We start from the raw sequence: 1,153,433 nt of genomic DNA, 5'->3' as shown, positions 1-1,153,433 counted from the left end.
CTACTATATATAACATAGATAACTAATCAGGACCTTCTGTATAGCACAGGGAGCTCTACTCAATACTGTGTAATGACCTATATGGGAAAAAAATCTAAAAAAGAGTGGATATGTATATATGTATAACTGATTCACTTTACTGTACAGCAGAAACTAACACAACATTGTAAATCAACTATACTCCAATAAAAATTTTTTAAAATCCATGCAATCATTTACATAGAAGTTGATGGCTTATGACCAAACAAGTTATTTCATCAAACTAGAGTCTGCTGTCATCTTTTAGAATCACATAAATGAAATTCTTTCCTACTTACTATTATATAGTTATGTGCGATATGATTGAAATGGTAAAACTATCCTTTTTGGAAATGAAATGTTCCACTGATTATAGTCACAGCCCTGTTAAGAGTATGCAATGTGGTTGTTAGTGGAAAACTGCAGGCTTATACATTATGTGTGAGCGTAAGACCCCTGTCATCCCTGCATAGGATAGAGGGGTCTCCCTTTACCATGTAACTCTTCACATCAGCTTTCTGATCATGTAGTGCCCAATGTGCCAGAGAAAGTGATAAAAGCATCTCTCTAGTACTCCTTCAGAAGGCCTAGACTACTTTGTGCTGAAAATCAGGATCAATGGCTGCATTGATATGATTTAGCAATATGTAATTTGTGTTTTGAGGGCCTTATATGGAATAAGTGACTCATCAAAATTGCTTTGAACTAATTTCACATAATTCAAGAAACTTTAGTTTTCCTACCAAAGGAGACTTCAAATATGTGAAAGTAATCTGTTTTCCTTAAACCTGGGGAAAATTTAACTCTTAACAGTGGGTCTGTCTTTTCTAAAATCTTGCTATGAGGTTTATGCAAACATTACTTTTTATTCATTGTTAATGTTTTCTTAACTAGGGTGACGAAATGAGTTTTTTCTTCCCACTGTCCTAGTTATCAGGATTCTGACAACAACCAAGGGTAAGGCAATGGAAAGTGACATTTCGTACTGCTACTCAAAATAGGAAAGGAGAGAAACAAAAGGCAGTGAAGTGTATTGATTAGAAGGAATGCTTCTCAAACTTCGGGGGTGCATACAAATCTCCCAAAGACTTTGTCAAACAGCAGAATCAGATTTAGTAGACCTGATATGGGCCTAAGGTTCTCACAGGGTTCTAAGTGTTGTTGATGCTGTTGGTCCAAACACCACACTTTGAATACCAAGGTGCTAGAATATATTCCAGCTTGAAACTGTGCAAGCTATAGATTGACTTTTTTTTTTACAAAAGGTCTGATTATCTATAATTTACCCTGACATCAGAACATTTAGAGAACCTTTACTCTCTTCCATCACCCACCTTCATGATCCAAAGTTCCACATCTCTCTCTTTACAGAAGCAGAAAGAGATGGAGCAAATAAATTCCAATAACCCACTCAAGAGGTTGGCTAAAACTGGGGGAGAACCATAAGATGGAGGGAAAAGAAAAGATTAAAAGTATCAAAAAGTAAGGTAGAGGAAGAATAGGAAAGTAAAAAGGGTATACACATTGGGTAGAGGCCCCTGAGGAACACCATGACTTTTGCTGTCTGCTGAGTGTCTGACCAAAAGGTACACCTTGAGATGACTGAATTAATGTATCATATTTTTGAGTGGATCTAGGGTCAAGGATACAACCCTGAACCTCTGCTATGCTGCATACACTATACTATCTGACTTCTAAGTAAAGAACTGACTGAACAATCTCACCAGCAAGGAGAAAGACCTTTCTCTTGAACAATGTATTTCATCTCCCTTCCTCGAGTTCCATATTCCTGAGGTTATTTACGCCAGTTTTTAAACGTACTTGAAAAAACACATTCAAATGTGTAAATGCCAAATATTAATAAAGCAGAGACTTCCAATGCATTAATCTGTGATGCTAAGTAGTTTTGTGTAGAATTCAAAATGATGCAATTTCTGGGGACATAGTAGCACTTTATATAAATCTATCATAATTGAGTTATCTATGAAGCCCTGTACTACTTTTTATTTTTGCTGTTGATATTTTCTAGAAATCCTAACCCAATCATTTCTGCCCATGTGAAATTATAAAAGTGAATAAACCCCTAGAGCACATGTAAAGGACAGTCAATGCCAAACAAGAGTTGGGCATATACTGGTATAATCATCGTGAAATAATAAGTTAATATATAACATAAGGTATCGTGTTTTTCCCTCTAGATAGATAGATAGGTAGGTAGGCAGGTAGATAGATAGATAGACAGATAGATAGATATAATATCAGTAATACTGGGGAATGACAAATGCATCTCCTGACCTGTGTCACCAATGTCACTGTTTTCTCTCTTTCTCCTAGAGAGAGAGTCAGGAGGTGTGGTAGTCATTCACCAAACATAACAGACTTTGCCTTCTAAACACATGTTACAATTGCCTCTTTTGATTGGGTTAGGCCACATAAGTAGTTCTGTTTACTGTACTGTTAGTAAAAGTGACATGCATCACTTTTGGGCAGTACTTATTGACATATAGAATTCTCCTCACTCTCCTTATGGTGGTCAACTGGCAATGTTCAGGCTAGTTACTGCTCTGACAAACCATGTCTTTTAATAACTACAATGAGCAGAACCTCCGAGGTGACCAAGGGTGGATATACAGCATGAGCATGAACAAAAGACAAGCTTTCTGATTGCAAGCACTGTTTTTGCTGTGGCATAATTAAATCTACTCTGAATGATTTGGGTGGACAAGCTGCAGATCATAGAGGGCTACTAGAAAGGAGAGGCATACTGAGTGCAGTCATGATGTCTGCCTGAGACAAACTTAATTCAAAATATCGTCCAACACCCCTGAAATATGTATGAAGACTAAATATATATACAAACACGGCTAAGCTAGAGGTGACAAAAGATTCACGCAGTCCAATTGGATTATGAAGGTGGACATATGAAAAGAAAGCTGATAATTCTAGGGCCACAGGGAGGCAGGCACTTAAGAGAAAAAATGGTAAAAGGAGATCAGGACCAAACTTATTCTCAACTGACTTGTTAATGCATTTTAGTATGTAAGTAAGTTTTATCCTTTATTAAAAGTCATTTAAAACCTACTCGTGGTGATCAAATTAAAAATGTTTTAGGGTGATAGTATCAATATCAGATATCCATATTTGAGTTTATAGCACTGACATTTCTTTCCAAAAGTAGTGTAGCTTAGGTGGCCTTAACATTATGTCAAACAGAATTTCAACTCTTTAACTTTTACTGTTTATAACATTCTTCAACATTACTTTATGAGAAGTACAATTCACCTATACATTAACAGAATGACAATGTGATCAGTAATGCAATTAAATAGTTGAAAACGTTAACAATAAAATTTTAAATGATATTGATCTAAAATAGCTGCTGTAGTAAAAATTCAAGTACCAATTAATTTTTATCCATATGTTTAGAGTCAGCATATCTGTAGAATCAAAGTACAATGTCTAATATGTCTAATACATTGTCTAACTTTACCCCAACCTACTGAAGCCCTCAGAACATAAACATGTCAGTCATTTTTATTCCTCTCCTTCAGTTCCCACCTTCGCTTCATCTGCAAGTCCTGTCACATCTACTTTAAAAACAGATCCTGACTCAGCCACTCCTCCCTATGCAGACCATCTCTTCACCTGGACAGCTGTAACTGCCCCTCATCACTGTTGCTTCCATTTTCCTCAGAGGAAGCAGAATCATCACAAATTCCCCTTGCTTAAAAGTTCTCAAGGACTTTCCATTGATTTAAAGATAAAGTAAAGTACAAAATCCTACATGACATAGGATTGACTTCTTTCTGGTTCCATGTGTACTCTTCTGGTGCTCTGTTTCAACCAACCTGGCCTTTGTTCCATTAGGTTCCTAAATCCATCCTACATCTGCCTTAGGGCCTTTGCCATAACTTATCCTCTACCTGGAATTCTCTTAACCAAGATCTTTGCACTGATGACTCATATATCTTCAAGGCATCTGCTCCAATATCTCTTCCTTAGACATGCCATCTCTGACCATCCACTGTAAACATTTTCTCCTCCTCCATATCTTTATTCTTCATTAACACTTTTTTTATTGCCCTCATTAACATGAAATGCTTGTTGTCTATCTAAAATTATCTTAGTTATTTACTTGTTTTAGTCTACTCTTCCCTGAACATATAACTCTACAGGAATGATAGAATTGTCATCTGTGCATTCCCAGCAGCTTGAGTGAATGAATGAATGAATGAATAAATGAGAGGATGAAGGAAAAAAGACTGCCAAATGAAATGTAAATAACCAAATAGATATTCAGTGCTAGTTTGGAGCTATGTTGCTTATGAATTACTTAAGAAATTTTATTGATTTCTTTTTACGTTTTTAGTTTTGAGTGGTTGGCATTGTAGTATTAGGATATTAAGATGTGAGAAAGAAAATTGGCACAAACTGGTTCTGAAACAGGAATTCTGGGGTTGTTCTAATTTATAACTTTTTCTAGAAAGTGACAAATATTTCTGATAAAATGAATTTTTAATGTAATTTAATGAGATTAAGAACCCCATTTAGCAAGTCAGAGTCACCTCCATTAAATTACTGACCTTGGATCATCCCTATGACAAATTAATAAACTTTAACAATACATTCCTTTATTGTATCACCTTTTTTTCTTTATCTCGGCTAAGAAAATTCTTTGAATTGCTTTTTTGTAGACTTTTTTTTTTAGATTTTGGGGCATGTCCGAAATACATTTTGAACATGTGATTGTAATCAATTGCTTTAAGAATTTCATGTTATAGATGTATACAGCAGTGTTTCTGTCTCCCCAGATAATTTAGATTTAGCATTAACAAACCAGTCCTAATGAGGTAAATTTGCCCTGAATGAATCCTATAGCAATACAATGTTACTCCCCCATAAGCTTTTGTATGGATCACTCACTATTTCATACATACAGTTTCTGTGGTTTTGCTTAGACCTACATGGATTTTTCATCCCACTTTTCCATGCCTAGAACATCTTCAGTTTAAGATCTATCTCTCTAAGAAATCTCCTTTGAATCCTCTAGAAATATTTTATTTTCAACAAAGGCCAATTCAGATGGCTTTTGGAAATGAGTGGATATTTTTATTTTTAAAGTTGTTATAAGACTGGTAGGTGACAGGAAGCCGGGGATTCTTAACACAGTATTATTCTGCTCAAGATTCTGATAGCATCTCACTGAGAAACTGAAAAAAATATCTCTTCCTCCTTAACTTCCATGGCCCTCCATTGTCCATTTTCAGCCTCCAGGCACCATTCAGGGGCATTTTACAATCCTTCTACTAAACTAAAGATTCCTTGACTCGTGGACTTATGCCTGATCCATCCTTATCTTCCCTACTAGACAAGTGTTCAACAAATTTTTTTGAAAAAGATGATTATATGTATTTTAATGTGTTCCGTTAGCCATGGCACATTTACATTTGCTAACTAATCCAGAAATAGCACAGTTAATGGTAGAAGTTTCAGGTATGTTGGATTAGAGTTCTGCTCCACGGAGAAAAATAGAGAAGATATTTTTAGGGAGATGGGAAATGAAGATGACCATCCGGTGTATCTATAAACATAGTTATTTGTAGGTAGATACAGTGCCCCTTTTCCAGGCCCTTACTTCTTAAACTTGGAGAGTAAAATTCTCATATCTATTCCTGACAAAATAAAAAAAAAAAGAGAAACATATTTGATCAAGGTTATTGTTATATTCCCTTGTTGCGTGTAGCACATTTTATTTCATTTCCTTGTTTTCTAAATAGAATACAAAATAAGTAAACAGAAATATTAGCTGTTTAGAGGATAATTGAGCTGTCAGATTTGAGGTTATTCCTATTTGTTTTACTTTTCTTTTTTTTAAGTAACTGATAATGCAAACTCAAAGTGATTAAGACAATTTAAAGCAACCCCATGGCCCTAAAATTTACTGGACAGCAATTCTGAGGTCTCCAAGAAACATTCTGAGGCTTTCATTTGATGCTGTTCTGATGAATTTAGATGAAACATGTTTAAATGCTCTCTGGCATACCTCGTGTTGATGCTGGGCAGGTCCAAGGGAAGAAACAAGCTCTAAATGACAATTAATTCAAAATGACTCAATCATCATTGTTAATGTCTCTGATCCTCTCACCCAGAAGTGAGGGTTAACTCTGCTCTATGCAAAATATTCTCCTAACTGCAAGTTTGCCAGCAAATCCAAGGAATACCACACAGAGCCCCAGAGAGGGGGGCTGTGCAGTGACACTTCACATTAAAACACTCTTCAAATTCATGTCATGCTAATTAAGCAAGTACAGCCATCTAATGCAATGATGGTACTTAAACTGAGCTTTCTAATAGCAATAATGTGTCTCAAAGGGCACAAGTCAGTGTCCTCTCAATGAGCTTAATCCATGCTTGAAGAAGTTAAAGGTCGAGGATGGTTACGGTATGCCAGTAAGTGCTTCAAAGTAGGAGGCTTGGGATAAAGCCAATTCTAGTCTCTCTAATAGAGTTCTTATAAAAGCTACTGACTTGACTTTCACTATCAAGTATTTTGCAAATATTAATTATGCTTATGTCATCTTCCATTGAGATAAGTGATATTGATCCCAATCCTCTGACTTATAGGTGTGCATAAACTACCTTAGTCTCAAAGGAAGCTAGGATTCCATACTAAGCTTACCCCAATAATACATGCTGCTTTTAATCTGAGAGTCATAAGTCTGAGACGTTTGAAGCGAATCTTCAACACTCATAAATTGGTCCTCTCAAGAGACTCACAGACTCAAAATGAAGGGAGCTCATTCCTTTCCAAGATTCTTTGCATTTGTCAAAACATCCAGTAATATGATTATCAGATCAGGGGTTTGCAAAAGTGGGTCCAATCTGATCTTGGTGGGAGACCCAGGATCCTATTTTTGAAACATTCACATGACCTTTTCACAAGTACAACTGTTCGAGCTAAAATGACACATTCACATATTTGACCTTTTCTCCATTCCCTCCCTTCTTTTTCCCCTGTTCTGCTACTTGCTCTGTGGGCTCTAGATAGGAAGGATTTTGTTGTTGGCATTTTCTTTTCCACTCATTTTTCATTTCTTTTCTCTCATCATTCAACTAATATATCCCCTTTCCACCAACTGCTGACTCCTGCAAGGTTGTGATTTCCTTAGTTAAAAAAGGACCCCACTTTTAGCTCAGTGTTCTCACAATGAATAGAAGTTCTGCAGAATAAAATGGATTTTCTTGTTAATAACCTCATTTTTTAAACAGTAAGACTAGCTACACTGAAACATTCTCAAATAACAGACCGTGCAACATGAAACTGGCAGGGTAAAAATAAATGAAGCGCTATTATAATTGTGATTTAAAATTATTTCTAATTTACTCAGTTACGCTTTCCTACTTTCCTAAACCTCAGCTACAATTCATCTCCATTTCCTTAAAGCAGTTGTGTTTATCAGTTCCACTAGGTCAGCTTTGTGTTTAATAGACCTTGTTTGGAATCACAAAGACAGTCGCTGGGATTGTATCCTCTGAAATAGGAGATGTTCAACCTCGGAGCCTCATTCTCTTCCGTGCAATAATTTGTGCGCCAACTATCAAAAGCACAATAAGAGGGTCAAAATCCAATCCCAAGGAATAAGCACAGGGAAATGAGCCCTCCTACAGTGAAATTTCAGAGCAGTCAGGAGGATTTTTATATCCAAAAGCATATCTAATCATCATAAATAGAGTCTTTAAAAAACCCCACCATCATTTCTCCATAACTGGTTGCCTCTGCAGTTTTCCTTGCTTTTTGGTTTTCCATCCTGACTGAAGGTTCATCACTTTCCCTTTCCCCTGCATTTCTAAAACCAGACACATACTATAAGTACACAGCTTCTGAGAAGCAATTAGAGTTAATGGGATTAAAAATCTAATCACACTGTTGCTCTTGGCTTGTACCGGCAGAACTGCGTAGCAAAGCCTAGCACTGCAAATGCACAAAAATGAGTTATTACATTGGTCCATGGAAGGTCTCTGTAGCCCCTGTTTTATCTGGTCCTCTCCAGGGGCAACTTTTCATGGTTTGATCAGAGAAAATGGCTTAGGTTTATTTTTTACACCAGGGACACTTGCACTCTCTTGCTTTTAAATTGATTTTGATATATATTAAAGATGACAGCCAGAGAAGAAACAGCGGTACAACCAGGAACAAAATACATTAAAAATAGTTTCTCCTGAGTCCAGAGAGCTGACAATCACCACAGAGACTCTCCACTTTCTTTCAGGAATATTTCTACTTTGAGAAGTTGGAAGAAATGGAGATGCTCCTGTCAAAGCGTTAAGGGGTGTGGAGCAGTCATTATAAAAGGAGAGGGGCCTGTGCTGGGGTCCTCCTGACCCTCTGTGACAAAGAGGGGATTGGAAGATAGGTTCTCTAAAATCCCCCTTGCCATTGAAATTCCATGAGCATGTGATGTGAATGAAAGGCTGGGAATACATTTATGTTGCAGAAAATTTAACTTTAAGATAACCAGGACAAGAAGATATGCATCAAAAGAGAAAGACATAGCAGAAGCAATTTCACTGTAGAAAGATGGATGGCTTACTCTTGATGCTTTTTTATCCAATAAAATAAAAATTAATAATAATAATGATAATAGTAATAATAATTCTAACATTTGTTGAGCACATCCAACTCCATGGCACTATTCTAAGTATTTTCTATGTACTATCATTCAATCCTCATAATCCTATGAGGCAGCTACTATTATTAATCTTTTCATTTTTTGTACACAGAGAAACTAAGGCATAGATGGTTTAATAATTCACCAAGGTCACATACTACAGTACCAGAGCTGACACTGGAATGCAGACAATATGGCTCCAGACCCCAGCTGTTAACAAATATGTATAAATGAGGATATTTGCTTGAAAATAACCAGTCTGATTCTGTTCACCTGGGGAGAACCCTCAAAAGCCCTTCATAAACAGTTAAAAATCATTTAGCAAAGAAAAATAAAACCTGCCCTAGTTTCTCTCTATTAAATCTAATAACTCGTTTCCTTTTGCGATTGAGTCAGCTTAATTATTGCTGCATATTTATCTAATTTATATAATTACTCAGCATTTTTGATGGCTACCCCTCACAGCTGTCTGTTATGTATCTAGCTACCTGAACCACAGTCAGTGGGTCTTGTCTGTCAGTGCATTCTTAGGGGATGCCCAGGCAGCAAACTGAAATTTGTCATTATTTTAATCTAAGAAACTACAATTTGCAAAGGGTCTCGTATTTTAAGGGCAAATATAAATGACTCTTAGATTCCAAGATCGCCAATCATATTGGATTCTTAAGATATTTCCCTCTTCATTATTTTGCAATGATATTCAACTATCATCAACACTCAGCAAGTAGCCATCAATCACACTGAGAGAAGGATCTAAGCTAACACAGAAAGTTCCTAACACAGTTTTAAAAAGAAATTAGCTATATGTAATGCAAAATACTTTTCAGGGCAGTTGTATCTTACATGGGGTTAGGCTATAAAGTCAATGATGAATGCGAAAATGAACCAAACAAAAAATTATCTTGGAAGACGTCCTAAATCACTCATAAGTGTTTGTCTACATGGTTTGTTTTAAACAGAGCTGTCTCTTGAGAGGGTCTACATGCTCAGTGTTTCTTCCATGCAGGAACAGACCACAATTTCATATCCATAAGGGGCCATAAAATGCAACACTTGGCTTACATTTAGGGGCCATAGTGTATAAAAAATTTCTACCTACCCCCCCATCCTTGGAAACTGTGTATAGTAAAATTTGTATGAAAAAAGGTTCATTTTATATGGCATCCATAAAATCCATGAAAACAAAGATAATTATTAGTGTTAAGCCCTGGGTTAGTCCATTTATTGTATCATAAATGTAAATTAATGTATATTTGCCTAGGAAAATAGTATAAAAGGAATCTTTCCAAGTTCTAGCAAATAGACAACAAAATAAAAAAGGATTAAAATGATTTTTTTAATCTTAAATGATTATTGATATTTGAAGAAAACTATTTTAATCAAAGGAGTAAGAAAAGGTAGATATGAATTTTGGGAGGGACATTTTCCTACACTTTCTCCCTTGTATTGATATAATTTAATAAATAATGATTTTTCAAAATTGACAATTTTAAGAAGATCATAAAATATTAATACCCTTTGAGCTGTAATTAAGGAAAATCTCCAAATAAAGGGAAAAATCAACCATAACTAAGGGAGGTACTCAACAAAATAAAAATAGATGTTATTAATGATTAATGGAATATTATATAATATTCCAGCACATTGCTTTTAAAAACAGCTAAATTGTGTAAAATCCTTAATGATATAACAAAGTGAAATTGTAAAATACTTATGTATTGTTAGTTACCTATTCAATATCCATTCTACCTTCCTCTTCTTAATAGAATTCCAGTTTCTAAAGAGTAACCATATACCTAGATTGAAAATAAATAAACATTTGCTAGACTGCTGTGCAGCCAGAGCTGGTCATGTGACACATTTCTGGCTGTTGAGATATAAGTGGAAGTCAGTGGGAGGATCTTCCAGGGAAGCTCATTTAAAAAGGGACAGAATCTGCTTGTATATACTTGGCCCTTGACCTTTCCCTTTCTTCCTACCTAATTCATGCTACACACAGACCAGCCATCTTGAAGGCATGAGACAGTGTCTGAGAATAAAACGTTACCTAGGAAGAATGGCGGACTGGAAAGAAAAGGAGCCTGGATACATGATCACTATCTATCCTGGACTTCATTTTTATGTGAAAAAAAAAAAGACTAATATGTTTAAATCACTCTTTCTCAGACTTTGGTTACTTGGGTCTGAATGCATTCTACAACTGACAACAAATTATATGAAACTGATCACACATGCACATGTGCACACACACACACACAGTCTCAATATAAATATATTTCAGTTACCATAATTTAGTTAAATGACACCGGTTCCCCAAAACCACAGGTCAAATTTCAGTTACTACAGAATATTAGCAGTGAATTACTGCATTAAGTAAAAACTCCACTGCTATCTGTTCAGTTTATAAATCACTACACTCAAAAAACCAGACGCTCATTGTGATCAATAACCAACCATATCACTTCTTCAAAAGTCTGTTGGTGATTGGTCAATGCACATCTGTTGTTCATTCAACACAGGTAGCAAACTATATGGTTGTGTTGTCTTCCAGTGATAAATCCATGTGCATTTTTCAAAAATCAGTATGAAAGGTGAAGTTGGTCAATAAAGATGAAAATGCAGCACAGAAACAAAGAGAGATAATGCTGGAAGTAAAATTCCAGTCAAATATAATGAAGTTATAGAAAAAAGAGCTGAGTGTGGGAATGTTGACACTGTGGCCATTTGAGACACCCCAGATACACAGCAAAAGGAACTTAATAAAAAGAAAGTTAGTGACATAAATGAGGAAAGTGGTTGTGATAAAAAGGATCAAGACGGCCTAGAGAATATGATGCTTGCAACCACCGCCCTCCCCCTCCCCCCCAAAAAACCCCTTCATATTAAGTGAATGATCAGAAATATTTCACAATACTGACAGTGCAATGGATAAAATCCTGGAAGCTGATTCAGACTTAGAATGGAGAATGACAATTTACCAAGGGATAGAAAAGATGATTACTTCATATATGAGTTATATGGATAAGAAGAAAGCAATCGTTATTCAAACTGTGCTTAATATCACTTTTATATATACCACTTTATTGAGGCATATTTTACATATCATATAATTTGCTCATTCCAAGTGTACAATTCAATGATTTTTTTTTAGTAAATTTCCCAATTTGTGGAACTACAATTTAGAATTTTAAGAACATTCCCCCTCATCCCAATAAAGTCCTTCATGTTCATTTACTGTTAATCCTGTTCCCCTCAACCTCCACCCTAGGCAACCAATAATCTTCTTTCTGTCTCTATAGATTTTTCTTTGCTGGACATTTTGTATAAATAAAACCATACAATATGTGATCTCTTGTGTTTGCCTTCTTCACTTAGCATAATGGTTTTGAGGTTTATCCATGTATTACAGCATGTATCTGTAATTCATTCTTTTTTATTCCAAAATAATGTTCCATTGTGTGGATATACCACATTTGTATATCCATTCACCAGTTGCTGGACATTTAGGTTGTTTCCAATTTTTGGCTCTTTTGAATAATACCACCAAGACCATTTGTGTGTTTTGGTAAGTTTTACAAAGAAATAAACACTTTAATTCTCAATATTTCTAATGCTTTAAATTACAGTTTACTGAACACATATATGTTTCATTAATTTCTGCATGCATTTATAATTAATAGTAGGAGATTTTAGAATATTTTGATAAAAATGTTATAGATCGTGGAACATTTGTAAATTTTGCCATTGATCATTAAGATTGCTATGTATGATTTAGCTTGAATGGCCATGTTTATGGTCCCACACTACCATGCAAAGTGAGATCTGTCCGTACACACTCACAAAAGATTAATAGGGTCACTCAAAAATATACTAGTTGCCTAGGATGATGAGTTTATAGATCACTTTTCTAATCTTCTCAATATTTTATTCTTTTTACAATTAAAAATTAAAATGTAAAAATTATGTGGGGAAAATTCCTATGATTTCATTATATCTGAATACAGGGATATAACTCATAGTACTTTTATTCATAGCAGCATAATTGAAATCATGTTTTGTCTTTAAAAAAATGAAGGCAGGATAAAAGAGTGAGAGAGGGAGAGGCTGACTGACTGACTTCTGATCAGTGCACAAGAATTAGGACAGAAGAAGGAAGGAAAGTGGATGTTAGAGAAACAATAAGAATGCCATGAGAATGTCCCATAGTAGAACGAAGCTGTGTGTGAAGTAAAGGGTCTGAGGAGGTGGTGCACCTGAAGCAGTGATACTAAGTCCTCACCCTTAGAACCTATACTGGTTTCTGAACTGATGGAACATTCTATTTCCTTTCCAAAGGCAAGGTCAGACTAAAGAAACCTGAGTGACAATTGTACCCTGTTGCTGTTACTATAATTTGATCAAATCCAAAAATGCAAATACGTTTATATGCCTGATAACATTCAAGGCATCCTCAATATGACTATGTCTCCAAAGAACCTTCTAGATTCATGCTGAGATGGTATTGAATAATTTTCTTTGAAGAGGCAATAGTATTAGCCTAGGCTCTGCAAGTGACAATACGATGTACACTGTGTGTTTGTCATTAAGAGCATGCAGCGTGTGTTACATCTGCATGACAGGACAGGAACATTACAATATGGGCTAGGGGTACCCTGGCTGGTCCCAAAGCAGTAGTATGTTTTAAGGAACAAAAAAATTAGTTTCTTTAAAATTATGTATGTGTTACTTGACATAACTCTATCAACATCTGTAATAATAATAGTGCTTATGAAAATACTTAAACAATTTTTAAATTTAATTTAACATTATTCATATCTATATAATATAATTGAGGTGCTATGATAAAATTGGAGACTTTCTTAATCATTTGTTTTACTACAACCTACACTGGCTGTGGAGGTAGTTAAGGGTACAAAATTATTGTCCCTTATAATATTTGTTGAAATATGGCTATGGTCTAAAATTCAAGTTTTACTTGAAATGAGACTTGATAGTCCAAATAAAAAACACAGGGTACAGTTGAGTATAAATTGTTCTTTTATATTTTAAAATATGGTTAAATGATCAAAGTTGCTATAGCAACTTTCAACTTTCTAAACCTTTGGAAGACTAATAACAATTTATTATTTTAGGATTCATATGGGAATTTTAGTATTAGTCACCAAAGAGAATTGGTGTTCATGGTGATGAAAACCTACTCACTGGATGTGGAGAGGTGTGAAATTTGTATAATTCTAGACATGTTTGTCCTAATTGCAAAAATCCCAGAAGAATGTATTTTCTCACGTCTCTGCAGGGTGTTTCTTAAACCTATTACTTTATAAAGTTAAATATTGGCATATGAAAACCTCAGCAGTTCAGTTATTACCTAAATTGTGTTATAATTTGAATTTTGTTCATTTTAAATTGAGTGAACATTAACAGCATAAAAGAGGTTTGGTATGGAAGGTAAGAGTGTAAAAAGATAAGGGACTGGCAGGAAATGGAGACCTTGTAAATGGTTTAGTGGTTTAGCCTTTTTGTATAACAGTGAATTGTAAACTGCAAATGATACTTAACTATTTTTTCAAATTAGTTCTCCATAAAATTAGGTGTGAAAGCCCACCTCCTTAACTCTTGTAGGTACCATTTCAGAAACAGCTTAGTTTTAAAACTTCATTTTTCCAAGGCCAAAAAAAAAAAAACCTAGAAAGTTTAACTTCTGAAAGCAGCCCATAAATGCCAGAAAACATGTTTCAAGTTCTAGAGAACATAATTAACATTTTTGTTTCTATGGGAGACATTATTTCATAAAACCACTTTTCTAGAAACAAGTACCCCACCTACACCTCTCTCTCTACCAACTGGCAGAAAGAGATTCAGGACAACCTGAGGCTTGGAACGTTCTGAGGGGCCAGGCAGGAAAGGAGTAGAAGTGGTCTCTTGTTGCTGCAGTGCCCAAGGCCTGGAAATCATGTGCTGGAATAATTCAGCTACAGCAGAATCTCAGCTGCCAGAACTTCCAAAAATACAGTCGGGGTGAGAATCTTGTACAAGTGACAATTGTTAGTAATGATGTCAATGACAACAGAGGTGGTGCCTTGTATCTTTAAAATTTTTCATTTTTCATTTTATCTTCATAACAATTTGAGAGCATTAACTCCATTTAATAAAATAATCATAACTAAACTTTATTGCATGCTATTTTGTCTGCATATATGGCTGCCCACATTTTCTCCCATCCTTGTATGAGCATGACATTCCTCTTATCAAGAGGCCAAGTCTATTTCCCTTTTCCTCAGTGACTTGCACTGACTGATCAAAGGCAGCAGAAGTAAAGCTGTGCCAGGTCAGGCTTAGTCCTTATAATGTTTGGATCTTTCTGCTTTTACTCTCTTGGAACCCAGCTGCCATGCTGTTTAGAAGTCCCAGATATCTTGCTAGAGAGAGAGAGATCATGTGAAAAAGCAATGGAGGATAAGACATCACATGAGGGATAGGCAATATGGAAGAGAGGTCATATGGAAAAGAGTCAGGCAAGCCACCTGACTGTCAGTACCAACACCTGACACATGAGAGAGGGCTTCTGGGACCTTCCAGCTCAGCTCATCCACCAGCTGAGTGCAACTGCATGAGCGAACCCAGATCAGATGACACATGCAGTATAGAAAAACCGCCCAGCCAACCTCAGCATCTTGAAAAGTGTTAAATCGTTGTTGTTTTAAACTATTAAATTTGGGGGTGGTTTGTTACACAGCAATAGAAAACTGATAAGTGTGCTTACACATTTGAAGCTTCCTGTGTTAATGCATTTAATCTACATAGTTCAGTGGGGAGGTAATGCTATTGTTCTCATGGTATAGATGATTAAATGAAGTATACTGAGGCTAAATGATTTTCCCAAAATCACACTGTTAACTAGTGGAGGCTGAGAACAAAGTATGATCTTATGATCATGTCCTGCCTCTTATTTGAGAACACTGAGGCTCAGAGAAGTGAAGTAGCTCACTGCGGGATCACATCTCAAGTTCATGCATTCCAAAGCAAGTACTATTTTGGGGTGTAATAATGTGGTTCAGCACAGCTGAAGCTTAGAATTCACGGGTAAAATTTTCAGAAGATAAGAGTAAAAGGTAAGTTGAGGCTACATTGTGAAAGGCCCATACATAATATTTTAACCTCTGGTCCAGTCATTCCCAAACCTTAGTCAGTAATGAAATTTTGACCAATCCATGACAAATGACCAAAAAAAAAAAAAAAATGTCAAGAAGTATAATATATTCAGTGCATGACTTATTCAGATTGCCAACTCATTTTTTCCCCCTTGCAAGTGTAAGCAGCTCTTTGCAGGAAACTGCCCTTAGCAGGAAACCCCGTTTTTTGTCAATTTAGCAAAGCTATATTGTAACTTACTTTAAATCAGGTGTTGCCATGCTCTACTCATCTCTAGTCCTAGCACACCTATCAAATCTTTTGATCACACAATACTTTGCCTAACCTGTTGCTTCTTTCTGTAGATCAAAGAGGTAGAAATGAAGAATAAGTAATTAACAGATGACCAGATCTCTTCCATAGCTTCCCATTCAGTAACCTTGGGAACAAACTGTGTGAATAAGATAGCATCTAAAGAGAGATCAGGGCTTCCCTGGTGGCGCAGTGGTTGAGAGTCTGCCTGCCAATGCAGGGGACGCGGGTTCGAGCCCTCGTCTGGGAGGATCCCACATGCCGCGGAGCAACTGGGCCCGTGAGCCACAACTACTGAGCCTGCGCGTCTGGAGCCTGTGCTCCGCAACAAGAGAGGCCGCAATAGTGAGAGGCCTGCGCACCGCGACGAAGAGTGGCCCCTGCTTGCCACAACTAGAGAAAGCCATCGCACAGAAACGAAGACCCAACAGAGCCATAAATAAATAAATAAATTAATTAATTAAAAAAAGAAAAAAGAAAGATCACAAGGAGTGGACAAGCCTCCACGCAGTAGTGGATGGCAATGACTCTGACCCCCTTTCTCAATGATTAACTGAGAATACTTCCCTTTTGCCTTTTAAAAACTTTCATGGCCAGCAGAATCTTCTTTGGATTTAGTTTTTTGCAGACACTGAGTTCACCATCTCCCCAGATTGCTGGCATTCTGATTAAAAGCAACTTTCCTTTCTACCAACAACTGCCTCTCGGGTATTTATTTCTAAGCGGCAAGCAGCTGGACTTGAGTTCAGTAACACAAGGACTCTCCCTTCATTCGCAATGATGTCCTTCCTAAATTTTAAAAATACATTTATTTTGTAAAATAATGGAGAGAAGAGAGAGTTGTAGGTTTTTCTTTTAATTACTACCTGGCAAAATAATATATAATATATATACATATACATGTATGCATGTGTGTGTGTGTAAGTAGATATAAATACATATTTTTTCACTGTCTTAAGAAATCTAAAAATCTAGGAGGTTCAACTGCAGACAAGGAACTCTGGAAGCTAACATGATAAAATTTTTTAAGAATCAAGCTTAATTAATTATTATATTAAGAATAATTAAATATATGGCTATTTGTGTTTAAAATTGTACAGTAATAATAACTCACAATTTAGCTTTCTTTCATTCACTACTCATTCTTTTATGGTCATATCCCTGCTTATTCATGACTATTTGCAGACTGGGAACAAAGAAAGAGAGATTAAAAATATATATATATATAAGCATTATTTTTAGATCTTCTAAGCATCCTTGATTATACCAAGAGTGGTGTTGAGTGCCTATTCTGTGAAAGTATATAATAATTGCTCAGTTATTGATCAAATGATTGAATGACTTCTTAAGGAGAGAGTTTTGTAGTGTCTATACTTTTTAATAATCATTGTTATCCCTGGCCTTGAAAATGATTGGACAGCTTTACCACACACAACAGGAAGAAATAATATTACTGCTCTAAAAATGCCTTAGGAAATCATTCCAAACTGAACTAAACAAAAAGAATGGTAGCAACAAGCTTTTATTTTAGCACTCAGTTTTAATCTATGAAATTCAATGATGGGCAGTAATTTAGAGAAATTGCTTATAGTGTAAAAGCATGCTTTTTCCATCTTCAAGTCAGTTGAAAAAAATATTTTAATACAATTTAGATTTTATTCTACAATAGCTCCCTGTAATTATGCTTCCACTAATTAAGGCTTTCATAGTTTGAGTTTAATTCCACCTTCAACTTATTTTCCATTTTTTTTTATCTGTAAGCTGTCAAAAGTAACAACTCCACTCTCATTTTTCCTTGTATAAAAGTCAGAAACTACTCCCAAGACCTCACCACAATTAAATACATGACTGGAAAGGCAGATATTATAATGGGAAGCAAATTAGTTTTTGCCTCAGTGACAACAAGTACTTGAGATTCTATGAAGATTCTTCAAATAGCAAAACAACCAGGGAGGGCACTTCAGTTTGCTGCATAAACAAATACTACATGCAGATATTCTAATCAAGAACATTGCCAAATGCTACCTTTAGCATTTGGTTTGCATTTCTAATTTAAATTATTCAGTGTGGAGTAATATCTTGGAATTTTAAGGGAGTGCTAGCCATCACATTTGTAAAACTATTTGTATGTTAATAACTATCATTGGTACTGATGACCTATCCTTTTATATCCAAATGTGAAGTCTGCTGTTTAGTTTCTACTCCTTAAAAGACAGCAAGTTGGAAAAGGCGAGTAAAATGAAAAAGAAAAAAAAGCATGGGTTTGAGGCTGAGTCATCCAGATTTTTAAAGTACACACTTCAGATGAAGTAATTTTATAGTTTTAAGGTCAATAAAGAAACTACAGAAATGTCTCAGTTATAAACACAATGTATGGCACATTTTTTTAATATGAAATTCAAGGAACTTTACATTATGTTAATGCATTGGTTCCGAAACCAATCTTAAATAATCCTTGATTGATGACCTGGTCCTGGAATCATGAATATGCTTATAGCATTTGTAGATATCACATTAATCACACTTGCTGATAGACTATCTGACATGAACATAACTACATACAAATTTAACCAACTGGAAACACAGTTCATAAAATTTAATAGCGTTAAGTGCAAGGTGGTGTTGACATAGAGAAATAAAAACAAGGTAATGAAAGAATGTCTAGAAACAAGTGAAGATGATAAACAAAACAAAGTAACTACCCACCCCCAAAGTTATGATTGCTGCAACTTCACCTCATGGCTACAATGAAAAAGACCAAAATGAACTCAACCTTGAATTATCAACCATGACTGGTTAAGGTATTTGCCATGCCCAAGCCTCCCTTAATTCCCATAATACTCTATAATGTAAACTCCATTATTATTTTCCTCATTTTAAAGATTAGGAAATAAAGGCACAGAGAATTTAAGTAAGTTGCTTAATGACACAGAGCCAGTGGAAGGACATAGCATTTGAACCAAAGCAGTCTGCTTCAGAGCCCACACTCTCAAATCACTATATTCTGTAAAATAATATTTCAAAATGAGAAATTAAGATAAATGATGTCTTTGATTTTTTAATATCATGCTAGATTACTTGTTAATAAACCTGTTTAACTCTCACCTAACTATCTTGTAGGTTGTAGTTCTGTTTTACTAACAAAACCCCAGGTATTTTATATGCCTATACAGTTAGAGCTTAATCTGCAGAGGAAAAGAAAAAAACTTATGAGGTATGATTTTTGGGTTGGAGGACTGGTAGGAAAGATAACTTCAAAAGCTATCATTTTATTCCCTAGTAGGAAAATAACCAGTTTTGTATCTAATTTAACAATCTTAGATTGGTATTTCTTTCCTTATTGACCACACAAAACTGTGCTTTTTAAATACTCTTGTAACCAGCTCTCTTATTTATTTATTTATTTTTGGTTTCCTAATTAATTAATGAAATCAGTCTTTGACATGTGGCCCCTATCTATTTTTATATTTAAAAGATTTTTTTTTACAACTTTCTCTTTGCAGATTAGAGAATGGAAAGTTTGAAATAAAGAGACATCAAAGTGTACTAGTAAAAGTGTACAGCTCATTAGAGTTATATGAACCTGCGAACAAGTACAGATACAGGCAAATGTGTAACCCTTCTGAGCCTCAATATCATTGTCTATAAAATGAGGATAATAATTCTTAGCACATAAGAATTATGGAAAAAATTTTAAAAATAACATTCCTGGGGTAACTAAACTGGGCTTGACACATCATCCTCTCTCAAATTCTTGGCTCCTTTCCTCTCATATTTTTCAAGCTGAGACAGATGAATATTGTAAATGTTCTGCCACCTCACAACAGACTTTTGAACACCACACTCAAACAAGTGGGTGCTATGAGGGGGCAAATGTGAAGCAACTAAAAATAACAGAAAGATAACCAAAATGAACATGAAGGTCAAAATTAAATAATATGAGGAAATATTAAAAGAAATTTTCCTTTTCTCTCTTTTTGAAAACAAGATTTTTTCTTAAACATCTTTATTGGAGTATAATTGCTTTACAATGGTGTGTTAGTTTCTGCTGTATAACAAAGTGAATCAGCTATACATATACATATATCCCCATATCCCCTCCCTCTGGCATCTCCCTCCCTCCCACCCTTCCTATCACACCCCTCTGGGTGGTCACAAAGCACCGAGCTGATCTCCCTGAGCTGCTTCCCACTACCTATCTATTTTACATTTGGTAGTATACATAAGTCCATGCCACTCTCTCACTTTGTCCCAGCTTACCCATCCCCCTCCCCATGTCCTCAAGTCCATTCTCTACATCTGCATCTTTATTCCTGTCCTGCCCCTAGGTTCACCAGAATCATTTTTTCTTAGATACCATATATATTTGTTAGCATACGGAATTTGTTTTTCTCTTTCTGACTTACTTCACTCTGTATGACAGATGCTAGGTCCATACACCTCACTACAAATAACTCAATTTCATTTCTTTTTATGGCTGAGTAATATGCCATTGTATATAAGTGCCACATTTTCTTGATCCATTCATCTGTCGATGGACACTTAGGTTGCTTCCATGTCCTGGTTATTGTAAATAGAGCTGCAATGAACATTGCAGTACATGACTCTTTTTGAATTATGGTTTTCTCAGGGTATATGCCCAGTAGTGGGATTGCTGGGTCGTATGGTAGTTCTATTTTTAGCTTTTTAAGAAACCTCCATACTGTTCTCCATAGTGGCTGTATCAATTTACATTTCCACCAACAATGCAAGAGGGTTCCCTTTTCTCTACACTCTCTCCAGCATTTATTGTTTGTAGATTTTTTGATGATGGCCATTCTGACTAGTGTGAGGTGATACTTCATTGTAGTTTTGATTTGCATTTCTCTAATGCTTAGTGATGTTGTGCATACTTCCATGTGTTTGTTGCCAATCTGTATATTTTCTTTGGAGAAATGTCTATTTAGGTCTTCTGCCCATTTCTTAATTGGATTGTTTGTTTTTTTGGTATTGAGCTGCATGAGCTGCTTGTAAATTTTGGAGATTAATCCTTTGTCAGTTCCTTTGCTTGCAAATATTTTCTCCCATTCTGAAGGTTGTCTTTTCATCTCATTTATGGTTTCCTTTGCTGTATAAAAGCTTTTAAGTTTCATTAGGTCCCGTTTGTTTATTTTTGTTTTTATTTCCATTTCTCTAGGAGGTGGGTGAAAAAGGATCTTGCTGTGATTTATGTCAAAGAGTGTTCGGCCTATGTTTCCTCTAAGAGTTTTATAGTGTCTGGCCTTACATTTAGGTCTTTAATCCATTTTGAGTTTATTTTTTGTGTATGGTGTTAGGGAGTGTTTTAATTTCATTCTTTTAAATGTAGCTGTCCAGTTTTCCCGGCACCACTTATTGAAGAGGTTGTCTTTTCTCCATTGTATATTCTGGCCTCCTTTATCAAAGATAAGGTGACCATATGTGCATGGGTTTATCTCTGGGCTTTCTATCCTGTTCCATTGATCTATATTTCTGTTTTTGTGCCAGTACCATAGTGTCTATTTTTTTTTTTTAGTTGGTAATTTATATTTTTACTTATTTATTTATTTTTTTAATTTTTTAATTTAATTTTTTTATACAGCAGGTTCTTATTAGTCATCAATTTTATACACATCAGTGTATACATGTCAATCCCAATCACCCAATTCATCACATCATCACCCCCACCTCCCTGCTGCTTTTCTCCCTGGTGTCCATACGTTTGTTCTCTACATCTTTGTCTCAACTTCTGCCCTGCAAACATGATCATCTGTACCATTTTTCTAGGTTCCACATATATGCGTTAACATACGATTTTTCTTTTTCTCTTTCTGACTTACTTCACTCTGTATGACAGTCTCTAGATCCATCCACGTCTCAACAAATGACCCAATTTCGTTCCTTTTTATGGCTGAGTAATATTCCATTGTATATATGTACCACATCTTCTTTATCCATTCGTCTGTTGATGGGCATTTAGGTTGCTTCCATGACCTGGCTATTGTAAATAGTGCTGCAATGAACAGTCGGGTGCATGTGTCTTTTTGAATTACAGTTTTCTCTGGGTATATGCCCAGTAGTGGGATTGCTGGGTCATATGGTAATTCTATTTTTAGTTTTTTAAGGAACCTCCATACTGTTCTCCACAGTGGCTGTATCAAGTTACATTCCCACCAACATTGCAAGAGGGTCCCCTTTTCTCCACACTCTCTCCAGCATTTGTTGTTTGTAGATTTTCTGATGACGCCCATTCTAACTGGTGTGAGGTGGTACCTCATTGTAGTTTTGATTTGCATTTCTCTAATAATTAGTGATGTTGAGCAGCTTTTCATGTGCTTCTTGGCCATCTGTATGTCTTCTTTGGAGAAATGTCTATTTAGGTCTTCTGCCCATTTTTGGATTGGGTTGTTTTTTTTTTTAATATTGAGCTGCATGTGATGTTTAGATATTCTGGAGATTAATCCTTTGTCCAATGATTAATTTACGAATATTTTCTCCCATTCTGAGGGTTGTATTTTCGTCTTGTTTATGGTTTCCTTTGCTGTGCAAAAGCTTTTAAGTTTCATTAGGTCCCATTTGTTTATTTTTGTTTTTATTTCCATTACTCTAGGAGGTGGATCAAAAACGATCTTGCTCTGATTTATGTCAAAGAGTGTTCTTTCTATGTTTTCCTCTAAGAGTTTTATAGTGTCTGGTCTTACATTTAGGTCTCTAGTCTATTTTGAGTTTATTTTTGTGTATGGTGTTAAGGAGTGTTCTAATTACATTCTTTTACATGTAGCTGTCCAGATGTCCCAGCACCGCTTATTGAAGAGATGGTCTTTTATCCATTGTATATCCTTGCCTCTTTTGTCATAGATTAGTTGACCATAGGTGTGTGGGTTTATCTCTGGGCTTCTATCTTGTTCCATTGATCTATATTTCTGTTTTTGTGCCAGTACCATATTGTCTTGATTACTGTAGCTTTGTAGTATAGCCTGAAGTCAGGGAGTCTGATTCCTCCAGCTCCGTTTTTTTCCCTCAAGACTGTTTAGGCTATTCGGGGTCTTTTGTGTCTCCATACAAATTTTAAGAGTTTTTGTTCTAGTTCTGTAAAAAATGCCATTGGTAATTTGATAGGGATTGCATTGAATCTGTAGATTGCTTTGGGTAGTATAGTCATTTTGACAATATTGATTCTTCCAATCCAAGAACATGGTATATCTCTCCATCTGTTGGTATCATCTTTAACGTCTTTCATGTGTCTTATAGTTTTCTGCACACAGGTCTTTTGTCTCCTTAGGTAGGTTTATTCCTAGGTATTTTATTCTTTTTGTTGCAATGGTAAATGGGAGTATTTCCTTAATTTCTCTTTCAGATTTTTCATCATTAGTGTATAGGAATGCAAGAGATTTCTGTGTATTAATTTTGTATCCTGCAACCTTAACAAATTCATTGATTAGCTCTAGTAGTTTTCTGGTGGCATCTTTAGGATTCTCTATGTATAGTATCATGTCATCTGCAAACAGTGACAGTTTTACTTCTTCTTTTCCAATTTGTATTCCTTTTATTTCTTTTTCTTCTCTGATTGCCATGGCTAGGATTTCGAAAACTATGTTGAATAATAGTGGTGAGAGTGGACATCCTTGTCTCATTCCTGATCTTAGAGGAAATGCTTTCAGTTTTTCACCATTGAAAATGATGTTTGCTGTGGTTTGTCGTATATGGCCTTTATTATGTTGAGGTAGGTTCCCTCTATGCCCACTTTCTGGAGAGTTTTTATCATAAATAGGTGTTGAATTTTGTCAAAAGCTTTTTCTGCATCTACTGAGATGATCATATGGTTTTTCTTCTTCAATTTGTTAATATGGTGTATCACATTGATTGATTTGCGTATATTGAAGAATCCTTGCATCCCTGGAATAAATCCCACTTGATCGTGGTGTATGATCCTTTTAATGTGTTGCTGGATTCTGTTTGCTAGTATTTTGTTGAGGATTTTTGCATCTATATTCATCAGTGATATTGGTCTGTAATTTTTTTTGTAGTATCTTTGTCTGGTTTTGGTATCAGGGTGATGGTGGCCTCATAGAATGAGTTTGGGAGTGTTCCTTCCTCCTCAATTTTTTTGGAAGAGTTTGAGAAGGATGGACGTTAGCTCTTCTCTAAATGTTTGATAGAATTCACCTGTGAACCCATCTGTTCCTGGACTTTTGTTTGTTGGAAGATTTTTAATCACAGTTTCAATTTCATTACTTCTGATTGGTCTGTTCATATTTTCTATTTCTTCCTGTATCAGTCTTGGAAGGTTATACCTTTCTAAGAATTTGTCCATTTCTTCCAGGATGTCCATTTTATTGGCATACAGTTGCTTGTAGTAGTCTCTCAGGATGCTTTGTATTTCTGCGGTGTCTGTTATACCTTCTCCTTTTTCATTTCTAATTTTATTGATTTGAGTCCTCTCCCTCTTTTTCTTATGAGTCTGGCTAATGGTTTATCAATTTTGTTTATCTTCTGAAAGAACCAGCTTTTGGTTTTATTAATCTTTACTATTGTTTTCTTTGTTTCTATTTAATTTATTTCTGCTCTGATCTTTATGATTTCTTTCCTTCTGCTAACTTTGGGTTTTGTTTGTTCTTCTTTCTCTAGGATTCTTGGTGGCAGCGACCACAATGTTAGAAGTTCATGCCCATCTCTGGGGTCCGAGCTGATAGCCGCGGCTTGCGCTCATCTCTGGAGCTTGCTTAGGCAGTGCTCTGCCTTTTGCAGACACACTGGGAAAGAATCCCCTTGCCTTGTACACCCCAAAACAAAGGTCTCTTGCCTCTCCGGCAGGTTCAGTCTTTTTCCTGGACTCCCTCCCGGCTAGCTGTGGCACACTAGCCTCCTTCAGGCTGTGTTCACGCAGCCAACCACAGTCCTCTCCCTGGGATCTGAACACTGAAACCTTGGCCTCAGCTCCCAGCCCCCACCCACACCTGGCAGGTGAGCAGACAAGCCTCGCAGGCTGGTGAGTGCTGGTTAGCACCAATCCTCTGTGCAGGAATCCCTCTGCTTTGCCCTCTGCACCCCTGTTGCTGTGCTCTCCTCCATGGCTCCAGAGCTTCCCCCCCTCCAACCCGTCTCCACCAGTGAAGGGGTTTCCTAGTGTGTGGAAACTTTTCCTCCTTCACAGCTCCCTCCCCGAGGTGCAGGTCCCATCCCTATTCTTTTGTCTCTGGTTTTTCTTTTTTCTTTTGTCTCTGGTTTTTCTTTTTTCTTTTGCCCTAACCAGGTATGTGGGGAGTTTCTTGCCTTTTGGGAAGTCTGAGGTCTTCTGCCAGCATTCAGTAGGTGTTCTGTAGGAATTGTTCCACATGTAGATGTATTTTTGATGTATTTGTGGGGAGGAAGGTGATCTCCTCATCTTACTCCTCTGCCATCTTGGAGGCCCCTCCCCCAGGATTCTGTTTTTAAGCATATGAATACACCTTATACCAAGGAAGTGTAACTATTGTGTATTCTACATTTTAGGAAGTGCTTGAATGAATGAGTTCATGTTACAGAATTGTCTTCCAAAGTGCTCCCTAAAGGATTGGCTTCAAACCACTGTGTATCAAATACTGTTTTAGATTTTGATGAAAGCAACTGTTTTCTTCCTACTGAAAACATAAATGGTGCCCACGAACCCTGGTTTAAGAACCCCTATTTTAAAGGAACTGTGAAAAATGAGACAATAATCATGGCTAAAAGTCAGAAATGCTTTAGATGTCACCTATTTTATAGTTAAAATTAATATGATATTGGCATTTGACATTTTACTTTAAAGTATATCCATTTCCTTATTATATATCTACTTATTGTAGATTTTTTCAATAAAAATTATGAAAGATTTGCAATGGATCAATGAACACTTGGTCCAGCAAACCCTTCAGTGTTATCAGATTCTATGGGGACGCTGTGCATTTCATTGTTTTTGAGCTATTTCACAACTCTGTAAGTTTTAGATAAGTGATAGCAATGAAGACAGTATTTTTCCATAGAGATCCAAATTGTATTCAGTGGAATCTGCTTATTGTCTCTTGAATATTGACAACTTTTACATCTATTTGTAAATTAATTTAAGCACTTTTTAATCCATCATTAGATGGTATTTTGAATTCTTCTTTGATCAGTAACATCTTACTGATTCCCCCTTTAATTAATGAGTTGCACAAAATATGTGTCACATATTCCTTTTATATGTATGAGAATCACGGTTTTACTCTGTTTAGAAAATCAGCCTTTACCAGTCAATCGATCTATCTCCATAAATATTTATGAGTTTGTGTATTTATAAAAATCTTCCCAAATCTTTGGGCAAAATTCTGTTCTATGAAGATGGGCCACATATACCATGTCACTTCACACATCACTGCTGCATATCTGGTTGTATTCATAACTCCACTGAGAAGTAGAAATCTATGTTAAACAGGAACTATCCAGGCTACATGTAAGAACTCTGCAACAATCAGAGTAATACAATAAAGCATCACAATAAAAGAAAAAGGAGATTCTCCTTGTGTAGGTGAAGTATGAAAAGGGACAAGCAAAGAGATGGTTTGCTTGGTTAGTGGCCCAAGAACAGAGCACTTTTATAACATAACTTACATCTAACAACTAAAGAACAATTCATCATTTTCAATATTAGGTTTTACTTAAACAGTACAGACTATCATTCTAAGTTTAACCACAATAATCAGGATACTTTGTATTTAGATCAAGATCTTTTATTTAAAAACCCTAAATATATTTAACAGCTCTAGAAATCATAATCGTCATTTTTTTTTTTTTTTTTTTTTTTTTAAATTTTTTTTATTTATTTATTTATTTATGGCTGTGTTGGGTCTTCGTTTCTGTGCGAGGGCCTTCCCCAGTTGCGGCAAGCGGGGGCCACTCTTCATCGCGGTGCGCGGGCCTCTCACCATCGCGGGCCTCTCTCGTTGCGGAGCACAGGCCCCAGACTCGCAGGCTCAGTAGTTGTGGCTCACGGGCTTAGGTGCTCCGCGGCATGTGGGATCCTCCCAGACCAGGGCCCGAACCCATGTCCCCCGCATTGGCAGGCAGACTCCCAACCACTGCGCCACCAGGGAAGCCCCATAATCGTCATTTTTATACTCTGTGAGCAGACACTGGATGAGAGTAGAATTCTCACTTGTGAGAGTTTTGGCAAAAACTTAGAAAAGATAACCAAAGCTTAAATAGTTCCATTTGTTTTGAGGTGACATGGACCAAGGATGGCAAATGAAATTCACTGGATGGTGACAATGTTCAATTTTTGACTGATCCCTCTGGGTACTCTGGTCCTCCAAGAGTTATATTAGTGGAACAGGGCCTTCTTAAGTCCTCCAGAGGCTCAACATTCTCATGCTTCTGGGGAACTTCGTCCTTTTTATACCAAACCTATTAAAATTTATCTGTATATGAGTGGAGCTGGGTCACAGTTGTCTTTCCAATATGTTACTTTCGTAAACATTTAATTAGATATGTACACATTTTGTTTTTTTGGTTTTTTTTTAAGCTAATTTATTTTTTTTTAATCTCAGGATTTTTCATGGGCCTTAAAGAGCTAATAGATCTTAAACCACATTCCTAGAATAACTAATTCTTAAAACACCCTATTATGGATTTTGAAATCCATGTAAGACTTAGAGTCCTATTTTTATGCTCTCTTAGGAATGGCAACCTTCACTGAGTAAAAACAGAGTAAAACCTCATACCTTTGGCAGGTAGGAACTGCAGGGGAACGTGGAGCTGATTGTTTTTGTCTCTCCAGCAGGCTTTCCAGTACTCCTGCCTCAAGCAACTTATTCCAAGTCATAGAAGTGGGCGGGGGACCCAGGACCAGACAACCTTTTACCCCTTGGGGTCAGTAACTGCACCTGTTAGAGGATGGGGTCCTTGCTAGATTGAAAGGCCAGTGCAAGCAGAAGAGAATATGGTCAACATACTGAGAGAAGCAAAGAGGGGCAGAGTTGACAGGGATGAACCAAGAGAGTCTTGCTGTCAAGTCTGTGGTTGCAGTTCCCACAGCATTTCCATTTCCGGGAGCTACCTTAGACACCAGGAGCATTTGAGTCACTCTAGATTGGGGAGTCAGTACATGATCTCTGCAGCCAAACTGCATGTGATCAAATCCCAGCTCTGCTGCTTTTTGTCTCTTGTGTCCCATTCACATTACCTAATGTCTCTATGGCTTGAATGCTTCAAAACTAAAAGGGGGATGATGATGATAATACTAATAACACCTAGGTCATAGGGATATTTGTAAAGATAAAATGAGCTAAAGCATATAAAGCACTTAGAACTATACCTAGCATATATTGAATGATATGTTAATTATTGTTTTTGATCAGAGTTACATGAACGAATATACTGTTTTTCTCAAGGTAGTTTGAATTAGGCTCCTGTAACAGGCAATTAATATAGCTATGACTATTAAAGGCAACTCTTGGATCCTCTTCTCATATGTCATGGATATTAACTCCCACTATCTTTCCTGGAAGCTATCTGTTTCTGAGAAGGAATGCAATGTAGCGATTATCCCAGATTTCAGAATGGCTATGGTGCTGGCAGCTCTTATCAGTGGCCCAGGCATGAAATAGTCTTTTTTAACATTCCCAGATGACCTCATATTGACTTCTCCCATGTAACTTATAAATAGGAGGTAAAATTATTTGTTTTGGAGATCTGACCAAATATACAAAAAATCATCATTGGTCTTTATTTTTTAAAGGAAATATGAGTGAACTAATGACAGTTTTAAAACACACATATACTTTAAATAAAATAATCATTAGTAGTATTAATTAATTTGAACTAAAAGAGAAAATAAAAACACATCAAAACCAATAAACTGGAAGATACCAGTAAAGAAAAATTAAGGATTAAAATGTGGTTTAAAAAAATCAGTACGTTTCATGCCAACTTTAATTGTACCAATTATTCATTTTTTGGTTGGAAAAAAATTCAGAGGGTCAAAGAGGAAAGGCTGCCATCATACATATTTCACTTCTCATTATTTGCCATTTTACCCAATTATATGCATCAGGACATTTTGGGTGTGTGGATTCCTGCTGAGGAGTATTTCTGAACTAGAAATAATTGAACTGGACATGAAATCAAACCCCCTATGGAACAAGAGTCTGTACTCTAGAGGAAAATCATCTTGATAGAAAAGTCCAGGCTAAAGATCACATCAATGACCCAGCTTATCTCTTGGAGTAGCAGCTGGAGAATAGGTGAAAAAGAAGAGACTCAAATTAAAGACCTTACAAATTCTAATTTAGGTTGCAAACACACAAATACAGGACATTCACCATTCTGATTGGCCTAATGAGGCCCAGTCATATGCCTACCACTAGCCGGTCACTGTGATATGGGACAACCATGCTCATTTTGGGCCATACTGAATCACATGCCGCACTTCAGAAGGTATCCACCCTCATGTGAACTGAAATAGAAGGGTGTTGTTTGCTATAAGAAGTCAAGTGAGCTGTCTGTAACACCTGGAGCCCGCGGGCCTCCTAGGCCCCCAGAGACCCCTGCATGGTGCGCATGGGCGCCGCGGGGTCGCATCTCCCCGTGTCCGGCTTGGACATCTTAAGGGACCCGAGGAAGATGAACAAGTGCCAGCTCTATTACCAGGTCTTAAACTTTGCCATGACTGTGTCATGATTACTCATGATCTGGAAAGGCCTGATCGTCCTCATTGGCAGAGACAGTCCCATCATGGTGGTGCTGAGCTGCATGGAGCCAGCCTTCCACAGGGGCGACCTTCTGTTCCTGACAAATTTCCGGGAAGACCCGGTTAGAGCTGGTGAAATCATTGTTTTTAAAGTAGAAGGACAAGGCATTCCAACAGTTCACAGAGTAATCAAAGTTCATAAAAAAGATAATGGAGACATCAAATTTCTGACTAAAGGAGGTAATAATGAAGTTGACAATAGAGGCTTGTACAAAGAAGGCCAGAACTGGCTGGAAAAGAAGGATGTGGTGGGGAGAGCCAGAGGGTTTTTACCATATGTTGGTATGTTCACCGTTACAATGAACAACTCCCAAAATTCAAGTATGCTCTTTTGGCTGTATTGGGTGCATATGTGTTACTAAAACGTGAATCCTAAAATGTAAGGCAGTTCCTGGGACCAGACTGAAGTAAATTCTGTTGAAAAGGAGAAAAGCTAATATATTTGAAGTGTTCCACTTTCTGTGTAAAAGGAAACAATGTGGAGACGTTTTTGTCTTGTTCGAATAAATGATTCATCAGTGAAAAAAAAAAAGGTCAAGTGTACATCACGACAAATAGTTACATAATGACCAAAACCTCCACAGGTCGGCTATTACAAAGAATCAGTACTTTGTCTGATCCTATGAAGGCAGTAGTATTTCCAAATAGCTTTAAAGTGGAGACCAAAAGAATCCTCCGATCAGGCAAGGACAGAGTAAAGGGAGAGCAGAGTTACTTCACGACAGTCTCCAAAAATTGTTTTACCTTTGAATGGTTCGGCTAGCTTTTAAATTTTTACGTATTGAGTTACTATATTTAAAATTAAAAATGGGGGCTTCCCTGGTGGCGCAGTGGTTGAGAATCTGCCTGCCAATGCAGGGGACACAGGTTCGTGCCCTGGTCTGGGAAGATCCCACATGCCGCGGAGCAACTAGGCTCGTGAGCCACAACTACTGAGCCTGTGCGTCTGGAGCCTGTGCTCCGCAACAAGAGAGGCCGCGATAGTGAGAGGCCCGCGCACCGCGATGAAGAGTGGCCCCCGCTTGCCACAACTAGAGAAAGCCCTCGCACAGAAACGAAGACCCAACACAGCCATAAATAAATAAATAAAATAAATAAATAAATAAAATTTTTTTAAAAAGTAAAATTAAAAATGAATTATGTATCATATGAATACTCTTTCTTTTACTTTTTAAAAAATAAATTAGGAGAAAAGTAATACAAACATATCTCAATTATGTTATCAGTCTTATGGTGAAGATCTGCAGTTGGTATGTTTTTGATATTTTTCTCCTGTGAACCTGAAGAGAAAATGTTTTTATTCTAAATAACAAAGGAAACAATGTTTCCTGTAGAAATATCTCAATTAAAAACATTTAATTATTCCATCTGATAGCCATTTGTATATAATGGTATTGAATTCAAATTTAATAAAACCATGTTTTAATTTTATTCATCTTTCTTAGATATTATTCCTGATGATTCATGTATATTTTGATGTTTTCATTACTAGCACAAGAGATGCCATTTGAGCATTTCAATTTAATTGGTAATATTTTGATGTTGTTAACTATTTTTAACACTTACGTCAGCAATTTGGTTGATGCTGTGGAGCTTAATATTCACAACAGTCCCTCTTCGAGACATTTATTTTGCATTTTAAAAATACCTGACACTGAATATCTTTTCTAATACAAGTGAAATACAGAATTTTTCAATGAAAAGATCATATTTTGAAAGTAATGATTTTAACATTTCCTGTCTCCTCTTAGGAACTATTTATCAGTACCAGTTTATAAAATATGCATAATCACAATGCTCTTTAAATAATACATAGAATTTGATGCTTGTGGCGAGATTGTACAATATTTTAATGGAAAGAGCATAATGAACAATCTGGAACTTGGCAGCTTATTTGAGTTCTGGCTCTATCACTTACTAGCTGTGTGTCCTTGGACTGACTATAGTTGCAAAGGATCTTTTGCTTATATATGAGATGGAAAGAATGATATTATTAGGCAATGCATTTATGTGACTTTTGAAGTTTTTCATAAATATAAAGTGAGACAGTATCTGTAAAAGCATGCTATATATTTTTAAGGGCTACACAAATTAAAGACAATATTGTTTCAGGGGTCTTTGCATGACCTCTAAAGCTATGTTTGTCCTAGGACTGAAAAATGCCCAAGAGGATTAGGGGTTTTTTAAAGCCTGAACTGAGTCAGGGGAGTTTCTTGTCGAAGAGTGGTAATATGAAGAGGGATTTGACTCTGCATGGCTATGGAGCCTTCTGGCAGCTTTGGAAGCTTTGCTAGGGCATGGGTGCTTGTGACAGTTTTATAGCAGCACAGATACAGCAAGCTGAGGACCTACTGACTATTAAAGAGAACATATTTTTCTGGAGAATTTCTGTATTAACTGGGAGGAACTTGAAGGGTTAGAATTTTCACAGAGAAGACAGAAAGCAGAGTCAGAGGAAGATGTTTTATTGCTGCTCCTTTATTATATCTTTATCACCAGACTAGTGCCATGTAATTAGTAGTATCTTCTAGTAAAGATTGGTATCAAAGGTGAAAATATTTGGCAAGATTCTCTACTCAAAGTAAGATATATAATTGTCCTGGAATAACTTAAACTAGTATGTTTTTATGATTTCTTCTTTTTATAGAATACGTGTTCTATTGATCATTTCTTTTTCAAATAATTATACAAGAAAAACATGTAGAAAATTTTAAAAAGATAGATAAGCATAAAGAGTAATATAAAAATCACTAAAAATTCTAACATTCAAAGACTCATACATGAATATGGTTAGCATGTTCATACTATTCTTTCCAGTCCCTCACTCTTTCTAGCTATCTGTAATTCTATCTGCTATTTATCTGATGACCTATTTTGCATAGTTGAAAATATATTTTACATGTGGTTTTAGATATTGCATTTTATAACATTATGTAATCACCATTTTCCCAAATAACAGACTCATTTACTAACTAGAGTAGTTGCTATTACCACCTATTAGACATTTCTTAACATTTTGTAATGAATTCAAAAGACTTCATTAACACAATCATAGTTTCGGGGTCATTCATGCCCTCAATTATAATGGAACTCCTCTGCAAGTGTCTTAAGATAACATTTCATAATTTAGGGAAAATGTCTGTAAAGACACATTGTCACTCAAGGAGATGCTTATTTATTATCTCATATTTGACAAACGCTGACTTCTGAAGTATTCATACACAATTCATGCATTTTTAAGAGGAAAGTGGAAGAAGCTGTAGCCATAGGTAACAAAGCTATGTTATAAGGGACCAATGTTTATACTTTATTTGTATGTTCTTTGTGTTCATTTTTTATTGCTAGGTAACAAATTATCATAAAATTTTCAGCTTAAAGCAGCTCACATTTATTATCTCTCAGTTTCTGTAGGTCAGAAGTCTGGGCAGGGATTAACTGGGTTCCTGCTTCAAGGTCTCAGCTGGCTGCAATTAGGGTGTCAGCCAGGACTGCATTCTCATCAGAGGTTCAACTGGGGAAAAGATCTACTTCCAAGATCCTTTAGTTTGTTGGCAAAATTCATTCTTTTGGAGCTGAAGAACTGAGGGTTTTAGTTTTTTGCTGGAGGCCACCATCCTCTTTGAGACTGCCTGCAATTCCATGCTACATGGGCTTCTCCACTTACTTCATGGTGGCTTTCTTCTTCAAAGCAAGCAACAGAGACAGACTCTAGCAGAACAAAGTCTTACACAATGTAAAATAATCACGGGAGTGACATCTTTGACTTTTGCCACATTCTATTGATTAGAAGCAAATCACAGGTCCTACCCTCACTCAAGGGCTTGAGCACCAGAAGACAGAGATTATTGGGGACACCTTAAGATCTGTCTCTATACTTCTGTGATTTTCAAAGTTCTATAATAAACATGTATTATGTTTGCTACATGAAAAATAGTAAAAACAAAAACAAAGCAAAAAAAAACCCACAAAAAAATAAAGGGACTTGTATCTTTAAAACAACAATGGAATAATTAATAACATGATAATGAAATTAAAAAGTACCATTCACAAATAGCTTGAGAAATATCAAACACATAGGAATAAATCTAACTAATGATACGTTAGATACCTACACTGAAAAATACAAAATATTACTGAGAGAAATTTTAAAAGATCTAAATAGCTAGAGATGTTTTATGTTACAGAATTGGAAGATTCAACATTTATAGGTGTAAATTCCCCCTAAATTGACATATAGTTTTAATGTATATCAATTAAAATTCCAGAAGTGGGGTGTGTGTATTTGTGCACATGTCTGTAAGTTAACAGACTGATTCTATAAACTTAAATGCAAACATAAAGGGATTAGTATAGCCAAGACAATCTTGAAGAGGAAGAACTAAATTGAGGAAGTTCACTAGATTCTAATATTTACTGTAAAGATACAATAATGAAGACAGTGTGGTATTAGTGTGTGGATAGACAAATAGGCCAAAGGAATGAAATAGTGAGTCCAGAAATAGATCCATATAGGGAGGATAACTTGATTTTTATCAAATGTGCCACAACACTTCAGTATATGTCAAGGGGTGGGAGTGGTCATTTCAACAATGGTGCTGGAGCAAATAGATGCCCACATGGAAAAAAAAGAGTCTTGACCTCCACCTTATACCATACACAAAAATTAATTCAAATTGAACCATGTATCTGAAAGTAATAAAGCCTCTAGAAGAAAACATTGGAACATTATAATATTGGGGTAAGTAAATATTTCTGGAACAGAACATTAAAGTAAGAATTTATAGATTAGACTTCATTAAAATAAAGCAATTCTGATTAGCAAAAGACATTATTAGGAATGCAAATATGCAAGGCAAAAACAGGGAGATGGGAGATGGAAATCTGACAAATGACTTATATCTAGTATATATATATATATATATAAATGCTACAAATAAAAAAATACAAAAACCAACTTAAAATGATGGGCAGCAGGCTTGAACAGACATTACACAAAATTAGATCTCCTTATGGCTAATCAACATTGACAAGGTGGTCAACATCATTAGGCATCAGGGGACTGCAAATAAAAGCATAATTAGAGCAGTACACATCCACTTGAATGACTAACATTAAAAATTCTGAAAGACATAAATAATGGCAAGGATATTAAGTAATTAGAGTTCTCATACATTGATAGTGGAAATGTAAATTAGTTCAATCACTTTGAAGAACTCTTTGGCTGAACCCATTAAAGCTAAACATAAGCAAGCAAATGTGCCAACATTTCTACTCCTATCCAAGATCAATGTGCATATGTCTATGAAAATTCTTGTATAAAAATATTCCTAGCAGTTTCATTCAAAAACTTAATAAAATAGTCACAGAATGAAAACAGCTCAAAGGTACACCAATAGGAGAATGGATAAACAACTTGCAGAATACTTATAAAACAGAATACAACTTGGCAAGAAAAACATACACACCACTTTTACACACAATGACATGGACAAAGCTCAGAAAAATTATGTTGAGGGAAAAAGGCCAAACACAAAAGAATACAAACTGCGTTATTCCATTCATATGAAGTTTAAGAACACAGACAACTAATCTATTGTGATAGAAGTCATAATAGTTGTTAACTCTGGGGAGGGTGTCATTGACTACTAAGGAGAATGAGGGAAGCTTTTGAGGTGAAATCTTGGTCTGAGTAATGCTTAAATGGGTGAATGGAAATACACCCATGTAAAAATCAACCAAGATGTACACTTGAAATCTGTACACTCTACTGTATGTGAATAAACCACTTCAAAGCAAGAGGCACACCAAGGGCAAAACTTTGTCCATTCATGTCAGTCTCCAGATATCACTGCATTACAGTTACAAGTACCAGGTCCTTTGCTTAGTCTTCACATTAGTATTTAATCTTATTTGACCTTCACCAGTCCTATTTCTTTTTTCAAAAATTTTCTTTTTCAATATTTTGCTAGTTTCTTAACTTTTAGTAATCCTCACTGAGTTTATAACATGATACTATGATTTGTTTTTCCCTTCCTGGTGAAGAAACATTGCATTATATTTTCATCCTGGCTGTGCCTTACTGCCCAAATCCTTCCTGCCTCCTGAAATTAGTGGTCATCTTGTCCACTTTTTCTACTCAACAGCTAAGAAATTTGAGGTCTAAAAGCTTACATAACCAATACAAACTAACACAACTAACTATCCTCAAAATGTGTACATAACACTGACAACTCATTTTGACATATCTTTTTCCAACAGGAAGGTCCTGAGATAATACAACTCTGCCTATAAAATCTGGAGTAGAAGAAAAAAGAGCAGCAGTAGCACAAGAAAAGTAGAAGGGCTTCTACTGCAATTTTAAGAGATCATCATTTTAGAGATATGAAGCCTGGAATTTAGAAATTAAAATGAATTACTAATATCATCGGTAAACTATATTAATGTCAGTGAAAAGTGTATTCAGATACTATTTTCCATGTTTCTAATTCAAATGGATCTATCCAAACAACAAAACAATACACATAAATTACCTTCATGCAATTTAATTTCTTTATCTCAAAACAATTTCCATATTGACATATATCAATCGTTAAACTACTCATTCAACAATTTATTGTGCACCTATTGTGTCTTCCATGAACTTATTGAAATATGTTGCTATAAATAGAAATCCAAGCTGTCTACAACTGACTTCCATTCTCGGTAGCAGATATAACAATATCAGCAATGACAATTAAAAAAAGACTTCTTTCGTGATCAATACCTCATTTCAGGAAGGGAATCTGGCCAGTTAATCAGCAGAGTCAAGACTGGTGGGAAGTGGTGTGTTCCATGTTGTGGTCAGATTGCCCTTACTTCTGAAATATGCTCTATGGGAAACTAACAGGTGCCATTATGCATCAAGTTAAAAATAAATGGAGGTGCCTTATGTTAAACATAATCTATCTATAACCCATGTTGCTGATGTCCTATTCAAATCTGAAAAGTTTCCATCAGCAACACAAAAAAACCTAGAATCTAGTATAATACCTCTGAAACTATGTTCTGAGGAACTTGGATCTGAGGGAAAATCCATTATCAGTGGGTCTCAACCTTAGCTATATGCAGTCATTATTTGGACATTGTTAAATTATAATAATTCTATGTATCTCAAACATTAATTATTCTAATTTAATTTGGTCTTGGGTGAGGACCACACATTTCTCTCATTTTTATAATATTCCCATGCCAGGCCTGAGAATCATTTTTCCATGTGAAACGAATGAATTCAAAAGATGTTTTAAATGACTTGACTCAGGAAGTCATCTGATGTAAGAAACCCAAAGTAAAAAGGTCAGAAGAAACAAAGAAGTACATCTCCAAATATGTTCAAATCACCATTTCTTTCCAGGAATCAGCAAAAACAACATAAGAAATTAAGGAAGAGATATGCTGGTGAATTTTTATTTTAAAAATATCAAATATAGAGTAAAACAAGAAAAGAAAAACCAAAAAGAGCACTGGTTTCAAGAAATAAGTAGTCAGAAACACTTTTTAATAATATTTTCACAATTCTATAATCACCATAATCTAATAATACTATAATACTATAAAGACTCACTCACAATAATACTCCAGTAATTCCACAATCTCCAATAATGGATATCTGTCAATCTAAAAAGAGAAGCAAGTACAGGCTAATTAAGGCTTTTGACTAGAGCCTTTCAGAGGTACCTTGGAAAGTCAGATTTAAACCCCTGAGATGATCTTTGCTTTTCAGAATTCTTATCAGTATAACTGGAAGCAGGGTTTTTGAGGACAGCAGATAAATAGGGAAGGATCCCCAAAATGCTATATTTCTAAGGACCATAGCCCTCACTTAATAAGGAGATATGTTCAAGTGAAAACATGCCTTATCTGGCCTAACTATAGCTTATTATAGAGCAGTGGTTCTTAAATTTTAGCAGTGGTTCTTAAATTTTAGCATGTATCAGAATCACCTAGAGGGTTTTTTAAAATGCAGATTGCTAACCCTAGCCCGAGTTTCTGACTTAGTAAGTACTGGTTAGGGTCCCCTAATTTGTATTTCTAACAAGTTCACGTGTGATGCTGTAGCTGCTGGTTGGGGGATCACTCTGATATAGAGTATTTACAAAGGCTTTATGCTGATCTCTAGTATTTGAGAACTAGAGCAAATTTCTCCACTATTTGTTTATATTGAATCGTGGAAATTCTAGGGAACTTCCACTACTTTAATTCCACAATTGTAAGGAACTTGTGTCAAGATAATAAAGTCTCCCAAGGGTGATTCCCCCTACGGACCCTCGGCTTTATGCTGATCATCCAGAATTGTTCTCATTCATGAATAGGCCTGCTGACCTGTTCTCATATTTGGCTGGAAGATGAGAGGTGAGGAACGTTCACTAGCATTCTATTCCACCAGTTGTTTCTATGTCTTGTGTAAACAGAATATGTAAGTTAAACATTTGGGAGAGCAAAAATTTCAGAAGGTCATTTTAATTCTATGAAGGAAATGGAACCAAGGACACCCAGATTCTTAAATGATGGCAATGATCTTGGGTTAACTTTTCTCACAGTGATTTCCTCTTCTCTGGGAATGGCCTCTTCTCTGGGAATGTCCTCTGGGAAACAGGAATTGGTAGTCACGCTCTTATCTGACCCTCCCCCTAGCCACATCTGATTAGTGCTGCACTGAACGTTTAATCAACGTCAAACCAGTAGATATTTTCTAGATTTTTTAAGTGGAACTGTGAATCAGTCTTTCTATGATGGAAAATATTGTAAAATGTAAAACTGAGGTGCTGAGTGAAGGAGGTTGTGTTTCCTAGCATGATGATCATGATGAACAGGATAGATGCCATATTCCCCAGCATGTGGTGGAAGATGGTTCACACTGATAAAAAACTGAACTGACATTATTGGGAAGGAAAAATATCTGGATAGGGAGGGAGAGGAAATAAGAGAGAAGGAGATCTGGCAGAATTCAATGACCTATTTACAGTAGTTCATGATGTTCAATTGCATAATTTCCTGGACTATTAGCTAATGGTTTAACCCTTCTCTGAGCACCCAATTTTCTTAGGTTTTTTGAGTTGGTTGCTATTACTTGCAATTTAATTCAAGAGGCTCTTCTTGTTATTAAGCTTAAGTCAAGAGGATGCTGCTTGAAAAAAGACAGCTACTTAATTTACAGCTCTTGGAGTCAGTGGGGAAAAGAAGAAAGGAAACAGAGGAAAATGGAGTAGTAGATGCACGTTTCCTCCACCTAGGAAAAAGCTTATGGATGAGTGTGAGGTAAATGAGGGGAAAATCCAAGAGCACAGGGTCCTTTCCTGTTCCATAACTGAGACGTTACGGAAGATGTTTGTGTAGTGCACTGTGCATCAACTTGGTATGTGTGAAACAAGCTAAGGAGCAGAGCAGGATGGCCAGGGATAGAAGGGCTTTAGTTAGCCCTCCTGAACTTCTCTTAGAGAATTATGACTATTGCTTCCCTTGAGCATTATTTTAGACAAAAGTATGGACTGCAAAATAACCAAGCAAAGACTATGGCATCAGAGACCAGTGGAGCACCTGAGGGCAATCAGGGAAGATGGGGTTGTTTTCTGGAGAAAAGAGGCCTCCAGTAAGGAATGCAGCCCTGCCAATACTTTGATTTTATCCCAATGAGACTCATGTAGGATTTCTGACCTCTAGAGTTGTAAGATGATAAATTTGTATTGTTTAAGCCATTTAATTTGAGGTAATTTGTTATAGCAGCAGTAGGAAACCAATATTGTTATTTAAATTGGAAATTGGACTGATAAACCTAAAGTAGTTCTTATCTTACCCCTCAGCTGCCTTTTTTCCCCTCTTGTTTCTACTCTGATCATTTCTTTAATAATTAATTGTAATCCCTAGATTTAAAGTCTATACTAGTGAAGAGCAACACAAAGACTAAAATATTAATTTTCCTATTTGAAAACAACTCCAGAAAATAACATGAGGAAGAAAACATTTCAAACTAATAGTACACAAGAGTCTTTTAAAATTATATTCTCAACTTAATGAGCCATGTCCATCTTTTTCTCCCATTACCAGGAACAACTGAGAGTAGACTATTTAAAATAAACCATGTTCTCAGGGTTTCGAGCTATTGCTGACTATATTATGACTGGTGCACTGAACCTGCTGGGTCAATGGACAGCTGCTATTTTATTTATTTGTAGACTTCTGGGCTACATTTTAAGCATGAAAAACATTGTGCAGGGCTGATGTTTCCTCTGCTCTATGGTCTGCTCACTGAGTAAATTCTTAGACAATGAGACTGTATTTCTTTGGCAGAAAGTAAACGCTTATAATAACTCATGTCAGGGAATAATTCTGCACAAAGCTTGAATAGTAAAATTATGCCAACTGAAAATGTGACTCGGTCCTGCCAAATACAACACTAGGTTAAGGTGGATTTAGAAGACAGAGTTGCCACTGAATAAGAGGACTTTATTACGTAAGGCAGATTGATCTGGGTATCTGTAATAACAGCAGAGATTACTGCGGTTGGCCTCTTGCGCCCTTTGAATGCTTCAATAAATTAGACACTACTGCTCAAAATTCTCTTTAATGGCAATGATGAAAATGACAGGTGGTAGCAGATTGGAACGGTAGCTATTTTATTTTATTTATTTATTTATTTTAAAACATCTTTATTGGAGTATAATTGCTTTACAATGGTGTGTTAGTTTCTGCTTTATAACAAAGTGAACCAGTTATACATATACATATATCCCCATATCTCTTCCCTCTTGCATCTCCCTCCCTCCCTATCCCACCCCTCTAGGTGGTCACAAAGCACCGAGCTGATCTCCCTGTGCTATGTGGCTGCTTCCCACTAGCTACCTATTTTACATTTGGTAGTGTATATATGTCCATGCCACTCTCTCACTTTGTCCCACCTTACTCTTCGCCCTCCCCGTGTCCTCAAGTCCATTCTCTACTACGTCTCTGTCTTTTTCCCGTCTTGCCCCTAGGTGCTTCATGACCTCTTTTTTTTTTTTTTTCTTAAGATTCCATATATATGTGTTAGCATACAGTATTTGTTTTTCTCTTTCTGACTTACTTCACTCTGTATGACAGTCTCTAGGTCCATCCACCTCACTACACATAACTCAATTTCGTTTCTTTTTAGGGCTGAGCAATATTCCATTGTATATATGTGCCACATCTTCTTTATCCATTCATCTGTTGATGGACACTTAGGTTGCTTCCATGTCCTGGTTATTGTAAATAGAGCTGCAATGAACATTTTGGTACATGACTCTTTTTGAATGATGGTTTTCTCAGGGTATATGCCCAGTAGTGGGATTGCTGGGTCATATGGTAGTTCTATTTTTAGTTTTTTAAGGAACCTCCATACTGTCCTCTATAGTGGCTGTATCAATTTACATTCCCACCAACAGTGCAAGAGGGTTCCCTTATCTCCACACCCTCTCCAGCATTTATTGTTTGTAGATTTTTTGATCATGGCCATTCGGACCGGTGTGAGATGATATCTCATTGTACTTTTGATTTGCATTTCTCTAATGATTAATGATGTTGAGAATTCTTTCATGTGTTTGTTGGCAATCTGTATATCTTCTTTTCAGAAAGGTCTATTTAGGTCTTCTGCCCATTTTTGGGTTGGGTTGTTTGTTTTTTTTGATATTGAGCTGCATGAGCTGCTTGTAAATTTTGGAGATTAATCCTTTGTCAGTTGCTTCATTTGCAAATATTTTCTCCCATTCTGAGGGTTGTCTTTTCGTCTTGTTTATGGTGTCCTTTGCTGTGCAAAAGCTTTTAAGTTTCATTAGGTCCCATTTGTTTATTTTTGTTTTTGTTTCCATTTCTCTAGGAGGAGGGTCAAAAAGGATCTTGCTGTGAGGTATGTCATAGAGTGTTCTGCCTATGTTTTCCTCTAAGAGTTCAACAGTGTCTGGCCTTACATCTAGGACTTTAATCCATATTGAGTTTCTTTTTGTGTATGGTGTTAGGGAGTGTTCTAATTTCATTCTTTTACATGTAGCTGTCCAGTTGTCCCAGCACCACTTATTGAAGAGACTGTCTTTTCTCCATTGTATAGTCTTGCCTCCTTTACCAAAGATAAGGTGACGATGTGTGTGTGGGTTTATCTCTGGGCTTTCTATCCTGTTCCATTGATATATATTTCTGTTTTTGTGCCAGTACCATACTGTCTTGATTACTGTAGCTTTGTAGTATAGTCTGAAGTCAGGGAGCCTCATTCCTCCAGCTCCGTTTTTCTTTCTCAAGATTGCTTTGGCTATTCGGGGTCTTTTGTGTTTCCATACAGATTGTGAAATTTTTTGTTCTAGTTCTGTGAAAAATGCCAGTGGTAGTTTGATAGGGATTTCATTGAATCTGTGGATTGCTTTGGGCAGTAGATCCTTTTCACAACATTCATTCTTCCAATCCAAGAACATAGCATATCTCTCCATCTATTTGTATCATCTTTAATTTCTTTCATCAGTGTCTTATAGTTTTCTGCATACAGGTCTTTTGTCTCCTTGGGTAGGTTTACTCCTAGATATTTTATTCTTTTTGTTGCAATGGTAAATGGGAGTGTTTTCTTAATTTCACTTTCAGATTTTTCATCATTAGTGTGTAGGAATGCAAAAGATTTCTGTGCATTAATTTTGTATCCTGCTACATTACTAAATTCATTGATTAGCTCTAGCAGTTTTCTGGCAGCATCTTTAGGATTCTGTATGTGTAGTATCATGTCATCTGCAAACAGTGACAGCTTTACTTCTTCTTTTCCAATTTGGATTCCTTTCATTTCTTTTTCTTCTCTGATTGCTGTGGCTAAAACTTCCAAAACTATGTTGAATAACAGTGGTGAGAGTGGGCAACCTTGTCTTCTTCCTGATCTTAGTGGAAATGGTTTCAGTTTTTCACCATTGAGGACGATGTTGGCTGTGGGTCTGTCATATATGGCCTTTATTATGTTGAGGAAAGTTCCCTCTATGCCTACTTTCTGGAGGGTTTTTATCATAAATGGGTGTTGAATTTTGTCGAAAGCTTTCTCTGCATCTATTGAGATGATCATATGGTTTTTCTCCTTCAATTTGTTAATATGGTGTGTCACGTTGATTGATTTGTGTATATTGAAGAATCTTTGCATTCCTGGGATAAACCCCACTTAATCATGGGGTATGATCCTTTTAATGTGCTGTGGGATTCGGTTTGCTGGTATTTTGTTGAGGATTTTTACATCTATGTTCATCAGTGATATTGGCCTGTAATTTTCTTTTTGTGACATCTTTGTCTGGTTTTGGTATCAGGGTGATGGTGGGCTTGTAGAATGAGTTTGGGAGTGTTCCTTCCTCTGCTATATTTTGGAAGAGTTTGAGAAGGATAGATGTTAGCTCTTCTCTAAATGTTTGATAGAATTTGCCTGTGAAGCCATCTGGTCCTGGGCTTTTGTTTGTTGCACGATTTTTAACCACAGTTTCAATATCAGTGTTTGTGATTGGTCTGTTCATATTTTCTATTTCTTCCTGGTTCAGTCTCGGAAGGTTGTGCATTTCTAAGATTTGTCCATTTCTTTCGGGTTGTCCATTTTATTGGCATACAGTTGCTTGTCGTAATCTCTCATTATCCTTTGTATTTCTGCAGTGTCAGTTGTTACTTCTCCTTCTTCAATTCTAATTCTATTGATTTGAGTCTTCTGCTTTTTTTTCTTGATGAGTTTGGCCAGTGGTTTATCAATTTTGTTTATCTTCTCAAAGAACCAGCTTTTAGTTTTATTGATCTTTGCTATCATTTCCTTCATTTCTTTTTCATTTATTTTTGATCTGATCTTTATAATTTCTTTCCTTCTGCTAACTTTGGGGTTTTTTTGTTCTTCTTTCTCTAATTGCTTTAGGTGTAAGGTTAGGCTGTTTATTCGGGATGTTTCTTGTTTCTTAAGATAGGATTGTATTGATATAAACTTCCCTCTTAGAACTGCTTTTGCTGCATCCCATAGGTTTTGGGTCATCGTGTTTTCATTGTCATTTGTTTCTAGGTATTTTTTGATTTCCTCTTTGATTTCTTCAGTGACCTCTTGGTTATTAAGTAGTGTATTGTTTAGCCTCCATGTGTTTGTATTTTTTTACAGATTTTTTTCCTGTAATTGATATCTAGTCTCATAGTGTTGTGGTCAGAAAAGACACTTGATATGATTTCAATTTTCTGAAGTTTACCAAGGCTTGATTTGTGACCCAAGATATGATCTATCCTGGAGAATGTTCCATGAGCACTTGAGAAGAAAGTGTATTCTGTTGTTTTGGGATGGAATGTCCTATCAATATCAATTAAGTCCATCTTGTTAAATGTATCACTTAAAGCTTGTGTTTCCTTATTTATTTTTATTTTGGATGATCTGTCCATTGGTGAAAGTGGGGTGTTGAAGTCCCCTACTATGATTGTGTTACTGTCAATTTCCCCTTTTACGGCTGTTAGTATGTGCGTTATGTATTGAGGTGCTCCTATGTTGGGTGCATAAATATTTACAATTGTTATATCTTCTTCTTGGATTGATCCCTTGATCATTATGTAGTGTCCCTTTTTTTCTCTTGTAATAGTCTTTGTTTTAAAGTCTATTTTGTCTGATATGAGAATTGCTACTCCAGCTTTCTTTTGATTTCCATTTGTATGGAATATCTTTTTCCATCCCCTCACTTTCAGTCTGTAGGTGTCCCTAGATCTGAAGTGGGTCTCTGTAGATAGCATATATACGGGTCTTGTTTTTGTATCCATTCAGCCTGTCTATATCTTTTTGTTGGAGCATTTAATCCATTTACATTTAAGGTAATTATAGATATGTATGTTCTTGTTACCATTTTCTTAATTGGTTTGGCTTTGTTATTGTAGGCCTTTTCTTTCTCTTGTGTTTCCTTTATCATTTGTTGTAAAGCTGGTTTGGTGGTGCTAAATTCTCTTAGTTTTTGCTTGTCTGTAAAGGTTTTAATTTCTCCATCAAATCTGAATGAGATCCTTGCTGGGTAGAGTAGTCTTGGTTGTAGGTTTTCCTCCTTCATCACTTTAAATATGTCCCACCACTCCCTTCTGGCTTGCAGAGTTTCTGCTGAAAGATCAGCTGTTAACCATATGGGGATTCCCTTGTATGTTATTTGTTGTTTTTCCCTTGCTGCTTTTAATATTTTATCTTTGTATTTAATTTTTGATAGTTTGATTAATATGTCACGGTGTGTTTCTCTATGGATTTATCCTGTATGGGACTCTCTGTGCTTCCTGGACTTGATTAACTATTTCTTTTCCCATATTAGGGAAGTTTTCAACTATAATCTCTTCAAATATTTTCCTAGTACCTTTCTTTTTCTCTTATTCTTCTGGGACCCCTATAACTCGAAAGTTGGTGCATTTAATGTTGTCCCAGAGGTCTCTAAGACTGTCCTCAATTCTTTTCATTCTTTTTTCTTTATTCTGCTCTGCAGCAGTTCTTTCCACTATTTTATCTTCCAGGTCACTTATCCGTTCTTCTGCCTCAGTTATTCTCCTATTGATCCCTTCTAGAGTATTTTTAATTTCATTTATTGTGTTGTTCATCATTGCTTGTTTACTCTTTAGTTCCTCTAGGTCCTTGTTAAATGTTTCTTGCATTTTGTCTATTCTATTTCCAAGATTTTGGATCATCTTTACTATTATTATTCTGAATTCTTTTTCAGGTAGACTGCCTATTTCCTCTTCATTTGTTAGGTCTGGTGGGTTTTTACCTTGCTCCTTCATCTGCTGTGTGTTTCTCTGTCTTCTCATTTTGCTTAACTTACTGTGTTCTGGGTCTCCTTTTTGCAGGCTGCAGGTTTGTAGTTCCCATTGTTTTTGGTGTCTGCCCCCAGTGGCTAAGGTTGGTTCAGTGGGTTGTGTAGGCTTCCTGGTGGAGGGGACTAGTGCCTGTGTTCTGGTGGATGAGGCTGGATCTTGTCTTTCTGGTGGGCAGGTCCACGTCTGGTGGTGTGTTTTTGGGTGTCTGTGACCTTATTATGATTTTAGGCAGCCTCTCTGCTAATGGGTGGGGTTGTGTTCCTGTCTTGCTAGTTGTTTGGTATAGGGTGTCCAGCGCTGTAGCTTGCTGGTCGTTTAGTGGAGCTGGGTCTTGGCATTGAGATGGAGATCTCTGAGAGATTTTCGCCATTTGGTATTACGTGGAGCTGGGAGGTCTCTGGTGGACCAATGTCCTGAACTTGGCTCTCCCACCTCAGAGTCACAGCCCTGATGCCTGGGTGGAGCACCAAGAGCCTGTCATCCACACGGCTCAGAATAAAAGGGAGAAAAAACGGAAGAAAGAATGAAAAAGATAAAATAAAATAACATGAAAGAAAATGAAATAAAGTTAATAAAATAAAAAATAGAAACATAATTATAAAAAAATTTTAAAGTAATAAAAAAGAAAGAAAGAAAGAAAGAAGAGAGCAATGAAACCAAAAAACAAATCCACCAATGATAACAAGTGCTAAAAACTTTACTAAAAAAAAAAGAAAAAAAAAACCAAACAAACAGACAGACAGAACCCGAGGACAAATGGTAAAAGCAAAGCTATACAGACAAAATCACACACAGAAGCATACACATACACGCTCACAAAAAGAGAAAAAGGGAAAAATATATATATATCATTGCTGCCAAAGTCCACCTCCTCAATTTGGGATGATTCGTTGTCTATTCAGGTGTTCCACAGATGCAGGGTACATCAAGTTGATTGTGGAGATTTAATCCTCTGCTCCTGAGGCTGCTGGGAGAAATTTCCCTTTCTCTTCTTTTTTTGCACAGCTCCTGGGGTTCAGCTTTGGATTTGGCCCTGCCTCTGTGTGTAGGTCGCCTGAGGGCATCTCTTTGTAGCTCAGACAGGATGGGGTTAAAGAAGCAGCTGATTCGGGTGCTCTGGCTCACTCAGGCCTGGGGGAGGGAGGGGTACAGATGCGGGGCGAGCCTGTGGCGGCAGAGGCCAGTGTGAAGTTGCACCAGCCTGAGTGCGCCATGTGTTCTCCCGGGGAAGTTGTCCCCGAATCATGGGACCCTGGCAGTGGCGGGCTGCACAGCTTCCCATTAGGGGAGGTGTGGATAGTGACCTGTGCTTGCACACAGGCTTCTTGGTGGCTGCAGCTGACTTAGCATCTCATGCCTGTCTCTGGGGTCCACGTTGATAGCTGCGGCTCGCGCCCGTCTCTGGAGATCCTTTAAGTGGCACTCTTAATCCCCTTTCCTTGCGCACCAAGAAACAAAGAGGCAAGAAAAAGTCTCTTGTCTCTTCAGCAGCTCCAGACCTTTTCCCAGACTCCATCCCAGCTAGCTGTGGTGCACTCGCCCCCTTCAGGCTGTGTTCACGCAGCCAACCCCAGTCCTCTCCCTGCGATCCGACCTCCGAAGCCCGAGCCTCAGCTCCCAGCCCCCGCCTGCCCCGGTGGGTGAGCAGACAAGCCACTCACGCTGGGGAGTGCTGGTCAGCACCGATCCTCCGTGCGGAAGTCTCTCTGCTTTGCCCTCCGCACCCCTGTTGCTGCACTCTCCTCCGTGGCTCCGAAGGTTCCCCCCTCCGCCACCCACAGTCTCCGCCTGCAAAGGGGCTTCCTAGTGTGTGGAAACCTTTCTTCCTTCACAGCTCCCTCCCACTGGTGCAGGTCCCATCCCTATTCTTTTGTCTCTGTTTTTTCTTTTTTCTTTTGCCCTACCCAGGTACGTGGGGAGTTTCTTGCCTTTTGGGAGGTCTGAGGTCTTCTGCCAGCGTTCAGTAGGAGTTCTGTAGGAATTGTTGCACATGTAGATGTATTTCTGATGTATTTGTTGGGAGGAAGGTGATCTCCACGTCTTACTCTTCCGCCATCTTGAAGCTCCTCTCCACCGTAGCTATTTTAAATCAAGACAGATACCTTTCTACACTTTAGGTGGGAATGGATGTATAGATTATTGGTTTGGCCAGGTTTCAACAATGACAGATTATTTTATAGTTGTCGTAATAACGAAAGAAGGTAGGTAGGCAGGAAAACATTTTACAAACTTGAGAACTGTGTTTCAGTGTGAAATGAACAAATATATAACTCAGCAAATAAACTGAATAATAGAAAAGTCTTCGGAAAACCAAATAAGCTCAGGTGACCGTCCTTCAAATCTTATATATGTAACTGTCAAAGGCACAGAATTGCTTCAAGACGGATTTATTTATTCAACAAACATGGATTGCACACTTGTCCTGTACCTATCACCCTGCTAACCACTAGGGACACTAAGATGAATTCTGACAGAGTCCTTCCCCATGAGAACAGTGGGGAGGGATCAGACATATACATAAATATTTTTTGGTATGGACATTGGGATATGTGTTTATGCAAAGACAGTCAGTTGCATCAAGTGAGTTGAGGTGATTATGGTGTGTAGAGCATCTATTAAATCACAATAGATGAGAAATTAAAACTATGCTATAAACTAAAAAGCAGTATAAAGTTGGTGTTCTTTTTGATCGAAATTCCCAGAACATACCTAACAATGGGAAAGATAATATTCCTGAATGCATGTCCAGTCATTCAGTAATTACAGGAGCTTGGTGAATTTGTGATGCAAAAAGGTGAAAATCTGACTTAGAAACTGAATTAAAAGGCTCAATGAAAACTGTATAAACCTTTTATACAAAGTATTAAATGTTTAATACTGAGCCTCCCTCAGATGTTCCAGAGAACAATACTGAATGTAAGCTGACAGCTGTCTAAATGCAGAGTTGATAATATTTTTGATAAATACAGCTATTACCTATTATATGTGAAAGTATAGCCTGTAATCCTTTTAGTATAGAGAAAAACACATTCAGTGAGGCAGTGCTGGCACAAAGTATTGGGGAGTGAGAAAGGGGAGAGAAAAACCTACATGCTATTAAAGTTTTAGTGATTCTTAATATTAAAAATCAGACTGCAAGATTTATTTTCTGATCAAAACAAGATAAACCATCTTCTTGCCTTTGCAATAAGGATAAAAGATATCAACATTTAATGTCAGCTCTATGGAATCCTCAATAATTTTTAAATTTAAATGATTCATTAAATCTTTCAGTGATATTATTCTCCCATCACTCTTAAATTTGGCACCATAAACCACAATTAATATCAAAAGTTATCTACAGATTCAATGCAATCCCTATCAGAATTCCAATGGCATTTTTCACAGAAATAGAAAAAAAAAATCCTAAAATTTGCACAGAACCACAAAAGACCCCAAATAGTTAAAGAAATCTTGAGAAAGGAGAACAAAACTGGAGGCAGCAAACTTTCTGATTTCAAACTATATTATAAAGCTATAGGACTCAAAACAGTAATAGTATGGGCATAAAAGCAGACACATACATCAGTGGAACAGAATAGAGAGCTCAGAAATAATCCCATGTATATCAAGTCAATTAATTTTTGACAAAGGGGCTAAGAATATACAATGGGGAAAGGAGAGTCTCTTCAATAAATGGTCTTGGGAAAATTAGACAGGCATATGCAAAAGAATGCAACTGGAGCACTATCTTACACCATACACAAAAATCAACTCAAAATAGATTAAAGTCTTGAACTTAAGACCTGAAACCATAAAACTCGTTGAAGAAAACCTAGGGAGTAAGCTCCTTATCATTAGTCTTGGCAATTACTTTTTGGATTTGACAACGAAAGCAAAGGCAACAAAAGCAAAAATAAATAACAGAGACCACATCAAACTAAAAAGCCTCTGCTCAACAAAATGAAAAGGCAGCCTACGGAATGGGAGAAAATATTTGTAAATCATATATCTGATAAGGGGTTAATATCTCAAATATACAATGAACTCATACAATTCAATAGCAAAAACCCAAATGACCGAATTTAAAAATGGGCAAAGGACCTGAATAGATATTTTTCCAGAGAAAACATACAAGTGGCCAACAGGTTCATGAAAAGGTGCTCAATATCACTAATCATCAGGGAAATGAAAATCTAAACCACAATGAGGTATCACTCACAGCTGTTAGGATGGCTACTGTCAAAAAAGACAAGAGAGAACAAATGGTGGCAAGAATGTAGAGAAAGGGGAACACTTGTGCGCTGTTAGTGGGAATGTAAACTGGTACAGCCATTACAAAAAACAATATGGAGGTTTCTCAAGAAATTAAAAATAGAACTACCATATGATCTAGAAATCCCACTTCTAGCTATATATCCAAAGGAAATAAAACCATTATGTCGAAGAGGTATCTGTACTCCCATGTTCATTGCAGGATTACTCACAGTAGTCAAAGTATAGAAGTAATCTAAGTGTCCACCAACAGATGAACAGATCAAGAAAATGTGTGTGTTTGTGTGTGCATGTACATTGGGCTTTAATAAAGAAGGAAATCCTGTCATTTTTGACAACATGAATGAACCTGGAGGGTATTACGCTAAGTGAAATAAGCCAGACAGAAAAAGACAAATACTCCATGGTACCGCTTATATGTGGAATTAAAAGAAACAGAGAGGAGAAAAGTGGTTGTCAGGAGCTCTGGGACAGAGAAAATAGGGAAAGATTAGTAAAATGATACAAACTTTCAGTTATAAAATGAATAAGGTCTGAGGATATAATATATGACATGGTGACCATAGTTGATAACACTGTAGTGTATAATTGAAACTTGCTAAGCATTTAAGCATTCTTACCCAAAACAAACAAAAGAGGTAAATATATGAGGTGATGGATGCTTTAATTAACTCAGTGAGGGGAATTCGTTCACAATATATCATATATCAAATCATCACATTGTGTATTTTAAATATATTACAATTTTACTTGTCAATTATACCTCAGTAAGACTGGAAAAAAAGTGTCATACAGCTGGATGCTGAGAGACAGAGTTGGGAGTGTAGGGGCTGGTTGCGGTGGTTGGAGGAGAGGGTATATTCTCTTATTTGGCATCCTACGAAAGAGGGTTCTAGTGCCAGAAGCACTTAGGAAGGCTCTTCTTCAACTCTGGCCCTTAACCTGCTTGTCATGACAGAGGAGACAACTGTCAGAGGAGGAAGAGGATGTGTGCAAGCATAATCAGTCAAAAAAAAAAAAAAAGAATTAGTATATGTATTTGTGACTGAAATTATAATTGAAGAAAATGTTTTCAATATAAAAATTAGAAGATGAAAATAACACATTTGGTATCTATCTATACAAATAAAACTGTTTTAAGTCCTTGATTTGAAGCCTAGCCAGAAAAAGCAAAGCCTCAAAAGGGACATATTATGTCAGTACCACAGGGTGCTAACAGCTCTGAGGAGTATGAACTGCACTCAAGAAAGATAATAAAAATGCTGGATGGATCCCACAGTTGTCAAATTCTCTACCTTCCTAACCCAAGTGCTTGTTGCAACACTTGGACAAACAAAAAAAAGACAATGACATTTGTCTCTGTCAAAGTTGCTGGCACTCCCAAGTGGGTCTACAAATATATTCCTGATTTGTCCGCTGAAAAAATAAGCATAAAACTCCCAAACAAAGATTTTAAAATATCTTTGAAGCAAGATACTCAAATATATTGGCTGACCTCTGCAGTACAGATTCCTTAATTAATATCCAAACTTTCTGTGGTTTTGGTTTCACGGCATCTGTCTTTCCTTAGTCTGAACCTGCTGAGTCTTATCATGCCCTTGTCATGTACACGTTTGGCCATGACTCTTCAGTCAGGAGTATCTCAACCTCACCTCCTACTGCTAAGCTGTGTCCTAAGCCCCCAAGGTTAGACATAGCCTGTCATTTCCCGCAGTGGCAAATGCAGAATATTGTGTTGCTTCAAAGGGCAAAACTTTATTCAGAATATGGATATTCCCAGTAGACATTCACCTCAACATGAGGATTAACCTTCTATGAAAGACAGCCATCTGACAATCGAAAGAACTGCTTTGCAAAAGCATGAACTCCTTGAAACTGAAAGTATTTAAAGGAAAGCTGGGTTGCCATCTGTCCAGGATATAATATGAATTCCAACCTTGGGAGGGAGTTTGACTCAAAGACATCCGAGTGCAGTTTTCTCCCTTACGATTCTTATCATTCTACTTCAGTCACTTTAATTACCATATCTTTATGAAAACTGGATTGTCTCTTGTTTTTAATGATTATCTACTTTGGAACTGCACTTGCTAGTTAAAAGTCAGTATAATCTCTTCACGCTGGGAGAGAACTTAATAGTAATGTTCATACTGAAATTGGAATAATTTCTTTGGAAGAATTTATAGTTTTTTAATTTCTACATTTGGAAAAGCATCTCTCAGTAGAAAATGATGAATGGGAAAGACCTCATCAGATATACTCTGCTGAGACATCTCTGAGCAATATGCCGAAAAACTCCAGGGAGAACTCTAGCAAAATACATTGCTACAGGGAAGGTGTTTGTAGTAAACCGATTTTAACTTTGCAGTTACTTTTTCCCTTCAAACATTAAAAGCCATTTAGTATAGGTTTATTTTTACTTATACAGCATCTATACTCTAGCTACCACTCTGAAGTTATTATTAGTGGCATTGCAAGAAAATATGATCTGTGCTTCTTAGCAGTGCATTCTTCCTTCATTTTCACCCCCTTATTTTCTTTGAAATGATAGGAATGTCACCTACATTTTTTTTCTTTTAGCAGCAAAGAAACTCAGCTGCTGATCACCCCTGGGGACCAAAACCTTGCTTTTATTCACTGATAAAGAACAAGAAAACATGATGATTCAGCACAACTATGTCTATGAACACTTCACTTTGAGTATTAGAAACCATTTCACTTAGGTATATGTGCTATAGACCCCTGGTTTCCTTTCTTTAAAATAAAAAAAATTGGGAGAAATGAGTGACTGCTAATGTATATAGGGTGCTTATGGTAGGTGTTGAAAAATGTCTTAAAATTAAATTGGGGTGATGGTTGCACAACTCTGTGAATATACTAAAACACACTTAACTGTACACATTAAATAGGTGACTTTTATGGTATGTTAAAGATCTCAAGAAAGCTATAACAATGTGTTTATTCATGCATGCAAACTGAAATACATGTAGATTATGAAGCCTTATTTGGAGAAAAAAATAAACAAATAAAATTAAAAAAAAGAGAGTAACTGGTTTTCTAGTTGGCTTATTTTAATGTTGTGTATGTATACGTATGTGTGTGGAGCAGTATATTTTTATTATTTATTCTGAGTTCTGCGTCTGCTGAGTTTACTTTCTCCTGTTTTATGTAGAAATCTTCATATATTATGGGAAAAGGGAATTTGGACATTAGCATAAGATAAAGCTTTTTGGTAGACATAAATGTCTTTCAACACCATGTGGTATATACATACAGGACCCCAGTATCTGAGAGCCTCTATATGCTCAGCACTGCATTTCTGATGTACAACTGCAAGAAGATGCAGAATATATTTTTATTCTTTTCTCTATGCCTGAAATATTTTATAATTTAGAAGAGTGGGTAATAATTGATTATTACTTAACATTTTCTAGAGTAGAAAAAAACATGTCATACAACAAGTCACAGTACATTATGAGGACTTTCCTGAACTGGTGATGGCAGTAGGGTTGGGTGTAAGTCAGTAGTCATGAGGTAGACTCTACCAAGAGAATCTATGCAACAGTGAAATGGAAGCTCTCTCTGATATTAGCGGCATGCTCCAGGTCACTGTATAATAACAAATGGGGCAAAATGGAATAAATATGAATCAGGAAGGCAGTTTATCCTTTGATAGGCTGGTAGATATAAATTGATGTGAAAGTAACATCAGACTTCAGACATAGAAAAGGTTATAAAAGTAGCATTAATTCCTTCATGTCCATTTCTTGCACAATTTCACCAGTGTCATCTATAAGGCATATAGAGTAATAACACAGGGTGTCCAACCCAGAGAAGCTGGCACACAGCCACTGAAAAGATTGCTTTGGCTGGGTTGACCATATGTAAGGGACAAATGACATCAGGTTATTAAACAGCTGCTGTCAAATAAGCAGAAGGAGTGCAACTATAGGCGGTGCAGGCTGAAGAATTCCTATAAGGTTACCTTGAAGCTGAGTCCTAAGGATGAAATGCTAAAGCACATGACCTGGAGAGTAGACCCTGAAAGAGCCAGCTCATTTTAACAAGGGCCTTCCATGCACCCATTCCTAAGGTACTTAATGAGCACACCCAACATGCTTGGCACTCTGTTAAAAACAACGGAGGGAAGGAAAAGGAAGAGAAGATGTGTTCTTGCCTTATAACCCAGTGGATATTCAAGCAAGGTAGTAAAATAATTTATCACTCAAACTGGGACACTTTTGAGAATGGAAAGGATTCTATTAAAAATTATGTTGGGGCAACATATGTAAACCAGGACTGTTCCTACAGAGCAGGACATATGGTTGCCGAATAGATCAGATATGTGTAATTCATTCTTAAATAACAAAATGTCTGGGGAATTGAATTTGAAATGATACAGAGTAAGATAATAAATAAAATAGGACTAAAAGAGCATCTTGTCATAAATAAACAAAACAAACTTATACCCCAAAGTTAGATACACCCAAGAATAGTGAAAAATTAAAGTCAATATAGCACTAGTGGGCACAAGCAAGACATAATAAGCAGGAAAAAAATCAAACCACTCACTATACACTTATTAGAAAGGTTAAAATTCAAAATACTGAGAATTCCAAATGATGGCAAGCTATGGACTTCTGTTAGTAATAATGTATGAATAATGGCTCATCAATTTTAATAAATGTACCACACTAATGCAAGATGTTCGTAATAGGGGAAACTGGGGGTTGGAGGGAGAAGGGATATGGGAACTCTGTATTTTACTCATTTTTTTTCTCTAAACTTCCTTTTCTCTAAAAAGAAAGTTTACTATTAAAAATGTGAATATCAACATCTGGAATATTATCTTGACATGGTAGTTGGAGGAAACCAAAGAACCATTCTATAGGCATAAAGCGTCCCAAGGTAGCACCAATGGACAGGTGTCTGCATGGAATAAAGAGCTGGAAGAAAGGAAATAGATTACTTTTTAAAGCTTTGTTAAATAAGAAAATCCATCCCAGCATGCTTAAGAAGATTATTTGTACCCAATATAGGCTTAAAATCAGTCCCAATATCATGCTCAGCATTCATGATAAATAAATTACTGTAAGTAGATTCATTGGCTTGGCTTCTCCTTCCCTCGGTATTGCTCCTTGGACAGGTCCCAACAGTACAGTATGTTGAGCATCCAGGGGCAAAATCAAAAAGAGAAAGTTAGGCAAAGTCCACCTGAGTCATTAGTATGAAGTGGAAAGGCAGAGATATAGATTGGAATACACCAGAAGAATTCTAGAACACATACAACACTAGGAGCATTTTACTGGGGAAGTTGGAGCCCTGTATAGGAGCTACTAGAGTACAATGCCCAATAGAACTTTCAGAGATGATGAAAATGCTTTATACCAATGTGTCCAAACAGTAAACATTAGCTACATGTAGCTATTGAGAACATGAAATATGGCTAATGTGACTAAGGACATGAATTTTGATTTTAATTTAGTTTTAATTAATTGCCGTTAAAGTAACCACACATGGCTAGTGACTCTGTAATTGAAAATGCAGCACTATAAAAAGAATGCACTTCCGAGACTGAACCAGGGAGAAATAGAAAATATAAACAGACCAATCACAAGCACTGAAATTGAGACTGTGATTAAAGATCTTCCAACAAACAAAAGCCCAGGACCAGATGGCTTCACAGGCGAATTCTATCAAACGTTTAGAGAAGAGCTAACACCTATCCTTCTCAAACTCTTCCAAAATATAGCAGAGGGAGGAACACTCCCAAACTCATTCTACAAGGCCACCATCACCCTGATACCAAAACCAGACAAAGATGTCACAAAGAAAGAAAACTACAGGCCAATATCACTGATGAACATAGACGCAAAAATCCTCAACAAAATACTAGCAAACAGAATCCAACAGCACATTAAAAGGATCATACATCATGATCAAGTGGGGCTTATCCCAGGAATGCAAGGATTCTTCAATATACACAAATCAATCAATGTGATAAAACATATTAACAAATTGAAGGAGAAAAGGAGAAAAACCATATGATCATCTCACTGATGCAGAAAAAGCTTTTGACAAAATTCAACACCCATTTATGATAAAAACCCTCCAGAAAGTAGGCATAGAGGTAACTTACCTCAACATAATAAAGGCCATATATGACAAGCCCACAGCCAACATTGTCCTCAATGGTGAAAAACTGAAACCATTTCCTCTAAGATAGGAAAAAGAAAAGGCTGTCCACTCTCACCACTATTATTCAACATAGTTTTGGAAGTTTTAGCCACAGCAATCAGAGAAGAAAAAGAAATAAAAGGAATCCAAATTGGAAAAGAAGCAGTAAAGCTGTCACTGTTTGCAGATGACATGATATGATACATAGAGAATCCTAAAGATGCTACCAGAAAACTACTAGAGCTAATCAATGAATTTGGTAAAGTAGTGGGATACCAAATTAATGCACAGAAATCTCTTGCATTCCTATACACTAATGATGAAAAATCTGAAAGAGAAATTCAGGAAACACTACCATTTACCACTGCAACAAAAAGAATAAAGGACCTAGGAATAAACCTGCCTAAGGAGGCAAAAGACCTGTATGCAGAAAACTATGACACTGATGAAAGAAATTAAAGGTGATACCAACAGATGGAGAGATATACCATGTTCTTGGATTGGAAGAATCAACATTGTGAAAATGACTATACTACCCAAAGCAATCTACAGATTCAATGTAATCCCTCTCAAGTTACTAATGGCATTTTTTACAGAACTAGAACAAAAAAATCTTAAAATTTGTATGGAGACACAAAAGAACCTGAAGAGCCAAAGCAATCTTGAGAAAGAAACATGGAGCTGAAGGAATCAGGCTCCCTGACTTCAGGCTATACTACAAAGCTACAGTAATCAACACAGTAGGGTACTGGAACAAAAACAGAAGTATAGATCAATGGAACAGGATAGAAAACCCAGAGACAAACCCATGCACATATGGTCACCTTATTTTTGATAAAGGAGGCAAGAATATACAGTGGAGAAAAGACAACCTCTTCAATACATGGTGCTGGTAAAACTGGACAGCTACATGTAAAAGAATGAATTTAGAACACTCCCTAACACCATACACAAAAATAAACTCAAAATGGATTAAAGACCTAAATGTAAGGCCAGACACTATACAACTCTTAGAGGAAAACATAGGCAGAACACTCTGACATAAATCACAGCAAGATCCTTTTTGACCCACCTCCTAGAGAAATGGAAATAAAAACACAAATAAACAAATGGGACCTAATGAAACTTAAAAGCTTTTGCACAGCAAAGGAAACCATAAACGAGACAAAAAGACAACACTTAGAATGGGAGAGAATATTTGCAAATGAAGCAACTGACAAAGGATTAATCTCCAAAATTTACAAGCAGCTCATACAGCTCAATATCAAAAAAAGAAACAACCCAATCCATAAATGGGCAGAAAACCTAAATAGACATTTCCCTGAAGAAGATATACAGATTGCCAACAAACACATGAAAGGATGCTCAACATCACTAATAATTAGAGAAATGCAAATCAAAACTACAATGAGTTAGCAGACGGTATTTGTTTTTCTTTCTGACTTACTTCACTCTGTAGGACAGACTCTAGGTCCATCCACCTCACTACAAATAACTCAATTTCGTTTCTTTTTATGGATGAGTAATATTCCATTGTATATATGTGCCACATCTTCTATATCCATTCATCTGTTGATAGACACTTAGGTTGCTTCCATGTCCTGACTACTGTAAATAGAGATGCAATGAACATTTTGGTACATGACTCTTTTTGAATTATGGTTTTCTCAGGGTATATGCCCAGTAGTGGGATTGCTGGGTCATATGGTAGTCTAACACATATATATGGAATCTAAAAAAAAAAAAAGTTTATGATGAACCTAGGGTCAGGACAGGAATAAAGATGCAGAAGAAGAAAATGGACTTGAGGACATGGGGAGGGGGAAAGGTAAGATGGGACGAAGTGAGAGAGTGGCATGGACTTATATATACTACCAAATCTAAAATAGATAGCTAGTTGGAAGCAGCCACATAGCACAGGGAGATCAGCTTGGTGCTTTGTGTCCACCTAGAGGGTTGGGATAGGGAGGGAGGGAGGGAGATGCAAGAGGGAGGAGATATGTAGAGATATATATATATATATGTATAGCTGATTCACTATGTTATAAAGCAGAAACTAACATACCATTGTAAAGCAATTATACTCTAATAAAGATGTTTAAAAAAAAAAAGAAGCAGGTTGAAAATAAAAAGGATAGAAACAATAAAAATAATAAAACAAAAACAACAACAAAAAAACTACAATGAGGTATCACCTCACACCAGTCAGAATGGCCATCATCAAAAAATCTACAAACAGTAAATGCTGGAGAGGGTCTGGAGAAAAGGGAACCCTCTTGCACTGTTGGTGGGAATGTAAATTGATACAGCCACTATGGAGAACAGTATGGAGGTTCCTTAAAAAACTAAAAATAGAACTACCATACGACCCAGCAATCCCACTACTGGGCATATACCCTGAGAAAACTATAATTCAAAAAGAGTCATGTACTACAATGTTCATTGCAGCTCTATTTACAATAGCCAGGACATAGAAGCAACCTAAGTGTCCATCAACAGATGAATGGATATAGAAGATGTGGCACATATACACAATGGAATATTACTGAGGCATAAAAAGAAACGAAATGGAGTTATTTGTAATGAGGTGGATGGACCTAGAGTCTGTCATACAGAGTGAAGTAAGTCAGAAAGAGAAAAACAAATACCGTATGCTAACACATATATAGGGAATCTTAAAAAAAGAAAAAAGGTTCTGAAGAACCTAGGGGCAGGGCAGGAATAAAGATGCAGATGTAGAGAAAGGACTTGAGGACACGGGGAGGGGGAAGGGTAAGCTGGGACAAAGTGAGAGAGAGGCATGGACATATATACACTACCAAATGTAAAATAGATAGCTAGTGGGAAGCAGCCGCATAGCACAGGCAGATCAGCTCGGTGCTTTGTGACCACCTAGAGGGGTAGGATAGGGAGGATGTGAGGGAGATACAAGAGGGAGGAGATATGGGGATATAGGTATACATATAGCTGATTCACTTTGTTATACAGCAGAAACTAACACAACATTGTAAAGCAATTATACTCCAATAAAGATGTTAAAAAAAAAAAAGAAAAAAAATATACTATGCCCACTCTTAACTGCTTCTAGCACCATCCATACCAGGACTACTGCTCCAAATAGAGAGAAATTTGAACCAGCTGACTGTAAACCAGAGGGGGCATGTCTTGTACACCTTCATTATTTAGCAAAGAGTTAGAAAATGACTATAGTGTATAAGACAGTATTTCTAAACATGAGATCAATAGATTCACATAGGGGAAACACTCGGGGTGCTTACTGACAATGTGAAGTTTGGTTATCCGTATCATATCTACTGGATCAGAATCACCTGGGTTGAGGAAGAACCAGTATTCTGTACTGTTAGCAAATTTATGTACAAGGTTCAAGAAAGACAGTATAAAAAATGTACTTTTTAAGACAAAAAAAAAAAAAACAGAATGTATGTAGATGACATACATAAGTATATGATATTGTATACAAGCCCATGACTATGGGACTCAGAGTTGAGATTATATAACTGAGATGAAGCCTGGACAATAAAAGGTTTACCATAAAGGACTAAGATACCAGACAGGAAGGTAATGTAATAACGCAGGTAAGAAGTGACAAGGGCTAGGTGATAAATGAAAAGTGGAAAGAGAAATTGGGAAATGTGGAGTTGAAGGCGAATGAGCAGGATAAATTAAACTATCAGAGAGAACTCTTGGTCACTGCACACAAGGTGTTGTCATTGAAAATATACGGGCTTTGGGTAAGAAATTGATTTAGGTGGAGAATAATGAGCTCAGAATTGGGCACTTTGAGGTGGTTGAAGAATATCCAGGTGGAAGTTCTCATAATGAGTTAAAAACTGGGGGGACACAGCTGAGGTAATAGGGTAAGATTGAGATCAACATGTCAGCATCATCTACATAGGGTCAAAAATTGAAATCACAGAAAGAGAAGAATGAATCTGAGCGACTGTCCACAGTAAGTAATTCAGAGAATTAAAAAGAAGCACAAAAAGCAGAAAAAAGCAGATGATATTCCTGTTCATTAAATTTTAAAAATTTTATTTGGTCTTGACCTACTATCTTCCTCCTCTCTGGTTGCCTTCTTCAGCAGCTTTTAGGCTTCTAAATTTCTCATAGTTAGACGTTTCCTCTACATTTAGATTTTATCAATTAGAGAATTTGCCTTCTAATGAGTATTAAAATAAACCGCAAAGTCTTTTTTTTTTCTTTTAAAAAATGTCTCAAAAGGGAATCCTCGCACACTGTTGGTGGGAATGTAAATTGGTGCAGCCACTATGGATAACAGAATGGAGGTTTCGAAAAAACCTAAAACTCGAACTACCGTTATGACTCAGCAATTCCACTCCTGGGTATTTATCCAAAAAATGAAAACACTAATTCAAAAAGGTACATGCATGTCAATGTTCATAGCAGTATTATTTACAGTTGCCAAGATATGAAAGCAATCCAAGTGTCCATCAACAGATGAATGGATAAAGATGTGGCATATATATATATATATATATATATATATATATATATATATGCATACACATGTAATACTACTCAGCCATAAAGAAGAATGATGTTTTGCCGTTTGCAATAACATGAATGTACTTGGAGGGTATTATGCTGAGTGAAATAAGTCAGAGAAAAACAAATGCTGCATTATAGCACTTATATGCGGAATCTCAAAAATAAAACTAGTGAATATAAAAAAAAAAATCTCACTTTTTCTCTCTTTTCCTTCAAATATCTCTAAATATATTTCTTTGGGTCAAGTTACACTAAATTCATCTCTGCTTCTATTCCTAGCCCCTGAAGGAGAAATAAGTAAGTTAAATATAACGCTTATTCTTCCCGCAAATAAGCCATCGTTGATTGCTTTCACTTCTTTATTAAGCTCCTTGTCAGTGTGGAAGTTATTTTGCACAAAGTTTCTTGTTCATTACAGTAGAAAATTTCAGCTTACTCTAAACTCTATTAGCCAAATAGGCATAACACAAAAACTAGCCTTTAGTAATAAAGCCTCTGGGACTTCCCTGGTGGTCCAGTGGGTAAGACTCCACGTTCCCAGTGCAGGGGGCCAGGATTCAATCCCCGGTCGGGGAACTAGATCCCCCATGCATGCCGCAACTAAGAAGTCTGAATGCCGCAAATAAAAGATCCTGCATGCCGCAACTAAGACCCGGCGCAGCCAAAATAAATAATTAATTAAAAAAAAAAAAAAGAATAAAGCCTCTGGACTCAGCCTGTTTGGACAATTCCTTTTTCAACCTCTTCACAGAGGGACCTTAGACAAAGAGGGTTTATTTTTACTAAGCCTCTATTTTCTCATCTGCATAATGATGATGCTGTCCTAGCTTACCTTACAGGGTAGTTATGAAAATTAAAAGAGAAAATATATTTCAAGTGCTTAGTACATAGCTGGCACACAATGGTCATTGACTTTTTAACTGTATTTATTCAAAATACAAAGTTTATTTATGCCATATTTTATCAAAGTAAAATGACATCATTATTTTATGTATCTCTAAGAAAAGGGGAAAATCCCCGGCAAACTATGAAGTGCCATTGACTACAATAAGCATGTCAATTTCAAAGATGTTAACATGCGAAAAAATATGTGTTAGAATTGAGTATATCAAGTAGTGTTTGTGGCATTCAAAGTTTGAGTTGTGTGATTTCTATGACTGGCTAGGATCCATTTATACCAGAAACACAGCTGTGAGATCTTGTACGAAAATGGACAATATGAATACAGAGAACACTCAGTAGTAATTAATATTGTGGGTTCTGGATTGAGATAGACTTGGGTTCAGATCCCTGTTCTATTACTTACCAATGGTGTACCCTTGGACTAGTTATTTAACTTGTCCACCCTGAAGCTGTAAAATGGGAATAATGATAGTTCTGAACTTAAGATGACTGTGAGTATTAAATGGGCAGCAATACTCAAGAAGCCTTCAACAAAGTACCTGGCAAATACTGTGTTTAAAAATTAGTACTTGCTAGCCATTCACAGCAGCACAGTGCCTTATCCTCCAGAGGTCTAGGGGCAGACCAATGTTAGGATGAGGTGAGGCATTCAGGGATAACATCAAAAATATGTGGGACCTGGAAAAAAAAGCTATTACCTATAAACCAAAGAGCAAACTTGAAACATATCTCAGGGAAAACACAATTGCTGGTCCTGGATAAATAAGTCTTTTTAGAGACATTGACACATGCCCTACATCCTCTCAAATTTACTTTTAAACATAAGATTTATTTTTAAAAGCCTACGTATTAGTGTGTGTGTGTATGAGGCTATGGAAGAGAAAGAAAATTTGTCTGTGGGACTCCTGGTTTTTGTTTGTTTTTATTGTTGTTTTTTATACTTTGAATTTCCCTTCCTATGAGAATTTCAAACATATTTCAAAACACAAGTAAAAAAATTGCCCCAGGGGTTTCCCTGGTGGCACAGTGGTTAAGAATCCGCCTGCCAATGCAGGAGACACGGGTTCGAGTCCTGGTCTGGGAAGATCCCACATGCAGCAGAGCAACTAAGCCTGTGTGCTACAACTACTGACCCTGAGCTCTAGAGCCCACAAGCCACAACTACTGGGCCCACGTGCCACAACTACTGAAGCCCGTGCACCTAGAGCCCGTGCTCTTCAACAAGAGAAGCCATGACAATGAGAAGCCCCCTGCACCGCAACGAAGAGTGGCCTCCACTCACCGCAACTAGAGAAAGCCCGCGCACAGCAACGAAGACCCAACACAGCCATAAATAAATAAATAAATTTATTAAAAAAAAAAAATTGCCCCAGCACTCAAAAGTAAAGGTAAATGGGAAAGAGATTAAATTATAACATCATTATGACCAGAAATGGATATATTTTATATCATCTTTATCATTAATAAAAGATTCTGACATCTAATCAAGGTTGAAATCAGAACATTCTAATTAATTTAAATGTTTGCTCCTGACATGGCTCCACAAATGGCGGTGGGGGGAGAACTGCATACATTATGATGTATTACCATGCTTTAGAGCAATCTGTCTGATGGCATCCAATAAATGACTTTACATTGACATATAACAAGTTAGTACACTTTTAAGTACCATAAATCATCATATTTGGTAGTAGGTGTAGATGAGAAACATTAACGGAGCTTGAATTTGTTTCAGGTGTTTGAAACTCATTGCGTTCACTTACCACTACACATTAAACAAAGAAATAGCTTTCCAAGTAGGAAAATGTATTAACCATTTGATTTCCACACACAGTATAGTGAATGCAAAACAGGTGCTAAAATAAAGGTACACTGTGGTGTCTAAAGGCTGGTTGATATCCAGGAAGAGGGTACCGGGGTGACTGTACCTGTTGTAATAGCCACATCCATTCTGAATTATCAGTGCCTCCAGGGCACTTCATGCTAAATATCTTGAATTTCAACCCTTTCAAAAGATTCCAGACTTCTAAGTTCAGTTAAAGAACTTCATTTGAGGAATAAACCAGGCACCTACATTAAGGAAGGCTTTACTCTATCAACCCTGGGGCTTGGTACTCAGTAAGAAAGACCAGATAGGGGAGCCTACGAAATTAAGAAAGTTGGCATCAGAGGGGCTAGCTCCAAAGAGAAGGAAGATATTTTAGGAGCATTGGGAAATCTATGAAAAAACAATTTATTTTATACACCAAAAAGAGGGTGAGCATTTTGGAGGGGCTGGCAATGTATTCTACAGATTGAAGTTTGCTGTCAAATTAGCATCAGAATGGCAATAGTAGTTATAGTTCCTGGAGTTTGAGTCTGAGACGAGAGATAATTTGAGTTTCTTGAATTTGAGGCAATGACTTAGAAGGACTATAATCAAGACAGAACCAACAGTTTAAATAACAGCAACACCTACTACAACTACAATAAAAACAAGGCAAGCACTCAACTTCTGAAAATGTAGTGAAACTCAGTGAGTGGAATTGGGGTATAAATTTGAAGCTGATCTAACTACAGAGCTGTCCCTAATACTCAGCTTCTGAACCATTGATTAGGCTCCTTAAATTCTCCTTGCTAGAAAAAAAATTAATTGCAGAGAACCTGAGATTATAGGCGGATATTAATGGCTAAAACTTCCAAAGTTTTAGAAGTACAGGAGTAGTGAGCTAGGAATCATGGTCTACAAAGGGATATAAAAATAATATATCTGTGAGGTTTGGAAAAATCAGGACAAAAGAGGCCATAATCCTCCACTCCACAGTGCTAACGCCTCAAGAATGATCATAATATTTATTTAACTTTTTATTTTGAAATAACATTATACTTATGGAAAAGGTGCAAGAATACAGAGATTCCCATATATCATTTGTTCAGCTTTCCCTAATCTTAACATTTTATTTAGTCACAGTACGACTGGGAAGCCAAGCAATATGTAGACCTTATTAGAATTTCACCAACTTTCCCACTAAGGCCCTCTTTTCTGGCCCAAGACTCAGAGATCCCGTCCTCAATTTAGTTATCACATCTCTTTAGTCTCCTCCAATCTGTGGCGGTTTCTCAGTATTTGTCCAGCATGGCCTTACCACTTTTGAAGAGTAATGGCCAGCTGCTCTATATCATCCCCGTATACATGGGTTTAAATGATATTTCTCATGATTAAATTGAGATTACATGGTTTTGGCAAGAATACCATAGGAGTGGTATTTTGCCCTTTATAGTACATTCAGGGGGTACATGATATCAATATATCTTATTACTGGCGATATTAATTTTGATCACTTGGGGTTTGTTTTGCGTGTGTGTGTGTGTGTGTGTGTGTGTGTTTCCTGAGCCTGTCCACACTACATGGAAGTTTAGCTGTCAGAGTGTTGTGGAAGGGATCCCCGTGTTATTAGAAAGAGAGGCAAAGCCCTGAGGCTGTTCTTCGGGGCAAATTTCCAGGAATAAGCATCACTGGTCTCCTGTGACAAATTCTAAACACCTTGCAGGTGCCTGCAGGAGCAATTGGCCCCAAAGATATGCAATGGAATGGTGCATTCGGCTGGCTGTAGACTTGGACCTTAGTAGACATCAGGTTGTGGCCCCAGGGTTCCGTGCTTGAAGCCTAGGTGCTGCCCTGGGGCCTTCCTTCTCCTAGAAGGCTATAGATTTCTGGCCCACATGTATGCAGTTCACTGCCCTATTTTGGCTTAGGGCAGTCTCCCCTCTGCACAGCCTTTGGGCCAGAGCCAGTCGCTCAGTACCTGGTCAGGAACCCCTGGGCAAGGTGCCATTGCGATGTGACTCTGTGAGGTTGGGCTTAGTGATGATGAGGATTGGGGTTTACTTGATAAATGGCTTGAGCCAGACTTTCCATTTGGTCTGGAAAGAGGCGCCCAAATGCCTGTTGGACCAGTTGTCTGTCAGGCGCTGTCTAGCACTCAGCTTCATGCTTTGAGATGCCAGATCAAGTGTTCATCTCATTAACTCAGTTCTGACAAAATTGCTTTGACATAGTCTCTAGAGGTGACCAGATGTGGGCTAGGGAGAGGGAGAAGGCGAGGATGAGATGGCATTTGGACTGCTGGTTCAGTGATTAGAATGTCATTTCCATGGCCCTTGGTGGAGACAAAGGCCCTGAATAAAAACCAAAATTCTCCCTATGTAAGCATCCTTCCCAAGGTAATGTTTTCTTTATTTCTCCTTTTAGCTTATCCTGATGGTAAGGTTAAAAAAAACCTGGTAGCATATGTAAATCAGCCATGGGAGGACAGGAAAGGGGAAAAAGAGTCATGTGTGGGACTCACAGAATTAATTCAGTCAGTAAGAAGAAATGTCGGCTAAGCATCTGGGGAAGACAGGGTGGGTAAAAGAAAGTGGGTTTGCAGCAGAGGCAGCAGAGCTGGTATCAATTTTCTTATAACACAAGGGTGCAAACCCTCACTAGTTTTTCAAGTAAAATATCAAAGAATGCCAATCCATGACCTGACAGCAGTTCTCCCAGTTGAAACTGAGTCAATATTGCTTAACATCTTTCTGTGGTTACTGGCACTACATTCTCTACGGTCATATTGTGACTGCATATATCACTGCAAGACACAAATGAGACGAGATGGCAGTTCCTCGGAAAGTCTTTAAGGGCACACAGATATGTTCAGTTGGGAATGTTACCATCAGATCACAGAGCTATCTTTTCTCCAACTAACATAAAACACTGCACAGGAGGCAGTAAAATAATAAACATGTAAATGGAGGAAAAGAACAACCAAAGAACACTAAAAATATTTGAAAAAACAAATTATATTGCGAAGAAAAAGCAGCACAAAATGAAACAAAATATGGCCCATCCTTGTGGTGTCTTTGAAGTCTAAGTTTAATTTGTTCTGTGTGTGTGTGTGAATACAATAAACACTTTTATACCACGTAAGTCTCATCTCTTTCGGATTTGGATTTTTGACTAAGCACCAGTGACTTCTCTTAATCAGAAAGAACAATGAAGATGGCAAACATATCTCTGCCTAGGGTCTTAATAAAGCTTTGAAAACTGTAATTTAACAAATTGTCTTTTCATCTCAAAATGGGATTGTAAGCCATGTTGGAAAGTTTCATTAACATTTGCTCCACTCAGTGAGAGCCCTTCTAGTGGCGCCTTTGCAAAAGACTAAGGTGTTGTCAGACTGAAATAAAAGCTGCTTCGCCCAAAGCACTGTTCCAATTTTAGAAACCATAGAGTGTAAGCATCTGCCTTTAGGTGAGAAAACAAAAGCCCATTGAGATTAAATATTTTCTCCGAGGACATTTACTGAGTTACACAAATGATATTGGAGAAGAGAAAATAGAAGAAATATTAATTTGGTGCTACTTTGGTGTTATTTCTTAAATTTCCTTTGGTGCTACCTCTTAAATACCTCTTCTCTTTCAGGTGTTATATAACTTTATCTTCACAAAAATTCTGTGCTGTATTAATTTCCTTATTTTATAGGTGTGAAATTAAGGATTAATGAGGTGAAATAACTCATTCACGTTCACACAGTGAGGAAGTAGCCGAGCCAAGGTTTCCAGCTGATCCTTTGTCACCAAATATGCTTTTATATGCTATGCTGAAATGAAAATTACAATTCTGTATAATATATCCTCTAACAGAAAAAAAAATGAGTGATCTTTCTCATTAAACTATTTATTCAGTTCTACAAAATCTACTTGCTCATTTTTCAGACAAAGGAAAAAATATTTTCTTTCTTCAAAGATCTTTAAAACTCTTCCCATAGGAAAATATATATTTCTCTCTATATTTTTGAGAGTTTGATGGACAGATATTTCAGCAATAATTTTCAAGATTGTACTAACATCCATCTTGTTAGATGTTTTTACAAAATATATCATGCTTGACAGAAATTATTTCAGAAACACTGAAGAGACAGGAGGGTGGGAGATGGAGAATCAGAGGCTGTGACAGAGGTAACTGCCTGCAAAGAGTAGTGCTTCCTGCTCTCTGAGATTAGAGATAAATTAATCCCTCAGTCCCCACATGCCCAAGTGTAAGGAGCAAATGTAAGTTCAAGCATCTAATGAAGTGATTTTGTAGTGGAAGCAAACTGCAAGCCATGACTCACCTGTGCTTTTAAAGGCTTGATTTTATGCAGAACTAAAAAGTAGGAGATGAAAAATTGGTCATTAAATGAAAAACCAGAGGCTTTGATTATTGGAGGGAATGAAAGTAACATTCTGGAAACTATGCCATATTTAATTGTTTATATCCTATTCAATCACTGATGCACATGTAGGTCCATAGTCCCTTAGCCTGTGTCTTCATGTTCTCCTTCAAGCCTCCAATCATACAATAGATCAAATTAATGCATTCTGAGGCAGCACAACTAGCTAGAATAGGGTGATTGTGCTTCCTGGATTTGATCAAGTTCAGCTCATGTTTGAATGCTCTATGTCAACTTAAGGCCTAAGTAAATTAGAGCAACAGTCTCTGCTGGAACATTCAACCTGATTGCACAAGTGAGTGAGGTTTTTGAGAAAAATCATAACCGTGCATTAAAAACACAAGTAAGTCACTAAGTAATCTACTGTGAAAATCAGATCATTTACTATTTGGAGTCTAAAAACATGAATGGAATAAAGGCAAAAATTAACTATTAATTGAAGCAAGAAACCACTTATTTACACTGGGATCACAGTGAAGGCTGAAGTGATCCTTTAGGGGGGCTTGCTCAGTGGTCTCACTGTCCCAGCATTATGGACAGCAACTAGGAACTTAGAAAAAGAAGGAAGAACTTGTACAACCTTGTTCTGCTCCAAATTAGTCTAAACACTGCTGCTATTCAGAACTTACTACCCAGAGTTAAGAGTTGATTTTGTTTAAAAATTGTGTGTATATTCCACATAAATTCTATCATCCATAGAAGAAACATGAACTAAAGCAAGTGTGTCTCACAAGTGCTTTGTGTTTATTTGGTCCCTTAAAGTATTCTTTCTTTTCTTCTTCTTTTATTATAGTAGTGTAGTAGTAGTAGTAGTAATTTGGCCAAACTTTCCTGATAAATTCACCCTTTTTGGTGACTGTGTTGCGTATCAAATACAGATCATCCAAAACTAATATTTATTAATGTTGCCTGGTTACTTAAAGTTACAAGCGTTCATATCATCGACTACATGTAGAAGAAAGTCAAGATCTGATTTTGAAACATAGGAATATGTTCATCAGGGAAGAACAAAGGAAAACTCAAAATCATATACTACCCAACCATTTTTAACAATGTTTGAAAAGCCTACAATATAACTGTATTAGTTTCCTATAGCTGCTGTAACAAATTACCACTATACAAATTTGTGTTGCTTAAAACAACACAAACTTATGATCTTATAGTACTGGATATCAAAGTCTGAAGTTAGTTTCACTGGGCTAAAGTCAAAATGTCTTTAGGGCAGCATTCCTTCGGGGTGCTCTAGGGGGGAACTGGTTTCCTTGCCTTTTCCAGTTTCTAGAGGCTGCCCACATTGCTTGGGTCATGGCCCTATACTACTCCCATCTCTGCTCTGTCATCATATCTCCTCTGATTATCTCTCACTCTGACATTCCTGCCTCCCTCTTATAAAGACCCTGTTTTCACCTGGTATACTTCAGGAGAATCTTTGCATCTCAAGATCCTTAACTTAATCACATTTCAAAGTCCCTTTTGCCGTATCAGTAACATATTCACAGGTTCTGGGGATCAGGATGTGGACATCTTTGGGAAGCCACTACTCTGCCTTCCACAATAATTATCATCAGTGTAGTCAATTAACTGAATCTAAGAGAAGAATAAGACATGAATTTTATCCACAAATAGTTGTCAACATGGATCCTTTTGTGTAAGGTCCTCCTCCTAATGTTTGCATTAATTCATGATATATTAAACCACTCTGATTCTTCAATGTATTTAAGTAAACTTGCCTGTGGTAGATTGTTTACAAAGTAGCTCCAATTGTTGCTCTCCTTGTATCTGTTTACCTTTGCAAATGTAAGTTTACAACTCCTCCTATCAAGAGGTGAAGTATATTTCAGCACATTAAAATCTGGTTTGTTTTGTGACTATTTTGGCCAATAGAATATGGAGAAATGATGTGTAAGTTCTGAGACCTCCAGAGGCCTCGGGAAGTTCCACTATTTTTCTTTAAACTTCTATGACCTGGGCATAAATCTGGGCAACCTGCTGGAGGAGGAAAGACCACATGGGGCAGAGCTGAGTTGTCCCAGCTCTGTAGCCATCCTAGACTAACCAGACCCCTGCTGACTTGGCCACTGACCACAGATGTGTGAGGGAGACCAGAAAACACTAGATAAACTTCCCAGCTCACCAGAGACTTGTAAGCAATCACGAATGCTTATTGTTTACAGCTGCTAATTTTGGGGTGGCTTGTTACACAGCAAATGCTAATGGATACATTGCCTTATATAATAACAGTTTAATATTTCTTAGTGTTGCAAGTGGATATGACATTCTCTCCAATATTTATAATCTTAGATTCTTGTAAATTCTTAAAAACTCTTTTAAAATCATGTTCCATACCATTTATTTGGGATAACGTCTGTGTGAATTTATGTCTTTGAATTACAGTCTACCTCATGAGCATAAAAATCTTCAGTTTGAAAGTTCATTCAAAGTTGCTTTTATAAGGTGTTTTAGAAATGATAACAATAGGTTGTGTCTCACTTTGGAAATTATAAAATGTCAGCTGGCAAATTATTTTAAGATTTTCTCATTAATTGTCTATTGCAATTATATTAGGATAAATTGTTTTAACAAAAGCTCTGGAATACAGTGAATACTCTTAGGGGTTGAGATCAGCTCTCTTTTATGAGCTTACTTACTTATAGAAAATAATATTGGCTCTTATAGTTCCTTTTTCCAATTAACAAAATACTTTTCAAAACTATCTGTTAATGGGCAATTTTTAATAAATAAAGACATGTTTCTCCTATGTTCACTGAAAATGCTTTAAACAAATATCTTTGTGTGCATATCTGTAAATATATATACATATATATATATATGCCTTCCATGCCTTTAAAAATTCTATAAACTTAGACCGAACCTCAATAATTTTATGAACTTTGTCTTAACAAGTGCCTTTTGCTGAAGTTTTCTTCTACAGCAACATTAAAATGCAGTTCTTGTTTATTATTGATGAGATGATCTGCTAATTGCAAGAACTTTTCTTATCTGTAATTATTTTCTGTCCTTGCTTTAAATATCATAAATATTGAATATCTTTCCCCACATCACCAGTATCTCAATAGAGAGTTTCCATAAATATAAGCATCAGTGTTATAAAGTAGCTAGAATATTTTTAGATAATTTATGCAAATAAATATGTTATTAATTTATAATAATAACAGAAATTACTGCTATGAGAAAGAAGAAAGATATCTATAGAAACAAAGGGTTAAGGGTTAAGTTGTATATAATTACTAAGCTTTTGCATGAAATATATAATTTTAAATTAAGGTGAGCTAGGACTCTTCACATGCTTAGTAACATCACAAAATGATTCACTGGAGGAAAGTAAGTTAATTCCTCATTGGATTCTCATTTTTCTTTTCCTTTTTTCCTTCTTGTTCTAGAAGTCATATGGCATTTATATAGAGAGTTCTGCAAACATTAACATTCATTTATATAAAATTATTCTAAAATTCATGTGTGTCTCTGCAGATGAGAAATTTCTAAATGTACAATCCATGCTTCATACATTTAGGGAAATACCATATTATGGCATAGTACCTTAGAATACCCAGAACACAGCATATTAAATATGTTAACCGGCTTCCCTGGTGGCGCAGTGGTTGAGAATCTGCCTGCCAATGCAGGGGACACGGGTTCGAGCCCTGGTCTGGGAAGATCCCACATGCCACGGAGCAACTAGGCCCGTGAGCCACGATTACTGAGCCTGCGCGTCTGGAGCCTATGCTCCGCAGCAAGAGAGGCCGCGACAGTGAGAGGCCCGCGCACCGCGAAGAAGAGTGGCCCCCGCTCACCACAACTAGAGAAAGCCCTCGCACAGAAACGAAGACCCAACACAGCCACAAATAAATTAAATAAATAAATAAATAAATAAAAAAAAATATATATGTTAACCAAATTTCATTTTTGTAAACCAGTTTTCACATATCTGACTTCTTTCCATAATCATTTTTATAGGCACCAGATCCAAAAATCACATAGCATACCAATAGTAGGAATCTCACCTTTCAACCAGAAACCCTTATTGATGTTTCATTTTTTTTTTACTATTTTGTACTGCTCCGGATGAGGATGGGTTATATTACATAATTTATAAGGATGACTTCTTCTACCTTTGGCCATTTCTTTTGTCAGTTATCTTGAGTAAATGTCCAAAATTGTTACACTAAAGTCAACAGAGAGTGAATGGAAACTCTTTTCTGTGGCTTTACTTTTCTTAATTCATTAAGGTAAAAATAAGTGACATTGTAAATATCTACATTAAGTGTACCCCAATCCCTAGACATCCAACTAAAAAATATCATAAAGCCATAAACAAAGAGGATTGCACCTGTAGAGTAAAAAGGAGGGAAACAAAATCCTCAAACTGGAGATTGGTAAGCGGTTGTATTTTTTGGAAAATCATATAGTTTCAACATAACCTCATAAATATAACTTCATATTCCTTATTCTCATTAAACCAAGTTGAATTACTTGATATACAAGAATGGTCTCATCATAACTACTGCATATGTCCCAGTACAAAACATGGGAGCAAGTATTAGTAAAATAATTTATTTTGAAAATTTTTCTATTTCTGTGAAGACTTCAATGAAGGCTAATTATCCATTAACAAGAATAGGACTGTGCCTCCCTGTTAGCTGTCACTAGGTTAAAAAAAAAAAAAGAACAGAGCATGGAGTTTGCTTCCCAATGGAAAACCTGAGATCATTTATTAATTTTTTATGAAATTCAACTATACTCTCTTACGTAGGGGCCCTAATGAGTGTAATAAATTCAAGCAATTTAGTTTAAACAGTAGTTGCTTTTAATTGACAACAGAAGTATAAATGTGGTCTTCGTTAATAATGTTGCTAATCCTATTTCCTGCATTTGATTAAATGTCCCATTTAGCTAACAGACATATTTTATGTGTTATATATGTGACATTATAATATACCATAATCACTGAGGCATAATCATCATCTACCACAAAATATTCCAGATTGTATGCCCAGTGGGTATACACATATTATCGATAATTCTCACATGATCCCTGGGAAGTAGCAGATTAAGACATTTATATTCACGAGGTTAAGTGTCATGCATGCAGCTAGAGAAGTAAAGAGCAGGTTTCAGGATTAAAATCTAGGTCACTGTTGGTTCCAGAGCCTTCACTTGTTCCATTTCACCATCATTACTAATAAATCCTTGTGGAGTTCTAGCTAAATGCAGCACCATTTGTTAGATGTTTGAAGTACAAAGACAGGTAAGAAATTGTCCTTGCCTCTAAGGAACTTACAACTTAGTTGTGGAAACAAGGCACGTACGTAAAGAAACATCAGTATAAAAGGGCCTATCAGAGCTGTTTTCGTGGGAGTGAAAGGAGGTCGGGTCCCCATTGGAACAGACCATAGAGGAAGTTAATAACAGAGGATGCCACATTTCACACTGTATTACATGGTTGCTTCAGGACATCTGTCTAGAATAGTAGTGAGGGGGGAAAAAATTACACGCTTAGAAATAAATGCCAGACTAGGCAAGCTGCCTTGCTTGTCTACTGTAAACTTGGACTCTCAATCAATGTCTCCTTACCTTCTGGCCATACTCAGCTGGTCCGGCTTGTCTGTTTCCACCCCTAGGAGCTTCAAACACACTCCTCAGCTCATCAAGGGCGATGGAGAAGCGTTCGATCCTGCGCCGACCACTCACAGAATCCTCCTTCAGCACTTCTGGCCGGCCATAGTCCCTGGAGTTGTCACTCCTGTCCTCAGGAAACTTCTCTTCAGGCTCTGAGCTCAACATCTCTTCTCCGACACTGCGGGGCAGACTTGGGGGATCTGGAGGTCCAGGCATTGAAGCTACCTCTCCTTCAGGTTCAAGCAATTTGTTTTCTTGAGGCTGGAAGAGCCTGCAACGACTGCCCCCGCGACTACACTCGTTTTTCTGGTAATCGCTGGATTCCCATTTCTGCCGCAGGAGGTTCAGGGAGCCCTTCTGCATCGGGAACATCGATGATGCCAGGTTGTCCTGCAATATCAAAAGTCCTTTCATCAAAGATATGCATGTGAGTAATCTTCCAAACACTGTGTTTAGGAGTGCCAGCTCTTGGGATTTGTATTTCAGTGTAGAAATCCAGCTTTGCTATATAATTTCTGGCTCTTGACCCTACGAAGCTATGTCAGTTAACCTAGAATTAGATTATGGAGAGGACTGATTTGTACAGCCGTGGACATTTGACTCTAAAGAGACAAAACTAGGAAAACATGATTTTCTTCCCTTTTCTTTCTATGTAAAATCAGTCAATAATTACTTACAAAGTAAAATTTGAGCAATATTCACTCATCATTTAGTATGTTCTGAGAAAAGAGCAATTTAACAAGGCCAACAGGAATGAAAGGGGTTTGTTTCCTGCCTGTAACCATTCAGGATTTTCTTGGTTTCTGCAAATGTATTACTTTAAAAGTAATGGACTAATAGCTAAAAGTTACTAAGTTTTTGCTATAAGAAAAACACTTTGACAATAATTTATATGTATATCTCATTTTAATCCCAACATTCTCACAAGGAGTTAGTTGCTACTATGAACACTATTTTCCAGGTAAGGAAGTTGAGAAGTAATTTGCCCAGGGTTCTGTGTGACAGAGCCTGGATTTGAAATACATCTGTGTGACTCCAGAATCTTCCCTTTTAACCACTGGAGTGTAATGTCTCTTTTTTACTTTAATTCATATCTAATTATGAAAGTGATTAAAATTTAACTTTGTTATAGAGTTTTGTGGTGAGTAGAAAAAAAAAAAATCAAATGGTAGATTGTACTTTTACCAGAAACAAAAACATACACACACATACCAAAATCATAGGCATCAAGAGCTATACACTAGCATGAATTTTTATCATGGAAATAGCTACTTTCTGTTGTAACCCAGAGATTCTACACTGCAAATTTGGGGCTTCAAAAAATAAATTCTGCTCTTGAGGGATGATGCATTTTCCTGGAAAAGTATTAGCATAGTGGGTATGGTAAACAATCTCACTTAGGTTAAGTGAGAGTATCTTAAAAGGTCACCTAATACAATGGCTCCAGACTTCTTTGACTGCTAACCACATTATAAAAAACATTTTATGCATTGGGACTCAGCACACATACAACATTAATAAATTTATATACATATATATATGAAACAAACTTTTGTTTTCATTAAATAATACTTTCCCTTACTGTGTGAAATGTCTGGTGATATTCTCTACTCTAATATCCTTCACTTTAAAAAAACCATTTTCTATCCACTAATGGTTCATGGATTGCTGGCTAGCTCTATACTTAGAGCAGGAGTTCAGTCCCAGGTTGGGTTTTACTAACCGTGTGACCTTGCCAAAGCTTCATTGGTAAAATGGATTTATATACATTATGGCTTTATTTCGAGGAATACATTAGATAATGCATTAAATGTCTAGTGTGAATTAGACCCCCCAATAGCTGTTAATTCCACTCCCAGCCCCATCTCTGGCTAAATCATTTTAATCACTCAAATATTTATGCTAAACAGGAGCCTCCTAGATAGGAAAGCTTTCAGGAAGAAAGAGGATGTTTTAAGCCACAAATCCACGGACTGAACAGACCAGAAAATTTGGCTTTAATAAATTGCTAATTAATAAATTTGTATTAGTCTCTTATTATAGAAAGTCTCAATAAAACAGTAGCACCCAATAAGACCTGAATATCTGTTTGGGAAAATGATCAGCATATGTTGAGAATCTAATCAACATATGCTAGAAATGTCTGTGTCTCATGTGTAAATGGACTTCAGAAAAGATCTTATTAGCAAGGGAATGGTGGGAACATTGTCACAGCTGGTAATAGTGACCTCATGAGGTTATTTAATGAAAGAATTGTTTCTGAGCCAACCTTGCATAGTTAGGAATGGAAAGTTGGGAGGAAAAAAATTGGCAAATGGAGGAGGAAAACCATTTTTCTCATATAGAAAAGGCGAGCCAAACATTCAAAACTGATTTGGAACTTCTGGCTCTAGATAAAGATGGAATAGACATATTTCTCTCAATTCCTCTTTCTAAATATAGCTAAAAACACTGGAACTAATATGTAAAAAGAAACAAGGACTTTGAAAGGTAGAGAGAAGGCAGACAGCCTAGGAACTTTTGCACTTGAGGAACAAGATGGTGGTGAATTCCCTGGGTTTTCTTTTAGTCTTATATATCCAGAACATGTTGCTCGAAGAGCCAGTAACCCAAAGACTCCAATGGGAACAAAGAAAATTCCCTAAGAATAGCCTGTTCTCTCTAGCTAAGAAGTAGGAAAGGGGAAAGTTAGCAAAGCTGTTAGACAGTAATTGCTATATGTCAGGCAAATAATGAAATATACCCAAAATATGTGTGGGTTTTTTTCCCCACATCAACCAATTCTCCAACTCTCTGGACTCCAACTGGGTGTCCTAAAGTTCAGTTTAATTTTGACACTAACTATCTGGCATTAGCACAAATTCCAAAGGTTAAGGTCTCAGTTCCACAAGACTGCCCCCACTTCAGAGGCCAGTTACAAGTCCCAGGTTGCCACCTGTACCTCTGACCAACTGGCTACAAATCGGGGGTTCCCATGATCCCCCTTCTCAGGTATGGTAATTCTCTAGAATGGCTCACAGAACTCAGGAAGGTACATTACTTATATGTACCTGTTTATTTTAAAGGATACAACTCATGAACAGCCAAATGCAAAAGATGCACAGGGCAAGTATGAGGAAGGGGTGTGCCACCCTCCCAGCACTTTGATGTATTCACCAACCCAGAAGCTCTCCAAACCCATCATTTAAAGAGTTTTCACAAAGGTTTCATTACATAGGCATGACTGATTAAATCATTAGCCCCTGGTGATTAACTCAATCTCCAGCCCCTCTCTCCTCCTTGGAGGTCAGGGAGGGTGGTTAAAAGTTTCCACCTTCTAATCCTGCTTTGGTGTTTCTGGCTAGCAACCCTCATTGCGAAGCTATCAAGGGCCCCCAGGCACCAGTCATCTCATCAGCATACAAAACACATTCATCACTCCAGAGATTCCAAGAGTTTTAGGAGCTGTGTGCCAGGAACTAGGGACAAAGATCAAATATATATTTATCACAAACACCAGTGACTTTGCCCCTCACTGACTCCCCTCCCCTTCCCACCACAACCATGGTATCAGAGAAAACTGGGTGGGGAGCCAGGATTTTCATACCCACTTGATGGTAATAAGACGTTTCTCTAAGATATCAGTGGAGGCCATGTAAGGATCATGTATTTCTGCACCACCTAGTGGTAGTGAGACATTTCTCCCCTTCCCTGCCTGCATCAGAGGACACAGAGTTGGCAGCTAGAACTTTCACCAATATTCATTGTTGGTGAGGCCTCTCTTTTAGCAGTGGTATCAGTGAGGGCTACATGGAGAGCAATAAGGGGGAGCTCTCCCCTTCCCAGCCAGCCAGGGTGATATCAGTGAAATCCCACCTCCACCTAACAGTAGTGGATCACCCCTCTCCAGGGAGTCAAAGGATGCTAACTGGGAAAACTGAACTTCAACCCCACTTGACAATAATGAGGCAACTCCTCCCTTCATCTTGTGAAACAGATTTAGGTAAGATCCAAAGTTCATAACATAAATGCCCAAGTGTCCAGATACAATTGAAAATCACTGGTCATACCAAGAGCCAGGAAAACCTAACGTGAAGGAGAAAAACAATCAACTGACACCAACATTGAGATGACTCCGATATCTGGAATTATCTGACTTTTAAAACAGTCATCATAAAATTGCTAAATGAACAATTACAACCTGCTTTAAAAAATGTTTAAATGGAAAAGGCTTAGCAAATAGAAGATTAAAAAGAAACAGAGAACCAAATTGAAATTTTAGAATTGAGATATAAATAACCAAAAAAAAAAAAAAAAAAAGAAAACCCCACTGGACAGTCTCAGCAGAATGGAAAGGACAAAAGAAAAGGATCAATGAACTTGAATATAGAATGATTAGAAATTGCCCAATGTAAACAACACAAAGAAAATACAGTGAAAAAAATAGAACATCAGAGACGAGTGAGACCGTAAAAAAACATCTAGCATTCATGTCATTGGGGTCCCAAATGAAGAGGACAAAGATGGTGGTGCTGAAGAACATTCAAAGAAATCGTGGATGGAAATTTCCTGAATTTAGCAAAAGATATGAAACTATAATAAAAAGCTGAGCTAATCCCTATGATACATCAAAACCAAATTTCAGAAAAACAAAATTTTGAAAAAAAAGAAATGTTGAAATCAGTGAGAAAAATATGACACCTTACCTATAGAGGAAAAACAATTTGAATGACAGTGGCTATCTCATCAGAGACCATGGAGTCTAGGAGGAAGTGGCACAATATTTTTCAAATGCTAATAGAAAATAACTGCCAACCCCCAATTCTAGTTCTACCAGAATTAACCTTCAGAAATGCAGGCAAAATGACATTCTCAGACAAAGAAAAACTACGAGAATTCATTACCACCAAATTTACCCTAAGAATGACTAAGGGAGTTCTTGAAATACAAAGGAAATTATGAAAGAAGAAATTTGGGAACACCAGGAATGAAGAAAGAACAACATCAAGAGCAAAATCATGGATAAATACATTAGACTTTCTCCTCTTGAGTTCTCTAAATTATGTTGATGGTAGATGCAATAAGTATAACACCATCTGATATGGTACTCAGTATATGTAGATATTTGAGATAATTATATTATAAACTAGGGATGGTGAAGGGATAAAGGAGGTAAAGTTTCTACCTTCACTCAAGCTGGGAGAATGTGGATGCCAATAGACTGTGATAAGTTACATATGTATAACATGACACCTAGAGAAAGCACTTAAAAAAAATCCATCACATATGAGATAAGTTAAAATGCACTACAGATAAGTCAAAATGGATTCTGAGGTATTCCAATAACTCACAGAAGGCATGAAGAAGTAAAGGGAGAAACAAAAAGCAGAGGGAACAAAGATAAAACAAAATAAAAACAGCAGGCCCGATAACATCAATTATTACATAAATGTAAATGGTCTAAAAAGACTAATTAAAAGACAGTGATTACAGAGTAGATAAAAATCATTAACTGAATATACATATATATATGAAAGGGCATTATGCTGAGTGAAAAACTCCAATCTCAGAAAGTTCACATACTGTATGATTGTATTTATATAACATTCTTGAAATGACAAAATTATAGATATGCAGAACAGATTAGTGGTTGCCGGGGGTTATGAATGTGGGGGTCAGGTGGGTTTGACTATGAAGCGAGATCTGTGTGGAGGTGAAAAAGTTCTGTGTCTTGATGGCTTTGGTTATAAAGTATGAACAAGTACAATGAAAGTACAACAATCTACACGTGTGATAAAATGGCGTGAAATATATATACACATTGTGCCAATGCCAACTTCCTGTTTTTGAGAATATTCCATAGTAATGTAAGATGGAACTACTGGAAGAAACTGGGTACAGGGTGCACGAGTTCACTATGTACTATGTTTGCAACTTCCTATGAACCTAGAATTATTTCAAAATAAAATGTTTAAAACCAAACAAATAAACCAGGGATTTGGTAGTCACGCCTCCAGATTTTATTCCACTTGGAGGGTGAGAAACATAGATGTACCAGTATTCCTCTTGTGCAGTGACAGATGGTAAGGTACTCTGCTACACAGGCCACCATTATGAATGGTAAGCAACATGCTGTGTCAGTTGTCAATTTATTGCCACTCACCTGCAAGTGTACCCTTAAATATATGCTCTATCATAAATGACTAAATCTCTTTAAGCATTTCTCCTTTATTATGTTTAGCCTTCTCGGTAGAGGGCGCCGGAGGGACATTGTAGGAGGAAGGGCTTACAGCAAGGTGCTGCATGGGTGGAGTGTCAGGGGTTAGGAGAATGTGAGAAAACCCAGTGGAGCCTGTCCAGTCACAGAAATGGAATGCCACCCCTCATGATCTTATAGCCTTGGCCTGGGAAAAATCTTTCCACAGCCCTCTCAACATGGAAACAAATCCCATAGCTGCCTGTGGCTTGGAGGGTCACAGAGGGAGCAGTTGTTGATTCTAGGAGAACTTGAGGAGCCTGCATGCAGATTGACTGTGGCCTAGGAGATAAACAGTAATCTGCAGTTCCCTCTGCCAGCCCCTGCACAATCCTTGTCCTCTGAAGTCCTCTTACCCACACAGACACTCTGATTCCCACTGCATTTCCTTGTTACCAGCTATTAATCACCCATTGAGGCTACACCCTGGAGGGTGGCCTATTGCTTGTCTAGAAACTCCAGAGCAGCCCTAGCCTGGCTAAACCAGAAGCTTCTCTGTTCTCCAGGGGCTGAACCACACCTTCTCCAAGGGTGTCTGAACCCTTTGTGAATTTGTCCTTCCTTGGTTCCTCTACCTCAGCCCTAGGGTATCGTATAATGTTTCCTTATATATTATGGTTACACTTTCAGTGTGGTTGTTAATTCTTTATATTAAACTTCTCCTGTTTAACCTGCTGTGTGGTTTCTGTTTCTTGATTCCACACTGCCATAATACTCTTGTTCAGTAAGAGATGTCTACTACCTAATTCCAACAGTAGGTCATGAGGCCACATGTTTTCAGTATTGTCATGATGATACATGCCACTGTTCCCCTTGTGACCAAGTGTGCTGGGGTGTCCCACTGAACTCTAGTCTTCCGTGACATTTTTCAGAAACCATTACAGGAAGGATTATCTAGACAAATGAGTTTAAGAAGCTTAATATTCATCCGGTTCTAAGAGAACTATAATGTGCACTTCCAGATTAAAGGCTGTTGAAAAATCTTTGAGACAAAAAGAAGCCTAAGTAATTTAGGATTTTTTTAAACTTATTTAACGAGAGGATCTTTTATCATAAATTGCCCATAGTTGCCTCAAGTGTTGTCTTTCATCAAAGCTCTTTTGAAAAATGTTGACATAAGGCAAAAGTCACTAACTATGGAAGGTAAGCCTCAGATTCCTTCTCAGTATATATGTGGTAGTAGAAATTAATCATTCATCTCAGTCATGATTTTTGACAAGTTTTTAAAGAGTATTTGTATTAATAATTATTATATTTAACAAGTATTTTTTTGTATTTTTATCTTATTAAAAAACAGTGGGCATCTGTTAAAGACCACATGATAAGCTGCAACATTTATGTCTAAAATGAGAGACTTTCCCAGCATTGAGGAAACTGTAAAATAAACCAGAATCTGGGTATGTATAAACTGAGGAAGATAACTGTATGTTTCATAACAACAAAAATCGCTGAATTAAAATGTAGCTAAAATTAAATAAAAATTTAATTTAAAAAACTGAGTTGAAATGAAGATCCCCAGGAGCTATGTAGGTGATCTCCCTGTGACTATGCTGCAAAGGTTGCCAACTGGTTACAGAGACCTCTTCTTTCACATTAGGTGAGACAAACTTTGATTCACACAGGATTTACTTGTGTTCACATATCCAGAGGCCTGTTTGTGGGTATGGTAGAATCTAGTCACCCAGGTGAGCAATGCTCAAGAACAACCTGAGTTTAGGAATTTTGGACTTTGGTTTTATGTGTCAAGTGAACGTCATCCCTAAGTTAGGCATCACTAAGTCGAGTCATTAAGACCAAGGTTTTAGCTAGGCAGATTGAGGTAGGGTAAAACTGAAAAACGTCCACAGCAGCAGGATTAACTGACGAGTTGGGAAAAAAAACATTAGGGCATAATACATCCAATGTTGTCATTTCCATAGAAATGCACGCTGTCTTGCACTGTCACATATGACACATAAAATGTTTTGGTCTAACCTCAGTAAATGGACTCTGCATTTTTCCTTGTTTAGGGGATGGTTTTAGTGATTTAACGGATTTTAAACCAAGATTCTCCCCTATCATCCTCTCTCTCTGGGATTTCATCACCCTATGCTTTCAGTCTCATGCATTCCTTATTTTCTCTCCTTCCACGAGACATTTGCAAATGCTGTTCCTTCTGCCTACGTACTCTTCCCTCTTATGTTCTGGTACCTCCTAATTATGCTTCTGGTCTCAACTTAAGGCATGACCCTCTTGGAGAGCCATTCCTGACTTGTCAAAGATGTTGTGGCTCACTATTTTATAAGCATCTGAGGTGATTTTAAGGAAGGTGATCTGAAATCCATACTTGTGAAACACTAATAGAGAGTCCATCGCTTGCATGGACTGGCAGAGATAAAATCTGCCAAGATTTAGTATACTGTATAAATGAACTACCATTCACATGAGGATTCCAAAGTCTTCAGTTCTTGTTGCTGCTAGGTGATCTGCTATCTCATGTAAAAGAGTATCAGGTGTGTAGAGGGAGAAATTTTTAAGCAAGGAAAGGAAAGCCGTATCCAAAATTAAGTTGTCAATGCATTAAAAACTGGACTCTTGGGCTTCCCTGGTGGCGCAGTGGTTGAGAATCTGCCTGCCAATGCAGGGGACACGGGTTCGAGCCCTGGTCTGGGAAGATCCCATATGCCGCGGAGCAACTAGGCCCGTGAGCCACAATTACTGAGCCTGCGCGTCTGGGAGCCTGTGCTCCACAACGAGAGGCCGCGATAATGAGAGGCCCGCGCATCGCGATGAAGAGCGGCCCCCATCTGCCGCAACTAGAGAAAGCCCTCGCACAGAAACGAAGACCCAACACAGCCATAAATAAGTAAATAAATAAAATAAAATTTAAAAATAAATAATAATAATTTGAACAGCCCAATTAAAAAAAACAACTGGACTCTTACAAAAGTGTTCTTAAACCTTGTGATCTCTGTAATTGTAAGAATTATCTCCTGTCTCTGTTATTGTAACATTGAGCTTATTTCTAATTATAATGTAATTATAATAATAATATAATATATAATTATATTAATATATAATATATAAGGTCTGTGGCATATTTCATGAACAACAACAACAATGATTTTTGCCTGTCAAGCACACCAATCTGCTCAAAGAAAAATTAAGTCTCTGAGTAACTCTTGATGAGAAGAAAAATTACCAAATGCTTTTCTGCTCCACTGAAATTCCCTGAAGTCAAATTTTAAACAAGCTTTGTAAATAGTTTCAGATGGTTGATTTACTAAGATTTCTTGAAAATCATAACTCTCATTTCTTGTATTTAAAAACATGCTTTGGTATAATTTTCTTCTAAGAGTGTTTCAAGTTAAAAGCAGAGTTATTTATCAATTTGAAATACATTTCCAGATCTAAGAGATATATGATTATCACATAATGATAGCAAATGAAAAATTTTAAACAGCCTGATATATGGCACAGGTGACAACAGTGCTGATAACTTTGAACTATATGCACAAAAAGGAAAATTTATCCTAAAGTAAAAATTTAATAGAAGAAACTTATTTATATGTAAATGTCCTTTGCAGCATTTTTATAGTCATTATAAAAGAAAACCCTAAAGTTCAAAGCATGAGGAATGTTTTAATAAATTATAGTCAAGTTACACAATGAAATTATGTAGCCATCTGAACTAGTAAGTAGGAAGACAGCATCAAAATATTGAAATAAATTTACAGTATAACATTAAGCAAATAAATACATGAAAGTGAATATATTTCATTAATTCAAAATACATGCATATGTTCAAGAACTGAAAGCATTTTCAAAAGTAAAAATAATTGTGTTAGTGTATTGGGATTTGAGGAAATTGACTTTCCCACACTTAAGGAAAAAAATATTGTCTTTAGCAGCTTTAAACTGTCTACCTCCATCCATAGGGAAAAAAAAAAGCCTTTTGAAACAATTATAGATTTTTCTGAAATATTTTAAAATTTCCCACACATTACTCTAATATTTATAGCATCAAATTCCAATATTCTCAGTTTTCACTAAGCAGAGAATAGCCATTGAAGGTAATTTAAACCCAAGAGTCAGTTTACTGCAGTCATCTCTGTTTTAAATTACAGTACTACCAAAGCCTCCCCAGAATCAGCATGGGATCCCTCCTTTTTCCCTCTCGTGGTTATGTATATATATTTATATTGCTTCTATGAAATGATGCCTGAGCCTGACTGCAGGTGATGTCATTTCCACTGCTCAAAAATTATGGCACTCTACATCAAGTAACCAGCCAAAGGTTACTATGGAAAAGAATACAAACTCAGCTTTAGGAACTTGGGAAGCCTCTTCAACATATTTCCTGTGGGGACCTGGATGGAAAGCCTTTTGCCAGATGCAAGAAGATGCAATTCTTCAGGGGGTTATTTAACCCTATTTCACTCTGTCTAATTATTTAATGTTTATTTTGAAGTTCTGAACACAGAGCACGCTGCAGAGGGTCTGAATTGCAGGACAAAGCTGTTTCATACAATAATTTCAGTCATAAACCAATTTGCTTTTTTTCCAACACCTACAATCCTCTTAAACATTGCATTTCAGAAATCAGAGTAGAATCTAGGGCTTCTCTTGAAGCCCTAAAATATGACTATAATATAAAAATATTTTTCACATATATTTTAGCAATTTTCATACCAGACAAAGTTAGGAAACTTTCTGTTAATCAAAATGAAGGCTCTACCAATTTAAGAATAAAAAAGATACCAGAGTAGAATAAAAACGTATTGTGCGATAGAACTTTTCTTTGTGGGCGTCTTGTCTTTGGTTAACTACAGCTATCTGCCTGGAAGGGGAAAATATTTTGCAATATAATGCTAGCCTCCTTTAAAACAGTAGCTAATGATCCCAACAAGGGGACAGAGCATAAGAAGATTGTGAGGCATATCAGCATCAGCAAACTGCAGTTTCAAACTACAAAACAAAAGGTTTCCGAGAACCTGCCAAATTTCTGTCGTCACTGAGCCAGATTCTCTGCCAAGGAAATCCTCAGTCTTGCAACTATAGAAAGCAAGTTAAGGTTAGGGAAATATGTTAAACTAGCACCTTCCCAAAAGGGTTAGAATCCCTAGTATTAGGTTTATAACACTAATATTGTGTAATTTATTTTTCTCTTTTGGTTATATTTCTGTTACCAATCATTCAGTATTTTTGTTGTGACTGAGAAATAGTCTCAGACAATACTCATTTTTTTTTCAGAGAAAAAAGTCCTAAAGGCAATGACTAAAAATGTTTGTCAAAAAAATTAATTGAGCTATTTTGGGGAGGGAACTTTTAATTAGTTTTGGCAAATAGTTGCTGAACATCTACCTGATAAGAATTTGAAAGAAATGAATTAAGAGTTTCAAAGAATATTAAAAAAAATCTAACTAAAGCCTTAATATTAGATGTTGCCAATTCCATTAATTTTTTTTTTGGCTCTTCTAACTTCATCAAAACAGATTTTCAATTAGTTTTCCTTCTGAAAATGTACCTAAAATTAGTACATTACTTAATTTGCCACTAATAAGATGCATGCATAATTCGTATACGTGAAGAGAAAGATAGGAATAATGCATTTGTTTATTTTTCTTTCATCTCCTCATTCACATTTATTAAGCGAACTGGCAAAGCACCTAGCTAAGACAAGTTATTAAAAGAATTTATGAAGTTGTATATTTGCAATAAGCTTATCTTACCGCCATGTCCTTTTCTGTCAAGTTCCTGTCCTGTGACTCGGCTACCACAGTTACATATCCATTAAAGGAAAACACAAATTTAACAGTTCTTTAACTCACTGACCTCATCTAACTAATGAACATCAAGCATGATGGACATACGTCGCTAGATAGCGGTTACAAGACACCAAATCTCTCATTGCTAGCTCTGGGAGCTACATTATTTAGTAAGTCATGGAAGAGAGAAGTGCACTTTCGACCATAACCCCTGCTTGTGCTGGGTACTCAGCTTACAAGGTTTGCCAGGTAAAGGCTGATTGAAGCAGCTTTTGTTTCCAAATTCTATAGAACAAAAACCCATCCTCAAAGGACCGATCTCACAGCATCCCAGGAAACTGTCTGCAGGATGTGGATAATTAGTATTTAATAAAAGAAGATATTCATTAAATGTTTCATGGATTATCCCAAGCAGGCTGGGCACCAGACAATACCTGTTATTTAGCACAAAGCTCATGATCTGTCACATAGGCGGGCTTCTACCACTCTCACATACAGAATACATCTGTAGAAAAACAACTATCCAAAACTTGCTCTTGTGAGGTTTAAAATACATATCTCAATGTTGATAATAGAAAAATAGAGTTTTAGAGTTTACTGTGGGAAGCTGCCAAAGGGTTAGAAAGGATCAGTCCCACGTTCTAGGGTTTACAGTGTGGTCAAATGCACTGCTTCTTACCTTTATTGTGCACCAGCATCATCTGAGATGCTGTTGACACTGCAGATTCCTAAAGCCCCAATTAGGGAGTTCCAGATTCAATACGCCTGGAATGTGGTCTTGGGAATCTGCCTTCTTACAAAGCACCACAAGTGATTCTGATGCCCATAGGCGCCGGATTTAAGAAATACTTTGCTACATGGACAGAAATATCAATGAACTGAAGAAGATACAACATCATTCATTAATGCAATAAATGCTTGTGGAAGCCTACTATAGGAAAGGTACTATGCTAAATGGTTATAAAGCATTTATAAAACAACATATAAAAACAGAAAATATTAAGTGTTAGTGAAAGTATGGAAGAATTGGAACCCTTGTACATTGCTGGAGGGCATGTAAAATGGTGCAGCTGCTCTGGAAGACAGTATGGTGGTTCCCCCCCCAAAATTAAATGCACATTTACCACGTGATCCAACAATTCCACATCAGAGTACATACCGAAAGAATTAAAAGCAGGAACTCACGCAGATTTTTGTTCACCTATGTTCATAGCAGCATATTCACAATAGCCAAAAGGTAGAAATAAACCAGGTATCCATCAACAGATGAATGGATAAGCAAAATGTAGCATAAACATACAATGGAATAGTATTCAGCCTTTAAAAGGAAGGAAATTCTGGTATCAATATACGCTGTTATATGGATGAAACTTGAAGACATTATACTAAGTGAAAGAAATCAGTCACAAAAGAACAAATATTGTACAATTCTATTTATATGAGGTACCTAGAATAGTCAAATTCATAGAGAAAGAATATTGAATAGCAGTTATGAGGGCTGAGAGGAGAAGAGAATGAATAAAGAGTTATTGTTTAATGGGTACAGAGTTTCAGTTTGGGATGATGAAAAATTTCTGGAGATGGATGCTGGTGATGGTTGCACAATGGTGTGAATGCACTTAATATCACTGAACTGTACATTTAAGAATGGTTAAAATGGTAAATTTTACATATATATTTATAGCTACAATAAAAAAATCCAGAAAAACTTGTCATTAAAAATCATGCAAATAGTAATCAGAAAGTGTAGAAAGTACACTGGTAAATAAATGACCAGATTTGATAAAATAAATAGCCTTCTTGGTGAAGAGAATTTTCGTATGTGGTGTTAAATGCAAGGGCACTCAATCCCTGTTGCTTCTACCCTCTGTACACCCCGACCCCCCAAACACATGCAAATTAAGGGAAAATGGAAACTTGGTAATTCATCATATAATGCAAACATCAGCCCATCTGAGACATGAAGGTAGATATTGCTTAAATTCTGTCATTAAAGAGGCAAATGTATGTATAAGGTTTTTTTTTTCCCCCTTAAGCAATGACAGACAACAACAACAACAAAAAGAAAATCAAAATCACCTTCTTATTCAGTAAGTGAATGTGATGGAGACTGAACCGTGTAATAAGAATGGATGTGATAATGTGGGCATGCTTGCAGTGTAGTAGCAAGGAATACAGATCTGGGACTCAGTGCATGGAGACTGTTGCCCTACGTTTTCCATTCAGCCACCACATGGTCCTGAGCTTTAGTCTCTTGGAAATAAAATGGGACTCGTAATGCTCTCCCTGACCTGAGAGAGTTGTATAGATCACATCTTAAAGGAAATACGTGGAACTCTGAAAGTATTTCAGTGTCAGAAAAACCTCTTCATGTGGTATGAGAAATGGCATTCAGTAGAGACATTTCTTTTGAGTACTACACTAAAACAAATCAAAACACATTTAAAACTTTCCTCAAAGATTGTCAATTAATTTTGAATTTATAAAACTTAATTAATTTTGAATTTTTAGTGGAGACAAATTATCTGTTCAGGATGGATTTTATTTTCAGCAATAAAGTCAGTCTACGTCAAAGGATTAAAATGGGATTAGATGGTTGATTATGCTCTTAGAAAACTTCCAGAAATGCTGAGGTGAGGGCCAGCTGTCCAGAGAGGCAAATGTGCACCTAAAGATATTTAGTCAAGCCTCTTGGCATCTCAGGGCCTTGGTTTCTTTACACTTATATAAACTGGGGTTTGGGGTTCAAAGAATACGTCCAGTTCATTCCCTGAATGCCATGGTGATAGTAGAAAGTTTCTAAATTCTCCACCTTTACACTTTCAGGAAACCCTCAGTCTGAGACGTGAGTCTGAACACTCTAGATCCCACTTTGGGGAGTTGACTCAGATAATGAGGGGCCACAATCAAGTATCCCTGATGGAAGTCGTGAAGAGGCTCAGGATGAGGCTGCAGTTAGTCCTTGGGGGAAAAGATGCACTTGTCTCAGAAAAGTGCATCTCCTTTGTCCCTGTGGACAAAGCTGCCCACAGTGGTTTGGTAAAGACTCCATGACAGGTACAGAGCCTCTGTTCTGGTCCAAATGCAGTCCAGGCTCATGCCCATTCACAGTGATGCTTTGGAGGAAGTTCATTCCCAAGAATAACTCTCATTTGAACAGGGCCCTCAGAACAACTTTGTTCACACACAGAGCCACTTCCCACAGTGAAACCCAGCCTGTAGGTGTTGGGTAAAGACTGGTTTCAGCAAAATTATCCCAGGAATTTAGAAACACCGTTTTCCTTTCCCCTTGAGACTTGCTATATCTAAAGGAGTACCAGTTTTTCTTTTTTAAAAAATATCTTCAAAACATAAATATGACCATGCACCTTGAATTCCAGTTTCTATACACACAGCCCTTAGACATTCCCAAGGTTCTTACTTGCTAAGGGAGGTTGCTCTTAATAAGCCCTTCCCTGGTGGCGCAGTGGTTGAGAATCTGCCTGCCATGCAGGCGACACGGGTTCGAGCCCTGGTCTGGGAAGATCCCACATGCCACGGAGCAACTAGGCCCGTGAGCCACAACTACTGAGCCTGCGCGTCTGGAGCCTGTGCTCCGCAAGAAGAGAGGCCATGACAGTGAGAGGCCCACGCACCGCGATGAAGAGTGGCCCCACTCGCCACAACTAGAGAAAGCCCTCACACAGAAAGGAAGACCCAACACAGCCAAAAATAAATAAATAAATAAATAAATAAATAAATAAAAATTAAAAAAAAAAAAAAAAAAGCCCTTCACCTACACTGTGATGAACCTGGCTACTTCTCTAGCCAACAAGAAAAACAGGTTTAATCTGTGGCAGGACACCCCCTCTAGAAAGATTTGACGTGACTTAGTAACGCAGAGACAATATCAATAATTTACAATCATGTTCTGTAGGGACCTGAGTGTCCTGTGGAGGTGCCTGTGAGACCTGTATAAAGGACAATGCTGAAGAGATTAGCCTCTCCATAATAAGACAGCGCTGCATGTCAGTAGTTAAAGAAAAAAGGAGTCTTCGCAAATGAATGAACCCTTAATGTTTTGCTGGACAAACGCAAAGACCTCTTTCAAATATATCTTATTAGAACCCCTTTCAGCCCTTTGGAAGTTTGCAAACTTAGAACTGTAAGGTAATCTTTCTCCTTTGTACCCAGTATCCTGAGTGCTCATCTGTCCTACATGGGTTTCCGTAGGCCTTTCCTCCCAAGAGGATCACAAGGCTGTCTTCACCCATAAGAGAAAGGCTGAAATCTTGATATGTTAAGAGTGTGGTGGTCTTTAGCCTCTGGCCGAGGAGCATTCCACTCTTTCTGATGGCAATTCAACCCTTAGTACACAACAAACACTTATTTTAATTTGCATCTCTTATTTTATTTTTTTTCCAAAACAGGACAGTTAGGGGTGCTTAAAATGGAAGCCCACATTTAACACCCCTCCCTCAACTTAGAAATAATGCTTTTAACTGTTTTGCGCTTAAGGAGTATATATATAGGAAGTAATTTAAAGAAATTGTACTATGACTAAAATAATGTTTGGGAATCACTGCACTTCTTAACTTTTAGGAATCCATTAATATTTCCTATGACTACAAATTATAGAAATTCCTGACACAGTGGCTTAAACAGAAAACCATATCATGTTAGTTTCATACACAAATCACAGCGGTCCCCAAACTTTTTGGCACTAGGGACTGGTTTCATGGAGGACAATGTTTCCTCCACCGGGGGGCGTTGGGGGTGTGTGTTCAGGTGGTAATGTGAGTGATGGGGGGCGATGGGGAGTGGCAGATGAAGCTTTGCTCGCTTGCGCACCGCTCACCTCCTGCTGTGCGGCCCGGTTCCTAATCGGTACTGGTCCGTGGCCCGGAGGTTGGGGACTCCTGCACAAATGGATTGCACAAATGGATTCAGAAGTAGTCCAGGATAGGTTATGCCATCAATCTTTCTTCATCATTCTTAGCAGGTGGCTTTTATCTTCAAGTTTATAAGAAAGCTGCCATATCCTAAAAATTGCATCCATGTTCTAAGAAGAAAGAACGCAGAAGGGTCAAATGCTCTTCTCTTGGTGAGTGAGGCTGCTTTTTGTTGGTTTCCTCCCCAGAATCCCCTGGCTATCAGTAGCCAGAATTGTGCCCCTTAGCCAGCCCCATCTGCAAGGGATCCTGGGAGACCAAGTATTTTTCTTGGATACATTGCCACCCCAAATAAAATTGTGGTTCTCTTAATAAGAAAAATGAATAATTGGGTAGTCTAGAAGCAGTGTCTGTCACCACGTTCTAGCCCAAATACATCCATGATGCTATGATATTATGCTAATTTTATGTGTTATTGAAAAGAAATATATAGAGAGAAAATAGTGTCTTGTCATAAGTACTTAAAGAGAAGCAAATTTGTGTAGAAAATTTATGAACGATCTTAGAAATATCTTACTTTTCTCTAGATGTTCCAATCCCTATGGGATGTTCCCTCTTGGCTGCCTAGGGACCTGCTGGATCACTCCAAATAGTCCTGACTTCCTAGGTACACCCACATGTAGACACATTGACTTCTAGAAGAATCTGCTTTGTGCCCCATCAGAACCAGATTCTGTTCATTATTTTGGAACTAATAGGTTAATCTGTTGCAGATCAATTAATGGGTACTATCAGGTTACCTATTATTATTTTTTTCCTGCAGATCTCTAGAGATACTGAGTGTGAATTTGAACCCAGGTGGCATTTTTGAGCTATATGACTAAACTGTGTATTAACCATCACTGAGTCTTGAGCTCCATGTGTATAAAAATGAACATAATATCTAACTCAAAGTCACTTGTGAGCGTTTGGGACATTTGACAATGTAATGAAGTGGTCAGGCACATGAAGTCCACATTCAGAACAACTGGCTTCAAATTCCTGCTCAACCACCGGTACTTAAATGATGTTAAATGCATTATTTACATTTCTCAGCATTAGTTTCCTCACCTAAAAACTGGGATGATAATAATATTTCCCAACAGAACTCTTGTGAGATGAATGCAGTAAGTGAAATAATTTTTTTTAAGAACTTAATATAGTTCCTATTCTGGAATAAGTGTTCAGTGGATGTTGGCTTTTATTAGCAGTATTTAAGTGTAGTGGTTGGCACCCAAAAAGTGCTTAAAATATCAGTTATCTTCTATGAACTATGGACTACCACAATTTTGAGATAATTTGATTTTATTTTATATATTTTAAACTATATATTATTTCAATTGAGTTTATTAAAAGTCTTTCTCCTCAGAGACTGTAATCACAAAGTCTAATTAACCATCTGATTTTTATTTGGTCTTTCTAATAGATGTTAGTCCAGTCTGGAGGTTTTCATATTTAATTGTTAGAGTGATATATTATTCAGGACAATATTACCTATTTTTTTTTGATAAATGAATCCAGTGGCAGAAATACATTTTAGTGTAATATCTTAAATTTTACATGTTTAACGAATTTTCTTACATAAAAAGGACCATAAATCATATCAATAGTTGCAGAGTTTAGCCAATCCTCAAAGTATAAGTTTCATAAGTCTTATTTGAAAGCTTGAAAATATAGAACAGCTATAATATGATATTTGGGTGTGACATAAAGTTCTACGTAATACTAATTTTGGACACTGGTTACATTCTGAACTGCAAGTTCTGGTGACTTATGACCTTTTTTTCAGGAGTTTGCCAAAGTCAATAAAGAACAATTAACCTAAAATCTTTTAATTTAAAAAGTACTTGGGGATTCAACTATACTGGGAGAATAACTGCAGTACTTATCTTAGTGTGTTCCTTTTTCCCACCCTGCAAAGATTAAAAAAAATAAAGACAGCCCTAAAAATTATAGGTCTGTCATCATCACTACTTAGTTGGAAACTTACTGAAAGGTATCATCAAAAAATCAATTTTCAAGCACACAGAAATCATAGGTTGCTGGGTAAAATCTGCTTGGCATTGTGAAAAATAAATCCTGTCAAATCAACTTAATTTCCATCTATGACAGAAGTGACAAGAACAGTAGACACAGAGAACTTGATAGATAAAATATATCCTGACTTTGGTCAGAATGCAGCAGCAGTTCCACGTAATATCGAGAAAAAATACAGTTTGGGTACCACTTTATTAAGAGCTCCTATTAATGACTGTGCTAAATATATCTGGAAATAATACTCACTTGGAATATTGGACAAGTAAGGTAACTGGTTAGATATAAAGATGATCAAGTCCAAGACCAAATTGTAACAGGGATGATTCTGATAATTTTCTCATAAAAAATTTGAAAGGTATTAGTAAGAGTAAAACCAAGAAGGAATCATCATTTCGCTGCTTCTTTTTAAAAAGTCATCATGCCTTTTGCAACCGTCATGCCTCTCCTCTTGACTTTATTCATGCCTTTGTTAAATTATGAATGCCAAGTTAAAGATTTGCATCTAGAAAGGGTATAGAGAATCACAAAGTCCATGTTGCAGTGGGATCATTCTCTGAGCTTTTGGGGTTTGGAGGCCCAGGAGAGCAGAGTAGATTAATGGCATGAAACCAGATGTGCCCAGTGAGGGATCCACTGCTATGTATGACCACAAGGAATTCTTTCCACAAGAAGAGTTTAATGCATCCCTCTCATCTCTGAAGACTCAGGACATTTAACAAAATGAAAAGAGTGTGCTCAAACCAGAGAAAGAGTCTTATTTTTGTGAAACGTTAGTAGTTCCTAAGCAGGAAGTCAGATGTCTGAATATGTATTAAAATATCAAACCATTTGGTAAAAGAAAATTATTCATTTTAAAGTGAATTTTGATAAATATTAATTTTAAAGTAAATTTTGAGGAATCATATTGGCAGATATTATTTGGAAATAGTGTTAAAAGACCTGATTTCAGTACATTGTATCCCAGCCTAGACAATTTAAGTTTATAAAAGTAGGAGACAGATAAACATTGTAAGACTTAGCATGCAGTAGACCAATAAAAGAGTGTTTCCTTAGACTAGGGCTTGAAAATAATTTTCATCTTGTATACCAACTCTAACAAATTTGTAGCAGCTAGACTTACTCTAAAGAGTGATATGATCAGTAAGTGAACCATTAGTGCACTGACCACTGTAGTATTTATATTTGATTGTACAATAAATCCTGAGGGAGTAATTATTCTTGAATATCCATTTACTCATCCTCAACTAGGCACTGGTGTCTTTATTAGGACTTGAATTAAAGACTTCCAGGTGTCATTATACACACCCAATCTGTGTAAACCTACCTGGTTGCTAAAGTCCAGAATCTAATCCGCAGAATATTGAACCGAGGACCTTTTAGGGAATTTTATTTTAACAAGACATTTCTGCTGGGCTGTGCTAATTCATCCAATCGAAATAATTATTTGATGGCTGGATTTCTCTTACAATCCATCTGTGAATGGGCACTCCACACTGGGCTGGAACATTATTTTTAAAAAGTCTCACTTTTAAAAAAAGTATTAATTCACTTGACACACACTAACTGATATCCAGTATGTGCTGGAAAAAGTCACCAGGTATTGGATTAAATCCCATGCTATCTTTGCCCAGGATTTCATAGTCTGATGAGGGATTCCAATAAATTAATCTCTGACTTAATTAATTGTTGAAAGGGCTCTGGTTGTGGCGCTGTGAAAGTTCAGAACAGGGCACTTGCATTAACTTTGATTTTAAAAATTATTTCTTGCATTAACCCCAAATATCCTTGTAACTTTCCCCACATTGAGCATATTCTCAGCCTTGGGGCCATACAGAACAAGTCTAATCCTTCCTCCACATGAAAAAAGCCTTTAAAATTTTGAAAAAAAATTCTAATAGGTTCCATAAATCATCTTCTATCCAAGCAAACATTCTCCAGATGGACCTTACTAGAAATGGTCTTAATTCTCCCAAACATCTCACCTCTAACCCGTCCATCACCTACAATCAGAATTAACCATGTGTTCTCCTAGCACTTTGTAGAATCTCTCTCTCCCTTTAGTAAATGGAAAAATCTTAAAGTTAATGTTTTGATTCATTTGTGATCTCCCACACATTTTGCACAGAGCCAAAATCAATAGATTTTAACTGAATATAAAGGAAAAAACATTTTAACGTCTGGAAAACAAATATTATAGAATATCAAAGACTTGTTGAGAATATAGAGCAATTACAGTGGCTGGCATAGATTCTTAGAGAAATATAACATATTGAAATCTTAGGAATTCCTTTTTTACTAATGCCATGTTTTTATTAGAGTCATTTCTGACTAAGTGTAAAGTAGACCATAACATAAAGAAGTGATATTCAAAATATTTAACAAATAATATCTGAAGGACATGACCCTAGAATTGAAGCAGGGTCCTAGAAGCACTGACTTTAGATTGGGAAGGTCTGGGAGTCTCGGGGAGGGCCAGAGGCTATTTGAAAACAATTTCAAAATCGTTTCAATATTTTAAAAATCAGTAAGGCAACAATAGTGCATAGTGGCTAAATAACAGGCTTTGAAACACAGACTTTTAGCATCAGAAGTTTTAATAGAAGCCCTGCAATCAAATGTCCTCATTGTCCTGGTCATAAGAGAAAAAACTGCCTGTTCAAATTCACAGTGACAGAGACAGTGGTAAAACTGACAGACAACACCCTTAACATTTCCCTCAGCTTGACTAAACATTAGATTTCTTATTGACTCTAGGTCCCTAACCTCCCATTTCTTAGAGCATTTGCTTTGGAAAACTTGCCATTGTAACTTATTTCTTTGCCCCTTTGTCATGTAAATCTTCTCCCAGTATCTTGTCAATTTTACAACCCAGGAATGTTGGTTTTTCAAGGACCTGGGAGTCATCCCTTTGAAATGTAATCATTAAGAAAGATAGTGCCCCTGTGTCTTGGGAGATTAGGAGTCTAAAATTCAATAATCGCCAATTAGTAAACACAGACTACCAAATGTAAAATAGATAGCTAGTGGGAAGCAACCGCATAGCACAGGGAGATCAGGTCTGTGCTTTGTGACCACCTAGAGGGGTGGGATAGGAAGGGTGGGAGGGAGGGAGATGCAAGAGATAGGGGAACATATGTATATGTATAACTGATTCACTTTGTTATAAAGCAGAAACTAACACACCATTGTAAAGCAATTATACTCCAATAAAGATGTTAAAAAAACAAAAACAAAACACAGACGGCTGAATCACCTCGACCAACCTCCCCACCAAAGTCCTAAGTACTTTTCAACTAGCTCATGCCAGCACCTAAAACTCTCCCACCTCCACCCCCTCCCCTGCAGTGGAGTTGAATCCAGTCTCTCTCTCATATTGCAATTGTCTTGTATTCAATTTTCCTTGATTGTTTAACTTGCCCAGTACAATACTTCTTTTGTAGAACCCATATCTTCGGACTTGAGCTATTTCTATGATGTCATACTCTTTCCAGCTGGTAACTGGAGTTACCACATAAACAACAGAAGAAAGAAAGACAGCTACCACTTTCTTGGTCCACTATAATACAAATCACACTCAAAGGAAACTCCTTTATAAACTGTAGAGTATTGATGTCAAACTTTAGTGTGCTTAAGAATTTCTCACAATGCTTTTTGAAAATGTAGAATCCCAAGTTCCATTATCATTGATTCTGATTAAGTATATCTGTGGTAGGTCCAGAAATACATATTTTAATATGCATCAAATGACCTCTGCTACAGGTTCTGCTTTAAATCATAAGCTTGTAAGGGAAAGGATCATATCTATCTTGTTCACAATTTTTATCCCCAGCAAAATTTCCATAAATATTTGTTGTATAGAAGATTGTTTTTGCTTGCCACCTTTCCAATATATATGTTTTTCCTTTATGGAAATCTGATACTTAGGACCAGAATTTTAAATATAATCTACTTCATAAATTCGTAAATGCTTCAAGAAATTTTCTTTTTTTTATTTTGGGAGAAAATAATAAATGCTCTAATAACAATAGTACCTTATGTTTTGATTGTGATTTGTAAATGTGTTTCTCTCACATTTTCTCATTAGATCCTCACAGCAGTCCTTCTAAGAAAACATATTATCTTCCCATTTTGTAGATGAGAACACTGAGTTTCAGAGAGAATTAGTGACTTCCAATTGTAACACAATAACAGATGACAGACAAGAGTAGAACACAGTTCTTCTGTCTCTAAGCATAGGGCCATGGAGAAAGTTTGGCAAAGAACTCTTTTAAATTATGTGTGTATTACTTAAAACAGATCTATGAATGTTTAAAAATCAAAAACGTATTTTAGATGGCTTATAATTAGGGTCATATTTTACATCGTAATCTTTAGATAAATGTGTAAATTTAAAATCTTTTTTAAAATAAGCTTTGCCTAAATAAAATAAATGTATTTAGTATGTTTTTCTAAGTTTTCCAATAGCCTTAAAGGTTTGAGCAACTCCTTCTTTTTAAAATTGTATTTTTATTGGTGTCTCCTTGACATCAAAGAGAAAAATATGAAAAAAAATCATTTTCCATTGCCCTGTGTACTATAAGAAAGTTATAAAGCTTAAAAATATACATAGTTAAATCCAACTGATGGTGAAGGTTGAGTAAAATAAAAGAATTAAGAGGCTCTTTTCTTCCGATTAAGAGGTTAAAAGGTTTTTAGAAACCCTCAACTTATACTTTATTGCACCTTTGGTTTTTGTAGGTCCATTAGGGATTTTTTCCAGTGAATATACTTAATAACAATTCCATTTTCTAATAACTATCCCACTGTGTTGTACAAAATTTTAGTTTGGACACTTAAAGTTCATCTATAAAGTGGTTCCATATTTCACTGGGGGAAAGGAGATTGGAGGTATGTATGACATTTTGACTTTTGTTAACTCTAATTCCATAGAATAGTCAAATATATTTCTAAGATTCCAACATGAATATTTTATGGAGGGCTTGGATACCTTCTGTATCCAGACCCGAACGTATCACACTTTTTATCAAATATTTTTCATAATTACCAAAGCTCAAGGATATTGCACGTAACATTGTTGAAATATGTGTAAAATTAGGCCTCAAGGAAAACATGAAATCTGTATATGAAAGGGGAAGAGAATCCCTCTCCAAATTGCAACCAAGGATGGTCTTCTCAGCATCTTTGTCATATCCAATATAGAGTGAGATCTTAACTTACTAATAATCTGTCCCGTTTAAAACACTCATTCTATCAAAAAATATGCAAAAGTCTGATTCCAAAAATGTCTTTTCTTTGCTTTCTTCTCCTGCCATTTCTTGCTAAGCTCACTGAAAAAGCAATGTGTCTCACTGTCTACAATTATTTATTGGCATTTTCTCATTAGCCCTCCATAATTTGGATTCCAGCCCTGTCATATCGCTGAACTGACTCTCACAAATTCAAACTAACATCTATATTACAGTATTCTATGGACACTTTGCAGTCTTTATCATATTGAAGATTACAGTCCTTAAATATTTTACTTCTTTGCTTCTTGTAGAACCATGAAAACAGTTTTGTGAAAAGATCTAATTGCTTTTATTTTGAAAATAATTTTAATTATTAATAATTAAAACTAAACAATTAAATTTATTAAATATTTATCAAATATTATTAAATATTATTTTAATTTAATAAAAATTAAAATAATTAAATAATAATTAATTGATTAATGCCCATTACCCACAAATCACCCAATCCTCAAAGAACGCTCTCTCACTTTCTTTCTGTCCTTGGTATTTCCATATAAAATTATTATGTTTTATAATTATTCTAGGATATACAGCAAACTTCAATAAGGAATTTATATGACTCAGTCCTATCCTGGGGAATGCATATTCTGTCCCAGAGGCTCTCCCCATCAGTGTTGTTTACTATAGAACCCTGAACTTTCCAGGGTGCCTGGAAATCACATGGCACTGTGCCTCTTGAGAGTGAAACTAGAAAGTCAGGGGGTAATCTGCAGTTCAGGTGTAACTGAACATCAACAATTTTGGCCAAAAAGCACCATGTTTAAAAAAAAAAAAATTAAAGGAGTTATACTTATCTGAATCTGATTTTCTTAAGTTAACCACATCAAGGAAATAATAATTAAAAGAAAACAGAAATCATAAATAATAATGTGTTCCATTGTCCAAAATAATATGTTTGAGGATTTTTCTTCCTTTGTTAATACATATTTAAGTTACTCCCTTCCAAGTTACTTATGTCATAATTTGCCAATTCATTAAGCTTCCCTAAATTTATGGCCATCTGTTGTTCTATTTTTGCTTGAGCAGAAGAACGCAAAAATGCATTAAACTACATGGTGATTCATTTTGCACCGTACTCAAGACTGGCAGTTTCACAATTAAAATGAAACTGTTATTTTGGTAGATGGAATGATGGTCAATGGAGCATCACTCCATCCTCTGTTGACTCCAGAAGATCTGAAATTAACCTTACTAGAGCTGCCTGATTTGGCCAGCCATGGAGTGTTGCTTGAGGAAGTTGGGGGTGTCACTTTTTCTCCCACTAAGTAGAAAAAGAGAGGAACAGACAACAAATAAAAGAAGACAAAAGAAAAAGGAAATGAAGGAAATTGAATCTTTCATTACAGCCTATATAGCAATGCCTGAATTCCAAAATTAAGTTCAACAGGTGCCTTGTTCCAAACAAACTGCAAAGATATTGGGAGAAGAAACACATTTAGCCTTAATAGTAATCTCTGCCTAAATGTTTGCATAAAGGGAACCAGGCAAAATGCATAAGTCCTTTGGGCTCCCAAGACACAGACAATACGACTTGGGACCATGAAACACCAACACTACAGTTCACAATAGTGAACTGAGTGACTGAGCCAAGCCCTTAAAGTTCATTAACAACAAAAGAAATGACCAGCTATCAGAGGCTACATCTGGAGAAGGAAATGCATCAGACCATCAGGTGTGGAGTTCCTAAAATTTGGAAGTCTGAAAGCTATTTGTGAACTAAAGGAATCATAAAGAGGAAATATACAGATCTAACCCGTTTGTTTCTTCTCACTTGCCTGTTCCTTACTATATGAATTCTGATACATGTCTTAGCTGTCAGACTGAAATAGAAATCATACAGCTGGAAACTTATGAGAGATATTCCCCAACCTATTCTTTATTTTGAGTTCCTTCTCTCACCTTTTGATCAACTTTTTAACCTTTGTTTGTCTTTTTATTTTAAGACAGCTCATCTGTAGTCAGACATATCCATCTGTGGCCTTAACTTATTCATCAAAATAGCAATTTCAGATTTCTAAGTTTCTACTAGACCTTTCAATATGCAATGCAGAAATGAACTCATGGCTCATTTGGTTTTCCCCACCATAATGTTTTTTGGTAATTATCAGTTCTGCAAGAGTCTTATCTTTCCAGTCTTCCATTTTCAGTGTTGCTGAGTTATTTTAAACTTTTTAGCTTTATGCCCAGTTACTCAACCCAGGAGGTGCCATCATGATAACTCCTATTTTAGAGAATTCCTTTTAACCATTACTTTTTCTCTTTCATGTTTTCTCTATGCCTATCTAAATCCTTATCATGTCACACATGGATTCACCCAGATACCCACCAAAATTTCCATGCCCATTCTCTTTTTCCTTCTGCTATCAGAAAAATATGTCCTATGTCCTAGATCACTCTTTAGCTAGTTAATTTTCCATGTAAAAACTATTATTGCTCCTATATGACTCACAGAATAAGACCCAGATTCCTTAGGCTATGAAAATTCTAGATGAGTATTTCTCAAACAACCCCCAACATTCCACATAATCAATAAAATATTGTTTTAAGTCTTCCACAGTATGAACCCCTATACCAGGAAGATGGGTGTATTAGAAGTGCTGCTGGAACAAATTACCATAAATTTAGTGGCTTAAAATGACAGAAATTTATTATTTTACAATCTGGAGACCAGAAGTACAAGATGAATTTTAGGGAGCTAAAAGCAAGGTGTCAGCAGCACCCCTCTCCCTTTGAAGTTTCTCCGAGAGAAACTGTTCCCTTGAGTTTCCCAGCTTCTAGAGCTGCATTTTTTTCATTCCTTCATCTTCAAGGCCACAGCATATCTTCAAGCCTCTCTCTTCACCATCTTCACTTTGTCTTATCCTCTCTGATAAAATCTCCTTGTGCTTCCCTCTTACAAGACACTTGTGACTGCCTTTTGGACCCATTTAGTAATCTAGGAAAATCTTACCATCTCAGGATTCTTAATTACATTGAGGTAACATTGACAAATTCCAGAAATTTGGAGGTGGTTATCTTTAGAGGCCATTATTCAGCCTAGGACAGCAGGTAATACTCTCTAAACTGTTTTCAAAGCAAATTTTACGTGTCTTGTACAGGTTCCCCTACCCCACCCTTATCCAAACCTTAGAATGCCTTTCTCTCCACCAGTTTCATTTTTCTAGGCAAAAATCACATAACGTTTTATTTAACAAATATTAGATAGTACTTACACTGTTCAAATGAATTCATTAGGCACTGTGTGGAGTATAAATATGTGATTCTGCCCCCACCAAGCAAAAATTTACTGAAGAAAAGAAACATGCATTGAATAAATATGAGTGGAAAGAAGTTATTTATAGTCACCATTCCCATTTACTCACCTTCATTTTTTCCTTCAACCCTCTCTAATCAAGTTTTGTCCCTAACACTCCACCAATACTGCTCCTACCAAGGACCACAATGACATCCATGTCAGCCTAAGTGCATTAGGTCACTTCTGTGTCTTTATTGTACTTGATTTAATATATTAACAGGTTATGGGGATTAAAATTTGAACACCTTTGGGGGGGCATTATTCTGTCTACCACTATACATAGCTGATATTTAAAAAATCAATTTGACAATCTTCATCTTTAATTGGTGAGTTTTCTCCATTTACATTTAGTGAAACTATTGATAATTTGGGTCTTATATCTATCATTTTACATTTGATTTGTGATAGTCCTATGGCTCTAATTTTGGGAAAACTTTTCTTTAGGTAGTAGATGTTTCTACGTCTGCTGTTCTTCAGAAAAAGGGGCATTGTTGAATCACTTCAGACTCCCTGGAGATTTTTAACTCAGAATGGAAGATAAAATACAATAAATGACTCAATAATATCAAAGTAATTGAATGATAAAACGACAGAAATACATTTTATTTAAATATATTTGTCTTTTCTTTATGGACTCATTGATTTTCATTCCTTCAATAAGCTTCAACCAGCCACAGTTTTCATCTTTTGGATATTTATATTTTTAAAACATTGGCCAGTAGGAACCTCTTTTTAGGACTCCTGTGTCCTCTTGAAATTATGCTATTAATCAGTGAAATCTTACTTTCTTTTGGGTGCACTAATATATCCTCGACCTGTCTTGTATCTTCACTGACCCAGGCATGAAATTTTCAAAAGCACCTTGGATTTTTTAATTTGAGAATGGTATTAGAAATTGTGATCAAGGAGCTAGAGTGGTTCATGTTGCAGGGTAACAGTGCTCCTAGATCATTTCAGTGTTCAGAGGTACAAAACAAACATTTGCATTTTTTTAAATGAGTACTTCCTATTGATATTTCTACTTACTTCTATCTAACACTATGGTGCTTCTATTTAATTTTCTATAAGTGAATCAGTAATTGTATGGTTTTTACTTATAGTAAAAATATTAATTTCTAACAACATAAACATACTTAAAGATTCTTTGTATGTCAATCCAAAAATAATAATATTAAAAAATAAAACTACTAAATCAAGTTCAAGGTTTTCTATATAGACATTTCTGCTTCTAGTATGCATTCTAACAGACATATGTATACAATTTACTTTGTTTTAGAGTCATTCATAACTCATTCTACATGGCTACAGCAGTATTTACTTGTGTGATTTGTGGCGGTTTATTTAAATTTGAAGGTGTTATCTTTCCAAACAGATGACAGTTCCATATTCTTTGAAAGTTTCATTTTTAGGTGTTAATAATTAGATTCTGATAGTGGTGGAAATAAGTTCTATCGGTCTACTTTATGAGATGTGGAAAGAAAAAAAAAATCAGCAATTTAATCTCTATATAAATTTAATCTCTATAAAGTGTTTCATTTAGCCACCATCTGGTCTATCTGCTATGGTTAAATGCATGGTTATATGCATAAGATTCATATGTATGACTTCAGGCTGGGCAAAACAGTTCTGTCTTCTATGTCAAGTTTCAAACAATATTAAAATCTACATGTTTTCACATATTCACAATTTTAACTTTGTAAATTCCTGTTCTAACATATTTTATTTATCTTACTCATTTTAAAAAGCTTGAAGTCATTTTCTTTTTATAAAACATAATATTCCCTTACAACCTTAATATATTTTTCTGTGCACTGTTATGCCAAGGCTTGTAAATGTATACATTCAATTCCAAATTAATATTATCACTTAGTATCATTTATTTATTTTGTTCCAAAGGGATTGTGAGAAAGATATCTAGTATCTTGATGCCATATTATTGCTAAGTTAGTATACATAAAATATGTGTTCTGAAACTTTGTCTGAGATCCTCTCCCATCTCAAAATTCTGAATGTATAAAACTGGAATCTTTTTGAATTATAGAAAGTCTAATGAAGCATTCCAATGAATCTATTACTAAAATACTATATGAATTTAAATTTCTTAAAGTCAATTAAAATACTGGAAAAATGGAATTCATCAAGAATGAAGTAATTAGATTACTAAAGTATTTTCACAAAAAAAAAGTGTGAGACTTGTACCTTGAAACCTTCCTAAATATTTCAAATACAAATTTTTCTACAGAATAATAAACATTTAGATTATCTGGTTCATTAAAACATTAATAGAAAACACTAAATTTTATAACTGTTATATACTTTAGTAACCATACTTTCTCTTTCAAATACTATGTTCTACTTCATATTTCTATAAAAGTTCAACTATTAATTTCAGCAAATTAAAACTACTCAGAAAGGAAGAATGCCATGCCACCAATTGACAATTTCATGTTCAGTAGTAACTGCATTTATCAGTAAGGAATAAAACTGTAGAACTATTATTTTTAAATTAATGTTAAACTACACATTTCTCAGTTTCATTATATAATGCTTTACTTCTTTTTAAGACTTAACACATTTTCCTCTTTAAATCTTTAAATAAAACTCTACATTTTTAAGAAAAAATTGACATTGAAATAACTAAATAATTTTTAAAGGCATCTAGCCTTAGGCAACTAAGACTCTTATTTCCTACTTATGTTCTATCATGAATACAAATTTTGAATTTCTTTATGAACTGGACACTATCTAAAAAGAAATAATCACTGGTCTACAAATAGGTAATGCTAAGGATTTTTAGTTGCATATAATACGTTCACAGAGTCATTCTGTCCTTTTAGCTAGGACCATACACTGCAGCAAATTATTGACTTAAATTTTTTACCTTTTACAATAAAATCAGTGTTTACAATCACATATTTTATGTTTTTGTTTTATTCGCAGATCCCATCTCAAATAATCATTTTTGAAACCCCAAGATATCTGAATACATTTTAAGGTTGAGTAAGTTTATATAATGTGGTTTTATAAATCATAGTAGCCAGATTTCTTCAAGGTAAGAAATCTTTTTTGTCTACAAAACAAAGATTGTCTAACCTGTAAAAATAGAGCTGCTTACATGTACACATACTGAAATCTCAGGATCCACTCAATGTTTCTTGCTAGACTGGGGTTCCTAATTTAAAGCATGTGTCCTCCACCTTCTTGTCTTGTGCTGTCTAGGCTTACTCTGAGTAGAGAATTATTCTGTTTTGATGAATTTCCATTACTTGAATGTGTTATCCTTAACAGCTAAATGCTCTCCTGCTTGTTCTGAGTCCTTTAGTTTGAGGGACAGCATACCACAAAGCTCAAGGCTTTTGGTGATGGTGCCTCAAAGGCTCAGTCATTTTCTAGGCAATCTGAAGGGTTCCTAGCACTCCCAGAAGCAGGAATTCTAGAAGCATGTAGAAACTTGATACAAATGTGGACTTAGGTAACTCCAGAACAGAGGAAGAGGAAGAACCTGTCCATCTAGAAGATTAGTGTCTCCTGATAGGAGAAAAAATTAACACATAGCTTCAGAAGTTCATACTCAGGTACAACAGTGATAAATGCATAATCATGTAGGCTATATACATAAAAATGTCATTCCTCTAGTTTTATTCAATATTCTTTATGTAGTTTTATAATTTCTTCTGAGTATTTGAGTGGTAAAATTCATTTCCCATACATACCATTAACCTAATTGGTTAAAATGGGTTTCTTTTAGGTCTCAGGATATCTTAGATGTCTCAGGATATCATGGTCTCTGGAACCATCAAGAGGAAATGATAATTTGAATCATCTCTGTTATATCAATATAACACAGTATAGATCAAGAACCATAACCGTCTACTCCTTTCTGAATAGGAGTAGAATGTTCCTCTGTTTCTGAAATAGAGACACACTTATGGTAGATTGATCTGAACTTGAGACAAAAACAGGGTACCTGATAATTTCATGGAGTCTTATAGGAAAAATTAAGAGGTATAGAGGTATGACACAGAAGCTAAAAAAAGATTCAGTTGTGATTCCTAACTAAAACAACAAAGTCTTGTGAACTGAAACACTTTGGGGCCATGGTCTACAATGTTGGTCCCAGAAAGTACAGAGGAGGCAGGGAGGAGGAACCAAAGGAAAAATATCAATGATTTCCCCACATCTGGTCCTCATCTTGCTGACTCATTCCACTGTGTTGGGTTCTATGCCAAGTTAATACAAAATCATTACTAAATGCTAAATATTATATTGTGGTAGAAAGTAAAATCATAGATTCAGAAGTTAAAATGAGACTTTGCGGACTTCCCTGGTAGCGCAGTGGTTAGGATTCCGCCTGCCAACGCAGGGGACACGGGTTTGAGCCCTGGTCTGGGAAGATCCCACATGCTGCAGAGCAACTAAGCCTGTGTGCCACAATTACTGAGCCTGCGCTCTGGAGCCCGCGAGCCACAACTAGTGAGCCCACGTGCCACAACCACTGAAGCCCACGTGCCTAGAGCCCGTGCTCCCCAACAAGAGAAGCCACCACAATGAAGAGGAGCCCCCGCTCGCCACAACTAGAGAAAGCCCGCGCGCAGCAACGAAGACCCAACACAGCCAAAAATAAATAAATTCATTAAAAACTTAAAAAAATAAAATGAGACTGTCATTAATTTTTTTTAATTTAATGCATAAAAAATGGCTATATTATCTGTCTGTTGTTGCATAACACTATTACCACAAACTTAGCAACTTAAACAAGACATGTTTATAATCTCAGTTTCTGTGGGCACTGTATAGCTGACTCCTCTGCTGTAGGGGTCCACAAAGCTACAATCAATGTATCAGCCAGGGCTGCTTGTGCCAAGCATTGTGTTAGGTGCTAGAGATACAAATATGAAAAATCTGAACACAATCCACTCCTCCATGGATTCTACCATATAATGGGAGAGTTTCACCCACGGATAGATGATTTCAGTAGAATATGTTATTTAGTATATAGATAAGCTAGGATTTAGTGATTGGATGTGCATGGTAAGTCAAGGGGGCCAGTCAATATGGACACTTGGGTTTTAACTTAAGCAGTTGTGTAGCTTGTGAGCCATGCATTGATGTTGAATACACAGGAGTAAGAACTGTCAACAGCTCGCCATTAAACATACCTCCTTAGAATAAGATGATACTTTATTAATACCCATAAAGTCTGTTTTCTATTACACATTTACATATAAGTAAATATGTACAGGCATTGTAAAAATGTCTACTACAGAAAGATCTTGTTTCGTTTTCCTTATCCATAATTAGCAATGTCATTCCCCTGACATGGCTGATTGAGCCAAGAGTAGCTACCCAACCCCAGAGGAACTAATCCATCAATCCAAATTAATCAGGTTCCCTTTTGAGAATCTGAACTAAGATATATGGAAACCTAATAAGCTGCGAGCTGAGGTAATGGCAGATCATTAGAGTAAAGGACTATGAACTCCTACAGACGCGCTCCCTGGAGCTTCATGTTTTCCAGCCTTGCCGAAATCTGGCTGTTCTGTTTTTCTTTAAATTTTTTAAATATGCATTTTTGCAATAAATATCTTTAACTGGGGCTAAGTTAAGGAGGCTTTTATTGTCTTCAAACAATTTTTCCTGCCCCAAATATTTTGAAGACTGTTGATGTCTACTAGAAAAATCAAGGAACAAATCTTAGACTCCATCCCAGTATCATGAGATGAGTTGTTTCTACCTGAATTTAAAAACAGAAAAGCCATCTAGATTAAGGAGCCATATTTGCCAAATCTGATTTCTTCCTTTATGGGTCTTTTGTATAACCCAGTATTTTTATTAGCAATGTAAATTTATATGTCTTAGTTTACCAATCATATGGTAGAATCCTAAAGGAAGAGGATCAAGGTTCTTTGGTAGCCCTAGAGCACCTAGAGTAAGAGTTTAATTAATACTTGCTGGCTTTTTTATTAGTTTTTGGTACTACTTGCATTGAGAAAAAAAATGTGTCCCATTAAATGCAGAAGAAACCAAGTCTTCACTCAGAACATAAAGCAAGTGTCATCATTATAATCAGGTATCACTCAAGGAGGAATGTGATGGAATTCTGAACATGTTATTTCAAATTATTATGGGGGGCCAAGAATATCCATTTTTTATCTTTATCCTTTCCTCAGGGGTTTTACAAAATTAAGGCAATTTTTCTCCACCAAGTATGATGTATCTGTCACTTGAACTACATTGAAATTTTAGGGAATGCTCTAGAAAACCTAGTTAATTACTGTATGTACCATGTCTATACAACTTCATATCGAATTAATATAATAGAATTTGAAAACTAGTTATTTATAAAATTATATGTGTATTGATCCAAAATTCTTTTTTTTCTACAAAATATTACTGTGAATTTATTTAGGACATATTTATGGTCACATTCTAACTATGAGGCATTGTGCTAGGGACAGGTCTACTGTGGGAGAGAAGACACAAAACCTGACCTCGAGGATCTTACAACCCACTGTAATTTTATATATACATTTATAAAAAATTTAAAATATATACAAAAGACAAAACAATCTATGTGGAGTGTTTTATACAATTTGTGCCAAGTCACTGACCCCACTTCTGACATTTTCATGATGAACTACGGTGCCCAGAACAAGCAAATCTTCCCCCTCTGGCCTTAAAAATGTATTTTCTTATTTTCTGCACTTATGTTAACTGTCATTCGACTTAAATATAACATTCGAAGGTATAAATATCTGTAGAAAGTTTAAATCCATTGATAACTAATTTCATAATTTAGAATCTGATTACTTTCTCAGTAGTGAAAATATTACTTTCATGACGGCAAATGTACAGGGAAATGATGTATGGAAAGGTGCTTTGGGAGCGTGTGAGACTGAGTGAGACATTTTTCAGGGCACTGTCTCATCAGATAATTTTATTCAGCTGACGAACAAGAGAGAACTTGGATTGGCAGATTAAGGAATCAATCATCCAGATTAACAGAAAAGAGTTGCCCTTGAAAATCATCTTTGTCATGCAAATATTACCAGAAATCAAAACCACTAGTAAGCCTAAATTCAAATGGAGACTCTGATATCAGAATTTCTCTAAATGTCACAATTTTCTCCCAGTTTTGCTTTGCTTGAAGTCACTTTCATCACTTGTTTAAAACAGTTTGTTTTCAGTTTATATTCAGATATTAAAATGTAGATATTGAACACATTAAAGCTGTTTTTCTCCCCATTTTTCATAATATCAAGTCCCTGGAGAAGCTCTTAAAATCTCTGAATTTTAGTTCAGCTCCCTGGATATTTACTTCTGAGATAGATCAATTTGTTTCTTTCCTCTTTCTGAACCACCTTCCAAAGGAGACATTGACTATATGACTTATGATTTCAGCTCCATTTAATTCCTTCTGTCTGAACTGTTTCTTTTATCTGAAACATTCTCTGCATCTGAAACATTTCTGCCTTCATTAGTTGAATCATTTAAACTACACCTACGATCCTGTCCCCCTTCACCCAGCTTTATAACAGAACATTCTTCATTCATTTTCTTCAATTTTACACTAAAAAACAAGGGTTTCCAATTTTAAATGTCTCTTCATTCATACATAACGAATCTACCCCCAGAAAGCTTCTTTTTACAGTAACAGATATGAAAGAATCTTTCCTTTAGCTTTTTTATTCAAAGAAATGATTTTTATAGGACAACTAGAAACACATTGTTCAGGACACCTCCTCAAGTTAAAAATCACAAATTTTAAAACTCCAGCCAAATGTCACCTTTCCAAATGTTTTACACATTTTTAGTTGCTGAAGCACTACACTGGCCAAAAGAGTGAGTTATTTCTAAAGCAGCAAAAGGAATAGTGAATCTACATTAAAAAAAAAAAAGTTAGTTTCCTAAGAGGTTTCTTAGCTCTTAGTGAAACACAGAACTTGAAAACAACACTTATATGAAACAACTTATTTTATTAGTATTTTTTCCTTTTTACCAAATACCAGGAATTGATATAACTTCAGACCAGAAGAGCTAACATATAAAATCATCCTGTGAGTGCAAACATATGTTGAATTCCCAGGATCACTGCTCTTTTTTCAAATCTTGCTCATGTGAGCTAGCATTTTGGGTCTGTCACCTCTCCTTATTAGGAAACAGAAACTTGATATAAATGATGTGTTTTCCCCTGTGTCTCCAAATGTTTCACTGTTTATAATTATTTACACAAGCATCTTGTGATTCTTTTCTAAATCTAAATTCATAAAGAAACATTACACTCCAATTAATTACAGAAGCCCCAAGCAGTATATATTGATAGATATATACTGTCTGACAGTTTTGTTTGTAGTTTGGTTGCTTAAAAATGCCTGTTAAGCTGAAGACTTTAGGCTTAAAACCAAAAACCATATTTGTCCATCTAATATTCCAACTAGCTTGTGTGGTCTTTTTATAGAGTTGACACTTCTACCTTAATTAGTCCAATCATCTAACCCATATCTGCTGTCTTGACCACCCTTACATTTTGCTTTATTTGCTTTCTCTTAGGTACTCATTTTGCTTATTAATGTACCTTGCACTCTGATTCCTGCTGTTTGGTTTCTTACCTTAATCCAATGCCAGGCTTTCTCTTCCTCTAAAATGCATATTTCCTTCCTCTTTCAGGTCATAATTATGAATATTTCCAATTCCTCTCAAGTGTAGAAAGTGTTGGTATAGTTTTTCAGGCACTACACTAGAGATCTTGAATGATTTTGGTAAACTAAGTTGTTTTGTTTACTGGTTATTTTCTAACTTACAAAATGGAAGAGGTAGGTAAGATCAGGTTTAAAAACTGGTGAAGTCCATTCTCTACGTCTACACGGGGAGGGGGAAGGGTAAGCTGGGACGAAGTGAGAGAGTGGCATGGACTTCTATATACTACCAAATGTAAAATAGATAGCTAGTGGGAAGCAGCAGCCTAGCACAGAGAGATCAGCTCAGTGCTTTGTGACCACCTAGAGGGGTGGGATAGGGAGGGTGGGAGGGAGACACAAGAGGGAGGAGATATGGGGATATCTGTATATGTATAGCTGATTCACTTTGTTATAAAGCAGAAACTAACACACCATTGTAAAGCAATTATACTACAATAAAGATGTTAAAAAAACAAACAAACAAACAAAAAAATTGGTGAAGCTTTGGGCAAATTCCAACCACAGACACCTGATATGTCTGTGTGCCTTATTTATTTTTTCTTAATGCTAATTTTCAGTCCTTAAAATAAGGAATCTTTTTCTTTAGGTTATCATAGGACCCAACTTACTCTACTCTCTTACATCAAGTTCAGTTCACACATTTATAGCCTGCCTGGTCTTGGCAGGCATCTAAGTTTGCAGCTCTGAGCTAGAAGATGTCTAATGTTCCACAGAGCCATAGGAAGGTAATAAATAATAAACTGAAGAATATTTTTCTTACAGTACATTCAGTTCCATTACTGGTTCATTATTAAACATTAGACCATGAAACTGAGGTATTAGGACATTAAATGTGGACAAACAATGTAAGTCCAATTAGCCTACAGGGGAAGCAATGAATGATCTCATTTAATTTGTGGAAAGTTGAATAGCAGAAACTCTGCAAATGAAATTAAGTGCTATGCCTCATTGAATAAGCTCAGAGCTCTCAAAGGGGAGATTTGAGCTCCAGGATACAGCAAATAACAGGCAGCGTCTTTAGCTGTAATTTTGAAATGGTTAGTTGGCAAAAGATATTAAGAAGGATGTAAATGATCTAGCCCTACAGGAGCTGAGAAGTGTCCATGTCAATGAAGCTCTCAAGGTTCTAAAGTGAAATAAAAATGTTAGATTTTTATTTTTACTGTCCATTGATTGCATAATTTCCAATTTTCCCACTCATTCCCATATGTCCTCCAAAAAAGCTAGATTTAAATTTTGGTGAGATTCTTAATCAGACCTTTCAACAGGTTCAATGATCCTTTTTTTATAACTGCTTTAATCATTTTTGACACTTTCTGCTCTACCATCACTTTGCACATTTGCTGATTTCCATGAGTTGTAAATTCTGGGACACACTGAAGTTATCTGCCACTTTCACTCAACTTACTTCGAAAATTTATCTTAAAAATGTACACAGGTGAAAGCAAGGTTGTGATGTAGAGGTTGTAAATAGGGCAAAGTGAAGGCAGCTCATGGCTCTGTGGTGAAAACTGTACAATATTGCACACAACCTTCAGCATAATTACTCTGTGTCTAGTAAACCATTGTAGATAGTAGACATTTAAACAATTTTATTTTGTATAGACTTTTTATTAAAGTCATGTAAAAGTTTCTTCAAATAGTTTGTTAGTCTATAATTTAAAACATGGCAACTATTTCAACCTTACAGCAGTAGAGATTTTCTCATTTCTCTTCTTGCTTTTACAAATTTGTCAAGAAATAACTTTGTTTTCACCCAATAGTCAGATCTGGTATATTGGATGGAGCATTAAGCATGGAAATAGATCTGATTTTGAATCTTGACTCTGATACTTCAGGGCTTAACATTTTCTTAGAAGAGTTCCTTAACTTCAGTGATTGCCCATTTTCACATCAGGTCAATGGGGATAAAAGTACCTACCCCATCAAGTTGTTAAGAGCGCTAAATAAAGTGACAGGTGTCAAAGAATTTTGTAAATAGTTGATCACTATGTTAGGTATTGATACTAGTAATTTCTGTTAGAAATTACATTTAGATTTAGCATGTGTTTAAATGGCAATTAACTCCGTGAATTGGGCTCATTCATATCGGCTTGAATGTCCTAATTAATTATAAGGCAATAAATAAAGTTATTCTGCTACATTCAAATGACTACTAGATAACTTGTCTAGACAGGCTGATGGTGGGACCATTTAAAGCTCTTCTAGTAACCTCATTGTGTCCAACTTCCAAAGCAATGACTAATGGTCCTAAAATTCACTTTTAAAACAAACTGAAGATCAACAATATTCTGATAGAGATTTTCTGTATATAATTTTAAGGTAAACTTCTTTTAAAAGTTTATAAATAACATGACAACAAAGTAAAATGATGTGAATCATTCAGCCCTCCTAGAAAATCCCTAACAGCATCATGTTTTTAATTAAAATATAATTCACAATGCACTGAATTGCACAGATCTGAAGAGTAAAATTTGATGAGATTTACAAATGCATATGACCATGTAACCCACATCTTAGAAAAATACAGAATATTTCCATTTCCATTACTTCAGAAACGTTCCCCATGCCTTCTTCCAGTCAATATTCCCGTATGTAACCACTGTGAGTGTTCTTATTATAATAGATAATTTCACTTATTTAAATTTCATAAAAATGGAATCATACCATATGTACTGTTTTTTGTGTCTGGCTTCAAAATGTTTTGATGATTCATCAATGTAGACTTGTTTATTCATTTTTGTTTATTGCTGAGTAGTATTCTATTGACTGAATATATCACAATGTTATTTCACCTTCATGTTAATTGGACATCTGTGTGTATCTAGTTTGGGGACAGTAAAAACAAAACTGTCTTTTAATAGACATATATTTCCTTTCTTTCTAGAAGTGGTATTGCTGGGTCATAGGATAAGCATGTATCGTATCTAATTTTAAAAGAAATTGCCAAAATATTATTCAAAATAGTTGCACTATTTTACACTTCCACCTGTAATAAATGTTTCAGATGCTCTGCATCTTCATCAAAATTTGATATACTATTAGTCATTTTAATTTTAGCCATTTTATTTAGTACATGTGATATAGTAACTCATATTGATTTTAATTTGATGTTTACTGATGACTAATGATTTTGAACACATTTTTATATAATTATTTAGCTACTCGTATATCTTCTTCTGTGAAGTTTGTTAATTTGCCCATTTTTAAAGTTGATCTGTTTGTCTTCTTATTATTGCTTTGTCCAGGTTCTTGGGAATGCCCACATTCCTTGTTATGTGGGCCCATCCATTTTCAAAATAAAGAATCTCCCCCATGTCAAATCACTCTTGTGCTTTGAATCTCTCTCACGGCAGAAGTCCTGTCCCATTTAAAGGCTCACCAGACCCACTAAGGATAATCTCTCTACTTAAACTAATTTGGGATGTTAATTACACCTGCAAAACTCCTTCAGGCTAGCAGAGAGTAGGGTTTCATTTAATGACTTGGAGAAAGTATGTATACATCAAATGGATGGGAATCTTGGGATCACCTTAGAATTTGGCCTACTATAAAAATTGACCTTGTATTCAGCAATGTCACTATATCTACTCGTTGGTTCTAACATTTGCTTTGTAGAGTTCTTAGAATTCTTTATGTAAATAATCAAATAGTGACAATTTTATTTCTTTCTTACCAATCTTTGTATACTTTATTTCTCTTATTTTATTGAATTGGTCAGGCCTTCAGTTCATTTTTGATAAAAGCGGTGAAAACAGATATTCTTCTCTATTCCTAATTTGCTGAGTGTCTTTATCATGAATGCATGTAACATATGGTCAAATTCCTTTTAAATGACAGTTTATAATTACATAATCAATTTCTTTAACAGCTATTGGGTAGTCAGATTTTCTATCTCGTATTTTATTAGTTCTGGCTGTGATCAGATAAATACTTGGTAATATTTTATTTTAAAAAATGTGTTGGACACACTAATATGTATAAAATAGATAACTAATAAGAACCTGCTGTATAAAAAATAAATAAATTAAATTAAATTAAAAACAATGTGTTGGGACTTATTTTATGGCCTACTATATGGTCTATTTGGTGACTAGTCCATGTGCCTTTGAAAAGAATGTCTATTCTTTTCTGCAGGATGTCTGTTGTTGGTCATAATGTTATACAAATATCAAATAGGTCAAAGTAGTTGATAATGTCATTGAAATCTTCTATACACTTATTGATGTTGTGTCTAGTCACTCTTTCAATTGTTAGTGATAAAGGGGCATAAATATCTCCAAGTATCATTGTGAATTTTTCTATTTCTACCTTTAAATCCTGATAATATTTTGCTTCATGTATTTTGAATATTTTTTATTTATGATTATATTATCTTTCTGATTAATTTAATCTTTTATCATCATCAAATAACATTCTTTGTCATTGGGAACACAACTTGTGTCTTAAAGCCTACTTTATTTGATATTAACATAGCCACACTGTCTTCCTCATGCTGTTTTCATGGTATACCTCCTTTCATACTTTTGTTTCAACTTCTCTAAATCTTTAAATTTAAAGTTCATTTCATGCAGGTGGCATAAATTCAGTCTTGTTTTTAATATTTTCCCTCTGTATATTTCTATAACCCTCCCACCTGCCCATTTTTGTACTATTAGTTTAATATATTTTATATCTACATGTTATGAACCCTACAGTCCAATGTTATAAGTTTTGCATTAAGCAACAATATCCTGTTTTAGCATTCTCTTTTGGTGGAAATCGCTACTTCTACTCTGCTTATTATTTTAAACATTAGACATTAGAATAATTTTAAAATAAATTTGCTCTTTTTCATTTAAAAAAATCTAAATGGACTTTATTCATTTAAACATTTGCCTTTTACCTTAGCCACCAGGATATTCTTAACTTTTGATGATTTTTAAACTATAGATTAAAAAAGAGAATCTGGAAAATACCTGATTACATTTAAGTAGAGGGAAAGTTAAAAAATTAATATTAACTGGGGACCCTTATGTGTGGCAAAAGAATTCAAGAAAATTTGAAAGTGTTCAGTAAGACTAAAAAAAAAGTGGGTAGGCATATCTTAGAATCCATGGAAAATACATCATAATTAATAATGGTAGATATCTTTGAAAAATCATAGGGACTATGTAATATCTGCTTTTCTAGTTGGTAGTTATAACCCATACACAACTTCGCCTAACCTCATAATATATTATGTTCAAAGATGTGAGTATGATTCTATCCACCTAGAAAGAAATATATTTTCCTAATCCTCACAACACTACCAATTTTATTTTATGCAAATATTATTTATTCTAGTTGACTGCTCTGACCAGAGTTTACCTATTATTAGAAATAACTATAATAAGTCTTTCTAATCCAAAAGATAGTCTTGGGTGTACTTTTAGACATAAAGGCTGATCCTGGGGAAAATATTTTTCCCCATTTTCCTATAAATTGAGAATCCTACTGGGGTGTGATTATTAAAACAACATCAACAACAACAACAAAACTCTTGAGGCTCTCTCTTATCCACAGAGAGAGAGAACTGTTGAAAAAGGTATAAATATAAACCTATAATGTAATGTAATGGTGTTCCATAAGTGAAGAAAGGATCTTATTGCTCTTCTCAAATGCACTCAAAATTGCTTTGGAATCATGTATCACTTGTGCACATTAAGATGCCATTGGTTCCATATTTGTATGGGGGTGACACGTGACTAATGTCTCAGGGAATATATATACATCAGGATTAAACAGGTCTTCATTTTCAACAGTTCAACCAAGTTTCTCCTTATTGTTATTTAATAATTCACTAACTACTGCCAAAGTTGTAGAAGATTCCATTTTAGAATCCTTTTCTACACTAAAGGAAGCAGAAGTCACCTCCACAGGTGCATGCACACACATACATGCACACAAACACGTATGTTGCACCTCTGTTCTTATCATCCTGAAAGGTATATATTATGACCAACTACTTATCTTTATAAAATTTAGATAAGTTACAATAACATCCAATATTTTAAAATCCAAATGTCTTCTGATTCCAAGAGCAGACAACAGTTATGTCTTTGACACAGAAGTAGACACAATAATTAGTGTTGGCCAGTGATTTACATACTTTTTTCCTAATCATCACATTATTCCTTTAAAATAAGTGTTATTATCCCTGTTTATAAACAAAGAAATTAAAGCCCAGAGAATTTAAGTAACTTAGCCAAAATCACAAGCTAGGAAGTGCCAAATTTGAGAAGTATTATCTTAAACATGATTTAATGAGGAAATGGTTTTGAAAGCACATTTTGTGGGGCAAATGCTTTTCTAAGCACATCACCCTCACAGAGCAAGTGAGGATCCTTTATTACTTACCCTCTTATAACTCTGTTCTTCTTCAGGGGTTCACCAAAATTGTAATTAAATAATTACTTGTTATTGCCTCCCTCCCTTACTGGATTATAAACATCATGAGAGCAAAACTGTGTACATTTTGCTGCTGCTGCTGCTGCATTTTAGCTTTTAGAATGGTGCTTGGCATACCTCAATCTATTTGTGAAACAAATAGCTGAATGATTATGCAGCAAGTCTCTAATAAGTGAGCAGATTTCTTAGGATGTATCACAATTTCCACAGTTCAGATAATTCCAGTTTACTACTGTGTAAATTGGACTTTGCATAAAAGACTGTGTGTGATCACAATAAATCCTCAGTTTATGATTGCACTGTTTACTTTTCACTATAATTTCATCTTAAGTTCTTGGGAAATGATGACAGTTGTTATTTACTGCTTAGCACTGGTATAACAGAGATGAATGCCTTTAAATCAGCACATTATCATAGGAAGTAGTTTCATTATGTCTTCCAAGCATGAGTAGCCAAATGTTATGTGTCATTACGATTATATAATAATTAAAATAGCTAAAGATTGTCTGTGCCTGTGGTGTACGTGAAACTGTGCTCAACGTATCTCATCTAACCCTTACAACACATGCAGTACTATTATGCTATGTTCTATTAATTCCTCCATTTTGCAGATAAACACTAAACTTAGGATATTAACATGGTGACTGACAGCTATTCTTTAAATCTAGGCAGCCTGTCTCAAGAGAGGCCTCCAAGCTACTACACTGTATCATTATTAACATGAAATTATGTTAGCATGAAATTCCACAGTGTGTTAGATTCTGCAAATTATTTCTCACTGGTAATGCCCAAAGAAATTGATTGCATTAGAGGGAGAAAATTAATTTAAAAAATAAAGTAAGAAGATTAAAATTTCCCCCTTAGTTTGTAGGAAGAGACTGGACTTATGCTGATGTATTCTGGCTGTCTCTTTCCAAAAAGGTAATGCAAATTGTTGCAATGGATAACATAGACATTTTTGTTGTTTGACTTCTAAAGGATAAGACAGTAGTGCTAGCATCTTAGTAATAAACAATAAGGAATCACGCTGAGAAATGGTGCTATGGGAAAAAAAAAAATCCTTATTTTATTGTTTATCTTCCTTTTGAACTTTCCCTTGAGGGGTGGATTCCTTCTCTCCACAAAACTCTAAACTTAGTGGCAATGTGGTGGGTTGAAGATTTCAGTAGGGCACGAGACTATAGGTGTTCCTTTCTCTCACCTCAGAGTAATCATAGGGTGGAACAAGGTACACCAATAACATTCAAAAGGTAGTAAGAGAAAATTCTTCACCTAATTCCCAAATGCTGAGAAATAATGATTTTTTTTTCTCTGTACTATGCAACCCCTAATTGATAAAGCCAGAACATTGATAGATGACATTTTTTTGCACCATAAGTATTTCAGCCAGGAGTGTACAGTCTGGGAAGGGTAGGAAATATAGGGAAGAACAGGGTAGGGAGGGAAAGTGGAGGGAGACATAATGTTTTTTGAATTTTAAAATATCTTTACTGAATACAACTGACATACAGTGAGCTGCACATGTTTAAAGTAGACAATTTGATAAATTCTGACACATACACATGACCAAAAAAACCTCACAATCTAGATAGTGAACATCACCACCAAAAGATTCCTCATCTCCTTCATTGCCTCTCTATTTCATCTAGTATCTTTTACTCCACATAATTATTCTGCAATTCACCTGATAGTTCATTCCTTTTTATTACTGAGTGGTATTCCATTGTATTTTTCACAGTTTGTTTATCCACTCATCTGTTGATGCGTATTTGGGTTATTTCCAGTGTGAGCTATTAGAAATGAAACTGCTATGAACATTTGTGTATAAGTCTTTGTATGAACATATGCTTTCATTTCTCTTGGGTGACTACCTAGAAGTGGTGTGGTTGGGTCACTGAGGTGTATATTTAACTTTTTTTAATTCATAGATTCTTGGGAGCAGTTTATACATACAAAAAAGAATGAAATGTACAGAATTCCCATTCGTCCCCTTAGTCCCTCCAATTTCCCCTATTTTTAACATCTTGTACTAGTGTAGTACATTTGTTACAATTGGTAAGCCAATATTGATGATCCTTATTAATTAAAGTCCATGGTTTACATTAGGATCCACTCCTTGAATTATACATTCTATGGTTTTTGACAAATGTATTATGACATGTATCCACCATTACATAATAACAGTTTCACTGCCCTCAAAATTCTCCTGTGCTCTATTCATCTCTTTGAATGTATTCTCAAGAGAAAAATTGACAGGTAGAGAAATATTCCAGATTAAAAAGATATGACATTCCCTCTGTGGAGGAGAAAAAAAGAAGTGAGAGGGAGATGGCAGAGGTGGGGGACACGGAATCAAAGTAGTTCTAGTTGCCATCCCTCACTGAGAGAACTACAAATTGCAAAGTGAGTAGTGTCCCTTTTTCCCTTTTCATAAGAGAATAGAAAACTGAGGGTTAAGTTACTGAACATCATGTTCACTACGCTGACTAAGCAAGATTCAAGTGCAGAATTTGTTACTCCTCGTAGGAACTACACTATCAGGCAAACTGGGACACAGGGATCATTTTTCAATGAATAATTAACATTTTAAAAGCCTAGTTTCACCAGGGTGTACTGCTGGAATAGAAAAATATTTTACAAAGAAATAAATCACCTGAAGTGGTCTTTAACAGGTTGTTCTAAAATGGAGAGCACCAGAGCCTGTATTTTACTCCCTGAAAGTCTAATCTAGGACATTTTCAAAGATCAGGATATGGGACTAGATAGAATCAGATTTGAGCATATGAATTATGGTTTCATGGGATGTTTTGAGAGGTGCTGAAACAACTTCTGTTCCCCAGCTCTCTCCTCCCTTGGCTTATCACCCTGCTCTCATACAATCTCAGAGGAGAACTGCTTAGAGTTAATTTGCAGATATTTAGAGTCAATGTAGGTGCCTCTTTGCACTTTAATATCACTCAGGTTTTTTTGTTTGTTTGTTTCTTAGCTGAGGACAATGATACAATAGGGGATTACAAAGGAAGGAAGAAGGCATGAAATAACATAATTTTAGAACACTGGGAATGATCAGGTCGGCAGAAAAAACTTTATGGCAACCAGAGAGCAGTATGAGGGCATTAGGTACCCAGGAGTCAGGTAAATAGGGTCTCCAGCAGTGGAAGAAGAAAGCCAAAAGGGAAAATGAGAAAGCAGTAAGCCACACACTGTATCTACCAGGGGACTGCAGAGGTCCTGTACAAGGCATATGACTTATACGAGGTTCAGTTTTAATCTTCCAAGAAGAAAGACAATAGAAGGCAAGATGGGTACATTTGTCAACAAGCTTCCAATGCATCTGTTCATTATCATTCATCTCTGCTCCCACCCCAATACTTTCTCCTTCTGAATGTATCACATATTTCCAGAAAAGTGGGGGAAAGCACAAAGAGCAGATAGAACAGGGTATAATTAAAAGGTATTTGTAGCAGATACTGACCATGCCTTTGCCCACACCCCTCAGATCTTTCAAGTTGATTGATAACTGTCCATATCTTCATTAGTGACTAAGGGTTTTTTCTTCCTTAAACTGCAAATATCAAGGAATTTGCAGTCTTCTCCCTCCTTCCTAGTGCTCCTCAACAATGACTCTCTGGCTTCTTGGATAATTTCGAAGTGAGTGTTTTGCATATTTCCCAGGATTTTCTCATGGGTTGAAGCTCTGGTAGCCCACTATGGTAAGTGGCTTGATTGAGTACACTTTATCAACTATATTTCCTTCCCAGAGCCACTTCTACACTTCCCTACCAGTTACTTATATTTCTCAAATAGGTTATTGTTCACTGGAATCCATGTCTCCAATCTTGTCCCTGGGACAGAATTCAGATAGTATCAAGGAGTAGTTATTATATGGCAGACATTTTACTAGGTTCATTAGCATGTTATTTTCTTCTTATACTCTAATTACAGTGTAATTTCATTAACAGCTAACTATGACTATCATCCATTCAATTAATAACCAATCCTATATGAAACAGATCCCTGATGATCCCATAGTCTCCACAGAAATATCTGAATTCTAGTGTGAGTACAACATGCACTTCACATGAGACTCTCATATACATATACCTACCTAGATTTTACTCTTCAGTTCTTCTTATAGGTCTATCTTTTCTCATTTAGGATTTTGAATCTACTCAGATAACTTTATTTCTTATCAGAGTTGTGGAGATAAGAGCAAGCTGAAAACAGTAACTTTCTTTTCAGTTTCTGCTTTCCCGGCATCAATTATCTTCAATTTTTTCTGATATCCAAATTAATTTTTTAAGTGAAAGGTAGAAAAAAATAAGATGAAAAAACAACTTACAGGCTAAGTTTCCCAAGTAACCAACTTCAGCCTTTAAACTCAGGGAGGCATAGTTCAACCTGCACCAATGATATGGTATTCAAGTGCAAGGTCTTCTTATAGTTTATGTTTATTTTTGTCTGGTAGCCCACTATAGTAGGTAGCTTGATTGAATACCCTTTATCAACTATATTTTCTTCCCAGAGCCACTGCCACACTTCCCTACCAGTTACCTATATTTCTCAAATAGGTTATTGTTCACTGAAATCCATGTCTCCAATCTTGTCCCTGGGACAGAATTCAGATAGTGAATAAGGAATAAATTATTCTGTTACTAACATCTGGGAGATAATTATGGGTAATCCTTTTTATTTCTTGGTAAGACCTATTTATTAGCAGTACCTTGCTTAAGAAACATGGAATCCCAGGCTTTGATTAGATTCAGACATTTAAGGAGTAGTTATTATATAGCAGACATTTTACTAGGTTCATTAGCATGTTATTTTCTTCTTATACCCTAATTACAGTATAATTTCATTAACAGCTAACTATGATTATCATCCATTCAATTAATAACCTTTGTTTCTCTAGGTTTCAACAGTCATGAGATAAATCACTGTATAACAATAACAGCCAAGAGAAAATTATTTTTAGTTATGCCCAGATTATTGGGCAGACTTCCAAATCTCACTTTTGAAAATCCCTACGCCAAAGCAAAAATGGGGGGCGGGGCAGGGGACAGGATGTCTTGATTTCACAGACTCCTCTCCTTTATTACATAGCATCTGCCATTTTACATCCCCCTCTACCCTAGCTTTGCTTTCGGAAACATTTGCTTGAAACACCTGTTATCCAGGTTATTGACCCTGTGAAGCTACTTGAAGGTGCCTTATTTCTGCTACCATGTAACAGTCAGTAATGCTTTAACTGAAAGTAACAGACTTCTTGGCTCATAGTAGTTGCAACAATAATAAACAATAAACATTGGATTATCTAATATAACAAAAAGTTTCAAAGTCAATGATTTCAAGTTGGTATAGTAGCTCAATGTTGTCTTCAAGAGCCCATTTTTGTTTGTATATTTCTGCTCTGCCCAAGTCAGTGCATTGAAAATATTGCCCTTTATGGTCACAGAATGGCTGCTAGAGCACCTCATATTACAATATTCTCACTGGTAAGAAAAGGAAGGAGGCACTCAAGACAAAAAGGGTCTTCTTGTTTTGTTAAAGAGAAACATCTTTCACATAAATCCATGCTGAGTTCTCTTTATCTTCTCAGCTTGAGCTTAGCTCCAATAAAAACAATATAGGCATTCTGCTGACAAGAATAATGGAGGGATGGCTGCTAGATGTAATGAAGAGCGTCTGCTTTGCTCCAGTACCTACTGAGATCCACCAAAGTGTTTTCTGATGAAATCCTGCACCATGGTCTGATTAATGAGAATTCATCTTCCTTTACTTTTTTTTTTTTAAACCCAGTTATTAAGGTATGATTGACATACAAAACACTGTATATATTTTGGTAACCAGCTTGATGGGTTGGGAGATAAGTATACATCTGTGAAATCATAAACATAGTTTATGCCATAACATATCCATTACCTCTAAAAGTTTCCTTCTGCTCTCTTTATTATTAGTATTATTACTTTGTGATAAGAACATACAGCATGAAATTTACCCTCTTAGCAAACTTCTAAGTATACAATATAGTATTATTGAATATGGTCTCTATCCTGTATAGATCTCTAGGACTTATTCACTGTACATAACCGAAACTTGTACCCTTTGATTAATACCTTTCAGTTTATCCTCCCTCCAGCCCCTGGCAGCCACCATTCTACTCTCTACTTCCAGGAGCTTGATTATTTTAGGTTCTTCATATAAGTGGTATCATGTAGTATCCTGAATATATAATTCATGATGGCCTAAGTCAATCGTTATTCTTTGTTAGCATTTGCTAGTCTAATGTGGCTATATGATCCAGTCCTAGTCCATGCGATACAAAGAGAACTTTTATTTGAAGAAGAAAAGAACGATAGGAATAAAAGAGGAAAAGAAAACGTAAAGAAAAGAAAATTTCACTGGACCTCTCATATCTTGTTCTTTACATGGCTGTAGAGGAAGTGAGCTCATGGAAAGAGCAGTGACATGATGATTTCTCTCCCTCAGATTCATTGTCCTGCTTTGTGTCTCTTCTTCTAGAGTCATATTTACTTCATGTCTATGTGGCCTCTTGAGCTTATCCTTTCACCTTACCTCACTTTTCCGAATACTTCATCACTGTCCCTAAACTATTTTATACTTTTACAAATCCCTAGGTATGGAGGTTGACATTTTTCTGACTCTGCAGTTTTTGCAGATGTTGCTTTATGTTAAAATAGATACACTTTCCAGGAAATGGAAGTTATAAATTTGGGTTCATAAACTTCATTCCAAAATGATTATATTCTCTGTGGAAATGACATCAGTAAGTATTTTAACTCCCTGTATTGTATGTACTACTTGAATGTACAATAAACTGAAAAAAACAGAAGTTCCAAAGGTATTCAATAAATACTTCTGGTTTATAAATATTCAGATGTTCTAGGCATGATTATGAGCCTCTTGAATTTACCGGGGATGACTGGTGCTGAAGCCAAGAGGACAAAGACAGTAGCTTCTGAGGAAAGCTCAGATGAGTCAAATCCCTTCTCATAGATGGTATTAATCCAACCAGTTTTGTTACTCAGAATTACAGCTGGGAAGTGGAATTTATTATATGAGTTTTGGAGACTCAAAATCAGAAGTATATGCAGAGGAGAGCTGAATGATAAGTACTTTTTATTAACTAAAAAGAGAATTCAAACTTACTGCCAAATTTAAGGCTTCAAAAGCAGTTATAGAGAATCAGGATACAAAGTGGAGAAATTAGTATCAAGAAGAACAAGAGCAAGAACAATTGGTGTCAGGTTAGTCTCAATTTAGGATAACTGCCTATAAATAGTTTGGTGTCTACAGTTGCCTCGAGCATGTCAGTTATAATATTATATATGGATAAAACATTCACACTTAAAGGCAAGAGACAAGATAAACAGGGATTTGCATTTCCTCATTCTTTATTACTCCTCAGGCCTGGCTCATTTGTTAGCAAATGGTATGAAAACATGGCCAGGCCTGAAAGGAAAAGTCTGTGATTGACAATAATAAAATATAGATGCCTTACTTCCCAGGCTCTTTAGAGTAAATCGTTTAACATTCTGAGAAACAAAATGCCAAGATCTTACCTGATAGAACAATAGTTTACCAAGCTCATTCTTGTAGTCACTATTTCAAAATGACCCCAGTCTGATAATATCACCCAGTTGGAGCGGAAAGCTTTGATAAATTTAAGTCCTCTCAGGATATTTTGGGATCTCTCATGAGATCTTGGGAAGTTTCCTCTTTTGTGCCCTCTGCATAGACAGACTCTAAGCATTACTAGATTAGCACTGAATACTGTTTATATAAAGAAAGCCACCTCATCTGGTATCTGGAGCCAGAAACACATGGAGACCTTAAGAAAACTGATATCAAGTAGGATTACATTTCCTATAAAAACATAGTTTTGGGGCTTGGCAAGTATTAGATAATAGAGGTTTTTGAAGCAAGTTAAATCCTTTGAATTTGTGAAGAAATGAATTTTATATAATCTGTGGCCTATGTTCATGTACCATTTTGACAATGGGACAAAGGGGAGTTGTTGGAATAATAAAACTAGAAGACAAGTGTAGGATTAGAATGAGCCAATATCGTATGCCAACAAGGGAATGAGCACAGAAGAAACGCAATTTCATAGGATTTGTAGAAAAGCTTCACCATCAGCAATCAAAGGTCTACTGTGGGAGGCCACGACAACTGCCGTAGAAGCAGAGTAAATTTATGGAATTCTCCTTTAAGAAGAGAAAAGATAAAAAGTGGATTTTAAAAGCAATATGGGCAAACTATAGCCCAGAAACTATCAATCTGAAAGCTATCAATTCATCTCAGACAATAATGTGTATTTGGATATAACCTCAACTAAGTGTTCTGATCTCAGACCTGCCATTAATGAGCTGTCTAACCTTGGACAAGTCTCTTGACTGTTCTATGTCTCAGCATTCATATTTGTAAAAGGAAGAGGTTTCATTATATGATTGCTACAGTTCCTTCTTGTTCTGTGATTCAGTGAAATGCTAAAGGATCTAATAAGAGATATTTCAAACTGCCTCTCGCTTTGTACATATAAACCAAATAAGCCATGGTTTAGATAATACAATAGACAACATTCTATCACCATACTTTTTCAGCCTCACCCTCGAGATTGCATATAATCTAAGCTAGAATGCAGTTTAAAAGTAGTAGGGTCTATTCTGTGTTCAGATGCCAAAACGGGCCACACGTTGGTTGAAAGATTCATCTCATTTCTACTTTGAATGTAAAAATTTGGCAGGGTCATAAAAGAAATCTTTTAGAAGGTCAAGGAAAGACTGAGTACACTATTACTCTAAATATGGCTTAAAATATGACCACAATGATATTATTTCTAATAAAATGCTTATGTATGCTCTAAAATATTTCTGAAAGGATATATTCCAAACAGTTTCCTTTGGAAACAGAGAGCAAAAAAGAAAATATGGGTGATTTTCATTCTTTTCACATATACTGTGTGAATTTTTAAAATTAGTAGGCAACATTTGTATAGTCCCACACAAACAACATAAAGAAACATATTTAAGAGATCAGTTGTAGCCCATGAGTGCGGCTATAACTTGTCATTATTTGTGGTGAATATCCTCCACTGGACCAAGAAAGGCAAACAAACAAACAAACAAAAAAAAAGATGGGACCCCTATCTCACTCCCAGTCCATGTTCTTGGTTACTTTTTAGAACAATCCCTAACTATACAGTGCTAGTTTAAGCTGGCCTTTTCTGATATGTTCCCTACCTCTTCAAGATGAAGAGACAAAGATTTGGGAAAGCTGTGAGTGCCCATAAAGCAACTAACTTTCAAGGTCAAGACCATATTAACTATACTCCCTGATGTTATATATTCAACCTCATTTGCCCTCTACAGATTGATTTACTAATAGGACCTCGTGAAATGTTTCTGTCACAAACTGGTAAAGTGTACGATTTCAAGAACTAATATCCCCCATGACCAAACTGCACTGGTAGATTATGTTAATTTATGATTTTTTTCTTATCCCCCTCTTTTTTTTTTCCAGTAAGCCAGTAGAGGTGATCTGACCCCAAAACGTGGACTCTACTATTAAAAGGAACTCGTTCACATTTGCTAGTTGTGGCAGTTGGGGACAGGACAAAGCCCCCTGCTTCACTGAACTATCTGCAACAATAAAACTGAGGATAAGAGGCACTATGGGAAGAAAGAGAATTTGGGGCAGATTCATCTTTGATTATTCATTTTCTAAATATATTGTGCTAAAAACAATGCTGTGAGAAAATTGGCTGTCTAACAAACTGTTTAAAAGCATGTAGGTGCCTTAACATAAAATAATGGAAAACAATAATGTAATGAAATGAAGAATTACACACCTGTAAAAGTCCCCAAGCTTCATTAGCATCATTTATCAAAATAAAACATGGTAGCTTCAGTTTGCTAAGAAAAATTGAGTACTGCTTAAGTGCTTTGTTCTATTTCTTCCTCCTGCCCCACAGAAAATTATTAGGCTATTTGCAAACAGTGCTTCTTTTTGTTAATGCAAAACTACAGAAATATGCATCCCTAGGAAGATGAAATATTTCACTACAGTCAGTGACAAACATTTCCTGAGGTAGTATGACGCTAACAAAAAGTAACAGCCTGCCCCACAGAGAGCTGTGAAAATGACAAGTCAACTATGAGGAGCAGCCAAGGCTGTCTATTTCCTGCTTTTACTCCATTCCCTTACATGGTCCCATGTAAAGGGCCAATTACCCAAGTGCTTTATGCAGGCTATATAAGTGCCCTAATTGGATGGTCCAGTTATCTCAGGGATCCTGAGTTCAGAGTTGGATAGGTTTAGATTAAGAAAGGAAACGTGGAGTCATCAGATCTTAAAACAAAACCCAAACAAACAAAAAAACAGTTCTATACAAACACAAATGATACCTCTCACTGACTAACTTCAGGTACCTCTGTTTGGTAGACTACTGAGTCACAAAACAAACACAGAATTTGCAGAAAAGAATGTAACCATAAAATAAATGGTGTGATGATAGAAGAGTGATCCCTTACAGAGAGTATTCCAGTAGATTTCTCTCTCTAATTCAACACGTTTCAAATGACAGGACTTGCATTGTATTGCTTAGGGCATGAATCCACTAACAGAGATCTCATTACACATCACAAAATGTTTTCTGATATCCAATCCTTTCTTTTTTTAAGCTCCCTGGACTACCTTAAATACACCTTCTCTCCCACTGGAGTTCAGGTTTCCCTGGAGCCAGGTAATTCTAAGAGTTACCTGATGCTCTCTTCTATGCCTTCTGCTCCCCCCTGACCTTACCCCTCCCTCTACAATGATCAGGCTGCAAGTGCCCATGTCAGACAGACCTTTGTTTTCCTGGGTTCCTTTCTTGTTTTACTGTTGTTACTTGCCCCCTCCCCACGCTTCTTCTCTCATTCTTTTTGCTGGCCTCAAATTCAGGGTCTCCTTCACCTCCTCCCCACCATGTTTTTCAAGGGAGATGTGCTGTTCATGATGCTACTGACTGAATACTTTCTTTACCATTTCTCAGGAGTGATGAATTAAATTTACCCCACAGTTCTTACCAAACTAAACTGTAGTTTTCAATTTTAATCTTTCCATTAAGAAAAGCTCAAAGAGATTGTGGGAGGCAGAGTCAAGATGGCAGCGTGGGAAGACATGGAGTTAGCATCTCCCCACAACTAGGGTGCCTGCTGGCCGCTGGTGGGGGACTCTAATGCCCAAGGAGATGGAGGAACCCCAAAGTGAACCGGTAGGATGTAAGGGGACATAGGGGGAAGGAGAAGTGGAGGCCAGACAGGATCGGCGCCCCTGAGGCCGGGGAGATCAGCAGAGGCAGGTGGGAGGGGCCATCTGGGAGGACTGGGAGAGCAGCGGAGGGTGACTGCCCTGCCCATTCAGGCCCAGGGAGCCTGCTGAGCTCCCAGACCAATCCCTGGCCCTCCAAAGCCCCCTGCAGGCTGCGTGGGTCCTTGGGGGTATAGGAGGGAGGCTGGGGAGATCAGGAGAAGCAGGCAGGAGGGGCCCTCCCAGACTGGAGAAGAAGAGGAGAGGAGGGCATTTGCCCTGCCCATTTGAGCCCAGGAAGCCTGCTGGGCTCCCAGGTGAAGTCCCCTGCCCTCTGAGACCAGGGGTGGGGGGCACACCTTGGCCCCTTCTGTTCCTTGAGCCTAAGCCCCACCCCCCCACAGCTCCCAGGGCCTTTTCCAGCCCTGTGGGTCCTCAGCATTGGCCCCACCCACTGCCCAAACCTCACCCTTGCTTAGGCCCCACACTCCAAAGCCAAGGCCTTTCCCTTCCCCTTTTTTTTTCTTTTCCCTTCTCCTCTTTTTTACTATTGAGGTACTGATGTACCTTCCAGTTGTTGATTCATCTACATTTTTATTTTTATATTCTTCCTAACATATCTGTTAGTTTCCTAGTCTAATTTTTTACTTTGTTATTGTTCTTCTTTTTTTTTCTTTTTGGTGCCCCCCAGGCGGCTTGCGGTATCTTGGTTCAGGAGCCCAGGGGTGGACTGAAGCTCCCGCAGTAGGAGCTCTGAGTTCGAACCACTGGTCTAACAGAGAACCTCAGACCCCAGGGAATATTCATTGCAGTGAGGTCTCACGGAGTTCCTCATCTCAGCACCAAGACCCAGCTCTACCCAACAGCCTACAAACCCCAGTGCTGGAAGCCTCAGGCCAAACAAGCAGAAAGACAGGAACACAATCCCACTCATTAAAAAAAAAAAAAAAAAAAAAAAATGAGATGGTAAAAAATTATGTCACAGATGAACAAGCAAGGTAAAAACCTAAAAGACCAAATAAATGAAGAGGAAATAGGCACTCTACCTGAAAAAGAATTCAGAGTAACAATAGTAAAGATGATCCAGAATCTCAGAAATAGAATGGAGGCACAGATTGAGAAAATAGAAGAAATCTTTAACAAAGATCTAGAAGAACTAAAGAACAAACAAACAGAGATGAACAACACAATAACTGAAATGAAAAATACAGTAGAAGGAATCAATAACAGAATAACTGAGGCAGAAGAACGAATAAGTGAGCTGGAAGACAAAATGGTGGAAATAACTGCCGAGGAGCAGAATAAAGAAAAAAGAATGAAAAGAATTGAGGACAATCTTAGAGACCTCTGGGACAACACTAAACGCACCAACATTCAAATTATAGGGGTCCCAGAAGAAGAAGAGAAAAAGAAAGGGACTGAGAAAATATTTGAAGAGATTATAGCTGGAAACTTCCCTAACATGGGAAAGGAAATAGTCACCCAAGTCCAGGAAGTACAGAGAGTCCCATACAGGATAAACCCTAGGGAAAACACACCAAGACACATATTAATCAAACTAACAAAGATTAAATTCAAAGAAAAAATATTAAAAGCAGCAAGGGAAAAACAAAAAATAACATACAAAGGAATCCCCATAAGGTTATCAGCTGATTTTTAAGCAGAAACACTGCAGGCCAGAAGGGAGTGGCAGGATATACTTAAAGTGATGAAAGAGAAAAATCTACAACCAAGATTACTCTACCAAGCAAGGATCTCATTCAGATTTGATGGAGAAGTCAAAAGCTTTTCAGACAAGCAAAAGCTAAGAGAATTCAGCACCACAAAATCAGCTTTACAACAAAGGCTACAGAAACTTCTCTAAGTGGGAAACACAACAGAAGAAAAAGACCCACAAAAACAAACCCAAAACAATTAAGAAAATGGTAATAGGAACATACAAATGGATAATAACCTTGAATGTAAATAGATTAAATGCCCCAACCAACAGAAACAGACTGGCTGAATGGATACAAAAACAAGACCCATATATATGCTGTCTACGAGAGACCCACTTCAGACCTAGGGACACATACAGACTGAAAGTGAAGGGATGGAAAAAGATATTCCATGCAAATGGAAATCAAAAGAAAGCTGGAGTAGCAATACTCGTATCAGATAAAACAGACTTTAAAATAAAGACTGTTACAAGAGATAAGGAGGGACACTACATAATGATCAAAGGATCAATCAAAGAAGAAGATATAACAATTATAAATGTTTGTGCACCCAACATAGGAGCAACTCAATACGTAAGACAAATGCCAACAACCATGAAAGGAGAAATTGACAGTAACAGAAAAATAGTAGGGGACTTTAACACCCCACTTACACTAATGGACACATCATGCAAACAGAAAATAAATAAGGAAACACAAGCTTTAAATGACACAATAGACCAGATAGATCTAACTGATATTTATAGAACATTCCACTCAAAAGTGGCAGAATACACTTTCTTCTCAAGTGCACACGGAACATTCTCCAGGACAGATCACATCTTGGGTCACAAATCAAGCCTCGGAAAATTTAAGAAAATTGATATCATATCAAGCATCTTTTCTGACCACAATGCTATGAGATTGGAAATCAATTTCAGGAAAAATACTAAAAAACACAAATACATGAGGCTAAACAGTGTGCTACTAAATAACCAAGAGATCACTGAAGAAATCAAAGAAGAATTTAAAAAATACATAGACACAAATGACAATGAAAACACAATGACCCAAAACCTATGGGACACAGCAAAAGCTGTTCTAAGAGGGAAGTTTATAGCAATTCATTCTCACCTCAAGAAACAAGAAAAATCTCAAATAAACAATCTAACCCTACACTTAAAAAACTAGAGAAAGAAGAACAAAGAAAACCCAAAGTCAGTGAAGGAAAGAGATCATAAAGATTAGAGCAGAAATAAATGATATAGAAACAAAGAAAACAATAGCAAACATCAATAAAACTAAAAGCTGGTTCTTTGAGAAGATAAACAAAATTGATAAACTCTTAGTCAGACTCATCAAGAAAAAAAGGGAGAGGATGCAAATCAATAAAACTAGAAATGAAAAAGCAGAAATCACAACTGACACTGCAGAAATACAAAGGATTATAAGAGACTACTACAAACAACTCTATGCCAATAAAATAGACAACCATGAAGAGATGGACAAATTCTTGGAAAGGTACAATTTTCCAAGAGTGAACCAGGAATAATTAGAAAATATAAACAGACCTATCACAAGTAATGAAATTGAAACTGTAATTAAAAATCTTCCAACAAGCAAAAGTCCAGCACCAGATGGCTTCACAGGGGCATTCTATCAAACATTTAGAGAAGAGCTAACACCGAACCTTCTCAAACTCTTCCAAAAAACTGCAGAGGGAGAAACACTCCCAGATTCATTCTATGAAGCCACCATCACCCTGATACCAAAACCAGAAATATATATGACAAAAAAATTATAGACCAATATCACTAATGAACACAGATGCAAATATGTTGAACAAAATACTAGCAAACGGAATCCAACAGCACATTAAAAGGATCATACACCATGATCAAGTGGGATTTATCTCAGGGATGCAAGGATTCATCAATATACGCAAATCAATCACTGTGATACACCACATTAACAAATTAAGGAATAAAAACCATATGATCATCTCAATAGATGGAGAAAAAGCTTTTGACAAAATTCAACACCCATTTATGATAAAAACTCTCCAGAAAGTGGGCATAGAGGGAACCTACCTCAACATAATAAAGGCCATATATGACAAACCCACAGGAAGCACCATACTCAATGGTGAAAAACTGAAAGCATTTCCACTAAGATCAGGAACAAAACAAGGATGTCCAGTCTCGCCACTCTTATTCAACATAGTTTTGGAAGTCCTAGCCACAGCAATCAGAGAAGAAAAAGAAATAAAAGTAATACAAATTGGAAAAGAAGAAGTAAAACTGTCACTGTTTGCAGATAACACGATACTATACATAGAAGATCCTAAAGATGCTACCAGAAAACTACTAGAACTAATCAATGAATTTGGTAAAGTTGCAGGATATAAAATTAATGCACAGAAATCTGGCATTCCTATGCACCAACAACAAAAAATCAGAAAGAGAAATTAAGGAAACACTCCCATTTACCATTGCAACAAAAAGAATAAAATGCCTAAGAATAAACCTGCCTAAAGAGGCAAAACACTTGTACTCAGAACACTATAAAACACTGATGAAAGAAATCAAAGATAATACCAACAGATGGGGAAATATACCATGTTCTTGGATTGGAAGAATAAAAGTTGTGAAAATGACTATACTACACAAAGCAATCTACAGATTCAGTGCAATCCCTATCAAACTACCAATGGCATTCTTCACAGAATTAGAACAAAAAATTTTACAATTCATATGGAAACACAAAAGACCCCGAATAGCCAAAGCAATCTTGAGAAAGAAAAATGGAGTTGGAGGGGTTGGAGTTCAAACTATACCACTGAGATACAGTAATCAAGACAGTATGGTACTGGCACAAAAACAGAAATATAGATCAGTGGTACAAGATAGAATGCCCAGAGATAAACCCACACACATATGGGCACCTAATTTATGACAAAGGAGGCAAGAACATACAATGGAGAAAAGACAGCCTCTTCAATAAGTGGTGCTGGGAAAACTGGACAGCTACATCTAAAAGAATTAGAACACTACCTAACACCATACACAAAAATAAACTCCAAATGGATTAAAGACTTAAATGTATGACCAGACTCTATAAAACTCTTAGAGGAAAACATAGGCAGAGCATTCTTTGACATAAACCACAGCAAGATCTTTTTTAACCCGCCTCCTAGAGTAATGGAAATAAAAACAAAAATAAACAAATGGGGCTTAATGAAACTTAAAAGTTTTTGCACAGCAAAGAAAACTATAAACAAGACAAAAAGACAACCTCAGAATGGGAGAAAATATTTGCAAATGAACAACAGACAAAGGATTAATCTCCAAAATATACAAACAGCTCATGGAGCTCAATATCAAAAAAACAAACAATCCAGTTAAAAAATGGGTGGAAGACCTAAATAGACATTTCACCAAGGAAGACATACAGATGGCCAAGAGGCACCTGAAAAGATGCTCAACATCACTAATTATTAGAGAAATGCAAATCAAAACTACAATGAGGTATCACCTCATGCCGGTCAGAATGGCCATTATCAACAAATCTAGAAACAATAAATGCTGGAAAGGGTGTGGTGAAAAGGGAACCCTCCTGTACTGTTGGTGAGAATATAAATTCATACAACCACTATGGAAAACAGTATGCAGTTTCCTTAAAAAACTAAAAATAGAGCTACCATATGACCCAGCAATCCCACTACTGGGCATATACCCTGGGAAAACTATAATTCAAAAAGAGACATGTACCACAATGTTCATTGCAGCACTATTTACAATAGCCAGGACATGGAACCAACCTAAATGTCCATCGACAGATGAATGGATAAAGAAGATGTGGCACATATATACAATGGAATATTAGTCAGCTATGAAAAGAAACGAAATTGAGTTATTTGTAATGAGGTGGATGGACCTAGAGTCTGTCATACAGAGTGAAGTAAGCCAGAAAGGGAAAAACAAATATCATATATTAATGCATATATGTGGGATCTAAAAAAAAAAAAATGGCACTGATGAACCTATTTGCAGGGCAGGAATAAAGAGGTAGACATAGAAACAGGACTTGAGGACATGGGGTGGGAGGGTGAAGCTTGGGCAAAGTGAGAGTAGTATCAATATATATATACACTACCGAATGTGACATAGTTGCCTGGTGGGAATCAGCAGCATAACACAGGGAGATCAGCTCAGTACTTTGTGATGACCTAGAGGGGTGGGATAGGGAGGATGGGAGGGAGGCTCAAGAGGGAGGGGATATGGGGACATGTGTATGCATATGGCTGATTCGCTTTGTTGTGCAACAGAAACTAACACAGTATTGTGAAGCAATTATACTCCAATAAATATCTATTAAAAAAAAGCTCAAAGAATTTGAAGTTTGATAATGATAATTCAGCTTCAAAATATACAAGGTTAGGCATAAAAGACAAAGAAAATAGAAGACACTGACTTTTTTCCAACAATGTCTTTTTGTTTTTAGGTGTGATTATTAAGGCAAAATGATATTTGACTTAAGTGAACTTGGAGGTTAAAAGCCTTATTCTCCTTTGTTTTGTTAACTAATTTTGAAATCTCCGACTTAGCTCCCAATCATTCCAATAACTGCCTGCTCTTAGAAACACTGTGTAGGGGATTTTTAGAAAAGGTATTTGACCTGAACATGAAATCCTAATCCATTCCCTAAACTCCCAGAAATACACATACTCACATCTTTTTTCCATAGGGTATACATTTTCTTTAGAGAATGCAAAATTGTGTTAATGCCTAGATCACACAACATCCCTATAAGTGAGTGAGGAAACTGCCATTTATTACTCCTCCTGCCCCCACATCTTCTGTCTGCCCAGTGCTTGGTTAAAGTGTTTCATGTGTTTGATCCTGTTTAATCATCACATGTCCTACAACAGAAATGCCATTATCCCTATTTTCACAAATGAGGAAACAAAAGTTAAGAAAGGCAAATTTATTTGCCCACGGTCACACCAAATAGTGTGTGACAGAAGGGTCATGTTATATGGTGACTAATAAATATTAACCTGAATAGAAGTATTTGTTTTTTAAGGACCAAGATGAATATTAACAATATACAGTGGTCCCTCGGTATGTACATGGAATTAGTTCCAGGATCCCCATGGACACTGAAATCCAAGGATGCTCAAGTCTCTTGTATAAAATGGTGTAGTACCCTCCCACCCTCTGTCCATTTCCTCAGGTTCCACTTCCTCAGATATGGAGGGCCAACTGTATCTTGCTAGATTTGAGGAGTATGACTATTATTCAAAAACTTTGTTCAATTCTGCTTTTTAATTCTGTATTAACCAAGTAAGTGGTGCCTATTTTTATTCTTCTCTGTTACCAACCACGTAAGTTATCTGGATTCAATAATGTGTGAGATTTCCATCCTTTGCATAAGGTAAGGTAGTTAGGGGGTCTTCTCTTGTTTAAGAATCAGTATTACGAAAGAGCCTTTTCATCTACCTATTAAAAAGACAAATTGGATTAAATTTTTATCCACTAACAGTGGTTCAACAGTCTATGACATGTTCTCTTGGTCTGAAAGAACTATTTCATTCCAAAGAATAGTTTTCATTTCTTCACTACTGAAGGTTCTGTTCCAACAATTTTACTGAGTTTAGTTCACTATCCGAATAGGGAAGAAAAGAGTTTCTTTTTTCTGGCTGCCAAGTTGCCATCTGACTATTTTTCTCTTCATTTATGTGCATATTTTTGCATATGACACCTGTCCTTTGCAAATTAGTTTTGCATATGACAAGGTATGAAAGAAATATGCATTCTCAAATAATTTGCAAATTTTATAGAAGGAAAATTTCACTCTTCAAAGATTTCTGACACAATGTGCTTATTAAATAATTGTAAAATAATTGCTTCAAATAATTTTAAAATAACATCGTTTGGCAGAATAAATTGACTATTAAATATCCTTGAAAACCACTTCTAAGTTTGTTATTAGTTTTGTTTTGCTTTGCTTTACAAAAGAAATCCCTTGGAAGAAATTTAAAACAGATCTTTAAAATTACACAAGAAGATGCACACAAACACACATACATATTCAATTTCTAAAATTTCAAATGCAATATTGAATAGAATTGATAAGAAAATTTTCATTACGAATATAAGGCTTTCTTAGAAATAATGCACCCAATGTCTATTAAAATCTACAAATGCTATTTCCAGTAGTTATATTGAAAGTCTAGGGGAATTTTTAGAAGTTTTGATTTATTTAAGTAATATTGAGCTCAAAATTGAAATTTATACCTTCATATCATAGAAACATGTTGCTTTTATTCTTTAGCTGTTTCTGAAGCTAGAACTAAGAGTGTAATAAAATTTAGCATTGAAATAAAAGGCAAGCTGAGAAAAACATGGAAATTACCATCATTACATTATGTTCACTTCAGAGAGGTAATTTAGTTGGGCGTATATATCTCTATTAATCAAAATACTTTTGAGACCATGACCTTGCAGCATTTTGATAGTTCTAAAGTTTGCAGATATTTTAATATAGATCATTATAACATACACCCATTTATTCGAAGCAATTCCACTCTTATTCACAAACAAAGAAATTTTCATTTAACTTATTTTTTCTTGGGCAGTTGGTATCATTTTAAGTCTGTTATGGGAATGGGAGACCTATAGAGACAGACGACTATTCTTCTCTCTCGTTTTTATATTATTTTATATTTTACCCTGGAATAGCTGAACATTTCCCATAAATGTGTTTTAAATGTCTAAACAGTGATTTGGAAAAGACTATAAAGATGACACCAGTAATTGTAGCAAAAATATCAACTTTTTTTGTAGTCTGGGAAAATGTGTATTGGAAAATGTGTATGTGGCGCTGAATTTTTTTTTTCTAATTAAATTTTTATTTTGAGCTAATTACACATTTACATGCATGTTGTAAGTAATAATACAGGGAGATCCCAAGCATCCTTTACCCAGTTTCCCCCAAAGGTAACATCTTGCAAAACCGATAGTACGATATCACAACCAGAATATTGACATTGATACAGTCAAGATACAGGGCATTTTCATCACCACAAGGATTCTTTTATAGTCACATCCACTCCTCCCTCCCCTATCCCTGGCTATTGGAAACTACTAATTTTTAAAGTGGACGTAGCAGACAATTTAAGAAGCAACCCTCATGTTTTTCTTTTTTTACACAGGCAAAACGGTACTTATTTGCATTGTGTTACAAAATGTTAACTTGATTAAAATGTAATTAAAATTTGTAATTCTTTTATCAAAAATATAATGCCCTGAGAAAAGTAAAGTAAATAGTAAGTTGATTTTTAAAGCATTTTTCTTATAAAAGAAACAATGGTCATAAAAACAACAGATAATTCTGTGACATAAGATATAACTCCTCACACCACTCTCATTACATTATTTAGAGAGAACAACTATTAAAAAATTTAATATGAGTTCTGCCAAACATTTTCAGGACACACAATACTTATTTGTATAATGCTGGCATTTTTTTCAAAAATAAAATCACAATATATAATACTTGCATTTCTAGGTAACAATATAACATGGACATTCTATATATGTGTACATAAAAAATAAATCTTTTTTAAAGGTATACTGACATTTTAGATGTATGGCTCATATGAGTAAATAATATATTTTAAATATTTCTTTGCTATATTTGAAAATGTCATATTATTTTTAACCAGTCACTTTACTGTATTCTCTTACTATTTTCTTAGTGCTTCAGGTGATTCTTTTGGATTTTTAGGTGTACAATTATACAACATGTAAAAATAATAATTTTCCCACCTTTGCATATTTATACTATTTTACTTTTATTTATTGCATTGGCTAATATTTATAGAGCAAGGTTAAATTAATTTTCATGAGAAATCCTTGTCTGGTCCTGATTTTAATAAGTATCATCTACATTTTCACTAATAACAATGTACTGGTATTAGTTTGAGGTAATTTCTTGCCCTAACGCTAAAACTCACCCTAACCCTGATCCTAATTCTTACCTTAAGCCTTAATTACCTTCAGAATTTTTCTATCTAGTTCTAGTTTTGCAAGAGTTTTGTTTCTTTGTTTTAAAACCAGGAGTACATCTTATATATACTTATAAATTTTTTTAATTAAAATTGTTTTTGTAGAATTTCTAAGTCATTTATTTGCAGTTCATGCTTATCTTTTCTAGAACAGCTCTGTTTGGATCTTCTATTTATCCAACTGTAGAGTTCATCCTCCTTGACACCTTTCTACTTTACATGGGCCCTGTTTCTTCCAAGGTACAATGATTTTTTTCCCCCAAAGAAACAACTTTATAAGGATGGATAGGTTCCCAGACTGACTGATAGAATTTGAATTTACCGGTAATTTGATGATTTAACTAAACTAGAATAATAATAGTAGATTTCAACTCTTTACTGTAGTAGTTAGAACTCACAAATTTAAGGCCTAGACAGAGCCCAGCTGTTCTTTTGGCACATGTAGGTGTTAGCAATGTGGAAGGTCAATACATTTTCATTATTTCCTAGATCGCAGCAGGATTTAAAATTAATTATACATGTCTTCTAACCAGTCACCAAAATTGTAGCTGTCCAGCCTGCCAAGCAGGCCCATGTCATTCCTCGTCCCATGGGTCTGAGGGCTTCCTTAACGCTTTTAGCATACTGACACAACACAGGATCTATTTGCCAACATTTCTCATTGACATTGCCCTCATCCTTGCCATTATCAAATCTAGTTTAGACAAATCCTATTGCATTTCCACCCTTGACCTTTTAATATCCCTTCTATCCATTTCCTTGCAGCAACCAGAAGGATAACAATAAAACATACATCAGATCACATCACTTTCCTTCTCAAAACTTCAAATGGTTTTTACTTGTGCAGAGGGTAAAATATTACATTTACCATGATCTACAAACCCTTCTGGACTGACCTACTGCACTATCCTCTCCTCTTATAACTTTCTCTACTCACAAAACTGAAGCTTTGCTGCACTTCCCTTGTTTCTGACAACCAGGCAAGTCCTTCCTGACTCAGACAGGAGCTTTTGAACCTGTTATTTTCTTTATCCAGGAGATTCTTCTTTCCACTCACTGCTTGGATAATTCCATTTCCAGATCTCAGTTTCAATGACACTTTCTCAAAGAAACCCTCCCTAATACCTTAATCTAAATTCCTACCCCTTATGATAGTATCTCAGATCACACAATTATTTACTTTTCTATTACGTACAATAATTGGTAACTACTTACTTATTTATTTCTAATGATTTCCTTCTGTAAACTCACATGTGCTCTTTTCCCTCTCTGTATTTTAAGGATCCATGCACAGAAAGGTATAGTATTCAATATATATTATCATCAAAATCAGTGAATGATGTTTAAACTAATACATAGATGAAATAGACAAATATGCTTCACTAGCCCCTAAAGAGATCATTATACTGAATTCCAAGAATAGATTTCAATTATTTGAGTGCTAACTTTATTTGAATATTCTCTCTAGTCATCATCCAGAAAGAGTACTCTCCATCCTGAAACACATTGTGCCTATTCACTTCCCCATTCCCCTCCCTGCTCTTTGTCTCGAACCCAGTCCCAAGGGACATTCACTCTTAGCTTAAAACTTTGGACTCACAACCATATTTGAGAAAAGGCTGACACATATCTGCCAGCTTTTCATGTTTGGCCTTCTGAATTTCTCACATCTGCCTTTACCTCTGTCCAACCAAGATCCAGATCCAGAGATATCTACTGAACACTGACTTCTGTTACCAGTCTATATTTTGAGTGTATGGCATCATATTAATGATCTAGGTCTTTCTTTCCACAATAATTATTCATATCCTTTTGTGTATGCCTTATTATCCATAGAAGTTAAAGAAAGCATTTTAGAAATTCTTGTGTATGTGATATCAGGGAGTTTTAAAGGTAAATAAGTATCCTACCCAGGTTTTCCACCTCTGAAAATTATAGCAGCTATGCCATTCTGGAGAGATGATTATTCCTTCATATTTAAAATGTTCTCCTTCAGTGTGTAATTAGAAGCTCCTAATAGCATACTGGGGTCTCTACACAGGAGACTGACATTAATAAGAGGAACAAAGTGTGAAAAAATACATTTTATGTGGTCTTCATAATAAGAATTGACAAGAATTAAATCTAGTAAATAGGTAGGGTTTGGAAGGTAGGTTACACATTCTTAAGACAATCTGAATTGATTTTTTCCTCCTGAACAGAGCTTTTGTCTTTGAAATTGATGATACAGATAATGCCTGGGATAGGCCACATAATCCAGATTTGAGTTAGTCAGCCACAAAGCCAGATGAAAGCATTCATCTTGCTTAAAAATCACTGAGTCCTTTCTTTCTTTTGAATTGACTTCAAGGAAGGTAATGTTATATTTTAATTTAAATGAATACTGAGAACCATCTGCTATAAAGGATAAAGGTGACTGACTTGTCCAGACACGTGGCACATCAAGAGGAAGTGGGAGAACAGATTTAATGACAATAATCCCACCTGCATTAAATATTTCCTTAACTATATATGTTGTTGTATTCTAAATCTATTTCAGTAAATTATTTTTCTTTAGAGGCTTACACAGATGAACATTTATAGCTTTCTTTGGTGTCTGTGTATTTTCTCAAGAAGCTATTATATCATGCAAAGTTCATTCTTCCTGTTTCCTCATATGCTTGCATCAGTTGATATATGCATACATAATACATGATCATAATATATATGCATACATATGCATATATGTTATATATACACATAGTATTAAAATAAAATATACAGAGAAAATTCCAAAAGAATTTCCATTCTTTCACTCTTCTTTTTAAAATGTTCTGTTATGTTTGAAAACTACATTAATATCTTTATGGACATGTATTCCTTTCAGAAAAATAAAAAATATGAGACCTAGCTTAAAAATCTAGAATTACAGTAGACTCTTAAAATAAATGAATATCTGTATTTATGACAACCAACTCCTGGTTCTGAAGGTGACACATATGAATAGGTTATTTCCTTGAAGCTTGCATTTGAATTGTATACACTCTGAAGCCTGAGAGTGGGAACAGGTCTTTCAGCTGGTAACTGAGACCAGCAGAACTCACAGCATATCCATTTCAACAGGACTTTGTTGTTCTCTATTTGATGTTGCATATCCAGTGAACCCTTTTGAAGTGAAAAGTCTTTGTCTGTCAGTGAGAAACAGTCCCAAAGAAAAACTGACTAGTAGTGCTACTCATAGAAATGAAGAGAAGCAAAGAGGCCTGAAGTGATTGTTCTTAGCTAGAAAATGGAAATTTGGAATAAAGCTCAGACTATAATATTAAATTTGTGGCTTAAATGTATTCAATCTGTTTAATTAATTTTTTCTTGAACATCAACTCCACACAGGTACTGTTCAAGATCAAAGGGATTTAATGATGACCATAATGGACATGTAGGCTGACCACGGGGAGCACAGAGTCTAATGTCAGGGACAAAAAAAACCTTTTCCCTATCCTTATGGGTTCTTCTAGCTGGTCTGAGAATTATATTGATATGAGACAAATTAACAGGAGAAAATCATACTTAATTTTATACATATGGGAACTCCATATATATGGGAGAGTTAGAGACCCCACATACATGAAGGTTTATCGATAGAAAGGTAAAATTAGGTATATATGCCATCCAGAGCTAAGAAAGGGGGTAGGGACCTGGGGTTTTCAAGGATAGGAGGGTCATTTGCAAGACAATAAGAGAAAGAGCAGATATTTGGTAATTAGATGTTTGTCCTGCCATATGGATGGAGTCACTTAGATAAAATTTATTTCTGGTAATAACTCTTTTTCTGGGAAAATCTTAATTTAAATTCTTGTAGGTCATAGAAGGAGGGGCAGTAGTTTCTCTTGAGTCTATAGGGGTCTCGAATGCCTTTAGCTCAAAATAATCCACATGCCAAAGTAGTACATCTTGGGGAGGTCTGTTCCAACACCCTACACTAGCAATAAATTAGGTGCCTTAAACTGTTGTGTACTTATATATATATATATAGGTAGGTAGGTAGGCATCTCTTTACTTTTTTCAAAAAGCTAACATTTATAGAACTCTTGCTATGTGGAATACACTTTCTAACACTTGACAAATCTGATTTAATCCTCTTTTGACCTCATGAGGTAGGTCCTATTATCATATTCATTTTACAGAGGAGAAAAATGAGCAGTGTAGAAGAGATTTTCAACAATAATATACCTCTCATTTATTGATTTTTATTTGCGTATCAGTCAGGGATCAGCCAGAAGCGTTCTGTCTATGAACATTTTGAGTAGAAATTATGACTAAAACTGTTAATTGAAGTATAACGTGCATTCATAAAACATACATATTGTAAAGGTACAGCTCAATAAATTTTCTTAGTGTAAACATTCTCATGACATAGGACTCAGATTTAGAAACAAAACATTATCAGTACCTCAGAAGCCCATACCACGCTCTATTTATGTCGCCTTTTTACCCAAGTATATCTGTATATAGGACTTAAGAATAATTGGAAGGCTTGAGGAATAAAGGTCATTGAGGCCACTCCTAGCCTTTAGGAAATCTTAAGTATATTTGAAAACAGAGGGATGTCACCATAAATGACGTCAGCTTCATGCAGCACTGAATTGAGTCTCTCAGAAAGCTGGTTTGCAACTTGCCTTTGCCCAAGCCTCTGCCCACAACTGCCACCAGAGAATTATGGCTTCTTCTTTAATGCCTTCCAAATATTCTACCACTGACTTTCACTGATTGAACATTTCTTTGTCAGAATCTTAGAAATATAATATCCATAGCAATCCCCTGTGGCTGATGGGAAATCTGAGAAAGGTGGAGATGGTACTGAGCATCAACAGTAAATATCTGGTCTAGTCTGTTCTACTACTTTAGCTTCTTAGCTTCCATACACACTTATGTATATATCTAAATTACTGAGACAAAACAAGGCACAACAGTTCATCATACAAATGGAGATTTTTAAAATGGAGAAAAGAATTCATAAGTAATTGCATCCATTTTTGGCTGATACTTATTTCTTGATTTGATCAGTCACAAACATCCATTGATATTATGTAACTTAAATACCAATATAACACCTTGTATAAACTATTGAAGGGAGAGGGAAAACTCCGTGTGTGTGTGTGTGTGTGTAGATAGATGCTCAATGTTAGATACGTCTATCTACTGCAGTTCTTGTTTTTGCAAATACCTAATGCCACCATAAACACCTTACAAATGCCTTCCTTCTGCCACTACTCATTCTATGTTCCTTTCCCCCAGTAAGAATACAATGTTTAATGGTTCTCCACTTGGACGAAGAACATCTTCATTCATGAAGGCCTGAGATGGCTGTGCCTCTGCCTGTCTGAGACTGCTGTAGTTCTCCATTAACTTTACCACTAGAAATAGGAGAAATAAGAAGTGCTTGAAAGAATCCCTTGGGGCCTAGATATACTTTTTCTTGTCCTTATTGTCTAGTAGAAACTATAATTCCCCTTGTTGGCTGGCAGTACAGTAGTCCCTCTTTGTCTATTGCTTCTGGATCAGAAGGTGCTTAATGTGGCCAGACAGAAGCCTCAATTTTGAATTCAATCTGGTAATAGTTGTGTTCCCCAGAAAAGCATACCTCCCTTAAAAACTAAGATTCACAACCAACCAAGTCCAAAGATGTATATACAAGAATCAGAAATTATATAAGCCACTTTTACTGCCACACTTGTTTCCAGGACACATGCTTTCTTCTGGCCATGGAATAAACATCTTCATATGTTTACACAGGGCATATACTAAAATCTGTGTAACACCACACAAGTCTTAAGGTTTTGTCATCACCCAGCTTTGCATAACTGAATATGCAGTAACCATTTCACCTTTCACTCAGTCTTGTTGCCTCTGTGTGATGGGTACATGGTAAGATCAATGAATTCCATAGGTGTGAGCACTTTATCTCTTATATTTTGCTTTCAAATTGGTTATAACAAAGTCTCAATCAAAATCACAGCAGAATATTTTGAAGAAATTGACAAGTTGATTCTAAAATATATATGGACAGGCAAAGAATATATTAGAACAGCCAGGCCATTTTTTTAAGGAAAAGAACAAATTTGTATTTCAAAAATTACTATAAAGCTATAGTAATCAAGATAGTGTGGCTTTGACAAAAAGACATATAGATAAGTGAAAAAAATAGAAAATTCATAAATAGCCCCATGTCTATATAGTAAATTAATTTTTGACAAAGGTAACAAGGTAATTCGATAGGGGAAAGAGAGTATTTTCAGCAAAAAATGCTAGAACAACTGGATATTCATGTGAAAAAGAAATTCTACTCCTTACCTCTCATTATAAACAAAAACTATTTCAAAATAGATAATAGGTCTAAACATGAAGGCTACAATTTAAAACTATATTTTATGTAAGAAATGAGGTTTTTGCAAACTTGTAGGCAACAATTTCTTAGATACAAAGTAAAACCCATAAAAATAGACAAAAATAACATCATAAAAATTAAAAACTTTTGTTCTCTACATCTGTGACTCTACTTCTGTTTTGTGAATAAGTTCATCTGTACCCATTTTTTTTAGATTCCATATATAAGCAATATCATATGATATTTGTCTTTCTGTGTCTGACTTACTTCACTCAGTATGACAATCTCTAGGTCCATTCATGTTGCTGCAAATGGCATTATTTTGTTCTTTTTTATGGCTGAGTAATATTCCATTGTTATATATGTAGCACATCTTCTTTATCCATTACTCTGTTGATGGACATTTAGGTTGCTTCCATGTCCTGACTATTGTAAATAGTGCATGCAGTGAACACTGGGGTGCATGTGTCTTTTTGAATTATGGTTTTCTCCAGCTATATGCCCAGAAGTGGGATTGCTGGGTCATATGGTAGTTCTATTTTTAGTTTTTTAAGGAACCTCCATACTACTCTCCATAGTGGTTGTACCAGTTTAGTGTCACAAATGTAGAAAACAAACTTATGGTTACCAGGTGATAACTGGGTGGGGGGGGGCGGGGAGATAAATTGGAAGATTGGGACTGACATATACACACTACTAGATATAAAATAGATAAGTAGTAAGAACCTGCTGTATAGCACAGGGAAGTCTACGTGATACTCTGTAATGGTCTATATGGGAAAAGAATCTAAAAAAAAAAAAAGTGGAGGGACTTTCCTGGTGAACCAGCAGTTAAGACTCTGTGCTCCCAATACAGGGGGCCTGGGTTCAATCCCTGGTCAGGGAACTAGATCCCACATGTCGCAACTAAGAGCCTGCATGCCACAACTAAAAGATCCGAGTGCCACAACTAAGACCCAGCACAGCAAAATACATAAATATTTTATAAAAAGAGTGGATATATGTATATGTATAACTGATTCACTTTGCTGTACACCTGAAACTAACACAACATTGTAAATCAACTATACTCCAATAAAAACTTAAAAAATAGAGACCTGAAAGCCAAAAAAAAAAAAAATTAAAAACTTTTGTTCTCTGAAAGACACCATTAGTGAAATAAGAATGGAAGCCATAGACTGGGAGAAAATATTTTCAATACACGTATCTATCAATGAAACTCTCATAAAGAACTCTTACAACTGAAGACTAACAACCCAGTTTTTAAAATGGGCAAAAGATAGGAATAGACAGTCACAAGGAAGATATAATTATGGCCAATAAGCACATGAAAAGATGTTCAGTATCATCAGTCACTAGGGAAACATTAGTTAGCAACATGATGAAATATTATATCTACTAGAATGGTTAATATTAAACATATTGACAAACTAAATTGTTGATGAGAATTTAGAACAGCTGGACCTCTCATACCTTATATGTAGAAGTGTAAAAATGGTACCACCACTTTGGAAAGTTTTGGCAATTCCTTGTAAATTTAACATGCTCTTATCTTTGACATAGTAATGCCAAGTCCATGTATTACACAAGAGAAATAAAAACATGTATCTACAACATGCACAAAAATGCAAAAAATGTTCATTGCAGTTTTATTCATAAGAGCCAAACACTGGAAAAAAACCTAAGTATCTGTCATTTGGGAAATGGATAAACAAATTGCAGAATATTCACACAGTGGAATCCTACTAACAATGTAGAATAATGAACTACTGGCATATTTCACAATGTGTATGAATCTCAAAAAACAAAACCATTATGCTAAGTGTAAAAAGCAAGAAGCAAAAGACTACGTACTGTACAATTCCACTTATATGAAACTCTAGAAAAGGCAAATCTAGTATGCAGTCATAGAAAGCAGAGCAGTGTTTGCCTAGAGCCAGGATGGAGGGTGGGATTGGGAGGGGCATGATGGGAGCTTTGAGGGGTGATGGAAGTGGTCCATATGTTAATTGTGGTAGTGGTTAAAAAGGCATAGGTGTTTGTCTAAACTCATTAAATTCTACATTTAAAATGTGTGTTTTATAGTATACAGAGTAAGACAATATGGTTGATTTTTAAAAGTTGGTTCTTGATCAGAAGCAATATTTGAGCTGTGATGTATACATGTATACATGGAACCCCTGTTCACTATTGGTGGGAATATAAATTTGTGCAGCCACTACAGAAAATAGTATGAAGTTTCCTCAAAAAAACTTAAAATAGAACTACCATATGAGCCAGCAATTCCACTTATGGGTATTTATCCAAAGAAAATGAAAACACTAATTTGAAAAGATATATGCACCCCCATGTTCACTGCAGCATTATTTACACCAAGATATGGAAACAACCTAAGCATCCATCAATGGATGGATGGATAAAGAAGATGTGGTGTATATACAATGGAATACTATTCATCCATCAAAAAAGAATGAACTCTCGCCATTTGTGACAACATAGATGAGCCTTGAGGGCATTACGTAGGTGAATTAGACAGATAAAGACAAATGCAGTATGATCTTACTTGTATGTGGAATTAAACAAAATGAAACAAAGTAAAACCGAGTTTGTCAATAGAACAAATTAGAGGCTAGGGCATGTGCAAAAAAGGGTGAAGGGGGTAAAGGGGTGCAAACTTCCAGTTATAAAATGGATAAGTCATAGGGATGTAGGCAAATCCATATCGAGTAGAATAAAATATCCAGTAAGTTGAGGTAAAAGGAGTGAGCAGAAAGATTCAGAACTACACATGATCCTGTAAGAACTGAATTCATGACGTTGCTTAAGAATTCATGATGTTTCTATCATTTACAAATGCACATTATATTCCTCATTTTATTCAACATCTGAATTTTGGTGAAGTTCTTAGTGAGCTCCCACAAAAATATTAAGAGGAACTTTCTCTTTATTTGTTTTGATCACCACTTTAATTTGGCAGATTCAGTAAAATTCTAAGTTAATGTTAATAAGGAAAAAATGACTGTCATATAGTGTGGAATTTTAGTAAACAATTATTTTAGTAGTTTTATAAATGCACTTATTACTATGCATAGAAGTTATTGAAGAAAATGTCATGTAAAATTGTCAATTATATTTTATTGAATGTTATGAAGAAAGTATGCTAAAATTGCATCATCAATTTGAAAATTCACAAATATCTTGGTATGTACCTCACATGAATACAATGGGTGATCTGTCATATTCTGGCACTGAATCTCACTTAAGAGAAAAAATTTAGCCAAATAACATTACTTTTTGCACCCACAGCTTGAGATGAATATATGGAAACTGATTCTGTATTCAGCCACTTTTAATTCTCACTGACACATCTATAAGATGTATTTTGTTTTCTTTATTTCTTTATTAAGAGAAACATTATTTTCTACTAAAGCATCACATAAAATTTTGCTACTTTGTTTGTGAACCATACTTTACACTAATGGCTATTTTAATGTTGGAATATTGTATCCTATAAAGAAATATAGTAACAAGGGGGCTTGAAAAGGAGTTAAAAGTCATGTCTGTATATGACATACCCAAATTACATTACCAGATTCAGATGAGAAGGTAATTTTTTCAAACTATGAATAATATCTATCAAGCAATTTGAAATATGAAATATTAGAGTTTTGGATGATTTCATAAGTAAACTATTTCATGCTCTCAGAAAATTGAGGCCCAGATGAATTAAATAATCTATAAAAACTTGTGCTGTCCTCAGGACTAAAACCTTGATTTAATACAACCCCAGCTTTCTACTCACAATTTGCTTCTAAACATATTGAAAATAGAAAGTAAATACAAATACATAAAATCCTGTCAACATATAATTCTGAATATAAACATTTTTCTTCCATGTATCTTCCGCTATGACTAAGTAGAATTTCCTGGCCTTTTGTCTTTAGGCTCACATTTATCCATCTTTTTATCATACACTACGCTAGGAAACCTTTTTTTTTAAAATAAAAGACTTTAGTTTTTAGAACAGTTTTAGATTTACAGAAAAAATTGAGAAGATAGTACAGACAGCCTCCATATACCCTCACACTTAGTTTCTCCTATTATGAACATCTTACACTAGTATGGTACATTTCTTATAGTTAAGGAACCAATATTGATACATTATTATTAACTAAAATGCATAGTTTATTCAAATTTCCTTAGTTTTTACCAATGTTCTTTTTCTATTTCAGGATTCTACCCAAGATACCACATTACATTTAGCTGTTATGACTCCTTGGGCTCCTCTTGGTTGTGACAGTTTCTCAAACCTTCCTTGTTTCTGATGACTTTTACAGTTTTGAGGTGTACTGGTCAGGTATTATAGAATGTCCCTTAACTGGGGCTTGTCTGATGTTTTTCTCATGATTAGACTGGGGTTATGAGTTTGGGGGGGAAAGATCAGAGAGGTAAAATGACATTTTCATCATATCTTATCGAGAGTACTTGCTATCAATATGATTTCTGATGGTTGGTACTGACCTTAATCACTTAGCTGAGGTAGTGCTTGTCAGAATTCTCTACTTTAAAGTTACTCTTTTTTCCCCTTTCTATTCTATCCTTTTTGGAAGGAAGTCACTATGCACAGCCCACACTTAAGAAGTAGAGAGTTAAGCTCCCCTTCCTTTAGGATGAAGTATTTATGGAAATAATTTGGAATTCTCCTGCATGAGATATTTTTCTCTTCTCCCCCACTTACTAATTTAATAATTTATTTATTACGTATGGACTCATGGATATTCATTCTATAGTCTGGGTGATTTTGTTGCTCAAATTGCTTCAGATCTTACTATTGGGAACACTTTGAGTTGGCTCTTGTGCACCTTTGACATTCTCCCATCAGTGAGCGTTTTTTGTCTGTTTTTCCTTTGATACTTCCTCACTTCTTGGCACTATAAAACGCTCCAGGCTCATCTTGTCATTTTCCTACCACAGTCTTAGAGTCAGCCAGTTCTCCAAGGATCTCTGGTTCCTTTTCTTGGAGAATGGTATTAGAAACCAAGATCTGGGTGTTAGTTGAACCCAGAGGCCTACTTGAAATCAGGGATTCAGAGTATTTTGTCCTGCCATAATGATATTTGTGAAGAGTGCAAATATATTATCGAAGATAATCATTAGTGACTTTTTGATAATATGTTGCTCTATCCAAATTGATTATTTTCCCTTATATTCTCTGAGCTGAGAGAAGATACTTGCTATCATATTTTATATGGAAGCTGTTTACTGTATGTATCAGAAGCAGTATTGTGATTTCCAGTGATTTACTCCACTTTTGTCTTGTTAATAAACCTTTGCTGACTTGGGTTACTCAAATTTCCCTTCACTTCCAGGCCCCAGAGACTTGACAAAAAGAATATACAGAAAGGTCAAATAGCCTCTTACCAGAGTTCAGGCCCTTAACTCTACTCAACTGAAGCTAATCACCAATTTTTTAGCTCTTATTTCTTCTTCTAGATATTCCAGAATATTTTCATCTGCAAAAATATGCATTTTCAGATATTTGTGAAATTGATTGCCATCATAAAGATTTTAAGAAAGAACAAATGAATTTTCTAGGAGAAGAAAGAGAGGCTGGGAAAATGGCACACTACGCTTTGAGTCTAAGTGGAGCTTGTCATCTCTGCCAATATTAGAAACATAGAGCTTTCTGCTCCCAGGTGTAAGGTACAGAAATTCTCTCTATAGTGTTAGATATGGATTTTCTCCAAAGAGATTTCCTATTTGGAGAATGAAAATAACAAAACTAACCTCTGAAGAGGGCACACTACTGATTTTCATAATACTGGAGCTACAGATATTTTCATCTTTACTATAAAAAGGTGAATAGTATTCAATGTTAAAATATTTATTCATCCTTCATGTTTATGTGAAATTATTTATGTTTATAATCTACTCAGTGTATTATCCTGGCCTTTCATGCCTTTTTTACATACTAAATTTGTTCATCAGGTCTTAAATCAAAAGAGAAGATAGCTACAAAAAAAAGTTTCAACACAGATATGTCAGTTTTGTTCTTTTTAGTCAAGGACTTGTAGGGAGGAGACTAAAATTAAATTTTACTTTAAGTAATTTATAATTGATACTATTATTTTCAGATGGTATTTTCTATATGCCAATTTAAATGCTACAGGTTATTTAAATATAGCAGAAGACTAACTTCATTTTCAAGGATATTGGTCCCTAAAAAGAGATAATATCCATAGTGTTAGCACTGACTTCTTTGTATGTATATACGTATGTATGTATGTATGTATATCTACCTGTTTATCCACTTATCATCAATGAACGACTACATATACTATTAGAAAAAATAGAGGCACATGCATTCCAAATTGAACTTTGTTTAATATTCCCCAAAATACAACGACCAGGATATTTTCACTAATCCTGATGGTGTCACAGGCCACAGTTACTTAATAGGATAAATTAATATTTTCAGAATATTTCTACAAAATGAATTTTGAGATAGTGTAGCCCAGTTCTGACATTCTCAATATTTACTAGGTTATCCTTAGCCAGTAATGAACTATAATTTTATCTTAGTATCCTCAATTCTGATATCAGAGAATCAATCTAGGTGATGTTTGCGTCCCTTATGGCACCAGTATTCTATGATCAGTTTTGACTCTTTGATTCTATTATTTTTGTGAATATAATCAACAAACTAGAAAAATGATCCTTTAGTAAATAATTCTGCCATGTCCTTTCCCACAGATGCATTGTTTCAAATACAGTTTTTTTCACAAATGGGCACAAGCAAGCATGCCCAAGAATAAGGACCAACTGAAAAATCATGCCTTTCAAGTGAAAGGTTTAGGTTTTTCCCTCAGTGCATGCAACAACTTAGGACACAGTTATCAGCTTTGCCAGGAAAAATGATTCTCTCATTTGCCTAACTTTATTCCATTTATGTATTCTGGGAATAGGGTTCCTTAATATTTTAGAAGCAATCAATAGCAAATGATATCTCTCAGCTACTCTACTCATGAGAGCTAACTTTATCTTCATTTTATGCAGAGTCAGTGTTCTATTTAACTCTAAATTATTTATTATGTACCATTCGGGATATAGAGGAAGCCATGTTTTGGAAAATGAGGGTTATGTAAAATAAATTAATTCTGAATTATTATTCATGTATGTCTCATACAGGCGTTGGATTTACTTTGAAGTATGACTGAACAGCAAGCAAGAACAAAGTTTTTCTTCTGGAATAAATTTCTAAGCAGATGTTTGAACCTAAGAGACAGAACATGACTACACTAGCCTCTGTTGCTTGTCGCTGCACCTGCAATCCAAGGACTATTTTTGTGTTTGATCAGGGTAGAACAGACATTGAGTATATTCTGATCGTGATCATGAAAACCTAACATGGTGCTCAGAGCACAGTAGACACTTAAAACATTCTTGTTGAGTGAATAAATGCACACAAAATGAATAAATGATCTGATCACGCCATTCACCACCACCCCAATTAGGAATTTCTTAGTAATGTTACCACTCTCGATAGACAGAAAAGACGTATTAATTATCTATATGAAAGCCAAAGTTTCATTACTGCGATTGCTATTTTATTTGGTAGTATCCATGTTGTTAACTAACTGGCAAATTGCTCTGAACTTCCTCAAGGCAAGGTGCTATGTAGTTATACGCTTTAATTATAAAACTATCTCTATGTAGTCATACGCTTTAATTATAAAACTATCTCTTTAGCAAAATAGACTATTAATTTTCTTAGAATTTCTCTGAAACTCTCTATAAAACTCCCCCCTAGAATTTTCCTTCTACATTCTATAAATGTTATAGAAATAATAAAGTTATAGAAATAATGTACACCAGAGGAAGTCATAATTAGGATCCTGCTTTTTCTAAATCACTCATGGATTGAATAGCCCACGAGCTATTTGTTGCAAGCAAAAAGTCCTCTTTTTCAAAAAATGGGAGAATTTGGTTTTCAGCTACAAAATAACCATGGGTTAAAAAAAAGCAATCCTCTTCAAGCTTCCCCAAATATTAATGTACATAATTGAGAAATCAGCATTAATACAATACTATCATCTAAACTAGAGACTTACTTGATTTCACTAGTTTTCCCTCGAATGTCCTTTCATAGGTGCCCATCATAGTCAGAATTGAGCACAAAAGTTCGGAACAAAAGTTTTTAATCACTTAGCCCTGCTTACTTTTCCTGTTCCACTCTTCACTCGCTCTTCTTTGTCCTTTATATTCTGGTAGTATACATGCTTTTTCCTTAAATGTATTATCTGCTTTATGCTTACATAAGTTGGTTAATGCAGAAATACTCTTCCTATCTTTCCTCACCTGGTATATGCTCACTCAGACTTGGGCTTAATTTCAGCATCATTTCCTCCCAGTAACTTCAAGTCCTAGATAGGGCAAGTATCTTAACTGCTGTGCTCCAGTAACCCTCAGGCCATGTGTCAATCGTAGCAATTACCATATTTTATTAAAATAATCTGTTCATGTGTCTACTTTCCTGACCAGACTGGGACCTCCCTTAGGGCAAAGGACACGTTCCTATTCTTCATCTTTATAACCTTGGTGCCCATTGAAGGCATTCTATAAGTATTGATACAATTAGGGAAAGAGAAAATAGAATTTCAAATCTACTTTCTGATCTTTAAACCATACTATTCCCATTATGCTATTTTTATCTCCTGTCAGTAAGATTATATTAGATGATTTGTTAAATAATAGAAAATTATCACTGAAATAATTACAGAAGTTGTACAATGTTTTTCTGCTTGTTATACTAGCTTTCCATCTGTTTATAAGCAGCAGTCACCCATTCTGTTCAGTAGGAATAACTACATTTGAGGTACTTGTGAATATAAGCAGAGATTAGGGTCTGAGTCATTCATTTTCAATCCATGTAACTTTGACCATATCTCTTATTCATCTTTATAGTTGCTGGAATTGAAGATCCATCCTGAGTATCAAATGAAGTAAATAATGGGAAAATCCAATAGAAACTATAGTTTTTCATTTGTAGAAGAGGTTATCGCCATTTCTATTATTCATACTCATATCACTCATATAGTGATATTGAATAATGGTTTACTTCAGCTAAAGTGTAGATACTTGTTATAATACACTATTTTCTCCAGAAAATAAATACTATGCAAATGTCTCTTTATAGAGAAAAATCAGTCTCTTTTAGGGAAGTGTTGTGAGAATCCTAAAAGACTTTATTTTTGTCCTGTTTTGCTTTATTTTTTTGGCAGGGTCAGACACATTCTCTGTGGAGATTCACTGACAGAAAAGATCCTGCAGATGAAATTACCATAGCATGACAGGGTTCCTTTTAGACAGTCAACCACTTCTTATAAGTTATATAATACAGTCCTTTAGGGACCCCGAATGCTTAGAACATTATGATTTTAACTGTACTAACATAAATCAAACGAATTGAAATGACCAGAAGAATAATGATACAATGTCACCGATCATATGGAATAAATTAGTCTAAATAAATGAGATAATAGTTAAAATGACTTGAACATGCATTACGGTAAACACTTCGTGTCATTTCATTTTAAGCACACATTAACCTTTGAGAAATTTCTATTACCCTCCTTTTATATATGTGAAAACTAAGGCTTAGAGAGATCAGGTAACTTGACTAAAGTCATACATATCGTAAATAGTGGTGGTGCCAGGATGTGATTCTGTCTCCTGAGTCCATGTTCTCAAAGTCTGTGTTTTTGAGTTCTGTTGGATCACAAGTTCAAATTCTCCCAATGATCTGTACATTTCTTTACTGGATGTGAGGGTTGGGGAGGGTGCTTTATTCTTGAATATCTATTAAAGTGAGTAAATTACTTTCTTTTGGGCAGCTTCCTGACGTTTTGTTGACACTAAACTAAAACACATTTATTTTGCATGTGATTACCATGTTAACGTGAAACTACCTGAAGACATGTTTCCTTTGTTCCCTCACAATTTTAATGTACATCTGCACCTCTAGCCTAAAAGATCATAAATATTGAACCCTCTTAAGTTGTACCCAGCTGAAAAATATATACTTTACGAGGATGATAACATTATTTAACAACACTGTATTCCCAGTGATGTGTCCCATGTGACTATAAATTTAATCCCTATACCGTAATAGATGCATAATATTATAAAAGTTGTCTTCCTTAGACGTTTCTAAACAGTGCCCTTGATTTATTGACAACTTCATGAAAAGAAAATTCATGTCCTGAATAATTCAATGACTTAAACATTAACCTATAACTGAAACATGAACAAAGTCTATGTTAAAAAGCTATGATTATATAATTAAGTATCAATCAATAAGGAGTCTAATTCAACTAAAGACAGAAATGGAACATTAGTAGGCTCTGAAAATCCTCCAGTGAACCATTTAGCAACTGGAACACAAAGATATTGTAGATTCATAGTGGAAATTCACAGGGAGAGGACAATAGAAAAATAAAATTAAAAAGTGAACTTATAGAATATTTTTCATAGCTACCATTGCACAGAACATATGTATTTTTCATATTGCATAGTTATCACAATTAATCTAAATAATGGATATGTAAATGCCATCTTTTATCATTATTCATCTGTTCCTTTTTCCAAATGATTAATCCTCTTCTCTTAAAGCAACAATTGTATGCATCTGATATCAATGTTCTCTTACAAAGGAAGAAAAATAATAAAAATATATATACCTCCTATGAGGTTTGGTGACAGTTGAAAGTAGGAGAATAAGAGTCTATTCTACGTCTTTTTAAAAAATAAATTTTGGGACTTCCCTGGTGGTCCAGTGGTAAAGAATCCGCCTTCCAATGCAGGGGACGTGGGTTCGATCCCTGGTCAGGGAACTAAGATCCCACATTCCACGGGGCAACTAAGCCCGCGTGCCGCAACTACTGAGCCCGGACACCTCAACTAGAGAGCCGGCATGCCGCAAACTACAGAGCCCACCCACTCTGGAGCCCACATGCCACAACTAGAGAAGAGAAAACCTACATGCCACAACTAGAGAGGAGCCCACGTGCCGCAACGAAGAGCCCACACACCACAACAAAAGATCCCGCATGCCTCAACAAAGATCTCGCGTGCTGCAACTAAGACCCAACGCAGCCAAAAAAATAAATATAAATAAATTAACTTTAAAAAATCAATTTCAAATTTGTGAAATTAATTTTATTTACATAAAGGGGAGTGGTGCTATGTCTACTGAGATGAATGTGACCCCACAGACTATTACTAATACTCCCCCTCCGAGTTAGACTTTTAATTGTTTCTGGATAGTGGGTGACTTATAATAACACTTCAAATAGGGGAGAACCCAGAACAAACCAAAGCTGAACTTGGGTCCAGACCAGCAAGGGGAAAGGAAAGGGTTTTATGGTAGGTCAGGGAGGCCAAACAACATCATTCTGTGTATTTAGCTCAAAGCACTCTGACCATTATGTAGACAGCCCATCAAGATAGTTTTGCTAATTAGATATTAATTAGAGTTTAATCTTACTATAGGGCTAATTATCTAGCTAATTTTCAGAAATAGAATAAGATATTGACAAAAGGCATAACTCATTCAACAGATTAGCTCCATACTTCATCTATTAAGAAGCTTCCTCCCTTTTTTTAAGAACTTTTCTTTTTTTTCTGAAGTATAAATGCCTGAGACAGCACAGTGTCCTAGAAAGTGTTTGTCATAGGAGTCAAGAGGCCAGGATTCTACTTCTTCCTAATTAGCTTCATGGCCTTGGGCAAGCCACTTCACCCTTTGAGCCTCAGTTTATTCATTATGATCAAATGATGGACAGAGGAGTGTTACTTCTAACACTAACATTTTATAGGCCTCTATCACTCTCTTCTGCGTTTGATAGTTATTTTCAAATATCATGTCCTTATAGCAAATATTATAGCAATGTCTTTGTAATATTAAATCAGATGCCATATATATATATATATATATATATATATATACACTTAAGATTAAATAAATCAGTATAAATGTTAAATGACAGAGAAAAGTTTTACAATTCATTCAAATTCCTAAGGGCATATGGTTTGAAGAGCATGGTAAACAACTCTTCTCTATTTCTATGGTTGACAGAGAACAAATATGCCCAGTTCCTAGGAAGACATAAATAGGTCTCCTACCAAAAAAAAAGTGCACTGAATTCAAGGTCATACAAGTAAGGAAAATTATTCATTTTATCAGTGGAAGCTAAGGATTACCTTTTACTGAGAGTCAGCAATTTAGAACCTATGAGTTTTCAGCAGTATCAGAAGACACAGCTGAAGGATAGGATAGAAAACTATCAATCTAGAATGTCTAAGACTCTCCAGAAGCCACTGGGACAGACTAGATAATGTCTTGACAAAATGGATGAATTGGCTCTACTTGTCCTATAACCGTGTGTGGGTTTGCTGAAACTGGCAGATATATAGCTTCAATCTTCTTCATCCTTTCAGTTGTTGATATGATTCCAGTTGTGTGAAACTCATCCATAAATATTTCTGTATCGTCTTGTATTTGCATATCTAGAATGCAACTGTTGGGATACCAAATACTGTAAATGACTGCCCCATGAATTTCTGTGTGCACTTGAAGTCTACTGAGATGAAATACTTCACAGTAAATTTCAAACAGAAATTAAGTCTAGTGCTCAAAACCATTACATATTACTAGTAAGAAAGAAGTCATAATCCAAGACAGCACAAAGGACACTACTTCTAAAGGAAATCTCTTTGTTTTATGAAAAAAAAAGCAAACAAAAAACTCAGTGTTTTGGCTGACTTGTAAAATGGTTTTCAGTGCTAATTATATACTAGGATCTAGTTTACCCTAGCCTATAAGTTTCCTTTTATTGTTGATTTCCTAATTATTCTCATCACTATATTTGAGAAACTTGAGAGTAAACCAGAATCAACTGAGATAAGTTAGAGTTAGAAAGAAAGGACAAGGGATAGACACAGTGGCAGGTGAGACCTAGAACACAGCTAGAGGCAGGCAGTAAGAGTGGTGTATGTAATCAAGAAAGAGGTTAAGATTAATTAATTAAAGCACAGTAATTGCAAGAGAGTTCACTGTAACAAAACAGTAACCACTAGCACACATTGGCAAGCAGTCATTTTCAGGATCCCCATATTTGTAACTCACTTGATCCAAGCCAGTCCCAGAACATGGCCAGTCTAGAAGTGAATGTCAATAGAACATAGGTTAATGTGGATAGTTGTGAGAAAGCCAGATACTAGATCATAAGGGAAAACAATCTGAACTTATTATAGGGTTCTAAACTTATGGAGAATTTCCTTTGGGTAGAACTTCTAGATATTTAGAGTACAATGTGAGAAAACTTAATGATCATTAATTATCCTATAGTGTGCCAATAGTAGAGTGGTACGTACTGTACATTTTTAATTTAATTTTTGAAAATCAGTACTCTTTTAGTGGCATAGACAAAAGCTTTGTAAAAATCAGGTACGTTGGTTAATTTTATATGTTGACTGGGCCACTGGATGCCAAGATATTTGGTCAAACATTATTCTGGGTGTTTCTGTGAGGGTGTTTTCGGATGAGCTTAACATTTGAATAGATAGGCTAAATAAAGGCAGATTTCCCTCCCTAGCATGGGTGTGCTCCATCTAATTCATTGAAAGGCTGAACAGAACAAAAGTCTGACCTTCCCCCAAGTAAGAGACCTTCCCTCCTGTCTGATTGCCTTTGAGTTAGGACATCATTTCTTTCTGCCTTCAGACTCACACTGAAATGGGTGTCCAGCTGGCTGACCTTTGGGCTAGAACTACACTATTGGCTCTCCTGGTGTCCAGGCTTTGGGGATCAGACTGGAGCTACACCATCAGCTCTCCCAGGTCTCCAACTTGCTTACTGCAGATCTTGGAACTTGTCAGCCTCCATAATCATGTAAGCCAATTCCTTATAATAAATTTCTTTCTCTTTATATATAATTCTATTGGTTTTGTTTCTCTGGAGAACCTTAATACACAGGGTGCTGTGTTAACCAGAATACATGGCCTTGTTAGTTAATTGTGTGATAATTTTAAGAAAAGATAAAAGTTATAAGCAATTATTGGAAATATAATGGTCCCTTGGCTGTGACAGTTCCTCATATTTTTCCATAATTTTGATGACCTTGACAGTTTTGAGGAGTTCTGCTCAGGTATATAATAAAACGCTCCCACGTCGTAATTTGTCTGACATATTTCTCTTGATAAGACTGGCGTTATGAGTTTGGAGGAGGAAAACGACAGAAGCAAAGCACCATTCTCATCACATCATATCAAGGGTACCTACTATCAACAAAATTTGACTGTTGATATTGGCCTTGATCATTTGGCTGAGGTAGTTTTTGTCAAAATTCTCCAATGTAAAGTTACTCTTTTCCCTCCTTTCCATCTTTCTCCAATGTAAAGTTACTCTTTTCCCTCCTTTCCACTTTGCCCTCTTTGAAAAGGAGTCACTACGTGCAGCTCATACTTAATGAGTGGGAAGTTAATGCTCCCCTCCTTCAGGGTGGAGTATTCACATAATTTGGAGTTTTCTGCATGAAATATTTGTCTCTTCTCCCTCATTTAGTTATTTAGTCAGTCATTTATTTATATCAGTTTGGGCTCATAGATATTTATTTTATACTTTGGGTAATAATCCAATACTGCTTTATCTATTTTGCTATTTCATGAAGTTTTTGTTTTGTTTTTATTTTTTTATTTTTATTTTATTTTATTGTTTTTGGCCATGCTGCGTGGCTTGCAGGATCTTAGTTCCCTGACCAGGGACTGAACACAGGTCCCGGCAGTGAAAGCACCGAGTCCTAACCACTGGACCACCAGGGAACTCTGCTTGTTTTTAACATTTCCTTAATTTTTGGTACTACTACCAGATGTTCCAGGCTCATCTTGTATGCTTCCTGCCCCAGTCCTAGAATCAGTCACATCACCAAGGAGCTTTTAAATACTATTTTATCTGATATTAATAGTGCTAGTCCCAAGGGATTTTTTGCAGGAGGCGGGGGGATATGGCAGAGGCATGGGATTTTATTGGTAACACTTTAATTTTCTATCTTTTAAGTTTCACCTTTTCTGGGCCATTCAGTTTAGGTGTATCTAATGAAAATAACTCATGTAGATTTGTTTTTAATCTAATTGTATAATGCCTCTAGTTTACTGAGTGAAAATAATCAACTTATATTAATTTATTTATATGCCCGTGCTTATTTCTATACTTCTAATTTGCTTTTTTATCTATATTTTCTTCTATATTTCATGTCTTTTATTGAATTAAAAGAATTTTCTTTATTTCTTTTTCCCCACTCCTTGTTTATAGACTAAACTATACTTGAATTTTTTAGTGATTACTCCCAATTTTTAACATGAATGCTTGTCTTAATGCAATCTAAAATTAGTATCTCTCCCATCTTTCTACATAACTAAAGAACATTAACACACTTGATCATTTAAGTTTGATCACCTTTCCACTTTCTATATTATATTGTCTTATATTTAAATTGTACTTAATTTAGAAATTTGGGTTAGATTGGCAATAATTTTTTTCTTTTAATTATGGTTACTCTAGTAGTGACCACCTTGACAATAACAACCACAGCTCTATTCCAACCATTATTTGAGAAGCCAGTGTAAGTTGGGGAGGGAGGAAAATCTTTAAAGCACACACACACACACAAATATTATCATGAATATGAAAATTTCATTCAAAAGATGCAAGCAGTTTGAAAAATTATTCGTCATATTACTAAAAAATGAAATAAGAATTTGTTTCCTTAAATGTAATAATCAAAACTTATCCATTCTACCTTTCTTTATCCTAGTATCTATCATTCTGCTAAAGAAATGAATAGGTGTGATTCTTTTTTTTTTGAAGGGATAGTGTAGCTAAACTGGGTTTCAAGAGGACTTACACTATTTCTACAGATCTGGAAAATGTTTAGTTCCACAACATGTGGAAAATGTGCACCTTTGGCGAGGCAAATTTAAAATTCTTCCCTTTCAACAGACACAGGCACCTGATAGCTTATTATCAACTCTTTAGAAACAATGAGAGGAATGTGAGAAAAATGAAACTTCTAAAGTGAAAAAAAAATGTATGAGAATTACATAGAGCTACCAACCAGCTATAAGTTTTTGGCCTAGCAAACAACTTGATTATTGACTAAGGTTAGCAGAAATGAAAAACATATTTGAAGACTCAAGTCAGGAAGATAAATGTTATACCCATCTGATAGGTAAGCAGTGCTATCTAGTGGAATAGGGGAGCCATCTCTAGAGAGAAAATTGGGTTTATTAAGAGGTGTATAATTCAAATGAGACTTAAAAAGAAGGAATAGAATTGAGAAAATATCCCAACAATTGTTTTACAGGCCACTAATTTGCCTCTCATACTGGAAAAGTTTAACTTTTTAAATAAATTAGAAAATTAATAACAGCAAAAACCAATAAAAATTTTAACAATACCTTTTGTGGTGAACAGATTTTAAGGGGGACAGACTTTTAGGTGGATAGATTTTAAGACCTATGATCCCTACCTTCTCATAAACACATCTCTGCTAATCCCCTCCCCCTGTGTCTCAGCAATATCTGTGACTTGCTTCTAACTAAATGGATGCAGAAAGTTAATGGGATATATGTGATTAAGTGTATGAGATTTCACGAGTGTTACATTCATCTTGCCAGTGTCTCTCTCCCTCCATTACTGGCTTCGGAGAAGTAAGCTGCCCTAAATCATACAGCTGAAGGAAATGAAATCTGTCAACAACTTGAGAGAGCTTGGGTGCAGATCTGTCCCCACTTGAGCCTCCAGATGAAAATCCAGCCCTAGCCAACACCTTACAGAGGATTCCACTAAGCCATGCCTGTACTCCAGAACCATGAAAACCATAAGATAGTAAGTGTGTGTTGTTTAAAGCTGCTGTGTTTGTGGTAATTCTGCTATTTAGCAATGGAAAACTAATACTCCTATTTATATTAAATTATTCATTTGTTTATTCAATAAATACATGCTCAGGCACTGTGCTGGGTATGGGGTCCAGTGCTAAACCAAGTTTTATGGCCTAATGGATCAGATATTCACTATATTGTGTAAGAATTTGGAGGAAATACAAATCCTGTTGGAGCTACAGAAGGCTTTCTGGAAGAAATGGTATCTAATATGAAATTTAAAATATGAATATAAATTTTCTAGGTGAAAAGAAGAATGTTTCAGAAAGAGACAACTCATGCAATGCTCAGGATGAAACTGAAAATAGATCAGTTTAGCAGTTGAGAACTGTGTGTGTGTGTGTATTTAGTAGAGGTGGGAGGTAGCAAAAGATAAGGTTGAAAAGGGATGTAGGTTTATGCAGGTTTGTTTTTATAAATCATCTTATAGAGTTTGTACTGTGTCCTAATAAGTTGCTCTTTTCCTTTAGGTGTACATATCATATGCTATTCTGTCTTCACTTATTAAAGATTTTGGATCATGGAAGACAGCAGTTTTTTATCATTCTGGTTTCAGTTCATTCCTTCTCCAACTTTCTAACATGAAGTAAATACTATGATAGTTGGTTGGAGTGAATGACAACAATAGCATTGCAGAACTTGCCTCTAATATCAGGGTTGTTGTGTATAGCCATGCAAACTGCAATATTAAAAACTCCAGAGAATTCTTGTTGTATACAGCAATGTTTCTCAAACACCAATATGCATAAGAATTACCCGGGGAATCTTTTTAAAGTGCAGGTTCCAATTCAGTAACTCTGGAAAAGGCTTTCGGAATTTCTAGCAGGCTCTCAGGTGATGCTGATGTTGCTGTCTGAAGACCACACTTGCAATAGCACAGGAGTAAGTCATAATGTGACTGGAGTCCTCTGGACTTGGTTAGTAGGATGGCTCACCATTAGAGCAGCTGGGGAATCATTAAGTTTAGAAATCTCAGGTGTAGTCACAGAAATGTGATAAGACAATAAATTGTGGTTAGAGATTTTTAAAATATAAAGAAATGCTTTTGAGCCCTTTTAAATAAAAATAGTTTTAGTGCACCCGATTCCAGTTCCTTAGATTATATACCGTGATTAAAATGGAGTTTAGTGCTTTGTGAGCATCAGTATTCAGTTCGGTACTGAGCCACTACCAGCTCTGAAATCCCAGGCAGAACTCTATGATGAGAAAAATGAGTTAAAGTTGAATTTGTGAATATATAGAAAGGTTATCCCTGGAAATGAAGAAGAAAAGCGTATATCCCTAGTACCCCTCCCTATAAAAACGAAAGGCCTGAGTCTTCTGCTACTGCCCCCTCCCCATCCCTGCCCCAGGTGACCTGGGCTCTCAGTTCCAGCCACCCCGCCCCTTACAACTAGCAGACAGCCACCCCACACTCCCAAAATCATTCTCCAGACTCAGTTTTCCATTACTCCATGGCCTTATTCTCTATCAAGGCTATCCTGATAAATAAAATCCAAATGAAAATCTCTCTCAACAAATCATTGTGATACCTCTTGGTTTCACTAGGGAGCAGAATCTGAGGTGGAAATTTGCATACAGGCAGTTTATTTGGAACTGCTATTGAAATCAACAGCTGTGGGGATGTGAGGGCAATAAGACTGAGCCCAGGAAAAGGGTAGGCTGTGATACAGTCACAACAAAAACCTCAGATGATGCCATGGAAGGCTCTGGAGCTGGGATGGTCCTGAAGAATTGTTTCAAATTGAAGCAATGAGTCGGCTTGCTATATTCCCTCATAAAATACTGATTGTATTCAGACTGAAAGGGGGACATATTATTAGATAAGGCAGGTCTTTTCAGCCAAGAGCAAACTTCAGGAAAGAATACTCAGCTGCCAGCCATCAACATATCCAGCAGCTGGGGAAATAAGTCCTTTAATTGTGGAGGGTTAGATAAACTTCACAATGGAGCATCTACTATGACCCATTCCATAAATAATTTGTATTTTAAGAGCCTTAAATGCCTTAACACAAGAATGCCAAAAATATTTTGTAATAACCTATAAGGGAAAAGAATCTGAAAAAAGAAAAAGATATATATATATACATATATATACGCGTATACTTTGCTGTACACCTGCAACTAACACAACGTTGTAAATCAATTATATTTCAGCAAAAAAAAGAATGCAAAAAAATAAACAAATAATGTTGCCATTTCATACCCTATTGTAGAACTAGTCTGGGATATGAGAGTCTCTCATACCCTCCAGGACAGTACTTCTAAACTCACCTTGGTGATGGACCATAGGTTTTGTTTTTCCCTATTATTTCAAATCTGTCATGAACAGACAGATGGTTTTACACATGACCAGTACATAGCCTGCACCAGGAGAGCTGAACATCTCCAATATACTCTATTCAACAAGATATGTCAACTGATCACAAGCTTAAGTGTTGTAGCAACATCGAACGACTATAAATATTTGTAAAAGTTTATTCTCGACTTCTGTACTTATTGAGGATGGCTCACTGAGGGGCACTGGATTTCTCTGCTATTCAGATGCACACTGTGGTTTATGAAACCTTGTTTCAAGTGGTCACATGGTTCCTATCTTTCAAGAAATTAGAAAACAATCAAAAGAACAATTAAAACACAAACAATGAAATATACAGCAATAATACCATCAACCACTGCTCTGAGGAGGAAAATAGATACATAGGATTTTTCTCATTTCTTACTTCAGTTTTAAGGCTCAAGTGAACTGAAATTCTCCTGTTTTATGTTTAAGCCTTTTCTAGGTTATTTTAACCTCAGTCTCTATCAGGAAAGGACATTTGTAGTTAATGCCCCTGTTTCATTCAGGTAATAATCCTTTAACTGCTTTTTAAACTTTGTATCACCCTTCATGGGACATTTTTAGACCTACACTGCACTGTTTCTGAATCAAACACCACGAGAAAAGGTCTCTTTTCAAAGACTACTGCTGCTAAATTTCAGTCAGCCTCCTGTCACGGAGTGTCATTCTAAAGTTTAAGCTGTTGCAAGTTCAAAAAGATGTGAAAAAAAAAAATAGCTAGACAGGACCCTTACATGTGTAGCACAGTTCCTGTTGGTCTTCTTAATAACAGAACTGCTTTGACAATCCACTTGGACTTGAGCTGAGTGGCAATATTGTTCTTAATTTCAGGGAAGCAGCTGCCCATAGGAGGCAGAATTTCTTGTAAGGTGCAGCTTTTACTTTTGCAGTTAGGTTCCAAAAATAACATGTTTTTTTATAGGCATTCTTCATTTGGCTCCTATCCACAAACACAAAGAAAACATAATTCCATTTCTGCTTTGAACTCTGATCATCATGACACCAAAACAGAGCCTCTGAGGTAACTAATTGACTTTGGAAACATAGAGCCTTCTGGATTAGGGAACATGATTCCTAGAAATTCCCAATGTGTCAAAACTCCACTTTAGACCATGGGGAATGGCTTCTGATGGAAAATAATACGTTCATCCTAATACCAAATAGGGATTCCCTAAACTGGGGAGGAGTAGCAGTAGGGCTGCACTACATATGAAAGGTGGTTGAATATATTCTTACCCCATGAACTACTGATCGTTATTGTGGCTTTTTAGATATTTTAATAGAGTAGAATTTGATCTTGAAAAAAAACAAAGGATGTTACAAATCAGCTAAAAGCATCATCATCATCAACACCATCACTGTACAAGCTTTTACCATGTGCCAGTTACTATTCAAAGTGCTTTAAATTTAACTCATCTAATCGTCCTAATAAGCCTATGACAGGTATATGTAGGCAAATTTTCACATACATATATCATAAACACACATATATTATTACATTAGAAAGAATGACTTACTGAGAATTGTTCTGACTTCCCATTAAAAAACCAACTTCTTAGATGATTAAGTTACTCAGCATTAAAACAAGAATCACCTTATATTGAGGGAACTTGAAAGAAAGAGGATTGTCTTTTAAGCCCATGCTGCAGTGTAAAATGCACTGATGGTGTTTGCTTTGAGCTTCAGCACCAGCCAGACAGTAATGTATGATGAATTTTGTTTAAATCCTGCACATACAGTCATGGGCTTTCTAAGGAAAAACATCATTAAGCTGCATGCTGTGAGCTTCTCACTACAACTTCCAGGTGTGGTTGGAAATATTTAGCAAACCATTGTAATGAATATGTTTTCTGAAGCTGATTAAAGAAATATTCACTTACACTTCTAGAAAATATAATCATCCTAAAAGATTACTAATGTAGGTTTGCTCATTCTAAATATAGACCAAGGTAAAAGATAACAGTTTTTTTAGGTTCTGAATATAATATAATGACCCTTTTTTGCCCTTTTCCTTCATTCTTCTCTCTTTGGTCTCCTTTTCTTCTGTCCTATATCTAAGTATTTCTCAATAAATCCAGGCCTAGGAACTCAACTTCAGGTTTAAGAAGATGTGTACAATTTCATTGCATAGTGATCAAAAACAGGCAAGGTAGACCTTCCTTTTCAGTCCACTTGACCTAATTTTTTTTTTCAGGTTTCTAGGGTCAAAGTGTTCCTAGAATCAAATTCCAATGCTGAAATTCTGGGACGGATATAATTTTTTTCTTATGCATGTCCAGCACCACCTGAAGAAGGAAGAATCCTAATGGGCTTCCCTAAAGCTACTAAAACTAACTTAATGGAGCTGCTTCAGATTTAACAGTGAATCAAACTGGAGCACCATCCACTGGAGGGTGATTGAGGCTGTATTAGTGCACTGAATTCTCTAACAGGGAAATATGATAATAAGACAAGGACTAAAAATCAAATTGCTTCTATATTTACTGCAAAGATTCCACCTAACACTCCAACTTATCTTCAGAAATGTGCAATAGAAATGCAGAAAAAGACAGCAGTGATTTTCAGACTGAAAACCATCTTAAGAAATGGATTTATCTGGTTATGTTGTTAAATGCGCCAACAGGGGCACTAGTGGCTGTATGGATTCACTGACTTAATTTTAATTTGCTTCCTTGATCATTCAATCAATGGATGTATATTAGTCTCTGGGCTAGCCAACAATATTCAAGGTACTCTGATAAATATGGAAGCTAAGAAAATGGATCTATAGTATCATTATTTATTGTTAGGCACTAAATTACGTGGTATATCTGTAAAGTGCAAGAGGAGAAGAGATAAAGAAGAGGGGTTATGGAACTAATGATAAATTCATTGAGGAATTAGTATTGGAGTTACTCCTTAGAGACATGATTTTATTAAACAAGGGTAAAGGGAAGAGAAAGGTAGACAATATTGAACAAGTTATACGAGAAGTCAAACAACTAGTTTTGAAGTTAGCATTTAAATAAACCTTTCTTCTGCTTCTAAAATCTATGATCCATCCAATATTCCATGAATTTGAGAGTTATGCTCCCTCTAGTTGAAAAATATGACAGACTGAGTTAACTGAAGTCTTGATATGTCATGAAGTCCATTTGAGACCTTTTGGAAACTTTCACTAAAAACTTTCACTAATTTACATGATTATACAAATATATTTATATGTATGCATGTACATATGTGTTTGTATATCTATATATATACATATATATATATATACACATACACACACATGCATGTGTGTGTATATATACACATATACACAGAGAGAGGGAGAGATTCATTTGAATATATGCCTGAACATACCCAGATACAAACTGTTCTTAGAGCACAACCAATAAAATCAAACTACGTAAGAATCTATAGAGCATGACTGTATTAATCTAAAATTATTTATACAAACACAAAAATACATGTTTGTGTATATATAACATATTTCAGTAAAGATACAAAAAAAAGAAACCCAAAACCCTGATAACAGGCATTATCTTTGGGGAGAGAACTAGTAAGCATAGGGATGGAAAGATAGATTTTCAACTTTATACTCTTCTGCAGTATTGGATTTTGTTGACATCCTCACATATTGCTTTTATACTTAAAAATCTAGTTTAATCTAGATACTAACATTTGCACAATCACAAAAATATTCAAAAATATGTAGACTATAAATGTCACATGATATATATTTCCTGTGCAGTTTGAAAACGATCCAGTCATAAGAGCTCTAAAAGGATCTAGTTGAGAGTCTTCCTCATTTTGTTTAATTCCTACTTCTCTGGGAACATTTGCCACATGGCTGTGACTGATGGTAGTGTGACTTCTAGACTTCAGCAGGAAGGAATGATTTCCATTTGCTTTCTCTTATGATTATGAGTTCATGGAGAGTTACCAAGTGCAAAATGAAGGGGAAATATTCTGTTTGACAGGAGTTAGTAGTAATAAGCTGTGATTCTTTAAAAGGAATACAGTAAATATTTCTTTAAAGCAGATTTTCTAATAACTTACACAGTAGTGGAAAGCAACATGATGACTCCACTTAATGCTACCCTTTAACCGGGTGACAATGGGTCTGAGAGTTAAAGATAGCCCTTCCCGACTAGCCCAGAAAATTAAAGAAATTGTTCATTGATTTCTTCTATTCCATTCTACAGAAGGCTTTAACTCTCTGACTATTCTGCTTATGTATATATCATCTGTAGACCATTCAATGAGCAAAAGCATTTGGATGAGTTTTCAGTTTATAAATATTACTGTGCTTTCAAGTATCCTTTTCATCTTCTTCTCCTGCCATAATATTTTCTTTAAGATGATAAATATCTGGGACAGATTAGTGCCCAGAAGTTGGGACCTATTTCATTAAAGGCAAACTCAAGGAGAGAGAATAACAAATTAAAAATGTGAAATTTGACCTGATGATGCAAATTATTTATAATAAATTTCAGTTGGATTTACATAAGAGAACAGCAAAAACTATTTGGAAAGATGACTCATTTTCCCAGTTTTCATTAAAATAAAATAAAAAAATTAAAGGCCTATAGATATTTAACTTCCTTTTCTTAATTAGAAGGGATTAGAGTAAAAAAATACTTTATATACATACCCTGTCATGCTGATCTGAGCAAGTATAAGGAATTAATTCCCCTGCCTCTAATTATTGGTTGCAATAATTAACACTATATAGAGGACCAGAGTAATTTATTTCATTACATACATTCAGTATCATTCTACTCTTCATATTTTACTTGTTTGGCAGGCTTTGTATTTGTCAGGTATGAGATTAGGGAAGATGGTAAAAAGCATTTCTAAATGCCATAAGATTGAACGACCTCTATGCCAAAAAAATGACCAACTGTCCTTAATGAGAAGTCCAAAGTTCCACTTGAAGAGAAAAATGTACTAATTCTAAAAAAGGAAAGCAATGGAAAAATGTAAGGGGTGAAGTTCATTTACCAGTAATGCTACCTTATTGAGCATCAACCCTGTATGCTTTGAATAAGAGTCATCAGTTCCACTATTTGTAATCCTGTTGTCTTTTTAATCAAGGACACATCACAATTTATAAAACCCATGTGAGTCATCTTTTCCTTCTTTTATCAAGGACTATTTTGAAGAACATAATTGAACATTAAAATAGTTAAGGTGTTCTAAATAATGCTGATGACTTAAAATTATCCATTAGGTTAATGTTTCCAAAGTAGAAGGGATTACAGTATAAAAAACTGTGTCAAGTTCATAAGTGTCAAAAGTAACATGAACGAATGCTTTTCAAAATCCTCTCAAAGCAAGGAATGAGCCTAAAGCTGAGCCAATTCAGTTCTATTCAGTTCTATTAGATATACATCTATTATTCACACCCATTTCAGTTACAGTACATACAGAAAACCCTCACTTCAAAGAGTAACATTATGTCTTTCTGGGTTTTTTCATGACATAAGCTGAAAAAAATTTGAGCAATGTTTTTTTTTTTTTCCCTTAAATGAAGAACTTATTTGGGGGACCCTCAAATAACTCAAAAATAGTCAAATCAACTTTACTCAAACTTTTAAAAGAAAGAAAATGCCCTTTTCACAGAGGCCAGGTGCAGAAAGATTTTTCTCAAAAGTACATTTTAGTTCAATGTTATAAACAGTGTAGAAGAGAAACAATAGTTTAACATAGTAACAACTTTCTGATGCTATCTTTTGGATAAGTAAGTACTACTTTCCTATTGATTTAAGAGCAAATTTATAGACAGATACACTAACGACCTTAATGACAGATAGACTAAAGACCTTAGTCTTTTAGAAAAAGTGTCAGTTCAAAGGAGTGAACTTGCATCTCAGGTAGTTCAGTTTGGAATTTTAACCGATAGCAGTGAACAGGCATCCCTAGAAAGTTATTGGAAATTTGCTTTAAAAATAAAAATGGGAACGTAGCTATATACCAATGGCAAATAGTATAGTGTCCTTGCATTAAAATACAAAGACGCATTGTTGACACAATTTAATAAAATGTTCCATTCTATAATGTCGGAACAGGAAAGAATAACCTAGATCAACTAATCTATTTCATTCATGCATAATGAGGAAATTCCAGTCCTAAGAGGTAATGTAACCTGTCCATGGCCACCCAGAAGCAGTCAGTGCTAAATCTAGGCTGAGTACAGAATTTCTAATCATTACACCATCATACTTTCCACTTAAATTAGTTAGGGCAATCCTAATAGCTGGATTTAAAAGATCCAAAAATGTAAAGGCACAAATAAAATAGAAGTACACTTGTGGCTCATACAACAGACCTAGGTGGATGCACCTTCTTAGTGGGAAATCTCTGGTTAACAAAATTATTCTGGTACCTAGGCTGCCTGCAGCTCTGGGGCTTTCAATACATGGCTCCCAAAGTTGCCTTGGTGTGTCATCTCCTTCCTAATTGTCTAGAAGAGGGAAGTAGCATGGAGGAAAACCTGTAGGAAGCAGGTTTTGTAGGACATGGCCAGAAACGACAGTCATTGCTTTTGATAGTATTCAAGTGGCTAGCACCTAGTCCCTAACAACAAGAGAGGTTCAGGAATGCAGTCTATTTTGCCCAGGAGAAAAAGATAAATTCTGGTGAATATGCAGTAGTTGTTACTTCACGGTATATGACACTAACCTGCACAGATAATTTAGAAGAGGCATCATTCATTCCAGCCCTGAGTTCTATAAATAAAAGAGATAATTTATAAATAAATAAACATTTAGTAAGTAAATATAGATAAACAGATGTCTAGTAATCTCTAACACACAACTTTAGTACTTTATGGTATACAGGGCCCTAATCTGGGAGGTGCCCTAGTTAAAAGCGTCCAGCATCCCAGCCCTGAAATCTCTGTCAAAGAGATGCATGGATGGCTGCTCTAGGGTTATCTTCCCCAACCATCAAATCCTTGGTGCTGTAAGAGTGGCTTCTGCATGCCTAGTTTGGATGCAGGAGCTCACTCTCCCATTCTGTGCTGACCTTCACATGCACCTCTGCTTTCAGCTTAACACATAGGTACTGGGGAAATAAGGTCATATGCCTGCTTCAAAAATGAATTTACTATTTTATTCAGAGAATACAACTATTTATATGCTGTGCATATGTTTTACAGACATGAAAATATACATTGGAGAATCATTTGACCTAGGTTCACAGGGGCATTTAATTTGAAATTCAAAGATAAAAGCTTCCTTGTGAATGGATTTTTTTTTAAACGGTCAATTTATGCAGATAAAATAAACTCTTTAATGCTTATATATTAGGATACATATTTTTAAAACATATATATTTTCTTCCATCTCATACATTTTCTTTCATCCCATTCAGAAAACTAGGCTATTGCTTGTGTTTACTGAAGGGATGTGAGAGAAAACAAAGAAATAAAAACTCTGCCTTTAAATTTTTAAATACTAGAAATTTAAAAGAATTAAAAGCACTCAAAGCATAGGCAGTAGATCTGGAAGAGTAACATACAAGTAAGAAAAGGATTATCACTTGGAGAGTACAAACTGAATCCACTGTCTGAAGCAAGGAGAAGAGGAGGAGGAGGAGACGCCATGAGTATCCCTGAATGAGGGATTCCCTCTGAACTCTGCTTCCTGGGTCAAGCACAAGGGAAAGGCTAAAAGGAACAATGTAGACAATAGCAAGTAACTTGTCTATGTTGTTCATTTTAGCCTTTCTGTTTGGGATGTAATTGTATCTCATTGTCATTTTAACTTGCATCTCACTGGTGAATAATGATGTTAATCCTACTTTCAAATACTTAGTGTTGACTGAGATATCCTATCTTAGGAAATTCCTCTTAGAGTCTTTCCCTATTTTTTAAAATTTGGCTTTTCTTATTAATTAGTAGCAGTTTATTTTTCTTTCAGTTTTATTGAGATATAATTGACACATAGCACTGTATAAGTTTGTGTACAACACAATGATTTATGTATACTGTGAAATGACTACCACAATAAGTTAACCTCCATCATCTCATATTGATACAAAAACATTTTTTTCCCTTGTTATGAGAACTTTTAAGATCTACCTTCTTAGCAACTTTCAAATACCATACAGCAGTATTAACTATAGTCGTCATGCTGTACATTATATCCCCAGTACTTACTTATCTTATAACTGGAAGTCTGCACCCTTTGAACACCTTTAGTCAATGTGGGAGAAGTTTATATATTATATAAAATTTATTTTTATTATAATATATATATTTAAATGTATATATTTTATATTTTTTGGATAATAGTTATTTGTCAGAAATGTGTATTGTGACTACTTTTCCACATCTGTAGCTTGACTTTTTATTCAAAATGTTGTCTTTTGATAAGCAGAAGCTCATAATTTTAAAGAGGTCCAAATTTATCAGTACTTTATGATCAGTGCTTGTTCTGTCCTATTTAAGAAATAGCTTATTTGCTCGTTAATATTCTCTTATGTTTTTATAGAATATTTATTGTTTCACCTTTCAAATAAAAGTATTTGATCTACTCATAAATTTTTACATAGTATGAGGAAAGGGTGATTTTTTTTTTCTATATAGATATTCACTTGACCCTCCATAAATTATTAAAAAGAACATGCCTTCCACATTGAATTGAAGTGTTGAACCTACATGTGGCTGTCTATTTGGGAGTCTCGTTTTAGACTTTTGTTTTACTCTGCTTGCACCAATAACCACACTTTTAAATTACTGTAATTTTACAGTAAGTCTTGCCACCTAGCAGGTTAAGTTCTCCAGCTACCTTCTCCTTTTCCTCTACCCCCTCCTCCTTCTTAAGATTGCCTTAGCTATTCCATATAAATTTCCATGTAAAATATTCCATAATATTATGGGATAATATTCCATAAATTTCCATTTATATTCCATCTAAAATTTCATTTAAATTTTAGAATAAACTTGCTAATATCAACAAGAACCCTGTGATTTTGATTGCAATTATATCATCCCCTGCCTGAAACCTCAAAGTCTGGTAAGTCTTCTTCTTTAGTCTTGAAGGGCAGATTGACCATGTATCTGAGGTAGGAACCTCCCTCCAATGGGACTTTGAAATAATGAGATTCGGCTCTGCCTTTTAGGAGCTCTCAGCATAGCCCCCTCACTGCTGCTCAGAACTTAGTAAGTACCCCAAGGTGGAAGTTGGCTCTGATTTTGAGACTCCTCAAGTTTCTAGCTATCATGCCCACTACACTTAACTCCAAAATCTTACAGGTCTCTCTTTTCTTCTAGGAGAGTCTCTCTGAGTAAATTAAGCACAAACTTTAGTCTACACCCAGAACTGGCAAATATCCACAGTTTGGGGAAAATGGTCAGCAATCATCAGCTCACCTCAGAAAGGCCCTCTTTCAGGATTAAAGTTCATCATTGTTTCCTCAGCTTTCATATCTTGAAAATGATTATTTTTGTAATATATCTGGACTTTTCTTACTTTTACAGTTGGAACATTTGCTTCATGAAATCTACTTCATGCAAGTCAAAAATGGAAGGACATTTCTATGTGGATTCTTGCAGAAAAGATGCTATCTTGGAAAAGATCCCCATTCTATCTTCATTTCCCACCCTTGTAGACTTAACATTTATATAAGCAATAAACTGTAAGACGATACCTCAAATTGATTTATAACAGTTTCTGCTACCTAAGTGGGAGAGGTAGTTGAGATAGAAATTAAGGTGAGTTATAGAAAAGAATAAAGTTATATTTTTTGGCAACCTGAAATTTTTAGACTAATATAGGTACCCATTACTTTAAATTTGGGGACCAATTTGAGAAAATTTTAAAACAAACACTTTAAAAATCCTTCACAACCACATTTCTTCCTTCCAAGAGAAATTTCCCTTGGATAGCTCCTTCAGAGATTGAAATGGATCAGTGATATTGTGGCATCAGCTACCAGATTTATATATATTTATATACTTTGTGGATTGGATGAAGACTTTATTACTTGAGAATCACACATAGCAAAAGTCAGTGAGCTAATAAGTATGCCCTAGGTACAGCAGAAACAAATAATAAAAGGAAGTAAACATAAGTGAGGCCAATCTCTCGATGAGAAACAGATGATCATGTTTTGAACCCATACCCTTGACTCTCAAGTATAGCTTCTGTAATTCTCATATAAATTTACCTATATTTCAGAATTCTGATTTATGAAGAAACCAGCTTGGAATATGAGAAATAAAGGGGTATTTTATAGGACTAACTCACAGAATAAGGTTTAATAAATATTTGTGGACCCACTAAACTTAAGGTATTTTTGTATAAACTTTAAAAAATGAGAAAAGCATATGATGCTCAGTCCCTGATATTGTTGGTTTGTAGTTTAGATAAGAGGAACATGCATGAGAAGCAAAATTACAATTTAACAGTACCTTAAGGCAGTATGACAATAACTGTAGTTTTTATTGTTGTTGGTTTGTACTATCAGATTATTATTAGAGCACTCTTACTACACTGGCTTTCATCTCAAAAGCCAGAGCTATAATGAGTGCTATCAAGAAATCATAGCTATCATGAGGGCTCTTTTTTCCTGGTAATTCTTTGCAGATTATCAAGATAAATATCCACACGGGCTCAGAAAATTAGCCCTTCCTTATTTATTAGCTCTTTTAAGCATCAAAGGCAAAAACAAAAACAAACAATAAGCAAACAAAGAACAAAGGACCTTAGATGAAACAGTAAGGTCTCATAACCTCTGGATATGACTTCTAGAGGCCTGCTTATCAATTTCCCATCTATTCCTCTTATGACATAGAAGTGGAGTGGTAAGCCTGTGGTGGACAGACTGTAAGATGGCCCCAATGGTCCTCGCCTCCAGGTATTCAGGGTCACATGCAATCCCCTCCCCTTGAGTGTGGGCTGGCCCGGTGACATGCTTCTAACTAGTAGACTATGGCAAAGTTGATGGGATGTCACTTCTATGATTGTGTTAAGATTTTAATATCCATCTTCGTAGCAGACTACCTCACTTGCAGACTTTAACGAAGCAATCTAACATATGGAGAGACCCCTATGGCAGGGAAGTGAAGGTTGGGTCCAGCCAACAGCCAGTGAGGAAATGAGGCCCCCAGTCCAACTACTCACAAGTAACTGAGTCTTGCCAACAGTCATGTGAGCTCAGTAGTGGTTCTTTCCCAGCCAAATATTCAGATAAGACTCCAGTCATGGATGACAAATTTACTATATTTGATTGCAAATATTTGATTACAGCTTTGTTAGCAACCCTGAAACAAAAGACCCAACTAAGCCATGCTCAGATTTCTGACCTACAGAAACGGTAAGATAATAAATGTGTGTTGTTTTAAATTTTACCTTTAAATTTGTGAGACTCTATCACACAGCAATAAATGAACAATACCTCTTCTATTTTTTTCGAACAGCTTTATTGACATAGAATTCACATACCATACAATTCACCCATTTGACATGTACAATCTAATGACTTTTTAGTATACCACAGATGTGTGCAACCATCACCTCAGTCAATTTTACATTTTTATCACCTCAGAAAGAAACCCTGTACATTTTAGCTATAAGTCTCCTAGTGCCCCTCCCCCAAGCCCTAAACAACCATTATTCTACTTTCCGTTTCTATAGATTTGCCTAGCCTGGACTTTTACATGGAATTATATAATACGTGGTCTTACGTGGCTGGCTTCTTTCACTTAGCATAATGTTTTCAAGGTTCACCCATGTTGTAGCATTTATCTGTACTTCATTCCTTCTTATGGTTCAATAATGTTCTATTGCATGGATATATCACAATTCATTTATCCATTCATTAGTTGATGGGCGTTTGGTTGTTTCCTCCATTTGGCTATTATGAGTAATATTGTTATAAACATTTGTGCACAAGTTTTTTTTTGTGGGCATATGTTTTCATTTCTCTTGGATATATAGAAGTGGAATTGCTGGGTCATATGAGAACTCTTTTAATAATGTAAGGAATTGCCAGTCTGTTTTCCAAAGTGGCAGCACCATTTTAAGTTCTCACAGGTAGTATATGAGTGTTCCAATTTTTCCATATCTTTACTAACACTTATTATTATCCAACTTTTAAATCAGCCATCCTGTGTGCTATTGCATTGTGGTTTTGACTTGTATTCCCCTGTTGACTAATGATGCTGAGCATCTTTACACCTACTCATTGACAATTTGTATATCTTCTTTGGTGAAATATCTTCTCAGGTCTTTTGTCCATTTATAGCTGAGTTGCCTTGTTATTATTGAGTGGTAAGAGTTCTTTATATAGTCTAGATACAAGATCATTATCAGATATATGACTTAAAAATATTTTCCCACTTTGTGAGTTGTCTTTTCATGTTCTTGATAGTGTCCTTTGAGACAGAGTTTGATTTGATTTCAATGAAGTCCAATTTATTTTTTCTTTTATAGCTTGTGCTTTAGCATCATAACAAAGAACAGATTGTCAAATTTGAATTCATATAGATTTACCCTTAAATTTTTCTCTAGGATTTTTATAGTTTCATCATTTACGTTTAGATCTTTGGCCCATTTCTAGTTATTTTTTGTATATGTTATAAGGTATGGTTCTAATTTCAGTTTTCCATTTCGATATCCAGTTGTCCCAGCAGTTTGTTGAGAAGTCTATTTTTTTCCCCAAAGAATGATCTTGACGCACTTGTCAGAAAATCAGTTGACCATAGACATGTTATTTTTTTTCTGAGCTCTCAATTATATTTCATTGGTCTATGTGCATCCTTATGCTAGTACCACACTGTCCTTTTTAATTTTTTAATTGAAGTATAGCTAATTTACAATATTATATTAGTTTTGGGTGTACAATATAGTGATTCAATTTTTTATAGACTATACTCCATTTAAAGTTATTAAAAATACTGGTGATATTCCCTGTGCTGTACATTACATCCTTGTATCTTATTTATTATATACCTAGTAGTTTGTACCTCTTAATCCCCTTCCCCTATCATGCCCTCCCACTTCCCCTCTTCCCACTGGTAACCACTAGGCTGTTTCTGTTTTGATATATTCATTCATTTTATTTGTTAGGTTCTACATATAAGTGAAAACACACAGTATTTGTCTTTCTCTATCTGACTTACTCCACTTAGCATAATACTCTCCAGATCCATCCATTTTGTTGCAAATGGCAAAATTTCATTCTTTTATGGCTAAGTAATATTCCACCGAGTGTGCATATAAGTGTGTGTGTGTTTGTGTGTGTATACAGGGTTGTTTCCATATGCTGCCTCTTATAAAGAAATACTGCTTCACCTTCCTTTTTGAAAGATAGTGTTGTTGGATACAGGATACTTCATTGTCAGTTTTGTTTTCTTTAAGAACTTCAAATGTGCTAGCCCACTGCGTTCTGTCTTCCATTGTTTCTGATTAGAATTCAGCTGCTATTTTATCAGAGTTCTTTTGTAAGTGATGAGTCATTTTTCTCTTGCTGTTTTCAAGATTTTCTTCTTGACTTTGACTTTGACTTTCAGCATTTTGACTATGATGTGTCTATTTTTGGGACTCTGAATTTATTCTACTTTGAGTCATTGAGCTTCCTGGTTATGTACATTAATGTTTTTCAATAAATTTGGGAAGTATTTAGCCATTATTTCTTCAAATCTATATTTTTTTGTTCTTTCTCTCTCTCCTCCTAGAACTCCCATTATATACATGCATGTTGTACATTTAATGGTGTCTCACATTTCTCTATGGCTGTTTTCATTTATCTTCATTCTTTTTCTTCCTCTCTTCTTCATCTTGCATGAGCTCTATCAGTCAATCATCAAGTTCTTAAAGTTTGCGAATTCTTCTGTTGGTTCAAATTGGCTGTTGAGTCCCTTTAATGAATTTTTCATTTCGGTTATTGCACTTTCAACTCCAGTATTTCCATTTGGTTATTTTTAATATAATTTCTCCCTCGTTATTTATATTCTCTTTTTTGATGTGGCATTGTCATCTTACTTTCCTTTACTTCCTAATCATGGTTTCCTTTAGTTCTTTGAAGTCTTTCAAGTCTTTTTCTGTTAATCTAACATCTGTTTCCTTTCACAGGCAGTTTTTGTTACCTGCTTTTTCTTCAGTGTATGGATCATACTCTCCTGTTTCTTTGCATGTCTTCTAAAGTTTTTGTTGGAAACTGGAATGGTAGATATATTTTAGCAAGTCTGGGTCCTGGTTCTCCCCACTTATAATTGTTATTTACTTGTGTACTTATTCAGTGACTGGCTGGGTTATTTTAGTGAAGTCTATTTCCCCCATCATGAGGGAGCTAGTGTGAAACCTCTAATGTTACTTCACAGGGAATGCAGTCTTGAGTATGCTCACAGTCACTGAAAATAGTTATGGCAGGGCTCTCTTTGGCTGTCTCAGTTCCCTGACCATACTCAACAGTTAAGCTCCACTAAATACTGATTGTTTTATTGTTTCCAAAAATTCCCTGAGGGATAAATTGCTTCACAGATTTATCCAATCAAATTCAGACTTTTTTGAAGGGATAGTTCCCCAAGTTAGGGTTTGAGATTTGTCCTGACCCCTGAAAGGTTCTTCCCAATTGTCTCTTTTCCTGTTCGTGCCAGGGAAACTATCTGTCCTATAGAGTGTATATCTCCAATAACAGTGTCCTCCCAATGACCTTTCACCACAATTTTCAATGTTTTTGAGAATGCCATTAAGCTTGAACTTTACACTCTATTGCAAAAGAAGTCAGTTAGTTCCGCTGGGGAGGGATTTTGAACTAACACTAACCCTAACTTCTCCCAGGCAAAATCTCTGAGCCAAGGCTCTTGTGCTGGGGGAATGAATGATGGCATGCTTCTGAATGACACCCTCACTTCAGACGATGAACACTTGGTGGATGGGGGGACCCCCAGGCCTCCTCAGTTTGCTTTTTTCAGCAGTGAACCTCCCACCCATGAATTGGAGCCAGGGTGACTGGGGCCCAGTGTTTTCAGTGGTGCAATCCCTAATGGTAGAGCCTCTGTCCTATTTAGTGGGAAATGGGTAGAAGACAGGAGTCTCTACCTCTCAGCTGCATTCATTTGGAACTTAGCCTCAGCAACAGGTAGCTTGGGCAGGATGAGAAATGTAAACAGCTTGCACCTCCTGGGAAAATTGCCCTTTGAAAGCTGGTGGAAGAGTAAGCCCTATGTTTTCTACTGTACCAGTCTGGAGTGATGGGCTGAGCTGGGAGAGAGAAGGCTTGGTTCAAACATTACATATTCTCCCAGTTCTTACTAGTTTTAGTAGCGTCTCTCAAACGTGCTGTTTTTCTCAGTGGCCTTACACTCTTAAAATCAGTGGCCTTATGCTCTTAAAATCATTTCCAGAGATTTTAAATAGTTGGGCTTTTTATCTTCTTTTTTCTTTCTTTTTTTTTTTTTCAGACCAGAGATCACTTTCACTGGGGAGCAGGTCTGTGGAGCTCAGTCTGTCATGCTGAAAGTGGAACTCTGCACAGTCTATTTTTAACACTTTAGAACTTTGGGTTCTGCTTAATTCAGGCAAAAAAAAAAATCCATTACAAAGGTCATTTCTTTGACTACTACAAGTGAAGGATTCAATATTTACAATAGACAGAGGATTTTTTTTTGGTCCTTGTCTGGTAGTAGCAGTCCTTTCTCTAAATAAATATACTTTGCACTTCCCTTCTTGGCTCTTGCTCAGGACACAGCTGATAAAGCAATGATGTGCTGAGGGAGCTAGTGAGAGCAAACACTCTATGCTTCCCCTGATTCATAATTTTTTAAGTAACAAAATAAAATTTCCCTGGAATATTTATACTTTTTACATCAAGCACACTGAGACATGTTGTCAGTTCCCACTTTTAATTACTCTTCTAATTGCTTTTCATTTTAAATCCTATCATAAACCTACTTTATACCACCTGCTCATTCACAGTAAAATGGGGAGAGAGTGGAGAGAAAGAGAGGGAAAACAGAAATTATGACTTAAATAAATTCATTTTAATCTTAGGCATTCAAAAATATGTTACATACAAGAACACTGCCTCCACTACTTGAGGGCATGAAGTAATGTAATCAAGAAACAGCATGCACTGTTATCTAAATCAGTTTGCATTTTACATATGAAATCTAGACACACAGGCATAAAACTTACCCAACATACGTGTCGCTGTTATGTTCAAATAACGTAGGTTCTGATCTAAATTATTTTATAAACCACTAAAGATTGGGGGTATACCTTTTTAAATCAGAATTTCACATAGTGTGATTTTTCTGTCCACTTGCCACCTAGAAGTGTTTATTTAAAATGTCAATTCTAGTTCCTATTCAAGTCATTATCTGTAGGGGCTGAGAACATAATAATGCATTTTTAACAAGCCCTCCAGGTGATTTCAGTGTACACTGAAGTTCGAGAGCTAGTCACTCTGTACTTGTTTTATGTGACGGGTTCATTGATGTGCTTTCCTGAAGGAGCTGATGCTTATGACGGAAAGAATTGTGGGATGGACATCAGGAAGAGGCTGCTCTGCCACTCAGGAGCAACTTGTTCATTCTGAGCACTGGTATTTTCACTTATAAAACTACAGTAATATTTCAGTTTGCTTCTTAGGGTTAATGTGAATATCAAATGAGATCCATCAATCCAGCAAAACCACTTCGCAAAATGGGACACTCTTTACAAACGGGGAACCTTAGATAAACGTTTTGTTTTACCTTCACAATGACTAAGATATATTTTACAACTTTACTGGTGTAGAAAGTAAAAAAATTAGACAATTATAATTACAGAATAAAACAAAATAGGTATGAAAACCTGCTTTCAGTTTATTTCAACAGTTGACAGAAGCTAGAAAATGTGGTATATACATCAAAATATGTCCAAAGCTTACATACTGATGGTCACCTTAAATAAATTTAGTGAGTCAGAATAAGTTATGGGTGACTTGCAATGATCGATAATAAGGATATTAATTATATTCTTGAATTGTAGCACCTACGTTTAGTTCCCAAAGAATAGAATGATTGTTATAGCCAGCCATATTTATCAAAGTGACACCAAAGTCACAATATATGAATTTACTCCTCACCTACTGAAATTTAAGACTTGATTAAATCATGTGATGATACACGCAGGACATCCTAGAACTACTCTATATCAAAAGGACAACTCTGCTGACAGCTTCCCCTTGAAACATCTGCAAGTCGCCAAATTCCAGAGAGCATATGTCTGGAAATAGTATCAATGGCATACTGTTAAAGGGTGAATCACTGATCTACCAGAAGTCCTCCACCTCTCTAAAAACATTCTGTTGCTATTAGAGGTCACTGATTATTTTTATTCAAGGAGAAAGGAACATTTACATTAGCTAGAGTTTTTCCTGTACAACGCCTAAAGCCTATGTAAAGGACGATCAATCAGAAATTTACAGGGAAACTACCATCATGACCATAATCATGTGGGGAGGGAGAAGGCTGATGCACATCCTTTATAATACAGATAAGACAACTGTCAAATTTCAGGCAATCAGAATCTTGTTTTTTCCATGTATGTTTCTTGATGTGTCTAACTTAACGTGGATGCGTGCATGACATTTAAAATCATAAAATTCTAGCTTAGAAAGAGACTATTGAAATAATCTACCTAAAAGAGGTAAACTCAAATACTTTCAGGATAATCAGCTGAGCTAAGTAAATAGAGACTGATGGTTGCAGCATAGAGACATTTGGATTCACATACTAGAAAGACAGAGACCACTGTTCTGTGAGCTCTGATTCACCCAGTCCTCTTGTTTATAAATGACAAAAGAAACTGAGAACGATAAAAATCATGCAGCTTTTTAGTAGCAAGGCCCAGATTACAACCCAATTCCACTAATGTATTCAATTTGGGTTTGATTTGTAATCTAAGCTAGGGACATTTTAACATGCCTGAAATAATTTATACATTTCCTAAACCCAAATTTGCAAGACATATTTATACATTTTATTTTAAAGCATCCAATTTATGACTTTCATTCATTTAGAGACCTTGGCAGAATAATTACTAAATACCCTAAAGTCTTTTGAATGCTTGATTTACACTACTAATTTATACAATATTTTTTCTTATTTTCTCAACTGTGCTTATCATGACATGCTATATTCTATGTCTATATGTACACTCCCTTTCAATAAGAAGTATATATCTACATACTGTACAGACACTTAAATTGTTTTCTGATATATCTACAGCCTAGGTGACCAACAGATAAATTTTATATATGGCCTACTTCTCTAAAAAGTTAGTCAGTGAAATTATTTCTTCAGTAACATGGTGCTTAATGGATTATTAACCAACTAAATTGTGGGATTTTATTTAAATGAATTCTTGAACTGCAACCAGGATTCCAGATGGCTGGTATATTTAATAGGCAATATGGGAAAATGTAGAAGGTTAGGATAGCTGCCTCAAAAAATATTAAACAACGTTTAAAGCTTTTTGACATACTGGCAATACTACTCAAACACTGCAAAATGCTTTTATATTTTAAATACCACTAACAAATGGGTGAAACTCCTAAGCATATGTTCTCACCTTTAAACAGGGGACACAACACACATAAATGCAAGGTCCTAAATAAATTATAAATTTATAACCAGATGTTGTAAGGGTAGATAAAAAATATGTTCTCAAAAAGCTAATAGCCAGCTCATTAAGGTCACAGTCACCTTCTGCTCTTCTAATACATTGAAATGAACATCATAGAAAACAGATATTGTGGAGAAAGCAGCCACAAGTTAATAGAGGGAAAATAAAGGAACGTAGACAATTTGAGAACTTACCCTCAGTGACTTTAGTCTATGTATTAGGCACTACAAGGTAAAAATGCATTTTATTAAACCATGACCAACACCAACATTTTATTTTATAAAATATACAAGTTAAAGTAGCTTCTTTCAGAAATACTTAATTGCAATTAATATTTATCCCTTAATAGAAAAAAAGGATTTATATTTAGAGTAAACATGGCTTTTAAAAGATTATATTTCTAGGGAAGAACGAATAGATCTTAATGCGTAATGAAATAATGGGAAGAAAGGGAAAGGAAATGTTGAATGTGCTGAGTGTCAAGTGCCAGTGGAAATGCTGGGCCATTGATTGGAAGTCAAGAATAAATAATTTGGAGGGAAGCTATGGCTGGAGATTGATTTTATAAAACTCCTGCTGAGAATGATAGCTAAAACTATGAATTTTAATAGTCTATTAGTTATGAGGTAAACTAATAGATAACTAAGGAGGAAAATTTACAAAGAAGGAAGGACTAAAGCCCTAACTTTGTCCAAGCTTTGGACCCAGAATAGGGGACCCTGAGGAAAGGAAAGAAGCATGGTACTAAGAAGCAAGAAAATTGCAAGTTTAATGCTATTTTATTAAAGCCACTAAATAGTTTGACTTTAAGAAGAGCTAAAGATGCAAACAGGATAACTATACACACTTCTGAGCCACAGTTTCCTCATCTATTGAAGGACGTGTCATAAAAATGCCCAAAGATTGCTTCCAGCTCAAGCAAATTCTGTCAGTTGGCAATTAGAAGTTTGGGTGCTTTAGTGGACTGAGAGAAAATTCAGATTTCAAGGGACTATTTAAAGAGCAGGTGGGTAGTCAATGGTTTCTCCCTGATGGCATCATCTTTGTCAATGATTTTCAAAATATTCTCATCATATAAAGTCACAAACATTTGCACACATCTATTTAATCTGTAGAATTGACTGTTCTAGATATAATTACAGCTATCTTTTTATTTTCACGAAATTCTTATAGCAAACTTTAAGAATAAAATGTTACTATTAATCACTAAGACATTCCTGAAACCAGCTTTGATCTTAATATTAACTTGGAAAGTCCAGTGAAGACATAAAGAATGAGTTACAACCATAGCAAAAAAGTCAAACACGGTAACAAGAAAAAGGCAGAGGTACATCTTTCTAGGCAAGAGGGCCCTGACTCTGCTCTCTATACATGGTGACTCCCATGATTTATGGTTTAAAAGAAATACTTAAATACTACTATAAGCAAGTAGTTGGAATAATATTACTAAGAGGATAGTATTATTTTGGACAAAATATTAGGAAAGATAGAGGACCAACCCACTAGATGAAATATTATTTATGAACTTGTGTGCACTAATAAATTTCTGAGAAAGAGATAGACTATATACAGATAGAATAACAAAGAGAAAAACAAGACTATATTCATAGTGGATGAATGTCACATACTTTTATTAGAAACTGATAGTACTAAACTTAATCCAAATAGAAATGTAAACAACATAATGAATTGATTGTATGTGATATATACTGATATATCTATATTTATAGAATCCTATACCCTAAAAAGAGAAAATATACATATTTTTAAACATATGGAATAGAATATATGGAACATTTACAAAATTTTATCAGATACTAGGTCTTAAAAAAGTTTCAAATATTTGTCATGTCCTAGAGGGGTGGGATAGGGAGGATGGGAGGGAGACGCAAGAGGGAGGGGATATAGGTATATATGTATACGTATAGCTGATTCACTTTGTTATACATAATAACACACCATTGTAAAGCAATTATACTCCAATAAAGATGTTAAAAAAATTTGTCATGTTGGACCCCAATTTGTATATATTACATTTTGTGTATAATGAATTGTATTTATATTATGAAATATAATTTCCTTGCAGCTATAGGTATTTACGTGGCTGAGGTCTTACTAATAAAATGGAGTGGAAATGATGACTGTAACCTCTGTTCCCCTTGTTACAAGTAAGTTATTTGCCTCAGATTTTCTTTCTTTCTTCTTTTCTATAAGCTGGACTTCAGATAGGCACCAACGAGCTTTCACTCTGCAGACAAGGAAGGCACCTTGGGGAGAGCAGAACAACTAAGATGGAAGGAACCAGAACACTTGAACTACACTGTGGAGCAGAGCTGTCCCTCTGGCCTGGACCAGGCAGACTGTTATATAAGAGAGAAATACATTTCCATCCTATTTAAGCCACTCTAGTATCTTTGTTACAGCAACTTAGAATTGATGCTAAAAATATTTTTCAAAGGATTTAAAACCACTGGAACGATATAGATCCTTTCCAGTTAATGCAGACATGTCTGTATAGGATTTCAATAACTTTGGTATTATAAAACATCCCATGCTCACTCACTAACACATATACTCTATCGCTAGCAAGTTAATGTCAGAACTAAGTCCTTTTATCTATAGTACATTGTTATCAATTTTCAACTCTCCCATGATTCAAGATTGCACTCAAATGTTTAATGAGAAAACTGCTGTTTCAAACAAAGGCTAACGTTTTGCATATCATAAAAATTATATGTATATACAATAAAACTGCCAAAAAGATCAAAGATTCTACAAAGCATTTAGATTAGTAGGCAGTTTCATGCATTTCTACCTTAAATAGGTTAAGTTTAAGAGTTTTCTTCTAAGTAGAGAGATCATAGACCACAACTTAGGCTTATAAAATGTATTTGCTAGATTGAACACAGACTTAAGCAAAAATTGTTGATTTTTGAGTGTCAACAATGTGCTTGGCATTGTGCACTTTGCATCATATGCCTGCATATACCTAATAATCTCCATGTGTTGGCTGAATTGAATTTGTAGTATTTCATCTTATCTTTTAAAAAATCCCAATAAAGAAATTATTGTTAAATCTATTAGTCAGATGAGGGAAGTTTGATATAGACAGATTAGCTCATTGGCTGGAGATCAGAGTTGTGAAATGCCTGCTGTGGAATATGAACAAGGGTCTCTCTAACCACTGGACTGTTTTAGCAAGAAACTAAAGTGAGCTTTGAAGATTAGAAATAATTTTTTAAATCCTCAAACTTTTTTTTCCAGTGTAAAAATTATGACAAAAAACCTTGTCATTAGTCTAGATCTTTGGGTTTAGATATCCCATTCATGAGAAACTTTTACAATGCTTGAGTTGACTTTTCAGCTCTGCTGTTGACTAGCTATATGACCTGGGGCAAATTTTTTTATATGTAAAATTGAAATATTAAATTAACTTTTAGTGGATTTAAATAAAATATAGGCAGGTAAGCATATTTCATTTAATTTAAAGTAGCTTTGAAACATAAATTTAAACAAAAAATTAAGTCTTTCAGAAATTCATCAAATATTTATAAATTTATCATTCACCAAATATTCATCAAATGCTGAATTTGCTAATTAGCAGTATTTAGCAATATATTTTTTATTAAATATCAGCAAATAGTTTTTACTAAATTAGGTCAACCAATTTTAATCTATTTATCAATACCTAGCTCTTTCCTCTTTTTCTCTACCATTACCGCGTTCCTTTTCTCTGACTTTTTAAAAGAAATCTTTCTTTACAAATATAAATGTAGATCATCATGGATAAATTTATCAACAAATACTTGTCAAATAATGTTATCTTTCAAAAAAGTGGTGCTAGGCACATTGAGAGATAAAAGAGAAGGAAAAGGATTCATTAATCACAAGGAGCTTGCTAACTTATTTGGGAGAAAAAAAGATATACCAGAAATAATACAGTATATAAGAACTGAGAATTCAAATTGAGAAGCAGAGTATGTAAAGCAAATATAAATTCAGAGAAAGGGGTAATTTGTGGTGGTGAGAGGTCTTCTCTGAACCAGGGAGGACATGAGAGAATGGCTCACTGCCAACTTATTTATTAAGCCTATTCAGGTGTTTCCTTTAGAAGAGACAGTCATTATGGCCATTTGTGTTTCTAAGACCAGTACTTAACATTCAAAACACATTTCCAAGCAATCAACATATAGTATAAACTTAATAGGATCTATCTTTTGGACTTATGTATATTTTATTGTGGATTTGAAATACTCCCCATGTAAATTCTTCTGTTATTGTACTGTGTACTAGTCACAGTCAAGGTAGGAAAACAGAAGTAGTTAATGTTAGTAAGAGAATTTTATACAGGAAATTAGTTAAGCTGATATTAGAAAACCAAGGAAAAAAACAGGAATACTGAGATGAAAAATAATAACTGTAAGAAATAGGTAACAGCCCTAAGACTAGGAAGAGTAGGGTTATCAGAAGAAGAGCAGTTTGGAGGAAGGACCCTGCAGATCTTGAACCAAAGACTTTGAGGAGCAGACACCACAGGGTTAACTTTAAAATCTCTGGAACCTCAGAGAGGACGCCTGCACAGCTGGGTCCAGACCCTGAGGGAGGGAAGGAGGGAGGCCAGCTTGTTGATGATGACATTGCTGCCAAGGCTGCTTCTAAGAGTAGTGAAAAACCTGGGAACTAGAAGCAACAGCTGCTGCCCAAGGTGAAGGGCCAAGGCTGGAGCAATGCCAACAAGAACCAGCAAACAGGAAAAGGAAATCCCTTTCTCTCCCTTCCTGTTGTTTGCACTTGTTCTAGTGTCCCTATGGCAGAACCTAACGGGGAGCCAGTTGGCAAAGAAGAAATGTGCTTGGCAGAGTGCCAGCCCCAGCATCAAAATATGCGTATGGAGGATGAATTCATAGCTGAGAACAAAAGCTTAATAACTAGCACAATCACATTCTAAGATGAGGACTGGAATGTAAACATTCCATAATAAACTTACCATTTTACTATGAAATTGAAATCCCTCCCACGTGATTTTATCGTACTGCATTTAGCTTTTGTTATTGCTAAATGTGCATCTCTCGGTGGGAAAAAGAAAGAAAAAAATTCTTGAAAGGTGAGTGAATGTAATAATATAATCACCAACCATTTAGAGACTATCACTGAAAGGAAGAAAATATTTTACTTTCATTAGAGTTGTGTTTAGTGTAAGCAAAATTTTAACAGACAAATTAATATAGATGAGAAGGAATTAGAGATTACAGAATATCCGTATGCGTGCTAATGAATAACCACTACATACCACGTGAGAACAACAGAGTAGAAGACTAAGTGGTAAATGATGACACTCATGAGCAGCAGCTGTGTAACATTTTTCATGATCTTCCTACTTTTGTACATGAAGCAGAAAATCCCTTTCTGTAATCAAGGTGCTGTCTGGATTAGAGGCATCTTAAGGCTCTGTTGGGGGAAGATCTGCTTTCAAGCTCAGCCTTGTACGTGTAAGCATAGGCTCAGGTCCTTGGTGGCCACTGGCCAGAAACATCAGCTCCTGACTACAAGGGGATCCCTTAGGGTAGGTATGAAATAACAAGACATATACATATATATGTCTCTTCCCCCTGATTCCTGACACAGCATTCCTGAAACCCTTGTAAATAGGATTGCCAGGAGAATCTTTCTTTCTAACATTTAGAGTTCGACCCCAGTTCTTGACACAGAGCTCCTAAGACTTTGTAATTACTTTAGTGATAGGAGCATCTGACACCAAACTCCTAAATCCCTTGAATTTCCTGGCTGATATAAGTGTCTTTTGTTCTAATGAGGTGACTCTTGGTAGGCTCCTAGATGGGGGCTGGTAACAAGAAAGACCAATCCATGATTGGAAATTTGAGACTTTCAAGCCCCAACCCCTATTCTCTGGAGAGGAGAGAAGGGCTGAAAATGGAGTTGCAAAATATTAGAAAATCAAATACAAAGCTATATAAAACAAAACCACATTGTGATCAACTGGGAATTAACTGCAGGGATGTAAAATTAGTGCAATAAGTAAAAATCAATAATGTAATTCACCTCATTAATAGAACAAAGGTTAAAACTCATAATCAGCTTAATAGATACAGAGAAAGCCTTTGACAAAATTCAACATCCATGCACTAAAAAAAGTTCTCAGCACACTTGGAAAATAAAAGAATGTCCTTAATTTGATAGAGGGCAACTAAAAAAAAAAACCCAAAAGAAACAAAAAAAAACAAAAAAAAACTACAGCTGATGTTATACTTGATGGTAAAATACTGAATGATTATTCTGTAAGATCAGGAGCTATGCAAAGTTGTCCACTCCAGCCTTTTATAGCTATTTTACTATAATGAGTTTTCGCAGTGAAATTCAGCAACAATATTGGGAAAGAAAGAATAAATCTGTCTGCACCCACAGACAGCACACTTGCTTACACAGAAAGTCTTAAGGACTCTACCAAAAAAAATCTTAGAATTATTAAGTAAAATTAGCATGATCACAGGATATGAAGCCAATATACAATAATTTATTGCATTTATTTATACTAGGAAATTTAAAATTTTAAATGAGACTGTTTATAATATTATGACAAAATATGACAAACCTAGGAATACATTTAACAAAAGATGCTTAAGATTGTAAGTCTGAAAGCCACAAAATATTACTGTGAGAAATTAAAGGCAATTTAAATAAATAGACAACTATACTACATTCATAGATTGGAAGATACAATATTATTAAGATGTCTACTCTCCCCAAACTGATCTATGGATTCACTGTAATACCAATCAAAATCCCACTAGGCATTTTTGTACAAATTGACACACTGATTTGAACATTTATATGAAAATCTAAATAACCTAAAATAGCCTAAACAATTAAGTTTTAAATTATTTTTTATTTTTTCTTAATTTAAAAATGTTTATAGATATAGGAGTCAAACTGGTGAGATAGTCACCTGTGTATAAATGGGGGACAATATATAGTGCAGGTGTTTCCAAAATTGCGTTTTGAGGAACAACAGTGCCTGCAAGATGATGACATGAGTTCTATGATCTAATAAAATTAGTAAAACATGGCAAACAAAATGTTCATCTTGAAAGTTTTAACATTTTTTGGGCTGTGAGTGATTCTAAAACAAATATAACTAGTTTTACTTAATATATTGTCTCCTAAACTTTTTGAACCATAGGCCGTTCTCTCTAAAAATCTCCACCTTTCAATTTAACATCTTTTAACATCTTTACCCCTGTGCAGCACAGTGTGGGGAACACAAACTAGCATTTTCTCCTCAGCACTCTTTGTAGTAAGGGAATAAAAACAGATGCATTAACATCACAAAAGGAGAGAGAAAAGTTATTTCATGACAGCAAATATAATAACTTGTAGTAGAATTGCACAGAATATTCTGTTTAGAAAGCATGTCCTCCTTTATATGTGGTTTTCACTTAAATGATTAAACATAATTGCCATTTCAATACTTCAGTTAGCTAGAAATTCTTTTAGGTGAAAGAGCTTATACCAATAATTCAGGATACCATAATTTAAGAGTTTACACTATATCACTGTATACTTCTTAAGTATGTCCTTTGTGTTAGTTCATTTTATGTTCATGGTTAATCATAGATTCCTTGTGGGCTAGAATGTCTTTTTTTTCCCACTAAATGTAATTAAGTGCTGCATACATATTCACTAGGAGTTTAATAAATGTTTTTAATCAATATTTCATGGAAACTATTGAGATTCAGTATCTCCAGATTTCTTATTTTTTAAACCAGAAGTTACATTGATTAATTTGTTTATTTGTTACTTAACATTTAGTTTAAAATATATTTCCATTTAAGTTTACATTTTTGAGACTGTTCTTAGCTAGCTGGTTATATTGCTAGATGTCAAATTGCTACTTAACAATTATCCTGATTTGTTCATGTGATTATATACAATTTTACATTTTGGGTGTAGTATCTGCTTATGTGTATCAACAAGATGTTTTTTATTTAGATAAATGTATTGAATTAATTACTGTCTAACAAAGTGGGTTATAATCTTAACTAGAAGGACATGCCCTATATAGTATATCCAAACCGTGCCACCTCAAATTCCTTTAAATATGCTCACTCAAATGATTGATATAGATGACTTGGAATGAAAATACAATATACTATGTTGGATTAGTAAAGTAGGCTTTGACTGTAAATAGTGGAAAGTATTCATGAAATAATGGAATATTCATATAAACAAGTGGAAAATGTCATTGATCAAAATCAAAAATATTATACAAGAAAGTAGTGAGGTTCCTAACCAACTTACAGACCTAAAAACATTCTAATAACACAAAATCATTTTATTTAAAAAGTTGTCAGTATCTATTACTGTAAAAGTACCAGATTTTCAGTTATATAATCTATCTAATACTAAACAGGAGACTGGGTAAATAAAGGATACTAGAATAGATACATAAACATTTATAACAAGGACCACATTTTACATATACTAGTTTCAATAAAGAGATGAATAATGAAACACATCTTTTTGAAAAGAGCAACTACTAAATGAAATAATCTAGCTGGATCTACATGAATCAACACAGATGCATTTCCAAAGCACAATAAGTGAAAAAACCAAGGATAGATTTACTGGAAAAGATAGGTTTATAATTTTATTATTTATGTAAATACAAACAAATACCATCCCTTTTTCTGGGATGATAAACGTCAGGAGAGAGAGAAGGGAAATATATTGTGGGAAATGAGTTTAGTTGTATCTGTAATGTCTAATTTATTAGAAAGAGATATAGGAGGAAGGAAGGGAGGGAGGGAAAGGCAAAGAGAGAGAGAGAGAAATCTAAAGCAGAAACAAGCAAACAAAAACCAGTATTTAATGTCATTCACAACCAAATCTATATTCTCAATGTATATTTTTCATAGTTCCTTGAGTATTTGGGGACAAGAGGAGGAAATGAAGAGATGAGATTCTAGAATTTATAACTATCAATCCACCTTATGTTTAAGCATCCAGGACAAAGTGGCTTCAGAGAAGCACATCTATCCACAGTGATGCGTAAACTGCCATCTCAGTGCCACAGCATTAATTAATGCTCAAAGGAACATACTTGGTAATGCCCTCCTGGGAATGGCACTTGAAGAGCAAATTTTAGAAACTTTAAGTTCTTCCCTCCACTGCATGTTGAAAGACCAGTTTGAGTTAATTAAAATGAAGTGGTGAAATCATAACTACTCTAGTTACAACTTAAATTTTCAGTATTCAATCACCAATAACAATAACTTTTCCCCTCCTGATCACCTTCAAAAGGAGTGTAAACCAAATAAACACCCACAGGGACAGACTTATTTGGATGCATCTGTAGCATACATTGTAGGTGACCATCCATAACTCCTTGGCAGCAGCATTTGCACTGACAGCTTCTTGCTGCAAGCCCCAGTGACTCTCAAAACTCTCTGGAATATGTGGTAAGTGGTCTTATTTACATTTTACAGATGAAATATTGCCAAAGAGATTGAGTAGGTAATTATTTTTTTAAAAAGAAAACTTGAATACTTTTAAATACGAGAATTCTAGAATATAAAAGATGTATATTTTAAAATGTAGCCATCCATTTCCCCCCACTCAAATTAAATTACTATTCATTTTTGCATCCCTCCCTCTCATTCACGCATGCACATGCGCTCTCCCTCTCTCTCTCTCCCCCTTCCCCACCTTTATCTTCATCTTTAACTAAGACTGCAAATTGATTTCCTGCACCCATTCTCTCCTTATGTCTTATCTAAACAAGCTAGAATGCTACATGTCTCAGTATCCCTAGCATTGAGGGGTACTATACAACTAAACTTGTCTAACGAGATACAAATGAAAGTTAGTCTGTATCCCTGAAAAGAATGGAGAGATGTCTTTATGAACTCTGTCTCTTGCTTCTGGTTTAGAATGCAAAAACGACAACTAAAGCTCCAACAGCCATTTTGGATCATGAGCTGACATAAAAATTCTGAAAACAGCAGAGAAGGAAATTACGTGGTTCGGTGCCACCATGATGTCGCCATACCAGCCCTGGTAACCTATCTCTTTCATGTGATAGAGAAATCAACTTCTATCTTCTTTAAACCACAATCTCTGGGTTTTATGTCACATGCAGTTGAATATAATTCTACATGATATCTATTAAAATTATACAAGGACTCTATTAACATGTTGCCAGTAGAATTTAACAGACAACAGAATGTAAAGCTCACTTGACCACCTTCTTCAAGTCCAATCTACTCGACTCCTGTTTAGAAGTTTCCACTGCTATGTGTTTATGATTTATCCTTCCACTCCCTTTCTTAAAACTTTACATATGTATCCATAGCAAATGTAAAGTTTGGTTTTATGTATTTTCATTAATTTACATAAAGGATAACATGCTTTTCATGCAACTCACTTTTTTCACTCCATAATATTTTAACGATGTTTCCACACTGATCTATATAATTTTTATAAATGAGTAAATTTAAAAAATATTTATGTCTGTATATATCACTTTTTATTCATTTCTTGATCAGAATATGTATCATTTGTTTCTAATATTTCACTATTCTCTCCAGTCTGAAATGAATATCTCTGATGTCCCATTCCACATATAAGTAAGTATATTATAGAGTAGATTCCTAGCACTGTAAATGTGGGTCATATGAATTGCACCTTTTCAATTCTCATAGATGTTTCAGGTGTTCTCATAAAGAAAGATACAGTTAACACCATTTTTACATAGCAAGGACAATCTTGATAGTCTTTACAGGTTTACTGTTCTGAGGAATCCCTATATAAATCTGACTTTTATTCACATCCATACACTTTTATTAATATAACCAATATTGTAAAATTTTTAAATAATAGGAGTAGACCTCTGTGGTTTCCTGTTATTTGCTTGGTGAGAAAGATGATGGAGGGAAACAAAGAGATTAAGGGGACCAACAGCAAAGAGAAATTTAGCACCAAGAGAATAAAATCATCAGTATGCTGAAAACAACAACATCTTCCCTACTTTCTATTACTTACAACTGATGGGCAGACAAAGATAAATGGCAATGTGAAAAAGATAAGGTTTTCTCTGACTAATAATTCTTTTCTGTCTCATGGCACCTTCTATTTGACTTCTGCTCAAAGGTCTCAGCTTTATATCTACAGATAAGCTCTAGTTTTATAAATTCAGAAAATAAGGCACAGTGAGACTTGTTTAAGACTATGGCAGCCAGTGGAGTCCATGACTATAAATCTTCTATCATGTCTATTCACCGTAATAAACACCCTCCATCTTAGAAATTGTGGCCATGTGCCCTTAAACAGTCAGTAATATCTAAAATGCTTACTTTCTTCAAAGTTACATTTTAAATGTTAATTTATGGGAAGCAGAGCTGTGTTGAATTATCATTTACAATATGTCAATCTCTTACTTTGAAGTCCAGAGAATGATGTTTGTGAACAGTGAAAACTCAGCTTTATTTTTTTTTTGCAATCATTTTGCTTTCAAAATACATCAAAATATACCTCAAAGACAAAAAATCAAATTATAACCTTTGACATGTTTTTCAAACATGAATGCTTTCTTATAAGACATTTTTGCATAGCTTCTGTAGATTTTGATGACATAATTTAAAATTATAATACATTTCCCCAGTATAAGGAAGGTTCATTTTTAATATGAAATCAACTTAAAAATACTTTCTCAGTGTTTCTTCTGTTAATCAGAGAAATAATCAGCAATCATTCAATAGTATAACCAGTTATTTCATTTATATTTCAAAATATATATGCACCCAAACTTAATGCATTATTTTATGAATCCTTTTTTAAATTTCAAATAACCAACCTGGTGTCACAAAGTGATTGCCACAAGATTAAAAGCCTAATGTAGAAAGCTAAAACTTTCTTTTATAAAAATATTCATTATTTTTCTTTAACATTACCTAGGTCAAAAATAAGTGGATTTTTCGATAAATTTCAGAAAATATGTCTATATAGTTAACAGGGTCTCCTCAATAGTCAAGAAAAGATAGACTGTTAATGTTTTACATTAGAATTTCGGTACTAGTCCTATGTAAATGGAATGTGTCTTACTGGCAGCTGTATGAAAAATGCTTACTAGAGTAGCTCAGACTTTGTATTAAAGATAGGTGTGTGCATGAGTTTTGAAATAGACTGTAACAATTTAATTATATTCAAATAATAATATAAAAAAATGTAAAATTCAAATTTGTAATTTGTTTCTTTCTCAAGATTGCTTTGGCTATTCGGGGTCTTTTGTGTTTCCATACAAATTGTGCAATTTTTAGTTCTAGTTCCCTGAAACATGCCATTGGTAGTTTGATAGGGATTGCACTGAATCTGTAGATTGCTTTGGGTAGTATACTCATTTTCACAATATTGATTCTTCCAATCCAAGAACATAGTATAACTCTCCATCTGTTTGTATCATCTTTAATTTCTTTCACCAGTGTCTTATAGTTTTCTGCATACAGGTCTTTAGTCTCCTTAGGTAGGTTTATTCCTAGGTATTTTATTCTTTTGTTGCCATGGTAAATGGGAGTGTTTCTTTAATTTCTCTTTTGGATTTTTCATCATTAGTGTATAGGAATGCAAGAGATTTCTGTGCATTAATTTGGTATCCCACTACTTTACCATATTCATTGATTAGCTCTAGTAGTTTTCTGGTAGCATCTTTAGGCTTCTCTATGTGTAGTATCGTGTCATCTGCAAACAGTGACAGATTTACTTCTTCTTTTCCAATTTGGATTCATTTTAGTTCTTTTTCTTCTCTGGTTGCTGTAGCTAAAACTTCCAAAACTATGTTGAATAATAGTGGTGAGAGTGGGCAACCTTGTCTTGTTGCTGATCTTAGAGGAAATGGTTTCAGTTTTTCAATATTGAGAATGATGTTCGCTGTGGGTTTGTCATATATGGCCTTTATCATGTTGAGGTAGGTTCCCTCTATGCCTACTTTCTGGAGAGTTTTTATCATAAATGGGTGTTGAATTTTGTCAAAAGCTTTATCTGCATCTATTGAGATAATCATATGGTTTTTATCCTTCAGTTTGTTAATATGGTGTATCACATTGATTGATTTGCACATATGGAAGAATCCTTGCATTCCTGGGATAAACCCCACTTGATCATGGTGTATGATCCTTTTAATGTGCCGTTGGATTCTCTTTGCTAATATTCTGTTGACGATTTTTGCATCTATGTTCATCAGTGATATTGGCTTGTAGTTTTCTTTTTTTGTGACATCTTTGTCTGGTTTTGGTATCAGGGTGATGGTCGCCTCGTAGAATGAGTGTGGGTGTATTCCTCCCTCTGCTATATTTTGGAAGAGTTTGAGAAGGATAGGTGTTAGCTCTTCTCTAAATGTTTGATAAAATTCGCCTGTGAAGCCATCTGGTCCTGGCCTTTTGTTTGTTGGAAAATATTTAATCACAGTTTCAATTTCAGTGCTTGTGATTGGTCTGTTTATATTCTCTGTTTCTTCCTGGTTCAGTCTTGGAAGGTTGTGCTTTTCTAAGAATTTGTCCTTTTCTTCCAAGTTGTCCATTTTATTGGCATATAGTTGCTTGTAGTAATCTCTCATGATCCTTTGCATTTCTGCAGTGTCTCTTGTTACTTCTCCTTTTTCATTTCTAATTCTGTTGATTTGAGTCTTCTTTCCTTGATGAGTCTGGTTTGTGGTTTATCAATTTTGTTTATCTTCTCAAAGAACCAGCTTTTAGATTTATTGACCTTTGCTATTGTTTCTTTCATTTCTTTTTCATTTATTTCTGATCTGATCTATACGATTTCTTTCCTTCTGCTAACTTTGGGTTTTTTTTGTTCTTCTTTCTCTAATTGCTTTACGTGTAAGGTTAGGTTGTTTATTTGAGATTTTTCTTGTTTCTTGAGGTAGGATTGTATTGCTATAAACTTCCCTCTTAGAACTGTTTTGCTGCATCCCATAGGTTTCGGGTTGTCGTGTTTTCATTGTCATTTGTTTCTAGGTATTTTTAAAATTTCTTCTTTGATTTCTTCAGTGATCTCTTGGTTATTTAGTAGTGTATTGTTTAGCTTTCATGTGTTTGTATTTTTTACAGTTTTGTTTCCTTTAATAGATATCTAGTCTCATAGCGTTGTGGTCAGAAAAGATACTTGATACGATTTCATTTTTCTTAAATTTACCAAGGCTTGATTTGTGACCCAAGATGTGATCTATCTTGGAGAATGTTCCATGATCACTTGAGGAGAAAGTGTATTCTGTTGTTCCTGGATAGAATGTCCTATAAGTATCAATTAAGTCTATCTTGTTCAATGTGTCATTTAAAGCTTGTGTTTCCTTATTTATTTTTATTTTTGATGATCTGTCCATTGGTGAAAGTGGGGTGTTAAAGTCCCCTATTATGTTTGTGTTACTGTCAATTTCCCCTTTTATGGCTGTGAACATTTTCCTTATGTATTGACGTGCTCCTATGTTGGATGCTAAATATATACAGTTGTTATATCTTCTTACTGGATTGATCCCTTTATCATTATGTAGTGTCCTTCTTTGCCTCTTGTAATAGTCTTTATTTTAATGTCTATTTTTTCTGATATGGGAATTGCTCCTCTAGGTTTCTTTTGATTTCCATTTGCATGGAATACCTTTCTCCATTCTCTCACTTTCAGGCTGCATGTGTCCCTAAGTCTGAAGTGGGTCTCTTGTGGACAGCATATATACGGGTGTTGTTTTTATATCCATTCAACCAGGCTATGACTTTTGGTCGGAGCATTTAATCCATTTACATTTAAGGTAATTATCAACATCTATGTTCCAACTACCATTTTCTTAATTGTTTTGGGTTTGTATTTGTAGGTCGTTTCCTTCTCTTGTGTTTCCTGCCTAGAGAAGTTCCTTAGCATTTGTTGTAAAGCTGGTTTGGTGGTGCTAAATTCTCTTAACTTCTGCTTGTCTCTAAAGGTTTTAATTTCTCCATCAAATCTGAATGAGATCCTTGCTGGGTAGAGTAATCTCGGTTGTAGGTTTTTCCCTTTCATCACTTTAAATATGCCCTGCCACTCCCTTCTGGCTTGCAGAGTTTCTACTGAAAAATCAGCTGTAACCTTATGGGGATTCCCTTGTATGTTATTTGTTGCTTTTCCATTGCTGCTTTTAATATTTTTTCTTTGTATTTAATTTTTGATAGTTTGATTAATATGTGTCTTGGTGTGTTTCTCCTTGGATTTATCCTGTATGGGACTCTCTGAGCTTCCTGTACTTGATTGACTATTTCCTTTCCTGTGTTAGGGAAGTTTTAAACTATAATCTCTTCAAATATTTTCCCAGTCCCTTTCTTTTTCTCTTCTTCTTCTGGGACCCCTATAATTCGAATGTTGGTTTGTTTAATGTTGTCCCAGAGGTCTCTGAGACTTTCCTCAATTCTTTTCATTCTTTTTTATTTATTCTGCTCTGTGGTAGTTATTTCCACTATTTTATCTTCCAGGTCACTTATCAATTCTTCTGCCTCAATTATTGTGCTAATGATTCCTTCTAGAGAATTTTTAATTTCATTTATTGTGTTGTTCATCATTGTTTGTTTGCTCTTTAATTTTTCTAACGTCCTTGTTAAACGTTTCTTGTATTTTCTCCATTATGTTTCCAAGATTTTGGATCATCTTTACTATCATTACTCTGAATTCTTTTTCAGGTAGACTGCCTATTTCCTCTTCATTTGTTCGGTCTGGTGGGTTTTTACCTTGCTCCTTCATCTGCTGTGTGTTTCTCTGTCTTCTCATTTTGCTCAACCTACTGTATTTGGGGTCTCCTTTTCACAGCCTGCAGGTTCGTAGTTCACATTGTTTTTGGTGTCTGCCCCAGTGTGTAAGGTTGGCTCAGTGGCTTGTGCAGGCTTCCTGGTGGAGGGGACTGGTACCTGTGTGCTGGTTCGTGGGGCTGGATCTTGTCTTTCTGGTGGGCAGGACCGCAACCAGGGTGTGTTTTGGGGTGTCTGTAAACTTAGTATTATTTTAGGCAGCCTCTCTGCTAATTGGTGGGGTTGTGTTCCTGTCTTGCTAGTTGTTTGGCATGGGGCATCCAGCATTGGAGCTTGCTGGCCATTGGGTGGAGCTGGGTCTTAGCGTTGAGACGGAGATCTCTGGGAGAGCTCTTGCCGACTGATACTACGTGGGGCCAGGAGGTCTCTGGTGGTCCAATGTCCTGAACTCGGCGCTCCCACCTCAGAGGCTAAGGCCTGACACCAGGCTGGAGCACCAAGACCTTGTCAGCCACACAGCTCAGAAGAAAAGGGAGAAAAAAAAAGAAAGAAAAAATAATAGGAAATAAAAAAATAAAATCATTAAAATAAAAATGTAATAAAAAAATAGAAGAGAGCAACCAAACCAGTAAACAAATCCACCAATGATAACAAGTGCTAAAAACTATACTAAGATAAACATAAAAGTCACAGGGCTTCCCTGGTGGCGCAGTGGTTGAGAATCTGCCTGCCAATGCAGGGGACACGGGTTCGAGCCCTGGTCTGGGAAGATCCCACATGCCACGGAGCAACTGGGCCCGTGAGCCACAATTACTGAGCCTGCGCGTCTGGAGCCTGTGCTCCGCACCAAGAGAGGCCGCGATGGTGAGAGGCCCGCGCACCACGATGAAGAGTGGTCCCCACTTGCTGCAACTAGAGAAAGCCCTCACACAGAAACGAAGACTCAACACAGTCATAAATAAATAAATAAAAGAACGTGAATTTCTTTAAAAAAAAAAAGCAAAACTGGGCTATTCATTTCAGTAACAGTCAAGTGGTCTTAGTTTGCATTCAATTTCCAATCAGTTTCTCAATCTATTTCATCTGAAGTCTTCACATTACAAAAAAAAAAAAAGTCACAAACAAGTCATTTGCAGACAGCAAACCCTAAGTCTACAGTTGCTCCCAAAGTCCACTGCCTCAATTTTAGGTTGATTCGTTGTCTATTCAGGTATTCCACAGATGCAGGGAACATCAAGTTGACTGTGGGGATTTAATCTGCTGCTCCTGAGGCTGCTGGGAGAGATTTCCCCTTCTCCTCTTTGTTTGCACAGCTCCTGGGATTCAGCTTTGGTTTTGGCCCCACCTCTGCATGTAGGTCGCCCTCAGGCATTTTTGGGAAGTCTGAGGTCTTCTGCTAGCGTTCAGTAGGTGTTCTGTAGGAATTGTTCCACATGTAGATGGATTTTTGATGTATTTGTGGGGAGGAAGGTGATCTCCACGTCTTACTCTCCACCATCTTGAAGGTCCCCCCACCCCCAAGTCTCTTTAATTCTGTGAAGGCTGAGAGAGTTGGGGAAGCTGCAGAAGAAAAGTTTAAAGCTAGCCAAAGTTGGTTTACGAGGTTTAAGGAAAGAAGCTATTTCAACAACATCAAAGTGCAATGTGATGTAGCAAGTGCTGATGTAGAAGCTGCAGCAAGTTATCCAGGAGATCTAGCTAAGATGATTAATGAAGGTGGCTACACTAATCAATAGGTTTTTCAGTGTACACAAAACAACCTTCTATTGAAAGAAGATGCCAAATATGACTTTCATAGCTAGAGAAGAAAAGTCAATGTTTGGTTTCAAAGCTTCAAAGGGCAGGCTGACTCTATTTTTAGGGACTAATGTAGATGGTGACTTTAAGTTTAAGCCAGTGCTCATTTACCACTCTGAAAATCCTTATGGGCTCTTAAGAATTATGCTATATCTACTCTGCCTGTGCTCTATAAATGAAACAACATAGCCTGTATGACAGCACATCTATTTACAACATGGTTCATAGAATATTTTAAGTCCACTGTTGAGAGTTATTTTTCAGAAATAAAAAGATTCCTTTCAAAGTATTACTGCTTTCTGACAATGCACCTGGGCACTTGAGAGCTCTGATGAAGATCTATAATGAGATTGTTTTTTTCATGACTACTAACACAACATCCATTCTGCAGCCCATGGATCAAGGAGTAATGTAGACACTTAAGTCTTATTATTTAAGAAATACATTTTGTAAGGCTATAGCTACCATAATACTAATTCCTCTAATGGATCTGTGCAAAGTCAATTGAAAACCTGGAAAGGGTTCACCATCTAGACACCATTAAGAACATTTGTGATTCATGGAAAAAGGTTAAAACATCAACATACATAGGAGTTTGGAAGAAGTTGACTCTAACCCTTGTGGATAATTTTGAGGGGTTCAAGACTTCAGTGGAGGAAGTAACTGTAAATGTGGTGAAAATAGCAAGAGAACTAGAATTAGAAGTCAACCCTGAAAATGTGTCTTAATTGCTACAATCTCATGATAAAACTTTAATAGGAGAGGAGTTGCTTTTTATGGATGAGCAAAGACAGTGGTTTCTTGGGATGGAATTTACTGGTGAAGATGCTGTGAAGATTGTTGAAATGACAAAAGATTCAGAATATTACATAAATTTAGTTGATAAAGCAGTATCAGGGTTTGGGAGGATTGACTCCAATTTTGAAAGAAGTTCTACTGTGGGTAAATATTATCAAAACAGCATTGATACTATAGAGAAATCGTTCATGAAAGGAAGAGTCCATTGATGTAGCAAATTTCATTATCTTATTTTCAGAAATTGCCACTGTCACCCACAGCCTTCAGCACCCACCACCCTGCTCAGTCAGCAGCCAACAAAATTGAGGCAAGACCCTGCATCAGCAAAAAGATTATGACTCACTGAAGGTTCAGATGATGGTTAGCACTTTTTAGCAATAAAGTATTTTTTAATTAAGGTGTGTACATTGTTTTTTTAGACATAATGCTATTGCATACTTAATAGACCACAGCATAGTGTAAACATAACTTTTATATGCACTGGGAAACCAAAAAATTTGTGTGAGTCTCTTTATTGTGATATTCGCTTTTTTTGTGGTAGTTTGGAACTGAACCCCCAGTATCTCTGAGGTATGCCTATACTTAGGTTCATTCAGTGTGATGTCTATACTTGACTATGGGCATGAATGCTCTATTATGAACTCTTCTAAATGGCACATGAGATGATCTTTAGGCACCGGGAATCTTCCTGAGATAGGTCCCACTAGAGAGGCTTGTAGTTTCATACTATCTTTCTAGACAGTTCAGGCCTAACCGTGTGGTCTCTTACTCTCACTGGGCACTCCTGGGAGGTGACAAACTGGCTTATGCTCCAAGCTACTTTCTGAGAACTGAGAAGTCTAGAAAAGAGAATTCATGGGGAGCTGTAGGTGATCTTTGCCCTCTCTATCCTGGGTGTGCCACTGTGCTGTCTTTGTTCAGATGTGGAATGTTCCTGTAGTTCCTGTTACTTATCAAATTAAGAGACTTTTGGTTTAGAGTGACCTGCAAACATTAATGAACATTCTCTTTCCCCTCCTCGAACTACGCATGCCATTCTTACACAGAATACAATACAAATTCCGTTATTTACTCCTTCCAACGATGCTCTTATATCAAATGCTCTAGAAGGCATCCAGTCCCATTTTGGGCTGGACAATTCTTCCTTGTGCAGAACTGTTCCAGGAATTACAGCAGATGTTTCATCTCTGGAACTTGGATACCAAATACCAGGAGCACTACCTATTTCTCCAGACCTTCAGTCTCCCTAGACATAGCTAACACCTCTGGTTGAGAATTCCTGAACATACCAGGTGCTCTGTTTCCCATATCTTTCCCAATTGCTTCTTTCCTCCCCACACCTGACTAGTTCTCTATTAAATATGACCCTTTGTCATCATCTATCATTGTTCTTAGCTATATGTATTTGCTTTTTATTTAATTATATTTTTCCAGCTTTATTGAGATGTAATTGACATATAACATTGTGTACATTTAAGATGTACATGTTGATTAGATACACATATATTGCAAAATGATTACCACCATAGTATTAGCTAATACCTCCACCATGCTATCCAATTACTATTTCTTTTTTGTGGTGAGAGCATTTAAGATCTCCTCTCTTAATAACTTTCAGGTATGTAAAACTGTATTATTGACTGTAATCATCATTTAGCTATACACTTTTATGGGGTACAGGTGAAACCTCAGAAGAAAATCAGAATTGATTCAATTATTATTACAAGTATACCCTTCACAGATGCTCCCAATATTGCAGGCAAAAGTAAAAGCAAAAGTAAAAAAAAAAAAAAATTACAACAAAAATTATATACTAATTTCTGAAAAGCCAAAAGAAATTTGAATAGATTTTTATAAAGTTATCAAAGCACTTCTGTAACATTAAATCTTTGGTGGGGTGGGTAGGAGACATAATCTTTTCTGAAAAGGGGAATAATTTTTAACACTTAAATTTTTAACACCTAGTCAATTTCAAGATTGTTCTACTTAGAATCCTATAAAAGGGACTTCCCTGGTGGTCCAGTGGTAAAGAATCCGCCTTACAATTCAGGGGACGTGGGTTCGACCCCTGGTCAGGGAACTAAGATTCCACATGCCTCAGGGAAACTAAGCCCGTGCGCCACAACTTCTGAGCTCGCGCCTCAACTAGAGAGCCTGTGTGCCACAAACTACAGAGCCCACACGCTCTGGAACCTGCGCACCACAACTACAGAGCCCACACGCCCTGGAGCCTGCACGCCACAACTAGAGAGAGGAAACCCGCATGCCACAACTAGAAAGAAACCCGTGCGCCACAATGAAAGATCCCACGTGCCTCAACTAAGACCCGACACAGCCAAAAATAAATTAAGAAAAAAAAAATCCCGTAAAACTGGAGGACATGAAATCAATCAGTTAAGATATTTTTTAAAATTTATTTTTAAAGAACATTAGTTTTATGACACCTCAGTGTAAGACCTCTTTAAAACTCAGGCCAAAGACTGCATATTATGTCACAATTCACAGTCTGTAACTCCTACCTGCTTCTTGCTCCCTCTCACATTCTATCATCCCATTCACTTTCTCCAATATTTGCTTTAATTCTCAACATCAAGAACATGAAAGAGAAATTAAGATAGCAGGATGCTAATATCTCTAGGCCCAGACTGCCATGGAACTCTGAAATGGAAATACTAACCACTTAATAGCTAATGAAGGATCTAGAAATGTTAATAACAAAAATAGGAAAAGAGTAATAAAGCTACAGTGTGGTTAACAGTGCAATTTTTGTGCAAAATTAAAGAAGAAAAGAAAACATCTTCAATGTTATGAAGGCAAGAAGACCAAGAAAAAGGTTTCCTCTCTTTTTAACTTTTAGGCAGAGAAACTTGATCTACACTTATGATTTCAGTGCTTTTTAGTTTGGTTTTTATAGTGAATTTATCAAATTTAATCAGATTTGTAGAATGAATGACAACTGAAATCAGTGGAAGACTCAGTTGAACAGGCAAAAAATAGTTGAACACAGACTGTGTTATAAGCAGAATTTGATATACAGTAAGGAACATCTTTGTATTTAGAAATTGAATGTGCTGTAATATTTCATGAAGACTGAGAAGGAAGGATTTAGTTGCAATATTTTATAAAGAAAAATGTGTCTCTACTTATTAGATTTAAACCAAGAAGAATGAAAATCCCCAGGTAGCAAAAGCTTAGCTCTGTGAAGATGAAGTCAAAATAGACCATTTTCACTAAACAGTCATATAATCACTATTTATTTCATTGATTAAAATGTTCAAGCCCACTGTGCCAGACATAAAGGGCTACAAAAATGTGTAGATATAATACTGCCTTCATGAAACTTGCACTGTAGAAAAGGAACTTGTAATCTGATTTCATTTGGTAACAACATGCCCAGCTAGTGACTTAAAGAAAGTAAGCTACAGAGAGAAAATCTGGAACTTTGGACTTTGTCCCTGCTGATGGTTTCTCATTGGTGTATTTGGAAAATCTGATCTAGAAGCCATACTGTCATTAAACAAAGGGTGTTTCTTTATTACAGTAATTGGTGCCTCTTAAAGGCTTGAATATATATACTATTTTCCTAAAAAGAAATATCATTCATGCATAATTAAGACATATATGTGTATGTATGTATATATGCACATATATATTATATATGATATATGTAAAATGTAAAATACACAAATATATATACACATATATAATGAAGTGGGACAGTTATTTAGTGTATATAACATTGTAGTATTCGTATTTTAAAAAGAAATTCAAGGCAAATATGTAAATTTTGGCATCAGTTGTCTTTGAATCATTATATAGGTGCCTTTTATATCCAATTCTGTAAGTTTTTGTATGTTTGAAAACTATTCAAATAAACACAAACAATATAATATACAAACAGAAACAGTGGAAATTGTCATTCTCAGAGAAAGGCCAACATTATTCTTACCAAGACAAATAGTACAATGAAAGGTCAAGGAAAAGAGAAAGCATCTCCCAGATTCCAGAATCATGGTAGTTCCTGCCTGTTCTCTTTGCAGCCACACTGTTTGGGGTATCAACACTGCCAAGCATAGCTCCCAGTTTCAACATGTATCTGTATCATTTAAACTACTTGTTTAGGTTAAGTCTATCAGTTTAAATATGTGAAAGCACTCTCACAATCCCCTGCCCAAAGTAAGACCTAAATAAATGAAGAGAAAACAAAGAGTTGGGGTTTGAGGGCAAAAGAAAGAACAAGTGAAAGAAAGCATAAGCAACAGGAAGAGTGTATGAAAATCCTGTGGTTTGTTTCAGGATTATAAACGAGAGAGCACATTCACACACACACACCCCTAAATGAAAATATGGGAGGACAAATATAGATACCCGAGAAATTGTCAAGTATAAAAAAACAAGAATTTTGATAGATTCCATAATGATACATTTGATTAAAAATGACAGGGGTCCAACATGGAGAGAAAAGCTAAATTATTATTTTTTAAGTAAAAGGTATATCTGGGTATCATAATACAAATAAACAGAAAAGAGTCTCTTTATTAGAGAAGAAAATGCAAGTTTCTGAAGTTACGATAACAGAACAACTTAAGTAAATATTCATAAGTAGATAGCAAATTACGCAGAATTATCATTGTTTAGGAGAGTAAATTTTTTTTCTTATTTAAACACTTGCTTTTGTAGAAAAATATAGAAATCATTATTTTATAAAAATATTGATTGAAGTTAAGCCCTTCTCATTCTTAAAATACAAAATGTGACTGATAAACCCATGGAACATCTGAGCACTTAACATTTAAAATAAAACCAAAACCAAAAACAGTTTGAGTTCCTGTCTCTGCTCCTTTTTATCTCTTTAACCAGGACTATGTCTCTTAATCTCTTTGAATCTACTTTTCTCTGTATAAAATATGCAAAATACTATCTACATGGTAGAGCAAAGAAGACAATTTATATATGAAAGATTTGCTAACTTGCAAATAGAAATATATATCTTAACTTTGATTTGTTGAGCTAAATTAATTTACTGATAAGAATCATCTCTATCATAAAGTAACCCAAGTCAGTCAACATTTTCTAGTGGCAATAAATGTGAAAGTATGAATTTTACTCATATATATGTTAATAGTTATTGTAGTAGAAATCTGTTCTGCCACCTGAACATCCATTATCATTTTCTAGCCGCAGATCCTCAATTGGTTTTGGGAAATTACCTCTTCCTCATTGCATATAGTATTGATGATACCATCTATGAAGATACTCCATCCAGATCCCTTTGGCCAAGGGTTAGACACATGACCTAAAATTGGCCAATGGGACATGCTTCCAGGAACTTTAACATTGAACAGTGATATTTTAAAAAATGAAACAAAACAAAACAACCCTGAAAATAACTGGAATGTCTGTGTTTCCAAAGTTCTGCCCTGAAGAGCCTGATCTTTAGTTCCTGCTCATGAATCCTCAGCCCTGGATAGTTCTTTTTCCTGTTGATTCTAAGTACTAGTCCTTCAGCTTCTCCTTCGAACCACTTCATACCTTTCCCATATATTTCCTTTTCAGTAAATTAGCCAGAGTTGGATTCTGTTGCTAGCCTCCAAAGAAAGCAGTTGATATAATTCATTTTTTAAAATAAAAATCCAATTTATCTCCAGCTTAAAGATATATACTTTACCTACTATTTACAACATTAATCAGATGGGCAGGCTATATCAATTTTTTTCTTCTAGTTTTCAGATGTATAAATAAACACAGTATAGGCTATAATAGAGACAAAAATGTAAGTAAAGTGTAGAAATCCAGACCTAATTTCTACTGGAGCTTTGCTACATGCTCCATCTCCCTCCCCCACCCCTTTTTTTTTTCTTCTGTTTAGTACTTACCTTTCTTTGGGGGAAAAGTAGACTAGGAAAAAAAAATCTGAGAGAACTTCAACTCTGCTTTCACCTAGGTATTTGAAACTACTTAAAAAGTGGAGGTAAATTGTTAAGCCAGTATAATGCACCTCACTGATAAAGGTTTGGATTGTGCTAGCCATTCTAAATTGTGTATGTGCCCCTATAAACATAGTAATTTATCCTGTACAGACTATATCTCATTGTGTGCTCTAGAAGGAGAAAGATAACATAAAGATGAATATAAGGAAAATGCTTTAAGTTATCAAGTTGTACTCAGGAGGAAAAAGACCATATCTATCCCTTCATCTTTCTGACATGACAGAGAAAGAAATCATATCTAGTATAATCTTAAATAAGTAGAAGTCAATATTTGCATCCCATGCTCTTCTGCAAAAATAGTGATTACGAAAAAAAGATAGTTTGTAGCCACCTAATTACATTATCATGTAAACTGTGAAAACTACAATTTTAATTTAATCACTGAATTAATAGGAGTAACTATTTCCTTTAATGTTCTATAAAGAGGACACCAATACAATTAATTTAAGTTCCCTCCAGTATTATAAGAAATATGCCCAGGAGTGGGATTGCTGGATCATATGGCAACTCTATTTTTAGTTTTTTTGGGAACCTCCATACTGTTTTCCACAGTGGGTAGCACCAACTTACATTCCCACCAAGTGTTGAAGAGTTTCCTTTTCTCCACACCCTTTCCAGAATTTATTATTTGTAGACTTTTCAATGATAGTCATTCTGACTGGTGTGAGGTGGTACCTCATTGTAGTTTTGATTTGCATTTCTCTAATAATTAGCGATGTTGAACATCTTTTCATGTGCCTACTGGCCATCAGTATATCTTCCTTGGAGAAATGTCTTTTTAGGTCTTCTGCCCATTTTTTGGTTGGGTTTTTGTTGTTATTGTTGTTATTGAATTGTATGATCTGTTTGTATATTCTGGAAATTCATCCCTTTTTGGTCGCATCATTTGCAAGTATTTTCTCCCAGTCTGTAGGTTGTCTTTTCATTTTATTTATCGTTTCCTTTGCTGTGCAAGAGTGTATAAGACCTATAATTTAAAAAGATACATCCACCCCTATGTTCCTAGCAGTACTATTCACAATAGCAAAGACACGGAAACAGACTAAATGTCCATCAACAGATGAATGAATAAAGAAGATGTGGTGTGTATGTGTATATGTGTGTGTGTATATATATATATATATATATATATATATATAATGGAATACTACTCAGCCATAAAAAAGAATGAAATAATGCATTTGCAGTAACATGAATGGACCTAGAGATTATCATACTAAGTGAAGTAAGTCAGAAAGAGAAAGACAAATACCATATGATATCAATTATATGTGGAATCTGAAGTATGATACAAATGAACTTATCTATGAAACAGAAACAGATTCACAAATATGGAGAACAGACTTGTGGTTGCCAAAGGGAAAAGGGGGTGGGGGAGGGAAGGATTGGGAGTTTGGGATTAGCAGATGCAAACTATTATATTTAGAATGGATAAGCAACAAGGTCCTACTCTGTAGCACAGGGAACTATATTTAATATCCTGTAATAAACCATAATGGAAAGGAATATGAAAAAGTATATATATATACATATATATATAAACTGAATCACTCTGCTGTACAGGAGAAATTAATACAACATTGTAAATCAGCTATACTTCAATAAAATAAATCCAAAAAAATAAAGGAAGAAAAAAGTAAATATAGTTGTATGAGGAATGAAAAGGGTACATGACTACTATTCAGACAATATTGCAAAAATTGTATGTCAGTAAATTTGAAAAATAAAATGAAAAATTTCCTACCAAAAAAATAAAAAAGAAATATGACTGGCTTAAATCTCCTGAAATTGTTTTAGTTGCAGAGACTTAAGTAATCCAAATGGAACAAATAATTGTCAGTCTTCTTCTAGACCTGCATGGAGAGGTAGTTTTCAGTAAAAAGAAATATTATAGGGCCAGGGCAGTGACCTCTATTTCTCTATATTCTCCTGAGTGTCTAACACAGTGCAGGCAATTGGTAGATGCTCACATCTATTTCTTGGCTAGTCTTGTCAAAGTACTGGCTTGAGAGGTTTGTACAAAGTTATTTTGATTACATCTAAAAATGATTTTCAGAATAGTCCTTAAGGAAAAACTGTAGGATGCTAAATAGTGAATAGAGATTAAAATTTCAAAATACTACATTTTCTTTTTGAACTTCTTCTTTTTCTTCAAAAAAGAGAAAACACCAACCTTGAACATACATTTCACTGAATGTACATCTGCTATTTTGAAAACAAGAACTATTAAAAGGTACCTGATACTGTGCTTTAAAAAGTAACTTTGGGATATTTTGTAAGAGAATATTTTAGTTCAATGAAAACAGAGCCCCAACACAGGAAAGGTTAGAAGGAACTATGAAAAAGGTTTTGGGATGTTCTGTACTCAAATGTAATTTATTATGCATGATTTGAGGATGCCAAATCATCAAGTTTAGCACACCAGGCCTCCTGGTTTCACAGAACTTAGAAAGGACATAATATCTTTCACATTTATTTCTGCTGCTATTAAAACTAGTTTAGCTTCTGAAATTTCATTCCAGCAAATCAGAACAGGGTTGCCTGTCAAAATGTGTTATTGATGAGGATGAAGCACGTAACAGCAAACAAGCTAGATAAATGGATTAATATGAATAATCACTTAAGCATTTTATCATTTGTCAGAGGAACCTGAATTAACATTTTTATTTGATGTATGATATCATGTCTAAATGCAGAAAAAAATGACAACAAAAAACCACTAGTTTTATTTGTACCAGGTGACGGTTTACTCCTTATGGTAGTAATCAAAGCCCTGGTTAATAACATCCAATAGGAAGGAGGCAAGCAGATTTCCAAAAAGAAAGCTGGGAACAAAAGTGAGCAATCTGAGGCAGAGTCAAGATGGTGTACTAGGAGGATGCGGAATTCGCATCTCCTCACAACTAGGGCACCTACCAGGCACCGGTGGGGGACCACGGACTCCTAAGGGGATGGGAGGAACCCCCAGTGACTGGGTAGGACATGGGGCGTTGGGGGGGAGTGAAGGGGGAGGAGAAGTAGAGGAGGGATGAGACTGGTGCCCCTGAAGGGCGGCTGGGGGAGGGGAAGGGATCCCACGCCCTAAGGGGGAAATTGGGGAACCACTGGGAGGGCAGAGGATCGAAAGGGAGTGTGACCAGGTTTCCCCTGCCAACTCGGACCCCCAGGAACCTGTTGAGATCCCGGGCCTGATCCTCTGCCCACCAAGGTCCCCTCCAGCCACGCAGGTCCTGAGGGAGTGGGAGGGAGGGAAGGGGGAGCAAAAGTAAAGGCTGGACCTCCAGGACCAGCACCCCTGAGCGGTGGCTGGGGGATGGGAGGAGTTCCTACACCCAGCAGGACCCACCCACCGTTAAGAGTATAGCAGCAACAAGGGAGACCCTGCGGCAGACAGTAGGGGAAGGATGCGAAGGTACAGAAGTGAACGGGGCCAGTGCTCTCCCTGTCCACTTAGGCACCTGGAAGCCTGTTGGTCTCCTGGGCCTAATCCTCTGCCCTCGGAGCCTCCCTCCTGCCTCGCAGAGCCCAAGCCCCGCCCCTACACCCCCACCCAGGGCCCTACCTCTACACTCAGAGACCCCCTCCAATGAGCTGGGCCTACACCCCACCCACATACCCTCACTCAGGGCCCTACACCCAAACTCCAGAACTCCACACTCCAGAGGCCCTCCTTTCCACGTACTGCCTCTCCCCTTCCATGCAGGTCCTAAGCAGAAGCCCCACCCCAGTCTTGAACGTCACCCCGCCTAGGTCCCTCCCACCCCACGCTCAAACGTCACCCCCCAACGTGCCTAGATCCCACCCCACTCTAAACCCCACCCCTGCCTAAGTTCCACCCCCGCCTAAACTCCGCCCCATAGCCAAGGCTTTTTTTTTTTTTTTTTCCTCTTTTAGATTGGGGTTCTGTTTTACCTTGTTGATTCATTGTTGTTGATTCTTTCATATTTTTATTTTCCTAATAAATCTTTTATTTTTCTAATTATTTTATTCTTTATACTTTGTTATTGTTCTCTCCTTTTGGCTTGTTCTCCCCCCACCCCTTTTTCTTTTGTTTTTTCTGTTGTGGTTTTATTTTACCTTGTTGCAGTTGTTTCAATTATAGTTTTATTTTTCATAATATATTTTATCTAATTTTACTTTATTTTTTTATTCTTTCATATTGTACTGCTCCGTTTTCCCTTTCTTCCTTCCTTTTTTTTTTTTTCCTTTTAACCATGCCATGAAGCTTGTGGAATCTTGGTTCCCAGGCCGGAGGTTGGGCCCAAGCTCCTGTGGTGGGAGCTCCAAGTCCAAACCACTGGACTAACAGAGAACCTCAGATACCCGGGAATATCAATCAGAGTGAGGCTTCCCAGAGGTCCTCATCTCAGCACCAAGACCCAGCTCTATCCAACGGCCTGCAAACTCCAGTGCTGGACGTCTCAGGTCAAACAACCAGTAAGATGGGAATACAGCAACATCCATAAAAAAAAAAAAAAAAAAAAAAGAAACGTCAAAAAAATATGTTACAGACGAAGGAGCAAGGTAAAAATCTACAAGCCAAAGAAATGAAGACAAAACAGGCAACCTACTTGAAAAAGAATTCAGAGTAATGATAGTAATGATGATCCAAAATCTCAAAAAACAGAATAGAGAAAATACAAGAAACATTTAACAAGGATCTAGAAAAATTAAAGAGCGAACAAACAATGATGAACAACACAATAAATGAAATTAAAAATATCCTAGAAGGAATCAATAACAGAATAACTGAGGCAGAAGAACAGATAACGGAACTGGAAGATAAAATCGTGGAAATGACTGCCAGGGAGCAGAATAAAGAAAGAAAAATGAAAAGAGTTGAGGACAGTCTCTGAGACAACATTAAACACACCAACATTCGAATTATAGGGGTCCCAGAAGAAGAAGAGAAAAAGAAAGGGTCTGAGAAAATATTTGAAGAGATTATAGTTGAAAACTTCCCTAACATGGGAAAGGAAATAGTCAATCAAGTCCAGGAAGTGCAGAGATTACCATACAGGATAAACCCAAAGAGAAACATGCCAAGACACATATTAATCAAACTATCAAAAATTAAGTACAAAGAAAAGATATTAAAAGCAGCAAGGGAAAAGCAACAAATAATATACAAGGGAACCGCCGTAAGGTAAACAGCTGATTTTTCAGCAGTAACTCGGCAAGCCAGAGGGGAGTGGCAAGACATATTTCAAGTCATGAAAGGGAAAAACCTACAACCAAGATTACTCTACCCAGCAAGGATCTCATTCAGATCTGACAGAGAAACTAACACCTTTAGAGGTAAGCAAAAGTTAACAGAATTCAGCATCACCAAACCAGCTTTACAACAAATGCTGAAGGAACTTACCTAGGCAGGAAACACAGGAAAAGGAAAAGACCCACAAAAACAAACCCAAAACAATTAAGAAAATGGTAATAGGAACATACATATCGATAATTACCTTATATGTAAATGGATTAAATGCTCCAACCAAAAGTCACAGCCTGTCTGAATGGATACAAAAGAAGACTCGTATATATGCTGTCTATAAGAGATCAACTTCTGACCTAGGGACACATACAGACCGAAAGTGAGGGGATGGAAAAACATATTCCATGCAAATGAAAATCAAAAGAAAGCTTGACTAGCAATTCTCATGACAGACAAAATAGACTTTAAAATAAAGAGTATTACAAGAGACAAAGAAGGACACTACATAATGATCAAGGGATCAATCCAATAAGAAGATATAACAATTGTAAATATTTATGCACCCAACACAGGAGCACCTCAATACATAAGGAAAATGCTAACAGCCATAAAAGGGGAAATCAACAGTAATACAAACATAGTAGGGGACTTTAACACCCCACTTTCACCAATGGACAGATCATCCAAAATGAAAATAAGTAAGGAAACACAAGCTTTAAACGACACATTAAACAAGATGGACCTAATTGATATTTATAGGACATTCCATCCAAGAACAACAGAATACACTTTCTTCTCAAGTGCTCATGGAACAGTCTCCAGGATAGATCATATCTTGGGTCACAAATCAAGCCTTGGTAAATTTAAGAAAATTGAAATCATATCGAGTATCTTTTCTGACCACAACACTATGAGACTAGATATGAATTACAGGGAAAAAACTGTAAAAAATACAAACACATGGAGGCTGAACAATACACTACTAAATAACCAAGAGATCACTGAAGAAATCAAAGAAGAAATCAAAAAATACACAGAAACAAATGACAATGAAAACATGACGACCCAAAACCTATGGGATGCAGCAAAAGTAGTTCTAAGAGGGAAGTTTATAGCAATACAATCCTACCTCAAGAAAGAAGAAAAATCTCAAATAAACAACCTAACCTTACCCCTAAAGCAATTAGAGAAAGAAGAACAAAAAAACCCAAAGTTAGCAGAAGGAAAGAAATCACATGGATCAGATTGGAAATAAATGAAAAAGAAATGAAGGAAACAATAGCAAAGATCAATAAAACTAAAAACTGTTTCTTTGAGAAGATAAACAAAATTGATAAGCCACTAGCCAGACTCATCAAGAGAAAAAGGGAGAAGACTCAAATCAACAGAATTAGAAATGAAAAAGGAGAAGTACCAACTAACACTGCAGAAATACAAAGGATCATGAGAGATTACTACAAGCAACTATATGCCAATAAAAAGGACAACCTAGAAGAAATGGATAAATCCTTAGAAAAGCACAACTTTCTGAGACTGAACGAGGAAGAAAAAGAAAATATAAAGAAATATAAGCAGACCGATCACAGGCACTGAATTTGAAACTGTGATGAAAAATTTTCCAACAAACAAAATCCCAAGACCCCATGGCTTCACAGGCGACTTCTATTGAACATTTAGAGAAGAGATACCACCTATCCTTCTCAAACTCTTCCAAAACATAGCAGAGGGAGGAATACTCCTAAACTCATTCTATGAGGCCACCATCGCCCTGATACCAAAACCAGACAAAGATGTGACAAAAAAAGAAAACTACAGGTCCATATCAGCGATGAACATAGCCGCAAAAATCCTCAACAAAATGTTAGGAAACAGAATCCAACAGCACATTAAAAGGATCATACACCATGACCAAGTGGGGTTTATCCCAGGAATGCAAGGATTGTTCGACATATCCAAATCAATCAATGTGATACACCATATTAACAAACTGAAGGATAAAAAACATATGATTATCTCAATAGATGCAGATAAAGCTTTTGTCAAAATTCAACAAGCATTTATGATAAAAACTCTCCAGAAAGTAAGCATACAGGGAACTTACCTCAACATGATAAAGGCCATATATGACAAACCGACAGCCAACATCATTCTCAATATTGAAGAACTGAAACCATTTCCTCTAAGATCAGGAACAAGACAAGATTGCCCACTCTCACCACTATTATTCAACACAGTGTTGAAAGTTTTAGCCACAGCAATCAGAGAAGATAAAGAAATAAAAGGAATCCATATTGGAAAAGAAGAAGTAAAACTGTCACTGTCTGCAGATGACCTGATACTATAGGTAGAGAATCCTAAAGATGCTACCAGAAAACTACTAGAGCTAATCAATGTATTTGGTAAAGTAGCAGGATACAAAATTAATGCACAGAAATCTCTTGCATTCCTATACCCTAATGATGAAAAATCTGAAAGTGAAATTAAGAAAACACTCCCATTTACCATTGCAACAAAAAGGATAAAATATCTAGGAATAAACCTACCTAAGGAGATAAAAGACCTGTATGCAGAAAATTATAAGACACTGATGATAGCAATTAAAGATGATATAAATAGATGGAGAGATATACCATGTTCTTGGATTGGAAGAATCAACATTGTGAAAAGGACTCTACTACCCAAAGCAATCTACAGATTCAATGCAATCCCTACCAAACTACAACTGGCATTTTTCACAGAACTAGAACAAAAAATTTCACAATTTGTATGGAAACACAAAAGACCCCGAATAGCCAAAGCAATCTTGAGAAAGAAAAATGGAGCTGGAGGAATCAGGCTCCCTGACTTCAGACTATACTACAAAGCTACAGTAATCAAGACAGTATGGTACTGGCACAAAAACAGAAGTATAGATCAATGGAGCAGGAGAGAAAGCCCAGAGATAAACCCACGCACATATGGTCACCTTATGTCTGATAAAGGAGGCAAGAGTATACAATGGAGAAAAGACAGCCTCTTCAATAAGTGGTGCTGGGAAAACTGGACAGATACATGTAAAGGAATGAAATTAGAACACTCCCTAACACCATACACAAAAATAAACTCAAAATGGATTAAAGACCTAAATGTAAGGCCAGCTACCATAAAACTCTTAGAGGAAAATATAGGCAGAACACTCTATGACATAAATCACAGCAAGATCCTTTTTGACCCACCTCCTAGAGAAATGGAAATAAGAACAAAAATAAACAAATGGGACCTAATGAAACTTAAAAGCTTTTGCACAGCAAAGGACCCCATAAACAAGACAAAAAGACAGGCCTCAGAATGGGAGAAAATATTTGCAAATGAAGCAACTGACAAAGGATTAATCTCCAAAATTTACAAGCAGCTCATGCAGCTCAATATCAAAAAAACAAACAACCCAATCCAAAAATGGGCAGAAGACCTAAATAGACATTTCTCCAAAGAAGATATACAGATTGCCAACAAACACATGAAAGAATGCTCAACATCATTAATCATTAGAGAAATGCAAATCAAAGCTACAATGAGGGGCTTCCCTGGTGACGCAGTGGTTGAGAATCTGCCTGCCAATGCAGGGGACATGGGTTCGAGCCCTGGTCTGGGAAGATCCCACATGCCGCGGAGCAACTGGGCCCGTGAGCCACAATTACTGAGCCTGTGCGTCTGGAGCCTGTGCTCCGCAACAAGAGAGGCCGCGATAGTGAGAGGCCCGCGCACCGCGATGAAGAGTGGCCCCCGCTTGCCACAGCTAGAGAAAGCCCTCGCACGGAAACGAAGACCCAACACAGCCATAAATAAATAAATAAATAAATAAATAAATAAAAAAAAAGAAATAACTGGCAGTGGAGAAGAGTTTAAAAAAAAAAAAAACTACAATGAGGTATCATCTCACACCAGTCAGAATGGACATCATCAAAAAATCTACAAACAATAAATGCTGGAGAGGGTGTGGAGAAAAGGAAACCTTCTTGCACTGTTGGTGGGAATGTAAATTGATACAGCCACTATGGAGAACAACAGTATGGAGATTCCTTAACAAACTAAAAATAGAACTACCATACGACCCAGCAATCCCACTACTGGGCATATACCCTGAGAAAACCATAATTCAAAAAGAGTCATGTACCAAAATGTTCATTGCAGCTCTATTTACAATAGCCAGGACATGGAAGCAACCTAAGTGTCCATCAACAGATGAATGGATAAAGTAGATGTGGCACATATATACAATGGAATATTACTCAGCCATAAAAAGGAACGAAACTGAGTTATTTACAGTGAGGTAGATGGACCCAGAGACTGTCATTCAGAGTGAAGTTGGTCAGAAAGAGAAAAACAAATACCGTATGCCAAAACATATATATGGAATCTAAAAAAAAAATGGTCATGAAGAACCTAGGGGCAAGACAGGAATAAAGGTGCAGACCTACTAGAGAATGGACTTGAGGATATGGGGAGGGGGAAGGGTAAGCTGGGACAAAGTGAGAGAGTGGCATGGACATATATAAACTACCAATCGTAAAATAGCTAGTGGGAAGCAGCCGCATAGCACAGGGAGATCAGCTCTGTGCTTTGTGACCACCTAGAGGGGTGGACTAAGGAGGTTGGGAGGGAGACACAAGAGGGAGGGGATATGAGGATATATGTATACATATAGCTGATTCACTTTGTTATACAGCAGAAACTAACACACCATTGTAAAGCAATTATACTCCAATAAGGATGTTAAAAGAAAAAAAATAAATGAGAGAGACTTAGGGCCTTATTAGGCTTTGGCTTAAGGAAATACAGCTGGTTTGATTTTCTATCCAGACCACTCAAAATTTCATTCTCCATGTCAGCAATAAGGCTGTTTCACTTTCTTGTCATTCATGTGTTCATTGAAGTAGCACTTTTAAATTTTTTGAAGAACTTTTCCTTTGTATTCAAAACTTGGCCAGCTATTCGCAAAAGAGGCCTAGCTTTTGGCCTATCTCAACTTTTGACAGGCCTTCCTCACTAAGCTTAATCATTTCTAGCTTTTGATTTCAAGTGAGAGATATGCAACACTTCCTTTCACTTGAAAACTTAGAGACCATTGTAGGGTTATTAATTGGCCTAATTTCAATATTGTTGTTTCAGGGAATAAGGAGCCCCAAGGAGAGGGAGAAAGACAGAGGAATGGTTGATTGTTCAGTGGAGCAGTCAGAACACAAACAGGATTTATTGATTAAGTTTTCCATCTTATATGGGTGTAGTTCACAGTGCCCTGAAATAATTATAATAGTAACATCAAAGATCACTGATCACAGATCACCATAACAAATAAAGTAGTAATGAAAAGTTTGAAATATTTCAAGAATTTCCAAAATGTGACACAGGGACACAAAGTGAGCAAATGCTGTTGGAAAAATAGTGCTGACAGGCCTGTTCAATGCAGGGTTGCCACAATTCTTGAAATTGTAAAAAAAAAATGCAATATCCCTGAAGCACAATAAAGCAAAGCACAATAAAATGAAGTGTACCTGTATTCAGAATAAAATGAGGAACTGAATTTTCTCTTCCATATCCACCAAAATAAGCCTAACCTTCCTGACCTCCTTAATGATTCCTTCCTCCTTGTTACTTTTGAGTAACAGTAAAAGAAAACTGTGAAATTAGATGTAAGACCAGGATATGGGGAAGGAATAATGCTTGAGAAGAGGAAAATAATCAAGAGGGGAATTGTGATTGACAATTGAACAAAATTAATTGAACTGGATTGAATATTTACCCTGAAGAAATTACAGGAAAGCACATTTTAAGTGTTTTGCTGCAAGGGGAACTCATAAATAAAGATTAAATTGCACTAGAAAAATGAGATTACTTATTTCCTCTCTTTTTATGATTAAGTAATTGATAAAGTATTTATTGAACACCCACTATGTTCAAGGCCCTATTCTAGATCCTCAAAGATAAGAGTAAAAGAAATACACAAAGAGCACAAAGCAGTGACACCTTAAAGAAAATGCCCTGGATATGAAGGCCAATTTCTATCCCTGCTCTGCCCTTATCAGCCATGTGGCTTTAGATATGATCCTCAATAGTACTGTGTCTCATTTTCCTCCCTTATAATCTGAAGAACAAGATTGGGATACATTCTAATTGGGTGGTTGTGAGAATCTAATGAGATGTAATAAACCATGAAGTGGAGTAAACATCTAAGGCACTATTATTCTTCCTGCTCTTGAGGAACCTGTAGCATAGTAGTAGTATCTTAGCACAGGAAAGAATCTTAGAAAAGTTCTAATCAAACTCCATTTAAGAAAGGAGAAAAAAAATCAGTGGTGAACCTTTGATTACATATATTAGATCTATTACATAAATTAGACAATACTACAATATTTTTTAATGTTCATCATTTGTGATTATAAATTCTGTCCATTTCTAAGGAATTTTTTCTTCTAGGGAAAATAATAATTGAAAAATTTACCCCTATGATACTTTAAAATTCTTTACCATTCAAATTAGTATATTCCCAAAATAAATTTGTGTTCAATTGTACTACTATAATACAATATACACCTTGTTTCTCCACAGTAAAGTTGTAAATATACCAAGGTACAAATATACATACCTTTTGCTATTCTCTCTTAAGTCCATCAACCGCACATAATGATAATTGCTACCCTTAACACTGACCTGCTAACAATCTGTATGCATTATTTCACTGCTTACAATGACCCTGTTAGGTAAGATATTCTTCTTATTGTTCGTATTATTTTATAATTCTCATGTTACAAAGAGAAAACTGAAGCTTAGTGATGTATATTATCTTACTCAGCTTGCAAAGCTCATAAGTGAAAGGCCCAGGTTTGAAACTCAGCTCCAAAGTCCCTCCTTTTAACCACTACACAAACCTACCTCTCTCTGATTTTCCAGAAGCTTTAATCTATTCTGCTTTTAAATTTATAAAAATACCTCACTCTCTTTCTGACAAACCGGGAGAGATGTAAAAGTAACTATAAATATAAATACATATTTAAGGAAAGTAACAGGAATCCTATAAACCAGTGCCAATGTCACCTAATTATGAATGTTGCAATGTTAGCCAGAAAGTCAGAATGAGAGGACCTATCCACTGTAACAAGAGAAAACAGTGGAATACTCAAATAAGAGATATTAACATTGTGTTTGTCTCATTTATTGATATGAATCATAAAATGCTAGTATACAAAACACAAAATGTAAGGAACAATCAATCCATATACTATTATCCCATTTTAGTTGTACAGATCGTATATTACCAGAACCTTGCTTCATTTAACTGTAATTTATATTTAAAATAAGGTAGTTATGATTCCTTTCCTGTCAGTTACTGCACCATTTTCTTTATCGTTCCCCCTCAGACACTGAAAGCATTATACAAAATAAAGTTATCTTCGGATTGTGCTAGAATGTATATAGGATTGCAGGTGGCGAGCCAATATATTATTCATCAAGTTCTTAAATAATTACTCATTTTCATTGATCTTTACACAATTCTCTTCTATATCTCTTTGGAATTAAGAGGTATGACTTGAAAATGTTTTCTGGAGAGCTGAGATCAACAATTTCTAGTTACAAAATAGATGTACAGATACTGTTCTCTGGGAACAGGTTTTGTAAGGCATTCAATTTTATGAATAATTTAAAACTTTTAACTCTTTTTGGGGTTTTTTGCTGACATTTTTTTCCCTTTGCATAGGCACAAAAATGACCTTGATTTGCTTTCCATAAATCCTCAGCACATTTCAGCATTTGTCTTTGAAACATATGTCTCAACTTTCTTCTCTACATAATATTCTTACAAATTGAACAATGTGCCACCTTGAAAACCCCAGACAAAGCACCTTGTATGATTTACTGGTGCTCATTCTTAGAGCTTTACTATAACCGGCCAAAATCAAACACTAGTGGGTTTGTCTCAAACTCAGATAATGAACAAATGCCATCTAATAATTCATGTACTCTTTCTGTAGCATCTATTATAGTTGATTGTAATAAGGTACTTTTAGAATTATATTCTTTACCCAGGATTTTTTTTTTTCTTCCATTTTGGTTCTTCCTGTAAGCCCAACAAAATGTAGCTGTCTCATGAAAAGAAATTAAATCTAAACACGTTGCTTTGTTTTAGATATTGCTTTGATTTTGAATAATTTTCTCTAAGGTTACCTGTTTCCTCTTTGTTGTAATTAATATAATTTATCAGTATGCAAATTAAATTGAATCATAACTTAATAATACAAACTTCATGACTTTGCCCTATTTGAATATTTTCAATTGTTTTTCTAAACCTGAGCTTTCTTGTGAAATTTTAACATTTGTTCAATTCTTCATTTCATCCTAATTATGACTCAGAGGATTATAAAGGTATTAAGTCTTCATTTTGGGGTAGAGAATAATGAGTTTTAGAGGTGATTTTATTTGTAAATTGCAGCAATTACATTATTTTGCTTTTTTTTTTCAGACCTTAATTTATCTTATACTCTGATTTCTTGGTAGCACTCTTTTACAATGGTGTTTCAATAAGATAAATATATTTGGCTATGATAGAAACTGCAAATGTTACTTTCCTGTTGAATTATTTCATAATGACACCAGAATGAAAGACATTCCTGGAATTTGAGAAGATACGAAAAACCTACCCTGGTCCCTGGTGGGGTTCAACATGGTAACTTAAGCAGCAAGATGAATCAATAAGAAAACAGATGTGAGGGTAATAGGTTTCAGGTAAAATATGCTACAGATGAATAATCCCAATATCATTTAAAGCTGAGCTAAATAATCTGAAACTAAGTTAAAAACTGATCTGGTTGTTACTATAAGTCTTAAATACAGCTTAAATACCTTATTGTGCTAATAATACCTTTGTTGAATGGATTTTTGCAATAGCTAGAAAAATTTGGTTAGAAACTAGTTCTCTACCTCCACATTTAAAGGAGCTGTGTTCTCATTATTTACAACAGCCAAGACATGGAAACAACCTAAATGTCCAATTGACAGATGAATGGATAAAGAATATGTGGGGGATATAGATATATATATATAGATATATATATATATAAAATATATATATATATAATATATATATAATGAAATATTACTCAGCCATTAAAAAGAATGAAATAACACCATTTGCAGCAACATGGATGGACGTATAGATTATCATACTAAGCCAAAGTAAGGCAGAAAGAGAAAGACAAATACCATATGATATCACTTAAATGTGGAACCTAAAATATGACACAAATGAACATATCTTTGAAACAAAACCAGACTTACAGATATAGAGAACAGACTTGTGGTTGCCAAGGGGGAGGGGGGATAGGGGAGGGAAGGACTGGCGTTTGGGATTAACAGATGCAAACTATTATATATAGGATGGATAAACAACAAGGTCCTACTGTATAGCACAGGGAACTATATTCAATATCCTGTGATAAACTGTAATGGAAAAGAATATGAAAAAGAATGTATATATGCATAACTGAGTCACTTTGCTGTACAGCAGGAATTAAACACAACATTGTAAATCAACTATACTTCAATAAAATTTTTTAAAAATTAAAAAAATAAAGAAGCTGTGTGCTAAAATTTTTTATAATTTGAATATTCAATTTTTAACCCTTCCTAAATCTGCTAATACTATTTGTACCATAGTCAACACTAAATGACTTCAACACTATGACTTCATGAGCTCATGGTATGACTTTCCACAAAGTATTTTCCTTACTATTTCTAATCTTATTATAGTACAGTTTGGAAAGAGTCAAATCAACTGAATGTATTATGTCATTCAAATAGAACTCTGCAAGTTTTCCCTCAAAGCTTTACTCTCAAACCTTTTTTTTTCCCCTTACTGTGAAATGGTTATTTCTGTAATTTTTTTAAAAAGCCCTTTCACCCTACTTATACTTACTGTAGGTCATAAATAATTTATCAGTTATAATTCCAGTATCTCTTTCTATATACTTCCTCCTGACTCTCAAAACATTAAAGAATCAATGCAAACGTAACGGCAAAAATTGAAAACTAAGATACTTCATTGTAAAATTGATAGATGAAGTTGTGACACTAATCAAATGAACCAAGAAATTAGGCTTCCATTTTTTAACATTTAATTTTATAATTGTTTTGTATTTACATAAAATTTGCAAAGATAGCGTGGAGTTCCCATATATCCCTCACTACTCGTATTGTTAAAATGTTACATTACCATAGTGCATTTGCCACAACTAGGAAACCAGTATTGTCATATTACTATTAACTGAACTCCAGACATAATTTGGATTTCACTAGTTTTTCCACTGATATCCTTTCACCCCCCCTAGAATCCTATTTGATATCAAAGATCCCATTGAGAATACTACATTCTATTTAGTCATCATGTCTCCTTAGCCTCATCTGATCTGAGAGTTTCTCAGTCTTCCTTTGTTTTCTTATGACTGACAATTTTAAGGAGTACCATTCAATTATTTTGTAGAATGCCCCTCAGTTTGGGTTTGTGTGATATTTTCCTCATGGTTAGACTGGTATTATGGATTTTGAGGAAGAATATCACAGAGGTGAAATGCCTTTCTCATCCCATCATATCACTGGTACATGGTATCAACATGAGGTATCAATGATAATGTTACTTGGTCATTTGGTTAACCATAGTGTTTGCCAGGTTTCTCCACTGTAAAGGTACTCTTCTGTTCCATACTCTTTTATTTCTTGGAAGCAACTAACCAACTGCAGCCCATGCTCAAGGGCAGGGTGTAGATTAAGTTCTAAACTGGAAGGGGCAGTATCTAAATAAATTATTTGGAATTCTTCTGTAAGGAAGATTTATCTCTTCTCCCCCATGTACTTATAGTACTAGTTTTCATGGAGCAAAATGCTAATCCAGCAAAGTGAGAAGAAAGAGAGGTATGTTTTCAGACAACCTTCCTTTGAGAAAGGAAAAGACCTTAGAAAATGTGCATCTTCTTTCTTTGACATTCTCAACAGGTACAAAAAGATTTGGAAACTGGATTCCAGTGTTTTGAAATAATAGCTCATTGGAGAGAAGAGAAAACGAGGATAGGACATTAAGATCACCATCACAGTTCTTAAAGATTCATACATATACCAACTATGGCCATTAAGTACTTTATAGAAGGATAAAAGACTTTACATGTCAAAATACTTCAAAAATATTGTATTTTCAGGTCAATTTCTCCCTGAAAAATGTCAGCATTCACTCATCCATCAGCTACCAGTAACATCTGGTGCGTACCGTAATGCACACTGTTGAGTACTCCATCTTCTCTCTACAAACCTTTGCCAAGACGGCCTGCTTTACTATCCTTATCTATTCCAACGTCACATCCTTTGGAGGATTCATTGTGTTCAGACTCCTACCCTCAACTCCAAAATGTCATCTGACATTATCTCAAAATCAAGGGCTACCCACATAAGACAGAGGATATCAAATACTTCATTTACAATTTTTTTATTTCCATACTTCTAGATCAGCTGTAGAAGCAAATAGGGCAAAGCTTTTTATTTCTTTGGCACCTACATTTTCAAAGGAAAAATAGTTGCAGATAATTAGTAGTGTAAAACAAAGCATCAATTATGCAGTGCAAGTCCCTCATTTTACAAACTGGGAGCTAAATTTCAGGGAGGGATTATGACTAGGAAAGACTCAGTACAGCTGAGATTAGGAAACAGCTCCCACTTCTTACATCCACAATTCTTAAGCAAAATAAATGGATTTAAAAACAAGACTTTTATTGTACCAAACAATTTAAACACTACAATAAGGCAATGTTTTGTCAGCCACCATGAAAATTTGTCCAATCAACGAAGTAGGAGATACAGAGTAGGAAAACTTTTCCCTTCTTCCCTTCTAGGTTCTTTGGCTGACCTAATAATTAAATTGACATAAGACAGATTAACGGAAGAGAAACAAATTTTAATTGTACATGTATGGGAACCCAAAGATATGAGGCTCCAAGAAATGGCCAAAGCAGGCAGCTTTTATCCCTTTTAGACAAAGAAACAATAAATTTGTAAAAAACTGATAAGACAAAGGGTTTGGGCTTTGGGTAGTAAACTAATAAAGAAGTAACAAGGTTTGTTTATCCAGCCTTTTTAGCCTTGAATTCCCTATCTCTGGTGATAAGGATGGCTCTATACCTCCAGGTACAAGGAGGGTACTTTTCACATGAGAGATTTATTTCCTGTTTTCAGAAGGACAAAGGCGGGTCAGAGTGTCCTTGTATCTGCTGATTCTTAAATAACTTTAATTCAAAATAACCAATATATCAAAGTGGTATGCTTTGAGGAATTCTGCTCTAAACTCCATCCCCATCCTGAGCTAAGAAGAAGTGGGTAGGGGTCTAGGACTTCAAAGCGGAGGAAGACAATTCACAGGGAGATGGGAGTCTTTCTGATGTAAAGAACATTATCTTTGGTAATAGCTCTCTTCCTGGTACAGGCTCCCTATCTAAGTTCTTTTAGGCAATTAAGGGGGAGGTAAAAAGCTCTTCTGGAGTCTGTAGGGCCTTCATTGTCTTCAGCTCCAAATAATCCACGTGCCAAAGTGGCACATTCTGGGGCAGTTTGCCCTGAAACCCATCAGACAAAATTACTCATAAGGTGCTTTGGTGATATTTGCAAATGTTTTCAATTGTCTTTTTGTTTAAAATAACAAGGGATTAAATTAAATGGTGGCTAGCAGCCTGAAAAGGTTTCGCATTCTAGAAAGTGAGAAAGTCTGACAGATTCAAGGTATGTGCCTGGAGAGGAACAAATTCAGTATAATAATGATTATTATACTTAGCCCTTTGTTTCAAGTCAGGCTGAGCTGCTTTGGCTTCGTTTTTGTACTACATTTTTATTTTGTAACAAAATAAATTTTCATTTGCATACTTTCCTTAAATTTCCTCATTTAAGTAAATGTTCTTTTCTCTTTCTTCTGTCAAGTATTCATATTCACTCAATAGCAAAAGACATCAAAAAACTCAACTTCTCAACCTCAGAGACTTTCAGGAAGAATTAAAGGTTATACATTAAATTCCAAGAGAGGCAAATTGATTTTAAGATCTTTATTAACCAGGTGAAACAGGAAATGCATTATTCTTGATGACAAATGCCTAATGGTTTAAGTTCTCACCTTATGCTATGCTTTGGGTATTCTTCTATGGGATTATACAAAATGAAAATTTTACTCCTATGTATTCAATAGTGACAAAAATCATTATTCAACCAACTAGAACTTTAAACTTGTGATTTAGGTTTAACCTTTAAGCTCCCTGCTACCATCGTCCTCCCAGTGGTGTTTTTAAGTTATGAGTTTTTGGTAAGAAAATTACTTAGCTCTAAGAGGGTCTTCAGATCTTTGTGGGCACTGTATAGATTTCAATGCCAGGAATTCTGAGCAAGATTTGGTACATGCAGAAAACAAAATGGCCCAACCAGGTGCAACCGAATGAGCCAAGGGACCCGTCATATCAGTCATATCATTCATCAGTTCACAGTTTAAAGCCAGAGGACTGTGTCTCTCCAGAATAGAGAAGGCATTATACAAAAGAATGAAGGGATGAGTACAAAACACCAATCCTTACAGAATTACCAGCAAGGATTGTTGCCAGTTCCATTTAAATCCCATGCCCTTGTTGAATTCTTCACACTTGACTAGAGTGGAGCTGGAGTTAAGTAAAAGGGATTGAGGAGGAGTTGAGGGAATGGGTTCCAGCCAGAAAATACCACAGAGGCAATCTGGCATCAAGTGTTCCCTTCTTATCTTGGCTGATCTAATCAAAATTAATGGAAGAGTCAAAAAAGGCAGCATGTGTTCCACTGAGTAGGGATGGGTGTTAACAGACACTTAATCATCAAAGACCTGGTCCATCAGCCCCAATAGGCCTGCAGACTGCATCTATTATTCCTTTAGTCTTTATCTGAGAGAAACCCCATCCTACACTGAAGGGTGAAGGTGATGAGTACTCCCTGGGCAGTTATTCATTTATCAGAGACTTTCCTAGTCTCTTTGCATTTTAGGTAGATGGAAATGAGGGTGTAATTATAAGTGTCCACCCTCACTCTGGTCCGTGGCTCAGAGCTTCATCTTGGCACCACCAAATGAACTGAAACAAAAAGCCAAATGAATCATCTGACTGCATTTTAAACACACTGTGCTATCCTAAGTGGAAACTGTTTAGGTTAAACTGCTCTCCCAATGTTATCTTCAAGGAATGCATTAATCTATTTTCCTCCTATGCTTGAAACTGATTAATGTTGAAACAGTCATTTGTCTTGTAGACTGAGTATATGTGGAAAATGAAAGCTTTTTAAGTTAAGATTCAAAACTTAATGGGGGGTGTTTTCTGCTCTAAGGGTGTATCCAATTTTCCTGGCTATAGCTTTATCATCATCAAAACTGTCTTACTTGAGTAGATACTATACAAAGAAAGTTAGCCACCTGCATAATTTCCACCTTCAAGAGCTGGCAAAATAGAAACAATAGAAATTGTGCATGTAAACAAATTACTGTGGCAATTCAGACAACACACTATGTGTATGTCAGTTATCATTTCAAAATGATTCTGAAGAATATACATTTGTATCTTTCACAGACTTTTCTGAAGCTTTGCATATTTTTTTGCATTCTGGTCATCAGCACATTTTTCTACTGAACCACCCTCACTAGAAGGCTGAGAACAATTCTAGACTTTGCTTCTCTCTCACCTCTTATATTCATTGATTCTACCGCCTAGAAATCTTTTCAACCAATCTTCTCTTCTCAACTTCTACCTCCATTACCTTAGCCTATGCCCTTATCATTTCTCTCCTGGAGTTCTTCAATATCTTTCCACTTTATCTAGCTTCCTACATTCAATCCATCTATAATACAACCAGAGCAAGATTTCTAAAATAAGGAAATAATTATTTGACTTCTCAGTTTACAATCCTCCAGTGGTATGCCATTACCTACGCAGTCAAGCCCAAACACCTTAGCGTGGAAAATAATTCTCGCTCCTTCCCTCTCCTGCTACCACCTCTCCAGGTGCACCAAGAACTCCAGACATACTAAACTTTCTGCAGTTTCTTAAATGTCCCACACATTTTTTTCTCCCTGTCATGTTTAACTACACCTTCTCTGCTGCCTAAATTATCTCCTCTCTCATTTCCTATTTCTCCAGTAAATGCATCCCCACCCACACATACCTTCATATTCCCGAAGAACCTTTACTCTTTCTTTGTTCAGTATTGAATTCAAATGTTTCCTCTTTCAGAAGCGTTCCATGATAACTCCAGGAGACACTTTCTATGGTCCCTTAATGAACTGTTCCTACTTCTGCTATATCACATACTACATTGTGGTAATTAGGTGTTCTCATGTCTGTCTCCTGCTTTGTTCTACCTATCTTTGTATCTGCAGCACATAATTGGTACCTAATTAATGTTTGATTGATGAATAGATGAGTGAATGAATGGATGGATAAATCTTGTTTGGCTATTTAATAGGAAATACTTATTGGGTAAATATTCTGATTAACGGGGTTTTTGATAAGTAGTAGAATATAATGTAATACTTTAAAATGTTACTTATTTACAGATCTATTAGCATAGAATTATTAAATACTAATAAACAGTAGTAAATAATCAAAGAAATCTCCATCGCAGTTGCAATAGCATCTGGTTCTAAATGTTTACTGTACTTGAATGTCTACTTAATTCCAATTTAGAGCATAAATTTCACTAAGGACAAGAAAATGATTTCCTGTAAACAAGTGTTTCTCAAATAATGTGTTCTTATTACTTTATAATAAAATATAATCCCACCTCATAATTTACTTAATCTTGTGCATCAAATCTTGTTCACATCCTCTTCTAGTAAAAATTCCTGTCTTTATTGGGGGAACTAAAGCTCTACTTGTACAGCTTTCTAACTTCTAATCAAGGATGGAAGGCTGCAAAAGTATGCTCGATCAGAGAGGAACCAGACAGAAGGTAGGAGGTGTCTGAAGGCTAGATCAGGCTCCAGATGAGGAAAGAGAAATGATGGAAACATTTGATAAAAAACAAAAGTAAAGGGCACTCCCTTAATACAATTCATGAGCACTGCCAAATTATTGTAAATGACCTGCATGCAGGTGAAGAAGGGCTGGTCTCATTATGCTTTCTTTCCTATCTAGACATTCTGAATATTCTCAAAGTTTTTTTTACTTCCAGGTTTCAAGGACCAAAAAAATTCCTAGATTTTAAGAATTTACAAACCAGTAATTATTTTTTTACTGAGATAGAATGGAACCAGATAGACTTGTCCTGACTTTTAATTTTTCCAAGTAAGGACATTAAAAAACAGAAACAAGTTCCATCTATTATCATCATCAATTCATAAAATATGTTTTAATGCACAAAAGGATTTAATGCAAAATGTCTTAGTAAAGATGATTGCATTGAATTTAACTTTATAAAAAACCAACTATACTTCTTGTGGAAGAGTAAGGATATCATCATGGGCTGACCCTAGACTGAACACTGATATCTGGGTGCCACTCCTCTAATGATGGAAGCAGCATAGATTCCTGCCCTTAAAGAAGAACGAGTTACAGATAAATCAACCACCCAAGACAACAGAGGGCAATAAAAGAAGATTCAAATACAGAAATCACGTTCCTGGGCTTATTACTGATGATGTTTTCCAAAGTGTCAAGTACTGTAGATCTTTTATGATAAATGGGATCCATAGAAAGGTATATAACAAAAAAATTAATACCATTAGATTAATATTTATGAATATCCATTTTGCTCTTAAGAATTCCATAATCAGCACTTCTACTTAGCTTCATCAGTTATCCTTTCCCAGTTCATTGTTGCTCGCTGAACTTTGGGGACATGTATTTCAAATCCTACCCTTTAGCTTGTGTGAATCCCTACTTCTCCAGGTAGCACTTAACTTCACCTCCCTTTCCTTAAAGTTGAAATCAAAACTACCTCTCTTCTTCTTTCATTTAGACACCCAAACAAACCACCAGCATTATGATAATTTGACTCAACTAACGCAGTAATTTAGAAACAACAACTTCTCTGAACTCTGCAATTCAATCTGATTTGCAATCCAAATTGTTTATAATGGAGAAGATAGAGTCTCCTTAATGCTATGCATATGACACCTTAGAATAATGCCTATACTGTTAATATATATACTTTTGGAAAAATGGCAACTACTAGCATTGTGCTAAATAAAAACATTACCTATTAAACCTGCAGTTTAACTGTTTGCATTTTGTTATAGACCTTTATACTGACTAAGCACTAACATGCTTGTGACATGTTTACTATTTTTCGCTCTGAGGTAAGCTTTACTGGGAAGTGAAGAAAATGGAGGGCTGCTTAACCAAGATCACGTGCCTGAGGCATTCACTCAATAGATACTTACTGTCCTACCAAAATTTTTCACCTGTTAACCTTAGCTTTGCTCTGCTCCTGACTTTACCCACACCTCCATCATCTCACATGCACACACCTGAATTAACCTAGATCTAAAAGAAAAAGCAAATAGACCAATCTTTGAAGTCAGAAAGAATAGCTTCAAAACCTGGATCAGTCGTCTAACTTGGGTGAGCCTCAGTTTTCTCAAACTTAACTGGAATTTCATCTGTATTTCTCTACAGGGTTGCTTTGCAGCTTAAAGGCAATCATTTGTATGTTAGCATTATGGAATGTTTCTTCTCATCTTTCATCCAGCTTCAGGAATTTCAAATCCTTGTTATCTCTGATTGTCTGGAAATGCCTCTGATTCACTGGAAAGCAAAAGCTTGAGGACTAAACCTCATTCATAACATCATTTGTTGTTTTAATATTGTGCAGCATAAAAATCCAATAGAAAGGAAAATAGATCATTGAAATAAACAGGTTCATTCTAAGTGGTTCTGAGCAGTATTTCTGAGTAACGGTAGCAAAGTATGAGCAACCCCAGGGAGAATGTGTTGCTTGGTAAAGTAACAACAGACAGGGTGACATGAGCTTTCTGAACATACTACAGTCTGAAGTCAGGATACCTTAGTCTCAAAGGCTAACAAACCTGATTTTATCTATTCGTGACCTAAATCCACCTGTAGGAACAGACTTACATTAACTGAACTCAAGAGATTTGAGTTTAAAACCAGAATGCCAAATTTCTCTATTTTGGAGGAGAATTATTCTTGTTGAGATGAAAGACACTAGGGTCCTCTCTTTAACATGTATTGACTGCCCATGTAGGCAACTCTGGAGAATGTCAAATTAGAAGCTGGCTATCAGTTTGTTAATATGAAAGCTTTAATCTGTAACTGCCAAAGACACTGGACAGGTGAAATTCTGCAGTCAATATGTTATTTCTTGGTAAGTAACCTTCACAGAAACCTAAATAGTGATTAGAAGATTGCCTGGTGAGTATGTGATCAGAATAAGTGGAGTGTATGACCCAATGCCAATAAACCTTTGAACCATGTAAAGAAAGTTTATACTTTTTTAGTCCATCCTAGAGTCATAATCGCCACCTGGACCAGGCAGATGTTGGATTCTTAAGCAATGTGTTCCTGCCTATGGTTGGCTGCAGCTAGGGTTTGCCTCTTCCTATGAGTCCATGACTGATCTACCTCCCTACTGTCTATTACAGCTCCTCAGTAATGTACATTAACACCTTTAATCAGAGTACAGGTAAATCCTAATAGGCCTGGTTCCTGCTGTCTCTAGACTGTGACAATATTGTTCTGCTTGTAAATGCGTATTTTAAAGTTTAATTCTTACAAGACAATTCTCTTTCATTCACTTCACATTCTTGGGGAAAACCTGAAACCCTCATGCCCTGAAAAGAGCAATTCCAGTAGGTGTGATATAATGAGCATGAGGAGTCTGGAAAATGTCTATACATTTAGATAAGGAGCCTCCACAGAAAAAAAAGAAGTGAGGGGAAGAGGAGACACAGAGGAGAGCAACAAGAAAATTCTAATCAGGGAAGCTGTCAGATTTTTGGTTTGCAATTTTCTATAGTACAGATCTACAGAAAACACACCACCGTTTCCAGCTCATAATAACAAACTCCTAATTAAACTGAATCTCAGTTTTTCTGCTATAAGGTTACACATGCAGGGATATGAAATATTCAAATCTCTTTGACCTTGGTCAAATGTGTCATCCTTCACGGTCAGCTTATAGACAAAAATCACATCACAGCAATTCAAAAGGGCAAATTTGAGAAGCAGCAGAAATAGCACTGCTCCTTCTTTCTGCCCCTTTTTATGGGAAAAAAAAAATGAATGTGTATAGGAGATCTCACACCACAGGAAATCCCCCAATTACAGAATTCAATAAAAGGATTTGCCTGTAGGACCTCCTGAACATAGTAAGTCACCTTAATGGCTTGTTAGAATTCTCTTTTCATTTGTAACTCTTACGGCCTTTTTGATCACCACTGTCTACTTCTGCAATGGTTCAATACTAGCAAGATGCCAGAGGAATAGAAATCTCAAAGTCCCGCAGTGTATTTATTTAAAAGGTATGACTTCTCAGATTGCCTAGAAAAATGATCACACCTCTCTACTATTAACAGTAAAAAAATTCCATCAAAAGTATACTTCTGTGATGCAATATGATGCCTTCTGTGGACATATAATAAGGCTATCACCATTTCTTGACCTGGCCAACTTTCTGACCCACCAAAACAATGACATCATGTGGGGTATTCAGTAGCTTTATTTCAGCATCTCCATCCTCCCTCTGACCTTTCCCGTCACTACTCTGAAAGAGAAGAAGGTCTGTACTCTTCAGTGAAAGGAAATATGCATTTATTTTCTGAGCGCTACTGCTCACCATTTTCATTACTATTTTCATTACTTTATACACCATCCTGTCTGTATAAGAAGCACCTCTTGTGATTCAAATTCTATCAAAAATATCTTGCAAACTTTATCTTCTTTGTGAAGTTGTTTGAAATCCTAACCCTGCACTGTCTTTCTACAGTTATTGTCAAGCCTTTCTTCAGCTGCCTCATGGGCTGGTAAGTAGACTAAAAAGAACCAAAAGAAACTGCTTGCTTCCACTATCTTTATCCTATCCATGTAGAGGAGGATCTGAAATATAAAAATAAAAAACATATGTAGAGAAATCAGGGAGGGCACCCATAGGACTTAGACTAAGGAATATAGGCCTGTATGTCATCAAATCAAGAGAACAGGATATCCAGGACAACGGTTACCCCGTCTTAACCCATCCCACGGATAAAGGTCACATACGTGATCTGCTCCAGGCCACTGCATAAGATTAGAATTAAGCTCAATGCTCTCACCTAGTTATAATTCCAGCCCTTCCTCTCTGAAAAGCAAACTCAAGTCAGTGAACATGACATTATTATAGGGATAACCTTGAATCCACTATAATTTATAAGACAGCTAATCTTTCAAACACTTGAACACCTGACACCTTACAACTGATCTCCATGTGCTGCTGTACCATAGTTAAACCTTGAGTTAAACTATAACAAGAACTATATTCACAAAGCACGTGATAGAGATTGCATGATATAAAAGGCCCAACTTGTAACTTAAGAAACCTTCAGGATCTGTAGTGAATTCAGCTCTTGCTTTGCTTCATTGGGTAGTAGGGTGGGAACTAGAGAACAATTACACAGGAACAGAGAAGGAAAGGGGTGGGAGAGAAAGAACTATGAAACCGTCTGTAAAACAGAATGATGGATTTGTGCATTTGGGAAAGAGCAGGAAGCAGGGGAGAAAAAAATTATTCAGTAATCAAGCATTTCCTTTTCAATTGTTTGATGAGTTTGCATTGGTTGTCATTTTTTGCCTGCATTGGGATAATGCTTCATGAATACTATCCCCTTGGGTTTCTCTACAAATGCAAGATGTGTTTCTTATGAGATTATTCCCAGAGCCTCATTCTGAAATAAACAGTTCATTGCTTATAGAGTTTTTATAGAGCAAGTTCTCTTTCAATAGATATGACTCAAAAAAATGGAACTATATTAAAACTGTTCTTACACTCTCTTACCCCCAAACCATGGGGTTTCTAACTTGTTCATTTTTCTCAGGTGAGTCCTGAGGCTCCCTTTTCCCTTCTTTTCAGAATACCATACTAACCGCATGCAAATTGCTTGGTTCCTAAATGCAACTGGCTGCTGATCTATAATTTTTTATAGTATTTTCTCAACAGTGTATGATAAAGTCACACAACACATAAATCATATAGCAAAGCTCAACGTGCCATAGGTAAATTCTTAGAAGTTTTAATCACAAAGAAAATTGACTATAACACATGGTATCTCCAAATTTAGCCTTTACATTCTGTTTTTAAACTCTTTGCTTTTGAAGATCTCACCTTAACAATGAAATGAATGCCTGGGTGGTGTGCTTGCAAACTGCCTGAAAGGATAAAGCAAGAAATATAGATTCCTAACATTTATTTTTATGATCACTGTGTTCTGTACTTTTCACCATGCTATTCACTTTTTAAGTACTTTGTTAATATGATGTAAAAACCAGTTAATAGTCCCCAGACTCCAGTAACCAATTATTATTAGCCACTTAGTCAGACATTCAAAATGATTTCAAGAGGTTAAAACTTGCTTCCACCATAGAAAAGGGAGAAAATACTAAATCTAGTTTAAGAATAATGAACTTCTGCCCCCACCTATAGCCCAGACTTAAACGCTTAAATAAGTTTTATTAAAAAAAAAAAAAAATACTGTTTGTCCACTATGTTCCAGAGCCTGAGTTGAGAATTTATCATGCAGATAACTAAGATATGAACCAAAAAAATAGCCATTCGGTCATTTACTTTGACCATCTAAAACCTGCTCAGTTGCTCTAGAGCAGAATTCATTGCGAGAAGCTTATTCAGGCAGGATCAATAGCAAAATGTGAGTCTTTCCTTGCTCCTGCACATTCTGGCATAGCACATGGAAATTTGACAGGGCTGAACATCAGACTCTAGGACAGGGTTTCCCTGGGTTGAGGGAATTTTTAAGCTACATGATTAGGGAAGCCCTGATCCTCCCCTGTTGGGATTAGGTACCAGGATTCAATAGCAATACGATGTGTTAATAATATGGCTCCAACCCTCTCTTGAAAGCCCAGCATTCACAGCTTGGGCAGGGGGCCACCTGTGAGACACAGCATGCCAGCAGCAGAATTACCAAATGAGCACTCAAGAGTGGCAAAGCCCACTCTGGCATGCTCTCATAGTTAACCAGGTTTGATTTCCTTAAAGCACTGAACCACAGCCTCCTTCCATTGAAATTCGAAGAGGACCATTATTTTTCTGGTGCGGCCAACCTGCAGAATCAGTCCTGGATTCATTCAATTCCCTTTCCTGTTCCCAAATGATGTTATTCAAATGTCATACCCCATTCTGTCAGAAATCTGTATTATCTAAACCCAAAAAAGCCATGAGGCCAGCCACTGAAATAGATGTAGGAGACACCGAAGATGATTACAAATGACCAGGTGACCAACCCCTGGAGGCAAGTCATGTTCTCCCAAAGCAAACCTTTTGGTAAGAACAGCCCAAGAGATGTACAACATCCAGTCTGGAAGGTACAACAAAGCTGCCACCCAGCTATATCATGGAGGCTGAGAAATAGCATGCTCCCAAATCTCCAAAGACTGGAGAAGGAAGAGGTGTAAGTTCTGCTCCTCCTCTGGCCTTGTTAATGGTTTATTTGGCAGACACTGGGTGATGTGATTCAAAGATATTTACCAGGAGTCTGGTAGGATCAGCAGGAGTTTAATAGTACCAGCAGCCTTGAGAATGGCTACCAGCTTTCCACTTAACATATCAGTACTGGATGGCAAGCCCAACATCAATATAGAGTAGCTGAGAGGGCCACCACTTGTTAGAGATGTATATATTGAATTCACTGCAGCCCAGGTGACAGTTATCTTGGAAGACTCCCAATACAAGACAATTGAGTATGCATGCTTTTCTCATTTCCCATAATCTCAGGTGTTTCTTTCTGAAAAGGAAAGGTTTAAGTCCATAAGCCCAGGTTGCTCAAATCCTGCAATTCCAAAGAAACTCTTATCTTCAGCCCTGGCCCTTGGCTAGCTCCTGGGAGATAACCTCTGAGCACTGAGAATATTCTGCATGATAAAAGTGTCTTTCTGTGCCTGAAACCTTGAAGCCATGCTGAAGCAGTTTGACCAGATTAGTTATCCTAACTATGGTTTATAGCAAATGCCTGTTTTTGCTCTGGGGTGTGTGTGTTATGTGCTGGAATCTAAGTAGCTGTAATCAGTCATGCAGCCTACATGACTGATGACCCCCAATAAAATCCCTAAACACCAAGGCTTGCATGAGTTTCCCTGGTGGCAACACTTTGAACATGTCACATATTGTTATGGAGAGAATTGTGTCCCTGTGTAGCTCAACTGGGAAGAGATATCTGGACGCTTGTACCTGGTTTCTCCTGGACTTCATGCACCTGTTACCTTTCCTAGCTTTAATCTGTATCCTTTCACTGTAATAAACTGTAACTGTGAGTAAAACAGCTTTTCTGAGTCCAGTGAGTCCTTCCAGAGAATCACAGCACCTGAGAGTGGTCTTGGGGACCCTGATACACCTTCCTTAGGCAAGGGCTATTTTGCTTACTCAGAAATCACACCATCACTGCCACCCATTACACACACATGACCCTGTGGCAGTTGAGTGCACTGATCTGCAGCTACAACTCAGGTGAAAATGGCCAGCAATGAATGTTCACCACAAAATGTTTAGATTTGGAACTACTCTATCACATGAGTGAATTACACAATAATGGGTGCAGCCTCTGATGGGCTAGTCAACAACAGCCAGCCAGTCAATTGCAGTTCCTTTCAAGTGGGTGTTTGCTCATTTGTTGTCACAGGGTGCCATTCAGATTTGCCAATCACCTGAGGAAGTTAGGGTACCAAAAAAATGTATGGGGAAGTTTATATAGATCAGGTCCCTATACACTTCTGTGGTACTCCAGGAATTTCCTATCATCCTCCAATTTTGGGGTCTCTAAGAGATGGGTCAGAGGAGATGGACTCCTCAAGAGAAGGCTGTCCTTAAGGCAACATTAAGTGAGAAGTCCAGCCAGCCTCCCAGTAAAAGCAAGGGCAGTACTACTGCAGTTCATCTTTGATTCAACTGTTCCTGGGCTCGTGCTCACTCCCTCGCTCTGTATACACACACATATAGGTATAGTTATGAATCCTGGCTTATGGGATACAGCTGCACAGGAAGATTCTGACAGATTACATTCCCTAACCTATCCACAAACAAATGTATGTATGCTTAATTTGCTTTTCTCTTGTGAGTCCTGTATCATTTGAAAATGTCCATGCCAAGTGGTTGAAGTACATCATCACTGACTCAACACTCCCATCATCCTGGTAGAGACTGAACTTGATCTTAGGGATAAAGACACATGACTGAGAAAATGGAAGAGGAGAAGCTGACTCCCATTGCCTACTCAGGGTTTAGTCATGGCTGAGGAGGTCGGTGCTGTAAAATACCTGGAGTGCTTGGCTTTCACATAGGGAGGCCTCAAGACACGTTTGTTGAAGCTATTTGAGCAGTTCTCGGCCTACCTCCCATCAGGAAGAAAATGCCTGCTGTTGTAAATGTTCGAGTCCCTCTCGCCTTCCCTATTCCCCTTAAAAACTTTGCATGCTTTGCTCAGAAACGGTGGAGCATTCACAGACATAGAAAACAGACTTATGGTTACCAAAAGGGAAAAGTGGGTGGAGAGATAAAATAGGAGTATGGGATTAGCAGATACACACTACTATACATAAAACTGATAAACAACAAGGATTTACTGTATAGCACAGGGAACTATATTCAATATCTTATAATAACCTATAGTGGAAAAGAATCTGAAAAAAAAATCACATATATATACATATACATGAGGAGATCAGTTGCCTCGTAACCCACCCAGGAATGACTCCATCAGTCTGACCACTTTGCTATCCTAAATTTAGAGGGAGGGGATGGTTTTCATTCCTTTCTTCTGAATGGACAGGGTCCATCTCTAATATCTCCCTTGTCTGATGTACTGAGGAGTTGTAACCACCCTTCAGCATTGCAAGGATAGGGACCCCATTCTCTCACACTGTAGGGTTTTTAAGCTGAATGATTAGAAAAACAATGGCCCCTCTCCTGCTGTGGTCAAGGACTCTGAATAAACAGCAATAGAGGAGGTAGAACTTGGGCTCCAGTCCTATCCTACCAGCTCAGCTCTAGGGTGATGTGGTGTCGGGGTCCATATGGATATGGATAGCCATATCCCCCATCATGGGCTGAGGAAGAAACAGCCTTTCCTCTTGGCATCATTTGGAAATTGGAGTTCAAGTCTTGTCCTTGACCTTAACTGCCTTAAGCACCAGGCACAGCCAGTGTCATGGAGCTTTGCAGGGGAGGTCAACTCCTTTCCTGGGAGGCCAGCCTGCAGATGATCAGTGTTGGACAAGTTAACCCTTTCCCCTCAGCAGGAAATTATACTATACAGGGCACTAAGAGTTTTATAATACATTATCCCTGTCCTAGAAAAGCTTGCAGAGCCACACTGGCAGCACTAAGATGGCTTTAGCATCCACACAGAATGCCCACTGTAGAGGCATTGCTTGGAATTCCTCAGTTTCAAATTTGGTAGTTACATGATTTCATTTTAGCATGGTCACAGTACATGGAGAAACTAGTCTGCTTTTGTCTTTCTCTGGATTTTCTTTAACATTTCAACCTTAATATGAAAGACTTTTAAAATTAGCCAAAATGACCTATAACATTTTAGTTGATATTTAATGAAACGATTAATATGGTTGTTATTGAAGGTTTGCTAAATGGCTCCCACAACTCTGGGTTGGGCAAGAGACAAAAAATTCAAGGAATGTATATTCAAAGACTATCCCTAACTCCTAATACTTTTGGCCCTAGACTCATCACTTAATCTCCCAACATCCTGATTGCCTTATTTACAAAATGAGAAAAGTAGAAGAGCTTACTCATCAGAATGCCAGAATGTGTATAGAGTGATGAGTATTTTTATTTAACCAACTAGAGATATGTAAATTATAACAGGCAGCAAGTTAGAGTGTTTTCCAATATGTACCTTTGCCTGAGGAATTTTCTTTCCTCTCCTAGACATCAAGCAGAATCATTTAATGTCTAAATCACACTTCCTCTCTGACAGAAGTCTCTTCAACCTAGCATTTAAGTTGGGTTGCATTTTTGTGGTTGTATATACCTCCTCTTGACAGTAAGGCTATAAGCTTCCAAAGGGCAAGTGATGTGCCTAATCCTCCTCTGTGTCCCTGTAATACCTAATACATTCCCAAGGTCACAGCAGAAACTCATCAGGTATTTGTTGAGTTCAGTACCACACTAGACAGTTAGGAAGATAGCATATTTTCTTACACTTCATCCTTGCCCAGTTACATTATCAGGGACAAACCTCCAAGTCCTCAGCCTCTTACTGCTCAAACCAAAACATTGCTCCTTTATTTTAGATGGGTGGCTGATATCAGCAGGATCATAATCACAACCCCCTGAGCCAAACATCAGGAGGTTAATAGAAGCTGCTGTTGGAGAGAAAAACATCCTGTTGTTCTTTGTCTCCAAAATTTCCCAGCAGGCATAAGGATCTCCTACAAGATGAAGAGCTGGAAAGAAGGTCTCCACTTGCAAAACAATTATCTCATAACCATACTTTGTTACCCGCAGTGGTTTGATGAATGGGCTGATAGAAGAGAGTACTCCTAAGTATGGTTTTATTTGCTTGTCAGCTCTAAAAACACTATGTCCTCAATGATACCAATGACAGAAGAAAATAGTTCTACCCCCTATGGCCATGAGCTTTTTCAGCTCTTACTTCAACTGTTAAATAAACCTCTTTGAGATAATGAACATTTTTCTAGGTTAGAGGTGTAGAAATAGCTAGTGCACTACTTATTCCATAGAACATTCAATGTGATAATGGAGTTTTTTCTATTAAAACAATAGCACCCATAAGTCATGGGGGTGTTAATGTACAACATAGAGAATACAGTCAATAATATTGTAATAACTTTGTATGGTGACAGACGGTAATTAGACTTGTGACTATTTCAAAATGTATATAAATATTGAGTCACTATGATGTATACCTGAAACTAATGTAATATCGTATGTCAATTATACTTCAATTTAAAAAAATACTACCAACTTTGCCAATTATTCTTAACTGCTGGGTTTTCCTGTTCTCACAAAGCAAACCTACACACCTTCACCTGAAAAACTCTAGAGTGTTTTGAGATTCTCCCATTTAGCTTTGCTAAAGATGCAAAATGAAAGACATGAAATTGGTTAATATCTGTGAGAGGGAGACATATGATGGTCAAAAAAACACGAAGAGCAGAAAAGACAAAAGAGAAAAAAGTCATGGCTACCCATCATCATTCATGTTGTCCCATCCACAAAGTTCAGGGTTTCTTTATATCATTCTAATCCTTCTGAATCTGTTTACTCAACTTAAATCTTAGATTGTTTACTCAATAGGTTAGATGTTCCTTAAAAAAACAGCCTCAGTGGCCTTACTCTTTATAAACTCAAGGAGCTGCTCAGTTTGTGTTAGAGTTATCTAGTGTTTTGAGGTTCTAGGACCCTCTCCGTTTACTCTTAAACGTCGTATCCAAAACAACTGTCATCTGCTACATACATCCCGAACTCAAGCCAAATCAGACTGTAGGTATGCCATTTTCCATCCTTGCTCTTCACGTGGACAAGTCATCCATCAGGGTTAGTGTTACTATCTAGGCTTTGCTGCCCTCTGCTGGCCTTCTAGGAACCAGCTACTCTTTAAACAGGAAAAATTGAGAAGTTAACTCACTTGTTATATCTTGGATTCTAACTAAAAGAAAGACACAAATTTATACAGTCTGATATTAAAAATAAGCATTAAAATCCAAAACTTAAAAACAAGGAAAATAAAAACAAAACCAACAAAATTTTATTCTTCCTTTAGCATAAGTAGAATTCTGTAATCTGCGTTTAATAACTAAATTTATCTTGCTAAAACATGGTAGTTTGCAATAGCAATAGTGAGGTGCAGTTCTGATACGTTTTGTATACTAATGAATGTTTACTTGGCAATGCACATGTTTCTCAAACATTAAAACAAATATAAAAGGTTACTTCCTGTTCCTATATCTGCAAATTTTTACCCCCTCTTTCCTCACAGTGCTAAATTCTGGGAATAATAAAACAGGGTAGATATTGTATACTTATGACATTTTCCAAAATGTATTCACACATTACATTTATTTCTAAACATAACATTGCAGTAAAATTGCTATAATTAAGTTGTTTTGAATCCTTGTAGAACCCTATAGGATTTGGGCACACAACCAACAATTTTTTTATTTGATATTCCACATATAAACAAGGTAAAATACTTCCTATTTTATAGTTTTGTTATTGTCCAGAACATTCTTCCTAAAGTTTAAGAATCACAATTATGAAATATCACTAGATGAATTTCCCTATACTCCATGCTACTTAAGTGATTAGAATCGAACATATATTTCTACAACTCCTTTTTACATGAAGAATACACAATTTTATGGTAGAAAATCTAGCATTCTCTAAAAGGATTGATTTTTAGTCACCTTAATACACTGAACTGTTTGAGGTAAAAAAAGAGACTTGTTATAAAATTCCTAACAGATTGAGTTATCAAATGAGGGAAAATTATTTCCATGATGTTCAGCTTACAAAAGGAATTTCTTTGAAAAGTCTAATAGTTTGGGACTGATACTACGTGCACAGAAGCAGCTGTTTATGTGTTTTGTACATCAGCTTAGAAGTGTGATTATAAGTGAGAATGAGGTTCATGATCGCTTTCCCTAGGAGAGGCTAATATGGAAAGAAAACATCACTATTAGCATCACCACCATCGTTCTAATTACCATTTATTGATTATATTCTATATGTCAAATAGAGGACTCAAATGCTTTCCCTTTACAACTTCATTTAATTCTCATAACAATATTACTGGGCGGTTATTATCACCTCCATTTTACAGATGAGAAATGTATGGCTCAGAAAATCTAGGCTCCTTGCCCCAGACCACACCTTAAGAGTCAGGGCAGGGGAGGGTTTCCAACCCAAAGCTGACTCTGAGGTTCATGTGTTTCTCAATTAAGTGATAGCTCTATACATTACAAATGTTTTGTTTTTACCAATACACAATATCAAATATTGAAAAGAAGTTTAATCATTAATACTTTAAAAAGACTCCTTTTTTCTTTGTGTGTGTGTATGTATGTGTCTAAATCTTGAAGAGTGAGCACATAAAAGGTCAAGTTTGATAATTAATTTTAATTGTACTATTCCTATACACTTTACCAAATAGCTCTAATAAGTATGAAAAGCCTTTTGTTGCTTTGGAAACAAAAAGCTGTCTGAGCAACAACCAGAGCCATCCTTCAGTTCAGCTGAGCCACTCAATTCGATCCTTAAAGGCCACATTTTGCAGTCATTAATTCTATGTAAAAAGAAGTCAGTCTTGAAGAGACTTCTCAAAAGCCTGAAATATGAATCCTCTTGCTAAAAAAGGTCACTACTTAGGATTTGTTTGAAAAATCTACTCTCTTTTGAAAAAAAGGTTTAAAACAAACTTAACCACACTATATACACACATTCAAATTAAGTTCTTACATTTTTCTTCTGGATAAAGCAAGCACATAACGTATAATAAGAAGCATCAGCTGGAGCCCAAATCTATAATCATATGTTCTCTGAGATTTCCTGAAAAAAAGGAATAACACTGTTCTTTATTGTTATGTCAAGGAAAAAAAAATTATAAAGAGTTTACTAGATGGGACCTGAACTTCTGCTGAGAATTTATTAAGTCTGAAAATGTGATTAAAAGCAAAGCGGGCTTTCCACTGCAGCTTGTCTAGGAAGGCATCTTCCAAGTGCACGGGATGCCTTCTCTTTGCTCTGGTAAACACTATGAAGCATTGATCTACATTGTAGCTAATCAGGATGCTTTGCTTCACCTCCCTTTGTCAGCATACAAAAGTTTATGTCAGGAAAGCTGAGGTAATCAATCCTAAGGGGAAAAAATGGATCAGGAAGAGAATATCATGAATAAATACTTTATTGGACTATTTAAATTCACTGTTTTTAACATTGCCATATCTGCAAAGGCAACATTTCCCCCATCCTGCTTTACAGTAATTGATTTTTAATTACAAAACAACTATGATTAAATCAATTCATCATCCAAAATTGTGTTTTACTATCCATTCCATCACTGTTTAATCTACTAATTACCAGTTTCCCATGGACTTTAATTGACCAAAGTTTTTCTTTGTCCCCATTAACTTCAGCTCACCAAGGTTATCATCTGCTTATTATTCACTTAAAAAAAATCATTTCTAAACCATGAATCATGCTGAGGGAGAAAATGATGGCTGAAATGTATCTTTTTGGAAGATACAAAGGGATGACAATAACCCTTACCTATAATAACAAAGTGTTGCTTCATAAAATATCAGACTTTGGATAGAAATAACCTCTAGCCTATGCTAATAATGAATGTGAACTTTTATTTAGTGCTCACTGTAGTTTCTAACAGGCTCTCTGCTAAGCACTACACATGAATAGATACAATCCTCACAAGAATATTATGAAACAAGCACTACTAAGAGCAAAGTTATGAAAGATATTTTAAATCACCTTCTAATAAAAGACAATGCCAGGACTTGAGTCTAATATGGGTGACTCCAGAGTTGTTTAATCACTCTATTCCTCTACTGTAGACAATTATTACAAGATTCTCCCTTATAACTGCATATTCTTAGTGGATGGATTAGTGTTTTGTCTAGAATAGGCTGTGTGTGTGTGTGTCTGTGTGTGTGTGTGTGTGTGTTTAAAGGATTTCTATAGTTCATCTTCATTACATATAAGACTCCACCATTTCCATAAAATCTTATTCATTTTTAAACTGCATATTTTCTAATTTGCCAATTGACTTTAAAAACTGATTGCACTGACAGAATGATACGTACAAATTCATCTGTGAAGACCCATACTTTATTCAGGCCAGTTAGGTAGCAAAGCATAGAAATCCAACTTAAAAGCTTTTGCACAGCAAAGGAAACCATAAACAAGACGAAAAGACAACCCTCAGAATGGGAGAAAATATTTGCAAATGAAGCAACTGACAAAGGATTAATCTCCAAGATTTACAAGCAGCTCATGCAGCTCAATAACAAAAAAACAAACAACCCAATCCAAAAATGGGCAGAAGACCTAAACAGACATTTCTCCAAAGAAGATATACAGATGGCCAACAAACACATGAAAGAATGCTCAACATCATTAATCATTAGAGAAATGCAAATCAAAACTACAATGAGATATCATCTCACACCGGTCAGAATGGCCATCATCAAAAAATCTAGAAACAATAAATGCTGGAGAGGGTGTGGAGAAAAGGGAACACTCTTGCACTGTTGGTGGAAATGTAAATTGATACAGCCACTATGGAGAACAGTATGGAGGTTCCTTAAAAAACTAAAAATAGAACTACCATATGACCCAGCAATCCCACTACTGGGCATATACCCTGAGAAAACCATAATTCAAAAAGAGTCATGTACCAAAATGTTCATTGCAGCTCCATTTACAATAGCCAGGACATGGAAGCAACCTAAATGTCCATCATCAGATGAATGGATAAAGAAGATGTGGCACATATATACAATGGAATATTACTCAGCCATAAAAAGAAACGAAATGGAGTTATTTGTAGTGAGGTGGATGGAGTTAGAGTCTGTCATACAGAGTGAAGTAAGTCAGAAAGAGAAAAACAAATACAGTATGCTAACACATATATATGGAATCTAAGGGGAAAAAAAAAAAGGTCATAAAGAACCTAGTGGCAAGACAGGAATAAAGACACAGACCTACTAGAGAATGGACTTGAGGATATGGGGAGGGGGAAGGGTAAGATGTGACAAAGTGAGAGAGAGGCATGGACATATAGCCACTACCAAACGTAAAATAGATAGCTAGTGGGAAGCAACTGCATAGCACAGGGAGATCAGCTCTGTGCTTTGTGACCACCTAGAGGGGTGGGATAGGGAGGGTGGGAGGGAGGGAGATGCAAGAGGGAAGAGATAGGGGAACATATGTATATGTATAACTGATTCACTTTGTTATAAAGCAGAAACTAACACACCATTGTAAAGCAATTATACTCCAATAAAGAGGTTAAAAAAAAAAAACTATCACTATTTGTAGATAACATGATACTATGCATAGAAAATCCTAAAGACACCACCAGAAAAAAAAAAAAGAAAGAAGGGGAATACATTGATGTACAAAACCAAACCACAGGAATCACAGAGACAGAGTGGAAGACAACCAGAAATTTAAACTCTGTAAGTTTCCTCTCAACATCTGCCATCATTTCTCTAGTTTCTCTTGTCTGAGACTACCTTCTCGATGCAGTAGGATGGGCTGTCAGAACCTCTGGGACCCAAAGCTTACATCTTTGTAACCAGAGAAAAAGAAACTCTTCACCAACCGCACTAAGTTTAAAAATCCTGGGAGACACACCTCACTGGTCCAGTGTGGGCCCTCCCCAACCCAGGAGGACAGAGTGATAAGATCAAGATCAGTTAGGTTTGAGTCATTGCCCACTGCCATTGCTAAGGAGGCAAACTGGATTCAAAGGCACTGGACTTAAAATAAGAAATATGCTTAATTCGTTTTCAATTTTTAAAACATTATATAAATTTGCTATGATCTTCATCATCCTATCATTTGTACTCAGACTTAAATGGTTTTTAACTATCCTTGTGTCTCTATATTATTTCTTGAAGTGGCAAAGTCTTATATGGGAGCCTCTGATTGGCTAGCACAGGTCACATGATTTCATGTTAATATTGAAGGGAAGAGGGAAGATCTACCATTAGGAATTTCACAGTGGGAGATGTGAACTATTGGCCAATAATTCTATATAATGATATACTGTCTTGAAATAGGGGTTTGCACGATGAAGGGTAAATAAATGAACAAATGTTAACTGCTTCACGTGATTAAGCATATTTCATTCATCACTAACCTTAGTTTTTCAATATTTTCAACTTATTTTTTTGATATTAGGTTAAAAACATATGTACAATTAATTACAATTGATCTAATACATTCTGATGGCTGGCATAACAAGCAACCCTTACTGTGTGATCCTAGTATAACTGAATCTGTTTGGGTGAATTCCCTGTGTCAAACAATAACACACATTTACAATAGGGTAATTAGGAGTGACTGCTTTCACAGGCAAAAAGTTTTTTATCTTTTTCATGGAGAATTACAAAAAATAACTTGCAAGACTAGTGTTGTTACTCTTGAGCTCTGCAAAGAGATAGTGGCTACAAAAAGACATCTCAGTTGGAGTAGACAGAAGATTATAAAGAGCCAATCCTGGGGAGGATCTCTTTGTAGAAGGCATTGCTGGGGGGTCCCACTCCCTCATGCCTCATCCTCAGATGAGGAGGAGGAGAGAAACCAGTTGGCTAACTATATAAGTTTAGTTGGTTGGACCTTCACTGAGATTATTTAGAGAGGCCTCTGGTATCATGAGACATAAAAGGTTGCATTTTGAGGGAAAGGCATTGCATTGGGATCAGCTTGAACTCTATGAATTTATCAGAGTCAAGGATACATGAATGCTTCTCATGGAAGAGATGTGGACAACTTGGGAAAGTGAGCTTATTCTAGCTCAAGAAGTCAGGGGTAAGACTTCAACTAAGAGAGAGACTATGGAGAGTAGGCATCCAGGAAACCAAAGACTGAGGAGGTTGTGGCCACCAGAAGACAGTCCACACTCAAGATACAGAATTTGTACATAGAAAGGCCCAGTAGGAAATCTCTGAGAAGAGCACAAGTGACCTACAGCTAAAGAACTGACTCTAATGTTCTGCCAGGCCCAGAGAGTCCAAGTCTCTGGAGCAGACAGATCTGTTGCTAAAAGTCAAAAGTCAACAAATAGTTATTTTCAGTCTACCTAAACACAGGCCACTGGGCAACTATGCAGCTTGTGAGATCTTAGTTCCCCAATCAGGGATTGAACCTGGGCCCTCAGCAGTGAAAGCACAGTGAAAATGGAGTCTTAACCACTGGACCACCAGGGAATTCCCTGGGCCACTGGGCAACTTGGTTGGCAGGGAAATGAACTGGTCAATTGGTCTGGCTTCAACAGATTGTGAACAAATGCTAAATTCTTGCTATTTTTGAAATGGGCACTAGAAATTACACTGTGTGGTGCTAAATCTAATTTGTGTTCAGGGAACTTATTTCAGCTTAAGAATCAGATTGCTAGAGAGGATAAGATAGAACATGATGGTTGCATTTTCCTAATCTGCACACAGACTCCTTAGGTTTCACTCTAGACAACTGGTATCTAGGATTGCATGTCCATAATTTTGTTTTTTATCAGACTGAATTATTTGTAAAAAGTAAGAAAACTTGAACTCTCACATCCACAGATCTCTCTCTTTTGACTGACATGTCTCTCTTTGAGTCTTTCTTCACACAGAAAAGTAGGACAGTTGAACCATCTCCTTCTAAAGACCAAGCCAAACATGACCCAGTATTCTGGACTTTCTAGACAGATATTTGAGCTGTCTCACCAGATTTCCATGAAGGAACTAAGTTCCAGTGTCCTGAGGCATCCATTATATGAAATAAATTTCCACCTAGAATATTATTAGTCATGTACCATCTTTGGAATAACTGAGAAAATTCACTCAAGCTTTTTCTCTGTTGTTTACATGAGGGACCCTGATTGAAAAATGCAAACCTCTGCCATGTGATGGGCATCTCAAGATGTCTTTTCTCTTGGGTAAGAAGATTGTTTGAAAAATCTTATTTCTTTGTATCATTATCTGGCCCTCATCTGCCTCCTGCTGCATTTTGTGCTGCATGGCACTGTTTACGTTATATTAAAATGAGTTAAGTTTTAATCTCCCCTACTAGATCTTATGCTACATTAGGGCAGGAACTGCTTCTTAATTATTCAGTCTCTAGCAAAGAACCCAGCAATATTGTCTAAAAAATGACAATTTTGCATTTCTTCAATTCATGATTTAGAATCTCAACAACATCAAAAAAGAGAATAAGGATGATGCTTGCTCAGTCTTTGAATTGTAAGTTTTGTCTGTTTGCAAAAACACGGCCTATCATAGAGAATCCAGTACCACCAACAGGAAAAGGAGCATTCAGCCAAACTGAGAAGGAGGAGCAGTATGAATTCAACAGAATTATAGAGATTCTATTACTCAGCCATAAAAAGAAATGAAATTGAGTTATTTGTAGTGAGGTGGATGGACCTAGAGCCTGTCATACAGAGTGAAGTAAGTAAGAAAGAGAAAAATACTGTATGCTAACACATATACATGGAATCTAAAAAAAAAACACACAGATGGTTCTAAAGAATCTAGGGGCAAGACAGGAATAAAGACGCAGACATAGAGAATGGACTTGAGGACACAGGGAGGGGGAAGGGTAAGCTGGGATGAAGTGAGAGAGTGGCATGGACATATATACACTACCAAATGTAAAATAGATAGCTAGTGGGAACCAGCCACATAGCACAGGGAGATCAGCTCGGTGCTTTGTGTCCACCTAGAGGGGTGGGATAGGGAGGGTGGGAGGGAGACACAAGAGGGAGGAGATATGAGGATGTATGTATACATATAGCTGATTCACTTTGTTATACCGCAGAAACTACCACACCATTGTAAAGCAATTATACTCCAATAAAGATGTTAAAAAAAATAGAAATTCTGAAGTAAAATATGAGTTAACATTTGCATATCTGCTCTTATAAAACATAGGCATTTATAAAATTACCACAATTTTTGGTCTCTTAACTTCAGTTAAGTCTCCTGCAAGTGAGAAGGAGGATGAAAATGACATCAAGGCTTAGCTGCTAGTAGATTGAGCACATTGGATAAAGAAGGTTCAGCAGAGAAAACCTCTGATGTTCTGATTTATGTTCCTAAACCAGCTAGAATCATCTGCAGGGATGACCTCAAAATAAAAAGGAAAGTTTTCCTATTAGACTGAATACATTTTTTCTCTTTCTTACAACAAAATGAAATTCATGTCTTAAGTGTAATTGAAAACTAGGATTCAATATGTATGCCACTAAGGAAAGAAAGCAAAAGAGAAATAACAGAATTCGATTCTAGACTCAACTTCCATCCAAAAGCTGTGCAAATTTAGAAAAAAAAAATCACTTACCCTTTCTGAGATTTAGTTTCCCCTTCAGTAAAATAAGTAGCTTTATGAGGTGACCTATTCTTTCTTCTCATCCTAAGAACTCTATAACCTTAAGAATGTCTATAGTACCCTCACAAACTTCCACTTACATTGTCCCAGTTTATTGTAGGGTAATGAGTATTTAAAACAAAATTTTAAAATCACTTTATTTCTAAGAGTGAAAAGGGGGCAGAATAGCTTCTATCCTGGCAAAATTTGTCTCCCTCTCATGAAAGTAATCCTGGAATCAGACTGTTTAGATGTACCAGGAACTCCTGAGATCACACTTGCAGGCTAGGAAGAAAAAAAATATGGCACATGGGATGTGATGAACCACCTGTGCTGGTTTACACATTCAATATGGAAAAAGACCTTGGTAACAATACAATTATGCTGAAACATATGCTGAAATAGCGTTTATTATCATTGGTAGATTTGTTTATTGATTTTGTTGTTCTCTTCCTTTTTTTATATATATAGATAAATGTATATTTTTCCTTTTTCTCTTTTTGTGAGTGTGTATATGTATGCTTCTTTGTGTGATTCTGTCTGTATAGCTTTGCTTTTACAATTTGTCCTAGGGTTCTGTCTGTCCTTTTTTTTTTTTTTTTGGTACAGTTTTTAGCATTTGTTATCATTGGTGGATTTCTTTTTTCGTTTGGTTGTACTCCTCTTTCTTCCTTTTTTTTTCTTTTTTTATTCCTTTTTAATTTTTTTAATTTTAATAATTTTTTATTTTTTATTTTAATAACTTTATTTTATTTTTTCTTTCTTTCTTTCTTTTTATCTCCATTTTCTTCTAAGCCGTGTGGCTGACAGTGTCTTGGTGCTCTGGCCGGGTGTCAGGCCTGTGCTTCTGAGGTGGGAGAGCTGAGTTCAGGACCTTGGTCTACCAGAGACCTCCCGGCTCCATGTAATATCAAATGGCGAAAGCTCTCCCAGAGATCTCCATCTCAACGCTAAGACCCAGCTCCACTCAATGACCAGGAAGCTACAGTGCTGAACACCCTATGACAAACAACTAGCAAGACAGGAACACAACCCCACCCATTAGCAGAGAGGCTGCCTAAAATCATAATAAGGTCACAGACACCCCACAATACACTACTGAATGTGCTGCTGCCCACCACAAAGACAAGATCCAGCCTCATCCACCAGAACAGAGGCACCAGTCCCCTCCACCAGGAAGCCTACAAAACCCCCTGAACCAACCTTACCCACTGGGGGCAGACACCAAAAACAACGGAAACTACAAACCTTCAGCCTGCAAAAAGGAGACCCCAAACACAGTTAAGTTAAGCAAAATGAGAAGACAGAGAAACACAGCAGTTGAAGGAGCAAGGTAAAAACACACTAGACCAAACAAATGCAGAGGAAATAGGCACTCTACCTGAAAAAGAATTCAGAGTAATGATAGTAAAGATGATACAAAATCTTGGAAATAGAATAGAGAAAATACAAGAAACGTTTAACAAGGCCCTGGAAGAACTAAAGAGCAAAAACCCAATGATGAACAATACAATAAATAAAATTAAAAATTCTCTAGCAGGAATCAATAGCAGAATAACTGAGGCAGAAGATAAATGACCTGGAAGATAAAACAGTGGAAATAACTACCTCAGGGAAGAATAAAAAGAAGAGAATGAAAAGAATTGAGGACAGTCTCAGAGACCTCTGGGACAACATAAAATGCACCAACATTCGAATTATAGGGGTCCCAGAAGAAGAAGAGAAAAAGAAAGGCTCTGAGAAAATATTTGAACAGACTATAGTTGAAAACTTCCCTAATATGGGAAAGGAAATAGTCAATCAAGTCCAGGAGGCGCAGAGTCCCACACAGGGTAAATCCAAGGTAAAACACGCCAAGACACATACTAATCAAACTATCAAAAATTAAATACAAAGAAAAAATATTAAAAGCAGCAAGAGAGGGTTTCCCTGGTGGCGCAGTGGTTGAGAATCTGCCTGCCAATGCAGGGGACACGGGTTCGAGCCCTGGTCTGGGAAGATCCCACATGCCGCGGAGCGACTAGGCCCGTGAGCCACAATTGCTGAGCCTGCGCGTCTGGAGCCTGTGCTCCACAACAAGAGAGGCCAATAGTGAAAGGCCCGCGCACCACGATGAAGAGTGGCCCCCACTTGCCACAACTAGAGAAAGCCCTCGCACAGAAAGGAAGACCCAACACAGCCATAAATAAATAAATAAATAAAATTAAAAAAAAAAAGCAGCAAGAGAAAAAAAACATACAAGGGAATCCCTATAAGGTTAACAGCTGATCTTTCAGCAGAAACTCTGCAAGCCAGAAGGGAGTGGCAGGACATATTTAAAGAGTTGAAAGGGAAAAACCTACAACCAAGATTACTCTACCCAGCAAGGATCTCATTCATATTCGACGGAGAAATTAAAACCTTTACAGACAAGCAAAAGCTAAGAGAATTCAGGACCACAAAACCAGCTTTACAACAAATGTTAAAGGAACTTCTCTAGGCAGGAAACACAAGAGAAGGAAAAGACCTACAATAACAAACCCAAAACAATTAAGAAAATGGGAATAGGAACATACATATCGATAATTACCTTGAATGTAAATGGATTAAATGCTCCCACCAAAAGACATAGATTGGCTGAATGGACACAAAAACAAGACCCATATATATGCTGTCTACAAGAGACCCACTTCAGACCTAGGGACACATACAGACTCAAAGTGAGGGGATGGAAAAAGATATTCTATGCAAATGGAAATCAAAAGAAAGCTGCAGTAACAATACTCATATCAGACAAAATACACTTTAAAATAAAGACTATTACAAAAGACAAAGAAGGACACTAATGATCAAGGGATCAATCCAAGAAGAAGATATAACAGTTGTAAATATTTATGCACCCAACATAGGAGCACCTCAATACATAAGGAGAATGTTAACAGCCATAAAAGGGAAAATTGACAGTAACACAATCATAGTAGGGGACTTTAACACCCCACTTTCACCAATGGACAGATCATCCAAAATGAAACTAAATAAGGAAACACAAGCTTTAAATGACACATTTAAAAAGATGGTTCTTACTGATATTGATAGAACATTTCATCCAAAAACAACAGAATACACTTTCTTCACAAGTGCTCATGGAACAGTCTCCAAGATAGATCATATCTTCGGTCACAAATGAAGCCTCGGTAAATTTAAGAAAATTGAAATCATATCAAGTATCTTTTGTGACCACAACACTATGAGACTAGATACCAATTACAGGAAAAAATCTGTAAAAAATACAAACACATGGAGGCTAAACAATATGTTACTAAATAACCAAGAGATCACTGAAGAAATCAAAGAAGAAATTTAAAAAATACATAGAAACAAATGACAATGAAAACACGACAACCCAAAACCTATGGGATGCAGCAAAAGCAGTTCTAAGAGGAAAGTTGATAGCAATACAATCCTACCTCAAGAAACAAGAAAAATCTCAAATAAATAACCTAACCTTACACCTAAAGCAATTAGAGAAAGAAGAACAAAAAAACCCCCCAAAGTTAGCAGAAGAAAAGAAATCATACAGATCAGATCAGAAATAAATGAAAAAGAAATGAAGGAAACAATAGCAAAGATCAATAAAACTAAAAACTGGTTCTTTGAGAAGATAAACAAAATTAATAAACATTAGCCAGACTCATCAAGAAAAAAAGGGAGAAGATTCAAATGAATAGAATTAGAAATGAAAAAGGCGAAGTAACAAATGACACTACAGACATACAAAGGGTCATGAGAGATTACTAAAAGCAACTATATGCCAATAAAATGGACAACCTGCAAGAAATGGACAAATCCTTAGAAAAGCACAACCTTCTGAGACTGAACCAGGAAGAAATAGAAAATATAAACAGACCAATCACAAGCACTGAAATTGAGACTGTGATTAAAAATCTTCCAACAAACTAAAGCCCAGGACCAGATGGCTTCACAGGTGAATTATATCAAATATTTAGAGAATAGCTAACACCTATCCTTCTCAAACTCCTCTAAAATATAGCAGAAGGAGAAACACTCCCAAACTCATTCTATGAGGCCACCATCACTCTGATACCAAAACAAGACAAAGATGTCACAAAGAAAGAAAACTACAGGCTAATATCACTGATGAACATACATGCAAAAATCCTCAACAAAATACTAGCAAACAGAATCCAACAACACATTAAAAGGATCATACACCATGATCAAGTGGGGTTTATCCCAGGAATGCAAGATTCTTCAATACATGCAAATCAATCAATGTGATACACCATATTCACAAATTGAAGGAGAAAAACCATATGATCATCTCAATAGATGCAGAAAAAACTTTTGACAAAATTCAACACCCATTTATGACAAAAATCCTCCAGAAAGTAGGCATAGAGTGAACCTACCTCAACATAATAAAGGCCATATTTGATAAACCTACAGCCAACATCGTTCTCAATGGTGAAAAACTGAAATCATTTCCACTAAGATCAGGAACAAGACAAGGTTGCTCACTCTCACCACTATTATTCAACATAGTTTTGGAAGTTTTAGCCAAAGCAATCAGAGAAGAAAAAGAAATAAAATGAATCCAAATTGGAAAAGAAGAAGTAAAGCTGTCACTGTTTGCAGATGACAAGATACTATACATAGAGAATTCTAAAGATGCTACCAGAAAACTACTAGAGCTAATCAATGAATTTGGTAAAGTAGCAGGATACCAAATTAATGCACAGAAATCTCTTGCATTCCTATACATTAATGATGAAAAATCCAAAAGAGAAATTAAGGAAACACTTCCATTTACCATTGCAACAAAACGAATAAAATACCTAGGAATAAACCTACCTAAGGAGACAAAAGACCTGTATGCAGAAAACTATAAGAGACTGATGAAAGCAATTAAAGATGATACAAACCATGTTCTTGGATTGGAAGGATCAACATTGTGAAAATGACTCTACTACCCAAAGCAATCTACAGATTCAATGCAATCCCTATCAAACTACCAATGGCATTTTTCACAGAACTAGAACAAAAATTTCACAATTTGTTTGGAAACACAAAAGACCCCGAATAGCCAAAGCAATCTTGAGAAAGAAAAACAGAGCTGGAGGAATCAGGCTCCCGGACTTCAGACTATACTACAAAGCTACAGTAATCAAGACAGTATGGTACTGGCAATAAAACATAAATATAGATCAATGGAACAAGATAGAAAGCCCAGAGATAAACCCATGCACATATGGTCACCTTATGTTTGATAAAGGAGGCAAGAGTATACAATGGAGAAAAGACAGCCTCTTCAATAAGTGGTGCTGGGAAAACTGGACAGCTACATGTAAAAGAATGAAATTAGAACACTCCTTAACACCATACACAAAAAGAAACTCAAAATGGATTAAAGACCTAAATGTAAGGTCAGACACTATCAAACTCTTAGAGGAAAACATAGGCAGAACACTGTATGACATAAATCACAACAAGATCCTTTTTGACCCACCTCCTAGAGAAATGGAAATAAAAACAAAAATAAACAAATGGGACCTAATGAAACTTAAAAGCTTTTGCACAGCAAAGGAAACCATAAACAAGACCAAAAGACAACCCTCAGAATGGGAGAAAATATTTGGAAATGAAGCAGCTGACAAAGGAGTAATCTCCAAAATTTACAAGCAACTCATGCAGCTCAATATCAAAAAACTAACAACCCAATCCACAAATGGGCAGAAGATCTAAATAGACATTTCTCCAGAGAAGATATACAGGTTGCCAACAAACACATGAAAGGATGCTCAACATCACTAATCATTAGAGAAATGCAAATCAAAACTACAATGAGGTATAACCTCACACCAGTCAGAATGGCCATCATCAAAAAATCTACAAACAATAAATGCTGGCGAGGGTGTGGGGAAAAGAGACCTCTCTTGCACTGTTGGTGGGAATGTAAATTGATACAGCTACTATGGAGAACAGCATGGAGGTTCCTTAAAAAACTCAAAATAGAACTACCATAGGACCCAGCAAGCCCACTATGGGACATATACCCCGAGAAAACTATAATTCAAGAAGTGTCATGTACCACAATGTTCATTGCAGCTCTACTTACAATAGCCAGGACATGGAAGCAACCTAAGTGTCCGTGGACAGATGAATGGATACAGAAAATGTGGCTCATATATACAATGGAATATTATTCCATTGTATGAAACGAAATTGAGTTATTTGTAGTGAGGTGGATGGACCTAATGTCTGTCATACAGAGTGAAGTAAGACAGAAAGAGAAAAACAAACACCGTATGCCAACGCATATATATGGAATATAAAAAAAAAAAATGGTTCTGAGGAACCTCAGGGCAGAACAGTAATAAATATGCAGACGTAGAGAATGGACTTGAGGACTCAAGGAGGAGGAAGGGCAAGCTGGGACGAAGTGAGAGAGTGGCATGGACATATATACACTACCAAATATAAAATAGATAGTTAGTGGGAAGCAGCCTCATAGCACAGGGAGATCAGCTCGGTGCTTTGTGACAATCTAGAGGGGTGGTACAGGGAGGATGTGAGGGAGAGGCAAGAAGGAGAAGATATGGGGATATATGTATATGTATAGCTGATTCACTTTGTTATAAAGCAGAAACTAACACACCATTGTAAAGCAGTTATACTCCAATAAAGATGTTAAAAAAAAAAAAAGGAAATATGTCAGATGGAAACATGTACACTATGTACAACAGACATATATATTAACGTATTTTTATATATGAGCTATAATATATATAGGGATTTTATATACATGTGCTCTTATATATGAGAGATGAGAAATACATATAAGATTTTATTTTTATAATTATAATTATAATTATAACTTAAGATATAAACATATCTTAAATTCACATGTGTGACTGAGTATAAATTATATACAATATATACCTCTATATGTAATACACATTTTAAAAAATTCTTCTTCAATGTTACTGTGACAAGCAAACTTGTCTCCTGCATAGCAGAAAATCCAAGAAATAGGGACATAGGTTCACAAAAGGAATTCTCTGTCCTTTTATTTATACTGAGGGCTGTTAAATATGCTACAAGAGAAAAGTGACTTTCTCCTGGGAAGGGAGCTAACTTCTAAACATGTGAAACTGTACTATAAAGATTAGTATTATATGGTGATCCAAATTTATTCAAAATATTAATGTGAGACGATTTTTCAATTAACTCTAGTAATAATGACAATATTCTTGCTATTAAAATTTCTAATACGTTTGATTCATAAGATTGAATTTATAAGAAACGCATTTACATATGGCTTGCAGAAGAAAACTTACATCTATAATGTGGATCTATATAGCAGAGTAATTCATTGGCTAAATAATATTTTAAATTTCTCTTCTTCTCTGACTTTAAGTTTCACATATATAGGTATTCTTAAGTGTCCTCATTCATTTCTTCATTCTTTTATTCCATCACTCATTCATTCAATACTGAGTATCTATTATATACCAACACATTAGGTAAAGGAGGAGGAGGAGGACGAGGAGGGAGGGGGATGGGAACAAAGACATAGAGGCACAAGGGGAAGAAGTAGACTGAAAAGACTTCCCATCCTCGAGGAGCTTGTAGCAATCCCTTAGTGCCTCTCTCCCCTTCTCTCTCTGTCCTGTGTTAGCTTTCTCCAATCTCACACCTTTGCTTTGTATGCAGATCATCCCTAAGACTATCTCCCCAGTCTCGAAGTTTCTCTGAGCTCTTGTCTACCTTTCTCAAGGCCTAAACCACTCCCACCGAATGGCCCCATCAACTTCTTAAATTTGCCCATGATAGAGCATCTTCATCTTTTCCTCCACTTCTATGTCTCCTCTGATCTCACTGGTATCATTAATTCTCTCATTTACCTAGGTTCTGAATCTAAGATTTGTCAATGATTTTTCACTTTTTCTTTCCTCTTATAATGATTAGTTGCCACACAGTAACTATTCTACTCCTACAATATTTCATATTAGTTTCTTCTTATCTTCCCCCACTTCCATTACCCTAAATTTAAACCCTCATTTCTCTTGCCTGGATTATTTAAACACCTTCATAACTGGTTTCTGACTTCTACTTGACCTTCACTTTGATCCAGTATACAACTTGCCAGATATTTTCCCCAAAACATTACTTTAATATTTTGGTAAATTTCATTACGTTGCCTCTAAAATCTCCAGTGCCCTAGCTTACACGGACATGTGATGATTAACATTAGATAATGCACATAAAGTGCTTAGTGTGGTGCTTACCACATAGTAAATACTCCATTCTAATTAACTATTTTTATATGTCATTGCCTGCAAAAATAAGAAGTGTCAAATTATTCAATTCTCCATCCAGCCATTCTTTTAGAATATCTGTATTGCACAACAATTAAGAGCTCTGCACCAGACTGCCTAGATTCAAATCCTCTGGATTCCAAAATGTTATCCTTGAGTAAATTGCCTAAACTCTTCGTGCTTCCATATCTTTTTTTTTTACTATGTTTATTCTTTTTTTTAATGATATTTAATTTATTTATTTATTTGGCTCGTTGGGTCTTCGTTGCTGCGTGTGGGCTTTCTCTAGTTGCAGCGAGCAGGGGCTACTCTTCGTTGTGGTGCACGGGCTTCTCACTGCAGTGGCTTCTCTTGTTGCGGAGCATGGGCTCTAGGCGCGTGGGCTTCAGTAGTTGTGGCTCGTGGGCTCTAGAGCACAGGCTCAGTAGTTGTGGTGCACTGGCTTAGTTGCTCTGCGGCATGTGGGATCTTTCCGGACCAGGGCTTGAACCCGTGTCCCCTATATTGGCAGGCGGATTCTTAACCACTGCGCCACCAGTGTGCTTCCACATCTTGATCTACATAATTGTGATGACAATATTAGTGTCTCCTTTGGAGTGATATTATGATTAAATAATTGATGCATACAAAGCAAGTATAGGACAAATATTAAATATTCAATTAATGTTAGATATTATTCATAGCTATTCAAAGCCTCCCATGATCCTTCTCCAACTTATCCAACAAGCTTTATCTCTCACTCTTATTGTTCATAAACTCTGTTTCATCTTATCCGATCCAGTTTCTATTTTTTATATATACCCTCTTCTGCTTTTCCACTGGTGTGTTCAAGATCTTTCTTAGATTGTCTTTGGTCCTGTCCCTTCTAAATGAATGTTCCTGAAAACCACACCTTCTCCATATTTATATATCTAAAATATCTTTCACATAGGAATTTAATAAGTACTTTAGAAAAATGCATCACTATTGTCAAACCCTCATGTACTTCAGTATGCCACTCTGTTTGTTCATGGTGCTTCTAAACACTTGAATCTTGAATTGATTTATAGGCGGGAATAATCAGATGCCAAGATGAATGTATAATCTATCACTTGCCCTCTTTGGAACAATTTATTTATCATTTGTTTATGAATAAATTATAGCATTTATTTATGAGTCAGGTAAATGATTATTCTGCTCATAAAAAAGACTCAGTCTGGGTTAATTTTTGCTTGAACTTTTCTTATAAGAATTTCAGTCTTCTCCTTGATTTATTAGACTCACCAAACCTGCTTTTCAAGTTGGGTGTGTCAATTTATAAGCAATAGAGGTGGTCTGTGTTTTGGTTTAGATTGGTTTGTGTGTGTGTGTTTCTTCCTTTTCTTTCTTTTGCAAAGTTATAGGGTGGATTTTTATGTAATTTCTTCAAATGTTCAAGGTGCTTGTGGTTAAAAAAGAGAGAGAGACAGAGAGAGAGAGAGAGAGAGAGATCTCTTCTAGGTTCCCTATACCTGGTTATATTAGTTTCCTAGGGCTGCCATAACAAAGTATCACAAACAGGTGGCTTAAGACAACACAAAGGCATTCCTTCACAGTTCTTGAGGATAGAAGCCTAAAATCAACATGTCAGCAGAGCCATGCTTCCTCTGAAGCATGTAGGGAAAAATCTTTCCTTGCCTCTTATCTTGTAGCAATGGCTGTCAACCTTTGGCATTCCTTGGTTTGCAGTTACCTCACCCTACTCTCTGTCTCTGTCATCACATGGCATTCGCCCTGCGTGACTGTGTCTTCACATGGTATCTTCCTCTTCTTAAAAGAACACCAGGCATACTGGATTAGGACCCACACCAAAGACCTCAACCTGATTACATCTTTCAAAATCCTATTCCCAAGTAAGATCACATTTACAGGTAGTAGGATTAGAAATTCAACGCATCTTTTGGGGTGGGGGGACACAATTCAAAGCATAACACATGAAGGGGTCCAGAACATGCCACTGTGGGATAAAAATTATTTTAAACTGAAGGGCATTTGAGTTCCTGAAATCCCTTGTCTGCCTAAAAGCAGAGCCTCCTAGAAGAACTCAGAAGGAACTCCTCATAAATCCCCTCCCAGGAAGCAATTCTAATCCTCTAATCCTCTCTAAGATGAGAAGGGGGCACCACACCCAAATAGACATTATCTCAAAACCATCATATCTCTCATCTATTCCCCTAAGGGCTTATTTATCTTTCCTAAAAGTCATTTGTTTTCCTGTAAGTGCCCTTCTCCCCATCCCTGTCACCTATTAAGATGGTATATAAGCCCCATATTCTAACCACCACTTTGAATCACATTTCTTTATGAACTTCCATATATATGGATATGGTTAAATCTGTTTTCCCTTCCTAACCTGTCTTTTGTTAATTTAATTTGCAGGCCCCCTAAGACAGAACCCAAGAGGGAAGAGGAAAAGTTTTTCTATTGACATACTGGTAAACTCAATTTATGCTTAATGACGAGCTACCTGGAATTTTTCCTTGGTCTTATGACCTTGGAGTTGAAGGGTTACTAAGAGGTCCAATGTCTAAATAAAGACCTTTCAACACTGCTAGAAATGCCTTTTCCCTACTCACCTGCCCCTATCTTGCTCCAGGACAACTCTAAAGCTAAGAACACGGCAGTGTGGTAGTACCAACATCTATTCTACATAATGTTGAGATGAGTCTGGTAAAAAGTGGAGGTTATCTGGTAGTTCTGAAAAGATTAGACATTTCTGGTATGTACCAAGTGAACAAAACACTACAGGAAACAGACGATAAATGTACTACACAAAATCTGGGAATACTATACAGTCACTTAGCAGTAAAAGGGCTGTGCATGGTTAGTTCAGGCACACTGATTATCCTTGTACATGAATTAAACCTAATTTCTTTCATCTCTATCCTAAAATCTTTCCAAGGAAGTAAGAAAATTCTTTTTAGGTATTCAGATTCACCATTACTCCTTCAGAATAATCTAGCACCAGCTGGGATTCCAGAATAGCTCTTCAAAACTAATGACCACTTCTGGTAAGATTCCTTGGAAAAGCCTCAGGGTACTTAGAGGCAACAAATCTGTCTGCTGGTCTTTATATTAAGCTGGTAGGAGATGTAAAAGGAGGTGAAAAGAAGAAAGTCATGGTATGTCAGTGGCATACAGAGATCACTCCCAACCACTATTTTTTGTCATGTTACTAATATGGATTTAATCAATCTAAGAACATATCCCACTAAAACCATAACAGATCAGGTACATTTGACCTCCAAAAATGAACATAGCTATAAATAAACATCAGTCCTTCTAGATTCTATTTTATTAAGATTTAGAAGCTTAAATTCAAACAAAGTCCATCTGGTTCAGTGTCATCTGAGAACTTAAAACCAAAGAAGGATGCATTCTAAGCATCCACCCAGTGATGAGATACACTGATTTCCACCAGAGACAGCCTGAGTGCATCCTCAGGTGGATGTTGTCACTGTATTTGAGACTATTTTTTGCATTCAGTGTGTCAGGAGCCTTGGCAGTATGGTGAAGAATAACTGTTTTCTATACATTTTATCATATTCTTTGTCTCAACAAATTCACCTTGACAATGTTCTCTACCTCTAACTTCCAATACAGAACACAGCCTCCTATAGAAGCAGTCAGTGAACTAATTATCCATTTGTGTTTAAATACTACATCACTATATGCCACAGAATGGGCATCAGGCAGGGCCACACTGCATTATTGTACTTCTTCTCAGATTCTTTCCTCAGTGCTGGAAATATGTATCCTTAAGCTTGAAAAAAAGCAGATTTAGAGTATGGCACTTTGTAAAATCATGACAGAGAAAACAATTGGATCCCTGAATTTAATCTCAGTCTTCCTCGTTCCATTGTGTATCCTTGTTTAGAGCCACTTAATGTTGCTTCATTGATTTACCTTAAATAAATGCACTACTATTTTTCCTAGAAATTATTTGAAGTTGCATCTTCATTGAGATTCTCAAGTGAAATCTCTAGAACAAGAAATATTAAGTGAATTAATTTCATTCTTATGGTAGGGGAAATCATTATTGAGAGGAAAACACCTCAGAGCAAGAAAGCCTCTGATTTATTGAGTCAATTACTTATTGTTTCTGCTGGCTGCTTAACATGCATTGTTTTTCATAGCTCTTACTGCATGTCAAAGGATAGTTATGTTTTGCCTGCATTTGAAGGATAAGGAGATTGAGGCACACCGACATAGAAAAGTTCAATGTTTTGCCCAAACTTACACAAGTAAGAAATAGCAAAACTTGGGTTGAACCCAGGTATGTTAGACTTCAAACCTTGATTTTGCTATGATGCCTCATAAAGCAATGGTTCCCAAAGCTCCTTGGCTGTGAAAAAATCTTCAGATTTTCAGGTTTGACCCAAGTCATACACCCGCTGGATAAAAAATCCACAGTATGGAACTTGGAAATCTGCATTTTAAAAAATCTCCTGGTCAGTTTTAGGGTCCACTGTTTTGAAGGACATAAAAGATATTGTGGTTATACACAACACTGTAACTTATTTTACTATTAAATACTATCTGAATATTTAAAGAGTTATGGTTTTAAGGAAATTTGATTTCTATTACAAAACATTAATCTATATCAAGAAAGCAAAGATAGGTAACCTGATTTATGATGGTTGCTAAGGAAATGATTCCATATATATTACAAAATTAGCAGTCAGATGTTGATTGTTTTAGAGAGGAGGAATTGTTTTAGTCTCCTTTATACAACATAAGCAAATCAACAAATATCTTGATTAACTACTAGTGACAGTTATTGTGCTATTATATAATTCATGATCTATAAACCTGTGTTGAAGTCCATAAAATAAAAACTAAGTTTCCACTACTTGTTTGCAGCATAGTTCACTTCATGACTAACAGAACTCAGTAATTCAACTGCAAATGATGTATGAAAGTGGTCTCCTATACCTATACAATGTCTATGGAAACCACCAGTAGTAGTGGTTGATATATGTTATAATAGGACCCTCATTTAGAACCCAATCTTCCTCAAGTTATGACAGTCTCCCTAGGATGTAAAATAATCCATCATCTTCTATTGTTATGCCAAGTTAATAGAAACTTAGCAAGAGATAGCTCCTAATTTTTGCAATCCCATTAGGGTAAAATCTATATTAAATCTAATGACCTTTTGCTTTGAAGAATAAACAATTATTTATGTAGTTTCCCCTGATCTTTTGGCTGTTACATAACAACTTAAAAAAAAAAAGTTTTGTGCCCTTGTCTCTTAAATAAAAGAGTATTCTTGTTAACTTGTTATAGATGCTTTAAGGAATCCTTATTTAAACTGATCATAAATTCATATCATTAAGCTATATCTTAACACCAACTGAGTGAGAACCAGAAATCCCTATAAATTGTTGTTATATATATTTGTGGCATTTGTCTCTCCTTGATGATTTACTTTGTAAACTTTACCATCTCTATTTAGACATCACGTTTATATATTTTTTTCTGAATCATTTGACACCATGGTAATATGGAATGGTGGTAAAGAATGTGGCTTCATATTCAATATAGTTTTGGAAGTTCTAGCTATGGCAATCAGAGAAGAAAAAGAAATAAAAGGAATCCAAATTGGGAAAGAAGAAGTTAAAGTGTCACTGTTTGCAGATGACATGATACTATACATAGAAAATCCTAAAGATGCTACCAGAAAACCACTAGAGTTTATCAATGAATTTGGTAAAGTTGCAGGTTACAAAATTAATACACAGAAATCTGTTGCATTTTCTTACTAACAATGAAAGATCAGAAAGAGAAATTCAAGAAACAATCCCATTTACCATGGCATCAAAAAGAATAAAATACCTAGGAATAAACTTACCTAAGCAGACAAAAAACCTGTACTCTGAAAACTATAAGACAATGATGAAAGAAATAGAAGACAACACAAACAGATGGAAAGATATACCATGTTCTTAGATTGAAAGAATAAATATTGTCAAAAGGACTGAATCTGTGGATTACCCAAGGCAATCTACAGATTCAGTGCAATCCCTATCAAATTACTGATGGCATTTTCCAGACTATACTACAAAGCTATAGTCACCAAAACAGTATGGTACTGGCACAAAAATAGAAATATAGATCCATGGAACAGGACAAAAAGCCCAGAGATAAACCCACACACCTATGGTCAATTCATCTATGACAAAGGAGGCAAGACTATACAATGGTGGAAAGACAGTCTCTTCAATAAATGGTGCTGGGAAAACTGGACAGCTACATGTAAAAAAATGAAATTAGAACATTCTTTAACACCATACACAAAAATAAGCTCAAAATGGATTAAATACCTAAATGTGAGACTGGACACTATAAAACTATTAGAGGAAAACATAGGCAGAACACTCTCTGACATAAATCGCACCAATATCTTTTTTGATCCATCTCCCAGAGTAATGGAAATAAAAACAAAAATAAACAAATTAGACCACATTAAACTCAGAAGCTTTTGCACAGCAAAGGAAACCATAAACAAAACGAAAAGACAACCCACAGATTGGGAGAAAATATTTGCAAATGATGTAATCGACAAGGGATTAGTCTCCAAAATGTACAAATAGCTCATGCAGCTTAATATCATCAAAACAAACAACCAAATCAAAACATGGGTAGAAAACCTAAATAGACATTTCTCCAAAGAAGACATACAGATGGCCAAAAGGCACATGAAAAGATGTTCAACATTGCTAATTATTAGAGAAATGCAAATCAAAGCTACAATGAGATATCACCTCATACCAGTCAGAATGGCCATCATCAAAAAATCCACAAACAACAAATGCTGGAGAGGGTGTGGAGAGAAGGGAACCCTCTTGCACTGTTGGTAGAAATGTAAATTGATACAGCCACTATGCAGAACATTATGGAGGTTCCTTAAAAAACTAAAAATAGAACTACCATATGACCCAGCAATCCCACTACTGGGCACACATCTGGAGAAAAACATGGTCTGAAAGGATATATGCACCCTGACGTTCACTGCAGCACTGTTTACAAGAGCCAAGACATGGAAGCAACCTAAATGTCCATCGACAGAGGAATGGATTAAGAAGATGTTGTACCTACATACAATGGAATATTACTCAGCCATTAAAAAAGAATGAAATAATGCCATTTGCAGCAACATGGATGGACCTAGAGATTGTCATACTGAGTGAAGTATGTCACACAGAGAAAGAGAAATATCGTATGATACTGCTTATATGCGGAATCTAAAAAAAAAAATGATATGAATGCACTTATTTACAAAACAGAAACAGACTCACAGACTTTGAAAACAAACTTATGGTTACCAGCAGGGAAGGGTGGGGGAAGGGATAGTTAGGGAGTTTGGGATTGACATGTACACACTGCTGTATTTAATAACCAACAAGGACTTACTGTATAACACAGGGAACTCTGCTCAATATTATGTAACAACCTAAATGGGAAAAGAATTTGAAAAAGAATAGATACATGTATGCATAACTGAATCACTTTGCTGTAAACCTGAAAACTATCACAACGTTGTTAATCAACTATACTCCAATATAAAATAAAAAGTTAAAAAAAAAAGAATGTGGCTTCATAATTGAGGATTAAAATCCGAGCTATACTGTCTACACATATTAGATAACTTGCTTAAATTACATACATTGATTTTCTCATATGTAAAATGGAAACACATAGTAACTATGTTAAAGGGTAGTTGTGAGTACTAAATTAGGAACACATGAAGTGTTTAGAATAGGGTCTGGCACATGGATAAGCCTTCAATATTCAATAAAAATTGTCTATAAAATGGTATAAACTTTCATTATAAACTTTGGGTTCTTTTCTAATTTAGAGCATATAAGAGAAGATTTAAGTTTACATTAGTTTAGCCATAAAAAAGAATAAAATTTTTCCATTTGCAACAACATGGATGGGCTTGGAGGATATTATGCTAAGTGAAATAAGACAAAGAAAGACAAACACTGTATTAAATCACATATATGTGGAATCTAAAAAATAAAACAGACTAGTGAATATAACAAAACAAGAAACAGACACACATATAACAAACTATGCTACCAGCGGGGAGAAGGAAGGGGCAAAGGGCAAGATAGGGGTAGGCAATTAAGAGGTACAAACTACTATGTATAAAATAAATAAGCTACAAGGATATACTGCATAACACAGGGAATATAGCCAGTATTTTATAATAACTATAAATAAAACATATCTTTTTAAGATTGTACACTATGGTGGTACACCTGAAACATATAATATTGTACATAAACTATACCTCAATTTAAAAATTACATTAATTGACCTAAACCTAAAGGATTTTATTTGTCTAGGACATAGCTTATTCTTTTGATTTTGAATTAGAAATGTTTCTGTTGCAAGGATGTAGGGTATCCTTTCAATTTTTTTATTTTACAATTATTTACCCCCTTTTTATACTTCACTCAATCCCCAAACTGTTCCCACAAGTAGATCCCATATCAGAGAGAACTAAGTTTTCGGAAGGACATGGTAACACTTATAAACAACTGATGTTTATATAACATATAACAATGGACAAAATGTTTTCCCATAACTTTTCTTGCTTTTGATGCTTAGAGATCTTTATTTCCTTTGTTTTAAAAATGAGGAATCTAAAGTTAATAAAGATTAAGTGAAGGTGTTATTAAAATCTGTCTTTTTTGACTCTTATGATCTTACCTCTTCATTTTGCTTTTTGGGGGATCAATTAGCATTTTTACCAGCCAGGTGCCTTAGTTCATTTACAATTGCTCTTTTTCCCTTTAAAAATCAATATATAGAACTCCTGTTTCTAGTAATGGTGAATTAACATATAATAGACAACTGACCTGCTAAAAAAGAAAACTAAAAAAAGCTGAATAAAATTTTAAACTAAACAAACAAAATTGGTTTAAAAACATCAGAGAGCTACCAAGGCATCAAGGACCCAAGGACCCAAAATCCAAGGAAACAAAACATAGAGGTGAACACAATATTTGAGACATTGTTTCACCTATTCATAGCTGGTGGCTGAGTGGTTAAGAAGGGTGATGAAGGAGCTTAGAAGGTTACTAGAGTTTTTGGCAGTCTTACAATGCTGGGAGAGACAAAATTTGTAGTTCACAGCCACAAAAGAGGTGGGCCACTGGTAAACACAAAAGGTTTTCAGTTTGAACCCTAATGATTAAGAGTAAGGGTAAACTGGAAATAAACCTGTAGATCTGTCCTTATAAAGATTGAAACCTAGTTGTAAATCAGTAGAATCCCTGACTGAATTAGGAATCATCCGCTACTCCAACTCCCTGCCCAAAGCAGAAATGATCCTCTTTGTAGGAAGATGACACTTTCGAATCCAGATAATTACGTCACTGTCATGTCTTAAGCTCTAGGAATTTTTTGTGATATAAGGTTACTGGGATTAATTTAAAGAAGACTTCAAAAACTGTCTTAATGCTTATTCTAGAAGTATTCATGTAGTATTATGAACACTCCTAGACAGAGCAAAAATATAGGTAGCTCTTTCAGAACAAATGAATAAAGTCAACTGTTGTTCGGATAGGTAAGGGTTTAGTGATTAGAGAAGATCCTGAGATACATGGGGATACCTGCTCTTCCATTTTGAAGTATTCTTATCGTCACAGCTTTCATAATAGGCCACATAAAGAGTCCCAAGGCAAGTATACCATCCCCAAAAGAAAGCTTAGAAAGCTTTCTAACAGTTGACCTTTTCATTGTCAAAGCTTCTTGATATGGAGGGTTTTCCTCTTAAGTTAATACTGAGTTAACCCAGATAAAATAATAGCAAGAAGCAGCCACCATCCCCAAGGACTGGAGGAGATAAAAGAAAAAGAGGTGAAGCTACAAGACATCAAAGGAGAATCCCACAGAGCTAATCCCAAGAGTTCTAAGGAGCCAGAGCTTCTGAGCTGCTGCTGGTAACTCCAAGGAGACCCTGCAGAGCTGGATGAAGGAAGCTGGAGGCTAGAACAACTGTGGCCACAAAAATAATGTTGGTATCAACAGGACAACAGAAAAAAAAAAAAGTATCTTTTCCCTTCCTCTCTCCTTCCAATATATCTCTAATTTTTCTGCTTCTTGAATCCAATAGAAAAGCAGCTGACAAGGGAGTGTGGATATTGCAGTTTGGAGAATCCCAGCCCCTGGCATCAAAGAACAGAATATAGGTGAGTAGAATTGGAGCTGAGAAAAAAAAAAAAAAAGATAACTAGTACACAAATCAATATAAATAAGGAGAGCTGGCTTTTTTTACAGTGTGTTTACCACATACAAAGAAACACACAGAAACCAAGTTCACCTGCGTGGACTGTACGTGGTTCTAGCTTCTGGCATAGTCCTCTCTGGTTTCTGGCTCAGTAAACCAGTAGGTAAACTTACTTGAATTAATCTAACAGCTTATGATCCAAGAATGGAGGCAAAGAGCATGGACACCCAAGGAGTATATCCATGTCATATTTGAATTGATCCTTTATTATTGAAAATAAGTAAAAGAAAAAAAATGAGGTAAATAAAACATAACCAAACAAGGAGATGAACATAGCATACAAGAAATGGAAGAATAGTAATTTGGAGAAAAATATTTACTACAGGGGGAAAATACTCCAGCAGAATCTGCTGTGTCCTTCGAAAAATTTTAAATGAATGGTAATGAAAAAAATCAGAAGTCATAGAGGAGTTAACAGATTAACTGAAAATGTAACTCTTTGAGAGGCATTTGAAATGCTTCCAGGGCTAGTAGAGTAAGAATAAACTGCAAACTTCATCTTTTTATGTGACAGTAAACTTTCAACAGGTTACCAAAACCCTTGTTACAATAGGTATCTCTTTTTTGTTGTTTGTTTTTTAAAAAATTATTTATTTATTTAATAGATCTTTATTGGAGTAAAATTGCTTCACAATACCATGTTAGTTTCTGTTGCACAACAAAGCAAATCAGCCATATGCATACACATGTCCCCATATCCCCTTCCTCTTGAGCCTCCCTCCCATCCTCTCTATCCCACCCCTCTAGGTCATCGCAAAGCACCGAGCCCATCTCCCTGTGCTATGCTGCTGCTTCCCACCAGCCAACTATGTTACACTCGGTAGTATATATATGTCGATGCTACTCTCACTTTGCCCCAGCTTCATCCTCCCACCCCATGTCATCAAGTCCATTTTCTATGTCTACCTCTTTATTCCTGCCCTGCAACTAGGTTCATCAGTACAATTTTTTTTTTTAGATTGCATATATATGTGTTAGCATACGGTATTTGTTTTTCTCTTTATGACTTACTTCACTCTGTATGCCAGACTCTAGGTCCATCCACCTCACCACAAATAACTCAATTTCATTTCTTTTTATGGCTGAGTAATATGCCATTGTATATATGTGCCACATCTTCTTTATCCATTCATCTGTCGATGGATGCTTAGGTTGCTTCCATGTCCTGGCTATTGTAAATAGAGCTGCAATGAACATTGTGGTACATGACTCTTTTTTTTTTTTTTTTAAGAAATATGCTAACCGCAGCTTGAGAGAGAGCTCTGGGAAAACCTCTTACTTCCTCTCCTCTTTTTTTTTTTTTAATTAATTAATTAATTAATTTATTTTTGGCTGTGTTGAGTCTTCGCTTCTGTGCGAGGGCTTTCTCTAGTTGTGGCAAGCGGGGGCCACCCTTCAACGCGGTGCGCGGGCCTCTCACTATCGCGGCCTCTCTTGTTGCGGAGCACAGGCTCCAGATGCGCAGGCTCAGTAGTTGTGGCTCACGGGCCCAGCCTCTCTGCGGCATGTGGGATCCTCCCAGACCAGGGCTCGAACCCCTGTCCCCTGCATTAGCAGGCAGACTCCCAACCACTGCACCACCAGGGAAGCCCCATGACTCTTTTTGAATTATGGTTTTCTTAGGGTATATGCCTAGCAGTGGGATTGTTGGGTGTTTTTAAGGAACCTCCATACTGTTTTCCATAGTGGTTGTATCAGTTTACATTCCCACCAACAGTGTAGGAGGGTTCCCTTTTCACCACACCCTTTTCAGCATTTATTGTTTCTAGTTTTTTTGATAATGGCCATTCTGACTGGCGTGAGGTGATACCTCATTGTAGTTTTGATTTGCATTTCTCTAATAATTAGTGATGTAGAGCATCTTTTCATGTGCTTCCTGGCCATCTGTATATCTTCCTTGGTGAAATGTTTATTTAGGTTTTTAGCCCATTTCTTAATTGGATTGTTTGTTTTTCTGATATTGAGCTCCATGAGCTGTTTGTATATTTTGGAGATTAATCCTTTGTCTGTTGTTTCATTTGCAAATATTTTCTCCCCTTCTGAGGGTTGTCTTTTTGTCTTCTTTATGGTTTCCTTTGCTGTTCAAAAGCTTTGAAGTTTAATTAAGCCCCATTTGTTTACTTTTGTTGTTATTTCCATTACTCTAGGAGGTGGGTCAAAAAAGATCTTGCTATGGTTTATGTCAGAGTGTTTTTCCTATGTTTTCCTATAAAAGTTTTATAGTGTCTGGCCTTACATTTAAGTCTTTAATCCATTTTGAGTTTCTTTTTGTGTATGGTGTTAGGGAGTGTTCTAATTTCATTCTTTTACATGTAGCTGTCCAGTTTTCCCAGCACCACTTCTTGAAGAGGCTGTCTTCTCCACTGTATGTTCTTGCCTCCTTTATCATAAATTAGGTGACCATATATGCGTGGGTTTACCTCTGGGCATTCTATCTTGTACCATTGATCTATATTTCTGTTTTTGTGCCAGTACCATACTATCTTGATTACTGTAGCTTTGTGGTGAAGTTTGAAGTCTGGAAGCCTGGTTCCTCCAGCTCTGTTTTTCTTTCTCAAGATTGCTTTGGCTATTCGGGGTCTTTTGTGTTTCCATACAAATTGTAAGATTTTTTGTTCTAATTCTGTGAAGAATGCCATTGGTAGTTTGATAGGGATTGCATTGAATCTGCAGATTGCTTTGGGTAGTATAGTTATATTCACAATATTGATTCTTCCAATCCGGGAACATGGTATATTTCTCCATCTGTTTATGTCATCTTTGATTTCTTTCATCAGTGTTTTATAGTTTTCTGAGTACAAGTTTTTCACCTCCTTAGGCAGGTTTATTCCTAGGTATTTTATTCTTTTTGTTGCAATGGTAAATGGGAGTGTTTCTTTAATTTCTCTTTCTGATTTTTCATTGTGGGTGTATAGGAATGCCAGAGATTTCTGTGCATTAATTTGGTATTCTGCAACCTTACCAAATTCATTCATTAGTTCTAGTAGTTTTCTGGTGGCATCTTTAGGATTTTCTATGTATAGTATCATGTCATTGGCAAATAGTGACAGTTTTACTTCTTCTTTTCCAATTTGTGTTCCTTTTATTTCTTTTTCTTCTCTGATTGTTGTGGCTGGGACTTCCAAAACTATGTTGAATAAGAGTGGTGAGAGTGGACATCCTTGTCTTGCTCCTGATCCTAGTGGAGATGCTTTCAGTTTTTCACCGTTGATTATGATGCTCACTGTGGGTTTGTCATATATGGCCTTTATTATGTGGAGGTAGGTTCCCTCTATTCCCATTTTCTGGAGAGTTTTTTTATCATAAATGGGTGTTGAATTTTGTCAAAAGCTTTTTCTGCATCTATTGAGATGACCATATGGTTTTCATTCCTTAATTTGTTAATGTGGTGTATCACATTGATTGATTTGCATTTATTGATGAATCCTTGTGTCCCTGGGATAAATCCCACTTGATCATGGTGTATGATCCTTTTAATGTGCTGTTGGATTCTGTTTGCTAGTATTTTGTTCAGGATTTTTGCATCTATGTTCATCAGTCATATTGGTTTATAATTTTCTTTTTTTGTGACATCTTTTTCTGGCTTTGGTATCAGGGTAATGGTGGTTTTCTAGAATGAATTTGGGAGTGTTTCTCCCTCTGCAGTTTTTTGGAAGAGTTTGAGAAGGATCAATGTTAGCTCTTCTCTAAATGTTTGACAGAATTCACCTGTGAAGCCATCTGGTCCTGGACTTTGTTTGTTGGATGATTTTTAACTATGGTTTCAGTTTCATTACTTGTGATAGGCCTGTTTATATTTTCTAATTCTTCCTGGTTCAGTCTTGGAAAATTGTACCTTTCCCAGAATTTGTCCATTTATTCGTGGTTGTCCATTTTATTGGCATATAGTTGTTTGTAGTAGTCTCTTATAATCCTTTGTATTTCTGCAGTGTCAGTTCTGATTTTTCCTTTTTCATTTCTAATTTTATTGATTTGCGTCCTCTCCCTTTTTTTCTTGATGAGTCTGGCTAAGGGTTTATCAATTTTGTTTATCTTCTCAAAGAACCAGCTTTTAGTTTTATTGATCTTTGCTATTGTTTTCTTTGTTTCTATTTCATTTATTTCTGCTCTGATCTTTATGATTTCTTTCCTTCTACTGACTTTGGGGTTTCTTTGTTCTTCTTTCTCTAGTTTTTTAAGTGTAGGGCTAGATTGTTTATTTGAGATTTTTCTTGTTTCTTGAGGTGAGATTGAATTGCTATAAACTTCCCTCTTAGAACTGCTTTTGCTGCATCCCATAGGTTTTGGGTCGTCGTGTTTTAGTTGTCATTTGTTTCTATGTATTTTTTTATTTCTTTTCTGATTTCTTCAGTGATCTCTTGGTTATTTAGTAGTGCACTGTTTAGCCTCCATATATTTGTGTATTTTACAGTTTTTTTCCTGTAATTGATTTCCAATCTCATAGCGTTGTGGTCATAAAAGATGCTTGATACGATTTCAATTTTCTTAAATTTTCCAAAGCTTGATTTGTGACCCAAGATGTGATCTATCCTGGAGAATGTTCCATGTGCACTTGAGAAGAAAGTGTATTCTGCCACTTTTGGGTGGAATGTTCTATAAATATCGATTAGATCTATCCGGTCTATTGTGTCATTTAAAGCTTGTGTTTCCTTATTTATTTTCTGTTTGGATGATCTGTCCATTGGTTTAAGTGGGCTGTTAAAGTCACCTACTATTATTCTGTTACTGTCGATTTCTCCTTTCATGGTTGTTAGCATTTGCCTTACGTATTGAGTTGCTCCTATGTTGGGTGAACAAACATTTATAATTGTTATATCTTCTTCTTGGATTGATCCTTTGATCATTATGTAGTGTCCCTCCTTATCTCTTGTAACAGTTTTTATTTAAAAGTTTATTTTATCTGATACAAGTATTGCTACTCCAGCTTTCTTTTTTTTGTTTTTTTTGGTTTGTTTGTTTTAATTTATTAATTAATTTATTTATTTTTATTTATTTTTATTTTTGGCTGTGTTGGGTCTTCGTTTCTGTGCGAGGGCTTTCTCCAGTTGTGGCAAGCAGGGGCCACTCTTCATCGCGGTGCGCGGGCCTTTCACTGTCGCGGCCTCTCTTGTTGCGGGGCATAGGCTTCAGACATGCAGGCTCAGTAGTTGTGGCTCACGGGCTTAGTTGCTCCACGGCATGTGGCATCTTCCCAGACCAGGGCTCGAACCTGTGTCCCCTGCATTGGCAGGCAGATTCTCAACCACTGCGCCACCAGGGAAGCCCTCCACCTTTCTTTTGATTTCCATTTGCATGGAATATCTTTTTCCATCCCTTCACTTTCAGTCTGTAGGTGTCCCTAGGTCTGAAGTGGGTCTCTTGTAGACAGCATATATATGGGTCTTGTTTTTGTATCCATTCACCCAGTCTGTGTCTTTTGGTTGGGGCATTTGTCCATTGACATTCAAGGTTATTATCAATATGTATGTTCCTATTACCATTTTCTTAATTGTTTTGGGTTTGTTTTTTTGGGTCTTTTTCTTCTCCTGTGTTTCCGCCTTAGAGAAGTTTCTTTAGCATTTGTTGTAAAGCTGGTTTGGTGGTGCTGAATTCTCTTAGCTTTTGTTTGTCTGAAAAGCTTTTGACTTCTCCATAGAATCTGAATGAGATCCTTGCTGGGTAGAGTAATCTTGGTTGCTCTTTCATCACTTTAAGTATATCCTGCCACTCCCTTCTGACCTGCAGAGTTTCTGCTGAAAAATCAGCTGATAATCTTATGGGGATTCCTTTGTATGTTATTTTTTGTTTTTCTCTTGCTGCTTTTAATATTTTTTCTTTGAATTTAATTTTTGTTAGTTTGATTAATACGTTTCTTGCTGTGTTTTTCCTAGGGTTTATCCTGTATAGTACTCTCTGTGCTTCCTGGACTTGGGTGACTATTTCCTTTCCCATGTTAGGGAAGTTTTCCACTATAATCTCTTCAAATACTTTCTCAGACCCTTTCTTTTTCTCTTCTTCTTCTGGGATCCCTATAATTCGAATGTTGTTTTATTTATTGCTGTCCCAGAGGTCTCTGAGATTGTCTTCAATTCTTTTCATTCTTTTTTCTTTATTCTGCGCCTCGGCAGTTATTTCCACCATTTTGTCTTCCAGCTCACTTATTTGTTCTTCTGTCTCCGTAATTCTGTTATTGATTCCTTCTAGTGTATTTTTCATTTCCGTTATTGTGTTGTTCATCTCTGTTTGTTTGTTCTTTAGTTCTTCTAGATCCTTGTTAAACATTTCTTGTATTTTCTCAATCTGTGCTTCCATTCTATTTCTGAGATTCTGGATCATCTTTACTATCATTACTCTGAATTCTTTTTCAGGTAGGGTGCCTATTTCCTCTTCATTTATTTGGTCTTGTAGGTTTTTACCTTGCTCCTTCACCTGTGACATATTTTTTCGCTGTCTCATTTTTTTTTTTTTTTTATGAGTGGGATTGTGTTCCTGTTTTACTGGTTGTTTGGCCTGAGGCTTCCAACACTGGAGTTTGTAGGCTATTGGGTAGAGCTGCGTCTTGGTGCTGAGATGAGGAACTCTGTGAGACCTCACTCCGATGAATATTCCCTGAGGTCTGAGGTATAGCTGAATCAACAACCAGAAGGTACATCAGTACCACAATAGTAAAAAAGAGAAGGAACGAAAGGAAAAATAAAAAGGGGGGGGGGAGGGAATGGAAAGGCCTTGGCTGTGGAGGTGGGGTCTAAGCAAGGGTGAGGTTTAGGTGGTGGGCGGGGCCAATGCTCAGGACCCACAGGGCTGGAAAAGGCCCTGGGGCTGTGGGGGGTGGGGCTTAGGCTCAAGGAACAGAAGGGCCCCACGCGTGCCCCCCACCCCAGTCTCAGAGGGCAGGGGACCTCACTTGGGAACCTATCAGTCTTCCTGGGCTCGAGTGGGTGGGGCAAATGCCCTGCTCTCCTGTCCTGCTTATCCTGCAGGGCCCCTCCTGCCTGCCTCACCTGATCTCCCCAGCTTCCCTCTTATGCCCCCAAGGACCCACGCATCCTGGATGGGGCTCGGAGGGCAGGGGATCAGCCTGGGAGCTCAGCACGCTCCCTGGGCCCGTATGGGCAGGGCAATCGCTCTCTGCTCCTCTCCCAGGCCTCCCGGAGAGCCTCTCCTGCCTGCTGCTGCTGTTCTCCCCTCAGCCGCCTTCCTATGCCCCCAAGAACCCATGTGACCTGGAGGGGGCTTTGGAGAGCAGGGGATCGGCCTGGGAGTTCAGCAGGCTCCCCAGCCCGAGTGGGCCAGGCAATCGCCCTCTGCTCCTCTCCTGCTCTTCCAAGAGAGTCCCTCCCACCTGCCTCTCCTGATCTCCCTGGCCTCAGGGGTGCTGATCTTGTCTGGCCTCCACTCCTCCTCCCCTCTTGGTCCCCCTACTTCCTACCAGTTCACTTTGGGGTTCCTCCTGTCTCCTTGGGGGTTAGAGTCCCCCACTAGTGGCTGGCAGGCACCCTAATTGTGGGGAGATGCTAACTCCGTGTCTTCACAATAGGTATCTCTTTACACAGAAAACAAAAGAGAACCATATTCCAGAAATTATCTAATTTACTCCAAACTACTGGGCTACAAGTCATTTTTTTAGCACAACGATTTGTTAAGAGTATCTTTTATTGTTTTTGTTCAATTTAAAATTTAGATAAAGAATAAGTCTGTATTCTTAAAAAGAAGTAGTTTGAGGAAAAAAGAAGCAAATATTAGGTAATAATAAAATTAGCTAATGTTTACTGAGAGACAGTTCTAAACCTTCATATGTGTTAACTCATTTAACTCTGACAACAACAGTGCGTTGTAGGTGCTACCGATATTCTCATTTTACAGATAGTGAAACTGAGGCACACAAATTACTTAAGCAATGAGCATACTCATTTATATCACATTTCAAGTAAGGAGCCGAGTCAAGATTTGAACCAAAGCAATCTGATCCTGGGAAGACAGGCACTAGCCAATAGGGATATCAATTTGGGTTTTCCAGACTCTAACTGTATTGTTAAAATTCATTTCTCTATTGTCCTTCCTTTTTTCATCTAATAATCCAATAATTGTCCATGCTATACAAACAGTCAAATATATATATATCCTCATTTTATGTCTATGTACCATAAATACATGTTTTTGACTATATATGTTTTTGACTCATTGAATCGAAAGAAAAAATTCAAAATCTTCTATTTGTATTGATAGAAAAGTGTTTATCTAACAATTTCAATCATGGCAAGTATGCCATAATCAATGAGAAGCAATTAGAAAAGCACAATCCAAAGGCATCCCAGCCTTCAGAACATCAATAGACCCCTCTCCTGTGGAGCTATTTAATGTTGATTTTTCAAATTACATGGAACACAAAAATAGAGTGATAGTTCAGGTTATTTTTTTAATGACAGGATACATTTTTATTTTCTAAGAAACCATTTCTAGAGACTGAGTATTCCTTATCATTAAAAACATAGCTCGGTGTTGACACAGAAACTTAAATTCAGAGCAGATCAAAACATGTTCTAAATAGGCCCTTACCATACATTATTAATGGATAAGACAAAGAAAGTTGACATATTTCCATCACTTGGCAAACCTGGCACAAGCAGACTATCCGTAAATACTGGCAAACAAATAGACAACTTTTTTGACAACTATTTTTGACTTTTTCATACTCTCTTAAACATTTTTCAGAAATAAAATTACGACAGTCGGAAAAGATTGAAATATATGACTTCCTTTTGACATTTATGAGAGTAAGAATTCCTCTTTGTTAAACATAAAAATTAGCCAGAAAACTCAAGTGCTAAATAATAAATGAAATAATAATAGAAATAATTTTTAAAAATCACAGAGTGGCATATAGGTTAAAAAAGGAAAAAGTACTTACTTTCTAGAATTATTTTGTATTCTAGGTATCTAAGTAAAAAGCTTAAAAATATATACATTTTTAGTATAGTATAGTATATAAAAAGCTTAAAAATATATACATTTTTAGTATAGCAGAAAGGACCAGAGTTGGCATCTCAGCCAAGGATGAAAACTACATGAAATTGTTTTAGAAAACAAATTCAGGAAGGTGGGACCAAAAGGAGAAGCTTCCTCTTATCACACAGCATTTAGCCTCAGGGAATCCAGGAAGTTAAAGTGCCCTTCTAGAACATGAAGAGATTCAGGAGCTGTTCTGACTGACAGGGTACAAACGTCAGGAGAGTGGAGATGTGGAGGCAATTCAGTCAAGAGTTTGAGGAAAAAACACACCATAGATAAATGTTTGGGTCTATAGAAAAATGAAACAGAGAGAACATGCATTCGATCTGTGCACCCTCTACTCCCCCACTTCCTTAGTGGGAATCTCAGGAAATATGATCAGTTGTTAGACTAGATGAGAATAAAGGGAAGACACACACACACACACACACACACACACACACAGGGAAACTGGAGGCAATAAGGGAGACAAAAAATATTTAGTACTCCCAAACTATCAAAATTTACTGAGAAAGGCATGCAAAACCTAGATTTTCAGAGTGGAAGAGGATGCTGCGGTTCATTTTGTTCAGCTCCTTCGTTTACAGATGAGGTACAATAGGCTCAGGGTTTACATGACTAGTTCGGGTTCATGCAGTAATTTTAGAGAGGAAAACAAGAAATAAATGCAGGTTTTAACTACTATTCTTGTATTAATATTTTTCTTTTTAAAAATCAATCTTAGATTTACCACTGTATTAATAAGGGTTCTCCAGAGAAAGAGTTCTCTCTCTCTCTCTCTGTCTCTCTCTCTCTCTATATATATAGAGAGAGAGAGAGAGAGAGAGGAAGGGAGGAAGGAAAGGAGTAAACAGCAGAGAGAAAGAAAGAGGCGCTTTATTATAGGAACTGGCTCACGCAATTATGGAAGCCAAGAAGTCATACAATCTGCTGTCTGTAAACTGGAGAACCAGGAGAACCAGTGGTTAATGCAGCTCTCATCTAAAGACCTGAGAACCAGGGGTGCCAATGGTGCTAAGTTCAAGTCCAAGACCTGAGACTTGGGGCCGATGGTATAAGTCTGGTCTGAATCAGAGGCCTGATAAGCAGGAGCGCATGTCCGAGGACAGGGGAAGATGGGCGTCTAAACTCAAGCAGAGAAAGAGAATTTGTACTTCCTCTGCCTTTTTGTTTTCTTCAAGTCCCCAGCAGATTGAATGATGGCCACCCACATTGGTGAAAGCAATCTCCTTTACTCAGTCTACCAGTTTAGATGATAATCTCTTCCTGAGACACCCTCCCAGACACACCTAGAAACAACATTTCTATCCACGCATTCCTTAGCATATTCAAGTTGACACAAGTCATTAACCATCACAACCACCAAATTCTCCTTTTAATTTATAATATGCAAATAACTAAACCATCTGTCCCACCTGTTCTAGAACTTTCTCTCATAACGCATCCATTCATTAAAATGACTGAATCATAATGTGAACAGTTCAAATATTCTGGGAAATGTGAATAAAACACAACAAAAAAGTGGGCTATTCAAAGTAGCTTTGAGTGTAGTTTCCTGTACATTCCCTTCCAAAAAGAAAAGATGAATTTAAATCGTCTTCATTATAAAATATTTTTGTGGGAGGAACATCCACTCACATTATAGAAAAGCAGCCATGACATAAAATCATTGGACACACTCATAGTCCAAAATGAGTTATAAGAATTGTGGGGACATAGAAGGAAAGGGTACATAAAAATAGAGAAGTCATCAAAAGATTCAGGGGAGTTTTCTGGAGAAGAATCATGTTTCACCTAGGAGAGAGCCTATCAGAATTTTCAGAGTGGATTGTAAAAAGGGACTGGCTAATTCAGCTTGAAAAAGTTCTCTAAGTGAATCCAATATGCCCAAATTGGATGGCAGCCACTGTTGGGGTGGAGGACTATTTTCTTGACTTTGACAGACATTCAAAGTTCACATTGCATCAAACTACACAAAGGCCCGTAGAGAAGGGATCTAAAGTGTCAGATAGCATGTTAGACCCTCTACATCATTAATTTATTTAACCTCCTTTTATCCACTTCTCACCAAAAAACTCAGAACTATTAAGCAAACCTCATTTAGACAAGTCACTCATTTGCTCTACCTTAAATGCCTTCCACAGTAGTATAGTTTAAGAATATTTCGTTTTTGTTGTTGTCATGAAAGATGAGAATGACATCTTCCTTAAAATATATTTTCACAAGTTGCTTACTACAGTTAAACCAGTAATTAGTGAAATACAAGTGTACATTTCTCTAACATCACATCACAGACACAGAAGTCCTATATAATTCCTTAAAAGTGACGGACTAGCCCCCAAAGTGTCCTGATAGCTATAATTCAAGAAACTCCAATGACACAAAATGTACAAAACCCATAAGTTACTCATAGTAATAGTCCTGTGGTACTGCTGACAGAGCTTTCACACAGAGGAACAGCCTCTGTGTGTGGTTTCAAAACTCTTTTACATGCTTTATTAAAGTTAGTAAGAGGGGGAAAAAGACAAAGCACAGCACGAAACAGTTCTGTACCACTGCAACTCAGCCAGGGTTAATTAGAATGCTCTCCCTTGGTCCTCTGAGGCGTCAGGTTGTGACAAACTGAATGCATCCCAAGCAACAAGCACCAAATATTAATATGCCCTTTGCACAGGGCTTAGTTTTAAATGAAGCAACCACAATCAGGTGTTTGCTGCAAATCACCCATCTATAAATGTTATCAACATTGCAACCTGCTTGACACATCTTGTCATTGTGCTTACAACCTAAAGAAAATAAAACATAAAATGAAAACATTTTCTTGTCAGGGTCAGGCTACAGTCATTAATTTTATTCTTCACCATTGAGGGTTTTTGTTTTGTTTTGTTTTTGTTTGTGCAGATTATTTTCCACAGGAGGTTGTCAGTAGCTGACTCTCCACAGGCTTTATTGACATGTAGAGAACAAGAGCATTTTAAACCAGAGTTATTTCAATAGCTATAAACAATTTAAAAGACACTATAAAGATGTGATGGCATTATTGGAATCAAAATACTCAATAGAATACACAAAAGGAAATGGAATCCTTAGCGGCTTGATGTTCCTAAAGAGAATTACCCATTCTTTTGGAAAAGGATTTCCGAAAGTGAACAGATAGTTCTGTAAGGAGTGTTTCTAAGAGACTTGCTATGCAGGAGGCAGATCAAATAGTTTAAAATACAGAAAGACACCATTTAAATTCTGGGATCAAGAGTAACCTTAAATATTTATAAGAACATTTTGTATCATTCATTATTTAATGGATAAATGTGTGTCAAACCTCTTCTTTAACGGCCTTTAAATTTAAAAAATAAAACTACTTTATCGAGACAAAGTCTCACCTGAATAATGAAATGTTGAACTATTCAGGCAACTCTCCATCACTGCCTTAGATGTCATTCTGCAGGTAGTGGGCAAATACAGAATAATGGAAGAAAAGCCCAGCAGGTGGAGTAGAGAATTGGAGAGGACGGTTGCAGACTGCTGTCCGAGCAGCAGTGGGGGACACACAGCAGACGTCTAGGAAGAGAAGCAAAACCCAGTGGAAAGGACTCGGGAGACAAAACAGCAGAAGTTAAGGCAGCTGAGTGGGGAACTCCAAGGGGATGCAGACACAGAGGAGAGTGCGGGTGTTCGTTGGCGGTATTTTTTTAACTGATCATCTGTGGCTGAGGGCCTTGTCCAAAATTTTATATATACATATGTATGTATGTGTGTATGTATGTATATACACCCACACACACCTTCTTCCTTTTTTGTAGCGAGAAGTGAGGCAGAAAATCACCTTGGAATCACTGAAAACAGTCCCTCTGGAAGGGGTTGTGCGGGCCCCTTGAAATAACTCAGGAAGGACAAATCATGTGCAACCACACCAGCTTCTGAGAAGAGCGGGTGTACAGTAAGGTACAATCATTTCCTCAGAAGTTATCCAAGGCCTAGAAACCCTTGAAGGAGGAAGGAGGACAGCGATTCTGGGTGTGTAAAATGGCATATTAGAGAACCAGTCCTTGTTTCTGGTCAGGCTTGGCTGATCCTTCGGAGGCTTTCTATGGGAACCGACACTGAGCAATGCAGTTTTGGGAGAGCAAGGCTGGTGCAGGCCTAGTCACTTTTAACACCGAGGACATGAAATCACCCTGCCCCACAGGACAATGGGGCCTGTGCCCTTCTGAACTAGGGTGTGTGGGGCTGTTACTGCCAAACTGGACCAGCATTATCTCTCAGACCTTAGTCTCACATGATGCAATAAAAATAGAATAAAAAAGAAATACCAGTGTATTGCAAGATACAGTGTGAGAATTGTTTCTTGAAACTTCCGTATTATTTCATACACACACACACACACACCCCCTGTGCATGGATCATCAAAAAGTATGAAAAATGCTGCTCTGCTTTTTATACCAGAAAGTGGAATTGCTGGGTCATACGGGGTGGTTGTGTTTGAATATTGTATTCTAAAATGATGAATTAGACAAATGTTTTAAAGAGATAGGTTAACTTCTCAGAATAATTCTCTCATTTCTGACACATTAATTCTGTGGCTGACAACGAACTTGTAATAAGTGCTAATAATGTGTTCTTAATATTTTAATAATGCTAAGAGAGTGGCCCACTATTATATGATAATTCCATAGGACATATAATGCTGGACAATCAAATCACACATATACAATATAAGCTTTAGAAGGAAGATACTAAGATATAAAAACATATGTAATAATTCTAAACTAAAAATAGAGAAGTCCTACCAACATACACAGGAAGCCAAATCTGAAGAGGGGTGAAGATTTGACTCACTCTCAAATAAGTAACCAGGTCCCAGGTCTCAACAAAGAATCTATTTGTTGATAATCCAGATACTGTAACTTGCATGGGCCTGAGACAATGTTTTTTCCTTTTTGGTCTGAAAAGATTATTCCAATACATGAAATATATTAGAATATTCCTGCTCTGAAGCCATAAGACAATATCAAAATAAGTATTTCCATAACCCTAAAGAAAGTATAAATAAAGACCAAGTATAGAAATAGTAAGTACTAAACATGTTACCAAGATTTCAAATAGATCAAGTATGAGTACATTAATGTTTGGTAATCATTGTATTTATGTATGTTTTGCCTGCTGTTTAAAAGGTTTGAAACATTGAATGGATCAGTTTTAAACAAGCAGTAATTAGTTTTAGTAGTTCAAAGTAATTTAAATGATTAAATGATTCCATGTTTAAACGATTAAGAAAATTTTCAAAATTTTATGAAATAAAGATGTTTTATAAATTGAGTGTTAAGCTATATACACACAGATGCAGTACATCATCAATGTACAGTCCCTTATGTTAAAGAGAAAATTAAGAAATACTACCAGTTTATATTTTTACATCTAATTTAATGTTTTTCAAATTAAAAAAGGAATGTAGGGCTTCCCTGGTGGCGCAGTGGTTAAGAATCCACCTGCCAATGCAGGGGACACAGGTTTGAGTCCTGGTCGGGGAAGATCCCACCTGCTGCGGAGCAACTAAGCCTGTGCACCACAACTACTGAGCCTGTGCTCTAGAGTCCACAAGCCACAACTACTGAGCCCGTGTGCCACAACTACTGAAGCCCGCGTGCCTAGAGGCCATGCTCCGCAACAAAGAGAAGCCACCGCAATGAGAAGCCTGCGCACTGCAACGGAAGAGTAGTCCCTGCTCTCCGCAACCAGAGAAAGCCCACGTGCAGGAACGAAGACACAGTGTAGCCAAAAATAAAAAATAAATAAATAAAATAAAAAGGAATGTATGCATTAAGTCAAGTGAAAAAAATCAGAGTTGGGTTGACCAAGAGTTTATCAGCTCATCCCAAACCACCCATCAAATCCTACTTGCCCTGGATAATCTATGAGCAGCTTGGTACATACATTTTCACAACCTCTTCCTTGCTTATCCAAACACATAACTAAATATACACCCCCGCACAGGTTTGTTTTCAGAATTGACTCACACTATATACTAAATACCTTGATCTGTAATTTGTCTTTTCATGTTTCATTTTAAATAGCTATTTCCATGTATCAGTAGATATACACCAAGCATTCATTTAAAACATAAGCTTTCCTGGTTACACTCATGTGGGCATGCACATGAACTTTTATTTAAGTGGAATGATGCCATCATGGTACTTCTTTTTTAGGTTGGAGGTATTTTTTCGTGTTTTTTGTTTGTTTGTTTTTGCTTTTTGCACTGCTCTCTTCCCTTGATTCCAATTACTCTTCTCTACCTTCCATCCACCCCATGGTGACACATATTAATAGCCTGATATAGATCATAAAATGACATGATGCTTTGAAAGTGCTAGAGAGAGGTGGAATTGCAATGAGGTACAAGGTATTATAAAAACATACTGCGATTATTAATAATTTTAATTATAACAATTTATTTAAAATGTATAATAGATCTTATAAATTAAAGCTATGGAATTTGTTAAAATAATCTGAACTATAAAATAGTAATTAAAAATATATTCCCTATATTATTTAAAAAAAAAACAGGCCTGTAAAAAACACCTGAGTAAAAGTGTTTTCTAAGCTTGAGATGCAAAAACTTAAACTGCTATTAGAGAGATGCCAAACTGCACCTGTTTCCAGAGGGAGAAAGGCAGTTTACTTTCAGTTCTTAGCTTAGCAGGCACAGAGAGAGAATACCAGGATTTGTGCCTCTGGCCGCTCAAGTTTGGAAATCTGACCTCAGTTTGGAAGCTAAGTTTTTGAAACTACTAGCCCATCACCTCATTTTAAAGCCACGTAGGACCTAAGAGATCCTCTAGTTCAACTGTTTTTTTTTAAGATGGGGAAATTAAGGTCCAGAGAGGTTAAAACAGCTTGCCTAAGGTTTCATAGCTAATTAAAAGCAATGCTGGGGCTCAGACTGAGGTCTCTGCTTTCAGCCCACAAATTTTTGTTTTTTCTACATTTTCTTTATAACACTGAGTCAAAATCTCAGTGACAATGAAAAACATTTAAGAATCTGCCCACAATTCTGTAGTCCCTTAGGAGTGAAGATTTCCTTCAGGCCTGTGGTTGATAATGACAGAAGCCTTTGGAGATGTCATGAATACCAGCTAGCTCCACTATTGGGAGAGCAGGTGATGGCTGCTGTGTCAGCTCCTGGTAATCTAGATCCTTGAATGGTGAGTCAATGACAGCCCCCAATCCTGCACCCCACTATTCCTGAAAGTTTGTAAAAGTTACTACATTAAATTTTTTTAGTTTCAAATGTAAGTTCATCACACTCCTTTGAGTTTCTGAAGTCAACATATGGAGAGTCAGCATGTAGTCAGCACATAGAAACCTGTGCATGCAAACGTACACATAAACATACACAGAAAGATGCCAGTTTTTTATACATTAATTTCACTTTTTATACTTCAATCCATTGCAGAATGGTCTATACCAAAATTAGTAGCATGAATTTTTTTTCTATTTCAATAAATAAAGATATAAGAGTTTTAGCCAACTATATGATTAGAGAGAACAATTCCCAAACAAGAATGTCCTCACTTCTGTCACCAATTACAAGTATTCATCCTTACAGGGAAAGGATACAGATTAAAATCAGCAAAGGGAAAAAATATGTAGGGCAGAGCTCAGTACCAAATGTGGAGCTTCTGTTGTCCTCTCCTCATGGAGTCATGGACATGTTTCCTTCCTGGCACAGATGTGTGACAATACTCACAGCATATTGCCAACCAGGGAAGCTCACCTAAGCTTCAGTGATCAGAGGTTCATTATGTAGGCCTGACTGATTGCCCATTTGGTTAATCTCAGTCTGCAGATCCTCTGGAGTTCTACTGACACTGTGTGACCCAAAGTCTCCACTCTAAATCACACTGTTGGTCTTTCTGATGTAGCCCATCTCCACCTTATGACTCCAGGGCCCCAAGGCAAACAAAGACACTCCCATCAGGCATGACATCCCAAGGGCTTAGAGATTACCTTCCAGAAGCCCAGGGCAGAGGCCAGACCTCTTTTCTGGGCAAGGTTTAATTCTTTGTTGCACAGAACTTCTTCTGTTGATGATCCTCTAAGGAAAAGCTAATTTCAGAACTCTCAATGCCTTGCCCATCAGAGGCAGTTACTGTTTATTTGTATAATTACAGACTAAAATTTGCGTAGAAAAACTTAAGGGGAAAAACACCTTTGTCCTTCAAAAGAGAAAGGATTTTTATGTTGATGTGATATGGCCCTATTAGACAATTTGATTCCCATAATCCCACTCAGAGATGTCAAAGAAAGAAGACATTCTGATGCGAAAGCTGAGGGGGTCACTATGTAAAAGACTAAAACAAAAACTGGAAATGTCCAAGTTTCACAAATACTGTTATTTATAATAAGTAAAAGTACAAGTACATTTTGGAAATAAGTAAAAGTTGAAAATGTCTGTTTTCTAGAGAGTAAGGAGGGATGAAGAACAAACAGTGACTGGAAGATTGATATTTTTCTCTCCTGCAGCCAAAATAGCTAATACTGATCTGTAGACAAAGGAGACAACAGCATGTTGCCTAAGATCGTAGCCATATCCTTATCTCTATGTTGTCTCTGGAACAGTAGTGTACATTAGAACAAATATTACATTTTTAAGAAAATATAACAATGCTATTTTCTTTGGTCCATAGATGGATATACATAAAAGAAAAAAAAAATTACTGGAACTATTTTCTCTTTTGTGTAAATTTTCATCGAGGACTTTGTAATAACATAGTCAACAGAATTTGATATGACCTTGGATATGAGGAAACACAAGAATTAGAAAGGTAACACCAAATAGAAAAGAAAAATTGTTATTATGCAAAATATTTGAACAGTGACAATTTCTCTAATATATTTTTCAAATGATTATTACATTGTTCTCCAAGGAGATTCAGAGAACTTGTTCAGAAAATGTCCTCCAAATGTAACCCTAAAGCTATAAAAAAGATGCCAAAATTACATGCAGCTCACCCAGCAATATGACATTTTAATTAAGAATATATTTTTAGAACTTGGAAGAAAAATACATAATGTCACAGCGCACTTGAAGAAGGCTAGCTACCTATATAATACCATAGATCCAGCACACAGCAATAGAAAATTTTGTTTCTTAATGACTATGTGTTAGAGAGAGCTGATCTGATTCAGTTCTAAGAATAATTCTCAAAATAAATGAGAAGCATAGATTATTTTTTAATTTAATTTTGAATACTAATGGTATCTTAGTCATATTAAAGGATCAAAGTGTCAGCGAAGTGTTTTGCTTTCAATTAAATCTTTTGGGTCTGTCCCTCACTTAGGACTGACAGATAAAAAGCACAATGTACAGTTTTCTTTGTTGCATTCTGTTTTTTTAACCAGAATGTTAATCCACTAAAGGGAGTAGGAAAAAGGAGAAGGAGAAAGCAAAGTGGCTTTATCAGCTGATAGTGAGGCTTGTCTATCTCCAAGATAGACACAAACCCACCCAATGCAGGCCCAAACCCACATTTCTCTTCAAGTAGACTGGACTCTTTGACCAGATTTCCATTAATTCTTATGTATCCCCAGACCTACTTAATTTCTTATTTCCCAGCTTTGACCTAACAGCTCATTTTTTTCTGAAATATTCAACTCTCTTGCTCAACCAAAAATTATATAGAATGGAAAGATGTGTTGCTGTTGTTGTTGTTCTTAAGACTTAAACTTTAAGTCTCTGTAGTAAGAATCTTCCTGTTCGCATATTCACTCCTTATTTGAGGACAGGCAGGGTCATTTAGAGCACAGAGCATAGGATTCAGATTCAAATCCCCGTCCAATATTTATTGTTTTAATCCTGAAAATTAATGTAAATTCTCAGAGTCTCCATGTTCTCCTTTCTAAAGTAAGGATACTAATAACTTCCTTGCAAATTCACAGTGAGGATTAAACAAAACAACATACGCCTCCTATTTGTTATAATGTTCTTATACTAGAATGAAAGGCACAGCTTAAGGTATAGCAACCTGGAAGAAAATCTGTTCTGTTTCTTGAGTAAGATGCTTTCTAGATTCAGACATAATTCCAGTGGATACTGGATCAGGAGACAAATATGAATGGTCAATACTTGCCTGCCCTCAGAATTGCCCTTTCCCTTTGTCCACTAAGCCTTTGATACAAACTACTATTCATGGTTCCTGCTTTCCACAGACTACATTTTTTTTCTGAACTCTCTCCTCAGAGCTCTACAGAGATCCTATTCAAGCTACATCACCTCAGCCCTGCTCTGCTATGTCTGAATTTGAGTACTGGAAAGTGTTCTTTCCTTTGGAAGCACAGTGGCCTCCTGTAAATAGGCCTCTAGTTTTCCTGCCTCGTCAGTTTATCAGGTGTATCTTGACATGTCAAAATCTCTAAAACGCAACCTAAGTTTTATATTACTGTCATTTGTCTTAAACGCCTTTCTCAACGATGTGATCAGTGTCAGAACTGTTTTCTCACTTTGTTTTTATCTCCAACTTTATCTAATAAACTTCTTTGCCTAATACAGGTTCTTCATAACCTTTCTTAGAAAAACAAAGTGGTAATCAACCTCTAACACTTGAACACGGCTTCAGCTTACTCTTATTTAGCACATCCCAGACCCTTGCTATCTCATGTTTTAGATCCATGGCTCCTAATCTGAATTTTGTCTCTCATTTGAGTCCCAATAGTTCATATTACTCTTACACAAAGGCACCCTAGGAGCTTAATCTCAGATTTGAGGGACTTGGTCAATATCGTTGACTGATAAGATGAAGGCAACCTGGAGTGCCGTAGAGCCCACAAAGGTAGAATTACCTGAGACAAACTAGGAATTCCTTTGAGGAGGGTGTTAGTGCAAGTCACCATTCAGGGGCAGTGGTACTACATGACCCAGGAAGGTTCCAACACCAATGACTCCTTCCCTGGAGCCAACAGATACTTCCTAGAGAAGGAGATTTCTGGAGGACCTCAACCCACTCACAGCATCTAGAAGTCCTGCTGCACCTGTGACTCTGGAGTCTGAACTCCTGCTCTTGATTCTTTAATCAATGTTATCACCAGTGATATGATGTAGATATAATTCATATGGTTAATATATAGAGTTTTCTTTTTAAAAGCAGAATACTTAGAAGTTAAGCCTATTTCCAACACAAAAGTCAACCTCTCTTAGAAGCTGCCTTTGAAGAAACTGCTCCTCTCTGCCATTCATATCCCTCTGCAATGAGACACTCTCTTTTACCTTTACTCACAGCTTCTTCACTTGATCAATCCCAGTTTGATTCTACCTCCTACAAGTCAATAACCATAGACATATCCTTCTATTACCTTTGATTTCCAAATAATTATTGCTATAAGGCAAAGACTATAAGGAACTTACAATTCAAATTGATTCTTTCCTTCTTTTTCTGTTCTACTTAGGGTGAGGAGAAAAAAATATACAAAAGGTATTAAATACAAATGTTTATTAGTATTATTTTCCATCTAAAATTATATTTGTGCTCCAATCAAATTATGATTAAGGCAACAGAGGAAGAATTACTTTCACTTTTACTTTAAAACCAAGGCAAACAGATCTTTTCATTATGAAATGCAGTATTGACAATGCTTGTTAAAATGAAATCAGCTGCCTTTGAATTTTGTGAATAATATGAATATCTCTAATCAAAATAAACTGTAAGTTTAAGAATCTTCATAAAATAGTGTTTAATAGTAATTAAATTTAAATTAGATATATAAAAGATATAAGGATAATTTATAGATTAACTTTGGATCTCAAAATATAAATATGCTCTATGTTAAAAATTCAGGTTAATAAATACTTGAATTTTAAGTTTTCAAATTACTATTTGGATCCAAACACATTTACTTGTCACGGTAAACACCATCAAGCCAAAATTTAACATCCTTTCATGATTAAAAATTCTCAACAAAGTGGACATAGAAGGAACATACCTCAACATAATAAAGGTCATATACAACAAACCAACAGCCAACGTCATGCTTAACACTGAAAGGGTGAAAGCTTTTCCTTTAAGACCATAAGCAAGACAAGGGTGACCAGTCTCACCACTTCCATTCAATATAGTACTGGAAGCCCTAGCCAGAGCAATTAGGCATGAAATAAAAGGCATCCAAATTGGAAAGGAAGAAGTAAAATTGTCTCTGTTAGCAGATGGCATGATCTTATATAGAGAAAATTCTAAAGACTCCACCAAAAAATGGTTAAAACTAATCAATGAATTTAATAAAGTTGCAGGATACAGAATCAACACACAGAAATCAGTTGCATTTCTATACACTAACAATGAACCATGTGAAAAAAAGTTTGAAAAAATTCCTTTACAATAGTATCAAAAACAATAAAATTCTTAGGAATAAATTTAACCAAGGTGGTAAAAGATCTCAATACTGAAAACTGTAAGACACTGAGGAAAGAAATTAAAGAAGACACAAATAAATGGAAAGATATCCCATGTTCAGATTGAAAGACTTAATATTGTTAAAATGTACATATTACTCAATGCAATCTAAAGATGCAATGCAATTCCTATCAAAATTCAAATGGCATTTTTTCACAGAATTAGAACAAACAATCCTAAAATTTGTATGGTACCACGGAAGACCCTGAACAGCCAAAACAATCTTGGGAAAGAGCGAAGTAGATGGCATCACACGTCCTGATTGCAAACTATGTTACAAAGTTATATTAATCAAAACAGTATGGTACTAACATAAAGATAGATACACAGACCAATGGAACAGAATCAAGAGCCCAGAAATAAACCCACACATGTATGGTCAATTAATATTTGACAATTGTGGCTAAAAGAAAAAGAATGTCAGCCATAAATTTTTATTCCATTAAAACTATACTTAAAAAATAAAAGAAATAAAGACATTCCTGGATTTAAAAAACAAAACAAAACAAAACAAAACCTAGAAAATCTGACGGTAGCAGAACTGTCTTACAAGAAATTCTAAAGGAAGTTCTTCAGGCTAAAATGAAAGGACACTAGACAGTAACTAGAATCTACACAAAGAATAAAGAACATCAGTAAAGTTAACTCCACAAATAAATATAAAAGACAATACATATGCATTTTGCTTATAATCCATTTCTTCCTTTGTCTGATTTAAAATACAAGTGAATAAAGCAATAATTTAAAAATTTGTGTTGAAGGGCTTGTAATGTTTAAAGATGTAATTTGTATGACAATAATAGCCCAAAGAAGAAGAGAGAGAATGGAGCTAAGTTTCTGTATCATTTAGAAATTGAGTTGGTATAAATTCAAATTAGATTATCTTGAGTTAAGATGTTAATTTTAATCCCCAGGGCTACCACACAGAAAACTGAAATAAATATACAGAGAGAGAGAAATGAAAAGAAACATGGGAATTAAATGGTAGATTATAAAATAACTATATGAAACACAAAAAAAGCAATAATGGAATAAAAAGGGAAAAAAGATAAAAACATTCAGAAAATAAGGATCAAATTGGCAGACATAAAATCTACATCATTAGTAATTACATTAAGAATAAATAGATTTTTTTTTAAATCTCCAATCAAAAGAAGAGATTGGCAGAATGAATAAAAACATGATCCAAATATATGTTGCATATATATGTATATATATGATGCAAACAGTTATATATATATACATATATCTCATTCAAACAATAAAAAAAGAAATAGTGACCATTTAAATATCAAACAAAATGAACTTTAAGACAAAAATTTTTATTAAGGACAAAAAAGAACATTTTATAATGATAATAGGATCAATAAATCAGGAAGATATAACAGATAAAAACGTATGTACCTAACAACAAAACACCAAAATACATGAAGCCAAAACTGAAAAAACTGAAGAGAAAATAGATAATTAAAAATAATAGCTGGAGTTGTCAATAGTCCACTTTCAATAATAAGTAGAACAATTAGAGAGATCAAGAATAGAAGAGTCAAACAACACTATAAACTAGACCAAACAGACATATGTAGAACATTTCGATCAACAATGGCAAAATGCACATTTTTCACATGTGCATATGGAATATTCCCCAGGATATACCATATGTTAGGCTATAAAAGAAGTTTCAATAAATTTAAAATAATTTAAATCACAAATTATTTTGTTCAACCACTATGGAATTAAACTAGAAATTAAATACTGATATGGGCTAAGAAGTTCACAAATATGATAAAATTAACAAAGCATTTGTAAATAACATATCAGTTAGAGAATATATTACAATGTTAATTAGAAAATGCTTTGAGATGAGTGAAAACAAATCAAAATACCAAACTTATGGTAGATACATACGGTAGACAGCTATACCAAGAGTGAAAGTAAAATTCATAGCTTTAAATGCTTATATTAAAAGAGAATGATCTCAAAGCAATTACCTAACTTTCTAACTTAAGAAATTAGAAAAGAGCAGACTAAATCCAAAGCAAGCAGAAGGAAGGAAATAAAGTTTAGGGTGGAAATAAATGAAATATAGAATAAAACGAGAATGGTAGAAAATATTTTCAAATCATATATCTGATGAAGACATATATTCTGAATATATAATGAAACTCTGCAAATCTATAATGAAGAGACAATAACTAAATCTTAAAATGGAGCAAATAATTTCAGTAAATATTTCTCCACAGATGATATACAAATGATCAGTAACTACATGAAAAGATGCTCAGAATCATTAGTTGTCGTTAGAGAAATGCAAATCAAAACCACAAGGACACACTATCCCCTTCTACCAAGATGTCTAAAATAAAAATGTCAGACAGTAACAAATATTGGTGAGAATGTGTAGAAATGTGAACCTTCATTCTTTGCCAGTAGAAATATAAAATAGTACAGCCACTTTGGAAAACATTTTAGCACTTTCTCAAAATATTAAAGTAACCATATGATCCAGCAATTACACTCCGAGGTATATATCCAAAGGAAACTAAAGCATATGTCTGCACGAAAAGTTATACACAAATGATCATAACAGCATTATTCATAATGGTCAAAAAGAAGAAAAAAACAAATGTTCAACTGATGAGTGCATAAATAAAATGTAATATATACATATCATTTGGTAATAAAAAGAAGTGAAGTACTGATATATACTATGATAAAGATGAACCTTGAAAATATATTAAGTCTGAGAAACAGTCACAAAAAGTACCACATGTTGTATGAATCTATTTATATGAAATGTCCAGAATAGAAAATCCTTAGATATGGAAAGTAGATTAGTGGTTTCCAGGTACTGGGGAGAGAGGGAAATGTGAAGTCACAGGCAGGCGGAAAATGAGTGATTTATTTGGGAGGGTGCTGAAAATGTTCTAAAATTAGGTAATTGAAATGATGCAGAACTCTGTGAATATATCAAATAACCCACTGAATTTCATACTTTTAAAGGGTGAATTTTAAGGTATGTGAATTAACTCAATAAAGTTATTCTAAAAGGTAAATTGACAAACAGAATACAGAAGTATACATGAAAGGACAATATCTTTTGACCAAGTAGATTTTATCCTAGGGTTATCATCTTTGCAAGTCCAGAACCTCAATTTTATCGGTATACTCAGGTCTGATGGAGTTTTTACTTTAACACCCTTGAGATACATTCACAAAAGAGAATACATAAAACCATAGCATTTATTTATTATCTAAGGCCAGGGAGAAATCCATTCCTAAGTATTTACCCAAGAAACATGAAAATTTACATTAACACAAAAACTTGATTGTGAATGTCCACAGCAACTTTGCCTATAATCACCTATAGGTGATTTGCCTATAAAAACTAGGAACCTCCCAAATATCCTTCAGTAAATGAACACATATACAGAAAGTAGTATGTCCCCATATGAGATACTACTCAACAATAAAAAGAAACAAACTGCTAATACACATTACAAAATGAATGAACCTGAAACACACTATGATATAAAAGTAGTTATTAGACCCTAAAAGCAATATACTGTATGTTTTCATTTACATGGCATTCTGGAAAAGGCAAAGTTAAGGGAAAGGAAACTGGCCACCAGTAGCTAGGGGTGGGGACAGTGAGTACAACAGAGTAAAACTGAAATATTTGGAGTTATATAACTCTTTTTTATCTTGATTGTGGTGATGGTTATATACTTGTATGCGTCAAAATTCAGAGAACTTTACATTAAAAGGGATGAATTTTACTATGTGTAAACTATACAAAAATCAATAAATGGATTAGATATATAGATACAGAGAGAGAGAGAGAAAGAGAGAGATAGGGTAAGATAGATAGATTGGATGGATGGAAGATGGATGGATTGGTGAACCGATGAATGGACAGATAAAAGAGTTTTCCAGGCTTGTTCCCTTTTTCCATGTATCCTATATCAATATATATCTTGTTGTTATTTGTAAAAGACACTAACAAGTGCAATCAATATATCCCTATGTCTCTATATTCCTAATTGCATTCACCTCCTATCAAAAGACAAGTATCTCTGAGGAGAGCAGCACTGCACCTATACTTCTCAAGAGTAGATACCATTAGGGAGAATGGAAAGAATTTAAGAGTATGGTACCTGAGGGGGCTGCGTGGTATCACCTTCAATAAATAGAGGAAGCTATAGAGCAAAGACATACATGGATGCATTGTGACCCTCTATGAAAACTTGCTTTTTCTAACATAAGTACCTATATGATGCTCTACCCTGGGGATTGGAGAGAAGGAGCTGAGGTATTACTATTTATCTTCTCTATGCCGGACTTCTTTTTGTGGATATCATTTATGCCTCTCCTCATTCATATTTTTAGAACATCCTTCCTAATCAATAATTTGTAGCCACAACCTAAAATTAATACCAACTGCCTGTCTGATCTTCAGATGCGGGCTAGCACAAGGTATTTATCTGTCTCATTCTCCAACTCCATGTACCAAAAATAATCTCCATACCTGAAAGGAACAAAAGGAATGTATAAGGCCTAATAACTAATAAGGAAAGGAATGTCATTTCCAGGAAGCTCTGCAAAGCAGTGGAAAGTAAAATAAAATTTAAATAAAGATAACTTCAAAATAACAACATGCTTTTAAAGAGTCACTTGGAGGAGACTGTAGGATGAAGGCTCATTTATCATCCCCATATTCATTAGCTTATGAAATATTATGGTATTAAAAAGGCCCACTGTCTCTCATAGATATAAAGCCAGAAATCAATTTTTGAATCATGAGAAGTAATGGTAAGTACTAGCAATGAGGCACTTTGCAAGTCTTTAAGCTTCTTTTTACCCATTTTTAATGGCAAGGGGAAAGAAGGGTATTTTGGATCAAAATAACATTTTTACTTAGAGTGATTTAGAATGAGTTTTCCAATCTATAGTGTCTAGGAATGCTTTTAGTCTTTAGGTAGGAAGAGTTTTCTTTTAAGCAGATGAGCTGGTCTTAAGCAAAATGTGAAAGCTGAAAGTAGTTATTTTTGCCCTGATCCAAAGTATGTACACCTTTTAAGATTACTTACTTCCTTGAGAAGGGCTACAGTATGAAACTTAGTCAAAATCAAATGGAACAATTTTCCCAAGGAATAAAAAATTTCTAGTCAATTTGGTTTTCAAAAAGTAGTAATTTTGGTATAACATTTCCAAATATATCTTTTGTAACTTTTACATATCTTTATAATACAATTTTCAATTTAAGTTCTTTTTCTTTCATTCTTTATATTTCTGAATCATTTTTAGGCATTTTTTTTTTTTTTACCATTCCTATATTATGAAGAGTAGGAAAAGCACTGTATACAAAAGTAATGATGCAATAAAGTATTTATTGGGTTTAAGTGGAAAAAGCCTGTTACAAATCACTAATTCAGAGATTAAAATAATTAAATTTTCCCAATTTTTATTGTGGTAAAATACTGTAAGATAAAATTTACCACCTAGACCATTTTTAAGTATACAATTCAGTACTATTAAATACATTCATAAGGTTGTGCAACCATCACTACCACCCATCTCCATAACTCTTTTCATCTTGCAAAACAAAGTCTATACGCTAAGCAGTAACTCCCATTCTACTCTGCCCCTAGTCCCTGGAAATCACCATTCTAACTTTTGGTCTCTATGATTTTGACTACTCTACGTACCTCATTTAAGTGGGGTCATATATTATTTGTCTTTTTGTGACTCATTTATTTCACTTAGCATAATGTCCTCAAGTTTCATCCAATGCTGTAACATATGTTAGAATTTCCTTCCTTTTTAAGGCTAAATAATATACCATTGTATGTATATACCACATTTTGCTTAACCATTCATTGATGGACACTTGGATTGCTTCCACATTTTAGCTATTGCAGATAATATTGCTATGAACATGAATATACAAATATCTCTTTGAGATTCTGTTTTCAATTATTTTGGATACATACCCAGAAGTGGAATCGCTGGATCATATAGTAATTCCATTTTTACTTTCTTGAGGAACCACCATACTTTTTTCCTCAGCAGCTGTGCCATTTTACATTCCTACCAACAGTGCACAAGGTTTCCAATTTCTCCACATCCTCACCAGCACGTATTTTCTCTTTCTTTGATAGTAGCCATCTTAATGGATATAATTGGTATCTCCTTCTACTGTTGATTTGAATTTTCCTAATGGTTAGTGATGTTGAGCATTTTTTCATTTCCTTGTTGGCCATTTGTATACCTTCTTTGGAGAAAGTCCATTCAAGTCCATTGGCCATTTTTGAGTAGGGCTATTTGTTTTATTATTATTGAGATTTAGGTATTCTCTATATAATTCTGCATATTAACCCCTTATCAGATATATGATTTGCAAATATTTTCTCCCATTCTGTGGGTTGTCTTTTATTCTATCGATATTGCCTTTTGATGCACAATTTTTAATTTTCATGAAGTCCAACTTGTCTATTTTTTCCTTTGTTTCCTGTGCCTTTGGTATCATATCCAAGAAATTACTGCCAAATTCAATGCTGTTAAATTTTTGCCCTATGTTTTCTTCTGAGTTTTATAATTTTAGGTCTTACATTTAGGTCTTTGATTCATTTTGAGTCAATTTTTGTATATGGTGTTAGGTAAAGATCCAAATTCATTCCTTTGCTTTTGGATATTCAGTTTTCCCAGCACCATTTGTTGAAAAGACTGCCCTTTTCTCATTGAATAGTCTTGGCAACTGTGTCAAAAATTGTTTGACCAAATATGCAAGATTTTATTTCTGAGCTCTCTATATTCTATTCCATTGGTCTATATGCCCATTTTCATGCCAGTACCACACTGCTTTGATCACCGTAGCTTTGTATTAAGTTTTGAAATCAGGAAGTGTGAGTCCTCCAGCTTTGTTTTTCTTTTTAAACTGTTTTGGCCAGTAGGATTCTCTTGAGATTCCTTATGTATTTTGAGATTTTTTTTCTATTTCTGGAAATATTATTATGATAGAGACTTCATTAAATCTGTAGATCCCCTTGGGTAGTTTTAATATCTTAACAATATTAAGTCTTCCAATATATGAACATGGATGTATTTCCATTCATTAATGTCTTTAAATTCATTCAGCAATGTTTTATAGTTTTAAAGTAGTGTACATGTCTTTCATCTCCTTGGTTAAGTTAATCCCTTAGTATTTTATTCTTTTTGATGCTATTGTAAATGGAACTGTTTTCATAATTTCCTTTTCAGATTTGTCATTGTTATTGTATAGAAATTCAGCTTATTTATGTGTGTTGAGCTTGTATCTTGCTACTTTGATAAATTAATTTATTAATTCTAACAGATTTTTTGTGCATTCTTTAGGGTTTTCTACATATAAAATCCTATCATCTGTGAACATAGATAATTTTATTTCTTCCTTTCCAATTTAGATGCACTTATTTTTCTTGCCTAATTGATCTGGCAAGAACTTTAAGTACTATGTTTAATAGAACTATTGAAAGCAAGTATCCTTGCATTTACAGTAGTTTTGTGATGGAGACTTTAGAGTTTTCTATATATAGTATCATGTCACCTGCAAATAGTGACAGTTACTCCTACACTTCCAATTTATATGTCTCATTTCTTTTTCTTGTCTGATTTCTGTGGCTAGGACATCCAATACTATGTTAAATAGAAGTGGCAAAAGTGGGCATCCTTGTCTTATTCCTGATTTTAGGGGAAAAGCTTTCAGCTTTTCGTCATTGATTATGTTAGCTGTGGGTTTGTCTAAAACGGCCTTTATTATGTTGATATGTTCCTCTATACCCATTTTGATCAGAGTTTTTATCATAAATGGGTATTGAATTTTGTCAAATGCTTTTTCTGTGTCTATTGAGATGATCATGTGATTTTTATCTTTTCTTTTGTTAATGTGGTGTATCACACTGATTAATTTGTGGATACTGAACCATACTTGCATCCCTGAAATTAATCCCACTTAATCATGGTGTATGATCCTTCTTATACATTGTTAAATTTAGTTTGCTAACATTTTGTTGCGAATTTTTGCATCTATATTCATCAGAAATATTGGCCTGTAATTTTAGCTTTTTGTAATGTCTTTGTCTGGGTTTGGTATCAGGGTAATGGTGGCTTCATAGAATGAATTTGGGAGTGTTCCCGCCTCATCAGTTTTTTGGAATAGTTTGAGAAGGAAAGGTATTGGCTCTTCTTTATATATTTGATAGAATACCCCTGTGAAGCTGTCTGGTCCTGGACTTTTATTTGTTGGGAGTTTTTATTTATTACTGATTCAGTTTCACTACTAGTAACTCATCTGCTCAGATTATCCATCTCTTCCTTATCCAGCTTTGGAAGATTGTTTCTTCCAAAGGAATTCATTCATTTCTTCTAGATTGTCCACTTTGTTGGCTTATAACTGTTCATAGTACTCTTATGATTTTTTGTATCTCTGTTATATGAGATTTAATTTCTGCTCTCTCGTTTCTTATTTTGTTTATTTGGGCCCTCTCTCCTTCTCAATGAGCCTGGCTAAAGGCTCATCAATTTATCTTTTCAAAACACCAGATCTTGGTTTCTGTGATCTTTTCTATTGTTTTTTGGTCTCTATTTTATTTATTTCCACTACGAATTTTACTTCCTTCCTTCTACTGACTTGGGGCTTTGTATGCTCTTCTTTTGCTAATTCCTTTAGATGGTAGGTTAGGTTATTTATTTGACATTTCTTTTAATTGAGTTGGCCTGTATCACTATAAACTCTCTCTTAGAATTGCCTTTGCTATGTCTTAAATTTTGGAAAGTTGTGTTTTTATCTTTGTTTATCTCAGGGTATTTTCTGATTTTCTCTTTAACATCTTCATTAACCCATTGTTTTTGTAGTAACAGTGTTTAGTCTCCATGTATTTGTTGGGGTTTTTTATTTATTTATTGAACTATAGTTGATTTACAATATTGTGTTAGTTTCAGGTGTACAGCAAAATGATTCAGAGATATATACTTTTTCAGATTCTTTTCTATTATAGGTTATTACAAGATATTGAATATAGTTCCCTGTGCTATATACTAAGTCCTTGTTGTTTATCCACATGTTTGTGCTTTTCCCATTTTTTTTCCTGTAATTGACTTCTAGTTTTATACTATTGTGGTTGGAAAAGATGCTTGATATAATTTCTATCTTCTTAAATTTGATGAGGCATGTTTTGTGGCCCAGCATGTGATCTATCCTGGAGAACGTTCCATGTGCACTTGAAAAGAATGTGTATTCTGTTGTTTTGGGATGGAATGTCCTGTAGATATCTATTAAATCCAGTTCGTCTAATGTGTAATTTAGTGCCACTGTTCTCATTAATTTTCTGCCTGGCTGATATGTCCACTGATGTAAATGGGGTGTTAAAGTTCCCTACTATTATTGTATTATTATCAATTTTTCCCTTTATGTCGATTAATATTTGCTTTATATATTTAGGTGCTCCTACATTAGGTCCATGTATGTTAACAAATGTTATACTGTCTTCTTGTATTGATCCTTTTAACATTATATAATGCCCTTCTTAGTCTTTTTGTTATAGACTTTGTTTTAAAATCTACATCGTCTGATATGAGTACTGCTACCCCAGCTTTCTTGTCATTTCCCTTTGCATTGAGTATCTTTTTCCATCCTCTTACTTTCAGTCTGTGTGGCTTCAGCTCTGAAGTGAGTCTCTTGTGGGCAGCATATGGATGGGTCTTATTTCAGTCCAATCAGCCACCCTATGTCTTTTGACTGGAGCATTTAGTCCATTCGCTTTTCAAGTGATTATTAAATAAGAATGTACTTAGTGCCATTTTATTACTTGTTTTCTGGTTGTTTTGTAGTTCTTTGCTGTTCTTTTCTTCAGTCTCTTCCCTTGTGGTTTGATTATTTTCTTTAGTGTTATGCCTTTGTTCCTTTCTCTCTCTTTGTGTATCTATTGTAGTTTTTTGATTTGTGGTTACGATGGGGTTCATATATGTTCACCTATACCTGTATCTACTTGTTTTAAACTGATAGTCCTTTAAGTTCAAACAGATTTTAAAAGATCTACAGTTTTTACTCCTCTCACGTTTTGTTTGTCATTTTTTACATCTTCATGTCTATCCTGTACCTGTTTGTTGTAGTTATAGTTGACTTTACAAATTTTGTCTTTTAATCTTTGTTCTAGCTTATTTAAATGGCTGATTCACACCTTTTACTACATATATACCTTTGTTAGTGGGATTTATCCTTTCCTATAAATTCTTACTTCTTGTTGTAGCCTTTTCTTTTCCACTTAACAAAAACCCTTTAACACTTCTTGTAAGGCCAGTTTAGTATTAATGAACTCTTAGTTTTTGTTTGTCTGAGAAGTTCTTTATCTCTTCTTCAATTCCGAATGATAACCTTGCTGGGTAGAGTATTCTAGGCTACGGATTTTTCCCTTTCAGTAATTTAAATATATTATGCCACTCCCTTCTGTCCTGCAAAGTTTCTGCAGAAAAATAAGCTGATAGACTTATAAGGGTTCCATTGTATGTGAGTCTTTGTTTTTGTCTTGCTGCCTTTAAAATTCTCTATGTTAACTTTAACCATTTTTTTTTTAAATTTATTTATTTTATTTATTTATTTTTGGCTGCATTGGGTCTTCATTGCTGCGCGAGGGCTCCCTCTAGTTGCAGCGAGCAGGGGCTACTCATTGTTGCGGTGCACAGGCTTCTCATTGCAGTGGCTTCTCCTGTTGCAGAGCACAGGCTCTAGGGCGCAGGCTCAGCAGTCGTGGCACACGGGCTTAGTTGCTCCGCGGCATGTGGGATCTTCCTGGACCAATGCTCGAACCCATGTCCCCTGCATTGGCAGGTGGATTCTTAACCACTGCGCCACCAGGGAAGCCCCCATTTTAATTATGATATGTCTTGGTGTGGGTCTCTTTGGGGTCATCTTGTTTGGCAATCTGTTTCCTGTACATAGAAATCTGTTTCCTTCAACTTCAGGAAGTTTTCAGCCATAATTTTATCAAATACATTTAAGCCTTTTTTTCTCTTCTTCTGAGACCCCCTATTATGCGAATGTTAGTACACTTGATGTTGTTTTAGAGGTCCCTTAAACTATCCTCATTTTTTTTTTAATTTTTTTGTTTTCTTTGTTTTTGTTTTTGCTGTTCTGATTGGGTGATTTCCATTATTCTATCTTCCTTATCACTCATGCATTCTTCTATATCACCTAGTCTGCTGGTATTTCCTTCTAGTATGTTTCTCTTTTCAGTTATTTTATTCTTCAGCTCTAACTGGTTCCTTTTTATATTTTTCTAATTTCTTGTTAAAATTCTCACTGTGTTTATATTTTTTCCCAAGTTCAGTTAGCATTCTTATTACTAATGCTTTCATCTCTTTATCTGGTAAATTATTTATCTGTTTCATAAGGGGGGTTTCCAGGGTTTTTTTTCTTTTTCTTTTGTCTGAAACATATACCTCTGTCTTCTCATTCTGTTTACCTTTCTGTCTCTATGATGTTGGGTGAAACAGTTACCTATCTCGGTCTTGATGGGGTGTCCCTGTGTGGGAATGTCCCTATGCAGTCTGCGTGTGCCCAGTGGCTTTGATGGGAGAGCTGGGTCAGAAGTGAGCATGGGTCACATCTCCTGAGGTGTTCTGGCAGCTACCACCTTGGTGGGAGGTAAGGCTGGGGATGAAGGAGCTAAAGCCCGAGCCAGATGTGAGCCAGGGTTCCCCTGTGCTCATTGCAGTCGCTGCCCTATAAGGGTCAGGACCCAATGTGGTAGAGCAGAAGCCCTGAAGTTTGGGTCAGAGCTGGTTTCATTCCATCTAATATGTGCACTCCCCCAGCAATGGTACCTCCACCTTAGTGGAGAACAGTGCCAGATCAAGAGGGGCTAGAGCAGACACCTGGTGTGGGCTGGGGTGCATGCTAGGACAGTCCCAGCAAACCAGTCAGAAGTCCAGGCAGTTTCCAATCTGCTGCCTCCATGCACATACTGGCAATTACCACCCTTGCCCATTCAAGGCTGGGTCTGAACCAGTTCTGCTTCCTCCAAGTGCATGCATCACTACCACTACCTCTGCCCCAGTGGAAAGCAACACTGGTGCAAAAGGGGCAGGAGCAGGTGCTCAGTGCAGGCCAGGGTGCATGCTGGGATGGTTCTGGCAAGCTGGTCAGAGTCCCAGGCAGTTTTCAATCTGCTCTCTCCATATATGTGCACTGGTAATGGTTGCCTTTGCCCTCTAGGTGTAGGCTGGCTCCATCCCCAGCAAGTGCACACTATCCTTGGCAACAGCAGATTTCTCCTTAGTAGAGAACAGTGCCAGAGCAAGAAGGGCTGGAGCAGCCTGGGGTGCACACTGGGGCACTCGTGGGAAACCAGCCACAGCCCTGGGCACTTTCAATCTGCTTCCTCCACCTTGTTCCCAGGAATAAACAATCGTGTGTACACGCTGTTCATGAGTAGAGTCTCAGTTTCTTACAGCCCTCCAGTAAGTCCCACTGGTTTTCAAACCAGCTATGGAGACTTGTCTTCTCAGTGTCAGACCCCAGAGCTCAGGTGCCCAGTATGTGTCCCGAACCCCTGACTCCCCAGGGAGGATCCCTAAGCCTGTGATATCCCCTTCGTCTTCTGTGTCCCTTGCCAAGGCACAGGTCCTGGCCTGATTGTTTCTCCTCCCTTCCTACCCAATTCCATGTGGATCTTTATAGCCTTGGTTGTAGAAGAGCCTTTCTGCCAGTCTCCAGGTTTTCAGCATTCACGGGGTGGGGGTGGGGGGAGGTAAGCTCAATGTCCTCCTACCCTGCCATCTTGATCTCCCTATTCCCAGATCTAGTTTGAGCCTGTACATTTCCCTGAGCATGTATGGTTGCTGTCTGATTTTCCTCATGTATGCAGTTGCTTTTTAATGCCTTAGTCTTTAATGTCTAGCCCCCAAAGGTGGAAAAAAGAGAAAAATCAACGTGGGGAGGAAAAAAATGTTGGCCCTTTAATTACCCTGGAAATCACTTCAGCCTGAGTGGGAGGGGCTCACAACAATGGCAGGAGATGTAATATCAATTGCCATCACCCTATTTGCACCTCTGTGATCAGAAGCAGGACTCAGAGATCAGAGTACAGATCCCCAATATTTGAAGGACACTGTCATTTTTGCCCACCCTGGCTTCTGCCACCTGTATGCAGGTGCTCCAGGAACATATGCCAAGTTGCATGCTGTGAAGCTGGGGGCAGGTAGCTTCCACTGTGCCAAGAGTTAAAATTAACCAAAATTAACCGCAATTTAGCACTGACACCTATTTGAAAAAATAATGACTGAAAAATTCAGATTTGAAGACCTGAAGATAAACATCCAAGAAGCTCAATGAAATCTAGGTGAGATATACTCAGAGTACATTGTTTTCTTGACTTTCTCCACATCTTTCTCTAGTTCTTTAAGCATCTTTAAGACAGTTGTTTTAAAGTCTTTGTCTAATTGATCTTCCATCAAGTCTTTTTCAGTGACAGTTTATGTTGATTTATTTTTTCCTTTGAATGGGCCATACTTTCCTATTTCCCCTGGAAGTTGCAAGCCTTCAATTGACTCCAGAGTTCTAAAATATTTATATCAGGCAGATTTTGCCAATGTAATTGTTGTCTAGGTGGGGAGACAGATTCTCCTGGTGCTTCCTACTCTGTGATCTTTCCATAATCCTGTGGCATAACATTTTTATTAAATTAATTGATTCAAAACACTTCATCTTCGAAGCTTTTTCTTTTTTATCACATCCATGAAACCTTCTTAGCAAACATCAATTCATCCTTTCTATATGTGTCATTAATTTGAAGCTGTTTCCCAACAGCCTAGGTTTTACTCTACCTATACAAAGGTTTTCTAAAGAAACTGGAATACAGCATCTGTAAGCCAGCCACAAGTTTGACCAAAGCGTCCTTATAAAAACTACCAAAGTGGAGCAACAAAGAGAAAAACAAGACTCTATTTGGAACTTCTAGCAGAAAGGTCAGTCTGAAAGTGAGACTGTCCTACCCTCTAAAAGTCATCACAGGTTTGATACATTGCAGGCATTCCAGTTGATCAAAAGAAGCAAACAAGATGCCTGGGCAAGGTAAGTTTTCCATTCCCCATTTTCTGAAGTAGATTGCCTAGATCAGGAATGAAACTCTTCAGGTTCATGTATAGCAAAGAAAAAGGACAGTTTCGATAAATCCAGGAGAGTATACCTCAAGGTTTAGAGTTTAGCAAGACAATTAGATATTTTATACCTAATATATTTATATTTATATCTCTATATATTTAAGAGGGGCTTGCAACTCTGAGTGGTGGTTATAAAAGTAACTTTAAGCTTCTAGAATTATTGCTGCGCTCCTATGCCTCATGGATTCTTTCTGTACAATCTCCTCTTTGCCAAAGTACAGCCTCAAAAACATGCCTTATAACTCCAGAAGCATACCATGTCATGTCATTCTGAAATCATTGGGTCCAAAGATGGGAATCCACCATACACTCTAACTTTTGGCTCTCAATTCAGAGAACCTTAATTGGCATGAGTGACTGAGCAGCCACTCTTCCAGGCAGGAGACAGACACAAGTTCAGTCAAATTATCCTATTGGACTTCTTTTGTTTCTGTTCCCACATTTCATCAGTGGGGAAAGATGATGAATCTGGTATATAAAGTTTCTGGAATCGATTCCTTCCATGTTGAAACTCCTGGGCTTTAAGCCTTCTAGTGACTCATAGCTCAAGAGAACTTCAAAATCACCTGGGAAACATTTTTTAATGCCAATGCATGGAGTACAGCCCACACATTCTGATTTAATTGATCTACAGAAGGGCCCTGGTTTTTATGTTTTTGAAAGCACTTCAGAAGATTCTAATGTGTAACCATTCTTAACTGCTGTTGTAGAGATTCTAAAACATTAATATACAGTAAAATCATCTAAGGAGCTTATTAAAATGCAGATTTTAATTCAGTAGGTTTGAGACAGGGCCTGAAATTTTACATTTCTAAAAAGCTCCCAGGTCGTACTGATGCTACCCTTCTATAGACCACATTCTGAATTGCGAGATTCTAGAGGTACTTTTTCTACAAATTGATATGACAACACCCAGGTATATTATCCTTCTAAGTCATATATAGTGAACTCTTGTCTGTATTTTTTGCAGACTGATGGGAGGGAGGATGTAGTGGTGATTAACAATGGTGAAGGTATAACAAGCACATAGACATGCTCATCCATCTATCAAATCTAAGTCATTGCTGATTGCCACCCCTGTAACACCACTACCACCTACGCCCTGCAAGAAAGGTATAGTTTTGGGGACTGAGCCTCCCAAAAGATTCTGATCAAGAGGTCAAATGGGTAAAGCACTAGGATCCCCAGCTGTACTTTAACCAAAGCAGATTTCTGGAATACTAACTTCTTCAGCTCAGCTACAATCAATCATACCATTCAGCTCCACTCTTACCTGTTGTCATTCTAAACTATCATGTATTTTTACATTTTATAAGGAGAGACTAAGATACAAATGGAAGTGAGATTAGAGAATGGAGAGAATTTGTCAAACTGAATTATATGTAGTATGAAAATCTATAGAACAGATTGATAAAGCTCTGTTCATAAGGGGCCCTCCTAGGGCTTTTAGGGTGTCTGTATGTGTATATGTGAGTAATAGCCTGAAGACCAATATTCATTGCAATGGGATTTGACCTTAAATTCATTGCTCACTGGACATGTATACTAAAAAATTTAACTTGACAACAAATTTTATTAGATGCATTTGATGCCAGAACTGTTTAGGGCACTGACATAATGCATCAGTTTAAGTTAAAATAATAATTACATTTTCTACCCATTTTTATACAGGTAAAATGTTTCTATTTTGCTATTCTCCAACTTTATATCCTAGAATTAAATGACCTATTTTGGGGGTTATTAAAATAGAGATGATATGACCATCCATTTGTCTTGGTATATTTTCTTTAATAATGAAAAATCAATGGAGATTTTCAATAAAAATATCCACAAAACTTGTCCTAAAGAATATATAGTCAAATTTTGAAAGACTCTTCAAAGAGTATTAAAGTTTGTTAAATCAATCTATTTAGAGTTGCTAACTAGTTATTGCTTACATATTTGTATCTCAGATTCTGGATTCATGTACTTTTCTTTCAGACTTTATATCCTATTTAATCCAATAATAAAATCCAATCATTAAATGCCTAGGCTTGATAAGAATATGTATGTATTTTTATGCTTTGGGCTTGTCTGCTCTTGTACATCTGCCTCTCCATGAGCACATACTGAAACCTACTGGAAGAATCTGAAACACATATAAAACAATAACTGACGTCATTCTAAACCAGCCAACAGCCATCCAACCTTCCAACACAAGGGGGCCCAGACCAAATCAGCAGCACACAGATAACCAGAGAAATATAAATGAGCCCAGCTACGACCAGAAGAGATGCACAGTTGATATGAAGATTCAAGAATTTTGGACTTGTTATACAGTGATTATTATAGCAAGAGAAAACTGGGACAGTGGACAAAAGTGAAAAAGAACCACTCATACGCTGATGACTCAAATCCATAGCTTTAAATCCATCTCTCTAGTTTACTTATTTCCCTTGAACATAGGACTCATAAATAATACTGCCTATTTTTATGTTGATAATAATAAGAACAGCAGAATCTGCTGAGCACCTATTATATGCCATGCACTGGTATGCATTTTGTATGAAATATTTCATTTAATGTTTATAACAATTGTTTATATATGGAGAACTGAGGTTTATATAAGGGAAGTATGCTCTAGCTAGTAAATGGTAGATCTAGTACTCAAACCCAGGAATTCAGCTTCACAGTCTGTGTTCTTACCCACTAGGCTTTTCTCTCCCTTATGGTCATAGCTATTAACCAGAATGTACTGAGACAGCTCAAAGTAAACACGTACAACATGGTTGGGCTCTATTCCCTCTTCAGTTATCAACAAATCTGTTTTTCCTGCTATAATTTTTCTTACTAGTAAAAATCTAAAGTAAAAGTAGGGTCATATCCTAGAGAACTCTCTCACCCTGCTTGCCTCCATATCAGTTAGTAACAAAGTCCTGTTTATTTTAACTCCTAAGTATCTCAGCTATTTCTTCTCCTTTTCAACATGCCTGTTGTTACTGCCCTGGACTACAACCTCACCATTTATTATAAGAACTTCTGGCTAATAATTCTGCCTCCAATCTGACCTCTTCCCTATTCTCTACTCTCATACTAGAATAAGCTTTCTAAAATCCAACCCCCACCCTTTCTGCTTAAGATTCTCCAGTCCTCAGCATGATCTATAAGCCCCTTCATGATCTGGTCTGTACCATGCTTTCAGTCATACACGTATCCATGTTCTCGTAAAGTACCTCACCTTCAGCCATCCTGAACTACTTCAGTTCCCTGAATATACTATGCTTTGTCACAGCTCCATTTCTTTAAATTCATGGATCCCCTCTATTTGCAACCTCTTTTCTCTACCCTGCTAATTATCTTGTACTTATTCTTCAAGACTACTCATGCTTCATTTCCTCTTAGAAGCCTTCCTGGAAATAAATCTACCACCACCCAAACTCTACCATACCATTTCTGCAGAGGATTAGGAAAGCCGAGATTGTACATGTCTCTATTATGGTTCTTATCACACTGTATAGTCATTTGTGGTTGTCTTGTCTGTCTCTCTACACCAGACTGAGAGCTCCTGAGTGCAAACACACACCTTGTTCATCATGGTGTTCTCAACATCTGACACATGGCAGATATTCAATGAATACAATCTGGATGAAAGAATGAATAAATGCATGAAGCATCTTCTTTATTTTCCTACTCAGTCTAGGAACAAAATTCATTGATTAATGAAATTTTAGGAAGGAGTTCTTAAAAGGAATAAGGAAGCATTTAAATAAGAATGGTAACTAAATGCAAAGGAAGGGTCTAATGAAATCTCACCTTATCACTCTCTAAGGTGGTAACTCCCTGAACACAAAATACCTCTGAACAATTCTGATGCTAGATCAAGAATTTATGACAACCATATATATTATTCTTCGTAAGTCCAAAAAGAACCATAATATTAAATATACCCTTGCATGACAAATATGTAATTATTATATTTCTCTTATCTGTAAAATATTCCTTGCAACACTATAGTATTCTTCCCCTCCATATGGAGACACATACAAACTTTGATTATGTTTTGTTTACTGAATAATCAGTCTCATTTAAAAGTGCATGGAACATAACAAACAACACTTTGCTTTATTAGGAAACAAAAGCAACTAAACAATCATCTTGAAAGTCTTCGAAGAAAAAGGGATTACAGTTAACTCTTTATTCTGGCATAACAATATTCTATAACACAAAACTAAAATATTCAAATAAGGCTTTCACTGTGAGCCTTCCCCAGGTGTGGGCTCTTCAGAAGCTTTGCCCACTATGGAGAATACAATCCAGCCACTTCTTTATGAGGAAAACTAAGTATCACATGCATCTAGTCCAAATAGTCATTTCACTATTATATTCTGTAAAATAGTTTATTGAAATCAAATAATATGAGAGAATGAAGCAATTATCTAACGATATTTTCTGGAAAATAAAGCAGATTTTAGGAGAATATTTACTATATACATATAGTAAATAAATATATATATATATATATATATATATATATATACACACACATATATATGTATATACACACACACAAAAAATATATACTGTATTGTGTCCTAAACATGGATAGATAATGCTTTTTTGCTTCATTTATATCACCTACTGCAATTCTTTCAATCCTATAAATTAGGTCAAAGAGGGTCTATAGTAAGACCCTATTTAGCCACACTGCAGTGACTAAAAAGCAATAAAATAGTTGAATTTCAATGCGAAGGCAGTGTTACATTTGCCACAGGTTACACGTGTCTTATCAGTGGTTTTCAAGGCCTTAACAGTAATAAGTTAATTTTATGCACTAAGGTAGGACCAACAGGAAAGATTTTAAAAAAGAACATACCACTGTGTACCCTTCAAATTGTACTCTGTAGGCCTGCTTTAATTAAGGCCAACTCTGTACATAAAAATCACTGAAGTTCACATGCTATTTATCTTGGGTTCACCAAGTAACCAATATTGAGTAAAAATATTCAAAAAAGCACATCAAAAAATGTCACTTATAGAAAAAGTTATCTTATAATGTGTCTTTGTTTTTGAGTATACATACATACTTTCTAGACCCATAATTTTGGACAATTAATAATCTAAATAACTCCAAAGTTACAAAGGAATGAGTTTAATTGTTACATGAGATCAGTGTTATCAGCACCTGACTGGCATCTACTATATTTCCTCCTATACTTAGTAAACACACTACTGTAATCCTTATGTGTATACTAGGACACTCCAGTGTTCTAGTGGGATTCTTCCATAAATTCACTATATCATGATCTGAGTGCTAGTCAGATCTTACTGCTTTATATTTGACTAAGTATGATAATGCTTCAGTTGATCAAATAAATCAGATTTGGATGTTGTCACCTATAGGGAAAAAACAGCTGTCTACACTTTATGAGAGTTGAGTGTCCTAGACATAATATTCATTTCTGAGATTGTATCAATATTTTAGAAAATTAAAATCTACTACTCCAGACTTATTGAACACATTCAATGTTTTGATTCAACTCATGTGTCACATACCAGTGTGGAATTGTTAGAGCCATGAGTAATCTATGGAGTCATTAATGAAACAGGCTGAATATTAAATCAGCAAGATATGTACTTTGTCATGTTAGAAAAAGCCTTTACTTGTTAGGGAAACTTATTCAAAAATGAGTATTTTTAGGTCCTTCTCCTGGTATGTTTAATTTCTTAGATCTGGGGTATATCCTCCGAGGCCAAACTAGCACCAATCTGTGAATCAGCATTGGGGAAAACACTGATATAAAATGTGCTGATCAAGGCTGTAGAGATAGTCAGGAGCCAGGATATGAAAGTCTTGGTAAACTGGTTACGATGATTAATTTTATGTGTAAATTTCTTAGTACAGTGCCTGGCATACAGTAACTGCTCAATAAATGTTAAATATTGTTGCTTTTCTTTTCATTTAAAGTCAAAATTTATATTTTAATTAAATCTCCATAACAAAGTGAAATGGAGTACGCTGAATTTTATCAACTAATTTCCCATATAGTGTATTTTTTCTTTGGACTGGGGGTAGGCAGGCAAATTTCAGTCAGTTTAGTCTGTTATGTGTATGAGAACAATCTGGGACCCCTATATTTAACCAGATGTCCTTTCATTTACATAGAATTTCCCATAAAATATGTGCACAGGACTAAGTTCTACTAATTGGATCACATTCCTAGCATGAAGCACAGGAGAGTGAAAGAAAATGGATTTTGGAATATTTTGCACTTATTTTCAAAAATCCCAGCTCTGCCATTTGAGAGCTGTATGACCTTAATCTTTCTGAAACTCAGTTTCCTCATTTTTATACATACCTCAAACAACTGTTAGGTGAATTTAATTATTCTGCATATAAATCATGTGTCTGAAATATATAGTATGCATTAAAGGTTAGTTCTCTTTATCTTTGCTCCTTTTCCTAATCCCTAATATAAGCCAGTAAATTAGAATTTGTTCAGTTTTCAGTGAAATTTTTTCACATATATCTGCACCAAAACATCAAGTAATTTAGAGTTTCTATTTTAAAACACTTTATTTTATACCCTTAACACACATCTTCAAAACTGAGTGTTATCTTACAGTTTCATGTTTATGTCACTGGAAGTTGTGTCTGAGTGAAGCTGGCAGATTCAGATGCATTTGGAACATACATTCTAGTACACTGAAAACCTAGAATATAAATTAAGAAAGGAAACCTATTTTGTATTAAGATGTGAAGAATGTGGGGATTTTAAAGGATGGCAGATACATCCATGGTTAAGAATGAGGGCTCTAAAATCAAACTTCCTGTGGTTAAGTCTGAACTCTTCCACTATTGTCTGTAGCTTTGGGCAAGGTACTCTTCCTCTCCGAGCCCCAGTTCAGGGAAAATGATAATAATTACCTTATAGGATAAGAATTAAGTGAGATAATGCAATGCAACACTCAATAAATTAATTATAGTGATACTCTCAGCATAACAATATCCTTGTTTTAGTTACAAAAATATAAATGCTAGCGTCACAAAAATACAGTTTGAATTCTCTCATAACACTGGACACTACCCTTCTAGGATAAGCTTTCTCAGTCCTTCTCCACACTTATCATCAGAAGAACTTCCTCCCCACATAATTACCCCTTGCTCCCTCCCCAGCCTTCTTCCTAGCGCTTTACCATGCCCCCTTTAGAAGAACTGTTCCATCGTAAATCAATCCTCACACTTCCAAGTATTCACAGAAGGCTTTGCCTTAAATAAAACTTGTTTTTCCTGCTGTAGCTTTTTGGAGAATTTGTTCTATCAACCATCTCTCTATATTTCAGGCATTGGAGGCAAAGTTAGCATGGATCAAAGTCTTTTGTCACTTCAAGACTATTATTCTTCCACTTTGATAGAGAAACCCCTATTTTTTTCAAGGTTCGTAGTATCCACCCTCTAGCCAACCTACCATGTGCAGACCTCCTAGCACATGGTCTTGCTATTTAAGGTGTTTTAACACCAGGCCTCCAACTCTTCTGTCTTTACAGGATCATCTAAGGCCAGATGTAAATCACTCAGCAATTTGATCATTGATACTCTTCTCCCTCTTATCTCAAAAGTTTCCACCTGTCTTCTACCATAGGAACCTACTCTCATGGTCACATTCTGGACCTCACCATTCATCCAACAAGCATGCATTAAGGACCACCTGCATGCCAAGCACTTCTCAGTATACAGCAATGATCCAAACTGACAAAAACTCCTGCTCTCCTAGAACTTGCTTTTACCAAGGGCTACTCCAACCACAATGTTCTCACATCCTTTCCCAAGTATACCTGTTTGCTGTCTTCTCTGATATCTCTGAATATTTAATAAGGCCTTAATTTTCTTCCAGGCTAATGCCTCACCATGGCTTTACTTTCTTCTTTAGCTTCTATATGGTATCAAGGCTTTGATCATTGTCTCGTTATCTTATCAATGTTCCTTGTCCCTGGGCCACTTCTAATCCACTAATTCACTACTTTAGTTCAATTTAAGTACATGATTCCTTTGCCACAGGCTGCAGGGTCAGGCTAGGGGGAAAAAAAATCACAGATCCAAGCCTACCATTGCAAAATTAGTGTCCAGTTTCAGATAGGGTTTCAATGGAGCGGGGCAGATGATTTTTTATTCATATTTTTAGGTCCTTAAGGTATTATTAACTTCATCATTTTACTCAAAGACCCTGTAAATCCTTAAAACTCTTATCTCTGAACCAATGGCCCTTCTTACTATTTTGCAAGGATATGAAATCACTCAACAGTAAGTTTGCTACTTGCAATTATCCATACCTGCGTCCACTTATATTTCCTTCATTCACTCAACAACTATTTATTAAGAGCTTACCATGTTTCAAGATCTATTCTACAACCTTAGGATACATCAGAGGATAAAATGAAAAAGATGTGTGTCCTCATGTAACTTACATCTAGCAAGGAAAATGGACCATAAGCAATGACCATGATTTATTATACACACACACACACCATTGCTTATTGATTACACTACCTGTAAATATTTCCAGAATTAAAAATTATCTTGCAATAGCAGTGTAAAATAATAATGAAGAAATTCCACATAACTACATCTGGGGAATTTAAGGTAACGTATTTTTTAACTTTTTTAAATTGAAACATACTTGATTTACAATATCATGTTAGTTTCAGGTGTACAGCACAGCAATTCAGTTTATATACATATATTTCAGTTCTATATATACATAAGAATATATATATATATATTCTTCAGATTCTCTTCCCTTACAGGTTATTACAAAATATTTAGTAGAGTTGCCTGTGCTATACAGTAGGTCCTTGTTGGTTATCTATTTTATATATAGTCGTATGGATATGTTAATCCTAACATACTAATTTATCCTTCCCCCCACCCCCTTTTTCCCCTTTGGTAACCATAAGCTTGTTTTCTATGTCTGTGAGTCTCTTTCTGTTTTGGAAATAAGTTCATTTGTACCTTTTTTTTTTTTTTCCAGATTCCACATATAAGATATATGATATTTATCTATCTGGCTTACTTTACCTTCATCATTATGGGGAATGGATTATTTATTATATGTAATCTACCCTCCTGGACAGAATAACATTGTTTTTTCTCAATGAACAAAAGAAACATTTGAATCATCCTATTATCTCAACCTTCTTTGGGATTCAAGAGCAACTTAAATCTAAAGTCACAAATCCCTAACAACTACATTGGAATCATCCTGTGAGTCAGAAAGAGTCATGTGCCTCACTTTTGGGCAATACTCATAGTGTAATAATTTCTACCTTCAGTTAGAGAATATGCCTCAAGTGTACAACAGAGTAGGAAGAAAATGAGGATGAACAGCACCATACAGTTTCCTCAGCAACCTAGGTACTCTTTGAGAAATGGCACAAACAAGAAGTCTTTTATGAGCAGTACAATCCTGGTAGTGTAGATTTTTCTGGATATAAGACCCTTAAGTTCTTGTTATGCCAACAGCCTTCTTTTGAATAAGAGTCTGAAAGTGATTTTGTACACTTAAGTTGCAGTGCTTTGTACCATTTTATCCTGTCCCCTTGGTATAACAAATTAGGTCAGGGCATGATGCATAAACTAAACCAGTTATCTATGGGATCACCAATGACCCCAGAGAGGCTGTATAAAAGCTCTGTCTAAGGCCAACCCAGAAAGATAGTCTCTTAGGTATTTGGAGTGTAAAAGATGATGGTAGAAATAAGATAGAGACATAAATACAGACATAAAGATAGAGGTAAGGGATGGGGTGGGGGGTGAAGAGAGATAGAAAGAGAAAGACCAAAGGGTGCTATTTGGTAGTGGCAGGAAAAGGCGAATGAGTGATAGGGAACATTTTCTTGATAGAGTGTAGAGGGCTAGAAGAGAAAGAAGGAGATCTTTGCTGCTAAAGGGTCAATAAGACTATTGGGCCATTAGAGTTGTTTGTACCCTCAAACCCATTCTAATGCTCCAGGAGGAGCATATATCTGGCTGAGCTACATTCTCTGCAGCCCTCCATCGACAAAACAATAAGAGCCAAACAAAACCCCAGCTCTATCCAGTAGCTATGCTTTAGATAAATATATGCTAGGAACCACATTGGGGCTTTCCAAATTTAGGTCTGAAGCAAAACAGTGGGAGAGAATAAGAACATTCCATGCACCTTAAGTATTAAGAAATACCTATCCTAAATACTTGGGCCCCATTCAAAGATGAAAAAACAAAGTAGAAAACAAAGAACCTATGAAAATAACATCACAGTATAAAGGAAAGGAAGCATGTATTTGAAGATTCAAAGGACAACCCCATATCTAAAAATCTATATAGATACAGATATTTTTTAACCAAAACCAAATTCTCAGGTTGTGATAAATATGAAATTAAATTGTTTGCAGTTGTGTTCAGCTAAGTAAGCATGATGGTGTGCCCTTAAAGGCAGAATCTTTCTTGCAATGTTTGTTGTTATCATTGGTTATTATTAGTAAAAGAAACTGCCATTTAAAATTTACCACTGTATCTAGTGTTCCAAAGAATAAGTCAGCTTGAAACAGACAACCTTTATTCAATTATTTGGGCTCTTCAGGGGCCTCCCATCTCAGATCACAGCTCACTCTCACCTAATGAGCTTCACTTGTCCCTCAAAACTCTCCTATGAGTGAAAAGTGTTTATATTAATTTTTGAAATCCATTAATTTTAATGGAAATTATTATGATGCATTCTATCTCAACCCAAGATACCAAAATAATTTCTAGTTAGAAAAATATATTAAATGAGAAGAATATAAATTGAAAGTAAATAAACACAACTGAAAGTAAATAAACACTATATACAATATGGTTTTTTTTCCCCTCATTAAAAAGTACAATATATTTTTAAAGAGATATTTGCTAAAGAAAAGAGAGTCTTGATAGATGGTGGGTGATGGAAGAGGTTGCAAGGAAATCACCTTTTGTAGGTGAATTATTCTTTTTGTGCCATATTCTTCACAAATGTTTAACTTTTTTAGGGCTCATGATTGCTTTGTACTCAAACTTCACTTAAAAATTAAGGTATTGAACAGAAAAAACACTTTTGAGCCAACTTAAGGCTAAACAAGATGGTGCTTTGAAACACACGTAGGGCATGTGCGTTCAGCAAATAGATGATCACAGAAGATGCTACCCTTCTATCCCTCCTGCTTGACATAGTTATGCAAAGCCAAACATGGTGGGTACACAATTCAAATTTGTCCTACATATTATTCTCTGAATAAAAACCACGTGCCAAGTAAGTTTGTAAGTGTGCCTGTCTGAAACTATAATAAAAAAATCATATTTCATGTCACATTTATTAAAGTGTAGTGTTGTGAGAAAAAGTCATTATGTTAAATCAGTGGGGAAAAGCCATTAATCTAACATTTTTATGTGCCCTGAGTCTATAATATTCAATGTTCTTACCTTGATCTCAACTCATGTACATTATCTGGCCCTGCCTACTTCTCCATCCTCATTTGTATCACTCTTCCTCTTACTCACTCTCTCCAGCCGCCCTGACTTCCTTTTTGTTCTTCCAATATGCCAACCATGTTTGTCAAGTGTTTGCAATGGCTGTTATCTCTGCTGAAAATGCTCTGTACTGCATGCATTAGCATGACTTATTCTTTACCTCATTATCTATCTTCATTGACAGAATGCAAGCTCCTTGAAGACAAAAACTTTTTATCACTGCTCTGGCACACAGTAAATGTTAAACAAATATCTGATGTTGTTGAACGAGTGAACAAGTGACATGTCTCTATACAGATATTAAGCAAAACAGCAGTCATTGCCCTAGAAGAAGGGTATAATATGGTAAGTTTTTTGCACGTTGGTTTTGTTTTGCTTGAAGGTAACCACACTGCCCATACCACCTTGAATAACAGTGTTTGAGAATAGCTGGGAAGATGTGAGCAAACCTAAACAAGTAATCAAGGAGCTTTAAAAATGTACAAACCTCAGAAATAACATAAATCATTCACAAATATTTTTTTGTATTCCTATGAAGATCAACTGGCTTTCAAAAAACTCTCTACTGAGAATTGCTTTTGCTGCATTAAGTCTTCATAAAATTACAAAGAAACCAATACTCTTGTATTTTTGTAAATAGGCCAATTTAAAAAATACATTTTAAAGTTGTATTTTTGGAAATCTATTGCTCGTTAAAATATTCACTTGCCTTTCATTAAATATTAAAATATTTCATTTGTATTCTGCGATTGTAGTGACTAAACTATAATAACATTTGTATAACTATACTACATGCTTATTTCTATGTTATCCATGTATTGGGTTGGCCAAAAACTTTGTTCGGGTTTTTCCGTAACATCTTCCCAAAAAACCCGAACGAACTTTTTACTCGTTTTATCTTCACAATCACACTGCAGCAGGAAGTACAGCTACCATATCCCTATTTCACATACACAGAAACTAAAGCTAGAAGAGATTATGCAATTTAATAATGGGAACAAGCCAGGAGTAGAAGATATACACATGCCTTCTAGGCCACTGCTCATTCTTCCATTCCTAAATCCATTTCTTAAAATGCTCTTGGAAAATCAGTGGTATTTCCAGCAAAGAATTATAAAGCTTGAAGCTAGTAATCATATCCTCATAAGAGAACCCATTTTTAGCTTATCAGGCTCTGTGGCCCCAGCCTTACCCCTTACAGATTTTCAAAGCGATCCCTTGCAAATTGCTTGTTTGCTCTGTATTTCTTCCAGTGTAAGAGGTATTATCAGCAACTCCATGCACGCATCATATAACGTGAAACTGCAGAGCTCAGTATGTCTCTAGGTAGCTACAACTGAAATGAGGAAAATCCACCAGTAGAAACAAACTGAAATAGTCTTCTCATTCTATGAAATTTTTTTCTTTTTACAAATACAATGTTCTCTTATATGGTATGGCCCAGAAAGTGTGGATTTTTAAAATTACTCATCATACTAGCAGGTCTGGCTTCCACAGAAAGTCCGAGTTAAACTTTACAGGATTATTCACTTCAATCAGGGTTGATCATGAATCTCATATACTATGCTTTATTTACACATAAAAATTGCCAATGCTGTCAATAAGAAAGAATAGTAGCCAGAGCTCTGCACAAGATTTTTTTTTTATTGTGTGGAATATCAAATTAAAACCCTGGTGTGTGTATCTGATGGTAAGTTTGTGTTTATATTTTCTACACTAAAACTAAATTGAATGTATTTTAACATGTCAATTTAACATCTGCAGAAACTCTGTAAGCAAGGTGATATCTAAGCCAGAGAACTCCCCTGGAATTTGACAGAAGTATTTAGGCTATTCTCAAGCTACTGGTAAAACTAATTTCTTAGCCTCTATGGGTGACCCTGCCTTGCCTACGTTGTACTCTATGATAATAAGCTTTAACTGCCACATAGGAGTATTTGGGAGGATTGAATATCATCTTAACACATTTAAATTATTAGAGGATGTTCCTGGCACATAGTAGGCACTAAAAAATATTAGCTTTTCTTCAAATTGTGCAATACTGAATTCCCAACAGGATACAGTATTTATCTACTTTTCCTTCAGAAATAATGGATAATTATATTAAATAAACATTTATATATTATAATTATCTTCTCTGTATCTCCTAATTCCTTTAGGAACCCCAGTTTTTTAATTTCAGTGATCATCACTTCCCTGAGCTTCACGTATTTGTATATTCAACTTTCAACCAACATCTCTACTTGGTATCTACTAGATATCTCAGTGTTAACATGACTCCAACGGAATTCTTAATTTCTTTACACCTTCTGCTCCTTCCCCAAGTCTCTTCTCAGTCAATGACATCCACCTGGTTACTCAACCTGAAAACACAGGAGTCATCCTTGATTCCTCTTTTTAATCTAGAGACCACATTGCATCTATTGGCAGGTATCAGGTATTCTTGGCTCTACTTTCAAAATTTATCCCAAATGTGGTATCCTCTCCACTGGCATCATCTAGTCTAAACCACCATCTCTCACTTTGAATATAGCTAAAATCTCAGTAATGTTTTCCCTCATTCTTCCTCAACTCCATACAGTTTGTTTCCTCACAAAAGAGACTCCATGTTTTTGTTAAATGAAAAGCAGAAGTTTACATATTCACTATAATAACTACATCACAATAAATGGACTAGGATAAAATAAGTCAAAATGTGCATAATAGGTGTTATTTTTCCTAGATTGTTTTATTTTCCAAAGTTTTCACAATAATTTTATATTAACTTTATAATTAGAAAAATATTTTAGGAAAATTTTAATTAAAATCAAACTGAAAAAATGTATGAAAACAATTTGATCCTTTTTGTAGCTCTTGAAAGCACATGAGAATACTATACTGTTTCTATTATTTATTGTATTTGAGTCAATTAATTTTTATTAATTTTTATGCTTCTATGTATACAGCTCTACATTGACAATAATGGACATAAATGTAGATAATGGTATTTCTCTAACCTCAAGACATTTTAAAAGAACCACTAAAAAAAAATACATCTATCTTTCATTCTATGTTAATTTTACAGATATTACTGTGTTGTGGTGATGAAGATTTATAAATTCTCCAATGATTTGGGTTCAAATTATTCTTAGACCTATTATCTGCATTAAGTGCATAAGGTTATCTTCATGAATTATAGATATGACCTAATTCTTTTGGGGACTTATTCTATATAAATATGAATACTCCTCCAAAATGTCATGTATCTTGAAACTTTCCTTCTACCTCCTTTATTATTTTTATCCTTGCTAGATCTTTTCCATTAACACTGAGCTGCAGCTATTACATTTTTTTTTTCTGTACTAGGAAGGGTTAAATTTCTATAATTTTAAAATTCTTGTGATATGCTCAGTCTTACAAAATTTAATCTTATGTACACATCCATATTCCAAATCTATAAGCATAATTACAAAAATGATGACATTTAAGGAACAGCTGCATTGATATTAACAGTGCTGCTTGATATTTATACGTAAGATTATTTAAGGGGACTGGAAGTGTCATTCATATTCATATGCTAAGCCACAACTTGCCCTTCTAAAAAAATTAGTCTATTGTTCCTTTGTATTACAAGTCATCTTGTAATTACAGCGCCCTACTAATATGAGCTTTTACACTATTTGAAAAGGTTTCTAACTATTATCTTGGGAATGTTCTGTACTGAATGGTTGTATCCTTGACATTTTTGCTAAGTAGATTTGTAAAATGGTGATTTCAATGTAGATTACTTGAAATTATGGTTCTTAGTAAGTTTTAAAATCTACATTTATAAATAAAATTAACAAATGCATAAGGCAAATACTATCTATTTGTCACAAATATAGTGTCCCACTTGGGAAGTAAGATGTTGTTTATGTAGATACCAGCGATTATTTTCACATTAACAATTTAAACTGAGTTTAATCAAATATGATATATGCTTATTATTAGAAAGTAATCCAGTCATGCAGGCGTCTCTGCAAGATATAAAGTGTTAGCCCCACCTTCTAATTCTTTTGTAGTTCTATTTTTTACATTTATATCTTTAATCCATTTGTGTCTTTAATTTTTTTTTTTTTTTGGTATGGTGTGAGGCAGAGATATAAATTTACAGCATTCCAAATTCATAGTCTATCTGGCAATACTGTTGTTTGATTGTGGTCCTTTTCCTGGATGCAACTCCCTCCCTCTGATTTTCAGTAAAATGAATCCAGATTTCCAAATTTCTAATCACTTCCAGATTTCCAGTCCTTGCATGGCACACCGTACTGCACACCACGCTGGGCTATTTACTTCCTTAGGATTATTTATGACAGAATCACAGGCTATTTCTTCTGCTCTCTTGGCTTGCAATAGCTTTTAATCAGCTCACTGTTCTAGCACATCTTGTTTTTGCTGATGCCATAACATTTTAGATGTTCAACAGAGGGGTCAATAATGGAATGTGATTAAATTGCTTCCTGCTCCACCCTCTACCATTTATTTTCTGAATCACAAAGATACAAAGGGAGGAAAATGATGTGGTAGAAAAAAATCAGTTTTGAAGTTCTGCTATTTAAGTTATTTTCTTATTGATGAACTTCCCTGGACAGGTTGCTCTAAATTAGCAGGTTTTAGATATTTTTCTATCAAAATAGGTATTTTACTTTTTATGGACAATATCCATCCAATTTCCTTCATGTTAAATGTAAACCTCCCCCCTTTTCTCTGTCATCCAAAGAAATATGGAAATGAGCAAGAATTATGTTATCACTAGATTAACCTTGAAATAGCTATAATTTAATGAAACTAATTTATTGATAAATTCAGGTACCCAATTATTTATTAAAAATTATTACCTGTTACAGATTATTTGTCAATTTGTCTAGATGATCTCCAAGGTCCCTTTATCTCTAACATTAAAGATTCTATAAAACACATCCGTCTTAGTCATAAGATAATAAAAAGTAGCTATTCTCTGAAGGTTGCTTAGGCTTAAGCTGTTAAACTAGTTACGCTACTTAGGTTAACTTAGTCCATGAAAAGTGAGTGGTGCTAGCCTAGTCAGGATCCTTATTACTCTGATCCCATACAAATGATATTAAATTTTCTGTTGATCAGTTGGTTGATACAAGAAGCCTGTTCATCTATAGCATAATGCAAATTCAAAGAAACATATCAAAAAAAAAAAAATGAAGACCTCCTTTGGGTTCCTGAAAGGAAAAAACATTCAGGTACAAGGTCCTCTTATGAAAACCATAAAGTTATTTTACTGTCCTTTGCCTTAATGGGCAAGCATAGCTGTGCAGCATGATCTTACCTATGTGTGAGTTTGTAATGTGAACAGGATCATGCATAAAGATAGAAATTAATCTTTTTTCCTCACAATCATTCATAACCAACTGCTGAATATACATCTTTCATTTTCTTATGCTCAGCATCCCCAGAAGAAAGCAAGCTTTGGAGTTGTAATAATTAAAAACACTGTCTTTTCTCTAGGTATCCTTCATAGACACCATTCACTATTTTGATGGGCAGATATTATGTTCCAGTCAAGAGGCAGCAAACTTGTAGAAAGGTTTACACATTGTCTAAGTTCCAGACACATGGAGAACCCATTAGAATTTTAGTATAGCTTCAGGTTTCCCTTGAAAGCTTGATCCTTTCAATAAAAAAGCAATGATGAGCCTTTCCTCTTTCAACAGGTCTTTCAGTTATAAAAGCATCAACTTCAAGAACTAGGCATTAATATTGCTAATGAATGGCTATTATGGTTAAGTTTCCAATTCAGTTAAAACTTATAAAACACTGGTCTTTTCTCTGCCCTCTCATGTGACCATGGAGTCGTTATTCTTTGTAGTACCTTTCATCTGCAATAATTCAACTCTTTCACCTCTCCTTTTAGACTCTCTACCTCATTTACAATTCTATCTCTGAATAGATTTATCCTCCTTTGGTACTATATCTTAATTTCTTTCTTTCTCTTCATATATCAGATCTTGCTATTGACAGTCCTGCTTTATTCACTGAATGTTATCTTTATATGCTACTTGAGCTACATGTGTTGTTTTTTTAATTTAACAACTCATTCAGTTGCTGTGAAGCTGGTCCCTAAATGGTACAGTACTTGAAAAATATTTTTTCATTCAATATTGAACAAAAACTAATTAAAGTCTATTTTTATAACACTGACAAATGTTAAGAATATTTAGCTATTAATCCTGATGTGGACAATACCTCCTAGCTTTTAATGCTTCAGGAAAAACTCCAATTTTCATAATTAAAACAGTGCATTTTACAAATGAATTACAATAGAAAACAGCATGAAAATTTCTAAAGGTGCCTGTACATCTAATTACAAAAAACACAACTATTCACTGTTAAACATTAGAACTTGTTGTCATGACAAAAATCAGTGGCTACAAAGTACTTAGTGTCTTACGATTTGGTCTCATTTCTCATAATTCTCTAGGAAACAGTTTCTGATAGCTCTTATAATGACTACATTTATTATCTCAGTACAAATTAACCCAGATAATGTCACAATTCTTAAGATATATTAACACACTGTAACCAAAGCAAACAGCTATAAATTTAACTTTGTCTCTTTGTAAATCATTTCTATATTCACTTGACAACTAACAGTACTCAACACAAAGGAAAAATTAAAAAATTTTCATATGTAATGCGAAAAATTTAGTTGTACAGTCCCTTGTCTAATGAGTGCATGTGTCCAGATATAGAGTCATTAATACCACCATTCTTTTTCATGGAAGATGATGAATCTATGTAGTCAACATCATTATAATCTTCACTTGGAAATATCTAGAAGGCAGATTAAGAAAAATGTGCACTGAACTGGAACTCAAGACAACTAGTTTTTAATCTGAGCTCTGCTAATAAATACCTACATGACATTCAAAAAAAATCTGGATATATATGGACCAGTTTTCCAGAATGTACAATAAGTAATCCAGGGAGATTGTGCATGTGGCCAAGGTGGCTCCCTCTGGGGAGTGATTTCAGTGACTTTACACTGTGGAGAAATGCACTCCAGTAAAATATTCTAGCCAACTATGGTAGGCAGAATAATGTCTCCCCACAGATGGCCATATCCTGAAAACTGTGACTATGTTAGGTTATAGTGCAAAAAGGCATTAAGTCTGCAGATAGAATTAAGGTTGCTAATCAGTTGGATCTGAGATGGGAGAGTCTTATATTATCCAGGTGGACCAAATGTAATAAGGGTCCTTATAACATGGAAGAGGGAGGCAGTAAAGTTAGCATTAGAGTGACAGAGCATGAGAAAGGCTTGCTAGCTATTGTTGGCTTTCAACATACAAGAGGACCACAAGTCAAAAACTATGGGCCAAATCTAGAAACTAAAAAAGGCTAGGAAATAGATTCTCCTCTTGAGCCTCCAGAAGGAACTCAGCCAAACTGTCACCCTGATTTTAACCCAGGGAAAATCATTTGACTTCTGACCTCCAAAAAGTTTGATAATAAATTTGTTTTAATCCACCAAGTTTGTGATGATTTATTATAGAGCAATAAGAAACAAATACATCATCATTAAATAAACAGCAGCATAACAAATACTGAAGATGGAAAAGGAAAGTCAGTTTCCAAATTACTACAATATATTAATAAAATGTCCACTTTTCAGAAAAAATTAGAATATATGCAAAGAAATAGAAAAATGTGACCCATACACAGGAAAAACAGTGGGCAACAGAAACTGTGAGAGGCCCCAGATGTCACATTTAATTGACATAGGCTTCAAAGAAGCTATTATAAACATGTTAAAAGAACTAAAAGGAACCACTTAAGAAAAGGAAGATATGAAGACAATGTCACAAATAGAGACTAAAGAATCAAATGGAAATACTGCAGTTGAAAAGTAGAGTAACCCAAAGGGGGGAAAAAAATCACATAAAGAGATCAATAGTTTATTTGAATTGGCAGAAGAAAGAATCAAGAAACAAAGACAGATCAATAGAGGTTATACAATATGAAGAATAGAGAAAAAGGTTGTAGAAATGAACAAAGCCTCAGAGAAATATGGGACACCATTAAATGCACCAACATATACATAATGGCGTGTACTAGCAGGAGAGTAAAGAGAAAAAGCAGGAAAAAAATTTAGGAAATTAGTAACTGAAAATGCCTCAATTTGATGAAAAACATTAATCTAAATATCCAAGAAGATCACTAAACTCCAAGTACTTGTTTTATGTTGATTTTAGCCTATCAACAGTGATGCCATCAACTAGGGTTGCCTGGGGGCACTCACCTGGGCCCGTACTACCTGTGATGAGGCCCCACAGCCATTTCCCTGACTAGAGCCAATGTTGTGACTGGACCAGCCCTTGTGGTTTCTATGATTGCAAGATGTACCTCAGGAACAAACAGCAGGGAAATTTGGAAGAAAAAAAAAAGGTTTATTACTCTCAGGTCCCAAAGGATACCGGGCACACCTGGAGCCGCACCTGGGGCCACACAGTGAGGTCCCAAGTAGAGAGAAAAAGAGAGCACAGAATTGGGGTTCTGCCTTTATTGGGATTGATGGTGGAGTGCTGAGGGGTTTGTAGGTTTGCTTTGCTGGTAATTTTACAACATAAGAATGGGAATTAAATTGCATGAAGGCAAACATAGGGTGTTTGGTCAGTTATCCAGGTCACCCATGGCTTTCTAAAAGGGGAACTTTCAGTGGGGCAGCTTGGTGCTTTACTTAGTTGTGTAGAAAGAAATTATGTTTATTCAAAAACGAATGTCTTTGAAATGAATGCCTCAGTGATCAAAAGCTTAATGTCAAGGACTGACATTATAATCAAAAAAGCTAAATGTCAGATTACACTACAGTAATATAAACACAAAGAACCACATCCAGACACATCATACAAAATATGCTGAAGGCCAAAGTCAAGAGAAAATTTTGATAGCACACGAGAAAAATCACTTGTCACATACAAAGAAAACCAAATATGGTTAACAGCTGACTTGTAATCAGTAACAGTGGATGTCAGAAGACAGTGGAAAACATTCAAAGTACTTAAGAAAAACTGTCAACCAAGAATCTAATAGCCAACAAAACAATTTTAAAAAAAGAAGGTGAAATAAAGACATTTACAAAACAAAAAACTGAAATAAAGGAAAATCTTAAGACTGAAAACAAGTGACACTGAGATTAATTCAAATCCACATGAAAAACCAAAGAGTACCAGTAAAGGTAATTATGTAATTATAAAAGACAATTATAAATGAATATTTCTTCTCTTATTTTAAAAAGTTTATAAAACAATTCGTTTATAATTGTATTCTTGGAACTATAATATATAGAAATGTAATGAATTTTTACAATAGCACAAAGAAGGTAGGTAGGAGGAACACTGTATTAGAGTAAATGAATTACACCATATGGTAACATGAATCTACAGGAACAAATGAAGAAAACCCAAAATGGAGAATAGTTTAATACAACACACTATGAATATATATTTCGTTTTCCTTCTTATCTCAGTTTTCTTAATTGACAAAATTATATAGAGTAGTAAAATTATACAAAGTAGTAAATAAAATAATGTATTGTTAGGTAATATACCGATGTTATATGTGTAACAGCAAAACAAGGGGAAGAGGGAATAGAGCTATATAGGAACAACATTTCTATGTATCACTAGAATTAAGTTAGTATAAACATAGTAGATTTTTATAAGATATATGATAAGCCCTAGTGCAACAAATAATTTTTTAAAATATAGTAAAAAATCACTAAAGAAATGTAAATGTTGTAATGAAAAATATTCAATATTTTATACATTAGTAAAGGAGGAAGAAAAAAATGACATGAGACCTATATAAAATGGTAAAATGAGATTTAAATCCAATACAGGCAATAATAATATTAAAGGAATGAACAATCTAATCAAAAGGAAGAGATTGCAAGACTAGATTTTAGAAAATGATCCAAATACTGCTGTTTACAGGAGACATACTTTAGATTCAAATGTAAAAAAAGTACATACAGTGAAAGGGCAATGTCATACAAATAGAAACCATAAGAAAGATTCAGTGGCTATACTCATATTAGGCAAAATATACTTTAAAACAGAAAATATTACTGGAGATAGAGAACATTTTATAATAAAAAACAAAGAGGCCAAACCACCTGGAAAATCTAACAGTTATAAACATTTACAGACCTAACAGAATCACACACACATAAAGCAAAAACTGACAGAATTAAATGGAGAAACAGACAATTCAAAATAATTGGAGAGTTCAAGAGTCTTCTTTCAATAATCTGTAACCAACTATGCAAAAGATCAAAGAAATAGAAAACTTGAACACTAATCAACTAGACCTAACAGATATCCATAGAACACTCCACTACACATTTTTCTCAAGTGCTCATGGAACATTATCCAGGATAGGTCACATGATAGGCCATAAAAACAACCTTCAATGAATTTAAAAGAGTTGAGATCATACAAAGTAAGTGCTCCAACAGGGAGAGTGAAACTAGAAACCAGTAATAGAAAAATTTGAGAAATTAACATAAGTAAAAAAACTTTTAAATACACCTGTATGGCAAATGAGTCAAGTAAAAATCATAAGAGAAATTAGAAAATATGAGGTGAATTAAAATGAAGACACATTATATTACAGAATGCAGCTAAAGCAGTGCTTAATGGAAAATTTAAAGCTATAAATGCCAACATTAAAAAACATGAAATATCTCAAAACAGTAACCTAACTTGCCATATTAAGACAATGGAAAAATGAAAGCAAATTAAATCCAAAGCAAAAAGAACAAAAGAAATAAATATTAGAGTATAGAGATTAGAAAAGCAAGAAAGAAAATCAAAACCAAAAGTTGGTTCTTTGAAAAGAATTTTTAATTACAAAGCTTTAGCTGGACCAAACAAAAAAAGAGAAAAGATTCAAATTACTAAAGTCAAGAATGAAAGAAGATGCATTACTACTGATGTTACAAAAATAAAAAAGAATTTAAAGGGGATACAATTCTACGCCAAGATATTAGACAACCTAGAAGTAATGGACATATTCTTAGACAGACACAAACTTCTAAAATGGAAACAGGAAGAACACACCCAAAAATCTGAATGGACCTATAACAATTAGAGTTTGAATCTGTAGTTTAAAAACTCTACAAAGATAAGCACAGGCCCGGATGACGTCACTACGGAATTCTACCAAACATTTAAAGATTATCAATTAATTCTTTACAAAGACTTCCAAAATAAAAGAAGGAAGACTTCGTAATTCATTCTGAATCCAGTACTACCCTGATACCAAAGCCAGATAATCACAAGTAAACTATATACCAATATGTTTTATCAATAGACACACAAAATTCAACACAAGCAAGTTGAACCCAACAACATACAAAAAGGATTATACATCATGAATAAAAGGGTTTTGTCCCAAGAATGCAAAGTCGAATTAATATCCAAAAGCCAATTAACATAATATAGGGTAAATGATAAAAAACACATGATCATTTCAATATATGCAGAAACAGCATTTGACAAAAACCAACACAACTTCATGATAAAACCAACTAGGAATAGAACTTACCTAATCTGATAGGGAATCTGTGGATTTAAAAAAAATTTGAAACCATACTTAATGGTTAAAGACTGAATGCTTTCCCCCTAAAATCAAGAAAAATAAAGGGACGTCTACTTTGCCACTTTTATGCAACATGATGCTAGAGGTTCTAGCCAGGTCAATAAGGCAAGAGAAAAAACAAAACAAAAACAAAGGAATACTCATTGCGAAGAAATAAAATTATTTGCAGATAACATGTTCTCATATACAGAAAATCCTAAGGAACATCCCCCCGCAAAAAAAACTAGTAGAATAATTGAGTTCAAAAAAATTTCACAACATGAGGTTGATATACCAAAAACCTATATTTCTGTACATTACCAATGAACAATCTGAAAAGAAAACTTACAATAGCATCAAAAATAAAGAATTTAAAAGAACTGCAAAACTTACGCTCTGAAGACTATAAAACATTGCAAGAAATTAGAAGACATGTAAACTACTAATAAATACATGAAAAGATGCTCAACATCATTAGCCATTAGAGAAAGCATATCAAAACTACGAGATACCACTGCCCAGCTAGTAGTATGGTTATAAGAAAGATAATAACTAGTGCTCCTGAGGATATGAAGGATTCGGAACTCTCAGACACAGCTAGTGGCAATGTAAAATAGTGCAGCATCCTTGGAAAACAGTCTGGCAGTTCCTAAAAGATTAAACAGAGTTACCATATTACCCTGCAATTCCACTTCTAGGTATATACCGAAGAAAAATGAAAACACTTCACACAAAAACTTGTGTTCTAATGTTCATAATAGTGTTATTCACAATTGTCCAAAAGTGCAAGCAACCCAAACGCCCATCAACTGAAATGTACACAAGAAAGCAGTATATCCATACAATAGAATATTATTTAGCAATTAATAAAAATGAAGTACTGACACATGCTACAACATGAATGAATCGTGAAAACATTATGCTAAGTGAAAGAAGCCAGTCACAAAAGACCATATACTGAATGTTATATTTATATGAAATTTCCAGAATTGAAAAAATTATAGATAGAGAAAACAGGTTAGTAGTTGCCTAGGGCTGCAGGATTTAGAGTGAAATGGGAAATGACTGCTAATGGGTATGGAATTTCTTTTTGCAGTAATGAAAATGTTCTCAAATTGATGTAGTAATGGTTGCATGACTGAATATACTAAAAACTTTTGAAAAACTTAAGAAGAAATTTTGGTAAAAAGTTTATGGACAAAGTAGTGTATCTTATATTTAAATGTGAGCCTGTGTTTTTACAGCTATTTATGAAGAGGCAATTTTATGAAAAGTGTTACTCCTTTTCCAAATAAGACAAATTATGATAATTGTTCTTGGCAAATGTTACCATTTCAAGAATCAAGCTGAATTATTACAATTCTTCAAAATCAGGATTCTAAGTTGACTATTAGTCTTTTTCTATAGCTAATAGATTTTTCCTGATATAATTGAGTTGATTTCCTGTACTTCAAAAGGTATATTGCAGTACATAAAGAATGAATAATGCTGATTTTAAAATCTCTTGGTTTTGGTATAAGGCTAAATGATTTTAAGAACAGCTCTTCACTGGCTTTGTTAAAGTGATTTTTCTTTACTGCTTTTCACCTCCCCTAAGTAGCGTAAACCTCTGCCTGAAGATTCTAAGTGACATGATGAGCAAGATTGACAAATAATGGTATAAATGTAAATCCAGCTTTTAATATTGCATCTGAAATACAATACAATTTTTTTTTTTTACAGTAGCTACAAAACAGCAAATGTCTTACCATTAAAAGCCATGTGGTTATTTTGTTTTTAATTCCCATGTATGGAACCCACAAGGTATGTAAAAACTTCAAGTTGTGCGTCAAGAATTCCCAGAATAGATTGGCAACTTGGTTGTAATGTCAGTTCACATTTTCAAGCACCAGTGACTACTCACCCACCTTCAGAAGTCTCCTAAACTCTTAAAATCCACTCATGGTCATTAATTTAGACCAAAGTAACTAGAATACATGTGTTCTGGTATATAGTGGCTCCCCTTATTGACCTTCCTAGACCCTGGGGAGCCCTAAATATGCTGGATACACAACAAGTTAGGCATTTTCAGGGATTTTTAAGTCAACTGTAGAGCTAGAGACTAAGACAAAACACTTTAGGAGTAGGTCTTAAAATTTAGTGACCCAGAGAAACCAGATAACTTACCCACATATTCCATGAACTAGTTTCACTGTACTCTTGCCTTCTTAAGCAAATGGCTCTATGCAGTGCACAGCCTACACAACCATATATGGTGGGGCTGGCTGTGTGGTCACAGAAAGGGAGCATGGTAGGGCAAGAGTTTCTTTAAATATTGGCCCCACCATTTTAATCTGAAAATACCAACTCCACTGAGAAACAATTAGTACTTCCGTATTCAGAATCTTGCCTTTGCTATCTAAGTAGAACTAACATTTAGAGAATATCACATATATGTCAAAGGATGCTCTGTTGTGGCTGGAGTGCATAAACTTCGGCCTGAACTCTATTAGTCACTTCCAAACAAGAACTTTCCACTTAGCGAAGTAAAGACAACTAATAGTAATAAAACAATGAATAAATAACTAATTAAAATGAATATCAAAACATGTCATAAAGCCCTATGGTATTCTCAAATAAAAGGATGAAAGGACTTCTACAATTTTTACCTTTAATATTATTAATGATAATGTTTATATCTTATTTTACATCTGAAGATGATTTGGCTAATATTTTTAATACATTACTCTAGTTGGAACTGAAAATATGAAATTGTTGGCATTTCTTAGTTTAGGTATCTGTACTGGAATAGCAAGTTGAAAAGGGTCAAGAGACTTATTCAGAGGCAAGAAAATGAAGCAAAATTAGACTTTCACATAAAATATGGATATCAACTATTTGTGAACTCACTCATTCATTCAACAAATAGTCACTCAGTTCCTACCAGGCACTGTGTTGGGAAGTGAAAATATAATGATGAAAAAAAATCAGATACAGCCTCCCCTGTTGAGGCACTTATGCGTAAATGGAGGAGGAGAGATATTCATAGTTGAAATAAGCTTCAGATTCCTCCATTATACTTGATACACCATAACAAAAAGGTGATGTGGCCAGTCTTATAATTCCATGTACCTCTAGTGCTTATGATAGTGTCTGTCACATGGTCAAAGCTCAATAAACATTGGATAAATGAATCAATATAGAAATATTAAGCTCCGTGGAGATATATGGGCTGGAAAAACGAATTTTGGAAGAATTGCCTCTAGGCAAATTGTCTATAGAGAATACAGCCTTAAAAAAAAAAAAAGTGAGAGCTGAGGGCTGAATCTTGAGGAATTCTAACATTTAATAGATGGGTAAAGGAGGAGAAACCTGGAAAGGAAAGAAAGGAATTGCCTCCAGAGGGTATGGATGATAACTAAGCTAGCGCTTTGCTAATCAAAGGAAGACAAAGTCTCAAAAAAGAGTGATCATTAGTATTGATTGTTGCTGGTCAAGACCAAGCAAGATGAGGACTGAACAAAGTATCCGTTGTATTTAGAGGTAAAGTAGTTATTAACATATTTTCTAAAAGTTTAATAGAGTGATGGGGTGGGTTTTTAGTGAGTTCTAAAGGTAGGGAAAGGTGAGTACATGACATCAGCGTTTGGTTAAGAATGGAGGGGAGAGATGATGCAATAGCTTCGGTCAAAGTAATATATAGATTTCAAATGCTAACAGAAGAGATAAATTTCTGAGAATATGAAGGCAATAAGATACAGAGCACATTCATTTATTCAAAAAATATTTGAGATGCAAATCTGCCCCAATACTTGGGATATGTGAGTGAACAAATAAAATGAAAAGCAAACATTAGAAAAGCTCCCTTTCCTCATGTAACTTACATTATAAAAAGTAACAGATTACTCTTGGAGATAAGGGCATGCTCTATTATAATGGTAGTAACGAAAAAAAAAGGTTGGAAGAAGAGTTATAGACACCTGGAGCCATTCAGTCAGAAGGCTGAGTCATGTTACATTAATTAGCAAACAGGACAAAAACCCATGGTTTAACATTATGAAGATTCATTTCTCATTCAAGCAAAGGCAGAACAACAGTTAACATTCATGAGTTAATTTACAATTCTTATGGCATCTCTCTTAACACAGTGCTTCACGGTTCATGTAAGCAGAGGAAAAGAGTATGGAGAATCATAATTTTAAGTGCCACCACTCCTACTTTATTGACAGAAGCAAGTCAAACGGCTTTAAGTTCAACAGATAATATTTTATATGTCCAGGAGTCGGAAGAGATCTAGAAATACTGGCAAGCACCAGTAACGTTTATCAAGTAAGTTCTAGTTCTCCTCTGTCTTGATCCGTCCCTCCACATATCCTATCATCTATGTATCCGAGGCCAGAGTTTGTCAATTCACATTAGAGTCAACTTGAGACTTAAGAAAAAAAAAAAAAAAAATCAGTGTATGGATTCACTCCCAGAGAGGCTGATTTAATTTTTCTTGAATAGAGCACCTGTGACTCCGAGTCACTTTCTTGAAGTATATTCCCGAATTTTCTAGGTGGGTATTAACAACACTTACAGCAGAATTCTAGTCACTTGGTTTATAATGACAGTATTTTTACCTCTGTATTATAAATTATGTGTGACACATCAACCATAGGTTGTTAAACAAAGCAGTAATGGAACTACTTTATGCAATTAAAAAATATTAATAATAAGAAAAAAGAATTTTCATTCTTATCATTCCATAAAGCCACTTCCTTAAAATTAAACTACAGTTGTATTTCCTTCCAATCACTTCTTATCTTCCTTCACTGATGCTAATGGAAATGGTGTTCTTTTGATGTTCAAATTTTGGCTCATGTGTCATGTACGCCTACAGATTAATGTTCTTATTGATTGTATCAACATACTGCTATTCCCAACACATATTTAAATAGCAAATTTATCCTTATGTTTGTTATTTTCTTTATGATACTATGATTTTAATTTTCCATCATTTGCTCTGGAAACAATATTGTATTTTATATTTATTTGCCATCAATTTTTTAAACATTAAACACAATTAGAGTTAACTTTACTTGCAAATGTAATGAGATTTGAGGCATCTGACAAATTTGCCTTTTTTCCCAAAGTCTCTCCCTTAAATCCTTGCTATACTATCACATATCCCGTCATTAAAGGGTTACACCATTTTGAAAATAACTTTGTACCTCTCCTGTTAAAATGCATACGCCTATGGAAAGGACACAACCCTTAAGGTGTAGCAGTTATTAGCCCTTGTATGAGGATTAATTTGTCAACTGTCACCTTAGAAAGTGGAGTGCAATCCCCAGTCTTCTGTCATAGAAGAGGTAAAGTTTAATGAGAGCAAGTCTTTTAGAGAGATAGAAAGTACTAAATGTTACTGCCAAGAGAGGGTACAGTGATGGCAACCTCAAGTCAAGAAGCCTGGGTCACCAGAAACCCCTTGTAGTCCCAGGGTGTCTAGACAAGGAGAGAGATGCAGAAAATGTGTCATGAAATGCCCTGAGAAGGCAGAGATAGGATATGTAAAAGGTTGTAAAAAGTCTGTCTACATCCCAGTTTTGCTTACTTTCAAATTCTCCTTTAGATAACACCACTAAGTGGAAAAATGGGAAAAAAATCTAGCGTGGAAAAATGACTGACCACTCTTTTGCTTTCATTGTAAACACCCTCCGTGAGAAGAGTCAGTGCAGTGTGGTAGAATGAGCTAATTTGAGTCACATGGGCCTGGGTTCAACTATTCCAGCACAGGTATTAAGTGGCTATGTGAAATTAGACAAGTTACTAAACTTCCTTTGTTTCCTCATCTGAAAGCTCAGAAAATTGAATGTAAAACAATGGAAACATAATGCTCAGTAAAAGGTGGCTTATTTTAATTTACTATCAACAGCAAGGTATGTACTCTGAATTAAAACATAGCTTTGCAATCTCATATGTAAAGTGAGAAAGACAACATGAACTCTAAGGATATAGAGAATGCTCAAATTCTGGGACTCTTTTCACCAATTCTTATAAGATTGTATACAAGGGTGGATATACACTGTCTTACGTTGTTAATAATTATGTGAATATGGCTACATATCCAGAAGTAGATAAAAGATAAAGGTAGACTCCTGAGATAGAACATGTGACTTCCTTTAGATCTTAAACAGAAACTATGTTTATTAATTGCCCCATTCCTCCATGTTTCCTAAGAAATAATGGAGAGTATTTCATTAAATGCCCTTAAATGTCTCTTAATGTCTACATAGAATTTTATGAAATGAGATCTAAATGCCTTCTCTCATCTAAAAACACATGAATACAACTACAGAAAATGTCATTTTAAATTTTAACTATTTTATTTTTTACTTGCAGGTAACTTGACTAGAGTCAATATAAACTGTGTACCACATACTGTGTCAAATTTACTGACTAAAATGCGGTTGTCTCTTCCTTTATTTTTACTGCTTATAGCCACATATTTCCTACACACCTTATTTCTTTTTCAAGTCCAGCAGTATTCTGTTCTGAAGTATACTAAAATCATTTCAGCATGAAGTGTATCTTAAACTTTATTATAAGTTTGTTTTTTTAGATACAGTTGATAGAATCAGTGATAAAATTCTCTGAAACACTTTATGGAAAGTGGACTTCACTGGGAATGATCTAGTACAAGGTAAAAACCATCTGGTGACCCTCTAATAGATAAGAGATCCTATGCCATATATTAATTATGCTCCCCACCTTACTTGGAGTTACCAAAAATAAATTTAAAAACACAAGAGATATTTCACCCTCTACAGAAACATGATCTTGTGTTTGGGAGCCACTTTATATTTTGCCACTTTCTTCTATGAAGAGTCAAGTTAATTGAAACTAATCTGTTCACTAAAAACATTGAGAAACCCTGGGAAGTGGGCCAAGTACCCCAAGATTTTAATTCAGACACATAACATTTGGTAAACCTTCTTCATTTCACAAAAGGTTAAACATCTGCCAACATCTGTTCATATCAGCAGTCTATAGTGTACCATGATCCAGAACCTAGCTAATGGGGGAATGTTAGCTCACTGCTATGCTAACTGCTTCAAGAAGAAATGTGGTTGTAGCTTCCTCCGTGCCTTAGAATTTAACTCAGCCATAGGATTTGTTGTTCTCACATTTAAATCTTAGCAAAAATCACAAGCAATGGCCAAGAAAAGAGAAAATGCCAAGGTAAAAAAAAAAAAAAAAAAAAAAAACCTCAGTATTTTAATATACAGTACAGTTATGTGCGTTTTAGAATAAATGTTGGAAAGATTTCACTGACATTTTTTTTTAATTTTTTTTTTGATGTGGACCATTTTTAAAGTCTTTATTGAACTTGTCACAGTATTGCTTCTGTTTTGTGTTTTGGTTTTTTGGCTGTGAGGCATGTGGGATCCTAGCTCCCTGACCAGGGATCGAACCCGCACCCCCTGCATTGGAAAGCGAAGTCTTAACCACTGGACCTCCAGGGAAATCCCTCACTGATTTTTCAAAAGGCATTATTTTTACATTTTCTGATTAAATTTCCCCATAACATCTTTTTGATTCAAAGTTTTTCTTGCTTGATCCTGAATTGGTCTTTTCAGCTATATCCTTGTACAGGAATAACAATGATGCCTGCATTACCAACAGCAGCTGCTGCTGCTGTGAAAAAAAGGCAAGATTCTTTTGTTAAGAGTAATCTGCCTACATTTTCTATTATTCAAGAACTAAAAATAGGAGATTGCATTATAAATCTAGAAGACAAGCTGTGCAGTCCAGAGGCTAAGACCCTTGATACAGAAACAGAGATCTTTAAAAAAAAAACCTTCACATTCAATATTTTTTTATTATGCTAACAAGCCAATGATGACATTAGAATATGTCACTCAAGTTGTGAGGTTTTGAAAAGGCTAGGACTCAGTAAGACACTGTAGATTGTATTATGTACATAACGCTTTTAACCATTTCCTGTGACTTAGAATTGTAGAGAGAAGGGAGAAAAAAAGCAATGTTATTTTAATGGGAATTTTCGGAAATAGAATAAGTGGTATTATGATACATTTATATTTCAGATCCTAATATAGCAATTGTTTTTAAGAAATGCCTCGCTATGTATTTGTGTTTAGCCGAGTAGGATGAGAACATTTAAAATTTTGATTTATTGTTCAGTTTTATTTATAACTCTTTTGAAGAAAAAGATTTTTTTAGTATTCATAATGATAAACTGTAATTTCTATCTTACCAACTGCATTTTTGCAGTTCTCAAATCTTACCACCTTCTCATGATGACCATTTTATTTTGGACAGATGATTTACAGATCAGACAAGAGTTCTATAAAACAAGGCCAAGTCAGCTTAAGAATATGTAGCACATATATTTCAGTGAGATAAGAGGGCTTGTTAAGAGAAGAAACAAAAGATTGTCAAAGAAGTAAGAGGTTGGAAATAATCTCTGAGTTAATAAATACATTCAGATTAATAGAGATACAGAGATAAGTAGACAATAGTTCTTAACCTTTGAAGAATTTACAGTCCCTTTACAAAATATATAAGGTGCTATGGGAACAAGAAGGAAAAAGTACTGAAATATAACTGGGAAAGTGACTGTAAAGCAATTTGTATTATATAGAGTTGAGTGAGAAAAGAAAATCTTTGTGGAAAGTTGCGGGGGGCGGTGGTAAGAATGTCCAAAATAGAGTTTAAGGCTGAAGATTTGTCACCTAGGATAAGTTGACAACATTTTCAAAATTAAAAAGCAATCACGTTGATAGTTCAATAAGGAGTTCTAGATAACCAAGGAAAACCTATGTGTTATTGATATTTTTTTAAAGTTTAATTTTACAGAGATGTAGTACTTGATTTCCTCATCCCAAAGGCACAGCAATCCAAACATACAATCTTAAAAATTGGTCTACTCTGCTGGGACCCATGTTTTGTAACATTATCCCAAGGCTATGCAGGATAACAATGTAACCCAGCAGGAGCTATGAGGCCTTCCCAGCAATAAACCCCTACCCATGTCCTCTGCATGCCTTCTGTCTGTAGAAAAACTTTAGTCAAAGAATAAATTTAATCAGAAATGAGTAAACACAGAAAGAAAGGAAGACAGTCAAGCAAGACAAAATACTTTAGCCATTAAACAAAGTCAAGGACCTTTAGTTCTTCCTCAAGGACTATAGATAATATTCTGAGCCATGTCCTTTTAGGCGTTTTGCAGATACTGAAAACCTCACCAGGTGGAAGAAGTTAACTCTATGCTGCTCACAAGCACGTAGCCGCCAGACCGGTTGGAACCAGAAGGTTGATGATGCTGACTCCCAGTTACCTCACCACCAACCAATCAGAAGAATGTCCACAAGCTGACCACACCCTTCTCCTTAAACACTGTAAGACTCCTCACTATCCCCTGGCGGGGGAGGGGGGCAGACACAGTTTTCAGGGCATTAGCCTGCTGTGGCCCCCTTTGCCTGGCAAAGCAATAAAGCTATTCTTTTCTACTATACTTCACCCAAAACTGTCCACGTTTCTATTTGGTTCAGGTGAACAGAGACCGAGTTTCAGCAATAATCCCCAAGGAAACCCACACCCACCAGTTTAAAAGCCAGCAGACCACTGAATGACAATGAAGTGAATCCATTAATTAAAAAGAACAGATGCTTTCTAGTCCTACACCCAGAATCATATAGTAAAGTAACATTTTGTATCCAAAAGTCTTACTAACCTTCAAGACCAAACCACCTTTTAAGAGTGCTAATATCAAAAAACCTGTTAATAGAAACCTATATATCCTATTGACCTGGGGGTCAGACTCTAGAACACCAGTTTTTTTTTTTCTTTGATTTTACTTTGCACTTTAACTTAAAATAAAAGCTTGTGCAGTCTTCACTTGGTAACCACTAAAATAAGTGGTTTTACATACTGGAGGAATCTCAGTTTATACATTTACCTCTCTCTCTAAAGGCCTATTAAACAGATCAAAACCTAAATACAGGAGCCAAGTTACCCCCACTCACTGGGGGAGGGGAAAGAAGCACAAATGCCTTAACCTCATCTTATTCATACTTTGTCTTTTCTCAGATCATTTACTCAAAACCAGACTAAGATGTCAGAGGCCTTAGCAGCTGAAATTATGATGGTCCACAAGAACATATGAACTATTGTACCATAACATACAAAAGTATTAACTAAGGAATAATAATTCTTTAGTAACCCTATTGTTCTTATTTCTCCCTTTCTTTTGTATATTTTAACTTTGCTTCTTCCTGGACCTCTATCCAGGTACCTCACTTCAGAGCATGATAGACTAGTTAGAAATGAGGAAGAGAATGGATGAAGGGAAAGCAAAGGAAAGGAGAGGAAGGAAAGAAGGGGATCACAATGATCAATTAGGAATATATGCTACAGCAAGATGTTTTAAGTTTGTTCCTTTATACTAAAATACAACTAAATTGAGTCAGTAATTTTGCTGTTGCTGCTTTTGTTTCACTTTTTGGTGCCTGGTTGATGGGTTTTTATTGCTTTCACATTAGCTAATTGGCCTTGTTAACCATGCCTGCCCTTCATTTAGTCTACTCATTCTCTACAGTGATTTTCAAGGTGTGATCCTCAGACTAGGAGTATCTCTATCACCTGGGAGCTTGTTAGAAATGCAAATTCTCCTAGACTTAGAAACTTTGGGGGGGGATGGGGGGTGGCGTGTTCTGTGCCATGATCAGGTTTTAACAATCTCTCCAGGAGACTGATACATGCTGAATTTTGAGAACCACTGCTCTCTATACATCTGTTTTTCTAAAGCACATTTCTTCTCACCATGCTCTTATTCTTCTGCTTAAAATACTTCAACATTTTCTATTTCATCTTCAAAACACAGTCCAGACTCATTTTAACATAAAACCCATCGTGTGGCCTGATTCATATACTTCTCCTCTACCCTCACCTCCTACCAACACAGCATGCCAGCCACACTGGAATTCACTTACTTCCTCTTGTTACCTATGCATATTGTTGTTTCTGATTATTGGATAACCCTACATATCCTTTTAGATCCAGAACATTTCTAGTTACTCTTCAAGCTTCCCCTCAATCATCACCTTCTGCATTCAGTTTTCCCTTAGCCATCCACCATAATGTTTACCCCAACAAGGCATATTTAAGCATTTCTCTCTTCACTGTGTTATCACTCCATACATGTACTTCTAGCACTTTGCTTTTCTAGACATATTTTTAAATTTGTCTCTTGAATGGGAACAGAATAGGTCAGCCCAAAATATGCCATTTTGGCATATTGATTATTCTGAATTAAAGTCACCTGACAAACAGCAAAAAAGGACACTCTGACACTCAAACTCTTTCCACCCCCCAAAAGCAGGAAATAAAATCTTTCACGTGAAAAGTGACCCATACTGTATCAGGAAGGTGGAAGGCATCCTAACACCAGAAATAGGGAATTTAGGGCAAAGAAGGCTATAAATAAACCTTATTAACTTCTTCACTAATTTACAATCCCAAAACCAGCCTCTGTCTTGTCAGTTCTTCACAGATGTATTGTTTGTATAAAAGATCTAAGAGTTTCCTGCTTTGGTCACTTCTTTGAGTCTCATTTTTATGGGGCTCCCATACATACAAAATTGGTTTTTCTCCTATTGATGTATTTTATGTCAATTTAATTACTAGACCAGCCAAAGAACCGAGAAGGCAAGAAGGGAAGATTTTCCCTCCCTAACACTTTCTTTAGACAGAAAGATCTTAGAGGAAATGAAATTTAACTAATGATGTCCTGCTCATTCTTGCATTCCACCTGCCTGGCACATGTAGGTTTAAAAACTGCTTCCATTAATGAATTATAGCTACGACAGTCTGGTGATGCAAGCATCACTTATTGTATAATCTGAACTTTCCACAACACAGTTATGAACCAGAAGGGAACGAGCTTTCAGATTATTTGTTGACTTGTTTGGGGTATCTAAAGAGAAACTAAAAACACGCTTGCAAAAAAAAAAAAAAATACATAGATGTTTTAGGTTAAAAATAATGGAATAACCAACCTTTAAATTGCCATCTGAACATGCAATTATGTAAGGGGCCGAGAGTGAGGCAGAATCAGGAAACCACAGTGCTAAGTAGGTTCAGAATTTGTGGCTAAGGGCTTTTGCTAATCTTACTTCTAGAGAACAAAGGTAAGGCCCTGAGCTAGAACAACATAAGACATTGGAATTGAGAACTCTGAATAAAACAGGGATTGTAAAAGACAACACACTCAAAGAAAGGACTAGAGGGGCTTCCCCGGTGGCGCAGTAGTTAAGAATGTGCCTGCCAACACAGGGGACACGGATTCGATCCCTGGTCCGGGAAGATCCCACATGCCGCGGAGCAACTAAGCCCATTCACCACAAGTACTGAGCCTGTGCTCAGAGCTCGCGAGCCACAACTACTGAAGCCTGTGTGCCTAGAGCCCATGCTCCGCAACGAGAAGCCACAGCGATGAGAAGCCCACGAACCGCAACAGAGTAGTCCCTGCTCGCCGCAAGTAGAGAAAGCCCGTGCACAGCAACGGGGACCCAACGCAGCCAGAAATAAAAATAGATAAATTTATAAAACAAAAGGACTAGAAAACATGTTATGGCCAAGAAAAACTTTTAAAAATCTTGTCTGTCTCATCTTAGAGTGAAAAAAAAAGTCTCAAGAATTTGTAACAACAGGCTTCATTCACATACATTTATAGTGTGAAAGTATAGTATTAGTGTTGTCAGGAAAGCCACAAAGCAAAAAACTAACGAAAAGTAATCCCGTCTTACGATTTCAGTTCTGATATGTCAAGAGCTTGGAAGTCATCATGGAACAATCTGAATGTCGACATTCTTCTTAGATCCATCAGAGATTTTAGGTCACAGGGCCAATTGCTGCCTTGAAAGCTGGAGAAACAGGTGAATATAAAGAATCACAGCTGAGATCAGTTTACCAGCTGGAACCTGTACGAACCCTTAAATCGTAATTGACTAATACTAGAGGCTGAGTGTGGACTAGATTAAAGATTAAAAATTCCTGGGGCCTAGTCTTGGGGGAGCCCTCACACTTTCATGGGTTTTACCATCAAGAAACTCCAGTTCTTATGGTGAAGATTGGAGACAACTTTACTTGTGCTTCAGACAGGCCTATTTTGAAATAGGCTCAGCATTATCCATCAAAGAGACCTACCTCAAGGGAAACTACTTTACCAGAGCCTTATCTGATCTGGGAGAAGGGCAATTCAGTTAGACAATTTCATACCCCTCTGGCCTTCCTAGTTTACTTAAGAGGAAGAGAAGTCTAAGAAAAGCTTCTGAAAAAATCAGTCCAGGAACTTAGGCCCACAAAATTAAAAATATATATATATTATATATATATATATATGTATATATATATATAGTTACTTAATCCTAAGATTATAGAATGCTTCCCATTCCCATTTGAGTATGTCCCTCTCATTTCTTTTATACTCCATACTAGTTTTATTCCCATTCTTTTTTTCCCTCTTTGATTTAGCTTGTATATTTTTCTATTGACCTGTCTTGAGGTCCACTGTGTTGAATCAGTCAATTCAGATACTGTCTTTTCAGTTCCAGAAAGCCCTTTTTTTGTACAGATTTGAATTCTCTGGGTAAGTTAAACATCTTTTAATGCATTTTGTCCATATATTAATCTATTTTAATTAACATTTATAATAGTTGTTTTAATGTCTTTGTCCTGCTAAGTCCAATGTATGCACCATCTGTCAGTCTAACTCTATTGCCTGTTTCTTCAAGATTTTTAAGTACATTTTTCTGTTAATTTGCATAGCTTGTGATTTTTATTTTACATTAAATATTGTGCATGGAAAAAAAAAACTACAGAGGTTTCAGGTGATGTTATTTTCCCCCAAAGAGGGTTTCCTCTTGGTTCTGATGGGCAGATAGGGTGAGGTGCTGATTCCATCCATTCAGTTAGGGATTGAACAAGGTGGGGAGCTAAGGTTCATTTTTAGGAGATTTAATGTACTTCTGGCTCTTCCTTAGTCCTTTGATATGCCCTACCAAAAGCTTTTAATTTATAGTCTAGGAAGTCTGTTGCCTCAGACCTAAAAGACAGTGGGATGTTTAGTTCTGCATATCAGAGGTTTTGAGCATACCTCTTTAGGTTCTTCCTACATACAGCTTCAATTAAATATGCCACACCATACTTTGTGGGTAAAACCAGCCATGTGTTTTACCCTCTCTATGGCTCCACATAGAGAGGCCATGGCCTGTCTAGATTCTCATCCATTATACCAACTAGACTGTTCTTCAAAATCTGTCGACTTATCTTCCCTTTAGTACAGTCCCTAAGCAAAAACTAAGGTAATCTGCAGTTTAAACTCAGAATTGGAAAATGCCCCCAAGAAAATAAATAGTTGGCTGTTGTCATCTCACCAAAGGAAAGCTCTTTCCTCTCTGAAACTTTAGTTCAAGTCTTTTTTGTTTCCACAGCTATCCTATATGCTTTAAACACTACTGTTATACTTTATCTCAGTTTTCTAGTCATGGCAGCAGGAACACTGGCTTCCTCTGTGTTGGGCTGCACCCCACAGGCCTGCAAGCCTTGTAGATGCCCAGCCTCGAGACCAAAAAGCCCAAAGACAGTGCCATAGATGTCAATGGTTTACTGGATAGGGGAATCTTACATGTCCGAAGCAAAGGTCCTGGAGTGAAACCTGACCATGTACGGAAACATGGCAACACTCTTCACTACTCCAGGGAGAAGGAGGCTACCATTTATAGGGGTAGTTGATGTCAGGTTGCTTCAGTTACCAGGGAAACCAGCCGCTGGGGAACGTCCCTCAAAGCCCCTCAGGTTAATCACCATCATGGAGGGCAGATGTTTCCCTCTAATAAACTAACGGGTGAAGCCATTCTGGCCTAAGGATTAGAACAATCACCAGCTGGGGCAGTGAGCAAGCATGCTGGCAGTTACTGATTAAGCTTTATAATTAAGAGGATTGGATAGTCATGTGAGTGAAGCAGGGACTGGTCAACCAGGGGATGTACAGAGAGCAAGAGAGCACCATCTTGAATGGCCTGATCATACCCTGTGACCTACAAATTCTACTCTCTGTCATTTATATTTTAATTTTACATTCAGGGTGTTTTGTCATTCAGAAATAAAAAAGAATTTGTAGTCAAATTTGCTGATTACTTATGGGCTTTGTTTGCATTACCTTTTAAAAGTAGCCTATTTTTCACAGTATTACATTTTTTTGGTTAGTTTCTCAAAACAATTAATATATTAAAATCCTTAAGTGATTTAATCCATCTAGAATTTTATGCATTATGTATTTGTATATTGTTTATTGTGTATTGTTCAATTTTCTGAAATGATATAGAAACATTTTCCATAATCCTTTCTTTGTAAAATGCCATCTTCCTCAAACTAGTTCTTATCAGTCAGGCTCTCTAAACCAGGTTTCAGGATCTAATCTCTATAATCAGATGTAAAATCTAGATAATAATAGTTCCTAACTCACTGGTTTTATTTGAATTAAATAAGAGAAATGCATGTAAAGTGCAGTACTTAAAACAACAAATGCTCAATAAGTAATAGCTATCATCATGTTTTTGTTGATGATGCAATTATGTCATCTCTTCAACTGTTGGAATGCACACTAAAGTCAGGAATCATGTCTTACGTGAACTCTTTTAATCTACTTGATTACTTAGACAACATTACCAGTAGTATTTGTTCATTAAACATTCATTGTTTGATTTCTATAATGTCTTATATATACTTGGCTTCCTTATGGAATTTTATTATTTTTTTGAACTGTATTCATTTTGGAATTTTATTTACCTTCTTCTCTCACAACAGAGGAAGGTGTTCTGATATTTTTCCTTACTTGCAAAAGAATGTAAGTTGTTCACAAAACATGAGCATTACAGATTTATTTGGGAAAATAGGTTTAGCATTGAAATGACATCTAAAATCAATACAAAATGATGACATACCACAATAATAATAATTATTTGAAATGAGAATGAAGGCTATTACATATTAAAGTAGATAAAGGTATTCTGGTTTCTCCAAAGACATATATCAGCAAAATGTATCAGAGAATGAAAATTTCAAATATTCTCATCTGTATAGTAAACCCCAAAATTATATATCCTAGCTGTAAGTTTTGTATATAACATATAAACTGTATATTAATATCATTTTATGTGTCTACTAATATCATTTATGGCCATACTTTACCTTCAAATCATTTATCAACTATTCTGAAGTAAATATGTGTCCTCATTTGTTTAATACCTTTTCCAATTGACTAGATATGATAAAAGTCAATATATATCTTCCTCATATTTTTGTATCCCCAGTAACTTCCACACCTCCATGGCTCAGCACAAAGCCAGCATTCATAATAATAATAAAGACTTGCTGAATGAAGGCGTGAGCTATTGAACTGAAAATGCATTCATTCAGATGGGATTTAACTAATTTTGGAAAACATGGAATATCTTTAGTGGGATAGGCTTGTCTTAACTTCCTAAACACGTTTGTGCTCATTAGCAAAAAACAACCCAGTCTGACCATATGTGGCATCAAATTTCTCTTTACAAACTGCATGTAATTAATGGAGTCATATTGATTCAGCACTGAATTCTCCAAATCACAAGGAAGGGTGGTGATATTCTTATTGAAGTTAAATGCCCCCCAGAGTTTGCTTCTCAAGCACTTAGGCTCCCATTTTCTCCCCTGCCCTCACTTTTCCTTTATTGAGGGTCCCACTATATGCCAAGATTCGGAGTAAAACAATAAGCAAAAGTAGGCATGGTTATGCCAATGGATAATGGGGAGAAGGAGAAAATACTAGGCAAATAGATATAATATTAAATGTGTATCATCACAAACTAAAAATTAGGCAAAGTTTTCCTGAGACAGTGACATTTGAGTTGAAATCCAAAAGGTGGAGGATGGAAAGTGTTCCAGGACACTTCCTGTGACAAGAGGGAAGATAACTTATTTGCAAGATTGGAAGGACACTGCTGGTGCTTTGTCCATATCCCCTGTGTCATTTCTGATCACCTCTCTCCTTCTTTCTGTGTTTGCTTCTAAAGTTCAGCATCGGTAGACTCTCTTCAGGGTACACCCTAACAGTATAGATATAGCTTTGCCATCAGCTATAGAGAAGTTCCTGACAGTTTATATCCCCTACCAGGTCCCCCTCAGACAATGAATGAGGGGTGTGATAGTAGTACCTGTATGTAACACCATTTACTAATACGTAGAATAATGGAATTATAAGAACAGGCCAAGTGTTGTAGTTTGGGGAAAAGCAATCATGGACATTTAATAACTGTAGGCTTTATATTTATAATTGTTTATTATGTACTACGTACTGTGCTGACCCCCAAATTATTTCATTTGATTCATTCATTAGCCTGGTATAGTAATTACTATTATTTCCCCATTTTAAATGCAAAAATCAGAGATTAAAAAAACCTATTTGCCCAAAGATCACATAGATGGTCCATGAAGAAAATGGATTCAATTCTAGCCCTGACTGTAAAATCTGTGTGCTAAGCAATTGCCTCCCAAGTCCTGTAATGGCAGAAACTGAGGTTCTTACAAAAAACCCTCCCTATGACTTTGACCTCGAAAAAGTCCTTCCTGTGTCTTTTTGAAATATGAGTCTGGGCTTAAATTGGATCAGCCAGCTTTCTACGGCTTAGAATGCTCTGTTTTAAATTCTTTTCACTCTGAAGTATTCTTATCCAGAACTTTTAGAAGAAACATAATAAATCTTATTAAACTTATTTTGAGTCCTTTTCCAAAAAATACTTACATCACAAAAATTGTTCAAGGGCTCTTCTAGGAAGATATCCTAGATAAATCAGGGCAGTTATATGGGATATAAAAAGAGCACAATGAATGAAGATATTGAGGATCTGGGAAATAATCCAGTCTCTTTAACAGCAGATTTAATAGTGCAACTTATCTTGGGATACTAAAAGCACTGTTTGAGATATAGATAGATAAACAGATAGATAGATAGATAGATATTTCTGTGAGGTTGAATGCCCTTGAAATTCTAAAATTTTACTTCATAATGAATTACTATATCCTTTGTATCCTTCACATTTGCTGATCAGAGTATCTGAAAGACCCTAAACGTACGGCTCCATGCAATAAATTTTATAAGTTAGGATTTTCCTCTCTTTTTTTAGTTTATAAAAGAATGATATAATTGTTGTATATTACTCTTTTCACCCCTCGTTTTCTTCATGGCACCTATAACTGTTGTTCATTTCAACTGAATGCCTGTTTAAGACATCATGGATTAAGTTTCTGGAATTTACTTGCACATGATGTAATTTTTATTTCATGTAGATCAGCGGTCCCCAACCTTTTTGGCACCAGGGACCAGTTTCATGGAAGACAATTTTTCCACAGACCAGGGGGTGGATGGGAGGATGGTTTCGGGATGATTCAAGTGCATTACATTTATTGTACACTTTATTTCTATTATTATTACATTGTAATATATAATGAAATAATTATACAACTCACCATAATGCAGAATCAGTGGGAGCCTTGAGCTTGTTTTCACTTGCCACTCACTGATAGGGTTTTGATATGAGTCTGAAAGCAACTGATTTATTATGGTCTCTGTGCAGTCAAATCTCTCTGCTAATGATAATCTGTATTTGCAGCTGCTTCCCAGCGCTAGCATCACTGCCTCAGCGCCACCTCAGATCATCAGGCATTAGATTCTCATTAGGAGCGTGCAACCTAGGTCCCTAACATGTGCAGTTCACAGTAGGGTTTGCCCTCCTATGAGAATCCAATGCCTCTGCTGATTTGACAGGAGGCAGAGCTCAGGTGATAATGTGAGCAATGGGGAGTGGCTGTAAATACAGATGAAGCTTTGCTAGCTCAACTGCTGCTCACCTCCTGCTGTGCAGCCAAGTTCCTAACAGGCCACGGACCAGTAGTGGTCTGTGGCCCAGGGTTGGGGACCCCTGATCTAGATCATTGCACTGTGAGGTAAAATGACAGACTGGGGTCTGTCAATTCATACAGATTTAATTTTTTAAAGTATATGTATAAGTAAACTTTTGTTTTAAAGTAGTTTTAGATTTATAGAAAAGTTGTAATAACTGTATACAGTTTCCATATATCCCTCATCCAGTTTCTCCTATTGTTAAGATCTTACATTACCATGGTACATTTATCACAACTAAGAAGCCAACATTGGTTCATTTCTATCAACTAAGCTCTACACTTCATTCAGATTTCAATAGTTTTTCCACTAATGTCCTTTTTCTATTCCAGGAACCAGTCCATAATGCCAGACTAAGTTTAGTCATCATGTCTCCTTAGTCTTATCTTGTCTGTGACCATTTTTCATTCTTTCCTTATTTTATAAGCCCTTTACAGTCTTGAGTTAAGGTATTTTGTAGAATGTTCCTCAAGTGAGTTTGTCTAATGCTTTTCTCATGATTCATTTGGAAATACTGATTTGGGGAAGGAAAACCACCGAGGTAAAATGCCATTCTCATATCACATCAAGGGTACATACCATCAATATATCTTATCACTAATGATGATAACCTTGCACCTGGCCAAGCTAGAGTTTGTCATGTTTCTTCAAAGTAAAGTTACTTTCCCCCCTTTTCACATTATACTCTCTGGAAGCAAGTCACTAAGTACAGCCAATACTCAGCAAGGAGCAGAAATGAGGGGATTGAGCTCTATGTCCTACAAGTAGCCATATAAATTCTTTGAAACTCTTCTATAAGGAAGGTCTGTCTCTTCTCAACCACTTATTTATAATCTGATCATTTAGTTATATCAATGTTATTCATGGATATTTATTTTATACTTTGACTTATAATCTGACACTATATTATTTATTTTATTGCTTAAGTTGTTCCAGCTCTAGTCATTAAGAACTCTTTCGGGTTGACTCCTGAGTCCCGTTGACATGCCCCTAACCCACCCCCCACACCTTTGTTTTTTGAGCACTTCCCTAATTTCTGGTAGAACAAGATGCTCTAGCTTTATCTTGTATTCGATGAATCAATCATTTCTCCAAGGAGTCCTGATTCCCTTTTTCAGAGAAAACCACAATCTGAGTACTTGGTGTGCTCACTACTACTGTGCTAACACTGCTTCTAGGCCCTCTGAGCTAGAAAATATATACATACATATCTGTAATTACAGTCCGCCCTCCATATACACGGGTTTCACATCCCGGGATTCAAACAGATGGCAGACTGTATTCATTGTACTACAGCCATTTTATATAAGGGACTTGAGTATTCATAAATTTTGGTATCTATGGGGGCTCCAGGAACCAATCCCTCATGGATACTAAGGGACAACTTCTATATCTGTACCTCTATATTAAGTTAAACATGAGTTCATACTGATGCCTCTAACTCTAATCTAGTTCCATATAATTCATTGTAGCCTGTGGCTTTCCCTTTCCAAGAGTGAGAAATTTGGCTATCACCATCCACCTTACATGTACTAATTTGTTCAACCTCAGTATGCATATTCTTTCCCTTCTGAAATAAAACTTACCTTATTATTATAAAACCTCTTAGGATCTAAGACACTATTTTTTTAGAATGGTACAAGATATTTGCTAACTAAATAAAAGAAATAGAAGCTGAAGTGTCCAAGTGCTCCAAATCTTACTTCTGCCGGGTTATGAATTATTTTCCAAGATGAGCATTTGTTTGTGTTTTTCTAGAGTGACTATTAAGACAATCTCTCTAGTTAATAATACTGTTTTTGGTCAGTAGCTATAACAATTTGTGTTCCCCTTTCATAGACTAGACTGGTTTCTGGAAAAAGGTTGCCCCTTCAGGAACTACATTTTCAAGCCTCCATTTCTCCTGGGACTATATTCGTCCCCAAAATGTAAGAAGAAATGACATGTGCCACATTTAGGCTAAAAAGGATAAGAAACAGGTGGATGTTATGAACTCTCTCCTCCAGCTAGAAGAGAGGTATCCATAAACATACATGAATGGCAGCACAATAAAATGGAAGGAGCCTGGATTTTTGAATTGTTTCATGCAAGGCTGCCCACTGAACACGTGTTTTGGGATATAACATGAGAAAGAAATAAACTTCTAGAATGATAAACTACTAAATTTTAGGGTTTATTTGCATAGTAGCTGGTAATCTGTTAACAAATACACCAAATCGAAAGTAATATTAAAGCTCCTGTAGGATGTAAATACACTAGTAAGATCATATTTGTAGTTTGGACAAAAAAATGGAATTTTTAGAGCCTAATGAGACTTATGAAGGAAATTTTGACCTGCTTAATGATGTCTGTATCCAAAAATTTTCCTATAATTGGTAGGAGCATAAAAAAGAATTCTAGGGCACTGAAAGCATGGTGACAGAGCTTGATTCCTGGAAACTGAAATGCTATTTATCTATCCAAGGTAAGGCAAGACCACAGTTTGTTAACACAGTCACTATGACTTAGGAATGAGGTACAGTATCCCAGTAAGAAGAGCCCAGGCAAAGTCTAGGCAGACAGATCCCTGAGCAATTTGATAGGACTTAGAGCAGAAATCACAGACCATTACAGAAAAAGAATAACCACCGGGAACAGGAACAGTGTGGCTTTAACAAATATGATGGAGGTGGAGTATGAGGCTGGAGTACAGTACTCTAAGAGCCATGTAGAGCATTTCTTCTCCTTCTAGCACTAGAGTAATAGCCCCAACTTACTTGTCCTTTAAAAAAATGGAAATTAATAATTAACTTTAAAAATGTGATACTGAAAAGCAGAAATAAAGCAATCATAAGCAGTGCACTCTTTCTTAGCTTCCCTACTCTCCCTAGGCATTCCTCCTCTGCCTTTGCATAAGCAATGACTGCTGCCCCTCAAACACTAAGTGGTAGGAACAAATTAGCAAAAAATGTGTTGCAAGTATTAGCATCAAGAGAAGTCTGCGATCACCTATAGCCGAAAGCTCTAGTAAAGTTAGCACTGTAGAAATTTTTTTTTAATTAATCAAAGAAGCACTTAAAAAAAAAACTAGTTACAATTCCCTATTTTTTTCTGTTATACGATAGTAGAACATGGAATTGTCAGCTGGGCAAAGAAAGCACAAGAGGGCAAGGTTACATCGTATATCCCATTGCAAACCACCTTCTTTTTATCCTTAACTGGAAACACATGGCAAGAATACCTGTTGATTTCTTCAGAACAAATGGCAAAGTGTATGGTGTGTTGAGATGGAGGTGGGGAAGTTGGAGTTTATAGGCCTAAATACGTTTCCAACCACTACAGCAAGCGAGTCCAAATACAACATATACTTTACATAGACCATTAATCTAATATTCCAAATTTCACGTTCTCAAAAAGATGCGTTTCTGATTTATTAATGGATTTGGAACTGAGAAAAGTAGAATCTACAGGATGAAGGATGTTAATAATCTTCAATGCTAAATAGAGCTGTGTTAGGAATGGACCCAAATGAATATACATTTAATCTTTGGGGGGCTGGTTTGAACTTCATTACATATAAATAACACAAAAAATAAAGAATAACATTTCAATTAATTATTTTACAGGCTAGCTTATGTTTTTAGCCATCTTTTCTTTTTGTTTGGAATAATATAAAATTTTGTGACCTTTATAGCAATCTGAGTCTGTAATGGGAATAAAATTATTGGCCACAACCCAATATTAAATATAAATTGAAACGTTATCAGTAAAGCTCAATTCTCAAAAAAAATATTGATCAAAAAAAAAATTGATTTGCATCAAGAATATAAAGATGTATTTCCTTTATAGATTGGCATTAAGAATATATATGGTTATAGTGCACATTATCATGTTTGACTTTTATATCTCAAAACTTGAAAGTATTGAATAGAAATTGCACCCATTCCTCCCATTTATCTCATCTATAGCAGAGCTCCTTATTTTTTTTCCCTATAGATATCAGCTTTTTCTTCCTTTGTTCCCTCTGTGCCAGGAGAAGGCAAGCTCACCTCCAGCTGCTAAATTGGGTGCAACTGAACTGATAATAACTCCACCCTCCTTCATCAGTGATTGGTTTAAGATTGGAAATGTGACCCAGTTTGGACCAATGGGATGTGGTAACAGGTTTTCTGGAAAACTATGACAATTATTCCTTTTATCTTCTGGAAATAATGCTTTAAATGACTTTTGTCCATTCTCTTTCACTGTCATGAATTAATCTGAAGCTTGGGACTGACTCCATGGTTTTAATAACAATCTCACTTTGAAACCAACACATGGAAAGAGGCAGAGCCAAAATACTTACTGAGGAAAAGAGTGAGAGACACTGAATTTACTGTTAGTTATTTTAGCCAACAATTAACATCAAGTTCATGAAAACAGTCTTATATTAGCTGTTCCTGAAGGCATCTAAATGATGGAGTGGAAGTAATTTTTCTAAATATGACAGGGTTTTTCATAGAGGTATTTCTTTCCATTTTTGTTCTCTCAAGTACTTGGGAGATCAGAGAGACTACATCTTTTAAATTATTCTAGAGCTTGCTTTTGTTTTGTGGCTTTCCCTCTTACCACAGATAGATATCAAGACTAAGTGTATTCTTGATGCCAGAATGTGAAAAATTAATTTCTGTTGAAAACTGAACTTTGGACTTTTATATCTCAAACTTAAAAGAAGAAATTTTATCACTTCAGCAAGAGAAAATTTCTAATAGCTTTTTACCGCTTATGTTGATGTTCTCCAAACAGGTTCTTTGTAACCAAAAAGGTAATACGATACTGTTTTTTCTTCCAGGTATTGTCATGAGTTTTATCTATATGTCACTTGAATTTGCAAACTCAAAGTGTGCTAAATATTATCTACACTGCATAGTGGAGTTCCTATTTATGAGAAGATGAAGTACTATTTGAAAACCAGTATATCATGGTTTATTTTGCTATTAATTTGACTTAATCTATCTAGCTGTCATGAGGTTATTGATATATTGTACGTGCTGAGACAGTCCTTTATTGGCTTCATCATACCTCAAATCTATGTACCACAGAAATCTAATTGTGCATTTCAAAACACAATATCTGTCTACTGAAATATTAAAATGCAAAATACTCTTCTAGGCACAGGGGAATAAGGAAGTTGATATATAGGAATGTGTATGCAGAAATGAGAATAAGACAAAGTCCTCGCCAACAAAAAAGATAATAGATTAATGTGGATATGGAGGAAATTTGAGCAAAAAGATATTTCAAAATAAGGGACAAAACTGTGTTTGCTTTTAACTATTTTTGTTTGTGTTTAGTTGCATTTTAAAATTTGTTTTTGTATGGTTTAGTACAGAAGCAGCTAGTCAATGTTTTGAATAGAAAAATATATATTATGTCCATTTAAATTAATATCACATTGAAATGTTTAATAGCGGAGTGTCCTCCTGGTTTTCACATATAAATACTTCAAAGCTTCAGAATTAACTGGGGAAAAACAGAAAATAGGGGAATCTTTTTTAGTTGGTGTAATATTTTTTGCTTTAAAGAGATTTAATTATAATTATAAAAAAAGGGCTTTGTTAAATTTTCTCTTATTATATGAACTTCAACTCTCCCAGGTGATTCCTAAAACTCATTTTGAAGGAAGCATCAAGCAAGATATCATTTGTTTATTTTTACTTTAAACTGTATTGCTCCTAGCCAAGAATTTTCTCTTCCCAATTGCTAGAAAATTTTTGGTATTTTCTTTCATAAATGTTGCACATTACAAATGCAATGTTTACATAAAATTATTGCTCTCGTTTTTATCAAAGAAAAGGCAGCAATATTTAGATTTGTTTGTAATTTCACAACAATAAAACCCATATATAAGTAGCAACTGTGTATATTTTAAGATTCTAGGACTACTCTTACTGGTTCATTATTTGTAGTTGGAAAAATGTAGCCTTCTTTGTGTTAAAGTAGTCTCACAGATGAGGCCAAATCTTTTCATACATCTGATGGTTTGCGGTTCTTTTAAATTTTGTTTATTACCTTGAGTATATTCATCAGTTTCATGATTTCTTGTTTTAATCACTGATTCATGTTCATTGTTGAAAGCATGAAGGTAAGTTAAGAAAGAAACACACAAAAATGAATTGGATTTTACAGTAAGTGAAAAGGGAGACCACTGAAGTATTTTAATGAGGGTAACATGGTCTCAGTAACATTTTGAAAGGATTTCTCTGGATTATTTTATTTCGATTATTATATTTTTGCTGTCATCAAAAATAAACTCCAAATTGTAACGAATGGAAACAGGGAGACCAGTTGGGAGACGAGTGAAATAGTCCAAGTAGGAGATGATTATGAGAAGTGGCAGAGAGCAGGGAGTAGTCTGATTCTGGATATTTACAAGACAAGAATTCATTTCTCCCAAGATTTATTCACATTGAAAAAGAAGATTTTCTGGGTTTTGATTATACATGCAAGTTACAAATGCTTTAAAAAGTAAAAATCCAAATCCCCTCTTCCTACCAACTTTGATATTCTTAGAGGATGCACCATACTTATTCTGTGGCTCTTTTCTTGTTTCCTTTGGAACCCCAACATGGATGCGTACCCATGTTTTATTCTCACAGGATACAGTTAGGTCTGTCATTTCCGTTAAAATAAAATATATTGCCAGTGCAATAAGACCAAAAAACAAAGAGAGAGAGAGAGAGAGAGAGGAGAAAGGAAGAAAGAAATTATAAATGAAGAAGTGAAAATGCCCTCATTTGCAGATCACCTAATTATTTTTGTAGCAAATCATATGGAAGCTACAAGAAAGTTGCAAGAATTGATAAGTGAATTTAGCAAAATTTTAAGATACAAGATCAATATGTAGAAGTTATGTGTATTTCTATATACTAGCAACTAACAACTGAAAATTGAGATTATAAAATCAACACTATTTACAATAGCATCGAAAATATGAAACATAGGAATCAATCTGACAAAAGATGTATAGATCTGCACACTAAAATCTGCAAAACATTGCTGAGAGAAATTAAGGGCAATATAAGTATATGAAGAGATATGCCATATGTATGAGTCGAAAATACTCAATATTGTTAACATATAAATTCTCCCTTAATTGACCTATAGATTGAACCAACCCCAGTCAAAATCCCAGCAGACATTTTGGTAGAAATTTTCAAGCTGATTTTAAAATTAAAATGGAAATGCAAATAACCTAGAAAAACCAACTTTGAAAAAGAAGAGGATTTTTAGGGCAGTGAAATGACTGTAATGGTGAATACATGTCACTATAAATTTGTCTAAACCCATGGAATGTACAATATCAAGAGTAAACCCTAATGTAGACGATGAACTCTGAGTGATAATGACGTGTCAGTGTACGTTCATCAATTGTAATAAATGTTCCATTCTTGTGGGCAGTGTTCTTAATGCGAGAGGATATGCATGTATTGGGGAAGGGGGGCAAATGGGAAATCTCTGTACCTTCCACTCAATTTTCTCAGTAGAGAAAGTATAGTTTTTTTCAACGAATGGTACCGTTCCCGGTGAATTTAAGTTTCTTGCCTCGTCGTGGAAAGAATTCAGTTAAGAGAGTAAAGTGAGGATTTATTTAGGCAAGAATATACTCTCAGAGGGAGAGCGGGCAGACAGGTGAGGAGCTGCCCTGGGTTTCTTTGGCAAGCTGGTTATGTGGGGCATACAAATGAAGGCGCGGAATATTCAGCGGGGAAGGAGGAGTTTGGGGGTCGTATTCCCAGATTTTCATCCCAGCTCCAACTTCCTGAGGAGAGGAGGGATTTTTGTTCTTATTTAGCTTAGATCAGAAGAGTCATGGCGCAAGTGCATGATGGGTACTTCTTTTCTGCAAGGATAATTTTCTTGTAATGAGAGCATAATGAGCAAGAGGTTACATTCAGAAGCAGGACATTCGACCTTTATCCACCTTTCCTTGTGTGCCTCCAGGACACTTATCACCCAAAATGTGTGGTCTCCTGTCAGTCTGGAGGTTCCTGCTTTTCTTTGTCTGCCCATGGACCCCCGCTGTTTACAAGATGCATGATTTCCTGCCACCTGGCCCCTGCCTGCATTTCTCTGCTCATATCTAGCTACCTGCCTGCTCTAACAGTACTGGAACAATAGAATATCCATATACAAAAGATCAAAGTTTGATCCATACTTTGCACCAGACATAAAAACCAAGTCAAGGGGGGGCCTCGGGAAGATGGCGGAAGAGTAAGACGCGGAGATCACCTTCCTTCCCACAGATACAGTAGAAATACATCTACACGTGGAATTGCTCCTACAGAACACCCACTGAACGCTGGCAGAAAACGTCCGACCTCCAAAAAGGCAAGAAACTCCCCCCGTACTTGGGTAGGGCAAAAGAAAAAAGAAATAACAGAGACAAAAGAATAGGGACGGCACCTGCACTAGTGGGAGGGAGCCGTGAAGGAGGAAAGATTTCCACGCACTAGGAAGCCCCTTCGCGGGCAGAGACTGCGGGTGGCAGAGGGGGGAAGCTTCGGAGCCACGGAGGAGAGCGCAGCCACAGGGGTGCGGAGGGCAAAGCGGAGAGGTTCCCGCACGGAGGCTCGGCGCCGAGCAGCACTCACCAGCCCGAGAGGCTTGTCTGCTCACCCGCCGGGGCGGGCGGGGCTGGGAGCTGAGGCTCGGGCTTCGGTCGGATCGCAGGGAGAGGACTGGGGTTGGCGGCGTGAACACAGCCTGAAGAGGTTAGTGCACCACAGCTAGCCAAGAGGGAGTCCGGGAAAAAGTCTGCAGCTGCCGAAGAGGCAAGAGACTTTTTCTTCCCTCTTTGTTTCCTGGTGCGCGAGGAGAGGGGATTCAGAGCGCCGCCTAAACGAACTTCAGAGACGGGCGCGAGCCGCAGCTACCAGCGCGGATCCCACAGCAACAGGGGCGCAGAGGGAAAAACGGAGAGATTCCCGCACAGAGGCTCGGCGCCGAGCAGCGCTCAGCAACCCGAGAGGCTTGTCTGCTCCCCCGCCGGGGCGGGCGGGACTGGGAGCTGAGGCTCGGCTTCGGTCGGATCGCAGGGAGAGGACCGGGGCTGGCGGCGTGAACACAGCCTGAAGGGGTTAGCGCACAACAGCTGGCTGGGAGGGAGTCCGGGAAAAAGTCTGCAGCTGCCGAAGAGGCAAGAGACTTTTTCTTGCCTCTTTGTTTCGTGGCGCGCAAGGAGAGGGGATTCAGAGTGCCGCCTAAACGAACTCCAGAGAAAGGCGCGAGCCGCGGCGATCAGCACGGACCCCAGAGACGGGCGTGAGACGCTGGGGCTGCTGCTGCCGCCTCCAAAATGCCTGTGTGTGAGCACAGGTCACTCTCCACATCGCCCCTCCCGGGAGCCTGTGCAGCCCGCCACTGCCAGGGTCCCGTGATCCGGGGACAAGTTCCCCGGGAGAACGCACTGCCCGCCTCAGGCTGGTGCAACGTCACGCCGGCCTCGGCCGCCGCAGGCTCACCCCGCCTCCTCTGTACCCCTCCCTCCCCGCGGCCTGGGTGAGCCAGAGCCCCCGAAGCAGCTGCTCCTTTAACCCCGTCCTGTCTGTGCGGGGAATAGACGCCCTCAGGCGACCTACACGCAGAGGCGGGTCCAAATCCAAAGCTGAACCCCAGGAGCTGTGCGAACAGGGAAGATAAGGGGAAATCTCTCCCAGCAGCCTTAGAAGCAGCGGATTAAAACTCCACAAACAACTTGATGTGCCTGCATCTGGTGAATACCTGAATAGACAACGAATCATCCCAAATTCAGGAGGTGGACTTTGGGAGCAGGATATATTAATTTTTCCCCTTTTCCTTTTATTTGTGAGTGTATATGTATATGCTTCTGGGTGCGATTTTGTCTGTATAGCTTTGCTTTACAATAGCTTTATTTTACTTCACTATATTATAGCCTCTTTCTTTCTTTCTTTCTTTCTATTTTTTCTCCCTTTTACTCTGAGCCGTGTGGACGAAAGGCTCTTGGTGCTCCAGCCAGGCATCAGGGCCGTGCCTCTGAGGTGGGAGAGCCAACTTCAGGACACTGGTCCACAAGAGACCTCCCAGCTCCACGTAATACCAAACGGCAAAAATCTCTCAGAGATCTCCATCTCAACATCAAGACCCAGCTTCACTCAACGACGAGCAAGCTACAGTGCTGGACACCCTATGCCAAACAACTAGCAAGACAGGAACACAGCCCCATCCATTAGCAGAGAGGCTGCCTAAAATCATAATAAGGCCACAGACACCCCAAAATACACCACCAGACGTGGACGTGCCCACCAGAAAGACAAGATCCAACCTCATCCACCAGAGCTCAGGCACTAGTTCCCTCCACCAGGAAGCCTACACAACCCACTGAAACAACCTTAGCCACTGGGGACAGATACCAAAAACAACAGGAACTACGAACCTGCAGCCTGTGAAAAAGAGACCCCAAACACAGTAAGATAAGCAAAATGAGACGACAGAAAAACACACAGCAGATGAAGGAGCAGGGTCAGAACATACCAGACTTAACAAATGAAGAGGAAATAGGTAGTCTACCTGAAAAAGAATTCAGAATAATGATAGTAAGGATGATCCAAAATCTTGGAAATAGAATAGACAAAATGCAAGAAACATTTAACAAGGACGTAGAAGAACTAAAGAGGAACCAAGCAATGATGAAAACCACAATAAATGAAATTAAAAATACTCTAGATGGGATCAATAGCAGAATAACTGAGGCAGAAGAAAGGATAAGTGACCTGGAAGATAAAATGGTGGAAATAACTACTGCAGAGCAGGATAAAGAAAAAAGAATGAAAAGAACTGAGGACAGTCTCAGAGACCTCTGGGACAATATTAAACGCACCAACATTCGAATTATAGGGGTCCCAGAAGAAGAAGAGAAAAAGAAAGGGACTGAGAAGATATTTGAAGAGATTATAGTTGAAAACTTCCCTAATATGGGAAAGGAAATAGTTAATGAAGTCCTGGAAGCACAGAGAGTCCCATACAGGATAAACCCAAGGAGAAACACACCAAGACACATATTAATCAAACTGTCAAAAATTAAATATAAGGAAAACATATTAAAGGCAGCAAGGGAAAAAAAACAAATAACCCACAAGGGAATCCCCATAAGGTTAACATCTGATCTTTCAGCAGAAACTCTGCAAGCCAGAAGGGAGTGGCAGGATATACTTAAAGTGATGAAGGAGAAAAACCTGCAACCAAGATTACACTACCCAGCAAGGATCTCATTCAGATTCGATGGAGAAATTAAAACCTTTACAGACAAGCAAAAGCTGAGAGAGTTCAGCACCACCAAACCAGCTTTACAACAAATGCTAAAGGAACTTCTCTAGGCAAGAAACACAAGAGAAGGAAAACACCTACAATAACAAACCCAAAACATTTAAGAAAATGGGAATAGGAACATACATATCGATAATTACCTTGAATGTAAATGGATTAAATGCTCCCACCAAAAGACACAGGCTGGCTGAATGGATACAAAAACAAGACCCATATATATGCTGTCTACAAGAGACCCACTTCAGACCTAGAGACACATATAGACTGAAAGTGAGGGGATGGAAAAAGATATTCCATGCAAATGGAAATCAAAAGAAAGCTGGAGTAGCAATTCTCATATCAGACAAAATAGACTTTAAAATAAAGACTATTACAAGAGACAAAGAAGGACACTATATAATGATCAAGGGATCAATCCAAGAGGAAGGTATAACAATTGTAAATATTTATGCACCCAACATAGGAGCACCTCAATACATAAGGCAAATACTAACAGCCATAAAAGGGGAAATCGACAGCAACACAATCATAGTAGGGGACTTTAACACCCCACTCTCACCAATGGACAGATCATCCAAAATGAAAATAAATAAGGAAACACAAGCTTTAAATGATACATTAAACAAGATGGACTTAATTGATATTTATAGGACATTCCATCCAAACACAAGAGAATACACATTTTTCTCAAGTGCTCATGGAACATTCTCCAGAATAGATCATATCTTGGGTCACAAATCAAGCCTTGGTAAATTTAAGAAAATTGAAATCGTATCAAGTATCTTTTCCGACCACAACGCTATGAGACTAGATATCAATTACAGGAAAAGATCTGTAAAAAATACAAACACATGGAGGCTACACAATACATTACTTAATAACGAAGTGATCACTGAAGAAATCAAAGGGGAAATCAAAAAATACCTAGAAACAAATGACAATGGAGATACGACGAACCAAAACCTATGGGACGCAGCAAAAGCAGTGCTAAGAGGGAAGTTTATAGCAATACAAGCCTACCTCAAGAAACAGGAAACATCTCGAATAAACAACCTAACCTTGCACCTAAAGCAATTAGAGAAAGAAGAACAAAAAAACCCCAAAGCCAGCAGAAGGAAAGAAATTATAAAGATCAGGTCAGAAATAAATGAAAAAGAAATGAAGGAAACAATAGCAAAAATCAATGAAACTAAAAGCTGGTTCTTTGAGAAGATAAACAAAATTGATAAACCATTAGCCAGACTCATCAAGAGAAAAAGGGAGAAGACTCAGATCAATAGAATTAGAAATGAAAAAGGAGAAGTAACCACTGACACTGCAGAAATACAAAAGATCATGAGAGATTACTACAAGCAACTCTATGCCAATAAAATGGACAACCTGGAAGAAATGGACAGATTCTTAGAAATGCACAAACTGCCGAGACTGAACCAGGAAGAAATAGAAAATATGAACAGACCAATCACAAGCACTGAAATTGAAACTGTGATTAAAAACCTTCCAACAAACAAAAGCCCAGGACCAGATGGCTTCACAGGTGAATTCTATCAAACATTTAGAGAAGAGCTAACACCTATCCTTCTCAAACTCTTCCAAAATATTGCAGAGGGAGGAACACTCCCCAACTCATTCTACGAGGCCACCATCACCCTGATACCAAAACCAGACAAAGATGTCACAAAGAAAGAAAACTACAGGCCAATATCACTGATGAACATAGATGCAAAAATCCTCAACAAAATACTAGCAAACAGAATCCAACAGCACATTAAAAGGATCATACACCATGATCAAGTGGGGTTTATCCCAGGAATGCAAGGATTCTTCAATATACGCAAATCAATCAATGTGATACATCATATTAACAAACTGAAGGAGAAAAACCATATGATCATCTCAATAGATGCAGAGAAAGCTTTCGACAAAGTTCAACACCCATTTATGATAAAAGCCCTGCAGAAAGTAGGCATAGAGGGAACTTTCCTCAACATAATAAAGGCCATATATGACAAACCCACAGCCAACATTGTCCTCAATGGTGAAAAACTGAAACCATTTCCACTAAGATCAGGAACAAGACAAGGTTGCCCACTCTCACCACTATTATTCAACATAGTTTTGGAAGTGTTAGCCACAGCAATCAGAGAAGACAAAGAAATAAAAGGAATCCAAATCGGAAAAGAAGAAGTAAAGCTGTCACTATTTGCAGATGACATGATACTATACATAGAGAATCCTAAAGATGCTACCAGAAAACTCCTAGAACTAATCAATGAATTTGGTAAAGTAGCAGGATACAAAATTAATGCACAGAAATCTCTTGCATTTCTATACACTAATAACGAAAAATCTGAAAGTGAAATTAAGAAAACACTCCCATTTACCATTGCAACAAAAAGAATAAAATATCTAGGAATAAACCTACCTAAGGAGACAAAAGACCTGTATGCAGAAAATTATAAGACACTGATGAAAGAAATTAAAGATGATACAAATCGATGGAGAGATATACCATGTTCCTGGATTGGAAGAATCAACATTGTGAAAATGACTCTACTACCCAAAGCAATCTACAGATTCAATGCAATCCCTATCAAACTACCACTGGCATTTTTCACAGAACTAGAACAAAAAATTTCACAATTTGTATGGAAACACAAAAGACCCCGAATAGCCAAAGCAATCTTGAGAACGAAAAATGGAGCTGGGGGAATCAGGCTGCCTGACTTCAGACTATATTACAAAGCTTCAGTAATCAAGACAGTTTGGTACTGGCACAAAAACAGAAATATAGATCAATGGAACAGGATAGAAAGCCCAGAGATAAACCCACACACATATGGGCACCTTATTTTTGATAAAGGAGGCAAGCATATACAGTGGAGAAAAGACAGCCTCTTCAATAAGTGGTGCTGGGAAAATTGGACAGGTACATGTAAAAGTATGAAAATAGAACACTCCCTGACACCATGCACAAAAATAAACTCAAAATGGATTAAAGACCTAAGTGTAAGGGCAGACACTATCAAACTCTTAGAGGAAAACATAGGCAGAACACTCTATGACATACATCACAGCAAGATTCTTTTTGACCCAGCTCCCAGAGAAATGGAAATAAGAACACAAATAAACAAATGGGACCTAATGAAACTTAAAACCTTTTGCACCGCAAAGGAAACCATAAACAAGACCAAAAGACAACCATCAGAATGGGAGAAAATATTTGCAAATGAAGCAACTGACAAAGGATTAATCTCCAAGATTTACAAGCAGCTCAAGCAGCTCAATAACAAAAAAATGAACAACCCAATCCAAAAATGGGCCGAAGACCTAAATAGACATTTCTCCAAAGAAGATATACAGATGGCCTACAGACACATGAAAGAATGCTCAACATCATTAATCATTAGAGAAATGCAAATCAAAACTACAATGAGATATCATCTCACACCGGTCAGAATGGCCATCATCAAAAAATCTAGAAACAATAAATGCTGGAGAGGGTGTGGAGGAAAGGGAACACTCTTGCACTGTTGGTGGGAATGTAAATTGATACAGCCACTATGGAGAACAGTATGGAGGTTCCTTAAAAAACTACAAATAGAACTACCATACGACCCAGCAATCCCACTACTGGGCATATACCCTGAGAAAACCATAGGTCAAAAAGAGTCATGTACCAAAATGTTCATTGCAGCTCTATTTACAATAGCCAGGACATGGAAGCAACCTAAATGTCCATCGACAGATGAATGGATAAAGAAGATGTGGCACATATATACAATGGAATATTACTCAGCCATAAAAAGAAATGAAATGGAGGTATTTGTAATGAGGTGGATGGAGTTAGAGTCTGTCATACAGAGTGAAGTAAGTCAGAAAGAGAAAAACAAATACAGTATGCTAACACATATATATGGAATCTAAGGGGAAAAAAAAAAAAAAAAAAAAGGCCATGAAGAACCTAGTGGCAAGACGGGAATAAAGACACAGACCTACTAGAGAATGGACTTGAGGATATGGGGAGGGGGTGGGGTGAGATGTGACAGGGTAAGAGAGTGTCATGGACATATATACACTACCAAATGTAAAATAGATAACTAGTGGGAAGCAGCCGCATAGCACAGGGAGATCAGCTCGGTGCTTTGTGACCACCTAGAGGGATGGGATGGGGAGGGTGGGAGGGAGGGAGATGCAAGAGGGAAGAGAAATGGGAACATATTGTATATGTATAACTGATTCACTTTGTTATAAAGCAGAAGCTAACACACCATTGTAAGGCAATTATACTTCAATAAAGATGTTAAAAAAAAAAAAAAAAAACCAAGTCAAATGGATCATAACACATAAATGTAATACATAAAACAAAAACTTCTAGAAGAACATCTTTAATCATCAGGGTAATATACTCTAAACTAAAATGTGAAGTGTGATGTTAGCAAAACAGTGGAGTAGAACCTCCAAGCTCCTGTCCCCCAACAGATCAAAAAAGAACAGAAACAATTGGAACTAACTTTGTTAGAACTCTGGAAAACAATCAAAGGTTTACAGCAGGCAAGCAAATGCTAAATCAAGAAAAAACAACTTTAAATGGTAGGAAAACTTTGTGGTGCTTTTACTTGCCCTTGCCCGACCCCCTCCCTGGCTCAGCAGCAGTCTGGGACATGGAAGTCTTGCATTTCCAGTGTGAGATCTTAATCCCTGGTTGAGGTGGGAGCAAGCCAACCTGACTCTTCAATTACTGTGTATATCTGTTCTAACCTGTCAGGAGCTATGTGAAGGGCTAACACAAGGCACTAACCTCTGTTTCATCTAAATCAGAACTCACTCAGGCCTGGAAAGTAGGGGAATTACTCAAAAACATTCTAAAATGGACACACTCTGCAGCAAAAGATTACAGCTGAGACATACGATAGATAACCTGAGGCCTAGGAGGAAAAACAGGAGTTTCTTTGGGAAAGTAGGGCATTCAAAAGTAGACTAATATGAAGAAATTCAGAAAGCCTTGTGCATGCCCAGTGCAAGATGCATGCTCCAAAACATCTAAGTCTAAGTTTTTTTCTTGGGCCTTTACCTAGTCTCAGTGCAAGTCTGGCTAGGTGTTAAAGGAGCACTCTAGCACGGAACCAACCTGCAAAGACTGGGAGAGGTGGGAGATTTGTTTATTGTTTTAGCTCCTGGCATTCAAGGAATCTGTCAAAACAGTAGCTGAACACAAGCTAAGAACAGACTTCAGTGACCGAAACACGCTAGGAATACAATCTCTGAAAATAGTAAAAATCATTAAACAAACAGATTATTACAGCTTTCAATAATCAAAAAAGCAGCAAACCCTGGGAAAAGTGGAGAATCTGATTTCCAGTGTTACTACATTATGATATTTAAATAGCTAGTTTAAAAAAAAATCACAAGACGTACAAAGAAACAAGAGAGTATGGCCCACTCGAAGGAACAAAATGAAGTGAAAGAAACTATCCCTGAGGAAGCCAGAAACATTGGACTTAACAGTCACGGACTTTTAAACTATCTTAAATATGCTCTCACCAGCAGTGCTTTCAATGGCAATATTTCTACCAACAGTCTTGCCAACTACAGAATGTCACTCGCCATCCAGCTGTACAAGGATTAGGTCACTAACCACTACAGTCACTGACCTTTAACACGCCCTTAAAGGAGTTCAGGGCAGAGATCAGGAATGAGGCACTCTGTGCTCTGGGAAAAACTGGCAGAAGAGGCCTTCAGATAGATATTTTCAGGAAAAAAATGTCATGAACCCGGTTTCTTGCATCTTCTCATGCCTAGCAAAGCACTAAAATCATTAACAGAGACATCTGGTCCTCATGACTAGCAACAACCTTCCACTGAGATGTGTGCTTGACTGCACATACTGCCTTTACCAAAATCATATATATATATACTGACCTCCCTCCCCCCTACCTCTTCAGAGCAGTTCCTCAGAGCTATTGGAGAGGCTGTCTCCTAGGCTGTAGCCCTCAGTAAGCTCCAAATAAAACTGAACTCACAGCTCTTATGTGGTGCATTTTTTTTTCAGTCAGCAGTCTGTTATGATGGTTGAGGTAGTCTTAAAGCAATATAGGTCTCTCTACCATGTTCTCACTTCATTCTAAGTCCTCATGGACAGTGTTTAACATGCATAATTCTACTAATGTAGCTCAAGGCAATGTAGGCTTTTTTTTTTTTTACCATACTCTTTAAAATTATTCTAGCCATTGCCCAATGCCCAATTCCAAAGCCAACTTCCATTAGGTATTTGTTACAGCAATACCTGACTTCCAGGTACTAAAATCTGTATCAGTTTTTTATTACTGCTATAACAAGTTACCAAAAACTTAATGACTTAAAAAATAAAAATTTCTCTCTTACAGTTCCAGAGGTCAAAAGTCTAAAATCAAGGTGGTGGCAGGGCTGCATTTCTTCTGGAGACTTGAGAAAAATCCTTATTTTTTTTCCTCTTTTCCAGTTCCTAGAGCCCACCCTGGCTCCTGTCCCTTTCCTCTGTCTTCCAAATGCATACTATCAACCTCTGGTTTGGTTGACACATCTCCTTTTTCTGACTTTGACCCTTTTGCTCCCTTTTATAATATCCCTTGTAATTACATTGGTCCTTCCCATATAATCCAGGATAATTTCCCTATCTCAAGATCATTAACTTATATTTATAAAGTCCTTTTTGCCCTGTAAAGTAACATCTATACAAGGTCCAGGCATTAGGACATAGATGTCTTTTAAAGACAATTAATCAGCCTACCACAATTAGCCCTCAAGGAAATGCAAACCAAAACCACAATGAGATACAACTTCATACCCATTAGGATGCCTATCATTAAAAAGAGAGATAATAATAATGCTGACAAAAATATGGTGAAATTAGAACACTTATACACTGTTAGTAGGAATGTAAAATGGAGCAGGCCTTTTGGACTATGGTCTGGCAGTTCCTCAAAAGGTTAAATATAAAGTCCCCATATAAACCAGCACTTCACTCCTACAGAAATGAAAATCTGTGTCCACAAAAAAACTTGTAAACATGTGTTCATAACAGCATTATTCATAATAGTCAAAAGGTAGAAACCACCCAAATGTCCATCAACTGATAAAATAATAAAAAAAAATGTGCAGATCCATACAATAGGATATTATTCAGCAATAAAAGCAATGGAGTACTGATATATGCTATCACGTGAATGACTCTTGATAACATTATGCCAAGTAAAAGAGGCCAATCACAAAAGACCACATATTGTATGATTCCATGTGTATGACTGTCCAAAATAAACAAATTTATAAAGACAGAAGGCAAATTTGTGCTTGTCTAGGACTGGGCTGGGTGGAACGGGGAACTACTTACCAATGAGTGTAGGATTTCTTTGGGGGAGCATCAAAATGTTTAAATTTGGATTGTGGTGGTGGTTGTACAACCCTGTTAATATACTAAAAACCACGGAATTGTTCACTTTAAAATGGGTGAGTGCGTGGTATATGAATTTTATCTCAATAAGGCTTCTACAAAAATAATAAATTAAAAAGCCTTCATTAAGATGCTCATTGGAACTATTTCAGGATTTTCCCACTCAATGGAGTAACATAAACAATGTGGTCTAATTAAATGGGGCGCAAACCTGAGTGCATCCCTTGGAAGATTCAGAAAAACACAGAGCCCTGAGTTTTTAATTTCACTGATGATAATTAGGCTGACTTAAAAGAAATCTATCATTTAAATAACCCTTTATTTCCTCCAAGATCAGCACAAGTTGCCATTCACCAACAACTGGTTAAATTAATATTAGTTTAATATTTTACTACGGCTATTGATATTCTGCTAGATGCATAAAAGAGTAATATATGATTAATATAAATACATACTGTTTTAAATTTCTAAGCAAATGAAAACTCATCATTAAAGGGCATGGCAATTAATGTCCTGTTATCTCATTTCAACTTTTCTTATTAATATTTCCAGTTGAAATTTTAGATTTAACTGAGATAGTAAGATCTTTAAGTGGATATGCCAAGTATATAAATCACTCTGTAGTAACCCTAGTACAGGCGTGGAAAAATCAGGATTATTACATTTTATTTTACATAAAAGGTATCTTCCTTTTCCCTATCTCTCATTTTGTGTCCTTCAGGAAGCTGTCTATTAGCAATAAAATGAAATCGAATTATTAGCTATTTATGTCTCTTCCTCCTCACGCTTATATATTGTTTCCATTGTTTCAACTCTATGTTCCTAAACAAATATCTAGTCTTTATGTCCAATTAAAACCTGCTATTACCTTACTCTATCCATTAACTCATTTAAAATACATTCAGCTTCCTTATAGTGTTATCAGGCACTCTTTTTTTCATACAACATGAAGAAGGCATGACCCTTTCCATAAAAGAACTAAAAGTCTAGTAAGAAATTGCTGTTTCAACAAGTAGTTAAAGCAAACTGGTAAGTGTGTTCACATAGTGATATACATATAGTGCACCTGAAGAAGTGACTGCAGTCAGAGAAATGCAGGTTAGAGAAGGTTGTACACAATAGAAATTCTTGAGCCACGTCATGAAGAATGATAAAGAATTTGCCACTTTGCCAGAGAGAAATGGCAGGGTATGTATCTCAAGCAGACAAAACAACACAGATAAAGGCAAGGAAATATTGAATTTTATAAAACAGGTTTTTTTTAATTCTATTTTTTTAATAGAACTGAATTTTTACTTCTGCTTCCAAGAAGATAGAGTAGAAGTACTTTACCTATTGCTCCTTCTCTGTACACCTAAAATCCTTAAATTATGTATGAAATAAACAGAAAGACTATGAAAGGTGTGGAGAAGCCAGACTGGTTAGAGACCTTAGGACCTGAGGAATGACATGATAAGAAGTTTCCTGGGTTTTCTTTTTGCTTTATATACCCCAAACATGGAGTTGGAGAAGCCAGAAATCTGAAAATGGAAATGTGAGCAACCACGAAAACAAAAACAAACAAAACAGGAAAGGGACAGTAGAGCAAGACAAAAAATATTTAGAGAATAACACCAGCCAACACCAAAGAAAATGAGCCAGCTCTAGTCGTGCCAAGACTTCCACCCTCATCAGACTGTCACAACCGTACCCCAATTCCACTACAGGAGATGTGCAGAGAAGGTTGATGCTTAGATCCCCGGTGGGCACTAATGAGCCCCTCAAAACTCCTGTAATGTCAGTGGAGACCTTGTAGGGAACCTGAGCTTCCACCCTCATCCAACATTAAACAGGATGTCTTCCTTTTCCTGTGACATGGTATAAAAGGAGGCCTAGTGGAGACAGAGAAATTTTGCCACCCAGCATTAATAAAGCCCTCTGCCCCCCACCCTATATCAGTGGAGGCCAGATATAGAACAGTGAGGAGGTATATCTGCCCTTCCCCGGCAGGGTGGTATCAGCAGAGGCCCAGTGGGGTGCTGGAACTTCCTCTCTCACCAAGAAGTAAGGAGGTGCCTCTCTCCCCCTTGAGTGTTAACAGAGGCTTAGTGGTGATCCTGGAATTTTATCCCCACTTGGCAATAATTAGTCAGTGTTTCCATTCTCTTCCGGAAACAGTGTCAGAAGAAACAAGCTAAAAGAGAATATTTAAATAACAACCAATTTCTCATAATGCTCAAAATGTCCAGTTCGCAGTCAAAAATCACTTGTCATACCAAGAAGAAGGAAAATCTCAAATTGAATGAAAAATGATTATCAATGGATACAAACACTATCTGACAAAGATTTTAAAGTAGCCATAATGAGTTATTATGAATACATTTGAAACAAATAAAAAAACAAGGAATCTCTGAAAAGAAGTAAAAAGTCTCAGGAAAGAAATAAAAGATATAAAAAGAACCAAATGTAAATTTTAGAACTAAAAAATACAATAACCAAAATAGAAAATTCAGCTGAGGAGCTCAACAGGAGATTGGAGGGAAAAGAATAACGAATCAGTAAACATGAAGATAGAACAATAGTAACTACAAGATAGGAACAGAGAGAATATGAATAGAGAGAAAATGAATATGGTCCTGAGGGACCATAACAAGAGAGCTAACATCTATACCATCAGAGTCCCAGAAGGAGAAGAGAAGTAAAAGAAAATGGAACCAAAAGATACCCAAAGAGATGATGCCTGAAAACTTCCCAAATTTGTCAATAACATACACCTACAGATTCAAGAAGCTGAGCTAAACTCAAACAGGATAAACCCAAAGGAATTCAGGTCAAGAGATATCATAGTTAACCTTCTAAAAACTAAATCGCATATAGTGTGTTCTCCAACCATAAGGGATAAAACTAGACAAAAATAACAGAAAGATAACAGAAAAATATTCAAGCACTTGGAAACTAAACAACATACTTCTGCATAATCAAAGGATCAGAAAGGGCATCTCAAGGAAATAAAATTACATTGAACTGAAAAAAAATGAAAATGCAACATACCAAAATGCATGAGATGTAGCTAAAGCAGTGCTGAGAGGGGAAGTCATAACTCTAATGCTTATATTAAAAAAGAAGAAAAGCATCAAATTAATAGTCTAAGCTCTCACCTAAAGAAACTAGGAAAAGAAAAGCAAAATAAATCCAAACCAAGTGGAAGGAAGTAAATCATTAAGATAAGAACATGCCAATGCAATCGAAAACATTAAAGAATATTAATAGAACCAAAAGCTGGCAAACCTCTAGCAATAATGACAAAGAAAAAAAAAGACAAATTATCAGTATTCAAAATGAGAGACTGTCACTGCAGTTGCTGCAGACATCAAAAGCACAATAAGGGAATACTATGAACAACTCCATACACATAAATTTGACAACCTAGAAGAAATAGACAAATTCCTCAAGAAACAGAAACTACCATAAGTCACCCAAGATGATATTGATCATTTCAATAGCCCAATAACTATTAAGAATATTCAATTTATAATTTTAAAACACCCCAAAAAAGAAATATCCAGGTTCAGATGAATTCACTGGAGAATTCTACCAAATTTTTAAAGAAGAATTAACCCCAGTTCTACACAGTCTCTTCCAGAATATAAAAGAGAGGGGAACACTTTTCAATTTTGTGACACTAGTATTACCCTAGCAGCAAAACCAGACAAATACAGTACAAAAAGATAAAAACACAGACCAACATCCCTAATGAATATAGATGCAAGATCCTTAACAAAATATTGCAAATAAAATTGAGCATATAGAAAAAGAATTAAATATCTTGACTAAAAGGGGTTTAATCTGGAGATGAAAGGCTGGCTCAATATTCAAAAATCATTCATGTAACCCACCATAATAATAGGCTAAAAAAAATCACATGATCATAACAATTGATGCAGAAAAATCAGCATCAATTTATGATAAAAACTCTCAGAAAAGTAGGAATAAAAGGGAACTTTCTACAAACAGCCTACAGACAATATTATTTTTAATGGTGAAAGACTAAATGCTTTCCCTCTAAGCTTGATAACAGGGCAAGGATGTCTATTCTTAACACTTTTATTCAACATGGTATTAGAAGTTCTACCTAGAACAATAAGAAAGAAATGTTTTTTTAAAGGCATATAGATCAGAAACAAAGAAATAAAAGCATCCCTATTTGCAGATGTCATGATTGTCTATGTAGAATATCTCAAGGAATGTACCAAAAAAAAAAAATCCTAGGAATAAAAAATGAGTTCAGGCACATCGCAGGATACAAGATAAGTGTAAAAATAATTGTAGTTCTCTATACTAACAAGATTACCTCACAGACTTCCCAGGAGGTGAAGACAAGGAGACTGAGCAATGGATGTGCTTATGACTGTTCTCCCTTTGGGGAAAGACCTGCCACTGGATGCTGTTCCCTGACTCGCAAAAGCACAAGGGAAAGCAAACAAGTGAAGTGAGAGGAGGAAAAGGAGAGGGAAATGGGACAAAAGCTTGCAGACAAGTGTCAGTTAGCAACTGACTCTAAGAGATGAATCCTCTGAGTAATCACAGAGAAACAAAGAGAGAGACAAGGGGGGGGATCTGTATTAAGGAAGCTTGCTCTGTACTTTGAAACGCAAACTGAAAGAGAAAAAATAGTATTATTTATTTCACAGTAACTCTGACTTGAATCAATTCAAGATACAAAAGAGTTTGCCTACCTACCAATTATATCAATTTTAAATTGCATTAATTGCTATTTTTCTTTTATCCAGAAAATATGTATTGAATGTCTGTTATGTGCCAGAAAGTATTCTCGGTAGAGCATTGAACAAGACAGAGGAATTCTCCACACTCATGCAGCTTAAATTCTAGGTGGAAAGATATAACAAAAAGCTAAACAAACAAGCAAACTGAATATCAGATAGCATAAGTGCTATGAAGAGAAATAAAGCAGGTTAGGGGATGGAGAGTTACGTGGTAAGTTATTATTTTCATTGGGGTAGTCAGGAAAAATGACTTATCCTCAAATTAATGCGTGCCAATGGTAGGAAATTTTTTAACGAATAAAGACGAACAAAATGAAAAGCTGAAACTTTTTATTTTATGACCTAGGGATAGATAACCTGTGCTAATACTTCTCATATATATATAATTTATATGTATATTTTATATATAAATTATATATATGTAAATTATATATATATAATTTTTAAACTGTGGTACACTGTTTTGTTTGAAACATTTGATATATGTTCCACCCATCTTCCAATAAGATGATTCTAGCTTTCCACTCACTGTCTTCTTACTTATAGTGCCTACCTAGAAGCAGAGATCACTTCCTTGCCTCATTGTCATCTTTGACCTAGTTTAGCCAATGAAATGTGAGCAGTAAAGATTTGTTCTGGTTCTGAGAAATGCTTGAAGAGACCTCACCTGTTTCTGCCAGCTCTTTTGCACTATTCCTCTGCCATGAGGATGATAGATCCCAAATACAAGCTTATTTTTGTACACTGGGTCCTGAGGTTAAAACCATCTTGAGTAGAGTCATAGAAAACAGTATTACTCATGGAAATTTTGTTAATGTAGCATGAAAACTAGAGAAAGCTGACTAATATATATGCATATATAATTTATTTCAGAAATGAAGTTGTATAATACACATTGTTTTATTTAGTGAATTTTTCATTAAACAAAATAGGATGACTAGTGTATTCTTTTCTAATTATTTTCCCTATGTTTTAAATTACAAATGATACATGTACTTTATAAAAGTTTTACAACTTAACGGAGATGGATGAAGTTAAAAGTGAAATTTTGTAATACACTTTCCCAGACCTTGACAAGCCCATCCAATCCCCCAGATAATTTTATTAACAATTTACAGCATATTCTTCTGTGAGTATATGAGCCTTTTTCCTATTTCACACATTCAGACACACTTATAAAATAGGATAGTAGCATCAGACATAATATTTTGGGAATTGTTTGCGTGTCTGTGTGTCAGTGTGTGTACGTATTACTGATTGTGTCACAGTCACTTTTGCAAATCAGTATGACTGTAAAAGATTTACCTCATTACTTTTAGCTGCATTCCGTGGTCTGACTGTAATATAATTATTTTATTTTTTATGTAAATGTAGGATCTATCTAAATTTTGTGATTGCAAACAAATCTGAAAAAGGTATTTTTATGTATACTATTTACTAGTGTTAGAAGATAGTCCTACAAGTGGACAAGTACTATGTATTTTCTAAAATATTATTCTTTCTGCTTGCATATTATTCCATTGCATATGTAATTTATCAAAAATGCCATATAAATGATCATTTACTTTTATGGAGTTTCCCCCAGCATTTTACTAGTATGTACAAAACTACAATGAACATTCTTGTATTTTAATTACAATGAACATCTTAATTATTGGTATTTCATGAGTCTAATTTCAAGTGTCTGTTAACAGCAATGTAGTATTCTAGAACTGTGATCAGCACTGTGATAATTTTTTCTAGTAAGTTATTACCATTAGTATTGGACGAGAGTAGCCACTTCAGATACTCATTAATACTGGTTATTGCCACTCATTAATATACGATGAATATGATTTATCTATTTTTAGTTTTTGTCATTACCATAATTATGCTATATTGTCTTTAAAATAAAGGTTGTATACACATTGTGATGGTATCTATGTTCACCCGAGTGAAATAACTGTAGAAAAAGGACAGAGGGAGTATGTATTCTCATAGTGACTGGAACTGTAGTACACTTCTATGTGTCAACAGTGCATGTGGAGCACAAAACCTCAGCTACCCTTTGCTGAGTGTTTGGCATATTTTACATATTTTTTGTAGCTTTCTTGAGATACAATTGATGTACAATAAACTGTACATACTTAACTGTACATTTTGATAAGTTGTGACGTTTGTACAAACCCATGTAACTATCACAATGACCAAAATAATAAACATTTCCATTATCTTCAAAGTTTCTTTTTGCCCTTTCATAATCCAACCTTCATCATATCTCCCACCCATTCCCCAGGAAAATATTTGCTTTCTATCACTCTAGATTCGTTTCCAATTTCTAGAATTTTATATAAATTGAATAATGTACTATCCACTCTTTTTTGTCAGTTTATTTCATTCCTCCAAATTATTCTGAGACTCATTCAAATGGCTGGATGTACTAATTCTTGTTAATATGAGTATATCACAGTTTGTTTATCCATTCATTGATTAATGGACATTTGGGTTGTTTTCGGCTCTATTATTACCAATAAAGTTGCTATGAACACTCATGTACAAATATTTTTATGGTTGTATTTTTCATTTATTCAGAGTAAATATCTAATAGTTGGGTGGTATGGTACTCATGTGTAGCTTTTTTAAAAATTGCCAAACTGGTTTTCAGATTGCTTCATTTTACATTCCCACCAGTTGCCGTATCCTCTACTGCAGCCTTAGCTTTGGAGTCACCTTAACTTGTCATGGCAGCCCCACTGCTCATAAGTCACGATTCTTACCATATAGGAATTAAGAGCCTCTTAAGAAAGAGAAACATCAAGGTCAGCTTCAGCCCAGCTAAAAAGATCTACCATGTTCATTTTATTATGACCATGCTTCAAGTTGGTACATACTAGGCAACTTTTGAGAGAGCCTTCTACCTGGGAACTGAAAGATCAACCTGGAATAGTGTGACCTGCCCTCAACTTATCTAACATTCCTAGATGCTACCCTCAACAGACAACAGAAACCTGGAGATGAAAATTCTGGAAACACAAGTCTGATGGCTTTTTGCTCTCCTCTCTTTCTCTTCTTTCCTTTTGCCAAATCACTCATAGGTGGGGAAATGAGCTATTCCATTGCACTTGACCCTGTCCTTCTAACATAACAAGAAGCCTTAAGGCTCTGCTGTATAAGAGGAAGCATTCTCCTTATTCCAAATCCCCAAACCAATTCTGATAGGACCCCCATCAGAGACAACCACTATCATGAATTTAGTGTTTGCTTCCTAATAATATTCTATACTTTAACATACACATATATATGCATACACATGAATAATACACTAAACAGTTGTATGTGAGAATTTTTAAAATTTTTATTAAATTTCCAACATACACAAAGGTATAGAAGTTAGGTGTCCTTTTTCTGTTCTTTAAATAGTTACCAATAACTAATAACCATGTTTATATTAATATTTTAGTAATATGTTCTAAAGTAAATCACCACATCAATCCCCTTCCTGAAGAAAAGGACCTTAACAAGTTTAAACCTTTCTTTGAATTCCCACTTCCTATCCCAAACCATGTGAAGTATGCACGCATTTGTTATTATTTTTAGAATCCTTTAAGGTTTTCAACATGTTCTAAGATATTTTGCTCACCTTTGTTTGTAGAATCCCACTCTTTCTGCCTGGGGTTATTTTTTTTGTGTGTGGTTTAATCTTATACATGACAGTCTGTGGGGAGATTGAAGAACAAATACTTCAGAAACACATTCATTTTATTTAAGCTTCTGAAAGAGAATTAAAAATTCTGACCTATTGTTCCAAAAAATAGAAATTTTATTGGAACCTTCATGATGTGAGGTGAAAAGGATAGTTCTGATTAAAAAATTTTTCAAAACACATACATTTTAAATATATTTTGGTTTTAATTTGACATTCAGTTAAATCTGAAATATTTACAATAAGTCTAATTAATGAACCAGTGGTATCGTAAAAACTAACCACACATTCTGACTTCCTATACTTTTCTAAATGTTTTGCGATGTTAACAAGCATAAAAGTTTACATTTATGTAAGCAATAAAAATGAAATGTAGAGAATTATCATGGATATTAAATGGCAAGAACAATAGCACAGGAAATTGGTTACTTTCCATCATGCAGAAAAATTTCTTTGTCTTAAGACTCGTTTAACTTGATTAGTGGGAAGACAGGATTCTGCTTAACACCCTATGTTATAAATATTCTGAATGCCTAGCTTCTCTTAGCAGTGAAGGGAAATAATTCACAGCATGGTGCCTAGATAAACAGAAATGCTTTAGATCCTAGTGATGTACATCATAGCTTCCTTTTCATTTAAAGGTGATTCTGTGTTTAAAGGATACTAACTTTGCTGCCACTTTTCCTTCCTTTTTAAGAGAGGTCTTATTTTATTCTGTCTTGATAGTGGTAAGCTGTTTTGATTTATGTGTGTGTGTGTGTGTGTGTGTGTGTGTGTAAAATACCTTAAAAATAGTTTGGACAAACAAAGTTGAACTTCAGGTATGTAGAGGAACCTATTTCATCCCGTGTGTGGGTGGAGACATTGGTTCCATATCTTGGCTTGGTTTCAGCCCCTGACTTTAGAGAGGTTTCAGTCTTCTATCATTTGCCCAGTTTTGCTCTTGCTGCTCTGGTTTCTCAAACCTCTTTGGGGGTTCCTCTTCATGTCCCTGCCTTTTAAATATTGAGTCATCCCAGAGTCTCTCTTTGGTTCTTAATTCTACTCCATGTACACTCTGTGCCTTTATGATCTAATGAAATTTCATGGAATTAAACAGTGTCTACATTTTGATAACTTTCAAATGAATATCTCCAGCATGGATCACTTCCCCAGACTCTCAAAGCATATATTCATCTTCCTACTTAATAACTTTAGGTAGATGTCTAACAAACATCTCAACCTTAACATTTCCAAATCTGAGCTCCTGCTTTTCCTCTCAAATCTGCTCCTCTTTCAATCTTCTACATCTCAGTATGGGAACTTCATTTTTTCAATTGTTCAAATAAAATAACATGGAGATATCCTCAAGTACTTTAGTTCTTACACAAATCCACACTGATGCCCCAGCAGGTCCTTTTGACTCTACCTTCAAACTGTATCCAGAAAAGACAACATCCTTCACCTTCTATCTGCTGCTCTATCTGTGACACCATTATCTTGGACACAGATTATTGAAATAGTCTTCAAATTGACTTCCTTGCTTCACTTGATCTGTTCTCAATACAACCTTCATGACAATTATTTAAAAACATAAGTCACATCACACCATTTCTCTGCTTAAAGTCCCCCAGTGGTTTCCCATCTAATTCAGATTAAAAGCAAATGATTTATGCTGATTTGTACTTATAATCTAGTATCCCATTTTTACTCTGAAATTGTCTCCTACTACTTTCCTCCTTGATAATTCCTCTCATACCAATCTTTTGCTGTTTCTTAACCACACCAATGAACCTTCCACCGTAAGCCTCTGCCCTTCATTTTGCTTTTGCCTAGAAGGCTTCCTCCACCCCCAATATTCACATGGTCTATGCCCTTACTTTGTTTTTTCTTGATATTTCCTCAAATGTCACTTTCTCGGTAAAGCTTTTTCATTGCAACCTCCTGACTCTGATACTTCATAAGTGCCCTTTCCATGTATTATTCCTCTTTTGCACATATCCCTATCTAAAATACTACATATTTTACTTAATTCTCTGGTTTCATTTTTCTCTCCTCTGTTAAAATGTAACCACATAAGTGGGAGTTTTTGTTTGTTTTATTCATTTCTGTATCCCAGCACCTAGAATAGTGCTTGGCCAATAAGTAAATGAATGAATAAATAAATAAATAACATACAAAATGCTCAATAAATATTTATTGTGTTAAGGTATGATTTTGAAAAGATTTCCATTTGCAGTAGCAAAAAAGTTCTGGAACTAGATACTGGTAATGACTATACAACATTTTGAATGTATTTAATGCTACGTTATTGTACAGTACAAGATGGTTAAAATGGTAAATGTTATGTGTATTTTACCACAACTAACACAATGTATATCATAAAAAAACCATGACTCTTATATAAAATAACCATATGTCAAAAATATTACTCAACTCATTGATCAGTGAAACTGAACTGAAGAAGTTATAACTGGTTCAAAAAGCATTTCAGTATATATATATATATATATATATATATATATATATATATATATATACATACACACATACACACACATACAAATACATACACACATACACACACATACAAATACATACATATATACACACACAATCAATAAATAAATGTCAGAATAAGGTTTCTAGATGAGATGCAAAATTGCTTAATAATCAACAGGATCCAAAAACTCATAACCTTTTAGGTTATATGTTCCATTAATCAGAATTTATTTGCATCTCTGTAGAAAGAAAATCTACAAGTTAGCCCCTCTCCTATAGAGTTGAATATTGTCCAGACAGCAAGGGTATTGACAACAACCCAGGATCCTTCATATGAAGTTCACACTCTTTAAAACATTATGTCAACTGCATTTTACCTAGAAAAACCTAAGGAAGATGGATCAATTCTTCTGGTTTGACATTTCCCCCATGTTAACCAGGGAAAGCTGTGTATCTCATCAGATTTGATAATAGTTTTGAGCTAATTAAGAAATATGGAGCATATCAACCAACCTAAATATTTCTAGCACCCCCCTTTTTATAAGACAAAACACCAAATTTATGATTTTCCAGGAGTTCTCTAGGTAATTTCAAAAACAATTTTAGTTGTGAAAAATATTGGGAAATTTTAATTTTACTTTTTAAAATTTGGGTTGAAACTTGAAAGTCAAAAATGAAGAGTTTATCAAAGAAGATTTGTAACTGGGTTATACTGGATTATGACTGACAAAGAAACAATAATCTATTACCTATTTAATTAAAGGAACGATAAAATATTTTATTTTACTGTCATAGAAGAGAGAGACATGATTTTCTGGAAACAGCACATTCACAAGCAAAGAAATAAGTGTTTTTAATAATTGAGGACATGATAAAGTCAACATAAAAACAAACAATTATACTGGAAAAATACAAAGCCTCTGCTAATGGACACATTGTATAGAAGATAAAGAGTAACTCTGTACTATCCCGTGTTAAGACTCTAAGACAAATTTACATTTTAACAGAGAGAAAGCATTAACATAATATTTACATTAATATAATAATTGACAGTAAAAGTTTAAACTCTTTTTTTAAAAAAAACAAGAAGTTGGGCTTCCCTGGTGGCGCAGTGGTTAAGAATCCGCCTGCTAATGCAGGGGACATGGGTTTGAGCCCTGGTCCGGTAAGATCCCACATGCCGTGGAGCAACTAAGCCCATGCGCCACAACTACTGAGCCTGTGTGACACAACTACTGAAGCCCACATGCCTAGAGCCCGTGCTCCGCAGCAAGAGAAGCCACCACAATGAGAAGCCCGCCCACCACAAGGAAGAGTAGCCCCCGCTCACTGCAACTAGAGAAAGCCTGCGCACAACAACAAAGAGCCAACGCAGCCAAAAATAAATAAATAAATAAATAAAATTTTTAAAAAAACAAAAACCAAGAAGTTATATTTCTGTCATTATTGTTCCTAGTATAATTTCACCCACCCGTGTTAACTGTAATTTTTCACCAAAGTAATTTCTATTCATAGAGAATACCAAGCAGCAGACAAGTGAAAACTTTCATATACAAGTATGTTAGCAGACAAGCAAAGCTTATAAGTACACATAACACAACGTTCTATAGACATACCTTCTTACAGTAGCAAAATTGATGAACACATTGATAAACATTATTCAACATTACTACCATTCAATAGAGTATAAGACCAAGAAGCAAAAGTATATAATCTTAAATTTATCTTTAATACGTAGTCCATGTTTCAGGATTCAGTCTTAAGTAATTATTATTTAGGTATGGAAAAATTATCCATTAATTACTTTTTTTAAATATTAGACAAAGATTTTAAATTACCAAAGAACTCAGCAGTTGTGTTCAAGCTAAGAAATGCAAAACAATAATCACTGTTATATACAAGCCTCTGTCAGTATTGTGATTCAATTTAATTGAACACAAATTTACATTTTTCATAAGCTTAAACATCAATAGAAATGCCAGCTTATTTGATCAGTAAGTCAGGAAAAGCAGTGCAGATTCACTTACTAGTCACTTACAAACCTAAATCTTATAAAAAATAATTTGTACCTTTGTATTATAGTTCACACTGATAAATCAGAGAAAAATAGATATAGCTTTTATTCTTAAATCAAAATTATAAATCAGAGTGATTTGCTAAAGATTCATTTTCATTTTGCGACTTAGATTCTTTAAATGTTTCTGAATTAACAATATCTGTAAGAAGGATTATTATTTTTGTGGGAGAGGGAACCACAACTTTTAAAGTATTAGAAGACAAGTTTATTTTCTGTGAATTTAAAAAATACATAATGTCTGTAAGTACTTATTTGTTCTTGAAAAATCAATCAAAATGGAACTCCATTAATTAAAGAGACATTATAATGTAACCTATTTACATCTGGCAAAGATAGGAAAATACTTCACACCTGTCAAACAGATGTAAATACTTTTAGGAATTACGGACACAGTAACATAAACACAGATATAAAGAGAACTTATAGCTTCAGTTCTGCAACTTATGGCCATAGATCAAAAATAAAAAGAAGCACAAAACTCACCAGTTCAGAATCAAGGAGTTATTCTCCTTCCCAATAGGTATAAAATTTTAATTGTTTTAAGCTCACAAATAGACAAAGAAACAAAGACTGATGAATCAAGTTCTCTGCTATATATCACCCAACAGAGGACAGATCATCATCTATAGAACAGAGATCTCACCAAACAGTCAAACTACAGAGCCAAATTTCTATCCATTGCTACCACCAATGGGGACTCAATTATCAACTGTGAATGAACTAAAAATAAAAACAGTAGAAACAAAATGAGAGAGACAAGTCAAAAAAGTTAAAACTCATTGCCACTTGAGATTTACTGTAGCATGTCAAGAAAAGATATGCCTGAATTTAAACAGCCTTGGGGTAATGTTTCCTACAATACAGTTTACTTGGCTCTGTCATGAGTCCACTTGGGCATCTCAATTAATGATCTCCAAAACAAAGGATAATTTTCAAAAGGTGAAAAGCGTGATTCTCATACAATATAAAATGAACACATCAAAGATTTTTATTTGATCATTAGTTAATAAAAAAATCAATAAGCATTATGACTGGTTCACAGATCCTTTAAGAAGCTAGGTAAACACAAGGATTTAAACAAAGAAATGTTAGAATAAGATTTCTGTGTTACATATGAAACTTCTTAGATCCAACAGGTCCACAGATGATAATCTTTAGTCTTATCTGTTCTACTGACAGACATTATTTGTTTCTCTCCCAGACAAAAATCTACAAGTTAACCTCTTATCCCTTCAGAATTGAAAAGAGCCTAGTCAATAGTAAAGTCCAGCACTACACTGAAAGAATACCAATAATCTTTGTTGACTATTTCGACTTTGAAATAATTTTTTGGCAGTTATAGAAATCAATTTCTGGATTTTATCGGGCCTCTATTTACTTACAGTAGCGCCAACTACCTGTATATTTACTGCTGGGTTGTCATTCACATAGCTTTAGCTCCTATTTAGTACTGTGAGTCCCAAGACCTTATGTAGAAGAAAAAAATCCCACAGGAGTTAAAGTATATTTGACACTCTATGGTGGTGAAACAGACTCACATCTTTTATAATATGGTCAGTTTATCAAACCATCAAAAAAGTTGTTTCCAAAGCCAATTAGGCTTGTATTTAGGAAATCCTGAGTAGTTTGTCTAGAGTCACACATGGTTTTTTTCATCATTTGGATAATGGCAAAACAAAATGAATGTGCTAAAAAACTGCTTCACAAGACAGGTTAAAATAATAGTTACGAGTTCTGATATATTCAAGCTGTAGAATTTCATTTCTAGAGTAAATTTTTCCTGTAGTAATCTAACTTCAGGGATTTTGCTTAAATGACTATAGCTGCCATAAGATCTCAATGAAACCTTATGCAAGGATTAGATAAAATGAAAGAAATTATTCCAGATGATTACAGTTTTCAAATGGTCCATTCTTAGTATATATTTTATCACCATATCATTTATATTGATATTATCACTATATTACATGTTAATAATTTAGTTCAATTTATTGGACACTAATTACTTCTATTAATATTCTTAAGCCTAAATTTTGTTCTAACACCAGCAAATATTGAACATTATAATGCTTAAAGACCTCTTTCTATTCTGTGTAATGAATTTATCTTCATCCAATTTCCTCTTATCCTTGGTCTTAATGTGAATATCATAGGAAATTCTGATGTTTTTACCTTTGTTCTTGAAACAGTATGGAATTGTATGGGTATTTCCAACACACTGATTGCCACCTAATCCATAATATGTTTTCTCTTTCCAGTTAATAGGCTCTCACTCTACCTGGGGAATAAACTGAAAATACAACCTCAAGCCCCTGCTGTATCACTCCTTTTTGGATAGACGCCCACACTTTATAACTTTCCTTATCCTTGTCAAAAACGTATCTGATTTTGGTTTCAGAGAACATGTTTTTCAGAAGATATGTTAACAGTTGCTAATATGTTTATTCATTGTCTTTTCAAAAAAACACTTATTTAAATAAAGGCCTCCTTTTGCCCAATGAAAAGGAATACCTCTCATAGACTTTCAGGTCTATTAGTGTCAGGGCTGCTGACACTAATTACCATTAACCGGGTGGTTTAAAAGAATAAATTACCATTAACCGGGTGGTTTAAAAAAACAGAAATTTATGCTCACAGTTCTGGACAGTAGGTGTCAGAAGAACCACACTGTCTCTGAGGCTCTAAAGAAGATATTCCATGCCTTTCTTTTGCTTCTGGTGTTGCCAGCAATTCTTGGTGTTCCTTGACTTATTGATGTATCATTCTAAGCTCTGCTTCCATCATCACATGGCAGTCTCCCTGCGTGTCTTCTGTGTCTTTTCTCTTCTTCTTATAAGGACACCAGTCGAATAGAATTAGGGCCCACCCTAATTCAGTGTGACCTTATCCTAACTTGATTACAGCTACAGTTATCCTAATTTCAAGTAAGATCACATTCACAGGTACCAGGGGTAGGACTTTGACACATATTTTGGGGGGACACAATTCAACCCACAATACTAGGTGTTGCACCACAATTTTCCAATTCTTCCCAGATGGTTACAGAGGCTCTAGTCAAAAACATTGGCAGGCATGCAGTTTAAGTCATCATCAACTGTACTATTCATGTTATAAGGTGATTATTTTTTCACATCCTTTTTGTGTGAATGTAGACATGCTTGGCTTTTGCTCTCAAAATTAAAGCCATAATGGTGAAGGAAAACTAAGGGAGTCATGCTGGTCTGCCTCATGCATCATCTGCAAAATTGGCAGCTCAATTCTGACTACACAATTTATGTTTTAGTGTTAGTAACTAGAAGCAGAATAAACATGGTTTGATTTGCAGTCAGCATGCTATGGTTGTGACATTAGAGCATTAGAAAAAATACTGTTGGGAAGCATAAACTAAGAAAATTTAATATGGAAGTCACTGATGCAGTCTTAGGAGAAACACTTTTTCAAACAATAGATGCATTTTATTGTTGCTTTTAACATTCACTACATTTTTCAGCAGTCTTTCCATATAAATATTAAAAATAACTTAAAGAGTAATTTATATGTAAATATATGTGTATTTGGGCTTCCCTGGTGGCGCAGTGGTTGAGAATCTGCCTGCCAATGCAGGGGACACGGGTTCGAGCCTTGGTCTGGGAAGATCCCACATGCTGCGGAGCAACTGGGCCCGTGAGCCACAACTACTGAGCCTGCGCGTCTGGAGCCTGTGCTCCGCAACAAGAGAGGCTGCGATAGTGAGAGGCCCGCGCACCGTGATGAAGAGTGGCCCCCACTTGCCGCAACTAGAGAAAGCCCTCGCACAGAAACGAAGACCCAACACAGCAAAAATAAATAAATAAATAAATTTATAAAGTTCCTACCAAAATTCTTTAAAAAAAAAAAAGTGTATTAATTTACCACATGATTGTAAAGCTATTAGATACTGTTTTTAAGGATATAGGAAAAATTAATTTGGGCCCGACTAATTCACATTTTTGATATTTTATTAAGAGTTCAGCTTAATTTTACCTTTGCTTTATAAGAAAATAATTTGCTAAGCATATTTATTTTGTGAAGAAATTACCCTGCTTATGTGACAAATCGTATATATATTCCAAGTAGCCTGGAAACATTTACATATGAATAATTGATACACTAATTATAAATCATTCTTAAGTTGTTAGTTTAATCAAGTTTTCTTGACTAAAGTTCCACTACCACAAGTTTTCTAAATTCAGTGTACTTCAAGGCTGAATATAGCATGGTTGAGGGTGTTATAAAAAGACATTTCTATATAAGAGAAAGCTTTTTAATTCATAATTTTACTTATTCAAATAAACCTGTCCTTTTTAAGACGAAGCAATTTAGAAAATAATGTTTATTTTATTACATGTTATTCCTGATTGCTAATTTGTTCACATTCTGAGATAGAGAGTAAAATTTGAGTGCATTGATATTAAGATTGATGGTTTCTGCAAATGAATGAAAGATGGAACCTAGAATACCAGGGAGTTTTCCTTGTACAATGTGGAACCAAATTTGGTTTCATTTGTTGTTATAAAACTAATCAAGTAATGGCACCAGACTGAATTCTTTTAGCACAATGAGGGTACTGAAGATGTATTATGTCTAACACCGCTCAACAGGATTTAGGAGACTGGGGAGTCTCACTGAATCTATTACAGAAATTTACAGAGGAAAAATCTTAAGACATTCTGATTTTGTACCATGAGTCCTCATGGAGTCAAAAAGCTTGTGATGATTATAGAGAATTCATTCACAAAATGGCAGGAGGAAAGCTGAGTTTGTGGTTCAGGTACTTCAGAGAGAAGCAGAGCAGATCACAGAACTAAGGCTCAGACAAATTCCACTGAATTTATGGTTGCTATTTCACGCAACCTTTGCCTATTTCCTCACCTGTGCATTCAGTATCTTCAAGCCTCAAGATCCATATTGGGCTTAAAAGACTTCAAACAATTTGGAGAAAATATCAACAACCAACACCACATTAGATTGGTCATGTATCAGCATGTCATTTTATGTCCACCTCACATAATTATATGCGGTCCATTTTAATGTGGTTATGTCACATATTCCTCAGATTACACATTAGGAAGTTGATTAAATGTCTATTACCTGTATTTTATTTTTCTTTATGCTTTTTCATTATTTTAATTTTTTTTTTTTTTACACAGCAGGTTCTTATTAGTTATCTATTTTATACATATTAGTGTATATATGTCAATCCCATCTCCCAATTCATCCCACCAATACCACCCCCTCCAGGTTTCCCCCTTTGGGGTCTATAAGTTTGTTCTCTACACCTGTGCCTCGATTGTTGCCTTGCAAACTGGTTCATCTGTACCATTTTTCTAGATTCCACATATATGTGCTAATATACGATATTTGTTTTTCTCCTTCTGACTTAGTTCACTCTGTATGACATTCTCTAGGTCCATTCACGTCTCTACAAATGACCCAATTTCGGTCCTTTTTATGGCTGAGTAATATTCCATTATATATATATGTACCGCATTTTCTTTATCCATTCGTCTATCGATGGGCATTTAGGTTGCTTCCATGACCTGGCTATTGTAAATAGTGCTGCAGTGAACATTGGGGTGCAGCAGGGTTTTTTTTTAACATCTTTCTTGGAGCATAATTGCTTTACAATGGTGTGTTAGTTTCTGCTTTATAACAAAGTGAATCAGCTATACGTATACATATATCTCCCTATCCCCTCCCTCTTGCATCTTCCTCCCACCCTCCCTATCCCACCCCTCTAGGTGGTCACAAAGCACCGAGCTGATCTTCCTGTGCTATGAAACTGCTTCCCACTAGCTATCTATTTTACATTTGGTAGTGTATACATGTCCATGCCACTCTCTCACTTGATCCCAGCTTACCCTTCCCCCACCTGGGTCCTCAAGTCCATATTCTACATCTGCATCTTTATTCCTGTCCTGTCCCTAGGTTCTTCAGAACCTTTTTCTTTTTTCTTAAGATTCCATATATATGTGTTAGCATACAGTATTTGTTTTTCTCTTTCTGACTTACTTCACTCTGTATGACATTCTCTAGATTCATCCACCTCTCTACAAATGACCCAATTTCGTTCCTTTTTATGGCTGAGTAATATTCAATTGTATATATGTGCCACATCTTCTTTAGCCATTCATCTGTTGATGGACACTTAGGTTGCTTCCATGTCCTGGCTACTATAAATAGAGCTGCAATGTACATTATGGTACATGACTCTTTTTGAATTATGCTTTTCTCAGGGTATATGCCCAGTAGTGGGATTGCTGGGTCATATGGTAGTTCTATTTTTAGTTTTTAAGGAACTTCCATACTGTTCTTCATAGTGGCTGTATCAATTTACATACCCACCAGTAGTGTAAGAGGGTTCCCTTTTCTCCACACCCTCTCCAGCATTTATTGTTTGTAGATCTTTTTGATGATGGCCATTCTGACCGGTGTGAGGTGATAACTCATTGTCGTTTTGATTTGCATTTCTCTAATGATTAGTGATGTTCAGCATCCTGTCATGTGTTTGTTGGCAATCTGTATATCTTCTTTGGAGAAATGTCTATTTAGGTCTTCTGCCCATTTTTGGATTTGGTTGTTTGTTTTTTTAATATTGAACAGCATGAGCTGCATGTATATTTTGGAGATTAATCCTCTGTCAGTTGGTTCGTTTGCAAATATTTTCTCCCATTCTGAGGGTTGTCTTTTTGTCTTCTTTATAGTTTCCTTCGCTGGGCAAAAGCTTTTAAGTTTCATTAGATCCCATTTGCTAATTTTTGGTTTTGGGTCAAAAGGGATCTTGCTGTGATTTATGTCATAGAGTGTTCTGCCTATGTTTTCCTCTAAGAGTTTTATAGTGTCTGGCCTTACATGTAGGTCTTTAATCCATTTTGAGTTTATTATTGTGTAAGGTGTTAGGGAGTGTTGTAATTTCATTCTTTTACATGTAGCTGTCCAGTTTTCCCAGCACCACTTATTGAAGAGAATGTCTTTTCTCCATCGTATATTCTTGCCTCCTTTATCAGAGATAAGGTAACCATATGTGCATGGGTTTATCTCTGGGCTTTCTATCCTGTTCCATTTATCTATATTTCTGTTTTTGTGCCAGTACCAGAGTGTCTTGATTACTGTAGCTTTGTAGTATAGTCCAAAGTCTGGGAGCCTGATTCCTCCAGCTCCATTTTTTTTCTCAAGATTGCTTTGGCTATTCAGGGACTTTTGTATTTCCATACAAATTGTGAAATTTTTTGTTCTAGTTCTGTGAAAAATGGCATTGGTAGTTTGATAGGGATTGCATTGAATCTGTAGATTGCTTTGGGCAGTAGAGTCCTTTTCACAATGTTCATTCTTCCAATCCAAGAACATGGTATATCTCTCCATCTGTTTGTATCATCTTTAATTTCTTTCATCAGTGTCTCATAGTTTTCTGCATACAGGTCTTTTGTCTCCTTAGGTAGGTTTATTCCTAGGTACTTTATTCTTTTTGTTGCAATGGTAAAAGGGAGTGTGTCCTTAATTTCTCTTTCAGATTTTTCATCATTAGTTTATCAGAATGCAAGAGATTTCTGTGCATTAATTTGGTATCCTGCTACTTTAGCAAATTCATTGATTAGCTCTAGTAGTTTTATGGTAGCATCTTTAGGATTCTCTATGTATAGTATCATGTCATCTGCAAACAGTGACAGTTTTACTTCTTCTTTTCCAATTTGGATTCCTTTATTTTTCTTCTCTGATTGCTGTGGCTAAAACTTCCAAAACTGTGTTGAATAATAGTGGTGAGAGTGGGCAACCTTGTCTTCTTCCTGATCTTAGTGGAAGTGGTTTCAGTTTTTCACCATTGAAAACGATGTTGGTTGTGGGTTGGTCATATATGGCCTTTATTATGTGGAGGTAAGTTCCCTCTATGCCTACTTTCTGGAGGGTTTTTATCATAAATGGGTGTGGAATTTTGTCAAAAGGTTTTTCTGCATCTATTGAGATGATCATATGGTTTTTCTTCTTCAATTTGTTAATATGGTATATCACATTGATTGATTTGCATATATTGAAGAATCCTTGCATTCCTGGGAGAAACCCCACTTGATCATGGGGTATTATCCTTTAAATGTGCTGTTGGGTTCTGTTTGCTAGTATTTTGTTGAGGATTTTTGCATCTATGTTCATCAGTGATATTGGCCTATAGTTTTCTTTTTTAGTGACATCTTTGTCTGGTTTTGGTATTAGGGTGATGGTGGGCTTGTAGAATGAGTTTGGGAGTGTTCCTCCCTCTGCTGTATTTTGGAATAGTTTCAGAAGGATAGGTGTTAGCTCTTCTCTAAATGTTTGATAGAATTTGCCTGTGAAGCCATCTGGTCCTGGGCTTTTGTTTGTTGGAAGATTTTTAGTCACAGTCTCAATTTCAGTGCTTGTGATTGGTCTGTTTATATTTTCTATTTCTTCCTGGTTCAGTTTCGGAGGGTTGTGCTTTTCTAAGAATTTGTCCATTTCTTTCAGGTTGTCCATTTTATTGGCATATAGTTGCTTGTAGTAATCTCTCATGATCTTTTGTATTTCTGCACTGTCAGTTGTTACTTCTCCTTTTCATTTCTAATTGTATTGATTTGAGTCTTTTCCCTTTTTTTTTTTTTTTGATGAGTCTGGCTAATGGTATATCAACTTTGTTTATCTTCTCAAAGAAGCAACTTTTAGTTTTAATCTTTGCTATTGTTTCTTTTATTTCTTTTTTCATTTATTTCTACTCTGATCTTTATGATTTCTTTCCTTCTGCTAACTTTGGGGTTTTTTGTTCTTCTGTCTCTAATTGCGTTAGGTGTAAGGTTAGGTTTTTTGAGATTTTTCTTGTGTCTTGAGGTAGGATTGCATTGCTATAAACTTCCCTCTTAAAACTCCTTTTGCTGCATCCCATAGGTTTTGGGTTTTCATGTTTTCATTGTCATTTGTTTCTAGGTATTTTTTGACTTCCTCTTTGATTTCTTCAGTGATCTCTTGATTATTTTGTAGTGTATTGCTTAGCTTCCATGTATTTGTATTTTTTACAGATTTTTTCCCTGTAATTTATTTCTAATCTCATAGCGTTGTGGTCAGAAAAGATGCTTGATATGATTTCAATTTTCTTAAATTTACCAAGGCTTGATTTGTGACACAAGATGTAATCTCTCCTGGAGAATGTTCTATGTGCACTTTAAAAGAAAGTGTAATCTGCTGTTTTTGGATGGAATGTCCTATAAATATCAATTAAATCTATCTGGTCTATTGTGTCATTTAAAGATTGTGTTTCCTTATTAATTTTCTGTCTGGATGATCTGTCCGTTGGTGTAAGAGAGGTGTTAAAGTCCCCCACTATTATTGTGTTGCTGTCGATTTCCTCTTTTATAGTTGTTAGCATTTGCCTTATGTATTGAGGTGCTCCTATGTTGGGTACATATATATTTATAATTGTTATATATTCTTGGATTGATCCCTTGATCATTATGTAATGTCCTTGTCTCTTGTAAGAGTCTTTATTTTACAGTGTATTTTGTCTGATATCAGTATTGCTATTACAGCTTTCTTTTGATTTTCATTTGTGTGGAATATCTTTTTCCATTCCCTCACTTTCAGTCTGTATGTGTCCCTAGGTCTGAAGTGGGTCTCTGGTAGACAGCATATCTACGGGTCTTGTTTTTGTATCCATTCAGTGAGCCTGTGTCTTTTGGTTGGAGCATTTAATCCATTCACATCTAAGGTAATTATTGATATGTATGCTCCTATTACCATTTTCCTAACTGTTTTAAACACATCTTGCATCTTCTCGATCTTTGCCTCCGTTCTTTTTCCGAGGTCCTGGATCATCTTCACTATCATTATTCTGAATTCTTTTTCTGGAAGGTTGCCTATCTCCACTTCCTTTAGTTGATTTTCTGGGGTTTTATCTTGTTCATTCATCTGGTACATAGTCCTCTGCCTTTTCATTTTGTCTATCTTTCTGTGAATGTGGTTTTTGTTCCACAGGCTGCAGGATTGTAGTTCTTCTTGCTTCTTCAGTCTGTCCTCTGGTGGACGAGGCTATCTAAGAGGCTTGTGCAAGCTTCCTGATGGCAGGGACTGGTGGTGGGTAGAGCTGAGTGTTGCTCTGGTGGGCAGAGCTCAGTAAAACTTTAATCCAGTTGTCTGCTGATGGGTAGGGATGAGTTCCCTCCCTGTTGGTTGTTTGGTCTGAGGTGACCCAGCACTGGAGCCTACAGGTTCTTTGGTGGGGCTAATGGTGGACTCCAGGAGGGCTCACACCAAGGAGTACTTCCCAGGACTTCTGCTGCCAGTGTCCTTGTCCCCGTGGTGAGCCACATCCACACTCTGCCTCTGCAGCAGACCCTCCAACACTAGCAGGTAGGTCTGGTTCAGGTCTGGTTCAGCCATCTGGGTCCTGATGCACACACTATTTTGTGTGTGCCCTCCAAGAGTGGAGTCTCTGTTTCCCCCAGTCCTATCGAAGTCCTGCAATCAAATCCCGCTTCCCTTCAAAGTCTGATTCTCTGGGAATTCCTCCTCCCGTTGCCAGACCCCCAGATTGGGAAGCCTGACATGGGGCTCAGAACCTTCACTCCAGTGGGTGGACTTCTGTGGCATAACTGTTCCCCAGTTTGTGAGTCACCCACCCAGCCGTTATGGGATTTGATTTTATTGTAATTGCGCCCCTCCTACCCTCTCATTGCAGCTTCTCCTTTGTCTTTGGATGTGGGGTATCTTTTTTGGTGAGTTCCAGTGTCTTCCTGTCGATGACTGTTCGGCAGTTAGTTGTGATTCCGGTGCCCTTGCAAGAGGGAGTGAGCGCACGTCTATTACCTGTATTTTAAACTTAGCATTTCTGATTCAGTGAAGTTCTCATTTAGACATAGACTTAATTAATGAGGAGAGTTTTAGCTTAGGATTAGCTCTTTTAGATATAGAAAGTTCACAGCTATCACCATACTGATTTAATAGAGATTTTTGTGGCCCCTAATGATCATTCTGATTTATAAAAACAGCTATCTTGAAAGACTAAACTATTAAATAAATTGAAGGAAAATTCTATATAGTTTTGGTGTTTTTCTATTGATATTTGAATATCAAGTGACTGTTCCTTTAGTGGTTATGTCATAATAGAGATTACAAAGATTGTGGCATGAGATGGCTGCTTCTGAAAACTCTAGGTGGTATCTAGTGAAAATGAGAAGTGAAAGTTTTTGAACACCAGGCTCAGAATGTGGGAAAAAAAGAAAAAGAATGAGAAAATATCTATGAAAGCCTCAAAAGGTTCCTTATCTTCTATAGCCACAAAACAGATATAACTGAGTCCGATTGTAAGGGTCACAAAGTTGCAGTACCAATTAAATGTGGAACTCCACCAGGTCTCTTCACTAACATACAAGCATGGTGTGGAAACACTGGAATCTAAGCTACAGAGTCATTTTGTTAAAAACATATAAGACCCAGAAATCAGATTCACTAAATCATTCTAAACCTTCCTTACTTATAGAAGCAGCTAATCCACATTTGAGAGAACTAGCATTACTGTCCATAGAGCCTTTTACATCAGGCAGTTGCTTCAAGGATGCCTAATTCTTGTAGAGACTCAACCTCATCACCTCATTGCCTCCAAGTCCATTACAAGAGATTTTTATCCTTTCATAGCCCAAATGGAGAAGTATAATACCTTCTCTGGGAAAAGACAGCCTTTACCTGAAGGAATTATAGAAACTCGCTAATGGAAATATAAGCAAGGTAAAGATGCTTGGGGAAAAAGAAATAACAGACTTTCTAGGAATTATTAGAGGTCGACTCTGAACTGAAGCTAATTCTTAAAAACTCCACTATGATTCACTGGTCAGAACTAGTGGCATTGGAGGTCAGTTAAAAGCTGAAGATAGAGTCTGAGTCAACTCACAAGGCATCCAGTGGAATCATGGCCACATGTGGTAATTTCCTTGGTCTTAGAATATATATACTTAGTACTCGAAGAATCCCTAGATTTGTTCTGTGAAGTGAGGGTCATTATGGTAGCTGTGTCAAGTAGAAGCCATTATAACATACCTACATCTAGACAGTAAATTAAAAGCAATACTCTGTCCCAGAAGATTGGCAGAAATCAATGCTATTATCAAATACCTAGAAAATTTAGTGGTGATGATTCCTATTGCATCCCCATTAATTTACCTTTTGGCTGACACAAAAGCCAGATAGGCCTTGCAAAATGAATTATTATATATTATTGCAAATTTAATCAAATAATTTTCCCAATCACAACTGTGGTGAAGAAATAGAAATTTTAGTAGGTAAAACCAATATATCCTGACACACTTATGATGCTTTCTTTGCACTTCCTATCAATAAAGATAATCATGCTCAGAAACAACAGAACACCTTGACTGTCTTACTGCAAGATATGTCAATTCTTCTGCTCCCGGCCATCATAGTCCCAAGTAACCTTGACTATCCTGTTTTTCCTCAGACTTTCAGGCTGGTTCATTATACTGATGACAGTATACTAATTCAACCTGGTGGCAGGATATGACAAACTCTCTAGCTGCCTTAGTAAGGAACAGCATGCAAGAAGACAGGAGATGAACCCTGTAAAAGTTAAGGAGTCTGACAAATCTGTGCAGTTCTAGGACAAACGGGTATATAGGAATATTTCTTCTAAAGTGAAAGGCAATTTACACCATATCCCATGAGGAAGAAGCACAATATTTGTTTGGATTCTTAGGATAATTGGAGAAAACACAGACCATTTTGGGGCCTGCTCTTCTGATTCATTTACCAGCCAGTTTAGCATGGGGTCTGGATGGAGAAAGGACTCCACAGCACACTCAGACAAGTTTCCCCTGCCATTTCGGCCTTATTACCTGCCATGCCCAACAGCAATGGAAGTGTCAGGGAAAAAATGCTAAATGAAGCATCTGGCAAGTTATAATGGAATCAGAATGTAGGGTTTGGGACATGCCCTCTTCTGCACAGCTCTCGGATTGCTACAGCAACCTGGTAGAGACTGGCCCTGGACATTGTGATTAATACAAGTTAACTGTCCTTCATGACCTGCATATTATCTGATTACTGAATAACAAAGCTGTACATAAGCAGCAACACCTCATGCTTAAATAAAAATATTTGTTAAAAGAATGAATAAATGTTACTTTTTATCATTTTTGAACATTTTATTTTCCTTTTACATACCTTGTTCTGATTGATAGTTCTTCAATTGAAAGGATATAAAGCAAAAGGAAATCATTAAGGATATTTAACTTTCTGAAGGGTGTAGAGACATTCTTAAATATTAATATGGTACTGAAACAAAAAAATAGTCTAACAACCCACCAAATAGCAGATGGTGGTACAAAAAGTAACTGTGTTACTTCAAGTGCCCTTAGCAATCCATTCTCTTCCCTTTAGTAACAAACTGCATACATACAATTATAATAGCTGCAATTTTTTATGTTCATTCATTATCCATTGATATAGATAGATATAGATACAGATACAGATATAGATAAAGTCTGAATCATAAACAGTACATTAGATCTTTACGACACTGGATATATAGGTTGGTAAAGGAAACGCTTATAATTTCACTGATTTAGTGTCTTCATCTCTAAATAGAGGTAGCTTAAGTTAATAATTCTAAAGGAAGATAAGAAATATTAATGTTAGTTACTCATAAATTTAATGAATTTCTTACAAACTAAACAAGATTTTTTCTTAAAAATTGAACAAAAGTTTGTGTTTGCTGTTTTTATGATGATTAATTGGATTAATGATACTTAACAAATTTTAAAAATATTTAAAACTAATGTAATCCAATTTGATTTAACAACCTAAGTGTTCTGTCAACCATGAAAAAAAGATGTTACATGATCCCACATTAATTAGCTTTTGATGCTTAACCAGTCTTATCTAGTTTTTTAAGCCTAAGAGCATAACAAGAATTTTTTAAAGTTTAGTTATTCCCAGCTTGGTTAAGAGAGCTAAAAACACTAAGCCTCGGTTAATGAGGCTTAACTAAGTTTAATGAAGCTTGAAATTTTTAATGAAGTTTAAATTTTAATGAGACATAAGACCCCCTTCTATTTAAGATTATGAAGACTTCCTCAATATCTGAAAAGTAATCTACCATGTTACTCCCTCACTATCCTTTGTGCTATTGTTATGATACAATTTACCACTATGTGTGACATAACCTCCTACAAAAAAATGTTATTGTTTGTGCTTTAAACAGACAATTGTATTTTGAAGAAATTAGAGAAGAAAAAGTCTTGTATAGGTACTTATTTACCATTTATAGTGCCTTTCAATCCTTCCTGTAAGTCTAATTTTCCAACCTGTATTATTTCTGTTTAGAATGAAGAACTGCCTTTAGCACTTCTTATAGCGCAGAACTGCTGGCCACAGTTCCATTGGCTTTTGTTTATCTGAAAATGTCTTTATTTCACCTTTACTTTAGAAAGTTGTTTTTGCTGGATATAGAAATCTATGTTTATAGTTCCCGTGTGTGTGTGTGTGTGTGTGTGTGTTTTAAGCCACTTCAAAGATGTCATTCCTTAACTTTTGGTATGCTTTGTTCACAATGAGAAGTCAGCCACCATATTTAACTGTGCTTCCCTGTACATAATATGACTTTTTTCTCTGGATGCTTTTAGAAGTTATCATAAATTTTCAGCAGTATTACTACGATGCACCAATGTGTGACTTTCTTGCATTATTCTGTTTGTGATTTGCTGAACATCATAAACTTGTGGGTTAATGTCTTTCATGAAACTTGGAAACTGTCTAACCATTATTCCTTTAAATATTTTCTGTCCTGTTTTGTTTCTCTCCTCGGGGGCTCCAATATTAGACATCTTGCCATTAGACTGATTGTTTGATTTGTTTTGTTTTGCTTTGTTCTCTTGCCTTTCAGCCTTACCTTCATTGTACTTTCTCAGCAAAACTGGTAATGGTGGTGGGGCAGTAGAGACAATTGTTGGGCCAAGAAAACTATTCTTTCACTTGAGTGTCTTCAGGAATACAGTCATTCCTGCCCGCCCCTACCTTGACCAATAGCTTAGCTGGCCTCTTCTCAGTAAGTCCATTTCTTATGGTTTTTGGCAGACTTTCTTCTATCTGCCTGAATCAGGCCCAGCAGTTGTCCCAGAACTGCTCAGGGCCTTACTCCTCACATATGAACCATTCCTCTCTCTGGGAATCAGTTCATCAAGACTTTCTTACATCTAGTGCTTTTCAATAGTCCCGTAGATAAATATGATTTTCTATTGTATCTAGGTTTCCCTTTGTGTTACTACAGGAGTGAAGGTACTCCATATCTTTTTACATCCTAACCAGAAGTGAAATCCTCTGTTACATGGTTCTGATGAAGCTGTAATCCATGAGGTTTTTCTTTTGCCACCTTTGTTCTTCTATTTAATTCTCTGCTGTTGCTATAATCAAGTTGCTGGGAATTATCTATGTTACTTTTAAGTCATACTATCTTGGCTCATATCAAAATTGTGCATAACCACTGTTATTTAGATAAAGTTAGTCTACTGCAACAGAGACCAAGAAATCATGTTTTGGTTTCCTGTTATCGTGATATCAATCAAATCAAAAAATTTTTTTTAAAAAGGAAATATATCTTTCAGAGAAGTAGTCTTAATAAAGCCAGAGATTGTTTTCTTCTAAATATTGAATTAAAAGTAATTAATTTTAATAACTCATTCACATGTACTACCAACAACTGAACTCATGATATTCAGTGTATTTTTTCCTTTTTATTAAAACAATGTCAACATTCACCAATATTCAATCTTCTAGTATCTTGCCTAATGTTTATTAGATTAAAAACGTTACCAACAATGATGTTACATTCACGTCTTCAATGTCTAGTATTTTTCAGTGTTCTTCAATGTAATTATCTTTACAGTTGGTACACATTTCCTACAAAGGAAGCGAACAACCAAAAAAATACCCAAAATAAAAAGTAGTAGTTGAGTGTTCTGTCTCTCTCTCTATTTCTCTCCCTCTCTTTCTTTATCATATTTGATAATTTTATATCATTTATTCCAAATAGAAATTCTTTCTTGTTCGTGTTCTAAATATAGCCTGAAAAGAATTAATCATTTCTTAACATCTTCTTTAAGATCTATAGCTTTTCACCCTATTCTTGCAGGATATTTTTATTTTATTATGGCTATATAATACTTCTTACATCATTGATGAATGCATATTTAAACTCTGAGCACATCGAAAATCCCTACATAGCCACAGATACGTTTCCTTTTCTTAGTTGAAATCTCTTGAATTTGAAACCCCTTAATCTTATTTTTAAAAATTTATTATTGGGCTTCCCTGGTGGCACAGTGGTTGGGAAAGTGCCTGCCAATGCAGGGGACATGGGTTCGAGCCCTGGTCTGGGAAGATCCCACATGCTGCAGAGCAACTAAGCCCGTGAGCCACAACTACTGAGCCTGTGCGTCTGGAACCTGTGCTCCGCAACGGGAGAGGCCGCGACAGTGAGAGGCCCGCGCATCGCGATGAAGAGTGGCCCCCGCTCGCCGCAACTGAAGAAAGCCCTCGTACAGAAACGAAGACCCAACACAGCCAAAAATAAATTAATTAATTAATTAATTTTAAAAAATTTATTATTGATTTGAATTGTGTTAATATTTGGAGATGATCATGTGATCTTATCTACATTTTTATTAAATTTAAGAATTTTTTGATAAAATTATCTATTCTCCTACCAAAACATATTCTTTGTCTTTTCTAGGAGCAAATAATTCTGAAATCCTAGGCCAAGGTTCTGAAAATCAAATCCTGTTCTTTGTCTATTTAATTTATATATTAATTTAATCTTCCAAAAGTCACACCTTTCTCCATAAAAAGATGTAAATATCATTAGTTGTATTCCTTTGTCCTTGATTATCTATGAAAATGAAAACGATTGTAACTAGCTCTAATTTGCAACAGCTCTTTATTAAGCACAATTTTCTTAGGTAAATGAAGTAGCTCACTCAGACCTTGGCCAACTATACTAAAAATATTTCACTCACCTCTTCTTTTTTTGCTGCCTAGGTATCCTAGTCACAGTTGCCAAGATAAAATATTGTTATCTAAACATAAATTTTGCTTTCTACTGACACTTCCAAAGAGACTACCAAGAGATGATAGATTTAGAACAGAGAAAGAGATAACAAATGAGAGAAAGCTCAGAAAAACCTCCCAATAACCATTTAACCATATGATCTGGTCTAAGCAGAGTATCCAAACCAGTATCCAAACCTATGTGTGACACCTTCATCTTAATCACTTGAGCAAAATTATATTTCAAATAATTAACGTTTATTTTCTCCATAATTCCTTACTCTTGTGCTCTTTATACACTCTAAGAAACTCTATCAGCCATGAAAGACTGACTGATGAAGTACTTTCAGAATTTGTCTTCCCATTTCAAAATTTAGGATAAAAACAGAGCTAGAGAAAGGTAGGAGAGATTAGGATGGGAAAGTAATTTGTCGATCAGAGTTCCTGAAGTAGAAAGTGAAAAGAAGTCTCTCTATTATGAGGGCTACAGAGTTAGTTGGAAAAGATTCAACATCCAGCATGCCCAAAAATGAGGACTCCCCACTGATCCTTACTTTTGAACTACCAATTATCCAACAGTCTTCTTGAAAACTTTCTGAACTGAATTGAGGGACTAACATAGGAATCATGCATGATTCAAAAGATTTATTTTTTCCTTGATTAAGATGGCACTGAACTATCCCAATAGGTGATTTCCTAATAATCCAGAGCAATATTGGACACTGATTGTAATGTGCCTTGGTGTATTTCTCTTAAGCTTTCTTGTACTTAGATTTCATTGAGCTTCTTGAATTTGTTGGTTTAAAATTATCAACAAATTTGGAAAAATTTTGACCATAATTTCTTCAACTATTTTTTTCTACTCACTTCCTCTGTTTTGAGATCAAATTGCACATGTTAAGTCACTTAAATTTGTCCCACAGCTATTTGCTCCTTTGTTCATGTTTTAAAAATTATTTTTTTTCTCTGATTTTCATTTTGGATAGTTTCCACATTGTAAGATTTCTTTTTTTCATTTCTAGAAGTTTTCTTAGGTACTTTTTAAAATAGATTCCATATCACTACTTCACTTGCTTGATTTTTTTCCAGATTCCTGAACATATGGAATACAGTTATAATAACATTTTTAATATGTTTGTTACAGATTATATCATGTATTAGTTCCGGGTATATTTCTTTTGGTTTTTGTCTTCATTGTGAGTCATAGTTTTCTTTTCTTTGGCATGTCTGGTAATTTTTGACTGGATGCCAGACATTGTGAATTTAACCTTTTGGGGTGCTTTACATATTTGCATTCCCCTATATATTCTTGAGTTTTGTCTGGGAAACTCTTAAGAACTTTGATCTTTTCAAGGTATACTTTTAAGATTTATTATCTGGGAACAAAGCAGCATTAATCTAGGGTTATTTTTCCCTACTACTGAAGCAATATCCTGCTACTAAGGCAATACCCAATGACCCACAAAATATGAGGATTTTTGGATTGTGGGAAGACCAACTTTTCCAGGCCTTGTGTGAGCTCTCTGGATTGTTCCCTCTGCTCCTTTCAGATGGTCCTTTTCCTGGCCTCAAGTAGTTTCTACCTAGCTGAATACATGAATGTGACCCTCTAAAACTCTCCAGAGTACTCTCTCTGCATAGCTCTTGCCTCTCCAGAACTCTGCCTTGGGACATATCAACACCTTGGCCTTTGTGGGCACTAAACTCCATATCCTCAACACAAGAAGTTCACTAGGATCCTCCCTGGGTTCCCCCTCCCTGAGCTGAATCCTGGAAAGTCTTGGGCAGTAAGTTAAGGCAATTACAGGACTAACCTTTTTTCCCTCCCTCTCTGAGGGTTCAGAGATCACTGTCCTGCATTGCCTGGTATGCAATAATTGAAATAAATAAATATATATTTTTTCATATGAAAGTATAAACCCTGTTACTCCACTCCATCTTGGCTGAAGGCCATAGTCCCCTGTGAGTTTGTTTTCATTTTGAAACCATCCCATATTTATAGTGCATAGTCACTTTAAAAACACAAAAAAGAACTAGCTATTGAATAATTTATCTTTAAAATCTCAGAAACAGGCAGCTGTTGAGACTTTTTTGGGAAAGGAATCAGGCTTAATGTTTTATAAATATAAATAGTTTTCACACTGCTTTATAACCATTTAAAATTAATAGTCCTTAAGTGTATAGCAGTACAGCAGTAAAAAGACCGTTTTTGTGCATGGCCTTTGCTATTTTCAATGGTTTCAAATTTTAGCAGAAAGTCTTCATATTTTCAAACAGAACAAATGCCAGTGATGCTTTAAAAATAACATTATAGCACCAGTTGAAGTGTGGTCAAAGAGCTTTAGCTTAAATCTAACTGAAAAATAACTTAAAAATCACTTGCATTGCTCTTTGTGTACATCATTTTAAGTTTTAACTCTTGTGAATTGTGTCTAAGATTTTGAGTATGGGATAATAGTAACTTTATACATTTTTAAACAAATATACAAAGTCACATATAAACCAACATAAATATTGTTAAATTCAGCTTTCTAGAAAGCTAAATTAGAAGCCCACACTTTTAAACAGCGAGTAATAATATTGGATGTTATAATTATGAATGGATGGGACGATTATTCTGTGTTGGTGATGTGAGTTTAATTTGACTGCCTGTGAGAGTCTCAGTTCAGCCCTTGTAAGTGAAATATTCTTTTAAATATTAGGAACAAAGTTTATGCATTTTTGTGGAAAGATAGAACAATGCTTTTACTGTATTTTAAATTTGTAGGCATAGTTCTCAAGCAGAAATTATTTTTTAGGAAGATGAACATAGATAGCATCATAATATTTGTTTACAAGATTACATATTAATCAATTAATTTATGTTCTAACAGCTCAGCTCTCAGACTCATTCAATTTGTTGTACAATAAAGTTCTTGATGTAAAAAAATGCCTCTTTTTTCAAGGTAATAAACCTCAAAAGTAAATCAAATTAAGTTTTCTATGCTTTTTAATACCCTATTAGCAAACTGTTATCTCATGGTGTTTTGTATAAATAATGTGTAAAAATAGTAGAAAAACGTTAACAGGGAACACCAATAAAATTAATTTTCCTAAGTCATAGAAACTAAGACCAACAAATCTATAATGAAGGTATTAAAAATGGTCAGCATCCACTGCTCTGTTATTCTCCATCACTTTCTGCCTTTCTAGAGAGTGTCTACACCAATTCAGCAATACCATTTTCTCAGGCCCAGATTTCCATACCACCTTTGAAAATCACAAACATGACATGGCCCTAGAAGCAGTCCAACACTCTAAGCTCAACAGTGTAATATACTCTAACTCCCTAGATTTAAAGTAATGGTTCTTCCATCCCATTTAGCATGCAAATGCACATACATAAAAAAATCGATTTGTCTAACATGACTTGGGTTCGGATAGCACAGATAAATAAAATTCAATTTACTTCAATTTTTGTGCATTTTGTATTTTGTCCCATTTTAAAAATGTCCTTGTAACTAAGATGTGAAAAATACATTTAAACAAATTCTGAATTATGAATAATTCACATATAAATTTTTCTGAAATATAAGAGAACAAATAATGAATTTAAGAGTAGCACTGTCCTGGCATGCTTGACCATTAATTGCCTACCATGTTTTATTCCAGATGCACTGGAAGGTTCTGCTGTTTAACAGAAAAGGAAAAAAAAAAAAAAACTCCTTTAATCTTGGGGTGTTTCTTGGTATGCCCACATTTACTACCAGTCATTTGGCTTAAACTTGACCCTGCTTAAATGCAAATGTTCTTGAGAAGAGTAAGAAATACAACTCCTATCATGTATTTATGCCTTATTATACATGATTTGTAAATACTTGACTAGAAGGGAAGTTCAGAATTTGAGAGCACTGTTGACTGAAAATTTGAAGAGAGAATATCTCTCAGAATGGAAAGATTATGAAATGCAAGAACTGAAAGTATTCAATACCACTAAAGTATACATTTGCCAATTCTGTATTTTTACACTGAATGTTTCTTACTAATATCCCATATTAAAAAAAGGTATTTAAATACAAGTAACCCCCACACTTCAAAAGTGTTTACAATGTTTTTGATGTTCTGTATCTTACTTTTTCCACTTTACAATTTATAAATTGCTATCATTTCAGAGGAATCTTTTAAGCAATAAATATATTCGTACTTTCAATAAAAATAATCTAAAGCAAAGAATGAAGCTCTAACACCCATGCCAATATTTGCATAAGGTGAGCAAAGGCACCTTCATGTGTCAAACCTAATTTTTCTTATTTTCAAAAGAAAATGTTGAAAACATGGAGATTCAATTGTTTGCCAATTATAATCAGAGGTGAATCTAAGATTAGGACAGAGATCTCCTAATTGCCAGTCCCAGTAATCGTATATGTGGTATCAGTAAAATCCTTTCATTCACGTCCCTCTAACAGGGCCTCCCATCTTTCCATGTCTTTGTCCTGTATTCCAAGTGTGCCCTCAATGGCAATGGCAATAAAATATTATTAATGTATATAATAACAATTGAGGTTATGTCAATAATTCTTAAAGAATTATTCTCCTAAATAATACATGTATTTTTAATGGAGCTTATTAAAGTCAAATATCTAAGCACAGAAGACCACACTGCAATGAGAGGAGAGCCTAGTACTAAGAAACCCACCCTATGTCTTCCATCCTCTACCAAACCATTCACTTGCACTACTGTTGGAAGTATTTTCTGAGCATGCTCCATGTTAATCATCTAATTACAGACTTAGTCAAGATGCTTCACACTGGCACTGGGTGAAGGAGGGGAGTAGATTTGATGGGCTCTACAGATACAGTGAGAATAAAAATAAATAAAGTCTTTGCTGAAAATTTGCAAACTTTGATGTAATAACCAAATACATATCAGATTTTGAGCAATACAGGAGAACTATTATATATCCCTAATACAATCCCAAAGGTTTTTTTTTTTTAACGTTTTTATTGGAGTATAATTGCTTTACAATGGTGTGTTAGCTTCTGCTTTATAAAGGAGTGTATCAGTTATACATATACATATATCCCCATATCTCTTCCCTCTTGCGTCTCCCTCCCTCCCACCCTCCCTATCCCATCCTTCTAGCTGGTCACAAAGCACCGAGCTGATCTCCCTGTGCTATGCGACTGCTTCCCACTAGCTATCTATTTTACATTTGGTAGTGTATATATATCCATATATACACTACCACTCTCTCACTTTGTCCCAGCTTACCCTTCCCCCTCCCCGTGTCCTCAAGTCCATTTTCTAGTAGGTCTGCGTCTTTATTCCCATCTTGCCCCTAGGTTCTTCACGACCTTTTTTTTTTTTTTTTAGATTCCATATATAGATGAATGGATAAAGAAGATGTGGCACATATATACAATGGAATATTACTCCGCCATAAAAAGGAACAAAATTGAGTTATTTGTAGTGAGGTGGATGGACCTAGAGTCTGTCATACAGAGTGAAGTAAGTCAGAAAGAGAAATCCCAAAGTTTTTATAGCAAGATGCAAGGAGAAAAGAACAGAATCTTGGTCAGGTAATCAAGGCATGAGAAATTATATGTCACAGTTGATACATAACATGAATCTACTGGAAAAATTTTAAGCAGAACTAAGGTCATTAGGACAAAACAAAGGGAATATCATGGATGCCAAGTCTGAGTAGGCAAATGAAGGACAGCCTTCTAGAGTAGAAGGTCAAAAGAAGACCATACAATGTCATAGGCAAGAATAAATTGGGGCTATGGAATGAAATATAGAAACATGAAAGCCAGAAACATTGAGATCTGTCACAAAAAAAGGGGTCTCAAGTGGGAGCATGTTGAAAGGGAACCCATTCCATGTACAAGGTATAAAGTAGGTAATTATCTACCAAGCTTAATTTCAGATACATAGGAAGGTCCTATACTATATAAAACAGAAAGAAAAAAAAAAAAAAGACTCATTCATTGATTGTTGAAATAATATTTAACACCTCAATCATTTGGCTTAAAGTTTTGAACCTCTATAGAAAAGAAATCTGTTGTCAATTCTTTTCATCTCATCAAGGTGATGTTAGGATTTATGGTTAACCTCCAGCCTTCATACATCTGGAACCTATGAGTGAACCACTCTCTGGTTTATACACTAGTAGTTTCAACATACCTTTCTTCATATTATTTTTGTACTGTATACATGCTTCCATCATTTTGAAAGTTAACAGTGAATTAATAATTGTGTGTATTCATGTCTTCCCCATCTGATACCCTCATTTAAAATCCCTAAAGGAAAGCATCATAACTTTTATTAATTCTTGATCCTCAAAATCTTGTATGGAATCTTATGTATGGTGGGCATTCAGTAATGGTTGACCTGAACTTTACTAAAGGTAATTTTGTTCAAGAAAAAAAGTGATTTTCAGCCATGTAAATCTTATATTATTAATGTTCCTTATCAACACACTGAGAAATTTTTTTTTTAATTTAAATAAGCTCTCCTAAGTTGGTTGCCATGTTTTAAATTTCACTGTCCTCACTACAGAATTGGTGTTAAGAATTTGTGTTAAGAATCCAAATTATGTCTCTACTTCTGTCTGACTTACACTTTGTCCTTGTATATCACAACTTCCTTTTCTCTAGATCTAAATTCCAGATAATACTATTGATTTTTTTGTGTGTATAATGTAGAGAGGCACCCTTTATCCATTTTTAGTAGGGCATGCCGTTTGAAATACGTTTCTAGTAAAGTAATATTTTTTGATGCAATATTGAATGAGCTACCATAAATCCTTTCTCAGATATTGTTGTGTAAACATATATATTTAAATATACATACATACAGAGTTTCACCTGTTCATCATTCAGATCAATAGATTCTATTTGGATGGGGTTTGGTGGACAATTTGTATCAATGGAGTAGAATGAAGCCAAATGTTTTGTGTCCCTGGTCACATCAGCAAGGTGACTGAAGAAAATGAGTTCATGAATAAATGTGGTTTATAAAGGTGTCTAAGAAGGTTTTGTACAATTCTAACATTTTATCATACAATTCTAACATTTTATCAGGATACCAAAAGTCCTCACCAGGGAATGCTTGGTTTCATGTAACAGTTTCTTCAACTCTCATAAATATTTCTCTTTTGGTCACTGCATTGTAATAAGATATTTTGATGTGGAAAAATTTAGATGAAATCAGATATGACATGGTGATCTTATTTCAATCAGCCTATGCTAGCTTTCTTTTTTAAAGCTCCTTTTCTCTGAGTATTTTCTCTTCTTAAGAATATTTACCAATAGCTAGAAACGAACCTATTCCAGTCTATACAGACCACAACCTTAAATCCTGGATCTTCTCAGCTTCTTTTCAGTAAGCAGCCTACTCCATGACCTTGCCACCTGCCACCGCCAACTGGACTAGGTGGACAGTCAACCAAAACTGGCCCAGTTGGAATGTGTCTCCAAGGAATGTGGAGTCATTACGCAGAGAGATTAGAAGATGCAGTCTCTGCTCTGAGAGACTCTTATGTGACTATCACTGAGCTATGAGGAAGAACTTGAACAAAGAAATCTGATGTGCCAGAAGAAAGATGAAAGAAGCTGACTCACAAAGAGAAGCAGGGATGAAATGAAATATGAACCCAGAAAGAGAGACAGAGAGCAAGAAATAAGGGTAATAGCTTTCTTAGTGTCTATTTTACAGTTCTTGGTTCTTGTTCCCCTGACTAAATGCCATTAGGAATTAGGAAAGTTAGGATAATTATAATTGTTCTTCCTCACCAGAGTAGAATTCAAGCTCATGTTTGCACTGCCAACAACTAGGACTACACAGGCCTCATAGTGAGTACTCAAAAAATGGTTATTGATTTTAAAAACTATATATAATATATATATTTTTAAAGATATTAGTTTGTTTAGATGTTTTGGTTCCGAGGAATCCAATAGATAATTTAGGATTCTCATAGCTCAGAATCATCACTGACAGAGTCCCTGATACGGGGTATGTGTTGGGCCAATGGTTTTACGTTACCTTATTTTATCCTCCAACAAACCTGCGAGTTATGTGCTATTTCCAGCATTTTACAGATGATGAAACTGAGACTTAAATAACTTTCCTAAGGTCATAGAGGCACTAAGTGGTGAAGCCGGAATACAAATTCAGGTCTCCAACTACAGAACCCATGTTCTTTTCATATTTTATTTATGTAAAGTTGGTCAACTTTGTTTATATGTACCCAGTTTTTGACTAGGCTGTTCTTCCAGTGTAATGGTAGATTAAAACACTAAGCTAAAAACTACTGAAGATGGCTTAGAATATTTGTAATTCTAAACCTGTTAAATTAATAAAGGAATGAACTTTGGATTAAAGGACATATGATGTCAAAACTAGCTAAGTGCTCAAGAGTAAGAGAACTAAAATCACTCAAATGCCATAGTTTAATACAGGAATCTATTTTGATTGTGCCTCATAGGGAGTAAAATGACATATTTTCAATATCTTTAATTTCAACACTATTACCTTTTATGAAGATAAAGTTAGCAACTTACTTGTTGAAAAAAATATGTACTTAGTATTTTCTAAACATATCAGGCACAAATGAATGGATAAATACCTTTATGACAAATAAATATCTGAAAAAGATGATTCATAGAAATGAATATTTTTACAGCATTATTGAAAAACTCCACACTCAAGTCACTACTACACATTTGAGTAGATGTTTCTTACTAATATTAAAATAGGTTTATCTCTCTGTCACCAAAATATTCATGCAAAATTACAAGTACTTCATTATTTTTAATGCACTTTCAAAATTTTATTTTTTAACAAGGGTTGTGTGAAATTTCACTTTCAATGAAGAGACTGGCCCAAATTAATGACTCAGATAAAGTACATTCGATCCCTAAATTTGATTTTTACAAAATAAATGTATGAAAATAAGTTCGACTAAGCTACTAAAATAAGTCTACTACACAATATTATTTGCAATTATGTCATTTAAAACTTTAAAAGTCTTGAGTAGCAACTAGAAAATTAAAAATAATTTGCACAAATTGAGGAAAGTAATTTTTAACACATCACTTCTGAAAGATTTTAAAATAGAGACTAGAATATAATTATATACTTTAAGCCTTTGAGAAAATAATCTCTTTTAAATGACTTTAAAAGAATCCCTTTTCTTGCAGTTATTTTTTGTTTTGTTTTTAATGAAAAAGGAGACTGAAAGACCAGTTCACTCTTCGAGACAACCTGTGTATATTAAACAAATTTCAATTACAGAGAAAATCTGGAAAAAAAAAGGTTTTCTAAGTGCAGCAATCTTCAAAAATAAGATAAACATCTATGGAACCAAAAGTGGAATCAGATGTGAAAAGCAGGAAGCAGAGTTGAAGCTTCAGATCTCCTGGGCTTCACCTCCAGCAGCAGGCAGAGTCGATGGGGAGAAGAAGAGATTAAAAATGTCTCATAGAAGTAGACACTAAATCCACATTCACTATTTGAATCCAAGCCTACAAAGCAGGACAAAGAAAAGTGGTACCTCTTCCCAAGGAAATGACATATAAAGAGGCATACCTAAAGACATGGGGAAGAAATTGAAAAATCTTCCCACTGAGAAGAGGAACCCAGCTCCTTGCTAGGCCATGACTCAATCTGAGGTTTCCCAATATCCCCAGAAGATTAAAGTGCTAAATCGATAACATAAGATCTGGTTATATACACAGGACTATAATGGCCAAATTAAGAAACACAAAACTACAGATAAGGAAAACTGCACAGAAAGGGGATGGGAGGAAGCAAATGCCATCATAGACAGGCCTACAAACCAAATTCTAAAACAAATGAGGAAAAAATGCTAATAGCAACAGCTTTAAAACATCAAAAATTCAAGAGATCTGTCACTTCAGATACAGCACAAAATAATATATCTAAGATGACCTTAAAATACGTATGTTGCAGATTCTCAAAGGCATACGAGAAAGGAAACCATGAAACACAGGAGCAGGACAATATGAAAACAACTAGTTCCAAATATCAGGTATTAAAAATGTAGTGACTGAAATTTAAAAAATTAGAGATTGTTTAGGTTGAAAAGGACATAGTCAAAAAAAGGACTAGAGTATTTCCTTATTATTGTAAAGAATGCACATAGAACATAGAAAAGCCAGTAAAATAGAGAGTAAAAATACAAAAAAGAAGTTCAGAGACAGATGTCAAATGACAGATTTATTGACAGGTTCTAATATACCTATCATAGGAATACACAAGAAAGACACTGAGGAAGTACTGGAGAAACAATACCCAAAGATGTAAGGCTGAGACTATTCTAGTACAGTTAGAAAACATGAATCTTCAATTGGAAAGTACACAAGGAACGACAAGCAGGATAAACAAGAATTAATCACCATACCAATGCACTGTAGTGACATAACAGTTGTACTGCAGTAATAAGCAATAGTAACAATAAAAAATTTAGTGAAACAATAAGTAATGAAAAAAGAACTTCACATTTAGAAATGTATCAGGGCAGACTCTCTTCTACCAGGCCCAATAAATTAAAATGTTCAATGTGTTCCTTTTTGAAATGTTTTATTAAATAAAACAGTCAGAGCTCCAAGTAGCAAACACCAAATATTAGGGGCTTTTTTCCTTCCTTTCTCCCCCCCACTCCTTTTTTGTCTTTCTAACGGAGCTCAGTTTGAAAGAATTGATCATACTTTTAAATTAAAAAGTACATTACAACCATCCATCCTGCCAGTAATCTTTCTTTTATTTTTTCCATTCTTTCAAGATCACTATTCTTATTCCCCTCATCCCATAACTAATGTGATTGATCTATGCCCTTAAATATAACTTTATAAAATATGTAGTATGCTTTGTGGATATTTCCAGTTTACTTATATGGTATAAATCTCTATTTTCTACTTCTCTTATCCAAATCTCTGATTAGAGGTCTTTTTGTGTGGCTGGAACATGCTCATTTATTCTTAATATTTCATAGTGAATTTTAGTAGACATCCACTGCATTTAAACATCCATCATATCTCTTACTGATGGACACTGAGGTTGCCACCAATTCTATCACCACAAACAATACCACGATCAATATCCTTGTCTTTATGTATGGATGCTTCCGAGAATTTCTGTATGATATATATCATATAGATCATGTGATCATTAAATATTATTAATATTTAATTTAGAAAAAATTACTTTCCAGATTACTTTCCACTGTGAGTGAAAGTTAGCACTCAATACACATTCACCAACACTTTATATTTCCATCCTTTTGAAATATAATCTTTCTGACATGAGCAAAGTGATCTGTCACTGCTTTAATTTGTATTTATATGATTATAAGTATGAGAGTTTCCTTGTGTACTGTTTAGTTGTGCAGAAGTCTGATCTATGGTAGTCTGTCTCTTTCATTAGTCCAGTTTTTTCCAATGGATTTTTAGTCTTTTCCTTGATTAACAGAAGTTATTTCTATATAACAGATAACAATCCCTTGTTAGTTTTATTTTTGTTGTTGTTGTTTTCTTTTTGTTTGTTTTTCATTTTTTTTGGTTTTTGGCCACTCCACGTGGCACACGGGATCTTAGTTCCCCGATCAGGGATCAAACCCACATCCCCTGCATTGGAAGCGTGGAGCCTTAACCACTGGACCACCAGGGAAGTCCCCTTTCTTTTTAAATTTAGCCAATAGCTTACCCATTTATCAATGGTATCTTTCATTGACAGAAAATCTTACTGTTGATAACGTCATAACAACTGGCTTTTTCATCTCATAGTTTGTGCTTTGAAGGTCTTGCAAAAATCTTTCCCTACCTATGGTCCACAAATTATTCTACTAATTTTCTTCTAAATATAAGAAATCATTTTCTTCTACATAGAAGAACGGTAGAAGAATAACCTTGTGGTCTATGATGCTTATGGTGCAAATTCCACATCATTTATCTAAAACATATTTGAAATCTGCCTTTGTATCAGAGATAAGGAGCACCCATGATTTACTTTTCTCCAATTAGAGAAGCTGTTTTCCCTCATATCTTTCAACCATTGATTTTAGTGCCATTTCATAATATATCATGTTTCCATAAATGCATGTATCTATTTCTAAAGTTTCTATTCTGTTTGACTTATCTGTTTGTCTCTTCTGGCATAAAGATAATATTGGTTTTATAACTATAGCTTTGCAGAATGTCTTAAATGTGGTCAGTATTCTCATTTACCTTCTTAAAGTGAACCTAGCAATCTCTAGGTGTTTATTTAGTCTCCAACATAAATTTTTGAATGAATCTGTTCAGTTATACCACAGATCCAGCATAATGATTTTTGAGATTACATTGGATTTGTAAAGTAATTTGGAGAAAATTGGTAATATTTGACACATTTAGTATGTTATGTCATTCCATGAATATGATATACCTTTTTATTTATTCAAAGTTGTTTAATAAACTTAATACAACCACCTTTTACTTTTTCTTTTATTTTTTTTCTGTGGGTGGCAGCAGTTTTAATAAGCAAGGGAGCTTACACATGAGGCCTGTCTTGGGCAACCACAAGGCACGTAGATTTCTGCCCCCACCTGCCAGAATCTTAAGAATTTAAATAGAGGCCTTAACAAGCCTCAGTCACATATACAGCCCAGATGGCCTCAATAACACATTACTCTGTCAAAGCTGCATCCTAGAACTGGCTTCTAGTATGAGAACAGAAGATGGAACATTTATTCCAAGGCAGGGGGTGGGGGGTGGAGGGAGGTGGTAAGGAGCTTGTGGGTCAAGAGGCATTCATGCCCTCTCAGTAACTTCCTCCAACAATTACTGAGAGAAGAATAGAGTATAAAATATCCTATGACATATGGTCTTTTTTAAAGATGTATATTTCATTAGAAAAAGCCTAAGTGTAAGCTCATCTTGCTGATTATCTCTGCATAGCATAATAATATCTGTTGTTATTTTTTGTGTGTGATTTACTAAATTAAACATTTTCTACAGTAAACATGCATTATTTCTGTAAGTAGACCAGACATACACACACACACACATTTATTTACTTGTTTGTTTGTTTATAACCAAGTCATAATCGAACTAAGATTTTTAACATGGCTAAACTGTAAAATGCTTATCCCCTGCATTCTTTGGGTTGATCCTCACAGGACTCTTATCTGGTACCTAAGGCAAAAATTATTATCACACCACTTAATAAATGGGTGTTTATTAAGCACTTATTATGGTTTACACTCTGGGCTGAAACATAATAATGGACAAGATAGACATGGTCCAGGCCCTCATGGAACTTAGAGGTAAGGAAAAAAGTCCCACTGAGGGATTAAAATACTTATCTGAGGTCACACAAGCAGAGTGACAGGAGCCATGCTAGATTTCATGTCTTCTTTAAATCACTTTACTACAAGTTTTAGGAGCACTTTTATACAAACAATTAGTTTAGGAAATGATTATATTCGAAGAGTGAGGTTAAAATGTGGGTGTCATTAATGCCAGGTAGATTTGAGGCTTTCAGCTGTGGAAAATGAGCCATGATAGATTCCTGAACATGGGAGTAACTTTAACTGACTGAAAGGAAATTAGTTTACCATTGGTATAGGACCTTCTTTTCTTTAGCTGAGGAAACCTCCTGGCTGACTACATTTTCTCTAGTGTCCTCTTGCTCTCTGTTTCAATTCAGCTTTGATTCCATTGCCATAATTATATTTTTAAAATAAAATTCTGGTCATGCCATTTAACTTTTGTGAAAGCCTTCCATACGCCCCAACAATAGCAGGCTAAAATTTAAAGTAATAATATTTACAGTTTGGCTCAAGTATATCTTTATAGTTTTGCATCCATTTGTCTACACAGCCATGTGCTCTAAACTCTGTTCACTCCAATCTGCTTATCTTGTCCCAACAAGTCCTGAGTTTTATTTATGCAAATTTGTTTAATAAATTTAATACAACTGTTTTCTTAATAAAATGATATATTCTTGCCAAGTTAGCTCCTGTTTTATAGCTTTTTTTTGACTTTTAGTTGATTTAGTAAGTATTGCTGGATTTAAACATATATTAAATATAACACATATTTATACACTATATAAATATGTCATACATTTATATACATATATTATATGTATCATATATACCATATATGAGGTGGAAGGCTTCACCATGGAATTAGTGTTCTTCTAGGAAGAGACACCAGGGAGCTTGTTTGCTCTCACTCTGCCATACGAGGCCCCAGCAAGAAGGCAGTTATCTGCAAGCCAGAAGAGAACCCTCAATGGAGAACCGAATGGGCTGGCACCTTGATCTTGGACTTCCCAGTGTCCAGAACTGTGAGAAATAAATTCCTGCTGTTTAAGTCTATGGTTACAGTAGCCTGAGCTGACTAATATAAATTTGATACCAAGAAGTAAGGTGCTGCTACAACAAATAACTATAAATGTAGAAGCAGCTTTGGAACTGGGTAATGGGTAAAGACCTGCCTGATGAGTTCTGAGCTATATGCTAGAAATATGGACATTAAAAGTGATTCTGAGGAACTCAGGAAAAAAAAAAAGAAGAGAGCTGGAGAGAAAACTTCCATTTTGTTAGAAAATACATAGATAATCATAAGCAGAATACTGGCAAAAATATGGATGTTAAAGGCCATTTTGCGGTCTCAGATGGAAATGAGGAACATGTTATTAGAAACCAGAGGAAAGGTAATCCTTGTTATAAAGCAGCAAAGAATTTGGCTGAATGTGTTTGTGTGCTAGTGTTTGGTAGAAGGTATAACTTTCAAGTGAGGAAACTGGATATTTAGCTGAGGACATTGCTAAGCAAAACATTGAAGGAGCAGCTTGTTTCCTCTTGCCTCCTTATAGTAAAATTCAAGAAGAGATGAATTGAAGAAGGAATTGTTAAGCAAAAAGGAAACAAACTTTAAAGATTTGGAAAATTCTCAGCCTGTCCATATTTCAAAAAATGAGAAAGTGTATTCAGAAGATAACACCAAGGATATGGTTGGACCATCACTTGATAAAGAGATTATGAGATTATATAAGCAGAAACACTGCTAGTCTGAATTGAAGGGGATCAAGACAGGATGAAATAAAGAAAGGTTACTGGACTTCTTAGATTCTACAGGACAGGACAATAAAGATTTTTGGCTGCAAATATGCACTATTCTTCAAGAAAAGAGAAGAATGACAGTGAAAGAAAACAAGCTTATAGATACAGAGAAGAAGAGATTGGTGGTTGCCAGAGGCTGGGGGTAGGGGTGGGTGATGGTGGACAGAATGGGTGAATGGGGTCAAAATGTACAAACTTCCAGTATGGGCTTCCCTGGTGGCGCAGTGGTGGAGAGTCCGCCTGCCAATGCTGGCGGTGCAGGTTCAGGCCCTGATCCAGGAGGATCCCGTGTGCCGCAGAGCGGCTAGGCCCATGCGTCATGGCTGCTGAGCCTGTGCTCTGGAGCCCTTGAGCCACAGCTACTGGGCCCATGGACCACAGCTACTGAGGCCCGCGTGCTTGGAGCCCGTGCTCCACAGTGGGAGGGGCCACCATGGTGAGGGGCCAACGCACCGCAACAAACAGTAGCCCCCGCTCGCCACAACTAGAGAAAGCCCGCACGCAGCAACAAAGACCCAATGCAGCCAAAAACAAATAAATAAATAAATTTTAAAAATAAAATAAATAAGTCATGATGGTGTAATGTACAGCATGGTAACTATAGTTAACAACACTGTATTGCATACTTGAAAGTGGCTAAGAGAGTAGATCTTAAAATTTTTCATCACAATAAAAACATTTTGTAATTGCAGATGCTGAAGGATCTTAACTAGACTTATTGTGGTGATCATTTCACTATATATACAAATATCAAATCATGTTGTACACCTGAAACTAATATTATCTTGTATATCAGTTATACCTCAATTTAAAAAAAAGGAAAGCATGGCCCTGCATACAATTCAGAGATCATTAAGGCCACCACTTCAGTTTCAACAGGCCATATGGCTCCCGACTGAAGCTGTGGGGCTTGGGTCACCCAGAACCTTCAAGGCTCGATTCTCACCTGGAAGAGCCTTGGGGAAATGACTTCCACCTGACAGAGTTTTGGGGGCATGACCCCTGCCCTGCACAGCTGCAGGAGCAGAACTGTTGCCTCAATGGTTCCAGAAGGCAAAGCATCAAACAAAACAGGATTATTCTGAGACTTACAATCTGATGGAATTCACCATGCTAGTTTTTGACCTGCTTGTGACTCATCACCGCTTCCTTCTTTCCTACTTCTCCCTTTTGGAATGGGGGTGTCTATACTATGCTCTTCCCACAATTGTATTTTAGAAGCACAGAGCTTGTCTGGTTTCACAACTTTACAGCTGGAGAGGAATTTTTGCCTCAGATAAATCATACCTCGATTAACACTCATATCTGATTTTCTATTTAGATGAGACTTTGGACTTTGAATTTAGAATTAATTCTCAAAAGATTTAAGGCCTAGGGCTACTGGAATGGCATGAATATATTTTGCATGTGAGAATGGCATGAATTTTGTGGAGTCAGGAGTGGAACAGTATGGACTGGATCGTGTCTTTCCAAAATTCACATGTTGAAGCCCTAACCGCAGATGTGATGGCAGCTGGAGGTGGAGAGAGTTAGATTTCAATGAGGTCATGAAGGTGTGACGCTTATGATTAGGGCCCTTATAAGAAGAGACATCAGAGAGCTTGCTTCCTCTCTCTCCACCATGTGAGAACAGTGAGAAGGTAGCCTTCTGCAACCCAGGAAGAGAGCCCTTACCAGGGAACTGAATCTTCAGAGTGGACTTCCCAACCTCCAGAAATGTGAGAAATAAAAGCCTGTTGTTTAAGCCATTCAGTCTATGGTATTTTGTTATGACAGCCAGTGCTCATTAATACAAGTTTTGTCCGTTTCTTTGTATTTCCTTCTTTATTTGTTTGTATTTCTTTATTTTGTCCAAGTTTCTTTGTATTTCTTTTATTTATATTTTTTCCATTTTTCCTTTCCTGCCCTGCACTTGACAGATCAGATTTCCTTTGATGGGTTTAAATTCATACAGCCTTCAATTTTTTTCTGGTTGCTGCCTCTCCTTTCATTTTTTAAAAATTTAACAATATCTCTATCTTCCTGAAATACAGAATAGATACTTAAATATATTCTTATCTTCCATGGTACCCAAGCCCTTCCATGGCCTTCTCCCCCAGCAAGTTCTTTTTTTTCATAAGACTTAAAAAAAAAGATGCATAACAGACTAATAAAGAACTATTCTTAAAGAAAATATAGGAGCATTTATTTATGGTCTTAGGATAGGGAAAAATACTCTTAAGCCAGATCCTCTCCCCAAAATGTGAGTAATGCTAACTTTTTGCATTATTTTAGATAGGCAATGAACCAGAGTCAAGTACCAATTGAGTGGTTTCTTTTTCTCACTGTTTTGAAATTTAGATAACCAGGTCTGAAAGAATCAACTGAAGCTTTACTCAGACAGAAACCATGTCTTATTTTGGCCAATTTCTAAACCATTTTGGCCATGAAGTTTTGGAGACTAATAAGCAAATTCTGAACTCCATCTCAAGTTAATTCACACTCCGTGGAGCTCAGACTCCTGGCAGCAGTTCCACCTGAGCAGAGAGAGCAAATAAGCTTACCCTTCCCCCGCTATTTCAACCTCCTCGTCCTCAGGCATACACGGGTTTTTGGGTTTTTGCAGCAGGCAAGTTGTCGTGTACTAAAAATCACTCTGGGAGCTTCCGGGTTGGTGAACAGAGCGGAGATTCGGGAAGAGGGGCGTGCCTGGGGAGTACCTGGGACATCCCGCCCCTTCCCACACACCTCGCCCTGCCTCACGTATCTCTTCACCGGGCTGCTGATTCTCAATATGCTCAAGGGCTCACCTTCCCGCAGAAGAACTTCTTTCTGGAATAGGCATGGCCTCCTTCTCTCCATCTGAGCGTTGGACCCACTGTCAGAGCGGATGGGCAGAGATGCTGCAGAGCCTCCGGGCGCCAGGCCATCTCCCAAGCGGGAACTACAGCTTCCGGTGGCGGTTGCAGACGGCCTCTGAGGCCGCGACGCGCCTGCGCAGTGGCCGAGACTGCGGTTTGAGGTTCCCGCCAGTTCTCTGGGCCGTCCGGCCTGGGACGAGTTCCACGCTCTGTGGAGGCATTGGACGCCGCCCAGCTGCCCAAGCTGCTTAAGCTTTATTACCAGAGGCTCTTTCCATATGCCCGGTACTGTCGCTGGCTCAACTATGGTGGAGTGATAAAGAATTACTGAATTACTTTCGGCACCGTGAATATTCATTTACGTTGGAAGGATATTTACGTTCACGACCAGTCCTTCAACAACCAGAGTGATCTGGAAAAGAGGACGTAGACAAATGTTTAAGTGCTGGGCTCTCATGACATCGGTCATATGCACCATCAACAGAGCCCTGAAGGAGGATTTGGGATTTAAGCATCGTCTCTGGGTATATTCTGGAAGGAGAGGTGTTCATTGCTGTGTCTGGGATGAATCAGAAAATTGCCCTCTGAAGTACTTTCTGGGGTAGTTGCGTATTTGAGGCTTGTTAAGGGTGGCCAAGACGTTACAAAGAAAGTTCACCTAAGTGAAAAAATTCACCCTTTTTTCAGAAAATCTACAAACATAATAAAAAAATACATTGACGAATATGTCTTGATCAAGATATTCTTGAAAATAAAGCTGGAATAAGATTGTAGGCCTTGTTTCTGAAACAATTCATGATGAACATCAACAAAGCTTCCAAAATTTATTTCCAAAAGTTATTGAGAAGAGTGATTTACAAAAACACTTCTGAAGATAACAACTCCCTTCAAACCAGTGTGGATATCTTCTACCTTCAACCAAGAATCAAATACTTCAAGAGCCATTTAATAAATATGGCAGAACCACGTATGCATTTTATGCTCAAAGCAATCTTTTTTTCTTAAGAAATAATTATGTTGAAAAGATTCCTGAGACCACCAAAGGAGAGTGTCAAGTTTCCTGGAAGGAGCCATAATGGGAAGAATAAGTGGATTGCAGATAAATTTGTAAAATTTAATATTGTACAAAGATAATTCTAAGATTTCTGATATGAATACACAGTTTTCCTGGTTGCCATATACAGAGGTAAGTGAGCAGTAATATGTCTAAAACTTTAATCTCAGTTCACTGGATATCCCCTCCATATTTCTGGAGTGGATGTTCTAGGTGAATGAGGGCTTTGTCCTTAAGTCTTAGACACTTAAGTTAATTGTATGTGGAGTGTGTCACTTCCTAATTTTGCTCACTAATATTTTTATTGGTCAAGGCTAACCATCTTTTAAAAATTATTTTGAACTAGACATCTAAACCTACCAAAACTTCAAAAGATATGAGTTACTAGATTACAATATTAGGGTCCAGTAGAGTATTTTTCACAGCTATTGCAATTGTAACTCCTAACTTCTTCCCTCAGAGAACAATTGGATTAGTCTACCTTAAAGAAGCAGCTTAGAAAAAATAACCACCTTCGTTTCACCAACATAAAACCTGTTGTATTTGTCAAAACACCTGGACTTTCCATATATCTAGATACTTAGATTGAATTTTAAAAGTTTTGTTTCTTCCATGTTTGATTTTGTGTGATAGATTTTGAAGTGTCAGATTTATTTTGCTTGGTTTTACAACCAATCTGAACAAAGCAGTTGTTCTGGTTTACATTCTATCTTCTGAGAAACATTGAAAAAACCAGCTTTGGGGCTAGTGCTTTCCGTGACAATGAAATTTTTCTTTCCTTTAACATTGTTTTCTCTATAGGCACACAGTCTTTTTTTTTTTTTTTTTAATCTTTTGGTTTATATACAACAGATGCTATAATGTAGTCAACACATTTAAATGCCTTGCATTTCTTTCTTTTCTAATTTTTTAAAGAAATATTAAAGACTGTGTACAAAAACCAAATACTCTGGATTGTGGTCTGCATATGAGGATCAAGAAAGTGGCTCAGTAAGAAACAATCTAAATTAGAGTTTATCTGGGAGAAAACCCAGATCAGTGTTCCTTATGAGAAGCATTGAGGTGTTAGTCCCACCTAGTGTCCTAAACATGGAATCACGTCTTGGAAATAAAATCTTATATGTCATGGGCAAGACTCAAAGACTAGGCAGCTAGCATGAGGCTGGGCACTGACTCAAAGCAGGTACAGTCAAAGGGATGTTTCTTGGTGTTTCTTCGTTACTATCCTGAAAAACAACCATGCTAAAGAAGCTATTCTTAGATCTAAGGAATTTGCCAAATATTTACAGGGCCAATCTATAGAAGTACTCACTGATATAGCAACTTTAAAAAATAGGAAGGTTTGAGATGATAGAAACCCTGATTTGGTAGAAATAAGAATGGATGGTGATGGCAGTCAGGATGGCAGTAACACCTGGGAATAAGAAAGTTCACACACATCTGAGGGTAATTTTACATATGCGTGAATGAGGTCATATTGTATGGCTTTTTTTCTTTCTTTCTTTTAGTGCAAGTGGAAGATTTCAATACACCCATTTTGGAGTTGGATTGAGATAGTACACAAAAAACAGGTAAAGACATACAGGCTATAAATAGTGCAATTGGTGTATCTGATTACATAACTATGGCTATATATGTGAGGGGTCTTAAATTCACCAAATCGAGAATAATCTTTTGGAAATTAAAAAAAAAAATCGTGCACTTAGCTAAAATGAATATCTTAAATCCAAAAAGTAAAATGTTTATATATCATATTCTCATAATATAATAAAACTAGAAAGAATTTTAATATCATAGTTATTGGGGAGTTAAGCAGCACACCCATCTCTTGAATCAAAGGAAAGAGAAAAATAAAATTATAAACTAAAAATCAATGAAAAGGAGAATACTTTATAACTGAGCCTAGGGGTTACAGAAAAAGCAGGATTGAGGAAAAATTGTACCCTCACAATACTTTGTTATTAATAAAAAAAGATGAAAAATAGAGGAGTTGGTATTTACCTTAAGCTATTAGAAAAAGAATGACAATCTCAAATAAGGAAGAGAATTAGTAAAGGTGAAAAGGACTAATTTGCTTAAAAACATTTTATTAAGAAACAATAATATAAAACAAAAACATGCCTATTTGTGTCTGGTTGGAGCGGCCAAACACAGTATTATTTCAAAGTCATCACAGCAAGGTTTTCAAAGTCTGACTGCCTCATAAACCCAAATCAGAGGCATTTTCACATTTTTAACCATTACCTTTATCAAAATGTATCGATGCTCTAATTTTGAATTGCCATAAGTGTTTCTTACCACCCAAGTTGGGCCCATTTTGATGTTTCACATATTCCTGCACAGAGGTTAGGAGTGATCGCCAAACATTGTTTGTATAGGGCCCAAAAGTAAATATCTTCGGCTTTGTGAGCTGGTTGGTTTCTGGCATCTGTCTCAACCACTCAACCTGCCATTGTTGCTCAAAAGCAGCCATAATCAATATATAAATGAAAAAAATGTGGCTGTGTTCCAATACTAATGTGTTTACAAGAAAAAAAAACAGGGATTTGGGGATGAATTTGGCCTATGGGCTGTGTTTGCTGACTCTGGGTTAGAGTTACTGATTTCAATAAGTGAACAGGAACCATTTATATGCATGTGAATATATAAGCAAGTTCAATTCACAAAGAAGAAGATATTCAGTTGAGAATAATAATAGTGATAATAATTACAATTACTGTTATAGTTATCATTCTGGTGGGGCCTTTCTATAGGTCAGGCACTTTATATAATGTTTTACATGTAATTTCTCGCTTAATATCCACATCAACCTGTGAAGTAGGTACTGATATCATTGCCCTATGGCAGATGAAGAAACAGAGGTTTAGACACTTAATATATTTATCCAATGTTCTAGTTGAAAGGTAGCAGTTTGGGATTTAAAGTCAGCTCTGCTGAGTCCAAGTTCTAAACAGCTCCACAGAAATACTTGGAAGTCAGGGTGTCATATACCTGACAAGTCAGGGTATTTTTCCTGGGTGCAGGGAGCTATTTCTCCATGTTCATTTTTCTATGAAGGAACTTTCACTCCATTTCTCAGGAAGGAACACTTCATCACATCCTCCTTTCCCACCTTATTCCAGTGTTGAGCTCTCCCCATGGTAGAAGAAGTGAGCATTCTGATTGAGTCTGCCCTTCCCTGAATCACATAATCATGAGGTTAGGACACAGGCATTATGATTTAGGCAGCATGAACCCAATTATCTCTTGTCTTTTAGGAGAGAACTGTGTCTAGGAAAAGCTAATGCTTGCTCTTGTAAATTCCATGGAATAAGCAGAAGAAGCAGGGCTTCTTTTAGGCCCAGCTCATCCACCTGCAATGAGACAGACAGGTCAGAGACCTGAGGGTCTCAAGTCCTAGGATCAAAATAAAGGTAGAAAGACCCTGCTATACTCTTCACTACAGCTTTACTGGTAAAACTTCTGAGCCTATTTTAATACTTACTGGCGTTTTGTCGGACTTAAATTGGTTAAGTTCCCAAAGATGGGAAGAGTGATTAATTAGGCTCCCTCAAACCTCTTGACAATAGGAACCATAGAGATTACAATACATGTCTGAGGCTACTTAAGAACAAGTCCGGATTGTTTCTGGAATGTTGTCATCTACCTAGAGTGTACCCAAAGGCAGAGTAACTCTAAAATCTGCTGATTTTCTCTCCATTTGACAACTCTTTAAGAGAGTTTCTTAAATAATTGCCTATAATGAAGTTAATGGAAAACGAACAAATTACAGCCTGATCATGAAATGGGCTAGAACTGAACCTAATGAGACAATATGAAATTGCAAAAGACTGTGGAATGAATTACAAGGGTTAGTGGTCATCATTACTTAAATGAACTGTTTGACATGATGAAGTTCAACTGTGAAGAGATAATTGATGCAAGAACAAGTATGTAAAAGGAAGGATAGTCACCAGTCTCTGTTTTCATGGAGTTTTAATGTTCATCCTTAATGTAAGAAGAATTTAATTCAGGCCCAAAGATAAAGTCTTTAACTGAAAAAACGGTGGCAAGGCCAATAAGTTACTGAGCTGAGGAAAAAACTCATTTGTCTATGACATTTTAAATGGCTTCTGCTTTTAGATTCTAGATTCTAAAGATATTACCTAAGCCTATGACTCAGGACACTCATCAGAGCTATGCTTTCATGCAATCAAACAGAAATAACAGACTCTCTTGGCATCATTTAGTGAGATCACAGCCTGTCAGTGTGCACTCTGCAGCTACTGGGAAAGCAAAACTTTGTTTGGGTTGTGAGAATTCTCCCTAAGTAAGTGTAACTGAGGTGAGAGGAATGTCTGGCAGGTAGAAAGTATTTTCTTAAATTACTTTGAGGACTAAAACTCGTTAATCACACATCATTTAAGAAGCACAGTCAGAAGATACTTTGGAATTATTCCTGGTTTATCTACATAGCATCAGTAATAATATATAAAGAATATAGGTTTTTTTCCCCAGTCTGTTGTGTTTGAGTATAAGATTATACCAAGATATGAATTCTTTCCACTGTTATTTAAATATAAATCCAATAAGCCTCGGAAAGCTTCTGACCAGCAGAAAGATAGCATAGATGTACAACAAATGGGAAAAGATAAACATGTATTAATTGGAAACAATGAAGAAATTGAGTTTTGGATTATGGGTAAATTAATGAAAGACTGTACTATAGTGGAAAATATACTACTTGAAATGTAAATTATAGTTTAGGATATGGATGAAGGGAGTAATTAACACAGGAAAATGTAAACATTGCTTCTAGAAAAGTTTGTTTCGAACAATATAATTCCAGAATGCCTTTTATGTAATAAAGTTTATATATCAAAATGATACATGCTTGGATTTATATCATTAGCTCTCAGGAGCTATTGTTTTTTTTCCTCTGATAATCTTAAACAATGGAATAAAAAAATTGGCACTTTATAGATTAAGCACATATCTAAGTCAATGTTTACATGTTTTTACATCTACATTGCCTCTCTCCCTTCTCTCACTATCAATCTTTTACTCCTCCAGGGGTAATCCAATTTTCAAAAACTAAGATACTATATTGAAGCCACTTAAAGCATCTCTGAAAACAAAACAAAACTGAATGACGTTAACTTTATAATGTTCCAAGAATTATTTCAATTGTCTCTGTCCCCAGCAATAGCAAAATAATTGACTCTTTGAGGTGAATCAATACTAGTCCTTTTGCTCCTTTGCCAACCTTGAAATAAAAAAAAATAATAAGTTATGGGTATACTGTAGGGGTATTACATTCCTATTGCTGTTGTAGCAAATTATCATAAACATAGTGGCTTAAAATAACACAAATTCATTACCTTATAGTATGGAAGGTCAGAAACCTTAAAATCCAGGTGTCATAGGGGCTCCATTCTTTCTGGAGGCACTAAGAGGGAATCTGTTTCCTTGCCTTTTCCAGCTTCCAGAGCCCTCCTGCACTCTTTGGCTCATGGCCCCTCACTCCATCTTCAAAACTATCTCTGACTCTGATATCCCTGCTGCCCTCTTATAAGGACCCTTGTGATTACATTGGACCCACTCAGGTAATCCAGGATAGTCTCCCTAATCACAGGATCCTAAACTTAATCACATTTTCAAAGTCTCTTTTGCTGGGTAAGGTAACATTGATATTCTGAGGATTGGGATATGGGCATCTTTGGCAGGAGAGGAGGAAGATAGTGTTCTGTCTACTTCAGTAGCATCTACAAACCTGCGTCTAAATTTAATGTGGTCTAGGGAAGAGAAAGAAAGTAATACAAATGAAAAAAGAAAAAGACCTCTTTGGAAACAGTTTAAGTTCCTTCCTTATCACTAAAACTATAATACAATGAAAGAGGTTAATATAATCCCTATGGGATATTAAGTAGGAAATAAGTTCTGTTAAGGCAGAAGCTGGTCATTTTTTGGACAGTAGTTTTTAAAATTTGGACCGTAATGTATTTAAACAATTTATAGATGTGAATTGCCTTCCCTTCCCCATTATCTGCCTTATCTGTCCTTCTGCAGATATGTAAATGGAAGTCAGAGAAAAAATAGAAAAAACTTCACATTCAAGATATTTTATAAAAAGTATCTATCTGACCAGCTTCATGATTATATTCTAGTCCAAGTCCTACCACTTCCTATGTAAATTATTATAAGTGTCTAGTTACTGGTGTTTTTTCAAGGCTGTTTCCTACAATCCTACAGATTATTCTTCTTAACACAAGCTGCTTGTACATCATTTTGTTGCTTCAACACCTTAAGTCATACCACTTGATAGACTGATTCATTGGTTAATCATTCTTTCATTCATTAGTTCATTCTACTGATATTTTATTGGCCATTTTCTAGAGTTTATGCTAGACACTGGATGGGGGTGTGTGTGTGTGACAAGCGCAAAACAATATAAATGCGTGAGTTTTTACAGCCTTTTCCAAGCTCACCACCACTGAGAATTATTTTGTTACTTGAGGGAGACAGTAGCCTACTGCTTACTGATAGACAGTGAACTCAGATTTTCTAAGTTCAGACAGGGCTCAACCATTTATCATCCCTCTGATCTTGATAGATTACTAACTCCTTTGTGCCTCATATCTTTCCTCAATAAAATAAGAATTGTTTTAGCCTTTACATAATGGGGTTTTTGAAGTTTGAGCCAATCCATGTAAAGTACTGAAATCAGCGCCTGACACATTAAGAAGCCCTTAGTAGATGTTAACCATTAATATTTCCCAGTCCTCACTTATTTCTTTAAGGATTTCCTACTAGCCAGAGATCCCCATACTTATCCTAATAGTGAGTAAAAGGGAAAGCTGGAGAAGAAGAGAGGCTAGTGGGGTTTGCTTTGGCTAAATCACAGGATTTCTCTTGGGAGAGAAAACAGGAAAGAGAAAAGAAACAGAGATGACTAGGAGGTATAAGAAATATTGAAAGTAAAAAGAACAGGGAAATGATTTTTTTTTTAATTAATTAATTTATTTATTTTTGGCTGTGTGGGTCTTCATTTCTGTGCGAGGGCTTTCTCTAGTTGTGGCAAGCGGGGGCCACTCTTCATCGCGATGCGCGGGCCTCTCACTATCGTGGCCTCTGTTGTTGCAGAGCACAGGCTCTAGATGCACAGGCTCAGTAGTTGTGGCTCATGGGCCTAGTTGCTCCACGGCATGTGGGATCTTCCCAGACCAGGGCTCGAACCCGTGTCCCCTGCATTGGCAGGCAGACTCTCAACCACTGCGCCACCAGGGAAGCCCGGGAAATGATTTTTAAGAACATGCCTTAGTAAGATACTGAGACTTGACAATTTTTAAGAGAATATAGTAGAGACTAAAATTGCTTTTATTTAAGGTTGCCAGATCATTTTTCATTCAACAAATTATTAATGAGCCAACACTATGTGTCATATCCTGTGCTAGATGGTCATGATAGTCATGAAGAGAAAAAACAAACTAGGTTTCTGTCTGCATTTAGTTTTTGTAGAAGCAGGATGACAAACATTGATTGTATAATCAGACATGCAGATGTTAAATTATTAATGTTGTAATTGCTACAATTGTAAAAGTAGAGGAGTTTAATATACTCAGGATTGTCAACAAAGCTTTCCCTGGAATCTGAAGGATGAATAAGTGAAGTAGTATAGCCTTTTCTAGGAACTAAAGGAAGAAGTGTGGCTGAGGTGCATTCAGTGAGGTGGTGCTTGGAGTGAAAGGAGACTGGATGGGTCAGAAAGATGTCAGACCATGTGGGATCCTGAGGATCTTAATAATGATTTTGATCTTGTCCTTAGGAGAAATGGGTTGATATAATCACTTTTACATTGTGAGAGGGTTTTTCTTCAGAGACTGCTTGGAATAGAAGAGGATATGTAAATGGACCAGTAGGTGGCTATTGCATTAGTACTGGTGAGAGCTGATAGTGGCTAGGAACAGCGTACTGATGTCGTAAATGTGGAGAGTATATCGATTTAAAAGCTGTTTAAAAGTGTATCAACAGGTTTCACTAATAATGATGGAGTGGGTGGAGGATCAATAAGAAAGTGCCACAGATGACTCCTAATTTCTGGCTTGAGTAACTAGTTGGACAGACAGCAGCTGTTTCCTGGGAAGACTGTAGGGGACTAGAAACTGTCAGATTTATTTTTGACTCATTGAAAACTCTCTCCTCAAAATGAAAGCAGAGTTTATCTAGAATTAAAATCATCACCCTAGAGATGAGTCAAGAGTACTGATTAACTACGAACATATGATATTGAAATTTACTGTTGAAAAGCATGCAAGTTGACCAGACTAGAGTTGTGATTTGGAGGAAAAAGTTGTTTATCCAATCAGAAGATATAAAATGTTCTTCACAATGGTTTTTTTCTTTTTTTTTGGTTTGTTTGTTTTCATTTCACAGAGAAATCCAGGGAAACTTCTCGGTAAGATTGCAAACTAAACAATATTTTCAACCCAACCTGCATGGAAACCCAATTTCTAAACAGTAGGACTTTTCTTGGCTGGAAGGTGAGGGTCATTATTATACATGCCTGAATGAATTTAAATCCCTTGCACTGCCTTTCTGGCTGAGGCTGAAGACTTTGGCTACTGCTATAAAATTTGAAAATAGTAAGGGTTGTTTTCTACCAGAAACTGAAGAAATTCTGTGCAAAGAAGAGGAGAATATGACCTTGTTTAAAAGAACAGTAAGCTCTTGTTACAGATGAGAGATGGAAACCATTGAAGAAACACAAAAATGCTGTCAATTGTGTGAAGGTCTGCAGGGTCAGGCACTAGTAGACAATATTTCAGCAGAGGATGACCTCATTACACTAGAGGTAGTGCAGTAACTTGGATTCATATGCAGAATTTATAACAACTCTTTTAACAAGAAGGGTAGAAATAATCTGCCTATGGGTTTAAAGAGAAGAAGTTCTACTCTGAGTGACAAGTCAAGGAGCCAGTATTTGGAAGATCGCTACAAGTTGAACAAGATATGAAGGAATCTTTCTTCAAGAAGAGGTCTGTCTTAATCAAACACATCTAGCACATGTCTTGATTACTTGGTAAAGTCAGTGAAGAACGAAGAAAAAAAGGAAGATAATTGTGGCAGGATTCTAGGACTTGGAAAAAAGAAGCAGGCAGATTTGAGGAACTAGATGTCATGCAGGTGAGCCTTAGCTTCTTGAAGAAAGACATCCCAAGCCCCTCATGGGCTGTTTTGCCAGTCCCCTCTGGGATCACCAGAGCAAGCCTAAGGCAGAGCTGAAGAAAACATTACTTACAATATTTGTTTCTGAAATCAAGGTTGATTACAAAATGGTTTACTATGACCACTTAAAGACCCATGCCCTTACATTTCCCAGAACCCTCCTTGAAAAATGAATGATTTTATTATTAATCTGCTGAGTACACTTGCACATTTCAATTTGGTAGCTATATGAGTGTTCAAAAACATATGAGTAATGTGTTATGAGCACAAAGGATTGATTCACCCTGTCTGGACAACTTGTACAAGATAGACCCAAGGCTAACTTTTATTAAAAATTTTTTTAATTGTGGTAAAAAAAACATAAAATTTTTTTTTTTAATTTTTAAAATTAAAAAAAAATTTTAATTGTGGTAAAAAAACATAAAATTTACTATCTTAATAATTTTTAAGTTTATAGGTCAGTAGTGTTAAGTATATTCACACTGTTGCACAGATTTTTTCATCTTGCAAAACTCAAGCTCTATAACTCATTAAACAACAACTCTCCATTTCCCCCTTCCCTCAGCCCCTGGCAACCAGTATTCTACTTTCTGTTTTTATGAATTTAATTACGTTAGGTACTCATATAAGTGGAATCATACAGTATCTGTCTTTTTGTGACTGGCTTATTTCACTTAGCATAATGTCCTTAAGGTTCATCCATGTTGTAGCGTGCTTAAGGATTTTCTTCCTTTTTAAGGCTGAATAATATTCCATAGTATATATGTACAACATTTTGTTTATCCTTTTATCTGTTGATGAACATTTGGGTTGCTTCCACTTCTTGGCTATTGTGAATAGCACTGCAGTGAACACAGGAGTGCATATATCTTTTCAAGATCCTGCTTTAGATTCTTCTGGATACATACCCAGAAATGGGATTGCTGGATCATATGGCATTTCTATTTTTAATTTTTTGAGAAACCACCATACTGTTTTCCATAGCAGTTGAACCACTTTACAATCTCACCGACAGTGCAAAAGGATTCCAATTTCTCCAAGGAATGTTTTTAAAACTAGATTTTTATTTTACATTTATTAAAGGTTAGTATATATATTAATATTGCACATATATTAATATATCTATAGAAGAGTACATATGTAAGTGTATACCTCAGTGAATTTTCATAACATGGTTATAGTACAACCATACAATCAACAGATAGATAAAAATATAGAAAATACCAGCACCCAAGAAATTCCCTCTGTGCCCCATCTCTGCCACTTTCCCCCAAAGAAACCATTATCCTGACTTTTATCACCATAAATTATTTTGGCAGATTGCAGTATTTTATAGCAATAGAATCCTAAGGCATGTACTGTTTTGTATATATCTTCTTTAGCTGAATATTATGATTTTGAGATTCATCCAAATTGCTGTATACAGCAGTGATTTGAATATACCATAATATGTATCCATTTGTACTACCTTGATAAAGTATTAATTTAAGGTAGAGACTCAATAAATCAAGGATCCACTGTGTAACCTCTAGGAAATTCATCCTTCTTCCTCCCAAAATAATAACACAATCTATAGTTAATAAAAGGGAAAATAGAAATATTAAAAATGCATTTGATTAATTCATAATAAGTCAAGAAAGAAGAAAAAGGAAATGAACAAAAGGGGAAAATGGAAAAAAAGGAGTAAGCTGATAGATCTAGATCCAAATATACCAGTGATACCATTAAAAGATGAAGATGTTCAGTCTGGATGAAAATAGATCTAACTATTTTCTGATTACAATAAACATACTTTAAATATAAGAAAGGTTGAAAGTAAAATGATATAAAAGATTATGCCATGCAATATCAACCAAAAGAAAGAATGTGTAGTTTTACTAAGGTAATACAAAAATACTTTAAAGCAAAAAGCATCACTGGAAATAAAAATGATATTTCATAATGATAAAAGGTTGAACATACTGAGGAGATATCACAATATTATATCTTTGTATACCCAAAATATAGCTTTAAAATATAGAGAGCAAATATTGACAACATTATATGAAAAATACACAAATCCACAATCATAATAGGATATTTTGCCATACCTCTTTCACTAACTCATAAAAGAAAGCCACAAAAATCAGGAAGCATATAATATATTTGAACAACACTATTAACAAAAATGACTGACATATAGAACATTCTACCTATTAACAATAGAATACACTTTTCCCCCAAGCGCACATGAAACATTTAACAAAATAGACCATGTCTTGAATCATAAAGCCCAAGGTTTAAATATCAGACAGAATATTTATCTGACCACAATGAAATTAAGCAAGTAGAAAATAATAAATAACAACAACACAACAACAACAAAAAGAGATCTCTAACTCTTTAGTGATTAAATAACACACTTCTAAATAGCCCATTGGACAAATTGTGAAGGAAATCAGGTAATATTCTGAGCTAAATGAAAATGAAAACAAACAGAAATTTATAGAATGCAGCTAAAGTGGTGCTATGTGAAATTTATAGACTTAAATGCATATTGTGGAAAGAAGAAAGCGTAAACATTAATAATTGGAGAATCCATCTAAAGAAGCTTGGAAATAACAACAAATCAAACCAAAATACAAGAGAAGAAAATAATAAAGATAAGATGCACAAACAATGAAATAGAAAACAAATTAACAATAGAGGACTCAACAGAACTAAATTTAGTTCTTTAAAAAGACTAAGAAAAAAATTTTTTTAAGTAACAAAACTGATCAAGAAAAAATGAAATTACCAAATCAAGAATTTTTTAAATGGAACATCATTACATATTCTAGTATACAAAGATAAGAGAGAATATCATGGACAACTCTATTCCAGTAAGTTAAACATTTAGATGAAGTAGACAAATTTCTTAAAAATGTAATTTTCCAAATTTGTCTTGGGAAGAAATGGAAAATGTGAATAATTCTATACTTATTTAAAAAATTGAATAAGGCTTTAAAGCCATGGTTTCACATGTGAACTTTTCTAGACGTATACATAAATTCTTTCAGAAAATAGAAAAGTGATTGCTGGTAAGAGGTCAGCATAACCATGGATCCAATATCTGACAAGGATATTATAAGAAGGACAAATTGTATACTAACGTCTCTCATGATCATAGATGCAAAAACCCTGAACAAAATATTAGCGTATCAAATCCAATAATAAGTAAAAAGGATAATATACCATGATCATATTGATGTATCTTCAAGAATGGAAAGCTGGTGGGACATTAGGTAAAGCATTTTATTCTAGACTCCCTTTTCCAAGCCAGGGCTCCTTCTCAGCTGAATTCTGAATGATTTGACTCTTTTGCTTCTTGATTTTTCCAATTTCCTTTTTTTATATTATCATATTTCCTTTCCCTTGCCTTTCAGAAGTCTTCTTAATCTTAAAGTCTGTAACTGTGCCTACCAACCACAATTCCAAATCTCCTTTAGCAATACTCAGGCAGCCTTGAGTAAACAGTTTCGGGCAAACAACTCTCCCTATTGGAGCAATTTCTGAGTTCCCTAACTCAGCCTGTTCTAGTGAAGTATATTTCTGTATGGCTTCCTATGTTCCCTCCAACTGGAGCTGAACAAACTCATAAACCTTTTGAAACTTGCATTAGGACTGAAATTATGTTATAAACACTGCCCAGCCAGCTACACTGTCTTCAATAGGGTTACATAGAAAACAGAATCTGAAGTAAAAGCTTATGTGCCTGCTTCTTATTGGTGATTGCAACACCACAGGAGCTGAGGTCTGAGGGACCACAGTCACCCTAAAGCAACTATACTCCGATAAAAATTTTTTTTAAAAAAAGCATAAGCAAATAGCTTTTGCTTCAGGTTCTGATTTTTTAAAGGGGGAGAACAGATATACAGGAGTGAGGCAGCCACAGCTTTGTAACAAGGATAAGTTTTTGCTTTGGCTTGCTGGATGTTTTCATAGAAGCAGTATGGAGCTGCTGCATCTCAAATAGTCCAAACCGGAGGACATTGAGAGAGAATTTATTCTGGTTCCCTCTGACCCCTTATCTCTCATTGGTCAAAGTTTTCCCCGTGGGGGATTAATTTGCCTTCACTTCTAGGTGTCCTACCTGACTGTCTCGGCTCCCATCAGGAAGCCAAATTCCTCCACCCGTTGCATGGAACTTTTTTTGAGTCAGAGGTAGTGGGATGATTAAGCATCACAAAATTTAGCATTAGATTGTTCTGCGATAGTTGGGACAAGGTCCACCTAAAGTCAGTGGATTTACAGTAGCTGGGACCAAAGAATTGGTCTAGGAACCGTAGGTGAGCTTGAGATCTGTGGTGACAGTAAGTGGTGCCCCATATATTCATATAGCCTGACTCTGCCTGTTGAACTCCAGAAGTACATTCCATGCTTCCAGTGTTGCCTTTCTAATGAACAAAATTATTTGCTGGTGTATAATTTGATGCTCAGGAACACTGTTAGATAGACTCTCTGTTTTTTTGCCTATTCCATACTACTACATTTTAAAAATCTGAGACATACCTCCTAGCAGAGCACCTTCAAGTTAATATCCCCAAGTAATTTATCATTCAAAAAATAAATCACACATTGAAATTCAGAATATATTAATAAGACCAATGCTAATAGCAAGATTTATCAAAACCGGAAATTCTACCGCAACACATTTTGTTTCATATTTTATAACACTTCTTAGAGTACACTGGCTAGTTGTGTTAACCTATCTTGAGTGCCCTATGCACTTCTCAGACACTGTAAAACTTGGTGTGGTGACTAAAACTGGATAAAGTTTATATGATTATAAATAACAGTCTCTGTAAAATGAAATACCTTTAAAAAAGAGTGGAAGCAGAGAATCGGTGGTTAGAAGTAAGGAATAAAAATGACCAATATGCTAGTTGGTTTTCATGTTGTTTAACACTTCTCTTTTACAGACAAGTTACAATGGAACTGGAAATTATGTTATTACCTAAGAGATGGCTACTTCTGTTCCTTTTAGCCTCTGCATTAACTGTGTTTAGAAAATGGATTAGAATTTAACTTGTCACTGATGGCTCTTAGTAAGGCTGGGAAAGAGTTGCTTTTTAACACTTTCCATGCAGCAGTCCCAGTGGGCCTGTGAAGAGTATTATGTTCTTCCAACTCTTGACATAATATTCTAAGAAGATGCCAATGCTTAGTCAAAACAGTTACATTAGGAAAAGTGAATGTTTGAAAGAAGCCAGTGCCACTTTTCTTGGGTAAACAGAGCATCCCTAGAAGGGAGCTTGCCTGGTGCTGGGCAGTGATGTGTGCGGGCAGCTGATGGTGAGTGAAGGGTACTGAGTAAAGAAGCTGGCTCCTCCAACTTGTACAAACCAAATACCTGTTGCTCACATGTACAAAATAACTCCATTGTTATATTCATGATCCCTGCCAAACTAGTATATCCCAGTACTTTAGTATATCTACACTTGTAATCTGGGCTGCAGTTAAAAGGTTGATCCCTGAACCTCACTCCATATCTATTAAATTTGCAATAATTTCTTTAAGCTATTTTTTTTCATGTAAACCAAAGTTTGGGGACTATAAATTGGCTTAGAATATAGAGGTTAAGAGGTTATCCCCTAGGGGTTAAGAACATGGACCCTGGATTAAGTCTACCTGGACTCATTATGTATGTTAGATGATAATCTTACTTCCTTTATGAGCCTTTAGCTCAGCATATAATGTGTGCTGAATGATGCTGGCTGTAACGACAATTGTCAAAGCATAGCTCCATTACTGTCAATGCCTTTGCTCCTTGTGTGCTACCTTTTAATAAATTTGTTTCCACTTTAATAATACCCTGAACGACCATTTTAAATGAATTTCAAACCTGCAGAATTGGGAGTGTTTTTAATTGAAAAAAAATTAGTATTCTGCATTTTTATGGAGTCAAGGGCCTATTTATTACGGTCTAGTTACATCTCTACACATGGGAAAGCATAGAATTACTTAAATAGAAACATCATTGTTCAGCTCTGTTAAATGTCAGAGGAACATAGGCTGAGTTGCCCCCAAATAACTGGGACTCAGTAAGCAATTCAGGATTCTTTGAAGTTTCAAAACAAGTGAAGAATAACTTGGGTGGAAGGAAACTGAGTGAGGAATGAGGAGCCCTACTAAAAAGAGAATCTGGGCTATTTTCAAGCAAACAAATTGTTGGAGAGTACAATATACTGCATTATTCACACACTCCATTATGCCTCTGACTTCAATAAATAATTAACCCTCCGTAAAATGAATACCTACCATAAGTTTCAGTCTGAGCTGAAGAATGTATTGTATATAATGGTCTCAATAAAATTTTCAACTCTAAATGATTTTAACTGATTTAAAGTAAAATGAAACCATGGTGTTTTAGATGCAATTGTGAGTTCTCAGATAATCACAATATTCTTAGTCTCAAGGTCCCCAAGACTCCAAGAATTGCCTAAGCAGTAATATATTTCTTACTTATCTTCACTCTCTAAATGCATTTTGTTTTCCTTCTCTGCTCTTGAACTATTGAAAATCATTACCATTGCAGCAAAACTAATTTTTGTGCCATTACAAATACTGACATTTATTCTTAATGACTACAAGGGTGGAAGCCAAAAAGCAATTGCAATAGATTATACACAGAAAGTTCTTTTAGTCACAATTATGGTATTTGTGTAAATTTTAAAATCCGTAATTGTGGGTGTCTCAAAAGACAAATTCTCAATTATCATTAAAATACAAATAATTTCCTAAAACAAATGTTTTTCTAAAACAAGATCTGGAACTTGCAACTAATTCTGGCCCTCAAAATGTTGTTCTTTTTTCCTAGATCCCAATGTAAATGGTCACTGTTTAGCAACTACCCTCCCCCCAAATGTAGCAAAAATTTCCTTGCATTCTGAGTCCTTGAAACAAATTATCTTATTAAAATAAAGTTTGAGCACTAATTTCATATAAACTCCCTATGGTCTACCTAGAATTTCAAATGTGGTTCTCTTCTGAAGCACTTTGGTGCTATTATGTTTTACTGAATTGATTGTATAATCTTCTAATGGCCTTCCTGCCAGCTTACTTGTTTCTCTCTCTTCTTCCCTTACCTTTCCCTTTGCCTGGGTTAAGGGAGACTCAGGTATTTAATCAGGAAGAGAATGGGTTCTGAGTTTGTTTTTGTTTTCTCTTTATAAATCAATCCCTATTTCTAAACAAACTTAGCCTGTAGAAAGATAAGCTCCTTGCTCTTACACCTCATCGCCAAATTTCTTATAGAAATTGACACATTGACTACTATGGGGTTATTGGAATTGCAACATTGGTCAAAGATTAGCTACCACTTCTGATGGGAAGTGTTTTTGATCCTTGCCATCTAGATTCGGAACAATTTTTCTTGATCCTCCATAGTACCTTGTATTTGTTCTTTTAATGCAGTTGTATCACATTGTACTGTAAATCCTAACTATTTATCTGTATTCTCTATTAGGCTATAATTTTCATAAGGGAAAGAAGGGTCTGCCTTGTGCTTAGCACAAAATCTGGCACAAAATTTACCAATATTTGTGTATAAAATTAACAATGGAAAATCCCTGTCTGCTTGACTTTAAGGCAATTGAGAAGGAAATTAAGAAGGAAACAAAGAAGGAAACAGAAGGAAAAGTCCTGAGTGGTGGGCAGGACATTTAACATCATTATTTACACTATTATCTTAAATGTCCCTTGTGAAATACATCTTAACTTCTACAATGAGAGATTTTAACTAGAGATCATTGTCAGCTCTGAATGTCTAATAATAATTTTACTGTTCCTTACAGTTAATTTGAACAGGAGGGGCAAAGGCAAGCTAAATGAGTGTGCAGCCTTGCAAATGTGCATGGATGTATTATTAATGAGAGGAAGGGAGGAGGAAAGGAGCAGGGGAAGCAAGAAGATAGAGCAGACACAGACTCTGAAATTTAGATTTGGGGCAGGAATTATTTCATATATAGCAATTGAATCAGCTCAGACATGCCAGGTATAATTATTAATCTCAGAAAAATCACAGCTGTAATGAAAATAGATCTGAACCAACACCCTACCTCTGATAAGAAAAAGCTTGAATAAAACAATGGGAAAGTTGGGTAGGAGGTAGACTGTGTAGCGTATAAGGCTTAATTTGACCACCAGGGGGCAATAGGGTATTTTCTTATTTAAAATATAATGTATCTAAAGGAAAAACTTAATTTAAAATTGTTTTTCAATCAGTCACTTTTATTTAATGCCCACTGTGTGCAGACCCTTGAAAAATATGTTGAGAAACTTCCTTAAGAAATAATGTACACAGTTCATAGGCATTTAAATTGGAATAATTATTAAATCCATCATCAGTTCTGTGTTACCTCATTTAAGTCAATGACTCCTAATTCAATTTAAATCAATATGAATGCCTCTTATAACCGCAATCCATAATTTCTTTTTTTTAAATTGAGATATCATTGACATATAACATTATGTTAGTTTCAGATGTACAACAATGATTCAATATATGTATATATTGTGAAATGTTCACCACAATAAATCTAGTTAACATCCATCACCACATACAGTTACAAATTTTTTTTCTTCATGAGAACTTTCATGATCTACTCTCTTAGCAACTAAACTATAATTCCTTAAGTGGCATTCTACTTCCTTTGTGCAAATGCTCTCTAAATAAATGCCAGTAACTAACTGAGGGCTAATTCTCTTCTCCAGTATTCAAACTGCTTCTGCTTCAAATCATAAAAAGGAAAATCTTTGGGGTTTATGTTTTCAGGAAATCATGATTTTTTTCGTGTGGAGGAGCACAATCAAAATTTAGACCGGGAAGTAGAAAGAATCATTGAAACCAGCTGTTCTGACCCCCTTTTTTCAAATGAAGCAACTGAGAAGAAAAAAGTCTTCTCCAAGATCACACTATTTTCTAGCGCTGTACTGCCCGGTTTGGTAGCCACTAGCCACACATCATTTTTTGAATTTAAATCAATTTTAAGAGAATAAAAATTTGTAAAGCCATTCCTCAATTTCACTAGCCATATTTCAAATGCTCAGTGGCTCCATATAGCTGATGACTGCTGTATTAGGCAGATATGGAACATTTCTATCACTGCAGAGAATTCTTTTGGAGCGCCCTGGATTAGAGAAAGAGCTGGAATAAAACCAGTTCTCTTGAGATGATGGGCCAGAGAAATTGAATTAGAAAAGTGTGGGGTGAGCAAACACAAAGAAAACTACAGTTTCAAGAAGAAAATAATATAACAGAGGTGTTAGGCAGATGGAAACTGAAAAGGGTCCATTAATTCTGACATTTAGCAAATCATTTTTCACAGTTTTATACAGTGCCTGCTCACTTCCCAGAATCCTAACGTAACATGATTTTCCAGAGAGGGAAGACAATTGTAACAAAATGAAATTACTGAATTATAAGACATGATAACACATAATTTCAGTTAATCAGCATTGAAAGGTACAATTTTAATTTTTGTAGTGTAAACTTTGCAAAATGCTTGTGAAAATATACACTGAAAGAAAGGTAAACTAATAGAGCAACTCATGGAGACAGCCACTGCAGCCTCTGTGTCCTTTGCACAGTACTTTATTCATATAAGATACTCTTATAGTGACTCTGGCAAGAGTATTTCAGTGGGAAATTCCAGAGTAGAATGAAAAAACGAATGGGGAGGAAGAGAGACGTCACGTATAAGCTGTACTTTTAAGGTGGTAGAGAAAAGAAAGAAAGAACGGTAGCCTACGGAAGACTAGGAGTTTGTTTCCCTGCACTGTCTACTTTAAGATTAACAAATGACCTTCATACTGGTTCACAAATCTTATGAAACTAAGTGCAAAACTTTCTAGGTTTGTGCATATGTACTTTTTTCTGTAAATTGAGTGTGTAGTGTATCTACAGTTTAGTCTAATGAGAGAATTTGAGGATAAAGAAAAAGCAAAAAACTGAACAAAGTCCCTGAGGAAGGAGGTAACAAAAGGAATCAGGAAGAGAGGGGAAAAGTAGATCCTAAGGAAGAGTAAAAAAGCCTCAATTTGGTCATCTTAGGGAAGAAAGGCTGTATATGCAGAGACAGTCTTGAATAATCATATTGAGAAGTCCTGCAAAACTGTTTACAGCGCTTTAAATTTCTTCTTGGTTTCACCTAGGGATTCTCCAAATATTTTTGCCTCTACATAGAGAAATGTTTCTGTTAAACAATATATTACATTTCATGGCAAATGTCTAAAAACACTAAGTGTAAACTAATTTATCAACAAATACTAATTAAGCACTTAATATAAGCTGATATATATATATATATATGTACATATATATATATATATGTATACTCAGTACTATGTTTTAATTTCTTACATATGTTTACTGTACCAAGGCCAGAACTATGCAAAGAAAGACCACATGCAGTATGACTTTAATAATTTATACATTTAGTACACTTGGGAATCTTACCTTTCTTTCCTACTCATCTTGCATAATTTATTTTCTGCCTTTCTCTAGCGTGTCCAAAATCCTCATTACACTTTACATTAAGTAGCCACAGTTCCTAGGAAGCCTGTCTAATTACAATGTGATACTATTTCCTTTAACCTCTCTATATTTATTCTATTCTAAAGTAGGTGTCTGGAAATTACGTTCTTGTTGTTATTGTTCTGATTGTTCCTTAATAATCTGTAATAAAAAATCTAATAACAATAAAACATAACATTTATTAAGTAGTAACTATAAGTCAACGAGCTTTATATACATTGTGTCATTTAATCACCCCAATGACTTTAGACGTTGGTACATTATTATTTTGTTTTACAGATAACATATACAACAGTTCTTGAATCTCCAGAGCTCATACTGAGACACCGTGGTAAGAACAATACATTCACTGACCCCTTGGGTGTTACATTCTGAGAAGAAGATGTAAATTAAACAAGTAGTGACATAATTAATAACTAAATTACAATAAGTAATATGAAACCCCATAGCTGGGGTAATTAACTTGATCTGGTAGAAGGCAGCAGAGGGTTTCCTAAGGATTTTTTAAATGAGGGATACACCGTTGAAGGGAAAATAAAGCAAGAGGCAAAATGGCTTGACAAACATTGGAGAAGAATCTAACTCAGAAAGAAGAATGAAACAATAGTTAATTCTTTCAGTTTTCTATAACATGGTTGAAGGGAAAAAAAACCTGATTTATTTGCCATTCATGAACATTTCAGAATGTTGGATTTAGATGATTAGCTATTTACCTTAGCTGATGTTTGTTATGCATTAGAAGAGATGGTGTTGGCAAGATATGAACCCTCCTGTACTATTGGTTCATTCAAGATTTGCTCCCTCCATCACCTGTAATACTGGGGGCATGGGGAGGTAGGGGTCCTGAAGGACAATTACATTCTGTTTCTGGAAGGGATGCAGTTACTTCTGGAAGAGAGTTGCTGGCAGAGGGGATGTTGACTCAAAGTAAAACACACAACTTGAGAGTTGTGAGTTTAAGTTTTATTCAGGGATCTTAAGAAGGATGATAGCCCAGGAGACAACTACTCAGTAGCTCTGAGGAAATTGCTCCCAAGAGGTAGAGGAGAAGCCAGTTTACATATGATTTTTGGCTAGGGAATACATGCAGTCAAGCACACATTTTGGTAAAAGACTACTGCTAGTCACAAAGAACAGATATCTCAAGTTAATGATTTTAGTGCTTTTCGGTGTATGGGAAGATGCAAGAGTCTGGGTTCATTAAAATTCTTCCTGAGACATACATCTAACTATCTGTGGGACCTGTTTACCCAAAGCACAGGGTGCCTCATCCTGTTTTTCACCCTGAATTCCTCTCAGGGTATGTTGTTGGTCAGAGACTGCAGTGGCTAACAACTTAATCCTTGTAGAACCTGGTGGTGAACAACACACTTTGTTTTTCTTTGTTTACAGGGGTTTACAAGATGGAGCCTGCAGGTAGAATTCCTTGAATGTGAGAATGGAGTTTGGAAGGATGTGTAGGTGAATTTCTCAGACTATGGCTATAAATGCAATATTCACTTAAGAGAAGAGCCAATTGAATATTGGGTGACTATGTGGAAATTTCTCTCATTTCAGGTGATGTGAAAAGATAAGGATGCCAGCCATCTCTTTGCAGAGTCATCTCTTGAATAGCTGTTTTGTGAAATCTCTCGCTCCAAGTCTGTCTTTTCTTCAGATGGGATAAAGAGATAAAGCAGCAGTCAGGGGGAGAGGTGGGACATTATTTATATCTTCATATTGGTGTGATGACTTCCTGGGAAATTATGTATTAACTTTATTTTCAATTAATTTTATGTTTTATTAAAGTAAAACATAAACATGGATTAAAAAGTTAAATATTCCTAAAAGGCATGTATCAAAACTCTCTTATTTTCTTGACTTTAGTCAGGCAACCCTTTAAATTGTTTTAGCTGTTTCATCTATAATCTTCTTCCAAATTTACAAATAGTATGTGGATACTGCTTTTTTTTGATTCATCAATTTTAGATATTATGTATCACATTTCTACTATGGGAAATAAGCATTTTCCCTCTCTTTCACCCCCTGCCCATGCAAACATCCTGCCAATGTCGCTATATGACACTGATTAAACCGACATTGGTTGCTTTGATAATAAGATTCTGCTAAGTCAGGGAGAGTACCATAATCATATTTCCTTATATATATGTGATTTTGTTTTTTCTCAGGTTAATATTTAAATAACTTTTAAATTTTCTTATTTTTTTAACTGTTGACTAAATGTTCTCGTACTCTTAAAAATTTATGTAAACTACCACATGTACCTCCATCTCCAGTCTGAACTGGTTCTCTTGGGGCCTGCAGTGTATCTCTCATTCTGGCACTTTGTTCTATTTTGAAACCCTGTTTATTAGATCCCAGGGACATTTCTGAATTGTTCTCTCCTTGGAAAACTCACGTTTTTCAATAATTTCTTAAGTAAGAATACATAGATGGAAAAGTACATGGAAAATAAAGTTTTGAGAACTCCCATGTCTGAAAATTATTTATATCCTTCTCTTATATTTACTGATGGCTTAGCTGTGTCTAAAATACTAGATTGGAGTTCATTCTTCTCTAGACATTTGAAACTTACCACCCATTGCCTTCTGGATTCCAATGCAGCAACTGATAAATCCTATATAATTTATAGCCCAATTCTTTGTTGTGTTGTGGTTTTAATCTACAGATTTTATTAGAATTTCACTAGTTTTTCCACCAATGTCACATTTCTGATTCAGGATACAATCCAGAATTCCACATTATACATACTTGTCAAGCCTCCTTGGTCTCTATATTCTATGACAATCCCTTGGTCTTTCTTTGCCTTTAGTGACTTTGACACCTTTGATTAGTATGGACCAGTTATCTTGTAGATTATCCCTCTATTTGAGTTTTGTGTGTTCTCCTGACTAAATTGAATTTATGAATTGGGGGCAAAATATTGCATGTCTTATTATTGGTGATGTTAATTTTGATCATTTCATTATGTTGGCCTCTGTCAGGATACTCCACTGTAAAGTTGCTAGTTTTTCTTTTGTAATTAATGCCTATTTTGTGACTAGATTCTTTGAGAATATGGGAATATCCTATTTCTCATTATACTTTCATCCTAATAATACTTTATTTCTTATACAGCACTTTGGGATTTATGAACAATTTTTTGAAAAGATAATACAGAGAGTCCTATATACCTTCCCCCAGCCCCACAAACATACACACACACAGTTGCCCCTACTATTTACATCTTACATTAGTATGGCACATTTGTTACCATTAATGAAACAATGTTGATATAATTATTAACTAAAGTCCATAGTTAATTCAAATGTCTTTAGTTTTTAACTTAATGTCCTTTTTTTCTGTTCCAGGATCTCATCCAGCTTACCATATTTACGTTTAGTTGTCATATCCTTAGGCTTCTTTTGGATGTGACAGTTTCTTAGACTTTTCCTTGTTTTGATGTCCTAAACAGTTTTGAGGAGTACTGGTCAGGTAAATTGTAGGTTGTTCCTCTATTGGAATTTGTCTGATGTTTTTCTCTTAGTCTGCAGGTATGAGATTTGGGAGGAAGATCACAGAGATAAAGTGCTATTTCCATCAAGTCATTTCAAGAGTGCTTACTATCAGCATGATTTATGACTGTTGATGTTGACCTTGATCACCTGGCTGAGGTAGGATTGTCAGGTTTCTACACTGTAAAGTTACTCTTTTTCCCCCTTTTCCATACTGTACACTTTGGAAGGAAGTATCCATGTGTAACCCACACTTAAGGGGTAAGGAATTATGCTTCCTCTCCTTCAGTGTGGAGAATCTATATAAATTATTTAAAATTCTTCTGCATGGGACATTTGTCTCTTCTCCCACATTTATTAATTTATTCAATCATTTATTTATACCAGTATGGACTCATGGATATTTTATACTTTGGGTTATAATCCAACACTACTTTACTTATTGTGTTGCTCAAATTGTTCCAGCTTCGGTCATTAGTAGCTTTCAGTTGGCTCTCATGTCCCTTTCTTTTGACATACCCCCATTACTGTGAAGTTTTTTTGAGCTTTCTTACTTTCTGATACTGCAAGATGCTCCAGACTCATGTTATATTTTTCCTGCCCCAGACCTACAATCAACCATCTCTCAAAGGAGTCCTGGTTGATTTTATTGGAGAATGATATTACACCCAAGATTTGGGCAAAAGGTACGTAACTCAATTTTTTTCTTTCTGGGAGCTTTAAAATCTTATCTTTATCTAAAAATTCTAATATTTCATGGTGATTCTCTTTGTCGAGGAACTATTTCCACTTAAACTGATTGGCCCTTTCTGGGCCCATTCACTTGGGAGACTTGGGTCCTTCAATTCTCAGAAATTTTCTTGTATTATTTATTTGATGATTTACTCTCACTTGCTCTCTATTCTCTCTTTCTGGAAACTGAAGGTTGGACCTTTGGAATTTAGTCTCTTATTTTATCTTTAATATGCTGTTGTCTCTTTCTTTGTGTATACTTGGTCATTTCCACAATTTTATTATACAGACTCTTCCATTATCATCATCATCATCTATCATAGATTAAGATTCCAAGAGCTCTTTCATATATTGTTCCTTTAAAATAGTACATCCTATCTTTGTTCCATGGATATATCACTCACTCTTATTTCCCACGTTAATTATATTTTCTTTGAATTTCCTCTGTGCCTTACTCTGTTTCTACCTTCACAAAGTTACTCTGTTCAATAGACTTGTTTCATTTCCTCTCTGCCATGATGAAATCATTGCTCAAATGTCCAGTGATTCTTGTTTAGTGATCACTAAGTAAATAACCAGATACATTATACATTTATACATGTGTTTGAGGGTTGGAGAAGTAAATCTTGTGGACTAGAAGACTTTATTCTAGGATGATCCAGTAATCAGTTAAGTATTTTGTTGAAGACATGAATATACCAGTATCAATGGGTCTGTCCTGGGATAGGTCAGATTTTCCAGGAGAAGATCCTAGAATCTCCCTTCTGAAATATAAAATCTGACTACCAGAATACTGGTTGTTGATTAAGGGAAATTACCAGGAGCAAAAGGGAGAGAGTCTCATCATTTAGAACACAAACTTTTTTTTTTTATTTTATTTATTTATTTATTTATTTTTGGCTGTGTTGGGTCTTCGTTTCTGTGCAAGGGCTTTCTCTAGTTGCGGCAACCGGGGGCCACTCCTATCGCAGTGCGCGGGCCTCTCACCATCGCGGCCTCTCTTGTTGCGGAGCACAGGCTCCAGACGCACAGGCTCAGCAGCTGTGGCTCACGGGCCCAATTGCTCCGCGGCATGTGGGATCCTCCCAGACCAGGGCTCGAACCCGTGTCCCGTGCATTAGCAGACAGATTCTCAACCACTGCGCCACCAGGGAAGCCCCTAGAGCACAAACTTTTATTAAAGATCTTCTTTTCAGTCTAGCACCTCTCTGTATTCTTCTCTGTGTTTAATATTCCAGATTTCAAGACTTTACAATCCAAATTTTCTAGAGAATGTATTTCCTATCACGAGTTGAGGAAGGGGCAGTTAGCAGGGTGGGCTAGAGTTAGACCTCTGGTGGCCTACAGATTTTCAAACAACTTCCTGTTTTCAGCACACAACCTAGCCCAGTTGCAAGATAACCAGGTCTCCCTAATTCCTGAGATTTTCCTAGCTGTCTGCAGAGATGATTATCTCGACTTTCACCAGTATTACTCTTGATAGGCAAGAAATCTAATGCATTTGAGGAAACAAATTAGAATCTAATACTGTAACTGTTCAAATGGTTGTTCTTCAATCTGAATTTCTTGCCTGATAATTCTAATTTAGGTGGAGAGAAATGTTTATTGATAAATTTAGTTTTGCTTTTGTAAGTTCTTAAATTTTTAGAAGTTACACATTTTTTTCTAATTTGCTGTGTGGTGAGGGCATCCAGTCTAATTAGAATGTCAATTGCAGATGCAGACATGGCATGGCAGAAGTTGCTGATCATCCCCCAATATTTATTCTTACTTTTCTACATTAGTAGAAACCTCAACTTTTGGCTCACCGAATAGACATCAGAATAAACTCGACATTCCCGAGCCTTCCTTGCAGCCAGTTGTGTCTATGGGGTTAAGTTTTGGCCAACATGATATGAACTCAAGAATGTGTAAAGTAAAACTTTTGGATTGTAACCTTTAGTGGAATGGGCATGAACTCCATTTTCTCTATTCCCTTTTCCTGCTATCTGGAATACAAATGTGTTGGTGAGCCATCTTGAATCATGGAAACAATTGTATAATACAGTAGAGGTGGCAGATCAACAAAATTGAAAGAGCCTGATTTGGTGATATTTTGTAGCCCTGAACTCCTTATGGGCTTATGGGTTATTAGGTTTGAGAGAAATAAATTTCTACCATGTTTAAGCCACAATTTTTTTAGCTTTTTGTTACAGCAGTCAAATCCTACTTTTACATATGGCGTGCATATATTCAACTGTTTCACATATGGGCACACAAATTATAATGGAACATTCAGATAAATGACAACAAATTGTGATTTTGTATTTATCTCTGTTTTGTGTTTTATTATTTCACTTGAAAATATTCTGGATTTCTGCCAAGACTGATTAGAAATTACTTGACAGATGAATGTTGGATTCAAAAGTGCAAAATGGAATGCACTGTGATCAGGAACATTTCAAACACAAACTCCAGATGTGTCTATGATTTGTCTAATCTGATTCTTGGTACCACAGAAAACTATAAAATAAATATAGGCACAAAAGTGTCCACCTTATACTATATGAATGTGTTTTCCAAATGAGAAGTTTGACATATGTTTCCTTGCTGATTTCCTATATTTAATTTGGCTTTTCACTGAGATTCTTTGTTGACTATGCCTACCTTTGGAACATTTTGGGGAAGAGTCAAACTGGGACATTGTGTACATATGCATATATTCCAAGGAATCTGAGAAATTGGAACTGGTTTAGTAATTTATCAACTGATAATTAAAGCTCTAAAAGAATTTTTGTCCACTTTTTTATAGAGAACCCCAATTGACTCTCACCATCTATGGCCTGTTCCTTCAATTCTGAGAATCCTTAAGAATCAAGACATTTATTTGGTTCCTCTGCAACTGTTTAAACAACTTTTTACAGTTTTATTCATGTCCAGATTCTTATAGTTCTGGAACTTGGGACAGAATTGAAGACTGTGGCAAGGTTTTCTTGGAACAGTTCTAAGTAATTCAAACATATAGTCAGAACCATAAGTAGAACACTATACAAATAAAAATAATGATAAGAAACTGATTTTGGCTTTGCAGCACTGTCTTTTTTTTTTTTTTCTGGCTGCATTGGTCTTCCTTGCTGCTCGTGGGCTTTCTCTAGTTGCGGCGAGCAGGGGCTACTCTTCTTTGCAGCGCACGGGCTTCTCATTGCGGTGGCTTCTCTTGTTGCAGAGCATGGGCTCTAGGCTCACGGGCTTCAGTAGTTGCAGCACATGGGCTCAGTAGTTACAGCACATGGGCTCTAGGGCATGCTGGCTTCAGTAGTTGTGGTGTGCAGGCTCTGTAGTTGTGGCTCACGGGCTCTAGAGCACAGGCTCAGTAGTTGTGGCACACAGGCTTAGTTGCTCTGCGGCATGTGGGATCTTCCCAGACCAGGGATCGAACCCATGTCCCCTGCATTGGCAGGTGGGTTCTTAACCACTGTGCCACCAGGGAAGTCCCTGCAGCACTGTTTTGATGTAGGTAGGTGAGGATGATAAAAACTGAAAAGAAAGTATTATTGATGGAATGTTCGTGTCCTCCTCCAAAAAAAAACCAAAATCATATGTTGAAACCCTACTCCCCAGTGTGATGGCATTAGGAGACAGGGCCTTTGGGAAGTGATTAAGATTAGATGAGGTCACAAGGGTGGAGCCCTCATGAATGGGTTTAGTGCCTTTATAAGAATCATAAGAGAGCTTTCTTCTTCTCTCAGTTCTTCACCATGGGAAGATACAATGATAAACCTGCAATCTGCAATCCAGAAGAGGGCTCTCACCACAACCTGACTATGCTGTCACCTTCCAGCTGCCAAAATTGTGAGAAATAATTTTCTGTTATTTATAAGTCACCAAGTTTCTGTTATTTATAAGCCACCAGTTAGCAGCCCTAACTGACTAAGACAAAAAGGATCATAGGCATTTGCTTGTGATATTGTACATGACATGTGGAAAGTTAACTAGCATTTGCTAAAGAAAATATGCTCTTTTTCTTAAATTTTTTTTCCCTTGTGATGAGAGCTCTTAGGATTTACTCTTTAAAATTTATTTGTTTATTTAGTTTTGGCTGTGTTGGGTCTTCGTTGCTGCGCGTGGGCTTTCTCTAGTTGCAGCGAGCAGGGGCTACTCTTCGTTGTGGTGTACAGGCTTCTCACTGCAGTGGCTTCTCTTGTTGCAGAGCATGGGCTCTAGGTGCACGGGCTTCAGTAGTTGTGGCATGCAGGCTCAGTAGTGTGGCTCACGGGCTCCAGAGTGCAGGCTCAGTAGTTGCGGCGCACGGGCTTAGTTTCTCCACAGCATGTGAGATCTTCCCGGACCAGGGCTCGAACCTGTGTCCCCTGCATTAGCAGGCGGATTCTCAACCACTGCACCACCAGGTCCCAATATGAAGTCTTAAAAATCATAAAATTCAAGTGATTCAGAAACATGTTTCTACAATACATTTTATTTTATATTCATCCTTAAAAATATCTAGGCCTGGATTTTGACAACAATCCCACACCAATGTCTATTCCTTAGTATGTTAGAATAAGGGTATAGTTTTTTGGTTGTTTTTGTTTTGTTTTAATGCTGAGTGTTTTATTTCTCTGAGTGCCTTGGCATTCCCCATAGACAAAATTGGACTTTCTTATTTGTACCACTTCTTTTCAGACAGACCTGTGCTTTGTATCAAGATTCTGCAGCCAGGGGAAATTTTCACATCTGTGTATACAGAAGCATTAAAGTATATAAGTATCATAGATGAAGCAGAATAAAAGCAGATAAAGAAACAATTTTCACGTTCTTCATATTACATGTGCCCTATGATCTGTTTCTACGGTGAATCACCACATTCTTCCAAGAAGCACACAGTGGACTGGGGGCATGCTTGGTGTTCATTCCTTTAACAGATTTACCGGATACCTACTATATTACAACCTCTGTTCTAAGCACCTTATAACAGGGGATAAACAAGTCTCCCTTGTCATGTAGCATGCATTCTGGTGGTACAAGACAGAAAAAAAAAAATAAGCAACTGACATTTAGCAAGTCAGATAAACGTTACAGAGAAAAACAAGCAGTTGCTAGCTATGACAAGATTTAAAATGTGAGTGTGGGAATTAGTAGCTGAGGTAGAGTGGGAAAAAATCATCTATTAGGGAGGAAAGTAGAAACTAGGCTACTGAAATGGCTATCGGCATCCAAATGGATGAGAAAGTTGTTAAGAGTAGAAAGTAGAAAGTTGTAAGAGTCCAGATGGAAGGGAAGACTGTCAACCAGAAAATAAATCCTTAATAAATAAGAATATTTATAAAGTCAGAAGATGAATGCTAGACCAGTAGAAGAAAAGGATGATACAGCTAGTGGACATACGTTCAAAGGAAGGTATGTTTTGATTTGTTTGTATTTTGGAAGAATTGTTTTAAGGTTTTACTGACCTCGGATGTGGTGATACGGAGTCAGAATCAAAACACCAGACCCGTCCACACGCCTGACACTGATATATTTGAGGTTAGAAATGAACAGCCTCCACTTAAGCAGGCTTAAAGGGAAATAATTCCTCCAGGGGCTTATCTGGTTCAAGTGTAGTATGATAGAAAAGGTTTCTCTTGACGAGGTAGGGCAAGCAGGTCTAGAGCTTCTGCCTGCTGGGTACATACTTAGGAAACACAGCTTAAAATATATGATTATAAGGTTCTTCAGGCAGAAGCGTGGAAAACAAACAGCAAGTGACCCCTCCTACCCACACACTTCCCCAGCCAGGCAACCCAAAGGGTTCTCATAAGCTCTTTATTTTTTTTTTAATAAATTTATTTATTTTTGGCTGCGTTGGGTCTTCATTGCTGCACGCGGGCTTTCTCTAGTTGTGATGAGCGGGGGCTACTCTTCGTTGTGGTGTGTAGGCTTCTCATTGCGGTGGCTTCTCTTGTTGCGGAGCACAGGCTCTAGGCGCACAGGCTTCAGTAGTTGTGGCACACGGGCTCAGTAGTTGTGGCTAGTGGGCTCTAGAGCACAGGCTCAGTAATTGTGGTGCACGGGCTTAGTTGCTCCGCGGCATGTGGGATCTTCCCGGACCAGGGCTCTAACCCGTGTCCCCTGCATTGGCAGGCGGATTCTAAACCACTGCGCCACCAGGGAAGCCCCTTATAAGCTCTTATTAGGATCATAATAATTGCTAAAATTTGTCAGATTAATTTAGTAATATTATCTAATAGTAGTGACAAAATATTTGCTCCAGAATAAAAACAACAAAAAATTATTGTCTAACTCAGAAGGTAAGTCCAATATCATTGGTTTCCCTTCCATTTGCCTCTGTTTCTATTTTTGGTTTGCACAATGTCTTGGGATTAGTTGCCTGTTATAGTTGTTCATTATACAAAGCAGAATTTCTCTTTATTTATGTCAGATATCTTATTTAAACTTTAAAATATTTGATATTTTTAAGTTTGTTAACTTTATATTATGTTATTTATATTATGTTTGTACAGAAAGATGCATAGAATTTTACTGGGTGTGAAGGAATGCTCCAAGAAAAGTCCAATGCACTAGACAATCCACTTGTAGGGTTACCTCAAAGTGTGAGCAAGAGAAGCTGGAAATCCACACATTGTCTATTAAAAATAGATCAAGGAGGGGCTTCTCTGATAGTGCAGTAGTTAAGAATCTGCTTGCCAATGCAGGGGACACAGGTTCGAGCCCTGGTCCGGGAAGATCCCACATGCTGTGGAGCAACTAAGCCCGTGCACCACAGCTACTGAGCCTGTGCTCTAGAGCCTGCAAGCCACAACTACTGAGCCCGCATGCCACAACTACTGAAGCCCGTGCGCCTAGAGCCCGTGCTCCGCAACAAAGAAAAGCCACTGCAATGAGAAGCCCGCACACCACAACGAAGAGTAGCCCCCGCTCACCACAACTAGAGAAAGCCTGCACACAGCAATGAAGACACAACACAGCCAAAAATAAAAATAAATAAATTTATTAAAAAAAATAGATCAAATGGATGTCTGACTACAAAATAGCGATTAATTTTTAGGTATGATAATTGTATTGGGTTGTATTTTTTAGAAGTTCTTATCATTCAGAGACACATATGCTGATTTTTTTTGGTTAAAATGATATGATATCTGGACTACTTTTAAATTAATCTAAGGTGAGAGGGTGGGTATAGACAAAATAAAATTGGCTACATGTTGACAATAGTTGAGGCTGAGTGATGAGTACACAGGAGTTTATTATAGTTTCTTTGTATTTTTGTATATTTTTGAAATTTTTCATAACAAATATTATGATTTAAACAAACAAACAAAATACATGTAACAAGACCTTTTCTGTGAATCATGGATGAAACATGCTGTTTCTGACATGGTTTGCACAGAACTAATGTTAGCTTAGTTCTACTTTATTCTTCTGTCCGATGCCTTGGAATGTAAAATTTGAGCCTCTTATAAATATACATGATTTCTTTTCCCTTTGCCACATTTTTATTGTCTTTCTGACATGTGTTGTAGGGATCCTTTTTTTTTTTTAAAGGAAAAGTCACTATTTTGAACAAGATCGGGTTATAAAATGAATGTTCTATGATGTAACAAAATTTTCCAAACTCCCTTTGGGAAAGAAGGTCAAACACTTCCTTCTTTCACCCCCAAACCACCCTGTCGTGCACTAGTTTTCCAAGGTATGCATAACTGTTCCTCTGTCTTTGTGTCTCAAATCGCCAGAGTGGGCAAGAAATCTCGAGTGAGAAGGTATAGTGGCTCCAATCCGTTCTTTCCTAAACATCTGCGCGCACACACACACACACACACACACACACCCCTACGGCACTGTCCAGATTTGAATGCTGCAGGCTAATAATTGCCTCTCACGGCCTCCATGGGGGCAACTAGGCAAGGAGAGAGAGCAAGCTCCTAGACCTAAAGACCTGAGTTTGCCGCCTTCTCTTCCCCTCCCGCTCCTGTCCCTCCTGTTTACGACTCTTCCCCCACCCTCAGCTGCATCCCAGCTGCATCCCCGCTCTTCCTCTCTTCTCCATTCCTTCCCGCTCTTGCAGTCCTCTCCCCGCTCCCCCTCCTCACCCATCCCGCTCCTCTCGCCCCCTCCCTTCCCAGGCAGCTGGTAGAGGAGACACCGCAGCCGCCGCTGTCTCTGTCAACATCACCCCACCCTCGCCCGGTCTGGAGGCCGAAGTCGCGCACCATCCTGGGGATGCGGGAGGGGGCCAGGGTGGCGTGGCTGGGAGAGGGGAGGGAGGAGTGAGAAGGACTCAAAAACAGCTTCCAGGCGGCGGGCGGAGCTCCACTGCGCATCTGGGCGGGAGGGGTCTTCGGGTCAGCGGCTGGGCAGCCGCCCCAGAAACTCTTTGCAGCCGACAGTTCGGTGGGGTCCGTTTACTGCTGAGCTGTCGTGGCCTGGGTGGCATCCGCTGGTGAGGGCCGACGCCAGCCTAGCAACACCTCCTGAGCAACCAGAGCTCAGGAAACCAGAGATCCTGGAGGAAAGAGAAGCCCAGGAGGAGAAAGGGGCTCCAAGGAGCCCAACTTCTCAGAGTTCCCTTTAGGTGCTGGTGGAGACCCGTCACCTGGTAGCAAGTAAGTGCCTTTCTCTTGCTGAGTGCCCAGTCCCGGGATAGTGATAGCTGCCATCTGCTGCCAGCCTTTCCCACCCACCCTGCCTGCCCCACCCCATACACACCCTTAGGGTCCCCAGTAGGAGATTCTAGACTTGAATTAAGAGAGCTACTTCAAGAACAGCAGCTGTCTGTGCATGTTTGCTCTGCACTGTATGTATGTGTGGTCAGTTTTCTCATCCCACCAGGTAAGCTTCTGAAACCAAGATGCTCTGTTAGTGTAAAATTTCTAAAAACTCTACATGGCAATGACTTTTAGGTTACATGACACAATGATAGAACAGAAGGAATAAAAGCTTGTGCAAGGTGGAGTATACTTCTTCTAAGGAATCTTATCTTCTACGCCAAGTAACTTAGTGATTTCACGATTGATGCTTTTCATGTAAGAATCAACAGATAAAATTAGCAGCACGGATGTGATGGGAAATGGTGTGCCAGTTTAAACAGTTGGGCATTTTGGTATTGTTTGGATCAACAGGTTTTTGTTTTTGTTTTTGTTTTTCCATTGTTTAGTTCTGTAATATGCATACCTTCTGAAGGTTTTCTTTTAAAAGTGATGATGATGTGTTCATTGTGACTGTGGTTATATGTTGCTTCCAATACTTAGGATATCGGTCTAAGAAGGACAAATGATGAACACATGTGGAATGACACACTGATGGGTTCCTTTCATTAATGGAAATGATGGAGTCAAGTTTGGATATTGGCCAGAAAAATCTCTTGAAATGAGGAGGAGTTTGGGTGGTGCTTTTTGTGGATATTTTTCTTCCTGGCTATCGGGTACTCTATAGCAAAATGTAAGGAAGCTGGGCCCTATAATAAACAGAGTCCTGAGCACCATACCTGCTATAACCAGCCCTAATTAAAGTTTCTATAATCCAGCATCTAGTTTTACAAGTAAAGAAGATAAGGCCCACGAGGAATAATTTGATGATGCTACCTGGCTAATCAATGATGAGCTGGAATTCCAATGAAGAAAACTTTGAATTTTATATGATAAAATGATTTCTGTTTTTGTGAAATTGAAGTTATTTAACTTTTGATTAAGCTTTATTTTTCTTATCTGTAAATGACATAAAAAACTTACATATCCTGACAAGGACCAAATGACAGAGATTACATGAAGGGTTTTGTAAAGGTAATACCATGTGTAACTATTGCTTATATAAGGAATTGTTCTGCATTTTTATCCACTTCACTCTCTAGCTCTCATTTAAAGTCCAGTTCATTATAAGAATAAAAGAGGTTTTGACAGACCTCACTAGAATGCACTAGAGGAAGTGAAATTCAAATCCAGGTCACGATCTACTGCCACCAGTACAGTTTAAAGTATATTCTAACCTGTGAGCCTCCATCCTCACAAAATTGTGTACTTTGGCTAACAATTCATATTTAAACCTTTTGAATATTCTCAAAATATACTGTACTCTCTTTCTCTTTTTAGTTTTAAATTTTGTTTTAGGTATATGCTCTTACTTCCTTGGGATGAAACCATCAGTATATTGGGTATTGCTGAATTTATTTGATCCACTAATTAACATAGGAGAAATCAAAGTTTAGGCATAAATACGCTACTCTTGACTGCTGGGATTTATGAAAATTCTGCACTGAGAGGAGAGGTACTGTGAGCTCCCTTTTTACCATCAATGTATATAAAACAATAAGAGAAGAACCTAAAATTGGACGTAGGCTCAGGAAAAGGAACCAACAGATTCCAAACATGATACATATGTTGCTGTGTGTCAGTCTCTACTGCAGAGGGGGCCGAAGAGCTAAGCCCCTAGGAACTGGGCATTCTGTCTCACAGCCTCCTGTGGAAAAGCCTCTGGGAGGGTAGTTGATTTACACTCCCACTAATTTTGCCCAGGTAGGATGAATACAGGTCTAAAGCACAATGAAAATGGAAACAACAGTATTTTGCTCAATCCCTCACTTAGGGAAGAAGTATCCCAGTATGCCCCAGGCCTAGATCTCATTATGACAGTATCTGTAACACAACTGGGGTATTTAGAGACTGACCCACAACCCTAAACCTACCACCACAGACTCTTTCTTGAAAGCTTATGGTAGAGGCATTAGTATAAGAGAGACAGTCTTGATACCTGGAAGTCTGGTCCCATTATTTCCACTAACCCATATCACGATTGGTCCATTGTGAGAGGACATCTGTAAACTCTGCCCACCCTGACTAGCTATCAGCAATGCACAGTCACCCACCATCATATGACACTAACTTGTACGGACAGATCTCATTTTTCCCTGAGTTGGTCCCCTTCTCTTCTATTAATGTGGGCTAACCAAGGCCATGCAAGCAAGGTCTCACCTCTGCAACACTGAAAAAGGGAACCTTTAAGGCTGAAGAGAAAGTTTTCATTGGAGAGCTTCTAGAGATGTTTCTTTAGCTGGTCTGTATCTCTTTGCCCAGCTGGGATCATGATTTCCATGTGTTTGTTCATTTATTGTTATTTGTAAACCAGGCTTATTCTGGTTATGCTCTATGCTGATAGGGGAACCCCCATGTCTGGCTAACAGATATCCCTGTTGTATACACAGCATTTCTGAGTGGATTGACTCAGCTTTTGCTGACTGAGGATAGCCAACTTTGTTGACAGTTTTGATTGTGGTGACAGCCAGGTGCCAGACTGACTGTATCAGCATCAAACAGGAGCTTGACGAAAATGTTGAAGCCCCACCCAAGGAAATTCTGATTTTAAAAGTCAGAGATTAGTCCAGGGCACTTGGTTTTAAACTGGAACATAAGAGGATGCTGATTTGAGGGCCATAGTCCCTGGTTGAATATATAGTGTTGGATGGAATATTCCTTCCCTTCTGCTTTAAATGCCAGAGTGAGGCTCCCCATCCACCAGCTTCTCATTCTCTGAGTTCTCCCAGAGGCTGCATGGTCTAAGAACCCAATTATAGGCTATAATTTTGGCACTTCCATATCCTGCCTCACCCTAATATGTTTAAAGGCTCCTCTCTAGTTGCTGTTACTCTCCAATTTGAGAAAAACTTGGTGTCTATGTATTTAGTTCCACATTTGAAAAGCTAGAGTAGTTTTGGGGGTGGTACAAGTAGATCCTGGAAAAACAGACCACCTGTTTCAGATGATCCGGAGCAGAGGTAAATAGCCAATTCTAAGAGGCGTCTAGGGTTCCAGTGAATATGCCAGTCCTGGAATTTTTTTTAAATTTAGCATTCCACAGATTCAGTGGTGTCTAAAGCCATAGGCCAGAAGGTCTCAGGGTTACTGATGAGTATAGAAGTTACATGCATAACAAGCTCCCTTTTGTATTATTCTAGCAGAGGCAAGAATACATTCCTCCCTCTTGAGCTCTTACATGGCTTCTGGCCAGATTCCTCTGGTCAAGGGTCTGACTGACTAGGGTCACAAGAACAGTTAGTTCTGGGAAGATTCTGGCCTTTCCCCAACATGCTTATTTTGGTGGGCTGGACAGGCACAGCTTGGAAGTTATTATCCTATCCATAGAAACAAGGGACCCTGCTTGTGAACCATGAGGTTGCCATAGAGAAGCTCAAGTGGGCATACTTAAAACCCAGGCAACTTTCCTTCATGTTCTAGAACCCTTCTCTGCCTCCATTGCCAGTCATAATTGTTCACCCTAGTGAGACTCCATCTCCCATAGACACTTACCGTCCTGCATCCTGTCAAGGCATTCAAACATGCACTGACCTTTCCTTGGGCTCATTCTTCGAAATGAATGTGAAAAGAGACCAGGTGCTAAGACTTTGTCACATGACACTCTTGTCCAGATTTATTCTCCTCAGTATAAGTCATACTACTCTGAATGTGTGACCTGAGCTCCTCCTCCCTAGAAATATGACACAAAGACCTCAGATCCTAATTATGTTAATGAACCATCACTAGAATTCAAGTTCACCAGATTTGAGGGGAGTTCGTTCTCAAAAGACAACTTTTTACTTGGGGAAAGATAGCACCTGTCCCTTTGGATTTTTGCTGGTACTTGTTTATTTCAAAGGCTGCTTTCTGAGTTTTTGAATATAGAAGAATGCCTGGAATAAAAAAATTATTAAGAAATAAAATCAAAGTAAAATGGCAATGTATACTTATGTTTTTGAGAAAATTACTTATGTACAGTTTTCTTCTGCAGAATGACATATTCTAGGAACGTGTTGGCTGAAATTGTCACAGTGAGGGAGTTGAGTCCAGAATTAAGTGGATATATTGAAGCCAAAATTGGCTGACCTGGTTGCAGAACACAGCTGCAGGCAGAATCCAGGTCCAGGGACAAAGGAGAAAAAGTCAATTAAGCCAGGTGAGATAAACTGTATACCAGAGAGAAGTAAAAGTGTAGGAGTCAGATAATCAAAGCTAAACAGGAAGTAAACCGTTGAAGTGAAAATATAATCCCAAAGCAGAAAACCAGGTAGGTTGAAGTCAAGGGGAGCAGACAGCTGCAAAATTCCAGGTGGATTGGCATTATTCTGGTTAATCTGTCCTTTATTCCCAAGCCTTCAGTATGTAAATTTTCCATTTTTGGATTTTAGTAATACATGTACATGGTAAATTATGTTCAAGTGGTATAGAAATACTAAGCAGAAAGCAGCAGAGTCCTCTGACACCTTTTCAGTCCCTCTGCCTAGATATAGCAGTTTACTTCCTTTCAGAGGGAAAACACCATGCATGTGCTAGCATATAGGCTACTGTGTGTATAATCTTCATAAAACATTTTATTCAAAGCCGTTCTTTGAATGCAATGCAAGCTGTTCTCAACATTTTGTTTTTCACTAAATAATTTATTTGGAGAATCATTCCATATGAACACAGAACTCAAACTTTAACAAAATATTCATAGGGCAGTTTAATTGCTGGGCAAAAGAGTTCATGAAACTTTATTTTAGGAAGTATTGCCAAGCAGTCCTTCAGAAAAAATGCACTTATTTACACTCTTTCCTGAACTATGAGAGAGGGCCCATTACTTCCATATCCTAGCCTGCCAAAGATTGCACCCACTGAGAAGAGTCTGAAGTATGTCTCTAGAGATTTACTGTTAAGATTATTGATTGTTTTAAACTTATTTATATCTTTCAAAATTTCGTGAGACATCTTTCCTTATGCTTCCTAAAAGAAAATGATAATATTTTTGTATCCTTCATAAGAAAAAAGCGATACATGTAATATCATTTGAGTTCTAACCCCTGGAGAAGAAAAAATTATAGAGAACTCTTGGTGAAAAGGCTTTGCATCAGAGAATTTAGCTGTGAGTCATTACAGAATTGGGAAAGATGAAATATAAGCCATAATATATCTATGTAGTGCAGTCAAGAGGCTCCAATGAACAAAAATATAATCTAAATTGGTTACTTCACTAAAGCAGGTATGGTTCCTACATTCTGAACAATATAGATTCCAGTTAATCATCACATTAACTCTGTCTCTGTCAGTTATACATGCAGTACCTTCTAGTCTCCAAATGTTTATCAGCCTTGTTATTACTATCATTACTTTTTTTTTTTTACAATTATCTGAATGTAATTGGTACAAGAGGCTTGTTGCATTGTCCATGTCCGATAGAGAGCATAATTGTTTCAAAATAGCTTGGAAACTAAGTGAGAAGTCATTTTACCCTTTATTTCCTATTTCCTGTCAGAATGAAATTGACATTTGCTAAGTTATCCTTACTCTATGGATCTACTGTCCTAATTTTTGCTTCATTTTTCTTAATTTATATTATCTTGCTCTACGGCCTACACCTTTGTAAACTACCCTAAATCTTTTGGTAAATGTATTAAGAGAATAAATAAATATTTATTATCTGTTATAATAAGTGAACATTTCATAATTCTCTCTGGCAAAGCTACTCTAGCATCTGTTTCTCACACCTAAGATCAACTCCAGCTTCCCAGAAAGCATATAGGTTGATTATTTAGATGCTGTAGTTTTAATTCCCTAAGGTGGGAAAAATGAAAGTGAGAAGGCTGTGACTGCTCTGGGCAGTCACCTCCTACATGTGCAGAATCTATCTGCACAGCTTGACTGCATTACTGGCAGGCTGTGCTCTGGGAATCAAACTGAGGGACAAGGGAAGCAATAAGGAATGGGAGAAGGAGGGAGAGGAAAAACATCGACTTCCGGCATCCCCTTTCTTCCCTGCCCTTCGTTATCTCTAAGAAATGCAGCTGCAGTTGCTGATAGAGAATGCTATCTATACACACAGCCTCTTCCCGGGAACTAAACTACAGAGAGGCCGAGCGCTGGCCCACTGATTGAGTGGCTGTGTCATTCATCATCTAACTCAGAGACTTTTGAAAAGGAAAGAGAATGCCGTTAATAATTAATTCTCAGCAACAGACATAAACCCAAACTGTCCCCAGAATGCTGTGACTTATGGTCCTGCTACTTAACGATGAGATTGAGTGGACTGGAGACAAAAGGTAAGAGTGGAAGGAAAAAGCTAGATTCATTATCTTGAGGGAACTGGGAGCAACAAGATAAGGTGCATATCCCAGTTGCATTTTTCATTTCAAACTTTAGACCTGTTTTGCACCAGAACCTCTGTGGCAGAATGGCAACATCTGGTAAGGTCAAGGCACCCACAGAATAAGGAAAATTCTAGAGCTGAGGGAGATAAGGTGCCCAGAGAGGTGAAAAGCATGTGATCTTTGGAGAAGTGATATTCTAAAGCGAGTATTTGCCTCAGCAATTCCGGTATAAGCTTTGTCTCTCATACTTAGGATATCAGATAAGAAAAACAACCAAAGAAAATGTAATGATGTCTTTGCTTGCTTTTGGAAGATGGTTGAATGAAACATGGCTATCAGCCAAAGGAATCTTTCTGTCTAGCAGGCTGCATTAGATTTATCCCAAGGGACCCCAGCCCAAGATACTCTGAAATTGTCTGTCTGGGTTGGGCTGCTGACTCCTAGATATTCAACATTAGCGCCAGGAGATTTCTAATATGCAGTCAAGAGCTGGTATAATTCAAATCAGGCGTACTGAGAGGGTTTTCTTTCCCTACAACTCTCAGTACCAGGATATTGATCAGGGGCCACCATCCCCTTCCCTTCTCCCTCCTCTCAGAGGCCCCAGGATTCATAAACTGCTGATTTGACACTATCACATCTAAGCCACCCAAGGTCTAGTACAATGTTGAAGGTTTTGTGCCCATCTCAAGCTAACCCAGAGCCAGAGTAGGTGCTAATGGTTGGTCTTTTATGACAACTGGTTCAGAGCTCTTCCATCTGACTGCAGATTTAGGAAATGGTTTGTGGTTCTATGAGCTTAGTTCAGCTGCTCAGAAGCTGGGCAACAGTGAAGGTCTGAGAAAATCCACAGTCTCTCTGCAGATTAAGAGGATGCTTAAGGAGGTCACCTGGTTGTGAATGGTCCCCAAGAGCTGCAAGATATAGTTCCAGTTCTGGATTTTTTTTTTTTTTTAATTATTTATTTATTTATTTATTTTTGGCTGTGTTGGGTCCCCGTTTCTGTGCGAGGGCTTTCTCCAGTTGCGGCAAGCGGGGGCCACTCTTCATCGCGGTGCGCGGGCCTCTCACTGTCGCGGTCTCTCTTGTTGCGGAGCACAGGCTTCTGACGCGCAGGCTCAGTAATCGTGGCTCACGGGCCCAGTTGCTCCGCGGCATGTGGGATCTTCCCGGACCAGGGCTTGAACCCGTGTCCCCTGCATTGGCAGGCGGATTCTCAACCACTGCGCCACCAGGGAAGCCCTGGATTTTTTAAACAGATGTTGAGATCAGGTCTTACATCTCAGGGGAACCAGTTGCATCAAGGACATTAGGACTGAAGATAACTTGTAGAATATCATTGCGTGACAGAGCCCCTTTGCATTCCTCTGGGAAGTGGCAAAGAGTACTTTTCTTTCACTTGTTAACCCCGAATGAGGCCCCTGGCCAGAAATTTTTGGCCAACGATCTGACAGATTCTTGGGTTCACGAGAAATACAATTCTAGGAAGATCCTGGCACCTTTAAAACTTGTTCATGTTTTTCCGAGTAACAGGGATAATTCAGAAATCCTAGAGGCCAATTTCACAAAGCAGTAGAAGTTTTGAGAACATCTAGAGAAACTGGGAACATTGAGAAGTTTGGAATGTTGAGTTAGACCAATTTCCCAGACTCACCAGTAGGGAATCAACACATTTGTTGTCTTAGAAGATTCAAGTAGGACTATTTAAGGCAGAATCAGCTTTACCGTTTGTGTTCCTGGCAACCTGGCTTGCTACTGCCTTTATCACTGTCATAGTGGCATTTGTTAGTGAGGCGAGAGACCCTCATTGGGATCCTATCCCCAGTGATCTGCATCCCTTCTTGATATTTCAACTGCCACTAAGCTTCCTGTTCATTGTTCTTAGAAAATTTGCAATCAGATGCAGATAGACTTTGTTATCTGACACTGGTTATGATCTTCTAATCCTATTGTGTATGTTGACTGTGTCATTCTGAATCTTAATGTCCTAGACTGCTCCCTCCCTCAAGAGGAGGGAAAATTTGACTAACACTGTAGAATCCAGGCCCACCAGTGTTGGAAATGATTTTAATTTCAGTCTCTGTTGCTCTTGAAACTTAATAATTTTCAGAGATGACCAAGATAACTTGGTTCTTATTTGTTTACAAGTCTGTCTCCCATTGTCCTTAAATCCAGTGACTATATTTTATTAATATTTCCAGCACTGATACCTAGCACAGTGCTTGGCACTTAATATATGCTCCACAAATGATTGCTAAATAAATGAATGTCAAAAGCAAAAACCATGGTTAAACTTATTGCCCTATATTATATATCAAACTGCAATATTTATATATATTTTAAAAATATATTAAAATGCTAAAATGCTGAAATTAAAATGCTAAAATATAGAATTATAAATAAAAATTAGTGTATATGATTATAAATAGATTTTTGAGAGACTCACTTATTTTATAACCACTTTCTGCAAGATAGCTTATTCCAGTAATGTGTTCCACGGGGTCTCAGATGGGTTAGGACATCTCAGGAAGGACAGAGTTGAGCAATCAGGAAATAAGAAGCCACCAGAAAGTCCAGAACAGGGACCCAAAGTAGGTCAATCCTAAATTAGGCACACATAGTGAGGAGTGTTAGCCAAAACTGGCTAAACCCTGGGCAGAATACAATTGCAGAGAATGTAAAGACAAGAGCCAAAAATCAAAAGTCATTTAAGTTAGGAAAGAGTAAAACAATCTCAGGGGCAAGAAAAAGAGTTGGAATAAAGAAAATGTTAGCACACTGGAGTAAAGAGATGCAAATACAAGAAGAATCCAAGAATATAAATTAGTTATGTAGTAAATGGAGTGAAGCCTGAGCCAGTTTTTGGAGGCTAGAACTTACATACCCACAGGAGCACGATGGCTATTTTCATCAGATGTTTGATCTGTCCCGATAGCTGCCTTTCAATCAGTCCTTCCATGTAGAAATATTTCTACCTGTGGGACTTTAAATCGTCAGGCGATAAATGTGACTTGTTTTGGATTATACTTATAATAAAGAGAAATATCATCAGCTTCTTCTAAACCTGACAGGAATCTTGGAATCTAAGAGAAGTACATTCTGCCTATTAACCCGGGAGTCATCATTCATCAATCTCAACCCTTTAAGGTATATCTCAGGACAAGAAAATAATGGTTGATTTTTTTTTTCATTGGAGGTCTTGGACTGCCACTCGTGGCGTATTATTATAGTGTTTACACTTAGCAAGTTAGAGGCAGTTGTTAGAAGAAGAAGCAGATAGAAGCAAGCAACTTGAAAGCAGTACAAATAAAATCTAAAAGTCTGATGATATCATGGACATTTTACAAATGTGACAATCAACAAAAGCTTCTCAAGGGGGGAACTCTTTATAGATCCCTTTGTGGAATGAACTTGCACTTCGGCTCAGAAGATCCCTGGGTCCTGCAGTGCCTGTCCAGGACTCTTGTGCCCATGAGAAAACCATGCCAGGCATTTTCTCAAAGCATCAGGCCTCTGCATGCTCTTCTCAGCAAGTTTCATGGCAATCACTGCAGTCCTTACCAAATATCTCTGATATGACATTGTAAATTATAAGGAATCAATATACTGGGTACATGTAAAATTTTTTTTTCCTGGGAATCAAGGTGGATGTGTGGGACAAAAATTGAGGCAATGCAAAGGTGGGTTTCACTGTAATATTGCAGTAATGATTTTAATATTATTCAATTTCAATAAACTATCCTGTTTCAGAGAGTGGAAAAAAATAAATAAGTCTGATGATAAATGATGATATTGAAGCAAGATATTTGAAAAATAAGTAAATTTTATGATGAGCAATTGTTATTTTTTATTAGTCTGGAAAGAGGGTTCCAAGTAGATATATGCTGACACTCCTATTCCATATTTCTCTCTTTAAAACTGCTTCACACCTATCCTTGCAACATCTCTTGAGGGTCTTGGGCATAAGCTGCCATTGCTGTTGTGAAAATGTCCCTCTCTCTGGTCACAAATAACTGAACCAAGAGGAAATAAATCCATAGGCTGGGCTAGTCAATTAGAGTATCTTTTAATTTACATTTTTGGAGGTAGAGGTTATAGGCATATGGTGGGAACTTAAACTGAAAAATCAAAGTTGAGGCAGGCGATGGCGTTTTGTTCTACGTGCATTCTTAGAAGTCAGCATAGGAAGCCATTCTTTAGATAGAATGCAGTAGAAATTAAAAGAAAAGAAAAGCCGAGAAAACTGTGATGCCATGAATGGCATAAGGAGTTATCCCAGTAATTATTTTCCATTTTTATTTTTCAGGGTACAGAAATGGACTATGTGTCCTCTCCTTGGATGTCTATGAGATTGCCATTTGTGTATTTTAAATATCTCTCACACACCTCTTATTTAACCTAGTAGGAGTCTGATTCTCACAATGATTGGTACTCCATTATGATTAACTAACATATTTTTTCTTACTTTCCATTAATAGCAAGTAATGGATTCAACTATTAAACAACTCAGTTTTACCCAGTAGTGGAAAATTCTGGATTAGCATATATGTGTGTGTACATATGTGTGTGATTTCTGTCTTAGGAAAATATTATAGAAGAAATTCAGCTAAGGCCAGCACTATTACAGACAAAATATACATATAGAAAATGCTACAGTATCAAGTACAAAATTTCTTATCCTTAATTGCAATAATAAAATTACAGAGGGGGTTAAGGAGAATGTATAAAGAATAATCAGTCAGTTGTCACTGAGCAGGATCATTTGAAGGGTAGGTTTTGACAGAAATTGGGCTGGAAAAAATCAGCAAAAGAACATAATTTTATATGAGAGGAAAGAACCAGGTTCATAAATGGAGAATTGATACATGAAATTATATTTAATGAAGACTAATTTAAGTGACCCGTAGGATGACTTGAAGTAGATAAAGACTGGAATTGAGAGAGACCTGTAAAGACTACTAGAGCAATCCAGAGATAGAATTACAAAGATGACTATCTTGATGTAAGTATATGAACAGTGGACAATATTTAAATACCTGATGGAAAATAATTGTAAGAAAATTATTTTTTTCAGAGGAATTAATGATGAAGAAAAACATTTCATGAGTAATTTTCAAGGTAATAAGTTTATATGTGTGTTTTTGTTTTTACAATGGCTAGAAGGTAAAAGAGTGATTCTAGTCTTGGGGGAAAACAACAAACTTTGTTTTTACTTGTTAAGTTGCTGTTATTGGTGGATTGCCACATAGATGACTGAGGGAAGGGAGTGTTTTGGGAAATGTACTTGGTAAATACCCTTGTATGGTAGTTAAAACTCTGTGTTTGCCTAAGTATTTACCGAAAAGATGGATATAACTAGGGGAAAAGCAGAACTTTAAAGGATATCAAAGTTAAAATTTTGGAGGAAAAACTAAGTCAAAGGAATTAATCAGAGCTATAGGAAGAGATAAAGAAGAGGGGGTTCCCAGAGCCAATGAAAACTGAGTTTAGAGAAGGAAAGTCTAGTCAGTGGTTAAATACAGCTGAGAGTGAAATAATTAGATTTGGCCTTCCAACAATCTCTAGCCACTTTAGAACTCTTTCATTACAAGGGAGAAACTGAAAGGCAGATTTCAGTAAAAGAAAGAGGATTCAATGGATGAATAAATGAAATAGAATGAGTTATTCATGAAATTATAAATTAAGTCTAATATTAAGTGAAACAAAACCAAGTTTAATGACTCAGATTTCTCTAAAACTCAGGAATTTTCTTTGAATGATTTTATTCAGTTTGCTATTCTCTTTTATTCATATCCTAGACTTTTATAATTTAAAATTTTTCTTTATATACACAAATCTTATCTAGAACTGAAGAAAATACTTTTCAGTGCAAAATTGGAAATGGCTTCCCCAGAACCTAAGGGCCTTGTCCCCTTCACCAGAGAGTCTCTTGAAGTTATGGAACAGCATAATGCTAAAAAACACAGTGAGGAACACAAAGAAGATTTAAAGCCGAACACTGACTTGGAAGTTGGAAAAGAGCTGCCATTTGTTTATGGAAATATTCCTAGAGCAATGGTGTCTGAGCCATTGGAAGATGTGGACCCATACTACAAGAATAAAATGGTAAGGATTAATTAAACTTATTATGACTATATTTTTATTCATTTTCCAGACATGTGAAAAATGTAATTGAGATAGGATGAAAGAAGATAGAAGAATAAGTGAAGAGGTAATTTTAAGTTATAGAAAACTGGGTAAGAAATTTCACACATATTTGAGATTTTTATCAAAACTGAATATTTGCCTGGTAGGTTAGTTTGTTTAGGGTTACTTTACTTTGTATGTAACAGGCTATACTGTAATGCCTTAATGTAAATGATTTCTTTTATGTGAGCATAATGATTGGCTACTTAAGATTATTGATTTTAAAATAACTATCATATAAAATTTCCATGCTATGTACAGCAATTTCAACTGTTCAATTTGATGATTTTACTCAGTAGTTAGGAAAATAAAGCCAATCTATATTTCATTCATAAATTTTATTCATTCATACAGTCACAGCCTATCTATCCAGAGAATGATTTGAGGAACTTACTAAATATTTGAACAATCCAAAAAGAAGCACAAAATGATAAAAATAAAAATAATTATGCTTAGAAAAGACAGAGATCTGTGTAGACTGACAAAGCTGGAAGAGTCTCTACTAAGGAAATAGAATTTGAGTTATAGCTTGGAGAACACTTCAAATTTTTACAAGGCAAAGGGAAGATCTTCAATGAACAGTCAGTCAATAGCAGATATTAATTCTGGAATAGGGAAGAGACAGGCTGATGATAGAACTAGAACCCTGTAGATGTGTTGCAAATTGTGGGAAATAAGATGAGATGACAGAGATGACAACATGGCTTTAATGTGGTGGCCAAAGTACTGGTGTAATGAATGCAGTGTTTACGATTAATCTAGAGATTTCTAAATTACTGTTGCATGGAAGAGATAGGGTCAGAAAGATGAAATTAGAGAGAAAACAATTGAGGCCTGAAGTCAAGAGGTCTGGATTATAGGAGTGTCTTGGAGAGAGAGGTAACACACCCGAGATGAAATAGCAGGATTTGAAGACTGATTAATAATGCCAAGGTTTCCAGCTTGAAAGAATAGAAGTGCTTCTGACAAAAATGAAGTAACTATAAAGAAAGATCAAATTTGGGAGAGATGAGGATCAGTCCCGTTGTAGACAAATGTAATTTGATATTCTTGTAGAGTGTTCAGTTATTTTACCAAATGGGTGAAATGGAAATGAATCACTTTCTGGACAGAAGGCAAAGTGAGCATTATGTATAATCACAACTCTTTTGAATACTTTGCATGGTGGAAGCATATTGACAATTTACAGTATAAATGTATATATTAACAAAAGACTCCAGTATCTCTGATAGCCTCCATGAGCATTATGCATCATTCGCTATAAAACACCTGTAAAACCTTAAGAACATTTTAGTGAAAATGTAAGTCCTCATCTCAATTATCTCCGCTTTCACTTTTGCTATGCTTAAGTCATTAACAGTTGATATAACACAGTAACCTTAGCAGTAACTCTATCATAGCAGAGTTCTGGGTTCTTTGTAGTATTTACAGACATGGCAGACAAACCTAGGTGTGTTACTGAAGACAAAATCAAAGATTTTGAAAAAAAACCAAAAACGGTAAGGATATGTTAGTATAAAAAGTATTGTTATTAGTGATAACACAAAGACATTAAAAATTTGAATTATATTTAGTTTACTCTGTTAAAGATGGCATACAAATAAATAATTCTAAAATTAAATGAACAATGTCAGCACTTAAACATTAACTAGAAAATTATTCTATCTGAAATTACTCATTCCTTCACAAAGACATAAGCTGGTTGGCTACATCCTGTGTGAAGTTTGAAATTGTTTTGGAAAATACATGGAAAGCACATTTTAAACAATCAGATTTATTTTATTTGGCCCTTTTAATTTTCTTTTTGCTTTTAAAATGGAAAGAGGGACAATAACTACAATCAGGCCAAAATACACACAAATTGTACGTTGGAAAAGTGTTCCATTGAGGAGAATCAGAGCACGGTTTGTTTTCCATTTAGAATAGGTATTCATAAAATATCAATGAATATATATTTGTATATATAGACAAATATAAATACCAATGTATAGTCACATATACACCTCTGTATAATTATATATTAAATATAATATATATTTTAGTATATTATAATATATTTTATCATATTGCATTATACACTATACATTATATACTGTTACATTATACTCTATATAATGTTTACTATGTGTAATATAGTTATGCACACACCACAACAAATGAATTTTCCAAATGGGTATGTATATATAATAAAAGTGCACATATGTGTGTGTGTATATATATATATATATATACAGGCATACACACATACATATACACTTTTACTGTGTATCCATATTTTACACACGTATACATATACACACATATACATAAGTCCTTTTAAAAACGTTTCTGATTTTTCCCTTTTTTGGTTTAATGCTTCTATATGCCAACATATTAGTTTTACATGATATAAACTTCTGTTTTAAATATGTTTATGTCATTGATAACATACAAGTGGGGTTTTATACCGTAGGTAATTACTAATGATTAATGTAATGTTTGAGTGCATTCGGTCACTTTTACTACTATAATCCCATACCTTATTTGCTTCAAAATAAAATTAACTTATTTTACATTCATTGAATTTTAGTATGCTTAAATGCATACCCGTGAGCCATCTGGATATAGATTTCTTTCTATCACATTAGTTCTGCAGGAAGACTTGAGGATTGGTGTGTGGCACACGGTTTTCTTAGGTAGAACACTGGTAAAAGAAAAACTGGTAGATAAGGCTAAATATAAGTAAAAATAGTTTTAAAAAACCTTTCCATTTGATTTAGTCTGTAAAAGGATATCAAAATGTAAGAAGTATAACTGTTAGACTTCATGACTGAAATGATCATTGGCAATATGCTTCATAATTGATGAGATCATAATTATCAGTTCTAATTTCACTTGATGTTCTTTTTTTTCATTTCACTTGATGTTCTTTTTTTCCTCTTACAGACTTTCATAGTATTAAATAAAAAGAGAACAATATTCAGATTCAATGCCACCTGGTGTACATTGTCTCCTTTCAATTCAGTTAGAAGGACAACCATTAAGATTTTGGTACATCCATATCCTTTTCTGTTGGTTTTAGACTGTACTAATATCAAATGCAACTATTCTATTCAGATATTGCTGCAGTCTTTTTCTCTTTTTAATTAATATTCATTTTAGGTCATACTGAAATCTTGATTATAACTGCACTGTGTTCCATATTTGAAAGTACATTTAAAATATATTTTCTAGGGACTTCCCTGGTGGTCCAGCAGTTAAGACTCCACACTTCCACTGCAGGGGGCTCAGGTTCGATCCCTGCTCGGGGAACTAAGATCCCACATGCCTCGTGACCAAAAAAATATATATATATTTTTTTCTTTTCTAGTACACACAACAGTAGTAAATGTTAACAAATCTTAGTAATCCTCATTGTTTTCAATAGGAGCAGTATATTTTTTTGACATTTAAGAAACTATGTGATCTCATATGTGTAAATACATATAAACAGATTATAGAAACATGTATTTCCAATATTATTTTTATTACCATTATTCCTTGACGATAACTTACCTTTTTCCGACTGTTAATTTTAATTAGCATCCTGATTGACTGCATATTTATGTCCATGACTGATTTGCCAAAATGGGGGCCAGCATTACAGTAAGTTATATAACTTTATTATGTATAATTGCATATATGATTATATTTTATATTTAATACATTGTGTTACAGTACATTATATATTACATATTATAATAAATTAATATTTTTAGTATATAATATACATTGTATGTAATATAATATTTATACACATTCCACAATTAATTGGTAGTCAAATTTCATGGTTAATGCTGTAAGACATAGCCCACTCTAGAAGCCCTAACTAAAGCCCTATCCTATGGTTGTCTGGTTGATTGGTTGGTTGGTTGCTTGGTTGCCAGATAATTATCCTCAACATAGTACTTCAGAGATGATGATGTATTAGTCTCACTTTTAATATGAAAACTTTTCTGCAGGAATACTTTGCTTGGAATTTATACATTTGAAATACTTGTAAAACTCATTGCAAGAGGCATCTGGGCAGGATCTTTTTATTTCTTTGGTGATCCATGGAACTGGCTCGATTTCAGTGTAACTTTGTTTGAGTGAGTATTTAAGTTGCAAACATCTTAATACCTTGCTAAGAAAATGCTTTTCATAAAGAAACATTTGAGGATGATAAAGTTTTCTGCCTGCAAAAATTCTGTGAGTAAAGGATAATTCATAAATCATAGCCATAATGAGTTCTCTCAGGCAGCTCCAAGTGAACTAGTCCTCAGAATATGCATTCAGAATGAAAGGAATGGGATATTATCTCTGTAATCTACCTGAAGCAAAAACAATAGAGATTGAATTTTTGCATTTGAAGTGATTATTTTCAGTGAACAGAAAATTTCCTGAGAGCTTAAGAGAGGATCCTGGCGTATTTGATTCTTCTCTAATCTACATTGCTTAAAACCAGTAAATATTCTAGTTATCAGAATAAGATATTTTATACACACACATTTTTCTAGAATGGTACATTAAATTCTAATAATTTACATGTGTAGTGATTTTTTTAATCCTTCTACTTAGTGTACTCTATTTTATGGCTAAAGAAATTGTCACTGGCATCAAACTTCTGTTAAAAATAATTTAAAATAATACTCTATTTGTGGACTTGGGGTCAATTTTTAAAAAAAAGCAATAACCTTTATAAAGAACATAATTAGTTTCTGCCATGTTGTAAGCAGTCAAAAAATAGTAGCTAATATCATTGAAATTATTATCACTACTACTTCTACTATTACTATTATTATTTCTGCTCTTGCCATTGCTATTAGCTAACACTTAGGTAACACAGCTAACATTTAGCCCTTAGTATGTGCCAGGTGCTTTGCTATGAACTTTACATATATTAACTTATTTAATCCCCCCCAAATCCTCAGAATTAGGAAGTATTATTATCCTTACTTTACGTTTGAGGAAACTAAGGCAAGAAAGATTAAGTAATTTAAATAGTGGAGCCTGTATTTCTACATGGTCAGTCTGGCTACAGAGTCTGTGTCCTTAACCACTATACACCTTTACTTCTGCTGTCATCACCATCACCATCGTCATCATCATCACCACCTCATCACCATCACTATCATCACCAGAAGTTTAAATACTTAAATTTTATTCCTTTAAAAAACTATGGATTTCATTATTCTTAACTATCTCTTCACCAATTAGATTCAAAATATTTATGAACATAATATAGAGTATTTGATATGGAATTATGACTACTCAGAGTGTCAAGCTTTTATAAACTCTCATAATTTGTTTGTAGATTAATATTTACTTGGATACCTTGCACTATAGCAGTCTTTCCCTTCCAATCAATAATAAAACTATTTGCAAAATGCAATAATGAAAGCAAGTGAAACATTTGGATATATGGTTTTAAAAATAAGTTTCAAATAGTATAAAGAGCCAAAGATAAGTAACATAAACTCAATATGACTTCTAAATGACTCCAATTTAATCCCACAGGCATATATCAAGATATTCACCTCCAAACTTCATTTCAATATTTCGAATTACAAGAAATTTGAGAATTTTGAAAATTATTCCTTTAAACCAAGGTAAGAAAAGGCATTGAGTTCTTCATTTTGTTTTATGTACTTCCGTGTATTCATCTGAACACCCCTATTATTGCTTGAAGAAATGTTAGATTGAACAGTGTTTCAGCTTTGGAATAAATGAATTATCTGATTTTCAGATTTATTTCAGTCACTCCTGGAACGGCAAGAAAAAAATATCACATTTTTTACTTATTTGAAGTGGGTTCAATGCTTTTGATAATAAAATATAGAGCTCAATCAAAATATATTATTTTTCTATTTTTTTCTTTTTTACTTATTCTTATGTCTTGAATATGAACTTATAAAATTGTCCTTAGACTTCTGAGAGACATAGCAGTTTAGACAGATATCTAATCTATCCTCTTCTTTTCCTCATTGTGTCTAAAAACCAGTTGAAATGAACAAAGCAATATAAAATAAGATAAATTCCCTTTTGCTGTCAGTGCTTGGATAGGATGCATTCCACATGCCACAAAGTTTAAGAAGGTTCTGCTAAATAAAGTAGAGCTGTGACCACACTGATGGAAGAAGCTGACAACTATTTTACACCTCTCATTCCTGAAAGTGTCTTAGAGAAGCCTACCAATACCTTCTGATTTGTTGTTCTGAATGAATAAAAACAATCAGCTAGGAAAACTTGACCCAGAGTTTTTTTTGGCTGCTATGAGTCAGAAGTATTATGAAATATTTGAATGAATAAACCCACAGGCAAGTGTGATAATACCAAAAGTAAGATCTATAGGCAACTTTCATCCACTGGAACATCATGAAAAAGGCCAGATATATTGCATACTCTGTACTTGGAGAACAGGCTGGGCAAAATAGCAAAAAAAGATTGGAGAAATATGGTAATGGATGCCTAACCTTGTGGATATACTGAAACATTAAATAGTACACATTAAACAGGTGAATTGTATGGTTTATAAATTATATCTCAGTAAAGCTGTTTGATAAAAATGGTCTGTGGCATGGCAGCTTCACCAAACACAGTGAAGAAACCAGCAGTGAGAACTGCCTTGGCAGGAATTTTCACAGTCCTAGCTCTTTTACTACTCTCCGTAAATTACTAGAACATAAAATTGTATCACTTTCATCTTCATCTTAGAATCAGAGGTAAAGATTGTAGAAGAATTCAGGTAAATCCAAGTTAATACAAGAAGAATACAGTAACTAGAATTGGGAGCACACAGGCTGATAGGAACTGCTGTTTGTTTCAAAGGAGAAAATAATCAAGGCACATACCAGCAATATAGAGTGTATGAAAATATTTTGCAATACAGAAGGAAAAACATACTATTCAACAGAATGAAAATAATCCTTTTTTTTCTTTTAAAAATATGCTCTAAGGAATAGAAGCAAGCATAAGAAATCATCTGTTTTGTAGTTTTGTAGTCCCAATAGAAAAAAACCTAGACTCTCAAGTAGAAGATGAAAATGAGATCATAAAATAGACAAATAAAAATACCTTTAAGACAAAAAAATAGTAAAAATTATAATATCCTTGGTGACCTTTTGATGGTAATAGAAGTAGTAAAATATACAGCATTATCTGTATAATATTATGGTGTAGTAAATAAACCACTCGTGTGAAGAAAAACTAGAGACCTAGTAGAACCAAAAATGGAATGGGTTAATGAAGGAAGACAAAACCAAGTTCCATTATATGGATAATTGGTGATCCTAAAAAAAGAGACCAGATTAAATATAAAAGACAAATTATTCAAAAATACATTAGAAATTTTCAAGTCCCTTAACCTGAGAAAGACCTTAGTCACAAATGGAAAAGGCTCATCTTATACTAGATTAAAAAAAAGTAACAGATACACTTAGACATATTATAAAATTTTGTAAATTTAAAGTATTAAAGAGAAAAAGCATTATAAAACCTACAAGCAAAAGAGCGAAGAAAAAGAGCCTATGGAAAGATTATGCACACCTCTTGATAATATTAAACATGAGTAGGCAGTGGAGTTTCAGAGCTTAGGGGAAGTATAGATGGGGAGGTTGTGACACCAGAATTCTATACCTGTCTGCCATTCATATGGGAAATCTACACAATAATATCCTCAGCCATCCAAGAATTCTGAAATTTTACACGGATCGTTCCTGAGTATCTGCTGAAAATCGAAACTATGAAAATAAAATATTCAACAATGGGAAGATTTAGTACCAAAAGAATGGAATGAACTCTGAAATCGTTTCAACAGAGAATGAATTCCAAATTACTGTTGTTAGTGGGTTGCAAAACAGAATGCAAATATTATAAATCAGAAGTTATAACATGGACGTCTGTGGTTTATTCTTCAACTAGAGAGGTATTTTGCTTTTTTTAGAAAAATTTGAAATAGATTATAAAAATCTAATGATTTTAACATTAAATTCTAAATTAACTTGGATGAATTATCAGCATTCTTGCGTGGCAACTGCCAGCTGTAGTTGAGGAGCAGCTGCCTCTTTAAGTCAGGCATATTCATTCAAGTATCCTCCAGTCCCTATTTGCATGAATTTGTGTTTCCTGACAAGTCTTTGTGATGATTTGAATGTTATCTTTCCTATAAATCATGAAAGATAAGATATAATGCAAAATACATAAAATTCAACAATTATAACTAGGTTAAAAGTCCTAAATTATATAAATAAACAAAAACTGAGAAGTAGGAATAGAGAAATGTGAGGAAGTAAATATGGTTATTTCCTTATCTTATACGGTGAGACTATAGTAGATACAGTTTTATTTTAGATGTAGAGAGTACATGCTTTTTCAAAATAAGAACCTAAGTTTGATCAGGTTCTCAAAATAGATATACTTTATCTAAAATACTAGAGGGAAAAAAGAAATTAAAGTTTATTCAGAAAGGATAGGACACATAGTAAATCATAAGGGGAATATAAAAATCAAAAAAAAGTAATGATAAAGGCCAATCCAACAATAAAGCCAATTTATAAAAATGAATATAACTGGGTAAAAATTGTCTGTCAAGATGTAGAGACTTTAAAATTAAATTAAAAATAAGTTAAACTCCACAAGAGATATACCTAAACTAAAACAAAATGAAAGTTTAAAAGTAAAATAAAGGAAAAAGTTATACCAGGAAATCAAAATCAAAATTGGCATATGGCTCAGAACTTTGAATGGTAGGTAACAATGAATTGCAGATAACAATGAAAATTACTAATAAATTTGATTCTGTAAAATTTGATGCTGACTTTTTTACCTTTAATCAAAATGTCACCACTAAAATTAAAGCTCCACAAGAGACTTGGCTTTATATATATTTATAAATTATGTTAGTATTAATATTTTATATTCATATATTTATAAATATATTTTAATTTATATATTTGTAAAAATATTTTATATAATATTACTATCATTAATAAAACATATTTGCATGAATTTATACACATATATATTCTTATTTAAGAATTTCTATTCTTAAAGATAATTTCAACAAAACAATATGAAAAAATTTTTTCAGTAAAAAATATACAGAGGACTCATGACAGTTATCAAACAAAAATACACAGTGCAACTATACGTATTTTAAAAGTTTATTATGGTGATCATGGAAATTACATCAAAGTAAAATGATCCTATTTTTCTTCTAATACATTGGCAATGATATTTTTTAAAATGTCCTAGCTTTAGTGAAGGCCTGACTATATATTTATAGTCTTTGGTTTATGCATTGGTTCAACATCTCAACAATTTGAACGTGTGAATCGATACTTAAATATGGTCATATATTTTGACACAGAAATTCCATTTCTAATGTAATACTTTAAAAAGACTTGCACATAGCAAAAAAAAATTAACAGTATTATTCCAGGTGGCAAAAGTAGCTATAAATATGTATTTCGGTATGATAGCAATTAAAATTGTATATTTACTCTAGATATCACATTTCTTTAACCACAGGAATAACTTTATTTCAGCCCTATTCTATTACACTCAAGAAATCTAATCTGAGGAGGTCATTTAAAAAATAGATTTTCAATTCTCACAATGATATATGAAATAGGTATCATTATACCCATTTAAAAAATAATAAAACAAGCATAGAAATGTTGGTAACTTGCTCAATGTCACAGAGCTAGTATATTCTCATCCATTGTTGAGCTGAGCAGTTATTAGGATCATAAATTTAAACAGACCGACAAATAAAAAAGGAGCAAGGGAAAAAGAGAAGAATGAAGAAAGGAGGGAACTAACGAAGGAAGGATGGAAAGAAGGAAGGAAGCAAGGGAGGAAGGAAGGCTTATAGTAGTTTCATCTATGAAATTTACTTATGGGGTTTTTGTTGTTGTATCTTCTTGTTTTCTATGTTTTCAATACTGAGCATGTATTATTTAATAATTAGAAAAATGAATGTCCTTAAATAAATCTAGCTTTAAAATTGAATTCTCGATTAGTAAGTATTCTGATATAAATACAGCCACATATAATCACAGTTATGTGTTATTCTCATTTCTAATCATTAAAAGTTTTTCATGTTTTACTTAATCAGCTCCAAATATTGAGTTCTTAAAAAGTTAATGAAAGAATGTATAGAATTCTGCTATTTCAAACTACTTCTTATTTCAACAACATTTGCAACCCATGTTGATTTTTAACTCTACGCCTTTACCTATGCTTATAAATAATGGTGATTAGTATGACCAGCAATAGCCAAGAGAGAAGGCCTGTTCTTTATGTAGTAAAGAGAAACAAACAAATAACTAATTTAAAAACACTAAGTTATATCTAAATTATTGCCAGGTGTAATAAATTAGCAATAATACAGAAACCTCAAAGTTAAGGGTTTTATTCATTTTAGTCATTGGACCTAGATAATGGTGAATTAAATCATAAAACACAAAGCTATTGATTTCGATGGCATCTGCATTTGCCATGGGAGAAGTTTGCTAATCCTGCTTTACTAAGATATTTTATTTTATCAAAAATAAACCTTTCTCTTTTCAGGTCTGAAGTCTTTTGTAGGGATCCTGATCTGTTGTTTGAAGAAACTCACTGGGGTCATTATCCTAACTCTCTTCTTTCTGAGCATATTTTCTCTAATTGGGATGGAGCTCTTCATGGGCAACCTGAAGCATAAATGTTTGCGATGGCCCCAAGAAAATGAAACTGAAACGCTGCACAACAGAACTGGAAACCCATATTATATTCGAGGTAAGAATCCCGTGCATCTATATCAAAAAAATTAAAACTTTTCTTACTGGCAAAACATTCTTCACAGAAATGTTGAACATTCAATTTCAGGACAAATTCAACTTCAGAACAACCTTCATGTCAATGCCATAACTATGCTCAAGTACTAATTTGGATCAGTTTCCTTTATCAGGATAATAAAGTTCCAAGTCTTCAGATAGTTAAATCAGGGAAACCTAAGTTTGGAATTGCTAAAACTTGCAAATTTTATCCTTTCAAAAATAAATAAATATGACCAAAGTCTTAATTGCAATTTTATCAGAGTACAATCCTCATGATACTACCTTTCTTCGATAAAGTTGTTTAAAATTTAAATGTAAGTGTACACATTAGAAACTTTGGGATGATCATATAAATCAAAAAATGACCTACAATATAGAAATTCTTACTATTGTTGTATTTCAATTGCTGCTGCTCATTTTAAATGATTTGAGTTATACTTTGATGAATAATGAAAATATTTTAGGCTAACAGAAATAATGTCAAACAATTATTGCTTAGCCCTTATACATAAGTAATTCACATGCCTGATCACATATCTTCACCATAATCCTGCAGAGAAGACATGAATAACCCCTGTTACCAACAGGGAAACAGAAGTAAAGAGAAATTCTGTGAATGTTCTAGCGTACTATAACCACTAGGTGGCAAAACTAGGATTCTAGCCAAGCTCCATCTGGCTTTACAACCCATTCCCTTTTCACCAGACCATACTATCTTATTAGATTTTTCCCTCATATTAAAATCATCAGTTCCTTTCTGACAGTATTTAGAAAAAATCAAAAGCATATTGTTCAACTAATAAAAATAAAATATTGATAAACCTTAAGTAGTCCTTCTACCTTAACTTTATTTATACTTTGGATTTAATAAGTTCTAAAACAAATCTTAATAAATTTTACTCTTTGGTTTACCCCATAATATGATTATGATGCAAGTAATGCAAAATTATTAGTATATATGTGAAATGTTTCCTTATTATGTAGGTCTATTTCATGGTCTTAATTCTATTGATAAGAACAATAGGAGATGGATGTTAAATCTTAGATTCCAATTGAAATCCCCTTTAGTTTCTTTGGTGTTGTAATAAAAATATGCTAATTACTAAAAAATAAACAAATTTTGCTACTTCACTGGTTATTGCTAAGAAAACAGAGTCCAAGTTCTTTTCTTTGTTAAAGTATGTATATTATAATGAAATCATTTTAAAGATTATCACTTTAATATTTGTCCAATTCTAGTCATTCTATTTTCTCAAATAACATGTTAGGAATTGCTGGAAATATATTTGCAAAATATTATTTAACCTAATTTCCGTGTCATAGTCCTTGTATTTAGAAGAGCACTTGGGACTGCCCAGTTCTAATGTCAAATTTCATTTGGTTTTTGACTGTCACTCAAAAGTGTTGATCAATGGTTCCTAACTATGATTTTTAAATTCTTCTAAAATTATTTTAGGTGACAAATTAAAGTGACATTTTCTGAGATTGGTGTAATTCAACTTTGTGTACACGCAACACACACACACACACATACACACACACACATACACACTCACCAGGGCTGATCTCATGGGTTTGATTTTTGTGATTTGAATTCAGAACCTAAAAAGCAATGCTACTAAGCATGTATGTTCCCAACCCTGGTAACTGATATCTATAAATACACAATTTACATTTTGATTGATAGCAGATAAAAATACCTGTATGAATTCTATGGGCTATGACTCAGATTAGCTCAGATTATGATTGAAACTAGGTGATATCAGGACAAGTAATTAGGCGGCACTGGACGCTCATTGTAGAAAAATAAGCTGCAAAGTGAGAAGAGAGTGGAAATTAAACCCAGAGACAGAAAACTCTGGTCTTCTGTTCAGGAAGATCATCAGGAATAAACCCTGGAAGGAATAATCCTCAATTTTCAAATAGATTAGTCTTGGGAATTTTTCTTTCAGGGTCTGGTCATACCTGGCTGGAGTAGATGGATTGCCAGAGGTCTTTTGGCCTGTACACTGGATGCTAGGACAGCCTCCTAGATTTGAAAAAAAAGGGGAAGAGGCAGCTCTGTGCTCCTTCCTTCTCACTGTACAGAAGGATGCTCATCTGTACAGATTTAATTGGGTTTCAGATATGCTGTTCACTCAAGATTAGATATGGAATATCATTTCTTTCTTATTTTTCAGAAACAGAAAACTTTTATTATTTGGAAGGAGAAAGATATGCTCTTCTTTGTGGCAACAGAACAGATGCTGGGTAAGTGGTATTAATGTTTTCTTCTATTGTAACCAAAAGTGAGGTCTGGCAGTTCAACGCTCAAAAGCCGGTAAAGAGGCCAGGTTGGTGGAAAGGAAAGTTTGCTTTATTTTGGATGCCGGCAACTGGGAGCAGGGGGGTGGGTGGGGAGAGGGCAGCAGCCTGTGTCCATAGGCCGACTCTGACCCCACCGCCCTGACGATCAGGGAGCAAGAGCTTTTATAGACAGAGGGAGGGGGCTACAGGCAGAAACAGCGCAGTCAGCTCTGACAGTCATCTTGATATTGGTCATCGGTGGTCTGACCAGCATCATCTCGATTGTTTTAAGTACGGTTAATCTTCAGTTCCAGGGTCGGTTTGTTCCCATTTCCTTGAGGCCAATTCTCGGAATTATGGCAGCTTATGTCATGGCTACAGTCTGGTCTTCATATACAATGGAATATTACTCAGCCATAAAAAGAAACAAAATTGAGTTATTTGTAGTGAGGTGGATGGACCTAGAGTCTGTCATACGGAGTGAAGTAAGTCAGAAAGAGAAAAACAAATACCATATGCTAACACATATATATGGAATCTAAAAAAAAAAAAAAAAGGTCATGAAGAACCGAGGGGCAAGACGGGAATAAAGACACAGACCTACTAGAGAATGGACTTAAGGATATGGGGAGGGGGAAGGGTAAGCTGTGACAAAGTGAGAGAGTGGCATGGACATATATACACTACCAAATGTAAAATAGATAGCTAGTGGGAAGCAGCCGCATAGCACAGGGAGATCAGCTCGGTGCTTTGTGACCATCTAGAGGGGTGGGATAGGGAGGGTGGGAGGGAGGGAGACACAAGAGGGAAGAGATATGGGAACATATGTGTATATGTATATGAATAACTGATTCACTTTGTTATAAAGCAGAAACTAACACACCATTGTAAAGCAATTTACTCCAATAAAGATGTTAAAAAAAAAAGGTTAATGAAAGAATGTATAGAATACTGCTATTTCAAACTATTTCTTGTTTCAACAACATTTGCAACCCATGTTGATTTTTAACTCTACGCCTTTACCTATGCTTATAAATAATGGTGATTAGTATGACCAGCAATAGCCAAGAGAGAAGGCCTGTTCTTTATGTAGTAAAGAGAAACAAACAAATAACTAATTTAAAAACACTAAGTTATATCTAAATTATTGCCAGGTGTAATAAATTAGCAATAATACAGAAACCTCAAAGTTAAGGGTTTTATTCATTTTAGTCATTGGACCTAGATAATGGTGAATTAAATCATAAAACACAAAGCTATTGATTTCGATGGCATCTGCATTTGCCATGGGAGAAGTTTGCTAATCCTGCTTTACTAAGATATTTTATTTTATCGAAAACAAACCTTCTTCCACCTGCTGGGGATTTCAGTATCTATAGACAGTTCACAGGATATGGCTCAGAATATTATCTGTAGCCCTTGAGAAGGAACTAAAGGTCCTTGGCTATGTTTAATGACTAAACTATTATTATTTGGTCTCCTTTGACTGTTTTCCTCTGTTTCTACTTTTTCTCACTTCTCTGATTAAACTTATTCTTTGGTTAAAGTTTTTCCACAGACAAAAGGCAGGCTGAGGACATGGGAGAGCAAGGACCATAGCGTCCTGCTCCGTTTCAGTATCCCTGATCAATAGTATTTATTTAATGATTATTGCTTTTATTAATGGTTCCCATTTGATTACATAATCTCATTTTACCATCAAAACCATGCTGAGAAGTGTACAATATGGAATACTATTAATATGATTTTACAGAAAAAAGTATAATGGATAGACTAGCTAAATGATTTATTCAAGGTCAAGAAGTTAGTAAATGGAAGAGCTGGGACTTAAATAAGAATCTAATTTTCTGTTTTCAGTGTGCCCCAGAGCTAATAGGACTTATCAAGAAAGACAATATAATCTGTTCTTCAGCCAGAAGATTTTGAAGAAAAAAAAATTAAAGATATGATGTTATTTCACTTATTTTATGGCTTGTATGTCTTTAATGAATATAATTTACATTAATAACAAGCTGATTGCTCTTAAAAACAGTACTTATAAATAATTCTTCAGTGAGATGACAAAACTCTCAAGTTTTATTGTCCTATAATTTCAGATGAAGAGATAAGAAGGTAGAAATAGAGTGCTTCTCAGCAGTACTACGACTCAGTTCCTTATGTTACTTCCCTAAGCCGGGATGACCTGACACCCATGTGTAAACTCAGCTCTTTCTTAGAAGCTCTGGGCACAGACTGACAAAAAAGCACACGGGAGAGGGGAACATGAGTTATGCAGTTTAGTTGTATTAAGGTGATTTAGACATATTGTTGCTTACTCAACTCTTTTGCCACCCTACTGCTGGGCTTCCTTTCTGTTTTCAAGTCCAGATTGTGATTTCATCTCATCGTGTCTGCCCCATCCCACTCGAGCTAACCCTTTCAATGGACATTCCAAATTAAATTTGACCTGAAATGCATGTTGAAGATATCTGGTCATGGATAGACAGAATCACAATGATATAGTATGTCAAGGCCAGAAGAGAAAGTCATACAGCGTTTCACCTGCAACCATCATACTTTGCTGCATGGTAAACTATGCCAAAAGTTGGTGCTTTAAGACAAGAACAGAAATTCATTTGTTCAGATTCTGTAGGTCAGCAATTTAACAAGCCTCAACATACAAGTACTTTTTAAACCTCTGCATCACAATTGTTAACCATTAACAAGTATGCAAAACAAGTCACATGGCCAAAGTTCCAATAATGTAGGAGGAACTACAGAAAGGTGTGGATGGAGGAAGCATGATTTATTGGGCCACTACTGTCATAATGGACCACAACACCCAAGCCCCAGTAGGTAAAAGTATGAAGACTCCATGAAAGGAAATGAAATAAATATTTAATCATCTTTCTACCAAACTGCCAGTTCTGCTTATAAGTTATTGATAATAAATTTTTTCTCACTCTTAAATAATGGGATGTAAGGGTTTGAGGTGAGATCATTTAAAAATTAAACCCTAAACTACTACAGTTTTATTTTTATCAGCGTTATTTTCCATCAGTTATACTTTCACTTTGATACTGGGTAGTAAAGAAATCTTTAACAAAAGGCTTGGCAAAAACCATTTGTGAGGCCCTGTTGTCTTTTAATTTAATTAACACTCTTCACTTATATCAACTTAAAGTCTAACTCATATTCAGCTTTTTCCGCTGGGAATTGTTTGGGAGAAGACTACTCCCTGTGGAAGAGGCAGCCCTTTATTATTCATGGGCAGATGTTCTATATTTATGATTTGACCATAATCTGAAAGTCACCTAAGAGTAAGCAGTTTTTCTTTTCTGTGTCTTAATTAGTCAGTGTCCTGAAGGATATGTGTGTGTAAAAGCTGGTGTAAATCCTGATTATGGCTACACAAATTTTGACAGTTTTGGCTGGACCTTATTAGCCCTATTTCGGTTAATGATGCAAGATTACCCTGAAGCACTTTATCACCAGGTAAGAACACAGAGAATCTGCACTGCACGGAAAAATGGTGCCATGCTCCTCCTTTCTGAAATAATGATCAAATATAATACACTGTATTAAATTTTTATGTGAAGAAGAATTTGAGGACAGAAGAAAAGAGGACGAGAATTACCTAATGTCAAACTGTATGTTAAAACTGAGCCCAAGTCTGTGTTCTTATGTATGGTATTGATATCTTATTTAATCTTTGAAACAGTCCTACAAGGATATAAATATGTATATGTGCTTTTTTATGAAGACCCTAAGATCAGAGCATTTAGGTAATCTCCCCAAAGTTAAAACACATGTATCTGCCAGAGATCACTATACTGCTCTGTGGTCTCAGACGTTTGACATTAGCTAAGTAAAGAGCATTTCTAAGTACTAATTCTTTAGACAAAAAAGTTGAACCTATGAGATTACCATGTATTAAGAAATTATTTGTTGAATGCCCACAATGTACTCTTTCTCTTTAATTCTCTATTTCTTCTCATTCTCCTTTAATATTCAATCAGGCTCCAGTTGTACTAGCAGAAAGCCTGCTGTTATGAGACTTGAAATCAAAATGCTGAGAGTCCTCCTTTATAACTGATGATTTGTGTGCCATAGTGTCTCAGAAGGATATAATACGTGCTCACTAAAATAGAGATTCGATTTTCCTTTTAAGAAAAGTTCCAGCACAGTGGAATACGCAGTGTCATTTCAGCAGCATAGTTACTATCGAAAGATATTAGATAAAATAAATAAATTACTTTAAATTCCAGAAGTATTTACAGTTGAAGAAGAACACTCTTTTTAAACACACACACACCACACTTTTTTTTTAACACCATACTTTTTATGATTGAATAAATTGTGTGTGTGTATGTGTGTTTATAGGCCATTAATAATGATAAGGGTAATATAATATATTTTTGGCACAAAGGTTCATAATATATTATTAAATGAAAATCAAGTAAACCAAACATGCTTGTAGTATAATTATATTTCTGGTAGAAGTACATAAAAATATTACAAGTGATTTTTTCTTTATGCAAACTATATTTTTCTAATTTTGTAAGAGTAGTTATATTGTTATTTCCCAAAATTTTGACAAGCATCAATGCCTCCTCCACAACACTATAAACTTCTTATTTCTAAAATAATCTCATCATGTTATTCTCCTTCTAACAATCCTTCAGTGATTTCCAAATTTCTATGGGATGAAGTTCAAAGTCCATATGCATTGTCCATAGTGCCCTTTAAAATCTAGTCTCTGCATTTGTTGCCAGATTCATTTCCCAACAATATCCCAATTATATACTCTCTGCTTTATTTGAGTCAGAAAGACTTGCTGTTTCCTAAATGACCTTTTCCCATAATTTCTTGTTTCAGTGTGTGCAAATTCAAGTTTCTTCCATCTTCAGTCTCATGCCTCAGATTTATGCCTCCAAGCTATATTTCTTGTTTGAGCTTTTCCCCAACCTCTTCTTTTAGAGCTGGACATATTCTACATCAGAATTCCATGGTACCCTGTAATTGCCTCAGGTAGTGGTTATTTTAATTGCTTGTTCAGCATTTCCTCCCACTAGGAGATACACTACCTAAGAAGAAGTATTTTGTCTTATTTTAATTTTTGTATTCTCAGCATCTAACACATAGAAATGCTTGATGAAATTTTAATAAACAAAAATATAAGTGAATATTTATGGGTTATGTTACTTTATATAATAGTGAATGTCTTGCCTTTTTTTTTACAGCTTTCAAAGTACGTTAGCTAATTTTCTTGGTAACATTGGTCTAAAGGCAATCCTCTCATACAACCAGTGAAATGAGAAATCAGTCTGGGAGTGCCCTGGTGCTGGAGTCTTACAGGACCTTCATCATTATTGTACTCTAAATTTTTATTGACTAGTGTAGATAAGGTTTGCTTTGATTTGGACTGGATTTTTACTCTGAGCATTGCCCTACTGAATTAAACTGACTATGGCTAGGGAAATTTGGCAATTATTCCCAAAGAGTACAGCTCATGTTTTAGAGAATATCATTCCCCGTTAATTCAACAAATATTTATTTGACCCAAGTACTCTTTGATACAGCATCAGTACGGAAATGAACAAAGCAGACTGTCAATCCTCATGGAATGGAGTTATGTTTAGCAATGGTTAATGTTTACTGCATACTTGCCATGAGCTAAGATCTTCTCATACATTGTTTCATTTGATTTTCACAACAAATCTATGACAAAGGGGTATAATTAGCACCTATTTCCTGCTAAAATATAATAGAACTAGAATTTGTATACTTTTCCATTCTAATAAGATTGTATACTTTTATTCTCCATCAGCTTCATATAGGGGAAAGAGCAAAAGTTTTGAATTCAGGCATTCCCCCACAGTTGTGAGATCTTTGTCTATCTAATTTTCATCTCTTTTCTGTGGTAAATACCACATGAATGTTTTGCCCAGAATTAATAAAATAATAACCATAAAGTATTTATTAACGTACATGTCCTGCAGTGTACTCCATGATATCTATTACTAACTCCTGAATATACTGTAAATGACAGCCATTTAGTAGGAAAAATATTTAACCACATCCTAAATAGCTGACTCACTGGGATAATCGAGTTTATTAAAAATACCTTTAAAGAAAAACATACTATAGATTAATAAGAAATTATTTCTGACTAAATGTTAGAAGTTCGTATTAATTTGTAAACATTCTTAACTCTGTTATATCAACACAGTATTTTCTGTAAATACCTGTCTATTGGTTCAAATGAATACTTAAAAATTAAAACTATTCCCATTTGTTTTCTTGAAATTTGTTAATACTTTTAATTAATGAAGATAAATCAGTGGACTATATTTTGGATTTGTAATATCTACTTATAAATTTAAAATTTTTCTGATATATCTTAGGTAATTATTATGAAATAAAAGCTAGTCAATGCGCAGTTTGGAAATCTACAGTTTTGTATTTTTCTATCCACAAATGACTTCATATAAGTGAATGATATGACTTTCCTTTGTGATTTGTCTAGAGGTTCATCAACAAAGCAGGTATTCTGACAGATATAGACATATTCCTGTTCCTCACCCCTTTGAATAGACCTGATTTTGTACCTCGTTGCGATGTTTCCATAAAGTAAAGTTCAGAAGAAAGTGATCTCCAAACAGTCATTCTTTGACTTTATTACACTTCGTATAGTTAAAGATTCTACTGCAAAGTAAATAATCTTTCATATTCAGACTGTCCAGCTTTCTTTATTGAAAGATGACAGTTTTTTCCTTTCAACATGTTTACTCTGTTAATGAAGACATAAAAGTCAGATGTTCAGCCTGAATTAATTAAATTACTAAATTCTTCCTTGGTTTTGTACCATATATTTTGTACCTTACATATATGTCTAAATTGAAGAGCTTTCATTTACTTCTCCAGGTAGAGCCAGTACTTAAACTGTCTTGTGATTACATTCCACTTATAACTAAATTATTTTCATAACAAAATTTCATTTTTCACTTTAAAATAACAGATTGCAGGAAGACAAATAACGTTTCCTCTCTGTCTTGTTTTCCACCTCTCCTTAGATCCTTTATGCTTCTGGGAAGGTCTACATGATATTTTTTGTTGTGATAAGTTTTTGGTTTGCCTTTTATATGGCAAGTTTGTTCTTAGGCATACTTGCTATCTCCTGTGAAGAAGAAAAGCAGAGAGCTGCTGAAAAAGCTAAGAAGATTGAGCCGGAACTTCAGCAGGCTTTAACGGAACTTCAAGAAGGAAATAAAGCAGCAGAGGTATAGCTTTTTTAAATGCTTTTTTGGAGTCAGAGTTTATCTTCTTGGAGCATATTGTCTTCTAATAGATGCTCAATATCTGTGTGTGATACATAAGATCATAAGTGATTTTAATAGGAGGGCTCATTTTCGCTACATAACATTCTTTCCTGAGTGTGGTGTGGTAAGAGTGACCAACATGTTTACGATTTTGTTTTTGCTCCAAAATGCATATTACTACTGCTGATAAACTATGGATATATTATATATTTTTTTGAACTTGACTTCTCTTAATGCAGGTATAATTTATTAATTTAAACTTGCTTCAGATAGCACATAAGAATTAGCTTTGGAAAATTTCGGTGTTCAACTCAAAAGTGACAGTGCCTTCCATAATTTACAAATCAGCAAGTGCTAAAAGCATGGATCGAAGTATAGTACTGAAGTTGTAAAAAGAGGAAAAAATTGTACTTTATTGACTTTCTTACTCGTTCAAGAGGAAATACACTGTGCATCCTGACCTAAGGAGTTATTTTACCTGTGGAATAATTAAATCCATGATCAGTAAAACTTAATACAGTTTTACTCTAATTTTCAATGACCTTAGTGTTGTGTTTGAATATATTTTCAGATGTTTAGCCTCATAGCAAAAGATTTGGCCCATGAATCTAAAAGTATTGACAGAAGTAACATTAAAGAAGTTGTAGAAGATTATCTTTAAAAATCTAAATTGTGCCATAAGTGTGCAGAAAAGAAGAACAGGACCTAGAAAAGCAACCAGAAGTAACTTTCTTATATTCCACAGGACCTAGCTATCTCACACCTCCTCTTAGGTTTAGAGAGGGATAGGTTTAGCTCAGTGTCCTAATACCCCTACCCAGAAGCTGTCAAGGTGTGCAGTGGGCAGAAGCCAAAGCAGCCTAAGGGGGACGGAACCCATGCCTCTTCTGAGGTGTTGCTCCCTTCCTCTGTGTTGGGAGGAGCCCCCCTGCCAAGGAGCTTGTTCTTTGGAGGGTGCTTGGCCCAAAGTGATCACAAGCAAGTCCAGTGCTCCCACCCCACTGGCCTAGTTACAAGACCCTCACTTGTGGGAGGGGAACCATGCCCTGCCTTCTTTTCTGTCCTTCTGGAATATTTATTTTTGCACTCTTAACACTTGCTAATAAAGATTGTCTACACGGGAAAAATACTCGAACTATATTTTCTAGTAGATGTAAAAAGGACAGATTGAAGGAGCAAACAAAAGATAGAAAGGAGCTATATCCAGGATCCTCTCATATAAAAAAGATAAAAAGAGCTGAGGAAAAGTAAAGGGCAAAAGATTCACTCTGGCACGTGTAGTATGGCTGGCTAAGAAGTTCATTAATACCGAAGGCCCCTGCTGGGCCAAAAAGGGGAAAATGTTAACTTCCCTTTTATATAACCCCTTCATTAAGTTGTCATCAGTAGAGAAGCTCTAGAAAAGTCATTCCACTAAAAAGTGGGGCCTGAATGATATGATATAGGATCATACCAAATGACAAGTTATTGATAGATATGTGTATCTATGAGGTTTCAATGCATACAATTGAAAAATGAAGCAATTACAGACCGTATGAAGAAAACATGTATAAAAAGAAGCTATCAAATATAGCCATCATATCACCCATGAGGAAGTCACAGAAAAACAAATTACAAAAGCTTTCTGTCTCTAGAAATGAGTCTGAGGTCCTTCATATTGAATGATTGCAGTCTGAATGATATGTTGAATGTGTAATTTGTTTTCAAGTGGCATTTCAAATGTCAAGAGCTACACACAAATGCATTCAAGAGCACAATACTTCTCTTATTCCAGATGAGATGCCCTATTAGCTCTGCTTATGAAGAACTTAGATTATTTCCTAATTTCCCAATATCTCCATTCATTTGGCTATTTGGATCACATAAAGCCTTTCTGGTTTTAATTAAAATCTTTCAATTATAAAAGATTTCTGTTCCTGGAAGAGTACTAGAACATTTTGTCAGCAAAAGTTTTCTGGGAAAATGAGAATAAAAGTTATTTTCACAAGATGTATTTTCTTTTCCTTTTTTATTTATACATAAGAAAACACTGGACAGTGAAGAATTTAAAATGGAACATACTGAGGACCCTCTAGGTGACCAACCTGATTTAACCCTAGACAGATTCTAATTCCAATGTTGGAATTACTGGGAAATTACATATGTGTTTCATATTCTCACATTATAAGAAAACAGTACATCATATTGGCTAAAATCAGAGTTTTGCAGTCAGATAAATATAGATTTAAGTCCATTTTAGCCACTTAATAGATGTATGATATTTGCCAAATCTGTTAACCTTTCTAAACTTCAGCTTCTTCATCTGTAAGGTGTGTATTATAATATCTGTGTCATAGGTTGTTGTGAGATTCAAATTAAATAAACGTTTATAAAGCACTTAGCACTGCTTAGACTATACTAAGCAACTGAAAAAATGGTAATGTCTAATTATAGGAAAAACAAGAACACAACTGCAAGAAGGCACTGCCGTCCATATGGAGAATACTTGTCAATATAAAATTCTTTAAGTCTTTGACTATGTCTCCCTTTTAGGGATAATTAAAGTAATAATGATGGTAATAATAGTATATAATGTTTATTGAGTGTCAACTATGTGCCAGACACATAATTAGTGTCTTCACAAATTCTCAAATTTAATCTTTATTGAGAAGTTCCAGTTACAAAGTTTGATCTATATTTATTGGTAATTGATTTCTCAACACTGAGAAAGAGAACCCATTTTTCATCACTTTACCATCATTGTTCTGGAGAATCAACACTGAAACAATATTATTTCATCAGTTACACAGTTTGTAGGTGAAACTTTCCTATGAATTGTCAGTTATTGGCAAAACCTTAGAAAAGAATGATTTATACAACTGTAGGAATATAAATATTAAAAAAAAATTTGCCCATCTAAACTGACATCCTTATAGTTCACCTGTATAATTAAACATTATTGACAATATTCTGTATGTTAGGCATTGTATTAAGCATTGGAGATTTTAAAATTAATAAATACAAATACAGTGTCTATCATCATGAAGCTAATGGTCTAATGGGGAGATAAACTATAAAATTACTATAAAAATAAATTGTAACTTTAGGACCACCAGACATTATGTTTCCTGATGTTATGAAATAGGAAACATAAAACACCACAATATATTCTTGCCAAAATCCACGCTAAGTCTAATATGCCTCTAGATCTAACCATCTTTTTCCAGAGACTATAGGAAAGAGAAGAATGCATTAAATTAAACTAAAAACACATAATCTGCCAAATTAAGAATGTGGAAAATTCTACAATATAAGTGATTCAGTGTCTTTAACAAATCACATAGGCTAAATAAATTTAAAATCATGATAATCAGTAGAACTGCAAACCAAAAAAATGCATATCATTTTGTATTTTGATTGGAACAAGTCAACTATAATAGAATGTTTCTGAGCAATGAAAGAAAATTGAGCATGGTCTGGGTCTTGGATAATATTAAGGAAATACTAATTTTGCTGATTGTGATAATGGTGTTGTGACTATCTTTTTAAAAAAGCTTATTCTGAAATTTTATGATATCTGAAATTTGATTTAAAATACTTCAGGAAAAAAGTAGGGTGAGTAATACATGAAAAATGGAAAGTATAACGTCATTGATGGTTGAAGCAACCTATTGGGTACCTGGTGAGTATTATTCTCCACTAAAAAAATTAAATGAAAATACGGGAAGGATTTCTCTGAGTCAGAAAGGTTTTTATTGAGGACTTGGCACTTGAACTGAGATCTGAAGAATGAGTCCATTCTCTCTGGCAGGAGGGAACAGGATGAGTCAGAGGATTAAGAAGGCCAGTGGGGTTGCAGTAGAGAGAGGAAGTCTGGGTACAAGACGAACACTTCAGGTGTTCATTGCTAAATGCCAGAAGTATGACTGGGTTCTTCCTTTTTCATATCTCCCTTCCAGAGAAAATTGAAACCAGTGGTGAAAAGAATCCTAGCCCCTTCTTCCAGTTTAATTTTAATGCTGGATTGTCTAAAATTCAGGCATATGTCCTTATTAGCTCTTAAACTTCCAAAAAGGAGATTTTTGAGTCATAATCCTTTCAATTTACATTGTAAACTAGCTATATCCTTAGGAGTTGGCCAACGTATGGGCACTTATTGAGAAGTTCAATTGAGAGAAATATATTACTAGACTGATATGTGGTTTGTTCATTTTGTATCCTAAAACATATCCATAGTTCAAGCCAAATCACTAATGAGCACTGACTGTCTCAACAATAACGTTATTACTCTCCCCGCTCCACTGCTCCCCCCATCACAGATGATGAACTTTACTGGATTGCTCTTTGTTGTAAATTCATCAAACATTGTCACCGTCACTACCAGAAGCAGCTCTATGAGAAGTAATTCCTCGGTATTAAGAATATAGTGGAGGATATTGTTCACGATATGACAAAGTATCATCGTTATGAAGAAACACCTGGGAAATTCCTATCAGACTTTAATAACAGAAAAATTATAGTTCTGTTGGTTTTTAACTCTTGGAAATTTGGAATTATACAAATTATCACATATTTTATGTAGCCTTGTAAGTCAGCCAAGAAAATACTTTCTGGAATAAGCATTGGTTTAAATAAATAAATTAGCTTCACATCCTGAGCTTTTGCTTACTTTTTCAGTTAAAAAAAAAAAAAGTGAGGCAACAGAGATCTGTAGATAAATAGAATCTGTCATTTTCCTGATGGAACTCAGTATGTAGTACAGTTGGGTTTTACCTCCTCTAGCTCTAGTATTTAAATTAGAAGGACTTGACTCCTACGGAGTGAGATGAATGTGATGATTCCCTTGATATCTACTCTGGGACTTCAGATAGACCTCAGCAGAACCTGCCAACCAGGGTGCTCTGGGTATGGGTTATCAGTGAGCCTCAACCACGAATCCCCTCAGTGTTAGGGCAGCAGCAGGCCCATGCCAGTTATCTCTATTCAAAAGCTGCCTCACCTATTAAAATTTATTTACTATTTATTTCACCTATTAGGCTCACCTATTTACCAAATTAACAAGCATACAAATATTATTATTCTCTGTGTGTACCAAGTGTAAAAACTGTCGGGAGCTCTATGGTGCAATATCATCTACCCATTGCCAGTTTCTTACAGTTTAAATTCAAATACAAAATTTATACATGGTCACTAGAAACATCTGGGGCCATACTTGTGATAATCATGAATGTGTAGAACTTGTAACATCTGCATCGAAGCCGAGGAGTTTTGAGTGCCTTTCCACTGCAAGGGTTCTTTTTAACTCTGTAGCCACATCAGCAAAACAGAGGATGTCTTAAAACCATTACTCAAGAGTCATGAGGGACGGAAAGATGTGATTCCTTTTTGGAATTATCAAATATGTTCGAACCAAAAATATCCTTTAAAATTCATTCTATTACCTGATATTACATGGGACATATTTCATCATCTCAACACCAAATAATTGATTTTATCAAGAGAGTTTACAAAGTCATACTTAACATATCCCCAAGTAAAAAATGTAAGGTGTTAGAGAAATGTAAGGTGTTATTGTTCAGTAGCATGTTTGCCAACTGGATATTCCACAATTATTCTAAACTGTACACTGAATTCTTTGTCAAATATGGGTAATACCACTATCATTCTCTGGTTTTCTCCTTTTATAGTTGACCTCATAATATAAAATGATTTTGTTGAGTTGCAAGTAATACGCATTCATTTTCCAAATAATCCTAAGTCAGTTTAATAATACCTATAGTGTAAAGAGTGCCAAATTATGGAACACAGAAAGGCTTTTGGAAGTAAGAATCAGCATTTTAAAGAAGGCTATAAGCCTTCTTATAGTTATAGTCTTAGATCTACAAAGGGGAGAAGCCAGTATTAGACTCATCAAATTTCTTTTTAGACCAAGACTACAGAAATAGAAATGAAGAAAAGATCATCAACTTCTATGATTACTTCTTTGGATATGTTGGATGATACTACTATCAGACATAAAGAAGGTAAAGTAAAAAATATTTAGACACTATGGAAGGTACCATTCATATGATTCACTTTTTAAAAAATTAATTAATTTATTTATTTATTTATTTATTTATTGGCTGTGTTGGTTCTTTGTTGCTGCCCGCGGGCTTTCTCTAGTTGCGGCGAGTGGGGGCTACTCTTCGTTGTGGTGTGTGAGCTTCTCATTGTGGTGGCTTCTCTTTGTTGCGGAGCATGGGCTCTAGGTGCGTGGGCTTCAGTAGTTGTGGCACGCGGGCTCAGTAGTTGTGGCACGCGGGCTCAGTAGTTGTGGCTCGTGGGCTCTAGGTGCGCAGGCTTCAGTAGTTTTGGCACACGGGCTTAGTTGCTCCGCGGCATATGGGATCTTCCCAGACCAGGGCTACAGGTGTAGGTGGATTCTTAACCACTGCGCCACCAGGGAAGTCCCCATATGATTCACTTTTAAGGAAATCCTCCAATTTCTTCAGAATTTTAGATGATGATAACTAAAATTTAAGGAATAGCATGAGACTATTAGGATAAACAATACTTTAAAATTTCATAAGCATAGTGTTTTAAACACTGGAAAAGGAACCAAAGAGTGCCAAGGAATTTTCTTTGTTTAACACTGAAAACAACATGAAGTATTACCTTGTAACTAAAAATACAGTTTGGTGTATATAACATTAACCTATTAAGGTCCTTGTTATACTTGTCTCTGCTTTTTAAATATATATAACTAGTAATCATAGACAATATGACATATAATCATATTATAATATGATACTATAATATATACTATTATATATTACATACTATAATATATAATATTATTATATTATATAGTATTATTATATTAATACTATTATATATTACATACTATAATATAATCATAGACAATAGACAATATTGAAAGACATAATTTTGTAAAGCATGTAAATCTAAAATTATAAATATACTCTCAGTTATATTCCATATTTGTTTTTCTTGAGAGGTACTCCTATGTTTTGATTCTAATACATAATTTGTCTCATTTTCATTTGTCTAACTCGCAAGCATGAACAAAATAGAAGAAATTTACTTTACTCTGATTTTTATTAATACAAAATATTTCTGTATGCTAATTCAAAATCAGAAGTCTAGTTTCAAACCTCCCTTTGCATGCAAAAGTCAAAAATTTCTACTAGTTAGAGCTTAAATAAACCATTAGCTAATGCATAACTTTTCTATTCTTTCATTTCAGAACTTAGAAAATCCAGGAAGAGATGCCCATTTTGTTGGTATAGATTTGCTAAAACTTTCTTGATCTGGAATTGTTCTCCCTGTTGGTTAAAGTTGAAAGAGTTTGTCCATATGATTATACGGGACCCATTTACCGATCTTTTCCTTACCATATGCATAATTCTAAACGTACATTTTTTGGCCTTAGAACACTACCCAATGAGTTTAGAAACCAACAACATTCTCAACATTGAAAACCAGGTAAGAATCTCATTGTACATTATTTTCTTTTGCAATTTCAACTTTTCTTTAGTCATCATTATCCCCGTTATTTTATTTTATAACTCCAAAATGTTGCAAATGCATTATATGAGTATTAGATGAAGTACTGTGTTCATGCTTTCTCACCTCACCTCCCCCAGCCCTGCTTTGTAAATATTCTTATCATTGAATAGATTTATAGCTAGAGTCCATTTAAATTTAATACTTCTAGCTAACTGCATGGCAGTCAGGTTAAATAGAAATTATTTATTTCCTCTCCCTTCTCAAATATCCCATCTTTTGGTATGGTAACCCCTAGATCAAGGTAGGGCAGAGGTGAAATAACAGACACAAGTGCTTCACTGACACCTGAATTTTGAATTCTGTTACAACTGCACCTAATCTTAGACTGGAGCTTATCCTTTTGGCAAGGTATTTTTGAGATTCACCCATCTTTTTTTTCCACGTACAATACAAAAGACAAAGATTTCTATGAGTTTAAAAACAAGTCACATTCAAACAAATATATATTGTTTAATTTCGTTTGCTTTTATTGTTGTTTGGTTGCTTGATACTAATACACACAGCCAACTGCTACCAATTTTGAACTGTACATTTACTTGATACCAAAACAGTAATTTAGTTATTTCTGCCAGTGTAGTTTTCAAAGGACAATTTCCATAGGTTTGCTTTTTTTCTGGATCATATATACTTTTGAAAAATTTCTTTTACAGTTTTAAAAATTAAATATCTTAATGTGTACTCTTTATCCCAAAAGGAACTATTCAAAATGAAAAGATTTTCACTCTCAAATATTCTTTTGTTTTCTTCTAGGATGACTTTTATTAAAGTAATTGAAGATTACACAATGTTTGACATTAGATTGTCAAACAAAACCTATGAGCCTGTACTTGTAATACAGACTCTGAAACTAATCAGATCTTGACAGAGGAAATATGAAGAAGGTGGCAGTGAAAATTTACAGTTTCTGTGTGTGAGGGTTCTGATAGAGCTACTGGAATCATATTCTCATCTCTATGTTTTGTTTTATTTAGGTGTTTATTGGAATTTTCACAGCAGAAATGATTTTTAAAATAATTGCCATGCATCCGTATGGGTATTTCCAAGTAGGCTGGAACATTTATGATAGCCTAATTGTGTTCCATGGTTTAGTAGAACTTTATGTAACACATTTTCATGGACTGGCTGTTTTTCGATCATTCAGGGTGGTAAGTAGAATCCAAGACCTAAATTTTATTTTATAAAAATTCATCTCAGTTTCCTCAGACATGAAGTGGGAAGAATAGTAATACCTATCCTTTTGGTATATTGGAGGTAGTAAATGAATTAATTCATATGTAACAAGCTTAGAAAGTAACCCAGAAAAGAGTAAGTAGTCTCCAATGCTGTTGTTTGGCCCAGGCATTAAAGGAAATATGCCATATATACAGCAAATTTGAGATACTGTTTTAGAAAGCAGAGTCAGGGATACTGGGTCAGTTTTGAGAAGCAGGATAATAAGGAGTCCCAGAAGCTGAATGTAAGCCAGTGTGTAACTAAAGAATCAGGTGAGTATTTCTAAATGTAGGGTAGAAAACTTTGTAAAAGAAGAATGGTCAGGCCAATAAAATGTTATTAGAAAATTATCAAGTCAGAATCACTATATGCCTGCAATGTAGGTGGTGGTAAAAGCATCAGAAAACTAGGCAAAGAAATAATGTTATTAGAATGATATTTATAGAAATGTTGGGCATTTGATAAATAATATATTGTCTCATTCTTGGTAACAAGTTGAAGGAATGTAGCAGATATCAAGAACAATTAAGTAGATTTGATCTTATCCAAATAATTCTTCAGAATCCTATCTTAAATCTTTATCCATAGGCTTGTCTAATGAGTAAGAGAAAAATATAAAAGCTGTATTTTTCAAATCTATGGATGAAACAAGACTGGGAAATACAGACAATGTAATAAAAGGTAGTATCAAAATATCTGAAAGACTAGTAACGGACTGAATCTAAGATGATTAAGTTTTACATGGATAAATGTTAAGTCCTACCCCTGAGTGCAGAAAGCCAACTATATACCAGAAAAAGTTGAGGAAGGTATAGCACATATAAAAATAATATATGGATTTTAGATGACCCAAATATTAAGGTGATTTTGTGCCATATAAATAAAAATTTTTTAACCTGGTGAAAAGAAGTGAAATATTCGGACTAAACCTAGAATGTTATGTTTGGTCTTCCATGTTATTTTTAAAGGTAAATACACAATAGAACTGTCAATGGAATTCAGTGGAAACTGAAGACTTTTCCAGCATCATCTATATGTCAAAATGTGGGAGAATATTCAATACACTGTGAAAAACAAAACAAAGAATGGATACTTGCTTTACCAGATATTAAAACATAAAACTAGAATAATTATAATCATGTAATATTGAATGGGAATTGACAGATCAATAGAAGAAAATATACATGGATTTACAGTAAAAAACTATAGAATATGTAAGATGTATTAACAATTGTACATAAACTGAATTTTCAGTGCTTAGTATTAATAATTCTCAAAACTGAATATTACATTAAAGACTACATATGTATATGTGTATAATGCTGATAAAAATTTTTAATGTACATTGTAATGAATAGTGACCAGATTTTTTGTTGTTTTTTTCTTATTCTGGTTTTTACATTGCTCTATCAGTTGCGAATTTTCAAATTGGGGAGATATTGGCCAACTTTCAAGATTTTGATGCTGACTCTTGGTAACTCAATGATGGCCCTGAAAGACTTGGTCCTGCTGTTGTTCACATTCATATTCTTTTCTGCTGTGCTTGGCCTGAAGCTGTTTGGTTCAAATTACAAAATATACGTCTGCAACATAGATGAAGACTGTCAACTTCCACGCTGGCACATGCATGATTTCCTCCACTCTTTCCTGAATGTATTCCGGATTCTCTGTGGAGAGTGGATAGAGACTTTATGGGATTGCTTTAAGGTAGCAGGCCAATTCAGTTGTATTCCTTTTTACATGATGGTGATTTTAGTTGGAAACTTATTGGTAAGTAATCCATGCTTTAAAATTTTCCTTGAAAAACTGATGTATTGTAGTCTGGCATTTTCACAATGTGGACTTATGGAAGCCAGTGGTCTATAACTGTGCTGTCTGATATGGTGGCCTCTAGCCACATGTGGCCATTGATCAGTTAAAATATGAGTGGTCCACTTTGAGATGTGTCATAAGTGTAAAATACCCACTGAATTTGGAGTCTTACCTCCCAAAAAAGAACGTAAATGATTTCATTAATAATTTTTATATCGAATGCATTTTAATTATAATATTTTTGATACATTTAGTTGAATAAAATATATTAGTAAAATTAATTTCACCTGTTTTTGTTTACACTTTTAGTGTGCCTACTGGAAAATTGCAAATGTGATATGCATCATATCTCCATTGGATAGCACTGCTTATAACCTGCTACTCAAAGTAGCTTTGGCTTTATGGGAGATAGTTATTAATGACGACTCTCAGATCCCATCCCAGACCTGTGGAATCAGAATCTATATTTTAACAATATCCCCAAGTGATCTGTATGCACATTAAATTTTAAGAAGCACTTAAATGTAGCACTGGTTGTCAAATTTGACTGCACATTGGAATTACCTGGGGAACTAATAAAAATAAACTAATGTCTTGGATTCATTCCCAGAGATTCTGATTTTACTGGTATGTGGACATAGCCTGGTCATCAGGATTTTTCTTTTTAAATCCTCATTTGATTAAATTGTGCAGCAAAGTTGGAAAACCCCTGATCTATAAAACTGTTATGCATTCACTAAAAGGAAATGCTTTCACTTTTAAATTTCCAGTAATTGGAGTGATATTACCTTTTACTTCTTCTAAGAAAAAAATGGCTTATAAGACAAAATTGTTCTTTTGGAAAAAAAAAAACAGGAAAAAAAAAGAGACTCAATATTTACTTTTTATTCCTAAGTCATAGAGGTCAAGCACATCTCCCAAAAGGTGGGGAAAAAAATCACAGGTTAGACTCCATTGTATCAGCACATTTCCTCATTGCTTCTATTTACCCTGGGCATACTCCTGTCATATGCACACATTGGCATTATGTTTAATTGTTCATGTACTTGTCTATCTTCCTTATTAAACTGTAAGCTCCATGAAGGAAGGGATCATGAGTCCTCCTATTAATCTTTTAAGAGACTAGGCTATTTTTAATTCAGAGCGCACTTAAACAAAGCAGTAGCATTTTACAGTGTTATAAAGTTCTTTCTTTATATCACGGTTCCAGAGCATTTTGAACTTAATTTTCAGCCTTTTAACTCTCTTATTGTATATGTATATATGCATATATATATATATATATGTATATATGCATATATATATATATATATATATATATATATATATAGGGGGAAGTGTGTGTGTCTAAGATATAAGAAATCTTACATTGTAAGCTCTTAAATATACAGTTGCTGTAGCATAATTTTTCCTTCTTCAAATCCTGGCACAAAAATCTATTCTTTCATTCATTCCATAATTAACTAATTTTTCAACAAATATTTTTTTATCATGTACTTTGTGCCTAGCATTGTGCTGGTTGTCTATTTAAGAGAAAACATGGTTTCTACTCATATGAAGCTTATAGTCATGAAATTCTTACTAAACACCCTTTTCATTTTTCTCACCGTGGACAATACTTAACCAAACAAAGGAAAAAGAAACAACCAACTACCTTAAATTATACTTGGTCTTTTCCTTTGTCCTTTGAGAATGATAGAGATGCTAATAGTCTAGTTCCTACAAGGGCCATGGAGCCCCTGCCCAGATTATCTGTAAATAAGCCTTAATGTCAAAATGGGACACTAGTGGGAGAACAATCAAACTATTCTGGGGGTATTGGCATTCAATTACTGTCTTTTTAGTTGTTTTTTTTTTTCCATTGAGATTCTGTCATTGTAGGTTATAGAAAATATATGTTAGTGGTTCAGATGATCTTACCTGCAAGAAATTTCCAATGCTGAGCCATCTTATACCCTCCGTTTTATTGCTACACCAAAACTATGGTTACGATTATGATGATTTATTTGATGACTTTATTATCTGCAAAAATATTTTGATTTTTCCATGAGTGAGTCTCATTTGAGCTTTCTCTATTCCTAAGTGTTAAAAAGATCTGGGTATTGAGAAGTAAAAGTAATTCATTAGACATGAACACGATTTGGTGGGTACTTCATAATATTTTAGGTGTATATGTGCATGAGAAACAGTAATTATCAGAGTGCTTGAGAATTCACCTCTTCACATAGATCCAAAATTCTGAAAGATATTTTAACAAATGAATGCTGCAGATCTTCATATACCTAACTATTTTATTTTATGTACACATAAATTGTCAGTATAAGTATTTTTAAGAGTAGATCTTAATATATGAAGAAATCAGAAATACAAGCAGGAAAATGTTATGTAAGTTAAATACATGTTATTACACATAATGTATAACATTTGAACCTTTCCCTTTAAAAATAATATGTAAAGCATAAAGTAAATTAAATCTTCAAAAGCTCAAATATCTGAAGAGAAGAGAGAAAACTGCCAGAATAGACAAAATGCTCAAATTACTACTTTAAGTCTAAGAGAATAATCAATATAAATCTCCAACACTAGAATCTAAAATTATAATCTATACCCTACAACAACAAACAAAATAAAAATCTGATTCTCTGGAAAATGTACATGCCTTGATCTTATTTCTCAGTGATAGTAAAAGTCGAAATACACACTATCCTCGAATTCAAAATAACTTGCAAATATTAGGAATGATTCTTCCATCACTCATCTCTTTCTTATTTGACCAAATTTATTATCACAGAGAATCAATTAACCTACCCAATCCCTGTGCTTGCACATCACAAGGAAAGTTAGATGTGGGCTTCAGAACCAGGGATAGCTCTCTCCCCATGAGATTCCTCATGGGTTTGCAGAACCCGTGAAGATGTCATTACACATCTTCCTGGGCTAGGGCTAAAGTGAAGTCAGCCACCTGGAGTAGCAATTCATTTTCTCACCTTGGGAAAGTTAACCTGGCTTAGTGAAAAAAAACAAACTTTGGAATAAGACAGACTTATGTTCAACCTGTGTGATCTTTGATGCTTAGCATCTGTAAGCTTTGTGGTTTTCATCTGTAAAAGAGAAACAAATGATATTTCATAGAATATTGTGACCTTGAGATGAGTTCTGGCTATACAAACCACTAACACAGCACCTGGCCCACTGTAGATGAACAAAAACTGAATAGCCTAAATAGCATTGTAGTGTGTATGCTGTTTTCAAATCTCAGGTCAGCTTTTTTAAAAGATTATTTTGTTGCTGTTGTTTGAAAGGAAACAAAAAAATGAGATGCATTTAACCTCATTTACTTCCTCATTCAGATACTTTACCTGTTTCTGGCATTGGTCAGCTCATTTAGTTCATACAAGGCTACAACAACTGAAGAGAATGATGAAGCAAAAAATCTCCAGCGTGCAATGGCAAGGATTAAAAAAGGAATAAATTATGTGCTTTCTAAAATATTATGCAAAAACCAAAATGTTCTAGAGGAAACAATGGACAATGTAAGTGATATATATGTTAAAGAGAATATTTCTGACCATACTCTCTCTGAATTGAGCAACACCCAAGATTTCCTCAAGGATAAGGATAAAAGCAGTGGCACAGAGAAAAACACAATGACCGAAAATGGGAGTCAGTCACTTATCCCCAGTCCCAGTGTCTCAGAAACTGTACCGATTGCGTCAGAAGAATCTGATATAGAAAATCTGGACAATAAGGAGATTCAGAGCAAGTCAGGTGATGGAAGCAGCAAAGAGGTAAGTTGTTTTAATATCATGATTTCTTATTTTTGATTGATGGCATTGTTGATAAGGAAGTGAAGCAGTGCTGAAGTTCCAGAGTTAGATTACCCATTCAATTCAATGATTCCTGATTTTCTGCTGCTGATCAAGTTTCTTAAACTTTCTAAGCTTCAGTTTCCTCGTCTGTAAATGAGGATAAACTGGTATCTATTTCTTAGAGGAGATAGAAAGATTAAGAAAAATAGTTCAATAGTGCATAGAATAATGCCCATATATAGTAAGCACTTAGTAAACATCAGATAATATAATTATAATAGTCTGTCTGTTAATAAGCAAGCAGCATGGGGTGATGAAAAGCATATTGAAGAAACCTACATTTTTAAAATCTATGTGTATTATTGGAGAAATCACCAAACTCTCCTGGGCTTTATCATGTTTAAAATATAAGATGGGACTAGAAGAGTGCTAAAAGTTACTTTCTTGCTTGCTAAAATTTTAAGATTCTTGTCAGTTCATTTCTGCAACATATTATAACATATATAATTGAGTTGGACTAAAAGAACAAAGGAAAAAACCACCAGTTTGAATTGTGAACATTTTGCAACTTTATGAACGCGGGGTGGTGGGGGAGAAGGGTCATATTCAAAGAAGGGCAGATACTGCTATTCATTTAGCTTTTAAAATGTATAACCTACGTGATACAGTCTGTCTTCATTTGCAAGCAGCATAATGTGTTAGTAGGAGCTATCATTTAATACAAAGCTACATCTATAGAGATCACATCTGCACTGTGAGCCACTTGCATTGGACTTCACTGGAGAATCGTTTTAGTTCATTCACTGGCATGGAGAAGGGCAGAGAATATCTTTTTCCAGGTCCCCAAAGTCTCTGCCACCATCTTATCTCCCAGACCTCTTCTGGCTTGGCAGCTGCTCTCTGCAATAAATTATCAAATTGGCCTTCTAAAAGGAATTAAGTTTCAATTATTCAAAGTCCTTCTAGTTTCTAGTGCAGGCATCTTTGTTTCCGAGAATCATTTTCACTCCGTATTACACCCCATATTCTCGGGTTCATTTTCCTTTAATTAATACCATTATTAGAAAATGAAAAGTATTCTTCTCCAGCACACTTCTATATCTTCACTTAAATATTTATGAATATTTATAGAGTGCTAGCTGATTTTATTTAAATTATAACAACACTATAAGGCATGTACTACCATCCATTTCTCAGTAAAATTACTATTTATCACAGCACATCATGTGGAAATGGGAAACTTCTTGCCAATCTCATTAGAAAGTTGGAGATATGAAAATACATAGGAAAGATGGAAATTAATATAACTGTAAATGTTGAAGTTTCAGAAGTTGTCATTTAAGCTGCATAATTATTTGGTCTTGTTGATTGGTTAACTACTCAAAGAAGATTTATTCATTTATGTATTTCGTTATATATTTATAACGCTTTCCAGATTATGTAGCCCAAGAGTACTTAGGATGTTGATCTACCAAAAGCCAAAGATGAAATATAAAAATTACATGTGATCTAATAATTCAGAGATTCGTACTCTTCTTTCTTTGGTATTTAAACTTTCATATTTTATTACAAATATATAACTATATAAATTTCATAAAAATAACAAAATTTAAATCAGATTTTGAAACATTTTTTTTCATAATGTAGCAATATATATTGGCCATTAAATAATCTTTTACTAAAATGATTTATAATTTTGAATCTTAATTGATTTATTTATAAATTTAGAATAATAAGTACTCACACAGTTTTGGGAAAATGTCATCAAATAATTTATGTGCAAGGGTTTTAAAAACTCTAATAAAGCATTTAAATATAAAATGTATAATTTTCAATTATTGAATGCTCAAACATTATATAATATTAATTTATTTATTGTCTACTCACAAATCAGTGTGTTGCTATACCCTTATTTTATCAATAATAAAGAGAATACAAAGGGAAATGAAATAATATTTCAAAAGATTTGCTTATTTAAGAGTAATATCCTGCTGGATATTTTATTTTTTTAATTGAGCACCATGATGTCTTACAATTGACTGTATATGGTTTAAAGCAAACAAAACTTCTAATTTTATGTCCTTGACACTTACTGTGCAAAAGACAAAGAGGTAGAACAAAATATTTATAATTTTCTTTTTTATATATTCTACCTAGATCTTTCCTTTCAGAAATTTGAGATAGCCTGCACATCTTTTAGGAGAACAGTGTTATTAACTATATGTTAATTTTAATCTAAAATTATTTTATCTTAAATTAATTTTTTAAATATTTTTTTAAAACTTCAAGTCCCAGAGATATGTATGCATTTTAATATCAATTATGAAATTGGCCTGAAGTCTTTTACGCCTGACAGTAGTCTTTCTGTACATAATTTTTCTTTTTTCTGAAAATAAAATAAACTTTAACTACAGTGAGTAAATGAAACTTTAATCACAGCTTTTTTGGTGGGATTTTACTTTTCAGAAGGTAAAGCAATTTAGCTCATCTGAATGCAGTACGGTTGATATTGCTATCTCTGAAGAAGAAGAAATGGTCTATGAACGTGGAAAGCCAAAGCGTCTTAAAAACGGTAAGAAAAAAATTAATTCCTTTGAAAACTGTATTGAAATTAGACTAAATTTCTCTTAACCTAAATAATACTATTGAATACACTTTTAATTTTAAAGAGTTTATTAATTTGACTAAGGAATACACACACATGAACATGTTTGTGTGCATGCACATGTGCACATGCCCATATGAATCCTGATAGAAACTTACAATGAATATCAAAGAAAAAGTCAGTATTTGGAAAAGAGAGAAAGGGCCTACTTCCTAGGGAGTCTAATGAAGTAGTTAAGAGTGTTGGTTCTGAAATCAGACAGCCTGAATTCATATGCCAGCCCACCATTTACTAGCTTTTACTTACCCTCTCTCTGGCTCATTTCCTAACATGTGAAACGAGAATAATAATAAGACTTCATGGGATTATTAAAAAGATTAAATTAGTGTACGTGTGTGTGTTTTTATAACTCATGGAATGGGGTCATTATTTAAAATACTCATAGGAAAACAAATCACGTAATGGTCATGTATTTATATATTCCACATGAATATTAAGAAATGTACAGGGCTTCTGTCAGTTGACTGACTCACTAGATATGTAGCATGCACCCCTCAATGACTTATAATTCAAATTAGTTTCCTAACAAGATTAACAAATAACTGTAGGTTCTGAACATTTGAAATCACTGGAAATCATCAAAATGGTAATTGCTAAATGTTCAAATTCCTATATTCAAAAATAAGAATCCGCTCTCGGTAGCTTGAGATATAGCACTTGTATCATACAAGACCAGGGAGGAAACATTTTCTATATTTTTCTGACCAAAGATGTATAAATTGACTCTAGGTAAAATTCTATAAAATTCTAAAATGTGTTGACTTTAAACTCCACCCACCTCCATTCTTCATTCTCTTACCTGTTAATCATACCCTTCTCAAGCCTCACGTTTTCCTTATGCTAACTCTCTTGACGAGAAGGTAGAATTCAACCTCATACACCAGTAACCCACCCACAAATTACTCCATAATCCAAGCTTAGCTCCTTAAATAGTCTCAAGCAAAATTTCCATTCCCATGCCACCTAAGAGCTGGGATCAATTTAATTTATTTAACTGATATTATACCTCTTACTATGTCATAAATATTTGTATATTTAAATGGAAATGCTTGTTATGCCATGTGAGTCTTCAGAGAATGACTTTTCAGGCATTATACAAAAATGTAGTAATCAGAAGATGGTGTGTGTGTGTCTTGTGTGTATGTGTGTGTGTGTTTTGTAGGAGTGGAGGTGAGTTCTATTCTCAGACTCTACCCAGCAGGGTAAGAGGATGTTCTACGTCATCTCTTCCTTTCACAATTTATTTCCTCCTACTGTTACCAAACTCACAAGTTAAGTTTTTCTTTTTTTCCTCAGTGATTGCAGTGGTCACTACAATAGAGGTAAAAATCAAATATTTATGTCAGAAACCACCTATATTAGACTCTGCAAATAAATACTTGCTAAGACATTTGGAATGTTTACTTTTTCATGAGTTTTCTAGATTTCTGTTCTTAATAGTTTCATTCTTGACAGGTTATGGACGAAGATCTTCATCTGCTCAAATCAGCAGAGACTCCAAGAAAGGAAAAATGTGGCAGAACATAAGGAAAACTTGCTGCAAAATAGTAGAAAACAGTTGTTTTAAGTGTTTCATTGGCCTTGTCACTCTGCTCAGCACAGGTGCTCTGGTAAGTGAGAGTTCATATTTTTATGGAAAAAAAATGCATCATGAGTACATTCATGAAGTCACCATGCCAAATCATTTTTCCCCAGAATACTTATTATAGCACCAAATTTCATATTCTAGGATTTTAGTTTTGGAAGACATACATTACAGTTTCTTAGAGAGTCTGTATATGCCTCATTCAATATTAAATAAATAATATAATTTCAAAATATATGAATGATAGCAGGAAAAAAGAATGTTAATAAATACCCAATTTTTCTTATTTTAATAAAGTTTAATAAAATGCACATATTGGGCTAGTACTTTGTTACCTGTTCCATTGGAAAGAGAAATATTGCATTTACTTTTTAAAATAATTAATTAATTAATTAACCAATTTTTGGCTGCTTTGGGTCTTCGTTGCTGCACGTGGGCTTTCCCTCTAGTTGAGGCAAGCAGGGGCTACTCTTCATTGCAGAGCGCGGACTTCTCATTGCAGTGGCTTCTCTTTGTTGCGGGCTCTAGGCGCATGGGCTGAGGAGTTGTGTCTCGAGGGCTCTAGAGCACAGGCTCAGTAGTTGTGACGGACGGGCTTAGTCGCTCCGCAGCATGTGGGATCTTTCTGGACCAGGGCCCAAACCCGTGTCCCCTGCATCGGCAGGCGGACTCTTAACCACTGTGCCACCAGGGAAGTCCCTGCACATACTTTTAAGAACCTCTGAACTACAAATATATTTACCCATTGACCCAAGAAGCTTAATTCAGGAAAATTATCTTAAAATCTTCACACATATTAAATGCATTTACAAGGCTATGCACTGAAGAATTTTTTGTAATAGCAAAAGATTGAAAAACAAAAAGAAACCATATTAGGTGACTGTTTAAATATGCTATGGTACAGTCATCCAATGGGATACTGTGCAGTTACCTAGAAAATACAAGAGCTGTCTGCATGCTGATATTGCAATTCCCCAGGATATGGTAATAAGTGAAAAAAAGAAAGAATAAAGTGCACAGCATGCTACATTTTGTGTAAGAAAGGGAGAAAAATAGAATGTATATTGATATTTGCTTGTGTTTGATTGAAGAAGATCAAAGAATGATACACAAGAAATAGTTAATCGTGAGATGCACAAAACAGAGAAGATGGAGTCATGGTTGGGAACCAGACTTTGTACTGCAAATTTTTTTTTTTTGGCTGTATTGGGTCTTCGTTTCTGTGCCAGGGCTTTCTCTAGTTGCGGCGAGCGGGGGCCACTCTTCATCGCGGTGCGTGGGCCTCTCACTATCGCGGCCTCTCTTGCTGCGGAGCACAGGCTCCAGACGCGCAGGCTCAGTAATTGTGGCTCACGGGGTCAGTTGCTCCGCGGCATGTGGGATCTTCCCAGACCAGGCCTCGAACCCGTGTCCCCTGCATTGGCAGGCGGACTCTCAACCACTGCACCACCAGGGAAGCCCTGCAAATATTTTTAAAGTAAACTTTATACTGACATTTAGCACACATACTGAAAAACATGCAAATCATAAGTGTATAGCGTAAAAGATTTTCACCAAGTGAATGTACCTATGTAACCATCACCTGGCTTGAGAAATAGAATGCTCCCAGGGCTCCAGAACCATACTCTGACCCCTAACAGTTATTTCTTCATTCCATGTGGATAGCCAGTATGTGGACTTCAACTGCCACAGATTGGTTTTGCCTATTTTTTAATGTTTTAATTGAAATAGAGGCTTCTGTATATCTTTTTATATTATTTCACATTATATGCCTATTCAGTAAATAAATACATGTAATGAATAAAGTCCTTTAAAATAACTTTGGATGATATTTATAATCTGCTTTTATAAACACTTTTACTCCATAATTCGTTCAAGTCGGCAATTCTCTTATTTATATTTACTTTTATTTAACAATAGGTTTTTAAGAATCACACCATTCTTTACCGAAGATTATTTTCATCCTTGTTTAATCTTTGACCACAAATGCACTTTGAAACAAGTCTGCCTGAGGTTATTGATACTTTATTGCCTTTTTTTCAGTGCTAAAAAAATACTGTGAAATTGCTTTGAATGACATTATCAGAATTTGCTTCCTTCACGGTAAAATTGAGGTTGATCTATTAAAACTGAGAAACTTTAGAAAAACAATATAGTTTTATTTCATATTCATGTGTTTCCAATGGTTTATCTGACTAGCTTTGTGACTTTTTCATGTAATAACAGCATGGATTTCTGAAAACACAGGTTTGGGCGGTTTTGTTTCTTTGTTTGTTTATCTCTGCTCCTTTATTCTCAATAGCATATATCTATGAGATGGCTATGTGGAATTAGAGACAAGAACCAGGTCAGATGTGACTAAAGATTCCACCTCTTATGTTTGATTAACTGATTTGAGAGAGGCTTTTCAGATCACTAATTAGAACACAATTTGGAGGTTCTGGAATCAATGAATGATGTCTGCTACAGGCATGGGATCAGAAAACGGATGTGGATTGTGTGAATAAATCCAAACCAAGTGAACAAGCCCTTGAGACTACAACCTATGACAATGCTCACCATCTAGAGATGGGATTTCATTCCCCTGTATGCCAAAAGAGCTTGTAGAAATTACATGTACACTAATCCTTAAATTTTTTACCCACAGGCTTTTGAAGATATATATATTGATCAGAGGAAGACTATTAAAATCTTATTAGAATATGCTGACATGATCTTCACTTACATCTTTATTCTGGAAATGCTTCTAAAGTGGATGGCATATGGTTTTAAAGCCTATTTCACTAATGGCTGGTATCAACTAGACTTCATGGTTGTTATTGTACGTATTTTAAAGAAAAAATTTAAAAGCTATTTGATTTACTCTTCCTTCTTTACTCTGACTTACTCTTCCATTTACTTATATCTTTCTTTTCCCTCTCTCTATACATTTTCAGTCACCAACATCCCATATTTCTTCATATGTAATGCTTCACATCCATCCTTTTATTTTCATTCTAAAATTTGAACAGTTCATTACTTAACTCCTGGATTCTTCTAATCATTGCCTATAAACCTGCTGCTAATTAGAATTGGCTTACTGCAGAATATCTTGAAAATATCAGCATTCTAAAATATTTAGATTGGCTCTACCTTTAAATCATACATTTAAAATTAGACTACTTATCATTACCTTCACCAGTACCACACTGATCCAAGCTACCAGAACTGCCCATTTGTATCACTGCAGTAGATTCCAAGCTGAGATCCTTGCTTCCACCACTGCACACCTTTGTTCTCCTCTCCACATAGCAACCACATATGTTGTACTGTTGTAAAATGAAACTCAGTTCAAGTCACTTTTCTTGAAATCCTCCAATAAACACCCCTCACACGTAGTAAAAGCTACAGTCTTTGCAATCAAAGGCCTACAAGTGTCTACATGATCCAGTCTTATTTCCTGCTACTCTCCCTTTCCCCCATCCTGGTCTATACACTGCTCCACCAGCACCGGAATTCTTGAAGTTCAAAAACCATGCCAAAATTACTTCTATCTTAGTGCCTTTGCACTTATTCTTCCTTCCACCTGAAACTTTTGCTGGCTCACCTCATTTATGTCTGCTGAAAAGAAACTTGAAGTTAGGTCTTTCTGCACTACCATATTTAAAACTGCAACCACTACAATACTCCTTTGTGCTTTCTCTGCTTTCTTCATTTCCTATTAATATTATATTGGGCTGGCCAAAAAGTTCCTTCGGTTTTTAAGTAAAAGTAAAAGACACATTTTTCATTTTCACCAAGAACTTTATTGAACAACATATTCACCCTTCTGTTCCACTACTTTCTGCCGTTTTTCAGGCAACTTCATAATTCCATCTTCCCAAAACTTTTTATCTTTTTGAGCAAACAACTGTTCTAGGTGCCTTTTACAGTCTTCCAGGGAACTGAAATATTTTCCATTAAGAGAAATTTGTAAAGACCAAAATAAATGGAAATCCAAAGGTGCAATGTCTGGTGAATATAGCGGGTGAGTCAGAACTTCCCAGCCAAACCATAATAGTTTTTGTCTGGTCATCAAAGAAACATGTGGTCTTGCATTAAACTCATGGAAGATTATGCGTTTTTTGTTGACTCATTCCGGATGCTTTTCGTTGAGTGCTGCTTTCAGTTGGTCTAATTGGGAGGAGTACTTGTTGGAATTAATCTTTTGGTTTCCCAGAAGGAGCTCATAATAGAGGACTCTCTTTCCAATCCCACCATAAACACAACATCACTTTCTTTGGATGAAGACTGGCCTTTGGTGTGGTTGGTGGTGGTTCATTTCGCTTGCCCCACCATCTCCTCCATTCCACATTATTGTACAGTAGCCACTTTTCATCGCCCGTCACAAATTTTTTTAAAAACAGAACATCTTCATTACACTTAAGTAGAGAATCGCATGCAGAAATACGGTCAAGAAGGTTTCTTTCGCTTAACTTATGTGGAACCCAAACATCAAAGTGATTCACATAACCAAGCTGGTGCAAATGATTTTCAACGTTTGATTTGGATATTTTGAGTATGCCAGCTATCTCCCACATGGTATAACGGTGATTGTTCTCAATTAATGTCTCGATTTGATCGCTATCAACTTCAACTGGTCTACCCAACCATAGAGCATCATCCAGCAAGAAATCTCCAGCACAAAACTTCGTAAACCACTTTTGACACATTTGACCAGTCACAGCACCTTCTTCAAAAACTACTAAATCTTTTTTTGCATTTCAGTTGCGTTTTTACCTTTCTTGAAATAATAAAGCATAATATGCTGAAAATGTTGCTTTTTTTCTTCCATCTTCAATATTAAAATGGTTACACAAAATTTCACCAATTTTGATAAGCTTTTTAAAAATGCACACAGATATGACAGCTGTCACAATACAATCTAACAAAATTGTTTCAAATGAAGTTAAAGACAACTAAGTGCTACTAGAGCCATCTTACAGAAAAAAACCAAACAAACCTTTTAGCCAGCCCAATATAATTTACTCATTGATTTTGCTTACTGAAAGATAAGCTCCATTAAGGCAAAATATTTTCTCAGTTTGGTTCTCTCCTTATCCTATATGCCTAGAACAATTCATGTCACATATTAGGTGCTCAATAATTTTTGTCGAAAGCACAAATGTCTCCCTATTCTATAAACAATGATTGAAGCTTCTCAGCCTTTAAATAATGACTTCCAATATCTGACCTTTGTCTTCTAAATTAATTCTTGCAATTAACCTTCTACTTCAACCAAACCATACTACACCTGCGACCCACCTTCCTGTTTTCTGGTTATTGTTCTTTTGAGTCCACATCCCTCCATGCTTATATAAATGATACCCTTACTTCAAAGTCCACTTCAAGATAATCTCTTTAGAGTAGGGTAAAAGAGAGTAATTTTTTTCATTTATATTGCCTTGAAAATACAGAAAATATGAAGATACAACAAAAGTTAATCATAACTATGCCACCTTGCTCAATCTCCGTTAATTTTTTAAAATTTGAATCATATTTATACATATATGTTTAGTTTAAAAAATCACCTTAGAATCTTGCTATATTTTTTGGTAATTAGTACTTGGTCTTAACAGTATTCATTTCCTTCTTTATGCCTCTTCTCTGAAATCCTATATTTTATATCATCTTAACCATCTTCATATTTAGATTCATATGTAAATATATTCCGAATTTTGTTTTGATGAATACATTGTGTACTATTACTATATTGCAAATAATCATGTAACTGATTCTTAATTTAATTTAAAAATAAAAAATGGATATAAATATTAAGCCTTGACCATAAAGAATCTCAAGTATACAAACTTTTGTTTATCTCGATAGCATATATTCCTGTTACCAGAAAATAGTTTTGTTTTATCTTTCTTTAAGTGATTTTAACACAGAATGATTTTCTTATATCTTTCTGTAGGTCATCATTAAGATATATTGAAATGTATATTAAAATTTTTCATAAATTTCTTAGTAGGCTTTGTGTATCTTTTCCATAATAAAAGATTTTTTACACATTGTTTTGATTAAAGTTAAAATTAAATTCTATTCACTTTTTTTTGATATACCCAGGTGTTTTGTGTTAGCTTAATAGGCAAATCTCGGGAAGAACTAAAACCGCTTATTTCCATTAAATTCCTTCGAGCACTCAGAGTTCTATCTCAATTTGAAAGAATGAAGGTAAGACAAAATTTTCTAATCTATAGGCTTTTATTTAGGATTAATAAAGCTCCATAAATTAACAATCATTGTTGTCTTCACATTTGTATCTTTAACAATATTAATACAAAAGTCTTACATATTACTAATTAAAAATATAGAAGAAAGGTTTATTAGTTATGCTTATTAACATTTTGGGCCTTTATTGCTCATAAGATATGAAAAGTAATAAAGATAAGCAAAAAATCTAATAGTTGAGAGAGAAAAAAGTAATACCGTTCTAACCCACTGATACATAGAAGTATTAATGAAATTATGTCCATGTTAAAAATATAACTGATAGAAAATGAAATGTTGATCAGTTAGCTATCTTATTTAAATTATAAGGACATTATACACGCTTATTAATTTACCAAATGAAATAACAGTTTGAATTTTAAAATAAATTCACTTTTAAGTCACATGTCACAAATTATGAATTCTTGCCAGTCTTCTCTCTCTCACTCCCATGTTAAAGCTTCTTCTGAACAATGTAAGGGAAACTAATAGGTTGCACCATATAAAATGGCCAATGTTCAATCTTTGGGCCTATAATGGAAGTCCCATGTGACTCAACCTAGAAGAAAAAACAGAGTCTATGACCACCACAAGTAGTATAATTATGTAGCTATACAGTGATCAATTATATGCAGAAATGGGAGAGTCGTATTTTACCTTTTATTTTGTAATCATACATTTATATTTCCTTGCATTTGTCATTTACATGGATTATTTAACATTAGCCTGCCTATTTGACTAATACTATGGAATGTCATATATTCAATGTAGGTGGAAACAATAAGAAATTTATTTATGTTTAAGCTGTATTGTTTTTATAGTTGATACATTGTATGTTGCATTTAAACTGCCATTCATTAAGAAACTCAATACTTAAATTCTTTCCACTTGGTTAAAAAATAGATATTTATTTTTATTTCAAAATTTGAGTAATTATTATAAATCCAAACAGAAATATAAGTAATTTTAAAAATGTATTTTACCAAAAACATACTGCCAAAATTTTAATAGTACCATCTTTATATGATTCAATATAATATGATTATGTGATACACAGTTGTGTGTATATATGTGTATATGTTTTAAGTATGTTAATTATATTTTAATATATATGCAAATGCATGATTGACAATATTTTTGTAATTAATACGAATCTGTGACTGGTCAACCTATTCTCCAAATACATTTGATGTGCTGGTGTTGGGAAAGAAACATTTGATCATGTAGCAAATACAGAAAAATTCCAGTTATCATACACCTAGGAAACACAAATTTTGAATATTAATTGTAATTTACATTATGACTTACAAAACACTTTATTAACAACATGATGGAAGTCCACAGGTGGTGATATTCCCCAGTGCTTTTAAACCAAAATAAGGAGGAAAATAAGCTGAAAAGGAGAAAATGATTGAAAAGATCTGTAAGATTCAGGAATGACAATACAGCCAAATTTCTAGCATAAATTCAGTTTAGTGATAAGATAATTTCATAGTATATTCTAGAGTTATAAACTACACATGGCCTATTAAAACATAGGGGCTGTGGGTAAGGGAAATGGAGAAATGTTGATCAAAGGGTCCAAACTTTCATTTATAAGATGAATAAGTTCTGGGGATCTAGTGTACAGTATGGTGACTACAGTTAGTAATACTGCACTGTATACTCGAAATTTTCTAAGAGAGTAGATCTTAAATGTTTCTCACCACATACCCAAAAAGATAATTATGTGAAGTGATGGATGTGTTAACTAGCTTGATTGTGGGAATCATTTCACAATTTATACATATATCAGGACATCACCTTGTACATCTTAAATTTACACAATTTTTGTAAATTATACCTAAATAAAGCAAAACACATGTACAGATATACACTAACACACAAAAATTAGATAATGAATGTAACTAGACTACTTTTCCTTATTTTAAAAAACATTCTGGCATAATATCAGGGTTTCTTTTTCCTAATAAATTTAGATACAAAGACGAAAAAAAAGTGTCAAAATCAGCAAATTTTCTGCCCTTGATTCACAGAAAAGTAGGAAGCGATTTGCTAGGGAAGCTGCCTCTGTCAGAAATCAAGTGCTGTACTATTTGATGCCATTCATTAATTAGAACGGCAATGAGACAGTAGCCATGGACAATTCGAGGTCAGGTAAATAATTATGTTTAGGTCAAGGTCAGATTCAGATCTTAATCTTCATCTCATCCTCTGGAAGTTCTGTAGCTGAATTAACTGAGTATATAAGGAAGCTAAGTGATTACAAAATTAATGTTTTATGTATTTAATAAGCTTCAGGTCTTCAGGTGCTCTTACTATTTAAATATTTGTTTCAACCATATCTATTGCTTTTATTCTTACATTTGTGTGTATTTTCTAATAGACATAGCATTTTTTTCATCAGAAGCATCAGTGGGCCTTTCAAAATATCTAAAGGTCAACAAAGGATCTGTGACTTAGTTGTAGAAATAAAACTAAATGTAATTAAAAGCATAATTAAAAATCAAAATATTAATTCAAGGACAGAAATCTAAGGAATATAAGAAAGTATAGGCAAAAGGCTACGTATCCAGTAATGGCTGAGGGAAGGAAAGGTTAGAATGGTAGAAAAGAGAAGGGTCCCTCAGGGAAAAAAAGAGAGAGAGAGAGAAAGAAGTGAGGTTGGGGAAAAGGAGTCAAAGTATAAATGGTAAAGGAAAGATAAAGAGGTAGCAAAGATTGAAAATATTTTATTGGGTATAGCCACTGGTTTACATTCACCATAACAGCTTTAGTGGAGTGATAAGAATAAAATTCTGAATGTATCAATAATATTTAAAGAATGAAGGGAACTGAGGAAATGGAGACAGTGATCATAGATTATTGCTATTATTTAATTTTAGGTGGTAGATTCATTTCCCAAACTTCCCACTCTGGAGTAGTTTTTCTCCTTCTGACTTACATCACTCTGTATGACAGACTCTAGGTCCATCCAGCTCACTACAAATAACTCAATTTTGTTTCTTTTTATGACTGAGTAATATTCCATTGTATATATGTGCCACATCTTCTTTATCCATTCATCTGTCGATGGACACTTAGGTTGCTTCCATGTCCTGGCTGTTGTAAATAATGCTGCAATGAACATTGTGGTACATGACTCTTTTTTGAATTGTGGTTTTCTCAGGGTATATGCCCAGTAGTGGGATTGCTGGGTCCTATGGTAGTTCTATTTTTAGTGTTTTAAGGACCCTCCATACTGTTCTCCATAGTGGCTGTATCAATTTACATTCCCACCAATAATGCAAGAGGTTGCCCTTTTCTCCACACCCTCTCCAGCCTTTATTGTTTGTAGATTTTTGATGATGGCCATTCTGATTGGTGTGAGGTGATACCTCACTGTAGTTTTGATTTGCATTTCTCTAATGATTAGTGATGTTGAGCATCCTTTCATGTGTTTGTTGGCAATCTGTGGATCTTTGCAGAAATGTCTATTTAGATCTTCTGCCCATTTTTGGATTGGGTTGTTTGTTTTTTTGATACTGAGCTGCATAAGCTGCTTGTATATTTTGGAGATTAATCCTTTGTCAGTTGCTTCGTTTGCAAATATTTTCTCCCATTCTGAGGGTTGCTTTTTGTCTTGTTTATGGTTTCCTTTGCTGTGCAAAAACTTTTGTTTCATTAGGTCCCATTTGTTTATTTTTGTTTTTATTTCCATTTCTCTAGGAGGTGGGTCAAAAAGGATCTAGCTGTGATTTATGTCATAGAGTGTTCTGCCTATGTTTTCCTCTAAGAGTTTTAGTGTCCGGCCTTACATTAAGGTCTTTAATCCATTTTGAGTTTATTTTTGTGTATGGTGTTAGGGAGTGTTCTAATTTCATTATTTTACATGTAGCTATCCAGTTTTCTCAGCACCACTTATTGAAGAGGCTGTCTTTTCTCCATCGTATATTCTTGACTCCTTTATCAAAGATAAGGTGACCCTATGTGCGTGGGTTTATCTCTGGGCTTTCTACCCTGTTCCATTGATCTATATTTCTGTTTTTGAGTCAGTACAATACTTTCTTGATTACAGTAGCTTTGTAGTATAGTCTGAAGTCTGGGAGCCTGATTCCTCCAGCTCCATTTTTCTTTCTCAAGATTGCTTTGGCTATTCGGGGTCTTTTGTGTCTCCATACAAATTGTGAAATTTTTTGTTCTAGTTCTGTGAAAAATGCCATTGGTAGTTTGATAGTGTTTGCATTGAATCTGTAGATTGCTTTGGGTAGTATAGTCATTTTCACAATGTTGATTCTTCCAATTCAAGAACATGGTATGTCTCTCCATCTGTTTGTACCATCTTTAATTTCTTTCATTGGCGTCTATAGTTTTCTGCATACAGGTCTTTTGTCTCCTTAAGTAGGTTTAATCCTAGGTATTTTATCTTTTTCTTGCAATGGTAAATGGAAGTGTTTCCTTAATTTCTCTTTCATATTTTTCATCATTAGTGTATAGGAATGAAAGAGGTTTCTGTGCATTAATTTGGTATCCTGCTACTTTACCAAATTCATTGATTAGCTCTAGTAGTTTTCTGGTAGCATCTTTAGGATTCTCTATGTATAGTATCTTGTCATCTGCAAACAGTGACAGCTTTACTTCTTCTTTTCCGATTTGGATTCCTTTTACTTCTTTTCCTTCTCTGATTGCTGTGGCTAAAACTTCCAAAACTACGTTGAATAATAGTGATGAGAGTGGGCAACATTGTCTTGTTCCTGAACTTAGAGGAAATGGTTCCAGTTTTTCACCATTGTGAACAATGTTTGCTGTGGGTTGGTCATATAATGGCCTTTATTATGTTGAGGTAAGTTCCCTCTATGCCTGCTTTCTGGAGGGTTTTCATCATAAATGGGTGTTGAATTTTGTCAAAAATTTTTTCGGCATCCACTGAGATTATCATATGGTTTTTCTCCTTCAATTTGTTAATATGGTGTATCACATTGATTGATTTGCATAGATTGAAGAATCCTTGCATTCTTGGGATAAACCCCACTGGATCATGGTGTATGATCCTTTTAATGTGCTATTGGATTCTGTTTACTGATATTTTGTTGAGGATTTTTGCGTCTATATTCATCAGTGATACTGGCCTATAGTTTTCTTTTTTTGTGACTTCTTTGTCTGGTTTTGGTATCAGGGTGATGGTGGGCTTGTAGAATGAGTTTGGGAGTGTTCCTCCCTCTGCTGTATTTTGGAATAGTTTCAGAAGGATAGGTGTTAGCTCGTCTCTAAATGTTTGATAGAAGTTGCCTGTGAAACCATCTGGTCCTGGGCTTTGGTTATTGGAAGATTTTTTAATCACAGTTTCAATTTCAGTGCTTGTGATTGGTCTGTTTATATTTTCTATTTCTTCCTGGTTGAGTCTCGGAAGGTTGTGCTTTTCAAAGAATTTGTCCATTTCTTCCAGGTGGTTCATTTTATTGACATATAGTTGCTTGTAGTAATCTCTCATGATCCTTTGTACTTCTGTTGTTACTTGTCCTTTTTCATTTCTAATTCTGTTGATTTGAGTCTTTTCCCTTTTTTCTTGATGAGTCTGGCTAATGGGTTATCAATTTTGTTTATCTTCTCAAAGAACCAGTTTTTAGTTTTATTGATCTTTGCTATCGTTTCCTTCATTTCTTTTTCATTTATTTCTGACCTGATCTTTATGATTTCTTTCCTTCTGCTAACTTTGGAGTCTTTTTGTTCTTCTTTCTCTAATTGCTCTAGGTGTAAGGTTAAGTTGTTTATTTGACATTTTTCTTGTTTCTTGAGGTAGGATTATATTGCTATAAACTTCCCTCTTAGAACTGCTTTTGCTGCATCCCATAGGTTTTGGGCTGTCGTGTTTTCATTGTAATTTGTTTCTAGGTACTTTTTGATTTCCTCTTAATTTCTTCACTGATCTCTTGGTTATTTAGTAGTCTATTGTTTAGCCTCCATGTTTTTGTATTTTTTACAATTTTTTTTCCTGTAATTGATATCTAGTCTCATAGCATTGTGGTTGGAAAAGATACTTGATATGATTTCAATTTTCTTAAATGTACCAAGGCTTGATTGGTGACCCAAGATATGATCTATCCTGGAGAATGTTCCATGAGCACTTGAGAAGAAAGTGTATTCTATTGTTTTTGGATAGAATATCCTATAAATATCAATTAAGTCCATGTTGTTTAATGTGTCATTTAAAGCTTGTGTTTCCTTATTTATCTTCATTTTGGATGATCTGTCCATTGGTGAAAGTGGGGTGTTAAAGTCCCCTACTATGATTGTGTTACTGTCGATTTCCCCTTTTATGGCTGTTAACATTTGCCTTGCGTATTGAAGTGCTCCTATGTTGGGTGCATAAATATTTACAATTGTTATATCTTCTTCTTGGATTGATCCCTTGATCATTATGTAGTGTCCTTTTTTGTCTCTTATAATAGTCTTTATTTTAAAGTCTATTTTGTCTGATATGAGAATTACTACTCCAGCTTTCTTTTGATTTCCATTTGAATGGAATATCTTTTTCCAACCCCTCACTTTCAGTCTGTATGTGTCCCTAGGTCTGAAGTGGGTCTCTTGTAGACAGCATATGTACAAGTCTTGTTTTTGTATCCATTCAGCCAGCCTATGTCTTCTAGTTGGAGCAGTTAATCCATTTACATTTAAGGTAATTATTGATATGTATGTTCCTATTCCCATTTTCTTAATTGTTTTAGGTTTGTTTTTGTAGGTCATTTCCTTCTCTTGTTTCCTGCCTAGGGAAGTTCCTTTAGCATTTGTTGTAAAGCTGGTTTGGTGATGCTGAATTCTCTTAGCTTTTGCTTATCTGTAAAGGTTTTAACTTCTCTGTTGAATCTGAATGAGATCCTTTCTCGGGAGAGTAATCTTGGTTGTAGGTTTTTCCCTTTCATCACTTGAAATATGTCCTGCCACTTCCTTCTGGCTTGCAGAGTTTCTGCTGAAAGATCAGCTGTTAACCTTATGGGGATTCCCTTGTATGTTATTTGTTGCTTTTCCATTGCTGTTTTTAATATATTTTTCTTTGTATTTAATTTTTGATAGTTTGATTAATATGTGTCTTGGCGTGTTTCTCCTTGGATTTATCCTGTATGGTACTCTCTGCACTTCCTGGACTTGAATGACTATTTCCTCCCCTGTATTAGGGAAGTTTTCAACTATAATCTCTTCAAATATTTTCTCAGTCCCTTTCTTTTTCTGTTCTTCTTCTAGGGCCCCTATAATTCAAATGTTGGTGCATTTAATTTTGTCCCAGAAGTCTCTGTGACTGTCCTCAATTCTTTTCATTCTTTTTCTTTATTCTGCTCTGTAACTATTTCCAGTATTTTATATTCCAGGTTACTTATCCATTCTTCTGCCTCAGTGATTCTGCTATTGATTCCTTCTAGAGAATTTTTAATTTCATTTATTGTGTTGTTTATCATTGTTTCTTTGCTCTTTAGTTCTTCTAGGTCCTTGTGAAATGTTTCTTGTATTTTCTCCATTCTATTTCCAAGATTTTGGATAATCTTTACTATCATTACTCTGAATTCTTTTTCAGGTAGACTGCCTATTTCCTCTTCATTTGTTTTGTCTGGTGGGTTTTTACTTTGCTCCTTCATCTGCTGAGTATTTCTCTGTCTTCTCATTTTGCTTAACTTACTGTGTTTGGGGTCTCCTTTTTACAGGCTGCAGGTTCATAGGTCCTGTTGTTTTTGATGTCTGCCCCCAGTGGGTGAGGTTGGTTCAGTGGGTTGTGTAGGCTTCCTGGTGGAGGGGACTGGTGCCCGTGTTTTGGTGGATGAGGCTGGATCTTGTCTTTCTGGTGGGCAGAAACACGTCTGTTGTTTTGTTTTGGGGTGTCTGTGAACTTATTATGATTTTAGGCAGCCTCTCTGCTAATGGGTGGGGTTGTGTTCCTGTCTTGCTAGTTGTTTGGCATGTAGTGTCCAGGACTGGAGCTTGCTGGTTGTTGAGTGGCGCTGGGTCTTAGCGTTGAGATGGAGATCTCTGGGAGAGCTCTCACCGTTTGATATTACATGGGTCAGGAGGTCTCTGGTGGCCCAATGTCCTGAGCTCGGCTCTCCCACCTCCAAGGCTCAGGCGTGATACCCGGCCGGAGCACCAAGACCCTGTCAGCCACGCAGTATCCAAAGTGTGATCTTAAGACCAGCACATGGGCATCGTGTGGCAGCTTGTTAAAACTCGAACATCTCAATCCTTCTTTTCTTTTCTTTTCTTTTCGTTTCATTTCTTCTCTTCTCTTCTCTTCTCTCTCTCTCTTTCTTTCATCAACCACTCTGATTGTTTTAGTTCTACTGCAGGCATTTTATTCCTCACATTTAATAAACCAGGGCCTCGCTTCTTCCCTTCCAAGGGTCATGTTGGGTGAAGCTGTGCTGGGCTGACCTGGTTGGGGTTCAGAAGCCCTCAGGACCTATTATGTTCTTCCACCCTCTCTCTACTTATTAGAAATCCAGCCCCCTCAACCTGTCTGCCACTCCCTCAAGGCAGGCCTATCTTCTAAAGCTAAGACATTTCCTTTCTCCTCCACAGTTAAAACTTTCCAGAAAGATCAGCAACCTGGGGCTGGTCTCGGCTGATTAGCCAGCACTGAAGTTGCTCAGGCAGGAGGCAACGGGACCGTCCGGGCAGGTGTGGGTGGTGAGGTAACGGGGTGCACTGAGTCTGACACTAGAGCACAGGCTCACGGCCTTTAATATATATTTTTAACTGAAATTTGTTTTTTAGGTTATTCAAATACCAGATGTGATCTATTAAATCTTTAAAGATGGCCTTTTTGTTGTTATTTCAATATGATCTTACATTAATAAATATTTCCAATTTAATTAAAACACTTTCACATTTCTTACCTGAAGTTTACATGTTTGTTTTTTATACGCCAGGTGGTAGTGAGAGCTTTGGTAAAAACAACTTTACCCACATTGAATGTGTTTCTGGTCTGCCTTATGATCTGGCTGGCTTTTAGCATCATAGGAGTACACTTATTTGCTGGCACATTCTATGAATGCATTGACCCAACAAGTGGAGAAAGGTTTCCTGTATCTGAAGTCATGAATAGAAGTCAATGTGAAAGCCTTGTGTTTAATGAATCCATGCCATGGGAGAATGCAAAACTGAACTTTGATAATGTTGGAATCAGTTTTCTTTCACTGCTTCAAGTAGTAAGTACATGTTTGAATTTGTGAATTACATGTTCATTCATATTGTATGTGAACATAAAGGACAAAATGTGGATGCTTAATAAAGTTGGTTTTAAATTATTTTAGCAATTATTAGTTAGCAGATACATGTTATGGGACATACTATAGTAAGCTCATTTAGAAAGACAAAAGTGAAATATAGTCCTTGCTCTGTTGGGAGAAGGAAGTGGAAATAAAGGTAGGACTAACAGAGGAAATGACAGGTACTGGCCAAAGCTATTTCCTCCACCACTGATGAGATAATAGGTTCACAATTTTTGATCTAACTCAGATTACTGCTATTTTGTTTCTACTTAGTGCTTTGAGGAATGGCTACTTGGTCCCCCAATATCTAGCAGATATAAGGTGGTGAATAATTCCTGTCTTACCTCCATCATAGTAAAGCACATATACAGCAGTTACAACTAACTATGACACTTGGGCAGCGTGTATTTACTTACCATTTATCTATCTATCTAACCAGTGCTCTCTCTCTCTCTTTGTATTAATACTATCTTAAAATATTTTAAGTTATTAGCTACAATTAAGCTAAGTAGTTTTAAATAGTTGTTAATAGACAATACAAATGTAAAAATGAAAGTGGTAAAGATCTCAATTACACAGTATATTGAAGTGTGGTCAGCCTTACTAATCAAATGCTTTACTGTATTAATAACAGATTGAGTTTTAATTTTTACTTGCCACAAAACATAAGATTTCCATAAAAATTAAATACATGCCATTTTTACAGGCCACATTTAATGGATGGATCACTATTATGAATTCAGCAGTTGATTCTGTTGGTGTAAGTACAATATAATCCTAGAGCCACTGTTAAGGTTCACACAAAGTCATTTTTGCAATTCAAGGACAGGACATAAGCAATAATTGAGTAATTAACATGGTAAAAGCAAATGCTTATGCTAGATAGAAATTAAATACATTTCAGATTGAATATTTCATGAACAATGAACTCCTTCCAGGATTATATACAATGGTTGAGGCCAAATAGACCCATTTGAAGGATTATCATAAAAATGATTAAAACAATGCAATAAACTTTAAAATTCAAATAAAAGCCATGATATCTCTTCACCAAAGAACAAGGAGGAAATATTGCCTCAAGTATCACTGTTGTATTTTTTTTGTCATAAATTATTTCCTAAGTCTTAAAAGGTCAGTATAAATATTTTGCTTATTTTCTCACTTTTTATTTTATTTTTAAAAACAATTTTTTCAGAGAAATTTTAGATCTACAGCAAAATTGAGAGGGAGGTACAGAGATTTCCCATATACCTCTGCCCTCACACATGCACACCTCCCCATTATTGACATTCCTCACCACAGTGCTACATTTTTTACCAAAGATGAACCTACATTGACACATCATAATCACCCAATGTTCATAGTTCATAGGGTTCACTCAGTGTTGTACATTCTATGGGTTTGGACAAATGTATAATAACATATACCCTTCTTTATAATATCATATAGAGTATTTTCACTGCCCTAAAAATCCTCTGTGCTCTGCCTTATTTTGCTTATTTTTTAATTTAACTTTTAGGTAGATATGCAGCCTAATTTTGAAGACAACATCTACATGTGTTGTTACTTTATTGACTTTATTATCATTGGATTATTTCTTCCTCTGAGTATGTTGATTGGTGCTATTATTGCTAATTTCAACAAACATAAAGTAAAGATAAGTATAAATATTCTTTGTTCATCAATGCCCGAGGGAAAAAATATGTCCTGCTTCAAATAATTGGTTTTGGATTCAGCTTAATATTGTCTTTATTTGGTACTTATCTTTAAAAAAATGATCGATGTTCCTGCAGATTGATGGATATTGCTGAAATGTTCATCTTTACATTGTTTTCTATATTCAAATAAGCACAGACAAGTTTAAACATTAAAAATTACAAATGTTTCTGTATATAGGTTTGTAAATAATGACATGCTGAAAAATAACATTGTTATGCATCTGCACAAATATCTGAAGATGTTCAAGAAAAATAAGCCACACTTTTTTACTCTCTGATATACTCAAAGCTTTCAGAGTCATAACCAGCAGAGACATATTTGCTGGTTGAAATAGCTTTTTCTGCTAGAAGTAGAGGGAGTCATAAATCCTAATTACATGACCTAAATAGGAGCGCTTGAAACACATAAGAGAGAATTCAGAGGCAGAATTTAACAACCCATGTTTTGTGCCATCTCCACACAAAGACTCCCTTCAGGGCTTCTGTTAATACAAATGCCTCAAAAGTCATATAAGTTCACTTATTTTAACCTCAGGGCCGTACTTTCTGTTAGGTGTAGGAATGACTTATGGTAAATCAAAGAAAAGAAGAGTTTAATCTTGAAATTCCATCTTTGGCCATGTCATCAAAGTTTAACCACATGTAGAATCTGGTAAACAAACCACTCTGAGTCTGCACTAATTAGATGGGATTAGAGAGATCAGTGGTCAAATGAAATATTCATTGAATTGGATGCTTCATCTTCCTAACGATTTCAACCTAATGGGATAATATCCTAGGATTTGCTTCTGGACTTCAAACTGATGACCCCTGTCAATTTTAAGTGAGCAAGTCCTGACATGGGCAGTAACAATTCCTAATTCCTAGATTAACACATTAAATGTTCACCTCTTATTCACTTTGCATATTCTGTATAAGATACTGAAATTAACACTAGAAACACAAAGACGAATAATCCCTAGAAGTTTCTATGAAGAGGTAAGCACTGGTGCTTTTTGAATAATACTGAAAAGTATCTTCTAATAGTATTTGGAAAATTAAGTAATGTATGAACATATAAAAACACATATATGACCAATTATTTTTTTCCTGATTATTAAAAGGTACAAACCAGCTTTACCTTTAGCTTTTTAGTTCAACTTTTCTTAGTAACCTTTCCAGATATCCTCTGCTGTTTCTCCTTTGTCTCTAACAAGAGGTAGGCCTCAGTAACTAAAAAGTTAAAATAAGGTTGACTACCGATCGGAAAGTTCATCAAAAGATAATTGATTATCAATCAGTTCCAGTGTATACTCTGTGTTTTGTATGAATTTTTGTGCAGAAGGTCAGACATGTTTAAACATGATTTAGTTCATTGCAGTTAAGCCTTTTTTAAAGGATTAAATCAATAATTGCCAAGCTTTCGAAAACGCATATTAATGTAAGATGAAATTTGGATTAAATATGATTTTAACATCTTTTTCTTTCATTTCTTTACCTGGGAGCCTCAAATATCTTTATAACAGTAAAACAGAAGAAACAATACCATGCACTGAAGAAGCTGATGTGCGAAGTCTCTCAAAAACCAGTACCTCGCCCAGAAGTAAGGAAATATCTAGATTTTTGTTTTAAGTTCTGAAAAAGTTTCCTTTATATAGTCTCTCTTACAAATGAAGATGTGTTTTTAAAATTCTTAACAACAAATGCTTTTGACAAAATTTTTAAAATATAGTCTTTGAAAGAGCTTTTGATGGTCTTTCTGTTTGTTTGCTTTTACTCTGTGCTATAGTCATAGCTTGGTAAAAACTTAGTCTTCAGTTATTCTCCTATTTATGCTGGGAGGGAAGCTGTAAATCTAAAGACAATACGTCTGTATAAATATCTTATTAATAAAAATATTACACCTTTTTTCTTTACACACAGAACAAGTTCCAAGGATTTGTCTTTGACTTGGTAACAAATCAAGTTTTTGATGTCATCATCATGGTTCTTATATTTTTCCAAGCAATAACCATTATGATACAAAGTGATGAACAGAACCCAAAAATTGACATTGCTCTCTACTGGATTAACTCAGTTTTTGTTACACTGTACACTGGAGAATGTGTACTAAAGCTCGTCGTTTTCCATTACAACTATTTCACCAATGGATGGAACCTTTTTGATTTTATGGTGGTTGTTTTCTCTATTACAGGTAAGATTTTGTTTAGTCAGATTTTTATTTGTAATAATACTAATTCAGGCAAGCTCTTAGAGTAAACATCTCCTGAGATATAGTCTCTTAATAAGCAAAACAGGTAGGGATCCTTTTTATTTCCAACAGGAATGCCTTACATTTTCACATTCATACATGTACACATGCCTGACAGATATAAGATATTTAAAATACTTTCTGAATTAATACATAGACTTGACTTCACAGACCACCAGATAAATGCTTAATTACCCCTTCAGTATATCACATACATTATTTTTCTAAGATGACACTAGACGGACCTTTATGTCTTAGCATGATATAACCTTTCAAACTCATTATTGTTCCCTTTCCTCTAATCTCTAAAACTGTTTGCTACTTTCACAACACTAGAGTTTTAGGGTTTAATGAATTTGTTACAAGTTTTCTCTTACTCTGGAGATCCCAGTCCTATATTTAACAAATATACTTGATTACCCTCTTTGTGAATATGTATTATGCTGTGTTCAAAGAATTCAGTTACAAACAAAGTAGGCATAATTCCTGTATATACATAGTTTATAATCTATCAAGGGATGCAGACAATTAAACAGTACATTTTAATGTTGTGCTATTAAGGTTATGATAAGGGAAGAAGCATGGGGTGCCACAGCAGCACAACAGAGCGAGGAGCACCTAATCAGTAAGTAGAGATCAGAGAAAACTTCACGGAAGAAGCAAAAATCTAAATAGAGACCTGTTGGATAAGGAGGTAGCCAAGAATCTAGGATAAAAGAGTTTTAGGCAGAGAAAAGTTTGTTTATTGTCTGCCTCCCATAAGACACATACTAGAATGTTATCTCCATAAGAGTAGAAACAATATTTAATGTTATTGTCAAGTACTATTCTATGCAGTCAGTAGTGAAAAATGTAGATAAACTGCTCAGTTGTGCTCCCAGAAAATTCATTCATCAGCTGGTAGTAGAGGCAGTGCAGCTAATATTGATAGACAAGTACAAGAAGCTTGCTAGAAAAGTATGTAAAGTCAGGAAAGGGCTGATAGGAAGAAAACAGAGGAAAACAGAATTAAAGAGCCCCATGAGACTGAAATGAGAGTTACTGAATCAGACATCTAGAAGGAGAGGAGATTGCAGTCCGAGATAAAGATGTTCGAATTTGAGATCTCAGAAGGTCAGGTATCCTGGGTGCAGAATGTGGCCATAGATGGGTGTGTCTACAGTAAAATGATGGAGATTATTAAAATTTAAGAAAGCCAAATACTGGAGGGCTAGCCTTTCAATGGATTGTTGATGGTAGGTGCTGGGGTGGAAAGGGTGACAGTGAGCCATGTACCAAAGTCTCCAATGAATATGAACGAGGGGGAATGAATAAATCATAGAACCAAGGAATGGTAGGAGATGGTATAGTTGAATGTCATGGTCCACAAACTGTGAAAAATTTCTTTTTTGTTTATAAAATTAATGTGAAGGAAAAGTATCTGGAAATCACATTGGAAAGAGGGAAAGATGCTTGCTTGTTCCATCTTTCTACCCTGTGAAATGTGGAATGGGAAAGAGTGAGTTATCTGTGCTTGAGAGTGTTGCAAGGGAAATAGTGTCCTCAAGATAGAGTCAGATTTTAGATAAGAAAGGAAGTGAAGAAAATTTAGTGATGAAGAAGTAAAAATGTGTTTATAGTTAAGTAGGAAAACCTCCTGCATAATGGAAGGGTTTGAGAGATTGAGGAGAAATGAACATTTGAGTCAGAGTAGAAAGTTCACTAAAGCACTGTGGAAATGAGGGTATATGTAAGATAGAACGTCAGGGAGAATGCCATCATTGACAGTGACCAAATTAACAGAAATGTGAGACATGATCCTTCCAGATTCAGCAAACATACCATCTCATTTAGAAGTTTCATGGGATTTTCCCCTTCTCCACCTTCTCAACTCAGAATGAACCACACCCTCTCCAGTACTTTCAGAGAGCATCCCTTATGTTTTTTATGGTAATTATAATTTCACCTTGCTTTATAGTTATATATCTCCCTCTCATAGTGCCCTCATCCTCCCACCATTGGCAGAAAGAAAAGTCCTTGGCGAAGACTCATTTATTCAATTCACATTTAAAGCTCCTAAGGTCCCAGATACTATTTATGAAGTCAATAAATCAAATTATAATCTGTGATCACTGAATATGAAATATTTTTTAAACTATGTTTATCCAATAGGTCTTTCTGCCTTGCATTATAGTTAGTTTAAATGTCTACCTCTACTCCCTAGGTTATATGGTCTTTGAGGATAGGAGTCATGTCACTCATCTTCACATATTTTCTTGACACCTTTATTAGGTATCCAAGAAAGGTTGGGTTGAATTAAATTTCTTGATCTAACTGCAATCAGGAAAAAAAAAATATGACTACTGTCGTATATTATGAATTCATGCCATCTGTGACTCCAGAAGTGCTTGATCTGTAATACTCTGAAAATGATGGTAGAAATAATTCTCTTCCAAATTTTGTTAGACACTCTGAGCATTGCCACAATTAGTATTTGGCTAACCCAGACTTTCAGTATGTGCTAAATGTTATACGGGAAGGATTAATTACCTTAACATATAGAAGAAAACCAAAGAAGTGTAAAATAATTTATATTCCTCTAAATAATTGTATTGCCTGATTTATCTTTTTCTACACCAAGGACTATTTCTGCCTCTGATGGTGGGATATTACCTTGTACCTCCTTCCCTTGTGCAACTGATACTTCTCTCACGGATCATCCACATCCTGCGTCCTGAGAAAGGACCAAAGGTGTTCCATGATCTGCTGCTTCCTTTGATGCTGTCCCTCCCCGCATTGTTGAACATCAGTCTCCTTATCTTCCTGATCATGTTTGTCTACGCCATCTTTGGAATGTACAATTTTGCCTATGTTAAAAAGGAAGCTGGAATTAATGACGTGTCCAACTTTGAAACCTTTGGCAGCAGTATGCTCTGTCTTTTCCAAGTTACAATCTTTGCTGGTTGGGACGAGATGCTCAATGCAATTTTCAACAGTAAATGGTCTGACTGTGATCCTGATAAAATTAACCCTGGGACTCAGGTTAGAGGAGACTGTGGTAACCCCTTTGTTGGGATTGTTTATTTTGTCAGTTACATCCTCATATCATGGCTGATCATTGTAAACATGTACATTGTTGTTGTCATGGAGTTTTTAAATATTGCTTCTAAAAAAAAAGCCAAGACATTGAGTAAAGATGATTTTAGGAAATTTTTTCAGGTATGGAAGAGGTTTGATCCTGATAGAACCCAGTATATAGACTCTAGCAAGCTTTCAGACTTCGCAGCTGCTCTTGATCCTCCTCTTCTAATGGCAAAACCAAACAAGGGCCAGATCGTTGCTATGGATCTTCCCATGGCTGTTGGGGACAGAATTCATTGCCTTGACATCTTACTCGCTTTAACAAAGAGAGTTATGAGTAAAGATGTGAGCATGGAGAAAGTTCTTTCAGAGATGGAATCTGGATTTACGTTAGCCAACCCTTTTAAGATCACATATGAGCCAATTACAACTACTCTGAAACGAAAACAAGAGGTAGTCTCAGCAACCATCATTCAGCGTGCTTATAAAAGTTACCGTTTAAGGCAAAATGACAAAAAAACATCAGATATTCGTATGATAGATGGGGACGTGGAAGTTCAGGCTATCAAAGAAGATTCATATTTTGACAAAACTGAGGGAAAGTCAACTATTTAAAGCCAGATCTAATCCCACTTACTACCTTTTCACCTTCTTTACATATTCCCCAAATGTTAAAAGTTTAGATCAGAAATAAAAGCAAAGATCAGAGAAACTAAAGATTTCACTTAAAAATGAATTGTTTACAACCCATGGAAGATAAGCTTGTGCTCACAAGATCCCATGTCCAATTCACTTTTACCCCTGTATATTCAGTCTGACCAAGACAACCCCTTGATATTACTGCAGAGTTAAATTGGGTTAAAACTGTTGTTTAATAATCCAATACTTGTTTTCTCTATATGGCTTATATGGTGTGTGCTTCTTCTGGAGGGTTGGGGGAGGTAGTAGCAGAAATTAGTAGCCAAAGGAGCTTACTTATACATTTTATGTCTACTTTAACTTGATGGGATTCAAGTCACTACTAATGGGACTTAATTACAAATAAACAAGTACTTTCTTAAAGTGGGATGGTATTTTAAAAAATAGTACAATGCTACAGGCCATTAAATCATAAACTTGCCTAGACCGATGCCAATCAGGGGAAGAGGAAAGGCAGTTCTTAGAAAGTGTCTTTGAGATTAATCAAAGAGACTCTTGGGCTGATTCAAACCACTTTTGAAAAAGATTGATTAGAGCCTAGGTTTTGTTTTTGATTGTTTTGGTTTTATTTATTTTTGGTTTGTGAATTAATGTTTCATTGTTCTTGGATTCCTGGTTTCTCATCTTTCTGGCTAGTTCCAGCTAAGGACCATTCTCTCTTTAAGAGAATGGGTTCCTAGAACAATCAGCATAAAGGGAACTACAGTTACAGCCTACATTTTCTAATTTTTCTCATTTCTCATTGGGAAACAGTGGCCACTTTGTAGTACCTTCCACTGCACTTCATGGATTTTTATAACTTTGAGAAAGAAAATGATCACTAAAACTGTGTGGACTCTGAACTAGGAGATCAAAGTGTGAGTTTGTTGCTCATGGTGTTTTATAACATTAGTGTATGCAAGTTAGTTTCCACTTTCTCATTTATCTTTCCAAGTTTTCTGTTTTGTTTCATGTTTATTTCATCACATACATAATTACTATGTAAAATGTTTTATGTTTGAAAAACTTTAAAATCCTAAGCATTAATTTTCACTAGTAAAATTATTTTTAAAAGATAGGCACAGATAGTTGTTTTGATGTAATCATAAAATGCAGTCTCTTGCATCCCTGTAATTTGAGATTCAGATGTTTATTCTATTTGTATGAAGATTGATTTCAGTGTGCCTACAAAGTCCTAAAGGATTCAGAAAGAAAATATGTATACTGATGACTTAATGACAAGCTTTAAATATGTTGTATGACATTCAATATCACTTAAATATCAGTAATCGTATTTTATTATGAATGCATGATCTTGATTGAGCCTTAACTATTATAATCTATTTCTGCTCCTCAGAAATGTATTAACCTGACCAAGATGCCTTTGGGGGATCCCCTAAGCAAATGTAATTTCAGGGTTGTTTCTTACTGTAAGTGTTCCTTCCCTCTCTCCTCCTGTTCTCCATCATGTGATGGGGACCAGTGAGGAATCTGTTAATTTGGTGACATGGTGACAGCTGGTGCTTTATTTAAGCTTCTCAATTTTCTATTTCTTGGAAATGCTTTAATGTGAAAACTGCTTCAAATATTTAAACTGAATCTAAGCTTGCTTCTGTAAATTCCATAAAGACTATGAACTGATTTTAGTTCGAAAATGATATCTTTTAATTGTAAATCATGTTTGCTGCTAACCTTCCAAAAACTATGTAAAGAATTATTTTTAGCAAATATTACAATATATTTTACTTTTTAGATACTAAAGAAAATAGTAAATACAACTTGTTAACCAAGGTAAGCTTTGGCTTTTTTCTTTCGTAAATTAGGTTGGCAACTTTGTGTAATAAGAACTTTTTAAAATGAGCCTTATATTAAAGCTTATTCATTCAGGTTCAAAGTTCAAAACTGGAAATACTTTTGCTTCCTTTGGATTAATTTAATTTTGTAAAATAAATATTAGTAAGCTTGCCAGAGACCCTTACAAACTGACAAAATGTAAAAAGCACTCCTCTTAGCAAAATCCGAAGTTTACTAGATGTATCTCCATATTTTTAGAAGTTGCTATATGGAAGATAATGCTGAAATTAAATTTATTGGTATGCTAATATTTATCAATACCTGCTTCTTTAAAATTTTTCTTTCTGCTTCTTTAATAAATATAATTCACTTTAAAATGGTTTTTCAAATGTTGGAAATAGCTACCATTTATTGAGCAGACTGTTAAGCCCAGCCTTGTGCTAAGTATTTATCATGCATGAACTCAGCATTCAGAACTCATGAAGCAATGATAATTCTCATTTTATAGATGAAAATACTCAGGCTTAGAAGGGTTATAAGGGCTTTTATATGACACAGAACTTGTAATTAACACGGCCAGGAATGCAAACCAGGGCTAGTTTCAGAGCCTGAATAGCTAATCACTCTGTATGACAACTGTCTAGTAATAAATGACCTGGGTAAAGACAAAGGAAGTTTAAGATAAATTATATTTTTGTGCAGAGATAAGGAATCTTCTTCCCTCCCTCTCCTCTTGCCCTCTCCCCCACCCCTCTCTCTCCCTCTCTCTTTCCCTTTCTCCCTCTCTCCTTCTCTCCCCAACCTCCAGCCCCCTCCACCACCACTGCCCACACCCCACCCCCGCGGAAGGAATTTTAAAAGTTATGACCACATCTGGAAAAAGGAAAGGCACAAGGGATAAAACTACAGAAGATTTTTTCGTTCAACATTTATTGAATGCTAGATACTAGAGATAAACCCAGAGCCTGGATAGATATACATACATATACACATAGATACATACAAAGATAAATATGAGACTAAATAATTTATTGGCTACCAGGGGAAACATAACTATTCAGCTGGATATATAATATATGGTAATTTTTATACTATTTCATATAACCTGTAATATATATATACAGGAAGGAATGATGGATTCTACATTAGAAATTACAGGTGATGTTAATAAAATGAGCCCCTGAAGAAAAAGAAAGATTTTATCAATTAGAGAAAAAGGTAACTGTATTCAACATAGAGACAATTTTAAGGAGAGGAGTTCATCATGGAGATGAGACCTAAGGTTCCAGCTACTAGTTATTCAAGCTAGACAATAAAGAGAGAGAGAGGAATCAACAATAGGATAAAATTTTCACAGCAGAGATGGAATAGAAACTGGAGCAGAATTACTCTGGGCACTCTGAATGCCTTCCCAGACATGCTTTATTTTGCCCTTTGGTTCTTGAACCCTCTCCTCCTTTAACTGCTCCTTTCAATAAATTCCAGGTCCACATTCTCAACTCTAACACTCAGTAACATGCCCCAGTGGATGACTGAGGCTTCACTCTACCGGTGGGGATTTTCATCTTTATGTTAGGTAACCTAAAACTGTCAGGGTCAGACACCTATGCTTCTCCTCATCTGTAAGTGAACCTCTTATCTTCACTGACTTCAGAGTTACAAATTAGCTCACAGGATTTTCTCTCAGCTCCAGCTATCTACTCTATTAACCATCCAGGTGGCACAACACCCTTACTCCTGGATTCTAGTCTAGACCAAATGAAGGTAACGTCTTCAAATGACCCATAAGTTCAGGGTCCCCATTCATACAAAATTTCATCACCATTCTTCCCTTCTTTTCTTCTTACTATCTTTCATAAAAAACTGTTGAGCATCTCCTAGGCACAGTAATTTAGAGATAAAGTTGTCTTTATCCTTAAAAAGGTATTAGTCAAGCTTCTCCAGAGAAACAGAACTAATAGGATACATAGAGATATATGAGGAGATTTATTAGATACATAGAGAGATATAAGAGGAGATTTATTATTATGGGAATTGGCTCACACAATTATAGAATCTGAGATATGCCATGTGCAAGCTTGAGAACCAGGAAAGATGGCAGTACAGTTCTGTCCACATCCAAAAGCCTGAGAACCAGGGAAGCCATGGGGTAGCTCCCAGTCCAAGGCCAAAGGCCTAAGAACTGGGGAGGGACAATGGTGTAAGTCCCAAAATCTGAATCTAAAGGCCCTGGAACCAGGAGCTCCAGTGTCCAAGAGCAGGAGAATATAGATGTCCCAGCTCAAGAACAGAGAGAGAGAATTCATCCTTCCTCCATCTTTTTGTTCTATTTGGACCTTAAATGAACTGGATGATGCCTGCCCATTGGTGAGGGAAATCTTCCTTGTTTTCATTCTTTTACTTCCAATAGACATATGTCCCTGAATTTGAAGTGGGTTTCTTATAATCATTATATGGCTGGGTCACATTTTTTAATCTACTTTTTACTGGTATATTTAGATCAATTACATTTAAGGTAATTATTGATATGTTAACATTTAAAGTTGTCATTTATTATTTGTTTTCTATTTGTTTCCTCCAGTCTCATGTCTCTGGTTCTCTTTTCTTACCTTCCTGCACAATTCTGAACATATTTTAGGATTCCATCTGGATTTATTCATAGTGCTTTTAAATATATCTCTTTGTATATTTTTGGTAGTGCTTGTTCTGAGTATTACTATATCTACTTATCTATATATCTATCAATCTACAAATTATACAGTCTAATATAAAGCGTTTTACCACTTTTAGTGAAGCATGGCAACCTCACTCTCATTTGTCTCTTTGTCTTCCCCATTTGAAAATATTATTGTCTTGGGAATCAGAAGGCACTACAATTTTTGTTCCAGTCATCAAATATGGTTTTAAAACTCATAAGGAAAAGAACAGTCCCTTGTATGAGTCCATATTTCTGCTCTTTGCATTACTTCTTCTTTCTTCCTGACGCTCCATCATTCCTTCTTTTATCAATTATTTTCTGTTTGAAGAATTTTCCTTAGCCAATCTTTAAAAGTAAGAGAGTTTATTTCTCTTTAATATTTTTATATTTAATATATATTTATTGCAAGTTAAAATGATAGCGTTTTGATATATTGAGTTAAACAGAATATATTACTAAATTTTTAGAAAGACTATGTCTGCTAGTAACAAATTCTTCTAGCTTTTCTTCCTCTGAGAATGTTTTTATTTCTCTTTCATTCCTGAAGGATAAATTCATAGGATATAGAATTTGTGGTTGACAGTTTTTTGCCTGAAGAATATTGTGCCATTTCTGGCTTCCATAACCTCACATAAGAAATCCCTTGTCATTTGCATTGATATTCATTCCACTGTAGGTAAAATGTCATCTCCTTACAGCTGCTTTCAATAATTTTTAATTTTTAGTTTTCAAATTTTTTAATTGGGTAGAGCTTTGGCATGGATTTCTTTGTGTTTATCCTGTTTGGCATCTACTCAGCTTCTTGGAACTGTAGATTTGTGTCTTTAACCAAATTTATGGCATCTTCAGCCAATACTTCTTCAAACAATTTTTCAGCCTCGCCTTTTTCTCCTTTCCTTCTGCGATAGTAATGACATGAAGGATGGCTCTTTTGTTATTGTCTCACAGGTCCCTGAGGCTCTGTTCTTTTTTTTTTTTTTTTTTTACAATCTTTTTTCTGTCTGTTGTTCAGTTTGGGTGAATTGTATTGTTCTCTGCTTAAGTTCACTGATTTTATCCTTCATCATCTTCACTCTACTGTTGAACCCATCTATTGAGTTTTTTATTTCTGTTATTGTATTTTTCAGTTCTGTAATTCCACTGATTTTATTCTTATATAATCTATTTCTTTGCAGTGATTTTCTGGTTTTTAATTTGTTTCAAGAGAATTTGCAATTCATTGTTGAAACATTGTTATAGTTGATGTTTTTAAAATATTTCTCAGATAATTCCAGTATCTGACTCATCTCAGGATTACTGTCAACTAATTGTCTTTTGTCCTTCAACTTGTGATTTTTCTTCGTTCTTGGTATGTTGGCTGTTTTTTTAAAATCATACTCTGGATACTTTGTCTATATTAGGAGATACTGGACCCTACTTAAATCTTTCATTTTAGCAGTTAATCACACTGTTTAGGTTTAGCATATAGGTCTTGGTCTATTTTTGCAGGCTGTGGTTCTCATGGTAGTTTAATTTTCAGAGCCTTGGAGGTGTTATTTTGGTTTTCCTTGTTTATCTGATGTGGCTTGGGCTGCCCCTGGTCCCTGCTGGACTGAAAGAGGTTTTCACAGGCCAAGCAACCTGGCTTTTCTCAGAGGGAGGTCAGGGAATGAGGAAGGATCCCTCTACTAACAGCTCATGAGGACAAGGAGACTTTCTGGACCGGGCTACTTGTGCCTACATCCTCCTTGCTGGCTCCTCCCATCCATTCAGGTGTCTCTGGGCAGAGAAAGAAAGTCTCTGCATCTCCCAGATTACTGGGTTTAATTTCCACTCTTTATGGCTGCAACTTCTGTAACTGACACTTTGTTATAGCTACATCTAGTCTCTAGGGAACTTCTTGTAAACATGCCTCCTGCACCCTGATCCCCAGCCCCCACCCCGCCTTCAGGCCTAGAAGCAAAATCCCTTGACTTCCCTTTAAACTTTGCCCGTACATTTTATGAGCTCAACTCTCCACAAATTATCCCTGATCCATACACCAGCTAAACTTTTGGCCTTTTATAGTTCTTGAAACTGAAAGAACTCAAATTCTACCTCCTGTAATAATTGACCTCAAAGTAAGCTGAAATCTTATTCTCTCTCTTTTTTAAAATTTTTTTAATTTAACTTTATTTTTTTGAAAAAGTAAAGGAAGGAAAAATGGAAGGAAGAAAAGAAGGAAAGGAGGGAGGGAGGGAGGGAGAGAGGAAGGAAAGAAGGAAGGAAAGAAGAGTACATACTATGATACTTGTATTTTGCTGAGTGTTAACAAGCTTGGAACCACAGCTGAACTGACTGCTCAGAACAATAGAGAAACTATATGGCTCTGAGAACATGGGAGATAGGAGAGGAAACTTGGATATAGAAGGGCTGGGCAAGCAAAGTTTGGGAAGAAGTGACCTATGTGGTGAGACTTGTAGAGTGAATTGTTTAGATCTTTTCACCTCCCTGGTGGCCCCACTTTGAAAGAAGCACTCCTGTTTTCAGTCTGGGAGAATCTTTTTTTCTAGTCTGAAGAAAGGAAATTCACCTTTCCCCTGTGCTTTTTCAAGATGTTTTGTTTCTATCTGAAACTTACCTAAAACCTATAAGTTTTCCTAAAGATCTAGGCTTTTCAAAAGCAAAGTCCAGAGTACTTAGAAGCTATTTGTCTTTTCTGCCTTGACATATAATTGGCTGGGTTTAGAAAGAACAAATCAGTTCTCTTCCTAAATGTGTGGAAATTGAGAGAGGGCAGAAACAAAGGTTAAAGGGTGAAAAAAAATCTGAACTGATATCAAATAATATCTGAAAATATGCAAAATAGAATCTCATTTTCTTTTTGTGTTAAAATTCTTGTAGCATAGACTGTCTCATATATGCCAAGAAACCAGTCTGTTCTTATTTCCAAGTAGTATATTTAGGTACAGAAACCAAGTAAAATTCAGACTCTCTGACCTCAAGAAGTTGACATCTAGGTGGGGCAACAGACCATTAATAAAATGACATAAAAATAATTAAAGGTGATATATGCTGCAACTCAGATTACTAATGGAAGTAAATGTACCACAGCTACTAAATTGATTATCACCATAGGACTTGATCTGGCCTTTGATCACACACTAGCAGTATGAACACAATTAGGAAAAACAGTATTTTCACAAGTTTCAGCCCAATTCTTCTTCCTCTCTTGCTTCAACTCCCAATTACTTGAAGTTCTTCTGCTCAGAAAATCACATCTTTGCTGCCACAACCCAGCCTGAGCACTTGAAAATCCATCACCAAGAATACTGTCTGAATTCTCTCCAAGCTTCCAGTCCCTCCAGCAGAAACAGAGATAGCAGCCTCCTTTCCAAATGGGCACCATACTCTCATCCTGATGAGAAAACTACAGAAAATTCAAGGCACGACAGTGAAAACTGTTCAATAAGAAGTTCCTTTTAATAAGTGTAAGATTTAGATAAAAGCTAATTTTCTAACTAGGTCTCATGTTAAGCAGACTCTTAGTATGTTACAAAGACTCTTTGTTCCCCCAAACTTGTTCTCCCATCCTTAGGTGGTAATAGCATTCCTGATTCTTAGCTAGATAACATGGCCTTCTGGAATAAATACTATACTTTATAACCTTTTTTTTTTTTTTCAATTAAGGCTGTCCATGTAACTAAATTCTATCCTTTTTAACTTTCTTTCCACTGACCAGAACATGGATGAAGAGGCAGGGCATCTGTTATGAAACAAGGGAGGCCAACAATCAATGAATGCTAAGCAATAAGTTAGAAGGGTCTGGTTCAGATAATCATACTTTATGATTAAAGTATAATCATATTTTATGATTAAAGTAGGGAACAGTCAGATCACATTGTGTCTCCTTTACCTAAACTATGAAGAAAAATATGAACCCTGAGGGATGACCCAAACCTCTTTCCAAAATTTCCGGGCAAAGGTCCAAATCTTTAAAAAAAAAAAATCACACCATTATAGCAGAATCATATTCTCTAGAGCTTAAAACTGAAAAATTGTTATACAGTAGTGCAGTAGAGAGCATAGCACTCTAATATAATATCCCATTATAATTGGCTCTTTGTTAACCATATGGGTATTACGGGCAGTAGTTTCCAACCCTACACTGACTTTCACTTTTTGCTTAGGATTCTCTCCAATAATCCTAAACAAGTGAATTGGAAGGAAACTATCATAATCTCATAAAATAGTGCTTTTCGATCATTGGGTACATCATACTGTTTCAGTACATGAAAGAACTATCTTTTTTTTTTTTGCTGAATAATTATTTCTTTTGAATTGTTCTATCAACCATGCTTGACAGTTCTGGTGAAGGAAAGTATTCGTTCTCTCAACTGAGCAAAGCTTTTTTAGATCAAGGAGAAGCACTGACATATTTAGGACAAACAAGACTCTGCAGTAGTAGCATCAGATTGATTAAAGGAGATGTGTTGATTTATTTTCTTTTACATCCCAAAGAGTGACTAAGAATCATCTCTAAGATGTCTGTTTTTCTCCTGAACCTTAAATTATTAAATGTATTTCCTTGTCTTCACCTTGCTTTCTGCAGAAGAAAGCACTGCACCCTTCCAGTGCGCACAAAGATTCTACTGCAGTGCAACCCAAGAAAAACCAGCCAAGGTCTGCTGAGGATCTCTGCTGCTGCAGCATTTGATACACACAGGAAAAGTCTCATGAATAATGCACAGTTATAAACAGGTAGTCACATCAAGATCTCTTCACTTAATGCTATTCCCAAACACACTCCAAGGAAGGTAATTGGATACCTTCATTAACGATTGATCTGTACAGGAAGAAAGTATGATTAAAAGCTTTCAAGACATCGATTGCATGTGCATTAGCTTGCATTGACCTGCATTGTTTTCTACTGAAAACCCACGCAAATTGTAGCAATAATCAGAATTGTAGTGCTAAACAGAAATATAAAATATTTTAAAACCACAAGTATGAAAATCCAGAACAGTTCATCCACTGCAGAGTATGTAAGAAGCAAAAGCAGCTTGTCATGAGGTCACCTTGTAACTGGGTAAGTGCTCGTGAGGCAGCATGAAGTGCTGATGTGCTACCAATGGAACAGCTTGTAGGATATGAACCCACTCTAGTCCATTTTCTTAACACCAATGACAAGAAATGTCAGGAGGCTCTAAACACCTTCCTGGAACAACCATGATTAATCTCTAATATGATCACATTACCTTTTTATTATTTTAGATGAAAAAAATAGTGAGCACTTTTTTTTTTTTGCCCAGTCAGAGACTATGTGTTAAACCTACAATATAACAGCCTTTGTGCATTCACCTCAATTTGCCAGAATTATCAACACAATTGGCTGAAGTTGATTGCTGCTCTTGGTGGAGCGAGGGAGGATGGCCCCCATGGCCAAGTCATACACTACAAATATAAGGCTCTCTACTCTTTTACACAAATCTTCTTTAACAAGAAGATGGAAATGTGTTATACTATCCTAACTAGGCTATAAATTATTATTATTATAGTAAGCATTTATAGGTATTTGTAAGACTGCACTCAAATAATTTCTGTATGTTTTGTTTTTCTTTATATTGTTTTATCTCAGTGGCTCTTATGGTATCAGTTGAGTCCTATATAAGGTTAACTGTATATGATTAACTTTTTCTGTTTGAAATTGTAAAATAGAGTAATTCATCTAGGCAGTCCGGAGAGTCTATGTTGCTGACTGTGGTAGGAAGTTTTGTTTATATCGTTACTCTGTTATGGTTATGTTCTCCATATCTTACTTACTTCAAGATATCTGTGTTGATTTAATGCATGAAAATTAAGTATGCTAATGTGGGAGAGAAAAAATCAAATTCTAAGCTGTCATTAATAAGAGGTGCAATCATTGGGGAAGAGGGCTTTATTTAAGGTTACTTAAAATTAAAGTCAGGATCTCCTGCCTACCTTCACAAAAGATTGATGTGGGAATTGCCGTCTCACTGTAAATAACTAGAAAACTTGACAAAATGTATGAAACAAATATTTTTAGACATTGAACAATAGTCAGCACAAGATTATGAAATCTGACAGAATGGGTCCTGAGAAAACTAAGTTTCAGGATCTCCGCCCTCCATCAAAGGCTGCTCCAGTCCTGACTTAAATACACTTTAACACAAGCCTCAAAAAGGCTAAACAAATCTGAAAGGAATTTAAGTGCATGCCATACTTAAGGAATACAGTAAAATGCAGCACTCAGTACTATAAAATTTACAATGTCCAGTAACCAATCAAAACTTTCAGAAAGTGGAATAAGCAGGAAAATGTGGCTCTTAAGCAGAAGTAAAAAGAAACAGATTCAGTTACGGCATTAATTATGAAATAAGCAGAACAGGATATTAAAATAGCTATTCTGAATATTATAACCATGGACAAGGTTATAAAGGAACACATGAAGTAATAAGGAGAGAAATTAAAATTATAAACAATTATCCTAATAGAAGTCCTAGGGATGAACAAAAATCATCTGGAATGAAAAATAAACCAGATGGGTTTAACTGCAGATTAGAAACTGCAGTAGAAAAGATCAATGAACTTGAAAATGTGGAATAAAAACTATGCAAATTTAGAGAGGAAAAAAAATTACAGAGTCTCAGTAACCTATGGGCCAACATCTAGCAATCTTATATATGTGTAATCTTGCCGAAACAAATACTTTTTAACACAAACAAAAGGTAAGAAAATTTATCACCAGTGTTGCTGCACTACAGGGTCAAAGGAAGTTCTTCAGGTGGAAAGCAAATGATATCAGATTGAAATGTGGATTTAAACAATGGAATGAAAAGCACTAGAAATTGTGAACATGTGGATAAATATGAAAGACATATTTTCTCATCTTTAATATTTTTAAGTTGACTGTATAAAGCAAGATAATAATGTATGTTTTTTATAATTTGTTTGTAAACATGTATAAAAAATGCCTAACACAGCAAAAAGGACAAGATTGAAGAAATAGAAGTATTTTGGAATAGGTGTTATACTGTATACATGAAGTGGTATATTATTTGAAGTTAGACTGTGATAAGTTAAAGAAGCACATTCTAAATTGTAGAATAACCGTTTAAAAATATAAAACAAAGAGAAGGTTAATAAGCCAAAAGAGGGGACAAATGGAAACTTTCAAAGTACTAAAATAATTTTTTAAAAGAATGAAAACTTGAAGGACAAACACAAACAAACAAAAGATGGAACAAGTAGAAAACATAGTAAGATAGCAATATCATTGATATAAATTCAACCATATCAATAATTACATAAAGTGTAAATGATCTAAACACTCCACTTGAAAGACAAACATGTCAAATAGAATTTAAAAATTACCAAACCCAGTTTAAATATGGAGATACAAATAGGTGTTGCATATATTTTATTAAATTTATCCCTAAGTACTTCAGATTTTCATGCTTTTGTATATGGTATTGTTTACTTGAAAGCAATATGCAAAAAATTAATTAATATTACAGAGAAACCCTATTTGATTTTGTTTATTGATATTGTGCATCTTTCTAAATTCTACTTGGTGTAATAGCTTTCTAAAAATTATTTTTTAAAAAAATCCATGGGATTTTTTAATGTACACAATGTTTTTTTCTCCAAATAGAGGCAGATTTACTTCATCCTTCTCTTTTGATTTTTTCTTTGATCCATGGAGTATTTAGGTGTGGCTTTCAATTTTCAAAAATTTGGAGGATTTTCCATATATTCATTTATGATTTCCAGTTTAATTGTGATGGGGTCAGAGAACATATTTATATATCTAATTTAGAAAATGATATACATACACACACACACACATATATATATGTATATATGTAAACAGAAAAGATTTTTTCCTGTCAAGAACATAACTTTATTCTGAGATTATGTTCTGTGTACTCCTTTGGTGTTAAAATACAGGTTTTAAATATCATATTTGGAATTTTTAAAAATGACACTGAGTCCACACATCCAGATTTCTTCCAAAACACTTCCACTTGGATGTCCCCCAGCATCTCAAACTCAATGTGTATAAATCCTTACTCATCAGCTTCCCATATTAGTCTATTTCTCTTATAATAGTAACTCTTTTGGAAGCAGTGGAGGTTTGTTAATAAAATTGTCATTGTCATTTGTGGTCACCCATGTCAAAAACTTTTCATCTATCCTAAATACCGCTATCCATTCTCCTACCTGAATTCAATAAATACATTTAAAAAAAAAATTCTACTTAAAGAAAAAAACAAAACAAAACCCTATCAGTTCTGGCTATACTGCTCCATTTTTACTTCATTCATTTCTTTAGGTCTTTATTTTTTCTCTCCTGTATTATTGTTCAAGCCACCCTTCCCCGTGTTGCCAGAGTAATGTGTATTTTTATTTTTCAATAGAAATGATGCTGATGAAAAGCAAATATGATGGTGGTAATTCATATTTTCAAAACATTTAAAATGTCACCCTTCTGGATTAAGTCCAGACAATTTATCTCTATATATTCAAGACCTTTTGTGACCACATGCCTCCTTCTCTCTTGGCTTATGTACTCTCATTTTCCCCAGTGCTTCCTGAACTTCATTCAAACGGAGACTGAAGTCATCTGCAGTTGTGCAGGGATATTCCCTCTTCCTGGAAGGTCTTTATTCTCAACCCCATCCACCTGACTAATTCATGAACGGCCTCCCAGGTCCAGCTAAAGCATCACTTTGTTGGGAAGCATTTGCTGGCACCCAAACAAACAATTACAATAAAATGTGATAAATGTTTTGATAAGGGAAGTTCAGTGCGTAATGGAAGTAGGGAGGAGGGGAATTTAACCCATACTTAGCTGGCGAGCAGGGCTTAGAGAATGTGACGTCTAAGATCTTCAGAATGATAGGAGCGAGTTAAGCACAGGTGCTGGGGCAAGGTGCTCCATCAGAGGGAAGCACAAGAGCAAAAGCCTTCCTGCTAGAGGTAAAGCCTAAGTTAAGGAATTTGACCTCCATCCTGAAGGCCACTCATTAAATAGGGAGTGTAGAGAATTGGTTAGAATTGGTGACGTTGAAGCTGACAAACAATGTGGACACTGTTTTGATAACCCAGATGGAAGTTCATGCCACTCAAGTTAAGAGACTGGGAATAGTAATGGAAATAAATAAATTTTAGAGGATTTGGCATAAACTTTCCTCAAAAAAAGAAATGAAGGAAGGAAGGAAAAGAAAGAAAAAGAAAAGAAAGGAAAGAAGGAAGGAAGGAAAGAAGGAATATCAGGATAAAAATGTTTGCTCTATGCTTCTTTCCTTTCTCCTTTGCTTAGAACAAAGAGCTTCTACTTTCCAAGAGACCACCAAATCTCCAGCATTTTCCATTGACCGCTTCTTTTGTCAGCATGTATTAGAATTTCTTTGATTATTTCTTTGTGAACAAAAGGCATTCAAAGCCAACCCAGAAGCAAAGATACGACATTCTGGAATAGTACTCTTGTTATTAATGTTTTTGCATTTCATCGAAAAAGGCAAAGATCATTGCCAGATGCCTCCCACCATCTGCCTTTACTTAGCATTACCTTTCTCTTTCTTTTCTCCTTTCCTTCAAGAGCATATACTAGTGAAAGTAGGAAAAATGAGAGGAGATATTAGGAGTAGTATTCAAGTTTGAGATCTATTTAGAAGTCTATTAGGGATTATTCAAAGCCTTGCCACACTTGGGAGTAATCCAGTTTAAGATAGGTTCAGGACTTAGAAGACAACCAAGGCCCTGGAATTAAACAGACTTTCCTGAAGAGCTGTAGGCACATCTCCTCTGAGGAGTATGTGTCCCCCACTGATACTATAACCTTTCCTTCTTCTCTCACCCCTACACAAGCAGTGCTAAGAGGCCTTTCCCTGCTCTACTCCTTGGCTTCCTGCCCAGCCAGTGATTTTACCTGGTAACTCTAACCACCATACCTTGAATTTCCTCCAACCTATTTTATTATGATGAAAGAAGTAAAAATAAGTTGTTCATAAATTCAAATAAATTTTATTTGCGGTATTATATTTTTAAATTAAATTATGCTTCATAAAAATTTTAATTACATTTAAATTTTCAGAAAGAAAATTTTCTTAAATATCCTAATTTCTATACCTATTTCTACTAGCCCTCTGTTTTGTTTTAAGTATACAATAGAATATTACTCAGCCATAAAAAGAAATGAAATTGAGTTATTTTTCGTGAGGTGGATGGACCTAGAGTCTGTCATACAGAGTGAAGTAAGTCAGAAAGAGAAAAGCGAATACCATATGCTAACACATATATATGGAATCTAAAAAAAAAAAGGTTCTGAAAAACCTAAGGGCAGGACAGGAATAAAAATGCAGACGTAGAGAATGGAGTTCAGGACACGGGGAGGGGGAAGGGTAAGCTGGGATGAAGTGAGAGAGTGGCATGGACATACATACACTACCAAATGTAAAATAGATAGCTAGTGGGAAGCAGCCACATAGCACAGGGAGATCAGCTGGGTGCTTTGTGACCACCTAGAGGGATGGGATAGGGAGGGTGGGAGGGAGACACAAGAGGGAGGAGATATGGGGATATATGTATATGTATAGCTGATTCACTTTGTTATAAAGCAGAAACTAACACACCATTGTAAAGCAACTATACTCCAATAAAGATGTTTAAAAAAAAAAAAAAGGTAATCTCTTCAACAAACAATGCTGGAATAACTGATCATTCACAGGCAAAAAAATGAATCTAGACACAGACCTTACACCCTTCACAAAAATTAACTCAAAGTTGATTACAGACTTAAATGTAAAATGCAAAATTATAAAACTTTTAGAAGATAACATAGGAGAAAACCCAGATGACCTTGGGTATGGTGATGTCTTTTTGGATACAACATCAAAGACACAGTCCATGAAAAAAAAGAATTGATAAGCTGGACTTCATTAAAAGTAAAAACTTCTACTCTGCCAAAGATAATATCAAGAGAATTAGAAGATAAGTACAGAGTGGGAGAAAATATTTGCAAAAGACCTATCTGATAAAGGACTGTTATCCAAAATATACAAAGAACTTTTAAAATGCAACAGTTAGAAAACAAACAACCCTATTTAAAAATGAGCCGAAGACCTTAACAGCTACCTCACTGAAGAAGATATACAGATGTCTAATAAGAATATGAAAAGATGCTCTACATAATATGGCACCAGGAAAATGCAAATTAATATAACAATGAGATATCACTACACACCTATTAAGGCTAAAATCTGTAATACTGACCACACCAAATGCTAATGAGGATGTGGAACAACAGGAACTCTCATTCATTGCTGGTGGAAATGCAAAATGGTACAACCACTTTGGAAGACAGTTTGGCAGTTTCTTACAAAACAACACTTACTCTTAGCATATGATTGAGCAGTTGTCCTCCTTGATATTTACCCACAAGAGCTGAAAATTTATGTTCACACAAAAGCCTGCACACAGACATTATAGCAGCTTTACTAATAATTGCCAAAACTTGGAAGCAACCAAGATATCTTTCAGCAGATGAATAGATAAATAAACCAAGGTACATCCACACAATGGAATATTACTCAGTGCTGAAAAGAAATGAGCTATCAAGCCATGGAAAGACATGGAGAAAATTTAAATGCATATCATTAAGTGAAAGAACCAATCTGAAAAGGTACATAATACTGTATGATTCAAACTGTATGACATTCTGGAAAAGGCAAAACTATGGAGACCATAAAAAGATCAATGGTTGCCAAGGGCGGAGGGAGAGAGGGAAGAGATGAAGAAGCAGAGCATAGAAAAATTTTAGGGCAGTGAAAATACTCTGTAAGATATTTTAATGATGGACATATGTAATTATACAATTGTCCAATATCCCATAGAATGTACAACACCAAGAGTGAACTCTAAGGTAAACTATGGACTTTGAGCGATTATGATGCATTAACGTAGGTTCATCCTTGGTAAAAAATAAACCATTCGAGTAAGTGATGTTGATAATGGGGGAGGCTGGGCATGCATGGGGGCAGGGGGTATATGAGAAAGCTCTGTACCTCCCTTTCAGATTTGTTGTAAACCCAGAACTTCCCTAAAAAAATAAAGTAAAACAAAAATAGAAGAAAAAGAAAACAGTGTAAAAGATTTTTATGACTTTCTAAAACATTTGACATATTTTGAACACCAGGTGGCAGTAGATATAGCATTTATCAAAATGAATGCGTGAGGAGGAAACAGTTTGTGTATGCAAATTAACAGTATATACAGAATGTCCACTGTATGCAGGGTGCTAGAATTTGACTGAGGTACCTCTGAAGGAAAGAGTCATAATCCAGTGCTGTAAGGATAACTTCACATTTGAGTCTATGGCTTTTATTCAATTAATTCTCATTTGATTATTTCTCTTAACTTGTAACAATAGACACTTATTAGCCATTTTGATAACATCTCCCAAAAGTGGCCATCATAGAGAAAATATGAATACTGAATACATGCTGCTTACAAACAACAATTCCCCAGTAGGTAACACGTTTCAATGAAAGAATATTCGATTTAAATTTGACTTAGAAAAACTACGCATATTCATTTAAAGGAAACAAATCTAAAAGGTTAGCGAAGAAAGGACCTTAAAAATAATTTAGTACAAACCTTCCTATTTACAGAGGAGAAAAGTGAAATACACAGAGATTAGGAGACTTGTGCAATGAACGACACTGTCGTAATGGGTAGGTCAGGAAATGGTTTCTGTATTCTCTCCACTATAATACAAGGCAATTGAACTTCTCTGACTTGTTTGATATCAGTTAACATGTTTATTTGTAAATAAATGAACTACTGAGAGATTTACTTTATGTTTATATTGTTCTTCTACATTACAATTACCAACTTTATTTTCAATTCATAATTATAATGTAGCCTGGCCAATTTTTCTTAATGTGTATACTGTCTTTATAAGACATAGAATAGCCATTTCCCTGTGGGGTTAGTATCTCTTGGTGCTTAAACACAGACTCCAGAGCCTGATTACCTAGGCTGACACCTTGGCCCTTCCACATATTAGCTGGGTGACCTTGGGAAAGTTGATTAACCTCTCACATTTAAATGTTCTTACCTGCAAAAATGGGGATGATAATACTACTTACTTCCAAGAGTTGTTGTATGGGTTAAATGGGTTAAACAAGTAGAGTTTTAAAAACAATGTCTATTACATATTAAAAAGTAAACAAGCATTATTAATCTCACTGGCAAGGACAAAAATAATTTTAAGTGTGAAACCTAACTACTTTCCTGAATTTTTTTATAAAAATATACTGACCATTTTAAAAAACATAGTATTATTTACCATTCAGTCTATCTTCACTACATTTCACATAATGATGCACTCCCAAAATATTTTTGGAATAGGTAGCTATTTTAGACATTGCTTAAACAGGATTCAAATTTAAAATTTACCATATCCTAGTCATCATAACACAAATACATTCGGTTTTAAAGAAAATCTGGTTTCCTTTTTCTTTTTTTTTTTTTTTGATCTTTCCTCACTGCTAGAAAATTTGAGTCTATTTACTGAATTGCTTAAAACACAACAAAGTAAACCTTTTTTTTAATTGTCAAAACTCCCCACTACAATGATAATCTGATCATTTGAAAATCTGTGATTTCAAAGATAAACCTTAACTAATTAGTATTTACATGATAAAAAGTTGCAGTGTGGGAATCTTTAAACAGCAAACAGTGCTTAGAACATGGGGTCTATAAATAGCAAACAAGTCCTTACAAATGTATCTCAGACCCTTTGAATGCTGGACTCCTGGAGACCTCCCCAGGCTGACCCCTCTCTTAGGTCTTTCTAAATCACTCAGAACTTCTGATCCACAAACTGGGAACATTCATTCCATTGTTTCTTCTTTCTCAAATACGCCATCCCATCTTTGCTTTAACATCTCCTACTCTGGCAAAATTCAGTTATTACCACATCCTAGACTACACATTCAAATTTGCCAACAGTCTACTTCTGACAGCAATCAAAACAACCACCAAGAAAATGCCTATATAAACTCCAGTTACATAAACTCCATTTTATGTTGCATAATGGAAGTTTCAATTTAGTAAAGATACCAGAGTTAATACATTTAAATAGCTGTTACCGCCTTTAAAGTAGCAGCTTGGGAAGTTACATCTTGATTTCACTAATGGTAATTGCTGAAATATTTTTAAATTTTTCTTTTGGAACTATCTTCAGGGCCTGTTTTATATATCTTTAATGGACAAAAATTTCTAAACCTTGAGAGTGAACTTAATAAATATAAATATGAATATAATATGTTAGGTAAATCTAATATATTAAAATACTTATTGTGAAGTTAAATATGGTCACAACTTTGAATTATTATAATGGCAAAAAATTATGCATTACTATTTTATTGTTTCAAATAATATTATATTTGTTTACACAGACAAATAAAAGTCTGGAAAGACAGTGGTCAACCTGTTAAAACAGTTCGTACATGAAATTCAGGATTACAGGAGTCATTACTTTTCTATTTTGCGTATACATATATATTCCTTAAATATTCTTCCAAGTGAGTATTACTTTTAAATACCATGGATTTTCATTTCTTATACTGTATTTTTTACATTTAGAAGTTCAATTTTGGGGTTTTTTATATCTTCTATTTCCCTCTCTTCATCATGCTCAGATTTTTCTCTACTGTCTTGGGCATTCAAAGCACACATAATATGCAATCTATTGTCCTAATCTGTTAATTCCACCATCTTTGCCATTTCTGGGTCTGTTCCCAGAAATGACCTTTAATTGACTTTTCTGCTGGCTATAGTTCATATTTTCCTTCTTCTTTGCAAGTGTGGTAATTTTTCAAAAATGGATGCCAATCAGTGATAATTTTATGTTGTTAGATCCTTCAGAAAGTGTTGAATTTTATTCTGGTTAGCATTTAAGCAAGTTGAAACCGGTTGGATTCTTTTGTCTTGCTTTTAAGCTTTGTTACCGTAAATCCAGAGCAACTTTAAAGTTAATTTAGCCCGACTACTAAGACAATATCCTTTTAAGGATTCTACCAATATCTCACATGTGACGAGATCTTTCCACTTTGGCTGGGGGGAATACAGTTTCTAGCCCTGCGTGAGGTCCAGGAATTTTTTGACATGCTGCTTGCCATTAGTTCTTTCCCTGGTCTTAGGTATGTCTGTTCTCACACAATGGCACATCAGGATCAACCAAAAAAGATGAGGGTCTCCTCTGCAGGTCCCTGGCATACTCTCTATGCAGTTCCCTTCTCTCTGGTTCTCTAGCCCACAGATTCCAGCTGCCTCAGCCTCTTAAACTCTGTTTCTGTCTTCTCAACTCAGGGAGGTTGTGGAGCTCTTTTGGGGTTTTCCTCTTTCTTTGCTTCAGTCTGAAAACCAATTTCATGTAGTAAGCTGGGACAATCACCAACTCACCTGGTTTATTTCCTTTCTCTCAGGGTTCACAGTTTTGTATATCTTGTTGCCCCAATGTCTAAAAGCAAAGGTTTCATATATTGTGTAACCTTGTCTACTTTAAGGCTTCTGCAAGAAGGGGACTTGGATAACAGTGGTTTTGATCAAGAACCATTTCAAAGAAAGCACATCATCAGCAAAAGTGTTGTTCTGGTAAAGGACCCATCAGTGGGCTGTTTGACCTTGTGAGAGGAATTCTTCATGAATAACTGATCAATCAATATATTTACTGAGCATCTACTACATGCAAAACAAAACACATTTATTTTTCTTTACATGAGTTTACTGGCACAAAGGCCAAGACCATGTCAAATTAGATCAGCAAACACTCTGATGTTGATACATTTTTAGGAAACTGCTTTTCTTCTGTTGTTTCATTATGCATAATTTGTCCATCTTATCACTTCAGCTTACGTCTGATAATCTTCCTTGTTTATTGCACCATGTTTTAATTATAGTTCTAGTTCTTTTTAATCCTACTTTGAAACTCTACTTTTGAACCCTACTTTTTTTTTTTTTTAAATTAATTAATTAATTTATTTATTTTTGGTTGCATTGGGTCTTTGTTGCTGCACGCGGGCTTTCTCTAGTTGTGGGGCGCGGGGGCTGCTCTTCGTTGTGGTGCACAGGCTTCTCATTGCGGTGGCTTCTCTTGTTGTGGAGCACGGGCTCAAGGGTGCGCAGGCTTCAGTAGTTGTGGCACACGGGCTCAGTAGTTGTGGCTCGCGGGCTCTAGCGCGCAGGCTCAGTAGTTGTGACACACGGGCTTAGTTGCTCCGTGGCATGTGGGATCTTCCCGGACCAGGGCTCGAACCCGTGTGCCCTGCATTGGCAGGTGGATTCTTAACCACTGAGCAACCAGGGAAGTCCCTGAACCCTACTTTAAAAAAAAAAATTTATTTATTTATTTGGTTGCACCAGGTCTTAGTTGTGGCAGGTGGGTTCCTTAGTTGTGGCAGGTGGGTTCCTTAGTTGTGGCTCACAGGCTCCTTAGTTACGGCTCCAGGGCTCCTTAGTTGCAGCACATGGGCTCCTTAGTAGTGGCATGTGGATTCTTAGTTGTGGCATACATGTGGGGGCTAGTTCCCTGATCAGGGATCAAACCCAGGACCCCTGCATTGGGAGCATGGAGTCTTATCCACTGTGCCACCAGGGAAGTCCTGAACTCTACATTTTAGCTATGTATACACAAAAACTTATAGCTGTATTCTTCCATTTTCACAAGTGTAATTGTTTTTTCTCAAATTAGAATATTGCCATGTAGCAGATGTTAGAAGATAAATATATATTTCTAATCCTATTTAATGAGAAAAACTCTGCCAGTACTGTATCGCTTAGTTTATTGTCTCATATTACTGCCTATCTACCTCTTTTCCAGAAACTTCTGTAGTTTTGAAAATTGGAGTGGCAATTGTGGAAAAGATAGATGTATGGATTTCTATGTTACTACCAAGTAAAACAAAATTCTTCATTCTTGTTCTGGTTTTGAAGTATAATATTAGTCAATTTCAAAGTATAAACATCCCTACTTTTTTCTACCCAAATTATAGAATATCAGTTGTGAATAGTCCAAGAATTTATTGGTTGTTGGCTGGCTCAATTGGGTTCTTCTCTGCCTCCCATAATTCAAGCCTACCCTTTAACCTTCTCAATGGCACTATCTACTTATGTCTACATGTGACACCATCACTTAGTGTTTGGTGAATTCTTAGGGGTATTTAGTGTAATATTCAATAGGAGACTCAGATAGTCTTTTTCTGAATTTAAACAGAGACAAAAAATCCCAGCACTGCCAAAAGAGCAATAAAAACACAGACAGCATAGACTAAAGGCAACAGATTACAAATTCTTGCAGGACTGAAAATGGTACATAAACTAAACAGATGGATGGTAAATAAATAGTTGGGAGATGAAAGAGAATTAGAAAAATAATGAATAATATACACCATGCTTTGCCAATGAATTCACAGGTAAAATCCCACCAGGGACCACTCAGACAAACCAAAGAGGTTTTATTTTTGAAGACCCCCCCTAATAAGAACCTAGGTATATTGAACAGATTTTTAGAGTGGCAAAGCATGGTGTATATTATTTATTATTTTTGTAGTGGCAGGGGGAGAAGGATACCAAATCCCTTTCCTACCACACAGGTGGGAAAAAATTTTGGTCATTAAGAAAACCTGCTACACTTCATCAAACCAATGGATCACCCAGCCTAGTATCTCATCACTATCCCAAGTGAAGTTTTCTGGGTAGTCCTACATGATATCAACCACCAAAAGTGACGCTAATTTCCTATAATTCCATATGGTGCCATCATTTATCAATTCATCTCGACTCTATTTTTGTCTTCATTTTTCATCATCTCTAGGAATAACAAATCCAATAAACTCACTCTATACTGTATTTTATAATATGGTACTTTGGTTTGTTCTTGATTGCTTCTTTAAAGCTTTGAGTATTTTGGAATTTGATCAAACCTGTGTTAATCATATTAATAAATTTTATAATTTCAGAGGCATTGATCATTTTTTCTTTGTCTTAATCAGCTAGAGCCTTAATGTTCTAATTTATCTTCTTAAGGAAAAAATAACATGGATTTGAAATTCTGTGGGTTCTAACTATTCTGAATGTCATATGGATTATTCCCTAATGAAATGGAGATCAGATGTCAGAGAGCTGTAAGAGAAAGGGTTGATTGAGCTCATCTTACATCTCAGTGACTGTGCATCAGACAATTTAGTTGAAGGGAGACTCCACTTCAAGGTGGTAAGAAAAGACAGTGGCTTTACTGCATCTAATAAAAAAGGCTGTCTCTCCTAGTACAGTTAATTCTTCTTCCTATGTCTGCAAACAATGAAGGAAGAGAAAGTGACTTGGCCATGACATGGCATTGAGAATTAGGCCCCAGTGACCCAGTTCATTCTTCAGTGGAAAGCCTCAGAAACTGACAGTTTCCTTCCTTCAATAGCACATCTTACAAATCAAGAATGTAAGGTCCAAAGCCCCAGGGCAAACCTCAGAAGCTCAGTAAGCGGCCCAGAAAGGTAAACCCTGGGACTTGGAATCCTCTGTGTTTACCACTAAGTATCATTTCCATAATAGGAGTGGAAGCAAATTACACTATAGCTGCAAATGCCCATCATTCATATTTATACAGCTAAGTGATCTGTCCATTTTATAAGGCCGGGATCCGGAAATCTATCCTGCCTCAACGTCTTAATCCTTCGATTTTTCCCCTTGGTGGAAACTTCCTGTTTCTCTTTGAGAAAGATAATTCTATTCTGTTTTCATCGCTTTCCTCCCCAGGCTGCTGTAGAAAACACGCGCGCGTGCACACACATCGCACAAAATGATTTATAAAGATTTCTTTTCACAGTCGCTCCTACCCAGCTCTGAAATTCAGAACCTATATGACTGATGGTGTAACCAGATGAGCGGGTCCCACGTCCGGGAAGGCAGGTCCCCTCTGCCCCAGGTCCCCCTCTCCACCCACGGCGACTTGGGCTCCTCTCTCCGCCTTTGAAAGAAAATGCATTCTTTGCTTCCCTGGAAGACTTGGCAACCCGATCGATCTATCATAAAAAAAGAAAAATCGCAGCCTAGAGACAGGTCTTGCGCGCCACCAACCCAGCCTCCGTGGGCAAAGTCCCAGGGAAGGAACTGATTCCCAGTATTGAATCCTCGGAGCCCAGGGCCCAGGAGGCAATGACTGGGCCTTTGCCATCGGTCCCCACATCCTCTGCCCGTAGTTCTCTCCAGCTCCCAGTCAAGCCGCAGTAAGTGACTTCTCGGAAATCTCAGCAGATTCTGCTGAGCAGGAAGGGAGGAAGGGGTGATGGGGGCGGAGTGAGGTAAGGGAAGGGCTCTTCTGGCTCCTGGACACACACGCGCACACCCACACGCGCGCGCGCGCGCGCCCCACCCAATGTGGTAGGTGAGGGTGCGCGGTCTTGCCATCCCCTCCTCTGCCTTCTACTAGCGCACAGTGGAGAGACTGCAGCATCTCCAATACCTCGCCGGCTGGGTCCCCGCCCCGCGCCCCCTGCGGGAGTGGAGGGCGGCGGGGAGCGAGGGTGGGGAAAGGGCGGGGAGCGAGGAGGGGCCGGAGAACCGGGGCGGGGCCGCTGCTTCCCTGGGCGCGCCCCGGAAGGAGGGGCGCAGTGTCCGGGCTGGCCCTCGCCCGCACTGCTGCGTCGGGTGTCTGGTTTCCAATTCCGCGGGCTCGGCCGGCTGGGGCTGGGTGCCAGCGGCGGGTAGTGGCAGGCGCCCGCTGAGCAACAGGAACCCAGAGAAAGAGGGAGCGGCAGCAGCAGCGGAGGGGACGCCGCGGGAGAGAGGCCGGGAGCGAGGAGGGGTCCCTGAAGCCCGCCCCCTACCCGGCGCCAGACTCTGCGGGCGCACTGGGTGAGCATGGTCGGCGGGCAAGGTTGCAAGTAAGTGTCTTTTCTCTTGCTCCTCCGGTATGGCGGGGAGGGAAGCCGCCAGTCTCTCGCCGGTGCTCGCCTCGACCGCCACACCCACCTGTGCCTGATTTCACATCTCTCGGGCTTTGGCCGCCCGGGGTTAACGCCACCTGGAAAGTAGAGAGGGGAGAAGTTAGGCGAGGTGCCAGTGACTGGACAAAGAGCTGGAAAGGCACTCGGTCCTTTGCCAGTTTTGACGGTGTGGATTTCAGGTTCTGAAAACGTGGAAAGGCAAGGCAGCTGTACCTCATGGTTTACTATTATTTCTTTCTGTCTACGCTAGCTGAGTCGTTGGATGGGTTTCGGTTCCAGGGGTAGGTCGTATTCTTTACGAGAAAAAAGCTTGTGTTCTTTTTCCCATCTGCAAAGGTGAGCGTGCAGAACCAACAGAGCTGACACTACCTGTGGAGACGGCGAGGATGCGCCGGACCTTTCGGAGCACACAAACACAAATGATTGACGGGACTGCTTAGCCCCATTTCTCGACGCAGTTTTTTTTTTCAAACGAATGTGCACTTTACAGTGAAATTCAGATGAGATTCAGAATCATTTTAACTTTTTATCGACTTCAGCTGAAACCGTCATTTAGTTTTAGAAGAAAATAGTTCTTTTAGTCACTTCTGTTAAAGACAAAAGATTAAAACGAGATTAACATACTAGAAACTTCAGTGCCAACTTTTGTGATTACAGCAAACATATTTCTCATTATTTTAGTGTTTTTTATTACAGTTGCAGCATTCAAAATAATTTATATCTCCTCTGAAGCTAACAGCAATTTTTATGTGAGAGAAGCTTAGGGGAGGTTTTAAAAAGCTCACTTCAATAAGATAAAGACCAAATCAACATAGGCTTTTAAAAGAATGATGGATTTTCAGTTGTTGAGTGTGAAGTCAATGCTAGAAGGTTCAGGGTTTTTTCAGAAACACAATGTTCTTTTCTATTTCTCCTTTTCTATGGGCAGGAGAAAGGTATTGTCTTTCTTTGGTAATTTAAAATATATATTCATGATTTTTGCTTTAATGTCAATAAAACCTATCTATATATAATCTGCAAACTAAGTCCAATTATTAAACAGTCCATTTTATTGAAAAGTCTTTAACTTATTTTTCCATCATTTAAAACAATTTAAACTAGAATTCACTTTTTTAGAAACTATGTTAAGTAGGGTCTTTAAAAAATTTTATTAATTATTTGAAAGCTAGTCTTATTTGAGCCCTACGTGTGGCATGATCACGATTGATAGAACAGCTTATTTACAACAAAATGCTAGACAAAATATGGCATTTGATATAACGAAGGATGTGCCCTGTATCAGGCAACCGACAGTAGTTTTGCTTAAGGTACGTTTTTGTATTTTGTAGATGTTTAAAATACCTCTTTATTTAGAGGTCCCCTTTTGAATGTGAACCATTGTGCAATCGTGGGACACCGTGATATATTCTTATAAAAGCCGGGTATATGGTTTGCCATGATTCCTATGGTGCAGGGCAGGGCTTACAGGGTACCTGATGCTTCTGTGGAAGAAAGATGAGTCAGGTCTGGCTCTCTGCCAAGAGCATCCTCCTGCCTCTGTGACTCTTAGGACCAGGAGATAATCATGGGAGCCCTCCTGTGGTTGTGCTTCTGTGTTTTTGCTACCTGTTGCTGAGGAGACTTCTGGCAGCAAAGAAAAAGTAAGAAATTCAGAGGTGGAATCATTGGGGTCCCATTCACCTTATTTAATGTGACCAACCAACTTTCTCTGTGGCAAGGAAAAAACAGAATCTTGCATTTTTCATGAATAATAAAAATTAATATTTACCTAATATCTATTCCTGTTAGATATGTGAAAGAGTGTGAAGTACTGGGAAGAATTATATGTTATTTTTCTAACCCTGTAAAGGAACTTAAAGTTTATTAATATGAATGGGTCATTCTTAACGTCATAGTGGTAATAATTCATGATTTTCCCTAAAACTCTTGTCTCAGATCCTTTTCCCCAGTCTTTGTCATCTGGATTAATGGTTCTACCATCCACCAAGTGTTGATTGCTTTCTCTTCCTCATCATGGCATTTTATCCCTAATCAGTCCATATTTAGATCTCTCAATCTTATCTCCCAAACGCATCTCTATTCAATTATATTTCTCAGCTGTACCTCTTCCACTTTGTTTTCTATACCTACCCTGCCACCAAATTAGTGGCATCATCATAATTTTCCTGGATTCCTGCTACAGCCTTCACATTAACCTACCTCCATAGTTCGCTCCCTTGTGATTCACTCTCCATACAAAGCAATGCCATTATGCCTCTCCTTAAGAACATTCAGTGGCTCATAACTACATAGAAAAAAGGGATAAATGCAGAAACACAAAACGATTAATAGCAAATTCCTTCTGGTAGCCTACAGCTCACTCTCTGATCTGGCCCTCCACTACAATCTCCCTGAGTGCATCTCCCACTAATTTATATGCTCCAGCCACCCTGGTCTTTTTATTTATTTATTTATTTATTTTTGGCTGCATTGTGTCTTCATTGCTGCATGCGAGCTTTCTCTAGTTGTGACGAGTGGGGGCTGCTCTTCATTGCAGTGCGTGGGCTTCTCATTGCAGGGGCTTCTCTTGTTGCAGAGCACGGGCTCTAGGCACGCAGGCTTCAGTAGTTGTGGCACGTGGGCTCAGTAGTTGTGGCTCGTGGGCTGTAGAGCGCAGGCTTGGTAGTTGTGGTGCACAGGCTTAGTTGCTCCGCGGCATGTGGGATCTTCCAGGATCAGGGCTCGAACCCGTGTCCTCTGCATTGGCAGGCGTATTCTTAACAACTGTGCTACCAGGGAAGTCCCCACCATGGTCTTTTAGTACCTGAAACACATGAAACAATTTCACTCCCTAAGGCCTTTTCAAGTGTTCCCAGTGCCTGGACTATTCCTTCCTCTTTTTAAATGCCTAGCTCCTTTGCAAACTTTAAACTTCAGCTCAAAGGTCTCTGCCTCAAAGAGATCATTCTTGATCACCTTTTCAAAAGTAAGCTGTTATCTGTTAGTTTCTGTCTTGCTTCCTTGTTTTTTTCCTCCATAGTGCTTATTACAGCATGCGGGTATTTTGTGGATTTGTGTATTGAGTGCTCCAAATGAATGGGCACCATGTCTTTATTGTTGACCCCGCTTCCATAACAGTACCTACAATGAAGCAGTAGGGGTTTCCTAGATATTTATGTAAATAATAAAGTACAAAGATAAGACTTATTTCACCATAGAGTGCACTAACCCTGCAAACTTACGCATTTTAGGATTCAATTTCTTTTTTATTTGTTGAGCATTGGGTATACTTACACTCAGTACTATGACTGTGAGGAGGTAAAAGTAAAATATCCTGAGATGTATTCCCATCTCTCAGCAGTGTAGGCATTAAGGTATTCAAAGGGAAGTAGACTATAACACACCCTTAGAAAGACAGTGACCACAACTGGATTAAAATGTATTTTGAAAAAACATTGGAGTGCATAAGCCAATGACTTTAGTGTGAGTGATTCCTAATATACAATGATGACCTTATTAGGTTTAAATCTGTATGTTTTACCAAAATTTGAGGGTCACTTAGTAATCACTAAATTTAAAATCTTGTTTTGTAATAAATATGGACACCTGAGTGGGCTCAGTTGATGGAAGTATGGTCAAATGAGGCTGAGTCCATAGATCAGGTGCCAGCGTGATCCAAATTGGTGTTTACTCCAGACTCAAGGGGCAAATTATCTCACAAATGCAAAGTGTTCACTAGGGAAGGCTCAGAGAGACACCATGGACTAATATAGGAAGATCCATCACTATTATTGGGGAAGGGGAGTGGGCTTCAAAATTCACGTTGGTGACTGATAGCATCATACTTATACTAGAATGTATACACACACACACACACACACTCTTTTTTTTTAATTTAATTAATTTTTTTATACAGCAGGTTCTTATTAGTCATCCATTTTGTACACATCACTGTATACATGTCAATCCCAATCTCCCAATTCATCCCACCACCCCCCCCCCCCACTGCTTTCCCCCCTTGGTGTCCATACGTTTGTTCTCTACATCTGTGTCTTAATTTCTGTCCTGCAAACCGGTTCATCTGTACCATTTTTCTAGGTTCCACATATATGCGTTAATATACGATATTCGTTTTCTCTTTCTGACTTACTTTGCTCTGTATGACAGTCTCTAGATCCATCCACGTCTCTACAAATGACCCAATTTTGTTCCTTTTTATGGCTGAGTAATATTCCATTGTATATATGTACCACATCTTCTTTATCCATTCGTCTGTTGATGGGCATTTAGGTTGCTTCCATGACCTGGCTATTGTAAATAGTGCTGCAATGAACATTGGGGCGCATGTGTCTTTTTGAATTATGGTTTTCTCTGGGTATATGCCCAGTAGTGGGATTGCTGGGTCATATCGCTGGGTCAATTCTATTTTTATTTTTTTAAGGCACCTCCAGACTGTTCTCCATGGTGGCTGTTTCAATTTACCTTCCCACCAACAGTGCAAGAGGGTTCCCTTTTCTCCACACCCTCTCCAGCATTTGTTGTTTGTAGAGTTTCTGATGATGCCCATTCTAACTGGTGTGAGGTGATACCTCATTGTAGTTTTGATTTGCATTTCTCTACTAATTAATGATGTTGAGCAGCTTTTCATGTGCTTCTTGGCCATCTGTATGTCTTCTTTGGAGAAATGTCTATTTACGTCTTCTGCCCGTTTTTGGATTGGGTTGTTTGTTTCTTTAATATTGAGCTGCATGAGCTGTTTATATATTTTGGAGATTAATCCTTTGTCCATTGAATCATTTGCAGATATTTTCTCCCATTCTGAGGGTTGTCTTTTCATTTTGTTTATGGTTTCCTTTGCTGTGCAAAAGCTTTTAAGTTTCATTAGGTCCCATTTGTTTATTTTTCTTTTTATTTCCATTACTCTAGGAGGTGGATCAAAATATATCTTGCTGTGATTTATGTCAAAGAATGTTCTTCCTATGTTTTTCTCTAAGAGTTTTGTAGTGTCCAGACTTACATTTAGGTCTTTAATCCATTTTGAGTTTATTTTTGTGTATGGTGTTAGGGAGTATTCTAATTTCATTCTTTTACATGTAGCTGTCCAGTTTTCCCAGCACCACTTATTGAAGAGACTGTCTTTTCTCCATTGTATATCCTTGCCTCCTTTGTCATAGACTAGTTGGCCATAGGTGTGTGGGTTTATCTCTGGGCTTTCTATCTTGTTCCATTGATCTATGTTTCTGTTTTTGTGCCAGTACCATATTGTCTTGATTACTGTAGCTTTGTAGTATAGTCTGAAGTCAGGGAGTCTGATTCCTCCAGCTCCATTTTTTCCCTCAAGACTGCTTTGGCTATTCGGGGTCTTTCGTGTCTCCATACAAATTTTAAGATTTTTTGTTCTAGTTCCGTAAAAAATGCCATTGGTAATTTGATAGGGATTGCATTGAATCTGTAGATTGCTTTGGGTAGTATAGTCATTTTCACAATATTGATTCTTCCAATCCAAGAACATGGTATATCTCTCCATCTGTTGGTATCATCTTCAATTTCTTTCATCAGTGTCTTATAGTTTTCTGCATACAGGTCTTTTGTCTCCCTAGGTAGGTTTATTCCTAGGTATTTTATTCTTTTCGTTGCAATGGTAAATGGGAGTGTTTCCTTAATTTCTCTTTCAGATTTTTCATCATTAGTATATAGGAATGCAAGAGATTTCTGTGCATTAATTTTGTATCCTGCTACTTTACCAAATTCATTGATTAGCTCTAGTAGTTTACTGATAGCATCTTTAGGATTCTCTATGTACAGTATCATGTCACCTGCAAACAGTGACAGTTTTACTTCTTTTCCAATTTGTATTCCTTTTATTTCTTTTTCTTCTCTGAGTGCCGTGGCTAGGACTTCCAAAACTATGTTGAATAATAGTGGTGAGCGTGGACATCCTTGTCTTGTTCCTGATCTTAGAGGAAATGTTTTCAGTTTTTCACCATTGAGAATGATGTTTGCTGTGGGTTTGTCGTTTATGGCCTTTATTATGTTGAGGGAGGTTCCCTCTGTGCCCACATTCTGGAGAGTTTTTATCATAAATGGGTGTTGAATTTTGTCAAAAGCTTTTTCTGCATCTATTGAGATAATCATATGGTTTTTCTTCTTCAATTTGTTAATATGGTGTATCACATTGATTGATTTGCGTATATTAAAGAATCCTTGCATCCCTGGGTTAAATCCCACTTGATCATGGTGTATGATCCTTTTAATGTGTTGTTGGATTCTGTTTGCTAGTATTTTGTTGAGGATTTTTGCATCTATATTCATCAGTGATATTGATCTGTAATTTTCTTTTTTTGTAGTATCTTTGTCTGGTTTTGGTATCAGGGTGATGGTGGCCTCATAGAATGAGTTTGGGAGTGTTCCTTTCTCTGCAGTTTTTTGGAAGAGTTTGAGAAGGACAGGTGTTAGCTCTTCTCTAAATGTTTGATAGAATTCACCTGTGAAGCCATCTGATCCTGGGCTTTTGTTTGTTGGAAGATTTTTAATCACAGTTTCAATTTTATTACTTGTAATTGGTCTGTTCATATTTTCTATTTCTTCCTGGTTCAGTCTTGGGAGGCTTTACCTTTCTAAGAATTTGCCCATTTCTTCCAGGTTGTCCATTTTATTGGCATAGAGTTGCTTGTAATAGTCTCCTAGGATGCTTTGTATTTCTGCGGTGTCTGATGTAACTTCTCCTTTTTCATTTCTAATTTTATTGATTTGAATCCTCTCCCTCTTTTTCTTGATGAGTCTGGCTAATGGTTTATCAATTTTGTTTATCTTCTCAAAGAACCAGCTTTTAGTTTTATTAATCTTTGCTCTTGTTTTCTTTGTTCTATTTTATTTATTTCTGCTCTGGTCTTTATGATTTCTTTCCTTCTGCTAACTTTGGGTTTTGTTTGTTCTTCTTTCTCTAGTATCTTTAGGTGTAAGGTTAGATTGTTTATTTGAGATTTTTCTTGTTTTTTGAGGTAGGCTTGTATAGTTATACACTTCCCTCTTACAACTGCTTTTGCTGCATCCCATAGGTTTTGGATCGTCGTGTTTTCGTTGTCATTTGTCTCTAGGTATTTTTTGATTTCCTCTTTGATTTCCTCAGTGATCTCTTGGTTATTTAGTAACGTATTGTTTAGACTCCATGTGTTTGTGTTTTTTACGTTTTTTTCCCTGTAATTCATTTCTAATCTCATAGTGTTGTGGTCAGAAAAGATGCTTGATATGATTTCAATTTTCTTAAATTTACTGAGGCTTGATTTGTGACCCAAGATATGATCTATCCTGGAGAATGTTCCGTGCACACTTGAGAAGAAAGTGTAATCTGCTGTTTTTGGATGGAATGTCCTATAAATATCAATTAAATCTATCTGGTTTATTCTGTCATTTAAAGCTTGTGTTTCCGTATTAATTTTCTGTTTGGATGATCTGTCGATTGGTGTAAGTGAGTTGTTAAAGTCCCCCACTACTATTGTGTTATGGTTGATTTCCTCTTTTATAGCTGTTAGCAGTTGCCTTATGTATTGAGGTGCTCCTATGTTGGGCGCATATATATTTATAATTGTTATATCTTCTTCTTGGATTGATCCCTTGATCATTATGTAGTGTCCTTCCTTGTCTCTTGTAACATTCTTTATTTTAAAGTCTATTTTATCTGATATGAGTATAGCTACTCCAGCTTTCTTTTGATTTCCATTTGCATGGAATATCTTTTTCCATCCCCTCACTTTCAGTCTGTATGTGTCCCTAGGTCTGAAGTGGGTCTCTTGTAGACAGTATATATATGGGTCTTGTTTTTGTATCCATTCAGCAAGCCTGTGTCTTTTGGTTGGAGCATTTAATCCATTCACGTTTAAGTTAATTATTGATATGTATGTTCCTGTTACCATTTTGTTAATCGTTTTGGGTTTGTTTTTGTAGGTCCTTTTCTTCTCTTGTGTTTCCCACTTAGAGAAGTTCCTTTAGCATTTGTTGTAGAGCTCGATTGGTGCTGCTGAATTCTCTTAGCTTTTGCTTGTCTGTAAAGCTTTTGATTTCTCCATCGAATCTGAATGAGATCCTTGCTGGGTAGAGTAATCTTGGTTGTAGGTTTTTCCCTTTCATCACTTTATATATATCATGCCACTCCCTTCTGGCTTGTAGAGTTTCTGCTGAGAAATCAGCTGTTAACCTTACGGGAGTTCCCTTGTATGTTATTCGTCGTTTTTCCCTTGCTGCTTTCAATAATTTTTCTTTGTCTTTAATTTTTGCCAGTTTAATTACTATGTGTCTCGGTGTGTTTCTCCTTAGGTTTATCCTGTATGGGACTCTCTGTGCTTCCTGGACTTGGGTGGCTATTTCCTTTCCCATATTAGGGAAGTTTTCGACTATAATCTCTTCAAATATTTTCTCTGGTCCTTTCTCTCTCTCTTCTCCTTCTGGGACCCCTGTAATGCGAATGTTGTTGCGTTTAATGTTGTCCCAGAGTTCTCTTAGGCTGTCTTCATTTCTTTTCATTCTTTTTTCTTTATTCTCTTCTGCAGCACTGAATTCCACCACTCTGTCTTCCAGGTCACTTATCCGTTCTTCTGCCTTACTTATTCTGCTATTGATTCCTTCTAGTGTATTTTTCACTTCAGTTATTGTTTTGTTCATCTCTGTTTGTTTGTTCTTTAATTCTTCTAGGTCTTTGTTAAACATTTCTTGCATCTTCTCGATCTTTGCCTCCATTCTTTTTCTGAGGACCTGGATCACCTTCACTATCATTATTCTGAATTCTTTTTTTGGAAGGTTGGCTATCTCCACTTCATTTAGTTGTTTTTCTGGGGTTTTATCCCTCTTGTTCCTTCATCTGGTACATAGCCTTGTGCCTTTTCATTTTGTCTGTCTTTCTATGAATGTGGTTTTTGTTCCACAGGCTGCAGGATTGTAGTTCTTCTTGCTTCTGCTGTCTGCCCTCTGGTGGATGTAGCTATCTAAGAGGCTTGTGCAAGTTTCCTGATGGGAGGACTGGTGGTGGGTAGAGCTGGCTGTTGCTTTCATGGGCAGAGCTCAGTAAAACTTTAATTCATTTGCCTGCTGATGGGTGGGGCTGGGTCCCCTCCCTGTTGCTTGTTTGGCTTGAGGAGACCCAACACTGGAGCCTACCAGGGCTCTTTGGTGGGGCTAATGGCGGACTCTGGGAGGGCTCACACCAAGGAGTACTTCCCAGAACTTCTGTTGCCAGTGTCCTTGTCCTCACGGTGAGACAGAGCCACACCCCACCTCTGCAGGAGCCCCCCCCGCCAACACTAGCAGGTAGGTCTGGTTCAGTCTCTATGGTGTCACTGCTCCTTCCCCTGGGTCCCGATGCACACACTACTTTGTGTGTGCCCTCCAAGAGTGGAGTCTCTGTTTCCCCCAGTCCTGTCGAAGTCCTGCAATCAAATACCGCTAGCCTTCAAAGTCTGATTCTCTAGGAATTCCTCCTCCCGTTGCCGGACCCCCAGCTTGGGAATCCTGACGTGGGGCTCAGAACCTTCACTCCAGTGGGTAGACTTCTGTGGTATAAGTGTTCTCGAGTTTGTGGGTCACCCACCCAGAAGTTATGGGATTTGATTTTATTGTGATTGCACCCCTCCTACCGTCTCATTGTGGCTTCTCCTATATCTTTGGTTGTGGGGTATCTTTTTTGGTGAGTTCCAACTGTCTTCCTGTCGATGATTGTTCAGCAGTTAGTTGTGATTCCAGTGTTCTCGGAAGAGGGAGTGAGAGCACGTCCTTCTACTCCACCATCTTGAACCAATCTCCTCACACACTCTTTGTGTGACAATAAGTCCCCTCTTTTTTTGAGACTGTACTTAAAGATATGAAACAAATAAGTAGTTTTGCTATTAACATTTGGTTGAAAATTTAGGTTTTGGTTAAGCAGTCAGCTTTGATTAATGATATTTTTATCTAGCAAGTGTCTAACCGTATTTGTTTGTTTGTTTGTTTTTGGTAAAGAATTTGGCAATCATGTTTCTTCTTGAAGGACTAAACTATTTCATGAATTGTCGCCAGGGATTTGGTTAAATTTTGCAATTTTGGTGGCACAACATGGTTGTTGTAATCTGTTGGAATGCATCTGTGTACTAATTGAAGTTGGGCCTCCATTTTACACATCCCACGTTAGCTAATTCATTCTCACATGGAGGTATTAGGGCTTCCTTCTTCAGAACTATGTAGGATTAGATTACTATTTAAGATGGCAAGGTCATAATGAAATGGATAGTCTAAGATTGTATGAAAATGATTTTCATATGAGAATTTTTAGAAGAGCATTCACAGACGTTGGGTAGATCACTTCTGTGGAATATGAGAGAACAGTTTTGGTGTCTTTTGCATTCTGAAAAATGAAATTTCTTCATTGAAGGTTTAACTTCCTCTTCCTTCTCTGTGTAGCTAGAAGGAAATGGCTTTAGGCAATAGGGAAAGCCATCAGCTCTTGGCAGCTAAAGGTAAAATGAAGTTTGGGGGAATGAAACCCTTGAGTGGTGAGGAAAAATGCCAGACCATGAAAGAGGGGAAGGAGGAAGGAATGCCTTGAACGGTGACAATAAACATCATCGGCCACAAACAAATTTGAGTTGACGTTGTATATAGAATTGGATGATCTTATATCTTTTTAGCCCCACTGAGAAAATAATTCTTTCTTTCTTCTTTGAAATAACAACTGTATTTTAAGTGAAAAAATTCTGTCATTGCTTCTTTAATACAGGAAATTGAATACCTTTGGATTTTTAAACTGATATAACTGGGAGCCAAAAATACCATATATTATTATTGTTAAAATATACCATTACTTTAATTGTAATTTCATTGCTGTTCATTTTATGACTTCCTTTTGTTGTGTCAGGTGTTTGAGAGACTGCCATTATTGATCACAACTTTCTTTAAAATGTCTCTTTGGATTTTTTACAAAGCTGTCTGAATCATTTATTAAAATATGATAAAACTTTAATTGCACCTATGATTATTCACTTGGAAATTGTTCAGTCTTACAGGGAGTGAGTACACTTACAGTATCATTAACCTACCATCTCTGCCCTGCAGTGAACGCCTTTTTCTTGCCCTTTCTCTCTTATATCTCATCTTTGAAAACATTTGATCTATATACCAGTAATACAAATTTTGCCCCACTGTTAGGTCAAAGTATTAACACAAATAATTGGAAAATTTAGCCTCTAAAGAAGAATTAGTAATATTAGATAGATGCATTAAAATATAAGTACAAAGACATCTCTGTGTAGATGTTTAATGAAATCTTCTTTGTGTTATACGCCAAACGACACTCCCGTGTCATCTGATTGTTTTTTAAAAATAGGGGTGATTTCACTAGATGTAATGTTTGCCAAATATATTAGTCACTCATAAACTATATATCTTAGAATCTAATGTAATTAAAAATATGTCATCTTCTTCAGGGCCTATTATTTAGAAGTTCAAAAAAGGGGTAAATAGAAGTAAACAGTAGATATACAAATCCATACATAAAAATAAAACAGGGGAAAGTGAGAGAAATGTTATATGATAATGAAATATTCCCTTATGTATTGACTTAAACTCCACTAAATGATTATTCCTTCAAGTCCAATGGACAGTGCTTTCTTTAGGGCTTAGAGTATGGATAATTTACTAACTCTATGTACATTTTAAATTGAATAAATAGAATATTTTATTGGTAAATTATGCTTTCATTTTCCCTGGGTGATGATATAAAGTTAACATTCCTTCTAGATAAATATTATGGGACCAATCTTCATAGGTGATCCTTTCATGGAACAAGTATTACAAAGTTGAAGTGATGATTTCCACACAAATGGAAATACGTATATATTCTTGTTACCCTGGACAAATTTGGCTCAAGGTAATTCAAGGGAGAAAAGAAATGTCATCCTCAAGGGTCAACTGGGAGCAAGCTTCTTACAATCCCATGAGATCGTCTGACAGACTCTCAGGAACGAATGTTTGTGGCATGGCTATGCAGAGAAACTCTTTTGAAAATTCATATTATGTCCCTCCTACAGTTCAGAATCATTGTAAAATATTGTTATAACATGTTAAAAGCACAGAGGAATAAATTTGTGTTCACATTAGGGTGGTGAAAAAAGTGTTTGTCTAGTTATCTCTCTTCCTGAACATGTGATCTTAGTCAAATACTTTCACTTCCCAAATGCAACTTTGTTATAAAATTGGTAGTGTCTACTTCTCAGGGTTGCTGAACAAATTAGGTTAAAAAATATATATCCACAGCAGCCATTTTAGTGTCTCACACATGATAAGGAGGTGTTCAATAATGTTGGCTAGACATTTGGTGACAGTATATAGACAGCACAGTATACATCTTGTTAATATTACTGATACTAACATTAATTTTTTTTTAACATCTTTATTGGAGTATAATTGCTTTACAATGGTGTGTTAGTTTCTGCTTTATAACAAAGTGAATCAGTTATACTTATACATATGTTCCCATATCTCTTCCCTCTTGCGTCTCCCTCCCTCCCACCCTCCCTATCCCACCCCTCTAGGTGGTCACAAAGCACCGAGCTGATCTCCCTGTGCTGTGCGGCTGCTTCCCACTAGCTATCTATTTTACATTTGGTAGTGTATATATGTCCATGCCACTCTCTCACCCTGTCACATTAATTTAACAGCTTCATATGTGAGGGTCTCATTTATGCGGAGTAGTGCATTAAGGGATTTGCAAAGGCTCCTTTTAAATCCCCACAACCGCCCTCTGAGGTGAGTAAACACTAAGGCTCAGGAGTTAGCTAACCTTCACAAAGACTCACCGTGTTTACTAAACTTGAATAACATATATATTCCTTTTAATGGAAATAAAATCTTATTTATCCCAAGATTACGCTTGCAAATATCCCAGAGGTACGCCTGGTTACCAGGTATGCCACAAAAGCCTTTTTAACCCATAATGGAGCTGAAAGAATCTACATTTGCAATTAAACATAGCAAGCTGTGTAATTACAATACTATAGAACAAGAAAAAGAAAGGTTGAATATTGGTTAAATGTTCCCCTTGAATACTGATTCTTGGGCAGTGCATTTGTATTAAACTGAAATTGAGATTTAGGTAGAAGTTTTGAAGACAGTATGATATTATGAAATGTATCTATACATTTATAAAGTGTTCCTGAGGTTGTTTTAGGCATTGAATAGCTTTGCTTTCTTGGTCTAGGGGTGTCACTGTATTACTCTGACTTGACTTGGCCACAATTAGAGTATTGGGTTTTTTTGGTTTTATTATGAGAGAATCAAGACAGGAAAGGGGACTTTCCCAAGGCGGACAAAAATTGAAAGAGGGGTAGTGTCATTGAAAAGGGTATGTGTATGAAATGTCTGGGGCAGGTTCATTCAGCTATGAGCTATGAAATGGAGTAGAAACACGGAGTGGAGTTGTACCTATGAGATCCTGGGTGTTAGAGGATGGAGAAGGAGAGAAAGCAAAGTGATCTTGTGCAGGGTAAGGAAAGAAGAAGACAGTGTTCATCTAAAGTGTTCTTATGTCCTAACCTAAAGCTCAGTACTTATTGTAACAAAGAATCAATGATTTATATCAATAACAGTGATTCTTTAACATCAGTGATTCAGGGTGCTTACTCTTAAGGGTTTTTTAAAACATTTGGGGAAAAATAATTTATTTTACATGATACTTATAATAATTTTCTAAGGCAGATGATTTTCTTTTAATATCTATTATCTACTTAGATACTGGTCTTTGAGTGAGATATGAAAATCATGAGAAATTGGACCCCTGAGTTCTATGATATGTCTCAGTCTGTTCTAGTGGTTGTGGATTGACAGCTTATCCACTAGACTGTTAAGATTTTAAGGGTAGAGACCATAACTTGTTCATATTGGCACCCCTGCAGGGTGCCATACATGCAGTCATTCTTGATACGTATTTCATGAATCAATGATACATACTACACAACCAGGTGCTTGACTTTTATGAAAAATAGCTTTTTCACTGAAACTGAATGCTTTCTAAGAATATAGGAGGAATAAGTTAACAAGAATTTAATAATTTATGCTTCTCTTGCCTAGCTTTTTACCATTACTAGGTAAATTCCTATTTCTTATTTCTTAGGGAAGGAATAGCATTCCTGCTTATTTTCTGCCCCAGTTTGGGTTCGTCAATTCTAGGTGACAATATTTAGCCTCCTTTGCATAAAAGAGCCAAAATATTTTGACATGTACTCAAGTTGATGCATTAAAAAGGTCCAAATCCGTTTCTAAAGATTTGCTTAAGAGGTGGACTGGTAATCAGATAGTAAAAAAAAGTTCGAACTACAATTTCCAACTGATTTGTCTTGAGCTCATGATCAATCATTAAGCCCTGTCTTGTTGGCCTCCAAAATGTGTAGGTCAGGAGTTCGAATCCAAGTTTGTTATCAGTGCCATTGAGGTTTGTGGGGAGGGAGGACCTGGCAGAGATCCCAAGGGTAGTGGTAAAGAGATGCTGAGTTGCTCCAGGTCAGTTCCTAGAACTCTCAGCCTCACTATTCTCGGTATTTATATGTCTTCTGAAATTAAATGGTAATTCCTTCTTTCCTTCCCTCTTCCTTTGTTCACTCCCTTCAGCAAGTATTTATTGAGTAGCTATTCAGGGCACTGCTGTAGACACTGTACATGCAGCATTGAACAAAACGTAGAGGTTTCCTGCTAGTTTTGAGACAGATAATGAATAAGTAAACAAATGTTCACCACTTCCTGACCTTGTATTATACTATATATTGTGAAGAAAAATAAAGCAGGACAGAGAAAATTGAGGGAAGGAGACATTGTTTATTAAGGGTGGTTAGAAAAGCCTTTTAGAGGTGCTATTTGAGCAGAGACCTGAAGGAGGTAAGGAAGTGAGGGAGCCAGCTACTAAGCGACAGGAAAATTATTCTAGTCACAAGAAGCAGCGATCGCAACAGCCCTAAGGCATATTTGATGTGTTTATGGAACATCAAGGAGGTCAGCGTGACTGAAGTGCAGAGAGCAAGGTGGAAAGTGGTAGAAGATGGGGACCTTTTCTTAACTTGGAGAAGAGTACTAAGTCTGCCTAGAGGTCTGTGTGATGTCAACATTACAGTGACTGGCAGGGGACAGACTTTGGGAGGGGATGAAGTGTGCTTTCTTTAAAAATTGGATCCCATTCTGGACGTGGGTACCACACAATCCAAATATATGTTTGGGAAACTCCTAACTTCCATACAAAATTAATCTTTCAGTCATTTTTTGTGATTTATATGTAAATGTTTTATATTCTTTTCTCATCTGCAATAGATTAGATTCTTGGAAGCCATTTGAGGAAAGAAGGGCTAATATGACAGAGGTTACAATTGAGAGTATCTTTAAATGTTTAAATTCTGGAAATTAAAACATGGCAAGAGTACAGTAATATTTTGCATATTTTGATTAATTTTTATACCTATTGTGCAAATTATTTCTCATGAAATAATGATACTGCATATATATAAAGGAGTCCTGCCTGGCAAAATAGATACGAGGGAAGCACATCTGAATCCCATCGAGGTTGACCCACTGTTAACTGCCATGACTTTGGTTTCTTCCTGACTCTCCTCCTTACAGTTCTCAGCACATTTTTGCAAATTAAAAAATAAAAAAAAATTTGCAGTAAAATATACGTAACATAAAATTTACCATTTCAGCCATTGTTAAGTGTACAACTCAGGGGCATTAAGTCTATTCACATTGTTTGCGACCATCACCACCATCCATCTCCGGAACTTTTTCATCATTCCGCACTGAAACTCTATACCCATTGAATAATAATTCCTCATGCTTTCCACTCCCCCCAGTCCCTGGTAACCACCATTCTACTTTCTTTCTTTATGAATTTGACTATTCCAGGTACCTCATGTAAGTAGAAATATACAATATTTGTCCTTTTTTGTCTGGCTTATTTCACCTCGCATAATATTTTTAAGGCTCATTGATGTTATAGCATGTATCAGAATTTCCTTCCTTTTTAAGGCTGTATAGTAATCCATTGTATGTACATACCACATTTTATTTATCCATTCCTCCACTGATGGATGTTTGGGTTGCTTATATGTTATGCATAATGCTGTGATGAACACCATTGTACAAATATCTCATTGAGTCCCTGCTTTTAATTCTTTTGGGTATATACCCACAGGTAGAGTTGCTAAATCATAAGATAATTCTATAATTAATTTTTTGAAGAACTGCCATACTCTTTTGCACAGTGGCTGTAGTATTTTATATTCACACCAGCACTGCATAATGGTTCCAATTTCTCTACACCCTCACTAACATTTATTTTCTCTCTTTTTAAATAATGGTCATCCTGCTGGGTGTGAAGTTGGCTCTCCCTGTGGTTTTGACTTGCATTTCCTAATGATTAGTGAAGTTGAATATTGTTTCATGTGCATATTGACCATTTGTATATTTTCTTTGCAGAAATATGTATTCAAGTCCTTTGCTCATTTTAGAATAGGGCTGTTTGTTTTTGTTGTTGAGTTTAAGAGTCCTTAATATATTGTGGATATTAGTCCCTTATCAGATCATGATTTGCAAATATTTTGTCTGTTCTTGGGTTGTCTTTTACTCTCCAACAGTGTGCTTTGACACACAAAAGTTTTAATTTTTATGAAATCCAATTTTCTTTTTCTTTTGCTGCCTGTACTTTTGGTGCCGTATCCAAGAAATCATTGCCAAATCCAATGTCTTAAAGGTTTTTCCCATGTTTTCTTACTTTAGTTTTATAGTCTTAGCTCTTAAGTTTAGGCCTGTGATCCATTGCTGATTATTTTTTTCCATTCCTATAGACATTATAGAGTCTAAGTGTCTCCAGCTTCCCTTCACCCATCACTCCCAGGGGTTTGGTTTTTAGTTCAGTATTCCTTACTCTAAACATTTACCTTTCTTTCAGTGACCCCCATCTCATTTGTTCTTTCTTGTATGCTAGGATTAAAGTGCTTGAAATTATTGAAAGAGTATAGTAGCGACAAACGGAGATTCCTGGTGCAGAAAGAATATTTTATACTCACATGCTCCTAGTCTCTGATTGGGTTCATTCATCCTTTTGACCAATCTTATTATTGAAAAATGTTTGGGTTTAGTCCCTTCCTATGTAGTTTAGGAATTCTGATTCCTTACTCACTAGATAATAGATTCAGGAGCTCTTTATATTCTGATCCTAGGTATTAGATGATATGATTAAATAGAGCAAGAATTTTGTCTTGCTACAGTTATAACCCCTCCAATCATAGCACAATATTTTACACAGAGTGGGTTCTCAATACTACTTGATTGAATAAACAGATGAGTAAATGAATGGGAAAAAAAGACTATTTTGTTTCCTTAGGTGTTTGGTAAATCAATGGCTTCTACTATTTAGAATTTTAGATTCATTTTAATAAAGAACAAGTTCGAAAAACTCCTTTCCCCTTTCCCTTAATTCTTAGAGAAGACACTAATTTTTCAGTCAATTTTGTTAGAAGTGTTTTTAGAAGAGTTTGCTGCTGAGAACTGAGGTTTGAAGATTAGAGTTTGTACCACAAATATTTCTGCTCCATTAGACAGTCCTTGTGGAGGTTAAGTCCTATAAGCAGCACCTTTCCCCTTGGGTAGCTACCAGCAAATGAAAAATGGTGACTATTTATAGACACTCAAGGTCACTGTGTACGGTTTATATTGTCATGAAAATATGACATATGAACATCTTTTTGTTTATAAACAGTTAAATGCATTAACTAGCTGAAAGAAGTAAAACCCATAAATAAAAGTTAAGCCCCTTTGCCATTGAATTGTTATATACTCTTTTTGCCTGAACACTCACCTTATCTCAGAATACAAGTCGTCTGGTCAGATATCTACTGGAATGTAAATTTGAAGAAGGATGGGAATTATTTTCTCCCCACATACTTGTTACTCTGTGGCCAGTATCTAATCTGGAATTTTCCCCACTATTCTAAGCCTGTTTACATTTATTATGAGAGTCTGAAAATCCTGTTTAAAAGTGGCAGAAAGTAAGAGATATTATCATACATTTAATTCACCCCTCTTTAAAAATAGCCATACCCTTCATCTTCTGAATATCTTTTAAACAATGACTACCTCAAAAGAGGGTACTTTTTAAACAGTGTTATATGGGTTTCATCGTATTCCCAGATTGAGGTCAGGGCTACTGAATGTCTTGCCATAATCATAGCCTCTAGTTCTAAGAAGGAGTAGAGAAGTATGAAGCACAGGAAGCTCCTCTGTTGATGAACATATTAGTTCGATGGACATATTAGTTTGCAGAAGACATGTTTGTAAGTTCATGTGATTCATTCCATGGTTCTTTACCATCCCTAGATGAATTTCCACTAAATAAGCTGTTTCTTTAGAATCATAAAACCTCCTTTCCCTGCCATTATGCATTCTAAAAAAATGTCTACACCAAAAGTCTTATAAGTAGACTGACAACTTTTCTTGATAATGTCCACAAATATTCCAAAGAATCTCTTGGCACGTGTAGTACTTAATTCACTTGTTCTGATATTGAGTTAAAGGGCTTTGAGTCTATTGAACCGTTCCTGGCCTGCCAGGAATATTTGATCAGCAGCTGTCACTATGCTTGCATTTTACCTTCTTGAACGAATACCTAGCCTTCTCTTGCTTTAGCATCAAGTTCTGGAGCATCCACTACTAATGAAGAATAATCCTCTGACCCCTACTAGAAATTTTTCCCTATTTTTTTTTTAAATAATGTTTCTGTGTATCATGCTGGTTATTGCCTACCCTCAGCATTTTTAACCTATTGCATGAGCCTGCTCAGTCCTAAAGAACCATTTCTAATGTCAGATGATTAATCTTTTATGAACTTGCCATATTCCTTATTTTCATACACTTTCAATTATTTTATTATTTCCACTTTGGTTTTCATCAAATTCCAATTTTTTGGTTATCAAACATTTTAACACTCTCAGTATATTTGCAGTTAACAAGTCTGATTGATTTAATAATTTTTATCACCTTTTAAAAACAATGCACACATTCTGAGTACACTGCATGGACAGACTAATGAGCCTTATGTCAGGCAGGGACTAGATGACTGTATGACGTATATCGCCATCTGTTGGCAGAAAGCACTGTCGTTTTGGTTGATCATAGTTGAGTTTTAATCTTTAAAATATCTTGAAAGTGGAGACTCACAGACTTAAAGAATGAATTTATGATTACCAGGGGGGAAAGGTGGCGGGGGGGATAGTTAGGGAGTTTGGGATTGACAGGTACACACTGCTATATTTAAAATGGATGACCAACAAGGACCTACTGTATAGCATAGGGACCTCTGCTCAGTATTCTGTAACAACCTAATTGGGAAAAGAATTTGAAAAAAGAATAGATACATGTATATGTATAACCGAATCACTTTGTTGTACACCTGAAACTAACAAAACATTGTTGATCAGCTATACTCCAGTGTGAAATAAAAAGTTAAAAAAAAAAAAACAGGTACAACCCCTAAGAAGAGCAATTTGGGAATATCTTTCAAAATTACAAATACACATATCTTTGACCTAAAAAAAAAACAGTCCCGAAGAAGAAAAGTTTCTGTGTGTAGGTAAATGCAAAGCTTTATCTATTATGAAGTAACCAAATTTATTCTCCTTTCTTAAGAACGTTAGGTGTGCAAAATCAATTGATAAGGAAGTTGATAAAAATCATTCACAATAATGGTTAGAGTTTTTGTGCACATAAAACATTATCAGGAAATAAGCTAAATGAATGGTTAGAATGTATTGTACACTTAAAGTGTACTAAGAAATATGCTTCATGTTTAAAACGCAGTGTCTTGTTTTTTCCCTTAAAATGACCTTATTGGATAATTATTTCCAGCCCTGTTTTCCAATGCAGAAACCAAGCTTTAGAGAGGTTAATTAACTTGCCCAAGGACACAAGCTAATAAGCAGTAGAGATGGAATTTGAACCCAGGTCTCTCTCACTCTGGAGCCACAAATTTAAGAACTATCAATATTGCTAATATTTAGCCTAGGCACTGTGGTAGGCACAGAAACTGTTTCTATTTTACCTAATAACCTTGTAAGACAGCTACTTTCCCTGCTTCATGTATGAGGAATTTGCATAATGTCACAAGGCTACTTATGTGTTATAATTAGGGATGTCAAAAAACCTAACCCTGCCTGGCATCAAAGGTATTATGCTGTTTCTCCAAAACCATGTTGGGCGGGAGGTGGGTACATGCATAATCAGAGTGGAAATGCACTCTCTATACAACACTTTATAAAAAGGGGTAGGACCTCTTCTGCAGCCATACTTTAGTGACCCCAGAAGTTACCTAAGTTTGTGATGATTTGTGCTCTCAGGAATTCTGACTAACAGAGAAAATTTAATGTGAGCAAAGGAATCTTTTCCCTTTTTCCTTCATACATCTCATGTAAATGGGACTACATGAATTTTCTTTTAAAAATTTCAGATAGGCCAGCAATCATTGACAATCATCTTAATTTCCCTCAAAGTAATATACTTTTTGAGGTTTTAAACTTTAATTTCTTATAAATTTGAGGAGTACTGTATTTTGTAAACCCATGCATAGAGACAACTTCTGTCTTAAAGTATAACATAGATAATCATTACAGGCTGTCTGAAAGACCCAGATCACAATATTTCAATAATTTTCCTCATCAAAGAGTCTAGAAATAAATCCCTAACTATCTGTCTGCTACTCTTAGTATAAAATTATCACATACAATCCTTAAAATTTTTTGTGTATCAGTTGATCAGGTGCTATAAAATGTCATGAAAACTCATATCAAATGATTTTATAAAACTAGAGTAATTAAAATGGTGTAATATTAGTATAATACATAATGCAGTGGAAGAAAATATAATGTCCAGAAATAGACATAATTACATATGAGAATTATAAAGGTGGCATCTCAAGTAGATGCGAGGAAATATTAGTTAATAGGTATCGTTGGGACAGCTGGATAGCCATGTGGATAAAGATAAATTCAGATTGCTACCTCACAACTTAATCCCAAGATACATTCAAATGAATCAAATATTTAAAATATAAACCACAGGAAGAAAAAATGTTACTAGAAGAAAACGTTGAATTTTTTCAAAGGTAATATAAAGCACAATAACCATTAGAGAAAGCATTGCTGAATTCAATTTAATAAAAAACTAAACGCTTTGAAGGGGAAACATCACCATAAACCAAAAGAAATGAAAAATAGCAAACTGTTAAAAATATTTACATCTTATTCCACAAAAAAGAACTAATTTCCTTATTATATTAAGAGTTCCTAAATTAATAAGAACAGACCAATAGCCCATTATAAAAACAGACAAAGGCTATATACAAAGAGCTCACAGAAAAGGAAGAACCAATGGTTTCTAAGGATAGGAAAAGATCCACAACCTTACTCAGAAGAGAAAATGCAAAATAAAACAATAGGAAGTCGTCATTTCCCACTTCTCAAAATGGCAAAGATGAAAACAATTTTAAATACTCTGTGTTGAAGTTATGTGCAAACAATTCCTGACGATTGTGGGGAGTATGAATTGATAGAACCTCTATGAAAAGTAATTTGGCAATATTATCTTTTTCCAAATTAAAAACAGAGATACAATTATGACCCAGCAATTCCACTTTCAGGCATTTGTCTCACAAATATAGTTCCGTATTGTGAAGCTATATATGAGAGGATAATCATTGTAGCTTTGTGAAAAAAACTAAATGTTCTACAAGGGGGAATGGCTAAATAATTTTGGCATATTTATGGACATATATACACTACCAAGTGTAAAATAGATAGCTAGTGGGAAGCAGCCGCATAGCACAGGGAGATCAGCTTGGTGCTTTGTGACCACCTGGAGGGGTGGGATAGGGAAGGTGGGAGGGAGACGCAAGAGGGAGGAGATATGGGGATATATGTATATGTATAGCTGACTCACTTTGTTACACAGCAGAAACTAACACCCCATTGTAAAGCAATTATACTCCAATAATGATGTTAAAAATTTTTTTGATATATTCATACAATAGGAATTTATGAAACTGTTGGAAAAAAGAGGTGGTGCCTCTATACATACTATTATGGAAATACTTCCAGGTTATACTTTTAAGTGATAAATGCAAAACGTAAAGCAGTGTGTATATAGGGTATTATTTGTGTGAAAAGAAAAATTAATAGGTATTTATGTGTTTATAGAAACATGTTAGATGGATACACAAGGAATTGGTACCAGTGGTTCCCTCCTACTATGGCTGGGAAACAAGGGAGAGAGGGAGAATTAATTTTCATTATATATACCTTTGAGTTTTATGGCTGTATTTAGTCTTCAAAAACAAATATAAGAACACTATTGAGGGGAAAATAATGAGTCATAAACCTGTAGTTTTGACCCAACTATTCAACTTAAAAGTATTCTATTCTCGGAGTTACTAATTGCTCTGAAGCTTAGGGTTATAATCGAATAGTGTATCCTCAAAAATATGTCTAGAATGAAGTTGAATGAATGAATGATGCAGGTGAAAGTGTTTAGCAAACCATAATGTGTATAAAAAATATATAATATTATTAGCCTTATTTAGTATAGAGTCATCTGAATTAAAGAAATTTCACTCTACAAAAATTCCAAATGCAGACAAGGTTATACAGATCGGAGGAGGTGCGTGACCCAAACACCGAGAAAAGAGGAGAGGCAAAGGTTGAATTGGATGAATCCAGTCGAGGTAAAATGAGCAACCTGTCTCAGCCTCAGACCTGACTCCAGGGACTGTGTCAATAGCTCATTCCTAGGCCTGTGATTCCCAGAAATATATCTGGAAAATAAAACTCTGCTCTCGCACTAGGAAAAAATACGTATGCATAAAAAGTGTGAACATTTTGATTATAAAGTCACTGTATAGTTTTTTAGATAGCAATTATGTAATTCTATTTTCAAAAACCAGGCTTACCAAAGACAAAAATTAAAAGATGGCAAACTGGCAAAAAATAAGTAAATAAAAACTTTTATGTAAAGGGACCAATATCCTTAGCATAAAAAGACCCCTTATCAAAGAAGGAAATGATGAAAACCCCCATAGAAAAAGGACCAAGAGAATAAGCAGATTTATTAGAGAAGAAACAGAAATGTTCCATGGAATGCACATTTTTAAATGTTTTTTTCCTATCAAATTGGGAAGCATTTTTAAAATTACTGTATTTAATATTGTTTGGGTATGGAAAAATATATGCTTATATATTGCTAGAGGGAACATAAATTTTTACAGCCTTTCTGGAAAGCATTTTCGCTGTATGTATGTGCATAAAAACACAAAGCAAATACTTCAGAATATTGTCAGTAATTTTTTCTGAAGAGATTAATTTTGTTTTAATCTTTATGCTTTTCAGTATTTTCTAAATTTTATACCAATGAAAATTTGCTATATTTATATTCAACTATATTAATAACCTTAAATTAGTTATATGCACAACTTTCTTCAAGGTATTGTATGTTGGATTTAACAATAATAAAATATTTTCTGTATAACTTGGCCCTGTTATTTACCTACAAATTTTAAATAAACTGCATTGTTAATGGCAAAATTTAAGTTAGAATGAATCACGAATCTAGTATTGATTGCATCTGTGCCTAAGTTTCTAAAACAATTAAGTTATCACTTTGCTAGAGATCCAGACATTTGGGGATTTGTCCTTAATCAAATACGTGTTTCAAATAAAGTATTTGCAATTTGGGGGTGCTTAAGCACTGGTGAAATGGGAAAACATTCCTAATGAATTTTTAGGAGTGACTAGTATAATTGTGACTCTGCATGACTAGTATAATTCAGAATTGAAGAATTTTACATTTAATTAGGTGATGTCCACCATACTGGTCTCCCTTCTCATCTATCAGATCAAGCTTTTAACTTTACTGTTTTTAGTTGTTTGAATGCTGCTTTGATTAAACCCAAGCAGATAGGCAGTAGTTTTTATTTTGGTATCATTAAAATGAGAAACAGACTATAACAGCAGAAATTTTATATTTCTTACACACATCAGGCTACATATAAGGATAGGAATTGTTTTGTTTCTGAATGTTTTTTAATTTTTTAAACGAGGAGCAAAAGAAAAATTGAGAGTGCCATAAATGTTTTTCAAGTTTCTGATGTAAAGTCAGTGACATGACAGTTATTGATTATTGTATTTGAAGATACTCTCAAAATATTGAAAACTCTTAAGTAATTTCATTGAATAATAACTAAAATTTGCTTACAAATCAGTGTGATGTATACATTACCTTAAAGGCAATATTCTTGCTTCTTCGTATATTTGGGTTAGGAGAAGTTGTCATTCATCAGTCATTCAGCAGGTTCCTATGATGTCTAGATACCATGCAATACACTAGTGATAAAAGATGCCTAAGTCAAGTTTCCTATCTAAGAAGCTTAGAGTCTAGCTGAAGAAGACAGGCATGGAGACTAATGAAAGAAATGAGGCATTATAAGAAATATGATAAATGATATATATATGATAAATATGTATGATATATATATGATATATCATATATGATAAATATGATAAATATGATAAACTACCACCAACTAGGTGGTAGTTGGGAGCCCAAGTCAGACTGGAGAGATGAGAGAAGGAGAAGCTGATGAAGAGTTGAATTTATATTTGAGGAAAGAAAGGTAGGAGATGAGATCAGATCTTTTCATATAAGAGGTGCTGACCTGAATATTAAAAGATAAGTAATCAGATGATCTGGGTAGTTGAAACTGGATAGAGGGAGCAGCATGAGAAGGCAGTGATCATAAAATAATCTGGCTGCCCTTTGGGAAATGAAATGTAGAGTGATGTAGCTGGAATGTAGACGCAAATAGGGGAGGAAAAGAGGCTGTCAGCACCTGGCTAGGAAAAGCTTTCTCTGCCAAACCAAAGCCATGGCAGATTATGCTGTAGGCAGTGGTCAGCTATAGAGGATTGTTTTTTTTTTTTTAAGCAGGGGAAAAATCACTGAATTTCCCATTGTAAAGGCAGGATCTCTTGTACATTGAATGAATATTATAACTGATCCAAACTTACTTGGTACTACCCAACTAAATACTTTCCAGCGTTTTCTGTAGCACAACTCTTTTTTCTTTTTTTCCAAAAGAAATCTTGCTGTGCTTCAGTAAGAAAAATAGATAAAATGGAAAGATAGGGTCCTTGACAGTTTTAAATCTTGGTTTAGAGAAAATAATTCCTTTTTCTAACAACCCCTGATACTGCTAAATTGAAAACCACTAATGTGTCCTATCTCACATGCACAGAAATGACACCCAATTTTCAATTGAGGAGGCGACAGAAGAGAGCAGTACAGAAATGTGAAGCCCCCTTTCAGGTGGAAGGCTCAGATTCCTAAAATAGGCTCTGTTTGGAGTTTCTTCCCTTTTTTTACGTTTGAAAGTCTGACTATATTCTTATAATTGAGGGGGCAAAACTATCTTGACAAGATCTAGGAGAATCTCTTACAATATATTCAGTTAATGAATTCATTAAAATCCATACAGCAACACATGTATGATTAACCGTTAATGATTAACAGTTTGTGGTTGAGGGTTGCTTTCCTAAATACTCCTTTACTTCAGTGTAGGATATACAAGGTCCTTGCTAAGGCATTAGTTGGTTTCTTCGTTTCAGTCTTGCTGTACTCTGCCCTTATGGTAGGTTTTTAAAAAAATGTGTCACCTGGATATTAATTAGGCTTATTGTGGTGATCATTTTGCAGTATATACAAATATCAAATATTGTGTTGTACACCTGAAACTAATATAATAGTATATGTCAATTATATCTCAATAAAAAAGAATGAAATTAAAAAAAATATATCACCATCATTAATTTGCCATGGTGTTTCATTTTTTGAATTTCACCTGTTTAGATCATATTTTAGATGCTTTATTTCTTGTCTCAGAGCAAAGGAATACACATGTCAACCATGTAAATACTTGTTGAGTAGAACAGTCTTTTGAAGTACATCATTAAATCGGTATGGATTTATCTATTTAAAATTTTCTATTGTTATCTAAAGTAGGACTGTGTAAAACTGATAATCTGTTAAATTATCATAGGAAATGTACCAGTATTCCAAGTTAGCAGTTTTTCCTCATCTTACAGGTATAAGGTTTATTTTCTAGTTATGTCAATAGAGTTTCAACATTGTACATGTTGCTGAAGAACATGCAGAAGAAGGAGGACAGTAGACAAGGGTATTTGTGATATAGTAGATATCATATATAATTTAATAATATATAATCGGTTATAATGGGGCTAGGCTATATATATAATATATGTTTATTTGTATACCTTTTTTTTACTGTGTCTTACAACAGTAAAAACATTATAACACTGTACTGGAATAAAAGACTTTTTAAGTGTCACTGTATTATTTTGCATATAAATATGTTCTTAGGTGGTATCAGCTATGCTGATGAGGTGCTTCATAGTAATTGTTTAAAACTCCACAATGAGATTTGTCCCCATTCTAATTGAGAAGGATAAGGCATTTTGAAAAAAGAAAAGATCGATTCTCTGGTAATTAAAATTACCAGATATGGGCACCTGGCTGAAAAGGTTTGGACATCGTACATCCACGTGGTTTTTCCACCCAATCCACAAGCCTAATGACTTAGATGATCCTGTTGTATTTGCTTGTCTATTGCAAAGACAGATGGATCAGCCAGGGAATTCTCCACTAGCTCTGCCTCTCTGAAACCACAGTCAGGAAATGTAATCAGAGTGCTCAGCTGAACCAGAGCAAGAGCTTTCCTAATGGGTAACTGTGACTTGAGAAATCACATCCATTAGATAAAGTGATTAAATATACATCAGCCCTTTGGCAAGGGAGCCATGAAGATATTGCAATAGAACATCATCATGTGACCCATCTCTCCCGCTTGAGAAAAGAAACATGTTTTTACCTTTGACATGTATCAACTCTAAATTCCTCAGCTCAGTTGCAGGGAGACATTTTTTTTGTGACAAGATTTATGCAGTTCTGATTTTCTGTGAACCATAAAGTAATTGTGTGGTTGATAAAACATCATAAAGGAAATATTTCTGACTTGCTTATTCCCCCACACTGTTTTTGTTTTATATTGTTGTTCTTCATTTCTTAGGCATTTCACACTTCAGTTATTTTTAAAAAATTCTTCCAGTGGAAGCCTTTTGTGTCCCCAAATTAGGTTTTTTTTCACTTTAGGTGTACGCATCTTAAATATCTATTTAGAAAAAAAATTTGGTTGTGTCTGTGTTCATGGAGATTTCTCTTAGCTTTCCAAATAAATTTATGTTAAAATAACATTTAAAGAAAATTTAGCTTTATAAAGAAATATCACCATCAAATAGCATTGACTTTGACTATATTTATAGTTCTAGAGATTCCTGTTTCTTACTCTTAGTTATAACCATCTTTTGGTTAATAATATGCTGCCCATCATATATTAGTATACTTGCTACTAACGTACTTGAGGTAATACATGCATTTAGAATGTTCTTTTTAAACGAATAATCTTTCACTTTTTCCCTGGTGACCATCAGCAGACAACTGCAAGATGACTGACAGAGCATGTGTTTACAATCATGGAGTCATAGATAACTAAGTTGAAAGTACCCTCAAAAATTATAGTCGACTTCCTCACTTTACAGACGAATCCCTGAGCACTCAATTCGTTGTGTCTAGCATAATAGAAAGCACAGTTAAAGACAAGATCGAAAGTAATTGTCATTTTTAAAGTTTCATTAGTGAATTCCTGAGCACACCTCTATACACACTAATTCTTCTCCCCCAAATCAAGATTTCTCTTCATATTCTTAAATCTCCAAATCCTCAAAGTCAGCAGAGATGAGAAAGTGAAGCAGGGGATTTTCTTGGGTTTTGTGCACATATTTATTGGGTTCTAAAGCACATATAGGGATGTCTACTTTCATGAGACCAAGTGGTGGGGATATTACATACACAGAGAAAGTTGTCACAAACAAAACCAGACAGGAATGCATACGAAGTGCCTGGAAAGTTGTCTTCACTAGCCTGTTTAATAATGTCTGCTGTTATGTAAAACACTCAAATTACCTGTAAATTATACATACAGGAAAAATGGAATCAATTTTCGTACAGAAAGGAACCTTACAGATGTACTAGTATAAATGTTCTTGGTGCCAGAGATAGTTTAGCTATAGCATAGCAAGTTAGAGTCAAGTCTATGAACCGTTCATTGGTAGAAAGGCTTTCAACTGAAAATATAGCAGACCTAGCATGTTACTATGAAACATTTTTATGTATGTGATGACTCTAGGCTCCTATAGTGTACTGCCCTCAGTGTCTACTTAGAGTGTTTAGTAAAATTGTGCCCTAACTTAATGTAGTGGAGATATTATAATTAGCAGAATTGACAATATTTTAATTCTCTCTGACCATTGAGAATGTTTCATTTAATATTCCAAAACTGGGAGATGAGGGGAAAGTACTCAGTAGGTAAGTAAAACATGTGGTTCAGTGCAGAAATTGAAATACATAAAATGGATTGTATAGAAAATAATAAATATGAGAGAGAAGTGGAAAACTCATTACATAAGTTTGTGACATTTTTTTTTCTTTTATTGGGATCTTGAGTTTTGAGCTTTTTCTAATCTTTTCTGGAGTATGGAATAGAGAAAAAAGTATATAACCATTGAATCAATGTTTGTTGTCTGCCTACTATGTGCCTTATTGGGCTAAACATTGGGAGTTGAAAGATGAATAAGATGTCAAATAATGATGAGAGTAACTACTTTGGAGATTTAAGGAAAGTGGTCCTGGGTGAAATAATCCTTGGACTGGCTCCTGAAGGGTGAATGGGAATGCTCCATTGGACCAGAGCCACTTCGCCAGAGTTCTGAATAGGTGGGTGAGCCTGAATTTCATGGAATGAGGCTGGGATCACTTAAGAAAGGCCTTTGTAGTTAATCTCATAAACCAACCATCGATGATTTTTAAGTAGAGTAGTGAAGTCATCAGTTTTTATTTACCACTTTGATAGTAATGTGTAGTCTGTAGATTAGAGGAAAAGAGACTGGAAACCTAGGCATTAGGAAACTATTGTGATAATGCAGATAAGAGGTAAAGAATAGAGAAAAGCTGTGGGGATGTAAAAGGGAATGAATTTAGGGGTGGTTTAGGAGGAATAATCAGTAGGACTTGTTGATTGGATATTAAGAGTCTATTCTGTATCCCTAGATAGTGAATGATATTTGTTACTCCTAGTACTGGCTACTGATTAACAGTGTCATTTAAGTGATCAGGGTAATATAAGAGTATAGGAAAAATAGATACCAGTTTGCTGAACCTGAAGGACGTATATAGGCTGGAAAATAGTTGTTTCTCAAGTTTTTACAGTGGAAAGCCTTTCCGTTCTTAGTTTGTAAAAAAACAGTCCATATGATAATCAACAAGCAATTGCACATGTGCAAAGGTGGTATCTTAGCTGATTTCCATTGGCTCATGCGTTGAATGCTTCCTGGCGTCCTCTCTGAGAGTCACAACATGACAGTTGGGAAGTGGGCGATCTCTCCCCCATGTGTTCTCCCTGCATGTGCATCTGATTTGAGTACCCACCATCTTATTATACTAAAAGAAAAAGGCCTAGTCCCTCTGGAACATGGTCATGAAAAGTTGCCAATTCCTTATGTAGGTCCTGGGTCTATTTGAAATTCAAATTCAACTGGGCACCGTATATTTTATCTGGCAACCCTATCCTATAGTTTTAAAAAAATGTTCATCCTTTTCTGTCTCCTCATGACCTCAATATATAAGCTGTAGAGCAGAATGTATCCCTTAAATTCTGGGACATGAACTTCAAATGCATGTGAAGGGTGGGGTCAGGGGAGGATAGTCTACCAGTCAATTCAAGGTACTTAAGACACTAATTCCTGGATTTATTTTCAGTGTTGTCATTTATTGGTGACTTCACATAAAGCCTTAATGTGTTTATAACTCAGGAAGAATGATGGAATAGTACTAACAGTGCCCCAGGTGTGTTTTGAGCATTAATTAGTTAATTATGAAACACTTGGTTGAGAGGCATCCTAAATAGGGCAGAACTCAAGGCTTTTCACCTCAATTGGGGGTCCACTTAAATAACACTTTACTATGCCAGGAAAAACGAATACAACTTGTCCATAAGGTACATCATCCACTAGGAAGGCTGATCTCCCGGTGTGATCACTTGCATGAAAATATATCCCTTGGGTGTCAAAGGCTTTCTAAGAGCAATGATTCATGAACCTTCTGGATGTTTAGGACAATATTGTGAAAATATTTTCATCTGTATTCTTAAACAGTTACTTGACATGATTAAAATATTTTATGCTTTGATCCAGGAGTTGTAGGTGTAAGTGGAAACGAGAGAATACTCCAAAAATATAAGATCCCAGAGGAGATTAAGAAGTAGGAAAGGACAAATGGGCTAGGAGGATGGAGAGAGTGGTAGGCCAGTGCCTAAAGATTTTAGACAGACTTGCAGTACTAATGCTTCTAGTTTGTGCTCTCTAAATTCCATTCTTATTAATTCAGGGTCACCGTAATACATAAAAACATATTTTTAAAAAAGAAGACCAGTCAGGTATCAGCAAATTGATGTGGAGAAGGAGGAGGAGGAGGAGACACGTGGGTGACTCAGCCCCAGTCCCAATTCCCCATCCTGATCTTCATGTGAAATATTCAACCCTTCAAGCAAACTGAGTTCTGTCCAGTCTGAGGCTCAAATGATTTGAATGGTTATCTCAAAACTATTGTGCAGGTGTCCGTTTTTCTGTATTTTTGTTGTCTGACTTTTTCCTCTCCTCACTTTTCCTCCTACTGTTAGAAGTCATATTCTTGATCGTGTACATTTATATATTATATACCCTTTTCATTGAGCTCGAGTCCCACCTGAAACCACGCTATAGAGAGAACAATGATAGTTTTCTCTGCACCTGTTCCATGTTTAGTAAGTTTCCAGTTCCTTTCGGTATCAAACAATAGCAGGTATCTCTGCAGTCCCTCAGGTCACTAGTGTGCTTGGTTTTGTTGTCATGGTAGCAGCTGAACTATATCTTTTACAAACAGGTGGTAAATTTTTTTCCAGCTTGAGCTGAGCACTTCCCATTCATTAGGAGAAATGCCCCTAGAGGCCCATCTTTATGTTGTCGACACGGCCAAAGCATTGTATACTTTAAAATGTCTAATACGTACAGTATTGAATTGTTTTAAAACATTAAGTATCCTTAATGTTTTAGTAAATCCTCTTTGTTGAGATGAATAAAAGGTGTCCAATTTCCCAAGGCAAGACTGAAAAGATCTATGAGAAATGCCAAGTCATGGTGGATTCATTTGGGGAAAAAAGAGAAAAGTTTTGTGCAAAAGATTTATGATCTTTGGCATTAAATTTTGGAATTAAGAATAGGCCTAAATAATGAGAAGATTTTCTGATGATCTGTTCTGTTTTCATATCCCCTGATCAAGCCCGTTTTCCTTTTGAGAAATTGGCTAAGGCAGGAAAGAGGGAGCAAGTGTCAGGGCACCACTGGTGCTTCTTTCCTTGTTTGTTTACAAGTGGTGAGACAAATTATCTACCACAGTAGCACAGGTTGATCAAGAGGCTCAGAGGAGCAGGAGCATGAGACACTCCTTACTGATATTTCAGTACAGAATTCTCCATCTTGGTGGTTTCAAGGCAGATGACAAAAGTTCCCAAGCCTATAAGTCCCAACAAGCAGACCTAATGACATAGGACTTTATCACGTGTTCCATGGTGGCAATTTTAAGTGTATTCTGCACTTAAAATACTCCCTAGCAAGGATGCTAGGTCTAGCTGTTCTTCAGTAATATTGGGAAGTCTAATCCATAATACCTGTGTTTAAGCAGTCTTGTTTCTAACAAGTTATATCTTTGGAAGATATTCTCTTGGGTGAGAACTTTAAAATACAGGGTAGGCACGGTTAGTTTTATTTTGGGAGGAGGTGGTAGTAGGGGAAAATGTAACCAAGGATATCATCCTCATTCCTAATCATGGCAGCATGGAATTCTGGGAGCTCAGGAAGAAGGAAAGCAACAAATACTTTCACCTTCAACAGGACCTTCTGGTAAATATACCTGGGTTTGTTTGTTTTTTTGTTTCATTGTTTTTTTAATTCCTCTATTGATTTGAAATACCTATTTGTATTGTGTGTTTTCTTATAACTTACACCTTTATGTCAGTCAGTATCCCATTTTCCATAGCTTTCTTTCCCCTCACCTTTTAAAGAGCCTACTGACCTCAATGTGGTGAAAACTTTCAAAACAGGGAGAACTGAGTTTAGCCTGCCTCTGCCCCTTTCTAGTAGTATCAAAGAAGTTCTCTAGGTCTCCATGAATTGGAATGAGTGTAATAACATATTCATAATGTTTCTGAAAATATTACGTTTCTAGCACAGTACTTAACACAGAGTAGCTGCTTTATATATATATTAACTTTCTTCTATAGCACAACCAAACTCTACCTACTCTCAAAAATCATATTCTTGGGCTTCCCTGGTGGCGCAGTGGTTGAGAGTCTGCCTGCTAATGCGGGGGACACGGGTTCGAGCCCTGGTCTGGGAAGATCCCACATGCCGCAGAGCAAGTAGGCCCGTGAGCCACAACTACTGGGCCTGCGCGTCTGGAGCCTGTGCTCCGCAACAAGAGAGGCCGTGACAGTGAGAGGCCCGCGCACCGTGATGAAGAGTGGCCCCCAGTTGCCGCAGCTAGAGGAAGCCCTCGCACAGAAACGAAGACCCAACACAGCCAAAATAAATAAATAAGTAAATAAATAATTAATAAAAAATATCATATTCTTTGCTAATGGCATTTGCAGCTTTGTAAAAGCTCTCATCACTGGCCGATTTTCTAAGCTATGCACACCACAACTCAGTACCAATTTTGTCATGAAATGACCTAAAGATAGCCTAAGAATAGAGATTCTATGAAAGAATTTTGGGTACTACTAAATCAAGATATGTATTATCAAGCAGCAAATGCTGACCATTCTTCTATACGGATGAGAGCTGAGGTCTCTATTTAGGCCACTTGATGCCCATCTTACATGACAGTTGTGATATTTTAATTCTTGCAGTAATTGGGGGAATATTTGCAATACAATCAGCTCAAATCTAATTTATCAATTTTATGAGGTCTGAAACATGGTCAGAGCTCTCTTTCGGAGCCTTGAGGAAAAGCTGCTTTGGCAAGACAGCAAAGGGCATGACTCAGGGCTTTCTGACTTGCACTCCTGCTTCACATCAGACGCAGAGAATTTTATGTTTAGTGACTTTCTCCTCCCACGTATTTTGGATTTTCTCATCTAAAGGCACAGCTGTGACATCAGCGGTGGAAATTTCCATCTCTGGGTTTGTTATCTTGATTAGTTTTTCCTGCTTGCACAAAGGATTTTAGGTGGCTTTCCATAAAACACACATGAAAGGGATCACTAAAAGGAATTTGAAAATAAATTAGATATTATTGGCAGTGGAGAAAACAATCCAAGCAATAGGAAATTTTGTTTTGTCTTCGACAGGTCTACCACATACTGATGAATTGCTAGTATGATGATTATTTATACAGCTCAGATACATCTTCTTAAGATTCATTCTCTAGTTTCTTTTGACCAAGCCCAGTACTCTTATAAGGTTGAATGAGTCTGATGATAGATGACTAGGAGGACCCGTTTCTAAGCCAATGTAAAAAATTATAAATCCTTAGTTTCATAAGATAACTTCTCACCAAAAGGCTTTACTTCGTGGTTTCTCATGTTTCACACTTCTGTTAACTCCTAGGTGATGGTTAATGGTATCTTTTTTAGCAGTACAATGTTGTTAGGTTCAAATGAAATAATACTAAAAAGCTTTATAAAGATAAAAAATGTATCAAAATGTGGTTTTAAAGATGCTTCATTTATTCTAAATAATATGATGTGGTTAATAATTTTTCAATTAAGTATGTGTCTGTGCCAGTTTAGTTTGGTTGATTGAAATATGATACTACTAAAGCTAATGCAATGGATTGGATCCATATTGGAACACTTAGCATTTATTTCTCCATGAAAAGACATATTATACTCTCAGGCATTCCTCCTTGACCCTAGCCGATTATCTACATAAGCATAGAATTGAACCTTAGCATTTTGAGCTTTGATATTTTATTGAGTGGTCCTTGTGTTCAGCACCCCTCTCCTCACTTTATCTTATAAAGTCATCTATGTAAATAGATGGCTTTATATGCAGTATCTGTTGTAATGCACACAATAACATAATGAGGAAAGGCACTATTGTCGTCTCCACTTTTTAGGTGAGCAAACTTGATCTTAGAGAAGTAGAGACACTAGTCCATCACACACAACCAGAAAATGATAGAGCTGGACTTCAAAAGCCGGTTTGTCTGACTCATAGTTCCTAATACAATAACTATGTTCCTCAATCCAAAGGCTCTCTCTTGGCTGATTTTGAAATGTACAGAAAAATTCTTGGGGGAAAAGAAAGCAAGATTTTATTTTAAATTTTTTCTTTCCCAGAAAAGGTATCTGAGGTGTATTTTGCGTCAACTGGAACTTCTTTTTTGAAACACAAACATTTCCAGTTCTGTAAAATACTGATATATGTAATGTCTCCTAAAAACTTGGGGTTTCCATATGTAAAGACTTCTTGCTTTTGTTTCAAAATATAATACTAGTCATAACTCTAAATGGTTTATGCCAAATATGTAATTTTCTCCTCTAAAACCAGCAAAGAATATGACAAAAAATTTTATGTGTTCTATTTTTCACCACACCAAGAAAAATCAGTCTTATAATTATTTCATATAAATATACATTTAGTGCAGATTTCGCCTGCACTAAATTATGTAGTTAATTTCACAACATCTAGAAAGGTGTAATACAGATGTTACAATTAATCTTGATGTTGAAAACAATGCTAGTTTTAAAACCAAAAGTACTCTGCACTAAAAGTATTTTTGCAGTATGAAGGTAGGAATAGATGGGACATGTTTGCCATGATTCTCCAGGGAAGTTTTGGTGATGGATGTGAGGCCTGAGCTGAGCTGGTCAAATTATGATTTGGACGTGAGAAAGGCGTAATCTGCAGTCTCCAAGTGGATTATGCACATCTAAGAAGGATGCTGGAAGACTTTTTTTTTTAATTCTTGTCTTTAAATTTTCAATCTTATATGTACATATTTTTAATTTACATAATGCTTTACAGTTGCACATGTAGGTTCTTTAAAATTTAGCCATAGTATAAATTCGTGTAGGAGATGCTCACTTTATTATTATTGTTATTTTCCTAGTAAAAATGAATCTGGGACATTTTCTTAATGATAAGGATTGCAAACGTGATCCTATACGTATTATCATCTTAAGGAAAGGCAGGAAAACTAACTGCAGGAATTGCCTATTGTCATGTTGTAGGGGTCATGATTGGCCCAGCATATCAGCAAGTGACCAGACACAAACATCTCCATATGGCATTGACTGAATAGACTGGCCCCACCTCTGATTTAAATCATTTGTGTTTCCTGCACAAACTTGAAATAACCCAATAATTCTAAATTATTTTGAAGTAAATATAATGTATTATTATAGATACACATATGTGTTCATATATGTTTATTTGCTCTTTTTTTTTCTATTTGTAAGACATCATAATTTCACAAATGTCAAGGAGCGAATCTTCATGACAAGATTTTTGGAAAGTATACACAGTCATCTCTCAATTATTATTTTGATAGATATTTATGCAACACAGAGAAATGTCTGAGACATTTCCTGTGCATTGACCTCATTATTCTGCAAGTATGCTTACAAGACAATAAAAGAGAGACCAGAATCTCCTAGTTTTCTTAAAATTAAGATCAAAACTTGCCTCATATTTTCTGAATGAAACGACAGGTTAATATTATTGATGAAATGATTATGGCTTGGCTTCCTTTAAATATAAGCTGTTAGAAAAAAAAAGGCAATTAGGAAAATAAGAAAGAAATGAAACAGCAATTCCTCTCCCAGTTTTTCCTCTGTATTGTGTCATAAGCAAAAGAAACATAATAGCCACTAACTATAGGAAACCTCTCAGACTTTGTAATTGGATCTCTCACTTTTCCCACAGCAACAGTGAACTAAGAATTTATTCACAGATAGGCCTGGTTCATTCCCATGAACTCTCATCAGTGTGTCTTTCTGAGAGCCTTAAAAAAAGAGAGACCCATATACATATTTAGACATATTGGCTAAACTGCCTTTTTTTTTTTGAGAGCAAATATCTTTAGGCTTATTGTTGCATATTCTTCCATTTACTATCCAAATGACCTATCTTAAGCAGAATGAAGTGGTGGAAGGCACTGAACTCAAAGCTCAAAACTTGACTTCTAGTCATGGCTCCAATATCTCCTTCAACATGACTTTGCAAATACTAAACTGTAAACCTTGATGTCACCATTTATATTAAATTAAGGAAAGGATAGTTACATTTTATATTTCAGAGCATTGCCATATGAGAAAGAGCTGTGAAAATTATAAAACTATTGTAACTCAGCATATCTTTATATAAATTTGTATTACTCTTGAATTGGAAATGTATTTTTAATTTTTTTCTCCTAAAAAGGTACTATCAATTAAGCGGTGTTTCCAAAAGAAATTAGTTCTTTAGAAATATGTTGGCATATTAATGTCTGTCAAAAAATATGAAGAAATGTAGATATAAAAATAAAATATAGAGCAAGTAGACAAAACCATGTTCTTGGTATACTTTTGTACATCAGGAAGTAAACTTCATAATGTGATGAGAGGACTGAATCTAAAACATTAGAAACCTGATAAAATAAAAATTAGAAAACCAGAGTCATGTACCACAATGTTCATCGCAGCTCTATTTACAATAGCCAGGACATGGAAGCAACCTAAGTGTCCATTGACAGATGAATGGATAAAGAAGATGTGGCATATATATACAATAGAATATTACTCAGCCATAAAAAGAAACGAAATTGAGTTATTTGTTGTGAGGTGGATGGACCTAGAGACTGTTATACAGAGTGAAGTAAGTCAGAAAGAGAAAAACAAATACCGTATGCTAACACATATATATGGAATCTAAAAAAAAAAAAGGTTCTGAAGAACCTAGAGGCAGGACAGGAATAAAGACGCAGACATAGAGAATGGACTTGAGGACATGGAGAGGGGGAAGGGTAAGCTGGGACGAAGTGAGAGAGTGGCATGGACATATATACACTACCAAATGTAAAATAGATAGCTAGTGGGAAGCAGCCGCATAGCGCAGGGAGATCAGCTCGGTGCTTTGTGTCCACCTAGCGGGGTGGGATAGGGAGGGTGGGAGGGAGATGCGTGAGGGAGGGGGTATGGGGATAAATGTATACATATAGCTGATTCATTTTGTTATACAGCAGAAACTAACACACCATTGTAAAGCAATTATACTCCAATAAAGATGTTAAAAAAAAACAACGGTAAACCTTTGATATGATGGAATACTATATAGCAATAAAAAATTTTAAATACTGAAGAAAAAAAATTTAGAAAACCAAGAATCAGTAGTACTAGTTGAAAGAGAGAAAATAAAACTGAATGAGAGGTCATGGTGGAATAGATGTGGAAACAATATTTGGTAAAATGCATATGTCTTTGCTTTTAAGTCATATATATCAATGTTAAAATTGTATAGCTTGGGAGAAAACCCATGTCAAATGCAGTCGATATAAATTATAAAATTTCTAAAAGTACATTCTTTTCAGTTTGTATTATTGGGGAATTTTGTTTTCACTCATTTTCGTTAGGGAGACAGATTTCGCGTTTGCTTGCTTGCTTCCTTCTGTCCTTCTTTCCTTCCTTCCTTCCTTTCTTCCTTCCTTTCTTCCTTCCTTCCTCCCTCCCTCCCTTCCCTCTCTTCCTCCCTCCTTCCCTCCCTCCCTCCCTTCTTTCCTTCCTTCCTTCCTTTCTCTCTTTCTTTCTTTTTGCTGTAATGCTGTAGAATAAAACTAACCAGTTTGTCGACATGCTTATCTCATGCCTTATTCCTAACAGATTAGCCAGATAAGTTCCTCACTACTGAAATGGGATGTAGAATTCCTGAGTATCTGAGAGAATAAATTACTTGCTCTTTATACGACAGTGTGAAGCCAACATTTGGACCTGTGATTTTGTGACAAGAGCGCTTATGATTTGCTAGCTGTAATATGCTACCTCTCTAGACAGTGGAATTTAGTTTCAAAAAGAAATATCATAAGAGATGTTGTATGTACTTATATTCCTCACTAACGTTCTCATTTATTTAAAATGTTTGCCATATTATTATATAGAGGTTATTTAAATAAAAGTCATCTTAAGATGATTTTTATACTAACATCAAGTTTCTTCTTTGCAGTGGTGAATTTACAATTAATTAACCAATACTTATTGAGTAGACACTTAGATGCAAGGGACTCAATTTTGTTGTTAATATATTTCTTTTTTATTTAAATACAGAGACTCGATATCAAATATTGGGATGAAAAGTAATAGATTTAATAAGCTTCTCTTCCATCTTCATAAATTCATTACACTTAGGGGTGGGGGCCTGTAAAAATACAAGGACCAATAGATTTGTTGTACTTCAACAAAATATGAGAAAATGTGTTTCCTTCGCAAGGTATTTCTTTAATATTCTCTTGTCCTCACCTATTTTTGCATATTTACTAATTTTAATTACAATAAGTCCAAATTACAAATTTAGAAATTCCCAAATTATGTTCCTATCAATAAAAGATTACTGCCTACGAAATGAGCCTTTTCTTTGACACATTAAGTATCAGAGAGTTTGCAGTTACTTGTGCATGCCTTTAAGGAAGTTAAGAGCAACCTGCCTGTCATTTTAAATTTGATTTTCAAAGAGCAGTGTGACAGAAATGTGACATAAGCACCCCAACAAATTGTAGCTTCTAGGTATTACTGATGGGTAGACATTCCTCAATTAAGTTTCTGGAGATTGTTTTATTTAATTACAAAGGCAGTTTACTAGATAAACTACTTGCTGATTGAGTTTCTAGACTCAAGCCTGCTGAACAAAGCCAAATGAGTCATCAGTTAAAAACTTCGGTGATTCAGATGCCAAGACCTTTGTGACGGGTACATACTCTAAGCCATATACTTCTGCATTTTGAACTTTTAAAAACATGAACATCCCTTATCTAATGTTATCTTTTTTTTCTACATTGGGGATCAGCAGACCTTCGTCCTAGTCCTGACTCTGCTTTACACAGCTCTTGTCATCTTGGACAAAGTCACCCTCTAGATGACACTTCAGTTTCCATATTTGTGAATTGAGAGGTCTGACTTAGATTTCCTCTAAGCTCCAGTCACTGTAGAGTAGTATTTTTAAACGGGATTAGTGAGTTGTAGTGTGTAGATTTAACACACACACATACACAAAGACAGTGAGGGTAGACTAGAAGAGAGAACCTCCTGTGAGTATTAGTTAACAGTAAGAATATATATTGTTTGTGAAACTTTGTTTCAGATATAAGTGAACATGTATACTCAGCCACAGAGTAAAACATAGTTTGCACTGTGGGTCATGGTCAAAAACTGTGAGAACTTCTCTAGAATCTTACCCATCTTTCCCACTCTGTTTATAATGGTTGGTTTGCAAATGAAAACTTAAATAACACCTGTTCCCATTACAGAATTTTAATTGTCACAGCCTTAAAAAACACCATGTCCCCAAACAGTAAGCCCCAAAACAAACCCAACACAAACCAGGATAATTCATGCCTGGAATATGTATGATATAGGGTTTTTTGATTATCCTAAATGTAGTCATGGAAAAGCAGAATGTGTTCAAGGCACTAAATAGTATTTTGCCCTGTTAAGGTGAGGTGCATTTTTAAGTATTTGCTGCATCCTAAAAGTCTGATTAGTGGTTAAATTTTAATGTTGGCTTTGCTGCACCCTGTTCCTTTCAGAATAATGAGTCTGATCCTTGCCATCTGAGATTTGCATATTAAATCAAGATGGTTAATAATTGTTGAGCCTCAGTAGATAGTAATTAATGTAGTCTTCTTAAAGTATTCAAATTGGCGTTTTATTTCTAAGCTATAAAATAGATTTTAGCACTGTTGGTCTTGGAAAACTTCAATTAGGAAAAATTGTTTTAATATAGCCATTTGTATGCAGACCATTTGAACCAAGGTCTGTATGTACTATAATTTTTGGCATCTTATTAAAATATTACCTCTGGATTCATGGGTATAGTCCTTGAGATTTTCTTATAAGTGAAACTGATATTTTGCTGTACCTTGAACTTCCTCTCAAATGGCACCTAAGATCTAGTTGCTCTGTGCTTCATTCTTCTCTTTGGAAAAATAATATTAATTATGGTATTAAAGTTGTTCAATTATGAGATTGGTTTTATAGCCCTCTGCATTTCATAAGGACTGTGCTTTTTGAGGAAACCAACCTGTGTGGTAACATGTCAAACACTAAGATAATTTTTAAAAGTTAGGAATAATTATGAAAAATTAAATAAAGTTTGATAAATGTAAAAGAACAGAAGCATGTAAAATGTGTTTCAATGTTGTATATGATGTTATTAAGAGTAATTTCATTCAGAGTTAATCAGTTTATGAATCAAATTAATATCATTGAACCGGATAGGTATTCAATATTGCTTTCGTGTCATTTGGAAGTAGATTCAGCTGCTAATAATACCGACCTGAACACAGTAGCTCAAACTTTCAAGTTGTTATGCTTTCACTTAATGGAAGGCCAAGATAGACATCCAGGACTGGTCCAGTGGCTGCGCAAAATCAGTGGGTACCCACCCAGATCCTTCTTCCTGCTCTGTTACTTCTGACTTCCACCCAGAAGTTCACATTATAGTCCAGGATGGTTGTTGGAGTGCTAATATCCAAATTCAAGGCAACAGAAAGAAGGGAAGACTCAACTTCTCCCTTTCCAGGCATCTGCAAGGAAGTTCCATTAACATTTCTTACCTTTATTTAGTCAAAACTAGTCACACCCCTACCTATGAGGAAAACTGAGTAAATATGGTTTTTCAGTTGGGCCGATAACTCAGGATTCTCATGGAAAGAAAAAAAGTGAGAATGGATATTAGAACACATACATTTCCTCTTTTGTTTCAAATAATGGACCCATTTTTGGTTTTTTATTTTTTCAAAAAGCAGTCTCACTATCAAGTAATACTGAAGGGTTTATGAAATAATCATTTATAGACACTGTGCTCTTTATTCAGAACAAGTTAAACATATTCTGGTAGTATTACTAGTTCAGAAAAGCTATTTAAATTAACTTTTTAGACCAGAAAAGAACTTAAAGATCACCATCTAAATTCTGTGTTTTCTAGGTGGGATAACTGATGCCAGGGTAAGCTGAGTGACCTACTCAGGGTCTCATAAGTGACAAGAGTAAGAGCCAAGACAGAAATATAGGTTTCTTAAGGTTCCTACTAGTACTCTTCCTACTACATGATGGCATAAAAATTGCTGAAAAGATTCCCTTAGAAGGGGAATGCCTGTCACCACTACTCTGCTGCTAGCAAGTTCTGGTTCGTATCATCTATTCCTGGGTTTAGGGCTACCAAGTACTCCATAGACGTCTCATCATTTCCTTAACTTGCTCTGCATGTTTTGATGCATCAATGCCCTGGTTCATTTTGTTCCCTCTGCCTGATTAATCATGATAATAACAGCAATCATCATAGGCATTTATTAAGGTCTTAGTGTTTCAGATACAGTTCTGAAGAGTTTATATTTGTTGATTCATTTAATTCTCCATCATCCTTTTCATACTCATCTTGCAGATGAGTAAGTTGAAATGCCCAATTAAGTAATTTGACCAAGGTGACATAGCTTCTAAGTCTTGAAGTCAGGATTAAAAAGAAGGTATCCTGGCTCAGACAGTCCAGCCTTGAGAAATACACATTCAGCCATGTACTTCTGCAGAATTCTGACTTATCTTTCCTGTACTAGCTCAAACCCACTTCTACTTCCTTGTGTTTCTAAAGTACTTTTGAAATACTTCCATTCAAGTAATTATATCATTCCCTTGTATTATGGTAATTTGCATATAAGTCTTAAAGGCTATTAACCTATTAAGAGTAGAAATTTTCCTGGTCAGTGTCAAATAGTTCTTTGTGCTGGTGACTCCAAAGTTACTATTTCCAACCCAGGTTCATGGATTGAGTTCTAGAACAACATGGCTAACTATATATTGGACCTGTATACTTTATGTCTCCAGGCATCTCAGACGCATCATGACCAAAACAGGAACCATCATTTTTCCTCCCTTGTTTAAGCCTCATCCTCCTAGTTTTCCTACCATAAGAAATTATGAAAGCATTTCTTGGTTGACCAAGTCAGATACCTGAAAGTAATCCTTGATTCTCATCTCTTTCCTAGGGTCCCACATTCCAGTGTCAATTCTAACTTTTCATTATCTCTCAAATATGACCACACCTCTACATCATGATATGCTACAGTTTCACATTCATTTGCTAGCTGATCTCTGTGTCGTAAATTCACCCTCTGCACAGTGGGAGACCTGAGCTTTATAAAATACAGATTTGATCATTTTCCTGCTTAAATCAATTCACAGTCATTGCATCTACCTTCTTCTCCAGCCCCCTTTCTCTCCACTTTATTTTTTCAAGGACATAGTTCCTTTAAATATAATGGAAATGGTGAATATTTCCCAAGTGAATTAGTGTCAGTGTCTAGGGTCTATAGCTCTGCACAGATATTCTCTATAGAGAGTACTACAAAAGGAGTACCAAAGGTTGGACCAAAGCTAATGACAATGTAATGATTATAAATGAAAACGGTGGAGCCTTTGGATTTATTGACAGCCTACAGTACCCTTCAGGAGACAGAGAACTAAAAACAGCCATCTGCTTGGGGTGTTTACAATGTAAACAGCAAGTAGATAATGTAAAAATCAATTAGAGCCAAATTAGCAAGTAAGTTCCTAAGAACCCTGGTCAGGGCTAAATCAGAGAGGCCTACAGATGAAATTGTGGTTTAAGCGTAGGTTTCTCAACTCAGCAAGGTTGACATTTGGGCCATATAATTCTTTGCTGTAGGAGGCTTTCCTGTTAGCAGCCTTCCTAGATCTTCCTACCAGATGTCCATAACAAACACTCCTCCCTCTTATTGAGTTAGGAGTTAATCATAAAAACTGTACTTCTAAAGCAGAAACTGACACACCATTGTAAAGCAATTATATTCCAATAAAGATGTTTAAAAAAAACTGTACTTCTTTTGGTGGAGACAGTACAAATATAATTTGGTGAATGTTTGCCTAAAGGTGTGTTGTTTATTCAAAGTTGAAGCAAAGTATAAATGAGCCTCTGGGTGGTGTTGGCTCTTCTGCCATATTGTACATGATGAACAACATCTGGTGTCCTTTATATTGACAGTAAAGTAATTGTCATGAAATTGTTTTCTTATTTTAGGATTCTGTTCAAACAGAATGATTAGAGGATTTTTGTGTTTTTGTTTGCATTCATTATTCTTCAGTTCTCTTGCATTCTAAAAGTTAGTGGCTCTCTAACAGATGAGGCGGAGAGAATCCTCGACTATTGAAGCACTGAAATCATACATTAATTCTGAAAAGGCCCTACAAATTCTTGCTGACTTTTTAAATAGCTCATTGTGTGAAGCCTACGTATTTCCTGTTTATGGTTTTCAATTTCTCTTTACAGTAGGATTATGCTGTTTGAAAGAAGAGTAGAAAGTATTATTGAAGTACTCCACTGCTTTAAAGAACTTATTGAATGAAAAAAATGAGTGAAAATGTTATTCATTAAATGCCAAGGCTGTTTTTAAAAGGGACAACATTACTTAGGAACACATGGGGAAAAAAATCCATTAGAAGTGAATGATTTTTACAACAGTTTTCATGACTGTATTTTGAAATGGATTCTACCTGTTGAAGAATTTGATTCTTGTATATGAATACTGCTAAATACTCTTCCAGAATGGGAATAATTGGAATCATGTGTAGTCAAAGAAGAGAATAAAAATTCACGACATTGCTCTTGTTTGTCAGTAGGCAACATTTTAAAAAGTTGTAGATCAAGAGATACAACTTAGTCCTGAAAAATACAAAAGCAAGTTATGTCATGAAAGATAACAACTCTGAGCCTTGCTGTTTCTAACTTTATATACATATGTGTTCAGTATCCCAGCTTGTAAGGCTAATATTGACCATGTTTTCTCATTAATGAATGTTCAGTGGACAAAAGAATGAAATAAGTGGATGTGACCACTATGGCAGATATGTTACAGTGGAAATGGAACATAGACTCTAACTGCAAGAAATTTTATGAGAAAATTCTGCAAAACAAGGAGCTGTTAATGAAAGCCAAATCATCAGATATTCAGGAAAGATATATATATAGTTTAGATACTGATAATTTATTTCCGATAAACAATGAATGAAGTTTTAGAATAAGTATGCTCTGTGTATATGTTTTATTTATCTCAAAATGTGCATAGGCAATTAGAAATAATTTAAATTTAACTGAATGTTGTGATTTTTTTATTTCCTAACTTTGAGAACCCTATCTGAGAGTTGAGTAGGGAAGAATTGCCCTGTTGAGAGAACCACTAATTTAGGCCAAGATCAAATAATATAGCATTCTTATGATTATTTAAATTACTTGATTATTAGTCTTTATATTTCTCATAATCACAATATTCCTGTATGTCCCAGACTTTCCTGAGGATGAAAAACTACAAATATTTTATTTTGAAATGTATTAAAAATGTAACTTTAAAAGAAAATTTAATTTTGAAGTATTTTAATCACTTAGCAAAACTGCCCTGTCTAAAATTAGCCTGTTCTTATCATAACCTAGTTTCCACACAGTGAGTAAGAAGTAATTTTCCCTTATTAAACAAGAATATTGGTTGACAGCAAGAGAAATAAGCGTTGGCTATCTCAAGCCAAAGGGAGATTTATTGAAAGATTCTGGATCCTCACACAGTCACTGGAAGGCTTTGGGTATCTGGATGAGCTGGCTGGGGAAATGAGCAGACCAGTGGGAGGGCTAGAGGCTGTCTGGCAGACTCATCTGGCCAGGACGGAACTGCTGGATGATTCTGCTGGAATTGGACTCTACTGTAGTTGCACAAAGACTCCAGCACAAAGGAATTCCAACTAGACCTTCCTTCATTTTGGCTTCACTCATTCCAGGACCCAAGTAAAGGGAAAGTTAATCCATTTGGATTAGCTTAGGAGATGCGGCCTTGCCATACTAACAAGAGTAGAAAAAAAAAAGAGTAGAAAGGAAGGATAATTCACCTTAGATTTCCACAGCAAGAGGTAGGGCTCGAGTTCCATCACCACTACTCCCAAGGGGAGATCCTTGTTCACCCCAGTTAAGAAGGAAGATTGGCTGCTGGATATAAATATAAATATATATACATGTACACACATATGCATAGACACACCTATAATTTGCTTTGGGGTTTAAAAATGAAGCAGATTAATATCTGATTATGCAAGATTGATCAGGTATGTGCAATCAGACATTGAGTGACTGAATGGTTAGAATGGATATACCTTATATACTTGAAGCAAAGGAAGGCATTTTACCTCAAGTAGTATAACGATTAAATAAAGTATCATTTTACATTTGAGTTTAAGTCATCTGGTGGCAATGGATGTCCCTCCTCCCCAAGGTAATAGATAATTTGTGGTGCTTTTCTAATTTGTGAATTTATCATTCTATAATTCAGAGAATTCCCAAGTGATTTATACCCAACTATGCCTACTCTCTAATTTGATAAGTGAACTATGAAGTAGTATATTATGAAGAGATAACATAAGTGTGAAAGGTAATGCACTAAAAGTAAGCTATATTAAAAAGAAGCAGTTAAAGTTGAGGGCATGGCATTTTGTCTTTTTTATCATTGAATTCCCAGATCTTATGCGGTATCTGACATAAAGTGGTTATTCATACTCTATATTGGTGCTCCAAAAAAAGAAAAAGAAATAAAAGGAGAAAAAATTGTCATTATTTCCAGAAGATATGATCATCTATTCAGAAAATATAATTGACAAACTATTTGAAATGAAAATTAAAGATCACAGGATATAAAGTCCAATCAGTAGCAATTACCAACTAGAATTTATGTGTTTTTAAAATAGGACCTCATTTACAATAGCAACATAAAACTATACAGTGTCTAGAATTAATTCATTAATTTAAGTAGTGATATACAAATCCTTATGTAGAAAAATTTAAACTCTAATAAGGGACATATAAAATTATCTAACCTCTTCAGATGGGAAGACAAATATTATAAAGGTATAAATCCTTCATAAATTATTCAATGTGTCAATTGGCTTTTTGGAGAAATTGATAAAGTAAAAGACTAAACGATCATGTATAGGTAAGTTAACCTCAAGTAGAGAGAAAAGGAGAGGACATGTCTCAATATGGATGAAAACATACTATAAGAAATCTTTGTGGGAGGAGAGGTGAAGAAGCCTATATGAAGCAAGACTTTCAGAACATTAAAATAAGGCCAATTAAAGATACCTGTTCAATGAAGAAAAGATACCACTGAAAAAGTTAATGATAGAATAAAAGATACTTGCAATTCTGAAACTGAGGTATTACAGTCTAGTATATACGGGAACACCTGCTAATCAACCAATAAAAGACAACAATCATAATAGAAAAATTGGAAAAAGGATAAGAACAAAGAATTCATGTAAGAAACCCAGAAAGTGAGTAGGCATACAAAGAGATGCTCAACATCATTATAGACCAGAGCCATGCTAACTCAGTTTAAAAAGTGATAGGTTTTTCATCTCTTAGCCTGATAAAAGTTAAAAAACTGAATAATGCCATATGTTGGTGTGGATGTAGAGACGTAGAACCTTCTCTGGTGGGAGAATAGAAAAGTGCAGCCATTCTGGAGAGGAACTTGGCATTACTTAGTCCAATTAAGTATGTATGTACCCTAGGACCCAAAAATTATGCTCCCTACCTCGGGAGCATTGCCAAAGAATTCTTACACAACTCCATAAAGGGACACATACAAAGTTGTTCATGACAATGTTATTTTGTGGTGGTGAGAGAAGTGAGTTTACTGAGGAAATAATAAAGTTTAAGCTAGGAGGAGCTTTAGCAATGTTTTCACATGTTACCTATTTTGGTAAGATTTACAAAAGTAAGATATTTTAACTATCAATATTACCATGATTTTCCCTCCTATCAAGTAGTGTTGGAGTAGCCATGACCATATCTGGTTTGTAGCAAAGAGGAGTTGAGTTGGAGATACATTTCATTTGAGTTTATTTATGGGGTTTACAGTTACTTCCATGTATATTTATCACACACACTCTTATAAAAACACTAAATATATAGAATAGGTGCCATGTTCAGCTCTTTAATCTTGCCAGAGAAGCTTCCCAGTAACTGAAATCGTGATTACTTTGGTATTTTTCAACAGTTACACGTTTTGGTTTTTTTTTTTTACTGGTCACATTTCATAGATGGCATATTTTAAACACAGATGCCAACTTGGAATTTTCTTTTATTTACTCTGCCTAATATAAAGCTTTCCCAACTACATGAAATAGATACAATGAAAAATATATATTGCAAAATATATCCTTAATATATATTGCAAAATATATCCTTAATATATATTTTGGGTTTCTTGAGAAACCCAATTACAAATGAGGTACAAGATATTTATCCACAAACACAATAAAGCTCAAATATGACAGTTTAATTGCAATTTAGATAGATATATAAGAATAAGTTAAAAATTACACATTAAATATATATAATATAGGTATATATATGAAAGGCACTTTCTTTTTCATCTTTAACTTTTTGTATTACAGTACTGAGAGAAAATTTAGATATAAAATTAGTGGAATATGAAACAAAAATTGTAAAAAGCAAGGAAATCATTATATTAACATTGAACAATGAAATATAGCAAAGCATTTTGTCATATCAGAAGCAAAAGTAAGAAACAGTATTTCACTAAAAGGAAGAGGTGAATTTCTAATAGAAGTATTAAATAGGCTCTTGGATTGTTTGATAATCCAGTTAAAGACAAGTGAATCATATAAATATGTTGGGGGAAAAATACTTAAATTTCTTGCCGGTTGGCCATGAAATACCCAAACACATGAGATAACATGATATTCATTGTGTATCACTACATTGAGGACATTGATGACAAAGTGGTTAATGAGTGTTGTCAATTCAGAGTATATAAAATTAGCCGTTGAACAAGGACACTCAAATGCTCTGGTATCTTAGAGCTCATGTATGAAAGGAACTTGATGGAGGTTTTCCCAAATTTAACAGTAATACTAAAAATGTACATGCCATTACCAAGACACATTCCAATTAGTTATACTAAAGGAAAGACTAAATTGCCTCTATTTCCCTCATTACAAAATTGTTACCCTGTGTAGAGATGGTCAATGAAAATGAAGCCAAAAATGGAGGAAAAGTATTAAAAAAGGTGTACTAGGGAGTTAATTCATTAAATTTTGGAATTTATGGTGTTTGTGGTATTGGTTAGTTTTTTCTAAATGGAAATACATTTAATTTCTGTATCTAATTTGTATTTGTAATTTGCATTTTTTCCCTCAATCCTCCTGCTAAAAAATTGTATAGGCTACAGGCTTAAATAACCTGGATCTGTCTCTGGGTCCCCAGAGAGGTAGGGGGGGCCCTAGATGGCACCCAGGTGTTCTCACTAAGAGAGCAGATAGGTAAAATGTCTGATAATATACATTGGAATATTAGAAGTAGTTAGAAGCACATATTAGATGTACTTATTGTAACACGGATGGATCTTATAATCATAGTGCTTAGTTTAAAGAAAATAGAAACGGAATAAGGTGTATAACACAAAATTTATAAAAATTTAAGATACATGCATCCAAGGTAATATTCAATTTTTAAGAAAACATAACACAAAGATGCACAGTAAACCCATTAGGATGGTTGCGTATGGATGAGAATAGGAATGGGAAGGGGCTGGAGTAAACAGGACTGGCATACCGGGCTGAAAAAAGAAAAAAATAATAATAAAGAGAGGCTTTGCATGGCCAGTGGTGATGATGGGCATGATCTGGGGAGATGAACTCTCCAAACCTGAGGTTAAAACAAAAAATCTATGGAATGCAGTGATGGTTGATATTATCCACAATACAGCTAAATTATGATTTAATCTTTACAAGCTTTGTGCAAACTTTTAAAAAATTTAAATTAGAATAGCCTGAGATTAGATAAATCCAGGAATAGAATCTAAAGAGCTTATGAAGTTATACATTTCAGAGTCCATGGAAGGACAAAACCAGAGATGATTTTTATTGTTTAGAAAAGCTGAGTGTGGAGAAGACGATCAGGCTAGGGACAAACTTAAAAAAAGACAAAGACAGCTCCTGGACCATAGCAGGCACTTAACAATCTTACGAATAAAGAGTGCCAAGGCAGAGGACCTATCGGGGATACAAGTCATAGTACAGACCACCCAACCTCTACTCATCTTCCCTCCTTGACCAAAATCTTCCTTCCAGAGTCCGGGTCAGGTACCTTTTCCATATATTCTCATTACTTTCATATGATAGGTGGATTGCAATTGTTTGCTTTCCCATATTCCCCAGTAGACTGTAGGTCCCAGAGGACAAGGACCAAGGCCGCCTATTTTGTATTTGTGTCCCCAGAACCTGGCATTGTGTCTGACACTTAGTAATCAGTTTAAAAATATTTGTTGAACAGTAAGTAAAATGGAATGGACATATTAAAGGAATATTAACATCATATGATTTCACACATGTAACAATTATTATTTGTATAACCTATTGGGAGGTGATCTTAAAATCAGGATTACCTTCAGTTTGTCTTAATAATTTGAACAATAAGGAATTCAGGTCTTCTTGAATTGGTCAAGAAGACCAATATTTAGGTCTTCTTGCTTTAGTCTTTTGTAGCTTAATAAAGAAAAATCCCCAAAGCACATCCTGTTAATTCTGCTGACAGTTTATTGTGATGACATTTAAAAATAAATTTTAATACAAATAATAATGTTGAAAATAATTTAACTGATGGCTGGTCATTTAAGATTCATTTTCTAATTTTCAGTTATTGAAGGCTCTTTCAAAATAAGGCTACTTTGAAAATAGTAGTATTTATACAACAGTATACACTTAAGGGGCTTCATGGACAGTGTTTTCTACACAACAGAGAAAAAAATTCCATCTTCTTTTTTTGAAACCTGAGAACAATTACCTTAATAATAAAACTCAAATGTTACAGGCTGAAATAAGTAAAAATTAAATAAGATTAAAGGAAATCTAGTTTGTATATATAATGATGGATTCAAGAAAATATATAAACTGGAATTCATTCATGCATTTTATTCTACATAGCCTTAAAATCCATGATATAGAACTATTATTGCTTTGTATAGTCATTCATTTTTGTAGAGTCAGTTTTTCCTTTTATATACACAGAAACATACCCATTCCGATGTTCTTCATTTCTCTCTGTATTTCCACTCTTCTTCCCTTAGGATCTTTTCCTTCTGCCTAGAAACTTCCTTTAATGTTTAATGTATATTTTCGTATGGTGATGAATTCTCTCAGTTTGTGTTTTCTGAAAAAAGGTTTTAAATTTCGCATTCATCTTTTTAAACTTTGCATGAAGTTCAATATACTTACAGAAAAATACATATATCCTAAATATATAGTTCCATGAATTCCTCCAAACTAAACAAACCATTCAACCAGCAATGGGGTAAAAACACAGAACTGCTCACTCTAGAAGGATATTTTTTATACCTTCTAATGTTCTGGATTGTCAGTGACCACGAGACTACAAAACCAAGTGGCAGGTCTACTTTGTTCTAAGCACAATTACAGGCTAAGGATACACTGCTCTCTAGGATCACATAATCTTAGAGATTCCTAGAGACACCTAATTCTAACAATCAGTCAAGTGAAGCTGTATATTTATGGGCTATAGTTCAATGATGACACATATTAGTTCATCTAACCCATCTTGTAAGGGAAGGCTCCTTAGTACCGGCTAGACATGAGGAATGACTAGGATATGCACAGGATAAATCCACAATGAAGATAGGCAATTAAATGATAAAGTGTACTATATTTAGTGACTACTGACGACATTGTAAGAAATTATATAAAGTTAAAAGCAAATTGAGGAAATAGAGGATTGCATATAGATTCATAAAGGCTGTCTTAATTCTAGTCTCCTTACTGCCTACTTAAGTGAAAAAATTTTGGTTAATTTTTAAATTTCAGGTAACGAAACAAATAATATGGCCATCACCTAAATCCCTAAACATAATGGATTACAACCACTGGTTTTACTGAACCGGGATATGGCAAAGGGTAAGATAAAGCATCAGAGGTAGAACAATTGACAATTTGAAAATTTGTACAGTTTTCAAAAATGATAAACTGATACTCAGGAAGTGTTAGAGGGTCTGCCCAAATTAGAGCTAAAATTATGGATTTATTTTGATCAAAATTAGACAGATATATCAAGACAGCAAATTAAAAGATTAGTCAAGGGGTTTTATAGACCTTTTATTGCATATTAAATGCAATGCCAAGCAGTATTTGAATATAACCCATGGTGCTTCCAGCCTGCACCTGAAGCTGGGAATCTTCAGTTATCTGAGGTCCCAGGCTGGAAGACTCCCTGGGATGCCATTTAAGCAAGGTGTAGGATTTCCAAAGAGTAGGAATGTCATTATGATTAAATCTTACGAATTTAAGATTTAAGTTCTGCCTATGTTTATTTTGGTACTGCTGTGCAGCCATAACGTCTGTCTTTCAGCAAAGCACACAGTAGCTGTGGTACACCTAGACAAATAATGATCAAGACAGTTAGTCTTATATGCTCCCATAAAAAGGAAAATATTACAAAGGAATGCCTTGTAAGGATCTTAGGTCCTTTTTGGTAACTTCTAGGATGTCTCAAAAGTAAGATAAGCATATATCGAAGTTTGCCCAGAACAGTCCCAATTTATGTCTTGGTGTCTGATGTGATGTAGCATTTATTCTTGACAAAAAATCTTTCTTCGCAACATAAATGCCATGGTCATCCTGCCAAGAATGGAACAAAATTTGTACAGCCAGGGCATATCTGTCTATTGCCTTCCTCCAGTGATGTTATCAGGTGTTCACGTATCAGCAAAATGAACGACTATTGCGAGGCCTTCTAATTACAATTCAGGGAGCAGCCAGGAATGGACTCAAACCTGGTTTAGTTACTGTTTTTTTCCCTATACTCTCCAGATTCAGTCCTCCAGCAGCTTTCACTTTCTTATCTAAATAGTAGAGCTACTGGATGATTAACGTACACTTCCTCTTATCTTTGAGAGTTTCAGCTTCATCTTCCTTGTCGTTGACAGATAGGATTTGTATGATCTAGGTATTCCTCTCATGTACTGCAGCTGAGTGTAGGAAGGATCCAGGTGTTTCCTTTGGTGCCAAGATGTAGAGCAGAGCTTCCAGACTCATCTGAAGTTTTGTAGTTCTGATGAAAGAGAGCTTATAACAGTTCATACTGGAACTAAAGGTTGCTTCTCCCATCTCCTGATGATGACTTTCTCTTTTATCATGGGATTTTAGATTTTATGAGTAGAAAAATTGTAAAGGGGATGCCACTGAACATAGGTGAGGGTTTTAAAATGCTATGGTGGCAACAGAGGACTTTGGTTATAAGAAATGGTTAATTAAGTGTATCCCTGACTATTATCAGGTGTTTAGAAGTCAGTAAAATGAGAATTTCTGAGTCAGATAGATTTCCTTCATTGCAGTGTTACCCCACAGTTTCTAAAGTAATACAGAAACCAAAAGAGAGCCTTTTATAGCTTAACTGCATAATCATGACAGACATATAATAATACATTAATTTAACAACTTAAAAAATACTTGGTATGCTTAACACTACCGAGTGAGCTAAATTACCCTTATTCTAAAAGAAAACACACATGAATCCCTTATAGATGAACTTTTTAGCCTACTTAGGCATAATGATCTCAAGTATAATTAGGACTCAGACATTGTGACTCCAGTCTAGTTCTATGTTTATAAGTTGTAAGCTTATTCCTTACCCAAGAGGGCACATTTATAAAAATTACCCTCCCAAGCATAATAACTTAAAAATTGTTCAGCATTTCTAATGGATCTCCTGTTTATCAAAGTGATGCTATTTTTTACTATGCAAATTATTTTTATGTATTAATTATAACCCATTTTAATTAAGGTAGCTCAGTTTTGTAGGTCTATTATCACTTAGGTACATTCTAAATAATGGCAATGTATTTACTTGATAAAATAAAATTACTGATACATTGTTAACTTTACATAATATTAGTGTAATTTTATACCTGTGATGTCTCTTTTTTTTTAAATGAACTTTTTATCTTGGAATTGTTTTAGATTTATGGAAAAATTATGCAGGTAGTACAGAGAGTTCCCATGTACTCCATACCCAGTTTCCCCTATTAATAACAATTTACATTTTTATGGTATATATGTTGCAATTAATGAAACCATAATGATACATTATTATTATTAAGTAATAATACTTTACTCAGATTGCCCTAGGTTTTCCCCACTGTCTTTTTTTCTCATCCAAGATCCTGCCCAGGATACCAGGATTACATTTAGCCATCGTGTCTCCTTAGACATCTATAGGCTGTCACAGTTCCTCAGACTTTCCTTGTTTTTGATAACTTTGATGATTTGAAGGAGTACTGGTCAGGTATTTTGTAGAATGTCCCTGACTTGGGGTTTTCTGATGTTTTTCTCATGATTAGGATCAAAGTTTTGAATTTTGGGGAGGACGACTATACAAGTAAAGCACCATTCTCATCATATATCAAGAGAACATATCATCAACATGAGTTATCACTGTTGATGTGAGGTATGATTTATTTTAAATTGCCCTTTAAAATGCTTGTATATGGATTCCCTGGTGCCTTGAGAAGGCTTTAAAAATGAATGGTACTCCAGCTAAAATTTTACCTGTGAGAAAATATCACTATCTGTTTCCAGACAAGTGACATTTTCAAAGCAATTTTTCATTTGACAACAGTGAGATCAATATAACATCCTATTTTACTTATTTTTACATTTGTCCACTGTCTTAAATAATTTAGATTTGACCAAAGTTGATTCAGATTTTGGCAGAACTTCAAAATGGTTTATTGGACCTATTTTAATTTTATATAAATTCAAGTTAGCTATAGGTAAGAGACTCAGTGATGGAATATAAAACAGAGCCTGAGTTTAGTTTATTATAGAATTATAAACATGTAATTATTCTTCTGCTCCTTGAAATGAGGAAATATCATATCTTTAATTGTCTAATCACAAAGAAATCAGAAATTCAAATATTACCTGATTTCTACAAGAAATGTTGAAACTTGTCAAATGAAACTAGCTGCTAAAGTAATTCCATAGGAAATATTTTAAGAGAATAATTCTATTTTTAAATATATATTACATGGGTAAGACAAAGTATGCTGATAATCATTACAAAAGCCCATTTCTTATTACAAAGTTATTTGGACATGATATACACATATCCTACCTGAACCACAATAGAGTTGACACTCTGGCATTAATAAATCAGTTGGGAACTGCCATTTAGAGTTCCAGTATTAGGCACCTGCTGTGGGGCTAAGGTAACAGAGGCCACTGAGACCTTTACCAGAATAAGATAATGGGCACAGACCACATTTTTTCCCTTTTCCACATTTAAGTAAAAACTGGTGTTGGGGTTCACTTCACTGATTTCTGGGAGATTCTCAGTTAGGACTGTACACATCTAAGGGAACCCACACCCATCTCACTCTCAGAGATTATCCGTATGTGAGGGGCTTCATAGGACCCTGAGGACTAAAGGAATCCCCCAAAGCAGCTTTGTCATGGCTGCTGCTGATACATGACTACAAGAATACAATTTTTGGGGCTTCCCTGGTGGCTCAGTGATTAAGAATCTGCCTGCCAATGCAGGGGACACGGGTTCGAGCCCTGGTACGGGAAGATCCCACATGCCACGGAGCAACTAAGCCCGTGCACCACAACTTCTGAGCCTATGCTCTAGAGCCCGTGAGCCACAACTACTGAGCCCGCGTGCCACAACTACTGAAGCCCATACGCCTAGAGCCTGTGCTCTGCAACAAGAAAAGCCACCGCAATGACAAGCCTGCTCACCGCAAAGAAGAGTAGCCCCCGCTCGCCACAACTAGAGAAAGCCTGCACGCAGCAACGAAGACCCAACGCAGCCAAAAATAAATAAATAAACAAAATAATTAAAAAAAAAAAAAAAGAATACAATTTTTGGAACAGTATGTTCAGAGCCATAGAAGGTACCCAGAGTCCCTAAAACTCTCTAGAGACTGTGATATTTCTTTGTTTGAATGAAAGGATCATTCCTGTACTCTGTTCAGAGACTCCATTAATGATACTTAAATGCTTCTCAGAAGGTGAACCAAGTGGTAGAATTCACTTCCTTTTGAGCCTGTACAGAAATACCACTTCAATTAAAAAAAAGAAAAAAAATCTTAATGATAGTTCTTGAACCACATAATTTCGTCTAAATAAAAAATTATCTCACAAATGTTGATATAAAGTTCAAGGCAACAAAGGCAAAATAATGGGAATTTACTTAAACAAAGGAAACTCAGTGGCAATCTAAATCTCTGAGCAATGAAGATTCATTCTAGGGATATTTGTGGTGTTTAACATTATGTTTTACAAAGTAACTGGTTCTATTGTAAATGCTTCAGTGTCTTTTAGGCTCAGATAGGTTGCATAACTTGGATATACAAGATCACATAGCTAGTAACTATTAAACCCAGGATTCAAACTCTAGGATTTCTGGCTCTTGAACTTGCACTTGAATCATGTCTCTAAATCAAATCTCTGCTTGTGTTATACATATATGTGAACTATGTTTCTTGTTTAAAAGGCTAATAAATTTCTATAAATTGAAATATCCTCAAGTTTATTGTAATTAGTAGATCTTAATTACAAATGTATGATGTAAATGACCAAAGCAAGGAATTCAAATGGAAAGATGAGACAAGTTAATAATATTAACGGCACCATTTACGGTTACTATGTGTAAAACTCCCCTAAACACTTTATATACACTTAACCATGCCAACCCTAACCACTCTTGGAGGCAGTGATTATTAACCCCATTTTCAAACTAGGAAACTGAGGCTTAGAGAACTTGTCATCTGTAAAGCGTCAATAGCTATAAAATGTGGAACATGGATTGTGATGGGAAAGGTCAAGATGATGACTGATCTGTGAGTTACTGAAACCAGTTTGAGTTTTTCTGTGTTGAATACAAGTGCACTTCATGATATATATTATGAAGGATTTTGTCCATTTTACATTTTTGGAAATTGAGCCATATTTTCAATGTCTTGCAGAAACTCAAATTTGAAGAGAAACTGGAGAAACTTATGTAAAGTGAAAAAAATTTTTTTAAAGTGTGTACATTGCTAAATATTTAGCATTCATAAATTAATACATACCTTTAGTTCTTAAGCTGATAAACATGTTTCTTTTAATATCTTTGTCTTCTTTTTTTGCAGTGTTGTCATTTATTCCTAAAAGTTGAACGATCAGCTTTTTTTAATTGAGGAATAATTGACATATAACATTATATTAATTTCAGATGTACAACATAATAATTTGATATTTGGGGTTCCAGGCTTAACAGAGATGAAGTAATATGAGTAATACAACATGAATGATGCTTAAAATGTTGAGAATTAAAAATAAAAATTAATATGGTGAAGAACTTGCTTTGTTTTTTTTTTATTGTCTTGGACTTTGTAGCTGGAAGGGAGCTAAGGGGCCTAGGGTATTTTTGTTAGACCCTCTCCCTTTCCCCCTATTACACTCTCCTTTCCTGTTTAGTTTGTTTATCATCTTCTTTCTCTCTTTCAACCTTTTTCATGTCCTCCTTTTTCCCCCTCATTCCAAATCTTCTTTCTTTAACTGAGCATAATATAGATTCAGAGTTCAAAAAATGTGTTGTTTTTATTGAATGGAATTTATGTTTATCTTTTCAATTTTAAAATGGAGACTTTAAACTTTCATATTTTACATTCCTACTACATACTCTTCAAATAAAACAAAATCTAAAAACTTTTGTGTGCTTTTAATTGCATTTGTTTTCTCTTATTGAATAATAAAACCTGGTCATTAATTTATATGTATTCATCTGATGTTTTTGATTTAGTGCATTTGTTGCTTTAAAAATGGTTCTTAAAAGGGGAGTCACATCAATATTTTATGCTTTTTTAAAGTAGATAAACTTAAACCCTCCCTCAAAAATTTTATTTCAGCATTACTTGGATAAGCCCTGGTAGCTGTAGTTTTTAAGTTATGCAGATGATTCTATTATACACCCACGTTGGGAACCAAAACAGAGTATACCTTCATTCTGACATACATTTTTTGGCAGCAATAGGGAAAAATGACACTTAGCTGCCTTTTTTTTTTTTTTTTTTTGGCTGCATTGGGTCTTTGTTGCTGTGTGCGGGCTCTCTCGCTGCGACGAGAGGGGGCTACTCTTCGTTGTGGTGTGTGAGCTTCTCGTTGAGGCGGCTTCTCTTGTTGTGGAGCACGGGCTCTAGGCGCGCGGTCTTCTGTAGTTGTGGCACGCGGGCTCAGTAGTTGTGGCGCATGGGCTCTAGAGCGCGGGCTCAGTAGTTGTGGCTCCCGGGCTTAGCTGCTCTGCGGCATGTGGGATCTTCCTGGACCAGGGATCGAATCCATGTCCCTTGCATTGGCAGGCGGACTCTTAACCACTGCGCCACCAGGGAAGTCCTTAGCCGCCTTTTTACTGTTACCTAAGTGAAAAGAGCTTTTAAAATAGTAGTATTTAAGAAAAGAGTAGGGAATAAGACTCATTAATTTTATAATATGGGTTCTTGATACTGTTTAACATGATGCCAGTATCCATACCTAGTTATGGAAGAATTGGTGTGAGATTCAATGAAAATTGATACCATTGGAAATCATACATTCAGCACACCAACCATAGGTGGCACCTAATAAAGCTTTAGGTATTCATCTAAGCAAAGAAAGTAGAAGAGACATTCCTTACCCTGTGGGAGTTTGCAGTGTGACACATTGGTCCCTTGAAAGGAAGATATTAATAAAATAAATTTCAGATTGTCTCCAATTTACCCTAAAGAGATAAAAACAATGGATCTAATATATGGATTTTTTTCAAAATCTTCTTTTTCTTATTGGAATTCTAAATTTTCACTAGAATCTACCTTTTTAATTGAACCTCTTTTGTATTTTCAGCCTGATGACTCTTGATTAATTTTCTTCTATCTTTTCTTAATTATTATTTTCTCTTTTCCATTTGCTGCTCCCTCTTTTGGAAGCTCAAATGAGACTGATGTTGGGACTCCCTGGATTATTCTATATCTCCTGAATTTTATTTTGAGCTTTCCTTTGCTCTTTTGCACTACTTTTTAGGGGAATTTTTTGACACAAATCCAAAGTATAGCACTCCATTAATTTTTACATATGTACATACCCATGCGACCATCACACAGATCAACATACAGAACATTTCCACACCTTAGAATGCTCACTTATGCCCCTTCCTGATAAAGTACCCTTGAAAGGTAACTAAAATTCTGGCTTCTAGTTCTTTTCAGCAAACATTCTATTGAAATTTTTATTTTGACCATCATGCCTCTAATTATCAGGAACTTTTGTTGTTTTGATACCTCTTTTTTTTTTTTTGTAGCCTATTCTTTTCTGTAATAGATTCTCTATCCTCTCAGATTTCTCTGGGAATACTAATTTTAAACTCAATATTCCCCTATGTTTGCTTTTTCCTTTCTTCTAGAGTTAGGAGTTTGGTCTGTTCATCTTAGTCCTTCAGTTTTATGTTTGGTAGTCTTTGATTACCAATTTATCCTTAATTATCTATTAATAGTTATAAATGAAAAGCTATGCTGTTGTTGGTCAGGATTTCTTCTGCCTTTATGTAGGCCTGTTTTCCAAACAAATACTGCCTTGAAAGAGAGGGATGACAGCAAGCTCTCTGTATGTGTCTGGCGTGTTGATAGCCTGGCTTCCTTTTAGGATGTATGGGCAAGAAGAAGAGTCCACCTTTCCCCAGTCTCCACTCTGCTTTCAGCTAAAATGGAAATGGACACCCTAGGGGGTCTTATCTCAATTCATTCAGAGATTAACTTTTTGGTTTTAGCCTGGGGATAAATTCTGCTGCTTTATACTTGAATATAGAGGGAGTAGTGGGAAATGTGACCTGCAAGTTGTTAAATCGATAATCCTTGGGTTAGTCAACTTGTTTTCTGACATACTTGCCCTGTGTGCCAACTCTATGACTTCTGTGCTGGGAAGAAGTATTTCTTTCTCTGTTCTGACATTCTCAGATGAGTGTTTTAGGCTGCGTCTTCTGCTCTGATCTCTTCACTGGGGTAACCCCATCTGCTATCTCTTCTTCAGATTTGTGAAAACTGTTTAGTGTCTTTTTTGGTGTTCAGTGATGTCATGAAACTGTTCCCTACTGTGCATCTTTGTTTTCAGTGCAATCGGAATTTGGAGGCCAAGGGGTGGTAAACACATGGGTCAAGACCATTGTCATGAACTGGAAGCTGACATTGCTTTGACTGGAAAGCTGTATGAGATAAAAATAGGTAGATGAGAGAGAGAGAGAGAGAGAGAGAGAGAGAGAGAGAGAAATGCATACATACATAGGTAATAGCTAGAAAATAAGAAGAGTTCAGAATAAATATTTTCATACCTATTATAATTGTAAGAAATCCTAGGTACAAGGATAATACCTTCAGTTTTTATTTTCAGAAGTTAAGTATCTTCTATTATGAGATTAATGGTAGGTTGGCAAAATAGTCATGAGAACACAAAAATATTGTCTTCATGTGCAATATTGTGATCTTACTCTGAAGAAGATGCAGTCATGGTGATATTAATAAGTGGAAACATGGTAATTTTCAAAATTGTAAACTAAACATGGAAAGAATAAACAGTGGCTGATTTCATTAAATATATTAAATCAGGTCAAATAAATTTAAGTGCTTCTTTTTAAAGTACCTTTTTTTGGATAAAAAAGCATGACATTTTTATTCGTAAAATTTGAAAAATAAGTATAAATAAATTAATAAAAATAACTCATAATCCCTCAGCTAGGAATGACCTTCATTAAATATATAGTGTATTTAATTTCAGAGTTTCTTTCTGTACATTTTTAAAAATTAAGATGAATATAAATATATGTTTGTGTACATGTACCCTGTATTCTATTAATTATCCTTTATAAGATTTTTTAAATTTATTAAATAGTCTTTAAAAGCACTCTTTAAATGCCACTCAGTTTTTCATTGTATGTTTATTTTCATTTAATGAAACCCTGACTGTTAGACTTTTGGATTGATTACAATTTTCAATATTATAAAAACATTTCAGTAAACATCTTCATAAATGTTTGAGGACATCTGAGATTATTGCTTTTGGTTACATTCCTAGAAGGGAGGTTATTTGGCCATAAAAATGAATCAACATATTTGAGGCTTTTGATAGATATTGCAAAATTACCCTCAAAATTTGGTACACATTATTTTTCCCATCATACAGACAGGAGGCAGTGATTTCCCCTCTTCCCTCCAAACTAGAGGATGATTATGGAATCTGACCAGAGTCTCTTCAACTTAACTTTTCAAGGCCCTGATGTTAAGCAGGTGCTTAGTGTCTTCCTTCAATTTAGCCTGAGGAAGATATGTCCCAGTGGTACCACTGACTTGAATCACCCACCATCCCTGCTATTTCCATATACTTTAGTGATTCAGAAACTGTATATTGAGAATGTGCATGAGCAAGGAGAAGAAAAAGAGGGAAAAAGAGAATAGGAATATTGAAAGAGTGGAGCTGGTGACTGGACATCTGAGTTCATGACATCTACTTACCTGGATTTCTGTCAAATAATTCTTGAAAGAGGTGACACCTTCATTCGAATGTAAGATGTACAAAAATACCAGTTCTTCAGCCATCTCTTCCCGCAGGAGGCCATGTATGTGTACACTGAAAGTCAGTTGACACAAGTAACCCCTCCTCGCCTTTGTGATTTCCAAAAGTGTTGAGGAATCTCTTAAGCCCAAGTGGCAACTACACTCACCGCCTTGTTTCTTAGATTGATTTGTGACCACAGTTTTAAAACCTGTACCAGGCTTGGCCTTCAAGTGCTAGAACTAAACCTTAGCTTCTCCTGAATTAATCTTACACCAAGAGCAATCCCATGTTTATACTGAGACTACAGAGACTTATACAGTGATTGGTGTTGAGTATGTGCATTTGTTTCCATTTTCCTAAACCTCTCTTCTCAGCTCAGGGCAATTTTCACAGATTTCATGATTCAATTTTCTTAGAAAGCTTTTATAATAATTTTATTGAGGTGTAGCTCACATACCATAAAAATCATCCTTTAAAGCGTAAATTCAGTGGTTTATAGCATATTCATAGAGTTGTGCAATCATTGCCATTATCTAATTTTAGAACTTTTTATCACCTCCCCGAGAAACTTCATTCCTATTAACCATTAACCCCATAACCATTAATGGTCTCTCCTCACTACCCCCTCCCCCCAGCCTCTGGCAATAGCAATGTACTTTTTGTCTCTGAGGGTATGCCTGTTCTGGACATTTCATACAGATGGAATCATCCAGTATGTGACCTTTTGGGTCTGGCCACCTTCATGGGGTTTTCAGAGTTCATCCATGTTGTAACATGTATCTGTATTTTATTTATTTTTATTGTCGTATTCCGTTGTGTGGATACGCCCCATTTTGTCAGTTGACGGACATTTGGATTGTTTCCACTTTTTGGCTATTAAGAATAATGCTGCTATGAACATTCAGGTACAAGTTTGGCGGGGACATGTTTTCAATTCTATTGAGCACTTACCTAGTAGTGGAATGCTGAGTCACGATTCATTCTTTCATGAGTCACTGTATCCTGCTTTTGAATGTACACATGAAGTGTCCCTTATTTTTCACTACATTCTTCGAAACTCATCTCAACTTTCGTTTCCATCAAAATATATGTCTCTTTTTACTGGTTTGAATTTATAGAAATAACAGAATAAATAATCTTAGTCAAATACTTTAAAACCCAGGGCAAACCAGCAGACGCATAGTCAATTAACTGTCCGAATTTTGTTCAAAAGTAATAATTTTAGCTGCTTGTGGCCAGCAGAGTGAACTGACTTTGCTCTTCTTTTTCATAATTATAAAATTCCATAATTCTGAATCCATAGGTAGAGATGTGTTCTTATTTCCAAATATGCCATTGCATGGCTTTCAGCAAATTCTCTCCCATGAACTATTGCTATATATCTACTATTTATAAGATGTTTTGAGTTCTCCACGTTTGGAGAGGCTCCTAAAAGAGTCCTGCAATTTATGTCAGAAATGTTAGAAATTTTGTACTTAAATCGCAGGAACTCGCCACTTCCTGTTACCTGTGGTACCCTCCTCTCTCCTGGCGCATGCCTATATCTCTATCTCTGTGTCTACATCAGGGTACAAAAGAAGGCTGTGAGTTATTTAAGCTGATTGTATTCTCCTGTAGTATGGCCAAACCAGGCTTGTCTTTGCTGTATGATTTGATATGATTATTCCTTTTTAGAATGTAAGGTCCTTAATGACAAAAACTGTGTTTTCTCCTTACTCTCACAGCTTTAAATATCTGATATAGGAACATGCCCAGATTAACTCTTTGGTAAAAACATTTTAAATGAATATGGGTTAGCAGATTTAAAAAGAAATATGATGATACATACCATGGCAAAAACCAGACTCAATTATGTGATAAAAACATAAAAATGCATTTTCCAGAAAAGCTAAATTTGCATTATAAGCCTTTTTATAATTTTACATTGCAAAATGATTTTCTGTTGTTTTTAAACTGGTTTTCCACCTTAAAAAAAATACATAGATTTCTGATAAGGGTTATTCTTATACCTTGCCCAAATGACTAAGGGGAAAAGTCATCCATTTTACTCTAAACATAATTGAAGTAAATTTTGTTTGACATAGGAATAGGAGAAATCTGTAAAAGAATAATTAGTTTCAGCTTCTTTTCACTACTTTTTCTGAATCTGTATAACCTGTGTTGTCACTATTGTGATTTGCTTAATTTTTATGTTTCGCATTGGAAAATAAAAGAACAGACCATGGCTTCTCTTAGCTTATCCTCCCTCTGTGTGTCATGATATCACTTAATATACAACCTTTCAAGTTGTTCACAGTGGGTTGACATACTAGAAGTTGGTGTGTCCCAATTTACTTACACATGTAAGTTAATTAGGGAAGTCATAATTTGAATGCCTATTATAGTGTTTTTTTTTTACTTTTTAAATGGAATCTATCCCAAACCTTTCCCAAATTCCTTTTATCTTCTTTGTTCTTCTGAAACATTTGCCTAAATTGTTTTTAATTCAAAATGGAAATATATTTTTTTCTGATTCATAAAGGTATATGTATTTATTGTAAGAAAATCTAAATGTGTAAAATAGAGTAAAACAATCTTCCACCACCTCACTTCACAGAGATGAGTTTCCTCAAGAAAGAGAAGCAGAGGGTGTGAGTATATTATGAGATGTCAGACAGAAGAGGATCAGGTGACCAGAGAGGCAAGAAGGGAACCTGGAGAGTGGTGCTATCAGAAGCACTGTCATAACGATTTTTAAACAAGGAAAGTTGAATTGAATTGCACTAAGAGTAAATACAGATGAAAAATAAAGGGAATTAAACATATTTTTCATTAAGTTGTCACCTTAAGATCTGTGAAGTGTTAAGTTCAAATTCTTAAATAAAGATCATTAGAGAGCATAGAAAATAAGTCATGTACATAGTAGTCACTTAATAAGTGCTCATTCAACATGATGATAATTCTGTGAACACAGTACTTCTTGTAGTTGAAGCCAAAATCTGTTTTATTATTAATATTATTATTTTTTTAAAGTGCTGTCCCTGGCTGGCAACCACTTAAGGCTTTGTTTGTTTCTCCTTAGGCCTCTTATGTAAGGAGCTGAAGGGGAAATAAAATATACAGGATGAAAAGATGGCAATGTTGCCTCCCCCAGGACCTCAGAGCTTTGTCTTCTTCACAAAACAGTCTCTTGCCCACATTGAACAACGTATTGCTGAAGGAAAAACAAAGGAACCCAAAGAAGAAAAGAAAGACGATGACGAAGAAGGGCCAAAGCCAAGCAGTGACTTGGAAGCCGGCAAACAGCTGCCCTTCATCTATGGGGACATCCCTCAGGGCATGGTTTCAGAGCCCCTGGAGGACCTGGACCCTTACTATGCAGACAAAAAAGTGAGTTTATTGTGCCTGCAGTGGTGCGGTCTCTGTTTACCTCTTTTGTACAGAAAGATATTTTAAATTGAGATTAAGTAGAATTTAGTGAAAAGCCACATCATGACAAAAATGTTTAGTTAAATACATATGTAGGCTCTTTCAGAATATGTACTTTTACTAATTTTTCATCAAAACTGGTTCTGTCACTGGCATACTATTTTGATTTTTTTTAATTTAATAGTGTTCAGTATAATGTTCTGCCTTTTGGGACATAACATAAGTGCATCCTGGTAGGAACAAAATAATTGTCAGTTTGAGAAGTAAGACCTGGGGATACGTCCAGAATGCATTTGCATGGAGGTGACAGTTGAATCCATGGGAATATATAAAATCACTCAACTAATAATGGGATTTAGAGAGTCACTCATTTAGGGGGTTGGAGAGAAAGAGCCTGAGATGGTCAGAGAGGCAAGACATTGTAAATCAGAAAGTTTTCCATTATTCAAAAAAAAAAAAGGGAAGAGAGTGTCTCATAAAATTATCCAGAAAGTTGAGGCTGGAGAAAGGCTATTGGGATGAACAAGGAGGATGAGTTGGTAACTTTTTGGAAGCAGTTTGTGTTAGGTGATGGAAATCAAAGCAAGATAGTGTTGGAGAGCAAGTAAAAAGAGGAAGTGGGTGGCAGTCGATGCATGCTGAAAAATTTGAGAAATTTCCACCAGAAAGATGGTCACTTGAGGCAACGAATAAATTGAAAACCTTTTCAACGTAGGGTATAAGTAGCACGTTTGAAAGTGGAGAAAAATTATTCTCAGAGAAAAATACAGAGGGTCGAGTAAGTAGCTAGTTGCTGATGTTAACAGACAAGGGATAAACCACAGGTCAGCTTGTATTTGCATTAGCAAAATGGAGCGAAGCCTTACTGTGTGAGCCCTGAAGGGCAAATAGGAGGATGAATTTGAGTCCTGATATGTTGAAGTAAAGGTAGGCACATCTGAGGAAATGCATGTTAAATGATATCAATATTTTCCGTACTACAGGAGTGGAAATTGTCCTTTGAGAGTCAATCTTGAGAGCAGCAGATCTGAGAAGGTGTTGATTGCATTAAGGAAATGGGAGAGTTTGAAACAACTGCTATAAAGGTTATTCTACCAAGAAAATGAGAAGGGGATTACAATCATTTCTGAGACAGTAGCAGATACAACCAGATTGAACTTGACAAAGAGGTGACAGTAAAGGATTAGATCAGTATGTTCCATAACTTTCTCCAACAATGCTTTGCTGCATGGCAACTGCAGAGTTATCTTTAAGAGGTCAAGAAAGGCAGGATAAAGTCCATTAAAAAAAATTATTTTGACTTAAGATGTAAATAAAAGAGATTATTTATTGATAACACATCTAGCAAATAAAATAAAGGGCACTGAAATGTCTTGAGAAATAGAAAATGTGATGAAGTTAATTTTGATGGTAGAAACACATCTTCTTCGGGGTAGTTGCTATGAATAGCAATATGTAATATTTTGCTTCACATTAAAGCCAGCATCTCAGCAAGCTGACAGCACAGAAGGAGAAAGCAGAATACCTGAGAAGCCTTTGAGATACTACCCAGCATTCCAATTAACCAATCAGTATTCTGACACAGGAAGGAAGAATGTTAACACGTATCCAGGATCTCTGCGTCAGGCACTAGACTTTTTATACAAATTAGCACACATATTTACTATAACTTGGTAAGACAGGAAGTAACAAAGGACCTGGGGAAAATAAGTAATTTACAAAATGCTACATGCTAGTAAGTTTTGTCACAAGTTTTTTAGTTCAAGTTGATTTGACTCCCTACTGAAATATTCTGTTGTATAACATCTCTTAGTTTAATTTCTGTTGTATAGCAATCACCATGCTCACAGCTTTACAAAAATGAATGGAAGAATGAATGGGTAAATAATGAAACCGGCAATATAAAAAGTACTTTCTCATTTTACTTACTACTTCATCCTGAAAAATGCCTGGCTCTTCATGGATACCTCCTGCATTTCCCATTTCTCAAGGGGCCCTGGATGTTACTTAACCAGGAAGCCCTGAAGGAGGAAAGGAATCTTTCTGAAATAAATCCCAATTCAGAGATATAGACTAATATTGGCTTAAAGTGAATTGGGAGGTAAGGAGAAAATGTTTGTATTTGAATGGAGGATTAACTAATGGAATCATTTTAGGTATGTGGTAGACAACTTTAATGGAGAATCTTTAGGGGTGGGACTCCAATCCCTCACCTTGGCCCCAGCTCCTTTCAAATATGACGCCAACCACATTAAAAGACTAATGCACATCTGCATCAGTATACTTGGGTAGAGCTAGGTCAAATGAAGTAATCTATTTTTCATGGTCCTCTATTAACAGATGAATAAATACCCACAGGGATTACCGAGTCTTTTTATTTTATTTTTTTTGGTTTCGAGCTTTAGATGATCAGCTTTTTGTACCATGTCCTAGCCCTTCAATCATTCTTGATTAAAGTAGTTTTGACTTCCACTTGCAACTTCAGGATTGACTTCTGTGTGGATTGATTCCTTAATGTTTCGGGTTATTCACACTAATTGACAAGAACTTTATTTCTGCTACATTATAATCACTGCTTGGATTAAAAATCTAAATGACTCCTGATTTGACCTGGGTTCAGATTTTAACTTATATTTGAGTGTAATTATCAATGCTTTGTTAAAAAAAGGACACTTAATAAACTAATGATAGAAATTAGGGCTTCATTTTCATGTGTGATGAATATATTAAGTGCTTTTGAATAGTTTTATGCAGTGCCTTTATTATAGATGAAAGTTTGTGTCTTTAAGAAAGAATAAATTACCAATTACCCTCTGCTGTGAGTATTAAGAGGACAGGTACAATGTCTTATTATCTTCATATCATTGGTGCCTTATATGTTGCCCAAAATATCAGCAGCTCTTCCCACCATTTACTAAGAATTTACAATATACCAGAACTTAAAAGCTTCACAGACTTGAAGTGCTAGCTCTCAAGTTGTGAAATGGTAGATCAGGTATTTAGAATCCTATCTGTCCAGCTCCAACGCTTATACTCTTTAAGTACCTTAATTCTCTAATTTTATGTTCAATAAATTATTAAATAAGTGAGCAATATTAAAAAAAATTATTCAAACCTTGACATCTATGCATTTCCTAGTAGGATTTTAGACTTTGCTAAAGAGACTTATTTTGCTACCCAAAATTTCATAGGCATATCTATTTTTCCCACCTGTAATTAACTCCTGGTTGTTTATAAACCCAGACAATCCTAAAGAAGTTTTTAATGAAAATGAAAAATTGGGAATCTGAATTTAAAAATAGTAAACCAGTTCTTTTTTTTAAATTTCAAGTACAGGGTAACTTGATCTTGCCAAGTTGGGGCAGTAATATGATTTTCACATTAGCTCAGATGACCTCTGGTTCATGAAGTCCCCTGATTATTCTGACAGACATGTGACCATGCCCACTCTTTACTCTCATGCTCTGCCATTTGTATTTCTCTGTATGCTACCTGTCACATCTTGTCTTGTATTAGAGTTATTGTGTTCTTATCACTTTTCTAGGAAGCTCCTTGAATGCAAAACTCATGCCTCATTTATGTTCAAATTCCTTTCATTGCCTCTTATGCCATAGTTGCTCACTGCACAATTGTAGAGTATAATGGCTGAATGAATTTTAAAAAGCACAGTGTATTGAGATTTAAGAAACCAATAGTTGTACTCAAAGGTGAGATATTAATTTTAAAACTAATTTTCAATGTAAAAGTGAACTTTATGGTAAATTATGTTTAGAGATAACTGGTATAGTAAAAGGGACCAGGAATATAAAAGGGCATCTGAAAATAATAGAATCTGTTTGTTTTCTCGGGAGCTCTGCCACATACAAAAGCAAGATTACCCCTAGTTACATCTCCAATTTGGTGAAAAATATTTATTACCAGAAGCTCCCTTATAAACTTATATAGAATTCATAATCAACAACAAAAAGACCAAATCAGTGTCTTCTAGATAACACAAGGAATTTGTTTGCCAACCACAGAAAAATAAGACATGGATTTGAACTTGGTCTTTCTGATTTCCAAGCCAGTTCCTTCGGTTGTTTTAATGTTTTGTTGTTATTGCTGTTTGTTTGTTTGGGTTTCAAATTTTTCAACTAAATACCAGAGACATGGAAAATGTCATTCATTATGCAATGGTTACATAACATATTTCTTAAATGTTTGGTTCTATTCATATTATTTCAAAAAATTGCCATGGATAGTAGCAAGCAAGTCCTTTAATTTATGTTCTTTTATTTTAGCTGTTATTGGTATTAACATCTAAAATAGGAAAATCATACTGAGTAGTAGGATTCTTTCAACTCTAATATTCCTTAAATTTATGAAAATATTTTTGAAAACTCATATTTTGGAACATTTGCTACTAAACCTGACAATAGCCAAGAAGTATTAAAATTCTCTAAGTGATATGATAAAAATCAAGGATAGCTAGTTTCTATTTGGTTTGCATAAAATACAATGTAATGAAAGAAGGAAGTTGTATTTTAAAATATTTCCAGTGGCCACAAGTTATTGTTACTGATTTGGGTGTTGAAGGGATATGAAAAAGTGAAAACTGTATTTTGAAAGGTCTAAATAATACATGCTCATAAATGGCTCACTTCTTATTTTACTGAAGAAATGGACAATGGACTTGGAGTTCATTGGCCAACATGACGTGAATAGCTGCATCAATGGTATTGGAACCACATTGCTCGAGTCTGATGGCAGTGTTTCTTTAATATGACCCTACCACATGGAGAGGTAAATTGCAGATATTAATCTACTACATTGAAATTTTGGAGTCTCGATTCATACTGTTTTCTTTTTGCTCTTGCAGACTTTCATAGTGTTGAACAAAGGGAAAGCAATCTTCCGTTTCAATGCCACACCTGCTTTGTACATGCTCTCTCCTTTCAGTCCTCTCAGAAGAATATCTATTAAGATTTTAGTACACTCATATCCTTTTTAAAATGCTTACTTACAATGGTTCTTTAAAATGCAGTTTTTGTTATTTTTTTAAAATATAGATTTTAGTCCTTTTGTACCTGAAAAGACTCTGGTTTACCAATCTCAATATAATTTGGTGTAGATCTGTGAGTAGATTGGGAGAATGGCAATTTTAGTATTTTAGGAAAAATTGCTTTTGTCTGTTACTACCTTGTTCAAAGAGATTTTTTTTAAGTCTATAGACGTGCTTAGAATTTTTTTCTAAGGAAATATTGTTAGCATTTCAACAAATGTCTTTATCAAATATTCAAAGTTCCTACCGTGGTCTTTTATCATATTCCTTGATTCTAAGCTACCGCATTCAGCATGCTTATCATGTGCACTATTCTGACGAATTGCATATTTATGACCATGAGTAACCCTCCAGATTGGACCAAGAATGTAGAGTAAGTGGGTTTAAGTACATTTTAATATAGTCTTAGTATGGTCATTTTTATCCTTTCCTTTTTATACCAGGAAGTTATTGCATCTATAAAAGTTGTGGTGTTTATCTTCCCATGTTACATAGTTGCTTTTCTTTCAATTATTTTTTTCTCCCCTACAATATTAACCTGCTAATATTAGAATAGAATAATACATGCTACAGTCTTTTCTAGAAAAAAGACCTTATCAGATACCCTGCTTTGTTCTTAGACATGTCACATATCTCTTGTCCTTGGGTATATTTCTGATAGGAACAATACAGGAATTTTCTAGGCAGATCTAATACCTGTGTTCTTAGTAATTTTTAAATACCTCTACTTTCTGAGAGTGTTTCTGATATGTACATTTTAAGATTTTCTGGAAAGCCCTTTACTGTAGTTTATTCTAATAGTTAGAATGGGTCCATAAACCAACGGCCCTACTCCAATAGATGCCTTCCTTTGGTTAATCAGAAAAAATTAATTATAAAGATTCACATGGTATTGTATTCTTTTCGCACTTAATATCCCAATGGATTCTTGTGCCTAGGTACACTTTTACTGGAATATATACTTTTGAATCACTTGTAAAAATCCTTGCAAGAGGCTTCTGTGTAGGAGAATTCACCTTCCTTCGTGACCCTTGGAACTGGCTTGATTTTATTGTCATTGTTTTTGCGTAAGTACTTTCAGTTTTTTGAAATGCCAGACTCATGAAAGTCTCAGACAGCACAGTATTCCCGTAAGAACAGACTTTTGGGGTTTGACTTTTCCAGCATATAATGGTTGCATTTAAAGGATACTGTATGAAAGTTAGTCATCAAAAAAATATTAATATTTTTTCAGATAGAGCATTTTCTACTCAAAAGTGTATGACATCATTAAGATAGATGATCTTCCTCCATGCTCAGTACTTGGATAGATAATATATGTGGTGCCAGTTAGGGTCACACTTTTTCCAAGTTCTTATTTAAAATCTGGTAAAACCTATAAGAAAAACAGAAAAAAACTCAGGCATTTATTATAAGTACGGTGCTCTTTTTTTTTATTAACCTATATTATTCAAAAGCTAATAAGTATATTAAAATATAGAAATAAATCTTTTTATAAGGGCTGTCACTGCATACTAAACCTAACATTAATGCATTGTGTATGCATTACATAGGCAACCACAGTTTATTTTCAACGGAAAAGTATCACATTAAGATATAATTTTAATTTATTCATATTGCTGCTCTTTTCCTAAATATATTTGTCAGAAACATTTCTTTATTTTTTAAATCTCAAACCTAGATACAGTATTTTCCCTCTGTCATTTTGAATTGTAAAAGTAATACATGTTCATTGGAGGGATTTAGACAATACAGAAGGGTCTTGAGATTTCTAGTCTCCAATTCCCGCACACCTGCCCCACCTCTTTGTCCTTCAGGCTGGCTCTTTTTGTGGTCATATAAGACTGCTGTAGTGCCACCCACCACCTGCTAAGACAACACTGTGTCAAAGAAGGCTGCATCTTCTCAGGGGTCTCCTTTTTTAAATTTATGTGCCATAAACTTTACCATTTTTAAAGTATAAAATTCAGTGTTTTGTAGTATGTTCACAAAGTTGTGCAACCATCACCACTCTCTAATTCCAGAATATTTCGTCACCCCAGAAAGCAGTCACTTCCATTCCCTTCTCCCCCCCAGTCCCTGGAAACCACTCAACTGTGTTCTGTCTCTGTGGATTTGCCTGTTCTAGACATTTCACATGAATGGAATCATGCAATATGTGGCCTTTTTGTGTCTGGCTTCTTTTAATTAGCATACAGTTGTCAAGGTTTGCTGCTGATATTTTATAGAATATTAAATATCTATATTATCATAATATTGAAGTTTAGTAATTGAAGCATTTAATTGTTTATTTAGGCGTTTATGTGTTTGAAACCATTTTAATAATACGTTTGTATTTTGCTCACATCAAATGACTCAAATCAAATCAAATTAAATTAGTAATGATAGAAACAAAAGACTTGCAGAACTATAAATTTAAATAAGAAGTTCCAAACATAGGAAACACCTTGACTAAAGGCACAGGTAAGTATCATAGACTTTATCTAAATTCTGAATAACTCTGATTTAATTCTACAGGTATTTAACAGAATTTGTAAACCTAGGCAATGTTTCAGCTCTTCGAACTTTCAGAGTGTTGAGAGCTTTGAAAACTATTTCTGTAATCCCAGGTAAGAAGTAATTGGTGTGAAGCATTAGGCCACTCATAACTCCAACTATTTGGGAGTTGTTCTTTGTTTGTGTGTGTGTTGTTACCGTGTTTGTGTGTGAACTCCCTATTACAGATATGTGACAGAGTTTGTGGACCTGGGCAATGTCTCAGCGTTGAGAACATTCAGAGTTCTCCGAGCTTTGAAAACAATTTCAGTCATTCCAGGTGAGAGTGGGGTTAAACACCGGGGCTGACTTTGATCTTTTGAAGGAAAAACAAGAAAAACTTTCTCTTATGCAATTTTAATTAAATTTGATCTCTTATGGTTTTCACAGTCGTTATTAAAAGTCAGCCTTTGAGTTTAATCAGTTGCATGAGTCTTAGACGATGAAGATGGCCATTTGGTTCACATCTCAACTTGAAATTTTCCCTCCTGTCTAACAGTTCATTTTCCATTTTGCTTATCCAGGAATGAAAATTTCAATTTGTTTTATTGCTTTTCATATGGTTAAGAAAAGAGATGTAAAATATCAGCATGGGGAGGATTGCATGACATAATGTTTTTTTCTTTCCTCAACAAACCATTTCTTAACTGAAAATTAGTAAGTTGTCACTATGTGCTGCAATTCAGCCTCTTTTTTGTTTTGGTGTCATTATAAAGAGATGTTTTGTCTGACAAACATTCACTGAATTGACACTTTTTAAAAATTATTTTTTCAAGTGAGTGTGGATATGGTTTGAGCAACCAAATTATTCATTTTGACAGTTTGGTTATTCTCTTGAAATATTTTAAAGTTTTTAATCACTTGCTGTAATATACAGAAACAAAATATATAAAACAGCAAGTCCACCCTTTTGAGCTGGTAGACTTTTTTCCAACTAGGTTATTTAAGATCATTGATTTGATAAAATGCATGCATTTCTAGGAAAGCTTGTGTTTTGTTTTCGTTTCTCATTCAGAGGCTTTATTTCATTTTGAACACCTATTTCTCCTCCCCGTATTCAGGCCTGAAGACCATCGTAGGGGCCCTGATCCAGTCTGTGAAGAAGCTTTCTGACGTCATGATCCTGACTGTGTTCTGTCTGAGTGTGTTTGCACTGATTGGGCTGCAGCTCTTTATGGGCAACCTGAAGCAAAAATGTGTGCGGACTCCACTTGAAAATAATGAAACAATAGAAAGCATATTGAATACTCTCGATGAAGAAGACTATGGAAGTAAGAATGCCCCTGTAGTTATTAATAGGTTGAAATATGGCTAAGAGCATTGTTCTCTTCTGGCAATGAAATGTTGCTTTCATTTTAATTATTTCAAAATCACGCAAATATAGAGAAAGTTGCTACAATGTGAATTTGGATCATGTTATATTTTCATAAATTTCCCTCAGTCTAAGCTTTCTGGAGGTTCTGGTATTAAGAACATGGGATAGTTCCATAATTCTCAATTTCTGTAAGATAAAAAAGAATGTTTGCTCTAGAAAAATAAATTTAGCTATGAATTAATGATATTGACCATTAACTTTCATAAGTTATATATTTATATACTGTAGTTTTATTGAGTAATTTATACTTATGTTTATTTTATAGTATAATTTATTATATAGTAATATAATTATATTTTTACCCTTGTATTTTTCTTATAACTATAACATTGTACAGTCATGTTAATCATGTTATAATGATAATATTATCACATATTAAAATGTTTGTCTCAATAATATTTCTAAAAATTTGTATAAGCAGAACAGTTTATGCAGCTTTATCAGCACTATCCTCATACTATAACCAATGATGAGTTTTACAGCTCTTTCTAATGGCTTCCCTCAATCTAGCTAATGATCATCAAAGTTTAATTCATCAGAACTAGTTCTGTAGATACCATTTAAGACGATCTGTACACACAGTCTCAGAAGTCTACTTAATTCACAAGTGTATTTTAGAGTATCTTACAGAAAGCATAAACGTCTCATGTTTTCTAAATAGTTATCCCCTAACACAGTTTCTCTCACCAGAGCTGATGAGTTTGGGTGAGAATGAAATCTAGCAAGATTGTAATTTCTGTCTAACACCTGCAGTGTGTCTGTATGATGTTGCCCACGTGAACCCATAAACCTTAATAATTAGATCCAGAGGTAAGGTGGACATGCAAGTGCCTTTGATAGAAGGAGATCAGGGAATAAAGGTCAGGTGTTAATTCTCCTTAAATAATAAAGAGTCGTATACATCTTTTTTTTTTTTTTTTTTTTTACTTAATGTGTTTTTTCCTACTCACTGAGGAATATAAAGGCAAATAAAACCTAGCTAATATAGTAAAAGACTGTAAATAAAGAAAACTGAAGAAAAGGAAGCCTAAAACAAGAAAACTGAAGGTTTTCAAAGTAAAATTTTTAATGTATATTTTTTTTACTACCAGCATTTGATGAGGAATGTAGCATATTTTCCTTTCCTTTTCTTTAATTTATTTTTTCAGCTTCTGATTTTTATTAATATGATCTTAAATTTTATTCCTAGTTTCCAAAGGATTTTATTTCTTAATTTATGTACCATGCAAGTTATAGAGCTTACAGGTAATTGCTGACATTTGTACTCTGTTTTATGAATCAGTTTACAGCACTTACTTAAACTTGACTTTTTTTTAACTAGGATCATTACCAGTCCTTTTATTCTGAATCTTGGTCTCATTCCTGAGTTCATGCTTTGAGTGATTTTTAACCTTCTGGAATTGCTTCAAGCAATTTTTTTCAAAAGGAGTAGAAAAAGCTCTTGGATTTTGCAGTGTATCTTCATATTGCATTTACACATGAGTGAATGACAGCTTAGCTAACAATGAAATTTTATACCACAATCTTCTCCCTCAACTCTATACATTCTTTTTGATTTTCTTCTGAAATATAGTTTCACAGCAGAGATGATTGTGTTAAGTCCGAGTTTGGTTTCCCACCTGTTTTCTGTGTCATAGAAGCCCAGTCTCACTGCAATATTAATTCAAGTATTCATTTATCACATGGGTTTATTGAGTACTTCCCTGAGCTAAGCATTGTACAAGTTTCTGGACCTGTAGCAGTGAGTATGATAACCTCAGCCCCTGCATCCACAGAGCTTATCTTCTAGGGTAAAAAGAGTAAAAGGAGGGGAACAGACCAATAAGAAATATTGCAAGTTATAACAAATGCTATGCAAAGAAAATAAATCTCAGGGGCTGAGATGCCAACTAAATGAGAAGCCCTCTCTGAGGAGGTGGCATTTAAGCAGAGATCTAAAGGATAATAAGAAGCCATAAAATAGTGTAAGTGTAAATGGGGGCTGTTCCTTGAATTAGAAGGAAGAACTTGTGGGAAAGCCCTGAGACAAGAAAGAGCATCATGTGTTTAAGGAATGGGAAAATAGCAGTGTGGTTAGACTTTAGCAAAGGAGAGGCAGAATGGCAACAGCGAAAGTTAGAGAAAAAGGCAGGGGTCATATCATGAAGAATGTCTTAGCCCATGGAAAAGAGTTTGGATTTTATTTTAAATGCAGTGGTTTTAATCACTTTACCATATGGGGAGCTGATTGGGTAAGAGTAGATGGTAGATTAGAATAAGGAAGACCAGTTAGGATGTTGTTTCTATCATTCCAAACAAGACAAGATGGTGGTTTCATCTAGAGTGGCGGAAGAAGGTGAAAAAGGTGAGTTCAAAATGACACCTATAGAACTCGCTGATGAATTAGAGAGGAGAGAAGGGCTTGGGGATCTCGTCTAGGTTTCTGGCACAGTAACTGGATAGGTGGCAATGGGAAGTGAGGGAAGAGTGGGCAGGTTTGTAGGAGAAAGTCACTATTAACCAGTTAAAATTGAGATGTCATTGGGACATCCAAGCGGAGATAGAAAGTAGACAATTGGAGAGTTAAGCATAGAGATCAGAGGAACTGCCTAGTTGGGAGATATACACTTCGAAGTAATCAGCAGAGGGAAAAGATATGTACACACATACACACATCCTTCTGAAAACCCTGATGTTTATAAGTAGGTAGAGAATGGGAAATCTGGTGTTTAAAGCAAATTTGGTGTTTAGAAGATGCTCATCTCTACAACCCTAATGTCTAGAAGGCAGGTAGAGAGGAGGACCCCAAAAAAAGATGCAGTGAAAGAGTGGCCAGTAAAGCAAGAAGCAAAGGTATAAGTTGGAAAACCAAGAGAAAAATGTATGTTGAGAAAAAGGGAGTGCTTGTGTTGAATGATGCTGCAAGATCAAGGATTAAGATCAAGATCAAGGATGATGAGGATAGAGAAATGTATATTAGCTTAAACAACATGGAAGTCATTAGAGACTTTCATGAGCAAATTCTAGTAGAGCGGTAGGAGCACAGGGTTGGACGAAGGTGGTGACGGGTGAATAAGATGTCAGGAAGAAGAGAAGACAGTATGTGTAGACAGTTCTTCCAAGAAATTTGGCTGTAAGGGAATCAGAATAACGGGGGCAATGGCCAACATTTTTTTAAAAGATGGATTTTGATAAGGATGTTTTTCTAGTTTTAGAAATGAATAAGTAGTAAAATATGGATTAATAATTCAGGAGAGTGGGGGAGGGCAAGTCCTTGAGAAAGTGGGAGAGCGAAGGGGAGAGACATCTCCACCATAGAAGCAGGAGGAAAGATGGAAAATCAGGCTCCAGCGTAATCAGAGGAGGATTAAGTCAAGCCCAGTGGCTTTTATTTCCACAGAAAAGTGCGAGATGGGATCATTGGCTGGGAGTGCAAAAGAGGAATTCTTCTCTTGGTATTACATTTTCCCTTTACATGTTAACCTTAAATTCTCTTGAGGCTAATTATCCTAATAATTTACTGTTTATTTGTTTGGGAATTATTTTCAAGTGTTCTACAAGACCAGAGTAGTTCACTCTCGCTCATGGCTTCACCTTTCATCATTCGTGTATTGAATTGACTATGTTAGCCCTGCAACATGCCCGTACAGGCAGCTCTAGAGCCCACTTTTATAAATCAGCTCCTCAGTGATTGGTAAATGTGAACTGGTATTTCTTTAAAGGATAACGCTAAAGTAATCCTTCCATAATAAAAATATCTCAGAGGTTTATGTATAAAACATTGCATGATAACCTCCTCCATCGTCATTCTGCCATGCCTACCCTCCCTAAGGCACAGGATTTTTTGCAAAAATGAACACTGTGAGAGTTTTTACCCCAAACTAAGAGGCCTTATTGGTTTATTTGTGTCTTCTAAGATTTGTGTCTTCTGCATAAGACCAAACGATGGCATATAAGTCAGTTAGTCTTATCTGAAGTTGTCTAATAAGAGCTGCTGCTCTTTGAGCATTGATGTAGAAAGTGTGGGTCACTGTGTTAAGTGTTTTACATGCAATGGCCTATTAGTACTAATTCAACAGCTCTACAAAGTAAGTGTTCTTATCCACATTTTACAGATGCAGAAGCTAAATCTTAAAGTGATAAAATAATTTACCTACATAGGAAGGGGTAGAAACAATATTCAAATCCAAGTACATCTGACTTCAAAGTCTTCGTTCTGCTGTTACTCCAGAGCCTCCTAGAAATTACATCTTTATTTATTTTGACTTGAGCCAAATAGGAAGTTGGGCCCTTATTAAAAAAAATTCTTTTTGTCCTTTATACCTTTACTGTATACGTTTGGATCAGCCCCCTGTATTAAGACTAAGTCATTATAGTAAATAAAGGAAGAGTTATGAGTTCCTTTACACCTGAAAATGGGCACAAAGGGTACCATGAAAGGGGAAAATGTACATTTATTTCAGTTCTGTATCCTCAACATCCAGAACTTAGTAAGTCCTAAATAGATGTTGATTGATGAGTAAACAATGAGAGAATTTCAGAAAATAAATTTCCTTCACTTATAGTGTTGCCTTGCCAACTGTACCCCTTCTGGAATACTTGGGGCTGAGCTGGGGGCTCTTTTCCTTCTCTTTCCCTCCCTTCCCTCCCCTTCCCCAGCTCCACTTTCTCTCTGGGTTAACTCATCGGGTCCCATGGCCTGACGATGACGCCCATCTTTGTATCTCCATAGTTGATACCTTCACTGACCTCAAGACTCATATCAATCCAGTCACTTACTTGACAAATATAATTTAATACCTAATAATCATCTCACGTGGAGCACAGCTAAGACGGAGCTCCTGGTTGTCCTTCAGGCCATTCCTTGCCCCACTTGTCCTTATCCCAGTAACTGGTACCACTCTTGACCAGTAGATCCATCCTTGTGTCTCTTCTCTTCCACACACCCCACATGCACTCCGTCAACACATCCCGTCCACTTGATTCTATCCCCTTCCCTCCGTATCCACGGCTACTCTCTGAATCGTAGCCATGTCACCTGTCACCGTAGTCACTTAGCTTGTGTCCCTGCTTCCACACTTGCCCTCCTATAGCCCACAGTCCACAGAGCAGCCACAGCAACATTCAAAAATGTTAATTATTGTCTCACATCTCTACTTCCTACTTCTATTACTTCCTATCATACTTACAATCCAAACTCCTTTCCATGGCATGCAAAGCCTTGCTACGTGGCCCCGGCCCACCTCTGACACCACAATCCTCCCCACTCACTGCACTATAACTGGGCTGGCCATTTTGCTTTTTTGTTTCCATATACCAACTTCACTTCTACCTTGGGGTTTTGCTCTTTGCTCTTGACTCTGTCAAGATGTTTCATGAGGGTCCTCGAATGGCTGGCTTCTCTGTAGCATTTAGGTTCCAGCTCGAATGTCATCTCTTTAGAAAGGACTTCCCTGACCACATTTGGTCACATTGTCTTAATTTATTTTCTTTAGGGCATTTATCCCTATGAGAAAATACCTTGTATATTTACTTATTTACTTGTTCAGTGTCTTTCTCCATCCCCAACCTCCACCCTTACCTAAACATAAAGAAAGCTTCATAAAATTGATTATCTTATTTATCATGTTTGTCATCGTATTCACTGCCTCGCCCATAAGAGGTTATCAACAAATATTTGAAGGAGAATATATAAGGATACAATAAATAAATGAATGCCTATTGCCTGGCACTGGGCCTGAATATGTTTGTAAATGTGTCTATATTAATTAACTGACCTGCTGTGTCACTCTTAAAGCTTACACTCCATAATGTTATATTGTTCAATTTCTTCCTAAACAGAATATTTTTATTACTTGGAGGGATCCAAAGATGCTCTCCTTTGTGGTTTCAGCACCGATTCAGGGTATGTAATATTTGTTTTCAGTTTAGTCCAAAGGCTGGGGGAAAAAAGGAAAATCAAACTCAATCAGTTTGCTAATAAGAACCTTTGATTCTGTATTATTTTCATATATTTCATGGCATTTTTGGACTCATTCTGTCCCACAGTGAGTCCAAACTTTAAAACTTTCATGGTTAATGCATACCATGCATTTGAAAGCAATACTTTGAGGTAGTGCTTGAATTAAAACAAGATACAAATCATATACATCCTAAGAAAGTAGAAAAAAATTACTTCCAGAAAACCCCACCAAAAGTTGGTTGGATAGTTTCCAACCTTTCTTCTTTCTGGGAAGAAGAGTGACAAAATCAACTTTTCTTTCCATCCCCAAATTATACTCATTCTCCCATCAAGTATGGTTCATAGGTGACAGAATGCAGTGACAGTTTGGCCACTCTAAACAAAAGGATCCCATGGACTGGGGTAAAGATATTTTAAGAATGTCGTATTTATGTAAGTATCCATTTTGCTCTTTCTCGCACACACCGACTTTATTTCTGCTGCAGGGCCTTTGTTCTTGCACTCCCCCCTGCCCAGGGGCTCTGTGTACACTGGGAACATAAAAATAAACAAGATAAGGTTGCTGCTCCTAAAGACACCTCAGAACACTGTGTTTATTTGACATCATGGATACCAATCCACTAATTTTAAAAAGAAAAAAAGTCTTAAACTAGAACTCTCTATGCACTTACACAATTGCTATCTGTTGACTGTTCTTGATTCTAATTCACCCCAAGAATAATTTGGGGAGACACAGTTTTATTAGAGGCCTATATATCAATCTTTATGGGCACAAGAACTACTTTATGACATCTGGTGAAAGTTTCCAAGTCTTAATGATTGATGATGATGATACTAATAGCAGCTACCATTTATTAAATGCTTTCGATGTGCAGGAACTAGGCTAGGTAATTTGCATACATTATCTTCTTTAAACTTAATAACAGTCTTAACCTTTGGAGGTAGGTATTATTATCTTGTCTCACAGAAAGAAGGAACTGGGCCTTGGAGAATTTAAGTAATTTGACAAAGGCAACAACTAGTAAAAAGTAAGGATGGGATTCAAACCCCGTTCTTGCTGGCTCCAAATAATGTGTTCTTTATCATTATTCAATATTGTCCCCCTGGAAAGGAAACCTTGAATTTCCGACTTCTCTGTAGTACCCTTTAGCTTGCATCCTGAAGGTACTCTGACTTATGATATCCTTTTTCACATGTAGTCAGTGTCCAGAAGGGTACACCTGTGTGAAGGTTGGCAGGAACCCTGATTATGGCTACACGAGCTTCGATACTTTCAGTTGGGCCTTCTTAGCCTTGTTTCGGCTAATGACCCAGGACTACTGGGAAAACCTTTACCAACAGGTGAGTGCCAAGAGAAACGTTCATTGCATTCATTGCACAAAAATCTGATGTATGTTCCTTACCAGCTTTATATATGAGATGTTTTATTCAATTCATAATGGAGAAAACTCTATTGTCTTAGTACTAAAATTAGACATGTTCTATTTCCAGCACTATTAGAATGGATAGTTCTTAAATCATGAATTATTTTCTTACTCTACTGGGGTTTTGGATCTCTAGATCTCTTTCCCCCTTTCTGAATATAGCATCCCACGGGGTCCTAGGTAAATAGCAAGAAATATACTGTAATGTTCTCTCACAGCACTCCTACACACGCTATGCTTTCCACACTTGCCTCCCTGTCTGCAGTGCCCTAAACACCAGGCTCTCCTTTGCTCACTGTTCTTTATTTTGTGCACTCCCATGTACAGTTGTTCTGGACTGAATAGTATCTCCCCCAAATTCATATGTTGAAGTCCTAACTCCCAGTACCTTAGAATGACTATATTTAGAGTTAAGGCCTTTAGAGAGGTAACTAAGTTAAAATGAGGCCATTAGGGTGGGTCCTAAACCAGTCTGATGTCCTTATAAGAAGGAAACATTAGGACATGAATAGCGATACACACACAGAGAGAGAAAATACCTTGTGAGGACTCAGTGAGAAGGTAGCCATCCACAAGCCAGGGGCAGAGGCCGCAGGAGAAACCAAACCTGCCAATACTTTGATCTTGGACTTCAATCCTCTAGGACTGAGAAAATAAATTTCTGTTGTTTAAGTTACCCAATTTATAGCATTTTGTTATGGCAGCCTGAGCAAACTAATATGAGAATGGAAGACTCAATTCATGTCTCTGAGTTTTTCTCTCTCAACTCACTTGTTCCTTCTTCTATACTTCCATGCCCTTTGACTGTTCTTCAGTTTATAGCATCCATCTCTTGTACTGGAATTCTTCGTTCATGTGACCATCTCCTCTCTAACTTACATGTGATCATCCTCTTGGGATTGTGGCTCTATCTTTTCACCTATATGTTATCAGTACCCAACCCCAAGAGGAAGGAGACCAAAAATGATTATTCTATATTATAAAAAATAATGACTCACTTCTCAAATTGCTACGGATTCTTCTTTTGGCCTGTTTTATGTCTATTTAATTTCTGAGAATATTATAAATGAATGTAGAAATTATATAAAAATCTTACTTCACGGGAAAAAAAAGAAATACAAATGACTTTTTAAGTATGCAAAAAGATACTCACCTTTACTGCAAATTAAAACTGGAGTGACATATAACTTTTCACCTGTCGGATCACCAAAATCAAAAAGTTGATCAAAAGAGAGATACTGTCTGACTAGATGTGGGGAGGTAGACTTTCTCACACATTTCTGGGAACCACTGGAGAAGATATCATGGCAATTTCTATGAAAATTAAAATGAATATACCTGTTGACCTAAGAATTCCACTACAAAGAATTTATCCAAAAGAAGAAATCAGTAACAACAGTAACTGATAGAAAAGGCAATTGAGTTACCAGGCATCAGAGATAGAATAAAGAGACTTATTTTTCATTTAATATCTGTTTGTACCATTTGAATTTTTTACCATGTATTACATTTAAAAATTTTTAATAAATGTTAATTAAAAATACATAAAAGATGAATGCATAAGTTCATATAATAAGGCTATCTACCTTGTGTTAACATAATCATTAATATTTCTTAAAGATACAATTTTATCAGTAAATGATACTATGGAAATTATCTAGTCCTATAATTTGAAAATGAGTAAAGCAGCTAGTTTTTGAGTAATTTTCAGATTAGGGGAGAAAAAATCCAGGGTTATTATTATGCTTACTAATAGTCAAGAATCATACTTAATTTCGGTACAAGCTTAATTAATTGCTATATCTTTTGTACTGAAAAAGTGTGTATTTTCATACTGATTGTTTTCGATGGAGATACAATTTTATTCCTTTATATTTTTGATAACATGAGAGTATACAGAACTGTACGATTTACATACCTAATATGCCATTCAAGTTGAAATGATTTAACAGAAAAACCCTTTGTGTTATTAAAATAATAATTTCCATTTTTCCCTAGACACTGCGTGCTGCTGGGAAAACCTACATGATCTTCTTTGTTGTGGTGATTTTCCTGGGATCATTTTATCTCATAAACTTGATCCTGGCTGTGGTTGCCATGGCCTATGAAGAACAGAACCAGGCAAACATCGAAGAAGCTAGGCAGAAAGAGTTAGAATTTCAGCAGATGTTAGATCGACTTAAAAAAGAGCAAGAGGAAGCTGAGGTATTGTTATTTGATTTAAACTTCTTCCTAGAAGTAGAAAAGCAGAGGAAACAGCAGAAGCCCTGTGGCCTATGCTCAGCCTTCCCCGGGGAGATTTTCCTTCCTGGTTTCCTTTCATTTTTATAAATGAAAACTGAATTTTCATTCTGGTGTGGTCAAAGGAAGCAATTCTGGATTGAGTTAGAACTGACATCTGCCCCATTCCACCTTCCCACATAATCAGCTCACTCCAGCACGGAGAATGTTCTAATCTCTTCCTCCTAAACCTTTTACTCACAATTCCTCTGTGTGTATGGCATTATGCAAAGTCCCAAAATATATATGTTGTATTTCCCCATTGTACACAAATGTATATGTTGTATTTCCCCATTGTACACAAATGTTTAGGGAAAATTATTTGATGTTAAAGTTAGATACTCTGTGAGGTAGAAAGCAAAATGTTCATCAGTTTTGGTTAGTGTTGCAAGGATTTTAAGATAACGTATGAGATGTTAAGAAAATCATACTTATGATTGTGGCCACTTTAGGTTAAGTCACAAATTCTTGAGGATTTCTCCTTCCTCCTTCCTCCAAAGGGGTACTTCAGTGGAAAAGTTTGAGGAGGCTTGTACTAAGAGAACCAAAATTTCAAATATTCCACACGTGTTTGACCTAGCAAATCTCTTCAAGCAACCTAACCTATTTGGGGGAGGGTAATAATCTGTGATGCGGAGAAACTTTGAAGCAGAAAGATGTTCAGGACAGTATTTTAATAATATTAAAAATAAGAAAGCATTTATATTTCCAAAAATTAGAAAATGGTTAAGAAGACTATGATATGTTTGTGTCGTGGAGTATTATTCGGCCATAAAATGATGTGTTTTAATAACATTATGACAGGAAAAGGTGTTAATATAACAATATATTAAGTTGTAGAATACAAAATAGAATATAGGATACAAACAATTTAAAAATTATATATATAAAGAGTGGAAGAAATGTTAACACCAATTATTGCTGGGATGTAGGTTTCTGACTGATTTTTGTTTTTTATTCACAATATCTTTATTTTCCAAATTTTTACAAGGATCGTTTTATTTTAATAATAAAAATTTAATTTTTATAAAAGGGGTAGCACTGGGCTATCCCAGGAATTTCCTAGAGAACCCCTAAAAGGCTCTTTCATTTTCTTGAGATATTATTCTGTAATAATTTATTTTATTTGCAAATAATTCATTCTTCATTAAAGTATAGCGGTACCTGAATTCATTGATAATATTGAGTTAATTACCCGAACAAGATATACAAATGAATTATCACATGGTTTATGTGTTTTATGACCCAGAATTACCTAAAATTATAACTTTTACATATACAATTTAAAATTCCACATATACTACTTAAATTGCTTTACTATATAGTAATAGTATGTAATAGTTTAATTCCAAGGCACAGTATGGCTTTATTACAATGCAGGAAAAGCAATAAACATATATTTTGTAAGCTCTCTATTCAGAGTGCAAAGAAAACGACATTACTTCCCTTACAAGGGACGTGATTACATGAACAGTGTAATTGAATTTGTAGTAACCAGATGCCCCGTAATAGGGTTTCCCAGACTTTGGAAATGACTCACTGTGTGTGTGACCTCTTGGTGCAACAGGCAATAGCAATGGCAGCAGCTGAATATACAAGCATTGAGAGAAGCCGGATAATGGGCCTCTCCGAGAGTTCTTCCGAAACATCCAAACTGAGCTCTAAAAGTGCTAAAGAAAGAAGAAACAGAAGAAAGAAAAAGAGTCAAAAGAAACTCTCCATTGGGGAAGAAAAGGGAGATGGTGAGAAATTGTCCAAATCGGAATCCGAGGAGAGCATCAGGAGAAAAAGTTTCCACCTTGGTGTTGAAGGTCATAGGCGAGCACGTGAAAAGAGATTGTCTACCCCTAACCAGGTACCACTGACACCGTCACATGCATATCACCAGAGGTGGCATCATAGAGCAAAGTGTTCTATCTGAGGGAAGGGACCTCAGGAGAGGAGTGAGTTGTTGTTGTAGCCACTGACTACAGAACAAGACCCACATCTTGTCAACGCCATGGACTGGCTTCACCTCAGTCCTACCTTTCTCAACCTTCATGTACCCTCAGTCCCCCATGATTGTTTACTCTCACCTACATGCCCAATATTTTCATTCCTTTATTACTTGGTACACATGGTTTCCTCTAAGTGGGATGATTTTCTTCCTTGTTTTCCTCCTGGCATAGGACCACCCATTCTTTACCCATTAGCTCAGGTGCCACCCATTCACAAAGATTCCTCTGTCCTCGCCACTCTTCCCAATCTGCTCTTCAGTTACCCACTCAGAATTCCTATCCTTTTTATCTACGTCATCATTTAAAAATTCTATCTTCTACTACTTAAGTCTGTAAAACCCCTCCAGATATATACAAAAATAAAAGTCCCTGCCTTCAAAGATTTCATAATCTGGTTGGGGAGACAGAACTTGAATACATGTGATATCAATAAAAAGAAATATGACAAGAGCAGTCCAAGCTAGTTTTAAGGTAATGACCTTGTCATACCCATTTTCCATTATTCACTATGCCTACCACCTTGTCCTGTACATAGCAAGCACTAATGTTTATTCAATTAGATACTTCCAAAGAATATGCAGTTTGGTTTATACACATGTTTTATCTTGGACATGAGTCATATAAATGGGACTTTTTTCCCCTCTTTTGTACTGGGCAGCTTCTTTTCCAAGTTCTAATATTTTATGACTTTGTAAACCCACTAGTATTAAAAAGTCTTTTTAAAAAATATATTTATTTATTTATATGGTTGTGCTGGGTCTTAGTTGCGGCTCGCCAGCTCTGTAGTTGTGGCATGCAAACTCTTAGTTGCGGCATGCATGTGGGATCTAGTTCCCTGACCAGGGATCGAACCCATGTCCCCTGCATTGAAAGGAGGATTCTTAACCACGGGACCACCAGGGAAGTCCCAAAAGGTCTTTCTTAACACACCTTAACCGAGCCCTCAACATGCAGGGTAGAGTTGCAAGCAGTGGAACGCAAAGATACATACAGCATGGTCTTGGGCCTCAAGAAAGTTTCAGTACTTATGGAATGTGTGGGTTGATATATGAAAAGCTCAAAAACGGGCATCAATACCAAATTCTTTCTTTAAGTGATATGTTCTTTATAGCAGCACGAATGGTACAGAATGAATGGAGAGATCACTCTAGGCCAGAACTATAGAGAGCGGTACAGCAACAAATAATGTACCTGGTCCTGAAAGGAGGAACTTTTCCAGTCTTTTCGTTCCTTATTTGGAAGAATTTGTCTTTTTGCTGAATTTCTTTGTTTTTAAATATGTTTCATTTAAACCTGTACAGAGCCTCCTGCCCTCAGGCCAGTGGTCTCAGTGGAAGTTATGGGAAATGAACTTCTGTTTTTCGGTGCTCCAGCAGATACGTGTCCTCTCTTTATGTTTTCTGCAGTCACCACTCAGCATTCATGGCTCCTTGTTTTCTGCAAGGCGAAGCAGCAGAACAAGTCTTTTTAGTTTCAAAGGTCGAGGAAAAGATATTGGATCTGAGACTGAATTTGCCGACGATGAGCATAGCATCTTCGGGGACAACGAGAGCAGAAGGGGCTCACTGTTCGTGCCCCACAGACCTCGGGAGCGGCGCAGCAGTAATATCAGCCAAGCCAGTAGGTCCCCCCCCGTGCTGCCGGTGAACAGGAAGATGCACAGCACCGTGGACTGCAATGGTGTGGTCTCCTTGGTAGATGGACCCTCAGCTCTCATGTTCCCCAATGGACAGCTTCTGCCAGAGGTGATAATAGATAAGGCAACTTCTGAGGACAGTGTAAGTACGTTTTAAATAGCTCAGGCATGGCTTGGCCCTTACTCTTGCATCCATCAGTCTCTCTGCTGGAGGGGCCTTCTCTCTGGTCCTGTGAATGCCTCTGCATCTTGCAATACTTTTTATGTTAGAAACACACCTTTAACTGATTAACGTACTCCTAATACTATTGTTGTAGGTATCTAATTCCAAGATATTTAAAACCCCATTTTTGAAAAAAGATACTTATACTTGATTATGAATCATCCCCTTAGAAAACAATTTATAAAAGATCTATATATCAGCACAAAATGCATTGATAATGCTGATCTTATTAGTTGATAATAGGTCCCATGTCTCTAAGGAAATTTGGATTATTTGTCACCTACTGCTATTTTTTTCAAGTCACTACTTAATATATACCTTATTGCAAGGATCTTATTTGAGTTGTTAATAATTACTAATAGTAATAATAATAGCAGACACATTAGTATTTACAACAGCCCTATGAGGTGATATATTATTATCCCTGTTTTACAAATAGGGAAACTGAGGCACAGGGAAATAAAGCACGTTGTGCAAGGTCACTCAGCTAATAAATGGTAGTCCTAAAGTTCAAACAGAGACCCTCTATTTCAAAGCTTGTGCTTTTAACCACCATACTTTCTCTCCAATGTGTGGTAGGCTTCTTGGAAATAATTTAGAATAACTGTGCTTTTTCCCATACATAAATGAAACTTACTGTTTTCATTAAAAAACAACAAAACTCTTTTATCTGGAATCTATGAATAAAAACATAATATCCAAAACACATACAGAAATGCAAACATATATATATATAAAGACAAAAACAAAACACCTTTCCAAAACAACAATTTCAAGAGTTTAGGAGTCATTGAGTGGTTTGAGAAAAGGGTGTGATTAGGCTTGAAAGTCTTTCCAGTTTAGGGAGTATCTAGGTTACCTCTTAAGGCCACTGACTATGTTACACTGCATTACTCAGTATCAGCAAGGCTTTGACTTTGAACTTGGGCTACCGATTCATAAATTCATAGTTGCAGACAATGTAGTATTTCAAGTGAGAATAAAGTTCCATCAAAGCCATGGCCACACACATATTTTCGTTTGGTTTGAAAGAATGCATGTGCTTTTAGGTCACCTGTGACCTCTGTGCTTGCACGATACAGCTTCAGCCCTCTGTCAAGGTATTTTTCCTTATCAAACGAGCATGTTAAATTTCCATAGAATCAGATCTTTGTTGTGTTTTGCTTTTCAACAATGTGTATTACCTGTAAAAGATTATATAATGTGTATCAGATTTGGAGATTATTTCCTATTTTTAAATGGAATGTTTTATTTAATACTTTATTTTTACCCACAGAAAAATCAGTAGCACTCTAAATCCTGAAACTAAAACTACAGAACTTGAGTAATTAGTGGAAACTTTAAGATTCAATAGAAATGCAAAACATAATAGTGTGGAATAATGTACAGTTTAGATGAAAAAATTGCATGAGAAATAATATAAACTTGACACCTGAGACATGTCTACATGGAGAACAAATTATTTAATCAACACAGCTGATTGTTTGACTTGGGGAAAAAGAAATCTCTGCTTCTGGAAAGTCAGTAAATTAGAGAGTATATCAGGGAAAACATGGTTATAGAAAGATTTCTATATAAAGCCACCTGCAGATATGTGTGTGTGTCTTTGCACATACACATACATGCATACATACACACATACACATATTTTTGCCTGTTTGTCAATGTTTTAATATATACACAAATATAAACTGTACAACTTTACAACTCTAGATCTGTATATCTATATATATGTAGAATGGTGTGTGTGTTTGTGTGTATACACACGTACATACATACCACACACAACTAGATAGATAGATGATAAATGTAGACTTGTATAGTTGTTTATATGTATATATATGTGTGTGAGCATGTGTGTGTGTGTGTGTGTGTATTGTTGGCCTGCCCTGAACTGGCATAGTGTTTTAACTTTGAATTAGTTGCTAAGATTTAGAAATAAGACATCTTCACATAAAAATGGGTATACCTGGTAAGACTGAGCTCATATTCCTGCTGCATAGCAGCAATCCTTTAGAGCTGGAGAGTGGTCACCTCTTTTAGATGGAGCTTATATTCTCCATTTTGCTACAGTTTCCATCAGTCTTAATTGTCCTTTTCCAACTGAGTCATTTTTCCTCATAGCCTCAGAGCAGCTCATGAGATCTTCCTTGGCAGTGAGAAACAATCATTACAGTTGCCTCTGTTATTGCTGTACCTTAACAAAGAATAATTACAAAAATTTAATTTAACCTAGAAATCTAGGTTCTACCCCTTTACGCACACGCCACTTAACAATTGTTTAGCTGTTTACACGTAGGATTCTTACATAGTAAAACTATCTGAATAAATTGGAAACTCTGAAAGACAGATAATGATAGTGAATTTAACAATGAAAGCAGCTCATTTTATCTTTTATTTCCTAAGTATTAATTCATTTAATACTCATAGAAAGATTGTAAGGCAAGTGCTATGATTATCCCCATTTTACCAGTGATGAAATGGAGACAGAGAGGTTAAGTAACTCTCCTATGATACACAGCCTGTAAGTAGCAGAGCCATGATTCAAATCAACAATCTAGACTCTACTTTTAATTACTCACTACAACTATGTGAGCAAGATTTTATTTTCTACCTACAATTTGTTAGAATTCCATTCTTAAAACTGTAATTAATCATCTGTTTTTTTCAGGGTACAAACAATCAAATACACAAGAAAAGACGTTCCAGTTCTTACCTCCTTTCTGAGGATATGTTGAACGATCCCAATCTCAGACAAAGGGCAATGAGTAGGGCAAGCATATTAACAAACACCGTAGAAGGTACGGAATAATATTCTCTTTACCATACAGATTTTTAACAAAATTCAGGTAAGTCCTAGTCAGCCTTAAATAGATATAGCAAGTTCTTAGAAAGAATTCAGAGAATATAAAATGGTTATAAACAATGGTAAGGCTAACCAATGGACACTAAAGGAATTGTCTTTATGTGCTTAAAAAGTGGATAAAGTTATTTGTGATTAAAGACAGGCTTTGGGCGATATGCCTTTCAAAGATAGATAACTTTATGGTACTAAATGAAGAAAGGGAGGTTAACCCAGGCCTGTGTGGTTCTCTCACTATGTATTCTTCGAAACTTTACCTAGTCTCTTGGAATTGATCATCTTTCTAAAATGTGAGAAAATAATACAAACTTCCAGGTGTTTATAAATTGCTGCCTCTGAGCACCTTCTATAAAATGGTGAAATGGTAAATATGTGACATGACATCTGTTAAGATTGTGACCCAAAGGAATTAGAGAAAGCAGTTCAGAGAATATGATGTGAATAGTAGTGGTCGGTCAAAGGGTGGCAATTTAAAAAATGTGTTGGCTCCCACCTTCTCTCCCCACAATGTGCCCCAGGTCTTACCTTGTCCACGGGCTACCACCTCGTCCCCCCACATACCCATGATGGGCCCAGACAAAGTTTTCACCTACCTCCTAAATTTATGATGAGAACTAAATGGGATAATGGTGTTTAGTGCCTATTGCATGAGTCACTCTATAAATTATTTTCAGTCTCTTGGTTCTGGGATTGTTTTCACCTGTGAACTAGCAAGAGCTTTTCCTGGATAGAGTAGAAGTGCGTTATTGTTGTAATGGGTTAAGGACACAGGGGAAAGTATGTATACTGGTATACATACATTTATCTTAAAAATATACATATCTCCATTAAGAAAACATCAATTCTCTTGTTTACTGTCATATGTTAAGGATATGTTTCTCTCAGAGATATCCATATCTGCTCTCATTCATTAATTTCACTGCCTTCTCCTTATGGTTGATCTAGTAAATGAATGTGTGATATAAGATTTTTATGTAACATGCTATGCTTTCATAGAAACAGAACTGTTAAATTTGCAAAGTCTAAACAGAAGATGTGTTTCAGTGTTAAAGTATACTGCTGATTTGTATCTGGTGAGGAATAAAAAGTATACAATATGCAAATGATTGACTTGGTGTTCTCTGTTGTTTTTTCTCCCAGAACTCGAGGAGTCCAGGCAAAAATGTCCACCTTGGTGGTACAGATTTGCACACACATTCTTGATCTGGAATTGCTCTCCATATTGGATAAAATTCAAAAAACTTATCTATTTTATTGTAATGGATCCTTTTGTAGATCTTGCTATTACCATTTGCATAGTTTTAAACACACTGTTCATGGCTATGGAACATCACCCAATGACTGATGAATTCAAGAACGTGCTCACTGTGGGAAATTTGGTAAGTCTCTTAATGTGGGTTATGTTTCCAGAGCTGCTCTCTTTGTTTGTCATGACTGTCGTTTCTTTTTTTGAAGTCAGATGGATATTTAGCTAGGTAATTAGGCATCTCCAGAACTCACAGTATGAATCATTGTACAGAGTCAAGTTTCTGGTGATAGTTACTATTTTTAAATAATTTTGCGGTAATATTGAGGCCTATAAATAACAATACTATTTCCATAACGAGTCACATCTTGGGAGATGATAGTGTGTTCTGTTTTTCTGCTGGCATGTCTCTTAGCAGCAACACTTTGAAAATTTGATACTTCCTTACCCATTTTATAATTACACTGCAGCTTCCTTATGAGTACATACCCTACATGTTTTCAGAAAAGCTATGGATACTTTATTTTGACATAATAGGTAAAGAATCTAGACCTTTGGAGGTCCCAAGTCCTGAGTTTGAATCCTGGTTTTGCCTCTTACTGGTTTTATGACCTTGGGAAAATGTTTTAATGTCTGTAATCTTTAATTTTCTCATTTATGTAATTATAATACTTTATAAAATAATAATTCTTTAATATAATGATAATAATATTTTATATATCATATTATTGAGAGGAATAAACACTTTCTACTTATCAGCCTGGCATATAGTAAGTACTCAACAAATCAAACCTATTGTCATCACCATCATCATCATCATCATCACCATCATCATCATCATCACCATCGTCATCATCATCACCATCATGCTTTCAATGAATCAGCAGAAACAAGCCTTAAGAACAAGAATATTTGGAAACCAGAATGATTAAACTGGACACAGAAGACACAAGGGCAGACTAGAAGGATTCTAGTAGGAAAGTCGATGCTCTTTAATGTGCAGTGTTGATCACACTCAAGTTAATTAATGCCTTATGGCAAATAGAAAGTGCTAGTTTCCAACAATCTGCATGAATCAGGCAGAAGTAGTATTTCACAACCAAAGGGTCCCAACTTATGACTCTTCATAAATCATGAAAAACTCTGGATGTCTTTGCAAATGTCTGTATAAGATAATTTTACTTTTGCCGTGGTCCCAAACCAATTGATCTTTGAAGTCAAAGAGTGTTTCTGAGTTGATCATCTCTCCAAAATTTCTTATGAATATTCCCAGTCAGGATGTTTAAAACTCATGTGCTCTAAGTTAGCATTCTTCTTTCTTTCTATTCCTCACTGGAAAAAGGCAGGACTATTTAATCTAGTTTCTAATTGTTGGTAGAGGTCCAGATGGTGAAAATCAGTACCTTCTCACTGACTTGACTGCATCACTGTGAATCCAAAAAAGACGCACCATGTTTCTTGTCTGTAACTACAATCCCAAGTCTGGGTGCTCCCTGCTAGTCTTCTTGATGCTGCATTATTTTAAAAATGACTCGCACAGTTATAGAGCTAACTATTTCCCTTTGAACCTTCTTTGCTCAGTTTTTTTGAATCAAATTGTACCCGAATGATTCATAAGTCTTTCACTGTTGCCTTTTTAAATGAGTCCTTTGATGCCATGTCATGAATTAATGATGTTTTGTGATGCACTTTTGTGTCAAAGCTTTGGAAGTCTTACTTTAGCTGCTACTGTTGTATCAATTAAATACTTTTTCCTTTTCTACTGATAAATCTTTAAAGAGTGAGTCAACTTGTTCCTTATTACCCTAAGAGTAGTCAGACCAGAAAAAAAGACTGGTTCAAAATTTTTGTATCAGTCTGTTTCCTTTATATTATCTTCTAGGATAACTTGTTGACCCACAAAACTTGTTTTGCAAAGATTGCCTGTGTTAATTTTCTAAGGTTTAATTTATCTGAAATTTTAGTATGCTTTTCTATGATGCTGTCTAAAGGTGATGAGAGCTGATAGGTGAGTTAGAGCTTCATAACCCTTCAATGCTTGTATTAGAGCTATAGGACTAGTGATACTTAGTTTGTAGGATTGAATGAAATAATATGTTTATAAAGTATCTAGCACATTGTCTGAAACACAGTAAATGCTAAACATGTCATTATTATCATTAGCTTGATTCCATACCTTCTAATAATACTAGAAAAATATTATATTTTTCATGTAGGTCTTTACTGGCATCTTTGCAGCTGAAATGGTTTTAAAACTAATTGCCATGGATCCATATGAGTACTTCCAAGTAGGATGGAATATTTTTGACAGTCTTATTGTGACTTTAAGCTTAGTGGAGCTTTTTCTAGCAGATGTGGAAGGATTGTCAGTTCTACGATCATTCAGACTGGTAAATATAGACCAACCTTACCATTATATTCTGTATATAAAGGGGTGTTTCTTTGGTTTTGCATTATTATTATTTAAAACTTTTGGAGGTTTGAATCAAAAGACAAGATTAGGTCTCAGTATCTAGTAAAATAAAGCCCATTCAGTAACAAATACACTTAGAGCTCAAAATCACACAGATATCTTAATTTTAGGATCTTGAAGACATATTCAGTTGTATGCTAGTATAATGGTAGCGCGATGATTTATATCGCAATAAGTTTATGGTTTATAGAATTTCAACCATTATAATATGTTCATTACTTTGTGGATTTGATAATTAAAGATTATAGCCTCAAAATTGTTCTCTGATATCAAAAATATTAAAAAGTAAACACTTTCTAATGCTTTTTTCCTCTAACATGTTAGGCTTTCTCCCTATGTCAGCATGAAAAAAATTATGAAAGTATCAGAAAATAGAATTAAGGATAAATTTTCAATTTAAAGGATATAATATCTGATAGAGGTTCTATAACAATCCTGAACTAAAATTACAGTTCCTTCAAAATTTGTGTGGTAATTATATGGTGGCAAGTATAACAAAATAACAGGAATATTGAGAGTAGATGAAAATGAAAAGTAGAAATAATCGATTTTAGCTAGGTAATAATGACAATATTTTAGAACTAAATTTTGGAACAAAATTCAAGATTGGAAACATTGAGAACTTTTTCATAAAAATTAATATTAAGCTTTGTGTTTACTTTTAGCTCCGAGTTTTCAAGTTGGCAAAATCTTGGCCAACACTGAACATGCTGATCAAGATCATTGGTAACTCAGTGGGGGCTCTGGGTAACCTCACCTTGGTGTTGGCCATCATCGTCTTCATTTTTGCCGTGGTTGGCATGCAGCTCTTTGGTAAGAGCTACAAAGAATGTGTCTGTAAGATCAATGAAGACTGCATACTCCCACGCTGGCACATGAATGACTTCTTCCACTCCTTCCTGATTGTGTTCCGAGTGTTGTGTGGAGAGTGGATAGAGACCATGTGGGACTGCATGGAGGTCGCTGGTCAAGCCATGTGCCTTATTGTTTACATGATGGTCATGGTCATTGGAAACCTGGTGGTATGTAATCTGATGTTCATACATTTAAAATTCTCCATAGAAAATTGTTACATGATGATATGATCAGTTACTTTTATAATTATAGGATTAATTAGATCTAAAACTATTAATTATAATGGAATATTGACTATTTAAATTCAGTGAAGAACAGAAAAGAAAATGAAATATTGTCTACATTCCTGTGCCAGATAAGCTATATTTATATTTTTCACAATATTTATTTTAATGGAAAGTTTTCTATTCTTTCATTTTGATAGTGATGTCATATGAGTTACATCTGTGGTTTTCATGTCTCTTAAGTGTTGATTCAAATGTGAAGCTACACTAGTAAATAGAATATGATTAAATTAACAATAACAAAAATGAAGTTATAATGGAACAAGGCAAATGGAAGGACTAGTCCTGCTCTGTTAAAGTCACATATAAGACTAGCACCTATAACAAGTTATCAGCAAACAATATGGCCCATGGGCCAAATCCCGCACACTGCTTGTTTTTGCATGGCCCTGCAAAACTGAAATGTTTTTTACATTTTTAGATTGTTAAAAAAATATAAAGAAAAATATTTTTTGGCACATGGAAATTATATGAAATTCAAATTTGAGTTTCCATAAGCAAAATTTATTGAAACACGGACATGCTCATTCATTTACATATTGTCTTCGGCTGTTTTACTCTACACAAACAGGTCTGAGTAGTCTCCATAGAGATTCTTTGTCCTACAAAACCTAAATAATTTATTATCTGGCCCTTTTACAGAAAAAGTTTGCCCACCACTGCTCTATAGCATCTCTTTTACAAGTGATCTGCTTCTCCATTAGTGTTTTCCTAGCTTGTACGCCTTCACTGTTTGTTTCCTTCTTTCTTATACGTACCTGTTGGTAGGAATTTTCAAGCTTAGAGGCAGGAGATAATTGGGATAAGATGCTCTTCAATGACTCAATTCAGTTTTCAAAGCCACCATGTTGGTTTGGTTTAGTTGGTCAACCTAGCATCAGACTCTTCATCAGGTATCCCAGGAGGTTGTCTGTGATAACAGCCATATGGTTAGTACCTTCACTTCCCACTGGCTTAAAAATAAGTTGCTCATTTTTTTTTTCCTTGCAGCCCACATGCCAACTTGAAAGTTGCTAACAGAGTAGACTTAAATGTTCTCACCACAAAAAAATAATGGTAATTATGAGACGTGATGGAGGTGTTCCCTAATATATAAGGATATCAAATCAACATGTTGTACACTTTAAACTTACACAGTGTCGTATGGCAATTATCTCTAAATAAAGCTGGAAAAATGAAATCTAATTACAAATTTGAAGGAAAAAAAGAAATCTATTAACATTTGCATTGATTAGGGAGACTAAAGGGTAAAATGAGCCCTTGGCTTCCCATCAACATTCCTATTAAAACATATACATAAACAAACATACATTTCATAGTGAAATATATTTTTCATTGACAATAAAAACCAAAATGAAAATAACCAATTCAGAATTCCTTAATGATTCATCAAATTGTTTTCTATGCTTTTCTCTTTCCCCTCCCTCTCGGATTCTTCTCTTAAACTAGACATATTAACACAGACATTTTTAACTTGTGCTTTTCTACTTACATTTCTGAGAAATTGTTTTAGGTGTGACCAAAATCAGGGGTGAGTCCCTTTTCCTCAGTTTGGTCTAATTTTGATTGTTTAAATATGAGGTAGATGTTTTTGGCCATGAAGAGACTTAAATGAAAGGTTATTTCAATTATCTTTTTGTTTTTTATGTAAAACACTTTTAAAATATGATTTACATATTTTTAGCCCTCTGTAAGAATTCTTTTTTTTTTTTTCTTTCCACAATGTTCAGTTCACCTGGACCCTTACCTCCAGGAGGAAAAACAGAAATAGTTTGCACACAAACAGAACTTTGCTTCAAGTAGGAGTTGTCTTGACCTGGAGTTGTCCAGGGCCAAAATGATTGGCAGTGAAGCCACCCAATCATAATGCCATTGTCTCATTTGAATTGGGTTCAATGGGCAGGTCTTTTTCTTTGCTTTAAAAGCTTCATTAAGGGACTTTCCTGGCAGTCCAGTGGTTAGGACTCCATGCTTCCACTGCAGGGGGCGCGGGTTTGATCCCTGGCCAGGGAACTAAGATCCCGCATGCCATACAGCGCAACCAAAAAAAAAAAGCCTCATTAAGTTGCAAGTTGGCAAAATTCTCGGACAGAATATTTTATTACAGGAGCTCTGCAAGTGTTATATGTTCCATTTGTTGTAATAAGTGACATTTATCTCCTGGGAAAAGTGAACACAGATCTTGGCTTAAGTTACCTTCAGCACAATAGACACTAGTCACAATTTTCTTGTTCTACTTGTTTCTCACAGGTAACAAATATCAAAGGTAATGTTAGAAGAGCTATTTAGACCCATAAAAGGGAATTTGGACAAGGGATTCCTGCTGTAGAAAGGAACTTAGGAATGACATCATGGTAATGGTGAGGGAGCATTCTCTTTGCTCCTCATGCTAGCCCTTTAAGGGTATGGCTGACCTCTGCTCCCCAGAGTTCACAGAAGCTCAGACATGGAGAGACTGATGAGGATTCTAGCTTCTCCTCTACACCTATCATATGTTCTTATCTATGGGTGAAGAAGTTCAGGGCTCTTCATTGCTGGTTTGGATTTTGGCCTGTATTTCAGAAAACTGCACTTATTTTCATTTTTATTTCCTGTCTCCCTTTTTCTCCACACCCTATCCCCACCCTGACATAGGTCCTCAACCTATTTCTTGCTTTATTATTGAGCTCATTTAGTTCAGACAATCTTACAGCAATTGAAGAAGACACTGATGCAAACAACCTCCAGACTGCAGTGGCTAGAATTAAGAAGGGAATAAATTATGTGAAACAAACCTTACGTGAATTTATTCTAAAAGCATTTTCCACAAAGCCAGAGATTTCCAGAGAGATAAGCCGAAAAGAAGATCTAAATTTTAAGAAGGAAAACTACATCTCTAACCACACACTTGCTGAAATGAGCAAGGATCACAATTTTCACAAAGAAAAAGATAAAACCAGTGGTTTTGGAAACAGCATGGACAAATACTTGGTGGAAGAAAGTGATTGTCAATCATTTATTCATAATCCCAACCTCACAGTGACAGTGCCAATTGCACCTGGGGAATCTGATTTGGAATTTATGAATACTGAGGAACTTAGCAGTGATTCAGATAGTGAATACAGCAAAGGGGTAAGATTGTTTTATACGCATTTTGTTTCATGTTATTAACTAGTACGAAATGAGTTAAAATTTCAGATTTTTGCTGTCCTAAGTTTATTCTAATATTGCATACTACTGAGTAGTTTGTGTGTATGTGAATTTATACTGTAGCTTCCTGAAGGTTCATATGGTAAGGTTTTACTTACTGGTTCTTCATAACTGATATAATCCATTTAGCGAAATTTGAAAGCACCAGGTATCTTTAAGTCTTCCCTTCCTTTATTCCCTGTTTGTTATCAATCCTAAAGTCATATACCATCTCCTTTCACAGTGTCTGTTGAATCCACAGCTCCTGTTCATCACCTTTGCCTTTGCCCTGTCTACTTCTTGCCGAAACCATTCCACGTGTATTCCCCACTGGTGTCTCTGCCTCCATTTTCCATCTACTCTAATCCACTTGTTTGATTAATTTTACTTAGGTTCAGTCCTAATCACACTTCTCCTTTGAAGTATCCTTGATCCCCAACGTAGATGTGAGTTGTGGACCATACATAAAGCCTTCACACCATGGCCCCAGCCAGCTGACCAGCTGTCTCTCCTGGGCTTGCTAGGGCTCCTGCACCTGAACCAAGCCATTTTTCTTCTGGGCCACATACACTCACAACCTGCATGATTTTGCTTGGGGTTTCCTTCTTCAGTCAAAATCCTAAACATGTACTTCAAGACATAGCCCTCAGCTTCCTCGTGTGTAAAATTATTAGGCCTTACAGCATAGGGTTAGGTGAGGGTTAAATGAATTAACACATGTGGTATGCTTAGAACAGTACTCAGAACTCAAAAGTCGTAGCTGTTGCATCATTCCTAGTTTCTCTTCAAACAGATATGATCTCATTTTGAACCCCACACAATTTTATGCCTTCTCCTAGACTTATTATTTAGCCTTGTATCTTAATTTTTTTGGGAAATTATTGTATGCATCAAATGGTACTGTAAACTCATTGAAAACGGGAAACTTTTATTAAAACTTTTTGGATCCTCCTTCCCCACACCTGGTTGCATATATTCAAAGCATTATTGAGCAGTATTTTTATTAATATGGAATATAATAATCATAAGTGAGTTTTATCACAAAGCATTTTTTATGGCATCTCTTTAAAGTTTTAAGATATCACTTTAAAATATTTTTCCTTTCTTTAGGTCATATTTGAAAGTGTTTGACAGGTATTTCCCAGACATCTTCTATCTTCTTAACCTTATATTAAGACCTATCCTCCATGAATTTATAGTGGATTTTGGAACAAAGATACACAGCTCTGTGTGTGTGTGTGTGTGTGTGTGTGTGTTTGTGTGCATGCACACCATACGACCAGTACTAGGTGCAGAGTAAATGCTCAGTACTTACTTATTGAATGAATAGATGATTAAATAAATTATGAATATATATATTTTAAGTAGCCAAAAAAATTATTTCCAAGATCACAAAGTAAGGAATAAAATATTTTATTTTAAAAATCTTTACATGGAAGAAGTAATCCAAAATTCAAAAGATGTGGTTGTTTTGGCTTGAAGGTAGAAAATTAGATTTCACATACCCCGCTCAGGAACAGTAATCTGCGTCTAGTCTCATGTGAAAAGGAAAACTAATTCAATTACCCATTTTTCTGCCTGCAAAGATTAGAGTTGTAAAACCCTAACTGCCTGGCAGACTTTCTGAATAAGCTTGAGATTCTGGGTGTTAAAGCACTTTGGTAGCTTGGTTGAGTTTACCAAATATTGCTTTCATCTTAATATTCGGGAGGAATCATTTCTTACCTGGTCGTTTTTTCTTTGCTCAAAGCCTGTGGCTATCCCTACGTGGATCTCCTTAGTTGCTGGCAAAAATCATATTCTTAGTCTGTTGAATTATAACATTGTAAAGGGACTATAATAGACCTGCCCCATTTAGCACCTCATTTCCTAACTGAGAAAGCCATTAAGAGGAAGCGACTTTATCTATAGTTATAAAGCTGGTTCAAGGCAGAGCCAAGACAAGAATCCCAGTCTTGTTATTCATAAGTCTACCTTCCTTCTCCTGTATTTGTCTATTTCAGGGATAAAACCCACATTCCTATTGGGGTTGATACCCAGTTTGTCTCCCCTGGGATACTGAGCCATGCTTCTGAAGAATTTACATACCCTGTGGTATCCAGAGGAAGTTTGTGATGTCATAGTATCCAGCAGTCTTTTATAATTAATGATTTAGTCTATAAACCATTTGGTTACGGAAATAGACTATTTTAACCATCCATAAAGTTACTCTGCCACCTAGCCCATAAATCCTTCCTAAAAAGCGTGAAATTTAGTGCCCTTAAACTGTGTTATCCAAAGACCGTTTGATGGTAACATTTTAATATTCTTAATTACCATTGGGTTTTTTTATGACATTATAGTCATAACTACATGAGAAAAAATACACTTTTTCTATTTCATATCTGTGGTTTACATGGTATAATATTCAGGAGCTTGAGGCTACCTCATAGGTTGTAATAAGGAATACATAAGCTAGTCTCTTTAAATCATTTAGCACAGTATTTGAGTTGGTAAGCCCTAAAAAAGTGTTAGGTATTGTGTTTGTGACTGAATTCATCATCATTATTAGCCTCTAAAAGTTCAGATTTTAAATTATGGATTTTGAAAGTTTGTCCTTCTTCATAAGACATTTTCCATGGCATATCTCAAAATGTGTCATCTTGAGTACATTCAAACCTACTTGACTATATACTGGACTTGAGAAGTAATGAAATTTCAAGCTCTACAGGAAACTTGTTAGATAATATTAAGCTGTTGCCAACTGTGACACCCTGTGTCTAGAGCCTTTCTCTCCAGTAGCTTGAGATTTAAATGTTCCTAGTTATGACTTGTTGGTTTTACTTTGCAATTTGGACCACTAAAAAAATGCAGATTTCCTTATTCACCTAAAGTGTTTTCTAACGCCCTTCCAGGCTAACCTCCCTGCTCTAATTCCCCTAATCTTCAGCTCTTACTTGAGTTCCCAATTTTTTAACTCCTATGTAACTTTCTTATTTTTCATGCCTCAGATATCTTTGAAATAATGATTCCATGTTCTTGATGAACCTTGCCCAAAGAGGCAAATCATGATTATCCAATGGAAAATAATGCCCAATTGAATATTTGTAAGTTATTTAAGTCTTAAGCACTACCTTGGAGTTTGATGAAAAATGCATCCTCTGGAGATAGAATACTTGCCTTAGATCCTGTATTTAATATTTGCTAATAACTCCATGATCTTGAGCAATTTTTAAAAACCTCTGTTTTTTTCTAGTTTACTTGTATGCAACAGAATTGTAATAAAGATTGAATGATTTAGATAAACAAGTGCCTGTTGGAAAATAAGTGCACAATTAACAATTATCATGGGTATGATTAGTAGTCATGTACACACTGTAAGTAGCTATTTGCTACAGGTTAAATTTTAGTGTGTAAAGACAAACATAGGAGCTTGTTACAAACGCCTGTTCTGGTCCATATCCTCCAAACTCTCTCTGCCTAAGTCTGGATGCAACCTCAGAATCCTTACCAGCAGGGTTCCCAGGGGCCACTGTGCTGGATTGAGTTCGCATAGGAAGTGAACCTAAATTCATCCCTGGTTTATTTTTTTCCTTTTTTTTTTTTTTTTTTTTTTGGCCACGCTGCACGGCATGCGGAACTTCCCCGACCAGGGATTGAACCTGTGCCGCTTGCAGTGGAAGCGCGGAGTCTTAACCACTGGACCACCAGGGAAGTCCCATCCCTGGTTTATTTTGATCCAGGTTTCTGAGAAATCATTTTCTTTATTCAGGGGCTGGGGTATTTTCCACTTTTACCTGTTTAAGAATCTGCATTTTGAACAGGGGGAAAGAATATCTTTGACCTTTGACACCTTTCCCTCTTTCCCTTTCCCCATCCAAAAAAACAAATCCACCCTCTCTTTCATGTCCTAGCATCCTTTTTTTCCCATTGTAGTTTATGGAGACTTTCTGTCCTCTTCTAGTGTCGGCTCTCAGATAGGCAGGTTTCCGTGTTCTGATAGACAGATATACACTCCAGATTGAAGTCAAAATATTTTGTAATCAAACAGCTTACCAGCAAATGACCAAAGAGATGAGTTCAAATAAGGTGTTGCGTAAATTATCTTAAAGAGTTTTGAGGCAATAATTGGCAATAGAACATCAGCATTTCTCTGAAGATAGAGTCTGTCTCAGAATCGAGAAAGACATACTGTCATCTCAAGGGGACCCATGAGAGTGAGACTCCTGTCACTGCCTCTCAGAATACACTCTAAACTGATGGCCTCTCTCAGAATCAGCCTCCACCTGAGGCAGCCCTCTAAGCCCTAGGCAAACATTAACACACTGCAGATTTGCACCATTAACAATGAAGTGCTTCATTATTATGAGCCTCAAATGAAGCATGAAATGCACCCATTCATTCAATAAATATTTATTGAGATCTTCTATGCTCCAGGCACTGTGCTAACAGCTGCTTAGAGAAAAAAAAAAAATTTTCACCCAGCTGCAGTAATTCAATGTGATTGGTGTCTGGCTTAACTAAATTCTTAAGAAATGTAGTTTTTTTCTCTTTTTTAAATCATGCCGAATCTCAAAATTGAAAGTTCTAAAAAACTAAACTAATAAATTTTTTTAAATGGAGAGCTCTTTCTTGGAGAGTTAAAGAGACCCTTTGTTTTCAGTTATTACAGATAACATTTCTTTCTTTAAAGATAAAAAAAAGAGCCATTTTACAGAATTGTGATGTTGATTTGAAAGTATATGTAAATTTGGGGGAAAAACGTTAAATTTATCCAGTTTACTTCTCCACATATTTTAAAACGTAACAGCCTCCTGTGATTTTGGAGTGGTTAAACTCTGACAGCTTTCAGAGAAGCAACTAGCTGTGAATCTAATACCCCAAATCTTCTTTACTGCTCTTTTGACAAATGTATCTATTATCAAGCCTGGCTTAAGTGAATTTGCTCCTGTTGTGTACTCAGCAGAAAGGAAAACATCCTGTGTAAAATTTTCAGCACAGAAAGATCGCCTATTCATTCCTCCTCCAGTCAAATACAGAAACTTTACTCAGCTTTTACTCAGTAGTTCTTTAGTGTTTTGAAACATTGTCTCCAAGTTGTGATGGAGCTAGCTGAGGTCCTTGAAGAAAGGAAATCAATGAAACCTTCAAATTTTACGTAATCAAACTTCTCACCTTCAACAGAGTGTCATTTAAAACACTGCAAACACAGTTATGCAAAATTTTTGTTCTTAAAGGAAGTAAAAGTCCATTCACTTTGATCATTGTGAGAGAAAAAAATTGTGAAGGAATACATGAGTACATGTTCAGTAAACTGTGGCTATTCATTGATTGTTTCAACTCACATTTCCTAAGCACCTGCTTTTTGCCTTATGCCTGCTGGACACTAGAAAGATGTCATCGGTGTACTCATTTCCTCAGTAGCTGTAGGCTCAGGGTCTTCTTGCTCTCTGGCACTGTCTTAAGTGATAAAGAGTAAAGCAAGGTCCCTGCCTTTGAGGAGAAACACGTATGGAAATCAGAAATTATAATTAAACATATAAAAAAGAATTAAAACAGATTTTTAGAAAAAATATTGAAGCAGGATAAAGATATGGTTAATAATCTTGAAAATAAACTGGAATACTTCACAGTGGAGATGGCACTTGAAGCGGATTTTATGGTAAAAAGAGAATTCATCAGGAAAGAGAGAGAATGAAAGAGAGGGAGCGGGAAGAAAGGGGGAGGAAGGGAGGGAGACAGAGACAGAGAGAGACAGAGACACCCTTCTGGTAGGTGTAATGGGCCTAGCACGTGTGGAAGCATCCGGATGCACAAAAGCCCATTAAATACACATGAGGATGGCCTGCTGGGAAGTAGTAAGTGGCAGAGGTAAATTGGAGCCAGATAGTAAATGGCTTGACTTAACCATGGGCGAGAGATTGAAATAGGTTTCTTTTTATTTAACAGAAAGAGGAAACTCTGTCTTGTTTTGTTATACTTTGTTGTTAGCAAACCTCTACTTTTAAAGAAAGTTTGGTTGGGGGCGTAATAAAGGGGAGAGGATGAAAGGCTATTGCAGCCATCTGAAGCACACTTGATGAGGGCTCAATCTAAGGGAGTGATGGTGGCATGTGGGATAATGGTAAGACACTGCAATTTAAAAAATAAGGGCTCAGGGTCTGGATATGTGAGTTGTGAGCTGTTTCAAAGGGTATATTCATTTCCTGTGGCTGTCAGAGTATCACAAACTTGGGGCTTTATACAACAGAACTGTATTCTTAGATAGTTCCAGAGGCTGTAAATCTGTAATGGAGGTGTAGGCAGGGCCATGCTCTCTGCAGGCTCTAGGGAGGCTCCTACCTCGCTTCTTCCTAGCTTCTGGTGGTGGAACTTCATCCTTGGCCTCCCATGTGTAGCAGCTGCATCACTCTGATCTTCGCTTCTGTTGTCACATGGAGTTCTCCCTATCTGTCTCTGTCTTTTCATTTTATAAAGACACTAATTATGTTAGATTAGGGCCCACCCTAGTGAATTCCTCTCAATTTGACTACATCTGCAAAGACCCTATTTCCACATAAGGTCATATTCAGAGGTACCAGGCATTAGGACTTCAACATATCTTTTTTGGGAGATACAAATTAACTTATAATCAAAAGTTTTGGCTTAGATGACTGGATGGATATTGATGCTATTAAAAATATACGGGGTGGGGGGAGGGAAGAAAACTTGGGGGGTAAGATAGAGACAGAGTTTAATTTGGGGACATCTTAATTGTGAGCTACGTGCAGGATAGCTAAGTGATGGTGAACAGTAGGTAATTGGAGGTTTTAAGAAGATAAGTCAGAGTTGTAGACAGGTGGGAATTTTGTATGTTAATTTTGAGGTCAGGTTCCCTGGGAAACCAACTCTGAGTAGTGTTCTCAGGTTCAGCACCTAAAAGAAGTGAGGGAAGCGAGATGATTGCCCAGAGGGAGAAGCTGAAATGCTCTGCAGTTGCAGCAGAGGCCTCAGCTGACCCTGTAGGCACCTCTGGCACTGGAATGACCCTTTGGAGTAGTCCCAAGTTGAAGCAAGGGGTCAGGACTTTGTGTGGTCCACGCCAGTCCGTCACTGGATACAGGCTCTCCCTCCACTCTTCCAGGCCAGGGGAGGGGATGTAACCTTGAGTAAGGCAGCTTCCTTCTGTATTTCAATTCCCAGAGAGGGACTCAGCTGCGAGCCCTCAGCTGCCAACACTCCTAAGCAGGTGGAAGAATGAGTGGCGTGTCTGAAAGGGGGACTGGGGCAGTGCACCACAGCGTCCACTGCAGTACAGGGACCTTAGAAAGGACGAGGACAAGTGATCAACTCAGCACTTGAGAAGTGGACACAAGAAAGCACCAAAGAGACCAAGGAGGAAATGTATACATTAGCCACTTTCATTTAAGCTATATAACTTTCCTCCTTAAAACAACCCAGGAAAGTGGACAATATTAATCTATATTTACAGATGACTAAGATGCTAAAAGATTAAGAAATGATGCTGGTTAGTCACTGATGTTTCTAGGGGTCTTTTAAAATTTGAGCTCCAAGCTTTAACCACCATAATACATATCATAGAAAGGCAAGAGAGTGGATAGGAATATAATTATTTTCTGTTATATCTCTGTAATGTTGCAATTCAGGATCAAATTTTCCGTTCTAATGGTATTGTGCATTTGCTGATTCGTGCTCAGTGTCTAATCCTCCTTAATGTTAATTTATTAGCTTATTGTTTACTTTGATAATATAACAGAGCAGAGCAAAGTACAGTCCATAAGAGAAAAACCAGTCCATTGAGGATGTATTAAGTAAGCGGTTATATCAGGTCGAAGGCACATGAAAAGAAGTGGCACCTAAGCTAGACCTTAAAGGGTGGAGATCATTTCATTGTGTGAATGTGGTGGAGAAGGAAATCCCAGGCAGAGGAACAAACATTCATGTTGTTCATCTGATTCACTCATTCATTTATCCACCCACCTATTCATCTATTCAGCATTCAATTTTTGAAAGCCATCATCTTTGGAGAAACTTAAATGTGCTTACTTGTTATTAAATTCATTCCTTTTATTGATTTTATAAAAAGTTGTTTAAGTATTTGCAGTCATCAAGGTTAAATATTTTATTTATTTTTAATATATGGTGGTTTTAATTACATTGTTGTTAGGTCTGTCTCTCCTTAGATTTTTTATAAAGTTTTTTCCACGAAGAGGCAGTTGCAGGCAGTTTAGATTTCTTCTCTTTACTTCATTTTACAAAATATAATAATCTTCTCCAGAAATGCATTTGATTTGGCAAGATTTAGGGATTAGTTTCAATTATACCTTTGGGGGAAGCTGACATTTGATCCTATCTTTTATGCATAGATTCTTGCAAAAACAAAACAAAGCACCCCTACAGAATTTTACTTAGATAATTTCTTTTTTGTAGATTGGTTCCAAACTATTTGAAATTATTTTCATCTTTATTGGATTTGTTCTTGTGTCTAAAAACAGTGAAATTTTGGTCTGACGTTTAAATCAATGTTTCTTAATTTTTATATTTTGATAAATTTGAAAACATTCCGTTCCTGTAATGCTGTTTGAAATGTCAAAATTAAAAGTAAATTAAGAAATGCCAATTTTAGAATATGCAAGCAGAATGCAAAAGATTGCCTTCGCACATTATATCAATAGTGTTTAAATTCATCTAAATAACAGAACTATGTAACTGTTTAGTTCATTATTTCTAAATCTATGTCGAATTATATTTAACCTTATTACTGTGTTTCAAATATATTGCTTTGCGTTGAGCATATAGCATGCATTGTCAAATATAACTAATTTCTACTTACAGGTATGTGACTTTAAACATTTCAAATCAGTTGATTAAACTGTTCCATCATGCTGCATTTACAGACTTCAGTACCTGACCTTCTTACTTCTCACAGGGGTAAAAACAAACTGGATCCATCAAGGATGCAGCTCTGTGCTTTTAACCAGGCACAGACATATGTGACCACTTTTACACAGGTTACCTAAAAAAAAAAAATCATACATATGTATATGATATTTTTTTTCAGTGTCATGCATGCTGTTCAGCTACAAAATCTCTCTGCCTGACCCATTGCAAGAAAGTTAAAACATATACAATTTTTCCATAGATAAATTGACATCACAGCATGTCACTGGGGCAATTCCATCGTTTTTTGTTACTCTCTTGATGAATTGCTTGATACATCTCTCATGTCCTTAGGTGATTTCAAGTGCATGATCTATAAATTTTTATTGGCTGGATTATAAAAGTTAGTATGTAACAGAAGCCACTGAAGCAGCATTTAATTAAAAAACCTCTATCAACTTCCCCTCCTAATTTAAGCTATACAGTTGACCCTTGAACAACAGGGGTTTGAATTGTGTGGTTCCACTAATATTGGGATTTTTTTCAGTAGTAAAGAATACAGTACTACACGATCTGTGGTTGGTTGAATCCACGGATGTGGAACAGAGGGCACTGAGGAACGGTGGGTGCGGAGGGCTGACTACGAGTTATAATCAGATTTTAGACCTCACGGAGGGTCGTGCCCTGACCCCCATGATGTTCAAGGGTCACCTGTATATGTATAGATGTATGTCATACTAAATTGTCAGGTTTATTGCAATGAGAGTAGAGTTTTATTATTCTCACCATAATAACAACAAGGAAATGGTAATTATGTGAGGTGAAGGATGTATTAACTAACCTTATTGTGGTAAACATTTCACAATATATACATGTATCTAATTATCACATTGTTTTCCTTAAACTTACACAATGCTGTATGTCAATTACATCTCAGTAAAGCTGGGGAAAAAATTAAAATTGTCACATTCAAATTCAGTAAATTAAAACTCAAGAAATAATTTTTGTGGGAGAAATATTTCAGGCATAAACATAAAATTCTTGTAACAGGAAAGGACCTTTCTAGTGTTAGTCATGTATTCACAGGTAAGGAAATTGAGACTCATACAGTTTCTGAGTACACATGTAGAAAGTTGGAGACAGAGCCAAAGTACCCAGCTTCTAGGCCAGACTTTGAGTATGTTTTGAAATTATTTTAAGCACAATGATAACTAGGACTTTATTTCTTTAATTAATTCAGTAATATTTGATTTTTATTTGGCAGTATATAAAATGTATCAATTAATAATTTACTGGGCTCTGCCTATGAAGGAATGAGTTGCAAATGCCTGAAATGATTAATTTGATTCCAGAAGCAGATTTACACTGATGAGAATAAGTTTCTGATTATGTACATTTGGCCCTCTGTATCCATGTGTCCTGCATGAGCAGTTTCAACTAATCGGGATTGAAAATATTCGGGGGAAAAAATTCCAGAAAGTTCCAAAAACCACAACATGAATTTGCTGCACACCAGCAACTATTTACATGCATTTACATTCTATTTACAACTATTTACATAGCATTCACATCGTATTAGGTATTATGAGTAATCTAGAGATGATTTAAAGTATAAGGGAGAATGGAAGGATGTGCATATGCTATATGCAAATACTACACATTTTTATATAAGCGACTTGAGCATTTGCAGATTTTGGTATCTGCTGGGGCCCTGCAGCCAACCTCCCAGGATACCGAGGGATGACTGAATATATTTCATGAGGCGATAGATATACATGTAGCCTCAAGAAAGATAAGAGGTTTAAAGGGAACATATTATGAAGTGAACACTAAACCTGTCAATAAGACATGAAACACTTTCCCTAAAATTAGAAAGATTAATATGGATTGCTGTATCTGGCTAACACATATAAAAGAAATATACTACTCAGATATAATATCTTGTTTTAATTTTAGTATAACCTGTTGAATGAATGAACTCTAAAATTCCTTGGAAGGAAAAAATTCCACATTAATAAGAATCTTGCCTTTTTTATATTTAATGCAGTTCATATTTTCAATTTCTCTGTCATTGTTAGGATGTTTGTATTATTGTTTTCCATTTGCAATGATGAAAGCAAAACTCTATCCTAAAATTGATACACTCTAAGAATAGTAATGATAGGAGTTTCAAATTTAAAAAGAAACATATAATTGTTCTAGTTTACTTGCAGTTAATTTTAAAGGTGCTCCTAGGTAAAAGACATATTTTTCTATTTCAAATTGATGGTGATTTAGAGGCAATATTTTAGAGAACCATTTTATTCCAAAATGCAGTAAATTTCCTTCCCCTAGAACTTAAGTAAAGGTGTACACATATACAATAGTATCTATATATGTACAGCTAAAACACAATTTTTGAGGAAACTGTTTCTAGAAATATATATGTGTGTGTATGTGTGTGTGTGCTTAATTCCTAAATTATTATTACTTTTTTTTTTTTTTTACCAAACTACTGTTAGAAAACATGAGGTACATATTAAGGAGTGGTTATTCTCCAGATAAACAAGAATTCAGTTGCAAAAAATTGACTTGAAATACAATACTTTTTTTTGGCAGAAGCTACCTACATAAAGGTTAGGAAAAATATATTTTATCTGTGCCAAATTTTATTTTACATTGTGTTTGCACTATTAGAAGCCCAGGTATTTAAAAACTATTGGAATCGTTCCAATTGGAATTGTTCCAATTGGAATTTTTTTCCTTGTGCTTCCTCATTATGGGTAGTTTTAGAGAATAGCATTAATCATTCAGATGTACAGGTAGTTTGTTTTTTGTCATTTCCTTTTTTATTATAAATAATATTTAGTGACCTTGAGTCATAGAGTATATGCTTTTACCTCACATTTTGCTGTCATGTTTGCTTGTGTTCCAATCCGTATTTACCTACTTGGAGTTTCCTAGCAGGCCTCAAAAGTAGAACTGTTTAAGTTTTCGTTCCTGAAGTTTTTAAGGTATTCTTTCTGATTTGACCCACTGTATTCCAGCTATTTAAATAACTATTCTCTGCAAATAGCAGTTCTGTGTTAATGCACAAAGCCTTTGAATACCAGTGGTTGCTTTACCTTTCAGGACCTTACTGGTGAATGCCATTTGCCTTTCCATTAGAAAGAAGTTGATGATACTGTAGGATCTGGCTGAGAAATCTATAGCCGGTTGGATCTTATATGGCCAAACTTTGTTGCATTTGTTTGTTTGTTTTCATATGCAAGATCTTGATCTTTCAGTCCTGTAAATTGTCCTGTTATTGACTAGAAAGTACCCTAGGTAGAAGATTCTGGAAAAACTAGGAACTTTCAGTAAACTTTTTGCTTTATTCTGAATTTCCCTGGTGGTGACTGCGATTTGACCTCATTATTTCTCCATCAACTAATACTATAAACCATTTGACCCTGTGATGGAATTGTTAAGTAGATTTCCTGCTGAATGAACAACTGTTCCCAAAAAGCCTACACAGCTTCTCTAGTAGCAATAAACAAAACACTAGGAAAGGAAAAACTCCATTTTCTTGCCCTTTATATGAAAAAGTGCTGGAGTTTTAGTTGCCCATAATGTGAGAAAAGAATTTACTGTAACTAGTAAATAAACTATTTTCTGCTAACTTAAATGGAAGTGAAATGAAAATCTAGATCACAGAGAGGAAAACAATATTTAATTTTCCACTTATGAAGTGTATCTGGAGTACTTTTTAACTTTGGGCATTGCCTTTTTTTTTTTTTTTAACATCTTTATTGGAGTATAATTGCTTTACAATGTTGTGTTAGTTTCTGCTGTATAACAAAGTGAATCAGCTGTATGTATACATATATCCCCATATCCCCTCCCTCTTGTGTCTCCCTCCCACCCTCCCTATCCCACCCCTCTAGGTGGTCACAAAGCACCAAGCTGATCTCCCTGTGCTATGCGGCTGCTTCCCACTAGCTATCTATTTTACATTTGGTAGTATATATAGGTCCATGCCACTCTTTCCCTTTGTCCCAGCTTACCCTTCCCCCTCCTCGTGTCCTCAAGTCCATTCTCTATGTCTGCGTCTTTATTCCTGTCCTGCCCCTAGGTTCTTCTTAACTACTTTTTTTTTTTTTTAGATTCCATATATATGTGTTAGCATATGGTATTTGCCTTTTAAAAATAATTTTGAGAGAAAGCAGAATTCCAGAGAGACTGGAAAAGGATTTGAGGGACTTTGAGGGGCCCAGAAGCTAAATCATGTAAAGAAACTAAATATCATTACTCTCAAAATAAAAAAAAAAAAAACCCACAAATGGCAATACCATAGGTAATCTCTAGTTTATAAAAGGTTGAAAGGGGTAGTGTTTGCATTTCTTCAGAAGGCAAAAAAACAGCCTAACAATTGCAAGGGAGAGGAAAGCATATTTTGGCTTTAAAATTCAAGTTATCCCATAATAGAATGGTAAACTTGGAAAAACATTGGACTTCTCTCACAAAGCATAGTAGCTATCTGTGGAATTCCTCTGTAAATGTTCTTTGATCCTTTATTCTAAACTTTACCATTTTACTCCTCATTATAGATTCAGAACCCTCATTATAGATATCAGTTGGAAAATTAGGCTATAAAATTAAAAGTTGGGTGATGTTGATTTGAATCTAATAAAAGTCTTTCTTGTTTATTGACATACAGTGGAGCTTAGTGTATCACTAATGTCTCCCATAATTTTTCTGCCCTTATATGCCCATCCCTTCCTTTTGATTTGCTTCTTTCAATCTTCTTGCTATCCTTTGGGTTTTTTTGTTTGGACGTTCAGGTGAAATAACTATTCTAGACTCTGCTACTCAAAGAATACCTTTCTTGTGTTGTGTGAAGCAAACAGCCTTATAGCACGTACTTTAAACGTGACATCTTTGGGATGTTTTCAACACCAATCATCCTCTTTGAATAAGGCTTTTGTTGAGTTCTGTGTTTTCTACAGTGCTGCTATATGTTGATAGTGTTTTTGATTTTGAGTGCCAGATTGTCAAGTTATTAGACAATCCTACTTCATACCTCTCGAAATAAATGACCAACTAGCATTAACCCATCCATACTAGCATCAAATAGGCTTACAATGAGATCGCCTATTTCAGGAAATGACAGTAACAAGTTTGTAAGTGACCAGCCTAGGGCAGTTTTTCATATGACACCTACATTTAACAGAGTTTCTACTTATATGCAGTGTTGTAGAAAACACACCTTCAAGACAATCAAAAGGAGATCCATAAAGAATAATTAAGCTTTAATTTGATCATATTTTCAATAGTGACATAGGTACATAAGTTTATAATCAAGAGTAGGATGTTTCAAAGCTACTTCAGTGTTTTATGGATGCTCATTGAAGAATATAGAAAGATATGTCAAAAAGTACATATATATAGTATAGTAATTACCTAAAGGAAATAGAATCAGGGCGAGAGTGGAGGGGACTTGTATTTTTCATCACATGCTATTGTACATTTGAAATTTTTGAATCAAGTGTATAGATTTTATTTAAAGGAAAGAAAAAAAAAATGAGGAAGTACCTACAGTCAATACCATATTATTTAATAAAAAGGCAGGAATGCTAACTATAGCATATTTCCTATTCTATACTATTTCACATTTTACTAAAAATAAAATCGACGTGAAATTTTAAAATGACCTATTTATAAATCCAGAAGGGAACTTTTTCATACTGAAGTATTTATTTCACTGCTCTTAGTATAGTATAATTATTCTTCCATTTCCAAAATCACAAGAAAACTAAATAGTAAATGATTGAGTATACATAAATGAAAATAATCATATAATTAATTATATAAAATGATACAAATGATTGACTTGATCTTCACTGTATACTAAACAAGAATAAAAGAAGATTCAGTAGTTAAATCTAGCAATGCCTACTATGAGATTTAAAAGAATTTACCTTCAAGAGAAAACCTTTGTAATAGATGTTAGCCTTTCTATTTAAAAATATCCTTTTTGGACCCTGTTAAAGAAACTTCTGCTTTAGTAGGTATGAAGTTTAAAAGCTGAATAGATTAAAACTAAACTGTCTATATTGCTAGGACATGCCCATAAATATTTAACATTATATACAGTACTGAAAGAGCTACTTGTGAATACTTAATGCATTCCCAGGAAAACATTGAATTCCTAAAAACATTCTAAACATTGAATTTGGCTTGTGATACAAATTACAGTTCATATTAAATATTTTGATAATTTCTGTTGCAATGAGGAATAATTTTGAATAACTGTCATTTATGATGTAAAATCCGAGCCAAACTCCGAATTTAATTGACAAAAAATTGCCATGAAAGTGATGGGGGGGGAAAGGCTTCAATGGCAAGAATACACGTCATAAAATCATCTTAATTTTTACTTATAAATTAACTTGGCATAAGTCTGCTTTGTTAATGCTCTTTCAAAGAGTGAGAAAACCAAATGTTGAGGTTGAAGATGCCTTCATTAATTTAACAAACGTCAGGGTTCTGCAGATTTGAAACATTTTGTTTAAAAGTTGTTACAAGGTGAGAGAAAATCATTATAACTATATCCTAGTTGTCAGTATTTTGGCTAATAGCAGGGAGGAGCTTCGTATTCTATCAGCTATTTCACCCACTGCTTTTCCTCAAAGTTCAAGCCAATAACTTTTTTTCAGCATGGAAATGTTTGGTCTCATCTCCACAGAATCATAGTGCCTTGTCCTTCAATTCCCTAGCGACAGTTCACTTGCAACTGAAAGGTCAAGAATTGTGGACATCAAATAATTGTAGTCTTTTAGATATGGTACTTAAAATGGGTTTTTGTGGTAATTGGCACAATAGGACATATTAACAATTATAAGTTTCCCCATTGTTTCCTGGAGTAATATATATTTTAAAACCTTAAGTCTTACAGGATATTGTCTTACAATTAATTTGTATTTGCTTTATTTTAAAGTAATTTTAGATGAATTCAATCAGTTTAAATAACCTGCTTCTTAAGTGAAATTTCATATTGATACTGTTAATAACATAATATTTTAAAACTCTTTGACTATGTGGGAATAATACTTCTATGCCAATGTAGATTAGAAGTATTAATTTAATAGAGTGTTCATAATTCTTTACCTCAGTTATACAAACCACTTTGCTTACATCATTCCTTATGTTCAATTCTTATCAATGCCTTTTTTACGATATTGAATACTGTGTGATAATAATAGCACTGAGAATTTAATGTGGTACCCATCAAGTATACTTTTAGCTTCCAAAGTCATTCTCTAAAAGTTAATATTTTAGGTTGGGCCTATGATCTTAATGCAAATCAATAGATTGAAGAATCAATTTAAATGAAATAAGTATTTCCTCATTTTTAGCACTTACATTTGTTTGAATTATTCTTAAAAAAAACAAGTAAAGCTGTAATCTTATTAAGAGAAGTACATGCTATAATAACTAGTAGTTTTCAATATTCACATGTCGTTTAGCAAATGAGAATGAAAATTGAACTCTTCCATTGATGTGCTGCTCTACCCCTTATAAAATAATATTAGGAAAATTTGACACAGTTTTGCTACAATTGCTGTATGTATTTTATCTAAAACTTTCTGTGTATGTGTATGTGTGTAAACATCATGTTTGATCACAAAGTTCTGGGTGGGAAAAATTTGTGTTATGATCAGTTCTATGATCATAATGACAATGAGTTCATTCCTCTCATGTGTTGGTCTGCCATGTTCAATTTCATGGAATCTTTGTTTCAGAGTTTGCATGTGGTACTCACTTTAGTAGCCACTATCTCTTGACATTATAAATAATATTTATGATCTACTGTATCCTGAAATTCTATCACTGAAATAGGTGGTATTGGATAAGATAATTGCTATGGTCTTTGACATTTTGATTCCAATACAGTATTTGACTTTTTTTGTTTTGATGAAAGGCCTTCTATCTATATCATCCTGATACATATTCTCAAATCCAAGCGTTAATAGAAAAAATATGTTTGGATTTCATTTTACACTGATTTTATTCTTTTTAAAACTTTTAAGTACCAACAAGCTTTTTCTGCCAGTTGTCAGATCCGACCTTTCAGTTATCAGGTGTTGGCAATTTGGCACTTGTATATTATTTCTATCAGGGTCTTGGTTGTTCTAAAATAGTAATTATTGGTGTATACAAATTTATATTAAACATAAAGCAAAATAAAAATGTGGCCAATACTTTGCAGATGTTATAGTTTACATAAAAATATTACCTTAAGACTGATTCTGTCCATAACTTGTTAGCATACGAAAAATAAGGAAATGTATTTTTCACAGGATGTGTAGATAGAAAGATCAAGCACAGATGCATTGTAAGGTGACCTGACCTCAATGTATGTTTATATGTTTTTATGGCCATCATACTGTTAATCTTTTTTCATAACACTTTGCATGACTCTGATTATCAAATATGGTTTTAATGCAAGATTTGAATGAACCCTAAATGAACTCTCTGGTGGGGTGGTGAATTTCTTTTTAGAGGCTGAACGGATCGAGTTCCTCTGAGTGCAGCACAGTTGATAACCCTGTGCCAGGAGAAGGAGAGGAAGCAGAGGCTGAGCCTGTAAATTCAGATGAGCCAGAGGCCTGTTTTACAGATGGTAAGAGAAAAATTGAGACCTCGGTTAGCAGCCATTTATTAGTGTTTTGGCTTTGGTCTTAAAACCTAATACTTACTGGGGGTTGATGAGTAAAAAGTCAGAAGACTCTATTCCAATGCTGATTCAGTCATGGCTCTGTGACTAAGGGCAAGTTGCTGGAGCTTTCTAAGCTTCAGTTTCCACACTTAGAATATGCTACTAACAGTAATTTATGACGGTGACGGTGTTATACTATATAGCACTCTACTTACTGAAAGATGTTCATATTCTCATTTAGATCCTTAATTCATGTTCCCAGCTCCATGGAACCAGTAAACAAATTAATGGGGTAGATACTGTTGTCCTTTTCATCAAAAGCTGAAGCTACTCTGTCAGGAAACCATTTGATACAGTTGACCATAGTCTGTCTCAAAATTCTTCCTTCCCTTGGTTTCAGAGGCCACACTCTATTTTTGTTCTTCTTTTACATCACTGAGAATTCTGGGTTTCTTTCCCTGTTTCTTTTAGTGACTATTTTTTATGCACAAACCTTAAATAATGACGTTTGCCCACATTTTGATGCTTGGTTATCTACTTTTCTTATTCTGTAGCCCTAAGTGGTTTCGTCCGTGTCTGTGATGTAAGCAACCATTTCTGTGTTGTTGCTCTTACATCTTTATCTTTACCCCTGACTTCATTCAAGTTCCAGATCTGCCTACAGCTCCCCATTGCTCACCTCCATCTGTTGTCTTTAAACAACAGTTGAATAAGTTCAAAACAAACTTCAGTGGGGTTTCCACATGTAATCTACAGCTTCCTCCAGTCTCTGTCACATTTAGTGATGTCATGATCTATCTTGCCTCTCAAGCTAGACTTTAAGTCAGTCCTAACCTCTCCCTTTCTAGCCACAGGTTGATCACAAAACACACAAGTTGATCAGAAACTCTGGAGATAGGGTCCGAGTCCTTAAGGGGATTCTGATGCACACTAAAATTTGAGAACCATTGGTAGGATAAAACCTGAAGTCCTTAACTTGGCATGTAAGGCCCTTTACATTTGGCCTCAGGCTCTTATTTTCTAACAGTGCCTCTTTTCATTCCTTTTCACTTTCTACCTTACTGAACTTCTTACTACTCCTGGAATTTTTCAGGGATTTTATTCAAAGCAGTAACTTTGAACTTGACTTGGGAAAATATGCAGTTTTCTAAGCAAGTATTGTGTCATCTAAGTAAAAATGCAAACCTAGAGTAGGGTTGCAATGTAATACAATAATTTATTGTACAAGCTTTGGAGTGTGATAAATATGAGTTCTAACTGGCCTACTGCTAACTCTCTATGAGACCTTGAGCACATTTTAGTCTTATACCTCAGACGCCTCATCTGTAAAATGGGTACATTTTACATCCATATCATAGGGATGTTGAGGAGATTAAATGAGATAGCATTAATAAATTAATTAGCACAGTACTGTCTTTCATCTCCTTCTAGTTTCCTTATTGTTTTTAAAGTATTTTGTTAGCAATCTTATCTAGAAGCAGTGGTAGCCTTGATGCTAATGACTCATGATCTACTCATGGGCTTAAACTCGCAGCATTTGTGTTTTTTTGTAGAAATCACTGACTCGCTTTCATTCTTCAAGATTTTCTCAACCAGTCTCCTATAACACTCATGCAGTAAACAAAATGACCAGCAAATAAAGATATCTGCAAACTACAATGGATGCATGAATTCTCTTTAAATAAAAGCCAAATGTCATTTTTTGTGTGTGTGAGAAGCAAAAAAGTGTGACACCCAATTAATAGAAATTTGTGTTAACTCAAATTAGTACTATAAGCAAAACACATGGAGTTTTCTTTAGAAGTGTTCATGTTAAAGGCATTTAAGAGTATCATCATGTATTTCAGCATCACGATAAAATGAAATTGACTAGTACCATGTAAACTTAAATTTGTACAGATGCTACCAAGATTTCTTCCACACATTTTATGAATGACCCTGACTTAAAATTCTAGGATAAGCAGAAAGAAGTTGGGCTTATCTAACAAATTATGGCTCTATATCAGAGAAGGGCCTTAGAAAAACTTAAACCCTCTGCAGAAAGTATTAATGCTAAGCTATTTCAGACTGTAGGTGCTATCTTACTGAGATCAAACTTTACAAAAGCTATTTTAATCCTATAAAACACCAATGAGAATACTTATATAATGATTTTGAGATTATTCATAACTTCTAATTTGAGTCTAGTATATAAGAGATATTATAGAAACACATTTTCAGTGAATTGTGGTCTTGACCACTGAAAATTTACTGAGAACTAAAGTTTCAGTTGCACAAGATGAATGCATTCTGGAAATCTAATGGACAACAGTATGAGTATAGTTAACAATACCGTGTTGTGTACTTGAAATTTGCTAAGAGGGTAGATCTTAAATGTTCTCAACCCACCCAAAAAGAAGAAGTTGGTAACTACGTGAGGTGATGGCAATTTAATTAACTTGATTGTGGTGATTATTTCACAGTATAAACCTATATCAAATCATCAAGTTGTACACCTTAAATATATACAATTTTTAATTGTCAATTATACCTCAGTAAAGCTGGAAAAAATGGGCAAAATAGGAGAAGAATAGACAAAATCAATCTACAAAGATAGAAGTCAGACTAGTAGTTACCTTTAGGGGGTACAGATTGGGAAAGGGCATGAGGGTGATTTCTGGGTGCTTGGAAATGTTATATCATGACCTACATGGCTGTTACATGAGAATATCAATATATATACTTAAAATATGTGTACTACACTGTATGTATGTTCTCAATAAAAATTTAAATAAACAGATAAATATATATTTTTTAATGACAGGAATATCTACTAGCAAACACACATCTCTGAGTCATATCACTTTGAGCAGCTGTGCTCCACTCGAGACTTTATACTTACCGGACCTGCTGGGCTAAGAGGCTCAGCCTGATAAAAACAGGGCAACCAATTTTCTGAGCCCTTCAACCCTTTATCCACTTAATCATTCTTTTATCCAATCAACAAATAATCATTAAATACCTTCTGTCTGCCAGGCCCAGACCTGAGCACTAGACAGAGATAGAGCAGGGAAAAAAACCAATGTTTCTTACCCAAATAAATATATAAATATTTAGTAGGTCTGATAAGTGATACATGCTATGGAGAAGTAAAGTGAAAATGGGAATACTAAGATTGAGGGGTAGAAGCCTACTCTCATACAAATAGAGTGGTCAGAGAAGGCCTTTCTAAAAAGATAACATTTGATCAGAGACCTGAAGAAGATTGAAGTGGACCACGCAAATATATGAAGGAAGAGTATTTTAAGCAGAGTAATGAAGGCACATGCCCTGAAGTGGCGATATGCATATTTGAAAACCAAATCAAGAGGCCGGTATGAGTAGAACAGATTGAGAGGTGGAAAGGCTGGTAGAAGTTGAGGTTAGAGACACAGTAGAGGCCAGATCTCAAGAGCATTGAAAAACATAAGAATCTCATTTAGAAGTCTCACAAAATGCCATCTTAAGAGCAGATAGGTGGATAGCAAGGGCAGAAGCTGGGAAACCTCTTGGATGTCCCTGCGGTAATCCAGATGAGAGATGATGGGAGTGTAGACTACTGTGAGAGTATTGGGGATGGTGAGAGTATGAGATTCTGAGTATATTTTCAAGTTAATGCTGAAGGGATTTGCGGATGGATTCGATGCTGGGTGTTAAAGCTTTCTTCTCTTTAGAAGAGTCAAAGACGACACCAAGCTTGGGGCCTCAAGAAACTGGAAATATATGGTTTCCACATGAAGAGTTCAAAATAAGTGGGTTTGACAGGATGGAAAATTGGGAACTTGTTTACTCATAGTGGAAATTACCCTTACCAAGTCGTGATTGGTTGACAAGTGTTGCGCTAGAACCAATGCCAATTTAGAGCAGCATTTGGCCTCTAGAGGTTTCTGTTACCTGAAAGGCAGCAGGAAAATCAAAGGAAGTGGGAGAGTTAAATCAGAATAGTTGTGTTTCAGTGAAGACGAACGCTAAAATGATTTTGTTGTTCATAGCCTCACATCCATTGATCCTTTTTAACTTCATAACTATCACTTTATTCATTTGCATCTTGTTCCTCTTCACTTTTTTCTCCTCCCTCTTATTCTGTGGTTTTCCTTAGTTCTGTTTCATTAACTTTATCATTCAAGACTTCAGGTACCTTCAGGTACAGATCTGGTACTGTTCTTCACTATCCTTAATTCTACATGTCTTTGCAATCTATATAATTATGAACATGACATGACTCTTTGATTCTGCTTGGTTTTATATTATACTCCTTTTGGATTACACAATTAGTAAATCACAAAATAAAGATTAGAGTGTGAGAAGGACACACTCTTTTCCTTAAAATAATGTATTTTCTATTAATTTAGTAGGAGGAGCTAACTCAACTTTCCCCCAAAATGTTCTGAGTTCCACTTCCTATAAAATAACTAATAACTAATTCTGACTTTAGTAACACAATAACCAACTCCTTTGTGCCTATTTTTGTCTTTTTTTGGAAAGAAAATGTGGACAAAAAACTTGTTATAAAGGATTTAGAAGTTTTTAAGAAGTGTTTAAAAAAAGACATGTTTTCCTAATAAATTTTTATATTAATTATACTGATCATGCTGTTATATTTCTATTAATGGCTAAACTTAGAAGAGGCCTGTGGTTTCTTTTTTATTTGAAAGCATTAGTTTAACATGATGAAACACAATAGAGATTTTACTTAATGGATCACAAGAGCAAATTAATGAAACCACCCAAAAGAAATAGCATTTACCCATGGGGACCTATTAAAATGTTTGAGACGTTCTCTGCTGTGTTTACATTTAATTAATAGTCCTTTTAAAAAAGAAGGTGTGATAACGTTGCTAACCAGCTAGGTTGGAAATCTCTTGGGATATGCCTTTGCATAAAAGCTAGACAGGCGGTGGTCCTATTCTCCTGCCTCAAAATAAGAGAGAAACTCTCTGAGGTGTGATAAATCCTGAGGAAAATACTTACGAACCTTCATCTCAGATAAAAAGTTTACTTACTTTTCTAATTAGAATATATAGTGCCTTTTCCTGCCTCAATCATAAGAATAATATTTCTCTTCAACCTTAAGACCTACAAAAAGAAATCCCAAATAGTAAAATCTTCTTAACCAAAGAGATAACTTTCTCCTCTGGTAATTATACTTGATGCAGATAGATTCTGTTCTACACAAGATCTTTGTTTTTAAGATAAGTTCTAAAGTCTCAAGCATTAAGTTAATAAAAAAAAATGCCATCTTAAATTTTTCCACTCTATCTGGTGTTTTCTTTTGCCCCGAAAAAGATGATCTGGTGTCAATTTTTGGCCTTACCTTTTACTATTTTTTCATATCATTTTATAAAATATTCTTTCTTTACTAAATGCATTTGAGATATAAAGTAATTGTTTTAGATACAATGAAGATAAATTCTTTGAGATCTGAGGTCATGTAAACTGTAATAACATTGGATAAGTGAAGCCATGTGTATATTTTCCTTTCACCCAGTTGGTTTTGTTTTTTTTTTTTCTATTTCATCCAAACTTTGTGTAAATTCTAGAATTCACAAAGACATGACCCTTCAGATCATGACTAATGCTTAGGTGATTTTAGAACTCTTTTTTTGGGGGGTTATGTCTTTTAAGTCAACTATCCCAGCATATGAATCTACGTAGAGGATTGTAGTAAGTACTGTGAGCAGAAAGAAAGGGCATAACAGGCACAGTTCAGCCTTCTGGGAACTTAGAAGTTTCCAGAGAGAAAGGACAAGAACACATAAAATTGTTAGCAAAAATGTCAGACTTGGGAGAAAAACATAACTTGCTACATTTCTATAAAACTGGAAATTAAAGTACTAGGAGATACCTCGTATTAAGGATCAATGAACTAATTTCGCTACATAATCGTAAAAGAAACCATAACAAGACATTGTCCAAAAAATGTATTTCATCAAGAGAATTATATAGCTTTGTTGTTTCAGGACAGACAGCTTATGATTATATGAAGTTATTACTTGATAGGCTCAATATTTTTAATGAAATATATTGTTTTATAGACAAGTAAATTATTTTTAGAGTGCCTAACTTGCAAACTTCTAAAACAAGCCTCTAAAAAGTGCTGTTCATTCTTGCTTTCCCACCTTCTACATTCCCTCCAAACGAGGTTTTTGATCTAAAAATTTTAAGAGAAGAATTCACTGTAGTTCCTCTTTTTAAATTCTTCCTTTTTTTAAGTAATTTTGATTGGTTATTTTTTAATCAACTTTAATTTTTTTTTAATTTCAATCATTCTCTCTCTGAGACTCTCTTGGTCATAGCTGTGTTCACCAGTCCTTCATGAAACTCTTCCCTGACTTTTCTTTTACTGCAGCCTCTTCTACATTTTCCCCACCCCAACTTTGTCACCTCCTTCAGGGTTTTCTCATCTTCCACCTTTCCCAGTGGTGGACAGGTAAATGTTTAACAACCAGTTCTTCAAGAAAAACAAAGTATGCATACATCCATCAGTTTACCATATATTTTACTGATATGAAGGATATGTGGTACATGATTTACAGGCAGTAATATAATCACCATCCTTCATTGAACATTCCATATAGCTAATTGGTTCCCACAGAATGGTTTTGTTGAATTTTGCCAAAATTTTATATTTATAAACAGTGGTTGCAACTGATGAACAAGTATAGTTTTAACCTGAAGGTTGGTTGGTATTTTCATTTACGTTAATCAGTAAGGTGAGAGTGAAACAAAAAGGCTGTGTGTCAGAACTTGACTCTTTCATCAGTGATGTGAACAAATCTTTGCTGAATCAGATAATAGAATTCGAATACTGAAAGAATATTTCCTCAATTTTTTGTGCTATTCACAGTGTAATGGCTACCAATATGGCATACTTTTCCAGTTTTATTAACATTTTCTCCATCACTTTCTTAATTCTTCTCTAGAAAATCAACAAGCCTGGATTTATAGCATTTGATGACTTTTGTAAAGATTCCCACCATGGCTGATCTCAAACTACTGGTGTGACTTTGCTGCATGCAGAGTTGGGAAGAGATATATTGTAGCCCAACAGTATAACATATTCTACCAACCAGATAGAATGCTTAAATATACTCAAGAGCATAGATAATAGTAAAATGTAGAGTAATATATTTTTAGAGTAAAATTATTAGAGTAATATATTTTTAGTATTTATTACCTTTTTTAAGTAAGTTATATTTTTAAGTTTATACAATTTAATTTTTGATAACAGCTGCATTTAACAACAGGCTAGCAAAATTTCCTGGCAATTTAACAATAAGTTGTCAAGAGCCAGTATGAGTTGGCTCCAGCATACCACTGAATTCTGTCTCTTAATATTGCTGTCCCAGAATGTTCCAGACTCGACCCTTTTCTCTCCTCACCCTAAATACTTTTTTGTGTGTGACCTCAACAACTGTCCTGATCTCAGCTGACACATATGTGCTAATGATTCCTACACATTCTTTTCCAACCCAGACTTTTCCCCTGAGCTTCAGATTCACACCTCCAAATATCTACAGGATGTCTGTATTTAGAGGTTTCACTGGCATCTCAAACTCATTATCACCCCAAGCAGCTCCTGCTCCTGTGGTCTTCATTTCATTACTGACATCCGCCCAGTTGTCTGAGCTTCTCCCTTCCTCTTACATCCCATATCCAATCAGTCAGCAAATGTGCTGATTTTACCTGCCAAATATGTCTTGACTCTGTTATTGCTCTAGTTCCTAACCAGAGCTGCCCAAATCTATCCTTCTTGTTGGGGATACTGAACCAGACCCTAACTGGTTTTCTAGCTCTGGGTCTTTCTTTGCCCCCCACCCCTCCTTCTTCTTCTCTTCCAACTTATCCTCCACAGTTGCTGGCGACATCTATTTAAATTACAATCTTCCTATGTAATTTTCTGCTTACAACCCTTCACTTACTACTCGTTAGGATTTAGGATATAGCCAAACTCCTTAAGGTGGGAGAAAATGCTTTCCATAATCTGACCAGTTTCTCTACCTTATCTCTCATCCATCCCTTTTCTGTGCAGTTTGCTTTCGTCAAAATTCTGAACTACTTGTAAGTCCTGTACACAGCACATTTTGCTGCTTCTTGGCCTGGAATTCCACTCCACTCTTTTTGGCTAATACTTTGATTCAATTCAGGTCCCACCTCTTCCAGAAAACCTCCTCTGACCTCACTTTCTCAACAAATAAGCCAGGTTAGGTGAATTTCTTCCAAGCTATCAAACATAACCCCAGCATATCTGTCATTTTAGTTGCATTATCCAGTTATAGTAATTTATTTCTATATCTAGCCGCCTAACCAAAAACCAGTTATAGATATCTTGAGGAGAAGAAACTATGTACACAGCTGAGTAAAAGTTTAATCAATAAATGTTTGATGGGGATATGAATGAATTAACCTAAAGAACTTTAAATAAAATATTCTTCAGTTTTTTATAGCAGTGTGTTTTGCATCTGGGATTCCAAAGTCAGATTTGTTTTTAACTTATAGTACTTGAAACAGTTTCATCTGATTCTTGTAATCAAGATCTGTTTCTTTTGAACTGAATTATAGGACCTTCTAATTTTTAAAGTATTACATAGAATGCTCTTTCTCAAAGGGTGTTTTATAGAGGAGTTGAAGCAGCACCAGACTGTAGACTAAATTCGTATCAAGAAGGCCATGAAATGCATTTTTGTCTTGAGATTGTAGTTCATTCGTTAACCAGTAATTATTTACTGCTCATTGTGTATTAGGACTGCATTAGGGCTGCAGTAATAAAAAGAACAATATGTGGTTTAAACACTGTAGAGGAGATTGATGAGAAACTAGGGAAGAACAGAAAACACGAATACATCCCAAGTTCAGAATTACTGATACAAGTATTAAGAAAACACCAGGGAGAGTTAAGAGATGAGAATAGGCAGCATCCAAGTTGAAACTATTTGAAGCTTCAGGTGTAAGTGTTAGAAATTATTTGGTTGAGGAACTATCGTAGGAGCGCTTTGCATTAAATGATGTATGTTAAGTATTTTATGTATTCTGAATATCCAGATTTTACGTGCATGTCTTTCTTGCCAGGTTGTGTGCGGAGGCTCCCATGCTGCCAAATTAACACAGAATCAGGGAAAGGAAAAATCTGGTGGAACATCAGGAAGACCTGCTATCGGATAGTTGAGCACAGTTGGTTTGAAAGCTTCATTGTTCTTATGATCCTGCTCAGCAGTGGTGCTCTGGTAAGTGATCTGACATCTAAGGCTTTAATCAATTAAGTCATTATTTTTAATAGATGAGTTGAAGATAAAAATATCATGGCAGATGGTTTTACTTAAAAATTAATCCCTCTGATCAGTCCCAAGGACAAAATTTTACTTAGCTCAGTAAATATTTACTCCATGCCTGGCATTATTCTTGCTGCCCTGAATGCAAAGTTGGATAAGATCCAGGTGCTTTTCTCAAGGAGCTCAGAGAGCATTAGGGAAGTGAGAGGCACAAGTGATACAGAATTGGCATATGTTTGTAAGTGAAGTATACGCATGATTAAGCTCTGGAGCAGGAAGAGTTGTCTGCTTGGGATTTCAGAACGGTAGATGATGTTTTGCAAGATCTAGAAAGATGAATAGGAATTTTCCAGCCAGGAAGGTGGCCTGAGGGGAGTGAAGCATAAAATAGCATGAGACATTCAGGAAATTAACAGTTCCCAAACTATAGAAGGTGTCATGGGAGGAAGAGCAAATCCAGGCAGGTGGGTGGTGACCAGAGATACTGTGACAGAGATAGGCAGCGTCAGCTTATGAAGCATCTTGCATAAGGGAAAATAGACTGTAGTTTTAGGATGAGAATGGGATAGGTCTGTCATTCTTGTACTTGTGCCAAGTGCCTTCTCTGAGGTTTGAGAGGGATCTGGGAGAGTCAGAAGCTCCCTGAGCCTTTTCTTGTTTGCTTTTCTCTCCTGCTGACACGAATATAGATGAGCCATTAGAAAAGCCCAGTTCCAGCTAAAGATACCACTGGACGTTCCATTTTACTAAAAACAGAATACTCAAGAACTTTGTAAGTTTCCTCTTAGACAGGTTTATGGATCTGGGATTTGATTTCACTTACGAAAGTTAACCTGGTACTGTTTCATGGATGCTGGTGGAAGATGGGAGGCTTCCGAGTCAGGGACAAAGGACTTTGTTACTCATGGCATAGAAAGGAGCACGAACTTTAGCATATGTGTGTTGGTCCCCTTTGTCCCCAAGTCCAGTGAGGGCATAACAGGGACTAAAATGAACAGTACACATACAGTGTGTTCGCATCACAGCTGAGAAGCACTGAGCTTAGGGAACCCATCCTTTTATAGCAAGCAATAAGCAGACTTGCTCTTTGTCCCAGAAGGAGACGCTACCTCATCCCTCAAGGTTGCTTGTGGCAAAAACAACCCTAAGAAAGGACCTGGATAAGGAGCAGTCAGGGCCTTGGGTTCTTGGCCTGCCCAACAGGAACATGCAGAGATGCTCAGGGCGCACAGCGCACTGCCTCTGCCAACAAATTTCCTATCCGAAAACAGAAGATGTAATAAGAAAAATGCTGCTCTGTTTATCTGGTGGAATGCAAGTAGGAGTCTCGATAACATCTACATTTTCTTGTATTCCTAATAACTGAGGAAGTTGATGAGTCATGTTGAGTCACATATGTGACTGAGACTTTTAGAAAGGAGATTACCAAAAATTAAAGAAAAGGTTAGAGTAATCCCTTGTTCAAATTGTCTAAAAAGGAAGATGACATTTTGCGGGAGGGGCATTCTCAAAACTGAAATTCAAATGTATCATATAAGGAAGGAAAGGGAAATGTATTTCAAGAAACTGGTGTTTTCACTCAGGGAGTTTGCTAACTGAGCTAGATTTTTTAAATACCTTACTTAATGAATAGTACCTTAATTAATAATAAAAATAAATAAAAAGTAATAGCTCCAACTGAGTACATATTTATTGTGTTTCAAGATCTTTATATAGGTTTTCTTCTTTAATTTTCAAACATCTTGTGAGATTATAGTATTTTGCTCATTTTACCAATGAGAAAGCTGGGTGCAGAGTTTTAAAAGTTGCTAATGTCCCAAAGCTAGTAAATGGCAGAGGTATAACTGAAGTCTAAATTCAAAGCCACAGTATCTTTTCACTGTGTTGTGGGTCCTCAGAAAGGGGAGAAACAAATGAGTGGTGACCGAAATAAGTAACAGGGAGGCCTATGCCTCAGATTTGGCCGAGCTCACACACCGACCTCCTTGCCTCCTTGTTCCCTCATCCACAAGATTCGTTCTAGAAGGTAGGATCTCTGCAGGCAGAATCCTGCTTCAGGCTCCATGGGTTGGAGCAAGGTGTACTCTTCTTTGTTATCAAGCCCCTTCCTTGTCTTCGCATTTCAAGGACTGAGGCATTGCCAGAGTTTGTTTAGGTAGCTTGCCCGATTCCTCCAGAACTCGGAGAAGGGAAGCAGAAGAGTCCTGAGGGCTGGACTTCAGTTCTTGCCTTTTAGTTCCATTGTCTTTCAGAACCTCTGCTAGCTGGTAGAACCTTCTCTCAGCATCTTCATGGATCTGTCCATTCCCTCTGTTCCAACTTCTCTGTTTTCTTCAATATTGAGGATTACATTTCTCCAAAAGTGCTAAGGATCATTTTTAAAGTATTGATATAAGAACTTGGAATAAGAAGAATAAGAATGCACAAGCCCATGACTGTGGACAGGTAGTCCAGTGTTACCACCAAGGATACAGGTCCTTTTGCTTTCATTTTCTCCAACAAAGTGAATGTTGTTTAAACTTGAAAGAGAAAAATCTAATACTTTAGACCTGTTTAGGTCAGCAGTCATTTTCAGTGGCTTCAGTGAGATCAGTTCTTTAAGTCCATTCAAATTATTTCCCATAGGCCTTGTGGCTATGACCACAGTATCATCGTCTATCACTTACTAAAATTTCTTGGAAAGTGTTAAAAGATGTCACATTGATGTAATAAATATAACAGTGATTTGTAGAGCTGAAACTTTTAATGAATGATAAAATATTGGTGCAAAATTCAAAGGAAGAAACCATCTTCTGTGTTCTATAGCCCTATTAAGCTACTGCATTCATTCATTTAGCAAACCTTTCCTGCTGTGTTCTTGACACAGTGCTAGGCACTGGGAATGTACAGGCACATAAGAGCTGAAGGAGAGGGCTTAGATCCTACTTCTGTGTGGAAGTAGAGTGCAGGGTTAGAGAGATTTATAAAAGGGGCTGACCCTGGAATCATGTCTTAAATGACTAGGACTTACCTAATTTGAAGGAGGATAAAAGGGGAGTCGGATGAGTGGAAATCCCTGAATGTGTCAGAGATCATGGTTCTTTTAGGGGACTATAAATAATTTCATTCTTTTTCACTCTCTTACTCTTGACCTCTGGTGATCAGCCCCCTGCACTGGTGCAAAGGCTAGAACTAAGTGTTACACAGTAACTGTAAACCAGAAGAAAGACAGCTGGCCTGTAATAGTATTATATCTCAATGGTCTCTTTATCAGAATTTCATTTCCTGTTTTTGTCGTGAATCATAAGCTTTAAGTTGTAGCAAATTTAAATCTGAATATTATTTTCACAGGCTTTTGAAGATATATATATTGAAAAGAAAAAGACCATTAAGATTATCCTGGAGTATGCTGACAAGATATTCACTTACATCTTTATTCTGGAAATGCTTCTAAAATGGATAGCATATGGTTATAAAACCTATTTCACCAATGCCTGGTGTTGGCTGGATTTCTTAATTGTCGATGTAGGTACTTCTGAGTAAATTTTAAAAGGAGATTTATTCTTACAAATAAGTTTTTTCAGAAACCTTCACTAATGTTAAATATTATCATATTTAGATAGGTAATATGCAAAAAGATTTTTTTTTCCAAGGCAGGCATAGCTATACGTTATATCTCCTATGTTCTCTCAGACTTCCTCTATGAGATATTTAATTTTTGATATTTTATGTTAATGATTTCATGTTTGATTATTTTTTGATTCACCTTTTTTTCATATACGTTACATAGTTAGTGCCTAGAAAAATGAATGGTAAGATGAACACTTTTGTAATACAATAGTTTTAAAAAAAGGATAACCAAAATAAGAAGAAATAATAGAAGGAATGTAGATTATTTCTTTTCTCTTAACCTGTAAATATGATTGCATCTTTTAAAAATTATAAAATATATGATATTCAGAAACTTTTAAAAATATTGTCAGTGTTCTTTTCATCTCTCAGATTAAAAAAAAAGTTTACAAGTAGAGTTGAATTTATTTTTAGTTAAGAAAGAGATATGGCTATTTAATAATGAAATTTTTTTGTATTTGAAAATCTGAAGTAGTGCTTCTCAGTATTTAGGGGTATGTAATATGCAGAATTCAGGGAAGTTATATAGCTTCAATTTGAAATATTTAACATTTTGAAAAAACTAACTAAATAAATTATATATATATGTGTGTGTGTATATATATATACATATACACACACATAATGCATATAATTATATTATATATATATAATGTTTTCATAATGCAACAGAGAGAGCAAAACTCCACTCAGTTTTCTTGCTGACAGAGGTGCAAATCTAAGCATGTGGATTTTGGGGAGGAGCTGAGATTCTTTTTATTTCTCAAAAATTGAGAAATTTATCTAGCACAGTTGCTCTCAGAGTGTAATCCCTGAACCAACAACATTGGCACATGTGGGTGGGAACTTGTTGTAGATACAAATTCTCAGGTCCCACTCAAGTGCTACTAAATCAGAAACTCTGGTGTTGGGACCCGGAAAATTCTTGTAATAAGCTCTCCAGATGATTCTGGTACATATTCAGGTTTCAGAACCTGATTTGATATTCTTTTGATTTGATATTCAGAGGATGGATTTGTTTGATTTCTGCAAGCTTCCTGATTAGTTGAAACTTACTTGACTGAGCATTATTCATCAATAGGGGCATATATCATGCACATACACATGTATACATAAATAGATAAATAAATATATGCATATACATATGTTCTCAGTTACAGACTACATATATTCAATATAATAACACTCATTTAACAATGGTTTGGAGATCAGGTTAACCTTTTCCTTAGGGGTTATTGAAATTATAATAGACATTTTAAACCTTTATTATTTTCTGATTAAAAAGGAACATTTATTATTCTGATTAAAAAATACACATTTTTTTAAGCATACGTAAGTGGGAAATAATGGACCTGAATGACTGGGTCAATCTAAGAGTGATACTGAGGATTAGTTAGTAATTCTGAATACATAGCATGAAGACCTAAAAACAAAGAGTTATGTTACATTTAGTGAGACATTTAGAAGTAACTGTATGAGAGCAAAACACTTCAACACATCCTGATTCAAAAATCAGTTCACTGTGTTTCTGATAGCAGCAGTAGTGAACTTGCAAGCAATAAATTTTTCTACTCCTTCAATAGTTAAACATAAGGAACTTGACTCTCCAGTTGTTCCTAATCTTCCCTGGAAAACTTCAATCTTTCAGTCATTACTTAATTCCAATCAACTGCATTGCAGACATTGTTCTTAGGCATTGCCTCCTGCTGCACGCAGTGTGAAACAATGGATATTTTAAATGGAACTTATTCAAAGACTGAATACATTTACCAATCCAGATCTTGGGTCATTGAAGAGTTCATTGCTCCTTACCAAAACATGTATTGATTTTACTTCTGTCCATGTTCTTTCTTCTGAGATAACTTACGATAAGAACACAAATTTCTGTTGGATACTGGTTATGGTGATTGTGGAGGGTCCGTCTAACATGATGAAGTTCTTTTGTGTCTATGTTAATGGTGAAGCCAGTGAGATCACCTACTTGTGTGCTGTCTTCAGTACAATTGAGATTTTCTCCCACTAATTATTGATAGGAAGATCTTTGGTGCCAATTCTGAGAAACTGTAGGTCAGAATAATCTTCTGGGGAATTTGCCTCATCTCAAAGTCATAAGTCTTCAGAGTGCTTTTGAAAAAGCTCTATACTGGGACTTAGATTTGGTTGAGTGATTGCCACACTCTTTTAACTTAGCTTCAGAATCACACACTTCGTTATGCCCTGGGCTTTATTCCAATTGAAATTTTGATAGTTGCTTTAATTAAATGTTCAGGATTAATAAGCAAGTACAAAACCATTGACTACAAAAGTGTGAAAAGCATGTGTGATTTTTTTTTCAGATATAAGAAATAACTTACTTTCCTTCTATTCTACTTATTTCCATCTTATTTAGGTTAACTTTCCTTTAAATCTATTTCCTTTAAAAAGCATCTATCTTATCCAATTTTTAGACAATAAGTAGATAACTTTATGTATAAAATCATATTGTTCTTGTTGAACTGCTCTTAGTGATCTTTGAAATTGACTTTTTCTCTTCATGCTTTATTATTTCATTGAAATGATTAATGAAATTTTTCTTCTTTTTTAGGTTTCTTTGGTTACTTTGGTCGCAAACGCTCTTGGCTACTCAGACCTTGGCCCCATTAAATCCCTTCGGACACTTAGAGCTTTAAGACCTCTGAGAGCTTTATCTAGATTTGAAGGAATGAGGGTAAGAAAATACTAAACTTCTAATATAATATTCATATTTCTTAATGGAGTGTAAAATATGAAAACATGGGTATGTAGGAATTATGGACTGTTTATATTTACACACACATGCATATATATACGTATATATGGGCTGTTTATGTATATAAGTGTGTATACATGTGCATATACATGCAGTGTTTCAGTGCCTATTGTCTAACAAAGACTAAATCAAATACAGTAATGCCTCCATATTATATTGTGAGGCAGTGATTCAAATAAGTGACTTTTCCCTTCGTAAATGACAATCTTTCCTATGCTAGGAAACTCAGGTGAAGGGGACACTATTAGTCCTGACAGCATCTCTCATATATAAGTCATGAAGGACTTGCCTTTATCAGGTGCTCAAAATTTTTTTAAGGAACTACCCTGGGTGTGGGGCATAAGAAAAGACAGAGAAGTGAAGTAGCATCAGGCATCACTTTTAATTTCATTCTTTAAATACATGGCTCAGTGAAAGTGGAAATAGCTCCAAATTGTATTTGAGAAAACTAAAGCTCTGATTTTATTAATTTGCAGTAGGCAGCATAGTACCTGAAAAGAGATTCATTTTGCAGAAACAAACAAGGTGAGATAAATAATGACTACCAGCAACTTAGCTTTAGGGCTGTATTAAACCAGCAACTTCTTCATAAAATCCATTCTTTATTTTCTCTAATGAGTCTATATCCTCATTTGTTGCTTCTCTCCTTGAATTTCTTCTTCTCCAGATATATTCCTGCTTTCTCATGCCTCCATTCTCTTGGCCAGGAATGTTTCTCCCTGCCCTATCTCAACCCTAACTCATCAATATAGTAAATACCTACTCATCCTTTAAGCCTCAGTTTAAATGTGCCTTGTCTGTCCACCACCAGGTATAATTGAGCATCCTTCCTATATGTTCAGACACATAACATCCTCATTATATTGCATCGTACTTATTTATTTATCCGACTGCCTCTCTAACAGTAGTCTCTGAACAATTTGCTTACTGCATCTCTTAAATGTGGTCAGCATCATCTGAAAACTTACTAGAAATGCAAATTCCCAGGTTCCACCCCAGATATACTGAGTAATAAACTCTGGAATGGGGCTCAGAAATCTGAAGCCTCAGGTGAATGAATGTTAGATGTGTTTGAGTCTAACAGATCTTCATTACTTTATGACTGTGACCTAATTATGACTGTAACCTCTACTTGTTAGTGTATCCAGTGTATGTTGGCCCCCATGTAAGTATATGAAAGATCATGATTATACAAAGATTTTTTTTCATAAGTAAAAGTCAAGTACTTTTGGTCATGTAAGAATTGAAATTACAAGTTTCATTTTATACAGAACGGTAGTATTGGAGTTGACATTAATTTTTCTTTTTGAGCATTAGTAGAATGTTGCGATCTATTCAGAACTTATGACTGATCCCTGGACTCAAGTAGAGCGTCTACTACATTCTCATGGTCAAGTAATATACCTTCCCCATCAAGATATTAATACATCCCTCAGTGATTAAGCCACTCCATTATTTTACCCTGTTTGCTCTCTGTTGTTTATCTAATATGCAGGTGAATTGGATGCAGGAGAATGTTTTAATATATTTGGAGGGACAAGTATGTCTATTTAGTTACGTTTATTAGCCAGGCGAAACAGGGATGTTTCTTCAAATTGCAGGATCGTTTTAAAGAATAAATGAAATATGATTGGCATATGAGGCATTTTGTAGTTAACTTCCTTTAAAAAGGCTTGAGGTTCTTGAACTTACTGACTTTTCCAAATGGCTTCTCATCAGAACGATATGTATCCATCTCCCTCAGAGACTCATCATTACGCACATTCTTTCAGCACCAAAACCATGTGTCAAATTTTGTACTGTAAAAAGTGTACAATGGTAAATAGACCCCAGTCCCCCAAGAGTGAGTCAGGACAGTGGTCATGGAGAGACAGCGAGGGGAATAGTAGTTATTCTGTGGCATCTGCTATAAAACAGTAAGCACACAGTGCTATGGGAGTAGAGATGAAAGTGGCTGCCTGGGGAGGTCTGGGAGGGGCTTCCTATGGAGGTGATCTCGCAGCCATGACTGAAAGAATGGGCCCCAAGTCACAGGCAGGTGGGCATTCCAGGCAGAGATGCAACTTGGTAGAGGACAGAGTTGACTAGGCAAGGTGTGTTTGAGCGGTGACTATAAGGATCGGCGTGCCTAGGTTATAAGCATAGCGGGAGGGTAGCAGGAAATGAGGATGAAAATGTAGGCTTGAAAAAGAGCTGACCACTTGGAATTCTACTCTCTAATTCTGTTCTTCCTAACCCTCTGGGGGTCATGTACGTTGTAAGAATCTCATAAAAGTAGAAGTCATTTCTCCGTAAAGAAAGCATACCCATAATAATGTTCTTCATATGATTTCATTCCCCCATGGAACCTCTACAGGTCCATGTCTACCCATGAAGCCCAGGGTAATAACTGTTGTTCTTGACCAAGGGTCAACAACCAAAGCCTACAGGCTGGATGCCTGTTTTGTAAAGGAAGTTTATTGGATCACAGCCATGCCCATTTGTTTATATATGATCTATCGCTGCAAGGACAGAATGGAATAGAGGTAACAGAAATCATATAATCCGCAAAACCTAAAAATATTTAAGAAAATGTTTGACAACTCCTGCTCTAGACAATCTCAGAAGTAGTCAGGGATCCTGCTTGATACATTGCAAAAAAAAAAAGGCAGCACGTGCTCTTTACTTAACAAGTTATTCTTTAACACCTTTGCACTCAAATTCAGAGTGGAGGTCAACTGTAAGAAGATCGTAAGTTTGGAAAGATGAGGTAATTAAGAAAATCTGGAGGGTGATAAATGCTACAGTGGTCGCCATGAAGGAGCACTGGGTGGCAAGAGGCACTGGTGATCAATAGTAGTGGAAATGCTGAAAAGCAGAAATAAAGGGAGTATTAAAGATAAACTATTCTGCATTTTTTGTTTTAATTGAGGCCAGCACTATCTATATTTAGCCAAGGGCTTATGTATAAAGTGTTTTTAGAGTTAGAATAATAAATTTGAAAAGATTGCTCTCGTTCTGTAGGTGAGGAAACAGAGGTCCCAGGGTCTTAATTAAGTTTACATATCACACAACTAGCAGAACCAGTTAAATCTACGGGATTCAAACCGTGAAAAGATTCCCAATCTTAACTCCAGCTTATATGTACTAGTAGTTTCTCTATATGGGAGAATCTTAGCTCTGGTAATTCTAGGACTATGAACCTTTAAATGTACATTTTACTTATTTTAATTGTTTAAATTTACAAATTTCTTTCTTTTCTAGAGCATGCAGATTTTATGACTTCACCTTACATATATCAGGTTTTTGGTTTATTCTTTTTATTTATTTTTTTCATTTATTTAAACTGTCATATAATCTTAGTGATTTGTTCTGTATTGTTGCTAATAGTTTCACTGTGTGATCCTCATGTACTTTTGTAAACTCATTGATCGAGGGGCTCCTGTCTCATTTTGTCCCGATGAGCACACAGTAGGCATTCAATAAGTACGTGTTGGTTGGTTGATTTATGTCTTAAACATGTAAGGGTGGCTTTTCTAACTTCTTTAATTCTGTATTGTGTTTCATTAATGTTGCCCATTTAACATTCATACTAATCCTAATTATTCTCTTCTTTCCTTTGAATGCTAGGTGGTCGTGAATGCACTCATAGGTGCAATCCCTTCCATCATGAATGTGCTACTTGTGTGTCTTATATTCTGGCTAATATTTAGCATCATGGGAGTAAATTTGTTTGCTGGCAAGTTCTACCAGTGTGTTAACACCACAGATGGGTCACCGTTTCCTACAAGTGAAGTTGAAAATCGTTCTCAGTGTTTTGCACTTATGAATGTTAGCCAAAATGTACGATGGAAGAACCTGAAAGTGAACTTTGATAATGTTGGACTTGGTTACCTGTCTCTGCTTCAAGTTGTAAGTGACCCCTTTTATGAATGCTTGACATTTTGGTGCACACTGGATGGAGGAGCTGTCATTATTTATATAATTATTAACTAAAAATTAAAGATAAAGTACTTTGTGACTTTAAACATAGAGTTGGTCTTTTTAGAACATGTGCCTATAAACATGAGAACAGAACATGGGTTCTGTTGCATTTTAGAGTTATTAATCCACCTTTTTGGAGTCACCTGAGCCCCTGCCATTGTGCCATCTGAATACTGTGTCCAAAAACGAATAGTCATGTTTTGGACTGCACTTTTACACTACAGGGAAATGAGAAGGACTTCCCACTGGTATGGAGAATCGTTAAGATATGGAGAAAAATTGTTTCCTTTGTTATTCATAAAATTCTCCTCCCCCCCCCGGAAAAATAATGAAAAGTTCATGTACAAAACTCACAGGTAGTTGTAACAACCTGGCAATAATTATCTAGGAGTCAGATTTAGGATGTGACTTTGTAATGTGTCCCTCCCCTTTTTTCCCTTGACACAGCATCTTATGTTAAATTGGTATTTTGAAATACAGTGGGCTCTCCTTATCCATGGGTTCGCATCTGCCTAATGCAAGGGACTTGAGCATGGGCAGATTTTGGTATCTTCAGGGGGGCCCTGGAACCAATCCCCTGCAGATACCGAGGGAGGACTGTATAGTAAAACTCACTAATTTAGTATTACTTAATAAATGCTGTAACATTAAACACACTAAACTCACTTGTGACTATTTTAGAGTATGAGGTTCAGATTCTATAAATTTTATATTTACAGGCAACATTTAAAGGATGGATGGATATTATGTATGCAGCAGTTGATTCTGTTAACGTAAGTATTGGTAAACATAACGCTAAACTCTACAATTTTGAAAAGTTCCTTAGTTTAGTTAGGCTGTTTTCGAACAGCAGCTCCAAGGAGCCCTTGGTATGTGCACACACACTGAAGAACACGCACCTGGTGGTAGCCTCGTGGTTACCTGTGCAGCATTTGGAAACAGAACTTGGCTTAAATTCTGGCTGTACCATATCAGACAAGCTTGCATATGACTTCGAGCAAATTACTTTATCTCTCTGAGCCTGTTTATTGATCTATGAAAAGAAAATAATTCACCGCCTACCTCATAGGATTGTTCTGATTGAGGATCCAACTAGAAAATGTTAAGTAGAGCGCTTAGCACAGCCTGGCAATAATAAGTGCTCAGTAAATATTTGTTTATCAAAATAAAAAGGAAATAACATATTTTATTCATAGTTTTTACTGCTTTTATATTTTAAAGTTCCTTGAAAGAGTTTATGCGAAATTAGTCACACACTAAGAAAGTTCATTTGAAGACTGCTGACTATTTTCATATTGTCACAAAAGCCACAGAAGACATTGCTGTAATCAAATGAAAAAAAAAAAGATTTATATAAGTGTGATATCATCTCTTTTACTATTTTTTTCTGGAAATAAAAATTATGCACTAGGTCATTTACTTACTAAATTGTCCTACAATCTGAGAATAAGTACTACAGTGGATAAGCCCTTTGTAGTAATTTGAAGATTATATTCATAGTAAGCATGTAATAAATATTTATTTAGTGTTGAATAAATTTTTAAGAATGATTATGTTGAACCTTGACAACACTATGGCTTCTGAAAAACCACGTTTACCTAGGATAGCACTGTTTGAATTACCTTGTCAAACCATGTGAAAAAGAAAATGATGAATTTTATTGTCAACATACTGCTAACTTTTGTTAATTTTATAGGTAGACAAGCAGCCCATATATGAATACAGCCTCTACATGTATATTTATTTTGTCATCTTCATCATCTTTGGGTCATTCTTCACCTTGAACTTGTTCATTGGGGTCATCATAGATAACTTCAACCAACAGAAAAAGAAGATAAGTATTTCAAGTTTTTGTCATTGCACTGAAAGAAAGGAACAATTATTTTTCCAAAAATACAATGTGAAATTTAATTTGATGTCAGTTAGTAATTAGTTCATTAGAATTTCATTAATTTTCCAAGTAATTGGTTACTATATAATGATGGATATGCTTAATCTCATTCATCTCTGGACAGAAAATCATCATCTCCTAAGTCATAATTATTTTTAAGAAATACATCAACTATTCAGTTTTATTTTCCAATGTTCCCTGTAGAGGATTGATTAAGAAAATTCAGTGAACTAATTATTTACTCAAAACATGTTTCATAATTAGTTACTGTATTCTGTTCTGAGCCACTGTTCTGTGTGGTATGTATTGGGCTGGTACTTAAAGAGAACAACAGAAGATACTTTCCTGAGCACAAGGAGTTTATATTATAGCAGAAGAAATGACACAGGTAATTAAAGTTAAGATTTGCAAGTCAGACACTCCCCTGAGATCTTTGTTTCATTAATGTTCACATCAACTGTATCAGTCTTAGGCCTGCCATAGCAAAGTACCACACACTGGGTGGTTTCGAACATCAGAAGTTGATTTCTTTCACAGTTCTGGAAGCTAGAAGTCCAAAATCAAAGTGTTGGTAGGGCCATGCTTTCCTCAGAGTCTCTAGAGGAGGCTCCTTCTTTGCATCTTCCAGCTTCTGGTAGCTCAAGTATTCCTTGGCTTATGGCAGCGTAACTTCAGTCTCAGCCTCTGTGGTCACATGACATTCTCTCTCTTTCTGTCTCTCTCCTCTCCTTATAGGGGCACCAGTCATATTGGATTAAGGGCCCACCCTACTCCAGTATGACCTTATTTTAATTACATCTTCAATGACACTATTTCCAAATAAGGTCTTTCTGAGGTACGAGAGGTTAGGACTTCAACATATCTCCTTTTTTTTTTTTCTTTTTTTGGCGGGGTGGGGTGGGTTGGACACAGTTTAATCCTTAACATCAACCATGAGAGGAATTATTATTATAGACTTTGTCTCATAAATGAGGAAAGGCACAGAGATTTTGAGTGACTTACCCACGATTATGCACCTGGTAAGTGTTAGGGTTTTAATAGTCGGTAGTTGATCCCATGTACCTTGTATATTACTTAGGCCCTTTCCTATGCTGTACCCCCAAATACTATAATATGACATAGTGATAAATGCAGTAAGAAAATCAACAACAAAAAATGTAAATGGGCAGTCAGAGGAAAACTAGATACAGCTATAGAAAGTTTTATGATATATGTGACAACTGAGCAGGCCTTGGAAGATGGATGAAAAGACACAAAGCAAGTGGCAGGCAGAAGGATAAGTAAGCCACATGAAGGGTCAGAGAAATGTGTGAGCACATGCACTATGCTGGCAAAGGAGGTGCAGTGCAGGAGAAATAGCAGTCCATACAGTTTGGATGGAGTTTTGAGAAGAGAAATAGAAAAGATGAGGTCTTTATTTGCTTGAGAGCAGATCTGAAAAGTCATGTTAGATATTTTTCAGTAGGATCTGATGTGTCACTGAGGTATTTTGAGTACGGAAGAACGTATAAGCAGGACATAGACATCTATTAAGATTTGATGACATGTCTGATCGTGTGTAAAGTACTTTACACAGTAATCTTCGTCACATTTTATAAGTCTACAGGGCACAGTATCCCCACTTCACCTTTCAGAGGGGTTGTGTGACTTGCACAGGTTCTGATAGCTAAGAAGTAGCTTCGTCATGGATCTAACTCCAGGGTCTCTTTTCCCAGAGATTATGAAAACTCAGCTTTAATTAAAAAATTAACCTAACGATGCAGAGAATGACTGGGGAGAGACCAAAGACTAGGTCAGACCCTGCTTTACCTGCCACCTAGACCACACTTAATTCTCCAAATTAGTCATTTGCAGCAATAGAGAATAGGGGATTCATTCAGTTAAGAGATTTTAAGGGGTAGGGTCTACAGTGTTGTTTGTGATTTGCAGGAGAAAAAAATGTCTAAGAAGCCTCAGTTTTAGCTGTTACAGTGGAGGATTACTGGACTGAATGTCAATATTATGACATAGTATGAGTGTGTTTCATGTTTGGTAATTGCAATCATTGTTGCTTTTGTTGTGGTCATCCATGTACAATGCTTGGTGTCAGTCTATTTATCTCTTGTAAAAATAAAATACAGTGTGTGTGTGTGAAAAAAAAAAAAAAGAAGCCTCAGTTTTCTCAAAGTTAACAGAGTTACTGTGGCTGTAGCACCACCCACAGGAAAAGAGACCTTTGAAGGGTGAGTGCTGGAATACCAGGAGGAAGTGATTTCAGGTACTGGCTTAGCATCTAAGAAAAGACAGGGGTACATGCAGTGAAATGGCATCAGTGGCCATGATTGACTATTCTCAGGTGAAGGAAAATGTAGTAAATATTAAATGTTATTTATGCTTACATTTCCAAATACAGGTGTTTATTTTTCAAAGAATTTTTAAAATTCCATGTTCCATTCTTACATTTTATATCTGACAGTCAAACTTAGCTAGCATTATCATATATTCATGCCTTTAGGCAGAGGATCTTGAATAATTAATAATTAATCTTGAAAATAATTTCACAAATTATACCCTAATTTCCAATTTATTTTTCCTACTTTAGTCATTATATACGTGTATATGTGATATATAAGCACATACATATGGTTCTCCAGCATTCCCTGTATAGAATAAATTATAGGTGTATCTAGAAAGAGCAGTATGACATGACAGGACAGCCACAGCCCTAATTGCTTTGATCCCCTTGCTCTTGAATGTTATTCTTACAACAAGAATTGCCACTGCAGGAAGATGGGTTGGATAGACACCATTACCAGTAACGTCAGGCGAAAAGTTACTAATTTCAAAGCAGTGACAACTACAGTTATCACCTACCATTCTTCCAGTGTTTCATTTGCATTCTAAGCTGCTTTTTATCTTCTGACCCTTTCTGAATGGTTTAGGGTTTCTTTCCAACCTACTAAGAGAATGAAAGAAGACAGGACCAACAGATCAATTAATAATCTACTACAGAGGAGGTCTCCTGCTAGAGGCCTCTATATGAATTCATCTAATCCATAGAACAAACCAATGAAAGTGCTATCTTTATACAAGTGTATAAACTGAGGCCTAGAGAAGATTAACAACTTGTTTCAAATCAAATAGTAGGTCATTGGTGGTCAGGATCCAAAGTTCTATTTGACTGCAAAGCCTATTTTTTCCACAATGCAATGTTGCCTCTTAATGCTTTTTAACTTCAACACTTTGGTCTTGGTTTAGGACCCTGCCAAATTCCCATACCTCTTTCTAATCACCACCCCCACTTTACTAGTTTGCCAGCTATCCATCATTCTTATACACACTGTTTTCATCTTTAACAAATCCATGTGATAATTGGGTTTTAATAGTTCATCAGAAAAAATACTTCTGAAAATTAGAACATAAGTTATTAATGAGTTCAAGTTATAGAAGGGAAATGTATGCAATGTATTTACACAAATGACTAGTACAGACCTGGGTACACATGACTAAATTCTAACATCAACCCTTTTCAGTAACTATAACCTTGTTCGGAAGGTTAATAACAACAACGGAAATTATAAATAATTACTGAGTGTTTGGAATACAGTATCTTAATTGATCCTCACAACAAACCAATGAGGTAGTTACTCTTGTAATGATGAGATGATATAACCTTAAAGAGATTAAAAAACTTGCCCAAGGGCAACAAAGATGGGGATTGAATGAAGATGATCTTACACCAGAACTGGGGTCTTCTTAACCACTATGTAATACAGCCTTGACATAGAGTGTAAAGACCAGCCTGACTTACAGAATGTCTGCCACCTAACTTTTAACGGGGTGCATTTTACAAGGTCTGTATAAGCTACAGTTAAATAAAATGACAACACAAGTTTCTCTACTGGAGCATTTTGTAATCTCCTCTTAGCTTCATCCCATCCTTCATTATGTTGACAACCAGGGTATCATCAAGGGAAGACAAAACCTGCTACTTTGATTTTTACCTCTAATTCAGAGTTATCTTCCCAGTGTTATCCTAGCTTCTTGTAAGTTCTTGACCTGCGGTGATATTCAACCCTCATCACTGAGGAATAAAGGGTCTGGGCTTCTCTTAACATTGGCATGAAAGTTCTCTCTCATGCATCAATAGATCAGATGAATGCCAAAATTGCACAAAGACTGCCTATCAATTAGAGGAGATGTAAATTAAAACACATAAGACAGAAAGGGAAGCCTGGTTATCGTTAGGTATTTGATAAGAAAATGCAATCCAGGAAAACCAAAGGGAAACCATAAACAGATCACCTTAGCTCCAGGACCCCACAAGTTAAGTAAGGATTTCAAAACTGTAAATTCCCCAAAATAAATTCCTAATTACATGGATTGTACTAATTTATGCCATAACTAAAAAGTTTATATTGTGGACTGATGAGGAATATGCATGAATCTGTATAAATTATAGATAATTTTAAGAAATTAACAGTTTAAAAGAATAAGCAAAACTTCTAGGCCTCCTTTGTGAGATTTAGACTTATACAGTGTAGAAAGGAACAAAAACTTTATTTAGATGTTAGTTTATTTACTGTTGAATCTTATATGTTGTATATTCAATTAGAAAATCCTTCAAGTCAGAGACCCTGGATTATTGGTAATTTTCTCAGCATCTAAAGCTCTATTACATGTAATGTTTACACCCAATAAAGTGTTTATGTTGAAATTCCTTGTTTGGAATTAAAGAGGTAACTAAAGAGGTTTTTTTTTGAAATAAATAAATAAATAAATTTATTATATGTGTACCAAATATATGTGTGTGTGTGTATATACAGTATTTATGGATATGTGCTATACATGTATATACTATATTCATTTATTCTGCTAAGGGAATATGATATATTAAAATGAATACAAGTGAATATAAAAATAATACTATTTTAGCTACCACTTTTGGCCCCTACTCCCTACTCTTTATGAGTCAGTATGGCTAATAAGTAAACATTAGCCAAATTATCATTCACTACTTTTATTTCTTATAACCCTTCCTGATATATTTGTTATTTAGCAATGAAATGTCTGGTGAGACAAGTAACAGATAAAATGAGATAGCAGGTTAGGCTACTAAAAGATAATTGAGCCAATCATTATTGCATGTAATCCATATATTTTATGTATTATGCATACTGCATTACGTACGGAGAGTCATGTGCCTAAACGTAGGTAATCCTTTAAGACAGGTTTGATTTATAGCTACCTTGCACATAATAAAAGGCATTTCATTTCTTTAAATTGAAGGGTAATTGATATATAACAGTATATTAGTTCCAGGTATACAACATAATGATTTGATATTTGCATACATTGTGAAATGATTACCATAAACGTCTAGTTACCGTTTGTCACCATCTGTCACCAAAACCACAGAACGCTTCACAGATTTGCATGTCATCCTAGATCAGGAGCCATGCTAATCTCTCTATGGTTCCAATTTTAATATATGTGCTACTGAAACGAGAAAACATTTCATTTCTATATGAATACATTTTTAACCTGAATAATGATCTGAAGGAAGATCTAGGCAATGATTCTGGTTTTAACTAGATTTATTTTTTATTTCTTTACCTTGGAGGTCAAGATATCTTTATGACAGAAGAACAGAAGAAATATTATAATGCAATGAAAAAGCTGGGATCCAAGAAACCACAAAAGCCAATACCTCGTCCGGGGGTAAAAAAATATATATATATTTAGCATGTAAATTTTAAAATTATTTTCAATTCATCTTTAATATATAATTATTTCTTAAACATGAATGCATATATTTTAATATTTTGAAGAAAAATTCTTATAAAACTGAACATATGTATTTTGAACACTGTCACAGCTCGTAATATGCCTTCATATAATTTCTTTTTCTATAAAAATGAAAAATAATTATATATGCTTTTATCTCTACCTTAGCTATACAACTTACTATTAGTACAAATGGCCTATAGAGAATCAAAATAAAATGTACTTTTGATTGAAATTTGATTTTCTTGATGGCTTTATGATGTAATGATGGCTGTCTATCAGTCAGGTGAAACTAACCTTGTAGATCTTTGATATTACAACAAATAGCCAGAGAAGCAGTTGGATTGGTCATGAATCTAAACTTTATCTTACCATAGGGTCAAAGACCAGAATAGGCTCAGATGTAAATAGTGAGTCTTAGCAGTTAAAGAATAGTTTGTATTCCTCTAACAATTAAAATAATTTTAAATGCATTACATGTTTTTCAATTTCTATTCAACATAACACACCTTACCAAAAGTCATGGCTGCAGACAGAGCATCCTAAAGATGGGAATCCACTTCGTACCAGCTGGCTACATGACGATTACCCAGCACTTTTTAAATGGACACATGGCCAGGTTTCACCCAGACCCTACTGAATCATAATGTATGAATTTAAAGCTCTGGTATTTAATTTTTTCAGTACACTACTTGACTTTGAATACAGTGCCTTAAAACTTGCCTATGCAACTAATAAAGTGATTTTGAAATTGGGTTTCCTGGAAAGCATAATACTATCAGTGAGACTGACAAGAAAGGTGATGTGTTAAGTATGGATATATTTGGAAATGTATAATCTATACATGGAAGAGATAGGAAAATATAGATCTGATATTATAGCAGTAATATCAGTACAAGACAGTGCCAACATATTAGTCAAAATAACGTGACAAAGTAGAAATTTAGAGATATCATTTTATTACCTTGAAATACTCTAGGTAGTAGAGCTGAGGTTTTCTTAGTAAAAATTACCTTGTGATCCTGGCAACTCCTATATAACATACTACGGGTGGATATGCTTAAAAGCAAATGTTAGTTTACAAGGCTCGCTGAAGACTTGGTATACTGAAAGTCAACAACAACAAAAAGTTTTCATGTACTCTAAGATTTAATAATATTTCTTGTACAAAGCAAGAACCTATGACCAGGGATAATTTATGCAAGTTTTGAAGACTGACACCTTAAAAAAATTTTTTTTACTAATGTAATGATTTATGGATACTACTTACAAAATTTACTGTACATTTCCTATTATTTTTGTTTCTTTGCAGAACAAATTCCAAGGATGTATATTTGACCTAGTAACAAACCAAGCTTTTGATATCGCCATCATGGTTCTTATCTGCCTCAACATGATAACCATGATGGTAGAAAAAGAGGGACAAAGTGCATACATGACTGAAGTTTTATATTGGGTCAATGTGGTTTTTGTTATCCTTTTCACTGGAGAATGTGTGCTGAAACTGATCTCCCTCAGATGCTACTACTTCACTGTAGGATGGAACATTTTTGATTTTGTGGTTGTGATTCTCTCCATTGTAGGTAAGAGCATTTATTAATCAGATTTCCATTTTGAATCAAACTAAACATCACACATACTCAGAGAAGTTTCTGAATTCTTGAATGTAAACTTACTTTTGAGTAAGTTAGTAACACTGAAAGAGTGAAGGAACCTTAAAAACAAAACTAAAAAAAACAAATACCTCTGTGTCAGAATTCCTAGGTTCACACAACAAGCCTCAAAGCCACACATGTTCTGTTTGTTGGAAGCACATAAAACTCCTTGATATTTGATTTCCAAGATTACCCTTCACAAAGGTAGCAACTGGGTCTATAGGTAGGTATGTCTTAGAAGACCAATGTAGAATCTGAAATCACTTCTAGTTTTTACACATAGGAGAACTATCCTTTGATTAATGATAATATAACTAGCCAGAATATCGGTGACTCTTTGTGAAAATTCTTCCTGAACTCAAAGTGAAAAGTTAAGGTCTGAAGAAGTGCCAGCTTCATTCCTTTTGGCTTCATACTTGTCAAGTTTGTAATCATTTCTCAACCAACCCCAGTCATATCTGTGAATCACAGTATGTGATTTTATACTTCCTCTCATTTCATTACCATAGCTGTTTTTCTATCCTCTTGTTTTTTTATTATTTGTACATGCCTTGCCCAGTAGTTTAGGATTGCATTTATTTTCATAATTATGAATTTTAGACAGAGATTGTAGGGATTATTTAATACAAACTCAATTTAGAGATGCTGAAACAGGCAGGACAAGAAAGGTTAAAAGTCACATAACCTAAAACTGCCATATTGACTAGTATAAGTTAGAATAGGGATTCAAAATCAATTTTTGAAAAAGGACTATTATTACCAGAGGTGACAGTAAAGATAATATATAAAAAAACAAATTAAAATTTAGGTAGGAATCACATACTAACAACAAGCAAAATGGTGGAAGCGTTCCAGTTAACTTAGGAAGAAGAAAAGACTGTCCCTCTATCACCTCTATTTGTAACAGTGTTGGCTGATACAATTAGATAAGAAAACAGAGAGGTACATATATTTGAACAATGGAGAAAATTTTCATTTTCAGATCTTATTATGGCACTCTAAAAATGCAAAAGAATCAACTGAAAAAAATGGATTCAATTAGAATTCAGAAGGTGCAAATTTTAAATTGCACGTACCAATGTTAGTAATTGTTTTATATGTGGAGCAAAAAATTAGAAAATAGGCCTAAAGAAAAATTTCATTCACAATTCCAATAAAAATAAAGTAAAATACCTAGTAACAACTTTAACAAGAAATGTATAAGGCTTCTATGAGGAAAACTAACAGAAACAAAAGAAGGTTTAAATAATTGAAAGGCTTTTCTTGTAGTTGGATAAGAAGGGTCTCCCTGTAATCATGACCATTTTTTTAATAGATTAATCTATAATTCCAGTGTTATCCCAATGAGAACATGAGCGTCTTTTTGTGTAGTGGGGATAATAAATTGGTGATATAAATCTAATGATTCTAAAATTCACCTGGAAGAAAAATTAGAGTAATGAGGGGTGATTTACATTGCTAGATATTAAGATTATTATTACACTGATGAAGTAAAACAGTGTTTACTAAAAAGCTCAATGGATTCAAATAAATAATCCAAAATTAAACATCAATATATAGAGAATTACTAAGTTACTCAGTTAAAAGATCTCATGGATCAAGATTAATTAATTGATGTATAAAAATTAATGTATTAAAAAAATGGATTCTAGTAGAAATAGATTTATAACCATGAGCTTGAATAGTCCTTTCTATTCATGACAAACTTGACTCCATGAAGAAAAAATAATAGATATGACTACATAAAAATCAAAATATTCTATGGAGGAAAACTCACTACCAGCACCAAATAAAAAAAAAAAAGTTGAAAAACAAATTAAAAACAGGGATATTGTTAATGTAACATTTAAGGCCAACAAAAGATTAGCACTTGTAATAGAAAAATAGTCCTCATAAATCAATAAGAAAATAGTAAATCTCCCAATAGAAATATGGGCAAAGGACTAGACTAGGCCAAAAAGAGAAAGTTGAAAATGGTCAACAAGCATACAAAATGTCCAATAAATAATAAAAAAAATTAGGATTATTTTTTCCCAAAAGAAATGCAAATAAACTGCAATAATGAGATGTTTTAAACATCACAAAGTTTTTTTGGTAAAATTATAAAGAATGACAACACTGGGGAGCATGTGGAGTGTGAACACTTTCATAGACTATCATTAGGAGTGTGAATTTGTACAAACTTGCTGGAGATAGATTTGCAATATATAACAAAATTTGAAATATACTGTTTGAGCTACCTTCTCTTATTATCAAAATATGCCCATGCAACTAAAAGAAAATATACCTGCTTGGATATTTGTCTCAACCAAAACAATTGGAAACAACAAAAAATTCTTCAATATATGGTTATTTTGACAGAACATTATACAACTATAAGGAATTATTCTGTTGTCATTTATATGAAAATATGTCCATACCATATGATGAAGTAACTAAAACACTAAAACAAATGACATAAAAAAGCTCCTATATCATGATTACATTTGTAAATGTTTGTGTGCTTGCATAGAAACATGGAGTGATCCTCAACAAAATATTAACGGTAGTAAATGGTTGGTTGTTATTTCAGGTGATTTATATTTTCTTTTTAGCATTTTACTGTGTAGCTTTAATTTTTCTATCCTTACAATTAAAAAAATTGTTGTGGAGGTAAGAAATAAGATCTACAAACTTAGTAAGGGAGAGAAAATTTCACAATAGTAATTCTAACCATTTTCCTGTGGGATTGCTCGATCCTTGGGTTGTTATGAAATTGCTTTCAATGTAAAATGACAATCCTGAAATCATAAGAGGTAAGATGGCACATAAAACTATTTAGAGACTTCCCTGGTGGTGCAGTGGTTGGGAATCCGCCTGCCAATGCAGAGGACACGGGTTCAAGCCCTGGTCCGGGAAGATTCCACATGCTGTGGAGCAACTAAGCCCATGTGCCACAACTGCTGAGGCTGCGCTCTGGAGTCCACGAGCCACAACTACTGAAGCCCATGAGCCTGGAGCCTGTGCTCCGCTACAAGAGAAGCCACCACAGTGAGAAGCCTATGCACCGCAGTGAAGAGCGGCCCCCGCTTGCCGCAACTGGAGAAAGCCCGCACGCAGCAATGAAGAACCAATGCAGCCAAAAATAAATAAATAAAAAATTTTTAAAAACAAAAACAAAAAAAAAACTAGAGTCATGATTTTCTGTGGCATGGATATTTAAGTATTTTCTTTGTATTCCTTCCCTCTTCACCAGGTATGTTTCTAGCAGATTTGATAGAAAGGTATTTTGTGTCCCCTACCCTGTTTCGAGTGATCCGTCTTGCCAGGATTGGCCGAATCCTCCGTCTGATCAAAGGGGCCAAGGGGATCCGCACGCTGCTCTTTGCTTTGATGATGTCCCTTCCTGCGTTGTTTAACATCGGCCTCCTGCTCTTCCTGGTCATGTTCATCTACGCCATCTTTGGAATGTCCAACTTTGCCTATGTTAAAAAGGAAGCTGGAATTAATGACATGTTCAATTTTGAGACCTTTGGCAACAGCATGATCTGCCTGTTCCAGATTACCACCTCTGGTGGCTGGGATAGATTGCTAGCACCTATTCTCAACAGTGCACCACCTGATTGTGACCCCAGAAAAGTTCATCCTGGAAGCTCAGTTGAAGGAGACTGTGGGAACCCATCTGTGGGGATATTCTATTTTGTCAGTTACATCATCATATCATTTCTGGTCGTGGTGAACATGTACATCGCTGTCATTCTGGAGAACTTCAGTGTTGCCACTGAAGAAAGTACTGAGCCGCTGAGTGAGGATGACTTTGAGATGTTCTATGAGGTTTGGGAGAAGTTTGATCCCGATGCCACCCAATTTATAGAATATAGCAAACTCTCTGATTTTGCAGCTGCCCTGGATCCTCCTCTTCTCATAGCAAAACCAAACAAAGCCCAGCTCATTGCCATGGATCTGCCCATGGTCAGTGGGGACCGGATCCATTGTCTCGACATCTTATTTGCTTTTACAAAGCGTGTTTTGGGTGAAAGTGGAGAGATGGACTCTCTTCGTTCACAGATGGAAGAAAGGTTCATGTCTGCAAATCCTTCTAAAGTGTCCTATGAACCCATCACAACTACACTAAAACGAAAACAGGAAGATGTGTCTGCTACTGTCATTCAGCGTGCTTACAGACGTTATCGCTTACGGCAAAATGTCAAAAACATATCAAGTATATACATAAAAGATGGTGACAGAGATGATTTGCCCAGTAAAGAAGATATGGTTTTTGATAACGTTAATGAGAACTCAAGTCCAGAAAAAACAGATGGAACTCCATCCACCATCTCTCCACCTTCATATGATAGTGTAACAAAACCAGACAAAGAGAAATATGAAAAAGACAAAACAGAAAAGGAAGACAAAAGAAAAGATGGCAAGGAAGGCAAAAAATAGAGCTTCACTTTTGATATATTGTTTACAGCCTGTGAAGGTGATATATTTGTGTTAATAAGACTCTTTTAAGGAGGCCTATGCCAAAACTCTTTTTATCAAAATAGTCTCAAAGTCAGTGCAGTCGCTAGCTCTGATTCTCTAACATAGGTGGGCAGCATTAGCAGTGGCTATTTTTGCATTGGTAAATGAATCTATAAGAATTCTAAAGAGTAACTGTACAGGGATTATTGATTACAGCAAACAAAGGTGATTTAATTTTATTTACTTTTAATAAATTAGAAGACCATGTAGAAAATGTTCACATCTACCTTGTCATCTTTTCACAGGATTGTAAACATTCATGTTTCCCATGCAAATACACACACGCGCGCGCATGTGCGCAAGTATCTATCATTTGGATATCTACAAAAGTATTTTCCCTTGGCTTTGCAATGAAGTGCCCTGATAGAAGGAGTGAATACTAGTAATGAATGTTTAGTTACAACATCTTGTTATTAGGGGGCAAGACTCTTTTATCCATCTACAGTGGTCATTCTATATTTTGAGGTGCTTAAATTTATTCATATTGCATCAAAACCAATTTATATGTGCCTATTAAATGCCATGGGATTAAAAACACGTAGGCTAGTCCGTTCAACAAATGCTTTTTATTCATCTTGACTCATATACCAACTAGGATAAGAGTTACCTTTAGAGTATTGTGCTTAATAGACTGCCTTTTTCTATATCCTTCTTTGTTCATACAATAACTGTGGAACATGAAAAAATTATTTTAAGTACGTATCACATTCCTCGAAAGAAAAAAATGAAGGTAATTGAGAAAAGAAGCAACTGAAGAAAACTTTATTCACTTTATGTATACAGTGTAACACTGGACTGTGCTGCCCCAAAATACCAATAATGACCCAACTCTTAGTCATTTTTGTCAGTTTTCTGCTTTCTGATTCAGTGTTGAGTCATTCTTTAGCACTAAGCAAAGTTGATATTTCTCTTCAGTGGAGTGCTTCCAGATATGCAGATAGATATTTGATACCATGGAACATGTTTGAGCAGATAATGACTTGGGCACAGTATTAACTGTGTCTCCTGCATACCATCCTAAGTGTGTATGGCAAGCTTTCAAGTCGTAACACATGGCATGCGTTCAACACAGACTTTTGTGTGAAAAGGATGAAATAGCATTCATCCTCTTGAACTTTTATGCTTTCATCTACAAAATGAGAAAGATGTCACTTTCTCCATAAAATTCTATGACTATGAGGTATATTATGTATCAATCAATAACATATCCTGAGCTTATAGTTTACCAAGCACACATTCATTTTGCTTTAGCTGTTGTCCTTCTACCAAGGATTATGAATCTAGTTTTTAAAAAATCCTTGTTAATAGTGGCTTGAAAAGAAACAGCCATGATGTATTTTTTATGAGTTTATTCCAGGAATATAAGATCTTTCTTCTATCAAGTTATTCATGCACACACAAAAATCGAGTTACATAAGTAGAAAGAATTTTATTTAGAAGATTTTTGGGGAGTTTTCAAAGCAAATATATACAACAATTTCATTCATTTGCTTTCTTAAATGAAAAAAGAACATAAATATATTTCTATATTAAGTACTTAAAGCAATTTTTTTGTTGTTCTGGCTAGTTAAAAATAAAGGAGATTAAAGCATACCTATAGAGATGAAGAAGTATAGGTAGAAAATGAGAGGCAGAAAGGCAAAGAAACAGAAATGAGAAAGACAGATAAAAACAAAGAAAGCGGCATTTCCACAGAACTTCCTATCTAGAATGTTTTTAAATTGTGATGTATTTTACAACATCTGTGAAGGAGATTATCACGTCTAGACATCTGTCCTAAGGCACATATGAAATTAAACCTAGGGCCAAAGATTCTTTACACCTAAGTTCAATCACTCATCTTAAATTATTTGAGCCTCTTTTTTATTTAATATATAAGATACCATGCAGTGTTTTCCTAGACTGTGTAGAGCATTGCATCACATCCCTGCTAAGCCTGTTGAAAATAGGTTTTGACAATTTAATTAGAGAACCATACAAAATATATTACATTTGTAAGATATTTTAATACATTAAATTAAGAAATTAATATTACCTTAAATTTGAATGCAGTTTATCCTCATCATTTTAAATCCATATAAATATAACTGCACTTTGCATATTTATATAATACAGTATGAAAAGATATATAGCGGGTAGGTTTATGTGTGATTTACTACTAATGTTTTTACATTGCCTGATTTTTATGTGAAGAAAATATTGGCAACTGGTTCCTCAACACAATTTCTTCTTAGCGTTTCAAAAAAAGAAAAACTTACAAAGTCACACTTCTATTTCATGCTGAACTATAATGTTTTTTAAATATAAGATGGTTAGGTTTTGTATATGTATGTTTTCCCAGGAATGTCTAGTTGTGACTTTTTATCAATTACTAATAATATTTGGAACCAAGAGCTCATTTAATACAGTACAAGCTTGAAGGAAAATTAGACTTCTCTTTTCATGTAGATTACTGTTTGGTACTGATTATAAGATACCACCCTCAGAAAGCACTGTCATGCTAATATTTAAGTCACACAATCATTGAACTCATTTAACCTAATGATATAGAATGGCAGTTACACTGTAAAATTTAAATTGGAATAAAACTGAAGTGAACAGATTTGAACACAAATCCATTCATACAATTTGAACAAAAGTGGGAGAATCTCACTTCACCTTTTTGACTGTTACATGGTTTGCAAAAGATATAAGTGATTTGTGGGCTGTTTCTAAATGCTGATTGTTGAAAACCTCAACCCAAAATGTTCAGCATGATTTTATAGAATTTTAATAGCTTTGTTAAAAAGAGTTAAGATAAAATGCATATGTAAATAAAGCAGTTCTAAATAGCAATTTCAGAGAAATGTTAGTGGGAGTGATGAAAAAGGACCAGCTAAATTAGAATGCCCAAGTAATTGGCTTGGGTTTAGGACCTATGTATAGAGGCCATCAATTTCTGTTAATATCTGCGGTTTATTATGTTATATTCTTGAAAAAAAAATCAAGAACTGCTTCATAAAATTCAGTGAATAGCCATGAATATAATAATGCTGTTTACATAGAATTCTTTACAAATTTCATACATCTATGAATGCTCAAAATGTTTGTCATAAATTATATTGTAGTTATACTTGAGACTTACGCATTGTAATAGAATCTAAAAATAAAAGTCATCAAAAAAATAAAATCATGTTTGTATGTATTTTCTGTTTTTGTGAAAATAATCTTTAAGGAGATCAATTCAGTGCATCCCTAAATAAGTTGTAGCTACTGATAACTTTTTTCTTTTTATTGAAAAATGGACAGCCTCAAATGTCTTCCATGAGAAGTTTTCCAGGGTAAGAAAGATGGGGATAAAGACTATAGAATTCCAAAGGAATTCATTGAAATCCACAATAGAGTTTGTGCAGGAGAAGAAAATTGAGTCAGGAAGTGAAAATATACAAACATTTAGCCACACAATGACAGTGTGTATCTTTTTTGTGTGATAGTGTTGAGAGGTAAGATAGCATACATAATGGCGAGGGCTTGGGTTCTAGATCCAGAATTGTATTTGGATACCAGTTAAGCCAGGACTCTTCAAATTTCCTTAATACATTACTTAACCTATGTGCCTCAGCTTTCTCATCCGTAAAATGAAGATAATAGTACTATGTTGCCATATGGTTATAAGGGTAGAATGAGAAAATTCACATGAAGCAATTAGAACAGTGCCTGACAACACAGAATCAAGAATTTATATTACTAATAGTAGTTAGTGTGACAGCCAATTCGCCGCTAAAAGTATGACCCCAAGCTACCTCTCCATCATACAGGAGCACAATGCAGTCTCCATAAATGTTAAATGATGATATTTCTATTTTATATGGATAAGTGTAAGTATAGTATCCCGAAGAGTCTCACGCATCCAGTTGGTATGTAGTGAGCATTCAGTGCACCAAAATATTTTTAAACTGAACTATTTTTTTAGATTTTGAATGCAAACAACATGCTAAAATGAGAGAACATGCATACTGTATTTACAAAGGTTTAGCTTTTTCCAGGAGAGTATTTGGAGGTAGTAGTTCCCATATTAACTAAATAGTCAATCCAAACCTCTATTTTAGTTTAGCTGTGAGCATCCAGTCCTGTTATTTATCTTTAAATAAGATATACTAAAAAGAATTGCTGCTGAGCTGGACCACTATTTCTACCTTGTGTGTTAGTGTAGTGGCGTGTAAAAAGGTATAAAATATTCATAGGGAATCTCTGTACTGGCAGTTGTGATAGTCACTCTGCAGATTAAAATTATAGTCCCTCAACAGTACCATCACCTCAACCTGATTGGCAATCACATAATCACATGAAGTTCCTACAACAGAACAGCTCAAGTCTTCCTTGCTGTAGATAACATTATACCATAATCCAGGCAAAATGAGCTGCAGAGTGCACGGTAGTAATCTCTCTCAAGGGAGGGAAAAGTTGCATACTGATTAGAGCAGAGGAGACCTTTGCTGCAACAGCATTTAATGCATACAGGAAGAGAAATATGAATAATTGAGAGCTATAAACAAGCAACAGAGCAAACATGCTACACTTTATTATTCTAAGAGTTGTATAATTAGGTACCTACATTAACAATTAATCCGTCCCAGAAAAGAAAGCCAATTTTAAGAGATTTAGGAGGCATGCGTCATGTCTGTATCATGTGCTTTAGCTTGATTCTCAAATATTTAATATATATTTTTATAAGCAGTTTAAATGCAAAAACATCATAGATAAAACTATAGACAATAAGTATATAGAAATGATTCAGAGCTTGTTAACAATTTTGAAAACCTAGTGGAATTGAGGAAAAATTACTCCTGTTCCAGATGCTGTATTTGCTGGCATGTGCTAGTTTTGGTTGTAATTCATACAAGACAATATGACTTCTATTTAGTTAATTTCCACTAAGTGACTAGCAACACCTTGGGATATCTCTATGGGCCTATCAAAATAATCAAAAGCAAAGACAAACCGTATTACGAAGTGAAAGAAACCAGTCTGAAAAGGCAACATACCATACAAACTAGCAGGTGACACCAATGGGAATACTTCAACTCAGAACAAACTGAGATTTCATAACCTTAGGGAATTTAAAATAAAATTGATTTTAACTGCATTAGACCCCTAGCAAAATTGAAAAGAGAACTACCAAAGAAAACTGCTGTAAAGTATTGAGGGAAAAGAACGCAATTCAAAGACAAGGTCTGGGAAAGACTCCTGACAAATTAAGACAACAAAAAAGTGAACTTTTCCAACCTTCCCCAAAAAGTCACACAAACCCCATCTACCTTTTGTCTTTCTGCAGAGTTTTAGAGCTGCTGACACCTTCACTTCCACCTCAGCCTACGGAAACAAATCCATGAATTAAAAGGTTTTCTGACTCCTGATTACTTTCAAGGGAGTCAAACTTAGCAAAATTCAGTTTATGTTCAAAAAGAACTAAACGTCATATGTGAATTGTTCATTCATTCAGTGAATATCTACTGAGCACATTCAATCTGCCAGTCCTTGTTTCAGACACTGTAAAACAGACAAATCCCTTCCCTAGTGGAGATTTTGAGGAGAGACAAAAATGATGACAACTGAATGATTATAAATATCAGAGAGTAATATTATATTGATTTATCATTCATTATAAATCATGTATATATGAGTTAAATTATATTTTACTATTTCTTCTATTATTATGTTATATACTATTTTCTTTTATGATACTTTGAAAGAGTATCAGGACATTCCACTCTCAAAAGCTTCATAATTTTGGTTCATAACTTAAAGACAGTGACTTGAGGTTGTGCAGATTCTTTTACTGCAAATTTTGTAACTGTAGAAATACTCTAGCCATTCATTCTAATAATTTATAAGCTGTTTTGCCAGAGAAAAATCACTCTGGAGCTAACTTTTCATCCCTAGTAGGTATTTTACTTCTCACTCCTACAAATAAGTGATTTAAAAATCAAGAATACAGAATAGTTATTTCACTTTGGCAGTTCAGGCCAAATATTTAATGAGAAAAGATTAAAATTTATAGTTAAAATGTGTGCTTCTGTTTGAAGCTAGGATATTACTATTGTCCTTGATGTTCTTCCCAATCCTGGAAATTAAGAACTAATTTTGTAATAAAATAAGATGAATGAGACATAGGTATCAAAGCTCCACAGAAAACATATTTTTTTCTTAAAAATCCTGTGAAACTCACAACTACCAAACTTCTAAATATCAATATCTCCTTTTGACTCCCTTTAAGAAAACAGTAAAGATAGAATTTTCTTGTAATCTCCCTAAACAACTCAGCCTGTCTTGATATATTGGTTCTAGTTGATGCCTTCAATAAAATCAGCTCTGTTAAGAGAAGAATTGGGGGAAACAGAGGTGGGAAAAGAATTCCTCCATGCTTCATTTTCCTGCCTAATTTATTTTCTTTTATAAATTCATCTTTCCCTACCCATCTCATTTCGACCCACAAAGATTGAAAATTGGTTTAGAGTCATCTCATTTGGCCCTGACACTTGCAACTAAAAGAAAAGTTGTTTATCTCTAAGGAATCACACACTGTCTGTTTATTTGAGAGGTAAATGGGTCTGCCTCCTACAAACCTTGGCCAGAATACCAAGTGTAGAGCCGGGTTATGGGCAGAAAGCCATCTGGGAGGGAGCCAGGGAGAACAAAGGAAACGATCTACTTTAGCTTCATGATACTAAACGACAGACTATATGAGAAATCTGAAGAATGACTGCAGGCAAGAAGTGAATGTCGGTAAGCATATTTAAAATTTTTCCTTTGAAATAAAGCTAAAACTTCACTTAACTCTCATGCCAAGAGCTATAATGGGCATGATTAGTTTGGTCTTGAGAAGCCAATGCTTCTATAGAAAAACAAAGCCCATTGACCCGAACAAAGCTAGGGAATCATTCTGGCAGTTTAAAATGGCAGCCGTTGGCATTTTTTCCCCATTGGCATTTCTTCCTATCTAGTTATCTCCTCCAAGAGTAAGAGAACTCCTTTTTTTCTCCCCTGTATCTGTCATCTTCAGAGCTAAAACTAACAAAACAAATCTCTTCCTCTTTACAAGATCAATAAAGAAAATTGGACATGACTTTGAAAGCACTTAAAGAAATCTAAGCTCTGCTTTTCAGAGTGCAATACCATCTTATGCCTTTAAGAATTGCCAAAAAATATAAATATCCACACATATACACAGCAGCAGCCTATTACATAATATCATGAGTTTAAATCTTTCTGTCACTTACTAACAATGTGACTATAAACTTGAACAATGTACTCTATTCTCTGAGCCTGTTTCTTCATCTATAAGAGACTGGCACTCATTAGATCCAAAATACATAAATATGTGGTAGAAACTTTAAAGGGCAACAATTTATTATGCATTTTCTGAAGTATCTCTCAATTTAGGATTCAGTAATAAATTCTATAAAATTATATTGAGCATCTACTGTATCTTGGAAGAATCAGTCAACAATGATAGTACGATGCTTTACTTCCATATTGTACCATGCGAACATGATGAAGACGAGTTAAATCTACCCAGGGTAGACTAGAGCTGAGTACTGAAAAGTGAGTAAGAGTTAGTTTTGAATGTGTCGAATTTGAGGTACTATAGGTCAAAGAAAAAAGTCCTGAAGGCAATTGAATATAATAGCCTGTAGTTCAATGAAGACATCAGGGTTAGAGACACATATCCAGGAGTCATTGCTTTGTAGGGATGGTAGAATCTAAAGACAGACTAAGTGAACCAGGAAGAGCATATGCAGGTTGAGACATGAAACAGAGAGTTTTAAGGAGAACTAAGAGAGTATTAAGAAAGAGAAAGTGAGCAGCATTACAAAATGCTGCAAAGTTGGCACACAACTAAAAGTATCAGTCATTTAGTGCAAAAAATTTTTGAGGAATAGTACATGCAAGAGCTATGTTGCACGAATCAATGAAAAGTATGTTAAGGCTTAATATGACGATTAAACACCGGTCACGAAATTCACCTTTCCAGCACATAGCAGAGTAGATAGTGTAAGAATAGAAACTTAAGGAGCCAAATTGAACATCCTCTTTCATGAAGTATATGCTTGCATTTTCTGCATATATTTAAATTGGGCTTTCAGGACATCAGTGGATATGTCAGAGTAAGGACTTCTGAAAATCCAGTTCTCCATAAATGAATAGGAGCACCAGCAAAATGGTCAAAACCAACTTTTTCAGAACTTTGAAAATTAACCAAAATTAACCAAAGGAACATTTATTCAAGAAAAATGGCTGTATCTCAGTAAGAACAGCAAACTTCATAGTAGCCTTTGAAAACCAACAGTCCTACAATCACAGTGAAAACCTACAGCCTAGAGACACTGGAGGGGAGAACAGATTTGGAGCTCCCCAAAAGCCATTACCAGAAAATTGCGTGGCAGTTCCCTGGTAAATCCACTTGCACGGCTGTCTTATTTGGCCTGCCTCAGAGCTCAGCCAGTGCAAAGAGCCTTTACCCTGCGGTTGTTCGCAATTATTTAACATTGCATCTGCCCACAGCAGTGATAAAAGTTGGGGTGAACAAGATTATAAAAAAATTTTAAATGAGAAGCTGGGGAATGAGATGTCCACAACGGACTTTGTAAACAGTTGGGAAGAGATGGGCACCACGGGCCCCTCCAGCCAGTCCAAGCTGGCTCCGGCACACCACTGCCATCTATCATGCGCCAAGAACAGAGTGGAAAATTTCTATTCAGTCTCTCCTATCTTAGAGTAACCCATAAATTGATAGTCACATGTCAGAGATGAGGACATAAACTTAGGTAACTTGCTCATGGCTATACATCACGAAAAGGATAATACGAGAGTTCAAATCCAGATTTCTCTGATTCCAGAGACCACATCTCTCATTTGTTTCAGGGAGTGGTAGTCAAAAAAGCCACCCAAAACCTCAGCAATAAACAAAACAAGAGTTTGGTTAAACGTTGAATTGCTTCTTAAGATCATGGCTATATTCTGAATATCCTGGATGTCTTGCAGATGATGGAAATTTTATTGCTAGCATCAATTATATGCAGAGTATACAATTAGAGGGATTGAGAATCCTTAGAGTGGAAGATTAATCAGAGTTCAGTGCACCAACAAACTCTTGGAACGCCTCTCTCTAGTCCTCTTTCTTGCTTTGTTTGCTAGCTCTTTTTTTTTTTTTTTTTTGACCCTTTCCTCCAAACATTAACATCTTAGACGTCAAGGGAGCAGGCATTGAAAGAAAAAGTGAGTAACAGGATGTGTCTATGTATTTAACAATTCTGGTGAAAAACAAAAAATGGATCAGTTTCAATGGTAAAAATGTCAATGAGGTAGTGAAGGAGTTCCACCCCTTTGGGAGATTGAGTCTTCACCTGTCAGGAATAAAAAGAGAAGATTGGTCCCAAGTTAGACCAGTGATTCTCAGATGTTAGTATGTGTCAGATCACCACAGATCACTGAGTTGCACGACCAGTTTCTGATTCACTAGATCTAAGGTAGGGCCCCAAATTTGCATTTCTAACAGGTTCCCAGATGATGCTGAGGTTTTTCATCCAGTGACCACAGTTAGAGCGGGATGCTTCAGATACCCGGTAATTTGTGTACACATTACAGATGGAAAAGCACTGGTAAAGATCCCTTCTTCTCAAACTTCACTGCACATGGCAATCACCTGGGGACTTTAAAACAAATGCCTAGGTCCCAGCCCAGAGATTCTGCTTTAATTAGTCTGGAGTGCAGCTTTGGTGCTGGGAATGTTAAGAACTCCACAGGTGATTCTAATGCACAGCTAAGTTTGAAAACCAGTAGAAGTTGCTCTGAACTTTAATCCATGGATGCTATATTCTTTGCACATGATTCTCAGTGTTTCCTCCTAAAACTGACCCATAAGAAAAACATTCATTCCCTCAGTGTCCTGGCTTGTTGCAAGTGTGTGTTGATTAGTATAAGCTGGAGTGCCAGCTGGGAGATCCAGTAGACTGTGCCTGAGCTATGAGTTAGGAAGCTCTCCTTTGGGTCTCAGTCTCTGCTACTTACTGAATGTGTGACCTTACTTAGTTGAATATGACATTTAATTTCTCTATTTTGTCTCCTGTTCTTAGGTATAGATAATAGTGAGCAGTATATTAAAAAAAACTTGGAAAATAATAATATAATAATATATTATTTCTCTGTATATGGGAGGTTAAAACATGTTACCTCCTTTCCATTGTTAAGAACAAAATGACATTCAGCCAACTCAGATTGCATAAAATGGTTTAAAATAATAATATAGTAAAGAGAGAATTTGTGGTTCCATTTTGGCTGGCAAGTTTTAAAAATTCTTTATATAATGGCTCCATCTTCTGGTCAATGAAATAAAGAGTTTTCAGGCTCCAAAATGCAGTCAGGTTTCACGCTCCACAAATTAACTAGTTTAGTCTGAGTCAGGAAAAGAATAAGGTGACTTTTTATTTAGAAAGCTTCCACAAACTTGATTTAATTCCTTCCTTGAGAATTTTACTTTGTTTATTGTTTGAATCAAGCCCAATCTCTGTAACACTGCTATGTAAAAGTGAACGGTGTTGTATTTGCATATTTCCCTCTGATTTCCTTCGTCATTTTTCCCCATCCTTCCCTCTTGGTACTTCTTCTTCTGGCACCCAGTCCTGCTGCTACCCCTGATACTTCAGGCAGGCTTGATGTTTCATGCTCTGTACCCAACCTTTCATTCTAATTGGGAAGAAACTGTATGAAATTTATGCTAAAATATCAATGAGAAAGTATGGATAACTGACCCGTGAACAAAGTGTGGTTCCTAGAGATGGAATATCTAGCAGAAAGAAAGATTCTCAATAGCAGATCTAGATCCAATAAGTATAAGAGATCTTTGGGGGCTTATGGGCTTAGCTTAGTAGGAATGAAGACCTATTGAAAAGTGAGATTAATTTTAAATGAATAGAAAAGATGTGTACTTGAATGGAAAAAAAAAAAACCCTATGAACCCACTTACTGTTTGGATATAAATCTCATGGAAATGTTTTACTCTCCCTGTGCCCAGTGTATTTGATGGCAAATATAGCACAAGTTATCCATATTCTTTAGTTAATACAATACAGTAAAATAGTAGACCATTTAAAATTGTATTTCAATGTCTATCTGAGCCTTAGCAAATATAACTTACTGGTTCAATATAACTGAATATTAATATTCACAGCTAGGTTAGTATTTTAGAAATCCAGTATGAGCCTATTGTCATTATAGCTGTTGTTTTGCTTTTTATTAAGAGGAACACAATCTTTTCTTAGGATAGGGAGACAGGGACATACTTGAATAGAAATTATATTTTTACTTTTTATATTTATTTTATGGAAATTGTGATTTATTTTTGTATGCATTGGAATGTTCTGGGCCACAGTATATATTATTCACATCAAGACATATTGAGTCTAATAGGATATTATTTACACCAACACATATTGAGTCTATTAATATGTCTCTTGGGATAAAGTGGGTGCAAGCAGTTAGTTGAATAGTAAAAGAAAAGTGTTGGGGAGAAGTACCATACTTTTTGCTCTGTAACTGCTCTATAAGAAGTATAAAACTTCTGCTACTGTTTCATCCTACAAATATGGTAGTGAAAAACTTAGTCTCTTCTAATACTTTAGTGTTGAGAATTTTAAGTGGTTTTATTGAAATGAAAGGATACGAAAATTACCTCAAAAGTATAGTAAAGAAACTAAAGAAGAATAAAGGATTAAGATGTTAAATGCTCTAATAGCAAAACAATCACTGAGTCTCTTGTGAACCTCCAATGGACACAGTATTTTCACTAACTCACTAATAAGGTCTTACATTCTCTGATATGAAATGTACAAGGAAAAGAAATAACCAATGATTTTTTGGTAGGATAACTAATTCAATAGATATTTATTGACTGCCATCTTTGTTAGATACTATTCTAGGCACTGGGGGAAAAAAGGAGTGAACAAAACAGAAAACAGTTTCAGTCTTTAATAATAATAACAACAGTAACAATAGCTAGTAGTAGTTGGGCATAATTACACCAGATCCTGCATGATCTATTCATCTAATTTATCCCTCAATTAATGTTTATAACAAATTTCTTCTTGTCCCCGTCTTTTCTTCATTATCCTTCACTCCCCTCATTTGTAGTTTAAAAAAAAAAAAATCACAACAATCCGAGTTCATTCTGAGCAATATGGTAGAAAGGAGCTTTGGGGGTAGGGAGGGGGCTGAGGATTAGCGTGGTTCTGTTATAAATGTCATGTGCTTGGATTCTCCTCCTCACCGCAGGTTGTTAGGACAGCCCTGAGGAGTACTCAGCTTTCTGGGGATTTTGTTTCATCTTTATGAAGTACTAACACAGTATTGGGATCTATACTTAAAATAGGCCTCATATCATGGTCCCACTTAAGTGGCCCGAAGAGTCAAGAGAACTCAGAAAAGAAAAGTAAGGCATGGAACAAGCAAGCTAGAACAGTGAGGGAAAACGGGTCAGGAACACCTCAGTAGACAACTGCAGGTTGCATAGATATCACTGTAAAAGCCTCCCCCTGCAGGATTAATGGTAAGAAATGGATCCAGAAAGTGAACTTGTGGACAGCAAGGCATGCCCTGTTTGGTAGTAGGTAAGTCTTAAACTGTGACGTGGCCTCCGAAGATATGAAAGACAGCCAGCCCACAGCTCTGGATTCCTGTGACCTTACAGCTTGCTCACTCTGCTTATAGCTAGCTCTCTTTGGGTGTTCCTCTGAAGGGGGGAGGTCTCTGGGGAGCTGCATCCACTCACTCATTCGTGTCTGTTTTTTAATATTTGGTTTTTAATCTTTGCACCACTTGCTGCTAATTTGGTATAAACTAAAATGACAACAACTGTGCACTGAGTCTGAGTATACATTCACTAGTCACCGATCACAGACCAGATCTGTGTAGTCTGGTCAGCGCAGGTAGGCTGCTTGACCACATTGCACCAGGCCGGACACTTCAAAGGGGTCTGCGTTGCCTGATGTACTGGGGGAACACATTGCACTATAGAAATACACATTTATTATTTCCTTAAAATCTTTTCACCCCTCAGATTGCAAAAATAACATGTTCTTTGTAGAAACTGGAAAAACACAGAAACCCAAAAATAAGGAAAAAAATATAGTAAGTCCCCTACATATGAATGAGTTCTGCTCTGAGAGCGTGTTCGTAAGTCCAGTTTGCTCATTAAGTCCAACAAAGTTAGCCTAGGTACCCAGCTAACATAGTCAGCTATATAGTACTGTACTGTAATAGGTTTATAATACTTTTCACACAAATAATACATAAAAAATAAACACAAAAATAAAGAAAACATTAAAAATCTTGCAGTACAGTACCTTGAAAAGTACAGTAGTACAGAACAACAGCTGGCATACAGGGGCTGGCATCGAGTGAACAGGCAAGAAGAGTTACTGACTGGAGGAGGGAGAGGAGGTGGGAGATGGTAGAGCTGAAGGATCATCAATAATAGGAGACGGAGGGCAAGCTGCAATTTCACTCACGCCTGACGTTGACGGCACAGGTTCCCCTTCCTGGCTGGATTCAATTCTATCTACCCTCTTGAAATAAACGATCCAGTGATGTCTGGGTAGTAGCTCTTTTTTCCTCGTCATAGATGACACGGTAGCACTGGATTGCATTCTGAACGACTGCTGCAACCTTTGTGTACCGGCCTAGTTCGGGTCCTGTGCCTCAAAAACTAACAGTGCCTCCTCAGATAAACAAAATCCCCTTGCCATTTTCTACGCTGTGAATCTCTTCGGTTCTTCAGTTACTTCTTCTTCCTCTTGTCTCTCTTTGTCCTTTCTCTGGGCCTCCAATTCCATCAGGTCTTCATCAGTAAGCTCCTTGTGTTGCACAGCAAGGAGTTCAGTGAAGTCGTCCTCTTGCAGATCTAGCTCCAGCTTCTTGCTGAGGGTCACTAAGTTGCTGAAGACCTCTTTGGATTCCTTATCCACCTTTTCAAAGCCACGAAAATTATGAATAAACTGCAGGCAAAGCTTCTTCCAAACCCTATTCATGGTGATGGCCGTAACCTCACGCCAAGCAAAGTCAATGTTTTTTATGGCCTTGTAGATGTTATATGCCTTTCAAAATAGTCGCAAGGTTGTTCCTGACTCATCACTTGCCTTTACTGCCTGATGAAAAGTATGACGTAAATAATATTTCTTAAAAGTCGCTATAAGTCCCTGGTCCATAGGTTGGATGAGCAACATAGTATTTGGTGGCAGATGCAGTACTTTGACATTGGGATGAAAGTTGTCCATGGCCTGGAGCACTGTAAAGCAGCAAAAGAATATTGAATGGGACATCCTTCTCCAAGCAATATTTCTCTACCTCCGGGATAAAGTGGTGGAAAAAACAGTTCTGGAAAATGGCCTGTGTAACCCAGGCTTTGGGGTTACTCTTCCACACACCAGGAAGAGAGCCCTTGGCTGTTTTTAAGTACTCTTGGGTTCACTGAATGACAAACTAAGAGAGGCTTCAGCTTCATATCTCCGGAAGCATTGCCACCAAACAACAGAGTTAGCCTATCCTTTGCTGCTTTATAGCCTGGCATCAACTTTTCCTCCTTACTGATGTAACTTTGGTCTGGCATTCTCTTCCAGTACAGTCCTGTCTCATCCACATTAAAAACCTGCTCGTGTAAATATACGCCTTCATCAATATTTCTCGAAGCATTTCCGGAAATTCCCCAGCAGATACCGTATCGGCACTTGCTGACTCACCACTTACTTTTACGTTGTGAAGTTTGGTTCTAGCCTTGAACCGATGAAACCAGCCATGGCTGGCATTAAAAGATGCACCTCTGATTCTTTGCCATTTTTCTTCTTCAAGACTTCATAGGGGAGGAGCTTCAAGATGGCGGAAGAGTAAGACGCGGAGATAACCTTCCTCTCCACAAATACATCAGAAATACATCTACATGTGGAACAGCTCCTACAGAACACCTACTGAACGCTGGCAGAAGACCTCAGACCTCCCAAAAGGCAAGAAACTCCCCACATACCTGGGTAGGGCAAAAGGAAAAAGAAAAAACAGAGACAAAAGAACAGGGATGGGACCTGCACCAGTGGGAGGGAGCTGTGAAGGAGGAAAGGTTTCCACACACTAGGAGCCCCTTCGCGGGCAGAGACTGCGGGTGGCGGAGGGGGAAAGCTTCGGAGCCACGGAGGAGAGCGCAGCCACAGGGGTGCGGAGGGCAAAGCGGAGAGATTCCCGCACAGAGGCTCAGCGCCGAGCAGCACTCACCCACCCGAGAGGCTCGTCTGCTCACCCGCCGGGGCGGGCGGGGCTGGGAGCTGAGGCTCGGGCTTCGGTCGGATCGCAGGGAGAGGACTGGGGTTGGCCGCATGAAAACAGCCTGAAGGGGTTAGCGCACCACAGCTAGCCGGGAGGGAGTCCGGGAAAAAGTCTGCAGCTGCTGAAGAGGCAAGAGACTTTTTCTTGCCTCTTTGTTTCCTGGTGCGCGAGGAGAGGGGATTCAGAGCGCCGCCTAAATGAGCTCCAGAGCCCGGCGCGAGCCGCGGCCATTAGCTCGGACCCCAGAGACGGGCGTGAGACGCTAAGGCTGCTGCTGCCGCCACCAAGAAGCCTGTGTGTGAGCACAGGTCACTCTCCACACCACCCCTCCCGGGAGCCGGTGCAGCCCGCCACTGCCAGGGTCCCGTGATCCAGGGACAACTTTCCTGGGAGAACACACGGTGCGCCTCAGGCTGTGGCAACGTCATGGCGGCCTCTGCCGCCTCAGGCTCGCCCCGCATCCCTACCCCTCCCTCCTCCCGGCCTGAGTGAGCCAGAGCCCCCGAAGCAGCTGCTCCTTTAACCCCATCCTGTCTGAGCGAAGAACAGATGCCCTCAGGCGACCTACACGCAGAGGCGGGTCCAAATCCAAAGCTGAACCCCGGAAGCTGTGCGAACAAAGAAGAGAAAGGGAAATTTCTCCCAGCAGCTTCAGGAGCAGCGGATTAAATCTCCACAATCAACTTGATGTACCTGCATCTGTGGAATACCTGAATAGACAACGAATCATCCCAAATTGAGGAGGTGGACTTTGGGAGCAAAGATATATATATATTTTAACCTTTTTCTCTTTTTCCGTGTGGATGAAAGGCTCTTGGTACTCCAGCCAGGCGTCAGGGCTGTGCCTCTGAGGTGGGAGAGCCAACTTCAGGACACTGGTCCACAAGAGACCTCCCAGCTCCACGTAATATCAAATGGTGAAAATTTCTCAGAGATCTCCATCTCAATGCCAAGACCCAGCTTCACTCAACGACCAGCAAGCTACAGTGCTGGACACCCTATGCCAAACAACTAGCAAGACAGGAACACAACCCCATCCATTAGCAGAGAGGCTGCCTAAAATCATAATAAGGCCACAGACACCCCAAAACACACCACCAGACGTGAACCTGCCCACCAGAAAGACAAGATCCAGCCTCATCCACCAGAACACAGGCACTAGTCCCTTCGACCAGGAAGCCTACACAACCCACTGAACCAACCTTAGCCACTGGGGACAGACACCAAAAACAACGAGAACTATGAACCTGCAGCCTGCGAAAAGGAGACCCCAAACACAGTAAGTTAAGCAAAATGAGAAGACAGAAAAACACACAGCAGATGAAGGAGCAAGGCAAAAACCCACCAGACCTAACAAATGAAGAGGAAATAGGCAGTCTACCTGAAAAAGAATTCAGAATAATGATAGTAAAGATGATCCAAAATCTTAGAAATAGAATGGAGAAAATACAAGAAACGTTTAACAAGGAACTAGAAGAACTAAAGAGCGAACAAACAATGATGAACAACACAATAAGTGGAATTAAAAATTCTCTAGAAGGGATCAATAGCAGAATAACTGAGGCAGAAGAACGGATAAGTGACCTGGAAGATAAAATAGTGGAAATAACTACTGCAGAGCAGAATAAAGAAAAAGGAATGAAAAGAACTGAGGACAGTCTCAGAGACCTCTGGGACAACATTAAATGCAGCAACATTCAAATTATAGGGATCCCAGAAGAAGAAGAGAAAAAGAAAGGGACTGAGAAAATATTTGAAGAGATTATAGTTGAAAACTTCCCTAATATGGGAAAGGAAATAGTTAATCAAGTCCAGGAATCACAGAGAGTCCCATACAGGATAAATCCAAGGAGAAACATGCCAAGAAACATATTAATCAAACTATCAAAAATTAAATACAAAGAAAAAATATTAAAAGCAGCAAGGGAAAAACAACAAATAACATACAAGGGAATCCCCATAAGGTTAACAACTGATATTTCGGCAGAAACTCTGCAAGCCAGAAGGGAGTGGTGGGACATATTTAAAGTGATGAAGGAGAAAAACCTACAACCACGATTACTCTACCCAGCAAGGATCTCATTCAGATTTGATGGAGAAATTAAAACCTTTACAGATAAGCAAAAGCTAAGAGAATTCAGCACCACCAAACCAGCGTTACAACAAATGCTAAAGGAACTTCTCTAGGCAGGAAACACAAGAGAAGGAAAAGGCCTACAATAACAAACCCAAAACATTTAAGAAAATGGGAATAGGAAGATACATATCGATAATTACCTTAAATGTAAATGGATTAAATGCTCCAACCAAAAGACATAGACTGGCTGAATGGATACAAAAACAAGACCCATATATAGGCTGTCTACAAGAGACCCACTTCAGACCTAGGGACACCTACAGACTGAAAGTGAGGGGATGGAAAAAGATATTCCATGCAAATGGAAATCAAAAGAAAGCTGGAGTAGCAGTTCTCATATCAGACAAAATACACTTTAAAATAAAGACTATTACAAGAGACAAAGAAGGACACTACATAATGATCAAGGGATCGATCCAAGAAGAAGATATAACAATTATAAATATTTATGCACCCAACATAGGAGCACCTCAATACATAAGGCAAATACTAACAGCCATAAAAGGGGAAATCGACAGTAACACAATCATAGTAGGGGACTTTAACACCCCACTTTCACCAATGGAGAGATCACCCAAAATGAAAATAAATAAGGAAACACAAGCTTTAAATGATACATTAAACAAGATGGACTTAACTGATATTTATAGGACATTCTATCCAAAAGCAACAGAATACACATTCTTTCAAATGCTCATGGAACATTCTCCAGCATAGATCATATCTTGGGTCACAAATAAAGCCTTGGTAAATTTAAGAAAACTGAAATCGTATCAAGTATCTTTTCTGACCACAACGCTATGAGACTAGATATCAATTACAGGAAAAAATCTGTAAAAAATACAAGCACATGGAGGCTAAACAATACACTACTTAATAACCAAGAGATCACTGAAGAAATCAAAGAGGAAATAAAAAAATACCTAGAAACAAATTACAGTGAAAACACGATGACCCAAAACCTATGGGATGTAGCAAAAGCAGTTCTAAGAGGGAAGTTTATTGCAATACAATCCTACTTTAAGAAACAAGAAACATCTCAAATAAACAACCTAACCTTACAGCTAAAGCAATTAGAGAAAGAACAAAAAAACTCCAAAGTTACCAGAAGGAAAGAAATCATAAATATCAGATCAGAAATAAATGAAAAAGAAATGAAGGAAACAATAGCAAAGATCAATAAAACTAAAAGCTGGTTCTCTGAGAAGATAAACAAAATTGGTAAACCATTAGCCAGACTCATCAAGAAAAAAAGGCAGAAGACTCAAATCAATAGAATTAGAAATGAAAAAGGAGAAGTAACCACTGACACTGCAGAAATACAAAGGATCATGAGAGATTACGACAAGCAACTCTATGCCAATAAAATGGACAACCTGGAAGAAATGGACAAATTCTTAGAAATGCACAACCTTCCGAGACTGAACCAGGAAGAAATAGAAAATATGAACAGACCAATCACAAGCACTGAAATTGAAACTGTGGTTAAAAAATCTTCCAACAAACAAAAGCCCAGGACCAGATGGCTTCACAGGCGAATTCTATCAAACATTTAGAGAAGAGCTAACACCTATCCTTCTCTAACTCTTCCAAAATATAGCAGAGGGAGGAACACTCCCAAACTCATTCTACGAGACCACCATCACCCTGATACCGAAACCAGACAAAGATGTCACAAAGAAAGAAAACTAAAAAAAAACTAAAAAACTAAAAAAAAAAGAAAGAAAGAAAGAAAGAAAACTACAGGCCAATATCACTGATGAACATAGATGCAAAAATCCTCAAAAAAAATACTAGCAAACAGAATCCAACAGCACATTAAAAGGATCACACACCATGATCAAGTGGGGTTTATCCCAGGAATGCAAGGATTCTTCAGTATACACAGATCAATCAATGTGATACACCATATTAACAAATTCAAGGAGAAAAACCATATGATCATCTCAATAGATGCAGAGAAAGCTTTCAACAAAATTCAACATCCATTTATGATAAAAACCCTGCAGAAAGTAGGCATAGAGGGAACTTTCCTCTAAAGGCCATATATGACAAACCCACAGCCAACATCTCCCTCAATGGTAAAAAACTGAAACCATTTCCACTAAGATCAGGAACAAGACAAGGTTGCCCACTCTCACCACTGTTATTCAACATAGTTTTGGAAGTTTTAGCCACAGCAATCAGAGAAGAAAAAGAAATAAAAGGAATCCAAATCGGAAACGAAGAAGTAAAGCTGTCACTGTTTGCAGATGACATGATACTATACATAGAGAATCCTAAAGACTCTACCAGAAAACTACTAGAGCTAATCAATGAATTTGGTAAAGTAGCAGGATACAAAATTAGTGCACAGAAATCTCTAGCATACCTATACACTAATGATGAAAAATCTGAAAGTGAAATTAGAAACCTGATAAAATAAAAATTAAAAAACCAGAGTCATGTACCACAGTGTTCATTGCAGCTCTATTTACAATAGCTAGGACATGGAAGCAACCTAAGTGTCCATCAACAGATGAATGGATAAAGATATGGCACATATATACAATGGAATATTACTCAGCCATAAAAAGAAACGAAATTGAGTTATTTGTAGTGAGGTGGATGGACCTAGAGTCTGTCATAGAGAGTGAAGTAAGTCAGAAAGAGAAAAACAAATACCGTATGCTAATACATATATATGGAATCTAAGAAAAAAAAAAAAAAGGTCATGAAGAACCTAGGGGCAAGGCGGGAATAAAGACACAGACCTACTAGAGAATGGACTTGAGGATATGGGGAGAGGGAAGGGTAAGCTGTGACAAAGTGAGAGAGTGGCATGGACATATATATACTACCAAACGTAAAATAGATAACTAGTGGGAAGCAGCCGCATAGCACAGGGAGATCAGCTCGTTGCTTTGTGACCACTTAGAGGGGTGGGATAGGGAGGGTGGGAGGGAGGGAGACGCAAGAGGGAAGAGATATGCGAACATATGTATAACTGATTCACTTTGTTATAAAGCAGAAACTAATACACCATTGTAAAGCAATTATACTCCAATAAAGATGTTAAAAAAAAAAAAAAAAAGACTTCCTAAAGGCTTTTAGCTTTCTCTTGGATCAGCATTAACCTGAGCGGGACTTGACACTGATGCTCATCCTGCATCCACACACTGAGAAGTTTCTTCATCGCCTCCATCACTTTTCCACACTTCTTCAATATTGTTGTCGACATCATTGGCACAGCAGACTTCACATGTTCCATGATCTTGTCCTTGTTCTTTAGAATCGTGCTGATGGTTGAATGATTCATGTTATAAGAATGAGTGATGTCTACCATCTTTTCACCTCGCTTCACTCTCATTTATTTTCACTTTTGTTTCCATCGTTACAGCTTGGTGCTTCTTAGCAGCACCAGCTACATCACCACTGCTTTTATGCTTGCTTCCGGACATCCTGGGCTTGAAATAAAGATGCTGTACTACTGTACTCTATACAGTACTATACAGTAAAGTACACAAAAGCACAACCACTTGTAGAGGATGCACGCACATGACAGTGTATGCCAGACACGTGAACTAACTTAGGTGACTGGACGTGTGAATGCAAGTTAGCATCTTTGAAAGTTCACAACTTGAAGGTTCGGATGTAGGGGACTTCTGTAAAGTCATAGTCTCTTGAAATAAACAATTATTGTATTATGATACATTTCTTCCCAGTCATTTTTTTCTATGTAGGTAAAGTTGATTTTTGTGTTTTTATGTATTCTGGATAGGGTCATGTGTTACAGAGTAATCTAAGAGCATTTATTTCTTAAATCTGTCAGCTGGCAGCTCAGTGCTATGTTTGGTTCGTCTTATAGAGCTTTCTCTGATTTTCTTTGTCTCTCCATCTCTGTCTTTTGTGTCTCTGTTATCTCTGCATGCCTCTCTCTCTTTCTTTCTCTCTCTCAGCAGTGAAGGCACGGATGCTGGTGAAGAGTCCCCACTCCTTGCTCCCACGTATGGAAGCTATGCTATTTAATTTACTTGACTCCAGTGGACAGAGGGTTGAAGCTGGATTTTGTGTGCTGCTTCTTAGTGGTAGCAAAGACAAAATTATCAACAGCCTTGCTTCCAAATATTAATCTACCTAGGGGAGCACTTTTAAATAAAATGTGTATAGAAACCTTCAGTTACAAACATTTACTAAATCAGCCTCTGGTCCTGGGGAAGACCCCTATGAGATTCAAAATTTTCATCATAAGCACCCTCCCATATCTATTCATGTATTGTTCTTATAATCACAATTGGAATGGGTGTATGTGTATGTGTTTGAAAATACCAAAAAGGGGAGTGTGTTTGAAAACATTTCTACTTATTTTAACCATTTTTCAACTCTTTAAAACTCTTATAAGTTCATGTGTGTGTAAATTCATAAAAATGTGTAGAAGCATATACATCATACACTAGTGTCTCTAAGTGTTGGTATTTGGATGTGCTTTCTGAATTTTTGTACTTTTATGAATTTCACCTTTAGCTTGAATTTTTAAAAAATGAAGTATGAGTTACTGTTATCAGCATAAAAAAGATATTTTCTAGTTTATTTTAAAAATAAAACAAAACAAAAAGTTTTAAGTGATTAATTCAGCAAAGCACTTGCCCTGGCCGCATTTGTGTCTATGCCCCAGTAAGTGGGAAGTGGAGGGCGGTGATACCAGGACACGGAGGAGCAAACACAGGCCTCTCCTATGGAGTAAGGCTTATTTGCCATGTGTCACCTGCTCGGGAACAATTCAAATGATTCATAGAAAATGAAATGGCATTTGTCTTTCTGAATATGGCAGCAACGTGAATAATACCTTGTTTTCCAAGGCTCACTTCAGAGACTTACGTGATTTCCTTGCCTCCATCAATGGATCTGGAAAAGCTTTAACCAAAACTACAACATGACTAGGTAAGTAGCATCCTACCCGATTCATATCACATTCCTGAAGATACTTGAAGACTATGTATTCTTAATCATTAAAAAGTAATACCAAACTGCCCTCTACAGAGGCCAAGGCTTATAAGAAAATGCTTCAAACTATATTAAAATTGGAGAAAATATTCCTGTCTGGAAGAAAACTTCATTAAGTAGACTTTAGAATGTGAGTTACTATAATATTACAGTACTGATTATTCTTTTTTCTCAGCTATACTAAAATATAATTGACGTATAACAATGAGTAAATTTAGGTGGGCAATGAGGCGATTTGATACGCGTGCGTGTGTGTGTGTGTGTGTGTGTGTGTGTGTGTGTGTGTGTGTATACTGAGAAATGTTTACCAGATAAGGTTAGTAGACGCATCCTTCACCTCACATGATTACCATTTTGTAGTTGTTTTTATGGTGAGAATATTAAAACTCTACTCTCATAGCAACCTTTAAGTATAGACTATAGTATGATTAACTATAATTGCCATACTGTACATTAGATCACCAGAACTTTTTGTCTTTTAACTGAAAGCTTGTAGCATTTGACCAACATCTTCTCATTTCCCCTACCCCTCAGCCCTTGGCAACCACCATTCTAATTTCTATGAGTTCAGTGTTTTCAGATTTCACACACGAGATTATACAGTATTTGTCTTTCTCTCTCTGATTCATTTCACTTAGCATAATGCTTTCAAAGTCCATCCATGCTGTTGTAAATGGCAGGTTTCCATCTTTTTATGGCTGTATAATATTCTGTTATAGATCTATTTGCCATGTTTTCTTTATCCATTCATCCATCAGTTGACACTTAGGTTGTTTCCATGTCTTGGCTGTTGTGAATAGTGCTGCATTAAACATGGAAGTACAGATATCTCTTTGAGCTAGTGATTTCATTTTCTTTGGAGATATACCCAGAAGTGAATTTGCTGAATCATATGAGAGTTTTACTTTTAATTTTTTGAGGAACCTCAATACTGTTTTCCAGAGGGGCTGCACCAATTTACATTCCCATCCAGCAAGGCAACAGTATTCCCTTTTCTCCACATCCTCATCAGAATTCATTTTTTCTTTTCTTTTTGATAATAGCCATTCTAACAGTTATGAGGTGATATCTTATTGTGGTTTACATTGCATTTTCCTAATGATTAGTGATGTTAAGCAACTTTTCACATACTTGTTTGTCATTCATGTGTTTTTTAGAAAAATGTCTGTCCAAATACTCTGCCCATTTTTAAATCAGATGTTTTGGGGATTTTTTGCCATTGAATTATTAGTTCCTTACATATTTTGGATATTAACTCTTTATCAGATACATAGTTTGCAAGTATTTTCTCTCATTCTGTAGGTTACCTTTGCATTTTGTTGATTGTTTCTTTTGCTGTGCAGAAGGCTTTTAGTTTGCTGTACTCCTACTTTCTGATTTATGCTTTTGTTGCTTCTGCTTTTGGTGTCATGTCCAAAAAATTATTGCCAAAACCTATGTCAAGGGGCTTACCTCCTATATTTTCTTTTAGGAGTTTTATGATTACAGGTCTTATATTTAAGTCCTTAATCCATTTCAAGACAATTATGTAAGTCGTGTAAGATAGGGATTCAATTTCATTCTTTTGCAAGTTAATACCCAGTTTTCTCAGCACCAGTTATTGAAGAAACTATCCTTTCTCCTTTCAGTATCCTTGGCTCCATTGTCAAATATTAGTTGACCCTATGTGCATGGGTTTATTTCTGGGCTCTCGATTCTGTTCCATCGGTCTGTGTGTCTTTTTTTAAGGCAATATAATTCTCTTTTGATTACTATAATTTTGTAATATATTGATGCCTCCAGCTTTGCTCTTTCTCAAGATTGTTTTGTCTGTTTGGGGTCTTCTGTGGTTTCATGTGAATTTTAGGATTATTCTTTCTATTTCTGTGAAAAATGCCATTGAAATTTTGATAGAAATGCATTGAATCTATAGATGGCTTTGGGAAGTAAAGCCATTTTAATAGTTTTAACTCTTTTGATCTGTGAACATGGATATCTTTCCATTGATTTGAGTCTTCATTTTCTTTCATCAATGTCTTGTCATTTTTAGTGTATAGATTTTTCACTTCCTTGGTTAAATTTATTCCTAAGTATCATTTTTGATGCTATTGGAGTTTTATTTTTTCTTCAGATAGTTCATTTTTAATGTATAGAAATACAACTAATTTTTGTATGTTGACTTTGTATCCTGCATTACTAAATTCTTTATTAGTTCCAACAGATTTTTGGTGAAGTCCAGGATTTTCAATATGCAAGATCATGTCATCAGCAAACAGAACAATTTTATTTCTTCCTTTTGGATTTGGATGCCTTTTCTTTCTTTTTCTTGTCTAACTGCTCTGGCTAGGGCGTCTAATACTATAATAGGAGTGATGAGAATGGGCATCCTTGTCTTGTTCCTGATATTAGAGGAAAACCTTTAATCTTTCAATGTTAAGTATGATGTTACCTATGGATTTATAATATATAACCTTTATTATGTTTAGTTATGTTCCTTCTATACCCAATTAGTTGAGATTTTATCATGAAAGGATGTTGAATTTTGTCAAATGAGTTTTCTGCATCTATTGAGATAATCATATGATTTTTGCCTTTCATTCTATTAATGTGATATATCCCATTTATTGATTTGTGAATGTTGGACCATCCTTGCATCCCAGGGATAAACCTCACTTACTTATGTTGTATTACTCTTTTAAAGTGCTCTTGAATTCAGTTTGGTAGTATTTTGTTGAGAAATTTTGCACCTATATTTCTATTCTTTTAGTACCTTTATCTGGGTTTGGTATTAGGGTAATGTTGGCCTTGTAAAAGTGAGATTGTCAGTGTTCCTGCCTCTTTCATTTTTTGGAAGAGTTTGAGAAGAATTGGTATTAATTCTTCTTTAAGTGTTTAGTGGACTTCACCAGTGAAACCATCTGGTCCTGGGCTTTTCTTTGTTGTAAGGGTTTTGATTACTGATTCAATCTCTTACTTGTTATTGGTCTATTCAGATTTTCTGTTTCTTCACAATTCAGACTTGGTAGGTTGTATGTGTCTGGGCATTTATCCATGTCTTACAAGCTGTCCAAATTTTTGGTGTATAATTATTCTTTGTGGTTTTTTGTGGTATCAGTTGTAATGTCTATGCTTTCACTCATAATTTTGCTTGAGTTCTTTCTCTCCTTTTTTTAGCTAAAGGTTTGTCAATTTTGTTTCTTTCCAAAAAACAACTCTGATTAGTTTTGTTGATCTTTTCTATTGTTTTTCTGTTCTCTATTTTGTTTATTTCTCCTCTGATCTTTGTTATATCCCTGCTTCTGGTAAATTTGGGCTCAGTTTTTATTTTGAAATCTTTGTCAGGCAATTCATCTATCTCCATTTGTTTGGTGTCAATTCCTGGAAATTTACTGTACTCCTTTGGTGGTGTCATGTTTCCTTGATTCACTGTGATCCCTATAGTTTTGTGTGGGTGTCTGTGCATTTGAAGAAATCATTTCTTTCAGACTTTATGGATTTAACTTCAGTAAGAAAAGACCTTTACCTGTAAGTGGAGGCATGCTGGAGCATGCTGTGACCCCAGGTCTAGAGGTGCAGGGCACCAAGTGCTGGAGCATGTGGCAGCTTCAAGTATGGGGGGATGTGATGTCTTATCAGCTCAGGCTGCTGGGTTCCACAGCTTTGACAAATTTGTGGTCTTTGATGAGCACTGCGGCGGGGGGGGGGGGCGGTCTGCAGCATTTGCTAGGACTGTCAGGGTCCTCGGCAGCACCTATAGGTCCAGCGGCGAGGGACTATGGCAATCAGTGGTGGTGGCTGGAGCAGGTGGTATGTACACACTCAGCTGTGGAGCCTAGCTGCAAGAACCTGACTAGTAGTAGGACTGGTGGCAGACTTGCACACAGTGGTGGGACCAGGGTCAGCCGCAAGAGCCAGGGTCACTAGGGGCTTACTGGCAGCTGTGGGGGCCCTGGCTATCTGTGTGCACTCCTGTGACTGCAGGATTTCACCCCAGGCACTTGCACAGCAGTGAAGGCCAATGGCAGGATTTGGGCAGGGGTCATGCAGGTGCCTGGCTGGATAGGCTAGCTGCGGCTGAGCTCAGTGGTGCAGGCCAATAATAGGAGATAAGACCAAAACCGAGCCCACACACAGCTCTGGTGGCCTTGGCTGTTGGTATGCACTTCCATGGCTACAGGATCTCACCACAGAGACAAACACAGCCTGTGACAAGCATCAGGCCAGCGAGGTGCAGGATCCCAGCTAGAGGCTAGCCTCGAGTGAGGGCATGATGGTGGAAGTCAGCTGCGGGGGATCTAGGCTTGCATCCTGCGCTCGCACAGATGCAGAAGCCTAGGATGGCTGCTGGGGAAGATCCTGGGCTCTAGCAGGGTCAGGGAAGAGGAGACAGGAAGGGACTCAGGCAGTGGGTGTATGCAGATGCTAATACCTGTGGGACAAAAACTAATGAAATCTGCAGGAGATCTGCAGTGCCTGTGCTAGCCATTGGTTTCTTCAGTGGCAAAAGCTACAAGGGTCCTCTCCAGGGCAGGTCACTGGGAGCCATGGTTGTTCCCATTACAGAGCTGACATTGATAGCCCCGGCTCTCCTTCCTTGTTTCTAGCCATCTCCATACATCTCAGCTTTACTGGTCTCGTCTATGAAACTAAAGCGGGTCCTTCATGCAGTGCCCCAAAAGGCTGGGGAAGCAGGTCGCTCACCCCATTCACCCTTTCCCAGGGAAGGAAAATCTTTCTAGCTGGGGAGTTCCCTCTTGGTGCTGAACAGTGCCAGCCTGGGGGTTGGAATAATGCAGACAGAATAAAACTGTTCTTCTTTCCAATTTTGTGTTCTCAGGTTTTTTGTTCTACTGTGTTGCTGAAGTTTCTTAAGTGGGCTCCTGAGCTCTCCCAAAGCTGTTTTTCTTCATGGATAGTTGTCTCATGGTTGACCTTTGTGGGAGGATGGAGGCTGGGGTCTCCTAGGCCACCATTTTGGTAACAATACTTATTATTTTATGTCTGTGCCTCTCAAGTAGAAGAATTTTGAAGATCAGTCTATTGTTGACAACCAATCTGGATAAAATAGTAAGAATCATTTTTTTCTTATTATCATGGTTTGCTCTGAAGTCTGTAGAATAATCACTGGTAATTTATTCTGCATAAGCCCAGCATGATAAAAACCATTTGGGGTCTTAGGAACATTATTATGCCTCTCATGTCAGTCACTTATTTCCATATCTGCTGTCACCATCTAGCCAAGGACTCATCTCTTCATATCTAGATTATTGCAAGAGTATCTTGTTTTCAATCTAGCAGTCATAACCTTCCCAAATTAATCTTTCTAAAATCCAGTCAATGTTTATATAGATGGTGCTGCTTAAAAACAATTGGTGTGTTCCCATTACCTACAGATAAAATCCATACTGATTATTCTGGTTCCATCACCGTTATCAACTCCAACCCGTTATATCATTTTAATTTTTCACGATTCTCCCATTCAATCCTGTCACCTCAATTAGTCAGAGCTGTTCCCCTGAATACATCATAAACTTTTCTACCGCTGCCCTTGGCCTCATGCTATTTTGCCTGTACTTTATCACTCTGGAGTCTCTTTCCCTCAGCCTCTCCAACTCCTCACAGTTTTTGAGTACAGCCTATGGGGACTGTAAAGGAGAGGAGCTTGGCACGAACCCAGGAGGTGCTACTCTAAAGGACAGTTTTCTATCAGGAGAGGAGCCAGTTGGAAGAAGGGCATCACCAAGAGGCCACTCCAAAATCAATACTGGAGGAAGGAGGCAATTTTCAACCTTCGAGTAAAGTGGGGGGCCCTGAGATTTGATCAGAGGAGTTGCCAAGTCAGATGATCTGAGCAAACAGAAAGTCAGAAAGCTAATGTGAGAGTTGAGCTGGAGGATGTAAAAGGAGTGAGGTATCAGTGTGCCAGAGGCCAGTTTGGGAATTATTATGTATCCTCTACTGCTGTCCTCTCTTGTGGTTTGGCATCCTTTGCAGAGTTGAGGGATACCCTTGAATTAACAATACTCCTCTACTGGATACCCTATCCTTCTTGGTCCAGTTCAACCCAATCTCCTCCAGGCCTCTATGAAACTTTCTTAGATCCCTCGAAGCATAGGTATCTCACCTTCCTCTGACATCACAGCACTTGTTGTCTCTATCTCTCATTTGGCAATGAATCCTGTGATTGCCTTATGACATTTTTTGTATTGTGGTTTAATTTTTATTTAAGATATTTTACATTTTTGTTTAACTTTCTGTAATTATGTCTAATACAACCTCATTAGACTGTTAAATTAAATCTTCCTTCAGTATGGAGATATGGATCTTTTCTTATTTTATATCCCCCTCTTAATCCAACATAGAAATATGCTCTTTATAGGCACCCAAACAAATACTTATTACATGACCAGGAATCTTATATTTTAATTTACTCTTATCTTTAACTAGGCCTAAAATGCAAGCTGGTATCCTGTCCTCTCTGAAATCATTTCTAAAACTGTCAAACTTTTCCCAAAAGTGTACATTCAGAAATAATTATGTTGATGAAATCCATAAGGAATATAGATGCAGTTCAGACTTACACTCAAGAAAGCAACATATTTCAGCTAGAAGCTTTTGGTTATAAGCAACAAAATCAGCGATGGCTAACTTAAGGAGAAAATAATGTATTATAAGGATATTTTGTAGTTCAAAATTCACAGGAAGGCTAAAGAAAGAGGACTCAGAGAAAAAACTATGAACAAGACTCTAAAGGGCCAAAATACCACTTTGGTACCATCAGAGTACCATTCCCAAAATAAACAGACTCTGACTACTTTTTCTGTCCTTGTGTTCAGCCTGCTCAAGGTTACAAATCTAAAGAGAGAAAACCCAGTTGGCCCAACCTGAGTCATTCACTCTTCCTCTTGACAAGATGCCTTGACTGCACAAAAATGAGGAGAGGTTATTTGCCCAAAGTGAATCCTGGCATTCTTACCAAAAGAAGAATAATGGAAACTAGGCTTCCAAATAAAGAACAGCTGGTAGAACTGATGTACATTATAGTCCAGTGAATATAATGGTGAGGTTTTGTAGAACAAGGTTCATTCTAGTGAATGAATTTTATAATCAGTTTCGACATAAAGCAGGTGAAATGAACACGGAGCAAAGAGGTTATTTAAAATTGGAATACTGTACTGAGGCTTTAACCTTGAGGCAGACTTGACCCCATAGTATAAGTATGAGCTTTTGGATTGGCAGCTCAATCAGGTCAGTGCAGAGAGTGGGCAGGTTGCCAGGTGAGGATGCTTTCAGGATCCAGGCCTCACTGTCTGCTTGGATACTCCTTTAAGGTCATGTTGGTAATCATTCTAACTGGTTTACATTTAACGAGAGCTTTATATGTGAAAGGTAATTGTTTCACGGTAAAGGGGAAAAGGGAAAAATTAACAAAATATAGCAATGCTGTACCTGACACGGATCCTTAGTGCCCAAGTGGCATCTAGGTTGCACCTGACATGGAACTCTAGTGCCCAAGTGGCATCTAGGTTGCACCTGACATGGAACTCTAGTGCCCAAGTGGCATCTAGGTTGCACCTGACATGGATCTCTAGTGCCCAAGTGGCATCTAGGTTGCATGGAATTGTATTTAAGGACACAGACAGTGAGTGAGAAAAGCTGCCCACTTATTCATCAGGTATCTCCAAACACAAGGATATTAGAACTGCTGTTTTTTTTTTTTTCATTTAGTATTTGGATGTACTCATAAATTTTCAAAACGTTTATCAAATAATTTTATCTTGGAAAAAGAATAATACCTTAAACCTGAGAATAAATAAACCACAAATTGTATGAAGTTTAAAAAAAGGATAATTTTTCTACAGTGTGTGTTTCTCATATTTGTATTAGTTTTAACTGCTTCTATTATCTTAAGGAATAGTGAGTACAAAGCTTACTTTGTAAGATGACTTTAATTATTCTACTCTTAGCAGTGCATCCCAAAGCTCTTGTGTCTTCTTGGACACACAAAAAAAATTCATTGAGAAAATAAGATTCATTTAGAGTAAGAAGAGCTAGTCTCAGTATGAACATGCTTTAAGGAATGATTCTGGTCACACATACTATCAGAACTGAGCAAGATATTTTATTTTACTAGTGAGTTTAATAAACCTAGACAGAAAAAGAGGACGATTGGAACGTAAAGAAGTAGAGAAGAGAAAAATCAACATTTCATTTTCTTAGCATGTGGAACAGAGTCAAGAACCAGTGAATAGTTGCTTGATATTTTTTATAACACAAGAAATAAGACAATAAATCAGTCCCATTTTTCATAGGTAAATATGGTACTTCAGTTAGGGAATAGCATCACTAAACTGATGAGACATCTTTGAATCTGTTATTAAATATTTAGAGCTTTATTTCTAAAAAAAATGATACTCATACCTTTTAACCACTTGTGGAGGAGTGATTTAATGTGTGCAATTATTTTACTTCTTGGATCAAAGGGACTACAAAGTAAGACTGAGAAGTTTTCATTTTTATGATGCTCTAAGGATTAAATAGGGAGATCGATTCACATCTGCCCTTTCCTTTCTACCAATTAGCCATGAAATAAAAGGAAATTAAGAGATGTGTTCTACTGCAAAGTGAAGCTCACCATAGTTGTGTACAAATAAAAGAGAAAAATACAGAGCAGTTAAGACATCTGAATGTTACACCTTCCCAGCAACAACTATATTTAAATATTTCATCCATTGTGCACAGAAAATATCCAATATCTTGTACTTAGTTCCTCTCTATAAAGATAGCCTGGGAGACTTCAGACAAAAACATTGGTGAACCATTTTATGTGCCTCACAATCACTGTTTAACATGGATATTGCTATTGGCAGACATCGAAGCACTTAAACCCAGTTTAAACATGGCCAGGAAGTGGTAACATTGCACTGGAGGGCACATTAAAGTGTTTTTAATTCCCTCTGCAGACATTAAACCAATGTGGAAGTTAGCAATTTTATTGGTTCTCTACAGTGTCCTTTCTACCTCAGGAAAATAATGAAAACATGTTACAAAAATAAAGTTCTATGGGGATGTCTTTTAAAATATATCGTCCTTTCTTCTAAGAAAAATGTTCTTATACCCTATCCCCAGGACAATGAACTAGGATGTATGTGGTACTAGGATGTATTTTGATTAGTGTGTGTATGTTCTATACACACAAACACACACACACATATATATACCTTTCATATTACTTTTTGGGGGTGCATAAAAGTGTGTGTTTTGGGGGAATGAGTGTAGAAGAGACTGAAATCTCAATGTAGCTTCCAAAGCTCTTGGAGATTACTGACCTGAGATTTTTAACTCCAGGAAGGGCTTTCTGGTGGCAGCAACCTCTCTGACTTCTTTGTCAGCTGGTAGTTAGAGCCTGTTTCATACAAAGGTGCCAAGACAAGGCTGAGGCCATCACTCGGCCTCAGTTGTCAGTACCTCTTGCTTCAGTATCTGATTATGTCAAGATTCTAGCAGCAGTGGAGAGAAAGGTCTTTCAGATCACAGTGGAGCAATTAACTAGAAGAAATTGCTTTGGGGAATCCCAGTCTTAAATCCTGCAGGGAAATACCTCAAGTATTTGCCTGCAAGAAAAGCAAAACTGGAATCATCTCAACTTGAAGACTTGTGTACTTCTATTAGACACAGAAAACATCAACTACAAAAATGTGGAAACACTAATGCATTTTAAAATTTCAGAAAGATTATAACACACTTTTTAAAAAGGATAGCAAGTGGTAACACAATGTGAGGGTTTTAAGCAGTGAACAGTTAGTTCTTCCTAAGGATTTTCCTATCCCTTACCCAATTTTGCAAAATTAGTAGTTGAATATGAAGTCTTTGTGGAGCACTCTGATCAAGGAAGTATTTCATTTGCTTGTTTTTCCTTCACTGGATACAAATTAAAGCTGCCTGAGGTTTCAGAATAACATTTCTAAGATGAAAGAACTTTTTAAAAAATTCATTCATTCTTTTATTGATTCCTTAGTTCAACAAGTATTTATTGAGCGTGGACTCTGGAACCAAAGTCTAGAAATAATTCAAGTATCGGCTACTTAATAGCCCTATACTATTATTTTTAATCATTATTTTTTTATTGAAGTGTAGTTGCTGTATAATATATGTTACAGGTGTACAATATAGTGACTCACGATTTTTAAAGGTTATGCTCCATTTAAAGTTATAAAATGCTGGTTTTATTCCCCGTGTTGTACAATATATCCTTATAGTTCATTTTATACATAAGTCTGTAACTTTTACTCTCCTACTGCTATATTGCCCCCCCCCTTTCCCTGCTAGTAACCACTAGTTTGTTCTCTATATCTGTGTTCTGCTTCTTTTTTTTATATTCACTAGTTTGTTGTATTTTTAAGATTCCACGTATAAGTGATACCATACAGTATTTGCCTTTCTCTGACTTAGTTCACTTAGCATAATGCCCTCCAGGTCCATCAATGTTGCTGACAATGGCAAAATTTTATTCTATTTTAAGGCTGAGTAATATTCCATTGTATCAATAAATATATACATCACATCTTGTTTATCCATTCATCTTTTGATGGACACTTAGGTTGCTTCCATATCTTGACGTTTGTAAATAATGCTGCTATGAACATTGTGGTGCATGTATCTTTCAAATTAGTGTGTGGTTTTTTTTGGTTTTTTTTGGGGGGGGGTTATATACCCAAGGGTGGAATTGCTGGATCATACGATAGTTCTATTTTTAGTTTTTTGAGAAACCTCCATAATGTTTTCCCCAGTGGCTGCACCAATTTATATTCCCACCAACGGTGTACAGGGGTCCCCTTTTCTCCACACCCTTGCTAACATTTATTTGTTTTCTTTTTTATGACAGCCATTCTGACAGGTGTGAGATGATACCTCATTGTGGTTTTGATTTACATTTCCCTGATGATTAGTGACACTGAGCATCTTTTCATGTGCCTGTTGGCCATCTGCATTTCCTCTTTGGAAAATTGTCTGTTCAGTTCTTCTGCCCATTTATAATCAGGTTTCTTTTTTTATGTTGAGTTGTATGAGGTGTTTATATATGTTGGATATTAATCCCTTATTGGTCATATCATTTGCAAATATTTTCTCCCATTTGGCAGGTTGTCTTTTCATTTTATCAATGGTTTCCTTTGCTGTGCAAAAGCTTTTAAGTTTAATTAGGTCCCCCCCCCTTTTTTTTTTTTTTGCTTTTATTTCCTGTACTTTAGGAGATGGATCCAAAAAAATATTGCTGCAATTTATGTTAAAGAGTGTTCTTCCTATGTTTTCCTCTGGAGTTTTATAGAATCCAGTCTTACATTCTGGTCTTTAATCCATTTTGAGTTATTTTTGTATATGGTGTTAGAGAATGTTCTAATTTAATTAGAACTCTTCAGTAGCTGAACAGTAGCTGTTCAGTTTTCCCAGCACCTCTTGTTGAACAGACTGTCTTTTCTCCATTGTATATTCTTGCCTCCTTTGTCATAGATTAATTGACCATAAGTGTGTGGGTTTATTTCTGGGCTCTCTATCCTGTTCCATTGATCTATGTGTCTGTTTCTGTGCAAATACCTTACTGTTTTGCTTACTGTAATTTTGTAGTATAGTCTGAAGTCAGGGAACGTGATTCCTCCAGCTCTGTTCTTCTTTCTTAAGACTGTTTTGGCTCTTCAGGGTCTTTTGTGTTTCCATACAAATTTTAAAATTATTAGTTCTAGTTCTGTGAAAAATACCATTGGTAATTTGATAGGGATTGCATTGAATCTGTCGATTGCCTTGGGTAGTATGATCATTTTAACAATATTGATACTTCCAATCCAAGAACACAGTGTATCTTTCCATCTGTTTGTGTTGTCTTTAATTTCTTTCATCAGCATCTTAGATGTTTTCTGAGTACAGGTTTTTGCCTACTTAAGTAAATTTATTCCTAGGTATTTTATTCTTTTTGCTGTTATGGTAAATGGGATTGTTTCCTTAATTTCTTTTTCTGATAGTTCATTGTTAGTGTATAGAAACACAACAGACTTTTGTATATTAATTTTGTATCCTGCAACTTTACCAAATTCATTGATGAACTCTAGTAATTTTCTGGTGTCATCTTTAGGATTTTCTATGTATAGTATCATGTCATCCACAGTGACAGTTTTATTTCTTCCTTTCCAATTTGGATTCTTTTTATTTCTTTTTCTCCTCTGATTGCTGTGGCTAGGACTTCTAAAACTATGTTGAATAAAATTGGTAAGAGTGGGCATCCTTGTCTTTTTCCTGACCTTAGAGGAAATGCTTTCAGCTTTTCGTGGTTAAGGATGATGTTAACTGAGGGTTTGTCATATACAGCCTTTATTGTGTTAAGGTATGTTCCCTCTCTGCCCACTTTCTGGAGAATTTAGACTAATACTTAAAAGTAGATTAAAAAAAATAATAGCTATAGTATTTTAAATAAAATATAAAATATTTTTATTTGCTTTCTTTTAATAGTCCTTTAACTGCGTAAATACCTGCACTTCAGAAAAAAATGAAAATAGAAATATACAAAAAAAAAGAAAACAAACCAGAAACTAGAAATCTCCAATAAACTTACCAATGAAAACCATTGTTACTACTTTTCAATTAAGCCTTCCTGATTTTTCTCTTGCTTATAGCTACTATTTTCTTAGTGACAATAAAGCCTAAAAAGAAGTATTAAGCTGGAGTTAGGAGTGTTGGTTGGAACTTACAGTGTTTCATAATTATTTCATCAAGCAGTAGGTAAGGGATTATGCTCTAGTCTTAGCCAAGGTTGACTAGAAAACAGCCTGAGGCCATCATGGAATCAAAGAAGAGCAACTGAGAGAGAGATGGCAGTGAGTTGGGAGGATAGGGGAGTAAACTCAAGTGGTACACTATGGCTGTGGCCTGCTTCATCAAGAGACACAACTGGTCACTCAGCCATGTGGGATGTCTCTGGATAGGCTATATACGCACCATGCTTTGGAACTGTCTATAAGAGGAGGAAAAGGAAAAGAAATCTACCTGTTAGCTCCTTCATCTCTCCTGTCAGCCCCTGGTCAATATTTGTCTCCTAAAGACTCTTCCCACCCCTGTAGCACAATGCTTTATAGAGACCAGATGTGGTGAACAGAGAGACCATATAGTTTTTTCATCAAGCATAGGAACTCGATAGAAGCACACAATGGTCAGATTCTAGAGAGATCCAGTGAAGGTTTGATTTGTTTATAATCACATTGTTTTTAATGATGTAGAATCATAAGAGGCTGCAGCTGAAACCACCACCCGTGTTTGTTAACAGGCTGACCAAACAGTTGTAGTTTAAAACCAAAGATCATCTAAATATGTATCTTTGGGACAGAAGAGAAGGAAAAAAATCTGAAGTGAAAATTGGCTTTAAGTTTAGAAAGGATTTTAAATGAGATCATGTAGGTCAAACTAAAAATACACGCAAATCGCTACTAAATACTGACTGAGAAACTTAGCACATCAATTGCTAAACTAGAAAGTAGTTGGACAATTCTTTGCTGTCCAGAGAGTATGAAAGTCTCCAGGCCCATGGTTGATAGGCTGAATGTCTGGTTGCCTTCACACTGGCTGGACACTCACTCTTGTTACTAAGGGCCTATCATGTGGCTCAGCTCTAGCTCTGGCAGGTGGGATCTGGGGAAAAGAGAAGACCACATGGCCAAGTTTGTCCATCCCAAAGGGCTTCTCCGCTTTTGCCAAAATAGACGGTATCCTTGTCTCTGAGAGGTAAAGGAAACTGTTTTAAGAATTACTTATTAGGGGAAAAAAGTTAGCCTGCTTGCAGATTTTTAAGAATATATGTATATGTATGTGTATATATTTACTTAAATTTTAAAGCAGTTCATTCATTACCTTGTTCTTTTACTCATTAAGTAATGTTTGAGAGACTAACATAAAATGTGCTGGGATAAAATGGTGACAATTCCCTTTCCTCACAGAGCCTATAGCCAGTCAACAATATGGACTAGACGTGGTCATGGGCTGTAACAACACAACGTGGAAGTGATGAATGTTGTAAGGAAGGAAATGGTGGGTTGGCCAAAAAGTTCATTCCATAAGAGCATACAGAAAAACCTGAATGAACTTTTTGGCCAACCCAATACCAGGAGAACACAAAGGAAATGCACTTAACTAGAATCTGGATCAGAAAAGCCTCCTGAAAGAAGTGACACTTAAACAAAGACCAAAAGAATGAGGGAGGAGAGAGCTCAGAGGAAAGGACAAGTGCCAAGGCTCAAAGAGCACTATGTAGTTGAAGAACTGAAATTAGGTTAGACCAGATAAAAAATAGAGTGCAAAGGGAAGAAGTCATACAGTATGAGGCCAAAATGCTAAATAGTCCACAGGAGAGTCTTGTGCCAAATATTGGGTTCTCTTGGAAATTGGCTCCAATGCTGAGGTCTTCATGCAGGAAGTTTACTGGGGAGAGGTTTCAATATCAACCCCTGTGAGTCAGTGAAGGCATTCCACTGCCCAACTTCTCTCTCTCCCTGTGCGTGGAAGAAGTTGGGTTGTTATATGGTCACTACAAAGTCTTTAGCCAATCCCACAGGGAGCTCTGAAATTGGGATGGACCTTCAGAGTTGTCTCTGATTGGATTCAGGGGGGTGAAATTTTATGCCTCTGAATGGAGCCGTCATTGGATACCGGCTGCTCTGGGGAGGGTATGACCTTGTGCATGTAGGTTCTCTTCAGCTGAGGGAAAGTCCCAGGGAGGGACAGAATTGAGAGCTGTTAGCTGCAACGCTACAACAAATGCTTGAGTTTTCAAGGGGGCCTAGGGAGTGAACCCCGTTGTAAATAAAGTATACTAAGGATGCATTGACTAAACTATTAGAAGGATGGTAAGTGTGGGTTTTAAGCACAGAAGAGATGCAATATGATGTATATTTAGAAAGGTTTTTCTGTCTGTAAGATGAGCAACAGATTGGAGAGAGGCATGACTAGGAACAGAGAGACCAGTTGAAAGTTGGTTGCAAAAATTCAGGCAAAAGGTGACAGTGGCCTGAGGTAGGGTGGTGGCAGTAAGAATGGAGAGTTGTTGATGGATCTCAAAGATACTTAAGTAGAAGGGGAAAGACTTGGCAATTGGTTGTGAAAAAGAGAAGAGTCCAGGCTATAACCCACATTTGTAGCTTAGGTACACGTGATAGGAAACAGAGCAAGAGAATGCAATTGTTTGATTGTTATTACATTTTTTTAATGGTAGGAGGGCGATGCTAAACTCAGTTTAGAAAATGTAGAGTTTAACAGGGGCATGTATGTGAGATTACTAAAAAGCATATAGATAAAAGGGTCTGGACCACAGGAAAGTGATTTGGACCAGAAACAGATATATGGGGGCCATCAGCATAGAGGTGGTAACTGTGGCCAACAAAGAGATCCAGATGGCTCAGGAAGGTGTATACAGTAAGGAAAACAGAAGGCCTAGGATAAAATCATGAGGTCTTGATTTTTCTTTTTCAATGAAGCATTCATTAAATTCTTACCCTGTGCTTTCAACTTGATTAAGAAGGAGAGGTGAGAAAAGGGTAGTATTTTTCTAATACCTTTGTTATGGCAAACACATTATCTCACTATCTTATTTTACAACCCTATGATTTTGGATTATCATTCCCATTAAACAGATGAGAGCAAAGGCTCAAAAAATTTAAACAACTTCCAGAAGTCACAACACTATCAATTAATGGAGCCAGAAGGTCAATCCTGGTCTGCCTGTGTTTTGCTATTATTTTTACACTAAACCAAGGCTAACTTCAAATGATCATATAATGCAGGTTTATTGTGAATTATAGTTTTTATAATCATAGTCTTATTTTGGTTGATACAATATGCTAACATTTAAACATTAAAAAGTAAAACTAGACAATTCAAATCTGCTTTGGGGAATAAACATCGGGTCTCCTATGTTCTCAAAACTTAAAAAAGATGTAGACATTTTTTCTCATCAGACAGAAAAACAACAGAAAAGGGCTTTATCTTTCATTAACCACTTTGTACAGAAAAGCTTCTATTTATTCTGAAGGGAATTAAAAATGTATAGCAATAGGCATTTAGGACAAATTTACCTCACAACAAAAATGCACGTACTGTTAGCACTGATGTTATTTATTTATGTGTAAGCTAGAATTACATGCCCATATAGGACCCAGGCTTATGAAAATGTCTGAAAGCGTTTCTCAGGGCTGTGAGAAACTGTGTCTATGCAGAAGCGTATCCTGGGCTTTCTTGCAGGGGTTCTGAGCACACCCCCAGCCCCATGGTTTCTGTTGATAGAGATGCATCAGCAATGCTTAATCAGTGCTCTATTCTGGTTGATAACCTGCAGATGTCTTCTCTAACACACAGAGAGTGGGAGCATAGTGTTCCTGCTGGGGAACTGAGAGAGGTAGTAATGGTACCACAGGGACCTTGGGACTATACTCATAAGTGGGACAGCCGTCCATCAGCCCTTGGCCTCCTGTGGATACATCTTCCACACAGCATGCACTTTTCATAAGGTTGGCATCCCCTCACCAGTTCCAGTGGTGAGCCTTGAATACATTATTATCTTTCATAAAAGGTCATTAAGGTCAAGTTCAGTTGTATGAGTGGATACAGTTTAAAACTGCAAAACCTCATAAAGTGCTATAATTAATGTTAAATTACACGTATTTCAGAATTCCTTGCAAGCCCCTACCAGGAACAGAAAGAAGAACTCCTTTTAAAATTGTCCTTTATCTCTAAGTTTCTTTAGGATGTTGGCTTTGACATTAAGATAAAACTGGGCTAAAAGCTGCCAGGTAGCCCTTGAAAAATTATCTTGCTACCCAAGAAGAAAAACATTTGAAATGTGCAGATCCCATTTATCATGAATGTGGTTTTTTAAAGTCATAAAAATAAAAGAGGATTGTGGTTTTTAAAAAAAAAATGTTATACAGTTATAAAACTTGGGATTAAAATGCACTTAAGTTTAGTCTCACTTATTTTGTACATGATTACACAGATTCACAGATGGGAAATATATTCAAGTTCATACAAGAAAAGACTAATGGTAAAAGTAGGACTATAAACCAAGTTGTTTTTATTCCAAATCAAAACATGTGCCACAGCACTACACTGCCTTGTTTCATAATTTCTTGATAAATATAAATTTATATGTACTAAGTAAAAATGTCAAGTCATACATTTAGAAATTTCAAAGACACTGAAAACATGCTAAAACTAAAGACTCATAATTTGCTTGGGGTAGTGACATTGCTCAGTTTTAAAATGTCACACATAAACCAGTCCTCTAATGAACTTCATCTTATTGCCTTCATTCCTTTAAAAAAAAAATTGTCACCTGTCATTGAATATGCAAAATAAAATGCATCGACAGGAATTAATAGGCCATAGAACTTGGTGAATTCTCCTGGAGAATATTTTTATGGTGAAAGCTTGGCAACCGTTCCTGTGATTAATCATAATGGTACACAAACCGTCAGGTCCAGATAAACAGGCCTATTCCTTCTTTCTGGAATATTCCCCTCCTCTTTTTTCTTCAAAAACAACCACTTCTACCCTCTCTGTATTCTTCCCTGTGGTAATCCCACCTCCACTTCTGCAACCAAATCCTACTTTCCCCCAAGAAGCTATCTCAGACCACCAAAGGAGGAAGCGATTTTGTTCTCCTTTGAATTTCAACATACTTGATACATCCAGCACTTAACACTGATCATACAGTGTAATATCAGCATATATTCCCCAGACTTTAAACATTCCAAAAGGATTGAGTTGTATAGTCTTAGAAGACAGGTGTGGGCTAGGGAGTCAATAAATATTCCTGGCCAATAGACTGAATACACAATAAATGGCTAAGTATCAATACATCAGAAGCTAGGATACTTTAAAAATTCAATCAGTGGATCATTGGTTAACACACATACTAAAAGTGAGCTTTCCCTAGGAAGAAGGGACACTTCCAGCCCCCCCACCTTTCCTGTTAGAGAAAAGTGAGAATAAAAAAGGAATTTTTAAAAGTCAAAGAGAAGATTTTCAATGTAGTGTAATCTGAAGGTTTACTTGGTTAAAAATAGTCTTCCTTTGGCTGACCAGAGATCAAAATTCCCATCTTTACCTGAGAGAAGCAAGAGGGATAGAAGTAAACACTACCGACCACTCATCCCATGCCCAGTGACTAACATATATTTTCCCACTAAAATTTGCGACAATCCTGTGAGACATTGTTATTCCCATTTTCCCCCCTACAAAGTTTGCCCTGAATGCTCAGGAACCAGGATTACAGAGAGAATGTGGTCAAGATGTGACATTTCATGCAGGTAATATTTCCTCTGCTTTGTTTTACAAAATAAATTTATGTTAAGAAATGAAATAGCTTAAGTGCTTTTATCACTCATTAGTATATATCAAATGTTATTGCTTATTAAAGAATAATTAGGGCTTAAAAATTAAATATCAAACAACATATTACATTAAAAAACTGTCTTATACTAGTAAAGAAAGATTGTGGGTTGGAATGTGTTCTAGAAATATTTTTTCTTTAAAAAAGAGCACTAATCAGTCAAATTTCATCTGCTTCTGTATTTGTCAAGCTAGCCATGTGGAGCAATAGCAAAACTAGGGTTTCCTCCAACCTCCAAATCCTATGATTGGTTGATTTATAATGTTCTTTAATAGTGGAATTAGAGGCAAACTTTTTCTACCCAATTAAGCTTGCTGACAGAGTAGTTCCTTGTATATGTGGAATTTGCTTGCATTTGGAGCCCTACTGCCGGTCCTCTGCAAAGAAGGAAATGTTTTCAAATCTGAAGACATTTGCAGCTGTTGGGCTAGTTGACTCATCACTTCTGAGATTTTCTTCCCCAAAATAAAAATCATCTGGGGACTAATTGCTACTCAGACTAATAATATAGCTTGACACTTCTGAAGATCTTTTCATCACTGGATTTCACAAGTCTTCTGAGCCCATCTCTGAAATCCTGAGCTTCTCAACCAAAATCCAGGTAGAGGCTTGAATAACAGAGATTCTCTCTGGCAGGAGTGGGGTTAGGGTTGCACATTCCTCATTCACATTTTCCACCTCACATCCAGGAGGCCCTATACTTGATTAGCAGAATCCTGCAGTGTGATGAGCTGCAAAGAGCACTGCATGCTGAGTTTCACGACCTGGAATGCATCTGGGCTCCATCTTAACAGAAGCAAGGCATCAGATAAGTGACTGCCTTACAGACCTCATGTAGATCTGGTAAGCATCTACGTCTCTAGGGAATAAAGTTATAAACACTCCTTAAAAGTATTAGGCACGTTCATACAACTATAAATTATGATTAACATTTAACTGTCATTAGCCCAACATTCTCAATTTCTTCAGTTATTTAAAAAAAAAGGGCGGTGGGGGGAGAAGAAGAGGATGGGTCAGCATATGTAACGTCACTATGAAGAACATGTTTAGAGGTTTTGCTAAATGGAACACGTTTAAAATTTTTTTATAATCAGGCTATATCTGCCAAAAGAGCCTGGGTTGTTTATTTTTCATTTCAATAATTGATTTTTCATTTATTTGACCCTAGTCAAGAAACCCTATATGTTGGCCAAGCCTTAGAGACAACTAGCCATGTGGCCTCAGGCAAGTTATCTAATTTTTTTCAAATCTTTTTCGAACTGAAAAGTTGGGAAGTAGGAAAGAGATGAGGCAGAAGGAACAAACAAATGGGTCTGGGTTACCCAGGTCAGCATCAACAGCCTGAATTTTCCACCTCCAGGAGAACTCTGGCCTTAAACAAAGGGAGCTCTGCTGGTTTAGAGTTCTATATACTCACAGATGTTCACATCAAAATGTGTGAGAGGATCAAGACTTGCTATTTGAAGACAACATTTCTAAAACTGTGTTCCAAATACAATAGCTTAATTTGGAATTCTGACTAAAAATGCCTGAGGACTTGGCAGAAGTAATAAAGGGTGGCACACAAGAAATGTATGTTGACTTCTTGATTTGCTGATACACTAAAAATTTTTATTGAACAGAACTGAGGCCCATCCTGAGAAAACATAAATTCCAAAAGTAAATTAATTAGAAGGAATCTTGGAAGAGTATGTGTACTTTCTCCATCTGTTTATTTTAATAAAAAAGGTAGGGTAGAGTGTTGAAATCTGTTTAACACCTATCACAGGGTTATTATAAGAATAAAATAGTAAACCAAATGTGAGAGTTTAGGGAAACTAGAACATCTTATATAATATTGGGCCAAATATGAAATTTAAACTCTATTAATAATAGATATAATTTTTTATAATTTTTGGAGTGTTTTCAAATAGACTTCCAATATCTAGCTTCTCAAAAGAGAGAAGTATTTTGTAATTCTTACATATGGTTTTAATAAAGCATGAAGAGAACAGTCAAAGTACAGCTGCTACTATAGCCAGGTTTAAAAATTTTTTTTAAATCAAGCCATTGCCTACAGTTGGACTTTTGAAGTACAGATATTGCTTATTTTAAGAAATATATATTTTTCCTGGAAAAACTGAATGTAAAGACAACTATTAAATGACATTTTCAGTGAAAATTTGGTGCTGTCTTACAAAGTGAAGCATCTTTTTAAAGGCTGTATCATTATTCCTAGTATTTTCTATTTCATATGTCTGGATTTGTATATGTTTGGCTTCTTAAAGTAGAGGGAGTTCATCTTTATTATTATTTTTTTAATAGATCTTTATTGGAGTATAATTGCTTCACAATACTGTGTTTGTTTCTGTTGTACGTCAAAGTGAATCAGCCATATGCATACCTATGTCCCCATATCCCCTCCCTCTTGAGCCTCCCTCCCACCATCCCTATCCCACCCCTCTAGGTGGTCACAAAGCACCGAGCTGATCTCCCTGTGTTATGCTGCTGCTTCCCACTAGCTAGCTATGTTACATTCGGTAGTGTATATATGTCGATGCTACTCTCACTTCACCCCAGCTTCCCCCTCCCACCCTGTGTCCTCAAGTCCATTCTCTATGTCTACGTCTTTATTCCTGCCCTGCCACTAGGTTCATCAGTACCATTTTTTTTTTTTTTTTTTAGATTCCATATATATGTGTTAACATACGGTATTTGTTTTTCTCTTTCTGACTTACTTCACTCTGTATGACAGACTCTAGGTCCATCCACCTCACTACAAATAACTCAATTTTGTTTCTTTTTATGGCTGAGTAATATTCTATTGTATGTATGTGCCACATTTTCTTTATCCATTCATCTGTTGAGGGACATTTAGGTTGGTTCCATGTCCTGGCTACTGTAAATAGTGCTGTAGTGAATGTTGTGGTACATGACTCTTTTTGAATTATGGTTTTCTCAGGGTATATGCCCAGTAGTGGGATTGCTGGGTCGTATGGTAGTTCTATTTTTAGTTTTTTAAGGAACCTCCATACTGTTCTCCATAGTGTTTGCATCAATTTACATTCCCACCAGCAGTGCAGGAGGGTTCCCTTTTCACCACACCCTTTCCAGCATTTCTTGCTTCTAGATTTTTTGATAATGGCCATTCTGACTGGTGTGAGGTGATACCTCACTGTAGTTTTGATTTGCATTTCTCTAATAATTAGTGTTGTTGAGAATCTTTTCATGTGCCTCTTGGCCATCTGTATGTCTTCCTTGGAGAAATGTCTATTTAGGTCTTCTGCCCCTTTTTTAATTGAATTATTTGTTCTTTTGATATTGAGCTCCATGAGCTGTTTGTATATTTTGGAAATTAATCCTTTGTCCATTGTTTCATTTGCAAATATTTTCTCCCATTCTGAGGGTTGTTATTTTGTCTTGTTTATGGTTTCCTTTGCTGTGCAAATCTTTTAAGTTTAATTAGGTCTCATTTGTTTATTTTTGTTTTTATTTTCATTACTCTAGGAGGCGGGTCAAAAAAGATCTTGCTGTGATTTATGTCAAAGAGTGTTTTTCCTATATTTTCCTCTGAGAGTTTTATAGTGCCTGGTCTTACATTTAGGTCTTTAATCCATTTGGAGTTTATTTTTGTGTATGGTGTTAGGAGTGTTCTAATTTCATTCTTTTACATATAGCTGTCCAGTTTTCTAAGCACCGCTTATTGAAGAGACTGTCTTTTCTCCATTGTATATTCTTGCCTCCTTTGTCATAGATTATGTGACCATAGGTGCTTGGGTTTATCTCTGGGCTTTCTATCCTGTTCCATTGATCTATATTTCTATTTTTGTGCCAGTACTATGCTGTCTTGACTTCTGCAGCTTTGTAGTATAGTTTGAAGTCAGGGAGCCTGATTCCTCCAGCTCTGTTTTTCTTTCTCAAGATTGCTTTGGCTATTTGAGGTCTTCTGTGTTTCCATACGAATTGTAAAATTTTCTGTTCTAATTCTGTGAAGAATGCCATTGGTAGTTTGACAGGGATTGCATTGAATCTGTAGATTGCTTTGGGTAGTACAGTCATTTTCACAATGTTGATTCTTCCAATCCAAGAACATGGTATATTTCTCCATCTCTTCATGTCATTTTGATTTCTCTCATCAGTGTTTCATAGTTTTCTGAATACAAGTCTTTTGCCTACTTAGGTAGGTTTATTCCTAGGTATTTTATTCTTTTTGTTGGGATGATAAATGGGATTGTTTCCTTAATTTCTTTCTGATTTTTCATTGTTAGTGTATAGGAATGCCAGAGATTTCTGTGCATTAATTTTGTATTCTCCAACCTTACCAAATTCATTGATTAATTCTAGTAGTTTTCTGGTGGCATTTTTAGGATTTTCTACGTATAGTATCATGTCATCTGCAAACAGTGACAGTTTTACTGTTTCTTTTCCAATTTGGATTCCTTTTATTTCTTTTTCTTTGATTGCCATGGCTAGGACTTCCAAAACTATGTTGAATAATAGTGGCGAGAGTGGACATCCTTGTCTTGTTCCTGATCTTAGTGGAAATGCTTTCAGTTTTTCACCATTGAGTATGACGTTTGCTGTGGGTTTGTCATATATGGCCTTTATTATGTTGAGGTAAGTTCCCTCTATCCCCATTTTCCTGAGGGTTTTCATCATAAATGGGTGTTGAATTTTGTCCAAAGCTTTTTCTGCATCTATTGAGATTATCATATGGTGTTTATTCCTTAATTTGTTAATATGGTGTATCACATTGATTGATTTGCATATATTGAAGAATCCTTGTATCTCTGGGATAAATCCCACTTGATCATGGTGTATAATCCTTTTTATATGTTGTTGGATTATGTTTGCTATTATTTTGTTTAGGATTTTTGCACCTATGTTCATCAGTGATATTGGTCTATAATTTTCTTTTTTGTGATATCTTTTTCTCGTTTTGGTATCAGGGTGATGGTGGCTTTGTAGAATGAATTTCGGAGTGCTCTTCCCTCTGCAATTTTTTGGTAGAGTTTGAGAAGGATGGGTGTTAGCTATTCTCTAAATGTTTGATAGAATTCACCTGTGAAGCCATCTGGTCCTGGGCTTTTGTTTGTTGGAAGATTTTTAATTACAGTTTCAATTTCATTACTTGTGATAGGTCTGTTTATATTTTCTAATTCTTCCTGGTTCAGTCTTGGAAAATTGTACTTTTCCAAGAACTTGTCCATTTCTTCGTGGTTGTCCATTTTATTGGCATATAGTTGTTTGTAGTAGTCTCTTATAACCTTTTGTATTTCTATGGTGTCAGTTGTGATTTCTCCTTTTTCATTTCTAATTTTATTGATTTGCGTCCTCTCCCTTTTTTCCTTGTTGAGTCTGGCTAAGGGTTTATCAATTTCATTTATCTTCTCAAAGAACCACCTTTTAGTTTCATTGATCTTTGCTATTTTTTTTTCATTTCTATTTCATTTATTTCTGCTCTGATTTTTATGATCTCTTTCTTTCTACTGACTTTGGGTTTTCTTTGTTCTTCTTTCTCTGGTTGCTTTAGGTGTAAGGTTAGATTGTTTATTTGAGATTTTTGTTTCTTGAGGTGAGATTGAATTGCTATAAAGTTCCCTGTTAGAACTGCTTTCGCTGCATCCCATACGTTTTGGGTCATCACGTTTTGTTGTCATTTATTTCTAGGTATTTTTTAATTTCTTCTTTGACTTCTTCAGTGATCTCTTGGTGATTTAGTAGCACACTGTTTAGCCTCCATCTGTGGCTTTTACAGTATTTTTCCTGTAATTGATTTCCAATGTCATAGCATTGTGGTCTGAAAAGATGCTTGTTACAGTTTCAATTTTCTTAAATTTTCTGAGGCTTGATTTGTGACCTAAGATGTGATCTATCCTGGAGAATGTTCCATGTGCACTTGAGAAGAAAGTGTATTCTGTCACTTTCAGGTGGAATGTTCTATAAATATCAATTAAATCTATCTGGTCTATTGTGTCATTTAAAGCTTGTGTTTCCTTATTTATTTTCATTTTGGATGATCTGTCCATTGGTGTAAGTGAGGTGTTAAAGTCCCCTACTATTATTGTGTTACTGTCGATTTCCCCTTTCACTGTTGTTAGCATTTGCCTTATGTATTGAGGTGCTCCTATGTTGGGTGCATATATATTTATAATTGTTACATGTTCTTCTTGGATTGATCCCTTAATCATTATGTAGTGTCCTTCCTTGTCTCTTGTAACATTCTTTATTTTAAAGTCTATTTTGTCTGATCCAAGTATTGCTACTCCAGCTTTTTTTTGATTTCCATTTGCATGGAATATCTTTTTCCAACCCTCACTTTCAGTCTGTATGTGCCCCTAGGTCTGAAGTGGGTCTCTTGTAAACAGCATGTATATGGGTCTTGTTTTTGTATCCATTCAGCCAGTCTGTGTCTTTTAGTTGGGTCATTTAATCTATTTACATTCAAGGTTATTATCAACATGTATGTTCCTGTTACCATTTTCTTAATTGTTTTGGGTTTGTTTCTGTGGGTCTTTTTCTTCTCTGTGTTTCCCGCCTAGAGAAGTTTCTTTAGCATTTGTTGTAAAGCTGGTTTGGTGGTGCTGAATTCTCTTGGCTTTTGCTTGTCTGAAAAGCTTTTGATTTCTCCGTTGATTCTGAATAAGATCCTTACTGGGTAGAGTAATCTTGGTTGTAGGCTTTTCTCTTTCATCACTTTAAGTATATCCTGCCACTCCCTTCTGGCCTGCAGAGTTTCTGCTGAAAAATCAGCTGATAACCTTATGGGGATTCCTTTCTATGGTATTTTGTGTTTTTCCCTTGTTGTTTTTAATATTTTTTCTTTCAATTTAATTTTTGTTAGTTTGACTAATATGTGTCTTGATGTGTTTCTCCTAGGGTTTATCCTGTATGGGACTCTCTGTGCTTCCTGGACTTGGGTGACTATTTCCTTTCCCATGTTAGGGAAGTTTTCCACTGTAATCTCTTCAAATATTTTCTCAGACCCTTTCTTTTTCTCTTCTTCTTCTGGGACCCCTATAATTTGAATGTTGGTGTGTTTAGTGTTGTCCCAGAGGTCTCTGAGATTGTCTTCAATTCTTTTCATTCTTTTTTCTTTATTCTGCTCCTCAGCAGTTATTTCCACCATTTTGTCTTCCAGCTCACTTATTTGTTCTTCTGCCTCAGTTATTCTGTTATTGATTGCTTCTCGTGTATTTTTCTTATCAGTTATTGTGTTGTTCATCTCTGTTTGTTTGTTCTTTAGTTCTTCTAGATCTTTGTTAAACCTTTCTTGTATCTTCTCAATCCGTGCCTCCATTCTATTTCCTAGATTCTGTATCATCTTTATTATCATTACTCTGAATTCTTTTTCAGGTAGACTGCCTGTTTCCTCTTCATTTATTTGGTCTTGTAGGTTTTCACCTTGCTCCTTCATCTGTGACATATTTTTTTGCTGTCTCTCTCTTTTTTTTTTTTTTTTTTTTTACAAGTGGGATTATGTTCCTATCTTACTCGTCATTTGGCCTGTGGCTTCCAGCACTGGAGTTTGTAGGCTGTTGGGTAGAGCTGGGTCTTGGTGCTGAGATGAGGACCTCCAGGAGACCTCACTCCGATGAATATTCCCTGGGGTCTGAGGTTCTCTGGTCCTGGAGGTCCCCTCCTGCCCACCTCTCCTGATCTCCCCAGCCTCCCTCCTTTGCCCCCAGGACCCACGTAGCCTGGAATGGGCTTTGGAGGGCAGGAGATTGGCCTGGGAGCTCAGCAGGTTCCCCATGCCCGAGTGGATGGGGCACATGCCTTCCACTCTCCCCCCGCCTGCCTCTCCTGTTCTCTCCTGGCCTCCCTCCTGCACCTTAGGACCAACCCAGACCAGAGGGGCCCTCTGAGGGCGTAGGACCTGGCCTGAGAGCCAGGCAGACTTCCCCGGCGGTTGGGCAGGGGAAACGCTGGGCGCAGTCCCACTCCCCTCTGATCCGAGCCCCCCAAGGGTCCCTCCAGCTATGGGAACCCCTTCCTCCTCTCAGCCACCCCTCAGGGGCTCTGGTCCTGTCCAGCCTCCACCTCTCCTCCCTCCTCAGTCCTCCCCACATCCTACCGGTTCACTTGGGGGTTCCTCCCATCCCCTTGAGTGTCGGGGTCCCCCACTAGCATCCGGCAGGTGCCCTAGTTGTGGGGAGACACAAACTCCATTTCTTTTCACACCACCATCTTGACTCTGCCCCTCATCTTTATTATTAATAATCACAATTTTTATTGCATGGAACGGTTATTAAATGCATAGTGTTTCCCAGGAAGGCTTCATTTTAGGTGCTGGAAATTCAAAAATGAATAAAACCCAGTACTGGTTCTTAAGTAGTTGACCAGTTAGTTGAGCGAAGTGGTATAGAAGCAAACATATTTATTAAAGTGTCATATAAACACACTAGGGCTTTATAGGTCACAGTAATATCCCAACAGTCAGTAATATTTTCTACTTGGATGGGGTAGAGGTATCCGAAATGCTGCTTGAAAAAAACTGGTCCTTAAACCTTATAGGTTTCACTGATGATGGGAAAGGCAAAGCCAGGGATGTTGGGTGAGGGGAAAAAAGTGACCCCAACAGAAGGAACAACCTGAGCAAATTGGTAGAGTCATGAAATAGCATAAAGATTTCTCATACCTGCAAGTTTCAGTGAGACTGAAACACTGGCCAAAATAAGTGAGAAGGAAAGTAAACTGTTTCTTTTGATTTGATCTGAGAACTATTCATAGATCTGGAAGGAAATTCCTGAGTAATGCTAACTATGTGGAGGTGGATTGGTATTAGAATGTGGGGATTCTGGGAAAGACAGGACAGTGTAGTCATGGCAGCCCTTTAGGGCTACAACAGAGGTAACCTGACATATTGATGAAGAACCAGGGCTGCGCATGCTGAGATGCTACCCAGGAAACCAACTTGGAAACGAGAAAATACCAGAAAGGACAAAAATTGAGCATGTCTCTTCCTTCTTCCCAGGTACCCCTCTCCCCACATCCTCCCATCCACACACATATTCCAACCTGGATGATTCTCCTTTTTATCTAAAAGCTTAGGTATTCCGGGGTGTGTGTGTGTGTTTAATGACGAATGGCAACCGGGAAGGAGAAAATAAAGCTTTTTTTTGAAGGGTGCCTCTTTCTAGTTTAAGAAGAACACCTGCTTTGAATATATTCTAGCAGGTTTAGAAGAGAATCCAAGACTGAAAATATGGAAAGGCAAAATTATAAATCTACAAACACCCTGGTTCATTAGCCACTGATTACAGAGCAAATTTAAATGAAAGCAGTCTCTGGATTGCCTAGGGATTCATCCTCAGCACCAGTCAATGTATTCATTCTCTCTCTCTCTCCCCCAATCTCTCTGTCTCTCTTTCTTTTTGTCTCTGTCTCCTTCCTCCCTCCTTCTCTCCTTCTCTCCTCCTTTTCTCCTGCTGGAAGTCGTCTGATTCAGAGCAACAGATGCAGTGCAGAACAGCAATAGATACAAAACCCCAACAATGAGCTTAAGAAAACCTCATCAGCGCTGGCCACCATTCATGTTAGTCACCACATTAGCTGGCCCGTCTTATTGTCCACATGTTTAGATGGACAAACTGGACTTTGGATTGTGGCATCACTGATGTGCCGTTGCTTTTCCCCAGCTCCCTAAGTAAAGAGATCACTTAAAATAACCAGATTCCTCGGGCCACTACCACACGGACTGAGTGAGCCTCATCCTTGTCAATTCCAACACAGACTCAAGGGCACTAATTTAAACATACCTGCTCCAGGTATGTATCAATAATATATTTTTCAGACCACTTCCCTGTGTTTCTACTGATACCTAGTCTACTTCTTAATTATTACAGAATAGCCTTTTAACTATTTAGGGTTTATCTCAGAGGTCTCTAGAATTTTCTTTTTCTAGAGCTGAATCTTTGTCTTTACCACCCCAGTTTTCTTATAATATCAAGTCACTTTCATTCAGTTCCATGTTCTCTCTCTATGTCTCTCTCTGTGTCCCTTTCTCTCTTCTCCCTCTCCCTCTCCCTCTCTTTCTCTTTCTCTCTCTCTCCGCCCTTCCGCCACCCACCCGCATACACACCACTTGTACTAAGCCCTCTGGAAAGTGTAAAAGAAGTTTATAATCACCTCAGGCTGATTAATTGAGCTATTAGTGTTGAGACAGATATAGTTATTCTTTTTCTCCTTCTTCCTTATTAAGAGAACCCCAGTTTTGTTTGAAACATCTAACAATCCAACTTGAAAGCTATCTTTCCCAGCTTCTTCTCTTGCCACTATAAGTGGCCATATAACAATTCTGGCCAGTGAGACCCATGAAGAAGTCTGCTGAGGATTTCTGAGAAATTCGCTTTCCTGATACAGGTTCTAACCCTTCCTCATATTTTCTTACATCCTGCCTGAAATGCCAAAGTGATATCCAAGCATTAGCTGGATGTTATGTTCAGAATGGATTTAGAAAATGTTCTTTCAAAATTCATATAGACAAGCCATGTTTCTCATAGCATGTGGAACTGTTCCAATTTGGGGTACTTTATTTAAAATGTAAAACTATAGACCTGAATTTCAGGTACTATAATGTAAACATTTGAATACCTGTACTAAAGTTTCTCCAATCTCTGTAGGTGGAAGGAAAAGGATGTGATCCCATTTCCAGGTGCAAAATATAATCACTCATGCCACCAACACAAGAAGACATCCCCTACGCCCACTGTTAAATCCTCTCAGTTCTCTAATTTAATCTCAAAACACAATAATTGGCAAAAGATGATATATTTTCAAAAGATGCTTCAACTGCAAAGATGAAAAGTAGGCAGAGAGAGCTTGATGACCATAAGAACTTGTGCTCCCTTCTGAGAAATGGCTGCCCAGCCAGGGACAACGTTTCTCAGCCTTCCATTGCATCTAGGAGGAGCTATGTGACTATTCCTCTCCATTTAAATATAAGCCAGTCATGTGTACCTCTTCTGGGCTGAAGAGGTATGTGTAATTCTTCATGATCTCTTTTTGTCTGTTAGCTTACTCTAGAGGCAGGAGGAGGCACAAAAAGCATCCATGAACATCACATGGAAGGCCACCTGCCAACCAGGAACAACCACATAGATCTTTGCGTGAGTAAGAAATACAGTTTCATTGTACTAAGCTACCAAGACTTTTGGATGTATTTGTTGCCGAAGCTAGTGTTACTCTAATTAATATAAAGGGCAAAAATTAAAACCTCACATTTTACTGAGCTAAACCTGAGATAACCGAAAAAGTATTAAAGTGATTGAGCTGACCTAGAAATAATTACGTTTTCTGCCATTAGGCAAAAATGGGACAGTAAAATAGAAATTAAATTAATTTATAGGGAAATGAAGAAAGTTGCAATTTTGTTCTCCCTTGAGTTTGCGACTTGTAAAACTCATACCTGCCAGGTACTAAACATATTTTATTTTTGCTGTTTCCAGTTAGGCTGGGAATAGTCTTGGTGTTCTGCAAAGAATTTCCTCATTTATTTCTGTAAGAAAGTGAAATAAATACCATGCTCCTCATGGCTATTCAGTGAAGTAGAAGCTACTGAAATATTCAATTTTTTTCCGAATAGGTTATTTCAAGGTGATTGTGACTTGGGTTCAGAAGTCAACTATCTTCCTTTAAAAGTTAAGTTTGGTAGAAACTATGAATGCCATCATTTTTTTTTCCTCTAAAATTAGAGAGCTTCTATTCTTCTGTGCCCAGGAACCCTCTATAAGTTTAAAGTAAAACTTTTGGCTTGAGGGTTCATTTTGTTCCAGGTTTTTTAAAAGATATCAGTATTATTCCAGACAATATAAAGAACAGCTTCTGGTTTAGAGAGGCGCTCTTGTGACCTAGTTGGGTTATCTGATAAAGTTTTCCATGGCTCAGCGGGAGGCGCCATGTGCTTTTCAGTCTAGCTGATTCCAACAAGACAACAGACGAAACTGAAACAAATGAAGAAAAGCCTCTTTTCTAAATTAGTGAGACACCATTTTACTTAGTAGTTGCATAAATTTTAAGGGTTAGAGCTTTAATTCAGTGTCCATTTAATCTTTTATAGAATCTTTCCAGAAAGAAACAGTTTTAGACAACCTTGATTGTGATTATGGGCTGAGTATGAGGTGAAATGGCAGATGGGATTCTTTTCCCTTTTTCATTCTGAAAAGTTTATCTCCAGCTTTCTCTTTGTATCTGTTTGACTATGGTGTAGTTATAAATCCATTGTTTCCCAGGTAACATTCTATTGCAAAAGTAGGATAATTTTTTCCATAGAAGAGCCAGATATAAAATAAGAAAACTTTTCCTTCTTTTGGAAGATAAATCAGCTTAGACTAAATGATCACACTTTAGGATTTTCCCAGAATCACCAAAACTGTATGCTAAGGGAGAATGGATGTTGGGAAGCACCTCACTTTGCCTTAAAAACAGAACCCCAGCTCTGTTGGGGGTGGCAATGAGTTCAGCTAAAAACACAATTATTCCAGAGTCCTCTCACCCCCAGGAGGGGTGGCATTTTTTACAGTTACAACCCAGAAGACATAAGTCAAATTCTCTTCTGGGAAAGCTCTTGGAGAAAGCTGATCCAGCTGGCACTTGCCTTTTGCCTTTTGCCTTTTGCACTTTCTGTCCTCCTGCCTAGAATGTAGTCAGGATGCAGGAGGTAGGGAGCCATTCTGAGACCACAGGGCAACAAATCAGAGGATAAAGGCCACATACTAAGGATGGCCAAGTGGAAGGAAAAATGAGCTTAGAGCCCTGAGGACTGTGAGTCTGCCAGGACTGTGAAATCCTAACTTAATGTCACTTGACCTTAATGTCACTTGTTTCAACTTAATGTCACTTGAGTAAAACAAAACCTCTATTTGGTTAACCTAGTGAAAGTTGGATTATCTCTTATGGGCTGTCAAACCTATACCAAGTTGATCTAATTAGGTGGCAAGGAATACACTAAAAAAAAATTTGTAAGAACAGTTTCTAAACAAGTATTTCAGAAGCATTCATTTACTTTGGCACTTATTTAAGAGATACATTTGTAAATCATTCCTATACATTCCTTAAAATGACTCCTCCAAGGAATTCTACTTGGCAATAACATATGCAACTCTCATAGAAGAGTCAATATGGATGCATTTCACCCCTCCATTTATTTATTCAGCAAACATTTATTGAGGGCACAGTAACCCCTGTGCTGTGGGCAGGGATGCAAAAATGAAAAACAAGTGCCTGACTACAAAAGGCTCAGTTTGCTTGAAAGTAACAGGACAAAATCTCTTTTGAAACATTCTCTTTTCCAGTCCTTTGCTTCCTATGGGTTATTTCACGTACATGAGCTCTCCAAGAGATGGATAAGCCTAGCACCACAATCAACATTAACAAAATAAAAGAATTTGAGCCACCAACATGGTATCCAGTGCTAAATGTTCAGAATACTATTTCATAATTTGAAATTTTAGTTAACTATCATACCAGTATGTTCATTACAGTTGTGAGAAATAATTGAAGAAAATTTCTCATTCTGTCCACTACAAAACTTGTTTTTCAAAAATCAGAATACTGCTAGAAGCAGATATTTAATGCTATTCCACTTTGTTCTCTGTCATTCCTATGATAAAAAAATTATTGTACATCAGGTCTTTATACCAATACTAAAGGACAATTATTCACTGTGGTATGGTCAGCAAAATACCGGTGACTGTCAAGAAAACCCCTTTCTACTCACTTCTTCCTTTGTGTCACCATCAGCCCATCATTTAACTTCTTTCTACCTCTGTTTCCTTAGGGGTTACATGATGGGGTGGAATTAAACTATTGTGTTGTTTCGTAGACCTAAGCTTCTCTTATTTCCCTCCTCTATTCTCAGTGGGATGCATTAGTAGACAAGTTTCCTGACTAAGAGCAGCACATTAAGATTATTTTTAAAAGATGCATGGCTTCTCTTCTGTTTCTGTTGCCTTGGGAATTATATATCTTAGCCCATATCCCATACAAAACCACAGTTCTATATATAATTAAACAATATAATATCATATTAATAATACCATATCACTTTACTCAGGATCAGAATATAGGACTGGTTTTATTATTTCCAGGTTTTAAGGACCTAACTTGTATTGCACGCATTTGAGGTAATTGAATGAAAATTAGATGTAGAGTACATTGTTTTTAATTTGTTGTTCAAAAGTATCCCCCAGATATCCAGGCGTGAGTCTAAGAAAGCTTATTTAAAAGCACAGTGATCCTCTTGCCTCATTCTGAGAAATTGCTTTCAAAGTCTAAAAAAAGATTCATTATACGCAAAATCTGAATGCTGAAATTCAAATCCTTTTAGTATAGACAGTAGAAGTAATTAACACATTTGACAGTTATCTGCAAACCACCACAAAGAGGTACCTGCTTCTGTTACTACTTTCATGAAAATATCTGAAAGTGAAATACATTAAGCACAACCTGTTTAACCCACCGCATTCTGAATTTGATACACAGGAATATAAATGCTATCATCTTGCTTACAATAAGATGTTCAAGGGACATGAACACTCTTTACAAATCCTTTAGTTATCGTCCTGCAAACCAACTCACACCTGCAAACCAACTCACACCTGCAAGTATTCCTCTATTACAAATACACATATTCCCCTATACTTACCACAATGAGTTAAAGGTAGACAAAAGCTCCGTGGTAGCCTTTGAGTCATTACTTTGCTTTACCATTCCCTTCATTTGAGGTGTCATGGCACAGTCCTTTACAGACAGCCAGTCATTCTGTTAGGTTTACTGCAAACCCCGAAAGAGGTATCTTGTACTTGCTGGAAGATTTAGCTTTTATGCTTCTGGTCATTCTCCCCACAAAAAAGAACGAGACCAGTTTCTGAGCTATTCTTAACTGTCCTTCCAAAACATTTGAAAAGAGAAAGACAAGACTTCTTGATTTCCATGCAAACTCCCAGCCTGCCCGCCTGCCTGCTGCTGCCAACACTCTTCACTCTTGCCGGTGATGACATTCAGCAAGCTCCCCAGCTCTGATGCTTCGTTATGTAAGGCTGTCTAGGTCAAGTGTAGGAGACACACTGCTGGCCTGTGAAAACTCATGGAACTCTTCCTTCAGATTAACACTTCAGGGGCTATGGAAGCTGGAGGAAGCTGAGCTTTTACTACATCTTTCGGGGGTAAATATTTTTTGCATGAATCAGTGGTTTATGTGCTATAGTCTTGGCAGATGCCTGTCAGCCATGCTGAGAGGTGTAGAGAGAAATTACTAAGAGATTTCAGTTCTGTCAGCATGCTTGAATAAGCATAGGATGTCTTCTAGCAATCCTAGCTTTAAGACACTTAAAAGAGTAAATGAATCGTAAATTAGAGTTTGCTTATCAAGCATCATCTCTAACTATCGAGGAATGCATGTTGGATTTGATTGTTTAAACTGAATGCAATCCATTTACTCAGAGGCATTGAAGGAGAGCATTATTAGATGAGGCTATTAGCTGTAAGAGATTTACTGCAGTTCTTGGCTGTTACATTGCCCTTGTCTGATTGCAAATTTGCTTCCCTTGTAAATGAGCTTTATGTTTTCCTGTATTTGTCTTCTGTTGTGATTGTTTGTGATAGTATGAGAACGGAGCCTGCATAACCTGGCAGTTATGTGACTTCAACAAATAATAAATCCTGCCTACTTATTCCAAGGTGAATACTGCAGTAGGAGCGCCATTTGATACAAGCCTGACTAGTGTTGGGTTAACTGCATTCGTTCACACTGCTGTGTATGGGGTGCTTGGAAGCATTATCCCAGGTTTAGCATGAACACTTATTTATTCTCTGAGCAAAAGTAGAACGAATATCATGCTGATTCTGTTTTAGACTCTCACACTGTGTCCTGGTACGGGAATTAGTTAAAATGGGAGACTCTTATTGAATGCTGCAGAAAAGCCTGGTAAGATTGTGGCAGCAGTGTGATATTGGGGAAAAAATCTTTAATAAAATTTAACCAGAGATTATGAGACAACAATGGCACCTGATTTAAAGGATAGGTGGTTATTTTAAAAGTTGAAGATAGATACAGCACATTTGAGAGGGTTTGGCTTCCTGCGTGCCCTTGGCAAGCAAAGTTCAGTGCCTTGGACAGGGTGTCGTGATTAGGAAAATAAAGGCTGTGTAAACTGCCTTCGTGATTTTAAAGAGATAAAGAGGATGCTGACTTCTCAGTCATTGGGTGTTTCTAAGTGAAGACCGGCATGAGGCAGGTTAATTGGAGCGCACTAACCAGGTACACAGGTAGTTTTTAAGTATCTGAAATTTGTTGCATTCTTTTAATTAAATGAATGGAATGAAAATGAGTGTTACTAAAATGCATTTCTTTGAGAGTTCTTTTCATTCTATTAATCAAGATTAACAGTGGCACATTGATTATTTCTGATGGGAATATACTGCTTATCATCTTATGCTATATTTAATTGATTAGACATGTACATGTTTTTCTAAATAATTTAAAGAGACAGTTATGGTCCCTCAGGGCCTGACTGTGTATTATTGATGTTCAATAGGCATTTTCCCCATAGACTTAGCTTGGCATAAGGGCCCCATCAGACCGGGTTTTACTTAGCTTGGCATTGAGAATACTCCTCATAAACATAATGTTAACAATAACGCATACATATTTAGTTGTACTTACAGTCTTTTACTTTATATATCTTTAGGATAACACTGTCAGTACTCAAATTGTTTATAAATGATTTTCGTTTAATACCTTTTCTATTGGCTATTGTTAAAAGGAATTCTTTCTGGTAACGTAACTTAAAAGTTATATTCATTTCTTCATTTCTAAAGTAAGGTATGTGAGTTAAGTGAGGTCTAAAGTTAGTTTCGGTTCGGCCATCAGTAGGATATATTCTTCTAAATGTGAATTAGCCCTATTAATTAATCTATGCTAAAGTGAGATGACATCTTTTGGTGAGGTTATGTTTTGTAAATACCTACAATACTAGGCCAGTTGAGTACCTACCAAATGCTAGGCCAGTGGTACCTCAAAGTGTTATCTCCTGAACAATAGCAGCAGCAAAATCACCTGGGAACTTGTTAGGAATGCAGATCCTCAGGCCTTGTTCCAGATTTCCTGAGTCAGAACCTCTGGGCTTGGGGTGGGGCAATTTGTCTTTTAACAAGCCTTCCAGGTGACTGTGAAGCTGCTAAAGGCTGAGAACCGCTACACTGGGCAGGACTTTGGTTAAATCTCATAAAAAATAGTTCTTACTATAATATATTTCGAATAGGTCCTTTTTATATTATTGAATATATTTCAAAGATATGTTACATAATTAAATTTTCTATTTCCCTGGTGGCCCAGATTTCCCGGTGTAAGCAGTACTCTGTTTTAAAGATTTATGCATTTACTTAGTACATCTTCAACCTAAATTTGTTCATAAGAAGCTTTATTTTCCAACAGTTCCATTTTTAGCTTTCAGAAGTTACATAGTGTGATGGGAAAAACACTAGAGGGCCTATCTCTTCTGCTGGCTTGCTGTGTGACTTGGTCTATGTCACTGACCCACTCTGATGTTCAGTTTTTTATCTGTAAAATGATAGGTCGGCATAGTCAGGGCTTCTCAGCTCAGCACGACTGACATTTCGCTGTGGGGTGTGTCCTGTACATCCCATAATGTGGGGCAGCATCCCTGGCCTCTACCCAAAAGGTGCCAGTAACAACCCCCAGTTATGACAATCGAAAATATTTTCAGACATGAACATGTCTCTCCTAAGGGCAAAATTGCCCCTCCTACCTCCTCACGTCCTAATCATCCCCTCCCCATGTTTGAGAACCATTGTTAACTCCTCTACATAAAGTTCTATTATACTAAATAATAAAACAATGTATAATTTCTCCTTTTGGAAGCAGGCAGGTTAAAAATTCCAAATGAATAAATAGATATATGTCTTACTTGTATAACTCAGCTCTAAGCTCTTTGTCCCCTTGAAGAGTTAGGCATAACTGTCTCAAATCCCTACCAGTTCCATAGTCTGTGGAGGTCCCAAACCCTTCTGCACTTTCTCAGGGACTTAAAATCTTGCATCCTCCTCTATGTCCTGGAGTCCTAGCTCCATGTATACTCACCACTCTAAAAAAGTGACCCAGATTCCATCTGTCACTAGTTTCTACCAGGGATTTATGCATACCAATCATCTTTTGAGTTAAATAGATTTCACTAAGGATTTGGGCTGCTCTTCCCCTTATTCTCTTTCCTTTCTCTACCATCTCTGCTCCCCACCCCCTCCCTGCAAGATGTTCTGAGAACTGCAAATTCTTTTCCTTCTAGTGTGCCTGGTAGTCCAGCTTTCCACAGCTCTTATATCTGGATGTAAATGCCCAAACCCATCAAAGAATTTAGAAGATTAAGGCCCTTCAGTTTAGGACTTTCTCCCCTTCATGGAAGGCGGTTGAGGTCATGTTCTATAATCACAAAATCATAAAGTCATGGGGCTGGAACAGGTATCGAACTTAAGTTCATTTACATGTCTTTAGAAGTGATACTGAATGATCGCTCTTGGTCCATAAAATTATACATTTGCATGCTAGAGTTTCAGAATTTTAAATTATATCTGCCCATGAATTGTTACCTCAGACTGTTCAGCAATTTAGTCCAGGCATCTTCTGGAGCTGATATGCGTGGTGGAAATAGATAAGCCACACACACACACACACACACACACACACACACATTTTCCCCCCAAGAGTTAGAAATTCTTTTCAAAACGTATTGTACTAAAAATTCAAATTGTGTTATTCTAAGATATCTGTGAAATAAGGGACTTAATCTAAGACGTAGATTTAAAAATGTACCAGGTAACTATATTTTGATTAATCAAAATAATAATATCTTATGTTTGAATGATTGTGTCTGTATTTCCAAGTAATTTTATAGACATGGTCCTTTCTCAGACCCACAGCCACCCTATAAGATTGGTCCCATTAGTGTTTTCACTTTACAGAGAGGAAAGTAAAAGCTCAGTATCTCCAGATGTCAAATCTACTTCTCTTTCTACTATTCTACAAGGCAAGACTCCCTAGTGTATGTAGTTTCAACATATTGGTGAGTATAATTTCTAAGTGTTTTCTGATAAAAACCTATTTCAAGGGTCTTCCTGCTCCAAAGCACTCAGTATAAGGACTGAGATGTACTACCAATTTTTTGTTTTGGTTTCTAGGATTAATACATTTTCCCCAATTTATCATACATTTATTTGTATAATATGCTTAATTGATTGTTCTTCATATGTATTACTAAAGTGCTTATGGAATGATTTCAACACACCATTTATTATACTCATCATAGTCACCTGCATTATGTCACTTAATGCTACCTAGTTCCTTTGTATTTTGGACTTTACATAGCTCTATTCACTCAGGTCAATTAAATAGCAACTTGCCAATGAGATCTAGAAGGAAAAAATCAAATTCCAAAAGGAAGAAGTGGTTCACTTATGGCTGCAATACATTTGGAACTCTTTGCAACTCTCAATCATTCATGCTGCTTTCTTTATTTACCTTGAGCAAAAATCTTTTGGGTTTGATACACAGAGTTTCTCAGATTTACAACATGAAAAATTATTCCCAACATCAAATATAAATTCTTCTTTTAAATGACTCGTTTCCCAACACCAGGATCATACAGTCACTTCCAGCTTTATTTGATCTTAAAGTAAATACCCGAGAAGAACTTAAAAGATCTTTTATTCCATTTTGGAATATTAATTCAGGGGAAAATTATACAATAATAGAGAATAATTTAAATATATATTAAATACAATGAATTTCAAATGAACTGGTAGTATATGTGAATTCTATTTTTTCTGAAGCTGTGACTCAGCTCAATATTAGAGTCTTCTGTTGAGAGTGGAAGTTCTCAAGCTACACCCTACCCCAGTAGAGTTAGGGGTATAAATGTCTTGTCAGACAATCCCCTTCCTTATCACTGGTTAGCTCTGTGACCACGGACAATTTATTTAACCTCTCTGAAAATCCCTTTAGCTGCCAGGTGGGAATGGTACTATCCCCTTGTCAGAATTCAAAAGAGATAATGTATGTCAAGTGGTTTATTGCAGTGTCTTTCACATATTAAACGTGTTCAGAAAATAATCGTTTATAATAATATTTGGCATCAGACAGTCCCAAACATATCAAGCTGTCCCAGGGTGTCCTCCTAGTATAATATCTTCTGAGCAAAGAGGACATTTATATCAATATCAGGATCTGGGACTCAAAAGATGCTAGATTCAAGGACAAATGTTCAAAGAACTGAGGCATCAGGAACTGGAGATTAGTTGGGATAAGGATAACCAAGGATGGACGGTTACCTGGACTCTCTCACCTTGCCCCTAAAGATAGTTTTAAAAATGCAGTATCCCAAGATAACTAGCCAACCCTATGTCTAGTATTTTTACTTGTTTTTTCTAATATGTCAGCCCCTATTCTTTCAAAATTATATTATCAGGGTAATAATCATTATATTACATATAATCATATATTATTATAATATATTGAATAATATAATACAATCACTGTATTATATATAATTACATATGATTTAATTATATAATAATTACATAATTATATAATTATATTATCAGGATTATAATCCTTTGAGAGATTTGAAAAGCCTAGGAAGTGTAGAAATTTTTCTTCAGAGTAGAAGGAACAACTATGGGGAGAGAGTACCTATGACTGGAAAAGAAACTTAAAATCCCACTGATTTACTTAATTTATTTTGAGAAATGGTTTGGACCTAAAGATAAAGCCAAACAAAATTTCTACCAAGCTAAGTTAAATTCTTTGACAATTGAGAGCATAAATTAAATAATTCCTCAGATTTTTTTCTAATTCTAATATTCTATGTAAATGAGATTAACTCTGGAATATGAGCATCCAAATATCAACCAAATCCAAGATGATTAGATTTAATAGACCCATTTCATATATCCATTAATAATTAAAAATAAGTGACTCAATACTGCCATTTTAATCATTTATCCTACAATGCATCACTAATCACATATGTCTCATGATCTGGAATTTGTCTGATAAATATGCTGATTTGTGAAAAATTAATCCTTCTTGTTTTTTAAAATGAAATTATGGTTTTCTGATAAAGTGACATTATATTTTATGTCCAAAAAGTGAAGTAGTGAAATAGGATATCTGAAAGAGTTGTCAGTGTTTCGTTGGGATTGTCTCATTTGGGGATACAAGGAAAATAGAAAAGGTATCAATCTTCTGTATGAAATTTTCTAAAGAATATTACTGTGATTATATAATACTGGGATAAGGGAAATGTGCAGTTTCTAGTAAAAGCATTAGAGAAAACTTTATATTAGCACGATCAGGACATCAGAAAGAAAAGAAATGTTTTTGTCTCCGGATTTTCTAACCATTGTCCTCCTGACAATTAGTCAGCCCTCTCATACCCACATCCACCTTGTCTTAAGTGGTTTTAGTAGCAAATAAGCCAATTATAAGGACTACTAGTATTGTCAGTGTTCTGACAGGAAAGAGATGGCTCCCTCAAACTGGTGGAAAGAAATAACAAAATACTTTGTTTTAGCATTTCAGCATCATACTCTGCTGGTTTCCGTGTGAACGTGGTTCCATCCTTCCTTCTGTAGCAGGTGTGCTGGGCGCTATGTGATCTGGCATCTACCCACCTACCCAAACTCTAAGCATTTCCACAGTCCCAACCTGAAATCTGTCTGTACACAATATTTCCTCTTCTTGGAACACATTTTCTCTTTCTCCTCCACACATCTTTGTGTTTCTCCTAGTAAAGTCCTATAGGAAACTCTCAGGCAAAGTCAAGACTTGGCCTAGATTTCACTTCCTGGTTAACAAAGTAAGAAGCTTGATAATTCCTAATGAGGGCAAAGGTGTGGGAAACAGGTCTTTTACGCTGCTGCTGGAGTATAAAATGTTGCCATGCCTTTGGAGGAAAATCTAGTTATATCCACCAAAGTTAAAAGGCATATTCCCTTCCACTCAGCAGAACCATTTCTTGAGAATGTAGCTACAGAAAAATGGGTACGAGTGGGAAAACCATTTGTAAAGTAATGTTTGCACCAGCACTGTTTGAAGTAGTAACAAAACAAAACAAAAACTTAGCTTCCTCATCTATAAAATAATGATAATAATAATAGTACCTATTTCATGAGATTGCTGTGAGGTTTCAAGGTCCTGGCATATATTCATTATTATCCTTCTTAAATCATTATCAGAATTGATTTGAAAATACTAACGTCTAAGTACCTACCATATAGTAGGCACTGTGCTAAGGGTTAGGGTATTAAACAGAATCTCTTATCCTGAAGATTTTATTCATTTCCTTAAAATAGTTTAATTTCATTTGTTTTGTACACAAAGAGAAAGAAGTGTTTTTTAGAGATATGACGGGACACATTGTTATTTCCCCGCTTCCCACCAGCCCTTCACATCTGTGGAACTTGCAAGTCATCCTTGCTGTGCATGCAAAGGAATGGAAGTTTTAATCAGGAGCATGTGAATGAAAGGACTATATACAGAGTAGGTTCAAGGGACCAAAACAAGATGATGAGGCCCAGGGACATGCACCAGTGGGGAGGACTAAATATGCAAATGGAGAGAGCAGCATTTCCAGAGCCCAGCAAGAGCTGGAGCCCTGGCAGCAGCTGTAGAATGCAAAGTCCAGAGAAGGGAATGGTGAGAGTGGTGAAATGTCAGGTAGAAGTCAAACAAGGGGCGAGTCTCCGGAAAGACCCTCAATCCCCAAAGGCTACTTTCCATGGTTAGACATAATCTGGGAGCCCTAGTCTTCTGGGTTCTTTTGGGTTTAGCCCAAGGAAGGCATTGATAGAAAGTTGAGGGATTGCCCCCACCACCCCCTACTTTCTAGTCTAGGTGGCTGCATTCTCCTCTGGTAAACCTCCTGCTGAGGTCTGCCAAAGCTCCAGCTCTCACTGGGAGCTGGGGCTTCCATTTCCTCTGTTATTGAACTCGGGTTCAGCTGCTTGCCATTCAAAAGCCAATAATTCAAGAGGCAAGTGTCAATAGACAGCAAAGATTCCTTAACCAGAAAAGTTGGCAGTCTGGGGAGAAGCTGGACTTATGTCCCAGGACCAACTCCTAAGATTCTGCTCAGCAGTTTTTAAAGGGAAAAAAGGGAGAAGAATCTCAGTGAATCGTTAAATGGGCAAACAGGAAAAGGGCAAAAGAGCTGCTTTCACCTCCTTGCCTGTTAAGACCCAGGGGTGTCTGGCTCTCTCCACTCTTGGTTCCTGCGTGCTTCATCAACCATCTGAACGTACTTAGCATTTTTTTCCATTAAATTGTATTCATTCAGCCCCTTTTGAGTGTAGACTCTATTTTCTGCCAAGATCCTGACTAAATCAAAGGTGCAATTTTAAAGCAATAGATGTTTCACGGAAGTGTAGCTCTGTTGTGACACCCTGGAGAGGAGAATCTGGGCAGATGAAATTATGGATAAAGGTACTGCTGTCTTGTGGGGCAGCAACTACCATGTGAAGTAGGGCAAATGGTTTTCTGAGTTTTATCATTGCTGAAGTCATGGAAAGATCCACATTCTGTATTTGCTTAGTTGCAGCAAAACTAAGGGGAGCAGAAATGTAAACGTAAATGGTCACATCCCATATATGTTAATTAAAGAGGTGCAGACCCAGAAGGAGCCCTTTCCTGCTTATTCAGCTTGTTCTTCCCTACAGAGAGGAGGAATACAGGTTTCTGTGAGGTAATGATAACAACCAGAATATAAGACTTTCAAAGAGACTGAATGGAACATGGAAACAAGTGTATCAGTCTTTGAGCTTCCTTATGTATCAAGTGCCATGGAAAACACTGAGACAAAGTGATTCTGTCATTTTAGCATCCCATAATGAGCAGATGAATCCGGTTGTCTTTAATCCAACTGTAGACAACCAGGTACGGGAGTCTGCACATTGGCATGGGAGTACAGCGCCCCAGCACCTCTCTCCCACACCTGAGACCCAAAGGATCCCAGGTGTCCGGTGCTGTGCTATCTGATATGAATAGGGACCATCCCAAGAGTAGTAACTCAGTTCATGAGCCGCAAAATTTCTAGGCATTCTAGGAAGACTAGACTAAATGTAATTACCATCTGGTCTTTCATGTGCCTTCTCCCCCACTCACTCGCCAATCTATTCTAAAGAGTGTGAAGCCCTGAAGTGGGCCCTGAAGAACCTCTGTCCATTATGTGGCCTAAGGTGGAATTCTTGCATTTCCCAAGGGAAGGGAGGAGGAGAGATGTAATCGTATGTGATTTGTGTGCATTTGTGAATGGATTTCTAAAGATCAGAACTGCTTAGGACTGTGTGAAAGGTGTAAATTTCCCAGAGAAACAGGGCAGCACCTAATCCTAATGACATGCATACATTATGAATAGCTTTGCTATGCTCTTTGGTAAAGTCAGTGGCTTTCCGCCTTTGAACATGAAAGGAAAAAGATGTTAGTAAGAATCCTTTAGGGGGACAGGAACTACATGTTTGCTTATGCTAAGTTATGGTAAAGTTCAGTTTTATTCTGTAAATAAAGAGTTGTCTTCATAAATATCAGCTATTTCCTTTAGTTTAAATAAAGTCCTCTTTATAAAAAAAATCTAATTAAACCTCTTCAATAAATAAAGTGATGTGGTTGATTTAAAGATATACTAAAATGGCAAACATGTTTTGGTTCCAATAAGTAATCAAGCATATTTTTCTTAGCACTAGCTTTAACTGACTCATCTCTACAAAGGGGGAAATTGCTGCATGAAATAGATCAGGCGAAAACCAAGCATAATGTTTAATTGACTTAAGAGGATAGGAACGAGACAGAAGAGAATCCAGCACAGTAACTTAATTTTTTATAACTGTTCATGCATTTTCTTAATTTACACTGATATTTCTTTTCTCTCTTTAATCTCCTGTGGCAGTAGATCTGGACATAATGCTTTAAATATTGTGATCTTTGATCTTATTTCAAGAGCAAAAGCTTTATGAAGCCTTTATATATTTAGAGAAGGAGGCATAAAGCTTAGGCATGTGAAACATTAAATTTTGTTTTCATATATGAAAGATAACTGCCATATATATATGGTTTATCAGCCTAAAGAAACAGACAATACATTTTTAGATTACATTTTGGCTTTTCAAAGAAATTATACAGCTTCAAGACCATTTGCTTCCTGGATATTTCCTGGCACTCTTTTTGGGTCTGCATTTCTGAAAGCTGTCAATGTTACACTCTGAGTACCTGATACTCACGTCCTTGAACTTGAACATCTTGTGGTTAATATTTAAGATCAGTATGTGGAGCTAGACTGAAGGAAGGTCACTTTCTCTATCCTTTGCTAAAACCAATGTTGGTTAGTCTGTCACCTTCTTAAACAGTAACTGCAATCCTACACTTCATCACATCCATCTGTCAAAACATGAGTGAACATCAATTGTGGCGTATCTAGAAATACTCCACTCACTTGCATTTTGCTTCTTATATGCTGATGCACCTACTCAATATTAATTTCCTTCATAGTTAGACTGTGGAAAAAAATTGAATGGACTCTTGTGGGATAAAACTAGCTAGGTGACCTTGGTCAAGTCACATCACTTCTCTTGACATCATTCTTCATATCTAAAGTAAAATCCCTTGTCTGAGTAATCTTTAAGAACTTTCCAGCTCCACACTTCCTCAAAAGTTATCATCTCGGTAGAGAAGTGGTGAAGATAATATTTATGTCAGTTGACATTCTGTTTTATAAGGTTTGAAAACGTTATTTTATCCTACCTGTAAATTGTAGTGGCATTTCATTCTGGAATTTTGATTCATCAGTAGTCAGCAGATACCATTAGTTCATCTTCAGAAAATACCTTCATTCAACCACAGTCACTGAGATATGTTTAGGAAATAAAATAATAAACAAAACATGGTTCTTGCTCTCAAAGAGATTATGGGGTAGGGTCAATGAGGACGTGCACAGATAAAAGAGGGAGGGGTTGTGGGCAGAGAAGAGGAGGTCTCCCAGCAGAGGAAAGGAAGGAAGCAAAGTATTGAAGATATGATGGCTTCTGGCTTATTTAGGGAAAGGCGAAGAGTTTGTTGTTACGAAAAATGACATTGAGGTTGTCCTCAGTAAATATTGATAGCATACTCTTACACTTTAGCTGAAATAAAAGACCAAAAATAAACCAGGCCCCCAAATAATAAAAGATTGTAAATTGACATTTACATGGAACACTAGAGTGATTTTTTTCATTGGGATGTACATTGTATTAGTTTTAGGTATACAACATAATGGTTTGATATATGTATATAATGTAAAATGATGGAGTTATTTTAAGAGTGTTGCTTGGATGGTTGTATAACAGAGGAAGAATAATATTATATGAAATGATAAAAAGTAGTTTTGTAATTTAATACCCATCTTGAAACAATATTGCAATGCTGATCTCATCAGATGCTTTATATTTATATATTTAATTTCCCTTTGAGAAATCAGGTTTGTGCATTATTATGTCTTGTCCATAAATCCTGTTTATTTGGTGTGGGAATACCATCATTTCCTTCTCCACCACCAATGGCTACCTATGTGACTGAAAGGAAATTGCAGTGAATCTTCCAACAAGTAACTGCCACCCTGGGAATGATCCTCTGTGGATTTATGATTAAATTCTGGCTTTCATTGCTTTGGAAGGAATAGCAGGGAAGGAGTGGAGAATCTGGTGATCTGGGAGAATCTGATGATCTCCATCATAATCCCCTCCCTCTCTTTCTCACTTTAAAATACAACATTGTGGTGAGGTAAGAAAAACCCTTACCGTTCATTTTCCTCCACTACCAGAGGGAGAGTTGGGGGTAATTTTAACAATTTTTTAGAAACTTTTAATAAAATTTCGTGTGCCCACAAACACATCGATTCTATAGACATTTGAGAAACATCTTAGAATAAAATTGGTAATAAAAACAATTCCAATTATATAAGGTCAATATATAGTAGGTGATTTTAAAAAATGACAATCTATGAGTGGGAAATCACAAGCCCATACAGCTTTGATTCAGTAAATTCAAATGGCGGGCCCTCAAATATTTTGGTATCATGTTTGAAAAAATAGTTGATTTTTTTTCCTAGTGGGAAGTATGGACTTTACTACAGTGTTAAATGTTTACCTTCTAGTACCTACAAAATGTTCTGAAACCAAAGGCCTATTTTGTGTTGTTAAGAAATTGTAACTTTAAACTTGCTGAAAAACTCATTGGCTCTAGTCTTCCTAAAAGAGTGTTCTTAATTGCAGTTTCTTTATTTATTTATCTAATAGTCAGTAAATTCCATATTTATTTCTGGCTCATTTTCAAAAAGGATAAATTAACCTGAAAAGTAAAGATAAGAGTTCATATTTTCTGCTAGGAAGTGATTTCTATTTCTAAAACAGTGGCTGCTAAAGGCACTGTGTTAGTGAATGCTTGGGAGAGAGCAAGGAATTGGTAGTAAATCTTTGCAGAATGCTGCATGTTCAAAAAAAGGACTGGGAAACTCATACCTATAAAAGCAAAGCCCTTGAGTGGAGAATGATGTTTACCATGGTATCACATTAGTACTGTGCTTTAGCTGAGTTCCATTTTTCAGTCACAGGGGGCAAAGCCAGGATTTGAAGCCAGGTAATAACACAGTGGTCCTGTGAATTTAGAATCATAAAGTCTGGGTTCATATTCTGACTCTGGTATTTTCTATCCATGTTGGAAGTGTTAACTCACTCCATCAGGAGGCCTGTCACCACCCACAGCCCGTGTGGCGTCACCACTATATCTAGGGGACACCATCCCAAGGTCAGACCACTGTCCAGGTTCAGCTCCAGACACCAGCATCCTGATCCCTTTCCTTCAAGAAGGAAACCAGCTCAGTGAGCCTAGATTCCCAAACAAATTACAGGAGGATCTAGAAATACTTTCTGCCTTAAAACTCTAATGTCATTTATAACTCTGAACAAGGGAATCCAAAATTCAAGACATAATGATTTGACCATTACTTAGGGAAATTTTTGGCCAAAGATCAAGGATGATCCCCTTCTTCCCGCCAGGCCTCAAGTTAATTTAAGAGTTAATTAACTCTTTTTGTAAGGCAGCTAAGTAAAATGTTCAGAACTCCAAGAGCTGGACATCAGGCAGCATGTTTTGATAACAAATTCCCTTTATTTTCTACGCAAGAAAATATTAAATAATATTCAATAAATACTATTTAATAAATATTAATAATAATTGCACTGATTCTTCAGCCTTCTGATGTTGAGCTCTCTCCTTGAACTCTTTCAGAGTTCTCACTGCAGCAGGAGATTCTCCAGGCTGTCTCAGTACTGACAGGCAAAAAGACATGGCATGGCTTTTTCCACCTGAGTGACTTCTCTTCCTCTTTAACACCTAAGATTTATTGACAGTGATGATGTCCCATGACAATATTCCCTTTCTGTATTGGGCACTGAGCAGTGAATTGCTGCCCCTAGCCCTCGTCGAAGCTGTGCCGAAGGAACAATCCAATCCTCATGGCAGAGAGAATGCTTCAAAGACTAAAGGGCATCTCATGCTTTCATCCTCTTTGCCTTGTTAGGAATTCTCTCATAGGAAAGGCACAGCCCAAGCCTCTTAGCCAGTTTAGTAAGTCCATGTATTCACAGGTTTAAGAAGTATTGTCACATAGGAAAGGGCCAGTACTTTCTTTCCACCTTCTAAGATGAAATTACAGAGGATCTCCTGGAATGGCTAACATTCAGGGTGGGAAGAAAAGGGGGGGAAATTACTTGCTCATTCTTTGAAACTGGAAACATAATAGTGGGAAAGAGAAAATTATATCTCAGTAAATTAACTTCCACTCAAAGGTAAATAAAATACAGGACTGGTTCCACAGGGAGTTTAGAATCTGGGAGGCAAATATGTACGTAAAACTCTCCCACGAAGCCAAAAGGGACAAGAGCAGTAGTGTTATAAGGGAACACAGATAAAGACTCATTTTAATTTATCTTTTGCCAACTTTTAGGAATATGTGAGATTAAGTGTATACTACACTAATTTAATAAAAATCTCATACTTTGCCTTTATGCCAGGCCTAATATAAGGAATATTTAAGGTTACCATTGTTGTTAAATTGGCTCAGCTCTGATGAATGAAATGTCTTGTGTACAGAATGACAAGCTACTCATTAAATATACTCATTGTACAATGGGTGTGATGCCAGCCTTTTTTTCCCCAGAGTTTGTCAAAATAGGCATTTATTCTCTTACTCCCAATGCTTTCAAGTTAACAAATAACCACATTCTGCAAAATAAAACACGAAGTTGTTCTGTAATTAACAAAAGAAAAGAGATTCTACCTACTGAGAAAACAAGAAAGACATTAGAGAAAAAAGAATACGTGACCTAAAACATTGGTAGAATTTTCCATGAACAGATGGAAGGAAGCTCTGTCAAGTGAAGATTATGAACAAAGACACAGAGGTGTAAGGGTGATGTGTGCACTGAAAACAGCATGGCTTTCCATTTATCTGATGTGTCAAAGTAAAGAAACTCAACTAGTAAAGGAATTTGATCTGGTTTGTTCACTGATGTAACTTCTGTATCTGGAAATACATGCCTGGCTTCTAGCTGGTGCTTGAAGAAGTGAATAGGTGAGGTGTCAGATGCCCAAACTATGAGCAGTATTTGAGAGCTCTCAAGGGCTAAGGCATTTGGACTCCTGCAGTGTGAGGGAACTGACTAGGATTCTGTAGAGGAACAGAAACCAAGCTCAACTAAGCAGCAATGGAGTTTATTTGTGACTATCAGGACACCCCAAATCAGGAAAGTAGCTCGATTTGGGGAAAGACTAGAGCCAGAAACAGGAAGTCATCAGGAGTTTGCCGGCTCTTTTTAAAAAATTATTTATTTATTAAAAAAATTGTTTTATACAATTTTTAAAGGTTACTTTCCATTTACAGTTATGACAAAATATTGGCTGTATTCCCCGTGTTGTACAGTAGTACATCCTTGAGTCTGTCTTACAACCAACAGTTTGTACCTCCCACTCCCCCTCTCCCCACTGGTAACCACTATTTTGTTTTCCATGTCTGTGGGTCTGCTTCTTTTTGTGTTATATTCACTAGTTTGTTGTATTTTTAGATTCCACATATAAGCAATATCATACAGTATTTATCTTTCTCTGTCTGAGTTACTTCACTTAGCATAATGCCCTTCAAGTCCATCCATGTTGCTGCAAATGGCAAAATTTCATTCTTTTTTATGGCTGAGTATATATATATCTCATCTTTATCCATCTGTTGATGGACACGTAGCTTGCTTGCATGTCTTGGTGGTCGTAAATAATGCTGCTATGAACGTTGGTGTGCGTGTATCTTTTCAGATTAGTGTTTTTGTATTTTTCGGATATATACCCAGGAGTGGTATTGTTGGGTCCTACGGTAGTTCTATTTTTGTTTTTTTGAGAAACCTCCATACTGTTTTCCACAGTGCCTGCACCAATTTACGTTCCCACCAACAGAGTACAAGGGTTCCCTTTTCTCCACATCCTCACCAACATTTGTTATTTGTAGACTTTTTGATGATTCTGGCTCTGTCTTTTGTCACTATTTCCTCTTCCACACCTGCATGATTCCTTTCTCTCAGCGCCCTGGCCCACTTGGTCCTGAGTCTGCATTGGGAGGGCGAAGTGGCGCCCACAGCTGTCAGAATCACACGTCGCACCCTTCCCTGTCCTGGTCCTCTGTAGCCAGGAGCACAGGTTCACCTCTGGGGATCAGGTAGGGAGAGCTGTTGGGAGGACTGTTATGAGCAGACACTCAAAAAATTGACCTCTGTAATAAGCGATTAGAAGGCATGAAAGCATGTGGTCAGGGGTGTTCTTATTTTCTCTGAACTATAAGGACCATTCATATGTAACACGTTAGTCTAAAATTTAAAAAAGTACTGCCTGTTAGTTCACATATTTCCCACTTCCTCTTCATCTCTAACATCCTGGTAATTATTTACCAAACATTGGTGCATTGGTCACCTGTCTCTCCAGCTCCTTTCAACATTGCCTAGACTCTACCAGAGACTGAAGAACACTATTTACCTGCACCTCACGACTTGCGGGATCTTAGATCCCCGACCAGGGATTGACCCAGGGCCCCAGCAGTGAAAGCACTGAGTCCTAACCACTGGACCACCAGGAAATTCCCTGAATAGCTTTAAGTGTTCATGCTACATTGGCTAGCTTTTGTGGAAGTATAGGATTTTTGAGCTGGCACAGGAAATGATCTTACTTAATTTTTTTCTTTTATAGATAAGGAGATGGGCCCATGAGTAATTTATAAATAAGGGTTAGTAGATGGTTTTCGAACAGAGACATGCAAATTACATTCCTGTGATTCTGGAACAGAGAAAGAAAGGAGGACTTTTGAGTATGTTGTAAAGAACAAATGGACCAAGAGCCTTAGTTTTATTGCTTTGCAAGCAAGGTGTGGCCTTGAATAAATCTCAATAAGGCTCTGAAAACCCTCAGTATTCCCAACTGTATCATGGGAATAATTATAATAATATTAATAGTATCTATCACACTGTCCTATAGTAAGGAATAGAACAATTAAATATTGAAGGTGATGTCATTTAATAAATGGTAAAGCACAGGCAAGATAGTTATCAACAATAAGTGGGCTAGATGGAAGACAACCAGGATGAAATATTTACTGCAAATTATGCCACATGATTAATCTACACATAGTTAATTGTGAGCATATGCAGGACCAAATGCTAAAGACTGCTTCAGTTTTAAAGTACAGTGTGTAACACAGAAAGCTGCACTCTCATCTCCTGGAGTTATAAATAGTTTAGCATGAATTCTCCATTGTTTTAGGAAAACCTGATACACATGGCTTTCATAATTCTATCGATAGGTAATACTTAATTGGAGTCAAAATATATATTTGCTTACTTAAACATGTTATCATAACTAAGCTGTAGGTTGTGTCCACAAAATGGGGAAATATATTGCAGTAAAAGATAATAGAACCATTGACAGAGTGGGAATATAATCTTGTTTAACCTCTAATCACAGATGAAGGTGGGGAAATGTAAGTTCTCACAGAAGAGTTCAGTGACTTGCTCAAAGGCACATGCTCATGAGTGCTGAAGTAAAACTCACATCTTCTCACTCTGGGTTCTTCACTATAACAAACAATCTGCTATTAAAAAACAATATTAAAAATGAGAAAAATTTCAAGTAGACCCCAATGGAAAGCCATTGATCTGTCATAAAGGGCCTCCCAATTTTCTTCTGGTGGAATAAAAAAGACAAAGTTTTATTCACAAGCTCTATAATTTGTAAAGATAATAATGATTCATAGTAGGAATAAAGTAATACTTCTTAACAAAAATAAAATTCAAAAACAACACTAAAGTTATTTGCTATACTTGAAAATAGCTATATTTAGTTTTAAACGTTTTCATCTTTCAGTCATTAGGTATTTGATACGATAGAGCAATTAGGAATGAAGGGGAAACAGAGGAAGCCATAGTGAGAGAGTCAAAAGGCAGAGGGAAATGATGAGGTTGAGAGAGAAAAGAGGTTGAGAAATAACACAGAAATCCGGCTGGTGAGAAAATATTTAATGTTTGGCCACTAGATGGCGATGTAATGTAAGGTGCTACTTCGACCTTTTTTTTTTTTTAAAAAAACAAGCTATTTGCTGATTTGTATTAGGTACCATAGAGTGAGGCGAGGATGAAGCCGAGAGGATACTGCAGAGGTCTCTGGTGCATGTGTGTATGTGTGCGTGTGTGTGTTTGTGTATGTGTGTCCTGCCCCCGTGAGACTGCAGCCCTTGTAAATACTTGGTCACCTTTTGCAAGAAGGATCTGAACAATTGCAACTGAAGGCACGTTTGTTATCATCTGGTCTTTGGGAGATGCTCTTCCTCATTGCAGATGGGTAATTTTCCTTTTTATCAGGTAAGCCGTCTGGTTGTTTCGTCACGATCTTAGGCACGTTCGTTCCGGTTATTTTGGAAAAAAAGAGCCCGTGGAAATACAGTTTGGGCAGAGCAGGAAGTCCATTTTTGCATGTGAATTCGGACCAACGGGTCCCCCTCCTCCCTCTCTTCTCCTCCCCTTCCCCTTCCCCCCTCCTCTCTCCACCTTCCACGAACTGAAATCAGGTTTGTTTTGCAGTTCAGCATTTTGATACGAGATGGGATTCTTTGGCCTGAAATAGCTTGGCACCTGGCCAGTTCTTGCCTTTGCTTGTCTCCATCCTATTCAAGGTCTCCTTTTGACGCCCCCTCCTCCTTCACTGGTGCTTTAGAACTGGACTAGCCGAGCTGTGAATAGAGGTCGTAGTATTCCTAAGGATGGAGCAAAAATTAGATCTCAGTGTTAACCCCACAGGAAGAAGGAAGGCAGCGGGACAGCTGCTGGGGCCGGAGCACTGCAGGGGTTTGAGGCTCCTCCGGCAGAGGCTGGGCTTTTGAGAAGGAAAGCCTCATGCCTTGGGCCAGAAGGGGACAATGATTTAATCTCTGTAACTCCGATTGAGCAGGCTAACAAAGGAGCTGGAGGGTAGTGGGAAAGAATCCGTTGTTCCTGGAATGCCAAATGGGAAAGGTTGAGTTACTGTTAATTGCACAGAGGTCACTGTCCGCGGTGATACTGCAGATGCTGTTCAGTTCCCAGTGTGAACCGTCCTGCTTTTCCAAACAGCACAAAAAAAAAATGTCTCTGGGTGGACGTGAGGCTTTTTCAGAGGTCTTTGTTACCATGGATCCCCTCTCTCCTACCTGTTTGAGGTATTTGTTTAAAGGCACTCCCCCTTCCCCCGCCGCCTTTACTTCCCTCATTTCTTTTTGTTCCCTTCAGTGACTTCATGACAATTGTCGCTCCTCTTTAGCAAATCAGTCCAAAAAGAGTGGCGGTAGGTGCTTTTTCACATGTCCCACGAAATGATTAAAGCCAAAGCAGGGTAACATTCTCTCCATATGTGCATGTGACTAAATATTTCTCAGGTGCAGTAGCAAACTTGCGAATTGCCGAATGCTGTTGCTATCACACCTATAAAATGTGGCTTCTTTTTTCTATGGATTTCCAGGTTCACATGGTATTTCTGATGTGCTAGTGTAGTAACGGAACATATTTCTCCATTAAGCACTTTCAATCATCCCAAGAGGCTGATGCCAAACAGAAATCGGAAAATTCCATGCTGAGGTTGGTGATCCCTGCTTTCGTTTGTCCAGTCTAGTCGGCAGGTCGCTTACCTTTCCTATTTGCTGCAATACCTGGCATGCCAGGGTGATGCAACTTGGAGCTCCTGCACGTTCACCAGTGTCTGACACTTTTCTTTCCCCTCATTTGTGCATTTGGGAAGCTGAACAACTCCGGTGAAAAACTTTTAAGCCTCTCCTTTGTGGCCGCTGCTTTTGCAATTGCTGTCAAGCCACTGCATCCCTCTTGAGCAGTGTTGTAATTTAGGCCTTCCTCCACAAAGCTCCTTGAAGAGATTTTTAGATGGTGTCTATTTTAGGAACATAATGTGTAGACAGGAATGGATGGCCACTGAGATTTACAGGAAAACAATTTCGTGGAGAGGGTGAGGTAACGTTATAAACCACCAGCACAGAGCAGCAGTGGCTGGTTATATCACATGAACTGAGCAAGGGAATTAGTTTCCAAGAAACTCACTGTAGCTCATGTGTATGGCTTTTTTTTCTTTCTTCCCTCTTCACATTGTTGGTCTGTTTTTTCAAATATCTCTCTAAGTGGCCAGTATGTCCGGAATGCTCATACTGGTAAAAATAATATGCTGGATTTTGCTGCCAATACTAATAGTCTCCGTTTACATGGCCCCCTCCTGCTGGGAAATCTGGTATCTGGAGACTCATTTATTAGGGCAGTTTCCCTTTAAGTCATGGTTGAGATGTTTTCTCCATGTATGGGAGGGGAGGGGAAGGCACAATTGGAGGCCTAATTAATTATACAGTATCCAAGAAGGCACTGGGGGATCTCAGCCAGGATTCGGCTTTACCAACCAGCGATACCAGGGGCAAAGGGACAGGCCAGAGACCCAGAAGTAAACTATTGCCACCAACACAGAGAATGAAAACTCTGGAATCTCACAAGAGGAGTCCAGTAAGAAACATTCTAGTTCCTTGTGTAGAGGGCACTGATTCAGAGAGGGAAAACGGAAGAGCATCTTCTCTGGGTGTTGCAGACAAGGAAGGGAAAAATTGGGGGTTCTTTTGGAGTTACATCTAGGATGTTACAGACAAAGCACTCCTCACGGGTTTATATTTGTATGAGCTCACACAGGGACGCGTCCCTGCAAATTTTAGCCTGGGGTCCCATACAAGGTATTATTTTCCTCCTGGGTAGTTGGAGAGGCCTAACCCATCATTCCCTCCCTGTAAATACCAAGAGCATAGGCCAGATCTCCCAGCGGCCTGTGAAGCGGAGGTAGGGGGGTGCAGGAAGAGATTATAGGGAGGGTGGAGGCAGAGTGACAATCCCAGCTATTTGGGGCTGGGATCTGTGAAGTAATCACTTCCCTTTGAAATTCTGATTAGTCAATTAAGCATGTTTCACAGATCAATTTAGATGATACTGCTCTAGGGTAGGGGTGGGGAAGAGATTGATTCTCAGAGCAACTGTGGTCAGAAAAAATAAATGAAGCCAAATTTTCCCAAACTGTCCCAAACTGTGCTTTTCCAAATTTTTCTTTTGTCCAGGTTCCCATTTATTAATTATTTTATTTAACAAAGATATATAGCATTTACTCTGTGCCAGCCACTATTCTAAGCAGCACCTTACAAATATTTTCTCATTTAATTCTGTGAGGTAGGTACTATTATTAGTCACACTTTATGGATGAGGAAACCAAGGAAGCACAGCAAGTTAACTTGCCCTTAGTTACAGTTTGTAGGTGGCAGAGCCCAAACTTGAACCCAGGCTGTCTGGCTGCAGAGTCTGTGCTCTTGACTATTCCTTATCACCTGTGTGGTGGTAGAGCAATGGCTTAGCCCAGATAGTAAAGACTCAGATTGGTGCCATCTGTACATGGCAGCTATAATTCATCTGCTCCTTTACATGCCAAAATTTCAAAATACTTTGGTTTAGAATGATTCTCTATATCTGCTTGATTTATTCATTTTTTAAAAATGTGCCTTTCTGTACTGTTGGAGAGTCCCTGTTCTAGGTGCCGGACTATGGTAAATAAAACAAAATTCCTGCCCACGTGGTGCTTTCAGTCTAAAGATGGAGTTGGTAGACGAATCAATGTGTAATGAAATAATAGTGAATACATGTTTTTTGAAGAAAAATACGGCAGCATAAGGCAATAGCGAGGATGAAAGGGGCCTGCAGAGAGATAAAACAATGTTCAAGAGGTGCAGAAAGTAATTTTTATCTGAATGAGGTGAGAGAAGAGCATTCTGGGAAGAGGGAAGGGAGAAAACACAAGTCCCAAAGGGCACAGTGTCTGACAGGTATAAGGAATGGCACCTGCCTCATGAGTGATCACGATAGCAGAAGAAATGGCAGGAAATGGGGCCAGATCTGTGGAGTCTCAGTGAGTGTGCTTAGGGCTCTAATTTCCCTGGCGTTTATAAAAAACATACCCAGGAACAATGTCAAGTCAATTTAAGTCCCATATTTAATGATAAGTTACTAGGTTAAAAAAAAGAAAAAACACCTAAACCAAGTCATTTTCACACATACACAACGTTTTAACAATTTGTAAAGTTCCGTGAAAAATGCTGTAGTTCCTGGTATGCAGTGAAAGTGGCTTAAAAGTAGTTAAAAGACACTCTTTGGTGGAAAAAATAAAAAAACCAGTTTGAATGAGATCATTGGTTAGATTGCTATAAACTATCAGTTAAAATAAAAAGCAGCCCCTGTCACCCAGTCAGTCTTGCTTGCACTTGAGGACTTTCCCCCTGAAATGACCAAACTGAGGAGGTGTGGGCTGGGAGTGGACATTAAGGATGGAAACCAGCCTAGAGGGGTCACTACACAGTAGGTGTTGAGAGGGTTTGAACAAATCATATTTTTGCAAGTGAATTCATATTAATGTGATTTAAAAACAATATGGTAAAACACAAGCATCAGCTCTCGTTTTTATCTATATTAAACCTTTTGTTATTATATTTCTGTTTCAAAATTCACATTCTAATGGTTTATCTTTTTATTGCCTGGCTACTTGCTCCCACTCTCTCAGTCACCTGCTAACACTGTAGTTCCTTTCTAGCAAATGTGAGTTTCTCTCCTAACTTAGAATAAACCTCGCTTCTTAGTTTATCCCTGTAAATGGTGAAAAGTCCTTGCCTCTCATATAGCCTCTTCCTCCTTTGATGCTCCACCTACAACCTCGGCTTTAATTTTGATGAAGTGTCTATAATCTTTGGCTTTAATTTTTGTCTTCTGTCACTTGTGTTTTTGATGTCATATATAAGAAACCATTGCCTAATCCAACGTCATGAAAATTTACTTCTCTTTTTTCTCTATGAGTTTTACAGTTTTATCTCTTACATTTAAGGCTGTGATCTATTTCAAGTCAGATTTCATATGTAATATGAGGTAGGGGTCCAACGTCATTCTTTTGCACGTTGACATCCAATTGTCCCAGCACCATTTGTTGAAAAGACTATTCTTTCCCCATTGAATTGTCTTGTTTATCTTGTTGGCCATGCCATATTTAAGTGCATCTGTGTTTTTAGCATGTTACTATTAGCAATAATTTCACATGCTGGGTACTAGGGGTGACTTTTTTCTTTAAAAATGAGCAGTAAGAGTCTCCCTTCTGGAGAATCCATATAACTTTAAAGCATGAAACAATTGTCCCATATGCCTTTAACTGTTAAATGCTTTTTTGACCTAACTTCATGTCAACTTTTTAAATTATAATTGAAAGCATACTCATTAATGACTCTACTGGAAATGTAAGGAGATGGTATAGAGTTCAGTAATGAGCTAACATTTTGGGAGAAAGATTACTTACTAATTATTTTTAAGAAAATCTCTACTGTATTGCACGTGCTCTCCCAAACTCATACAAATGTTATCTGTATAATATATGTTGCTAGTCTGCTCTTGCTTTCTAAGCACCATCGAGGGGAAAACGTTGAACTTGAGGTGGAGGTGTGCCTTTCAAATAGGGTTAGTTGTTGTATGAGTTTGTCGAGGCTTCCATAACGAAGTACCACAGACCTGATATCTTAAACAACAGAAATTTATTTCTCACATTTCTGGAGGTTAGAAGTTCAAGATAAGGTGTCTGCAGGCTTTTTTTTTCTTTCTGAAGTCTTTCTCCTTGACTTGTGGAAGGCAGCCTTCTCGTGGGTCCTCATATTGTTTCGTGTGTGTGTGTGCGCGCACGTGTGCGTGCGTGTGTGGGCATTCCTAGTGTCTTTTTTTGGTATCCAGATTTCTTCTTATCAGGGCACCAGTAAGATTGTAATAGAAGCCATCCTAATACGTTTTAATTTAATCCCCTCTTTAAAGGCCCTATCTCCCAATACAGTCCCATTCTGAGGTTCTAGGGGTTAGGGCTTCAACACATGAATTTTGAAGGGGTCACAGTTCAGCCAATAGCAGTCGTCCTTGGCTATACTTACGACTGCTAAAATAATGAGCAAAGATGATTGAAACTGATAAGTCATTTTTTATTGTCAATGAAATTGTTGTTGTTGTTAATGGTAGTCTTTCATTATTCATGCCTTCTTCCCACTGGATAATACGGAGTTGTCTGTGTATTTGTTAATAGTCAAATAAAGGCAATTAATGAGGTTTGCATTAAAGAGACAAGATGAATAATAAAGTCCACAGAAGCAAAATGGCAGTGACATTGATTCCACTTGTATGCCTACAATGTCATGTTCATTTTCACAATCTATGATGAGTTTACTAAGCTAAGGCTCTTATTTGTTTCAATGAGAAAAGTGACAAAAAGTGATATAAAATATTAGGTATTCAGGAGAAACATAAATAAAATAATTAATTTCAAAGTGTTTCAATTAACCTCAGTTTCATTTGGGACACACCTAAGACTCTGAGACTGAGGTTAATTTAAGTATACGAGTAATGTCTTGTAAAGTTACTACAGCTCACATACTTGAGGGATAGCTAAAATCTAGACACTGGAAATGACAGGAGTAGGGAAAACTATGACAGTCAGGTAGCCCAGATTTTGGACTTTTTGGTGGTTTCTGCAACAAGCTGTTATCTTTTGGAATGAATCAGTTCAACTGTTTTCAGGCTTTTTTTTTTTTTAAACATTCAGGTTTAAGATTAAAATTCCAGGAAGTGACCATCTGATTGGTCACGGTTAGTTGTGACTCTGTCCCTTTAGTTAAGGGTGAACTGGGTCCCTTGACTGACAGTCCCACTAAACTATGCCCCATTTGGAAAGAGTAATTCCACCAAACAAAACTGAAAACAGTCTACATACACAATGTTAGAAGAAAGGTTAAATAAATCATCATCCATGCAAATAGTGAGATCTTATAGAGCTTCCATATTTCAAGGAGTATTTACTTCCATGCAAAATTATTCAGGATATAATGGTACATAAAAAAGTACCATAAAAACATAGCTATCTAGTATGATTTCAATGAAAAACAAAAAAAGTATATTTGCCTAGAAAAAAAAAAACTTGCAATAATGTGATAGTTATCTCCAGTTTATGGGATTGCAATTTCAATTTTCTTTTAAGAAAATAAAATATTACATCTTATTTTTCTAATAACAAATTAATACATGCTAATTACATAAAGCAAAAAAGAAAGTATTAAAGAATAAATGATAAAATGACCCCTACAATGCAAAATTATCAGTGGTAATAATTTATTTTATATAACAAAGTATTTTTGTACGAATTCTCTAAAATAAACATGTATTGCTTTCAAAATCAGCATAAAAGTTAGCATACATTATTTTTCAAATGGAAGTGGGTTAGTCTATTTTGTACAAAGATGTTTATTGTATCTCTAACCAAAATAGTAAACTCAAAGTTATTTAGGGAACAGTTGAGTATTTGAATATTTCATCAGCCCAAAACTCCTCTATATACTATATATAATATAGTATTTTTGAAAAATTTATAACAAATAGATTACTTTTGGGAAAGGATCTAACATAAAGTTAGTTTTGAAGTGTCAAAAGGGTGTTGTCCAGAAAATTGTGTAATTTGGTAATATAACTTCTCCCTTTAGAATTCAGCAAAATTTGGGGAAAGTCATCTTATATTCTTGGAGCATCTACTATTTGCAATGGATTGTTTTAGTAAGAACTGACCTCAGATTGAGAACTAAGAACAAACAAACAAAAATCCCTGTAAATACTGACAAGTATGTACATAAATTTTTACCTATTTAGAATAAAACTTCTCAAACTGGGAAAATCAAGTTATAAGGTTATCATCATTACCAAATAGAATGATGACAAGAGTAAATTAGCAGTTTACACTATTGAGCCGGAGGTGGCAGGATGGAGCAATGAAGGTAATTATTAGTATTTGTTGCATTTGGAGATGTGAAGTTATTTGTGTTGAAGGTGTAGTGGGAGGGATCTGTGTGAAGAGGAAGAGATGGTTAATGACAAGTCTTAGGTGACAATATCAGATTTTTTTTTTTAACATCTTTATTGGAGGGTAATTGCTTTACATTGTTGTGTTAGTTGCTGCTGTATAACAAAGTGAATCAGCTATACGTATACATATATACCCATACCCCCTCCCTCTTGCATCTCCCTCCTACCCTATCCCACCCCTCTAGGTGGTCACAGAGCACCGAGCTAATCTCCCGGTGCTATGCAGCTGCTTCCCGCTAGCTATCTATTTTACATTTGGTAATGCATATATGTCAATGCCACTCTCTCACTTCGTCCCAGCTTACCCTTTCCCCTCCCCATGTCCTTAGGTCCACTCTCTAGGTCTGCGTCTTTATTCCTGTCCTGCCCCTAGGTTCTTCAGAACCACTTTTTTTTAAGGTTCCATATATATGTGTTAGCATATGGTATTTGTTTTTCTCTTTCTGACTTACTTCACTCTGCATGACAGATTCTAGGTCTATCCATCTCACTACACACAACTCGGTTTCGTTTCTTTTTATAGCAGAGTAATATTCCATTGTATAAATGTGCCACATCTTCTTTATCCATCCATCTGTTGATGGACACTTAGGTTGCTTCTATGTCCTGGCTATTATAAATAGTGCTGCAATGAAAATTGTGATACATGACTCTTTTGAGTTATGGTTTTCTCAGGGTATATGCCCAGTAGTGGGATTGCTGGGTCATATGGTAGTTCTATTTTTAGATTTTTTAAGGAACCTCCATACTGTTCTCCATAGTGGCTGTATCAATTTACATTCCCACCAACAGTGCAAGAGGGTTCCCTTTTCTCCACACCCTCTCCAACATTTATTGTTTATAGATTTTTTGATGATGACCATTCTGACTGGTGTGAGGTGATACCTCATTGTAGTTTTGATTTGCATTTCTCTAATGATTAGTGATATTGAGCATCCTTTCATGTGTTTGTTGACAATCTGTATATCTTCTTTGGAGAAATGTCTATTTAGGTCTTCTGTCCATTTTTGGATTAGGTTGTTTGTTTTTTTGATATTAGGCTGCATGAGCTGCTTGTATATTTTGGAGATTAATCCTTTGTCAGTTGCTTCATTTGCAAATATTTTCTCCCATTCTGAGGGTTGTATTTTCGTCTTATTTATGGTTTCCTTTGCTGTGCAAAAGCTTTTAAGTTTCATTAGGTCCCATTTGCTCATTTTTGTTTTTATTTCCATTTCTCTAGGAGGTGGGTCATAAAGGATCTTGCTGTGATTTATGTCATAGAGTGTTCTGCCTATGTTTTCCTCTAAGAGTTTTATAGTGTCTGGCCTTACATTTAGGTACTTAATCCATTTTGAGTTTATTTTTGTGTATTGTGTTAGGAAGTGGAGTGTTCTAATTTCATTCTTTGACATGTAGCTGTCCAGTTTTCCCAGCACCACTTATTGAAGAGGCTGTCTTTTCTCCATTGTATATTCTTGCCTCCTTTATCAAAGACAAGGTGACCATATGTGCGTGAGTTTATCTCTGGGCTTTCTGGCCCTTTCCATTGATCTATATTAGGTGTTAGCTCTTCTCTAAATGCTTGATAAAATTCGCCTGTGAAGCCATCTGTCCTGGGCTTTTGTTTGTTGGAAGATTTTTAATCACAGTTTCAATTTCAGTGCTGTGATTGGTCTGTTTATATTTTCTATTTTTTCCTGGTTCAGTATCGGAAGGTTGTGCTTTTCTAAGAATTTGTCCATTTCTTCGAGGTTGTCTGTTTTATTGGCATATAGTTACTTGTAGTAATCTCTCATGATCCTTTGTGTTTCTGCAGTGTCAGTTGTTACTTCTCCTTCTTCATTTCTAATTCTGTTGATTTGAGTCTTCTCCCTTTTTTTCTTGATGAGTCTGGTTAATGGTTTATCAATTTTGTTTATCTTCTCAAAGAACCAGCTTTTAGTTTTATTGATTTTTGCTATCATTTCCTTCATTTCTTTTTCATTTATTTCTGATCTGATCTTTATGATTTCTTTCCTTCTGCTAACTTTGGGGTTTTTCTGTTCTTCTTTCTCTAATTGCTTTAGGTATAAGGTTAGGTTGTTTATTTGAGATGTTTCTTGTTTTTTAAGGTAGGATTGTATTGCTATAAACTTCCCTCTTAGAATGGCTTTTGCTGCATCCCATAGGTTTTGGGTCATCGTGTTTTCATTGTAATTTGTTTCTAGGTATTTTTTTATTTCCTCTTTGATTTCTTCAGTGATCTCTTGGTTATTAAGTAGTGTATTGTTTAGCCTCCATGTGTTTGGTTTTTTTACAGTTTTTTTCCTGTAATGGATATCTAGTCTCATAGTGTTGTGGTTGGAAAAGATGCTTGATATGATTTTAATTTTCTTAAATTTACCAAGGTTTGATTTGTGACCCAAGATATGATCTATCCTGGAGAATGTTCCATGAGCACTTGAGAAGAAAGTGTATTCTGTTGTTTTTGGATGGAATGTCCTATAATATCAATTAAATCCATCTTGTTTAATGTCTCATTTAAAGCTTGTGTTTCCTTATTTATTTTCATTTTGGTTGATCTGTCCATTGGTGAAAGTGGAGTGTTAAAGTCCCCTACTATTATTGTGTTACTGTCGATTTCTGCTTTTATGGCTGTTAGCATTTGCCTTATGTAATGAGGTGCTTCTATGTTGGGTGCATAAATATTTACAATTGTTATATCTTCTTCTTGGAATGATCCCTTGATCATTATGTAGTGTCCTTCTTTGTCTCTTGTAATAGTCTTTATTTTAAAGTCTATTTTGTCTGATATGAAAATTGCTACTCCAGCTTTCTTTTGATTTCCATTTGCATGGAATATCTTTTTCCATCCCCTCACTTTCAGTCTGTATGTGTCCCTAGGTCTGAAGTGGGTCTCTTATAGACAGCATATATACAGGTCTTGTTTTTATATCCATTCAGCCAGTCTATGTCTTTTGGTTGGAGGATTTAATCCATTTATATTTAAGGTAATTATTGATATGTATGTTCCTATTACCATTTTCTTAATTGTTTTGGGTTTGTTTCTGTGGGTCTTTTTCTTCTTTTGTGTTTCCTGCCTAGAGAAGTTCCTTTAGCATTTGTTGTAAAGCTGGTTTGGTGGTGCTGAATTCTGTTAGCTTTTACTTGTCTGTAAAGGTTTTAATTTCCCCATCGAATCTGAATGAGATCCTTGCTGGGTAGAGTAATCTTGGTTGTAGGTTTTTACCTTTCATCACTTTAAATATGTCTTGCCACTCCATTCTGGCTTGCAGAGTTTCTGCTGAAAGATCAGCTGTCAACCTTATGGAGATTCCATTGTATGTTATTTGTTGCTCTTCCCTTGCTGCTTTCAATATTTTTTCTTTGTATTTAATTTTTGATAGTTTTATTAATATGTGTCTTATTGTGTTTCTCCTTGGATTTATCCTGTATGGGACTCTCTGCACTTCCTGGACTTGATTGACTATTTCCTTTTCCATATTAGGGAAGTTTTCAACTATAATCTCTTCAAATATTTTCTCAGTCCCTTTCTTTTTTCTCTTCTTCTTCTGAGACCCCTATAATTCAAATGTTGGTGCATTTAATGTTGTTCCCGATGTCTGTGAGACTGTCCTCAATTCTTTTTATTCTTTTTTCTTTATTCTGCTCTGTGGTAGTTATTTCCACTATTTTATCTTCCAGGTCACTTATCCATTCTTCTGCCTCAGTTATTCTGCTATTGATTCCTTCTAGAGAATTTTTAATTTCTTCTATTATGTTGTTCATCATAGTTTGTTTGCTGTTTAGTTCTTCTGGGTCCTTATTAAACGTTTCTTGTATTTTCTCCATTCTATTTCCAAGATTTGGGATCATCTTTACTATCGTTACTCCGAATTCTTTTTCAGGTAGACTGCCTATTTCCTCTTCATTTGTTTGGTCTGGTGGGTTTTTACCTTATTCCTTCATCTGCTGCATATTTCTCTATCTTCTCATTTTGCTTAACTTACTGTGTTTGGGGTTTCCTTTTTACAGGTTGCAGGTTCATAGTTCCCATTGTTTTCGGTGTCTGCCCCCAGTGGGTAAGGTTGGTTCAGCGGGTTGTGTAGGCTTCCTGGTGCAGGGGACTGTTGCCTTTGTTCTGGTGGATGAGGCTGGATCTTGTCTTTCTAGTGGGCAGGACCGTGTCTGGTGGTGTGTTTTGGGGTGTCTGTGAACTTATTATGATTTTAGGCAGCCTCTCTGCTAATGGGTTGGTTTTTGTTCCTGTCTTGCTAGTTGTTTGGCACGGGGTGTCCAGCACTGGAACTTGTTGGTCATTGAGTGGAGCTGGGTCTTAGGATTGAGACAGAGATCTCTGGGAGAGCTCTCGCCAATTGATATTTCGTGGGACTGGGAGGTCTCTGGTGGACCAATGTCCTGAACTTGGCTCTTCCACCTCAGAGGCCCAGGCCTGACAGCCAGAAGAACACAAAGACCCTGTCAGCCACACGGCTTTTGGGAAGTCTGAGGTCTTCTGCCAGCATTCAATAGGTGTTCTGTAGGAGTTGTCCCACATGTAGATGTATTTTTGATGTATTTGTGGGGAGGAGTGTGATATCCACATCTTACTCCTCTGCCATCTTGAAGGTCCTCTCTCTTCACACCTCCTGTTGCTAGTGGACCCACATTTCATCTGGAAAGGACATAAATCTGGCAATCTCACTCCAGGCCTAGCCAATCCACCTTTTTTCCCTTTGTGCTTAGTTTGTTTCAATATCTCATAGCTGGCCCCATGCAGAGGCCTTGCTATCGGCCCTTCAGACCAGAGTTCCTCATTAAATGGCAGAGCCAACATCTCAGCTCAGGACTATCTAGATTATTTTAAAGCACATATTAATAATTTAAAAATTAAAGACAAATATTGAATACAAAGGAACTAGAGTTCAGTGTTTCTAAGTATATATTCAAAGAGGAGGGAAAGCTAAGAGAATTCTGTCACATGAAATATTTCAATCTAAGAAATTCAGTGGTTTTGAAAATCCTGGAAAGAGTTACTTTGAGACTTGACAGATGTTCCCAGGCAGCAGTTTTGATATTACCCTGGAATGTGATATGCCATTTACAAAGGCCAGATATTTTGGGCTATGTATGTCAGTGTGTTGGTACAAAACCAAAGAGGCAACAGACTGGTTTCAGGTCTAGAATACCATAATTTCTGTGCTGCCTGGCCCTTGGTATTTCAGGTTTTGGGTGATTTGAGGAGTCTGGAAGATTGCACACCAATATTTAAGGCATTCAGAGGATTATAGATCAACCTGTATGAATGAAGACAAGAGTGTCCTTTGAAGAAATTCCAAAAAGGAAGTTTGGACATAGTAAAAAAGTTAAATAGAGGGCTTCCCTGGTGGCGCAGTGGTTGAGAATCTGCCTGCCAATGCAGAGCACACGGGTTCGAGCCCTGGTCTGGGAAGATCCCACATGCCGCAGAGCAACTGGGCCCGTGAGCCACAACTACTGAGCCTGCGCGTCTGGAGCCTGTGCTCCGCAACAAGAGAGGCCACGACAGTGAGAGGCCCGCGCACCGCGATGAAGAGTGGCCCCCGCTTGCCGCAACTAGAGAAAGCCCTCGCACAGAAACGAAGACCCAACACAGCCAAAAATAAATAAAAATAAAATAAATTTAAAAAACAAAAACAAAACACAGAGGCCCCCCCATCACTGCTCATGAAACCATTAAAAAAAAAAAAAAGTTAAATAGAAATCAGTAAGCAAAGAAAAGAAGAGGGTGGTCTCCATAAAACTCTCTATAAGATGACAAAGAATGGAATCTCAGATTTCTCTTCTCTGGAGCCAAAATTTATCTTGCTCTCCCTTACTCGCATTTTTTTTTCATTACTAGGCATTTTGTTTTATCCTCGGATTTTGCATTTCATTCCTGACCCTCCCTCCATTCAGTGGGTTATGTGAAAATATTTCCACTCAGTAAATATTTATTACTGAGTGTTCTCAGTATGTTCAGAACCTTTGATGCATATAGAATGTAGTCCAAAAAATAGAAAAAATATTAACAAGATTTCAGCAGTTATTTTCAAAGTATGGTCTATAGACCTCCTTGAGTTCTCTTGAAACCTTTTAGGGTGTCCCTCAGGGCAAAAGTATTTTCATAAGAAAAAACATTTTTTGCCTTTTTCACCGTATTGACGTTTGCACTTAGGGTGCAAGAGCAATTAAAACTCTTAGCCTTAACACTTATCAAGACAATGGCACCAAACTGTACTAGTACTCGTTGTATTCTTCACTACCATTCACCCCCAGTAAAAATAAGTAAGTAAATATATAAGTAAAATTAAAAGCCAGTTTTACTAAACATGAAGCAGGAAAAAGTATTAATTCTATTTCATCTAGACACATAAGTACACTTGTTTTAAATGTTCTGTATGCTGAAATGGGAAGTACGCATAAAAAATAGCTTCCACAAACCAAGGTATGATGATGATTGACTCAAAAAAAAAGCACTTGTGCAATTATTTGAGTTGCAAGCTGAATTAGCCAGTTTTCTATATGGAACATCATTTTTACTTGAAAAAATGACTGACAGATAAATTGTGGTTATTTAGACTTGGATATCTGGCAGATGAATTTTTGAAATTGAATGAAGTGACCCTGTCATTTCAAGAAAAATAACTGAGGATATTTGTTACCAAGGACAACATTTGAACATTCAAGAGAAAAATTAGAACTTTGGAAAACTTGTATCTGCCACCATAAGTTCAACAGCTTCTCAAAATTTAAAGGATTTTCTGATGTGATGAGTGGTGATATTAACAAACATTTCAAAGATCTGCATAACTCAGTCAACCAATATTTTACAAATGAGCAGTCTATAATGATACAAAATCACACATGGATAATAGATCCATTCAAAGTGCAAGATAAAGCAACAGATTTTAATGTAGCAGAGTACAAGTTCATTGATATGGTTTTGGATTCCATTTGCCTAGTTTTGCTAGACTTTCAAAGAAGACTATTCACAAGGCTATTATTGAATATGTATTGAAATATATATTGAATATATTCAATATATTGAACATATATTGAAAAGGCTGTTAAAATTTTTCAAATACATATCCATGTGAGGCCAGATTTTCTTCATCCAAATGTAAATTATAACACTGAATTCAGAAGCAAATTTAAGAATCTAAACATTAAGCCAGATATTAAAGAGATTTAAAAATTTATAAAATAAAGAATAGTAAAGTAATAAAAATAAAATAAATAAAAAATATTTTTTAAATCTCAGTAGAGTTTTTCTTTTAGGGCTATGATTATTTTTCACCTAAAATATTATTTTACATGCTATTGCTTTCTTATTGTTATTTATAAATTAATTAATAAATATTTTCATGATTTCTCTATTTTAATTTCTAATATAGTAAATGTTAATAAACTTAACCCATATAAACAAAAGCTTTTGGGGGTCCTCAATAATATTAACAATATAAAGAGGTCCTGAGACCAAAAATTTATATGACAAGGATGAATTTAATAGTTCATCTTATTCTGTGGTACATTTATGTCTGTTACACTATGGACATGCCTTAGTTGAAATTATTATAATACAGGTAACTGAGTCCCTTGAAGTTATGCTGAATAAGGAAAATATTTATCATATTATACTTGTGTGTTTTCCATTACTGTAATATGAGCTGCACATATCAGTTTAACTCAGTAAGTTCTAGTAAAAGTAAGTAAAAAGTGTTGCAAAGCAAATCAGATATTATAAAAGATAAATGTTCCAATACTCTTGTTTGGATCTTCATCATCCCTCAACTAAAACAATGTAAAATTTTTCTATTGGTCATTTTTCAAGTACCCACCTTTCCTTCTTAGAATCTGCCATCCGCACAGTCACGAGTGACCTAACAGGCACATCAGATCTCCACTGTTTATGAGAGATGTCCAGGGGTAAAAGCCTAGTTTCTTCAGGATGTCTGGCTTCTGTGAGCTGTTGAGATTTATGTCTTCCCCATGGTCTATCTACTCTACTATTAGTCTTGCAGAAATAATTGTGTTTCTGTGCATATCTGAAGCTGCTTCTGTCTCCAAGCCTGTTTCTTTCTCTGCCTGAAAAGCCACGATCTCTTCTTCCCTCAAGAATGATTCATTTCCTTTCTGTGCTATGGCTGTGCCCAGTACAGACTTAGATCATTGCACCAACTGCACTTTACTGTGCTTATTTCTCAGCCTCCCTAAGCTGTACTGTGCCTTCTCTGCAATACGGTGCCATCTATTTTCTGATGTGACTGACGATCATCATCACTGCCTAGTTCAGTTTGGGAGGCACCTAAGTACTCAATAGATGTTTGCTAAATGAAAATGAAACAAAACAAAAACATTTTAGGGTAACCTTTAATATCTGACAATTCTATACTTTAAATGATGTTTTTGCAAATACCATTTTTGTAAAAATATGCTTAAGAAGCACATAATAATTTTAATATTTTTATGCAAATTCCAAACTCCTATCACAGAGGCCATTTATGCTATGGTTAAACACTCCTTTTCAAAGTAATTCTGAATATGGTTTTTTTTTCTTATTTTTAACTTTAGATGTTATGATGATTCAATTCTGAGAAATTCTGTTACTTCTCTTTTAATCATTTGGAGTCATACTTTGGTTTTTGCTTGAGTCAAATTTTTAAAAAAATTATCCAAGTATTATCTTTTTATAGTTATAAAAATTAGTAATAGTTATTACAGAGAACTTAGAGTATTTTAAAAGTATAAAAAAATAATATTTGCAATCTTACAATCTTTTATGTGATGTTTTGCCCATAAGAATAATAAGGTATTTCTTTTGATATTTAATATTTTCCTCTAAATAATTTTTTTTGTTGTTGTTTTCTGGGATTTTGTTTTGTTGTTTCTTGGGCTTCCTATGGTGGTTTGCAATTTTTAACCTATCAGGTGTTATATCTTAAATATCTTTTTATGCTGTCAGAAATAACTCAAAAAGATAATTTTAATGGCTCCATAATATTCCATCATAGCGTTTTATATTTGTTTCATTATTCCAACAGTCATAGAAATTTAGTTTCTTTCTAATTGGATAATTACTTTTGAGGTAAACTTAAATAAAACATTAAAAATACCAAGCATTTTACATTTCTATTAATAGTCATTAGATCTTTTGTTGTATAAAACAGAGCCAAAAACTTATGCTTTTCTTGATTAGGAAACAGAACTTCCACAATGTCCACATAGTACACACAAGAAGAAGGTACAGTCAGCTAACACTTATGTGTGGAACAAAAAATTTCAGGTGCATGGTTTTGTGCAGTGGGCTTCTTAGCTTTCACCTTTGGTTCTTCCTGGTCCCCACTGAGATTAGAGGTTGAAAACAGGGCTTGACTCACTACTTTTATTCACTCCTCCTCTCACCATTTGTTCAAAATATATCCTTTTGCATTAGTTTATTAATTTTCCCAAACTTTTCCCTACTTTTAGAAATAGAGACAAAATAATTTAAATATTAACATTGAACAACTATACAAAAACCATTGCATTGTCTAACTGGTTTCTGATTTTTCTACCACTTTCCAGTAGCAAGTAACACTCTTCTTAGACATCCAGATACAGTTTTAAAGAGATTTAAAATGTCCCTTAAAATATGTCTTTAACGAGAATATTGAATAATATGAGATTTAGAAGGGAGGTAAGGAAATGGGAATGGTTTTACAGTTCTCATTTTTTCTTCAAATGTATGTAGTTATAGGTTTGATATTATCTAAGAAAGAATCATTAGTATCTTCCATGATATGGAAGAATCACATTATATCCCCTGAACATTACAGTGTTAAAAACAACTCATTTTGTCTTAAAGTCTAGTAATTTATATCCTCTAGCAATAAACCTCAGTGTATGCATCTAGTTCTCAGAGCATAATCTACACGTCAGAGATTTGAAAGTAGTTGTTATTTTCAAGGTCACTCAAAATGACCTGAGAAAAATTTATTTTTTCTCCGGAATTTGGTAGTGGTAATAGACACGTAATTACCTTCTTTCTTCTTAGCACAACTCTAATTCTGTGCAGGTGCCACTCTCCCAGGACATTCAAGGGTCAGGGGAGACTGATCTCTCCCAATTCTTCACCCAGTTCTAGGGGTGGGCTGATTGGCCTAAGGGTGATCCCATTGCCATTGCCAATGGTTGGTTTAGCAATGGGCTCATTATCTCATACTAATGAGATATAAGGGACATCCGCCAGTGGGCTTCTAAGAAAACTCACTTCTCACCTACAAAAAAGCCACAACAAAAGATGGTCTTTCTTCTTTCTCTGGGTGTTGCCTCTCTTGACGTGACACCCTTAGCTGCTGCAGACCTCCTTACTCAACCATCACTGAGGGTGGTGGAATAGAGCCTTGAACAGAGCTTGGGTCCTTGGTGAAATTTTTGAATGAACCAACCCTGAAGTCTTCTCTTCCTATGGACTTCCTTAGTTTAAGACATCTTGAAGCCAAAAACTCCCTAACCAAAAAAAACCCAAAAAACCCCCCAAAACAGTGGTCTGGTTAGCATACAAAATTTAATGTTTTATAGTACTGTCTGAAGTTATTTAAAATTATAGTAAATCAATTCCATATTATATTTATGATTAACATCTATACTGATTGCTCAATCTGATAGACAAATGAGGGCAACTGACCAATAACACTGTCTTAGCATTGTAAATGCTAAATGTTTTAGAATTCACAGTTATTGGGCCTTGGAGTAGAATAGTCAGGAAGATGGTCAGAGCAAGAAATAATTTTCTCAATCATTCATTCGCTCATTTATTATTCAGTCACTTAACAAATATGTGTTGAGGACCTACTATGTATAACACTAGGTTTCAAGATACTGTCTTTTAAGTTTTTGGATTCTAAGTAAGAAATATAAACTGGGTATATAAAAATTATTTTAAAAACATAGAATTCATTGCTTCTTTGAGACTCTAAACATATTGCATACCATCTCTAAACCTCAATATTACTGATATTAAGAAAATCAATATTCTTATTTATAGGTACTACTCTTTTAATGCAAATTCAGTACCACCGTTTACTTTCTGTCTCTACATTTGCCTTGATTGGTCATAATGGGATTCAAAATTTCAGCTTAAATTTTGAACAAAGATTTTTCTCTATTGTAATAGCAACATAACACCAAAGGTAATTAATAGACATTCTATGAGGAACAATCATTTTTGACTTTAGGCGAAAAGAAAATTATGTAAAGAAATATATTTATCATTCAAATATTGTAGTTATTGTTTCTATAAAATTCTTCTTGAACTCCTTTAGAGGACTAAAAGATAAAGAAATGATCGAGACCTTCTGATTTGTAAACAGAAAAGAAAGGGAATCAATAATTATCACTGCTTACATGATTATCAGTGTGGTATGAACTTCTTTCATAATTCAGTGTTTTCAGTATATTTACTGATTTGTGCAATCATTACTACACCTTAATTTTATAACATTTCCATTGAGCTGAAAAGAAACCTAATGTCCATTTGTAGTCACTTCCCACTTCCATTCTCAATCCTAGGTAACCACCATTTACTTTCTATCTCTGTACATTTGCCTTTTTTAGACATTTGATATGAATGGAATAATGCAATCCATTATCTTTTGTGTCTTGCTTCTTTCACTTAACATGCTGTCTTTGAGGTTCATCCATGTTGCAGCATGTGTCAGTATCATCGTATGCATCTACCATACTTTGTTTATTCATTCACCAGTTAATGGACATTTGGGAGCTTTATACTTTTTGGCTATTATGATAAGGCTGCTATGAATGTTCCCATAAAAGTTTTTGTATGCATGTTTGTTTCCATTTCCCTTGCTTAGATACCTTGGGGTGAAATTACTGGGTCATATAATTTATCTATGTTTAGCATTGTGAGAAACTGCCAAAGTGTTTTCCAAAATGTACCATTTTACTTTCCCACCAGCAATATATGAGGATTCCGGTTTTTCTACATCCTCAGCAACACTCGTTATTATCTGTCTTTTTTAGTGGGTGTGATGTGGTATCTCACTGTGGTTTTGGTTTGCATTTCCCTCATGGCTAAGGATGCTGAACATCTTTTGATGTGCTTATCGGTTCATGTACCTTCTTTGAACAAACGTCTATCCAAATCCTCTGCTTATTTTTATATTGGGTTTTTTGTCTTTTTATTATTGACTTGTAAGAGGTTTTTAAAAATATATTCTGCATATAATTCCTTATCTGCTATATAATTTGTGAATGATTTCTCCCATTCTTTAGCTTATTTTTACTTTCTTGATGTTGTCTTTTGAACTACAAATAATTTTTTATGTAGTACAATTTATCAATTTTTTTTCTTTGATTGCTTGTGCTTTTGGTGTTATATCTAAGAAATCATTACCTCATCTAAGGTCATGAAGAATTACTCGTATTTCTCAAACAATTTTACAGTTTTAGCTCTAACATTTATATCTATGATTCATTTTCAATTAATTTTTGTATGGTGCTATGCATGGTTCCAAATTTTTCCTTTTGCACGTGGGTATCTAGTTTTTCCAGCACCAATTGTTGAAAAAATTATTCTTTTCCAATCAAACTGTCGTGGCGTCTTTTTCAAAAATCAATTGGCCAATGTCCTATTAGTTGCTAGTCAAAAGCTGAATTGATAACAATTTTTATTAAAGTTGTGTTCTCTTCTTATTTATTCAAGGGTGAATCAGAATAAAAACCATTGCTACTTGCTTTATATATATCAGATGTCTATATATTAAGAAAACTATTTGGTCACTTTATGAGACCTTCCAATAAATCATAAATTTCACCGTACAGTGTTCTTTACTATAAAATGTTCTGTATTTTAGGTTTTGATTTTTGTCATAGGTTTTGAATTTTTAACTATTGTGCTTGCACCTCTCACTCTTGGGAAATGGCATTATTATTCCAATTACTTTACTGATTAATTCAGAAACTATTTATTGTGTGCCTCTCACAAGTAAAGCACTTTGCATAGTATAGTGAAGAATGCAGAGATGGATGCTGTTCTCAAGGTGTTTATGAATTAAGACAGAAAATGAGACATTTGCAAGTAAATATAATAGGAAGTAGAAGTTGGCAAGTAATGTGAGAATTGCAGATAAATGCTTATGGGAATCTAAAGATGACTGCTATTTACTTTGGAGAAGTGCCGGTGGATAAAGGGATTAACAGTCTATATGACAGCAAATTTAGCTCTACAGTGGCCTATAAAAATAGTTAAGGGGATCACAAAGAATAAGCACTAAGTATATGACTGATGATGATGAATATAAATGAAATCTATGTAGCTATTAAGAAATATGGCCTGTGATAAAAATAATTACAAATAATAATAATCATTGTACATGACATGCCAGTTACCTGTCTGTTGTCTCTCAGCTCCAAGTTCACCCTTTGGAACCTAGCCAGTGATTGTGCATTGGGCTCCTTAAGCATTTGTCCTGTACAGTGAGCATGACGTTCAGCTTTGTCAGTAGAGGGCGCTAAAAGGAACACTGCAGGAGGGAGGGGCTGCTCTCCCCGCTACATTTTGTTTTTACTTGCTCCTGGTGCATGACCTATTAGACATGTGCATGTACGGTGACATGTAGTGATACTCTTCCCCAGCCACAGCCCAGCTGGGGCAGTCCGTGATGACTTCAGAACCCACATGAGGGCTCAGTGACCACCTAGCCCCAGCCCTCCCAACACAGAGGCCACTTGCTCCTGGACTCACGCTTACAGCTGTGAGGGCCCATCCACCAAACTTGGCTGAGCTCTGGAGCGTTGTTCTTGCTTGCCTGACAACTATGGCCCAGCCCTGGCCTGAACACCTCAGCAAACTGTGCTGCCGTACAGAAGAGGGCCTCAGCTACCCCTTTTCCAATGAGGTCTGAACCACAGCCTTAAGAAGGGGAACGCTCCTCTGTTTATCTGCCTTTGTGTGCTCTCCCTCATCCCTAGAATACTCTTTAGACTTTTCTTGCATCCTTATAGTTACTCTGCTATAATAACTTAATAATCCTTCGTATTAAAGTTTTCCTGTTTAGATTTGTATGTGGTTTCTGTCTCTTGATTGGCTCCCCAGCTGGTACCTATTGCTATAAGATCTTTTGCTCAGTTCATATTATGGATTTTCCAGTTCCTCAGTTCCTTAGGAGTGATAAAAGCTTAATTTCACCCCACTATCCCTGAAAAAGAATTAGACAGGTGTGACGTATCTCCTCACATGGCATCATGGAAGATGGCTTTTTCACTAGTGAATATTGGATGTGTTCTAGCATCCCGTTCATAAATAAATATTAGGCATTCATTGACCAAATCAAGTGTTGTTGATCCTATTTCCAGTTCAAGTAAGTGCTTGGTTTCAAACTGAGTTATCCATATAACGGATTTTGTAGGGATTGATTATTTTGGCCAAAGTAAACCAAAAGAGATAGATTTTAAACTATTTTCTTATGGTCATGTATGTGATGATTATTTTAATGTAAAGGCTTTCAATAATGCATTGCTATGTATGTAGAAGTTTTAAAATACATGATATCTGTAGTTCACAAAATCATTTGTTAATTGCCAGAGCCTTGATTTACATTCAGGCCTGGTGTTAGCCATGTTAATAACTAAATGGAGTCCCTCGTTCTTAACTTTATGATCCTTTGGCAAAAGGGGGAAACCCTGGATAAAGCAGTTTTTAAATTTTTATGATTGATTTCTTTTAACTCACAAATGGCCATACCTCAAAGATTTTAAAAACAACCAAAAACAATAATAGCCAGACTACAATTTCATTAACTCTGGGATCTTTTAAAAGTGAAACTATTTACCATTTTCTAAAGAATGCCCACTATCTTAGGGGTGAGGTACACCAAGCAAATATGTACAAAACATTAAATTAAGAAAACTTCATATTCTTTCCTCTATAGCAAAACTCCTAAAAAATAAGATAGAAGATAAAAGATATTCTACTCAGGACTTAACTGAAGTTCTTTGAAACATGTCAGAAATAAATCAAGAAATCGTTTCACTTCCTTTTAGAAGTGTTCACCAAAGATAAAGTATTATCTGTTATTTTTAATCCCAGAGGAATTACTTTCTCAGGACCATGATATTGATTGTTTCCTTTCTCATAAGCAGCCCTGAGCTTTCTTATAAAGAGCAGGCTGGCAAGACAAAGTGACCAATTCACTTTAAAGATGAAGAAACTTTTCTGTTAAGGGCTGTTGACCAAGAAACATCAGTTAAAGATCCCAAACATAAAATGCACCTTAATTCACTTTTAAAAGGGATTATCCTAAGGGGGAGAAATATAAAATGTTAAAAGGACATGGGTGTTAAATGGAGTCTTAGAGATGATTGATCCAACCCTTCATTTTATGAAACTCTCTTGTCCTATATAGTCCAACCCCACATTTTGTAGATGAAGAAGAAATTAGGAGAGGTGAAATGATGTATCTCTGCTCTCCAAAATAAAGATCTGAATTTTGAACCATCTTTTCTTCTTCTACATAAACCTCCCAATTCCCCTGTCTTCTCCACACCTGTGTTCTCAGAGGTCTTGATCCTCTACTTAGCTCTTTTTCTCCAGCATATAAGATGTATTTCCCTTCTTATCAAAATGCTCCTTCTCCCTCTTGCTATCGTAACATCTTGTCCTATTCATAGTTGAGCTTCTTGAAGAGAGACTCAGTCAGTGTCTCCATTTCTCATTGCCCATTTACTTTTTAAACCACCACAATCGTTTTTATATTTCGAGCACTCTAGAACTTTTATATGTTCACTAAGGTGCCTAAGGACAACCATGCTGATAATCTAATGAACTTTTTTCTGTTCTTATTTTTACTAGAATATGCTGTAATGTTAAACAATGTCGATCACTGTCTCTTTCTTACACTTTCTTCCCCGGTTTCCTCGTCTAGAAAATGGGGATTACTCCTTTTGTTTTATGTAAAAATTAACTGTTGCATTTTAAGAATGAAAACATTCCTGTTTTACTAATGTCTAGTTTCAGCATTTTCCTTAGAAAGTTGCAACCAACCTGTTTATGGCTCTCGTCTTTCTGCTCAGTTCTTCTCTCTACTACCCATAAGTATCACTGATAAAATTAACTGACTAAATTGAGTTTGATATCAAATCATTCATTCATTCTTTCACTCAGCAGATATTTATAAGCATAGTGCTAGGCACTATGCCACGAACAGAGATATATTTCCAGCAAATATGGTACTGTGGAAGGAACCGAGGGTCTGGACTCAGATGAGTCACTATTCATATCCCAGCTCTAGTTGTATATTGTATCAATTTGATTAAGGTTTATTTTTCTGACTTTTCTCATTTATAAAGTATGATACTAATGCATATCTGCAAATTGTCTCCTAAAGTCTAAAGTTCATGTTTATCAAGTACATAGCACGACTTAATAGATAGATGCTTTTAATCACCATTAGCATTCTACTTTGTACTTCTTTCTAAGTGATCAAAAGACCATAGTAATTTTAAATGCCTTACATGTTCTTAGCCCTTTTCCTTTGTCTTCCTGGCAAATTTCCTCTTATTTTAGAAAACTCATTTCAGCTCTCACCTACTTGGGAAACTTCTCTTAGCAATGTTTCTGCTCCTACCCCTATCCTGAAAGAATTGATCAAAGAAGCCTCATCTGTGCTTCCTCTGTGTCCCATAGATAATTTCCTATTATACTTAACACAACTTATATAACTTTCCTCTTATACTTCTCCTGGTAGACTGTGTGCTCCTCTGGAACAGAAGCCATTCTTTCATATGTGTATCCTAAACTTGAAATCAGACTTGGAACTTGTTAGGCAACCCAAGAATTAATTATTCTTAAATAGAATTGAACCACGCCTTAAGGTTCAGAAGTCTTGCTTTATACACAAAATAGCATCAAAAAATTACTGAAGCTTTATTTGTTGAATGATATTTTCTATCTACCTGAATATAGATCTGAATAATGAGATATAATGTATTTATAATTATTACATTATCTAAATAATTCTGCATATATTTAGCAAAAAATTTGTTTTTTTAATTGTGTCTTCTGAATACAAATATATGTTTTGCATTATGAATAAGTGTTTTACATACTTTTCTTAAAGATAACTATCATTAAAATGTTCAAACTTTGTCTTTAAATTAACAAAGTAATACAAAAGTATAATGTAACTCTTCAGTCTAAAAGTGAGGTTATTTTTTTTTAAGCATTGATTTAGATGAATACAGTAAGATTATTTCATCATTTTTTGTACTTTTTAAAGCTCAAATATTTATTATTTATATCACTGTTTTAAATTTCAGGCAATATTTTCTTAGCTTTTAACATATATGCCAAGTTAAGGATTGGCCAGCCAGATTGCTGTTTAGGCATGTAGTCATTCTCATTTTGAATATTAATATGATACATTTTTGTTATTATTTTATGTAATGTGCCAATATAAAACTTTTGAAATGTCAGTATTCTAAAATATAGAAATGGAAAAGATGTTTGGTTGGCCAATAGTTGTTTTTTTTTTTAATATTATATATTTATTTATTTGGCTGCATCAGGTCTTAGTTGCGGTACTCGGGATATTCACTGAGGGATGTAGGATCTTTCGTTGTGGCGCACAGGCTCTTCGTTGTGGCGCACGGGCTTCTCTCTAGTTGTGGAGTGCGGATTTTTTTCTCTTCTCTAGTTGTGGCGCGTGGGCTGCAGAGCGCATAGGCTCTGTAGTTTGCGGCACGCGGGCTCTCTCTTTGAGGTGCCTGAGCTCAATAGTTGTGGCGCGGGCTTAGTTGCCCCGCAGCATGTGGGATCTTAGTCCCCCACCAGGGATCGAACCAGCGTCCCCTACATTGCAAGGCGTATTCTTTACCACTGGACCACCAGGGAAGTTCTGGTTGGCAAATAGTTTTAATATTCAAAATATAAATTTACTTACTGGCTCTTGTAATTATAAATGAGAAAGGTTAAATAAGATTTCTCTTTCATGTAACTTTAATTAGTAAATGGCTTACAAATCTCACATCCACATTACTAACTCAAAGGATGTAATTCTCTGCTTTAATATTAATTTCAGTGTACATACACACATATACACAGATATATACATACATATATATTTCCTGAGAATTGTTTATATGCACTTGAGAAGAAAACAATCTAAATAATGCAGATTGCACATAAATATTTCTACAATTAACTCCATTTATCTGGATATAAGTTCTCTAATTCTCCAAACCTCTAGAACTCAACTTCCAATTGAATATATAGGCTTTTGAACATTCCAAATATCTTTTCATATCTTTTGCTTCAAATTGAAGTCTACATGGCCTCACATATAAAAATTTTTTAATAGACACCTATTTAAAACAGTTCTTTCAAACCCTGGCATTTGGAAAGAACAAATTAATAGGGACTAGAGGAGGAAGTAGAGATGGAGATATCCAGAATTAGGCATTCCCTTCCAGGCAAGAAGGGGAGAGAAGTTAAAAGCAGAAACAAAGTGTAATTACCATATATTTATAAACTCTTAAATAAAAAGAGAAAAAGTATATAATATTTTTAGAAGATTTCCATCAGTAATGGTGAATACATAGAGTATTGCATTAATTCCGTGAAAGGGCAAATTTGGGGGTGTTTGAGAAAAGTGATTAATGAACTTTAGGACCTTCATCTTAACTCAATATCTTGAGATAGCCTTAAAAAATGAGAAAACAGAACAATAAAAATCACACATATATTAAAATTGATAGTCACCTAGAATAATACAGATAAAAACAACTGATGCAGGCTTCTCTGGTGGCCCAGTGGTTGAGAATCTGCCTGCCAATGCAGGGGACACGGGTTCGAGCCCTGGTCTGGGAAGATCCCACATGCGGCGGAGTGACTAGGCCCGTGAGCCACAATTGCTGAGCCTGCGCGTCTGGAGCCTGTGCCCCGCAACAAGAGAGGCCGCGATAGTGAGAGGCCCGCACACCGCGATGAAGAGTGGCCCCCACTTGCCGCAACTAGAGAAAGCCCTTGCGCAGAAACGAAGACCCAACACAGCCATAAATAAATAAATAAAATTAAAAAAAAAAAAACAACTGATGCCTTGTGAATAGAAATTATGTCAGACCAATTTAATTTCCTTCTGTGACAAAGTAAAAAGTCATGTTGATTAAGACAAAAATAATAGATATCTCTTATCTGTGCTTCAGGGAGGCTTTTGTATACCTGTACATGATCTTTTATCATTAATTTCCAACATTTGTTTAAGAATTATGAAGGACCACCACATGAAAGAAGTTGAACTTTCAGTGTCTGTTGATGGTAACAATACACTTTGACTGTCAAAAAGGACATCTATGAAAGAATTTATATTTTATTAAGTACTACCATATACAATTATACAATTAAAAGAGATTATGGTATGAATGTGTACACTACATGTATTCAGCATGAATCAAAAGCCAGGGTGGGCATTATAGAGTCTTAGAATCTTTAGAATAACTCTGAATCTGCTTTCCTGCAATTATTGCCTTATTAATCTAATTTAATTTAAAGTTAATTGTTAGGGTAATGTTCAAGGGATTCAAGATGGTTAAGAATGAATCCATGATATCAGGGAGAAATATATTAATTACACTATTGAAATCAATCCAGAGATTATTACTGTTTAATAACTTTTCACTGACCTCAATGTTGAAATTGGGAATAAAAGTTTAAATGGTATATAGTAAATCATATTAATAGCTCTGAGAGATACAGGAATAGGACACAGAATAACCTTGAAACTTTTAGAAACTGGTTGATTAAAGCAAGACAGATTCTAGTGTAAAGTTCAGCCAAGGTGTAATATATTGTGAATCAAGAACAAACTATACAAATCACAAGATGGTAGGAAAACTAGTCACAAGTTGGTGGAATCAAGACCCTTACGTTTAACAGGAAGTCAGTAAATATTTGTTTTTGCTGATTAATAGCAGGAAGAGGATCATAGGATATTTTTATATCTAAAGATCAATTTTATTTTTTCAATCCTTTTTTTTAATGTCAAATTGATTTGTGCAAGATACAGGCTAAGTGAATAAAGATACCCTATTACTGAAACACTTGACCCAGTAATTTGTAAAGAAAATGTATGCAAAAGTCAGGAATCATTTTTATGCTATTCTTATGACTATTATTCCTTTAGAGTCTCTAAGCAGATCAGTGAAGTTGGACAGAAATTGGAAAGGAGCAAATGAACAATGCCAATGATTACATGATAGGGGCTTAAAAGATTGAAAATTTTTCAGTTTGAAGAGAAAACTAAAGGGAGACATGGTAACTGTCTTCAAATATATGTAGCTTTGTCACAAGGAGATGTGATTGGATTTTTTTATCTCTGTGGAAAGATAAATCACTGGAAATGGGCATAAACTGTAGCAAGGGAGAACTTCATTTGTTTATTTCTTTTCTACTTTCAAAAGGGATTTGATCTGACTTACAAAATCAAATACAATATAAATCAAAATAGTAAAGACCAAACAAGCTAAAAGGAGTGGTGAATTAGATGTTCCCAAACCCTGAAGTGTTATAATGATTTTTACTTGGTTCTCAACTTAGCTTTGTGCTTCTAATAGTTAAAGGGGAAGCGTGGAGGGTTATAATGGGTTCATAGATAAACCCCTGTGTCTACACCGGAAAGTTAATAAAAGGGAGCCCACTGCAAATCTCTGCTAGCCCTACATTGTCTAGTATGTAACTGAGCATGGTGGTAGTTTAATAGTTTCTTTGGTGTTTGATTAATGGGTCGATTGGTATTTAGTGATCTTTCTTATTGTTGTTGAATTCCATTCTACTACATGCCTAGCCTAGTATGCCTAGTATGTCTATGCCAACTGAATAGAAATTTCTGGTATTTTTATCATCTCCAACTTATTTTCTGCATTTGGCCCTAGTTTGAAACATCTAAAACACTAGATATTTTTGTACTAGGATTCTTTGAATTCTGAAGTGCAACATTCTGGATGTTGTTCCTTATTTCTGCCAAAAGATTATATAATAACATATAAAACTGAGACTTAATTTGGAAAATGAATTTGGCTCAATTTAATATGCTGGGCACAACTTAGTGTCACCTGCACTAAAACTTATTCTGGCAGATATTCATTCTACAAGGTCTAAATTGATCATTTAAAAGGACACTTTCGGGCTTCCTTGGTGGCGCAGTGGTTGAGAGTCTGCCTGCCGGTGCAGGGGACGCGGGTTCGGGCCCTGGTCTGGGAGGATCCCACGTGCCGCGGAGCAACTGGGCCCGTGAGCCACAACTACTGAGCCTGCGCGTCTGGAGCCTGTGCTCCGCTACAAGAGAGGCCGCGACAGTGAGAGGCCCGCGCACTGCGATGAAGAGTGGCCCCCACTTGCCACAACTAGAGAAAGCCCTCGCACAGAAACGAAGACCCAACACAGCCATAAATAAATTAATTAATTAATTTTTTAAAAAAAACTGTTAAAAGGACACTTTCAACCACTCAAGTCATTAAGTGACCCAGAGATGCCATCTGCAGGTAACCCCTTCTAACAGACCTATCAGGAAAAACGTCTCTTCAAAATCAGTCATTCTCTAAGTGGCATTCTTTTCTTTCTTTCATAATGTTTAAAGTATAGTAATAATGGCAGCCTTTTTTCTTCTGGTCAAGATTTTTATCCATTCTTTATAACATAGAGATCTGATATCCCAAATAGGCATTTGTCCAAGTGCTTGAAATTATGTTAGACCATGTTTTGAGGAAGATTTGGCCTGGAAGGATTCTTTTAGTCTACTTTTAAGAAAAGTTAGGACGGCTCAATTTCTCACTGAGAAAACATGTTGAGACAATAAATGTTTCTAACCAAATATCAGCCCTGTTGCCTAAATTTCTGGTTTTATAACAAGAACATTGAACTATGAAACAGTAGACCCAGATTCAAATCTCAAACGTCCTACAAACTCTCTGACTGGGGCTAGTCACCCCATTATATGTGATACTTAACTTCATTGGGCCTTCATTTTCTCCTTTATAAGGTAGATAGTTAAAATTTTAAGAATCTGTTATGTGCAAAGTGTTTTTACATTTTTTTTTTGGTAGGGGGGTTGGGTCAGGGAACACTTGTTTTCAAGGAATAAAAACACATTCAAGGTAGTGTAAGTCAAATGGGTTATTTACTGAAAATCCCATAGACCAAAATCCAGCTAAGCCATAAAGAGACTGAACTGAACTGAGAAGTCAGGAGCCAGATCACAACAGCTCCCTCTTTCTCGGTGTTTGCACACTTACTTTTGTCTCTGCTTCTCTGTCTTTTGCTGCTTTGGCTGCTGTCCTCTTGCTCGTGTCCTGGATTGCTCATGGCCAGATAGTACTTCCCAGCCTCAACTCTGTATCACTCCGTTCAGGTTCCCATAATGTTCCGACTCACTCAGTCCACCCCAATCTAATCATTCTCCAGAAAGAGAATCCTATCTGCTCAGTTAAGCTTATGGATTGATCCCCCTGTGATCAGTGGGGGATCATTTCACCTACTAGGCTATGGCCGTGCGGAAGGGATGGGAAAGTCAGGTGGTGCAAACATGTTCGTCTAGGTTCATCTTTCAGCCCGGGTTACACATGGGGCTGAGTAAGCACCCCAACTGTGTTATTATAAGAATTATTCACATTTTATAAGTGATGGAATTGAACTGAAGGAGGTCATGAAACTATTTTTAATGTCACAGTTTTATTAAGGATTAGAACCAAAATTTGAACTGAGATATCCTCATTCTAGGTCCTGTGATCTCACCACAAAACTTTCATGGTTGACAAAATAAACCTCCAGGTTATAAATGACCCTTCCTCCATTTAAATTATTGAATCATGGATTCCTCTCTAATCAATAAACAGATACTCGCATGAATTAACTTAATTCCTTAGGTGCCAAATGCTTGCTTTTGATATTTATAAAGTATGCCTGACCTAGTCCATTCATCCTATCAATGTTTCTCAACACTTGCCCTTTGATTAAGTATAAGCCCTCCATCTTAATCACCTGGACGGGTGGTTTAAAAACAGATTCCAGGCCCAACTTCAGACCTCTGAAACAAAATCTTGGGGTGGGCCTTGGACTTGTGTTTTCAAAAAGCTTCCCCGGGTGATTTTTATGAATAAAATCACATATATCCTCAAGGTTCAGTGTCTATTTGATACATAAGCAATATGCCATATTATTTTAGTTCTCCACAAATTAAAAAATCTGTACTTAATTAAACTTTAATGTTACATTCTTAAATTTTGTAGAAAGGAGAATGAATGAAGCTCTGAAAATTTTTATTATCGCTCCATGTTTGAGTTCCCTTAGTTTGGTGATGACATATATATTAGAATGAGATGTGGGAGAAGGACAGTAGCGTTGCCCTTCTAATGACCTATGACTGAGCAGATGGCCTGAGGTCAGCCTCTGATTCTGAATTCATTCATTTATTCATTCATTCAAGAAAATATTTACTGAACGCAGTAAATGGCACACATTTTGGTTCTCCCGTATATCAGATAGAATGATTTTGCTTATACCTCTAGGAGAGTTGGGAGAAAACATAGGATCCAAGAGATTTAGTTCTTATTGGATGTTTGAGCAATTTGCCTTTTTCCTTAATGCTGAAGTTGCCTTTTCTGCCTTTCTCTTTGGTGGAAAAAAGAAAAAACAACAATTGAGCAGTAGCAGAAAGGGTCTTGACTTATCTACGCGGCCAACAAGATTTGTCAGGTTATAAAGATACCCGGAGTGCTGAGGAAAGCTTGCACTTGCATCAGACCTGTCAACTCCATCCCTACAGCTCAGTTAATGTCCTCTACCAGTGCTGTTGAATCCTTGATGTTTTTATAATCCTGTTTCTAGGCTTGAAATGAAGCTCAAACTAAATAAAGCATACAATAAATTTATCCATTTTTTCCCTTTGTTCAAATCAGTAGCATCTAAGTCCTTCTTGTAAGGACCCTCTGCTTTGGTTACCAGATAGATAAAAGTATTTAAAACTGCTGTGTCTCTAGTTTCTAAAAATTGTCAAACAATTTTCTTTCCTTATAGCCAGTGTTTACAGGAATTACTGTTAGATTAGTTATGTGAATTCTAAAAAAGAAAGAAAGGAAAAGCAAATCTCTTTTTCATCTCAGCTGAGAGCCAGCAGTGCTGCTCCAGAAAGAAATGATTTTACTTCCAGCCTCTTTGCAGCGTCTCTGTACTGCATTAGTGCAGTGTTGCAAAGCTGTGCATTGTATACCTTTCCCCGTCAGCCAGACAGCTGGTTCACTGTGTTTCCCATAGAAGTCATTGTTCAAGAGGGGGCAAAAACCAAAAACCCCAATGCAGGATAGACCATGATGTTCTGACATCTGTTTCATGCAGATTGTGGTACAATAACATGCTAGTAATTGAAATAGAATGTAATTGTAGTCTGAATTAGTTTTGGTAAATTGCATTATTTTAAAACACAAATCTTAGGGAAATGAAATTTTAAACTTGGATTATTTGGTTACAAGTAACAAATAGCAGTATGAGTAAACCAATAGATAATATAAAATATTAGATTTTGGAATTTAGAATATGGAGGATTCCACTTTAAAATATGAAATTTAATGAACAATTTTTCAATTAATCAAAAATTTTGGATGGCTGTTAGGTACATATTACTCTTCTGGGTGTTATGGGAAGTGAAAGGGATTTGTAACAATGGTAAAAGTATAACATATTAGCTACATTTTATAAGAAAATATCTGCCTTGTGACCAGTGAGTGGTAAAGACTCTACAGGCTGTGGACACTGGTGACTGGGGAAGGCTTTCTGGCCTAGACTCTTTTTAAGAAGAGCTAAATGTTGCCAAATTCATATTGTCCTTTGATTTTTGCTAGGAATGTATTGTCCCACATCTAAGGTAGAAGGGAGTATATAATTGCTTTATCTCTCAAAAGTTTATAGGTTTATGCCTCATGCAAATGTGTAAGAGCATTTTTCTCCTTGTTATTATGGCTGTTCAGGTTTATTGGTTTCATCCTTAGTGATCTGACTATACAGGATGTGAGGAAGCAGATATCATCCACACCAAAAGCTGGGTTTTCAGAACCTTCTATTTGAGAAGTCCGCTTAAAATGGAAGCCAATGTTTTTAATATAACCATCATTATTTACACATATTGAGGCCACAATGAAATTAGTTAACTTGATCTGTCTTGCGATTTTATTTTTATTGCCATCTTCACCATTTGTGAAAATCTACTTGCCACTGGTTTAACATTATTATTAATTAAATAACATTATTGTTAATCATTATCAACTTTTGAAAAATAAATCCCACTACTGATTCCTCTCAGGAGTTAAGCACTGTTTTCAGGAAAAATTCTAGAATAAGTGGGGTTTCTCTGGTACTACTACTTTATACTCTTAGCCCCATTTCATCCTTTTATATAGTCTCTCCCTGGCATTTGATAATTCCATCAGAAAATCCCCACTAAAATTGGTTCATCCATAAGTATACTCCCACTGAAAGTAACAGTATCTGCCCAACCACACACTTGACCTCTTCCCACCAGAAAAAGAATTCCCGGCCCCTCAGTCTGACTGATTGACCCATTTTGATTCAGAGAAATGAGCTAGACATTGAGAAGTAAGCAGTCTCTTTAACTTAATTCACAGTGACATATGAACGACTTATATACTTCACAGAGATATTGGTCTTTTAAAAGAGAATGCTTGTTAACTGACCCAAAAATGTTAATTAATTGAATGTTAGGCAATGTGAAAAGAAGTTTTAGCAGAGAAGACTTTCTTTGGATTTAGGGTTGCCAGATTTAACAAATAAAAATATGGGATACCCAGTTACATTTGAATTTCAGATAAGCAATGGATAATTTTTTAGTAGAAGTATGCCCCAAATATTGTATGGGGTATGCTTATACTAAAAAAGAGAATCTGTTGTTTATCTGAGGTTCAGATTTAACTGGGTGTCACATATTCTTTCTGTCAGCCCTATTCAGATTCCTTAAATCATCATGGCGGCTACTAGTATTCACCATGGCTTAAGCTGGCCCTGGCTCTCCCTACCCCAATCTGCCAGCCCAGCCCCAGTGATGAGTTGATCTTTGAACACCATTATGTTTCCTCCACCCAACACTCTACCCAGAAAAGTGCAGCAATTTTCTCAACAAGTCAAGCAGTCATCTAGACCAACCCTATAACTTTTAAAAAACAATCATACCCTGCCTAGCCCAGGGGCTTTGGGACTTTACTGGGGCTGGGGGTGAAGTAGCAGGTGAAAAGTATTTGGGAACTGAAGCAGAAGGAAAAATAATTTGAGTGTAAGCTTTAGTTGAATATAATAATAGTCTTTACAATATTTACAAGGTTTTATTTAACAAAGCATATAATTGAACAACTTCAGCTGCCACCTGCTATGGAGGGTAACAAAAAGGGAAATTTTTGTCAGCACTTAAATGTTAGAAAATATATTGAGATGCAAGAACAGAAATGGATCCAAAAAGCATGCTTTTTTCTTTCCTTTAGGAATTTTTGTTTTAACTATCTCTTCACTGACACCTGGATAAAAGGCATTGGCACCACGAAAATGGTTAGGTAGAAAGAATGCAGGACATGCATTGAACTTTGTTTTCTTGTCTCACAGGTTTATTAACATTCAGTTTGATGTACCAAAAATATCTTTAAATGAAATGAGTGTTAAAATGGACATCTAGATTAGAGAAAAATCACTCTGGCCTGATAATTTTGTGTGAGACTGTGAATACAGATGACACAATGGTTGTCCAATTATTAAAACATGGTTTATCGGTAATAATTTTGAACAGCTTTGCAGCTCACTGCCCACACACACACACACACACACACACACACACACAGAGTCTCTTGACTTGTGGGGTTGGGAGAGATGTCTAGTTTTTAGTGCTTCAATGTTCAACATCTGTTTCCCTCCACTCTGGGACTAAAAAAGTGAATTCAGTAAGGTCAAAAAATGCTTAATTCTCAAGTCACGAGCCAAGTGGCCTAAAGTGTATTTCATAAAGTAGCTTATAAAGGGAATTTACTTACCTTCCAGTATTCCCAATATTGTTCTTTTCCACTTGTGAACTTATATCCTTCACAGCCCTGCTCAGTGCCTTGTACCTGGTATACATTCAATAAACATTTGAAGAATGAACAAAATTCATTGCACATATCATGTGTTGCACAGAGAGACAGGAATAGTCCTGGCTAAGGCTCTGCTGTGACAGATGTTCTGGACATCTGGTCATATCCACTGTATACAAATCTGTGCTAATCATCAGCTGGTGGGCACTCAATCTAGACAAAGCTATAGCAATAGCTAGAGGGTCACCTTAACCCAGACCAGTACACTACAGAAGTAATTGTAGTGAGAATGACTGAACTCACACCACAGACTGAAAGGTAAAGCAGCTAACGTAAGTATAATTGTATATAAAATAAGTGAATCATAATTGTATGTCACAGATGAGAAATAACATATAAAGAAAATCTAATATAGTGAATCCTTGAATCAGGAAATCATCCCCATCTTTCATCTTTCAAGATCTATTTTCTGTACGTTCTTTCAGCTTACCCTGTACTGGTAGGGTTTTTCTTTGAACAAAGAGTCCATAGTAATAACTGCACTTAATGTTATTACTTTGTCTATAAGTGTTCAATGTTCAGATTTTATATATACAGAATCTCTTTCAACTGAATTTCGGCAGCTCTGATACTCCTGGTCTCGGTTCCTCAAAACACAGGGAGGTTCCCTTTGTCTTCAAGCCGTTGGGAAAAGTGAAAGTGTCCATCAGCAGATCCTCCTGCCCCAGGGCCATTCATTTGTGTGCAGCACTCTTCGCTCCCTCCTCCGCCATCTTTTTCTCTTTTTCTTCCCCCTGTAGTTCCATCCCGCCTCTACCCAGCTGCCCCTCAGTTCTCTGCTATATTTCTCAATATACCTACTCTGCCCTTGGCAGTTTTGCTTTGTGAAGAGACGGTGCCATACAAATTCTCTGAGCAGGAAGAGTAACTTCAGATTGAGTTCATGCTAAAGAGTAGCCCCCTGGGCAGAATTCCACCCTCCAGGCTACTTCCTGTGTGACACCATTTCTACACCCTTCTGGCTGCAGCAGCTCTGGGACTTCTCTTGAACTATTTCATACCCTGAGCTGTCAGGCAACACTCCTAAGAGTAAAGGGTGGAAGTCCTCCCAAAATAAAAATAAACATAACTATGAATTCTTAAGAACACCTAGACATTCAGTAAAGATGCGACCAAAGAGATGGACTCTATTTCTCTGAGGAACAGAGTCTAATCGTGTGTGCTATGAGTCCTGAAAGTGTTTACATACTGATTGAAAGTATTGCATTCTTTCACTGAAATGATGATCAAGGTAGATATTTGCAAAGAGGGAATGTAACCGTTCCCCCACCCTCCCCGCCCCCGACATCTTGTGTTAAAATGCTAGAGCCAGCTTCTACTTTCCTTCAAAGGGAATCATACCAAGTAAGCCTGATGGTTTTTTTCCTCCCATTATTGTCCCATAGCCATAAAAGGACAAATGCTGACTCTAGCACCATGTCCCCTGGCTGCTACTTATAGCTACAGAACTCCCACTTTGATGAGGGCTCTCAGCACAAATGGCTTGCACTGCCTGAGAGAGAACAACGAGAATAATGACATTCATTCTGTCTGTATCTTTGTGGGGTTTATATTAAATTACTTTTTGATGGTGGTTTTCAAAAAAAAAATTGAGTGGACTCCTGACATTTCTGCAGAGGAGGGGGGAGGGTGGGGAAGATGAGCAACAGAAGTGAGATGGGGGCTGAGGAAAAGGAAGGGGATGGGGAATCAAGGAGAGTTGGGACAGAAAAGATGAGCGACGAGAAAGGGAAGAGTGAGCAAAAGAACGGGACCGGCCTCTGCACTTCTGCGCTCAAACAAATGCCCTGTGTTCAAAACCTGCTGTGTGTAGCCTGGATCGAGGTGTGCCTCCGCCATTCCCAGTTAAGCAGGGCTGGGAGGCCCACATTAGGCTCTTAGGGCCCTTCACCCCACAGTCTGTCCAAATCTGTAACCACAGACACAGCTGTGAGCTATGAATCTTCTTCTCTGTATCCTCCCAAATCTCTGTGACCAGATCCCTCACCCACCAAAATAAGATTACTTCTAACATGGAAGACATGGAAATGTTAACTTAAATAATTTGTTCATAATTAGGGCTGTTACTGTATTCTTAATACAAATGAATCAAAGCTGTGCCAAAGAATTCCCTTCAGTTATTCTGAGTAGGGTTATCCAAAAGAGAACCTGAATTTCACAAGGTTTGTAATCTGGGCTATCTGCCATCTGACTTTTTATAACTGGCATCTCTCAGAGGAAGAAAAAAAAAAAAAAAAAAAGCATCCTAATGATACTTATGTTCTTCATGACAGAACTACAGGTAGAGAGCCTGATAAGCGGAATCTCAGTCAAAAGTTGTTTAAGAGATACCATGTTTCTTTATTATTTGTTTAATCAATTTAGCAATCTGGTCATTGATTAGCGGCTTTTACAGACCGGTTAGTTAACTTTGCTGTGTTAAACAACCCCGAAGTCTCAGTGATTTACAGACTTGTTAGTGGCTGCAGGTTGGCTCTGGCGGTTCTGGGATGTGTCCTGCAATCCCAGGACCCAGGCTGAAGGAGCAGCCCCTGTTTGAGACTCAGGGCAGTCTCAGGGCAGAGGGAAAAGAATAAGAATCTGGGCTGACCACAACATTGCCGTGAAAACTTCTGTTTGATTGAAGTCTATGTTTTTGTCTCACATTCCTTTGGCCAAAGCAAGTCACATGACCAAATGGACAATGGGGCAAAGAAGTACATTCCAGGAGCCCCACCTACTGGAAGGGCCTGCAGGCAACATGGCAGCCGGTGGAGATGTATAATCCCCTTACCATAATTAAATATCATCATGGTGCCCAAATCACCCCTTCAAGTTCATAAAATCTGCTACTCTGTGCCATGCTTAGTACAGGAGTTTTTGGTAAGACTAAGAGCCTCCCTGCCAAGGATCTAACCTCCCAGCTGTCCCCTCTGAGATTGTATCACCTGCCTGGGGTACTGCCATCCTCTTCTCTGTCTAGAGACTCTCACAACTCACCTGAACAACTCTCTCCCCTGTCTCCTCTGCTCTGGAACTTCTAACCTCTTGTCTACAACGCATTTAAGATTTTACCATGAGACTTTAAGATTTTAACAAGAGCATGGACTTTAAGCAGCTCCTATTTACTGCTCTACTAAAATTCCTGAGGTAATAAAGACCTCACAGTTCAATTTGCTTGAAATGATAGAGAAAGAAAAATGTATAAACAGAACACACAAACTTATATTTCACTAAACTATGCCATCACATAATGAGTTTTCTAAGGGCTAAGGCTCTCAGCCCAAGTCTAGGACACATACATTTCAGCACTTCATACTGTTTAAGCATCTTGTTACTCAGGAATCCACTAAGTGCAAGATATGTCTTATACTAGGTAGTGGTTTCTGGAGTTCAGGAAACAAATTAATGGTATAAAGGCATAGTCCAGAAATAGCAATTGCTTATAAGACTAGACCCAATTAATTATTTTGCCAAATAAAATTTTCCACTGAGCAAAGAAAGATAGGATTAAAGACAGGATGGTGTCTATTAGAGCTAAATTTGAGTAGGTGAGTTCTCTGTGGGGCAAGAGCATAAGCCTGTGGGCTACAGGAGTATATGCATGGTCAAGCACATTATGGGAACTGACACGAATGAATGAATCTATGTATTTTTTAAAATTTATCAAATACTGCTTCAAACATATTGCCAAACTGGTATTACATTCAAAGTTAACTCCAACTGATGTGATATGAGGTCTCGTTTTTTGTTTTTCTAAACATTTAATTAAATGTTTAGAATTAAACATTAATTAATTAAACGATGTTTAATTCAATGTTAATTCAAGGCAAAAGATGCCCAATAATTGCACAATTTTATTAATAAAAAGTGATGGTTATATATTTCTTGATTCCAAACATGCCTAGAATGGAGTGTTTTATTTTAGTTCAACATATAGCACATGTTAATTGCACTCTTTGTGTTAACTTTGCATTAGCATCTGAAGTAAAGATAGAAACATAGAAAATATTCAACACAGCAAGAAATGATGTTGTCAGTTTGAACAAAGTAGTTTATTGATATTGGATCAACAAAGGCACTAGGGAATTTACTGAATTTTGTAGCTTGTAGTTCATTATTAGGATGTTCTGAAAAATACTCTTGAAATGAATGAATGTACATGTAGACATATGTTAGGTATGTGACCTTGTTTTAAATGTAATCTGCATATAGCATGAAAATTTAGGGGTGGTTAATAAAGTTTTGAAAGAATGTAAATGTTTTAAACATGCAGATGAAATATGTTGTGTAGTTAATCCCAGTTGTAATACTAAAAATTGGTCTTATTAAAAAACACATGAAATAAAGACTTTAATTATAAACATACCAAACCCAATTATTTCTAGAAAATAAATTCATAAAACAATATTTCCTAGGCTTGTGAAATTCTATGTAAAAGCAGTTTCTTTCTTGGGTGTTAAGAAATAATGACGTGAGATCACAACCATAAGAATAACATTTTGCCTAGTTATTTTTATTATCATTGGCAGTAACATTCTCTTGTAAAGTGGGTGGCAGAAACACCACAAAATCAACTGAAACACTTCCTCACGAACTGCCACGCCCAGATGGATTATGTCCCCAGAATAGTAATGGGACGCTGTAAGGAGCTGGCAGTCATTCTGGCAAGTGTCTGTTTGGTTTCTCCTCGTTTGAGAATCAAACCATTTTAAAGACAGAATTGCAAATATATGAATTTTCCCCACTTCATATTATATAGTATAAGGTGGTCAAGGCACATCAACTATCCACATAATGTTGGATAGTTATGTTATAATTTTGGTTAGAAAACCTTTGATTGGGGCTGATGAATTATACAAAGTGATCTGCTCAGTGGTAAATAGAAATAGGTTTAGCAAAACATAAAAAAGTTACAGAAGTAAAATATAAATTGACTGTGGAAAGATAATTCATCAGGTTTCAAACCTGCATAATACAATTTCTAAATTTAAATATTATGATCGCCTTTTTTTGGTGTCTTGTGTTTTTCAGGTTTTTAAAGACAGTTTCCATTTCTGCCAAAATACTTCATTTACTAGATTTGTTTTGGGTTTTTCCAAGAAATGTATTTCATTGAATGAATACTAGTTTAACGTGGCTACTTGTATTATATTTGCATACATTTTACTTAAGTTTAAAATCATGTATATACTTGAAAATTATCTCATAACTATTAGAAATGGGCAGGCACTGGTTTGGGAATCAGGAAATAAACTTCTGAATCCAGTTCATTAATAACCTAGTGACCCTGGACAAATCATATATTTATTTTGTAAGTAAGAAGCACGCAAAATCTAAACAAAGAAATGTCAATTTGCCTTTGATGCAGTTTGTTTTCTATTAAATGAGAGGGATGGATTAGATGATTTCTAACTTTTCTTTCAACGTTTGCTATTTCTTGATTTTATGATTTACTTATCTTTGATTGTATTAAAGTAACTTACTTAACCTTTCAGAAGTTCAGAGGTTGAGGCAAACTAATTCTCCTCTGCCTGAAAGCCTGTCCTGTAAACTCAAGGGACCTCTTCCACATCAACATTAAAATATAATTATATGAAGGATTACATATAGTATGTACACTCGTCTGTCAGGAAAAACTTAAAAGTGACAACCTGAGAAAACATCAGACTGTATGTTTAGTTTACTTATCAATTAGTCAATTGATTTTTTTTCCCCTGTAAATCTCTTCCAGGGTCAGATAAGGCATAAAATAATAGTAATTATTCTAATAGATCATAATGGCAGCAGTAGAAATTTGGAGGAAAAGGTGAGAAAATTTTCTTACCACGTTGGGGCGAGGAGGCACAGCAAGTGGAGAGGCGAATTATTTTTAGGCTTTAAAAACAACATGGAATTTAAGGCTGTTGTTGAACCAAAAAAATTCCATGAGAAGTTACCTCATTTATATTATTCCTCACCTAAATCCACAATCGCATCAGAATGAAAAGTTGTGGAAGTTGGGAATCTTTTAAGGGGAACATTAAATAACATCTCTTTTTCTCACCCAGATTCTGAACCAAAGAGAAAAATTAGCAGAGGACTAAGAAAGATAAGTAATAAAATATCACCTTATAGCTTCATAGAAGTTTGTTTGGAGGGCATAGCTGTGTAGTCATGGACAGAGGTGCTCCCCAAAAGAAGTTGCACAGTAATTAACTTATAAAAGGCCAAATTTCTTCAAGTACAAAGCATTGATAAGGTTGCCTTCATGTTTAAGACTTTTATGTGAAATGCCACACTGAAAATGAAATGCTTGATATGAGTTATTGTAGATATTTCTCTTTGGGTGGAAAAATTCAGATGCCCAAAGATGTCTGAACTGTGGGACGTCATGAGTTAAGTTTATTTTAATTGAAGCTCCTCTATCTGTACTATGCAGCTAACCAAAACCATATTGGTCACCAGTCCAAGCTATCTCAGGAAAATATGTTGGCTGTGATAAATGCTTACTCAAGTCCAATATGCAATGCATGTGTACTCTTCTAAGGGGAAGAGAGATATGAAGCGTCAAGAAGCAAAACCTCATCTGGTAATAAAACTTATTATAATAATATATGTAATGAATTAGGAAAATCTTAGAAACAGTACAGAATATTATCATCATTAACTCTCTAATCTTACAAAGGCCTCCAGGAATGTGTAATATTTCACTAAAATGTAATTCTAATGCTTTTGATTTAGCTCCCCCTTTTTATATCAGTTTGGAGTCATCAGGATGTATCATTTCTTTCATTTATACTTGTACATTCTAATAAATTTTCCCCTTATTCTTCTTTCACCCACATTAATTAATATCATTTATGCTATTGCTATTACTTGACTATTTCTTTCCACTCACAAATTCTACTTTGCTTTTTTACAACCTTTTTTGTTTCACAGCCTCTGGTTTCCATTTATTTTCTTTTGGATTTTTTTTTCTTATCTTCTTTAGGATTTCATATCTAATTGGCTTCTACTTTTGTTTTGCTTGTCTTCCTAAAGAATTCTTCTTCTTCCATTTTTCTATTGCCCGCTACACTACTTATTCCCAACTTTTAAAAAATTCTTTCAGATTTGCTATCTGTTGTAATACACTTCCTGGTTTTTTTTGTTCCCAGCTGTGGTTACTTAGTTATTTCTCTCTCTCTCTTCTTTAGTTCTCTTTTTCATTTTGTCTAAATGCATATTCATATTCATTTTGAGAATATTTATGTCTCTTCAAAGTCTTTTCTCACCAAGAAAGTTATATTGTTTTGTTTCCTTTGAAAGGAGAAAGGGCTCCTCTGTCAACCCAAAGACGTATTTAAATGCTGGTTCTCATGTAAAGAGAAAAGTGTAAGCTAAAACTACAACCACAGATTTTGTGAGTTCCCACCCCCATATCTGATGAGGTATAATTTCATAAATTAGGACCATTTGAAGTATTCAGTTATAAATGTTTACACTGAAGAGTGAAGTTCCCTTTCAAGGGTAAATGAAAAACTCATGATTTACTTCTCTATTTTTTAGTAAAGTATGTACAGATTCCAAATATGATTTAGAACTTTTTCTATAATGTTACTGATAAAATATTAATATTTAATTATATTTGGCAGTTTTTAGATATTCCATAAGTAAACTTATGGGATAGATTATAATTTTTAAAATGTCTTTTATTCTTGTAATTAATGTAATATAAAAATTTTTAAGATAATATTTGAATATAAGGTCTACTTAGAGTTGAAGAAACAATTTCATTAACCTCAGCATGATGTCATTATAATATGGGTTAAATTGCTCATATATAAATGTAATTCCAGTGTCTAAGCTAATTTGTAATTTTATGTAATGCATTTGAAGTGATCATATTTGTCAGTGTAAAATGCTTTTCTTCTATCTTCCTGGTTGTTTACTTCTCTGGTTAGCACTAACAGCCAGTAATCAGGGAGATTTTCCTGGAGGGCTTTTCTCAAATGGACTATTTCTGGAGAAGAGGAAGGCTTTTAGTCACTGTTTTGTTCTATCCACACACTTCACGGACAATAATCTCTAATATGGCACTCCCTCTGAAAGGCAGTGGTTGGCCAAAATGGTCATATATATTTAAAATACATCTATAGACAAAACCTAAACATATACACATTAAGGAAAGTGTTAAAGCAGTGAAATGGATGAAACCAAATGTATGGGCAAAGACATACCAGATAAATGCAGATGAGAAAAAAGTAGGAGCCATGACATGATATCAGACAAAGATGTCTTCAGAGGGAAAGAAATTAAAGTGAGATGAGGACTATTTAAGGTAATAAAGGCTTCAACCCACTGCAAAGATTGGATTATAACCAATGTCTACACATCAAATAATATAGCATTAAAATTCATAGAACAAAAATTACAGGAACTATAAGCAGAATAGAAACACATTAAAAATAGACTTTAATTCACCTTTCACAACTCTTAATAGATCAACTAGAACAAAAACATGTGCATATAGAAAGTCTAAATAAGTAAGAATAAAGGTAAACTTAACTGAGATATGTTGAACTCTATAGCTTTAAAACAAAGAATAAGCTTGTTTTCTGTGTTCTTGGTGAAGTCACTTAAAAAATAACCTTTATTACAACAAAAAGGAAATCTCATATATTCCAACAGACAAAAATGATACAAGCTACATTATTGGATTATAATGCAATTAAAATAAACACAAATAAACAAATTACTGAAAAAAATCTATCATTTGGAAATTTTAAGCACTTTATCTTCCACAGCTCTCACAGTAAAGAGGAATTTGAAACTGAAGTTCATTTTAAGAATTTTCTGGTTATTTTTGTGTGTTTATTTTTCCATATAAATTTTCAAAGAAATTTGTATAATTCTAAAATTTTCTTGTTATTTTTGTGGGGGTTGCATTTACCTTATTAATTTAGGGAATTTTTGTATCTTTATTATATAGTATTCCTATCCAAGAATAGGATATGCTTTCCTATCCATTTGTATTTCTTTCTAGGTTTATTCAAAGTTTTTAAGAAATTCTTACACAGTACTTAGGAAATTTTCATCAATTGTATTTTCCTCCTTTTAAATAGACTATTTTTTAGGTCCACAGCAAAACTGAGCAGGAAGTAGAGTTCCTATATATGCCCAGCTCCCACACAAGCACTGTTCACTAGCAACATCCCACACCAGAGTGGTACATTTGTTACAATTGATGAGCCTACATTGACACATCATTATCACCCAGAGTCTAGTTTACATTAGGCTTCACCCTTGGTGTTGAAAATTCTATGAGTTTGGACAAATGTATAATGACATTTACCCATCATTATAATATCATACAGAGCAGTTTCACTACCCTAAAAATCCTCTGTGCTCTACCTATTCAACTTTCCTTTCCCTCTAACCCCTGGCAACCACTGAGCTGTTTACTGTCTTCATAGTTTTGCCTTTTCCAAATTGCTATATATTTGGAATCATACAGTATGTAACCTTTTCAGACTGGCTTCTTCCACTTAGTAATACATGCATTTAAGTTTCTTCCATGTTATTTCATGGCTTGATAGCTCATTTCTTTTCAGTGCTAAATGATATTCCATTGTCTAGATGTACCAGTTTATTTATTCGTTCACCTACTGGTTGTGTCCACATTTTGGCAAGTATGAATAGAGCTGCTCTAAGCAGCCATGTGTAGGCATTTGTATGGACATAAGATTTCAGCTCATTTGGGTAAACACCAAGGAAGACAACTGCTGGATCATATGCGAAGAGTAAGTTTTGTTTTGTAATAAATTGACAAAATTTCTTCCAAACTGTACAATTTGGCATTCCAAATAGCAATGACTGAGAGTTCCTGTCATTCCACATCCTTGCCAGCATTTTGTGTTGTCAGTGTTCTGGATTTTGGCCATTTTAATAGGTAGGTAGTTGTATCTCATCATTGTTTTAATTTACACTTCCCTGATGATACATGATATGGAGCATCTTTTCATATGCTTATTTGCCATCCGTATTTCTTCTTTGGTGAGGTGTTTGTTAAGGTCTTTGACCCATTTTTAAATTAAGTTGCTTGTTTTCTTACTGTTGAGCTTTAAGAGTTCTTTGTATATTGTGGATAACAGTCCTTTATCAGCTTTTGTCTTTTGCAGATATTTTCTCCCAGTCTGTGGCTTGCCTTCTCATTTTCTTGATATTGTCTTTCATAGAGCAGAAGTTTTTAATTCTAAGGAAGTACAGCTTATCAATTATTTTTTTCGTAGATCATGCTTTTTGTGTTTATTTAAAAAGTCATTACCTTGCCCAAGATTATCTACTTTTTCTTCTATGTTATCTGCTAGGCATTGTATAGTTTTGCATTTTACATTTAGGTCTGTGATCCATTTTAGGTTAATTTTTGTGAAGGGTATATGGTCTGTGTATAGATTCATTTTTTTTTTTTTTTTTGCATGTGGATGTCCAGTTGTTCCAGCACCATTTGTTGGAAATAATTATCTTTTCTCCATTGTATTGCCTTTGCTCCTTTATCAAAGATCAGTTGACTGTATTCATGTTGGTCTATTTCTGGGCTTTCTGTTCTGTTCTGTTGATCTATTTATCTAGTCTTTAACCAATACTACACTTTCTTGATGTGAAGCTGTAGCTTCTTGAAGTCAGATACTGTCAATTATCCAACATTTTTGTTCTCCTTCACTATTTTATTGTCTATTTTGGGTCTTTTGCTTCTCCATATAAATTTGCGAATCAGTTTGTCAGTATCCACAAAATAATTTGATTGAGATTTCATTGATCAGTAGATCAATGGACAAATAGAGATCAATTTGGGAAGAATTGACATCTTTATAATATTGAATCTTTCTACTCATGAACAGGAATATCTCCATTTATCTAGTTAGTACTGTGATTTCTTTGACCAGTTTTATAATTTTCCTCATCTAGACCTTGAACATAATCTGTTAAATTTATACCTAAGTATTTCTTTGAGAGGAGTGCTAATCTGAATGGTTTTGTGTTTTTAATTTCTAATTCCACTTGTTCATTGCTGGTATATAGGAAAGTGATTGACTTTGTATATTAACCTTCTATCCTGCAACCTTGCTATAATTGCTTATTAGTTCTAGGAGTTCTTTTGTTAATTCTTTTGGATTTTTCTATATAGACAATTGTGTGATCAGCAAACAAAGACATTTTTATTTCTTTCTTCTCAATCTGTATACCTTTTACTTCCTTTTCTTGGCTTATTGCGTTAACTAGGACTTCCAGTATGATGTTGAAAAGTGGTGAGAGGGTACATCCTTGCCTTGTTTCTAATCTGAGTGGGAAAGCTTCTAGTTTCTTCTATTGTATTTTTAAACTTGTGTTTTTCCTATAAAGAAAATCTATTGAGTTTTTTATGTTACCTTTGAACTCAAACACCTCAATTCTTTCACCACTTTTAGGAATTTTTCATATGTTTCTATTGAGTTTTCTAGGCATACAATCATATAATATGCAAATAACTGTATTTTACTTCCTTCATCCTTATTAAATAGTATAATTATTTCTCATATCTAATTGGATTTGTTTGTATAGTGTTGATTTTTTCTTAACTTTAATGAAAATATATCTAGGGTTTGTAAAGTTTGTTGTTGATTTTGGGGGTTTTATATATATATATATATATATATATATATATATTATATATATAGTGCATTAGTGGAGAAGTTAGCTTATTTAGTAATTAATGTTGGGACAACTAGAAAAAATGGATCTCTACCTCACTCCAGATAGAAAACAAATTCCAAATAGATCAAAGATTTAAATTTATATAACTAAGCCATAAAAATGACAAAAATTCAAGAAGAAAACATGATATGTGATATGTCCCTCCACACTTGCAGGGACATGGATGCTTTCCTGAGCATGACACAAAATCTAGAAACCAAAGAAGAATTAGAGTTTGATCATCACATAACATTAAACATTTTTTAATTAAAATGTTTTTAATCTGTAGCATAAAACACCATAAAGTCAAAATACATACACTGTATGTTTTTTAAAAGCCCCCGTATCCCAAAATTAAATGATTCATGTCGTATTTAAAAGGTGCTATAGGTTAAAAAAGAAAAGAAAATGAAAATGAAAACATGGACCATTATTTAACTAGGCAGTCACAGGAAAGAAAATATAGCTCTTAAACATATGCTCATATAAGTTCAACTTTTCTCATTTTAAGACAAATGCAAATTAAAACAATTATATGACCTCATTTTTGCCTCAGTCAGGTTGAACGTATTGAAAGTATAACACATTATGTGGTGAGAATGGAGATGAGCAGGCACCGTGTTACATTGTTGTCAGGAGAATCAATTGGTTCAACCTTCAGAGAGAGTTATTTTGTGATAATGTCAAAATTAAAGATTCACTTTTTGCACAAATTCCAACTTTAGAAATTGATAACATAAATATATTCACATATATGTGAAAGTATGTGTTTAAAATATATTAATTGCAGCTCTATTTATAATAACAAAAGACTGAAAACAACCTGAATACCCATAACTAGGTAGTTGATTCAATAAATTATAGTATGTACAAAAAATGGAAAATCATGCAGCTGATAAAAAGAGTTGAATCTATAAAAACTGATAAGGAATGAACTCTAATATATATTTTAAGTGAAAAATGCAGGGTGCAGAAAAATTTGTATTGCAAGATATTCTATGTATGTGTTTTTTTGTTTTTGTTTTTGTTTTTTAAAGCTTCTTTCTTTCTTTCTTTCTTTATTTTTGGCTGTGTTGGGTCTTCGTTTCTGTGCGAGGGCTTTCTCTAGTTGCGGCGAGCGGGGACCACTCTTCATCGTGGTGCGTGGGCCTCACTGTCGCGGCCTCTCTTGTTGTGGAGCACAGGCTCCAGACGCACAGGCTCAGTAGTTGTGGCTCACGGGCCTAGTTGTTCCGCGGCATGTGGGATCTTCCCAGACCAGGGCTCGAACCCATGTCGCCTGCATTGGCAGGTGGATTCTTAACCACTGTGCCACCAGGGAAGCCCTATATATGTGTTTTTAAACAGAAAATGTGTGAGTATACATACACCCATGTGATTAGCGCATACCTATTACATATCTGGAAAAATATATGTAGACAGATAACAGTGGTTACCGCTGGGACCAAGAATTGATTGTTGGAGAACAACATGGAAGGGAAAATTTACACTGTTTTTTTTTAATGTTTTGAATTTATATCATTTACACATGCTTTTTATCAAAAAACTAATTAGTTAAAAATAAAAACATACATACATTGATGTTATAAAACTTCCCTTAGAAAATGCACCATGCTTGTTATCCCTAAACTTTTACTTCCAAATAAAGAAATGCCAGTATTTTTCTGATGCCTTATGGGAGCAGTAAAATTTTAAGGCAAAATATTCTTTTTCCATTGATTTAAATTTACTGGTTTAATTTTTCTATTCTTCTAGGCCCTAAGCCGAATTGCAGGTAGATTGTAATAACCTCTGAAAGTTTTATTAGTTCACTTAATGGATGGAGAGTACAAATTTAGACTTCCATACCTCCTTGTTTCTGGTCACCCCCTAAAAAATATGGTCATAAACCTCACAGCAATGGGAATCTCCTTCAGTGAAATTTGAGATACCTATAAGACCTCTCAAAAGATAGTTATGGCAGCAGTTTTATTATTGCAGTTCATATACACCAAAGCTGCAATTAACTGTATCATAGCTTGCTGACTTTATTATTATTATTATTATTATTTGGCTGCTTTGGGTCTTCGTTGCTGCGCAGCTTTCTCTAGTTGTGGTGAGTGGGGACTACTCTTTTTTGCGGTGCTCGGGCTTCTCATTGCAGTGGCTTCTCACTGCAGTGGCTTCTCTTGTTGCAGAGCATGGCCTCTAGGCGCACAGGCTTAGTAATTGCGGCATGCAGGCTTAGTTGCTCCACAGCACGTGGGATCTTCCTGGACCAGGCATCGAACCCGTGTCCCTTGCATTGGCAGGCGGATTCTTAACCACTGCGCCACCAGGGAAGTCCCAGCTTGCTGACTTTAATGAGTTAATGCAGTGTCCAAATAAAACGTGTGGCCAAATGATAGCTTAGGCTCTGAGAAGTTTTGGCTCAGTAATATCTGTGAAATTTGAGCTGATATTAAATATGCCTTAAAACAATACATTTGGGATTTGGCCTCAGGCATCAGATCAAGTCTGACTGCTACACAGAGTCGAGTGTTTTGCCTCAGGTCCTCATGTGTTTCTCACTATAGGACTATAGAATCAGCAAGAATATCATTATTGCTTTAGTGAAGGAAAACCTCAGTTCCTATTTAACTTACGGAACTGTCTTCTTTCCGATTATTTTATTTTCCTGAAATAAGAGAATCCTGCTATCTCCTGCACCTACAGCTATCTTCTCCCACCTGCAGCCCAATCTAGTAATTTCCTCCCAGCCTCGCCTTTCTCTCATTCTTAGTCATCTAAATGGCATCTGTCTAACCTTGGACCGTCTCTTTCTGTACGTGTTTAAATAAGCCAACCCTAGCATGGCTGATGATGTGACAGGTCACAGTTCCGGTTGTCTGTATCTCAGAATAGATGAAGGCTCAATCAGGACAGCAGTGGCTGTTTGACTGGTCATTAAGTCTGGCTGCAGCAAACTGTTCTGACCGGCTTGGCCAGGAGCCATTTGTGCGGATTAGAGGGTTGGATTTTATATCCTCTCAGAGACAACTCCCTTTCCACTTCAGCCTGTTGATGAGCTAACCATGGTCTCTATGGGGCTACATCCTCATCTTCTGGGTGGCTCACAGAGTGAACAGCCCATTTGGGACAGGGTGGTATTTAGCTAATGTACTTTAATTAAGGCTATACTTGAACTACTTTCTTAAGTTATGGCACAGTTCCTGTCTCGGCAAAGCACAAGAATTAATAAACATGGGACATTTAACAAACCCGAGATAGAAAACATGTTTGTTAAGCCAAACTCATAGAGGCAGAAAGTAGAATGGTGTTTGCCAGAAGCTGGGGAAGGACGAAATGGAGAGTTGCTATTTATTGGGCATAAAGTTTCAGTTATGTAAGATGAATAAATTCTAGAGAGCTGCTGTACGACTTCGTGCCTATAGTTGACAATACTGTCTTGCATACTTAAAAATTTGTTAAAAGTGTCATGTTAAAGATCTCAAGTTAAATGTTCTTACTACAAAAAAAGAATTTATATTTAGTAATTCCATTTGGATTTAATTGGAAACGAACATTTCAATCCTCTAGCTCTTATTTCATGACAGGAGTTTGTAGATATTAAGATCTCTTAATCTCCTTAAAATATCTGTATTTTTTTTTTTTTTAGGACTTTCATATGCAGAGTAAATGGTGATTAAAATGTGCAGGATGACAAGATGGAGCAAACAGTGCTTGTACCACCAGGACCTGACAGCTTCAGCTTCTTCACCAGAGAATCTCTTGCAGCTATTGAAAGACGCATTGCAGAAGAAAAGGCTAAGAATCCCAAACCAGACAAGAAAGATGATGACGAACATGGCCCAAAGCCAAATAGTGACTTGGAAGCTGGAAAGAACCTTCCTTTTATTTATGGAGACATCCCTCCAGGGATGGTGTCAGAGCCGCTGGAGGACCTGGACCCGTACTATATCAATAAAAAAGTGAGTGTGTTTTATCCGGCATATTTTGCTGCTAATTGCCTTACAGTATACCTTGGACTGTTATAGCACCAACACATGCTAAGTTAGCACAAAGCCTAAGTATCCTTCTGTTTAGGAAATAAAACACATTTGCATATGTTTTATGCATATACATGACAAATAAGTTGATTATATCATAACAGATGGAGCTGTCCCAAATGCACCACGATAGATACCTAAAAATAAATGTATGTTGTAGGCAGCTAACTTAACAAATTAAAAACTTCTCCCCAGAGATTGTATTTACAGTTTATGGGTTTTCTGTACTTGAAAATCTTGAAATTATCACAAATTATAAAGACCTCAAAAATATTGGTATTCATTTCTCATGGAACGAAATTTGATGCCACAAGCGTTTTCAGTTTCTATATTATATATAAATACTATGTTATATATAATATATCAGTTAACTTCCTGAATAAACTTTTTTTCATTGGGAAAAAACATTCCTATACAAACTATAGTTTAAAAATTTATTTAATCTTTTGGTGGAAATATATTGATATTGGTAAGGATGACCAAAAGTGTAGTATTCTGAAGAACATATAAATGATATTTGAATATCCATGCTTGAAATGAAAATAGTAAGCACCCAGCCTTTCATTATGACCATGATTTCACCAAACCAAGAAGAAAAGTGTAGAAAAAGATAAAATCAAAAAAGATTATTGTATTGATTTTAGATTAAATTTATGACTAGTTAATTTGCAATATTTTATTATCCTTTTCACCTAGAACAATATGTTTGTGAACTCGGTGGAAAGGTACAGCACAAAGATTGTAATTAAGCAAATGAAATCTTTTAGTTAAACATGGGCCTTAAAAATACCCCCAAAACGTTTAGGGATGCTTTTGGTTGCTGGCACAGTTATCGTGTTAGTTTTTATCAAGTGCATAAGTTTGGAATTTTAGTATTTGGATTCGAGACAGTTTTGTAAATACATTCTCATTAACTACTACAACTTTCAGAGGTAAAAACCTCATTAGTTTCAGATTTTTTTAAAAAACTTTTCAGGATATAGCCAGCTTAAGTGTAACACACTTTTCCTTTTTAAAAACTGATTTGACCATTTTACTGTGAAGGAAGAGATTAATAATTTTCCATAGATTCATTATCTTTTATTTAACTTTGCTTATTAACATTGCATTATTAAATCTTAGTAGGTAAGCCATTATCTGTTTCATAACTTCCATTTAAATTATGAGAAAAATTGAATTTTATCATTAAATCACTCCTTTGGAAATTAATTTAATATGATATCTGAAAAGCTAAAACCCAAATTAAGCAGACTACGAGGGGTTTATTTGTATAAAAAAAGTAAAAATGTGGATAATCCAACTATTCATACGTTTTAACTTATTTAAAATTACTCTATTATTGAATAATGACTCTGATGTGTTCTAGGCAGAAATTCATTAACACTAAAGTATGTTACTTTATTTATAGCCATTGGACATAGCCAATCTATTTAGAGCTGCTATTACAGTGGGTTAGTGGGCTCCATGCTCAGCAGGCATTTTGCTGCCCCCAGACATCCAGCCCCCACCTCTCCAGTAGTAATCACCATCTAAAAATTATTAAAGCCACCCAGAGTCTACCACTTCATCAAACAGGGCTGAAGTCTAGCATCCCATCTCCTGTGCTGTGTCCTTATCTATAAAACAATAAATGCATACATTGAGAAAGACCAAACTGATGCGTATTGACAAGGGCAGCTATTCTTCAAGTAGAAACAAGATCATTCAATTAATCTTTTCCTTTAAATTAAAGAGTTTTTAGACTGATAAATGTTGTCATCTAGAGGGAATGTTCCCAAACAAAGCCATCCACAATTGGTTTATAATGAATGAGACATAACAAAGGATATAAAGGCAGATGGAAAACAAAATGATGCAAACCCATCCAAATAGTTAAAAGAAAGGTCTTAAAACTGAGGGTAAAAGACCAATCCTGAAGGAATGACTATTCAGATTCTTGTGCTGAAGTAACCCTTATAAACTTTGTTAGGTTCACATTCAAACTTGCCTTAAACATCTTCTGTCCTTATCTTCAAATGCACATTGTGTGAGGAAGGAAAAATATTTTGGTATTTTGGAACAAATCACAGAGTGAAAGTAGCACAACCTGATAAGAGAAATATTGTTATCAGGAAGGAGGTTTCCCCAAAGTGAGGCACATCCCATTGCTTTCACATTGAGCTGACATCCAGCAAGTCTCCAAATGTAAGTCATTCAACAGAAATACAAGTGAAACTTTTTGCAGGACTGAAATCCTTAAAAACTAACATGACATGCTTAGGACATGATTGAGCTATGTGTTGGAAATTTCCTTCTTTTGCATTTTCATGTTTTATAACTTTCTATGGTTGTGTGTACACTCTTTCTAGTCTTAAATTTTCCTTCATAATTGGATTATTTCAGTATGGAAGAATAGTCTTAAATTCTGAATTAGCTTCCTCTGATTGAAGCTGGAATCCTTAGAAAAATAATAACCTTTTAAAAATAGTGAATATTTCTTTTGCTACTTGATGACCAATTTCACTTTAGTGACTTGAGTATCTGAGGATGGCAGTACACATGCACAGTACTCCCAGCATAGATAAAGGGTCTAATGATGGAAATGTCACTGGGGAAAATGCTTCTTAGGATGAAATTTCCCACCATCACTGATATTGGGGATGTGCATTTTATTGCCTGAGTGGGTTGTAATATGCAAATATTAATCAGACTAGTGACTCCCCTAAGGCTTAACTCAAGCACAATACTTAATGTGTCCTTTGTATGTATATACCAAGTCTCTGGTTTCTTTCTTAAAAATATATAGAATAAACAAAGCAAGTCTATTACAAAAAATGGTTGCAGAACCTATGTTAAGTTTTAGGTTAAAGTACAGTGGTGCGTATATATAACGAATCTACATGTAAGGAATAGAAAGGACGCAAACCCCAGTGAAGCTCTCTGTGATCTTCTGCAAAGACAATGTCAGTGAGCTTATGAAAATGTCACTGCTGATGGTGTATTTTCAGATGGCATATGCCCACATATTTTTATCTTCTTTGCCCTAGCTTAAAATGTACAAATTATATAATGTTCAAATTTTCTGTTGAAATTGTTAAAATAATTTAATCCATGGTCAGTGATATTGTGGTAGTAACTCGAGAAATAGTAGCAACCATCTCGTGAACACTCGTGGTTCATAGAAGCACTTCCAGACCCTCAGATATTTTAAGCCTTCAGAAGTCCGAGGTAAGAACTAAGGAGTAAAATAACAGTGCTATCAGAGGAGAGTCACAGAATTTTCCATACCATGTTAGCTCTAGTCCCGTGATCTTCAGAACATGATTCCAGGTTGGGTTCCTTTGTTTGTTTATTTACTTTAGCAGTGTGATAAGGCACATTTTAGCTTGTGAACACACCTTTATTTCCTCATGGGATTTTTTTTTTCACAGTTTCCTTTCATAGCTTTGGTTGATTTTGCACCATTTGGCTATACATTCAAATTCTTCACCCACTCTTTATTGCAGAAAACTTCTTCCTTCTCATGTTCTCTTAAAATTACAGATGACTCATTAGTACCATGGAAGAAAATATCCTTTTGACAGTGTGACAGGGTACTGGAAATAGTATGAGGTATGTTAGATCTGTAGTGAAAATGCATGTTTGTTAATTATGGAATGTAGAAATGTATCCATTTAAAAATGTGCTCTTTCCTTGATTGTCTCTTCGATGTTTAAAGACAATTTATTCTCCCTTTATATCAGCTCTTCTAAAGAGATGCATGCTCCCTCTTTACTGGGGCTGCATGAAGAATCATACAGGAACTTGTGATTTTAAATTCATGCCTGGTTTGTCATTCCACATGAGTTTTTAATTGTTACATGGGGTAGGGAGAGTTGTTTGTTTTGTTTTTAATTGGGATTAGGGAGTTTTTCTTGGAAAAGGAGTTTAAAAGAAAATCAGAAAAGTAGATGGTAAAAGCTCAGGATTCCATGAATTGTCATATTCATGATTTTTCTTTGTATATCATTAGCTCTTCTAGAATTACCAGTCATCCAGGCTCTCCCTTACTTGCAAGGCACTACAGTTTACTTCCAAATCTTTCTCTTACCCATTCATTATTTCTTCCTTATGTTCCTTTCTTCTTTGTCACCTCCCCGTCTCTGCCTCAGAAACAATCCCAAAGTGATGAGGATGGTAGTAAAATAATGACTGCATTTATTAAGTACCTGCCATATTAATAAGTTTCCCTTCAAGTGAAAGTGACCAAAAACCAACAGAAACTAGTTTTTGAAAACAAACTAAGCAACAAACAAGTAAATGTATGTGTGGGGTAAATCTGGTCTTAATATCAAAGGATCCAGTACCTAAAACAACATCATCAGGACACAGTCCTTTTCTATTTTTGGTTCTACTTTCACCTATGCTGGCTGCATTCACAGGCTGGCTCTTCCCACAAGATGATAGAAATAGCCACCAGTAGCATGAAACTAACATCCTACAGCCTAGTAACCCCAAGAAAAAGAGCTCTCTTTTTCTTCAAAATTTTTTGCAAAAGTCCTGAAATTCAGTCTAATTAGGTCACATGGCCTCTTCTGAACCAATCACTGTAACCAAGGGTTTGTGATGCTCTCATTGGCCAGATCAGCATCACATGTTGACCAGTGTTGCCAAGGGGTGGGTCAGCTCCATCCAACCCACATGGCCAGACAATGAGGCAGAGGTTTTCTCTAAAAGGAAGAGATGGAGACTTTGAAGAAGGTGTGCTAGGCAAGCAAAAACGGTAGCTCTGCCCTATGCACTGTGCATTAGGAAATTTACAGTTCTTATTTAACTGATATGTCCTTCCAAGATAATTCTTATCTTTGTTTTAAAATGATGAAAGAAGATGTGGTACATATATACAATGGAATATTACTCAGCCATAAAAAGGAACGAAACTGGGTCATTTGTTGAGACGTGGATGGATCTAGAGACTGTCATACAGAGTGAAGTAAGTCAGAAAGAGAAAAACAAATATCGTATATTAATGCATATATGTGGAACGTAGAAAAATGGTACAGATGAACCGGTTTACAGGGCAGAAATTGAGACACAGATGTAGAGAACAAACGTATGGACGCCAAGGGGGGAAAGCTGTAGGGGGGTGGGGATGGTGGTGTGATGAATTGGGTGATTGGGATTGACGTGTATACACTGATGTGTATAAAATTGATGACTAAAAAAATAAAATGATGAAACAGATAAAGTTAATTTTCCTAAGATCATAAAGCTATTCAGTAACAGAGACTAGATTTAAAACCAGATCCGTCAGCTTCCACAGCTCATCCCCATGCTGCTCTGGGTTTGCAGTTGTCACACTAATGATACCAGTGGAGAAGAGAAGTCAGTGATTGATAGACTCTAAATAAGCCTGTCACTGCTTTTCCTGCCCCTTCACTTATGCCACTTTGCCAGCTGTACTCCTCATCTCTTAGGCTGGCAGTATTTCCCAAACCTGACTTGTTGCTTTACTACTTCTGCTCAATCAGGGGCATCCCCTGCCTTTATAAAAACTAAAATCTTTGAGACTCAGGGGGTCTGGATCAGCTTCTAAAATAATTAGAGATGTACATTTCCCACCAGATTCTAATAGGGTGATAAGCACCTTTTTTTCAAAGAGGACAGATTCAGGAAACTTAAGTTGTATGCCTCTGTAAAGAAATGGCATTTATATTGGGATCTCAAGGGCAGAAAGAAGGGAGAGAAGACTTCCAGGGAAAGGGAATAGCCCATAAGAAGACATGTAATATAGCAGGACTGTAATAAGTAAAAGGCGAGTAAGATGTGATTGGGGAGGTGGGCCTGGGGCTAGATCAAGGCACCTTTTACGACATCTTAAAGAGTTCGAAGTTTAAGGGCAAAATGAATTCTCTGAAGACTTTGGGTAGAGAAGTGACAATGTCCACTTCACATTTTTTTTTTTTAATAAATTTATTTATTTATTTATTTTTGGCTGTGTTGGGTCTTCGTTGCTGCACCCGGGCTTTCTCTAGTTGCAGCGAGCTGGGGCTACTCTTCATTGCGGTGCATGGACTTCTTATTATGGTGGCTTCTCTTGTTGCGGAGCACGGGCTCTAGGTGCGTGGGCTTCAGTAGTTGTGGCACGCAGGTTCAGTAGCTGGCGCACACGGGATTAGTTGCTCCACGGCATGTGGGATCTTCCCGGGCTAGGGCTCGAACCCGTGTCCCCTGCGTTGGCAGGCAGATTCTCAACCACTGCATCACCAGGGAAGTCCCCGCTTCACATTTTTAAAGATCAGACTGGGAGTCTTTATGGAGGCTTGGTCTAGATTTTTGACAATGAAGACAATAATGGATGGGATCAGAATCTATTTTGGAGGTATAATGCTTAACAGATGGGAACAAATGGATGGCATTGTTTTCTGAATATGAAATTTGGGAGGAAGGAAAATGAGCGGCAAAGTTCCAATGTGAGAATTGGCATTGCTTTCAAGTACACAAGTGTTTGTATGTGTATATATTTGAGAACCAGAGAGACACACATTTTTAATCCTTTAATCCTTGAGTGTATATGGCACTTTGAATTCATTAAGGGGATTCACATGTTTTATTTCATTTTGTTTCATTTCATTCTTTAAACAACCCTGAGGTTAGTATTGTTATAATCTTCATTCAGATGTAGAAATTGACATAGAAGAGTTTGCCCAAAGTTCTCACACAGAAAAGTCTGCAATAAAACTGGGCCAATTAGTCCTTTTCTGTCAATGAAAAATTAGCTGAGCATATAATAGTGTACCACACCCATGCTATGGGCTGAAGATAACAGGGATGAGAAGTATTTGACCCCCAGATTTTATCATTTCACCCTGTGGTTATAATTTTTTCTCTCTGTCTGAGATAGAGGCAGAAGCATCTGTAACCCTGGCTGATAGGAGCCCAGCTGGGAACTCTCCAGCACTGGCCCCACTGCAACTGTTCTACCCAGCTAAAGCCTAGGGACAAGCAATTTTACAGACTCTTTTCTGGGTACAAATTTTTCTCTTTTGCATGAACTTAAAGCAAAGATAAAAAAACTATAATGCCTTGAGCCCCCAAACACATTTTTGTTTGCCTCATGCAATATTGTTTACAATTCTGAATTAGTGTCTGAGATTTATAAAGCAGAAGATTGCACACACACATGTATAATTTTGCATATTTAGGATTTCTCATACAATATCAGATCTGGCATCACTGATTTGCATGCCCAAAATTGGCAGGTCTCTCACACTGCCTAGCCTCTGTGGGGGGTTTTGGTTTGTGATCCCTGGCTTCAGGACCCCTGTGCAATTAGATGAGGGCTGGATATTAACGCTTGGTGGGCCACGGGAGGCACAAGTCCACAAGTTGTTCTTTAGGATGATTATCCCGCATCTAAGGGGTAAGACAGAATGAGATTGGGAGAGAAACATTTTTAAAAATATTGCACACTAACTTCAGAGTCAGGTAGAGAACCTGTGAGAAAGCTTTCCATCCCTCAGTGAGCCAGAAAAGGAGGAAAATCTTGGCCTGAATCCACAGGTTATTAAAAAAAAAGATAGGCAAGGAAGTAGGTGAGACCATTTAGAGAGCTCACAGGAAAAAAAAGAAAAAAGAATTAGATGCCTTGGAATTGGCCCAGAACAAGAGATGTCCCCAGAGATGTGTACTAATCGCAATCTCTTGACTGTCTATGCAATTCTTTACACCCAAAGCTCTGCAGCATCCCTCCTCCTGCCATGTGGTCTCATTCTGCCTTTTCCCGATGGAACCTCTTCTCAAGCCAGCAGCTTAGAGCTAGAAAAAGTTGACCCCACTTCTGGCAGAAGATAGCGTCAGGGAATTTCCCTAGTTTGAATGCCAGGGCAACATCAAGGGGAGAGAGGTATACCTTGCAACCCAACTTAGAAGTCTGTTACCATTTTCAGAGTCACACTTGCTTATACACAGGGATAAAGTTTCACATTGTCATTATACAGAATTCTATTTAATTAGGAATTACGTAGGTTTTTGAATCTATGTGTAAAGAAAAAATACATATATATATGTATCTCCTTTCTTTGGGAAAATATGTTCGAAGTTCCAAACAATTGACCCCAAACACATTTTTGGATCACAGTGTAAGTACAAGTTGAAAATTGCCTCTTTAAATTTTGAGGCTAAGGCATAAGTGGAATCAACCAATAGTATATTCTGCATTTTTCTATTGTTCATGATCATTGCTCACCTTCCTCTGTTATTTCTTGCTTTTGCCAGTACATTTACTTTTAGAGCAGTAAAATTGCAGTGAATTTGGAGTCAATCCTGTGATTTAGCAATTTTTCAATAATGTTTAGATAAACACAAAGCTGAGCATTAGGTTTAAACTATTTAAGGAACAAGAGCCCTAGAGTGAAAGAAAAGTTAAGATAATGGACATATTTTTAAAAGAAAACTGGAAAACTATGGCTTGTTAAATTCAGTGTCAAACCTGAGTAAAAAAATAAGCAAACACTTTCTAAAAACCCAGAGACAAAAAAAGACTACTAAATAGTAACGGGTACAGATTCATAAATAGCAATCCTACCAAACTGTTATAACCTAAGTGTTTCCTTATTGACTATACAGTTAGATAATGGGGAAGGATTTTACTCCAGGTACACAACATGAGAACTGTTAATAAAAACAGATTCACAGCTCTCCTACTTCAGACTCACCTGAGTTATTTATTAAAAGTACAGAATACTAGGCATCAGAATCTGACCTACTGAATTGGAATCACAACACCTCTGTGAACTTAGTGTACTTATTCCCATTTTTCAAAAGAGGCAAATGAGTCACAGGAAAGTTAGTAACTTGTCCAGGATCTCAGTGCTGGAAGGCAGCACAGCCAGATTTTGAGCCAGGCATCCAATTCCAGAGTCTGCACTCAATAAATACGTAAGTTAAAACAAATCCTACTTATGTTTTTCTAATTTGCTTTCCAGACTATTAAGCTTTGATTATCAGGGGTGTTTACCTGTTTGGGTTTTTGTTGTTGTTGTTTTCTTTTAAAGCTAGAATTGACTTTTACCTGGCAAGGCTTGCTGAAGACAGTATAAACTGGCAGTACAATGAATGGTTTACGCCTAGGTCTGCGCTGCCCAATTCAGTAGACATAAGTCATGTATGGCTATTGTACTTGAAATGTACTTGAAATGTGGCGAGTTCAAGTCTCTGAAGACGTACAGTTGGTATGACAAGAGGATGTAAACTATCTCAATAATTTTTAATACTGACTTCATCCCCAAATGATAATTTACTGGATATATTGGGTTAAAGAAAACATTATTCAAATTAATTTCATCTGCTTCTTTTTCTTTTTCTAAACGTGGCTACTAGAATATTTAAAATCACATGTGTGGCTTAGATTTGTAGTTCATGTGATATTTCTATTGGGCAGCTCCGGTCTAAGTAAACCTTCACTTACCCTTCTAGATTTTCTTCCGTTAGTATAGATAGTTGAACATTTACTAGTTTTCAAGCTTCTTGGGGTCATAACTTACTATTTACCCCAAACTACTTGGGGTCTTTGTTTTCCTTATAAACTTTAGCACAGAGCTTTGCAAATATTGTGCTAAACAACTAACACACATCTTCTGCATTGAAGTCAATTGAATTAACGATTGAACTGAGAATGAGATCCAGGCTGCTCTCCAGGTGTCCACCACGCTTACACATATTAACAGCTTATCATACAGGGACTTCATAAATGCTACTTGAGTTTGGTAGCTGTACATGAAGAGATAAGTGACAAGCCTGATCAAAGTCTAGTATGTGAAGAGAGTTACATTCCTACAAATGTGTCTTTAAAGTGATATTTTATATACAGAATCTCATCTCTAATTCAGTCAAAATGCTGTTTTGAAATTGGTTCTGAGGCACAGTATTATTCTCAGGTTAAAATGATTTCATGAGTTTCCTACAGCCTTGAGCTGTAAAAAAAAAAAAAAGCCTTTTTCAAGCTGGATACTACTATATCAGCCATTTCTCCTCCACCATCAATTTTGAAGTTTTTCTTTTCTATTGAAGCGACTTAATGCAATAAAAATTGTCCTGAGTAGTTATGTTAATGAAATTTGTATTAAACTAATTAGATTTAAAGGATGCTAAAATACTTTCCTCTAATAAGCCATTCAGTACATTCTTTGAAAATGTCAACACTGAACTTGTACACTTAGAATGGACCAGATGGTAAATTTTATGTTATGTGTATTCTACCACAGTAAAAAAAAAATGGGGCAGGGGTAATAGTAACATCTTGGCTAGTCTTTTAATTCTTTCCTTTTTGATCCCTTTCTTATCTGTGAAATGAGGAAGGCAAATATCTTTATGTTTGAAAATTCTAAGGTTACTTGACCACTTGTAAGTAAACAGTGTTCCCTTCTGACTCTCTTCTCCTTTCAATACTATCAATACCATTATTTGGGGAAACATGTGTTTGAGAGTCTTTAGGGGCAAGTATCCTTTCATTAATCCTCAACACTTAGAAACTAAATGTTTGGCTTCTTCTCTGTGCAAGTAAATATAAGGAGGATGGATACAGATAGATGAGGAAATAGATACAAGATCAGTTACAAATAGCAAATTTGAAGTTCTAAATGGAACTTACTGACATAAAAATGGTAACAGAGTCAAGATTCTAATATTGGATTGCTCTATAATTCAGCTGTTTAAAATGAATCCATAAACACTTTAAAGCAACATTTGTGTAGTTTGTATGTAAATATATGTTTCAACCTGGGAACAGCAAAGTCCTCACAGAAGAAACCCTCTGAAATAGTCCCTCAGTGCCGGTGTTATCATCAGCTTCCCAGGAGCTCTATCAAGGATGTCTTATCTATCTATACGGCTTGTGAAAAATTAAAGGAGAACAAATATTGCTGTACAGGAAAACCTCATTAATTCCATTATACATTCTAATTGTAAGCACTTACACACTGTACACATACTTCTTATAAATATGAAGTTAAAATACATTCTTTGAATTTTTTAAATAAATAAAGAGAATATACCCTAAAATCAGTAAAAGTTTCCATCTAAGGCTTGAACAATTGGGAATTTTGTCCTTTTGCCTTTAACTTTTGTGTCAAAATATTAATTCCTCTATGTGAAAGGACTTTTAGATTGAGAATTATTTATCAGCATCAGGGTGCCGTGGCTTTAGTTAGCTTTACCCTGCTGAGTTCTGGCCCTTTGCCCTGCCTTTTTGGGTTCCTCTTGGTTCAGCTTCTGAGTCTTGTTTCTTTTTCTTCTTGGTCTTTAGGGCAGAATTTCTTTCTCTCTCCACCCCTTTCTTTTGGCCTCTGCAGCTTTGCCTTTGGTTTCATCACCCTCTTCCTCCATCTCTTCTACTTCTTTTTTTGTTAGGTCTGCTCATGGTTTGGGTTGGGGGGTGGCCACAGAGTCAAAGACACAGGTGATCTCTTCTGCACGTGGTCTCATCTCCTCAGGATGAGCTGGATTATTATTCTTATCCACTGAGCGACAATCAGTACCATCTTCATCCCCCTCTTCCTCCAGCCCATGATTTAGGCCCCGTATGGGCTGTAACTTCTTTTCCAAAATTAGGCTTGTAATATTATTTGAAATGAGGGAATTCTTATTTTAAAAAGATATATTCTATGTTATGTTTTTACTGGCTCTCCCACTCCCAGACCACAATATTTCCATCAGGTTTTACTCAGCATAATCTTGGGGAAAGGAAGCATAGGCAGTTGGTTTGCAAGGTGGACCATATTCGGTCCTGATTTAGCTCACTCAGAGCCTTTCTGTGTCCTTGCATGTGTGTACTCCCTAGGGCAAAGGCATTTGCATTGCACAAGTCTGTGCACATTTTATGATGATCTCACAATGCCATTTAGGGACAGGGGCACTGAATGAATCAGAGCAAAAGAGCACTAAGTTTTGTAGACACGGGTGACTGCTCCTCCAATAGGCACAGGTGAAACTCTCCCCTCCTACAAATGGACATTGTGACACAGTTTTCTTTGTACTCTGGACCCACAGTCCATCAAAGATGAAAGTGGAAATATGGAGTCAAAGTTAGACGTAGAGCAATGCATCTCAAACTCTCTGTTGTGAAGGTGAGGTTGCTATTCTATAAAATACAATAAAATTAATTTCCAGAAAGTTGAAATGAAAAACAGACCTGCAAAATACACCCTGTCTTTTTATTATTACATTCAACAGATGTAAAATTAGTCTGTCGAATTGCCTTACAAGTTTCTAAATACTTACTCTCAAATCTTGTCACAGATCAGGAACAACTTGGAGACCAGCACTGGTTGGGGGACCATTTTCACAGCCCTGATTTAGGGCACTCTTACATATACCAGCCAGGAAGTGCTATTTTCAAACAGCAACTCAGTAAATGTTTTGGAGTAATTACTCTATTTCAATTTAGAAAACCCTGAAGGTAGAGGAGAAAAGACATGAGAAATCTATAAATGACCTGAAGACTAAATGTAGAGAATAAACCCTTGTCAAAGATTTTTAGTAGAAAGTAAACATAAGGTTAATGCTTGCTATGTCGTAATGTGATCTACACAGATACGTGTCCTTAGTCAGAAAAACAGTATTTTTGAAGAATGGGGTTTAAATTTAAAAGATTTGGAGTTCCCTTCTCAAGATATGTTCTTCATAGAGAAATAGGTTCCACTCCCCCCAGTCTGAATGTACATAAAGGTCTTAGGAAACACTGAGTCAGAATCCTTGATACACGATTGTATGTTGCTGCTTTGTTTTTTGTTGTTGTTTGTTTGTTTGTTTGTTTCTACACACTGCTAATTGTGCTCAAATATGTCTAATTTTTAGAATGCCAGTTCCATTCACATCCATGGATCCTAGATTCTGCAGGGGCTTTGAGCTTTTCCTCTAAGAAAGCACTACATGAAATAGGCAGCCAGTTGGGACTAGAATTCAGTGTGTCAGCTAACTCAGAAATCCCAATACAGAATTTAGCACTCCTGGCCAACGGATACTCTCCAGGGAGCTTGGCCTCCAGAAATCAATTATTGGATTACATCCATCTAACCCAAGACTGGTTTTGATGGTGGCTGTTTTTATTTCCTATTACAAATAGAGTGATAATGTTTATTTTATAAGCAGAAATGGTAAAAGAATATTTATTTCAAAAATATTATTTGTTTTACTGAATGATTTTGCATTCCAGAGCATTAATTTTCAAGATATTTGAAATGGAAAAGCTGAAATCGCTGTAAAAGGAATGTAGTGTCCTAAGATCTGTAGAATGAAATGATAACGTGCACCCATTTGAGACTTTTTCCTTTAACTCAGATATTTAAAATATTAAGAAAACAAATAAATTACCTTGGCTAACTGTCTTATATACGATAAAATTGCAGGTAAGTATCAGGTCAAAGGTGAGTTATACAATTGGATGTTGTCTCTAGTTAAGAAGAGATCCAGTAACAGTTTGTCTTCACGGTGCGCATCGAAAGTTGCAACATTGGAATAATTCATTTTGACAAGTGATAGAAGGTGGGTAATAGAGTTTAAATGGTTTATACTTTTATACTTCTATGTGTTCCTATCTTACAGACTTTTATAGTATTGAATAAAGGGAAGGCCATCTTCCGGTTCAGTGCCACCTCTGCCCTGTACATTTTAACTCCCTTCAATCCTCTTAGGAAAATAGCTATTAAGATTTTGGTACATTCATATCCTTTTCATGCGATCAGTATTAGCTATTAGTACATAATCTATAAATGCTTTGTAGCTAAATGTAAAATTAACTTGGGAAATGTCCATATTCTGTGGTTTTATCACTCTCATTTTGTATTTTCTTTGGTCATAAAAGCCTTATTCTTAAAATTTATTACATAGATGTCACTGAAACTTACATAGTCTTTAATATTATATATATACTATATATATATCTTTCAAATATATATTATACATCAAAGTCTTTAACATTATACATATCTTTCTAAAAACACTTATATGTATCAAGTCCTACAAATCTAGTGTAAAATAGCCATATTTATTTTTAAGATATTGTACAAAGTTTCTGATTTTCTAGAATTTGCAGTGAATAATGATATAATAGCAAAAAATTTACATCCAGAGCCAATATAGAGCTGTCTATAATACAAAGCATTTTAGTGTACCTTAGAATTAACCTTTAAGCATATTTTCCATGGGAGAAGATCAGGGGGCTTTGGCCAATATTTAGCTAGTTTTTGAACTTTCCTAATGAAATCTGTGAGGAAGTACTGGAATATTGGCTTAATTGCAAATTTAAGTCATTGAATTATAACTCTGCCGTGCAAAACTGATTGCTTAGTAAGGGCTTTGGAAGTTAATGAAAGACGCTGAGATTGTATTTCCAAGTGGTCTTTAGGGATTTGGCTTTGAGATTCTCATTGGTGTTAAAAAAGGATTCTGCAACTAAATTCATCTGTTCATATTCATTGGCAAAAACCTTCACTTCTGATTATGTCTCATTTGGTGGCTTTGGCAATAATAAATATAGAAATACTGTTATAATGATCATAAACTTACACTACCTGATTTTTTGAAAAAAGATTTTAAAACCTAAAAATCCGTTCTATTTCTAAACTGATAGCAAGAGATTCCTTATGGTATAAATACGGCATTATTAAAAATCAAAGAGTTGAAACACAAAATTTATATGTTCAGAGTTTTTACATTTATGGAGGTTTCCTCATCCTAGTTTGTGTTCCTAGTGCCATCATGTGGTCATTTGATGAAAACTTTCTTTTTCACATACGGAAAATTTTTGCTTTGGCAGTAAACTGTGGTGGAAAGAATATTGGATGTGAAAGTAAGAAACCTGTGTTTTAATCTGTGGCCAAGTTATCTAATTTCTTTAGAGCTTACGCATTATTTCTCTAATTTCTAAAATATAGGGATTAAACAGTTGTTTTTTAAGGTCCCTTTCAGCTCCATAATTCTGTTATGTCATAGTTAGTTATTGGTTTTAGCTAACACTTAGATCATGTCTACTAACATACAGACCTGTTTCAAGTACTTCACACATATTAACCCATTTAATCTGTACCTCAAACTGATGAGTTCCATACCTGATTAGCTCCACTGCATAAAATTCAGTAGAGACACAAGGAGCTTCCGTGGCACAGAGAGGCTGAGTGACTTGCCCAAGTCACTTTTATGTTGCTAAGATCACCTTTATGTTGAATTTTAATTACATTCACATCATGTTAAGTCATGGCCTTGAAGAATATTCACTTTCAGTCTTATCCAATGCTGCTACACGTTTACAAACTCAGTTGAAATAGAGCAACCCGACCCTTAACACCATGCTGTACTTTAACTATATAAATTTTAATGTATTCAACTATATTGTATCACACGTATTTAAGAAATTACAATTCTGCAGGGATGTGCCTTCCTCAACAATTTACTATTTTAATCAACTAAATTAGTTCAAGTCAGTGCTCTCTGCTCAAAAACTGGACCACTCCAAAGTGCCCACTGTTTTCCCCCTAAAGTCTTCTGGGAGGTAAATAGATTGATTTAATAATAGTAACAAAAGCCGCACTTTATACTTTTATAAAGCTTTCTCATACATTATCTCACTTAATCTATACAACTACTCTGTGAGGGTGATATTATTATCCAGATTTTATGGATGACAAAAATGAAATTTAAAGAGATTAGATGACTTGCCCATAGGGTATTTGGCCCGGAGTCCTGGCCAAACTGCAGGTTGAGCTTTTCAATGTTAGTTTTATGTAATATGATACATGGATTTGGGTTTTCTTTTGTGTGTTCCTTAACAATGACCTACATTATTCAGCATGCTAATTATGTGCACTATTTTGACGAACTGTGTGTTTATGACAATGAGTAACCCTCCTGACTGGACAAAGAATGTAGAGTAAGTTCAACTTAACGTTTTAAGCGACCTACATGAGTATGTATATGTGTGTGTGTATAGATGAATAGCCATACAGACATATAGACATATATCTATATCTACATATATGTATTTAGTATTTAATCTCTCTCCTTCACGTGTACTTGGTGGTTACCAGAAGCCCATCATTCTTGGACACTCGCCACTTTTCCTGTAGGATCTACAGTGACCAAAGCAAATGTGATGAAAGTACTCGCAGAAAGGAACCAATATGGTAGACCTTGGTTCCAGTTCATTTCCAGATGAATTCAGTGAGTCTTACACTTGCCCTAAAAGGATAATATTGAGCCTCACAAAGTTTTCACTTCCATCAGACACATCCACTCCATGCCAGGCCTACATCAGTTTCAAATGTGGTCACCAAAAAATTCGCTGAAAAAAAAAAAAGCCCACAAAATTTGAGATTTTCAAACTTGAAAATTTAATTGACTGGGGGCTAAGCTAACCAAAGGGAAAGTTAGGGTAGGATTTTCAGAAACCAGATGCATTACTAATTGTATTGATGGGCTCTGTTCTGGGATACTTTTGAGGCCAGAGAGGCCAGATGTGTGATAAGTGCTGCTGGGTCTGCTTGCATGGCCGGCGTGGTAGCCAGTATTGCTTTGTGCCTGCTGACCCTTAAAACAGCCACCACGGGGGTGTTTCCAAGGGCTTTTTCCCTTCCTGGAAACTTCCAGGTTGGACCCAATCAAAAAAGGGATAAAGATTCTGAAGAAAATAAAAAATTTATATACAAAGGATTTCTAAAGTATTAAAGCTACCATGTGAGGCCCACAGGTCTCAAGTTGCCCTAGTTGCCGTGATTTCATTCTCCAACTTCTGAGTCGAAGATTAAAACTTTGGAAACATCTAGGTTTCTACTCGGAAATATCTAAATTTCTGCTCATTTAAACTGAGTAGAAGATTTAAATTTTGGAAACATCTAAGTTTCCAGTCTAAGACTCAGTATTTTATTCTAAACTAAATTTTCACCTCTTGTGACCTTAAACTTACCCACTTTTGATGTTAACAAAATTCTTTTTTCCAAGTAAGTTAACCTAGCTTATCTTAAAGAAAGAGAAAAACTTGAGACTAATTTGTCAATGTTCCCTCATTCATAAAACATGGTTGAAATTGAGTTTTATTACTTTCTAAAGGAAAATCATTTTATGCTTCTGCAATATTGTTGATCAGCTACTCCGTCATGTGAATGTACTGGGTAATTCTCAGAGGCTCTCTTCATGTATGTCAATACTAAGACATTTCAGATACACTTTATACAGTATGTGGTTCTCACCCTACTCTTAGGACAACTTAAAGCCAACTCTTCATGTGTTAAGGAGTTGAATTTAAATTTACGGCTATGTTTTATTTCCCTGAAAATAATATTAACTTGCTTAGATTCGTTTTATAATATTCGTCTATTCCCTTAATGGAGTGACAAGTAATTGAAATTGCTGTGAAAGAAAATGATTAGTTTATCCATTCTTTTTGGGCACTTGTCTCCAGGTACACTTTCACAGGAATATATACTTTTGAATCACTTATAAAAATTATTGCAAGGGGCTTCTGTTTAGAAGATTTTACCTTCCTTCGGGACCCATGGAACTGGCTCGACTTCACTGTCATTACATTTGCGTAAGTGCCTTTCTTGGAAGCTTCAAAAGAGACTATATTTTGGCTTCTATATGTGCTCATGCTTTTGAAGAATAAGCTTGCTTTAACTGTAGAATATTTCAGTGTGATTTATATATTTAAGCTCTGGATTTTAATTTAGCGCAACAGAGGTCAAAGTGGCATTTCACTTTGGCATAAAGGCTTTGCAGTAATTGAAATTACAATTTTCACGTGTAACAAACATCTGTCAGCAAATTTCATACATGCTGCTTTTTCAACAGGTGCACAAACACACACACACCCTAATATGAAAGCATAAATGTATTCATAATACATCTGTGAAAACGGCTTTTTAAAATTACAGCCAGAAACAATTCTGCTTACCCTACAGATTTCCATTGACCTTACCCACGTCACACACTCTCCCTTGCTTCTTTGGTAGAATAATAGAAAATAAACATCAAAACATTCTGACAAATCAAACTAATAGAAAAAATAAGGTAGTTAATATATTATGTATTTAATATTAAATTGTTATTTCATCAGTCAATTGATAATTAAGACATATAAACAAACACACTCTCTCTGCCTCTTCCTATATCTTACCTGATCCTTTTCCTTTCTTCCTCTCTTCTTTCCCTTTATAATTTTCTTCATCTTTTTCTTTATATTAACCTTCTTATCCTTATTTCCCATCCAGATACACTCAGTATTATGCACAATTTCTGCAGTCCTGCTTTTTTTATTTTTGTCTAGTGATATACTTCCCCGAAGAAGAAGACACTCAGAAAAGTAACAGAAGGCCACTCAGCAGTAGGTAAAATTAGAGTGTGGAGGAAGGTGGACCAATACAGTTCACTCTCATCCTTCAGGAGCTGACATTCTTGGCCTCTTACAGGTGTAAGGAGGTGGATGGATGGGCAGAGGAGAAATGGTGCTGATGTTCTCGCGGCTCCGGATGCTGCCTATCTCATCTTAATTCCATATCTAGTCAGGATGATTCTTCACCATTCCCTCTGGCCACAGCTCAGAAGAAGGCATATTGGGGCTACTGTTTCTTGAGAATAAAATAGCAGTAATGGCAGGAGTAACCATTGGGCCCCCATAAAATATTGTTCTTAATTTGCCTAGCTTTCACTTAAGAGTTACACTAGGAAATCCTGATCACATACAGATAGGCAGTAAGTCAATCTGTCTAAATTTCTCTTGGATGATTTCATGATTTTTTTTATAAGAGTATTTTATGCTATTACCCATTTGTTTTTTGGTTTTTTTAAAATTTTATTTATTTATTTATGGCTGTGTTGGGTCTTCGTTTCTGTGCGAGGGCTTTCTCTAGTTGCGGCGAAGGGGGGCCACTCTTCATCGCGGTGCGCGGGCCTCTCACTGTCGCGGCCTCTCTTGTTGTGGAGCACAGGCTCCAGACGCGCAGGCTCAGTAACTGTGGCTCACGGGCCCAGTTGCTCCGCGGCACGTGGGATCCTCCCAGCCCAGGGCCCGAACCCGTGTCCCCTGCATTGGCAGGCAGATTCTCAACCACTGCACCACCAGGGAAGCCCTGATTTCATGATTTTCATGTATTTTTAAAAAAACTAATTCCATGACACTATAGCCAAGAATTATTTTCTTTCTACTTAATTCTCCTAAATTACACATGATATCGATTGTATTGCTTTTTGAAATGGCAACAGGATTGTGTGCATTATGAAGTTTACATCTAGTTAACATCCTTAAATTATCTGAGTAAAGAAAACCATAGTGATAGACCCTAATTTCTAAATTGTTACTTACAATATTATCATTCAAAATCACCAAGAAGGTCTTTATAAATGACCCAAGCAAATAATATAAATCCTGCTTAAATCTTGAATAACTCTTATTTAATTCTACAGGTATGTAACAGAATTTGTAAGCCTAGGCAATTTTTCAGCTCTTCGCACTTTCAGAGTCTTGAGAGCTTTGAAAACTATTTCTGTAATTCCAGGTAAGAAGTGATCAGTGTAAAGCATAAGGATCCTTGCACCTACAGCTCTTTCTTTGTATTCTGTTATTGTGTTTGTATGTGAACTCCCTAATACAGATATGTGACAGAGTTTGTGGACCTGGGCAATGTCTCCGCCTTGAGAACATTCAGAGTTCTCCGAGCACTGAAAACAATTTCAGTCATTCCAGGTGAGGGTTAAACACTGAGGCTCACCCATCATGTTTTTTTCAGCAACTGTCTCTTTTCTTGACATTCAGCATTACAGAAAATCAGGGGTCATCATCATTAAAATCATCAAAATCGTAACTATCAAAATTGGGTATTATTCAGAAAATGACTCTTATTATTTGAACATAAAATTTTATGTTTTCACATTTTTCATCATCCTTGGAGCTTAACAATTTCTTGCATGAGACACTGTAATATACAGTCTATGTGATTTGCACTTAGAGATGTGCTGGGTTTTTTCTCCACATCAGTCATACCAAGGATTTGTTCCATATCAAATGTACCGATCTGTAATTTCTTGTTCATTTTAGGCGTTGGTGACAATGTATATACAATGTAAATCTTAATATTGCTTAAAAAGACAAGGGAATAAGATAATAAAGAGTAGCATGGGTCTGCATGGAGGATTATTATTATTATTATCATTTTTTTTTTTGGCCGTGCCATGCAGCTTGCAGGATCTTAGTTCTCCAACCAAGGATTGAACTCGGGCCACGGCAGTGAAAGCGCCGAGTCCTAACCACTGGACAGCCAGGGAACTCCCCAAGGAGTTATTATCCTAAAGTGCAATTATACTCCAAACCACTTCCAGTTTTATAGCAAAACCTTTCCTACTTATGAATAGGAATTTTAAATATTTTTATTCACGTAATTTGTTATAAAACTGACAACTGACCCCAATGAAAGAAAGTATGGGGAAAGTTTCATTAGCAAAACGGAGAAATACAAGACCTTAATACAGGCTTTGTGAAGACCATGAACTTCCAGCTATTTTCTCCCAACCTAATGGGATTTGGATCTTCATTTCATGGTTTAGATTTTTTTACATTTCCAGAGTTTATTTCCATAAGCACTTCAGCCTTCCATGAAGTGTTGCTCTCCCACTAGCATTGCAATCATGTTCAGACTTATTCATGGAGTGTATGTTTTCAAGAAAATTGTGTGAAGCTTTTGGTATTTCAGACATTCTAAGTCTTCATAGTAATAACCTTCTTTCTTTCAGGCCTGAAGACCATCGTAGGGGCCCTGATCCAGTCGGTGAAGAAGCTCTCAGATGTCATGATCCTGACTGTGTTCTGTCTGAGCGTGTTTGCACTGATTGGGCTGCAGCTCTTTATGGGCAACCTGCGGAATAAATGTGTACAATGGCCTCCCACCAATGCTTCCCTGGAGGAACATAGTGTAGAGAAGAATATAACTGTGAATTACAATGGCACACTTGTAAATGAAACTTTCATTGAGTTTGACTGGAAGTCATATATTCAAGATTCAAGTAAGAATTACTGTGATGTAGGTTTATTTTTTCATTGTTGATCGTCTTTCCATCTAGGCATGGAAAATTTTTTAAATGATTGCATAACAGGTTGTGATCTCTTAATCACCTTATAATGGTTTGCACATACATTTAATTATTTTATTGATAACTATGATAACTATTTTATTGATAACCCTATGGGAGGCTGAAAAATTCAGCTAGAAAGAAATTTTCTTAGGATATTGGGTTGCTGTACATTCTTCTCATCACAGTGTACAATGCTGTATATTGTCTCATTTGAGACAATCAAATGGCATAAAGTATTTGAAAACCCTTTGTAAACTCCAAAGTATTACGCAAATGTAACCCATTAAACACTAATTGCAGAATGTGTTTTATGTACCAGAAAGTGCACAGGATGCTGGGAAAATAATGGTGATGGCACATGATTCCAGGGTGCTTATAGTTTACCAGGTTATTTTTATTGTTGTGTTATGGAAAGCATGTGAGACCTAAAGGTTAACGTTATTCTTACATTTGTAGAATAAGAGTTAAAAGTAGTATTACATCAAAGAGAAGAAAATGAGAGTCAACGTTTAGGAGAGAGAAATTAAAAATGTCATAAAACTGTGAAGTTATGAGAATCAGTTTATCTTTATTTCAAGAGTTTAGACAAAATAGTCAAACGTTTAAATAGTCTACTCTAGAAGGTTGAAAAAATAATTGGCCTGATATCCTCTTTTTAAAGTGACAGTAAAATTAACAATTTCTTTTTCTATCATATAATTTTAGTATCTGCCAGTAGCAATATTTCAAAAGCACAGAGAAAGAACATGACTCATGAAAGGGAATGTCCTTTTAAAGGAAAATATTAAATATGTAAGACTTAGACTCTAGATGTGCTTAAATATAGCTGTATCTATTATTTTAAGGTGATGAGTAATTCTTAGAAAAAAATCAAAGAAGAAAGAAAGTCTTAGTGACTGGTTATGTGGAAGAAGTAGGATTAGTCATAAAGTTTACTTACTGGTGGTTTGATAATTCTTAAAGTAATGATAGCATAATAAAAAAAACTAATCAGTGTCTTTTTATAGTTATAGATCTGGAAAATACCTTGGTTGATACAGATGAACACTTCCATGATGTTAGTGACATGCCAACAAATAATTTGCAAATAATTGTAAATCGCTGGATTAAGAGAAATGCCTTAAGAAAAATACATGTCAGAGGAATACATGAAATGTCCCTTATTCACTTCACAAGATCCTTATAAGCCCACTGCTGTCACTAACTCCCTGAAATCTGCTTTTTTTGTTGTTGTTGTTTTAATCTAAGATCAAGGAACTGATTATGAGGATGTCACTTAGGATTTATTCACTCTAGGGAAAATTTATTGGACTCCATTTTTGTTACATTCAAAATAAAAGAAGTCAAGAATATCTGAGGCTATTTTCAGCCCTAAAAATCTGTTTCTTATCATTTTCTCTAATAATATTCCATCTGTTGAACAAAGATTATTTTAAACTAAATGCAAATATAAATAAAATGGTTTACTTTTGAAAGTAATAGAAAATTAAATTTATTAAAATTAAAGATAAACATTATGACTGAAAGTTATATTTTCTTCAGATTAAACTTCTAGATCAGTGAGTTTAATGGACAAAACTTCACTTATAAATATCTGGTACCAAAAATTTGTCCAAGGCTTCCCTGGTGGCGCAGTGGTTAAGAATCCGCCTGCCAATGCAGGGGACACGGGTTCAAGCCCTGGTCCGGGAAGATCCCACATGCTGAGGAGTAACTAAGCCCGTGCACCACAACTACTGAGCCTGCGCTGTAGAGCCCCCGAGCCACAACTGCTGGAGCCAGCGAACCACAACTACTGAAGCCCACACACCTAGAGCCCGTGCTCTGCAACAAGAGAGGCCACCGTAATGAGAAGCCTGCGCACCTCAACAAAGTGTAGCCCCCGCTAGCCGCAACTAGAGAAAGCCTGCGTGCAGCAACGAAGACCCAACACAGCCAAAAATAAATAAATTAGAAAAAAAATTTATCCAGAAACTGTCATATTCCTTTCACATTGCTAATTTCATTTAAAAGTTAAGAAATTGTATCTTAATTTCCTTATGTTCAGAGAAGTAAAGACATTGAAAATTAAAATAGTTCCATTATGTATTTTTGTATCTCTTACAGAACTATACGTAGAGTAAATTTCTCAGAAGATTTAGCATCTAGAAAATATTTTTCCTACAAAATCCAAAATTGTCCTTTTTACAAAATGACTCTTTAATTCCATGTGGTTCTCTTTTTGTCATCCCTTTACTTATTCATTCAATAAACTTTATTGAAAGGCTACTAGGTCCCAAACACTAGTAATATGGAAATAATGAATGATTAGACATTTTTTTCAAGGAAGAACAGTATTTGTAAGCAAATAATCACAATATAAGACAGTGAATGTAATAATAATGGCTGTACATGTTACTGGTAGCACAGTGAGAGGATTTATTAATTTTGCCAGTCTTTAAGTGGGAAGAAAGTAGAAGCTATCAAGGAATAATTCACAGAGGAAGTGACACTTCAACAGGACATTGAAAGAATCTAACGAATTTGCCAGAGACAGAAAACTTTGAGATAGTGAAATATTCACCTATAATAATTATTTTAGCTTTAGTACAATATTTAAAATGATTTTTTATTTCACTTGTTTTAGCAGTTGACATGATTTATGCATCTTTTACTATAAGCTGCCTATGATATATTCTATAAGTTGGTAGAATGTAGATTACAATTAATTATTAGTCATTTATAAAGTGTTAAAAAATACAGAAGACAGTTCAGAAAAGTTAAAATCCCTTTATTTTGAAACATGTAGCTGTTTTGAGAAAGCAAAGAAATCCCTGCCATTCTTATCTACTTTTACAGAATGAAATTTTTATTTTTCCTGAGGAGGGTAAAAAAAACACTGATACCTTTTAAAATACTATGTTAGTACCTGTGATTATCACTAATTTTACATTCATAAAGAACAAATGCTTTGTACTATTAACTAAGTATCCAATCTCCTTAATATAATATCTAATGTTTAGAGGGAATAATACTTGTGCCTTTGAATAAATTATATAATGTATTTAAAACTATAATAATGTATTTAAAATTATAATAATGTACTTAAAATTATGAACTTTAAAAGAGCGGCCTGATCTTATTCTCATTTTGCAATGTCATGCAAATATTCATCATGTGACTTTTTTTCCTAAACAGGATATCATTATTTTCTGGAGGGTTTTTCAGATGCACTACTGTGTGGCAATAGCTCAGATGCTGGGTAAGACAATCATTTGTGTGTGTGTGTGTGTGTGTGTGTGTGTGTGTGTATATTTTCTCTTTTTTTGTACAAACTGACAGGTAACAGCCAACTAACTTTATTCATACTAATTTGCTATAATTAAAGTTATTTATAAGGTGAGGGATTATTTAGATATTAGACAAGCTTTCACGTTTCATAAAACAAGAAGTTATACTTTAGCTCTAATGCTGTTTCCCTTAGATGAGTATGTGTGAGCTATGAGATGACTCTGGATTATCCACGGTAGGAAAATGAACTAGACATATGTTAACACACTAATTACCAACAGAAAATAGTTTTGTAAAATATTACTAGAAATGCTATGCAATATTTTAATGATGACGTCAAGTGGATAGTAAAATTATGTTAAGTCAAAAGTTGGGAAATGTATTAATTGCTTATTTATCATACTTTTATCCCTTGAAATAGCAAATCTTCCTGGCTAGACAATATCATAAGTATAGCACGCTACCAGAATAAAAAGACAGCAGAACTTCTTATAATACTTTCTTTTGCCACGTTTACAGCCAATGTCCAGAAGGATACATGTGTGTGAAAGCTGGTAGAAATCCCAATTATGGCTACACAAGCTTCGATACCTTCAGTTGGGCTTTTTTGTCCCTGTTTCGACTGATGACTCAGGACTTCTGGGAAAATCTTTACCAACTGGTGAGAACCTGAAGAGACACATATTGTGTTTAATTGGAAGTATATAAGAAAACCAGCTTAGTTATGAAATCCAAACCACACCATAATATAATGGAAAGAGCGGAGCTTAAAATCAGATTTGACTTTCTTTACCCTATTGATTATAACACACATTAAGCATAGCAATGCCAGGAGCAGCAATTCTCTCTCAGTTCCCCTTGGCTCAAAACCTATTTCCCACCCTTCCCAGACACAGATCCTCCTAAACAGAAGGCATATATTCCCCTCAACTCTGTTTACCCGCTCAAGTATCATCCTTCAGGTGGCAGGTGATGAAAATGAATAAGCAGATGTAGAAGGATAACTTTGGTCTCTTCCTTAACTTTATTCAAAGCCTCAGCTCTTTGATGGAGATCTCCATGGTACTTTATTTGACTCTGCTTTATTCCTGATAAATCCAAGAATTCCCTCCTACACATCAGAATGTTGAATGCATGAGTTAGGGGAGAAGGAAGAGGATGATGTTAAAGAAACAGACAGTCAACGAGGTAGGAGGGGCTGTGAACGTCATAATTATTATTTATATCAGAGTCCTATAAGACACACAGTAAGTTGGAGACAGGTAAAGCCACCCGTTAGTGAAATAATATTGAAAAAAATAATTCTGGTGTTCTTATTTTCAGACATTACGTGCTGCTGGAAAAACATACATGATATTTTTTGTGCTGGTCATTTTCTTGGGCTCATTCTATCTAATAAATTTGATCCTGGCTGTGGTAGCCATGGCCTATGAGGAACAGAATCAGGCCACCTTAGAAGAGGCAGAACAGAAAGAGGCTGAATTTCAGCAGATGCTTGAACAGCTTAAAAAGCAACAGGAAGCAGCTCAGGTAAATTCACCAAATCAACTCAGGTAAATTCACCAAATCAAATATGTCCTGTCTCATGGTACAAACCTTCTTTATTGTTTTGGTTGTTACAAAAATACTGGAGAGAAAGTGAGAGACAGATAATTGTTTGTACTTAAGAGAAGCTGGTAGTATAGGGGATTAGTAAGGATTTCTACATTGTTTTGATCATCTTTAAGTCATTTAGTTTAATTATTCTAAGATGTTTACGATATGGACCACAATAGAACTCTCTCATGCTATTTTAATCATCTTAAAATTTTAGAATACAAGGGAAAATGTGATTTTGGGGTCTTCTCAGGTGAGAAACTTACTGAATGAGTATACTGGCATTAGAAGAAAATCCTAAGAAATCATCTTTTCTTAGAAAAAATTTTATTGGTTATTATATAAAAAGATGTTCATGTGGTTCTTAGAAGATTGTCTATTACTTTCTTTAACCAAAAATATATTGTCTTGTAATGTGGTTGCTTAATTGCCTTTCTTACATAAATAAGAAAGTGATCAAATAATGTAATGTTCTCTGATACAGCAGTATCCAATAGGCATATGAAAGTCACCAATTTTATGGAGATCAGGGAACCTAAGAATTACTTGTTCTTGTAGTGAGGTGTCAGTACTCACAGTACAACAAAATGCCCTTCTTATCACTTCCATCTTTCCTTACTCTTTCCGTTCAGCATCGAAACTCACTGTCTTTACTAAAGAAGAAAGTTGTTTGGGGAGTATTAATTTATTTGCAAGAGTCCTTGTATTGAGAGTACTCTTGGAACAATGATAATAATCAAAAAGTGCCAGCCTAGGGCTAGTACAAGTTGTGATCAAAAAGCATTGCTTTCATCCCATGACCATGTGGCCAGCAAGAACCAGTGCCGACTTAAAGAAGCTGGGGATGGTCTTTGGAGAACTGAACGTCTTGTCTTGCTTAGCCGAATCTTCTGACCCTCCCTTCTCCAGTCTTCTGAATAGAGTATTGTGGAGGGGTAAGGAAGGGATTTTATCACCTTCCATAAATTTGATTGATAATATTGTGAGAGTATTGGACAACCCTGTTTCAATAACTGGAAAGAGGATCTCAGCTCTTTATCTCATTCCTCCTATCTTTGGATTAGACCCCAAGTTACTGATCAGCTTTTCTTCCATGCTCCAGTTTTTTTTCAGTGAAAAAAAAAAAAAAAGACAGTGCTAGATACCAATTTTTAGAGTAAATCAAATCCCAAAAGTAATATGAATTTGTGTTCTTGTCATTGTCTGATTGATCCTTTTGAATATGCAGTCTGTAAAACATCATACAAATGTAATCAATGTTAGCACAAAGGAAACCAAGTTAACTCTAAAAGCCTTTATTAGATGGAAAGAAAAAAAATTCTCTTTTATACTTGCAGAGTTTCTTCGATATAAGATTAGCTGGAGTCAGCTAAATTATTTTTAAAATGCTTTGCAAATGCTTTAGCTATTTTCTTAAAGGTGAAGTCTTCTCTAGCTCCTTGCTAAGACCATTTCTCCTCAATGTAGCAGGCAGCGGCTGTAACTGCCTCAGTGCATTCCAGGGACCCTAGTGCAGCAGGCGGGCTCTCAGACAGCTCCTCTGAAGCCTCCAAGTTGAGTTCCAAGAGTGCAAAGGAAAGAAGAAATAGGAGAAAGAAAAGAAAACAGAAAGAGCAGTCTGGTGGAGAAGAGAAAGATGACGATGAATTCCATAAATCTGAATCCGAAGACAGCATCAGGAGGAAAGGGTTTCGCTTCTCCATAGAAGGGAATCGGTTGACATACGAAAAGAGGTACTCCTCCCCACACCAGGTATGGCACTGCTGAGTTAAATGATGCATGGATGGAAATTAGAGCACTGAAGAGAGGGGGAGGAATTAAACACAACTTATGAATTTTTATCAACTGAATTGACTGCTGTGTTTATTATATTTAAACCTATCCTTTCTGTACATAGTTATGAGAAAATCTTAGTTTGCACACGTAAATCTACAGCGGGGTGTAGTTGAGATAACACTACATTGAAAGTCAGGAGACCCGGATTCTCACCTGAACCTGTCTGCTGGTACTTGTTGTAACTAATGACATTTCATCTTTCTGGTCTGCAGCCTTTTTAATGAGAAAAAAAAAATGTAGATAACTGATCAGTAATGTCTTTTCGGTTATTTTATATATTTTTTTACCCCTGACTACTTTATAAACTATCATGCATGCTTCTGAAAATATTAGTCACGGTATACTTTATCAAAAAGCACATCACTCTGAATTTCAGAAGTCTTCAAGTTCCAACAACACTGTGCCTTTTAGCTGCAACAAGAACAATAATTAATTTAAAGTGATTTTAGAAAGACGGACTAAAACAATTTGTGAAAAGTGTTAGAATTTCTTGAAGGGAAAGAGCAACGGAAACAAATGTGCCCCTGTTAAGGTCATGCTACTGATATTTATTGAGTGTTTACAATGTCCATAGTAAGGTACTAAAGATGCTTGCTTTTGAATATGAAATATGGTGGTTCAGGGTTTTGTTTTTCAATATCTTTAAGTTGCGATCTGTCTCCCCAGTCATTAATCTCAAGGGCTAGAAACCGTCTCTTAGAAAAGTAATTTAATTTAATCCGAATGCACATAAAATGAGAATGTTAATCAAAAAAGAATGAGTCACATTCTGTTTTGAATGCTGAAGTCCCCTTCAACTTAATCTTGCAAAATAAAAGCACATTCCAAATGGCCATATTAATATGATTTTATTTTATTTTATTTTTTTTTGGTTTCAAACTTTTAGTCTTTGTTGAGCATCCGTGGCTCCTTATTTTCTCCAAGGCGAAATAGCAGAACAAGCCTTTTCAGCTTCAGAGGGCGAGCAAAGGATGTGGGATCAGAGAATGACTTTGCTGATGATGAACACAGCACCTTCGAGGATAATGAAAGCCGCAGAGACTCCTTATTTGTGCCCCGACGACATGGAGAGCGACGCAACAGTAACCTGAGTCAGACCAGTAGGTCGTCCCGGATGCTGGCCGTGTTTCCAGCCAATGGGAAGATGCACAGCACTGTGGATTGCAATGGTGTGGTTTCCTTGGTTGGTGGACCTTCAGTTCCTACATCGCCTGTTGGACAGCTTCTACCAGAGGTGATAATAGATAAGCCAGCTACTGATGACAATGTAAGGAAGTTTTAAATAGTTCAGGCATGGCTGGCCCGTTATTGCTGCCCCAGCCAGTGTCTCTACAGAAGGGAACCCCTTGAGAATGATTCCGGGTTGGTCAAGCTGTGAATGCACCTGCATCTTTTAATATCTTTAAGAGAGTATCCACCTAAAACTTAAGGCCTCAGCACCTTCTTGCGTAACACCTGAATGCATTTCCTTATTAAATGTGCTAAGGATAAATTAAACACAATAGGAAACGACTGCTTCCAGTTGGAGGATTTGCTATATACCCGTGCTGAACTTAGACAGCAGGACATCCTCTAAAGCTCTGGTGTAAGAGTAAATGAACGATTCTTATGTTTAACTGTAAAGGGTGTATAATAAATCTTTCCAACGGATTCTTCAATATAGCTCTGCTTTAGTTTAGAAGATTTTCAAGAACACTGTGCCTAAATAGATAGCTTCAATATTGTCTTAAAATTTCTAGTACTCATATTTGTCTTACTAAAAAAAAAAATGCTGATATAGGTCTTCTCAAAACTAATCTAAATGAAGAGACACACAAAAATATTAATACAGGCAGATAAAAGAATTGTCTGTGTACAAAGGTATGTTATGTGTTTGTGAATGTATACCCAGATGAGGAATTTCTAAACACATGCTGCCTCTTATTAGACTTGGAAATATATCAGCATGGTGAGGCATGACTAAGTCAGAATTAGATGACTTATTGCTTTGGTACCCTGGATGAAACTGTTGTCCATGCAGCATGTGTTGTTGTTTTTTTAACCTACAGTTTGTGTTGTCAATGATCATCTATGTCTTGTGTCCAGAAAATGAGATGGCAGCTACGAGTGTTGTAATTATTTGTATTTCTTTAAAAATAAAGGGCTACCTTCTCAACATAAAATGCCTTGATCATTTAGATGTCATTTCAAGTTACTACTTTTTACTATTAGTTCAGAAATAAGGAAATTGTTAAATATGTCTCTCACAAATTTATCAATCATATACAAGTTACATTATGTCTCATAAAATTATGAAATCAGAGGGTTAAAAAAAAAAACCCTCAGTTTTTGCTGTATGAGTAAATGGTTAACAGTTTGGACATTCCAGGCTAATGATACAATAAGTCAGCAATATCTGCCATCACCAATTAAATATGAACGTGCATGTCGCATGTGTTTCATGAATTTCACAGTGTCACATTGGTTGTTCACTTATCATATTGCTTAAGTTAATCATTTAATACATTAACATTTTCTTTACAGGGAACAACCACTGAAACTGAAATGAGAAAGAGAAGGTCAAGTTCTTTTCATGTTTCCATGGACTTTCTAGAAGATCCTACTCAAAGGCAAAGAGCAATGAGCATAGCCAGCATTTTAACAAATACAGTAGAAGGTTTGTAACAAATTCCATTTCCGTTTCAGTTGTTTTCACTGAGCTTATATCGTCTCATTCGAAACGAATGTCTCTGTGAGTTGGAAGCAGTGTATTCTAAAGAGAACATAATAGGTCTTATTTAAGAGTTATTTGTTATACCTACTCCTGTATTCTAGAAGCTTTTTAAAAAGTTACTTAAATTCCGTGATATTGAAACTAAAGAATGTATCCTGTGTGTGGCAACTCCTTGAAAATGCAGACTAAAGCATTTCTGTTAGGGGTTTCTAATCCCATTAGCCATGGTGTTCCTCTCTTCTGTTCCACTTAGCGTAGGACTTCCTAAATACTCTCAAGATTGGAGGAGAGGAGTGGGTCATTCTCACAAAATAAAAACAAATTAAAAAGATGATTCTTGGCTCTACCCTATCTCTCTGTCCTATCTCTTATAGCCTGAGCATGACACCATAGCCAGACATTAACATAGGATTACACACTATCTACACTACTCCAACCCATATTCCTATTGAGATTTTATTTAAAAGACCATTCACTTAACTTAAGGCAAAGTATGGAACCACAGTATCAATGCATAAGAGAAGAAAACCATTCTTTGCTACCTCTGTTCTATGTTTATGTGTGAAGAAATATTTTGGGCCGTCTAAAGATTAAATTGTATAGTTTTTTTAAAATCAAGTATAAAAGAGGTTGACTGTCACAAATGGAAATGCGTTGGTTACTAAAAAGAAGTCTAGTGGATTTGAAAGGAATATATGTGTGTAAAAATATCTTTTGGTGGTTGTTTTTAATTTATTTTTTTTAAATCTAGAACTTGAAGAATCCAGGCAGAAATGCCCACCCTGTTGGTATAAATTTTCCAACATGTTCTTAATCTGGGACTGTTCGCCATATTGGTTAAAAGTGAAACATATTGTCAACCTGGTTGTGATGGACCCATTTGTTGACCTGGCCATCACCATCTGCATTGTCTTAAATACTCTGTTCATGGCCATGGAGCACTATCCCATGACGGACCATTTCAATAATGTGCTTACAGTAGGAAACTTGGTAAGCATATTGGAAGGTAAATGTGTTCAGTCTTCAAACTTTCTGTTAGAGAAACTCTTTACATTTAATAGCTTACAGCAGTCTTTCCACCACCCTTTCTACTTCCTGGCTCCCAAAAGATGGGAATTATATCTAGCTGGATATATCCTACTTTTGCCAAAAATAACAGCCCTTAAGATCAAAGCAGACACTGAGAAAGAGAGTAATAGGCACAGGCCTGCAGTACTACTTGAAAAGTCAATATTGATATTTTTAACTATTTCAAGGTACAGAAGCAGTCCATAGTTTAAGGACACACTTTTTGAAATGATGTTATCACAGTTTCCCTACCTGTAGAAGGCTAAAATAAAATTGCAGATCTTTTTATCTTGCTTAGTCATCATCATTATAAGCAATAGTTTAACAACTCAAAAATGTCTCCAGCTTTTCCGCTTCCAGGATCTAGGTAGACCATGCATTGTTTAATCCATCTATTTTAGATCAAAACCATAAAATATTGAAAACGTCTAGTACATTTTGTGTATTATATGATTAACAGCGCCACTTTTCGTGAAGGTTGCCACTAAATTCTTTCTCTTCTGTGCTTAAAAAACATAAATTATTAAAGTGTTTGTCTGTTGACTCAACATAGGAATATTAGCTTTTATTTGCTGAAAGAATGGTCTCTAAAATAATGTATGCATTTTCCATAATATTTGTTTTAGGGTTTAAGGTTTTTGATGGTGGAAAGCAAATCATGTAAAGCATCCTGAATTACAGTATTTCTATTTTTTAAGCTTTAGTATTTATATAAGTTTAACCAAAAAGTTTGTTCGGATTTTTCCGTAAGATGTTACGTAAGAGGATTGGCCAACCCAATACTATGGAAGTAAATTAATTTTTTTCATGTGTATAACAAATACTGATAATAGTAATGCACATATTATAATATAGATACATACGTATAATGACAACTATCTGATTAGAGGGAAATGTGAATAAGCTTATAGATACGTAAAACTGTTTATGGGAAAATCTTGTCAGTAGCTGTGCTGTATGAACTCTGAAGGAAAATGCAGTTTGATGTGATGGAAAGAACACTGGTTAAAAATAGATTTGCTCTCAATCCTAGTTTTGCCATTTTCTAGCTGATATTCGGCAAGTCATTGCAGCCATCTGAAGACCTGTTTCCTCATCTGTAAAGTCATGGTTATAATACCTGCATTACGTGTTTAATAGAGTTTCTGTTGAGGATAAAATGAAATAACTTATATGAGAGCTTTTCATCAACTATAAATTACTATGCAAATGTAAGCTAGTAATATAATCATTACTAGTATAAACATTTTGTTCTAAGAGCAAATATTATGTCATTCTACTTTATCATTATCTGATGGAGTTAGAGTAACTTTGTTTTGATCTTAGGTTTTCACTGGGATCTTTACAGCAGAAATGTTTCTGAAAATTATTGCCATGGATCCTTACTATTATTTCCAAGAAGGCTGGAATATCTTTGATGGTTTTATTGTAACGCTTAGCCTGGTAGAACTTGGCCTGGCCAACGTGGAAGGATTATCAGTTCTCCGTTCATTCCGATTGGTAAAGCAAAACAAAACAAAACAGCACAAAGACAAAAACCTTTCCAACAAGCATCATAGGTTTTACATCATAGGTTTTACCACACACCATTAACATTTTAAGTTTTTGTGTAACATTTGCATTGTCAAAAACAGTCCCTAAATGGAAAAAAAATTGTTCCCACTTATTTAGAAAAAACTTTATTGCAAAAATCCTAGTCACATAGTTTCATATATTGCTTAGTTACCATTCTGACTAAGTATTGTTTCTAGAGATGACTACAGTTAATATTTCTGGATCTAAGAAAATATTTTAATGAAAATGTACCACATTTTAATAGTGCTTTGAAAATATAAACACCCTTTTATAGTGGTGGATGACAATCAGATATAAGATGTGCATGTAGAAATTCTTCCTAATTCTACCTCTGGAAAATATGCTCCTTCCCAAAATCAGACAAGAGAAATCTGTAGGATTACTTGCTATGTCCACTGATTCACATATATGTCCTTGCAAATCAGGGAAAGAATTATAAAGTCATGGGAAGTATTCCAGGGTTTTAAATGCAGGTGCATCTAGCTATGTCAGTGCTCCAAAGGAACATTATGAATAATAAACACTTTTCTCTACTTATAGCAGGGCTCAAAGTGATGTTACTTTGCATGCTATTGACAAATGAGTATCTTTGAGCAGAGATCATCGAGATCAGATGTTAATATTAGTTTCAGGCCTGGTATGCCTTACAACCACCTTCACAAAACAAATTAAGGACAGTTGGTCCCCAAGTAATCATTAAAAATTCACTCTCAGGGAAAATGATCTCAGGGTTAAAATATGGAAGAATCAGATTCTTCCTAGGGGGGTCCAAAAATTAGCCATGCACCTGAAAGTGATCAAGGGCAGGGCAGATGTTGTAAGAGAGTCTTTTTGTTTTGGTTTTTTTGTTTGTTTTGTTTTGTTTTTAGATAAGAAGCTCCCTATGGGAAAACCTTTACTTCTTATTTGGTAAAGTGCAACATTTGCTCACAGCTCTCTGTCCTTGATAGATTAGGAAACGTGTCTTGGAGTTAAGACAAGCACTGCCACAAAGACATCCAGACAGCCTGCTCTCCATGCCTTTTGCTTAGGAGAGTGGTGCTATGACAGTGCAGTGGCCCCAGGTCATTTCTAATTGGTTAAGGTCCAGAGGTGGACAGATTTAAAAGTTTGGAAAGCAAAGTGCAAGAATGCAAGGTGGCTCTTGCATATTTCCCCAGTGAAGATTGGTAGATTGTAAGTTCTGCAATCAGTAGTGGTCCAGGATATCCACTAGCTTTTTTTTTTAAATGTCTTTTGTTATAGATATATCTTTCTTATTGAGATATAATTGATATAACATTATATTAGTTTCAGGTATACAACATATGATCCAATATTTGTATATATTGCAAAATGATCACTACAGTAAGTCCAGTTAACATCCATCACCATGCTTAGTTATAACATCTGCATAGCAGATGTTGTAAGAAATTCAATTTTAATCACTTCTTAGTAAACCTCAATATATGTAATGCTTTTAAAGATTGATCATAATAATATACATTATTTTTTTTATTTTCCAGCTTCGAGTTTTCAAGTTGGCAAAATCTTGGCCAACGTTAAATATGCTAATAAAGATCATCGGCAATTCAGTGGGGGCTCTGGGAAATCTAACCTTGGTGTTGGCCATCATCGTCTTCATTTTTGCTGTGGTCGGCATGCAACTCTTTGGTAAAAGCTACAAAGATTGTGTCTGCAAGATTTCCAGTGATTGTGAACTCCCACGCTGGCACATGAATGACTTCTTCCACTCCTTCCTGATTGTGTTCCGAGTGCTGTGTGGAGAGTGGATAGAGACCATGTGGGACTGCATGGAGGTCGCCGGTCAAGCCATGTGCCTTACTGTCTTCATGATGGTCATGGTCATTGGAAACCTGGTGGTATGTACCCATTTAAGAAGTGTGTTTCAGAAATACATTAAGAGCATAATGAAATGATGACCATTTTGTCCAAAACAAAGACTATGATTATTAATTTTAAAAGTCTCTTACCTTTGATACACTTACAGCCTCACTTTGACAACACAACTATATAGCAGTGACCATACAATATTTATACTCAACTCCATTTTGTCAATCATTTCATCACGTTTATTATGTGAATTCCAATAGAGTATCATATTGAAGACAGGTCTAGTAGGAAATGTTGGGAACATTTCATAAATTCAGATCCAAGGAAGGGAGAAGTCTGAAGAATAAACTTAGAGAAAGCCCAATCTTACTTACCAGTATAGGACTAAAAAGTGGTGCCTTTAAATGTTCCTAGTTATTTCACCTTTTACTTGCCCATTCATGGTAGATAGCATTCAGTCACTCTATGTCATATGGCAGATGCATGAACCAACCTGGATTAACCAATCCTTTAGTGACTCTATTAACCAAACAAAAGTTGGCTAATGATGCCTGAGATTACCCAAATGGAGTAACTGATCAATCCTCTCTCTTAAGTTTGGAACATTACTGTTATAGTATAGAAATATATAATATACTCCAAAGGATATGTACATTTATATTACAGTCTCATGGAAATATTAGCGACTGATTATGAACAGTTGCCTAATTAGTGAACAGTGGGGTATGAGAAATACAGTAGATCAAGAAAACATGTGTTGATGCCTATGTTAAGCTCATAATTCTCATTCTGGGTCATAATGGTTATTTTTCAATTAATATCCAATTTAATATCTCTCTTCATCAAAAAAGAAACTATAAAATGCATTTAAATGCATAATTTTAAACACTAATGAATTTTAAGTTTAGAACTCTTATATAGAACACGTATAAATCTTGTTTCTTATAATCATACAATTTTAAATTTAGTAAAACCATAGGTCAGCTCATTTAGCATCTTCATTTTATAAGTAGGGGAACTTGAGACCAACAGAAATCATGTCTTTGCCCATGGATGAATAGTGAAGTAGCTATCGAGCCAGACCACAAATTCAGATCACCCAATTTCTTTTTTTTTTTTAATTAATTAATTAATTTATTTTGGCTGCGTTGGGTCTTCGTTTCTGTGCACAGGCTTTCTATAGTTGTAGCTAGCGGGGGCTACTCTTCGTTGCAGTGCACGAGCTTCTCCTTGCAGTGGCTTCTCTTGTTGCAGAGCATGGGCTCTAGGCGCACGGGCTTCAGTAGTTGTGGCACGCGGGCTCAGTAGTTGTGGCGCACGGGCTTAGTTGCTCCACAGCATGTGGGATCTTCCTGGACCAGGGATCGAACCCATGTCCCCTGCATTGGCAGGCGGATTCTTAACCACTGCACCACCAGGGAAGTCCCTAGATCACCCAACTTCTGATCACTATGCTGTGGTGTTTCTTTCTTGTCTAGTTGTTAGAATTTATAGTTTCCTCCACACTTCGAGAAATAAGTGATCTCAGTCTGCTCTTCTTCACATTGGGGTGAGATTATAATGATGTTTGTATTATTTTTAAGGTCCTGAACCTCTTTTTGGCCTTGCTCCTGAGCTCATTTAGTGCAGACAACCTTGCAGCCACTGATGATGATAATGAAATGAACAATCTCCAAATTGCTGTGGATAGGATGCACAAGGGAATAGCTTATGTGAAGAGAAAAATATATGAATTTATTCAACAGTCCTTCATTAGAAAACAAAAGATTTTAGATGAAATTAAACCACTTGATGATCTAAACAACAAGAAAGACAGCTGTATGTCCAATCATACAACAGAAATTGGGAAAGATCTTGACTATCTTAAAGATGTAAATGGAACCACAAGTGGAATAGGAACTGGCAGCAGTGTTGAAAAATACATTATCGATGAAAGTGATTACATGTCGTTCATAAACAATCCCAGTCTTACTGTGACTGTACCGATTGCTGTAGGAGAGTCTGACTTTGAAAATTTAAACACAGAGGACTTTAGTAGTGAATCAGATCTGGAAGAAAGCAAAGAGGTAAGATTTTATAGATGTGGGTGGGTATAAATGTATATGTGTATATTTGTATTGTATTGCCTGTATTTATGATTATATATTCTCCATGTAGAATATTTTTGCCATCATATAAAATACTTTTTCATTGAAGAACTAAAGATTTAAGCTCAGTGAGGTGATTAATAAATTGAAGAATAATATAGTATATGCGTAAGTTTTCTCATCCTAAGTAATGGATATTTGTTAGATAATGAATGAATGAATGATCCAAGAAATGAACAAACATCATCAGATTTAATCCTTGTAATAACCTCAAAAGTATGTGTTATTTTTCTAACTTTTCAGATAAGAAAACTAGCTTAGGAAGTTCAAGATCATGTAGCTAACGAGGGGGTATAGCTGAGAATTGAATTCATAATCTTTGTTTATGCATTCTGTTTATCTGACACCATACTCATTAGCTCACTTACATGGAAGAGAACTGAGCAACAAGAAATAGTCTATGTCATTCCTCCGATTAAAATTACATTGATCTGCATATTAATCTTCCAGGCTGCCATAACAATGTACCACACACTGGGTGGCTGAAACAATCAAAATGTATTTTCTCACATTTCTGGAGACTGGAAAGTCCAAGGTTATGGTGCTAGGAGGGTCAGTGTCTGGGGAGAGCTCTCACCTTGGGGTGCGGATAGCTGCCTTCTGTGTCCTCATTTGGCCGTTCCTCAATGCATGGGCATGGATAAATAGCTCTGGTCTCTCTTCTTCTTATAAGAGCACCAGCCCTGCTGGATTAGGATTGCACCCTTATGACCTCACTTAACCTTTATCACTACTGCACAGGCCATATCTCCAAATAGAGTCACATTGGGAGTTAGGGCTTCAAAATATTAATTTTGAGGGAACACAATTCAGCCCATAGCAACTGACTTAGAAATATTAAGCTAAAACTCTAATGGATATAAAAGATAATTCCAAAGAAGTCTAGAACAAACCACCTTCATTTCCCACTTATTGTGTGGAAGTCCCAAAAATGGTAAGGTGCCTTAAGTTACACAGTCCAAATTTTTAAATATTTATTTAAAGACTATGTTTTAGAACAGTTTTAGGTTTACATAAAAATTGAGAGGAAGGCAGAAAAATTTCCACATACTCCCTGCGCCCCACACATATATAACCTCCCCCATTATCACCATACCCTACCAGAGTGGTATATTTGTTACAGTTGCAGAATCTACATTGATGTGTCATTATCACCCAAAGTCCATAGTTTACATTTGGGTTCACTCTTGGTATTGTCCATTTTATGAGTTTGGACAAACGTATAAAGACATTTATCCACCCTTATAGTATCACACAGAGAAGTTTCATGGGTCTATAAACACTCTGTGCTATGCCTATTCATCCTTCCCTCTACGCTAACCCCTGACAGTCACTGATCTGTAACTGTTTTTGCCTTTTCCAGAATGTTATATAGTTGGAGTCAAATAATATGTAGCCTTTTCACACTGGCTTCCTTTATTTAGTAATACACATTTAAGTTTCTTCTGTGCCTTTTTATGGCTTGATAGTTCATTTCTTTCGGTGCTAAGTAATATTTTGTCGTCTGGATGTTTAATTATCCATTCACCCACTGAAGGACATCTTGGTTGCTTCCAAGTTTTGGCAAATGTGAATAAAGCTGCTGTAAACATCCATGTGCAGGTTTCTGTGTGGATATAAGTTTTCAGCTCATTTGGTTAAGTACCAGGGATGGCAATTTCTGGATGGTATGCTAAGTGTTTTGTTTTGTAAGAAATTGCGAAACTGTGTTCCAAAGTGGCTGTATAGTTTTGCACAGCCACTAGCAATGAATGAGAGCTCCTGTTGCCTGACAGCATTTGGTGTTATCAGTGTTCTGGATTTTGGCCATTCTAATAGATGTATAGTGGTACCCCATTGTTTTTTTTTTTTTTTTTTTTTAAAGAAAGGGTTTGGACCTTCATGATTTTTCTTTTTTTTTTAATTAATTAATTTATTTATGGCTGTGTTGGGTCTTCGTCTCTGTGCGAGGACTTTCTCCAGTCGCGGCAAGCAGGGGCCACTCTTCATCGCGGTGCGCGGGCCTCTCACCATCGCGGCCCCTCCTGCTGCGGAGCACAGGCTCCAGACGCGCAGGCTCAGTAATTGTGGCTCACGGGCCCAGTCGCTCCGCGGCATGTGGGATCCTCCCAGACCGGGGCCCGAACCCGTGTCCCCTGCACTGGCAGGCAGACTCCCAACCACTGCGCCACCAGGGAAGCCCCCCATTGTTTTTTAATTTACATTTTATGATGACATATGATGTGGAGCATCTTTTTATATGCTTCTTTGTCATCTGTATGTCTTCTTTGATGAGGTATCTTTTAAGAGCTTTGACCTGTTTTTTGATCAAGTTGTTTGTTTTCTTATTGTTAAGTTTTGAGAATTCTTTGTACATTTTGAATAACAGTCCTTTATCAGCTTTGTTTTTGCAAATATTTTCTCCTAATGTGGCTTGTCTTCTTATTCTCTTGACAATGTCTTTCACAGAGCAGATATTTTTAATTTTAATTAAATCCAGTTTATTAACTCTCTCTGTCATGTATTGTGCTTTTGGTATCGTATCTAAAAAGTCATCACCTTGTCCAAGATCATCATATTTTCTCCTGTTATCTTCTAGGAGATTTATAGCTTTGCATGTTTACATTTAGGTCTGTGATCCATTTTGAATTAATTTCTGTGAAGGGTATAAGGTCTGTGTCTAGATTCATTTTTTGCCTGTAGATGTCCAGTAGTTCCAGTACCATTTGTTGGAAAAGACTCTCTTTGCTCCATAATATTGCCTTTGCTCCTTTACCAAAGATCTGTTGACTATATTCATGTGGGTATATTTCTGGGGTTTCTATTCTATTCTGTTGATCTGTTTGTCTGTTCTTTCACCCATACTGCACTGTCTTGATTAATATAGCTTTATAGTATGTCTTGAAGTCAGGTAGTGGCAATCCTGACTTTGTCCTTTTCCTTTGGTATTGTGTTAGCTATTCTAGGTCTTTTGCCTCTTCATATACACTTTAGAATAAGTTTGTAGATATTGCCAAAATAACTTGTTGGGAGTTTGATTGAGATTGCATTGATCAATAGATCAATATAGATCAAGTTGGGAAAAACTGACATCTTGACAATATTGAGTCTTCCTATTCATGAACATAGAATATCTCCCACTTTATTTAGTTGTTTCTTTCATTAGAGTTTTATAGTTTTCCTCATATAGATCTTGTACACATTAGATTTATACCTAAGTATTTTATTTATGGGGTACTAACATAATGGTATTTTTTCATTTCAAACCCCACTTGTTAAATGTTAGTCCATAGGAAAGTGATGAACTTTTGTGTATTAACTTTGTAATCTGCAACCTTGTTATAATCACTTATTAGTTCCAGGAGGTTTTGGTTTTTGTTTTTGTTTTTTAATGTTTTGTAGATTCTTTGGATTTTCTACATAAACAATAATGTCATCTGCCAACAAAGACAGTTTTACTTCTTGCTTCCTAATCAGTATACTTTTTGTTTCCTTTTCTTGTCTAATTGCATTAGTTATGACTTCCAGTACAGTGTTGAAAAGGAGTGGTGAGAAGGGATATACTTGTCTTGTTCCTGATCTTAGTAGGAAAGCTTTTAGTTTCTCATTATTAAGTACAATGTTAGCTGTAGGTTTTTTGTAGATGGTCTTTATCAAGTTAAGAAAGTTTCTCTCTATTCCTAGTTTACTGAGAGATTTTTATCATGAATGGGTGCTATTTGTTGTCAAATGTTTCCTCTGCGTCCACTGATATCATCGTGTGATGTTTCTTCTTTAGACTATTGATGTGATGGATTACATTAATTCATATAGTCTAAATATTTTAAAATACTTTAAATCCTAAATATTTAAAATATTCAGAGGATCAAATACTACCAACGATATTTTATTAGGGATTAAGTTCTACTAGAATATTACCATGTCCAAGGTAATGCATTTTGACAGTTGTTCAAGTAAGATATCATAAGCATGTGAATTATTGCTTATGTTCCTTTAAAGATGTTTCGAGCTTTTATAATAAGTCTCTGAATAGGCTAAGTCATCCACTTCTCTTCAGAGTGGAGCTAATATCAGAGCTGGAAGCTGCTGCCTTGACCCCAGCCTGTGGGCTTCCTTAGGTAAATCAGATTTGTGTAATGATAGGGGGAGAGAAAGCATGTAGAGATGTAATTGTGGGTAGATCCTCATTACATTTCACATGTCTATGGAAATGGATTTGGGAGACAAAAATTACAGATCATTTTTGCAAAGCATTGTGAAATTTTTTCAGGATTTTTAATTTGGATATTATTTCAGTTCAAACTTTGTTCATTAAAAACTTGAGTTTTGCTAAAGAATCTGATGGAGGCTGATTTTTTTAGTTGTTATCTTTATATTTACAGAATTGGTTCTGAAGTTCTGTTAAATTTGGCAGTATTCTTCCTAGTCTGATTTTCTTTGTCTTTAATCTTCATACCTTTATTTAATATTTGATGAAGACTAATAACTACTACATGCTATCTGTTGCATTAGAACATGTTTTTCTTTTTCTACTGAAGTATAGTTGATGGACAATATTATATAAGTTACAGGTGTACAATATAATAGTGATTCGCAATTGTTAATGGTTATACTACATTTATAGTTATAAAATATTGGCTGTATTTCCTGTGTTGTCCAGTATTTCCTTGTAGCTTATTTTCTGACTAATAGTTTGTACTTCTTACTCCCTTACCCCTATATTGCCCCTCCCCTCTTCCCTCTCCTCGCTGGTAACCACTAGTTTGTTCTTTATATCTGTGAGTCTGCTTCTTTTTCATTTATTCACTAGTTTTTTTGTATTTTTTAGATACCACATATAAGTGATATAATACAGTATTTGTCTTTCTCTGTCTGACTTATTTCACTTAGCATAATGCCCTCCAAGTCCATCCAAGTTGCTGCAAATGGCAAAATTTCATTCTTTTTCATGACTGAGTAGTACTCCATTGTATGTATATGCCACATCTTCTTTATCCATTCATCTGTTGACAGACACTTAGGTTGCTTCCATATCTTGGCAATTGTAAATAATGCTACTATGAACATTGGGGTGCATGTATCTTTTCAAATTAGTTTTTTGTTGTTGTTGTTTTCAGATATATTCCTGGGAATGGAATTGCTGGGTCATATGGCAGTTCTAATGTTAGTTTTTTGAGGAACCTCCATACCTCCATACCACATGGCTGCACCAATTTATATACCCACCAACAGTGTACAAGGGTTCCCTTTTCTCCACATCCTCACCAACATTTGTTATGTGTATTCTTTTTGATGATAGCCATTCTGACAAATGTGAGGTGATATCTCATTGTGGTTTTGATTTGCATTTCGCTGATGATTTAGTGATGTTGAGCATCTTTTCATGTGCCTATTGGCCATTTGCATTTCCTCTTTGGAAAATGTCTATTCAGCTCTTCTGCCCATTTTTTAATCTGGTTGGTTTTTTGTTTTTTGTTTTTGTATTTTTTGATGTTGAGTTACATGACCTGTTTATATATGTTAGATAGTAACCCCTTACTGGTCATATCATTTGCAAATATTTTCTCCCATTCAGTAGGTTGTCTTTTTATTTTGTCAATGGTATCCTTTGCTGTGCAAAAGCTTTTAAGTTTAATTAGGTCCCATTTGTTCACTTTTGCTTTTATTTCCTTTGCTTTAGGAGACAGATCCAAAAAAATATTGCTATAATTTATGTCAAAGAGTGTTCTGCCTATGTTTTCCTCTAGGAGTTTTATAGTATCCGGTCTTACATTCAGCTCTTTAATCCATTTTGAGTTTGTTTTTGTATATGGTGTTAGAGAATCTTCTAATTTCATTCTTTACATGTAGCTGTCCAGTTTTCACAGCATCACTTATTGAAGAGACTGTCTTTTCTCCATTGTATATTCTTGCCTCCTTTGTCATAGATTAATTGACCATAAGTGTGTGGGTTTATTTCTGGGCTCTCTATCCATTGATCTGTGTGTCTGTTTTTGTGCCAGTACCATACTTTTTGATTACTGTAACTTTGTAGTATAATCTGAAATCAGGAAGCATGATTCCTCCAGCTCCATTTTTCTTTCTCAAGATTGTTTTGTCTATTTGGGATCTTTTGGGTTTCCATATAAATTTTAAAATTATTTGTTCTAGTTCTGTGAAAAATGCCATTGGTATTTTGATAGGGATTGCATTGAATCTGTAGGTTGCCTTGTGTAAGATGATCATTTTAATAATATCGATTCTTCCAATCCAAGAACATGGTATATATTTCCATCTGTTTATGTTATCTTCAATTTCTTCAGTTTATTTTTCCAAGTACAGGTCTTTTGCCTCCTTAGGTAGATTTATTCCTAAGTATTTTATACTTTTTGATGCAATGGTAAATGGGATTGTTTTCTTAATTTCTCTTCCTGATAGTTTGTTGTTAGTGTATAGGAATGCAACAGATTTCTGTATATTAATTTTGTATCCTGCAACTGTACCAAATTCATTGATGAGCTCTAGTAGTTTTCTGGTGGTGTCTTTAGGATTTTCTATGTATTGTATCATGTCATCTGCAAACAGTGACAATTTCACTTCTTTCCAATTTGGATTCTTTTTATTTCTTTTTCTTCTTTGATTACCGTGGTTAGGACTTCCAAAACTGTGTTAAATAAAAGTGGTAAGAGTGGACATCATTGTCTTGTTCCTGATCTTAAAGGAAATGCTTTCAGCTTTTCACCATTAAGTATGATGTTAGCGGTGGGTTTGTCATATATGGCCTTTATTATGTTGAGATGTGTTAACTCTCCACAAAGTGGGTTTATCATAAATAGATGTTGAATTTTATCAAAGCTTTTTCTGCATCTACTGAGATGATCATATTGTTTTTACTCTTCAATTTGTTAATGTAGTGTATCACATTGATTGATTTGCAGATATTGAAAAATCCTTGCATCCCTGGGATAAATCCCACTTGCATGGTGTGTGATCCTTTTAATGTATTGTTAGATTTGGTTTGCTAGTATTTTGTTGAGGATTTTTACATCTATGTTCATCAGTAATATCTTTGTCTGGTTTTGGTAGCAGGGTGACGCTGGCCTCATAGAATGAGTTTGGAAGTGTTCCTTCTTCTGCAATATTTTGGAATAGTTTGAAAAGGATAGATGTAAACTCTCCTCTAAATGTTTGGTAGAATTCACCTGTGAAGTCATCTGGTCCTGGACTTTTGTTTGTTGCGAGATTTTCATTACTCAAAACTATTTTATTACAAAAACCATCCATAATGAATATTTTTCTGCAAAAATTTGACATAATTTATACTCATACATTTTTATTTGTATTGATCAGGGCTAACAGGAACACTGATCTCTTTATTAAGCAGTGATCATCCACTGAACCACTGGAGAAAGTTCTATTTCTTCATACTCTGTCATTTTATATCTTCAAACACTGCATTAATTGAAAATTTAATGTTTAGTAGAAACTTTAGAGATAATTTAATGCACTATTTCTCAAATTATGAGTCATAACCCAGTAAGAGTTGATAAACAAATTTATTGTACCACTAATTTAAAAATTTTTTTAATTTCATAAAATAATGATATCAGAGCACATTGCACATTTAGGAAGAACTAGTGAGTGAAGCTTTTGTTGCCTGTGCTGAACTATAATGCACTGCTTTTCTAATAGAGTATAACCACTAGGTCCACGGGTGTAGGGCCTGAAGTTCAGGAGTTCTTAAGTGTGAGAAACACTGTTTCAGCTCTTTAAAGGTAGTGATCATGGAGCCTTCCTGACCCTAGGCAGAATGTGTGGCTTCTTTTTTGGTTCCCAGAGATATAAGGCACAAAGTGTGGGTAATAAACAACTCATGCTCTAGGCTCATGCATCTTACAAAGTATCATATTATTTTATTATAACCACTGATATGCATGTATGTCTCTCCTTTTATGTTGCGACGTATATACTTGTACATTTTTGGTAAGAAGTAGGCACTCAAATCAAAATTTTCCAGCTCATTTAACTCTTTTTAATAGAAGCAGTTTGAAGGTATTCATCACAGTTACTCTGATGAGAGCATTCTTGAAAATATAGTTTTATTTCCCATCATCCAGACTCCATTTTTCTCTTGATTCAATCCAATATTGAACTTCGTTGTTTTTATCTTTGTTAAACATTTCACCTTGTCAATTTATATTGGGCTTCAAGGAAAGTAATAATCCTTTATCTTTTTCCCATGAATTGCTGTTGAAATACAGTTGTTTCTCATCCAGTTGATATTTTTATATTAAATACTGAAACTTCTATTCATCCCCATTACATTTCAATTTCTTTCATTCATTTTTGAATCTGGCTTTCTATAAATATTCTTTTATAGATTACTATATTGTCCCAATTTTCCTTTACCATGCACTTTTCTTTACCATGTCTTCCTTTTTGGTTAGAAATAAACCCATACAAAATTGTTTCTCTTCATTGCTCCCCTAGTCTTATATAGTACTCGCTTCATCAAAGCAAGGCACAAATCATGAGATGCTCTGCTTTTAGTGGAATTAAACTGAAAATAGATACCTCAAAAGATGAAGATTCTTTATTCTACATTAGGAATGCAGTCTATAATACGTTAAAGTAACTTTGCCATTTTGATTTTTCTGTTTTGGCCTTTATTCTTTTGCCTACCTTAATTTATTCAACAGTTACCATGTGCTAAGGAATGTATTAGATAATGAAGGATACAAATGAGCCATGATTCTGCTTATATATATATACATATATGCATTTAGAAACATGACTCTCTTCGTAAATATATATGTATACAAATACATATATACATGTATCCACACATATACATACATTTGCATTTTACAAAGATAACTTTCAACCTTTAAATATGCATTTCCATACTGGGACATACCTTATTGACTACAAATATTACCTTTCATGACCTCTGTTTGACCTATTCCATTTTAATATATTAATGTTTCCATTCCTGAATTTCAATAATGAGTCTTATCTACAATGAGCATTATTGAAATTACATTAGTGCCTTGGGTTAAAATTACTGGTGCTCATAGTTTATTATCCATTTTTGAAGCATTTGTTTTTAGACATGTGAGGCTGTAATTATAAAGTTGTTGGTAATGGAGTATTCTCTGAAGCCAAATACTGGGTTATATAATTCTATTTTAGCCACATACTGTGTGACCTTACTTGACTATCCAATCCTCAATTTCCTCATCTCAAAAATGGGGATAAAAAAAAATGGGGATAAAATCACCTACTTTTGGGGGAATATTATTAAATGAGATAGTAAATGTAAAGGACTTAGCACTGTGTCTAGCAAATTGTAAGTATTCAATAAATTGTTATTATTATTATTACTAGTAGCATTCCCAACACTCTGTTCCTGGTAAGTTTTCTATTAAGAATTACTAGTAACATATTCTACTATTTGTCATTTTTTATTGTTTGCCTTCTGCCCTCTGTCATAAACTGTTTTACATGTTTATCTGGAGAGAGTGATAAATTTTGTATTTTCTGTCTAATTTTTAAACTGTTTTCATTAAATTCTTGATAATGGTTAACTCATTTAAAATATTTTTAAAAAACTATTTTTCTGAAGGGCATTCCAGTAAGAAAGAATAAATGAGCAAAAACCTAGAGCTATGAAGCATAGAGTGTGTTTAGAAATAATTAGCAGTTTGCTGTTGCTGGGACATAAAATCTAGATGAAAGTAGAGGCATAAGCAAGGAGCGGATAGTCTGTTTCCAGGAAACCAAAAATAGACTGATATGAAGAAACACTGTAAAATGGAGGCTGGTACTTGTTTTACTTCCTCCATAATGTACATACTCATGCATCACTGTCCCCCATTCCAGGACAAATTTGAGAACTATCTTTTCTATACTTTCCCCCTTTTGGTCCCCAAAAGCAGAAAAGGCATAGCATGGGTCACATTTCCTCACCTTCTTAAGTCCCAATGGACCTCAACCTTCAAATAACCTAAAGCATTGTTTTTAAAACCTCAGAAAGTTTCTTGACTCATGGAAATAAATAGCTAGAAATATGGGTTTTTACTGAAAAATAATAGTAAAGAATGGAGGCTTGGACAGATTTTGAGGAGTTTTGAAAGCTGGGCAAAATTGCTGAGACTATGCAAAAGACAAATAAAGTCATATCTCCCCAATTAGAAAGTAAGTTGTTTTGGCAATGAATTGTGTTTTATATAATTTTAATCCTCTGAAGCACCTCCTGTAATGTTGGGTGCATAATAAGGGCTCAATATCTTTTTGAGTTTGGGCTGATTTTTATGAATACTAGACTAAGAGTCTGGTGGCCTTAACTCTATTATGGGCAATCACTAACTCTATATTATCCAGTTTCCTAATTTATAATAGGAGTACATCTGTTCTGTGGTGCTTATAGGAATGTTATGAGGATCTAAAAGCTGTTTAGAAGTTAAAAGGACTCAAAAACCATAAGGTAGTGATAGCTACTGATAGCAAAATTACTACTCTAATCTGTTTAAATAAATACTTTTAAAATGAATTATTAAACTTAGGCCTCTTTGGAATAAAAACAACATATTATTAAAGTAGTTAGGAAAAAGTACGCTTGTTTTTGCAATGAGTCAGCTGCAGAGTGAGTAAAAATGTCATTCGAGTCTTTGTATACAGTTCTTGTTAGTAACAGGTATCATTTGTTGGATGCTTACCATGGACAAAGCACTGTTTATAGGGCTTTACATGTAGTGTTATGTCATTCAATCTTCACACCATGAGACAGATACTATTATTCCAAACTTACAGATAAGGAAATTGAACTCAAAGAGTTTAAGTAGCTTGCCAAAGTCACACAAATAGTAAGGATTGATCCTGACCTAGAATCCAGGCTGTCAGTTACAGTCTATGTTCTGAACCATTACATTAAATTTCCTTAACAATGTCTAAAAAGGTACTATCTCTGACCTCTATTTGAAATGAATGACACTGTTTATTGAAGACCTAAGAATAGGTGCCCACTGTAGAGTTGGTGTTGACTACCAAGCCCTCATCACTGGACACAGGTTAATAATATAGCCAGGAGAATCTCAGTCTCCCTCAGTCCTGGAGGGACCTTTCCCTCCTCTGCTGGCCTGTAATTTAGACTGATCTGCTTCTGACCTGTGGAGTTCTCCTAATTACAGAGCGCTTATTCTCAGAAACTATGGTTACTCAAAGTTGTGCTTTAGGAAGATACCCTTCTGAGTTTAATTCTACCTATAAGAATCTTCCAAATAATTAGGAAGCACTTCTGTGGTTACATCATTAGCTTATAAAGTCTTTGAGAACAGGGGAAACACCAAACATGTCTTACTCACCTTAAGTCCACAGCACATAAAAAATGTTTATTAAATGAATGAATAAATGCGTAACGAACAGTTAATTCTAGATCCCATTTGTCCTCCCAATGATATTACCTGTGTTAAAATAATATTTACTTACTGCTTTGCCGATATTTTCTCATTTAATACTGTTATCTTTACTGGACATGATATAGATTGAAGAACACATGATAACTTTCAACCTGGTGTACATTGCTGAATATCAGCAAATTAAATTTGTGCTACCACATAAAGGTCTACAGTGAATGCCTTATGTGAACAATAGTCAGTTTTAAAATGTGCATAAGAGCAGGAATTAAGCTTATTTCATATAACACAGTATGGCCCACATTCATCACAGTGCCTAGCATATAGTAAGTAAATGTGTGTTAAATAAAGAAATAAGAATAGGAAGTCTTTGATTAATCTTGAATCAAATGGATATATACCGAGACTTTTGCAAATATCCAAATTTACGAACATCACGATAACAATTTTCCCTGTAGAAAAATGTCAGACAACATATCTGAGGATATTAAGAATCTACTGGGAGATAGGTATATATGCCTCCACACTTTTTTATCTATACTGTCTCTTTACCTCATGGTCTCTGATACAGCACGTTTTGCCTCCATCTTGTATTACAGTTTCTTCTTCTTTCTAGGCCCTTACCACAAGCTTGTTTAAATGGTCAAGACTCTCTCATTCTAAAATAAAATAAAATCATGTAAATTTTAAAAGTTATTCCTTTGATTTTTTTCCCTTTCTTAAGTTTCTTTTGTAATTTCTTCCTTGAATTCATTGCTGATCTTCTTTAAAAGATAACTTAAAAAAAAAAAGAGATAACTTGTGCTCGCTGTCTCCCATTTCCACTGCTCAGTCATCTTAAAGCATCATCTCTGGTTTCCACCTTTACTTTTCTCTCTCAAAAATCACCAGTGTTCTCTTAATTGCCAAGTTCAGTGGCCCTATTTTACTTGACATCTGCATCATTTCCTAGTTCTTTAAGAGTCGTCATTCCCTGGCTTACAAAAGTCCAAGCTACTTTCCTCCCAACCATATGATCTCCTTCTCAAATAGATTACAAGAAGCCTGAAGTCCTTCTCAACTTCTCTAATTGGAAGCCCCTCATCAAATTTACTGCCAAATCCTGTAGATTTTATCTCTTAAATCCGTCTCCAATCTTGACCATCCCCCCACTCCTCATCCTATTATTTCACCAATATCAATAGAATTACCATCTGAAACACATTTCCATGGGGGGGGGGAGAAGGGCAGTCTTTATCATGAGCAACTTGATGGTCTTGAGAAGATCTGTTTCACCAGTCTAATATCTCATGACTTATTTCAGTTCTAGTCACATAGTTCCATGAAGATTATACCTTTTGACTCCATAATTTCTTATTAGAAATTCTCTTCTTATCCCTGTCATTCTCTGCAAAATCTAGCAAAACAAAAAAAGGAACTTTGAGTTGTCTTTCAAGACACTGTCAATTTATTCACTCAAACATATTGTTGTTTGTTGCTCATGATACCTAGCAATTCTTATTCTGGGCAAGGCTCTGAGACTCCCCTAAGTAGAATTACTACCTGCATAACATGAAATGTCTATACTGCACTCTATTTCTCTGTTGTGTATCTGTCTATCCTACTTACTAATCTTGTGAGCAACTTGAGAACAAGAACTGTGGTCATATACACCTTTGTATTTCTAGTAACTAGCACTGTACCTGGCACAAATGAGGTGCTTGATCAATGTTAATTGGCATCATGTAAGTTAATCTCACTTTTCCTGAATACATTTTTATCAGTTATATTTTTTGAAAGTGTACAGATAGAATAAACTAAGCAAGACTATTCCTAAGTCAAATTAAGTTAGCAGCTTACTCTTTAATGAAGCTTCTCCTCCCTGGGGAGAGGGCAGGGAGGAAGGAAGATGGAGGAGAAAAGAAAACAGTCAGAATTTTCGTATCATTGCCTGACAGATGCTCAGGGAACACTTTGTAGAGTCCCATCCGGGTATTGACTGGGAGTGTCCCTTCAGCCCTTGCCTATTTCCTTGTCTTGAGCTATATAGTTCCTCAGGACCATGATCCCTATGAGATGGCAACTACTCTCCATGAAGAGTACTACCATCTAGCCAACAGATACCCAAACTCCCTCTCCCTTATTACACCTAATTGATCACCAGGTATCACCAATGCTACCTTGTCTTTGTCTACTCTGCATCCCCACCACCTCCACCCAATGTCAGACCTCCATCATCTCTCAGTTTTACTGCTACAGCCTCCAAAAAGGGCTCCCACATTCATATTCTCCTCACTAGTCCAGTTCCCACATAATGATAAGTGGTCTTTCTAAAAGGTAAATCTGGCCATAGCTCTTTTGGCTTTCTAACCTTTCAGGAGCTGCCCATTGCTCCCAGTCTATACTTCTTAACATGGCCTACAAGTCCCTGCAAAAGTGACCATTACTGACCTTTCCAGCCTCATGTAATAGTACTTCCCACCCCTCCCCAGCCAACTACACTGATCTTTTGTTTCCTAAAACTCCTCATGCTTTATCAGGTTCTGATCTTCATTCCTGTTCCCTCTATCTGGGATATTCTCCTACCCCATATTTCTTCACCTGAATCACTCCCACCCCAACTCATCCTTCTGGCCCCAAATGTCACTTTTTTCTACCCTGTTCTTCTTAGACTGAGTTATTCCATGTGTTATCTTGTTCAGTCCTTATGACAACCATGTAAAGTAGGGATCATTTTACAAATTAGAAACTACAGCTTATGGAGGTCAAGATAATTGCCTAAAGTCCATAAAACCAGTCATTGTGATTCAAACCCAAGCTTGTCTGACTCAAAAGAGAACTCTTCACCCTTTCACTGTAGTTATACAGTTCCCCTATCCAGTAGACATGTAAAAAATATTTGTTAAATAAGTTATCATTTAACATTAAAAATTAATGTCAAAAGAATATTAGAGATTCTGCACTCATTCAGCAAAATAAATTTAACAATGGAAATTATTTGGTTTACAATTTTGCTTTCTAGCTTGGGAATTATAAATGCAATTTTGCAATTTTTTGCTTCTAATTCATTTGCAATCACAATAATTTTCTCTTGGCCCATTATGTGATGAGAGGTTATACCTCCTTTGTTCCTTTATAGCTAATCACCTATATAAAAATTCACTTTTGACATACTTTAAAGCAGAATTCAGAGTATATCAGAGCTGTATTTCTTCACCTTTACCCCTACCTTAGGCAAGTGTTTGAATAACAGTAGATTTCACAATTAATAAGAAGATTTTATATTTATTAAATATGAATAATCCACCAAAGATTGTCCTTCCAATGTAAAGCTCGATGAAGAAATCATCTGAGTTGTAGGGATGATATGGGAATTAATGAGTTAATATTTGACTTTTCTAACTGCTCTGTGGAAATGCTAAATCTCAATACAGAGTCTGTTCCTTTGATATTATATTGTTGCCTTGCTGAGAGTTTTTAATAGAAGTCATTTTAATTTTTAATATGCTTAGTGTACACTAGAAATATTTACTAATGCACAGTGTACACAATGAAATATTAATACTAATATTTTTAAGGTTGTTGAGCATCTCAGCTATGTATGATTTAAGATATATATCTTAAACATATATGTTAATAGGTATATATATATATAACAACAGTAAAATTTCCACCTTTAAAATGCCTAGCTTTTAAAATATGTATTTTTTCAGAAATAAAAAATATATATGTGTATACACATATATATACACACATATTCTGTATCCTTTTGACCCTTAAATTCCAGATGTATTTTTAATATATTTTTATCACATTATAAATTGAACTTCTAGTAAACCCTATAAATAAGCTCCCTGTAACAAACCAAGTCTAAAATAAAAGCATAAACATCCTAAGATCAAGTCAGAGAGCAACAACAAAAAAAACCATTTAATCACTTACTCAGAGAAATATTGTGGAGTGTACTATTTGCTTTCCTTTGTTTTGCTTCACCCTCAAGGTCAAAATCATTTACTATAGTACAGAACATTTTTTAAAAGCATGAAATGTTGCACAAATCCATTGAGGAGGAAAAATGCTCTTCCCATCAGGGTTGTAGTTATTAAGTGGTTATTGAATGCCCTGATGTACAAGGCAAAGCGGATGCTGCAGATACGCTGTGGTTCCTGCATTCTCTCTGTTCACTTATTGTCAGCCTGCCAAAAATACACGGACAATGTAAGTCCTTACAGAAATTGAGCTATTGAGATTTACATGTGAAAATATACATATTTTTAAATGAACCAGCTCGTTTGGAAATTAGTAAATTAAAGGTTGATTAATGGCTTAATAAACATTAAAATGGATATTTAAATAGTCTATTAATCTCAAAGACCATGAGAACCAATTGCTTTATTATGTGAATGGTGAATTTCAAAATAAAATTAAATTTCAATGTAAGAACAAAAGAAGGAAAAACTAATTGTCCTTATTGGTTTTTAAATCAATACAAGTACTTATTTGAGAATGTTTTAGTTTTGCTGTTATCCAATTTATTTAGTATTTTATCTGAATTCATATCTCATGTGCTAATATAGAGATGGACTCTTTCCATACATCCAAAAATTCTTCCCATTTTGAGTAATAGTGTTATTACTCCAACCAAATAAAGAACTCAGAACCGCATCATCTTTGATTTCAACAATGAGAAATATAAGAATATATTAATGAAAGTATATTGGTTGTGAGAGTTTTAATACAATTCTTTTAGTCTGTGATGAATCAAAGAAAAATTAAATAAGGACATTGATAATTTGAATAATATAAATAGCAAAAATGTTATAAATGTATGTTATCTCAAAAATTATATGTACAGAGAATTCTTATTTTCAATGGCCCATGATATTGACATATTTATACAAATTTCAAAGTAAGTCTCAATAAATTCAAACAAGCAGACATTGTAGGGCTATTATACCAATAAATTCAAGATAGAAGATATCATATAGGGTTATTAGCTAATCACAATGCAGTTAAATGAGAAATTAATAACAAAATGATAGAAAAAAATATAACCACTTGAAAAATTTAAAATATCCTCCCAAACAATAAGAACTTTTTCTTCCAAAATCTATGAAATTGGACCAAGCAAGCAGTCATTGAATGTCTTACTATTAACAAAGATGATCAAGAAAGGATAAAAGAACATGATAAAGAACTTAGTTTGAGAAATTAGAAAAAGAACAACAAAACAAAGGGAACATAAATAAAGAGAAATTAATGAATTATCAATGTAGCAGATGATATTAGTATAGCACGTGGTTCTTAGGGAAAAAAAATCAATAAAACACACAAACTTTAGTATTGTCAGCAGAATCCTAAGATGATGCCAATGACTCAATAAGCTAGAGTTCAATTTATTAATTTTTTATGTATTTTAATCTATTTTATTTAATACATTTATTATTCAATTTTAAATTTACTTATTAATGTTCTTTATTTAGCTCATCAGTCAAAACCCTTGTTGCCTCCCGTGCATTGCCTAGGAACACTTCAGCTTAGTCACTTCTGTATCTGTTTCATTTTGTGTGGTTTTTTTTTTTTTCTTTTTCACACTAATGCTATTTGTTTACATTATGTATGAACTTATAGAAAAAACGGTAACTTTTTTCTCTGGTTAGCATAATTTATCTAGAGTATATTAACTGGCCTGAGCCTACTTGCCTGTGGTTTGGTCTTTTTTTTTTTTTTTTTTAATAAATTTACTTATTTATTTTTGGCTGTGTTGGGTCTTCGTTTCTGTGAGAGGGCTTTCTCCAGCTGTGGAGAGCGGGGGCCACTCTTCATCGCGGTGCGCGGGCCTCTCGTCGCGGTCTCTCCCGTTGCGGAGCACAGGCTCCAGACGCGCAGGCTCCAGACGCGCAGGCTCAGTAGTTGTGGCTCACGGGCTTAATTGCTCCGCGGCATATGGGATCTTCCCAGACCAGGGCTCGAACCCGTGTCCCCTGCATTGGCAGGCAGACTCCCAACCACTGCGCCACCAGGGAAGCCCTGTGGTTTGGTCTTTCTAACATTCACTTGTCATTTTATCTGATGTCAGTATGACAAAGGTGGGGCAAGTTTCCCTCGCTAGTGTGAGAATCAGGGTCTATCAAGGGGGTCAGCCAGGATGTGGTTTACCAGGCTTCTTTTGCAAAATGTTGCTTTAGGGAGTTATTTAAACCAGATATGAATACTAAATTTAAAAATCGAATCTGTAATCATGTACCATTCCTGAAATGTATACAAACTCCTTCCAATCCCAAACATTAAACTGCTTCATTTTGAAAACTGATACATACTTACATTAAAATGTGCCTTTGGGCCTCTTGTTCCAGTCCGGGTTCATTGTTTGTAGTTCTGCATCATCACTTTAGCATGAGCCACACCTGTAATTCATCATCTATGAGTCCAGTTTAGGTTTTTCAAAGAGCACAAAGATTTTAAAGAACCTTATAAGGCAACCTGAATTTAACATCCTTCCAGAAATTTATATCCCAGATACCCCCCATTTTTTGGCCATGCCCAGGGCATGCAGAATCTTAGCTCCCCAACCAGGGATTGAACCTGCGCCCCCCACTAGACCACCAGGGAAGTCCCTAGATACCCCTTTTTAAAAATAATTATTCACGCCTAATTTTACAATGTTTTTTTTATGTGTTTGTATATGTATGAGAGATTTGTCTTTATTAAGTTTATGCAATGATTTCAACTTAGTTTTTATGAATACAATAACTAACTTTGTTTTCAAACTCATTTTATCAAATTATGCAAGAGTAAATTCTATAATTACATTAATTTACAATAGTACAGGTTGATTTGAACACAAACATAACTTATTCTTGATAAGTACACAACTCACCAGGTGGAAGCAGAGATGCACAGGTGTACTAGAGTGTAGCCAACCTCCTGAAAAAATATCAGCACACCACCGGCATCAGTCATTGTGTTCTACAGAGAAAATGCCAAGCATCGTTAGCTTGGTAAGTCAGTTAGTATGGAGGTGGGCTAAATAAAAAGAAGTATGTGCCGAAAGAATTGTGCAGATAAAGTGGTGAAGATGAGAGAGTAATTCTTCTTCTTCCACAATGATGGGCAAAAACCACTATAAGCAAAAGCCAGAGAACATTAAGAAGTTCACCTTGACTAAAGGACAGCTTCTGTGAAAGATAGATTTGGGAAATTTGGTTAGAAAGCTAAGTTGGAGACAGAAATTTCATTTGGTAGTAATATCTGAAACAGAGGTATTCATTCATTCACCAAACATTTATTGGGCATGTAGCATAAGTCAGGCTTTGTGGTCCACAAAGGTCTAGAATTAGGTGAGGCTAGAGTAAGGATGAACTTATTATTTATAGCTGTCCAAAAAAGAAGTGACAGTAGTGAACAGAGAGTTCATAAGAATTTGGAAGATGAAACTGAGAGAAGAGTTATTTCAAAGGTAGAATTAAATGACTTTACTGTCAATATTTGAAGTGAATAAGACAAGGAGATTTGAGTCTAGGCGCTGAAAGAATGATATTGCAAAGAATCGGAATCAGGAACTTGGTTTAAAAAGTAGGTTTAGGATAGAAAAAACAAAACAAAACAAAAAGACGTCTTTAACTAAGAGCATGCTGAGTTTAAGTGACACTAGGCACACTTCTACTTTCCTGCCATAGTCCAGACAGATCATGGAATATACTTACATTGCTTAAGATGTGTTTGGAAATTAATTTGTAAACATCTAGAGGATCACTTGTCTATACCTGGAAACTTTCCAGGAGCACATCTTCCAACTGAGTACTAATAATGGGCATTTAATCATCTTTTATATCCTTTTAAAATTTCTAAAATGTAGATTGGCTCCCAACTGTATGTACTAAAGGGAAAATATGCTTAGAAGTATAGTAACTTGTAACCTATTACAAAGTTGGGTTATAAGATGAGAATAGATAATTTTAAAGAATATTCTTAAGAATAAAGTTGGATATATTGGCAACAGCTCTCATCTGGAGACAGTCTGACCCAGTAAGACCTGGAGTAAGTATACATAAAAAAAGGTATCAATTTAATTTTATCATCATCTAGGCAAGCCACATCAGGGAGGATATTTAGGGAGGAAATAAGTAGACATAAACAAATTAATTTTATATTATTTTAGGTTCACATCAGTACTCACAGTTGCTAACTGGAAAACTGAAATCTGGGTGACCAATAATGATATTTAGTAATGGATACAGAGTTTGATATGGAGCCTGATATTTAGCACTATGTGTGAACAACTGTGATAAGCAAAAGCTGGATTTGTCCAGAAATTTTAAAGACTTTTCAAACAGTATTTAAAAAAAATTTCTCTGTGAGTTAAAGTACTATTATACCAAAATGTTTTATTATTGCTGGTGCTTAAATTACTATTATGACATTTGTTTTATAACAAGTATATAATTAGTTTGGCATAATTACTGTAAACAAAGATTAAATAGAACTCATGTCTACACCTACCCAAAAGTTAGTTTTTTGCATCTGATGAAATAATTTTCATGAAGACACTGAATATATGTATTATGTAAAATTCCATTATTGGTTTACATTATAAACAAGGTGTCTTTCTTTTTGTTTTTGTGTTTCACTTCAAGATTGAATGGTAGATTCTCTTCATCTGTTAGACTCATCTTGATAGTTTTTCTATGGATTATTTCCGCTTTTAAATTGATGGAAGAATGATAAGCATGTGAATACACTGTTTCTTTTATTTCAGAAACAGGGTGGTTGCACAGAAGTTAGAGCATGGGCTTTGGGCTCAGGAATAATTCTCTCAAATCTTGGCTTTCTCACTTGTTGGTTATATGACATTAGACAAGTTACTTAACCTGTCTAAACCTTAATTTTATCATTTGTAAAGTGATAACGATTATCACTAACTTCCCCTCTCCCACCCCTCCCTCTGGGGCTTCTCTAATTCATAGGACAGTGGTTTGCTTAGTACATGTTTTTGATGGCCGTTTGTAACCTCATAACATAGCAGTGTGACTTCATACATTGCAAATTATGGTAAAGGCGTTACCATAGATGATTTCCTTATTTCCCCTTCTTATTCAATCATTCTTTTGCTCTAATCTTAAAATCTCTTCATTTCAAGGAGAATCCAGAATCAGTTCATTGTACTAATCCTTTCTTGCTAGGCTATTTCTTAGGTACCAAAATTAAAGTGATTTACTTTTTATGTCCATCTCATGCTCAGAAACTTAATGAAAGCAGTAGCTCATCCGAAGGCAGCACTGTAGACATTGGAACACCTGCTGAGGAACAGCCTGTAGTGGAACCTGAGGAAACCCTTGAACCTGAAGCCTGTTTCACTGAAGGTAAAGAACATGATCTTCATGTTAATCTTCCATTTATAGAGTGCAGTTTTTTTTTAGCTGTTGATCACCCAAAATGGACCACTCAGAATAGAACTTGGTAGTCAATCTATTTCAATTACCTCTTATATGCTAACAGATTTAAAATCTCATGTTATGTTTTGGTTATATCTGCCCATTATGTGTGAGGGACCATGAACATGGAGAAAAGATGTTTTAATGTAACCAAAACTAATGACTAATTTATAATATTTCAAATAAAATGGTGATTTCGGAATAAGTTGGCATCTTAAACACTAGTCAAAATTCTCATACACAAAAGTTACTTTAAAAATAATTTTTTAACTGTTAAAGTCAAATGAGTTGCAAATGCTCAAATGTATTTTTTTAACAAAATCATTATTTTCCAATGCTTGCTGGGTGAAACAGGAAATAAGCACTGCCCGATACCTGATCCCTGCACAGTATCTAGTTGAGCCTGACACAATATGGACAATAGTCTAAGAGCTTTGTTTTCTCCATGATTAATATTTCCCATGGTCTGAGTTTCTTGGGAATTTGAGTTTTGAAGATATGAATATACTTGCATATTCTCTATTTTGTGATTTTTTTCCTCATAGGCCTGATATATATTTTCTCCCTCTTTTCCTGTATAAATTATACACATCACTCAAAGTCCTCAAAACTACCTTCATCTGACCATGGTGGAAAAAACTTCTTATTCCTCTGAATAGCTATAAATAAAGATATTCTTTAATTCACCTGATAACTAATCATGTATTATCTTATGAGGGTTCTTCTCTTTCTCTTTTGAACTGTTATATGTATCTTTACTGGCTTTCTTCCTCCCTTCCTCCTTTCCTTCCTTCCTTCCCTTCTTTCCCTTCCCCTCCTTTCTCCCTTTTCTTCAAGCATACCTGATTTTTTTTTGACTTGAGGCAGGGTTCTTTTGTTTATATCTGTTCTTAAACCAGATTGTAGGTTTCTTGGGGGCAAGTCCATGTTCTGTACCTTTTTACTTTTTTTCTCTTTTTCTTTTCTTTTTTTTAATATCCTCTATGGTGATTACAAAGGTGCTCACAAATTTCTGTTGATTTAATTATTTTTTTAATTTTATTTTTTTATTGGAGTATAGTTGATTTACAATGTTGTGTTAATTTCTGCTGTACAACAAAGTGATTCAGCTTTATATATATACATTCTTTTTTATACTCTTTTCCATTATGGTTCCTGTTGATTTAATTCTTGTTAGAGTGAGTGAAAGCAGTATAGGGAAGGCAACACCAAATCAAAGCAGGACTATGCAAATCACATTTTAGTGGACTAAATTAATCTTGAAAATTATATAAGCTCTTCTAGAAGCACCACAAGAGAACCTAAACAGTAATAAGCAGCATTGTTGGGTGAGAACTTTATTAGTACTCTGCATCCTCTTTAAAAGGGACGTTTTCTGCTTATTATTAATTTTCACTTTGAAGTCCTTTCCTAGAGTGACTTCAACAAAGTGCAATAGGATGATATAGTACAAGGCAAAGCTACTTAACATGTACTTGTACTTTACAACGTTCTTTCTTGGACAATAGCAGTTGGGTCAGAAAAAACAGGTATTATCCAGGGAACCGTTTAAAGAGGCTGAATAATTTTCACAACTTCAATCTGCTAATGGATGTGCTCTTACTACTCCAGGCTTAGAGAGTTATCCTAGCAACATAGAGATGGCAGTAGCAATGAGAAGATGAATCCGGGACACGCCAAAGGGTATCATTGAAGCAGCAGAAGTTATTTACCTCCTCCTGTTTGAACATTATACTTGCAGGCTGTGTACAAAGATTCAAATGTTGTCAAATTAGTGTGGAGGAAGGGAGAGGAAAACAATGGTGGAACCTGAGAAGAACGTGTTTCCGAATAGTTGAACATAACTGGTTTGAGACCTTCATTGTTTTCATGATTCTCCTTAGTAGTGGTGCTCTGGTGAGTGAATATTAAGCAAACGTGCTATAATGCCAAGTCTTAGAATCACCTAATACTAATGACTTATTAATCCTTTCTGTAGCATTGTTTTATTATCCAATGCATTATTTTTCCTGAACCCTCATTCTACATCCATTTCCATGGAATCAGCCATCACCTCTGTTTGATAACCCCCAAACTGTTATCTCCATTTATGACTTCTTCCTTAAACATACGTGCTTCGCTATATCCATCCATCCATACACCCATCCACCCATATCCCCACCCACCCACCCTTCTACCCATCTCCAGTGCATCTTTAATTACCCCACTTCATTCTTACGGACTATATACAATGTATAACTATGCAGTTCTGGATTTACTTTTATTATGTATACATATACTTCTAACAAGCTATTTATTAATTTTTGCTTATTATTAAGTAACCCCCCAAATTTGTCTCTCTAGTTTATTCATTATAACCAAAGAACATGAGTATTTAATTACTCATATTTTAACAAGAAAGTAAGCATGGCAACTACAGTAAAGTCCTGTGATTGGGGATATAACTTCTAAGTTCTGATGAATTTTGTTTATGAATGATATTATTATTATGTCTTTATGGACAGTCAATAAGTCCTTAGGAGCCACTTCTCTGTCCTTTTTGAATTATGTCCACTGTTCTTATGCTACTCAGAGAACAATGGATATTGGTAACAATAAATATTGGGCAGCGTGCCTAAGGGATCATTTAAGGACTGGTTTCTCTCTATATAAAAGTGTTCATCAGAATCAATTTCTATTTATATGAAAATCGTTTACAAAAATATAAATGATAGCATATAGATAGCATTTTAGAAAAATGCTGACACAAATAGACTACTTAAGCCATAAGATAGATGTAGATAGATAGATAGATAGATAGATAGATAGATAGATAGATAGATAAAGGATGGAAAGATGATAGAACTTGCCTGATTGAAACGCAATTACTTAGGTTTCTTTAACTTAAAAGTGTATAATTCTAACACAGGCCTATATTTTTCTGCATATTTCTCTGATGAAATAAATTTTATCTACATGCCACTTTAGACTAGAAATTGTTTTTCACCATTTAAATAAATATATACTTAGATATAAAATATCAAGTGAGGTTCATATTAGAAGAAGAATACATATTAGAGTCTAAATGAGAAGTAATTTCATCTTACCATCCTTGTCACACCATATCTTTGCTGAGAAATATAAACTATCAACAAAATGAAGGAGACAAATGAACTCAACTGTATAGTAAAATTAGGCAATGTGATGATCAATTACAATTTCTGCTTTATGAAAAATATAAGCCTTCACTTTTTATTTCTTCAACCTCCTTTCTATGGCAAAAAATAAAAATAAAAAAAGCCAACAGGAGGAAGCAAAAGATATGAAACAAAAGGAATAAATAACTTCAAGTTAGGGTAGCAGCATCAAGATGTGACATCAAGAACTATTTCCTGAACAAGTCAAATTAATTCATTAGAGTTATGCTTTTACTTCTTCCTTCCAGTTATATCAATAGAGAGCATAACTTTTCTCCTGATTCATTAAAAGATCTTTGAGAGAAAGAAAAGACAGCGATAGCTGCTCTTCCTCTGCCCTCCTATTCCAATGAAGTGTCATATATATAAAATCAGGAAAAGATATTTATATGTGGTCAGAAAAAATAGCTTATAATAGTTGTAATAGTATAATAGTTTCAGAAAGCTAAAATGCATAACTTTTCTTTATAGGCATTTGAGGATATATATATTGATCAGCGAAAGACGATCAAGACAATGTTGGAATATGCTGATAAGGTTTTCACTTACATTTTCATTCTGGAAATGCTTCTAAAATGGGTGGCATATGGCTATCAGACATATTTCACCAATGCCTGGTGTTGGCTAGACTTCTTAATTGTTGATGTAAGTATCCTCCTATCTTTGTCTTCCATTCAAGGTAATTTGTCTTATCTATAAACGAATTCTAAAATAGTGAATCTTTGATCACTCTGTTATGTTGACAGGATATGCTACTTAATAGACACTAAACTAATTCACTGAATAATAGTGTAGTTTTGGTAAGAAATAAGCTAAATTAGTACTGATTTAGCATGGGGGGATGGGATTTGTGGTGGTTATCTAGAATAAAAAGCTGGGAAAAAACGTATCAGAACTTTGTAGGGAGAGTGGTGAAATAGGGTATGTTGTTTAAATTACTTACCATTGTGAATCAGACAGAATCGAGTTTGAATCCCAGCCCCACCACTGACTGGTTGTGTGCCACTGAGTAACTTGGCTTTTGACTCTGTAAAATGATGATATTGTGCATACAGAGTTAAAGACATTCAATAAACAGTGATGATGGTGGAAGCTAATGTCAATTTTTAAAAATTCTTTTTGATCTTCTCAAAGTTTTTAAAGGATATGTTTAAAGAGTAGATTACATAGATTATAACTCCATTATAGGAAGTAAGATGTATGGGGTGTAGTGAAAAACTCTACCTCATCCTGTGATGGGGAGTTTCCCCAGTGTAACTATAGATTTGCAGCAAGCCCGTAATGTACCAACAGCCCTTCACAGAGTTTGTAAACCTAATGATTTATACTTCTTCTACCCAAAACAAGTGGCTGCCTTTGAGATTTGTTAAAGGTAAACATCATGTTATATGTTATAAGTTTGGCATAATTTCAGTTTTAGAAAAGTGTGTTCGAAATATTACAAACTTCATAGGCAACAGTTTTATTACCCAAAAATGATAATCCAGCAGAACTATGCAGATTTCTTATGGAAAGTATTTCTAGAACTAAGGGTCATGCATATATATTATATCTCTTTAATTCTGAAAAAAGGCAAACCCAGAGATATTTGAAAAGCTTAACAGTGTTACTATGAAATGAGTGAATTGAAAAAAGCCTCAAAAGAGTGATAAGGGGTTCATATCCAACATATACAAACAGCTCATACAACTCAGCATCAAACAAACAAGCAACTAAATTAAAAATGGGCAGAACTGAATAGAAATTTTTCCAAGGAGAAAATGCAGATGGCCAATAGGCACATGAAAAGATGTTCAACATTGCTAATCATCAGGGAAATGCAAATCAAAACCACAATGAAGTATCACCTCACACCTTTCAGAATGGCTATCTTCAAAAAGACTACAAATAACAAATATTGGCGAGGATGTAGAGAAAAGGGAACCATTGTACACTGTTGGTGGGAATATAAATTGGTGCAGCCACTATGGAAAACAGTATGGAGGTTTCTAAAAAAGCTAAAAATAGAACTATCATATGATCCAGCAATTCCGCTCCTGGGTATATATCTGGAGAAAATGAAAACACTAATTTGAAAAGGTACATGCACCCCAATGTTCACAGCAGTATTATTTATAATAATATAAAGATATGGAAGCCAAGATATGGAAGCAACCTAAGTGTCCATCAACAGATGAATGGGTAAAGAAGATGTGATATATATGTGTCTATATATATATATACATATATACACAATAGAATACTACTCAGCCATAGAAAAGAATGAAATTTTCCCATATGCAACAACACAGATGGACCTGAAATAAGTCAGACAGGAAAAGACAAATACTGTATGTTATCACTTATATGTGGAATCTAAGAGTAAAGCAAACTAGTCAATATAACAAAACAGAAACAGACTCACAGATATAGAGAACACACTAGTGGTTATCAGTGGGGAGAGGGAATGGGGGAGGGACACAATAGGGGTAGGGGACTAAAAGGTACAAACTACTATGTATGAAATAAATAAGCTACAGGGATGTATTATACAACACAGGGAATATAGCCAATATTTATAATAACTTTAAATGGAGTATAATCTATAAAAATTTTGAACTACTATGTTGTACAGCTAAAACTAATATAATATTGTAAATCAAATATACCTCAATAAAAAAAGAAAGAAACCTCAAAAGAATAATTGCTTCAGCATGTCACAAAGAGAAAAAGTTTCTAATATTTGAGATTTCAAGCATTAGAAGTTATATCATATTTCAACTGCTCATAATTTTTCACACTAGGCTTTAAATCTAAATATAATTTAATTCTTTTGAAAATTCCTGAGCTTTGCTTTTCTCTATTATGCTTATTCCATGTCTGAATGTTTTAGTGGAAGAATGATGATTTTATTTATTATTACGAGTTGGTTTTTAATAGCCCTTTCCGAAATATTTTAGGAAAATAATTCTGAAGGGAATTTTATAGTTTTGCAATAATAATACTTTTATTTTTCACGGTTCTATTTTAATTATGTCATAAGGATCAGCGTATCACTCTAAAAAGGACAAAAGGAATTATAGCACATCTCAAGTAAACTAAAAAGCATATTAAACATAAGCCAACTTAATACACTTAAACATAGAAAATTTTGCAAAAATAGTATCCAGTGTATTTGGAACTATCCAATACAAGCTATTCTCAAACCAAAGAAATTCTAACTCTGGATACAGAGTTTTGGTCTTTATTTAGAGAATTACACATCTAAAATTTTTATTTCTTAGTTTTAGTTGCATATTTCATGCAAATGAAGTTAGTTTATTTATTTCTTTATTTGGTAAACATTTATTGACTGGCGATTTTGGGCCAGGTACCATGGCAGAAGCTCTAGATTAGTATAAAAATTTTGAGTAAGTTTCATGATGGAATTACTTTTAAGTTACATTATTTACATAGGAATAAACTTTAGATAAGTGAAAACACAAAGTATTAGCAAGACAACAAAAATTTATCTTCAAAAAAATCAACCTCAAAATTAATATGACAGCGCATTAATTTCTGTGGGTATCAATTATAATTAGTTGAAAATACCAACACAGGATAGATATTTCTTGCTTTTTCTGGTACAATAGCAGTTTTTATATTTTATTACTAACCATTGGCAAAGCCCTAAATTCAGCAGCAACTTAATAAAATAAAGGAAGAATAATCAATGACATTTTCCTATACCTGGACTTCTTCCTTTTTAAAATCAATTTTTACTTAAGTTTTCTAGCTAACTGAGTAATTAATAAATCACATGACATTTATTTTTTTATTCAACTAGTTTTTAATTAACATCATGAAAGCTACTTTCTTTGCATCCAACTAAAAATATTTCCTTAAAATTTTAAAAGGTTTACTGAAAATATGTAGCCATTCATCTTCTGAGTAATTATAAACAAAAATTGTAATTACCACAATGTTGTAAATAACTATACTTCAATAAAATAAAATTTTTTAAAATTGTAATTATTGTATTACATAGTAACTGGAAATTGAATGACAATGATTCTATTTATTTACTTTTGTGTGTGTGCAGGTTTCATTGGTCAGTTTAACAGCAAATGCCTTGGGTTACTCAGAACTTGGCGCCATCAAATCTCTCAGGACACTAAGAGCTCTGAGACCTCTAAGAGCCTTATCACGTTTTGAAGGGATGAGGGTAAGGAAAATGAAAGAACCTGAAGTATTGTATAGAGCCAAAATTATTAAAGTAAATTTTAAAAAAGGAAAACTCATGCATGCAAAAGGAATGGCAAATCCTTGCAAATTGCTACTTTTTCCTTTTATCTGTTGCATATTTACTTCTAGGTGATATGCAAGAGAACTTAGGCCTCCCTTGAAATGATATAATATCATTTATCTGCCGTGCTCATTAAAATGACCTTATTTCCTAATCCATTTTGGGAGTTTCCTTACAAACCTGTACACAAAAAAACAGATGCGCTATTAAAGTACTATGTGTAATGATGATGATAATAATCAACTAAAGTGAATTCTACATCATGTGCTTCTCATTTGTGGTAGTCTAAACTGTACTTAATGAGTTTTATTGAAAACAATATGAATCATACATGTGCCTAAATATAAGGAAAAAAAATTTTAATTGTCAAAATTTTGTCTGTACAATGCCAAAGTTTGCATTATTTGAATGTATTAAAGGGTAGATATTAAATATTAACTGAATTTAAAAATTTTTTAAAGTTATGTTAATATAGCTTCCATTTATAACTGCATTAATCTTCTTAATTTATATAAATAGCAATATCAACTTAAAGACTATATATAAATCTACACAATTTTTCATGAAAATGAATTTAAACTTTTATAACATAATGAATAGAAAATATAATTTTGACTCATTACCATAGATGATTCATAAATTAACCATAACTTAAATATCATTTATATGAGTCACAGAAAATTTTATATTACTCCTTTTAAGGAAATATTAAGGCATTCCCTATGATTCATAACAGGTTAAAAAATTTGCCATTATTGACTTGTTACTTTCCATGCCTTTTTAAAAATATGAAGTATTAATGTATAAGATGTATAACATAAAAATTTAGTTTCTTTGTTTTAATCAAATTTCCTTTTACTAAAACAAAGCTGCTGAACTAAGTGTGGTTCCAACAGAAAAAACATTGCTCTTTTGCTGCCTAAGATTTCGTTATGTTTATAGAAACCAAGCTGTATTGTAGACTTACATTTGCATTTTCTAGTTTGTTGAGAGCCTTATGTGTTCTTCTAAAATAAAATTTGTTATAAATGTCACCTTTTAAGAACATAAGACTTTCTTATGAAATCTTCAGTTGAAGACTTCTGCAATTTCCCTATCATATATAAAAAATGTTTCCTCACTAGAAAACAATTTAACACAATATAATATGGTCTTATTTTATTTCTCACAGAGGTCCTCACAGTTTACTAAAATGTTATTGGAAATTCTCTTCAGGATATGTGAAAATTAAGTTTATTTTCCAATAAAAATGTCACTTTTGTTTTAGACTGGTAGTTTCAGTTCTGGAGAAAAATATAATTTTTATACATTCTACTTAAACATTTTTTGATTTTTTGGAAAACATTTGATTGATTCTGCTGAATCAAAGTGATACATTCGAAAAGTTTTCTGAAATCTGAACAATGCTAAACATTTGAAGCTATTGTAATTATTTCAAATTTGACCTTTTGGAAGTTTATTAAATCCATGAGTCAAATGGCCAGATACTTTCATATTTAACACCTTATTTCCATAACAATATTGACCCTGTGGGCCTTTAATTTTTACAGAAATAACCTTATCTATAATTTTGATCAATAATGCTTTTTATATTATAAGGAGAGACTAATTTTTGAAACTTGGAGTTTTAAAATCAAAATCCTTATAGATGCTGATAGGAGATGAACTAATCGTTTAAATTGTCAGATTTATGAATATGGTCCTTGCCTCTTAATGACAGCATATATACAACCCTAAAACGGCTGGTGATTTCAACATGTATTTGGCATTGTAGAGACAAAATAACCTGATTACTGATTCTATTTTTGTTTCTTTGTTTCTGGTATTTGGAATTTTTGACTTTGTAAACAATATAATCATGGATGATGGTGAGGATGGAAATAATAATGATGATTGTATTTGGGAAGTTAGCTTTGAATATATTCAGAAACTCTCATTTTATTCTTTTCCCTAGCAGCATAAAATCACAATAGCTATGTCAAAGCGTAAATCAGGCTCATTTTATTTTTGTTTTGTCACTTTTTCAAAGCATGTGCTTTAGTGCAACATTACCAAATAAAGCATGTTGTACAGTGCTTGATAAGAAGTTAGAAAGTAAGAAATAAATTATCATCACTTTGCCCTTTATGTTTTGCATGTTTTATGCACATTTCTGGCTGACAGCTTTGAAACATTTATTGTATTTCAAATTTCCAGTCCAAATTTTCAACTTGTAAAATTGAACTGAGTGAATTGATGTCATGGATAACTTAAGTAAAATAAATTTTGTATTTTTAATTTCCTTGTCTAGGAAATCTTAAATACCTTCTTTTTCAAAAGAACTCAAGCCTTGATTGATAGGTAAACAGACAGAGAGCATCATATACAAAAAGTAACACCAAATGTTCTGTCATATCAGATTTCTAACTAATAACAAACTATATATTTCTATTTTATATAGGATAATCTTGCTCCAACTTGGATGGGGTGGAGCGCTGGTTCCGCCCCTCAGCCCTTTATTATGGGTACTGTATTACCCCTTTTGCTTCCTTTCATCCTTTCACTGTGACTTTGTGTTAGTGGGATGAGGGAGGGCTTGGGAAGGGTACTATCACACCACAGTAAGGAAAATACAGTATTTACATTCTAATCCCCTATTTTCAATTGTCTTAAATTTTCTTTTGAGAAAAATACCTTTTGTGAATTTACACTCTGTGGATTTGAACCTTAACTGCTGATATCTTTATTAAGTTTCACTCAATATGATTTAGATGTGTGTATACTGAGTTATCAATTTATGGGGAGGTTATCTGATTGGTGAGGGTGGGGGACCCTGGTTTAGAATGGTTGCCTGAAGTTTTTAACTTATCAAGATGATGATGCTGTTTGAGGCATTTAAAAGAACACTTGCTATTTTCTACTTTGGTCCGGGGCCTGAAAATTGACATCAAGATACCAGCAGTGGCTTCCTTGCCTTGTTGGCATGTGTGAGCAGATGCTAGGGTGCAGTATTCCAGGTTTCATAAAACTGGTATTGATTGTGTGATCATTCTCATGTTTTATTAAGTGTAAGTTTATAGGGGTTATTTTTCAAATATAACAAAGCAAAAATATATTAAGATAAAGTTGAGTGAGCACATGTGATTTGTGTTTTAAATAAAGAAAAGTAAATATGAAAGGATCCACTTATTTGAATTATACAGACTAGAACACCCACCTAGAAATAAAACATCTTATTATGTGTATTAAGATAGAATTTAATGTATAAACTTACTTTGTAGACTACGTCACTCCCAACTAACCTCTTAGTATCTTAGAAGATATCATAGTGAAAACATAAATAAAAATGAATCTACATTTTGTTTATTCTTAAAGTTTGGGAATCATGTGCAAGGAGGACAGTTTTTATTTTTGAGGGAGAGAAAAAGTTGGAATTTTTGTTTGGATAATTAATGTATCATATCTTTCAAAAATAATTACCGTAATTAAATCCCACAACACAAATGCAGACATTAGATTTTAAAAAGATTCTATTACTCTTCTTCATACTTTAAAATGTGTGATTTCTACTTTGCCTACTTTTGATTTTTATTCACATAGTTTTTCAGTATTTTGATTAAAGAAACATTGCAATCCATGAGTAGTATTGATTTGAAGTTCAAAGACAATTCATTCAGACAAGAGGACATTTCTGCATGTATCAAAATTCCCAACATTAATTTGCATATTTAATTGTCAATCCCTCATTTCATGTTGATTTACTTAAGAAGCAGATAATGAACCAGAGACAGAAAGAGTTTCTGTAAGAGTGAGTTGTGTGCTAGAATACAGAAATTCTATTTTGATGACGTTTTGCAAAACATTTTTGAGAAGCAACCTCTAGTATTAATTCATTAAGATAGTTCCTTTCTTAGAACTTCCTTTTATGCAGCCTGAAACCTCAATTTGTTCTTTCCAACTTGTTTAGTCCAGTTCTGTCTAGTGCCTTCACCACCTGGGAACCAATTACTGCAGTTCCCTAGAGCCAGAAAGGAGTTAATACCCCTCCCTCTGTGCTGAACCAAGGAAGGGCTTGGGGCTCCTGGGAAAAGACAATCGTTTCTCTCATCCTTTATTGCCTAATTTAATGAGATTTTAAATATGAATGGACCTTTGTATAGTAAATCCTTTTACCTTCATAAAAATAAACGTTTTCTCTGGGCCAAATGTATGCCAACATTGTAAATGTATCTTGAAAGGCACTGCTGCTTATATCATGAATTACATAGAGTTAATTTTAGTGCAAATCCAATCCCCAGTTTCAAAAGAAACCCCTCAGACTTATTAGCTAACCCCAAATTATTTTGTGTTCAGCTCTTTATTCTCATCCCATATCCAGAAATAGCATTTAAAAATTATGTTTTGATCAATAAATGCTAAGCTAACCTTTACTTCATTCATTCATTCAATCACCATTTTTGTAGTCCTGTATTCAAAGCACCTGCTATATTCCTGTATTCAAGGCACTCAAAGGCTTGGAGAATTCCCAAATATATTTTTTCGTCTTAAATTAAAAAAAAAAAAAAAGGCTACCATCTGTCAAGATTACGGGAATGCCATTCATTAACTCTAATACAGAGCAATCTGGGTACCGGATAAGTACGAGTGACTCTAAGGAAAATTAGTGAGGTCGAGTAGAAGGAACACGAGATGCCATTTCTAGTCTACGTTCTGAACTTAACCTAGCTTAGCTCATTTTTCTCATTTGCCAAATGGGAATGCAGTAGTAAAGTACCTCTATAGTCCTGTCCAGTGCTGGAATTCTGATTTTTGAATTCAAAAGAGGAAACACTCATCTCTATTTTGGAGGCTAAACTGAGAGGTGAAGTGAGGCTCCATGACAGAAGTGCTGCTTGAACTACAGCTTGTGAGAAGAGAGAGTGTTTCAGAAGGGGAGGTATTGGACAAGGAATTTCAAAGGAAAGGGCATCTCAATTCTCTGGTAATGTTATTAGCACATGGTAATTACATTAGTTGGATTGGCATGAAGGCTAGGTGGCTAGGGAAGTTAAAACTAGAAATGTAGATTGAGGAGTGGTTTGAACATCAAGGTAAGGAAAATGTTTGATAATCAGTGGGAATCCATTGAATAATTTTAAATGAGAGTTGGAGATTAATTCATCTTATACGAATTAAAGGAAGGAGGAAATTGGAAGACTCTGATAATGGTACAAGTATGTACTAACAGATGTCAGAACTAGGGTGGCGATCATGAAAATGGAGAAGTGATAGAGGTGAGATAGGCTTTGAAGAAAAAAGTGTGAGACCTACAGATTGATGTGAAAAGAATTCAGGAAATAGGCGTAGGTAGCCAGTGTTCTGCTCATGGGCTGAATTGAGTATTGTAGGTAAAAAAACAAACAAATAAACGCATTTTAACATGTGCTTTGTGTATACACAGTAGAAACAGCTTTTTAATCTGGATGGTAGGCAAAATGTTTGGAAAAGGAGGGAAATAAATAATAACTTGATTTCAGCTTTCATATCTTGAATCCAAAGAAATCTAAGTGTATCCACACATTTAAAATGAAGTATAAAATAAAGACTTATTCATTCAGTTGTATTAATGCAGACGGCCACGTGAGATAAAGGTGAGGTGCCATGTGTCAGCTTGGTACGCTGCATAGCTCACATCATCTGGATCTGCCTAGATAATTCAACTGACTTCATTTTTTCATTCTCATTCCCCTCTTTGTCATTAATGGTTTTATTATTTCCTTTGGCCCACTTTCAGATTGACAAGAATCATAGAGGTACACAGGTAGAATTCAACTTAGCTATGAATGTTCAAGTCTGAGGCATCATCTGCCACTTAGGAACATTTTAGGGCCTGTCTTTATCTCTCTCTTAGCTACTCATGTACATCTCCAATGGGAACTGTAGAGAAGGAAGCAAGGACAGTTCTCCCTCCAGTGTTGCTAAATATAAAAACTCAGAGTTTTAATTTGTGGTCCAGGAATAAAGATAAGAGGGGCAAAAATGCTTCCATTAAAAAAAAAAAGTAGATAATTATTTAGCACAGAACTTGATATAATCACATCAGATTTAGGAGCTATCATCCCCAAAATGGCATCCCTCCTTTTCTTATTTTCCTAAGAAACTGATTTCTACTATGTTTCATTTAAAATAAGTTTATCAAATTAAACTCAGTAAATGAAACAACTGATATGACTGGAGCTTGAAATAAACGATGTGATGACCTAATGAAATACATAATGCTAAATTGTCTTGCTTCTTATGCAAAAATTATTATTAGTCATAGCAATGCATGAATAATTAAGGACAAAATTATATTAGGTATTTAACAATTTTTTATATTTATACATCTGAATTTTTAGTTTACTAAAATATATCAGTCAAATCAACTCTTGTCCCAACATTTTAGTTTCATTCTTTAATATATTGCCTTTTTTAATGAGTTAATTTTCTGTTAGGAATTCTTACTTTTTCTAATAAAAAATTTTCTGACTTCATCTGACAGCAAATTCCTCTGATTTTGTTTTCCCTTTAAACTTTCAGTACTTTCTCCTCCCTTTTTAAAAACTTTTTTATCTTTGATATATTATCTAAATTCATTTCCCTAAATGTATTGCTTATGAAAGAATGCATTTCATTTTAAGACATTTTTACTTTGCTTTTAAATATCTTAGAATAATCTTGATAGTAAAAAAAAAAAAAAAAGAATGACTAAAGATTACTAGGGGAATGTCTTTTCTTTTAACCAACAAGAATTCTGACTTTTCTTTTTTTCCATTTGTGTATTAGGTGGTTGTGAATGCCCTTTTAGGAGCAATTCCATCCATCATGAATGTGCTTCTGGTTTGTCTTATATTCTGGCTAATTTTCAGCATCATGGGCGTAAATTTGTTTGCTGGCAAATTCTACCACTGTGTTAACACCACAACTGGTGACATGTTTGACATCAGCGAAGTGAATAATCATTCTGATTGCCTAATACTAATAGAAAGAAATGAGACTGCCCGATGGAAAAATGTGAAAGTAAACTTTGATAATGTAGGATTTGGGTATCTCTCTTTGCTTCAAGTTGTAAGTGAACACTCTTTTCTCTGAAATGTGTTTATTGTTTGGAATAATAACACAGTAATGACATACAGCTATTATTTAGTTACTAAGAAGAAAGTTTATAACATATTTCCTTTTTTCTAATTTTGATTTATTAGTACAAGTTCATGAGCCCAGATGGGTGGAAATGTCAGTATATTTAAACAGTGCAGACATAGTTGATAGTGGCCAGGTATTTTAGTTCATTCCAAAGGTCTTTTCTTTCTTCTCATATTACTCTCTCTTCCCATGTGAACAAGTTGATTAATAAATCAATAAATTTGCTATTATTTTTCCTATTGCAATTGGAAAGCTTGTTTCACTGATAGATCACCCCCTCCCCCCAAACATACACCCTTAACACACCTGATTGGATTGTAACAAATTGGTGGGAATTAAATTAACTGCTACTGAGTTGTATCATTTGGATTGAAGATTGGGGAATGATATTTAGGTTTTAGGTTTAGATCCTCAGAGCGAAATGAAATAATGCCAGGTAATTTCTCAGACACAGAAATCGAACACAAGCAGCTGTTGTCTCACCCCAAATGGCCTTCAGTACAATTACTTAAGTCTTTTTTTTTTTCTCTAAATATTGATGTTTTCACTACTGGGTCTTTAAGACTGAAAAATAGTTCACAATTTATAAAAATGTAAAAGATGGTGGCCTCTTAAACATTTTCATTTGATGCTGCTTCTGACTGCAGCTGCATCACAAGAGAGCAGTGGGTAAAAACAGAGTCTAGATCGTTTGAAAAACAGAGTCTAGATCGTTTGAAAAACATTGTAAAAATACTGTTCTATTTTGGCCACTGAAAACTCATCTTAAAAAAAAAAAAAAACTGCATAAGTTCTTTCCTGTGGTTCTGCAGAATCTTTAGGGAAGAAATCTATTTTGTTTCACCAGGGTTGTGTTTTCAATTGTTCAGCCAGGAGATTAAGCAAGCAAACAAACCTGGACTGGTCAAAATCCTTCTGCATCTCTTTCAGAGGTGTCAGTACTGTGATTCTTTTACAAGTTCTTTCCACCTTCTTGTTAGAAATTCTTATTTCTCTTGTAGATGTTTCTGACTTACTCTGAATGCTTATGCAATTAAAATAGAGATTTTTATAATCTGGCAAGTATGATTTCTTTAAATATTATAGTAGACACATGATGATATTTCCTTGGGCCCTTATCCTAACGCTTAACTAATAACCACACTTATAAATATCACTAATTTATATCACTTCCTCCATAAAATTGAGAAAGAAAAATTGAAAATTTCAAGCAATCCCTTAAAATGCTAAACAAGGGGTAAAGATCCTGTATGAAGCCATTAAATAAACTCTGCTACTGAAGTACTGATTTATACTTGGCTTTATATAGAATCATCTCTCTGTTGATTAGCAATTCATTGAAATGGTTCCTTGAATCACTTTTTTCTGTTCCTGTACCTAGTGTGTGATGAACTTGTTCTATCATTGACCTCAGCCATTGACACATTCAACATTTCCCTCTTTGATAGACAAATAAGTTCTATTTTCTAGCTAAGAATCTTTACTTTCTCTTCACTGCCATCACAAGCACCCTTACTTGGCTTTCTTCCCATGACATCTACCACTTCACAAGTGTTAGTGTTATAAAAACAAAGATGTGTTGAGATACAGATGCTGAAAGCTTTTTGCTAGACTTGCTCACTAAGGAATAATCCTCTCAGGCCCATAGGGCTCAAAATTCATGTCCTAGGGCAAGTAACAAATTACTGTAAGTTATGACACTTGGAATGCCAAGTGTACTCTTTTTCACTTTTCTTACCCAAATTAACTCACTCTCATCAAAAATTACAGAGAAGAGGGACTCCCTGACGGTCCAGTGGTTAAGACTCCACGCTTCCAACGCAGGTGGCGAGGGTTCAGTCCCTGGTTGGGGAACTAAGATCCCACATGCCACAAGGCATGGCCAAAAAAACCCCCAAAAAACAAAACAAAACAAACGAACAGAAAAAAAAAAAAAACAAGGAGTATTATTTTTAAAAAATTACAGAGAAGAAAGTGGAATATAGGATTATTTCTAGATGTTATGCTTTAAAATTCTTAAAATGTTAGTTGCAACTGACTTTTTGTATACCTGTATGATCCTTAGAGAGTTACAATCAAGAGAAATCATAAAATTTCAGTCGCTTTGATCACCTTGTAGATAGAGTTTAGTGGATGATCGTCAGATCTAAGTTGTAGTTGTTTTGCTGCTACAAACATTGACAAATGTGTTGGCATTTGTAAAGCTTTCTAAAAGTATTCCACCAAATCTTGATAGCACTTTATATTGCATGATTCCATTAACTCTAAAGAACTGAGAAGTATTTGTGAGTTGGTTATCAAGCAGGAAGATATATCAAATGACCATTCTGTTTATTATATGGTCTAGAAATGAAGAGACTTACTGAGATATTGTTGGTCCAAAATCCATGTAAAATTTGTTTTGAGATGTCTTTTAAAAATGTTCCTTTTAAAGAAATATATCAGGAAGAATATTTATTAAACATCAGGTCTGAATTATTTTTACTCCAAAGTAAAACATGCATGTCCTTTTTAATAGGCCACATTTAAGGGATGGATGACTATAATGTATGCAGCAGTTGATTCCAGAAATGTAAGTATTCTTTACATCCTAAGTCTTTTCACAATATTGATTAGGCACTAAAATTAACAGAGCATAGCAGCTAAATGGAATGATTCTACAATGAATTTTTAAAAAGGGAAAAGTATGACTCAAGTTAATACTCAAGTATAGTAGTATTTATCAGAAAGATCTTAGTAAGATATATCAAAATGGAAGTCAAGCTAAAGTAACACATGAGTATATTTCATAACTAACAAATATCCGTCTATTAACTATTTTTCTATTTTGTTTCCTTTTTATCTACCAATTATATAATCAATAATAATTTTGGCATGCTGGAGCAAATATGAAGAAATACATGGTTACTATCAGTAGTTTACCCTCCATATTAGACAAGTTAGGGATGTTGCCTAGGTAGCCTTAGATTTCTGTAATAGTCACTTTAAAATCCATTCTTTTATATGATTATAGCATCCATAAATTTACTGGAACCTTTACAGATACTGTTATCATTTCTGTGATCAACAGTTTCCTTTAAGTTTCTATCACCTAAGACCTACTTTTTTGATTTCTCCTATAGTAGTCTTTTTCAGGCTTCAAGAAGAGAATTGAAATCTATGCTCATTCCAACTCTGCTCTTCAAAATTTGTAAAATTTAGTATTTTCTCTTTATCTTTCCATTCTGAAGTCCCATCTTCTATAATCATGAAGAATGAACTTTGCCCCTGTAATCTTTAAACTGATCTGATAAGCACACTTTTATCTTTCTTGATGTGCATTTCCCATAAGTGGCTTTAGTTTTATGTTGAGTGCTTTCCTGATATCCTCCAGAGATGAGTTATTTCACTTTGTTACTTATTATTTTTGTTTTGTGTGTTTGGTTGGTTTTTAACTCTGTTATCTTTAGGAGGACATGAATCTATTAGGGCACTATCTATAGTGACTCCTTTACCTCTTTACTAAGTGCTAAGTAAAAGCTCAAATGCTTATTTATTATGAGTACAATCTAGAGATTAAATTATCAGTTGAGGATTTAGCAGATGGCATGTCCAGTTATGTCTACTCAATCTGAAAAATTCAATGAATGTTATAATGTTATAGGCAGGATGCCAAACATCGAAATAAGTAACTCAATTCTTGTTTGCTAAATAAATTCATGCATCAGGAATGATTATTTCTAAACATAGTCTATGCATATTTACTGATGTAAAATTTTTTTCACTATTAATTTTTAAATTATTAAAATACAATACCTTAAAAAATCCCCAAATTTAGTACACTACTGTCCAAATGGCAAGATATTAGTTGTATTTATAGTTAGAAAAAAATACATTTCAAAATCATCATACTGTATTTTTCACATGAGAACACTCTGTTTTTCACATAAAAAATTATCCTAAAGGCTAATTTCAGAGATTTTTTTTTTTAGAGGTAGCTGATTTAGAGGAAATAAAGAAAAGTACTGCTTAAGTGTTACTAGAAACTTTCTTTTCTATTCTCATGAAAAACACCAGTGACTACCAGCATCAAATGTATTGTAATATCTTACAAAATATTCTCCTTTTGTAGGTGGAACTCCAGCCTAAGTATGAGGAAAGTCTATACATGTATCTTTACTTTGTTATTTTCATCATCTTTGGGTCCTTCTTCACCTTGAACCTGTTTATTGGTGTCATCATAGATAATTTCAACCAGCAAAAGAAGAAGATAAGTATTTCTAATATTTTCTCTCCCACTGAGATAATAAATTATTTGAAGGGTTTTCAACACCAAATGAGTACTTTAACTCAGAAACCAAATGGGATTATATATTAAAATCTATTTTTGCATCCTCCCCCTCTGCCATTCACTGCCCATATCTTTAATGGTATAAAAAGCCAAGAATGACTGTATTCCATTCTCCTGTGCATAGGTTCACAAAATCTCTCTCCTCTTTAAAGAAAAAATACTCAGGTACCACATTTTCTCTTTTGAAAAGTAATTAAAAAAAGAACTAGAAGAGAACCCAGGCATATACCTGTTTCCCAGAGTCAACCTGTTGTTTTATCTTTACAACTTCCCTCCTTGAAATATATTTTCCAGCAAAAACGTTTAAAATCTTTGCAGTAAATTAGGCATGAGAGGTAAGCTTCTTCTAGTGTTTCTTTTCACATTTTTATATTCTTTTTTGGCTCATTTTATGTATTCCCACTTCATTCTCCCTGATGTTAATTACAAACTATCAGTTCCAGCCTTGAATTGAACAGTTCTTTATTAATTATTATCACTTATGAAGCCCATTTTATCATCCCAGTTATATATGCATGTTATCAAAAACACAGAAAGTGAAGAAATATCATTACTCAGGAGTAACCACTATTCACATTTTATGTTTTTCTGTTCAGACTTTTTCTACACATATCCTTGTTACTGAAATTATTTGATCTATAATTATAAATTTTTTTTGACTTAACATAAGTATTTTCCCATTTTGTTAAGTCTTCATATATATATTATCATAATTTTCTTAACCATTTTCCAATAGATTAATGATTTAGGTTGTTTCTAATCTTTAATAATTTAAATAGTGCCTGGTCAAAAGTCTTTGTGCCAAAAAAATTTGAGCCTTTAATGATTTCTTTAAGATAAATTCCCAGAGTAAAGTGTTTTGCTTTCCCCAGATAACATGCCCACTCATACTCCCAATAATAGCGTATGGATGTGCTCAGGTCACTGCTGTTTCACTGGCATCAAACATTCTCTCTGTTTTTTGGTACTTGATATTTGAAAAGTAAAAATGCATTTAATTTTAATTTTCATGTCTTTTATGACTAGTAGGTTTGAATATGTTTTCGAGGCCTTTTTATTGCCATTTATTTTTCTTCCTTTGTGTACTGATCCTTCACCTCACTTGCTCAGTCTGTTTTCGTATTATATGAGTGCTTTCATTGTATGAGACTCTTTCACTTATGGAACATTTGTGTCCCTTAGCCCCCTTTATTATTACTGATATTACTCTGTTACCATTATCAAGCTATTTCGTTTCACTTATTAGCCTGAGTTCTAATCCTCTGTACCTACTGGCCTATCATATCACATACCTGCCATACATATGACCTCTGACTTTTCCCCTAAGTCATCTACCGATTTGGCCAGTTTCCTTTCTATCCTTTTGCTCCAATTCTTGGCAGAGTGAAAGTGGCTTTTTATGAGTAACTCTAAACCATCATGCAATATACCTACTCTAACTCTTTGCTACATATGAATAAGAAAATCATTGTCTTTAACTTCTGAAAGGCAGTGTGTGTAGTGAACGGAACCACGTATTTAGTGTCTCAGTGAACCAAATTGTACTACTTCCTGAGTTTACGGTCTTGGGTAAAATACTTAACCTCTCAGATTCTGGGAATTTTTCCTCCATAAAATAATAGTGAAAATAATAAAGTCAATTTTGTATGATTGTGAGAAATAAATAAGACTATAGTATCTAAAAACTAGTTTTAATTTTTCAAATTTAAAATCCCAGGCATAATTATGCTAATTGGTTGAATTTTGCATTTCCTTTTTTAATTGCCCCTTTCCTATTTTAAGTTTAACATTAAAAAACTATGTACAGAGGGACACAGTTTTAACCAGTTTCGATTTTTCTTTTCTATACTTTGGAGGTCAAGACATCTTTATGACAGAAGAACAGAAGAAATACTATAATGCAATGAAAAAATTAGGATCAAAAAAGCCTCAAAAGCCTATACCTCGACCAGGGGTAAGAAATACCAAATGATATGGGGGAAAAAAATACAAAAACAAAAACTTTCATGGGTTTTCTCACAGAAGAGATAGAAGCTAACATTTCCAGCAGCAAAGATTTCTCCCACTTTTAGAGCATCATTAATTCATACCTTTTATGGTAATGGTAAAAATGATTTTTTAAAGGGAGAGACCAAAAGGAAAAAGAAGAAACAGAAAATGCACCCTTATCTTCAAGGCATTTAGAATTACACAACTAGAATCCAAACAAAATGGCAAAGGACACATAGGCAGTGTGATATGTACAAGGAATTTGATCATATAACTCAAGAATAATTGCCAAGTAATATTAGAGAGAAGAGTAATCTTGGATGGGGTTAAAAAACATGCAGTTTTCTGATAGATTAACAAGTTGATGAATTGTTGAGTGAAATAACACCTTACTTCCATTTTATTTTTCATTAGAGGTACCAGGTGTTTTGGAGAAGGAAAGACTTCTAGTATCTAATATTCATATATAAGGCTATAAAGTTAGAAATTACTAATGTCTACAGAAGTCAGAGTCAATAAGTACAATTCATGATGATAAATAACCAAATGTCATGTTTCCATGATGAACCAATGAAACAACTGCCGTGAAATGGAGGAGCCTTATCCCACATTGTACTGATTTTTATGATGATGATCTGTGAGGTTAAAACAACTCCTGGGGTGCTTTAGGGAATAAAATGCTAGTGAACATTCATATTCATATTGTGCTAGCCAAAACTTGCCTTCTTGAGAATGATGAAAAACATATACTGTCCTCTGTTAAGCCTTAACACTGGAAGTAAAAATGAGTCAACTATCTGTAGGAAAAATGTAAGATAGACGATGTCCTCAAAGTTCCTCAGTGGCCTAGGAAAATGGGCCAGACAATAGCCTGTAGTGAATGACAGTGGCAGAACCAGGGAGCAGATCTATGGATCAGTGACAAGAGACATGAATTTGTGACATCAGACCATAAGGAATGTCATTCTGGCCTGATTATCCCTGTGTAGACTCAGCATTCTGTGTGTGACAATGTCAGCAAAGACTGGTTGGTGGAAGAGCATCAGTATTGCCACACATGGACTTTAAATGCATAATGTTATAGGTGTGTCATGAAAATGACAAGTTCCCTCTAACAATTCTTTGAGAATAAGGCAAGTGGAATGTTAATAGATACTATATTTTGAAACTGCTTCATGGTCCAACTGATCATGGGAAATTCTGGTATAACAAAATTAAGCAGGTTTCTTAACGTCTCATAATTTTAATACATCAACACACATTTTGTGCCTCTCAGAGAAGTGTATAGTATGCAGTGTTTCTTATCAGAAATCCCCTTTTGACAAGGGATTGTTATTCTGTGGAATACATTTTGGTAAATAGCAATTTAGGTAACTAAATTAAAAAACAATGTGCTATAAACCATCTTTTACAAAATTCAGGGCCAGTGGTTCCTAGGTATAATACTAGACAGTCAGTTAGTGCAGAAAGTACTTATGTAGAAACTAATGTGTACAGGAAAACTCCTCTGTTGCTAAAATCATTTCTGATTCTCTACAGAACAAATTTCAAGGAATGGTCTTTGACTTCGTAACCAGACAAGTTTTTGACATAAGCATCATGATTCTCATCTGTCTCAACATGGTCACAATGATGGTGGAAACTGATGATCAGAGTGAATATGTGACTAACATTTTGTCACGTATCAACCTGGTGTTCATTGTGCTGTTCACTGGAGAATGTGTGCTGAAGCTCGTCTCCCTCCGCCATTATTATTTTACCATAGGCTGGAATATTTTTGATTTTGTGGTTGTCATTCTCTCCATTGTAGGTAAGAATTATTTCAGGTCTCTTAAGTTCAGCTCAATAAAAGTAAAAGTTAGACTAATCAAGTTTCAATTAGAGGTCATCTGACCACTCAGAGAAAACCACTGTGAAAATTTTGATGTATTTCATACTGCTGTGTTTCTCTTTCTTACAAAATGAGGCTCCTACTATGCATAGAGTATTGTATCCTATTCTGTCCATTTTAGACTAGGTATATTATTTGTCAATATAGCAAAGTCTCATTCATTTGAACCAGAAATGTGCTGTTAACTAAGATTGAAATGTTTTTGACTTGTTGAGATTGAATAGTCTATACAATATATAAATAGTTCTGTTGAAGAGAGGACTAGAAATTTAGTCTGGTACTCAGGAGAGACAGTGCATCAGAGACATAGACACAGAGTCATTAGCATGTATACAGGAGTGGAAGCTGGTGGCAAATAAGGAAGAACATAGAGTGAAAAGAGAATAAAGCTAAGAACAAAATGTCAGCAATTGCAGATGGTAAGTTCTTTAATGCAGGGTATGGGATATTTTGTAGATTACCTTGAAATTTATAGTAATGATGCACAAAAGAAGTGATGTGGCATGGAACATCATTTCATCAGTCATACACTTCAAAGCCTGGAATGATAAACAGGTCACGTGACCAATAGCTCATCTCATTCAAGATACAACTCTAGCTCCAGTAAAGTGAAGAAGTCTGCCTGTGGGCCTGAAGTATTCATTCTTTCCTAAACCAGATAATAATATGATTGGGTCAATATTTTACGATCCAATAGGGGGCGCCTCCGTTGGGCAGATTTTTATGCCATTCCCCGCTCTGAAGAAGTTGATCTTCTATCCAACTCATATGTTGTATGTAGCCTTTGATTCCCACAGTAATCTGTGCTGTAATTAGTTGTGGATAGGGTACTTAGTTGTATTTACCTCTCTTTCTCTCTTTCCCTCTCTCTCACTCATATACATACACACACACACACACACACACACACACACACACACATGCTTACTTACTCTTTACAGAATGAGGTAGTGTAACTCAAAGGTACTTAATTTCTTGAGCTCCTCTTCAGCTCAATCACTATTTCATTATTTAAAAGGCAAATGGAGAAAGAAGCTTTAAGGAAGAGAGCTGAGAGACCAGTGTCAGACACAGGAAACCAGAAAGAGCATCAGCTTAAACCGTTTTAGAAATGTGCCAGACCATATATATATATATATATATATATATATATATATATATATATATGAATATTATAGTAGAAACTTAGGGAAACATCAAGTTCATGGAGAGATGAAAACAGCATTAAAAACTGCAGATACTTTTAGATGGGGAAGGACTGAATAGAGGGTATATATGATTTGGCATTTTCAGAGAAAAATCATTGGATTCTTATAAACGTGTACGTATACTGTTGGCTACTGCTCTTAAGATGGACTTGAGAATTTTTAATTTGTTTTTTTAGATTCAGTCTTGGGATTTTGTATAAGCTAAAACTGGTCTATAGATATCCCTCAAAGACAAAAGATACTATAAAATTCTTATTGAACTGAATATTGTCATAGTCACCTTGGACTGCCATAATAATTACCACAGACTGGGTGGCTTAAACAAGAGAAACTTATTTTCTCAGAGTTCTGGAAGCCAGAAGTCCAAGTCAAGGTGCCAACATGATGGGTTTCTGGTGAGAGCTCTCTTCCAGGCTGGTAGATGGCTGTCTTCTCACTGTGTCCTCAGGTGGCAGGGAGAAAGAGAGAGCAAGCTCTCTATTGTCTTTTCTCATAAAGGCACTAATCCTATCATGAGGGTTCCAACCTTATGACGTCATCTAAACTTAATTATCTCCCAAAGGCCCTATCTTCAAATACCACCACCTTGGGGGGTTAGGGCTGTAATGTATGAATTTGGTGGTAGGGTGGGTGTGTGGGGGGTAGGACAGAATTTAGTCCACAGCAAATACTGAGTTGAATTTAATGCTGAATGCCGAAATTAAGGTTTATCTATAATATATGTATGTATTGTCTGTATGTAACATTGAAGATTAAGTAACTGAATTTCAGTACTCTGAACTTTACCTGGGAGCCTTAACAGAAATTTAAATATTATTTTAATGGATAACTTCTTCACTGGTTGATACTCTGATCTTTTATCCATAGGTATGTTTCTGGCTGAGCTGATAGAGAAATATTTTGTGTCCCCTACCCTGTTCCGAGTGATCCGTCTTGCCAGGATTGGCCGAATCCTGCGTCTGATCAAAGGGGCCAAGGGGATCCGCACGCTGCTCTTTGCTTTGATGATGTCACTTCCTGCGTTGTTTAACATCGGCCTCCTGCTCTTCCTGGTCATGTTCATCTACGCCATCTTTGGAATGTCCAACTTCGCCTATGTTAAGAGGGAGGCTGGAATTGATGACATGTTCAACTTTGAGACCTTTGGCAACAGCATGATCTGCCTGTTCCAGATTACCACCTCTGCTGGCTGGGATGGATTGCTAGCACCTATTCTCAACAGTAAACCACCCGATTGTGACCCTAATAAAGTTAACCCTGGCAGCTCAGTTAAGGGAGACTGTGGGAACCCATCTGTGGGGATCTTCTTTTTTGTCAGTTACATCATCATATCATTTCTGGTCGTGGTGAACATGTACATTGCTGTCATCCTGGAGAACTTCAGTGTTGCTACTGAAGAAAGTGCAGAGCCCCTGAGCGAGGATGACTTTGAAATGTTCTACGAGGTTTGGGAGAAGTTTGATCCCAATGCCACCCAGTTCATGGAATTTGAAAAACTCTCTCAGTTTGCAGCTGCTCTTGAACCTCCCCTCAATTTGCCACAACCGAACAAAATCCAGCTCATTGCCATGGATCTGCCCATGGTCAGTGGGGACCGGATCCACTGTCTTGACATCTTATTTGCTTTTACGAAGCGGGTTCTGGGGGAGAGTGGAGAGATGGATGCTCTCCGAATACAGATGGAAGAGCGATTCATGGCTTCCAACCCATCAAAGGTCTCCTATCAGCCAATAACTACGACTTTAAAACGAAAACAAGAGGAGGTGTCTGCTGTTATTATTCAGCGTGCGTACAGGCGCCACCTTTTAAAGCGAACTGTAAAGCAAGCCTCATTTACATATAACAAAAATAAAATCAAAGGTGGGGCTAATCTTCTTATAAAAGAAGACATGGTAATTGACAGAATACATGAAAACTCAGTTACAGAAAAAACTGATCTGACCATGTCCACAGCAGCTTGTCCACCCTCCTACGATCGGGTAACAAAGCCAATCGTGGAAAAACACGAGCAAGAAGGCAAAGATGAGAAAGCCAAAGGGAAATAAACAAAAATAAATCAAAATCACTGGGTGACAAATTGTTTACAGCCTGTGAAGGTGATGTATTCTGGTCAACAGGACTCCTTTAGGAGGTCAATGCCAAACTGACTGTTTTTACACAAATCTACTTAAGGTCAGTGCCTACAATCAGACAGTGACCCCTTGTCGGAAAACTGTGACTCTGTGAAAAGGGGAGATGACCTTGACAGGAGATTACTGTTCTCACTACCAGCTGACACTGCTGAAGACAAGAGACAAAATGGCTACTCAGACTGTAGGGACCAGTTCAAAGGGGTGCAAACCTATAATTCGGGGGTTGTTTAACATGAAACACTTTAGTGTAGTAATTGTATCCACTCTTTGCATTTCGACTGCCACATTTGTCACATTTTTACAAAATCTGTTAGTGGATTCATCTTTTTTTTAGTCCATATGTTGTTTATTATATGTGACTATTTTTGTAAACGGGGTTTCTGTTGGGAAATAGACTAAAGGGCCTCTCTAACAGGTATGCCACCAGAGGTTATGGTAATTGCACGGCCTCCCATCTGCACAGAGATGTGGTTTGCATGAGGGCATGCTACACTCAGAGATCATGCATGAAAAAAGTCACGAGGAAAACAATGAATTCTTAAATTCCATCCATGTTTCTGGGAGGGGTAATTAGGTGAAAATTGGAGGTGCTTTGCTGACCTTGTCAAATCCAGCCCCTAGACCAACTATATCATTTTGGGGGGATAGCCCATGAAATCTTAGCAGGTGAAAACTTCACTCAAATGTCTGGAGTCATAAGTGTTATGTTTCTGTTTATTGTATTTAAAAAACTGAATAAGTATTGCTTCCCCCCTAAAGACGGAATTGACAAAAAGAACGCTTTATGAATTTCTGCTTAATCCTGCACTTTGTTTAGCCATCTTCAGCTCAGCAAGGTTGACAATGTATATGTTAATGAAATGCTATTTATTATGTAAATAGTCATTTTACCCGGTGGTGCACGTTTGAGCAAACAAATAATGACCTAAGCACGGTATTTATTGCATCAAATATGTACCACAAGAAATGTAGAGTGCAAGCTTTACACAGGTAACATAATGTATTCTGTACCATTATAGATAGTTTGGATACTATGAATGCATGTTTCTATTACCATGCTGCTGTATCTGGTTTCTCCCACTGCTCAGAATCTCATTTATGAGAAACCATATGTCACTGGTAAAGTCAAAGAAATTGCTCAACAGATCTCATTTCTTTAAGTCATTAAGCAATAGTTTGCAGCACTTTAACAGCTTTTTGGTTATTTTTAAATTTTAAGTGGATAACATATGTTGTATAGCCTGACTGTACAGACACGTTTTAAAAAAAAGCACTGCTTAACCTGTTAAAATGTGTTTAGAGTTTTATAAGCAAATATAAGTACTGTACAAAGTCATTTTTATTTTATTTTTCAGCATTATGTACATAAATATGAAGAGGAAATTATCTTAAGATTGATATCACAATCACTTTCTTACTTTCTGTCCACCGTACTTTTTCAGGGAAGAAATTTGCTAAATAAGAAATGAAAACAAGATGGGGTAGTTGTAGATTTCTGCTTTTTTATTACATTTGCTACTTTTAGATTATTTCATAATTTTAAGGGGCAAAAATAGGTTCACAACTCACATCCAAATTATGCTTTGCAATTGGAAAAAGGTATAAATTTTTATTTACATTTTTGATAGTTCCTACATTAACTGATTGAAGATAGTGCTTATTTTTCATTTTTGTCCTCTTTTTCCTAACTTCTGTTTATGTTTTCATTTCTTTGGAGTCATGCCGCTCTAGATTGCTCTAAATATAATGTGGGTTTCACAACTTTTTTTTTTCTGGAAGAACAGAGAGTAGTGAACTTACGTAGTCAGTTATATCAGGACATTTTGTGTTTCTTACAGAAGCAAACTATAGGCAACACTTTTTCTTAAAACTACTTAAACTGTATTCGTGAACTGCATGCTGGAAAATGCTACTATTACCCTAAATGATGCTAACCAACATTAAAAATGTGCAAAACTAATAAAGATTACATTTTTTATTTTATTGTTTGCCCAGTTACTTTTAGTTAACGGTGTTGTGTAACAAGATGAAGATGTTTTTATTGTACAAATTGGGGGAGAAGGGGAGCTAAACACACACACACACACACACACACACACACACACACACACACACACACAGAGGTATACCCGTGCTGACAGCAAGAAAATCTGTGGTAGGAATGGGACTGGGGGAAGTGACCTACCAGGGGCTACAGGCAGTAGGGTGTGGTCTCTGTTAGGAGAAAGGACTGATGCTAGAGCATAAGCTGGTGGCTCCAGAAGGAAAAGAAGGATATGGGAACCGGAGCTATGGTGGATGGCCCCTTGAGGTACAAAGAGAATCCCTCAGAACTGTATTAAAATAGTAAAAGTTGCAATGTGTGAGTCCGGTATTTTGTTTGCTCCTCCAGAACCACTCTTCATGCTCCTCCATCCTGCTCTGTGTGAGGGTGGTCTTATAAATTGCATCAGTGGGCTCTCTTACCCTCTAGATCACAATCGGTTTGGCCAGTGGGCAGCCCCAGAAGGAAAATACCATCAGGAAAACACCAGTGGGAGAACAGTGAAATTGGGTGTTTATTTCCCAGTGTCTTCTTTGCTAGGTTGCTCTGGGTTGGCAGTGCTCCATTCATCAACATAGTCATACTTGCAGTCAGATAGCCCCCTCCTACAATGCGAGCTACTTTGTTGAGGGTCCGGTCATCACTCTCCACCTTGTTCCTTAAGACCTGTGGCTGGACTTCCCTATTCCTTGTCATTTTCCCCTTACCTTGCTGACAACTTTTTAAATCGCCCCTTCATAAAAACATTCTCTGTTGCCTCATTTCAGCATGCCATCTGTCTCCTGCCTGGATGATACAGTGATTAAATATCTCGTGAAAGTGGGCACGAGGCAAAGATTTGCCTTGGGTTAGCTTGGAGGCTTAATCTAACCAGCTTTGGTAGATAAACAGGAACTGGCGAAAATACAGTGAAGTCAAGCACAGAATTCACAGAGACCATGGAGAGGTTACTGCAGTGGTCCAGACAGTGAAAGTGACAGCTAAAGAAACATCTAAATTTATGAGTAAAGAGAAGCCCTCACTTGTCATCAGAGTAGCACAACATCAGTTTTGAAGCCTGAAACAGGAACGTGAACTTGATGGAAAGAGGAGAGGTCACACACAGTGCTTCTCCCCATCCTTCAACTTCCTGACCTTGTCTCTTCATGACATCATCTCCCTAAAACACCACAACAACTAATTCTGATTTACTAGTGTGTGAAAAGAGTTTCCCATCTCTAACCAACAAAAATAAGGGTTATAGGATAATCCCTACAGATTTTTTTTTGTATTCCACATCCATACCAGTACTCACTGGTACCTTTCCAAATACAAAACATAATCATATAAATCACCATATTCATTTTGGTATTTTTGCATAGCAAATAATGATAGTTACAGCTTTAATCCATTGAATAAATTAAGAATTCACAAGTATATACTGACATAAATAAATGGAGAAAAGGAAAAATCTCTTCCTTACAGTTGAATGTTAACGAACAAATGTAGAAGAAATAATGAAGTTAGACAATTATCACTTGGCAACCATCATAATTACAACTGATTCATGCAAGAATAATCAACGAATACTAAAACTCATGGGTGAAAGTTTGATGAGGAATAGGACATTTACATTGTCTCAAAGTATTCTGTATTAATTAAAAATTTTTTTAAAATAAGAAAGCTTACAGTGGAGAAAACTAGCAGACACTACCTTCAAAGATAACATCATCAATTATGGGAACAACTTTACTGAAGAAGACGACACATCACTTCTTGGTATCCAGTCAAAATGGCATAACCAGAACTTAATCATAACGAAAATCAAATTGAGGACTTTCTGTGAAATAACTGGACTGAACTCTTCAAAAATATCATGAAAAACAAAGAGGCTAAGGAATGGCTTGAAGTTGAAGAGCTATGAAAGCTAAACACAATGTGTGATTCTGGATTGAATACTAGACTGGGAAAATAGTAGTAATTATGGATATTACTGGGAAAACTGGCTAAATTTGAATATAGACAGTTGATTATTAGCATTATAAAAGTATTAATTTCCTTAATTTTAGAAAGTCTAAATGTGACTATTACATAATTAAAGGTAATACCCTTGTTCTCGGAAAATGCACATTAAAATATTTAGGGATGAGTGCGATGATGTCTGCAACTGACTTTTGAATGGGATCAAAGGAAAATAAATTATATGTGTATATGTGTGTATATAAAGGTTGATATAGATATGTGTGTGTGTCTTTGGGGATGGGAAGGGTTTTTTTTGCCCTTGTGTTATTGAAGTGTGTGTGTGTGTGTGTGTGTGTGTATTCATTGTATCACCTGTTTTTTGTGTCCTGGAATTTATGATTCTACCCTTAAAATTAGGTGTACTAGCTCTAATTACTTCAAAGAACCCTGTATTTTAACTACTATTCTTGTTCCCTGGAAGTCATCTTTCTGAAGAGACAAATGATTACATTCCTTGCCCTTCATGATAATCCTTATAGTACTAAAAATGAGAATATTTTAGGAGAGATCTGTGGCTTAGTGGTTAAGACCTCAGTATTTGAAGCTAGACAGATCTAAATCGGGGCCTTTTGATCTAAACTCTGGGGATTCTGCCCATATCATAACAGAAGGTGGCTTATTGGCTATATGAGTTGGGGTACGAACATTGTGTCAATCAATAACCCCAAACATATTTCCACAGACCAGCACCCACATGGCAAGAGTTTCATATGCCTGCAGTTAACCTAGGAAATTAAGAATAATGTCACAAATATTTATAAAGCTAAACATATTCAATTTAAAGAACTTTATTGTAAAAGTGTGACTATTTTTTTTTTAATTCCAAAGACTAAAAGCATTTTATGTTAACATCCTCTTTTTGAAATGATGGTGGGAATAAATGATAATGGGTTGTTTTAATACTTTATTTGGCCAAATTAAAAATTGGCGACGCTGGACTTCCCTGGTAGCGCAGTGGTTAAGAATCCACCTGCCAGTTCAGGGGACACGGATTCGAGCCCTGGTCCGGGAAGATCCCACATGCTGAGGAGCAACTAAGCCCGTGTGCCACAACTACTGAAGCCCCTGCGCCCAGAGCCTGTGCTCCACAACAAGAGAAGCCACCGCAATGAGAAGTCCGCGCACCACAAAGAAGAGTAGCCCCTGCTCACCGCAACTAGAGAAAGCCCACATGCAGCAACGATGACCCAACGTGGCCAAAAAAAAAAAAAAAATTGGTGACCCTGTGTTGGTCCTCTCATTTTATTTAACTGGTACATGAAATCAAGAGTCCAGGAACCAGTGGGATAGACAATCACTACTTAACCTTATAGGTTAATATGTTTGTATGTGTGTACCAACAGGTTCAGACATTAGAACTGTATAACCTGGCAGATTTTTAGAATTGGATGAGGATGGTCATCACCACCTCCTTCACTGAATTGCGTCTTCCTTTACCTTCCATAAAACTAAACTCTTCTAGGTCTCTTCTTACATTTTAGATTCTTTGCCTTTACCGTTTATTAATTTTTTCCCACTTCTTACAGATTTATTCAGCAGCATCAGCCTTTTTGTTGAGCTGGTGCTGCAATTCCAACTTTCTGTTGGTCTTTTATACTTGCATATTTGCCTATCATCTTCAACTTCATACATCCAAAAGTGATTTGACCATATTCTATTCCTCTCAACCACCAGCAAAACTGGCCAGAAGTCAACCTGCTTTCTCAATATCTGTTATTGTTTGGGTCCTTCTTCAGGCTCAGCAAAAGAAGTAAGTACAAATTACAGAATATATAGAGGAACGAATGAGTAACTCTACAGGCGGATTCAGGGACAATTATAACTGTAAACTCTGATCTGGGTTTGAAGAATGTGAGGGATAGGGCAGTCCAAACAGCAGAAATATTATAGAAAAGTGGTCAAAAGTATAGATTCTGCAGCCAGATTGCCTGGATTCAAACATCAACTATACTGTTTACTAGCTGAACAACTTTGAAAAGTTTCTTAGCCCCTCTTTGCCTCAATTTTGTCATCTGTAAAATGGTAATAATAATTTGTATGAGGATTAAATGAGTTAATACAAGTAGAGCTTTCGGATCAACAGTTCCAAGCCTATGGTAATTACTATATAAGTATTTGCCCTGATGATGATGAAGACCGAAGACACACATGAAAATCAGAAACAGGATGGCATGTTTAGAGCATTCACAATAGTTCAATATGGCTACAGTGAAAAATGGGTATTGATTCTGACAGAGAGGCAAGCAGGGGCCAGATAATGAAGGGCCCTAAGTGCATGTTGGCTCTTTGGCTTTAACATATGACATAACATAACATAATGGTGATGAAGAACCATTAAGACATTTGTAAAAGACGTAAAGGTAGAAGTGAAGATGCTAGAGTAGATTCTGACTTTAAGGAAAAGGAAACAGAGAGCAGGGTCATAATTTGAGAAGTTACTGGAAGAATACAGGCAAGCAATGATGAGACATAAGCCCTGACTACTTCCTCATCTATCTTTCTACCTCTGAAATCAAACCCATCCTTCAGGATTCAGCGACATTTTTCTTATGTCTTATTACTGGAAGAGAATTTTCTCTCCTGTGAACTTCTATGGGACTTTGATGTATATGTTCACACCCAGACAATTTTGAGAGTGAAGGAGGAGACTATTAATAATTATAATAAAGCAACAGGCATAAATGAGGACTCTCCTAGTTAAAGCAGGACATAGGATCACCACTGTATTCCATTTATAGGGCACTTAGCCATGAAGCAGTGGTTTAAAATACAGTTTTCTTCCTCTCATCACCCTCCTTCTCCAATTTTTGCCACAAGAACGCACACACCAGAAAGTGTATGATTGGCAGAAACTGGCCTTAAATACTTCTGTATCTTCTGTACTTGGTACAGAGAAAGTGTTTTCTAGGTGTTTAGTAAAAGGTCAAATTAGTTAATTTTTAGCGTTGCTCTAAATAGTTCTATTTTTAAAAGAGTCATTTATCCCTCTAAGATATTTTGCCCTTTGCTTATATACTCTAACAGAGGGCTGTCATTATATGCAAGATATATAAAAGAATAAAACATCAGAAAAGTTACAAATGAAAATTGACCTTGGTATATTATAGTAATATTGGATATATGTAATAAATATTTAAATGGACATATATTACATCCATAAGAGCAAACATACTACCTCTCTGTTACCTATAAAGAGATATAGATATAAGTGTGGGTATATGTATAATTATGTATATACATAAATATTTCCAAGGTATAAGGTCCATAAATTGATTTTTGACTCTTTAGAACTTAAAGATTATATAATACTCACCTTGTTCTTTGCTGTGATGGAACTACTGAGTTTGCCATTTAAAATTTATTCCTCTAAAAGGAATTAGGGATTCTGGACCTTGTTTTCTCTTCAATATCACTTGGCCTGATTCTTATCTGCATTATTAATGTCCATCGTTCATCAGGGATGGTAAAGAAAAGTCTTGTTCAGCAGTATTTCTTGCAGTCACAGAAAACACACATTTCTAAAGGCAAACAGATTGCGCCTTTGGTCAACCTTAGTCATAAGTGCAGCCATTCTCCCTACCTCAGGAAAAATGTCTATTGGGTTATGCTGACGGATATTGTCAGTAGGTGCAACGCTAGAGCAAAATATAGTATCTATAAGATTGTGATCTTATAAATATGCAAGGAGGTGGATAATAGGATTTATGGAGAATGGTTAAAGTATGTAGACATATTTCTTTCAGAGACAAGGATAGGAGGAAGGACTTCATTCAAATGCAGCAGAGGTTTCCAATTTGTAATGTTATGATTTGCTAAAATAAAACTCATTAGGCAGTTAACTGCATGAAATTTAGTCTAAAACTAGCCAGGTATGTCTTAGAATTTTATTCTACCATTCCTCTTTCCCCACCCCAAAATCTTGGCATTTCCATGGCATTCTCTCTGGACTATGCCTTAAATGTCCAACTCAATCCAAAGATAACTTCAATGTGGTGAGCTCCAAGTCTCTGGGCTTATTAGATAACCTCTCTTACCTTTCAATCTTAGAGCATTAAAAACAAAACAAAACAAAACAACAGCAACAACAAAAACTCATCTAATTCTAAAAGCCTACCAGGGCAATAGTTACAAATACAGTTCCAAGTCTCATCTCAAATTAAATCAGAATCACCATAAAAGGGTCTAAAATGTCTAATGAGTTGTACTGTTAGAATGAGGTAGAAGAAAGCTATAGCAAACTCCCTAGGAAGGTCTTATAATCAGCAAGTCTGGGAAAGCCTAGCTTAGTGGTTGGTAGCCTGGTAAGGTTCAAGGCCTTCAGGAACTCATCATTAGTTGATTATAATACTTAATTAATAAAATACTCAAAAGTCAGAACGGGCACATCACCAAGTATCATCCCTGAGTTACAGAGTTTGATTCAGTATGATACTGTTATGTAACCAAAGACTTCCCAGCAATATGGGCTGAATAAAGAGAATAAAACAGCTTATCCTTCAGCCTACATGATTTAGATATACTAAAAGAAAATGAGTTCTAACATCAGGGACTTAATTAGCTCGTATAGACCTTTGTAAAAATTAGGGAAAAGTCTCCTTTTCTCCTCTGGGGAAAACAGCTCTGTGCTGGGACAAAGGATACAGTAAATGGATTTCAGCTGGCACTTTTGTGCAGAACAACCTGAACAACTGGTTGTCATTATTGATCTAAACTACCAACACCAAGAGAAATCACAGAGGAAAAGATTAACTTCTAGGCCAATAACCATTCTAATATTTCAAGGCTGTGGAATGCTTTTATACACCCAAATGGCATATTATGATTCACATGAGGACTAAAAAGTTATGATAGGGAATGGGACAAGTACCCATAGGTCTTTGCAAACTTCATTGAAGTTTGCTGTTGCTTTTTGGTTAGACTGTAAAAATATTACCTATTATTTAAGGAAAAAAAACTAAAATAGTACAGAAAGGTATAAAATACTATTATCCCACTCTCCTCTCAGAGCAATTTCCTGAATAACTGTCCAGGCATTGTTCCTTTTGTTTCTGTTTTTTAAAATTTATTTATTTATTTGTTTATTTATTTATTTGTTTATTTATTTATGGCTGCGTTGGGTCTTCACTGCTGCATGAGGGCTTTCTCTAGTTGCAGAGAGCGGAGGCTACTCTCCCTTGTGGTGTGCAGGCTTCTCATTGTAGTGGCTTCTCTTGTTGCGGAGTACGGGCTCTAGGTGTGCAGGCTTCAGTAGTTGTGGCACGCGGGCCCAGTAGTTGTGGCTCGCCGGCTCTAGAGCGCAGGCTCAGTAGTTGTGGCACACGGGCTTAGTTGCTCTGCGGCATGTGGGATCTTTCCAGACCAGGGCTTGAACCCGTGTCCCTTGAATTGGCAGGTGGATTCTTAACTACTGCGCCACCAGGGAAGTCCCCAGGCATTGTTTTACACATATGCAAACATACTGTTTGTTATTATAAATAATGAAACGTTTTTACATCATTCTACACTTGACCTTACCATTAATATAGCTTAGATATATTTCCATTTGGCACATATAAATCTACCTCATTCTTTGTAAATAATGTGTAGCATTCCATTCTGTAGATTTAATTAAACACTTATTGATGGACACTTAGATTTTTCTAGTTTTGCTCTATAGCTAGCAAGGCTGTAATGAATATCTTTCTTTCTGTATTTTTGTGAAATCTATGAATATTTCTGTTGGATAAATTCTTGAAACTGGATTTTCTAGGTCTAAAGTATTTACATTTTCCATGTTTATTTTAGACAGCTGGATTAAGTGTAGGTGCTTCTCCTTGAAGCAGGGGCCATCATACGATCCTCTTTAATTTTTCATCTCCCAACATATCTTCTAGGCCAAATAATTCTACAACCATAACAACTGCAAGGGGAGGAACCACGCCCATCCCACATGGTATAGAAAAGTGCCTGCACTGCACTTTTTAAAAAGTTGAATAAATGAATAACCTACCAACTTGAAGAGTGATTGCAAACTGCATTGAAAACATCCTTCACAATATCTTGAAATTTAGGACCAACCATAAAGCCAATAATGCTTTTTTTTTTTTTTTTTGCAGTGAACCCAACACAATCAGCATGTACAGCAATGTCATATTTCAGATGGTGGGAGCTGCATGACATCATATTAGTATTCAAAAACAATGACTACTTGAGAATGAAAATGAGGAGGTATGGCAAATACTATCAGGACACCTGATGCTGTTAAATTTTTACGTATCCTATGAATGAGAAATAAAGAATGTAATTCAAATTATCTTTTAACAATTATACTTAACAGAAACTATCTCATTCAGCAATAAAGTTTTTATTTTAAAATACTGAAGAAGATTGGAATATTTATTTCTAAGATAGGAATTATCTACATTTTTTATTACAATAGCAAAACATGTTTATCATAATAAAGTCAAGACTACAAAATTTACACAGTAGAAAATAAGAAGCCCAAAGACAACTCTTCCTAAAACTTGGTTTATATTTTTTCATGAGTTATTACTACCTGTAACATTAGATCAAAAACATTTACTTAACCTTTCAAACTTCCTAAGCTGCTGTTTCTTAATTGATCTTCCAGAAGACCAGAAATACTATTGTTATAAAAACTATAATCACTGAAGCTCATCATTTAACTTTCCTGAACACTGGATTCTTATTGACATAATGAAGTGTTTGGAAGACATGAATTTTCAAGGTCCATTCTAGTATGAAAACACTATTTTTCTGAGAATAAAACAAATTTCTGGTGGCATAAAACAATAAACTATCATAATTAACATGGTGAATCTAGTAAACCTCACATTAGTTTTCTAGGCTTCTAAGACAATATACAGAGGATTTCTCATAAGGAGGGATAGCTGCTGTCTACACATTGATCTTGTTATAACAACTGCCTGGGGGAAAAGATGTCCACATTACAGAAGGTCACCTGGTTCTTAGGAATCTGTGGAAGATGATTTCCTTTCTGCTCTGTGAGGCTGTATTTCATCAGGCAGCCCACGTCCCAGCCTGTAACGCAACTCTAAAATAAAACCTAACTCTGAATTACCCTGACAAATCTAGTCTCCTTGGTATTACCTGAACTACAATTTGGAAATGAATTGCTGAATTTTAGGGCCTTTTATAGCCAGGTACAATTTTTGAGAGCATCTCCTAAATCAATAGTTTAGGGATCAAGTTCTGCCTAGACCTAAGTTAACTGTGTCTCAGAAGCCATTTAGTTTTTTGGTCTTAAACTTCATTGCTGATCCCCTTCTGCCATATATATAGAAGGATGAACGTCAACTAAATAGAAACTATGACTTGCTGAAGTGCTGTTACTATTGACACCTTAAAATCACATATAACCTTTTTCTATGCTAGACTAAGGCCAACTATTAGTACAGCATGCAGATTTTTCTCTGTGTCCATTATAATATCCTAATGATGAAGGAAGTTTGGTCAATAAACAGTTTTAATATCATATTTTTAAATTGTTATTAAAGCAGTGGTTTTCAAAGTATGGTCCCCAGACCAACAGCATCAGTATCACTTGGGAATGTGTTAGAAATTCATATTTTTGCCGCCCCGTCCTCATTGAACTAGAACCTCTGCAGGTGGCAGCCTAGGAATCTGTGCTTTAACAAGTCCCCCAGGTGATTCTGACATGTGCTCAAGTTCAAGAACCACTGCTCCAAAGCATTCTTATGCATAGGGCAACAATGTTACCCAGTGGCCAAACATATACACTATTTTTCAAAAATTATATATATTGTGTATATATATATACTCTATGTAATATGTATACTATATTTTTTCACAATTTTCGCTCTTTTTAAAGTGGGCTTGGAACTCAATCCCAAAATTCACATATGTGACACATTTCTACCTCTTCTTCTTTTAAATCTAATAAAATCCAAAGTTGAGCACTAGTCTCACTGGATTGCCAGGAAATTAAATCTCACTCAGTATTACAACCTTCTCTCCCAGGACTCAACCAGAATCCAAGAGGCTTATGTGGTGTTCAGAAAATAGGAAGTCCATCATAGCCTCTGATGGCATCCTTATTTTCCATACTACTGTGGATCCCTGAGGCCAGTATTCCAGATTCAGCTCTGCTGGGCACACCATGCAACCATTATTCTGAAATTTTGCCTCCTTCTGGGTGCACTGTCACAGATTAGGGGGTGGAGCCCTAGAAAACACAGGACCCTATTGCATTTGGTCCCTGTCCTAGTTTCTGAAAATGGCTCCTCCCTCTCTTGCCTCAGAGGCACTTCTCTGGCTCCTTCTACCCGCCAAGAAACCAACTCATTTCTTTAGTAAACTTAGTCCTTTACAAGAGACCCCAAAGCTTAAACTGCTTTAAAACAGAATTTCCTGAAATGATGCAAATGTCCTCTATCTGTCCTGTCCAATCCAGGAACCACTAGCCACAGTGGTTCCTGAGCATTTGAAATGTGGCTAGTGCAACTGATGTATCTAATTTTTAATTTTAATTAACCGTAATGTAAACAGCCTCATGTGGCTAGCGCCACCTTTCTAAAGGCTTTTGCTTTCACCCTGCTACAAAAATACTAATGGCCTAGCCATCCTCATGAATCTGGCGAATGGAAAATATGGAGAGCAATACGACACAGCATCTCAAGAAAGTTCTCTGGTGGTGAGTAGGGGGGTGTTCGTTGCGCTGTTCAAATTTCCTGCATGTTTGAAAATTCTCAAAATAAAAATTTGTGGGAAAAAAATATCCTGCCGTAAAAGCCCATTTGTAAAGCCCAGTTACAAATGGATTTATGAGCAGGGATCTTGAGGGATGAGCTCCAGCTGTTTTAATTCAGCCGATTCAGACAAGTGGTAGGACTGATGAGGAGGGCCCAGTGCCTGAGAAATCAGGAGATGGCTGTGAAGAGAGAGAAAACCTGGGTACTTTGACGTGAGAACAACAACAACAAAATCTCAGCCGTCAGGGGAAGCAGAAGCTCCTCCTCCAGGCACGCCTCCGAATGGGAGGGTTCTCTTCCCAAGGGAGACGGAGGCGGTGCCTTCGGGGTGGAGGGGCCGTCAGCGAGTCAGTGGGAGGTGGTGCGCTGGTGAGCTTCTGGCCAAAGTTGTTACAGATAAAGAAGTCAGGCTGGCGGAGTGAGAGGTATTTAGGGCAAGCAAGTCGGAACCAGAAGCTAGGAAGAGGCAACCTGGTGGAGTAGAGGCATCACACAGCGGCTGTTAACACACAGATGCTGAAATGGATGCAGGGAGGGGAGAGACCAAGGGAGAAAGGAGAGAAAGGAAGATGAGTGAGAAGAATTGCATTTGAGGTACCCAAAGAAGATCCTGCTAGAGCATAACATCCTGCGTAACCGAGTCTGCCGGGCAGGCGCGAAGTCGCTCTTGGTTTCTTTATTTTTGCAGACTGAGCTCTTGACATTAGCGTGTATTGACTCCAAGGAGCGTTATGACTGCTTGGAAACACTGCCATAAACAAAGTTTCCAGAATCAGACACCTAGAAAGCTAAGGCCTGATTCTTCTCAACCTTAAGATAAAAATTAGAACAGAGCTCTGGTTATCTGACATCCAGAAATAACAGTGTCTAGGAAGATGTGCAGTGTGAATTTGATGTCAGGGAAGATTTTTCAGATGTGACCTTGGACCTAAGTGAGTAGAATCTAAAGCAATGTACTGTCTACCTCAATGTCACACCAGGCAGAGGGGGAGTGATCACTATTCTTTGTTCTTATTCTATAGACCAGAAAAAGATTCTTTAAAGAAGTAGAAGGAAAGACAGATGGCATCTTGACAAGATATTCAGTATATCACAGTTGTAAACATTTAAATAATTCATTGTTTCTATTTCAAAATACCAGACTCTTTTTGAAATCTATTTTTCTGTGTTTTCTCTCTCCTACTTTTGCATAGATGAAATGTCAAGATATAGTCAAGAACATCAAGAAAAAAATAACTCCTGGTAAGTCTGTGTCATGGTATTTGAGTAGAAACATTCGTTACATCTGTTAGTTCAGGTAAGCAAGAAGCAAATTTCCTGTTATTAGAAGTTCTTAGCCATCAGATATCTGAGCTGCTCAGGTATTTTTAAAGAAAAACAAAGTATCATTCAGTGGTCTAAAAGACGTTAATTGTAGGAATTGAGTGGAAGGATTCCCTGGACTGCAGCAAGTTAATGTCAGTTTCACTTCATTATTGATATATTAATCCTTAAAACTGGGCAAAGACCACACAGTTTAGTCTGTTTATTGCACTTACTAAAACAGCTATTAAAGCTGTCACTACTTGTCATTTATTCATTTCCTTTTGTGAATATCTCTTCAAGGTCTGTCTCCTTTTACTAGACTTTAAATTCTGAGAGGAGAAGACAAGAATTTTATTCTCTGCCATCAGCACTCATCAAACGTTTGGTGAAGAAATGAATGATTAAGTAACACATGGTTAGAAATCTGATCACTTCCTCAACTTTCTCCATAGTATCATTTAGCAAAAAAAAAATGTGAAAGGTAAGCGACTGACGATTATCATCGTCTCCCTAATTTACTTAAATGAATAAAATTGGAGAATTTTAAAGGGATGAGTTATGACAACCATCTTATTTTTTGCATCAGCAGACACCATGCTTCATGCACGATTCAAAAGAACGGTACGTTTGTGCTGTGTTAGTTGGAGAAGAAAAGAGCACTAGATAGCATACGGAAGGCTGGATGATGTCAGGGAGGTAAGATGTCTTGCCCCATAGTCAGCTCGTTAGGTAAGAAGCTTTCCTGTAGCTGTGGTATGAACTTTTACAAGGTGGTTTTCAATTTTTGAAATATTTTCACATAATCTCATTTAGTCTATACACTAACAAAACAAATATTACAATCCTAGTCCCAACTGCCCACTGCAAATGTATAAACTAAAGCAGAGAAAAGTTAACAACTTTGCCCAAAGTTGCAAAGTTATTAAGGGATAGAGCCTTAACTCAGATTCAGCAATTTTGACTTCAGTTAACTTCTAACTTTTCCATGGTATCACCTGTGAGACTAAACTCTGTGCCAATTTATTTGGATTTCATACATATTTACTCTATATTTTCTGCTTCAACTTTATGGTAAAATAGCCTTAAGAAGAAAAGACAAACACCTCATCTCTTTACTATTCATAACTGCTTTGAAGGCTAGATCGGGAGTAGAAAACTGTGAGACCTTGGGTAGATTATTTCATATCTTTGGGCTTCATTTGTAAAATAAAGAGATTGGACAATCGTTTCTAAAGTTCCTTCCAGCTCCCAAATTTAATGAGGTCATAGATTTATCTCTGTTTTATTTTCTGTGTACTTACTTTTACTTTTGTCTTCACCAGAACCACCTATTTTTCTTAAGGGTTTCCTTTAACTTCTCGAATAAATGATAAAATAATATATATACAAGTGAATCGGCGTAAGAATTGGGGGGAAGAAAGCCAAACGGAGGCACAATTGAAGGGCTTCAACAGTCCTATAAGATTTACTGAATGCTTATGGAATCAATACTGTGCTCTGTGTTCAGAGTAGTTGGGAGTACAAATAATTGTAGGTTAAAGTTATTCAATGCCTACCATATATCTAACACTGCTGTGTTCATTAAATATTAACTCATTTAATCTTCTTAACAGCTTTCTGAGGTATTAGTCCCACTTCACAGCTGAAGCACAGAGAAGTTAAGTAGTTTTTCCAAGTAAACAGCTCGGGAATGGTGGTGTCAGGATTTGATTGCAGGTGGCCTAGCTCCAGGGACCAAACTGTTAGCCACCTCACTATATTGTGTGGCTTTAAGGTACTCCCCATCTAGTAGAAAAGATTAAACAAACAAAAAATACACCATAACTATAATGCAAAAAATATAAAAGTGTGTTAAGTCTTACAGAGCACTATGTGTTTTATGGAAATTAATGGTTATGTCTGTTATGTGTCAGGAGCTTTTCGTATGTGGTTAGGTGTTTAGTTTCTTTAGTAAATACGGAAAGTTAAGCTCAGGAAATTACTTTCCCGAGTCACAAAGATAATGGCCTGCCAGGAGTTCCATCTCACGTCTGGGAGACCATATTCTTGCTACTGCACCAGGCAATCTCACACATCCAATCAGTTATGGCCATCCCTAAAGGCTTCATAGACAATGAGATTTGAGATGAACTATGAAAAAAAGAGTAGGTTTCTTTTTTCAGATGGAGAAAGAGCTCAGAGCAAAGTAAGGAAAGGCACCCAGAAGAAGGAATGGTTGTCCCATTTGCCTGGAATAAAGGCTCTATGAATGGAGAAGTAGGAGATAAGGCTTGAAAGACGATGAAAGGTCTTAGATGGCAGACTCAAACGTTGGTAGGTAAAAGTGAGCCAGTAGAAATGCTTGAGCTAAGGAACACTTCAGTTTTTCAGGGAAGACAGAGTTTTTCCTGGCCTGAGATCCAAAAGAAACTACTCACATGAGGCCTTATGCAGGGAACAAGTTTACCAGGCGTGGCAAAGCAAATTCCCAAAGTAGTTTTAATCCAACAAACACTCATGGAGTGCCAGGCATGGTGTTTTGTGCTAAATACTTTAACCTTAGAACAAAATTCAACAAAGGAAATTTTATAAAGGGCTAAATTAATAGGGCCCAAGTGTGCAGCCTTCCAATAGTCCGACAGCCCAAGTTTAGGCTTTAAAGATCTCAGAAAGGTAGTTTGATCATCTGTTCCTTTAACTATGATCCTCAGAAATTTTCTTCTGGATGAACTCTTCACTTGAAGCCAAAAGCATACAGGTTAAGATTATACACTCGGATGAGCACCTTAGTTTCTGATATTCTCTGCTGCATACCAAGTGCAGATTAATCCACAGGCTTTGAAAATCAGACCAGCAGGTATTACCAGCTGTCCTTTATCACAAACATTTAGCTTGACTATGAATGATGGAAACAAACAAAAGCAATCTTCATGAAAATAATATGTGCCTCTCTGGGTAGAATGCTCTTTTAAGGGAAACCAGTGAGAAATATTGCCTGGCACTGAAGTCTGTAATCATACTCACCCTTTCCCTCAAGATTGTCATTACCTAACCTACTGGCATGGAAAAAGGTTAATGTTCGTTGACTGCTTAACAAACTTAAAATCTGATTAAGGCAACTACGAATCACATCAACTCAAGTAAGATAATTAGAACTAGGATTGAAATTTGGGATCCATGTAAAAGATTCCACAAAGATTACTTAAACCTCAAATCTTATTTTAAAAATATCTTTAGGCAGAAATAGCAAATCTCTTTGTTCATTCTATTTCAATTCAATTCACTAAGTAACTGAAGAAATCTACGAGCAACAGACAGTTGCCTGATCGGTGCAAACATAAACGTTTGCGTAGGGATTAATTTTATTCTCAGTTTAAAATCAGCAGTGTTATCTTTTTTTTTTAACTGAAAAAATAGGTTTACTTCATTGGTTCCTCCCATTATCAGGGCTGGTTAAAAAAAAAAAAAAAAAAGAAGACTAATTTAACGTGCTTTCTAACAAAAAACACGGGATTGCAGCACTGCCTGCAAAAATGGGCGCAAGAAGTTCATCCCTTTCTGTTAAGAACTTGTGATTTTTCTGCTCCACCTTGTGGCCATAATGCAACTACTACATGTGAAAGTTAAAGGTTTTTCTCTGAGCTGGTCAGGCCTTCTAAATAGCCGCATTGCGGGAACCCGCCTCTACACAAACGTGTAGAAAATGGTGTCTTGCTTTGTAGCCGGAGATGGGAAACAGACTTGCCCTTTTTCCTACGTCCTCCCCCATTTCCTTCATTCTTTGATTCCTAATCCTCAGGCCCGCCCACCCACGGTGCCCCTAGGGTCGTTTCGCTGTTTGACCTCCGCCTCACCCAGCATCCGGTTGGTCGCGCCCCCTTCCCCACCCTCCGCCCTCCCTCCGGGTCCCCGCCCGTGCCTCGACCCCCGCAATCCCTGCCGCGAGGGCCCGCCCCCTCCGCCGGCAGCCAATGGCGGCGCGGCCCCGCCCCGCCCCGCCCCTCCCGCCGCGTCCCAAGCTGGTTTGGGCCTGGGCTGCGAGACCCTGAGACCCTTGGCTCTTCTGCTGGGCTTCGGCAGGCGCGCGCCCAGGAGGCACGCGGCTCGGCCTTGGAAGCCATGGACTCGCAGGGGCTGAAGGTGAGCAAGAGCTGGCCGTGTGTTGCCGTGGGGCGTGCCGGGCTGGCGAGGGGCCGGGGGGCGTGGGGAGCTCGCGGGCCGACCTGGCTAGGCCGTTGTTACCCTGCGGTACCTGCCGGCCCGGCTGGCTAGGTGCCCCCGCCTGGGGTGCGGGCCTGTAACCTACATCACTTGCTCTCCCTCCGCGGGCCCTGCTTTGCAATCTTGAGGTCTGGGCAGCCTTACCCGCGCGCTGCTTTCCGAATTGCCGTTAGTGTGCCTTTCCCACCCTGTTGGTCGTGTTTACTTTTACTTTTGTACCCTGTTTACTCGGAAGGTTTGGTCAACATAGGACGCCTAGTGCGTCTCCCGGGTGCAATTTTTAAGGACTTACAGCAAACTAGTGCCAGCTCCCCCCGTGGGACGGTAAAACGAGCACGGGAAGATGATACGAAATCAGTTAAAGACATGGGCTTGAAAATGGAGGAGTATTTTAGGGTGATGGTCTTCTCTGTTTATCACTGATGCATCCGTTCAGCAAATATTTAATGACGGTCCACGTAAGAAATGATATGAAAACAAAGACATGAGACTTGAAAGTAAAAGAAGTTACTTTTTAGGATGATTATCTTCTCCATTCATTTGTTCACTGATTCCCTTATTCAACACATATTGATGGAGGGCTCACTGTGTGTCCACTGGAGCTGGAGATAGTGATGAACAGAAAGGAACAGTCCCCGCCTTCACAGGGACTGTGAATTTATAATCTAATGTTGGCGAAAACCTTAATTAAATTAATTCAACAAATGTTTATTGAATGCCTCCCATGTGTCTGGCACTATTCTAAGCCTGAAGATAATAAGCCCTGCAGTAATAAAGCTAAGAAAAACCCTCCCAAATCTTTCTACATTTGGCGAGGGGGAGTCAGTCAGTAAACAGGTAAATGCAATGCGTACCATGTTAGCTGGTGAGGAGTGGTTGGAGGACAATTTGGCAGTGATGGGGGTGCTGGAGTGTCTTTTGCTTTTTTGCCTAAAGTTTTGCATTATCTTCCTGTGAAGCCTTCCCTCATCCCCTTAAGTATTTTCATCCCTTTAAATTTATCCTTTGTACTGCCACCCAAATGAATTTTTTAATAAAAACACTTTCATGCTAAAAACTGATTTAACTCCTCATCACTTAGACTAGAGGATCAACTCAATAGGAGGCCCTTCTTGACCCTAGCTTTCTTCTAACCTTGTTATCCAATAATCCCTGTTCTACTTAACGTTCTAGAACAGGAGCCTTAAGTAGAACAGCAAACTTTAAAGGGCCAGGTGGTACATATTCAGGCTTTATGGGCCATAGGGTCTCTGTGGCATCGAATCTGCCATCGTATCATGAAAGCAGCTATAGACAATACTTAAACATGGCTTTGTCCCAATAAAACTTTACTTACGGACACTGAAATTTGAATTATTTGAATATAGCTCCCTGTGCTATACAGTAGGAACTTGTTGTTTATCCATTATCTATATAATAGTTTGCATCTGCTAACCCCAAATTCCCAATCCATCCCCACCCCACCTCCCCTCCCCCTTGGCAACCATCAGTCTCTTCTCTGTGTCTTAGTCTGTTTTTGTGTCGTAGATAAATTCATTCGTCATACTTTCGATTCCGCATATAAGTGATATCATATGGTATTTCTCTTTCTAACTTACTTCACTTAGTAGGATAATCTCTAGTTGCATCCATGTTGATGCAAATGGCATTATTTCATTCTTTTTTATGGCCGAATAGTATTCCATTGTGTGTGTGTGTGTGTGTGTGTGTGTGTGTGTGTGTGTATACACACACACACCACATCTTCTTTATCCATTCATCTGTCAATAGACATTTAGGTTGTTTCCATGTCTTGGCTATTGTAAATAGTGCTGCTGTGAACATTGGCATGCATGTATCTTTTTGAATTTTCTCCGGATATATGCCCAGGAGTGGGATTGCAGGATCATCCGGGATCATACAGTATCATCCAGATATATGCCCAGGAGTGGGATTGCGGGATCATACGGCAACTCTATTTTTAGTTTTTTGAGGAACCTCCATACTGTTCTCCATAGTGGCTGCACCAATTTTATTCCCACCGACAGTGTAGTAGGGTTCCCTTTTCTCCACACCCTCTCCAGCATTTGTTATTTGTAGATTTTTTAATGATGGCCATTCTGACCGGTGTGAGGTGGTACCTCATTGTTGCTTTGACTTGCATTTCTCTAATAATTAACGATGTTGAGCATCTTTTCATGTGCCCGTTGGCCATCTGTATGTCTACTTTGGAGAAGTGTCTATTTAGGTCTTCTGCCCATTTTTTGATTGGGTTGTTGGGCTTTTTTTTTTTTTTCTTTTCTTGTTTTTTAATTTTTATTTATTTATTTGTTTATGGCTGCATTGGGTCCCCGATTCTGTGCGAGGGCTTACCCCCGTTGTGGCAAGCGGGGGCCACTCCTCATCGCGGCGCGCGGGCCTCTCACCATCGCGGCCTCTCTTGTTGCGGAGCACAGGCTCCAGACGCGCAGGCCCAACAATCGTGGCTCACGGGCCCAGCCGCTCCGCGGCATGCGGGATCCTCCCAGACCAGGGCTCGAACCCGCGTCCCCCTCATTGGCAGGCAGACTCCCAACCACTGCGCCACCAGGGAAGCCCTTTTTTTTCTTTTTTTTTCCTGAGTTGTTTGAGCTCTTTGTATATTTTGAAAATTAAGCCCTTGTCAGTTACATCATTTGCAAATATTTTCTCCCACTCCGTAGGTTTTTTCATTTTGTTTGTGGTTTCCTTTGCTGTACATAAGCTTTTAAGTTTGATTAGGTCCCATTTGTTTATTTTTGCTTTTAATTCTATTACCTTGGGAAACTGACGTAATAAAACATTGGTGCGATTTATGTCAGAGAATGTTTTGCCTTATGCTCTCTTCTAGGAGTTTTATGGTGTCATGTCTTAATATTTTAAGTCTTTAAGCCATTTTGAGTTTATTTCTGTGTATGGTGTGAGGATGTGTTCTAACTTCATTGATTTACATGCGGCTGCCCAGCTTTCCCAGCACCACTTGCTGAAGAGACTGTCTTTTCTCTATTGTATATTCTTACCTCCTTTGTGGAAGATTAATTGACCGTAGGTGTGTGGGTTCAAATAGTCTTTAGATTCTAGTCTCAGTTGAAAATTTTAAGCTTTTCTGGGACAGGAACCATATCTTATTCATCTTCATGTTCACCGTACCTAGCCCAGTGCTTGGCACTCGTAGCAGTCAGTAAATGTTTGCTGGATTGAACAACCTAACCTGAACCAAGGGAGTGGAAATAGGTGCGGGGAGTGGGAAGCCGACTAGAACAACGGAAGAAGAACCTACTGACTGGTTAGACTTATGGGGACTGTGCAAACAGGAAGAGAGGATTCCTGACGCCACGTCTGGCTTGGGTTTTGGGGAAATTGAAGTAGGAATCTGGAGCTGTGATGAGAGGTCTTGGCTGGACACGTGTTTGTTTTTTTTTTAATATCAACATTCGGGGTTTGGAGGAACTTTTTTTTTTTTTTTTGGAATAGGAGTTTTACAGTATAATATCTCAGTCCTTACAATGACCTATAAATGACTACCAGCATTTTACAAATGAGCAAACTGAGTGGCTATAAGATGGACCAGAAAATTGAAAACAGGTCTTAAAATCCATGCCCTTTTTATGATACCATGCCACTGCCTTTTAGGAGAGTTATAGGTGCTTAGTGATACTAAACGCTGGACAGAAGTCAAGTAAGATGATATTAAAAGTGTCCTTAGTTGTGGCAAGCTAAGAAGTCATTTGCAACCTTAGGGAAAGGGCTCTGGAGGAAAACTGCACTTTCCTGAGGTGTGCTGCGGGGATCTTGGAATTGGTGTCTGGATCACACTTCGAAGAAACAGTGGCTGAGAAGGGACTGGAGAACAGTAACCACAGGAGGGAAGCAGAGTAAAATTTGGAGGATGTTTGCCAGACTGTTCTAGAGAAGCGTGTGGACTGTAGCCCTCCAGAAACAATGGACTGTAAAAAAAAAAAAAAAAAAACTGTTCAGACACTCATTTTAATCCTGTCAATCAGTGCTTCCTCTGTATTTCTTGCTCCTGCTGAACCAGCTGAAGAGTCAGACCAGGGAGGTATGGGATGGCCCGAATTGGTTTGTGGGAGTGAATCAGGTATATCATGGTGATAGTGAATATGGTTTCCCTCTTTGATTAGGTTAGCAACTAAGCCTTAGATGTGATCCTGAGAAAAATGGTGTAAAGCATAGCTCCAATTAATCAGAACTTTGTATCTCCCGATACTAGTTTTCTGCCTCATGTATAAATAATATAATTTTGAAAAAAGCCTAATGATAGTGATTTCCATTAAAAAAATAGATCCTTTGTTTTACTGACAGTTATTTGTTGTGGAACTCAGAAAACAAGATAACCTTACAATCAATTGCTGAGTTTAATTGATCATTACTTTGTGATGCTATAAAAACAAAATAGAAGGGTTTTTGTTTTTAAAAGAAACCTGGTCTGGCAGTGGAAGCCTCTTGTCCTTTTTTTTTTTTTTTTTTTTAATTCCTGCTTTTTGTCTGTTTTCCCATTTTCTAAAACCTTAAGAAAATGTGGGGAAAGGAAAGAGGTGAAAATACCCTGACTTCAGTATTGTTAAGAAATAGTTTAGGAAAAAAAAGATGGAAATTATTAGAAAACATTGAGTTATTTCAATAATTTTGTGTTCACTGTATTCTACATTCCTTAAGTGCTAGCCTTTAACAGTATTTAAGGAACTTGGAAGAAAAAAACACGTTATCGAAGTTTTAGATTATTCAAGATCTTAGGTTAATATCTGCTTAGAGTATTTCAGAACATCAGAATCTCTTTTAACATTTAGTCTTTATTTCCTCTTAGACTTTGATTAATTACTATTGTCAAGAGAGATATTTCCATCATGTGTTACTTGCTGCCAGTGAGGGAACTAAGAGGTATGGCAGTGATCCCATCTTCAGGTTTTATTATGCCTATGGTACATTAATGGAAGGTATGAGCTAATTATTAAACATTTCCATAAGTTTTAAATTCTTGTTTTGCACGAAGAACAATTTTCACTTTGTAATTTTGATTTTCAGGTAAAACTCAAGAAGCTCTTCGAGAATTTGAGGCTATTAAAAATAAACAAGATGTATCACTTTGTTCTCTAATTGCACTGATATACACTCATAAAATGAGTCCCAATCCAGGTATAGTATTTAAGTACAATGCTTAGACAGTTTTTTCTACTCAATTCATTTTGATTTTTCTCAATTACCTTAACATTCAGTCTAATCATACTGTATTATGTATTATCTGTAGATACTATTTATGTCATAGTTGTTTTATCTTCCTGACAAGACTAAGTTTATCAAGCATGAGAAATATGGGTCTTCTATTGCTTTCATATTCCTTATATCCTATGGCAGAAGTTTCATTAGTATGTAGAAATTGTTTGAATTAATGTAAAGGTGAATAAATATTAGCAATGGTTAAACCAAAACAGGTATATACATAAATTACTCTGTAGCAGCCAACTTTACAACTTGTTTTGTGCATATATAGCTACATGCAGTTTCTCTCTTCTACTATATCTTGAGCTTCTTAAAAGCCTTTACATCCCCCAGGGGGGCTAGCTCTTTGGAAGATATTCAGTAAATTTTTCTCCAGTAGTAGGTTGGGAAATATGATTAGATTATAGAAGGAACTTTATACATAAACCAGCAATTAAAATAGTGTGCACTGTCTTAATACATAGCATATCTTAATGGCTGAGGCAGAACAGTATTGGAATTATAGGTAATAAAAAAGAAATAGTATTGTATTCATCCATATATATGCAGTAACAGCTAATAGCATTGTAAAAATAGATCTTGTTTCAAATAATTAAACAATTACCAAATGTCAAATTTTTTTAAATATTAGGAAACAGTTTTTTCTTAAGCAAAGTACCACTTAACATCCTTCACCCACATATACTTGTACAAATAAATAAAAAGTTATTTAAAATACTAATATATTTAGTTCATAAACAAATATAACGACTAGATGCTTTCTAAAACTTTTAAGAAAGTGTGGGGAAATGGCATGTACTGTTTATCCATAGGAGTAGGCTGGGAAGACTTTGTGGAAATGGGGACTTGATCTTCTCAGACAGGAGAACTCGATGGGCAAATATGTGGAAATGGTTCAGGATTAGGTTCATCTCTGGATCCCCTTCCTCTGTGTTCCAGCAGGAGTGTGTGTAGCTGGAGCAGGGAATTGGTGTAGGAGAGCTGTAGTCAGTAAGCCTTAAAAAAAAGAGAGAGAAATTAACAAAATGTTTTCTTCCTAGAATCAAGTTTTTATTTAATTGGTTACTCCCAAGAGTACTGGTTGTGTTAGAAAATGTGATTTCCAGGATTGTTTAGAGACACCTGAGTACTCACTCGACTTTCCTCCATAATAATGCTGAGTGCGCTTGAGTTCAGGAGAGGCCCAGATGTCTGTCTGTCTCGCCTAGGAAGAGCCTACATTGTTCTCGTACATTCTTCCTGAATGCTAATGTAAGCCCTGTTTATTAAAGGGCTGTGATGCATTAAGAACTTGAGCTGATATCTGGAAAGAACTAGCTTTATGCAGACTATCACAGCTAGCTGATGCCCCACTAGGGACTTGTTGGAAATCTGGGCAGGAAGGTACAGTGCCTGCTCCTGCCCCGATAAGTTCTGTTTCTGTATCATGCCTATTTAGTGAGAACTTCTGAAGGTGTTGCAGTGGGTGTGCTGTAGGCAGGGCAGAAGGGGTCCCTTGCCAAGCAATCTCTAGCCCTCCAGAGTACAATTTTGTTTCCTAAACTCGTAAAGTTGTACCTTAGTAATTCCACATTTAAATTTAAATTTGTATCGTTAGAGTTAAAAGGAAGAGTCACGTACCTTTCCTTGGTAGCCATTTCCAGAAAGGTGGTCTGTTAGAATCTCAGTCCTCAACTTTGACATTTCTTCTTTCTATTGCCTAGCTGATCCACATTTTGATTCGACCTGGGATTTGGATCTAACTGACATTTGTGTCCCAAGCATTTACATAACAGATTAAAGAGAAGTGATTAGAGTTCTAGGCATAGACCATCTTTTTAAGGGAGCAGTCAGGCAGTCAGTATTAACTGTATAAGTAGCAGTTTATACCACCTTTCATTGACCTGTGACAGCAGCCTGGCTTGGTTATATGTTTTAGAATTGGATTAGGAAGTAGGGTAATTTGACTCCTAGTTCTGAATTTGCCCCTAATAGTTGTCTCATTTTAGAATCATTGCCAACTTTTTCATCTTATTATTAAAAAAAAATATTTGCACATATAGCCTTTATGTCTTGAGAATGACATGAACTGTAGAACTGTAGTGTGGTCACAGTGGTCATTAGCCACAGGTGGCTGTAGAGCACTTGAAATGTGTCTCGTTTGAGGACATGAATTTTAAATTTAATTCTAATTAATTTACTTTAAAATTTAAAACTGATACTTGATTCAGTTAGAAAAATTATGTTTAGAACAAGTATATGATTCTGCTTTTTCCAAAATAAATTTTATGAAATCTAAGTATAAAGATTTGCTGAAGAAAATTTCACATCTTAATTGAGATGTGCTTTGTGTAAAGTGCGTACCAGATTTTAAAGATTTAGTAAGACAAAAAAAAAGTATCTTCTTAATAATTTTCAAATCAATTATGTGTTGAAATGATAATTTGGATATATTGGGTTAAATAAAATATATTATTAAAGTGAATTTTACTTGTTTCTACTTCTTTGATGTGACTACTAGGAAATTTTAAATTACGTATGTGGCTTGCATTTTATTTTTATTAGTGCTGCTGTAGAGAGAAGAACTGTATTTTCTGCTGTTTATTATCTGACCTATTATAAACTCTTAATCTAGAATTTAATTTTCACTTAATGTCTTTTTCTCCTTCTCCCAGATAGAGAAGCTATTCTGGAATCAGATGCCAGAGTGAAGGAGCAGCGTAAAGGAGCTGGACCAAAAGCTTTGTACCATGCAGGCTTATTTTTGTGGCACATTGGTCGTCACGATAAGGCGAGAGAATATGTTGACCGAATGATCAAAATGTCAAATGGTAGTAAAGAGGTAGCTGGTTTTCTTATTTTGAAATATTAACATTAAAGGAAGCTTATGTTATTTATACAAAAGCGTTGTTATTGCCCACTCTATTCTCATTTTATAAATAACAGCCTTATTTTAATGTTTTATAAAATTGTGGTTCTCTAAGGTTGTTTTTTTAATGTTATTTATTAACTCTTGACAAGAGCCCTCCCTGGTTCCTTCCCCCCCTTCCCTCCTTTTCTTTCTCCTTGCTTCCCTCCCACTCTCCTTATTGAACTGCTCTAGGTACAAGGCACCATTATTTGCACTATTAATAATAGAAAGATAAAAAATACATAAACTTTACTTTCACGACTGGATCATCTAGCAGTGTTATAGAGCACACACCCAATTAACATTGTGAGAAGATTGACAAATGGAATGAGAGAAGTGTGATTAAAATGTGCAGGAAAATAATAGTTAACATTTATTGCTCATTTACTTTGTGCTAGGCACTATTTTATGTACTCAAGGGGAGATCACATCGATAACTGTTAGGCGAATGAAGAAGAATTTCTTGAAGGAAGTAGCATTTGAGCTAAAACCTGAAAGATGGATACAGTTTCCACAGGCAAAGATTATGGAAAAGGGAAGTAGATACTCCCAGGGTGGGAGATAATAGATAGAAAGGAGAAGAACAAGGAGATATATAGGTCTGGGTACAGTGAGAACCTCACACCTGATGGGAATACAGGGTACAGAGAAGAAGAGTGTGAAAGAAAAGGTTGGAAAAGTGGGTTGGGACAAATTGAAGGATCTTGATGGCTAGGTACAAATACTTGTATCTAATTTGATATGCACTGAGGGTCATTGAAGATTTTTAATCATGTCAGTGATGTTATTAAAGTGCAAATTCAGAAGATTAATTTAGCAAATGTTTATAGGATGAACTGACCTGGGAAGAAACCAGAATGCAGGCCCCCAAAGATAGTACTTTCTGGCAGAAGGCTTTAAGGGCCTACACTAAAATACTATTCAGTGGGTAGGAATTTGAGAATTATCAAATACCCACAGGACTTTTCAACTTATTATAAATATTGGGGGAAAGATATTGAGGTGTCAGATATCAAGGATGTCTCTCTGAGGTTTTAAGCCTGGACAATTCAGAGACCAGTTAACGTGACTAGAAAATACTTTGGGATGAGAAGGTAATCTTGGAGGGAGGTGATGTGTTTGGTTTTAGACATTCAATATTTCAGGCTCTGACAGAACAGTGAGATGGAGACAGTAGATGAGCTTTTAGAAAAAGAAGAGAAAAAATTAGAAAAGGTATTGGACTAGAAATAAAGGTTGGGAATCATCCACACAGTTGAAATGATTCAAGAAAGTACAGTGGTCTAATGAGTAGAAGTAACATTGTTTAAGTATTCTTACCTGTCTTTTCAGGTGAAATATAGGGAAGTAAATATGATCTTAGTTAAAGATTTATAAGGTTTATTAATTAACCTAGAAATTTTTTGACAGACGAGCAGTTTTCATAATTTTTTATTTGGCATTAAAAAGAAAAATAATCAACGTGTATTCATCTTCTTTCTAATCCTATAAACCTTACGGTCCATTGGCTCACTAACATTTCTGAAGGTAAACGTTCATGGCTTCTTCATTTTTTAATTTCTGAGGCCATTTTATCCTTTCACTTGAAGCTCACTGGACTAGTCAAAGAGGTTGAGATAGTTGCCAAATTATCTTAATTTTTAATAAATGTGAAGCAAGGCAGTTCTTTTTTCCCATCTTAGTTCATTTGGTCTGTTTCCCCAAAAAGAGGTAACAAATTCTTATTTATGTATTGAATGACATGTTTAGCAGTTATTAGTAATTTATTAGCAAAGCCCCATGTAAGAATATTGGTTATTTAGTATTAAGGGAATATTTTACAAGCTTCTTAATATTAATATTGACCACAGTAGTCATCTTAAAGGCTGGAATTCATAATAGTTCCCAAGACTGTAGGCTAGCAAGGGTTTGAAAGTGATTTTATTGCAGTTTTATTTTTCATAACATTATTTGATAGAGTGATTTTTGTTACTAATTACAAATAAGAATGATGCTCAGTTTAACTTCTTCATCAACATTTATTTCTTTCATTTCCAAAAAAATGAAAATATTAGAATTATTCATTTTACAGGGACAGGTTTTGAGAGCATGGCTTGATATTACAAGAGGAAAAGAACCTTATACTAAAAAAGCACTGAGGTATTTTGAAGAAGGATTACAAGATGGAAATGATATTTTTGCTCTGCTGGGTAAGGTGAGTTGGCGTTAGGTTAATAAAATGAAGTTTTAAAATTTATTTGTAATATATATGAAACCCAACAAAACCAAGTAGCTCAAAAAGATAGTTTTTATGTTACTTTTATCAACTCTCAACTGCAGGGAGGGACTTGCATTTGTGTGGGACGATGAACAGTAAGCTAGAGAAAAGTACTCCCTGCCAAATTCCTGAATCCTGGATCAGTTTTAATTGTTTTTGTTGTTGCTGTTGGTAGTTGTGGTGGTTCCTATATTATTTACTCACCAAACATCTATGATGTATCTAATATGTGTGAGGCATCCCTCTACATACTGGGGATGTCCTAAGCAAAATAAAACCTCTTGCTTTTATGGAGCTTATGTTCTACTGGTGGAGACAGACAATAAAGAAAGTAAGTGAATTATATGCTATATTAGAAGGTGGTAAGTACAATGGAAAAATAAAGCAAGGAAAGAGGGAGAAGTACAACTGGGGTATGAACTTGCAGTTTTAAATGATGTGGTCAGAGAAAGTGACATTTGAGCAAAGACATGTAGGAGGTGAGGGTTAAAGCCCTGTGGGCACCTGGGGAGAGCATTACAAATAGGGGAGTAGAGAGTTCAAATACCTTAAGGCATGTTGAAGGCATTGCTAGGAGGCCTGGAGACTAAAGCAGAATGAGTGAAGGGGAGAAAAGTGAAGGCTAGAGGGAGAGAAGGTGAGTGTCAGGGCAGGTGGGCATGTGGGAGAATGAGGAGAGGCTGGCTGATTCTGTAAAGTCTTTGGCTTTTGCTTTGAACCAGATAGATGGGCAGCCAATGAAAAGAGAAATAACATGATCTAACTTACATTGAGAGGGATGACCAAGTGGCAGTGTCATTAGAAATCATTGGTGGGTAGAAATGTTTAATTTGGACTTTTTCTTCAATTCCATGGATGCCATCTGAATGCCTTAAATTTTAAAAAAATCATTTTTTATTTCAGCAAAAAATTAAATTTATATTAGGAAAACAGTCTATTAAATTAGCAGTAATCTGGTGTGGGGGGATAAAAAAGAAAGCGAGGATTATTGGTGTCTTGGCTATTGCCAATGTCCCTACATTGCTTTTTCAATTTCCCTGGCTAGTGAGCTTGTTCAGATGTTTGCCACCGGTACAACTAGTATTCGTGCTGCTTGGACTCAGGTTTTGCCTAATGGCACTGCTAGAGGTTATGGGCATTTAAGCAAGTTTTTAAAAAAGTTTTTCTTGATCATTTCTGCTCCCCTCTATTCCTTAAAGAAAAGCTAGTAGGTAATCTAAGGTAGGGCTATTTCAAGTGTCAATATAAGCAGCTTAGGAAGGATTTACCTTTTTCCTCTAATACTTTAGACTGGTTTAAATTCTTTTTCTGATATGACCCATTCCAATTATGTATTTATTTTTCAGTTCATTCAGCAAGAGGCTTGCATTAGTTGAATTCCAACTAGGAATGATATGAACCAATTATACAGCAAATTTAGTTTCATTTAATATAGTATGTTGCATTCATATGGGAGGTGATGGTCTAAGGAAGTATTAGATGTGGTCTATTTGCATGATTTTGTTATTTTATGTTACCAGCTATTTAGGCAGATTGCAAAGGCATATATATTTTAAAAAATTATGTGCATTAATCTTTTTTGCTATTATTGTCCACTATTGAGAAATTTAAATAATAATTTATTTTGACATAGTGGCATCTTTGGATGGTTCTCATACTTTCCTTTAATTATATGGGAACATAATCTCAAACTGATTTCGGGAATATATTGCAGTTTTACTGTACATCTGTTGAGGCTGGATGCTCATTTTGAACTGAGATATTCTAGGACTAAATTTATTCCTAAAGGAGATTCAGAAACACATTTTCAAAAATCTGACATATAATAAATATGCCTCATCATCTGTTCTTAAAGCACTTACTATATTTATAGATTTATATTTTCTGACTATGAAAGTAATATATGTACGTTGTAGAAAAATTTTAGAATACAATAATATCTGAATTAATAAATATCACCATTGGAGATAACTAGCTAAACTATTATATCGTAAATGACATCTCTTCGTGTCAGTAAATATTGATCTACAAATTAACAGAATGAATTTTAATGGCCACCTAAAATTTTATTAAGTAAATATGCTATCATTTTATCCTAGGTGGCCATTTCAGGTTATTTTAATTTTTTCTATTATAAATAGTTCTGCCATAAATATGCTTCTTTTTGGTCTTATCCATTTATGTCCTTAAGATAATTCATAGAAGTGAAAATATTGAGGTAGTTTTGCACTTTATTTTGCTGATTCTTTAAAGTCTTATCTTCTTTAGCCTGAAAGTAATTTTTTAAAAAAGATACAATATCTATTAGTTTTAAATGCTACTTGCAAATATCCTGGAAATATTTTATTCTAAAAGGTAATTTTTCTGTTATAAATAGAAACATTCCTTATGATGTTTCTAAAAATATTTCAAAATTTTCATCCCGTAGTTATATTTCTCAGTTATTTAAAAGTGGATTTTAAAACAGTCACTTATAATGGAAAATATTTTTATTCTGTGATGTTTTAAAATTTTGTTTGATTAAAACTTATTTTGTTTTTCTGATTATAGAAGTGAAAACTGTTTCTTACAGAAAGGTCAGAAAATAAAAATATAAAAAATGTTAAACACTAGAATTCTACCTCTTCCAGGGTAAGTGCTGTGAGAACCTTAGTATATATGATCACAGTTTTGATGTCACTTTTTTCTTTTTTCTCCCATTAGGCACAGTGCCTTGAGATGCGCCAGAATTATTCAGGTGCTCTGGAGACTGTGAACCAGATAATCATGACCTTTCCAAGTTTCCTTCCTGCTTTTGTAAAGAAAATGAAACTACAACTAGCCTTGCAGGATTGGGACCAGACGGTTGAGACAGCACAGAGGTTAAGTAAAAAAAGATGTCACAAGTATCTTTGGATCTGGTTATAATTTTGAGAAAAAAGAAAATCTATGTGTATTTTTTTCTTATAAGGTTCTTTTAATTTGAATTTTTCAAACAATATAGAATTGAGGAAAACCTTAACGTTGCATTGTTTTTAAAGGCTGAATTTATTGATTTACATAAATATCTGGGTAGCTATTCTAAAACACTCTTATATGCAGAAAGACAAATATCCCTGACCTCATGAAGCTTATATAATAAGCAGAACAAGTAAGAAATTATGTAGTTATTACGTCAGTGCTACGTAATTACGTAGTAATTATGTAGAATTACGTAGTTAAAAAGTTATAAGTGCAATGGAGAAAAAATAAAGCCGGAAAGTGAAATAGGGACTGGGGGGAGGGGCTTCAATTTTATGGGTTGGCAGGGAAGGCCTGTTAGAAGATGGCGTTTGACAGAGGGAGCAAGCTTGCAGACATCCCGGAGAAGACTGCAGTAAGAAGCAAATACAAGTGCAGAGACCTTGAGGCAAGAGTACGTGTCACATGGTTAAGGATGGGAAGGAGCAAGATGACTAGGCGGTGACGTCAGAGCACGGGGTCTTGTTGGTCATGGTAAAGATTTTGGTTTTTCTTCTGAAGTGTGAAGGCATTGGAGGGTTCCCTCTCTCCCTTCTTCCCTTCCTGCTTTGTTCCTCTTTCTCCCCAACAACCCCCTCCTCTTTTTGTTCTTGCTGAATAAGTTAAAGAAACCAGTATTTTTATCCTACAGGTTTTGAATGATATGAATTGTATTGATTGTATGCTTTATAACTGTGTAGCTTATTGCTTATCCTCAGTATTTCTAATAAATTGGTGACGGATCTAGAGACTTGGTTAGATTCACATTCAATATTTGTTTCTTTGTTTGGCAGTTAATTCGTAAGTGCTGATGTGTTCTTCCATCAAAGAGACATAATCTATGCTTGTCTCTCTTTTTTTGTGGTATTAGCAGCAATTCGAGCTCAATACCTGGGTACTTGGTTTAGGATTACAGTATGGTTATGTCATTCTTTCTGCATTTCTTAGCTAGAATCCTCCTATAAAGAAAAACTTCCAACCTGCTGATTGGTTATCTAGTGTTATAGTTCATGTAAGAAAAGTTGGATAAGTGCTTGAGTCTTTTCCCTTATTTCCAGGTTTCAGAAACAAACAAGAAAGGCCCCTAGCATCCCTAGCATTCTCCATTGGTGATTGATAGTGGTTTGGGTTTGTTTATATGATATGGATTAAACTTGAGTGTTTCTAACCATTTCGGTTATTATAATTGCTCAGATTGAGTTATCTTTGGCCACTAGTAGCTTCTTCAAGTTAGTTCTTGAGTCTTTTTTGACATGACCCTAGTAGTCTTTGATAGTTTCCTTACTATTTGGTATGGCAAGATATACCAGGGTTATTTTGTGTATTTCCTGCCCTGTGTAGGTATCAGCCGTGGTCCAGGGCAATCTAATTCCTTTCACTGAGAAATGGTATTTGGAGACCACAATTTGGGTATAAGTAGCTTTCTGATGTTTATATTTTTCCAGATTTCCTCTCTAGGCACTGTGTGGGGGGGTGGGAGTGGGAGGTATCCACATAATGTATAAATATATGCATATATCTTGGGGGGCATTTAAAAAGTGAAAAATAGACTTGTTATATAGCTTTTAAACTTGATTTTTCTTTAACTTAGTATTTCATGGATATCCTTTTATGTTTATTAACAATGAATAGCATCTATAAAGTGAACATAAATATAGTTTATTTTATCTTTCTCGATTGGTAGGCATGTTTCTAATTTTTTGCTGTTCTAAATATTGCAGTGAACACACACACACACGCACACACATACACACACCTTTATACACATATAGGAGTATTTCTGAAGGATGGTTTCCCAAATGAGGGATTACTAATTTAAAGGGAATTGTATTTTTTTAGGGCAAGCTAAGCTCCTCTAAAAAGTAGATCCAAACATGTGTTTTAGCACAGTGAGCTTTTTTTTGGTCACACGTAACTGTTTTGGGTGGGTGTAAGATTTGATCAGGCAGCCTTCTTCCATACTGTCTTCACGGGACCCAAGTTCTCCATCTTGCAACTCTGCCATTTCCTAAAACCTCATGACATTGGTGTCCAGCTGGTAAGAGGGAAAAGAGTGTGGAGGAGTCTTTCCGCTTTTCTTAAAAGCCCAGGCCCAGAAATGCCATAAACTGCTTCCTCTCACGTTGGCCATGGCTACGTGCGGAGATGGCTGGGAAGTGTTGGCTAGCCCTGAGCCCAAGCAAGTAGGGGAGAGTGGACTTGAGGAGAGATTGCAGTCTCTGCCTCAGGTATACACATCTGACGTTTTGATAAATGCTGTCAAATTGTTCTTGTAAGAAATTATAGTAAGATTCTCATTAGTAGTCTATTGCATGCCCACCCCCTATCCTTACCAATTCTGGCTATTGTCAATGTGGGGTTTTTATTTGTTTTTTAAACAATCTGGTAGAATAAGAATGGTGACTTATTTTTATTTTCATTTCCTTGATCATGTTGCCATTGAGCATCTTTTTTATGCTAAAAGCTATTTTTTTTCTGTATATTGACTTGTCCTTTTTTTCTTTTTAACTGGATCTGTTCTTTCCTATATTTCTAATGGATTTTTACATCTTTTAGGGGAAATTCTCCATCATGTTTCTTTTTTGATAGCTTTTTTGGCCCTTCTTTTGCAGTTGACTATCAGAATAACTTGTTTAAAAAAAAGAAAAACTTTATAAGATATTGGGTTGAATTACATTAAGTCTGTAGATTATTTGGGGAGAATTTTTTTAACCCCAAATGAGTATTATCATTAGGCAGCTATTGATCTACAGCAAACAACCACACATCTCAGGGCATGTGATACTGTGCACTCATTTGTACTTCGGTGTGGGTCATCTAGGGTCACTGACCCAGTCCAGATGTGGCTGGGACTCTGCTTCAAGTTTCAGATCCAGCCGGGAGGGCGTGGCACCTCATTGCAGTTTAGACTCTGGTCCGCTCGAAGGGTGTTCTTCTCTGGGCTCCAGCCAAAGAACACCAGCTTCCTAGAGGAAGCCCTTCTTAATGGTGATAGCAGAGTTGCAGAGGACAAGCAGAAATATGCAATGCCTCTGAAACAGGCGTGGCACACCGCCATTCCTATCCACATCCCATTGGCCAAGAAAAATGTCCAGGTTTATAGTTGGGGGCAGTGAAGCACAAGCCAGCATTTGTAGGGGGGACTGCTCAGTTACATGGCAGAAAGCCTGTAATCAGGGAGAGTGAAAAAGCTGGAGCTAATAATTCAACATAGCATCCCGTGCATGATAAGAAACCTAGTGTGTTACCCCATTTATTCAGTTCCGTTTCTGAATACCCTTGATAAAGTTTTATAGGAATTTCTGTAGCTTTTGCATATTTCTTACTAAGTTTTGTTTTTGTTCCTATTATTAAAAGGATTTTTTAATAACATTTTCTAATTTATTTTTACCACATTGGATCTATTTTAATGTTGTGAATTCCATTAATAGAGTTTTTGATATTCAGCCCATCTTTACATTCCTGGAATTCTTGTAATAAATCTGTGTGGTCAGGGTGAATTATTCTTTTAATATACTGTTGAGTATGGTAGAATGTATTCACATCTTTCGTAAACATATGAAAATTAAGATCCAGAGATTCTTTGGGGTTTAAATAATGAGATTGATAATTTTCATAAAGGAGATGTCACTTTACTAATTAAAATTTTTTATTTAGACAGTGGAATAATCAGCAAACCAAGTTTTCAAGCCGTCAAATAAAAATACGTAACATTAACTGAAATTTTTTTTTCAGGTTAATGCTGCAAGATAATCAAAATGTGGAAGCACTAAGAATGATGGCCCTTTACTATTTGTGTAGGGAGGGGGATATAGAGAAGGTAAGTTGTATTGTACTATTATATTTATGTTTCCTATACTAAATATGTATTTAGTTACACACACACATGCACATACAAAAGAGCCTTGAAGTGCTGTTTTAGAATGTATGTCATGGTAGTTTTTAGTTGATTCCTAGAAATATACCTTAACAAAGAGGTGGGTTTGTTAAATCACCTAGTAAAGCAAAAATATCATGTAGTTAAAATTACCCATGAAAACTTTTAAAATTATTAACTACAGCATGTGCTGTTTCTATGTAAAACTCATGTGCAGTAATATATATGATTAATGTAACAAGTGATACTGGGTATGGAAGAGAATATATATAAAATATAATTCATAGTACTTTTACAATTTTATTGAGTTTGCATAAGTTAAATGGGTTTAGGATGAAATCCCATTGGACCTTATAAGGCACATGTTTTCTCTGCTAGTGAACACATTGACTGTATACTAGATTATGGAATGCCAAAATCCAGTCTGAAGTAAATAGTATTATAACAAGTAATAGATTTAGACTGGTATTTAGTCTGGTTAAATTGGATAATGTGATAGTACCTAGTAAATACTTCAGTAAATACTAGAAGAATCTTAGAGGAGCAACTCTTCAGTAAATTTTCCAGGCATTGAAATTATTTATGTCAAGTATCTGATTTTTCTGTTCTAGAAAATATTTTAAATATAAACCAAGCTATCTAGGTAATCCAAGGACTGATCTCATATTATAGTAATGTTTGTAAATGTGTTATCATTCATATCTCGTGTGTTATGAATTAATTATTGGAGAGGGAGCTTGGCATGTATAGTTAATTGAATATTATGGGTATCTTTACCCACCCTTAGGAAACCCAAAGGTTTCCATTCAATAACAATTATTAAGGAAACACATTTTAAAATGCAGTTATTTATTTATAATTATTGAACTTTTTATAAAAGGACCTTTTATCCTCTTGCAACATATAAGATTTCATTGGAAGAAGGGGACTTTATAAAAGCAAAGATCTTTTTAAATATTAATAATAATATTTATTAGTGTACATGTCATGTATTATGTTCTTTTATTCTTAGTTTATTTTTAAATAATACTGAATACTTTTTGTTTTAGGCTGCCACCAAGCTGGAAAACTTAGGAAATGCGCTGGATGCCATGGAACCACAGAATGCTCAACTTTTTTATAATATCACAATAGCCTTCAGCAGAACTGTAAGAGTGCCAGCGGAGCTCTGTTATTTGTAGCTGGAAATACAAAATTAGTCACAAATGTTGAGGCACCAAAAAGCACATGACCTAGAGTGAAAATGTGATGTGTCTATAAATATGTGATACATTCTTAAGGTAGTTCAGAGGAGATACAGTTTCCAGCTATCAGAAGCCATCATGGAGGTATCATGGAGGAAGTGGCACCCGTGAATCCTTTAAGGATAGGGAAGTGCCTTCCAGACAAAGGAAATGGGAATCAGAGCGTAGGATTTACGACTAGGGTTGTTCTTTGTTTTATGTTTTTAAAACTATTTTTTGAATGTTGTAAAGTGGGTAGTAGACTAATTTGGGTGGGGGAAGTGGTTGCTATCTTATTTTTTTATAATAATAAAGAAATGATTTTATTACAAGCACCCAGTAAAAAGAAGGTAATTGGGAATGGAATAGCAAAATACAGCAGAATTTTAAAATCACTACAAATGAGAGGATTGAAAAGTTAACTAGAAAAAAGTAAATAAGGAAAGGAGACACAAGAGTAAGTAAAATAATTATTAAAATAAAGTTGAAAGAAAATAATCAAGGATATTAATTGTTAAATGACATGAATAAACTGAATTCTCTTATTTAAAAACAAAGATTGTCAGATCATGTGAAATTTAGAGGAACTGCCCCTGCCCCGCCTGCCCCACTATTATGGAAGTTTGAGTTAAGGGGGGGTATTTACCTTTTTTTATTTACCTACTGCCAGACACGTGGTTTTTATTACTTTACAACAAATCAAACAATTTAGCAAGTAACGACTCTTCAAAGTTGTTATGTTCAAAAAGTATATACTTATTCTGACAGCATTGCCATTTCTTGAAATAATTTTGAAGGCTTTTTTTCAAGAAGATTCTAAGGCGTGGTTCTCACTGGTGGTATACTTGTCTTTAGGGGTAAAGCAGATCCTTGTCCTAGTTTTTGATTCAATAAAAATATATATATTCAATAAAATATATATATCTCTATATATTACTCTAGATATACACACACGTATATATACACACATAAATATATATAAAACCTTAAAGTAATGATTTTCGTTTCTGATCATGAGACAGTTTGAAAAAAGAGCTCTGAAGATTTTGCTTGTGCAGCATCATTAGAAGCAGTAAACTTTTCAAGATAGCTGTTTTTTAAAAGCATTACTCATAAGGTTGTTTAAGTTCTGTTAGGATATGAACTCTTGCTGCACTGTCTAGATAGTAAATAGAGCAGTTTCATTTTTCTTTATGAAATAATTTTATTTTTTTCCTACATTCTGAATCTGTGAAATAAAAATTATTTATATGTACATTTAGAAAAAATGAATTCTTTCGAGTGGAAGAGCTTTAATGTAACTTAAATTTTTTTTTTCTTTTTAGTGTGGACGTAGTCAACTGATTCTTCAAAAAACCCAAACATTACTAGAGAGAGCTTTTAGTTTAACTCCTCAGCAATCAGAATTTGCTACAGAACTTGGATACCAAATGATTTTACAGGGGAAAGTTAAAGAGGCATTGAAGTGGTATAAGACTGCCATGACACTAGATGAAACCAGTGTCTCTGCACTAATTGGTATGACAACCATATCTATGAGTGTTCCCCATACAGATGCGAGTAATGATTGCTTTTCATACCTGCCATTAAAGAAGAAAAGACATATTTTATGGTTTTCTAAAATTAAACTGTTCTCCACTGTCTATAACAGAAAAAAAAAATCATGTACCTTTAAGAATAAAATTTTTACTTCTTAAATACTATCTTAAGAGAATAGATTTTTATGAGATAATTCTCATAAATTATGAATTCCATAGTAACTGATTTTCTGTGGTACAAAGCCACCCATTTTCTTTTCTTTCACTCTTTTTCTTCTTTCTGTGTTTGTTTTTAAATCTAAAACTTTGATGTATTATGGCAAAAAAAACCGTTTAATTAATATTGTTTGTGTTAGCTTGAAGTGTACGTGCCTGAAATGATGTGGATTTTTGCCATTTTTGTCTTTTTTTTTTTTTTTTTTTTAGGATTTATCCAATGTCAATTAATAGAAGGGCAACTACAGGACGCAGATCAGCAGTTAGAATTCCTTAGTGAAATTCAGCAGTCTATTGGAAAATCGGCGGTATAGTATTTTATTTTATCAGATGGTAGATCCTAGCTACTATTTATAAAATATGAAATTTTAAATGTCTTAATATTTAGTAATGGTTTTAGAGGGCTAATGTACACTAATTTTAGTATGTAATTACATTTATTAATTTACCTCCGTGCATAATTAGACTTAAGATTCTAAAAATCCATCCAAGCTAATATTTAAGTTTGAACAAATACTGTACATAAATAGCACTTCATATACTTTTGAAATCTAAGTAGAAATAAATGGCTTTATAGCTGCATGGAGTAATTTATGAAAACTACCTATTTTCCAGGAATTAACCTATTTACATGCAGTTCTCGCTATGAAGAAAAATAAACGACAAGAAGAAGTTATTAATTTGTTAAATGATGTCCTAGACACTCATTTTTCACACTTAGAAGATTTACCTCTTGGCATACAGTATTTTGAGAAGTTAAATCCTGATTTCTTGCTAGAAATTATTACAGAATATCTGAATTTCTGTCCATTGCAGGTAAGTAATTCTGGGACTTATTTTCAAGGATGCATTTACATGGTGTTTTATGAAAGTAGCTAATAAATTATGTTCTACATGTTAGACTATAATCGGCATCTTAAAATGGAAGTATTTGTATCTATATTAGGTGAAATAATTTTTAATGAAACTATTTACAGTAATGACTACTATCAACTAATAAATGTGTTGGTTTACAAACATTCATTTGTAATTCATAAAATCTTAAAATCTTAAATTTAAACAAACTATTAGAGGTCATTTAATTCAGACACCCACCTTGTATTTGAATCTACTCCACAACATCCTCATTAAGTGCCCATCCCATCTCCGGATGCACTCAGAGATGCAGTTCTTATTGTATAACTGTGATTATTAGACTGTATTTCCTATGTTAAGTCAGACTTCTCTTTATATTAAAAAATTCACTCGTTTATCGGTCCTTCTTCTGCTCTGGAGTGACACGGAGCAAGTCCAGTTACTTAGTCTAGGCAAGGACCATTCCTCATTCATAAAACACACCTTCAGATTTTGGAAATTAGTTTTCATGTTCCTCTAAACAATTCCAGGTTTCCAACCATTTCTTTTTTCATGACATAGTTTGAGAACGCTGGTTGTAAGCCTGAGGATATTTTTCATTTTATCAGTGCCTCATTAAGCTCACTCTTCCAGATATGGATTTGGACTGCAAAACTTAGACTAGATTCTTTGCTCACTAATTCTGGATGTCCATCTAGCTTCCTTTTTTGTGAATCACATTACATTATCGACCCCTATTGAATTAACTGTTAACTAAAGTCCTTAGATTTGTTATTCACTGTAACTTTGGACCCAAGTGTAGGACTCTACATTTATCCCTGTGAAATTTTCTCTCTCCAGATTTATCCCATAATTAAAGATTACCTTGTCCTTTTGGATCCTGATTGTCATCTGCCTATCTAGCTCTGAGTAGAACTAAGAATGGAGCCCTCTGTTGTATTGCCAGGGAGTTCATTCCAAGTTAATGTGGATCCATTAGTCAACACTCTCATTACAGACAGTAAGCAGATGACTTGACTTTATTATACTTAACTCACAACTTAACACAGGGATATCGTGACGGGCACTAGCAAATAATTTCATTCCTAAAAGCATAGTTTTTAGCCTTCTCTCTGATTTACAGCTTCAGTAACTGTAAATGAACTTCAGTAACTGTTCATGACCTTCCCTTAGGGAACTCATGCTGCCTTTCATTGATCATCATGTCCTTTTCCAGACTTTCATAACCTATTTTTTTTTAACTAATCCGTCTGGAATCACACCTGGGGTTGATCTCAGTCTCAGTCATGATCTGTTTTCAGTTGCTAATGAGTTGGAAAGCATTTTTCAGTACTCATGCAGTGTTTAGATTTCATTCAACAAGTGCTTGTACCAGTGTGTTGCTCAGAGCTGGGGAAATAGTTTGTAAAAACAAACTACAACCCTTGCCTTCTTGAAACATGAGTACTAGCAGGAGGAGACATAATATAATTAAGTCAATCATGTAGTATGTTGGAATATCACAGAAGAAAATAACAGGGCAGAGGGGGTAGTAATTTTAGATAAGGTGGTCTGGGTAGGCCTCATTAAGATGGTAAAATTTGAACAAAAACTTGAAGGTCATGGGAATATGGTATAGAGTGTTTCAGGCAAAGGGAGCCGTTGTGCAGGTGGCCCAAAGGGACACAGGGATGCGTGTGCCCAGGACAGAGTGACGAGTTGGGGAGTGGTCACCGCGAGGCCTCAGCACAGAGACCAGTGTGGTAACTTCTGTGGCTTCAGTTCTGAGTACAGTGGGGAGCCACTAGAAGGCTTCCAGCACGATCCAGTTCAGCATTTTAAAAGGAGCCTTCTGGCAGCTCTGCCAAGAGTAAACTGTACAAGGAGCAAGAAATAACGTGTTGAATGGTAGTTGGGTCCCTAGTCCACAGACATCCTATTTTTCCATAATATAACCTTCATCAGCATGATAGAATCTGATTAGCATTTAAAATGCTGTTTTCGTGGGGAAATATCAGAAAGGCAGACTTGTCTCTCCAGCTCCGTTTCTACTTTGGCCCTTTTATATATATATACTTTCTAAAATCAAACATATTATCTTAGAGGTTGTCCATGTAAGTCCTGGTTTTTTTCTATGATTCTCTGTGAAATTACAGTAAAAAACAATGGTTGTTTTCAATGAGTAATTCTTAGCAATTGGCAGAGAACATTATCAGAACTTCACCCTTTTACCTATGCTTTCATTATTTCCAGTTACACTGAAGAAATAAATGTTTTAAGAATATACTCTGTACCCATTACTGCGTGAAGAAGTTTTAAAAGTCTGGTCTTCGAGACACATAAAGACCCTTAGCCCTATAAAAGAGGCAAAACTAAATATGAAACTACTATAGAACTGTATAAGACAAAGAATGCTGAATTATTATGTAGATTATAAGTGCTATAGAAATTTCAAGAAGTTGAAGTATTCTAGGCACCAATAGTTTTATACTCTGAAAATCCTTGTGAGCACACATTTTTTTGGTGCCTCCACATAGTGAGAAGATAACCACACTTTCTTGTTAGTAACAGTGGCTCTTCGTAGGAGTGACGGTCAGTAACAGGCGGTGCTCCAGTTAAGAATCTGTGTATGTGGAGTGTAAGATTGGGGGGATGGGAGGATCATCCTTCAGATAAAGGAAGGAGCATTAGTAAGGCAAAGCAGGGAGAATGAACATTTGATATTTAAACTCTAATATCACATTTCTAAGTTGTGAGTGAATAACCACTGGATAAAGATGGGTTGAATAGACAGCCATTAAAAGAATAAAAAAGTGGTCTAGTACTGCTTTAGTTATCGTATTCACTATTAATAAAAAGAGAAAAAAAATTTGAGGGCCTACAGCATGCCAGGCGGAAAAGTGGGGAATATGAAGGTATGAGACATTTGGTGTAGTATACGTGAGTGTTCAACCTTCGGATTTTTACTAGAATGATGAAATCTGAATTCTCTAAAAACTGACCTTACAGTATTCTAGGGGGTGGTGCAAGTTACTCAATTGAGTAAATCACAAGGCAGGTTTAGAGTTAGAACTCACATTGCCTTGACTCTCAATTCCAGCAAGAAACTCTACTTCTCGTTATCATTCCTTTGAACAGATATGTTTTCGTGATAAAGTTTTTAAACAGATACGCTCATTTCATATGTTATCAAATTAGTAACTGTATAATAATTTCACAGTTATTTTGCTGAGCAAAAGCCATCATTTATATAGTCTGTTCATAGATCCCAGGGAGATAAATTAGTATTAGTCCAGTAATAGTAAAGATTTGGGGCAATAAATAGAATAAGACAAATTTTAGAAAAATATGTGATTTTTGCTCTTCACATTACAATTAATATGTGTTTATTTTTAGCTAAATACTATTATAAACCTATAAAAAATGATCTGCTGATTTGTTTAGCCTGCAAGTCCTGGGCAACCTCTTTCTCCACTTCTCAGACGTTGTACCTCAATCCTGGAGACTATAGTAAGAACTGTTCCCGGTCTTCTGCAAGCTGTCTTCCTAATAGCAAAAGTGAAATATTTGTCGGGTAAGGTATACATTAAAATCTTAAAATAACCTTTATATTCTGATGTTGATAAGAACTTGTATAAACAAACTAAGCACTCCTCGTATGAATAGTCACGTAAAATAGTCACATAGAATAGTCTTCATAGAATAGTCACATAAATGCACATTTTACGTGTGCACAGATGAGTAATTTTTATCCAAAATAAAACTGCATAACTTTCTTTACTATTTAATTCTTTAAAAAAATTATTATAAACTTCTGTGGTTCAAGTGAATTTCTGGGAAAATACAGTTCTACCACTTAGAAAAAGTCCATCAGATGGTACTAGGTCCTGGCAGTATAATTTATAGTCTTTAATCTCTCCTTTGAACAGATTATAATTTATAATTGTTGACTCATTGGCATGACCAAATGTGCTGTTCACCAGGTTTCAGGCCCTTAAGAAATTCATTGATTAATTCCTATTTAGTTTCTGTGATTGGTTATACATAGCTTTAAAAAAATATCCTCAGTTATAACCTTAGATTTTTAGGACACAAACATATGTATGACAATATATATAAAAATAGACCATCATATGGTACTTATGTGTGTATCTTTGCTGGCTGAATGCTATGCAAAGTAAGTTAAGTTTGTAAAGTCCTATAGGACAGAAACCAGCTTCAAGGTGTTCATTATCGTTAACAGTTACTTCTTGTACATAATGGAATGAGTGAAGAGTTTGACCTTACTAATATTTTGGATTTCAGTTTTAACTGTTTTTTGGGTTTTTTACAAATAAATTTATTTATTTATTTATTTTTGGCTGCGTTGGGTCTTCGCTGCTGCGTGCAGGCTTTCTCTAGTTGCAGCGAGTGGGGGCTACTCTTCGTTGCAATGCACAGGCTTCTCATTGCGGTGGCTTCTCTTGTTGCGGAGCACGGGCTCTAGGCCCACGGGCTTCAGTAGTTGTGGCGCACAGGCTTAGTTGCTCCGCGGCATGTGGGATCTTCCCGCACCAGGGCTCGAACCCGTGTCCCCTGCATTGGCAGGCAGATTCTTAACCACTGTGCCACCATGGAAGTCCCTTTAACTGTTTTAAAAAGAGAACCAAATGATGACAAAAGCTTGTTTCACCTCTAAAATACTCTAGTTGTAAGAAGTGACTCTCTAATACCTTCTTCTGATTGAGTTCTATTGAGCCACATCATATTTCTACTTTCTTCCCAGTTAGAACCGGTATCACCTACTAGGTGATCAAACTGGGACTTTGAGTTCTGTGATTAATTTAGTAAACACTCATTATTTATTTTGAATTTTGATATAAATCAGTTTCAATATAGTAATAGTTAATTGCCAAAGCCTTAGGAAGGAAAGTCTTGTATATTAACCCCAGTTTTAAAAAGAGCAGCCTGAAATAATGTGAAACAGTGGTGGCACGTGTCTAAATAGCAGTATTCTTGCTAAATTGCCAAGTGCAGTGACTTCTGGCACCAACTACAGTGACTTCTGGCACCAACTACCTGGAGTTGGGCTAAACTTCACAGGTTAAGGGCACAATTCTCCATCATACTGCCCTCATTTTAGATAGCAGCCACAAGTTCAGGGGTTCCCTGGGCCTCCTGCACTTCTGACTAGCTTGCTCCTAATTTAAGGGTTCTTATGATTCCCTTCAGGTTCGATAATTCACCAGAAAGACTCACAGAACTCAGGAAAGCACTATATCTAGGATTAGAGTGTTATGATAGCAAACTGAAATTTGAAAGTCATCCGAACCAGCAAAAGGAAGAGACGCAGAGGGTGAGGTCTGGGAGGGTCCCAGATGTGAAGCTTCCATTGTCCTCTCCCTGTGGAGTCAGGACACATCCACTTTCCGACACATCAATGTACGACGACACCTGTGGAACATTAGCAACCAAGAGAGCTCACCCAAGGTTCGGTATCCAGAGTTTTATTAGGGTTTTATTACATAGACATGGACTGAATCTTTGGCCATGTGGTTGAAGTCAGTCTCCATCTCCCCTCTCCCTAGGTTAGGCTGGTATAGGTGGCTCAAAGCCCTACCCTTCTATTCACAGGGTCGGTCTTTCTGGCATGGCCAGCCACCGTCCTGGTCACGTCATTAGCATAAGCTCTCAGGGCCCACCACGAATAACAAAGATTCTCCTATTTCTTGGGAAATTCCAAGATTTAGAGACTGTCTCCTGGGAACTGTCTCCCTGTCTCCCTGGGATAAAGGCCAGCCAAATTCTTTATTACATAGGACCTGACAAAGGCAGAACTGCAGGACAGAAATTTCTTCCATTTTTCTCTCAAGAGAAATTGGGCTGCTCTTAGATAAGAATGTGATATCGATGTGATCTTTGTTTTTATGGCCTGTTTTTTCCCAACAGTGATGACCCGTTTCTCCATTTTGAAATCCTTAGTGGCCTCCTGAAGCTAACCGGACATATTCTTCCTCCTTGTCTTTAGAAGAAACAAAAAAGATTATGATTTCAGTTATTCATACAGTCCTCATTTTTTTTCCGGTCTCTTATTTGCAAACCCTAATTCTTTTCTATGTACTCTCTCCACTTAGTAATAACCTCTTTTTTCAAGTTATCTCCTTAATCCTCTTCCTTCCTAAAAGAATATGGGGGTGGTAATTTGCATGCAAATTTATTATGCTTAATCTTCCCTTCTTTTTCTGTCTGCACAGTTCTGAGTGTTGGATTGCATCACAGTGAAAAAGAATCTAATGTTTATTATGCTTGATGGTTAACTGACAAATTTAGACACTGTATTTAATGTTATTGTGCTACCCCAGCTAAATTATTGTTCATTATTCCTCTGTCTCTAAGAAAGTGTTTTCTGTTTAAATGGATTTCTGTTAGAAGAAAGTTGAGCGGTTGGGAACTGAAGGCCTGACTGTTAGCCTTACTTTGTCTGTTAAGGTGTCAGGTAAGGTTACAGAGAGTAATTGAACGGACACCTTAGCAGAGTTACATGGGGAGCTGGCCTAGCTACACCTACTTAAGGCCAGTTTATGAGATGGCTAAATGCAAATCAGTGTGGGTGACATCACGAAACTTCTAGCACCTAGAGTCTGTGCTGTTGTTTCTCTGAAGAGCCTCTTCTACCTTATCTGTCAGCCCAAGGTAGATTCCAATATTCTGTTCACTTTCATCTTGATCATTTCCTTCTATTTTCAGATTCCCAGATATACTTACTAACCTATAATGGAATATAATCTGCAAAAATGCTGAATCATTATGCTGTACACCTGAAACTAACACAGTATTGTAAACCAACTACAATAAAAGAAAAAGACTTCCAGATGTACAATACCTGTGGTTCCAAAACATTTGATATTTCAGTTAGTATTTAAAGGCATTGTAAATCTGTAACTCACATTTCTAAACCCCTGGAATATATCCTTATGCCTTTTTTGGTTATTTTTTGTACAGTAGTAAAATTTCTAGCCTAGATGTGGCACTATAACATTCTAACTGTTTAAATTTCTATGTTTTAACATAACTTATTTTAATGAAATTGTAAATTAAAAACATTTTTTTGACAGGGAAAATACAGGTACATTTAAAGGGCTCTCAGTTACAGTGGTGATGGATTCAGATTTTTTCACATACTTTTCCTGATTTGCTCCTTACGACCAAGGGATGGCCTGGCTTTAGGTGTATTCTTTCATGCGTATTAGAAAGAAACTGACTAGTGCAGGTAGAGGTTAAGCTAAGGCCTTACGAACAGAGAACTTTCAAGTTCAAACACCAGAACTATCCATAGACTAAATACTTTTCTCCGTGTTCTCTCAGGTTTCCTCTTGATCATTTTGTATTATAATAGTGCTTTGTTTCCTCATTAGGTGATACTGAAGCAGCTTATAATAATCTGCAGCATTGCCTAGAACACAGTCCTTCCTATGCAGATGCCCATCTCCTGATGGCTCAGGTTTATTTGTCTCAGGAAAAATTCAAATTGTGTTCTCAGTCTGTTGAACTTTGTCTGAGCTATAATTTTAAGGTAAGTGTTCCAGACTCAAGTGGATGAGACATATCGCCCTCCTTGAACCTTTAGCAAATGTTTACATATTCAACTATTTTGTTTTTTAGCCTGTAATATTTTGCTAATAAATACATTTTTTAAAAAAAATTTTTATTTATTTATGGCTGTGTTGGGTCTTCGTTTCTGTGCGAGGGCTTTCTCTAGTTGCGGCAAGTGGGGGCCACTCTTCATCGCGGTGCACGGGCCTCTCACTATCGCGGCCTCTCTTGTTGCGGAGCACAAGCTCCAGACGCGCAGGCTCAGCAATTGTGGCTCACGGGCCTAGTCGCTCCGCGGCATGTGGGATCTTCCCAGACCAGGGCTCGAACCCGTGTCCCCTGCATTGGCAGGCAGATTCTCAATCACTGCGCCACCAGGGAAGCCCATAAATGCATTTTTAATGGAAAATATTTTGAACTCATTAGCAGTAGGAGAAAAAAAATGGATGCAACTGTGGTGTAGTTACACAACTATATGGACTTGGCAACAAAAGACCTGGAGATAGTGTCTGGTCTTTTCACCCGTTTCTCTCTGAACCTCAGTTTTCTTTTCTAGAAAACTTATATAATTATACCCTACAATTATAGTGAACATTAAATGCAATATGAATAATGTAGAGATAATTGTAGACTGTAGAGCATTGTGCCAAATATTTTTATGTATAAGGATTTTATTTTATTGCCTGTTTCTTTCTTGGACCTTGGTTTTTAATAACTTCTTTTTAGAAACATCATCAGAGAACAGCTAGTCATTTTGAAAGTTGGTATGTGGTTTGAGGATATAAACACACTAGATTTCTATCCAAGATATTCAGTGTGAACATCTCATATTCCTGATCATTATGGAAAATCCTAGGTTCAGGGGCTTCCTGAGCGACCTGGAGTCAAGGAGGAGCCTCTCAGACTTTTGCTTTGGTTGGCAGTGTCTTGAGCCCTTCTATGTGAGAACCCTTTAGTGCACTGGAGAATTCAAGCTCCAGGCAAGGTTTGCAGAAGATAATGCCTGCTTCTTAGGACGGTAGTTCTCAAGACTGGTGGTGCATTGTGACCCCAGTGCCAGTGCCCCACCCAGTGAATCAGAATCTCTGAGAGAAGAGCGTAAGCATGATTGTTTACACGAGGCCCACAGGTAAACACGATGCCTAGCTACGGCTCAGAACCCAGCATTAGGAGGACTGTAGCCATCCTGGAGGTTAGATGGCTGCCACATCCTCTCATTCTGGACCATCTTCTTCCCTTTGACTCCTTCCTCATCTTTTGTCATTCTCTTTATTTTTTCTGTATATGCTGTTGATAGCCAAAATAAAGACAGGAGATTCATTACTACGTGTTTCGGAGTAGTATCAAAGGGTAAAACCAATGTTTGATTAACGTGTCCTGAAATTTTTAATCTTAAATTATTTATGTATTTATTTTATTTACTTTTGGCTACATTGGGTCTTTGTTGCTGTGCACGGGCTTTCTCTAGTTGCAGCAAGGGGGCTACTCTTCGTTGCGGTGCGCGGGCTTCTCATTGTGGTGGCTTCTCTTGTTGCGGAGCACGCGCTCTAGGCACGCGGCCTTGTGGCTCGCGGGCTCTAGAGCGCAGGCTCAGTAGTTGTGGCACACGGGCTTAGTTGCTCTGCGGCATGTGGGATCTTCCTGGACCAGGGCTCGAACCCGTGTCCCCTGCATTGGCAGGTGGATTCTTAACCACTGTGCCACCAGGGAAGCCCTGAAATTTTTAATCTTAAAATTAGAAAATAAAGAAAAGACAAGAAACTGTGTAGAAATCTGATAACTTTATTTCAGTACGAGAAGTCTGAGGTAAAGAAATTCATTTCCTGAAAACTAAAATAATTTCTTAGAATATATTTGCTAGCCTTATAAACTTTGTGTGCAATTTCTTTCCTCTCATGGTAGAAGCATTTAACTTGTTTGTTAACCAGCGGAACACTAGGTAGTGTCAAGTTACCTGAATTCTGATTTAGTATAATAACTGATCAGAACATGAGTAAGAGGACAGAAATAGACCTCATGCATACAATCACAGGGTAGACTGTCCTCAAAGATCCTCTTACTATAACATTTGATGGATTGTAAACTATGTGTTGATGTTGTAAACACTCCAAGGAAGTATTTCTGAATATTATTTTTTCAGGTGAGAGAATATCCTTTATATCATTTGATAAAAGCTCAGTCACAAAAGAAAATGGGAGAAATAGCAGAAGCGATTAAAACCCTGCATATGGCAATGAGTTTACCAGGAATGAGGAGAACTGGAACTTCCTCAAAGTCAAAATACAGAAAAACTGAAGTCGATGCAAGCCATCGTTTATCAGTCTTTCTTGAGTTGGTAGAGGTTCACCGCTTAAATGGAGAACAGGTAGGTCAAGTGTAATTCAATGGCTCAGATCTGAACTTTGTTATTCAAGTATATAGAGTCATAGGAAATGAAAAAGCTAAAATTCACTTGACCAAGTGGTAAAGTTTAGAAAATTTATTCTCATCACTTGGCACCAGATCATGTTACTTTCTATAGCCCCTGAAGTTAGACACAGTTTGTACTGGGATGACTTTATGTATCAGTGTACTTACATTGGCTACCATGAGATGTGATACTAGATATACACTGTATGTGTAATATAAGTAATAATATGATGTAATGTGATGTACTGTAGTATGTATTAATATAATGTGTATAATAATATAATGTATGATTACTTTGGCTGTCATGAAATGTAATATAATACAGTTATAATTCTGTGAATTCCTAAAAGGGCTCTCACACACACACACACACACACAGATGTACTACTGGAATAAAATCAAAGTACCAATCTGAAATTCTAATAGTTGAGAAAATAAAAGAACCACTGAAATAATACAGCTTTGGGAAACTAATAGGACAATCATAAAATCAAATACTTAAAAAAATACAGATAGATCATTAAATCAAATACTTAAAGAATAATATAGATAGGTAGATGGATAGATAGGTAGAAAGAAGGCAAACAAATATGTAATTCTGAGAAAAGAATTAGAACCTTGTAGAAAATGAGAACTTAACACCATTTATATATATTTTTCAAGTTGTAGCTGTTGCTAATCAGTTATTTCATATTTCATATTTTAGTGGAAATTAAGAAGGCTGTGTCCAGATACTTGCTGAATCTCAAAGAATTTTCAGTTCACTAATAAATTAATGTAAAATGCACTTAAGAAGAAGAACCAATTCTGCTATAGATAGTTGATTCTGGAATGCACTATTCTTTTCACATTTTAGCGTTTCTTAAATCAGAATGTTTTAAAATCTCTGAAGTTGCGATGAATTAAAATCAATGACATTTTAGATTCATTGAGGTACAGATTTGGAAATTAGGAAATATATTCACCTGGGGTATAACAAAAATGACGTCCTAGCGTAGGGAATAACGTAATCTGCTATGTAATGTAGAGCCACCGGGTACAGAGGGTGACTGTGGACTGGATCCCATCGAAGATGCAGTAATGAACATGGCTAAGAATTTAGGCTTTGGAGCCAGGCTGGTTCTATCATTTGTTAACTTCTTAACTGTCTGAATCTCATTTTACTTACTGCAAAGTGGGGGGTAATTATAGTAACTACCTTAGAGGATTTTTGTGAGAATTAAATGGGTTAATATTTACAATGCTGGGTGCAAAGTAAATGTTTATTAAATTATAATAGCAACAAGTCTTATGTAGAAACTGCTGTTGTCCTAGTTATGAGAACACTTTTCAGCTAACAAATATTTATAATGTCATCTTAATTTGGTCTCTGAGTTTAGTTTTAAATTTTTGTACTTTTCAAAAAATCTATCATTATTTCACAAATATCAACTGTACTAGCATTTATTGTTCATTCTGTATTAGTAGAAAACCTTAGTTTGTAGTGTAATTTGTTGAAATTTTGAATGTCACTTTAATTTCACCTTTACAGCATGAGGCGGCCAAAGTTTTACAAGATGCCATCCATGAATTTTCCGGGACATCTGAAGAGTTGCGTGTCACTATTGCTAACGCAGACCTAGCTCTGGCCCAGGGAGATGTGGAGCGGGCTTTAAGCATGCTTCAGAATGTTACATCTGAGCAGCCTTATTTCATAGAGACCAAAGAAAAAATGGCAGATATATATCTGAAGCACAGAAAAGAGAAGATGTTATATATCACTTGTTACAGGTAAATAGTTCTTTCAACCCATTATATTTTGACAACATTTATCTCCTAAAATTAATCCCCAAATTTCTTTCTTTTAACTGCTTTTCAGATACTTTATAGATCCCTTCCTTAATGTGTTCTTGCTTCCTTCTACTACCGCCAAACACAGTCACTCTAACCAAGTTACTCACGCTCCCTAAAATGTAAATCATGGTAATTATGATTTATTTCAACCTGTGGCTTACTTTAGTTTCTCAGCTCTCCTCGCTCATCAGATGTTATTTTTGGACTTTGAAAGAGCTACAATTACATGTATTCTAATAGCTTAAAAGCATTATGTAATGTAACAATTTAGGGGCTATATAGTCACATTTAACACTCAGTATCATAGTTATAGCAGAAGAAAATTATGGCTTAGTATATACCACACTAAGGCATGGATTACAGAAATGGCAGGGGTTTAAAAAGTGTCATACACTGACGCCCTTAGGAGTTACTGGGATACACAAAACACACACACATGAGACATGGGTGCACACATGCACACACAGGTTGCTCTTACACTTCTCCCCAAACAAAAAGATAAAGATACAAGCACACACTCCATGTGAGAGAAAATTAATGTTTTTATCCTTGAGAATAGTAAAATGCTGATGAATTAAGTCATATTGGTTCATCTATATTTTGTAAATATCAAAGCCCAGAAAGCTGCTCAGATTCTTTGTAGATACTGAGTGATTCAAAGAAACTGAGCAACGCCCCCTGTATAGAGGGATGGACTGGAGTTTCCTAGATTATATTTTCTATGATGTTTCTAAAATATCAGCACTATCATCTCTAATGATATGACAATTTTTTTTTTCACTCTTCACACCTTTTATTTTATTATTATTTTTTAACATCTTTATTGGAGTATAATTGCTTTACATTGTTGTGTTAGTTTCTGCTGTATAACAAAGTGAATCAGCTATACATATACCTATATCCCCATATCACCCCCCTCTTGCGTCCCCCTCCCTCCCACCCTCCCTATCCCACCCCTCTAGGTGGTCACAAAGCACTGAGCTGATCTCCCTGTGCTATGCGGCTGCTTCCCCCTAGCTAGCTATTTTACATTTGGTAGTGTATATATGTATGACAGTATTTTAAAATAGGGTTGATGTGTTTGGATGCACTATAGTATAGTAGCTAAAAGCATAGGTTTTTTTTTTCAAGTAGATCTGACACATTAGCTATAGTAAACTCAGCATTATCTATATAATTGTAATTTCTTTTCTGAGTTTTTGGACCAATTAAGTGAGATATTGTACATTAAAGACTTAGCATCACATTATTTGAGCAACCTTGGTATTTTGACCTTTAGCAGTTTACATTTTGCAGGTAAAAAATAAGCAGCAAATGTTGAAGTAGAATATTTTATATTTTTTAAGGTAACTCGTTGTATATGACTTATGCCGTGAGTATCAGAGCTCAAGATGCATAGGAGGATGATAAGTGTTTGTCATATTTTGGAACTTCATTCCCACATCATATATTTCTGGATAATGAGAGCTTATATGTTTACTATCTCTCTGTGTACTTTTACCTGCATTTCAGGAAATAGAAAAATTTAATGAAAAAAATTGTTGACTTAGCATAAACTATCTGAGTGTGGGTATGGCTGGGGTTTTTAAACAATATTACACTGTTGGATATGAAGAAGGCACTCTGAAGCCTATTAGTTCATTGAAAAAATAAGCTTATCTTTTATTTAATTGGTTTAGAAGAAGAAATTTGTATTCAATATACTAAGTAGAGTTCGTCTGATTTCCAGAGAAATTGCTGAAAGGATGCCCAGCCCTCGTTCTTTTATTCTCCTTGGTGATGCATACATGAATATTCAAGAGGTAAAGTTTCTGATACTACTGAACTTAGATTTAAGAACAAAACAAAAAACAAAAATTCTTCTTTGTGATTAGTGTAACATTCTATTGAAAGGAATTTGGGTTTTTTTCTTCCAGTTTTATTGAGATACAGTTGACATGCAGCACTGTGTAAATTTAAGGTATAGCATAACTATAGTTTATGATTTAACTTAAATACATCATACAATGATTATCACAGTAAGTTCAGTGACTATCCATCATCTTATATAGCTCAAAATTAAAGAAATAGAAAAAAATATTTTTCCCTTGTAATGAGAACTCTCAGGATTTACTTTCAGCTGCTTTCATGTGTAACATACAGCAGTGTTAATTTTCATGTTGTACATTACATCCCTAATACTTACTTATCTTGTAACTGGAAGCTTGTACCTTTTAACCACCTTCATCCAAATCCCCTCCCCTCATTTTAATAACGTTTACTTAATAGTCAAAGATCCAGTCATCACAATAAAAAGAGAGACAACCATTACAATTAAAAAGTTATAGTTATTTTTCAAATTGAGATCCAGTTATTCAGCACTATCATTTGAAATAGAGATGATACCAGAAGTAAGGTGAGTCACCTTTAAACAAAAGGATGAAAAGAGCAACTGGCTAAGGTGGTGTTTTCTTCAAAGGGAAGCAATCCTCTGACCTCTGGTTCTGGCTTTTATAATGATGCCAGATGAAAAGCTGTCAAGAAGCTGTCTCTAGTTCTCATATGACTATTTATGAGGACATGGACCTAAGTAACATGGGTGGGATTATACTAGTGAGTTACACCTGCACTAGTGATTATCACCTCTCTGAAATTATTAAGGTTTCTGGACTTAGTATGTGCTTTATTAGTCTTAGTAAGTATTCCAAATGTAGACCTTAATTATAGAAGTGTTGCCATTTAATGGGAGCCAGCTAAGCTGTTATTTTATTGCTTCATTTTTTATCTGCCAACATTAGCCTGAAGAAGCCATAGTAGCATATGAGCAAGCATTAAATCAGAACCCAAAGGATGGAACATTGGCAAGCAAAATTGGGAAAGCTCTTGTCAAAACTCACAACTACTCAAAGGTAAGTACTTTATATTTTGAAATGTATCTGTTTTAACAAATCTGCAAACCCTGCTCTGTGAAAGATCTTCAGCAAGCACTGTTTGTATCTTAATGGTTGGAAACTCCAAATTTGTCTTTACAAACTGGAATTTGTGTTAAAGACTTTCTCAGTGTCTCAGATTCTTCTCTGCTGCATTTTGCAAAGACTTTTTGGACCCTAAAGTTTACTTCAGGTTTCACCTTACAGCAAAATTCTGCCATGAAATAAATTATGATAAACTTAATGTTGTTACATCTCTTTTATCATATGACAAAGCATAATAGATGTCCTTTCTGTTGAACCAGTTTTGGTAAGCCATGTGCTTTGAGGGTTTTTTTTGTTTTTTTGTTTTTCATTTTTGTTCATTTTGTAGTAAGGATAGTAGATTTTCCTTTAGTTATATTCTTGCCCTATTCCTGGTAACTGTTGAACATATATACAACAGCTAGCAAAGTATTTGCATTCACTAACTTTTGGAATAAAACTGGAAAAAATTTTAACAAAGTACTTTGCTTTAGTTACTTGTAAGAAATGCTAGTTGTCTTGTGTAATATTGGATTCTGTAAGAAAAATGGCACACTTAATCAATAGTGCAAGTCCATGCATAAGCTGCTTTTAGGTTACTTCCAATTGCTTTAAGTCGTAATGTGTGCAGGATCTATGCTTGAATGCCATTCTCATTGCCTTTTTTTCCCCTAACTGAAATGGATTTTGTTTAGGCAATCACTTACTATGAAGCTGCTCTGAAAAATGGACAACAAAATTATCTTTTCTATGACTTGGCTGAGCTCTTATTAAAATTGAAATGGTATGACAAAGCAGAAAAAGTTCTTCAACATGCACTAGCTCATGAACCTGGTATGAAAATCTTTCTTATTTGAAAAAGTATACCTAATATATCTGATTCTTTTTATTTTTATGTTAGTATTTGTATTTTTAGTGTATGTGAGGTTGGTTCTTTCATTTGTCAGAATGTCACTCTACTAAAATATTTTAAAAATCTTAAAACAGATTTGTGAAACAGTTTGTGTTATAGAAAACTACTTTCCAAAGTGACATAAAGGAAGTTTCCTTTAGTTTTTTTTTTATTTAATTTTTATTTTGTATTAGAGTATAGTTGATTTACAATGTTATATTAGTTTCAGGTGTACAGCAAAGTGATTCAGTTATACATATATATATGTGTACATTCTTTTCCCATATGGGTTATTACAGATTACTGAGTGGTGTTCCCTGTGCTATACAGTAGGTCCTTGTTGATTATCTATTTTATATATAGTAGTGTGTATTTGTCGATCCCAAACTCCTAATTTATCCCTCCCTCCCTCCTTTCCCCTTTCATAACCATAAGTTTGTTTTCAGACTCTGTGAGTCTGTTTCTGTTTTGTAAATAAGTTCATTTGTATCATTTTTTTAGATTCCATATGTAAGTAATATTATGATATTTGTCTTTCTCTGATTTACTTCACTTTATATGATAATCTCTAGGTCCATCCATGTTGCTGCAAATGGCATTATTTCATTCTTTTTAATGGCTGAGTAATCTTCCATTGTACATACGTACCACATCTTCTTTATCCACTCCTCTGTCGATGAACACTTAGGCTGCTTCCATGTCCTGGCTATTGTAAATAGTGCTGCAGTGAACATTGGGGTACATGTATCTTTTTGAATTATGGTTTCCTCTGGATATATGCCCAGGAGTGGGATTGCTGGATCATATGGTAGCTCTATTTTTACTTTTTTAAGGGACCTCTATACTGTTCTCCATAGTGGCTGTACCAATTCACATTACCACCAACAATGTAGGAGGGTTCCCTTTTCTCCATGTCCTCTCCAGCATTTATTGTTTGTAGATTTTTTAATGATGGCCCTTCTGACCAGTGTGAGGTGATACCTCATTGTAGTTTTGATTTGCATTTCTCTCATTATTAGCGATGTTGAGCATCTTTTCATGTGCTTTTTTGGCCATCTGTATGTCTTCTTTGGAGAAATGTCTGTTTAGATCTTCTGCCCATTTTTTGATTGGGTTGTTTATGTTTTTGATATTGAGGTTCATCAGCTGTTTGTATATTTTGGTGATGAATCCCTTGTCAGTCACTTCATTTGCAAATATTTTCTCCCATTCTGAAGTGGGTTGTCTTTTCATTTTGTTTATGGTTTCCTTTGCTTTGCAAAAGCTTTTAAGTTTAATTAGGTCCCATTTGTTTATTTTTGTTTTTATTTTCATTACTCTAGGAGGTGGATTGAAAAAATCCAGCAATGGATGTTGCTGCAATTTATGTCATAGAGTGTTCTGCCTGTTTTCCTCTAAGAGTTTTATAGTATCCGGTCTTAGGTTTAGGTCTTTAATGCATTTTGAGTTTGTTTTTGTGTATGGTGTTAGAGAATGTTCTAATTTCATTCTTTTTCATGTAGCTGTCTAGTTTTCCCAGCACCACTTATTGAAGAGACTGTCTTTTCTCCATTGTATATCCTTGCCTCCTTTATCATAGATTAATTGACCAGGGGTGTGTGGGTTTGTTTCTGGGCTTTCTATCCTGTTCCATTGATCTATATTTCTGTTTTTGTGCCACTACCATAGTGTTTTGGTTACTGTAGCTTTGTTGGACGTTTCCTATAAATTGTAACTACAACTGGTGTTTAAACAAGTAAACATTTTTATAATCCTTTTTAAAAGTTGTTTTTTTAAAAAAAATTCAGCATTATTAAAGAGTATAATGTACAAGTCTCCAGTTTCTCCTGTGCATTCTACTTGCCCTGTTCTCAGACCTCCCTGGAGGTAACCATTTTTGTGTTTTAGTGTATATTTTATATATATTTATGTAACTAAGTGTAATATGCATATTGTTCTTTTCAAAATGCATCATTCTTCCTATTCAGCAATTTTTTTCACGTACAATATGTTGCAGATATAGTTTGATGTCAGTACACCCATATTATTCTATCTAATGGACTCACAATAGTTTATAACTCTGTAAGCTATTTAACTTTTCCCCAATTAGTTTGTCTTCTAGTCTTTTGATGTTATAAACCATGTTAAAATGAATATCCTTGTATCTCATTCTTTGGTATACACTTGCTTATATTTCTTAAGAGCAAGATGCTACGTTAAAGGGTATGTGCACTTAAAATGTCATTGGATACTATCAAATTGCCTTCTGACAAGTTCATACAAATTTACTTTTTAAAGATCTGTACTTTTTAATAAAATCTAGTGCTTGTTCATTGCAAAAATTTGAAGATTACAGAAGTGAATGAAAGTTGTGTCCCTCTCCCACTCTCCAGAGAAAACCACATCCTGATCAATCTCCCTGCCCCTATCTCTCACACACTGTTACATAACACTTTTTTCTACCATAAAGGAGTCATATTATACCTGTAGGTCTGCAGTATGCATTTTTCATTTAATAGCCTCTCTTCATTTTGGCAAATATAGCGCTTTTAAATTTTTTAACATAGATAGCGTATTTTACTGTATGTCAATATCATAATTTATTTGATGAGTCCCCTATCGATAGACATTTAGATAGAAGAAAACATTACTGAGATAGAATCCTTGTTTATATAGCACTATGTACTTCCTAGAATTGAATCTTGCTCCATTGTTTTTTCTTAAGGGTAAAAATATCCCAACATTATGTAGTATTAATTATAGAGAAAACAAACTTCTAATTTACATTTCTTTGATGATTGGTAAGGTTAGGTATTATATCTATAGATCGTATTTTCACTAGGAACTTTTCATTCATATCCTTTGTCTTAATCCTTTACCTGTTATTCATTAATCTTTTACCTGTTATTCATGTTGCAGATATTTTCTCCCAGGCTGTCCTTTCTTTATCAAATTACTTTATCATTTCATTGGTCAAGTAGAATATTTAATTATCATATATAATACCTACCAGTCTTTTCTCTTTTTGACTTTTGAATTTCTTGTCATGCTGAGAAAAAGCTTCCCTAATCCTGACATTAAAAAAAGTTTTCTTATATTTTTCTGGGGTTTTTGTAATTTTAATTTTTATAATGGAGAATTTTAATTTTTATAATGGAGCACTTTAATTCACATACAATTTTTACTATATAGTTTCCCAAATGGATAGCCAATTATATCTCAGTGTCATTTATTGAAATGCCACCTTTATCATATAATAAACATTTTTATACATATCAGTCTGATTCTGGCAATTTTTGTTTTGAGGTCCTTCCTTCTCCTCCCCTCCCCATTTTTATTTTTGCCAATACCATGTTTTCTGTGGTTTTAAAATATGTTTGGATACATAGATAAGGCAAGCCAACCCTAAATTTTCTAATGTCTAAAATGGTCTTTTAATTTAGCTTTGAAGTTGATGCTTAAATTCTCCTAATTTGAATGCATTTATTAATTCCATAAAAATACTTGCACGAGTCTTTCAGACCTTGCTTGAAACACTACAGATGGCCTAAATGTGGATATGCATTTTTTAAAAGGTTGTAGAGGAGGAGAGATTCAAGTAGTATGTTTTACTTATATGGGCATAAGTATATTACATTTATGCAGTATAAATACTTTCATTTAATAATTTGCTGAGCACATCCAATGGTGTACTTAGATGCCTTCATGTGCATTTCATTATATGTTATTAATGCTCACATTAGTTTTTGAGGCAAATAAAATTATCTACATTTTAAAATTAGCATCTAATACTCAGTTTTCTTGAGTTACTCAGGTTCACCTAGCTGATATAGTAGCCCCAGGGTTCTAAGAAACATCTTAAACTTAGCATGTTTGAAAGTGAATTCCTTATCTGCCTCCCCCATCTGTTTATGTGCAGCCTTCTCTATCTCAATAACTTCATCCTTCTTTGTAGTTTTGAAGAACCAAAATCCTTGCCTTCACCCTTGTGCTTGTGCATAGGAAATCCTCTTGGTTCTGCCTTCTAGATACATTCAGAATTCTCCTGTGTCTCATTATTTCCACTGCTGTCACCCTGTCCTAGCTACATCGTCTCTTAGGTGGATTAAAGCAGTAGCCTACACTGGTCTCCCTGTTACCCAATCCTCAACCCCACAGCCGGACACAGTCTTTCCCAACCCAGCAGCACTATTGGACCTTTTAAACAACCAAAGTTCGATCACACCTGCTCAAGCTCCCCCTTGTCTCCCATTTCTCTGAGTTAACCAGTCTTACAGTGGCTTACATGGCCTTCACACGTGCATGCTGTTGCTCCTCTGACCTCTCCTTCCAGCCTGCTCTCACCATGGTCACGGCTTCCCTGTTCCTTGTACCACCTTAGAGCTTTTCTTACCTGTAAAATAGCAATAACAAAACCTGCTTCTCAGGTTGAGATTTTAAATAAATAATGATGTATGTACACCACTTCAAACAGAGTATGGCTCAGGCCATGCTGTCGATAAATGGTAGAAGAAACATCTTTTTGTTAATTATCTAGGGTTCTTTTATTACTCTTAGATTACAAAATAACAATACCAAATATTTAAATAGCACTTGCCATGTACAAGACTCTAATTGCTTTGCATATATTAGCTTATTTAATAATTTATTAACTTTTTAAATTTTACAACAATCTTATGAGATAGGTACTATTATTTCCCCTATTTTACAGATGAAAGGGAGGCACAGAATGGATAACTACCTTGTTCAACTAGTACCTTGTTAACTAGAAAGTGCTAAAGCCTAGATTTGAAACCAGACAGGTTGGCATCAAAGTCAGTGTTTATTATGTATATATGTATGTATATATATGTATACTTTATTAAGTTCTGTTATTTAAAAATAAATAGCAGTTATCTTCTTAATTGCATGTACCAACTACCCTATCTTGTTTTTAAATGACTTCAATAAACAGAAGTGCTTATACACTTAAGAATGGGAATTGAGGACTTTCCTAGTGGTGCAGTGGTTAAGAATCCACCTGCCAATGCCAGGTACACAGGTTCGATCCCTGGTCTGGGAAGATCCCACATTCTGAGGAGCCCATGCGCCACAACTACTGAGCCTGTGTGCCCTAGAGCCCGTGTGTCGCAACTGCTGAGCCCCACACGCCGCAACTACTGAGGCCTGTGTGCTCTAGAGCCCACACGCCTAGAGTCCGTGCTCCTCAACAAGAGAAGCCACCACAATGAGGAACCCATGCACCGCAACAAAGAGTAGCCCCTGCTCACCACAACTAGAGAAAGCCCATGCGCAGCAACAGAGACAGATAAACAAACAAATTAATTAATTAATTAAATCTTTAAAAAAAAAAAAAGAATGGAATTTGAAACTCTTCTCTGTGTTGTTGTAGTGTTATCTCTTGTATGTCTAAGAAAAGCCTCCAGTTCTTTAACTTTTCTTCCAGCCAGTTTTTATCCTAAATCTTTTTTTTTTTTTCCAATTTGGCCGTTCTTCAGTTAACTTACTGAACCTTTTTAAACTTTATTCACTATTTTTCAGAATCAAGTATAAAAACTTGTAGAAAAATGTAAAGATTTATTTTAAATGAATTCTTATTTTTTCCCATTATATTTTATTCTTTCATAGTAAATGAACTGTCAGCTCTCATGGAGGATGGACGTTCTCAAGTTCTTCTAGCAAAAGTTTATAGTAAAGTGGACAGACCTGGTGATGCAGTTACTTCATTACAACAGGTAAACAAATGCCTTTGTTTGTGAGGGGTTAAGGGTGGGTGATGGTCTCAGAAAGAAATATGCCACACGTAAAAGGAAGACAATCTTTTGGCCCAACTGTCATAGAAAATAAGTCAAATAGAAATAATTATTGAATGCCAGTGGATTGTACTGTTTAAATATATTGTTGCTAAATATTATAACAATTAGGAAACGTTGATATTTTTAATCCTGTTTTATAGCTGAGGGAGCTTGGTTTAATAACTTGTGTGAAGTCACATGACTAGTGTCATAGGCAGGAGTTGAACTCATTTTTTTCTTCCACTTATTTATATCTTCTTTAATTTCCTTTAATGTTTTGTGATTTTCAATGTAGAGGTTTTGTACACATTTCCTTAGATATATTCCTAAGTGGCTAATGTGTTTTGATGATTTTTCAATTTCTAGTTTGCTAACAATTTTGTGTAATGCACTCTCTGCATCTATCAAGATGGTCATGTGACTTTTCTCCAATTTTTTTTTTCTGTTTATTGATTGATTTTTGAAAGTTAAACCATCCTTATAGTACTGAAATAAATGTCACTGTTGTGATTTTTTAAAAGACATTGCTGGAATTTAAAGATAGTTCCTAATATTTTGTTCAAGGTTTGTGCGTATATGTTCATTAGAAAGATTGGTCTCTAAGATATGCTATTTCTTTAATGTTTGGAACAATTCAGTATTAGCACCTTTGAGACCTTGAGGTTTCTTTGACAGAAGATTTATTAATAAATTCAATATCTGGATTTCATCACACAAAATGTGTGTGTGTGTTTTTCAGGCAATGTCCAATAATATTTTTTTGTTCAAGTTGTGAATGAATTGAGCTCACACTGTTAGATTTCTGTGACCCCCATGTAAGCTTATGATTTCATTAAGATATGTAATCTTCAACAATGTAATATCTTACCCTTAATTGTTGGTATGTTTTATCCCTGTTTTCTGAATTACATGATAAAGGAATGGCACCTAACCTGAGGTTAGCTACCATTAGCTAAAAGGAAAGTGTAATTTTCATAAATTTAGGCTTTCAAAACATTTTAGAAGTGAATTTGGCATATTTCATTCCATTATGAATATCATTAGTCTCAGTGACTCTGGTTGCATGAGCTTCTGTGTTCTATGAGCAGACACATTGAATAACACTAAAAAAAAGGACAAACTGTGGTTAGACAATGCCAACAAACCAAAATCAAATTCATTTTAAGTTTATATGTTATATAGCACAGGAATTTTTCACCTTTCATAAAATTTGAAGAGCTATAACGTTCTTTCCAACTATAATATTCTTTGCATTCTGATCTCTGAAAAAGTAAATCTTTTTGAGGTACAATACAAACAATTTGAATTTGAATATAGAATTACAGTACAATTCAAATAGAAACTTATAAGTGTAATCAAAGTTTTTTTTTTTTTTTTTTTTAAATATGGAACGCCTCACGAATTTGCGTGTCATCCTTGCGCAGGGGCCATGCTAATCTTCTCTGTATCGTTCCAATTTTAGTATATGTGCTGCCGAAGCGAGCACTAATCAGAGTTTTTGATATTTTAAATTCATTTATTCAGCAACCATTTATTGAGCTTAATTCTCCACATTATGGAACTTGGGAGTTCCATCATAATATTTTTGCATAGTTGCTAAACATATGAAATATGAAATATGTTTCAGACTTCCGAAATAACTCCACATTTCTTCATCCCTCTCTGTCAGCTTTTAGCCCTAGCCATTATTATCTTTTAGCCCAGACTCCTCCTAACTGATCCCCATCCTCTTATTGAACAGTAGAGGTGAAAATCATGGGATCCATCTTCAAATATGTTCACCATGATAGGAGCTCGAAATTTTTGTTGAATGGCTGAAAGGAAATCATAGATTATTTTAATTGTTTAATTGCAGGAACAGTTAAAGGAAAAATCACTTTTTAGTATATGCATTATCTTTTCTGTGAAAATAAAATCTAAACTAGAAATAAAAAACCTATGTGCCATAAAACACTAACAATTTTAGGACATTATAACTTTATATAGTTTTAATTAATATGTACAAATTATACTTGTTTTTGCTTCCTTCACTTAACATTCATTTGTACGGATTTTTCCAGTATAGCTCCATCTTCATCATATAAAAAGTAATGTGATATTCTGATTTTATTGGTATATTTTGCTTTGATGAGGTCTTCGGTAAGATATACAATAAGGCTGTTGAAATAAAAAGGGAAAATTAAGAATTCTTTGAAGTAAGATGTTTATATATATACTTTCTTCTATCCAAGGGTTTGATGGAATTTAGAAGAATATTATAATAAAAGAAGGGGGAGGGAAAAGTAATGGTGTTGACAGATCAGGGTTAATATGGTTATTGTAAAAGATCATTAAATTTATTTCTGATAAAACCAAGGAAAAGTATAGGGAATGGTATCAATTCTTCAGAAAATTTTATTCTGTGTGAAAATGTTTTTTAATGATTATTATATATACTTAGAGAAATTGAGCATTGTTTTATGATATCTTTAATAAAAAATGAAAAACACTTTTGCTCAAGATCCACCCCCCCCCCAATTATTTTCCTTTAAGAAAATTGCAAGGTATCACAAAACCTAACTTATAAAGGTTTTTCTCTAGGAAGTTAAGCTCATGAGGTCCACCTATTTGACATTTAGAGATTTAGTTGATGCAGAGATAAAACACACACTGTCTAGAGAAAGAAGTGCATATCTTTTAACCTAGTGCAACCATATAATTTATCATTCAAGCCAGAATACTTTTGAGAAAGAAAGAAGAATTAAAAATTAAGCTGGCACAACAGGTATAAAAGGGTACTGTCCCTATTTAGACCAGTTGTTTCAGAGTTCTTTGTGAGTGTGTGTGTGCGCACATAAGCAAAACCGTGCACACTGGTACATGCATAATATAAAACATCAAATACACAAACGTGCGCATACCTCTATACTTATAAACACACATTAATATAACCAAAATTAAAATTTCATGAAACAGTGTTAACCTTTACCGCATGCTATATATACAGTATTTTTTAATCCTTTCTCTTTCATTTCCAAAAGAATGCTTATCATGATGCCCGAAAATATTATGACCTGTGGTTCCAAAACATAATCAGCTTTAGACCATCTTCATCAAATACCAGTTGTCAACCAACGTTTTGACAGGAGTCCCCAGAAGGGCTCGCAGTGTGTAGCGTAATGTGTGGCAGATGGTGGGCATTTATTGTTCATTAAATGAATGCATGAATGCATGAGTGAGTGATTAGCTCAAAGCTAAAGTTTATTGTAAAGGCCTAACACCTAGGAGTTCTCTGTCACTTGTTAAAGGAAGGTCTCGATGTTTCAGAAACCAGACTTGTGGGCGGGAAGGCTGATACTCTTCCAATTTAGCAAATCACTCTACATTCTTAGTCTGAGGAAGGCCCCTACCTCCTTAGGAGTGTCTATGCATAGTGTGGGACCAGGTATGTACACCATCAATTGGTTACGCATTTCCTTATCATCAGACATTTGGGTTGCTTCCAGATTTGTTTTTGTTTTGTTTTTACAACAGGTCATTTTTTTTTTTTAATAACAAATAACGTGTCCTTTTTTCCTTCTAAGTGGTGTCCTTAATACCTTCCCAAGAATGAAACAGCTAAGTTCAATAGCCTGTTAACTTTAGGGAGTCAGTATGTTTCACGAGGGTGCTCCCCAGAAAGACTGGACTGATTTATATGCCATTGACAATATGTGGATGTACTTACTCCCTGAAACATGCCAATATTTGATTCAATAACTTTTAGATACTATTTTATTAATTTAATAAACATTTACAATTTTCATTTTTTTAATTACAGCATGTAGACATCTTTTCTAAATATTTGTTTTATGGTTGCATTTCCTCCTTAGTGAGTTTCCTGTGCATATTCTTATAGCAGTGGGAAAAGATTCAGTACTTTTATAGCATTTTAGTTGCAAAGATAAGTGCATGCTGGCTTATTTGCAAACAAGTGCATTTTTAAAACCTCAGTTAAGACATTTTCTTTGGATCAGGCTTTGTTAGGTTGAGGGCCATTAATGCTTAAATAAATCTGTAAAATTATGCTACATGTGAGTTACTGAGAATTGTTTAATTTCTTTTTCACTTCTTTTTAAAATTCCTTTTTATCCTTATATTTTTCTAGGCTCGAGAGTTACAAGCTCGGGTACTAAAACGTGTTCAGATGGAACAGCCAGATGCAGTTCCTGCACAGAAACATTTAGCAGCTGAAATTTGTGCAGAGATTGCAAAACATTCTGTTGCTCAGCGAGACTATGAAAAAGCAATTAAGTTTTATAGAGAGGCTCTTGTTCATTGTGAAACAGATAATAAGGTCAGTACTTTTATCAAATTTTAAGCACCTTATATTCCAGATGTCATCTAATTTCCCCAAATGTAAACTTCTTAACAGCTTATTTATAAAGATTTGAAAAGAAATGTAATAAAAATGCAAGTTAAAATGTTAATATTGGTTTCAGAAATACTTCAAAATACATGATGCCTTAAATTAATAATGTTAGTCTAAAATTATTATGAAGTGATATAAAGTAAATCTGTAAGCTCTTTTTACATTCATCTGTGTTTTAATAATTACTTTAAAACAATTCTCAATTTCAAATAAATATCTGAATCTAGAGGATTCAATTCAGTTTACTAAACAGCTGTTGTATTTTAATTGCTGATTGGTGCTGGATATACAAAAGCAACTAGATTCAATCTCTTAACTTCAAATGGCACAGCATGAGAATAAATATAAAGATAATATTAGTGTAGAAATCTTATATACATGGCCAGTTTAATTTTTTTTTTAATTTTATTTTAATTATATTGGAGTATATAGTTGATTTACAATATTGTATTAGTTTCAGGTATACAGCAAAGTGATTCAGTTATACATATACGTATATTCATTCTTTATCAGATTCTTTTCTCATATAGGTTATCACAGAATGTTGAGTAGAGTTCCCTGTGCTATACAGTAGGTCCTTGTTGGTTACCTATCTTATATATCGTAGTGTGTGTATGTTAATCCCAAACTCCTGACTTATCTCTCTCCCCCACGTTTCCCCTTTGGTAACCATAAGTTTGTTTTCAATATCTGTGAGTCTATTTCTGTTTTGTAAATAAGTTCATTTGTATCATTTTTTAAAAATTAGAGTCCACATGTGAGTGATATCATATGATATTTGTTTTTCTCTTTCTGACTTACTTCACTTAGTATGATAATCTCTAGGTCCATCCATGCTGCTGCAAATGGGATTATTTCATTATTTTAATAGCTGAGTAATACTCCATTGTGTATATGTACCACATCTTCTTTATCCATTCCTCTGTCAATGGACATTTAGGTTGCTTCCATGTCTTGGCTATTGTAAACAGTGCTGCAGTGAACAGTGAGATGCATGTATCATTTCGAATTACAGTTTTCTCTGGATATACGCCCAGGAATGTGATTGCTGGATCATACAATAGTTCTATTTGTAGTTTTTTTCTAAGGAAACTCCATACTGTTCTCCATAGTGGTTGTACCAATTTACATTCCCACAAACAGTGTAGGAGGGTTCCCTTTTCTCCACACCCTTTCCAACATTTGTTTCTGTTTGTAGACTTTTTGATGATGGCCATTCTGACCAGTTTGAGGTGATAGCTCGTTGCGGTTTTGATTTGCGTTTCTCTAATGATTAGTGACGTTGAGCATCTTCTCATGTGCTTTTTGGCCGTCTGTATGTTTTCTTTGGAGAAATGTCTATTTAGATCTTTTGCCCATTTTTTGGTCTGGTTGTTTGCTTTTTTAATGTTGAGCTGCGTGAGCTGTTTGCAAAATTTGGAGGTTAATTCCTTGTCAGTCGCATTGTTTGCAAATATTTTCTCCCATTCTGTGGGTTGTCTTTTTATTTATGGTTTCCTTTGCTGTGCAGATGCTTTTAAGTTTAATTCGGTCCCATCTGTTTTTGGTTTTTTTTTTCCATTACTCTAGGAGGTGGATCCAAAAAGATATTGCTGCAATCTATGTCAGAGAGTGTTCTGCCTATGTTTGCCTCTAAGAGTTTTATAGTGTCTGGACTTACATGTAGGTCTTTGATCCATTTTGAGTTTATTTTTGTGTATGGTGTTAGAGAATGTTGTAATTTCATTCATTTACATGTAGCTGTCCAGTTTTCCCAGCACAGTTTATTGAAGAGACTGTCTTTTCTCCATTGCATAATCTTGACTCCTTTGTTGTAGATTAATTGACCATAGGAACGTGGGTTTATTTCTGGGCATTCTGTCCTGTTCCATTGATCTATATTTCTGTTTTTGTGCCAGTAACATACTGTTTTGATGATTGTAGCTTTGTAGAATAGTCTGAAGTCAGGGAACCTGATTCCTCCAGCTCCATTTTTCTTTCTGAAGATTGCTTTGGCTATTCGGGGTCTTTTGTGTCTTTGTACAAATTTAAAATTTTCTGTTCTAGGTCTGTGAAAAATGCCATTGGTAATCTGCTAGGGATTGCAGTGAATCTGTCGATTGCCTTGGGGAGTATAGTCATTGGGACAATATTAATTCTTCCAATCCAAGAACATGTTATATCTTTCCATCTGTTTGTGTCACCATTGATTTCTTTCACTGGTGTCTTATAGTTTTCAGAATTACAGGTCTTTTGCCTCCTTAGGTAGGTTTATTTCTAGGTATTTTATTCTTTTTGATCTGATGGTAAATGGGATTGTTTCTTTAATTTCTCTTTCTGGTCTTTCGTTGTTAGTGTGTAGGAATGCAAGAGATTTCTGTGTGTTAAATTTTGTATCCTGCAACTTTACTGATTTCATTGATGGGCTCTAGTAGTTTTCTGGTAGCATCTTAAGGATTTTCTATATGTAGTATCATCATGTCATCTGGAAACAGTGACAGTTTTACTCCTTCTTTGCCAATTTGGATTCCTTTTATTTCTTTTTCTTCTCTGATTGCCGTGGCTAGGACTTCCAAAACTATGTTGAATAAGAGTGGCAAGAGGGGACATCCTTGTCTTGTTCCTGATCTTAGAGGAAGTGCTTTCAGCTTTTCACCGTTGAGTATGATGTTAGCTGTAGGCCTGCCATATATGGCCTATATTATGTTGAGGTATGTTCCCTCTATTCCTACTTTCTGGAGAGTTTTTATCATAAATTGGTGTTGAATTTTGTCAAGAGCTTTTTCTGCATCTATTGAGATGATGATATGGTTTTTATTCAGTTTGTTGATATGGTATATCACACTGATTGATTGGCAGATACTGAAGAATCCTTGCATCCCTGGGATAAATCCCACTTGATCATGGTGTATGATCCTTTTAATGTATTGTTGGATTTGGTTTGCTAGTATTTTGTTGAGTGTTTTTGCGTCTGTGTTCATCAGTAATATTGGCCTGTAGTTTTCTTTTCTTCTGGTATCTCTGTCTGGTTTTGGTATCAGGATGATGGTGGCCTCATAAAATGAGTTTGGGAGTGTTCCTTCCTCTGCAGTATTTTGGAATACTTTCGGAAGGATAGGTATTAACTCTTCTCTAAATGTTTGGTAGAATTTACCTGTGAAGCCATCTTCACAGGTGTTGCACTTTTGTTTGTTGGAAGTTTTTTTATCCCAATTTGAGTACTTGTGATTGGTCTGTTCATATTTGCAATTTCTTCCTGATTCAGTATTGGGAGATTGTATCTTTCTAAGAATTTGTCATTTCTTCCAGGTTGTCCATTTTGTTGGCATATAGTTGCTTGTAGTGTCTCTTATGATCCTTTGTATTTCTGTGGTGTCCATTGTAACTTCTCCTTTTTCATTTCTAATTTTATTGATTTTTGCCCTCTCCCTTTTTTTCTTGGTGAGTCTGGCTAAAGGTTTATCAATTTTGTTTATCTTTTCAGAGAACTAGCTTTTAGTTTCATTGATCTTTTCTATTGTTATTTTAGTCTCTATTTCATTTATTTCTGCTCTGATCTTTATGACTTCTTTCCTTCTACTGATTTTGGGTTTTCTTTGTTCTTCTTTCTCTAGTTGCTTTAGGTGTAAGGTTAGGTTGTTGATTTGAGAGTTGTCTTGTTTCCTGAGGTAGGATTGTATTTCTGTAAACTTCTCTTAGAACTACTTTTTCTGCGTCCCATATGTTTTGGATCGTCATGTTTTCATTGTCATTTGTCTCCAGGTATTTTTTGATTTCCTCTTTGATTTCTTCAGTGATCCACTGGTTGTCACGGCCAGTTTTATAAACTAAAATGTTATTACTCTCAGGTCTTGATAGATGATCAGCATTTTAAAACAATAGTCTAGTAAATGGCTAAATATTCAAATAAGTGACGTAGAACACAAGACAACCATGTTCTAGAATTTAAAGTTTAAGATTGGACATTTTGAAATAATACAACTCTTTCAGATGTAAGGCAAAGATAATCTTTATTAAGTCATAACCAAACAGGTACCTTGTTCAGTGGTGACTAAAGTAACTGGAATCATAGTTGTAAATCTGGAGCATATCTGCTTCAAGCTTTTTATTTTACAAATGAGGAAACAGGTTTAGAGAGGTAAACGGCCCCATCATGGAGAAGCTTGGACTAGAATCATAGCTCCTAATTTAAGACCAGTGTTCTTTTCACAATGCTTTGTGTCCCTCTACTTTCCAGGTGAGGCACAGCCTGTTTTTCCATTTTTTTTTTCCAGTATAAGAGAAACTAGAGATGAGCAAACCTATAGTTTTCCTGCTTATCATGCTTGGCATTTTTATTGCAATAACTTTCGGTCAAATAAAGTTTCATCTGTGCCTAGACATTTTCCTATTTCACTTTTTATTCCAAACATTTTCTGACTAATCTTGCCCTTCTTCTCTGTAGATAATGCTGGAGCTGGCACGATTATACCTGGCACAAGATGACCCTGACGCCTGCCTGCGGCACTGTGCTCTGCTTCTCCAGAGCGACCAGGACAATGAAGCTGCCACCATGGTTAGTCCAGGACACTTCACTGCTGTAAAGGCAGTTGTGTTTTATATTTATTCCATGGAGCAGTTTTAAATTTTACCTGATAAAACTAATAGTAGATGAGATGCCTGGCTCATGTTGGCTTTTGGAAGAAATAACACTTTTAACATTATTAGTATATTTTTCCAATAAACACCAAGACTCTCTTTATTTTATAAGAATGATGAACCTAGGTCAGGCTTTTGCTTGCCCTCTTGGGCCTAGTTAATTTTTCTTTATGCTTGGTCAGGAGGAGTTCATGTGGTAAAGTTCTAATTTGCTAAAGACTAATTGTTAACAGTTTCAGTGGCACTTTCTGAGTTACAGAAAAAAGTCTTCATGTATCATTTTAAAGTGTGTGTTTATTAAATAGAGTTTTGCTTTTCTTTCTCATTTTTACCTGGGTTGAGGTTTTTGGTAGCTTTTCAAACAGCTACATAGATGACAGTTTGTGAGGTTCATTTAGTAATTTTACAAATGAGTCACTATAACTAAAAAGAAATATAAGACCTCTCCCTTTTAAAACATATAATAAGAAAATCTCAGTAGGTCTTGCTCATTTTAAATTCCTTTGAAATACTTAAGGTTTCAGAATGTTCTGGGTTTTTTTTTTTAAATCTTCTCGTTATTTTAGCCAAGTGAGACACAGAGAGTGCGCAGTTCCCTTCAAGTTTCTGTTTTTAGAATAACTACTTGAAACATATTTTATGCTAAAAATACAGTTTTTGCAAACAGAGAAATGTTTCACATCCTTGATTATCTTCTGTTATACTGATCTCAGTGCTAATCTGCTTAAGGTGTACTTGAATTTTAAATGGCTCCGTTTTATAAAACTTTGCCCTCCTCATGTTTCTCATATGTGTTTTCATAGCAATCAATCTTGATAGGAATACTGTGCTTTGTAAAATATATGGCACTATTTTTAGAACCAACTTTTACCTTTATAGATGATGGCAGATCTCATGTTCAGAAAACAGGACTACGAACAAGCCGTGTTTCATTTACAACAGCTTTTAGAACGAAAACCAGGTAAATATCCACTGATTATACCTTCTAATGCAGTCAACTCCCTTTCTCTTCTTTTTGGCTGTTATGCTGCTTATTCCACACCTGCCCTTGAGCAGCTGAAATGGTTATAAGGAAAATGACTGGTCATTAAAGTGACTGGTCTCACTTTAGATTATGACCAGAGACCCCAGATGGGCCCTCAGATTCTGCCTGGCAGTCCTACTGTACTTCTCTAATGAATTCACTCACTCCATCCACCTTTTACACTTTCTCCTCTCCTCAAACCTCTGACACCCTTTCCCCTTTCCTTGTCCTCAGCTAGAAACCTTGCCTCCTACCTCACCGAGAAAACGTGAGCACCTGGAAGAGAATGTCTCCCTCTTCCTGTCTCCAAGGCTGCCTGCTCCCCAGCCATTGTCCTCCCCAGGTCTGCCACCCCACCTGCAGCAGCTGCTCCCTGTGGGCACTGGACGCCTCCCCTCCCCTCCTGAAGGGCTTTACTTCTGCTGTTCTGTCTCTCCTGTACCATCATTTTCTTCCCAGTCAGCACATAAATATGCTGTGACACCTGCCCGCTTTAAAGACATTAGTAAATAAAATCCAGCTCTTAAGTCTCCAGTTACTCTCCCCTTCCAATTACAGCTCCATTTTCCACTGTAGCAGATTTCTGCTGAAGGATTTCTGTCTGCTGTCTTCACTGTCTCCTCCACTCCTGCACTCCAGGGAGGCTGCTTCTGCAGGGTGGCCAGTGCCCTCCGTGCTGCCAGACCCAGGTCTGATTCTCAGTTCTCTGCTTTCTGGGCCTGACATTGTACTTAGCACGGCTTACCCCCCCCTTCATGAAAGACGTCCTTGCCTTGTCTTCTGGGATGCTGGGCTTACCTGGTGTTTTCCCAGCTGACCGCTCTGTTTCACCCTCCTTTGTTAGATCTGTCTTCTCTTTATGACCTTTAAATGTCAGAATGTTCTAGACATCAGTTCTCAAACATTTTCCCCTTTAATACCTTCACCGCTCTAGGTGACTTCATCCAGGCCCCCGGCTTTATGTCCTGTGTCCAGTCCCGACTCATCTACACCACTGCCTATTTGCATTGCCACTCAGCTGCCTTAGGAGGCTCTCCAGCTTAACATGTCCAAAATACAACACTGGATCTTTTCCTTCCCTCCAGATCTACTCCTTCTCCTTTTCTCATTTCAGTAAATGGCATTACCATTTATCCATTTACTCCAGTCCCAAACCTTCTAGTTACCTTTGTCTCATCTTTTTTCTCATATACCACATCCAGTCTGTCAGCAAATTCCTGTTAGCTCTACCTTCAAAATATGTCTAGAATCCCATCACTTTTACCACCTCTACTGCTGCCACCCTGCTCATTTCTCACACAGATTACTGCAGTATTCTCATAACTCACCTCTGTTTCTACTCCTTGCCTCCAAATAGTTTAGAAATGCTTTCAGCTGAAAGTAGCAGATACCCCCCCCCCATGCTCTAGTGGCCTAAATAATTATGGCTTTTATTTTTCTCTTATGTTAAAGAAATTTAAAAGTAGATTGTGCCGGGAATGGCCCAGAGGTACCACGGTATCATCAGGAAGTCTGAGTCCTTCTGTCGTTTTCTTCTACCATCATTAGCCAAACTTGCATTTTAAGTATCACATCCAAGATGACCGCTGCAGCTCTAGGCATTGATGTTCCTGGATGGCCAAGGTGGAGGTGGGCCAAAGGGCATACCTCCTCAGTGAGTCATCTTTTTTTTCTTTAAAAAAAAAACGCCCTTTCTAGAAGCACCTCTGTAGCTGCAAAACAGAGTGGGAAATGTCATCTTCTAGCTGAACACAGCGCCACGTAGAATAAAATCAGAACTCTGATAGTGAAGAAGGAAGAGATAGTAGATATTATGTAACCAACAGCCCAGGCAAGTTAGTTCCTTGAGACTCTCCAGCTGCTGTTCCCTCTTCTTGGAGTATGTTCTGCTTTATTCCACTCAGAACTTTGCTCTCATGCTGCCTCTTCCTGAGGGTACCCTTCCCCAGCCATCCTATGTCAATAACACCTCATTGCCCTCCATCCTCTTATCCTGGTCTTGGTTCTTTGTTTTATATTGCATTTGTAAAACAGAGCAAAACAAAAATTGTAAATAATAGATCATAAGCATCAAGTGGCCAGGAGCTGTGTCTTCACTGCTATGAAGATTTAGAACAGTTTTACAGATTTACTGTTCTAAATCTGGCTGAGTATAAATATTGGATGAATAGAAGAGTGGGAGGAGAAGAGGAAAGAAGGGAGGTGGGGGGAAAGGGGAAAGGAAGGGAATGTATGTTACTTATGTGTCAAAGTACTGGCTGAGAAGAGTTTGCGATCTCAGAGGAAGTCCTTGAGCTGTCTTTCAGTTCTTCCAACCCCTATGCCTTGTCTCAGGATGATGCCATGGGCAGTCAGAGCTGCCTGGGTGGGGCAGCGTGCACACAGAGGTGGGCATGCCTCAAGGAGGGCAGCTCAGAGAACCAGATACACTCGACTTGTTCCATTTACTAATGCTGTCACTTGCTGAAGGTTTGAATTTATAGAACAATCCCTTCTGCTTACAAATAAAACATTCCTATTTCCTAGTTAGGGCAAAGATTTGAAGGGAAAAATCTTGTTCTTATGGTGATGTCAACACTTTTAATTTCTTATTATTTTTATCATCTTTTAAGATTGTCTCCCACCTTTGGACTTCCTCAGGTCATGTCGTTTCTCACACTGTCTGCTGCAGCTCATATTCAGATGTTATTTGAAAGAGTGCTCTTAATTACTTTAACTTCTTACCTTTTCTGCTTACTCCAAGTCTAAAATATGGGCCATCCTCCCACTTCATTTGCCCAAACCTTACTCATACTTTCTTCAGGCCTAAGTTGTCTTCCTGCCATGGCTTCTCTCTTGGCTTCTGTACTCTGTTTTGTCTTTTTTTCCTTCTCTGAACTACTGTTTAAGGTAATACACGTAATATTTTCATTCTGACTATCTCAAGCTGTTCCCATACTGCAGCATTTCCCTCTGAGTCAGTGATCCAACCTGGTTTCTTTAAAAAACAGACCTCTTTCCTTGTGAATATGTTTAAGCCATTGGTGGCAACAGTGCCCTCACATGTAAGATTTGAAGAAGCCCCTCATCTGTCACGTGAATTTTGTATCACCCAGGTTACTTGGCCCCAGCACTTTTTCCAAATACATAATAGTGGTGCTTTGGACTGTCTACTTAAAAACAAACATAAAGTGAATTATTTATTTATAAATTCAGTAGAACGACCTAGTACTCCAGAACTACCAAACAACATACAACCACCAGCATCAGGTATATTTCCAGGCACATAGATGGTGCAAAGTAATTGTTTACTGGTTGAATGGCTCAATGAATGACTGTGAAATACCAAGTTGTTTAAAAATACAAAGTTTTAAGTAAATTTTTATTGTCTATGTGATATTTTGTTTTTAATCTTGCATTCTATGCTTTATTCCTAATAGGATTTTATAAACTTATCCACTAGTCAATTTTTTCAGAATTATTCTAAAATCTGTGCATCTATACTTACTTTGTCATGTGTTATAGGTCATCCTCAGTAGCACATCTTATACTTTAAGGCTTTGTTTGAGCTTACTTCAGAAATGTACTGTCTAATTTGACTTAACCTAGCTAGTAGAAAATTCTCCATATAGATCTAATTACTGCTCTCTTGACAGATTACAAACCTTTTCTCTCTCAGAATCTCCAAATCATCCTGAGTTCTCCCCTTCCCTCACACTAATTGCTTAGCGAGTCCTATCAGTTCTCTCTGCTGAATAGCTAACTATCACATCCTGTCCATCTTCTCCTAGCCCACCACTCTAATGAAGAACTTTATTACCTCTCACCCGGACTAGTGCAGTTTCCCAGCTGATCTTCCAGCCTCTAGTCTCTTGCTGTTCCAGGCCATTGTAGGAACTATAATATTAATTCTAAAAAATCGAAAACTAGCCCTCTGCTTAAAATTTAGGGTGACTTTCCAGGGTAAAGTCTAAAATACAGCATTATTTTGATAATAATACACCCCAGGATTACCCTTCCATCTGTATTTCTTATCCTTCTTCCTCTACTTCAGCATCCAGCACTCTCCATGCTCTTCTCAGCCCTGTCTTTGCACATGCCACCTGCCTGTGGAATGCCTTTGTTTGCCTAACAAGACTCAAAAGTCTGATCCTGTGTGAAACCTCTTCTACCTCTCCCAGGCAAAGTTAGGAATTCTGTGCATTGTAATTCCATAGCACTTCATACCTAATCACATCACATTATGGTATTTCTTGATATTTTCTCACTGTTCATTAATAAACATTAACTAACTTTTCAGAATATAACACACTTCAGCTTTTGACAGATTTCTTAAGTGCAGAAATTTGCCTTCTGTCAGATTTCATGGTTAACCAAAAGACAAGTTAATGTAATCTAACTTATCAGTGGTAATTATAACTTCAACTAATAATGAATGCATTTCAGTAATATTGTAAGGTGATAATTATTCAAGAAACTGGCCTCCCAAGGTTGACTTTAGATAATATTAGTAATATTATATATCACACACATTAGCGGAATCATACAAACAGTTGGGGGCCAGAAATTTCAACATTTGCTTCCTGTCTAATCCAGTTTAGCTTCTAGATTCTGTGGCTTTATTATAGGGTAGTCATCCTAGTTCTTAACAAAATATTTGGCATTATAGATATTACTATTGACATTTATAGTTTTAAAGCTCTTTCATGCTTTTATTTGGTTTCCATGGCACTCTGAAGGTCAATATTATAATCCTATTTTAAGAAAGTAAGTGATTCTAGACTCAGAGAATTTGAGTAATGTGCTGGAATTCACATAAAGGATAAGACCAATATTCGAATACTCTTTCTGAAACCATATTCTTATCGCGCTCCTCTTTCTAGTGATACCAGAAGGCAGAGAGAACAGAATTTTGAAACCCAAGATTATGGGTCAAGAAAGGCAAATGGTGGGGGGGAGCGATCAAGATGGTGGAGTAGTAGGATGTGAAGCTCATCTCCTCCCACGAATACATCAAAAATACCTCTACATGTGGAATGATTCTCACTGAATATCTACTGCATGCTAGCAGAAGACCTCAGACCTCTGAAAGGGCAAGAAAATCTCCACATAACTGGGTAGGACAAAAGAAAACAAGGAAGGAAAAAAAGAAAGTGAGAAAGGAATTGGGGATGGGACCTGCTCCCCTGGGAGGGAGCTATGAAAGAGGAAAGGTTCCTGCACCCAGGGAAGTCCCCTGATGGGGAGATCAGCTGGGAGAGAGGGGGCGCTTCAGAGCCTCAGAGAAGAATGCAGCAACCGGTTTGCAGCAGCTAGAATGGAGAGAGACCTGCACAAATGGTCAGTGCCACCACTCTGCACTCCCCAGCCTGAAACACGCATCTGCCAGTGCTGGTGGGGGCTGGGTGCGGAACCTCAGGCTTCGGAGATCAGACCTGGGGAGAGGACTGGGGTGGGCTGCATGGAAACACCCTGAAGAGGCTGGAGTCTGGTGCAGCTGCACCCGCGGGTGTACGCAAAGGAAGCCTGGGCTGCCTTAGAGACCAGGCGCCATTGTGTGAGTGGTGCACAAGGGGAGGGGTGGGGCCCGCCATTACAGCTTTTTTTCCTGCGTGACCTCTCAGGTGGCAAGACACAGCCTGCATGAGCTCCAAAAGCAATTGTGAACCACCACTGTCCCCTAGGCTTCAGGACCAACTGTGAGCCACCACCGCCCCTGTACTTTAGGAGTGGTCTCAAGCCACCAACACCGCCCTGCTGGACTCCAGGAGCAGTCGTGAGCCACCTCTGCTCCCATTGTGTGCTCCAGGGGTGCGCGTGAGCTGCCACCACTGCTGAAAACCCCACAACCAGACACCAGCTGCTGCATCTGTGCACCCCCTTCAAGGGGATAACGACCAGCACATACTGAGGAAAGCGGCGACAGGCATCCATACTAAAAACAGCCCTTGCACCAAAAATATTAAACCCACACGAGCTACATAGGGATGCTCCCACATATAAATAGCCCTCCAAGACCACTATAGATAACTGTTTCTCCTAAACTCACAGAATAAGAGAAATATAAATAAAATGAAGAAGCAGAGGAACCATTCCCAGTTAAAAGACCAAGAGAATTCCCCTGAAAGAACAAACAATGAAACAGATCTCTTCAGTCTAATAGACACCAATTTCAAAAAGGAGATAATGAAAATACTGAAGGAATTAAGAAAGGCTGTTGAAAGAAATGCAGAGTACTGTAAAAAGGAACTAGAAACTATAAAGAGGAACCAAGAAAAATTAGAAAACTCATTTGTCAAGACAAAAACTGAACTAAAGGCAATGAATAGCAGAAGAAATAAGGCAGAAGAATGAATAAGTGACCTGGAAGATAGAATAATGGAAATCACCCAATCAGGACAGAAGACAGAAAGCCAAATGAAAAAAAAATGAAAACAATATAAGAGACCTATGGGATAATATAAACCATGCAAATTTATGCATAATAGGGATTCCAGGAGGGGAAGAAAGAGAATAGGGGGTGGAAAATGCATTTGAAGGAATTATGGCAGAAAACTTCTCAAACCTAAAGAAGGAAACAGATACCCCAGTACAGGAAGCACAGAGGTAGAAAATCATCCACACACAAATATGACATCAAAACCGGCAGTCATGAGAAGAGGAGAGTACAAATACAGGATACTGAAAATGCATTTAAAATTAAAAGACCAGCAACGTAAAACAATCTTATTTATACATAGACTGCTATATCAAAACACAGTAGGGACTTCCCTGGCAGTCCAGTGATTAAGACTTCGCCTTCCAATGCAGGGGGTGCAGGTTCGATCCCTGGTCAGGGAGCTAAGATCCCAGATGCCTTGGGGCCAAAAGACCAAAATATAAAACAGAAGCAACGTTGTAACAAAATTCAATAAAGACTTTAAAATTGGTCCACATCAAAAAATCTTTAAAGAAAAAAAAAAAACACTTCATGGTAACCACGTACTGAAAATCTACAATAGATACAGAGAAAAGAAAAAGGAATCCAAACACAGCACTAAAGTTAGTCATCAAATCACAAGAGAAGAGAACAAAAGAGGAAGGGAAGAAAAAAGACCTACAAAAACAAATCCAAAGCAGTTAATAAAATGGTAACAGGACATACATATTGATAATTACCTTAGATGTAAAAGGTTTAAATAGTCTAACCAAAAGACCTAGACTGACTGAATGTGTACAAAAACAAGACCTGTATATATGCTCTCTACAAGAGACCCACTTCAGATCTAAAGACACATACAGACTGAAAGTGAGGTGATGGAAGAAGGTATTCCACGCAAATGGAAATTTAAAGAAAGCTGGAGTAGCAATACTCATATCAGACAAAGTAGACTTTAAAATAAAGACTGTTACAAGAGACAGAGAAGGACATTACATAATGATCAAGGGATCAATCCAAGAAAAAGATGCAACAATTTTAAGTATATATGCACCCAACATAGAAGCACCGCAATATATAAGGCAAATAGTAACAGCCATAAAATGAGAAATCGACAGTAACACAATAATAGTGGGGGACTTTAACACCCAACTTTCATCAATGGACAGATCATCCAGACAAAAAAATCAATAAGGAAACACAGGCCTTAAATGACACGTTAGACCAGGTGAACTTAAATGATATTTATAGAGCATTACATCCAAAAGCAGCAGAATACACATTCTTCTCAAGTGCACATGGAACATTCTCCAGGACTGATCACATGCTGGGCCTCAAAGCAAGCCACGGTTAATTTAAGAAAATGGAAATCAGATCAAGCATCTTTTCAACCACAATGCTGTGAGATTAGAAATCAACTACAAGAAAAAACTGTAAAAAAACAAAAACACATGGCGCTTAAACAATATGCTACTAAAGAAGCAGTGGATCACTGAAGAAATCAAAGAGGAAATCAAGAAATACCTAGAGACAAATGTCGACAAAAGCACAGTGATCCAAAACCTATGGGACACAGAAAGAGTAGTTCTAAGAGGGAAGTTATAGCAATGCAAGCTTACCTCAGGAAACAAGAAAAAGCTCAAATAAACAACCTAACCTTACACCTAAAGCAACTAGAGAGAGAAGAGCAAACAAAACCTAAAGTTAGTAGAAGGAAAGAAATCATAAAGATCAGAGCAGAAATAAATGAAATAGAGTTGAAGAAAACAATAGAAAAGATCAGTGAAACTAAAAGATGGTTCTCTGAAAAGATAAACAAAATTGCTAAACCGTTAGCCAGACTCATTAAGAAAAAAATGGAGAGGGCACAAATCAATAAAATTAGAAATGAAAAAGGAGAAGTTACAATGGACACCACAGAAGTACAAAGGGTCATAAGAGACACTACAAGCAACTATATGCCAATAAAATGGACAACCTGGAAGAAATGACAAACTCTTAGAAAGATACAATCTCCCAATACTGAATCAGGAAGAAATTGCAAATATGAATAGACCAATCACAAATACTGAAATTGAAACTGTGATCAAAAAACTTCCAACAAACAAAAGTGCAGGACCAGATGGCTTCACAGGTGAATTCTATCAAACATTTAGAGAAGACTTAACACCTATCCTTCTGAAAGTATTCCAAAATGCTGCAGAGGAAAGAACACTCCCAAACTCATTATATGAGGCCACCATCATCCTGATACCAAAACCAGACAAAGATACCAGAAAAAAAAGAAAACTGCAGGCCAGTATTACTGATGAACACAGATGCAAAAACACTCAATAAAATACTAGCAAACCAAATTCAACAATACATTAAAAGGATCATACACTATGATCAAGTGGGATTTATCTCAGGGATGCGAGGATTTTTCAATGTCTGCAAATCAGTCAATGTGATACACCACATCAACAAACAGAAGAATAAAAACCATATCATCGTCTCAGTAAATGCAGAAAAAGGTTTTGACAAAATTCAACACCGATTTATGATAAAAACTCTCCAGAAAGTGGGAATAGAGGGAACATACCTCAACATAATAAAGGCCATATATGACAGACCTACAGCTAACATCATACTCAATGGTGAAAAGCTGAAAGCATTTCCTCTAAGATCAGGAACAAGATAAGGATGTCCTCTCTTGCCACTTTTATTCAACATAGTTTTGGAAGTCCTAGCCGTGGCAATCAGAGAAGAAAAAGAAATAAAAGGAATCCAAATTGGAAAAGAAGTAAAACTGTCATTGTTTCCAGATGACATGATACTATACATAGAAAATTCTAAAGGTGCCACCAGAAAACTACCGGAATCCATCAATGAATTCAGTAAAGTTACAGGATACAAAATTAATACACAGAAACCTCTTGCATTCCTATACACTCACAACGAAAGATCAGAAAGAGAAATTGAAGAAACAATCCCATTTACCATCGCATCAAAAAGAATAAAATACTCAGGAAGAAACCTACCTAAGAAGACAAAACACCTGTAATTCTGAAAACTATAAGACACCGATGAAAGAAATCAATGATGACACAAACAGATGGAAAGATATAACATGTTCTTGGATTGGAAGAATCAATATTGTCACAATGACTATACTCCCCAAGGCAATCGACAGATTCACTGCAATCCCTAGCAGATTACCAATGGCATTTTTCACAGCCTAGAACAAAAAATTTTAAATTTGTATGGAGACACAAAAGACCCAAATAGCCAAAGCAATCTTCAGAAAGAAAAATGGGGCTGGAGGAATCAGGCTCCCTGACTTCAGACTATTCTACAAAGCTACAGTCATCAAGACAGTTTGGTACTGGCACAAAAACAGAAATATACATAAGTGGATCAGGATAGAAAGCCCGGAAATAAAACCATGCACCTATGGTCAATTAATCTTATGACAAAGGAGGCAAGACTATACAATGGTGAAAAGACATCTCTTTAGTAAATTGTGCTGGGGAAACTGGACAGTTAATGTAAAAGAATGAAATTAGAACATTCTTTAACACCCTTTTTTTTTTTAAACATCTTTATTGGAGTATAATTGCTTTACAGTGGTGTGTTAGTTTCTGCTTTATGACAAAGTGAATCAGTTATACATATGCATATGTCCCCATATCTCTTCCCTCTTGTGTCTCCCTCCCTCCCACCCTCCCTGTCTCACCCCTCTAGGTCGTCACAAAGCACCGAGCTGATCTCCCAGTGCTATGCGGTTGCTTCCCACTAGCTAGCTATTTTATGTTTGGTAGTGTATATATGTCCATGCCACTCTCTCACTTTGTCCCAGCTTACCCTTCCCCCTCCCCATATCCTCAAGTCCATTCTCTAGTAGGTCTGTGTTTTTATTCCCGTCTTGCCCCTAGGTTCTTCATGACCTTTTTTTTTTTTTATTTAGATTCCCTATATATGTGTTAGCATACGGTGTTTGTTTTTCTCTTTCTGACTTACTTCACTCTGTATGACAGACTCTAGGTCCATCCACCTCATTACAAATAACTCAATTTCGTTTCTTTTTATGGCTGAGTAATATTCCATTGTATATATGTGCCACATCTTCTTTATCCTTTCATCTGTTGGTGGACACTTAGGTTGCTTTCTTGTCCTGGCTGTTGTAAATAGAGCTGCAATGAACATTTTGGTACATGTAACACCCTTTTGAAAAATAAACTTAAAATGTATTAAAGACCTAAATGTAAGGCCTGATGCTATAAAACTGTTAGAGGAAAACATAAGCAGAACACTCTGACATAAATCGGAGCAATATCTTTTTCATCCACCTCCTAGAGTAATGAAAATAAAAATGAAAATAAGTAAATGGGACCTAATTAAACTCAAAAGCTGTTGCACAGCAAAGAAAACCATAAACAAAACAAAAAGACAACCCACATAATGAGAGAAAATATTTGCAAATTATGTGACTAACAAGGGATTAATCTCCAAAATCTACAGACACCTCATGCAGCTCAATAGCAAAAAAACAAACAACCCAATCAAAAATTGGGCAGAAAACCTAAACAGACATTTCTCCAAAGAAGACATTTAGATGGCCACGAGGCACATGAAAAGATGCTCAGCACCACTAATTATTAGAGAAATGCAAATCAAAACTACAATGAGGTATCACCTTACACCAGTCAGAAGGGCCATCATCAAAAAGTCTACAAACAATAAATGCTGAAGAGGGTGTGGAGGAAAGGGAACCCTCCTGCACTGTTGGTGGCAATGTAAATTGATACAGCCACTATGGAGAATAGTATGGAGGTTCCTTAAAAAACTAAAAATAGAGCTACCATATATATGATCCGGCAATCCCACTCCTGGGCATATATCCAGAGAAAACCATAATTCAAAAAGATACATGCTTCCCAGTGTTCATTGCAGCGCTGTTTACAATAGCCAAGACATGGAAGCAACCTAAACGTCCATCAACAGATGATTGGATAAAGAAGATGTAGTACATATATCCAATGGAATATTACTCAGCCAATAAAAAGAACAAAGTAATGCCATTTGCAGCAACATGGATGGACCTGGAGATTATCATATTAAGTGAAGTAAGTCAGACAGGCAAATATCATATGATGTCACTATGCGGAATCCAAAAAAAATGATACAAATGAACTTATTTACAAAACAGGAACAGACTCACAGACTTAGAAGACAAACTTACAGTTACCAAAGGGGAAACGTTGGGGGGAGGGATAAATTGGGAGTTTGGGATTGATACATACACACTACTATATTTAAAATAGAGAAGGACCTACTTACTGTATAGCACAGGGAACTCTGCTCAATATTCTCTAATAACCTAAATGGGAAGAGATACATGTGTATGTATAACTGAATCACTTTGCTGTACACTTGACTGTACTCCAATATAAAATAAAAATTAAAAAAAAAAATGTAAGAACAGCTTTACTGATATGTAAAAAAAAAAATTTCTCAGACAAGCAAAAACTAAAAGAATACAGCAATACTAAGCCTATCCTTAAGGAAATATTGAAAAGTCTTCTCTAAAAAGAAAAGAAGTAAGAATATATAGGAAAGAGAAAATCACAATTGGAAAGCAAATCACCTGAATAAGCCAGTACACAGATTAAAAAAAAAATCAGAAAATTTCTGTGAAAGTGATGATAACCACAATGAACAGCAAAAGGAAGAACATGAAGATGTAAAAAGATGGGTGAGGAGGGTAAGAAAAAGTGGATTTTTTTTTTTCATTTCCTAGAATGTGTTTGAGCGTATATGACTACCAGTCTAAGGCAAGTAGATATAGGATGGGGTTAACATACTTGAAAAACAAGGTAACCACAAGTCAAAAACATACACTAGATTCACAGAAACCAAAAAGAAGAGAACATAAGTATAATACAAAAGAAAACAATCAAACCACAAAAGGAAAAACAAAAAGAAAAAAAAAGGGACCAAGCAGAAATATAAAATCAACCGGAAAACAAGGTTAAAATGCAGTAAATACATATCTATCAATAATTACCTTAAATGTCAATGGAGTAAATGGTCCAATCAGAAGACACAGAGTGGCAGATTAGATAAAGAAAACAAGAGCCTACAATATGCTGCCTACAAGAGACCCACTTTAGGGCAAAGGACACACATAGATTGAAAGTGAATGGATGGAAAAAGATATTTCATGCAAATGGAAATACAAGAAATCAGGAGTTTCATTGCTCATATCAGACAAAATAAACATTAGAACAAAGACCATAAAGACAGATAAAGAAGGACACTATATAATGATAAAAAGATCAATACAAGAGGAGGATTTTATACTCATCAACATATATGGACTTAATATAGGAGCACCCAAATACATAAAACAAATACTAAAGGGGGAAATTGACAAGAATACAATAATAGTAGGAGACATTTACACCCCACTCACATCAATGGACAGGTCTTCTGGACAGAAAATCACTAAGGCTACAGAGATCCTAAATGATATAGTCGAACAGTTAGACTTAATTGATATGTTCAGGACATTACATCCAAAAAAACAGAATACACATTCTTTTCAAGTGCACATGGAACATTCTCTAGGATTGACCACATACTAGGGCACAAGACAGGCCTCAACAAATTTAAGACTACAGAAATTATCTCAAGCATCTTTTCTGACAACAATGGCATAAAACTAGAAATCAACCACAGAAAAAGAAATGAGAAAAAAAGGATTTCATGGAGACTAAACAACATGCTGCTAAAAAACCAGTGGGTAAACAATGAAATCAAAGAGGAAATTAAAAAATACCTGGAGACAAATGACAATGAAAACGCAACCATACAAAATCTATGGGGTATGGCAAGAGCATTTCTTAGAGGGAAGGTTATAGCAATATAGGCCTTCCTCAGAAAACAAGAAAAATCTTCAACAGCCTAATGTACCACTTAAAAGAATTAGAAAAAGAAGAACAAACAAAACCTGAAGTCAGCAGAAGGAAGGAAATAATAGAGATCATAAAGGAAATAAGATAGAGATTAAAGAAATAGAAAATATCAGTAAAACCAAGAGCTGGTTCTTTGAAAGAGGAAAGCTTCTGCACAGGAAAGGAAACCATAAACAGAATAAGAGGACAGCCCACAGAAAGGGGGAAAATATTTGCAAACTATACAACTAACAAGGGCTTAATTTCCAAAATATACAAACAGCTCATACAACTCAACAATAAAAAAAAAACCCAATTGAAAAATGGATAGAAGACCTAAATAGACATTTCTCCAAAGAATAAATACAAATGGCCAATAGGCACATGAAAAGATGTTCAACATCGCTAATTATTAGAGAAATGCAAATCAAAACTACAATGAAGTACCACCTCACACTGGTCAGAATGTCCATCATTAAAAAATCTATAAATAACAAATGCTGAAGATGATGTGGAAAAAAGGGAACCCTCCTCCACTGTTGGTGGGAATGTAAGTTGGTACAGACACTACGGAAAACAGTGTGGAGCTTCCTGGGAAAACTAAAAATAGAATTACATTTATGATCCAGCAATCCCACTCCTGGGCATATATCCAGACAAAACTGTAATCCAAAAAGAAACATGCACCCCTGTGTTCATAGCAGCACTGTTCACAGTAGCCAAGACATGGAACAATTTAAATGTCCATTGATAGAGGAATGGATAAAGAAGATATGGTACATACATACAATGGAATACTACTCAGCCATAAAAAAGAATGAAATAATGCCATTTGCAGCAACAGGGATGCAACTAGAGATTCTCATACTAAGCGAAGTAAGTCAGAAAGAGAAAGACAAATACCATGTAATATCACTTATGTGTGGAATCTAAAATACGACTCAAATGAACCTATCTACAAAACAGACTCAAGGGCATAGAGAACAGATTTGTGGTTGCCATGGCAGAGGGGGCTGGAGGAGGGATGGAGTGGGAGGTTGGGGTCAGCAGAGGTAAGCTATTACATGTGGAATGAATAAACAGCAATGTCCTACTGTATAGTAGAAAGAACTATATTTAGTATCCTGTGATTAACCACAATGGAAAAGAATATTTTAAAAAGTATATATATGTGTAACTGAATCACTTTTCTGTACAGCAGAAATTCACACAACATTGTAAATCAACTATACGTCAATAAAAATTTTTTAAAAGGCAAATGATATTGTCAACCTGGATTATTTTGACATCATGTAAAAGAGTAGATGCAAAGCCTACAGAGGTTCCTTTTTTAATGATATTTTGCTAAAACATACGTAAAATTTGCCATGTTAGCCATTCTTAAGTGTATCGTTCAGTGGCATTAAGTATATTCACATTTTTGTGTAACCATCACCGTGATCCATCTCAAGAACTTTTTCATCATTCCAAACTGAAGTTCTGTACACTAACTCACCATTCCCTGTAGGCCCTGGCAACCACCAGCTACTTTCTGCCTCTATGACTTTGATTCCTCTAGATACCTTATACAAGTGGAATCATACAGTATTGTCCTTTTTTGTCTGGCTTATTTCACTTAATGTCTTCAAGGGTTATCCATGTTGTAGCATGTCAGAATTTCCTTTTCAAGTTGAATAATATGCCATTATATGTATATATCATGTTTTGTTTATCCATGCATCTATTGGTGGACATTTGGGTTGTTTCCACCTTTGGCTACTGTGAATAATGCTGCTGTGAACACTGGTATACAAATATTTGATTAGGTGCCTGCTCTCAGTTCTTGGGGGTATATACCCAGAAGTGGAAGTGCTGGATTGTATGATAGCTTCTCTTTTCTTGGAAAATAGAATCAGGATAAATTTCTTTTAAAAGTTTTTATTTCTGTGTGTGTTTTAATTCTAGGAATTCACCCTATCAAAGTGAATCGAATAGCTTATATAAACAAGAATTTTTATAAATTCCCTACTGTGAGTCCTGTGCTAATTGAAACTTGTGCGCCCAAATATTAATGCATAAAAAACACAACTATAGAGAAATAAAATGTGAGCCATCAATATAATAGAATATTGTGCAGTCACTAAAGTGTTTTTGAAGTCCATTTAATGACAATTGGGAAATGTTTACTATATAATGTTGAATCAAAATCAGAACCCCAAGTGTGACTCCAACTTTGTATATATGTAAGCAACATATTTCACTGTTTACATTTAAAGATTTATAGATTGATTTTTACTCATAAATATATGACAGGAAAAGTACCAAAATGTGCTAATCTCTAGTTGGTGGGAATATGAGTGATTGTTTTTCTCCTTTATACTTTTCTGTACTTTTCCAAATTTTCTAAAGTGTCCATACATTATTTTCACTATCTTAAAATGTATTAACATGATTCTCAAAATTTAGTATCTTAGTAATGAGAAAGAACTGAATAGAATTAGAAGAAGCCATTCTAGAAACCTGCCAGGAAATTATACCTGAGACTAAATAACTAGTTCTTTTTCCTTAGAAGAAGATAAAATAGGATTAGAATACTGGGATTAATATGTTAAGGTTATAATATAGTAAACTGGTATCGAGTGTGTTAGGTACATGTACACCTTAAGGCAAGTCTGGAGTAAAATTCCTAATTGCCCACCCTAAACATTATCATCAAGGTGTACTGTTCTCACCTGCTTCCTAGCTGCAGTAAGTAGGAAAGCAGTTCTCAGAGGTAGACTACTCCTGTGCAATCAAATTGATCCTACTGAATTTTACATTTAAGAGTTTAGATTATACACAGGCTGTTTCTAGAAGGTTTTGGTCCCAGGAATGACGATTGAAAAGTAAGGCACAACAAATGTACATTTTTATAGACTTGCCTATATTGAACATTCTCTCACTGTGACCAGACCAACCCATCCCTTATCATTTGATAAATCATCCGTTGTCTGTACAGTCTCTTTAGGGACTTATAACCCCTAAGGCACGAAATTTAAATTTATATTTAAATTGCACTTCATTTGAAGCAAAGTATACTTTAATGAAGTAGGATTTTAACCATCAAAACAAAAGCTATAAAATGTCCATAACTGAAATGTTCTTTGTTTCTAGATAATTATATGACATTATCTCGTTTAATTGATCTCCTCAGAAGATGTGGAAAACTTGAGGATGTTCCGAGATTTTTCTTAATGGCTGAGAAACGTAACTCCAGAGCAAAGCTGGAGCCAGGATTTCAGTACTGTAAAGGATTATATCTTTGGTAAATTTATTGGCAAATAAATTCTACGTAATAGGTTGTTTTCCTCATTGTGACTAAAGTACAATACACTTTGAATTTTAAAAATTCTATATTTTAAAATATAATAGTTTTATTTACCAAATAAATTAAAAATAAATTATAAACGACTTGAAGTTTGTAGTTAGTGACTGCAATAAGTAATTTTTTTTAAACATCTAACAAGGTATACAGGAGAACCAAATGATGCCCTTCGACATTTTAATAAGGCTCGGAAAGACAGTGACTGGGGCCAAAATGCCCTTTATAATATGATAGAAATCTGTTTGAATCCAGACAATGAAACTGTTGGAGGTGAAGTATTTGAAAATCTGGATGGAGACCTGGGGTGAGTAGTATTTGACAAGTTACGCTTTTTTCCAGAAACACTTGTTAGGGATAATAAGCAAGGATATCTTACAAAAGAGAACTAAATTCCAGGATAGCACTAATGGCAGTTTAGTGAATAAATCATAGCTGGAATAACTGTTCTCTGAAACAAGCATGACATACTTTTAGAAAGTTTTCTAAATCAGAACAGACCTGCTATCGAAGACACTCCCCTAATTGCTCTGTGGAAAATAGAATGAATCATAGTGTGTGATTACCTCGGCAAAAATTGTCCGCATAATAATAATAATAATAGTAACTTCTTAACAGATGGCTCTCTGCCAGATCTTGGCTGTATACTTTATATGCATTGCCTTATTTATTCCCTTTAACAATGTGTGTGAAAAAGCTCCAAGTTAACCTAACGTGATGGAGTTAGAAAATGGTGGAGGCAAGATTTAGACTGAGTCCACCCTGGCCTCAGAGCTCCAGCTGTTGGCCACTGTGGTGCACTGCGGGTAAGTGGTTATACTTCTGTCAGCCTGCACTTGTTGCTTGCCCTCTCCTCAGGGTCAGGGAAGGCAGGGTGGGGAGTGTATAAGGGTGTAAGGGGAGTAGGAGAGGTCATTTCTGCCCCCAGGAGCATGCATGCAATTTACCTGGTCGGCAAGACAGAGTCTGAAGCCGTTCAGTCTGCAACAAAACAGAAGTGAGTTAAATTGATATTAAGTGTTGCAGGAATTCATAGAAATCATAGTGCAGAGCAGTCAGGGGGAGCTGCATAGAGGAGTGGGGGAAATGAGAACCCGACTGCTGAGAGGTTTCAGTGGCAGTCCTGAAGGCTTGGATTACAGAGACCATTGAAAGATTTAGAGCGGGGGAGAGGCTTTTTTATTTTTTGTTTGTTTTAGAAAGGTTAAGGTAACATTCTGTTTTGCAGCTATAGGCTGTCCCCATGGAAATCTTCAGCAATAGGTTGAAAATACCAAATTTGGAATATAGAACTCAGAAGGGAGGTCACAGCTTGAGATACAGATTTGGGGGATAGGTGCTCAGAGTGGGTAGTTGGAACCCCATGAATGGCCTCTTTTCGAGTAGAATGTAGTGACGGAAGTCTGAGAACTAAATTTGGGGTGTGCTAACTTTCAAGGAGATTGGAGGAAGGGAGGTAAGGAAAGGGCAATGACTGGTGGAAAGAGAAGGAAACCTAATCTTATAGAAGAAACAAAAGGAGGGGAGCTTGAAAGAAGATTACCAACAGCGTAAAATGTTTTAGAGAAGGTAAAAGCCTGAGAAGAAGATCAATAGCTTTAGTGATTAGGCTTTAAGAATTTAATTTCCTTTCATTAATTGATTTATTTATGTATTATATCTGGGTGTGGGTATGTGTATAAGAAAATTGCTATTAGACATTCAAATTGTTATTGCACTTAAAATTTATAACCTTTTGACAAATAAAGAATTTCTTTTCTGAGAGCCTAATAGGCAACTGGGTGAGGAGCATTAAGTATACTTTATATGTCTGGCAAACTTAGATTCAAATCTATTAGTTATGTGACCTTTGGCAAATTACTTTATCTGTTGGAGCCTTGGTTTTCTCATATATAAAATGGATTCAACATACATTGAATGAAATAACACAGTGCTTGGCACATAGCAAGTGCTTTAACAAAGTTAGTTACTTTCTGCTCCCTCCTTTTTTTTTTAATTAATTATTTTTGAATTGAAGTATATAGTTGATTTACAGTATTTTATAGTCTCCCTTGTTTCTTTTGTTTTCTGAGTAGGTATGCCATTTGACAATTGTATGATTCTACTTACCCTGAATTCTAGTTTTATATTAGCTAAAATGAACACACTTACCACAGGTTGATAGTATCCAATTTTTGTTTTCAGTCTAAAGTGAATAAACGTTTAATGGTGTTTTATTGACGCTATGTTAGTTTTGTTTTTAAAACTGTAACTGTGCTTTACTTTGTATTAGAGGAGAATGAGTGACATTCTTCAATAGGATTACTTTTAAACTGGTGAGAAAAATAGAAACCAATGTACCCTCATCTCAATGAATTTTACTTCATGAGTGATAGACATAGATTTATTTTTTATTGTATACAGTAATTCAACTGAGAAGCAAGAGTCTGTGCAGTTAGCAGTGAGAACAGCAGAAAAGCTCCTTAAGGAACTAAAACCTCAGACCGTTCAGGGTCACGTACAGCTTCGCATAATGGAAAACTGTTGCCTAATGGCTACCAAACAGAAATCTAATGTCGAGCAGGCATTGAATACCTTCACTGAAATAGCAACGTCGGAGGTTAGTAGATTTTCTTTTCCAACTTCATGTTAGCTTTCCTTGGTGGTGTTGAAATATGTACTTTAATTAGTTACTTGTTTTCTGAAGATTGACTTCATTATTTACTGTCATTAAAAATTAGATACATAGTTTGGTATGACTTTACATCATGTACCTTTGTTTTCAGAGGAGGCGTTTTTACATGTTGATGTGTTATGTTTATCTCTATTAGAACAGTGAGTTCTAGAGAAAGGAAATTCTGCAAGAGGGCATAAATTAATTCTCAAGGGAATGGCTTTATCCTCTGTGTTGTAAGTGTAGCCTAGGTTAACTTACTAAGTGAAAACAAACACCTGGCTGCCTTGATAGCTCACCTTTTCACTTACGTGAACTTGAAATTTTTCCAGCTGTAGAGCTAAGTGAGATCAGTACTGACAACTTATAATTCAGTCATGCAGATAATGATGTTGTTCTTTAGTGACACTGAAATCACCCCCTGTGATAATAATAATAAATATTAAATATTAATTAATGATAAATTATTTTATTATTATTAGATCAAAGGCTTTCTCCTCTTTTCAGCCCATTCAGATCCACTGCCCTTCTCACCCTCTGGGCCTTTTATTTTTCCTTCGCTCACACAGTGCTGTATTTCTCCAATTACTTGTTACTAAGGAAGGAATTCTAGGTACCCACCCCATCAACAGTTGGTAGTAGCTAGTTCTAAGCACGCACTTGGGATTTCATGTTCTTCTACTCACTGGTGTTGTAAGCCGTGGGAGACTCATCATGTGGGGCCTCTCACAGGATGTACAGAATTTTGCTGTGTTTTCTTGTGGTTCAGAGGTCACAGCAGCAGCAGTAAATGACCAAAACCTCCTACAGTGACCCCTCCCCCCTGCCTCCCAGGACCCTGGAGGGCTTTGGAAAACCTGCAACTCCTGTTGGTGTCTGGGTGCAAGTATCCATGGTGGCACTTGACCGCCACTGTAAGCCGCCCTGGGGACGAAACAGCAAGGCAGCAGCCGCCCAGCTCCATCCTCAAGCGGAGCCCTTCTGCTGACATTGAAGTAGTGCTCAGGTTGCTCCGTTGAATTGACTGTGCAGCAGCAGATGGATGACAGCAGCTGACAGCACCAGAAATAGGGCTGTCCTGTAAGTCTAGGAAAATCTGTAAAACATGATAAAGCACCGTTGCAAGTAAGGTGTCAGAGCTCCCTAATGTTGTGAAGTAACATTCTATCCTGTAAGGAGAGTGTAAACTGTGAGGTTTGAGAGAGAACACTAAAGGCAGTAAGTGACATCACAGCTGTTTCCTAGAGAGACTGTGCCAGTTCTTCGTTTTGCTGAGACTACATTATTTTTTTTATCATCCTTACATATGTGATTAGTAATATACGGTCCTCAAATCTGTTTACTGGCCAGACTGTCCAAAGACTGATGTATGAATTGAAGTTTAGCAAGTGAATTTTTATCTTGCACTTTTCCCTTTTAACTCGTAGGCTGCATATATTAAATATAATGAATATTCATTAAGTGACCAGTGGGTGCTGAGCATAGTCGGAATCACAAAGATAAACCACATATAGACCCTTTCTTCAAGTTTCTCGTAGTCTAGGGAAGATGAGACACGCATACTGAGTGTAATGCAAAGCAAAATCTGTTACATTCTGTCCTAAAGTTGCAAATAAAAGTGCTGTAGGACAGGGGCTCCCAACCCCCAGGCCGCGGACCGTCCCCGGCCTGTTAGGAACCGGACCAGCCAGCAGGAGGTGAGCAGCGGGCGAGCGAGCGAAGCTTCATCCGCCGCGTTCATGGCTCGTGTTACTGCCTGAACCATCTCCCCCCCCCACCACCGCCCACCGCCCCCCGCCCGTGGAAAAATTGACTTCCACGAAACTGGTCCCTGGTGCCAAAAAGGTTGGGGACCACTGCTGTAGGAGATAGTATAAGGAGAGCTGAGACACCCTTTCCATGGAAGAAGGTATGATTTAAGAAGAACCAGGATAAATTGCATTTTCACAGGCAGAGTTGGAGGAAGTGCATTCTAAGTTAAGGGAAAAATGTGAACAAAGGCAGGGAGGCATCGGAGCATAGGGTAGATTCATTCACAGCACTATGCGGCCTTCAGATTGATTGAAAAATGACAGGAAGACGTGGGAGGAACCAGTGGAAGAAGCATTAAACCCAAGCTAAAATGTTTCCACTTCCTTTCTTCCCCTCACCTTGAACCATAAAGGTACACTGTTTATAATAGAGCTATATTGTCTTTTGTGATGTAAAGTTGTTGCAGTTCAGAGTGACAGAGAGAGAAAAGCTGGCTGAACATCTTAGGATGTCTGCACCAGAAAAGGCATCATGGGCCTAGTGCAGGGGTTAGAATGCAAGTCTGCGGTTTTAGAAACCATTCTTCAGTTCACTCAGGAGTGATTTCAAGCTGTGAGGAATTGTTTCATTCTAATCAAACTCAAGGTGTGTGATTTTTAAATCAGAGAGTTTATTTTTAAATGTATAGTGTGGGATATTTTTAGTATGTGAATAGGTCTGGACATTTTTCCAGGACCCTTCTCTTCTTGGGCTGTCCTAGGATCTGGCTGACAAATGCATAGTAGGTCTGTATTTTCTTCCCTCTCTAGCCCTCCTGGGATGGGGGATACCGTTCAATAATTAATAATATCCCACACGTCTTCAAAATCTACTACCAAATTGGTTGTATTTGACATTCAAATAAAAAACTTTCTGCCATTCCTTAATCAGGAGAACAGATTACATATTGGGAGTTTATTGATAGACATAAAATTAGACCCAAGGAAGTTTTATATTCCTACAAACCGTGTTCATCAAACTCTAGTGAATTGCCCTTCTCTATTCCAGGGTTATTTCTGACTTCCAACCATGATCAGTGTTGGACATTGCACTTTTTACCACTCTAGTCTCCTTTTGTTCCTTATTAATTACTGAAACTTGCTATCTTACAGTGCACCTTTATTATAGTCATGATATTATAATTTCTACATCACAGTTTCTCATCTTTTATTTATATTTTAAATGGAAGTCTTTCTCTTTATAAAAGCATCACGGTCCCTCTGCTGAAATTTGAGAAGCACTTTATCTTTATCAGACACATACACATAACTGCTTAGGTATGTTAGTTTTCTGGATAGATCGCTAATGGTCTCCATTTTATACCAATTCTTAATAGCTTGTTGGTTTCGCCGAGTGACATTTTCTGACTCTGAACTCTGTCTAAAAGAATATCATCTTTTATAGTTACTATCAAGGAGCTGCAGACTCCAAATCTAAAAGCATATTTTAAGGCATGAATTTATTTCATATAGTTTCCAAATGATTAATTAATTGCATGCCTTATTTATAACATTTCATTGACCAAACTTTATTGGGAGAAGAGGCTTTTGAATCAAATGAAAAGGGAGGAGGAAAAGAGCAATAGAAGTCAGTATAGATAAGGAATATCATTTGCAGGTAAATCATTGTTATTCCTGTTTTATAGGTGAAAGAACTAAGGAGCCAGAACGCTGACTCTGAAACATAAATGTTCAATTAGGACTACAGTGAGATAGAATTTTATTTTTTCTGTTTCTGTACAAAACCAAAACAACCAGTCAGTCTCATTAAAGAACAAGTTTTCCTAATCGTCTGGAATTGTGTGGTTACGGCACCTGCATTCTTACTGAACTACCTGGACCAGATGGTTCCTCCTGGTAGCCTGAGGTTACTGGATGTGTTACATAATGACCATATCACAGTATTTAAGTGAAGCCAGCAACAGAATCCACAGGCCAGTCCTTATATTATGTAGCACTTGCTACTGTCCATGTGTTTTTCTTTTAAACATGGCACATGTATGTTTGTGTATCTGGGGGTCTCAACTCTTGTTTCCTTATAGAAGGATCATATTCCAGCACTTTTGGGAATGGCAACAGCTTATATGATCTTGAAACAAACTCCACGAGCCCGAAACCAGCTGAAACGGATTGCAAAAATGAACTGGAATCCTATTGATGCTGAGGACTTTGAGAGGAGTTGGCTGCTGCTTGCTGATATTTATATTCAATCAGCAAAGTACGACATGGCAGAAGAGCTGTTAAAAAGGTGCCTGCGTCATAATAGGGTAGGTGACTGAGGAGTGGAAAATAATTGGTAGCCTTTGTTGTATAAGCTTCCTATATAGGTTTTTATAGAGTGTTGGTCCATTTCTAGGGATTTCTGTGTGTTTTCAGAGAATTAAATGTTTGTTTTTACCACAATCAGGAAATAAACATTAGTAATAAAAAAAGAAGCCATTTGCCCTTGAAAATAAAGAGAGATTGCAGTTTCAAGTTTCAGCTGTGGTTTGCCCTACTTTCAGAAAGTGTTTTGGAATGTCAAGCGTTTGCCTGTGATTATCCATCTCATCCCAGAACTAATGAAAGTTGCAGAAGAGCATTAATTGCGGACGTCTGTCCCTCCTGTTAAATACTCCTGATGAACTGACTGCAGCTGCATGTTGTTTTCACATTATTAGAATCCACTCTGCATAATATAATTTGTAGGGAAAAGTGTTTTAAGCATTTAATTTGATTTGTTTAATGAAAAGTCCGTATCATTAGGTATAAAACTGAAAATCTTCAAGTCCTTAGAATTTAAGGCTCTTTACTAACAGTGCATTTTGGTATTTAATTGCCCAGAAAAGGATGTCTTTTTATAACATGTTTTAAGTTAAGAATTTGTTACTATTTATTGAGAAATAATGGTGCTCAACTTAGAAACTTGAGGATATTTATCTTTATAGAGTCTTATCAGTTACCTCAAAATCTTAATCACAGCAAATCTATGTTTTATTCCCTTTGAGCCAGTTAGATTACAAAATGGATCATTTGTTTTTCAAAGAAGAGTCATGATCATCTAATACTATTAAGTTATTTTCTTGGGGACTTTAAAAACCTAAAATATCAAGCCATTTATCAATTTATGTAATTATACATGTAATTTAAGTTACATTGGCCTTAAGAAAAAGAATACTTATTAATAGGCTCTGAAAAATCTAAACTGCCAAATAACTAACCCTTACATGCCTAATCTAGGATTAAGCAAGATTTCATGGGAATTAAGGTTTCAATGCAGACAGAATTTCAATTTGTCAGAATGCAGACAGCAGTACATTGCATGGTTGAACATGACGGCTGCTTTAGAGCTGTGAGCCCTACTGCTTAGGCATGACAATATCGGAAGCCTGAAATTCAGGAACCAGAGCTTAGAAACTTTGAATTATATAATTAAAAAATGGAGATCATCCAGATCTGGGGCAGGAAATGTGCAAGATGACACTAGACCATCTTGTCATACCAGATGGCAAGGAAGCTATCAGTGATAATTGAAGTCATGTCAGGGACTCAAGAGCCAACTTGAGGACACTCCCACTCGCCAAAGTTGAGACACTTCAGATATCAGTAATAACTGCATTGAGTTGGAACACACCAAATATGTCTAAGTCCATGAGTTTACAAAGATCTAAAAAAGAAAAAAAACCCTAATTGGTCACCACTGAAATATGCTAGTAAACTGACTTATTTCTAAAGCTGGCAAATAAAGGGAAAGAATTAAGCATCTATCCTGCCTTTTCTGTATGAACAATACTGCTGGGAAATAAAATAGTGGAAAAGGAGTTGTTTCTCATTATAGATGTTTTCCAGCTAATAAATGAAGAAAGAATGATGGAATGTCACTGTTTTCCAACCATGATGAATTAATGAATGGGTATAACATCACAAGACATTACGTGCCACATGATGGAAGGGCACACCATCTATGAGAGGGTCAGAGTGGGATGACACAGGTGAAACACTCACTCCAGGTCTGAAATTTAAAGGAGCACTTAAAATCTCAGTAATTATCGGGACTTCCCTGGTGGTCCAATGGCTAAGGCTCCGTGCTCCCAGTGCAGGGGGCCCGGGTTCAATCCCTGGTCAGGGAACTAGATCCCACATGCCGCTACTAAGAGTTCGCATGCTGCAACTAAAAAAAAAAGGATCCTGCATGCCACAACTAAAAAGATCCCACATGCCACAACGAAGATCCCACGTGCTGCAACTAAGACCCTGTGCAGCCAAATAAATAAATAAATATTTTTGAAAAAAATCTCAGTGATTATCTTAGTTAACTGATGCTGCTATAACAAAGTACCATAGACTAGGTGGCTTATAAACACCAGAAATTTATCAATATTTCTCACAGTTCTAGACGCTGGAAGTCTAAGATTAGGGTGCCAGCATGGTTGGGTTGTAGTGATAACCCTCTTCCTGGTTGCAGACTAATGAGTTCTCACTGTGTCCTCACATGGCAGAAAAAGAGGGCAAGGGAGCTCTCTGGGGTCCCTTTTATAAGGTCACTAATCCCATTAAGGAGGGCTCCACCCAAATGACCTGTTCACCTCCCCAAAGCCTCACCTCCTAATACCATCACATTGGATGCTAGGATTTCAACATATGAATTTGGGGGAACGTAAACACTCAGTCCAATGTAGTGATCAGGATGAATGACATTTAATGCAATATTTTTAAAAAAATCAAAGTATCAAAAGGTAAGACAAGTAGGATCTTACAGTGCTGTGCTGAGCTATATTGAAGCCTGAAGCAAAAAGGGAAAACGTGTGCCCTGATCCATGTTTGTGTGTATTTTTTAATGGTTAATAGTTTTCATGAAAATATTAGTGATGTCTCTTCTTACATTAAAGTAAGGAAAGTAAAATTATGATAAATAGAAAAAATATTCAAATTTAAAATAATGCAGTGAATTTTAATATACCTACTTTTCTATTTTTTGATTTTTTTAAATTAACACTCTGGGAAAAAATAGCAATTAAAAAATACCTAAAAACATGTATACAGCATTGTGCATTTTTGCTTTTTCATAAGGAGCAGTGTGACTCGGTTGAGCACTGATCTATGAAGGAAGTAGTTTCACCTCTTTCCCCGCAAGTCAAAATCAGATACAAACCTCTAGATCGAATACAATTTCCAGGAAATATCAATGACATAGGAGTATATTATATAACTACTATAAGGATGCATTCACCTAAATCTGGGCTGTGAAAAAATCTAGGATGAACATTCTTGTTTCTTCTACATTTAATTGCAAGGAAAGAGACAGAGACACAGAGAGGAGACTTCTAGATCAAAAGGAAATTTAGGGACATTTCAACCAGTCACAGTGTGTGGCCCTTATTTGAATCCTCATCCTAACATGCAAACAAAAAAGTATGTTAAGACTATTTGAAATTTGAATAGTGACTGGATATTTGGTGATATCAGGGAGTTGTTACATTTTAGGTGTGATAATTTGTGGTTATGTTGAAAGAAAGTCCTTATTTTTAAAGAGGCATACTAAAATATTTATGGGTGAAATGATGTAGTATCTGAGGGTTTTTTTTCTGATAATACAGAAGGACAAGTGTATGGAGTAGTGAAACAGTATCAGTCAGGAGTTCATTGTTGAAGATACGGGTTCAGGGGGTCCATCAGACTGTTATTTCTATATGTGTTAGAATTATTTGTAATAAAAAGTGTACATGTATATGTATAAAACATCTCCTTCCCTCTCACCCAAACATCCTGATTCTGTAGGTTTGGGATAGGGGCTTGGCATCAGAATCTTTTTTTAAGTCCCATATATGATTGGATTGCATAGCCAAGGCTGAAAACCACTGTTTTATGTGCCATTTAAATGAGTTAATATGGTTGACCTCTATAGTCATAAGCACTCCATAAAATCTTAGTGATATCAAGTGTAATCTGTTGATACATCTTGCATTTTTCTTCAGTCTTGCTGCAAAGCTTATGAATATATGGGATACATTATGGAAAAAGAGCAAGCTTATACAGACGCTGCCTTAAACTATGAGATGGCATGGAAACATGGCAATCAGACAAATCCAGCAGTAGGTGAGTTTAAAATTTAGACACTAGGTTTTCACAGGAAACGTCGCTTTTATATGTAAATCTTCATTTAAATGCATTTGTTTTTTCTCTTTAAGGACAAAATACACATTAAGAGTCAACATCCTTTGTCGGACCTTCTGAAAAATAAATTTTATATTTATAATAGATTATTAGCTACTAAGTTATTAGGTGTAGTTTCCTGAGATTCAAACTCCACCTCAATCGCCTTAAAGGACATCCGATCTAATTCTGCCCTTTCTTTCCCTTCACCCTCTAATTCCAGAATGCTGATGCTGTGGGGGGAAGGTGTTCTATTGTGAAGGAAGTGGGAAGACATTGCATCAAATCAAGTCCTACTGGTTTCTTTACTGCAGAACTTCTCAAAGCCTCTAAACCCTAATATATACTGTGATGGATATCACAGAGGGGACATCATGTTTCCCACAGTAATTTGACTACGGAACTTTTTTTTTTCTCTTGAGCATCTAGAAACGTCATCTGGTTCCAGTGGTAGCCCGTTGGTTTGAGGAAGGCTAGTCTCCAGTATCCCTAACAGCTGGGCAGCATCTGGAATATACTTAGTGACTCCTGTCTCCCACAGTGTGAGGGAGCTCCTCCCCAGGCCTCTCTTTCTTTGTGTTGCGCTGAAATAGGCTTCATTGACACTGCCCTGTCTGTTCTCTGGAGCAACCCACAGAGTCCTTCCGCCCTTAGACATAATGGCCCTCTAATTGCAAACTCTGTCATGTCTCTCCTCAGTTTCTCTCCAGACCATCCTCAGGTGCTTGTCCATTATTGCTTTCAAGTCTTTCATCCTCCTTGCTGTCTCCTGGAAGCTCTCAAATAGTATTTCCCAAACTTTGCTTTGGAATACTGGGTGAGGTATTATTAATAGTTATTTCTTTAAAACAGAGAGTTGAGCGTGAGGAGATTAGGTTCCATGGCCAAATAGGTTTGGAAAAGGCAATTTTATTTGCCCATGTCCCTCTTGACCTATTGTACCAGAAATGAACAAGTTCTTAAGTATGATTTAAGAACGAATTGTATGTATAATGAAGCTATTTTTTTAAATTAGGCATTTAGTAGTTGATAGTTCAACCTAAGATGGCATCTGTCTTTTTAGCAGCCGTGGCACAGTAATGACTCAGATTTAATCTGCAGTCAGATTGGTCATCTTTAGACTTACTGCTGTCAGTTCAGGACTTCCCCTACCTTGTATTTTTCTGAGGTCTGTTATTTTACTAGACTTGTATAGAGCACAGGAACTAACGCTTCCTTCTCAGGTATTGTGTGTCTTACAGAATAAAATCAGTTTGTAAAATGAACATTCCTTAAAATCCTTAAAATATATTTAATTTTGGTGCTTTATTCCCCAGAAGGAATACAGTTAGAAGCTCAGTTATTTAAATACTCTGTTCCTTGGAAGACCAGCAAATAAAGAGATTTCAAGTCAGTAGCTCCTTCACTGTGTTATCTTTGTGTTTTATAGGTGATTTTTTCAGTTCCTCTGACTTCTCCTTATTAGGCATTTCTCTGAGGCTCTCAATTAATTCTCACAGTTTCTTCCTTAAGATTTTCATTGCATCCAGTACCCCCAGCCTGCCTGGCCAAGTTAATGATGCATTTATTTCACTTTTTCACTTGTCAGGAAATCCTTAAAATCATGGTTGTGTTCTTTTCATAAGATTCAGGCGTGAGTACTGTAACTGTGAAAGGCACCAGGAGCTGAGATCCACTGAGAGGAGAACACAGTCATGTTTCTCCCTTCACAGTCATTCCCAGGTTACGTGACAGTCACTGGGCTGTTCACATTGTTCGTGTTCACGAGCGCACTCTCTCTCTCTCTCCCCCGTTTTTTTTCCTGATTACAAAGAGTTGAATTCTTAGAAGCCTGACAGGTGTCATGCAGCTGCGGTACACGTGTTCTTTGCCATTTCTAGCTCTTCATTTCCTCTCTGAAGTTTTTTGAAGGAAATGATCTATCAAGTTTCTTTCAATGTGAAAACTTTGTGCTTCTAATTTAGTGTTTACACAGAAAAAAAAAACGCTAATATTTGCGTGGTACTCACATTTTTAAAAGCATTTCACAACAAGTATTTCATTTGATCTTTACACTTACACTAAGAGAGAGCAGAGTTATCCTTCCATTTTTGGATGAGGAAACTTGAAATTGACAGCTCAGGTGACGTGTCTAAGGTCTCAAAGCTAGTCAGGAAGCCAGAAACCAAAAGTTAAGTCTAGGTTTTTTTGGCTCTAGTTTCCATGTTTGGCATGACATCTTAAGTTGTTTTCCTTTTTAAATGTCCTTTTTTTTTTTTCAATGCTTAACAGTGGCTTTATTAGGTGAATGCTTGAAAGTATTCAACATTAAATTCAATTTACTTCACATGTTTGCAAACACATCATTAGCAATTCTTAACTATTTCAAATCAACTAATTTGAAGTACAGAAGGCTTGTTTTCAAATAACTCCTCTGAGGTGACACTAAGACTGAAAGAAACCTATGACTTGAGTCCAGGTCTCTAATAAACTCTATTTATTAATCTGTTTTATAATTATTTTCTAATGATATCAAGTTTACCTCTCTGACACTTATTGTTTTCATCTTGGACATTTCTCATTTCTGTGTGTGTGTGTGTGTATCGAATACAATGAATTTTGATCATTCCTTTTCCTTACTTTTTGCTACCATATGATTGCAGTAGCCAGCAGTTCTTTTAAAACATTGCTTTGAAATTCTAAAAACTTGCTTTGGTACTTTGATTAAAGCCTAAGAGCAGCGTTCAGATTTCCCTTTTTCATATTTCTAAATGGTAAAGCAAGATATTTAATTTATTAGTTACATATTATTTTACATCGTGTTATATCTTATTTATTGAGTCCACTTTTTTTGTCTTTTCCTTAGTTTGCTTACTATTATGGCATTGTTACAGAACAACAGTCAGTTAAGAATGTCTTAAAACTTTCTTCTAAATTGTCAGTATTTGAAATGTGACATTTCAGTACCAGTAACTGTGGTACTTGTTACTCATCGCTGATGTGGCTATCTGATGACTAACCCAGTGTCTTCTGAGCCGCTCTGCCCCCTGCTCTGCCCCCTGCTCTGCCCTCCGCTCGTGCGCTCCAGGTCCATTTGGTTGCTATGTCTCCCTCTACCACTGGCCTTTCCGTGTGCAGTTTTTGCCTAACAGTGTTCTTGCTTCCCACCCCCTTGGCCTACATTATACCTCTTCCTTCAGATTTCAGACCATGCCTGACTCCCACCCCCTCCCCAACCAGGTTTCTTATTACAGTGCTCTTGGCCTGTACCTTTATTTCATAGCATTTATCTCAGTTTTGAAATTATTCATGTACTTACATAATTACTTAAATAAGGTACTTTCTTTCCTAATGGAATATAAACCTCATGACTGAAGGAACCAGTTTGCCTGACGTGTTAAGTAAATCTGTACTGTATAAATGAATAGCTGTGTTATCATTTACTGCCCTATGATGAGTTTTTAACCATAATCTGAAACAAATGGGACTTTACTAGTAAGTTGCAAAACCGCATTTGTGGGATGGCTGGCCATCTTCTAACCCAAATGTGGTCCTTTGTTACAACTCCATTTTCTTTCCTACCTGTTCTCCTTTTGTGTCACTCCACCTTCTATTATCTTATCATTTCTGTCGTAGTACAGTCACCAGCCTCCACTAAGAGTTCTCTGATATTAGAGTAAGCAAACAAAGGAGGAGGCCGAAAAAGGTAATATTAACAGTATGCTCTATAAATATAGTACTATATCATTGTTGGGTTTTTTGTCTTTACAGGATACAAACTGGCATTTAATTACTTAAAAGCAAAAAGATATGTGGATGCAATTGACGTATGTCACCAGGTAAAACTTAAATTTAGATTTCTTAAAATTTTTCAGATGCACTGTTTCCTACTTTTAATTAATATCAAGATGTACATGAATAGAGATAGAAGACGTCATATTTTGGTTAAATGACTCATCAAATATATCTGGGAGATACTACCAGTTTTCAAAGTTTAGAAAATAAAGTTTACTTAAATTGAAAAAACATATGTTTTTCATTGGGCTCAAATAATAAAATGTTTACGTCAATTTAAAGAAAGAGGCTAGAGAAGCATGTTAAATAAAACTTAATCCTTAAGTCAGAAGATATCTCAGGATTATTACAGATTCTCCACGTCACTGTTCTGAGTAGAAGTTCTTATGTATGTGTCTTAAGTCTGGTTATTAGAGGATTCAGATTTATAAATTAAAGAGGTTTTTTTGTCATTTAGAAGTCATTCAATTACACTTCTGGCATTGATTCCTGACTAAATGATCCCTTGTTAAAAATGACAAATATTTAAGTTGCAGTTTTAGAATTTGCAGTTTCTTTATATACATTGTCACACTGATATTCCATATAAGACATGTTACTAAACATTATTGGGAGCTCCAAGAAAAGCTCCTTAGCAGAGAATTGTGTAACGTGCCTTATCCCAGATAGCTGTGTGAGCATCATTAATAGTAAATACTTGGCCCCAGCGATTGCTGTTGATTACTGAGTCTCTGTGTAAGGCAGCATTTCACATTAAGGTTAAGGTTGTACATTAATGTAAGGTTATACATTAGAATCATTTGTGGAGGTTTTTTTTTTTAATGAATTTCCGCTACTCCTAGACTCAGTAGACCTGGAAATGTGTATGTTTCAAAATCATTCCAGGTAAATCTGATATGTGCTCCTGGGTAAAAATAACTAAGGGTTTATTAAATATCATGCATAAATAGCTAAATTTTTAAAAGTATCTTAAATCATTGATATATAATTGTTTTCTGTAACTGATCTATTAAGGAAATAATTTTATTTGTTGTATTTTTCACGTGTAGTATTATATTCTACCTTTTCCATTTAATTGCTGTTAATAGAAATGAGTCATCATGTCATACGCATCTCAGATATCACCTTTAAAAAGTGTTGTTATATTTGTAGTATTAATATAATGAAATCTCAACTGTAATGCTGTTTCTAGTAAGTTGTGTCACTCCCCAGTTCTTGATCATGAATTACAAGTTCTTATGCTTTTGTTTTATTTTGTTTTTTTGTTCGTGTGTGTGTTTTTGCAGGTTCTCGAAGCACATCCAACTTACCCCAAAATCAGAAAGGATATACTTGATAAGGCTCGTACATCTTTAAGACCTTGAAAATTATTTTAGCTTTTTTAAGCAAGAAATGGAAAGAATCTGAGTTCTTCCAGTTCAAAATAGGTTTAAGCTAATACTTTGTAATAGAAAGCATACTTTTCTTTCTCCAGCAGAGGCTGCTGTTGTATATAAAGAGAAACGCTGTGTTAAATGGATGTCTTCTGATGGAGAAGGTGAATGACAGCTGGTTTATTTAATTGACTCTCTTGATTAGGTGCAGATTTGGTGACTCTGTGGTAAAGACTATAACCCATTTCTATAAAAAATATTTTGTTAAAATCTTGGTAGTTAAGTATCCTATATCTTTTCTAAGGAACATTAGTTGTTGCTTTCAGGAAATACATTTACAATATTGTTGTTCTCTGTTAAACATTTTTGTGATAGTCTCTGTTATTTCAAAGGTTTGAGTAAATTTCCCTGTAGATATTTATGAAAAAGAAAATATATTTTTTAATAAAGATTTTATAAATTTATGATTTGTATTCTTCTTGGAACTCAAAAGACATGGTGAGTTTTGCAAGATCAGGGTAGGCTCCCCACGTTAATGCGTAGTATTACAGAAAATGTGGCTTTCCTAGAAAAATCTTTGTGGAAAAGTATAAAGAGTGTGTGTGTTTCGCTTCTCTGTTGAACTGATTCTTCCTGCTCCCAATGCCTATGTGATCCTTTTAAGAAATAACCAGTACCTGAAATTAGTTTAAATAGGTAAACCTTTATAGCAATATTTAACCTTAGCCTAAAGACGAGGTCTTTTGGTGTAACTTTAGACGCTGTAGCATCTGGTGGAGAATATTTCTGGTCAGTAGGGACTCCCAAAGCACATCATGTAAAAGCAGCTGCAGACCCCGCTCTCCCTAGAATCCCTGCCGCCACCCTGGGAGAGCACTCACTCTTTACACTGAATTTAACCTAATCTTCATAAACTCAATTCTTAACATCATTTTTAGTATGTTATCTATACCTTTTTCAGTTGCCTTTAAAAATACAATAAACACAGTCTTCAATTTTAATTGCATTTTCAATAAACAGTATTTTTCAAAGTCCCTTGCTTTTCCTTAAGTACCTCATGTTTATTTCTTTTGAGCTACATTCTAGTTTCTGATCACTTCTCCAATTTTCCAGAGTCCTTTTAATTCCAATTATATGTTATAAAATTCTAGTCATTCTTTTATGTATGGCATTCCATGAAAATGTTTAATAAGTAGAGCATTTATGAAACATTTCATGCCTGTTAAAACGCTTTCACATGTCTTATTACATTTATCCCCCATTCCTATAATATAGACATTATTATCCCTGTTTTACAGTTCTGGCACTGTGACAGATTATCTCTTTCTCTATAACCTTTCAGCCTGAATGGACATTGTTAAAGACGTGATATAACAGAATACCCTTAGCAGTTCCAGTGAGCCTGCATCATGGAATGCTAGAATTATGGAAGTTGGATAGAGAAAGTAGAACATCTCTTCTCCCAGCAAGACATTTCCAAATCAGTTTTCCTATCTGTAAAATGAGTTTGTTTTTGTTTCTTACGCAGCCACTTATTCTGCCATTTTTTAGATACTATTCTAGAAACTTTCTTTAAACTAGGTCTTTTATTTCTCAGTCAGCTCTCCAGAGAAATAGTGTTTTTTCAGATGATGAGGCTCAAACTAAGTGATTTGCCCAAGGTGAGAGAAGAATTGTCAGAGCCTGGATTCCACACCAGCCTTTCCTATATTAAGGTTCCTTCCATAACTAAGAGAGACGGTGTCTATGAGAAAAATTCTTTTATCTGCATCTGGCTAGCAGATGAAGCTGAGTGTTCTGTCACAGAGGTGGCTAGGTAATGAGGAACGAGAAGAGCTGAGCGGAATGAACGTTCTTACAAATGTGGCAGCTTCCAACGAGAGGTGTAAGTGAGGAGCAGTGTAGTGTAGCAAGGAAGAACACGGCTCTGAAGTCAGACTGGCTTAGGTTTCAAGTCTGGCTTTACTACTTTCTCAAGTTACATAGGCTCTCTGAGCCTCGTTTTGCTTTTCTTATCCATAAAGTAACGTATCGGGATAATAACCTTCCTCAGGTGGTTGTAAGAATTAAGTGAAAGAACGTACATAAAACCTAATGAATCTAACTCACTTGGGCTCTTAATAAATAGTAGCTCTACTTACTTATTATAAACCAAACAGGGTCAAGTAGTAGTTGCAAGTGAGAAGAACCTTCACAGAAGAAAAGAGACAATGCTGGCAAAGGTGAGATGGAGAGGACTAGTCAGTTCCCCTAGAAGCACAGCCGTACAGGAGTCAAGATTCTCATTCATTGTCTCCCTCCCTCCTTCCCTCTCTCTCTTGCTCCCCTCCCCCACCAGAAATTATGTTGCACTCTTTACATGCATAAATCTCACTTCATCCATCTGGAACAGACTTCTGACCTCTCCTCTGCTGGAATTCTCTCCCTAATCCCCGCTTACTGTCTCCAAGCTTCCCTCTCTAGGCTTATTCTTTCTTTCATTCAGGTACCAGTTTATTATCACCTCCTCAGAGACCCTGTCCATGCCCAGGCCAATGCTCTAAAGTAGCCATCATGTCAGTCTGTACCCTGTCACCCTTGTTAAACTCTCTATTTAGCACTAACTAATCTCTGATGTTTTTCTTGTTCACATGCCCAAGATCACACATCCAGGAAAGCTGGAACTCAAACTGAACTGCTGCTTGAAGGAATCAGTGCCCGTGGCGTGTTCAGTGATAGTTTGGGGCCCACGCAGAGGACGGGGAGGGAGGGACACAACATGAATGAATTTTCTGTGCATTTGGGGTTTGACTGTCACCACCCTCATAGTAAGGAAGCATTTTTAAGTTCAATGCCCTTTGACATTAGGCCAGCTAGTATGGTGAACTGGGTCCCAAAAGGAAACTGCTCTCTCTCCCATAAGCCAAGAAGCTAGAGCAATTCTGGAAGGGTTTTATTGATGGACAGCTGAGGAAGCTAGGTTAAACTTTTCACTAGGATAGATAATAGAATCACTATGGAAACCAAAAGACCGGTTAAGACTGACAGGAACTCTCCTAGTTTGGGTCTGGAGATAAGTGAAGAGCCTTATAACAGGATCATATTAACAGTGCTAGTGCTGATAAAGTAGCAAATGCTTTTATGTTTTATTTTGCTTTTTGTTTTTAATGAAAGATTGGCAACAGTGCAAGAAAACCACCACATTCATCCTTTCCGAAGGGAATTTGGCAGTATGGATTTAAGATTCTGTCCTTTGACCAAGTAATCCCACTTAGAGTAATTTGTCATAGCGGACATTCAGAAATTTCCTCAAAGTTTTTTGGTTTAAAAAAACATAGAAGCGGGCTTCCCTGGTGGCGCAGTGGTTGAGAATCCGCCTGCCAATGCAGGGGACACGGGTTCGAGCCCTGGTCTGGGAAGATCCCACATGCCGCGGAGCGACTAGACCCGTGAGCCACAATTGCTGAGCCTGCGCGTCTGGAGCCTGTGCTCTGCAACAAGAGAGGCCGCGATAGTGAGAGGCCCGCGCACCGCGATGAAGAGTGGCCCCCGCTTGCCACAACTAGAGAAAGCCTTAGCACAGAAACGAAGACCTAACACAGCCAAAAATAAATAAATTAATTAAAAAAAAAAAAAAACGTAGAAGCAAAAAGCTTGGGTTTTTTGGTTATTGCCAAAACATTCAGCATAAATGAAGTGGTCAAATATATTAGTTTACCCAATAATGGAGTACTATGTAGTCATCAAAAACTGTTTTCAAAGAGTTTTTCTTTTTTTCCTATTTAAAGAATTTTAAAAGATTTTTAACTGCTAAGATTTTCACAAAATAAGTGAAAATGCAAGAAACATAACTGTTCCTATAACAATTTGCAAAAGAATATAAATAGATGTATATGTAAGATACACACACACGACTAAATGAAACTAACCCAATTTTTAACAATAGTTCTATCTGAGTGATGAAAAATTTGCCATTTTTCAAGTTAACTGCAAGGAACACACACTAAAAATAAGGATTTTTGCTTTTTTTTTAAAAAAAGAATAGCTTTCTTAAAGATGAATAGAAAAACTCTTAACCCCCACACTTTAATGGTTTGTACAAAATGTAATCTGGTTTATTTCAGTTGTCAGAGAAAAAGATTCAAGAAGGAGAAGACTGAAAAAGACTACCAGAAAATAGCAATAGGAGAGTGGCGATAGCAACTTAATAGGAGAGCACAGGAGTTACTGAGGGAGAGAGGAGTACCACTTGTCAAGGTGAGTGAAGAGTACAGTCCTGTAACTGCAGAAAAAAACCAGTTCTCTGCACTTTGCATGATTCTAGTAACAGAGTTTTAAAGATGATCCTACCAAATGTAACTAATAAGAAGCCGGAGGAAATACCCGAGATCACACAGGGCCACAACGTGTAGTTGTGTCGTGTGAGCCCTGGACAGAGTGACCCACCCGAGGGGGTAGCAGAGGAGCAGAAGCTAGCGCTCTGGGTCTCACAACTGCAACTGCACCCCTTGGAGGAAGAGGATCCCTTACTAATTTGAACAAAGTTTGAATGAAAGGTGAGGAACTAGAGACAGAAGAGAAAAATGTTTGGCTATAGGGCTGAGGGTAAGGGAGCAATAGAGTGATGGCTACAGAGGTTTATGAAAGGGTTTTTGTTTTCTGTTTTTCAAGACAGGAGCTACTTGAGCATCTTGGAATATTTATGGGGAAAGGTCAGTAGATATTGAAGGTATAAGAAAGAGAAAAAGGAGAAGCCTGAGGAGGAAAAGGGGTCCAGGGGGTGGTTTAGAAGAATTAGAGTTCAGAGGGATGTGTGATTTTTGTAAAGGGAGTAAAGGAACAAAATAACTGTAGAAAGAGGTATTACATATAAAGGTGGGCTTAGGAGCCCTTATGCTGATTTGCTCCATCAGTTTTATAGTAAAGTGGACTTTGACCTAAAGGCAGTACCACTCTTTCATATGCATGGAATTTGGGGGCCTCTGTTTTCCTTGAGCTCTGAAGTATTTTCACTTACTTCCAGGTTCCTGGTTGTGGTTGCTGGAAGTCTGCCTGCCAGATTAGAGGGGGGTTACTGTAACATCATAAATCATAGTTACGAGCAAAAAAGTGTTACCCACCTTTTAATCCTCTTCTTAAGAACCAGATGTTTTCTAGAGAAATGCCTGACTCTACACTCGGCCTTATAGTGCACGTAAATGGATCTGGCACGCTGCCCGTAAAACAATTTGATCCCATAAACGAGGAAAGCTGAGTAACGAGCAGATTCTAAATGTCTTCCTTCGGAGTGGTACAACCTTAGAATCTATGGCAATCTTTAAACGAGGCTGTTTTCAAATAGTGTGTATGTTATGTTTATCTTTCTTCAAACAAATTCTTTTGGCAATGTAACAGAAACTCTGTTTTAAAAAAACAAGTGTATTTTAAGAAAGTAATTACTATTTCAGTTTCCGCCAGAGGCAGGCTAGTTTTATTTTTAATGGGTAAATGATGTAAGAACCTTAAAAAAAAACAAAAACAAAACTTGAAACACTAAGAACAGGGCTGGGAAGTATTCAGTAGTATCCTCACTTATAATGGGTAATAGGTCCTGTTTCACGGGTACAGATTAAACTTTTTATGGAAAACACACTAAGCTTAAAGAACACTGGAGGAAAAAATGTGTTAACATGCTAAGCAGTTACATAAATGCTCTCTTCAAACCGTTTAAGTTAAATACTTGAAGTTGCTCTAGTCAATGAATGAAAACTCCCTGACATATACTTTTTTGACAAGTTTCCAGCCAATTTTTCACATTAAGTCACAGATTGCAGAGGATAATTTGAGGGGGATATGGGGATTGGGGAAAGTCCAGGATATTGAGAACACGCAAGAGCAAAGTTAAAATGCTGGAGCACAGACCACACAGAGGTCAGGGGAAGAAATGTGACCAAGGAGATGTGTCTGGGTCCTGATGTCAGTTCTTTGTGCTGAACAAGTAACTCTACTGTCTCTTATGAAGTGTAATATCTTTTTTGTGTGAGTGAGCTTACTGCTGTTTCCACAGGTTTCTTAAATTGTAAATATTCATTACTTTAGTTCCAATAAAAATTGGGTTTTTTCCACACACACAAAAAATTTTTGGTTGATTTTTCATTTGGAAGTCATTTCAAACTTAAAGAAGTTTCGTGAATAAGAAAAGTACGAAGAGCACCCACATGCCACTTACCCAGATACATACCACAATGTTGTTAGTATTTTACGTCATTTGCGTCTTCTCTGTGTATATACAAATTTTATATATACACACACACACATACACACCTATACGTAAAATGTTTTTTCTGAACATTTTGAGAGTAAGTTGCATGCATCATACATGCCTCTGTACTCCAAAGTACTTCATTGTGTATTTCATGAGAATAGGGATATTCTCCAGTTTAAGGACAGTACAGTTACGAACATCAGTTAATTCAACATAGATACAAAACTTTTAATCTGCCACTATTTACCGCCAACTGATCCAATAATATCCTCTACAGCATCTTTTCCCTCCAGTTGGGTTCCATTCTAGGACTGGGTATTGCATTTACTTGTCATGTCTTTAGTCTTGTTTAATCTGGAGCATTTCCACAGCCTTCCTCCGTCTTTTATAAAATAGCTATTTTTGAAAATACAGTCCTCTGCCCCTCCCCCCTTTTTTTTTAAATTTCAGTGTTCCTTTGTTTTGGGTTTGCCTGATATTTCCTTAAGATTCAATCTGAGTTGAGTGTTTCTGGCCATAATACTGTATAAGTGATGTGGTGTCCTCATGTGGTGTCTGGAAACACACAATGTCCACCTGCCCTCATTGGAGACATTAATTTTGATTACACAAGTCAAACTTTTCTACCATATAATTGTTATTTTTCCCCTTGCAACTAATAACCAATCTGTGAGGAGACACTTTAAGATCTTACAAATATTCTGCTTCTTCAAAAATTTCCCCTAGATTAGCCTGATTCCTGCCTGATCTAACATTCACCATGATGATTATAAATGATGATATTCTAACGTCACCACTTTCTCCACATGTTCCAAGCAGTCATCCCTTAGCATTTTACTATAAGCAAGAGCCCCTCCTTTGCTTATTTATTATTCTTTTTACTTTTTTACATATTTATTATTTAATATCATATGTGTTCATGAATTCCTATTTTTTCATTGGTTCATAATTCATTAATGCCTTTAATTATTTTGGTGCTCAAATGGTTTCAGATTTGGCCAGCAGGACCACTTCAAGTTGGCTCCTTTGGTGTCCTTGTGACTACCCCTATCTTTTTCTTTCTTTCTTTTCCTTTTTTTTTTTTCTAAGCATGTTCCTACTTTCTAGCATAACAAAATATCCCAGGTTCAACTTGTAATTACCCTGTCCCAGCCCTGGAATCAGCCATTTCTCTGAGGAGCCCTGGTTCCCTTTAGTGGGGCAATGGTATTAGAGATCAAGAACTTAGTGTAAAGTGTGTTCACTGCCACTAGGGTGAATTGTTTCTAAACCCTTTCAACAAATAGAAAACATATGCATGTATATATGCACTCACATGCATACATACACATATATATGTGCACACATATACATGCATACACAGGTGTAAGTAAACACATACTGAAACATGTTTCAGAAATCACAAATTTACACCAATTCCTCCAAATCCAGTTTATCACCCTAGGGTTCTTTCTTGTGTTCCCCCAGTTTTCATTTGTATGTCCCTTCTTCCACAGTGAGACCCTGAGTCCCAGCAACTTCATCATATTTGTTCATTTCTTCAGTCTTATAATCCACCTAAAATAGTTTCAAACTTGCTTCACCCAAATGCTCACAACAAAAAAAAACCTACCAAAAAGAACTCAGGATTTGTCTCCCACTTTTCCCAGTACCACCAATTTTGATTGATTTTGATGTTTACAAATTTAACAGCATATTTTAAAATGTTACCATAAGCCTTTCCCAGTGGTATGAGATATTTTAAAAATCAAACTAAATAATTTATTGATGACAGGAGGGTGTGTCTGCTCCATAGACCAGCTTTGCAGTTTCCTTCCAAATATTCATCTACTTGCAAAATAAATACCAGCCCTTCCCACACCAACCAGTATCATATTAATGATGCAGTAGCAAGAAAAATAGTAGGAGACTCTGGAGCTTAAGCAAAACATCATATACTAAGGATTGAGAGTTAAGATTTTTTAAAAAATATGTAGTAGATATATATGATCATAAATGGATTTATTTTTGTTTGCCCTTAGGTATTTTCAGACCCTTTGCTGTGATAGTTTACATGGCAGTTATAAACATGTCTAAAAACATAGGGAAATTTTCTTCTTAGATTATTCAAAATACTAGTTTCTGGTTTATAGCAACTAACACCATTTTACCCTCAACCTGCTTTTTCAAACTGCTGCCTTTTTTCATTGAGTGAATCCTGGTCATTGAAAAATTCAGGTTTATTTCCCCTATTCTTTATTTTTGTATTTACATCTTATATCTATTTTCTTGAGTCCTATGGCCTCACAAAATGCTTTTGAATAGCAGAGCTGCAGAGATGATGGGGAGGTCAGCTATGTTAATTTCAAAGTGCCCCAGTCTTCAGTGTGAGGTTGCCTAGCAACCCATCACTCAGGCCTCCTTTGTGGATGCGAGAAGAGGAAGCAATTCTCCTATACACTCTCAAGCCGAGATGGTTTTATAAAGTGAAAAACCTTTTGCAAAGGCTTCAGCACAACCCCTGTCTCTCCGTTTCTGCCCACTTTGTGCACTTCACACATGATAAGAGAAATGGTCCACCTTTTGATGCCTTAGATCTGATACAGATATAAAATGGAGCTATACATGCTACGGTCAAACAGTGGAAGTGACCTGTATCCCTATGTTAAGCTGAAACACATTAATTAAATCTCTCGTCATCCCTTCTCTTACATGAAAGCATACTTTCCCCTCAAGTTCTAAAAGCCAGTTATGTTAAATGAAACTGCAACTGCCTGCTGAGCATCAGTTACCATAGCGACGTGAGGCAGGAGTATTTTTCTCCTTAGGCAAAGGATGGCTGAAGTGTGTTCAATCAAGGACTCAAGCAGCATGCTGACGAGAAATCAGGCATCTGGGAAGAATCTGCTCTATTCCCTTTTCTCCACACTTAACTTGAAAAAATAAATAACCCCTCTGCTATTCCCCCAAAGCTATTAGCTTTTTAGAAGTGAACTTCAGTGGGTGGCAGAAGTGCCCTACCTTAGGGCATATAGGAAAAGGGAGAACAATGACATGCCAGTAAAGTCCATGTGAACAGCTGAGCCACGTAGAGATGAGTGCTATAGAAGATAAGCTGCCCTTTCAGACATTCTGAAAATACACAGCGAAAATAACAGCTAGAAATCCGTGTATTTCCACACTGTAAAAACACTGATGTACAATTTTTGAACCGTTTATGATCCCCTGAACTTATTTGCTAGGCAGCCAATGCTATTCAGGAGCACATTATGATTCAGATCCATATTGGTCTGTGAAGAGTCTATAATTGATAGTTAAATCAGGTATAAGGCAAAACGCTTTGTGCCATTCTCACTTGCCTCCAAATACGGTTGAGAAGAGAGAAGCAGTATAGCATAGTGAGCTTTGGAGTCAGACAAGCTGGCTTAGCATTCTCTGCCGCTTATCAGCAGTGTGATTTGGGGAGAGTTCCTTTCGTTCTCTAAGTCCCGATTTCCTAACATTTGAAATGGGAATAAAAAGGATTGTTGACAGTGTGAAATAAGAAAATATATGTAAAAAAAATATGTAAAGCAGTTGGCATTAATGAGGATTCAAACACTGATGACAGCTGGTGTTATGAACTTGGCTTATCAACCACAGTGTTCAATCATTTTTGAACACCTGGGCCACACCCAGCATTGTGCTTTATGTGTGAGGGATATTGAGGTCCCATCAAAAAGAGGGCAGCCAAGTTTTGGGATGCCTACTGCTGGTTATTCACCCTTTGGACACTTCAATTTGGTACATCATCCCCACCAATATTCTGTCCATACTGACGTGGCACTCCTCATGGTTTTCCTCCAGGGCCAATTCACGGGGAAAAGTCTCACTGCTACTTTACAGCTAAATTTTGCTATTTTACCCAAACTGGTGTTACCAGCACCCTCAGTCACCATAGACTGGAGATCACCTTCCAAGGGCAGAGTTAAAATAACAGGCAACCACCAGAGAATGCACTTCCAAAAGATCTGCCAAACTGTTTTCAACAATGAAACAACATGGAAAGTATATGAACTCCCAAAGTGGCTATCTTGGACTCTCTTTTCTGGCAACGGTATACCTTCTGGTGATTTACTAACAAATCATTGACATAATTCTTTAAAGTATAACCTCTTAATTCAGATCATTAGTCTAACCCCTTTATTTTAGACATAAGGAATGGAGCTCAGGGACATTGATTTATCCAGTTCATATGGATATATGCGTATATATATACATATACATACACACATGACACTACACAGACATGCATACACACTCATAAGTATACACACATATATATAAAGAGAGAATAAGTTCTATAGATTTTTGTTCATGTTTATCTCAAAGTCAATTCCAAGCTCCTCATTATTAATAGTGACTACAATTTGCAAGTAACAGAAACCAACATGAACAATCCAAAGACTTCATCATTACCTGCCTTCATTTTCTTGAGCTTACCTGTGTCCTGGGGCATTGTGAGGTGAGGGTAAGTTAGAAACCAAGCAAAATTTAAGGAAATGGATAGGAATCATTTTTTCCGGGAGGACCCAAACAAGATGTTAGCTGATGGAGTGAAATCTTCAGGAGAAGCAGAAGGCAAGTACAGCTAACTGAGCCCCAGGAGCAGGAGATGCTCATTTGGATAAAACTTAAGGCTTCTCTGCTCAGTGAGCAGAGACAGTGATATCTCTGCTCCTATGAGTAGGACCATAACTTGCCAGCACACACTTGGGCAAGAATATTGCAAGGTTGCCCAAGGTCCCATCTGCATAGTTATAACCACCACCCCTTGCCCCTTCTCCCTCACCCCCCTACTCATATATACATGGTGTTTTCCTCTCTCTTCTTCTTGTCTGTCCCCATCCTAGAACCCCTTCCTTGCCTGGAGTGAAGCCCTGTGCTTTTTTCTGTTTCTGTTCAAGATGTTTTCTTGATGCCCCAAATTCTCTTGTTCTAGCCAAAGTATTTTGTCCTCTTTCATATAACTAATCTAAAAATGAAAATCTCTTTAATATTCAGATTTTTTTAATAATAAACCTTGATGGCACATCAGACCCCAAATCTAATCAATGACGTGAACAACAACAAAATATCTACTTTTGCTCAAGTAGCAGGAGGAGCTTAAAATCCCAACTCATTGAGTGAAGTTAGGAAAGAAGAAGAACAGAACAGTTGGTTCTGAATTAAAATTGTAACAGGAATGGAATATCTACAATTCAAAAGATATTACTAAAGAGTCAGAAAAGTAAAAAGTGTGCTTTGAAGAGTTCCTGTGTCATGCTGGCCTTGTTACATCAATCATTTCCTTCCTTCTTTCATGTAGATAGATGGGCGCTGCCTGTCCTGGACTTCTATCTATCATCAGCAGAACAGGACCATCTGGAGTCAGAACAGATCATCAGTCCTTCCACACATCCAAGTTAGTTTTTTTTTATTAAAAAAATATAATACAACTGAGAAGACATTGTCAAATTCCTCTGGTGGTTCTGTCTGATTTCTGTTAGGGATCCATGACAACTCAGAGTGATGTGAGTGATGCCATGATATCAGGGCAAAAGCCCTGCCTTAGGAGTCTGTATTAGTTTCCTATTGCTGTAGTAACAAATCACCACAAACTGAGTGGCTTGAAACAACACAAATTTATTTTCTTAGACTTCTGGCTTCCAGAAGTCCAGAATGGGTCTTATATAAGGGGAGAAAATCAAGGTGGCAGTAGAGCTGTTCTTCTTCTGGAGGCTCTAGGGGAGAATTTGTTCCTCGATGCTCCCAGCTTCTAGAGGCTGTATGCGTTCTTTGGCCCATTGTCACATGACCAACCTCTGCTTCCATCATCACATCTCCTCTGACTTTCCTGTCTCCCTCTTTCCCTAGTAAGGACCCTTGTGATTATATTGGGTCCACCTGGAAATGCAATACAATCTCTGCATCTCAAGGTCCTTAACTTGATCATGTCTGCAAAGTCCTTTCTGCCATGTAAGTTAACACATTCATAGGTTCTGGGGATTAGGATATTGATATCTTGGCAGGGTGGGGGTTGGATTTCTCTGTCAGCCACATGGTCTGACATAATCGGAGACTTTACTTCCTGGAAATCAGAAAGACTGATTTCTAGTCCATGATTAGGAATTTCAGTCAGAGGAGTGCATGGGGATTGTTGGTGTCTGTGTTTGACCTTGGCTTACTTGACTATAGTCCCAAATCCTGGCCCTGGACTGTAGGGTTTTACAATGAGGAGCACTGGCTTTCAGTTAGACTAACCTGGGTTTTCATCTCCACCACTTAGGAACTCTGAGAACTTGGGCAAGCCCCTTGGCCTCTCTGAGCTTGAATTGTCACCTCTCTTTTATGGGATGTTTTAGGAGAAACAGACTCAGACAGAGACTTGCCCACATGAGTGCTCTTGGGAGTAACACTGGTAAGGGAGTGAGGGAAGCAGGATTGGACTGGGATGAAGTCATAAGACAGGCTCCAGCTGGTCCCACAGGAACTCTGTTGCTGGGATGACCCTTCAGCATTGTCTCCCTGTAGGGCAAACGAGCCAGGTGCTGTTACCACCTGCCACGGCTGGGACAAGGGTGAGGAAAGAGAGGCACTCACCTCAAGGACAAAATTTAGGGGTGCCAAAAACTCAGTAACCAGGATAAATGATATTTTATTGCACTATTTTTAAAAATCTAAGTTAATGCAAAATTCCACAATGAACAAAATACTGAACATATTGAGTAAAGACAGAATAAGTAAGAGTGCTGTGCAGGGTCACAAATGATCCTCCAGCAAAAGGATGAATCTGTCATTACTGATACTGTCTTTATTTAAAATTGTGATACTTTGAGCATTATGGACTGTTTGCATTTTTGATTTTTAAAAATAGTGCATTAAAATATTATTTATCTTGACTTGAGTTTTTTGACACTCCCTTAAATCTAGCACTGAGGCCTATTCCTCACTTGCTTCACTCTCCTACTGGCCATGTGTTGTGTGCAGGCTGCCCCTCCCCTCCCTCCAGGAGGGGAGCCGATCTTAGGCCAAGGATCATTCCTGGGGCTTAGCTGTAATCTGTAAGCCATCTGCAGCCAACACTCCTGGCACCTGGGGAAAGTAATACCTTGATCCTGAATAGGGAGATGGGACCTACCACAGCATCCACTGGCAGGATGATGATGCCTACCTATAAGGAGGTTGCTTTGTCATATAGTTTTTCCCCCACTGCGATAGAAAGATAACCATGCAGCACTTGTGTGGCTACTAAAGCTAATTGTTTCAGATGCTAGTGAATGTGGTCACAGCCAAACCTTGGCCTGACCTCTTCCTTCCACCTTCCTGACAGCCAAACATGTGAGTGAAAGGTCCAGATTATTTACTTGGACCTGAGTCTGCCATTAATACTACTGTCAACATATGGCTTTGATTTATGGTTTATTAGCTTTGGTTAGAATTGCTGAGCAAATATGCTAAAGTGAAACTTTTCTATCCCGTGGCCTGACTAGACCCTTACTCCCAGACAGCCTCCTTATGCTAGTGATCACAACCAAGTGGTGGATAGGCATAACTACTTCATTGCTACAAGAAAAAAATATATAGATATAGATGATATAGATATAAGTATCAGTCAAGGTGCAAGCCCTACCAAATGTGGGATCATGAATGCCCTTGGTGAATCTAGCCTATACACACCATGTTCTAGAAACTTGTTAGCCTGGCATGAAGTAAAAATATAAATTCTTTTTCTTTATTCAAAGATTACTGATTTTCAAAATGGGAAGGGATTTATAACCCCTGGGGGTTGTGTCAGAATCCCCTGAGGAATGTGTTAAACTCCACCATCCCTTCTCAATTTCCCAATGAACTAACAGCCATAAAAGGAGAAATTGATGGCAACACAATAATAGTGGGGGACTTTAAGACCCCACTTTTATCAATGGACAGATCATCCAGGCAGAAAATCAATAAGGAAACACAGGCCTTAAATGACACATTAGAACAGATGGACTTAATTGATATTTATAGAGCATTCCACCCAAAAGTAGCAGAATACACATTCTTCTCAAGTGCAAATGGAACATTCTCAAGGATTGATCACATACTAGGCCACAAAGAGAGCCTCGGTAAATTTAAGAAAATGGAAATCATATCAAGGATCTTTTCCAACCACAGCACTATGAGATTAGAAATTAACTACAAGAAAAAAAACTGTAAAAACCACAAATATGTGGAGGCTAAACAATATGCTACTAAACAACCAATGGATCACTAAAGAAATCAAAGAGGAAGTCAAAAATACCTAGAGACAAATGAAAACTAATGCACAATGATCCAAAACCTATGGGACATAGCAAAAGCATTTCTAAGAGGGAAGTGTATAGCAATATATTCTTAACACAGGAAACAAGAAAAAGCTCAAATAAACAATCTAACCTACACCTAAAGCAACTAGAGAAGGAAGAACAAACAAAACCTAAAGTTAGTAGAAGGAAAGAAATCATAAAGATCAGAGCAGAAATAAATGAAATAGAGTTGAAGAGAACAATACAAAAGATCAATGAAACTAAAAGATGGTTCTCTGAAAAGATAAACAAAATTGAAAAACCTTTAGCCAGACTCATCAAGAAAAAAAAAGAGAGGGCTCAAATCAACAAAATTAGAAATAAAAAAGAAGTTACAACAAACACCACAGAAATAAAAGGATCATATGGAACTACTACAAGCAACTATATGCCAATAAAATGGACAACCTAGAAGAAATGAACAAATTCTTAGAAAGATACAATCTCCCAATACTGAAATAGGAAGAAATAGAAAAATGAACAGACCAATCACAAGTATTGAAATAGAAACTGTGATTTTAAAACTCCCAACAAACAAAAGTCCAGGACCAGATGGCTTCACAGGCAAATTCTATCAAACATTTAGAGAAGACTTAACACCTATTCTTCTGAAACTATTCCCCAAAATTGCAGAGGAAGGAACATTCCTAAACTCATTCTAAAGGCCACCATCACTGTGACACCAAAACCAGACAAAGATACCACCAAAAAAAGAAAATTACAGACCAGTATCACTGATGAACATCAGTGCAAAAATACTCAACGAAACACTGCAAAGCTATATCCAACAATACATTAAAAGGATCATACACCATAATCAAGTGGGATTTATCCCAGGGATGCAAGGATTCTTTAATATCTGCAAATCAATCAGCATTGTGCACAAAAAATTGAAGAATAAAAACCACATGATCATCTCAATAAATGCAGAAAAAGCTTTTAACAAAATTCAACACCCATTTATGATAAAAACTCTCCAGAAAGTGGGAATAGAGGGAACCTACCTCAACATAATATAGGCCATATATGACAAACCTACAGCTAACACCATATTCAATGGTGAAAAGCTGAAAGCATTTCCTCTAAGATCAGGAACAAGACAAGAATGTCCACTCTCACCACTTTTATTCAACATAGTTTTGGAATCCTAGCCACAGCAATTAGAGAAGAAAAAGAAATAAAAGGAATCCAAATTGGAAAAGAAGTAAACCTGTCACTCTTTGCAGATGACATGATGTATACATAGAAAATCCTTAAGATGCTACCAGAAAACTACTAGAGCTCACCAATGAAGTCGGTAAAGTTGCAGGAAACAAAATTAATGCACAGAAATCTCTTGCATTTCTATACACTAACAATGAAAGATCAGAAAAAGAAATTAAAGAAACAATCCCATTTACCATCACATCAAAAAGAGTAAAATACATAGGAATAAACCTACCTAAGGAGGCAAAAATCCTGTAACTCTTAAAATTGTAAGATGCTGATGAAAGAAATTGAAGATGAACCAAACAGATGGAAAGATATAACATGTTCTTGGATTGGTATAATCAATATTGTCATAATGACTATACTACCCAAGGCAATCTACAGATTCAATGCAATTCCTATTGAATTACCAATGGCATTTTTCACAGAACTAGAACAATGTATTTAAAAATTTATATGGACACAAAAGACCCCGAATAGCCAAAGCAATCTTCAGAAAGAAAAATGGAGCTGGAGGAATCAGGCTCCCTGACTTCAGACAATACAACAAAGCTACAGTCATCAAAACAGTATGGTACTGGTACAGAAACAGAGATATAGATCAATGGAACAGGATAGAAATCCCAGAAATACAACCATGCCCCTATGGTCAATTAATCTATGACAAAGGAGACAAGACTATACAGTGGAGAAAAGACAGTCTCTTCAGTAAATGGTGCTGGAAAAACTGTACAGCTATATGTAAAAGAATGAAATTAGAACATTCTCTAACACCATATACAAAAATAAACGCAAATGTATTAAATATCTAAGTGTAAGACTGGACACTGTAAAACTCTTAGAGGAAAACATAGGCAGAACACTCTTTTTTTAATTTTTTTTAAATGAAGTGAAATTGTTTTCCTTATTTGATGTAATTTACAGAGAAATGTTTGATTCTAGAGCCCAGGGACTTTTCTTTTATTTATTTATTTATTTATTTTTGGCTGTGTTGGGTCTTTGTTTCTGTGCGAGGGCTTTCTCTGGTTGTGGCAAGCGGGGGCCACCCTTCATCGCAGTGCGCGGGCCTCTCACTGTCACGGCCTCTCTTGTTGCGGAGCACAGGCTCCAGTTGCGCAGGCTCAGTAGTTGTGGCTCACGGGCCTAGTTGCTCCGTGGCATGTGGGATCCTCCCAGACCAGGGCTCGAACCCGTGTCCCCTGCATTGGCAGGCAGATTCTCAACCACTGTGCCACCAGGGAAGCCCAGAACACTCTTTGACATAAATCACAGCAATATCTTTTTGGATCCATCTCCTAGAGTAATGGAAATGAAAACAAAAATAAACAAATGGAACCTAATTAAACTCAAAAGCTTTTGCACAGCAAAGGAAACCATAAACAAAACAAAAAGACAGCCCACAAAATGGGAGAAAATATTTGCAAACGATGCGACTGACAAGGGGTTACTCTCCAAAATCTACAAACAGCTCATGCAGCTCAATATCAGAAAAACAAATAACTCAATCAAAAAATGGGCAGAAGACCTAAATAGACATTTCTCCAAAGAAGACATACAGATGGCCAAGAGGCACATGAAAAGATGCTCAACATTGCTAATTATTGGAGAAATGCAAATCAAAACTACAATGAGATATCATCTCACACCAGTCAGAATGGACGTCATCAAAAAGTCTACAGACAGTAAATGCTGGAGAGGGTGTGGAGAAAAGGGAACCCTCTTGCACTGTTGGTGGGAATGTAAATTGATACAGCCACTATAGAACAGTATGGAGGTTCCTTAAAAAACTAAAAATAGAGCTACCACATGATCGAGCAATACCATTCCTGGGCATATATCTAGAAAAAACCATGGTTCACAAGGATACATGCACCCCAGTGTTCATTGCAGCGCTGTTTACAATAGCCAAGACATGGAAGCACCTAAATGTCCATCAACATAAGAATGGATAAAGAAGATGTGGTACATATATAATATACAATGGAATATTACTCAGCCATTAAAAAGAACAAACCAATGCCATTTGCAGCAACATGAATGGACCTAGAAATTATCATACTAAGTGAAGTAAGTCAGACAGAGAAAGTCAAATATCATTCATCTGTGGAATTTAATTTTAAAAAGTGATACAAATGAACTTATTTACAAAACAGAAACAGACCTACAGAGATTGAAAACAAACTTATGGTTACCAAACGGGAAACGTGGGGTGGAGGGATAAATCAGGAGTTTGGGATTAACATACACACACTACTATATATAAGATAGGTAACCAACAAGGACCTACTGTATAGCACAGGGAACTCTACTCAATATTCTGTGATAACCTATATGAGAAAAGAATCTGAAAAAGAATGAATATATGTATATGTATAACTGAATCACTTTGCTGTATATCTGAAACTAACACAACATTGTTCATCAACTATACTGAAATATAAAATAAAAAATTTTTTTATAAACTTCCCACTGGAGAGAGGTTCTAACACTTAACATTGTCTCCTACAAAAGATTTCATGATTACTTAATGAGCCACTGTCACTGTTGGGAAAATAATATTTACATAAGGTGTACTGAAGCATAAAAGTAAAGAACCAGTGTTACAAACTGTTGACACAAGTGCACATGAAACAAAACAGTGGCAAAACATTGCATAATTAACTGACATGCATAGAGGCATATGAAAAATATAACTGCAGCTTTTTCACAAGCCAAATTTCTACAACAGCTATTGAATGGTATTGAGAAAGCACATCAATTGTAGAAACAACCTTTTTTCAAACATACTGAGGTTTTTAATTTTTATATATTAGCTGAAGGATAAAATGGTACTTTATTATATTTTAATAATCCCCCATCACATTGGGAAATGAACATTGTTGACACTGCCTTTTGCTTCTTGACTTGATACTAGTTCTCTAGCTTTTTTTTGCCTTCTCCTTTAAATAACTTCGCATCCTTACTAATGCAAACCTCAGATTGATTGTGATGAAAGCAGCAACAGAATTTCTGGACACTGTGTCCTCTTCAGATAATGCACCTCTACAGTGAATCAGTTTTTCTAATTTTTCGGATCATTTAGCAAAGTGTACATCCTAAAATGTATCCTGTAAATGATTTTTCATCTGTGAGCTTATTTTATTTCCCTTAGACAGTTTTCTTTGTGGTTTTAACATCTTCTGGGGTAGGGTGGTGATTCTTTATATTTAGTTTAAAAAATTCTCCCTGATTGCCTTTTAAATCCAGCAGTCACTTCTCTTTCCTCATGATAATCATTTCTTTTATGAGCTGAAAGCACTTTTTTTTTGGTGGTGGTGTTTTGCTGTACTCCTAGTTGATTATACAGTATCTTCACTGTTGCTCAGTGCATAAGTCTTTGAGGTTTCAACTATAGTGTCCAAATCATGAGCTTCCATCACCACCACTGACGAAAACTCCAGCTTTTCAGCTGGTCTTTGGAACAACATTATTTACTGCCTTTATTATATTGTTGTCAGACAGTTGTGTATCTAGATGATCTGATGGAGGTTACACTTCAGAATCATCCTTGGAATTCCAAAGATTTATTTTCCTCTTGTTCGTTAGAAAGGAAAAAGGAAAATACACCATGAACTTAAGAGTCTGCATGATAGTTATCTTTCTGTATTTTTCCCTCCGTACCCTTCTAATTTAAACTAAGATAGTGTATAACTAAATGCCCACTAACATTTCACACGTATTTTTTTTTAAGCAACTCCTTCTATACATCAAAGGGGAGAAAATATCAATATTTTCAGAAACCTGGGAATAAGTTTGAGACCTAAAATATTAAAGGGAAGTTTCAGACAAGTTAATCTTGAAAGTATTAAATTGAAATAAATTACAAAATAAATTATGGTAACATAGATGAGTTGTTGACCTTTAATGTGGAAAATGTAAGGATGATGTTTTGAATTTAATGGACTGGAGATAGTTTCATTACTGTCATATTATGCTTTAATAGTGGCTTTCTACTGGACATCCTTAAATCAAGTTTTTAAAGTTACATTACATTTTTAATTGCCATTATAGTCCTTCTAATTTCTATGTATATGTATACCAGAAGAAAAAAATTAGATATACATTTATTTTTGCATGTACCATTATTGAAAAGTTTTTATGGTACTACGAAATGCATCAAGTATGGATTACTTAATTTCTGTCACAAATAGTAAACTGATTCGATTATGTTTGATAATTTTCTTCCTTGAAAATTATCACCTATCACTTGTTGGTAATCTTATCTGAATGTAGCTCAGAAATATGCCTAAATGCTTTGTCACTTTTAAAGGAATGGGGTTCTTTTCGGGGTGGGGGGGGGACTATGTATTACATGTAAATTTGTGATACAATATTTGTGGCTTGTGAGTGTAATGAATATGTTAGATTTACACAAAAATATTGTCTTAGTATGACATCAGAGTTGACTGTACATTATTATTTAATAACATTAAAGAAATGAAGGTAGGAATTAGAAGATAATCTTGCAGCATTTTTCATTCCTTTCAGAAAAATAACCTGTGAACCCTTGGAAAAGGATCTTCCATTAATGCTGGTTTAGGACATTACTGGATTAGAAGAGAGTGATTGTAGCAGCCCAGCATATTGCGGTTTATGTTTTTTAGACTTGTAAGTGTCACTCTCCTGTTTCCCCTCTGACTGTGCTTACACAGTGAGAACCACTCGCAGAGGCATTCAGTGGTCCTCGTGCTGTTCAGATGGTCATGTGAACGGGCAGTGCATGATGTGGTGCAGAGCCCAGACCACTCAACCCTTCCTCAACTCTAACAGTTGCACTTCTGCAAAGAGGGATGGTGGCTGATGCTTAAGGGAGACTAAGGTGGGAGCATTCAGACCAATGCAGAAATGATTTCACCACTGAGCCTCTGTAACCAGCCTGGGTAGTCAGTTCTATCTTCTTTCACAGTGACTCAATGGGGCCAAATGGTAATTACTATTATTTTTCTTTCATTATTAAAAATGAGATAAAAATGTTTACTAGTTAAGGCTTTTGGGTGGAAATTAAGGGAAGGGATATTGTGCTCTACAATTTACAGAATATCTACCAGGAAGAGGGCACTGTATTTGGTGTAGGAAAAGCTTCTGTTTGCAGGTTGACTTCGAGGTACTGTCAGCCATGGTAATAGTTCAACTTCAGAGGACCTCCAAAGAAAAGTCGGTCACTGTAATTTTGATACAATTCTGCTACTAAGTCTGTGGACATAGTCTCATTCATGACACTTACTCTGTATCTGGAGAGTAGCATTCTTTTTTTTTTTTTTAATTAATTAATTAATTTATTTATTTATGGCTGTGTTGGGTCTTCGTTTCTGTGCAAGGGCCTTCTCCAGTTGCGGCGAGCGGGGGCCACTCTTAATCGCGGCGCACGGGCCTCTCACTGTCGCGGCCTCTCTTGTTGCGGAGCACAGGCTCCAGACGCGCAGGCTCAGTAGTTGTGGCTCACGGGCCTAGTCGCTCCGCGGCATGTGGGATCTTCCCAGAACAGGGCTCGAACCCGTGTCCCCTGCATTGGCAGGCAGATTCTCAACCACTGCGCCACCAGGGAAGCCCTGGAGCATAGCATTCTAATGAGAAAAATGCCCGGGAAGTTCTACTGCTATCTCTTCAGATTAAGTAATGTTTGTAATTTCTAGTGCTAAATTTGGCTGTTGTTGTAACTAGCAGCAAATAAAATTCAGATTTTGTTAGTCTCTGAAAATTTTGGCAGTAGCAGAAGAGAGAAAAGAAAATATTTATTTTGAACTCACTAGTAAAATACAGGAACTGCCCAATAAAATAGGTACTACTAAAATTCTATCCAGTGCTTTTGGTTGATCACCTTGTAGAATGAAATGAACTATGAACTCCAAATAGGATATATATATATATATATATATTAGTAGATAGAAAAATCCTAATAAAAATCATGACAGTTTGATTTAAATAATTTTGAACAGAAAGGATACCACTAAGCTTTTAGAGTTTCCCTTGGGTATGTGGGTATGCACACACAAACACACAGACACACCCCCATACCTGGAAGTAAGGAGAAAATATCTTCTCTCCATGGTTGTCATGAAACCCATGGATTTTTTTCCCATAGGAGAGGGTGTCTGCAGCAGGCATGGGGATGGCCAAGGAAGGGTGGAACAGCTAAAAAAAAATCATAGCAGAAAGAAGTAACAGAAGGCAGAGAGAGAAGATACCAATAAAAGGCGCATTGGGCTTATAAACATGTAGAAGCTTAGGGCTATCATCATTTCCTAAAGGAATAGTTAAATGAAGTAATCTCTTATTCACTTCATTTTTTCTTTTTCCTCCATCTATCTGCTACTTATCAAAATAGGTAAAAAATATTTTGAGCCAAATGATAACATTTATTGTGGGGCATACTTCCTCAAATTGTAGCCAAGTGTGATAATTATATTTAAGGCAAGGACACGTATCTTATTTTTTCTGTTTTGTTTGTTTGGTTTGCTTTCATTTGTTTATTCATTCATTTATCATTTCCAATTCATGTAGAAATTCATTTATAATTTCAGTCTAGTGTTTCTAAAACACTAGACTGAAATTATATTCTGAGCCTGATGTCTAAATAATGTCAAATGTGTGTGATTGTTTGGAAAGGAATATATCAACAATTCCTAGTAATTTATTCCTTGGGGAATCAGACTGACCAGTATAAAACAAAACAAAACAATTCCATCGGTTTGCCCTGCCTTGTTGAGCTGGGTATCCACACAGACCTGAGCACGCAGTCCCGAGCACGCAGTCCCATAGCCTTTGGTTGGAGAATATGAGTGAGATGCACCATAAAATCCAGGCTGAAGGGCTCTTTTGGCTGTTTATACAGAGTAATGATCTACCACAAGATTGCTCTGCTCAAATGGAAAATTTTTGTCAAACAGAGTCCCTTCCATTAAGACAAGACTAATGCACAAGTTCTAATACCTTGCCAAAACATTAGTCATTGTGTTTTCTCTAAGTACAAATCTAAGAAATTACCCATTTTATTTTTAGAAACAATTTCCCTCCAATCCTCTCAGCTTTTGAGAGTGCATTATCCTGATGTGGCTCCTCTCCCAATAAAAAGTTGGGTACCCTTATTTTTTAATTGAAATATCTCAGGTTGGCATAAGGTCTTTAGCCAATAATAATAGAGCTTCATTCCACAGCAATTTTAGTTGTCTTTTGGGGGACCTCAAGGGCTGAGAGGTGAGTTAAACATACCCTTTAGCTCATAATGAACAATCATCAGTCTGGTCGAGGCCCCTTGCTTGTTTTCCTTTACATGTTTTTTCAGTTCATTCCTGATTACCCACCCCCTACCTCCCCTCATCCATTTTTCCCCTCCCTACAGATGGCCATTTTAATGAGTTTGATATATGTTATTAAATACGTAAATATCTTTGAAAAATACATAAACTTGTTATGTGTATGCATGTTTTAATCTACATAAGTGGTACTGTAACAACAGACCTCATTCTCTGCCATACTTTTTATTCACTCAATGCTATGTTTTTTAAGATGGTGCTATATGTACCAATTCATTGCTTCTAATCACTGTGTATTATTCCACAGTATGTATCCAACACATTTTACTTACCCATTCCCCTAACAATAGATCTAGATTGACACCTAGCTCCCAGATCCTACAGACTATGTAGTAGAATCTAGTGCTGGGTCTTGGGTATACAAGTGCTAAATTTCTCCAAATATTGCAAACTGATCTCATCAATTCTAAGCAATTACTAACCCTGTACAAAGTTTCCCACATCTACCTAGCACTTGGTATTTTTGAAGGTTCTAATTTTTACCAATCTGATGAGTGTAAAGGGATATCTCATTTTGATTTGTGCTTCTCTGATTACTAGTGAGGATGACCATTCTACTGCATACTTATTAACCATTTGGAGTTCTCATCTGTGAATTGCCTCTTCACATCTTTTCCCAATATTTAAATTTGTTTTACACCATAGCATATTCAGTGTTTTTTCTAATACAAAATGATAGGAGTGAATCGGGATAGTTGCCTGTATATCCTTGGGCTTAAAATATTGCATGAAAGTTGGAAATCAGATTGTTTGGGAGAATTTCCAGATAGTGCGAACTGTTAAATACGGGTCTGAATCACAATTTCACAACTTAATTGCTCGCTGACTTGGAGAACGTTACTCTCTCTCTGTATGTCTCTGGTTGCAAGTGTACGGGGGTGTGTGTGTGTCTGTGCGTGTGTGTGTGTGTAAAATAGGAGAAATAATACTTGTGGCCTATTATGAAAGGCTTATTGTTCTTAATTTAAGATTATTTATATAAAGTTTGTGGTACTGTACCTGGACTATTGTAGGTGCTCCATAAAAGTCAGTTTCTTCCTATTCTGTCTGACATATATGAGGAACTCAATAAATGGAAGCTCACTTATTGAGTTTATTATTGAGAATATTATTTATTTCATTCATTGTTTTATTTATTGAGAAAATTTCTCATATATATTTCATTATAAATTCTCATTTATTGAGAATTTTATTGACATAGTATTCATGTCATCATCATCATCATTGTATATTGGGAGAGTTTAGGAAAACCCTTATCTAAAGATAAATATAGATCACCTGTCTTTTTCTTTAAACATCTTTATTGGAGTATAATTGCTTTACAATGGTGTGTTAGTTTCTGCTGTATAACAAAGTGAATCAGCTATACGTATACATACATCCTCATATTCCCTCCCTCTTGCGTTTCCCTCCCACCCTCCTTATCCCTCCCCTCCAGGTGGTCACAAAGCTCAGAGCTGATCTCCCTTTGCTATGCGGCTGCTTCCCACTAGCTATCTATCTATTTTACATTTGGTAGTGTATATATGTCAATGCCACTCTCTCACTTCGTCCCAGCTTACCCTTCCCCCTCCCTGTGTCCTCAAGTCCATTCTCTACTTCTGCATCTTTATTCCTGTTCCTAGGTTCTTCAGTACCAATTTTTTTTTTTAGATTCCATATATATGTGTTAGCATACAGTATTTGTTTTTCTCTTTCTGACTAGATCACCTGTCTTCTTAAGCTCTTTTCCAGTCCTATGTGTTCATAGAATTCACACATATAAATTTGCTTAAACCTTAGTGGCAATGAGTTGTCAGATTTCTTACATTCCCTCTCAGGTCAGATAAATATTTGATGTTTGCTATTTTAAAAAAATCTTACAAGATAATTTCTTTGGATGTTTTCTACACAGATTTTAAAATCACCAAATTAAGTCAAAAAATAAAATCCAGAAGCTTTAACTAAGGCTATATTCCTTCCCTCCCTCCTCCCTCCCTCCCTCCCAGCGGGGGATTAATTATTTTTATAGCTTCTTTATAACTTAACAAACATCTTATATTAGTTATTTCTTGCTGTGTCATGAATCATCATAAACTTAGTGTCAATAAAACAGCACACATTTATTATCTCACAGCTTCTGTGAGTCTGGAGTCTGGGCGTGGCTTAGTTGGGTCCTTTGCTTAGGGTCTCACAAGGCTGCAAGCAAGGTGTCAGCTGGGCTGTATTCTCAGCTGGAGGCTAAACTAGGAAAGAATCTGCTAAGTTCATTCAGGTTGTTGGCAGAATCCATTTCCTTGCAGTTGTAGGACTGAGGGCCCTGGCTCCTTGTTGAGTCGGCTGGTGGTTGCCCTTAATTCCTAGCAACCACCCCTATTCCTAGAGGCCACCTGCAACTCCTTGCCATGTGGGCTTGCCCTTGGCTTATTTCAACAAGCCAGCAAATTAGGGAACTATTTTTTTCTTTACATTTATTTTTACCTCTAACTCTTATTCCTAAACATACTTTTTATAAATTCCATTTTTTCATCCCAGTTTCTACATGAGTTCCTCTGTCTGTTTCTGCTTCCTTCCTTCTTTCATTCTGCAGATGTTTATTTAGCCCTCTTTATAGTTCCAAACACTATTTTAAATACTGGGGATACAATGATGTAAAGAAATACCCAATAAGTCATCTTCACAGAGCTTACAGATTATAGGGAACCAAAATTATAAATGATAACTATAATATAGTGTCACATATGTTATCAGCCAGAAAGCCCAAGGTGATGGGCAGGCATGTAGGAGGAATACCCAAACTATTCTGGAGGGGAAAGGAAAAACTTCTTAGAGGAAGTGACCACATTTTAGTTAAAAACCTAGAATAGTAGTAAAATAGCAGAATGTAAAACTCTATACTAAGGACCAAACATTTTTTGTGACCTAAACAGCAAGCAGAATTGCCTGTATTTTCACCTGTCTGCTTGAATTTATAGCTTAAACCTCAATCAATTAAGTACATAAGAAAAAACTAAAAATAGAACTACCATACGATTCAGCAATCCCATTCCTGGGCATATATCAGGAGAAAACCATAATTCGAAAAGATACACGCAACCCAATGTTCATTGCAGCACTATTTACAATAGCCAGGACATGGAAGCAACCTAAATATTCATCGACAGAGGAATGATAAAGAAGATATGGTACATGTATACAATGGAATATTACTCAGCCCTAAAAAAGAACAAAATAATGCCATTTGCAGCAACATGGATGGGCCTAGAGATTATCATACTAAGTAAGGCAGAAAGAGAAAGACAAATATCATATGATATCACTCCTATGTGAAATCTAATTTTAAAAAAATGATACAAATGAACTTATTTACAAAACAGAAACAGACTCACAGATATCAAAAACAAACTCATGGTTACCAAAGAGGAAATGTGGGGTGGGGAGGGATAAATCAGGAGCTAGGGATTAACATACACACACTACAATATATAAGATAGATAACCAACAAGGACCTTCTGTATAGTACAGGGAAATCTACTTAATATTCTGTGATATCCTATATGAGCAAAGAAGCTGAGAAAGAATGAATATATGTATAACTGAATCACTTTGCTGTACATATGAAACTAACACAACATTGTAAATCAACTATACTCCAATAAATTTTTTTAAAAATTAAGTACCTGGGCTTCCCTGGTGGCGCAGTGGTTGAGAATCTGCCTGCCAATGCAGGGGACACGGGTTCAAACCCTGGTCTGGGAAGATCCCACATGCCGCGGAGCAACTAGGCCCGTGAGCCACAACTGCTGAGCCTGCGCGTCTGGAGCCTGTGCTCTGCAACAAGAGAGGCCGCGATAGTGAGAGGCCCGCGCACCGCGATGAAGAGTGGCGCCCACTTGCCGCAACTAGAGAAAAGCCCTCGCACAGAAACGAAGACCCGACACAGCCAAAAATAAATAAATAAATAAATATTTAAAAAAAAAAAAAAAAAAAATTAAGTACCTAAGTTTTAGCAATGCATCAGTAAAAATGAGTTTATGAACAAACTCATAAAAGATTATAATGTTGTTGAATAAAAATTATTATTAGCTATCTAAACTTAGAACTCTTTACTTCTCTATGGCTCATTTCTCTCATTTAGAAAATGAGTTGGAATTTATCATTTCTAAGATATTTAACTGTTTCTAAATTCCATGATTCTATGATTGAGAATGACATTACATAAACAGAAACGATGGTGCTGGAGGACACTTTAGCTGAGATCCAAGCCCAGGTCAGCCAGCCAATCCAGGTAAGACCTCCACTAGCAAAATCTTTGTGTGAATTATTAAAAGGCTCCCCCTTCTGGTGGATGCTTTATAGAAAGGTGTCGTTTCTTCAAGGCACAAGTGTTTTTCAAGAGCCATGTGGGTTGGATTCAGGGCCTCAGATGCCCTTGGACAGAGAGGAAAAAGTATACGATGGTACTGAGTCTGGTGTTATTTCTGATCCAGTTAGGACCATTCAAAGCTCCAGCTTCACAAGATATCAGAAATGTGGTGGAAGAGGATTAGGCGGTGATTTGTTTGCTGTCACAGCCCACCTCAGATCCATGTAAATTCCTGAACGCTCCAGTATAGGAAGTAAGGTCCTCTTGGATTTATTTTATTTTTATTTACCTGGGCACCTAACATTTTTGAAAGTAGGATTATATATTTGTATATTTTAAAATATTTCTATTTCATTTTTTCCCTTACCTAGTCTTTTTTCAGGCTCTGGTGTAATTACACTTAAGACATTTTGGGACTGGCAAAATTATCAGATTTACAAGGAGAAGCCTACCATCTATGGAAGTAAATTTATCATTTTCCTCTTCTGATTGATAGCTCCTGTCACGGCCCTTCCTCTGCCCCAGAGCCCTCCATCAGCAGGCAATCCCCTTCTTGAAAGCCCAGATACCCCTGTGATTTATCTCCCCAGGTCAGGCTGTGTCACTGGTTGCCTGGTAGCTATTCAGGAGTAATTTGGCTCATTTAAATCCCCACTGGTCTCAAAGGCCCAGTGAGCCCCACCCAGCAGGTGTCTCTCCTTCCTACAAGCATTCATTTAAGTTCCCAAGTGCCCTAGAAGCTAAATGCCTTCTTCGCTGCCTCACCAGCTGGCAGATGGATGGACTGTGTTTTTTGTTCAGTTTTGGCGCTGAACTGGGTACACGGCTGGGCCGATCCTGGAGCGTCTGACAACACTTCCAGGACATGATGCCCACTTTCTCCATACAACGGAGCCCAGATGGGATCTTTAAAATGAAAGTATAAGATGAAGAATATTATATATAGTGAGTAATGTTTTATAGTAATAGTATATATAGTGAGTAATATATATATATAAAACATATATATCTAAAACCACTTTTCTGACAATAGCAATTTATTGAGACTGAGGTCCAAAAGATGGTCAACTTTAATTATATTCTTATCAATTCTTAACAGCTAATATTTATATTTATTGATCACTCACTGTGTGCCAGACTTATTGCTAAGCACTTTCCTGAATTATCTAATGAAATCCTCACAATGCCAAGAAGTTGCTTCTACTATTATTTTAAGGACAATCTCCTTTGTTTTACAAATAATTTTACAATAATTAATTAGTAAAAATGTTTAAATGACTTCCTAGAAGGTGTTTAAAAATGAGATAGATGGATATGTATTGCCATGGAAAGATGTTCAAGAGATATGTTAAATTGGAAAATAGAAGAAAATGAAACCAACAAGCTGTTGCATGTTTCTTTTTTGCAATTTTGAACTTCCTGCAAAAATAATCCCATCTTTTTTGTAAAGGAAATTGTGTATCTATATGCTTGCACAAAAAAATAGATTTACTCACAAGGAATTATTAATTAAATTGTTAATATAGTTAATTATAAAGAATGGCATGGAAAAGAGTAGGAAGGGGATGGACTCTCTTAATTTACTCAAGTCTTTGTAATTTAACTACAAACACTACTTTGATTTTTGTAATAAAGAACTTTGTTAAGGTAAAAGTGAATGTATAAAAGATGCCATAGTCCTGTCAGGTTCTAAGCATTTTCTTCCTACTACCCAAATGAGTATTTCATCTAAGTTTTAAAGCGTCACTATAATGACAAGCCTATAAATATTCACAATTGACTAAAGCTAACTAAACCTAACAAAAGACGTCTGTATCTATTTTTTAACTGGCCTAAATAGATTGACCCAAGTAGAATTTGCTGGCAGTTATCTAATTCTCTGTAACAATTTAATGATGATGATGATAATTATGATCAACATTTATACAGTGATTTTTAGATTTACAGATTAAAAATCATCTTCCCTTGTATTTTATCCTAATAATAATAGCAGTCATATATTGAGTACTGGCATATCCCTTTGCAGGCACTGTACAAAGTACTTGACATACGCCATTCCATTTAATCCTCAAAACAACTCTACTTATGGATTAGGCATGTACTAGGTTCAGCAACAAGTTTCAGAAAATAAATAAAAACAATAGCTCAAACAAAATAGAAATGCCTTTCTTTCTTCTCTAAAAGCCTGGGCAGGGCCTTCCCTGGTGGTCTAGTGGTTAAGACTCTGTGCCTCCAAGGCAGGGGACACCGGTTTGATCCCAGGACGGGGAACTAAGATACTAAGATCCCACATGCCCCGCGGTGCGGTGCAGCCAAAAAAAAAAAAAAAAAAAAAACCCTGGGCAAATGATCTAGGGCATTTTCTCTGCTATCCTCAATACATAGCTTACATCTCATTGTTCAAGATGACTGCTCCAACTCCACCCATCATACCTGAATTCCAGCCCAAAGAAAGGAAAAATGGGAAGAAAAAAGGCATCCTCCCTTTTTTAAGAATACTTCCTGGAAGTTTCAGATACTATCTCTACTTTTACCCCTTTGGTAAGAAATTAATCACATAAACACACCTAGTTGCAAGGGAGGCAAGAGACTTTATTTGGGGCATCCTGCTATCTAGCTAACTTTTGGCAGGGGTGGTCTTTACTGATAAAGAAGGGAAGAATGGACATTGGGGTAAAACTAACAATTTCAGTCACAGTATGTTATTCTCATTCTACGCTCTTTCTACAAATGAAGTACAGAGAAATTAATAAGTACACCAAATGTTACACAGCTAGTAAGCAATAGAGTCAAGTTTGTTTGACTCTGATGCCATGCCCTTTCCATCATGCTACACTATCTCTTGTAATCTCAATCTATTTCTCAATATAGTTAGAATTCAATTAATCAGATAAAAACACTTTAACCAGAATGCCAACTGCAAAGTTTTGCTTTTGGTCTGAATACCTGTTTGCTGCATTAGTTATTCTGCTTACCAGGAATACACAAATACTCCATGCATGTCTACTTTTGGTCAATACATAGTTTAAAAGTAGGAGTTTCTAGAATGAATTATAATATTTCCATCTAATACCGGTAACACTGACATTCAGTAAAGAATAATAAGGAAAATCTTGGATAAAGAGAAATAGTCTCCACCATACCTATCGAGAAGATTGGCTTGCACCTCAATATTAGAAATTATGATGTATATAAGATTGCATTAAATCAGATAAAGGGATGGAATGACTCTAGTTTAATGATGATTGCAATAACAAGATAATCAGTTACCTAATCAAAGGTATCTTAGGACAAAATAGAAGTAAAGGAGATTTGTATCCAGCTACAACTGCACTGTCTATTGAGCACCTGAAATGTGGCCAGTCCAAATTGGGAGGTGCTGTAAGTGTAAAATACACATAGAATTTTGAAGCCTTTGTACAAATATAAGAATGTAAAATAACTCACTAATACTTTTATACTGAGTACATGTTGAAAAGATATGTTAGATATTTGGAAAAAATAAAATCTATCATTAAATTTAATTTCACCTGTTTCTTTTTACTGTTTTAAATATGGCTACTGCAAAATTTCCCTGCCTACATGTAAGGCTCACGTTATAATTGTTTTAGACAAATGGTTTATACAAACAGCATCAAAGAAAAGGACAAGAACAGAGGGTCTTTACCATTGTTCAAGAGGAAAATAAGTCTTGCTCTGGAGTGCACTGAATTTCCCAGTGATGAGAGAGTGGCACTCTGTTTCTGAGGAGCAATATTTCAACAGGATTTCTAAAGACTTAGTTAAAATCCTCTGGAAAATATTTCTATAACTATCCGATTCCCCTTTAAAGGATTCAACCCTTAGGGAGGAGAAAAAGAGAGAGATAGAGAATCATCTGATGACTAATTGGGCTTCCTAGATCTTCCAATATGGGAAGGAGTGTCTGGAGTGGGAGATAAATGCATTTCTACTTATAGGAAAGGCTATGCTTTAGCGGAAGTAAATGCATTGATGTAGAGTCAGTTATGATGCTTTAACTGCAAATAATGGAAAAACTGATTTCAGCGGTAAGGAAACATGTTGTCTTAACACCAAGGCCAGAGATAAGGCAGGTTCTGGGTGACCAGGCTCTATTTGGCTGCAGGTTTCTCAACCTCTGCCTTCCCAGGTGTGTTGGCTTTACCTTCAAATTATGTTTAATAATGTAACAAATCAGTGGCTTCATTTCTTCTATTCTGTTTAATTATTACTGCACTCTTCATCATTAAAAATTGCCAAAAGGTGCTTAAAGATGGCAGATGAGAAAGACGTGGAGATCACCTTCCTCCCCACAAATACATCAAAAATACATCTATATGTGGAACAAAGCCTACAGAACACCGACTGAACAGTGGCAGAAGACCTCAGACTTCCCAAAAGGAACAGATGCCTGAGACCTACCTACACGCAGAGGCGGGGCCAAAACCAAAGTTGAACCCCAGGAGCTGAGTGAACAAAGAAGAGAAAGGGAAATTTCTTTGTGCAGCATCAGGAGCAGCAGATTAAATCCCCACAATCAACTTGATGTACCCTGCATCTATGGAATACCTGAATAGACAATGAATCATCCCAAAATAGAGGCAGTGGACTTTGGGAGCAACTGTAGAGTTGGGGTTTGCTCTCTGCAACTGATTTGTTTCTGATTTTTATGTTTACCTTAGTACAGTTTTTAGCATTTGTTATCATTGGTAGATTTGTTTACTGCTTGGTTTGCTCTCTTCCTTTTAATATTATTATTTTTTTTATTTAAATAATTTTTTAATTATTATTTTTAATAATAATATTTAATTAATAATTATATTAATTTTTAATTATTATTATTTTTTCTTTCTTTTTTTTCTCCCTTTTCTTCTGAGCTGTGTGACTGACAGGGTCCTGGTGCTCCAACTGGGTGTCAGGCCTGAGCCTCTGAGGTGGGAGAGCCAAGTTCACGACACTGGACCACCAGAGACCTCCCGGCCCCACGTAATATCAATTGGCAAGTGCTCTCCCAGAGATCTCTGTCTCAACATTAAGATCCAGCTCCACCTAACGGCCAGCAAGCTCCAGTGCTGGACACCCCATGCCAAACAACTAGCAAGACAGCAACACAACCCCACCCATTAACAGAGAGGCTACCTAAAATCATAATAAGGTCATAGACACCCTAAAACACACCATTGGACATGATCCTGCCCACCAGAAAGACAAGATGCAGCCTCATACACCAGAACACAGGCACCAGTCCACTCCACCAGGAAGCCTACACAACCCACTGAACCAACCTTAGCCACTGGGGACAGACACCAAAAACAATGGGAACTATGAACCTGCAGCCTGCGAAAAGGAGACCCCAAACACAGTAAGTTAAGCAAAATGAGAAGAGAGAGAAAGAAACACACAGCACATGAAGGAGCAAGAGGAAAATGCACCAGATCTAACAAATGAAGAGGAAATAGGCAGTCTACCTGAAAAAGAATTCAGAATAATGATAGTAAAGATGATCCAAAATCTTGGGAATAGAATGAAGAAAATACAAGGAACGTTTAACAAGGACCCAGAAGAACTAAAGAGCAAACAAACAATGATGAACAACACAATAAATGAAATTAAAACTTCTCTAGAAGGAATCAATAGCATAATAACTGAGGCAGAAGAACAGAAAAGTGACCTGGAAGATAAAATAGTGGAAATAACTACTGCAGAGCTGAATAAAGAAAAAAGAGTGAAAAGAATTGAGCACAGTCTCAAAGAACTCTGGGACAACATTAAATGCACCAACATTCTAATTATAGGGGTCCCAGAAGAAGAAGAGAAAGAGAAAGGGACTGAGAAAATATTTGACGAGATTATAGTTGAAAACTTCCCTAACATAGGAAAGGAAATAGTCAATCTAGTCCAGGAAGCACAGAGAGTCCCATATAGGATAAACCCAAGGTGAAACACGCCAAGGCTCATATTAATGAAACTACCAAAAATTAAATACAAAGAAAAGATATTAAAAGCAGCAAGGGAAAAGCAACAAATAATATACAAGGGAATCCCCATAAGGTTAACAACTGATCTTGCAGCAGAAACTCTGCAAGCAAGAAGGGAGGGGCAGGACATATTTAAAGTGGAAAGGGAAAAACTTACAACCAAGATTACTCTAACCAGCAAGGATCGCATTCAGATTCGATGGAGAAATTAAAACCTATACAGACAAGCAAAAGCTAAGAGAATTCAGCACCACCAAACCAGCTCTACAACAAATGCTAAACGAACTTCTGTAGGCAGAAAACACAAGAGAAGGAAAGACCTACAAAAACAAACCTAAAACAATTAAGAAAATGGTAATAGGAACATACATATCGATAATTACCTTAAATGTAAATGGGTTAAATGCTCCAACCAAAAGACATAGACTGGCTGATTGTATACAAAAACAAGACCCATATATATGCTGTCTACAAGAGACTCACTTCAGACCTAGGGACACATACAGACTGAAATTCAGGGGATGGAAAAATGTATTCCATGCAAATGGAAATCAAAGCTGGAGTAGCAATTCTCATATCAGACAAAATTCACTCTAAAATAAAGACTATTACAAGAGACAAAGAAGGACACTACATAATGATCAAAGGATCGATCCAAGAAGAAGATATAACAATTGTAAATATTTATGCACGCAACATAGGAGCACCTCAATACATAAGGCAAATGCTAAATGCCATAAAAGGGGAAATCGACAGTAACACAATCATAGTAGGGGACTTTCACCAATGGACAGATCATACTAAATGAAAATAAATAAGGAAACACAAGCTGTAAATGATACATTAAACAAGAGGGACTTAATTGATATTTATAGGACATTCCATCCATAAACAACAGAATACACTTTCTTCTCAAGTGCTCATGGAACTTTCTCCAGGATAGATCATATCTTGGGTCACAAATCAAGCCTTGGTTAATTTAAGAAAATTGAAATTGTATCAAGTATCTCTTCTAACCACAACACTGTGAGACTAGATATCAATTACAGGAAAAAATCTGTAAAAAATACAGCCACATGGAGGCTAAATAATACACTACTTAATAACCAAGAGATCACTGAAGAAATCAAAGAGGAAATAAAAACTACCTCAAAACAAATGAAAACACGATGACCCAAAACCTATGAGTTTTGAGGGTTTTAAGAGGGAAGTTTATAGCAATACCATCCTACCTCAAGAAACAAGAAACATCTCAAATAAACAACCTAACCTTACACCTAAAGCAATTAGAGAAAGAAAAACAAAGATACCCCAAAGTTAGCATAAGGAAAGAAAGCATAAAGATCAGATCAGGAATAAAAGAAAAAGAAATGAAGGAAACAATAGCAAAGATCAATAAAACTAAAAGCTGATTCTTTGAGAAGATAAACAAAATTGATAAACCATTAGCCAGACTCATGTAGAAAAAAAGGGAGAAGACTCAAACCAACAGAATTAGAAATGAAAAAGGAGAAGTAACCACTGACACTGCAGAAATACAAAGGATCATGAGAGATTACTACAAGCAACTATATGCCAATAAAATGGACAACCTGGAAGAAATGGACAAATTCTTAGAAATGCACAACCTTCTGAGACTGAACCAGGAAGAAATAGAAAATATAAACAGACCAATCAGAAGCACTGAAATTGAGACTGTGATTAAAAATCTTCCAACAAACAAAAGCCCAGGACCAGATGGCTTCATAGGCGAATTCTATCAAACATTTAGAGAAGAGCTAACACCTATCCTTCTCAAACTCTTCCAAAATATAGCAGAGAGAGGAACACTCCCAAACTCATTCTACAAGGCCACCATCACCCTGATACCAAAACCAAACAAAGATGTCACAAAAAAAGACAACTACAGGCCAATATCACTGATGAACATAGATGCAAAAATCCTCAACAAAATACTAGCAAACGGAATCCAACAGCACATTAAAAGGATCATACACCATGAGCAAGTGGGGTTTATCCCAGGAATGCAAGAATTCTTCAAAATACACAAGTCAATCAATGTGATATATTAACAAACAAGGATAAAAACCATATGATCATCTCAGTAGATGCAGAAAAAGCTTTTGACAAAATTCAGAACCAATTTATGATAAAAACTCTCCAGAATGTAGGCATAGAGGGAACCTACCTCAACATAATAAAGGCCATATATGACAAACCCACAGCCAACATCGTTCTCAATGGTGAAAAACTGAAACCATTTCCACTAAGATCAGGAACAAGACAAGGTTGCCCACTCTCACTGCTATTATTCAACATATTTTTGGAAGTTTTAGCCACAGCAATCAAAGAAGAAAAAGAAATAAAAGGAATCCAAATCGGGAAAGAAGAATTAAAGCTGTCACTGTTTGCAGATGACATGATACTATACATAGAGAATCCTAAAGATGCTACCAGAAAACTACTAGAGCTAATCAATGAATCTGGTAAAGTAGCAGGATACAAAATTAATGCACAGAAATTTCTTGCATTCCTATATACCAATGATGAAAAATCTGAAAGAGAAATTAAGGAAATGCTCCCATTTACCATTGCAACAAAAAGAATAAAATACCTAGGAATAAATCTACCTAAGGAGACAAAAGACCTGTATTCAGAAAACTATAAGACACTGAAGAAAGAAATTAAAGATGATACAAACAGATGGAGAGATATACCATGTTCTTGGATTGGAAGAATCAACATTGTGAATATGACATACCCAAAATATGACTACCCAAAGCAATCTACAGATTCAGTGTGCTCCCTTTCAAACTACCAAGGGCATTTTTCACAGAACTAGAACAAAAAATTTCACAATTTGTAGGGAAACACAAAAAACCCAAAATAGCTAAAGCAATCTTGAGAAAGAAAAACGGAGCTCGAGGAATCAGGTTCCCTGACTTCAGACTATACTACAAAGCTACAGTAATCAAGACAGTATGGTACTGGCACAAAAATGGAACTATAGATCAATGGAACAGGATAGAAAGCCCAGAGATAAACCCAGGCACATATGGTGAACTTATCTTTGATAAAGGAAGGAAGAATATACAGTGGAGAAAAGACAGTCTCTTCAATAAGTGGTGCTGGGAAAACTGGACAGCTACATGTAAAAGAATGAAATTAGAACACTCCCTAACACCGTATACAAAGATAAACTCAAAATGAATTAAAAACCTAAATGTAATGCCAGACACTATAAAACACTTAGAGGAAAACATAGGCAGAACACTCTATGACATAAATCACAGCAAGATCCTTTTGACCCACCTCCTAGAGAAATGGAAATAAAAACAAAAATAAAGAAATGGGACCTAATGAAACTTAAAAGCTTTTGCAGAGCAAAGGAAACCATAAACAGGATGAAAAGACAACCGTCAGAATGGGAGAAAGTATTTGCAAACGAAGTAACTGACAAAGGATTGATCTCCAAACTATACAAGCAGCCCGTACAGCTCAATATCAAAAAAACAAACAACCCAATCCAGAAATGGGCAGAAGACCTAAATAGACATTTCTCCAAAGAAGATGTACAGATTGTCAACAAACACATGAAAGGATGCTCAACATCACTAATCATTAGAGAAATGTACATCAAAACTACAATGAGGTATCTCCTCACACTGGTCAGAATGCCATCATCAAAAATTCTACAAACAGTAAATGCTGGATAAGGTGTGGAGAAAAGGGAACCCTCTTGCACTGTTGGTGGGAATGTAAATTGATATAGCCACTTTAGAGAACAGTATGGCAGTTCCTTAAAAAACTAAAAATAGAGCTACCATATGACCCAGCACTCTCACTACTGGGCATATATCCTGAGGAAACCATAATTCAAAAAGAGTCACATACCGCAATGTTCATTGCAGCACTATTTACAATAGCCAGTACATGGAAGCACCTAAGTGTCCATCGACAGATGAATGGATAAAGAAGATGTGGCACATGGGCTTCCCTGGTGGTGCAGTGGTTGAGAATCTGCCTGCCAATGCAGGGGACATGGGTTCGAGCCCTGGTCTGGGAAGATCCCACATGCCACGGATCAACTAGGCCCGTGAGCCACAATTACTGAGCCTGCGCGTCTGGAGCCTGTGCTCCGCAACAAGAGAGGTCACGATAGTGAGAGGCCCACACACCATGATGAAGAGTGGCCCCCACTTGCCGCAACTAGAGAAAGCCCTCGTACAGAAACGAAGACCCAACACAGCCATAAATAAATAAATAATAAAAATTAAAAAAAAAAAAAGATGTGGCACATATATACAATGGAATATTACTCAGCCATAAAAAGAAACGAAATTGAATTATTTGTGGTGAGGTGGATGGACCTAAAGTCAGTCATACAGAGTGAAGTAAGTCAGAAAGAGTAAAATAAATACCATATGCTAACGCATATATATGGAATCTAAAAAAAAAAAAAAAAAGGTTCTCATGAACCTAGTGGTAGGACAGGAATAAAGACGTAGAGAATGGCCTTGAGGACACAGGGAGGGGAAAGGGTGGGCTGGGACGAAGTGAGAGAGTAGCATTGACATATATACACTACCAAATGTAAAATAGATAGCTAGTGGGAAGCACCTGCATGGCATGGGGAGATCAGCTCAGTGCTTTGTGACCACCTAGAGGTGTGGGATAGGGAGGGTGGGAGGGAGGGGATATGGGGATATATGTATACATATAGCTGATTCACTTTGTTATGCAGCAGAAACCAGCACAACATTGTAAAGCAATTATACTCCAATAAAGATGTTAAAAAAATTCCCAAAATATAATCACATTAATCTTGTCTCAGGTTTTTGCTGGCATTTACTTATTTATTCATTTATTGAGCACCTGTGATGCACCAGGCACAACACAGTTCTTGCTATCATGGAGCTTGCTGTCTCTCTTCTCATTAGATACAATAGACAAATGCATACAAATCATTTCCTCAATTTTGTCAAAATGGTGGGGCTGTTCAATATGCTTAAAGCTAAACGTGACCTAAGCACACCCCTGAAAGTTTACGTCTTTGAGAACCAGCAGCCAAATTAGGTGGAAGAGCCAGACTGTTCAGTCCAAGTCATTCCTGGCAGGAAACTTGTATCAACAGGTTTTCCCATTCTTCAGTGATTTAGATCCCTCAATGACTAATGCTTGTGGAACTATATGGTGATTTTTTGCCAAATGTCTTTATCAAAAGAGGAGAGTAAGGCTTTAATTCTCCATGAACTTGTTTTTCTTTCTGACCAGCAAAAACACTAAGGGGGATCTCTAGGGCTTGACTCTAAGAAGAAGGCTAGGCTGAGCCACCTGATTTTACTGTTGTAACATCATTTCTCAAAACACCTCCAATAGGCCCTGAGTGGTGGGGAGCTCCAGGGAGAAACAAATCATCTCACCCTATGAATTGGTGGAGCATTTTTCTAGACACTATCATATGACACTTTTGATCCCTTATAAATTGCACTAGACAGTAATTGGTTCAAGTTTCTGACCTAGTGATTTTGGTTGTATTATCTCACACATGACAATCAGGTTCTTGGTGGAAGGTATCTCCAACTCTTTGTGAAGTCGGTTTTGTTTTGTTGTGATGCCCATTTGAAAGCTGAGGAACTTGAAGCTCAGGAAGTAAATGGTTCCCTAACCTCCCCACTCAAAGCTCTTTACTACAAGCACGTGGGAACCCCAGTGACCCATGGCCCTGATCATTTCTCCTAAAGGTCTAAGGACCCAGGAATTCCCTAGTCATTGCACAATGAAACTTCTATAACTTCATCAGGAAATTCAGCTGAGAGGAGGGACAGGGACTTCTTCTTTTTTTTTTTTTTATTTTTGGCTGTGTTGGGTCTTCATTTCTGTGCGAGGGCTTTCTCTAGTTGTGGCGAGCGGGGGCCACTCTTCATCGCGGTGCGCGGGCCTCTCTCTATCGCGGCCTCTCTTATTGAGGAGCACAGGCTCCAGACGCGCAGGCTCGGTAGTTGTGGCTCACGGGCCTAGTTGCTCCGCGGCATGTGGGATCTTCCCAGACCAGGGCTCGAACCCGTGTCCCCTGCATTAGCAGGCAGATTCTCAACCACTGCGCCACCAGGGAAGCGCAGGGACTTCTAAAAACATTAGGAGGAAACAAAAACCAAATCCCATCTGTGTTTCGATTTTCCAGTTTCTTGGTGTCAGGCATTGGATTGTCAGAGTCAGGCTGCCACTCACTTTCTGAGCTAACATGCAACAAAAGGACATGGAAGTGCTGTGCCACCTCCAAGTTCATCGGTAAACATTTGTTGAAATAATTAATGAATTATGTTGAATAAAGGAATGAATGAGCCCAGATTTTTCTCATCCTGGAGACCAAATGAACTTCTGTCTTCAGAGATTAGTTTAATTTCAGGCCAATCCCAGAAAGAATAACCAGCTGGTGCTAAGAAGTTTTCACATATTTGGTTTCATTCTAAAGCCTTTAATAGGTTTCATTCCTTTTACCGTTCCTCCATAGCAGATCATTTTATCTCAAGGCTAGGAGAAAACAAAATGTCTTTAGTGCTCCTGGATTTTCCAACTTCTTTTGATTAGGAAGTAAGAGAGAAAACCAAGTATAGGGAGAATGACTGGCCCACTCTTAGCTATCTCTTTTCAGCTTGGAAAGGAAGATGTTTCTTCTCATTTAGAGCAGCTCCTTGGTCTCTGTGCAGGTAAGCGAGATATAGAGGCATTTTTCTTGGCATTCTAAGTGGAATTGGCCCTGGAAGCTGCTGAATCTCAGGTGGCATACTCGAGGGCTTCAACCACTCAACTGAATGTGGTTGTGCTATGGGAAGTGACTCAGCTTAAGACCCTTCATCAATCATGGGAGTTCTCCTGCTATGCCATGAAGCCACCCCACTTCATTTCCCAGCACTCCAGGCCCTTTGCCTTGACAGTAATATCTTACCTAGTGAGACAGATAACTGTCCCCATGGGTGCCTAATATTTTTAGTGGCAAATTTATAACACACACATACATATGTGTAGGTAGATACATAGATAAAGGTTAAGATTCATAAATTTCTATTTTCTCACTTACAACAATCCACACTCATTAACAATTTTTCCACAGAACTCTTGAACCACAAGTAGAATCATTAACTACAAATAAAGTGGGAGGCCTTTGGCAAGAGAGGATTGATTTCCTTTCCTTCAAACTACTCTCTACCTCAACATCCTGCCATCCTATCCCTATCTCCCTTCTCTGCTTTAAAAGGGAGAAAAACACAAAAGCTCTCCTAAGGATACTTGTCAATGATTAAAATTCCACCACTGGAAGCATATATTCCTTTGATATAATGTGTTACCACTTAATGATACATAGGTTACTCTGGAGAGAAGTTGCAGGTTTGACGTCGTCATCTTTACCTTTTAATATTGATAGTGGAAAGATTTGGCTCCAAAAACCAGCCCTGAGATTGGCCAAGGTAGCAGAGTAGGGAAACCCTGAGCTCACTTCCTCTCACGAGCACACCAAAATCACAACTATTTGCAGAAGAACCATCGATGAAAAAGACCAGAACCTACCAGATGAGATCTTCTACGACTAACGACATAAAGAAGAAACTACAATGAGATGGGGAGGAGGGGCAGACTGGCAATATAGTCAAGCCCCATACCCCTAGGTGGGTGATTCATAAACTGGAGAATAATTATATTGCAGAAGCTCTCTCAAAGGAGTGAGAGTTCTGAGCCGCACGTTGGGCTCCCCAGCCCAAGGGTCTTGCACAGCGAAGATGAGCCCCCAGAGTATTTGACTTTGAAGGCCAGTGAGGTTTAATTTAAGGAGTCCCACGGGACTGGGGGAACTCGAGATTTCACTCTTAAAAGGCCCACACAAAATCCCACATGCTTCTGGACCCAGGGCAAAAGCAATACTTTGATAGAAGCTTGGGCCAGTCCTGCTTGCTGGTCTTGGAGAGTCTCCTGGAGAGGCGGGGTCAGCGGTGGCTCACACTGGGGACGTAGACACTGGCAGCAGCCATTCTCAGGAGCTCATCTTAGCGTGGACGCTGGAGCCGGTGGATGCTGGGGCTGGTGGACGCTGGAGCTGGTGGACGCTGGGGCTGGTGGATGCTGGGGCTGGTGGATGCTGGGGCTGGTGGATGCTTTAGCTGGTGGATGCTGGGGCTGGTGGATGCTGGGGCTGGTGGATGCTGGGGCTGGTGGATGCTTTAGCTGGTGGATGCTGGGGCTGGTGGATGCTGAGGCTGGTGGATGCCATTTTGAAATCTTCCCTCTAGGGTTAACACCTGGCCCCACCCAACAGCCTGTAGACACCAGTGCTGGGACACCAGTGCTGGAACGCCAAGCAATTAACAGGGCAGGGATACAGATCCTCCCATCAGCAGACAGGCTGCCTAAAGACCTCCTGAACCCACAGCCATTTCTGGACATGGCCCTGCCCCCAGAGCGCCCAGGACCCAGCTCTACTCACCAGTGGGCAGGCACCAGCCACAGAATCCCCTGGGCCCTAGCCCTGTCCTCAAGAAGCCTGTTCTAGCCACTGGATCAGCCTCACCCACCAAAGGGCAGACACCAGATACAAGAAAACCACAAGCCAGACCCTGCCCACTAGCAGGACAACACGAGCTTCAGGACACTTCAGACCCTGATCCGCTGTGTCAGGAACTGCCCCTCCCCACCACGCAACCAGCCATCTGACACCAGCTCTGGGATCCCTGGACTCTGCAACCAGACTCCAGGACCCAGCTCTCCCTGCCACTAGTCTGGCACTAACACCAGAATTGGGCTTCACCCACCAGTAAGTGGGCAACAACCCTGGAGCCTTCTGGACCCTGAGTCTGCCCACCAGTGAGTCAGCACTAGCCCCAGGGAGCCACTGGGGTCCTGCAGCAAGTCGCCTCTCTATGCAGTCCCACCAGCCCGTAGCTGGAAGCCTCCGCACAAGGCAGGGCTTGGCAACCAACCAGACTGGGGGCCAACCAAGCCTACTAGACCCACCACATAGTCAGCCTGCCACAACAGAAGGGCCCACGCAGCTTTCATAGAGAGAACCTAAGAGAGCTCTCACAGGGGGAAGCTATATGAGTATATAGTTCAGGTGACACGGGGGAGTGCACTGCTGGGGTGCATAGGATATCTCCTACAGGAGGCCACTTCTCCAAAGTTGGGAAATGTAACCTACCTGGTACATAAAAATACAAACAGCAACTTAGGCAAAATGAGGTGGCAGAGGCATCCTTCCAGATGAAGGAACAAGATAAAACCCCATGAGAAGAACTAAGTGGAGATGGGTAATCTCCCCGAGAAAGAGTTCAGAGTAGTGATCTTAAAGATGATCAAAGCACTACGGAGAAGAATGGATACACAGAGCCAGAAGTTAGAAGTTTTTAACAAAGAGTTATATTGATAGAGAAGAATGCAAAGACCATGAAGATTCTAAATAAATTTTCACAGTGGTATTGGTGGTAGATAAGTCTATAATAGGCAATTTGAAGTATCAAAGAAAACCTGTGGCTACTGAACATTGTGGGCAGGTTTGGCACTAAGATTATTTTTTACCTCTTGCATGTGGCTAGTGAGGAATGTAAAAGTGTCATATAATAATGAAAAGCACTTGCAATAACATCTGTAACTATCAAACTTTGTTGAATTTTTTATTGATTTATGTGAACTAAACTCTAATTGTTAAAACATTCATTACCAGGATGTATTTCACAGTAAGGTTTTGGAGTCAGAAACACTAGGGCTCTTATACCAGGTTAGCCATTTGTTAGCTGTATAAATTTCACTCTCTGAGCCTTATTTTCAGTTAAAATGAATTTAAGTATACCTATCTTACAGTGTTGCCTAATAAGTAATATAATACATGTTAATTATTTAGTGCAGTACAGATTCATTTAAATAATATAGTGATGACGACAGCTAGAACAATGGTGATAATATTTGCTATTTGAGGACTAGTCAAGATTTTGCCCTTTCCAGTTACTCTATTTGTATTAAAAGAAAACTCCTTAGAACCTTCAGTAAAGACATCTATGATAACATATTCATAACATTTTTGAACTTTAATTTCTTCTGATAAGTTCAAATCTACATATATTCCCAAGGCCCAACCTGGATCTAGTATTGCTGATGGCATTCATATATGCTTTGAGCTCTTTTCAATATAAGCAAGTCAAAGGTTATATATTGCCTTATCTATTTCTTCAGCAGTCTGGGAGCCCCTTGAGTTCCACCCTGGGTACTTGTCTAGTCTGTGCTTTCCTCTTGACATTGATTATTTCCATAGAATCAACTAAAACTGGGTCTATATACTCAACCAACTACTAATTGTCTCTGTCTGAATGCCCTTCTCCACTGCACCTCCTCTGAGACTTTATAATTCAGTTCAGGTATCAGCCCTTATAGGAACTCTCTCTTTCACATCTGGTTTAAGAGCTACTCTTCTGAGCGCTTACCCTGGTAAATCATATACTTTGTGTAATGTGACTATTTGGTGCCTCATACAACTCAGATATATTTAGTGTATGATGTATAGCTAACGTCACTTGGTCCTTGCATTCCTTTCTATCTATATTCAATGCACATGCTCTACTTACCCTATTTGTATTTAACATACCTCATAGGTTACTATTTACTTAATCTATGCTTAATCTTCTTCTGAGTTTTATGCATCCCATTTGTCCTTGTCTTCTACAGCCTAATTAAGTATTCTGAAACAAGGTAGTAAGCACACATTATAGATTATGTATTTCTTCATTCAGTACCACCAGTTTGAAATATTCTCTCTTTCTTCTCGAAAGAGACCTATGATCTTATATTCTTGACAGTTCACCCTTTGAACCTAGACCAGGTATTAAGAATATTTAATTTAGAGGATAAACAATCTATTCCTATTCCTTCTACTTCCAGGGTAATTTACAGAAGTCAAGTTAAATGGCACCTCGGTCAAGCAATTTGCCCTCTCCAGGTTTGTTTCCTCTGTAATACAATTAAAGTATTATATGAGATAAATGTGAACTCTGCCCTTTAAACCTCATGGGGGCATAGAAGCATGTTCAAACTTTGATGGTTTCACAGATCATACAAGAATGAGATCTGTCTGGTCTAAGGATCGGTGGCAATCTAAGTTGAAACTCAAAAAACTAACCTAGTAACAAAGCAATGCTTGCTGCCATGGAGCGTTCTCAACTTTTCAGTGTGGTAGGCCTAGCCATGTCCTTTCCTAACCACTTAGTTACTTGTAGTTCACCTGATGTGTAGGGCAGCCAATCATCCTAGTTTGCTGGGGGTTCTCCTGGTATTAGCAGTGAAAGTCCCAACCCGGGAAACCTCTCAGTCCTAGGCACACCAGGATGGTTGTTAATCCTATCTCTTAGCCTCTTTAAGTATCAGTATCCTCATATGTAGGGGTTGGTGGGGCAGGATAGACACATGCATCAGAATAGTGCTGTAAGGTCTAAAGAAGGTAACGTAAGTAGAGTGCTTAACAAGGGTGCCTTCGCTATGAAGGTGATTATATCATGTTTCTAGGCCACCAATCTTGTTTTTGGTTTTATTATCTCCACCGAGCTTGTATTCACTTTCATTTTATTTCACTTTATCTTATTTTTTTGCGGGAACACCTGTAAACTGTCAGAGATTGTAAGTGGTTCCTCCTGAAAGAGCAGGTTTTGCTCTTTGTGTGTGTATTTGATAACACACAAACACAAAATTTAAATGATGATGATTTTTTTTAAAAATTTATTTATTTATTTATTTTTGGCTGTGTTGGGTTTTCGTTTCTGTGCAAGGGCTTTCTCTAGTTGCGGCAAGCGGGGGCCGCTCTTCATCGCGGTGCACGGACCTCTCACTGTCGCGGCCTCTCCCGTTGCGGAGCACAGGCTCCAGACGCGCAGGCTCAGTAGTTGTGGCTCACGGGCCTAGTTGCTCCGCGGCATGTGGGATCTTCCCAGACCAGGGCTCGAACCCGTGTCCCCTGCATTGGCAGGCGGATTCTCAACCACTGCGCCACCAGGGAAGCCCCCAATGATGATGATTTTGATTGCTCTGTTTCAGTAGTTCTCAAAGTGTGGTCCCTGGACTGACAGCATCTACATCACATGGGAACTTGTTTGAAATGTAAATTCTCAAGCTCCGCTCCAGACTCACTGAATGGAAAGCTGTGGAAGTGAGGCTCAGAAATCTGTGGCCCATCCAGCCATCCAGGTAATGCTAATGCATGTTCAAGTGTGAAACCATAGTTTACCACGGCTAGACCACAACCCATGGCCTAGGCCCACTTCACAAGGAGGTGATCTATTAAAACAGTGGCTGAATTATTTTGGGGGCAGTGTAAGATTTTGAAAGGTATAAATCTTTTCTTTGAATATAAATCACTTAAAGAATAGATTTTTCATCCTCTGCGTGTTCTTACACACAGTACTTAACTGCTGAGGGTTAAGGTTTATCTAGTGAATGGTGATGACAGTAGTTTTCAGTAAATATCTTCTGGGCAACTTACAATAGCTCCCCATAGTCCACTGTAATTGAATAAGATTAGAATAGATAAAAATTTCCCTGCTAACCTAATATGATATTTATCTTAAACTCAGAGTTTTGAAACATTTCAAATAAACAGAGTAAAATTTTCAATAAGTGTAGCTGAATTTGACAGTTACATTCTGAATGGCTGATTTCATGGTTTACAGCTGTTTAAATTTAAGCGTTTCAATTTGGATGCTTAGTTACCTTCTTCCCGGTGAGATCTCCTTGACTACTCTGCTTTTACTCATCCTTGTAGCAATGGCTTCTTTAGGGGAAGCCTAATCTCATTCTCAGTGTGGGAATAAAATGAGCAGTGAAATGTAAACAATGTCTATTGACTTGAAAGAAATATGTTTTAGACACAAGGTCTCTGTCAAGATGTTCGAAGTCCAAAATCCCTCTTCATAGAGTAATAGTTGCACCACGGTTTAAAGAAATACACTCTTAGCAATTATGTTGCACATCGTTGAATACTGAATTATCTGAATCTAATAGTCAAGGCTTATTTTTGTGGGCATCTCTTGTCAAAGGATTGTTTTACCTTCTGAGAGGATTTCTCTGGCATTCTCATTTCACTTTCCTTTCCCTTAATTTTAAGTACTGTTTTGAGTTTGCAAAGAAATCTCTTTCCTGAAATCCTGTTTCTGGCACAAGAATGAATTTAGATGAATTTAGATGAGTGAGAGAACTGATGAGATGAAAAGAGAAAAAGAGTGCTGTTAATCTAGGTAAAAATTACACCATTTGCTGTAGGTGGTTTGTTATTATGCATTATCTCAATACTTAGAAAACAAGTAATTACTATGCCTTAGAGGGGCATCTCCTCTTATACCCCCCAGTCATGATTCTATGACTATTTTGAACTGAATAGAGAGATAAACAGTTTTAATGTCTAGAGGTCAAACAAGGATGTTGTCTAGTAGACTTTCAAAGAATAGAGATTAGGAAGCTGTTTCTGAACAACTAATTGAATTTACAAGTCACAGGATCTGATACAAGGTGGGGCCTTTACTTATTCCAGAGCCTATTCTCCTATATATTATTTCTAGATTGTATAACTTAAGTTATACATAGGTTATTGCATAACTTAGTGGCATAAATCAACAGCAATCATTTATTATTTTTATGACTTCTCATCGTTTTGGAGGTTGACTGGACCCAGCAAGGTGCTTGTCACTTGGGGTGTCTCATGTGGCTGCATGTGGTGATCCTGACGGTTGGCACTCCTAGGGCATCTCTCTCTATCATTACGTGGTCTCTCTAGCACAACGGCTTCAGGGAATCAGATTTCCAACATGGCAATTCAGGGGCCCAAAGGCACATGCAAAGAGTTTCCAATCAGCTTTTAAGTTCCTCATTCTTAAATAGGAACACACAGCCAAGGATCACGAGGTATTAGAGGAAAGTGTGTAATGCAAAAGATAAAGACTAAAACAAAACAGAAAAAAAAAAAAAGATGGGGGACTCAGAAGTGGATATAATAATATAGTATATAGGCTTACTGTTTTCTAGGTACTATTCTACGTGCTTAGTACATATTAATCTCATTTGTACCTCCCAAAAACTCTATGCAATGAGTACTCTTATTACTTTTATTTTTACTGAGAAAACTGATAAACAGGGGTCATGTAACTTGCCTAAGGTCACTGTTCATACATAGTCAGTGGCAGTACTGGCATTTGAATTGGTTGCAGACTCTAAGCTCATGACCATTACATCATATACTAGAAACCATTCACGGAGCAGCAGGAAAAGTCTCTATACATAGTATCTTCAGAGACAAAAGTAGGTTTTGCACTTATGAAACAAGAAAAGAATGCTATTTACAAGGAACATTAAGACTTCTTTAAAATTAAAAAGAATGTAATGGTACAAATAAAAACAGAGGGCTTATAACACAAATTTTGAGGAAATCTTTCAGAAACTCGAATAAAAAGCAAAGAGATGGAAAAATAAGATAGAAGAGACAAGAAGATGAGAGGCTGCGTAGCCAATTAATAGGAGTTCTACAAACAGAGAAGAGATAAAACACAGGTGACAACATTATCAAAGAAGTAAAAGAATAAAAATGTTCTGAGCTGAAGGACACATTTTCAGATTAAAGGGACCTATCGAGGGTCTAGCACAATGAGTGAAAAAAGATCTATATCAAGGCTCACCATCAAAAAGCCAGAGATAAAGAAAAGACCTTAATAGTTTTCCAGAGAGAAAAATAAGCTCTCATGACAAGGATTTAGAATGAGAATCAGATTCCACTGAACTTCTCAACAGCAACATGGGCCATGTTTCAGTTGGAACACTGCCTTCAACATTTTGAGGGAAAATGGCTTCCAACCTTGAATGCTGTGCCAAACCACAACCAGACCTGAGGACACAATAAAGGTATTTTCTGACATGCAATCCCTCGACACATTTAGCTCTCAAGTCCCCGTTCTCAACAGACCGCTTTGCTTCTTCAAAATGAGGGAGTAAATAAAAAAGAGGAAGACATGAAATCCAAACTCTGAGGGGTAGACTGCAAATGAAAATGGATGGGAATGCTCAGGGTAAGAACAGAGGAAATTTCCAGGACTGCAGCAGTGCCGCAGGCTTGGAGCACAGAAGGACAGACAGCGCCAGAAAGACTATTTCCATGAAAAAAGTAGTACTGATAGGTCACCCAATGGGTCTGATTTTACTAGGAGTTTAACAGGAGTGTCAGAAAATTTGAGGATGTGTGGATAATACGTTCATAGGAGACTAAGGAAACAAAATAGTTCAGGGCTCTGTTAAAAGTCCAGGGAAAACAAAAATTAGTACAAGAAAAGAAATGTAAGTTGCAAAACATGATGTAGTTCAGCTATTAGTGATATGTGCAATTAGCAATATAAATAGTAAACACTGAATTTCCCTGAAAATGTGCTATAAATACAGTGGGAAGACGGAAAGAGGGACCTGTGTTTGTGGTGTGTGGTAGGAGAGATGAGTCAGACCCCTTGATCATCATTTTAAATGCGGGGAAATCAATCAGTAATGGTATCTCAAATTGAAAAGTCAATACTGTGAACAGTAGTTGAAAAATTGGGGGATACATATTATTGTGGACAGAGAATGTCACCTGCCATTTCAGTAAACAGAGAATGTTGCCTGCCATCAAGCCTTCTGCCATTGCAGTCACCCCCTGCGCTCTGAAGGGGAACTCAGGATTGAGAAAAAAAGGATACTGGCCCTAGATAGTTAAGATGCGTATCTAAGGAATAATTTCAATGAGGGCAGATTCTTGCATCTTCCCATACCTCTCTACCAGCGGCTATAATTGTGAATAGAAACCAGGAGCTGTTGTCACACTTGGCAACACTTTGATGTTTACTTGAAAACATCCTGTTGCAGGAAGCCTGAATTCCCTTTATGTAACAGATTTTCTTTCCATCCAGGCATGAAGGGTCACTTTTAAATTGTTCTTGTTATCTGGGGTAGCAACAGGGCTGAACTATAATCAGTCGTTAATTGTGAAAGGGGTTCATCAGATAAGTGAGCACCATTTAGGAGTGCCCTGAGGAAACAAAGTCAAAAACTAAAGCGTTCAGTAGGTGTAGACTGAGGTAAATATGATCCCCACCTGAACGTCCTGTCTTGAAGGGACCAAGCTGGACTGGGGGACAAGAGGTCTGCAGGGGCAAAGTGGTGTCATTTAGTGAGTTTGGACAACTGAAAAAGAGTAGGAAGATTGAAAAACAGTATCCAGGAGGATACATTTTTCTATTTCATGGATTTGCTGAGAGCTCGTTTTGCAAAACTAGTAACCTCTGTAGTTTTATCCATTTAATAAACACATCCGGATTTAAATATTTGTAGAAGTGTAAGAAGTATCTTAATTCACTTTGGAAAATTTTCAAAATAAGAAATTCTATTTCTAGATGTATCTTCTCCTGGAGGACATTTGTCAATTAGATCTAACCCAGAACCTTCTGGTCCAAACTGAAGATGTGTGAGGGAAAAAGAAGACAATGCATTTTTTAAGTGTAATAGGAAAAGGAGGGCTTGTTTTTATGGTTCACTGAAAAATTGGGAATGTTATATTTGAAAATAGATTTAGGCAAGATCTCTTGTTATCTTGTCCAATCACAGAGCAAAACAGTAACATTCCAGCTCATTCAAGCTAAACTATTTGGGTTTCTCACCTTTGAGTAGCTTGTTGGCACATAAGAGCGTTCTCTCAGCAACTTCTTTGAAGTTGGTGCCTGACTTCATGTAACACAAACTATATTCATTTTTCTCCAAACTATATTCATTTTTCTATCTTCTCACAACTATATTCATTTTTCTATCTTCTCACAGACAATTTTTCTTCTTTAAGAAATATATCTAGTATTGTCTTCATCTCTTAGTGCTGGTTCCCTCCTCACCACCTGTCACCCAAAGGCTCTTTCCAGATAACTTTCCTATGAAGTAGAAACTACCCTTTAAGGATATTAAAGCCACACTATGGGTTTTAACATATTTGGAGGGTAAGCTGAGAATACATTTCAAACACTTAAAATTTTATAGTCAAAAATCTTCTGGAATAAAATCTAAAGAGCTATCAGACAAACACACATGGATATTTGCGTATTCAAAATTGAACTGAAATTACTTAAATATTCGTTAATACTGGATTGGTGAAATAAGTACAATAGTACTATGAAGAATTATAAATAGTGAGGTGGAGATGGTCTATCTATCTATATACCTATATCTAATCATCTATCTTTATATATTTGAAATAGCTCAGGGTATATCGTTAATCAAAAGAGTATGGTGTGACCTCATCTTTGTCTTTAAAAATGTGTGTGTGTGTGTGTGTGTATGTGTGTGTGTGTGTGTGTGTGTTTGTATCTAATGTCTATCCATATAAATGTCTGGATGGATGCACATGAAAACGTTCATAGTGGTTTTCTTTGGGTGCTTAGGAATATGGGTGGATTTCTTTTTTCTTTGAACAAGATAACACTTTTATCTATTTTAATGGGAAGATATTTAGGGGCAATGTTGGGAGTATAATTAAAAGGCCAGCCATGAATCTTGACTAGGGACAGCTATACCTTTTGGACAGAAGCAGTAACTGCTTTCATAAACTGAAGGTCACTGATAAAATTATTTATTATATATGCATAATGGAAGTCAGAATCTCACTGCTCCATTAATGAATTGGGAAGTAAAGCATACCGACTTGTCAGGAACCCTGGAAATGCAATTGTGAGTTTTACAAGTTTCCAGAGTAAAACAGAGGTCTGTACAAAAGTTCTGAGGCTACCCCACAAATATTCTCTGCTCATCAGCATAAGGCAGAATAACCTAATTAGGATAATTGACCACCAGGAAACTGGAGCCTCTAGAACAGAAAGAAAGGTTCTGTTGACCTGCAAGCCTCAAACCCATTAAAATGAAAATGAATACATCTCAGAATTTTCAGAGCCCCCAGTGTCAGTTCCTAGTTTTAGCCAAATATCCTTTCCTGGTAGTTAATACGTATTACCTTTGTAAATTTTTTTTTTTTTTTTTTTTTTTTACTTTTATACTGGGGTTCACCGCTATTGCTGTTATTACTAATGAGGACAAGGAGCTTGGTTTAGGTCCAATTTAAGGTCTGTGGAAATTAGTTTGGTTTCCTTCCAGACCAAGCCAATGAAAATAACTGGTTCCATTCATTTATTAGTCCAGATAAACAAAGCCAGTCTTATTCTGGGCATAATGCTTATCTGTGTGAGTGACCTGCACTGAAGCCCAGGGGAGGACAGAAACCATGAAATGCAGAAACTGAAAAGTTGGCCTCTTTCCCCAGGAGCCAACTGTGTTCCAGAGCAAGGAGAAATAGTACTCAAGTGAGCTGAAGTGAAGAGCAGTAAGCTCGCTGGTGTTTTTGACCTTTGAATATAGGAAAATTAAAGCAATTTTACTGTGTGGTCTGGAAGAACAGTTTTTCTTAGTTTGTACTCAGTTTAACAATACACAGAAATGCAAATGGATTGTTCTTTAGGGCACTGCTCTTTTTTGGAAAACAATACCTCCCTCTCTTTCCCAAAGTAAAATTTGTTTCCTTTTAAAACAAAAGTAAAGTGCTATTTATTTTGATTTTGATATCTTTAAAATAATAGTATATATACTTGAGCTATTTGGAAATGTCCTTGTAATAAAGCCAGGGCTGGGAAATATTAGTATATAAATATGGACATTCATATCAAGATTGTATGTTACTTAGTCTCCAGCAAGCTGCCATAGAATTGACCAAAAATGGCTCTTTCCATTAGTTTTCTTTTTTCAATTAATTAATTTTTAATGAAAAATACATTGGAATTGCAAAAATGCAGAATACAAAGGATATGCAATGAAAAGTATACCTGCTGAGTAGTCCAGATTCCCATCCAGAAGTAATCACTATTTGCACTTTCTTGCTTATCTTTTTAGAAATTTTCTGTGCACACACAGCATGTGCATGTAATAAGTTAATATATAAAACATACACAGAGATATTTGTATGTCTCACAAATGGGAATTTTCCTCCTTTTACCTAGTTTTATTTTTTCTTTCTTTATTTCTTTTATATTTTTTAAAAAATTTAAACATATATCCTAGAGACCATCCAAATAAGCCTACGTAGGTCTACATTATTCTTTCTAATGACTGCAAAATATAATACAATATTTAATTATATGGCTATACCATAATTTATTTAGTCAGTTATCTGTTGCAGGACAGAAAGCTGTTACTTGCTTCTTTCTTTTTTCCTACAAACAACGCTTCAATAAACTTTCAGATGTATACATCTTTGCATGTATGTGTAAGTATGTGTAGGTAAGTTCTAGAAGTAGAGTTGCTAGGTCAAAGCTAGCTCATTTTTAAATTCATGTAGCTCATTTTAAATTCTCCCTGTTTAGTAGATTTGACAAAATTTTGTCTTTTCACTTGAATCATTAAACAATGAAAATGTGAAAAACCAAGGAATTTACTATATAAAATAGAAACAATGATGGTTGTTGATTTAAGGTCAATAAAACACTCAGTTCTGAATGATCAATGCCCCCCAAAAATCAGCATGTAGATGCTACTAAACCAGAGAGAAAGAATCTCTACAAGCTTACATTTCCTTAAAAAAAAAAACCAACTTTCAGCTCCTGAAAGAATTTGCCACCAAGTTGTGAAGAGGATAACTTCTAGAGCATTTAAGGTCTCAAAGCAATTTAATTCAATGCTGCAAGTATTTATTGCCTGCCTACTCCTTATAAAGCCCAATGGACTGTAAAAAGAATTGTATACTGTCCCTGCCCTCTAGGGCCAGGGACATGAGAGTGAGAGAAGATAACTGCACAAGCAAGGTATTTAGTGAAAGAGACTCATCTGGGGGGAAGGAAGGCTCATTGTAACTTGGAAAACTCTTTATCATGTCACTTCTCACATGCCAAAGCTATGTCAAGTAAGCAGTGATATAAGGGAAGACACATTTCTCTAGCATATTACAGGTATTAATAAATATTATTTCAAAAGAAGAAAGAAAGGAGGAAGGTTAGGAGGAAGGCAAGGAAGAAGGAACATGAAAAACAATCTCCAGCCTGCATCATCCAAAAAGACTTCTTACACGTCTTATTCATCTTTGTATCTCCATCAGTCAAGTGATGGCCCCAAGTTCACACCTTATGACCTATCTTCCAAGAATGATTTGCTTTTCTCTGTAACACACACAGCCCTCTCCTGTTTCAATGCCTTTGAATGTCTTCCTTATATTAGTCCACCCAGCAATAGCCTATTTATCCTTGCATTGCTGACTCACAGATCATTATTTTTTCTTTCCACCCAGGAAAATACATCCTTTCCTTCCCCTATGCTCCCATGCTTCTAGGGAATATCTCCATCATAGTTTATATATATATAATACATACACACACATATATAAGTATATATATATATAAAATTTAAAAGTATATATTTTTTTATTTTAATTTTTTTGGCCACACCACACACCTTGTGGGACCTTAGTTCCCCAACCAGGGATCAAACCCAGGTCCACGGCAGTGAAAGCGCCAGGTCTTAACCACAGGACCGCCAGGGAATTCCTTTATTTGTATTGTTTTCTTCCTGACCTCCTGTATTTCTGAACTATGTGTTCTTTCTTGCAATATTATCACATGCTGTTTTTGTCATGCTTACTTATGAATATTATTTACAACTAGGCTATCATTTCTTTCTTTGTCTTCTCTAAAAATACGAGTTTATATCTCTCACAACGTTTAGCACAGTGCTCTATATTTCATTTTAAAAAAGCTTACTGGGTGTCTGCTATCCGGGTAGGATGCTAATTTAATGGCTCATATTGCATCATTAAACATTTGGTAATAATAGCAAATGATCACAGGGCTTACCATGTGTAGGCACTCTTTCAAGCACTTTACATAATTAACTTATTAAATTCTCACAGCAACCATGGGAGGTAGGTTTGCTAGTATTATCATTCCCATTGTCAGATGTGGAAACTGAGGCACTGACAGGTTCAGTATCTTGCCCAAGTTCATTGCTAAGTGTTGGCACCAAACACTCTGGGTCATTATTTGAGACTGACTAGAGGCTTGAGCAGATGTTTACATTAACACTTAGAGCTAGGCATCACAATTCCCGTTTTGGAGATGAGGCTCAGAGAGGCAAAATAGCGTGTTCAAGGTCACACAGCTTGTTGGCAAAAACAGGATCAAAATTATGTTTAATTCCCAAGTCCATATATTTTCTACTGCCTGTGCTTCAACGTGAATAAAAGTCCTACCTTTCCCTAGGGTAACGTCTCAGATTGTATTTTTCAGCAGTAATTTTTGCCTGCCCAGCATCCATTTTCCTTTTTTCTAGTAGCACCATGTTCTTCCTTCAAGGATCTACCCCCTCTCACCCTCAGCACATGGAGGCAACACATGAATTGCATTCCTGTTATGGTCACATGTCTTCTTCTCAGGAAGGTTTGAAGTTCCTTGAAAGCAGGAATAGTTTCTTCTTCTTCCTCTTCCTCCCCCCTCTTCTTCTTTATCTCTTTCTCCTCTTTTTCTTGTAACTACATCTCACATGCATGATACCTAGGAGAGGCTGAAAATATTTGCTGAATGAATACCTTGCACATGGTACTTGCTTACTCAGTATTTGTGAAATTGGACTGTTCGACAAGATAGCAAATAAAATGGGCCTCACCAAAGTGTTAGAATCCCAGTAGGCAGAGAAAGGTCAAGGATATGCCCCAGGTATATTCTACTTCCTTGTACCATTCAAAGACAGAGCATTTGAGTCACTGGAGGTTTCTGAAGTGGTTTTCATGGGAGAGCCCATGTAGAATTCTTGAGCATAATCTAACCTGTTAGACATGAAGGAGCAATGAAGCTGACAAATTCCATGTCTTAGAAGAAAAAAAATCAGCATTCTCCAGATAGAGGAGTAAAGGGATCATGATACCTATATCTCAATGGCAAAAGGCAAGTCATCTCTATGCAGCATTAATCTAAATTTGATTAAGACCTTTAGAGTTTCTAAAAAAACAAACAAAGATTATGATATCCACCTATCCTCTACCTTTCTAAAACTATAGTTCAAAACAAAACTATAAACTATAAGCCAAAAATAAACATAACAAAGTCTTATAGAATTCTAATTTTTCCCACTGATGATCCCTTTTAGGCTTTCCAAAAAGGATCAGATATCAAATTCTTCCACAAAAGTTGTTGGAGGAGTCTGCCGTGCTGTGCCTCAAGCATGTTGTTTGCTTTTCTCTGGGATAGTTGTGTGCTGCCTCTAAAGACGAAGGCAGCAGTAATACAAGTGCTGATCCAGTCATGAAAAGAGAACTTCTTTGCTTTGTACGGTGACCCTAACTTGAGACCTACTGGCCTAGGTAGCCTCTCTTTTCTTTGTTCAATAGTTTGATGTACATTATTCTTGTACAAAACCCACCATTTATTTCCCATTACCCACAGCAGCATTGCCTGAGTATTTTCTGAAGAAAATAGTTTTAATAGAGGCAATGCAAAAAACTACTTTGAGGTCACCCGTGTATGGAGCATTCTATTTCATCCATTGGGAATATCAAGATATCACATTGCCTATTAACATAAAAAGATCCTAATGGGAAAAAAAGATGAACATAGTAACAATATTGTGTCTCCAAACAGCTGGCCCTGGATACCGTAATTACTGTGGAACAAAAGAAAAGTGAAGGAGGCTAGTATAAATGCAAAAGTTAGACAAGATGCAAATAATTAAAATTAATCTTCTTGGTACTACGCTCTAGTTCCTGCTCTTGACTAAAGACCCTAATATTTCAACAAGTTATTCTCTGAATTGTCAAGTCTAGCTTCTAAAGGCTATATTTTTAACTGTACATAAATATAAAATTGTTGGAGTTCAGGGAGCCGGTTAGTATGAAAGTGGAAGTATTTGCTAAGAGAAAATGTGGCATAGATCATCATTACCTCCTTGCACAGCTATCGATACTTCTCTTTGTGCCAATTTTAGTCTAAATTTCCCGTTTTCTGTCTCTATTTACTGAAACACAACACTGAGAAGAGCTGGGTCTGGAAAGGAAGTAGCCCAAAGTACAGTTTTAATAATGGCTAATATTTCCTAAGTGTTGACAACATGTAGTCACCGTGCTAAGACTTGGATCATCCCATTAAATCAAGTTCCCCCGATGTAGGTACTATTGTTAACCTAGGTTTACAAATGAGGAAATGGAGGCTTAGAGAAGTTAAAATAAACAAACTTGTCCAAGATCCCACAGCTATGCTTTAATCACTGTCCTAAAATGACCAATGAATGAAAAGGGTCTTGTTCTAGGAATTAAAAGCCCCAGACTGTTGTCCTAGCTTTTCTTAAACTTTCTGAGCCTCAGTGCTTCATCTACTTAGGTTATGGGGTTATTGTGAAAATCAACTAAGATAATGTTTACTTTAAGGACTTTGTAAATACAAACCATACAAACACAATGCATTACTATGTTACACATAAAAGAGAATGGATTGTAAGTTAGGAAGTTCCCATAAGAGGAATGAAATTGAGAGAGACCGTACTGAAATATTAGGAGAAAATTGGCTATGTGGTGAAGTATTCTGTTATTTGGGAAGTTGGGGCAGACAGAGGAAGATGTACCCAAGATGCCTTCTGGGAGAGTGAAAGAGGAAGTGCCCAATGGAAGATGAGTACGGGGATCTTATAGCAAAAAAAGCCAAAAAACTCCCCGAAAAAAACAACTAAAAAAAAAACAAAAGAGAGAGAGGAGATAGTTAAAGCCCAGCCCAAAGCTACATACAGAATAGTATGAGAGAAATAAAGATGTGGAGTCTTCTCTGGCTGCTGGGTTGTCTACTTTTGCTTATTGTGGCTGCTGGAACAGAAGGCAACATATTCTGAAGAAGAAAAAACTGTACGCTTGCTCTTCTGCCTATTTGTTTTGGGGACTTGTGAGATACCTAGATTATTTCTGTGGGCTTGTTTTTTTCTTATTTTTTTTCCCTTAAGGGGGAACTTACAAAGTTGAATTTGACATTTTTGCCAAATCTCTTAAACCAATGGTCCTCAAATTTAGTAAACATCAGAATCCCTGGGATAGGTCTGCCAGATTTAGCAATTAAAAATACAGAACATGCAATTAATTTTAAATTTCAGTTAAAAAATGAATAATTTTGCTATAAACATGTCCAAAATATTGCATGGGACATGCTTATACTAAAAAAAATTTACTCATTGTTTATCTGAACTTCCAAGTTAATTGAAAATTCTGTATTTTATCTGGTAGTGCTACCTGGAGCTTGTTAAAATGTAGACTCACCAATTCCATATTCTAATTTTGTCAGTAAATCTGAAATAGGGCCAAGTGACCCTCCAGATGACTCCGGTGCAGCTTATTCCTAGCCAACATTCTGAGAGATACAGGTTAAGCTTGGATAATGCCAACTCGGGAATGAGAGGTTGCAAGAGGCCAGGAGGACATCTTGGGGAGAAGAGAAAGGTATGTATAGTGTGCTCAGAGGATGCTGGAGGACCTGGTCCTTGAGTGACAGCGGAGATAAGTCTGAGCGCTGGGACCACAGTGTGGTAACAAGAGAAGATATTTACTGAGCTCCGCTGTTGTGTCATTAAGTCCTCTCAACAACCACAAGAAGAAGATAACTATTATTATCTCTATCTCTTCAGATGAGGAAATAAAAGCTCAGGGTTAAGTAACTTGCCCAAGGTCACATAGGTAGTATATAGTGGCATCAGGTTTGATCTAAGATCAGTTGTTTCCACAGCCCACATTTTGAACCAGTCCTATGCAATGACAGGAAGTTTGGACAACTTTGCCAGTGCAACTATTTTTTTCCTCCCATTTGCAGCTTTCTTCAAATTGCTAAGTTAACTAAAATATAGTCAGGAATGTGACATCTGCTCTCTAGAAGTACACAAAGATCTCCACCTTCTGATGTATAGTAGCAAAAAGGCTCGGAAGTTTGTGAAAAGCTTAAGGGTCTGAGCCAATGAAAAAACTGGAGAGCCATTAGATAAGGTATTGTTTAAGACAATTCTTTTTTTTTTTTTTTTTGGTCTAGAACGCTCAGCACTAGCCAAAACCCATCATCCTAAAGGGCAGCGTGTCAGGGCATGCTCTCCTTTGGAGCAGAAACCAATAATTTTCTCACCAGGGGACCTAAGATGGTTGAATAGGCTCTGAAGATGATGTTAGGGGAGGCCACTAAATATAGGGAGTAGGCTGATGAAGGAATTGGAGCTGATTAGACTAGAAAGGAGACAACTCAAAGAAACCCTGGCTGCAGTTTTCTAACATTTGTAGAACTGGTCGGAGGGAAAGATAATAAGCAAGGACCAGAGGTTAGATGTTAGTAGGAAAAGGATTTTTTTTTTTTTTAATAAATTTATTTATTTATTTATTTATGGCTGTGTTGGGTCTTTGTTTCTGTGCGAGGGCTTTCTCTAGTTGTGGCGAGCGGGGGCCACTCTTCATCGCTGTGCGCGGGCCTCTCACCGTCACGGCCTCTCCCGTTGCGGAGCACAGGCTCCAGACATGCAGGCTCAGTAGTTGTGGCTCACGGGCCCAGCTGCTCCTCGGCATGTGGGATCTTCCCAGACCAGGGCTCGAACCCGTGTCCCGTGCATTGGCAGGCGGATTCTCAACCACTGCACCACCAGGGAAGCCCGGAAAAGGATTTTGACTCAATCTATGTGGTAGAGTGCATTATTATTCAAAATATTTGCTGCTTTTCTCTGGGGTGTCTCTCTTCCTGTCTTGTCCCTCTCTGGGGGAGGATTCCATATGATTTGTGTTGGCTAACAAAATGTGAAAACTTTAAGGTCCAGCATGGATTCCCTACTATCATCTCTTTTCCTCTGCCATGAGATCTGCAATGTCCCAGAGAGGGGCTTCTCCATCAGCCCAGATCCCAGATGGAAACTGATGAGGGGCAGAGCCGTCTGACCTGTGTTAGGCACACAGTGTAAGCAAGAAGTAAGCCTGTTGTTAAAAAAAAAAAAGTCACTGACATTTTTGGGCCTTTTATTACTGTGGAATACCTCACTTATGCTGACAGGCAAAATAAGAAAGCACTCTGTAGAAGTCAGAGTCGTCCAAAGATGGAAAGGACTACCTGGAGAAGTGGTGAGGTTCCTGAACTAGAAGTATTCAAATATAGCTACAGACAACTTTGAAGGATGTTTAAAAAAGGGGGGGTTGGTGGAGGTGGGGAGAGGTGGATTGAAGTATTGGCTGAGTGGTAAAGACCTTAAGCTCCCTGTCATATCTGAGAGTCTGTGCTACAAGAATAGTAAGGTAAAAGTAGCCACGAAATGGGCAAGGCCTTTTGCATAGCCATGTTTTAAATACCCTTGAAGAGGAGGAACACATTGACATTAAGGCAGATTAATATCAGTTTGTGGTTACTGAAATTTAGAGTATTAACTTGTGCTTGTTTGAGAACAGGCTTCTGGAATGTAACTAAAAGAAGAGTTAACTATTTATGTGGTTTGAAATTAACCATAAAAGACCTTCAGGGGAGGCTTAGAACACAAGAATAGCTCCGGAAAGTGTAATTCAGTCACTAACATGGGCCTCTCCCAGAACCCTGCTAACTGTTAGATGCACGACGCCAAGCCACACGCTGGGCCAGTGATCAGAGGAAACAGGGACGTGGCGTGGGATACTGCCGTTCCATCAGTCCGCAGCCCAGAGAAATGCCAGTTAGTATTAACTCCCTTCCCTCTCCCCTTTCCTGTCTGGTCCCTTCATAATCCCAAGTTTTTCTCTTGGCTCTTCTTCTACCCTTTGATGCCCCCTCACTCTTAACATTGTCTCTCTTAATAATCTGACCTGTCATTATTTTATCATCTCTCTATAATCTGCTCTTGTTTCCACCTATCATTTATTTACCTAAGTCCCCAGTGAGAAAGCTAGAAGTGAAAAAGGGTGAAACAAAGCAACATTATAAAATGAGGAAAGCTTTCATTCATGCAATGAATTAAGCAGCATGTGGAGGTGTGTGTACACACACACACTATAGTGTGTATAGTACACACTATATGCAAGCATGGCTTTGGGGAAAAAAGACGTCTATTCCAAATTTCAGATCCATTGCTTATGACATGGGGGACCTTGAACAAGTTACTTAAACCCTCAATGTTTTCAGTTCCTAATCCTTAAAATGAGGTCAATAACCACCTAGCAGGGTTGTTGGGAAGATGAAATAAAGTAAAATGTGTTACATAATACTTATGTTGCAAATACATAATAGACACCAGGTAAAAGGCTGATATAAATTACATAACATTTTAGTTCAGCTTGGATCTTAGTTTATAGTTTGTTTATTTATTTAATCTCAGGTTAAATGCCTTAAAAGCTGGAACCACTTTCTGTTAGTATTTTTCAATGTCTACAGTTTTGTTGGTCACAAGAATGTATAATAAGTACCTGAAGACTTGGAACCAAAATCTACATATATATGTAATATTATGTATATGTAATACTGTACATTACATATATAATACATGTTATGGAGTGAATGTTTTTAATCCCTCCCACAAAATTCATATTTTGAGCCTTAACCTCCACTGTGATGAAATTTGGAAGTAGGGCCTTTGGGAGGTAATTAGGTTTAGGTGAGGTCATGAAATGGGGCACTCACATTGGGATCAGTGTCCTTATAAGAAGAGGAAGAGAGACCGGAGCACACTCTACCCATTACATGAGGACACAGCAAGAAGGTGGCAGGCCATCTGCAGCCAGGAAATGCATTCTCACCAGGAACTGAATCCAGCGGCACCTTGATCTTGGACTTCCTGCCTCCAGGACTGTGAGAAATAAATAGCTGCTATTTAAGTCACCCAGTCTATGGTATTTTGTTATAGCAGCCTGAGCTAAGACTATATATATATATGTATACGTACACATCTATATTTAACCCTCTAGTTTTGTATAGTACCTCTCCTATTTGTACAACTGAGTGAGATTTGGAGATATTGCCTTAGTATATAGAATATAGCATATATATCATATTTACGTCTATATCTAATACAGGATTTAGGTTCAGCTATTTTTGTTATGATCTAGGTCCTATACAGAAGGAAGAGAATAGACACAATCCCAGTCTTTAAGAATTTTACATTATTCCAAATGACCTAGGGCATTTAGACAGACCCTTTTTACTCCCTAACAAATATCCATTCACCCGTCTTCTTTGCTGACAGAAGTAATGATTTTCTTTAAAATGTCAGTGTATCCATTCCTGCAACAGTCTAAGTCAATCATGAGAATCTTGTTTCCTGCTTTCCCAGCCCCCTTTGAAACTTGTAGTGGCCTTGAGATGTAAGGAGAAGTCACTAAGGGGGCTTCTGGGGAAGCTTTTGCCTTTTTGACAGAAAGAGACAAGTAGCTGGGAGCCCTTCTCTTCATCCTGTCCTGGCTTAAGCATGTATATATTGCTGGCTGGCAGTGACCATTTTGTGACCCTGATAGGACAACCAGGGGAAGAAAAATCAACATGCCAAAGACAGTGGTGCAGAAAAATAGAATGAAGCTACTGATTATATTGCTGAATAACTAATCCAAAGGCAGGAACCATGTACTTCTAGACTTGTTAGATGAGAAAATAAACCTCTATTTGTTAAGTCACTATTAGTCAGATATTTTTGGTAAATTGTAACCAAAGGTATTCTTAATCGATATCAGATAAAAGTATAATGTATAGTAGAATTTCTGCTGCTGTGAAATTTCAGGACAAGTAAACAGTGGAATGAAATATCATTGGCATGGAAACGATGAAAAAAGGAAGGTTTTTCTGAGGAGCTCTTTCTCTCATGAGGATACGATTTATTTGCATAAACAAAATCTTCAATACTTATACTATTCTTAAAGAAGATATAATAGGGAACATAAAACTTTATATTTTGATCCTGAAGGGAGAAAGAAAAGATATACATTTCAAAACATAAAGAATGCTAGATGTATATGGCTATCTGATGATGAAAGAAAATTATTTGGGGGAACTTTTTTAGAGTAAATATTAGTTATATAATGTTGGCAATGACCATATACAGTTTTGCCAGCTGTCTCCACATTTGTCAGAATCATGTGTTGAGATGTTTAAAGGAAACTAAGCATCAGTATATCCCATTTCCATTTTTTCAAAGTTTGCCTGCAATCTGATTTCTTCCTCTTAACGAACCCTTCCTCACCACTGCCACCACACGTCAGTCTGAATCCCCAAGCACCTTACTGCAATTTTCTCCTGAGACATTTTTACCTCAGGATAAATTCAGTAATCTTCTTTACTTTCTCAGTTTCAAAAACAACTGAGTTTTACATTTCTAAGCCTATAAAAACTTCTAATACAAGTAGGTCTTACCATAAAATTTTTTTCATGAAGGTGTTTGATCATAGTTGGGCAGTTAGTTTATATACCTTTCCTGTGGACCTCTTTTTAAATTGACTTTCCTATATTTGTAATACATTTTTGGTCATTACAAAATTTTCCAACTCAGATGGAACCTTGTGATTTGCTATATTCAGAGGGATCAGAGTCAAATTTAAAAGTTCCAAAGACATCCCTTCAACATGTATATCTATTTAGTCACAGTAGCAGTTTGTATTGTGCAACGAACTTATCTGTAAAAAGTGGCTTTAGTCTTTCTGAAATTTATCCCACAGAGTTCTGACATGGAATGATATCCTTTAAATGATCAAATAGCAATTTTAATAGTGAAAAATAGGGATGGATTTTGAAAATCCTTTACTAGCAAAAAAAAAACCCAAAAAACCTTTATTAGAAATCATTATCAAGAAAATATTTTGCATATCTGTGAATATACTCAGTGAAGTTCAGATGAATTATATAAGCACATTTCAAAAACAGAAAAAGATCATTACATAATACTTTTTTAAAATAAATTTTAATAGAATATAAAATTATTCTAAAACTAAACTTTTTTTTAAAAAGGTGATAGTGAAAATACAAACCAAAGCATTAAAACTCGTTTCTACTCAGAGTCTTTGCTCCTGTTTTGTACACAGTCATCACTTTCTCAGTGAGAGTGAAAATTAGCCTCTTTCTCCCCCATTGGTCTGTAGGAGCTATGGGGCAAGGAATGGGCTGGCCTTGTTCACCGTAGCATCTAGCACCGTGCCTGGCACATACTGACACTCCTAAAATATTTGTTGAATGAATGATATCCTTCCTGCTTCAAACCTTCAATGGCTCTCCCTGTCTAATAATTTAGCACAAATTCTTCACCCCAAAATCTAGGTCTTCTTTATACATAACCTGTCCTAGCCCAACCAGGTTAAAATAGAACAGGGCTGGCTTACAACATGCCTTAAGCTTTTAGCTGCAGCGCCTGCTTTGTCCAAAATCCCGACTTTCTCCTACCCTGCTCCTCAAAAGATTCATATCACTTGCTTTACAAAGACACTTCTTGTCCCTCTAGCCAACTGGATTTCTTTCCTTTGTGCATCACCACAGTATGTCTCTTATGGCACTTGCCATATTTTGCTTTTGATTATATGTATTGTGTTTACATTTTATCCCCCCATCAACACTGTAAGCTCCTTGGGGAGAGGGATAGTAAGTCCTTATATCACTCCCCACAGCATAGTGTACAAAGTAGGCATTTCATTCAAACATAAGTATATACACCTAGTGTTTGGACCATCAGAGTTCTTAGCTGTGAGGAGGGAGCTACTAATGGAAAACCTCATAATATTAGAGTATTCCGAATTATACAGTGATTAAGGGCACAGGCTTCTATAACAGCCTGCATGGGCTGAATCCTTACTCTGATGCTCGATAGCTTTGTAGCCTTGGGTAGCTTACATCATCTTCTAAATATCAGTTTCCTCACCTGAAACATGGTAATACTACTACCTACCTCGTAGGGCTTTTGTGCAAATGAAATGAAATAAGGTGCATAAAATGCTTAGTACACATAATACACACTCATTACTATTCACTCTTAGTATCATTATTATTTGAGCTTAAGAAGTTTGATATTTTCATGGCTGATATGCTTGCATTGCAATATTTGATAGTAGGTTAGAAAGCATGTCTGCACTGAGTAGCCCTTGATCATCCAAGGAATAACAGTGACCAAATACTTTAGGGCCCATATATATTTCGCTTGGAAATCTCAAAAAAGTTTCTGCAGTTCTCCATTTAATGTTTGTAGAGACCTGTGATATGCTTCTTATCATGATATTTAATGTCCAATTATTCTTCATTAGGTTAATAGCAATGATTTCTTATAAATAACTCTGGTTACTTAATTAGTATTTATAAAGCATATTATAAATGCTTTTTAGTGAGTACCTTAGTGAGTAATGTATATTAGTGAGTACATTGCCCCATTGGAATGAACACATCATGAAATATCTAGGCCACTGTACCTTAATTTCAAAATAGGGTTTTGCAGCTTTCTCGTCCTAGTGCAAGAGACCATCAGGGGCACACACATTAACCAGCTGAGCACAAGATCTGGGAAAGTACCACTCAAGGAATTTTCAAGATAATACTACCATTTGCTTGATTCTAATTTAAATAATTTGGAGTTCTTATAAGATTAGGAAGCTTTGAAGAGTAGAATGTTGACCAAAGAGAGTAAATAAGAAAACGTTTTTTTGGCATTTACAAAATGTTCCTTCTAAAGAACAACATGTTTTTATAGGCCTGCACTGATTAAAGAAACCTTATTAGATATAAATGAGAAGCATGTGCTTCTGGTGGTATGGTACCCAGAGGATTTTAGTTAAGTAAAGTCCAAACTTTTAGGGCATTTGAAATATACCCAGTTGGGCAGTTAATGAACACTCTTCAACTTAAAGTAGAGAACTGTTATAAAACAGGCAACTGATGGGAACTTACTGTATAGCACAGGAAGCTCTACCTGATGCACTGTGGTAACCTAAATGGGAGGGAAGTCCAAAAGGGAGGGGAGATCTGTATGTGCATGGCAGATTCGTTCTGTTGTGCAGTGGAGGTTAACACAACATTGTAAAGGAAGCACATGCCAATAAAAATTAATGGAAAAAAAACATAAATTACTTAGCCCTTTCCCAATAAATAAATAAATAAATAAAAAGTAGAGAACTGTTACAAGAGAAAAAAAATCTACCAAAAAAGTTATGGAGGAGACCAAAAGATATTGAAATCTTTTCCAGTGTTCCCATTTCGATGATTCTTAAGAGTTATAGCTAAAGAAGTACAGCTTTCCTTCCATCCCTGAAATTGGTTTCTTGTATAACACATTATTTTGAATGTCAGCAATAAGCCCTTGCACTTATTTAGACCAAAGACCAAGATTGAGAATAGAGTGAATGCCTATTTCAGTCCTAGAAACGAAGACATCAGTAGTGTAATAGAAGGCAAGTGAAAGATAAATACATTTGTTTTTCCATCTGTTAAGACATAACTGAAACATTCTTCTCATTTTTTCCGTAATATTTTGTTTCCTGGCAACAAATATCAAAAATTCCCAATCAACCACATCTTTCACAATTCTTGGTTCTTTGAAAAAGCAGCACTAATAGTGTTTAGATTTCTAGTATATAAAATTATTTTCAGAAAAGAAGTAATACATATATAAAAAGTTATTTATATATATATAATTATATGCGTATGTATAGTTCAGTAAAGGAGCATGCCATCAAAACCATGGGGATGTATTATATAACCACTTTGAGAAACAACTGGGCACTATATGGTAAATTTTCTGTAACCCAGATATTTTACTCCTGGGTGTTTATCCAAGAGCAGATCTTTCACATGTACCAGAAGGCAAGTGTAAGAATGTTCTTAGCAGCACTGTTTGTGATCTCTTTCTCTCTCACACATGCACCTGGAGATTTTTCCAGTGTTCATCAAGAGCAGAATGGATAAACCTGATACAGTGTGAAAATAAATTATTTACAGCTACATGCAAAAATACGTATGAATATTGTCTACACAGCAAAAAAGTCAAGTAGCAGAATATTACACATACATTTCCATAATATATAAAGTTCGAAAGTGTACAAAATTAACCATTATTTTGTTTAGGCATACAAACATATGTGGCAAAACTAAAGAAAAGCAGGACAATAATTAGAACAAAATTCAAAGTTGAGAAGGATTAGGACCTGATAGGGTCCCATGGGGAATATCAGAGTAATATTCTTTCTCTTTAAGTAGGTGGTGGGTAGAGAGCTGTTCATTGCATTGTGATTCTTTATATTTTGCACATATTTAATAAATGTTCTTTTGAAACTGCTCAATATTTGGTAAAAACAATAAAAAGCAAAAGGTGCTACACAATTACTGCCATTATTATACCTAAGCAAAATATTTTAAAAGTAATATAATTTTCAGTCCTTTATAATTCATCTACTTGTGTGTGGTCTGGGACATTATTTCCTGATTTCTATGAGACTATGGAAGTGTTTAAATGCTGTTAAGAAAAAAAAATGGCAAAACTAGTCAGTCTAGTTCATTATGTTCTGTGATGCTACAAAAGGTCAAATTCCATAAAACCAGTTGACAGGCTGTCCCAAGACTTTTGCTTTGGACAATCTTTAAAAATGAAAAGTTATTTTGAAAATGCACTGAGATTTTATAAAATACATTTTGCATGAGGATTTTTATTTCGTTCTACCTTTTCACTGAATAGTTTTATATTATACACTTCTAGAATGATTCCTTAAACACAATCCATCACTGCAATTCCATCTCTCTAGTGTATTTGTATGGGCGCCAATACAATTAAATTACAAAACTCACAATTTCATTTTTTATATTAATGAACTTTATTGTACTTCTCACTTTATGTTTTTACTTTGTCAAGAGATAGATTTGGACCAATGGGTCCAAAAGTCTTTATAAGTATTTCACTTTCAACTGAAGTATATGTATCACTTAAAAGTAAGAGACTCTTATTTTTAATGTCAAAATATCAATTTGGAGGTATCTTATTTCTATTTTTCTAGTTATAATTAAATGGATAAAACTATACTATTAAATATGATGAAGCATTACTTTGGAGAATTTTGTTTATGTTTTTAAATATCATGTTACCAGTTTACAGTTTACAATTACACCAAAATGTTAACAATTCATTTTTTGGGAAACCTTGTTGTACTTAAAGTACTAAATGAACAACTCATGCTCCTATTGTTAAATGGAGCACTGTACTGAGTTAGTTTTATACCTTCTTTTATCCTCCGGAGTTATCTAGAGGATCCTGCAATCCTCAATGTTTTTTTTTTTCTTTTTTTTTTTTTTTTTTTTTAAAGGGAAGGCTATTTATTTATTTATTTATTTATGGCTGTGTTGCGTCTTCGTTTCCATGCGAGGGCTTTCTCTAGTTGCGGCAAGCGGTGGGGGCGGGGGCCACTCTTCATCGCGGCGCGCGGGCCTCTCACTATCGCGGGCTCTCTTGTTGTGGAGCACAGGCTCCAGACGCACAGGCTCAGTAATTGTGGCTCACGGGCCTAATTGCTCCGCGGCATGTGGGATCTTCCCAGACCAGGGCTCGAACCCGTGTCCCCTGCATTGGCAGGCAGATTCTCAACCACTGCGCCACCAGGGAAGCCCCTCAATGTTTTGATTGTAGAAATCAGTGTGTTTGCTTTTTGGTATGACATTGTTTCATAGCACCTTATATTTAAAGAAAGATTCATATGAAACAAAATTAACAATTTTGGTTTTATTATATTTGAAGATATTTTAAGATTTATATGTGAAAAAAAATCTTACTGCTTAATTTTTCCACATGTTATCATTACATGAATGGAATAGAAACTGTGAAAATAGAAATTGTCAACAAATGCTTAAAGACAAGCTGAAGATGCCAAATTATTCACCCTTGGATTCAAGGCAAAATGATTTTACAACTTCTCTGACATGATGTACTTTATAGAACACAGGTATTTGGGTCTGACAGACCTGCTTTTACATTCCAGCTCTATCAGCTGTGCATCTTTGAGCTATTTACTGAGATCTCCTCACCTGAAAGATGACAGGGATTTTATGGAGACTAAATTAGATAATGCAGGAATAATTCCTGGTACAAAGATATTACTCAGTAAATGTTCTCCCTGCCCCGCATCACAGGTCAAAGCAGGAAGTAAAATTTTTTCAGTACAAGAATATCAAGTCATTGCAACAGATTAAAAGCAAATTCCTTAACATCCAAAGCACTTACCAGTGTTTTTTTGTGACATAAACAACAGACTTCTGGATTCCTGCCCTACTGTCTCCTCCCACTCACGTCATACATGTTTTCCCATCCGTCATTCGTTTTCATTTGAGGGGTTTGGGATAAGGGAGAGAAATGGTGTCTCAGGGAATGGAAAAACTTACCGTGGAGGGATGGGTTGGAACTAAAAAGGAATGTGCATCATCATTACCATCTTCACTGAAGTAAGCTTATAGAAGACATGAGTTGTGAATAACATACTTTCTATATGAAATGGCAATGACAGAATGCGCTTTCGTAAGATAAGAGACCAAAGAAAATCCCATGGAGGCTGAACATTCAATATAGATTTCTTTTGCATCATTTTGTGCTTCTTACTATGGAAGGCCTTGTAGTGGGTGCTAGTTCTGAAGACAGAATCAGATATATAACAAACTTAATGTAAAATTATTTCTCCATATCTATACCTAAGGGTAATTTCTTTCTCATACCTATTCTTACTTATATTGAAAAACATTTTGGGGCCTCCCTGAGTCTTCCTGGGGCCCAAGAGGGCTTTGGGGCTGTACCAGGCCCGTCTGCCTCAAGATGCCCTTTAGAAGTGTTTTCTGTTCTTACTTAACCTTAGGCAAGGAATAAACTTGGGGGTCTTTCTGTTCTCCAGGTTAGGGTCTATGAAGCCAGCTTCTTTTCTGCTCTCAGAGTCGCCTCGCCTCACCAGTCTGGCTCTTAGCGTCAAGTTTGCATTTCTGCACATCTTATTCTGCACACCATTCTGTGAATGGTGGCACATGCAGTTGTGCAATATGGCATTTCTGCTCAGCCAGCTTACAGGGCTTCTTCTCAGGCATTCTCCCAACGTCCTCACCCCCAGCCCACCTTGCCTCTCTTCTCTTTCCACATTCTGCACACATTTTATTAAGATTTGGGGTGGGAAGAGAAAACTAGCTCCAACTGAGCACATATTCTTCAAAATGTAGGGGTTATGGCATATGTTTTGTGCATTCAAAGTTTAGACTTCAAAATTCCAATAAATCCAAACTTTTGCATTTCAAAAGTTTTCTCTGTATGAACTGGGAGAGTACAAAGGGAGCAGAAATATTAAAGGCTCTTGTTCTTGTTGAGAGATCAAATTTAGATGAAACTGCTAAATAACTTAAAAAAACTCCCCCAAACGTAGTGGCTTAAAACAACAACAAATTAATACTTCTCATGATTTACTGGGTTGGCCAGGTGGTTCTTCTGCTGTTATCTGCCTGGGCTCAGTCACAAAGTTGCATTCAACTGGTGGTCGGCTGGGGTCTGAGCTCAGCTGAGCATCTGGGACAGCTGGGCCTCTCTCCATGGTCTTTCACCCTGGGCTTCTTCATGGCATAGCAACATTCCAAGAGGCTAAACACAGAAGGTGAAAAGTCTCTTAAGGCCTGGCCTTGGAAGTCACATAACATCACCTCCACCATATTCTATTGGTCAACATAGGTGGCAGAACGCTCCATATTCAAAGGGTGAGGAAACAGGCTTTACCTGGTGGACACCAGGTTGTGTGTGCTGTGCCCTGCCTGCATAAAGGTATCCTGTCAAAGGACAAGTAGGGCTGAAATGCATTCTGGGCTCCATTCAGCCAACTGGATGCCTTGGAGTGAAGTTATATCTACTGGGAGGATGGGGTCATCCCCTTGCCAAGCCATGAGCCCATGAACTCCCTCTGCCTATTAGTGACATTTTCTAATTCACACAAAACACTGTTTAGGCTAGTAGAGGCCCAGCTGAATATCATCTTAGTGTGAATCAAATACACACTGGATCTTGATGAAGGCTAAGGTCTTTCCCACAGGATTTAGGTAGTTATTACAAAGCTGCATAGAGTTTGCAGTGGGGGGAGAAGGGAAGAGGGAAAGAAATTGGATGTCGTTCCTAGTTTACCTCCTTTGCTCCCTATTCAATCCCAGGAGTGAAGCCACGTTACCAGGCCTTGGAAGGGATGTGTTCCCAAGGCTGCTCTTAAGCCTTCAGAGGATGTCCCACATGAATGAGTCCTTTGTCCTCTACTCTTCTCCTTCTTTATCATTTCTAAACCCTTTAACCCCTTTTAGCAATATCTCCTTCCCCCCTCCCCTTTTCTCTGTGGTCCATCAACCCTTCTAACAGAAATAAGCACATTTCCTTCCCTAGCAGTGATTTTGTGTGTGTGGCTGCAAATGTCAGCTGCTTGTCAGGGACTCCTATTCTTGAAGCTTTGCAGAGGGGAGGAGTGGGCTGTGGTCTGTCTGCTGTGGTCTGTCTGCTGACTCCCTTGGGAATAGAGAACAGGTACATTCTTATTCTGTGATTAGATGTAGAGAAGGAGCAAATGACTTTTCTGTTAATCAACTAAAAACAAAGTCACTGAAAAATATAATTTCCTTCAAAGTTTTCCTTCTAGTATGCATGAAAAGTCAATATTTCTCTCTTTAACTTAATTACAATGATGCTATTTCTTTTGGTATAATACCTTAGACCTATTATGCTGAAAGAGCATCCCTGTCTTCTATGATTTAAGTTATTTAACAAATTTCATAACCTATTTGGCAATAAATGATACCATGCCCAGGTAGTGTCTCTCCACAGTTCTCCCTTCATGATACTGGAGTGAGGAGAGGGTAGGGACCAAGGGAGGAGGGTAGTTTCTTTTATGCCATTGCACTGGAATTTAAAAGTATCAAGGTGATTTGGGCTGATCTTGGAGGTTCTGTAGGAGACTAGGGTCTTCAGCTGGGCTAAAGAGGTTTTGGAGAAGTGAAGAGAGGGAAGAATATTGTATCAAAAGATATATGGATTTTCAGAGGTGGGAAGCTGAGTGTGGCATGATCAGGAGATGGTAAAAGATCTGACTTTTCTAAAATAAGGGGGCACTCGACTTCCATATTTCTGAAGTAACAAGGTTTTAATCATAATGAACATCCTTTACATAAAGGTTTGGTAACTAAGATTCTTACAAATAGAAAATGCTAAATTGTTTATTTTTTTACTGTTTGTCTTTGTGATATGATTCTTCTAGTGATATCATCATTGTTTAGGATCTTGAATGATTGATACAAAGTGGCTTAATAAAAGTCAGAAGGAGGGCTTCCTTGGTGGCGCAGTGGTTGAGAGTCTGCCTGCTAATGCAGGGGACATGGGTTCGAGCCCTGGTCTGGGAGGATCCCACATGCCGCGGAGCAACTAGGCCCGTGAGCCACAACTACTGAGCCTGTGCGTCTGGAGCCTGTGCTCCGCAACAAGAGAGGCCGCGATAGTGAGAGGCCCGCGCACTGCGATGAAGAGTGGCCCCCGCTTGCCACAACTAGAGAAAGCCCTCGCACAGAAACGAAGACCCAACACAGCCAAAAATAAGTAAAAAAAAAAAAAAAATTCTCTAAAAAAAACAAAAAAAAAAGTCAGAAGGAAATCATTACAAATGGTTCAACAGATGAAGAGCTTGATCATCACAGGATGGTTTGCAATAGCAAAATTTGGAGACAATCTTTATTATCCATAATAAATGACTGATTAAACACATCTATACAAAAAGAAACCATGCAGTAATTTAAAAATAATCTGTAAAAAAGTGAATTTATTGATGCGGAAATATATGTTAAGTAGAAAACTTTGGATACAAAACAAGACCCCCCAATGATATACTTTTTATTTTAAAAACATGTCTCTATCTCCCTTCATATCTCACGTTCCGCTCCCCCAACTTTTTCCAATAAAAAAAGATATCTGGAAAGATATATAACAGAAAAGGGTCTGGTAGTTAGTACTGATTTATCCTCATGGGAGAAATTTTGGATGTTTCAAAATTCGTCTGCATTTTCTGATTTTTCTATAATGAACATGAATAGCTTTACAGTTTAAACAATCATTTTACAGAAAATAGATAAGTTGAGGAAAAAAGTGAGTCAGGGATACCTGGAGTACTTCTCTGAGGTCAACATCATGCAGGACTGTCCCCATCTTTTCCCACAGAATATCCTTTGGTGCCACTATCAGAATTTAGAGCTGGCTAGATTGAATATAGCCTGACTCAGCATAGTATTTTTTTTTTTTTTTTGCTCTTATGCTAATGCTTAAAAGCTTGAAACTCTGCACTCTACTCAATCCATTTCATCAAATATTTATTGAGCACCTACTATGTGCCAAGCATTAAGGATACAAGATTAACAAGACATAATTCTGTTGCAATTTAAGTCAATAAGTGCTGTCATAGAAATTTGTACATCTTGGAAAGTCCCAGATGGTTGTTCTGATGATAGCCTACAGGGGAAAAAAATCATAAGCAAACCTCATACAAGACAATGTCCAAGAGAGTTCATACTAAAAATAATCTATCCATGTTTTCACTCATAATATTTTAAGCACAATGTAGAATTATGCTGAATCATTATTTTTAAAAAATACCCACATATTTGTGGCTCTTCATTATGATACCAGCATCATTCTCCTTTTAAATCAATAGCCTTTCAATTCTTTTAGTAGAAATTATTTCAATCTGTTTAGTCTTTGAGCCAAAACTCTCAATTTGACTTTGAGATCCTGAACTGGAGACTCCAGTTCCCACATAAGGCAAAATTGTTTTTAAAAGTTAAATCAGGCAGTACGTTTCAAACTAAAGTTGCTAAACCCTGGGTAACCATAAATTAAACAATTAACAAATCCAAAACATTTAAAGTTGGACTTAGTGAATCTGAACAATTTCACTAGTTACATTATATATTATAATTTTTTGAATTAAAATTTCAATCTTAGTTAAGTAATTTACATATCCTCATATTTGTTTTCCATTGCTATTCCTTTATCTAGAGGTTTTTTTTTTTCCCCTGACAATTATCATGGCATTTACATGAATCAGTGTGTAAAGGAATTGGCAATCACATTATACCATTATCTTATTTTGTGGAAGAGAAAATGTAAGCCCAGAAGTAACTCATAGGAGTGTTAAGTTTCTTTGCATAGCGCCTTATGAAACATAAGTATATGATAACTGGTAACTACTGTTATTAGAAGCTTGTCCCTCAGATTCCTAGTCCATTACTCTTACTTGCCCGGATTATTTCTCCATATTGTTTAAAGCATTAGACTTGTACTCTGCTCAAGACACTCTGCATTATTGGTTTTTTCATGGTATTTAATGGATCTATTTATTCATTTAACAAATATTTATTGACTACCTACTAAGTGTCAGATACTGGTCTTGGCATTAATTTACATGTTAACAGAAATGATTAAACAGTGAGTATTATTTTAAACCCATATAAATGAGCATTTGTGGTTAGCCCTCTCTGTGTGTGTGTGTGTGTGTGTGTGTGTGTGTGTGTGTGTGTTTTCCTGCGGGGGGCCGGGGGGAGAGAGAATGTCTGTTTTCCTTCCTGTATAAAATCTGTATGGTTTTCTATCTTAACTGCCATTTTATGCCAAGCATGTAGTATTAAAATAAGCTTGTTTCTGAGAAGCATGTCTACACTAAGTCTCCTGGGTTTTATTTTATGATGAAATACTTATTTCCCCTTTATAAAACAAATTCTTTATTCCATAATTTTGAATAGGATGATACTTTCAACTGATTGCATTTAGTACATTAAACATTTCAGCATGACAATATTTTTCTCTGGGCCTGCAGCATTTTAATTTTATTATTAAGTAAATAACTTTCATTAATTTTAAGACTTTGCTTTCAGAATGAAATGAAATAGTACACGTAACGCTAATAGGTATGCCAGACACAGAAATATTGTTTTCCTTATTTAAATTATCTGTCTTCATCATAAAACTGACAGTCAATTTTTAGTAATTTCTGATTTTTATATTTTTCCTGTTTTTTTTTCACTCATGCAGCATTTTGGTCCTATTTGCTTGTTCTCTCTTTTTATAGGTCTCCCCTAGCTTCTCGTTTCAGTTATTATTTGGCTTTACTAGTCTTGCTGTCAATGCATTTCAGTCCTTGGATTCCAGATTGCTATTCTATATTCATCTGCTCTGTTCTGCTCTGTCAGTGAAAATTCTGGCTCTTTGCTTGGTGGGACATCAAAAATGTGATAGGTTTTGGCTCCTGCTTCATTTAGGGATGAGTAGTACAAAACAAGAGATACAGATACTCCTTGGTTATACATTTAGGATTTCTCCCAAATTTCCCAAAGACTAACACTCTAATCTCCATTTAAAAGCAAACAACAAAGAAAGTGGCAAAATTTTTTTAAGAAAGAGGAGGGTGGTGTGGAATTTAGGTAGTGTTTTTAGCTACGGCTATACGGACAAATATTATCCAGTTGGTATGGTAATGCACATAAGTAGCTCCTGAACTTTTGGGGGGAAGAGAGGGAGAGCTTAAAAATTGCAGGTAAGTACTGATATTAAAATGTCATAAACATATAATAGTTCCTTGATGCTTGCAAAATAACCATAATATACAAAACAAACAACTAACTAAAGTTTTAAATCCAATTCATGAGTGTAATATAAAATAGTACTGTGGATGCTAAAACCAATGTCAGACTAGCTGAGTCCTAAAGCTACACCTGTTGATACTGTACTAACCAGTATTTCCAAACCTTAACTTTAGGTCACACATAACACTAATATACCAATAAATGGGAACCATAAGAGTATGTGTCAAAATACAGGAGGAAGGCCACAGGCAAACTGTATGGAAAATCTGCCAACATGTAATTAAGCATGCCACTAAAACATTTGCAGCTCTTTTCGTATTTATATTCCTGTGAACATTGAAGATAGAGCCAAATAAATGAATAAGTTCATAGGAAAGTAGAAAGGTCATTTTAAGTCCTGGTTCCGGGTGTGTCAATGTTTGTTCAGAACAGCAGAAGGAAGACAAACAGAAAGGAATTAAATTTTTTTTTTGTCTTAGAAACAACGGCAAACCCCACCATCTCCCTAGAGTCTGCGTTCTCACCTTCCCAATAGATGTTGGGTTTAAGCACACCAGCAGGAGAAGCAAGCCCTCTCTAGGAAACCACAGTGTCTTTTCAAACAAGGACCGCGGGTTTTTCTCTATTGTCGCTGCTTTCCCTCTCATCTGGGAATTGGTTTGCCTTTCGATAGCAACTCAGGAAGGGGTGGTGCCCCCCAAATTCGCGAGGCTCTGCCAAATACCAGAGGCTCTTCTTTGGAAGAGGGAGGCTCCTCCTTTGGACGTGAGGCGCCCCTACCAGAGCGCGCGCTTGCAGAAACGGAAACCACTAGCTGCGCTGAAGTGAGTCAAGTGATGAAATCAAGACTGCATGGGAAGGAGGCTCACCCAATAGCTCACGAACCTAAGTGGTGACAGACGCTGCTGAACCCTGCTCGTGGAAACCCTACGAGCCAACCACTGCTGCCGTCATGAGGTGGTCCTCGGAGGCACGGGGCCCCCGGATCTCCGGGCAGCGCACCCCTTCATTTTGGCAAAACGCAGAGGAAGGGAAGTGTGTGTGAAGGAAATCTAGACCCTCTGGTTCCCTAAGGACCCAGACCGTGTTCTGGTTACAAGGTGACCCCTACCACCAGGTCAGCGCAGGACTCCCCGGGACAGACGGGCTGAGGCTCGCCTCGCGCCGAGAACCAGCCTCGCCTCCCGCGGAGAGAGGAGCCGCGCAGCGGCCGCGCCCGGCCCGGGACGGCGCCCTTGCCCCGCGCGCGGTCCTCGGTCCTCACCTGGAGCGCTCAGGTAGGGCTTGGGCGGGGCGGGAGGCCGGCGCGCAGGCGCGGGACGGCGGCCTCGCCCCTGCCGACGTCGCAGGCTGGAGCTCACCTGGGAGACTCCGAGAGGAAGCCGAGCCTCGGTTCGGCCTCTCCCTGGCAACGCCGGAGGCCCAGCGGGAAGGCAGGAGGCGGCGGCGGAGGAGGAGCTGGACTAATCGGCAACTGTAGCGACAGACACCGGAGCCGCCGCCGCCACCTGCACCTGGCGCCCGGCCCACGTCCAGCGCCCGCCCGGCCGCCGCTTCCCGCCGCCTTGCCCTGCCCACCCGCCAGGTAACTCGGCGGGCCGGCGCTCGGGTCGGGGCGGGGGACCCGTTGCCCCTGGGCAGCGTCGGAGGTGTGTGTGTGTGTGTGTGTGTCGGGGGGGGGGTGTCGGACAGACGCGGAGGCTCACGTGGCGGAGAGACAGGGAAGGTCCCGGTGGCCGGTTGGAGATGGTCTCGAGAGCGATGTTTCAGTTGCCCCTCGGGAGAAGCCGAAAGGGACTCTCGAGACCGGGGAGGAGGTGGCGCTCCGGGGGTTGCCCTGTCCTGCCTGTCACTCGCAGTGCCCCCTGTCGGTCTCTGTAAGGAGGCTTCAGAAGAGCCGGACCCGGGCCGAAGTCCTGGGGGCCCCGAGCTGGTCCCTGCGAGGGTGGCCGAGGTGGGGGTGGGGGTGGGGGGTGGGGGGTGGGAGGGGCAGGGCCGGGCGCGAGGCTGCGGGCTTCCTCTCGGGCTCACAGGTTGCTGGTCTCCTGCCGCCCCGGTGCGGGGGCCGGAGGGGCGAGCCCGCGGCGAGAAGGGCACGGCTTTGCCAGGCAACTTTCCCAGCCGGACCCCAGACCGTCCTAGGCTGGAAACCGCGGCCGCCCGAGCCGTTCAAATGGTTTCCGAGTGGTTTGGAAGGCGCTCTGCGGTCGGGACGCGGACATCCTTCTCTCTCTCTCGCTCTCTCTTTTTTTTTTCTGGTCTCTGTACTTTTCCGGGTGCGCTCCCTAAGACAGAGCTGCGCCCACTTTCCGGTTTGATCGAGAAGTTATTTTCTTCGTGGCAGGAGGAAATCTAACTGCCACTCACCAACCGCACACCATCTCGTTGAAGGACCTGTTGACTAAACGCCCTGCCTATCGCGGCTTTGGTCTGCCTGTGGCATATGAGTCAAAGGTTCAAAAAAACTTTGTTTCAGAAACCTGCCACGTCTGAACCTGGGTGTGCCAGGCCCAAATTCCTTTCCCTGCCTAATTAGGCTTTTCTGAAGCCTAAGAATTGAGGGTGAAACTGGTGCTTACCTTAGACTTTATTTCCTTTTCTTTCAAAGCCCATCAAAGCACTTCCTTCTCTCTCAAATATTCATCCAAACACCTCACTTCAAATTTATCAAATAACTATTTCTGTTTTTAGAACTCCATGGAGCTACCAATTTTTCTGGTTTTCAGAAAACCTTATTAAGTGAACATAACTTGCTGTAAAAGTTATACCACATAATGAAGACATTTAAATTCAAATTGTATTGTTAAAAAAATCATTTATTTGAGAATTTCTGGTTGTGGGAAAACCTGTTGCTTCTTTTACTGTATATTTTTCTTTGAGTTTGTGTCTAAAATACATGAGGTTAAAGTCATACCCTACAAATAGACTTCTTTAAACTTAACTTTTAATATCTGAAGTCTAGCATACATATTAGTTAAAACATTCTGAAGAGCTTGTACCAAGCATCTTTCTTTTTGCATTGCTTTAACTAACATTTTTACATAGAAATTTTAATAATAAATAGCAATCTCACTGCCTATATTTGTTTAGTACTACCTTTGCTAATTTTTAAAAATATATTTTAAATTGCACACTTAACATAAAATGCCTTAGGAAACACATATAGTTTTTTTTTTTTTAAAGAAATTCACGTTCTTTTATTTATTTATTTATTTATTTATTTATGACTGTGTTGAGTCTTCGTTTCTGTGCGAGGGCTTTCTCCAGTTGCGGCAAGTGGGGACCACTCCTCATCGCGGTGCGCGGGCCTCCCACCATCGCGGCCTCTCCCGTTGCGGAGCACAGGCTCCAGACGCGCAGGCTCAGCAATTGTGGCTCACGGGCCCAGTTGCTCCGTGGCATGTGGGATCTTCCCAGACCAGGGCTCGAACCCGTGTGCCGTGCATTGGCAGGCAGATTCTCAACCACTGCGCCACCAGGGAAGCCCTATAGTTGTTATTTTTAAAGGTGCAATCAAAGTTAAAAAGTCAACCGCAGCACAATAGGACATAATTATTTATGATACCTTTAACCAGTGCTTTCTGTTTTTCTGAAAAGAGCCTCACCTGTCCTCTTAATCTTGTCTCCATACGAAGAGATATATGTGCTAAATACTATTTGAAAATTAGATGTAGGTATTGCTGTCTGAGTGTAGGGTATTAATTTAATCTTCACTGATTATTGGGCCAGATGTTATTAGATTACCCTTAATTTTAGGGACAAATGTAACATATTTGCATTAGCTAGAGTAACAGGGTGTCTCAGTTAAACTATCTGTAAAATAGGAAAAATAATACTTCCCTAGATTAAGATAATGAGGACTTAAATCAGGAATCTCTTCTAGCCCTAGCATTCTTAGGATCCCCTTCTCACTTTGGATATCTAGTCAACCCATCCAGTTTGCGATAAACTGAAGCTGAGAGAGATATTCTAACTTCAGTTCACCCAGCAACTTAGTGGTAGACATGGCATTATTATTTGAGTGGCTTGACTCATGACTCATGTTATCTGTACTTTTCACCACCTACATTCTCATTTATCATAAGATGTTTACCTTGTTGTCTTTCATATAGTTTGTAAGGCCTTTGTAATTACAGAATAGTCAATTGTTCTTTGTCCAGCTCTGATTTACCTTAATTTCTACTTGTCCAGATGATGCCTGACTCCAGGGAGACTGAGTGAGGCCATCATTCTTCACCTGTCACCATGGATCACATGTGTATAGAAGATGCCATGTGGACTGAGATTTTTAATCCTTTCTTGGTATTTCAGAGCCACAGTTAATTTTTTTGAGTCAACTCGGACAACATAATTTAGTCTTCTGATCTTTTATTATATTGGCCTAAAATATATTTTATGAGGCAGCAACCCAGGGTCATCCTTCCATTTGCAACACTCTAGATTTTTGGTTGGCAAGCACACTTCCTTAACATCAGTGTTTTTTAAACTTTTTTTTTTTTTGGACTGCAATCCTCAGAAATGCATTCTATTCCTCAACACAATACACTCAAGTATGTGTGTATATAAATGAAACGAGGTTTACAAAACAATACTTAATCCTACAGCATGGATGTTCTCTATTATTTACTTTTAAAAAACGTTGGTCTTAAAACACTACATTGAATTTCATCGATTTTCTGGCCACAATGGGCTGGAACCTGCAATAAAAATAGCGGTATCCTATTGAATTTACATTTTTTTTAAGGCTGATTTTTCTGCCAGTTTACTGTGTCTTACACACACACACACCCATGCATTCACAGGATAGAAAATCAAACTGTACTTTTTAAAATATACTATAATCCTTATTAAACATTTATTGGAGGGCTTGAGTCTCTAGGATCTGGTGCTAGACTAAAACTCTCAAACATTAAGAACTGTGTGAAATCTTATTGTACATTATTGTATCTTAAATGGGTTCTCAGCATATTATAGTATGTTTGGGGATAGGAAAAACTGAAAAGGTTTTTCTGAAGGGATTTTGAAGTTACCAGGTATAATCTTGATAATACCAAATATTATCAAGTGAAAGTTTGAGAGAGAAAAAGAATTCTGTCCAGCTCTATTATAAGTTCTAAATTTTATGGCTGAGTTATAATGCTGGGTGGAGTCTGAAAAAAATCATTAAACAGGCAAGTTTATTACTTGGTTTGTAGTCTGTTAATATATATTTTTCTTTCACTACGAAACAAATATGAGACATATTGTGGGAATCATACCACTCACCCCCCAAAAAAGATTGAGAAATTAAGACATTAGATCCCTAGGACCTGTAGGGATGTAGGCTTGGAAGCTCTGATTGGATGATTAAGCCTTCCATAGAAGCTTTTAATTTTAACATGCCTTCAGATTCCTGGTAAAAGGAATTTTTCTCCAAAAGAAAATATTGATGTATTTAATATTTTGGAAATGATCAATGCCCAAATCATCTTCAGACATATTCAATTTTCTGGTCCATAAAGTGTAAAAATACATTTGGTATGCCAGATCTTTTATGATTATAAAATCTGATTGAGAAGGAAGTATTTTCAATCACCTATCTAATTATGCATCTAGTTAGTATCAGAATAATTAGTTTTATATGATTTGGGTAATCTTAACACAATTAATATACTGCCAATAGCAACAATGAATTCAAATCAATGCCAGGAAAGGCAAAAGACCAAAGTGCATTAACTTATGGCAAAGCAGAGACAAGTAGGACTCTGAATTCTAGGTCATTAATGACTACTGGAAATTAGATGAAGTCTCCTTCAGTCATTCTCTGGGTTGGGCTCGTATTTTTTGGCACTAAATAGAGATTATTTTCCCAGCTACACTTTTTTCCCTATAATTGTTTCAAACTGCCCAAACTAGTTTGCTCATCTCATCTATCCCATTGCCTGCTGGACATCTTTAAGATGTCATAATTACCTGAGATTTTACATGTGTAAACCAGAAACTTTATCCCATCAAAACAGCAACAACAACAACAAAAAACAATGTTTTACTTCCTGTATTTTATTTATGAGTATTACTACATTTACCATTTCTTATCCACAATTCCAAAACCAAAAAATCTCTGATAGCAAAAATTTTTTTGGTTAACTCATTTTTCAGCAAAACTTGAATGCATTTGCTGTAAAACCTGAGAGAACTGTCAAGAAGCTATTTATCATCTACTCTGCTTGGAGGATGTGTCTTGCTGCAGAAATAGTTCTGTGTTTGATTACATGGTACCGTCCCAGGCCCTGCTGGGGGGTACACTGTTATATTGGGTGTGTAAACCATATCTCCTTTCTAACATCCAAAATATTCTGAATTTTGAAACACATTAGGCTCCTGGGATGTTGGAGAATGGGTAATGGATCTGTACTACCATCCAGGTGTCATGCCAGAAATCCAGAGGTCATTTTTTACTCTTTTCTTTTATTTTTTTTTAAATAATTTATTTATTTATTTATTTTTGGCTGCATTGGGTCTTCGTTGCTGCACGCGGGCTTTGTCTAGTTGTGGCAATCGGGCTTCTCATTGCAGTGGCTCCTCTTGTTGCGGAGCTCAGGCTCTAGGCGCATGGGCTTCAGTAGTTGTGGCATGCAGGCTCAGTAGTTGTGGCACACGGGCTTAGTTGCTCTGTGGCACGTGGGATCTTCCCAGACCAGGGCTCGAACCCGTGTCCCCTGCATTGGCAGGCGGATTCTTAACCACTGCGCCACCAGGGAAGCCCTACTCTTTTCTTAACTTCCACAACTATCAGATCACTGGGTCTGCTCAAGGTTTTCTACCTATTTTCACAAATTCCTCTCCTACTTCTACTGCCTTAGTTCAGGGTTTCATCAACTTTTGACTTTGGTACCACAGTCACCTGCTACCTGATATCTCAGTGGATAGTGTTAAGCTTAAATCCATCCTCAGCAGAACCCCTGAGGTGATGGATCTCTTTAAAAATGTAAACCTGAACTTCTCTCTCCTCTGCTTCAAGTCATGTAGTGACTTTTCATAGCTCACAGGATAGAGAACCTATGGCCCTTAAAATGGTCCCACAGTATATGGACCCTTGTTTAACTGCGGATTTATACTCCGTAAACCAAAATTTTTTATTCCAGCAACAGATTTCATTGTTTTTTTCTATTGTTGTTGTTGTTACTCTCCACCGCTGAGAGCTCCTTTCCTCTTATCTTTATAATTTTTTCCGGTTCTTAACAGTCAACTGAGGTCTCACCTCATTGAGGACACTGCACAACCCAACCAACGTTCCTCCACATACACCTGAGCTGGGTGAGGTATCCTTTTATCATGTGACTTACATATGTGATATAATACAGTCTGCTTTTTCACCTGTGTACACACACACAACTTGTAGATTATTTGCGGAGCATGTAAAATTTCTCTTTCCTCTAAGACTATTGTAGAGTAAAAATATTAGAGTAAAAGTGGCACAGGAAGGGGAGAGGCATTGGGCAGCAGCATATTTGCCTTTTTTATGGGCAGCAACTGCAGAAACTGGGAAGTAGGAGACTTGTTTCACGGTACTTAATTAATTAGGCTATTTAATTTACGTTGCTGTTATTTCCATCTCATTCCTTTGTGATGTTATTTTTGTGCCTCTGTTCCAAGATCTGGGTTTTACCATTTAGAAGTGAAAAGTTAACTTTGTGATTGAAATGTCTTACAGCTTTTGTTTGCAAATATTCTACAATTGAGTACATTAGTATTGGTGAGAAGTTTAGGAGGTCAGCTTTTACCTGAAGAATATAATTTAATTAGACGAGACCAAAAAAAAAAAAAAAGGCAAAAGATTCCTTCCTAGGAGTCTCCCTTCTCCAAGTTCTGTCAGTTTTACCTCTTAATTAATATTTCTCAAATCCATTTACTTTTCTCTATTCCTAGCACTATCATCATCTTTTGCCTGGACTTTGGCAAGGTCCTCCCTGTTGCCTATCTGAACTTCTTTCTAATTGATTCTTCACACTGCACCCAGAGGGATCTTCTCAAAATATTTGGTCTTGCTACCCCCTGCTTAACAGGATAAGTCAAACTCCTTAACGTGGCCTAAAGGCCTGGCATGATTTAGTTCCTGCCCAGAGCACACCTCTCGTATCATCACTCTCTGTTCTAGTTCTATTAGCCTTTTTTTTTATTGCCAAGTTCCTCCTGCCTCTAGGTCTCTGTAAGCGTCATTCTCCCTGCCTGGAACTCTCTTCCCTCCCGTTTTGGCCAATCTAACTAAAATTTATCTTCAGATTCCAATTTAAGCTCTTACTATGACTGGAATTTTTCATGGGTCTTCTCCCCCTTCCAACTATGGATTAAAGTGAAGATTGTAGCCTAAAGAAATAAAGTCCTACTTAGTACCTGGGAGTATTAACTTAAAAAAAAAAAAAGTTTCCTCACAAAAGGAGCAGACTTTAATATGTGGCTCATATGTTTAAAAAATATTTTAGTTATTAACACCTTTATATTTTTATCAAGTAACAGTAGTTAATATTTATTGTCTTAAGAAGTATTAGTCCTTAGTTACTGTTTTACTACTGAGCAGTTATGTGCCAGGCATATTTTAAGCAACTTACATGAATTAATCATTTAATTTTCAAAGCTGCTCTATGAGGTGCATATTATTTTTCCCCTACTTTAGAGGTAGGAAAATTGAAAGAGTAAGTAATTTGCCTCTATCTACAAGGCTAGTGAAATGTCAGAGCCAAGATTCAAATCTAAGCAGTCTTATTCCAAATCCTGTACTTCCCCCTGACTTACATGTAAATAAAATTAAGTAAGGCTATTAAACATTTTACAACAGCAACAGAAATCCACTCAGCCCTCATCTCCCCCAGTCCTGCTACATAAAGACAACCACTTTCACCTCTTTTAGATGTTTCTTTCCATATTTACCTTTTGAAATAATCTGCTTATACTGCTATTTCTTAATGTATCAATATTTGACATTACCTACTGACTGTCCATTATGGTAGATAAGTATTAAGCTTTTTCACACACATACCCCTTGCCCTCCCTTTCTTGACTTCCCAATAGATGTCGCAATATAATTCTCACATTTTGTTTGCATTTTAGTATGTATTTATTATTGTGTAAATCTTGTTCACTGCTGAGCCAAGCACGTGTATTATGAACATGGTTCCTTACTTGTAGAATTTTTTAAAATCTTGGAGTTAATAATAAACTCACTTAAGAAAAAAGAATGTGCTTAGTTTTTCCATATATGAATTTCTATTTCTATATAATCCAACCCTTTCTCAGTAAGATTTTTCCACATAATCAGACCTATCAGATTTATGGGTCCCTTCCTGGAGCTCTCTGTCTTCTTGTTTCTATTTGGACTATTGCTTTCTAGTCCTGTTCCACAGCAATTGTTTGGGATTTTTCTTTGCTGACATTTCTGACGGAGTTCGTATTTCTTAGATACGTTGACTTCTGGTGTTTATTTACTCCCTAATGTGTATGGAACACCCCCACCCCCACCGCCCCCAGTAACCCTTTTCCTTTCGCTGTTGCCCTCTGATACACCGTTTTCCTCTCTGGAGGCAGCCAATTTTTTTTTTTAACAAAAACAATATGTATATATTTTCTCTGTTTTTGAAATGCAAATAAAGCTTGCTTTTTAAAATTTAATTATTATGGAATTAACACCATATCAGCATATAAAGTTGCTTCTTTGTTTTTAACTTGGCATACTATTCCATCATAGGACTCTATCATAATTTATTTATCTAGTTCCCTTTTGGTAGATTTGTAAGCTGTTTCAACCTTTTGATGTTAACAAAAAGTGCTTTAATGTGCAAGCTTACACGTTGTCATTTCACTTGAGTACTAGCATATCAGTGGGATAAATTTCTAGAAATTATTCTCATACCTGATTGATACCTTGACGGAGACTGGAGTAGTGTGAGACCTTGCATGTTTGATAATTCTGCGTCAAATGGGATAAGAGTAAAGGGTAAAAGAACACCTGGTAGTAAGTGGGCCCTTCTGGAGGACAATTAATAGTGCAGAGAGGGTTTCTAATGCAAATTGTTGTCTTTGAGCTTTTGACCATGACCTTTGTTTTTTCAATAATGACCCATCTTTTTGAACTTTGTCATCACCTCCTTTAGTGTTCATGGCTTCTTGCTCCATTATTTTAGCTCCAGGTCTACCTCTGCAGATAATCCAGAGTAGAGAGCATGTCATTAGCTGGTCTTTTTCAACAAGTCAAGAACCCATATTTAACACACTTTATAATTTAACAGCATTCCCAGCCTCCACATTGATTTATTTGTTGAGTTCAGCTAACTCTACCTTCCGAATCCTATCCCAAGCCTCCACACCCCTTCTACTCGTCTCTCACCTGGATTGCTCTTAATAGTTTCCTAATCGCCTCTAGCCTCCTCTCTGGTCTTCCCACCCCCCTCCCCCCAGGAAAAAAAATCCATATTCAGGACAGCTTCAAGAACAATCATTCTAAATTTCAGTTCTGATTAGGTCATCACCCTGCTTAAAATCCATTAAGGCCTCTCCCCTTTGCCTAAAGAATTAAGTACAAATCCCACAGAATTAGGTACCCCTCCCTTCCCTGTGTGGAGCTTGGCATTCAGCATGTGTCTCATAGGCCTCAGTGTGTGGTAATTGTCTAGGTATGGTCCTGATGAAAATTATCCTACTTGAGGCTGGCTGTTGAAAGAAAAATTAAAGTTTAGCCTGACATTGGTTTATTTCCAACTGAAACATATATTAAAAGGGTCTTTTCATACTTTAACCATGAGGAGTGGGTAATGCAGAAATTTCAGATGGTAACTGGATCAGTGGCGGGATATTGTGTGCTTCAAATTAGGCGCATGTCTACCCTAATCTTAAAGGCAGACATTGCTTTTGTGCATAAATAAAAAAAATAATGTTATGGATTTGTGGAGAATATATTTTGTTCTTTTACATCTGGGGATGTGGCAGCTAATGGAGAAGGGATAAGTAAGGGAAATATATAAATGTTGAGATGGGAGTCTTTTTGAATTTCTAGACTGGGAGATTGGCAACTACAGCCCTTGGGCCAAATTCAGTCTACCACCTGTTTTCGTAAACAAAATTTTATTAGAACCAGCTATGCCTTTTCATTTATGTATTGTCTATAGCTGCTTTTGCACCACAAAAATAGAGTTGAGCAGTTGCAATAGAGACCATATGGCCCACAGAGCAAAAAATATTTACTATTTGGCTCTTTACAGAAAGTTTGCTGACACTTTCTAGAGGGGAATGCAAGTTGAGAGGTGGAGAATGAGCATTTACTCAGTGAGCTCTGCATAAACCTATAGAAAGGTGAATGCAAAGTGATAGCAATTTGAGCAAGCAATCTTACTCCCCTGCTCCCCTATCCCTTAATGCTATGAGGCCTCAAAAGGAGAATAAGTGGGCAGACATTGACTACTACTAGTGAGTTTTGGGACTCCTTCAAAAAAGGAATGTTTGACAATATTTATTGTATGCAACTTGCACACCCATCTTCCAACTATATTCCATGACAAGGCCCAGTACACACTTCCTTCATTAAAGTATTGAGAAAAAACAATGAGGGAGCCCCTGCATTGGTGAAAAAATTCTGTAGCTGCTCTCCTTGGTAGCCCATTGAGATTGGCTCCCTGATTTCAGTGGAGATGGTGGGATCCCATAGTAGCAGAAACCAAGTGGCAGCACTCAACTAACACAGATGAAGTAGGTTACCTGTACAATAATGGAAAGCAGGGACATAGGTGTAATCAGAAGGCATTGGCCCACAGATGGTTCTGTGGGTAAAGTCTAAGGTAAATTCATCAGCAGACTTCTCGTGGCAGGTAATGAATGAAATAGATGGCAGTCTCCAGTGTCACTTTGTGTATATAACAGGAAAAAGTCTAGGTCTGGTAGCAAAAATGTTGACTTTAGTTGCCACAGTTGAGAGTCATGACCTTTCATCCAGTTTCCAAACCCAAGTCAGTTCACAGATCCAGAGCCATTTGATTGAAGTGGAGGCCTGTTCCCCTTGAGGAAGAACACTGCATCACTGCCTCAAGCATACACCATAAACCCTCCTTTAAGCCTTCCCCAAAGGGACCTGTAGCCATTTGTTAGATTGCACTTTGGGGAAAAGGAAATAATCAGACCTGTCATACTTTATTCCTGAGGACCCAAAATATCCTTGTGGTCCACCAGTCAAAATGGGGACTTAGAGTGGCCAAGGAATAGATGGAGTCTTAGCTCAAGCCTGACTCACAGTGTGCCCAGGTGGTCAGAAGATCCACTCTGTGCTTATTTCCCCAGTTCCTTAAAGTATAATTGGAATAGACATACAAGATAACTGGCAGAATCCCTATATTTGCTCTCTAAATCATGGATCTAGGACCATTGTGGAAGGAGAGCTAAGTGGAAGACCTTAGAACTTCTCCCTTCTAAGACAGTAGATCAGAAGTAATGCCATATCCTGGAGGGAATTGATGAGATTAATGCCACCATCAAAGATTTGAAGTAAGACTTGTGATGTTTGTCATGTCTCCATTTACCTCACTTATTTGGCCTGTGTAGAAGTTGGATGGATCTTAGAGAATGACTGGACTATCATAAACCTAATCATTGGCTGATTCCAAATACTATACAGCTGACCTTTGAACAATGTGGGGATTAGGGGCACCAACCCTCCGAGCAGTTGAAAATCTGAATATAATTTATAGTCGGCCCTCCAACTATGTAGTTTCTCTGTATTGGCAGTTCTGCATCTGCAGATTCAACCAAGCTCACATCACGTAATACTGTAGTATTTACTATTGAAAAAATACACGTGTAAGTGGACTCATGTAGTTCAAAGCCATGTTGTCCAAGGATCAACTGTAGTTGCTGACCCAGATACAATGTCTTTACTTGATCAAATCAACACAGCCCCTGGCTTTTGGTGTGAGGCTATTGACTTCATAAATTTACCAGGACTACCAAAAGCAATTTGCCTTTTTTAAAAATTAATTATTATTGGAGTATAGTTGCTTTACAATGTTGTGTTAGTTTCTGCTGTACAACAAAAAGTGAATCAGTTACACGTATACATATATCCCCTCTTTAAAAGCAATTTGCTTTTATTTAGCAGGGCCAGCCATATATTGTCACAGTTTTGCCTCAGGGTTAGTTAGTTAGTTAGTTAGTTAGTTCTTCTGTTCTAGAAATCTTAATCATCCCAACATTCCACAAAACATCACACTGGTCTACTACTGATGATATCATGTTGATTGTCTCCAATGAGCAGAAAGTAGCAAGTACTTTAGATGTCTTAGTAAAGCATATGAGAACCAAAGGGTAATAATCCAGCCCCACAAAAATTCAAGAGCACTTCAGTAACATTTCTGGATATTCAGGGGTCCCTATGCTCAAAAAGCCCTTTTGGATTTTGGAGGTGACGTATACCACATTTGAACATGCCCCTTCAACCTATCTACAGAGTAAGCCATAGGGCTGCTAGTTTTGAATGATGATCAGAGCAAGAGAAGGCTGTGCAGCAAGTCCAGGACACAGTACCTGCTGTGCTACCAATTTGGCTTTAAGATATAGCAGATTCAATGATTCTCTAAGTGTCTGTAGCAAATAGTGAGGCTGCACAGAGCCTCTGGCATAACCAATAGCAGAATCACAAGGCAGATCTCTGAGATATTGAAGAAAATCTCTGACTTCTTCAGCTAACTATTCACCCTTTGACAAACTGCTTTTGGCTTGCTACCAGGTAGATCCTGAATACATGACCATGGGGTGTCAGTTTATCATGTGGACCAGGCTTCTCATCATTAACTGGGTGTTGTCTGACCTACCTGGCCACAAGGTTGGCCATGCCCAGCAGCAGTCTGCCAACAAGTGGACATGGTATTGTTGGGGAGGGGGAAATATCCCCCTCTACTCCTCTTGAGTTCTGTGGCTGGACTAATAATAAAACTGACACGAGAGAGATTAACAGGGATAAAAGAAACACATTTTAATTCGTGTGCCTGGAGTTCTCATAGCAAATGGGACCTAAGAAGTGGCCAGAGCAGGCAGCTTTTATACTTTTTAGACAAACAATAAATTTGTGAGGAATTGACAGGACAAAGAAACTTAGGCTTTGGGTGCTTAGTTAGTGAAGAATCTAAACAGAGTTTGGGCTTGGAGTAGTAAAAGAAGTAACAGAGTGTTTCTTTTTTTTTTTAAATACAGGCTTCTTGGCCCCAATTTCCCTGTCTCTGGCGATAAAGGTGTCCTTCTACCTCCAGATGCAGGGAGTGCGCTGTTCACATGAGAGATTTATTTCCTGCTTTCTGGGAGACAGGAAGGTCAAAGTGTCCTTCTTGCATCGGATGTATGCCATTGAGGCATATTTTGGGGGAGGCCTGCCCTGGGCCCCAGTAGTATGTAAGAGACAGAGCTTGGGCAGCTCTGGAAAGTACAAGTAAGTCGTACGAGCAAATGACTCAGACTCCTTTGATAGCAACTCCTGTTGTATTGCCTCTTTTCCTCCAACCCATGCCTTTGGCCTCTTGAGGATTTCCTTAGTCTCGTTGATAGAAGAAGAAAAACCTCAAGCCTGGTTTACAGAGGAGTCTACAGGTTATGCTGGTACCATTCAAGAGTGGACAGCTGCAACACTGTAGCCCTACTCATGAGCAATCGTGAAGGACAGTGAAGGAAAATTCTACCAGTCAGCAGAATTTTGAATAGTAGATATGATTTGTATACAATATCTGGAATGAGAGAGGGCCAGAAGTAAAGATATATAATGGGCCATGGGAAGTTCCTAATGGTTTGACTGTATGGTCAGGGACTTGGGAGGAACAGGGTTGGAAGATTGGTGACAAGGAATTTTGAGGAAGAGGTATGAGGATGGACCCTTCAAAAAGAGTAGACCCTGAAGAAATTCATGTCCCATCTTAATGCCTACCATAAGACATCTACTGCTCTTAATAATCAAGTGGGCAAAATTACACACTCTGTGGATGTCAGTCAGCCTTTCTCCCGGCCACTCCAATACTTATTCAGGGAGCCCACGAATAGTGGCCATGGTGGCAGAAATGGAGGCTATGTGTGCATGGGTTAAGCAACGTGGACTTCTTCTTTCTAAAGTTGACCTTGCTAGCACTACTGCTGAGTTCCTCCTAGTCAATGAGAAGCCAACATTGAGTGCCTACAGGCACCAGCCAGCCACTGGGTGGCAGGTTGATTATATATGACATTTTCCATCATTGAGGGAGCAGATTTTTCCTCATTAAAATAGACAAATATTCTAGATATGGATTTGCCTTTTCTGCCAACGTCAACAGCACGGAATGCCTGAGGACAGGGTAAATTCAGAATGCGTAGTGGAAGAAGGAAGACATAGATATCAGTTATGGCCTTGTGGCCAATTAGATAATTGAGGATTGTAGTAGCTTTGCACATTTTTCCTTTGCTTTTTATATGTATGTGTTTATTTGTATATGCTACTAATTTTATTCTTTTCTTCCCATTTTCTTTCTTTTTTTTTTGGCTGCACTGGGTCTTTGTTGCTGCACGCAGGCTTTCTCTAGTTGTGGCAAGCAGGGGCTACTCTTCGTTGCGGTGCACAGGCTTCTCATTGAGGTGGCTTCTCTTGTTGCGAGCACGTGCTCTAGGCGCGCAGGCTTCAGTAGTTGCAGTTCGCAGGCTCTAGGGCGCGGACTCAGAAGTTGTGGCGCACGGGCTTAGTTGCCCCGCGACATGTGGGGTCTTCCTGGACCAGGGCTCAAACCCATGTCCCCTGCATTGGCAGGCGGATTCTTAACCACTGGACCACCAGGGAAGTCCCCCCATTTTCTTTTTAAAAAAATATTACATAGAAGTTGTTAGAGGTTACAGTTTAGTCTTTAGGTGACAGAATATTAGGTGGGACTGTGACAGAATTTGAGAAGTAATTCACATAGTCACAACAATGCATACAATGGCTGTTGGTGCTCTGTGTCTCCTCATTTTGAGGTCTCCCCTTCACTGGTGAGAAGGATGCTTGCGTCTTGTTAGGTGGAATATAAATTCATTCATAGGTGTAGATGTGGCAGGAGATAGTAAATAACAATTACTTTGTTATTGTCCAGGAGTTCAGATGTGTGGCAGAGAGGCTGAGTCATCAAAAGGGCAGACTGTGCTGCTTATCAATTTATTTTCTCTCAGCTCCAAAGTCATTCTGTTTGCCTGCTTGTAATGATGGAGCTGGGCCCTGTAAGTATTTCTCCTGAGCCTTTTCAGTAGAGGACACTGGAGGGACACTGAAGGTAGAAGGAGCTTCTCTTCCTGGTTTCAGGGTGGCTCACTAGCCAGGTTCTTGCTGGACATACTTTTCCTCTACTGCCCCACATGGTTTTCTCCAGTGCTAGGTAACTGCATGGCACAGCTTTCTCTGGAGTTGGCACCTTCTTGCCCCCTGCACTTTCTCCAGAGGTTGACTTGTGTACTGGCTGGAGCCACAGACATCATGGACCTATTCCCAGCCGAGGTCACCGCTCCCCATACTCTTTCTTTAGCCCTACTCATGTACGCACTGGGAGCCCCACAGCACTGGGTGTCTAGGGAGCCCGCTGCCCAGCTTTTGTCTCAGGTACCAGCCTGGAGCTACACTGGCCCAAGATGCACATGAAAGTGTACTAGACTCCTACAGAGGACAGCTTTTCAACTCCATCAGCAGCCAGCAGTTTTCCTCAGCACCTAGCAAGTTCCAGGGTTTGACACCTCTCTCTGAATGGCTTCTTCCAGGATCCAGAGGGAGTATCACCAGTGAGGCATCTCTGTGACTCTTCCACCATCAGGGAGCCAGTGCTCTGCCATCTCCATTAAGATCTCTGGATCTCAGCCCTCAAGAGGGGATGGTTCTTCCTTGGGTCTTCATCTCAGCCTTAGGGGTGGCGGTTGCCCCTTACGTCTACCACTCCTGTGTTCTTTAGCATTCCTGTTAACTCTTACTAGCCAATGCCCTGTTACTCCAGTCCTCTCTTAATAGCAGATAAAACTTTCCTTGTTCAAATCACTATGTAGTTTCTTGGGGATGGCTAATCCCAAAGCCATCAACTATGTTTCAAGGTAAATAGTTAGACGGACAGATCTTTCAAAATGCAGTGCTTCTGCCTGGGGGAAAAATCAGTTAAGTGGACAATCTGTGGAACCCCTGGAATCACTCCAGTAGAGGAAAAATTCCTCTACCCTCTAGTATGCTGTAAATAATATAGTATATCTTTTATGTGTTATGTGAAATTCATTCATAGGTGCAGATGTGGCAGGCGATAGTATGTGAGCCTCCCTCCCCACCTACCCTGTTACCCCCATGGGTAAGTGTAGCTCTGTAATTACTTGTTTGTTCCAAACTGTAAAGATAGATTGGCTGGTCCACAAATCAAGATCCTGTCTACAGCCTTTCACCTAAGATAAAGTTAATGGAGATATTTATCTGACCAGGTGTGGCCGAGAAGTTGGATGTCAGACCATGCCCTTTTCCTTATTAACCTGTGCCTTACAGTTGCTGGAAGTCAAATCTGTCACTAGGCTTTTTGTCTCATAACCTGAAGATACCTAGGTTCAGAAGTCGTCCTACTTTATGACAAAAGTCATCCTACTTTATGACAATTTCATGCATTTAGTTGGCTGCTGGTGGCATTTTCCAGCCACCCAGAGCAGCTTTACTTGATCTTTAGCTGGGATCTTTGAGGTATGTCCGCTGCATGTGGCTTTCTCAATGCGGTTTGCCTTGCATCAGTGTCTGTCACTTGTCATACATCCGGAAGTTACTTCCTCTCAGAATTGTTGGCGAGGATGTGAACGTGGACTAAAACATAATCAAAACTAACAAACCACAGTAGCAAATCACCATGAAATTTGGTCCCACCAATAAATACAAACAGAAATGACTTCCTACCACTGCTCCATTCCCTAACATTTTCACCAGCAGATGAGGGGCACTTAAAATTTCTGCCCAAGCACTTAAGGGTTTATTATCAGGGCAAGTTTTGTTTTGTTTTGTCTTTAAGTTCAGTTAGAAAATCCAGATGATAATACATAGGAAAGACCCAATGAGTATTAATTCACAGTAGTGTACTTTTGTTATTCTACAATCTACACTGTGATTTGAGGGTGTAATTTTGTAATTTCTTGCTTTGTGTAGTTATTCTTAACTCTTTACAGCATGCTTTAACTCAAGTTGTAAACAAGTCTCACATAACAATTAGGCTTTGTGCCAATTAAATTCAACTGGAACCAGACCTTAAATCCCTGGAGTTGTAAAGGTTTATTGTCACAAACACAGAAACAAGAAATGGAGAGAACCACTGTCTGCTTATTTTAGTAAATGTTACTCTCATGTGCAGTTATTAAGTTCTACGTTTCACTGCTTTAGAAGATTTTTTTAGGTGGAATTTAAAAATTAAACTAACAACTAATCTTGCAGTGTGTGCTTTTTCACGTGAAGGGACAATCATGACTATAATGATGGACGATGGATCTTATCTTGATGTTTTCCCACCTGAATCTTCATTTAAACAATATCCCCAGATGATTTATTGCCACATCATAGTTTAAGAAGCCATGGTCCAGATACCTGGAAGCACAGTTTTGTAGTTATATTATTTTAATTTATGAGATTTTGTTTTTTTTCTGTTCAGATGGAAGCATATTTTTACTCCTGAGAACAATTCACTGATTTTACCCCAGTCTCACAGACTGTTAGAATTGTGCATATTGTTTTAACCTTTCAAAGTATCATTTTGTGGATATCTTTATTTATTATTAATGCCTTTCTGTAATGTCTACATATATACTAAGATATAGATTAATATTTTTTAAGACCAGAAGTTCTCTGAATTTTAATTTTTTTCTAACATTAGACATTTATAGGGATTTGGAATTTAGAAAATCTCCGAATTTTAATTTTTTTTTCTAGTTTTAAACAACTATTTCATGGTATTCCCTTCTCTTCTTCTGCGAATGTGATCTTTTATAATTAGCAATTGACCATTTTGGATAGGTGTGTTTAAAGATTTTAGAAAGAGTACAAGAGGGACAAACCCTTTGTCTGCTAATCATTTCTAATGTGCAAATACAACATTTCTAATGTGCAAATATCCTGAGCTTGCTGTTGTGCTGAGTTTTTTCTTTTAATTCTCAAACTTAATAATCCAATTAGAAGTTGGTTTTGGAGAGATTTGCTTTGTTTCGCTGGCTTTTTTTTTCTTCTTTTTAACATCTTTATTGGAGTATAATTGCTTTACAATGGTGTGTTAGTTACTGCTTTATAACAAAGTGAATCAGCTATACATATACATATATCCCCATATCTCTTCCCCCTTGCGTCTCCCTCCCTCCAACCCTCCCTATCCCACCCCTCTAGGTGGTCACAAAGCACCGAGTTGATCTCCCTGTGCTATGTGGCTGCTTCCCACTAGCTATCGGTTTTGCATTTGGTAGTGTATATATGTCCATGCCACTCTCTCACTTTGTCCCAGCTTACCCTTCCCCCTCCCCGTGTCCTCAAGTCCATTCTCTAGTAGGTCTGTGTCTTTATTCCCATCCTGCCCCTAGGTTCTTCATGTCCATTTTTTTTTTAGATTCATATATATGTGTTAGCATATGGTATTTGTTTTTCTCTTTCTGCTGTTTTTATATTGGTCTTCAAGTTTGGCAAGTAGTGTGGTCTAGGAACATGGTATTATTCCCAGGAATAGAAATAAAGAATCCTAGTTAATTAATTAGGATTATCTCATTAATTAATTAATTCGGATTATGTCTTTTATTGTTCAGAGTCTCAGTTTTTCCATGTTTATGATGGGAATAAAATATTTTAAAAATGATTTTAAAACATCATAATTTGGAATATAACCTCAATGCCTCATTTATATCAGCAGTTAATCCCTTAGACTTTTCAGGAATCCTTGGGTCATTCTTGCTTTGGATTTTTTATCTTATCCCTCCATGTCAAAATAACTTGCTCAATTTACATCAAGAGTTTATTTTGAAAACCTGTCTTTGGAGTATTAGAAATTAATAATGTGGTTGCCTTTGGTTAGATGCAGTCCTTTTCTTTTTTTTTTTTAATTTTTAATTTTTTTTTTTATACGGCAGTTTCTTATTAGTCATCCATTTTATACACATCAGTATATACATGTCAATCCCAATCGCCCAATTCATCACACCCCCACCCCCACCCCCCACCACTTTCCCTCCTTGGTGTCCATGCGTTTGTTCTCTACATCTGTGTCTCAATTTCTGCCCTGCAAACCGGTTCATCTGTAGCACCTTTGTAGGTTTCACATACATGCGTTAATATACGATATTTGTTTTTCTCTTTCTGACTTACTTCACTCTGTATGACAGTCTCTAGATCCAGATGCAGTCCTTTTCTTATCAGGTGCTAATTTTGCCCAAAGTCCTGTTACCTGAACCAGTGATGCTTAACCCTTGCCACCCTTTAGAATTATATGGAGAGTTGAAAATAACAACAAAAGCAGGGCCTAAGCCCCATCCCTAGAACAACAAAAATAATTATATACTTTAAATGTGTACAACTTGTGCATCATGTACACTTCAGTGAAGCTATAAAAAAAGTTTTAAAAAGTCTCTTTTTAATAATACATAGTGATCCAAACAGCTGGAGTTCCTTCCTCTCAATAAAAGCCACGATTGTCAAAAATAAATGAATAAATAAATAATAAAAATAAATAAAATCGAATTCTGTAGAGATGGGGCCTAAGGCACTGCAGTTTTAAAGAGCTTTCTGTTCATGTGTATCCAGAGTTGAAGACCACTGATGGAGATGCTTAATGTTGAGTGTAATTTATCATTAATGGAAGGCTGATATTGTACATTAGCAGCAAAGAAAAGCCATACACAGTCCCTGGGGGATCTATGTTGGAATTTTCAACTGATCAGCAATCAATAAAAGAAAATTATTCCCTTAGAAATAATCTGAAAAAAGCAAAGCATCATGTTTCTACTTTAGTAGACTCTACCACTAAGCAGTCTCAGTTTTTAACCTGCCATTGTCAAAATCTACAGTCTCATCCTCCTCGATCTTTATTTCCAAAAACATGCTCTGAAAATAGTTGTTTTTTTTTTAACTCATTTGTCCAGAAAACCTCACTTGAGGTGATGTGAGGCTATCTGTAGTTTTTTTCTCCTAGGTTTTCCCCTTACTTCCTTACATTTATAGCATCGATTCTTGACTCCTTTATAAAGACCTTACTTCAGACAACTTCAGTGAAAATCTCAAGATTTTACATCAGACCTGAGTTGGAATACAGTTGGGGAAATGCTGGTCTTCCACTTAAACTGAATGACCTTGGCCAAGCCACTCAATCTATTTGGCTCTCAATGTTTGTCAGTAAAATGGGAATAACATAAACTTTGCAAGATTGTTGGAAAGACTAAAAGAGAACTTATGTAGTAAGTGTTAAAGTATCAGGGACCTAATCAACATTTAACAAAAGTTAACTATTTCTGTTATTTCTGATAGTAAATGAAATCTTGGTCTTCTTTTATCCCTTTTCTAGTCAACAAACATTTATTGGGTACCCATTACGTCACCAACATTGTGGTAAGTGCCAAAAAAAACAACCATGAGTAAGGGAGATACTATTCATGTCCTTTATGAGCTTGTCTTGACTCTCTCATTAGAGATATCTTATACTAAAACCTAACTGAGGGCTTCCCTGGTGGCGCAGTGGTTGAGAGTCTGCCTGCCAATGCAGGGGACACGGGTTCGAGCCCTGGTCTGGGAAGATCCCACATGCCGCGGAGCAACTAGGCCCGTGAGCCACAACTACTGAGCCTGCGCATCTGGAGCCTGTGCTCTGCAACAAGAGAGGCCACGATAGTTAGAGGCCCACACACCGCGATGAATAGTGGCCCCCGCTTGCCGCAACTAGAGAAAGCCGTCGCACAGAAACGAAGACCAAACACAGCCAAAAACAATAAATAAATAAATAAATAAATAAAAGACTTAAAAAAAAAAAAAAAAACCTGAGTGACTCCCTTAAATAGATAAACATGCACACAGTATAGGATTATTACCCTATTGATGAACTCCTCTAGTTTATAATGCATCCTTAAAAAAGAACTCTCTTCCACTGGCCTCATTAATTCAATCCTTCTTTCCAATTCCCCATCCTACCCACAGATATGATTTCTGGCATAAAATGTTTTGGAAAACCCATCACTACTGTAGAAGGATCTCATTCTGGGGCTTCCTTGGTGGCGCAGTGGTTAAGAATCTGCCTGCCAATGCAGGGAACATGGGTTCGATCCCTGGTCCAGGAAGATCCCACAAGCCGTGGAGCAACTAAGCCCATGAGCCACAACTACTGAGCCTGCGCTCTAGACCCCACGAGCCACAACTACTGAAGCCCGCATGCCCTAGAGCATGTGCTCCGCAACAAAGAGAAGCCACCGCAATGAGAAGCCCACACACCGCAACGAAGAGTAACCCCAACTTGCTGCAACTAGAGAAAGCCCTCGCGCAGCAATGAAGACCCAATGCAGCCAATAAATAAATAAATTAATTAATTATTTTTTTAAAAGAGAAAGATCTCGTTCTGTCATCTCCTTCTACTCTATACTTTCCTGGGACTCTTTCCTGTTCTATGTTGTGTTAAAACATTCTGAGGAGACCAGCTCATTCCTTCTCAAATTCCTAATCTAGCTTATCCTGGCTACTGAGGAAATTTAGTATCACTAAATAGCACTGGAGAAGGGGATTTTTGATGGTTGTCTCAGAGACAGAAAGGAGGATGAACAAAGGTTAATTTATATCTATTTATCTGTTGTCAAGCATGAATATTTTATGCCAGAAATCATATTTGTGGGTAGGATGGGGAATTAGAAAGAAGGGTGGAACTAATGAGGCCATTAGAAGAGAGAAAGGTGATCAGGTTGTATTTCATAGGTTGGGAAACCATTATCCTATGAAAACTCAACATTTTGGCCATCCTTAGCTCCCTGGAACCTCTTAGATCATTGTTGCCCCGTTAGTCTGAAAGTGTCCTGAATCCTAAGCCCTAGGATCTTGGGGGCATGACTACAACTAGCCTATTGGATTCTCTGCCAAAGTTCATTTCTGGTTTGCACTAAAGCCCATTGGACCAGGTCTCCTGAAGTTTACTTTTAAAGATCAACCACTGTCAAACAATTAACATCTCTCAAGGGTAAGATGTAGATTGTATCCACTTGACATGGATACATTATCTGACAATCTATTCTCCCTTGATTCTCCTTTGTTTTGTTTTCTCATTCCTTTTGCTCTTTCTTTCCAGTTTCTCTTTTTTCCTCCCCTAACCCTTAATTGTAGCTGTTTCTCTGGCCTTCTTTACTTTATATACTGTAGGTGAACTCTTTTGTACCCCAAGACTGTCAAAGTTCATCTTTAGCACAGAGCTTTTCCCTAATTTTCAGTCCTATGTATGTTTTTGCTCATGGGAACTCACCTTGGAAACCGTACCAGCACCTTAAATTTGTCATGACCAAAACTGAACATCCCATCCCAAATCTTTCTTCCTATATTCCCTGCCTTTGTCAATGTCCTCACTCTACCCATCCACCTCCCATTCTTCTCTTTCTCTCACCAAGTCCTATTCGATCTCATTTCTTGGACTCTCTTGAGTCAGCCCTCTCCATCCTTCCTGCTCCCCTCAACTCTTTGGTATACATTACCTTTACTGGGGCCGAGGAACCTGTGATTTTTCTAAAACATAAATATGATTACAATCCTTCCTTAAAATCATTCAGTACGTTCCATTCTATTCACTCAGGACAAAATTGGTAGATTCCAAATTCACTGTGTGAGCTGGTCTTTAACTGACCTTCCAGCCTCACCTCCTGCCCTTTCCTGCCTGTGCCCTCCACTTCTGCTGTACCCAAGGATTGACCACATCTTTTCTTGCAGTATGCCTTTGCATCTACCATTCCCTCTCTCTCCTCTCTCTTGTCCACCAGCCTAAAAATTGCTTAGCTGTCAAGATTCTGCTCAATGGTGTCATTGCTGGGAAATTTTCCCTAACATTTCTCCGTATCTTCCATGTGCTTTCATAGTCTCCATCATATCACGCTGCTTTGTGGTTGCCTGTTGAAGTGCCATCGTTCATACTGGCCTCTGCTCCTTGAAGCTTACCTTTAAGGTACCTTCATAGCCATAGCCTAGCACAACATTTGACACGTAGGAAATGATATAACCACAATTGTGTGGTCCGAAACTCCTTACATTATATCTTAAAATGATGTTAAAATCTTAAGAGGTCACTTTAATCCTTACATGAGGCTCTTGAAGCAACAAAAGCTCAGAAATATTGAAATCTCATTTTTATGGGCAAAACATCATAAATGAGGTCTGTGTTGGAACCAAAGTGTCCAGTCTGTACTGAAAACATATAGAGCAGTCCAATTAGAAATAGTATGTAGAACTAAGTTTTCAAGTTCTGCCTATTTTGTTTATTCAGCTTCAAATTTTTTGCTAAAGACCAGAGAATCCATCTCAGAACTTGGTTTTCTTATTTTAAATTTAGTGATAACTTTGGAAAAGAAGTTAAATAAAGTGTTAATTTTTACTCCTCTAAAGGACATTTTCCTTAAAATGTGTTTAGGGTTAGGGAGCAAAGGCATTTTCCTTGCCCTTTTGTCTCTGCTAATTACTTGACTGACTATAATGGTGCATGGTATGTAATCATGTACTGAACCCTTCACATTACGTTTTTTTAGGCATCATGAAGAAAGTCCGTCTTCACTGTGATTCAGGCAGTAGTGAATGTCCTCTTTTACTTTTTGTTTCTTTTGCTCCTGATGGCCCATACTAGGGTTTGGTAAACATGCTGCTCTGTTCTTAGGATCAACTGCAAGCAGCATTTTGTCACACCAGATACTGCTTTTATAACTTAATGATCTCTATTGCCTCTTTAGAGACAATTCCAAGTGATGCTCACTGCCACTTTTTTTTCTATTTCTTATTTTTTTTTTGTATTTGTGTGAGCTATTGAAAATAGCTGTTATATAATAACACATTATCTTAATTTTCCAGTCTTTATTGGTTCTGTTAAACTCAACAAGTGCTATCAGGTGAGCAAATTTGGGAGAATGCCAGTTTACTTGGTGATGAAGCTGCTTTATCATCTTAATTGATTTAGTTGAAGTTCATAGGTTGATGGTGAACTTCTTAAAAGCCACAGTTTTAGATGTATGCCTGACAGTACCTGTCAGTGTACCTTTGCTTTCTTATGGATTACCCCTTTCTTTACAATCAGCTTAATGAAGTTCTATAGCCCCTTGGTTATTGAGCTAAGATTTTTTTTAAAAACTCAAAATATGTTTATAAAACTCATTTATGCATATTACATGGCAGATATTAGGCAGAGTTAACAATGTATTTTTTACTGGAGAGAAGTCTCTAATATTTTATAACCCCAATAGATTATATAGTTAATGATAGCAACTGTGTTCTTCCAAAAGTGTAATTTTCTTGAGGGCAAGATATCTTTGTATTGTTATTAACCATAAGAGTACATTGTTTATAGCTTATGTTCAGTTGTTGGCTGAGTGAATGAAGTGAACCATGCCTATAGGAATGAATAGCTACTAATCTGTCATTTCTGTTTATAGGTATTGCAATTTAAGGAAACCTTCTTGCCAGCAAATCTATGATAAAAAATATACATAACAGAGGAAACTGTAACTGTTATTTGTCAAGTGACAAGCTTTTAATGTCAGAATGGCTCACCTAAAACGACTAGTAAAACTACATCTTAAAAGACATTACCATAAAAAGTTCTGGAAGCTTGGTGCAGTAGTTTTTTTCTTTATAATATTTTTGATTTTAATGCAAAGAGAAGTAAGTGTTCAATATTCCAAAGAGGAATCAAGGATGGAAAGAAACATGAAAAACAAAAACAAGATGTTTGATTTAATGCTAGAAGCTGTAAACAATATTAAAGATGCAATGCCAAAAATGCAAATAGGAGCACCTGTCAGGCAAAACATTGATGCTGGTGAGAGACCCTGTTTGCAAGGATATTATACAGCAGCAGAATTGAAACCCGTTCTTGACCGCCCACCTCAGGATTCTAATGCACCTGGTGCTTCTGGCAAAGCATTCAAGACAACCAATTTAAGTATTGAAGAGCAGAAGGAAAAAGAACGTGGAGAAGCAAAACACTGTTTTAATGCTTTTGCAAGTGACAGGATTTCTTTACACCGAGATCTTGGACCAGACACTCGACCTCCTGAGTACGTTGAAGAATATTCATTGTTTAGTGTTTATCAGGAGTGTTTTCAGGGGAGGGGCATTAGTTAAGGAAGTTGCTTGTTCTTTAGCCACTTTGAGGCAAAGAATTGGCAAATACCATTTATTTAACCTGTCTTAATTATTTTTTGCTTATTGTTATTGAGACTAGATTTCTATATCTATGTTTAGTGAGGAATTGCAGATGTGAAAAATTATCATCTTAGAAATTAGAAAACTGAATTCTAGATCTGACCTCTATAGAACCACAAGAAAATCCTTTATTCTTAAATGCTTTAGTTTTCTCATCCATGAAGGAGGAAATATGGGGTGGATTTTATGGGAAATGTGGGAGGTGGAGTTGTTTCTGTTCTTCTGTGTATTGCTATAGAATAGAAATATTAAAAAATGTGCCAAGATTTTGGAGCTATGATAGTTTATGAGCTAAGTCATAGACTTTGTGGCTACTTTTAGTGCTATAACTACATTTCAGAATGTCCTGTGTTCTGTAACCTTTCTTTTAAGAGACAGTATTGTTTTAATTACTAATTCAACTGTGATTCTTTCTCTGGAGTTTTGTTGAATAAGCTCTTGTATTTATAGAGTTTTCTCCCTTTCACTTCTGAGAGGCCAACATTGCTTTTCGTTGTTACTTTGTTTACATGTTTATCTCAAATATACAGTATTTTGATTAAAATCCCCCCCAGCCCCCGATTCCACTGTGCTGTCTCTTTGTTCTTAGTTAACCATCTTGTTATCTTTGAGGTAGTGTTCAAATGCTCTATTTGAACTGAAATAGCTAAAATGAATTTCAGCACTTTCAAACAATCTGTAGATTTGTTAAAAGTGCAAGATAGACAAACTGTAAGCAAACAGTGCTTACATATTTCACTTTCTAGTTATAAGAGAATTAAATTTATAAGTGAACCTGAAGAAAAGTACTTTAGTAGACTTAGGTCTATTGCTTCCTTCATATTTTTCTAGGTTTATGATCATGAATACCTGCTCCATCCTCAATATTGAAGCTGTGTAGATTAGATTTCTGTTGCTCTATTCTAATCTGTGTGATTCAAGGTTAAATTGCTCATCATTTTAAATGAATGTGTGAAGAAACGAATGTAAAATATTCTGGTTGTTCTGACAGGGCATAGTATAGTTCCTTTTTTATGCTAATAGGTTAAAATGCAATATGGCCCTTTACTGATTTTGGGAGCGGTCTTGATTGAAAAGCAATCCCCATCACAAATCAAGAAGCATGATTTTTATTCTTTGACATGACAAAGGGAGCTCAGGATAAGCCTTTTCTCCACTATAGCTTTGAGAAACTGCAGTAATATTCAATAATGATAATCAATATGTAAGTGCAAGATAGCTAAGCACACAAAGAACCTTTTTTTTTGGACAGGAATGTGTACCTAGAACTGTGAAGATTTAATACTTTCATACTTTAAATTTAACTTATATCATCAAGGAACACATTTTCTGAAGAACTGCTAATCTTTTACATGCTCATTAGAAATATAGATCGTTTCTCCCGAAGCCAGATGGTCTTGTGACTGATAATTTAAGCACATTTCTATATGCCAAATTTTTCAAATGGTTTGACTGGGAATCTGTAATCACTTTGGCAAGTTATTTGAATTTCACTACTTTAAATGACATGTGAAACAACTTTTAAACATAAGTTGAGCATGCTAATTGTTTCAAAATAAATGGGGTTTATGAAATCATACTGTGAAATTTTATTATCACTTGCATTGATGATATAACATGACACTTTTACTTGATATTAGTACTTATCAGTTAAGCAAATAAATCCTTGCTTAAACTGAGGGAAAGCCTTGTGAGATTAAAGAGATAACACTTTATTAGTGTGAATTTTTGTAAAGTGTCATACTTTAAATCTTCAAAACCTTTTTATAATTCTATATTAATACTATATTAATTAGTCACGTGGCAAGTAAATATAGGAAAGTTTTTTTTTTAAATCCCAAAAGTCCCTCCCCAAAATGCTTATAAGACAAAATTATAAAGTTTTTTCCTAAAAAAGAAATACTATAATATGGAGTTTTTCATAATTTTTACTTATACTTTTATGTTGGCTTATAAGACTTTATGTATTAAAAATACAAGCTTATATTTAGTCATTTGTTTCCGTGTAATTTTAACTGGAAGATAGATAAATAGGTAGTTTGTGTTTGGACTTCATTTTTAATTGATAGTTTATCCAAAATTCACTTTAGAATAAATCATTTGCTTTCATCTACCAGTGAGGATGAATGTGATTATTTTCTTCTGGCTATGCATGTATGTTAACACTTTAAAATCATGAGGGTCCTAGAGAGCAAAATCAGTTTCACCTTCCTCCTCTTTTCCTACTCAGTGATGTTGACACCCTCTCAATATTTTATCCCTAATTTAATTCCTTTCTTATCACTACAAATATTTCAACCTAAAGACGTCCTCTCTGGAAAGGATTTGAAACACATTCATACTGAGGTATGGCTGTAAAAGTAGTAATTAATGAGAGTCTGTAGAATATCTCTTTTAGGCTGGCTTTCCCAGGCCTCTAGTACCATTCTGGGGGCTCTGGTTTCCCCATTGGCCCTGGCAGGGCAACCAAAGTGTGCTGGGCTCGTATCTCCACGAGTGAATGATTTACTTCCTTATCTTTGGGTTTGAACAGCACTGTTTGATTGTTCACACACTACTTATAGTGGCTTTTGACTGTGTAGGAGGATTTTATAATCTGTTGTCTAAAATTGTACAACCATTTATGGTTATCAAAGATCCAGTTATTTTACTTATTTATCTTTACCATAGACCACACATGTTTTATGTCCCAGCTTCACTCTGTTTGATTTTACAGTGTTTTGAAGCCCTCTCCTATATGTTATTTCATTTGATCCTCACCTCAACTCAGCAGGTGAGGGACTGTGGTCATCTCCATTCTCAAAGGCTGGAGATTGTACAGACCCACACACACCCCAATGGCTTCATATGAAGATTATTTTCATTGAGGATGACATTGCTCTCAAAATGAATTCAAGATAAATTTATAACTAAAGTTTTTAGTGAATGAGTAATACCACTAATCAGTCAAAAACTATTTAGGGTCTCTCTCCTTACTGGAGCAAAATCTTTAACACAGCATGGCATGTGACATATGGTAGGTACTTAAGTTTTTGCTGAAGGAAATAGGCTTTATAGTAAGCAATTTTTTCCCCTTTTGGTTCAGTTACAGGTTAAGGAAATTGATTAAACTTAGAAAATATTACATTCCTAGGAAAGTATCTAATTTAAGGTAATCTCTACAAAGATGAATATTCATTTAATGATTAAAAATTGCACATGTTAAGAAAAATGCATGATTTCTACAAGGAAAGAAAAAAACTTGGTTTGTATTTGAGCAGTTACAAGTATTTGCTATTTTTACAGGTTGTCTCACTTCCAGGTTATTTTTCTTATTTAAAATGTTATTTGTATTTAAAATTATATTATGGAGAAAGCTTACAATAAAGCATGTTTTAATTCGTGACATGTGATCAATATCAGTGGACATGATCTCTGGGTGAGTGGTCTATTTGTAAGAAATTTTGTTTTGATCTATTTGCCTTTATATAGCATTAAGATCATCTTACATAAAAATAAAGTGTCCACTATCATTTCTATTGTTTTAAAGGTTTAAATAATGATAATTTAGTAATGGTAGAGCTGTGAAATGAAGTAATAAAATTCATAATTGTTCTTCTACTTTGACTTTTTCTAGATGTATTGAACAAAAATTTAAGCGCTGTCCTCCCCTGCCTACCACCAGTGTCATAATAGTTTTTCATAATGAAGCATGGTCCACGCTGCTTAGAACTGTCCACAGCGTGCTCTACTCTTCACCTGCCATATTGCTGAAGGAGATCATTTTGGTGGATGATGCTAGCATAGATGGTAAGAAAGCACATGCAAATTAGATTGTTTCCTGAGTAAATCCATGTGGCGTTGTCCAAAGTCTATTTGGGTATATTGTGCTCTCTGTATGCCACCTCAGATCTTGAATATAGTGTCTTGGATGCTATATATGATGGATGAAGGGAGAATCCAAGGAAGTCCATATTCAAATATTTTGGAGTTCAGAAATGTGTGAAACACCATTATTTATAACTTTGTAGTCCTCAGTGTGAGACTTCTATTGTAAGACATAGTGGTTAAGAGCACACACTTGAGCCTTGAGTTAGGCTGCCTTGATTTGAATCCCAGTTCTGGTCCTAACCAGCTGTGTAACTTGGGAAAGTTACTTAACCCCCCTATACCTCAGTTTCGTTATCTGTAAAATGGGGGAAATGCCATATTTCATCAAACTTATTGTATAATGCATCATTAGTTTACATACCAGTAGAATAAAAGACCCTTACAGCCAATTAAACGAACATGTCATTGCTTGTAAGAAGTATATAATTATATAGCTTAGAAATGAGGGAATACATAAGTAGTACATAACTCCTAGGGTTGTTTTAAAGATTAGAAGAATTAATATAAATAATATATTAATTAATAAATAATATCAAAGAGTAGTTAAAAATTACTGAAGAGCTACCACATCCTGTTTTATTTTGGCGCTTTTAAATATTCCAATACCATTTACAAAGCTAGCCAAAATCTTTAATGAATTTTCACTTAATTTTATGTCAATAATCAGTTGCTAAGTTACACATTTTAAATTGGACTCACAAGGATAATCAGACAAACACTATAATTTGCTGAGTTTTCAAACATTACAAGTATTTTAAGTACCAAACAGATACAGATTATTTCAATGATTGCAAAATTTATTCCTGAATGAGCCCAAGTTTGGAACTAGATTCCTTAAAGTCAAATTCTAGCTCCAGCACTAATGAGCAGTTTCCTTATATCTGTAAACTGAGGATAACACTCTCCCATCAAATCCAAAGCACCATCTACCGTAAGGTAGATCATTACTTTACAGACCGTGAGAAAAAAAACCCCACTACCTATTAGGTGACATGTCATCAATTAATTATAAGATGTATCCAGACTTTAGACGTGGTTGTAAGTGAATAAAGCATAACATTTTTAACCTAATGTTTCAACCATTTTAATCTTTTCCTTTTCTTTCCTAATCACTGTCTACATAAACATATAATGTTTATCTAATTATATCCATGTCAGAAATCTAGTTTTGAAATCTGACATTTTCATGTAACATTATTAGCCTGTTTCTGTTACCTTCAAAACTTTAGTTTTAATGACAAAAATGGACTAGATACATTTTACTTAACCATTCACTTTCATTTACCCCTTAGCCTTACTATATGTAATACTACAATAAATATCCTTGTGCTTATGTTATTTTCCTTTGTTTTTGAATTATATCCTTAGATAAGTTAGGAGAGGTAGGACTGCTTGGTCAAAGGGTCTGAGTATTTTTTATAATTCTTTATAGCAATCAACAATAGATTTGGAAAAGTTTTCTTGGCGAGGGCTATCTTTGAATAGTAGTGTAATTTGTCTTATTGAATCAGTCAAAGAACTATCTAATGAGTTCCCCACTGTGGAAAATGTGTCCCTAATTACCATAGAAGAGCTTGTGCAGTAGAAACCATAGTCCCTGACTTCAATTTGCTTAAGGAAAAGCAGCATAAATATGTAGGTAATCAATTAACAGATAGCTAAATCCCAATGATAGCAAACAAAATATAATTAAGATTTTCAGAGCATAGACCATGTGCTAGTTAGCCCTTGTCTTAAATGTTTTATTTGTACAATAATCTTTCATTGTATCCTCCTAACAATTCCCTGTGAGGGTTAGTCCTATTAGCCCCATTTTTTCTATTATCTCACTTTATAGGTAAAGAAACCGAGGTACAGTAAGGTAAAATAACTTGCCCAAGGTCACATAGCTAAAAGTAATGGTGCTATAAATCAAACCCAGGAAATCTGATTTCATGGCTTTGTGTTTTTAACTTCATAAAATTAGGGTGTGGATGGGGGCTAAATTTAAAGGGCAGGTAAGAATTTATAGGAAGTTCAGAAGTTGTGGGTGAATAAAAATTTCTTAACATATGGACAGTGGGAGGGTTTATTGAAGGAATCTGTGGTGACTCCGTTTTAAAAATCAACTCCCATTAAGACCTTTAAAATGTTTCTATTTTGTAAGTTGCTGCTCTATAAGTCTATGATTAAAGCAGAAATAGCTATGATTATATTTTTAAGACAAATTACAATCCTACTTGTCTTTCAGAGTATTAATTCTGAGGTACTTAGAAGGTGTTAAAAAAGTTAATCTGTTACTCTGAGACGATTTTTCCACAAAAGTTATTCCTGGACTCTTACCTCCTTCATGAATGCTTAAGCTTTAAATAAGCAACTCTCTTATCTGCACCACTGGAGAATTTTTAAAAATATATAATTACAGATAAAGTCAAAGTCACCTGCAATTGCTTCTGAAATCTGGCAAAAGCAAACATCTACCCAGGATGTTTGCTGGCGTTCTCAATATTCCCAAATCTTTTTTGAGTCTGTGCTATGGGTCCAAGAAGGCCACTTGAAGAACTGCATTATATACTCAACAAAGAGTCAAGAATTCAATGGTGAACAAGCAGGCTTAAGACGTTGTTTAAAAATATGAACAACACTTGACTGACTTGATTGATGTGTTTTTCTTTTATCTGCTATTTTAACTCTTGCTTAGTATGTATGTCATCCAAATTGGAATATTGAGTATCTTAAATTATACACACCCATGACTAAAATTTTGCCTGTTTCTAACCTCATTCCTGATTTACATACTCTTTTCTTCCTTCATATTTTTACTGGAAAAAATTCTGTGTCAGGAGACTCTAGAGCTTTCAAAAATTTTTTGCTGACTCTTTGTAGAAATAGTCCCAAATTTCTGTAGCCCTGGATTTTCCTACTCATCTTCCTCTCAAGATTTTGGTCTTAAATTATTTTGACCACTGCCTAAATATCAGAGAATTTTTTTGATACTTGACATTTTTCCATACATTTGCAGATTTAAATGCCAATTTAAATAAGAATCAAATATCTTTTTGGCCAAATTCAGTTTCTTTCACTCCTTTGTCCCTTTTCTCTGGCCTCTAAATGAGTCTTCTTAACTCCTGGGGTCTATTCCTTTGGAAGTCTCCCCCCCCAAACACATTGTGTTTACTGATATGACATGGGCAGGATAACTATGTGTGGTAATGTCACGCATTATAATCGTTCAAAAGTTAAGATCTGTATATATAATTTTTGTTTTCCAATAAGAGTTGAAGATATAATTTTTGTCTTAAGGATGGATGTGTACAACTGTTAAGATTATGCATGTGGAGGACTCATTGCCCTGTGGTTTCTTTATTAGCGTTCATATATATGAAAATATACTTAGAAATGAGTTAATCTTGATTTTTTTTTTCTTACAGAGTACTTGCATGGTAAACTAGAGGAATATATAAAACAATTTTCTATCGTAAAAATAGTCAGACAAAAGGAGAGAAAAGGTCTGATCACTGCAAGGTTGCTAGGGGCAACAGTAGCAACAGCTGAAACACTCACATTTTTAGATGCTCACTGTAAGTATACATGTATAGACATAGTTGTAACATTTTCCCTCCCCCTCCCTCTAATTTAAAAGGTAAGGAAGCCTTTTCTTTAAATGCCTAATTGCATTTTCTTTAACATCATTTTCAGCTAGTGATTATAGCAGTGACAGCCCAAGCAGATTACAGCTCTGGGTAGGAAATTCCTTTCCCTTATTCAAAGATCTTACGTCCTTTTGTTTGAGGCTCCTTAACTTTATGGCCTCCAGTGACCAGCTTCCCCAGCGAGTTATCCATGCCTAGGATTTTTTCATATGCTCATTTTGTCAAAAAAAATGTGGTTTTCCTTATTATTCTTGATTACTACACTTTGAAGTGAGTGCAAGTTTTGTTTGTTTAAGCGTAGTCAACCCTATCATTAAACTTTGTCCTAGTCCTAACACTTTTACTTTTTATATTTCAGTTCTTTTTTTTCCCCCCCAAAGATTCACACGCTCCTTTTTGTGCCAAGTGAGAGGCGCCCCTTTACAGCTTCTGGTATCTTTCCCATGAACGTTGTTAGTTTTTGTTTGTTTTTGTTGCTGCTGGGTTTTTTTTCTTTGTATTTTAATTTTTTTTCAGTGTCAGTGATTTTAAATAAAGTACTTAGACAGTATTTTTAGAGTCAATGTTTAATGTACATGTTAGGTATTACTAAAATGTCACTTATTCCCTCGAGCTCTAAGTGTAGTGAGTTTTACTCTTTGTATGAGTGTTTAGCTTTGGATTGGCCCGCCTTTAGGTTATGTTTGACCAAGCAAACGGTTTTGAGCATACGCTAATTGTTACAGAAGGGCTTTTGGATTTGCTTGGGTCTCTTTAGAGCTTTCACATTCAGTATTCTCTTAATACCCGGCATTTAAGAAAGGTCTAAAGGTAATCCAGGAGAGGTGTTTTCAAAAGGAAATGGCTACTTCTCCAGCATTCCCTCTCCTGGTCCAAAATTACAGTACTGTCAGACTGGGCATTCTTCCCCTCCAGGCAGATGTGTCCGATGCTCCTCCTGGACCATGACTGCCAAACTCCACTGAATGATGGGAAGCCCTGAGTAGCACTGTACGTGCCGCATCTCCTGAACTCTGTGTGTGATGTGAGACAGCCTGGCCTGGGGCCAGAACCCAGACCTTTCATGCCGCTCCTCCACTCTCTTTCATTAGGGCTGGGCAGGTTTGAATGGTGCTTTGTCTCCAACTGCTAACATCAGAATATTCTGACTCCTTTACTTGCTTTCTCCTAAGACCCTGTCAGAGAAATGAAGATTTCAGTTACTGTACCTTACTCAGGGAGACAAGCTTAAGTAAATCAGAACACTTCTGGAGCTGGGTGGTACGGATCAGCAAAACGTTATCCTTGATTCATAGCCCATTTTTAAGAGAAATACACAGTCTGAAACTTAAATATATCAGTATCATTTTGCTTCCAATGTAAGGTTAAAAAAATCAGTCATTTCCTAACTATGCTTAATCTTGTCTTACATTTTTCATCCTACCCTTATCTCACAAGAAACCTTTAAGAAATCTCCCCTATATAAATGTTCAAAACACTAATGACTTGGTTATTCTCATTTCTCTGTAAACCCTCTTCCAAAACACAAAAGGAATAAAACCCTGAGTGTTTTCATTGAATTAATTAAAATTGTATTCCTTCTAGGTGAGTGTTTCTATGGCTGGTTAGAACCTTTGTTGGCCAGAATAGCTGAGAACTACACTGCTGTCGTGAGCCCAGATATTGCATCCATAGATCTGAACACGTTCGAATTCAACAAGCCTTCTCCTTATGGAAGTAACCACAACCGTGGGAATTTTGACTGGAGCCTTTCATTTGGCTGGGAGTCACTTCCCGATCATGAGAAGCAAAGAAGGAAGGATGAAACTTATCCAATTAAGTAAGATGATTGCTCTCAAAGTCTTATATACAGTTCAAGTATTTGAATATGTATGCATTCTTTGCTTTTTACAGTAATTTCTGCAAAGGTAATTCACATTAACAAAATAAAGAGTACACATATTCTGTATGGAAAGAATAGGAAAGTCGTTTATATATTTATGTACTTGTTTATACATGATGTTACTGAGTAGGAAGTAGAATTAAGTGAGCTCTTATGTCTTCCTTATAATCATTACTTAAGAATCTTTTTTTTTTTGGCCGAGCTGTGAGGCCAGAATCTTGGTTTCCTTACCAGGGATCGAACCCGGGTCCCCAGCAGTGGAAGCACGGAGTCCTAACTACTGACCACCAGGGAATTCCCTTGAGAATCTTTTAAGTTTGGTTAGAAGACACAATAATTTTGTTCTGCTAGAGAAGGATACTTAAAATACTTCCTCCCCATCCCCCAAAACTTGACTTTGAAGTTAGCATTTTTAGTTTTTATTAATCTATATAAAGCCTTAAAATTGTCGTCTCTCTTTAATTTATTTGTACATTTGATTCAGTTGCTCTTAAAGTATGTTTTTTTTTCTTATTTGGTTTTTATAACAAAGTTTGACAATGGATTATTTTTCAGAACACCCACTTTTGCAGGAGGACTTTTTTCCATATCAAAAGACTATTTTGAATATGTTGGAACTTACGATGAAGAAATGGAAATTTGGGGAGGTGAAAATATAGAAATGTCTTTCAGAGTAAGTTTATAAATATAGCACTCATACTAAACAATGCAATATATATTTCTAGTTGGCTGATACAGATTATCATGGATGAATGTAGTCTTTACTTTTTGTGCTTTCTAAAATTTAATTGTTAGAAATTTTAGAATAAATATATTTCCTCTTAAAGTGTAACTAAATATATTTATTTATTGCTGCCAGTGTAACAAGAAGTATCAGTTAAACGCCTGTGTCCAGGCAGTAACACCAATTAATGCACTTGTAGCTACTGAATTCTAGCCAAGATAAATATAATTAAATCTAGTGCTTCAGGAAATTGGTTGATTGATTATCAAGCGAGTCAGAATGGAAAAACATTTATGTATAATTTTAAAGGACATTGAACTTAACTCTTCGGATTAAACGAGCTTTTTTTCCCTATACATATTAAAAGTTAATATGAGAGATATAAGAAAGGTTTTGGATGGTCTCCACATGTACATATTTGATTTCATGAGTTCATTTTCTACAATGATTTTGTCATTCATTTCTTATCACTTAGGCTGGAATGTAGCGGAAAAAGAACTGAACTAGGAGTTGGAAGATTTAAGTTTTGGCTCTGGCTTCATCACATAATGGCAGTGATGATCTTGGCCAAGTTTGAGCTGCTTAAGGGCAGGGGTCTTGTTTTATTCATTTAAATATTCCCAACCCCCAGCACATGTTGGATCTCAAGCAGTCTGTTGAACTGAACATATCACCAAGCTTTCTCACTTGTTTAAAAAAAAAAAGAAAGAGAGAGAGAATACAACCACTGACCTAATATTAGCACATATTATTAAACATGACTTTTAGATTTTTCATTTATGGCAGAACAAACTGTCAAGATATTTAAGTGAGTAGGTATTGATTTAGCGATTTGCCATTTTAGAGTTAATGCAAATAAGTTTTTTTGACCCTCTATCTCTAAATAGTATGAAGTTTTTATAATGATCAAGTTTAATAGGTTGTGCTTTGGTAATAATGACTGTCTGGAATTTGTTTCTTGATCACAAAATTGAATATACAAGAGATAAATAGAGTCTGGGCTCACTTACTCCAAGTCTGCTGTGGAAGTCAAATGCAGAAGAGCCATTGGTCTTCTGTGGATACTAGAGAGCTTGCATAATTTTTGCAAAAAAAAAAAAAAGAGAAGAAATTGTGGACTTCACTTTTATGAGAGATCTGAAATCACTATTTTGTTAAAGTAATTTCTGAAAATGTGGGGTTGTTTTGTCTCTTGTGTCTGTACCATTTAATAATAGTTCTTTATCTTTGAGAACTTAAGTTGAACTGGCAGTGAACAGAGACTATTTGTAAAGCTGCAATAAATCTCTTATTTTGTTTTTATTAGTATCTTAAAGGTGAACTTAAAAGCAACACTTTGATTTTCCTAAAATACTGTAAATTTAAACAAATATCATTAATTATCAGGTGTGGCAATGTGGTGGGCAGTTGGAGATTATGCCTTGCTCTGTTGTTGGACATGTTTTTCGCAGCAAAAGCCCTCATACCTTTCCAAAAGGCACTCAGGTGATTGCTCGCAACCAAGTTCGCCTTGCAGAAGTCTGGATGGATGAATATAAGGAAATATTTTATAGGAGAAACACAGATGCAGCAAAAATTGTTAAACAAGTAAGTTAGGACTAAATAATTAAATTACGGTAAAAATCCACAACAAGTTCACATGTCCTTTTACCTGTTTGAGTCAACTCAAGCATAAAACATTTTTTTAAGAAGTTATTTTTAAAGCTGGGCTTTTGAGCTCAAAAATATATAACTCATTGACGTCAGTTTTCTTTTCTTTTTTTTTTTGAAAAAGTCAAGTAAACTGCATTTAAAAAGTTGAGGCATTCTACCTGATGTTACCCTTTTAATATGGAAGATATTTAGTTTTTGTAACTGCTTTGGTTCAGTATTTTACTCAAAGAAAATAAGATTAAGTGGAACTGCTTTTAACTGGTTTTAGGTGATGTGATTAGCACCTAAATCAAGGTGCTAAGTGGCATTTTGAACTGGAGAGCTAGACAGTGTCAGAATGGGGCAGGAGAATGAACCAGAAGTATCAAGCTTTCTTATTTCCAGTTCTGGTTCCACTGCTCCCTGGAGGGGTGACTTTGGCAAAGCCCCTTGAGACTGTGAAATGGTTATGATGCTTCATAGGGTGGTTGACAGATTGGCCAGACATGAAGCAAGTGCTCCACCACGTTTCTTCTCTCTCCCTCCCTGTCTTGAGATAAAATACTTGCCTGTCTCCCAGAGCAGCTGTGAAATAAGAAAATAAGTGCTAACAAATGCATGGCACTGTGGTTGTTATTGACCTGTCCCAGATCAAAGCTCTGCAGAATCATCATGCCTAATACATTAGAACTGAGTCCCAGCAGTTTCAATATTGGATGTGGTAAATAAACTAGACAGTTTAAGGACACGCTTCGGCGAATGGCACCCAATTCTTTGTAAGACACAGTGCCGATTTGCAAGCAGGTATATATTGGGATTAAAGGGCATCAACATTTCGAATGTCATAAAGAAAGATCTGGTTACCTCATTTTGCTTTTTCTTTGGTCTCTGGTATCTCCCTGTAACATGTCAGTACCATGCAAAGTCAGAGCACTACTGGGTCAGATTGCTAACTTTTTACCCAGGGCCACCAAAACAAATCGGGCAGATTGTATACTGCACAAAAGTACTTGGCTAACCAGGAGAGTGGATGCTAAATTCAGCTTATGCTCTCTTGTCACCAACAAAGGGGCAAGTGAGCCAGCAAACCCTTGTTTTTAACATAGGGCAAGTAGACCCATATGGTAAAATGCGTAAGCTACCCAGAAGTCCTTCAGAGTTTCATACTTTTTGCTAAAACACCTGCGTTCAAAACATTGAAGGTGGCAGAGAAAATATTTTCCTTAGTTGAACTGATAAGCTTGAGTATTTACTTTTTCATATATTTAGGCACCCACTGTAATTTTTCTTTAAAATTTTGCCTGTACCAAATACCTTTTCAATTTAATAGTGCTTTTTTTTTTCTAAGTTTTCTTAGTCCTTTTAAATAAGGTAAAGGAAAATAAAATACAATTGATTAAAAACTTGACTTTTTCTACTAAAACATTGTTATTGTTAGGATATTATTAGAAGATGCTGTTAGGAGTAAGCAACACCCTTAAAACTAGAAAAAAATATTCCCAACTGCGTTGCTTTTTGTGGTCTTGACTGGAGAAGAGTTATGTTACATCATGCACCATTAGCACTGTTTCTCTATACCTGCTTTCTCACACCACACTTTACAGGCCACTTTTGCGTATAAAACTAGGATCAGTTTTGGATGCCCCCACTACCATTTTTTGCCTTCAGCATTTCGCCAGGGATCTTTGTCCCATGACAGAGGTTTGTGGCACAAAGGAAGAATAAAATAGCACTAGGTCGGCACTGCAGTGGTCCCTGATTCTCTTTGAAGCCAGAAGTGAGCAGCCAGACATACTTGTTGCCTGAATGAATGGTGACTGTAGTTAAATCGCATCTTACATTTTGGCCCAGAATTTTTTTTTTTAAAGACCTAAATGTAAATACAAATAGTAGCATTCGAAGTACTTTATCAGTGCTGTTTTAATTAAGCATCCGCCTTCACGTCTCATCTTTCTCCAGAAGTCATTTGGTGATCTTTCAAAAAGATTTGAAATAAAGCACCGCCTTCAGTGTAAAAATTTTACATGGTATCTGAACAATATTTATCCAGAAGCGTATGTGCCAGACCTTAATCCTGTTATAGCTGGATATGTGAGTATTTTCCTGTTCCTTTTTACTTGGTAGACTCCCTGCCACCAATATTTATGTGGTTCAGAAAAATTGCTGAAATATTTTCTGTTTTATTGCTTTTGAGATTTTACATTATTATTATTAACACCACTTCCTGAAATTAATTGCAAAAAAATATAAACCACATAGATTTTTTAAAAAATTTATAACTTGAAAATTTCCCTTTAGATTAAAAGTTTTGGTCAGCCTCTATGTCTGGATGTTGGAGAAAATAATCAAGGAGGCAAACCATTAATTTTGTATACGTGTCATGGACTTGGGGGAAACCAGGTGAGCACTGCACTAAAAATCCTCCCTTCTCTTTAGTACCTACAAACGGAAGTAAGTTGTTGCATGTTTTTCAGAATTCCTAAATCAATTTTATGTTCAGGTAAACTGGTATGTGAAATGTTTTTAGATTAAGTTTGGCAATTCATATAGAAGTTGCAGAGTACTTTATTTTGATTTTCACTCTGCCTCTGAAAGCAGTTTGAGGTTGCTTACCCATTTAGTAGAAAGGCAAATGAGAAAATAATAGAATAATGCCATTTGAAATGAAAAACAGGATCTTCTATGTGAATCTTTGATGTTGCATGCCTATTAGCATGGTGATTTTGCTAAATTATATGTAAAGACTATATTTAACTGGATTTGACAGCAAATAACATCATGTTCATACTGTATTTTTGTGGTCCATGATATTAAAAGTTTGATGGAGATACACACACACACAGATATATACAGATACATATACATATATGTACATATATGTCGATGATGTGTATATATATATTCATATCTTAAAATTTTCCTTACACACTATATATTAGAAGAAAAAATAATTATATAAATAGTTACATTCTTTTGGAAATAACACTGGACTATCCAGTAAAAATTAAGGTTTTGAGCAATGAGAAATATTTCCTCATTTGTAAAAATCCTATCACTAAGTGTAAATACTTATAAATTTATTTCAGGCCTCCTCTAGCATTACATCTATTTTATCATAAAACTTGAAGATATATTTTATACATTGTTTTGTCTGTTTTTCTCCTATCATTGCCATAAAGATGTTTTCATAGTTCTGTCTCTAAAATAATTTTTAAATTATAAATAGCATATAGCCATCTTTTAGAAATTTGGGGATGCTGAAATAATTCACATATTCCTTCAACAAGTATTTGTCTGGCGCCTATAATGTAACTCACACTCTTATAGTAGGGAAAAAGACAAAGTCTTTATCTTGTGGAGCTTGTGTTCTAGAAGGAAAGGAAAAAATAAATATGTAATTTTAGGTATAAAGAAAAATAAAGCAGAGTAGGGGGATAATGTGTGTGCAGGGGTGGTAGTTATTTTCGGAGGTTCAGGAAGACGTTTTTGAGAAGGTGACCTTAGAGTGGAGGCCTGAGGAGTTGGGAGAGGAACCATGTTCCAGGAGGAGAGCATCTTGGCAGAGGACGCAAGGCCAGAGGCCCAGCGGCAGGGAAAAGGAGCAAGCATAAAGCCAGTGTGGCTGGAGCAGAGTGGTCCAGGAAGAGAGGGGTGGAAAATGAGGTCAGAGACATGAATTAGGGGCCAGGTCATATAAGGCTTTGCTGACCTCGTTAAGGAACTTGAATTTAATTCCAAGTGTGACAGAAGCCACCTGAGGATTTTGAGCTAAAGAATTATATTTTCTAGTTTATATTTTAAGAAGATAACTCTGGCTTCTATCACCCTGACATAGCCATTGATTTTATTTTGATTTATTTCCTTTAAATGTTATTTTCAATCAAGCATTGCATTTAAACTAGTTTGGGAATTGTAGTTCCTTGAGTGCTAGATGTTTTTGAGATATCATCTAACTCGATCATTTCCTCATGTTCCCTTCTACTGTTTTGACCAGAAAATGATATTTTTTTTATAGCATAAAACTCCATTGTAACAGTATTAGACTATGCCAAATGAAAATAAGTATTTTGATAATGTGACTAAATTGACTAATATACTGGTGCAGTGCAGTTTAATTCATTATGGCTTTGTAACACAATGCTTTGCCTCTTCCCCTTTCTCTTCCAGTGTAGTTGTCCTTGTTCTAAGTTAAAATTCTCTCCAGTGTTCTCAGTTAGACAATAACACACTCTTTGGTTGTCTAAGTATCTTCAACTATTCTCCATTCCTTATAACTTCCCTCTTAATGGTTTTTAAAAAATAATATGAGTAATGTAAAGTTCTGGTCAGCCTTTCTTTTCATCTTTGAAATCCTAAGGTTTATCTTTCTTAAAGAAGTACAGCCAGAGTGCTGTTTTCGTGATCTAAACCCATTTTTTTTCAATGTCTCCATCTGAAGAGCTATCAGTTATAAAAATATTATATTTGTGGAGTGAGATAAATTAAGTATGAGGCTAAGACCAGGGGAACTCAAGATTAATTCAGCTAATGTTTGTGGAGTGCCTACTCTAATATACATAAAGGGTTTAGAACAGTCCCTGCCTAGCACATAATAAGGGCTCAATAAATATTAGTGCTAAGACTAATTATTTCACTATTGAAAATCAATTATGTTCACTCATTTTTTCTTTGGAATGTCAACATTATGAAGTATTTGATGTATAATGGATGTTATTACTAGATACACTGCCTGACTTTGGTCTATGGTGAAGTCAGCTAGCTACACACACAATTCCAATAGAGTGCTATGAAAGTTATCTCTGATGGACTATGGGAAGCCTGAGAAGAGTGTAATTTTGTGCATAGGACAAATTCAGGGAAAACTAAAGAAAGAAGGTAATATTTGAATTGGCTTTTGAAGGATCAAAAGGAGTTAGCTAGGCAGAAAAGGATCCAGAAAGATATTCTAGGGAGTAAAGCAAAGTGGAGTTATGGATACATATGTTCTGCATTGGTAGAACTGTGTGAAAGGAGCATAGTGTATAATTGGGACAATGGTTGATGTTAGACTGAAAGTGGAAGATTTCACGTACCAGTTAAGAAGTGTGGACTTTATCTTAGCAACAGTAGTGATTGTGAATCATTAAGCAGGGAATGTAAGGGATCAAATCAATGTTACAAAAGACTAACTGGCAGCAGAGTGGACTGAATTATAGGAGCAGAAATTGGAGGTACCTGGAGGTATTGCAGTAGAGATTTTGAGTGCCTGAACAAAAGAAGTGAGGATGTGGAAGTAAAGATGGGTGGGATGGTAACATCTGAGAGGAAAATTCAGTAAGTCTAAGGGGCTACTTAATTGGACATGTGGAGAGAGAGAAGCATCAATAATAGTAACAATAGCTAAAAATGTATTGAATGCTTACCATGTACCAGTTATTGGTCCAAATGCTTTACATGTATTAAACCATTTATCTTCATAACCCTATGAGGTAGGAGCTATTAAATTACCCATTTTACAGGCAAGGAAACTGAGGCAGGAAAAGTGTCATCGTGTGCCCCCCGCCCCCCACCTTCGTGCGGCTTGCAGGATCTTAATTCCCCAACCAGGGAGTGAACCTGGGCCATGGCAGTGAAAGCACCGAGTCCTAACCACTGGACCACCAGGAATTCCCAAGAGTACCCTGTTTAAATGTTTCTAGTTTAAATGAAAATGCCATTAATTGAGATGAATAAGAGAGAAGAAACACTTGTGGTGAGAAAGAGGTAGTTAATGGGCTTGCTAAAAGTTTCCAGGCTCTTTTCTGTGGCAAACCTATTCTAGCCTCCATCCTACCTGATAGCTTACAATTTCTGACATGGGAAGGAAGACAATACCTTCATAATTAAGTAACTATCTGTTGGTGATAGGCTGGAGAAAGGCTATAATATCTTCTGTCCCAAAAACTCAGGTTACGATTCTGATACTTAACTTCATTGTATTATTTTGGTGAAGTACACATGACTCCATTATTCAGTGAGTTGCTGATGTTTTTTTTTTTGGCCGACAATTTTGCAACTGAGGATATAGAGTGCTCTCGTCAGTAACAGCATTCTTCCTTTCACAGTACTTTGAATACTCTGTTCAACATGAAATTCGGCATAACATCCAGAAGGAATTATGTCTTCATGCTGCTCAAGGTGTCGTTCAGCTGAAGGCATGTGCTTACAAAGGTCACAAGACACTTGTCACTGGAGAACAGATATGGGAGATCCAGAAGGTACCTCAGTACAATTAATTCACCCCTTTATGTAATCATTTTGATTAGCTCTAATTGCTTATCTGGGAAAATACATGAAACATACTATATTAATATTATCTGTCAGAATTTCTGTCTTTGTTAACTTTGTCATTTTGTATGTCTACCCATGTGGTAAGAAAGAAGATATCTATGAATTAAATACTCTTAGGAGCAAAATAGTTATAAAATATCTTAGAGCATGATTTATGCAGTTCAACATGTCTGTGGATTATTAATAATATTTGTTCGTATATGTTTTAGAATTTCTTATGATGCTTCTTGTGACAGTCATACTTTTGTATTCCTGGCAGAGAAGAGAAAAATAATTACTTTTTCTTACCTAAAGTGATTAATTCTTTCCTTCCCTATTTTAGTACTTTTTCATGAATCTAGAATTGAGAGAATATGTGAAAGGTTTTTTTCTGTTTTTAAACCTATGTTTTAAAGCTTAGCTGGAAACTGGCAGTTCTTAGCTGAATATTGTTTTGTGTAATTCTATAACACTATAAGATGACTTTTATGACAGGATTTTTTAGAGTTTGTCACTTATAATTATATCAATGAAATATTTTTTATTTGAAAACTTGATTGAGACCTTTTTCTGCATACCTCTCCTCATTTATATAACACCTTCTGTGAATTGAACAGTGGTGGCATAAATGATGTTGCCTACACCAAAAACCAACAAGATTTTATCAGACATAGTAGATATTAGAAAGATTAAAAGTTAACAATGGTGTATATTTGTTATAAAGTGTTTTTATATTTCTCCGTTAACTTTGAGTTTTGAAACTTAATGTCTGTTGTATTTCTTTTTATTCTAGGACCAACTTCTATATAATCCATTCTTTAAAATGTGCCTTTCAGCAAGTGGAGAGCATCCAAGCTTAGTGCCATGCAATCCATCAGATCCACTCCAAAAATGGATTTTTAGCCAAAATGATTAAGTGTTCCTTAAAATTAAGGAGTTGAAAAAGGAGATATTCTTTCTCATAAAACTGTGACTAGGCATACACTGTAGTTTTTGAAAATTATGCAAAAGCAGCTAATTGTAACTTATTCCAAGTGCATTTTTCTTATTTATATCTTAAAATGTCTATGTAGCACTGCTACAGAAGTCCCTTAAGTTTCCATTTCAAAGCACAATAGCTAGTAATACCAAAGACTATTTTGAAATGTCCAGATGCAGAGGGAAAGATGTTTACAGTATGATGAAAATAATTTTCCAAGTAAAGTGATGTTTGTGTGCTTGGTACGCTTGAGAATATGCATAGCTACATTCACACACTCACAATTTAAAATTTTTCTTCTAGTTTTTTTGGGGGGAGGGAGAAAGATTTGATACTGTATTTTTTTAACTACATAGAAATGGATCAATGAAGGTCAAAAATTGGCCTTTGTGTAAAACCAGGAAATTTTTTATAGAACTAGAATTTATTATATAAAAATGCAGGTAAACTTCTTTTGCATTTTGTTAACTTATCTGTCAAATATTTCCTTAAACATGAAATTAAGTGAATAAGGAGAAGACTATTTTTAACACTTCAATTTCTTGGCAAATTTTAAAATATTTCTTAGTCTAAAGTTCACTTGACTTGAAGCAAAAGACTTAAAAAAATAACTATACTGTGTGTTTTCCCAAAGAAATTTTAAAAAAACCTCTAAGTCGCTATCTGTTAAAAAGGTGTCTTTTTCCTTTCTGTTAGTCTTTTTTCCTATCAAAATTCACTAATCTTGAATGTTTATGAAATTGAATTTCAAATGCAGAATACTTGACTCATTTAAAGCAAAAATTTTTTTGTTACTGATTCAATTATAGATTGTCTTTGTAATGAATTTTTTCACCAAAAAACCTTATTACTATCTATGGAAAACACAATAAAACAAATTCTTATCACTATTGTAACTATTTAAGTTTTTTTTATTTTTTGGATAAAATATATAATTAATAATAGCTAGGGGAAGCATGAATTTTGTATCCTGAATTTCTAAGCACCAACTGCAGAGTCATCAGATATTTCTGAAGGGAAAAAACATTTAATAGTAATGGCATAAAAAATGGGGAATGGAGAAGATTCTGTGTTAGATATTTAGAAAATTTTGTACCAATTTCTGATAACTTTCCTTAAGCATATGATAGAGTAATTTTTTAAAAATGTGATGCTTACTGAGAAGATTTAACAATTTTTGGTCATTTTATATATAGATCTATTCTTATTGAAGAAGTAATGTATGATTGGCTTTATGTTTTAAACCTGTCTTCAGTTGTACATAAGAAAATATTTTTAAATTATTGGCTCCATCTTCTCATTGTTTGTACTTTGAACTTACATTAAAAAAAACTCTGCACTCTTTAATTTATTACAGTGCCAACTTTTATTTTAATTCAACTGATATTTATTGTGTGTCTAACTTTGTGCCAGAAGTTATGGTAGGCATAGTAAGACTAATATTGCCTTCGAGCTTAGGTCTTATGGAGCAGAAAGACAAATAATTTTGAAATAGCACAGTGAGTGACATTATGATGTTATATTTTATGATGCAAATGACAGTTCACTATTCATATTGAATATTTCTTTAGTAAGTAAAGGTATTTCTTTATTACTTTTTCTTATACTAATATGTATTCTGAAATATACACTAGAGCCCACATACATGTATAATTTCTGTTTCTCAATTCATTAACTCTAGAGTGAACACCCAGGAGCAAATATTGCTCTTAGAGTTCATTGTATCTCACAAAACAAAACAAATCCCCAAAGGTATTTTATAAATTATGAGCTTAAGTCAAGCATATTAAAAAAAAAACCAAAAAACAAATCTGAGCTCCCTCTGTGTATTAGTCATGTATCGTCATGTTAAGATCCAACCAAAATCTATATAGATTAGGTTGATTTTATTATGTCTTCATTATATACATTCACAGGGAGAATCCTTTTTACCTGATTTGGGAGCCTCAGGCTGTTGCTCAAGTGTCATATAATTCATTTTGTTAAGAATTTGCCCTTCATGTAGAAGGTAGTATCTTTTAAAATCTGAATTTTGAAACAGTGCTAGCAGGAAGTTATTTATGGAATCTGGTTGCCATCTACCTGAGAGATTTGAATGCACTCAAGTGTGAAACTGTGGAACTCTTGTTCAATTTGAAGCTACCTGGGAAATGGTCTAGTGGCTGCAGAAGACCTGGTATGTTGCCTTCATTCCAGAGGACCAAACCTACTCAGGTAAACCTTACGGGTGTAAAGCCATGACATGACCACACAATTAACCACAGCAGAAAATAAGCAGTAAACTAAAATTGCTTATTACTACAGCTGTTGGTAATGAACTTTTAAGTCCCTGTATTGACAGAGAATTGGCCTTACTGTTGATAGACAACTTAATTAAATACTATGTGAACCATCAAAATATAAGTTCAAAAAGATAGGAGCTACTATTCCTGAGAAAATAAGGTTGGGTGCTTTGAAGAAGCTAGAAAACAGTCAAATTATTTTTAAAAACTCTCCTAAGTTATGTGTAGATAAGAATTAGAAAAGAGAAAGCAAAAATCAAATTGCTTCACAATTGACCTTAAAGAAAGCAAAACGAAATATCTTCAGATGATACATTTTTAGTGTGGTTATGCAGGAAACTTGTTGCATAATTCTTGTAAACCAGTTCATATTCTTATTTATTTAATGCTTCTTGTATACCATTCTGTTATTTCATGAATGCAATTTTTCTTTTATTTTGCTAAGAATATTAATGGAATTTGAAAATTTTTGTGTTTTCATCTACTGTATTGACTGTTTCCTCTGAGCTACATTTTTCCCATATTGTTTTACTTTCTGCATTTCACAATGGATACTTGCCTTAAATGTCTGGTGATTCTTTATTGTCTGTTTATCTTTAACAGAGAATCACTGAATACTTATTGGAAAACTTTGTAGTATGGGGAGGGCTTGTTGATTGTGGTCTTTCGTAGTAGATGATGTTATTGGGACTCTTGGTCTGAGAAACAAAATGGCTGGTTAGATCCCCAGAGAAGAATCTTCCAATCACCTTCCTGGAGGGTATAGACCCAAATGTCGTTGGGAGAAGAAGACTGGGGGTATGTTTTCAATATAAGACTCCTGTCCTCAACTGTGCTTTGTGTTATGTTACCTGTTCTAGATACCCTCTCTGTTTTACCCTCTCCAGTGAGTGAATCTCTCAGCTTCCACTTGAGTACAGGAGAGGAACTAGGGGTCTAAATGTCTGGCAGATAGACTTTTAGCTAGTCCTCCTCTTTCGACTCTATTTTCTCCCTCACTTCCAGAGGCACCTAGTACCACCAGTTCTTTATTATTTCAATGGACTTGCAGTGTAAAATGGATTACTGCTCTGTTTTCTCCACTGCTAGCTTTGAATTAACCTTCCTTCATTCTGTTGACACTCGCTACTAATTGGTTTGCTTTCCAAACTCCGAAATTTTGTCACTGAAACTCTTCTCTTTCTTCCTATGAATTTATGAATTTTCTCTATATCTTTACTGTCATTTTCATAGGAGTTTGGATGTTACCAGAAGAGAATGAGGGTCAAATCTAATAATGAAAAACTTCCATTCATTCTTCAATGACCTCCAATCTACCTCTGTCACTGACAACTTCCAAGTTGCCAAATCCAATATCCCTTTTCCTGTCCTCATATAACTAAGCACCGTAACATTTGAAATGATTGACTCCAACCTCGTTTTTTAAAATCTTTGAAACCCTTTTGTCTCCGGGCTTCTCTGGCACCACATGCTTCTATCTCCAGTCCTACTGCCCTTCTCCAAACCATCATATCTCACATGGAGTAAGATGATCTCTTAACTAATTTCCCTGATTTTTTTTTTGTCATTCTGACCCAGTCCGTGCCTCTTTCCTGCCTCATCTGTGACCAGGTTTCTCTGGCTCGTTGTGCTCCAGACACAGCAGTTGCCTCTTCCATTTGTCTCATGTCAAGCTTGTTCTTGTTTCAGAGCCTGTGCTTTCTTTGTCTGGATGCTCTTCACAACGGTATCTTTTACATGCTTCAGGTCTCAGATCAAATAACATATTCTCAGAAGGGATTACCTTTATAAAGTAACTCGATCACTACTGCATCACCCTGTTTATTTCCTTTATTACATTTACAATTACCTGAAATTATTGTCTTATTTTATATGTGAACTTGTCTTTTATCTCCACTAAGTGTCAGCTTCATGAGGGCAAGGTAAGAAACAATGAAATTCATGTCACATTACAATTTAGATAATGTGTACATCTTCTACATAAAAGCACTCTGTATTTTAAACACAGAGTGGGTGCCAGTGAGGAAGGGCTATGAGCCTAGGAGTGGAGGATGCGGAGGAACAATGGGCAAAAATAAAAAGAACCACAACAAAGAAAGGATTTTGCTTGGACTGATGAAGATAGATACAAATTTTTTTTTAAATCTTGATAGGAAAAATTATCTGAGTCTATACATTATTTCTTCAAAAGATGTTTTACAGAGAACATAGATTTATGTATAAAATCCTATAGTACAAGAATAATGGAACCAAAAAATAACAGTACTAATTCACACAGCAAACAGTAAATTTATGAAACTCATTACCTAAAGAGTTTATGTATGTGGAAATTTTGCGTAGATATAAAATAAACTCAGCAAAATTGATGGTTGATCAATTCACAATTGATAAGGAAAGGTAAGATGTTTAGCATGTTCCCAAGCTTTGAGGGTGACACAAAGGCTGATAGGCATGTCCCCAAACCTATCCCTTGAGCACATCAGTCACAGATACATACTTCTTTGAATGTTAGCTATGAGAGTGTTTTTTTCTATTTAACAGTTTCTTAATTTTAAGGTATTCCTTTGGAACCTCAGCTATCCATTGTGTAAATTTTGGAGACGTCTATTTTTTTTCCGGTGGATATTTTGAAAATGTCTCCCCTTTTAAAACAACGTTAATTGTGAAAAACACTTTTCTTTGAAAGTATGAGAGGAATCCAAGGTGTTTAAAAAAAAGTTACTTTCAATGACTTAAAAAAAAAAAAAAAAAAAAAGACCAAATAGGGGCTTCCTTGGTGGCACAGTGGTTAAGAATCTGCCTGCCAATGCAGGGGACACGGGTTCGAGCCCTGGTCTGGAAAGATCCCACATGCCGCGGAGCGGCTGGGCCCGTGAGCCACAACTATTGAGCCTGCGTGTCTGGAGCCTGTGCTCCGCAACAAGAGAGGCCGCGATAGTGAGAGGCCCGCGCACCGCGATGAGGAGTGGCCCCCGCTTGCCGCAACTAGAGAAAGCCCTCGCACAGAAACGAAGACCCAACACAGCCATAAATAAATAAATAAATAAATAAATAAATAAATAAATAATTAAAAAAAAAAAAAAGACCAAATAACTTCTACCTATTTGTAAAATTTTGTTAACTGGAAGGAGCATTATTTTGTATCCTGTATTAGAGTGCTTTTATTATTTTATTTTTCCATCAGAGTTCTTAACTCTGGATGACTTCTGTGGAAAAGGAATTTGTTGAAAGGGTACTGAGTAGGTTCACAGAATCATTTGGAACACTGGAGGTAACGCTAGAAAAATGGGTAGGACAAAGCAAAGCGTGTAGCTTTGAAGCTAAAATCGTGCTGCAGAAGGACGCTGGTGAGGATACCGTTTCCACTACTACCGAACACCAGAGGAACGGTTTGCCCCTCTTAGTCACCTGGCATTGGCACTGGCCACTGCTGACACTGGCTACTAGATGACCCTCCTGCTACAGTTGTGACTGGATTCCCGAAGTTACTGCCATGGCTGCTAGTGTGAATTCCCACTGCCAGTATCCAGGCTGTTCATGTGCCCTCCCCGCAAGGGAATGGAGCTTATGAAAGTTGGTATCTGGCTTTGGGGCTTCTGCAGCAGAAGGCAGCAATTTCACAGGCATAGGAAGGGAGTTCAGATGCCAGGGAGCTAAAAAAAAAGAAAAAAATGACAGATGACTTTAGAACAAATCCTAGGATTTGTAAACTATAACATGATTTCTTTCCTTGCTGTCTTTTCCTTTAAAGTTTAAAGCACACATATTTAAATGATTATACATATTATATGTATGAAAATGCTTCCACTTAATCATATTGTGAGCACTTTCTCACTGTCCTCTCTTTTTGCATCTCAGGTCAAAGATATTATAATTTTTTTCATTCCTGTGCTGTGTAGAGTTAGATAATTTGTTTTCTACCAGAAGCAATTTTTAGTTTGTCTTATAAACTTAAGTTTTTATTGAGACATGACATAATTTATACACAATAAAATGCACAGACCTTTTGTTGTTCATCATAATGTTTTTGAGATTCATCCATGAAGTTTTATGTATCTGTAGATTTGCCTTTTAACTGCCAGGTAATATTCCATGTATGGATGCACCATGCTTTGTTTATCCATCTTCCATTGATGGACATTTCAGTTGTTTTTAGTTTTTGGCTATTTTGAACTTGAGTGCTATGAACATTCACGTACAAGTCTTTCTGTGAATGTATGGTTTTACTTCTTTTAGATAGATACCTAGGAATGGATCATAAATTTGATGTATGTTGTATGTATGTTGTATTTTCAGCCTTTTTGATTTTAGGCATTCTAGTGAGTGTGGACATGTATCTCATGGTGGTTTTAATTTTTATTTCTCTGATGAGGAATGATTTTGAACACCTTTTCATGTTCATTTTGGACAGACATATATCTTTTTTGTAAAGTGTTTAAGTTTTTTGTGCATGTTTGTTGAGTAGATTTTGTTATTATTGATTTGTAGAAGATCTTCATATATTATGAATACAAGTCCTTAGTTAGACATACGTATTGTAAATATTTTCCCCCAGTCGGAAGCTTGATTGTTTATTTTCTTAATGATGTGTTTTAATGTACAGAACTTCTTTTTATTGAAGTGTAATTTTTCACATTTTCTTTTCTGTTTCTTGCTTTGTGTGTTCTAAGAAATCTTTACCTGCTCCAAGAGTGTGAAGATATATTTCTATTTCTTCTAGACACTTTATTGTCTTAGCTTTTATTTTAGGTGAATAATTCATCTTGAAATACTTTTTATATATGGAGTGATGTAGGAGTTTGAGATTTATTTATTTAATTTTCATAAGGATATCTAGTTGTTCTAATATCATTTGTGAACTTTCTTTCCCCAAAGAATTGCATTGGTGCCCTTGTTGAGAAATCAGTGCACTCTGTGTGTCTATTTTTGGGCTCTCTAGTCTATTTTGTCTAGATCTACATGTCTTTCCTTATGGCAATACTACACTATCTTGATTACTACAGTTCTATAATAGGTTTTGAAATCCTGTAGAACAAGTTGCCCAACTTTATTATTCCTTTTTTCAAGATTGTTTTGGCTATTCTAGATTCTTTGTCTTTGATTTTATATCCTGTGTTTGCATTTGCATTTATCTTGTAGGCTGCAAAGTTGCTGAACTTGTTTATTACTTCCAATAGTTTGTTAGTGAAATACTTAAGGTTTTATGTACATAAGATTGTGCCATAACTGAATAGAAATAGTTTTACTTTTTTCTTTCCAATCTTTATGTGTTTTGTTTCTTTCTTGTCTAGGTGCTCTGGCTAAAACCTCCATTACGATGTCCTTTTTATATATCAAAATATTTAATTTGCCGATCTTTGTTAGGGATTTTGTATCTATGTTCATGAAAGACATTTGTTTGGAATTTTCTTGTAATGTCTTTGTTAGGTCTTGTTATTCAGGTTATGTTGACTCATAAAACTATTTGGGAAGTTGTTTCCTCCTCCTTTATTTTCTGAAAGACAATGTGTAATAGAAATATTATTTTTTCCTTAAATGATAGGATTTACTAGAGAAACCATCTTGGCCTGGATTTCTTTCTTTCTTTTTTTTTAAATTTTGACTCCTTTCACCCATTTTACCCACCCCCCCATGCTCTATTTCTGGCACCTCTATCTGTTTTCTGATTCTTTGAGTTTGGTGGGGGGAGGGGTTCCATGTATATGTGAAATTGTACAGTGTTTGTCTTTCTTTGTCAGACTTATTTCATTTAGCATAATGCCCTCAAAGTTCATTCAAATTGTTGCAAGTGGCAGGATTTCCTTTTTTTTATGGCTGAATAATATTCCATGTGTATATATACCACATTTTCTTTATCCATTCATCTCTTGGTGGACACTTAGGTTGTTTTCCTGTCTTGGCTATTGTAAACACTGCTGCAATGAACATGGGGGTAGAGATATCTTTACAAGATAGTGATTTTGTTTCTTTTGGATATATATCATATGGTAGTTCTAATTTTTTGAGGATCATATGGTAGTTCTAATTTTTTGAGGAACCTTCATACTGTTTTCCACAGTATCTGTACCAGTTTACATTCCCACCAACAGTGCACAGGGATTCTCTTTTCTCCACATCCTCATCAACACTTCTCATCTCTTATATGTCTGATGATAGCCATTTTAACAGGACTGAGGTGATATCTCATTGTAGTTTCAATTGGCATTTCCTTGTTGATTAGTGATGCTGAGCACATTTTCATGTACCTGTTGGCCATTTGTATATTTCTTTGGAAAAATGTCTATTCAATTCCTCTGCCTATTTTTTAACCGTATTTTTTTGGTTTCGTTTTGCCTTCTTTTGCTGTTGAGTTGTCTGACTTCTTTTACATATCTTAGACATTACCCCTCTCTTTTTAATGAAGGGTTAATTTAGTGTTCTTTAAGTATTTCAGCTTTTCTTATATCAACTTTGCTGTATACTTTTCAAGGAATTAGTTTATTCTCTCTAAATTGCAAATTTATTGGTATAAATTTATCTAAAACATCCCCTTTATCATCCTTTTAATATCTGGAAGATTGCTAGTGATGTGCCTCTTTTATGCCTGATATCAGTAATTTGCACTTTTTTCTTACTCTTTTGATTAGTCTTGCTATATGTTTATCAATTTTATTAATTTATATCAAAGAACCACCTTTTGACTGTTGATTTTCTTTATTTTTCTATTTTCTGTTCATGTATTTCTATTCTTATTGTTTCCTTTTTTCTATTTAATTTGACTTTAATGTGTTCTCTCTCTTTTTTTCTTTTGGCTTTTCAAGATGGAAGCTTAAATAGTTGATCTTAAATCATTTTTGTTTAAAAGCTATAAATTTCCCTTTATTACTTTAGGTGCATCTTACAAATTATGATGTGTTTTCACTCAGTTCAAATTATTTTCCAATTTCCCTTGTGATTTTTTTTTGACCATGGGTTCTTTATAAGTGTCCTGTTTAATTTCCAAATATTTGGAGATATTCTAAATATCTCATTACCATTGAATTCTAGTTTACCTTTTGTGACCAGATACCATACTCTGTATGGTGTCAACCCTTTGAAATTGATTGAGACATTTTATGGCCTAGCATATGATCTATCTTGGTCAATGTTCTGTGTGCTCTTGAAAAATAATGTAAGTTCTATAATATTGATTAGGTCAAGTTGGTTAATGCTGTTCTAATCTGCTGTAGTACTACTGATTTTGCGGGGTGGAGGGGCTCCACTATTTTCCTGTGTCCATTCTAATGTTAACCAAGTTAATTCTCTATTTTGGGACACTGAATTTTTTATTTTTAGCATTTCCATTTGGATCTTTTAAAGTTTCCATTCTTCTGAATTTCCCAATTGTTGATGCGTATTGTCCACTCTTTTCACAAATTTAATGTAGCTGTTTTAATGTGCCTGTCTGTTATTTTCAACATCTACCCACTCGCTGTGTCTGCTTCTGTTGACTGTGGGTTACATTTTTCTGCATATTAGTCTTTCTTGCTATTTTTATATTTTATGCTGAGCATTGTATATAAAAGAACAATGGAGCCCAAAGTAATTAACATTTACCTGCAGAAAAGAGCATGCTCCTTCTGTATAGTTGCCAGAGTCAGAGACTTTGTCAATCTAATTTGTTGTTAAGCTGCATCTGAATTTTGTTACAACTTTAATAGGATTCAATTCATTACTGCTTAAACATATCTTGAGGGCAGGATTAAGGTCTTCTGTTTAGCAGAGTTTGATGTTTTAGCATCAGTGAGATTTCCGAGATCTCTTTATACTTTATAATGCAAGCACCTGTTTTTCAAATCATGAAAGAGCTCTCCCTACTTTATAGCTTGGCTGTCAACTCTTTGTGTTACTGGGAGTTATATTTTCTCTCTAGCACGGCCCACCTTTTCTGCAACTTGGGATACTTCTCTTTGCCTGCGCCCAGTTTTCAGTGGGCAGCTGGTGAAGCCTAGTGCACTTGGAGGGACTAGGCTTCCCTTAGCTCACCTGTCCCGCCCCCATACTTATGTTTAAGATGGCTTTAGGATAACTCCTTCAACTCTACTGCCCCAACTTCCAATCTTTGGTGTATTGCTGCCTAGCACTTGAGGAAACACCTTGCCTTTTGGGGTGGGAGGCATATTTCTCAGCTCTCCTATATGCCCCCCAGCCTTTGTTAGGCTGCTTAGCAGCAATTTTTAGAACTGAAGTACTGATTTAGTTTCAATATGTTATTTTGTTGAGAATCACAAATTCTTCATTTTCTATCCTTGTCAGTTATTCTTTTCTACCAGTGTCTTCTTGAAGATGACAAGACTCCTGTTTGAATGAAAAAAAAAAAAAAGATGTTCTCTGTCATGTTAAAAAAGCATGAATTAATATTTTTACATTTTTGTTGTACATACTAGGCAACTTCTCTACTAGTTTTCTTAAAAATCACATCAGTTTTAAAGTGCTATGATTCTGTGATCTTTGGGCACTTGCAGATGCTAAGGATGAAGAATTTTTACATTTTCCTTTCATAACCTATTTTTATAACAGATTCCTTAATTGAACACATTTTCATTTATTTCCACTGGAGATAATAAATAAAAATGTTTAAGAAATATCTTGTTAATCAAAGATGACACAAACAGATGGAGAGATATACCATGTTCTTGGGTTGGAAGAATCAAGATTGTGAAAATGACTATACTACCCAAGCAATCTACAGATTCAATGCAATCCCTATCAAACTAAAAATGGCATTTTTCACAGAACTAGAACAAAACATTTTACAATTTGTATGGAAACACAAAAGACCCTGAATAGCCAAAGCAATCTTGAGAAAGAAAAATGAAGCTGGAGGAATCAGGCTCCCTGACTTCAGACTGTACTACAAAGCTGCAGTAGTCAAGACAGTATGGTACTGGCACAAAAACAGAAATATAGATCAATGGAACAGGATAGAAAGCCCAGAGATAAACCCACACACCTATGGCCACCTAATCTATGACAAAGGAGGCAAGAATATACAATGGAGAAAAGACAGACTCTTCAATAAGTGGTTCTGGGAAACTGGACAGCTACATGTAAAAGAATGAAATTAGAACACTCCCTAACACCATACACAAAAATAAACTCAAAATGGATTCGAGACCTAAATGTAAGACCGGACACCATAAAACTCTTAGAGGAAAACATAGGCAAAACACTCTTTGACATAAATAGCTGCAAGATCTCTTTTGACACATCTCCTAGAGTAATGAGAATAAAATCAAAAATAAACAAATGGGACCTAATGAAACCTAAAAGCTTTTGCACAGCAAAGGAAACTATAAACAAGATGAAAAGACAACCCTCAGAATGGGAGAAAATATTTGTAAATGAAGCAACTGACAAGGGATTAATCTCCAAAATATACAAACAGCTCATGCAGCTCAATATCAGAAAAACAAACAACCCAACTGAAAAATGAGTGGAAGACCTAAATAGACACTTCTCCAAAGAAGACATATCAATGGTTAACAAACACATGAGAAGATGCTCAACATCACTGATTATTAGAGAAATGCAAATCAAGACTACAATGAGGTAACACCTCACACCAGTCAGAATGGCCATTCTCAAAAAATCTACAAACAACAAATGCTGGAGAAGGTGTGGAGAAAAGGGAACCCTCTTGCACTGTTGGTGGAAATGTAAATTGATACAGCCACTATGGAGAACAGTATGGGGGTTCCTTAAAAAACTAAAAATAGAACTACCATATGACCCAGCAATCCCATTACTGGGCATATATCCAGAGAAAACCATAATTCAAAAAACACATGCACCCCAATGTTCATTGCAGCACTATTTACAATAGCCAGGATATGGAAGCAACCTAAATGTCCATCGACAGAGGAATGGATAAAGAAGATGTGGTACATATATACAATGGAATATTACTCAGCCATAAAAAGGAACGAAATTGGGTTATTTGTAGAGATGTGGATGGACCTAGAGACTGTCATACAGAGTGAAGTAAATCAGAAAGAGAAAAACAAATATCGTATATTAACGCATATATGTGGAATCTAGAAAAATGGTATAGCTGATCTTCTTTGCAAAGCAGAAATAGGGACACAGACGTAGAGAACAAATGTATGGACACCAAGGGAGAAGGGAGGGTGGGAGGAACTGGGAGATTGGGATTGACATATATACACTATTGATACTATGTATAAAATAGATAGCTTATAAGAACCTACTGTATAGCACAGGGAACTCTACTCAATGCTCTGTGGTGACCTAAATGGGAAGGAAATCCAAGAAAGAGGGGATATATGTATAGATATAGCTGATTCATTTTGCTGTACAGTAGAAATTAACACAACATTGTAAAGCAACTATACTCCAATAAAAATTAATTTAAAAAAAGAAATATCTTGTTTTAGTGCACTGTATTTTCTTGAACTGTATTTTAGTTCAATTTAGTTGGACTGTATTTTCTATGCTTAAAATATTTTTTACCACTAACTTGCAGGCTTGAACACATTATTTGCCTACTTAAGAGCCTGTAATGGTTTTTCACTCTCAGATAATGCCAAAAGACCCCATGTGGAATATAAACATCTTTATAATTTGATCCCAAATTATATTTTCAGGCATTTCTTCTTCTCACTGTCTTTATTCCAGTCACATATATCCAGTGTACTGACCTCATTTTTCCCTGAAAATGCCCTTTCCTTCTTGTCCTTCTAACTTCCTTAGCCCCCAGCCCACTTCCAAGAGAAGGGAAAGGAAAAAGAGAGAAGAAAAATGAGGTGAAGAGAAAACAGCCTCTTGTTTTTTATAAACATTTCTTGAAACAGAGAAAAATTTATTTGAAGCCAAACTAGACCAGTTGTGTTTTTGATCAAATCTCATCTGTTTCACTGTAGGTGAGAATATAGTAATACAATGAATACATTTTAAAAAGCACAAGTCACAAGGGGCACTTTGGTAGCTTTGTAAATATTCCATACATTAAACATTGGAAAAACATATGCAACATGTGTATCAGTTTCCTATTGCTGCTATAATAAGTTACCACAATCTTGGTGGTTTGAAACAACACAAATTTAATACCTTATAGTTTTGGAGATCAGAAGCCCTAAACAGGTCTCACTGGGCAAAAAATCAATCTGTTGGCAGGGCTGTGCTCCTGGAAGCTCTAGGTGAGAATCTGGTTCCTTGCCTTTTCCATCCTCTGGAGGCCACTCACATTCTTTGGTTTGTGGCTCCATTCCTCCAACCCCAAAGCCAGCATCTTCACATCTCTCTCTGACTGATGCTTCCTCTGTCCCTCTCTCCCACTTTTAAGAATGGCTATGATTACTTTGAGTCCACTGGATAGTCCAGGATAATCTCCTTATTTTAAGGCCAGTTGATTAGCAACCTTACTTCCATCTGCAACCTTCAGTCCTTTTGACATGTAACGTAACATATTTAGAGGTCTTAGGGACTAAGACATGAACATTTTTGGGAGGCCATTATTTTGCCTCACACAATATAAGACAGAAGTTTGACATCTTGAATTATATAAGGACCTCTTACAGATCAATAAGAATAATAACACTAGCAGAAAGATAAGCAAAGAATATTCACAAATAATTCATAAAAGAAAAAGTAGAAATGGCTCAAAACTTAAAAGGTTTAATCTAGTAATTAAAGATATACAAATTAGAAAAAATATAGAAGACAAGTTTTTCACTAGCCACACTGGAAGAGAGGTTTGTTTTTATTTTTCCCCCATAATTATGCTTTAGTGTTGGTGAGGGCTGAGAGAAAAGGACACTCACAAGTTGCTGGTGGGAATTGAAATTGGCATAATCTTTCTGAATGGCAGTTCAGCAATATGTGTTAATGGTCTTAAAATTGTGCAGACTATTTGACTCAGCAATTCAGTTTCTAGAACTTTATCTTAGGATAAAAAGAAAAGTTTTTGTAACTTTTAGTGTAAGAATATTCATCGGAATGTTATTTAGTGAAAGATTGGAACAATATAAATGCTTATTGGAAGAAGATTGTGAATAAAGTTTTGTATATATATACTATGAAATAGTATATGTATATAAATTTTATATATAAAATATATATCATGTAAAAAAAATGAAAAATATTTATGTCTTTAAAATCATGGCTATACTCTTCACAGATCCTATCTCCCCCCTGTAAAAACACCCACTATTCTGAGTTTCATGTTTATTTTCCTTTGTTTTTTATTATAATTTTACTATACATGTATAGATTCATATACAGACACTAAACATTACTGCTTTAGAAGTGTATTTATCAAGATGGTAAGACATCTACAACATACTGAATTTTTTAAAATCCAGTTAAAAATCAGTGTTCAGAATGATCTCATTTTTTGGGGGAAAAAAATCTGGGAGGATATATAGTAATGTAATATGGTTAATTCTGGGTGGTGGGGTAATATCTGATAATCTAGATACCTTATTTTTACTAATTTTTATTTTATAGATTAGTTAAATCAGTAAAGGTGCTTATCTTATAGAAAACTATGGTTAGTAAAGATTATTTAAAAGGCAGTGGCATTTATTGATTGATTGATTACTATGTTGGGTCTTCGTTTCTGTGCTAGGGCTTCCTGTAGTTGCGGCAAGTGGGGGCCACTCTTCATCGCGGTGCGCGGGCCTCTCACTATCGCGGCCTCTTTTGTTGCGGAGCACAGGCTCCAGACGCGCAGGCTCAGTAGTTGTGGCTCACGAGCCTAGTTGCTCCGTGGCATGTGGGATCTTCCCAGACCAGGGCGCGAACCCGTGTCCCCTGCATTAGCAGGCAGATTCCCAACCACTGCGCCACCAGGGAAGCCCATTGTTCACCTTCCAATTACAAAAGTAAAACCAACTACTAGCTGTGTTAGGAAAAGTAGAAGATGATTACATCATACTTTTATTTACTTAGTACAATATACTCGTGTTTGGTTTTAGGCACAAATGAAAGCAAAAATATTTTTGTGACACCTTTATTTCATGCGCATCACTGTGGAAAGGTCTCCTTGCCTGTGCCAAAGACAGTACTGAAATATCTATATAAGATGTGACATGCCTGAAGCCAGGAGAATGCAAGGAGAATTCACAGAAGCACTTTAACAGAAGAGATACCTCCAAACCCTATTCCTAATAAGGGCAGGGTAGCAAGACCACATATTCTGCCTTATGCTTATCAAGTCTTGGTATTTAGTTTCAATGAAACTTGTACACATCAGTAAGTTAGGCAAACATTAGGTGACTTATTAAAATGAGTAAGATATGATCTATTCCCTCAAGGAGTGTCCAGTTCAACGAGGAAGTGGACAAGTGATCATATGATTACAGTTGAGGTAGGAGTCGGCACCTACCAAAGTTAGGTGTTAGAAGTTAGCACAGAGTGCAAAGAGAGTTACAGGGGTGACCCTGCACACAGCGGTGTGTGTGTGTGTGTCAGGGAAGTTTTACTGGAAGACATGCCCGGGAGCTGTACTTTGAAGAACAACCTAGAGTTAGCCAAGTTGACTGCCCTTCAGCTTCCCCCAGTAATCTGGCATTTATTCCTTGAATCGGGTAAAAGAGGGTCATCTTTCACCCACTCTTGAGAGCAGGAGGTGGGCCACGGTGAGCTTAGACGCAGAGAAGGCAGAGCTGGCCCCTCTCCTGACTTTATTACTTCCAGACCTCCACCTCCGGACTCACACCCCAGATGCCCTAGCTTTGGCAGTCCCTCCCTCCCGGTCTATTTTCCTCTGCTTTCGTGTTGGTGACTTTTGTAAACTCCCAGGGAAACTGAAGGCATGCTATGACAGAGAGCCTCTGTCAGCTAATTTTCTTCTGGGAGATATCCTCTATCAGGAGCAATACTGATCTTCTTCTTACACAGATAGGCTTGTGGTTGCTACTGAGTTTTTAAAAACTAAACTGTGCGTTGTTAGAGATAAATCATAGGTAGTAAAAAACCTAAAGAATAGCAAAAGTCAATGACTAACATGAAAGTCAGTGTTTACTGAGAATGTGGAAGAACAGGGCTGTGATTTGGAGGGGACACACAAGGACTGTCTAAGGTACATTCTGTTTCTTAAAGTGAGTGCGCAGGTGTTCCTTTCATTCTTCTTGAAAATGAAGATTTATATTTCATACAGTCTTCTGTATTTATGAAGCATTTTATAATTAAAAGAAAAAATGGTTAGGTAAAGAAGGCAGGAGGGTGAGGATGATGGAGGGTTGGGGGTGCCGGCGGAGGTGGGGTACGCATCACGAGGAGGGTCTGCTTTGCTTACTACTATTCTTATTTTCTCTAAAATGGCCCTGTTGTCTCTAATATGTCCTAAAGCATTCATGATAAATATTTATCTGTGTACGAGGCTTTGCTAAGCAAAATGCTTGGTGAATTAGATGTGGAACTTCGAATACTTCAGAAGGGCCTACAGGATATGAACGCTGTAGAGCCAAAGCAACGAGCATTGAACAAACGCAGCATAAAAGGATTTGCATTATGATCCGACCACAGAGCAAGTGCATTTTGGGAGTTATAAGGGAACCATGGGAATTGTGTGTTTATATAAAGTAGAGTTCAAAGGGAGTTGCCACGGTTTCAGTTGGGAAAGGTTTTGTGGAAGAGGCAGGATTGCTGGAGCCATTTAACAGAAGCAGGAGAGTTTGAACTGGAGGGAAGAAAATGTTTCAGGCTTTGAATTATTTGTGGTCCTGTTGCTATTTTGACCATTAGGGGAGCAGGAGCTGCCTGCCTGGTGATCTCCCCAGGCCTGCAATAGATTGTCCAGGAATGCTTCACTGTGGCTTCCACTCCTCTCTGGCAGTCCTTTCCCCAAACCACAAAACCCAAATGAATGTGTTTTTCTTCTAAATGGGCATGGCTTTGAATACGAAACCAAAATTTTTGGTTTGAGAAGAGTCAACATTTTGATGGCATTTATATTTCTGGTGTTTATTTTTCAAGCAGCAGCAAAGATAAACTATCCTCCTCCATCTGTGCTTACATCTTCTATAGTTAGCTGAAAAGTGCTGCTCATCATGTTGATCACCCATTTTTGTCTGCTTGGTACTTACTTTTAGATCTGTTTCTCAACAACGGGAGTGTGCCCGCCCGTTGGTGTTCAAATTCACTTTGTGATGGGAGCAGAGAAAATGTTACCAAAGGCCTTATGAATCAATGTTCAGGAAGATGATTTCAGCATCCTCTCATCTAACTCTGTTTTCTGCCTCTTTTTTTTATGCTCTTGTCCCTTTTCATTGTCCGTCCTTCTCCCCCAAGTCCCAAGGTCCTCTGGTTCTTCTACCCTCACTCTGGCAAAAGGCTCCACATTTAGAAAGACTGATCAAAGTTCCTCCAAGAGAAGACTTGACATAATATATCACTCCCAACCTGTTGTGAGTCACAGGAGAATTTTGCCAGTACTGTCTAGAGGGTGAGGGACATACTTGTAAAAAGAAATTTAAATCACTGCTTAAAATTGGCCCTAATAAAGGAGTCAGTTTATTTATTTTTGATAGAAATTTTATCCATTCACGGTAGAGGTGTGATGGAATTAGTTTTATATTCTCTATGTAGAAAATGCCATTAAAATATCATTGTATGGAGAGAGCATGCAGCTAAAAAATGCAGGAAAATATAGAGGCATATTAGTTAATTAACCAAGCTTATTTTTATTGATTTTATGGCATTTATGATATTTGTCAGGTTTTTAAAAGGTGTCATTTGTTGAGATTTAAATTCTCATTATGGATATTTACCTTTGTACTCTATGTTCATAATTTTAGTTTTATTTTCATAACAAGAAGCTCCCAAATTGTAAAAGCTTCAGCCTCCACAACACTTGCAACTGCCCTTGGTCCTCAAGGAAATGCACAATTGCAAACGTGAAAGCTGAACAATAAACGAAGGAGACTTCTTTCCAAATCCACGTAGGAAGATGAAATGTAGCTTCTCTTCCACTGTATTTATGATGTTTCTGGTTCTGCTTTTTCACCCACTTAAAAAAAAAGTGGGCTCCTGCTATCGTGTAGAACCATTTTTCCAAATAATCAAGTTCATGTTACACTTTTCAGAGCATCAGTCACCCTCCTAATTCTGAGCTGTGCATTTTGATTTACCGAAAACCTGCCCAGTAGGTGTTGCCCTTGTGTACCCATTTTGATATAGTGTTTCTACAAACTGATGTTTAATAAATATTTAACAGGGTGTGTTCAGCTAAATTAGGTCAGCAGCTAAGGTGGGAGGGGAACTGTAATTTTTTTTTTTAAAAATACTGGAGCAGCTTTGGATGTCGAAAAGCATTAGAAAACAAAGGCCTTGACAGGGTAGACAATAGTTACTGCCCTCTTTTTTTTTCAGGGGACTCCAGGAGCTGCCTTAAATTCCTGAAAATGAGGAGATGTTTCAGTCAATAGAAGCTTGGGTCTAATGCTGATCTGAAAACCCAGGGAGAGAGGCATTCTAACCCTCCAGCCTGTGTGCTTCAGGGGGTATGGGAACTCACCTAGCTAGCAGAGCGGATCCAAATCTCTGTGGAACATTGTAGGATTTAGTGGTGAAGGGACATCGTTTCCGCAACTTACACTCTAATGGTTCAGGAGGAAAACTGTTTGAAAGAGAAAGCAAAGATGATGAAATTTCACACAGGGGAGACTGGGTGAATGGTAGATGTAAATTTTCTGTATTACTCTTGGAATTTTTCTATAAATCTGAAATTATGTAAAAATAAAAAGTTAAATAACGACAACTACAAGAAACTAAAAACAGAACAAAACAATAAAAAAAGCACTATGGATCTCCATTTTGACCCTACTTTTTTCCTTAGTATAATGAAAACACCGCCACAAACAATTTAAATAAAGGATTGAGTTCATCTCTCTTTATGGCACATATTACAGAAAGCTGGGCACCACTGAGTTTTTGGTAACAAATTATTTTAAATGCTGCCCACTTGAGAGAATTGGAACTATCTGTGAATGAAAGGAATTTGAGTCTTTTAGTACTCGACAGAGAATTTCACATTTCAATCCACGTAGATACTACCCCTCAAGTTTTTTTGAAAAGTGGGGTACAGTTAGAGGTCCTAGCGTTCCTGCCTATATCCTGATTTCATTGTTGTTAACATTGTTCTTCACTGTTTTATAATCCCTAATTAATTTTATATATGTGTGTGTGTTTATCTTGGGTTACGGCCTTCGTAAAACAAGATAGGTTCCATTGAAATGGTAAAAGGGTTATAGATGAGAGCAAGGTTTTCCAGCTAAGCTTAGCTGAGGTTTTTGCACTGTGCTGGAGGAACAAGTGTTCTGTTCACTAAGCTTAGGAGAGCTTTGACTGGGGTAGTGCCAGCCGACCTGTGGTTTGGCTATGAGGACAATACAGGCCAAAGAAGTGGGTACAGAGAAGGCAAAGGAAGATGCAAAACCACTTTCCTTAAGGTGGACCCTGCATTCAGAAAAGAAGAGGAAACACATTTTCCCTTTGTTTCCTCTTTTCTCACCTCTTGTGCCTTCTTCCTTCCTTCTCTCCATGACCTTCTATTTCCAGAACTTCAGACAGGTTTATTGAACTGTTTTTCTGCTATTTTATTTTAAATAGACATTTAATATGCTGCAAAAAATTCTAAAAGTGTATTAACCATTTTCAACATTTACTACATCTCCTAAAAGATATTTATGTGGTTCTAAGCAACTAATCTAGAGGTAACTTTAAGAACAAAGACTGTAAACTAAGAAATGCTCTGTGCATTTTTACTTTTGAATCGAAACAACTTTTCAGTTTTTCACATACTCAGTTACGTACAGCTATGGAAGAAGAAACCTGACCTGGCAGGGAAATTGGGACTCTTTAAGTTTCGTGTTCCATATACAACAGCATTTGATGAAGTGTGTCCCCAGCAAATTTTTGCCTTCCCTCTGCTTGATACAATAGATCTTTAGCAACTCATTCTTACAGTCCTGACAAAAGTTCCTATTAAATTATTTAGCATCATTTCTATCCCAGGAGTCAAGCCAACTGCATTCAGACTATCTTTAATGTTTAACTTTGTGGTGTTTAGTCTTTCTGGAAAAGAAGTAAAACATATAGCATCAATTTTCTATACTTGGTCAATCACTAGGATCCTTGAAGAGCTTGTTAAGCTGCAGGTCTCCAGGTTACTACCTGGAGGACTGGAGCAGATTCCAGAATCTGCGTTCTCAAATAACATCTCCTTGTCTAGCTAAGTTTGGGAAACAACACCAGTGGAAAGAGGAAATTGGAAGGTCTCCAAATGGTACCAAGTCCCCAAGTCACTCCTACAGTGAAACAGCTTTTATTTATTTTTATTGACATATAGTTGATTTACAATATTAGTTTCAAGGGTACAGCATAGTGATTCAATATCTCTATAGATTATATTCCATTTAAAATTATTGCTGTACAATATATCTTGTATCTTATTTATTTTATACATAGTAGTTTGTACCTCTTTATCCCCTATCCCTTTCTTGCCCCTCCGTCATCTCTCTTCCCACTGATAACCACTAGTTTGTTCTCAATATCTGTGAGTCTGTTTTGTTATATTTATTCATTTGTTTTATTTTTTAGATTCCACATATAAGTGATATCATACAGTATTTGTCTTTGGCAGTACCTCAAAAAGTTATACATAGGTTATCACATGACCCAACAATTCTACCCCTAGTTATATACCAAATGGAATTAAAAGCATATTTTAACACACACACAAAAAATGGTGCACAAATGTTCATAACAACATTATTCATATTAGCTAAAGAGTGGAAACGACCCAAATATCTATTCACTGATGAATGGGTAAAAAAATGTGATATATCCATAGAATAGAATGTTATTCAACCATAAAAAGAAATGAGATCCTGATACAGTCTACAACATGGATGAACCTTAAAAACATTAAACTTAGTAAAAGAAGCCAGTTACAAAAGACCACTTATTGGATGATTTAATTTACATGAAATAGATATATCCATAGAGAGAAAAAATTGATTAGTGGTTGCCAGAGGCTGGGGAAGTGGAGAGAGAGTGGGGAGTATCTATTAATGGTTAAAAGGTTTCTTTTTGGGGTAAAGAAAATGTTCTGGAATTAGATAATGGTGATTGTTGCACAGCTCTGTGAATATACTAAAGACAACTTTTAAATGGTGCATTTTATGGTATGTGAATTATATCTCAATAAGAAATATGTTTTAAAAAACTGTTACTCTAATGAGATGTAAATATTGAGGTTGCTATCTATAAATCAAGGCACTTAGAAGATTTTAATTATTGAACAAGGAAAGTCCGGGTGCTCGACTTCGATTAAACATCTTTAGTTATCCATTCCTGCCTCATTATTACTTTACAGAGTATCCATAAGCCCCAGAGTTAATCAGATCATCGTATTGAGGAATAAATAGACTGACTGGGGAGTCTTCATCATGATCCCTACAGAGCAGCTGTACTGACGCCACAAGAGTCAGAGGCCAACGTTCATCTGATGCTGAATAGCTCAAGAAGGGGCAGGACTTGACGTCGAATGAACCTTAACATTTCAGAATGTGAGGACTTAAGGAAGAGGGAAGTACATGTGCCAAGGTAGTGAAACAGAAAATATAGGGCTTATCCAGGGGGAGAAATGTGTCTCCTAGTTTGCTCGTCCATACGAGTGAGGATATAGGAGTACTGGGATAATGTGGAAAAGGTTGGGTTAGATTGAGGAGTTACACCTTGAGTGCCAGGTTAAAGAGATAGAACCAAACTAAGAAAATTCCACTTTTGTCCTGGACTTTCCACAGGTCTGTGAGTGAAGTTAGCTAATTTACTTCATGCTTTGTGCTCAAGGTTACTTTTCTATAACGGGAGGTATTGAAGCTGATTTCTACAGCTTTTTATTTGGGTATTAGTTTCCTATTACTGCTGTAACAAACTAGCACAAACTTAGTGGCTTAAAATAACATAAAGTTATTCTTTTACAGTTCTAGAAGTCAGAAGTCTAAAATCAAGATGTTGGCAGAGCAGCATTCCTTCTGGAGTTTTTAGGAGACAATCAGAGAATCTATTTGCTTGCCTTTTCCAGCTTCTAGAGGCTGTCTGCATTCCTTGGCTCGTGGCTCCTTCATCTTCGAAGTGCCTCAATTCAACCTCTGGTCCCATTGTCACATTTCCTTTTTAAACTTTGACCCTCTTGCCTCCCTCTTATAAAGGCCCTTGTAGTTACATTGGGCCCCCTGGATGACCAGGATAGTCTTCCCAGCTTAAGATCCTTATTTTAATCACATCCGCAAATTCTCTTTTGTTATTTAAGCTAACTTATTCACATATTCTGAGAATTACAATGCGAACATCTTATGGGGACCATTACTGAGCCTACCATGATCACTTAGAACAGATTTACTGGAATCCTTAAAATATACAGATTTCAAATAGGTTCCACTCTAGACCTCCAGGAGTGGGCTCCAGAAATATGCATTTTAAACAAACTTCTCCAAGTTTGAGAATCAGTGCTGGGAGAGAAGGCATGTCACTCAAAATTTTTGAGGACGATAAACTTGAGCTCTTTAAAATCATGTCAGAGTTAAGCTCTGTTGAGGACTACTGAAGTTTTGGTCTACTTTTTCTCTTTTTTTTGGTAACAGAAAATTCTGCACAGAATTCAGATTGAAAAAAAGGAAAACAAAAGCAACTGGTTTCGGTGTGAGAGGATGGGCAAGCCTATTTTTCTAGTCTATGAACCAACCTAACTACTAAACTCCTTTGCTCGTTGGAGGAATCCCGCTTTAGCATACCTGCTCTCTATGGCATTACCTGCCAGGAGGGCAGCCGTTGGAACGCTGTTGCAATCTGAACTTGGACTTGCCCTGTTACAGCTCCTAGGCACATGGAAAGAAATTCAGAAGGAAGTTGGCAAGTCCTTTCTCCCATCAGATAATTACTCTTTTTGCACTACTTTCCTTCCAATTTTGCGTGTGACAGAGGCTTAGGGATCCTAAGGCTCAGAATGAAAAATTCCTCTGGTGTCATGGTTAACCAGTCTTCAGGAGGAGAAGCTTGTTTGTGTGAGATGGCTTCCTCATCTCCACATGGCAGTTGCCCCCAGCACATGTCCGTAAAATGAAACACACCAACCAAGATGCCAAGGGGCTTTCTCCTGGACGCAGGTTCATGAAGTTCTAGCAGGTGGCTCAACAGAGCCAGGTTTCTGCAACTTCCACACCTGGTAGATCAGTTCTCCGCCCTGCTGCACATTGTTATCACTTGATGGTCTTAAAACAAGCTATCCCTGGGCCCCATTCCTGGAAATTTTGATTTAATTAGTTTGAGAAAGATCCCTGGCATCAGTATTTTTAAAAAAACTCTCCAAATAATTCTAATGTGAAGCCAGGATTGAAAGCCACTGAACTGGGGCATCTTAGGTGGGTCCAGCTGGGGAAATATCTGTTACAGTCATTATAATGTTTTTAAAACTGGAGTACAGTTAAGAATTCTATTTTTGCTTGTTTGCAAAGCTCATTCAATACGTTTAAATGCATGGCACTCACTTTAGTGATAATTAAGAGTTGGAAGGGATTATAGAAACATCCTAATGATATTTAGTAGAAAGAACTTGGGTTTTGGAGACAGACTTGAGTTGGAAGGTCGTTTGGTTCTTACAATTACTAGCTGAGAAATCTTAACCACTTAACCCTCCTAAGCTTCAGTTTCCTCACCTGTATATTGTACATAATAAATCCTAATTTATTGACTTGTTAAAAGGAATAAATGAAACTTAAAGCCTCTGTCATGTGAGTAAACACACAGTAAATATTATTATCCCCCTTTTCATACAGAGGAGAAATTTTAAGCAAAAAAACACACAAACCCCTCTGCTGTGTGTCTTCCCTAAATCATACAGTTAACTAGCCTAACTCTGGGACTAGAACTGATGACTTCTGGTGAGGATCTGGTTCTTTTGCAGAATCACAGTAATGTGGCCGGTATATTAATTAGAAACAGTAACGTCTTTCCCATTATTAAGGCTTGCTTCTAGATGACTATTACCTTAACGGCCCAAATCATCATATTTCCTTTTACTCCTCTTTCTTTGGCTGCATAATTAAATTTACAAGAAGCAAGGAGGTTAGTGCAGGGCAAGGCATACCTTATGCGGCAGTAGCAATAATATGCTTTAGAACAGATAATACGCTGCTTCAAATGAGAGGAAGCTGCTAAGGATGGTTCCCTTCTGGGCAGCTGTCGGTCGTACAGCTCCCTGAGCTTAACTATGACTCTGGAACTGTGCTGTTCAATACTATCGTCCTAGCCACACGTAGCTAATTAAAATAAAATTAAAGGGGCTTCCCTGGTGGCGCAGTGGTTGAGAATCTGCTCTGCCAATGCAGGGGACATGGGTTCGAGCCCTGGTCTGGGAAGATCCCACATGCCGCGGAGCGGCTGGGCCCGTGAGCCACAATTACTGAGCCTGAGCGTCTGGAGCCTGTGCTCCGCAACAAGAGAGGCCGCGATAGTGAGAGGCCCGCGCACCGCGATGAAGAGTGGCCCCCGCTTGCCGCAACTAGAGAAAGCCCTCGCACAGAAACGAAGACCCAACACAGCCATAAATAAATAAATAAAATTAAAAATAAAATAAAATTAAAGTGAACTAAAATTAAATAAATTTAAAAAATTTAGTGACTCAGTTGTATTGGCCACACTTCAAATGCTGACTAGGCACATGTGGCCAGTGGCTGCTGTATTGAATGGCACAGACAGAACATTTTCATCATCACAGAAAGTTCTACTGGTCAGCGTTGTATTAGAGGACCTATGTGTTGAGGTTGCTCTATTAAGAATTGTTAATTATATAACTATAAACTGGGGAAAAGGGTGGGCTGTGATATGAAAATAAGCTGCGAGGAAGAGTACAGGAAGAAAGACAAAATAGAGTTTGTCTTTCCGAATTGACATCTGGTAATTGACAGTTGAAGCAAGAATAAACTGTCCCCTAGGATAGGAAGCAGAAACACCCTGGCTAAAGAGTTCGTTATGCTTCTGTCTGAAAGGCTGGGGATGGTATGTCTGATACAAAGGTCTGGCAGCTAGTGCGTCTACTGGGCTCCCTGTGGGTTCCTGCTGGCAGCTGTCACCATGGCAACACTCAAGATTAAGGCCGGAGCCCTGAAAGCAGCTGCTCTCGCACCGTTGCCCCATGTCTCACACTTACCCTGAGTGGCCCTAACCACAGTCTAATCAATCAATCACTGTGAAATCCCCAGAGAGCTCAATTTAAGTACAATTTATTTCAGTAAAAAGTAAGACTTGGAAAGAAGTTCAGGCATTAAATCTAATCAGCAAATATTATGTTCAGCCTCTTTCTGTTAAAAAATCAAAACATAAATTTCACTGTATCCTGTTGCTGTATTTGATTCTCAGGTAGGAAGCAATGTCCCCTTTCCTTGAATTAAGATAAAGTTCCTCATTCAGTGTAAGTGTGGTAGTTATTCATGCTGTTCACAGTGTTTCTGTTCTCTTCCCAAGCACATAGTAGGATAGCATTACCCAACCCCCTTTGTTTCTATGAAAGATTAAAGTATCTTTGTTGGGAGTCAACTAAGACAATAGGAAGTAAAATGCAATTCTATTTCTGCCCATCTGACTTACTTTGGTCACTGCAGTTGTAGTGGAAGTGACATGTTACTTCCAGCCAGAAATCCTTAAGAAACAGTGAGTGATTAACCACCTTCCTCACGCTGCCTGCTATGTTTCAGATGCTGGAAGTTTCCATCAGTCTCAATACTTGCGTGAGGACAGCTTGGAGCGGAGTACCCTTCCCATTTAAGATGGACGTGACGTGAGACCAGGTTTCAAACCTTTGAGATTTAGAGGCTTGTTTGCCCCTAACCATAATTTGGAATCTCTTGACTAACACAGTGGATATACTAAAATAAAAATAAAAGAGTGAAAAATCTAATGAGAATGAATAATTTCAATGTAAACTGTTAATCTCAAGAGTATCCTGTCTCTTGCTGGTCAACTTAAATTTTTAAAAAAATCAGTTTAATAGTGTGATTACTTCCATGCCAATATCATTTGTCTTGCAAGCAAAATTTACTAGTCTTGGTTTAAAGTAAAAAATTAGCTTTATACTAGCAACTGAATTTTTCTACTCAGACTTCTTGATGGCAAAATGCATATAAAGATATTTGACCATACCTATAGATAGATTTTAAATTTTTAAATAAAATATTCCAATCCTTATGTTTAAATTAAAAAACCACGTACACAGCCTGTGGGATAGGTGGATGATATATATAGCACCTAATGTGCTAAGTTAGCACATTATTTGACATTTTCAAGATTATTTGAGGGAAAATCCTGGGGAACATTGTGGAAGACATATATTTAATTTTTATTATTTTAGATACAATTGTTTAACTTTACTAGTTCATTCACGATTCAACATAGTTGATTCTGAATGATTTTTGGATGTTACAAAATGCCAAATAGATTTTTAAAGTATTAATACTTGCCACAAAGTTATAGTCCAAACAATAGAACAAAAAAGAAATTCAGGATTGCTTAGAACAATGACAGCCTCCTTACTGTAAGCATATAGTCTTCAAAAAATGCAGCTCATTTATATACATCAATCCTGATGTGTGTGTGTGTGCTTGTGTGTACCTCATCCATCACCTCAAGTAGTTTTTGAAATTAGATGTAACTATAAAAGTTTAAAGAGTTAAAACATTTAAAGCAATCATATTACTTTATAAATCACAAATCCTATCACTGGACTCTTAACCATCCACTGGGAATAATTAATATAAAAATCAAAGAATAAGTCTGGTGGATTTTATAAACGCCATGGCTGAAATTTCCCTTCTTTTAATTTGATATTCAGAAAATAAAATCTACTTTAGCAACATTTTTTTTTTTTTTTTTTAATGCAGGAAACTTAGAAGTTAAGCAGGATGCCTGGGTGTTATGTATGTCCTCCCACTTGTCTTCAGAACGGGATCTAGGACGTTCTGCCTGTCGGCCAGTAAGGGGAGCCATCACAAAGTAATTACGAACACATTTCCATGACAACCTTTCCTCCTAGAATGAAAGTTTCTGAGGGTTTTTCTAATGTATGTCTTGCTCTTCAGCGAATTTTCTAGGTCATCACTGACCATGCTTTGTCTGTGCGCTCGCAGGCTGTCATAGCGGTGGGCCAGCAGATAGTAAATGCTGTGGAAAAGCTCAGATGCTGTGCTGTTTCTTTGGAATCCTTTTTTCCCCATGTCCCATGCTTTTTGAAAAAGCCTCTATAACATAGGATCCAGGCCAAAGGCTCTGATCTGAGTCCTGCTGCTGCTCTAATGTGTGCCCCTACTCAGGTCTCTTTATTAACTCCTCTCACCCCTCCAATAATAAATGTAAATTACATGTTTCTTTCAAGTCCACCTACCCACTTCTTTCAGGAAAAGCCATTTGTTTCCACCCACCTGGAGCTAATTCTCACTTCTTGCATCTTATCCACTGAGCCAACCTCCTGCCCTGCCGCCTCCCCCCAGACTCCCCTAGATGCCATTTTACCTCTTCTGGTGGCCTGAGCACCTCTGTTTTCAGGCTGGCCCAGAATGAAAGAATTCAAACATTGAATTTTCCCAGGTATGGTATTTCTCTGCATTGTTTGTGATACCTCAAGAGACGAGGTATAGCATTTGAGTGTGGCACCTAGCCAAGCATAGATGTTTCAGGAGAAGTCAATAATGCATATTACAAACATGTTTTGGTGATCAAACGCAGCCTCCCAGCTATAGGTCTCCCCTAGAAAAGTGAGGCAATTATCTCAATCAGTCAAGTGAAAAGGTCCATTTATGCTTCAATTCTCTGGCTAATTCAGGCAAAAGTAAAATTTTCATCTGAATGATCTCAGTAATTGGCTTGCTGCTCTGCTTTACCAGTGAAAGCTTGACAAAGAGGCAGAGGCTGTTCCATACCGATAGGGAGGTACTGATCATCGGGAACTCGTGCATACAAAACGTCTATGAGAAAGCACATTAGCAGCGGAGACTTTGTTGAGAAATTTCAACAAAGGCAGCTCTTAACCATAGATTATTAGGTGAGCCTTAGAATTCAGTGTTTCTTTCCTTCTTTCCCTTCCCTTGTCCACCGTTACTCCTCTTTTAGTGTTTCTGGTCTAGAGCAAGTGTACCTCTACGTGCAAATCAGGGAATCTATGCATTACCCTTCAATCCTTCCTCTCCTTGCATCTGCATTCAGCCTTTGACGTATGTTTTGAACAGGTTGCCCCCTCGATGTTCCCATGGCCCTTGTCTTAGTTCAGGCGAGCGTTGGTACTTGGCTTGAGTATACACTCATTTAATGGTGATTTATGGAGGCTCTTCCATGTGCAGCCACAATGCTAGGTACTGCAAATACAATGATGAGCAAGGCAGAACTGCTTCCATCGATCATGGCTACTCTTTTTTTTTTTAAATAAATTTATTTATTTTATTTATTTATTTTTGGTTGCGTTGGGTCTTCGTTGCTGCGAGCGGGCTTTCTCTAGTTGCGGTGAGCAGGGGCTACTCTTCGTTGCGGTGCATGGGCTTCTCATTGCGGTGGCTTCTCTTGTTGCGGAGCACGGGTTCTAGGCGTGTGGGCTCAGTAGTTGTGGTGCACGGGCTTAGTTGCTCCGCGTCATGTGAGATCTTCCCGGACCAGGGCTCAAACCTGTGTCCCCTCCATTGGCAGGCGATTCTTAACCACTGTGCCACCAGGGAAACCCCCGATCATGGCTACTCTTAATTGGTTTCTCTGCTTCCTGTCTTATACACCTCTCCTAATCCATTCTGTTTTGCTGTCAGACTTACCCTTTTAAAACTCTGAGTGGA

At 36.2% G+C, this 1,153,433-nt stretch overlaps 7 protein-coding genes, 1 long non-coding RNA gene and 1 pseudogene across 24 annotated transcripts; 7 read left to right on the top strand and 2 right to left on the bottom strand.

The window, feature by feature from the left end:
- Positions 1-27,228: 27,228 nt before the first annotated feature.
- Positions 27,229-31,004, top strand: LOC309662397 (signal peptidase complex catalytic subunit SEC11C pseudogene; annotated as a pseudogene). Its single transcript has one exon. The product of its transcript is annotated as a signal peptidase complex catalytic subunit SEC11C pseudogene (transcript).
- A 40,645-nt stretch (positions 31,005-71,649) lies between these two features.
- Positions 71,650-82,367, bottom strand: LOC309662407 (uncharacterized protein). Its single transcript, XM_082465225.1, has one exon. The coding sequence runs from the start codon at positions 73,812-73,814 to the stop codon at positions 73,341-73,343; it is 474 nt and encodes a 157-aa protein (XP_082321351.1). The 5' UTR covers positions 73,815-82,367; the 3' UTR covers positions 71,650-73,340.
- Positions 82,368-418,503: 336,136 nt separating this feature from the next.
- On the bottom strand, positions 418,504-855,959 carry LOC309662482. The gene is made up of 2 exons (XR_014264727.1): positions 855,750-855,959; positions 418,504-436,486 (listed from the first exon to the last, which is right to left on the bottom strand). It is a non-coding gene; the product is annotated as an uncharacterized lncRNA (long non-coding RNA).
- SCN7A (sodium voltage-gated channel alpha subunit 7) lies at positions 451,842-529,162 on the top strand. Its single transcript, XM_082465230.1, has 25 exons — positions 451,842-455,724; positions 456,452-456,711; positions 459,718-459,830; positions 460,327-460,416; positions 460,773-460,901; positions 462,310-462,401; positions 467,365-467,571; positions 469,793-469,862; positions 473,231-473,372; positions 476,954-477,160; positions 483,105-483,201; positions 484,425-484,663; positions 485,719-485,892; positions 487,373-487,729; positions 491,122-491,559; positions 494,047-494,152; positions 495,701-495,855; positions 498,478-498,651; positions 501,918-502,025; positions 510,953-511,231; positions 512,001-512,054; positions 512,814-512,955; positions 514,497-514,594; positions 514,915-515,185; positions 517,863-529,162. The coding sequence occupies exons 1-25, from the start codon at positions 455,646-455,648 to the stop codon at positions 518,915-518,917; spliced, it is 5,136 nt and encodes a 1,711-aa protein (XP_082321356.1). The 5' UTR covers positions 451,842-455,645; the 3' UTR covers positions 518,918-529,162.
- On the top strand, positions 603,672-707,621 carry SCN9A (sodium voltage-gated channel alpha subunit 9). Of its 2 annotated transcripts, XM_082464871.1 has the most exons (26): positions 603,672-607,967; positions 612,865-612,985; positions 613,327-613,420; positions 613,986-614,114; positions 615,565-615,656; positions 616,644-616,853; positions 622,778-622,841; positions 624,098-624,239; positions 626,321-626,527; positions 628,170-628,457; positions 630,006-630,377; positions 633,130-633,259; positions 634,462-634,700; positions 636,784-636,957; positions 637,706-638,062; positions 640,814-641,290; positions 658,730-658,850; positions 667,974-668,128; positions 671,504-671,677; positions 674,367-674,489; positions 678,180-678,461; positions 679,253-679,306; positions 680,230-680,367; positions 686,020-686,124; positions 687,503-687,773; positions 691,081-707,621. In XM_082464871.1, exons 1-26 carry the CDS (start codon positions 607,710-607,712, stop codon positions 692,268-692,270), a joined length of 5,967 nt encoding a protein of 1,988 aa, XP_082320997.1. In that variant the 5' UTR covers positions 603,672-607,709; the 3' UTR covers positions 692,271-707,621. The 2 variants fall into 2 exon arrangements, with proteins under 2 accessions (XP_082320997.1, XP_082320996.1); XM_082464870.1 differs by lacking the exons at positions 603,672-607,967; positions 612,865-612,985 and having other exon boundaries at positions 613,005-613,420.
- Positions 741,333-830,373, top strand: LOC309662410 (sodium channel protein type 1 subunit alpha-like). 3 transcript variants are annotated; one of them, XM_082465226.1, is made up of 3 exons: positions 741,333-748,362; positions 816,267-816,579; positions 830,218-830,373. In XM_082465226.1, the coding sequence occupies exons 2-3, from the start codon at positions 816,316-816,318 to the stop codon at positions 830,368-830,370; spliced, it is 417 nt and encodes a 138-aa protein (XP_082321352.1). In that variant the 5' UTR covers positions 741,333-748,362; positions 816,267-816,315; the 3' UTR covers positions 830,371-830,373. The 3 variants fall into 3 exon arrangements, with proteins under 3 accessions (XP_082321352.1, XP_082321354.1, XP_082321353.1); XM_082465228.1 differs by lacking the exon at positions 741,333-748,362 and adding an exon at positions 783,067-791,286 and having other exon boundaries at positions 791,678-816,579; XM_082465227.1 differs by lacking the exon at positions 741,333-748,362 and having other exon boundaries at positions 791,425-816,579.
- SCN1A (sodium voltage-gated channel alpha subunit 1) lies at positions 832,452-902,670 on the top strand. Of its 2 annotated transcripts, XM_082464862.1 has the most exons (24): positions 832,452-832,540; positions 834,068-834,196; positions 836,256-836,347; positions 837,391-837,660; positions 840,907-840,970; positions 841,519-841,660; positions 842,323-842,529; positions 844,063-844,347; positions 845,318-845,665; positions 846,955-847,087; positions 847,896-848,134; positions 849,539-849,712; positions 851,293-851,649; positions 853,204-853,686; positions 874,360-874,480; positions 876,294-876,448; positions 878,200-878,373; positions 881,789-881,911; positions 888,776-889,057; positions 891,651-891,704; positions 893,244-893,381; positions 895,312-895,416; positions 896,991-897,261; positions 899,418-902,670. In XM_082464862.1, exons 1-24 carry the CDS (start codon positions 832,461-832,463, stop codon positions 900,593-900,595), a joined length of 5,604 nt encoding a protein of 1,867 aa, XP_082320988.1. In that variant the 5' UTR covers positions 832,452-832,460; the 3' UTR covers positions 900,596-902,670. The 2 variants fall into 2 exon arrangements, with proteins under 2 accessions (XP_082320988.1, XP_082320989.1); XM_082464863.1 differs by lacking the exon at positions 888,776-889,057.
- Positions 902,671-918,757: 16,087 nt separating this feature from the next.
- On the top strand, positions 918,758-1,015,489 carry TTC21B (tetratricopeptide repeat domain 21B). 7 transcript variants are annotated; one of them, XR_014264625.1, is made up of 32 exons: positions 918,758-918,883; positions 923,787-923,916; positions 924,005-924,115; positions 926,854-927,020; positions 929,161-929,283; positions 932,050-932,207; positions 936,061-936,145; positions 937,252-937,350; positions 938,751-938,943; positions 939,390-939,487; positions 939,795-939,995; positions 943,458-943,587; positions 947,408-947,565; positions 949,726-949,950; positions 951,526-951,764; positions 953,557-953,629; positions 954,605-954,715; positions 955,456-955,594; positions 961,260-961,366; positions 965,553-965,741; positions 970,240-970,350; positions 971,313-971,394; positions 987,922-988,072; positions 988,275-988,436; positions 990,533-990,728; positions 994,615-994,839; positions 998,527-998,647; positions 1,002,455-1,002,522; positions 1,003,765-1,003,818; positions 1,003,953-1,004,015; positions 1,007,962-1,008,087; positions 1,015,401-1,015,489. XR_014264625.1 is itself a non-coding variant. In XM_082464909.1 (31 exons), the coding sequence occupies exons 1-31, from the start codon at positions 918,863-918,865 to the stop codon at positions 1,008,028-1,008,030; spliced, it is 4,059 nt and encodes a 1,352-aa protein (XP_082321035.1). In that variant the 5' UTR covers positions 918,758-918,862; the 3' UTR covers positions 1,008,031-1,009,353. The 7 variants fall into 7 exon arrangements, 3 of the variants coding, with proteins under 3 accessions (XP_082321035.1, XP_082321036.1, XP_082321037.1); XR_014264626.1 differs by having other exon boundaries at positions 1,015,405-1,015,423; XR_014264627.1 differs by lacking the exon at positions 1,015,401-1,015,489 and adding an exon at positions 1,008,854-1,009,353.
- A 64,768-nt stretch (positions 1,015,490-1,080,257) lies between these two features.
- GALNT3 (polypeptide N-acetylgalactosaminyltransferase 3) lies at positions 1,080,258-1,138,922 on the top strand. Of its 6 annotated transcripts, none has more exons than XM_082465019.1 (11): positions 1,080,261-1,080,491; positions 1,104,521-1,105,144; positions 1,108,909-1,109,081; positions 1,112,573-1,112,722; positions 1,114,379-1,114,613; positions 1,115,232-1,115,349; positions 1,116,787-1,116,987; positions 1,118,992-1,119,123; positions 1,119,331-1,119,432; positions 1,123,116-1,123,268; positions 1,124,114-1,138,922. In XM_082465019.1, exons 2-11 carry the CDS (start codon positions 1,104,630-1,104,632, stop codon positions 1,124,234-1,124,236), a joined length of 1,902 nt encoding a protein of 633 aa, XP_082321145.1. In that variant the 5' UTR covers positions 1,080,261-1,080,491; positions 1,104,521-1,104,629; the 3' UTR covers positions 1,124,237-1,138,922. The 6 variants fall into 6 exon arrangements, with proteins under 6 accessions (XP_082321149.1, XP_082321150.1, XP_082321145.1 ...); XM_082465021.1 differs by having other exon boundaries at positions 1,080,261-1,080,555; XM_082465022.1 differs by lacking the exon at positions 1,080,261-1,080,491 and adding an exon at positions 1,086,129-1,086,202.
- The last annotated feature ends 14,511 nt before the right edge of the window (positions 1,138,923-1,153,433 follow it).

Source organism: Balaenoptera physalus (genome assembly GCF_965194825.1).
Source record: "Balaenoptera physalus genome assembly, chromosome: 6".
Taxonomy (NCBI): domain Eukaryota; kingdom Metazoa; phylum Chordata; class Mammalia; order Artiodactyla; family Balaenopteridae; genus Balaenoptera; species Balaenoptera physalus.
This window is presented reverse-complemented; position numbering and strand designations above follow the sequence as displayed.

Excerpts from the sequence above, each read along its gene's own strand:
- LOC309662407 (XM_082465225.1), bottom strand. The coding sequence starts at position 73,814 with ATGAAAGGACTTTTGATATTGCAGGACAACCTGGCATCATCGATGTTC.
- SCN7A (XM_082465230.1), top strand. The coding sequence starts at position 455,646 with ATGGAAAATAATTGTAAGAAAATTATTTTTTTCAGAGGAATTAATGAT. Across the intron at positions 460,902-462,309 it reads TTCAGTGTAACTTTGTTTGA|GCATATATCAAGATATTCAC; the intron begins GTGAGTATTTAA and ends TTAATCCCACAG. Across the intron at positions 498,652-501,917 it reads TAGACTTCATGGTTGTTATT|GTGTTTTGTGTTAGCTTAAT; the intron begins GTACGTATTTTA and ends TGATATACCCAG.
- SCN9A (XM_082464871.1), top strand. The coding sequence starts at position 607,710 with ATGGCAATGTTGCCTCCCCCAGGACCTCAGAGCTTTGTCTTCTTCACA. Across the intron at positions 607,968-612,864 it reads CTTACTATGCAGACAAAAAA|ACTTTCATAGTGTTGAACAA; the intron begins GTGAGTTTATTG and ends TTGCTCTTGCAG. Across the intron at positions 615,657-616,643 it reads AACTATTTCTGTAATCCCAG|GCCTGAAGACCATCGTAGGG; the intron begins GTAAGAAGTAAT and ends CCCCGTATTCAG.
- LOC309662410 (XM_082465226.1), top strand. The coding sequence starts at position 816,316 with ATGGAGCAAACAGTGCTTGTACCACCAGGACCTGACAGCTTCAGCTTC. Across the intron at positions 816,580-830,217 it reads CGTACTATATCAATAAAAAA|ACTTTTATAGTATTGAATAA; the intron begins GTGAGTGTGTTT and ends CCTATCTTACAG.
- SCN1A (XM_082464862.1), top strand. The coding sequence starts at position 832,461 with ATGCTAATTATGTGCACTATTTTGACGAACTGTGTGTTTATGACAATG. Across the intron at positions 845,666-846,954 it reads TTGGACAGCTTCTACCAGAG|GGAACAACCACTGAAACTGA; the intron begins GTGATAATAGAT and ends TTTTCTTTACAG. Across the intron at positions 893,382-895,311 it reads TCAACCAGCAAAAGAAGAAG|TTTGGAGGTCAAGACATCTT; the intron begins ATAAGTATTTCT and ends TCTTTTCTATAC.
- TTC21B (XM_082464909.1), top strand. The coding sequence starts at position 918,863 with ATGGACTCGCAGGGGCTGAAG. Across the intron at positions 936,146-937,251 it reads GGGAGGGGGATATAGAGAAG|GCTGCCACCAAGCTGGAAAA; the intron begins GTAAGTTGTATT and ends TTTTTGTTTTAG. Across the intron at positions 965,742-970,239 it reads ATTGTGAAACAGATAATAAG|ATAATGCTGGAGCTGGCACG; the intron begins GTCAGTACTTTT and ends TCTTCTCTGTAG.
- GALNT3 (XM_082465019.1), top strand. The coding sequence starts at position 1,104,630 with ATGGCTCACCTAAAACGACTAGTAAAACTACATCTTAAAAGACATTAC. Across the intron at positions 1,112,723-1,114,378 it reads CACATTTTTAGATGCTCACT|GTGAGTGTTTCTATGGCTGG; the intron begins GTAAGTATACAT and ends TATTCCTTCTAG. Across the intron at positions 1,116,988-1,118,991 it reads CAGCAAAAATTGTTAAACAA|AAGTCATTTGGTGATCTTTC; the intron begins GTAAGTTAGGAC and ends ATCTTTCTCCAG.